Source organism: Erpetoichthys calabaricus, chromosome 10, assembly GCF_900747795.2.
Source record: "Erpetoichthys calabaricus chromosome 10, fErpCal1.3, whole genome shotgun sequence".
In the NCBI taxonomy this organism is placed as follows: Eukaryota; Metazoa; Chordata; class Cladistia; order Polypteriformes; family Polypteridae; genus Erpetoichthys; species Erpetoichthys calabaricus.
In genome coordinates, this window is record NC_041403.2 from 156,135,063 (window position 1) to 157,014,902 (window position 879,840).

Sequence of the window (879,840 nt, forward strand, 5' to 3'; positions counted from 1 at the left end):
GTTGCAGTCACACAGAATCAGCAAAATTGCACACTCATTTTTTTCCCCTTCCAAAGATCTATTAAAGAAAAAGTAATATACATTCCAAACATACAGTATGTATTTATACTGTACATTCAGAGCCTATTGTTTTTGTAATAACCTGTACAGTTTTATATCTCTGTGTTGCAGAAATAAAGTTGTTAGAAGTGCTGCATAGATTTAAAAATTGGGTATTTGGATATGACTGGATCAGCTTATGGTTTTTTTGTGTAAAATGTGGAATAACTGCTTTATCACATTGAAATTTTGTATTTCCCTACCTTGAAAAAATATTTGAAATGTATGTATAATATAAAGAAAAACTTTATATTAAGTATCGAGTACCAGACCTGCTTTTTTTGTATCCAAGTATTTTTGTCTTTATTTGTGCTATATCTCTGTATATAGTGGCATGCAAGAGTTTGGGCATCCCACTTAAAATTTCTGTTACTGTGAACAGCTAAGCAATTAATATGTGACCTGATTTACAAAAGGCATAAAGTTAAAGATGATCCATTTCTTTAATATTTTAGTTTCTTTAGCATTGAGTTTATTCTTCTGTCTACCGGTAAAATGTTCCTTGTGCTACTGGCTGTAATACAAGCCCAAAGCAAGATCAATCCACCCCCCTGCTTAACAGTTAGAGGGTTTGGGGGGTAAAAAAGAAAAAAAAATTAACTTCAGTCCGAAATGCAGGCTTGTTCAGATGTTCATTTGCACACTTCTGATGCAGAATTTTGTGATGAGGACGCAGGAAAGGTTTTCTTCTGATGATTGTTCCATATACGTAGGTGTCATTGCACAGTAGAGCAGTGTATCACTGCTCCAGTGTCTGCTAAATCATCCTGATTGTCGTTTCAGGTAAACAGTGATTTTTTGATTTGCCTTTCTAGCAATCCTATGAGCAGTTCTCTCAAGTTTTCTTGGTCTTCCAGACCTCAACTTGACCTCCACTGTTAACTGACATTTCTTAAATGTGTTAGAAATTTAGGAAACGGCTACCTGGATAAACTTGGAAGGCTTTCTTCTCATAGCCTTCTCACTCTTTGTGGGCATAAGACATTTTTCATATTGCTAGGCAGTTGCTGATTTTAGGGACAAGATTTGAGTAGTCGAGGTATTTATACAGCTTTGGAATTTGCATAACCTGAACTTTTTCGAATGATGATTGTGAACAAGCTGTAGCCCTGTGAGCTAATTAAATGTCTGAGAACTTAACTCTCAAACTTTGGCGTGGTGCTCCTTTCCTTATTTTTTTTTTATACTACAGTTACACAAAACAAAAATAATACACTAATCTTGCTTAAAATGCGGAAAAGAATGTTTCATCTACCTTTCTGCTTTTTGGAGATCAGTTTGTCTACTACTCACATAACTATTCACCGTAAAAATTTGACTAGAGGTGCCCACACACTTGCATGCAACTATATCTGCTTAAAGTGTTAACTCTGTTTTTGCGTAATATTGCTTTATGTCAGTGTTTTTGTTTTTTGTTTTTTTTTTGTTTTGTCTTATACAGTCTCTTGATTGATCAGGCTGAAGATCATGTAACTTTTGATCAACATGATCATAATGAATGTAGTGTACATTTTTACATAATTTATTGTTTTTTAAATAGCCACAATAATAAGAATACATTTTATTTATATACCACCTTTCTCATCCTCAAGGTGTTTTAGTGACTTTTTCACCCCCTCTTCTTGCTGAAGGTTTTTCTGTATTTTTACTTTTCTTTAGAGCTCTAAGTCTAGATGGCAATCCTTTTCGGAATCCAAGAGCAGCCATTCTTTCTAAAGGAACTGATGCCTTGCTAGAATACCTACGAAGTCGCATTCCCACTTAATGGTGTTTTCTTCAGTGAGGAAAATGTCACTTTGTACACCTGATCTGTATACTGCTTTAACATTCCTTATCATTTAACTGACTTTTGCATCTGGCACTAAAGCAAATTTATATTAGAATTATTTTTGAATAATGTGACTTTCTGTGTGTGTATAGCTCTTCCTGTTCAATTTTTATTAATATTGATTGAATACTGTTGTGTTATATTATATTCATTTGTTTAACTTTCAATATGTAATTTTTACTTCAAATTTGGTGGTGATAATGAATCACTCAACAATATAAAAACAGATGACTAAATGGCTTTATTAGTTATTAGTTTGTTTTTTTTTTGTGTGTGTGTGTGTTTTTGCATGTTTCATTTGTTCAGTCTTTGAATACTTGTACATGCCAAGTCAGATTTTTGTGGTGAAACTACTAAATATGTTAATTGATGAAGGCTGGTAAGACACGTTACTAACAAGACCGTCTTCTCTCGGTCATGAATGGTAGTGTATGCTCAGTCAGGCAATATAGTAGATAAGGCATCAAACCTAAAACGGCAAGGCTCTTTACGTTCAATTTTATGTACAGTCCTGCTGTACTCTACTGAAAACATTGTAAAAATGTTAATCGCACAGTATAAATGGGAAGAATAAGCAGGGGATCCAATAAAACAAAAGCAATAAGTATAAATTAAGAAAAATTTGAACAAAACATAATTTTTAAGATTTTTTGAGTGAATAACAATACACAGATCAGCGACAACATTCAAACCACTGCCAGGTGAAGTGACTAACATGGATTATCTCGTTGGCACCTCTCAAAGGGTAGAATGTATTAGGCAGCAAGTGAACCATCCACACAAATTTTTGAAAATCTTGATGCTGGCTATGAGAGAAAGGTGTCCGAACACACAGTGCGTCACAGCTGCAGGCTGGTCAGAGTGACTTTGCTAACCCCTCTCTACCTACAAAAGCACCTACAGTAGTGGACACATGAGTGTCAGAACTGAACGATGGAACAATGGAAAGAGGTGGTTTTCTTTAAGACCATGTGGACAGTAGGGTGCATTTCATGTCATTTATCCTGAAGAAGAGACAGCAGCAGGATGCACTATGGGAATAAGACAAATTAGCAGTGACAATGTGATGCTCTGGGCAATGTTGTGCTGGGAAACACTGAACCCTAGCATTCATGTGGATGTTAGTTTGATACGTACCACCTACCTAAAGACCATTGCAGTCCATGTACACCCCTTCATGATAATGGTATTCTCTGATGGCAGTGGCCTGTTTCAATTGTCCTGCCACACTGCAAAGATTGTTCAGGAATGGTTTGAGGAACATGACCAAGTGTTTATGGTGTTGTCATGTCCACCAGCTACCACAGATCTCAATCCATTTGAGCATCTGTGGGATGTACTGTAAAAATGAGTCTGATCCATGGAGGCCCCACCATGCAAGTTTCAGATACTAAAAGATCTGCTGCTAATGTCTTGGTGCCAAATAACACAGGACACCTTTCGAGGTCTTGTGGAGTTCATGCCTCGACAGGTAAGTGATTTTAATATTGATGTTTAATGTTTTTGTAAATGTCCCAAGTATACTCTTATTAAAAAAAAAAAAAAGTACTGTTCAAAAGTTTTAGAAAACCAAGTTTTTCTTTGAATTCAATGAAATGAATGACCTAAAATGGTGAAAAGGTAAGTAGTACGTAGTAGTAAATAAGGTAAGAAACCAGGTTTCTGACCTTGTCACTGTTTTGTGTCTGCATGTAAAAGTGAAGGTCATTCACCTGGGCTCTCAGTACTGGAGTATCTTATGATTGCTACTTGAGCCCTCTGATGTACAGTGTGCCATGATATGGGGGTAACAGCTTTACCAAGTTTGTGGATGACACCACTATGAATAGCCTCATTAGCAACAACAAGAATGTTGCCTCGAGGAAGGAGGTGAAAAACCTGACTGCATCGTGCTATGACACATCATCACTCTGAATAGTCCATAAGATGAAAGAGATCGATGCTGAATGCAGGAAAACCTCATGAACACGTCCCCATATTGATGGCTTACCAGTGGAAATGTTAGCAGCTTCAGGTTCCTGGATTTCCATCTTTCAGACTCCCCATCATGAGCTCCGAACACCAGAAGCATCCTTCAGCGAGCACAATAGAGCCTGTTCTTCCTGAACATTCTAAATTGCTTTGGGGGGGAGTGAGGGGGGAACTTAAACCCTGCAAAATTTTTACCACTGCGCACACCAAGATATGTCATGGTGTGGCTTGGTAGCATGATTGCCAAGGGTCTCAAACTGTTACAAAGGTCTCCTCAGGACTACTTCTGGAATTATTGGCTCATATGTTCCACAGTTCCAGGAAATCTATTCCATCCTCTGTTGGAGGAAAGCTGACTTGATTATTATGGCTGCTAGTCATCTAGCTGAACTACTGCAGCATCACCACCCACACCTCCCATTTCGTTGACAGCTTCTTCCCACATTCCGTCAGAATACTGAACCACTGATGATCTTCTCAGCTTGTGCTCTCTCTCATGTTATATTACATAACACTTGTGTTTCTTATACTGGGAATTGCTACCATTTTGCACTGCCATCTTCATTTTATTAGAAAATGCTGGAAATCTGAACATTGTTACTTAGTACTTTCTTTGTGTTTAAGTTGCAGTTTTTGTCAGTTGCTTAAGTTTTTTTAAGCCATCATTGCAGTTCTAAAGGCATATGAGCAAAACAATAAACATTTTTGTACAACAGTGAACTATTTCTCATTATGTGTGAACATCTGTCCCTAGTGCTAATGGACTAGATACTAGACTAAGGGATCATTTGGTAACACTTTGGGCCAAATAAATCCTGGACTATTCGAGTTGTCTTGTGGTAGACCACCTGAACCCATCTGAGTTTGCCTATAGGACAAAGATTGAAGTGGAGGATGACATTATCAATGTGCTCCACAAGGTTTATTTTCACTGGGGCAAAGCTGACACCACTGAGGATGATGTATTTTTGATTTTTCCAGTGCTTTCAATGCCATCCAGCCATCCCTTTTAAGAGGGAAACTCGGAGATATGCAGATGGAAGGAGAAGTGTCCGGCTGCAGTCTGGACAGTTTTAGGGCTCGGACCAATGCAAGCACTTCAGACACTATGAGGTCCATAAATTGACATCCCCTTCAGGAGTCATTCCCCTGTTTCGTAAGTGAACTGACGCTTATATTACACTCCCCATAATCAAATGGTTGACCCCATATAAAGATGGGAAATTCTAAGGAAGAAGACCAAGAAGAATAAATTATATGCTGCACTCACCAACGATTAACACTACATGTTCTTATAGACTGTAAATCGAATAAATCATATAATTTGTGTAAACAGTCAAAATATGCAATACTACATACCGAACATTTAGGAGCTCTTTTGAGTACGTTCTTTGTGGTCCTCTCTGTGTTGTTTCATTAGTACTGTATTATTACTGGTGTATAAAATTTTAATATATCAATGATGCATTAATTGGGGCAGAGTTTATGCTGCAGAAGAATGACTCAGTCACCCTCAGAAGCTCAAAGAGGAATAAAGTAGTCATTTGAGTCACCCAGCTATGACCTTCTGTGGTCACCGAGCGGCTTTGAATACCCATTGGGAATGGCTTGTGACATCGCAGCAAGTACAAAGAGACGTTTATTACATTAGCACGACAGTTTATCCTGGTGAAGTTTTATTTATAATAAATATTTTTTTTGCACACGTTCATTTTGCCACCATTACTATAATGGTACATTTAGCACAAAAGTGTATCACAAGCACAGGGGTGGGGGCGTGGAAAGTGAGTGGAGGCAAAAGAGACGCAGCTGACAAGGGCATTATCTTATGGGCCTCAGAATGTCTCGGGTCACTGAATCTGGCCAAGACCTAAAACTGTTCTGAGTGTAGCTGGACTCGGTTGGATGAGCCTGTTATTTAATGGACAATCTGTCGGGCAGAGCACAGTTTGTTAGACTCAAGGACTGAATCTCTGATAAGAATGTGAGCAACACTGGAGTACTACATGGAACAGTCGTATCTTCTGTCCTCTTCACTCTGTACACCTCTGACTATAAATATAAAAGCAGGTCATGTCACTTGAAGAAACTGATTCTGAACTCATGGGGTGGATCGATAAGGGATGATGCAGAGGAGAGGAGTCTGGGAGAGAACTTGGTTTCTTGATACAAACAGAATTGTCTGCATTTTAACATCAGCATAACCAAGGAACTAGTCATTGACTTTCACCACACCACAAAGCCTGTATGTTTGGTCACTGTTCAAGGAGTGGATGTAGAGGTGGTGCACTGTTACAAGTAATTGGGGGTCCATATTAGTTACAGGCTGAACTGGTCTCACAACCCAAATGAACTATATGAGAAACATTAGGCCTGAACCTGCTTGTTCAGCAAGTGTAGTAGGATGGGTAATAAAAGTTGATTGCCACAAGTGAAAAGATACAATAACTAGTAAGTTTACACTCGTAGCTTATCTATACTAATTAATACAAGGCAAAGCCCTCACTGACTGACTGACTGACTCATCACTAATTCTGCAACTTCCCGTGTAGGTGGAAGTTTGAAATTTAGCAGGCTGATTCCTTACAGCTTACTTACAAAAGTTAGGCAGGTTTCATTTCGAAATTCAACGCGTAATGGTCATAACTGGAACCTCTTTTTTCACAATATACTGTAATGGACGGCAGCTCAATGGCCGTTGGAGGAGGAGTTGAGTGTCACGCCTCCCACGTAATCACGTGAAAAGACTGTGAACGCAGTAGGGACAAATGAAGGAGGAGCTGCAAACAGCGAAGAACAAAAAATTCATTAAACAATTGAGAAGGGAGCGAGTGAAGCATACAAGCATGTTCATAAGGGAAACAAAGCATGGTGTAAAACGTAAGTTTAAATTAAGTTTATAGAAACGCTCCCGCTGCGGATTGCAATAACATATTCGCGAGATAAAAGTTTAATGAGAAGACACGAGGTATAAACGAACCACACGCTGTAGCGCAACGTTAGGGGCAACAGTTTCAACCATTTTATTTTATGCTTCTCGCAACTGAAAGACGGCACATGGCGGATGTTAGCCGACTTGCTGACTGCAACGTTAGGGGCTTCAACTCTGCCGCAGATGATAGAGATTCGATTCCCGAGAGGGGATGCAGTGAGTGTGTATGCCTGATGAGCCCAGAATTAGGGAGAAACACGTGTCGCATACTCTTTGCATTATTTGAAAGTAAACTATTACAACCATTCTATGATCAGCTTCTGGGAACAGAAAGAGGGCACGTGGCGGATGTAAGGCGACTTCCTGACCAACCACAAGCGTAACCTGGCAGGTAACCATCCATACAGTCAGATTGTGATTCAGAAAACGAATGCCATGAATGTAATTACCATGATCTACATACTGTCAAATAAACGAAACACACGCCGTAGCGCGACAGCTGTGAAAAGCGAGGTTTACAAAAAAACAGATCCTTAACAAATTGTTATTGGTATATTTTCGATCCGTTTAAAAAGGTTTTATTTTCTTCTTAAAAAATTAAAAGCAGTACTTCGCCGCAACGAAGCGCGAGAATTTGGCTATATATATCTGCTTCTCACAATTAAAAGAGGGCACGTGGCGGATTTTAGACGACTTCATGACCAAACATAAGTGTTACCTGCCAGGTAGGGTTACCACTTTTAATACAAAAAAATAAGGGACGCATACTGCAGCGGGTGCCACATCCCAGTGCCAACAGTTTGCAGACTGTACTTAAAAGACCCGCCCTCCTCACTGGACAGTTAAAAAGACCAATCAAACTAACGATGACATCAAGTATTACCCAATCAAAAGTAGGAAAGGAGGCATCTTCATAAAATGCGTGTGGGATGATTTGCATGAGACGCTGCTTTAAAAAAAATGATAAAAAAAATACGGGACAAATCCCGTCCCGTATTGATTCAAAACGGGACGCGCAATTTCATTCTCAAATACGGGACGATTCCTTATTTTAAAGGACAGGTGGCAACCCTACAGTGCCAGGTAACCACCCATACAATCAGATTGTGATTCAGACTAGGAATGCAATGAATGTAATTACCCCGATCTATATACAAGGCGAAAGTCTTGCAACATTCACAGATGATGGTTTGGGATAAGTACACCATAGAACATAAAAGAGCTTATGAAGCCTTGAACCGAAAAAAGCAAGATCTCAGAGATCGTAAAAAAAAAATAGGAGGTAATGTCGTTTTACTCGCTGTAGATTTTAGTCAAACATTACCAGTTATTTCACGAGGGAGACCAGCAGATGAACTCAACGCGTGTTTAAAATCCATGCTTCTCCCACGCTCGGTTATATGTCGCGTGTTCTCGGGTAGGTGCACCAAAAAATGTATACATTTAAGCATGTAATGGGCAAACAAAAAATGAGGTATACCCGAAGGCACTGCAGTAGTACTTAATGTAACTTTACTTCTTAAATGTTAATGTTTTACTGTTTAATAATTTATACGCTTCTTATATGTTGTTCAAATTCTTTTATCAAAATACCAGTGACAGTGCAATGCACGATAACGTGGAGTGAATACACCATATGCATCCGCCCACGGCCGCCCTGGTGTGCACAGATAGGAGTTGATTCTACAATAAAATAAAATAAAGATAAAAAGAGTAATACAATCATCACCCATAAAGCGGATAGTAGACGTGACGTACTATATGTGTACCAGATTTCAAGTCAATAGGTGAAACGGTTTGCGAGCTACAGGTGATTTAAAATCCTGGACAGAAAAACGAATGGCCATGGTAGCAAATTATAGAAGAAGATTTTACTGTTTAATAATTTATATGAAATGTGCTTCTTATATATTACTTCATATTCTCATATGATAATGATGTTAATGTTGTTTATATTGATTTCTATGTTATTGAAACTGCAGGTATGTGTGTATATGTATGTATATATATATATATATATATATATATATATATATATATATGTGTGTATACATATATGTGTATATGTATATATATATATATATATATATATATATATATATATAATATATGTGTTTGTGTGTATATATATATATATATATATATATACTAGCAAAATACCCGCGCTTCGCAGCGGAGAAGTAGTGTGTTAAAGAGGTTATGAAAAAGTAAAGGAAACATTCTAAAAATAACGTAACATGAATGTCAATGTAATTGTGTTGTCATTGTTATGAGTGTTGCCGTCATATATATATATACATATTCACATACACATATATTATGTGCGGGTATTTTGCTAATATATATATATAATATATATATATATATATGACAGCAACATTTACATTTACATTGTTTAGCAGACGCTCTTATCCAGAGCGACTTACAACAGTGCTTAGTAGTCTACGACTGTTCTTCAGTCTTTAAGGCTAGGATTAAATCTACTGTCATTAAACAAGTTACCGCTGACCAAGTTGTACACAAAACCATGCTAGAAGAAAATAGCAAGTTGTTAGTACAAAATTTTTTTTTTTTTTTTTGGAGAAAAAGGGACTTTAGTCCAAGTGCTGTTGAAAGAAGTGTGTCTTCAGACGACGTTTGAAGACAGTGAGGGTCTCCACTGTTTGTACAGCAAGAGGAAGTTCATTCCACCACTGAGGAGCCAATACTGCAAAGAGTCTTGATGCATGTCATCCTCTTCTTTTAAGTAAGGGTGGTTCGAGACGAGCAGTGCTTGATGTTCTGAGAGAGCGAGAAGTGACACGCTGCTTAACCAGTGCTGATATGTAAGGTGGTGCAGTTCCAGTTTTGGCCTTAAAGGCAAGGGTTAGGGTTTTGAACCTGATGCGGGCAGCCACAGGGAGCCAGTGCAGGTTCCGCAGCAGAGGTGTAGTGTGTGAGAATTTGGGAATATTAAAAATGAGTCTTGCAGCTGCATTCTGGGTCAATTGAAGTGGTCGTGTTGCCTTTAGTGAAAGTCCAGACATCAGAGAGTTGCAGTAGCAACACTCATAACAATGACAACACAATTACATATATATATATATATATATATATATAGAGAGAGAGAGAGAGAGAGAGAGAGAGAGATATGTATATATATATATATATGTGTCAATCTATGTATGTATGTATGTCTAGATATATATATATATATATATATATATATATATATATATATGTATATATATATATATATGTATATATATATATATATGTATATATATATATATATATATATATATATGTGTAGATATGTATATATATATATATATATATATATATATATGTATATATATATATATATATATATATATGTAGATATGTATATATATGTAGATATATATGTAGATGTGTATATATGTAGATATGTAAGTATTTATGTATATATATATATATATATATATATATATGTGTGTGTGTGTGTATGTATGCCTATATATATACAGTATGTTGATATGTGTATATATATATATGTGGATGTGTATATGTATATATATATGTAGATATGTGTATATGTAGATATGTATATATATGTATATATGTTTATGTGTGTGTGTGTGTGTATATTATATATATAAAAGACAGCAACACTCATAACAATGACAACACAATTACATTGACAATCATGTTACGTTATTTTTAAAATGTTTCCTTTTCTTTTTCATAACCTCTTTAACACACTACTTCTCTGCTGCGAAGCGCGGGTATTTTGTTATTTATCTATATATATAAAGGAGAGTTGGGATCCGAGAGACTGTGTTTGTGCAGGGATGGAGAGTTAAGGCGGGTGTTGGAGTCACGTGATCATCTCCCCTCCCATTCACCTCATTTCATTCACTTCATTTCGCTCCGAGCTGAGCTCCGCAGCTGGCGCGGTCTTGCTGTTCTTGATTTGCTTTTCACAATGCCAACTATACGTTGCATGCTCAAGAGTAAGCTCAGCGCACAACTTGGTCATATTACAACCGGAGGGGTGAACTGACAACATGGTATACAAAGAGATCCTTAACAAATAATTATTGGTATAATTTCCCTCAGTTTATTATTTAAAATTTTAAAGCAGTACTTCGCCGCTGCGAAGCGCGGGTATTTTGCTATATATATATATATATATATATATATATATATATATATATATATATATATATATATATATAGAGAGAGAGAGAGAGAGAGAGAGAGAGAGAGAGAGAGAGAGACAGAGATAGATGGATAGATAGATGTGAAATTAAACGTGTGCATTTACGGGGTGATTTCTCAGGCTTAAAGCTCGAAGTGATCACTCGAGTGAAGGCAGCTTCACAAAAAAAACAGTTCCTTAACAAACTGTTATTGGTATATTTTACCTCAATTTTAAAAGGTTTTCTTTTCTTCTTAATAAAAATTTAAAAGCAGAACTTCGCCGGTGCGAACCGCGGGGATTTGAGCGACTGACGCATACAGACATATTCATGAGTGCAGGTACTTCGGAAAGAAAGCACCGTGTAAACCTAAAGTTTAAATTAAGTTCATAGACCTACAAAAGGTTGCCATTGATTTCAGGCAAGATTGCTTTTCTCCTGTACAACTATACGTTGCATTCTCAAGAGTGTGCTTGCACGGTTTGGTCATTTTACAACCAGAGTGCTGAACTGACAACGTGATATACAAACAGAACAATCGTAAAAACAGGATTAAATAAAAAGGCTGCTTCCATTGGCAAAGCAACGAAAAAGGAAGACCTTATATGACGTTCGTTTATAAAACAGCGGAGAGGCTGTGTGAAGTCAGCTTCACAAAAAAAACAGATCCTTAACAAATTGTTATTGGTAGATTTTCACTCAATTTAAAAAGGTTTTCTTCCTAATAAAAATTTAAAAGCAGTACTTTGCCGCTGCAAAGCACGGGGATGTATATATAGATAGATAGATAGATAGATAGATAGATAGATAGATAGATAGATAGATAGATAGATAGATAGATAGATAGATAGATAGATAGATAGATAGATAGATAGATAGATAGATAGATAGATAGATAGATGTGTATGTATGTAGATATGTATATATGTATGTGTATATATATGTTGATATATGTATATATATGTGGATGTGTATATGTATATATATATATATATGTATATATGTAGATATGTGTATATGTAGATATGTATATATAAGTATATATGTTTATGTATATATATGTTTACATAACCTCTTTAACACACTACTTCTCCGCTGCGAAGCGCGGGTATTTTGCTAGTAATCAATAAAACGATTAGCCTTAAACAGTAGAAATGTGGTCAGAAAAAGATAGCTGACTTGGCAGGTGTTAGTGACAGACTGAACACACTGGGTGGCCCGAATCGCAAGAAACTCAGTTTTTGCCTGGTTGAACTGTAGATTGATAGATAGATACTTTATTAATCCCAATATAAGATATACGTAAGAAATGCAGAGACTCGAACTGATGCTGTATTATCCTCCATAGGGAATAACAGGTACAGCTGTGTGTCATCAGCATAGAACTAATAAGAGAAACCATGGGATTGGATGATGGAACCCAGTAAGGTAGTGTACAGAGAGAAGAGTAGAGGACCCAGCACTCATCCTTGGGGTTATCCTTGTGCATGTGTGGTGCGCCCTTGACAACTCTCCTCACCAGGACATGCTGTAGTATCTGCCTGAGATACACAGTTTGAATGATAATAAATAAAATGTTTATTAAGATACATCTAAGTTTTATAATTCAAATTAAAGAAGACAAATGTAGAATTAGTTATCACAAGCATTCAAACTACTGGCTGCTCTGGTCCAGGCACGCGGAACAATGAATTTGCAAACATCACAAATCTCTTCATTTGGTATTTGGTCGTAGTCTCTTTCATTGACTATTTTCATTGTATCTATTGTTGTGGTTTTGTTAGGTGAACCTTATCTTTGACATGACCCCATTAAAAATTAATAAAAGTCTATTGGTATGAGTTCTGGGGAAAGCGTGGGCTACCTCTTCGTCCAATCCATTTGTTTGGCAGATTTCCGTCAAGATGGGCCCTCACATCATAATGGTAGTGGGGAGGTGCTCTCCATCCTGCTGGAAATAAAACTGGTCCTCATCCCCAAACTCCTCTTGAATGTGTGGCATGATCAAATCAACGACGCCATAATCATTCAAAGTATGTGTACATTTTTTTGTGACACCCTGTATGCTGGGTCATTAAGGTTTAAAATATTTCCAGTCAAAATGTTGCTCTCTCTTCTTTTCCATTTACCTGCATATCAACAGTTTTTGGTGTTTTAATTTCAAGGAAATCATTACAACATCCATCCACAGCCCAGAAAATCACCCGTTTGCCCCATAGTTCGACTTTCACAGTCAAGTAAGACAGGCATCTGAAAACGTTTTTTTTTTTTCAGGCCGTGCTCAATGAAACGTGTGATGAGATCAACATTCTGGTTTTCTTCGTTGCCATTCTGTTTTTCATCCATTTATGACTGCTTCGGTTTCAAAGAAGGGTGTATGCCAGGAATGTAACTCTGCTTTATCCCATAGCCATTGAAAACTGAACTGAGTTTTTTGAGCATCATTTCTAGATTTTTTCTTTGTGTTTTATTTGTTTTATAATGCATAAATGGTAGTTGAGGTTTTGTTGAGGAGTATAGTCAATTTTATATAGAGTGCTTATTTATAGTCCTTTATATGAATGTTTTTATATGTTTATATGTTGGTTGTCGATTGAGGGAACACACATGTCCACCAAAAAAATGTTGGGGTGTCAACTGGGTCACACTTCCTAATAACTAAAAACTCCAAAAAATAAACAAATAACAACCCCATAAACATACATAAAATTTTTGGCTGGGATACTGGAGAACTGCTTCAATCAATAACAGGGCTATAGGTGGCAGTAGGATGGTCAGGCCTGTCCAGATGTTCATTTGAAGGTGTTAACGTTTGAATAAAGCAGGTCCAGCTTGTTGGGTCTGATAAAGGAACATGCCGTTGGTTCACAATTACTCATCATTCTGTTGTCAACTTTAAAAATAACCATCAGCAGGATGATGTAACCACTCCTAGGCAGTAATGTGGACTAATTCAGTCTGTTTTTCATGGTCTGGATTACACTTACCAGCTTTAATTGTAATGCGCTCGCATCTCCTTTGTGATTCTCCAGATCCTCTCCTGCTTTTGCCACTCTGTTGAATCGTATCACATGAAAAGTGTCCTGCATTAAATACTGTAGCATCCAAAATATGTTTAAGCTGGTTCTCCATAATAAACAAATGCACAGTACCAGGAACAGTCCATGACACACCATAATATGTAAAAAGTTTATTTATTTATTAACGTATTTATTTATTTGAGCTGGCAATCTTCCAGATACCAATGCAGACTCTTAGCCATAGACACAAACAGAAATGCTAATAAACAGGACATTATTACAGCTCTGAGTAAAGTTCACGGTGCAGGTCGCCATTTTGGATTGACGCCATGATCTAAAGTGGGACAAACTCCGACTTGACAGACCAGCCAGGAGTTTCCAAGCTGGAAATCCGACTGTTGGATGTGTTCCTGGTGAAAAGTCCTACTAGGAACTCGGAAAGTCCACCCTAATGGAACAAAGCTGAATAAATAAAAAGAAAAGAAATATTTCAAGGAAACTATAAAAAAAAACGGTAATATTACATCTCGCACTAAAACTTGTGGCATAGGTTGCCATTTTGGATTGACGTCATGATCTGAAGTGGGACAAACTCAGACTTGACAGACCAGCCCTGTGTTTTCGAGCTGGAAATCCAATTTAAGGGGGCATTCCAATTGAAAATTCCATCTAGAAACTCAAAGTCCAACTTCCCACTTCAAATGGAACATGGCATAAGTAAAGTTACTAGAAAGAAAAGAAAGATTTCAGGAAAAATATAAAACAAACACAATAATACTACAGCTCTCACTGAAGTTCCTGGTGCAGGTCACCATTTTGGATTGACGTCATGATCTGAAGTGGGACAAACTCAGACCTGACAGACCAGCCAAGAGTTTCCGAGCTGGAAATCTAATTTAAGGGGTGTCACACACGTGCACATGGGACGTAGCTACATGGTCCAAAAGAAGGGAATTCCACACCAGGCCAGGGGGGTGGCGGGGTGCACTAAACCTTCCTCTTTTATCCCTGCAGACCAGATATCCGAAGACGTCACTTCCGGTCCCATTCTGAAGACATCACTTCCACCTCCGACGACGTCACTTTCACTGACCTGCCTTTAAAACCCGACATCCTCCTTCCATTCATCGGTTTTGTTTTGGACTCAATGCTGTATTCACTTGTGCTGAAAACTTTACCTTTTTGCAGCCAGGTTCAAGTATACGGGCGGCTGCCCCAAACCTTTTTCGTGTGTCGAGGCTGATCATTTCACAGGGGGTATTCCAGTTGAAAATTCTGACTAGGAACTGGAAAAGTCCAATTTCACACTTTCAAATGGAATGCCACATGAGCTGAATTACTTGAAAGAAAAGAAAGATTTCCAGAAAAATAATACAAAATGAAAACGTGAGCCTTCTGAATTAGGTAAAATTCACGGATGCGAGTTGCTGGGTGTCTTACCTGTAAATTATTCTTACGGATTGCGTGGCACTCTTTCTGAAACTGCCATTGCAAAGTGTAACAGCACTGAACGTTCTTCCATTTTCTAAAACAGTTTTTCTAGTCAGAGGGTGGTATGTTGATCTGAGTATAAACAGGCTAGACGCAGAAAATTGTGTTGCTTTTAAAAAATGCAAACCGAAACAGAAGACAAATGAGATGTATAAACACTCAACATAACCAGTGAAGAATAAACAAATTGTTTAATATTTTCAAATAATTCATTCTGTATAGCTTGTTAAAATTTACAGTACTTCCATGAAGTATTCCACAACCAAAGCCTCTTTTTTGCAACCCACATATATTCTTTAAATATAATCCATTTCTTTTCAGTAGGCATTTGTAAATAATCGACATAATGAGGCAACAATGAATGTCCTACGCTATATTTAAAAAGCAAATCGTTTTTTCCTCTGAAAACTCTGGATAAAATAACAAAATGTACAAAACATACATTATTTTTCCTTTTTTTTATAATAAAGTGACATTTTATTGTTTATACAATAATGGGACTTTCATACATTATTCAAAACACTTTTTTTAAATACCGAAAAAAGTTATATCCCAAAGCCGAAAATGGCTCTGTTATTTGTAGCACAGCGTGTGTTATTCTTTTTTCTTTCAGCTGATTTTTAGTAAAATTTATTTTTCAATATGTACAGACAGCCTCTGCAAAATGCATTTGAAACACATAATATGCACTTAACCAATTACATATTTTGGTGTAAATACATAAATAAAACTGGAAGGTTTAAACTTGCATGTGCAAATCATTTAAACAGGATAAGAAAGTCTCACTAAATTGGTTCAAACCAAAGATTTTCATTAAAATTACTTCTTGCACAAAAAATGAAGCAGCATTCAAATCCAGTAATTTTTCATACTGCAGAAGCTTTGAATACATTCACAATTAATGTTTCTTTAAATGTGTTTTCATTCACTGCTATTTACATCAATACTGCAATCGGACTAAAAAGTACCATAGAGTAGCTAATTAGAGTTAGCTGTCTTTTTAAACACATACAAAAATGACAGTGTGTATATTTATATATACAGTATAAATATTATATATATTTTATATATATATATATATGTATTTCCTTTCCATAGCATGAATTCACAATGATCATAGTATTGTAATACATTTTTCAAGTCAGTTGCCCCTCTGGTCACTGATACCGTTACCCTTCTTGTAGTATTGGCATTTGTAGAAAAATTGCACAATTTGAGCAAAGCTAAGTATACCAACATGTTAGAAAAAGCAAGTGCCAGAAAAGAATGAAATGCATTTCTTATATTTTTTTTTTTGTGATAACCTGTCCTTGTAATCTGTCCGCTGCTTCAAAGCCCACATTTAACACATCACCATTAAAAGGAACGTTTTAGAGAGCTCAGTCTGGTGGCCCGCTAGTGCAAAACACACTCACAAAAAATTGGGTTGGAGTATTAAAAAGGATAACCATTTTGTAAGCGTGTTGTTCACTTCAGGACCACCGGAATATTTCATCCAGATATCAAAAGCAAAGGGGTTCCTTTCTGGAACAAAGAAAAGGTGGTGTTGCACAGTCTACGACAAAAGTAGGCCTTCTTCACAGGGTTGGGTTTCAAACACAGGTTAGATAGGAGCTCCATAACCTTTTAGGGGTCTTTGTTTTTCCTTTCAGAAAGTGTATTTTGCTTTCAGAACCAGGCCTTCCAGATGTGAAAGAACCATCACTCCCTGGTCCGAGTACACCATACAACTCATGTGTTTTAGTTTTTTTGATCATGTGTTACACTTTCGGATGTCGTGGGTTGCTACCTGTTGGTGTTCTTAGTTTTGCTCAAAAGTGTTCTTGAAAATGCTACATTTAACAACCATGTTGGTAATCTACAAAATTTATGTAGATAACAAAAATATAAGTAAATGATGGCGTTGGCTTTCCCCAGGACTGACTTGCCTTTGCATAATTCAACGCTTTACTCCTGAATTTCCAAGTAAAAGATTTCAGGGTTACAAGTTGCAAAAAACAAAAAAACAAGCAAAAATAAATGCAGATAGTCATACGTTTTTAAAATAATATTATATTACCGCCCATTGCTGGATTTAGTTTACTTGTATGGTTTGATCCATTTTCTTGCTTTTAATGATGATGAAACAATGCGTTTCTGATTCTTTTTCAAGTGGGATTCTGGCAATTTTAGAAGCTTGATGTAAATCTAACAACCAGACTTAAAAACCAGCAGTTCGACTGTGTCTCAGCTTTCATTTTTTTTTTTTTTTGGGTTACAATTCCTGTAAACACACACACGATTCTTGGATAATTTCTCATTATCTTTCTAAACGTCATAGAAAAATCCTTCAAAGGCCACTGTCTTAAAAATGAATTGCACTTGCCTTTGCGCTCCTCTTCTGCCGTTTAAAGTGCTTTATACGTGTCGTACGTGTACATGCAGCATGTCCACATTACCTGACTCCTTCTTCAAAGACGAGAATGTTTTTAACTGCACGTGCCATGCCAGAGGAGGGATCACGGTATGAAGTGCTGAATGATCTGGATTGCACCAATAAATGCAGAAAAAAGGCACGGCATTTTCACATTTCATGTTGCTCCAATTTCAAATGAATTCATGTATACTTCAAATATATTTTATAGTTGCAGAGATGCAACTTGAGCCATATCTGATTGAAGTGTTCAGACCTATACACTGCGCTAGATGGCAAACAGCCATTAGAGAAGAATGGAGGCTCACTGAGGAGTAGACAAACGTCTTCTCATTGATTACTGAGCAATTTGTGTGCATGGATTTACGAAATATTCACGTCTTCACGTGAACGCAGAACTTACATAGGGAACTACAGTAATTATATTCTTTACCTATATTTCTATTTAAATGTAAGATATCTGCTATTCAATAGTAAATTTTAAAGTGTATCTGTGGGGTTACATGAGAAACATAAGAAATTTAACAAACGAGAGGAGACCATTCAGTCCATCAAGCTCGTTTATTTAGCTATAATAGCTAAGCGGTCCCAATATCTCATTTGGATCAATGATCTGATGTTGTCTGTCCATGAAGACATTATTTCACTATTAAAATTTGCTTTTAATTTGCAACTAAGTTTACTTCAATACCAGAAGTTAACAAGAAGCTTGATGGCAGACTCTGCAATACTGGACTCTGTTTTACTAATTTTGCAGTCTCTAATGTAATTAGTATTTATGTGTACATTGTTTGAACTGGCTGAGTGAATGTGAATTTGGAGTGAGCCGCTGGGCATGTCAGACTGTCTCTGACTCGCTTCGATTATGTAAATGAAGGCTACACTGGAAAAGTCGTCTAAAGTGACATGGCCTTTATCCAATCTGCATAATGGAGTTTAGGATTGTAGGAACTGGAGCCTTTGCCAGCATTGCAAGTGTCTTCATGGCCTAATTTGTAGTGTGTTATGGGTAGTGTCAATAAGTATTGGAGAAAGTGCAGAAGTGACACAGGACCAGCTGTCCCATCTAAAACATAGGTTAGGTTCAGGGAAGGCTCAATATCTATCTATCTATCTATCTATCTATCTATCTATCTATCTATCTATCTATCTATCTATCTATCTATCTATCTATCTATCTATCTATCTATCTATCTATCTATCTATCTATCTATCTATCTATCTATCTATCTATCTATCTATCTATCTATCTAGTAGTGCCTTGTGTTGTTGTTGTTGTTGTTGTGTGATTTTGGGTTATGCAGAAGATACATTGTTGTTGTTTACCAGCGTCTGTTAGCACAAGACACGATCGCTGATTGATGAGTCTGAATCGGTGGACTGAAACCCTTCCTGACTCTTGATGACTCCAATAACAAGTGGATTCAAGCAATGAATGGCGGATGGTTCTATCAGATTTAAACTGGAGTCCCTGCCATTGGGGTCTGTTGCAATATAGATTGTTAACTTTATATTGCTTTCTTCTTGGGATGCTTAGTGATGGTGTATACGATAAAAATTTAGACTGTTTCACAAGAGAAGAAACTGTAGTTCAAATGAAAATTTCAGGGACATAGAATCGTATCATGAAAAATCTACTTCTAGATTTTGCAGCCCTATAATAATTGATACACAGTCTGGTAACACTTTATAATATTTTTTGGTACTTTTATTAGGATGCCTTTAGAAACCTTTATAATGTTTGAATAGTTTAGATTAAGCATTACAAAAAGAGTGAATGCATTATTGTAAAGATGTAAAGAGACATTAAAAAGTATAAAACAAATGAAAGTTATTATGTTTTATATCATTTATAACTATAGGAACATAATTGAACTAATTATCTGTTAAGCATTACTGTATATAATGCGTGTTAATGAGTCATTGATGAAAGATATAAAGTGAGGTTATAAAGTATTACCAAGTATGTGTATGTTTTTTTGTTTTATTTTTTTATGTTAAAATTTGGCCACTTGACTAGACTGGCATTCACCCTGTTGCTTCTGAGTCCCACTGGACCTGCACTATGGTACTTTGCGGTTTATGTGTGCTAGCTAGCATCCTTCTTTTCAGCAACACTGCAGTGTAGCGGTGAAGTCGAATAGGATATGAGTCATAAAGACCAAATTGGATATTTGAAGCATCTGATGCTACATTTTTCTGTGAAGGTTGCTATATAAAATAAAGGGTAGTTGATATCAGTGCTAGTCGAAGCCCATTTGGAGACCTAGACAGGGTGGATGGATGATGTTGCCTCTTGCTTTCCATAGTCGGAATTACTAGACTTTGATGACCTGTGGGGGACAGTGCGTGCCCCTTATCTTTCGTAAATGGCGCCCCCTCAGATGATGGCGCCATAGGTAGCCACCTGTGTCACCTAATGGATTGACCAGCACTGATTGATACATGCATATTAATGAAGTAATTTCAGTTGAATAATAGTGAGAATTTTTGCACTAAGATAACCAGAACCCCTAAAAATGAATACCACAAAAAGATTCAGAACTTTATGTCTTTAAATAGAAAAGTAGCCTCAGCTAATCAAAATGGCAGTCGGAAGGTACAGACGTGGGCAAATTTATTGGTGCCCCTCCTCAAAAAAAGATGAACCCACAATTGTCTCTGAAATAACTTGAAACTAACAAAAGTAATTGGCACCCATCATTGTTTATTCCGTATTCAATAAAAATCAGAATTAGCATTAGAGCTTTGATTGAGTGGAATACTTCAAATAACAACACAAATTAACAAAGAATGGACAAAAATGATTGGAACCTTCACCTAACATTTTGTTGCACATCCTCACTGCAAACAAACAACTCCTGGAACTCTCTGTGAGACCTCTGCACCTGCAGGGTGTTTGGTCCACTTGTCCTGAGCAAACTGCTCCAGGTGGGCGAAATTGTGTGAAGGGGGTCTTCTCTGTAGATAGTTCAGGTCTTTCCATAGATATTAGGGCAAATCAGGGCACCTAGAAGGCCACTGCAGATAGTCCAAAATTTTGTTGTTAGCCATTCTTGAATGCTTTTAGAGGTGTGTTTTAGCTCCTTTTCCTGTTGGAGGGTCCATGACCTGCAACTAAGACAGAGCTTTCTGACATTGGGCAGTATATTTCATTCCAGAATGTCTTGATAGACTTGAGAGTTCAATGTACCTCCATGTTTCACAGTAGGTCTGGTGTTCATTGCTTTGAAAGCTTCATATTTCTCATCTGTGGACATACAGCTGATATGACTTGCCAAAAAGCTCCTGTTTTGTCTCATTTGTCCATAGGACTTACTTCCAGAATTGTGACTTGTCAATATGTATTTTAGCAAATTCCAATCTGGCCTTTTTATGTTTTTTTTTTTTGGTCAACAGTGGAGTCCTCGTGAGTGTTCCTCCATTGAGCCCACTGTCACTCAAAAACTGACGGATGGTGCAATTAGACACTGATGACCCTTGACCTTGGAGCTCAGCTTGTATCTATTTGGAAGTTCTCCTTGACTTTTTGTCTACCATTCTCACTATACTTCTGCACCTTCTGGGGTCGATATTCCTCTTGCTGCTGCATCCAGGGAGGTTGGCTACAGTCCCATTGACCTTAAACTTCTTAATAACATTTACAACTGGTGTCTCTGGAACATCAAGCTACTTGGAGATGGTCTTCTAGCCTTTGCGTTTAACACAACACATGTCTATAATTTTCTTTCTGATTTCCTCAGATGACTCTCTCCTTTGTTTCTTCTGGTCCACGTTCAGTGTGGGACACATGATGACATCAAACAGCAGAGTGACAGCTTTTCTCCATTTAAATCGGCTGATTAACTAATTAAACGACTGGAGACGTGTGTGATATGAATGAAAGAAAATGGCTAGTTTGAAAAATCACTCAAATCCAATTATTGATGATCTTATCTAGAGGTACCAACAAATGCGTCCAGGGCCATTTTAGAATATCTTTGTTGAATAAGCAACACTTGATCTCTTTTGACATTTGCTTTGCTTTACTCGATGGCATATCAAAACACATGCAGGTAGATGTGGGACAATTGCTTTTCATTTCATCACTTTTCAGGGTGGCATAAAGCACTTCAATCAATGATCTGTAAGGGGACCACAAATTTGTCCACGTCTGTACTTGAAGCAAACTTTACATTTGTCATAACAACTTGTGGAACATACCTCATAGTGGATTCCATATTTTTCACATTTTGGATTGCTCTTTGTTATGAAAGAAACTAAAAAACTGGGCAACAAAAGGCAGAGTACATTACAACTTTAGAGGAAATAAAATGTGACTCGGGCCGTTCAGCCAGAACAAGAGCCATCACACCTACACAAATGGTTGTAAACAGACTGCTGCTTAATGCTCATAAAAGGAGAAAAATTCAAATACATTAAACATTTTTTTCGCTTCTTACCCTTTATGGCAAGTAATAATATTTAGAGATTTTTTTTTACATTTTTGAGTTTTATTTTGACTGTTTTGAATTAACCCTTATTTCCACAAAATCAACTTGAAGCCACAGTTGGTCAACGCAAATTGAAAATGTAACTTATACCATTCACGCTTTTAAATTACATAAATAATATATAAATTACAATCACAAGTGTACAAATCAACAAAAATCCATGTCTACCTGAACACATTCTCAACAAGCTTTTTTTTGTTTTTGTTTTTTTTTCTCGTTTTTTGTCTGCTTTAAACACTGAAAGAAAAAGACATGGCGCTTTAGTGGATTTATCTAGCACAAATATCAAGGCTGTAAATGATTTAATTTATAATAAAAAAATTGAAAGTCACAAAGATGTGGCTGTTAACTAAAAAAAAATCACTCAAGGTTTTTCAGATATTATGTTGGATGGATAAATTGCAAAAAATATTGTAGGCATTGCTGCCGCAAGACAAGTTCGCATAAGTTGTAACTACATAAATTGGCTCAATGTGACAGACTGCATTCATGTTGCATATCTTTAGCCCTAATATGCAGTAACAGTGGATAACCATGGATCGGGACTTTTATCTTAAAATGAGTTCATCAAGAACACTGGGACACAGTTGGAAACTTGTTAAGGGTAAATTTCACACAAACGTTAGGACGTTTTATGTATAAATGACCAAGCAGTGTGTGGTAGACAGTAGGATTTTAGGGACTTTCAGAACTTAACTTGATGTTATTTTGTAAGAATTAAGTAGATAGGACTGGCAAGCTTTGTTGGGCTGGATGGCCTGTTCTCGTCCAGATTGTTCTAACATTCTAATTGTATGGTACACTGGGCTCTTAAATTGAAATGAACATTTGAATTCTGTGTGTGTGTGTGTGTGTGTGTGTGTGTGTGTGTGTGTGTGTGTGTGTGTGTGTGTGTGTGAAGGGCTGCAATGGACTCACACCCAATCCAGGGCTGCTATAGGACCAGCACAGACCCCGCAGTGTATAACTCGAACAAGCAGGTTGAATAATAAATGAATTGATGGATAATTATTTCATTCTTTTATTTATTTTTTGACATTTAATGCTTTGCTTTAAATCATTTGATGCCACAAATTTGGCAATGAAATGCAAACACCCGTCTAAGATGGTTTGAACTTGACGTAATTAACGTAGACCTCAGTGTTAATGCTGAAATGCCTATGTCTCTCTTGTGATAACAATTAATAATAATTCTTTAGATTTATATGTTATTTGGTATGAGATTTGTAGAAAGCGGTGTTAATGTGAGTGATGCGCCATCCATAGGAATGACAAATGTGTGAAAATGTGCTATTGAAGTAAATGTTGTTGTTCTTTTGATGGCACCATTCTGTTGTAGACAGGTAAATAATGTCACGTTGCTATTTACACATGACAATAAACTTAATCTTGACATGCTGGGACATTATGATACTCTGGGAAAGAATGCAACTCTCTAACACCCCAGGAACTTAGAAAGTGGATGGTGGTCTGATTGAAATTTCTGTTGGTGTATATTTCTCGAGCAGTTAGGAGACCCGGGTTTTCTTCCTGGGTCCTCCTTGTGTTGAGTTTTCATGTTCTCCCCATGTCTGTGTGGGTTTCCTCCGGGTACTCCGGTTTCCTCCCACAGTCCAAAGACATGCAGGTTAGGTGCATTGGCGATTTTAATTGTCCCTAGTGTGTGGTGGGTGTATGTGTGGGGGTGTGTGTGTATGTGTGCACCCTGCCCAGGATTTGTTTCCTGCCTTGTGCCCTGTGTTGGCTGGGCTTGGCTCCTACAGACCCCCGTGACCCTGTAGCTAGGATATAGTGGGTTGGATAATGGATGGATGGATGGATGGATGTATATTTCTCATGTGCGATAGAAAAACCTAGTAACTGCCACTTTTTTCAAAATTGAGTTTTCTTTTTTAGTTTTTGGAGTTACTAGGTGTAAAATTTTGCCAAATCAATATGCGGAGAACAATTTTGGATGATCCGCTGTGGCAACCCCTAACGGGAGCAGCCGAAAGAAAAAGAAGAAGAAGAAGAGTTACTAGGTCTTTCCTGATATCATAATGTAGTGGTAATGGCCAAATATGTCTTCATTCCGGTCATAGCACCATGGAAGTAGCGAGTATGTACACAGGATTTTACATACTGCAGGACAAAAACCTAGCAACTTCACTGACCAAGAAGATGTGACATGCTAGGTTTTTCCATAGTTGGTGAGATCTGTTGTAGTAGGGCAATTACAGTTAACACTTATACACCCTTCTTCGCACATTGAGTCTTTTGTGTTGCTCCTCATTGAACCCTATTGTCCTTTCTTTAAGAGAACTTAAGAAAAGAAACTGACATCGGGTTCTCATTAGCTCGACAATCTAGTTATAAGGTTTCAGACGAGTTTACTTAAACTTATCGTTCATACTGTGTGTGTGTGTTATATGGAAACCCACCCAGAATCTCTCACCAAGTATAAAAAGTAAGATGGTGGCTTTGCTGTGTAATGGGCGTTAAGCTGGTTTTGTTAACCATCCCTTGTTTACATCACATTAGAACAATCTAGACGAGAATGGGCCATTCAGCCCTACAAAGCTTGTTAGTCCTACCCACTTACTGTCTCGGTACTGTGTTAAATAAAAATAAAAGTTTGAAAAAATGTATGATTGTTTTATAATTTCAGATGAAATAATGAAAACCGTAATTATTCATAATTATATCAAGGAAGAAGTAAAGAATTATAATATGCAACATGACTAACAGAGCGTCACAAAGGAAATTTGGTTTTACGTTGTCTTTCATTCAGAAAAACATGTAACACCAATTTTTCATGAATGCAGTACTAATTAATGCTCTGTTGTAAAGTGTTGGTAGTTTTCAGTTTATATTTGTTGTCCAATTTTATGGACTGAAGTGTAAACCTCTGTGTGATTTTTTTTCTCTGTTTTTACTATTTTGATTAATGTTTTGTATAAATATCCAAACTGATCGTAAAGACGGAACCTCAAAGGGCCTTTGTAAGCTAAAGGTAATCACTTTACAGTACAAGCACTCTCTTCAGCGGAGCCACCCTAATGAAATGTCCGCTCTCTGCTATGCATACCAGTGCTCCCATTTTGATCCAGTTCGTCATCGAGGGTGACAGCGAATGTATAAGATTTTGATTAGCTAAGTATTCAGGGTTATTTATTCTTTAGATAACTGTTCATTTGGTGTTCTCTCCAAAGCAAAAATCAATAATGGCTTATCCATAGCCTTTTCTGCAGAGAAGAAAAAAGAATGAACCCCTGGATTGGCGTTCATGTCAGATCCTGTTGGGTCAAAGTGACTACAGGCGTTTGTTCCATCCAGTTTCTTAATTTGTCTCCAGTAACTTGTGCTAATTGAACTTAACGTCTTTTGCTTTGATTTTGCTTGCCTTTTAAGAGCCAAAGCCCTTCTTGTTTTCTGTTTCCCTTAACTGGCACCCAAACTACAATGAGATTCAAAGTGGGCCAACAGATGACCAGCGAACCAAATTCTGTTACAAGATGGTGTCCATCATACTATATGTATTTCAATTAAATGCAGAACCTACATTTTTGGGGTCCTGAAGCTTGAACTGTTATGGGTGCCCCTGTAGAACTAGCAGTGAGGTCTGGGTAACAACTTTTATCTTCTTCAATGGGGTTGTTCCACAACAGACCATCACAAATTAAAAAAAATAAATAACCACTACATCTCAGATTTTTATTAAAATTGCTGTTCTAGTTTATATTACAGTATGTCATTAATATTATTATTTTTCAAAAACCGCTTCTCATACAGTAGACACCCAAAATGTTTAAGTAATGTTAACTAAAATCATTCTGGGATCCTTTCAGATTAAGGGCCCTGAAGCTTAAGCTTCATTAGTTTCATAGTTGACCCAACATGATTAAATGTCTGAAAAGAAACACAGAGTTCTGAGAAATGTTGATTAGCTCTGGTGCACAAAACATATCATGGAGTTCTCTGGGAAAAAAAAATTCAACCACTTTGGAAACATTTGATGCGGCAAAGTAAAAGCACTAAGTAGCAGTAATAAATTAAACAACATCTTCAATTTGTTTCAGTTGAAAATTTGGTTGGAGCAAAAATATTGAGATTGAGACTCCTGAGTTACCTGGTCGTCTGTTGGTCTTTTTTGCATTTCGTTCTTGTTTGGTGTTTACGAAAAAAAAAAGACACAATTGGGGTTCTGAATCTTTAAAAGCAAATGAAGAATTGCGGTCCCATTAGCAGCAGTATTTGGTTACTGAAATGTCCGGAACATAAACCTGCAACCTCCGTAGGATCTGAGCTTGATACCCTTGACTTAGAGTCTCTCTTAAAGACTGCAACTATATTTTGGTAAAACTAATTCAGTTTTTCAAAAAAGTCCTGAGGCTTTGCTACCAAAATGCACAGCCCAAACCATTCACTTATTTAACCCATCAGCTTACTGAGATGTTCATGACATACTCCTCAAGCCATCTGTTTCTTCATTTTTATTTTCTTTGCAATAATGTGACTTTGTTCACCATGCCAGCCATGAAGTGTACCTTAGATTTAAGCATCTTGTTATTTAGGCTCCAAGCTTAGGACTAAAGGAAGCATTGGAAAGGCTCTATCATCAGATTAGATGGTCCAGCACAGACTTAACTGTAGATGGTGGGTGACCAGTTTGGCTCAGGGTCACCAGGACTGTGACTCTTTCTGACTTTTTCCTCTTTGATTTCCTCTCTTACAATTGAGATGTGGAGACCCCACTACCCAAAGCTTTAATTTCTCCAGGGATGCTGCCAACTGGAGTTTTTCTTTTTCTCTGTCCCCTTGTCAACTGGCCATAGTTCAAAATTAATTAATGGACAGACATTCTTGGTTAAGCAGTTTCTACTTTGTTTCTTGTGTGTTTAAACAAATCTGTGTGTTTATGTGTACTAATTCATCATTTAATAATTTGTAAAATTTATACTTGCATTTTACCTGAGAACTTGTCACAGCACTGTGCGCCTGCACTCTGTGAAGACCGCCATACGAAATGAATTGAACTGAATTGACTGGGCAGTGGCATGACTATAGGAGGTGCAGGCAGGGCAGTTGTACCAATGCCCATGGGAATAGCATAGTGGTTGTTCTGCAAGGCTTAATTATTAATGTGCCTTCATACTTGACATTGGAATAAACAGGTTAATGATGATATCATTCCCACACCTCCATAAAGCTTAATTATGACCACTGGCCTTTTCTGTAGCTTATATTCTTGACACATCTTGTTGTTGATAGTCATTTCTAATTGGAAGTAGTTTAATTTCATATGAGGGAGGCCTTTTATTTTTTGTCCTATGGCTTATCAGCTTTTAGTTACACCACTGGGATAGCAGACATCAGGGTCAAGAGTCTCAAATTTAGAAAGAGATAATGGCTTTCACACAAGATCATATCTGCTATATTTAATTTAACAGAAGATATTCAGTAGTGTATGTGCTTCCCTCAAAAAGTGCAGCTTAAGATGTCATTTTTAAATTCTTCTCTAACTTAATACCTATTTTATGTTCACTTCATCTTTTTATGTATAATATGCATATGTATGTATGTGTGTGTGTGTATATATATATATATATATATATATATATATATATATATATATATATATAAATATATATATAGTGCATTGTCTCTGTGCATATATATATATATATATATATATATATATATATATATATATATATATATACAGTGGTACCTTGACTTACGAGTGTCCCAACTAACGAGTTTTTCGAGATACAAGCTGTCTCTCGGCCGATTGAGAGCTAAAATTCGGGTTACGGTTTTTGCAAAACTTTGTTTTTCCAACATGGGTCCGAAGAAAGTGAGTGCGAAGGACAGTGCTGAGAAGAAGAAGCGGATGATGTGCATTGAATTAAAAAAAGAAAACATGACCAAGGTGTGCGTGTAGTCGACTTGGCGAAGCAGTACGAGCGTAGCACTTCTACAATCTGCACCATACTGAAGCAGAAGGAGTCGATAAAAGCTATAACGGCAGCCAAGGGCATTAAAATAATTTCTAAACAGCGAACATCTATCCATGAAAATATGGAGAAGCTGCTGATGGTGTGGTTGACAGAGAAGCAGCTCGCAGGAGATACCGTGACGGAGGCTATAATCTGCGAGAAGGCACAAGCTATTTATGCTGATTTGCTGCAGCGGACCCCAGGCACTTCGATGGACGAGGCATCGGGCGAGCCATTTAAAACCAGTCGGGACTGGTTCAAGAATTTTAAAAAGAGGACCGGCATTCACTCCATTGTCGGGCATGGTGAGGCAGCGAGCACGGATATGAAGGCAGCTGAGGATTATCTGAAAACCTTTGCCGGAATTATAGCAGCTGAAGGATACATCCCCCAGCAAGTCTTCAACTGTGACGAAACAGGACTCTTCCGGAAGAAGATGCCAAGGAGAACTTATGTAATGGCAGAGGAGAAGAGGATGCCAGGCCACAAACCCATGAAGGATAGGCTAACCCTCGCACTGTGCGCCAATGTGAATGGCGACTGCAAGATTAAGCTGCTGCTCGGAAAACCCCAAAGCCTGTAAGTCTCATAAGATTCTGAAAGAAAAACTGCAGGTTATGTGGAGGGCAAACCCGAGGGCGTGGGTCACCAGGCAGTTCTTTGTGGAGTGGGTGAATTTGGTCTTTGGTCCTGATGTTAAGAAATATCTCCAGGAAAATAACCTACCCCTTCAAGCCCTTCTCGTCCTGGACAATGCACCTGCTCACCCACCTAACCTCGAAGATGACATCCTCGTAGAGTTCAAGTTTATAAAGGTTCTCTACCTTCCCACTCAACACCACCCCTATCCTGCAGCCCATGGACCAGCAGGTGATTTCTAATTTCAAGAAGCTCTTCACCAAGCACCTGTTCCGCCACTGCTTTGAGGTGACAGAGAGCACAAATCCCACCCTTCAAGAGTTCTGGAAGGACCACTATGACATCGTGATATGCTTCAGAATTATCGATATGGCCTGGCAGGGTGTTACAAAGAGGACCTTGTCCTCTGCGTGGAAGAAGCTGTGGCTTGAGGTTGTGTCTGAAACGGACTTTGAAAGACTCGAACCCGAAGTGGCAGTGTTGGAGGAGATTGTATCCCTCGGCAAGTCCATGGGTCTGGACATGGATGAAGGTGACATCAAGGAGCTCATCGAGGAGCACTCCGAGGAACTGACAATGGAGGAGCTAAAGGAGCTACAGACACAGCAGCACACAGAGGTTTTGCAGGAAAATGGTGATGCTAAGGAGGCGGAGGAGGTTATCTCTACAAGTGAGATAAAGGAAATGTTGGGAATGTGGGAGAAACTTTCAGACTTTATTCAAAAGAAACACCCAGAAAAAGCTGCAACTGGGCGTGCGACGGCGCTATTTAATGACACTTGCCTAACTCATTTCAGAAACATTCTGAAAGGGAGGATGAAACAGACCTCATTGGACAGGTTTTTATCGAAAACCCCTGCAGATCAAAGTGAGGAAGGCGTGGCGAAAAGGGCAAAAATCAGTGAATAAGATTCAGTTAATTCTGTTCAGCCTTTCTCCTTCACCTCTGTCAGCATCTTCAAGTCATCTGATCTCCAAGGTAAATGCTGTACATTATACTTAATAAAACCAGTTTATTGCAATACATTCTATTGTATTGTGTTTTTATAAAATATTTGTTATTTATAAGTACATTTTTCTTATTTAAAAACATGTAACAAAAAAATTGCGGTGTTTTTTGGGGGTCCGGAACAGATTAATGGCATTTTAATTCATTTCAATGGGGAAAATTAATTTGACATACGAGTAATTTGAGTTACAAGCTCCGTCACGAAACAAATTAAACTCATAAGTCAAGGTACCACTGTATAGTCAAACATGCGTGTCAGTGAGTTGCCTTTCGGGGTCAGCAGATGTAAGCACTGCCACTCAGGGACACGAAGGGGTGTTTTTGCTGACAATACTATTTCTTTTTCCACCCACAACTCAGAGAAACCACCCAATGAGGGCAACTGACTCAGCCCCTTCTGGTGTAGCGACCACAAAGCAGAGACTCTCCTGGAAGGGGTCATCTCATTCCAGCATTTTGAAGGCATGTGACATCAGTTCTGGTCCTGGGGTTTCTGGACCTGTGCCTTCCAGCTCACCACCTTTAAAACTGGCACCACCACCATGTTTCTACTGTCTGATGATAGACTTGTCCTTTTGAAGATGTTACTTGCAACACACCTTAATTTGTGTTTGCCTGAGGGTGCCCCAATGCTTTTTCTGTGTTTCTTTTGTAATATACAGTGTGTATATATATATATATATATATATATATATATATATATATATATATATAATAATTTTTTTTTTTTATGTGATAAACTTTATTAATCCCCGAGGGGAAACTGTATTTTCTCATAACATTTAACTGTGCCACCCTGTTTGCTTCCAGTGTCCAAAACAAAGACCAAAAATGAGCGTGTAGTGGTGAAACAGAAATCAGGCATAATATACAGTATGTCTCTTTAGCCTCTGCTGCTTCTCAAAATTATCGGCTCTCTTGAGTGGGTCTGGGTTGGCGATCTCCATCATAGAGGATTGTGCTCCTTAGACTAAGATGCCATTTTCTGGTAGCCCTTGAATTTATGTTGACCTGACAGGAAGAGGAGTGGTTTAATTGAGCAGGGGCGTGGCTGAGGTGCCTACACAGGGTGTGTTCTCAGAGCTACAGAGGAGAAAACAGATGGTATTGTTAGCATTGATACAACCTTTTGTTGTAGCAGGGTATTGCATACCTTTTGTGAGTTGGGAAGGTTATCCTCTGGTGCCGATTCATGACACTAATATATATATATATATATATATATATATATATATATATATATATATATATATATATATATATATATATATATATGTATATATATATATATATGCATATATATATATATAGCTAAATAACTGTTAGATATTCAGATAATTAAAGACGCAAGTAGATATGCACACATTCTTAACTCCTGCACATATACAGTATGTACTGTATATAAAATTATACAAGGACAATAATTTTGACAAAGTGTAAAATAAAACTAGTAACCTGATCTAAAAAAAATATTATTTTGGAAAATCTCTTTCCATAGTTATTACTTTTTGAAAAGATGAACTATCACAATTTTTAACAGACAACTTTAAATACAAACTGATGTTACTGGTTTTAAAAATCTTATAGTTTTGTCGACAATTCTCTGTTTTGCCTTCCAGTCACTTTTTACATAAGGATTAAAATATGTGCTCCGTGTCAATACTGCGGCACTAGGCGTCAGTAATTTTTCTCATTAGCTTGATAACATCTTTCCAGTATGTTGCACCTGAGGTTCTCATGTCCTGTCAGACAGCTCTACTTTCAACGAGTCCCACTCATAGAGAAAAGCCTTTGTCTTAAATGGCTGTGTTTTATAAAGCCTCGTGCAGTAATTGAGCGGCTGTTTGGCAGGGAATTGCTGGTATATATAGCAGAGATGAACGGGCCAGATAGACAATTATATGTCAACCAAAATATATACACGTCGGGGAATCAAATCTAGCCCCGTTAAAAATGATTGTGCAATTATACAGTTACATAATGAGAAAGCAGTAGGATACAAAAAATACTGGCAAAAGTCATTTTAAAATGTTAAATAATACTTGTTTTTCAACAAGCCTGCAAATCGTTTTTTTATACTTCCTTGAGGGCTTCAGAGAGCATTTTTTACATTGTAATTTTTAAGAAAATAGCATACATTCTTTTCTTTCTCTTTGCAGACCTGTTATTCTTATTTTCAATATATATATGTATATATATTTATATATATACAAAAGGCATATACAAAGTTGAGGCAGTGTTAATGTTAAATGTATTTCCTAAATAGCATTTGTGTGCTTTTGTGCTCAAAATTTGAAATGGAAAAAAAAAAACCTTCTCAATGCAAAATCAATAAATAAAAAGTTAAAAAAAATTGCACCAATCTACAGCCTCAGGCTGAAAAAATAGAAGTGAACTGCAATCACACCAACATCAAATTTTTAAACTTCTTTTTTTTCACCTCTGCATGAATAATATTATATGGATATGTATTCATTTGGCACTGAGGTTTGCCATTGGTCCAGCAATTGGCAAACGTTTTTTGTTTCTATGTATAAATAAAAAGTCTGGGAATTTTATATATTTCAAAAGGTCATTCAATAGTGATTACTGAAGTCGTAAAAAAAAAAGATATTTAAGATGTATTCTCCCTCAAGATTACCAGGTCCACTGTGTTCTGGAAACTCTTCAGTAGGGACACAGCTTTTTCATGTTCCATGTGTGAAAAAATATGTCCATTGGCCTGTAATGAAATGAGAAAGGAAACATTAGGATCTGAGAGCCTCACCCATGTACGGTAGTATTAAGTCAAGAGCTGACGATTTAGGAAAATTAGTTTCAAATGATAAGAAAAAATAAATAAATGCAGAAGACCCTGTCACCAGCAAGAAACTTGTTGAGCAGTGACGCTCTCTGCTGCTTGATGCAAACTCAGGCTGCCAGGTTTCACAGTGCAGGGTACAGCTGTCTTAGTCAGTTGAGGTAAAGAAGAACTCTTAGCTTTTTAGTGAAAAATCATCTTCTGACTGCAATGGGATCTTGGGCTGTCTCCATTTCAGTCTTGGTGCACTCAGTCCTCCCTATCTGAGCAGAACCTGGACTAGCCCCTGAAAGCCACAGCTGAGAAGTCCATTGTGTCACCTCTCCAGTTTGTGCATCCTTACTCAGAGCCGCTGGATGTGAACGCAACCACAGCAGTCGCAGTGCAGAGTACGGCCTCCTTAGCCAGTTCAACTAAAACAGAACTCACCCCTTTCCATTGACCAGATCCGTCCATTCATAAAAAAGCCTTTTTTTGTCTCATGTAGGAGTTTTGGTAGCCAGTGTGTGTTTTAGAAACAGCATGTGTAACTCAATTTGTTGTTCCAGATATTAAGTGATACGTTTTCCGAACATACGGGTTACAACTTTTCTCTTTAATATTTATTTCCTGTGCTGCATGATGGTGCTTTGACTATGGCTTCTGCATGGTTCACAGCTCTAGAGTCCTAAGTTTTGCATTTTCTAGACCCTTGCCTATCGACCAAAGGGTGGAGTGGAGGATGCATGAGATAGGAGGTTTGTGGTGCTGTGGAGGTTTTAAATAAATAATCAAGTCCCGAGAGTGTGCAGGCTTAGAATGGGTGCAGGTGGGCGGATGACGGTGCTACACTGGGGTAGATTGAGGTGTTTGGCTGATCGCGCACTCATGTGCAAATATGAGTAGATCAGTCAGGTACATCATTCACACCTCGGAGTGCGGCGAGGGTCTCATCTGTACCCGACTGAATTGTATAAAGAAGCCTGCTTGGCAGATAGAAGAGAGAACAAATGAGAGAAAGAGGTTAAAGAGGAAAGAAAGCAAGAATGAATGCAGCAGGATCAGGTAATGCTAGGGTGCAGTGGAAAGGAGACAGGCAGCCAGAAGGAGAGCCCCTAGGGGGAGCATAGGGCCAACACTCAAGGGGGCTAAAGAGGGACACTCCAACTGAGTACTTCTTGAGGAAGCCAGAGTGACCCAATGTTCACAAGGAGCTTCCGCATAAGGCTGAGGAGTGGCAACGGGAGATGAAGAAGCAAGTTGAGGCTCGGCAGTGACCTGAGCCTGTGAGAAAAGGATGGCTGTGCCGGTCAGCAGGACATCTCCACTGGCTGCAGGATCCGATTGGGGTTAGCAGAGGAGATGTTGATTTTAGATGGATGCAACTGAGATTGTGGGGTTTTTTTAGAACTGATTCCTGCCTTGGGATTTTGACGTTGTTTTATAGGATTTATTTATTGGATTATTTTAACCTCCGCTTTCACTTGAATTGTTATGGATTATTTATTTAATAAAGTCTTGGATCACTGCTTTGTTTTGAGCACTTTTCTGTTTGAATGTTAATAAAAGCACTGAGTACTTTTGCGCCAACACCTTGCAGGATGTGTGTGTCCTCATTTGCCCGGCTCATCTCGGTTCATGACTATTGATGGTTTCGGGTTTTAGATGCTCCCAAAAGTGAGAAAGGCGCATTAAGTCAACCAAAACCACCACTATCTACAGTATCTGCTCCACAAGGCTTATTCTCACCTGGACAAAGCTGACAGCACTGTGAGGATGATGTTTTTTCATTTCTTGAGTGTCTTCAGTATCATCCGCCATCACTGTTAAAGGGGTGAGCACGGAGACAAGCAGGTGGATGAGCCTGTGATGTCCTGGATAATGAACAGTGTGTGACGCTCAAGGACTCTGTGTCTGATATGGATGTGAGCAACACTGAGTTTGGAATGTTGTGAAGATATGACTGGCTATTTGTCATTTGGATATGTCATGGGTACATGGGTACATGGACCTTTTTGATATTGTTTGTGGTTGTTCAAGTTTGGTCATCATCCATGCCCTTCTGTTATCTCCATACTCCATGAAAATGTGATTAAAATTATTTTCTCAGCCAGCATTACAAATAACGCAGGGTGAGTAATGGATCATTTTTGGATGGAGCATTCCTGTAAGAAGAGAATTTGTGAAAAAAAGAGATATAGCAGAAAAGGATGCTATTTTTATTAGTTTGCCATGCGAGTTAGTGAAATCCTTGTGTCCATCACAGAAATTATATTTAGAGTGTTTTAACCAGGAAATGAAGATTGTTAAGTGTGGAGGAAAAGAGTAGTTAAAAGGCATAAACTACGAAATCAAAAACCACAATACAAAAAGAAAAGGTTAATGCCTGGTCTAATGGACGTACAAGTGAATACAAATACATGTTTAAAAGAAGAAGTCTTCAAACCAAACCTACAATACACATGAATATCCACTTCCATCTTTTATAATGGCGTTGCAATGCTGACACATGTGGTACCACAACTGGTCATTTGTTAGCAAGGATACGGTATTGCCAACAACAAACATGGCTGTAACCATTGAAAAAAACATCACAAAATAGCAATGATGCCAAAACAAACTAGACTCAAAAATCATGACAACAATGATACAAAACAATTATAGTATCAAATCTATGGCTGTGCTGTGGTTTAGGAATCCATTGCTGCATGAAGAACTGGATGACTTTGATCCATTGTAGGAACCATAAACTTTGTGCTGTATCAAAGACATCTTCAGAAGGATATCAGATCATCTGAACGGTAGGACACATGTACAATAGAAGATCAATGACCAAAACACACAAGCATTACTACCTACCTGCAAGGCTGACAGGCTTCCAGAACTTAACAGGAGTTCTTGCAACTTGAAACAGTGGTATTTTGCCCCTGATTGTTAGTTTTATATTAATATGGCATCGTTCAAAACTAAACACTTGTAAGTCAGTGTCAGTTCTGTATATCAACAAAATTGTGCACACGTGTAACTGCCCGCATTCCCTTACCTTAAGAATCTTGTCACCAGGTCGGAGCACGTTGGCAGCAGGTCCATCAGGTTGTACCCTAGTAACAAAGATACCCTATAAGTCAAAAGTGACATGAGGTTAGGAATCACTTGGTAAGACATGTTAGAATTTTTGCCTTTCAGATATGTAATTGATGATATACCATTTATCAACTGCTATGCACCTAAACCCTCAAGATCTCAATGCCCAGTTTCTAATGAAGATGATATCCAGGGTCTGAGCTGGTGTGAAGAATTAAATATCATACATCTTTATTAATGCAAAGTAGTAGCATACAACTTATAATTTTGCAGCTGGAACTGTGGCACAGGTAGCTTATATTTTATTCTTACCGTGTTCCTGGCTTTTTCGTAGATATCGAGAGCTCTGTAGAAAACTCAAGAGCTAAATGTCAGGAGACCGGATGTGCATACTTCATACTTCCCTTTCTTCCAGTCCATATCCCATTGCATATAAGAATCCACTCAGTCTGTGTTTTCTTTCTGACTGGTTACTGTGAGCTAGTACACATCTTTTAGGAGCTCCATGGTGTTTGACTTATTGAATGACAACACGACTACTCAATTTCTCAAGGAGACTCGTGTTATAGCTAACCTAAAAAATCCTTGTGTGTCCTCTCCGGCTATCAACAATTACCAGTCGGTTTACTTTCTGCTGTTTCTATAAGACACTGGAGAAAATTTTTGCACAGTTCTTCTCTTTCCATCTCCTCACTGCAAGACCCTTTCCAGTCTGACTTCCAAAGATGGCATTGTCTAATTTAAAATAGTGAATATTTAGGTTTGGCTCATGCATCTTGATATCTCATCAGCTTTAGAACACTCTGCTTCCACATTTCTCTGGAGAAAATTCTGATTGGTCCTTCTATACCTGATGGTATGATCCATTAAACTCTCCTTATAATCTCTCCCCATGGATCTGTGCTGGGTACTCATCTCTTTTCCTATTATATTGTTTTCCTTCAACACACTCACATTTATTCTCAACTCCTTTGATCATCTTAAAATATCGAAGAAAGTTCCTTTCAGTCCCCATGTTTGAACAAAATCTTCCTCTATCTGTCTACCAAGGTCTTGTGGCTAAATCACATTAATCTTAAACAACACAGTCTCTGCAGTTCTGATACGTTGTACCTGTCTTCTGTATCTTCCTGTACAGAAAATGTCACCATTGTACATGTCACCTTCAACCCATTAGCTACTGACAAGAACCTCAGTGAGTGAAGCTTTGGAGGACCCTTTCCCATTGACTCAGTCATGTTGCTTCCTCTTTCAAAGCTTCAGTATAATCCATAACCTCCTCAGCACTATTGCAACCAAATTTCTTCATGTTTAGGCACCTGGTAAACTCCATGTTAGACCCAGTTAGTTAAACCTCATATCAATTTGTGTCCGACTTTTGAAACTCATCCAGAATTCTGCTGTGATGCTATCGTGTTTCTTTTTTATCCAACTCCCCTGTTATACCAACTCAACTGGCCTCACAAAGATGCTCTGGTTCAAAAATCTTTTTCTGACCTGTAGGTCCCTGCTTGGCTGTGCTCCTTATTCCCACTAATTTCTCATCTTCCCATATTTACACCCTGCTCTACTACCTTTCCTTCCTCTCTTTTTAAATGTTGTGGCACGCGGCTGGGGGTGGCACCCAGCCAGGACACCCAGGAAGACTGGAGGAGGGCTCATGCCTCCTCCAGACCATGAGGGGGCAACCGCCCTGGTTCCTTTGGGGGCCACGGGTACAGAGCTGGGAAGCTCAACCCTGTAGGGACCCGTGGTCACCGCCAGGGGGCGCCCCAGTGCCTGGAGAGCCCTGGACCTCAGCACTTCCGCCACACCCGGAAGTGCTGGGGGGAAGAAGACTGGGGACACCCGGAGGGCTTCCGGGAGCACAGCCGGCACTTCCGCCACACAGGGGAGTGTCCGCGGAGGAGTGTCAGGAAGCACCTGGAACCCATCCAGGCCTGTATAAAAGGGGCCACCTCCCTGAAAACGATGACTGGAGTCGGGCGAGGAGTGGACAAAGTCTTGGTGGAGAAGAGTGGAGGTGGCCTGAAGGAAGCAGGTACTGGAAGGAGAGGCCTGGACTTTGGGGGATTGGTACTGGAGGCACTGGGTTTGTGCACTGAACTGTAAATATTGTAAAAAATAAACGTGTGTTGGGTGACGTAACGATGTCCGTCTGTCTGTGTCCAGGCTGCTTCTCACAATGTATTGACAATCCAAAATGATCCTTGTTCATTGACATTCGGGCAATTTAACCATTCAGTTCTTCTTTAAATATCTAGTGTCACATGCATACTTTTGGGAGGTAACTTAAGGGCTCTGGTGATGGTAGTTATCTGCCAAACCAGGGGCTGGCTCTGTGTGCTAATGTCTCCTCTCTGTGTCCCTCTGCAGAAGGGAAGATAGACGGACATTCCACCTCTGATGTCACTTCCATTGTCCGCCCCTCCGGATGCAGCCCTTCCTGCCAGGAAGATCATATGACCATCAGTTCGGCCATCTTTGTGTCAATTCACTATTAACCTTCATCTAAAATGCTATTAGATTATTTGTTTTTTGCTTATTTTTATTATACAGGGTCACTGACTTTCCCCAAATCGTTTTCTGTATCTGCTTCTTGTTTTACACTGGAAATATTTTTTCAAACCCACAATCACCCATCATAATATGCTCTGCATATGTTGCTAATTTATCTTCTTGTCGAGTCACTAATGGTAGGGCTATAGGTAATGCATTTGGCACAGCATTCATTCATTCATTCATTCATTCATTCATTCATCCATTCATTCTCTTCTCCAAATTCTTTATTCCTAAAGGCTGGCAAAGTACGGAGCCTATGAAGGTGCTGATTATGTTAATGGGTGACTAAAAAATGTACCCAGTGCAAATGGCAAGCATCTTTTATATTCAAAATTTTGATTTTCAGTTGCTTTATATATCTGAACAGTTTTGCCAACCGCTGAAATGTATGATGTACAGAAGTCTGCAAAATAATGAATTACTTAATTAAGTTTATTATTTTTCAAGTCTAAGTTATTTCTTCAAAAACATAAATGCATTTGTCAGGCAAAATTGTGATCTAAAGTTAAACTTTTTCTATTAATTTTAAAAAATACATAGCCAGTCCTGGCATTTTACATTGAACCTTATGAGACACGGGGCATAAAACCATAAACACTTACTGTTTACGTTCATTTTGCAAGCCAAGAGCCAAATCTTTTAAGTAAATATTAATAAACAATTTACCTTAGTTTTGTTTAATTTGAATGAATGTAGGTTTTGCACAGATATTGGAAGACTATATTTACCCCTATAAGCTAACAAATCAATGGAATCTCCTTACTGGTCTGCTATATTTCTGCATTTAGAAAATAGAATGCTCTCAGATTGAAGTAAGACAGCTAGGAAGAAAACATGAACCATTATACAGAAAGGCATTATGGGAATATAGTTATGCATGTATGTAGGTCAAGCATAGGTCCTAGTGTATGTGATAATAGATAAAAAAACATTACAAAATGTAAACTAGACACTAAAGGCTTAAATGGACTCTTAGACAGGAGCTTTTTTTCCTTTTTCCGTGTGTGTATTACCAACTTTCTTCTTTGTTTTTTGTGTGAACTGCTGGCTTTGAATTTCACTTTTAAAATGAAGACACTTGGACTGTGGAGTTTGTTTTGCACAATGAATCATACTAACTGCTAGATGGCCTTTCTAATAGATGTATTTTAAACTATTGGAAAACCTTCAACTGGCGCAGCTGCAACAGTTATTAAGTATTGATCTGTCTTGCGATTAGGCACACGTTGCAAAATAGCTCATACAGGTAATTTCTGAACAAAAAGAAACACCAATAATATGAGATTCGGCCATTTTAAAAGAGGATCATCTGTGCGTGATACCTTATCTTCTTCCTCAGTAACCTTTCACCCACCCCATGGTGGTGGTGGTGGTTTCCTCTCGAAAGTCAAAATCACAGTAAGCTGTTTCTGGATTCACTTTGATTTACTTCCATATTTATGTGAGAATAGAAAATGTATCCTTGAGAAAAATAATCCCTGGAATATGCAATCAAGTGATCCCTTTTGTTGTAACAAATGTGAGTTGAAAATAGAGAAGGAATTTTTTTTTATTGAATTATATTGTACTCTGTAAGTTTTTCATTTTTCTGTTGGAGCCTCGTGTCCTATACATTAGGAGCACACGCTGATACAGCACATTGCTGCACTCACCACATGACAAACCAACTCAGGATCCCATATTAGGACCCGAGTGCAGCTGTGTGACGGGTGACACCTCAGCACCACACTAGTTCAGATGGAATGGAACCAGTGTGAGGTTTTAATGGAGGCTGGAGTGCCAATTCTCCTACCAACCCCCAGGTTTTTCCCTGCTGGGCCTATGGGTGCAGATTACCGTCATACCCAGGACGGAGCAATTGCAGGTTCAGGACCTTGCTCAAGGGCCCAGTGAAGTAGAGTCACTTTTGGCGTTTACGGGATTCGAACCGGCAACCTTCTGATTACCACTGTAGATCCCTAGCCTGAGAGCCACCACTCTGAGAACCCCCCGTCCTATAGGGTTCATTGTAAAATGCCAGGACTGACTACACATTTTTTCAAAATTTTTATAAATAAATTTAACTTCAGAACACAATTTCATGTGGCAAATGCATATATAGGATGTTTGTGAAGAAATAAATTTCACTTGAAAATTACCAAAGTGTTCCTTACTGCAGAGAATGAATGGAGACTAACTAAATATGTTTAAGACTACCAGTCACATTTAAGTGACCTGAAAAGAGGCAAACCTTAGGAAATACAGGTAAAGGTAAAACAAGGGCACTGGAGCCAATGTGCAAATGATCAATACATCTGTCCAATCGGTAATTTTCCATTTATTATAGATTACTCTTTTGTCTTCCAGTATGTCTGTTTGACTACAAGATTATTGTAAAAGCATTTTATAGTTTACCTGAATTTTACTTGAGTGTCTTGATGGATCCAGAGAGTGATGGCTATCTTTATGGAATTTTCACCTTACATCACAAAAACATGTTAGGTTAATTGATAATTCTAAATTGTTCTTATGTGGATGTTATGAGTGGGCCCCTGTCATGGATTTTATATTTCAACATGGAGTGCTTAATATTACATACAACTGATATTGCCCTACTTGATTTTGCAAACAATTTTTTTGTTAATGTTTTCTGTTTGGGCAAATCAACATCCAGCAGTCTTACCATATCTGAAGGCTTAAATGGATTGCCTTGTCCGCTAATTCCTCCAGAGATGCTAAAGCCAAGGCCAGGATTTTTTTCAATGCGTACACAAAACTGTAAGAAAGTGCAAAATATGAAATACACATATTAAAATAAATAAGGCTATTTTATAAATTGTATACAAATATACTGTCACATGAAAAAGTAAGTTCATCCCATGAAAGACAATACCATTATATAAGCACGCTTAATCCTGAGCTGGGTCGTGGGAGCCCATCCCAGTAAGCATGGGGCGCAAGGCAGGAACAAATCCCAGTGGTGGTAACAGTCCATCACAGGGTGAACACAGACACACACACATGGGCCAATTTAGCATCTCCAATCCACCAAACTCTGGGAGGAGGAAACCCATGCAGACACGAGAACCCTGGTGTCTCTTTACTGCGAGATACCAGCGCTACCACTGTGATGTTCTCAGGCACACACATACAGCCCAAATTCTAACTTTTAATAAGACAGCTTTAGACACGATCCTCTCTAATGATGTTCTGATCATTTAAACCAATTCTAATTTGAGGTATTTCAGGGTTTGCTATATTATATATCATCTTTATCTATAGAAACTGTTTCAATAAAGATCAAATCTTGGTATGTCCACATATTTTTAAAAAAGAAAAAGTCTTTAATGGGGTGTACTTACATTTCCAGATGAGTTTAGTATAAGCCTGAAAATCTATCTATCTATCTATCTATCTATCTATCTATCTATCTATCTATCTATCTATCTATCTATCTATCTATCTATCTATCTATCTATCTATCTATCTATCTATCTATCTATCTATCTATCTATCTATCTATCTATCTATCTATCTATCTATCATATAGCACCTTTCAGATCTATCTGTATACCTATCTCTTATATACTATATATCTGTTATATTGCTATTATGTATCTCTTATATTATTTATCTGTTATATAGTGCCTTTCATATCTATCTACCTATCTCTTTTATATTATATATCTATTATATTGCTTTTATATATCTGTTATACATGAAATATCTGTTATATAGTGCCTTTAAAATCTATCTATCTATCTATCTATCTATCTATCTATCTATCTATCTATCTATCTATCTATCTATCTATCTATCTATCTATCTATCTATCTATCTATCTATCTATCTATCTATCATATAGCACCTTTCAGATCTATCTGTATACCTATCTCTTATATACTATATATCTGTTATATTGCTATTATGTATCTCTTATATTATTTATCTGTTATATAGTGCCTTTCATATCTATCTACCTATCTCTTTTATATTATATATCTATTATATTGCTTTTATATATCTGTTATACATGAAATATCTGTTATATAGTGCCTTTAAAATCTATCTATCTATCTATCTATCTATCTATCTATCTATCTATCTATCTATCTATCTATCTATCTATCTATCTATCTATCTATCTATCTATCTATCTATCTATCTATCTATCTATCTATCTATCTATCTATGAAATATATGTGCCGTTTAAATTATTATTATTATTTTTTTATTCTTGCATTTATGTTCCTTGGAGCCTACAACAGAATGATGACAAAGGTAAATCGTCAAACCTGCTCCTGAAATCCATCCATACTCTTTTGCCCCTTTGTCTGAATGAGACACCGTCCACTCTGGGCTCCTCTTGGACTGGCTAAAGTCTGCGTGGTGGGGATCGGGACAGGCAGTGGAGACTGATACTGCTGGATGGAGATTTTATTAATGGCCCCCTCATACTGTTGGTTTCTCGTGGAGCGATGCTGGGGATTCAGCGTGGAGGATACCATCATCGTCTGGACTTGATGAGGATGGCTACCAGCCTGTGGGTAATTCAACCCATTAGGCAAAGTGTCAGGGAGCTGAAAAGATGCAAACATTACATCTTACACAGACGACTAACAGACATTCGACAGATGTCAATGAATCATTCACAGTGCATGCAAGAAGGATGTAGATGACACAATCATTTAATGCATGGAGTGAAACAAAGCTGCACATCCATTCTGACGTAATATGATAAGAATTTGGTCTGTTTATTAAATACTGCAATTCCACTTACAGCTTAGGCTAAGTAAATGCTCACAGTTTAGACCTCTCCACTGTATACCTGGCACTGATTCCAAGTGTTTTATGTTATGTTTTCGAGCACACAAACAAAGGTATCCAGTTTGCCGTTATATACAGTAAGAGTGCTTGACTACTTAAGAAGGAAGTTTATCAGATTTCATCCCTAGCACAAGATCAGATCAGTCTACACGTTCCTTTTTGTTGGTCTACTTACATTTCATCTTATTAGAGCCATGTACAGGTGGTGCTGTATTCATATGGTAATGTTACAGAGGGAAACATTCAGTCTGCACATTTTCATAATTTGTGTCACTGATTTGTGTGCTAAAATGACAGTTAAAATCCTGTCCTTTTGTGGTTATGGAAGCTGATTATGTTTTTTTCTTGAATAAACTGGTGAAAATGTAGTAAACCCTACATCGCAAAAGTAAACTTTCCATTCCCAACAGACAACATGAAGTAATGCTGCATTCCATTTACCTTGGAAATCGAAGCTGGGAATGACCTCATACCCGAGTTTCAGTAAAACGTTTGAAAAACAAGTGAATACCTTGGGAGACGGCACCTGATATACTGAAAACTAACCAATATCTGCTTCAAATTAAAGGTGTAAAAAGCGGAAAGTGCCCGAGGAAAAAGTGTTGTGAAAAGGAAAAAAAGAGAACATGTCATGTGGGGATGTTTCTATATCCAAAACATATAGGAAAGGCCAAAAAATTGGATTTTGAAAAATATCACGTTGTGCAAAGACACTGTACTATAAGGTAAAGTTTTGCAAAAGTGTACAGGAAAGAGAAGAAAATAAATTCTGGAAGGATCAGTTTTATCAAAAATGCTATATGACAGGGGTCCTCAATCACAGTCCTGGAGGGCCGCAGTGGCTGCAGGTTTTTGTTCTAACCCGGCTGCTTAATTAGAAAGCAATTCTTGCCAATAATTTCATTTCATGGCTTGTTAGTTCTTTAAATCTGCTATGTCAGGTCGTTCTCATATCCTAGATTTTCTTCCCCTTTCTAAGGACATCATCCAAATGAGTTGAAAGCTAAAATGGACGAGTAATTCTCAGTCCTTCACTTTTTTTCTCTTCACTTTCCTTCCAGGTATTTAATGATAAATACAAAGGTGTAAATGGTAACAAGCTAAATGGAGAAATGCTGGTCTCTTTTGTCATTTGCATGTTATTGCCAATTAGGAGCAATTCAAATCCGAGATTACAGCTGTTTAAGACTAAAATAAGCAATAAGGTTCAAAATCGTAACGAGCGAGACAACTAAAGTGAAACAGAAGTGTCACTTGAGCAATAAGGGCTTCTTATTAAGCCATTGGGTTGGAGCAAAAACCTGGCGCCACTGCGGCCCTCCAGGACCATGATTGAGGACCCCTGCTAAATGGAATGTAAAAAATAGGCTAATATTGAAAAAGAAAAAAAAAGCTTATGCAGTTGGCAGTGTTTTACAGATGGTCCAAAAAGAAATGCCCTGTAAGAAAAGAAGAACAAGAAACCAACGGTAAGCGATTTGTGTTTTTAAGATCTCCCCTTTGTTTTTAAAATCAGTCAGTTTCAGTTGTCCATGTAATTATATATGAGTGAAGGCAAAAGCAGACAGTAATTCTATTAAGATTTCAAAATCACATTTTTAAATCTGTTAAGATATGAAATAAAGTAATAGTAGAACAAAAATAAAATATTTGAAAAAATGAATATGGACGCATCCAGGAAAACATTTATTGTGCTTGCTTCATCTGACTTGTCGTACACGTGCGCAATGGGAGGCAGTCGGTGGGCTCAGCTGAAGGTGAAACACTGGCTCAGGGGTTGACGAAGTGCACTAATGTCTTTTCTTCCTCCTCTGCAGATCATCTGAAGGAAAGACCACCTAAACCCCAACCAGGTTCCACTTCCGTCTCCAGACCACACCCTCCTACTAATCTCACTTCTGTCTGATCCCTGTTGGACCATCCTCTTCCTCTCCACTACCTATAAAACTAGCCACTTGCTTTTCCCAGTCAGTCCCGTTTTCGACACAGTCCTTTAAGATTACTCAGCAGTGCTTACAATATACGAGGTGGAACCCTAAACCTTCCTCTGTCCCTGTGATTATTTTTTACAGAATAAAGAGCCGCATTTTGTGCATCCAAACATCGTAGCAACATGTCCATGGATAGAAATTGGGCAGTACCGTGTACACAAATAGACAGAAGTGCTAATAAACAGTAAAATAAAACAGTTCTCACTAAAGTTGGCGGTGTACGTCGCCATTTTGAATTGACGTCATGGTCTGAAGTCGTACAAACTCGGACTTCACAGACCAGACCCAAGTTTCAGAGTTGGATATTCGACTTTAGGTGGTGTACCAATTGAAAATTCCAACAAGGAAATTCTGACTTTCCACTTCAAATGGAATAAAGCATCAGCTGAGTTACTAGAAATAGAAAAAAGATTTCAAGAAAAATTAAAAAAAAAAAAAATATGAGTCTTGAGTATGAGGTAAAAGTCGTGGATGCGAGTTACGATGTGTCTTACCTGTAATTTATTCCTACATATTGCAAGGCGCTCTTTATGAAATTTCTATCGCAAATTGTAACATGGCACATTTCGACTTCTTAATTCAGATTGAGCGCAGCATAATACAGGTGGCGCAGTGGTAGTGCTGCTGCTTTGCAGTAAGGAGACTGTGGAAGATTGTGGGTTCACTTCCCGGTTCCTCCCTGTGTGGATAGCGCTTTGAGTACTGAGAAAAGCGCTATATAAATGTAATGAATTATTATTATTACTAACCATTGAAACTGTATAAATGGATAAAAATGGTGGTCTGCGTGTCTGACGGTTAAATGATAGGTAGCTGAATTGCTAGTTGTTTTAACAGTGAGGTTACAGAAATTTTCTTTTCATAAAGTTTGTTTGTGAAATAGTTTTAGTAAATTTACAGTAAATTACTGGCCACTAATTTGCAGTACTATTACAGTTAACATATTAAAAAAAATCACAAAATGACTGTGGATTGCAAATAGTTAATTACTGTAATTCAACAGGAGCATAATAACAATAATAATAATTCTTTATATTTAAATAGGGCTTTTCTCACTACTCAGAGCACTTCAGGGAGTAGGGAGCCACTTCAACCACCACTAATGTGTAGCATCCACCTAGATGATGTGATGGCAGTCATTTTTGCACCAGTACTCTCACCACACATTAGCTGTTAGTGGTGAAGTGGTGACAGACAGAGAGAGAGAGAGAGAGAGAATTAGAGACAGGGGATAATTAGGGGGTCTGAATGACTAGGCCATGGCGGGCAATTTAGCCAGGACATTGGAATACACCGAATTGAAATTATGTTCAAATTATGCCCAGGGATCTTTTCTGACCACAGATAGTCAGGACCTCAGCTTTATGTCTCATCCGAAGGACGGTGCCATTTTTACAGCACCGTCTCCCCATCCACTGAACTGAGGTATTGGGATCCACACACAGACCTCAGGGAGCAGACTTCACCAACACCTCTTCCAGCTGCTACATCACATTCATTTTGTAGCTCTGTTTACTGCAAAGTCTCTGTATAGTATTATATATATTTTTTTAACATACAGTAATGTGATACAGAGAAATAATGGGGAAGTAATGCAATTAGTATCCAGTAATTTACCGTAAATTCAGTCTATTATTTTTATAGTGTAGTGTGCATCATCCCAAAGGCCCCAAAAATAGGGATGGTGCTGTTTATTTACATACTAGCTGTGCATGGTCTTCAGGATAAAAACAATCCGACACAGTTTAGTTACATTCGTGAACTTGGAGAGACATCAACTAACTCTTAAGAATTACCCAGTGCAGAAGACGTGGACCCACCTTGTGCTTGCTGCCCCACTGGCTTTCGTGAAAAGACACTGGCGATACCATAGCCATATCGCTGGCATATGAGTCCTATTAATCTTTGTCTTGAGAAAATAGATAGATAGATAGATAGATAGATAGATAGATAGATAGATAGATAGATAGATAGATAGATAGATAGATAGATAGATAGATAGATAGATAGATAGATAGATAGATAGATAGATAGATAGATAGATAGATAGATAGATAGATAGATAGAACAAAAACAATCTTAAATTAATACAAACAGAGAGACAAGGTTATTAGTGAAAACGTGAAGCCTTGCCCTCCATTGCTGAGGTGTTTCACTAACACGTTGTTCAGGTGTGACGTTTGCTTCGTTTTGACGTTGTGTCTCTTCATCTATGTCATTAGCACGGCATCATCATGTGGCGGCGTTTGCTGCACACAGATCTTTTGTAGTGAGAAGTGAGGTGCATGCATGCGCCAAGTAGTGGCTGTGGTTGAGCGTGAGCAGAGCAGACTGCTCCATACACACACACACACAGGTCTTTCGTTTATATATGTCTAATTCTATTAATAACTCAAGAACAAGGAAATCAACCCAAAACAATTTTTTTTTTCATAGTAATTTGCCTTTTTATGCAAACATCATGTATAACTGCATGGACACATTTACATTTTTACATGTACGTATTGCAAATAAATCACAGTCGCATGAAATTAGTTGATTACAGTCAGGTTGTGTCACAGTGCAGAGACAGGAGGTTCACTGCCTTCGATTTAAGATCATGTTTCCCATCAGCTAAAGAACACTACAAGTAATATAAGGTGATGTTCTGTGGTGTCAGAAATGGCCCGAATACGCCTTTTCACAATCCACTTCCTTTCATAACATACACGTTTTTTTAGTTCCAATGAAAGGCCCTTTATCGGCTGTCACTTTTATATAGTCAAAGCCAAACAAATCACGTGGCTGTGAAGGCAAGCAGTCGGACAAGGCATGGGTGTCATATTGGGTTTCAGCTTTCGACACACAGCCAGGATGCTGGAGTTTGGAATGAGCAGCTTGCAAGCCTTTTCACTTACAAGTATAAATTCCAGCAGGGACAGACACAGGCATGCTAGTGGACCACAGAGCAAGGTACTGCACAAACATGCACAGGGAACAAGATATTAAGAAGACATCAATGAAAAAGAAACCTTGAAAGGACAGAAAAGGTTCATTAATAGTAAAGGAAAGTAATGTAGTTTTCAAATATACACAAATTACATTCTGATTTAGGTATTACTCCAGGGGTACTCAACTCTGGTCCTGGTGGTCTGCAGTGGCAGGAAGTTTTTGATTTATCCAAATTTTTTATTAAAACATATTAATTTACTACTATTACAATATATATTTTTGGGGTTAGTTTTAGTTTCCTTGTTTGTTACAGTTCAGAGCCATTACATGTCTATTTTAGTTTTAAACTGCTACATTTAAGATTTAATTGTGGCCAGTTCTCTTAACCAGAATTCAGTTAAGAATGAGGTACAAATGACAAAAGCTCTCCAGCTAACGTGCGTCCATTACCTGCATCATGAAGTATCTGCATTAATATATCCATCCATCCATTCATTATCCAACCCACTATATCCTAACTACAGGGTCACGGGGGTCTGCTGGAGCCAATCCCAGCCAACACAGGGCGCAAGGCAGGAAACAAACCCCGGGCAGAGCACCAGCCCACCACAGGAGGGACACACCAAGCACACACAAGGGACAATTTAGGATCGCCAATGCACCTAACCTGCATGTCTTTGGACAGTGGAAGGAAACTGGAGCACCCGGAGGAAACCCACGCAGACATGGGGAGAACATGCAAACTCCTCGCAGGGAGGACCCGGGAAGCAAACCCAGGGACTCCTCACATGCGAGACAGCAGCGCTACCTCTGCGCCACCATGCTGCCCGCATTAATACAGTGTCTTGAAATAAATGAGCGAGAAGGAAAGGATCAAGGACTACAAATCGCAGTAAGTAGATCATGGGTTCATGTCCTGGGTTCTCCCTGTATCGACAACACATTGAGAAAACTGCTATATAAATTTAAATGATTATCTATCTATTATTATAAAAAAATCTTGGGAAGAGAGACAAGACGTGATTTTATCAGAGAGACACTTTCACATCCCGCAAGACGACTTTGTGCCAAGAGATTTAACCATGCCCAGAGCCGGAAATAAAAGAAAAAGGGTAGATGACAAAGTAGGACGTCGTAAAGAATTCAAAAACGTTGGCGTGATACACATGCAGAACAGGTTGTAGATAATGTGAGTACGAAATTCGAAAAAATGATAGTAAAAATCGCATTAGCGCAAACAAATGGAAATTATTACTCGGTGAAATAACGGAACAGCGAAAAGAGATTGAATATATTGTTCGGATTTAAACTTTAAGTCGGAGACTTGTAGATTGTCTAATTCGTGTTGCCATCAGGGAAAAGTAGTGTTTCTTCCCAATGAAGAGGCGTATCCGCGAGAATTAAAAGAATTGTTGTTTGGTGAAAGTGAAATCCCACGAGAGAAAATTTCAAGCCCCGTGAGACAAGACTTTATGCAAAGAGATTTGGAAACGTCCCGCCCACATCTAAAACATTTACAACCACGCTTACGGTTCAATCACTTCTCATTTGTGTGAATGCTATTGTCAGACACAGTTTATGTAGAGAGAAAGAAACGATATTCACTCATGGGCAGTTATACGTTGTGTTGTCACAATGTAATTCCAAACATGGAATCAAAATTCAATGCGATATTGATGAAAAGGTAAAATCAAAAAGAGATCGAATATATGGACATAGGTGATATGACAGAAGTATGTAGATATTATTTGGCTTTAAACTTTAAGTCGAAGACTTGTAGATCGTCTAATTCGTGTTGCCATCAGGGTAAAGTAGTGTTTCTTCCCAATGAAGAGGCGTATCCAGGAGAATTAAAAGATTTGTTGTTTGGTGAAAGTGAAATCCACATACGCAAGCAACAGAGACGCGTAGTACAGGTCAGGGTGGTGGGAGGCAGGGGGCAAAGCCCCCTAGTTAGATTATTAAATCTGTTCTAAACCACAAAATATTTGAATCAGGTTCTCAAAGAATAAAAAAAATCTACAATGTGATAAAGATTTGTCTTGGAAGAATGAAAGCACTAACAATTCACATACGTAATTAAATACCAAGTTTCATCATCTCCTAGGCCCGGTTCCAACTACGAAACGGGTTGGAGTGAAAATTTGCAACCACTGTGGACCTCCAGGACCTGAGTTGAATACCACAGGGTTACCCTCTTGTAAAAACTGGATTAATCCCCAATTTTCATACACAACACATGACATTCTTCATTTTGCAATTTGGGCTATTAATGTTATCATCTTACTCAGTATGATCTGCAGAATATGAAAATCAATCTCCACACAGTTTGAAAAATGTTAAACACCAAAGCCCCACCCTATTCCTTACTTTATAATTTAATAGTTTCTGAAAGCATTTTAAGCCTTATAATTCTGGGTCACATTGTTACGGAGACAGATGTCATGTACTCAGTTGGAATTGTTGTAGATTCAATGTACAATCTTGAATTCAAAATTCATCAATTTCCTTAGCCTGCACATTTCAATTTATGGGCAACATCAGGTTTGACTGAGGATCCAACCCTGAGTGAGGTGGCAGTCCATCATGTAATGCTCTCAGTCACTCACATATTGGGACAGATTAGAGTCGGCAATCCAGCTAACCTGCGTGTCTTTGGGATGTAGGAGAAGCTGGGGAGGAAGCCTGAGGAAAAGACAAATGAATATGGGAAGAACATGCAAACACCATGCCGATGGTTGAAAGGATGGATTTGAACTAGTGAGTGAAATGATTCCCACAAAATTGAATTTGCAGCAGAACTCAGGGTTTTGCTTCAAAATCGCAATATAAGTCGCATTTCCCATCCAGCAAAGCGCATGCAATTCACACAAGAAGAAAAGTGTTTAGTTCCTGTCTGGAAACGTTTTCTTGCATTAATTCCACATGCATATGTCTGTCACTTAGCATTCAAATAAAGAATTGTAGTGAAAGAAAATAAAAATCACCGGAAGTTTGCATAGCCTTAACTAGGATAAGGAGGTTCACGTGTAGAGAGATTTTCACGTGAAGAAAATAAAGCGATGTGCACACTGGTGTGTTTAGTGTATCTGTGTGTCAGAAATATTTTTAAAAAACGTTGTGCACTCCTCTGCGGTGATATGAACAAGAGGCCGAAGTAGAATTCATTTTACTGGCGTGGTATGGATTACATGTTTTACGTAGCTTCAGAAAAGAACACAAAAGTGTGAACAAAACTTTCGGGAGGAGTATTTCTTGTTTTCTACATAAAACAAAACCTTAAAACCCTTAAAAAGTCTTAAATGAGTTTTGCATTTTGTATTTGCGAAATTGCCTGTGAAACGAATTTCTATAAAACTCCATGCGAATTGACGCTCACGTGTTTTCGTTCATCTCCAGTGTAAATTAGTGTAGCACCTTGCGGAATCCATGCCATGAAAAAGCAAGGCTCTCTGGAGAACAAAATGACGCATTACCGAGTATTAGTACAATGGTTCTATACTGGTCTTGTGAGTGTTTGATGCTGCTTTAATGCCTTTAATGTTTGTGAAGCTCCTGTTTTTTAAATAAAGTTTTGTTTATGATTATTATTATTAACCTTGACATTAATGTTTCTAGCTGTGCCTAGTCTTAGGGCTTTATGAACGTAGACACAAAGTTTCAGTGAAATGATTTATTAGGGTTTTGATGGCAAAAGTGGAGACAGGCAAGCTGCCTCTCTTTTTATTAGAAAAGGTGATGATCATGAAGGAAGGAGATAGATCAATATGATGGAGAACTACTGCACAAATGACTCTGGCCATGGTTTCGTGGATGAGCGTTAAATTTGATTTAGAAAGAAAACTCCCAAGATACCCTGGCACCTTCTATTTCCAGTTCCATCCAATAGAGCCCCATAGTTAAAGTTAAAGATATGGCATCTAACAGATTGTCTCGTTATATGTAATGTCTTTTCTTTCACATACCTTTTTAATAATGTTCTCTGGTGGCACATCTCTTCGACCAAGAGAATAGGGAGCCCACTGACTGGTTGGAGACATGTCTTCTTGTCCACTGTCTAAAACACTACTCTGCTGAGACGGAGTCTAGTAAAGCAAAAGTATTTTAAAATACTAAGGTTACTCATGAGAAAAAGTTTACTAATCTTTCACGTTAGTTTTAAGCAAATATTAATAACTTCGCAACATAATATTCTCAAACCTACTTAATCCAATTCAGGATCATGGGAGGGGCAGAACATACCCAGGTGCACTTGGGGTCAATACAGGAGTAACGGTGGATGGAGAGTTCATTTTTCACCGGGTCCACCAACACATTCACTCAGGCTAGTTGAGAGTTGTTAATTAACGTGATCTATACGTTTTTGTGACGTGGTGGGAAAAGCAGAGAAGGTGCCGAGAAATGTTCGTAATCATGGAGTGAACACGCCTTGGGATTCACCTAGGATGCTTCATGTGTGAGTTGGAAGCATTAAATCCTGAGCCACCACAATGTCTACAACTGTTAATACTCTGAAAAGTTATGAGGAGCTAAACATCTGAATTTAATCAAAAATGTATTGTCACATGATCAAGAGGTAAGGTGGGCTGTCGCACATGAAAAACTCTCACCCAAACGAATGATGTGATAGAAAGAGACCAGTGTTCGCAGCCTGTCATGGCTGACAGAGGTTCTTCTTCTAAGTACTGACTTGAATGGGGTGAATACTTACGCGATCAATAATTTTGTGGTTTCCTTTTATAATTTATGGTGTATAATTTAGGCCGCTTTACAGAGATTAGTTTTCACTTTGACATTAACAAGTCATTTTCTGTCGATCAGGTCAAAAAAACAGATTAACCCTTTAAACTCAGCCTTATTTTTGTCTGTTTTCTTATACTTTGATTTAACCGGTTATGACTGCACCATCCTTCACTCAATATTCATATTCTATCCCTCAAAATAAAGGTCAGACATTTCTCTTTCAGAATTAGTTATGTACTTACCCTCATCAAATTTCCTACGGTGTCCCTTCGTTCTTTTTTTAACTTATTTTAGACTCACGGTCTTTTAAACACTTCAATCATGTCTTCTCTTAATCTCTGAAAAGCCTCAGTTCTTTTAATCTTTCTTGACAATTCATCTGCTGTAGCCTGGGAATCAGCCTAGTTGCTCTTCTCTGGACCTTTTCTAGTGATGCTATGTCTTTTTTGTCGCCTGGAGACCAAAACTGCACACAGGACTCCAGATGAGGCCTCACCAGTGTGTTATAAAGACTGAGCAGAACCTCCTTAGACTTGTACTCCACACATCAGGGCGCTATATAACCTGACATTACTGTTAGCCTTCTCAATGGCTTCTGAACACTGTCTGGCAGTTGATAGTATCGAGTCCACTGGGACTCCTAAATCCTTCGCATAAAATGGACTTTTAATTTTCAGACCTCCAATTGTGTATTGAAACCTCACATTTTTACTTCTTACATTTAATACTTTACATTTACTAACATTAAATTTAATCTACCCCAAATCTGTCAAAGCCTGTCTGCTACACAAGTCCCTTTGTGATGATTCAACAAATTCTAGATGATCAGCCAATCCCGCTAGTTTGGTATCATCTGCAAACTTAACCAGCATGTTACTTATTATAAATCTGCTACTATCTATTCATGATCTAAATAAATAAAGGATCTTTTTGGAAGCTACACGTGATTAGTTCTTTAGGGAACCAAAAATGTTTCCCCTATGGCATCATTCTGAGAAACCACTGTGGCACCTTTATTTTTAAGGGTGCACTTTAATTATAGCAATGAGGAAATAAATGATTTTATACAGTTTTGCTTTTTTTTTTTAAAGTCCAGCCTGCAAATCCAAAGCAATAGGGCTGAGTTTAAATCAGGGGTGTCGAACGCCAGTCCTGGAGGGCCGCAGTGGGTGCAGGTTATCATTCTAACCATCTCCTTAATTAGTGATCAGTTTCTGCTGCTAATTAACTTCTTTTGCCTTTGTTTTAATTGACGTGACTCGGACCCCTTATTTCTTTGTCCTTAATTAGCAGCCAAACAATAATGAGACACAAAACAAGCAGCCACATGACCAGGTAACCTGTGCCCATCACACAATAGCTGAAAATAAAGAAGGGTGAAGGTCTTAGTAAAACACACGATCAACAATTTTGGAAATGTCTGCTGTGGCAGAATGAGAGCAGCAATAAGTCATGGAATTAAATGACGGGTTCAATTAACAACAAGAATCAGCATCTCATTAAGAAACTGGTTGGAGTGAAATTGGTTGGAGTTTGAATCCCCAGTTTAATTGATAATCTGTTGGCTCGTTTCACATCTAATTTCTGTTTGGCTGTCATTTAATGAAGAAAAGAATCAATTCAGGGGACTGAATCCTTAAAACAGGTCTAAAGAAAAGAAGTTAATTAGCAGTGAAAACTGGTCACTTATTATGAAAAAGGTTAGAATGAAAACCTGTAGCCACTGCGGCCCTCCAGACCTGGAGTTTGACACCTGTGGTTTAAATGGTTTCATCCACTGGGACGTCATGTTGTATAACAATAAACTATGAAAACTCCCAAGGGCTGAATACTTTTGAAAGGCACACTATCTATCTATTCCGGTTACCATTTTAAAATCTCATATGACATGAATCTCTGTTAATGTTTGCCTTGGGGCAAAAACAGGAAAACAAAATGAAAATAAGAAAGAAAAAAATGTCTGATTTAATTTTCAGAACACTCTGCATATTTTCAGCATGTGGTGGTGAAGCTGTGATGATAAATCGTTTTCATTGCAATTTAAACCCCACAAAATAAGCTAAATTAAACATGATTACTCAAGTGGGGACAGAAATTATTAACAGGTTGTGTGTTACAGTCCTCCCATGTTGATGTCTGAATGATGAAGCTGTGTACTTTTCTACTGGGTATTTGGACACACATTACATTCACATTCAGAGAAGTCCCAGTGTCCCTTCAACAGCAACATGGTGGACGGGAGACGAGTTAAACCGAGTCGCGCCTAATGGCCAGGAAATGTGCAGACGTATCATGCCTCCAATCATTCAGTACCACAAATCTAGAATTTTTGTTTGATTCAATCTATCTCAGTTTCTTCTTGAGTAATTTTGGTGTATTCAGTGTGTTTTGGTAAAAATTTAGACATGAATTTAAACTATAGTCATGCAGTGTAAATAAGGTCCATTAGCAGACTGGGCATTGATACGGTTAAGGTGAGGTGGGCTGACTCAGGAACCTTAGAGCTGTTTTCTTCTATTAATAATATATAAACAGGAGTTTTAAGTATTTCTACAAAAAACAATTGTTTGTTCATGAGAAGCCAAATTGGAGCATATCCACTGTGATAGATGGCCGGGGACCTTGCCCCACCAAGAGACCTGGAGAAGCAGGGGACTGGGAGAGGGGGCATTTCCTACCGCGGTACGCAAGAGGGCAGCCCTCCGGGACTGCATGGGAAACACGGAGGTGGGAAGCTCAACCCTGTGGGGACCTGTGGCCACTGCCAGGGGGCACCCTGATGATTCCAGAACCATGGACTGCACCACTTCCTTCACACCAGGAAGTGCTGCCGGAACAGGAACCAAGTAAATCCGGAGGGCTTCTGGGTGTCCGTGAAGCACTTCCGCCACACCAGGAAGTGCTGCAGGAAGGTCATCACGGAGCACATCTGGGTGCATTATAAAAGGGGCCGCCTCATTCCATTCGGGGAGCCGGAGTCGGGAGGAGAAGGAGGATGAAGCTTGCGAGGAGAGGAGTAGAGGTGACAGAAGAAGAAGAGAAAGTAAAGTAAAGAAAAGGACAGAGTTATTGTGGCTGTTTTGGTGCACTGTGTTGTGAGTAGAAGAACAGAAATAAATGCGTGTGCTTTTGGAGATTGTGTGTCCTGGTGTCTGTCTGTAGCCAGGCTGATCTTCCACACTCTACATGTCATGAATATACGAGAGACGTTCAAAAAGTTTCTGCACTTTTTTAAACTCTATTTATTAAGAATTTCAAAAACAAATGACATCACTTGTCTACTTAGTCACCTTCCTGTGCAATGCAATTTCCTTAGCGTTGCATCAGCTTTTTAATGCCTAATTTCTACTCCACCCGCCTTCACCGTTTCCAACAAAAATATAAAAGTGCGGAAACTTTTTGAACATCTTTCACATGAAATAACATAAAACAAAACAAAAGTATAATTTCTCACAAAACATTCATTGGTGAACAACAGGGAAACTTCAGGGAAATCCATTAGTAAGAAAAAAATGCAAGATAATAATATGATGCTACATTAGGTAATGCACTATAGTTAAGAGTATTTTTTTTTTTTGTTTTTTATTTCGCCTTATACAATTTCTTGTATTAGGAATTTGTTAATTTTCGCATACCCCTTGGGGTCAGAGCGCAGGGTCAGCCATTGTACAGCGCCCCTGGAGCAATTACAGGTTAAGGGCCTTGCTCAAGGGCCCAGCAGAGTAGGATCTCTTATGGCAGTGGCGGGGATTCGAACAGGCAACCTTTTGGATACCAGCACAGATCCTCAGCCTCAGAGCCACCACTCCGCCCCTTTTTGAGTAAATCAAAAAGTTAAAAATGGAAGAAGAAGAAGAAGAAGAAGAAGAAGAAAGAGTAAAATCTGTGCATCAAGACTGAATTTAGAATTAAAATTCTGACCTGAAAGTAACGAATACATCAATATCATATACAAATATGTTAGTAACAACATCTCATGTGAATAGCAAAAAAAAAATAACAGGACAATGATGAAACGTATAAAATCAAAATTATAACTGAATATGCTGTAACCAAATAAAGAACACAGGTAAAAATGTTATGGAATGTGGCTGAGTTTAAACATCTGCAGTGTCCAAATGAATAGTTGCACTATGTAGTAGAAGTCCAACATCCATAAAAGTCAGAATCCAAAACAATTTAACAGGTGCCCTAGAATAGGGGGGCCTCAAAAAAAACTTCCTGTGAACATGCAAGGTGAATGAAAATAATAATAAATAGCCACAACAAACGCTTCAATCACTAAAAAACAATCTGCAGCAGGGGTGTCAAACTTGCCTTTTAAAGTGGCCTGCTTATTCAAAACATATTACATACGCGACACAATGACTGTTAGTTTTCTCCTAGACCCCTTTAAAATGCATTTCATATTTATATTGATATACAGAAGTTCTCAGATGATTCTGCACTTACAGGGTGTGTTGATAAGGGGATGAGACAGAGGAGAGGAGTCAGGGGGAGAACTTTGGGAATTGTCTGAAACTCAACGTGACCAAAACCAAGGAACTGTTTATTGACTTTCACCACTCTAAAGAGCTGATATGTCCAGTCACTATTCAGGGAGTTGATGTAAAGGTAGACCACTCCTACAGGTTCTTGGGGGTCCGCATCAATGACAGATTTGACTGGTCTCGGAACACAGAGGAGCTATGTAAGACAGGGTAGAGCAGGTTCTTTTTTTCTTTGGAGACTCCATTCATTTAATGTGGGAAGTGACATCCTTCACATACTGTGACTTCTACAAATCTGTGATGATGGCCAGTGAAGTTTTCTAGGTTGTGGTGTGCTGGGCTGGTAACATCACTTTAAGAGAGGCCCACCAAAACAACAAGTTAATTAAAAGGGCAGGCTCAGTTATGGGACACTCTCTGGACCCCCTGGAGGTTGTAGAGAAGGAGAGAATTAAAACCAAACTGAATGCCATTATGAACAATGCTGCACATCCTCTCTGTGAAACACTAACACTGAGGACTTTCAGCCAGCATGTCATTTTGCAGAAGCTTGTCAAGAAACACTACGGGGGTCTCCTTTATACCAACAGCAATACGTCTGCTGATTTAAACTCGACACCTGAAAGGAATTCACTCTAATATCAAGACTTGTAATGGCTGGACCCGCTGTATTGAAATGTTAATGTCTTCAAATATATATACACACACACTCTACAGCATATACAACTTACATGTAATTCATATATATTATTTCTGTTTTTTTGTATATTTATATAAACTGTATACTTAATGAACATATAAATATACAGTACTATACAGTGTATGTAAATATATAGCATATACAAATTTTTATATATACTGTATAGTACTGCATACAGTTGTGCTTGAAAGTTTGTGAACCCTTTAGAATTTTCTGTATTTGTTCATAAATATGACCTAAAACATCATCAGATTTTCACTCAAGTCCTAAAAGTAGATAAAGAGAAACCAGTTAAACAAATGAGACAAAAATATTATACTTGGTCATTTATTTATTAAGGAAAATGATCGAATATTACATATTTGTGAGTGGCAAAAGTATGTGAACCTCTAGGATTAGCAGTTAGTTTGAAGGTGAAATTCAAGTCCGGTGTTTTCAATCAATGGGATGACAATCAGGTGTGAGTGGGCACCCGGTGTTATTTAAAGAACAGGGGTCTATCAAAGTCTGCTCTTCACAACACGTTTGTGGAAGTGTATCATGGCATGAAAAACGGAGATTTCTGAGGACCTCAGAAAAAGAGTTGTTGATGCTCATCAGGCTGGAAAAGGTTACAAAACCATCTCTAAAGAGTTTGGACTCCACCAATCCACAGTCAGACAGATTGTGTACAAATGGAGGAAATTCAAGACCATTGTTACACTCCCAAGGAGTGGTCGACCCACAAAGATCACTCCAAGAGCAAGGCGTGTAATAGTCGGCGAGGTCACAAAGGACCCCAGGGTAACTTCTAAGCAACTGAAAGCCTCTCTCACATTGGCTAATGTTCATGTTCATAAATCCACCATCAGGAGAACACTGAACAACAATAGTGTGCATGACAGGGTTGCACGGAGAAAGCCACTGCTCTCCAAAAAAACATTTCTGCTCATCTGCAGTTTGCTAAAGATCACGTGGACAAACCAGAAGGCTATTGGAAGAATGTTTTGTGGACAGATGAGACCAAAATAGAACATTTTGGTTTACATTAAAAGCGTTATGTTTGGAGAAAGGAAAACACTGCATTCCAGCATAAGAACCTTATCCCATCTGTGAAACATGGTGGTGGTAGTATCATGGTTTGGGCCTGTTTTGCTGCATCTGGGCCAGGACGGCTTGTCTTCATTGATGGAACAATGAATTCTGAATTACATCAAAGAATTCTAAAGGAAAATGTCAGGACATCTGTCCATGAACTGAATCTCAAGAGAAGGTGGGTCATGCAGCAAGACAACGACCCTAAGCACACAAGTCCTTCTACCAAAGTATGGTTAAAGAAGAATAAAGTTAATGTTTTGGAATGGCCAAGTCAAAGTCCTGACCTGAATCCAATCGAAATGTTGGTGAATTACCTGAAGTTAGCAGTTAATGTGAGGAAACCCACCAACATCCCAGAGTTGAAGCTGTTCTGTACGGAGGAATGGGCGAAAATTCCTCCAAGCCGGTGTGCAGGACTGATCAACAGTTACCGGGAACGTTTAGTTGCAGTTATTGCTGCAAAGGGGGGTCACACCAGATACTGAAAGCAAAGGCTCACATACTTTTGCCACTCACAAATATGTAATATTCCATAATTTTCCTTAATTAATAAATGACCAAGTATAATATTGTTGTCTCATTTGTTTAACTGGTTTCTCTTTATCTACTTTTAGGACTTGAGTGAAAATCTGATGATGTTTTAGGTCATATTTATGCAGAAATATAGAAAATTCTAAAGGGTTCACAAAATTTCAAGCACAACTGTACTTATATATAAACTGTACACTTAATGAGCATGTAAATGCACTGTACTATATGGTATATATAAATATATAGCATATACAAATATATATACAGTACTGTGCAAAAGGTTTAGGCAGGTGTGAAAAATGCTGTAAACAAAGAATGCTTTCAAAAATGGAAGTGTTAATCATTTATTTTTTTAATTATTTAAATCTAAATCAAATCAATATTTGGTGTGACCACCCTTTGCCTTCAAAACAGCATCAATTCTTCTAGGTACACCTGTTTTTGAAGGAACTTGGCTAGTAGGTTGTTCCAAACATCTTGGAGAACTAACCACAGATCTTCTGTGGATGTAGGCTTCCTCACATCCTTCTGTCTCTTCATGTAATCCCAGACACACTCGATGATGTTGAGATCAGGGCTCTGTGGGGGCCATACCATCACTTCCAGGACTTCTCATTCTTCTTTACGCTGAAGATAGTTCTTAATGACTTTGGCTGTATGTTTGGGGTCGTTGTTCTGCTGCAGAATAAATTTGGGGCCAATCTTACGCCTCCCTGATGGTATTGCAAGATGGATAAGTATCTGCCTGTATTTCTCAGCATTGAGAACACCATTAATCCAACTCCATTTGCTGAAATGCAGCCCCAAACGTTCAAGGAACCTCCACCATGCTTTACTGTTGCCTGCAGACACTCATTATTGTACCGCTCTTCAGCCTTTCAATGAACAAACTGCCTTCTGCTACAGCCAAATATTTCAAATTTTGGCTCCTTAGTCCAGAGCACCTGCTGCCATTTTTCTGCACCCCAGTTCCTATGTTTTCATGCATACTTGAGTCACTTGGCCTTGTTTCCATGTCGGAGGTATGGCTTTTTGGCTGCAACTCTTCCACTTCTGGGCAGACTTCTCCAGACAGTAGATGGGTGTACCTGGGTCCCACTGGTTTCTGCCAGTTCTGAGCTGATGGCACTGTTGGACATCTTATGATTTCGAAATGTAATAAGCTTGATGTGTCTTTCATCTGCTGCACTAAGTTTCCTTGGCTGACCACTGCGTCTACGATCCTCAACGTTGCCCGTTTCTTTGTGCTTCTTCAAAAGAGCTTGAACAGCACATCTTGAAACCCCAGTCTGCTTTGAAATCTTTGTCTGGGAGAGACCTTGCTGATGCAGTAGAACTACCTTGTGTCTTGTTGCTGTGCTCAATCTTGCCATGACATGAAACTGTCTTCCACAACCTCACCTTGGTAGCAGAGTTTGGCTGTTCCTCACCCAGTTTTAAGCCTCCTACACAGCTGTTTCTGTTTCAGTTGATGACTGTGTTTCAACCTACGTGTGACATTGATGATCATTAGCACCTGTTTGGTAGAATTGGTTGATCAGACACCTGACTAGAATCCTACAAAATCCCTGACTTTGTGCAAGTGGACCTATAAGAATTGATGCTGGTTTGAAGGCAAAAGTTAGTAACACCAAATATTGATTGGATTTAGATTTTTCTTTTGTTCGCTCACTTTGCATTTTGTAAATTGATAACAATAAACAATCATTATTTATATTTCTGAAAGCATTCTTTGTTTACAGTATTTTTTTACACCTGCCTAAATCTTTTGCACAGTACTACTGACTGGCTATGTATATCCTGTGAATAGCCCAGTCAGTAGTTGCTCAAAAATCACTACACCAATTGCCGCAATAATGTTGGGTGAAAAAAATCAAACAGCGAATCAACATCACATTATTCGTGAATTTTCTCTTTTTTCAATAAAGCAGTTTTTGACTCACAAAAACATTCCTTTCCTTGATCATCCTCCCTAGTCGCATGATTTAGCTGCCTGTGATTTTTATTTGTTCCAGAAAATCAAAGTGACCTGAAGGGAACACATTTTCCTTCAATGGATGAAGCGCAGACAGAAACGACAAGCCTGTTGAAGAGCCTCAAGCAAGAAATCTTCCAGCACTGATTCAATCAATGGACGACACGTATGGAGCGGTGTAGAGATCAGGAGGGGGAGTATATAGAAGGTGACAATGTTTAGAATGCTGTAATTCATCAATAAATATATTTGTTTTCCAATCCGGTTATTTTTGTATCTCACCTTGTATATATATATATATATATATATATATATATATATATATATATATATATATATATATATATATATATATATATATATATATATATATATATATATATATTCACGGCATTCGAAGTCTGTGTCACAATCTGTTAGTGTGGGTGGTTACCTACCAGGTAACGCTTTGTGGTTGGCCAGCAATCTGCTAACATCCGCCACGGTGCCCTCAGTTTGTGAAGAGCAGATCATAGAATGGTTGCAATAGTTTACTGTCAAATAAATGCAAAGAGTACACGACACGTGTTTCGCCCTCATTCTGGGCTCTATATCCATCCATCCATCCATTTTCCAACCCGCTGAATCCGAACACAGGGTCACGGGGGTCTGCTGGAGCCAATCCCAGCCAACACAGGGCACAAGGCAGGGAACCAATCCTGGGCAGGGTGCCAACCCACCGCAGGACACACACAAACACATCCACACACCAAGCACACACTAGGGCCAATTTAGAATCGCCAATCCACCTAACCTGCATGTCTTTGGACTGTGGGAGGAAACCGGAGCGCCCGGAGGAAACCCACGCAGACACGGGGAGAACATGCAAACTCCACGCAGGGAGGACCCGGGAAGTGAACCCAGGTCCCTAGGTCTCCCAACTGCGAGGCAGCAGCGCTACCCACTGCGCCACCGTGCTGCCGGGCTCTATATATATATATATATATATATATATATATATATATATATATATATATATATATATATATATATATATATATATATATATATATATATATATATATATATATATATATATATATATATATATATATATAGAGAGAGAGAGAGAGAGAAAGTTCATAATACATATATGTATTTATTTAATTTCTGTCCATGTCATGTGTTTCTTTCTCCCTCTACGTATATATGCAAGCGTATATTTCATATGTGCGTGTGCTTATATATTTAGAAGGTTTCTAATTTCATACTCACTCTTTGATAGGATAGCCATTGTGTCTGCTGGTTTCCAAGCCTTAATTTAGCATTACTATTTATGCTCATGCTTCTTTTGCTTGCATGCACTGCAGAATATTGTCCAGAGTACAGCATGTCAAGATTAACTGTGTTGTGCTTATGCACACCAATCTGATTAAGAAACAACATTTTGACAGAATTGAATGAAAGCAAAACATAATACATGACAATACAACTAAGACAACACATTACATATATAAAACAGCCAGATGCTTGGATTTTTAAAAAGAAAATGAGTCAAAGAAGCATTTAAGAACCAAAATGACAAAGGCAAATACATGCATAATACAGTATATTAAAGAAAAAAAAAACTAAAAATGAACACGAACTTCACTATAGCAACAATAAAAATTAAAGCAGTCAAAAGAAGAGTTATTTTTAAAGCTTTTTCTCCCTTCATTTTCGTTCTTGAGACATTCTGTACTAATTCTGCTCTTTCTGAGAATGTGGTTTAATTTGCTGTTTTCCGGTGATGGTGGGTGTATTATAGTACATGTAGTGAACAGGAACGTATGCTTTAATTTCAGTTCTCCTTTACTATTCTGCTTATTGCAAGTAACCTGAATGGATTTGCTATCACGGTTTCTTTTTGTTTACATAAATTGGTGAGCAAAAGTTTGCCAAAGACTGATATGTTATGTCATTTTCTAACTCACTAAATCCAGACCAGGGTCACGGGGGTCTGCTGGAGCCCAGCAGCATAGGGCTCAATGCAGGAACAAACTTGGACAGGGCGCCAGCCCATTGCAGGGTAATCACGCACACCCACACACCAAACACACACTAGGGCCAATTTAGCACTTCACCTGCATGTCTTTTGGACAGCGTTAGGAGAAAACCAGAGTAGATGGAAGAAACCCACGCAGATGCAGAGAGAACATGCAGACTTCACGCAGGGAGGATTTGGAAAGCAGACTCTGGTCTCCTTATTGCAAGGCAGCAGAACAGCCACTGTGTTGCAGTGCAGGCCCCAGGATCAATATCATTGTTTTATGTAAAAACGCTAACATAAAAATTTGACTCAAGTAATGTAGATATTCACCTAATTCTTAATTTATATGCTGTAAGGAGCGTCTGGGACAGACTGGTGTTTTATCCGGGATGGTCTCCCCAAATGCTTATTTGGCAGGGATAGTGGATGGACAGGGGAAGATACTATCTCAAAAGTGCATGCTCCCCCAACACACTGGGTGGCTGCATTCCTGGGCCATATATATGGCTGCATAGCATGCTGGGAATTGCAGTCCACTGGGACTGCCCTGCTGGGTCCAATGGGGGCCACCAGGAGGAGCTGCAGGAAGGAGCTGTCCCTACATCTCAGAAGTGCCACCTTGACCCAGGAGTACCTCCTACTTGTGGTGTCCAGACATCGGAAGGTCTGCTGGGTCCAGTATAAAAGGGACCACCTCTACTCACAAGGGGAGTCAGTGCCTGGAGAGGAGTCGAGTGACCATCCTCTGGGAGAAAAGGAGGAGAAAAGTAACAATCCTATGAAAGGTATTTGTAAATTAAACGATTATGTTTGGACCAAAACTGTGCTGATAAAGTTGTGTCAAGAGTTTGTGGCCCCAATATGCCACACGATCAATTAGAGTTATCTTTGGATATTGTAAAGTGAGTGATTACTTTTGTGACACATAAAGGAAAATATGAAATATTGGTCATATTAGGCGTGTTAAAAAAATACTACAACAAGGTCTTATGATGGTATGATATTACCAAGCCGTATAAATTCTTGCACAAGAGATTGAAATGTTATTTCATTGCAAGTGGCACACTCACGATTGACCCAACTGTGGCTCATGGTGAAGTCACTCATCCTATGGACGTAAAGCGATTCTGTATTCTGAACATCACACTTTACCTTTGTTAGAAGTCAATGCCGTATTACAGACAAACTAACAAATTCCAAAAATACATAACATTACCTTTAGGTTGTGGTTAACACAAATTGAAAATAATTCATTATTAAGCAGTATTAGTCATACCCGATCTAATCTTTTTGCTTCTATATGCCTGAGCAGCTGTTGTCTCCAATCAACTGGCATCTTTGAGGAAGTCTCGTCTCCTTTCAGTTGCACGGGCCGTGTCTTCAACTCATTGTCTAGCATTTTTTCGGTGCAGGTACTGAGATTGAAATCCGATGGCACTTTCTCCAGGAGGGCAGCCATGGTCGGCCTAGCAGAAACTGGTCTTGCCTGAGATGCCCCATAGCTTTCTGTGCTGTAGCTTCGAGCTGACAAAGGCCTACGTTGAGTTAGAGTTTTTATGGGGAAGCTCACTGGGTTGGACATTTTAATCTCCTGATACGAAGAGTACTCATCATCATAACGACCATTCCTTTTGTGGAACTGCGATTCAGCCATGGAGGACAAACTGTTCTGGTGCTCCAAAACCCCCTTCATGTGGGGCCTATTGTAACGGTCACCTAGTGACAGCTCATGAGCTTCCGCTACCCTCCTGAAGAGTGCCATTTCAGTTGAACTGACTAAGGAATCTGCTCTCCTGAGGAACCCGGGCCTTGACCTAGGAGCTGGGAAGGGATGGCTGATGGAGTCCTCATTCACTGAAGGCTGGGAGAAGGAGAACATGTGCTCCATTGGAGGATAACACCTGTATCCTCTTGGACTGACAATCTCCTTTGGAATATTTTTGTTCTGAGGGCTGACATAGTCTGCATTGGTGGCAAACGTAGAAGGTATCCTCCTTTCTGTCTTCACTTCCACAGCTCCTTGAGGATTAAAACTTTGATCGAAGTGGTAAACCTTTTTGGGCACAGATGATTTTTGCTGCTGGGTGCTTTTGCTTGTGGCAAAGCCTTCTAAATCTTCATCAAGCATGGGGGCCGACAGGCTGCGCGACATACTTTGTTCTTGGGGCGGAAGGGACTCTGCTTTGTCCATGCTACCTTGGTTGTCTATACTAGAGCTGTAGTTTTCAAGGGGGATGCTATACACCTTATAGGAGCCAATATCAATCTCATCAATACTCTGAGATTTTTTGAACTTGGCTTTCACCTCCTTTATCATGGGAGACAACCTCTCTGTGCTTTTACTGATGACTATAGCACCTTTAGCAGGGTCTTGCCTGCAGTGGACACGTGTGAAAACATTGGAATGAGAATGACTAGCTCCGGCCTCCCTGGATTCGAGAAAGCCCCAGGCCCCTGTGGAGGGGAACGTGCCAGAAAGCTCGGTAATGTCAGGCTCAAAGTCCTTCCTTTCTGGAGCAGGGCTGCTGGTAGGGGAGTTTTCTAATTTTGAAGGAAATGCTGTCCTGTCTTCAAAGGGGCTGGGTGTCCGTGTCCAGTTCTGCCAGGGGTTAGCAGGAGGCACTTCAGTCTCGGGTGTGTTTCGAACACTGTGGAATGTGTGCGAGGGCTGATCCAGCTCAAGTGGAACCCCGACTATCCTATCTTGCCTCAATAGGGGTCTACGTGCTTGACCAGAAGAACTTCTCGGTTTGGGGGCAACAGCAGGAGTTCCGCTTGGATTTTCCATTGGAGGCTCCTCAGAAACAAAACCTGTGTTGTCGTATTGGGTACTTTCATTCCAGCTCTCAAATGTTTCTCCAAGTGGGCACCTCTCATTTCTCTGCTGCAGAGTCCCAGAAGGGGCTGACTCTCTCTGGCTCAGCAATGGCTTTGATTCAATTGGCTGAGGAAAAGACTGAGACAACCTGCACAAAAAAAATAACAATAATAAAAATGAAAACTTGTTTGGAGCTTATTTTGAATCTGCTCATTCCAATACGGGACCAAGGGTTTACAATACAGTCAGTCAGTCAGTCAGTCAGTCATTGTCCAACCCGTTATACCCTAACACAGTCAACACAGGGCGCAAGGCAGGAACAAACCCCGGGCAGGGCGCCAGCCCACCGCAGGTTTACATTACAGTTCCATACAAAATGTATTAGTCTGAAGTGTGTTAAAAAACATTGTCCATTGCTCCACCAATCCTTTCATTTCATCAATTTTCCAAGCCCATGTTGCAAGGTCTGAAGTCTGTCTCTGCAGCTTTGGGTGCATACAGTATCAGATTCTCACCATGGAAAAATGGCAGAACTTTGCTCAACATACGCATTCAAAATAACACCCTGAGACATTTTACTGAAATATTTTAGAGACACCAGTTAATGTAACCTGCACATCTTTGAGATGCAGAATAAAACCAGAATACCCAGAAAAAAAAACAATGTGACCATAGGAAGAACATTCACACGGCCATTGATCAGGCTGGGAGTCTAACCCAGGTTAGAGGAGCTTTTCGACCAGGGGTGTCCAACTCTGATCCGGGAGAACCACAGTGGCTGCAGGTTTTCCTTCCTGCCATTTTCTTCATTAGGAATCGATTTCTGCTGTTGACTTCTATTCCCTTCATTTTAATTGCCGTGTTTTTCCTGACTCCATCCTCTGAGTTCTCTTTCTTTTTCCTTAAATGGCAGCCAAACAAAAATCAGATGTGAAGTGAGCCAACAGATGACCAGCTAACTACAGCCTATTTCACTCCAACCAGTTTCTTAATTAGAAGACGATTCTTGTTGTTAATTAAACCTGTTGGTTAATTCCACGGCATATTGTTGCTCTCATTCTGCTGCAGTAGATATTTCCAAAACTGTTTTATTTTTACTTTCTCGTTTGCGAAGTATAGGGAAAGTATTGTAATCGTTCAAAAAATCAATATCGAGAATTGATGAATCTCGACGTTTTAGACCTCCCTGACTTTCTCATATAAGAAGTATAGGAAAAGTATTGTAAACCTCCAAAAATTCCATTTTGAGATTTTGATGAATCTTGACGTTTAGGACCTCCCTGACTTTCTTGTATAAGAAGTATAGGAAAATTATTGGAAATCTCCAAATATTCCATCTCGAGATTTTGATGAATCTTGACGTTTTAGACCGAAAATGCCATTTTTGGAATTATGTCTGTGTGTCTGCCTGTGTGTGTATGTAACCACAATAACTTGAGTACGTGTTCACTTAGGTCAACCAAATTTTGCATACAAGTATTAGGTACAAAACATAGATTTCTATCAACTTTTGAGCTATTTCCGTTAACTGAAAGTGGTATTTTACCTGTTATTCATGCAGCTGCAGAGTCTGATTTACTCAAGTTTCCTTTTATAATAATTGTTCAATATATTATTAATTTGATTTGATGTTGATGGTTCTTTAATGTACATAATATAAAAATATAATCATTGTCTTGCGGTTTACTCCTCAAATATCCATCCCCATATCTGAGTATACGAGAAAGTCGAGGGGAGACCACTCCTGATTTTTTCTAAGAGAATCATGAAAAATTTTCATGAACCTGAACTGATCAACATTACTGAGACCATCAGCTTTCTTTATTTTCAGATGCAGATGATGACACAGGTTAGCTGGTCATGTGTTGGATCTTTTTGTGTCTCAATATTGTTTGACTGCTAATTAAGGAAAAAAGAAACAATTAAGGGGTCTGCATCTTAAATAGCAAGTCGATTACAAATAAGGCAAAAGAAGTTAATCAACAGCACAAATGGGGTACTAATTAAGAAAACTGTTAGAAGGAAGGCCTGCATCCACTGTGGCCCACCAGGATAAGAGATGGACACCCCTGCTTTAGACTGAAACACTAAACACTGTGCTCTTGTTCCACTTGACAAAATTCTTTTCCATAAACTTTCTAAACCCGGTTGTTTCCTTACAGTAGTGATGACTGAAACAGCATTTTGCATAGTTTTGCGAAATTTCCCGTAAACTTCATTTGACATGTGATTTCGCAATTGCAAAATGTGAAGCTCGTTGAAATAACTTTTTTTGTAGTTTATAAAAGTTTGTTTTTCAATGGAAAACAGCAACCAAAAAAATAAGGCTAACCCGATGTTCCATAGCCAGAGACGGATCTACTAAGAAATGAATAAACCTAAAGTTTCAGAAGTGACTTTAGTGCTTAAATATTTGGGGTGTCTACTGAATGAGAAGGTTTTTTGTTTCAAAAAGTGAGCCACCCTGATATCACCCTCACCCTGCAGAGATGTAGTATAATTACTAGGGCAGGGGTGGCGAACTTCAGGCCTGGAGGGCCGCAGTGGCTGCAGGTTTTCATTCTAACCTTTTTTCCTAGTCAATGACCAGTTTTCACTGCTAATTCACTTTTTCCCCATCACTTTAATAGCCCTGTTAGAAGAGTTCAGCCCTCTGAATTGATTCCTTTCTTGATTAAATGACAGCCAAGCAGAAATGAGATGTGAAACAAGCCAACAGATGACCAGCTAAACTGGGGCTTCAAACTCCAACCAATTCCACTCCAATCACTTTCTTAATGAGAAGCCAATTCTTGCTGTTAATTAAACCCGTTATTTAATTCCATGGCTTGTTGCTGCTCTCGTTCTGCCACAGCACACATTTCGAAAACTGTTGATTTTTCTGTTCTTTCTAAGAGCACCGTCAAAATGTTTTGGTGACCTGAGAGATCAACCTTACCAAGACCATCACCTCTCTTTAATTTCAGATATTGTGTAATGAGCACAGGGGAGCTGGTCACGTGGTGGCTCGCTTTGTGTCTCATTATTGTTTGGCTGCTAATTAAAGAAAAAGAAACAACTATGGGGCCTGAGTCAAGTTAATTAAAAGAAGTAATCAGTAGCAAAAACTGGTCACTAATTAAGAAGATGGTTAAGAATGAAAACCTGCAGCCACTGCGCCAATCGAGGCCTGGAGTTCGCCACCCCTGTACTAGGCTTTTCCAGACTCATTTATTTATTATTATTTTCTTGCGTTACTTACAGTATATGAGAATTGCCTAGAAAATTGGTAGTGGACTGATTCTAATAAAAGGACGATCTTCACTTCTCCACATAAAGGAAGGAAACTGTTGAACTTACTTAGCACATGCTAGTATTTGCTCTTTACTTCTCAGATGGTGATTTCCACCAGCAAGAGAAGATGTTGTCCAGGCAGCAGTGGTAAAACACAAAAATGGTGTACATCTTCTATTCCTTACTACCTTGTATTGGCTCTGCCTATATACTGTTGCACTTTCACATTATAGTTTTTGTTTCAAGTCCATTTTTGTGATTCAAGTGCACTCAGCAGAATATAAGAGGACGTTCAAAAAGTTTCCGCACTTTTTTTAAACTCTATTTATTAAGAATTTCAAAAACACATTACATCACTTTTCTACATCGTCACCTTCCTTTGTGATGCAATTTTTCCAGTCACATGACACTCTCAGACACAACCAATGACTACTCATCCCGCCTTCACTGTTTCCAACGAAAATAGAGAAGTGCGGAAACTTTTTGAACGTTTTTCCCTCGTAATTAAATCATTAAATTGATTACTCTTACTCTCTATTATATTTTGTTTTAGACAAAAACAAAAACAACTGTGATGTTAGTGTTTATGACATTTTTGTACAACTCTTAGAAAATGGCCAGAATGAGACTTTGATGAGTGGATAATATTGATCTGGAAATTTATAGCTTGTTGTATAGCAAATGCAAATTCTTGGTATTGTTAACCCAAGAATTTCCAAAATCATAAGTATAAAAAAAGAGTTAGTGCGAATAACCCGTGAAACATGTTGTCACAAGAGGAATGGATAGTAGGTGCATAGAAGTAAAATCTGTGTGCAGCCTTTCTGTTCAATGTAAAACAAGGGGATCTTATCAGTATGTCTCAAAAGAGCACAAGGGAGCAGATTTAATATCACTTCACCATGCTATATGCGGAACCATTACAAGCAGTGCTATTATATAATAATAATAATAATAATAATCCAAAGTTCATTTATGCATGTTAGAACCCTCTGTAAAGGCAGATGTGTCTCTTACATAATATAGCATAACGGAAGCAAAAAAGTGCAAATGAACTGCAGCAAACCTATTGGTCCAAAGAGCTGGTGCTACCCCATCCTTTGCGGCCGTCGGCAAGGCGCCAGTATTTGCAGAAGGGTTGGAGGATCCTGATGACCCTTGTGACGGTGAGTAGTCAGAATAGGTAGCAGAAGAACCGCTGTTATTCAGGCCCTGTGCTTTATCTGCATCTGAGTCGTCAGTTGATTCTGAAAAACAGCAGCAAGAAAAAACGACGTGAGTCATGCAAGAGACGCAGAAAATACGACTCTATGGAAAAAGATCAGAAGAGTGCACACTGGGTAAGTCATGTTTTAGTCAACAATGATCAAAACGCCTGCGGTGGGTTGGCACCCTGCCCGGGATTGGTTCCTGCCTTGTGCCCTGTGTTGGCTGGGATTGGCTCCAGCGGACCCCCGTAACCCTGTGTTCGGATTCAGCGGGTTGGAAAATGATGGATGGATGGATGATCAAAACGCTATCGGGGCATGGGTTGTATATTCACATGCCAGTTACATAAATCATATGTATAATAAATGGAAAAATTACTCTGCATTAGGAATATTTTCTTACTCACATATAACGTTTCCTCTATCTTGATTTGTGTTTATATTTGCCTGCTGCTTTTTGTGAATTTAATCATAATAATATGCACTATACTATAGTGTATATACACTATACCAGGTGAGAGCTAGTTTTACAAAATGAAAATGGCAGAGAGCTACTCATGTTTTCTAATGTTTATTCTCATAGCTTACTGTATTTCAACCCATACAAACTGAATAAGCTTGTTTTGTCTGAACATTTATAAAATGTTGGTGTCCACAACTCAGATTTTGCATTAAAACATCACAAAGTGCATTTTGTTTAGCTGTATGCATTTTCTAATGTATCTCACACTATTGAATTATAACATGAATGCTGTCAAACAAAACAATGCAATTACAAATACACAGATATGACTTTTTTGTCATTTTGTTACTTGTCACTGTGTCACTTTATGCACATGTCCAGTTGTATGTGTGATGTGTTTTTTAGTTAGTCAGATGACTGGCACTGCATGGAGTCAACAAGAGAGGCAGGTGTCTGGTGGAGTGGAGCCACTGAGGTTCACTCTTATGGAGTCATTTAAATGTTCATCTGTCAGTCTTGTTATGAACTTTGATTTCATGACATTCATGACATTCATTTCAGACTCACAGATGTATGGAGCAGACATTTTTAGAGCTGCTTAGTGAAGATTCTTGTAGTTATCTGGCTCTACTAAGCTCCAGAAATGCTGTTGAGACTTTAACTGCACATTATTTTGAAAGTTTACTAATATAATATATAAAATCCAATGTCTGTCTGTATGTCTGTTCGCTTTTCACAAGAGAACTACTTAACAGATTTAGATCAAGTTTTTTTCTATAATGTGCTTGAACATTCCGGTTGATTTTGTGACTTCTCTCGTTTCGCTGTGTATCATAGTTCACTTGCAGTGCCGATTTATTTATGCTAATCCAAGAGAGACGCAGCGGGCCTTCCTCACTCACTCGCCAGCTTCGGGGCGCGCTCCTTAACTCCCCTTAGCTAGCGAACGAGAGAACAATTGAATTCAACTTTGTTTGATATTTAAAATAAAGTGTTACTTAGGTCTTGATGAGTTTGAGTCCGGATATTCTCTTAAGTGTATGTCACATTGAAAAGATAGAATGCAATTCAGATTGTGGATCGTGATTTTGTGTTACAAGGATCGTGATATTCCACGTCCCAAGAGCCAGCTTCTGTAGCCGAGGATCGGACCGCCAAGGTCCCCGCCTTCGGCCACCACCCAACTCACACTGCACCCGACCTCCTTGGCCCCTCCCATAGGTGGTGAGCCCATGGGAAGGGGGACCCACGTTGCCTCTTCGGGCTGTGCCCGGCCGAGCCCCATGGGTGCAGGCCCGGCCACCAGGCGCTCGCCATCGAGCCCCACCTCCAGGCCTGGCTCCAGAGTGGGGCCCCGGTGACCCGCGTCCGGGCAAGGGAAAACGGCGTCCAAAGTTTTCATTCATCATAGAATGTGCTCAGAGACATCCTGTCTGCTCAAATCCAGATAAATGCAGTCAAACTGATTGGGCGGCGTTTCATGATACAGCTGGACAATGACCCAAAACATACAGCCAAAGCAACCCAGGAGTTTATTAAAGCAAAGAAGTGGAAAATTCTTGAATGGCCAAGTCAGTCACTTGATGTTAACCGAACTGAGCAGGCATTTCACTTGTTGAAGACTAAACTTCAGACAGAAAGGCCCACAAACAAACAGCAACTGAAAGCCGCTGCAGTAAAGGCCTGGCAGAGCATTAAAAAGGAGGAAACCCAACATCTGGTGATGTCCAGGAGTTCAAGACTTCAGGCTGTCATTGCCAGCAAAGGGTTTTCAACCAAGTATTAGAAATGAACATTTTATTTCCAGTTATTTAATTTGTCCAATTACTTTTGAGCCCCTGAAATGAAGGGATTGTGTTCAAAAAATGCTTTAGTTGCCTCACATTTTTATGCAATCGTTTTGTTCACCCCACTGAATTAAAGCTGAAAGTCTGCACTTCAACTGCATCTGCGTTGTTTCATTTAAAATTCATTGTGGTAATGTACAGAACCAAAATTAGAAAAAAGTTGTCTCTGTCCAAATATTTATGGACCTAACTGTAATTATGGTTAGTTTTGGTACGATTAAAGCATGATCTTGAATCAAAATGCAATACAAACAGAGCAGCCGCTAAGCGAAATGCAATACGTTTGCTTTTGTTTTAGTTACGACATGTAATCTATGGACTTGAATGAAAATGCAAAATGTTTTTATATTGCATTTTCAATTGACACAAAAATTGAATGTTGTACTGAATAGAAATCGATTGTTTTGTTCATATGTTTTTATTTTTTACACATGTCACATATGTGCATGGGAGACAGTTTAAGAGCTCAGGTGATGGTGTTTCTCCACCAATCCACGGGGTGGTGCTGTCTGATAACACTCGCTCTTTTTCTCCCTCTAAAGACCGGAAGACTGACAGCTCTCCTCCAATGATGTTACTTCTGGTGTCCATCCTTCTGGACCCGCCTCTTGTTGGTTAGCAGCCATATGACCAGAAGAACTGCAATCTTCAAAAGTAAGAGTCTAAGAAGACTTGTTTTGTGTATTAACATGCATTTTGTTTCTATTTCAACTTTGTAAAAGATGTGGTTGGATGCAAGGTACCCCAAAACATTTTCGTTGTCCTTTATTTCTATTACACACGATAAAACTGCACCAAAATGAAATTTTCTACTTGCATATGTAATGCATTTCAACGTGGTTAACACATTGGACTGCATTTAATTTTGGCACAAATAATCTTCCATAAAGTACAACTGTTACTACTAATACAATATAATGTAGATGTGAGGGACACAATACACATTTTTTTGTAGGAACACATTAAGTTGTATGAGAAATCATAATGAATGTGTACTCCAATTAACAAAAATATCATCCCTATAAAGCAAAACCCATGTGTGGACTCTGCAACTTAGAGTCACCAAGTCATTTAATCTAAATATCATTGGAATGAAGAGAGTTCATTAGATTCATTTTTGTGTCAATAACAGAAACAATGAGACAGAAATGTTGGTGTTTGCTACCATGGCAAGGAGGACGACATTTTTGAACATTACCTTTTACATCTTTTCCTAGCAACACAACCTTGGGTTTGTATAAAGTTGGTTCGACTAAGGTCGGTCGCATTTCAGAAATTCGAACGTCATTCGGTGATCCTCCAAGTGAGTCCTGTAAAAAGATGGCGGACAATTACATTGTGCTTTCAAACAGCGTACAAAATTTAACAAACGGTTAGACAAAATACACTACAGTCAGTAAACAACAAGTCTAAAACATACACTGAGCATAAAAGAAAGGTTTAAATATCTAAAGTGATATTGGGGCGACAACACTAAGACCATGACCACAACAATCCATTCATCCATTTTCTTAATCTGCGAAAGGGGACAGCCTGAGCCTAACCCTGCAGTATCATTCAGGAGCCAACTGTGGATTGAGGATGGGGTGGCAGTGCACTGCAGTGGATTAACTCTCACACACACACTCCCATGGACACTAATACAAGACCATTTGGAGCCAAAGTATCTGGAGAAAACCGACATGGACTTTGGGCATACAAACTGTACACGGAAAGTCCATGGGAATGGAACTGAATCCAGATCTCCAAAGTTGTAAGCTGGCAGCACTAACAACTACGCCATACTCTTTTTCAACAATAGTATATAGTATACTCATCCAGCATAAAAACAAAAAACTTGAGAATGGGCAGAGTGCTGATGCTAGGGATCTCCGCTGGCAATTGGAAGGTTGCCAGTTCAAATCCCCTAAACGCCAGAAGGTGACTCTGCTCCATTGATCCCTTGAGCAAGAACCTTAACCTGCAATTGCTTGTATGACGTTAATCTGCATCCAGTCCTGCAAGCAGGTCCTCCAACTTACAGGGAAAATTTGGAGGTTGGTGGCAGGATTGGCACTCCAGCTACCGTATAAAACTTCTCACTGTTCCACTATAGTGCTGAGGTGTTGCCCGCAGCACTCAGGTCTCAATCCAGGTGGTTAGTCGTGTGGTGGGTGCAGCAGCGTACTATTACTGCAATCTGCTATCAGTGCATGCTCCCAACCTCTCTCCTCTGACTTGAGAATGGCACCCTATCTAGGATTTGTTCCTGCCTTGTGCCCTTAGACTAGGTGGGAAAGGCTCCAGACACCCTCCGCTGCCCTGATCAGGATTCGATGGGATAGACAAAGACTAATGTGACGATAAAATTCAGAAAAAATTGAATCTAAATCTGGTTTAGAAGAATTCAATTTAAAAATGAATGTACTGCACTGTATGTTTAAGCAGTGATAATAAAACAGAGAAGAATCCAATCATCATCGAATCCACTCGGTTGAAGTCACTAATTCACCTAACACAGTGGGATGAAAATGGAATACTGGGAGAAATATCCACGTAGACACAGGGATAGGAACGCACTCCACACAAACAACATGATTTGCCCCTCTCTTTAAATTTGTCGAAGCTTAGCTAACCAAATAAAGTAGACTTCAAGTACAATTTGTGTGTGATCCTTCATAATTTGTCTGTACTTACATGCAGTAATATGTAACGTACAAACTCCATAGTATCGCAGACATGCACATATACAATATATCCTTTCTGAAATGTAACTTTAAAATATGTGGTATTGTTCGTTGTGTTTCATTTGCAAATGTCAAGAGCTTCAGCTTTGCACCAAAACACTGTAAAAGGAGCATATTTAGATATAAAATGGAATGTAACAAAAACTATGCCACATATTTGCTTCATATAATAAGGATTTACAGTAATTCTTAATTAATGGACTGTATTAACCTCCTTAGAGTACAATGAGATGCAATGAAAAACCTGGCAAGAATTAAGCCATTATGGTATGGTAAAGATGCTATGCATAACGATTCAGCATGTTTGTGATAAATGCAGCTGGAATGGTTATGTGTGGCAACTTTAAAGGTATGGCCTGCCGGACTCAGATAGAAATGGGACTTCATTACTATAGGCAAGTGCAACCTGGGGTTATACCGCAGTGGTTACTGAGAATCGTGGCTTCCGAGCAAAGTGGGCAACAGCTTCGGGCTGCGTGGGGGTGACGTCACACTTAAGCTCTCTTACAATGGAGGGGAAGACTTTTGGTTAGTTATATAAACAAGAGCCCAGAAGTAGATGGAAATAAGGAGCGCACATTTTCAAATTAAAAGTAAAAAAAATGTCATTTAACGTTCTTGGATAAAGTTACATGGCCAGAAAATAAACAAAGATGTACACAGAGGACCCTACGTGGGCAGACAATAGGAAGTATGAGCTTCGGAGAAACCCAGTTAAACAACATGATGGCCCAATGTGGAAATTGCTAAAGGGTTGCCCCTTACAAAGCTTCCCTAGTGGTCCAAAATGGGTTAATCGTTGGCAGTATACAGTGCATCCGGAAAGTATTCACAGCGCATCACTTTCTCCACATTTTGTTATGTTAGAGCTTTATTCCAGAATGGATTAAATTCATTTTTTTCCTCAGAATTCTACACACAACACCCCATAATGACAATGTGAAAAAAGTTTACTTGAGGTTTTTGCAAATTTATTAAAAATAAAAAAACTGAGAAAGCACATGTACATAAGTATTCACAGCCTTTGCCATGAAGCTCAAAATTGAGCTCAGGTGCATCCTGTTTCCCCTGATCATCCTTGAGATGTTTCTGCAGCTTCATTGGAGTCCACCTGTGGTAAATTCAGTCGGTTGGACATGATTTGGAAAGGCACACACCTGTCTATAGAAGGTCCCACAGTTGACAGTTCATTTCAGAGCACAAACCAAGCATGAAGTCAAAGGAATTGTCTGTAGACCTCCGAGACAGGATTGTCACGAGGCACAAATCTGGGGAAGGTTACAGAAAAATTTCTGCTGCTTTGAAGGTCCCAATGAGCACAGTGGCCTCCATCATCCGTAAGTGGAAGAAGTTCAAAACCACCAGGACACTTCCTAGAGCTGGCCGGCAATCTAAACTGAGCGATCTGGGGAGAAGGGCCTTAGTCGGGGAGGTGACCAAGAACCTGATGGCCACTCTGTTAGAGCTCCAGAGGTCCTCTGTGGAGGGAGGAGAACCTTCCAGAAGGACAACCATCTCTGCAACAATCCACCAATCAGGCCTGTATGGTAGAGTGGCCAGACGGAAGCCACTCCTTAGTAAAAGGCACATGGCAGCCCACCTGGAGTTTGCCAAAAGGCACCTGAAGGACTCTCAGACCATGAGAAAGAAAACTCTCTACTCTGATGAGACAAAGATTGAACTCTTTGGTGTGAATGCCAAGCATCACATTTGGAGGAAACCAGGCACCGCTCATCACCAGGCCAATACCATCCCTACAGTGAAGCATGGTGGTGGCAGCATCATGCTGTGGGGATGTTTTTCAGCGGCAGGAACTGGGAGACTAGTCAGGATAAAGGGAAAGATGACTGCAGCAATGTACAGAGACATCCTGGATGAAAACCTGCTCCAGAGCGCTCTTGACCTCCGACTGGGGCGACGGTTCATCTTTCAGCAGGACAACGACCCTAAGCACACAGCCAAGATATCAATGGAGTGGCTTCAGGGCAACTCTGTGAATGTCCTTGAGTGGCCCAGCCAGAGCCCAGACTTGAATCCGATTGAACATCTCTGGAGAGATCTTAAAATGGCTGTGCACCGACGCTTCCCATCCAACCTGATGGAGCTCGAGAGGTGCTGCAAAGAGGAATGGGCGAAACTGGCCAAGGATAGGTGTGCCAAGCTTGTGCCATCATATTCAAAAAGACTTGAGGCTGTAATTGCTGCCAAAGGTGCATCGACAAAGTATTGAGCAAAGGCTGTGAATACTTATGTACGTGGGATTTCTCAGTTTTTTTTATTTTTAAAAAATTTTCAAAAACTTCAAGTTAACTTTTTTTATGTTGTCATTATGGAGTGTTGTGTGTAGAATTCTGAGAAATAAACTGAATTTAATCCATTTTGGAATAAGGCTGTAACATAATAAAATGTGGAAAAAGTGATGCGCTGTGAATACTTTCCAGATGCACTGTAAGTTCAGTGAGTCCACCATCGGCCCATTGGTGGTTTGGTAACACTGGGCCTATATGATCACTACCTTATAGCTTCCGCTATTTAATGCTGTTGACGAATAAGTAACACTATGAATCTGTGCTGTCAGTGTTTTAAATTCTACAAGTATAAATAATGTGAACGACTTCAAAAAGTATAATTTTTATATTGGCTAAAGTCACACAATTTTTATGTTATTGGTAATGTTTTCATATTCAAGGTTGTATAAAGACAGCTGTACTAATACCAATAAATGCAAAGGCACGTTAATAAAGAGTTTAGACATTAGAATTATGCTTATCATTCCTTGTCTTGGGCGGCACGGTGGCGCAGTGGGTAGCGCTGCTGCCTCGCAGTTGGGAGACCTGGGGACCTGGGTTCGCCTCCCGGGTCCTCCCTGTGTGGAGTTTGCATGTTCTACCTGTGTCTGCGTGGGTTTCCTCCGGGCGCTCCGGTTTCCTCCCACAGTCCAAAGACATGCAGGTTAGGTGGATTGGTGATTCTAAATTGGCCCTAGTGTGTGCTGGGTGTGTTTGTGTGTGTCCTGCGGTGGGTTGGCACCTTGCCCGGGATTGGTTCCTTCCTTGTGCCCTGTGTTGGCTGGGATTGGCTCCAGCAGACCCCCGTGACCCTATGTTCGGATTCAGCGGGTTGGAAAATGGATGGATGGATGGATTCCTTGTCTTATTAATTAATAAATTGTACATCTTCAAAATGACACATAATATAAATGTTTGAATTAGCATATGTCATCGTAATTAGGGGTGTTCATAAGAAATGTAATGATTTACTTCATGATTTGTAAAGAATAAATATTCCCAGATGTAATCAAACTTTGTCATTTTTCACTCCCTGATAGAGGGCCAGAAAGTTCTAGATTCCTAGTAAAGGATCTAACATTAAAAATAATGTTATATTTGTAATCTTTCACCTTGAATAGTCTACAACAATACCCTGCATGCATATGTTTGAAATTTGTCATTTTTAACCTTCTGGGTGTGGCTCTTAGAGGGGTAGGACCACCGGTAAAGAATCAAATATCATACATTTTATGATGTTCATCATCAGCAACCTTGAAATAGTATCAAACAACACTTCACGTGCCTATATTACCAATCCCCATTTTTTAAAATTTTGTGAAAAGGAGTAACTTTGATGCTTGTATCCGATTAAGGGTCATTAATATGCATGGAGTCTACAGATGTTGCAGGCACAATTTCAAGTCCTTCTGATTATTTTCACCGAAGACATCTATTGGATAACTCTTTATCATTAGGTTGTAATTTTTTGCACAGAATATGGTGCACAAATGACCTAAAATGGGTCTTGTTCAGGTCCAGAAGGCTAAAAATAGGGGGGGATCCTAAAAAGCTCAACGTTTTGCACACCTAGGTATCAAGATGAGTCCTCATCCTTTTTAAAAGATTTGTGAAAAGGAGTAACTTTGACCCCTCGTATCCCAAGAGAGTCTGAACCCCTGGGGTTTTAGGATGTGTACCCCTGGGGTTGGTTGATGTGGCATGCACAACTTTAGGTCCTTCCGGTTATTTTTGCAGAAGGCACCTTATGAGTTTACTCTTTATCACAAGGGTGTAACTCCTGCACAAAATATATTCCAAAAATGGCCTAAAAATGGGAATTGTTTTGGGTCTAGAGGGCTAAAAATAAGGGGGAACCCCGATGAGTTGAACGGTATGCCATATGTGGCAGTTTTTTGGTACTGGTGCGTCAACAGGCGGTGAAAAAAAAAAATTAAGTGATTTCAAAGTGTTCGTAAGTAATTTTTATGAGCACAAAAAACACAAAAACCATTAAACATTGAAAAAAGGAAAGGATTAGTAAGAGGACGGCATGGCGGTGCTGTGGTAATGCTGCTACCTCGCTATAAGGAGACAGGAGATCACCTCCCAGGGCCTCCTTGTGTGGCCTTTCCATGTCCATGTGGGTTTCCTCCAGGTGTTCCAGTTTTCCTCCCAGCATCCAAAGACATGAAGGTTATATGGTCTGGTGGTAATGAATTGGCTCTCGAATGTCTTCACCCTGCAATGGTAAGGCTCCAACTGCCTTGTGACCTGGCCCTAGTTTCCTGGAGTGTAAAATCTTCAATTTGTAACATTATAGTCTGCTTATATTAAGTTAAAATTTTGCTCAAATAGATCAGGGTGACTTTAATTTATAGAATTCTTAAAGCAGTTTAACTACAGGGGCAAATAATGTTGCAAGCATCCTTCCTGTATTGCACCTGCAACTAATAACTTTCATGCATTTGTTTCATTCGGATTATAACTTAATGGTAGAGGGAACGTACAACAGAGCTCATGCCATAGGATCAGAAGTTATTTCAATTAGTTTATAACTCGGGAAAGAACAAGCATTATGAGGTGTGTAAAAAGATCAAAGACTTTGAGAAGAATCAGTCATCATAAGGCCAACCAGCCAATCAAATGTGCGCAATGTCACATGTCTTGAAGCCCCATGTGAAGTTTTAACATAATTATGACTTATTTGTGGGACCAGAGGAGGCAATGAAAGTGGAAGAACATCATAAAAAGCGACATAAGAGATCAAGACATGAGACCACCAGGGAATGAAACCTACGCATAACGACAATGGCTAAATGAAAAAGTCTCCCAGGGCAACATCCAATTCTGACATTGCTACTTTTCAGTAAGCTTTTCTAAGACTATAGCCAGACGTTTTCTATCTATTTCATTTTTTATTAAACTTCTTCGATTCGTATTATTATACACCAGTAACGAAGCACTGCAGAATACACTTGACTTGACCATTCCTAGTTCTCATCCTCTTTCTCTGTACGTTTTCCATTCGTTTGCTCAGAGGTTGATGCGCTTGCCGCTTCCTGAGCAGCTCTTCTTTACTCCACCCTAGCGGCCCGCTTCTTCTCTTCTTTCATTGGCATCTTTTTGTGTTAAAACGGATTAAGTCAGTGTTTGTGTTGCAATTATTTAGTACGTTTTCCTTAATTTTTCACTTAAGTGTTCAATCTGCCTCAAGAATGATTTAAGATATGAAGAGGTAGGAGAAGTGACGGCGAAGGTGGTAGGGAATGAGAATGGCACCCATATGCATGTGCTGCACGGCCGCCCTGCTGATCGCTGCCGAGAGTTGATACTACAATAAAATAAAATAAAAAAAGGAATAACCTTGGAGGTCAATCATCACCCTGAAAGCGGATAGTAGACACTACGTAGTATATGTGTACCACATTTCAGGTCAATAGGTCAAACGGTTTGTGAGCTACAGGTGATTTAAAATCCTGGACAGACAAACGGACAGCCACAGTAGCATATTCGTATATAAGAAGATTAATAAATGCCACATTGTGTTAACATTTCTATGCTTTGTTTTTTTATCTTTAGTGACTGAAACAAATATTAGGGCACCTAGTGCGGGAAGACTGCTACCTTCTTCCTCACAATGCTATCAAGGCTGAGAGGTCACACCTGAATATAAACAACATGAGGGGCAGATGTTAAGACCCCATTGGTTGGTAAGTGGCACATAACCAAACAGGTGCTGAGCCCACTGTGTCACATGGACACCCATATGTTTGTTAGTGCTGCTGATAATGAGTCCCTATGTAAAGTACTAAGAGTGACAGGCATTAGACATTACTCTTACAGACGCAATGTTTGCTCTGACGGTGTTGATGGAGATGTTTAGAGAAGGCCAGTAGGAGTTGCATTGCGTCTTTGTGGACCTGGAGAAAGCATATGAGAGGGTGACTGAGAGGAGCTGTGGTATTGTATGAAGAAGTTGGGAGTAGCAGAGAAGTACGTAAGAGTTGTACAGGATATGTACGAGGAAGTGTGACAGTGGTGAGGTCTGCGGTAGGAGTGATGGATGCATTCAAGGTGGAGGTGGGATTACATCAGGGATCGGCTCTGAGCCCTTTCTTATTTGCAATGGTTGTGGACAGGTTGACAGACGAGATTAGACAGGAGTCCCCGAAGACTATGATGTTTGCTGATGACATTGTGATCTGTAGCGGTAGTAGGGAGCTGGTTGAGGAGACCCTGGAGTGGTGGAGATATGCTCTAGAGAGGAGAAGAATGAATGTCAGTAGGAACAAAACAGAATACATGTGTGTAAATGAGAGGGAGGTCAGTGGAATGGTGAGGATGAAGGGAGTAGAATTGGTGAAGGTGGACGAGTTTAAATACTTGGGATCAACAGTACAGAGTAATGGGGATTGTGGAAGAGAGGTAAAAAATAGAGTGCAGGCAGGGTGGAATGGGTGGAGAAGAGTGTCAGGAGTGATTTGTGACAGACGAATATCAACAAGAATGAAAGGGAACGTCTACAGGACGGTAGTGAGACCAGCTATGTTATATGGTTAGAGACGGTGACACTGACCAGAAAACAGGAGACAGAGCTGGAGGTAGCAGAGTTAAAGATGCTAAGATTTGCATTGGGTGTGACGAGGATGGATAGAATTAGAAATGAGGACATTAGAGGGTCAGATCAAGTTGGGAGACAAAGTCGGAGAGGCGAGATTGCGTTGGTTTGGACATGTGCAGAGAAGAGATACTGAGCATATTGGGAGAAGGATGCTAAGGATAGAGCTGCCAGGGAAGAGGAAAAGAGGAAGGACTAAGAGAAGGTTTATGAATGTGGTGAGAGAGGACATGCAGATGATGGGTGTGACAGAGCAAGATGCAGAGGACAGAAAGATATGGAAGAAGATGATCCGCTGTGGCAACCCCTAACAGGAGCAGCAGAAAGAAGAAGAAGTACTTATGTGAAGGGAGTCCTATGTGTAATACTATGGGGTGAATGGCAAATGGACATCACTCAAGTCATTGTCTGGCAACGATCTCTATGTGTGTGTTTCTGTGTGTGTGTTCATTTTAAGAACTTAGTAAATGGACTTTTCAAGTCTCACAAATCCCACAATAATAACCCTGGATAAGTGGGTTTGAAAATGGATGGTTGGGCCATTAAGGGATTGTTTCTTTTTTTCAGGTTATGACCAAATTCGTGTTCCCAGTCTGTTTGCCTACACTGGGCCAGTATTGGCACAGTGTACTAATCCCTATTTGGCCATTGTTGGCTGCCCACATCGGCCCGATGTCGATTTGTTTCCTAAAGTCTTTCCAGCACTTTCATTTTCTTAACTGTTCAGAATAGGCAATACTAGGAGTGTGTTCATAATTGACGGAAACACTGAACAAAGGTCATAAATGTTACAAAAGAAGGATTTTATTTTCTTAAGATTCTGTGCAGGAGTCTGATTACATTTCCAATTTTCTTACTGAAATGTATTATTTCACAAATGTGTCAGCATTTATTTTCCATTTACCAGCAGGTAGTCTTTTTAAAAGGTTTCTACCTCTAATCATTTTGTTTTGTTGTTTCTCAATGTACTCTGTTATTTAGACCCTGAACTTCATTTAGGTTAAAATCATTTTTTTTACAGTTTTTTTCACTTGCAATGCAATACAAGGCAAAATGCTTGAAGACCTGTGGAAAGAGCCTGTCTGTTACCCACATGTGGTTTGGCACTCAGATATTCTTTAAACAATTTATTTTCTGAACATTCGCTACCTAATACATAGTTGTGGGGAGGCAACGCCTGGAAGGAGGTGTCACTCTGTGAGCAGACCACAGCATAGGATGGAGCTCCTCCGTGGTGGTCTTTCCTGAAGGAACCAAACCTTGAAGCCCACACTTGGCTATCTTTTCTTTTCTGTTTATTTTCACTGCCTTCATGCCTATGATCACTTGTACTGTACCTTTTGATGGATTTTCAGTTTGAAGTAAACGGGCACAACTGGGTTGGCATCCCAATATCTATTGAACAGACTTTCTCGACCACAGAGGATTTGCAGGCCCTATTCTGTGCTGGGGCTGGACAAGTAAGTCAAATGAGGTAAGACTCCACTGAAACAAAATTGCAGGCTTTGTACTCATAATAATAATGTAACCCAGCTGAGGTTTCATTTTCATTTAGTGCACACCAACTAGAATTTTTCTTAATAAGCGCAACCAAGAAATTGCATAAAATACACCTAAGATTCCTACTGAAGATTGTGAAGAATTCATAGCCTACCTCACTATCATCAGTCGCAAGACAGAAACCCGGGGTCAGATTAATAAAACTTGTGTATGCACAAAAAGAGGCCCGAAATGTGTGTCCTCAGCTTCCCGCACAAACGTTTCGGATTTATAAAAGGAAAACTTGACAGACGAACATATGTGTATTGTGGCACGCGGCTGGGGGTAGTACCCAGCCCGGGATGCCCAAGAGGACCGGAGGAGGGCTCACCCCTCCTCCAGACCACGAGGGGGCATCCGCCCTGGTTGTGTTGGGGACTATGGGTACAGGGCTGTGAAGCCCAACCCTGTAGGGGCCCGTGGTCACCGCCAGTTGGCTCCCCAATGCCTGGAGAGCCCTGGACCTCAGCACTTCTGCCACACCAGGAAGTGCTGGGGGATAGAGGAGCAGGGACACCCGAAGTGTGGGATACAGCCGGCACTTCCGCCACACTGGGGCGTGTCGGTGGAAGATTGCTGGAGCACATCCGGGGGACAATAAAAGGGGCCACTTCCCTTCATTCAGGGCTGGAGTTGGGTGGAAGAGGACGAGGTCTAGGAGAGGAAAGAGGTGGCCTGAAGAGTGAGAAGGCATTGTGTATTGGCCTGGACTATTGGGGTGATTGGTGCTGCGGCACTGGGTTGTGCACTTAAATACTTGAACTGTGTAAATAAATGTGTGTGTTGGACTTTAAAAGATGTCCGTCTGTCTGTGTCCGGGCTACCCACAGTATCTACAGCAACTCTGTCCAATGTGTCCACAACATTTTGGTTAAAATGGGAAATAACGGCAATCCTTGATCAAGTAAGGAAATGCAGCCAAGCCAGCTAAATGATGACTCACACGTACAATAAATCATGTCACTGAGCCATTATCAGAATGTGCATTGACCTGACAAACATATTCAATAAGTAGATATTACGCTTTAAAAGTGATAATTATTGGTAATTATTGTCAGTGTTATCTATTATGTTGGAACAAAAATGTTTCATAAATGAAAATGTGATCAGTGACTCTTAGATGAAGTACCAAAAAATGTGAAATGCTTCAACTTTCATATTACTTAGTCACTGAAGACATCTGAATGTTACACCATGCATTTTCTGTTTCGTTTATTTGGTTGTTTTGTGTGAGGCTGGGATGCCCTTGGAATGGAAGGACCAGGGGACAGAGTGTGCACAGGTCATTATGTCTCCCGGAGCGCTACATGGCAGCCTCCCTTGGGTGCAGTGGTGCCTTAGATTCTGACAGGGCATCATGGGACATGGAGTCCTTTGACTCAGTCCTGTTGGGTTCCGTGGGTACTGCCAGGGGGTGTTGCAAAGACTGGGGACCCCCAACTTCATTGGGTTTCCATCTCCCCTGGAAGTGCTTTCAGACCACATGTGAAGATAAAAGGAGCTGCCTGCCTCAGTTGGATGAGTCAGAATTGGATGGAAGGTGGACAAAACTTATGAGGAGGAATGGAGGAGGCAGTGGAAGAGTGACCGAGAGAAGAGAAAAGAAGACAAAGAGTTGCTTTGTTGTGCTTTATTATACTTGTGGCAGTGGTGGTGGGAAACTCTTGATAAAGAAGAGTTTCCCACAATAATGCCTTTTAAAGTGTTGGGTGTTGGGGGAGCTGGAGCGTCCCCTGGTGTCCAAATTTGGTATTGAGTCTTACATGATTTGAGATCTGCCTGACTTTTTTGACCACTGTTTTGAGAATTTTTTTATGAACCCCCATCATCTCCTTTTTCTTTTGCATAATGTAATTATTTATCTTTCACGTCCTATGAGATTTGTCTTGTGTCTAGCTGAGACATAATACTTTGAGGGACTAGTGAGGAAAACCAGAGTTCACGGAGAAAAACCCACGCAGATATGGGGAACGTAGAAACTCAACATAGATGACCGGGTGTGGGATTCAATCCCTCCATCGTTCTGCTTAAGAAACAATCGATCAAAATATTAACAGCGATCCTTTATGAGCAACTACACCATTTTTCTTTGTATGTGTGATTGTATGAATGTTTTTAAAATGTATTTAACTGTAATGAACATTGAGTATGTGCTTTATATTGAAATACAGATATATAAATAATATATTATAATACAGATTAGACATATTCCGAGTTCCATATTCTGCTCCATTCTAATCCCTCAGTATGCAGTGATCACACCTTCTTTACATACATCACGAGTAAGACATTCCTTTGCCAAGGTTAACGAATACACATTTACAATACCACTATTGCATTTTTTGGATTATTATTACTATATTTACTTTTTTTTTTTGTTTACAGTTTAATGACATAAACCAAAAATGGACATGAGAACACGTTTTGGGGAGAATCTGTTCTCTCAGCAACTTACTATGAGGCAGAAACAGGAAGCTGTTAGGGAGAGACTCATATTCTCTGGCTGTTGCAGCTTTGGAACAACTCGATGTAAAACAATCTATGCAAACAGAACAAAAAATGGAAAGGATTTTCATGGTTTAGAGGCGAGAATGTATGATATTATATGCATGAACACGATATGCTTGCTGAATTCACTTCAAAATAGAACAACACATTGAGTGGTACACATACTGTATTGCGTTAAAGTTTCAATTGTGTTTATACACTTACAACACATACAGCATCAAAACGCAACTGCATCACACCCTATAATTAAACGATAAACAGCAGGCTTCAAATTCCTATGGGGCTGTCCTCAATTTTGAAGTGAACCCACAGCGTTTCTCGGAGCTGGTCCTTTACAATGTGGTAGCAATGCAATGCAGCAGAGATTGGGCAGATGATTCTGCAAACACCTTCTTAGGAGGTTATGCACATAAGCTAGAAAGAACAAAATGAAACATTAATCATGCCAAACTTTCCCATTTGTTATGTGTATATTCTGCCAAAGCTGCAATAACAAGGACATTACTGACCTGTAAAGAGGTTCATACACCGGGCACCAGACTGACTTCACAATTTATTTCCTGGCTCACATTTTGCTGCAGACTCTTTTGCATGTTCCTATAGATGTATAACTTGGTTGACAATTCAAATATTTTGGTGCGGCCCACCTATTTGTAGGACTCCTCTGGTGGGCTGTGAGTGTGAGGTTAATTTTTATTAAGGGAAGCATTTTGCTTGCTTCATTGCTTCTTCTCCTCCAACAACAACAAAGGATATCAAAAACTGGTGGCTGCAAAGTACTTGCTATGAGTTAAGGCTTAATAAGGAGAAAATCTTTCTTCATTTATATTATACAACATTCAATTATGTCCATATTATTTAAATTAGGATTATAAAGGGCACTCTTCTGGCCCACCACTTAAATCAGTATCATGTTTGGGCAGTGTGGTACATTGGGTATGGAATTGGACTTTAAATATTAGATTGCTGGTTCACTGATTCACAGTTGAGACTTAGCGGGTCATTTAACCTGCCTGTGCTTCACAAGAATAAAATAAATCTATGTGAATAACTACACTATATAGAGAACAAGACAGTTACCTCAGGAAAAGGTAGTCAGCCTGATATACATAGATAAAAATGATGACTGTGCCAGACAATTTTCATACACTGTGGATGAATGGCAACAGGGAGGAAGGAGGTGAGCTAATCTGTATCTTAAAAAAGGTCTTTAGGAAGTCCTGAAAGAGAAGCTAGGCTGGGAATTAAGGATGAAAACAGAAAAAAGTAACATTTCCAGAGTGTCATCAAACTTTTGGTGATCACTGAAAGTCAGTGCCAGTTTAACTGGACACCTGACAGATGGCAGGTTTAAAGTCTGACTCAAGGCTGTTGTAGCATTACACCCTGACAATAATAGTAAAGATGAACCAATGGCTCATGTAGTACATGAGAGGTCTTCGACTATCTATATAAAGAATTTAGGAAAGATCACATGAGATCTTCATAGCAGTGTTTACAGCAAAGAAGAGAATTTTTGAACCAAATGCCAAAAAAATAGTTTTTGGAGAGTCAGGAATTAAATTGTGCTGTGAGTTAAGAGATAAGCTGCTAAGAAAAATGCTGCAGATAAATTAATTCATAAACCATGGATGCATGAGTCCCTGTTATATGCAGACAGAAATCTTCATTCCAGGTCATTTATTTCAGCAGCAAAATTATACAGAACTTTCTTTAACAATCAATAAACTAAAAATTAGGTTTAGGAAAGATTTTTGGCTATAAATTGTGAGAGATGCTGCTCCTATGATTGACTTGTTTGAATGACCCTTCACACGTACGGCACAGGGGACTTAATTCTTATCTGTTGCAGCAAAAGGCCACTGGAGCTTTAGATGAATTATACAGATGGATGGGTCTGTAGCATACGTTATTAAAAAGGCGACTTACTGTCACACCATTAAATACATATTGCACTTTAGATAGCATGTTATTTTGGAGTACTTCAAGGCATAATGCATGTAATGATATATTATTGGGTGTTAATTGGGATTAATATATTTTTAGAAAATATAGTATATACATTTATGTATATATAGATAGATATAAATATATAGATATATAAATATATTCAGTACATATATCATACAGTACGTACAATCTATCAATATATTCATCTATTATATAGTGCTTTTCACATCTATCTATCTATCTATCTATCTATCTATCTATCTATCTATCTATCTATCTATCTATCTATCTATCTATCTATCATATATACTGTATACTGTACATCTGGTTCAATACATATTGGCTTAGGTACATATACTTAAAATTTTAAAAAGATTAGTTAAGTGATGTACCTCCATTCAGAGGCACTTGTCAAATTCATATATTGGTTTAGAAAATATCCATCTGGATATATAAGTCAGAATGAACAGACTTTGTGTTGTCCTCCTAACGTGACTGTTTCTAATTTTGTTTCAAAATTGCAGAAACATCGTTGCCAGTATTACACCTTTGAAGCAGACCTGTACACCTGTCAGACATTTTCCTTCTAATGTCATATTGTTAAGGTCCAGGTTTATAAGAAGCTTTTCATTCATAACATATCTAAGCAGCCACAAGCCTGCCTGTTCTCCTTGCCCCATTCCATCCAGCCCAGTCTAAAATGTGATGCAGGACAGAGCATTATTATATCCCTTACAAAAATGAAACATATTGCAATATACTCAAAGATATTCCAAAAATATGTGGACATATCTTTCAATTTAATGTAACTCACATGTAGTTCAAATTAATGTTAAAACATTGTTGCAAACAAACTTTGAAATAGATTGTGTATGAGAAATGAAATATACATTGTGTGCAGACCCATGGCAGATTATTCATGCCTTATCTTTTTTTTACCTGGACAAAGCAAACCCAGTCTTCTTTATGATTCCAAATGATTTTATTCATTTTTTTTTAATTTACTTAATTTTAATTTTTGACTCTCTAAATAGCCATCCACATGGAGGTTCTAGAACGAACCTTTATTTATCAAGATCTGTAACAGGATCCATAAATCACAATGAATACATGATAACAGATTTATGAAATGCCAATGGGTTCCTGATTTTAAAAGGACTCTCAGTGCAGACAGTAATTCAGACTGAGTCGTTGTATCCTGCTTTGTAGCCTAACATACATTAGAGATTTGTATTTTACTAAACTTTTTAAAAGGAAAAGAACCAATTTCATATGCACAAAGCCCATTCCAGAATAAAATGATTCTTTGTCAAGCAATGGCTCTACGAGGAACCACACAACCCAGTAAAATGCCAAAAAGAACTGTTAGTTTTTAAATTTTAGGATATATCTCAATATTAAAACACCTATGAGACTGAATGATATTTTCAATTCCAGGGTAAAATATTTTTAAAGTATACTTCAATATTCAAAAAATTCTTGAAGTATAAACTCTAAAAATATTTTACAGTATGTAATTCCTAGTATTTTAAAATATAGTAAAAAATATTTTTATATTTTGGAAAATATGTTACAATATACAAAAACAAGAATAATTTACATATTTTCAAATATATTTCATTATATTGCATTATATTGTAATATATCTATATTTGACACATTTTATTATTTTATAACATATTTTAAAATATGTTAATATAGGTAATAAAACATTCTAAAAATACAGTTTAGTTGTATATTCTTTGTAAGGGATGACACAACTACATTTAAAATATAGTAAGAAATTTGTTTTTATATTTTGGAAAATATATTGAAATGTACAAAAATGGCAATTATTAACGTGTTTTCAAATACATTTAATTATTCTACAAGATATTGTAATATATTTATCCTTAGCATATTTTATTACATATTAATGTAGGTAATAACAAATTTAAAAAATATATACTTACATAAATATATACTCACACACATATATATATAGTTACACGTGCACATGGGAGGCAGCTAAATGGCTCGAAGATGGTAATTTCATGCCAGCCCAGGGGTGGCAGTATGCATTAGCCCTTTCCCTCTTTCTCCTGCAGACCACCCAAAGGAAATCCCGCCTTCCCGAGACTTCCAGTTCTGGGCACAATGACAAAACTTCTGGGTCCAAGCCCAGTGACATCACTTCCTCCAACTGACTATAGATACACCATCTTTCTGCCATTAAGACAGTTCTGTTTTGGACTGTAAAGACCTACAGTATTGCTGTTTTCTTACCTAAATTTCATCAGAATCTTCAAGTATGTGTTGTTTTGCTTTATTTACAATAATATATATATATATATATATATATATATATATATATATATATAGTCATATGAAAAACCCTCTCAGCCTGCATAATAATTTACTTTGCTTTCAACAAAAAGGATAACAGTGGTATGTCTTTCATTTCCTAGGAACATCTGAGTACTGCGGTGTTTTCCGAACAAAGATTTTTAGTGATGCAATATTTAGTTGTATGAAATTAAATCAAATGTGAAAAACTGGCTGTGCACAAATTTGGGTCCCCTTGTAATTTTGCTGATTTGAATGCCTGTCACTGCTCAATGCTGATTACTTGTAACACCAAATTGGTTGGATGAGCTCGTTAAGCCTTGAACTTCATAGACAGGTGTGTCCGATCAGGAGATATAAAGGGATTTAAGGTGGTCAATTACAAGTTGTGCTTCCCTTTGACTCTCCTCTGAAGAGAGACAGGATGGGATCCTCAAAGCAACTCTCAAAAGATCTGAAAACAATGATTGTTGAGTCGCCTGGTTTAGGGGAAGGCTACAAAAAGCCATCTCAGAGGTTTAAACTGTCTGCTTCAACTGTAAGGAATGGAATCAGGAAATGGAAGGCCACAGGCACAGTTGCTGTTAAACCCAGCAGGTCTGGCAGGCCAAGAAAAATACAGGAGCAGCATACGCGCAGGATTGTGAGAATTGTTACAGACAACCCACAGATCACCTCCAAAGACCTGCAAGAACATCTTGCTGCAGATGGTGTATCTGTACATCGTTCTACAATTCAGTGTAATTTGCACAAAGAACATCTGTATGGCAGGGTGATGAGAAAGAAGCCCTTTCTGCACTCACGCCACAAACAGAGTCGCTTGTTGTATGCAAATGCTCATTTAGACAAGCCAGATTCATTTTGGAACAAAGTGCTTTGGACTGATGAGACAAAAATTGAGTTATTTGGTCATAACAAAAAGTGCTTTGCATGGCGGAAAAAGAACACCGCATTCCAAGAAAAACACCTGCTACCTCCTGTCAAATTTGGTGGAGGTCCCATCATTCTGTGGGGCTGTGTGGCTAGTTCAGGGACTGGGGCCCTTGTTAAAGTCGAGGGTCAGATGAATTCAACCCAATATCAACAAATTCTTCAGGATAATGTTCAAGCATCAGTCACAAAGTTGAAGTTACGCAGGGGTTGGATATTCCAACAAGACAATGACCCAAAACACAGTTCGAAATCTACAAAGGCATTCATGCAGATGGAGAAGTACAATGTTCTGGGATGGCCGTCACAGTCCCCTGACTTGAATATCATCGAAAAATCTATCGGATGATTTGAAGCAGGCTGTCTATACTCAGCAGCCATCAAATTTAACTGAATTGGAGAGATAGTGTATAAAGAATGGTCAAAAATACCTCCATCCAGAATCCAGACACTCATCACAGGCTATAGGAGGACAGCGTCTAGAGGCTGTTAGATTAGCAAAAGGAGGCTCAACTAAGTATTGATGTCCTATCTCTGTTGGGTGCCCAAATTTATGCCACTGTCTAATTTTGTTATGATGCATATTGCATATTTTCTGTTAATCCAATAAACTTGATGTCACTGCTGACATACTACTGTTTCCATAAGGCATGTCAGATATTAAAAGTTGCTACTTTGAAAACTCAGCCAGTGAGAAACAAAAATCCAAAGAATTAAGAGGGGTCATATGACTATATATATGTTAGGTGTATTCCATTTTTGAAAGAAATGTATTTTTATATTTTGAAAAATATATTGCCATATTTGAAAATTTCAATAATGAACATATTTTCAATGAAATTTCTTTATACTGCAAGATATTGTAATGTATTTATCCTTGATATTTTATAAAATATTTTACACTACATTCATATTAGTAGTAATATTCAATAAATTAGATTTTCATTTTTGTAAGGGATGACACAGCTCAATGCATGATTAAATAACAGTGGAGTTTATTAGAGTACACATCAAAGTTGTGGCTAAGTTAGGAAAATATGGTTAATTAGTTAATATTAAAATAGAAAGAAAACATTTATGTGTTGTTAAATATTTTTGCCCAGCTCACATCTATCGCCAGTTCCTCTCATGAAAAGCTGCAGACCCCACACCATTTGAGGTAAGTAGGACTGCTATGGTACAATTTAAATTGCACTTCTTATTTTGACATGCTGTACAGATGCTTGCCATTAGTAAATCCTTTACTTCCCATTTTCTTTTGGTCACTATGAAATAATTATTAGAGCCACTGTGCTAAATAGAGATGTACCTCAGAGCTTTCTGCCAAGTCCTCTTTTTCTTTTCTCTTAGGAATTTCCATGGCAGAATTGTGAATAGCGCTGGGGTCTGCTATCTGTGACTTCTGGAAATCTTTCACTTCTCTTTCTGCAACCTGTTCAACAAAAAAGAGCAACGTAAAGGGAACAGAACATTTGTATGGAAGTCATGCACCAACAATTCTGGACACCATTGAATTTCTATTTGCTTTGCCTTTTGTGGCTTTATTGTTTTTCTTTTACCCTTCAGACCCATATTCCATACTGTGTCTGACAGGCATGTGGCTCCCTTGGCATTTATATGTTAATACAATTGTCCACAAATTGAATTTCCCTTAAGCCACTGATTGTATTATCAAACATAACTTCACTGATGACTGAAGCACACTCGGAAAATCTTTAAATGAGCGGTGTTGATACATGCCCTGGCATCACAAGTAGACATGGAGAGTAATAACCTATGCACGTTATTTTTCAAATGTCCCTCTTCTTAGATTGTTGTTTGTATCGTAAATTAACATTAACTGAGCTGATCTCTGCATATTATGTAAAAATGACTTCAACCATTGGAGCGTTTACTTCTCCACCCTCCATTTTCACTTTTCACTATGCTTAGTCCATGTCTGGTCTATTGTAATTTGTCTTTTGTCAATTGTAAATCAATTTGAGCTACAATTCAATTCAGTGCATGGAAACATGCTATATAAATAAATGTTGCTGCTTTTCTTATGCCTGCCAAGCTATTTTATTCAAAACTGTCAGTTAAATTATGACGTCATTAAGCTTATACGTACCAGCTAGTCATGCCCGGCTTGCATCTGCTTCTCATACAACTTTGTACATTAAGCTAATGACAGACAGTTCAGTTAAATAATGTGTAGTGTGTATCTCAAAAACAAAAATTTTAAATAAAGATGATAAATTACATAATCAGTCTACTGCTGGCATCACAGGCGGGCGAGACAGTCTTCTTCATTACGAATGCTACTGTACAACTCAACTTGCTGAAGCAATGATGACTTAATCAAAGAACTCTAGCTGATTTCACATTATGCAGCTTTTAGTCGTGGGACATGTCAGTTACTGATCTCGTCGCCAGACCATGTCTCTTTAGAATAGGACAAGAAATCGCTGGGCACATCAAATTTACCAACTGCGCACCGAACTTTCACTTTTTTTTAAAGCCAATAATGTGCTGGCTGACAGAGCCGGTGCTGTACGAATGGTTAACAGACATGACAGTTTCAGCTGCAATCTCACTAATAAATAGTGCTTATTAAAAAGTTACTAAATTGTAGGCAAGTGCCATGACATGCCTAGTATCGATATCACAAATGGTCTTGCTATTCTGCCTTACAAATGTTATTCTTGTAATGTTCTACGCCAGCATTTCTCAACCTTTAAGTATTTGCGACCCGAGTTTTCATAACAGTTTTAATCGCGAAACCCCTAACGTTTTTTTAAAACGTTTAAAAATTTATTCCTATATTTTTTGCTGCCGATACACCTCTACAAGTTTTAAATTTTCCTACGAATAGCGAAATTACGCCACATAAGGCAACATTCGTGCCCCCTTTTGGGGCGCCCCCCACGGTTTGAGAATCGCTAGTTCTACGCTGAAATTTTTCTCCAAAATTTCAAATCCTCAAGTGCATACTTCCCAAGCCAAGTTGGAGTTCGTATGGTATATATCATTGATAAGGAATACTGACAAGGCTATTTGGATTACACCGTTTTCTTCATCCTACCTCCATTGCCACTTCTTTTGCTGAGATGGGCCATTTATGTTCATATTTCTCTTTGCTGTGGTGCTCAAGATTGGTACTGCCAATGCATTTTTCTCCTCCCGTTATTCCGTGGCTGGTTTTTCCTACCAGGTTTTGTACCGACTTAACCATATTTTTGAGGTCTTCAGGATAGGGTGTTGGATATCTCTTGAGGTTAATTTCAACCTATAAAACAAAAGAGAAATTGTGTTTATTTTTTGAAAAAATACAATGAATATGTAAAAAAGCAAATGTGTGCCACATATTATATGTTCTAGTCCATCCACTTTTAAGCCCAAGTAGTCCTGTTCTGGTCACAAGAGATAATATTATTATCACCTTCTTATATAATTCGCTACCGTGGCTGTCCATTTGTCTGTCCAGGATTTTAAATCACCTGTAGCTCGCAAACCGTTTGAACTATTGACCTGAAATTTGGTACACATATACTATGTGATGTCTACTATCTGCTTTCAAGGTGATGATTTTTACTCCTCTTTTTATTTTTATTTTATTTTATTGTACAATCAACTCAATCAATGTACAGGCACCGTTCTCATTCACTACCACCTTCGCCATCACTTCCCCTACCTCTTCGTATCTTAAATTATTCTTGAGGCAGATTGAAGACTTAATTGCCAGCTGAAGTGAAAAATGAAGGAAGTAATTGCAACACAAACACTGACTTGATCAGTTTTAACGTGAAAGATGCCGATGAAAGAAGAGAAGAAGCGGGCCGCTAGGGTGGAGAACAGAAGAGCAGCTCAGGAAGCAGCAAGCGCATCAACCTCTGAGCAAATGAATGGTAAACGTACAGAGAAAGTGGATGAGAACTAGGAATGGTCAAGTCAAGTGTATTCACTGCATGTTATTGTGCAGTCCACCGTTACTGGTAATTGTATATTTGGAAGATGCATTTGCCCAGCATAATGTATTGTAGATGATCAGAATACATTACACATGTATTGGGTTGGTGCTACGGCCACTGCTATTTTTAATATATTGTGAGCTGCGGAGCTGATTGCGCCCCCCAGAGAATACAGATGCCCCTGGGAAAACCCCTATAAAAACATTGACAGACTACCTTCACATTCCTCCATTCCCTTCTGGCCGGCTCTGTCGCGTAATATGCCTCTCGCACGGTGCTCCGCCTTCTTAAAAAGCCTGTACGGGCTTCTTTCAGTTTGTTAAATTGGTTGTTTGCTACTCCTTCTCTCTCTCAGACATTCTCTGCTCCTGGCGGAACTGTCATCTCTGACTTGTCATGGAGCATGTTTAAACTTTTGAAAAGAGACAAATGTTTGTTTGCAGTGCTTTGAATAAAGTACCTTTTTTTCTACAACCTCCTGTGTTTCTGTGCAAATCTGTGACCCAAGCGTGACAATATATAAACGATCTAGATAGGAATACAAACAACAAGCTGGTTAAGTCTGCAGATGATACCAAGCTAGGCGGATTGGCAGATACAGGATGGCCCATGAAAAGTGGCCCACCTCCACCGAGATGACTGCATGTTGTCCAATGTTGTCTTTAATTAGTTGTGTTAGCGAATTAAAGGAGTGGATGAATGAGAACTACTTGTCTTTAAATACAGATAAAACAGAGATATTAATTGTTGGAGGGAATGATGCTGATCACAACAATATTTTGTCATCATTTAACTCAGTTGGAATCCCAGTCAATCTTACTGAATCAGCCCGCAATCTAGGAGTTATCTTTGACTCTAGCATGTCATTTAAAGCGCATCTTACAAAGTTGTCCAAAACATGTTTCTTCCATCTTAAAAATGTTAGGAAATTAAGGCGCTTTTTAAATAAACAGGATTCTGAGAAAATAATTCATGCATTTATCTCTAGTAGGATTGACTACTGCAATGCGGTGTTCACTGGATGTTCAAACTGTTCTTTATACAGCCTCCAGTTAATCCAAAATGTGGCTGCAAGAATTATTACAAGAAGAAGAAAATATGAACACATAACTCCAGTTCTTAAATCCTTACACTGGCTCCCGGTTAAGTTTAGGGCAGATTTCAAAATCCTTCTTTTAACATATAAAGCATTAAATGGTCGAGGTCTGGCTTACTTGTCTGAACTTATCATGACTTACAAACCTTATCGCACATTAAGATCTCAAGATACCAGTCTGCTTATGATTCCAAGGATTAATAAAATAACAGTGGGAGGTCGAGCTTTTAGTTACAGGGCCCCTAAACTGTGGAATGGTCTGCCTGCTACTATAAGAGATGCCCCTTCAGTCTCAGCTTTTAAATCCCGGCTGAAGACTCACTACTTCAGTTTAGCATATCCTGACTAGAGCTGCTGATTAACTGTACAGACTGCATCTCTGTTGTTAGTCATTAGCACTTAAACATAAGTAACATGACAGTTATAATTGTATAATAACCCTCACTTATTCTGTTTTTCTTCTCGGTACTCAAATGTGGCACTTGGTGCCACGGCCCACCTGCCAAGTTGCTTTGCCTGCCTAAGGAAAAGTCATCCCTGATGGAGGATCGCAGGAATCGTGGGAAAGAGGGGTCCTTTCATCGGATTGGCTGGCCCAGCACTGTTTCAGCCGTGGAATGGCCAAATGGGGAAGGCAGTTTGAAGGATGAGGTCTCCAGGACTCTACACAAATCCAAATCTTATTATGGGATATATCATCTACTGTTAAATTCTGCTCTGTACTTCTAAAATTTATATTTTTTATTTCTTACTATTTTGAGAAATTGTTCTGTTCTGTGTACTGCATTGTATTGTATTGACCCCCTTCTTTTGACACCCTCTGCACGCCCAACCTACCTGGAAAGGGGTCTCTCTTTGAACTGCCTTTCCTAAGGTTTCTTCCATTTTTTCCCTACAAGGTTTTTTTGGGAGTTTTTCCTTGTCTTCTTAGAGAGTCAAGGCTGGGGGGCTGTCAAGAGGCAGGGCCTGTTAAAGCCCATTGCGGCACTTCCTGTGTGATTTTGGGCTATACAAAAATAAACTGTATTGTATTGTATTGAAAAGAAAAATGATCAAATTTGGTACTCACATTTAGAGAAGATGCTGAAAGTGATCTCCTTGTGCGTCAATACATCTCTGTGCCCGTTTCAGCATGTTCATGTACACTCTTTGCAACATCATGGGATCGATTCATCTTGGTGGAGGCGGGCCATTTTATCATGGGCCACCCTGTATAATCTAGTATCTATTTCATCATTACAGAGGGACTTGGACACCATACAGGCTTGGGCAGATTTGTGGAAGATGAAATTTAACGTAATGTATAACTTGTAGGAAGTAGAAATGTTAGACGTGAGTATGCAATTGGTGATCTGAAATTTGAAAGCACTCCTTATGATAAGGACCAAGGTGTCAAAGTGGACTCTTCACTCTCCAAACAGTATGTAGAAGCCATCAAGAAAGGTAACAGGGTGTTAGGTCATAAAGCACCATGTTTAGAGTACACGTGAAGGGTTAGGGTTAAGCTTTATAATACATTGGTGAGGCCTGACCTGGAATACTGTGTGCGTGTTGGTCTCTGGGCTACAAAAACGACAGTGCAGTGCTAGAAATAGTCCAGAGAAGTGCGACTACACTGATTCCAGAACTGAAAGGCATAAGTTAGGAGGAACGAATGAAGGAGTTGAACCTTGTCAGTTTAAGTTAAAGGAGATTAAGAGGAGACATGACTGAAGATTTTTTAACATTATGAAGGGAATTAGTCCAATGAATTGAGGCTGTTACTTTAAAATGAGTTCAACAAGAACATGGGGACACAGATGGAAACTTGTTGAGGGTAAATTTCACACAAACATTAAGTTTCCTTTCTTCACACAGAGAACCTTAGACACCTGCAATAAATAACCAAGACGTGAGGTGTACAGTAGGACTTTAGGGACCTTCAAAACTCGACTTGATTTTGTGCCGGGGGGATAAAGTGGATAGGGTTGGCAAGCTTTTTTGGAATGAATGGCCTGTTTTCGTCAAAGGTTTTTCTAATGCTCCAGTTACAAATGTTTTAATATTATAGTCTTATAGTGTGTTTGTGCTAGTTGCACAGCATTTAATTTGAATTTGCCTTTCATAGTTCAAAGCATGTACTGTATGGGAGGTCTAAAAAATTGAAAGTCCACCTTATGAGAAGGATTTAGGAATTGTAGTGGACTCAACACTATCAACTGCCAGACACTGTGCAGAAGCCATTAAAAAGGCTCACAGAATGTGAGGTTATATAGCGCCTTGATGTGTGGAGTACAAGTCACAGGAGTTTATCCTCCTGAGGCCTCATTTGGAGTCCTGTGTGCAGTTTTGGTCTCCAGGCTACAAAAAGGACATAGCAGTTCTCGAAAAGGTCCAGAGAAGAGCGACTAGACTGATTCAGGGCTCCAGGGGATAAATAATGAGGAAAGATTAAAAGAGCTGATTCTTTTCAGTTTAAGCAAAAGAAGATAAAGAAGAGTCATGTTCGAAGTGTTTAAAATTATGAAGGGAATTAGTCCAATGGATCGAGATGGCGACTTTATTGAGAACACGGTGACACACTTGGAAACTTGTTGAGGGTAAATTTCACACAAGCATAAGGAAGTTTTTCTTTACACAGAGAGCCAAAGACACATGGGATACAGAGTAGGATTCAAAAGTAATGAGCCTTTGTTCAAAAAGACAAATTTATTGAGCAAATCGGTACAACTAATTAATAGTCTTCAAAATAGGCACCTCCTGCATCAATACACTTTTGTAGGCGGCTTTTCCATGACTCAAAGGCGTCCACGTAGGCCTGTTCTGGGATGGCTGCAAGGGCTGCCTTGACATTTGCTTGGATGTCCTCGATCGAGTCGAAGCGTTTTCCTTTCAGCGCTGATTTTAAGCGCGGAAACAAGAAGAAGTCAGAAGGCGACACGTCCGGACTGTAGGGAGGCTGGGGGACCACCGGAACGTTCACCCGTGCCAGGTAGGTGCTCACGATGAAGGCGGTGTGGCTGGGCGCGTTATCGTGGTGAAGCTTCCAGCTGTCCTTGATGTCCCTTCGCTTGCGCGTGACGCTTCTTTTCAGCCTTTTCAGGACTTCCAAGTAGTAAGCAGCATTCACGGTCTGTCCTTGCGGGACAAACTCGTAGTGGATGATCCCCTTCACTCCGAAGAAGGCAATGAGCATGGTCTTCAACGCGTACCATTGCTCTAACGAACTTTCCATTCCGCCGTGTAACGCACTACCGCACAGGGGTTCCCGTCAAGCTCGGAGCGGTAGGAGCTCTGTTGCGTTGTGAAGCCAACACCCACCGTTGCTGGCAAGTGGGGCGCGCAGCGAGGTACGTTCGCGTCAGAACAAAATGAGGCTCATTACTTTTGAATCCTACCCTGTAAGTGACCAAGTAGTGTGGCAGACAGTAGGATTTTAGCGGCCTTCAAAACTCGACTTGATGTTTTTTTAGAAGAAATAAGTGGATAGGACTGGTGAGCTTTGTTGGGCTGAATGGCCTGTTCTCATCGAGATTGTTCTGATGTTCTAATTTAAGATCTGGTAGCAATAATAGATAAATGATAAAGTAATTTTGTAATTTTTGTTTGGAGGAAGCATTTTAGCAAAAATATATTAAAGAATAATAATTCTGTTACTTACAACATGTGCACCTTCTAAAGGTGGAAAGTTACTTAATGAGTGTGTCTTGTGATGAACTGGTGCCCCATACAGGGTTGATTCCCAGTTTGAGCCTAATTCTGCCTGGATCGACTGTGACTGTTACAACCCAGAAATAGACTGATAATGAAGGACAGATTGAGAGAGAGGTAATAGGTTTAGATGATTTAATGCAGTGTTCTGGGATGCAGTAACCTTCAAAAGCCCATTGAGACCTTTAACCTGCTGTCTGCCTTTGCAACACAACCTAAACCTGTCCCTGCAGTGCAGATTTTTTCTCAAAGTGATGTAATGGGTGGCCGGGTCCCATGCCCGGCCGGGACACCCCTGCTGTATATGGTCCGGGGGAGCAGCCATGGGCTCCTCACTACCTCCCCCGGGACGCTTGGTGGCGGCCTCCCTGGGTGACAATGGTGCCTCAGTTTCCAGCAGGGCTCTATGGGAGATGGAGTTCTCCACAACCCTGTGGGGATCTGGGGTGGCCACCAGGGAGTGCTACATGGATCCCAGAGCCAGCCTGGACACCTCTACAGCCCCGCCCGGAAGTGCAATTAGCAACAGGTGATCAAGCACCTGGAGCACTTCTGGGTGGGCTATAAAAGGGGTCAGCTTCCACCACTCGACAGCCAAAATCGGGAGGAAGAGGATGAGATTGCCTGGGAGGAGTGATGGTGCCAGAGGAAGGATTGTTTGTGCTGTGTTTAAGTGCTTTGGGACTGTGTTGGGCCTGTGGGACACGGGGAAGACGTGTTCCACGGCTGAAAAAAAAATAAAAGCCTGTGTGATTTTACACATGCCTCTGCGTCAGTCTGTGTGCCGGGTCAGGCGCTATATAGTGCCTTTATCACAGTGATCACCCTCATAGCATGTATTATGCATTTCAGTTTGGCCTTTTTTTCCAGTTTTGGTGCTATTTACTCTTATTTACTCTTATTTACTGTTATTTTCCATTATCATTCAAGCTGCAATATTTCTCCCCACGTTTAGAAGCTAGTCTTTAAATGTATTCTTCAATTTTTTTTAATGTTAATGTTCACAGTAACATGTTCTTAATCCTTTTTCTGGTGCTTTCTGAACCATTCTGTATCATTTTCAACACAATGAAAGGTATAAACAGTGAATGAATCATTCCAAGTTAACTTCAAAAAATGTTCTTTTCGATCCTTAGAACATACTATACATTTGAGCCAAATCAATCCACTTCATTCAAAGTGACAAAGATGTTTAGCTGACAAAGAAGCTGTACATTGATGAACATATCCACACGCTTTTGTATTCGAATTTTATATCTGACAGTAGACCAAAACTATCAAACTTGACTGGGACCAGAGACCTATGTGCAACAGTGGCTCGGCTGATACTAGAAAAGTAAAACGTACTTAATGTATCAAAATAGAATTTTGGTTTTCCTGGAAGTTGTAAAATGTTTTAATAATTAAACTATGTATCCTATTTTTGACAAAAAAAAGTTTTGTGTAATTCATTTTTTCCACAGAAATATGTTTACTGGTAATTTACTCACACCAAGTCATGGAAACAATCATTAAACTTTTTCACTCACACACTTTGTGATCATAAGTGTTTGTCTCCTATAATATAACCAGCTGCGCTACCCATCTAAGACGGGTTTGAAATGTAAGGAATCAACGTAGACCTCAGTGTTAATGTTTTGCAGTGCAGTTAGATGCTATTTGGCATGGAATACATAAAAGCAGTGCTAATGTTTGTAATGCGTCATCTGTTGGTATGACAAAAGCAATGCATTTAATTACTAAAAATGTTTGTGATGAGAGACATAGCAACTGGACGGATACAACAACAGAAATACAGGCGTTGAGCCTTTTATTAAGTTGGTTCACCTTCCAGCCTCATCAGAAGTAAGCACTACTGGTCTGGGACATGAGGGGGCGCTGTCACTGACGGTATCATCTCCTTTTTCTCCCACAACCTTGAGATACCGCCCAAAGAGTGCAATTGACTCGGCCCCTTCTGGTCTCTCGTCTATATAGCTCAGGTGCTTCCGGCATACACATCTCATTCCAGGAAGATCAGACCAAAGAATGGAGTTTCACCTAAAAACTGAATCCTCTTTCTTATTCTTTATCTCATAGTGCTTTTTGTTTGCTTTTATTTGAGTGCCTGTTTATTTTTTGGACATCATAAATAATAAATAATATCATTTGTTCTATGACCAGTGTGTTCCCTTGGGTAAAATGATAATAGGTTAAAGGTGAATTCAACAATAGTTGGCCAATCTATTTGTTATCAGTAATAATCCACCTATCCATCCTTTCATCTTCCCAACCTACTTATTCAGGGCAGGAGCAGAGGATGGCTGGACAATTCTTTAAATGCTTGATAGCCTACTAGTTGATTCAGCACTTAGGTGAAAACAGCTACTAAGTAAGCATACTATGAGCCAGTCACAGTTCAAATGTTCATGAAAAAGAAATCACAATCAACACATCGAACCTTCACTTTCCCAGTGTTCTCTTCTTCCTCCTTTTTATCTTCAAAATCAAATGCTACTGTCATACGTTGTTGTCGTTGTTCCTCCCACAATGTTGGGTTAAAGCTGTCGCTGTCTGACTGGTAATCTGTAAAATGGAAGCAGAAGTCGTTGTTTTATGTATCTAAGATGACCAAGCCTATAAAGTTCCAGTAGACTGAGAAGCTGAAGGGACTTCATTTTAACCTGAAAAGAAACTTTTTCCTTGTCTCAACACTAATTTCAGACAGTATGTTAACGTTTCAAACATTCTTTGAATTGCCCATCTGTCTTTGTTTGAAAACAAAACAGTAAGGAAAAAGGAAAATCAAAAATTTAATTCCATTCAGTAAAATGAATATGCCACCAAAAATTATACCAAAACTTACATACTTTTTTATGTTACTTACCCAAAGTGGATTGTAGTGATGGCCGAAAAATGTTTTAATCTCATGGTTTCAAGCATAATTGAGATAAAGTTTCTGATGGAATAGGTGTCTATGGTGGTCAATGATGAACAAACAATCCATAAGAAATATCACATTACTTATCTATATATATAAAATCCCTATGTGCATCCAGGTGTCCGTGTGTGGGTGTCTTCTGGTGAAGTGCGCATGCGCGGGGCACGGTGCGATGCGTGATATTACTGTCAGAGAAAGTTAGAGGCGTTTTACGGAAATACAAACCAGTGTTACTGCGAGAGGAAATTAAAGGTACACAATACAGTGACGCATATTACAGCCACATACAAGCCAGTATTACTGTCAGAGGAGATTAAAGGCATATTACCGACGCGCACGCCTGTATTACCGTCAGAGAAAATTAAAGGTATATTACGGATATACAAGCCAGTGGACGTACAAGACGGTATCCTTCAATAAGGGCGCGCACAAAAAGGCGAGCCTCAAAAGGGCGACCTCAATTGGGCGCAGCGAATAAAGGCGGGCGTAAATAAAGATCTTCACCTTTGTTGCTCTTCACATATTCTAGAGCCATTTGAACTAAATTATCTACGAACGTCTTTATTTGTCGCGCTCAATTGAGGTCGCCATTTTGAAGCTCGCCTTTTTGTGCGCGCCCTTATTGAATAGAGCCGTACAAGACAGTATTACTGTCACAGAAAATTAAAGACACACAATACACGGCGGCAGCCCACGAAGAACGGTCAGCTCAGCAAGTAAACATCAACAAAAGAAAGGCTGAAAGAAAGAAAAATACGACCAACAAAAAGAATGAGGTCAAAGTCCCTTGCCATTTAATATAGACTGTTCCTACTAATATTTATGCACTGCTGTTCTAGCATCCGTTATTGTAACAGGCTAAATGACTAGTGTTGTATAATCCACATGTCAAGTCATCCAATCGCAAGATCACAACATCCCAAGCACATGTAATTTTAATAAAATATTGTTGAATAAACAACTTCTGGTAAGTGAAACGCAGTTGAGCATTTGAATTGAAGACCTGCTTCCCCACCTCATTTACTGTTCAAGAGTCCAACCCTGTAACAGTTTATTCATTGGCAAATAATGCACTTCACGTGAGATCGATAGAAAAGTGTGCACTGAGGGATATGTAGTAAAGATTAAAAATTAAAGAGAAGTGAATGAAAACATTATCAGGAAGAGACCATGCCTCAGGCTTGTGCATATCTGAGATACTTCAACAAGTAGAAGGCCTCACTGACTGTTGCTAAATAAGCTCAAGGTAGTCCAGTTGAGGTTCAACACTGTGAAGGGCAGGGTGTTTATCTGCTATTCAAAACCTCGTTTGTTTCTGAGCGTATTCCATTTGGATCATTTTCTATGGAAATGGTTTAGTTAACAATATTTTAGTAAAAATACATACAGTATATTTGGGATGTGGTGAGCATATGACTGGATGACTTGACATGTGGATTACGTGACACAATTAATGTCAGGGTTTTTTGACGGACGTCTTTGATATTGCTCGCTGTTGTTCAGCATTGGTTGCAATAGATGTCTATTCTATTGTAAGCATTTGTTATCTCACTTCTGCATGAAAACATGAAAATAATTTTTTTGGTTGGGATAATTCCTATACAGCTTAAATGACTGCTATACTAACCTAATCTTGCAAAAGTACAGATAACAGCTGCTTGCCAAGACTTAATTCGAAAAATCAGATATGAAATATTAAAACCACGGCAAAAACATCATTCTTCTGGATGGAAAATTTTATAAATAAATAAATGTATAAAAGACAAAGAAAGGTCCACAAATTTGACATAAGGGATTAGCCGATTACATTATGCCTTAATCTAAGGAGAGTTGATCGATCGTGATGGACTACAAGGTCCATCAGTCTTCTGCCATGTTGTTGGTTCTATTTGTCTCTTTTCCTTTTTAACTTTACATTGGTATATTTATGGATATTGTGAATGTTATCATAATCTCAGCAATTGAAACATTAATAAAACTAATATACTATAATATAGTTTAATATAATATACTATAAATACTATAATAGTCCTCAAAATGACTCAGGTTGAGAATTTGTTTCCTTCCAGTCTACCATCAACCCAAGAGGAACATTTCTGAAAAAGAAAGTCCAGCAGCCTGAGAATGGCATGTCATACAATTTCCTGACTAGCTCTCAAAGAGAAATATTTAAGACAACAGACTGGAAGGATAACTGGTTACCCAGTTGTCAGACTCCTCCATTTTTTTTTTTGTGCTTATTCTTACCCCTATTATAAAATACTGTAGTTTAGGATTTTTAAAATTTCGCTTTTCGTTTGAGTTCAGGTTTGTTTGTCTCTTTCATTTGGTTGCTGGTCTTTAGTTTATGGTGTAACAATAGGGGGCGCTATTGCTCCCTTGAACCCTCAGGTACCATGCCAAACAACAGGTAAAAGTGCAATACTTCTTCTTTTTATTATAATAATGTGCACTAAGCACCCTCCACTCCACACTACTCATATAATACACAATAATTAATAATCAATAATCAATCACCAATCCTCCACTCCCAGACACTTAGCCACCCTTCCTCCCAGTTCAGCTTACTCATCTGGGTTTCCCACAGTCTTTTATAGTCCATGACCCGGAAGTGCTCCTGAACCCTTGTCCATGTGACTCATTAGCACTTTCCGGGTCGGATGAAAGCTCTCCTTCTTCATCCCAGAAGTACGTCGTTTCCTCTGTCGTGGTAATTAAGACACACTTCCGGGTTATAGGGAACATGTAAGTCCTTGAGCCTCCCTGCACCGTCCTCTGGTGGGCCCCACGGTGTCCAGCAGGGTCAGGAATAAAAACTCCATTGTCCATGATTCCCTGCTGGTCTTTGGGGCACTTCCATGCTACAGGGAGGGTTCCATCTAGTGGCCTGGGGGTATTGGCCGAGATGAACGACCGGTCATCTCCCACAATGGTCTGCTTATGGCATAAGCTGTTAATCTCTGCCACTCACTGCAGAAAATAAACACCATGTTGAACCGTACAGTCATGATACCTAGTACTTCCAGCTTTGTTTCTGATGAACCCGTTACCTGATTTTTTTGACAACGTTCTCATTTCCTTTTTTGATTCCTGCTGACTGTTCAAGTATTTGCCTTGGTCATACTTGACAATAACTCTTCTAGCTCTGGCTACCACTAACACACCAAGAAACTCTCCTCTACTAAATGCCTTAAACGGCTCTCGTTTTGCCTTGTGAACTCCTTGTTTTTCAACATTATAATGTAAGAACTTGACACCTATAAAGGAATTGGGGTGACAACAATGGAAGTACGAGTAAATAAATATTACAGCTGGATGATATCATCCTACTGTGGAGTGAAACTGAATGAAACAGAAATTCAGAAGCTAGAGAGGCCTGGCAGCATTTGATTGTGAAAATCCATTATATGTTTTTATTAAATATAAATATTATTTAACAGGTTAACTGTTAAATATGAGTTAACTCAAAATAGGCCATCTATAAATGGAAGCCACCTACGGGTTATTTGCCTTTGGGGCTGTAGTGCCAAATTCCAGCATATTCAAAGGTAAGACATGTAAATGGAGAATAGTAGGTGTCTGAAATTACAATACAAAATCAGTGTGGCATCACAGTGCAGCATATTACACTTTCAGTTAGTTTTTCTTCTATTAGCCATATTATAGATAACATTTGTTTCTCATTAAATTAATTTATACTAGCAGGAGTACCCGGCGTTGCCTAATCTATAACTGGTGAATTTCCCAAATGAAAGAAACAGAACATAGAAATAGAACAAACAGTTTTCTGATTCACATTTTATTGTAAATTCGTCCACTTTGGATTGTGTCTGCTGTGGCGTTTCAAACGCCCTTGAAATAGACTTTTCTCTGGCATCTGAAGTGGACCGTGAATTGTACGTCTTTTTTTCGGTGGCATGGATATATTCGCGTAAAGAAGGAGAATTATAATGTGTTACATGGTATTACGTACGGAATACGCACCACAATGAGATGAATTTACTTTATTTACACTACGTTGGAAAGTGAACAAATCATAGACATATATAGATAGACGCCGCATTCACTGTGTTTATTATTATTATTATTATTAAATAATTCCTCCCATATAAGTAACATTTCGCAGACTGCCTTCTTCCATCTCCGAAACATTTCCAGCGACGTCACTGTAGCATTCGAACATTCTTAGCCAATCATGCAATACTGCGTCTGCATTTGGCCCCTCATAGTTATGTTCTAACTACAGAGGCAGAGTCCCATTTCATGGTTCTAACTTGCATTGAGTCGAGCGAACACCATACATCGTCATACATACGGGGTATTGACGTGAACTCCATACGTACAGATACAGTGGAACCTCGGTTCACGAACGTCTCGGTACACGTACAACTCGGTTTACGACCAAAAAGTTTGCCAAACTTTTGCTTCGGTTCACGACCACACACTCGGTATACGAACATGCCAGTTTCCCTTTCGGTTTGTGCGCGCCGATGATTTCCGCACGTGATGCATTGTTCTCCGTGCTTGAAGTCTTTGTGCTCTATTTAATTTCCCTTCCGGTTCGTACGCGCCGATTACTGTATTTTAGCACGTGTTCAGCCCCTCCCTGTTCATTGTTCTCAGTCAGACGTGTGTGCTTTACCTGTGAACTCTTTGTGCTCTACAGTATTTCGTGTGCTTTTGCAGTTAACCATGGCTTCTAAGCAAGTGAAGAGTGGTGAGAATTATTGAGACTTAATTATGAGAAGTGTTGCAATGTTACTTTTCTCTTTTTTCAAATGTTCATTTTTTCCCTGTGCTTAAAACTCCTTTAAAAAGAGTGTTTACAGCGATTGGGTTGTAATGCTATTAGCTTGAACTCCTGTAATGTTACTTTCTTGGTTGGCTTTTAAATAAAGTTTGGATTTGTTCAAATGTTCCTTTTTTTCCCTGTGCTTAAAACTCATTTAAAAAGTGTGTTTACAGCGATCAGGTTGTAATGCTATTCGCGTGAACTTGGTTGGCTTTTAAATTTCGGATTTGTTCAAATGTTCCTTTTTTTCCCCCTGTTCCATAAAGCTCATTTAAAAAGTGTTTATACAGCGATTGGATTGTAAGGCTATAGCGTGAACTGCTGCAATGTTATGTGGTAGGTGGGGGGGTTAGGGGGTTTTTGGGCTCACGTGCTGTTGAGAGAGAGAGAGAGAGCTGGCACATGCAGCTGAGCAGGGAGCCTGGGTGTTTGTGTCAGTGTTATTCAATGTTTTTACATTAATTTACTATTACACTGTGCATTCTGTGGCGTAATTAACTATATTTGTGCTTAAAAATCTTTAAAAAAATATATTTACATACAGTTCGTACGGTCTGGAAGGGATTAATTGTATTTACATACAATCCTATGAGGGGAAATATTGCTTTGGTTCACGACCAAATCGGTTTACGACCAGAATTTTGGAACGAATTATGGTCATGAACCGAGGTTCCACTGTACTATCAAATTATATATAAGGATATATAGAACCAAATCCATCTGAATATCTCTCAATAATTAGGTTCTCACCACTACGAAGTTTTATTGGAAATTACGACATTCGATTACAACAAATGCAATGTGCAAGATCTAAATGTGTGTACAATGGATGTTGTTGGAGGGATGAAGGTTTCAGTTCAGAGAAGAAAATGAGGGGAAAACGACTGTTTCTTAACAAGAATGTTTTTGTTATACGGTGTAATGGAATTGGTATCAACTTTCAACAAGGCAGTGTTGCTTTGTTGATTGTATTTTGTCCTGTGTAAATAAAACTTGCCTCTACATAAAAAAAAATAACTTGTAAAACTCGGCAGAGTTATCTCACAGCTGGGAGGGGCATAAGGAATTTCCTGCTCCATGCGGCAAATATGAAGGTTTTGTGAGAGATAATACATTTTAATTGTGAGAGATGCTCATTACCAAAATGTGTTTAATTAATATGTTAAAATAATACTCTGATTTACAGTGGCATTTATTTATTTTCATTGTGGCAGTCAACATTGAAAATCTTCTATAGAGTTTACTTTTTGACATATTTTTATAATAGGTTTCCAAAACAAATAGCAAAGATATATATTCCTCTTTACCAGGGTTACATTCTGAAGAAATTATACAATTACAAAAAACTGACATTAGAAGATTTGTACAGTGGAGAGAAGTCTGACTGCAGTTAATGCCAATAATGAACAAGGAGAACATGAATAGAAAAATGAGGGGTCATTGTAAGCAGGGGGCACCATTCTATCCTGGAAGTAAGGATTAAATGATTAAATTTGTAAAATATTGATATGTTTTTAGCTGTGGATGCTGGAATGAGATTTTCAATGAGGTATCCAGAGAAGTAGGATGCTGCTAGTTTGTTGACACAGCAGTTATTGAGAATACAAATGATGGACTTGAACGAGTGAGGGGAATGTAAAGTAGGTGCTAATTGGTCTTCAGAGAGACCTCCTGTCTCTTTCATGTTTATTTTTTAAAATGTATATATTACATATTTTCATGTAACACATTGGACCCTTAAATAAAAGTGTGCGAATTAAGATTAAAATGAACAATATAATATGACTGACTTTGCACAATGCTGGCCATCTCTGGAGATAACACCTTCACCATGAAATGTTCACATGATATTGATAGTTAGGTCTCATATACAGATAATGTAGTTAAGCTGAAGGCAGAGTTTTAAATAAGGGATCGGGAGATGAAGCATAGTTGAAATACAAGCCAAGATTCGTTACCAAAGTAACTATTGCCAAAATAACTGTACCAAGATGCTAAACCAGAATTGTAGTCCAAGTTTCATAAGGAAAAAATCAATAGACAGGAACATTGCATTTTGTTTTTCACACACTATGTTTTGTTTTGAATCTACAATCTTAGACAACCATGAACAGCACTGAACGTCATGTCACAGTTATGGTGGCCTGTCCAACAACCTAAAGTGAACTTCTTCTTCTTCTTCTTCTTCTTCTTCTTCTTCTTCTTCTTCTTCTTCTTCTTCTTCTTCTTCTTCTTCTTCCATATCTTCCTGTCTTCTGCATCTTGCTGTGTTACACCCACCACCTGCATGTCCTCCCTCATCACATCCATAAACCTTCTCTTAGGCCTTCTTCTTTTCCTCTTTCCTGGCAGTTCTATCCTTAGCATCCTTCTCCCAATATACTCATCATCTCTCCTCTGCACATGTCCAAACCAACGCAATCTCGCCTCTCTGACTTTGTCTCCCAACTTGAGCTGACCCTCTAATGTACTCATTTTTAATTCTATCCATCCTCGTCACACCCAATGCAAATCTTAGCATCTTTAACTCTGCTACCTCCAGCTCTGTCTCCTGCTTTCTGTTCAGTGCCACCGTCTCCAGTCCATATAACCTAGCTGGTCTCACTACCATCCTGTAGACCTTCCCTTTCACTCTTGCTGATATCCGTCTGTCACAAATTACTCCTGACACTCTTCTCCACCCATTCCACCCTGCCTGCACTCTCTTTTTCACCTCTCTTCCACAATCCCGTTACTCTGAATTGTTGATCTCAAGTATTTAAACTCACCTACCTTCACCAGCTCTACTACCTGCATCCTCACCATTGAAAAACAAGATGTAAAAATAAATCAACAACCAGAAAATTAGTTACCCCAAAAAATAAAAAATTAAACAAACTGATGCTGCATTGTAAAAAATGCTTCAGAGAACAAAAGCAGAATCTATGATTTTGAAAAAAATGAGCAAATCATAAAAGGCAGATTGACAAAAGTTGACTGTAACATTTTCATGACTGGATCCATTTTTATTTGACTAAAAATACACTAGTTATGTTGATCGTGATATGCTTGTATTCATCTAACACTTGATTTTTTTATTTTAATAATTGAATAAATGACTATAGACGTAAGTACTGAAGATAAGTATTCACAGCATTCCGAAATTTAAATTTATATTTGTCAAGAATGATTGCCCCGTCAGAGTTTGTGGTTGACTTTATTATTTTAAATCTTTGTTTTATGTTTCTTTTGTTTAAAATAATATTTAATAAAATTCTTTTATGTGCTACCATTTTCTTTACCAGTTTTTCTCATGAGCACAGTGGCTTTGGTACGTGCCTCTACATAGTGCCATCTGACTTGTAGACCCCCAAATCAGTGGAGCAACTTGCGAGAAGACACCATACATCAGTGCGACTTTGCCCCACCACCGCGTTCTCCATTGCTGGAGCACTAAAACAACAGGTAAGTCACTTTTAGCTCCTCTATAACCCATATGTGATAAACAGCTATAGAAGGCGCTACTTTTAAAGTGACTGAGGACTTGGCTTAACACATTGTGTCTCAGCACTTTCCAAAAGGCATTCAAATATTACTTTGAAGAAAACAAAAGTGCATAACTTCGTGAAATATGAAAAAAATAATATAATAATCATTGATACAGTACAATACTCCAAAGTCAGTCAGTCATTTTCTAACCTGTTTTACCCTGATCAGGGTCACAAGGCTCTGCTGGGGCCTGTCCCAGCAAGCATGGGGTGCAAGGTAGGAACAAAGCCTCCACAGGGCACTAGTTCATCATAGGGCGAGCACACAAACATGTACGGCAGACACACACTAGGGCCGATTTAGCATCACCATTTCACCTAATCTGCATGTCTTTGCACTGCGGCAGAAAACCGGAAAACCCATGCAGACACGGGGAGGACAAACAAACTCCACACAGGGAGGATCTGGGACGCAAACACTGGTCTCCTTACTGCGAGGAGGCAATGTTGCGTCTGCGTCACCGTGCGGCCATACTCCAATAAGCATTAGACAATATAATGAATATATGCTTTAAGATGTCCTGCTGCATAAGTATTACTAACATTTTGGACTTAAAAATTAGAATTCTTTAGGGTTCTAAGATGAGAAAAACAAGAGAAAATACTTGAGTAGATCTTGAAGACATGTTTTTACCTTCATCGTTGCGAGGCTGTTGTGGAAACATATAGTTTGTGAGAACCCTCTGCTTTGTTTCTGGATGAGCCTCCGTTTGAAGAGGGATAAGAGCCTTGGACTGTGGAAAACACACAAAGTTTAATCAATATTTGAAGACCAAATATTTCTTCTTCACCATTGCTTTATCTGTATTATTGCAATATAAGAGGGACATTCTATTTATTAAGAATTTCAAAAACAAATCACATCACTTTTCTACATAGTCACCTTCATTTGCGATGCAATTATCCCAGCGTCATACTAACTTTTTAATGCCCAATTACTACTCCTCCCACCTTCACAGTTTCCAACAAAAATTCGAAAGTTGCGGAAACTATCTACTATCCCTCGTAGATCATTTGTGTTTCAAAAGTATATACAGAGTCGTATGTTCCATTTTCAGTCTTTTGCAGGACAAGTAATTGGTCAAAACACCTACCTGGACAACAATGGGCAACTCAAGAGTGGGAATGTTTTGTTCTTGTAAACATGGGGTCCTGGGTAACTAACTGGCTTGAGGCCAAGAGTTAGTCTCCAGCTGATTCGTTGTGTTAGTGTTAATAATAGGAACTAGTAGTTCTTTAAATTTACACAGCTACTACGTTTTCATTTAAAAAACAAAAAAACGGTCATAATCAGGAGATCAAAAAGTGCCAAAACAACAAAATCAATGAAAAAGTTAAAAATCAGGGTAGGATGGACAACACGAAAGCCAGGAATCTAAGAGATCAATTAAGAAAACAAGAAATATTCGTAATTGGTTTAGGAAGGGTTTTTGTATCTGCAGCTCAGATAAAGACACAGCGAAGTGGGCAGCTACTTAAACAGTAGGTGACGCACCCAGATGCCACTCCCCCTTAACCCCACCAATGACAGGAAAGGTTACTCTGGCAACTAGAATGAGCTGCGGTGCATTCAAGTCACACAAGAATGCCGCCAGAAGAAATACAATTAAAAAATGTAACACAATTAGAGCTGGTCAGAGTCAGAAATACTTAGTGATTACATTTAACGTGAATGGAAGCGCAAAAGCGTTTTCTATCCACATACAGAGAAGACCTGCGGTGGGTTGGCACCCTGCCCAGGATTGGTTCCTGCCTTGTGCCCTGTGTTGGCTGGGATTGGCTCCAGCAGACCCCCGTGACCCTGTGTTCGGATTCAGCGGGTTGGAAAATGGATGGATGGATGGATGGATACAGAGAAGACAAAGGAATTGTGTAGGGTGGTGGCAGCCCTGGATTAACCATTAAGAAAAATAAGCATGTGCTTAGGGTACCAAGGGAAGGGGGGCAACCCATAGTTTTCACGCTTTGCTTTCATGCCCTTATCTCTTTCATCAACTTAATTAATTTTTTTTTTGTAATTGTTCTTATCTGCATGTTGCCCATTAATTTGCGTTGTTAAAAAAATGTTTTCTTTTGTGTGATGAAGGATTAAAGTTGGCCTCTCACAGTCTAAGACAGCGTTTCTCAACCTTTAAGTATTTGAGACCTGAGTTTTCATAACAGTTTTAATCACGCCCCCCTAATGTTTTTTTGAAAGGAGCCCACTAATACGAATTTGTTCTTTTTTAATTAATGATATATCATAGATGCATATTTTATTATACCTACTTAACTTTTATCGACATTTATGTAACTCTATATTTATTTTTCTAGTATCAGAATGTAGTTTAAGTTAATTTGTTTTGGTTTCAATAGATGTATTTTTCATATTTTCGATTCTTGTTTTCTTTTCTTCACATTTTCGCGCCCCCTTTTTTGTTACTTTGGGGGGTGCGCCCCTCAGTTTGAGAACCACTGATCTAGGACATGCAGGAGTTACCAAGCTGAAGATGATTCGGAATTAGAACCTAAAAAAACTGACACACGAGACAAGACCATTTTAGTTCATCACTAATGCAGCAGCATGTCCGATGTTTAACCAGCTCAGGCAGATACAGTACGTGTCACTTTTCTTTTCAGATCACTGCATTGGCTCCTTGACGTGGAACATATTAACATCAAGTCCTTGATGCTTTCTCACAGAGTAATTTGTGGATCAGCACCTACTGTATATAAATGGAGACACTTGCAAGGTCCTGTGCTCCTTTTGACCACTCAGATCTTCTAACCTCTCAATCCAGACTCTTTTCATGTGTAGCCCCTCAATGACAGAGCAAGCTGCCCACCTCCAGTTGATATTTGTGCTTAAGAAGCATTTGAAGACTCTCGTTGGGGGAATTTCTGTCTAAGTGATCGGTTTTTGTTACTAGCGGTTGTAGCGAGCTTGATTTTTGTTCTGAACTCCTGTCAGCCCCCCAGACAGATGTTTACTCGATTATGTTGTCGCCTTTTGTAAGTCACTTTGAAGAATAGCATCTACTGAGCAAATAAATGTAAACGCAAATACGATTTTTTTCCCTTTGCCCGTATTTTTTTACTGTATGTTATCTAGCTCAGATGGATGAAAGTAAGATGGAAAGTCGATAATAAAACCCTCAGGACTAGACTTCTGTTCTTGAAGACTGTTAAACAATACTAGAAAAAGCCCCAAAATAAGTCCTAAGGAAAACAAAATCCATGAAATGAATGTGGGATCAGTTCAATAGGCATGCTTTTTATTTCAGCATTCATGCACCCTTGGATAGGCGTTAGCAGCATCTAGGGAATAATTAATGTAATTAAGCTGTAGTTTTCATATAATTAAAGGGTAATAATAAGGTGCTCTAACTCTATATGAGGGGAAAAAAATGATCTGATCACTGGTTTAGATGTGTACAGTAGGGAAGAAGACAGTTCTCTCTGTGTTCGATTCCATGTGCAATTTAATTATAGTTATTAAATGTTCTGGAGATGTATATTTATAAGTCTTCTTTGTTTTTCGTTTTTTTTTTCTTTTTAATTATCAGCAACTGCTTTTAGTGAAATGAGTGGCATAATCAGCAACCTTGCAGCTGGATGAATTGAAGAAATATTGTGCAGTGATGATACAGTAATTTGTTTAAATAACAAAAATACATTCTGTTCCCTATCAAGGGAAAAGACTTTAATATTACATTTCAAAGAGTGTATTCTACAACATGTCTTCTTTTAATTTTTATTTATAGCTTATAAAATGCTACAGAAAGGATTTGTTTCTTGCTTTGAAATCATTCTTTCATTATTTCTGTTTTATAAATGCTGCCTCTGCATGGTAGGGATACACCCCGAATGAGATGATAATCACAAAATGGATTATTTTGACATATCTGCTTAAAATGCAGTTACAGTATAGAAGCCTAATAAGACCCGACCTATTATCGTACTGTATATCTCATCGCATCTTCTCAACTTATTTTTTCCTTGTGAGGGTTGCAGCGGCAGCAAGCCAAGCAGGTCAGCCCGGAGATTTCCAACTGCTACAGATTCCAGCTCTTCTTGGGGAATTCCCAGGCATTTCCCAGCCAGACTTTAGATGTAATCCCTGTAGTGCAGCGGTTCTCAAACTGTGGGGCGCGCCCCCCAGCGCGAATGTTGCCATCTGGAAGATTGTGGGTTCACTTCCCGGTTCCTCCCTCTGTGGATAGCGCTTTGAGTACTGAGAAAAGCGCTATATAAATGTAATGAATTATTATTACTATTGTTATATGTGGCGTAATTTCGTTATTCGTAGGGAAATTTTAAACTTGTAGCAGTGTACCGGCAGCAAAAAACATAGGAATAAATTTTATTAGGGTTTCAAAAAAACATTAGGGGGGGCGAGATTAAAACTGTTATGAAAACACGGGGGGCGGCACGGTGGCACAGTTGGGAGACCTGGGGACCTGGGTTCGCTTCCCGGGTCCTCCCTGCGTGGAGTTTTCATGTTCTCCCCGTGTCTGCGTGGGTTCCCTCCGGGCGCTCCGGTTTCCTCCCACAGTCCAAAGACATGCAGGTTAGGTGGATTGGGGATTCTAAATTTGCCCTAGTGTGTGCTTGGTGTGTGGGTGTGTGTGTGTGTGTCCTGCCTGTGTTGGCTGGGATTGGCTCCAGCAGACCCCCATGACCCTGTGTTCGGATTCAGCGGGTTGGAAAATGGATGGATGGATGAAAACACAGGTCGCAAATACTTAAAGGTTGAGAAATGCTGCTCTAGTGCGTGTTCTGGGTCTGCCACTGGGTCTCTACCCAGACCAAAGCAGATCCTGGAAGTAAATCTTACGATATGCCCAAACCACATCCACTGACTCTGCTCAGTCTGGAGGAGCAGCATCTCTGCTCTGAGGTTCTCCCAAATTCGTAAGTTTGCCAGCTCAGCAGCCCTGCGAAGAAAACCTAATTTCTGCTGTTTCTACATACCATCTGTGCTTCTGGTAGAGCATCTCATGGTGAACAGATTTGGGGTGAAAGGTCAGGTGAAGAATAGGTTCACAACGACCCTCGTGATATTACAAATGGGAAATCAGCATATTCTGCTGAGAACCCACCTCTGGAGCCAGGCCTGGGGGTGGAATTCACCAGCAACGACCTGGTGGTTGGGCAACACACATAACCCAGATGTGCTCAGCTGAAAACGGTGACGTTGAGCCATCTTGTTGGCTCACCACCTGCAAGACGAGGGGTGAAGATTGACTGCAGTGCCAGTTTAGTGACAGGCATTGGCAGGAAAGATAGAGACAAACTAGACCCTTGCAATTTATCTGTTGTACAAGCTGAAATCAAAATACAAAGTATTCTTCACTTTTGGCCTTGGAACCTTCGCAGATTTTTTTTTTCCATCTTAACTGGAGTTTTTGTTTGTTTTTTCTGTTCCGCTGGACTACTTCAGGCTGTTCGTTCCTGAGTCTGCCTTTCAGCTACTGTCAGACAAGACAAACAAGTATGCAGAGCAATTTTTTTGAATTGTGGGCAGCACTTGCACCACATTCTAGTTTTTCAAAGTGGAAATCCACAACAAAAGACGAGATGAAGGGCTTTGTGGCATTACAAATAGAGATGGGACTAGACTGGTGATATAACTTCAGGTGTAGTGCGGCCACATAGGTATTGTTGTTTTTAGTGTTTGCACACAGTCGCATCTCGTCACAGCTTTATTACCTATTCATTATGTAAACGATCAGGGGGGAAAGAAGAAAGAGCAAGGAGAGAGATGGAGATTTCAAGTATCGACAACCGATCAACATTATTATGCTATTATTTACATCGTGCCTGGTTCCAGTTTGATTCTCATTCCGCCGAAATCAAGACAACACCATCATCGCCAGAGACATTATAATCCACCATTCACCGAGGAAGCACGGTGAGGTTGTTCTGTTTTACTCGGGAGATTCAAACACATCCATTTTTGATCAGTCATCTGTATTCTGGACAGTGATTTACCCGGACTCAATTTCACGTTCATTGTCATTCAATACTCATACATTGATATAATTTGTGTTTGTTATATGTTTGCAGGGGCAAGGGAGGTTTTATTATTGTACAGGTGTTGTTTTCACTTAGCTGCTTTGGTTGAGGGATATATATATATAGATATATTTTACGTCGCGGATTTGTATTCTTGTATCTGTCATTGTATTGTATTTAATATATTCCCACACTTATTTTACATATTTGCTTTCGTTTGCTAGTCTTTAACCGTCGATTGGAGAGGAGGGAAAATATTATTTGTTAGAGGTACGGCTTGGTATTATAAGGTTTTCTCAGTAATTCATCCAGGCCACAGGTCCTGGTAGTGTGGCTGCCAGCTGGGTAAGGGGTCGGCCATTACAAAGGGGACATTGGTCCAAACGTGCTTTGTCCTCTGGTGGCTTTGGACAGGTTATGCAACATGATAGGTACGTGCTCCTGCAAAGTGATTGCGAGCAACTGAGCTTCATAAATTCTGACACTAGCGATGAGGAGTTCTTGGGGTTTCCAGAAAACTAGAAGAGTGCTTGAACCTTAAAGTCTCTCCTCATTTGTTAATGACAGTGATGATGGTTCTTAATACCGCCGTTGACTTTATATGGTTGAAATAGTATTCTGCTATATTTTATTAAATATATTAGTACACCATTTGGTTCAGAATTTTTTTTTCTTGTTTTCCTCCTCTAAACCTAGGTGCGTCTTATGGTCAGGGGCGTCTTAAGGAGCAAAAAATACGGTAATTTACTTTTCTTCGTTACTTACTCATTATTGTTCTTATCTAATCTTCTTTGTTTTTTCTTTTCTTGTAACTTTGCCTTTGACAACTTGTAAAGCACTTTAAGCTTAATTTTTTGCATGAAAATATTCTCTAACACTGACTATATACTGCTATATACACTAACTTGGGGTGAGACGGTGTAATTTTTGAATGATAAGGATCGGGAGGTGAACATAACCAGAGACTGTTGTAGCTTAGCCAGGATTCTTCTCCTGGTTGAGGTTCAAATGCTTGTTTTCTGTCTCTGTAATATTGTTATTAATTTGCGTGGTCTTAATATTTCTGTTGTTTATGATTTACAGTATTCTTCATGCTTTATGTATCTGTATCTAAGCCCATGTTATGTTTCATGTTTTTTGTGGGTGGTCCCCCAAGAGGTGCCAATCACCACCCGGGTCTGCCTTTCACTCAATAAATCCAGAGTGTCTTCTGCAGTTCCTGGCGTTTCATTGTGACTGTGCTTCAGAGTTGGTGAGCTTACTTGTGTTTTACTGTGCTTACTGGATTTTTGATATTATTGGATGTTTTTGAAGTTCTGTTCTGTTCTTTTGACCTCTCTTTGGATTCTGAATTTGGACTTTGCTTTTAAAATTGCCTTTAATGGGCATTGTATGACTTATGTGCTCTTTGGGGCTTCACAGAATTACAGAGCAGTGTTTATGAAGAATAAATCTTTTATTTAATAAAGATTCCACAAGGCCTTTTTTTGTATCTAGCTGGGGATTTGGATGGGATTTCCCCCTCTAGTGTGTATTTTTGGAAGTTTGAGACTCACGTGCTTTACGACTCCTAATTTAAGACAGAAACATGCAAAAGTCTGAAAGTCAAACTGATCTGTTGTCAAAATCAAATCACTGACCAAAACTCAATATAACAGAAACTATTTTAGACACTGTCCAAGAAGTAAATTTTCATACTAAACAGGAGTTATCTATCAACCTTGGATAGCAATGGGATGTCAGGTCAACCTTTTATGCCATGCTGTGATGACATTCTGGGAACAATCACCTGGGAAACAACTTAGCTTTAAAATAGTGGTACCTGTATCAAAACAAAAACAGCATAATGGCATAACTTCTTTGATTTGTCATAAAACTTAAAAATAATGTTAACTTCAGAATCCTTCCTTCCCAAAAAAATAAAAATAGACACATGTTTTGAAATTATAATCATTGAGGAAAACTCACAAAAATTAAAGGAAAACCACTGATAGCAAAACTCCAAGGTGCTTCTATGACTATGATTAGTGACCAAGGAGTGTCATGGCAACCAAACAATCCAAAATGTCAGCAACCATAAAAAAACAAAATTACAACAAATTGATGTCATTATAATGTCAGTAACAACTATTAATTAAAATAAACCAAATTTTACTTGAGCAATTCTGGTAATATAACCAGCGGTATTAGGCAAAATGCAGTAACCAGCTATAGATGAGGCTTAAAGCTGTTGTTGGCCTCATTTATGTACACTTCCACACTGAGTCAACTGAAAGTCATCGATGAACCTGCATATCTTTGGGATGTGTATGTGGTGGACTAGGAGTTCCAAAGCAAGCAATCCCAAAAACACTTCCAAAAATGCCCATTAGAGGGGGATATCACCATCAAAGTCAAAGTCAAAGTGAACTTAATTGTCATCTCATCCATATACAAGTATACAGATAGGCGAAATTGCGAAGCTCAGGGTCCACAGTGTGACAACATGAAGTGCAAATAATAAATTAAAAATACAATTAAAATTAAAATTTAAAATTAAAACACAAACAAGACAAGACATTTTGCAAAGACAAGACAAAGAAGTAGCAGCAATATTGACGTGTAGTTGTCAATATGCAAATTGATGCAATGTATGGTATTTGTAATCTAGATACATAAATATAGTCAATAGATATGTAATATAATAAATAAATAATAGATATAGATAATACAGAAATTATCCATGTATGATAATGGTTGTTTAAGACATGTGTAAAGAATGACAGGTCAGAATGTTTCACAGCAGAAAGATATCAAGAGTGTCAAAATACTTAAAGGTCAGTACGAGATTTTCAGTTCTTTTCTACCTGCACACTCGTCTTTACAGGACAGTGGCTCGCATGTATAAAAGTTCTGGTTTTAGAGGTGGTTGAGGCCGTGTGGAAGGTCCCAGGGGGCTGCCTGGTGTTAAGGAGTCTAACAGCTTGGGAGTGAAAACTCTCCTGCTGCCTGGCAGATCTGCCTTTGATGCTGCAGTATCTTATCTTGGATGGCAGAAGTGTGAAAAGTCCAAGTGAGGGGTGTAAGGGGTCCTGCGCAATGCTGCAGGCCTTGTGGACACTGTGTTATGTGCACACTGCGGAACTTGGTACTCCTAAAAGTCTCCACATCTAAACCGTTGATGCTGAGTGGGATGTGGGTAGGATGTGATTTTCTGAAGTCCACGATTATCTCTTTTGTCTTGTCGACATTGAGAGATAGATTGTTGCCTACACACCATGCAGACAGCCGTTCCACCTCATCTCAGTATGCTGTTTCATCATCCCTGCTTATCAGTTCCAGCACCGTCATGTCATCTGCAGACTTGATGATGTGGTTGGTGTTGTGCGTGGCTGTGCAGTTGTGAGTCAGCAGGGTGAAGAGCAGTGGACTAAGCACGCAGCCCTGCGGCGCTCCAGTGCTCAGTGTGATGTTGTTGGAAGTGTTGCAGCCCAGTCGAACTGACTGGGGCCTCTCTGTCAAGAAATCCAGGATCCAATTGCAGAGGGTGGTGTTCAGGCCCAACCTGCTCAGTTTTATAACCAGCTTTCGAGAGATGATTGTGTTGAAACCCTAGCTAGTAATAACAGCAAACACAGAATCTTTAAATATAAAATGATCTATTCTTTATAAAAACACTTCTATGAGAATTAATCTTTTGTAGAAGCACAAGAGGTATAAAGGATTTGTTTGTTATACCAATGGTTAATCCAAACTACATACAGTAAGTCCCAGATATTCAAAGGATTGTCAATAAACAGAGCAGAAGGTAAAAACAAATCAGAGATCCAAAACATTCACAAAATCACAAATACATTCACCAACTCCCTAGCGCATTCACAATGAACTGCTAGTAACCGTGGGAGACCCTCTGAATTAATAGGGCAGAGAGCAGTTCCGGGTGGTGCATCTTGGGGGACCACCAACGAAATACATGGAACATACCACGTGCAAGTTACATGCGTAGACAACATCAAAAGCAAAGAGTAATGCACATACTCAAAAAAGTCACAGTAGCATAATCAACATATATTAATGAATCAAAAATGAACAAAAGAGAAATAACACATGAATTTGTACCCCAGCCAGACATGGCAGTGGAAAGAAGAGACCATTAAGACATATCTCCTTTCTTTAGAATTGTATTTTTTTTTTGTCTTACAGTGTATCCAGAAAGTATTCACAGCGCATCACTTTTTCCACATTTTGTTATGTTACAGCCTTATCCCAAAATGGATTCAATTCATTTTTTTCCTCAGAATTCCACACACAACACCCCATAATGACAACGTGAAAAAAGTTTACTTGAGGTTTTTGCAAATTTATTAAAAATAAAAAAACTGAGAAATCCCATGTCCATAAGTATTCACAGCCTTTGCTCAATACTTTGTCGATGCACCTTTGGCAGCAATTCCAGCCTCAAGTCTTGTTGAATATGATGCCACAAGCTTGGCACACCTATCCTTGGCCAGTTTCGCCCATTCCTCTTTGCAGCACCTCTCAAGCTCCATCAGGTTGGATGGGAAGCGTCGGTGCACAGCCATTTTAAGATCTCTCCAGAGATGTTCAATCGGATTCAAGTCTGGGCTCTGGCTGGGCCACTCAAGGACATTCACAGAGTTGTCCTGAAGCCACTCCTTTGATATCTTGACTGTGTGCTTAGGGTCGTTGTCCTGCTGAAAGATGAACCGTCGCCCCAGTCTGAGGTCAAGTGCGCTCTGGAGCAGGTTTTCATCCAGGATGTCTCTGTACATTGCTGCAGTCATCTTTCCCTTTATCCTGACTAGTCTCCCAGTTCCTGCCGCTGAAAAACATCCCCACAGCATGATGCTGCCACCACCATGCTTCACTGTAGGGATGGTATTGGCCTGGTGATGAGCGGTGCCTGGTTTCCTCCAAACGTGATGCCTGGCATTCACACCAAAGAGTTCAATCTTTGTCTCATCAGACCAGAGAATTTTCTTTCTCATGGTCTGAGAGTCCTTCAGGTGCCTTTTGGCAAACTCCAGGCGGGCTGCCATGTGCCTTTTACTAAGGAGTGGCTTCCGTCTGGCCACTCTACCATACAGGCCTGATTGGTGGATTGCTGCAGAGATGGTTGTCCTTCTGGAAGGTTCTCCTCTCTCCACAGAGGACCTCTGGAGCTCTGACAGAGTGACTATCGGGTTCTTGGTCACCTCCCTGACTAAGGCCCTTCTCCTCCGATCGCTCAGTTTAGATGGCCGGCCAGCTCTAGGAAGAGTCCTGGTGGTTTCGAACTTCTTCCACTTATGGATGATGGAGGCCACTGTGCTCATTGGGACCTTCAAAGCAGCAGAAATTTTTCTGTAACCTTCACCAGATTTTTGCCTCGAGACAATCCTGTCTCGGAGGTCTACAGACAATTCCTTTGACTTCATGCTTGGTTTGTGCTCTGACATGAACTGTCAACTGTGGGACCTTATATAGACAGGTGTGTGCCTTTCCAAATCATGTCCAATCAACTGAATTTACCACAGATGGACTCCAATTAAGCTGCAGAAACATCTCAAGGATGATCAGGAGAAACAGGATGCACCTGAGCTCAATTTCGAGCTTCATGGCAAAGGCTGTGAATACTTATGTACATGTGCTTTCTCAATGTTTTTATTTTTAATAAATTTTCAAAAATCTCAAGTAAACTTTTTTCACGTTGTCATTATGGGGTGTTGTGTGTAGAATTCTGAGGAAAAAAATGAATTTAATCCATTTTGGAATAAGGCTGTAACATAAGAAAATGTGGAAAAAGTGATGCGCTGTGAATACTTTCTGGATGCACTGTATATCTGAACCATGGTTACCATTGGTTGTGTATAACTGCAGTTGTAAAAAATGCATTTCCTGGCAGCAAATACCCCCTGTTGCTTAGAACTGTGAACATTTGGTGGACATCTTTTGTTTGCTTCACATCCTCTTTTTGTTATTGTATGAGTTAGAGGCGGCAGAGTTAAAGATGTTAAGATTTGCATTGGGTGTGATAAGGATGGACAGGATTAGAAATGAGGACATTAGAGGGTCGGCTCAGGTAGGACAGTTGGGAGACAAAGTCATAGAGAGGAGATTGCGTTGGTTTGGATATGTGTAGAGGAGAAATGCTGGGTACTAAGGATAGAGCTGCCAGGGAAGATAAAAAGATGAAGGCCTAAGAGAAGGTTTATGGATGTGCTGAGAGAAGACATGCAGGTGATGGGTGTGACAGAGCAAGATGAAGAGGACAGGAAGAGATGGAAAAAGATGATCTGCTGTGGCAACCTCGAACAGGAGCAGCCGAAAGAAGAAGAAGAAGATTTTATGCAATTAAAAATGACATTCATTATATAAGCACAAATTCCCACCACATTTACAGTGGCTTTGGAGAATTGACCTTTAATTACCAGAATAAAATTCATCAAATTAAAGGCACACAAATAAATCCATGAACCGAATAAACAGAAAGTAAGGCTTGAAAGACATTCAATTATTTTGTGACAAAAGAAGAAAGGGCTTCTTAATACCTGATTGTCTGAGAGCCACAGGGCTGCTAGGTCCTTGAGCTTCGTGAAAGTGAAAGGCAAATTCTTCAACCTAGAAAGGAAAATGTACCATTATGATCAGAGGTTGTGCTTGCCAAACTTCAAATTATTTATTCCATGTGAACTAAAAGCAGCTATTAAAGGTGTCATACTTAGCAAAACAGTTTTCCTTTCAGAAAACAGGAATATCCTGAATTAATGATAGCTCATCATTAAAGATATAGTAAATGAGCCTTAATACAGTACTACTACTACTAATAATAAAAACAATAATAAATCATCTTATCTTATTACACTTTTCCAGACATTTAAAAAAAATCCCATAATAAACCACAATAAAAAATGATTAAACAAGGCAATTAAAATTGAAAAGAAATTCAAACAGGGTTAACAGAGAATTTATGTAATGAAAAGCCAAGTTTGAAGAGCTGTGCATTAAAAGCCCAACACGCCAAGGAGGAGTGGAAGACTGCTGGGATGACCAGAAAGCCAGAAGATGAGGCTTACAGCTGGTATATAATTGTGGTGGAGATCTTGTAAGTATGAGGAGGATAGCTCCTGAAGTGCTTTGAGGTGAGTACAGACATCTTAAAATGAACTTGGAATTTAAGTCAATGAAGTCTATACAAAATGAGGTGATGTGATTATTCGCCATATCATAACTTCACAAATGTTTATCAGAATGCTGGACAAATTGTAGCTTGTTTAGAAGATTAATAAGGATGTGAGATGAAAGAGAGTTACAATAGAGTTACCTTGATGATAACAAGCACATCAACCAATGAGTCACTATCTGAGAATCACCTGAACAGTTCTTGTTTATTTGAATAGTGACCAGAGCACCACTTTGGAATCAGTCTAATAATTCTCGTTTGTTTGATTCACGAACAGATCATTACCTGGGAATCAGACAAATAATTCCCAAATGTCTGAATTCCAAAAATTCTCATTCTTTTCATTCATGAACAAGTCACTATTCGAGAATCTGTGTAACGATTCTTGTTCATCTGATTCGAGATTGAATCACTACCAGAGAATCAAGTTAATTATTCTCATAGGTTTGTTTTGCAAATTAATCACTACCCGAGGATCATCCTAATGATTTTAATCCATCTGATTCGTGATCAAATCACTAGCAGAGAATCAGTCTAATGATCCTTCTTCATTTGATTCATGAACGAGTCACTACCCGAGGATCAGTCTAATGATTCTCGTTCATTTCATTCACAAACAAATCACTACCTAAGAATCAGTCTAATTAGTCTTGAGTCACAACCTGAGAATTGCACCTGAGAATCAATCTAATGATTTGAATCATTTTGAGTTGTGCAATTCTAATTCACTTGTGATTCTGTAATGAAATGTCTTATTTTAATTTTGCATCTTAAATACATAATCATGCTGTTGTGGTCGGTATGAGCTGCTCAGATTTTTCAATGTTTTTTTAAAAGGTGATTTGTTTATTTCATTTTGGAGAACCCAAGAATGTACACAGACTTGACTCAGCAGAGACAATTTAAAAAGCGGTTCAAAATGAATAGATAATTAATATGTTAACTAAATGAATAAAGAAAAAAAACAATCAATACACAAATAACATGTATGCAAAATCCCACCCAAATTCTCCCAGCAGTAATAATTATTTAACATTCACTACACAAATTAAACCAAATGAAACACAAAATACTACATTATAAACAATTAACAGTACAGTAGGCGCAAATGATGATGGTAAGTTGAATGAAAAATCCATGTGAACAACCCAATGAATGAAATGTACAGTTTTGTCCTACCAGGTTCCAGTTGCTGTGTGAAGATTTGGCATGATTGGGAGCAATCCCCAGATGAAGATGTATCCACCCAAGACAAAAATCACATACAGAAGCAGGCATAGGACAAGCACATAATCCAGAAAGAAATGAAATCCAGCGATGGTTGCATTAGTAATCCATTAGATGAGATGTGCAGAAACAAACAGACACAGATGATCAAGATCCCACTTGGCATATTTTGGCTCCTTTTTAAAGATAGTGCCTAATCATCCATCTTCCCAGCAACCCCTGTGCCACTCTGAAAGTACCCAATGGTGTAACACTATTGCGCTTGCTGGGATTTGTAGACCATTTAAGGTAGCACTGCTACAATTCTGTGTGTACGGAAACAGGACAATAGTATAAGAATAATCAAGTTAAACATATAATAAATTCTGTAATTATATATAATTAATTATATTTTACATATAATGACTTAAATATAAATTATCAAGCAATAATATTAAAATATATATGTTTTTATATACAAACATACATACATATTCTGTATATATGAAAATGGTGTACAAATTATTAAATTATTTATTTGTGATGTGATCGCCCTCCTCCAGCCTTCCCCTATATGCTAAATTATAAATGAATCAAAAGAATCAGGTAGTTCAAAAGAATCAAATCAGTAAAGTAATTCGAAATACCCATCACTACCTAGAAGACTACAACAAACTAAACCTTCTTTCTTAATCATGTCCCCTCTTTTCCTCTCTGTCGTTCCCTCACTTTTTCATGGTGGAAGGTGCCCTTTAGTTTTTCTGTTTGATAAAAGCAGCACTTAGTCTCGTTATGTGTTTTACTTTTTACATCAGGCGTACACACTCCACTGCACTCCCTCTCGGGAATCGAACCTCGGACGTCAGCGGCAAAGCCCCTAATGTTGTGCCACGGCGTGTGGTTTGTTTATTTGACAGCATGTAGATAGGGGTAATTACATTCACGGCATTCGTAGTCTGTGTCACGCCTGATGAGCCCAGAATGAGGGCGAAACACGTGTCGCGTACTGTTTGCATTTATTTGACAGTAAACTATTTCAACCATATATATATATATATATATATATATATATATATATATATATATATATATATATATATTTATATTGTTTTTGTGTGAAAATACTTTATTCAATAATAAATTGCCTCTTTTAAAGAAGAAGACAAGGGAACATTGATTTAAGATTGTGTGTATTGTCTTCAGTAGGCACTACATAAAATAAAGACTGATTTACACCTTTTATGGTTGTACAATTAGCACACTACTGCACTGAACATTCTAATAGTTTCAGTGTGCTAGAAGAGGTTATTCTTTGAGTTTTTAAACCATTAATTAGACCCCCCTAATAACAAGCAGAAAGCCATCATTCTCTAAAGGAGCATATAATTAGTGACACAGAAGCATGCGTTGCTGCTTTAATTAGTAACTCGCTACTTGGTTCAAATTACATCTCACAGAATTAGACCTGCTGTACATACTGGAGTTATAATATAAGATTTCCTTCAGTAGAAGGTGAAATATTTACAATGTATTTAATGTATTAGTTCGTTAAAAATAGCCAATTTTGTCTGCAGTGCTGCAGTGTGTGGGAGTCAGCACTGTCAGTCATGCTGACAAACCTGCTGAGGCCACATGCAAAATGACACTTATTAAGGTACCTGGGCGTAGAAAGAAAGAAAGAAAGAAAGAAAGAAAGAAAGAAAGAAAGAAAGAAAGAAAGAATCTCTCTTTTACCACATTTTCTGTGTTCTCCTATCTTATGACATGGAGCCCTCATTCATCTATTCATTTTCTCAGCTGCTTGGCCTGGAGAGGATTAGAATGGAGCCTTCAGACATATCTTGTATTGTAAATTATTTTGTGGTTACACCCTGTGATAGACTGGTGCCTTTTCCTAGGTTGGTTCCCACAATGCACCCAATGCTTCTGGTTGACCACTGTTACCATGAACGGCATAAACAAGCTAGAAAATGAAGGGTTAGATTACTGCCTTGCTATCCATCCATCAATTCCATGTTCCTCTACATGATGTGTTTTAAATTTACACTTAAACGTCTTTGTTGCCCTCCGAGTTTCATGCACATTGATATATGCATATAACAATGAAGTTCACTGATAAACATATATTGTTCTGAAATGCAGGGTGAAGGTTGATTCCCATTTGGGGTTTTAAAGTTTGGGTCCCTTGGTGGTTCAACAGTGGTATAAATAATGCACATAAAAGATCAGGGGCCTGGCCCAATATACAAGGGTAAATCAAAATATAAAGACAATTTGAAAATTACAGGGTAACCACGAACAGATAGAAACTGAAGCAATACAACACATTCTTGGTGTCTTATGGCCATTAGTCTAGGTTAAAGCCAAAGTCAAATGAACAGGGTTGCACCATTGTAAGATTGCACAATTGTTAGACAATGCCATAGTGAGACTACTTTGGGCAGCAGAAGTAAAACGTGCAATTGTGTTTTTTTTATTTTTTCCATTCTATTATGGATTGTAAAATATGAGACATCAGACAGACGAGTTTCCCTTCTTTTCGTGAGGACCATAGGCTCATGCTGCCTGATGGAGCCAGCGCAGTACAAAAGAGTTGATAGCAGAGGTTAGTTCAGATGAACTGTCAGTTGTTTATTTTTTCTTTTCCATTCTGTTTTAATATATAAAACACCAGATACAGTATCAGAGCAACAAGCCTCTTTTCTGTTTGTGAAGTTCAAAACATGCGTGTTCCTTATTCTTTGTCACTACATTCTATGCATTGTACTTCAGGATGAACATTCATTGGTTGTCAGCTCTCCTACACACATAGTCCGCCCCCTGACCGAAACCTGTTTGATTTTACCAGAGTGAGTCGTAGACTAGTTGGAGTGAGTCATTAGGTATGTCACATTAGGTGATTGACTTCACAGGAGTGCACCACCAACTTCCAATTCATTAAGATAATAAAAATGAAGGCCAAGACCGAAAATCACTGGAAAAGCCCCATAATATGAAATACTATAGGCTTTACTCAGGTGCTGGATATCCTTCCAATATGGTGATATCACCTAGCCAAAAAGACATTTGGCCATAAAGGCCGTCAAGCACAGGTCTACTGTTTTAGATCCTATCAGCGCCTCGGTATCTTCTACCAGGCAATAGGAAAAGAGGAAGGCCTAAGAGAAGGTTTATGGATGTGGTGAGAGAGGACATGCAGGTGATGGGTGTGACATAGCAAGATGATAAGGACAGGAAGATATGGAAAAAGATGATCCACTGTGGCAACCCCTAATGGGAGTAGCCGAAAGAAGAAGAAGAAGAAGAAGTGACTGGGTATCTTGTTTGTTAGCATAAGAAGTGAAGTTACTCTTACAGATGAAAATCCATTAGAAGTGTAAAATGGAATGTAACACCAATGAAGACAAAATGGAATCTGATGAGGGATAAGAAAATGATAGCTATGAAAGAAATTTGAAAATATAATTTGGATTGGGTGATTTTTACTGACAAAATAGTGGAATGTGGGTGAGGCCTATAATCTTAAAAGTAAGACAATGCCAGAGAAGAACAGACTGTGGAAGTGGCAAAAAGAGCCTTAGTCCATGACCACAGAGACTCAGACAAGAAAACTAGCAGCAGTCCAAGATGAGCTTTTCACACCAAATTAAAGGAAGTCAAGATGATGAGGTAGGGGGGAAAGTGGGGGGTTGGTTGGGAGCATGCGCTGATAGTGGGTTGCTGCACCCACCACATGATAAACCACCCAGATTGGGACCCAAGTGCAGCGGGTGGCACCTCAGCACTGGACCAGTGTGAAGTTTTTTTTACTATGGCTGGGATTCCAATCGTACCACATCCCCCAAGTTTTCCCTGCAGGTTGGAGGACCTTCTTGCAGGACTAGATGCAGATTAACCTCATACTCAAGATGGAGCAGTGGCAGGTTAAGGGTCTCGCTCAAGGGCCCAGCTGAGTAGAGTCACTTCTGGCATTTATGGGATCCACATCCCTAGCCTCAGATCCATCACTCTGCCCAGTAGGACAGAATTGCCAGAAAATAAAAAAGCCAGTAGTTGTTCTAGATATGGAAAAACAAACAAGCAGTTGTCTGTAATAAAGCAAAATGGCAAATAGATCAACAATGTGGTCATGTTCTTGAAAGAGTAAATGACAGATGAGAAAGAATGGCGGTTTAATTGTGCAGAAATAATCAATAACAACAAAAGTGGGAGAGATGTCTAATAAAGTACAGGGAAGTATGTTGAAGTGGTATGGACATGTGTTGAGAAGAGACAATGAACATGTGGGCAAAAAAGGGACATCTTATAGAGGAGCATCAAGAGAAACAAAAAGGCTTGCATAGAGTGTGTATTGATCTGGAGAAGACTTATATGTGGAGTTAGAATGGATGTGCGAAGTTCCAAAGAAGGACAAAATAAGAAATGAGCCAATCAGAGGTACAACAAAAGTAGAAGAGAAGGTATAGATTGTAGGCTGAACTGTAACGGACATAAGGAGAGTCAATGAATATGTGGGCTGTCACGCACAAGCTCATGGGAGTCAGTCAGTGGGCTTGGCTGAACATGGGAAGTTGACTGGTTGCACTAATGCCTTTCTGTCTCTTTCGTCCAGATCCTCTGAACACAAGCTGCCTAATTCCATCTCTATTTCCAGAACCTCCTTTCCATTGACCTCACTTCTGGTCCTGGCCCTTGGTCCTGCCTCTTCCTGCCTAGCAGCTATAAGAACCAGCCACTTTCCCTTCCTCGCAGTCGTATGTTTGGACTCAGTCTGAAGAGATTACTCTCTCTCATGAAAACATTGATTTCAATTACTTTAATTTCTGCCAGGGTTCTGAATGTACGGGATGGAACCCCAAATCCTTTTCTTGGTTTTTTTCTTCTTTTTACAGGGAAAAAGAGTGATGGAGATGGATGTACTGAGGTAGAAAAAGGAAAAGATGCCAAAGCAGATGTGGATGAATAAAGTAAAAGAAGATCTGAAGGAAAAGGGTCAGACAGAGGAGGAGAAGAAGGACCGAACTGTTTGGAGAAGGTTGATCAGGCACACCAACTCCACAAAGAAGTGAGGAAAAATGAAGAGGAAGAAGAAGAAGAAAAATCAATAACAACAAATGCTACTTTTTCTACATGAAAAGACAAGAAGGCTCTTTTGATGATTCATAAATCAACGAAAAAACATCCAAAAGCAGAGAGAGTACCTGTTATCACTCAAATTCAAAACCCTCAGCTTCTGCATCTGTCCAATTTCATCAGGAAGAAATTCAAGTTTATTCGAGCGAAGTGACATGACAGTCACATTTTTGCAGCTTCCAATCTGAAAACAATGAAAGATGGGAAAAGGTATTAGAACCCCGAGTATGAGCTGTACAGAGTTTACGACATCTTTTTAAGCACACAAAAAAATTTTAAATGTCGTTTCAGATTTGTGTACCAGCTATTGTCCCAATCCGGGTGGTTCTTCATGTGGTGGGAGCGGCAACATGCTGTAATCAGCGTGTGCTCCTAACTTGTCTCTCTCTGTATCTCCCTGCCTAATATTGTCTAACACTGTCAGAGGCACTGATTTCTTTCACAACACAGACTGCAACTAATTGTGTATAATTTAAAATCTGGACAAACAAAGTAACAGTTATCATAAAATTAGCATTACATAATTACATTTAGTTTTGATATTTTTTTTTTATAAATTTCATGTCCACTAAATATATATATATATATATATATATATATATATATATATATATATATATATATATATATATATAATATATATATATATATATATTCATGGCATTCGTAGTCTGAATCACAATCTGATTGTATGGGTGGTTACCTACCAGGTAACGCTTGTGGTTGGTCAGCAAGTCGGCTAACATCCGCCACAGTGCCCTCTTTCAGTTGCGAGAAGCAGATCATAGAATGGTCATAAAATAGTTTTACTGTCAAATAATGCAAAGAGTACACGACACGTGTTTCACCCTAATTCTGGGCTCATCAGGCGTAAACACTCACTGCATCCCCTCTCGGGAATTGAACCTCGAACATCAGCACCAGAGGCGAATCCCCTAACGCTGCGCTACGGCGTGTGGTTTGTTCATTTGACAGTATGTAGATCGGGGTAATTACATTCATGGCATTCGTAGTCTGAATCACAATCTGATTGTATGGGTGGTTACCTACCAGGTAACACTTGTGGTTGGTCAGCAAGTCGGCTAACATCCGCCACAGTGCCCTCTTTCAGTTGTGAGAAGCAGATCATAGAATGGTTGAAAACGAATTCCATGAATGTAATTACTCCGATCTACATGCTGTCAAATGAATGAACCACACGCCGTAGCGCAGCGTTAGGGGATTCGTCTTCGAGGTTCGATTCCCGAGAGGGGATGCAGTGAGTGTGTATGCCTGATGAGCCCAGAATTAGGGTGAAACACGTGTCGTGTACTCTTTGCATTATTTGATAGTAAAACTATTTTTCAACCATATATATATATATATATATATATATATATATATATATACTTTTTATTGTTCACAACCTTGCCATATTGCCAACATAAGCAAAACAAAATTCTCTGCAATAAATGATCACCTATGAAGATTTTTTATGGCCGTTTTTGACAGGTGTATAAAATTATTATTATTATTATTATTTTTAAACTAGTGTTATTTGTCTCCCGGATGAGATTTACATTTTACCCCGTGACTTTAAACTTGATTAAACGAGTTTTCTAAAGGATGCATGAATGGATACAATTATCTGTTAAACAATCTGTAATATGTTTCTGGCCTGTTGCCATTTTTGAACATTCACTATGTGCTGAGGCTTTCTCTACTCTGACACTCAAATGCTAATAGATGATGGTGATTAGTATTTATTTAAAGCATTTACTGTACACAAATTATACAGAAAGGGATCTTCTAACCAACTGGAAGTAGTTTTATGCTGTTGTCGCTGGCAAGGAATCACTCAGTTAGGAAATGTGGTCAATGGTGAAGAAGATGTGTAGGTTTAACAATTCATGACAATGAGCTATTATACAGAATGCTTTTTAAATACTAGAATTTTTATATCAGAAAAGAAAGGAAATATTCGGAAATCATATCTTGTATAGTTTTTGACTGTCCCTGAAGGTTAATAATACTTACTTCTCTTGGCAGTTCAGACAAGAAGTTTTCATCAGCTGCTAATGTACGGAGACTATGGAGGTAACCAATGGTCGGTGGAAGAGACTCCAACTCATTACAGCTACAGTCAAACTCCTCCAGCAGTGAAAGGCTGAAAAACGTAAGAAGAAAATACATTTCTGGTTTAATAGTAAAGAGGAATGTGTGACAATCCCTTAGGGGCAAAACTCAGTAAATTGAACTAATCTATATATATAATTCACTAATCCGACAGGGCACGAAAGACAACCATGGGATACGCACAACATAGCCACACCCGCCTACTCACAGAAACCCACCCACCAACTCTAAGACCATGGGATACAATGACAACTCATAGAGTCACGCCCGCCGACAACTCACAGAGCCACGCCCATCAACTCTAAGAATTCACTAAGTCTATGGCAAGCAAGATGCACGCAAGACAGAGCCATGCCCGCCAACTCACAGAGCCCCGCCCACCAACAATTCGAGCGAGAGCGAAAGCATTTGCAAAGAATGTTGTTCATTAATCAAGAACGAAAGTCGGAGGTTTGAAGACAATCACATACTGTCGTAGTTCCGACCATAAACGATGACGACTGGTGATGGCGGCCCGGTGGCGTTATTCCCATGACCCGCCGGGCAGCTGACCGGATAACCAAAGTCTTTGGGTTCCGGGGGGAGTATGGTTGCAAAGCTGAAGCTTAAAGGAATTGACAGAAGGGCACCACCAGGTGTGGAGCCTTTTGCTTCATTTGACTCAACACGGGAAACCTCACCCGGCCCGGACACGGAGAGGAGTAACAGATTGATAGCTCTTTCTTGATTCTGTGGGTGGTGGTGCATGGCTGTTCTTAGTTGGTGGAGCGATTTGTCTGGTTAATTCTGATAACGAACGAGACTCCCTCCTGCTAAATCGCTACGGGACCCCTGAGCGGTCGACGTCCAACTTCTTAGAAGGACAAGTGGCGAGGAATTCCCAGTAAGTGCGGGTCATACGCTCGCACTGATTAAGTCCCTGCCCTTTGTACACACCCCCCGTCTCTACTACCATGGTCGGGTGACTTGGTGGATTATATAGAGAAAGGCAGCCGGAACCGCAAAGAACAATGAAACGTCAACGTGGCTCAGAGGTGCATGTGGACTGTAGCAAAGACGAAAGCGACTGAGGCGGTGTTTGGAAAATGAAACGTCAACTTGACTCACAGGGGCATGTAGACTGTACACAGATGAAAGCGACTCAGGTGAGGAGTTGGGGGTGGGCACATGAGCAGGCAGTGCATACTGAACGATGACTAAGAGATGACTAAGAAATCAGCAGACTAGAATGGCGGGGGGGCCGGGGCGGAGGGGGCAGAATGGGCGTCTTTCCCCTCTCCCCATGGTTCCGCCCTCTGCGACCGAGCACCGTTCCCAGAGTTCCATCTTTTCATTCACCTACAGTCGTATCCTCAAACCCACCCCATTTGGACAACTGTGTCTTTGAGGAAGTGTTCACCCATCAATACATAATTATGTGAAGTATGCTACGCCGCGGGTTGGCTAGTACGTGGTATTTGTTCTATTCTCTTTCCTTTACCCCTTATCCAATCAAAATAAATTGCTGATCAATTTGATATATATTGTAGTGAAAAGCTTTTTAATGCACTTTTACCTATTTCTACATTTAGGGAATACACTTAAAAGAATGTTCACAGTCATATGGAAAAGAAAGCACACCCCAGGATAGATGATTTTCTTTTTAAACATATGTGTACATATCAAGAGTTGATCTTCAGTATCTTTTGATAAAGGTGATGTAATTCAAAAATTAATAAAACTTAAACAGATACGACATTACCATCTGTTGAAAAATTACAGCCACCCTGGCTCTAATAGCTGATGTTGCCCCCTCAAGTTGGTGTATCTTGTAACTCTCTTGCACTCTCTGATATTTACTGGGAGAAAGTTCTTTCCCACTCCTCCATGCTGAATTCTTTCAGATGTGTGATGTTTGAGGGGGGTCTTTTGTGCATAACCCACTTCAAATCCCCCCATACCATCTCAATGGGATTTGGATCTGAGCTATGACTTGGCCATTCCAGAATCCTCCAATTATTAATTTTCAACCATTCCTTGGTAGATTTACTGGTACGTTTAGAGTCACTGTCATTTTGCAAGGTCCACTTTTGGTTGAGCTTCAATCTTCTGACGGATGGTCTCACATTACCTTCAAGCACCCTCTGACACAATGAAGAAGTCAAATCAGATTCTGTGATTGTCAGCTTGTCAGACCCTGATTCAATAAAGCGACCGCAAAACCACCACATTTCCACCACCATGCTTTACATCTGGTATCAGGTTCTTCTAGTCAAATGCTGTCTTAGGTTTTCACCAAAAAAACATATCTTCTGTTGCTGTGGCCAAATAACTCTCTTTTTGCTTCATCTGTCCACAGCAAATTATTCCAGACATCCTGGTCTTCATCCAAGTGTTATTGGGAAAAACGTTGGTCTTGCACTCATGTTCTTTCTGGACAGGAAAGGATTCCTCTTGTCACACATCTCATGCAGATCTAATTTGTACAGCCTCCTTCTAATAATGGTAGACTGATGCATTTTGACATTAACAGTGGCAAGAGCTACCTGTATGTCCAATGAGGAAATTCTGGGGTTCTTACAGACCACTTTCAACATCTTACATTCTGCTTCCAGGCTGAATTTGATGAGGGAGCCTGGCCTTTAAAAGCTAACAGCCGACTTTTCTACTTTTAAATGATTTTCTGAATAATGTTTAGAGATCTTTTTGAACCCCTTCCAAGACTCATAGGCATCTTTAACCTTCTGACTGGCCTTAGAGAGCTCTTTCGATCTCATTATGGTGATAACACACACTTCAACAAAAAAGACCAAACCTAACTAAATGTGTGAGGATTAATCAGAATCAGATCAGAATATCTTTATTGTCATTGTAACAAATGCAACGAAATTAGGTGCAGTCCCTGCGGTTTGAAAATATAAATAAATATAATTAAAAAAATCCTAAGAACGGATAAGAAGAAATGAGGTAGAACACAAACATTCAACATAAGACCTTATTGCACAAGATGTCATCTATTGCACTGCTGCATTGGAGGTGATGTGGTGGCATTCAGTGCCCTAATAACAGCAGGGTAGAAACTCATTCAGTGTATTAGTCTTTGTTTAGTCTATTAGTCTCTGCTGAGCTTTCTTCGCCAGCTCAGCTGTGTCCGCACTCCAGGACAGGTCTTCCATGATGTGGACTCCCATGAAGCGGAAGTCTGACACCCTCTCCACACAGTCCCCTCCGATGTAGAGTGGTTTGATGTCCGTTTTCTTTTTCCTGAAGTCCACAACGAGCTCCTTGGTCTTAATTGTGTTCAGGAGCAGATTGTTGTCAGTGCACCATGCTGTCAGCCGCTCTACTTCGTCCCTGTAGGCGGATTCATCCTCCCCAGAGATGAGCCCCACCACAGTGGTGTCGTCTGCAAATTTGATGATGGTGTTGCGGTGGTGGGCGGGGGTGCAGTCATGTGTGTACAGCGTGAAGAGCAGAGGGCTCAGCACACAGCCCTGAGGAGAGCCGGTGCTGAAGCTGATGGCCGAGGAGATGTTAGGGCCCACCCTAACCCTTTGTGTGCGGTCTGTCAGGAAGTCTTTAATCCATATACAGATGGAATATGGGAGTCCCAGGGCTAGCAGTTTGCACACCAATCTGTGAGGGAGGATGGTGTTTAAAGCAGTGCTAAAATCAACAAAGGGGAGATGTGCATAGCTTGTCTGGTGCTCCAGATGGGACAGGGTAAATAAGATAGGTTCAGATAAATAAACAAGATAAGATCAGATAAGGTCCTCTCTAATGATGCTCTGATCATTTGCTCCTTATTCTAACTTTAGCTGTTTGGGTTACTGATAAATATAAGGATGCACTTATTTTTTCTACATGTGAAATTTCCATTTATTTTTTTAAATTATAGAATAGAATGTGTCCTGATGTTTGTTATTTTATTTATAGACACTGTTTAAATGAAAATCAAATCTTAATATGTCCATATTTGTTAAAAAAAGCATGATTGTCTGGTTGAATGTATCCTGATTTTGCTAAACTATTAAAAATATTTCTGGACAGAACCACAGAAGCAAAAAAAAGTTTAACTTTCATTTTACTTTATTGCTTCTTGTCTGTTTGTTTTCTATTAAATATACAATAATGAAGCACAAACTTATATACTTTAGTTGTCTGATTTTATTATATTTTGAGAATGCTTTAAGCTTTTCAAGTGATAGATTTCAGGTAACCAGCTGAGGCCTTTAAATCCTGCCAAGCTGAACAGGAGTGAAGTGCATTCTGGGAAAGCTGAAAGGCAAGGAGGGACCTTCAAATATTGTGTAGATCAAGACTGTTTGCAGCTTTTTATTGTCATGGGAAAAAGTTCGACATTCAGCTTGTGTTTTGAGAAACTCTATATGTGTTCTTATTTGGAAAAGAAGGGGGCAGAGTGTTTCTACAGTGGAAAAAATAAAAAAATAAGCAAGTGAAAAGCATTTATATCACAATATTAAATCTTGTTTCCCTTGTTGTAAGAATTATTGACTTACAGTTAGGTCCATAAATATTTGGACAGAGACCACTTTTTTCTAATTTTTGTTCTGTACATGACCACAATGAATTTGAAATGAAACAACTCAGATGCAGTTGAAGTGCAGACTTTCAGCTTTAATTCAGTGGGGTAAACAAAACGATTACATAAAAATGTGAGGCAACTAAAGCATTTTTTAACACAATCCCTTCATTTCAGGGGCTCAAAAGTAATTGGACAAATTAAATAACTGGAAATAAAATGTTCGTTTCTAATACTTGGTTGAAAACCCTTTGCTGGCAATGACAGCCTGAAGTCTTGAACTCCTGGACATCACCAGATGTTGGGTTTCCTCCTTTTTAATGCTCTGCCAGGCCTGTACTGCAGCGGCTTTCAGTTGCTGTTTGTTTGTGGGCCTTTCTGTCTGAAGTTTAGTCTTCAACAAGTGAAATGCCTGCTCAATTGGGTTAAGATCAGGTGACTGACTTGGCCATTCAAAAATTTTCCACTTCTTTGCTTTAATAAACTCCTGGGTTGCTTTGGCTGTATGTTTTGGGTCATTGTCCATCTGTATCATGAAACGCCACCCAATCAATTTGACTTCATTTAGCTGGATTTGAGCAGACAGTATGTCTCTGAACACCTCAGAATTCATTCGGCTGCTTCTGTCCTGTGTCACATCATCAATAAACACTAGTGTCCCAGTGCCACTGGCAGCCATGCATGCCCAAGCCATCACACTGCCTCCACCGTGTTTTACAGATGATGTGGTGTGCTTTGGATAATGAGCTGTTCCATGCCTTCTCCATACTTTTTTCTTTCCATCATTCTGGTAGAGGTTGATCTTGGTTTCATCTGTCCAAAGAATGTTTTTCCAGAACTGTGCTGGCTTTTTTAGATGTTCTTTAGCAAAGTCCAATCTAGCCTTTCTATTCTTGAGGCTTATGAGTGGCTTGCACCCTCTGTATTTACTTTCATGCAGTCTTCTCTTTATGGATACGCCTACCCCCTGGAGAGTGTTGTTCACTTGGTTGGCTGTTGTGAAGGGGTTTCTCTTCACCATGGAAATGATTCTGCGATCATCCACCACTGTTGTCGTCTGTGGACGTCCAGGTATTTTTACGTTGCTGAGTTCACCGGTGCTTGCTTTCTTTCTCAGGATGTACCAAACTGTAGATTTTGCCACACATAATATTGTAGCAATTTCTCAGATGTTTTTTTTCTGTTTTTGCAGCTTAAGGATGGCTTCTTTCACCTGCATGGAGAGCTCCTTTGATTGCATGTTGTCTGTTCACAGCAAAATCTTCCACATGCAAGCACCACACCTCAAATCAACTCCAGGCCTTTTATCTGCTTGATTGATAATGACATAACGACAGACTTGACCACACCTGCCCATGAAATAGCCTTTGAGTCAATTGTCCAATTACTTTTGAGCCCCTGAAATGAAGGGATTGTGTTCAAAAAATGCTTTAGTTGCCTCACATTTTTATGCAATCGTTTTGTTCACCCCACTGAATTAAAGCTGAAAGTCTGCACTTCAACTGCATCTGAGTTGTTTCATTTAAAATTCATTGTGGTCATGTGCAGAACCAAAATTAGAAAAAAGTTGTCTCTGTCCAAATATTAATGGACCTAACTGTATCAAAAAAATTGTATTTATGATATTTTAACTCACTTTAAGAAATCCTAGCAAGTAAATTTTGCCTACGCCATTGGCAGATATTTTTGCTAAATAAAAGCAAAACAATTCCCATTTAAAGTTTTTGTCATCTAGCTTTTGTATCTTCATTTTTTGCAGTACCTTTTATTAAATTTTTTTCCAAAAAGAGTATTTTTTTAGTTCATTTTTTAGTTTAGTGTTTAAAGAAAACAATCTCTGTCTACACTAATGTTTTCACATCATTTATTGTAGTATCTCCTGCCACGCTAAAATGGCCGAAAATGCATATGATGTGGCCATTCGGCTACGCTGGACATGCGCACATCGGTGGAAACTAGAAGAGGAAGTGTCCTCCATGCTAAACTTTTATTTATAGCTTGTATTTACACATGGAGTGCAGCAATGGTTAATACAAAAAGCATAAGAAAACAAAATCAAGCATTGTTTTTATGGACTGACGATAAGGTGGTATTGTTATTGAGTGTAACATGCAAATATAGGGTGAGCGAAGAGGTTGAGAATCCAATAAAGGAAGGGCCACAGAGTGTGATTTAAGTGTGCGTTTTTTTAAACCCTTAATTTTTATCCATCCTCACTTCAAGGCTGAGTGGCGGTTTTAGAGCATTTACAAAAATCTCCATTTTTTGTGGATGAAAGGCAACACTGCAGACTAATATCTGCATTTTTAAACAAAAACATAGTAGTGTGGATGTAGTCTTAGTTTGCTTTCCCTTTTCTAGGCAAACTCATAACATTTGAAGAGAGTGATTTCATCAGCGTATGCTTTTTCAAGATGGAGTTACACGTTTGTTAGAGCTGGCGCTTCTTGACAAAATGCCTCTTAAAAGCCTCCTCGTGTTTTGTTTCAAAGACATTTTTTGGGGCGTTCTGATATCTCACTTTATTTTTTCAAATTTGTCTTTCCTGCTTCTGTATTGGATTTAGCCGCTTCTTTGTGATAAGATTCCTGAGTGGTCCAGCCAAAGCCCAGATTTAAACCCCATAACACAGCTTGAGAGGATCTGCCAGGATGAAGGGGATAAACTGCCCAAACCCTGTTGTGGCAAACTTGTAGAGATTTACCAAGAAGACTTGAAGCTGAAATTGCTGCCAAACGAGCTTTTACAAATTGCTGAATTAATGGTCTGAATACATTTATGCGTGAGTGATTTTAGTTCTTGATTTTTAATAATTTTGCAAATGTTTCTGGAAATATGTTTTCACTTTGCTAATGTGGGTTATTAAGTGTAGCTTGAAACCCTAACCCTAACCCTAATTTATCCATTTAAACTTAAATCAACAACACAATAAAGTGTGCAGAAAGTGAAGAGGCCTGAAAACTATGGTAATCCACTGTAAGTTCAAAGTTCCTCAGGTCCTTAAAAGTATTTGGATTTTTTTTTCCCACAAAGATCTTTCCTTTATCAAATAAAGTTCAGAAGTCCTTGTAATTGCACCGCCATCTTTTATAGTAATGAAATCATGTGTTGTAACATTGTGACGGTGCAGGTTAGCTCTACGCTACTGGTTCCTTACGGGAGCCTCCTGAACTCACAACCATCGATATTGTAACCAAGACGAGCCAGGCAGATGAGGACACAAACATCCAGAAAAGGGGTGAATCAGTGCTTTTATTAAAATCCAAAAACAAACTATCAGTGTTCAACTGTGCAGTGAAATTCTTCATTACACAAATGATCTGATAAAATGACAGTGAATGTGGAAGGTAAAATCCAATAAATAAATATCCATAAAACCCGAGAATAAAACAAGCAGGAAGAAGTCATCTAAAATCTCACAAGCCCAGGTGCATCCCTTTAAAACTGATGTCTCTCCAGCTTATCCTATTCCGATTTCTTCCAACAGGTTCAGACACACTTCAGTTCAGGCTTGTGTCTCCGCCGCCCATCCCATGATGTTCCACGGGGTACTGCTGTGCCTCCACCCCTTTGGACTGCCTCTGCCATTCCCTGGCCTTGCAGTGGAATCACTCTGAAATACTACAGTTGCTCAGCAGGAGTGACCCTCTGCCCCCTCAGCACGCCTGAAACGCCATCCACATGCTCTTCTTTCAGGGCTCTTTCTCACTCCTGTCCTTTTCTCCATCCTTTAACTTCCATGCCGCTTTTTGCTTCTTTTTTGTTCCTTTCCTTTCCCTCCTCTGCCATGCAGGCTCTTTTTTATTTGACCTCTCTAATTGGGTACAGGTGTGACAAGCCACTCCAGCCGAGGCACAATTGAGGTGACCGACCTATCTGCCCGTCTCCACATGTGTATGTGGCACGATCAGCCAAGCACCCCACTTAACCCAATAGGTGAAATGCACCCTCACACGCCTGCACCTGATTCTGAGCCTGCACACTACCCAGAACCTGATTATTTATTTAAAAGGTGCCCTGCGCCATGGACCACCTATGACAAACGTCTGTATGATATGACCGGCAACGAACATCAGCACTTCAATAAACGACATGCCAGCAGCCACCAAAAACTGAAAAATTACAACAAAGTTTATTCACTATCACATCACAAAAATGTGGAAAGATACAGTTAAAATCATGATTAATTTGGCATAAATTAAACACTTAACTTGCAGTATTTAAAACAGTTTTCAAGTTCACATCTGTGAACTAAATGTTTTCTTTATACTTTACCTTATTTTCTCCCAGCCTGATTTGCCCTTCCAAGAATGACTTCTGTTTAACGTTTTCCTCATGCTTCTTCTTTTTGTGTGTAAACAAAGTTCTCTTCCTACATAATGTTTGATTTGATACAGTGTTCCCTACAGAAGGTGATGGCCTTCCTAGTGATTTATGGTGGATTTTAGGAGGCCCAGGCCCCTCATGGACCCTGTGATCATCAGAGGTGACTGTGTGCAGAGGGTGCAGACCTATAAATACCTGGGAGTGCAGCTGGATGATAAATTGGACTGGACTGCCAATACTGATGCTCTGTGTAAGAAAGGACAGAACTGACTATACTTCTTTAGAAGGCTGGCATCCTTCAACATCTGCAATAAGATGCTGCAGATGTTCTATCAGACGGTTGTAGCGAGTGCCCTCTTCTACGCGGTGGTGTGCTGGGGAAGCAGCATAAAGAACAGGGGCACCTCATGCCTGGACAAACTGGTGAGGAAGGCAGGCTCTATTGTAGGCACGGAGCTGGACAGTCTGACATCCGTGGCAGAGCGATGGGCGCTGAGCAGACTCCTGTCAATCATGGAGAATCCACTGCATCCACTAAACAGGATCATTTCCAGACAGAGGATCAGCTTCAGCGACAGACTGCTGTCACCGTCCTGCTCCACTGACAGACTGAGGAGATCATTCCTCCCCCAAACTATGCGACTGTTCAATTCCACCCGGGGGGGTAAACGTTAACATTATACAAAGTTATTGACTGTTATTACCTGCATTGTTATCACTCTTTAATTTAATATTTTCTTTATCAGTATGCTGCTGCTAGAGTATGTGAATTTCCCCTTGGGATTAATAAAGTATCTATCTATCTATCTATCTATCTATCTATCTATCTATCTATCTATCTATCTATCTATCTATCTATCTATCTATCTATCTATCTATCTATCTATCTATCTATCTATCTATCTATCTATCTATCTATCTATCTATCTAAATCCTAAAGGAAGAGTATAATCCCCATACATTTTTGCTCTGTACAACTGTATATTTATACATCAGCAGCAAAAGCAGGTCAAGTAACTCATTCTGCAATATGATGGAGTAGACTGTGGCCACCTGTACTTTGCTATAGGAACGGATGGATGCGAGATGGTTTTGAGCTCCATCTCTTGTAGAATGTGCAGAAAGATTGCAAGAAAACAGGAGTGTTATTAGCTGTTTGAAGTTTGCATGCAGCTACACTGAGAAAATCAGAGTTTTTCATCAACACGATAACATGCAAAGCAAGGATAGTTTTTGTGTAAAACATACAGATGAGACTGAACACAATATAAATAAAATTAATAACTCAAATGGCAAGGGTAAAACACAATGGCGAGATTTTCAAAAATTTAGTTCACATCAATATATGGTACACCTCCAAAGAAATTGCACTGGAACAGCTCCTGATGCTTTTACTCTGTTTTCTGCATCCATTTTTCCAATAGATGGTCACAATGAGCAACAACAAATGCAAGGCACGAATGGAATCTGGATGAGAAACGAAGTCTATAAAAAATTAGACTTGTGCAAATACCCTCGCTCATTCATAAACAATTGCCAATTTACCTAATTTGAGTAACTTGGGAATGCTGGAAGAAAAACTTACATAGACACAAGACTCTACAAAGACACCGAACACAGAACTCCGGAGTGCACCAGCATGCTGCCCAACTTTTTATTACGTAAGTAATTTTACACATCATTAGGGTGCAATCCAGTATAACCTCTAGATGGGGTTCTGGTTAATGTTTTTTAAGATTATGTTACACTTCTTTTGTTATATTAAATTTGCAGGTACTAAATAACATGCACGACTTATTAAGTGAAAGTGTGCTTAATAAGAGTTAATTATATTGAATCAAGTTAAATATTCACATACAAGCCTGCACACATTCACATCAGGAAATTTAGAGTCAGCTATCATTCTTAGAAGGATGCTTTTGGAATTTAGAAGGAAGTCAAAACACCTACAGAGAGGGAAATAAGTAATCAACATGTCAATTATTTTTCTTAGTAAACATATTTCCAATGCAGTTATACACATGAACTTTAGACCAGACATTGGCATTAACTTGATAAAATGGAATGATACAGGAAAAAATGATTAAACACAGTAAGAAGAAGCACTAAAGCAGCTGATTGCACTAATGTGTTCTCCTACCTGTGCTAATAAGAATCTGCTGAGTTGGCGCATTTTGGTAGGTCAGAACTTCCAGTCTTCGAAAAAGGGTTACGCACCACTGAATGCAAGTTATCAAGCTGTCATTCAAAATACATCTCATGATGGGTACAGGCAAAGAACCCCTCCCAAGACCTTTTGTCACAGTCGTGCATGTGATTGGGAGGTAGCTTAAGGGCTCTGGTGATGGTAATTATTGAACATGGGGTTGGCTCTGTTTGCTAATGCCTTCTTTCTTCAAGCCTCTGCAGAACAGAACATTCACAGCCATTCCACCGCTGACATCACTTCCGTTTTCTGACCTTCTCGACCCGCCCCTTCCTGCATGGATTACATATGACCAGAAGGTTGGCCATGTTTGAATTAGTTCTGCATTGAACTCCTATCTGAAAAGTCATCATTGCTATCTTTTTTGGTTTATTTTCATTATGCGGAGGTGCTCCAAACCTTTTTTGTGTCTACTTCTTGTCTCACACTTTGCAACAAGATTATTAAGCAACATAGCAATGGCACTGGTTACTGACGAAGTTCTCAATTCCTAAATGTTATCATAAGCACCACTGGGACTATTATCTGCAAGTGGAAGGAATATCACTTCACCATCAACTGGTCACAAATAGGACCTCCTTGCAAATCTGAAATTTAGTCAGAAGAGTAGCCCATGAGCCAAGGACCAATCGAAAACAGCTCCATACAGACCTGCAAGCAGCAGAGGAAAAAATAAGCAGCACACTCCACTGCCAAGGTCTCATTGCATGATCATCCTGAAAAACTCCATTACTGAAGAAAAAGTAAGTTGAAATTCATTTGAAGTTTGCTGGAAATAAACATATGGAGAATCCTGTAGTTTACTGGCAGAACGTAGTGTCCTCCACAATTCAATGCACCATGCTTGGATAAGAAATGGCTCTGCATGTGACGGTAAATATACCATACCTACAGTGAAGTTTGGTGGTGGAAGCATCATGGTATGAGAGTATTTCTCTTCTTATGGTTCCAGTGGATTCTCAGTTATTAAAGGGAAGATGAATGAAGCAACATACCAGAAAAGAATCCACCAAGATGATGAGAATCCACCAAGATGATGAGAATGAGAAACAGGTGGAGACTGAGGCAGGACAATGATCCATAAACATATTGCAAAGGGGACTTTCAATTGGTTCCAGAGGAAGAAAATAAAGGTGTTGGAATGTGCAGTCAGTCACCAGACTTAAACCAGCAGAACATTTGTAGAAGGACCTGAAGATCAAAATTTACCAGTGTAAATCTTCAAGATCTAAAGCCTGTCTATATAGAAGAGTGGTTCTTAAACTTTTGTTTTCTTGTGACCCAATTTTGCCTACTGTGTATCTTCGTGACCCAAATTGTTGTAGAACAGCGGTTGATCATTGTACCGTTTCACTGAAAATCATCCTTCCCCGTAGAGAGTCCCCCTTGGAAAATCGGCAACAAGCAAAGTTTGGGAGATTTGTTACAGCCATACAGACAGTGATACATCGAAAGACTTTATGCCACGCATTTCTGACCATTTCTCATTCATTTCAATTGAAATTCATGACTCAGTGCGACCAAATTATAAGTTGCTCGTGACAGAAACACTGCTGTAGGGAAAAGCAGGAGGTGGTTGAGAACACGAGTTGATTACAGCACGTTGCTGCACCCACCACACGACGAACCACCCAGATTGGGACAACGGGTGACACCTTAGCATCACACTGGAACACTGTGAGGTTTTTTTTTTTTACAGTGCCTGGAGTGCCAATCCTGCTACTGACCCCCAAGTTTTTCCCTGCTTGCAAGGCACTGGTGAAGGGGAATGGGCCAAAATCCCACCTGAACATTGTGATAGACTTGTTTCTTCATACAGGAAGTGTCTTGAGGAACTCATTGCAAACCAAGGCTTATCCACTAAGTACCAAATACATTTCAGTTACTTTGTTCAAGACATTTTTCCATTTTATTGCACATTAGCTTTTTTATTAGATTAGAGAGCTTTGGCTGTGTTCTTTCATTGAGTTAATACCAACGTTCATGTGCATAGCTGCATTGGAAATATTTTTTACTGAGAAAAATGTTGATGTGTTGAATGCTAATTTCCCCCACTGTGTATGGGCACAGAGAGAGTGTAACAGCTTCACACAGACAGTGACTCGACGAGATGGTCCCTGAAGCTGTAACACCATTCAGCCCACCGTTTAAAGTAATAAGGTAATTTTCATTACATTGAATGTAAAAATTACCAAACATTTAATGAGTCTGCACAGTCGACACAGTTGCAGTATTGTCTGTATACCTCCATCATGAAGGCTACCCTTGATAAGATCACGCATTCTTCAAGTAAAAGCTTGATTAGGAGGGGTTCTGAGCATGCGAGCATACAAAATGAGTTCATCTCAAGTCTACTCACCCTAGCTTGACATGTCCACTATGTGCCCCAATGAAGATGCATGTTCAACAAACACAAGAAACCGGCCAATGACTAACTTAAAAAGAGATGTACAGTGAAAAAATACCAAGCAAGTAGAAGAACACAATGTCATGAAGCAATATAAAACTGGGTTTGATGGCTCACGGTGCTGAGCAAAGAAAATGAAATAAGTAACAATCAAATTTAAATCAAGTGACAAAGCAGAACAACCTAAGTCCCGTATTTCCAAACTTTTCTTCAATTTTGGAATTCTCAATAAGAAGGAAGATGTTTCATCCTGACTAACATGTTTCAGCAATTCATTTGACAGAACAAACTGCCCTTTTTATTTATGCATTACTGACCACTTACTTTTACTAAAGAGTCTAAGATTATGGATCAAGACCATCCAGAAACAGCAATGATGTGCTTAGTCATTAGGCTGTGAGGAGATTTTGAAGACTGGTGTAGGGTTATTACCTCATCCTTTTTTGGAGTAGCTGTCACATCAATCCATTCACTTCCATCTGTTTAAATTTTTTCCTAAACTGCATGATAGTCCACAGGCACCCAGTCAGTCACTCACTCACTCACTCACTCACTCACACATCAGGCCAGACATTATACACCCAATTGCTTCCTGTCATTGATCTTTATTAATGTTGTGATTATCATGTCCAAATACACATCACTGCTGGCATTGGGTTTGAGTTCAAAGGCTTGTTTCATGTCATTTTTACTAATTTGTGTGCCATTTATTTATACTAATGTTTTGTTGATTATGTGCGTTATTCTTTGTTTTTCATCTTGTCTGGAAGCTGCCTATGTTCCAGTATTTTGCGCTTGATTCCCCAAGAGGCAGGGTCACCTGCCAATCACTACCAGTCCCCGCCCTATAAATCTAGAGGGTCTCCCACAGTTCCTGGCAGTTCATTCAAATGCACTTGGGAGTTTTGTTGAGTTTATGTGTTGCCAATGTCCTTTTTGGTACTTCTGGATTTTTGACCTTCTGTGTTTTGGATTTGTGGTTTTTTTTTTGGTACTGTGTTTGCATTGGAAATCCTTTATTCGTTTAGTGTTTAAGTGTTTGATAGAACATTTTTTCAGAACTAAAACCTTCACTCTTGTTTTGATCATCTCTGGAAGTGTTTTTTGGAACTCCTAAATCTTGACAGTTTCTAAATGTGTAAGCCATCCATTCTATTAATACTTTTTATCATTACAGTGTTGTATCTCAGAAACACAGAGGGAAGAAGAAGTATGTTAACCCTTTGGAACTAAACATAATACCTCTTGTTGTTACCTACAACCCACATCTTGAAGCACTTCGAAAAATTATAAAAGAACTTCAGCCAATGCTAAACAATGACCAAACACTGAAAAATGTATTTTATGAACTTCCCCTCCTGGCATACAGACAACCACCAAACCTTCAGCAACTAATTGTCTGAAGCTCCCTAAGTGAACCAACAGAAAATGGCACATCTTCCTGCCTACAGAAAAGATGTACAATGTGTGCTCACATTTATCATACAGACCATGTAGTTATACCACACTGCCGACTAGAACATTACATAAAGGGATCATTTTCCTGCAGATCATCTAATGTGGTCTACCTCGTTCTCTGTATGAAATGTCCTGACACTGCACTCTATGTGGGAGAAACTGGACAAACACTCCACCAGAGACTGAATTTACACATGTTCCACATTAAATGTGGCAACACAGATGTTCCTTTAGCGGCCCACTTCAACAGCCATGGACACTGTGAGAGGGACTTTAAAGTCATGGGGCTTATGGGCAACTTCAAAACACAGCAAGAGAGAAAAGAATGGGAAGTCAAACTCCTGCTAAAGTTGAACACATTACAACATGGTTTGAATAGAGACAAGAGTTTTATGGCCAGATATGAGGATTGTTTGCATCACTGACCCAAACAACCTATCTACAGACCCACATTGTATGGAAAAACTCATCAGAAACATCAAAAGACTTTGTTGGACAGTAATCTTATCCAAAGATCTCGACCATACATTGTTCTTCTCTCTTATTAAATTAATCTTAGCCTGAAGAGGTCTATTAATTTTTTACATTTAAGATGTCTCACTTAAAGATTTACCAATGTTGTTACTTGTCCTAGTGTGTATATAAACACAGGGAACCCCAGTCTCTGTATTACATCTCACCTGAAAAAGGGGCCTGAGTTGCCTCGAAAGCTTGCATATTGTAATCTTTTTAGTTAGCCAATAACAGGTGTCATTCTGTTTGACTTCACACTACATTCATAATGGCTAATGTGGTACAAAACCCTAGTACTATAATCTTATTTAAAATTGTTCCGATCTTCATCTAAATTACAATAATGAACAAACACAATCTGTTTTAGTTAATAATTAAATCTTGGGTACCGCTGGTTTGACTTTGTGTCAAATGAGCAGTTGCTCATGGAGTTCCGAATGAAGCACATTATCTGCATTGTGAGGACGTGTCGGTCACAGCACTGTGTTGCCATTCCGTGAGGGTGATCCAGCTCACAGGACCTTATTGTTGAGGACCTGAGTGGCTGGCCCAGGCCAAAGACGCACCTACATAACACCTGGCTGCTGCAGATAGATGGTCATTTCCAGAGGGTGGGACTGGACTGCACCTCTCTCTGGGGGGGTTGCAGACCAGGGTCCCAAACTGTTTCGTCATGTGGTGGGTGCGACAATGCATTGTACCAGTGCATGCTCCTCAACCTGACCTGACCTGACCACAACAAACTGTGTGGGGGTAAGTAACATAAAAAAATCTTTATATATAATACGCTACCGTGGCTGTTCGTTTGTCTGTCCAGGATTTTAAATCACCTGTAGCTCGCAAACCATTTGAACTATTGACCTGAAATTTGATACACATGTACTACATGATGTCTACTATCCACTTTCGGGGTGATGATTGACCTCCAGTGTTATTTCTCTTTTTATTTTATGTTATTGTAGAATGAACTCTCAGCAGCGACCAGAAGGGCAACTGTGCGGCACATGCGTACGAGCACCGTTCTCATTCCCTACCATCTTCGCCGTCACTCCCCCTACCTCGTCATATCTTAAATCATTCTTAAGTCTTCAATCTGCCTCAAGTGCCAGCTTAAGTGAAACAATTAATGAAAACCTACTAAGTAATAGCGACACAAAACACTGACTTAATCAGTTTTAACAAGAAAAGATGCAGACGAAAGAAGAGAAGAAGCGGGCCGCTAGGATGGAGATAAGAAGAGCTGCTCAGGAAGCAGCAAGCGCATCAACCTCTGAGCAAACGAATACAGAGAAAGAGGATGAAAACTATGAACGCTCAAGTCAAGTGTATTCACTGCACGTTATCGTGGTATATAATATTTTTGGATGGAGTATTACTTTAAAAAGGGACCCACATACTGAATTACAGTGGTGGAAATTGGGGGGAACTGAATTTAAGAATGAAACCAGGAAGTACTTCTTCACACAAAGAGTTGTGGGAATCTGGAACAACATACTGAGTGCTGGAGTTAAAGTAAGAATCTTGAGAATCAGGTTAAGATATATGAACAACTCAGCCTTTAGCTAACAGACAAGCTTGATCTCATTTGTGAGACTTCTTAGGTGATATATTTTTCATAGTCACCAAAGCCAGAGATTATCTTGGTAGCAAGAAAATGAGAGGAACTCAAGTTCTGTGCATGCTGAAAACTGTAGGATGGGCTACAAGTGAACTGTTTTACATCAATTATTATTAAATATCACAATGCAAAGTTACAAACATTGCATTGATTTTTTACTCATTAATTGAATTCCATGTTGAGATACGTTTCTTAAGCACACAGTTGTTTGTTGAATGATGAAGCCAGACTTTCATTCTTACTTGTCTCAGTGTCTGCATTACAGAGAGGATGCTGTGACACTTTGCAGACTGTTTTTTGTCATTGTTCACACATATTCATGGAAATTACACTAGGTCAATTTTCCTGGGATTCTTGACCTGTCTTTGTTCACACATGCCTTCAACCTGGGAATTTAAAAATAAATTAATGAGGTAGCCTGCATGTGTGAATATGTAAGAAATGTGAAAAGAATCACAACAAAGAAGAGAATATAATGCACAATGTCGTAAATGGCTGGGGGTCAGACCCAGCCGGGATACCTGGAGGGACCAAGAGGTGGCATACTTGTCCTCCGGGCCACGAGGGGGCAACTGTCCTAGAGCAGAAGAGGGCCACGGAAGGGGAGCAGGGAGGCTCAAGTCCGTGGAGGCCCGTATCCACCGCCAAGGGGCGCCCCGAGCCTCACGGAGCCCGGGGCTTATTTACTTCCGCCACACCAATGGACGTTGATCCTTCCAGGGTCACCCGGGGTGCTTCCGGGTGCTCTCCTGACGTGACATGACAGGACATGACGTCAGGTAGAGCACCTGGAGCTCATCCGGGTGAGGATAAATGGGGCCGCCTCCCTCCTATCAGAGAGCTGGAGTCGGGAGCAGGAGCAGGACGAAGCTCCTGGAGAAAGAGGACAGGTGGCCCATGGATGAGGAAAGAGAAGGCCCAGGAGAAAGGTGACTGGAGATAGAGGCACTGTGAGTTGTGTGGGACTGTGTTGTGTTGTGGAGAAGAAAATAAAGAGTATATTTTGTATAAAGATGTGGTCTTCGACTGGTGGTGTCCGGGCAAATATCACAACAAATAAACGAGACCAATGGCATAAGCTGGTGTTACTTATAAAGGCTCTGCACTATGTTACCTTTAAAGCAGCAGCAATTATATAATCATACTTGTAGTCTGAATTAACCATCCTGGCAATCAACTGATTTATATTGTTTGTCCTGAACTAAAAGGTTATTTATAATAATATACAAACAACACAGTACTCACTTTTGACATTTGCTATATTGTACCCACCTTCCAATTGTGTTTGGCAATACAGTCAATTGGTTGTCATCCACTTTCAGTGTTGTCAGTTTCTTCAACAAGCCTATGACAAGAAGAGAAGAATCATACGTGGCACAGTACATGGTGTCATTGAAATACGCACAGAAACCAGAGTGGCGTAATTCACAGATTAGATGCCGATTACAGATTGGGAAATATTATTCTTACAACATTATGAATAAAACAAGAAACCAATGTACGAGTGAGTCAAATGAAAACCTTAGAAATTCTAAACAGAGCAGCATTTCACTACATATTGTACTGTATGTTGTCACGTAGGGGTTCTCTTAAAGGCTCATCAGAGACAAGCACTACCACCCCGGAACACAAGGAGGCACAATCACTGACGGACTTGTCCTTCTTTCTACCCACAGCACCAAGAAGATGCCCAAAGAGGGCAACTGACTCCGCCCCTTCCGGTCCAAGGACTAAAAGAGCAGGGCGCTCCAAGATAACAACAGATTCCTTTTTTAGGAAATCTTCAGTATTTTGACAATCTTTCACATGGAAGAACCTTCTTTTTGCACATAATCGACAGACTGACACGTTTCTCGGGAAAACTGTTTCATTTTGTCTGCTTTTGAACACAGAACTTGACTTTAGCAATACCAGTACCTTGCAAACCAGGTGAATAAAAAATCAAGTTTCAACAGTACTAATACAGTTAGAAAGGCTTCTCTAACAACCAATTAGCATGTAAATGTGACTAATGAAGGAGTTGACCTTTAGGATACCGAAGGAATTGCTGCTGAAAATGGGCCTTTGCAGGCATATGTGAATAATAATTGAAAAATCGTAATTTCAAGCAGTAATAGAAATTATACACACTAGTAATGCCTTGGCTCTATTTTTAAATCAATGTACTGCTACCTTGATAAAGAAGGTATCGATTTCTATTAAAAACATGGAATTTCTGATTGACCCCAAACTTTTGACCGGTACTCTATATTGCCTTAAATTACAAAGAGAGGAAACAGAGTCAGAGTTTGTGGTACAATAAATCAGAGTCAAAGTTGAGGGTTTTGTGTACCAATTCCACAGCCCTTCTCCTTCTCCTTTGCCTTGAGTTTGCAGATGGTTCCATTTCCACCTCCATTTGTGTCCTGACTCCTGACTTTGACAGGTCAGTTGAACACTATTTATTATTATAAGTGCTCAACAACAGGTAACACAGAGCATTATTGTCAAGATACAAAAGAATGATAAAATTGTGGTTTAACAAATAAGTAGCAATAGACAATGTGCTAAAGGTCATAAAGCAAAAACGGAGAGGTGAGGAGAGCAGAGGCGATGTTCCACAATAATTTAATTTTATGGGAAAATAAATATCTGGGCATGCAGAGATACTTGGGAAAACTGAGGTCATCTTGACAACCAAACCATCTATCTTGTGGATTGTCTGCAAAATAAATTACTGTGGGTGTTTTTATTATATTTGTTCTTTAAATAATAAAAAAATAATAGACAAATCATTCTGTACATTTTCAAAGATTACATGATCCTGAGCAAAGTATGACATCGTAAAAATGGAAAAAAAATCACTTTTTGTAATGTTTCAATATTCTATTCTTAGAAATATGATCAATTTTCAGCAGATATGACATTGCTTATTTTACATTGAAGTTTAAAAGATGAACTGATGTAGAAAGGCCCTATAATGAGTTTTGCAAGCAGCTATTTCCTGAGCGTTGCAAAGCAGGCCTTCAAGGAGCAGATAAAAGAAATAGATATAAGTGGAAATGAAATAGCATTTACTCGCCTAACCATTTGTCGCCACTTCAACTGCAAAATGAATGCCAGTGAAAAACTCATTTTCAGGTGTCTAGGTAAGCTTGTAAATGTGGACCTTCTTATGCCACGCGGTAATGCACACAGCCCGATATGTAATTCGATTAAGTGTTAAGCAATAAGAAGGAAAAAAAATATAAATATATGTCTGAAAAACACAAACTGTGCTTTTTAGAGTGTAAATTAATCTGCCAGAAAATGTAAGTGCTAGAGTTTTACAACAACTCATAAACCAGAACATTAATGAGGCCAATTTTATGTTTTAAAAAATTAAATGCATGAATAATCCATGAACGTCTATCTGTTCATTTTTTCAACCTGTTTTTTCCATGACGGGATTGTGTTGGAGACAAAATCTACCTGGGTAGCACTGGCCACGAGGCAGAAACTAAACCCACTAAACAGTAAAATTAATATATTAATTGACTTGATATAACATGAACCTGCACAGCATGAAATTACAGACTGAGAAGAAAGTTTCTAAATGTAGTCCTGCTCGATCACTACACCTTAGTATTTGTGCATACTGACTTAGTAAGCGCAGTTTAATGACAAAACTTGAAGTTTGAGTTCCAGAGCCATCTGCTACTTAGGACCAGTCCTGTCTAAATTAATTCAAAACACACATTCAATGCACAGCTTCTATAGAATATTATTCATATTTTCAATTCACCACATTAAAAAAAAAATCTTACTTTACCCCTAAAATTTAGGACTTGTTTCAAATGAACCATTTCTCTTTGATGTCTCAAAATCCCCAAATCCCCCTAATTATTCAAACAAAAACTTTATTATAACACTAGGGGGTTCGCCCCCTGCTCGTTTCGCTTGCCAACCTACCCGACCTGTGCTATGCACCAGCCACTTCACGTCTCTGTCGCTGCTTGCTGCTGCTGCTGCCATGCCGCATTATCTGCATCTTGCGCAGCACTTCAAATGTTTAAAAACCTGTGGAGCAGCTGTCCTTTAGTCTCACTGCCTTGTCTCTACGACGTTCTACTTTGTCATCTACTCTTTGTCTTTTATTTCCGGCCCCGGGTGTGGTTAAATTTCTTGGCACAAAGTCTCGTCTCGTGGGATGTGAGTTCTGGATATTTTTTAGTTTATAAGTTAAAAATGAAATTAAAATCTGAAAATCTAACGATACCACATTAAAGTTAGAAAAATTCTGAAAAGAATGATACCAAACATATATACCAATATGTAGGTTTTAAAAAAACCCCGATTTAAAGCATGACAAAAAAGTCACATAAAATCGTTGCACAAAATCATTGCACTTTTAGGCTTAGGATTTTATATATAGAGGGAGTAGATTTACAGCGATTTCCTTTTAGTCACCTTCAAAATACTCTCCGTGAGATGTAATCGTCTTGTCCCAGCGCTTCTCCCATTCCTATTAACATTTCCTGTACTCATCTTTTGTGTCTAAAGCTTCCTAATTTTTTTTCTGGATTTCTTCCATAGTAGCAAATTTTCTTCCCTTCAGTCACAGTTTTCGTTTTGGGAAGAAAAAGAAGTCACAGACCATGAGATCTGGTGAATACAAGGGGGGTGGTGTGAAGTAACAACTGCATTGTTTTTGGTCAAATACTGACAATGCGGTGTGAGCAGGTGAATTCTCACCTGGCATAACACCAAACTGCTCCTCCTCTGTGGTGGTTTGTTCCATGAGCCTTCACTCTAAAGCCCTTTCCCAGATTTTCAATGTGTGTGACATCAGCTTTATCCCTTGATAGCCTCCACATCCTGAACATCTCCCTTCTCCTTATAAATCGATACAATCACACTACCCCGCCACCCTCCCTTATTCTCCAGTTCTTAAATCTTCTGCATTCAGTCCCACAACATATCTACTCCCTCTTCCTCTAAACTCTTCTAGATTTCCACTAGTATTGCATCTGGTCCTGTTGCTTCAAACAGAGTGTTGCTAAAATGTTTGTATCATTTTACATGCAGTTATAGATGTGTGTATTGCTTGGTAGTTGTTAATGGAAAATGGTCTTCTATAAAAATGATCTGCATTGAGTTAGATGTTATGTTTAATATTAAATATATTATAAATATGACATATTTATACTTTAAAATTTTATTTATGACAAGACTTCTTCTTTTTCTTCATTTTCACCATTGCCCACTTCTTTGTGGGTTTGATGTGCTTGATCAACCTTCTCCATACAGCTCAGTCCTGCATCTTCTCTCCAGTCAAGCCCTTCTCCTTCAGATCTTCTTTGACTTTAATATCTGTCCACCACTGCTTTGGTGTGCCTTGCTTTCTCTTCCATTCCCATCAGTCTTTTGCCTACATATTCATTGTCTCTCCTCATCACATCTCCTTACCACTTCACTCTACTGTCCTGTACTTTCTTACATATCTCTCACATTTTTGTTGTACCTCTGATTGTCTCATTTCTTATTCTGTCCTTTTTTTGTAACTCTACACATCCATCTCAGCTTTCTCATTTCTGCCAGATCTAATGTCTTCTTCTGTGCTCCCCTTACTGCCCAAGTCTCAGCTTCACACATCACTAATAGTCTGACCACTGTCTCAAAAACCTTGCCTATAACCTTCACCTTAATTCTTCGATCACACAATTCTCCTGATACCTTCCTCTAGTTGTTCCATCCACGCTGTACTGTATGGGTTATCTCTGCATCTGGTTTTCCATCGTGATCTACCACCAATCCTAGATATTTAAATTTATTCACTCTTTTCAATGGCTCTCCCTGCAGGGTAACTTCAGAATCATTGTTACCCCTCATATATTGTGGCTTCTTCCTATTTATCTTCAATCCTCTGTCTTCCAAAGCCCTTCTTTATTCCTTCAACTTCCTCTCTGGAACTTCACAATACAATGTCATCAGCAAAAAGCAGGCACTGGGTGGATTGATCTTTAATCCCACAAGTCAACACATCTATAACCAGATGAAAGAAGTAAGAACTTCAAGAAGGTCCCTGGTACAGACCTACTCAAACTGGGATCTTGTCTGTTACCCCAACCCGAGTCCCAACTCCCTCATACATACCATGGACAATCCTCACACATTTCCCTGGTCCTCCTTTCTCTCTCATGCACCTCCAGACCTCTTGACGTGGCACTCAATCATAAGTCTTCTCCAAATCAATTAACACCATATGCAAACCTTTATGTTTTGCTCTGTGAGACTGCAGTCCATAATATTCATTGAATCATTTCAATATTAGTTTGAGCTTTAAGAGTATTGCATGTCAGGCCTTTTTCTGTACCTTATTGTTATAAGCCAACTGTCTGAAGACTTCAGTAGCACCCTTGTGAAGTGCAATACTGACATCAGGGTCAAGCAGCCTCCAGCTGACTTCCAGATGGTGTGCTATTTGCTCCAGGGTTTATAGAAATGTGCAAAATAAGTGAACAGGGTAGGTTGGAGAAAAGGTGTGGACATGTAGCATGGCTTTTAGAGTGAGAAAGAGGAGGATGAGACTTTGAAATGTCAGTATGTTGTTTGTGTTTTCATCTGGACTTCATCCAACATGGTGTGACAATTACAAACTATTTCTCCTTAAGAAGTTATGAAAGTGCTTCTTGACTCTCATGCCATCTGTCTGTCACCCTCGCCTTTTCACAGTCAGCGCCAAATGTTCTCTGAAAGGAAAGTCAATAGGAATTTTATAAAACTGCGAAAAAAACACGGGATTGTTTAATGTTCTCTTTGCAGAAAAACAGATCAGTGAAATTTCACCACATTATATAATCAGTGTTAGAATGAAGGCTAGTTATTTCTATGAATTTTTACAAGTCTTTAATAAGTGCTAGTGCATTTAATTTTTTCAGTTTGACAATTATTTCAATAAACATATTTATTGCTCTTCAATGCATGTGGTCAACACTAGAGCTTATACAGCTATGGCTTCTCTGTCTGGTACAATGAAGAAACAGATGTGTAACATTTTCCTATTACTTTTTTTTTGTCAGAAGTAATTTTTAAAAGCAAAAGTAATAAAAAAAAACAATAACTTTCATTAATGACTTAATTGTATGCCTTAACTTGATTATAATCTTAAATATAATACATATGTGATGTAAATCTATCTATATTATAGATTTTTTACATTAATTAATCATTTTATCAACATTAAAATAATTTTACTTGTTGTTTCGGATGCCATTTTGTTCCTGGAGGCTTTCATGTTGTTTTGGCAAGTTGGTCTCGTTGCTAGGATGTGACCTGTGGTGACAATAGAGACCTCCACCGCTCTCCTCTGTTGATGAGCCAATCAGATTGCACACATCCAGCAACATTTAGTGGTCTTTGCATTACGTATTAGTCATGATACATAACGTGGCCAGTCATATGGATCTTTCTCAGCACGCCCTTTTCAAAGTGTGTCTTACGCGTGTCTTCCACATAAACATTTTCTTACACTATGGTTAAGATTAAGGTTGTAGGAGTGTTGGAGGAGGGAGCAGAATGCTTCTGGAAGGACAAGAACTTTTTTTGTAATGTTTAAAAAGTGGACTTTACCAAAGATGGCTTTTTCCTTCCTATGCTGACACAGCCTGATAAATTAAAGCAGCTTGTTTTTTATCGTTTTGTTAACTTCCTGGTGTTTAGTTATATTGTTATTTGTGCTGTTCTAACTGAGCCAAGGGGTGCAGGGCCCCAAACAAGCAGGTCTGGCGCCTTGAAACATTTTATTTCAGGACTTCCTTAGCCTCAGTTGTGCTGTGGGAGCATTGATAGGTTTTATAACCTGTGGTCCTTGGCTGGACTTCCAACTGGTTGTGGGCTTCGTGTAAGTGTTCTCATTATATTTTCTTGAGATTATAATTGTGATTTCCTTTCGACATTATATTATTCTCTGTTGAATTCTTGTGATGGTAAACCTGATTTGGTTTTGTACTGCAGTTTCAGTGGATCTGGATAGTTTCTACCTTAAGGTTTGTTGAACCCTTGCTTGATTAATTTTGTTGCTTTTTTACCATTTTGTGAACACTTTAGTTTAGATAAATACAACTATTACTCATTTACTCTTATGTAACAAGTCCTTAACAAAGGCTTCTTTGGGTCTTCATAACACTTGAAGCTGTGAAGCCAAGGATAATGTGAGATGACATGTGTGCAACACGCGTGGCAAAGTGAATGAACCACAGCATGTGAACGCTCAAGTACACGTGAGCAGCAGCCTATGGATCAGCTCCATCAGTGTTCAGCAGGGTGCCATTAGGACAGTGTCTGTACGCAGCCGCATCAGCTGTGGAAAAAACTGAAACTGGGAGTGGGCATCACTAATATCTTGTGCTGCCCCATTCTGAAAGCTGCAGCGAGGTGAACTTCAAATGACAAAGTAGAGGATATTGTTAAGAGCCAATATGCAAATTTTCCTAAATCAAGGGCAGACTGTATTTTAAATAGTTGACAGAGCAAGCATTGTATGTATGTATGTGTATAGCCCGTTTGTTATTTTGGTTTAATATTGCATTAACAAATTAATCTGGCAAAATATATTATTGTCACTGTAAAATGGCCTTTCACGTTTGAAAACGTAGTGAAGTAAAAGTGAAAACAGACTGAAAATTTTATACTAAAGTAGAAATGTTCTCCAAACATTCGGAGTACAGTAACAATGGAACTCCTCCATCTGTGATTCTGCAATTCTGATGATGATCTAATTGAAAGTAACCAATTCAATCCATCTTTTTTAACTCACTTAATAATTTGAAACACTTATGTCATGTCTTCATTTCTTCATCTCTTTCTTTTATAATTAAATATCCAAATGCTAACATATAGAAGGAGCACTGTGATTTGGTCAAAATGTCTTCTTTGAGTTTTCAGTGGATTTCCCTGAACATAAAGTGACAAATTTTGAGCATTAGAACAATCGTGATGCAAACTGCAAACTTAGGGTTGCCAGATGTCCCTTATATATGGAACATGTCCCATATTTAACAATTTTGTCCCCTGTCCCATACTGACCATTCAGGGACACCCAAATGTCCCGTATTTAGTTCATTTTCAAATTTCGTAATAAAAATATATATTTTACTACCTTCTTACGGTACTTAGAGAGAGAGAGAGAAAGAGAGAAAGAGAGGTTAGAAGCATGCACTGATACAGCGCATTGCCGTACCCACCACACGGCAAACCAACTCAGGATCCCAGATTAGGACCCGAGTACAGCTATGCAAAGGGTGACACCTCAGCACCACTCAAGTTCAGAAGTGGGAGTTTTTTTTTGGTGGCTGGAGTCCCAATTCAGCCACCAACCCCCAGGTTTTTCCCTGCAGGTTGGAGAGCCTACATGCAGGGCTGGATGCAGATTAACGTCATACTCAGGACAGAGCAATTGCAGGTTAAGGGCATTGCTCAAGGGCCCAATGGAGTAGAGTCACTTTTGGCGTTTACAGGATTCGAACCAGGAACCTTCTGATTACCAGTGCAGATCCCAACCTCAGAGCCACCAGGGTACTTAGTTGTAACTTTATAAGTAATTATACTTTCTTTTCTCAGATTCTCTTGATGAAAATAACCCAAATGTAATGAGGAAACAAGTGTTTGCTGCCTGTTTGTAACTTGTTCAGTTGCTATGATTGACTGATTTTGCTCTCCAGCTGCGCTGCTGTGCAGTTCTGGATCAGCATTGCAACATGCAGCGTCAGCAAAGTGTGTTGTTACTACTTACCATGGTCCACTGCCTGTATTAAATAATAATAATATTTCTCTGTTATCTGTATTAAATAAATATTTTCAAATGATTTCAATTTTTCAGAATTTTTTATAGCTTGTATTAAATAATTTTCAAATGATTTTACTTTTGTTTTCCTCATAACCCATTAAAATCCTTGCTTTATGTTTTTAACTTATATTTAACTTAACTTACTTTTATATAATATATTGGTCTGGGTGTGTAGGGGGCATGTATAAATTTATATACATAGTAATATCTAGAGAGATTTTAAGAGTGTCGCATATTTCTAGTTTTCTAATCTGGCAACCCTAAACAAGCTCATTGGAGTGATGTCTGTGTGTCAAGATATGAGTGTGTGGATGTGAGTTTGAACCTTGGCATACAGTAATGTTTAGCACTGTAAAATGCTAGTAGCCTACTAATTTGGCCAAAGCCACTCCAATAGATTAAATTGCACAGCAGCTCAGAGCTCCCGAATACAAGCCTTTGATTCTTGTTAAATAATTCAAGAAGACTCCTCTTTAGTTTACTTAAAGTTCTCAGCATATGCCATTGAGTGTCTTTTTTTTTTTTGTTTGAGTTCATTTACATTTGGAATAAAAGGGGTGACCCAGCTGGCACCCCAACACTTCCTTGATGTTTCAAGTGTCCGTCCAGTTGTCCACACATAACATAATAATCTTTACCTGAAGCTAAGCAAGTTCAGGCCCAGCCAGGGCTTGCATGGTAGACCATCTAGGAAAGCTTGGTTTGCCGCTAGAAGAGGTGTTCACACTCTGGTCTGTGTGTGGATCCCAATACCCCAGTGTAGTGACGAGGGCACTGTTCTTCACAAGAGATGTGAAACCCAGGTCCCGACTCTCTTCAGTAATATAAGATCCCTGGGCATCTTTTGTAAAGTGTAGGGTGTTTCCTGATGTCCTGGCTAAATTACCCATCAATACCTGGGCATTCTGGCTCCATAATCATCTCCTGTCCCTTATTGGCTAATTATTTTTCTTGCCCCTTCACCACCTAATAACTAATGTGGATGGTGAGTGTACTGGTGCAAAATGGCTGCTGTTGCATCATTCAGGTGGATGCTGCACATTGGTGATGGATGAAGTGGCTGTATCCTCACTATGTAACACTATTTCAGTGTCTTGAAAAGTGCTATATAAATTCAATTTCTTCTTCTTCTTCTTCTTAAAAGATTCAACCAGGTCATTTAGAATAAAGACCAGACCAAACACACCTGCCAGTCCACTAGGTTGCAGCTAAAAAGCTTCCCCTCATTAAGCAATACAATCTTACCTCAGGCCCGGTCTTAGGTATTATGGGGCCCTAGGCGAAAGGGGGGTCCAGGGCCCCCCTGGAAGCTCTGCGAAATGCGTGAAAATTAGACCAAGGAGATGTGTTCTTGTAATGTTACGAGGTCATCACCCTGCGTCCCTTTTTCGCCCGGAGTAGTTAGCTGCTACAATTTAGCCAGTTTGAACTGTTAAACATGCGAGGGGAGGGGTGGGCCGGGGGCCTGGCTGCCGTCGATCCGGGGCCCCCCGGACGCCGGAGCCCTAGGCGGTCGCCTACTTCGCCTATGCCTAAGGCCGGGCCTGCTTACCTAAGCTACTTCTGCCATTGTAAGCATTGGCCTGATAGTAACATTTCAATGTATCTCTTTACCTGCCCTCTTTTATATAGTTACCGAGGCTCCCATGTCCTTTGTTTCAGAGTTTATATCTAGTCACCACATACGTCTTAATTTGTCTCTTGCTATTTATTTTTCTTGCATTTGTCTTTTAGACATTGTCACACACGTGCACCTGGAAGGCAGTCAATGGGCTTGACTAAATGTGGTATGACGGATCAGGGGATGACAGGGTGCACTAACACCTTTTCTCCGTCCTCTGCAGATCCACAGAACAGAAACCTTCCTAATTGTAATCCCAATCATTACTTCCAGTTGGAGTTCCCACCCTACTCCTGACCTCACTTTCGCCCACAGCCCCTTGGACACATCTCTTCCTCCTTGCCATCTAGAAAGTCCACTACTTTCCTTTGTTTGTTAGTCTTGTCTTGGACTCAGTCCTAAGTGATTACTCAGTCGAGTATAATCATTTCTTTGTTGGGACCCTAAACCTTTTATGTCTCTCTTGCTCTTTTCTCACAACATGTACTTATTTGTTTGTTATATTGTGCCCACACCTTCTAGCTCGGTTGTTTATGTTTTCTAAATTCTCTCATTTTCTGAATGTCACTCAATTTAATCTGATTTAATCTTGTAATAATAGGACTAGACATTTTTGCCATTTGAGGCACAATCGACTCCTCTGTGTTCACGGAAAAACACTGCCCTCAATGGTGATAGAGGAATTTCAGCAATGATGTATCAACAGGATGTCTTTGGTATTGAGGGACAGGGGTGTTGTACCATGTTAGCCATTATGGATGTGGAGAGAAGTCAAGCAAAATGACACTTTTTATTGGCTAGCTAGAAAGATTACAATATGCAAACTTTCAAGGCAACTCAGACCCCTTCTTCAGGCAAGAAGGGGACTGAGTTGCCTTGAAAAGCTATCTATCTATCTATCTATCTATCTATCTATCTATCTATCTATCTATCTATCTATCTATCTATCTATCTATCTATCTATCTATCTATCTATCTGTCTGTCTGTCTGTCTGTCTGTCTGTCTGTCTGTCTGTCTGTCTGTCTGTCTGTCTGTCTGTCTGTCTGTCTGTGTAATGGTGGGCACAAGTAAACCTTTGTCTCAACATCTTCCTTTATTATGGCATTTATAATCTACATGGAGATATCTGGTCAACCATATCTAACTGACCATGCTATCATGAGTTAGAAGAGACTGAGTTCATTTCAGGATGTAAAAGTCCATTGTAGGGCACATGCCGTCAAGTTTCCATTGTCTGAAGGTATTCACTGTCAGGCTGAACTGAGACCAATCTCAGGTACACAACAGCAACATCGCATCTTTGATGTCTTTGAGCTCAGTTTACCTCTTGTAAGAAGAGATATTGCAAATATCCCAAAGAATTGCTCTGCTGTGCTAAAGTTCAAGTATGATAATCAAAAGAGGAAATTGTTGGGTTAACATCAGAAAGTGATAACATGAGATAGCAGACAAAATCACTGGGTTTCGGGAAGAAGAAAGACAAGAAACGGAAAAGCAAACACCGCCACAGATGTGGAACAAGAGAGCATAAAGGATAAAAGGCAAAACCAAAATGCTGAGAGCAAAGTTACCAAGGTTAATTGCTTTACAGTAACATAGAAAAAAATTCAAGAGCAAAGGAAAAAGAAATCAAAAGGATTGTCAGAATGGGTGAGAAAGTGTTGGTTGATAGTCCAGTGAGCAAATTAGAGCAAGAAGAAGCGCAGCTGACGGCTCTGAGCTGTATGGTCAGGGTACCCCAAATTTCTGATAAAACGGGCACACTTACTGCAGAAAAGCTGCAAGCAGCACAATAGTCTGAACACTTTAAACAGGTATCCTTCCTTTTTTTCTCAGAAGAACATTTTGGGGATTCTTCTTCATACATGTGATTGGTCCTGGAGGGCCGCAGTGGCTGCAGGTTTTTTGTTCCAACCAAGTTGCTTAATGAGACACCTATCCTTGCCAGTGACTGATCTTATTTAATTTTAGGGCTTGTTAGGGTTCTCATTCTGTCATGTCAGGTCATTCTTATATTGTCGATTTTTTTCTCCTTTCCTGGGATAGCATCCAAATTACTTATAGTCTGAAGCAGATGAGTAATTCCTAATCCTTCATTTTTTTTCTTCTTCAGTTTCCTTCTAGATATTTTATTAAACCAGATAGTTCAGGATGTAAACACACAGGTGGAAATGGAAATGACTTAGATGGAGAACTGCTGTTTGTTTTTGTCATTTTCATCTTATTGCTAATGAGAAGCCAATGAGATCAGTGAATTCAGCTGTTTAAAAATAAAGTAAGCAATTAAGGGTAGGAAATCTAAACAGGTGAGATAGCTGAAGTGAAGCATAAGAATATTGCGTGGGCAATATGTGCTTTTTCAGTAATAATTGACTTCTCAATTGGAGATTGGAACCAAAACCCTTCCATGACCAACGTTGCTCACCCCTGATTTAGACTAAAGTATGCAAGTCCTAATGATGGAACAAATACATAGAGAAACCAGACAGAGTCCATTGTACTTAATAAATGCTCTCTAAATTTAATGTTATTATTAATTTAAACATCTAATAGTAAGATGGTTAGTTTACTGAATCAAGTGTACAATGGAATACTCCACTTTAGACAGTATCTGGTAGGAATGTGTCATTCGTTTAGGCTGATGCCATATTACGCGACTTCTAGTCATGGGGCTTGTCAGACTGGCCAACCACAGTTGCTGATCATTTTGCTGGACGGTTTTAACTCAATATTGATTCCTTTGTCTGCTTTACTGACTGAGTGCCGACCTTCCAGCACAGTCGCGCTTGCCACTTTTGTTTCCTGCTAATATCGTGCTGCCTGATAGAGTCTGTGCTGTACAAATGTTTAAAAGCTGTGGCAAGTTCAGCTGAAATCTCTGCCCTTTTTTCCATTTCACGAAACATCAGACAGACAAGCTTCTCGTTTGTTTGCGAGACTCAAAGTGCCCAAGTTGCTCTTCCCTTGTTGCTCCATTATATGTACTGTACGTCTGAACAAGCATTTATTGATTGCCTGCTCTTGTACACACAGAGCTCACCGCATTGCTAAAGACAAGTAAGTTGCTGGGCATGTCACACAACTGACTTCATGATAGTGCCATTGCCATTGTCTTTTCAACAAATGCAAAACATAAGGGGCTAATTATATTGATTTGCATATTCAATATTCTGGGAGGAGACGGGGTGGGGTGGCAGCCCGTGCATGAGTGTTACTTTTCACGCTGAACGGAATTTATGGAGCAGAAGAACGTGGAAGTTGCCGTACGCAGAGATTTATGCATTTGGATTTTTTTGTGTGTACACACATTTCTACTGTTGTCCATACGCCATGTTTTAGTGTGAATTCTACGCACGTCGCTATGAATAAGTCTCTATGTCATCAAAATGTACTTACTGTCAAAAGAAGATTAACCAAAAATTTAAAGCACTAAGCAGAATATTCCAAGAAGGGCATAATTTTTGAGAACGTGTGCAATTGTTTAACAAATATCACCTATAAAGAAAAACCATGGTAAGGCAAAAACCTACCTTGTGATGGCTGACCTGAAGGAGACAGGCCTTGAAGTCTAGTCTAGTATAAAGCAGGAGACAGGATGAAAGTTACCTAGTAACTGTAAGTAAACTAGTAACTGCCATGTGTTTGATTTGGGAGCAGGAGGACTACTTAAAGTATGGATATTAAATAATCAAGATTTAAGTGTTAGATGAACAAATGTTCTATAATTCCTGGAGCAGTTGTCTATGTCAGCAACAATCTAGATATCCTTATTTATTCTTTTAAAAAAGCATGTTTTTTTGTACTTGCAACCAATCCATCAATGGCTACGATATCAGGAGAGAAAGTAGGTTTGAGAATGTAATGCTGATTTGTCTTTATAGCAATCTTGTATTGTATACTTTGTCGCTCACAAATTGGTCAAAGTGGTCTGATTCCACTCTACACTGGTGCATTGCATTTAATGGCCAATCATACCTGTTCTCTTGAAAAAAGACTGAGGATCTGATCAATCACATGTTCTGTGATTGTGATGCTCACTTATGCGTCAATACACTTCCAGATAGTGTACTATACAAAAAAATGGCTTATTTGCTAATTACTGTTTTTACTAATGTCTTGGGATTGGGTTGTTTTTATAATTGGTGCATTTCCTTCATTTTTCTTTTTTTTTCAGGGAAGATTCTTTGCCATCTTGGCATCTATTCAGCGGTTTCTTAAAACAAAGAATTTGATTTTAACATTTATTTTCATCTTTATCATTTAATTAGGAGGTCGTAAATTTTTACCGTCTTTCCTCAACACCATCTTGCATTAGAACACTCTAGACGAGAACAGGCCATTCAGCCCAACAAAGCTCGCCAGTCCTATCCACTTATCCATCCATCCATCCATTTTCTAACCCGCTGAATCCGAACACAGGGTCATGGGGGTCTGCTGGAGCCAATCTCAGCCAACACAGGGCACAAGGCAGGAACCAATCCCGGGCAGGGTGCCAACCCACCGCAGGACACACACAAACACACCCACACACCAAGCACACACCAGGGCCAATTTAGAATTGCCAATCCACCTAACCTGCTTGTCTTTGGACTGTGGGAGGAAACCGGATTGCCCACAGGAAACCCACGCAGACACGGGGAGAACATGCAAACTCCATGCAGGGAGGACCCGGGAAGTAAACCCAGGTCCCCAGGTCTCCCAACTGTGAGGCAGCAGTGCTACTCACTGCGCCACCGTGCCGCCTGCTATCCACTTATTTCTTCCAAAAAAACATCAACGACGCTATGCGCCATTCTGAGATTTTCATGTTTTTCATTGCTGAGGTAAATTCTCAGAATTCTCAGAGAATGTATATTACATGACATCATGAGGACAATCCTATAAATAGTCACATTTATGTGCCATTAAGACATCTGTGTTTGGATTCTCTCAACCTTTTCTGCATAAATTCTTCTTCTTATTTTTTCTATAGCCTTTAAACTTCATGTTTCTTATTTCAATTTCAAGTCTTGTTTATCATTTCTGGCTTGGCAAAAGATTGTTTTTTGTGCTTTTAGTAACAGCCCTTGCTTGTGTTTTTCATCTCGCTTCAGCTCCTGACGCTAAATTAATATTTACTCTGCTATGGCAGAACAGGATTTCTAAATGGTTTCTATCTATCTATCTATCTATCTATCTATCTATCTATCTATCTATCTATCTATCTATCTATCTATCTATCTATCTATCTATCTATCTATCTATCTATCTATCTATCTATCTATCTATCTATCTATCTAAATCCAATGTCTGTCTGTCTGTCTATATCTATGTCTGTACTCTTTTCATGAGAGAACTACTTAACAAATTTAGATCAAGTTTTTTTCTATAATTTGCTAGAACATTCTGGATGATTTTGTGACTTCTCTCATCACGCAAAGTATCACAGTTCCCTTGCAGTACTGATTTATTTGCGCAAATCTAAGAGAGCAGCTAGGAGGCCGGGCCCTCCTCACTCATGTGCCAGCCTCCATTCGAGTCGCTCTACCTCTCACCATGTGTTTGAGTGCACCTCGCCTCCGCTTAGCTAGCAATACCTGTTTGTTCAGCAGACATTATCATCTAGAAATTGTTAAGGAGTAACGTTTGACGTTTTTGAGAGGGAGATCAGAGCTACATGTGTTTTAGAGGGTAGCTACTGATTGCCAGAGATATCAAGGCTACATGCTTTACTCCACATGCGGTTGACGTTCTCCCGTTAGAGCTGAACATGATTAGATACAGTGCCATCATTTGACGTTGCAGCGTACCTACCTTCAGCTTGGCCAGAATTGCATTTTTTTTATTGATTTTTAAAGTTTTCCTTGTTTCACTACTACATGGGTGAAGCCTCGGAGGACAGATAGTACTTAATAAATGCTCTCTAGATTTAATGTTATTATTAATTTAAACATCTAATAGTAAGATGGTTAGTTTACTGAATCAAACTGATGTGTTGAAAAATGAATATAGTAACATCCTAGATAATACCAATTACAAATATTAGATGACTGTAAGAAATATATTGCTTCTTTTGCAATGGACTTGAAGTCTTATAAACAAAAGAAATTTGATAGAGATATGAGGGATTACTCTGTGGACTTTGTGAATAAGTAGCTTGTCCCAATCTACACTTATCGACCATACTCAAAATTTAGGAAACAATTGTATACTTCATTTGATTTTTCCTCATCTTCTCTTTCTTCAGCTGATTTTAATGTAAACCATGCATCTACCTCTTCAACTTTTTTAGATCAAAGTACCCTAAGGTCAGGCAGACCTTATCGAACAGCCACCTCTCAACATCACGACAATCATACAAGGAAGAAACAGGTCAAATTCAGATAATTAGTATTTCTTCGAAGACTTTGACCGGGCATCAAATGTTGATTATGGGTATTTCGAGCACACACAGTGCAGTGATTTGCCATTAGTCAAGTTAAGGCAAAGTCAAATGAACATGGAAAGCAGTAAACTGTTTGGGTACCTAATCTTGTGCAAACTTTATATCACTTCAAGCTATCATGTACCCTAGCATGTGCACATCCATAGTTAATATCCAGATGTGCAGAAACAGCAGACAACGTACTGTAATTCGTTGGTCGTCTCTGATGAAGGCAATTGCTATGTGTTGATGTGGGCTTGTGTGCGTGATGTTGATGCTTCGTTGGTTAGTTTTGTTCTTCATGCTTTAAACCTTTCTACCCATTCATAAACTCATCATTGAGTCAGGCTGTTTTTGCTTCCATACCTAGCAATCGTAATTTGGTGAATTTCAGCAGGCTTCACTCCCTCTGCCCAAAGAAATCTCTTTGTTTTTCAACAAAGGTGAAATCTTACAGCAGAGCATCCATATTCATTTGACCTTGACTAACTTCAGAGCTCTTCGATGTGCGTGTTCAAAGTATCCATAAGCCATCATGAATGACTCAGCTGTTATCCGTTACGGTCACCGTGTAATTTTCAAATTGCCTTCTTTTGATTTATCCTCGTATTTCACTCAGGATAAGTAAAATAGAACACTTTAAGTCAGTGTAGGTCATCTTTTTCTAAATATTATGGCCACAAATGTTCGCATTTAATAAACATCTTGACAGACAGCATAAGAGGAGTGCGTTTTGTGGCGTCAAACATTACACTTGAATGACTCTGGTTGAATTTCATCTGTAAAGCATAAGTCACTTTACTGCAGCAAAAGATTGGATTTTTCTGTAGTTTGTGGAAGTTGAGCAATTGTTTAAAAGTGAGTGGACATCTTCAACAGCAACAGAGGCTGATGAGTATGCTTGGTAAGTCTACACATTTCAATTATTAAACACTGTGTTCTGTGTTTGGATTGTGTTAAAGGGAAATAGAAAGAGTTACAGGGAAGCTGTGATATCTGCAAACTCTGATATCTGCAATTAAAATTTCTCCTGGATGAATGAAATCACTAACAAGCCAAACAGTTAAAAACCAAGTTTCATTAACAGCAAGGACTATCTTCTAATTAGGAAAATATTTGGAAGTAAAACCTGCAGCACTGCTGTCCTCCAGGACTGTAATTGAGGGCCCCTGGCTTTAGAGTTTTGATTCAAAAAAATATTTCAAGTACCGTATATACTCATGTATAAGTTGGGTCTTGAAACCCGAAAAATTGATCATAATATCAGACCCTATCCATCCATCCATCCATCCATCCATCCATCCATCCATCCATCCATCCATCCATCCATTATCCAACCCTTATCCTAGGTCGCGGGGGCAGCAGCCTAAGCAGGGAAGCCCAGACCTTCCTCTCCCCGGTCACCTCCTCAAGCTCCTCTGGGAGGACCCTGAGGCATTCCCAGGCCATCCGGGAGATATAATTCCTCCAGCGTGTCCTGGGTCTGGCCTTCTCTCAGTAGGACATGCCCAGAACACCCCCACCCCAAGAGGCTTACAGGGTGCATCCTGACCAGATACCTGAAGCACCTCAACTGACTCCTCTCAATATGGAGGAGCAGTGACTCTACTCCGAGTCGTTCCCGGATAACTGAACTCCTCACCCTATCTCTAAGGGAAACTCTAGCCACCCTGTGGAGAAAACTCATTTCGGCTGCTTGTATCTGTGATCTTGCTCTTTCGATCACTACCCAAAGCTCATGACCATAGGTGAGGGTAGGAAAGTAGATCGACTGGTAAATCGACAGCCTCGCCTTTTGGCTCAGCTCTCTCTTCACCACGATGGACCGTTGCAGAGCTCACATTACTGCGGATGCCGTACCAATCCGTCTGTCGACCTCCCGCTCCATTCTTCCCTCACTCGTGAACAAGACCCCGAGATACTTGAACTCCTCCACTTGAGGCAGTAATGTGTTCCCAACCCAGAGAGAGCATTACACCCTTTTCTGGTTAAGAACCATGGCCTCGGATTTAGAGGTGCTGACTCTCATCCCCACAGCTTCACACTCGGCTGCGAACCACTCCAGTGAGAGCTGGAGGTCACTGTCCGGTGAAGCCAACAGAACCATGTCATCTACAAATAGCAGAGACGAGATTCTGAGGTGACCGAACCATACCCCCTCCTCTCCTTGGCTGTACCTAGGAATTCTGTCCATAAAACTTATGAACAGAATTGGTGACAAAGGGCATCCCTGGCGGAGTCCAACCTCAACAGGAAACGAGTACGACTTATTTCCGGCAATGCAGACCAAACTCCTGCTCCTCCTGTACACCCCACAGGATGCTTTGAGGGACACGGTCGATCTCCAAATCCACAAAACACATGTGGACTGGTTGAGCAAACTCCAATGCCCCCTCCAGGATCCTTGCCAGGGTCCAGTGTTCCACGGCCGGGACGGAATCCGCATTGTTCCTCTTGAATCCGAGATTCGACCATTGACCAAACTCTCTTCTTCAGCACCCCTGAATAGACCTTACCGGGGAGGCTGTGGAGTGTGATCCCCCTATAGTTGGAGCACATCCTCCGGTCACCCTTCTTAAAAAGGGGGACCACCACCCCGGTTGGTCAATCTAGAGGCACTGCCCCCGATGTCCATGCAATGTTGCAGAGACGTGTCAACCAGGACAGCCCCACAACATCCGGAGCCTTGAGGAACCCAGGGTGAACCTTGTCCACCCCAGGGACCCCGACACCTTGGAGCTTTTTAATTACCTCAGCGACCTCGGCCCCTAATATAGACAGGCCCCCCCTGGAGTCCTCCAGCTCTGCATCCTCTAAGGAGGACATGCTGGTGGGATTGAGAGGATCCTTGAAGTATTCCTTCCACTGGTCAATAACGTCTGCAGTTGATGTCAGCAGGGCCCCATCTCCACTGTGCACAGTGTTGGTGGAGCTCCGCTTTCCCCTCCTGAGGCACCTGATGGTTTGCCAGTACCTTCTCGGTGCCAACCGAAAGTTGTTTTTCATGGCTTCCCCAAACTCCTCCCATGCCCAGGTTTTTGCCTCAGCAACAGCCGATGCTGCCACACTCTTGGCCCGCCGGTACCCCTCAGCTGCCTCTGGAGTACCACTGGTCAACCAGACCCGGTAGGACTCTTTCTTCAACTTGATGGCCTCATGAACCTTAGGTGTCCACCACTGGGTTCGTAGATTGCTGCCACGAGAGGCACCGACAACCTTGTGGCCACAGCTCCGTTCTGCTGCTTCGACAATGGAGGCTCGGAACATGGCCCATTCAGACTCAATGTCCTTCGCCTCCCTCGGAATGAGATTGAAGTTCTGCTGGAGGTGGCAGTTAAAGATCTTTCTGACCAGTTCCTCCACCCGACATTCCCTGCAGACCCTCATTATATGTTTGGGTCTGCCTGGTCTGTCCGGCAGCCTCTCCCGCCATTTGATCCAACTTACCACCAGGTGGTGATCAGTTGACAGCTCAACCCCTCTCTTCGCTCGAGTGTCCAAGACATAAGATCGCAGATCCGATGACACAATTAAGTCGATCACCGAGCTGCAACCTTGGGTATCCTGGCGCCAAGTGCACTTATGGACACCCTTGCACTTGAACATGGTGTTCGTTATGGACAATCCATGGCCAGCACAGAAGTCCAACAACTGAACACTGCTCGAGTTTAGACCAGGGAGACCGTTCCTCCCAAACACACCTCTCCAGGTTTCACTGTTGCTGCCAACATGAGCGTTAAAGTCTCCCTACAGGATAATAGAGTCCCCAGGAGCAGCACCTTGCAGTTGTTCTTCCAGGGACTCCAAGAAGGCCAGATACTCCGAATTGTAGCTCAGCGCATAAGCGCAAACAACAGTCAGAGACCTTCCCCCAACTTGAAGGCACCGGGAAGCAACCCTCTCGTCCAACGAGAACCCCAACGTACAGGCCTTGAGCCGGGGGGCCATAAGCAAGCCCACCCCTGCCCGCCGCCTTTCACCCACAGCAACTCCAGAGTGGAACAAAGTCCAGCCTCTCTCAAGAGGAATGGTTTCAGAGCCCAGACCATGCGTAAAGGTGAGCCCGACTATATCTAGCCGGTACCTCTCAACCTCGCGCACCAGTTCAGGTTCCTTCCCCGCCAGAGAGGTAACATTCCATGTCCCAAGAGCCAGTTTCAGCAACCGAGGGTCGGAACGCCAGAGTACCTGCCTTCGGCCACCACCCATATTACATTGCATCCGACCCCTATGGCCTCTCTTGCAGGTGGTGGGCCCACAAGAAAGCGGAATCACATTGCTCCTTCAGGCTGAGCCCAGCTGGGCCCCGTGGTCAAAGGTCCAACCACCAGGTGCTCGCCAGTGAGCCCTTCCCACGGGCCTGGCTCCAGGGTGGGACCCCGGGTACCATTTCCTGGGCAAGGGAAATGCCGATCCTTGGTTTAAAGCCATATGGGGTCTCAGGACTGAGTTAGTCTGAATCTTCACCTCAGACCTGTTTGCCTTGGGAAGCCCTACCAGGAGCATGTAGCTCCTGACAACATAGCTCCGAGGATCACTAGACCACGCAAGCGCTCCTGCCACGGCATCTTCTTGACTCCTCCAATCTCGCATCAGTTTCTCAGATGCATCGAATTTTGTTGCAGCAGCACAGTTACCAATTTCTTTCCCTACTTCAACGACATTTAATTTAAAAACAGCTTCATATTTTCTTCTGATCGAACACTCCATCGTAGATAAAGGGATGCTCTTACGATAAAGGTGTATGAGGGTGTGAGATACAAAAAACACAAATCAGTGCAAACGTTGCTTTGGAATAGTTTGGGTATTACCGTGTGGTCACATAGGCACAACAGAGAGAGATAGAGCGAGAGGTTAGGAGCACACGCTGAAACAGTGCATTGCCACACCCACGTGTGCTCTGTGGTTACCTCTCAAGTGGGCGTTACCATATCATAATCTCTTGGACCAATAACGTGAGTTTTCCACATTCGACTTACACGACCGACATTATAAAATACCAGCAATTATACGGTCCCGCTGGAGAACTTATCCGTGAATATATACGGTAATAACACAAGTGAAAATGGCACGGACAAAAAAAAATATGTGGAAGGTTCAGGTTCACGTTTACTATTTATATGTAATATTCTCACTTGGGCGACTAGAGATAGCAGAACAATGCCAGCCACAGACAATGAATACAAACACAAGCAGTAAATACAAAGGCATACATTCAATGCAACATCAAACCAAAAAGTCAAGGAACACTAACATTTGAATAATAATAATAATACATTTTATTTATATGGCACCTTTCCCATGCTCAAAGCGCTTACTAAAGCCAAAGTTATTGATGAAGTGTGGACGATCACTTAGACAAGACAGCAGGTGTGGTCATATAGCAGCTTTATTTTCCAACGTCACAGTGAGCAGGTTTCAGAAAAGCAGGCAATCAATATTACATGACAGCGTCAGGGCTCTTCTGAACCCTGTCTGTTGGGTGGGGCAAAGTTTTTATACCTCTAGAATGTGTGATTTAATATCATTATGAAATGCAACAGTCGACACTTTTATTTTACACAATCCTTGAGCCCCTTCAATGCCCCTTTTGCAACTTGATTTTCTTGGCCCCTTTGTTATGGCGTTCAGATGTAAACTAAGGGAAAACGTGATAAGGCAGTCTCAATGTGGAATGCTTAGACCTTGAGTCCTTTGAACAAATATTTTTTCTGTTTGGTCAGCAAAGCATGCTGAATGGTTTTCATAAAGCTTACTTCTCAGACATGAATTAGTACAAGGGAACGAAGAGAACATTCATCTTCCACAGAAGCTCAATGTCATGTCTGTTCTCAGATTTAGTGTAATGGACAATGGAATAGTTTGTCCCTCTTTCACATTCATACCTAATCAATTCAGAAACACAATTTTGAGTGTGGTGCTTAAATAAAAGGTAATAACAGTAGTACATTTTCTTTGTTCTCCAAACAATGACCAAACAAATGAAGAAAAAATGGATTAAGCAAAAATGTCAATTTATTTCGAAAAGATGAAACTATGAAGAAATTCTCAAGTGGTCACAGGCTTAGGCCGGGCATACTGCAAATCCCCCTTCATTGTTAAAACCATTAGCATCACCAACAACAACCAAATAAACACATGAAAGAACACATCTCAATACAACGGAGGGGGTCCAAAGCACTTAACAACCCCCCTTTGCCTCCTTTCCAAGATGATTCCTTCTTTAAATTCCTCTCCCGCACCTCGAAATATCATGAAGTGGTTTTGAAAGTTAATGGGTAGATGAATGGATGAACAGATGGATGAATGATCTTCAACTTACAGAAAGCTCCTGCAAACAGATAAAATGATCAGAAAGACTACAACAACAACGCATGGAAATGGACAGCATTTACAAAATGTTTAGGATTCAATAAAATTGAACACATTAAAGCACAAAATAGCTATTTTCTTGGTTTCTTGCATTGTGTTAATGTGCACAAACTATTTTCACCAAAAATTTTCCAAATTGTGAAAAACATCCTGTGTGGTCCCAGTGCCAAAGAAAGGACATTCTAGTGACCCCAAGGACTTCAGAGCAGTTGGTCTTACTTCATTTATCATGAAGACCCTTGAGAGGCTGGTCCTAAAGTATCTGTGACCCCTGGTCTCAAAACATCTGCAGTTTGGCTGTCAGGCACACATAAGTGTGGACGACGCTCTCATCTACATCCTCTGCAGACCCGACTCGCACTTGGACAAAGCTGGCACCACAGACAGGAGGATGTTCTCTGACTTTTCTCATGCTTTTAACACCATTCTGCCTCATCAACTGGGAAAAAGCTCAAGGCTTTGAATCGTTGATGCCCCCACAATCTCCTGGATCATGGACTAGCTGACCAACAGACAGCAGCTTGTGAAGCTGAGGGACTGCATGTCATAAATAGTGGTGTGGAATACTGGAGCACCTCAGGAAACTGTCCTGTCTCCCTTCCTGTTGACCATCTACACAACTGACTTCTAGCACAATACCTGCACTTGCCATTTACAGAAATTGTAAGATGACCCCAGATCACAGGCTGCCTTAATAATAAAGATGAGTACAGATGAGTACAGGAAGGTTTTGGAAACCTTCGACTTGTGGTGCTGAGAGAATAACCTGCAACTCAACATCAGCAAGACAAAAGAGCTGGTGGTGGACGTCTGGGTGTGCTAAGGAGCCTCTGAGAGCAGTCATCATTCAGGAGGAAGACGTGGAAGTGGTGCAGAGCTACAAGTACCTGGGGTGTCGCATTAACAAAAAACTGGACTGGTCTGACAATGCAGTAGTGCTACACAAGAAGGTTCCAGAGCAGGCTGTACTTGATAAGGAGACTCGGGTCTTTTGATGTGTACAGCAAACTTCTGGAAATGTTCTACCAGTCCATAGTAGCCAGTGTGGTGTTCTACGCTGTGGTCTCCGGGGTAAACAAAAGATGTACAATGCCTGAACAAACTTATTCAGGAAAGCCCGTCCCATCACAGAGTGAACCCTGGACACACTGGGAGTTGTTGTGGAAGAGTCAATGATGGCAAAATTGGATGTCCTCATGAAAAAATCCCCTCCATCCCCTCCAGGAGGCACTCTCTTAGAGCACTTTTAGCCAGAGGCTTATTCGTCCATGGTGTGCTAAGAAGCACCTCTGGGGGGGTCTTTTCCCCGACTGTATCTGTCTTTTGTACGTGTGTGTTATTTTCTGGTATGTTATTTATTCTTATGTAATTTAACCTACTTCTCTTTGTTTGTAACTATTTATTTCTCATCTTGTAAAGCATTTTGAGTTACATCCTGAGTATGAAAATGAATGATGTACTCTGATATCCAAAGGTCAAGTGAAAAGACAATTTCCCCTTGTACCAAAAGACAAAAAAAAAAGACATACCTTATTAATCCCCCAAGGTGCAACTGTCTTTTCGCATGACCTTTGGGGGTCAGAGTGCAGGGTCAGCCATTGTATATCACCACCCTAGGAGCAATTTTCAGGTTAAGGCCCAACAGAGTAGGATCCCTTATAGCAGTAATAGGATTGAAACTGACAACTTTCCAAATATCAGAGCAGACCCTTAGCCGCAGAGCCATTACTCAGCCCTGAAATGTGCTATTGAAATAAAGCAGAGTTAATGAACACCAATTACTTCTGTTTTAAGTGTATTACGTTACTGGTTTGTCCTGTATTACCTTAGCTTTTCAGGTAAAGATGGCCCAGGTTAAACAAAAATTTTGGATTATTTCTTATGTGCTATGGTGGGCTGGCGCCCTGCCCAGGGTTTGTTTCCTGCCTTGTGCCCTGTGTTTGCTGGGATTGGCTCCAGCAGACCCCCGTGACCCTGTAGTTAGGATATAGCGGGTTGGATAATGGATGGATGGATGGATGGATTTCTTATGTGAGAAATATCCTTGCTATAATTGAATTTGTTATTCACATTTTTGGTTTGGTGGCACGGTGGCACAGTGGGTAGCACTGCTGCCTCGCAGTTGGGAGACCTGGGGACCTGGGTTCGCTTCCCGGGTCCTCGCTGCGTGGAGTTTGCATGTTCTCCCTGTGTCTGCGTGGGTTTCCTCCAGGCGTTCTGGTTTCCTCCCACAGTCCAAAGACATGCAGGTTAGGTGGATTGGCGATTCTAAATTGGCCTTAGTGTGTGCTTGGTGTGTGGGTGTGTTTGTGTGGGTTGGCACCGTGCCCGGGATTGGTTCCTGCCTTGTGCCCTGTGTTGGCTGGGTTTGGCTCCAGCAGACCCCTGTGACCCTGTGTTCGGATTCAGCGGGTTGGAAAATGGATGGATGGATGGATTTTTGGTTTCATATTAGCAAGCATAGTGAGCCCCCCCTGCATTCATCTTACTGTAGAATATTTTATATTTAATAAGATAAATATTCCAGAATTCCATTAATGTCTTTGGCTTCTTTTTGGGTTCAGTGTAAAAAAAAAAATCCCAGCTGTCCCTAGTGTACACACCGCTTTGGTTTGCAAGTAAACATCACATTAAGCAAGTAAAGGAGATTTCACGACGTAGGCGTTTTATAGGAGTCTAGTAAATATTATATCAAGAATAGTATGTTGTATCGTTAAAATGCTTGGTCCAAACACTGCATCAATAAATAATTGAATCAATTATGCATTACAACAGCTTCACTCATATCAGTTCTCATTTACGTTTGCTTAGCGATATATACATCTGAAAGACTCAATGTTATTTTGAAAGAATTGAGTGGATAGGAGTGGCGAGCTTTGTTGGGCTGAATGGCCTGTTCTCGTCTGCATTGTCCGAATGTTCTAATTTCACTATAGACGTCAAACTAGCAGGAATTTCACAAAAAAACAATGTATGGCAAGTCCTAAAAAGATAAATGATGTTCTGGTCGATAGCTGATAAATCCCAAAGTGGTCCACGTTGATCTGAGCTTGCTTGTAGGCTTTCGATAATGGAAATTCTTCTGGAGTCCGTCTTCAAGTCAGACTGATGGCGTGAGAGCATTTCAGCCGAGCCGTGTAAACTGCAGTCAGACTGAAAGGCCTCAAACACACGGCCGTCTTAATGTCTTCATTCATCTGTTAGGATATTAAGGCTTTTGGACGGAACTCAAACGGTTTCTGAGTGCTTCACATGTGAACAGAAGGTGCGACATGACATGTGTTCACTCTTCTTATATATTTAGTATGTTATATAATGGCGGCACGGTGGCGCAGTGGGTAGCGCTGCTGCCTCGCGGTTGGGAGATCTGGGGACCTGGGTTTGCTTCCCGGGTCCTCCCTGCGTGGAGTTTGCATGTTCTCCCCGTGTCTGCGTGGGTTTCCTCCGGGCGCTCCGGTTTCCTCCCACAGTCCAAAGACATGCAGGTTAGGTGGATTGGCGATTCTAAATTGGCCCTAGTGTGTGCTTAGTGTGTGGGTGTGTTTGTGTGTGTCCTGCGGTGAGTTGGCACCCTGCCCAGGATTGTTTCCTGCCTTGTGCCCTGCGTTGGCTGGGATTGGCTCCAGCAGACCCCCGTGACCCTGTGTTCGGATTCAGCGGGTTGGACAATGGATGGATGGATGTTATATAATGGATTAAAATCTCAGTATATTCTTAAATGTGCTTTATTCAGTTGTGAATATGTATAGTTTGCCTGTGCTAGTCTATGAGAATTAGATAGATAGATAGATAGATAGATACTTTATTAATCCCAAGGGGAAATTCACAAACTCCAGTAGCACCTTACTGATACAAAAAACAATATTAAATTAAAGATTAATAATAATGCAGGTAAAAACAGACAATAACTTTATATAATGTTAACGTTTACCCCCCCCCCGGGTGGAATTGAAGAGTCGTATAGTTTGGGGGAGGAACGATCTCCTCAGTCTGTCAGTGGAGCAGGACGGTGACAGCAGTCTGTCACTGAAGCTGCTCTTCTGTCTGGAGATGACACTGTTTAGTGGATGCAGTGGGTTTTCCATAATTGATAGGAATATATTTCTGGTTATTGTAATTTGAAATATTTCCATATAAGAATAATGCTGTTTTATAGCATTCAGCTTTCTGTAATAATTATTTGACACGACTTAATCCAGTTCAAAGTCTTAATAGGTTGCAGACTTTTCTAGCAGCATGGCATACAAAACAAGAACCCACCCCAGACTACAGCTGCAGGATAATAACTTGCAGATAAAATTAAGAATAAACTCTTGTTGTGAGTGGCTGGGGGTGGTACCCAGCCAGGACTCCCAGGAGGACCGGAGGAGGGCTTTGGGGGCCACGGGAACTGAGCTTGGAAGCAAATGCCCCAATGCCTGAGGAGCCCTGGTCCTCAGCACTTCCACCACACCCAGAAGTGCTGGGGGGAAGACGACCAGGGACACCCGGAGTGCATCCGGGTGCGCAGCCAGTACTTGGGGAGTGCCGGTGGAAGATTATCGGGAGGCACCTGGAGCACATCCGGATGATTATAAAAGGGGCCGCCTCCCTCCGGTCAGTGGCTGGAGTCGGGAGAGGAGAAGGACAGAGCTCGGGAGGAGAGGAAAAGAGGCGGCCTGAAGAGAGTGAGTCATTTTGTTGAGGCCTGGACTTTGGGGGAGTTTTGGGGTTGTGTGCTGCACCGTGTAAATAAGTTATGTATAATAAACGTGTGTTGATTGAACCATCGCTGTCTGCCTGTCTGTGTCCGGGCCAGCTTCCACACTCTACAGATGTATTCTGTTCACTTAGTGTATCATCTTGAAGTCCCTGATGCAAATGCACATGTCCATATTGTCTGTATTGAAGACCCATTTCTTCTTGATTGACTTTTCTGCTCCACAGTTTAAAATTACAAATCACACAATTGAGGCTTGATTAAAGTGCAAATTGCAGACTTTCATTGAAGGGGATTTGCAGACATTTTGGTCACACAATGCTTTTTTTGAATGTGTGTGGCAACTCGGGTCCAAATGCTTTCAAACACTTGTAATGTGGCCTTTCAAATGGGTCATTCCTCGAGAGGATATTATTAATCTCTGGGTATTTTATGAGAAATCTGCAGCCCTAATATGAATATGTCCCTAATATGTGTAGTAACAGATCACGAGTCGGGATCGGCATTGAGCTCCACTATTAGCTCCTCCACCCACATGCCGTTTTACCCCTTAGTCCCTCCCTTCTGTATTTTTTACCAACATTAAAGTCTGATCACATTTGAGTCACTTAAGAAAAGGTGGAGGATTAACAGAAAGTAAAGATTCTTTAAGTATGGTACACTGTGATTTTTACACCATCTAACAGTCTAGTCAGTCTGCCCCCATTTCGAGTGTGTAGTGTGCTTCATTTTTGGATTCTTGTCAGACTTTCTTCATATTTATTTGACCTCCTTTTTGTATCATAGACGTTAATAAAAAAAAATAATAAAAATGAATAAATAATAATAAATTAGTAAATAATAAAAGAAAGAACAGCAGCATCTACCTACACATCACAGGTCACCTCCTGCCTACTTGAGCAGATCATGAGACATACTCCTGGTCTGAGGCCTCTCACACTGTGAAGCCTACTGCCATGGATGGCCAACTTACTGAAGACATTATGACCTGTCTGTAAAGCACCCCAATGCCACACAAATCACACGTGCTATGGTGTATTCTCTATAGCCACAAACAGTTCTTGTGTTGAACTCGGATGTTATGTTCAAATGCATTTTATCTGTGTTACAGATTTAATTGTTCACTATTCACTTTAATAAAAGGCAAAGTGTCTGTGTATCTGTGTGTCCACCTGATTGCTGTCTCTGTGATCCAACAGATGGCGCATCACACTGCTTTTACAAATCCCATACCAAATGGCATATAACAGAAATATAGCAGCCAGACGGACACACTGCACTGCAAATGTTAACACTGAATACATCCAACAGAGAACAACTTCCAGACAGACAGAAATAAGCTTATCCTATTTAATAAAAGGAAAAGTGTTTGTGTGTCTGTGTATCTGTGTTTCTGTTTGCTTGCTGTGTCTTGTTGCCACAAAAGGGCATTACTATGCCCCAAAGTCCTCAGACATCACTTACTACAACAGTTCAGGACTACAAAATCCAGATAGCCCTACTGCCATGCACATGGGTGTTCCAGTCCCAGGATGTTGCCACCTGCCAGCAATCAGTTCCAATGGCCATTCTTCCCCTGTCTATCAATTTTACAGGGGCTTTGCATGAACATGAAATCCACCACTACAGTCTCCGTTAATTGCCATTTTTTATGGAATTTATAAAAGCAGTGGTAATGCTTCCATTGTGTCAACTGTTGGAATGACAAATGCCACACATTTTATTATTTCAAATGTTTGTGAAAGGCCATCACTTGGAATGACAAATGCCACACATTTTATTACTTCAAAAGTTTGTGATGCGGCATCTGTTTGAATGACAGATACAATGCATTTTACTACTGCAAATGTTTGTGATGCGCCATCTGTTGGAATTACAAATTTATTACATTTTATTAAAATACTTGTGAAGCGCCATCTGATGGAATGACAGATACAATGTATTTTATTACTACAAATGTTTGTGATTGCCATCTGTTGAAATAGAAAATGCAATACATTTTATTACTACAAATGTTTATAGTGAGGCATCTGTTTGAATGACAAATGCAATACATTTTATTGCTTCAAAAGTTTGTGATGCACCATCTGTTGGATTGACAAATGCTAAGCATTTCATTACTTCAAAAGTCTGTGAGTCACCCTCTGTTTGAATGACAGATACAATGCATTTTACTACTACAAATGTTTGTGATGCGCCATCTGTTGGAATTACAAATTTGATACATTTTATTAAAATACTTGTGAAGCGCCATCTGATGGAATGACAGATACAATGCATTTTACTACTACAAATGTTTGTGATGCGCCATCTGTTGGAATTACAAATTTAATACATTTTATTAAAATACTTGTGAAGCGCCATCTGATGGAATGACAGATACAATCTATTTTACTACTACAAATGTTTGTGATGTGCCATCTGTTGGAATTAAAAATTTAATACATTTTATTAAAATACTTGTGAAGCGCCATCTGATGGAATGACAGATACAATGTATTTTATTACTACAAATGTTTGTGATTGCCATCTGTTGAAATAGAACATGCAATACATTTTATTACTACAAATGTTTATAGTGCGGCATCTGTTTGAATGACAAATGCAATACATTTTATTGCTTCAAAAGTTTGTGATGCACCATCTGTTGGATTGACAAATGCTAAGCATTTCATTACTTCAAAAGTTTGTGAGTCACCATCTGTTTGAATGACAGATACAATGCATTTTACTACTACAAATGTTTGTGATGCGCCATCTGTTGAAATTACAAATTTAATACATTTTATTAAAATACTTGTGAAGCGCCATCTGATGGAATGACAGATACAATGTATTTTATTACTACAAATGTTTGTGATTGCCATCTGTTGAAATAGAACATGCAATACATTTTATTACTACAAATGTTTATAGTGCGGCATCTGTTTGAATGACAAATGCAATAAATTTTATTGCTTCAAAGGTTTGTGAGGCACCATCTGTTGGAATGGAAAATGCAATGCATTTTATTCCTACAAATGTTTGTGATGTGTCATCTGTTGGATTACAAATGCAAAGCATTTTATTGTTACATGTATTACAAAATACATTCCATGTAGATGACACACTGCAAACGTTAACACTGGTTATTTAGATTTTAACCCATCTTAGATGGGAACCACATCTAGTCAATCAGTTGATTGCTTGAAATGCTTCCAACTCTTAGTGTGCTTTTTGTGAATGGATTGATTAGCCCTCCTCTAGATTTCTTGAGTTCCTATTCACCACAGAAATACACACACACATTCTACATTTTCAAATAAGGGCAATGAAGCATGTAGCTATCGACGAACAAACACCTTACTGAAACTGTGACACCTCAGAGCTGTGTAGCACATAAGATCATTTCCTGTATGAGAACAGCAGTAATCTTACCTATGGAGTCTGGCAGTTGCTGTAACATATTGGAGGATAACAGGAGGTCCTCCAGGGAGTCACAACCTGAGATGTCCATGTCGATGGTCTCTATTCTATTCTTGGACACATCCAGATAGGTCAGCTGCTTCAGTTTTCCTATAGACTTCAACAAGGGGCAGGGTGGGGAAAGAACAATGGAAACACAAAGAAGGATTACTTGGGTCCAAGACCAAATTCATCTCAGTGTACATTGTGAAGGAGTCACTGTGCCATTGCATCTGGCGTATAACACACTCAAGAAAAGATAATCAAGATAATGCTGGCGCTTTATTCTAAAGCCAGCTCATTTTGAGTCAATTTTACTAAGTAATGAGTCAGTCAATGTCCAATCCATACACAGCGCATTGAGGAAATTTCTGTCACTGCCAGTGTATCACTTCAATGAAACCTTTTATTAAAAATGTAAAACCCCACTGAATACAAACATTGCATTTGCATTCAATTCACCTCCACTGTCGACATAAGCAATTAATTTTTAATCATTTAGGCAATACTCAGTGCACAAACATGTTGTTTTCTTACAAGTCTACAGGAAATCCTGGCCGACGTTCAATTTGGAACGGAATGAGATCATGGCTGGAAGTAAAAAGCATCTCCGAGTTTTTAAAAAATGTCATCGACGGAAACGATGTGCGCGACTGCACAACGGAATCTTCCTCGCAGTCATTTAGAATTGTCGTTTGACAAATTAATCTCGCCTCAATTAAAAATACAAGGGTGTTAGATTAAGATATGAATAAAAATAGGATACGGTACAGCCCGCCTGATAACTCCATCACTCGGTGTGCACGGCGGGGGGGGGGGCTGCCTCTAAGTGACATCTCGATTGTTCTCTTTGGCACATAGTGCAGGGTCACCGTTGGGAATAAGCAACGAGCACCGAATTAATCATCCACTCAAACCTAAAATATGAATCATCTTATCTAACTACCGTAGACTCAGTGTAATATCATTCTGTAAGCATTTCACTGAAGTGAGCAACCATGTGTTTCTTGAAAATGACCCGCAGTGGTCATGAGAATGAAGTTGGCTTCCCAACATTTCAGGACTGTGTGTCCTAATGATGAAATATAAATGAACACATAGATTACATAAAACAGAAGAAAATCCTAACATTCTCACACCTTTCAGATTGTGTTAGTGGGATGGTGGAGTCAGTCGCAGTTGAGAATACAAGGACTTCTGTAAGAATGGGTAGCTTCTTGTGTACTGTTCACTCACTGAGCAAATTATTATGAAGACCTGTACGATCAGCCAATCATGAGGCAGTAGGGCAATGCATCAAATGATGCAGATACAGGTCAGGAACTCCAGTGAATGTTCAGATCAGACACCAGAATGGGGACAAAAATGGGATCTCAGTGATTTAGACCATGGAATGGTTGTTGGTGCCATACAGGCTGGTTTTGGGTGTTTCTGCAACTGCTGATTTCCTGGGATTTGTACACACAACAATCTCTAGAGTTTACTCAGAACGGGTAGGAAAACGAAAAACATTCAGTGGGCGGCAGTTGTTGATAAGAAAGGTCGGAAGAGAATGGCCAGACTGGTTCGAAAGGCTGGCAGAAAGGCTACTGTAACTCAGATAACCACTGTGTGCAACCGTGGTGAGCAGAAAGTCATCTCAGAATGCATAACACGTCAGACCTTGAGGTGGATGGGCAACAAGAGCAGAAGACCACGTCGGGTTCCACTCCTGTCAGCCAAGAACAGTAAGCTGAGGCTGCAGTGGGCACAGGTTCACCAAAACTGGACAACTGAAGACTGGAAACATGTAACCTGGTTCGATAAATCTCAATTTCTACTGAGGTACACAGACGGTAGGGTCAACAACATCATGAATGCATGCACCCAACCTGCCTGGTGGTGATGGTGTAATGGTGTTGGGGAATGTTTTCTTGGCACACTTGGGGGTCTGTCAATATGAATGAATAATTGCTCGAATGCCACGGCCTATCTGAGTGTTGTTGTTGACTACGTTCTTCCCTTCATGGTCACAGTTAACTCATCTTCTAATGGTGATAATGCACCATGTCACAAAGCAAAAGTCATCTCAGACTGGTTTCATGAAGAAGTCAATGAGTTTAGTGTTCTTCAGTGGCCTTTCCAAATCACTGGTTCTGAATCCAGTAGAACACCTTTGGGTTGTGGGAGAACGGGAGATTTGCAGCATGAATGTGCAGCTGATGAATATGATGTGATCAGGTCAACCTGGACCAGAATGCTTCTTGGATCTTGCAGAGTCTTCCAACTGGTTTCATGAAGAGGACAATGAGTAGCCTTCTTAATCTCTGGATCTGAGTACAGCAGAATACCTTTGTGATTAGAACATTAGAATGATCTAGACGAGAGCAGGTAATTTAAAATAACAAAGCTCATCATTCTTATCCACCTAATTCTTATAAAAAAGCATCAAGTCTAGTTTTGAGTCTAACTGTCTACCACGATGATGATGATGATGTGGTAGAACAGGAGACTCGCAGCATGAATGCTCAGCCAACCAACCTGTAGAAACTGCATGATGCAATCATATCAATATGGACCAAAGGAATGATTCCAACATCTTGAGGAATGCAGAGAAGAGGCTGTTATGAGAGCATTAGGAGGCCCTACCCAGTACTCCAAAGGATTCTTCTATTGTTTCACCTATTGTTAATTCTTATTATGTTTATATTTGTTTTCATCTTTGCCATCATTCTGGATAAAGGGGCCCACTATGAGATGAGGTGGAAATGCTTTGGTGTCCATAGGAAGACCAAAAAAAAACAACCGGGCATCACCTCACTCCCATAATCCCTACAGCAAAGCAGAGTTGGGAGAACATTAGTTTTGGAGATGGTTTGAAGACAGCAGGGCAGGTGAGGATGGTGGGAAGGACTAAGGGTGTCGAGTTTCAGCACATTCTCTTCCATTCTGACAATAAACCGTACAATGTAAAGCATAATCAACACGGAGCCCACTGCCCCAAAAATCTAAAAGGTTTTGAATCCTTCAATGTCTGAGTTAAAAGCCCAGAAAGCAATTCCAAGAGGAAATCTGTGGCAAGACTTTAAGTGTACAGTGCAGTGAGGATCCCAAACAGCTGGCAAAATTAGGACTTGTTTGGCCAAATAAAGCTCTGCCTCACTGAGACAAATTAAAGGATGTTTGTGCACAAAATACGATTTTAGCAAGGACTCGCCAAAGGATATGAAGATCTGATGAAATGCTCGTTTTGTTATTCTTTGTCAGCATTTCCAGAATTATTTTCTTTCGAGCTTGTTCGTCTTGGAGCCGTGCCCGCTTTGCTTGCGGCATTTCAGACGCACGTTGTAGGCTTCTGCGTTCATTGATTTTATCCAGCCGGGCTCGTGTTTGTATATCCGTCAGTCGAGGTCGTTCGTTTTGAACCCGTGCCTGCTTTGCTTCCGCAGTTTCAGACGCGCGTTGTAGGCGCCTGTGTTCATTGATCTTATCTAGGTGGGCTCATGTTTGTATCGTTGAGCTGTATTATGTTTGAATTCGGTGTAAAGCGTTCAGCGGTTTGTACAATCCTAAGCAGCACATTATTCCTAACTTCACTCCACAGTAGTGCCACTCACAATATGGCGGTGACGCCTGTGCCTTCCGTAGTAGTGCCACTCACAATATGGTGGTGACGCCTGCGTCTTCCGTACTATCATTGTGGACCTGTGGGGCCGCTGTAGTCTCTTCCGTTTGAATCTGGGCTGCAGCGCAGAATCCTCTTTTTTGTATGGCTGTGTCGTTAGTCTTTAGCTATGGGAGCGTTGTTGCTTCATTTTTCATTCACGTCAGTTGAGCTCTTTCGTTTTTGGGCCGTGACTCCTTCGTTCGCGGTGGATACGACTTCGCGTGCGGTTTATGAGACGCGCGCTGTACGCGCCTGCGCAGTATGTCTCATGGTCCTATCGCCGTGTACCTGCGTCCATGCCATCCGGTTTACCATTCTCGGTTAGTAATATGGATTGATGACGTTGTGATGTTGTTTTAGAACACTGAAACAAACTCCTCTGTTAATGAATTTGGAAGTACATTTATGAGGGCTGGCGCCCTGCCCGGGGTTTGTTTCCTGCCTTGCACCCTGTGTTGGCTCCAGCGGACCCTCGTGACCCTGTAATTAGGATATAGTGGGTTGGATAATGGATGGGTGGATGGACTTATGAGGCTGAAGAAGGTATAAAATTCAAAAGGTGTGTATACTTTTCATATACTTCATAGCTAAAACAAGTAAGGAAACAAAAAAATCCATCTTTGAAAAAGAAAATGCGATTAATTCCTACCCCTGGTAATGTCTGTAAAGAGTTGTTGTCCATCCACAGTTCTCTCAGATTCTGTATTTGCTCCAGGACTTCTGGCTGAAAAAAGAAACACATTTGTTTGAGTCTAAATGCATTTACACCAAAAAATGTCCAACACTAGCACTTAAACTCAGTTCGGAAACCAGACAGATCGATTTCTAAATGCATAAATATACAATAAAATGTCGTCCACTTAATTGATCTCATTTATCCAGGTATGAGTATGCCTGATTCTGCCAGGAGAAACTCCGAGTCCCTGTGACTCATTATCAGAACGAGGAGATTTAGATAATCAAGAAGAAATCAATCATGTTTGATATGTTATGGAGGAAATGAAAACAAAATAAAGATAAGAAAAATTGCATTTTGTATATGTGAGTTTCAATTGTGCACCATAGTGGCAAAGACAATTCACTTTAAACATCTAGGCTGTCTTCAGCTTACTTTGTCCCTGTCCCTGTCTCTTAACCTGCTATTATAGTATATTGTACACCTTAATAAGAGAATTTGTGCCTGTGTGTCCATCTGTTTGTTATGTCTCTGTCATTCCAATAGATGGTGCATCACAAACATTTGTAGTAATAAAGTGCATTGTATTTTTCATTCTAACAAATGGTGCATCAGTAGCACTGCTTTTACGAATCCCATACCAAAGGGAATATATCCATCCATCCATCCATTTTCCAACCCGCTATATCCTAACTACAGGGTCATGGGGGTCTGCTGGAGCCAATCCCAGCCAACAGAGGGCGCAAGGCAGGAAACAAACCCCAGGCAGGACGCCAGCCTACCACTTGGCACACACACACACACACACACCAAGCACACACTAGGAGCAATTTAGGATCGGTAATGCACCTAAACCTGCATGTCTTTGGACTATGGGAGGAAACCCACGCATGCACGGGGAGAACATTCAAACTCCACGCAGGGAGGGCCCGGGAAGCGAACCCAGGTCTCCTAACTGCGAGGCAGCAGCGCTACCCACTGCACCACCGAAAAGGCATATAACAGAGACCTATGCTTTGCCCCTGTCATTCCAATAGATGGTGCATCAGTAGCACTGCTTTTACGAATCCCATACCAAAGGGCATATATCCATCCATCAATTATCCAACCCGCTATATCCTAACTACAGGGTCACGGGGGTCTGCTGGAGCCAATCCCAGCCAACAGAGGGCGCAAGGCAGGAAACAAACCCCAGGCAGGACGCCAACCTACCACTTGGCACACACACACACACACACACCAAGCACACACTAGGGACAATTTAGGATCGCTAATGCACCAAACCTGGATGTCTTTGGACTGTGGGAGGAAACCCACGCATACATGGGGAGAACATTCAAACTCCACGCAGGGAGGACCCGGGAAGCGAATCCAGGTCTCCTAACTGTGAGGCAGCAGCGCTACCCACTGCACCACCGAAAGGGCATATAACAGAGACCTATGCTTTGCCCCTGTCATTCCAACAGATGGTGCATCACAAACATTAACACTGCTTTATGAATCCAATAGTGCCATATAACAGAGATGTATGCTTTGCACTGCAAAAGTTAATGCTGAGGTCTACTTTGATTACTTAGATTTCAACCCATCAGAGACAGGTAGCACAGCGAGTTCTACAAAAAAATAGATTAGTGTCTGTATGTCTATCTGTATATCTGTCCAGTTGTTGTATCTCTGTTATTTCAATAGATTGCACAACAAAAACATTAACACTAGCTTTTTCAAATCAATGACCCCTCATTTTTCTATTCAACTACACCAAATATCATATAACAGAGACATACGCCTCACTTGGTGCACTGCTAATGTTAATGCTGAGGTCTACATTGATTATTTAGATTTAAAACTGTCTTAGATGGGTGGCACAGCTGATAATGTCCGTGTTTTGTCTGTATATCAGTCTGGTTGCTGTGTCTCTTTCAGTTCACCAGATGGTGCATCACAAACATTTGCAATAATGCATTTAATTACTACATGCATTACATAATACATTTCAATTAATGTTGGACTGCAAACATTAACACTGAAGTGTATGTTAGATGTTAGGGTATTGCACCTAATATATTATATTATATTATATTATATTATATTATATTATATTATATTATATTATATTATATCTATGATGGGTTGAAATCTGAGTAATCAACACAGACCTCAGCGCTAATGTTTGCAGTGCTACATCTATTGAAATGTATTTTGTAATGCATGTATTAATTAAACACATTACTAAAAATGTTCATGGTGTGCCACCTGTTGTGTATGATAAATGCAATGCTTTTTATTACTAAAAATTCTTGTGAAGCACCATATGTTGGAATGACAAATGCATGGCACTTATTTTCTAAAACTGCTTGTGATAACCATCTGTTGTAATGACAAAAGACATAGCAGTTGGTCAGACAAACAGACTGACACTCAGACAGATATCATTTTATTAAAGTGGATTAAAGCTGGCATTCAGCAAACAGTTTCATTCTTTTCATGAAATGAATCCCACAACCATCATGAAAGTATGTACAAGATCAGAGAAATTCAAAGAATACTAATGGCTTACTAATGAACCGGAGTGATTATGTTAAGCTCTCAGTTAAATAATTATGTAGGAGCAAGTTAGGTGTTTGAACTAATAAAGAAAAGTACAGACTGAGACAGTGATGATTATGATTTTCAAGGTATATTGGTAGTGCAATCAGTTTAAATAACAACTTAGATCTTAGAAAATCTACAGAAATCAAAACATGTCAAATATTCAGACAATAAAATAATTTCGAGTTAATGCACATGTTAATAAGAAAAATCTCATTGCACAAAATAAAATCTAGGTAAGTGCAGAGATGGCCTTAGGGGTGTGCAGGGCCTCGGGCTGACTAACCCCACGTGGGGCCGGTTACGTCAAACACTGTTACCTGTATATGTGGACTGTATAAACGTACACACAAATTTATTAAAAATAATGTTAACATACACTGGATTTTGTCATTACAGTATTCAGATAAATTTTTGCAAGATAACACGCAGACTTTATCAAAATATCTACAGTATATATATAAAATCCCTGTGTGCGTCCAGGTGTCCGTGTGTGGGTGTCTTCTGATGAAGTGCGCATGCGCGGGGCACGGTGCGACGCGTGATATTACTGTCAGAGAAAGTTAGAGGCGTTTTATGGAAATACAAACCAGCATTACAGCGAGAAGAAATTAAAGGTACACAATACAGTGACGCATATTACAGCCACATACAAGCCAGTATTACTGTCAGAGGAGATTAAAGGCATATTACCGACGCGCACGCCTGTATTACCGCCAGAGAAAATTAAAGGTATATTACGGACGTACAAGCCAGCGGACGTACAAGACGGTATCCTTCAATAAGGGCGCACACAAAAAGGCGAGCCTCAAAAGGGCGACCTCAATTGGGCGCAGCGAATAAAGGCGCGCGTAAATAAAGATCTGCACCTTTGTTGCTCTTCACATATTCCAGAGCCATTTGAACTAAATTATCTATGAACGCCTTTATTCGCCATGCTCAATTTTGAAGCTCGCCTTTTTGTGCGCGCCCTTATTGAATAGAGCCGTACAAGACAGTATTACTGTCACAGAAAATTAGACACAAAATACACGGCGGCAGCCCACAAAGAACGGTCAGCTCAGCAAGTAAACATCAACAAAAGAAAGGCTGAAAGAAAGAAAAATACGACCAACAAAAAGAATGAGGTCAAAGTCCCTTGCCATTTAATATAGACTGTTCCTACTAATGTTTATGCACTACTGTTCTAGCGCCCGTTATTGTAACGGGCTAAATGACTAGTAACGATATAATCTATTAAAAAAGTGTACTTCATAATTCATGACAATACCCCGACAGTGTGAAATGCGACGCGGTGTCATGAGGAAATTAGCAGGGCCTCTTCTAGAAAACTACCTAAATAGCAAGTATCCTCTGATTCTCGATATGCAGGATGTCTTAATTATAACTCATGTTAATGTCATATCAACCGGTTATCACTAGCGATACATGTTTTTGTACATTAATATTTGGACTATGGAATGTTTTCAAAGATGTACATGTACGGAATTTGACCTTGAAGAGGGATTTTAAAAGGGTTCCTCTTAGAAGCATCTCAAATATATATATACTGGAGAATATAACTTGATAAATCCGCTCGAATGGGACACACTGACCTCAAAAGTGGGGCCCCCTTAGGCACAGGGCCTGGGGTGGTCGCCCCACTTCCCACCCCTAACACCACTCTTGAGTAAGTGAACAAACAAATCCTGTTTATCTAATTTTACATTTATTGCTTACTCCAGTGGCAGATATTTTTGCTAAATAAAAGCAAAAACTCCTGTTTCATGTTTTTTTTTTTTTAATAAATGTATATACATTTTTGATGTGTAGAAGTAAATATGGAACTGTGTGAATAACGCATTTTGGAATAATGGAGGACAATAGTTTTCCATTGAAAGGAGATACTTGAATAATTATAAATGTTTAATTTATAGACGTGAATCTTTATTAATTTGAAACTAATTGTTATGTTAGAATTTTGTTTTATCCATGTGCCCCAGGGCTAGGACAACTCTTTTGTGTGTCATAAAAGGCTACTAAAACAGATTGGTGTTAGGAAGGGCATCAGGCCATAAAAAATTCTGCTGCAGTACCTGCAAAATTTAGGTCAAACCAAAGAGACTGAAAGAGAGAGAGAGGGAAAGAATTAGATTCTTGATTTTTTAAATATATTTTCTAGTGTTGAAAATTATTCCTGCGGTGGGCTGGCACCCTGCCCGGGGTTTGTTTCCTGCCTTGTGCCCTGTGTTGGCTGGGATTGGCTCCAGCAGACCCCTGTGACCCTGTAGCTAGGATATAGCAGGTTGGATAATGGATGGATGGATGGATGAAAATTATTCTTCAGAGTATATTTTTTGTATACAAAACATTAGTAACTAAAATATTAAAAAGGATACGGGATGGACCATGAAGGCACACTCAGCCATGCTATCATCTGCTTCTTGTCAGTCAGTCATGGGAGTCAATCAGGGGTATGCATCTGTACATATAGAGGTTATATTTGAATTGTGGCATATACAGTGTACTATATTATAATACACTAAGGTCTGGGAATCCAGTCCCTCTGAATAATCTGATTGTTCAGTTTGGCTTTGCTGTGATTGGTCAGTTTGGTTTTGGTGATGGGACGAAAGAAGAAGTGTGAGTGTGAGACATATGAGGAGGAATAAAGGTGTATAAGGCACAATGAGAGTCTCCTTCAAAGACGACCAGTGTAAAACTTGACAGTAGGTGTGAAAGGCACCTCGAAAATAATGACAGAGTCTAAGACGCAGGCCTTTACAGGAATGTGCTTGGGAGACGGAGTGCTGGTGAAGACAGGTTCAGACACACACAAATACAGAGGAAAAGTGCTGAAGGAACACATTAGGGCAAGTGATAAAATATATCACTATATCAATATATCATATATATATATTAGGAAAAGGATGTTAAAGATAGAATTGCCAGGCAAGAGGAAAAGAAGAGGGCCTAAGAGAAGGTTTATGGATGTGATGAGAGAGGACATGCAGGTGATGGGAATAACGGAGCAAGAGCAGAGGACAGGAGGATAGTGATCAAGATGATCCACTGTGGCGACTCCTAACGGGAGCAGCCAAAAGAAGAAGAAGAAGAAGATCAGGGTACCCATAGAAAAGCCTATGCACGCATGGGGAGAATGTGCAAACACCAAACCATGGTTGCCCAGGCCAGGAATACAAATCCAGCACTCTTGAAGTATAATGTACAAGTGCTATCCACTGTGCCATCCTTGCTCTTACTAACTGGGCTGAGGATCTGAACTGTTCCTATAGTCTGAACGTGAAGTATGGAGTAAGTTTTAGTTATAGGACTGTCCTCTTCAGTTTTGAAGAATGGTATAAATTTTGGGGTGACTCTAAATATGAAGGAGTGAAGATGTGTGTGTGTCCTATGATAGACCATGGCCTTACTCCTACTTGGCGTCCAATACTTTCAGGACAGGCCTCACATCCCTGTGACACTGTAATGAAATAAGTAGGATCAGGAAATGGATGAATGGATACTAATAAGTGTTCTGTCCACCTAAGATCATTTGTGATGATGGAAATCCCCCAGAAATTTAAAAATGTTGACTCTTTCCACCCCAATCTAAATGGGGGCACGATTTTCCTGCTGCTTCTTAAAATCAATGATCAACTCCTTAGTGCTGCTGACATTTAGAGAGAGGTTACTGTCCTGACTACACTCTCACAGGGGCCTAATCTTCTCCTGATAGGTTGTCTCGTCATTGTCTGTGATCAAGCCTATGATGGTAGAATCATCAGCAATCTTTATGATGGTATTGGAGTTACTTCTGTTCATATAGCTGAGGGTGTATAGCATCAGTAGGCACTGACGGGGCTTGGTGATTAGTCTGGACCAGGGGTCACCAACTCCGGTCGTGGAGGGCCCCTTTTCTTAATTAGTGACCTGTTTTTGCTGATAATTAACTTCTTTTGAGTTTTGACTAGTTTTTTAAGATGTGTTCCTCTGAATTCCTTCATTTCTTTCCTTAAATGGCACCCAAACAGAAATGAAATGTGAAGTGAGTGAGCCAACAGAAGACCAACTAAGTCAGGGTCTCAAACACCAACCAGTTGCTTCATTAGGTGCCAAGTCTTGTTATTAATTAAACCCGTTCTTTAATTTCATGGTTTGTTGCTGCTCTCATTGTGCAATAGCAGACATTTCTGTAATTGTTGATTTTCTCTTTTCTAAGAGCTCCATTAAAATGTTTTGTGGACCTGAGCAGATCAACATTCCTGAGACCTTCATCTTTCTTTATTTTCAGATATCATATGATGGACTCAGTTTGCTGGTCATATTTTGGTTAATTATGTGTGTCATTACTGTTTGGCTGCTAATTAAGGAAAAAGACAATGAAGGGGTCTGAGTGTTCAAGAGCAAGTCAATTAAAATGAATTCAAGACATTAATTAGAAGCAAAAACAGGCCACTAATTAAGAAAAGGGCTAGAAAGAAAACCTGCAGCCATTGGGGCCCTCCAGGACTGGAGTTGGGGATCCTTGGTCTGGACAGAATTACAGTGCTGAAGGCAGAGCTGTAATCTACAAATAACAGTCTGACATAACATGTTTACTCCATCCTGGCATTTACATCTTCTGCTCTACCTTACATCTTTCTTTACAGGACAAGCCTTTTTCTTTAAGGCACAATATGCTGCTTTAGTGATGTAACGTAGAGTTTTTTCTTGTTTATTACATCCTGTTTAATGCTTCATCTATTTTTTGAAACAGAAACTGGAAGATCTAATATTGGTGTCTGTGCCTTTTAAGCAATGGTATGCAAGGATGCAGATGAGCCTATCGGTAGTGCACCTTTTTTTTTCTTATTGTTTTCTTCATACACTTCAAGCACTTCAAAGAATTATAAAAAAACTGCAGCCAATGCTAAATAATGATGAAACGTTGAAAAATGGATTTCCAGAACCTCCCCTCCTGGCATACAGACAACCGCCAAACCCACAGCAACTAATTGCCCGAAGCTCCCTAAGTGAACCAACAGAAAATGGCACATCTCCCTGCCTACAGAAAAGATGCAAAACATGTGCTCACATTTATAATACAGACCATGTAGTTATACCACACTGCCGAGAAGAACATTACATAAAGTGATCATTTTCCTGCAGATCATCTAATGTGGTCTACCTCATTCTATGTATGAAATGTCCTAACACTGAACTCTAAGGGGGAGAAACTGGACAAACCCTCCGCCAGAGAATGAATTTCCACAGGTGCCACATCAAGCATGGCAACACAGATGTTCCTGTAGTGGCCCACTTCAACAGCCATGGACACTGTGAGAGGGACTTTAAAGTCACGGGGCTTATGGGCAACTTCAGAACACAGCAAGAGAGAAAAGAATGGGAAGCCAAACTCCTGCTAAAATTGAACACATTACAACATGGTTTGAATAGAGTGTAGTACCCGGATGGGTGTGGTACCCAGCCAGGACGCCCGACAAGACTGGAGGAGGGCTTGTGCCTCCTCCAGACCTCGAGGGGGCGACCGCACTGGGGGCCACGGGTACAGACCTGGGAAGCTCGACCCTGTAGGGGCCCGTGGTCACCGCCACGGGGACCCCAATACCTGGAGGACCCTGCACCTCAGCACTTCTGCCACACCAGGAAGTGCTGGGGGCAAGAGGAACAGGGACATCCGGAATGCTTCCAGGGATACAGCTGGCACTTCCGCCACACTGGGGCGTGTCAGTGGGAGATTACTGGGGCCGCACCTGGAGCACATCCGGGTGCTTATTTAAAGGGGCCGACTCCTTTCAGAGAATGATGTAGACACTGTTTTTGCTTTTGATTGTTTTTAATAAAAGCACATCAGCACTTTGCACCATCCCCTTGTTTTGTTGTGTCTTCGCTGTCCAGCTCATCTGGTTACATTACCGACGAGGTCGGGTTCAAGAGCTCCCAAAAGGGAGATGGGAGTACTGAAGCGGAATCCGCATCGTCACAGGGGTACACAGATGCACACTGGCCCAGTTTAGTAAACTGGTGATTCATCTGACACACCCACACATTTTGGGGATGGCAGAGGAAAACTAGAGAAACTGCCACACAGAAAAAAGGAAGAACGTGATGACTACACGCAGATAGCAACAGGATTCTGGATACGTAATTCAAGAGTGCACAGCACTGTGCTACCCTATGGTTTAATTTGCTGCTTAAAGTAGTAAATGACTGTGTAGTTAAATTAGCTAGTATCAAATGTAATAAAAGCCACCCTACTCCATGAGTACACCATCCGACGAACCTGAAGAAGTCGCTAGCGTGGATGCTAACACATTTCACACTGTAGAGCGTACTGGGAGTTTGATGCTTCCGTCTCCATTGCCTGGGGAGCTGTGGTAGACTTGCGTTGATGAGGCCCGCTAACTCTGTTTGGTTCATTTAATTTCCACTCTCTAATGATCTGTCACTTTAGTGCACTGTCCATTACTCACCTTAATGACCAGCCATGCCAGCACTTTTATCGTTTATTTTTTGTCTTTTTAATTTATGTCAGTTACCTCGGAGGGCAGTCTATTCACCATGGTACTTAACTTCAAATAAACGATTTATGAGCCACACTATGCCTTTAAGATAACACTTTTGAGCAACTTTAGACCATGACAGCTTTTCAGGAGTTGCGAACGTGAGCAATGGCGTTTTCCTTAAAGCTTTTACACCATTTTCCTGATAGCATTCTTGAAGAACGTCTCCCTTTAACTGGAAAGGAGCAGTTATCAGATAAATGCCTACAAGACTTGAAATGGCAAGGGTCAACTAAATGCCATTCTTTGGGTTTTGCCATAATGTATGGTCAACTTCATGCTTTTATTTCTATTTGCATGCTTCAAGCTGAGACATCTATTGGAGAAGTCTAGTAATAAAAATAGTGACCCTATATAAAAATAGGAAGAAGAAGAAGTAGAAGAAGAAGACGCAGAAGTACTTTTTTTTAGCACACTCTCATGTCCTTCACCCCTTTTTATTGTGTTTATAAGAATTACTTATGAATGCTTATAATCATTTTGTTTTTTAGTGAGGCTCTCACGTGATATACAGTAGTGTCCGTCTTGGCTTGATGTCTAGTTATGCAAGATGACGAGCTTTGGCCCTCTAGACCCATAAACACTCTAATTTTTAGGCCATTGTGGGATCATATTTTGTGCAGGATAAAGAGTAAACCAATAGGTGTTGTAAAAGCTAGGGGCCCCCAGTAAGCCCCAAACCCCTAACACGAGCACACAAGACAGACAAGGGTTCAAACAAAGGAATGTTTTACAACACAAATACCTTGTTAACATGAGCACAAAACGCAAGTCGTCTTTCCTTCCTCTCTCTCTCACCACTGCACTGCTCTCCTCCAATTGAGTGTTGATTTCATTTCTATCAACTCCGACTTGTCTAGACAAGGCAGTGCAGTCCTTTTTGAGGACCTGGGAGTACTGACAGTGCTGGGGCTTCATCCGTTGGAAGCACTTCTGGGTCGTGCAGAAGTCCCAAATAGTAGGGAGTGTAACTCCCTTCAGCACCTTCTTGCGGCACCCCTGGAACCCAGCAAGGCTGCATTACTGGACTACAATTCCCAGCATTCCCTGCTGGTGTCCAAATGGGCACCAATATCCGGAGTTGCTGCTATCTAACATCCTGGGGGATTAAACATCCCCCAAAGACAGTGCTTTCCTACCCTTCCCTTTGATCCTGGGCAGGAAAGATACTGTAAGTATAACCAGTCAGGACGCCTGTCCATCCACCAGGGGCTTCCCGTTCGGGTAAGGGAACTTCTTCTCTCCTGGTCGGGATGCCCATTCATACATCAGGGGCCTCCTGTTCAGGTAAAGAACTTTTCTCTCACTTGGTCAGCACACCTGTCCATCCACCTGGGGCTTCCCATCAGGGTAGGGAGTCGCCCCCCTCCCCTCTTAACTGGGATGCTTGTCCATCCCGTATGGTAGTTACAGTGTCTTCAGCAAAAATGATCATAAGGACTTAAAAGTTGTGAATGCCACATTAACCAAGAGTACACCCCTTAACGCTCAACTTAAGATATGATCCAGAGCTTGGCTTACTGTAAATCTTCTTCTCATTTTTGACTGCTGCAGACAGGAGATGTGTACTCTGCAAGTCACCAACGCTAAACTAAATTTGTCTTATGCAAGCCTTCCATGTCTGAACGTGTCTGTCTTTCTTTGTTTGGTTTGTTTGTTCAGGTAAGGAGACACACAGGCAAAGAGAGAAGCCCCTCAAAGTGTGTTTATGATTTTTGTTTTGACCCTAACTATTGTTTTATAACCTTAAATTATAACTGGGTGAAAAACTGACCCTACCAACACAAAGGTAATCATTTTCACCAGAGCATTTTATAATTTAGTACAATTGGTTTTTTTTGTTTTATTTTAATTAAATACAGATTCCTGACAAAGTCAAAAAGCCTTGATGCAATAAACAAAATTAGGTAGTAGTAGTCGGTGCTAACCCTAACACAAGAGGAAGGTTATGGACTATTAGTTTTCGACTTGATGGTGTTTTGAGCAATCCAGGTGAGTAAGATGGACAACCTTGTTGGGCTGAATGGCCTGTTTAAGTCACGATTTTTCTCACGATCTTGTCTTTTTTTTTTTTCTTCTCTTATTCTGCATTCAGAAAAAACGCTGTAATCTGAGATTTACATTCGTAAGAAATTAAGAAATATGTGTATGTTTGCCATAGCTATAAATGCTTGCCTCTATTTTATTATTTTCCTTTTAATTCACCTTTGTAAGAAATGTTGAGAAGAACAATCAATTGATTGATGTTAATCAATTAAGGATCAGTATTGACGTTGGTGATGCGACTCATTAATTGGTTAATTTGATAAGCCTAGAGAGTAGGACGTTTGGGACCTTCAAATCTCGACTTGATGTTATTTTTGACAATCTAGATGAGCACGATGAACTCTAAAGACTTGGACCATCGTCCTTTTGCAGAGATATCAGTAGCACCACATACCCCTTTCTAGTGACCTCATGACCCCCCCATGCTCTCCCAATCCATCTACTGACTTCATAGGAAGAGTCACCAGAGACATGAATGTCACTGCTGAGGTAAGTAAACCTCTCGACGAGGTCGACACTCTCTCCGCAGACAGACACACTGATGATGGCCGTGCTCAAGAGATCATTAAAGGCCTGGATGTTGGTTTTTATCCAGGATGCTTGCAAGCCCAAACACTCAGAATCCTTGCTCCGTCTCTCGAGGGTCCCGATCAGAGCCTCTATTGATCTTTTTTTCTTCTTCTCTTATTCTGCTTTCAGAAAAATAACACAGTAATCTGAGATTTACATTCATAAGAAATTAAGAAACATTTGTATGTTTGCCATAGCTATAAATGCTTGCCTCTGTTTTATTATTTTCCTATTAATTCATCATTGTAGGTAATTTTGATATGAGAAGAACAATTGATTGATTGATGTTAATTAATCAGCTAATTGAGGATCGGTATTGACTTAAGTGATGCCACTAATTAATTGAATAATTTGATAAGCCTAGAGAGTAGGACTTTTGGGACTTTCAAATCTTGACTTAATGTTATTTTGGGTAATATAGATCAGGGGTTGGCAGCCTTTAAGCAGTGTTGTCCTGAACCTTTCTTAGAATGTGATTCTATCCAACATAATTCTATCAATTTTGTTATATATAGTATCAAAATGGGTCTGGTTATAATGGGCTTCAAAAGTATATATTATACATTTTGATGCCCATTATAACCGGATCTTTTATTATTGGTCATTCAATATTTTAAAATACATAGGATCATATGTGAAAAGAATCCATCCATCCATCCATTATTCAACCCGCTATATCCTAACTACAGGGTCACAGTGTTCTACTGGAGCCAATCCCAGCCAACACAGGGCACAAGGCAGGAAACAAACCACAGGCAGGGCGCCAGCCCACCACAGCATGAAAAGAATGTTTTGTTAAATTTTAATTTTCAACACATTTATTAAACATTGTATTACAAATTATAAATTACAAGTTTTTTCAATACAAAATGCATAGTTTGAATAAGAAAAAAAGATCAAGACTTCTAATATGATTAATCATTCTTTATTATTAATTAGAGCTATTAATCAATTAATGCGAAACAATTGTATAACTACATTCGGTGGCTTTACTTTTGGTTCCAATCACTTGACTAAAATAAGTAGTTTTTTTCTTAAAGCCAGAACAGCCTTTTTAAAGAATCACTTTTCTCATCAGTGTTTTTAAACGTGGACTGATGTTTAGTTTGGCAATGTCTTTGTACACTTGACATACGACACACGACACTTTCATAGAGTAACACACACACAACACGATCCTTTTGTTGTACAAACATTTTCATTCGTCCAAGAGTCTTGAAAAGAGCGAACATCAAGTTTTTGCCTTTTCTGAGTCATTTTAGGGCAGTATATTACTTACAGTGCATCCGGAAAGTATTCACAGCGCATCACTTTTTCCACATTTTGTTATGTTACATCCTTATTCCAAAATGGATTAAATTTGTTTTTTTCCTCAGAATTCTACACACAACACCCCATAATGACAACATGAAAAAAGTTTACTTGAGATTTTTGCAAATTTATTAAAAATAAAACAACTGAGAAATCCCATGTACATAAGTATTCACTGCCTTTGCTCAATACTTTGTCGATGCACCTTTGGCAGCAATTACAGCCTCAAGTCTTGTTGAATATGATGCCACAAGCTTGGCACACCTATCCTTGGCCAGTTTCGCCCATTCCTCTTTGCAGCACCTCTCAAGCTCCATCAGGTTGGATGGGAAGCGTCGGTGCACAGCCATTTTAAGATCTCTCCAGATATGTTCAATCGGATTCAAGTCTGGGCTCTGGCTGGGCCACTCAAGGACATTCACAGAGTTGTCCCGAAGCCACTCCTTTGATATCTTGGCTGTGTGCTTAGGGTCGTTGTCCTGCTGAAAGATGAACCGTCGCCCCAGTCAGAGGTCAAGAGCGCTCTGGAGCAGGTTTTCATCCAGGATGTCTCTATACATTGCTGCAGTCATCTTTCCCTTTATCCTGACTAGTCTCCCAGTCCCTGCTGCTGAAAAACATCCCCACAGCATGATGCTGCCACCACCATGCTTCACTGTAGAGATGGTATTGGCCTGGTGATGAGCGGTGCCTGGTTTCCTCCAAACGTGACGCCTGGCATTCACACCAAAGAGTTCAATCTTTGTCTCATCAGACCAGAGAATTTTCTTTCTCATGGTCTGAGAGTCCTTCAGGTGCCTTTTGGCAAACTCCAGGCGGCTGCCATGTGCCTTTTACTAAGGAGTGGCTTCCGTCTGGCCACCCTACCATACAGGCCTGATTGGTGGATTGCTGCAGAGATGGTTGTCCTTCTGGAAGGTTCTCCTCTTTCCACAGAGGACCTCTGGAGCTCTGACAGAGTGACCATCGGGTTCTTGGTCACCTCCCTGACTAAGGCTCTTCTCCCTCGATCGCTCAGTTTAGATGGCCAGCCAGCTCTAGGAAAAGTCCTGGTGGTTTCGAACTTCTTCCACATACGGATGATGGAGGCCACTGTGCTTATTGGGACCTTCAAAGCAGCAGAAATTTTTCTGTAACCTTCCCCAGATTTGTGCCTCGAGACAATCCTGTCTCGGAGGTCTACAGACAATTCCTTTGACTTCATGCTTGGTTTGTGCTCTGACATGAACTGTCAACTGTGGGACCTTATATAGACAGGTGTGTGCCTTTCCAAATCATGTCCAATCAACTGAATTTACCACAGGTGGACTCCAATGAAGCTGCAGAAACATCTCAAGGATGATCAGGGGAAACAGGATGCACCGGAGCTCAATTTCAAGCTTCACGGCAAAGGCTGTGAATACTTATGTACATGTGCTTTCTGAATTTTTTTATTTTTAATAAATTTGCAAAAACCTCAAGTAAACTTTTTTCACGTTGTCATTATGAGGTGTTGTGTGTAGAATTCTGAGGAAAAAAATGAATTTAATCCATTTTGGAATAAGGCTGTAACATAACAAAATGTGGGAAAAGGGATGCGCTGTGAATACTTTCAGGATGCACTGTAATAATAAGAAGAGGTTTGTTTTAATATACCACGGCCTGCACTGAACACATGGTTTCCATTTACATGTGAGTTGCATACGCAAAACGTAGGCGGGGACGCGGAGCGTGCAATATAATTAAAACATAGTTTTTTTGCTATATTTCACTTCAATTCGAGTGCCATTGAAAATCGTTCCATGTGCCACACTTGGGATGTGTACTGTAGGTTGCCGACCCCTGATTTAGATGAATAGGATGAATGATCTCGTTGGGCTGAATGGCCCGTTCTCGCCACCACTTTCCTAATGTTCCTGATATTTTAATGAATCCAGGCCTTCTCTTGAGCTGTCAGGCAGCATTGCTAATAACTGCACCACTCTTTGTAAAGCAGTCCATTCATTTTGTGGACTTGTTTTTTCTACTACAGGGCCTTGGGGAGCCAAGGCCTCTCCTGGCAGTAGTGGACACAAAGTAGAAACCAAGTCTGGATGGGGTGGGTGTCGATGGACGCAGGGTGAATATGATAAGGGTGATTAATGATCTCAGCATACCCACCAGTGAGCCACTGTGCTGCCCTCCTCAAAATAAGCCTACTTTTTATTTAATTAAAAGCAAATTGGCAGTTCTGAGTTGCAATCGTAATGAATAACATGATTTTATTCATTCTATTGAGTGTGTGTAACAGAATAAAAACTTTCAAAAATCGAAAAGCGAGAGTCAAAATGTCTTCTTCCTTATTTCCTTTGGTCATCAACTGGCTTTGGAAAGTGTGTTTCATCTTGAACTTCTCAAAGGGATTTGGTCTGCTTCTCTGACTCCACGTGCAGACAGTCGGCCATGTCCACGCTATCACACACCTTCTGGAGTTCTGATCTGCCTGCCACAGACTCATCTCACACCATCTGCTCGGGGAGGTTGAGTGAAATCTGAAAGTGTTAGATGGATGCAGTGCTGCCGGGGACCGACGTAAATGAAACAGAACAGTTGAAAGCAAAAATTAAACTCCCTGGAAAGGATCTCAGCCCATTTTATTAACCAATTCAGCACTGCTGGGAGCCGGCCATATGAACGAATCTCAGTACTGAACCACATACGGGCGTCAGAACGTTCACAAGACCGTAGTAAAAGATTCTGACTCCTCTGCCTGCCTTCACCATAGCAACTGAACACCTGCTTTTTTACACTATGGAGTGAAACAGAAATCTTTGCAAGGCAACAAGAGATGGATATTTCAGAATGTTAGGATATGGTTGAACGGAAATGAAAACTGGTGAAATAATCTTTTATTGTTAGGATATTTTTTATAAATAGAATATTAACTACACAATCACATATTACACTATTTGCAGCAATTGGGAAAAATAACATGGAAGTATGAGTATTCTGTACCTGCTGGGCATTGCTGCCTGTCACACCACCACTGGTGCCATCGGGTCTGGTGCAGGGAGCTACCCTTAACCGATGTTTCTCTCCAGAACATCTTCATGTGGTGGGACAGCTGTACGGACGTCTCCCTACCGCTCCCTGCAGCTGACCATAAGATCCTTTTTCATCCCATTTTGCATCACAGCCAGAAACTCCCTTGTCCCACCTCCTCAGCCAGTCTCTTAGGTAACTTTTTTCCAGTCTGCATCTAGTCTTTTTGAATGGGTGGATTTTCCAAAGAAGCTCAGCAGTCAACATCTACTGGACAGGCAGATGCTTGCCTTCCATCCTGTTTCTGCACTTTTCCTTCTTCCTCTCAAAGTCTGCCTTCATGTCTAGCTCTCAGTAGATGGTGAGCTCAACCATGACTACTGCCCTGGCAGAGGTGGACCACAGGACAATGTTTAGTCGTAGGGAAGTTGTGACAGTCTCACATTGGAGTTTCAGATGTCAGTCCAGGTCCACTTTCATATTCCACTCGTAGCCAGGCATCAGGACAGCCAGCTCTTTCTGGTTAATGTGTTGTGTGCCTGAACTTTGCCTGATGAAGTGTATCCACCACTGAGATGTTGACAGGCTGGTCTTATTCACTTCACATCTGTGTTCCTCCAAAACCTCTGCTATTTTTAACTGGACTCTTTCATGGTGCTATCAATACTGGCCCTGGGTCAAATCTGCCTTACAGCCCAATAGAAACGGCTTCAAGCTGGCGATGGCACCCAACAAGCACAAAGAGACATGGAGGCACACGTAAAAATAAAATAAAGATTTATTTTTTCTTCAGCCCTAGCACAGTCCCAAAAGCACAAACCAACACGAAAACAAAACACACTCTTTACCACCACTCCTCCCGGCAAGCGTTGTCCTCCTCCTCCTCCTCCTCCCGACTCTGGCTCCTGGAGTGGTTGCTGCTGGCTTCCTTTATAGTCCAGGTGTTTGATGATGGATTTCCGGCGGCACTTCCGGGTGTGGCGGAAGAACCACCCACATGGACTTAGGAAGCCATGCAGCTCCCCCTGGTGGTGGCCACGGAGCTCAACAGGGATGAGCTCTGGTGTAACACAATTGTAGCCCTGATGCGACCCAGGGGGGCTGCCACCAAGTGTTCCCGTGAACGTAATGTGCATCCCATGGCTGCTCCCCCGGATCCAGTGCCGAAGGGGCATCCTGGCTGGGTAGGGGTCCCGGCCATCCTCCATACTATCATCTATCTATCTATCTATCTATCTATCTATCTATCTATCTATCTATCTATCTATCTATCTATCTATCTATCTATCTATCTATCTATCTATCTATCTATCTATCTATCTATCTATCTATCTATCTATCTATCTTTAGTGTCTTTCACATGTGTCTCTCCACCTACCAACTTGTTAATCAAGGTGAGCATAAAGCCTATCAGAATCTCACCCTGGGCAGGTTGTTAGTCCAGCACAGGCTACTTACACACTCATATTTTTGCTCATTTAAAATAAAATTTTAAAATTTCTATCTATGTTTATATTGCTATTTCATTTCCCTGTTTATACCACATCATGTTTTGTGTTTATGTAGAATTAAATTGATATATATTGTGACAGATGGGGGCACTATCGCTCCCTTGAACCCTCGGACACCACGCCAGACACCAGATAAAATCCAAAATATTGAATTTATTATTAATAAACAGTGCACAAAGCACCCTCCTCTCCACAATACTCATATAAATCAATAACAATACTACAATAAACAATCCTCCACTCTCCCAGACGCGTTGCCACCCTTCCACCCAGCTCAGCTCATCCGTCTGGGATTTCCCAGAGTCCTCTATAGTCCTTGACCCGGAAGTGCTTCTGAACCCTCAGTCCATGTGATTTCCTAGCACCTCTGGGTCAGGTAAAAACTTCTCTTTTTTCTTCAGCCCAGAAGTATATAATTTCTTCCGTTCCCGTGACTTGGAAACACTTCCGGGCTATACGGAAAATATAAAACCCTGGGCCTCCCTGCAGCAACTCCTGGCGGCCCCCATGGTATCCAGCAGGGCTGTGCATTAAAACTCCAATGTCCATGAGGCCCTGCTGGAATTTGGGGCACCTCCATGTTGCAGGGAGGGCTCCATCTGGTGGCCTGGGGGTATTGGCCAGGATGAACAGCCGGCCATATCCCACTATATATATATATATATATATGTATATATATATATATATATATATATATATATATATATATATATATATATATATATATATATATATATATATCTATAATAATAAAAGGCAAAGCCCTCACTGACTGACTGACTCACTGACTCACTCATCACTAATTCTCCAACTTCCCGTGTAGGTGGAAGGCTGAAATTTGGCAGGCTCATTCCTTACAGCTTACTTACAAAAGTTAGGCAGGTTTCATTTTGAAATTCTACGCGTAATGGTCATAACTGGAACATATTTTTTGTCCATACACTGTAATGGAGGAGGCGGAGTCACGTATCGCGTCATCACGCCTCCTACGTAATCACGTGAACTAAAAACAAGGAAGACATTTACAGCACGAGTCACACGCGGGAACGAAGGTAAATGACGTTAATTTTTGACTGTCTTTTAATACTGTGTAAGCATACATATTAACACATGTGCAATTAAACGTGTGCATTTACGGGGTGATTTCTCAGGCTTAAAAGCTCACCTTTTATCAAACGCGGGAACAAAGGTAACTGACGTTGTTCACTGTCTTTTAATACTGTGTAACCATACATATTAACACATGTCCAATTAAACGTGTGCATTTACGTGGTGATTTCTCAGGCTTAAAAGCTCGCCTTTTACTAAAAAGGTAAATGCAAAACTATTTTCAATCAGTTTATTGAAACGGTCCCGTTAAGGATTGCAATAACATATTCGCGAGATAAAAGAACGAAGTAGGGGGAAATGGAGGAACAGCCGCAAACAGCGAAGAGCAAAAAATTAATTAAACAATTGAGAACGGAGCGAGTTAAGCATACATGCATGTTCATAAGGGAAACAAAGCACGGTGTAAAACGTAAGTTTAAATTAACTTTATAGAAACGCTCCCGTTGCGGATTGCAATAACATATTCGCGACATAAAAGTTTAATGAGAACACACGAGGTATAAACGAACCACACGCCGTGGCGCAACGTTAGGGGCAACAGTTTCAACCATTCTATGATCTGCTTCTCGCAACTGAAAGACGGCACATGGCGGATGTTAGCCGACTTGCTGACCGCAACATTAGGGGCTTCAACTCTGGCGCTGACGCCACATCTCAGTGCCAACACTTTCCAGACTCTACTTAAAAGACACGCCCTCCTCACTGGACAGTTAAAAAGACCAATCAAACTAACGATGACATCAAGTATTACCCAATCAAAAGTAGGAAAGGAGGCATCTTCATAAAATGTGTGTGGGATGATTTGCATGAGACGCTGCTTTAAAAAAAAGGATAAAAAAAATACGGGAGAAATCCCGTCCAGTATTGATTCAAAACGGGACGCGCAATTTCATTCTCAAATGCGGCACGATTCCGTATTTTAAAGGACGGGTGGCAACCCTACAGTGCCAGGTAACCACCCATACAATCAGATTGTGATTCAGACTAGGAATGCAATGAATGTAATTACCCCGATCTACATACAAGGCGAAAGTCTTGCAACATTCAAAGATGATGGTTTGGGATAAGTACACCATACAACATAAAAGAGCTTATGAAGCCTTGAACCGAAAAAACCAACATCTCAGAGATTGTAAAAAAAAAATAGGAGGTAATGTCGTTTTACTCGCTGTAGATTTTAGTCAAACATTACCAGTTATTCCACGAGGGAGACCAGCAGATGAACTCAACGCGTGTTTAAAATCCATGCTTCTCCCACGCTCGGTTATATGTCGCGTGTTCTCGGGTAGGTACACCAAAAAATGTATACATTTAAGCATGTAATGGGCAAAGAAAAAATGAGGTATACCCGAGGGCACTGCAGTAGTACTTAATCTAACTTTACTTCTTAAATGTTAATGTTTTACTGTTTAATAATTTATACGCTTCTTATATGTTGTTCAAATTCTTTTATCAAAATACCACTGACAGCGCAATGCACGATAACATGGAGTGAATACACCATACGCATCCGCCCACGGCCGCCCTGGTGTGCGCAGATAGGAGTTGATTCTACAATAAAATAAAATAAACATAAAAAGAGTAATACAATCATCACCCATAAAGCGGATAGTAGACGTGACGTACTATATGTGTACCAGATTTCAAGTCAATAGGTGAAACGGTTTGCGAGCTACAGGTGATTTAAAATCCTGGACAGACACACAAATTGCCACGGTAGCAAATTACAGAAGAACATTTTACTGTTTAATAATTTATATTTATATGAAATGTGCTTCTTATATATTACTTCATATTCTCATATGATAATGATGTTAATATTTATATTGATTTCTATGTTATTGAAACTGCATGTATGTGTGTATATGTATGTATATATATATATATATATATATATATATATATATATATATATATATATATATATATATATATATATACTAGCAAAATACCCGCGCTTCGCAGCAGAGAAGTACTGTGTTAAAGAGGTTATGAAAAAAAAAGGAAACATTTTAAAAATAACGTAACATGATTGTCAATGTAATTGTGTTGTCATTGTTATAAGTGTTGCTGTCTTTTATATATATATATATTATATAAATAATATACACACACACATAAACATTTATATACATATACATATATATACATATCTACATATACACATATCTACATATATATACACACATACATAAACACACACATAAGACTTATTGACTGAAACGGGCTTTCACGAAAACAGTTAGGGCTTTGCTACAGGATACACCCTCCACAAGTTAACCAAGTAAAAATAAAATATATATTTCTGTTTTATTTAAACCTTTTAAGTTCATATGCATAGCCCCATTTGGCTGTTTAATTTTTTTTTTCTTTCTTCAGTAATATTTAATCTCCTTAAAGAAAAAGAACATATCCATTTTACTTTTTTTGTATCTGTGTAGTAATATTTTACTGTAAAAGAATAACCAGTATTTAAACCTTTTATGTTACTTTATACATTTATTTTACACAATGTTGAAAAATTAATAAGAAAGCTACATATTTTGGCAGCTGCTGCTTTCATTTTCAATGAAATGAAAAAAGCTCTCCAAGAGAAAACGTCAATGAAGAAGAAACAGTTTGCACTATCTAAAAAGGAGAAACCCTCATTTATAAAAGTTTGCTGCAGATGACTTAACTGAAAATAAATGAATAGTTCCTATGTGTATAATACATATTTATCTATTTGACTTATGCCTTTATTCCACCAACTTACAACATCTGAAGTACAATTTGTTACATTACTTTTGTTTTTTGCAGCACAGGCAGGTGAAGTGACTTCCTCAGGGTCACATAGTGGTGTCAGTACCAGGATTTGAACTGACAAGCTCCGGGTTTGCTGAAATATTACTGAAGTAAGAAAAAAAACGAAAACGGGCAAATGGGGCTATGCATACAAATGTCCATCCATCCATTATCCAACCTGCCATATCCTAAATACAGGAGCCAATAAGTAGATATGTATATATACAGTATATATATATATATATATGTGAATGTATGTATGTATATATCTATGTCTATATATATATATATATGTAGATATGTAAATTTGTATATGTATATATATGTTTATGTGGATGTGTATATACGTATGTATATGTAGATATGTGTATATGTAGATATGTATATATATATGTTTATGTATATACATGTTTATGTGTGTGTGTGTATATTATATATATATATATATATATATATATATATATATATAAAAGACAGCAACACTCATAACAATGACAACACAATTACATTGACAATCATGTTACGTTATTTTTAAAATGTTTCCTTTTTTTTTCATAACCTCTTTAACACATTACTTCTCCGCTGCGAAGCGCGGGTATTTTGCTAGTATATATATATATATATATATATATATATATATATATATATATATATATAAAAAAATATATATATATTGTGAGGAACAGCCCGGACACAGACAGGTAGATATTATTTTGTACCCAACACACGTTTATTTACAAGTTCTATTTACAAAATTCAAGTGCACCACAACCCACAGACTCCCCAAAGTTCAGGCCAACCACTATGCCTCACTCTTCAGGTCGCCTCCATGTCTTCTCCTGAGACCTTGTCCAACTGCTCTCCCGACTCTAGCCTCCTTGTGAAGGGAGGCAGCCCCTTTTATTAGCACCCGGATGTGCTCCAGGTGTGTTCCTGCAATCTCCCACGAACACACCCCAGTGTGGCAGAAGTGCCGGCTGCGTACCCGGAAGCACTCCGGGTGTCCCCACTCGTCTTCCCCCCAGCACTTCTGGGTGTGGCGGAAGTACTGGGGTCCAGGAACCTTCAGGCATGGGGGCGCCCCCTGGTGGTGACCACGGGTCCCTACAGGGCTGAGCTTCCAAGCTCTGTACCCGTGGCCCCCAAAACAACCAGGGCGGTCGCCCCCTCGTGGTCTGGAGGAGGCGCAAGCCCTCCTCCGCTCTTCCTGGGCGTCCCGGCTGGGCTCGGTCCCCAGCCGCATGCCACAATATATATATAGATATAAAAATGTAATTCTGTCCAAGCAAAAGGTAGGTACACTCCAACGTCAAACATTGCAAAGACAGAACAGTGGGAGCTACTCATCTCCGGCTCCATTGACCTCTTTGGCTCCTTGGGAGCAGAGGACTGAAACGCATTCAGCAATTTAACAACAAAGCATCATGCTCTGATTGTCTGTAATGGAAGACCATCTTTTAAATGACACATTTTTTATAGAAAGACAGCCGTATTCTTAAATAGGACAATGATTAAAAAAGAAGCATTTGAAATGATAATTATATTTAATGACAATGATAGTTAAAATTTATGAGCTAGAATTTTGTTTCGAGGTATAATTAATTCAGGAGTAACCTTGAAAGAGTACGAGGAGTCTTTCTGCTTGGCCTCAATTAATAGGATCATTTCATCCAGAGGAATAAATAGTTAGAGATTATCCATTCATCTATTTTCAGTATCAATAATAGCTGAAACCGAGTGCTTTTAACATCTATAGTCTATGCAGCATTTTGCAGTTCACATATCCATTTATTCATTCTCTTAAGCCTAGTTTTCTTTCAAAAAGAAGTCTGTTGAGAGCTGGAACTTATACTGGCCCCACTAGGAAGCTGGCAGAAATCAACCTTGGCTGGGATGCTGGTCATTTGCAGGGCACACTTGTGCACATCACCACACTCACTCAGTCATTCACCCATTCATCCCTTTCTTGTACCTTTGTAGAATTGTAGATATGAAATGTTTATCATAGCAACAAAGGTCATAATGCAGGAACCTGCAATGGTACCATAAGTGTGTACGTGCCTGTCTCCTACTCATTTTATGGGCCTACTTTTTCCAGTGGAGTAAAGCAGTAGTTAGCAACGCTGCCTTATATATCAGTATTCTGGGTTTGAATCTCAGCCCAGTTATTGTGGAGTTTGCACATTCCACCATGCTTGCATTGTTTTCTCTCTCCAGATACACTGGTTTTCTATTCATTTAAAATTCAGTTCCACTTCATTAAATGTCTTCCTATTAGGTGTACTTCCACTTATGAGTATAACATACCATAATATATATATATTAGGGCGGCATGGTGGTGCAGTGGGTAGCGCTGCTGCCTCGCAGTTGAGAGATCTGGGGACCTGGGTTCACTTCCCGGGTCCTCCCTGCGTGGAGTTTGCATGTTCTCCCCGTGTCTGCGTGGGTTTCCTCCGGGCGCTCCGGTTTCCTCCCACAGTCCAAAGACATGCAGGTTATGTGGATTGGCGATTCTAAATTGGCCTTGGTGTGTGGGTGTGTTTGTGTGTGTGTCCTGCGGTGGGTTGGCACCCTGCCCGGGATTGGTTCCTGCCTTGTGCCCTGTGTTGGCTGGGATTGGCTCCAGCAGACCCCCGTGACCCTGTGTTCGGATTCAGCGGGTTGGAAAATGGATGGATATATATATTATCCAATATCTGTCCGTGTTTCATGATAGAATTACTTAACAGATTTAGATTGGGTTTTTTTCTATAATTTGCTTGAACATTCTGGTTGATTTTGTGACTTCTCTCCTTGCGCTAAGTATCAAAGTTCGCCTGCGCTAACGATTTATTCACGTAAATCTGAGAGACACGTAGCGGGCCAAGGGGAGGGGAAAGCAGGACCTCTGGAGCTTTGGGGACTGTTCTAGGGCTGCAGAAAAAATAAATCTTTGTTTTATTTTTTACGTGTGCTTCCGTGTCTCTCTGTGCCGTGTTGGGCACCAATATAGCGCCTTTCTACAATAGATAGAGATAGATAAGACACTAAATAATCAAAAGGTTTTTTTTAGAATATTAGAACAATCTAGACAAGAACATGCCATTCAACTCAACAAAGCTCGCCAGTCCTATCCACTTATTTTTTCTAAATAAACATCAAGTCAAGTTTTGAAAGCCCCTGTCTACCACATTATTTGGTCACTTATCTCATGTACAGTATTTATGGTTTTCTGTGTGAAGAAAAGCTTCCAAATGTTTGTGCGAAATTTACCCTCAACAAGTTTCTAACTGTGTCCACGTGTTCTTGATGAGCTCATTTTAAAGTCACTGTCTCGATCCACAGGAGTAATTCACTTCATTATTTTAAACACTTCAGTCAGGTCTCCTCTTCATCTCCTTTTGCTTAAACTGTAAAGGCGCAGCTCTTTTAATCTTTCCTTGTAACGCATCCCCTGTAGCCCTGGAATCTGCCTAGTCGCTCTTCTCTGGACTTTTTGTAACACTGTGTTGTCCTTTTTGTAGTCTGGGGACCAAAACTGCACACAGTACTCCAGATGAGACCTCACCAGTGTGTTATAAAGCTTCAGCATAACCTCCTTGGTCTTGTACTCCACACATCAGGGTGCTATATAACCTCACATTCTGTTAGCCATCTTAATTCAATTCAATAGAGTTACCCCATGTGAAGGGGCATTACTTTCATTTTCTGGTGTTATTTACTTAACAGTATTTTAGCCAAAAATACACATTTTTCACATTGTGATTATACAGCTGGATGACTTGACATGTGGCGTATGGCACACAAGTAATATGAGATGTTTCTATTGACATTTTTAATATTGATTGCATTTGTTCTGTGTTAGTCACCATCGGCTCCTATTCTATCAGAAACATTGTTTGTGTCCATGAAAAATTGAGATTAAAAATTTTTCTCAGCCACAACTACCAAATACATGGTGTAAGTAACATATAAAAATGATATCTTTTCAGGTTTGAGCACTCCTATAAATGTCCATTGGCCCGATATAATATATGAAATGAGAAGCTGTGAAACTCAAATAACCAGAAGCCTTTAGAATTATAAATAAAGGAATGAATTGGGATTTGGATAAGACCACATTTTAAGGAAAGCCGAAGGGGTCATTGCATAAGCAGCACTGGAGTGGAATCTGCAGATCACAGAGAAAAGGGCTAGATCAAAATGAACTTGGAAGGGGAAAGTTGTGAAAGAGAAGCAGAAGACAAGAAGAACTTGTCAAGAACTTAGAAGAAAAGCTGAAAATCAAAATAGATAGAATTTACTTCTGGATGCCATTAGGCCTATCTCATTTGTCAGATATCTTATGTTCTATACTCTTATGTATTCTGCCAGCAACAAGATGAACAGGCTTAAAGAAAATAGAAAGATCAGGAAATTAAATGTTGTCAGACAAAGCAAAGGTCGAAACCAGAGAACTAAACCTAGCCGAAGTGTTAGCCAGAAACAAAGAAAAGTCATTTGCCAGAAAATCATGTCACATTAATACGCAGAGAGAGCTATTAAGGTATTCACAAATTTGGACAGTGAATGTTAAAGCATTTTGGCGGCACGGTGGCACAGTGGGTAGCGCTGCTGCCTCGCAGTTGGGAGATCTGGGGACCTGGGGACCTGGGTTCGATTCCCAGGTCCTCCCTGCGTGGAGTTTGCATGTTCTCCCCGTGTCTGCGTGGGTTTCCTCCGGGCGCTCTGGTTTCCTCCCACAGTCCAAAGACATGCAGGTTAGGTGGATTGGCGATTCTAAATTGGCCCTAGTGTGTGCTTGGTGTGTGGGTGTGTTTGTGTGTGTCCTGCGGTGGGTTGGCACCCTGCCCAGGATTGTTTCCTGCCCTGTGTTGGCTGGGATTGGCTCCAGCGGACCCCCGTGACCCTGTGTTTGGATTCAGCGGGTTGGAAAATGGATGGATGGATGGATGTTAAAGCATTTCATTGATGACATGATACGGTGCAACATCCCCTAGCAATTCCTGGTTGTGTGTTAGAAACAGGATCACAAAACGATAACGTCCATAAGTAAAACAAAATGGCACCATGTTAAAACAAGATGGCCGAAAATTTTTACCTAATGAAAACAGCTTTCAGCAAGAAAACTAATTTCCTTAGGTGAAAAACATGTTTCTACCCTTAAAGACACATAGAAAAATTTATTACATTCAGGAAAAATTAAAAACTTAACAAAATCATTTGCCCAATGATAGTGAAAATAATGTTTGATAATGCTCATCAAAGGAAATTGACACTTCAGAAACGTAACTCATTGGATTTAGCTTTACAAATGTACTCTTCTGTTCATTACTTCAGTTAATTTTGTTCCACATAGCAGCAAGAAAGTGACTCTCGAGCAAAGAAATCTCAGTTACTCTTACCGATTTCTTTAACATTTAATGTTATTTGGGGTTTGCAGGGCAATCCTTGTGGAAGGCCTGCAAAACCCTTGGCATTATCTGGGCAAGCAGGGTAAGAGCCATTAGGAAGTTGGAGGCTGCAGAGAAAGCCTCCTGGTGGCTCTGGCTGAAGAAAGGAGAACCATGGGGGCTGTAGTAAGCCACCTGGACACAGGTTGAGGCCTGATCAACCTCAGTTGGTTGTCGGGAAGAGGGTGTCTGATAGCACTGGTCTACAAAAAAATATTTGTTGTTTGCTTCTGGGAACTTCAGAGCAGCTCTTTTTTACACTGATTTCATACTGTATATAAAATCAGAATTAAGCTAGCACGTCAGGTTTTTGAAATACCCATCATTGATGTTTTGACACTTTTGAATATCAATATATCAACACGATATCTGGAGTTTGGACTCTGTCCCACCAAAATTGTTTTGATGTGTTTATTCTGAAAACAAACCAGACGATGATACCAGAGACACGTTAAAGCATATTTATGTCAATTTACCTCAATATAAAACTGATGCCAGCATGCTCAAAAATGTCGGAGGCACTCGCTTTTGCACTTGTACTGCACGTCCGTCTCTCTTTGCAAGAACCAACAGTAGTCACTCACGATGCTCGGAGTGAATTTTTCCCGATATCAGTTTTCCATCACCTTTATATCTTGATGAAATCTTTCCCCATGCTCATCTCTGACATTGCTTAGATTTGGTGGAAAAAAGTCGAGATGAGAATGTAAAAAATGCGTCTTCAGTGACATTCTGGCTCCCGCAAGCTGATATATGGTGCATCCAGAAAGTATTCACAGCGCATCACTTTTTCCACATTTTGTTATGTTACAGCCTTATTCCAAAATGGATTAAATTCATTTTTTTTGTCAGAATTGTACACACAACACCCCATAATGACAACATGAAAAAAGTTTACTTGAGGCATTTGCGAATTTATTAAAAACTGAGAAATCCCATGTACATAAGTATTCACAGCCTTTGCTCAATACTTTGTCGATGCACCTTTGGCAGCAATTACAGCCTCAAGTCTTTTTGAATATGATGCCACAAGCTTGGCACACCTATCCTTGGCCAGTTTCGCCCATTCCTCTTTGCAGCACCTCTCAAGCTTCATCAGGTTGGATGGGAAGCGTCGGTGCCATTTTCAGATCTCTCCAGAGATGTTCAATCGGATTCAAGTCTGGGCTCTGGCTGGGCCACTCAAGGACATTCACAGAGTTGTCCTGAAGCCACTCCTTTGATATCTTGGCTGTGTGCTTAGGGTCGTTGTCCTGCTGAAAGATGAACCGTCGCCCCAGTCTGAGGTCAAGAGCGCTCTGGAGCAGGTTTTTATCCAGGATGTCTCTGTACATTGCTGCAGTCATCTTTCCCTTTATCCTGACTAGTCTACCAGTCCCTGCCGCTGAAAAAACATTCCCACAGCATGATGTTGCCACCACCATGCTTCACTGTAGGGATGGTATTGGCCTGGAGATGAGCGGTGCCTGTTTCCTCCAAACGTGATGCCTGTCATTCACACCAAAGAGTTCAATCTTTGTCTCATCAGACCAGACAATTTTCTTTCTCATGGTCTGAGAGTCCTTCAGGTGCCTTTTGGCAAACTCCAGGCGGGCTGCCATGTGCCTTTTACTAAGGAGTGGCTTCCATCTGGCCACTCTACCATACAGGCCTCATTGGTGGATTGCTGCAGAGATGGTTGTCCTTCTGGAAGGTTCTCCTCTTTCCACAGAGGACCTCTGGAGCTCTGACATAGTGACCATCTCGTTCTTGGTCACCTCCCTGACTAAGGCCCTTCTCCTCCGATCGCTCAGTTTAGATGGCCGGCCAGCTCTAGGAAGAGTCCTGGTGGCTTCGAACTTCTTCCACTTACGGATGATGGAGGCCACTGTGCTCATTGGGACCTTCAAAGCAGCAGAAATTTTTCTGTAACCTTCCCCAGATTTGTGCCTCGAGACAATCCTGTCTCGGAGGTCTACAGACAATTCCTTTGACTTAATGCTTGGTTTGTGCTCTGACATGATCTGTCAACTGTGGGACCTTATATAGACAGGTGTGTGCCTTTCCAAATCATGTCAAACCAACTGAATTTACCACAGGTGGACTCCAATGAAGCTGCAGAAACATCTCAAGGATGATCAGGGGAAACAGGATGCACCTGAGCTCAATTTTGAGCTTCATAGCAAAGGCTGTGAATACTTATGTACATGTGCTTTCTCAATTTTTTTATTTTTTATAAATTTGCAAAAACCTCAAGTAAACTTTTTTCATGTTGTCATTATGGGGTGTTGTGTGTAGAATTCTGAAGAAAAAAATGAATTTAATCCATTTTGGAATAAGGCTGTAACATAACAAAATGTGGAAAAAGTGATGCGCTGTGAATACTTTCCGGATGCACTGTACTTTCAACAGGGTCTCCACAACCTCAGTATAATTCTCTGCTCTGTGCTTGTCAAGAAATTTCTGGACAACCTGCACGAATGAGGGTGCTGATTCAGTTGGCTTCAGTTTCCTTTTGAACTCCTCGTCAAGCATCAGTTCACGGATTTCAGGGCCAACAAAAACACCTTCCTTAATTTTGGCTTCACTTTTCTCGAGACCAAACTTATTTCTTAAATGCTGAAACACATCACCTTTACTGTCCAGTCACCCTAGATGTCCAAGACCTGGAACATCATAACTAAAAAATGGGATGTCCTGGACGAAAACGGTTTTCAGATTTGGAGTCAGCAAGTGAAATTTGTTAAAGTACAGGTGAAAGAATCCCAGTAGCAAAATGCTTGTTGATCAGTGAAAGAACCCGAAACACCTAATGACGCCAGGTTCTATCACTGATGATGTGTCCAAGTACATGCATCAAATGATGTATCACGTAACCAGCAGGTTCAGAGTTTGTGTAACTTTTTCAATTATACTCCTTACCCCACATACAGTACCATAATGAAAAAGGAATGTTTGGAATAAATGATGGGACTACATAAACCTGTAATTAACATATTCCTTCTTTTGATACTGATATTAATGTTTTATCTAAATAATAATTTAACTCTGCTGTGTCTAACATTTTATTAGCAAGTGGAAACAACTACTGTATTAACACATGACAGAGAAAGACTTGAGGCACATGTCTGCTGCAGTGCGTATTCTCTTACCAGTTCGCCGAATTCATTATTACCCAGGTCTAAACGCTCCAGCTGTGTCAGTCTGTGTATTGACCTGTATAAAGTGAGAAAATGAAAGAATTAGATTTCATTCCAAAGAAATGCCATTAAAATAAAAGGAGGTCCAGAAGTAGATTAAAATGTTTGAAATTAAATGCGTTTTTAATCTGTACTCTTAGTCATTCTCCCTCAAACATCCTCTACTATCCTGCAGATTTTTCTAAAAGCAATTGCTCAACCACATAACATGAACAGGATATTCTGTTGTATCCTACCCTAACATCTATCAATCTTCAGATCATCTCTACAAACCTTTGTTTGATGAATAAAAAATCATAATTTCAGAATTGCATTTGGTATATGCAGGAAAAATATGCAGTATGTGGTGAAAGGCACTTTTTTAACATGTTTTTCATGCAGAGAAGTTTTAAGACCTGTGATGTCCAGGGTAGGTCAGGAACAACAGGTCAGGAGTACTGCCGCATGTCCTTCAGTCCTTGCATTTGTGGTGTGAGAGGTACGTTTTCATATGTTGCATTAGGTAAGTTTGACCAACAAATCGGCATACTGTAGACCAGCGTTTCTCACCTTATCCATTATTTGTTTCAGAACCATTTTGAACCAAGCTGGTATTGATAATGAAGTCAACATTTTAGTACTGATCCAACACTACTGCCTAGTGCAGCATTTCTCAACCTTTAAGTATTTGCGACCCGAGTTTTCATAACAGTTTGTAGCGGGGCTACATAGTTATAGTGTTGTCAAATGTTAGTACTAAGTGCGTTTTGTTTCCATTGTCCCATTTGCTGTTTGTGTGTGTGTCAGTAAATATCGTCCCCATAAATTCAGGGGAGACGGATGATGGAAAGAGACCGCAGCAAGCAAGATGGAAAGCACCGGTTTTCAATCACAATCAATTACATCCACCAGTACTATTTAAGCAATCAGGAGGAAACGGAGAGGGAGAGAGAAGGAAGATTACATTTCATCACTACAAATCAACTTATCTGCTGTTTATCACATCGCGCTTTTTGCAACCAGTTTGTTTTTTCATTCCGCTGGACTTATTTCAATTCCTTCATCATGAGAGACCCCGGGATCGGATTACATCATCCACCACGCACCAAGGATTCACGGTGAGGCTGTTCCATTTGTTCCGGGAAATATAAACACTCCACATATTTGTTAACCAGTCATCCGCATTCAGGACAATTGTATACTTGGACTCAAGTTGACGACCATTCATTTCCGTATCTCATTCATTGTTGTTATTCGTGTTGTTTGTTATATGTTACAAGGGCAAGGGAGGGTTTACTGTATATATGGTGTTGTCACGTTGTTGCTTTGGTGGAGGGATATATATTTTCTATTTATTTATTTTGCATTTTTTCTTGTTATTGTTTCATTTAATATAATTAATCACCTATTTTTACATATCATCTGTTTTTGCATGCTTGTTTAAACCGTCGAATGTGGGGAAAATTTTCATTTGTTAGAGGTACGGCTTGTTATTTAGATTCAGCTCAGTAGTTTATCCAGGCCACAGATCTTGGAAGTGTAGCTGCCAGCCGGGTAAGGGGTCGGCCGTTACAAGTTTTAATCGCGCCCCCCTAACGTTTTTTTTGAAAGGAGCCCACTAATACCAATTTGTTCTTTTTTAATTAATGATATATCATAAATGCATATTTTATTATACCTACTTAACTTTTATCGACATTTATCTAACTCTATATTTATTTTTTTTAGTATCAGACTGTAGTTTAAGTTAATTTGTTTTGGTTTCAATAGATGTATTTTTCATATTTTCGATTCTTGTTTTCTTTTTTTCACATCTTTGCACCCCCCCTAGGGGGGTCCGCCCCACAGATTGAGAACCACTGCTGTAGACATTGAACCAGAAGATGTTGGTATAGTGGGAGCAAGGCTGTCAGACTAAGCATTCAATCTATTTCTCCATCCTTATTTACAGTCACAAACTGTCAACCAAAGGAATGAAATAGTGGCTAGAAATGTGAGGTTAAGAGTTTAACAGTAGTGAGGAACCTTAGTGTAGAAACACTGCTCCTCTACGCAGAGAGGAACCATTTGAAGCAGTCTGGGAACACAGTGAAGATGCCTTCTATGTGCCCCTACAGGCGGTGAATTATTATTATTATATTTATTTGACACACCTTTATCCAAGGCGACTTACTAAGAAAATTATAATATACACGTGAATGTTAGAGGGTGTAACTGTGTCTTTTCGATTTTCCCAAAAATCGAGCTGCTTCAGAGTTGACAAGGTAGGAACAGCATGAGCTAAACACGCAAGAAAAGAAATTTCTCAGTCCAATAAAGTTTGTTTTAAAAAGATTTAGTGAAAATTCAAAGTAAAACAGTTCACACAAAACAGAGAAAAAAAGACAGGCAGAGGCAGAATGGACATAGAGAGACATGTGAAGAAACCAAAGAATGGAGATCTTGATGGATTTGTTGAGTTATGGGATTAAAGACCAATACCCCTCATGCAGGCTTTTTGCTAATGACATTGTGTTGTGTAGTAGCAGAAAAGAGGAATGGAGAAATACTTCAGAAGATAGAGGGTTGAAGATAAATAGGAAGAAGACAGAATATATTAAGTTTCATGGTGATCAGGAATCAGAATTTATTTTGCAGAGAGAGCCATTAAAAAGAGTGGATAAGTTTAATGTCAAGGATCACTGGTAGCCCTAGATGGAAAATTAGTCACAGAGATAACACATAGAGTGCATCATGGATGGAACACTTGGAGGAAGGTATCAGGAGTATTGTGTGGTCTAAAGAATTAAGGTGAAGTTTAAAGGCAAGGTTTTTAAGACAGTGGTGAGACCAGCAATAATGTCTGAAGCTGAGACATGGACAGTAAAGGGAGCACAGCAGGAGAAGAACTTAGATGTGGCAGAAAAGAGAATGTTGAGATGGATGTGTGCAGTTACAAAAAATAACAGAATAAGAAATGAGACAATCAGAGGTACAACAAAAGTGGGAGAGAAATCTAAGAAAGTACAGGAATGTAGGCTGGGCATGTGATGAGGAGAGGTAACCAATATTTGGGCAAAAGAGTGATGGGAATAGAAGTACAGGGGAAGAGAAAGCAAGGAAGGCCAATGCTAAGTTGGATGAATAAAGTTAAAGAAGATCCGAAGCAAAAGAGCTTGACTGCAAATGTTTGGTTTTTTTTTTTTTTCTTAAACGTTTCATCTTGTCATGCACAAACATCTGAGAAGGTCGATCAAGCAAATCGACTCCACACATAAGTGGGCAAAGATGAAGAGTAAGAAGATAAAGAAAGACTGGTAGATATTGAGGAGTAGAACCATCCAGAGAACGTTAAGTCAAGACAAGAGTTTTGAAGTGGATCCTTGTAGCAACAGAATTGAGTCACGAGATCAAAGCAGAGGAGTACTAGGAGTGCATAGAGGAACAGAAAACACCAGTCCAGGCGTTGCATTCTGGTGATGGTGGAGAGGTCTGATAGCAGTTGTGGGAAGTTGTAATAGTCTAGCGGAGAGAAAAATAAGAGCCAGAACAAGGAGTTGTGTGGAATAATTAGGGAAGGCGGGTTGGATCTCATGAATATTAAGAAGACACTACGTGATTGGATCATTGAAGAAATATCTCTATACATATAAAACCCAACATCTGTCTGGCTGTCTGTCTGTATGTCTGTCCGCTTTTCACAAGAGAAATACTTATCGGGTTTTTTTCTATAATTTTCTTGAACATTCTGGTTAATTTTACAACTTCTCTCATCACGCTAAGAATCAATAGTTTGCTTGCAGGATCGATTATATTTGTGCTAATCCGAGACAGAGGCTGCGGGCTGAGGGGAGGCAGAAGCGTGACATCAGGAGTGGGGAGCCGGACAAGGCCCTCCTCACTGTCCTGTTTCATTACCAAGTGGGCGGAGCCGCGGGGCACGGCCAGTATTCTATAACTGAAAGCCCAAAGTCATGCCGCGATTCCTGACTGTGGCTAATGGCGAAAGGGTTACATATTTAAGAGCAATGCTTAGAGAGATCTGTGGAAGTAGAATCAGAAGGCAAGTACAGGATCTTTCAACAAGACCCACTGGGAGAAAATTGCAAGATATGGTGGAAGGATTCTACTGTATCTCGGAGCACAGCTCAGAAATTCCCAAAAGGAGCTGGTGTAAGAGATGTCTGGTCAGGTCAATGCAGTCTGTTGTCAGTGTGACCCTCATTAGGCAGAAAATGAGATGCGATGAGATGAGAGATGAACAATTTGTGCAAATAGCAATTTTCTTGTCAGCTGTGGGAAGCGGGTTTCTTAATTTTTCTTTAATTCCTTTTTTTTTTTTTTAAATTACTGTGCCCTTTTTCACGTTGCCTGAGGTTTTATCATTCCTGACTTGCTTTTATTCATCTCTGAAACATCAGGGGAGCTAATTTTCATTCTTGAGTGCAGTGATGAGTTATTAGCGATCTTCACATTCTAAACACACAGATTCTAAATACAGATTCTCAGCCCTTTAATGGCAATGCCATACTGAGATCAAAGCAAGAAATCATCAAGCGAATTTCTAATTACATGATGCGGAAGCAAGAAGTGTTCTTGTGACATGTTAAAGTAGGCTGCTTGTCTGCAGGCCATCCTTAAAAAAATGAATTCATAATCTGATACGTACCGCAAATTCTGACTTTGGTAAGCAACTTGGCCCTTTAGCCATTGCAAAGTACTATTTTCAGTTGGACTTGTAAAGCAGCTGCAAGAGGCAGCCAAGGTGTTGAAGTAAAAAATGTCACATCTCTGTAGTTATGCATCTGCAACAATATCTGGAATTTTAATGGTTCACATCACATTACTGCCAGAAGGGATCCTACTTCAGTGGGCTTTTGAGCAAGACCCTTAACCTGAAAATTGCTCCAGGGGCACTGTACAATGGCTGACCCTGCACTCTGACCCCCAAAGGTCATGCGAAAAGACAATTTCCCCTCTGAGTGTAAATAAGTTGATAAATATTTTGTAGGTCTTTCTTTGTAACTTGGATGAATCAATGTAACATTAGTGTTTCATTGGTAAAAAGCTTTCATGTTTAACTAACCACCACCATCCAAGAGCGGCCCCAGGCCCCACGCCTAAGGGGGCCCCGCTTTTGAGGTCCACACGTCCCGTTTGAGTTATATTGTCCAGTATTTATTTGAGATGCTTCTAAGAGGAACCCTTTTAAAATCCCTCTTCAAGGTCAAATTCTGTAGATGTACGTCTTTGAAGATATTCCATAGTCCGAATATTAATGCACAAAAACATGTATCGCTAGTGATAACTGGCTGACATGACATCAACATGAGTTATGACTATGACATCCTGCATATTGAGACTCAGAGGATACTTGCAATTTGGGTACTTTTCTAGAAGAGGCCCTGCTAATTACCACATGACACCGCATCGGGTTTCGCACTGTTGTGGTATTGTCATGAATTATGAATTACACTTTTTTAATAGATTATATCGTTATATTTTGATAAAGTCACCGTGTTTTCTTGCAAAAATTTAGCTGAATACTGTAATGAAAATCCTGGGTTCGCTTCCCGGGTCCTCCCTGCGTGGATTTTGCATGTTCTCCCCGTGTCTGCGTGGGTTTCCTCCGGGCGCTCCGGTTTCCTTCCACAGTCCAAAGACATGCAGATTAGGTGGATTGGCGATTCTAAATTGGCCCTAGTGTGTGCTTGGTGTGTGGGTGTGTTTGTGTGCGTCCTGCAGTGGGTTGGCACCCTGCCCAGGATTGTTTCCTGCCTTGTGCCCTGTGTTGGCTGGGATTGGCTCCAGCAGACCCCCGTGACCCTGTGTTCAGATTCAGCGGGTTGTAAAATGGATGGATGGATGGATGTAATGAAAATATCCGGTGTATGTTAACATTATTTTTATTATACAGTCCTCACATACTGGTAACAGCATTTGACGTAACTGGCCCTGCGTGGGGTTGGTCAGCCCTAGGCCCCGCACACCCTAAGGACGCCTCTGACATCCCCACCCCCCCCCCCCAATGTTTAGGTCAGACTGAGGAATTTTGCGAAAGTGCTTAAAACCAGTTTGGCAAGTGACTCCCTGCAGGACAGGAAGGCCACTGAGCAGGAAGGCTGCCTAGCTGGCAAGCTTCACTCAACAAATGGTTTTTAGGGGCAGGTGTTAAAATAAGCCATGTAATCGGGGGATATGTTGTTACAGAATTCAATTGGTCTAAAATTGTCTATTTGGTTTTGAATTAGGAGCCATGCTTTACCATGATGCCCTGTTAACCGTAGGATATGAAGATGGGAGAATGTATAAATTCATTTGCTTTACCCTCCATCTATCTCTCTCACACCATCACCATGAAGGAGCATCTCTCCCATCATTACCATGAAAATCATCATTACCTTCAATTTCGTTGTTCCTTTGTAAAAGTGACAATGACAATAAAGATCTATCTATCGAAAAGGACAACACACTGAGGAGCACAGCTCGGCAGCCATATTGAGTCAGGCATGTGGCCTGTCCTGAAGAAAGTTAGAAATGATAACTTAACTAAAGACACTTAAGTAACTAAGAATTCTGTGTGCCGCCTGAAACTACACATCAGCATTTATCAGGTGGTATGGTTGTCAATATTCACTTGTGCTTTGCTTATTGTTATTATTTTATTAATATTATCAATAATACATTATGGGCGGCACGGTGGCGCAGTGGGTAGCGCTGCTGCCTCGCAGTTGGGAGATCTGGGGACCCGGGTTCGCTTCCCGGGTCCGCCCTGTGTGGAGTTTGCATGTTCTCCCCGTGTCTGCGTGGGTTTCCTCCGGGCGCTCCGGTTTCCTCCCACAGTCCAAAGACATGCAGATTAGGTGGATTGGCGATTCTAAATTGGCCCTAGTGTGTGCTTGGTGTGTGGGTGTGTGTCCTGCGGTGGGTTGGCACCCTGCCCAGGATTGGTTCCCTGCCTTGTGCCCTGTGTTGGCTGGGATTGGCTCCAGCAGACCCCCGTGACCCTGTGTTTGGATTCAGCGGGTTGGAAAATGGATGGATGGATAATACATTATTCAAAGTTGTAACTTAACTATTGCTTGTCTTTTACTCTGTATAATTGCCCGAGGTTATAGATGTAGAAGGGAAGGTGGAGAGAAGTTATAAAGTACAATACCTTATAAACAGTGGTAAGTCTATGGAATATGAGGCATTCTGATGACGGCTATGCATTGAAGAATAAACAAGGGGAACAGAGTAATATAGAACTCTACCAAGACAAAACAGGGATTAACAAAGTATATTAAAAGTAAAAAATCTAAAAAAAAAAAAAAATCAACAAAATGTCAGCTCATGAGGTAATCCATAACATTTCTGAATGTGGGTACTGAACACATGCCTTCTGTTGTTTTGAGATTTCTCTAGACCAGCGGTTCTCAAACTGTAGGTAACAAAAAAGGGGGCGCGAATGTTGCCATATATGGCGGAATTTCGCTATTTGTAGGAAAATGTTAAACTTGTAGCAGTGTATCTGCAGCAAAAAATATAAGAATACATTTTATTAGGGTTTCAAAAAAAACGTTAGGGGGGCGCGATTAAAACTGTTATGAAAACTCGGGTCGCAAATACTTAAAGGTTGAGAAACGCTGCTCTAGATGTTCTAATCATCTCAATGTCTTCTACCTCTTTCACCTTACATTTGCTACAACTGGACAAATGAAAAATCCTCTGCAAAACCCTGGGCAGATACAAAACAATGAGAAATAATCCAGCAGACATTTTGCTGTCTTTTGCGTGTATTTAGTATGATTGTGGGAAGTGATCAAAAAGACATCAATTCATCTTGTAGTAAATTATTTACTTTTCATGAGAAGAGCTGGTTGGCCTGGCGAGGCAGAGCTAGCTGATGGAAAGAGCAGAAAATGTGAAGACAGCAGGGTTGGACAGTGTGATGGATGGCCGGCGAGAGTTTCTGGCCCTCACCCCCAGGCCGCCAGGAGGAGCTCTCCCGACAGCATGGATGTGCCCCAAATTCCAGCAGGGCCTCATGGACTTTGTAGTTTTTATGCACAGCCCTGCTGGATACCTTGGGGACCACCGGGAGTCACTGTAAGGAGGCTCGTGGACTCTTATGTGCCCTATAACCTGGAAGTACGTCCTGGTCACATGAATAGGAGAACTGATGTACTCCCAGGTTGAAGAAAAGGACTTTTACCCTGACCCGGAAGTAATAAGGACTTGTGGACTGTTGGGCAGGAACACCTCCGGGTCAGGGGGTATAAAAGGACCATGGGAAATCCCAGACATTGAGCTGAGCTGGGAGGTAGGGTGGCGAAGTGTCTGGGAGAGGAGGATTGGTATTTGTAATTGGTTTATTGATTATATGAGTAGTGTGGAGTGGAGGGTGCTTTGTGCACAGTATTATTATTTAATAAATAATAATTGGTCTTTTACCTGGTGTTTGGCGTGGTACCTGAGGGTAAAAGAGGTTGATAAAAGCCTCTACTGCTACAACAGATTGATCCATCCATTATGTCGACCAAGTAAGAAGTAAGCAGATGGTAAAAACAATACGCGGCCTTACTTGTATTGAAAGAAAAGTGTGTGCCACAATTATTTGGTTTTTTTTTGGGAATGCAAACATGGTAAACATCAAGGAACTAGTTCACGAGCTTCTCTCTTCTTACCTAGCACTTGGGTGAAACATGTCTTTAAAAACTCATTTCCTATACATATGGATTTTATCCTCAAGAACATGGGAGTGGCCTCGAAAGAACATAGGGAGAAGTTCCACCAGCACATCGTTCAAGTGGAGAGATGTTACAGTGGTAAAGCAGACATTCACAGTGGAACATCTTTAGGGCATTTTAGCAGGAAGAAAAACTACCAAGACATTATTTTTTTATACGTAATAATTATATTTAAAATATTTATATGGGTAATTCATCCTTTTTTCAAGTCTAAATTAACTTTTTTTCTTCTAAAATATTCTTTTCATTTTAAACCTTCATCTTGTCACACATGGGCATCTGAGAATCACCTTCCAGGTTCTAATATGGTATGCAGTAACCTTCTGGGACCAAGAGGGGGGCACCAAAGCTAACCATATCATCTCTTTTCTCCTGCTTAGCTCCAAGTATCCATGTAAGGAAGGCACCACTAGTCACGCCCCTCACTCAATTAAGCCACGCCCCTTCCAGCCAGGACATCATTAATCCAAGAGCTCCAGGAAGTTGGCATCTCAGTTGGAAGAGCTACAGTATGTCCTGTATAAATGAGCTCCTAGAAACAGACCTGCTCGATAGAGCGGAGTTCTTTGAGAAGCCATTGAGGTATCAAGAGGCAGTTGTTACGCCCGCTTTCTGTTACACCACCATAAACCCATCTTTGTTCTGTTTTTTGAACATTTGTAGCAAATGGGGTGGCCCACTTGGCCCCCCCCAAATTTTTTTCGGTTCGCCATTTCATTATGCATCCAAAATGCTCTATACTGCTTCCTAGATTTGGATTCAGCAGCTTTGAATCTATAAAGAATACCTAAAATATTTGACAGAATAGTAAAGTCATTTTTTTTTACAGACCAAGGAAAGAAAGTAGCACATATCGACTGGGTGTTGAAATTTTCTGCTGCAAAGGAAGAGACTTGAAAACCTCTTTTACACAGGCGTCTCGCAAATGCAATGATAACATTTTGCTAGAAATCTTTAAGATTTTTTAGCATACAGAATTTATTTCTGTCTAAGTTTTACTTAAACTTACCTAATATGGCCTTGCTGGATGCTAAATCTCATACCCACACTGTCACCTGTGGGGTCCCACAAGGATCAGTCCTTGGGCTGACCCTCTTTCATATCTATATGCTAACCTTGGGTCACATCATCCGCAAGCATGGAGTTTATTTCCATTGCCTCTATCTATGAGAGACTGGATTCAACTTCTTTTACACCTCCATCAACTCTTTCCTCTTGCTTGGATAAGATTGAGGCCTGGATGTCCAAGAACTTCCTCAAGATGAACAGTACCAAAACTGAAGCTCTTTTAATTGCCCCCCCCCCCCCCATCAACTTTGTTCCTCTTTAAATTGTATTTCCTTTTCTGACTGTATCATTACCCTCTCCCCTTATGTTACAAATCTGGGTGTCAAGTTAGACTCCCATCAATCATTTGATACACATGTCCATCACCTTTGTAAAATTGCATTCCTTCATCTCCGAAACATAGCCAGACTCCATCCCAACCTCTCCCTCTGTGATGCTGAAAAGCTGGTTCATGCCTTTGTCTCATCCAGACTGGACTATTGTAATGCACTCCTTATCAGGATACCCAAAAAGAGCCTTTAAAAGCTCCAACAAAATAGTGCTGCAAGAATCCTGATGAGGGTGCGGAAATATGAACACATTTCACAAATCCATCGATCACTTCATTGACTCCCTATCCATCTCCGTATCGAATACAAACTTTGTCTGCTTACTCACCAGTGTATCCATGGAAATGCTCCACAATACCTTAAAGAACTCCTTATATTACAATCCACTACAAGAAACCTCTGTTTTACAAATACCTACCGCCTTCGCCCCCCTGTGACCAAACTTCATACAATGGGAGACCGAGCCTTTGCAGTCGCTGCTCCACGGCTATAGAATGGCCTACCAGAGAGCCTAAAACAGCCTACAATCTGCTGTGTTCTTAAAAAACAGCTAAAGACTTTTTTATTTAGGAAAGCTTAAAATCAACAATAATTATAGTATTCTTGTTAATATCTGTTTTATCTTGCCTTGCCTTTGTTTAAACTTTTTATGTTGCACTTTGAGATTTACTGCTAATGTAAAGTGCCCCTATAAATAAAATGCATTATTATATTATTACTTTTGGTTTCATTTTGAAGGAGTTAACAAATTTTCACATCTTCCAAATCCAACATTTTCTTTCTTCTGGCTGCCACCATTTAGTGCAACCAGAAGTGCGTGATGCGTGACATCATTCTCAAGACGGTGGATACCAAGTGTTTTGAGAGTTCTTTGGTTTTTGAGTAACATTCTTCTTCGACTGCTTTAGGTACTCGTGTTTTCTTCTCGTGTTCCAAAGACATGTTGGTTAGACTGACTGGCGATCCCAAGTCGAAGTGGGGTCTGTAAACGAATGGGGCTGTTTCTTGCCTGTCGGCCAATACTGCTAGAGCAGGCTCGGGCTTCTGTAGCTCTCCATTGAAATGTCCTAATACTTTGCATTTTGTTTCTGAAACTCAGATTTGGATATGCATGTTTAATTTCGTGTGGTTTTGTGTTTGTTTTCTGTGTGGACATTCTCGGCATGTAAACAGAAGTCCGATATATAAAATTAAACAGAATGAACTTAATGAACATAACTTTATGAATTTTCCCTTGGGATTAATAAAGTATCTATCTATCTATCTATCTATCTATCTATCTATCTATCTATCTATCTATCTATCTATCTATCTATCTATCTATCTATCTATCTATCTATCTATCTATCTATCTATCTATGGCAGGCCAGCACAGCATATGCACCTTACCATCCAAAATCACTTACTTTGTATGGCACAACCATAAGCAAGACAAAAAAAGGTGAAAATAGTTGGGTAAAAATTGCTGAATGTCGCTGGAGTGCAAGATTGGACCACTTGCTTTTCACCCAGAATGAAGAGATTCATGCTGGTAGAATCCCACATAATTAATTAATCTGACCTATATGCTGAGCATAGATTTTCAGGGAGTCCTGCCCAGATATCACGTGTCATCTCCTGAGATTCATCAGCCCCATTCTGTCCCTGACAAAGACGCAATCTTCAATTTATTATAAGAATTGGCTAGTGCCTGGATACTTGTATCAGGATTAGACAGACAGATTTGAAATCATTTATTCATACGTAACTCTATACATTAAGTCTAACAATCATAAAGTGAATATTGCCATGTGAAAAGGACTACTTGTATCTTATATTCAATTAATCTTTCCAAAATAAGATGTTTTAACTGAACGGAAAGTTTTTTGCTGAAATTTTCAGTGTTTCCGGGATGTCACTTTTACTTGCTGAATGAGGTGTTTTTTACATATCTCTCTCTATAACTTTTTGTCACCAGACGTCACAGCACAAATCCTGATACAATAAAATACAAACACCTTACAAAAAGGCTTTGAAAATCACAAATAATGCAACTCTTCTCTTCTTCTCTCTTTCTCTCTCCTTCCACTCCTCCAGATGAGCTTTGCCCATCCTCCACACTTGACTCCATTTCTCCTCGATAAGGTCAAGTGGCTTCTTTTATCTTGGGCCCTGGAGTATTTCAAGTGTTGGGGCAAAGTCCAATGGAAGAACTTCAGGGTCAAATGGAAGCCCCTTAACTTTTAGGGTGGATGTCAACTTTTGTTGAAATTCACAGGTAGAGGACGGTAATCAGCCGTAAATTGTGACAAAACTCACCATTATGTTTTAGTTCGACTCTCTTTGCTAGAAGGAAAGATAACTTTGTTGATTTGACCTCAATTACATGCGAAGAGCACACAACCTCTAAAATGGCATCGACATCTGGTGAGAGACTAAAGCGAATGTACAAAGCAAAATACTCAGTGGAAAACATTTTGTGTATTATCACCGAATCAGACTCTGACTTGTCGGACTTTTGATGTAAGTGATCTGAAGATAGAGATTGAAAATGAAAGTGAGGTACCGGCTTCAGCTGATTGGTACCCAGATGATCGTGGTGCTGAATATGCTTGTGTAGCTGATTTGCCCACAACAATATTCACCTGGGACAGCGTTTCTCAACCTTTAAGTATTTGCGACCCGAGTTTTCATAACAGTTTTAATCGCACCCCCCTAACATTTTTGTTGAAAGGAGCCCACTAATACCAATTTGTTCTTTTTTAATTAATGATATAGATGCATACTTTATTATACCTACTTAACTTTTATCGACATTTATCTAACTCTATATTTTTCTAGTATCAGACTGTAGTTTAAGTGAATTTGTTTTGGTTTCAATAGATGTATTTTTCATATTTTCGATTCTTGTTTTCTTTTTTTCACATCTTCGTGCCCCCCTAGGGAGGCCTGCCCCACAGGTTGAGAACCACCGGCCTGGGAGGATCGCCACTTATGATGACAAGAGGTACAAACCAGATTGTGTCTCACTGCCACGCGAAGACAGGCCAGGCAGACAGCCCTCCACGCATTCCTACCAGCCATCGAGCTGCCCCTACACATCCACCTGAGATGCTGAACAGGTGTCGACAGCAGCCACAGCAACAAACATTTTACATTGATTTACATGGGAAACCTTTGCTTTGTGTGCTTTTCAGAAAACAGTTGTCTGCAAAAAATATTTAGCCCTCAGAGAGTTAAAGTAGGAATGATGGATCCCTGCAGCACCCATGGAAACCGACAAGGCTGCCCAAAAGGACTACAGCTCCCAGTGTGCTTTGTGGGTGTCCACACAGATAGTGTCATCCAGACAGGCTGCAACCTAGCGAGTTGTGAAGCATGTGGTCCTGCCAGGTTGTCTCCCCCTATCCTTTCACTACACTAGCATACTGGCATCTTCTGCCTGGTTGAGGGAAGTCGATGTTCACCCTGTTTCTTGTGCCTTTGAAGGGCTGGCCTCCCATCCAGGTAAGAAGCCTTGCTGGGACTCATGCCCATCTGCACCGTCCACCACACTTGATGCAGTCACTGAACAAATTATTTGGAAAACCTGCTTATCCACGCAATTATTAATCAGCCAATCATGTAGCAGCCGCATGTATATAAATAATGCAGGTGCAGCTCAGGAGCTTCACTTAATGTTCATATCAAACACCAATATGGGGTTGCAGTGATTTCCACCCTGGCATGATTGTTGGCACCAAACAACTTGGTTTGAGTATTTCTGCAGCTGCTGACCTTCTTACATTTTCAACTCAACAGTCTCAAGAGTTTACTCAGAATGGTGTGAGAAAACATCCAGTTCTGTGAACAGAAATGCCTTGTTGATGAGAGAAGTCCAAGGAGAATGGCCAAAGTGGTCCAAACAGACAGGGCTGCAGTAACTCAGATAATCACTATGTGCAACTGTGGTGAGCAGAAAAACAAATATCTCAGAATGCACAACACGTCAAACCTTGAGAATGAGGAGACCACCACAGCGGAAGACCACATTGAGTCCCACTGCTGTAAGACAAGTTCAGAAAGCTGAGGCTGCAGTGGGCACAGGCTCACCCAAACCAGACAGGTGAAGACTGGTCTGATGAATCCCAATTTCTGCTGAGGCACATAGATGGTAAGGTCAGAATTTAGTGCCAATAGCATGAATCCAAACACCTAGCCTGCCTTGTGTCAGCAAATGGGGCCGGTGGTTGTGGTTGTTTAATGGTGTGGGGTGGATGAGGTCCAAACAAATGTTGAAAGCACTGGAAATTTTGGAGTGTTTTGGCTATTGCACATCTTCCATGTTGCATGGAAGGGAATCCTTTTTCTTCTAATTTGCAAATGAATAGAAACACAAGCTTTATTTAAGCAGACTCTACCTGCACCTCCTCTCCCGGTCTGCTGTAACTTCATTTTCTTAACTCTGCTGTGCGTGTGGTTGTTGCTGAACTATTAAATATTCTAGACCTGGAGTGTAGGAAACTGGTAGAGATGAACTGTGATGGGTCATTAATGTTAACTGATTGTATCTTTTTAAAACAGATATTTCTACTTTAAGCAAGACAGCTCTTTCTGTAATGATCATATCAATATGGCACAAGTCCCTTAAAGGAAAGAATGATGAGCTTCAGGGAAAGGGATTAAAGAAATCCTAGTGAAGCACAAAGATTACTTCATTTGCCACTTAAAACTTAATCTTCCATTCCCTTGGTCGATTTTCTTAATTTTGTAATTTATCTATTTAATTAAAACAGTTAAAAAAGTAAGACAGCCAACTGGGCAAGGTCAGTCTCTCTCTCCCCCACCAAGTCCATTATAATATTGCGTGCGTCTGCAAACACCTCCTCATTCCTGCCATTTGCTGGTCTCATATTCCTCCTTTAACTCTCAAATCCCTCTTGCCTTTGTGAGTGCCTTCCCTGACACAAAGTGCAATAACTGCTTAAGAACATATGAAGCGTCCACCTATGCAAACAAAATCTTATTAAACAACTAATTCTTTAAATAATTTAATCTGGCAATTCCTATGTGTTTTACAATAAAGATAATTTTTAGTTCCGTGGACATGTATTGGTGATAATTAATAATTACTTCATTTGATAAATTTACATCAATCGAGATGCCATCTTATTTCACTCAGCTGTGCTTTTTTAAAATTTTTTTGTAGTGAGGACTGTTATGAAAGTTCTAGGACCACCGGTGTGGGAAAGACCAGGGAGCAGCCCAGGACAAGGCCTAAAGCCAATGTCACGTTACGCAACTTCTAGTCATTGGGAATGTCAGACTTGCCAACTCCTGTTGCTGTTCTTTTCGCCAAATGATGTTAAATGACACAACTGAAAATCGCAGGGTTTGTCACATTTTTCCGATTGAATGCTGACCTTCCAGCCCAGCCATATTCATCCCTTTTAGTGTCAGCCAATTGATGGGGGGCCGATGCTATACAAAGGATTGACAGGTATGGAGAGTTTGTTCTTTTTTCTGTTCTGTCGTGATAAGTAAAAGATGAGAACTCCAACAGACCAGCTCCTCTTCTGTCTGTGAGGTCCAAAACATCTTTATTCCTTATTCTTCATTGCTGCATCTATACATTATACTTCTGAAAGAGCATTCATTGGTTGTCAACTCTCGTACACACGGAGCCCACCCCTGTGACTAAATACAAAAATGAAACCTGTTTAACTTTGTTGGAGGAAGTCACAAACTAGATGGAGTGAGTCACCGACTAGACCATAGTTTCTTAAATTATGGGTTGTGACCCATTTTGGTTGCCGTCTTTTGGGTCACTGTTGTATTTAATGGCAAAGGGTTTGGTATGGTTTTATAGTTTGTGAAGTGTTGCTCCAGACAGTTTAAGCAATCGACATTACTCCTCTATGACTGTTGGTGGTGATTTAGTAAGAAGGACTACTCAATGATCTGACAATCACATCATGGACTGGGTGTCAAAGACACTAAGAAAGGCAAGATTAGGTTGCAAGAAAAAGAAAATACCTTTAAGGTCCACTGGACTAGAAAAATACAACTGCCTCTGACTTGATAAGATTATGCAGGGTGGGGGCCACATTTTTGAAGGGGTATAAAAATTTAACAAAGGTATCTAAAAAAAATTGCTTAAAAACCAGTTTAGTTTTAATAGGTTTTAAAAATCATATCAGACAAATGGCAGCTGTCATTAGCAATACATTGCTGAAGACATTCCCGGAAGTTCTCCATCACTCTCCGGGTCATCTCGGGCTGATCCTTTCCTCGAAATCCTCAAGAGATCGAGGACGATGTTTGAAAACCTTTTCATTTAGGTATCCCCAAAGGAAAAAGTCACATGGGCTTAAATTTGGTGACCGTGCCGGCCACCCCATGTCTCCCCTTAAAGAGACCAAATGCACAGGGAACATTTCCCTCAACACTCTGAGCGAATGTCGTGGTGTGTGAGCTCTGGCCCCATCCTGTTGAAACCACACATGTTCTGTCCTAGGTCTGCCAGGTGATTTTCTTTTCAGTGTGGACCCAGTTGCCCGAAGGTTAGAAATCCATAGCAAAATCGTTTTTGGATCTGCATTTTGACTGAGCGCAAAGCGTGTATGGAACACTCTGTGTGTCGCTATCATAGAATGGTTGTTCTCATAATATGCTTTAACAACAAAGCCCTGATGTTCAACGATGTTCAATGGTCCAATTCATGATGGGTACCGAAAATGGTAGAGCCTTACCTACCAAATGAGACCTACCCCACCTCTCTGTCCCTACTACAGCCTGCACAGTTCTCCCTCGAAATGTGGGAGATCTCTATGCCTCACCCTGTATAAATGAAGGATACAACTGAACATCACTGGAAAAGTCACGTAATGTGACATGGCCTTAAACAGACAAAGAGGAGAACACATTTGCACTGTACAATCATATGGACAGCAGGCTAAGCCTTACAATACTCTGGAAATGAAGTCTTTGATGGTGCAAGAAAGAGAGTGTGAATTTAATGGAGTCGTTCAAGCCTGTAGGTAGGAGTAGAGATATCTTTGAGATTACTGCCCATTCAGGTATCCAACGAAAAAAACGGATAAGTGTCTGTGTGTCTGGCTGTCTGGATGGTGCATTACATTGCATTTGTCAATCCATTCAATGGCATATTAATAAACATTTATACCAATAAATTACATTACAAGATACATTCCAATAGATGGTCCACTGGAAACGTTAACGGTGGGGTCTTCGTTAATTACTTTGATTGCAACAAGTCTTAGACTGGTAGCACAGCTAGTATTTTTATAATTTTGTATACTGTATTGGCAAATAGACTTCAGTCCATCACCTTAGTGTCGCAGTTTTGACTGTGTTATTTCATGTGTTGGGTGTTTTTTGCTAAATGTTCTCCTAAAAACATCAGAATTGATTTTCAATCAAGGACAAGAGGATTAAACATAAAATAGAAGTGCGCCAAGTTCTCAACCAGAAAATCAGACCAGATCTTTCATCAAGCCCAAACATTGTGAAAATAATGAAGCTGGCCATTATTATGGAAATCTACTCTGGACAGTGGTAAACATGAAAACAAAATTGATGTCCACGTTGTAATGTCATGCATGGCTAATCTGAAGCATATGCTACCACCCTGGATCGAGACGGGGCACTCACGCTAACCTCTTCTTTTCTTTCCTCCGCAACACTGAGAAGACGCCCAGTGAGGACAACTGACTCCGCTCTTTCTGCTCTCGTGCTTTAACTGTAAAGCCTGCTGAACCGTGTGATATATGGCCGGCAGTTTATCCGGGCCAATACCCCAACACCAGTAGAAGGAGTCCTCCCTGCAACATGGAAGGGCACCGAATTCCCGCAGGGCATTATGGACATTGGAGTTTTACTTCACAGCCCTGCTGGATACCGTGGGGGCCCCCAGGGGACGCTGCAGGGAGGCACGGGGATTTGTATTTTTCATATAGCCCAGAAGTACTACCTCGTCATGAGGACGGAAGAAGCAAAGTACTTCTGGGCTGAAGAAAAAGAAGAAGATTTCATCTGACCTGGAAGTGCTATGAAATCACGTGGACTGAGGGACAGAGGCACTTCCAGGTCGAGGGATATAAAAGGACTGTGGGAGATCCCAGTAGTGAGCCGAGTTGGGAGGGTGTGGAACGGAGCTGCTGGGAGTGGAGGATTGTGATTGAGGTGTATTGATTATTGATTTATTTGTGTATAGTGGAGGTGCTTTGTGCACATCAGTATTATTGGACTTTTACCTGGTGTCAGAACGTGTTGTCTGCAGGTTCAGGGGTCGACACCGCCCCCTATCTGTCAGAGGTGTAGCTAGGGTTTTCAGCGCCCGGGGACAACTGAAGACTTCGCGCCCCCTCCTGTTTGCCAACATTGGAACATCAATTCGGCACCCCCTGGATGCTGCGCCTGGGGACAGATGACCCCCTTGCCCCCAAACCCCCCCCCCTCCCCCCCCCCAGCTACGCCACTGCAATCTGTCAAAACCGACAACACCATAGAGCGGAGCTCCCTAAAATGTGATAGAAGACATTAATACAATCGGTTGGCTTTCTTCACTTCAGCACTTTCCTTTGTTGTTTATCGTGGCGTGCATAGCGGCCCTTTTGTTTTGTTATTTTGTGGCTGAATTAAACGGGGAAGACCGGGTTGACGCCCCAACATTTTCCTGTCGGAACCTGCAGTGCCTTGTTTGACCCCATGTTGAAAATCTGTACTACAAACTCCAAAGGGTAGAAGCAAGCCGAGGTACTATATCTTATAAAGTCATGTAATCCACCTGAGGAATCCCAAACATTATGGTGCCCTGAAATGGGGGGACCGTGTAGAATACTGTAAGTGTCGTGTGACTGAAATGCATGCAAATACCCATAAATAAAGTCTACAATGAGCATTTCAATCACGTCTGATTTGTGTGATTTTTTAAGTTTAAACTGTGGAGCTGAGGGGTAAATCAAAGAAAAATGTGTCTTTGTTCCAAACATGATGGAGGGCACTCAGGTTTTAGATAGATAGATAGATAGATAGATAGATAGATAGATACTTTATTAATCCCAATGGGAAATTCACAAATTCAAATTTTAGGTTGTATCCATGTTGTTGGTATGTAGAAGGAAAGCCCGTAAATAACGTTTCCACTGTTAGGAGAGCTTACATCCACTCTGTGGCCTTGCAGTACAGGTCCATGTCATATAGTATAACCGAGACACTTAGGAAAGATTAAAGTAAATTATTCTCATGCTTTGCACTGTACATTACATGTATACACGCAAACACAGGTGGCGCAGCGGAAGCGCCACTGCCTCGAAGTAAAGAGATCACCGGTTTGCTTCCCTGGTTCTCCCTGTGTGGTAGTACTTTGAGTAGTGAGAAAAGCACTACATAATTGTAATAATTATTATTATTATTATTATTAAACAAATTATCTGCCCCTGTAAGTCTATAACAGTAGCTAGCACTTCCTGCATTTCTCAAATGCCCAGTAATGCCAAATCATTGTTGTCCGCCACCTGCTGTTTCATGCAAAAAGCATACCTTTGTAGCGTTGCTCTCTGAATAATTCATAAACTTTCGCTGGTTTTGCTTGCCATCCATTATAATAAATAATGCCAGTGAAAGTTCTCAGCCAAGGTCAATAATAAAGCTTCTCCTCTGATCGGTTCAATTGGCATTGTCGCCACGCAGCAAAGCTAATGGAAGTGATGACTGCAAGTTGAAATGTACATTTGATCAGATCACCTGTTATAACACACACACACCTATCCACCCACCCACACACACACACACAATCAAAAATGTCTTCTAGGGTGTTGAGCTCTCACATTTCAAGGTTTTCTTATTGTTTTGTTAAAATTTCATGAGCAGCAAGCCAACTGTCATTGTGACTGGGATTCAAAAGAAAGCATAGCATTTGCCAGTGTCATTTTTGCTCAGTTTATTTTGCCAGTGTGTACATGTCAGGTGGCCCGGCATGTGACATCGCAGTGGGCATGTCATTTAATGTTAAGCCGTGTACCAGTAAGAAAATAGAGAAAAGACTCATTGGTGACAGAAAACTAATTTATCCAGCATATTCATTTCAAACATAGCATTGGATTGTCTGATCATTTTCACCTCTTTAGTGACCTGTTCCCCTGTTTGGTTGATGGTCTTCAGTCCTTTGGCGTAACGACCCTGTTATATTTAGAATTGATAATTCCATACACACCTTGAAGAATTTCTCTCACTTGCTAACAAAAAAGGAGAATCTTTTTTTTCACATGTTTAGAATTGATCTGACCAGTCATTAAACCCAATTTTGTAAAATTTCTAGGTGTTATGAATGTCATGTAAAGAAAACTGTACATTTTATACATTTTAACATTTTCCTCACTAGAAGTTCCCAATTAAAGAAGATATATTTGTCCAAATCTTATTGAAGAATTTCATCATGAAGAGTTATCAACATAAAAAATGAGTACATGTGTAATCCTAGCACCGAGAAACAAGGAAGTCAAATGAATTAACGGCAAAAATGTTGATTGGTTACACATCAAACTGGTTAAATGCGTCCAAAAATGGCGAACAGTTACACAGCAAATTGGTTAAATCCATATCAATAGACTATGCTGAAACAGGTGGTGGTGATGTTGTGGAAGATGAAGACAACAACTTCAAATATCACGAAGAATATCTACAACCGTTAACACCGTCTGGTCATCCAACGCACAAATTACTGTAGAAAGAAGGATGTATCCAAGAAAGGTAATGTAGTACATCTTCCGCGGATAACATTAGACAACAAAGGAGATCTTGATATGCCATTTGTATTAAAACGTTTACAGTTTCCCGTTAGAATAGCTTTTGCAAATACATTTAATACATCTCAGAGCCCAAAATTCGAAAAAGTCATTTTATTTAATAGAAAGAAAGAAATGAAATTCAAGCATGTGCAGTTATGTGTTGCGTCGTCACGATGAAAGTCCAAACACAGAATCGAAATTCAATGTGATATTGACGAAAATTTAATTCAAAAAACTGTTTTTACTTAAATTTTACAGTAAAAGTGTAAGTTTAAAATGTTTTTTGCGTGTTAATTTCTAAGCCAAACAGAACAAAATCGTCTCACACAATGTATAACTATAACGCAACATGAAACGTAATTTACATTCAAATTATTACGTTTTAATATTTTTTAAAATGGTTAATTACTCACTGTAATGTACAATAGTTAGCAAATTGTACATCTGCATCCCCATATGTGAGCGGCAGAACCGCAAACAGCCTAGCGTGTAGCGCAAGCACGGGGGTTGGCGAGCAAAGCGAGCAGGGGGCAAAGCCCGCTGGTTTACTAGATTGATTATGATTTATAAAGTTAAATTGTATAGAAATATACATACATCAGGTTTTATGTGCATTGTAGAATATTCTTAAAATTGATTTTGCATATATTCAAAGAGAATCATAAGCATATATGAAAATACAGTCATATAAAAAAAGTTTGGGAACCCCTCTCAGCCTGCATAATAATTTCCTCTCCTTTCAACAAAAAAGATAACAGTGGTATGTCTTTCATTTTCTGAACATCTGAGTACGTCGGTGTTTTCCGCACAAAGATTTTTAGTGACGCAGTATTTAGTTGTATGAAATTAAATCAAATGTGAAAAACTGGCTGTGCACATATGTGGGTCCCCTTGTCATTGTGCTGATTTGAATGCCTGTCACTGCTCAATGCTGATTACTTGTAACACCAAATTGGTTGGATGAGCTCATTAAGCCTTGAACTTCATAGACAGGTGTGTCCGATCATGAGATATAAAGGTATTTAAGGTGGTCAATTGCAAGTTGTGCTTCCCTTTGACTCATCTCTGAAGAGTGACAGACAGCATGGGATCCTCAAAGCAACTCTCAAAAGATCTGAAAACAAAGATTGTTGAGTCTCCTGGTTTAGGGGAAGGCTACAAAAAGATCTCTCAGAGGTTTAAACTGTCAGTTTCAACTGTAAGGAATGGAATCAGGAAATGGAAGGCCACAGGCACAGTTGCTGTTAAACCCAGCAGGTCTGGCAGGCCAAGAAAAATACAGGAGCGGCATATGTGCAGGATTGTGAGAATGGTGACAGACAACCCATAGGTCACCTCCAAAGACCTGCAAGAACATCTTGCTGCAGATCGTGTATCTGCACATCGTTCTACAATTCAGTGCAATTTGCACAAAGAACATCTGTATGGCAGGGTGATGAGAAAGAAGCCCTTTCTGCACTCACGTCACAAACGGAGTCGCTTGTTGTATGCCAGTGCTCATTTAGACAAGCCAGATTCATTTTGGAACAAAGTGCTTTGGACTGATGAGACAAAAATTGAGTTATTTGGTCACAACAAAAAGTGCTTTGCATGGCAGAAGAAGAACACCGCATTCCAAGAAAAACACCTGCTACCTACTGTCAAATTTGGTGGAGATCCCATCATGCTGTGGGGCTGTGTGGCTAGTTCAGGGACTGGGGCCCTTGTTAAAGTCGAAGGTCAGATGAATTCAACCCAATATCAAGAAACTCTTCAGGATAATGTTGAAGCATCAGTCACAAAGTTGAAGTTACGCAGGTGTTGGATATTCCAACAAGACAATGACCCAAAACACTGTTGGAAATCTACAAAGGCATTCATGCAGAGGGAGAAGTACAATGTTCTGGAATGGCCGTCACTGTCCTCTGACTTGAATATCATCGAAAATCTATGGGATGATTTGAAGCAGGCTGTTCGTCAAATTGAACTGAACTGGAGAGATTTTGTATGAAGAATGGTCAAAAATAACTCCATCCAGAATCCAAACACTTATCAAAGACTATAGGAGGACAGCGTCTAGAGGCTGTTAGATTTGCAAAAGGAGGCTCAACTAAGTATTGATGTTATACCTCTGTTGGGTGCCCAAATTTATGCCCCTGTCTAATTTTGTTATGATGCATATTGCATATTTTCTGTTAATCCAATAAATTTAATGTCACTGCTGAAATACTACTGTTTCCATAAGGCATGTCATATATTAAAAGGAAGTTGCTACTTTGAAAGCTCAGCCAATGAGAAACAAAAATCCAAAGAATTAAGAGGGGTTCCCAAACTTTTTCATATGACTGTAAGTATTACATCCTAATGCACGCTAGTACATTAAGGGTTAAACCATAAAAAGCCCTTGCCTGCCTATTTTATTATTTTTCTCTTTTCAGCTGCAAACCACCAATATCTTTAGTCAAGGACACCGTGTGCTTTGAGGGGGTTAAGCAGACCATTGTTTTAGAAATGCAGCTGATTAAAACTTCAACCTTGAGAGATGCTTGGACGTCCAGGTAAGTTTCATTTGAACAGCACAGTGTCTCATATATGGGTCCTTCCTGGTTTCGACCTTGAGATGTGTTCTTGATCAATGAATTAGTTTCGGACACCTGCATAGGGTATGAAGTAATGATGGCAATTTCGGTCAAGTGATGGACATTAGGTAATGGTGGGAAGAACCAAAAGGAGGAGAGTATTTTGTACAAGTGATAAGAATTGTAATAAACGTAAGCTCGCTGAATTTGCTAATTGCTCATCTCACTTGATTTGAGTCTGTGTATGCATCATGCAATAAAACTTGATCCTGCTATCTTTTTGAAATTCCATGTGCCTTATTTTAGCAGCGTGTTTCTGCCACAACAGCATATATTTTCACACTCAAAGTTTTATAAATGAGGCCCCAGGTAAGATTTTGGCCCGTTCCCTTGCTTGTTTTGGAGGTCTCAGGAGGAAGGTTCATTCACAACACTGATATGCTATCATAATGTAAAAGAAGCACACTTCTGGTCAGTATTTAAATTACCTGGTCACGTGATCATGTCCATCCATCCATTTTCAAGCCCTGCTCAATTTAATTGTCATGGGGCAGAACCTTTTATAGCTATTAGGCGATGTGATGGAATACAATACATTCAACCTGACATATTCAAGTTAATTCAATTATTCATTTATTTTTTCACATATCCTTTCACTTACTTTGGTAATGTTTTCAGATGATTTTCCCTCAGTTCCAGGATGCGTAATTTGGTGAGTCTAAAAAAAAGAGATTGACAAAGTTACATGAATCATACTTGCAATTAAAATAAATATTTAAACATTTGCCAAATGTAAAACCTTTTCTGTTCTGTATAGTGCTGCCTAACAGACAGTCGTTTTGGATTTTTGATTTCTGTTTCAATATACTGTGACCGGAAGAGTCCCATGAGGTAGGACAATCTTTTATTATGGAGCAATGCTGACTGGTAAGCCCGAGTAACAATGTTGTTACTTGTGCTGTTTAAAGTTGGAAAAACACGGGTTTAAAATACATTCTCGGGCAACAATATGTTTAAAGCAGCAGCCCACTTTAAAGGTTCAAACCTGTACTTGTGCTAACATTGCGTTAATTGTGCCACAGAATTAGAGACAATAAAAATGAGTCTGCTAAAAAATACAAAATACAGAGGTAGTTCTCACTAATATAGAACATCATCGAAAAGATTATATTCATTTCAGTATTCAATTCAAAAAGTGGTCCTGCGGTGGTTGGCACCTCGGCCCAGGATTTGGTTCCTAGCCCTTGTGCCCTGAGTTGGGCTGGGATTGGCATCAAGCAGACCCCCGTTAACCCTGTGTTTGGATTACCTCGGGCTGGTAGATGGATGGATGGATGGACTTCAATAAGTGATGCTCATATATTATATAGAATCGATTACACAAAAGTGATATATTTCAAGCATTTATTTCTTTTCAATTTTGCTGATTATGGCCTACAGGTAATGAAAACCTCAAAATTCAGTATCTCAGAAAATTAGGAATATTACATAAGAGACGATATAAAAATGATTTTAATACAGAAATGTTGGCCTACTGAACAGCATGTCCATGTATGCACTCAATACTTGGTTGAGGCTTCTTTTGGTATGAATTACTGCATCAATGTGGTGCTGGCATGGAGGCGATCAGCCTGTGGCACTGCTGAGGTGTCATGGAAGCCCAAGATGCTTTGATCGCTGCCTTCAGCTCGTCTACATTGTTGGCTCTGATGTCTCTCATCTTCCTCTTGATCAGATTCTCTATGGGGTTTAGGTCAGGTGAGTTTGCTGGCCAAACAAGCACAGTGATACCATGGTCATTAAAACAGATACTGGTACTTTTGGCAGTGTGGGCAGGTGCCAAGTCCTGCTGGAAAATGAAATCAGCATCTCCATAAAGCTTGTCAGCAATGTGAAGCATGAAGTGCTCTACATTTTCCTGGTAGACAGCTGTGCTGACTTTGGACTTGATAAATAAAACAAAGTGGACCAACACCAGCAGATGACATGCTCCCCAAATCATCACTGACTGTGGAAAACTTCACACTGGACCTCGAGCAACTTGGATTCTGTGCTTCTTTACTTTTCCTCCAGACTCTGGGACCTTGATTTCCAAATGAAATGCAAATTGACTTTCATCTGAAAAGAGGAGCAATCAGTCCGGTACGTTTTCTCTTTAGCCCAGGTAAGACGCTTCTGACGTTGTCTCTGGTTCAGGAGCGCTTTGACACAAGGAGATGCTGTTACAGTTGCAGTGGCGGCTCAGCGTATAGGCACTGTGGAACTGCAGCACCCCCCTAGTTCCACTTGATATTATCGATAACATTTAATATACATGAGTCCTTTTTTTCTTTAATTCTTTCTTTATACCTTGTACAATATATAATCCTTTAAGCTTAATGTCAGTAGCCATCTCCCAGTTTATGAAAAAGATACAAAAATCTTTGTATGGAAACTGTACACTTCACAGTTCCAGCGGCGTGGTGTTTTGGCTGTTGTGCGCATCGCGCATATAGGAAGCTGCACGCGAGGCTGCGAGGGAGAGAGAGCACTGTCGCTTCCGCCTGAGTGCCTAACCCTGGCGTGACTGGCGGAAGGTGGTTGTTTTTTTTTTTTTAACTCCGCGTGTGTTGTGCTTAAAAACCGTGTACCAAATTCTTAAATGTGATAAAGCCTACGGTTTTCAAACTGTGGTACGCGTACCACTGGTGGTACTTCAAGTCATGCCAAGTGGTACTCGTGTGGTCCTTTATTTTCCACGAATCGATGTTGCTAGAATGCAAATATCTTGGCATATAATCTATATAGTATAAGTATACTACTGTAAATGCATGGAGGACTCCAAGCCGGCTTTTATTAGCGCGGGCACCCATTTCCTTCATTAGTTTTAATATCACTTTAACGTCATAATTATAGTCATTATAGTGATTATAGTGACTTTTTCTTCAAAACAACACGGGCGTAAATTAACGATTCATTGACAGTGATACTTCAGTTTTCTGGTCCTCGCGGAGTGGTACTTGTTCAAAAAAGTTTGAAAACCGTGGTGATTAAGTGTAGAATTAGATTATTATCCTGCCTTCCAGCTATTCTATTTGATTCATTCTCTTTTTTCGGTTTCTGAATATAATTTTCTTTTTATACATGTTTGTTTCCTTTTACACAATTTTAAAACAAAGGCTAAAAATTTTCTGGAGCAGCACCCCCACTAATTTTAGCTACGAGCCGCCACTGGACAGTTGTAGCCCATGTCTGTGTGTGGTGGCTCTTGAAGCACCGACTCCAACCGCAGTCCACTCCTTGGGAATCTCCCCCAAATTTTGGAATGGGCTGTGCTTCACAATCCTCTCAAGGCTGCAGTTATCCGTGTTGCTTGTGCACCTTTTTCTGCTGTCACATTTTTTCCTTCCACTCAGCTTTCCATTAATATGCTTGAATGCAGCACTCTGTGAACAGCCAGCTTCTTTAGAAATGAGCTTTTGTGGGTTCCCCTCCTTCTGGAGGGAGGGTGTCCATGACGGTCTTCAGGACAACTGTCAAGTCAGCAGTCTTCCCCATGATTGTGTGGCCTTCTGAACCAGACTGAGTGATCATTTAACTCTTTGAGGGCTGAATATTTTTTCCAAAAAGCACACAATGCACTAGTTTCACACATAAATCAACATAAAACGTCTGTTGCTACGTGCTGTGGCTGTTGTTGACGCCTGTTCAGCATTTCTGGCAGCAGTGGCTGCGCAGGGGCAGCTTGATGGACAACAGGAATGCACGGCGGGCCGGCTACCTCTCTGCCTTCGCACAGCAGGTGGGCGATGGTGGCAGTCGTAGTGTGCCGCAATATGGTTTGTACCTCTTTGTCATCATAAGTGGTGGCCCTCCTATACAAACGCTGCTGTAAGCATATCAGCTACACAAACATGTTCAGCACCACGTTCAGCTGGGGACCAATAGGCTGATGTTGGTACAGTCACTTTCATTTTTGATATCCATCTCCAGATCACTTGCATCAAACTCAGTGTTCAAAAAGTTAGAGTCTGATTCAGTGATAATACAGAAAACGTCCATGGAGTATTTTGCTTTGAACATTTGTTTTAGTCTCGCCAGATGCTGATGTCATTTTAAAGGCTGTTTGCTCTTCACTTCTCATGCATACGCAGGGAATCGAGGTCAAATCAACAAAGCTACGTAATCTTTCCTTCAAGCAAAGAGATTCAAACTAAAGTAAGGACGAGTTTTGTATCAGTTTACAGCCGATTACCATCCTTTACCCCTGAATTTTGACAAAAGTCAACATCAGCCTTGAAAGAGTTAAAGACTCAGGACCCCTTTGCAGGTGTTTTGCGTTAATTAGCTGAGTGGAGTGGGACACCAGGAGTCTACAATATTGAACTTTTTCACAATATTCTAATTATCTGAGATGCTGAATTTTGGGTTTTCATTAGCTATAAGTTATAATTAGCAAAATGAAAAGAAATAAACACTTGAAATATATCACTCTCTCTGTAATCTACTCTCTATATTGTCACGCTTGGGTCACAGATTTGCACAGAAACACAGGAGGTTGTAGAGACAGGAATGTTATTCAAACACTGCAAACAAACATTTGTCTCTTTTTCAAAAATTTAAACTGTGCTCCATGACAAACAGAGATGACAGTTCAGTCTCACAATTAAAAGAATGCAAACATATCTTCCTCTTCAAAGGAGTGTGCGTCAGGAGCAGAGAATGTCAGAGAGAGAGAGAAAAGCAAACAATCAAATCCAAAAACTGTAAGGTGCTATTCAGGCTTTTAAGTATGTGAATGCGAGTTGCGCGATAGATCAGCCGCAAGTAAGCCCAGCAAGCAAGGGAGCAATGTGAAGGTAGTCTTTCAGCGTTTTTTAGAGGAGTGTCTATATCCTGTAGGGGTGCGATCAGCCCCCCTGCTCACAATATATAAAATCCCAAGACTAAAAGTGCAGTGATTTTCTGCAACGATTTTATGTGACGTTTTTTGTCACATAAAATCGGGCTTATTTTAAAACCTACATATATATGTTTGGTATCATTCTTTTCAGAATTTATCGAACTTTAATGTGATGATGTTGTTAGATTTTCAGATTCTTATTCCATTTATAAATTAAAACTAAAAAATATCAAGAACTTGCGTCCCGCGAGATGAGACTTTGAGCCAAAAGATTTAACCACGCCCCGGGGCCGGAAATAAAAGACAAAGAGTAGGACAGCTGCTGTACAGGCATTTAAATGTTGCAGATGCAGATCATGTGGCACAGCAGCAGCAGCAGCAAGCCAGCAGCTGATCGAGCAAAGAGGAGGTAAAAAAAACTGTATTTATTTTCCATTGTATCACCGTTTAAGAGGGGGTTTCGGTGGAGCGATCACATCTTCCTTGGGTTGTGTTCAGCCCCCCTCTTCACAACGTGAGTGGCAGATTGGTGCAGGGGGGCTTGTCCCCCTAGTGAATGTATATAATATATGAGTTTTACTTTTTGAATTGAATTACTGAAATAAATTAACTTTTCAATTATATTCTAATTTATTGAGATGCACCTGTATTGTATTAATTTGACCTACATCTGTTTCGGCCTATTTTGGCATTTTAGTAATTTTGCAACCCGAAATAAACACCACTTTTCCACACTCCCTACACCTTCGATGTGCACTAAAGTACATGGGAAAAACATACTTTAATGTGATGGAGCCCACCATCCCCACTTCCAAGCTTTATTAAGACATTAAGGGGGATTTGTCTTTGCCTCAATTGCGACTTCACAGAGCATCTTGTCTTCACAGGGGACAAGTTACTTTGACAAAATTGATTGGCGTGCCACACCAGGGAGGATGGAGTTAGATTGGGTGGTGGGGATGGGGGTGGGAGTTTGGAGTTATCCATTATTTGCTTCATAACCATTTTGAACCAAGCTGGTATTGATGATGAAGTCAAAATTTTAGTACTGATCCAACACTACTGCCTAGTGGTGGATTATTTTATCAAACAGCTCAGAGTCCACAAAATCAGAATACAGGTCAGGTCAGGTCGGAAAGCATGCACTGGTACAACTTGTTGGTGCACCCACCACACAACAAAACAGCTCAGGGTCCAGGGCAGACCATTCCCACCTTCCAGAAATGACCCTCTATCTGCTGCAGCCAAGGTGTTACATGGGAGCCCCCTTGCCCTGATCTAGCCACTCAGGTCATCAACAGTGAGGTTCTGTGAGCCAGACCACGCTCAGGGAATTGCACCACATGGTCGTAGTGCTGTAACTGACGCTCCCTCACAATGCAGGTAATGTGCCTCATTCGGGACTCTGTGAGCAACCACTCATTTGACACAAAGTCAAACCAGCGGTACCCAAGGATTCTCCAAAGAGACACAGTACTGAAGAAGTCCAGTCTTTGCCTCAGGTAAGGATACATTTTGTCAAAATAGCAAGAAAAGATAACCTTCAGCTGAGTCCATTTTCTCCAGATGTTTTGCTCAGTCCTGGGTTATGGGGGCCACAATCTAGACAAGTCAGGGTTGAGAGAAAGTGGAGCAACAACAACAACAACAACATTTATTTATATAGCACATTCTCATACAGAAAAGTAGCTCAAAGTGCTTTAAATAATGAAGAAAAGAAAAATAAAAGACAAAGTAAGAAATTAAAATAAGACAATATTAGTTAACACAGAATAAGAGTAAGGTCCGATGGCCAGGGAGGACAGAAAAAACAAACAAACTCCAGACGGCTGGGGAAAAAAATAAAATCTGCAGGGGTTCCAGGCCACGAGACCGCCCAGTCCCCTCTGGGCATTCTACCTAACATAAATGAAATAGTCCTCTTTGTATTTAGGGTTCTCATGGAGCAAAGCAAACTACAGTGATATCCTTAATGAAAACCTACTCCAGAGTGCCCTGGACCTCAGACTAGGGCAAAAGGTTCACCTTCCAACAGGACAGTGACCCTAAGCACACAGGTAAGACAGCACAAGAATGGCATAGGGACACCTTTATGAATGTCACTGTATTCCCTGCTCAGAGCCCAGACTTGAACCCAGCTGAACTGAAAGTAGCTGTCCATTGACGATTCCCATCCAACTAAACAGAGCTTGAGATGATCTACAAAGCAGAATGGAAGATAATCCCTAAATCCAGGTGAATGAAATCCATAAAGACTCCATGCTGAAATCACTGAGTTAACGGTGGGTGCCTTTCCTAATCAGGTCCACCAAATAAATTAACCACAGGTGGACAGGTCCTTAACAGAGAAGGGTATTGAGTTTGTCATTAGAAGGTGAGATTTTGGGAAAGGCTCAGCTTTGTAAAAAGTTTATTGTAGCCAGTCATGATGGACGAGAAAGAGAATCGGGGAGTGTGTTCAGAGGAAGTCCTATGTATCCATGAGGGGATTGGTTCCAGGAACTGCCCTGGATATACCAACATTCTCAAGGATGCTCAAGTCCCTTATTACAAATTTTAATCACTTATAACACAATACAAATGCTATGTCAAAAGTCGTTATACTGCATTGTTTAGTATAATGAGCAAGACAGCACATCACATTTTAAAAGTTCTAAGATTTTTATTTTCTCTTCACCACTGAGGGGACTGCTTTGACCACTTAATTGCTTTTTAGGAGCCATTTTTTTCACAGAAACCAGCACACAATGTGACACCATAGGCCTCACAGCGCCTCAGTGTCAAGTTTGCAGACTGAACGGCTTTTCCTTAAAGAAACGCCTGCGATAGCATTTGCCACTGTGCACCGCATGCGTCCCTGTCAAAAATAATGGTTTCGTCGGTAGCATTCAAAAGCCGAAGTAGAATAGGTGTGCAAGAAAGAGCTTTCCTTTAATAAAGCAGAATGGGTTCAACTGAATTACAGAGTAGAGCAAGGGTGCTTCATGTGAGCAGAGCTAGCCAACTGGGGAGCAGTGTGGTGGCGCAACAATTGTACTATGGTGGACGGCAACATCAAGACATCCGTACAGATTCCTTCACACACATAGATAGATAGAGATAGATAGATATAGATAGATAGATAGATAGATAGATAGATAGATAGATAGATAGATAGATAGATAGATAGATAGATAGATAGATAGATAGATAGTAGATAGATAGATAGATAGATAGATAGATAGATTTTTTTTTTGTCCCCAGGGGGAAATTAGGCTTTTTACAGAAGCTCTTTAAAGATACAAAGGAGAGGATTCAATCAAACCTGAGTGCCATTATGAACAATGCTACACATCCTCTCTCTGACACAGTAACACTGAGGACTGTCAGCTAACAAAGTTTTCAGCAGAGGTTTCAGGATTTTTTTTTTGTTTGTTTAATATTTTCAATCCATGGTTGGTTGAATCTGCGTATATATAGAATCCACAAAATATGAAGGGCTGACTGTATTTTGGGCTTGTGCTCTGCTTTCTTTAAATAGCTATTTCACTTTTTATGCTTTCCATATACACTCGTCCACATCATTAATTTGCTTAACAAATTTTTTTTTTTTTAAATGATGGTCTTCTGTGTTGAGCATTTTGTTCCAGGTGAGGGTGGCAAGTTAGGTGTCCTGTCACAAGAGGCAAATTCATGCATATGAATGTTTGGGATAAATAACAAGATATACAGACTTGAAAATCACATTACTGCACCACACTCTAGGGTTTCTGCAATAAATCAATTTTCCCATGTAATTCTACCGTGAGAACTATAAACTCAGTGATTTTAGTCCAATTTGTATTGCAGTTTAATGTTGAAAAGCATCCCCTATTACTGAAATGATCTTGGCATTTATTTCACCCATTTCATAAAAATTGTCTATCACACAATGGAGGTCATGACATCCATTCTGACTCTCCGATGACCTTATTACTCTTCAAAGAGAAAATGAGGTGTAGCAACTGATCTCAAAGTTGACAATCACTCTTAGCAGGCAATAAAAGGCAAATGAATCATTCTTTAGAAGATCAGGATTGGCATGCATTTCTTTTGAATCGCCGGCTAATAGACTATCCTGGGTAATTCACCTCATTAACTAGCATTGTGATGTTCTGTCGTTCTCTTCAGCCTGCACAGTCTCTCATACTTAAAAACAATTGGGGATAGGCTGGGGGAACAAAAAACATTTGTCTAAGTTATTTCAGGTCATGGTGCTTTATTTTTTTTTACTGCCACTTTCTGGAAATTGACTTTGTGTGCAAGTTTCTCATTCCTTATAGTCATAAAGTGGCAAAACAAATATTTTATGTGATGAAGCTGGTATATACAGTCAAAAATCTTTAGTGTTAAATTAACACTGAAAGTGTATAACTTGAGCCCAATATTCTGTAAACTTTAGTTTAGGTATGCAAACAAACACATCTATTACTCATTTACTATTATATAACAAGACCCTTAACAAACACTTCTTTGGGTCTTCATAACACTTACAAAGCATCAGTTAAGTGTTTATTTATCTCTGCAATGTGACCTGCTAACAAAATGTCACTTTGGAGTGGTCTGAGGTGCCTTAACCCTATTAACCGCCAACTCCCTAAATATTTCCCCACGCCCAGGCGAAATCTGAACAATTTTCGATTCTTTTTTTACTTTTTTTTACATTTATTACATTTATTCAAGCAGTATAGACCACTAAATGTTGTGCAAGTTGCCAGTGCTATACACGAAATCTATAAATGTAACCTGAATTCTCAGCTAAGCAAAACATCTTGATACCAAACCGCTGCACTTTTCCAATTGGGTAGATACTGTCAAAAACTGTAAGCGGCCCTTCCACGACAATAAACTTTCATCAACTGCAACTGACCGGTCCCTGGATGTAGGGCAACTGAATGCTTCAAATAAATGATCAATCAAAGGACGTAGCTTGAACAAGCGGTCGCGGTTTGGATCTTTCTTATCTGGCTCGTTCTGTTGTCATTCAAATGAAAGATTTTCAGCAGCAAAGAGAATCGGTTTACGTGTCATGACAGCTGCAAAAATAGGTGTTGCATACATAGGATCTGTAGACCAGTACATCTCAATATCTGGTTTTCTGATTATTCCATCAACTTCAAAATCCCAATGAATTTTTTCATTTCGTTTTCAACAGTGTCAAAACCAAGCGCGAACACGGGAATGTGGAGGTAAATTGAGGATTTTTCTCAATAAACTGTGACAGCATACAGATTTGTTCTGATGAACAAAATGTCTGACAAAAATCAGGTGACACAAACAGCTCAAAAAAACTGCTCAGCAGTGTAATTGTTTACATCAACAGTAAAGCCACACGTTCCCCTCAAACGAATGCAGAAAAGGTAGTTCACCACGGGCAGCAGCCCAGCTGAGATGCTGGGGATACACCCCACTCAGCGCCGTCATCCGAAGCGTCTTCATTCACAGTATCATGCCAGCGCACGTTGCTGCTCATCACTTTCACCTAAAATCTTCTTCAGAACTGCTACAATCATGATCAGAACTGTCCAAATCGCCTGCAAAGCCTCACTTGAAGTCAGTTTACGTTTCGCCATATTCACAGCTGTTACATGCGAATCACGTCACATGACCGGCCAAAACAACCACAGACTTCTCGAAATACAACGTAGTAATAATACCCACGCCAAACCGTCAGTTATACTACTTGCCAGGCATTCATATAACCACAGGCAAATGTGCCGGATAATTCCGGCAGTATGGCGTTAGCAATAAAACAACGGTGCCGGATATATCCGGCAGAGGGCGGTTAAGGGGTTAACAGGGACACATCTCTTGTGATTTTCCAACATCTGTCTGTCTGCTTTTCATGAGAGAACTACTTAACAGAGTTAGATTGTGTTTTTTTCTATAATTTGCTCAAACATTCCAGTTGATTTTGTGACTTCTCTCATCGCGCTAAGTATCATAGTTCACTTGCAGGAGCGATTTATTCGTGCTAATCCGAGACAGAGGCTGCGGCCCGAGGGAAGGGGGAAGCGTGACGTCAGGAGTGGGGAGTCGGGCAGGACCCTCCTCACTCATTTGCCAGCTTCGTTCAAATCTCTCTACCTCTGGCCACATTTTGGAGTGAACCTTGCCTTCTCTTAGCTAGCCGTACCTGTTTGTTTATTGACTTTTAAAGTTTGTTCAGTTTCAATTCTACGCGGGTGAAGCCGTGGGGGATAGCTAGTATTTAGTATAAGATCTGCGAGTCCTTCATATTCACAAGTGATTTTACCATCATGCTACACAACATAGTGATGAATACCCAGTCTACTGATGTTTTGTAGGTGTTAAGGTCTTGTTAAAGAAGAGTCAGTGAGTAACAGAAGTGTTACCCAATGTACAGGGTGAGCCAAAAAGAAGTACCACATTTCAAACGTTTATTCTATAAAAACTCTACAAGATAAAATAAATTTCATTACGATGCAAGAAAGGATAAACAAAATACTTTTCTTTCACTGTGTTTTAAAAATGACATCTTCAAGGCGGTGGTCATCATTAGCGATACACTCTTCAAGACAATTTCTGAACGACTCATTCGGCCATTTTGAGGGTAATAGCAGCGATTTCATGGCAAATAGTGTCCTTGAGGCAGACGAGAACTGTACAGAATTTATATCCAAACAAATCTGTTTCTTCTTAGAGACAAATACATCCTCAGAGATCTCTGCAGGAATACTTTGGGAAACTCTAAAAACCTTCTTAAGAGGACAGATTATTTCATATCTTTCCCACAGAAATAAATTAGAAACCAAGAAGGTATCAGAGCTAACCAGCGAAATCACTAGAATAGATCAAGAACATTCCAGGTGTCCAAGTGAGGCTCTTCAAAGGAAAAGGCAGGCTCTGCATTCAGAGTTCAACCTGAACAACTCATTTTTAAATCAAGACATCATTACTATGAACATGGAGAGAAAGGTAATAAGCTCTTAGCTCAACAAATCCACAAGCAAGAAGTTCACAATGCAATCCCAGTAATCACCAACACGAACGGAGACAAAATCATTGACCATAAAAATATAATGCACACATTTAGAGACTACTATAAATCCTTATATTCTACTGAGTTTGAAGAAGAAACACACAATCTAATGCATTTCTGGATACATTACAAATACCACAAATAGATACTTTTATTGCAGAGGAACTGGATAAACCTCTGGCACTATCAGAAATACTAGATGCTATAAAGTCAGTTTAGAGCGGGAAAGCAGCAGGCCCTGATGGCTACCCTACAGAATTTTATAAGAAATTCTCCACTCAGCTAGCTCCCCTCTTATTAGCAACATTTACAGAATCTAGAGACAATCAAATTCTACCTCAAACTTTTCGCCAAGTATTAATCACCGTCTTCCCTAAACAAAATAAGATGGAGAATCTTTTATCTGTGGCACCTTTGCATGAGAACCACCTTTTTCAACCCTATGCAAACATATGCAGTTTTTAATATCTGGAAAACATTTGGGATTAAATTGCTTAGAGATCTTTATATAGACAACATCTTTGCATCCTATGAACAAACATTCCAAATGTAACTTTCCAGCAACACATTTTCTTTCACTATCTTCAAATTAGAAACTTTGTTAAACAGAACCTGCCCGATTTTCCCCATCTCGCACCCTCCTCTATGCTGGAAAAAATATTGCTCAGTTTCGAGGACTCAGACAACATTTCTGCAATATATAAAATTATTTTACAGTACGCCCTTTTCAAAGATCCAAGAGGACAGTGGGAAAAGGGTCTCTCACACAACATATCAGAAAAGGAGTGGAAGGTAGAAATGCAGAGAATTCAGTCAAGCTCCATATGCGCAAACATACAATTATTCAGCTCAAAATTATATATCAAGCGCATCTGTCTTGCTTAAAACTGTCCAAAATGTTTCCAGGGCAAGATCCAACCTGCAAACGTTGCAATCAAGTCCCAGCCTCACTGGGTCACATGTTTTGGGCCTGCACCAAATTAACATCACTCTTGAGAAAACTTTTTAAATGCCTTTCAGACAGCCTTGGTGTCTCAATCCCTCCTAACCCACTAACAGCTGTGTTTGGTGTTCTTCCAGATGGGCTTAAAGTGGAGAAAGACAAACAAACTGTGATCGTCTTCACTACACTATTGGCACGCAGACTTATTTTGCTAAACTGGAAAAAATCCTAACTCTCTTCTTTCAAGTCAGTGGGTAACTGATGTTTTATACTATTTGAAATTGGAAAAAATCAAATTCTCACTTAAAGGATCTATACAGAACTTTTTCAAAACCTGGCAGGATCTAATCAATAATATTTTAGAATAAGCTCTTAAAGCACTGAGGAAGTAATTCTCTTCCCATTTCTTTTTCTTCTCCATGTATCATTATCTGCCTATTAAACTCATCAATTTATGTATTTTTACAAGCTTTAAGTTTTACTCCGTTTGCCATGCTCTCTTTCTCAGGGGTGGGGGTTGATTTGTTTTCTGTCCTATTTTTTGTAAATTAATGATCTATTTGTATGGAATGATGACAATAAAATCAATAAAATTATTAAAAAAAAAGTGAATCCTCATTTGATGAATCTTGACTTCTGCTGAGGCGTACAGATAGTAGGGTCAGCATTTGGTGCTGACAGCAAGAATATCCATGCACCCAACCTGCCTTGTGTCTACATACCAGGGTGGCAGTGGTGGTATAATGCTGACGGGAATGTTTTCTTTGAGCCTGTTAACACTAGAATTACCAGAGCCTACGAAAAAACTCGTAAATCCGTCCCACCTTAAATCGCATCTTAAATCCGTTTGCACCTCTCCGCCAGAATCTTTTGTCATCTAAATGTGCTGATAAACAAAAGCTACTAGCAGCCAGCTATTCCATCCCCCCACCGACTTAGAACAAACTTCTCCTAGCTCATGCCTTGCCTTGATTTGATTATCTGGGATTGAAGTGGAGTTTTAGAGTGGAAATAATATAGCGTTATTTGGAATACACGCATTTCATGTGTTATCCGTTTCTATAGTAGTCTGTGCAAACACATTTTTAAAACAGAAACGTTTTTCATATTCTAATAGTAAATGACAATATGTAGACATAAACTATATAACGTATGAAGCCTGAAGTCCATATATCAAAGAAACACTTTCACAAAAGGTACAAATAAGAGAACACGTGCGCTTTTATTCAAAAATATAACTGCACAAAGGAAAAACAGCAGCGTTAGCGTGCCACATTGACACTCTTACTACAACCACCGCGGTGGCGTAATTGGATCAGCTCCCTTTTGGGGTTGGGGGGGGGGGGGGGGGGGGGGGGCGGTAGTATGCATCGTGGTACACTGCAGACCTATAGCGCGTCTTTATGTCAGATGGGGTTGTATGGATTGATTCTGAATGCGACTGCGAGAATGAAAAGTGAATTAAAAAAAAAAAAAAAAAGCTAACCTTTACCAGTATCATAAGTTACACCGGCTGTTACAGACTGAAATCAAATTTATGTTGTTATTCTAAAATTGTAAGAATAAGAGCAGTTTACTTCTCGAAGTGGAGCTGTGCGGGATCAAACTCGCCACCCTCTGATCCCCAGTCAGGAGCTGATACCATTACGCCACCGCAGCAGTAGTAGTAAGAATGTCAATGTGGCATGCTAACACGGCTTTTTTTTTTTTTGTGCAGTTATATTTTTGAATAAAAGCGCACGTGTTCTCTTATTTGTACCTTTTGTGAAAGTGTTTCTTTGATATATGGACTTCAGGCTTCATACGTTATATAGTTTATGCCTACATTTTGTCATTTACTATTAGAATATGAAAAACGTTTCTGTTTTAAAAATGTGTTTGCACAGACTACTATAGAAACGGAACACACATGAAATGCGTGTATTCCCAATAACGCTATATTATTTCCACTCTAAAACTCCACTTCAATCCCAGATAATCAAATCAAGGCAAGGCATGAGCTAGGAGTTCATTCTAAGTCGGTGGGGGGATGGAATAGCTGGCTGCTAGTAGCTTGTGTTTATCAGGACATTTAGATGACAAAAGACTCTGGCGGAGATGTGCAAACGGATTTAAGACGCGATTTAAGGTGGGACGGATTTACAAGTTTTTTCGTAGGCTCTGGTAATTCTAGTGTTAATTGCAGTCAATCATCATTTGAAAGCCACAGCCTATGTGAGTATTGCTGTTGACCCTTGTGCATCCCTTCATGGCCACAATTTGGCCATCTTCTAATAGCTACTTCTAGCATGATAATGCACCATATCACAAACAAGAGTCATGTCAAACTGGCTTCATGGATACAACAATGAGCTTAGTGTTTTTCAGTGGCATTCCCAACTACCGAATCCTCAGGAAAGTGGAAAGTCTGTCACACTGGTGTCAAGTGTCTTCTCCTGAATGTCAGCAACACAACAGAGCTGATTGTGGACTTTGAGAGGAAACATCAGAGGCTCTACCACCACCTCAGTACTAACAGCATTCAGGCTGAGGATGTGGAGAGCTTCAGATACCACGGTGTCCACATCTCAGAGGACCTGACCAGGTCTAATCACATTGGTGAAGAAGGAATGACAATGTCTTTAGCACCTCAGATGCCTCACAGATTTTATGCTGCCCTCTCAGACACTAAAAATTGTCTATCAATTCACCATTGAAAGTATCCTGACTGTAAGTATTACTGGTTTGGAAACCTCATGCAGGGAGGACCACAAAGTATTACAGACAGTGATATGGTCAGCTGAACACATAATAATAATTCATTACATTTATATAGCGCTTTTCTCAGTACTCAAAGCACTATCCACACAGGGAGGAACCGAACCCACAATCTCCTTACTGCAAAGCAGCAGCAGCACTACCACTGCACCACCTGTGAGGACACATCACTGGATGTGTAGTCTCTAACTTATAAGACATCTACATCAAGCAATGTCAGACAAGGGCAAAGAAAATTATTAGAGATACCAGCCATCCCAATAATGGCCTCGGCCAGGGAAATATCATTTCTGTCTGAAGACCAATTCAGAGAGACTCAATCCGCATCCTAAATGAGGATCATGCCCAGAACTACATGACGCCCTATTTTTAATTCTCTTAGATTATTTATTTATAATATACTAGCTGTGCTCCCTGGCTAAGACAGGCTGAAATCTAAAAAAATCAATGAAGACCTCACTATTACATTGCACCTTCTATTAGAATGTATTTTGTAATGCACGTAGTAATACAATGCATTGCATTTGTCATTCCAACAGATGGCTTGTCAAACATTAGTAGTAATAAAATTCATATACCCTACTATATGCCATTTGGTATGGGACTCGTAAAAAGCAGCGTTAATGTTTGGGATGTGCCACATGTTGGAATGAAAAATGCGAGACATTATATTACTACAAATGTTTGCGATGCACCATCTGTTGGAATGATAAGAGACATTTCAACTGTGTGGACACACAGGCACCTATCCTTTCATTTAGGTGTATGTTTATAATGTTAACTAGGCCCCAATTGCAGCCAGAATATTAGCAAAATCTGTAAATGTACAAAAGTAAAATTATTATACAGTATATTGGAGTCAAAATCACGAAATTCTATAAATATCCATCCCTCCATTATCCAACCCGTTATATCCTAACTACAGGGTCACGGGGCTCTGCTGGAGCCAATCCCAGCCAACACAGGGTGCAAGGCAGGAAACAAACCCCGGGCAGGGCGCCAGCCCACCACAGGGCGCACACACACACACCCCAAGCACACACTAGGGACAATTTAGAAACGCCAATGCACCTAACCTGCATGTCTTTGGACTATGGGAGGAAACCCACCCAGACACGGGGAGAACATGCAAACTCCACGCAGGGAGGACCCGGGAAGCGAACCCAGGTCACCAAACTGCGAGGCAGCAGCGCTACCCACTGCGCCACCGTACCACCCAATTCTATAAATATGTAAAAGAAAAATTAATTATTATTTAACAGCGTAAAATCATGAAATGAGAATAAAATATTTAGTATCTTACCGATTGGAGTATTCCTGTTAAACTGAGGTCCACTATGCTCGATGAGTATTTATAAGAGACTAAATAAATGATCTATTCATTTTAACTGACAAAAACCGTGACTTTCTTGATATTTTATTTTAGAATTTAAAAACAGAATAAGAATCTGAAAATCTAATAACATCACATTAAAGTTTGATACATTCTGAAAAGAATGATACCAAACATATATATGTAAGTTTTAAAATAAGCTTGATTTAAAGTGTGGCAAAAAAAAGTCACATAAAATCGTTGCACTTTTAGGCTTAGGATTTTATATATAGAGAGTAGATAAAGTGTTGTCTTTGGACATACTGATATGTATTGATTTATAGAGTTGAGTATTGAATATTTATTATTCTTCTTATATTCTTCTAAATATTTCACTACACATTGTACCATGTATACAATAATTGTCTGTGACAAATAACATTTCATTTGATTTTTTTATGTATTATCGCTACCTCACCGGGTTCAGCTCTCGACAGAGGTGAAGCTTTTCCTAGCCCTGAATCTGCTAACAGGTTAAACAGTCTTAAATGAGACTTTAAATAAATAAATAACATTTCATTCACTAGAACTGTTCACATTCATATAGGTCCAATTTGTACTCGCCAATCAACCTAAACATTATAATCTTTAATATCAAATTCCTGAACTAAGGTTATTCTATTTTATTATCATCCCCAATGAAACTGATGAATACTCTTAAGTAATGGTGCCACAAGTCATAATCTGTGAATTGCATAGCATGTGTTAAAAGACGGTTCCCAGACACCTGTTGCCACAGCATCAATGTAAGAAAAGGCACTAAAGGAACCATCATAAAAATAAAGCAAGTAAAAACTTCCATGCAAAAGCAAAGACATAATGAACATAAAGCTCTGCCAATACCTTCCAAAGTTGGCAGGAAGATACTCCAGAAAGGCATCGTTTAAGTATAGCTGTGTCAGATTTAGCAGCTGAGTGAAGCCATCCGGCAGCCTGCAAAACAAAAATAAAACGTTACATTCACGGTAAACGTTGCCATGGAAATACAATGAAAGAATATAGCCAGCCATTGTAAGAACACCACTCTAAGTAATTAATGAAAATGTAAAAGATTTTTCAACAAAGGATAGAGACGCGTATGAATACTTCCCCGAGTATGGAGTGCCATCTTCGATTTAAGTTCCAAAGAGAAAATAAAAGCTGCAAGAATGTGGCATACTGCTTATAAAATCTCCATCCTGATCTGGCCACTGACTAAATAACATAACAGGTCCTTCACATGGCCTACTCACCTATATGTTAGCAAACGACTGAAATGAATCATTTCATCACAAAGCTGACTAAACAATAAATGGTGATTGAGTAGCATATATAGTGAGAACCTGTCATCAAATAGCCATCACCAATTGGTTTATTATTTTAATACAGGTTTCTTATTTTGTTTATTGGTTAGTGAACGAACAACGGGGAAAGTGACATTGCAGAACAAAAGTAGGAGAGAGTGTCGGCCTTGGTGCTTTCTTGCAATATAATTGGCACAGTCACAGCTTGCAATGAGAATCAATAGTTTCAATCAGCTAAGGATGTAGGAAGCAAACAATGGTGGTCAGCTTTTTTGTCTCTTTGTACTAGTACTTCATGACCCCTATGTGCAGTAGAAACACTCCTGCAGAAAGGTAAATATTTGGTCACTCGTGGACAATTCATTCCACTGCTGACAGTAGTGTTCAAACGGTCAAATACTTCTATGGATTCTAAATATGCCAAACAACGCTGTGTTGACTTTGCTTTCACTATAACCTTTTGTAAAAGCTGTTCTATGTCTCAGCTTTAATCAATGTGTCTGGAAGACAATGTTGGGGCTCATCTGATGGTAATTCCACCCCGGGTCTTGGGTAGGCGCTCTCACCTAATACCGCTCCCTTCCATTTGTCTTCAGAATGGATGATTGATGACAAGAGGAGCAGTAGCGTCACTTCCAGTTCCAGCAACTTAACCCACTTTAAAGAAGCTATCTTTAAAGAGCCACCATCATCACAACAGGTTAGTCAATGGACTCACGTCTGGAATCGCAACAGCATTATTTTTGGAAAATATTATCTTGAAACCTTCATTTATACTGTAAGGGACTCATATTTTGAATATCGTTTGCTTTTGTTGGGATGTTTTATACCCTTAGGTATCTGTTGGGTTCATTTATTTTGGATGTAGTTTTAATTTTGATTTGTGATTTGGATCATTGTATCACCACCATTCTGATGGCGCTATTATTGATTACTGTTTCTAGAATCATCCTGGAGTGGCCGTGTGTAATAAGAAGGTTATTTGTGCCAATTTAATTTGTGAAAATTATTTCACAAAGCCATGCAATTCAGCTGAGAGAGAGATGGCCAGAGATGAACAAATGACAGCTGTAAGTCATGTAAGATTGGCAGAGGGTGTGTGTGAGGGACACACAAGCAGGTTATTTTAAAAAACTGCTGATGTCTGTGTGATTGAACAAACCCAGAGTCTGGGATAAATGATGACAATAGGTGAAGGTATTTATTACCAGCTAATGCTCTGGTAGTTACCCATACCTGACATGAATGTGAGGGTTTATCATGACGAGGATCCAACACGACGTCAGAAGCGACCAAGGTCGACGACATTCCTCGCTGGATGGGACATCTGTATCTCAGCTTTTACCCACTTAGTTGAGATGTCCTTCTGCTTCTCTCTGACTTGAACATATATGTATATGATCCATATATATAAAATCCAATGTATGTCTGTCCGTCTGTCTATATGTCTGTGTGCTTTTCACGAGAGAACTACTTAACACCGCCGGGCTGCGAATGAAAAGACCACCGGCAGCATTTGCTCAGGAATACGCCGTCCTTCTCATGACCCTGGAAATAGAATTGTCAGTGTGCCAAATTTGCATTATGTGGAAATAAACCCTGATTGCGGCTCTGTGCAGAAAGAAGCCTCATTATGTAATATTGCACTGTTTAACTCGAGGTCTCTTAATGGCAAAGCATTGGTGCTGTCAGAACTCATCACTGACACCAAACTTGATATTCTGTGTCTAACGGAGACTTGGCAAAAACCAAACGAATTTGCATCTCTCACAGAGGCGACTCCAATTGGTTTCACTTTCCACTCAGAGCCTCGCAGCTCAAGACAAGGCGGCGGGCTTGCAGTAATTATCAGAGAAGACTTAAACGTTAAAAGAATCCCAATTGACTGCCCATTGTCTTTTGAGTGCCTGGCTCTTAAACTAATAACGGAATCAGGTCCTGTCTCACTCATTGTTCTTTATCGTCCCACAAAATACAATGCATCCTTCTTATCCGATCTGATTGAACTTTTGACCCACCTAAGCTCTTACTCTCAGAGAATTATCCTTCTTGGTGATTTCAACATCCATATTGACACCCCCACATCTAAACTGAGAAATGAATTCCTGTCCTTACTGGACTGCTTTGACTTGACACAACATGTTGATTTTCCAACCCATTCTGGCGGTCATATATTGGACCTGATCTGCACTTCTGGACTATCTGTTGCCAACATTTACAGCACTGATTTGGGACTCTCTGACCATAAAGCAGTATTTTTCACTGTCTCATTACCTCTCCCACCTCTTACCTGTAAACGACAAATTTCTTACAGAAACCTTAAAAATATCTGTCCCTCTATCCTTTCTGGATCCATTTCTGATCTTTTACTGTCTGCACCTATTCCACCAACACTAGATAGTTTTGTTCACCACTATAACACAGCCCTTCACTCAGCATTAGATAAAACAGCTCCTTTAAAACATAAGGAGGTTTCCTTTAAACGCTCAGCTCCTTGGTATAACTCAGAATTGCGATCTATGAAAGCAGCTGGCCGACGCTTTGAGAGAATGTCACGTAAGACTGGCCTCACCGTGCACATCCAGGCTTTCTCTGACCACCAAAGAGCTTACAGAGAAGCACTAACTTCTGCCAAGAACACCCATTATGGCAGAATAATAGAAAGTGGCCATGATAACCCAAGGGTTTTGTTCTCTGTAGTTAATAAACTACTCGAACCCGCATCTGGTCCAACTACCTCTTCTACTGAAGTCTGTGAGGAATTCCTCCACTTTTTCCGTAACAAAATTAAAGATCTAAATAATTCAACTAACATAAATACATCATCTGTTTATATCTCTCCCTGTTTTCCCACTCCATTCAGCTCCTTCTCTAAGTTCTCACCAGTCACATCTGCGTTTGTTAATAACCTGCTTTATAAGATGGGGCCGACTACTTGTGTACTGGACCCCATCCCCACCACACTACTTAAATCCTGCCTTCATGCCATAATCCCGACTGTTACAACAATAATAAACTCATCCCTTGACACTGGCTCTGTGCCGCTCACTTTTAAAATTGCTTCTGTAACCCCAATGTTGAAAAGTCTGGCCTTGATGCTGACAATCTTAACAATTTCCGGCCTATTTCCCACTTACCTTTCCTGTCAAAAGTTCTTGAGCGTGTTGTAGCTTCCCAACTCACCAATTACCTAACCTCTAATAATTTGATGGAACCCTTTCAGTCTGGTTTCAGGGCGCGGCACAGCTGTGAAACTGCTCTGCTACGGGTAACCAATGATTTGCTTATGGCAGCAGACTCTGGACAAACTAGCATATTAATTCTGTTAGACCTCAGTGCAGCATTTGACACTGTCAGACATGACATCCTACTGTCCAGAATGGAGAACATGCTGGGTATCTCTGGCACTGCCCTCCAGTGGTTCAAGTCCTATCTGACTGATAGGCTAGAGTTTGTTAGTCTTGGCAACAGCAGATCCAGCTCAGCGCCAGTCACACAAGGAGTCCCTCAAGGCTCTGTTCTCGGCCCTCTTCTCTTCTGTATTTACATGCTTCCCCTTGGCCATTTTATCCGTAGCTATGGACTGAGTTATCATTTTTATGCAGATGATACTCAGCTCTACTTCAATGTTAAAAGTGGAACTTCATCAGAGCTTTCTCAGCTCACAACCTGCCTTAGTGAAATTAAAACCTGGATGGAGCAGAACTCTTTAAAATTAAACTGCAATAAAACTGAACTCGAGCAAATTGGGACTAAAATGCAACTTAATAAAATGAGCTCCTTCCCAGTCCATGTTGGCAGTGATCTCATCAGACCTGCCTCTACTGTAAAAAATCTTGGTGTCATTTTTGATTCCTCCCTCACTTATTCCGCCCACATAAATCACATTAAGAAACTTTCTTACTTTCACCTCCATAACATATCCCGTGTTCGCTCCTTCCTCTCCTTCTCTAATGCTGAGAAACTTGTCCATGCTTTTATCACATCCCGCATCGATTATTGTAATTCCCTACTGGCAGGTGCCCCTTCTAATCTTATATCACAGCTCCAGCTTATTCAAAACTCAGCTGCAAGAGTCCTTACTCAATCCAGCAGCAGCGAGCACATCACACCCATCCTGCTCCGTCTTCACTGGCTCCCTGTGTCCTACAGAATCGAATATAAAAACTAATAACCTACAAAGCTTTAAATAACCTCGCACCAAACTACATCAGTGACCTTCTCCATCACTATGTGCCTGCCCGCCCACTAAGGTCCTCTGATTCTGCCAATCTTGTTGTGCCCCTCACTAATCTACACTCCATGGGTGACAGGGCCTTCAGCTGTATAGCGCCCAGACTCTGGAATGACCTACCAAAATTAATCAGGTCAGCTGACTCCATGAATTCTTTTAAAAAACAACTCAAAACTCATCTGTTCAGGAAGGCTTTTAGCTCTACTTGACTTTATTACCTTTCTCTCAGTTTACATCTCTGTCAAGATGCCAATGTAACCTGTATGTGTGTGCGAGACCATTAATTATGTTGTCTGTTTTTTTTTCAGAATTTACTGTCTTAATCTTCTTTATTTATTTATCTGGTTTGTACAATACTATATACTGTATATTCTGCCGTTCTTTATTATATTCTGTAAGTGCCTTGAGCATGGGAAAGGCACTATATAAATAAAATGTATTATTATTATTATTAACAGATTTAGATTGTAGATTTTTCTATAATTTGCTTGAACATTCTGCTTGATTTTGCGATGTCTGTCATCGCGCTAAATAACATAGTTCGCTTGCAGCAGCGATTTATTCACACTAATCCGAGACAGAGGCTGCGGGCTGAGAGGAGGGGAAAACATGACGTCAGGAGTGGCGAGCCCGGTGGGACCCTCCTCACTCACATGCCTGCCTCTGTTCAAATTGGTCTACCTCTGGCCATGTTTTGGAGCGTACCTTGCCTCCGCTTAGCTACCGATATCTGTTTGTTTACTGATTTCTAAAGATTGTCTTGTTTCACTACTACACGGGCAGAACTGCAGGGGATAGCTAGTATATATATATATATATATATATATATATATATATATATATATATATACAGTATATATATATATATATATATCTATATATATATATCCTCTTTAATAAAACCCCTGTGTGCATCCAGTGTCCGTGTGTGTGTGTCTTCTGGTGAAGTGCGCATGCGCGGGGACGGTGCGATGCTTCAAAGGCCGCCTGACGCGTCACACAAGACAGAAAGGGCGGGACCTATAAAATATCGCGTGGAAGATCTAAGCGGATTTCGGTAAACAAGGTAAGACCTAAAACAGAAAACACGAGACCAGCTTCCCCATTGTTGTGCAAGTGTTCTCTCTGAGGATGTCAGATTTGTGATGAAGAAGCTTGATCCGGTAAAGTGTAAAGTAAAAGTAGATTTATTTTTGCGCACATTACATCAGTTGCTGGGGAGAATCTGCTGATTGCCCACTGTTGGGACAGAAAATTAAACGCATATTACGGACAGCAAAGCCAATATTACTGTCAGAGAAAATTTCAGGCATTTTACAGAAAAAATTTAATGAGGTAAATATTCCCTTGCCATTTAATATAGACTGTTCCTACTAATGTTTATGGACTACTGTTCTAGCGCCCGTTATTGTAACAGGCTTAATGTCTAGTATATATATATATAATATATATCTATATCTTTTATATAAACATTGTGATATATGGCCGGCAGTTTATCCCGGCCAATACCCCCAAGCCGCTAGATGGAGCCCTCCCTGCAACATGGAGGTGCCCCGAATTCCAGCAAGGCATCATGGTCCTTGGAGTTTTAATTCACAGCCCTGCTGGATACCATGGGGGACACCAGGGAACACTGCAGGGAAGAACAGGGAGTGGTACTTTCCGTATAGTCCGGAAGTATTTCCCAGTCACGGGAACGGAAGAAATGATGTACTTCCGAGCTGAAGAAAACAAGAGTTTTGATCTGACCCAGAAGTGCTAGGAAGTCACATGGACTAAGGGAGATCCCAGTGAGGGGAAAGGACTGTGGGAGATCCCAGTAGTGAGCCGAGTTGGGAGGAAGGGTGACTGAGCTGCTGGGAGTGGAGGACTGTGATTATTGTGATTGATTATTGAGTTATTATTGGAGTATTGTGGAGTGGAGGTGCTATTATTACAATAAATTTAAATATTGGACTTTTACCTGGTGTCAGAATGTATTGTCTGAGGGTTCAAGGAGACAACAGCGCCCCCTATCTGTCACAACATTTATGTGTGGAAGTGCGAGGCTACAGCATGAAGCTCAAAGAGCCGGCAAGGATGCCCCAAGTTAACAAGTTGGAAGAAGAAATAAGTATTAGGCTACAGCATGAAGCTGAAAGAAAGCGACTCTGTCGCCAAAGTGAAACCACCAAGGAAAGACAAACGAGAAAGAAACTCGCTTAGCCGTTGATAGACACGTCCGCAAAATGAAACTGCAGAATTTGCATTTCAATTTTATTTGTGATGATTTCAATAGTTTCTAGGAGCCTGGCTTTTTATAGCATGGGCTTATACAGCTAGTATATATATATACATTATTATGTATTCTATTTTGAATTTTTATTAATTAACATACACCGTAATTGTATTATTTCTTCTCATAATCTTAACAAAACTTTCACAATCTAATCTTATGTCTATTATCAGCATAAATCCTTTACCTGACCTTTGTTGCTCCACTTCTGAATTAGCTGCATATTATAATAAAACATCTATTTTATTGTCTCGACACTCTTGCTTCTATTAAAATCTGGTCTGTTTCATTTAATCATGGTGTACCCTGGCATATGGTGGAGCTATGCTGTATGAAAGCTCCTGGGTGTTGTCTGAAACGTACGTCTCCAAAAGAAGCATATGCTGACCATCTTATTAAATATAAAGAAGCTCTACCAGCTGCAATATGCTCTCATTGTCTCTCCATCATATGTGCAAGACATGGGAATCATAAAAATTATTTAATAGTTCACAAGCTTTTGAGGCCTTTACATCATTTTCCTTTGGTATACCTTCACAGGTTTCTTGTGTTTTTATGTTTCCAATCCAGTGCTGATGCCATTTCCCAACACCTTGACACCACACCATCACCTACACTCCCATCTCGGATGAGCACTTTCTCCATATCATAACACATTTCTCAGATTCTTTTGTAGCCAATGATCATTTAGTATCTTAGCTGATCCGTTAACCTCCTCATCTATTTCTGAACTTGACACTATTTCTGCTCTGGGGTCAAAACCTGCCTACATTCCCTCATTCCTCTTTCCACTGGTATTACAAACTTTTTTTTTCCTATGGTGTTTGTCCAGATCATTTTAAAATTGGTACTGTTACCTCTTTTTATCCATTATATGGGTAGTCATTACAACGATTTCAACAACTATTTCCAATCTTCACTGTTTACCAAAATTTTAGAAGGTGCATCAGACACAGAGAATATGGAGCAACTACAAGGCTATGATAAGAAGGGCAATATCACTTCCGAGAGATAGAGGGCACTGTTGGTAATTCCTTCCCTTGTTGTTGCCCCCAGAATAGACCTGCCACAAAAGTATTGACGTCACACCCTCTACCATCAAACCAGAGGTTCTGCTTCTTCCACCACAAACAGGTGTGATGGATGGTGGAGACACACTGACGTCCAGCTCAAGATGAACCTCCATCTATTTAACTGGCAGGGAGGCCAAGATGGATGGAGAGTGCATGATCCCCCAACACACTGGGTGGTGGCATTCCTGGCCCAGTGTACCCATTCCTGTAACCGCAAGGCATGTTGGGAGTTGTAGTCCCAGGGGGAAGCCCCACTGACTTCCATGGAGTTGGAAGGGAGAGTTGTTCCAAATTTTTGAGGTTCCCGTCTGACCCAGGAGTGCTTCGTGCTTATGATGTCCTGATACCGGAAATGCTCCTGGGGTCTGGCATAAAAGGGACTACTTCCATTCACTCAAGGAATCGATGCTGAGGGGAAGGACACGACACTCGCCTGGAGAGGTAATAAAAGGAGTAGCAAAGGTAGGTAGGATGGACTGTATTGTTGTGATAGGGATAAACAAGACCTGTGGAAAGGTGCTTTGTTTAATAAAAGAACCTGGACTGTGTGTATGTGTTTAATTGTGCATGGAGATTTGAAACTCAGTCTGCCACCCAGTGGCCACACAGGGTATAAGAAAAATCAACACTGGTAGTCAGCTTTCATTGTGGAAGCGATTTCTCAGTTAAAAGAATTTGAATTACTACAACCTGTCTGGTCATCGTTTGTTTTTGCATTTTTGTGATTGATTTTTATTTATTATAAATATATACTGTAATATTACAAGTTTAGGACTATTTGTACTGTAATAAATATTTGAAAACTCTTCAGTCTGGTTGCCATTCCAAACACAGTACAGAAATAGCCTCGGTAAGAATCACAAAAGATCTTCCTACTACTCATTCTGGACTACTCCATTGCTAATTCTTCTGGACCTTAGGGGAGCCTTTGACTCCATTTCTCACATGCTAGCATTTAAATGTGTTCTCTGCTTTGGCGCTGCCTATACTTGGATGTCATTCAGACTAACAGATTTCGATTTATCCAACTGAAACACAGATATTCTCATTATGTGCTTGCTACTGTAGGACCCGTAGTCTATATCACTTAATTCCCTATCACATTACATGGCCTCTCCAATGATCTTTAGCTTCAGGCTTCATTTACATAATCATATTAAGTAATGAACACCAGTCGTGTAGTCTGACAAACCCATCAATTCTGTCCAACTAGTCACTCTGACAAAATCAAACAGGTGTAATTTCAGCTTACCTTGTGTGTATGTGTGAGAGACTTGACATCTAATGAATGCGCATTTGGAAGTATGGAATGTAATGCAGCTATGAAGAATAAGGAACACACGTGTTTTTGACCCTGCATACGGGGGACCCAAAAATAACAAGAAATTTTTTCTGGAGGCTGGAGGGGGCATTAGTTCCGAAATTTGCTGGCTAGGTGCATTTACTAGACTATCCTCTGCATCATTTGGCCAAGCGGCGTCCTTGGGGAAAGGTCTGTAAGGTCTACAGTGTAATTTTGTTTCTTGAGCCTGTTACCGTCTTCGTCGATTTTGTGATGGCAGATTTGAAAGAATAACATGCTTGCATCAAGTTTTGTTTCCTTTTGGGGAAATCAGCAGCAGAAGCTGTCACAATGCTTCGAGAGGCTGTCAAAGGAGAAGCTTTGAGCCAGGCCAGGGTTTTAGCCTTAAAGTGCTCAAGCGATTGCGTTATGCAGTGCGGAGAAAACGACCCGAATTGTGGCGATCAAGAGTGGCATTTGGGTGTGGCAAGTTGGGCAACAGCCCTAGGCCCCGCGTGTCGTTCCAGCAGATTTGTCAAGTTCTATTCTCCAGTTATCTATATATATAAAAGTTTTTCACGTTTGAAACGGAAATGACGTATGACATTGCGATATCGAAATTACGTATAACATATGACCATGCGATATGGAAATTACGTATTACATATGACCATGCGATATGGAAATTACGTAAAAGTGGTAAACACAAACACGCCGATCTATCCCATACAAGTGTGCCCCGTGTCGTCCTCTACCAGCCCTCCTCTCTGGACTCCAGTGCTGAGCCGTCCGCCACCAGGGCGTTCTCACAGAGAAAACTGCCACATTGTAACTTTTTTGTAATTCGCAGTACTTGATAGTAGAAGAGATGAGCAAAACAGCTTTGTGTCTTTCTACTTTTTAACTGCGCCGAGCTGTAAACAATGTGAAGACGAGACCGCCTTCAGCGGCGAGGGGTAGTAAGAACAAAGTGGACGCTGGGAGGCGCGGAATGTCGGGCTTTTCCCCCGGGTCAATAGCTTCTCAGTTTTGGGCAGCGTCCTCTCTTCTCGCACTGTTTGTCACACTTCAAGTGCCCCGTTGGCTCCTGGGATAGTGGAAATGTTTGTGAATAAGTGTAATCGGCACTATCGAAGCCTGGACTCTCTTGGTAAATTGCGGTGCATGGCTATTTACTGTCCCTTAAGATGAATTCGGGTCACTAAAACCCTGCAACATTCAAGGTTGCTTTTGTGATGAATTCTTTTAATAAGATGGAGGGTTTACATCTAAAATGTACCGACCTCTTCATGTTAAGTATTGGACTTGGGAATTGTTTGGACCTTCTGCCTGTTAATCACGGAAAGGCAGCGTCCACATTTCTCAGAATAATTTTTCTCTTAAATCACAGGCACATAGTGCAAAGTTGTGAAGCAGGTAATTTGCCCGAAACCACTACAGTAGTACTCAATGTATCTTTACTTCTTAAATGTTAATGTTTGACCGTTTAATAATTTATTCGCTTCTTATATCTTCTTCAAATTCTTTTATCAAAATGTTTTACTACTTAATAATTAATATGTATATAATTTCTATATTATTGTGAATGCTCTTTATTTGTTCAAAAATAACATTGGTAATTAACAAACTTATTTTATAAATACTACATTTTATTTTTTTTCCCTTACACTCAGTGAGCGAAGCCACTGGGTAATCAGCTAGTATTTTGATAAAGTCCACATGTATTCTTGCAAAAATTTAGCTGAATACTGTAATGAAAAATTTTGATGTATGTAAACATTATAAATTTGTGCGCAAGTTTATACAGTCCACACATACCGGTATCAGTGTTTGACGTAACTGGCCCTGCAAGGGGTTGGTTCAGCCCTAGGCCCCGCACACCCCTAAGGTCGCCTCCGGCAGTGATCAGGCAAGTGGCTTCTGCATCATGACACACAGCATTGAGTGTGCGGCAGTTTCTCACAAAATGACAACGGTTCCCGAAAAATGGACAATGCACCCTGCGATTTTTCCTTATTTCCAAAAATGAAGAGGGACCTTAAGGAAAAGTGTTTTCAGGATGTAGAGGAGGTCAAGAAGCAAACAATGGAGGTACTGAAAGTTATCACTTTGCAAGAGTTTCAGAACAGTTTTGAACAATGGAAAAAGCGGTTGGACAATTGTATTGAGTCTCAGGGAGAGTATTTTGAGGGTGATTACATTTTGGAAATGTTCAGAAAAATATACGATTTTAAAAGAGAAAAATTCTCGTTATTTTTGGGCCCCCCCTCCTACAGTAAAGTAGCTTGTGTATCTGATGTCTTACATAGCACGGCAGAATGGAAAGCAGAAAAATAAGCGCAAGATCATGGATGAACTTGCCATGCCTGGAAAGACTTCACACAGCATCTGCTCTGTCAGAAAGCATGTTATTAGCAGTCAGAAAATGGAGTGATACTTTGAAAGATGAAACTGTTCTGGAAAGTCATCACGGAGTTCTGTGATCTGACATCCTCAAGTGAAGAGATCAGCCATGGCAGTCATCAAGTTTGACATCTCCTCTGACTAGAAGTTGTGTACTGTGATGTGTCACTTGCTTTACATTCTCCTCCTGGTCCAAAAATGCATCGCCATGCCATACATTTTCATATTTATACTGATGACATGTCCCGTCTCCATTCCTGTTTGCCCTCTACACAGCAGACTTCCAGCACAATACCAGCGCTTACCACTTACAGAAAATGTAAACTGACTTGTCCATCAGAGGCTGTATTAATAACGGAGATGAGTGTCCAGAGAAGCCTGGACTTGCTAAAGAGACTCAGGTCTTTTAATGTGCAGCGAGCTGCTGGAAATGTTCTATCCGTCCATAGTAGCCAGTGTGGTGTTCTACGCTGTAACCTCCCAGGGAAGCAACTTGAGCTCAAAAGACACACAATACCTGAACAAACTTATCAGGAAAGCTTGTGCCATCACAGGGCCTAACCTGGACACATTGGAAGCAGTTTTGGAAAAGCGGCTGGTGGCAAAATTGGACACCATCATGAAAAATCACCTCCATCCCTTGCGGGGAGTTCTCTTTTGGTGCACTTTTAGCCCCAGGGTCATTCCACCATGGTGTGCTAAGAGGTGCCTCTGGGGGTCTTTTCTGCCCATTTCTGTCCATCAATTCAATGCTTCCATCCAATGTACTTGTTAATTCTATTTTTATGTATTTATTTACTTATCGATCGATCGATCGATTGATTGATTAGCTATATTTGTCCTGTGAGTCTGTATTTTTGTTTTTTACGTTTCTGCTACTGTGTGCATCTGAATTTACCCATGGGATTAATAAAGTTAATTTAATTTATTTAATATTCCACTAATTATTTGAAATTTGCCATCCCTTCTTGCTGATTATTTAACTCAATGATATTAAAATAAGATGACAAATCATCTTCTGATGCTTAATAGTGCCAAACCTGAAATTCTCCTTATAAACTCAAAAGTTACCCTTCCAAAATCTGGCAGTCTTTCCTTCTGCAGCGATGGCACTCCTGTTCCATTATGCTGTTGAAAAGTGAAACCTTGATGTTGCTTTCGACAGCACTCTGCCTTTTGTAAAACAATGTTAATTCTATATTTCTTTCATCATCTTCATAACATTTCAAGATTTTGTCCTTCAGTGTCCTGGTCGCCAGTTCAGACTTTAATTCAAGCATTTGTCTCCACAAGGTTAGACTATTGTAACACACTTGCATCCGAGCTAATCATCTAAACAAAGGTGCAACTGGTTCAGCACTGCATGTTTATAAAGTTAAGCTGAAGCCCACGGTCACTTCATTTTATATAATATTCACTGCTTTCCAGTTAAATACTGAATTGATTAGAATGTACCTGAGCTCACCTCAAAGCACTTCATTATTTGGTGCCCTTAAATTTAGGAGATCTCCTCCAAGATGGTTTGCTTGCTTGTTTGTTTTGCTCCTTATCTTCTGACCTTCTTGTCATCCATGGAGGGACGGACTTTTAATTAGCATGGGAATTTACTCCATTCTCATATTTGAAACTCAAGTCTTCAAACTTGCCTTCTCCCTACCACAGACCCTGTTAATCCTGTCTGTTTTTTCATTTATTTTCATTTGCCCCATTTCATTATTTCCATTATTTTACATGTGTGAAGCCCAGGGGCATGTACAGCCGCCCAAACCCCGACACAGACAGGCAGGACACTAATTGCCACACAGCACACAGTTTATTTACAGCACAAGGTAAAACACAATCCCTTTGCTGCCAACTTCAGTCCTCCACACAGGCTTTGTCTTCTTCCTCCTGACTCTGGAAGTTGGATGCTGGCGACTGGCCCCTTTTTATAGGGCACCCAGAAGGAGTCCAGGTGCCCAACAAGCGTCTTCTAGCAGCACTTCTAGGTGATGCTGCCAAATAGGGCCCTGTAAATGTCCTTGCGCTCCCTGGCGGTGGCCATGGGCTCAAACAGGGATGAGCTTCTATGCTCATTACCCCTGGCCCACCTGGAAACCAAGGGGGTGCCCTCTGTCGGTCGGTAGGAGAAACTGTCCTGGAAGTTCTCTCTCCTTCCATAATCAGGGTGTCCCGGCCAGGTAAGGGCCCCGACCGTCCACCACACATACCAGTATGTACAATCTATGGTGGCACACTGGTAGCACTACTGCCTTACAGTAGGGATGCCAGGGTTCACATCCTGTGTCCTCCATGATACTTTCTTCCCATGTTTGTGTGGGATTCCTCTGGGCGCTCCGTTTTCCTCCCACTGTCCAAAGACATGCAGGTTAGGAGAATTGGCAATGTCCTGGTGGGTGTTTAGTGGGTGTTTGGTATGTATGTTCAACCTTCGATGGACTGGCGCCCCGTCTGGGGTTCTTGCCTTGCACCCTATGCTAGCTAGGATAGACTCCAGCCATCCCCAGGAGCCTTGTTTGAATTAAGCAGGTGGGAAACTGACATGACATGTCTATGCATGTGTATGAGAGGGGACCCAAAAATTTCTGGAATCAATCAATAGCAGAGGAGTAGAATATAGTTATTGAATATGGTATTGTATGCCCACACTCTGGTTACTCAATCCACTGAATGGCATCGTGCGGAGTTCATCGATCATGCGTTTCTGCTGTTAGTTCTACAATCATGTACATGACATGGGTGATTTTGTGTCTCCGAGCTACCATGGTAGATGCGTAAGAGACAAAAATGATTGGGTCATTCGCCATTGGAAGTTTCTTCCCCGTCAAGATACTGTTAATCAAATGACATTGAAACTGTTGAGGTGTCTACGGGAAAGCATCAGAAAAAAAAAAGTCCGGAGAAGTGAACCACTCAAAATTGGACTTTGCACCCTGCAGAACGTACCTGCTCACTCCACGTTGTCAAAGAGTTTTTGACCAAAAACAATGTGGCTTTTGGTTCGCAAACCCCGTATTTGTCAGATCTCGCTCCCCGTAATAATTTCTTGTTCCCGAAATTAAAACTGAGATGGAAAGGAAGAAGATTTGCTACCATGGAAAAAATACAGGAAATAAAAAGAGGGACGCACTGGACACAGTAACAAAAGATGAAATGTTAACCAGAATGGGAGACGCGCTGGAGCTAGTGGATCTTTCTATATAATACGCTACCATTGCTGTTCGTTTGTCTGTCCAGGATTTTAAATCACCTGTAGCTCGCAAACCGTTTAACCAATTGACCTGAAATTTGGTACACATATACTATGTGACGTCTACTGTCCGCTTTTGGGGTGATGATTAACCTCCAAGGTTATTCCTCTTATTTTATTTTTATTTTATTGTCGAATCAACTCTCGGCAGCAGCCAGCAGGGTGGGCGTGCAGCAGATGTGTACGGGCGCCGTTCTCATTCCCTACCACCTTCGCCGTCACTTCCCCTACCTCTTCATATCTTAAGTCATTCTTGAGGCAGATTGAAGACTTAAGTGCCAGCTTAAATGAAAAATTAAATGCAACACAAACACTGACTTGATCAGTTTTAACGCAAAAAGATGCTGACGAAAGAAGAGAAGAAGCGGGCTGCTAGGGTGGAGAAAAGAAGAGCTGCTCAGGAAGCAGCAAGTGTGCCAACCTCTGAGCAACCAAATGATAAATGTACAGAGAAAGAGGATGAAGACTAGGAATGCTCAAGTCAAGTGTATCCACTGCATGTTATCGTGCAGTGCGCCATTACTGATGGCATCATGTATTTTGATGGGGACTGAAAGGGAATTGCTGTTAGATTTATAATAAAGCTTTTTTTTTTTTTAAATTCCAGGAGTTGTTGTGCCCCCCCATTAGGGAGATTGATATTTTGATTACTGTTTCTAAATTGCCATTTTAGAATTAGTATTGACTTAACGAAAGAAGCAGCTTGCTTTAAGTAGGCCACAGTAATTTCCTTCATCCCCCATACTTTAGGAATTCCATTACCTTTTATTAAGTTTTATTGTAGGACACTGAGGTATACCTCAAACCAGTTTGCCAAGGGGGATTCTGTGCAGAACGCACACACAGCAGAAAGGCCATAAACTGCCTGGCTGGCAGAGACAGGTCACAACTGAACAAAGCGACTGAGCGCTTTCATTGGTGAATGGCCCAGGAAGGAACAAGTAGACTTATTCTATTGGTCATTTGAATTGGATTGTATCTGAAATAGGATTGGATGAAACAAAAGAAGTTGGACCAGTATAAAGCGAGGGTCACCCTCAGGGCCGGATTTATATGAAAAGAGACCCTAGGCTATTCCACTTATGATGCCCTTTCACCTTCCATTTTTAAGTTTGTAAATTACATGAGAGATAATAGTACTAGGGTGTTGTACCGTGTTAGCCATTATGAATGTAGAGAAAAGCCAAGCAAAATGACACCTTTTATTGGCTAACTAGAAAGATTACAATATGCAAGCTTTCGAGGCAACTCAGGCCCCTTGATTACATCTTGCCTGAAGAAGGGGCCTGAGTTGCCTCGAAAGCTTGCATATTGTAATCTTTCTAGTTAGCCAATAAAAGGTGTCATTTTGCTTGGCTTTTCTCTACATGAGAGATAATAAAATTTTGCTAACAATTTGAATGTAGACCCCTCTTGATCTTGAGGCCCTAGGCTGAAGCCTAGTTAGCCTATAGGAAAATCCGGCCCTGGTCACCCTCACTCTCAGACTCTTCTCTCTTCTCCTCAGTCTCCCTCTCACCATCTGGATGTTATATCTAGGAGTTCCAAAGCCAGTGTATTCCCAAAGTTGCAAAAGCACTTTCAAGAATGACCACTAGAAGGGGGATATACTGCCAAACTCCAGCTACATAAACGGGTAAGCTTAGAAACTTCATCAAAACAAAAAGGCTTTATATTCATAGTGCACAATGGCAAAATGGAGCTGCCTAAAAACTCAAGGAAATCCAATGTTAACATGGAATACAGAAAGCCCAAGAGTAGTCAAAAAACTGAGTGAAAGGTCAAAAAATCCAGTAAACCACAAAAAGCACAAGACAAAACAAAAACACTGAAAAAACTCCATAGCACATTCAACATGAACCACCAGGAACTATGGGATACCCTCTGAGGACAGTTCCTGGCAGTGACTGGCAAGTTATCCGGCCACTTGGGGAACCACCCATAAAATACCCAGAACTCAACACCGACCCTGACAAACAAAAGTAATGTCAACATAGTGTGGCAGGTGGCCGGGTGTGGTCATCAGCCGCCTTCCAATTTAAGGGGCCGCCTCCCCTCGATCAAGGCTGGAGTCAGGTGAGGAGATGGACGAGGTCGGAGAGGAGGCGGCGAGGAGAGGCCTGGAGTGTGAGAGACAAAGATTGAAGAGTGAGAAAAGAGAAAGAGAGGTGGCTAAGTGAAGCCTGGACTTTGAGAAACTGTTGGGGTTTGTGTGTGGTGGTGCAAGTAAGACTTTTGTAAATAATAATAGTGTAAATAAACGTGTGGTTATGGCTGGAAATGTGTCTGCCTGTCTGTGTCCGGGTCACCCAATTCACAATAGATACATAACTCAAATATGCACCGAAAGTGTGTAAAGCATAGATTTGAACCCCAGCCAGGGGAAAAACTCGGGCTGAAACATGACACTGCACATGAAAGATGACCACCTCTCTCACTTACTATTTCTCTATGATGAAGACAACTCAGTCTCGGCAGCCATATTGAGACAGGCATGTAGCCCCTGTTTCAATACTCCATTCAAAGGCCATGTGGTAACAAAGGCCAAGCTAGACTGAAGATAAGCCAAGAGCCGCCTATGGACACAAGATGTGCTCCTGTTTAGGCTGTAATGATAATTTTTTATCATACTCACTTTATTTTGATTAATAACTGGGGTATATTATCTATAATACAATCTATAATTTAAAGTGTAGCTTTCTCCTCTTTGTTCTTTCACTCTATCTAATTAATTGCCTATAGGTTTAGATAAAGAAGCGAGGAAGTGCTGAAGTACAGAACCTGACCACAGAGTGGTAAATGCATGGGATTAGCGGCATTTTGGTAAAGTCTACACAATAAAGAGCATGAAGGGGAAAATAGGGTCACATAGTACCCTATCCGACAAAACGTCACCTCGTACATTATTGGACAGTGGTACAATTTTCATAATTTTGGCTCTGTACACCACCACAGTTGATTTGAAACAAAAGATGTGATTGCAGTGCAGACTTTCAGCTTTGATTCAAGGGGTTTAACAAAAATATTATATGAGCTGTTTAGAAAAGACAAGCATTTTAAAACATGGTCCCCCTATTTTCAGGGCCTCAAAAGTATTTGGACAAACTAACATAACCATAAATATAATGATCGTTTTCAATATTTGGTTGAAAATCCTTTACAGTCAATGACTGCCTGAACTTTGAATCCATGGCCATCTCCAAGTGCTGGATTTCCACCCTACTTTTACCTTCCCAGGCCTTTACTGCAGCTGTCTTCAGCTTACTTCTGCTTGTTTATTGGATTTATGCCATCGGTTTTGTCTTCAGCAAGTGAACTGCATGTCCAGGTCGGTTGAGGTCAGCTGATTGACTTGGACATTGAAGAAGATTCCACTGCTTTGCCTTGAAATGCACTTGGTTTGCTGTCACAGTATGTTTTGGCTCATTGTCCATTGGTACTGTGAAGCGTCATCTGGTCAGTTTTGAAGAATTTGTCTGAATCTGAGAAGACAGTACCGCAGCCTGTACACTTCAGAATTCATCCTCCTACTTCTGCCAGCAGTCATATAATTAATAAACACCAGTGACCGACTTCCATTGACAGCCAAGCATGATCATACCATAAAACTGCCTCCACCATGTTTCACAGATGATGTGGTATTCATCGGATCATGAGCCATTTCTTCTCTTCTCTATGCTCTTCTATTTCCAACATTCTGGAAATGTTCTTACTTTCCTTTGTCCAAAGGAAATTGTGCCATAACTGGACAGGCTTTTAAAAAATGTTTTCTGGCAAAGTCTAATCTGTCCTTCCTATGCTTGAGGATTTTCAGTGATTTGCACCTTGTGGTAAACCTTCTGTCTTTACTTTCATAAAGTCTTTTGTTGATTATAGACTTGATAGGTCTACCTCCCAGAGAGTGCTCTTGGTTTGCCTAAATGTCGTGAAGGGGTTCTTCTTCATCAAGGACAGAATTCTGTAATAATCCAGTGCAGTTGTCTTCTGTGGTTTTCCTGACCTTCTGATGTTGCTGAGCTCACCAGTGTGTTCCTTCTCTTTAAGAATCTACCAGACGGTTGATTTCAACACTCCAGGTATTTCTGCTATCTCTCTAAAGGGTTCGTTTTGTTTTCTTTGCCTAATGATGGGCTGTTTTTACTTGTATGGACAGCTCTTTGGACCTCATATTGAGAGATCACAGTGACAGCTTCCATACTTGGAAACAACTCCAGACCTTTTATCTGCTTAATAGTTAATGTAATAATGAGGGAATTGCTCCCGCCTGGCTATGGAACAGCTTAACAGTCAAATGTCCATATAGATTTGAGCCCCTGGAAATGAGGGGTTTTAGCTATGCCGAAAAATGGCTGTCATTCCTAAATGGCTCATACGATACTTTTGGTAACCCCTTTAAATTAAAGCTGAAAGTCGGAACCTCAATCACATAAAAATTGCTTTAATTCAAATCCAATGTGGTGGTGTACAGAGCCAAAATTCTGAAAATTGTGTCACTGTCCAAATACTTATGGACCTGACTATATGTTTTGGTTTTATTTTGTAATGGGCCTTGAGCGTCTTCAGAAGTAAAATTAAATAAAATTAATTTTATAATTGTGATTACTGAGAGGTTCTGCTCCTGTTCAGGATTAATGAGGGTTAGAGGCTGTTTTGATTAATATTTACTCTCATGGAGCTCTGCATCATTGAGCCTATTAAATGGAGGCTAGATAACATTTCATTTTTAAAATGTAAACGGCTCCCTTGCTGTGCCCACACATGGGCTGGCTTGGCTCAGTCCTTGTTCTGATTGTTTTCATTTAGAGCTCTTGGCAGCAACAGGGGCAAGGTCATGTGCCAGCCCGCAACAATATAAAGATAGAGACGTAGGTGTGGAGAGACAGATTTGGTGTGGAAGAAAAATCAAGCCTAAAATGGTTGTGCACTTAGAAATAGACAAAGACATGTTGAGAAATATTTTTTTGTGAGATATGTCAAGGGTGTGATTGTTTGACCATTCCTAACAGAACGAAGCAGAGTGACTCAGAGGTGAGGGATGTAAGGTGACACCAGGGAATTCATGTTTGTCTTCTTGTTGCTCTAGAAATTCCATAATCAGTTTGGAAGAAGACCCTTGGATACTGGCTAACTACAACAAACTGCCCACTCCCCCCATGATGAAGAGGGTCATGACCACAAATACATCTCAATCTGTTTTTATATATAGTAGTGATGCCACATAACTACCCAATTCATTCTCCATTAGGGGCCCAATTCTTTATGAAGTTTTCTGTTTTATTTTACCTCTGCCTGCGATTATACTGAGTCTCTCATTACATATGGCGCCTGTCACAGGCTGGGGTATATTAGGCCACAAGAGAACAGTCACTTCTTGAAGGGATTGTGCTGGGAGCAGGAAGAAATGGACAAGTGTAAGATGACTAGATGGTTAGATGACTGGGTCAGAGCATCTCCAAAACTGTAGGACTTGCCGGGTGTTTCCGGTATGCAGTGGTTAGTATCTATGAAAACTGGTACAAGGAAAAACAACCAATGTACCGGCTATAGAGTCATAAGGCTCAATAATACGTGTTTGGAGCAAAGGCTATTCTGTCTGGTCTGATCCCACAGAAGAGTTATGTAGCACAAATTGTAGAAAAATTGAATGCCAGCCATGAGAGAAAGGTGTCAGAACATACACAGGGCATCACAGCTTGCTACCTATCAGAGTGCCCATGCTGACCCCTGTCCACCAACAAAAGTGCCTACAATGAGGATGTAACCATCAGAACTGGACCATGGGGAAATGGAAGAAGGTGATAATGAAATGTTTTTGCTTATATGATGTGGATGGCCATGTGCATGTGCGTTGTTTACATGGGTAAGAAATGACAACAGGAAACACTATGGGAAGAAGGCAAGTCGAAGGAGGCAGAGTGATGATCTGGGTAATTTTCTCCTGGCCTTCATATGCATGTAAGTTTGACATGTTACAACCTACCAAAAGAATGTTGCACACCACGTACAACCCTTCATGGCAATGGTATTTCCTGATTACCAGTGGCCTCTTTCAGCGGGATAATTCACTCTGCCTCACCACAAAAAGTGTTCAGCAACAGTTTGAAGAACATGAAAAAGAGTTCAAGATGTTCACTTAGCCTCCAAATTCCTCAGATCTCAGTCCAAATAAGCATCAGAGGGTGGTACCAGAAAAACAAGTCCAAGTCATGGAAGCCCCCACCTTGCACTGCTACTAACGACTTAGTGCCATTGGACACCTTCTGAGGTCTTGTGGAGTCCATGCCTTGACTTGTCAGAGCTGTTTTGGTGGCATGACTGGAACCAACACAATATTAAGAAGGTCGACCACTGATCAGCCACCATATTGACTGACAACAAGTTGTTCCTTTCACATACAGCCAAATTTATATTGCAATCAACTGAAACCCTAGAGAGGTGGTCTTCATTGAACTAATTTATATGACTTGTAAAACCAACTGGCTGCACCAATGATGACTTAGGTGTGTCAAATGAAGACCACTTTGTAGACCTGTTTTCATTTTGACATAATACAATGTTTTGCTGTTGATTAATGTCAAATAAAGCCAAATTCAGTCCGCTGAATCAGTAAAACATGTAAACTTCCGAGGGGGTGAATTTTTGTGTAGCACAGTATAGGAAGAACCTGCAAATTCCACGCAGAAATGACTAGGCTGGGAATCGCACAGAGATGCCACTTCACTGTCTCTCTCTCTCTCTCTCTGTATATGTAAATATAAGAGAACTCTGATTGTCTGCACATTGATTTACAGATGTTCAGCATTATCTGAGATGAACCTGCAGGCGTGATACACTACTAGTTTTATCATTTTTAAAGCCTTTGCTGTGAATACTGTACCAAGTGCATAAATTCTCTACTTTTAACTATTACTGTACCATGCAAGCAGACGAGGAGCTGATGACTGTGGCTGTATTTTTAACTCTGACCGAACAAGTGAATGAGGAGCTGGTGACCATGGCTATACTTTTAACTTCAACTACACTGAGCAAGTCATCGAGGAGATGGTGACTGTGGCTATTCTTTTAACTTTGACTGAACCGAATAATCGGTTGTGGAGCTGGTGACTGTGGCTGTATTTTAACTTTGACTGTTCTGAATGATCGAAGGGCTGGTGACTGTGGCTGTATTTTTAACTTTGTAATGAATGAGTCGTCAAGGAGCTGGTGACTGTGGTTATTCTTTTAACTTTGACTGTACCAAGTGAGTGGTTGAAGAACTGGTGGCTGTGGCTGTGTTCTTAACTTCAACTGCATGAAGCGAACTGTATTTTTAATTTCAACTGTAACAAGTGAACAGTTTAGGAGCTGCTGTCTTGAAGAGCTGGTGATGTGTCTGTACTTTTAACTTCAACTGTACCTAGCAAGCGGTGGAGGAGCTGGAGACTGTGGCTGTATTTCAACTTTGACTGTTCTGAATGATCGAAGAGATGGTGACTGTGGCTGTATTTTTAATTTTGTAATAAGCGAGTCATCAAGGAGCTGGTGACTATGGCTATTCTTTTAACTTTGACTGAACCGAGTAATCGGTTGAGGAGCTGGAGACTGTGACTGAACTTTTAACTTCGACTGTAGTGAGTGAGCGAAGAGCTGGTGAGTGTGGCTGTACTTTTAACTTTGTGATGAACAAGTCGTCAAGGAGTTGGTGACTATGGCTGTACTTTTAACTTCAACTGTACCTAGCAAGCGGTTGAGGAGCTGGAGACTGTGGCTGTATTTTAACTTTGACTGTCCTGAATGATTGAAGAGCTGGTGACTGTGGCTGTATTTTAACTTTGACTGTCCTGAATGATTGAAGAGCTGGTGACTGTGGCTGTATTTTTAATTTTGTAATGAGTGAGTCATCAAGGAGCTGGTGACTATGGCTATTCTATTAACTTTGACTGAACCGAGTAATAGGCTGAGGAGCTGGAGACTGTGGCTGGACTTTTAACTTCGACTGTACCTATCAAGCGGTCGAGGAGCTAGTGACTGTGGCTGTACTTTTCACTTTGTCTGCACTGAACGAGTCATTGAGGAACTGGTCACTGTGGCTATACTTTTAACTTTACCTGTACTGAGCAAGCAATTGAAGAGCTGGTGACTACGGCTGTACTTTTAACTTCGTCTGTATTGAACGAGTCATCAGAGGAGCTGGTGACTGTGGTTATTCTTTCAACTTTGACCGTACCGAGTGAGTGGTTGAGGAGCTGAGGTATGTGGGATTGTGGGTGTGACTCACTCACCCCTCAGCTATTGTCAGTGTGTTGCTAGCACTGATCGTGTACATATCCATTTGGATTTTTTGTGTTTAAACATTACGGTAGTTTACTAAGTTACCATCTTGAATATCAAAATGAGTGGGAAAAGGAAGCATGTTGTAGTATCCTTACAAGTGAATTTTTAATACAAAATGGCTGCAGCCATCCATTTTATTGGATTTTTCAGTTGTCTGAAGTATCATTGGTCCACATTACCTTGAATTATTGAGGTTTACTGTATACTTTTTTCTCTTTAAAAAGGGATTGAATATGTCACAAACAGCAGAATAATACAAAAGCCATTGAAAACCAACTCAGTTGGAGGACAATCATCACTGGCACTGCATCCTCCATTCATCAAATGCACAAAGACAATTAATAGCCTACAGTTTACAGAAAAAAATAGTTTTGTCTGGAGTAGGTGATGATCCACTGGTGAAGCACAACTTATTGAATATTACTGAACATTAAATGACAGATCAATAGAAGCTGACAACAGAACAGACAGAACAAACGTTTTTGTTCATATAGTGCTTGACTATGATGACTCATAAGGGGCTTTACACGCTGTGGGAGATGGCCGGTCGTTCATCCCAGCCAATACCCCCAGGCCACTAGATGGAGCCCTCCCTGTAGCATGGAAGTGCCCCGAAGACCAGCAGGGAATCATGGACAATGGAGTTTTTATTCCCGACCCTGCTGGACACCGTGGGGCCCACCAGAGGACGGTGCAGGGAGGCTCAAGGACTTATACATGTCCTATAACCTGGAAGTACGTCCTGATTACATGACCAGAAGGAACGTCGTGCTTCCGGGATGAAGAAAAGGACTTTTAATCTGACCCAGAAGTGATAACAAGTCATGGACTGCAGGGTTGGAACCACTTCCGGGTCAGGGACTATAAAGGACTGTGGGAAACCCCAGACGAGTGAGCTGAGCTGGGTGGAAGGGTGGCAACGCATCTGGGAGTGGAGGATTGATTGATTATTGATTTATTATTGTGTTATTTATGAGTATAGTGGAGTGGAGTGTGCTTGGTGCACATAATTATTATAAAATAAAGTCATATTGGATTTTTATCTGGTGTCTGATGACTGATCGGAGGGTTCAAGGGGTTGACAGTGTCTCTATCTTTCACAACGCATAGAGCTAGCAGAGAAGTGCTTCCATATTACTTCATTTGGGACAAATGGAGGTTACTCAAAAGTGGGCACTGAGTCATTTTTTTTAGGGTGAAAGATCGGCATAGCTTAACTGTAAAGGTGCTGAATAAATGAGCGAGGCCCTTTGAAAACAAATGAAGAAATAATTTTATCAAGGCAAAAAGAATGATAAATATATAAAAAAAACAAATGAAACAGTAACAGACAACAGCAAAAGCCTACAACTGACAAATTGCCTTAATTTTCCCAATTTTATTAAGGCTCCTCCTTACAAGCTATATGGCAATAGCCGTGTGCTGACTGAAGGCCAGGTTTTAATTAACATTAGGCCAGTGACCTCAGCTCAGGATTATTACATTTTTATCAAACTAGAGGTTGTTTTCCAGTGCACTTACAAATGAAATGTTTAGGTCATTTTAAAAAGAAAAAATTACTGTACTTATCCAAGAAACCCTGCAACATTCTGACATCCATCCATCCATCCATCCATCCATCCATCCATCCATCCATCCATTATCCAACCCGCTATATCCTAACTACAGGGTCACAGGGGTCTACTGGAGCCAATCCCAGCCAACACAGGGCGCAAGGCACATTCTGACACATTATTATTATTATGATGATGAATTTGTCAGAATATATCATTTAACAATAAACGTAAAGGTCATTTGTTTCCATGGTCATGGTGTTATATTCGCTATGACCACAGAGAGTTTCGACCCAAAAGGACACCTCAAAAATATACAGGAGGACTGAGCAGAATGAATGACTTTCAGAAGGGAATGATTCCAAATAACAAAGGCTATGCCTGTAACATGACAGTGCCCTGACGTGCACTCTCTTATATTGGTGGCCAAACCACTTCTCCAAAGTGGCACTAGAAAGTGTGATCAGTTTTCAGAAACTACAACCCAGGTCATGTACAACAGCAATTTGCTTTGATCTGACGTCAGTTTAAGTGATTCTGATTGGTCCTAAATAAAATCAGCTGCCCCCTATGATTGGTCTTAAATAAAATCAGCTCTCTCCCTGTAGGATTTTTCCTGACCATTTCTTGGCTGCATACTGCAACACTAACCATGATCCATAAAGAACTAACAAAACATTTATGGCATCTTATTGTTGAAAGAAAGAAAAGGAAAGAAAGGAAAAATGCATAAATCGTAAACATTGTAAAGGCCATCATTAAAAAGTGGAGGGAATACACTAAAGGTCAAAATTAGAGAAGAAATGACATTTCTGTCATTTACAAAGTCATCGCTTATCCAAATTGAATGTTATCTCAACATGAATAGAAGAGCCATATTGTAATCATAGTGATTAGACTATACCACATTGCAAAAATTACAGATTTAAACAAGATAATTGATTAAATTTGAGAACAAGGTTGTATTAATAAGATGCTGCAGGTGTTCTGTCAGACGGTTGTGGCGAGCGTTCTCTTTTATGCGGTGGTGTGCTGGGGAGGCAGCATAAAGAAGAGGAACGCCTCATGCCTGAGGAAGGCAGGCTCTATTGTAGGCATGGAGCTGGACAGTTTGACATCTGTGGCAGAGCGACGGGTGCTGAGCAGGCTCCTGTCAATCATGGAGAATCCACTGCATTCTGCAAGATGGTGAGCCACTCAAGGGTAACTCGAGTCATTGGAAGAGAAGTTGGTCATTCCAAGAAAGTAATTTCTCAAATATTGAAGATTTACATTGAAATAAAGTCATTCAAGTCCTAAAAAAAGTCAGGTCCTCTACCTAAGATGCGTGCAGGAGAAAACAGGATAATATAGAAACTCTCAGTGGACGATTGGTTCAATTCAGTGCTGAACAAAGTAAGAATTTGTCTCGATACACAGTGTCTCATCTTGGGAGTGAAGGCCCACTCTCAGTGACCAAGCCTGTCATCAGTGAGAAGAATTAAAAAACTGGACTAGCCTTAAGAGCATGTTGTGTGAACAGAGGAGAACTGGTTAACAGGAATTAAATAACTTTATGGACGTGCGGGTGCTCAAAAAGCCAATCGAGCCCATACGTAGTTTCTTACAGACGCTGACGGCGATTCAGAAGATCGTCGGGGAACTGGGAGAGACGGCCGCAGTGCCCATCCGGAAACTGGATGAATTCCTGCAGCGTATAGGACGACAACCTCCTGTCTTATACGATTTGGCGGTACAGGTGGGTAATGCCGGTACCGTACATTATAAAGGGACGCACTGTGATCCGGGCCTACGATAAATAAGTAGCGGGTGCCAAGTCACTGTGAACCCAGCAAGGGAATGTGGTACGATGACAGAAGAGGCGGTGGAAGCGCCGATCGAACCAGAGCAACTGAAAAGTGCTGTCTCTCGGAGCGATGCGGTGCTGAAGACGCCGCCTCTGGTTACCGTATTTTTTACACCATAAGACGCACTTTTTTTTCCCCAAAAGAAGGTTGGAAATGTCTGTGCGTCTTATGGAGCGAATATTGCGTCACAGACCATGATGTGTATTACCTGACAAAAGTCGACATCCAGGGGTAGAGGGCGACAAAACTCACTGTTACGTTACAGGCATTCCGTCTGTGCTTGGAGGAATGTTAGACTCATTGACTCGGCATCTAATCCTTGTGTGTGCGTGAGTTGCGAAATGTAAACAAATATAAACAAAGGCAAGATAGCATCTACATCTCATGAGGGAGCAAAGCGAGTGCAGAAAACAAAATACTCAGCAGACGATGTTTTGCGCATTATCACTGAGTCGACTCTGGACTCGACAGACTACCAGCCGCTGGACTACTTCAGGCTGTTCTTTCCTGAAGCTGCCTTTCAGCTACTGTCAGACGAGACAAACAGGTATGCAGAGCAATTTTTTGAATCGAGGGCTGTGCTTGCACCGCATTCTCATTTTTCAAACTGGAAACCCACAACAAAACATGAGATGAAGGGCTTTGTGGCATTACAAATATAGATGGGACTAGACTGGCGATATAACTTCAGGGAGCATTGGTCCAAACGTGCTTTGTCCCCTGGTGGCTTTGGACAGGTTATGTCGTGTGATGATAGGTACGTGATGCTGCAAAGTGATTGTGAGCAACTGAGCTTCATAAATTCTGACACTAGCGATGAGGAGTTCTTGGGGTTTCCATAAAACTAGAAGAGTGCTTGAACCTTAAAGTCTCTCCTTATTTGTTAATGACAGTGATGATGTTTCTTAATACCGCTGTTGAATTTACATGGTTGAAATATTATTCTGCTATATTTTATTAAACATATTAGTGCACCATTTGGTTCAGAATATTTTTTTTCTTGTTTTCCTCCTCTAAACCTAGGTGCGTCTAATGGTGCAAAAAATACGGTAGTTTAAAGTCAAAGGTTGTGCAGACAGTGAAAGGACTCTCTTTCTCTAATAGAGAGACCCAAACTGTACACAAGCCCCAGATTAAACAGGAGATCCCTAAAATAAGTTGGAAAATGTAAGAGCGGCCGATAGACCCATCTCAGTGGAGAGAAGGATGGAGCCAGAAGTACCGAGGTGCTTCCAGTCTCGCAGGGGGAGAATATCTAGGGGACCACAGCTCTGCTACGAATGCTGCAGGCCGGGCCATCTATGGTGAAGATGTCCTCGGATTTTGCTAGATTAGAATCGGTTATTAACGAATAGATAGATAGATAGATAGATAGATAGATAGATAGATAGATAGATAGATAGATAGATAGATAGATAGATAGATAGATAGATAGATAGATAGATAGATAGATAGATAGATAGATAGATAGATACTTTATTAATCCTCAAGGGGAAATTCACATACTCCAGCAGCAGCTTATTGATAAAGAACAATATTAAATTAAAGAGTAATAAAAATGCAGGTATAACAGACAGTAACTTTGTACAATGTTAACATTGATGATACTGTTTAGTAGATGCAGTGGATTCTCCATGATTGGCAGGAGCCTGCTCAGCACCTGTCGCTCTCAATGTTAGTTTCTGTTATCAAGGCAAGTTTAATTTAGTTGGTTCAGATGGAAAGCATTATGTTCAGCATCGTGTTAGGGAAACACTGAACCCAAAGTGTGTGATGAAATCAGTAAAGTTTGGAGAAGGAAGCGTCATGGTTTGGAGGATGTTCTCTGCAGCAGGAGCCGTGATTCTCACACAACTACATGGTAAGGTGAATGCTAATGTGTATCAGAACCTCCTTCAGCAAAATGCAGTTCCACCCCAGTGGCCATAACCCCATCAAACAGCCATGTTTGTGCATTACAATGAGGTAATTGTTAGAAGTGGAGAATATAGAAGTGATGAAATGGCCATCCCAGAGTACTGATCTGAATCTGACGAGAATCTCTGGCAACAAAGGTATTGCAAAGAAACCCGCTACCATTACCGAATTGTGGAAGAAACCGGAAGATGAGTGGAACAAAATCAAGCTTGAGCAGCGCAATATGTCAGTCACGTCCTGTGGGCACAGATGTGCCAAAGTCATTGAAAGCAAAGGGTCTCCACACATCCTACAAAATCTGGAAAGATGTAATTGTCAAAAAGGGTTGACCAAATTAATTTTCAGGATTCGTTTGCAATACAGTTGTAATCGTTCTCTTAATTTTGATCACTGTAGTTTTCCAAAATTAAATGTTTTTTGTTGAATGACTTTTTTTTTGCCTTGGGTTTTTTTTTTAAACATTCTAGTAGAGTAGTAATCAGACTTACAACTTTGAGCAGTGGCAGTCATCAATATTTGAAAGAAACAATATCTCATAAATTGTTCTCTAATTTTAATCAGTAGCGCAGAGCATCATTGGACTTGTTGTGAGTAGGAAGGAAGGAAGGAGTTCAAGGTAAAATATTTGATTGGCCCAATGTGATGGCATATGGGTGTGGGCATGGGAATGACCTACAATACTTTGGCATCCTATCCAGGACAGGTTCTTGCCATGTGCTTATTGTAGCTAGGTAATGAATGCTGTGGCCCACTCTGACCCTGAACTAGAATGAGATGATTCAGAAAATAGATGAATGGTATGATGGAATCATGTGTTTGCACTTCATGCAATCTGCTAAATGAAACCTATCCATCCTTTTTTTTACCACTTATCTAGGTTCAGGTTTGGGGTGGGGGGGACATTAGCAGTCTCAGCAATGATGTTAAGACATCCCTTTTCACGACTACCTCTTCCAGCTCTTCTGGGAGGACACTGAGACATTCCAAGACCAACTGTCCTAGCTCTGCCCTGGAGTCTCCCCCCAGCTTGACATGCCTGAAACACCTCAGCAGGGAAGCACCTAAGAGGCCACCTCATCAGATGTCCGAACCACCTCAACTGGCTACTTTTGAAGCGGAGGAGCAGTGGTTGCACTTCAGGCAGCTCCATAATGTCTTTGCTCCTCATTCTCCATCCTGTGAAGGAAGCTCATTTCTGCCCCTTGTATCTGGTTTTCTATCACTACCTGAAGCTTATGGCCAGATCAACCAATAAATCAAGAGTTTTGCCTTTCAGCTCAGCTCTCTCTGCACCACAACTAAGTCATACATTGTCTACACAATTGCTAACGTTACTCCGACCCACCAGTCGATCTCTTGCTCCTTTCTTCCTTCACTCATGAACAAGACCCCAAGGTAATAAAACTCCTCTGCCGGAGGTAGAACCTCGTCCCTAACCTGAAGTGGGCACTACACCCTTAATAGGCTGAGAACAATGACTTCAGCATTAGAGGCCACAGTGTGTAACAGGACCAGTAGAATGAAGAAGAAAGCTTAAATAAATTCTAGGCTATATAGTGGGGAAAGCTTTGGAATAAAAAAATAAATAAATAAATCTTAAATTTAAAATTCTTAATTTTTAAAATTCTTAAACTTCTTTAGATACAATCCAGAAAAAAATGAATATGAAATATAGCTGAATCCCTAGATAAACGAAGAAACATTAATGTCTCCAGTCTCTGGAAAAGACATTATGGTGCCTTACTTCAAGGTATTCAGTAATCTCAAAGTCGTCAACCTGGTAATTCTAGTAAAATGACTTAATCAAAATAGCAAAATAAAACTGAAGGGCAATATTATAAAATAAGAAGTGAACTAAAAACAGAACTCAAAAAACACTTCCTAATTATCAGCTAACCAAATGGATCTGATGGCCTACATAAAATCCTAATGCTAAAACGTAATTTCAAATTCTTCAGATGATTCTCTTTGATAAGAAAACCAGCCGAATAGCAATGAACAGTTGCCTTTTAGGAGACATAATTTAAAAATATTAGAGAATCACCACTAAAATTGTAAACAGAAATCAAAGCTGCCATCAGTTGTAAAGAAAATTCCCAGTGGACTAAAACAGCGTGAAGGAAAATGTTATCTGTGGTTAGCAGTACTACTCAAATAAGCACAAATTATTGTAAATACTGGGAATGTAAGAAACAGAAACTCTAAAACGCGTATAACCACCCCCCACCATTTACAGTTTTATACTGGAGCCATAACTACAAAACCACAAAGCCACAGGGGACCATTGTAGGTTTCCAATCAATCTGGGAGAAGAACAGGACCATCTGGAGGGAAAGAAAAACAAAAAAACACGCAGATGCAGGGAGAAATTGCAGACAACACTCAGAGCAGGGCTTTCTAACTCCGGTCCTGGGGCTTCAGTTGTAAAACTTTGTATGGATTCAATTGTGAAAATAAGCACACACGAAAAAAAAAGAAAGAAATGAAAAACAAATCAGGTTTATAAAACCTTGTATAAATCACAATCACCCTGTACATGTGCGGTCGTGAACAAGCCTAAATGCTAATCACCCTCATACATACTGTATGGGATTGTGATGCTGCAAAAATTTCACTTAAGAAATATAGTAAAAGTTAGATCCGTTATAACTTTTCAAGATGATGAAAAATTACTTCATGCTTTTGTTTTCAGTCGGCAGGATTACTGTAACGCACCCAAAAAAGACATCAATCGATTGCAACTCATGCAGAATGCAACTGGCAGAATCTTAACCCTTTAACCGCCAACTCCCTAAATATTCCCCACGCCGGACAAAATCTGAACAATTTTCGTTTTTTTACTTTTTTACATTTATTCAAGCAGTATTTACCACTAAATGTTGTGCAAGTTCTAGAAATGGGCAAACGCATAATAAAACACAAAAATGTACATTTTCTCAGGCTTCTGGATTTAGTGTCTACTACAAAACGGAACAGTCAAAACAAGCGGTCACAGTTTGGATCCTTCTTATCTGGCTCATTGCTGTTGTCATTCAAATGAAAGAATTTCAGCAGCAAAGAGAATCGGTTACGTTTCATGATAGCTGCAAAAATAGGTGTTGCATACATAGGATCTGTAGACCAGTACACCTCAATATCTGGTTTTCTGATTATTCCCATCAACATCAAAATCCCAATGAATTTTTTCATTTCATTTTCATCAGTGTCTACCCAAGCACGAACACGGGAATGTGGAGGTAAATTGTGATTTTTCTCAATAAACTGTGCTGCATACAGATTTGTTTGATGAACAAAATGTCTGATCAAGTCAGGTGACACAAACAGCTCATAAAATTACTCAGCAGTGTAATTATTTACATCAACAGTAAATCCACACGTTGCCTCAAGCAGATGCAGAAATGGTAGTTCACCACGGGCAGCAGTCCAGTTGAGATGTTGGGGATACACCCACTCATCGCCATCATCCGATGCGTCGTCATTCACAATATCATGCAGCGCACGTTGCTGATCATCATTGTCGCTAAAATCTTCTTCAGAACTGCTAAAATCGTGATCAGAATTATTGTCCAAAATCGCCTGCAAAACCTCACTTGAAGTCAGTTTACGTTTCGCCATATTCACAACTTTCACTTCCGAATCACATCACGTAACCAGCAAAGAAAAATTTTCCGGCCAATACAACCACAGAGTTGTTGAAATACAATGTAGTAATAATACCCACGCCAAACCATCAGTTATACTACGCGCCAGGCATTCACATAACCATAGGCAAATGTGCCGGATAATTCCGGCAGTATGGCGTCAGCCATAACATTACGATGCTGGATATATCCGGCACAGGGCGATTAAGAGGTTAACTAGGAAAAGAAAATCTGAGCACATCACCCCAGTTCTGATGTCACTACACTGGTTACCCGTGTCATTTAGAATTAACTTTAAAATACTGCTTATGGTTTACAAAGCTTTAAATAATCTCGCTCTGTCCTATATTTCAGAATGCCTTTCACCTTATACTCCAAATCGTAACCTTAGATCAGGGGTCCTCAATCACAGTCCTGGAGGGCCGCAGTGGCTGCAGGTTTTTGTTCTAACCCAGTTGCTTAATTAGAATGCAATTCTTGCCAATAATTTCATTTCATGGCTTGTTAGAGTTTTAACTCTGCCATGTCAGCTCATTCTCATATCCTAGATTTTCTTCCCCTTTATAAGGATATCATCGAAATGATTTGAAGGCTAAAATGGAGGAGTAATTCTCAGTCCTTCACTTTTTTCTCTTCACTTTCCTTCCAAGTATTTACTTAAACCTAACAGTGCATGATAAATACACACAGAGGTGTAAATGGTGTCACACACAAGCGTGTAGGGAGTAGCTGAACGGCTCAACGAAGCGTGATACCTCACAGGGAATAGGTTTGGAACAGAGCGCTAACTCCTCTCTCTTTTGTTTAGCAGGAAAACTGAAGAACAAACAAGCCCATAAGAAGTCACGCACTCGAGGTCCCTTCCGTGTTTACAAGCGCGCCCCCGTCCCAGTCTGATGACATCACTTCCAGTTCCATGCTCCTACATCACCCAGACGTCCCTTGGATTTTTCCCATCAACCTTTGTACTTCCTGTCTGTCCATTATATAAATCCACTTGTTATACCAACATGTCATCCTGGCTGTATTCTTTATGTATACGAAAGTCTTGATAAGATGAGCGGACCTCACACTATACAGGGCAGGAAAAACCCCAAACCTTTGTAAGACTGCTGTCTCTTTCTTTCTATCGTTCACAATGGTAACAAGCTAAATGGAGAAATGCTGGTCTCTTTTGTCATTTGCATGTTATTACTAATTAGGAGCAATTAAAAACCAAGAATACAGCTGTTTAAGACTGAAATAAGAAATAAGGGTTCAAAATCGACCTGGGTTCACTTCCTGGGTCCTCCCTGCATGGAGTTTGCATGTTCTCCCCGTGTCTGCATGGGTTTCCTCCAGGTTTTCCAGTTTCCTCCCACAGTCCAAAGACATGCAGGTTAGGTGCATTGGTGATTCTAAATTGTCCCTAGCGTGTGTGTGCTTGGTGTGTGTGTGTGTGTGTGCGCACTGCAGTGGGCTGGCACCATGCCCGGGGTTTGTTTCCTGCCTTGCGCCCTGTGTTGGCTGGGATTGGCTCCTGGAGACCCCCATGACCCTGTACTTAGGATATAGCGGGTTGGATAATGGATGGATGGATGGTTCAAAATCTTAACGAGCGAGACAGCTAAAGTGAAGCAGAAGTGTCACTTGAGCAATAAGGGCTTCTTATTAAGCCATTGGGTTGGAGCAAAAACCTGCAGCCACTGCGGCCCTCCAGAACCGTGATTGAGGACCCCTGCCTTAGATCTTCAAATGAATGTCTGCTTATAATTCTACTGTAAGAGCTAAGCTTAAAAGAAGCGGTGAGGCGGCCATCTGCTGCTATGCACCTAAAATCTGGAATAGCTTATCGATAGAAATTCGCCAGCCTAATACGGTGGAGCACTTTAAAAACATGGTTTTCTCATAGCTTCATTTTAGTTTAACCATGATATTCTGTATATGCATTTAATTATCATTTTTGTTTGTGGCTCCGAAATCCGTACTAACCCCTACTTTCTCTGCTGTTCTTTTTCCATTTTTCTGTGTGGGCGATCTGCGCCACCACCACCCGATCAAAGCACTGTGCAGTCCCTACATTGATAGATTGAAGGCCAGAGGTCGACATGACCATCATCGTCTAATTCTTCCATGTGGAGTCTGAAAACTATGAGGACTGACTGAGAACATTTATGTTAGGTAGACTTCCCAGTGGGAGCTGGATGGTCTTATGGCCTAGAACCCCTGCAGATTTTGTTTTTTCCTTGTTTTTTTCTGCTCTCCCTGGCCATCGGACCTTACTTTTATTTCTGTGTTAATTAATGTTGCCTAATTTTATTTTTATATTTTTGTTTTTCTTCATCCTGTAAAGCACTTTGAGCTACATCATTTGTATGAAAACATGTTATAGAAATAAATGTTGTTGTTGTTCTTGTTGTTCCTTGGCTGGTAGAACAGCCTTCCTCCTGGCATGTTGAGACCCCATCACCTACATTCAAGAGCTCTGCAACTGAGCACAGAAGATTATGCGCAGTACTATACCGCCTCTCTTCTGTATTCTAGGTGTCCAGGAAAGGTGTAGGCGCCAGTAAGCACTATCACCTGGCTCACATGTAGTGACTGTACAGACTGCATCTCTGTTGTCAGTCATTAGCACTAAAACATAAGTAACATGATAGTTAGAATTTGATACTAACCCTCACCTGCTCTGTTTCTCTTCTCGGTACTCAAATGTGGCACTTGGTGCCACGGCCCACCTGCCAAGTTGTTTTGCCTGCCTAAGGTAAAGTCATCCCTGATGGAGGATCACAGGAATCTTGAGAAAGAGGGGTCCTTTCATCGGATAGGCTGACCCAACACTGTTTCAGCCGTGGAATGGCCAAATGGGGGAGGCAGCTTGATGGATGAGGTCTCCAGGAGTCTAAAATTATCCAAATCTTATTATGTGATATCATCTACTGTTAAATTCTGCTCCGTACTTCTAAAAAATGTTTATTTTTTATTGAGGATTTGTTCTGTTCTGTGTATTGTATTGTATTGACCCCCTTCTTTTGACACCCACTGCACTCCCAACCTACCTGGAAAGGGGTCTCTCTTTGAACTGCCTTTCCCAAGGGTTTCTTCCATTTTTTCCTACAATGTTTCTTTGGGAGATTTTCCTTGTCTTCTTAGAGAGTCAAGGCTGGGGGGCTGTCAAGAGGCAGGGCCTGTTAAAGCCCATTGCGGCACTTCTTGTGTGATTTTGGGCTATACAAAAATAAACTGTATTGTATTGTATTGTAGTGACACAATTGCTGACACAACAAATAGTGCAGAACATATAAAAAACTGAGGTCTGCAAAAGCAAGTCTGACTCAAAATAAATGAATCACGGGTTGACCGAGGCCACAGAGATGTGTTGATTGTCAGCCTCATCTTGGCATCACATATGACTTGTGCATTAATATAAAGTAACAGCTGTAAATGCCATGGAGGAAAGATGGGCATCCTGACCAGGATGGATGAAAAATTCTTAACCAGCCAGGAGGCCATAATGAGTGGACTTGGTAAACGTGCATGCCAGGCGCAATTCATTCCCCCATACAAAAGGTGGCAGTGTTCCTCAAGGCTCAACCTGATTAGGACACTCTCAAGGTGTAATGGGAATTGGAGTCAGGAAATTCAACCAGGGGAGGACTGCCCTGGTTTCCACACAGTGTGGTGTGACCCGAAGCCTGTAGCCTCAATTGACTGAATGAAAATCAGAAGGCAGAGGGCGACTCACTACTCAAAGAGGAAGGACAAGATTTGTATTTGCATATTGTAGCTGGTACTTGTATAAAAAGGTGTTGGAGTTGAATTAAAATCTTTAATTTGAATCCAGAATCATGTTGGGTGATATTGTGTCTATGGTTTGGCACTCAGTGGTGCCCCATTGTTGTTATACAGCTTACAGTTAACAAAAGCAGCTTCACTTCTCACCCTCATTGCCATATGAGTGCAGTAAAGTTATGTTAGGAGAGCTGGCCACTGCTGCAAATTGCCCTTTTATGTTGTCAAAAAGTTTTATGTACAGTATGTCCATACACACATACAGAAACAAGATGTAGTCCTTCTCATTCACCTAATGGCTTCCGGAACAGCGGGCATGATGGAGTAAAGCTTCACAGAGAGATTCCTGACCTGTCGGCCAGTTACCTGACAAGTGACAGCAGGTACTTGATATAAACTGACGAAAATACAGAAACAATTCTTCAGTGAAACTGTGCAGCATTGACCTATTTAAAAGGAACTAAAATTCAGTCTGTATCACATTGAACACTTATGAGGTTTAATAAGTTTGTCACGTTAACACACATTATAACTCTCAGTCATATGAATTATTATAATATAATCATAATAATACGTGCAAGTATGCTTTTAGCTGGTTTGGCTGTATTTCCCTACTTGATCGAGGGTGCCGCCATTTTCCAGTTTCTGCAAAATGTTGTGCGTTATGTTCATGGGTTAGAGCAGCCGTAAATATACACAAGTTCCTCCATCAAGTTTTCATTTATAAATGCGTGAGAAGTTGCATTGCATTTCGAGACTCTTTTTGTCTGTATGCAAGCTTTATAAATGAGGCCCCTGCAGCTCTTCTCTGCCTGCAGCCTTTCATTCTAACCCTTTTCTTAATTAGTGACCAGTTTTTGCTGCTAATTAACTTCTTTTCCCTTCATTTTAATCGACTTGTTTTTTTTAAGAGTCAGTCCTCTGAATTTCTTTATGTTTTTTTCTTAAATGGCACCCAAACAGAAATGAGAGGTGAAGCGAGCCAACAGATGACCAGCGAAGTCGGGGCCTCAAATTCCAACCAATTTCACTGCCACCATTTTCTTAATTAGAGGTCAACTCTTATTGTTTTATTCTATGGCTTGTTGCTGCTCTTATTTTGCAACCCACAGACATTTCCAAAACTGTTGACTTTCATTTTTTAAGAACACCATCAAAATGTTTTGAGGACCTGAGCAGATCAACATTACTGAGACCTTCACCTTTCTTCATTTTCAGATATTTTATGATGGACACAGCTTAGTGCAGTGCTTCCCAACCTCTCCCAAACCATGGCACCTTTAGTGAAATCTTTTCAGCTAACGGCACCCCTTCACTCTGATATGTAACTACTCAAATTAACAATTTAATCTTAACTCATCAGATGAGTAGAATGAGATTCCTATTTTTATAAGGCGTACCAACTACACATTTTTGCATTTACGAAGGTAACAAAAATAAATTGCCAGTAAACCAGTCTCAAATAAAAACGTTGCAATTTGCTTGGAACCATGGCCTCATTTGCAAGGATACCACCACACAACAAACATCGCAGGTGCTGAATACCTTTTTTGTCAACAAATGTAAACCCATAATTCAAGTAACTGTCCTGATAGTATCGTGTTTTCGTTTTTGCAACTTTACTGCTCCCCGCATTATCATTTTCATTGAGGTCGTTGATGATGCTGTTGTTTTTACGTTTACGACTTTCACTACAGTCGGCCATTTTCGGCGCAAAAAAAAAAACAGACAACAGGAAGCAACGTCACTTATCCTGTGGCAAGTAAGTAAATTAGAGCTAATATTTATTAATTCGTCAGACTGCAGTTGAAATAGGATGCACGCTGGACTGTATTAAAGCACACAGGTAGCATGACTTTAGTCTTAAGGTGTAACTGGTATTATTATTATCAGTTCAAATCAATTTTTTTTATGTTCTGACACCTGGAAATGGCACCCTTAGTCCGTGCTCACGGCATACCAGGGTGCCGCGGCACACGGGTTGGGAAGCACTGGCTTAGTGGGTCATGTGTTGTCTCATTTTGGATCTCTTCTTCTTCTAGTTCTTCTTTCGGCTGCTCCTGTTAGGGGTCACCACAGTGGATCATCTTTTTCCATATCATTTTGGATCTCATTATTGAGGAAATAACATAAAGACAAATAATTAAGGAAAAAAACAAATAGGGCGGCACGGTGGCGCAGTGGGTAGCGCTGCTGCCTCGCAGTTGGGAGACCTGGGGACCTGGGTTCTCTTCCCAGGTCCTCCCTGCGTGGAGTTTGCATGTTCTCCCCGTGTCTGTGTGGGTTTCCTCCCACAGTCCAAAGACATGCAGGTTAGGTAGATTGGCGATTCTAAATTGGCCCTAGTGTGTGCTTGGTGTGTGGGTGTGTTTGTGTGTGTCCTGCGGTGGGTTGGCACCCTGCCCGGGATTGGTTCCTGCCTTGTGCCCTGTGTTGGCTGGGATTGGCTACGCAGACCCCCGTGACCCTGTGTTCGGATTCAGCGGGTTTGACAATGGATGGATGGATGGATGGATGGATGGATGGATGGATGGAAAAAAACAAATAATTAAGGGGCCTGAGTCTTAAATAACAAGTCAATTCACATGAAGGCAAAAGAGTTAATTTGTAGTAAAAACTTGTCACTAATTAAGAAAATGGTAAGAACGAAAACCTGCAGCCATAATAGCACTCCAGAACCTGAGTTGGAGACCCCGACCTAGAAACTGACCAGGTGCAGCTTTCAAACCCACCATGCCTGACTAGTGTCATAGCTGTGCTAAGCAATGCAACACTAGTCTCCAACAACACATACTCTCTAACAATATGTTAAGAATTACTGCATATACTGTCCATATACAGTGGACTCAGAAAGTATTCAGAAACATGTCACTTTCTGCACATTTCATTGTGTTGTAGATTTAATCTGAAATGGGTAAATTTGTCATTTTTTCCATGAATCTATGCTCAATTACTCATAATGATAAAGTGAAAGCGTGTTTACAGAAAGGTTTGCAAATTTATTAAAAATCCAAAACTGAAATCTCTCATTAATGTAATTCGGTATTCAGTCCCTTTCCTGACGCACTCCAAATTGTGCTCAAGTGCACCCTGTTTACTTTAATTCTGCTCCAGTACTTGATTGCAGTCCAGCTTGATTGGACAAGTGTATTTAATGTCACGCAATTCACACTGCATGTCATAACAATGACCAAGTCATGAAGTCCAAGGATCTCCCTGTAGACCTCAGACTGTAGTGAGTCATAGATCAGAACAAGCGGATAAAACCATTTCTAAAGCTTTGAGTGATCCCAGGAGCACAGTGGCCTCAACAATTGTGATAGACTCATCAACTCTAAAGTACCTCAAATGAACTGCAAGGGACTGTGGGTTGACATCTGCCATTTTGAAGCTGAGGTGATGGGCAGGTGGCTCCACCTCTCTTGGGAAACCACCCACAAAACACAAGGAATGCAATCGAAGGCATACATACATGGACAGAATCGAATACCAAGAATAATGCAAATAAACAGAAATAAAATTAATACAAACAAAAGAATCGAAAATCAACATAGATTTGAACACCAGCCAGGGAGGAACCCTGGCTGAAATATACTAAGAGGTCAAGAACAAGCCTTGACAACCCAAGTCATTGCAACACATTTTCTTGTATACAGCACTATAGTTTCCTGAACAAAAATGAGAAGATTTGTATCAGAAATGTTTTCTATCAATAAGCTAAAGCAGCGTTTCGCAACCTTTAAGCATTTGCGACCAGAGTTTTCATAACAGTTTTAATTGCGCCACCCTAACATTTTTTTGAAAGGAGCCCACTAATACCAATTTGTTCTTTTTTAATTAATGAAATATCATAAATGCATATTTTATTATACCTACTTAACTTTTATCAACATTTATCTAACTCTATATTTATTTTTCTAGTATCACAATGTAGTTTAAGTTAATTTGTTTTGGTTTCAATAGATGTATTTTTCATATTTTCGATTCATTTTTTCACATCTTCGCGCCCCCCTTTTTGTTACTTTGTGCCCCCCTAGAGCGGCCCGCCCCAGTTTGAGAGCCATTGACCTAAAGTAAAGATGTGCATCATTTTGAGATTTAAGCTCAGATTTATCATTTTCATTACCAGTGACATTTCCATACCACTTTGCCTAGCAGTGTTTCAGATGGCAACATGTTCATACAATACAATACAATACAGTTTATTTTTGTATAGCCCAAAATCACACAGGAAGTGCCGCAATGGGCTTTAACAGGCCCTGCCTCTTGACAGCCCCCCCAGCCTTGACTCTCTAAGAAGACGAGGAAAAACTCCCAAAAAAACCTTGTAGGGAAAAATGGAAGAAACCTTGGGAAAGGCAGTTCAAAGAGAGACCCCTTTCCAGGTAGGTTGGGCGTGCAGTGGGTGTCAAAAGAAGGGGGTCAATACAATACAATGCAGTGCACAGAACAGAACAATTTCTCAATATAGTAAGAAATAAAAAATATAAATTTTAGAAGTACAGAGCAGAATTTAACAGTAGATGATATATCCCATAATAAGATTTGGATTTGTGTAGAGTCCTGGAGACCTCATCCATCAAGCTGCCTCCCCCATTTGGCCATTCCACGGCTGAAACAGTGCTGGGCCAGCCAATCCGATGAAAGGACCCCTCTTTCCCCCTATTCCTGCGATCCTCCATCTGGGATGACTTTTACTTAGGCAGGCAAAACAACTTGGCAGGTGGGCCGTGGCACCAAGTGCCACATTTGAGTTCATGGTGGCATAGTCAGCCTAGATATTTCCCAGTAACTTCCACCAAATACTCCTGAAGAATTTGCAAATGTGGGCTGGAGCTACTAAAGAATCACTCCAGTATGTCTTGGGTTTGCTCCTACATCTTCTCCCAGTTGGTCATGCATATTAAGTCTACAATGGCAGGCGCCCTGCAGCATTCTAATTACATGAACAAACCACAAGTTCCTCTGGATCTGAAGAATTTGAAGCAAAAGTTTTTATTTGAGGTCTTCACATATTGCTGAACTTTCCCCTGCCAAGGACAGCAAGCCCAGGAACCTCATTCACTTCATTGAGCCCAGGAACCTCATTGTGGCTGCTTGCAAAGACAATCTCATTCATCAGATCTTCACTGTCATGGCTTATCCAGGCTTCCTCTTCTGGCTGGGGTTCACATTCATGTTTTATGTGGTCTTTGTTCACTTCTGGTTCTTTGGTATGTATTAATTTTGTGTTTGTATTTATTGGCCATTACGAGGTTTTGATGCTTCGGCTATGTTCTATCTATTTTGTGGGTGATCCTCCAGTGAGCGGGGCCACCTACCAATCACTGCCAGGACCTGCCATTCTCCCCATAAATTGGAGGGTCTCCCATAGTTCCAAGCAGTTCATTTTAAATACGCTAGGGAGTTTTGATGAGTTCTGTATTTTTGTTGTGCCTTGGGCGTATTGTGATTTATTGGAGTTTTTTGACATTTTGCTCTGTTTTTGTTTTTTGACATTCCGTTCTTGAACTTTGCTTGCATTGGATTGTCTTTCAGTTTTAGGCAACTTCTTTATGCCTCTTGTGTTCACTGAAAACCTCACATGGAGCATTTTTGTGGAAACAAAACCTTCTTACTTTTATAAAGTTTCTATGTTTGCCTGCTTTTCTAACTGGGGTTTGGCAGTATAGCACACTCCAATGGGAAAAGGTGCAACTTTTTGGGACTCCTAAAGTATCAACTACCCAGAGATTCTAATTGTGGGTGATGAGGAGGATTTGGACTGAACTGAAATTTAAAACTTAGCTCCAAAATCACTACCGTGGTTGAGTACCAGTTTCATAAAACTACTGCCTACTCAGCCAGTTCTTTGGTCAATTTTACACTCACCTAGAAAATAACAATCTATTTTTGCAGTATTTTCTTTGTTGAGTCTGTTGACAATTCTGTGCTTTCACTTAGTCCAAAAAGCAGTTTATAAATACACAAATGAATGTTCTACAGTGAGTATCTGTTATTCTCTAGCAGTGTGGGTGTTTCTATATATACTACGGATGGAGAGTTAGAAATAAATATCCATCTTCTACAATGCCCTTTGAATTCTGAAAGTTTGTTATTTTCTCTCACTGAATTTGACATTTTATTGTATGGTTATATGATGTATAGTGCCTATAAGATATTAAGGTATGGGGTACCTTACAAATGAGTACTCATAATGTACTCTGTAATTATTTCAGTGATTAACCCTAATAAATGATAAAAAATATAATGTATGCAATATCACAAAAAATTGAATATAATTAAATGAAACCATTTCACTTAATTACAATAGCACTACAATTGCACTATAGTCAGGATTTCTTATTAAGACCTCTGAACAAAAAACCTGCAACATCACTATGTAATCAATAAACAATCATTCAAAAATTAATAATCTTTTTTTTTTTCATTTTCTACTCCTGCATCAACAATTTTGACAATATTCCCAGCTGGCAAGGTGTTTCCAGGGCAAGTGCATCACCAGTATGACACCAGGCAGGGGAGATTCTCATCAGTATCTTCTACCAGAGCGACAGAGCAACACAATTCAATGAGAGAGCACCTCAACATGTTAATGTTAGTGGACTGGAGCAGCTGGGGTGGTAAACCCTACTCTCAAGAATAGTGTCCCATAAGTAAAAACACCAGAAACACAATGTGACTTACGTATCATTTCCCAGTCTGTTCCTTCTTTAGAAGAAGTCACTCAGAGCCATTTCAGCTTTCAGGCTCATCTTCCTCCCTACCCTGGTGGTAACAGTTTGTCATCTCATAACAGGTTTGTAAGTGGAAATAAAATGGATTCGATTGTGGTCTGATCTGCCCAAAGGTACCACAGGTTTACACCTAAAAAGCACCTTCAACATTTGAATAGAGTAGGACCATTTGTTGTTACCTCGAGTGGAACATGACACATACTGATCGACGTTTTTCATCATCCCTTTTAAAGTCACCACATATTATAAGTGCAGGATCAGAATGATTCAATATTACAGTGTTGGTAATAGAGTGAATCATTTCCGTTTCTGGGTCTAACTTTGCAGAGGGATAAGAACGTTAGAACAATCTGTACGAGAACAGGCCATTCAGCCCAACAAAACTCACCTGTCCAATCCACTTAATGCTTCTAAAATAATATCAAGTCGGGTTTTGAAGGTCCCTAAAAGTCTTATTGACTACCATACTATTTGATCATTTATTCCAAGTGCCTATAGTTCATTGTGTAAAGAAAAACTTCCTAATATTTGTACAAAATTCATCCTTAACAATTTTCCAAATGGCCTTATAACCACAAAAAAATATGCCCACGGCCATAAGCAACTATTGAAATTGGTGATGTCACAGACAAATCCTTATTTTTATATAATCACAAGAAATTATCAATAAAACCAGATATAATATATCGAAAGTAAATCTAATCAAATAAACACCGCAAACTGACCTGGTCCTGTTGGCTTGATTGGGCGATGATCTCCAACACGCATTACAATGGTTTGCAACCAAATGTGAAGCCACAGGAATGAGGATAAGCACCTTGAAATCTGAGACTGTGGTCCACAGTAGGAAAAAAGTGGACTGTTCTTTTCTAGTGGGAGGTGAGTTATTGCTTCAAGTAGAGGAGTTTAAGTATCTCGGGGTCTTGTTCACAAGTGAGGGGAAAAGGAATGATGAAATCAACAGATGGATCAGAGCGGCGAGTGCAATTATGTGGTTGCTACACTGATTCATAGAGGTGAAGATGGAGCTGAGCCAGAAGGCAAAGCTCTCAGTTTACCTCTTAACCTACGTTCCTACCCTTACTTATGATCATGAGCTTTGGGTAATGACTGAAAGGACAGGATCGCGGGAACAAGTGGCTGAAATGAGCCGAGCTCTTTCTTAGAGATAGGGTGAGAAGCACAGGTCATCAGGAAGGCTCTGTGCAGAGCTAATGATCCTCCACATCGAGAGGAGCCAATTAAGGTGGTTTGCACATCTGGTACCAGTATCTCCTGGAAGACTCTCTGTGGGGGTTTTACTAGCATGACCAGCTGGGAGGAGACCTTAAGGGAGACTCAGAGCTTGCTCGGAAGACTAAATCTCCTGGATGGCCTAGGAAGGTGTTGGAATTCCATAGTATGAGTTGGCAAGTGTGGCTTCACTGGTAAGACTGTTGCCCCTGAGACCTGCTCTAGGATAAGCACTGGAAAATGACTGAATGTCAAAACAGTTCAACTGGAAGCTGAGTTCTAATATGAATGCTGTGTTTTTGAATCAGAACTCCTGCATCAAATTATTGTAGTTTGATGAAATTGTGTAAAGGAAAAGAACAGAAGGTAAAAATATGTTAATTATGATGGGACCTCTTTGTGTTGTAAATATTCAATCCATGGTTATCTTTTTGTTATCTAAATTGCCTTTCCCAAAATTCCTTCCATTTTTTTTTCCTTACAAGGATATTTTGGGAATTTTTTCTTGTCTTCTTAGGGAGTCAAGACTAGAGGGCTGTCAGTATTAACAGGCCCCTTAAAGAACCATTGAGGCATTCCTTGTGAGATTTTGGATTATGCAAGAAATACATTGTTATTATTATTGCTGTCCTATCCAAATAAATAGTCATCTAAGGTCGAATAATCCTTGAAATCTTTACTTTTACAATTTTTATGGAACATTTAGGAATACAAACCTTACATTTACTGGGAGAACAGGAAGATATTGATGGATTTGGCAGTCTGCTGTAATATGCAGCTGTTTGCCATGGCCTGAGGGCCTCTGTTAAAGCTCAGACAAAAAGAGTAAATTTATCTCACCCCTCACTCACTGCTTCTGGCCCATTTTCCACCCACTAGAGAGCTGTAATCTTTCTTGCAGTTAGCAAAGCTAGTTTATTTCTGGCAGACAGACACTTCCAGTGCCTATAAAAAGTATTCGCCCCTTGGAAGTTTGCACATTTTATTGAATTATACAACACGGTGGATGTAATTTGTTTTTTTTTTTTTACATTCATTAACAGAGGAAGACTCTTTAAAGTCAAAACGGAAACAGATCTCTGCAAAGTGGGCAAAATTAATTGCAATTATAAAACACAAAATAACTGATTGCTTAAGTATTTACATCCTTTTAGTCTGTATTCAGTAGATGGCAGCCATGACTCTGCACACAGGTCTCTCTCTCTCTTCTGGTCGGTTCTCCATTCTTCTTTTGCAAAACTTCTGAAGATCCGTCAAGTGTCCATGGTGATCATGGGTTGAATAGCCTCTTTTAAGTCCAGCCATAAATTCTTAATTCTTTCTGCCATAATACCCCTTTGACCCTTTACAGGAAATAAAATGGATGAAGGGATGATTCAACGGAAACAAAGGAAAAGCAGACTTACTTTGCAATTGGATTCACGCTGGCTTCCACAATTGTTAAACATTTGCAGCATTTAATGTTGTCTGGAAACTCTTGAATACCTGCATAAAAAAAGAAAAAATAACTGAATAAATGTCTTGGAACATGAGTGCATGTTAGAGGGTCACCTTCTGGGCTCATCAGAGGTAAGCACTACCACTCCAGGACACAGAGTGGCACTGTCACTGATTGTAGATGCCCCAGTGGAAGAATTCCGCCTAGCACAGAGTTCTTACATGACCAGGATGCCATAATGGAAGGGTGGTCTAAATAGGGGAAATACCCAGTCAGGGTACCTTATGATCCCCTTCCTATGTTGGATGCCCATAGATTACAAGAACTGGCAGGAGAGGATGGCAGGGAGTAGTTCATCCTCAACTTTAATAAGTGGCAGTGTCCTTCATACAGAGTCTAACTTTGTACACTTGCAGGGCTGTATGGGAGTTGGAGTCCAGAGGAGTAGCCCCTTAGGGATCCCTGTTGGATGATAGAGGGCACTGCTGGTGGAGGATCTCCTTGGATTTCCAATAACCTGGAAGTGCTTCCAACTGCCATGTCACATCATTGAAAGAGACCACACTGCCTTGTTCAGGTGAGTCGGGGATGGTAGCAGAGACGGACAACACTCAACTGGAGGAGAAGCAGTGCGATGGAGAGAGAGAGAAGAAGAAGAAACACTTGCCTATTGGTGATACAAGATATTTTGTAATAAAACCCCTTTATTTGAACCCGAGACTGTGTTTTGTGTATTCGTATTTGGGGTTTGAGGCTCTGTGGCACCCACTAGCTTTCACAATATCTGCAGTACATGCACTATGACATCGTACAAGTGTATGTTTTCTTTCTGGTAGTTAACAAAGGGAGAGGCTGTAGTGTTAATAATCAGAAAAAACATTGTTTTATTTATATTCAAGGTCAGAAGCATATTTTCCTTGTATGACTATTCTTATTTACTACTTGTTGTATGTAAATGCTTTTTTGAAAAAAAAAAATCAAGTTAAGACAATGTTCAGACAAAATATTATTGCATTCTGCACTCTGTTTCTAACCGGTAGGCATCTCAGTTAATTATTGTTGTCATGAAACGATCATATTATCATCCATCATATTGCTAAATAAAATAATCTTTAATTGCCACATTCTGAAAACATCTCACTGAGGTGTTAATTTTCACACCCTTATTAACTTCTTTCCTCAAACCAAGCTACCACAAAACGGAGCTCAGCCTTTCAGCTCAGCCTTTCTCACTCTTCTGAGGACTTGTGTTGCTCCCGGTGGAAGCTAATTGAGTTTTGTGGTACAGGCCCTCTGGATCGGATGGCTCTCTCCTTGTATGGTGCAGAACTCTTCTAATCTATTCTGCTTTCAGACAATCAATTCTGGCTGAAATGCACCACCAGTCTACTCACTATTCCAATCATCATTATACATTGATAACTCATCATGGACCTCTAGCCCTAGGTCTGTTAATATTCACATATACTGTAAAGCAAACTTAAAAGCTTAGTCTTCTACCTTATCATTCTAATTAAGTATCATTTTAATGATAGTTTATAGCGTGTAATGACTGAGCTGATTGTGCTGTGCTATACAAGACAACAGAGAAAAATAATGAGGTTGATTAGGAGAAAGATTCAGTCTAATGAAAGCAAGGGTCAAAACCAGGAGATCAAGACCATGCACAAGCAAGACAAAAATACAAAGCAAAAGGAAGGTAACAGTCTAATACCAGTTGCTCAACAAGAAGAAGGATTTAAGAAAATGAAGAGCAAGAAGGTACTGTTATGATCATGACCTCCATGACTCCTCCCCTAACTATAGTGTCATACCAGCCTTCCAGAAGTGGTTGATATTTTTCACTGAGTGTTCACTGAGTACCCATAATACTTGATTTCACAATGGATGAACAAGTACAGTCACGTGAGGCAAAGATTCACACCGCCTGAAGACGGTGATTAGTTTATTTTATTGTGGGGACCCCAGGAACACACCTAGCCTTAATATGGCATGCACACATTCACACACAGAGACACTGTTAGTGGCACAATGATTAGATAAACAACAATGAAATGTATTGATCAATTAATGAAAAAAGAACACACAGTATAAAAAAATCCACATACACAAAGGCCCTCCCCAGCTCCCCAATGGTGATAATAAATTACTAACTAAACTAATTACTAACTAATTAAACACTAACAACTAACAGCAACATTCAAAACAGTCCACTACAGCAGGGGCAATCGTGATGGATGTGTGAATGAAAATCCCCGTGAACAGCTTTCTGAAAGCAATGTAAAGTTTTGTCCTACCAGGCACCTGATGCAGTGTGGGGCTTGAGGTGACAAAGGCGCTTCCAATTAGTTCGAAATCACATGGACAGGCAGGCTCAGGCCAGCACATACATACAGACAGAAACCAAGGTGGTCAAGTTGTAATCCAGTTGTGTGTTTGAGGCATATTAATATTAACAAACAGACGGATGATTGCTATCCTCACTGCATCTTTAGATTCCTTTTTAAAGGGCCCGTCTGCTCTATCTTCTTCCCAGTAACCCCTGTGCCCTTTGAAGCTGACCAATAGCATTATACTGTGTCACAGATGACTGCGGTCATTACCTGGCCGGGATGCCTGGAGGAACCGGAAAGGGACATTAACAGCTTCCGGGGCACAAGGGGGCAGCCGCCCTGGATAAAAAGAGGACCACGGGAAAAGGACAAAGATGATTTGACCTATTGGGAACCGTGGCCACCGCCAGGGGGTGCTTTAAGCCTCAGGAGACCCGGATGTGATTACTTCTGCCATACTTGGCAAGATGGCGGAGGGATCGGCCAGGGACGCCCGGAGTGCTTCCGGTTCAAAGGGCAGCACTTCCGCCACACCAGGAAGTGCTGCCGGATGGACATCATCAGCCACCTGGAGCACATCTGGGCAGGAATAAAAGGGGCCGCCTCCTTACAGTCAGTGAGCCAGAGTCGGGAGTGGGAGAAGGACGAAGCTTCCAGGAGGAGAGGAAAGGCAGCCAAGGACTGAGAAAGACTTGATTTTGGGGTGATTACTGCATTGTGTGCTGTGTGGAACTGTGTTTATTTAATGTTTAATAAACGTGTGGCTTTTATAAAGATGTGGTCTCCGACTGGTGGTGTCCGGGAAAGTCTCACAACTGCCGGGGCCACTGGGTGATGTAGGACATTTTAAGTAAAGCTGCTACAAACAGAAGGACCAGATTAAGTCTCTTCTACTGGATTAATATCAATAGATAAATACTGTGGCCACTAGGAAGCATAGCAGAGCCCCAAACTCTTGACATTAATTATTTTATAACAAATACCTTGCACAGACTTCTTATTTATTTTTTTAATAACAAGGAAATGGACAATTGTCTCTTTCTTTTTAGTCCCTCATCTCCTCCTAGGTGAGCTTTGTCATCCTTTTCCTGACTCCAACTCACCTGAGTAGGCCAGAGCTCCTGTTTTAATCCTAGAACCGGGAGTACTTTGGGTACCAGAACTCTGCACCCAGGAAGCTCTTCTGGTGCTATGACAGAGAGTCACAAAGGATGAATGTCCCGAAAACAGTTCCATAATTGCTCACTTGGGGTGGAATTACTGTCTAACCCCGGTTAGATACACTATAAGGGTAAACACAGGGTCTATGTAAACTACAAATTTTATTTTCACATAATGCTACATTACACTATGAAGCACCAAAGGGCACAATGGCATAGGATTGCCAGGAAATGCAATCCCAGGTGAAGAAACTCAAAACACAGTATCCAAAGTGAAGCAAAAAAACAGAGCATAGATACAAAATATTCAGAAATCACAAAACGCAGGAGAAACACAAGTAAGCTCAGCAAAACTCCTAAGCGCATTCAAAATGAACCACAGAACCAGGAACTGTGGGACACCCTCTGAATTTATAGGCGGAGAGCACGTAACTGAAGGGATGGCTGTAGTACCCAGTAAGGACACCCGTGGGGATTTATGGGAGTCGTAGTCCTGAGGGACAACCCTATTGGGGTCCTTGGGTGTTGCCAGGGGGAGCTGCAGGAAGAGGGACGCCTTGCTTCAGGAGACATCCATCTGACCCGGAAGTGCTTCTGTCGGGCTATGCCCCGTACTGGCAGTACTGACTCGAGGGTCTAACATAAAAGTGAGTTACAGCCTCCTCTAGTGAGCGAGAGTCAGGAGGCAAATTCGACTGGGGGAAAGCAGTGCAGTAGAGAGAGGAGAGGAGGAGAAAGGGAGAAAAGACGACTTGTTCTTGTGCTTGTGTATACAAGGTAAGTGTAATAAACACCCATCTATTTGAACCTGGGACTGTGTTGGTGTGTTTGTATTTTGGGGCTCACTGGCGACCCCTAGCCTTCACAATAGAAATATGATATCCATATATAAGACTAGACTCAAACAGACGAGACAGACAAACATAACATTTACTGGTATTCAGAGATCTGCCTTATCTTGGCACAGATAAATAGTTTTATGCTACTAAATCTTTGTTGATGATGTAAATTTATTGCTTTGTTGCTGCTCTGGGCTCAAGTGGAGGATTCTTCATGCGTGTCAGTGCTGTGTTGCTGCTTGCCTCAGTTCGGCCGTTTGCTGTATTATCTACAACTGCTTCTCACACCTTTTCAGACTACTAGCATACAGCTTCGGCTTTGCAGACAGAATCTCAGACTCACAAAGAGCAGAGTTTGTCAGCTTTGGCTCTCCAAGGAAGGGCGGCTCACAGCTTTTAGGTTCAGAGAGCAGGTTTCAGAGGTTTTCAGTCATTTTGGTGAGTTCTCCCTCCCTGAGAGAATTCCTGAACTTCACTTAATTTGCCATTTTCTGCATCTCCCTTGTTTTTTCCTTCTAGAGATGGGGTGCATGTGGCTTTAAAGGAAGTTTGATTTAATCCTGATCAGATTAAAGTCACTTCCATTTATAAAATCAGTATCTTCTAATAGGTGAGTTCTTCTGTCTATCAGAGTTGTCATCCTTTGAATTAGAGGTCTTTATCCTTGCTTGTAAGTCCATTTCGCACCTACTGGCTCAAGAAGTCTGCAGAGAGGCCTCTGAAGAGATGTCAGTTCAATTCTTATGTACACCTTTGTTATCAGATGAAGCAAAGGCAGATCTTGGTACAATTGGAGGAATGCAAGTGCATCCCTGTTAAATCTGCTTTCTTAACAGGTCTAGTGTGCCACAAATGCCTAGCAGAATGGGCAATGCCCACTTTGTCCTATGGTGTGAATGGGCAATTCCCTGGCACTATGATATAAAATACAACAGAGAAAAATCAGAGCCATACACATGTCAGTCAGTACATTGTATGTAAGGTGTATTTTACCTTATGCCATCCTGTACTTGAATACTATATTGCCATCTCTTTCAGTAAACTACAAGATGATAAAACTGTAGCTGAGATCTTACTAAACTTCCAGAGTAAAAATCACAGCCATACAGCAGTTGTATTCATCAGGCTCAATGTCTGCATAGATGATGTAAGACATTTAATTTGGTTCCCATAGCAGCAGACGTTCCTGGAGTTTGAAGACTTCAGTCACAGTACATGAAGTACAGCACAATGACACACTTACTAATGTTCTAAACTGCAAATTCCAAAATCACTAGGAAGGGGGTGGACCAGGTAGATCCAAGACTCACCGCAAAGGTTACCTCTCTCAGCCGGCCTGTGATTATTTGGGAATTCCCAAGAAGGAGTCTGAGGAAAAGATGTAGAGGTTAGGGTGGGCTGGTCTGTCCAGCTCACCATGTTGACAATGTGTCTAAAACTAACAATGGAACCCAAAAGGCTTAGTTTCTCCGGGAGTTATGATTTGCTTTCGTTCAAAATGTTTACAGCTTCATTTAAGGGTTTTGAAAGGTTGGTACATCACTCTGATAACAGTATAAAAAAAGTTTAATTAAAAACATTAAATATTTTAACAACTTTTACACTATGCTATTATGTTTTTTCTGTGGCTGTCCCATTTTGGGTTGGTTACGTGCCAATGCAGGACAACCATGACTTTAGAGGATATACACAGTAGGTCAGCTCAAACCCTTTTTGATTACCTCACTTTGTATATAGAAACCTTGATTGTTATTACTGTATTTTTGTTTATCGATTTCCTGGTTAAGACCCTTTGCTTTGATTCTTTTGACTTTGATTTTTGAAGCTACTTTTAGGCCTGATGACAGATTGATATTTGGTTAACACGTTTGACGTTGACATTTCTCCTCTCAATCCTTGTTAATAAAAGTCTGCTTCAATTTTTTCTGTAACTAGTTTTTGTTTTCATTTTTTCTGGTGTGAAGTGACCATGTCTCAATTATAATTTTAATGGACTTAAATTGACCAAATTGTATCTTAAGGCATTCACACTTTAGCGTTGTTCAGTCAATGTTCACCCATGGGCTCAGAATGGGGATGGAAAAGGTGAAGGATGTTATTTACTTTACAAAGAACTAAACAAATTTTCTTATTTAAGAAGTACCACTGACATGAAGGGATTGTGTTCAAAAAATGCTTTAGTTGCCTCACATTTTTATGCAATCGTTTTGTTCACCCCACTGAATTAAAGCTGAAAGTCTGCACTTCAACTGCATCTGAGTTGTTTCATTTAAAATTCATTGTGGTAATGTACAGAACCAAAATTAGAAAAAAGTGGTCTCTGTCCAAATATTTATGGACCTAACTGTAGTTATCTCTTGGGCGGCACGGTGGCGCAGTGGGTAGCGCTGCTGCCTCACAGTTGGGAGATCTGGGGACCTGGGTTCGCTTCCCGGGTCCTCCCTGCGTGGAGTTTGCATGTTCTCCCCGTGTCTGCGTGGGTTTCCTCCGGGTGCTCCGGTTTCCTCCCACAGTCCAAAGACATGCAGGTTAGGTGGATTGGCGATTCTAAATTGGCCCTAGTGTGTGCTTGGTGTGTGGGTGTGTTTGTGTGTGTCCTGCGGTGGGTTGGCACCCTGCCCAGGATTGTTTCCTGCCTTGTGCCCTGTGTTGGCTGGGATTGGCTCCAGCAGACCCCCGTGACCCTGTGTTCGGATTCAGCGGGTTGGAAAATGGATGGATGGATGTAGTTATCTCTTTCTTACTGAGCCAGGACAATAAAGGTTAAGAGTTCAAATGGATATTGGCCAAAAAGTTGTGTTCACCCTTGTCTACGGCAGTATGAGGTGCAAAAAGGATGAAGGTATTTCTAAATTAATACATTCAAATGTTAAACTGTGTTTCAGAGGAAAAAAAGCTATTTTAATTCATTTAGAACCCCCTTAAGAAAATTGTTACTATGGTAACAGTTTAAACTTAATAGGGTTGATGTACATAAATGTGTGTGTGTGTGTGTGTGTGTGTGTGTGTGTGTGTGAGAGAGAAAGAGAGCATGACGTTATTTCTGAATGTTTGCATGTGTGTAGTTAGTTGTTTTAAAATGCAGAGGACATAAGTGTGTGAATGAAGGTCAGAGGAAGTACAGTTGATGAATAATGCATGGGAGAAACGATTTCAGGAGAAGACAGAAAAAAATGATAAATGAAGGTATGAAAATGCAAAAGTCTGTATCAAAAAGAAAAGGAAAACTGCTTGCATTAGGAAAGAAGTAAAAAAGATATACAAAATAAAATATACAGTAAGCAAGACCCCTTTACCCGTATCAAAATTCTTGAATAAACAGGTCAAAGTATGATTTTATTTATTTAAAAAAAAAGCAGCTCCAGCATGCAGGGTGAACTAAATGAGTTATACAGAGCTATCATAAACTTGAATGCAGGCAAACAATTGCTGTCAGGAATTCCTGTTAATCTGTTTGGAGCTTCCAAAACAGTAGGGGGCAGAGTGGAGTCCGTCTACAGAATGCTTGGACTGAAGTAAGCAAATCTTCTGGACTGTCTCTAGTGTTGACTATGGTATGGAGGTGCTGGTGCTGTCAGAGGATCCATGATGCTGGAATTGATTATCAGAACCCCTGGGCGTTAAAGCCCCAACCACCCAGTACAGCAGGGAACTTGGCATTGGAAGGTAAGTGTTTGGCAAGAGCTCATTTGATAAGCAGTGCTTATGAGTGCCATGATCATGGCTGAATTTTGGGTTCTTATAGCCTTTTCCTATAGTGGAATCCATTTTGTGTACCATTGTTAGGGTCGTGTCTCATGTTGCTAGGGGTGTGGTCTCAGGAGTCGTGACCTCGAGTTCATCAGCAGATGGGATAAAAGGTCACTGGTTGCACTGAGCTTTATCCAATCTGCAGATAATTCCTTCTAAACCCTTATATACTCTCTTTGTTATTAATTTTTGTGTTTTGCCTGAATTTTGACTGTGATTTGTGTCTCTCGTTTGAGTTTCGGTTGTTTTGCTTTATGTTACTTTTGTTTGTTTTGCCTTTTGCATGCATCTCCTGGTTAAACTCTAGAAATTAGTTATTGGCTTTCCTGTTGAGTCAAGAGAGTGAGCAAATGACCCAACCATTCCATGCATACGTTAGAGACATCTAGCGTATAGACAAAAATGCCTTTGAGGACAATTCATCTTTATTTATCATTATCAATTTTGTGTGTTCATTGTTTCTTCATTGTTCAGTAAGGATTCCAGCCCAATAAACTGTTCTTATTTTTACACCTTTGGTGTCTGTATTTTCTCTTCGGGTTTGGGCACACCTTATGTCTCATAGTCCACACATGTCTCATGTGTCAGGAATCAGAGGAACTGCAGCTAGCAAGGGGTCCTACATGGCATAAGCAGGACCCGATGAGGACCTTATAATGTGCAGTAAGAGCAGTGCTACAAGGTTAGATGTGTTGTTGCCAATGGAAGTAACTACTTTACAGCCCCAATGATGATAAGAGGATGATGGGAGTTATAAAATAATGGGATAAGAGTTCCTCACTGTTATTGTTAATCTGTGAAATTCGCCAAAGTATTTTTTGTGGCAAATATGCTGTGTTTACCAGTGACGCCCTTCGGTGACATTTCCTTGAAATTCACCATGTAGCCAGCTTAGGCAAACTTTTTCCCAGCGCCCCATGATGCTTTGTGAGGCCAGTGTACCATCTCAGAGCTATAGCAGCCAGTGTTAGATGTGATAGTCCCCTGATACTAGTAGTAGGCTAAAAATTAGTGGAAAACTTGCAAATACTGTACATTTTAACACAAAACATACACGCAGATGGAAGCTGCATATGTGTCAGTCAGTGTATTCGTGTCTTAAAGGTAATGTCATTTTGTACGGACTTGTATGTGACCTGTGTGTATTACTTTAGCCTACATCTTTAGTAATATTACCCAAAGTGCTGTGTAACTGATGCAAACAGTGAACAAGAAAAAGTGTCAGGAAAAAATACCATTATTCTGTTCAAGAAAGGTGAGTACCTAGTATTGAATCTGTGTAGTAAGCGTTAGTGAATTCATGCTTCCCATCTACCACTGTCTGTAAGACATAATGATCACCCCAGCATAGATGGCAGACACTTTGCTAGCCCTTAAAAGACTAGACACTTAAAAGACCATTGCACCATTAGCATTCGCTCAAAACTAGTTCAGGTTCTCCTTCCCCACTGAGTTTCATGAATCTCATTAATATTTTTGAGGCAAAGGAAATTCCGTGGGGTTCTCTCATCACTTTTCACTGTTATGATGGCAGCACAGCAGGGAGGCCCATTATAGTATGTTACTTTGACCAGGCTTCCTGAGGTTTGCCTAACACTTTAATTGTGGCCTCAGGCCCAAAACCCTTATGACACCTGGGTCCAGTAAGGGGAGTTCTAAAAGGTTCTAGAGTGCTATATTGATTCCAGAACAGGTTGAGGCTCCATAAGTTGTCACCAGCTAGTGCTTAAAGGCTCTAGATGGCCTGATCTGTTGTGAACTTGGATTGAAGAAGTGAGTTAAGACAAAGGCTTGAGTGGGGAGGCCAGAAATTCCAGGGCAATATGAGGAAGATCAGATGGTGGTGCACTTAATCAGTTTGTGGTTTTCTTTTCATCTTTGTTTTGTAGTTTTTACTTTCTTGTATACATAGTGTAAAGAAAGTATAGAAATTGTTAAAAAATTTGACCTTGAGATTTTAATGAATCTTGACGTTTTAGACCTTCCTGAATCCAAAAATACTATTGTGTAAACACAATAACTCAAACGATTTACCAGAGCCTACGAAAAAACTCGATCCGTACCACCTTAAATCGCTTCGCACCTCTCCATCAGTGTCTTTTGTCCTGTAAATGTGTCGATAAGCAGCAAGTAGCCTGCTATTCCATCCCCCCACCGCAGCACAGTTTTCTCTGTTCAAGTCTGTTTACCTGCGTGTCAGTTGCTTAGAGTTGTATAGAGTGAGAAGTCAAGCAAAATGACACCTTTTATAAATACTGTATCGTTATTTGGAACACGTGCATTTCATGTGTGTTCCGTGTCTACAACAATAAACACATCGTTAAAACAGAAACGTTTTTCATGTTTTAATAATAATTGACAAAATGTAGACATGAAGTGTATAATGTGTTAAGCCTGAATTCCAAATAAACACTTTCACAAAATATAATAGAACAAGTGCACTTCTATTCAAGAATATAACTGCAGAAAAAGAACCCGCGTTAGGGTGCGACATTGACACGCATTTGCTACAACCGCTTCGGTGGCACAACGGTATCAACTGTTGACTGGTATATAAAACTTCACGGGTTCGAGTTTGTTTTGAGAAGTGAGCTGCTCTTATTCTTACTATTTTAGAATAAAAACATACGTTTGATTTCAGTCTGTAACAGCCGGTGTAAATGTATGATAATTGTAAAGGTTAGCTCTGTTTTTTTTTTTTTTATTCAGTTTTATTCTCTCAGTCGCGTTCACGACTCATCATAATCCTAATTAAATGTAGCTAAATACAGTTGTACTTATACCAATTTATTGCAACAAATATTATATAATACTAACACTTTTTCTATGTTTTTAGGTGACTATAACTCTTTTTACTTTGTACGTAATCCATGTAATGCATATGTAATCATGAAAAAATTCCACCACCATTTTCGACTTCCCTAAGTGTGAAAATATAATTTTAATATAAAGTTTGATTATATATAGAGATAAATGATTGTGTATCGATATTATCAATTAGTTTTGATGAGAAAGAAAGAGATATGATATTTGAGGTATATTGTACAACTGGAAGTGGTTCTGATGGACCTTTTCCTCTATCTCAGTGTACGAGAAAGTCGAGGGAAGCACACTCCCGATTTTTCTTATTTCTATTCTTCATACTTCTTTATATTTTTATCCTTTCTGTGGTTTTGTCTGGCCAAGCTTTACTTTGGCATCTGAGTGCCCCCTTTTATCCAGAATAGACAACACCCATTAATTCAGAGAAGTGCACTTACAAATAAAATAACGATTTCTAAATAAATGTCTACAATAATGTCACAAATGAATTCCAAGGAAATTTTGCAGTGGCATTATGTCATTCTTGGAACTGTTATAAGTTGTTTTTTGTTCTCTTGTGTGATTAGGTATTGGTTTATCAGTTTATTGACCATTTTGGGTTTTTTTTATCAAGCATTCATTGACAATTTAAAAAAATAGTACATTAAAAAGTACACAGAATATACTTTACCTTACACCCTGTAAGTACTAAGGGTCTTGAACTGATCATCATTTTGGCTTTTACATATTAGGTGTCCCAGACATTTTTCACCACAAGTTGTTTTTTTCAGGTTTTTGAAGTCTTTAACTTGCTATTTGAATTTTTTGGTTTGTTGACTTTTGGATACATCATTTTGGTTTTCTTTATCAGTTTTTGTATGTCTTTTACTTCTAATTTCCCTTCTCTGCATTTCTTTAAATTTTATATTTTTAAAGTGGCGTTTTGATTTTTGTGTTAGAATTTTGTATTTTTCTACTTGAAAAATTACTTTTTTGAGTTTTTGAATATCATTATTGTGATTACCAGAACACAATGTAAAGATGTGAAGCTTCTAAAGTAGGGCTGAAAACAAGAGAGCATCTAACCGAGCCTGCCTAAAAAAAGCTTGCCTTCCAGCAACCTGAGTGACCACTCAAAACGCTGGCTTCAGCCTACACCTCGTCAAATAGCATTCTGGATTCAAAATACTCAAAAATATAAGGACAGACCCAAAAAATAATCAGAATGACCCATTAGGGAAGGGATCACCATCAACCCCTGGCTTATACAGAGTAATGCAATAAAAAGTCTTTAAAAAACGAGAACAAAATTATCAAAATATATATATTAAAAATCAAGCAAAAGGATTTGGATAAAAGGCATTCCTGAATAAAACACTAATCCACAACCCATAAATCGTAATCCAAGAAACATAAGCACAATTAAATTACAAATCAGAGAACAAAGAAAGAGCAAATCTACCTCACTCACCTCCAAAGTGCATACAATGTACCGCTGAGGAACTGCCGTTTCCTGTGAGCCTTTATAGGACCTTGAGCAATCTCTTAATGAAGACTGACAGGTAGCCCCGCCCACAAAGCACAAGCAACATGGCAGAACACTCATATACAACATGGAAACTAAACAATGAATGAAACCAATAAAAAATCCATTATACAAATAATAATTATAAGTAACTATATTAATATAAATGAATAAAGAAAGGAGCCAGGATATTGACACTGGATTAGACCTAACAATCATTACTTATTTTAAAAAATTAAATAAATGAAGAGTTTTGATGTCTCCAGGGTTTTTGACAATGTCTCCTTTCTTAATGTACTTTTTTTGTTCACAGATCATATGCATGAATATGTGGGCTCCCTGTGTCATTCATTGTTGCTGTAATAAAATATCTTTCCACTTGCAAAAAAATAAAGGAAGTTAACATAGAAACTTTATTAAAAATATTGATGAAAATTTTTTTTGGGTGACAGTCTACCATATTATACCAGTTGGTTTAGTTTGTCCATTCACCAATTTCTGCATAATGCCCCCCTGGCAAACACAGCAATACAAGCACAGTAATCAGTAAGACACATGACACAGTCATTCCAGCCTTACCATTTTTACTAATGTCGAGCTCCTTAAGGTTCACAAGGCTGGCAATGGTTGTTGGCAGGTTGGAAAGATCATTGTCAGGCATACTCAGTTTTCGCAGTGCTTGGCAGTTGAACAATTGCTGAAATTAGAGAGAGAAACAAAGTGTATGCATTAATTATCCAACTTTATCAGATGGACATAAATTATAGAATACTTCCTGGCTAGGGCGGCATTTCACATCTCTGACAATAAGACAGCTTTCAAATAAAAGACATAGCTCTCCACTCCATAATACAAAACAGCTTTAAATAGATGCTCTCCCTTGGTGGAGTTTCATGCATTTGCATGGAGCAGGCATGTCTTGTGTGTATCTAAAACAGAATATGTACAGTAAAGAGGTCAGATCACTTGTCATCTAAATTTAAATCAGCCCAGTATGTGTGCATGGCCATATGTAGTCTGTGCTGGACTAACAACCTGCCCAGGATAGGGTTCTGGTGGGCTTCATGGTCACCTTGATAAACAAGTTGGTAAGTAGATAGATAGATAGATAGATAGATAGATAGATAGATAGATAGATAGATAGATAGATAGATAGATAGATAGATAGATAGATAGATAGATAGATAGATAGATTTGCAATTCAAAACATGAGATTTGCAGAAATTTTATGTTCATTAAAGGATACAGGTTTTCTTCACACACTTGACCTTTTAATAAGATATATATATATATATATATATATATATATATATATATATATATATAGTCCCCAGGTTACGGACACCTGATCTACAACATACAAACGGGGCCGCAGCTGCGACACATGCGCCTCAGTAACTGCCGCTCCGTCATCTTCGGCCCGGGGACACTGCAAGCGGTGGCTGGACGGAGGCTGGAGGGGGTCGATTTCGCTACTCGCGCAGTTTAGTGTCCGTCGGGCGGCTCCCAGCGGCAAGCGGTTTCACTGCCCGCCCCCCGCTGCAAGTGGTGACCCTGTTGTGGCTGAATGGAGGCCATTGAGGTTGAACGGGGAGGCGGGGGGTAGCATTGTAGTGTGCCTTGGTGTTGTATTTATTGTTGAAATAAATGGACCATGCAATGTAGTCAGTTCTTCCTTAACTTTATTCACACTTCCTCCTTTCCTCTCTCTCCTTTACCTTCCACCCCTTTCCCCACAGCGACCTCTACCTCCTGACTGATTACATCAATATCCCACACTTGGATGGCTGCGTGTTGAATGGGTGCGGTGGTGCGGCGGGACACTGCAGTCAGCATATTGTAGTGGAGGTGTCATTCTCAATAGCAAGCCTGCTTGTACTGTTACGCACATAGCAGGAAGTTGCCTCTTGTCAGTACAGGGGTGGTCCAGATCTAATTCGCAGATCCAGATCGTCTGGATGACTTTGATTTATGCTGGGACGATTCCAGTTCGGCGCGAAGACGATTCTTCGTGTTGTTAGTTCACACACTTCTCGATGGTCCGGGATTTTTTGGGTGATTTTCTATGTAATAAACTGAATAAGTTATAGTGTAATGAAAATTGCATAATTAGATCTGGACCACCCTATACATCAGACGTGTTGACGACTGGTGCCTAATCTGCTGTGATCTCGTGTACAGTGCTGTACAGAAGAGCTCATCTTAACGTTTTGTCTTCACCCTTCAACAATGTCTCTGAAACACAAATCTGATGCAAGTGCTGGTGCTACAGTAAAGAAGAGAGAAACCATCACCATTGAAAATAAAGTAGAAATAATAAAAAGGTCAGAAAGAGGTGAGACTCCATCATTCATTGGCAGAGCACTTGGTTACAGTCGGTCAACAATAACATTTATTAAAGTAATGTACCTGTTCCGACTTATATACAAATTCAACTTAAGAACAAACCTACAGTCCCTATCTCGGACTGCTTGTATATACAGGGTATTTAGAATCCTGGTTAGGACATATACACACATATTCTCCATAACTATTCCAGATTTTATTGTCTTACAACATAGTTTTAATGATCAACTTAAAAAAACGACAATGCAAGAAAATGCACTAAAATGTGATTCGTATGGCAGCATGGAAAACGTTTTATTGCCCCAGCAATAAGGCTGGATTGTAATATCCTAGAAATTGTACTTGTTCAGGAAGCGAGGAGGCACCATTACCGACTGTCTTGTCTCTTTTTCTACCCATAGTTCCGAGAATGTGGCCAATGAATGCCACAGTCTCTACCCCTTCCGGTACAGAGACTATAAGAGTAGGCTACTACCAGAAGGAGGTGTCTCATTTGGGTACAAGCCACCCACCAGGCGGACAACTCTTCTGAGCCCTTTTTTCTCCAGCCAATGGCTGAAGCTGCATTTTGTTGCTTTCCGTATTATCATACGTCTGTTATTTTGTTTCAAATTATCATTTCAGTAAACAGGTGACCCAGTTGGCACCCCAACATTTCATATGAACTCCTACATTCCTTTTGGTTGACAACATATATATTGTGACCACTAGGGGTGCCAGTGAGCTCCAAACCACAGACACAATATCACTCAACACAATTCCGGGTTTAAATAAAGAATTTGTATTCCTCACCAACACTCTTTAGTGAACACAGCCAAAAAGACAGAAGTATGACCACAAGGTTCTTTCTCTCCTTCAGCCCTCCTGATGAGTATCACCCACTACCTCCTGACTCCGACTCAAAGAGGTGAGGAGAAGCGATTCCTTTTACCTCTGACTCGGGAGTACTTTTAGTGCTAGGACATGGTCCTTTGAAAGTACTTTTGGGTCAGGGGGAAGTACCACGAAGCAGGGATTGTAAACCCCTGCAGCACCCCTAAGTGGCACCCACAGAACCCAAAAGGGATGTACTCCGGAACACCAGTTCCCAGCATGCCCAGTGGGTATACAAATGGCTACTTAAAGCCACATAGCATATTGGTGGAAAAAATATTCACCAGTCATCATCTCCTCTGGCTTATCCATTGTTCTAGCTGGGTAAGAATCCCTGTTCAATCCCAACCAGGATTCCAAATATATATATTTGGATTCATTCAAATATATATATCTGTCACTAAATATATATATATATAGTGACAGATTGGGGGCGCTCTCGCTCCCTTGAACCCTCAGACACCACGTCAGACACCAGGTAAAAGTCCAAAGATGAATATTTATTATAATAATAAAGTGCACAAAGCACCACCACTCCACAAATCTCCAATAAACAATACACAATCAATAATCCTCCACTCCCAGACGCTTAGCCACCCTGCCTCCCAACTCAGCTCGCCCATCTGGGATTTCCCACAATCCTTTATAGTCCATGACCCGGCAGTACTTCTGAACCCTCAGTCCATGTGACTTCATAGCACTTCCGGGTCAGATCAAAAACTCTTCTTTTTCATCCCGGAAGCACGTCATTCCTTCTGTCCATGTGACTGGGACGTACTTCTGGGGTGTAGGGAAAATAGATGTCCTAGTGTGTCCCTGCAGCGACTCCTGGTGGTCCCTATGGTAGCCAGCAGGGCTGTGCATAAAAACTCCGTTGTCCATAATTTCCTGCTTGCATTCGGGGCACCTCCATGCTGCAAGGAGGGCTCCATCTAGTGGCCTGGGGGTATTGGCCGGGATGAATTACCGGCCATATCTCACAATATATACTTATTAAAAAGTCAAGTGTGTGAAAAAAACCTGCGATCCTTTTATGACCATAAGATTTCTGTAAATCTCATATTTTGAATTACAATTTTTCATTGACTTTTGTTCCCAAATGAATGACAGACTTTAATATCTTAAAAAATAAAGCAAAAAACCCTTTTGTATTTAATTGAACACCAGAGACATGGAGAATTTGTATCTGACTCCAACACAACGACATTAAGCGTTGCACTTTAAAAATTATTTTCATCTCATAGAAAATCTCCTGAGGATGTAATCCTGTATCTTAACATATTATTAAATACAAACTGACATCTAATGTGAACCATAAACTAAGATATTCAAAGGCAAAACCAAGTATTTTAAGAATATAGTAAATGTAAGGAAAGATAACTGAAGTCTAGCACAATCTGTTCAATATTTTATAGTAAAAATCTAGTAATAATTTTATTAGCAGCATTCATTTTAAATACTCTACCCACCCTGTCTAAGAAATGTTGACGTTCTTTCTTCCATTTAGGGTCATGCTGTCCCATGAGGAACAAGCCCTGAATGAGGGCTACTCAAACTAATTTTAGTTTGGGCAATTAACCTAATAATTAATTCAATTTATATAGCCCTTTTTCAACTACTTAAAGTGCTTTACATATTTAGTGGGGAGCTACTTCACCCGCCACCAATGTGTAGCCCCCCATCCTCAATGATGTAACCCAGTATTATATTATTAGTTGCAAGCCTGTTCAGGCCCGGCTAGTACTTTGGATGGGAGGCCATCTAGGAAAAGCTTAGGTTGCTACTGGAAGAGGTGTTGGTGTGGCCAGAAGGGGGCGCTTAACCTGTGGTCTGAATGTCGATCCCAATGCCCCAATGCAGCGACAGGGACACTGTGCTATAAAAATGGCGCTGTCCTTCGGATGAGACATAAAACCGAGGTCCTGACTCTCTGTGATCATAAAAGATCCCTGGGCATTTTTGATAAAGAGTAGAGTGTTTCCCAAAGTCCTGGCTAAACTGCAGGTTATGGCCTTGTCCATTGTAGCCCCCTAATAATTTCCTTTCCATTATTGGCTTTCCCTTTCATTCACAACTTCACCACCTAATAGCTAATTTTTGGTTAGCATACTGGTGCCATAATCGCTGCTGTCACATCATCCAGGTAGGTGCTACACATTGGTGGCTCCCCTCAGTTTATGTTAAACACTTTGACTAGCAAGAAAAAGTGCTGTATAAATGTAGTTAGATGAATCAATATACATTTAATTAATTAATGAAGGTAAAGCACAAGACTACTGAATGTTGAATCCACATATCCTGTTTTCCATTTCTGTTCAACGATGGGTATTATTTAATTCTTATCAGTAAAACCAGAAGACAGGGAAGGGAAAATCTTCTTGTATTTTATTTAAATAGTAGACAAAGTTCATGATTAATAAATGTAAAGCCGGAGAACTGAATAGTGAGAAGCAGTTGAATGCACAAGACGAAAAAATTAATTGTAATCAAGGAACGCAATATGGGTCGATACCAATGAGTCTAATACTTTCTGTTATATTAAAACCATAATGTAAACCAGAGATTATAGTCAAAAAGAAGGGTAAGGATTTGAGATCAAAAAATACTAGAAAGAAGAGTTTTAGGAAGTTAGATAGATAGATAGATAGATAGATAGATAGATAGATAGATAGATAGATAGATAGATAGATAGATAGATAGATAGATAGATAGATAGATACTTTATTAATCCCAATGGGAAATTCACATTCTTCAGCAGCAGCATACTGATACAATAAATAATATTAAATTAAAGAATGATAATAATGCAGGTGAAAAACAGACAATAACTATGTATAATGTTAAATGTTAATGTTTACTCCCCCGGGTGGAATTAAAGAGTCGCATAGTTTGGGGGAGAAACGATCTCCTCAATCTGTCAGTGGAGCAGGATGGTGACAGCAGTCTGTCGCTGAAGCTGCTCTTCTGTCTGGAGATGATCCTGTTCAGTGGATGCAGTGGATTCTCCATAATTGATAGGAGCCTGCTGAGCGCCCTTCGCTCTGCCACAGATGTTAAACTGTCCAGCTCCATGCCAACAATAGAGCTTGCCTTCCTCATCAGTTTGTCCAGGCGTGAGGCGTCTTTCCTCTTAATGCTGCCTCCCCAGCACACCACTGCGTAGAAGAGGGCGCTCGCCACAACTGTCTGATAGAACATCTGCAGCATCTTATTGCAGATGTTGAAGGACGCCAGCCTTCTAAGGTAGTATAACCGGCTCTGTCCTTTCTTGCACAGCGCATCAGTATTGGCAGTTCAGTCTAATTTATCATCCAGCTGCACTCCCAGATATTTATAGGTCTGCACCATCTGCACACAGTCACCTTTGATGATCACTGGGTCTATGAGGGATCTGGGCCTCCTAAAATCCACCACCAGCTCCTTGGTTTTGCTGGTGTTCAGGTGTAGGTGGTTTGAGTCGCACCATTTAACAAAGTCATTGATTAGGTCCCTATATTCCTCCTCCAGCCCATTCCTGATGCAGCCCATGATAACAGTGTCGTCAGCGAACTTTTGCATGTGGCAGGACTCCAAGTTGTATTGGAAGTCTGATGTATATAGGCTGAACAGGACCGGAGAAAGTACAGTCCCCTGTGGCGCTCCTGTATTGCTGACCACAATGTCAGATGTGCAGTTCCCAAGACGCACATACTGAGGTCTGTCTGTAAGATAGTCCACGATCCATGCCACCAGATATGAATCTAATCCCATCTCTGTCAGCTTGTCACTAAGGAGCATAGGTTGGATTGTGTTGAAGGCACAATGAATTATCCAATTCAATGATGGATAGTGAAGTGTTACGATGCACGGAACTGCAACTTCTCCCAGCCCAGAATATCGTATAACTAATGGAGCCCAGGAAATGGCCACATCCCGTAAAAACTAGATGGTATCATGGAGACACTAATAAAAACAATAAATATAAAAAATCATATTAACTTCCAGAGTGCATTGAAAAAAAGAAAATTGACTAGAAATATTCTAAAATTCACAGAACCAATGTTCCCATGGCTTGGACTTTTTCAGAGTAGAGATTCGTAACGATTTTAAGGATTTCAATATTTCATTGTTGAGTTGCAGCCAAGACCTAATCCAGTACAACCCGGCCCCCCAAAAATATATGTTTTATGTCATCTTCATTCATGATTTGGTTGTCTGATATGTATATTATATATAAACATCTACGCGTGGAAATGTGTGTGCCGGTAGTGAGAGGTGGAGTCTGGGTAAGGGTTCCACCTCCGAGGATACACAAGCGAAACCTCAGAAGAAAGAGTCACTTGCTTCATCGGCAAAACGGTATCCCTTTTACTTTTCCTCCTGCTATTAATACACAAGCGATGTGAGCACGTCGGCAAAACGAAACCTCGGAAGAAAGACAGTCGCTTAGCCGCTAATGCACAAGCAATGCAGGCACATCGGCAAAACAAATCCTCCTAGGAGAGAGATGCCCAGAATAGTTCCTTTCAATTACCTGACATCTTTTTCTGACGATTTCATTCATTTCTAGGACGCACGGGCTTACACAGATAGTAAAGTTTATTTGTGTTACTCTGTCATTGCTTGTGTGTAAGTTTCGATGCCTTAGCTATTTTCCAAGTGTTTTTCCACTGCGAGGAACTGCTGTCCGGCTTATAAATTGGTGGGTCTCCCATAGTTCTGGTGGTTTATTGTGAATGTTCTCTGGGAGTTTGATTAGTTCTTGCTCCTTTCCTGTTCTTTGTTAGTCTTGAGATTTTTGACATGCATGCTCTGTTTTTGATTACACATCTGGATTTGTGTATTCTGCGCTTGCCTTGGATTGCTTTGAGTTTCTAATCAACTCCATTTTGCTATTGTGCTCTACGGAGCTTAACCATGTGACTGAGCATTTTTTTGTGAATAATAATTTTATTTTTATGAAGTTTCTGTGTGTGTCTGTTTATCTGCCAAGGTTTGGTGTTATATCCCTCTCTAGTGGATACTATTAGAAGTGCTTTTGCAACTTTTTGTTACTTACGTGTCATTGGACTCCTAGTTATAACGATCATACCATACTATTTTCTAAGACCAAACCTGAGCAGTGCTGCAGGGGGATTTCTATATTAAAAAGAAATTTGAATTTAACATCCACACTTAATTTTCATATGTTCATGTAGTTTCTTGCATATGGTCACAATGACGAAATCACTTTGACATATCTGATCCTTTGTTCACTGTGATTTGTTAAATGTTACTAATTTGATTCAGTTAAGGGTGATAACTCTTTAAGAAAAACAACTAATGAAAAGCAAGAAACAATGATAAACACTCTAAATTATGCTTGAAAAAGCTATGATAAGCATTTCTTGGACTTGATATTTCTGTTTCTAATATTAGAACAAAAAAGGCCAGCTAATTGAAGAAGACAACTAAACTCAACTTAAAGGAATACATCTGTCCCTGATTGCAGGATTGGTTGAAACTAAAGCCCAATGCAGTGAGACTGAATGTCACTGTTAAAGGTTACATACTTTATATTCATCCATTAGTCTGACTCAGGGTTAGGGGAGAGGAAGCCCATTCTAGTGGTAATGTAGAAACGACTGAAATTAAATAACTAGGCAGGACAGCCGGTCCTCACAGGACTCACTTGACCTACCATGAATGGAAATGGGATATGAGAAGAAAACTAGGGAACCTGGAGGACAACTAATTCAAATATGAGGATATACATTAACATAAATACTATTAAAGCAAACACTGTTTTTGCCATTAACACTTTCGGAGAGATGGAATATGAGTTGGTGGAGCTCATAGAAATAAACCATTGATACAAACATGAAGTATATCAGAGGACAACAGCATTCATTTCATTCCTTCAGCTCACAATTCAACACCATATTCATATTCATCAAATTACCTTGCCCTCCATAATGATTGGGACGTTTTTCATTGATTTACTTCTCTGATCCACAGTTTAAAATTACAGATCAAACAATTCAGATGTGGTTAAAGTGCACATTGCAGACTATCATTTAAGGGTGTTTGCATACATTTTGGTTGCACCATGTAGAAATGACAAAGCTTTTTACATTGGACCCCCATTTCAGGTCACTATTAATGTATGGTACACAGCAATGGCAGGTCTATTAAAGCCATTATATTTAGGACTTCGTCATTTATCCCCAGCATGCAATGACTGCTTGAGGTTTGCGATTCACAGACATCAGCAGGTGCTGAGGGTCTTCTTTGGTGATGCACTATCACGCCTCTAATGCAGCCATCTTCAGCTCCTGCTTGTTTCAGGGGCTTGTCCCCTTAAGTTTTCTGTTTGGCATATTGGATTTAAATTGGGTGACTGGCTTAGCCATTCAAGATTTTTCAATTTTTTAGCATTTTGTTGCCTCAGCGGTGTGCTTGGATCATTATCTTGTTGCAGGATGAAGTGCCATCCATTGAGTTTGGAGGCATTGAGTGGAACTTGAGCAGATCTGAGGTTTCTACACACCTCAGAATTCATTGTGCCACTGCCGTCAGCAGTTCATCATCAATAAAGGGAAGTGTGCCAGGACCTGTAGAAGCCATACATGCCCAAGACAGAACACCCACTCATTTAACAGATGAAGTGGTTTGCTTTGGAATCATGGGCAGTCCTATTTTGTCTCCAAACTTCACTCTTGCCATCACTGTGATGCTGGTTCATCTTTGTCTCTTCAGTCCATTAGACCTTTTTTCCCAAAACACAGAATGTGGGAAGTAACAGTTCATTTAATTAGCCCAAGAGTCCAATTAAATACAGAAGCTGATTGGAACAAAAACCTGCAGCCACAGTAGGTCCCCAGGACCAAGTTTGAAAACCCTGTTCTAGAGGACTTTGACCTGTCCCAGAAGTGCTTCCGTTTCGTAACACCATAACCCCGGACATACTCCCAGGTCCAACATAAAAGAAGCCATCTCACTCATGAAAGGTGAGCCAGAGTTGGCAGGGAGTGAGTAAGTGATACTTGTGAAGGAGGACGGAAGAAGACAAACAAATTGGTGTGTGATGTGTTATTGATTTGAAGCCTGGAAGAGGTATTGTTGTTAATAAATCTTTATTTAAAAGAACTTGGACCTGTTTGTGGGTGAGTTGTGTCTGAAGTCAGGGCAACAAGGTGCCTCCTGATGGTTACACCAATCTGGATCTCACTAGGTGGTCTTCGCACCCGGGTATTTCCACATACCCTCATTCTGCACGTTTTTCATTGGCTATTTATGACAAGAGAGAAGAACATGCTCTGAGGTATCTGAAGTTTCTCGTCTGTTTCCCCAATGCTGCCAGCTCAGACGGGAAGAACAAACTGGGATGCTTTCAAGTCAAGTCAAGTTGGGGAGCATACACAGGTATAGTGTGTTGCCGCACCCACTACACGACGAACCAACTCCAGTCCCACCCTGCGGAATTGACCCTCTATCTGCTCCTGCAAGGTGTTACGTGGGTGACCCCTTGGCTTGGTCCAGCCACTTGGGCCCTCAACAATGAGGATCTTGCGAGCTGAATCACCCTCTGGGAAACGCACCACATGGTCGTAGTGCCGTAACTGACGCTCCCTCACAATGCAGGTAATGTGCCTCATTCAGGACTCCATGAGCAACACAAAGTCAAACCAGTGGTACCCAAAGATTTTCCAGAGAGACACAGCACCAAAGGAGTCCAGTCTTCATCTTAGGTCACTGGATAGCGTCCATGTCTCGCAACCATATAGAAAGACAGGAAGCACCAGGACTCTAAAGACTTGGACCTTCATCCTTTTCCATAGATATCAGGAACGCCACACACCCCTTTCCAGCGACTTCATGACCCCCCATTCTCTCCTAGTCCGTCTATTGACTTCATAGGAAGAGTCACCAGAGTCACATGAATGTCGCTGCTGAGGTAAGTAAACCTCTCGATGAGGTCGACACTCTCTCCGCAGACAGACACACTGCTGATGGCCGTGCCCAAGAGGTCATTAAAGGCCTGGCTCTTTGGTTTTTATCCAGGACACTCGCAAGCCCAGACACTCAGACTCCTCGCTCAGTCTCTCGAGCACCCCGATCAGAAGATCACAGCATCGTCAGCAAAGTCAAGATCCGTGAATCTTTCTTCACCAACAGATACCAAACAGCCGTTGGACTCCACAACCCTGCCCAACACCCAGTCCATACAGGCATTGAACAGAGTAGGAGCAGAACACACCGCTGACAAACCCCAGAATCAACTGGGAAAACTTTTTGTTAAAAAAAAAATAAAGGGATGGTTTCAATTATTAGGGACATGATTTCCGACAAAATATTGGCACATTAAATTTAAGTATTTCCTAAAGTCAGGAACAATTGTAAGAAAAGAAAAAAAAAACTCATCAGAAATGGCAGGACGTGTTTGAATTTTGCATGTTGATGAGTTGAGATGCAGTAATGGAAGAGTCACAGTGTGCCGGTAGCACCGGAGACAGACAACATGAACAAAGAGCATTTAAATGTGGCAGTTAGAGCCGCTTTCTACTGGCTTTAAAGTGAGCTACCAAGAATTGCTGTCTTTAACCTGACTGGCTCCAAGTGCTGGTGTTGTTACGTTTCTGTGGGGAACCAGAAATGGAAACTTTTGTTCTATTTCTCTAAGGAGTACTTATATAGTTATATTCCCAGAAGAGGACCTCTTAGCTTTTCTTTTTTTTTCCTGGAACAAAAGCATTGCTTTTCTCAGTTCAAAACAGCTGTGATTTCTAGAGGCTTCCATACAAAATGGCTTTTCGAGTTGGGTTGCATCTAAAGAGCAAATTTGTCCGAGTGCATTGTATATATGAAAGAAGTGGAAATACTTCATCTAGATATGCATTTTTACTTGAACGCTATAAGAGTTAACTTAGTAGTGATATTACCGCACATGCAGCCTTGGAAGTTTGACTTAATTATTATTGATCGTCATTGATCTGACTTATGAGTTATTGAGGACGATCATTTATGCTTACGACATACTTTGATAAAAATTTTTCAAGGTTAAGGAGAGTAGTACTGACATGACATGTACTACTTACTCCCTGTGATTCCATTCTGATAGAAACAAGAAATACAAACAAGTACAGCAAAGGCTCATGGGTAATGAGTCACAACTTATAAAATCACATTTTACATAGAGCCTTACCAATGGGGTACCATATGAAAGGGTACTGTATACTGGTTTGCAAGAATCGCTGGTGTTATAGTTGGGTGATAGAAGAAGCACGTTGAGGCCTTCCTAAATCTCACCAACACACCTTCCTGCAGTGCCTTCCCTAATGTTTGGGACAAAGACACATTTTTACCTTGTTTTTCTCCTCTGCTCCATAGTTTAAAATTACAAATCAAACAATTTTGATGTGATTAAAGTGCACACTGCAGACTTTCATTTCAGGGTATTTGCACACATTTTAGTCACAGCATGTTGAAATGACAACACTTTTTTATCCACGGTCCCCCATTTCAGAGCACCATAATGTTTGGGACAATTGGTTTCCCAGGTGTTTGTGATTCTTCTGGTGGGATTCATTGCTTCATAGGATACCTTGGCTTGCTTCTACCCTTTGGAGTCTGTAGTCACCATTGTTCAACGTGAGGACAAGAGCTGTGCCAACGAAAGTCAAAGAAGCCATTATGAGGCTGAAACAGAAGAATAAAACCAATCCACACATTGTTAAAACCGTAGGATGGCCTGAATCAACGTCTGGAATATCATGAAGAAGAAAGAACACACTGATGATCTCAGTAATCACAAAGGGACTGGTAGGCCAAGGAAGACCCCTACTGCTGATGACAGAAGAATCCTCACTATGGTAAAGATAAAGCCCCCAACGTCTGTGTGACAGATCAGAGACAGTCTTCATGGGGCCAATGTGTGTGTTTGTCAGAGACAACTATCAGCAGAAGACTTCATGAACAGAAAAACTGAAGACACACTGCAAGTTGCAAACCATTAGTTATACACCAAAACAGGATGGCCAGATTACAGTTTGTGAAAAAGAACTTAAAAGAGCCTGCAGAACTCTGGGAAAAGGTCTTTTGGACAGACAAAACAAAGAGTAATGACGAGAGCAAAGTGTGGAGACGAAAAGGAAGTGCCCGAGATTTAAAGCAGACCACCTCATCTGTTAAACATGGTGGTGCTGGGGGTGTTATGGCTTGGGCATGTGTGGTTGCTACAGGTCCTGAGACATTCTTCTTCACTGATGATGGAACTGCCGATGGCAGGGGCGCAATGAATTCTGAGGTGTGTAGAAACATCTGATCTGCTCAAGTTCCAGTAAATGCCTCCATCCTGCAACAAGAAGATCATGATCCAAACATACTGCTGAGGCAACACAGGAGTTTTTCAAAGCTAAAAATTGGAAGATTTTTGAATGGCCAAGCCAGTCACCCGATTTCAATCCATCTGAGCAGGCCTTCTATATTCTGAAGAGAAAACTTAACGGGACGAGCCCCTGAAACAAACAGGAGCTGAAGATGGCTGAGTTAGAGGCTTGGCAGAGCATCACCAGTGAAGATCTTCAGCACCTGCTGATGTCTATGAATCACAGACTTCAAGTAGTCATTACATACAAGTGTTAAATATGACAGTGTTAATAGACCTGCCATTGCTTGTTTGTTGAACAATGGTAACTACCAACACCAAAGTGTAAAAGCAAGCCATGGTATCTTATGAAGTCATGAAACCCACCTGAGGAATCATAAACAGCTGTGATGAAAATTGTCCCAAACATTATGGTGCCCTGAAAAGAGGGGACTGTGTAGAAGATGTGCCGTCATTTCTCCATGGTGTGACCGAAATTGATGCAGATCTCCTTAAATGAAAGTCTGCAATGTGCACTTTAATCACAATGTCTGAATTGTTTGATTTGTAATTTAAAATGGTGGAGCAGAGGGAGAAATCAAGGAAAAATTGGTCTTTGTCCTAAACATTACGTAGGCCACTCTATGTTAGTATTTAGGTCCTTCATTTTTCTGTCATTATGTCTCCCCAACAGGCAGCAGCACCCCTATCGTCACTGCAAAGGGTCCAACCAACGCCCTTAAAAGATGACTTTAGTTAAATAAAACTCTGTTTTATAATGAAGCTTGTCTAGGAATTATATTACAGCTTGCCTTTTTTATAGTTTCTCTCCCTATTTGTTGATATATTTTAGAACATTTCTAATCATTTTACCAGTTCGCTTTGTTTGGAACTTTATAGGCCGAAGCCTCCTAATTTCCTAAAGTCAGACTCCCCTAGGGTGAGACCTATTTTTTGTTAGGCCAGTTAGAATTCTGGCCTGTTTTCCGTGGGTATTTTTGAAGGCCTCACTTATCTTTGTTATTTTGGTTCTTAGAATCACAAAACAATTAGGATTTGGTTGCAGAGCTGCAGCAACAGACAAAAAGGGGGACAAATATACAGTGTTATAATAATTTCAAGCATTCGTTAAAGGTACAAATACACACATATAACATGAACTATCCATAACTAAATTAATAAACTGTACATACAGTATTTACTAACTGCAAGGTGATTAGAATTGCACATACTTGTCAGTTACAGTGTCACACTACAGGATGTCAGTCACTGGTGTCTGCTAGACCAGCTCAGTACCATTCAGCAAACAGGGAACAAGACCACCTCGGCTCTAGGGGTGACTCATTATATAAGCCTGATGGTAGAAAAAACCTCACATGGAGCTCCTTGGAGCAGCGCATTTGTCTCAGTCTTTTACATAATCTGATGCCCTGGTGCCCTCAGTCATGGGCACCACTCTCTTTTCTGGGACTTCAGTAGTTATATACTGAGCTGGACCCAGCTGAGTGAGGAGACAGGCAAGACGTTTAGTTCAAAAGTGTGCAAACGTTTATCAGTAAAGGATTAAAGGGCCCAAAAGTGCAATAAATAATTCAAGTTCAGAAATAAATAAGCCCAATAAGTATATTTAAAAGCCCAAATGGTTTTACCAGAGGTCAAGAGGTTTACTCTTTTTTGGTCCTTTTTTCCCCTACACATTAAGACATTAGGAATACCAGGTATGTAGTTCAATGAATCCCGGTCTGCCACCTCAGCCAGCACAGTTCTGGAGCTGCCACCTCAGCCCGTCTCCACAGATCCCCAGGGTGCCTTGCCCTCCACCTGGATGTCACAACGCCTTGGGTCCTCCAGTCTTCAACAAGCTCCTTTGGCCTCTCTTTATGTCATCTCCTCCCCTGCTCAGCAGATTTGATCACAGCCATGACACGGAGTCATCACTCTTGCTACTGTTAGTTGCTCAGCAGGGCCGCTGCAGCCCATACTGTCCTTTCTCTCTCCCATGGATACCTCTTGCTATTGCTTTTGTCTGACCATAACAAAAATGATCTTCTCTACCTACCAGTACCCATCCGCTTTCTTTTTATTCCTCATATCCCCAACGCGCTGCCTCTTAAATGGAAATGTCTTCATTAAGCCAGCACACGCACTCACATGTGTATCTCTCACCTAAGCTCTCGAGTTGTGTCTAAAATCAATTAAAACCAATTAATTTGATAAAAGGTCCCCCTGGACTTGCCTTACCACACTGATGGTGTTCTGTTCTTTAGCCAAAACCTCTTATCGAGGGTAAGAATCATTGTCCAAGTTAGTATTCAGCTTGCTGGGTGACCAACAATACACATAATGTATATTTTTCCAGGTTGTAATGCGACAAAACAAGATGAAGACTAAAGGAGGTGGGGTGAATACTTTCACAAGGCACTGTACTTTTTAGAAAGTTGTGTATTTTGATGTTGGCTATGTTTTAATTATATTGTTTAATCTTTTACTAAAAGTATTGTCACGAGGATGCCAAAAGAAAGGTTAGGATGCCAAATGGGCAACCCCATTTAATGTGAAGAAAAAATCCCAATAAGACTTGCTGCGCCTTTGCCGCTTGATTCAGGAGGCCTTATGGCACTTCAGCGGTTGATCTGTCTCTGTTGAAGTCCTTGTCCAAACTGAACGTTTTTATGGGTGGAAGAGGCAAGGCCTTGTGGGCGAGGCAAGCCACCATCCATGGACACCACTTTGCAGCTGGCAAGGGAGAGATAATAAGTGGTTAGTGCTAGCGCCCCCTCATGTCCCAAAGTGGTATTGCTTACTGTCTCAAGGCACAGAAGGTGGTCCCTTGGTGCACAAACATGACACTACCTTAATATTTTTTTATAGTAATCTGAAACAAAACACTAAAGAAAATGCCAGTCAATGCCACTAGTAACGTGCTAAGTGGTGACCGGTCGGGAGAAATGGTCCTGATGTGGGCTACAAAAATAGAGTTCTAACAAAAGCTCTTAAGGTGGTGTCAAACTCCAGACAGCCTTTGTATCGAGTTTGTTCTGCTTCAATTTGTCAGATGCTATCAGGCGCCCAGACATCGGGGAAACTAAGTGAAGCATTATTTATCCCTGCTGAAACAGGCCTATTAAACAGCAACTGCTAACTGCAAATGGTGGCCTCTGGGGACGACCTATTGTCATCTTGTTTCCTTAGTCGTTCTGTTGGAGTAATGTTTACTTTCTGTTTAATCGTTGTTTTTCAACGTTCTCAATTATTGAATGTGTCTCATCTTATAATCGATAGGGTTTATTGTAATGTTGTGTTGTTGAAATGCCATAAACCAAAATTTTATCCAAAGATACGAAACGCTAAAAACTATAGGATTTGGTTTAGCTTGACAGTCTATGAAGGTAGATCTTCAAAGGTAAGCAGCTTGCAATAAGCAAAAATATTAGCAAATAAATAGAGAAACTGGGCTGTGGTGTTGCATGAAAGGTAATCAGCAGTGGAACCTGATGGAATGAAATGTCCCCTCTTGTGTAACATTTTCTTATGTTATACAATGTGGGTTTCCTTTACAAGAAAAAAAAAGCATGCTTTTAGTGTTGTGTTCTGTCACTTCTAAATACTGAGAGGAACAAAAAGGCCGGTGCTCTTGTTCGTTGGCTGAAGGTGAGGAAGATAATGTGTAAACAGCAGCTACTTATTGATTTACAATGTGACTTCTGTGTTACAAAGCGGGTACTTTTAGTGTCCTGTCCTTTTACTTGTCGCAATTCTTCTACTCGCAGGGTTTTCTAAAGGGCAAATGAGAAAAGGAAAAGGCATGAGGCCTCATTTGTGCAAAGGGGAAGGTCAAATGTAAACAGCAGGCGGCACTGAAATGCTAATTGATTTACAATGTGAGTTCTCCTGCTTGAAAACATCGAGGGGCACAGTTTTCCCATATGCGAATTAAAAATAACTGGAATGCTCTTTAAAACTGTGATATGTAAATGGAAGCTTGGTCTAATTAATTCACAAAGTTATAATGGGATTTCTTTGTTTTAAGCTCTCTTACCTGAAAAAAAAATTACTGATCATGTAGCAGACCCCCGTGACCCTGTAGTTAGGATATAGCGGGTTGGATAATGGATAGATGGAATGGTTTTGTCACCGGCAGTTCACAGGTTTTTGGATGAGTTTTCCTTGGTTCATGCAACATTCTGAAACCAACTGTAACCAGTAGGGGGCACTGCTGCACCCCAAACCCCAGACACAACCACACAGACACAAGTCCCAGGAACAAATGCAAAGTTTATTAAACAAATATCTTACAAAGGTTTCCTTCTAATAGTGACATAAGCACAATGTTTCTTTCTTTGTTTTTCTTTCATTCTTTCTTTCTCTTTCTTTCTTTCTTTCTTCTCCTCCAGTCCTCACAGGCAAGCTTTGTCTGTCTTCCACACCCGACTCCAACTCACCTGGATGAGGTTGAGCGGCTTCTTTTACCCAGGAGTATTTCCAGTGCTAAGGCCCTACCCCTAACCCTAACCCTAACAGGTCAGTGGCCCGTGCCTTCTGGGCACCCATAGGACTGAAAGCATACAGCTCAACTTGGTAGCACTGCTGACAGAGCCTATGGGAATCCTGATTTTCCCCAAAACCTAACCCTAAGGAGAATCATTTCATTTTCCTTGTTTTTAGAGAACTTAAATAAAAATACCAGGTAAAACAAAAACCCCAAAAAGTAGGGATTACTATTCAAAGGATCTCCTCCTGGCGGCCCCCACAGGTCTGCCCCATGGGAATACAGCTCCCAGCATGCCCTGTGGGTATCCTAACCCAGGGATGCTGCCATCTACTGTGTCAAAGGTGGGGTAAATAGTCTGAACATGTTATCTCCCCCGGTACCATCTTTACATTGGCCTCCCACCTGGGTATGTGTCAACGTATCCACTGACACAATGGCATCTTTTGCTAATCTTCTGATTAGGGCAGGGAATGTCTTGCCTTTCTTCCTGCCCTCTTGGCCAAGTAAGTGCCCAGGACCATTCCTGATGGGGATACCAGCCCGTCCATTACAACATGCGTCTTTAAAGAATGTGGGAGACGACCAGAAGAAAAACACACAGGCTTTAGGAGAACATAAACATTCTGAAAAAAGGGAGTGTTAGAGGGCACACAATCACCCTCTGGGACCTATAGGCAGCAACTCTAACCACAATGGAATCGGTACCAAGCTCAACAGACAAAGAAGCATCAGTGGATATGAAAGACAGATGGACATTAGACCTAAAGAACAAAACACCTTTTGCCACAGAGAAGTGTGAAGCAAATGATAAGGTTCAGCAGTACTTTTGACAGCATGTCCTAGCAAAACATTATTTTCACAAAACCCCTTTCATCTAACATCACCTTACTTTATACTGTATCTTGTATATTATCCCCTTGGGATTAATAAAGTATCTATCTATCTATCTATCTGTATATTGTGTCTGTACTGTAAGTGACCAACTAGTGTGGTAGATATGTGGATTTCAGGGACCTTCAAAACTCAACTTGATGTTATTTTAAAAGAATTAGGATAGGACTGGCGATCTTTGTTGGGCTGAATAGTCTGTTCTTGTCCAGATTTTTTGTTTTCTTGTGGGCACCACACTCAGTCTTAAGCTTTTAATGACTTCTTTGCAAACATCACCATTTTGAAGAGCCCATCTATGTCTAAGCATTTCCAATGTATTGTCATAAAAAGTCAAGCAAAATGACACCAAAATGGTGTCATTTTGCTTGACTTTTCACTAAATTCATAATGGCTAACACGGTACAACACCTTAGTACTACAATGTATTGTCAAAAATAGGGTCATGTGTTAAATGATCTCTTTCTATTTAAGTTAACCATCCCAACTTTTAACTGCTTCTGTACTTTTGCCAGTTTGAATCCGAGTAGTGCTGGCACTCAAAGACCTGGCAGCTTATTGTCTACAATCAGGGAAAAGTAATCAGCAGCAAAGAATTAACCAATAGGAACAAGTTAAGCCGGGTGATCTTTGTCTTGATTGGCAAGTGACGAAAAGAGGCATTCCAAAATGTGCCACTTGCAAAAGTGGCACTGTGAAATAAAAACGATCTTTAAAAATAAGGTTGTTGTGGAATAAAACCTGTAATTGTAATAAAATAATAACTTTGTATTTCATAACAATTGGTCTACTTTTTATATTAATTTGATGATTTTTATATTTTTTACAACTTATTGACTTATTTATATACTAGTCAAGTTACTTGTCAAAGACACATAATAAAATAATTTCTAAATATTTTCTATCTCGTGTACCTTCAGCACCTTTCAATGGTATTCGTGTGGTTCTGAACCTCTCTTGACTGGAGCTCCGTCTCCCAAGTGTGTTCCCATAAAGCCTTCTTCAGTCATGTTTCAGCCAGCATTTTCTCCCTGGCTATTTTGTCTAATTTTATGTCAGTTATCTGCATTTATGTTTATTTTATTTATTATGTTCATTTTTCTGTTTGTATGTTGGAAAAGGGGAAGGACCTTAATTAGGTCCCTTGTGTTTTGTGGTTGGTTCCATAGTGGGTGGGACCACCTGCCCATCACCGCTAGGAACGGCCCACCACCCTATTTAAGGCTGGGCCTCCCATAGTTCCTGGCAGCACTTGGGAGTGGAGTGTTTTCTTGTGTTTTCTTGTGTTTCTTTACTTTTGTTTTTGTTTTGTGCTTTTCTTGATTTTCGACCCTGTGCTTTGTTTCTCAACTTCGTCTTTGGATTATGTTTTGGGACTGTAATAATCAATTTTTTTGAACCCTTGCTATGTTTTTGACTTCACCTCTGGATTTTGTATTGGGACTGTCTTTTTGGATATTTTTTGAACCTCTGTTCTGTTTCGACCATCGTCTATGGATTCTGTTTTGGGACTTGTTTGCCGTGTCTGCCTTGTCTCTTCAGGCATCTCCTTTGTTCTCTTTGGAGCTTTGGGACTTGCAAGTACATAGGTATTCACAGCCTTTGCTCAATACTTTGTCGATGCACCTTTGGCAGCAATTACAGCCTCATACAATAGCACAGAAGTGCGTAAGAGTTGTACAGGATATGTACGAGGGAAGTGTGACAGTGGTGAGGTGTGCAGTAGGAATGACGGATGCATTTGAGTTGGAGGTGGGATTACATCAGGGATCGGCTCTGAGCCCTTTCTTATTTGCAATGGTGATAGACAGGTTGACATACGGGATTAGACAGGAGTCCCTGTGGACTATGATGTTTGCTGATGACATTGTGATGTGTAGCGATAGTAGGGAGCAGGTTGAGGAGACCCTGGAGAGGAGGAGATCTGCTCTAGAGAGGAGAGGAATAAAGGTCAGTAGGAACAAGACAGAATACATGTGTGTGAATGAGAGGGACGTCAGTGGAATGGTGAGGATACAAGGAGTAGAGCTGCCAAAGGTGGATGAGTTTAAATACGTGGGATCAACAGTACAGAGTAATGGGGACTGTGGAAGAGAGGTGAAAAAGAGAGTGCAGGCAGAGTGGAATGGGTGGAGAAGAGTGTCAGGAGTGATTTTTGACAGACGGGTATCAGCAAGAGTGAAAGGGAAGGTCTACAGGACAGTAGTGAGACCAGCTACGTTATATGGATTGGAGACGATGGCACTGACCAGAAAGCAGGAGACAGAGCTGGAGGTAGCAGAGTTAAAGATGCTAAGATTTGCATTGGGTGTGACGAGGATGGACAGGATTAGATATGAGTACATTAGAGGGTCAGCTCAAGTTGGATGGTTGGGAGACAAAGTCAGAGAGGCGAGATTGCGTTGGTTTGGACATGTGCAGAGGAGAGATGCTGGGTATATTGGGAGAAGGATGCTAAGGATAGAGCTGCCAGGGAAGAGGAAAAGAGGAAGGCCTAAGCGAAGGTTTATGGATGTGGTGAGAGAGGACATGATGGTGATGGGTGTGACAGAGCAAGATGCAGTGGACAGAAAGATATGGAAGAAGATGATCTGCTGTGGCAACCCCTAATGGGAGCAGCCGAAAGAAGAAAAAGTATTTGTTAATGTGACAAAAGCACATATATGATTTGTACATTATATGTGTTTATCCCAGTGTTATGGATACACTACGTTTACATTATAGAAAAACAATTGCTTAATGTGGACATCAAAACCTTTTCTCACCATTGGTTCACTCTCAAAAATGAGAATATTGCAGAAAATACAAGTTTATTGTAAGGAAACCGGTCTGCGGTCTGAATACTTTTCCAAGGCACTATACTGTATAAGTAATTTATTTATGTTTAAAGTATATGTTCACTCACAGTGTACAGTATTTGCAAGTGGTGCCCATCAAAGGTCATCCAGTATGCTGCTTCAAGAGCTTCCTTTTCCCTGCATTTTGCAACTCTTTCTGTTCACTAAGAAGCTTTTTTTCTTTATTTCACTGCCTAGATTAGTGTCTGTTTCTATGGTAGCCGACGGACGGAATGATATTTTCAAGATAAAACTTGTGAGCCAATTACCCTGCATGAGCGAATCAAGGATTTAGAGATAATAATGCATAGAAAAAGTGCTCTGACCTTTCTGCTAGAAATAAATGATCAGAATGCAGTGGATCGGCAATTGCTACAAGTGCAATCCAGTAACCTGCTGGTGAAAAGAGGCACTTTCAGGATCTGGAACTAGCCATTCAATGAAAGGCAATACCCTAGCCAAAGGGCAGTTTCTCTTGCAGCTCATTTAAGAAAAATAGTAAAAGGTGCAAATTGGATTGTTGTCAGAGTCCTGGTTGAAAATGCAGAAGCAACAACCAACTCAGTCGCCGAACATATCGTTTTAACGTTCAGGCCTTGCAAGATATAAATTCACCAGGGACAGTTCAGAGTGCACTCTGGGAAGCTAGACTGTGTCCACAAGATGACAGGATATGAAAGCGTAAATATGCTTTGAACGTTGCTTTCTCATAGTATGATCTTGTTATTGATTCCTGTGCTTTTGTGACTTGTGCTCCTGCATTTCGATTCCTGATTTCAAGTCTCCCTTCTTATTGACCCACTAACACAACAAACAGACTTCCAGCACAATATCAGCACTTGCTATCTACAGAAATTCTCAGATGACCCGTCCATCATAAGCTGCATTAATAATGGAGATGAGTCGGAGTACTGGAAGGTTGTGGAGGACTCTTGTCTTGTTTTGCAGGGACAATAACCTGCAACTCAGTGTCAGCAAAACAGAAGAGCTGGTGGTGGACTTCCAGCATGCCAGGAAGACTCTGAGACCAGTCACCACCAAGGGGGAAGACGTGGAAGTGGTTCAGAGCTACAAGTACCTGGGGATGCATGTAAAGAACAAACTGGACTGGTCTGACAACACAGTGGTGCTGTACAAGAAGGTCCAAAGTAAAGTGGACTTTTGATGTGTGCTGGAAATGTCTATAGTAGCCACTGTGGTGTTCTATGTTGTAGTCTCCTGGGGGAGCAACTTGAGCTCAAAAGAGGCACAATGCCTGAACAAACTCATCAAGAAAGCCAGCTCCATCACAGGGCGGACCCTGGACACAATGAAAGCTTTTGTGGAAAACAAGATTGTGGCAAAATTGGATGCTATCATGAAAAATCCTCTCCATCCCCCCAGGAGGTGATCTCACAGAACAGGTTCATTCAACCATGGTGTGCTAAGGAGCACCTCTGGGTTTTTTTCTGCTATTAGGCAATTCAATTCTTCAATTTGATGTATTTGTTAAGTTTATTTATTTATCAATTGATTAGCTGCATTATCTGTCCTGTGTGTCTGTATACTTGCTTTCTGTGTTTTACTGCTGTATGCACCTGAATTCCCCCAAGGGATTAATAAAATTTATCTAATCTAATCTATTATAATGTTTTTGGATTCTGTATTGGCTTTGTTTTGGGTTATTTCTGCTCTTCTTTGCAGGACTTGCTTTTATTGTGATTAATTTTTCATGAAATAAATTTTTAATTTATTAAAAGAACTTTGCTTTTGATTTCTTGGGGACCAGAGGCCTCATCTTATCTCTTTATTTTAGACATTTTTTAACTTTCATAGCCTTATCTTCATTTCTGAACTAGTGCAGGTCGAAGCGTGCCATTCGATTAGGGGTTAGGCTGCCTGGCGTGAGGCCAATCTAGGGTCCAAGACCTAAATTAAGCGCAGGTGTGTGAGTCTTTTTAGAAATATTTGATATTTTTTGTGTGGCAGGACCACAGCACTTGAACACCTCAGTTTCTTTGGGTCATGTGCCTACAGAGAATTTGTAGCAGAATTTTGGGCTTCCTAGTTCTCAGACCTTAGCATGAGCCGATTGTCAGAATCATAGCATAGGCCTGATCAGCAACAATGATGAGAAACTATATAAAGAGGAGGTCTACCTACTGACACAATGATTCCAGCACAATAATCTCACCCTCAATGTTAATAAAGGGAAGGAGCTGGTCATTAACTTCAGGAAGCAAAAGGACACTGACAAAAAGGAGAACACTGACAACTATATGTCTTGGTGTGACAGCACAATTTGTCTCTTGACAAGTAGGCTGTTTCCTCTGACTTCTGAAGAAGGCTTGGAGTTCTCTGTCTCTGTCTGGATGAGATGCTGGGGTGGTTTAGCTATTAGAATTAGCATTTGTTACATTTTTATCTTCTAATGCAAAATTAGTCACTCATAAATGTCCTGTAATATGAACAGATAACATATAGTTATGAATGGGAGTCCCAAGTCCCAAAGCACGTAAGTCTCAAAAGCACTTCCAAAACCACCCACTTTGAGGAGAAAATCCCATCAAAAGCTCCAGCTGGATACAAAAGAGCCAACTACTGCAGAAACCTCATAAAATTAAAAGATTTGTTATCACAAAAATACTCTGTAAGTACACAAAGCTCTGTATAGCACACAAGGCAAAAGGGAGTTAACAGCAAGAGCAATCCAAACTGAACAAGTCTCAATACACAGTTCAAGGCAAAGTCAACGAAACTGAGCAAAATGGTCAGTAATCCAGACGAAAAGCACAGTAGAACACAAGAACACTCACCAACTCCCTAGTGCATTAAAAAATTAACTGCAGGGAACTGTGGGAGACCCTCTGGATTTATAGGACTGAGAGAAGTTCATGGCAGTGATTGGCAGGTGGCCACACCTCTTGGAGAACAACTCACAAAACACATGGAACATAACAAAGGCAGCTTATATACATGGACAAAATTAAAAAGAAAGAATGATGCATAATCAAGAATGAACAAAAGAAATATAAGACATGAATTTGAACCACGGCCAGGGGAAGAACCTTGGCTGAGATATAACATATTAATTACAAATCTTACTTCTAAATGGTAAATATACTACCAGCATAGTAGAAGTCATAAAGGAAGCAAATCACTACAGCTTGATGATTTTCTGTAACTCAAAACTCATGCTGTAAAAAGGCAAAATTCTGACACCACTTAAAAGATGTAATTAACAATTATTATACAATGTTTCTTTGTCTTTACAAATTATTTCTTCACTTATTGAACATCTTTTTAGGGAAGCTAAAGTGAAAAACTATTGATCCACGGTAAATGTTTGTAAGGGTTTATTAACACTTGTGGAAACTGGCTCGGACACAGACAGGCAGACACGCTCATGTCACCCAACACACGTTTATTTACACTATTATTTACAATTATTGTGCCACAAACCCCAATCTTCCACAAAGTCCAGGCCAACCACTCTGCCTCTTCAGACTGCCTACTTCTCTCGTTCTTGCACCTTGTCCTACTTCCACCCGACTCCAGCCACGAATGAAGGGAGGTGGCCCCTTTTATCTGTACCCGGATGTGTTCTAGGTGTACACCGGCAATCCCGCGGACATGCCCCAGTGTGGCGGAAATGCCGGCTGTCCTCCCAGAAGCACTCCGGGTGTTCCCTCTCTTCTTCCCCCCAGCACTTCCTGGTGTGGCGGAAGTACTGGGGTCCGGGGTCCTACAGGCAGTGGGACGCACCCTGGCGGTGACCACGGGCCCCTACAGGGTTGGTTTTCCAAGCCCTGTACCCGTGGCCCCCAATACAACCAGGGCGGACGCCCCCTCGTGGTCTGGAGGAAGAATGAGCCCTCCTCCTGTCTTCCTGGGCATCCTGGCCGGGCATGAGCCCCATCTGGGTGCCACACACTAGAATACCTGAACCCTACGAAAAAAGCTGTAATCCCATGCCACTTTAAATTCCTTCCAATATTCCTGAATAAAGGTGCACTTGTTTTATTATACCTTTTGTGAAAGTATTTGAAATTTTAACACATTATACATTTCATGTCAACATTGATTTAATTTTTACTATAACATTGAAAAAGTTTCTGTTCTAGTTATGTGTTCAACATTTCTTGCCTCATATTTCCTGTCATCCTACATTTACCCAGATTGTTGGAGACATAGAACACACATGAAATGTGTGTGTTCCAAATAACAATATATTATTTACCCAATACAATTCCAGACACCTCATACCCAGATAAACAGACTTGAGCTGGGAGAACTTCAGCTGTGTCGGTAGTGTAGCAGGCTGTTTGTGCTGATTGACACATTTGCAAAACAAAGACGCTGATGAGGAGGTGCGAAGGAATTTAAGGTGACCTGGGATTATGACTTTTTCGTAAGCTTCAGAGATTTTAGTGTTAATGAAAGTAATAGAAGTTATTGTAAACTGTTACTGGATTATTTTTAAAACACTCCAAAAAGTGAAATTAAACGATCTTATGACAGACAACTGGGGCCCTTGCCCATCCAGGACAACTCTGAAGTGGGAGGACAAGGGGGAGAGAACATACACAGGGCATTACCTCCCCCAGATCACTAGGTGGTAGCATCCCTGGGTTGCTACAGCATCACAGATTTCCACAGGGCACATTGGGAAGTGGATTTTAGTGGCTAAGCCCTGTTGGGTTCAGGGGGTGCCACCGGGGATTCTGCAGGGACTCGTAAGCCCTATGTCATCGGGCTCCCACCCGACTGGGAAGTGTTTCTGGACAAGTCCTACAAGGAACCAGAAATACTCCCAGGGATGACATAAAAAGAGCCAGCTGCCACTGCTCCTGAAGCCGGAGTCGGGAGAAAGGTGAGAAAGCTTGCTGGAGGATGAGTGGAGGTGGAAGGAGAGACAGACAAGGATAAAGAGAAAGAGAGGAAGAGAAAGGCATTGCTGTGTGCTGCTCTATTTGGCTTTGTGTTGTGCTTATAAGTGGGAAATGCTTGTGAAGAGTTTCCCACAGCTGCTGAGTATTGATCCATGTCTTGTGAATATACACACACGGTACAATCACATATACCTGTAATTTGTTAACAAAAAGCTCCAGTATTATGAGATTCAGCCATCTTAAAAGAAAACCAGCTGTGTATGCTCTTCCACAATAACTTTTAATCCTCCAGGACATAGCTTCCTCTTGAAAGACCAAATCACAGTAAACTGTTTATGTCACATGGTTGGACTTGTTTAAATTTACTCTTGTATTTACTTGTATGTGACGACTCACACAAGTGAACAGAGAATAGCATATGCATCCTTTTCTCTAGAAATATAATAGATGGATTATGCAATAAAATGATAATTTTCAAATCCCTTTTGTTGTCACAAACATGTGTTGGACACACGTAAGGCATACTTTCTTTTATTGAAGCTCAAATAGGACGAATTCGGTACGTTTTAGGCTTTTATTTTCAGTTGGTTGTTCTTGACCCATTGTCTCCATCGTAAAAATCCTGCGTGGGCAAGATATTTTTTAAAATTTGTAGAATTGATGGACTTTGGAGCACACATTCATGTGGTAAATGCATAAATACCATATTCGTGAAGAAATAACTGACTTGAAAAATACCAAACTTATCCTTTAAAGCTGAAGACTCATTATTTTTGTGTACTGTAAATTACTGTAAATACAACTGCAGATGCGGCTATTCATTTAGAGGCGACCATTGTCATCAGTGTTTCGCATTCTCTGTTGTACTGACTTCAAAAAAAAATAATAATAATGAGAAAGGACCGGTAAAAAAGACGAGATCGAAAAAAACAAAACAAATGGCTAAACCTGGAGAACAAAGAGAGAAGTGCCAAAGCCAAAAATCAAAGTCTGAGTTCAGAGCAAAAGTCTATCCCAACAATTCTCAAAATAAAGCATGAAGTTAGCAATAAACGAATTCAATCTCCGAGTGAGGCTATGTCAGGTGACCTTTAAATGCATAGCATCGTGGTCACACAACCCTGGTGCATCGTAACAAGAATTGTCAACAGATGGCGCTCAGAAAAAGCATTATGGTGTCGAAAAGGCGGGAAAACTTATAACCTTCAAAATAAAGACTCTAAATTAAAAAAAAAAAAAACCAGAAAGCAGCTCTCTGGGTATGAAATCCCTAGAAAACATATGAATAAACAGCAGATTATTTTAATAGCTTCCAGAAAGCCTGAGAAGAATTAAATACAAACAGGAATTATACAGTAACATCTGTCTTATTCATGATTTTGTCGGGTGAAACTCCTGACCTTGAATTCCGAAATTAGTGGATAGAAGGATTTACCATCAAAATCATGAACATGAGCTATTTACTTGATGGAGCAGTAGTTATTGAAAGTTCTTAGAAAACCAGTATTTTGAAATAGAGGTCACTCTGTTATTCAGGCATACCAGTTTAGGTTCTCCACAGCTTCTGCTAGCCCCACATTGTTTTGTAGAGGATCTCATACACCCTCTCTTTTTACTTGGCACAAATAAATAACGAGTACACCCATTAAACTCTTTCTCCTACATTTTGGGAAGTGAGCCGTTATACTAACTTGAACATGTTAAAAAATCCATCAGAAACAAATACAACACTGACTTTTCAATTGCCATCTCCATTGGAGATCTTTTCCATTTTCTGCATTGCAGTTGTTGGCTTCCTATGGTTTGATGTCATTAAAGATACCAACCTTGGGCAGCTCTTCAATCTGATTAGCATCCAGATAAAGTTCCTCTAGAGTGCGTTCAAAACTGAAGATCTCCTTTGGCACCTGTTGGAGGCTGCAGTGAGAGTAGTCCAGGACTGAGATTACCTCCTCTTCACCCCGGAAGCATCGGCAGGGTACCAGACGCCCAATGATCTTCCTTTTGGTCGTCATTTCCAGACACTGCACTGAGAAAGAAGACAGAAAAAGTGAGCATTTCATACAGATGACCATGTGGTAGTTATCTGTGGCTGCATAAATTATTTTCCACAAGTGACTGAAAAAGTGACAAATGAATACAGCTTCTTTACCCAATGCATACTTTCAAAGTTTTTCAAAACTTATAACTATATCACACAGAAGTAATCAATCAGTAGGAATGTCTTAGCAAATAATATTTCCACACAATCTTTAAGTGCTAAACAGTAAATATTGCAAACAATAATGTGTTTTCAACATAAGACTGTGAGTCAAAAATTCATATGTGAGCATCAGTAGGCTTTGTGCCCTCGGAACCAAGTTACCCGAACAATTCTATAATATTTCAGTAATTATTTACCACTCTAATGTTGATCTTTCTAATCATAAAATAGGTCATTACAATAGCAATTGACAAGATGAATTCATAATTAATTGCTGAATTACTGAATTTGAGGGTTCCTCAAGAGCATCTCTTTCTCTTGCACGATTTGGTTCAAAAACTAATCAGCACATCGTCTTCTCATAACAGGCTTAAGTTTCGAGTTTGATATTTTTTCCATTCAAGCGTTTTAGCTTTAGAACATCCTCAAGAAACTGTGACACATAGACACACACAGAAACAGACAGACGCACACCCATCATCGAGATATCATTGTTTTCAGTATCAGGGGACAGGTCACTCTGTTATTCAGGCATACCAGTTTAGGTTCTCCACAGCTTCTGCTAGCCCCACATTGTTTTGTAGAGGATCTCATACACCCTCTCTTTTTACTTGAAAACCGGACATTGAAAGTTTGGACGAATCTAAAGCTTTCGCTCGTCCCCCATAGACGATAGCTTAAGGTGGGGGAGGGTGCAAAGCAAAAAAGTGCAAATTATCTTCCTCTTCATCTTTTACCACTTCTGTGTGGGTTGGGTGTGCTTGATCATCCTTCTCTATACAGCTCAGTCCTACACCTCCTCACTAGTCAGTCCCTTCTCCTTCAGATCCTCTTTTACTTTATCAATCCTCCTCCACTTTGCTCTCCCTCGCTTTCTCTTCCCCTGGACTTCCATTCCCATCAGTCTTTTGCCCACATATTCATTGTCTATCCTCATCACATGTCCATACTACATCAACCTCCTTTCCTGTCCATTCTTAGCTATTTCTCCATTTTTGTTGTACCTCTGATTGTCTCATTTCATATTCTGTCATTTTTAGTAACTCCACACATCCATCAACATTCTAATTTTTGCTACATCTTCTTCTTCTCCCTTTACTGCCCATGATACCTTCTTCCAATCGTTCCATCCACACTGTACTCTATGGGTTATCTCTGACTCTAATGTTTCATCTTAGGTTGCCACAGATCCTAGATATTTAAATTGATCCACTCTTTTCAATGGCTCTTCCAGCAGGCTAACTTCTGAACCCTAATCATTATTAAATCTCATATATTCTGTCTTCTTCCTAATTATTTTCAGTCCTTTATTTTCCAAAGCCCTTCTCCATTCTTCCAACATTGTTATCCCAATACTGCTTTTAACCCAAGTCATCATTCCCTCACACATATCTTGGACAATCCTCACATACTTTTCTGGTCCTCCTTTCTCTTTCATACACCTCCAGGCTTCTTACCATGGTGGTCTATCATTAGTCTTCTCCAAATCAATGACAACCATATGCAGACCTTTCTGTTTTTCTCGATCATTCTCTATCATCTGTTTCAATGCAAAGACTGCATCAGTTGTTCCTCTCCCTGACATAAAACCAAACTGCTCCTCTCCTATGATGGTGTCTTCCCTAAGCCTTCTCTCTATAAGTCTTTCCCAGATTTACATTGTGCGTGACATCAACTTTGTAGTTTCCACAATCTTGGATATCACCTTTCTCCTTAAATGGGTACAATCTATCTATCACACTCTTCCTACACTCCTCTGGTATTTTCTCTTGTTCATATATCTTCTACATTAGATCCCACAACACATCTGCTTCCTCTTCTCCTAAACTCTTCCACACCTCTGCTGGTATTTCATCTGGTCCTGTTACCTTTCCAAAAGTTCAAATTATTGCAAATTCCAAAGTGAATGTTGTACTTCTTGTTTATTGAATCTAAAATCATGCAGAAGTGTCAGAGGAAGCTGGAGGGTTCTGGTTGTGGCTCTGGTGGATACCTGCTTCCATCTTACTATTGCCTTTTTGATTATGAAGGATTGAAAGACGTGGCCATTGGACCTTACTCCTTTTCTATGTTAACTGATGTTGTCTTATTTTAATTTCTTATTTTGTCTTTTATTTTTCTTTTCTTCATTATGTATAGCACTTTGAGCTACTTTTTGTATGAATTTGTGCTATATAAATAAATGTTGTTGTTGTTGTTGTGACTGTGGAGGATGAGGAGGAATGCAGCATTCCTCTGCTTGTCTGTATATCTGCAACGAGTGGGGCTTAGGAAATTCTAATGGTTGATGTACTGCAATAGAAAGGTGATACAAAATTCAACAGACTTAGTGACATTTGTATTAATACAGATTTTAAAATAGAAAACAGCAACATTTTAAAATTTTTTAGTTGATATTAAGTTAGGCATCACCTTACAGGAACACACACGACTTTTAATCTGACAGTATGTCCAGTTTAATGATTGCAGTTGCTGAATCCTTTGGGTAGTCCAAATAATCTCATCTCATCGTCACAACCACTTTTCCTGGTGAGGGTTGTAGCAACAAAGCCCAAGCGGCAGAAATGAGTTTTCTCCTCAAGGTGGCTGGGCTCTCCCTTAGAGGTATGGTGACAAGCACAGACATCCAAGAGAAGCTAGGACCCCTTGCATCAAGAGTAGCAAAATGAGGTGGTTCATGCATCTGATACGGATGTGAAGGATTTACAGGCATGACCAGCTGGGAGGAGAACCCAGAGATGACCCAGGATTCATTGGGACGATTAGATAGATAGATAGATAGATAGATAGATAGATAGATAGATAGATAGATAGATAGATAGATAGATAGATAGATAGATAGATAGATAGATAGATAGATACTTTATTAATCCCAAGGGGAAATTCACTAGACACTGTTATGTCTCCCAGATGGCCTGGGAACACCTTAGGGTCCCACAGTATGAGTGGGCAAGTGTAGCTGGGGAAAGAGAAGCATTGCGTCACTGCTAAGACTGGTGCCCCCATGACCCGGTCCTGGATAAGCAGTAGAAAATGAACAAAACATCAAGTAGGTTGAATTTAATACTCATTTGGACATTCTATACTTAGTCATGCCAGGCCGATTTGGGGTCGACAATCAACATAACTTACTCAGGAGTCTTAACTCCTCCATGATGGCACCTCATTATATTCTACGCACTGACATAGGCTTTTTCAGAGAAAGGTTTTCAAACTATTATTTTGATCAGCTTGTGAAATTATAAAGCACAGCAGAGGTCCATTGTACTTAGAAGATTAAATAAAACATTGAATTTGGAAGCCTTTAGCAACTCTTAATATATTCAAAGTAATTCTACATGCTTTTAATTTCACTCTCTTTCAAATGCTTTTTACCTTTTTTTTTGTTAAGTCATTAGCATACTTTTTATAACAAATATATTTGAAGTGAATAGCTGAAAAGTCCTGCTCCCATTGGCCGAGGCCACCGGAGATAAGGCGAAGAGGTTCAATGCCTACTCTTAAAATGGAGAGAGAATTTCCCTTAAATGCCTCCTACTACATTAAAGTGCCGTGTTATTATGGGATTCATAGAAGCAATTGTTGTTTCCCTGGCAACACAGTTCACTCAGCGCTTGCTCCTATTATCTCAGCAGCCAGGTACAGCAGATAAGGCAGTATAAAATGTTCTTCGACTCTCATTGCAGTTCCCAGAAAGTGGGGAAGCTGCATAGAAGTGAAGGCGGCTTTGACAGCAAGTCATAAGGCTCTACACAACTGCAGCAGTGTGCAGTGAAATTAAAGGGTTAGTACAAGCATCTGCACAATAGTACAGTACATAGATAGATAGATAGATAGATAGATAGATAGATAGATAGATAGATAGATAGATAGATAGATAGATAGATAGATAGATAGATAGATAGATAGATAGATAGATAGTGTCACACATGCACTTATGGGAGACGGCTTAACTGGCTCAAATAATGTTGTTTCTCAGCCAAGCCAGGGGTTGGCACTGTCATCTAATCCTCTCTCCCTTTCTAACCCTGTAGACCAACCAAAGAACCCTCCCAGTAAGGTCATTTCCCAGTTAAAAGTTCTGCCTCCCGATGACATCACTTCCACCTTCCAGAGCCCTCCTCCTGATGATCTCACTTCTGATTCCTGTCCCTGAATTCCCACCACTTCCTGTTTACTACAAATAAATAGTGCAGCCTTCCTATTCTTAGTCAGTTTAATTGTGGACTCCGTTTTGTGAAGATGTGTTTTTCTGTTTGCCAAACTTTCAGTGTATGGAGTGGCCATCCCCAAACCTTTTTCTGCCTCCATTTGTTTTTGTGACAATAGATAGATAGATAGATAGATAGATAGATAGATAGATAGATAGATAGATAGATAGATAGATAGATAGATAGATAGATAGATAGATGCCTGGGTGAATGAACTGGCATCCTGACTTGGATCGAGAGCAATTTCTTCACCAGCCAGGAGGCCATAATGGAAGGACAGCGTCTATAACCTGGCTGGAATGATTAGTAATCCTAATGTTTGACACTAAACAGGTTTAATTTTTGAAGACTGTCAAAGTAGGACATGTTCTTAAGTCCACTTGGTTGCTCTCTTGCTGTCTTTCTTGTAAAGAGGCGATCAGAACTGCATACAATACGTGAGATGTGATCTCACAAGTGCATTATATAGTCTGAGCGTAATGTCCCTTGACTCGCATTTAACAGTTTTTATGATACAACCTAACACTTTATTTGCCTTTATAATTGCTTCTGTGCATTGCTTAGTTGAGGAAAATGTTGTGTCATCATAAACCCCTCAGTCCTTTTCAGAGATTGCTTATTGTATCACAATGTCTCCCATCTGGTATTTACTGTATAATTGACTTTCCTTTTGCCCATGTGTAGCACTTTTCTACATTAAACTGCATTTTCCTGATGTTCACTCAGTTCTAAAGCTTGTCCAGGTCTTTCTGAGTTGTTTTTGCTCCCCCCTCATTGTCTACCATCCCTCCAATTGTAGCGTCATCCGCAAATTTCACAAGTTTACTAACTAGACCAGAATCTGCACATATGTCATTAATATAAGTCAGAAAAAGGAACAGTATAAGCACATACCAGTGAGGGACTCTACCGATGACCTCACTCCATCTGGAAGCATTAAGAAGTATCTGGATAAGGAAATCTATTATCTACGCAAGCAGGTTTGATGGACTGAATGATCTCCTCTCGTTTATCAAATTTCTTATGTTCTTATCAATATTTACCCCCTGTACTGAATATAATGTAGTTCTGGGCAGCATTAGCATAGTGTGATGAAAGAGAGGTCCATGGTGGAGCAAGTTTTGAAAAACAGTGCATTCAAGCTCAGTGAAAAGGAGTAGATGGGCATAGATAGCAAGGTGGAGACAGCCACAGGTTGTTGATGAGGGAGTTGGCAGGCCTGCATTCACGTACAGATATGTGCAGTTCAGCCGATTTCCTCGTTAGCGCCATGTGGTGAGTAATTAAGGAACATGAGCAGGACAGAGGGGAGATTGACAAACAAAAGAAAAGAATGAATGAAAGTGAGGGAGAAACACAGTGATTAAAGGGAAGAAAGAAAGAAATTAAAGAGTCAGGATCGTGGTGGAGCTGGTGTTGATACAGGGAAAAGGCAGGCGGAGGGGAAGTGGACCCAAGATAAGAAAGTTGGAGGTGCTTGAGGGGTAGGGTTGCTCCTGCTGAGAGATACCAAGGGAAGTTGGCAAGGACACAAACTGGGGTTGGGGTGCCCCAGTGGGTACTGCCTGAGGATGCTGGTTCCCAAGCTGAAGTGTCGGTCGACATCTCCTTGTTGTCAATAACGCCACTTGGCAATGACTTTCTCAGATGAGTCCATGCCCATGGAACATAAAGGGTACCACGGATGAAGAAAACTGGCGAAGTGACGTGCACAGCCAGTCCTCCTTTAAAAATGGCTGAATCTTACAATAATGTTTGCTTTCTTACATTCTTAAAACTACATGGATATACTGTTTTGAAATATGTGTGTAATTTCAAGACATGGATCAATACTCGATAATATTTGTTTACTTACTTCAATAACTTTTAAGACTTTTCTTTATAATGGCACCCCAGCACCCTTTAGGTTAATTACAAGGGGGCTCCGCCCCCTGCTCGCTTCGCTCGCCTACCCCCGGCGTTTTGAACCCGTGCCCGCTGGGCAGCCACGTGTGAGGATGACGCACGTTTAATACGGAGTGTTCGCCCGTGTCACTCTGGGGCCCCCCACTGTTAATACGGAGCTCCGTCCGTACTATTATGCGGTGCATTGTGGACTACTGCGGACCCCATAGTGTTTCCCGTTTCAGTTTGTATCTCGGTCAGTTGAGCTTTTGTTTTTGAAGCTTTTGAATTCCGGTCTTCATTATCTGTAACCTGCTGTCCATGTGTTTGGCCCCCTCATTTAACCTGTTTATGACGTTTTACTTTGCTTTCTACTTTGTCTTTCGTTTCTGATCTCGCTTTATTCTGCTTTTGTTTCAATGACACCTGATCCATGGTGAATATATTTTACCTTTTTCGAGTAATAATTTTCATTTGTTTGCGATACTGTGATGTTTATCGTACTGTTAATCATGCATCACTGTAATGTGATTCACCTATGCTGTATAGTTTGGACGTGTGAGGATGACATATGTTTAATACGGAGCATTTGCCCGTGTCACTCTGGGTCTCCCCACTGTTACTACGAAGCTCTTTCCGAACTCTTATGCGGTGCATTGTGGAGCACTGCGGACTCTGTAGTGTTTCCCGTTTCACTTCGTATCTCATTTAGTCGAGCTCTTTCTTTTTGGAGCAGTGCCTGCATGGTCTGCGGCATTTCAGACGCACGTTGTAGGCGCCTGCGTTCATTAATTATATCCAGGCAGGCGTGTGTTTGTATGTCGGTCACTCGAGCTGTGTTGTGTTGAATCCGTGCCTGCTTTGCCTACGCAGTTTGAGACGCGCGTTGTAGGCGTCCACGTTCATTAGATCTGTCCACGCGGGGTCGGTGTCGAAGCTGTGTTAGTTGTTGAGCTGTTTGGTTTTGGAGCCGAGACAGTTTTGCTTCCGCGGTTTCAGACGCGTGTCCGTACCATCTCGGGTTTGATGTATGAACCTTTGTGGACTCCATAGTGTGTCCCGTTTCACTCTGGGGCGAAGCGTTGACTCCTCTTGTTTTACTATGTCTCCTTCTGCGCCTTCACTACGCATTAGTGACACTCACAATATGGCGGCGACGCTTGCGCCTTCCGTATTATGTCGGTTTTTACCATGCTGTGTAGGCGCCTTTGCCTTTTGTACTCTACCGCGCCTTCCGACGCACAATGTAGGCATCTGCACCTTCCAGGTCCGCCTCCGCTGTGTGGTGTGGACATTTAACTGTCGTTGTTTCTGCCTTTATATTCTGTATCTCGGTGTGCATGTGTTTCGTGCCTCGGTTTTTTTGAAGCTGTTGCATTCCAGTTTTCATCATCTGTAACCCGCTCTCCATGTGTTCGTCCCCGTTCTTTAATCCCTTTATAAAGTTTTACTTTGTTTCCTACTCTGTGTTTTATTTCTGACCTCGCTTTATCCTGCTTGCAGCATGTCAGTTCGTAGTCTCTCCCGTTTTGCTCTGGTGCGTGGGGGGGGGGGGTGGGGTGGGGGGGGGGCCTTTGTGTGGCGCCTGCGCACGTGCGTAGTCTCTCCCATTTCACGGGGGTGGGAGAGGGTTTGTGTGGCACTTGCGCACTATGTCTTTTGCGTCCACGGGCAGGTCCCTGCGTCCATATCCGGTTTACCATTCTCGTTTAGTAATATGGATAAAATGCAAGAGCGAGCTAGTTATTTTTCAAAATGTATAAAATATGCTTCACTTTAGAAGGCAATTTCATGCGGCTAACTAAGATATACCATGATTGTGAATAACTGACTTACCCTTTAATCTTCAAACAGGAAAGAGTGAAAGTGACGGGAAACGTAGTAAAATGTGAAAGACAGAAAGTGTGAAGGACAGCATTTCAGCTTGTTCCGTAATTTCTATTAAAAGTGTCAGCTGAGGAGGACATTAATGAGCGGCTGCCATTAACAGTACTAAACATTTTAAGCAGTCCTTGAATTTTGCCGAGTTTTAAGGACGACATGACATTTCCTGTTTCCCTGTAGTAGGTCAGTTTCGTTTGTAGTACGCGGTCTGACCGCTGTGATCTCTAAGATGAGGTGTTTCAAATGCAGCTATGCCAAAAAGAGCTCATTAACAAGTGAGGATTTATAACAATCTGGGGGCTGTCTAGAGGACGGGTGAAGATTGAAGTCCAGAAGGGTTTCGGCAGAAAGAATAATGATGACCTGTCTGTTGAAGGAGAGAAGCGGGTGCTTGACAGGATTTCTTACAAAGTAGGATCTTGTGCAGGATACATTTTTGACAGTGTAAGTAAAGAGACAAGTATGTAAATAAAATTTTAAGCAGAACTAGCAGAAGCTGTCCACAAGTCAAGTAAGAATGCATTCTGCAATGTGTTGACTTTCATTACAGTGACCTCTCAATGTTCTCTTACGGCCAGGGGTTCTTTCTTCCTTGGCTGATGTTTTTCCTTCTAATTGCTAATTTTGTTGATTTTGGGTTATTGTCATTTTATGCAAATATACAATAGCTGAACACATTTTCATAGGACAAGTACGATATATATTGGCTGCACTCAAAACAGCCTCAGTTCTTTGTGACATGGATTCCACAAGATGATGGAAATATTCCTGTGAGATTCTGCTTCATGGCGACATGATGGCATCACGCAAATTTTGCAGATTTGTCAGCTGCACATTCATACTGTGAATCTCCCGCTCTCCCTCATCCCAGGGGATTCAGATCCATTAACTGGAAAGGCCATTGAAGAACAGTGAACTCATTGTCATGTCCATGAAACCGGTTGGAGATGACCATTGCTTTATGACAGGTGTAAAGAAGTAGCCATTAGAAGATGGGTAAACTGTGACCAGGGAAGGGAGCACATGGTCAGCAACAATACTCATATATGCCATGGCACTCAAGTAATGATTGTTTGGTATTATTGAGCCCAAAGTGGGCCAAGAAAACATTCCCCACACCATTACACCACTACCACCAATCCTGAACTGTTGACTCAAGGCAGGTTGTGTACATGGATTCATGCTGTTGAGGCCAAATTGTGACCCTACCATCTGTGTGCCTCAGCGGAAACTGAGACTCATCAGACCAGGTTACGTTTTCCTAGTCTTCGAAAGTCCAGTTTTGGTGAGCCATTGTCCACTGCACATTCTTGAGTGGAAGCCAAGGTGGTCTTCTGCTGGTGTAACTCCACATCAAGGTTGAGCGTGTTGTGCATTCCAAGATGTCTTTGTGCCCACCACAGTTGTACAGAGTGGTTATCTGAGTTACGGTAGCCTTTCTCTCAGTATGAACCAGTCTGGCTTTTCTCCTCTGACCTCTCTCATCCATAAGGCATTTCCAGTCATAGAATTGCCATTCACAGAATGTTGTTTTTTTCACACCATTCTGAGTAAAGACTGTTCTGCATGAAAATCCCAGCAAATCAGCAGTTACAGAAATACTCACACTGCCCATCTGGCACCAACAGTCAAAATCACTGAGATTTCACATTTTGTCCCCATTCAGGTGTTTGCTGTGAACATGAACTGAAGCTCCTGACTTGTATCTACAGGGTTTTATGCACTGAGCTGCTTTCACACAATTAGCTGATTAGTTGATTGCATTGATAAACAGGGGTTCCTAATAATTTGTCCAATGAGTATAGTTTGTGTTATGTGTTGTGTATGAGATGTGATTAAATATATTCCATGTTGTCACTATTGTGGGACCACCCTTGGCCTTTACATTGAGGTAGAGGAGATGGTTCCAGCATTATTGTTTGCAGTGGAGAACATTCCATATTTATAAATATTTTCTTTGGTTTCTGATTACCACATTACAGATTTCAACTTGTTAGGATTGTGATGCTTTTTACGCAAACCCTTTTTGCCTTACTTTTTCCTTTTTTTCTCTTTCTGTTTGTTAATATAAATACCGTATATGTACACATATAAGTTGGGTGTTGAAACCCGAAAAATCGATCATAAAATCAGACCCCAACTTATACGCCTGTTCAAAAATGCAACACTTATTTATTTATTTATTTTTACATCTTCTTGCCTCCTCCGATCTCGCATCAGTTTCTCAGACACATCGAATTTTGTTGCAGCAGCACAGTTACCAATTTTTTTCGCTACTTCAATGACATTTAATTTAAAACAAGCTTCATATTTTCTTCTGATTGAATGCTCCATCGTGGATAAGCGATGCTCTTACGATAAAGGTGTATGAGGGTGTGAGATACAAAAAACACAAATCAGTGCAAAAATTCTTTGGAATAGTTCCGGTATTACTGTGTGGTCATGTACGCACAGTAGAGAGAGAAAGAGAGAAGTTAGGAGCACATGCTGATACAGCGCATTGCCGCACCCACATAGAAACTAAAGGCCGTGTGCTCCGTGGTTACTCTCTCAGGTGGGCGTTAGCATATCATAATTTCTTGGACCAATAGCGTGTGTTTTCCGCATTCGACTTATAAGACCGACGTTATAAAATACCAGAAATTATACTGTAAAATCAAGTCCCGACTTATCCGTGAGTATTTATAGTAAACCATTTATTTATCAAGATTCTTCATTGGCCTTAATCATTTTACGCCTAAGGAATACAGCCGTCCCCTCCTTTGAAGAACTTTTTTTTTGTGTGTTTTGAATTTTTTAAAGCCTGTACCCCATTTTCAGTCAGCACAAGCTTTGAAACCTGCCTGTTGAGTTTGGGGCCAGGCTGCCAGAGGTGAAGCCTGTTTTTGAGGCTGATCAGTGAGGACCTGCTTTTTTATACAGAGGCCAGTTTTTTTGAACATTTTGTGGACTGCAATTCAAGTTCTGGACACTTCTCAAGGAGAATTAAAGCAAACCAGACACACCTGAGCACAATTTGGAGCGTCACAGCAAAGGGTTGGTGTACTTGATTTAAAATTTTAATAAATTTGCAAACATTTTTTTAAACGTGTTTTTACTCTGTCATTATGGATTGTTGAGTCTGGACAGGTGAGTAAAAATGACAAATTTATCCATTTGCAATGAAGTAAAGTGTGCAGAAAGTGAAGGGGTCTGAGTACATTGTGAACGCACCATACATACAATATTTTATAAGGAAAGGGATGTATGAATAGCTCATTAAGGTGCGGTTGATAGTAGCTCTCCTCCTTTCAGATATCACCTAGAGTGAGATCAGCCATTCAGTGAGTGCTAGACAATCAAATTATTGGAATACTTATGAACGTTTTCAGATTTTATCACGCTCAGTAGAACATACTGTTTAAAGAAGAGGCAGAGCAGGATATTCTTTTCATTGCTAACTATGTAGATGTGTCTTCAGCATTATCTGACTCCATCCAAAGTCTCAGAGTTTGGGAGATTATCATCTGCCCAGTAGCAAAAATAGAAAATTAGATTGTGGTGCACCTTTAGTCATTGAAGAAACAATTCTTTTTAATCAGGGTCTTTCACACTTCCTTATGCAAATAGTTATGGCTGTATCCAGTTATATTAACCCTTAAACTGCCACATGCTTGGGGGGTTAATGCACCCCTGGACGCCAAATACTCTTTTGCTGCACTTTTTAAGGAAACATCACAATTCACCAAGAAAATGTGAAATTTTAATGGAACACATATTTTTTTCATGCAAAGAGCATCACAGTTACTGCAACACTGATCATTTTACACACTGCCAATGAACTGTAAAAACTATTAAAAAAACTACTGCAACAATCTATTATGATATGTACAAGGTGCAACTGACGCCATTGATGAAATGCAGTAAACCACCGCGTCAACTGCGCTTGAACTGGCTGCAAGCAAGCACACAGAGGCCAACGCTGCACTCACAGGCTAGTCTTGTGCAGCGGCCTGAATCCCAGGGACAGTGATACTGATTCGCTAGGGTGCGCCAGTGGTCATGAGCTGGCTGCTTAGCAAATGTACGGCATGGACAGATCAGCTGCGGCGTGCTGGCAAATTGCACTGGGAACTGACTATAGCCAGTTGTAGCGTTCAATGAATGTACATCGCCAAATATACTTGGCTCTGGCGTGCTGGCAAATTGCATTGGGAACTGAATATAGCTGGTTCCAGGAGTTTTCGGGTTAAAGAGAGTTTTCTTTAAATGGATATGTCATGCATGCACGCCTGTGGTTTGCCTACCAGACTCATCAAAGGTAAGCACTACCACTCCCAGACATGAGGGGCACTGTTGCTGACGGTATCATCTCTGTTTTCTCCCACAGCCCCGAGAAACCACCTGCTAAGGGAAACTGACTCCGCCCCTTCACTCTAAAGCTGAGGCACATTATCAGTCTCATTTTAGAGAAAGCAGACCACAGAACGGAGCTCCTGCCCGACTACTGACCACTCTACAGTGCCTTGAATTTGGCTGATTTCTTCACTTTATTATTTTACATTTTGTTATTGTTCTACACTCCATCAAGCACCTGTGAATGTTGTTTGGACTCGGTAAAAGATTAAAAAGGGAAACCCAGTTAGTGCCTCAGCATTGTTATCTATGACCAGTGTGTTCCCTCTGTCGACAACAATCAGAAAACACTGGGAAATGTACAAGAATTTATGTAAATTATTCATTTTAATGATGTGATTTATGAGGGATAATGTCAGGTGAAGATGTGACCAGCTAGTAAGACCTTTCATGTTACACTGGATTATTAAAATTAATTCTCAATAAACCTTAAGCCGATGTGTAGCTGGGATCCCCAGATACTGTATGTGAGCTAATGCAAAATCATTACGTGAAAATCCTCAAAAGTGGGACTTACATACTGAAGTATTAATTGGACATAATACAGTTTTGCTTAAATTAACCTGAAACCATAAGATTTTGTGAAACTCTTTCATTGCATTTAATACATATTTAATGGATTTAATCCGAATCATTTATGGAACTCACCATACCATCAGCATAGAAAGATGCTTTTCTAATGCTAATTGTTTTTTTCCATTTTGCCTGTCTTTTTCCTTCTCTTTTTTTCTTCAGCTTTGTAAGTATTTGCGTATCTTTGCCTTGGACTGTTGTTTTTATGTCTCCAGATGGAAATTTATCTTTTTACAGAAGCTTTATAAATACATAAATAAATAAATGTACACACACACATATATATATATATATAAATATATATATATATATATATATATATATATATATATATATATATATATATATATATATATATATATATATACTGTATAAAGTCACACACATGCACATAGGGGACATTTTACAGGCTCAAATAGTGTTATTTATCAGCCAGACCGGGGGTTGGTGCTCACAACTGATCCTCTCTCCTCTTGTTTCCCTGCAGTTCAGCCGAAGGCCCTGCCTCCCCGTGACATCACTACTGAACCACCCACTAACATCATCATTTCTGGCCAGCCCTGATGACATCACCTCCGGTTCCCAGAATTCATCTCCCTGCCATGTCAGTTCCTCTTCCGGCCACCCTAACTCCACCTCTTCCTCCTGTTCATCATATTTATAAAACAGACTCATCCTGTTAGTTCATCTCAGTTGTGAATTCCGATCTGTAAAGATGTGCTTTTATTTTGCTGATTGTCTACTGCCTTATTTTTACCACTATATATATATATATATATATATATATATATATATATATATATAGTGGCATCTCCAAACACCACTCATCAGCAAATTTGAGTGGTCCAGAAGTAGCACCTTACAAGTATGTCCATATATATAGGTGCTAATCCATTGACTATTCTGTAGCCAAGCATCACTAACTTGAACTTAATATGTGCTGCTCCATGAGCCAATATAGTGATCTGAAAAAGAGAGTGACATATTTCTGCCTTGGCTAGTTCAATGCCAGATGTGCAGCTGCATTTTGAATTTTCTGCAGCAAATTTGTGACACATGCAGAGAGCTGCAGTAGTCCAGACCTGACAAGTCCAAAGCCTCAATCAGGAGTTGTGATTCATACTCTATGGTTCTGATCTTGCATATTTATCATACAGTGAATCTACAAGGCTCAGACACTACCTGTATTTTGACAAGGTCAGGGAAGGAAAGCTGGTCATCAATCACCACCTTAAAGTTGTGTGCTGAACAGAGATGGAGCACTGAATAGATGGGCGAGCTGGGATAACAAGAAGGTCCATCTTTGCCAGGTTCCTTCATCCAGGTTACAATATCAATATGACATGCAGAGATTGTTGCTTGTTACCGTATGGTACTCCGTAGGGAACAACAGGTGCACCTGTGCATCATTAGTGTAGTACCCACAGGAAAAGCCATGGGAAAGAATGATAGGGCGTAGTGAGGAGGTATATGGAGAAAATAGGAGAGGCCCATCACCAATACTTGGGGCCTCCCTGTGCTTGCCTAGTGCACCCTTGACATCTCTCTTTACCAGGACACACAATAGGATCTGCCTAAGAGGTAGGACTCAAACCACCTGAGAACAGTCCAAGTGATGCTAAGGTTAGAGAGGATGGCATCACTGGTATTGCCTGAGATGCTGGGCACTGTCATTATAGTGGTTCTCCAATAACATCACAGAAGACATCAACATCAGTCATGTGTTAGCAACGGACCTTGGTATCTTAATAATGTAGTTCTTATGCTGAAGCCAGAGTGTTTATCTTGGCACAAGTTTATTTTTTGTTTATTTAATCTTTTTATTATTGAATCTTTTATTATTAATTCTATTTTTGGTTTTGCTCTTTATGCAGTTTACATTTTAGATAGATAGATAGATAGATAGATAGATAGATAGATAGATAGATAGATAGATAGATAGATAGATAGATAGATAGATAGATGCCTGGGTGAATGAACTGGCATCCTGACTTGGATCGAGAACAATTTCTTCACCAGCCAGGAGGCCATAATGGAAGGACAGCGTCCTTAACCTTAACCAGCGTCTATAACCTGGCTGGAATGATTAGTAATCCTAATGTTTGACACTAAACAGGTTTAATTTTTGAAGACTGTCAAAGTAGGACATGTCCTTAAGTCCACTTGGTTGCTCTCTTCAGCACAGCTTCAAGTGCTGTGATGTCTTTCTTGTAAAGAGGCGATCAGAACTGCATACAATACGTGAGATATGTTAGGTTTCTGTGTCTTTCTTTGCTTTATTTGCTGACTGTCCTGCCTCCTGTATGTGAGTCCAAAGAGGCCACCTGATAATACAGCTGGGGGACTGTCTTAACCCCATATTTGGGCCTGATCCCTTTGAGTTGGGGTTAGGCTGCCTGGGGGGAGGCCAGACCAGTGGGCCCAGAGCTGAAATAAGGGTAGATCTAGCCTTCTGTGCAGTTTTAAGGTCTTTGTCCCCTTTTTGACATTCATTTTGGTAGGAGTCAGAACAATGGTAGCATCCATGAACAACAATGGCACAAAATGGTATATAAAACGTGAGAATTAAAAATGTAAATTATGACAAAAATAGAATAGACCTCAGAAAAGGTGTATAAACTAAAAGGAGCAGACACAATCACCAGGAATTATCACAATAATCTGGACTAAAAAATCTACAGTAATCCAACCAGAATACATTGCATACAAAAGGAAATTTGTCATTAAATTGACCTTTTCAGTAAATTGATTTAATCTATAATAGAGGAGGGTACCCTCATGACACCTGTCTGTACCCAGAATGATGTCCAAAAGGCCAAATGCATTCAAAATGGTGCATTTGTTAGAAATAAATATTGCAATGAGTGGCATCCAAAAATAGAACACAAAGTAGCCATTAGAAAAAGGAAACAAGAATCCTGCTGCCACCTACTGAGCTGAGCCTATGTGTGTGGTTGCTGAGCCCCAGCCTGACAGGAGGGTTGGCCACTCACATGCTCAATTAAGATTCTACACAAATCACTTTCTTTCTCACCTCCCAACTTTATAAGATCTCCTCTTCCCACCAGTGAGTCTCACCCCAAACTCTCATTTTGACTCCAGACTCAATAAAATATTATGGACACGTGAGCACTACAAAACCAGAAGATAATTAAGCAGCAAAAATTGCTGTGGTCAGGACAAGCAAGGAGTCGGAATATTGGGAAAGGCATAAGAAAACGAGTAACCAGAAAACCAAAATTGCAAAACGAAATTGAAAGTCAAACACAGAAGGAGATCACAAATAAAACGCAAAACCTACCATCAGGGCCTACTTGTTTGAAAATGTGCTACTACTAAGGAGATCAGAGGTTTTGTATCCACGAGAGATAACATAGTGTAAGATCATGGACGGATTTATACCATCATTTCCTGTTACATCATCAACGTGATGATTGTGATCATGTGACCAAATTCTAAGATGTTCTGCAAATAAAGAAAAATAAGATGATAGTCAAAATCAATTTTGCAATTGATTAGGTATGGAATCTTCATATGCAAAACCACTAAAATAGACAAAATAACACACAAAAAAATGTCTAAATACTACGGAAACCCAATGATGCCTGGTGGTCTTGACCCCTCTTTCAGGGTCACTTTAGGACCAGCCTCAGAATCTTTTCTGAAATCAGCAGTGGCCCTGAATTTTTCCTACAAAAACATCAAGGAACAACTCCTCCTAGGGTCCCCAGTATTCCCACCCCCCTGAGCCTTCAGTAGGTGTTAAAAGGACAAATCACCAACACAGCAGTCCACATCCCCATTCCCTTTAAAGAACAACTGTGTGCTGCCTTGCAAGTGAGAGAGGTGTAGCCTCCTGCCAGTTCATTATAAGGGTGGGCATGCACTATGCGATTTCAGTCTGAGTAATGAGCTCAAATTGCTATAACATTATCAGTTATCAGTTAAAGGCCATAATAAGATTTGGTTTAAGATTTGTCGTCATGACTTGGAGTTTCCTCCAGAGCAAAGTATGACGAGGCCTGCAAAGAAAAGCTAGGAAACAGACCAAAAGCCTAAATGGTCTGCCCCAGTTTAGCCAGACCTAGTGGCAACCTGCTGCCTTCCGCTGGAGCAGATCACAATAATGGGAAGCTGGCAAAACTACTTTGTAAGGTCCAAAAAAATATCATAAAAGCCTTACAAGTGGAAGGGTGACCGTAAACCTTTGGCTTATTATAAAAGGGTGAATAACGAATCATTAATAAATAAAAAAGTCAGCCAGTCAGTCTTTTCCCAACCTGCTATATCCTAACACAGGGACACGGGGGGTCTGCTGGAGCCAATCCCAACCAGCACAGGGCGCAAGGCAGGAACCAGTCCCGGGCAGGGTACCAGCCCACCGCAGGACACACACACACACACACATACTAGGGCCAATTTAGAATCGCCAATCCACCTAACCTGCATGTCTTTGGACTGTGGGAGGAAACCGGAGCTTTAGGAGGAAACCCACGCAGACACGGGGAGAACATGCAAACTCCACGCAGGGAGGATCCAGAAAGTGAACCCAGGTTCGCCATCGTGCCGCCCTAAATAAAAAAGTACTTTTCAAATTCACTTCTAATAAACAAAGCATCAAGGAAACATCAGAAGCACAGATGGATTTTCACCATGTGTCGAACACACAATTTTTCCTGACTACATAGCAATGAAAATGTAGCACAGTGTATCCAAATTAGCGAATTTCAAGGAGAGACTGGTGGGATAAGTGTGGAGAGATAAGCTTGTGTACGATTCCTCTCTCTTAGGCCTCAAAGATGCTCAGATGATCACAAATTCATGGAAGGAAATTGCAAATAGCTCTGGACAAAACAAAGCAGAATGTAAAAAAAACATGGAAACTATGGACTCTCCACCTCCTGATTCTGCCTTTTTTTTCTTAAAACCAGTAATAACAGGAACAACTCTTCTTCCATTAGCAGAGTCTCACAAGTATGTAAACAATTCACTTTCTCTGCTGTGAAATTATTAGAACACTGCCACCTACTGACTAGAAGAATATTGGCACGTCAATTGAACGGGCTGCCACATGTATAAATGCGTTTTGGTCTCTAACTTCTCACGCACTTTGCATTGTGGGCAGCATGTAAAGTTAATGAAAGTAAGTACTATAAATAGGTGTGACCAGTAGGGTGTATTGCAGTACCCCAAACCTCAGATACCACAATACAAACACAAGTCCCGGGTTGAAATAAGTAATTTATTAACAATAATACCTTAACAAGGCTTTTTCCAGCACACACACTTCCTCTTTGTTTCTCTTTTTCCTCTCGTCCACACCTCTAGGTTAGCTTTGTCCTCCATTCACCAGACTCCGACTCACCTCTTATCTAAGACACAGGAGTGCTTCTGGGGCCAGGACACTTCCGGGTCATGCGGAAGTCCCAAAAACCAAAGAGCACAGCTCCCAGGGACTCCAATAGGGCTGCTCTACAGCACTACAAATCCCAGCATGCCCTGCTGGTGTCCACTAGTGTTCCTGACTCAAGGGTTGCTGCCATATAGCAGTTTGGAGGAATATGTAGCTTGGACCATTCAGCTCTCCTGTACCTTCTTTCAAGTTGGCGACCTGGCCGACTAATGTAACTCTGTCTGATCCTTTCGGGACATGAGCATAGCCACTCTTCAAATGGCATCCTATGCCCAGATCCTGGCATAGGACCTTTTATGTGTCTGTTTACCACCCGGGCAAGGGAGTCCCTGCCTGCCATCTATTACACAGGGCTTTACACATCAATGTAACTGGATTCTATTGTGCCCTGTACAGGATACCCCTCCTTGTGGGATGGCATTCCCTCCAGCCCTTTCTACAGAATGCAAACGCAAGTAACCAGGACCTCTGCACCTCGCTGTACCCTGTCATACTTTCAAAACCATCAGTAGGCCATGGAGGCAGAAGTTAACGGCCAAAAACTGAATGTCAGGAGAAGAGAAAGAGGAGCAAGAAACAGGCTGCTAGAAAAGAGAACCATGCATCCTGAGAATGGATAGGAAGCCCAATTACCTGAGGAAATAAATACATTTGAACGTAGCAGCAGAACGCCATACGCACATCTTTTTTGCTCTTGGTGCCCACCTCTTTTGCTGAACTCCCACCCCGATGAAAGTGCATTTCGTTCCTCATCCTACCCTAGAAAAACTGAAATTTCATCGGAAATGATGAAATATTCCTACGATCATCCTATTCTGGCCACATCTGTGCAACACCAAAAATGCAGTGGTCCTCCAGCCCCTCATCTGTAAAATGTTCTGCAAGTGTACTATGTGCTTATTAAAAATGAATGTTTATCCAACAGCTGAAATTCTCAGGGATCTGCAGACAACGTGATATGTGAATCACACCAGAGCTGCGCAGGGTAACCATGGCAACCATCCCTTGAGGATTTTTTTTTTTTTTTTTTTGTGCTTGTGTTTTTTTGTTTTTTTCATCACTTAGGATTGAAGCGAACTGAATTCAGATATAAAGCACAGTGATAGTAAATTTCATTTGGAAGCCATGCTGAAAAACAATTCACTCCACCAACTTGTAAAGCAATACAAAGGGAGGAGTTTTGTTTTGGTGCTTTTTAATCTCTTCTTGTTAAAGCAGATTTCACCTTCGAGAGACTTTTGTGATGTTGCTGATCGTGCGTTTGGCAGTATAGTCGGATTTTTTTTTTGGTGTCCATAATGAGTAGGCTTCCTTTAGCTGTGTTTTTCATTCCACAGCATATGCAGACAGCATCGAGTGAAAGGCAGGTGATGGCACCCTAGGATGCATGCACACACACACATATACACACCCGTGGTATTTGCTGATTTAGACTCACCAGTTAATCTAAAGTGTACATTATCGTATATTTTTTCCATCACAGTTTTCCGGAGAGTCCTGACAGCAAGGAATAACCTAAATGGCAAGGAAGAAGCTTCTCAGTGTGGTGATGTCTACCAGAAAAGAGGTTATCAGGGAATAGGGTACCATTCACCAGGATACATGACAAACCTCAAGGAATAAAAGGTCAAGATTTAGTGAATTGAGAGGTTAAAGCAAAGTGCAAAGACTGGCTTCACGAGGGCATGGCAGGCCTTGGCGGATGTGCAATGGCAATAGACGTGGACCGCTAGTGCAGGTCTTAGAGAGCAGTGACGTGGATGTAAACAGAGCTCACCTGTGTCGAGCGTCTGAAATCATCATGCGGTTTCATCATGCTGAGAAAATAGTTCACGCGTTTGTTTTCAGTCGACTAGATTACTGTAACGCACTCCTCTCAGGACTACCCAAAAAAGACATACAGGTGCTGGTCATAAAATTAGAATATCATGACAAATTTGATTTATTTCAGTAATTCCATTCAAAAATTGAAACTTGTATATTAGATTCATTCATTACACACAGACTGATGTATTTCAAATGTTTATTTCTTTTAACGTTGATGATTATAACTGACAACTAATGAAAGTCCCAAATTCAGTATCTCGGAAAATTAGAATATTAATTAAGACCAATGCAAAAAAAGGATTTTTAGAAATGTTGGCCAACTGAAAGGTATGAACATGAAAAGTATGAGCATGTACAGCACTCAATATTTAGTTGGGGCTCCTTTGGCCTGGATTACTGCAGCAATGCGGCGTGGCATGGAGTCGATCAGTCGGTGGCACTGCTCAGGTGTTATGAGAGCCCATGTTGCTCTGATAGTGGCCTTCAGCTCTTCTGAATTGTTGGGTCTGGCGTATTGCATCTTCCTCTTCACAATAAAATCTATGGGGTTAAGGTCAGGCGAGTTTGCTGGCCAATCAAGAACAGGGATACCATGGTCCTTAAACCAGGTACTGGTAGCTTTGGCACTGTGTGCAGGTGCCAGGTCCTGTTGGAAAATAAAAATATGCATCTCCATAAAGTTCGTCAGCAGCAGGAAGCATGAAGTGCTCTAAAACTTCCTGGTAGACGGCTGCATTGACCTCAGACCTCAGACAACACAATGGACCAACACCAGCAGATGACATGGCACCCCAAACCATCACTGACTGTGGAAACTTTACACTGGAACTCAAGCAACATGGATTCTGTGCCTCTCCTCTCTTCCTCCAGACTCTGGGACCTTGATTTCCAAAGGAAATGCAAAATTTACTTTCATCAGAGAACATAATTTTGGACCACTCAGCAGCAGTCCAAAGGCGAGACGCTTCTGACGCTGTCTCTTGTTCAAGAGTGGCTTGACACAAGGAATGCGACAGCTGAAACCCATGTCTTGCATACGTCTGTGTGTGGTGGTTCTTGAAGCACTGACTCCAGCTGCAGTCCACTCTTTGTGAATCTCCCCCACATTTTTGAATGGGTTTTGTTTCACAATCCTCTCCAGGGTGCGGTTATCCCTATTGCTTGTACACTTTTTTCTACCACATCTTGTCCTTCCCTTCGCCTCTCTATTAATGTGCTTGGACACAGAGCTCTGTGAACAGCCAGCCTCTTTAGCAATGACCTTTTGTGTCTTGCCCTCCTTGTGCAAGGTGTCAATGGTCGTCTTTTGGACAACTGTCAAGTCAGCAGTCTTCCCCATGATTGTGTAGCCTACAGAACTCGACTGAGAGACCATTTAAAGGCTTTTGAGTTAATTAGCTGATTAGAGTGTGGCACCAGGTGTCTTCAATATTGAACCTTTTCACAATATTCTAATTTTCTGAGATACTGAATTTGGGACTTTCATTAGTTGTCAGTTATAATCATCAACATTAAAAGAAATAAACATTTGAAATACATCAGTCTGTGTGTAATGAATGAATCTAATATACAAGTTTCACTTTTTGAATGGAATTACTGAAATAAATCAACTTTGTCATGATATTCTAATTTTATGACCAGCACCTGTAAATTGTTTGCAACGAGTGCAGAATGGAGCTGCTAGAATCCTTACCAGGAAAAGAAAATCCAAGCACATTTTTCCAGTTTTGATGTCACTACACTGGTTACCTGTGTCATTCAGGATTGACTTTAAAATTCTGCTTATGGTTTATAAAGCCTTAAATAATCTCGCCCCATCTTATATATCGGAATGTCTGACATCTTATATTCCAAATTGTAACCTCAGATCCTCAAAGGAGTGTCTCCTTAGAATTCCAAGAGCAACACTTAAAAGAAGTGGTGAGGTGGCCTTCTGCTGTTATGCACCTAAAATCTGGAATAGCCTACCAGTAGGAATTCGCCAGGCTAATACAGTGGAGCACTTTAAAAAACTGCTGAAAACACATCATTTTAACATGGCCTTCTCATAACTCCACTTTAATTTAATCCTGATACTCTGCATATTTAATTCATTATAATACAGTTAGGTCCATAAGTATTTGGACAGAGACAACTTTTTTCTCATTTTAGTTCTGTACATTACCACAATGAATTTGAAATGAAACAACTCAGATGCAGTTGAAGTGCAGACTTTCAGCTTTAATTCAGTGGGGTGAACAAAACGATTGTATAAAAATGTGAGGCAACTAAAGCATTTTTTGAACACAATCCCTTCATTTCAGGGGCTCAAAAGTAATTGGACAAATTAAATATCTGGAAATAAAATGTTCATTTCTAATACTTGGTTGGAAACCCTTTGCTGGCAATGAGAGCCTGAAGTCTTGAACTCCTGGACATCACCAGATGTTGGGTTTCCTCCTTTTTAATGCTCTGCCAGGCCTTTACTGCAACGGCTTTCAGTTGCTGTTTGTTTGTGGGCCTTTCTGTCTGAAGTTTAGTCTTCAACAAGTGAAATGCCTGCTCAGTTGCGTTAAGATCAGGTGACTGACTTGGCCATTCAAGGATTTTCCACTTCTTTGCTTTAATAAACTCCTGGGTTGCTTTGGCTGTATGTTTTGGGTCATTGTTCATCTGTATCATGAAATGCCGCCCAATCAATTTGACTGCTGTATTTAGCTGGATTTGAGCAGACAGGATGTCTCTGAACACCTCAGAATTCATTCGGCTGCTTCTATCCTGTGTCACATCATCAATAAACACTAGTGTCCCAGTGCCACTGGCAGCCATGCAAGCCCAAGCCATCACACTGCCTCCACCGTGTTTTACAGATGATGTGGTGTGCTTTGGATAATGAGCTGTTCCACGCCTTCTCCATACTTTTTTCTTGCCATCATTCTGGTAGAGGTTGATCTTGGTTTCATCTGTCCAAAGAATGTTTTTCCAGATCTGTGCTGGCTTTTTTAGATGTTCTTTAGCAAAGTCCAATCTTAACCTTTCTATTCTTGAGGCTTATGAGTGGCTTGCACCTTGCAGTGCACCCTCTGTATTTACTTTCATGCAGTCTTCTCTTTATGGTAGACTTGGATATCGATACGCCTACCCCCTGGAGAGTGTTGTTCACTTGGTTGGCTGTTGTGAAGGTGTTTCTCTACACCATGGAAATGATTCTGCGATCATCCACCACTGTTGTCTTCTGTGGACGTCCAGGTCTTTTTGCGTTGCTGAGTTCACCAGTGCTTGCTTTCTTTCTCAGAATGTACCAAACTGTAGATTTTGCCACTCGTAATATTGTAGTAATTTCTCGGATGGATTTTTTCTGTGTTCGCAGCTTAAGGATGGCTTCTTTCACCTGCATGGAGAGCTCCTTTGACCGCATGTTGTCTGTTCACAGCAAAATCTTCCACATGCAAGCACCACACCTCAAATCAACTCCAGGCCTTTTATCTGCTTAATTGATAATGACATAACGACGGACTTGCCCACACCTGCCCATGAAATAGCCAAAGAGTCAATTGTCCAATTACTTTTGAGCTCCTGAAATGAAGGGATTGTGTTAAAAAATGCTTTAGTTGCCTCATATTTTTATGCAATCGTTTTGTTCACCCCACTGAATTCAAGCTGAAAGTCTGCACTTCAACTGCATCCGAGTTGTTTCATTTAAAATTCATTGTGGTGATGTACAGAACCAAAATTAGAAAAAAGTTGTCTCTGTCCAAATATTTATGGACCTAACTGTAACTATACATGGTGGCTCTAAAATCCATACTAACCCCTACTCTCTCTTCTGTTTCTTTTTCCGGTTTCTTTGTGGTGGCAGCTTGCGCCACCACCATCTACACAAAGCACCGTGATGTTCCAACATTGATGGATTAAAAGCCAGAGGTCTGCATGACCATCATCATCAAGTCCCTCCATGAGAACCCTAAATACAAAGAGGACTACTTCATTGATGTTAGGTAGAATGCCCAGAGGGGACTGAGCGGTCTCGTGGCCTGGAACCCCTGCAGATTTTATTTTTTTCTCCAGCCGTCTGGAGTTTTTTTTTTGTTTTTTCTGTCCTCCCTGGCCATCGGACCTTACTCTTTTTCTATGTCAATTAATGTTTTCTTATTTTAATTTCTTACTTTGTCTTTTATTTTTCTTTTCTTCATTATGTAAAGCACTTTGAGCTACTTTTTTTGTATGAAAATGTGCTATATAAATAAATGTTGTTGTTGTTGTAAATAACCAGGAGATGATCTGAAAGGCTGAAGGCCATGGTACAAAACCAATAAGGTGGAACGATCAAAAGTACAAAACCAAAAGGGCGAGAATAAACTCGAAGTCGGAGAGGAAAACCGGGGTCAAGGCTAAAAGGTGGATTTTCCAAATGTTAATCCCGCAGGAAAAGAAAGCTAACTGTCACCAAGAAGGTGTTGTTTCACTGAGAATATCTTCAAAGGGACACCGAACATGCCACACACTGTCATGTTTATACATGGAAGGAATATGTGACATCACAGGTTGTAGTGGTCAAAAGACTTGAGAGTAATAATAAAGAAGACATCAAAAATGTAAATGACACAAAAAAATAAACCTCTACCATATAATGAAATTGTACTCTGTGTCTGTGCATGGGTGTCCTTTCCCTTCAAGCCACCTGACTGGTCAGCTTGGCCTTGGTCTGATTGGCCAGTGTGAAGGAGACTCGAGCGTCAGCAAGCACAAACCCCCAAACACGAACACACAGTGAGTCCCGGGTTCAAATAAGGGTTGGTTTCTAGAAAGTTGATTCGGTTCATCAGGACAGGGAGATACATAACATCGCACATCCAAGTGACTTCCTCAGTCTCAATTGACTGCAGGTTTCTCCAACCTTATAAACAGTACCTGACCGAAACTAGCACCATTGACTAACAACGGGCCGTGTGATCAATGATATGCAAATTGTCCATTGATCAATGGCCATGAGTACCATTCACAGAGAGTTGGGGAATGGCTGCAATCACAGCATTGTAAGATGGTGAAAGATGTACCCTTAGGCCCCTTCCTTGGTTCAGAGATGGCCATCCCTTTTTCACATAAATGGCCTCCCTGACTCCTCGCTCAAACCAGTGTTCCTCCCTGTCCAGGATGTCCACATCTTCATCACTGAAAGAGTGACCACTGTCCTGTAGGTGTAAATAGACTGCAGAGTCCTGGTCTGACGCGGTAGCTCTTCTGTGTTGTGCCATCTGCTTTGCCAGTGGTTGTTTGGTTTCCCCGAAGTATAATTCATGGCAATCCTCTTGGCACTTAACTGCGTAAACTATATTTCTCTGTCTGTGCCGGGGCACCTGGTCCTTGGGGTGGACGAATTTTTGCCGTAGCGTGTTTTGGGGTTTGAAAGCCACCAAGACCTGAGGCCTTAGGTATAAATGGTGCGTATGCACAGAAATGTTGCGTACAAACATTTCCACGCTCAAATCGCGATGTATAAAACCTAAACTTGGCGTAAAGCCACGCACATTTCCACGGTACCTCATACCCTGTCATACGCAAGTTCTCCGCTCGGTTTTGCAGACTGGCGGCACCCAGCGTCAAAGCAGTGCTACTGTTCCTGTGTGATCACCCTTTCTTTCTTAGATCCACATTCCTGACACAGCTTTAAAAATACACTGAAACTAACTGCATATTGTTTATTAGTGTAATGCATCTGATTGTAATTAACCTGTACCAATATAATGGTCCAGGGAATAGCCATAGTATTCCAAATATCATAACTTCTTTAACGTTGTTACTCTCAATGCATCTTCTTCTTCTTTCAGCTGCTTCCGTTAGGGGTTGCCACAGCAGATCATCTTTTTCCATATTACTCTCACTGCACCACTCGGAGTATTTATATCACTGTATCTGAGTGTGGAATCACAGCAGCAGCTGATCGGAAAGAGAATTATCGGTATACAGCATGAAGCAGACGCTGACTCAGCCACGGCAAAACGCTTCAAAGCCTTTCCTGTAAGGACCTCACAGTTCAGAAACAGTTTCATCCCAAGAACTATAAACGCACTCAATCAAGTGCTTCTTGTAGAACTGTTTGTACTTATTAGTACAATCACCTCACTGTACTTGAACTGCAGTTATAATATTGCACAACCTGTGCCACTTTATAAAGCACGTATTTACATATGATGACGATATAATTTTTAAGATGAAATGCAGCAAAATATTCAATAATCTGTATTGTTAATAATTAAACATGTAAGGATACGGTGCCGCAGAGCTAGCTAGTTCACGGATTGTTCCTCCCTTGCGCTGTATTCTTGCTGTGGCTGGCGCAACACTGGAAGGATAGATGGATAGAATAGTTAAACATGTACTACAAAGATATTTTAATGTTTCTTAAAAGTTTTGAAGAATTGGCGTTCTAAGCTTACAGATGGCTTAAAGTCTATTACAGAGCTGATTGTGTGGCGATTGGGTATTTGGAGAAAGAAAAGTAAGGACAGGAATTGGAGGTTAGTACGTTTGAAAGAGACAGTACTGCTGCGATAAATTATTTCATCGAAGGTCGCGCATGACGCAGCAAGCCTCTTGCGTGAGATATGAACAAGCACTGCGCCACCGTGTTCCCATGTTTAATAACATGCTTTTATTCCTATCATCATGATAAAGATATCACGTATACATCTCAGTATTTTAATTATTCAGAGAGCTGTAATATCACGAATGTATTGAATTCTGTGTCCTGTCAGAGAAAGAGAAAGAACGGAAGCACGTAGTGATTCACACACGTAGAAGATCAAATACAAAATACTTTAGTTACGATGGGATTTGAGAAACTAGTAAAATAAACGATTTTAAGATTAAGTTTATGATGTTCTACTTTAATGACAAAATAAACTACGTGATTAAAGTGTTAAATTCTGTTAAAATGTTTACATAATTTGCGGTGGGCTGGCGCCCTGCCCGGGGTTTGTTTCCTGCCTTGCGCCCTGTGTTGGCTGGGATTGGCTCCAGCAGACGCCCGTGACCCTGTAGTTAGGATATAGCGGGTTGGATAGTGGATGGATGGATGGATGTTTACATAATTAAATTTACCACAAATGACTATAAACTCAATCAGTCAATGAGTCTTCACAACTGCATCAGAAATGTTTTAAACTGCTCAGGTAGAAGGAGTTTTGACTTTTTAGTGTAAAGTCTTGTCAAGGCACAGCATTCTAGTGCATGCTGGGGAAGTTGGAACTCTAAGCAGGACTTTAGACTTTTCTTTTTATTATATTTTTGCTTACTTAGTTGGGAAGCTTACTGGTGATACCAATGTCAGAAGCATTTTCATGTGCTGTGAGAATCTGTAAAAGATAACACCAACATGCTCCGGTACCAGTGTGTGCGTGTGCGTGTGTGTGTGTCCTGTTTGGGTGAAAGAAAGGCAGAGCTGATACTTGAGGGGCCTCCCCTTCCTCCCTCCTCTCTGCTGTTTTAAAAACTGCTAAAGAGTTCTCTGTCTCTCATTCTCTCCCAATATCCTTGCTTTGCTTGAGAACTCATAACCTGAAAGCAAAAAAGATGTCTTGGAGTGGGATGGTCATCAATACCTTACTACTTCTGCTTGGACTGAATGAAGATTTAAAGCACCCAGGTTTTACGATTCTACGTATTGTCTTATATACAATAGTTGTGCTAAGACACAAGTAATCAATGTAGACCTCAGGATTAATGTTTGCAGTGCACCATGTGTTGGAATGTTTTTTGTAATGCATGTAGTAATAAAATGCATTGCATTTGTCATTCCAACAGCATTACTATAAATATTTCTGATGTGCCATCTGTTGGAATGACACATGCAAATGCATTTTATTACTACATGCATTACAAAAAACATTCCAACACAAAATGCAATGCCTATGTCTCCGTTATATGCCATTTGGCATGGAGTTCATAAAAGCAGTGTTAATGTTTGTGATGAGCCATCTGTTGGAAAGACAAATGCAATGCATATGTCTCTGTTATATGCCATTTGGTATTGGATTCATAAAAGAAGGGTTAATGCTTGTGATGTGCAATCTTTTGTAACAATAAATACAATGCATTTTTGTTACTACAAATGTTTGTGATGTGCCATCTATTGGAATACAAATGCGGCACATATGATTCTCTGTTATATGCCATTTGGCATGGGATTCATGGAAACAATGCTAATGTAGGAGATGAGCCATCTGTTGGAATGACAAATGCAATGCATATGTCTCTGTTATATGCCATTTGGTAAAGGATTCATAAAAGAAGGGTTAATGCTTGTGATGTGCAATCTTTTGTAACGATAAATACAATGCATTTTTATTACTACAAATGTTTGTGATGTGCCATCTATTGGAATACAAATGCAACACATATGATTCTCTGTTATATGCCATTTGGCATGGGATTCATGGAAACAATGCTAATGTATGAGATGTGCCATCCGTTGGAATGACAAATGCAATGCATTTTCATTAATGTTTGTGATGTGCCATCTGTTGGAATCTAAAATGCAATGCCTATGTCTCTGTTATGTGCCATATGGTAAGGGATTTGTAAAAGCAGTGTTAATGTTTGGACTGTGTCTGTGTGCTGTTGGAATGACAAATGCAAATCATTTTTATTACTATGAATGTTTGTGGTGTGGCATCTGTTTGGAATGTAAAATGCAATGCCTATGTCTCCATTATATATGCCATTTGGTATGGGATTTGTAAAATAGGGTTAATATTTATGATGTGCCATCTTAGATGTGCCATGTTAGAATGATGAATGTAATGCATTTTATTACTATAAATGTGCCATCTGACAGTGAAATAGAAACTAGACGGATGGACATACAAATACACAGATACAGGGACACTTTATCAAGGTGGATGTTATTGGTTTTAATGTAAATAAATAAAATATCCAAGTAAATGCTTAAAACTCAATGCCTTTGTCTAATTATTATAACTAGTGAGCCAAGAGATTGCATTGACCATTCCATGTCTATCTGCAGTCTCTTAAGGACTCAAAGGGATGCCTTTGTGAATTCCCCTATTGGTGGTAAAACTTGGTTAAAGTAGAGGTTTGGATACAAAAGACAGTCCCGTGAGCACGCGGCCTGTCATTAGAGGCCCTTAGGGTTGAATCTGCTGGGTATAATACCAACAGTGAGTCAGGTAAGAGGTTACAGGTAACTGGTACGTAGCTGGTTTTGAGATTTCTTCCTATCCCCCATTAATTAAAGAGCCTAAGAGTTTAGTTTGGTACCTTTCACGTTAGGTCATCTGAAAACATGCTAAAACAGCAACACACCAATCTTTATACCCAGGAGCCCACTCGCTTCATCCTGCACATTTGACTAACTAGCCTTTACCTGATTGTTTTTTTCCAGGAGTCCACTTCAGTAATGAGATTGGGAGGTTTCTTCTAAACTCCGCCATCTACAATTGCACTACTTGTTTTTCATCTTGATAGAGCAATCCCTGGTTCAGCATTCCAAAATTATTGACAGGCTCGTACAATACGTGTTTTAGCAGCGACACATATATTGAGTTCTCATTTTACTTAGTTTTCATTCACATGAGTGGAGCTCACATAAGGAGCCAGCAGTGTAATTTTGGCATCCAAGCTTTGGGGGTTTCATCTTTACGGCTTTAGCCGCTAGACTAGACTGAATTACCCAGAAGCCCTTTGGATGACCGTCCCACTAAACCTTTCCGAATGCCATTACATGAAACAAGCATTAGTGTTCAATTTATAGTAATCCCCAGCCTCTGTTTCTTACATATAACAGCTGCTGGATATTCAGGTTCTAAAATTAAATTTTCAACGGAACATCCCCTCTGTAACTGCATTTTTTAATTATTGAAGCCTTCGCTCTTTTTTTCTTCCCTCAACCAGTAATCCTCTTTTCATGTCCTCAGCCCCATCTCCTTCATGCCCCAATTCTTTATTGACTTCCTAATCTTTTCAATTCCATTCTTCCTAATTCCAAATGTCTCAAATGCGTCCAGAGACAAATAAAAAGGTAAGCCGTTCTCCAGTTACACAAGTTGCTTCCTCTATTTATGACTTCTGTCGGAAAACTGATCGTTATATATATACTTTTAAAGTAAAAAGCTATTCGATGCGGTTAAATCAGGAAGACTTTGCATGTCCTTGTTAAAGCTCTTGGGCCACTTCATTATAATTATCAATGCATATATTTTTATTGATTAATAAAGTATCTATCTATCTATCTATCTATCTATCTATCTATCTATCTATCTATCTATCTATCTATCTATCTATCTATCTATCTATCTATCTATCTATCTATCTATCTATCTATCTATCTCTATCTGATGTTTCTATAGTTATTTCTATAACATTCAAGATTATATTCTGACTTTTAGTGCTCCATACCTCTTAATAGCTTGGTACTGAAGATCTCACATTGACAGTTTATATTAATTAGGAGTAATAAACTTTGAGTTGCTATTTGTGTTCATAAGTGCTTCATTATTAAACCATTATTCTATTTTATTAACCATAATACCATTCCACTTGCATATTTCAAAATTGCATACAGAGAAAAAAATAAGCCTTTAAAGATAGGCTAACAAGTGTAAGGGCTAAAAATACACCATATTGGTGGCACAGTGTCTGCCTCGCAGCTCTCGGGGATTTGGCTGAATTCTGCACTGAATCTGTAGAGCATCCACATTCTCTACATCTTCATGTCCTTAATATTCACACTAAGTCTACTAATGCATCCAAGTTATTAATCCCATAGAAATGAGTGTGCTTGTGTGTAAGAGTGGTCCTCACAATGACAACTGCAATTAAAAAATACCAACGGGGCCTACAGTAATGAATGGAACCTCAAAGATGATTACCTTAGGGACTTAGGTGTAAATAATGGACCATGGGGTGCAACAGAGATAACGTGAGGCCACATCTACACTACTATAATACATTTTCACTTAAAAATGCAGACATTAGTCTCTGTTTTCATTTAGGACACCTTTTATTGTCCCCTACTCATCAGGGGTAGGCCGTGCTATCTTTTAAAAGGTTGCACAGTCATGGAGGCAGGATAAGGATGAGGCGCTTGTCCTGAGAATATACGCCATCATCCAACTGTAGCTCTCTCCGTCTGTTGCCTGTTAATGAAGAACTTTAATACAGGAAAGAGGAAGAGGAAGATGGATGGAAGAAAGCACCTGTGCAAAGGATTTGCTGACATCTGTGGTAGTGAGGGTGCACAATCGTCAATCACACCCCTTTGCTTCCTCTCGAGAATCTACATGGTAAGTAGTGTGGAGGATGACGAGGGATGGCAGGAATCTGCACTACTTTGGATGGACCCTTGGTGAGACAGGGGGGAAAGGTTTTTACGTCTACCTTAGTCAGGACTTCACCTCTGACCTTGGCGCCATGGGTGGCCCTACCAGGAGATCACAACTCCTGATGGCATCGCACAGGTGATCATTGATCATGCAGTTGGCTAGAGAGAGATCTCAGCAGTGGAGCATTGAGTTTGTTGGAGTTTATGATCTATCTATCTATCTATCTATCTATCTATCTATCTATCTATCTATCTATCTATCTATCTATCTATCTATCTATCTATCTACAGTAATCCCTCACTTATCGCGGGAGATAGGTTCCAAGGCCGACCACGATAACTGAATTTCCGCGAAATAGGGACACCATCCATCCATCCATCATCCAACCCGCTGAATCCGAACACAGGGTCACGGGGGTCTGCTGGAGCCAATCCCAGCCAACACAGGGCACAAGGCAGGAACCAATCCCAGGCAGGGTGCCAACCCACCGCAGGACACACACAAACACACTCACACACCAAGCACACACTAGGGCCAATTTAGAATCGCCAATCCAACTAGCCTGCATGTCTTTGGATTGTGGGAGGAAACCGGAGCGCCCGGAGGAAACCCACGCAGACACGGGGAGAACATGCAAACTCCACGCAGGGAGGACCCGGGAAGTGAACCCAGGTCCCCAGGTCTCCCAACTGCGAGGCACCAGCGCTACCCACCGCGCCACCGTGCCGCCCAGTAGGGACACCATATTTATTTAATTATTTAACGTGTATTTGGACGTTTTTATACCCTCCCTGTATTGTTTACAACCCACCCTTTACTCTATTAATAATAGGGACAACTGCTAAGCAATATGAAATCGGTAGATAAGTTTACACTTACTGTATAGCGAAGTACACGTAGCAGCTTGTAGGCGGTTATGACGTCGTCGACCTTGTTGCAAAGATTCCTAAAGCAGATTTCATCCAGACTACTGCCTTATCACGTCCACTTGCAACTCGTTTTGCGCCCTGGTTAAAGGACACTGCGGCCGTAGATCTTATATGCTTTTCCTCCTTTTTAAATAAAAAGAATCGTGGACTCATTGATGCTGTAATGTGTCCTGCAGCAGTGTAGCTGTTCCCTTCCTTCAACTTATCCAAAACTTTTACCTTTTCTGCAATCATTTGCATCTTCTGTTGGCTCTTGGACACGGCCCCTGAAGCATTAGCACATTGATGCTGAATGAGTGAGATGAGACTTCCTGGTTAATGCAACACTCCGTAGCTGAGCCAATCAGCAGCACACAGGAACTTAACTGCGTGCTCTGATTGGGTAGCTTCTCAGCCATCCACCAATAGCATCTCTTGTATGAAATCAACTGGACAAACCAACTGAGGAAGCAAGTACCAGAAGTAAAAAGACTCATTGTCCGCAGAAACCCGCGAAGCAGCGAAAAATCCGCGTTATATATTTAGATATGCTTACATATAAAATCCACGAAGTCGTGAATCCGCGAAAAGTGAACCACGAAGTAGCGAGGGATTACTATCTCTGTTATATAGTGCCTTTCACATCTATCTATCTATCTATCTATCTATCTATCTATCTATCTATCTATCTATCTATCTATCTATCTATCTATCTATCTATCTATCTATCTATCTTTAAGAATCTGATGAAAGCTATGGACCCCCCTTCCCCAGAAATATTCACATAAACACAACTTTGCATGCAATAAATATAATGTACTTTATTATCGAGATCTGATTGCCTCATACATATATGAGATACACAAGTCAAGTCAAGTTGGGGAACATGCACTGGTACAGCGCATTGCCACACCCACTACATGACGAAACAACTCGGGATCCCGGTTGGCAACCCCCCAGGCAGACACGCGGTCCAGTCCCACCCTCTATCTGCTGCAGTCAGGTGTTACGTGAGCGACCCCTTGGCCTGGTCCAGCCATTCAGGTCCCCAACAATGAGGATCCTTCAAGCCAGATCTCCATCGGGGAATCACGCTACATGGCTGAAGTGCCGTAAGTGACGCTCCCTCACAATGCAGGTAATGTCCATCATTCGGGGCTCCATGAACAACACAAAGTCAAACCAATGGTACCCAAGGATTTTCCGGAGAGACACAGTACCAAAGGAGTCGCGTCTTCGTCTCAGGTCACTGGATAGCGTCCATGTCTCGCAACCATATAGCAAGACAGGAAGCACCAGAACTGTAAAGATTTGGACATACACAAAGTATTATTAAAATCTAAATCTAAAATAACACTCCTTGTTTATGCAAAAAGTAATAGACACTCATTATAATTATGAAATACAATCCTCTTGTGCAAATTAAAACAGATCTACGTGTTCTACTACCATTACTACTACTACATCTCCTCTAAATAAACAGTACTGGGCTGTATAGTGAAAATAAATGTAAATTATTATCTGACCCTCACGGAACCCCTGAAACCCATCCATGGACCCCCTAGACGTCCATGGACCACAGGTTAAGAAGCCCTGCTCTAAAGGTTGTGCAACAAAATGTCAGGTGAAGGATCCTATCATTTTTGTCCAAGCCATTTTGATTTGTGTTATTATTTGAAATATTCAACCAAAACTCTAAAGAAAAGTCTGATTTTTGTTTGATACATGATAAACAATGATGACTTATGTCAGTTTTGAGTTATTTCAGAGGCAGTTGTGGGTTCTTCTTTCTTTGCGGAGGAATACCAATAAATTTGTCCATGTCAGTAAGTTTGCATTTATTGTGAACAAGGTTTAAAGGCACATTTTATTAAAAAAAAATGCTAACAGAAAGTATTTCCATCTTTATGCTTAATACCCATCCCAAGACCCTATAACTGGATAAGAATCATAATATGGGTGGATTGCACTCTGTCACATTTTCAGCCTGTCTTTTCATTTAGGGAATGTGCTGTTTGAGTCCATGTATTATTTATTAATGTCGGTTGCAAGATCGACCATAAACCATTTATCTGTAGACTCAACACACTTGTAATCTTCAAAACACAATCATTTCACCGATTCATCAAATATTCTGGGCACTTTTGTCTCTGTACAACAAGCCAAATTTAAGGCGCTTGGAAAGATACCGAAGCTGTCCAGAAAGTAAATTATAAAGTCCATATTCTGTCAAATGGTTTATTACACTGGCAATTTATGGTGCCAATAAGAACCTGCAGTATACACCAAAGTGTTTTATGGGAATTCTGCCAAAAGAAACATCTGAGTTATAACTCACTTGTCACGGGCTATTGTCTTGTCTTCATCAATCCGTTTTCTCACATGCTCATCCAGCTTATCCCAGCTACTTTGGGCGCAAGGAGGCAAACATGAATGACAAACACACACATCTAGAAATGAAGAGTGTCAGGCTGTGGGGCAAGGACATGATGACAATATGCTAAGCTGGGCTCTGTTGTTAGAGATGAGCCGTTACACTTTAGGCACTGCATGTAAATTGGTGTAATCTTAAATAGGATTGACAGTGAAGTATTAATAAAGAAAATGGAGTGACTGGAGAAACTGCGAAACTTGCCAATTCAAATCAAATCAAAAACAAAATACAATATAAAGGAAAGGTAAAAATTGATGGAAAATAATTATGAGGTCATAATGTCAGAGGCACTAGAAGGGTGAAACTAACTTGAAGGGGTCCAAAAGAGCAGACTCTTTTTGTCGTTGGAGGTTTCGCTCCACTAATGTTGGTAAGTGACATCCTTCACACATTCTGTGTGTCCAGTGTAATGTTGTATGCTGTGGTGTGCTGGGCCAGTAACATCACTCCAAGGGCAGCCCACCGAATCAATAAGCTGATTCAGAATGAATGCTTGGTTATGGGACACCCTCTGGACTTGTTGGAGCTTGTAGTGGTGGAGAGAATGAGGACGAAACCGACGGTCAATATGAACAATGCTGCACATCCGCTGTCTCACACATTAGCTTTGAGGACTTTGAGCCAATTAATTATTAAGTAGAAGTGTATCAGGAAATGCTACGGGGGCTCCTTTACACCAAGTAATGATCGTGACTTTTTATCTTTGGCCAAGTCAGAAGTTTTTCTTTCTTTTTAATTGTTTTTTAAATGATTATGTTGTGTATTTATTTATTTGTTAAGCTTTTGTTAAAAGCTACATTTTCCATTTGGAACGCATAAAACACATGTGAAAAAGTAAGTAATGTAAGCCCCATAAAATGTTTTCAAAAATGGAACAGGTGAAACGTTAAAGAAGGAATTAACAATTTCTTTGTCACTTTCATTTCTGAGCTCACCATCTACAAGGGTTCTCTGAGTCTCTTAGTGGTACCAGAATCACCACAGGCTTCAGTTATACAGGGTGAGCCAAAATGAAGTACCACATTTCTCAAAGTCAAGGTAGAGACTGCCGAGTGGGTTGGGGTGGGGGGGTCCTTTGATATGCAATCCCTTGTAGTTTTTAGTCTGCAACATGCCTTGGTCTGGTGCACACTGTGCTTTCGCTGTCGAAGCGTTCTTCAAAAACAACAAATCCATGCCATCACTACGCAACGTGCCTTCCAAACACACTTCAGCATTCCTCCAAATGGTGATGACCCAAATCAGAAAATAATTCTTCAGTGGGTGGCTAAATACAGACTGGGATATCCTGCAGGGATCACATTGTGAGAACATTGAGAAGGTTGTTGACTGCACTACCGACTACATCAACTTCTGTATGGACATTGTAGTTCCAGTAAGAACAGTACGCCGCTATGCTAACAACAAACCATGGATTACAAGTGACATCAAGGGCCTTTTGAAGCAGAAGAAAAGGGCTTTTAAAAGCGGTGATCAGCATGAGCTCAAGCGTGTGCAGAAGGAACTCCAAGTCCAGCTCAGGGCGGCGAAGGAGCAGTACAGGAGAAAGATGGAGCAGAAGTTGCTGAATAACAGCATAAAGGAAGTGTGGGATGGGATGAAGATCATCACTGGCTGCAGCTCGAAGCGGGGTGCCACCATCGAGAGAGACGTGAAGAGAGCAAACCAAATGAACAACTTCTTTAAGAGGTTTGACCACCCTAACCCACTCTCACTCTCACCTCGGAGTACTGCACCCTCCACACATCCTTCTACTGATACCAGCATAGGAGAGACATCCCACCCATAATTACAACAGCGCAGGTGAGCAGACAGCTGAGGAGACTTCGTGCCAGCAAAGCAGCGGGTCCAGATGGAGTATCGCCAAGACTGCTGAAGGTCTGTGCATCGGAGCTGGGGGGTCCTCTACAGTGCATCTTCAACCTGAGCCTGGAACAGGGGAGAGTCCCGAGGCTTTGGAAAACAACTTGCATCACCACAGCCCCAAAGGTATCACGTCCTAGTGAGCTGAATGACTTCCGGCCTGTTGCTCTGACATCACATGTGATGAAGACCATGGAGAGGCTGCTGCTTCACCACCTGAGGCCACAGGTTCAACACGCCCTTGACCCTGTGCAGTTTGCATACCAGGAGAAGGTGGGAGCAGAGGATGCCATCATCTATATGCTACACCAATCCCTCTCCCACTTGGAGAGACGCAGTGGTGCTCTAAGAATTATGTTTCTAGACTTCTCTAGCGCCTTCAAAACAATCCAACCTCTGCTCTTTAGGGACAAGCTGACAGAGATGGGAGTTGATTCATACCTGGTGGCATGGATCGTGGACTATCTTACAGACAGACCTCAGTATGTGTGTCTCGGGAACTGCACGTCTGACATTGTGGTCAGCAACACAGGAGCGCCACAGGGGACTGTACTTTCTCCGGTCCTGTTCAGCCTATATACATCGGACTTCCAATACAACTCGGAGTCCTGCCACGTGCAAAAGTTCGCTGATGACACTACTATCATGGGCTGCATCAGGAGTGGGCAGGAGGAGGAATATAGGGACCTAATCAATGACTTTGTTAAATGGTGCGACTCAGACCACCTACAACTGAACACCAGCAAAACCAAAGAGCTGGTGATGGATTTTAGGAGGACCAGGCCCCTCATGGACCCCGTGATCATCAGAGGTGACTGTGTGCAGATGGTGCAGACCTATAAATACCTGGGAGTGCAGCTGGATGATAAATTAGACTGGACTGCCAATACTGATGCTCTGTACAAGAAAGGACAGAGCCGACTATACTTCCTTAGAAGGCTGGCGTCCTTCAACATCTGCAATAAGATGCTGCAGATGTTCTATCAGACGGTTGTGGCGAGCACCCTCTTCTATGCAGTGGTGTGCTGGGGAGGCAGCATTAAGAAGAAAGACGCCTCACGCCTGGACAAACTGGTGAGGAAGGCAGGCTCTGTTGTAGGCACGGAACTGGACAGTTTGACATCTGTGGCAGAGCGATGGGCACTGAGCAGACTCCTGTCAATTATGGAGAATCCACTGCATCCACTAAACAGGATCATCTCCAGACAGAAGAGCAGCTTCAGCGACAGACTGCTGTCACCGTCCTGCTCCACTGACAGATTGAGGAGATCGTTCCTCCCCCAAACTATGCGACTCTTCAGTTCCACCCGGGGGGGTAAACGTTAACATTTAACATTATACAAAGTTATTTTCTCTTTTTCACCTGCATTATTATCAATCTTTAATTTAATATTGTTTATTGTATCAGTATGCTGCTGCTGGAGAATGTGAATTTCCCCTTGGGATTAATAAAGTATCTATCTATCTATCTATCTATCTATCTATCTATCTATCTATCTATCTATCTATCTATCTATCTATCTATCTATCTATCTATCTATCTATCTATCTATCTATCTATCTATCTATCTATCTATCTATCTATCTATCTATCTATCAAAGAATAAAGTAAGGTCAGATGGCCAAGAGGACAGAAAAAAAAGCCCTCCAGTTGGGCCATAGATCTTCTTCCCCTTCTTTCGGCTGTTCCCGTTAGGGGTTGCCACAGCAGATCATCTCTTTTTCCATATCTTAAAAACAAAATCTGCAGGGGTTCCAATGCCAAGAGACCACCCAGCCCCCACTGGGCATTCTACCTAAGATAGATGATCTTAATCAGTCCTCATGGTTTTCAGGGTTCATGTGAAAGAATCTGATGATGATGGTCATGTGAACATGTGGGGTACTGCCTTCAGTCCATCAATGACCATCACACCAAGTTTAGAGAAGTGCTTGTACCTGGGAGCTGATCTGTTGTAGTTTGAGGTAAAGGCTTGACAGGACTTGAAATGAAAAAGTGTTTTTGTGCAGCAGACATCTTCGCATTTGATTTGTCAACGCCATTGTGCTCTTTCTCAACCTTCAATAATGAAATGGCACAAAATGTGAACATACCATCTATACTGTATATAACACAGGTGGTCACTAGTGATGAACAAACCCCACAGAGTTCACTTTGTCGTGAGTTTGAATGTAGGAATGTTCAGGAACTTCCTCAATTCTGCAAAATTCGATGAAGTTAATAGGGAAGATGGATCCACACCTGTAGTCACTCATACATGGCTGACAGTTCTTGAGGCTCCAGATACTGTGTCTACCACAGATTATCACACAAAAGAGGGCCATCAAAAAGATCCTTGAGAATGGAACAGCAGAGCCATCATTCTTCCTTAGGGCATTTGCAGTGGTTTTAGTCAGCAAGCATGATGGCTGTTTTGTTTGTGTAATAAAGTATTTCTGATCGATCAGTCACCTGCTTGTCTTAATGTTTTAATTTCTGATTTAGCGATGTATAACCTTTGCCACTCAAAATCACAAAGCCAACAACACGTATTAAATGAAATGATGTTCACACTACGCTGTCTCACTAGAATGCCCCTCACTGTGACTCATGCATTGTATTCTTCTTCCAGGAACCTTTGTGAGTGTTTGATTTCAGTGTAATGGAGAAAGCCACAAAACATACAACAGTACAGTTCCATTTTAGAGAGACAAACAGCAGGTGACTTTTTAAAGACATGTTATGGTCAATAGAAAAGATCAATAAAAAAGAGCAAAACAAGCAAAGTATGAGAAGTGCTCAAAAACATAAAGTGAGATCCACTGAAGATAGGCCGAGAGACTAAACCAGTGGTTTCCAGTGGTCCTACATGTTGAGATGTGTGGTTAGGGGGGGTAAATGGTTATAGTCATGACTGTGTGAGACTCTCCTCGCCCATTTAAATAAACATTTAATCTATACAAGCCTAACAGGCTGAAGAAGGATGGTGTCTGATGCTTTTCTTCTATAAACTATAAGATATTGGGTGGGATGTTTCACACTGAGGCTTCGTAGCTTGTATTGGTTTAATGAAGCACACGGTTTCAAAACAGGGTATTGAAGCTTTGCAAACACATGACTGGTGACATCCAAAGCGTCTAAAGTCACTGAAGTACTACAACAACAACATTTATTTATAGAGCACATTTTTATAGAAATGGTGAAGCCCATAGTGCTTAATAAGAAGAAGAAATAAAAGTTTATATAAAACAAAAAGAAGATTAGACAACGCTAAGTAACAAAGAATAAAGTAAGGTCAGATGGCCAGGAGGACAGAAAAAAACAAACAAAAAAATACTCCAGATGGGCCATAGAGAAAGAAAGAAAAAACAAAATCTGCAAGGGTTCCAAGGCCAAGAGACCCCCTCAGCCCCACTGGGCATTCTAACATAAATAATCTAAATCAATCCTTATGGCTTTCAGGCTTCACGTGAAAGAATTTGATGATGATGGTCATCTGAGGTACTGCCTTCAATCCATCAATGTAGGGACTTGCATGGTGCCTTGGTCAGGTGGTGCAGAACATAAACACAGAAAACTGGAAAAAGAACATTATGGAATAATAGGGATTGTGAACCCTTCATGAAAATGATAATTCAATGCACGTATAGCTTATGGTCTAATGTAGCTATGGAAAAGCCATGTTAAAATAATGGGGTTTTAGCAGTTTTTTAAAATGCTCCACCGTATTAGCCTGGAGAATTTCTATCGGTAAGCTATTCAAAATTTTAGGTGCAAAACAGCAGAAGGCCAGCTCCCCACTTCTTTTAAGTTTAGCTCTTGGAATTATAGGCAAACACTCATTCGAAGATCTAAGATTACACCAGCGTTTCTCAACCTTTAAGAATTTGAGACCCGAGTTTTCATAACAGTTTTAATCGCCCCCCTCCCCCAACATTTTTTTGAAAGGAGCCCACTAATACCAATTTGTTCTTTTTTAATTAATGATATATCATAGATGCATATTTTATTATATCTTCTTAACTTTTATCGACATTTATCTAACTGTATATTTATTTTTCTAGTATCAGAATGTAGTTTAAGTTAATTTGTTTTGGTTTCAATAGATGTATTTTTCATATTTTCAATTCTTGTTTTCTTTTTTTCACATCTTCGTGCCCCCCCCCTAGGGGGGCCCGCCCCACAGTTTGAGAACCACTGGGTTACGACTTGGGATGTAAGATGACAGGCATTTCATAATATAGGATGGAGCGAGATTATTTAAGGCTTTATAAACCATTAGCAGTATGTTAAAGTCAACTGTGAATGGTACAGGTAACCAATGTTTTGACATCAAAACTGGTGAGCTGTGCTCAGATTTACTTTTCCTAGTGAAGATTCGGGCAGCTGCATTCTGCACTAATTCGACACAAATTCTGTAACCGATTAATGTCTTCTTGGGTAGTCCTGAAAGGAGTGCGTTACAGCAATCCAGTCAACTAAAAACAAAAGCGTGAACTAACTTTTTAGCATCTTGCAGTTATAAGGGATCTAACTTTTGCTGTATTCCTGTATTTCCTGTATTTTGCTGTCCTGGTAATCTGATTAATATGTGGTTTAAAATTAGGAGAGGTCTTTAAAGCTTTGCACTGTCCTACATGTTACAAAAGGGGAATGTGAAAGTAGCACTTGTACGAGGGCAATCCCAAAAGTAAGGTCTCCTATTTTTTTAGAAATACAAACAACCGTTTATTTTCTATAATGTTTACATCATTTTAAAGGTTAAAGACTTATTTATTTTTCTTCATAATCGCCATTTCGGTCGATGCATTTTTGTAGACGCTGTGGTAGTTTTAGAATGCCCATGTCATACCAGCTCACCGCCATGTCCTTCAGGAAGCATTGAACCTCATCTTTCACCTCTTCGTCGGAGCAGAATCGCCTTCCGGACAAATTTCTTTCAATTTAGGGAACAGGTGGTAGTCACTTGGTGCCAAGTCCGGACTATAGGGTGGGTGGGTGATGAAGTTCCAACCGCTGATCTTTACGCATGTTTTCCTCAACCTTCGCGACTGTCTCGTCGGAAATTGACGGTCTCCTGCGCGAACTTCTCACTTGGCGGTAGCATTCAACGGGAGTTCCATTTTCAAGGGCTGCCAAGCCAAGATTGAGCATCCCAGCGAAACCGCACATGCTTGTTTGGGAGTGGAGGAAGTACCAATCACAACAGTGTGGCCAACAGTCGTACGAACAGTTTCTCTACGTCCCCACCGCTTCGTAGACCTTACTTTTGGGATTGCCTTCGTATCTTATGAAGAGCAGAAATTGACTTAAAGTTGGAGTCAGAAGTGTGGAACCTGTTATCAAGTAATAATGTAAATACTGTGCTATACTCGTCTTCAGTGCAGGAACTTATAACGTGTTATTAATACTGCTGGCATATTCTCTAAAGAACATAAGGACATAAGAAATTTGAAAAACAAGAGAAGACCATTCAGTCCATCAGGCTAGTTTGTTTAGTCAATAGCTAAGCTGTCCCAACATCTCATCCAGACCCTTCTTAAAGTTTGTCAAGGTTTCTTCTTCAACTCCATGTCTTGGTAGTTTGTTCCAGAGTCCCACAACTATTTGTATAAAGAAGTGCTTCCTGGCTTCAGTCTTAAATGCACTTCCCCTTAATTTCCATTGATGTAGTTGAGTATGCGATTCATACTTAAGCTGAAAGAATGTTGTTGGATATACTTTATCAATGTGTGGTGGAGAGCCAGGGCCCTTACCTGGTAGTCATGCCTTCATAATGGAAGGACCGGGGGAGAGGGCCTGCACAGGGCATTATCTCCCCCAAAACGCTAGATGACAGCCCCCCTGGGCTGCTGTGGCTCTACATAATCTCACAGGGGATCATTGGTAGCTGCAATTTGGTACAGCCCTGTTGAGTTCCGTGGGTGCACCCCCTCACCCAGAAGTGCTTCTAAACCACGCTTACGGGCCACTGGAAGTACTTCTGATGCAACATAAAAGAAGCCAGCTGCCACTGCTCCGAAAGTCAGAGTCAGGAGGGAGAAGTCAAAGTTTGCTGAAGAAGGAGTGCAGGCATAGAAGGAGAGAGAGGGAGAGAGACAAACACAAGAAGACAAAGTGCTTTGTGCTTCATCTGTGCCTTATTATTGTGCACTGTTGGTGGGAAACTACTGGGAAGCGTTTCCCACAACAGAAATAAAGCCGTGTGTGTTCTGAACTTGTGTCTGCGTCTGTCTGAGTCGGGTTTGGGGAGCTGGAGTGCCCCCTGCAGGCCACAATGCCTCTAAGGATTTTGAAGACCTGGATTAATTCTCTGAGTCTGTCAAAGTAAGAAATGTCCATAAGTCCTGAGATGCACTTAGTGGTTCTCCTCTGCACAGCTTCAAGGATTGCTTTGTCTTTCTTGTACTGTGATGAGCAGACCTGCACACAATGCTCCAGATGTGGCCTCGCTTGTATATTAGCAGCTAAGAGCCCTTTCTCCGACTCCACCTTTCACTTCCGGGCCGGACAGACAGACACGCACACTTCCAGACGTTTATATACAAGATATAGTAGTTTAAGCATAATGTCCCTTGACTTACATTCAACAGTTTTTTATGATATAACCTAACATTTTATTTGCCTTTTTAATCAATTCTGTGTATTGCTTAGTGGATGAAAATGTTGTGTCAACATAATCCCTAAATATTTCTCAGAGGTTGCTTCCTGTAGCTCAGTGTCTCTCACCTTGCATTTATAACTGATGTTCCTCAGTGGGCGGCATGGTGACGCAGTGGGTAGCGCTGCTGCCTCGCAGTTGGGAGACCTGGAGATCTGGGTTTGCTTCCTGGGTCCTCCCTGTGTGGAGTTTGCATGTTCTCCCCGTGTCTGCGTGGGTTTCCTCCGGGCGCTCCGGTTTCCTCCCACAGTCCAAAGACATGCAGGTTAGGTGCATTGGCGATTCTAAATTGGCCCTAGTTTGTGTATGTCCTGTGGTGGGTTGGCACCCTGCCCGGAATTGGTTCCTGCTTTGTGCCCTGTGTTGGCTGGGCTTGGCTCCACCAGACCCCCGTGACCCTGTGTTCAGATTCAGCGGGTTGGAAAATGGATGGATGTTCCTTTTGCCCACCTGTAGCACTTTTCTACATTTAACTGCATTTTTCAAGTGTCTGTCCAGTTCTGAAGCTTGCCCGGGTCTTTTTGGGTCCTTTGCATTGTCACGTTCTCTGCCATCTCTCCAATTATAGTGTCAACTGTGAATTTCACAAGTTTGCTAACTATACCAGAAAAAAATATCATTGATATAAGCAAGAAATAGTAACGGTCCAAGGACAGACCCCTGAGGGACTCCACTGGTGACCACACTCCATTTGGCGCATTACCCTCTTATCTGTACTAACCAACTAGAGATCCAGTTTTATAAGTTTCCCATGATGCCTACAGCTTCTAGGTTCAGACTTAATCTTTGGTGTTGGACGACCATATCAAAGGCTTTTTGAAAGTCAAGGTAAATTATGTTGTATGCTTTGTTTTTGTTTTCAGAAGATCTACAAGATGGGTTTGGCAGGACCTTCCTCTCATAAATTCATAAACCGATGCTGGATGCTATTTTGTTTATTTTTTCTCTGACTTATTTCTTATTATAATTTCTCTTAACTGTCTTATGTGTGTCCAGTTCCACAAGCACATTCTCTAAACCCCGTTGCAATTCTTTTTGCCCCTAAGGGTATGTTTTTCCCCAAGTACTCAGACGTGATAAAGTTGTCACATATTTATGAATCAGTAGTGGTGTGTAATGTAGCATCGTATCGGTGCTAGTCGGCTGTGAGCAATGACAGATTTTTGTTGTTTACATTGCTATCGTAATGGCACTGATGAGGTACATCAGCCTGGGGGGCAATAAGTTGCCAGCAGTATTAGTTGGTGTGCTATCAGACAAATGAGTCCTGCTGAGGCAACAAGCGGTACCTAAAAGGATAGTGAGCTACCCAACAGAGCGAAGTAAAGAGCGAGAGTCCATTTGGCACTCAGCGCAGGTGAGAGCTGGTGTGGTGCCACAGTATTCGTAGTGGCAACCAATTACATATTTAAGACAAATGAGGACATGATTATTCTAAGATCAAAACAAACACCTTTTCGTGTTTTAGTACACCTGTCCGATTGTAACTACGTGAGGGGTACTTGGGTTGTGTCTAGCTCGTGGCTGATATGATTTCTGTAACCCACTGTATGTCACTATCTTTGAAGCTTTGAATCTTCTTCCAGCTCAATCAAAAAGAAGCTTTAGAGGGGCTTCATATGCCAATCACTAGTAGACTCTGCACTTAGTTCAATATAGCACCTTTAACGAAATATTTTATCATTCATAGAGTTAGAAAACAAATTAACCTTTTAATTGTCGACAAGTTTCCCTTATGCAAGAATCACTTTAACAGCTTGTCAGGGGGCAGCTCGGCAGGCTTTTTAGTGATGAGGCTGACCTTAATTGTCCTAATTACCAAGTGAGGCGGGCATTTTTGGCTAATTCAGATCGCAACAGCCTGAAGTGGGCATGCTGCCCTTCACATCCAAGCACATGTTGGAATTGGATAGAAGAGAGTGTGAAAGGGGCCTTAATTGAAGCTCCTCCGGCCCGGGCAAGGTGCCAGTCCTGAAAATCTTCACGTATATCCATTAGGGGGCTAAAAAGGTGAGAGGAAAGTCGATAAAAGAAAAGTAGTCACCAAATATTGGTAATACTATCCCTATGAACCTATAATGCTCTAAATGCCTACAGTCAAATCAAGTCAATTTAAAATATTTAGATTTACCTTCTGTTGCCATGTCTAAAGAGCCACAGGGACAAGTTCCCTTCATAAACAGCAAGCTATTTACATTGGTGTGTAACAGAAACAGCAGAAGCCTCTGTCAAAATTGCATATCTTTATTCAGAAATAAATAAGTTGTTGATTGTTTTATTTTTCACATAAATATGTAACTCACGCATGGATGAATGTCTGATAGCAGTACATCACATCTACTCTCTCCAATGGAGAAGAATTGGCTCTGAGTTGGGAAATACGACCAAACTGCAATAGTTCTATCTTTTATTATGGACTAGGTCAAAGACAGGTAATAGAATAATTAAAAAATATATTTGCTATCTCTTGTTCTACATGTACCTTCAGCACCTTACCTCTGTATTCGCATGTGTGTCAACGTCTCTTCACCGGCGCATTCCTGTCATGCCTGTTTCTCAGACTCTGTTGTTATTTTCAAAGCACCTTTCTCACCTTCTGTCTGTCTTTTCAGTTTAATGAAGCACACTGTTTCAAAGCAGCGTATGGAAACTTTGCCACCAAACTTTGCCAGCACGTGATTGAAAGCGTCCAAAGCGTCAAAAGTCACTGAATCACTGGCAGCAGTCTGATGAATTCAAAGCTTTGTGCTGTCCCACTTACCAAGGAAGGGACATCTTTGAAGGTGGCTCTCTCAGCGGGCAGTGTACGCCTTTAACTCCTCTTCGTGCGTCTCACGCTTGCACTTCCTCCCTCATCATGTCACTAAAGCAAAACTGACCAATCACATCAAAGCAAAACTGACCAATCACATCAAAGCAAAACTGACCAATCACGTCAAAGCAAAACTGAACACACTGACCTTAGTGTTTTATTATATAGTAGATAGTCAGTCCAACGATTAATTTTATTTAACACCTTCTATATGCAGGCTGATAGCGGCCGTTAACACATTTGTCATCCAAAACACAAAATGCTTGTGTATGTTCGAATGTAAACGAAACACTTATGAATTAACTTCACACCTTCTCTAGCTTACATTTCTATCTTGGCCTGGATTTTACAGGTCAGGGAAGTGTGGGCAGAATTAAGATTTCTAATGAGCAGCATAGTTAAAAGTATCGAAGTTGTGAGTCAAGACCATGGAGTCCATTATGAAGGGCTGGCGTCAGGATCTCAAGGATGTCGATAATTAGTGTCAAATGTTTTGTCTATTTTAAGGATCTGTGGGCTACAGTGATTATTGTTCTTTTTGTCTGTTCTGTCTATCTACAGTGCCTATAAAAACTGCTCATCCCTTTGGAATTTTTCACATTTAATTATTATACAGCATTGACTTGAATAGGGACTGACTTATGGGGTCAGTTGTATGTTTTATATTCATAATTCATTTAAACTGCTTTGCAGAGATCTGTTTTCATGTGAACATTAAAGAGTCTTTTTCTGTCAATCAATGTCAAAAAAGCCAAATGAAATATTACGGTGCCTTGAAGTGCAGGGGGAGCCATGTGTAAAAAAGTGTTGTCGTTTCTATATGGTGTGACCGAAATGTCTGCAAATCTCCCTAAATGAAAGTCTACCATGTGCGCTTTAATCACAATGTTTGAATTGATTGAATTTTAATTTTAAACTATGGAGCAGAGGGTTAAATGCTCTGGGTTTGTCCCAAGCATTATGGCGGGCACTGTATTTCAAGAAAATAATACAATTTTTTACATTTATATAGCGCTTTTCTCACTACTCCAAGTACTTCCACACAGGGATAACCCGAGATGCAAACCCATGATCTCTAAGATAATCTGAGAATAGCTGAGTCAAAAATGATATGGCTCATAAAGAACAGGTAAAAGACATTAAGAATTTATTTTCTGAGTATCTTATATATAAATGTCTGCACGTGGAAGTGTGTGTCTGTCGCCAAACTGAAACTGCGGAAAGAACCGCCAAGGAAGATAACCTCGCTTAGCCACTGATAGACAATGGAGGCGAGCACGTCGGCAAAATGAAACCTCAGAGGAGAGAGTAACTCACTTAGCTGCTGATAGACCAACGACACGAGCACGTCGGCAAAATGAAACCTCTGAGGAGAGAGAAATTCGCTTAGCTGCTGATAGACAATTGAGATGAACACGTCGGCAAAACAAAACCGCAGAGGAAAGAGAAACTCGCTTAGCCGCTGATACACAAATGAGGCGAGCACATCGGCAAAATGAAACCTCTGAGGAGAGAGAAACTCATTTAGCCGTTGATACACAAACGACATGAGCACATCGGCAAAACAAAACCACCGAGGAAAGAGAAACTCGATTAGCCACTGATAGACAATGGAGGCGAGCACGTCAGCAAAACGAAACCACCAAGGAAAGAGAAACTTGCTTGGCCGCTAATACACAAATGATGTGAGAACACCGGCAAAACGAAACCTCCAAGGAAAGAGAAGCTCACTTAGCCGCTGATATACAATGGAGGCGAGCACGTCGGCAAAACGAAACCGCAGAGGAAAGAGAAACTCGCTTAGCCGCTAATACACAAATGAGGCGAGCACATTGGCAAAATGAAACCTCCAAGGAAAGAGAAACTCGCTTAGCCACTGATAGACAATGGAGGCGAGCACGTCGGCAAAACGAAACCTCAGAAGAGAGAGAAACTCGTTTAGCCGCTAATACACAAACGACATGAGCACATCGGCAAAACGAAACTGCTGAGGAAAGAGAAACTCGCTTAGTTGCTAATGCACAACCGATGTGATTGATTGATTGAAGTGCCAGAATCCATGGTTTCTATGAGCCAGGGCTTTTTACAGCACAGGCTTGCACAGCTGGTGTAAATAGAATGAATCACAATTCACCGTGTGATTGTTTTCTGACACTCTACTTTGTTTTCTGCAGTGGTACATAAAGTAAATGCTTCTCAACCCCATGTGTTAAAAGTCTTAAACTCCTGTGAGGTTGATCAACATGTCAGCGGGTTTCCTCAAGAGGTCATAAGGTATAAAAACTTCTATTTCAGAGCTGCACTGATTCAGAAAATTACTGGGATGCAGTGCTGTATTTTAAATAATTCAACGCATGGCACAGAGTCATTAGGATCTTTGAAAAAAAAAGCCCATGCCACGTTCTTCCATGCAAAGATTACTTAACACCCTAAAGAGACATGCTTCTTTGCAATCATCAGGCACAGCGGGTGGGGTTTGACTGGACTTTAGTATTTCACTGTCTCAAAGGTACTTCGCTGCTAGGATTTATAACCATCTGTGAACTACTAAGAGACTGCCTCATCCCGCCAATTCTCAGACCCATAAAGCTTTCCTTTTTTTTATCTCTTAGTTTAATTGCGGAATCAAGCATTAAGAATGTTGCCTTGGTAACTGAGTATCATGGAATAATGAGACTTTGCCTAATTTTGTGTTGCTGCACAATCAAGAGTTCATTGAAAAATCACCTAGATCGCTGACACAGTTGTGTGCCGTCATTTTTATGCCCTAAAACCTGAGTTGTGAGTCCAGTTCCATAATTGGTCAATAAAGTAGAAGTATTTGGAGTATGAGGTGGCATGGTGCTGCTACCCGGTCACTGTCATGATGCCAGTCAAGGACTCTGTCGATTTTGCTCATTCTCCATTCTGTCACTGTAGGTTACTTCCCAGTAATCCCAGTTTTCTTCCGTATCTCCAAAGACGTACATGTTAGGTTGGTGATTGCCATTTGCACAATATGAGAGTGTGCATGTGTGAGCCTTGTGATGGACTGGACCCTGTTTGACACACACTTGTAAAAGAATAAGTTACTGTGACTCTAAACTGTTATGTTAGCTTTGGCATACAATCCACTTAAAGAGTAGTGACAGGACTGGCCTTGTAGGTTACTACTTCAGCTCATTTTATTAAGTTTTTCTTGATTTACACTGAGGCCAATAATGCACAGGTCATAGTTCAGGTAAGCTCAGTCCTTGTTACAAATGATGTCATGGCAGCCATGCTCTTTACCTTAAGCAATGAAGTAATGAAGAACACAACAATGTTCAACATGTGCAGTGACATTAAAGCCTCCACAGATACAGTACCAGTGATTCCAGCCTCCTGTGTTAATGTGGGTCAAACTATCTTTGTGACAAGCTCTTAAAACTGTGCAGTATTCAGCTTAGCTTTAATTCTGTGAAAGTTTTATAAGTTTTCTGTAACCTTAGACGTAGTCATTGAGTAATAATCAAGAGGCCTCCTATAGACGTTGTGTGTGATGTCAGTCTGGTCTTCCCTTGGCACACTCTTATGAGGCTATAGTGCCTGCCTTCATGATTTGGGCTTATTGTGGTTTCCGCAATTCTTCACACATTTTTCTTTCATGATTTGACTTTATTTTCTTTTTTTTTTAAGATCATAATCTCATCTAATCTTGGCAGTTCCTATAATCCTGGTCTTCCGTCATTATTTACAAGCCTGGCATAGCCCTACTCATTCACAAACTGAAGGAGACTCAGGACAAAGCATCTCAGTTCATCTCACTGCTAAGCATTTCCTACCAGGCACAAACCAGAGACCTTTCAGATACTGAGAATCTGTCAGTATACACAACATACAGTATATTGTATGTGTATATATGTTGCTATATGTACTGTATATATAGTGGAGAGCAAGGGTGCACTGACATCCCACCTGGGATAAATCCTGTACCCCTACCTGGCAGAGAGGCCAGTATATTGGATGGAACTCCCAAGAGTGCATGCTCTTCTGACATGCTGGGTGCCAGCATTCTTGGGCCAGCCTGCCCTTTCATGTGCCTACAGAGTATGATTGGAATTGTAGTCCTGTGGCGCAGACCTGATGGGTTCTGTGGGTGTTGACAGGGAGAGCTGCAGGGTACACTCAGTACTTCTGGAAGTACTCCCAGGTCTGGCATCAAAGGAGACCATCTCCATCCACTTGGGGAGTCCAAGTTATGAGAGGAGCTGGACTAAGCTCATCTGGGAGGAGAGAAGGAAAAAGAATTGTACTATAGTTAGAAATGAAAAAAAGGAAGAGACCGGTGCAAGGTAGGTCTCAAATAAAAGTCATGTGTGTGCACTGACCCTGTGTACTGAAGTTGTGTCGAGTTAGGAGGTTGTGAGATGCCCCCTACAGGCCACTAAATAAATCTATCTATCTATCTATCTATCTATCTATCTATCTATCTATCTATCTATCTATCTATCTATCTATCTATCTATCTATCTATCTATCTATCTATCTATCCTGCCTACTATACTAAAATATCTATCTATCTATCCCGCCTACTATACTAAAATATCTATCTATCTATCTATCTATCTATCTATCTATCTATCTATCTATCTATCTATCTATCTATCTATCTATCTATCTATCTATCTATCTATCTATACTAAAATATCTATCTATCTATCCTATCTATCTATCTAATCTATCTATCTATCTATCTATCTATCTATCTATCTATCTATCTATCTATCTATCTATCTATCTATCTATCTATCTATCTATCTATCTATCTATCTATCTATCTATCCTGCCTACTATACTAAAATATCTATCTATCCCCCATTCTTATGCACACCTGCACTATTACAAAGGTAAAGAATGAATGAAAGGTAAGGAATCACTAAGTTAGTGAGCAGGTACCGTAACACTGTACAGGACTGAGACCACAAAAATAGATGCATCCACGTACAGTATGTTCTGTTACTGAATGATAGATATTGCTGATGTTTATTATGACTGCATTGTCTAGGAGTTTAAGTCTACTGCTTCAGGTTATTGTACCCTGTACTGTATCAATGAGACTAGTAGTAAAAACTTTTTTTATTACAATATAAGGCATAATATCAATAAATTGAACTAAACTGAAATATACACATAAATATATTTTCCACACCTGTTTAGTCAATGAAGAGTACGGGGGGAAATGCGTGCATTACATACAAGACAAGATCTAAACCCTGGAAGGGCTGCCGCTCCCGCACAGGTCACATTCACACACTCACCCATGGCCTGCTTAGAGTCATCAATCCACCTACGCTGCACAGCCTTGACATAATGAAATCAGGTTAAGAAACCCATTAAGCTAAATAGAAAACATGCAGAAGAGCACACTGACAGGTTCTGGGTCCCTTGAGGTGTTAAGGGGCAGTGCTAAGCAATATGCCATTGTGCTGTCCTTTAGTTTAATAGAAGGATGGACAAAACAAATGTCAAATGTTTTCTGCCCTTGTTGAGCCTTACTCTGTCACTTGGGGGTGCTTACTTGCTTTCCAACACATCACACTTTTTCTTTCTGTCGCTCCTTTATTCAGACTTCTCCTCCTTCTTGCATTGAAATTTCATCTCTGTAGCCATCGCATAAGGCCTTTAAACATTTGCTCTATGGCCCGGGATGACCGGTTAGTGGATAAACTTTCCTTAGATTGCCTTTAATTCACTCTTTCCCTTAGACAACCCAGGAAAGCAACATAAAAAAGCTGTGAATTTCAGGTTTGCACATGAATGTGTAGAGTATAATTATAGAAAAAAAAAACAAAAACATAAAAAACCCTTCCTGAACAGATGTGCTGCATGAATATTCAGTTTCAACCTGATGATGGCAGCAAATAGGGTAAAGACCTCATGAAAATGCAAAAACAACAATACAATACAGTATGTTGTTCATTTAAAGTATTCTTAATGATGTCTGCCCTGAGTACATTCTGCCTGATACTCTGCATGTCTTCTGGAGCCTGTGCATGTTCTTCTTATTATGGTCCTTTTTGCTTTAGATGTTCATTGCTCATTTTTTTAATAAATAGTGTTTAAAATACAGTTAGCCTGATGAATGTCTACAGGAACCTACATGTATCTTCTTCTTTTTCTTATTATTATCATCATTATTAAAATTAATTTTGCTTTTCTATCAATCTACATAAGAAGAAGAAGAAGAAGAAGAAGAAGAAGAAGAAGAAGAAAACAACAGGTAGAAGAAGAATAAGAAGATTATTATTATATTATTAGTAGTAGTCACAGTAGTTTGCATGTTCTTCTTTTTCATTATTATTATTCTTACGCTTCTTTTTGCTTTACATACTCATTGCTCATTTTACAATAAATAGTGTTGTATATACATTTAGCCTGATGAATGTCTACTGGACCCTGTGTGTATTTTCTTCTTATTATTATCATCGTTATTAAAATTATGTTGCTTTTCTTTCAATTCACATGTGTCACACACGCGTGTTTAGGAGACAACCAAAGGGCCTGAATAAATGTAATTCCACGCCGGACCAGGGGGTGGCGAAGTGCGCTAATTCTCTCTTTCAATTCCTTGCAGACCATTCTCGAGAAATCCCGCCCTGTTCTGGGGCAGCCAATGATGTCACTACCGGTTCCAGCCCTGATGACATCACTTCCCCTGCAGGGGTTTAAAAAGCCACCATCTGAAGAGGATACTCAGTTCTGTTTTGGACTCAATCATGTGAACATGTCTTTGTGTTTGAATAGATTTTGCAGCCAGGAAATATTATATGGCTGGCTGCCCCAAACCTTCCCAATGTCTCTTGGTCGTTCTTGTTACACATGGTTTATTTCTTAATGATGTCTGTCCTGAATACTTTCTGCCTGATAAAGGCTCCAGAAGACATAGTGTACATTTGTCAGAATTTATTCATGCACAAAGAAAAGCAACATAACTAATAATAATAATAATAATATTGATAAGAAGAAGTAAAACAACAAGACAAATAATAATAATAAAAAGAAGAAGATAAGAAGAAGAAGAAACAACTAGAACAAAAAGAAGATTACTATTATATTATTAGTAGTAGTAATAGTAGTCACAGTATTAGTTTTTTTTTTTTTTTTACCATTGTCATTTGTTAATTTCTTTATGATATTTGTACTAAATAAATGGATGGCATCCCAGAGAGTGACTCCTTTCCCAGACAGGATTCCATGATAAAAGAAACAGAAGGTCAGGCACACTGATGTGAAGGGAACAAGAACCCTTATGCAGCAGGGATGCCAGTATGTGGGGAGGACCAGGAGAGACATGGCAGCATCCAGGTAGTATGTCCCTCTATACACTAGAGGGTAGAGTCCCTGGGATTCGGGTCCCCTTTTGATACCTACACCGGTATCTAGATTGGGTATGATTGTGTCTAGAGTTTGAGGCTCAGTGATACCCCTGAAATAAAGCAGACACAAGCACAAAGAGAATAGGCAGACTCCACACAGACAGGGTTCACATTTGGGATGCCACATCAGGAAGACAGTAGCCCTCAGCAAAGAACCACCACGCCGCTTTATATGAAAAGTCATTTATTTTGAGATGAGTGTTGTGGAAGATCACTTCCAGCTGAGTAAGATCTTCAAAACAAATCCTGTATATCATAAATTTAATCTGTAAAAGCAAGCCATTCATAATACAAATGGTTCACAGCCATTTCACATAATAACATAATCATCTGAGTATGTGGAAAATGATTAAATCAATTACCCGTCTCCAAAATACATTAGATAGATTGACTCTTCATTATTATTTATGAAGTAGTTTTGCCATTTAACTGATTGTGTGTTCTGTAGAGCACCTCTGGATGGTGTGCCTTTGCGTGTGTTGTTAATGGCACTATATATAAAGCAAAGGTCAATTGAGTAATCCCAGTGTCGGTGAGCTGAAAACAAAAAGGACACTGGAAGTGTCTCAGCTATGGAAGTCACTCATAGTTACTACGGGAAGATTTCCTCCATTCCTTACACTGTACATTGTGCCATAATTCACACCCTTCGATTTATTAGTAATTCTTTTAAATATAGTGGCAGGAATTACTCTAAGTTCCTAAGCACTGCCTACTGCTGTCATGCCACAGAACAAACAAAGACGCTGAAGAAGACTGGCCATATTTTAATTGGTCCTTCCAAATTCAGGTGATCAATTATTCTTAATGTTATGTACATAACTTTAGGGGGAGCCTTTTGTAGTTTGAAGCACTTTAGACTGTGATTTGCAGTATTCAGTGGCTGTGATTAACTTATACTATTCAGTGGCGGTGATTTGCAGCCGTATTGTTTTCTGTGGCTATAAGCGTGCCAGCAGCTTCCCTGTAAGAGCACACATAATTAGTAGCTGCTATCAGGCTTTCTTTTGTTGTACTGAATGGAATTCTAATGTCAGAACAGTGTAGCCCTCCCAGGTTGGAGCAACCTTTAGTTTTGGAAACCATTCCTGTTTCATTTCTACCCTTTAGTGTAACGTCTTATAAATAGTGTGCTATTAAACCGCAAAAATGAGTCGAAAGATAACTGAACCACATGTATCGTCACCTATACCATACACTGTCACATTGTAAGTCAATTTGTACAGCATATTTTCCAAGCTCAAATCGAGAAATAAATAAAACAAAAAATAATAATCCATTAAAGATCACCAAAATGTAGACACAAGTGTATCTAGTCTATAGCTTTGAATTGTATAAATTAAATTGCTGGGACTCCTAACATGCTAATAATAAATTTATCCGTGATGCTGGTCTATAGAGTAGTCAATGGGTCAGCACCTACTGTATATAAGGAGACACTTGTGAAGTCCTGCGCTCCTTCTTGACCATTCAGGTCTGCTAGTGATGCCATCTCTGCATGCTATCAAATCTCATCCCAGAATCTTTTTATGTGTCTCCCCTGGCTGGTGGAATAAGCTACCCACCTCCGTTCAGAATTCTGACTCCCTCAATGTCTTTAAGAAGCGTTTGAAGATTCTCTTGGTCGGTGAACTTCTGTCTTACTGATATTACCTATTGGGTTTTGTAACCTAACCCTGGTGTAATATTGGTTTTTGAAACTCAGCGAAGCAAAGCTCAATGACGACATATTTCAACAAATAACCCTGATTTGAAGAAGAAGGACATAATGTGTGATTTGAGATCTAAGACAAAAGGAGTCCTAGAAATGGCAGATTACAGCAAATTATATCCACCATCATCCTGGGCTATGCTCTGGAGCCCTGAAACCCTGAACTAGATTAACATGAAAATGTATATATGTTTGTATCTATTGTCTTCTTCTTCCTCTACATCTTTTCTCACTTCTTTGTGGGGTCGATGTGCTTGATCAGCCTTCTCCAAACAGCTCATTCCTGCACCTCCTCCTCTTCAGTCAAGTCCCTTTTCCTTCAGATCTTCTTTTACTTTATTCATCCACCTCTGCTTTGTCCTCCCTCACTTTCTCTTCCCCTAGACATCCATTCCCATCACTCTTTTGCCTACATACTCATTGTCTCTCTCCTCATCACATGTCCATGCCACTTTAACCTCCTTTCCTGTACTTCCTTAGCTGTCTTTCCCACTTTTGTTGTACCTCTGATTGTCTCATTTTGTAATTCTGTCCTTTTTCGTAAATCCACACATCCATCAACATTCTCATTTTTGCCACATCAAACTTCTTCTTCTTCTGCTCTGCTCTCTTTATTGTCCATGTCTCATGGTCTCACCGCTGTTCTAAAAACCTCACCTTTAACCTTCACCTTAATTCTTAGATCACACAACACTCCTGATACCTTCTTCAATTGTTCCATCTCTGTATCTAATTTTCCATCTTAGTCTGCCACTGATCCTATTTAAACTTATCCACTCTTTTCAACCGCTCTCCCTGCAGGCTAACCTCTGAATCCTGATCATCATTACCCCTCATATATTCTGTTTAAATCCTATTTATTTTCAATCATCTATCTTCAAGGCCCTTCTCCATTCTTCCAACTTCCTCTCCACTTCCACTTTTCAGGTGCAACACAATACAATTTCATCTACACAAAGCAGCACCAGTGGGATTGGTCTTTAATCGTGTGACTCATCACATCCATAAGCAGATCAAAGAGGTAAAGTCAAAGACCTCGGGTGCAGACCTGTTTGAACTGGGATCTTATCTGTTACCCTAACACTGCTTTTAAACCAAGTCCTCAATCCATCATACATATCCTGGACAATCCTCACACACTTCTCTGGTCCTCCTTTCTCTCTCATGCACCTCTAAACCTCTTGATGTTCCACTCTATCAAAAGCCTTCTGCAAATCAATGACCACTACATGCAGACCATTCTGTTTTTCTCAATGCTTCTCTAACAGCTGTCTCAATGCAAAGATTACATCAGTTGCTCCTCTCTCTGGCATAAAATCAAAATCCAGACTCTTTGGTGGTCTCCTCCCTAGGTCTTCTCACCATAACTGTTTTCCAAATTTGAATTATGTGTCACATCAGCTTTTTCACTCTATAGTTTCCACAGTCGTTCTCTTCACAAATTAGTACAATTTCACTGTTCCTAAAGTCGTTTGATATTCTCTCCTGTTCATAGATCTTCTGCATTAGATCCCACAACACATCTACTGTACTCTCTCTTCTCCCAAATTCTTCCACACTACTGGGATTTCGTCTGGTCCTGTTGCGTTTCCATTTTTCACTCTTTTCAGTGCTTCCTTCACTTCCTCCCTCCTTATTCTTGGTACTCGCTCTTCATTTGGGAATTGATCCCCAAGTACCATCCTTGGATTTTCTTTATTCAACAGCTTTTCAACAGTTCCCCTTTCATCCATTCTTGATCCTATCATGCTCACGCAACAGTACACTTTGCTCATCTTTCATCTGCTTTATCTGACTAAAATCAGAATGCCTAGCAACAAAATCATTTAAACAATAGGACAGTAAATCATTACAATGTAACTTTGGTCACACTTTAGTTTAGGTACTGCAAAAATACATCTATTGCTCATTTACTCTACAAGTAACAAGACCGTAACAAAGGTTTCTTTGGATCTTAATTACGCTTATAAAGCAAAAGAAGAATGGTTATTCTTTTTTGTGCAGCATGGCATATTAGGAGCCTTTGATACGCTGGTAAAATTACTTATAATTATGAAGGATTCACAGATCTCATACTTAAATATGCAATATCAAGAGAAATATATCTGTTAAGCTACTTCTGAATGTGAAGTTATTTTACCAGTCCACATTGCACAGGCAAACGACCACTTTATTGATACTTTGTAAGTGTTAACACCAAAACAAGCCTAAGCTGAGGTCTTGTTACATAAACGTAAATGAGTATCTGATGCATTTTTGCATTACCTAAACTAAAGTGTTGCTATAACTTCTGTTTGACACAAATTAATTAACTGACTTGTTTTTCTATAGCTTATTTTACTGACTGGTAAGGTGAATGAATGAGGGTTTTGTAGTCATAAAAAGTATCATGGAACAACAGCAGTGCCCAGTAAAGGCATGGCAGACAGAAGGGCATCAATACAGAGTAGTCCCTGTTTTACATGTCTGCATCCACAATTGGGTAGAAGGCAAAAGCACATCAATAGCTTCCGTCTCCTTCCCGGCCTCCTCCTCGAGTGTTGTCTAACTCCCTTTCCATTCTGGATCACTTATATGAGACAGCGAGGCTCCTTTTATGTGGGATGGGAAATACTTCCGGTGCCACGGTATTACACCTCGAGAGAACTTCCAGGCCACACAAATGTTGCAGGAACCAGGAAAGTTCTCTACACACAGATCTCAACGACCCTGACAGGATTGCCCTTCCGCACTATAATTTAACACAGGTGTCCAAGTTGGGAGCCAGCCAGAAGAATACTAACACCTCTCCCGTTGGGGGATGAATTGGTCAAAATATCCATCACCTCTCAGACCATCCTGGGATTGGAAATGAGGTTCTTTCCTTTCTTGTGGTCCTTTCTGTTAAGGCCTCCAAGCCAGGTAGAGTATCATCCTCAATCCCAGTCGGCATGCCAATCCATTCACCTTGGTATTTCCTCTAGGGGTTGCTAGCTCCCTAGTTGGAATAAGTTCTTTTTAATTGCTTACATTTTAAGTAACCCAAAACTATATAGATACAATGTAAAAAGGCGATATCCCTCCCATAGTGATACGGCAGTAAAAAATCACATAAGAGAAAATAACTTAGCTTTCTTTAATGACAATTTATGTGGCATAACAGACAAGGAAGCCATGACAACATTTTATGTAGAGTTTGCCATTTTTGTCGCTGCGATGGAAGGATTTTCAGGACGGATAACGATGTCACCCATTCGTCCATCGGATTCAAGGTTTTTAGCTGCTATCCAAGTCTTTTATACTGGTTTCTCCACATGCAGGCCCTTACTTATGTTCCAAACAAGGCAAGGAGAGGATTCAATTTCATCTCTAACATACAGAAATAGTACAAGGCCCATTTTCATAGTTGTACCTTTCTTTCTTCAAATGCTTGCCTAGCAGTTGTAAATGCTGAGAGCCCCTGTGTGTGCTAAATCTGGCCTGTACATGTGAGTGGATTTATAAAATAATTTTTTGTACAGAGCACAGTCACATTAAACTTATATTCTGATTACACTTGGCACTCCCACTATCTATGACAAAAGCGCATTCATGTTGCTGCCGTAATGGACCATCTATATATATAATTCACTAAAGCAGCCGCCCATGGGTAGGCAAGACACAAGACAGAGCCCCGCCTGCCAACTCACCGAGCCCCGCCCACCAACAATTCACTAAGCAGCCAACCATGGGATACGCACGACAGAGCCACGCCCATGGCAGGCAAGACGCAAGACAGAGCCACGCCCATAATTCAATAAGGCAGCCGAAGCAGCCGACCATGGGCAGGCAGAGAGAGACGCACACACACAGGCGCGCAAGAGAGAGTCACACACACAGGCGCGTGCGAGAGAGACACACACACACACAGGTGCGAGAGAAAGGGGGGGGGGATGCTGGACGCATACGGCAGAGAAGGCAGTTACAGAATGCACCGGGCTTGATTTTGTTTTCACTTCTGTTTACAGCAATCGGTTCATAGCGTGCATTGTTGCAATGTTACTTTTCTTGGTGGTTTATTAAATTACAGATTTTTCAAATGCTCATTTTTTTCCCTGTGCTTAAAACTCATTAAAAAAGTGTTTTTAGTGCACGGTTCATAGCGCTATAGCACAAACTCTTGCAGTATTAAGTTTTCTCTGTTGTTCAAGGTTTTCTCAGTGTTATCCAATGTTTTTACATTTAGTTTACTATTACGCTGTGCATTCTATGGTATATGCTTCTATCTATATATATAATTGTAACCTGGGTCAGATTTCAAAAGGAATATATCTAACTGCGAGTTTGTGTAAATAAAGTTTATTGAAGTTGAGTATATATGTAGGTGTCCTTGGATTGGCCAGTGGGGGAGACGTCGTTGTAAGATAGTTAGACAAGAGATGTAAGATAGTTCGTAGAGTCGAGGTACGAAAAGGAGAAGACGGGAGTGGTGAGAAAAAAAGAGAATAAAAGAGAGTTTCAGGCAAAACGCCGAAACCGGAGGAGGGAGAGTTTTAGGCAGCACGCCGAAACAAAACGGAGAAAGAACAAGAAGGAGTGACTGTTGAGGCAGCACGCTGAAACAAGACAGAAGGAACAAGAGAGAAAGTCGGAGTTGAGGCAGCACGCCGAAGCAAGACTGACAGAATGAAAGAGAAAAGAGAGGTGCTGTGGAGGCAAAATGCCGATACAAGGTAGAGAGAAAGAAAGAGGGACTAAATGTAGCAAACGGCTAAAAAAAAAATTAAAAAAAAGAAGAGTTGGTTTATAAAGGAAAAGACGGCAGGCAGGACACAAGGCAGAAATGGTGATCAGTGAGTAAAGAGGGTTTTTTTTTGTTTATTTGTTTTAAAGTGGCTTGAGTAAACTTTCAAGTGAAGGGGCCAGTTTCTGTTTTTTTTTTTTGTTTGGTCATTACGCACCCGAGCTGCGTTTGGGGCCCCCAACGGAGTGAGTAATATTCATTGACTGTGGAAAATAAGTCCGGGTCAGCTCACCAATAGTTTTGGACCCATTATACTGTATATATATATGGTGTCACAGATGACTGCGGTCATTACCTGGCCGGGATGCCTGGAGGGACCGGAAAGGGACATTAATAGCTTCCGGGGCACAAAGGGGCAGCCGCCCTGGATAAAAAGAGGACCACGGGAAAGGGACAAAGATGATTTGACCTACTGGGAACCGTGGCCACCGCCAGGGGGCGCTTTAAGCATCAGGAGACCCGAATGTGATTACTTCCGCCACACTTGGCAGGATGGCGGAGGGATCGACCAGGGACACCCGGAGTGCTTCCGGTTCAAAGGGCAGCACTTCCGCCACACCAGGAAGTGCTGCCGGATGGACATCATCAGCCACCTGGAGCACATCCGGGTGGGAATAAAAGGGGCCGCCTCCTTGCAGTCAGTGAGCCAGAGTCGGGAGTGGGAGAAGGACGAAGCTCCCAGGAGGAGAGGAAAGGCAGCCAAGGACTGAGAGACTTAATTTTGGGGTGATTATTGCTTTGTGCTTTGTGTGGAGTGAGGAACTGTGTTTATTAGTGATTTAATAAACGTGTGCTTTTTATAAAGATGTGATCTCTGACTGGAGGTGAAGGGGAAAGTCTCACAATGGTTATAAATAAGTTACTGCTTGTGTTTTATGTATAGCGTATATATTGTAACTGCTCAATTTAACAAATTTGTTCACGTTTCAATTTAGTAAAGAGAGGTTCTGTTTATATATTTGAGTAACTGATTTGATTATTGATTACAAGGCTTAAGGTGGGCGATAGTGTACCTTCACGCAATAGAGGTGGCGACACCATTATAAAAGAGCTCAGGGCCTTTGCATACCGATAACGGAGGGTTGGTGCAAGGGAGTTACATCATTCACTAAGGCGGCAGACCATGGCAGGCAAGACGCAAGACAGAGCCAGTTTTCAGTCACGGACAATTGTATGTTGCTCTCTCCAGAGTTCCATCTTTTCATTCACTCACAGTCGTATCCTCAAACCCACCCCATTTGGACAACTGCGTCTTTCAGGAAGTCTTCACACATCAATAAATAATTATGTGGCGTATGCTACGCCACGGGTTGGCTAGTTTTAAATATTTGATTAATTCAAAATGGTTGAATCTTGAAATTCAGACACTTGTCGCAAACTGCTGCCCTCAAACACCATACTATTATTTGTCAACTCTTTTGAACACTGAATCTTATTAAAAACAAACATGTAAAGCACACTTTAAATAAAATGTCCACTGCCACCACTTCCAAGGTTGGTTCTTGTTTTGCATCCAAGGCTGATGTGATTAGCTCAAGCTCACCATGACCCTGAAATAAAAATAAGGACGCTCCGTAAATGAATGCATAGCTAGGCCGATGGATGAAAAGTGTAGAAATGTTCTGATTTTGCAGTCGCACTTCATTCAATAGTCCTCTTGACGTCAAACACATAATTGTATGATTCACCTGCCATTGTCAACCAGTAGCTCATTTGTCGCAGAGCACTCCTTACACATTACTAACGCTCTATCTTTTGGAACAAGTACTCCACTTAAATTGGAAAAAGACTTCTGGCATGGTCCTCATTCTTTGCTTTTCTGAGTAAGCTTCACAAAAGATTTCTCATCTATTAACAAAATCTCTTAGATATCTTGGTGCCTTGTTAAAATTACTTTTCTTTATGGAATTTTAATCTGAAAGTCAACAAGAGGTGCTTCAAAACACATGGTACCCATTCAGATGTTTTACTGAATGAGAGGGTACTTGGCATCAGATGTAATGATGTAATTATTGATAGTGTGTTTAGAACAACTTACACTGTTAAAAATAAAGGTGCCAGAGTGGTTCTCCTGAGCAATGCCATAAGGGAACCATTTTTGGATTGCAAAAGACTCATCCAAATGAAGGTTTTAGAAAGAACCCTTTATTTATTTTGATCCGCAACAGGATCCATACAGTAAATAGCCATCGATAGATGGTATCCGATTTGTAAAATTCCAATGGCTCATGGTTTTGAAAAGAATTCTAGCTGCATACAAGAATGCAAGCTAAGTCCAGGATTTTTTGAATCTGTTAGTGTCCTGCCCAATAGGAACTTTTTTCTTCTCAAAGGTTGATATTTGATGGCTCACAAAACTTAACAGAGATTCGCATTTATGTTTCATTTGAGAATCAACTTTGTCACAGATAATTTCTCTAAGAATACTTAGGAGAAAGAGTTTTAGACATAAAGGAGACATGAGATACAACTGAGGTAAAAGGAATCAAAATTGAGAATGTGGTTTAAAAAGTATGTCACATTTTGTGAGGTCTCTTTCAAGTCTTGTTTAAATCTCTTTCAAGATGTCACATTTTTTTATTGGACGGATGCTGCTATCCAAAGTTTCTTACAACATTTGAGATATGATTGGTTACATTTTTTTTTTGTTTTGCTTATTGAGGCACAGAACAGCGAGGATCTGAATGGCCTATGAGCTTTTAAACCAGGGTGCCTGGATGGCTGCAGTGGCTGCAGGTTTTCATTGTAACCCTTTTCCTAATCAGTGACCAGGTTTCACTGCTAATTAAATTATTTTCCCTTCATTTTAGTAGATCTGTTTCTAAGGATTCAGTCTTCTGAATTCTTTTCTTCATTAAATGACAGCCAAACAGAAACGAGACGTGAAACGAGCTAACAGATGACCAGCTAAATTGGGCCTTCAAACTCCAACCAATTTCACTCCAACCAGTTTCTTAATGAGAGGCCGATTCTTGCCGTTAATTAAACCCGTTATTTAATTCCATGGCTTGTTGCTGCTTTCATTCTGTCACAGCAGACATTTCCAAAACTGTTGATTTTCATTTTTTTTTGTAAGAACGCCATGAAAATGTTTTGGTGACCTGAGAGATCAGCCTTACAACCTTTCTTTATTTTCAGCTATTGTGTAATGGGCACAGGTGAGCTGGACATGTGGTGGCTTGTTTTGTGTCACATTATTATTTGGTTGCTAATTAAGGAAAAAGAAACGAGTAAGGGGCCAGAGTAAAGTTAATTAAAAATGAAGAAAAAGAGGTTAGTTAACAGCAGAAACTGGTCACTAATTAAGAAGATGGTTAGAATGAAAACCTGCAGCCACTGTGGCCCTCCAGGACCGGAGTTTCGACAGCCCTGCTTTAAAGGGGTGTCAGCAGTCCCTCAACAATGATGGACAGGTGGCTCCGGCCTCTTGAGGAACTGCTCACAAAATACATGGAACACTTAAAAACAAATCTAAGCACATAGTAGCTAAATAATAAATAAAATTGAATACATAATTAGATAAACAATTAAAACAAATAACAATTGTAATAAATGAATGAAAAACAAACAAGAAAGACATTTAAGCATAAGCCAGAGGAGGAACCCTAACTAAACTATAATAGCAGACACCACTAATGAGGGTTAAGAATAGAAAAGAAGGCGCCACCTATACAGATGAAGCATATGCCATCAAGCTGGAGATCTGCATGGAAACCACATTACTATCACCTTCATTTTGGGAAAGTAAAATCCCCATGTACGTATGTATGTATGCATGTATATCTCTTATATATATTTCTCTTCTGGTTCGTCCTGCTTCCACTTCAAAACCGGTCCCACCCACACGCAACTGACATGCCATTTCTCGATTCCTATTCGTCCTCTTCCATGTCATGCACTATACTGGCCTGTTGAGTGAAACACATCCAAAAAGTACTCGAGGTGCTGCCACAACGGTAAAGTAGCTTTACCACCCTTGCAGGAGCCACCTGTGTCTTTACAACAGCTTCTTACACAGCAAACATCAGAAGCTAAAAATTATCGTGAACACATTCGACAATACAACTCTTCTCTAGCGTTTGCTTCCATGGGTGCACAGATAACTCAACCTCCTGGCCATGGACCATACTGTTGTAAAATACATGGGCAAATTTATAACCAAATCTCTCCACTATACGCTAACACTTCTACCTCTTCAGGATATGGACAGTTGTAGGTTTGTGACACAGCGCAAGCTACTGAAGTCCATCCATCCATTTTCCAACCCGCTGAATCCGAACACAGGGTCACGGGGGTCTGCTGGAGCCAATCCCAGCCAACACAGGGCACAAGGCAGGAACCAATCCCGGGCAGGGTGCCAATCCACCGTGGAAGCTACTAAAGTACGCTTACAAAATAAAGCAAACACAGCATGCAGCGAAAATGTACTTCTCTAGCTAGATTCCATGCTCAGAACCATCAACCCCTTCGCTAAATCATACAAACACATGCATTAAATCGCTCAGTCCAATCCAACAGCATCTGTACGAATGGTTTTCAATGGAAAGGATTTACGACGATACAATGCCCCGACATTGCAGCGATTTTCATCGAAGAAGATGGCGAAACGCCTGCCGAAAGGGACATTTGCATCTATCCATTAGGCAACTCCTGTAAACAGATTTCCACCCTGAATATGAATTGCGATCCTATGGTTTACCCACTTTTATTCCCTTATGGAGACATTTGCTGGCACAAACATTTACAAAATGTTCTCGATAAAAGAAGCGCCACGCGATTAAGGCTTACTCAATGCCAATTTTATGCGTACAGATTAGCAATGAGGAATACATTTAGTATTTTGCACTCCAGTGGCAAACTATTCCAACAGTACGTCGCAGATGCATATGTTAAAACAGAGGGCGCACGTCTCAACTATCTCAGATTACATCAACAAGATCTGCGCATCGAACTATCAGACGCACTGCAAGCAAACTCTGAAAATAATAATGTACGTGTAGGCAAAATGATCATATTAACGTCCACATTTCCAGGAAGTCCAAGATACATGCAACAAAACTATCAGGATGCCATGGCCATAGTACGTAAATTCGAAAAGCCTGATTTATTTATCACTTTCACATGTAATCCTACTTGGCCGGAAATTCTACATGCACACTGCATCTTTCAAGAAGTATTTATTTCTTCTTGTTTTCTGAATTCCTTTCTCACCGTTTTCCGTTCCTGTTCTTACACCGCCGTATGCTACAACGGGCATCGGCTAGTATATATTTATTATTCTTAGATGTTTTTCCCAATGAAATGATCAGTTTGACTCAATATGGCAAAAGTATATTGCTCATGAGCTGATATTTTTATGAACATGCTTGGCAAGGGATCTTCTGAAGAAGGCAGGGGTCAGTAAGCCATGAACATGAGCAATCATTCATGACACCAGCTGCAGAGTTGGCAACAATCTCCTCTAGAGCATCAGATATGAAGACTGTCCTTTTGAGCTACTTTGTAGAGGCTTTGACATCCTTTTCGTCTGCTGGGGTACACATTGAAGCAATATGAAGGTTCACACCACAATCTTGCTGGAACTCCCCATCATTTAAAACCATAATGTATAGGTAACATAATGCATTATTTCCTTTTCTGAATTCACTGAATCCTGTCAACAACATGAACAAAACAAAACAATGGGAGCAAAATATCCAAAAGAAAAACATAACAAATGGTAAGAAAAGGTGAGAATAATTCCCATAATTCCATTTTCTATAGTTACTTTAACCTGTTGTTAGGGTGTCTGTTTTGGCAGCATTGAGAGCAATGCAGTAACCATCCTTAGAGAGGGAAAGTATTAATACTAAAACTGTCAGTCAGTCAGTCAGTCAGTCAGTCAGTCATTGACCAACCCGCTATATCCTAACTACAGGGTCACGGGGGTTTGCTGGAGCCAATCCCAGCTAGCACAGGGCGCAAGGCAGGAACAAACCCCGGGCAGGGTGCCAGCCCACTGCAGGGCACACCCACACACCAAGCACACACTAGGGACAATTTAGGATCACCAATGCACCTAACCTGCATGTCTTTGGACTGTTGGAGGAAACTCACACAGACACGGGGAGAACATGCAAACTCCACACAGGGAGGGCCCGGGAAGCGAACCCAGGTCTCCTAACTGTGAGGCAGCAGCGCTACCCACTGTGCCACCCTACTAAAACTGTGTTTTTCCAAAAAAAAATTAAAATGTAACACTTTATTGGTTTATTATTTCATAGTTCATTAAAGTTGCCTAATCTAAGAGGTTTCTGTTATATAAATATTTGGACATGCGAATTAGAATTTTGTTGCACATGGCAGTACTATATCTACTACTATTAGTTGTTAAATCAGTGTACTGACAAGGAAAGTTTTATGGGAAAACATGGTGAATCATGAACAAAACAGGGAAATCAATGAATACTGAGAAAAAGACAAATCATTATACAAAAATCAAAGTCAAAAAGTTACGTTACGAGATCAAGAGAAGCAAGGACTTGTTTTAGGTACGGAATCTGCAGTTTGGACAGCGAAGTGAAATTTCAGTTGGCCTTTAAACCCGTCTCATTGATTAACCAGGTCACGACCTCCAAGGACACGCCCCTGACAACAGTGATGCTGCCGTAATGGTGGTTATACAAAATGGTGCTGGCTATATTGAACCAAAATGGCTGGCAACATATTACAAAAAATAACTGAGTAAATATCTGATTTGATATCTCTGAGTTCAAAGACCTCCAAATCGAGGCCACAATTAACCCAAACAGAGAAAATAAGAGGTTAACAAGTAATTTCACATTCATATTAAAAAACCATGAGCTGTATTATAATCTCCTTTTAGCCTTATTTTAATATTTTAAAGATGCTCTAAAAGACAAAGTATCAGTAAAAAAAGTCAAATTCAAAAGAGAAAAAAAAATTGGGTTAGGCAAATTTCACAAAAAAATGTAAAATAAATAGTAAACTGTTTCTTTGAAGCAGACAAACCAAAGTGCAATTAAGTCATGTTGGCTGGGGTTGGAGAAACAGATGTTCTTTATTTTAGAACAGCTGAGAAGATGAAAGTCCTTTCGGCCGCCAACCAATTTTCCAATTAAATGAGCTGTAGGTTAGTCGTTAGTCATCTTAACTCAAGTTAAAACAGGAAACATATATTTATTGGCCCTTGAATTAATGAATTAAGTCAGTCTTTTGACTGGTAATTTTCTAATAAAGTTAAGCAGAATGCTCAGTCCAAATTTGTAGTATCTTTCTAAAGAAATGTCATGGTAGTGAGCTAATCTTTTGTCAAAGTTTGGGCTCTAATGTTATTTGTTAGACGTCATGGGTTCACTTATAAAATGGATGTATGATTTTTCCACCCGCAAAAACATTTAAAATATTTTAGCAGTGTCACACACGTGCGCATGGGAGGCAGCTAAAGGGCTCGAGGGAAGACAGTTCCGAGGCATGCCGGGATGTGGTAGAGTGCACTGATTCTTTTTATCCCTTGCCTGTAGACCATTCCCGGGAGATCTCACCTGGCTCTCATGACGTCACTTCCGGGACCGAGCCAATGGAAGAAGACCTTACCGGCTCCGGCCCCTGTGATGACACCTCCGGGCTCGAACCAATGGCAGATGATCCTGAGCCAGACCCATATGACCTCACTTCCTGTATTCCCCTTTAAAAGTATAACCGTTTCCTCTATGTGTCAGTCTTGTTGTGGACTCTGTTGTATGCACATCAGTGCTCTATATTTTGCATTTTTTCGACTTTGCAGCCAGGAAACCTCATTATACGGGTGGCTGCCCGAAACCTTTATCTGTGTGTTGTCTCGTTATTGCGACATGCAGATATATTTTGAATTAAGATCTTGAATGATGATTCCATATCTTATAAGACCTCAGTGGTGAGAAGACAAAGGGACACAAGAGGAGAATAGCATAATTGCGCCAGATTCACCCTTTAATTACTCAACTAACTACAGGATAATTGCGGAGTGCACTTACTGTGCAAATCGATCAATGGTATAGGTAAGTAGACATTTCTCATTGTTATTACATACATATGGTGACTCTTCCTATGAAGTCAGTAGACGGATCGGGAGAGCATGGGGGTTCATGAGGTCACTGGAAAGAGGGGTGTGCGGCGCTCCCGATATCTATGCAAAAGGACGAAGGAAGTCTTTAGAGTCCTGGTGCTTCCTGTCTTACTATATGGTTGCGAGACATGGATGCTATCCAGTGACCTGAGACAAAGACTGGACTCCTTTGGTATTGTGTCTCTCCGGTAAATCCTTGGGTACCGTTGGTTTGACTTTGTGTCGACTGAGCGGTTGCTCACAGAGTCCTGAATGAGGCACATTACCTGCATTGTGAGGGAGCGTCAGTTACGGCACTATGGCCATGTGGTGCGTTTCCCCGAGGATGATCCAGCTCGTAAGATCCTCATTATTGAGGACCCGAGTGGCTGGACCAGGCCAAGGGGTTGCCCACGTAACACCTGGCTGCGGCAGATAGAGGGTCATTTCTGGAGGGTGGGACTGGACCGTGTGTCTGCCTGGGGGGTTGCAAACCGAGATCCCAAGTTGTTTCGTTGTGTAGTGAGTGCGGCAACATACTGTATCAGTGCATGCTCCCCAACTTGACTTGACTTGATTACAGTGCATCCAGAAAGTATTCACATCACATCACTTTTTCCACCTTTTGTTATGTTACAGCCTTTTTCCAAAATGGATTAAATTCATTTTTTTTTCCTCAGAATTCTACACACAACACCCCATAATGACAACGTGAAAAAAGCTTACTTGAGGTTTTTGCAAATTTATTAAAAATAAAAAAACTGAGAAATCCCATGTACATAAGTATTCACAACCTTTGCTCAATACTTTGTCGATGCACCTTTGGCAGCAATTACAGCCTCAAGTCTTGTTGAATACGATGCCACAAGCTTGGCACACCTATCCTTGGCCAGTTTCGCCCATTCCTCTTTGCAGCACCTCTCAAGCTCCATCAGGTTGGATGGGAAGCGTCGGTGCACAGCATTTTAAGATCTCTCCAGAGATGTTCAATCGGATTCAAGTCTGGGCTCTGGCTGGGCCACTCAAGGACATTCACAGAGTTGTCCTGAAGCCACTCCTTTGATATCTTGGCTGTGTGCTTAGGGTCGTTGTCCTGCTGAAAGATGAACCGTCACCCCAGTCTGAGGTCAAGAGCGCTCTGGAGCAGGTTTTCATCCAGGATGTCTCTGTACATTGCTGCAGTCATCTTTCCCTTTATCCTGACTATTCTCCCAGCCCCTGCCGCTGAAAAACATCCCCAGAGCATGACGCTGCCACCACCATGCTTCACTGTAGGGATGGTATTGGCCTGGTGATGAGCGGTGCCAGGTTTCCTCCAAACATGACGCCTCGCATTCACACCAAAGAGTTCAATCTTTGTCTCATCAGACCAGAGAATTTTCTTTCTCATAGTCTGAGAGTCCTTCAGGTGCCTTTTGGCAAACTCCAGGTGGGCTGCCATGTGCCTTTTACTAAGGAGTGGCTTCCGTCTGGCCACCCTACCATACAGGCCTGATTGGTGGATTGCTGCAGAGATGGTTGTCCTTCTGGAAGGTTCTCCTCTCTCCACAGAGGACCTCTGGAGCTCTGACAGAGTGACCATCAGGTTCTTGGTCACCTCCCTGACTAAGGCCCTTCTCCCCCGATCGCTCAGTTTAGATGGCCGGCCAGCTCTAGGAAGAGTCCTGGTTATTTCGAACTTCTTCCACTTATGGATGATGGAGGCCACTGTGCTCATTGGGACCTTCAAAGCAGCAGAAATTTTTTCTGTAACCTTCCCCAGATTTGTGCCTCAAGACAACCCTGTCTCGGAGGTCTACAGACAATTCCTTTGACTTCATGCTTGGTTTGTGCTCTGACATGAACTTTCAACTGTGGGACCTTATATAGACAGGTGTGTGCCTTTCCAAATCATGTCCAATCAACTGAATTTACCACAGATGGACTCCAATGAAGCTGCAGAAACATCTCAAGGATGATCAGGGGAAACAGGAGGCACCTTAGCTCAATTTTGAGCTTTATGGCAAAGGCTGTGAATACTTATGTACATGTGCTTTCTCAATTTTTTTATTTTTAATAAATTTCCAAAAATCTCAAGTAAACTTTTTTCACGTTGTCATTATGGGGTGTTGTGTGTAGAATTCTGAGGAAAAAAATGAATTGAATCCATTTTGGAATAAGGCTGTAACATAAGAAAATGTGGAAAAAGTGATGCGCTGTGAATACTCTCCGGATGCACTGTACATACTGATTTTGTAGATGCTTCTAGTTACACTTCCCAGCTAGCTATTTTCTGAAACATTCAAATCTTGCACAGACTAAGAACCTAACCATTAGTATCAGTGACAGAACAGTGAACGACAGTCTGTTGTGAGCGGCAATTTTTGTTCATTTTTTATTGGTCCTACAGAAAGGATTTTACTACATTTATTTGGGGTGTGGGTTGGGTCAAAAGTCTTCTGCCAATAACATTTATTTTTTGTCTACAAGGCATTTTGAGAAAGTTTGCATTTTTTAGCATTTCTTTTGTATATGGGTGTCATCATATTGTGAGTCTTATCAACAAGACACGGGTCCCAGGTGCCAGGGGAAAGGTGGCAGATGTAGTGGCATTTAAAGTCAGCAACTCTATCGGTTAACAGGTTTGTATTGGTGACCTTTACGCATCCAAGTTTGCGGATAAATCCCTGTGTTAGCGTGTGAATCTTTTGGTGGATTACGTCCTGGCTTAAGAACTTTGTTTAAATTATTAAGTATAATAATTGATGATCATTCGGTTTGACTTTTGGTTTTGCCTTTGGCTTCTTTCTTGACATTTCATCTCCTAATCCTTATCATTAAAAACCCTTACTTTCTTGGTCTGAGTCGGCACACACGCCAATCCAAAATTCACAATATCTCAGTTTGGATTTGTTAATAAATCAAGAATACACGTCTCTGGCGTTTGGCAAGAAACCAGAGTATTGAAAAACACATTTGTGTCATGTCTCAGCCAGGGTTATTCCCCCTAGGCCGGGGTTCAAATTCATGTTTTTGATTCTTTGATTTATGTTTTTTTTATGTGCATCATTCTTTAATTTTGTTTTTGTCTATGCATATACTCTGCCTTGGTTATTTTCCGTGTATTTTGTACTCTCCCAAGAGGCAAGGCCACCTGCCAATCACTGCCATCCGTACTACAAATGCAGATCTTCTCCTACAGTTCCTGGCAGTTCATTTCGAATGTGATGAGGAGTGGTGAGTTCTTGTGCCTTTCTGAGTTTTGTAGAATTTGTAATTCTTTGAATTTTTGACCTTAGCTCTGTTTTTGGACTGTTCTTTGACTATCCATACTGGGATTTGTTTGCTTTGGATTGCCTTAGTGCTTCAGGCAATTCTTTTGCCTTTTGTGCTCTCTGGAGCTTGATTTTGCTTCAGTGTATTTTTGTGAAAGTAAACTTTTTATTTTTAAGAAGTCATGTGTTTGCCCTTATTAGTATCCCTGGTTTGATGGTAAACCCAGGGTGGGCATTTTTGGAAGTGCTTTTGGAACATTTTGCAGCTCTTTTGTGCTTGAGACTTCTAGTCTATGACATTGTGGGCATGGAGATACATCGCAAAAGAATGTGTGATTCCAGACGCTGGAGCTCCGTGGAATCTGCTCCAGCCACTGCAACATCACGTCTCTCTTTAATATTCACTGCAATCAAACAAATTAATAAAGAGCAGCAAGGGCATGATCATGAGTGTATGCCAAAGCAGTATAGTGTGTGTTCTTAAGTGCAGTAGAATATTATGTGTACTCTGTTACTTTTTGTCATGAACTATTAGTCCCAAAGTGAATACAAAAAGTTCCAATAAGTTCCAAAAGTACTTCCAAAAATCCCACTATAGGGGAATACCATTGTCAAAACCCTGGCTACTAATAAAATCAAACACAGGGTCTTATTAAATAAAAGATTAATTCTTAACTCAGTTCTCTGCAACAAAAGCAAGCTCATGGGGTACAAAAGGCAAAGGGAATTGCCTGAAGCAAAGTCAATCCAAGTCGAACAAAATCTGAATAAAAAATCAAGGCAAGGTCAAAAAATAGACCAAACAAATTAAAAATCCAAATATTCACAATAGGCACAGAAAAAGGCACAAGAACTCACCAACTGCAAAGCGCGTTCACAATGTACTGCCAGGAACTGTGAGAGACCCTCCAGATTTATAGGGCAAAGGGCAGTTCCTGGTAGTGAGGTTGCCATACCTCTTGGTGGACCACCCACAAAACAAATGGAAGATAACACAGGTTATATAAACCATAAAGAACACTGCAAATCATCAACAAAAGAAATAGTAACACATGCAAATAAATCAAAAATGTATAACAATGACACAAAACAAGCATTTGAACCCCAGCCGGCGGGGAACCCTGGCTGTGAAATGACACAGTCCACATTTCAGCATGTGACTTTACAACTCAGCTAAGATATATCCTAAATGTTTAGATCAAAAACACTAGGCGAGTCATTAACTAATTCCATCTGTTACAGTCCCTGGCTTTTATTGATATATTCATTCAATTGCATTATTGCAAGAGCAGTAAACACAGCAGGTTTCCTGCCTAAATTTAAACAAGTGCCAGCCAGTCACATTTAAATATCCATCCATCGATTGGCCAGGATCTCACGGGAGTTTGTGATGTCCTTTGTCATTTTCCTTGTTAATTCGCCATTTTGTTTAGTCAACCAACTTGGGCTCTTGGAATTTTAGACTGATGATGTAAACCGGTATTCTGTACCTATTGTCAAGATCATGACATTTATTGGGTAAATTAAAGGAAACACAGTAAGGGTATGAAGGAAGAGTGAGAAGATACGCGTGTCTCTGTCTACTTCTGCCTTCAATCAAGAAAAATATCAATGACCTCAATGGGATTCTGACTACTGAACCAGTGTTGACCGAAACAATCAGAAGAAAATTCAAACTGTAGCAATACTTTATTGCATTTTGCTTCCAGAACAATTTCTAGCATTCTCACAAGAAGAAAGGTGTTTAGTTCTGTTCTGGAAGTATCTTCATCTACTAAATCAGCCAACTTCTGCCTTGAATTTAGCATTTAAATAAAGATCTCTATTGAAAAAGAAACTCACCAGAAGTGTGCATATCCTTAGCTAGGATAAGGCCGTTGTAAGATAACAGCAGGTAGAGACAGGCAGGGGGTTGACATGAAAAGGAGACAACAATCAAATTGATTTTACTGATGTGGTAAAGATTACATGCATTAGGCATACACTTGCAGAAAATAGCACAAGTAAACGCAGAAGTGTGAACAAGGCATTAGGAAGCAGTATTCTTTGTTGTTCATGGCTCTATAATGAGTTTTGCATTTGCAATTACGTAATCTCCTGCAAAATAAATTTTTGTGTCCGATTCACAAACTGTATGTGAATCAAAATGTACTTATTAGTGTATCCCTACTGCCTACCTCCCCACCTCCAACTACATCAAACTGTCTGTCACTTTGTTAGATGACTGAAGTCTGCCAGGTACACCATTCAAACATATGGAACTATCGAGACACATTGCTAGGGATATGCTAGTGTACCTTCAGTTGCTAACCAACTTCATTAAACAGGAATTGGCTACTTAGAACTCTACCCTCTGAAACCATTTTTGAGTTTCCTTTTACGCTCTGCATGGGTGTGTCGCCAAATGACATCTTGAAGCTATTTTGCTCACTTTGTATGGTACACAAAGGTAGGCACAGCAAGCTGTCAGAACTTTGTCAAGTGCAAGAGGACACTCTGTAATCTTATGGCAAAATATTGAGAATAACACAACAAGAAATCAATTATTCAGATTTTATTTAGTATTATTTATTTTCATTTTTATTTTCTTTTTGGAAAACTCTTTCAACACATGAAATGCCACATTGAGCTTTAGAGAAACATTACTCTAGCACGTTTAATCTTGATATTGAACCTCGCACATTCCAGATTTTGAGTTGATTTCTGTCTGTTCATAGACCTTTGTTTGGTTTAAAATTTGGTTTGAATTTTTGAAAGTATGAGTTTGTTTGAAGGAGTGGTCAACTAATCTGTGATACTTCTGAAATGAATGGTAATCTAGCAGCCTTAAATAAATTTCAATGTAATTTTTGAACCTATTTTCTCCATTATAGGGCCATATGGAACCAAAGATAAAAGCAGTAGCGTCAAGCGCACGATATCCCGAACTTTTGATAGATAGATAGATAGATAGATAGATAGATAGATAGATAGATAGATAGATAGATAGATAGATAGATAGATATTGTCTTATATATAAACGTCCACAAAACAAAACCGCCGACTCTGCACTTCAATTTTTTTTCTGACGATTTCAATAGTTTCCATTACCCCGGGCTTACACAGCTAGTAATATTATAACAAACAACAGGCTCCTTCTCAAATACACACCAGAATAAGTAAAAGAAAAGAAAAACATTTGACTTAGCTAAAGATAAAAAGGGCACTAGAGAGGCATATTGTTGTTGGTACAAAGGATCCCCAGTCACGTTTCTTGGCACACTTCTGCTGTGTAATTTGTTATTGTGCTGACCTCACAGGACATCAGCCGAATTAGGTCTGAGAAGGAATCAGATGGTGAATCATAACTCAAGAAACAAGCAGAGAATCGTAAATGGGAGGACAAAACACAAATAACTAATTCTCAATACGTGAAACAAAAATTGTAGTCAAAATAGAGTGCAAAAATTCGAAAACCAATAAAGAGATAAGCAGAGCCAAAACGTTAATCCTAAATTGTACACAAAAGGTAAAGCCAGAACTTATTAACCAGAAATATTTCAAAGGATCAATAGCTTTTTGTTTTGAGTAGAATTTAATCAAGGACAGCTAGGATGTGCACATTGTGACCTTTATATCCTTGACCCGGATATGTTATGCACCTCACACTTCCTGTTGACCTTGCCTAGCAACAGCATACCAACCATAAACAAAACCCCTCAAAATGGCAGCTCCCATTAAGAAATCAAAATGGAGTTGCATTAGAAAGTTACTTAGTTTAAATATTGTTAAAAGAGTAGTCAGTCAGTCATTGCCCAACCCGCTATACTCTAACACAGGGTCATGGGGGTCTGCTGGAGCCAATCCCAGCCAACACAGGGCGCAAGGCAGGAACAAATCCCCGAGCAGGGTGCCAGCCCGCCGCAGTGCTGTTAAAAGAGTATCAGGCACAAAAATAAATGTGATAAACCAGAGTCCTTGATATCTAAAACCCCTAGAATAAGATCTAAATAATTTATTGACATCAAGGAGAATTTATTTTAAATCGTCAAAATGTGTGCTCATGACAGTTGGCTCAAAATATTCACTACACACATTCACCTTTCTCATCTGAGGTCAGTTAAGAATTGACTTTTTAATAAAAAGCTAAGGTCTGTGTGTGTGTGTGTGTGTCCAGTCCCTCAGAGCAATCTGATTGGTCGGTTTGGCTTTGGTGACACAATCAAAACAGGAACACTGAGAATAACCTTCAAAGACAGAAAGTATAAAAGTGAACAGGCCTGAGAGGCAGGACTTACAGGAGAGAGGGAGAGAACACACAAGAATACCGAGGATAAACAGAAGAAATGCTGGGAGCTGTCTTCAAAGTCAAGAAGTATTGACAAGAATATGAATGATGTTTTACATCTCGTAATAGGGTCCTGTCTACCTCTGGTGGTCTTCCAAAAGCAGATAGCAGTTGAGCAAGGCACCTCGAAATGAAGTAGTCTGAGAAATAGGCTTTACAGGAACACGCTCAACAGAGGGAATGCCGGTCAACAGAGGTTGAGACACATGAGGATACAGAGGAAAGGTGCTGAAGTACACCTAGGGCAAGAGATATGAAATATGTTAACATTTATTCTATTAGTTGTCTTCGACTGGTAATGTGGCTAGTTATCAATAATCTTAATGTGCATATCTTGTATTGGATCAAATTGGGGCACTGAGAGAAATCCAATGTCTCCACGTGGAGAATATACAAACTTCACACAGACAGTGTGATTCATGTTCATGTTTTCACGAGGTATAAAGCAGGAACACTAACCACTGTGCCATTGTGCTATCCAGAAATAATATTTTTCGATTGAAAAGTCTCTTAATAATGTAATGTTTACCCTATGTATTGATCATGGAGTGAAAACCCGAAAACACGCTAAAGGAAGACTGACTGAAAATGTAACTTTTATTGACAAGCTGACAATAAACACATAGAAATATGATAAAGCTGGGCAGAGTCAGAATAAACACCAAGAGAAATGAAGGAGAAGAAAACATGCAGGAGAGGAGACTGCGCTCGTCTCACTTCACAGGGTGCCACACTCTCTGCACTCCCGGTATGTGTACTGCTTCTATATGAGATTAGTGTGCTTACTGCCGGAATCTCCAGAGAAAGGACAGCATCACATAGCGTTTACCTTCAAAGCATTACCATAACAACAAGGAATATGTCACTTATTAGCAACGTATTTGAATAAAAATGCAGCAACATGTCTTGAGAAGCAATTTGAATGCAGTAAGCCTACTGAGGAATTGTGTATCAGCACTCGGGAATAAAATGAAAAAAAAACATTGATAGGACAAAACACAATTGACTGTCTAATACACGTCTCACTTTTCTGATAAACTTCACTGTTCTTATTTTTTGATGTCAGTGTGGCCTAAAGACTTCCAAAACAATTTTTTGAATGAGTGCATTAATCATTTTTTAAAGTATTTTCTTAAAGTCAGTTTACGTGGTGGAGCACTCGTTTTGGGGGTTTCTGAAGCCCTCAATTCCAAACCTCTCATACGTTTTTCGATGAGACAACTGTTGTGAATTTCACTGTTTACTTTTACTGTATTATTGTAACATTTTCACCACCATCTTGGTCATCCTGCCAGTCGGACATCTCCGTGTTGTCAGGGGACATGCCCTCGGAGGTTATGAACTGCTGATAACGATGCAGTGAACTGAAGGGACATTTCAGGAGCTTCCTCATCAGAGATTGTGGATTCCTAAAGCATTTTGTTGATCAAACAAACCTTTCCTAAGCTGCTTTTTTGGCCTTGACGTGTGCCTGAATGTTTGCTTTCTATTTCGGTTTTGACTATGTCTTTTCTCCCAATTTTAAGTAAAAAATATTTCTTGTTAGATAAATAGATAGATAGATGTTAGGGATCTTTTGTAACCTGAATATGGACCATTTGTAACTCATAGGGATCATTCGTAACCTGGTAAGGATCTTTTGCAGCTTAGGGACATTTTGTAACTTGGGAAAAAGAGAGATAAAGGATTCCCATTAGGCATTGATAGATAGATAGATAGATAGATAGATAGATAGATAGATAGATAGATAGATAGATAGATAGATAGATAGATAGATAGATAGATAGATAGATAGATAGATAGATAGATAGAGATCTATCTATCTATCTATCTATCTATCTATCTATCTATCTATCTATCTATCTATCTATCTATCTATCTATCTATCTATCTATCTATTTGTCCACAGGGGAAATTTTGGCACGTGCAACTGAGCTGCTTATGAGAGTATTTCATTCACCCCGCTTTCATTTTGTCAGTGTCTTCAGGTGTTGCAGACATAAGGAAGCCTTTGGGTCCTCTTTGTGACTCCATCCAAGTTCGCAACCCGTCTGAAGTGCAGTCAAGGCAATCCGGAGTATGGGTTTGTGTGTATTGTAGTTCGTCATTAAATTTAAAATCTGTTTATCCAATTTCTAGTGGTTACTATCGGTGTTAAACCTGTAGATAAATCAATGCTAATCTTAAATAAGACTAGTAACGAATAAGAAGGTTCAGAAACAAAAAGACAAATTGTGAGAAACACTGAGCTTCTATAAGCGGCTGCTGCTTGCACAAGGCCTGGAAGTACATTAGCATAATAAATGATTGTGATTCACTGATTGACCCATAAATGAAATGGTTTGAAAGTTTAGAACATTTGTCTTCTCATATATAAAAATGTCATTTACCATTTTGTATTTTACAGGCTATTTAGTATTACGCATGTATAAAGTAAGCAAGGCCATTTTTCTACAAGCAGAGATGGTAATGTAGTTATGTCTAAAAGGACTTCCCAAAGGAATTTTCCATCTATGAGAAATGAAAGTGATTGGATAATCCTTCTACCATCCCTAAAACCTCCATCTGGGTCAATCAGAGACCTTAGAGCTACGATCAGTGCCACCCTCTCCAAACTGATACCTGGAAGGGTTGCTGCAATCTGGGGGCAACCCATAGATTTGCACTTCAATGGCATTTCATGGCAACGATACACCATTTGATTTGTTTCCTCTATAAGTGAAGGCCTAATTATAAAATAATAATAATAATAATAATAATAATGTGGATGATTATTATTGTTATTATAATGGTCCTGGGTATCAGTGACCAGTAAGTCTAGTAAGTGTTTCTTGATTTAGTGTACAGTATCACTTGTGTTGTAATACAACAACAAAAGCAATGTTAATACTGTTACTACTAATAATAATAATCTTCTTCTTTTAGCTGCTCCAATTTAGGATTCACCACAGAGGATCATCTGTCTCCATCTATCCCTGTCTTTTATATCATTTTCTGCTACAAAGACTGCCTTCATGTCCTCCCTTACCCATAAACCTCCTCTTTGACCTTCCTCTTTTTCTCTTGCCTGGTGGTTCCATCCTCAACATTCTTTTCCTGATGTACCCCTCATCTCTCCTCTGCATGTGCCCAAACCATCTCAATCTGGCATCCAGACTCATTCCTAATCCTGTCTACCCTCGTTACTTCAAGCGAAAATCATAACAACTTCAGCTCTGCCCCTTCCAGCTCTGCCTCCTGTCTTTTCGTCAGTGCCACCGTCTCCTAACCATACAACATAGCTGGTCTCACTACCATTTTACAGATCTTCCCTTTCACTCTTGTATATACTCTTCTATCACAAATCACTCCTGCCACTGTTCTCCACCCAGTCCACTCTCAGCGCACTCTCCATTGTTTTGTACTGTTGAAACCAAATACTACTACTATTACTACTACTACTACTAATAATAATAAATAATATAATAAGATAAAAACTACGACTACTTCTGAATGTACTTACTAAACTCACTTAATGTAGTAAATACAGGGTCAAAATGAAGCTCAATATGTAGATATTTCAAATATGAACATGGGAATGTATCTCCTAATACTTATGAAGTACTAAACTTCATTTTGTTCTTCCAATGACAGCAGGTAGCAATAAAACATTGTCACACACGTGTCCATGGGAGGCAGATTAAGGGCTCAAAAGAGGGTAATTCAATGCCGGACCAGAGGGTGGCAGAGTGCACTGATCCTTTCTCTTTTTCCTCTGCAGACCAAACACAGGAAATTCCCCCCACTTCCAGTTTCAGGCCCGACAACGTCACTTTCGCTTCTGTGTCTGATGACGACACTTGCAGTTCCTGCATTGATGACATAATTTCCCCTTTAAAACCGCCATATTGTGTCTGTCTCCTCAGTTCTGTTTTGGACTAATGACCGTCAAGACCATTTGATCAAATCTTTGCTTTTTTCTCACAGCCAACTTTCAAGTATTTACGGGGTGGCTGCCACAAACCTTTTTGCTGTGTTGTCTACATCATTTCACAACATCTAAATCAGTAACATTAGCTGCCAATAAAATGAACCAACAGTTGAAGTTCATTTGAGCCAATTGCTCTTTTTGTATGTCAAAGCTGTTTGCTTGGTGCTTTCCGACAATTCTGCCATTAACTAACTTGTAAGTATGAGAGCCTGTGTGTGTTGGTGAAATTTACAAATATATTCTCAATGCAACAAAACTCAGAGCACTTCACATGTCGACTAACATTAGCTACCTTCAACAACATGTAGAGGTCCTGAGGTCTATTTGGCAGTCCTCAGCCAGGTACTGTAGCATGAGATATTATCTGTTATACACTCAGTATTAAAACTATTACACATAACGCAACTCCATTAGTCCTGTAAACTGCTAGCTTTACTGTAGTGTAGTGTAGAGAAAAGCCAAGCAAAATGACACCTTTTATTGGCTAACTAAAAAGATTACAATATGCAAGCTTTCGAGGCAACTCAGGCCCCTTCTTCAGGCAAGGTGTTGCCACAAAAGCTTGCATATTATAATCTTTTTAGTTAGCCAATAAAAGGTGTCATTTTGCTTGGCTTTTCCCTACATTCATAATGGCTAACATGGTACAACACCCTAGTACTGTAGTGTAGTGTCAATTGATGTAACTTTAGCGAGCTGACTGGAAGTTGAACATATTTAGATCATTAAACATGCCTGCAAATGCAGCACGAGTTGCTTCTTCATCCGTTTTTGTTTCTTTACTGCGCTCCTGACTGGTGTTGATTTCAGCCAAATCTCTCCGCTCGATAATGGAAAATTATCACAACAGGTGACTGTCAACAACGTTAATTTGACAATTCGTGAAACAGCCATGACCTCAATAGAGTCAAGCTGCAGAAATTTAAAGCTCTGCTCTGTTGAGGAAGATGTCGTTTTACATTGTACTTCAGCAATGTTACACGATACGCCTGGTTACACCATGATAGAAGATAAGGGTTGTGGGAGGAGTGGGAGGAGTTTTCTGACTCAAATTATATAAACCAACTGACAAAAATGTACAATTCAAGTGGCTGTCCTGCTGAGCTCGTGAAACACGTAAGTCTGCCAACCCAATTCCCCGACCTCCTACATCAGTCCTCTGATCACAAGCTCCATGTATAGTGCGTGATTTGCATACAGGAAGGGGCGGCTCTGTCTAAGATGTCCTGAAGATGTGCAGTAGAAGAAAGGTGTAGATATCAGGAAATTCCTGATTGGCCCTTTTTCCCAAAAAACTGCAAACTAACTCTCACATTTGCAAAAAAAGTGAATGATCTCTGTGAATTAAGCTTAAACATTAAAAAAATCAAAATTATTTTGCTACAGATTATATTTTAAAACTCATTCGTGATTTTTTCTTAGGTCTTCACTGGAGGCTTTGAAGGCATTCATTGACGGCCATCGTGTTCAGATGGGTTTCCTGCAGAGATTCCTGTTTGCTCACTCTAGCGAAATCAGGCGGTATTCCTTAGATGTTTTCCTGAGCTCATTTTACTATAGGATTTCTGACTTAATCAATCTAATTGTGTTTACTTCTTGCCAGGATTTGGGTTTAAGATAACTAAAAATGTGTTGTGTCTTTCCCAATGCCAACTTATTTCGAAGGAGCAAAAATAAGGGGGGCTGCGGTGGATTGGTTCCTGCCTTGTGCCCTGTGTTGGCTGGGATTGGCTCCAGCAGACCCTCGTGACCCTGTGTTCGGATTCCGCGGGTTGGAAAATGGATGGAAAATAAGGGGGATGCTGAGGGTGCATTGCATGAGAGCCCATAAAGAGCCTTGCTTCTTTATTTAGAGGCCTCAGCTCTCTCCCAGTCATAGAAGACCAAAGTACATTGAGCTGTCTTCAAGGATGACGTCCACTCTTCCACTCTTTGATCACAATGCATTAAAGTACAGCACTCTGTCTTCAACTGCATACCCAATCACAGCGGACTAAAGTACATCACTTTTTTTTTCAAAGGGGGGTGGCCGTAAGTACCCCCGCTAACTGAAGTACATTGCTAAGGGGCCATAAAAAAATAATTCTTGCATACCTAATTCAAAATAGCTTGCTGCGCCCTTGTATGAATGTTGCCAATATGACAATCCTGCTTGAAGGTCGGAGTCCCAGAAGTTGTTCCATATAATGTTACCTCACTTTTAGATCTAACTGTGTAAGCAAGCATTTGTGCACCTATTGAGGCAGCTGACAATTTAGTTAACACCCGACCACCATAAACCACACCTGATATCTCCTCTCTCTCTGTCTCTGTCTTTTATATACCTAAATCCCTGCTATTTTCCTTCAGCAAGTCAAGTATTTGTCCAAAACTCATCTCTACACTCTATATTCTACTAGTCTAAGTTCTGTTCATTAAATGACTTGAAATTAGTTCCTGGCCCACTTCTGCAGTTGTCAATGCCCCTTGAAAATCCATGGGCCATCTCCTCGTACCTCACTTTGGTGGCTGCTACACCCAGCTCTCACCTAATGGACAATGTCCTCCTAATAAACACCAGGTAATCTGTTCTCTATAACATTATAGAACAAGGGTTCTCAATCACAGTCCTGGAGGGCCGTAGTGGCTGCATGTTTTTGTTCTAACCCGGTTGCTTAATTAGAAAACAATTCTTGCCAATAATTTAATTTCATGGCTTGTTAGTGCTTTAACTCTGCTATGTCAGGTAATTCTCATATCCTAGATTTTCTTTCCCTTTCTAAGGATATCATCCAAATGATTGTAAGGCTAAAATGGAGGAGTAATTCTCAGTCCTTCACTTTTTTCTCTTCACTTTCCTTCCGAGTATTTAATTAAACCCAGTAGTGCATGATAAATACACACAGGGTGTAACAAGATAAATAGAGAAATGCTGGTCTCTTTGTCATTTGCATCTTATTGCTAATTACGAGCAATTAAAAACCAAGAATACAGCTGTTTAAGAGTAAAATAAGCAATAAGGGTTCAAAATCTTAACGAGCGAAACAACTAAAGTGAAGCAGAAGTGTTACTTGAGCAATAAGTGCTTCTTATTAAGCAATTGGGTTGGAACAAAAACCTGCAGCCACTGCGGACCTCCAGGACCGTGATTGAGGACCCCTGTTATAGAAGGTTGAGGGTAGGGTTAGGGTTAGTTTTCTAGATGTCTTCATTGCCACCTATTTACCAAAGGTACTTCAAAGCCAACAATGTTGTTATTATTATTGTTATACCACCTACACTTGAACACCAGCAAAACCAAGGAGCTGGTGGTGGATTTTAGGAGGCCTAGACCCCTTATGGACCCCGTGATCATCAGAGGTGACTGTGTGCAGAGGGTGCAGACCTATAAATACCTGGGAGTGCAGCTGGATGATAAATTGGACTGGACTGCCAATACTGATGCTCTGTGCAAGAGAGGACAGAGCCGAGTATACTTCCTTAGAAGGCTGGCGTCCTTCAACATCTGCAATAAGATGCTGCAGATGTTCTATCAGACGGTTGTGGCGAGTGCCCTCTTCTACGCGGTGGTGTGCTGGGGAGGCAGCATAAAGAAGAGGGACGCCTCACGCCTGGACAAACTGGTGAGGAAGGCAGGCTCTATTGTAGGCACGGAGCTTGACAGCTTCACAGCAGTGCGACGGGCGCTGAGCAGACACCTGTCAATCATGGAGAATCCACTGCATCCACTGAACAGGATCATCTCCAGACAGAGGTGCAGCTTCAGCGACAGACTGCTGTCACCATCCTGCTCCACTGACCGATTGAGAAGATCGTTCCTCCCCCAAACTATGCAAATCTTCAATTCCACCCGGGGGGGTAAACGTTAACATTATATAAAGTTATTGTCTGTTATACCTGCATTGTTATCAATCTTTAATTTAATATTTTCTTTATCAGCATGCTGCTGCTGGAGTATGTGAATTTCCCCTTGGGATTAATAAAGCATCTATCTATCTATCTATCTATCTATCTATCTATCTATCTATCTATCTATCTATCTATCTATCTATCTATCTATCTATCTATCTATCTATCTATCTATCTATCTATCTATTAGTTCCATGGAACTGTCATGGAAGCATCCTCCAAATAAAACAGGTGAGGCCTTCAAAATTCAGTGAAGAAGCAGGGCAGAATCTTCACTGGTCTGCCCAGTAGAGGCTCACTTAGTCCAGCTAGGCTCCTACTACTACCTCTAGGCTTCACCTGAAGCAGGCCCAGACAACTAAAGATGTCATAAAAGATAAAGTGAAAACCCCATAAGGAGAAGGGTCACCATAAACTTGATTAATAAAACCTTTATTATAAAAAAAAAAAGTAAATTAAGACCAAAGCTCCAAAGAGCCAAATGAGGCAAAATGGATTTTCCTAAAAAGGCAATCCACAGTAATCAAGTTCCATTACATTAACCAAAAATAAAAACCCTTAACCAGAGCCCCAAAAGTGCCACATAGCCAGAAAATCAAAAGAGCGAACTCACCAACATCAAGTGCATATAATGTACCGTGGGGGACTGGATATCCCATCAGCCTTTTTAGACTATGAGGAGTCCCTCAACGGTAACAGACAGGTGGCCCGGCCTCTTGGGAAATCACCCACAAAACACATAGAAACTAAATAATAATCAAAACTGACAAAAATACATAATTAAACAAATAATACACATAAATAAGAATATAAACATAAACAATATTATTTAAATAAAAAAGGACTTTAAACATAAGCCATGGTAGGATGCCTGACTGAAACATCACAAATGGCACTACTTCCTCTGATCTGCTACACCTCCCCGAGGGGTAATCTCAATTGCCAGCGTGAGTTTCTATGTGTGACCTAACACTCTGCTGAGCACCGTCACTGGCTGGCATATCACCTGTTTGCTTGTGCTCGTGTACACCTGTATGGACATCACATAAGCACATTAATGTTAATGAGATTAATGAAAGTGAAGGTTTAGCTAAAGCATAACTAGCATGAATGTTCCAGATGACACCCACCCAGCATGCAGGAAGTCAAAGCCTGAAGATGTGGGAGGCTGTCCTTTTTAGATCTTCATGGTTTTATTCAGCTCAGGCAGCTTGCAATGAGTCCTGACTCACAGCCTTCCGCTGCATACAGATATAACAGGAGAGAACAGAGTTACGCTGGGTACATTGGGTTCTTAAAGTAGTCTGTATGAACGGAAAAACATTGAAGACGATCACAGACATGCATATGCAAAGACAAAACAGTTAGAAATGTTGGAAAGATTAGAGGGTATATTATCCTTTCTCTGTGCAGTTCGCTGTTGCTGTAAAAAGATATAGAGAGAAAGCTTAATATTTATGAAGAAAGCGAATCTGGAAATAGCAAATAGTATTCATAGTTTCTCAAATTCTCATAAATATTCGGTCATGTGTATGTGCATTGGGATCACCAGGACAGCTCTCGGCAAATACCACCCTGATGCAGTAGGGGGCGCTGTCACTTATGGTATCTCCTGTTTTCTCCACCACTCCACTCAGTCGCCAAAAGAGAAGGCATAGTCCATCCCTAAAGCACAGTTTTGCTCCCGTCCTTCTAGGATTGAGGCCCATAAAGGTAGAGGATCAAAGCCAGGAGGAGAGCTGGCAAAGAGATGGAGTTCTCAGCAGCCAGGAATTGTTTAAGTTCGAGAAAGCATGTTGAGGCCACGACGCATGCTAACCTGTGTTTCTATTTTGGACTTTTAAATAAAACAGAAATATATACCTTTATTTTTACTTCCTTAACTTGTGGAGGGTGTATCCTGTAGCAAAGCCCTAAGTTTTTTCATGAAAGCCCCTTTCAGTCAATAAACCTTAAAAACAGGTGTAAAGCTAAACTTGCAGCACCGCTATTCAATTACACTTGCCTAACGCCTCTCCTAAGGGGACATACTGTGGGATCTGGGCATCCGTCAAAGCACCAATCACAGGCCTGATTAGAAAGCGGGAAGCTGTGATTTGTCGTCTCCCTCCCATGTAACAATCACAGCCCGTGTTACAACGCACTATGTATGTATGTGTATATGTATATGTGTGTGTTTATGTATGTGTGCATATGTATGTGTATATATATGTTGATATGTGTATATATATATGTATATATATGTGGATGTGCATATGTATATATATGTTTACATAACCTCTTTAACACACTACTTCTCCGCTGCGAAGCGCGGGTATTTTGCTAGTATATATATATATATATATATAGTCACACCCGTGCACATGGGAAACAGCTAAAGGGCCTAAATAATAGCAATTCTATGCCAGACCAGGGGCGATGGAGTGTGCTAACTGTCTCTCTCAGTCTCTTGCAGACCATTCTCGGGAAACCCACTTTGGTTCCGGTGCCGACGATGATGTCACTTCCGGCAAAGAAGATGTCACTTCTCGTTCTGACGCCGACAATGGTGTCACTTCCGGCCATGAAGACGTCATTCCTATCTGTTAAAACCACCATCTTGTCTCAATGCAAGTCAGTTCTGTTTTGGACTCTGTTCTGTGAATTTCACACATAAAAAAAAAACTTTTGCTGCCAGGAAAACAATATACGGGTGGCTGCCCCAAATCTTCATGATGTCTGTGACTCATTTGTTTGACAATATATATAGATATGTGTGTGTGTGAATAAGCGGGCATTCTAAGGGCTTGTGTATTAATGGTAATTCCATCATGAGTCGAGACGAGGTGCTGTTATTCACATCTTGTTCTCCTTTCTTTGCAGGCCAGAAGCTCTGAATGTCGAGGACACATGACATCATTCCCATTTCCTCAATAGTCCCGTCTCTTCCGGTCATTAAGCATTAAAAAGGCCAGAACTTGCAATGTGTGGACTTGCGTTTGAGAAGAAGAAGACTATCTTGCTTTTTTTTTTCAATCTTTTACAAATTTTCCACAATATGTGGAGATCACTGGCTGGTGCCCCAAAACCTTTTTCTTTTTCTTTCATTTTGTTTTACAATATATACAGATATAGAGTGAAAGAAATAGAGAGAGTGTTGTACAAAAGGCTTAGGCACGTCTGAAAAAATACTCTGTAATTAGTAATGCCATGAATATTCAGAAATTTAGAAATTAAATTTGAACTAAAATGCAAGTTCATAGGCTCATTGTAACATTTACCAGAGCCTCTATTAATAACCAAATTTCATAATTTACCTAATTCCTTCTAAATGCTTATCTCCAAAGTGAGCTAAGATGTGATGATCTTATAAAATTACAGGCCTAGTGTATGAAAAGCTGGCATTATATTTGAAGAAACTGTGCTTGAAATGTCATTGGTTTGGAAAAAACAAAAGCAGAGATCTGCCTCTGACAAAGCAAGTCTATTGTACTTTCATTAACAGACCTTTCTCAAACGAGCAGTAGGCAGAAGCGACATTTGTCATCATTGTCACTTTGAGGTAGCATGCCTTCATTGAAGGTCATGCACTGGTATTTCATTACTTCCTACCTTTGAAAGTATACACAAAAGAAAACAGGACTGCATTTTGGACTACACTAATAATTTACAGTTAAAAAAATAATGACAGCACTCAATTGAAAAGGACTGTTACAGAATTTGGAATGAATGATATGTACATTAAATTGCTTTTTGTGGGAAATGAGCCCAATCTCAAGTAGAGGAGTTTAAGTATCTCAAGGTCTTCAGTACTGTGTCTCTTCGGAGAATCCTTGGGTGCCGCTGGTTTGACTTTGTGTTGCTCACGGAGTCTCGAATGAGGCACATTACCTGCATTGTGAGGGTGCGTCAGTTACGGCACTACGACCATGTGGCGCGATTCCCCGAGAGTGATCCGGTTTGCAGAATCCTCATTGTTGAGGGACCAAGCTGCTGGACCAGGCCAAGGGGTTGCCCACATAACACCTGGCTGTGGCAGATAGAGGGTCATTTCCGGGGGGGGTGGGACTGAACCATGTGTCAGATCCCGAGCTGGTGGGCACAGCAACATGCTATACCAGTGCATGTTCCCCAACCTGACCTTACTGGGTCTTTTGAGGTGCTGCCTCAAGCAGAGAAGTTTAAGAGTCTCGAGATCTTGTCATGTGCTGCCTCAAGTGGAGGAGTTTAAGTATCTCGGGGTTTTGAGAGGTGCTGCCTCAAGCAGATGATCTTAAGTATCTCGGGGTCATGTTCATGAGTGAGGGAAAGAGGGACCAGGAGATTGACAGGTGGAACGGAGCAGCTTCTGCAGTCGTGTCCATATTGTACTGGTCAGTCGTGGTGATGAGAGAGCTGAGTCAAAAGCTGAAGCTCTCAATTTACTGGTCGGTCTACGTTCCTACCCTCACCTAAGGTCGTGAACTAAATTGTGGATTCGAGCAGCAGAAATGAGTTTCCTTCGCAGGATGTCTGGCCTTAGTGATAGGGTGAGAAGTATAGACATTCAGGAGGAGCTCAAAGTAGAGTCGCTGCTCTTCCACATCAAAATGAATTGTTTGATTAGTAATTTTAAACCATGGAGCACAGGGATAAATCAAAGGAAAATGTGTCTTTGTCCCAAACGTTATGGAGAGCACTGTAACTTTGTTTTTATAAGGTAATTGCAAATCTAAAAAAGAAAAACGGTTGTGTTTTGCCGTTACCTGCTATGTAAGTGGATATCACTAAACTATTGCTTGTGAAATCCTTCACATGCTAAGAAATGAAACTTCTGGTTTATTATCTGCAACTGAGACTTGGAGCCAAGCAGCTGGCAAATTAAAACTGGCTGGCACAAGACTCTGTTCATCCTGTTATCTTGATAGTGGATCTAACATTACAACAACATGGGAAAGTAACGGGCAGTTAATAAACTCTCAGGGTATCCTAAAGTCCCTTCTCTCCACTTTTAACACCACATACGCTGCACGCTGCTGATTCTTCCTGCTCATTCTATGTCAGCGTGAAGGGGTCTGCAGTAAAGCGGGCGCATGCAGCTTATACAGCTTACAACACTACGCAACGAGGGGTGGACTAAGGCCGTCTGTGGATACAAAACAAGAGTCCTCAGCAGATGATGTTGTGCAGCTGAAGAAATGCCAGATGTCACCATGTCGATCTGGAAGGAAGCAATAAACAACTTGAGCTTCTTGTGCTCTGATACAGCTGCTGTAAACAGAGGGGTTTGTTTGAAATTGCAGTCCTCTTCAATGATGCCAGTCAGCTGGCATTGATTTCTGTTTTTTTTTTTTTTTCTTTTAGTTGTCTGCTTTGTCTCTAATAAACTTACTTTGGGTGTAAAACCTTCTAAATCAGTTACTTGATTTATTTACACACAAATCAAAGACAGGTAATAGAACAATTTAAAAATATTTGCAATCTCCTCCCCTACGTGTACCTTCGGCGCCTTTCTTCTGTATCTGTGTGTGTGTGTGTGTGAACGTCTCTTCCCCCAGCGTGTTCCCGTAAAGTCAATTCTCAGACTCCGTCATTATCTTCAAGATGCCTTTGAATTGTGTCCTGTCCGTTGTTTTTCTTGCTGTATTTGAAGGTGACTCTCCACATGCTTCCTATGGCGTTTTTCTTGCTTGTGTGACTTACACTCGCATTTCCTTTTTCGATCTCGTCACCATAGACAAGCCGACCAGTCACATTAAAGCCAAACTGACCAATCAGATTGCTTAGAGGGATTGAACACAGACTTTAGTGTTTTATTATATAATAGATTGTTTTATTCTTCTTTTTCCATTATTGGTTTACAGTGAAGCCAAACCCAATCACTTTAGTATTGATAGTAAAGCAGGAAACAACCCTGATTGAGATACTAGTGCATAGCAAGACACACCTAGCCATACAATACCAGTTTAAAGTCACCAGTTATCAAATCATGAACATCTTTGAAATGGGGGAAAAAATGGAATACAACCTATGTAGACACAGAGACAATATGCTGCGTTTTGAATTGAGGTCACTGAAGAGGGGATGCACCAGTGCTCACCATTGTGATGCCCTTTAGTGATGGGCATCTCACTTCACTTTATTCTGTACTATGATTCTGTTATGGCTGAGCCAACCAACAGAAATGACGAAAGGTTTGAGAGCAGAAAATGAAAAAAAGGTTGAAGATCAAAGTGAAAGTCGTCACTGGGAGGAAAGAACAATCAAAAAACAATGAAGGTAAAATTGTGAGGTCACTGGAGATATGCTGTACCTGTCGCCACCATTGTGATACCCAATAGCATCTCAATTCACTTTACCCTAGACCAGCCTTTCTCAACCTTTAAGTATTTTGACCTGAGTTTTCATAACAGTTTTAAACGCGCCCCCCTAACGTTTTTTTGAAAGGAGCCCACTAATACCAATTTGTTCTTTTTTAATTAATGATATATCATAAATGCATATTTTATTATACCTACTTAACTTTTATCAACATTTACAGTAATCTCTCCTCGATCGCGAAAGGTGAAAATCCGCGAAGTAGAAACCATATGTTTATATGGTTATTTTTATATTGTCATGCTTGGGTCACAGATTTGCGCAGAAACACAGGAGGTTGTAGAGAGACAGGAACGTTATCCAAACACTGCAAACAAACATTTGTCTCTTTTTCAAAAGTTTAAACTGTGCTTCATGACAAGACAGAGATGACAGTTCAGTCTCACAATTAAAAGAATGCAAACATATCTTCCTCTTCAAAGGAGTGCGCATCAGGAGCAGAGAATGTCAGTGAGAGAGAGAGAAAGAAAAAAGCAAACAAAAATCAATAGGGCTGTTTGGCTTTTAAGTATGCAAAGCACCGCCAGACACAGCAGTTGCAAGGATGTACAATGTAAAGGTAGTCTTTCAGCATTTTTTAGAGGAGCGTCCGTATCCTCTAGGCCAGTGTGAGAACAGCCCCTCTGTCAGGAGCAGAGAATGTCAGACAGAGAGACTGAGAAAAACAAACAATCAAAAATCAATACGTGCCCTTCGAGCTTTTAAGTATGCAAAGCACCGTGCAGCATATCATTTGACAAAGCAGCTGCACAGAAGGGAGCAACGTGAAGGTAATCTTTCAGCATTTTTAGACGAGCGTCCATATCGTCCGTTTTAGACCCCCCTGCTCACACCCCCTCCGTCAGGAGCAGAGAATGTCAGAGCGAGAGAGAGAGAGAGAGAGAGAGAGAGAGAAAAGCAAACAATCAAAAATCAATACGTGCTGTTTGATCTTTTAAGTATGCGAAGCACAGTGCGGGAAGCATATCGCTTGACAAAGTAGCCATATGTAAGCCCAGCAAGGAAGACAGCAATGTGAAAGTAATCTTTCAGCGTTTTTTGAAGAGCGGCCATATCCTCTAGGGATGCGAACAGCCCCCGTGCTCACAATATATTTGAGGAGTTTAAATTAATATGTAATATGCGCTCTGGTTGGGTAGCTTCTCAGCCATCTGCCAATAGCGTCCCTTGTATGAAATCAACTGGGCAAACCAACCGAGGAAGCATGTACCAGAAATTAAAAAACCCTTTGTGCGCAGAAATCTGCGAACCAGCAAAAAATCCGCGATATATATTTAAATATGCTTACATATAAAATCCACAATAGAGTGAAGCCGCGAAAGTCGAAGCGCGATATAGCGAGGGATTACTGTATCTAACTCTTTATTTATTTTATAGCATCAGAGTGTAGTTTAAGTTAGTTTGTTTTGGTTTCAATAGATGTATTTTTCATATTTTCGATTCTTGTTTTCTTTTTTTCACATCTTCGCTCCCTCCTTTTCGTTACTTCGCGCCCCCCTAGGGGGGCCTGCCCCACAGTTTGAGAACCACTGCCCTAGACTGTGCCCGGATTGTCTAAATAATACTATGATTTTTTCAAACTGCCTGTTATGGCTGAGCCAAACCTAAGAAATAAAGAGAGGGATGAAAGTCGGAAATGAAGAAAGACCAAAGATCAACGTGAAGGTCGCTGAGCGATCGAAAAATAATAAAGCCAAAATTTTTGTGCAGAAAAGGACTGTAATCAGAATTTATGTTTAATATGTCACTGTGCTCTGTGCAAATATTTTAAATCTACTTTTCATTCTACTCAGAAAGCCAGATTTAGCACATAGGAGTTCATCAGATAAAAACTGCTAGGAAAGCATTTTAAGACAAGGCAAGTTAACGACAACTGCGAAATGAGCAATGTGCACTATGTCTGTGTGTCAAACTCAGCATGAAATTGTATCCTCTTTGCCTTGTTTGGAATGGCATGATTCACCTAAGTGGGGGCCTGCACGTGGAGAAAGAGTATAAAGCTCTGGAACATTGCCCGGCACACCTTTGAACCCGACGGACGGATGGAAGATAACGTCATCCAATCCAGAAAATCCTTCCAACACAGTGAGGAAAATTGCAGACTCTACACATCGAGCCCCCACTTCGGTGACAGTCTTGTCGTGGCTTCCTCGACTGTTATGCTGTGTAAACCATCATTAAAGAAAACTAAGTTATTTCTCCTATGTGATTTCTTACCACCATATCACTAAGGGAGGGGTATATTATATCTACAGTGGAATCTCGGTTTGCGAGCATAATTCGTTCCAGAAACGTGTTCGCAGTCCAAAGTACTCGTATATCAAAATGAATTTCCCCATAAGAAATAATAAACTCAGATGATTTGTTCCACAACCCAAAACTATTCATATAAAAATGATTAATACAAAATATAAAGTAAAAATACATAAAACAAATTAACCTGCACTTTACCTTTGAAAAGAATCATGGCTGGTGTGAGTGAGTTTCTAAACTCTTGTGGGATTGCACCCAATGGGACGACACGCGGAAGAGCGTCCCAAAGCAATCGCAGGCTCTCAGCGCTGTAGCAGTTCACCGTAAAAGCGAATCTGAAAAGATCGTGAACATGCTATGAGTGCCTGCCGTCGATGGGTGATACAAGGAACAAGGAACATTATAAATGCGCGGGGCACAGTACTTGGCCACGGCCCTGTCTGACTGCTGTGTCTGTGTATAGGAGAGTGGCAGATCCCGCTACAATAAATAACCACGCTGTTGCTGTTTCAAGATGAATAAAGCTGGTGTTGCTAAAGTACTGAGACTCAGCTTCATGTTTTGGGGTGCAAGACGGGGACTCACATGTCACAGCACACACACACGCACACAGTCACAATGCTGTAGTAAACAGTATACGCTCATACGGATGTTGATTATATGAGTGAGGCACACCGACTCAGATAGAGAATAGGAGATGATTTCCCACAATCCGAGAGAGAGAGAAGAACCATCAGTTCAGTTGTGATCACATGACACTCAGCAGTCAAAGCGTATACACACTACTCGTATTGCAAGACCTCACTCGTTTATCAAGTCAAAATTTATTAAAAATTTTAGCTCGTCTTGCAAAACACTCATAAACCAAGTTACTCGCAAACCGAGGTTCCACTGTATATAGTTTCGGTTAATGTAACACACCGGTCTTGGCAACCAATTTACAAAATAGTAGTGCTCATCAAAAAACACAATAAATAGTACGCTAAATACAAGGCGTTACATCACTCGATGCGGAGTTCATGTTTGGATGAACTCGATGAACTTTACTACACAATCATTGGGTGGACCAATTTTGATCACAACCCATAGTGCACTAGATGGCTGATAATCCAGCAGTAAGCAAATCCTGTCTAGATAGATAGATAGATAGATAGATAGATAGATAGATAGATAGATAGATAGATAGATAGATAGATAGATAGATAGATAGATAGATAGAGTGGTGTGAAAAACTATTTGCCCCCTTCCTGATTTCTTATTCTTTTGCATGTTTGTCACACAAAATGTTTCTGATCATCAAACACATTTAACCATTAGTCAAATATAACACAAGTAAACACAAAATGCAGTTTTTAAATGGTGGTTTTTTTTATTTAGGGAGAAAAAAAAATCCAAACCTACATGGCCCTGTGTGAAAAAGTAATTGCCCCCTGAACCTAATAACTGGTTGGGCCACCCTTAGCAGCAATAACTGCAATCAAGCGTTTGCGATAACTTGCAATGAGTCTTTTACAGCGCTCTGGAGGAATTTTGGCCCACTCATCTTTGCAAAATTGTTGTAATTCATCTTTATTTGAGGGTTTTCTAGCATGATTTTTAAGGTCATGCCATAGCATCTCAATTGGATTCAGGTCAGGACTTTGACTAGGCCACTCCAAAGTCTTCATTTTGTTTTTCTTCAGCCATTCAGAGGTGGATTTGCTGGTGTGTTTTGGGTCATTGTCCTGTTGCAGCACCCAAGATCGCTTCAGCTTGAGTTGACGAACAGATGGCCGGACATTCTCCTTCAGGATTTTTTGGTAGACAGTAGAATTCATGGTTCCATCTATTACAGCAAGCCTTCCAGGTCCTGAAGCAGCAAAACAACCCCAGACCATCACACTACCACCACCATATTTTACTGTTGGTATGATGTTCTTTTTCTGAAATGCTGTGTTCCTTTTACGCCAGATGTAACGGGACATTTGCCTTCCAAAAAGTTCAACTTTTGACTCATCAGTCCACAAGGTATTTTCCCAAAAGTCTTGGCAATCATTGAGATGTTTCTTAGCAAAATTGAGATGAGCCCTAATGTTCTTTTTGCTTAACAGTGGTTTGCGTCTTGGAATTCTGCCATGCAGGCCGTTTTTGCCCAGTATCTTTCTTTTGGTGGATTCGTGAACACTGACCTTAATTGAGGCAAGTGAGGCCTGCAGTTCTTTAGACGTTGTCCTGGGGTCTTTTGTGACCTCTCGGATGAGTCGTCTCTGCGCTCTTGGGGTAATTTTGGTCGACCGGCCACTCCTGGGAAGGTTCACCACTGTTCCATGTTTTTGCCATTTGTGGATAATGGCTCTCACTGTGGTTCGCTGGAGTCCCAAAGCTTTAGAAATGGCTTTATAACCTTTACCAGACTGATAGATCTCAATTACTTCTGTTCTCATTTGTTCCTGAATTTCTTTGGATCTTGGCATGATGTCTAGCTTTTGAGGTGCTTTTGGTCTACTTCTCTGTGTCAGGCAGCTCCTATTTAAGTGATTTCTTGATTGAAACAGGTGTGGCAGTAATCAGGCCTGGGGGGTGGCTACGGAAATTGAACTCAGGTGCGATACACCACAGTTAGGTTATTTTTTAACAAGGGGGCAATTACTTTTTCACACAGGGCCATGTAGGTTTGGATTTTTTTTCTCCCTAAATAATAAAAACCATCATTTAAAAACTGCATTTTGTGTTTACTTGTGTTATATTTGACTAATGGTTAAATGTGTTTGATGATCCGAAACATTTTGTGTGACAAACATGCAAAAGAATAAGAAATCAGGAAGGGGGCAAATAGTTTTTCACACCACTGTAGATAGATAGATAGATAGATAGATAGATAGATAGATAGATAGATAGATAGATAGATAGATAGATAGATAGATAGATAGATACTTTATTAATCCCCAAGGGGAAATTCACATTCTCCAGCAGCAGCATACTGATAAAAAACAATATTACATTAAAGAGTGATAAAAACGCAGTGCAAGTTAAAAAGTGCAAAGTGGAGAGTGCAAGGCAGGTATAACAGTATATCTAACTAAAAACAAAGTGGCACCAGGCAAGAAACATCAGAGGTGGAGAAATATGAAATTATGGTCTTCCTGTTACTGACCGGGCAACTGGGAAGTTAGCCATGGCTACTGATGGCTGAGGGGTGCAGGAGCATCAGTTACTTGCTAAGAGCCTCTTTGAAATATGTTTATTTCATTTAATTTTTTTTCTGTAAAATCAATTATTATCACTGGGGATGATTTCTCGTAGTGTCCTGCTTTGTGCCCAGTGGTCCCAGTACTGGCTCCAATCCTTCCATGACCATGAATTGGATAGAATTATTGAATTCAATAATGGATTAATATGCTAGAAAATCGATGAATGCATTTTTTCAAGTAATCATACACTTGCCTAAAAGTTTAAGTAAGAAGCAGTGCTCTGTGCATGCTGCCTTCCCATTAAGAGGCTGCACTACATTTCTTTTTGACTCAGACATTTTGAACAGTGACGTGTGATGAGAGCTCTGGGTGGAAGGAAAATGCCTGATGCTATCTGCAGATTGCTGCTGCACTCAAGACATAATAACTTGTGAGCTCCTGCAGCACGGAACTGTGCTCTCAGTAATGCTGATTTCCGCTCATGCGGTTACATCAAACCTGAATCAATGTAAAAGTGACAGAGATAAAAGAAGTCAGTGCAATGAGATATTTTATATGGCTCATTTAACGGTACATCGTATGGATTTAAGAACGTCTCAATGGTGTCCCAGTCTGACATGAAAATGATGTACGCGGAATTTATTCAAGGGTGTAGTAAATATGAAACGAGGCAGAATTATTTCTTTTTTGAACACAATGGAATTCTTTCTTGTAAACAGAGTGGTGAAAATATGTAAATCATTGTGATTTGTCAGTAATGATATTACATCCAAAAACCTTTAACAGAAGAAAGGGACATGAGCGGCAAAATGCTCAAATGTTTTTTTTTCCGAAAATGCTGTTCACAAATCTAGCTTTAGTGCGGATCGTCTTATGAGTGTGGTTGGTATTCAAGGTACTGCCATAGACTTGTTTAGTTCCTACCTCATAGATAGGACTTTTTGAGTGAGGATGGGTGGCTTTTCTTCCTCCTCAGCATCTATCACCTGTAGGGTTCCTCAGGGTTCCTTTTTGGGCCCTATCTCGGTCTCTTTGTATACATTTCCTTTAAGTCAATTTTCCAGAAATGTGACATTTCTTTTCACTGTTACACCGATGACACTCAAGCATGCCTGCCATTAAAATGTGACGACTCTCTAAACACTCTTACTACTTACTCATTTGATGTTCAGCAGTGGATTTCAAAAAATGTCAATCAGATAAAAGAAAGCAAAACTGAAGTTCTTATATTCGGTTCCCTCAAATTCTACCAGCAATATCAGAATTTAGAATATCGGTCATCAAATGTGAACACCCATGACAGAAATGTTGGTTTTCTCACAAGTGGCTCCTCTTGAGTTTCAGTGGAGAGCTCTGTAAAGTCACACAGTGAGCTCAGATTTTCCGAGTTGCAACTTGACTTTTTTTTTGTATATTGAAAGTATCTGCATGGTGTGTTCAGTAACATGTGGTGAAATGTATGCACAGTTGTTTGTGGTAATAAAATACCTTACAAAGGTTGCAAAGCTTTAGTCCTTGCTTTTGAATAATTCTATTAGTCACATAATTTACCGTATATACTCATGTATAAGTCACATCTTGAAACCCAAAAAATCGATCATAAAATCAGAACCCAACTTATACGCCCGTTCAAAGTTGCGACACTTACATTTTTTTTTTTTACATCTTCTTGCCTCCTCCAATCTCGCACCAGTTTCTCAGACACATCGAATTTTGTTGCAGCAGCTCAGTTACCAATTTCTTTCGCCACTTCAACGACTTTTAATTTAAAACCAGTTTCATAATTTCTTCTGATCGAACGCTCCATCGTAGATAAGAGATGCTCTTACGGTAAAGGTGTGATGTACAAAAAACACAAATCAGTGCAAATGTTGCTTTGGAGTAGTTCAGATATCACCGTGTGGTCACGTAGGCATAATACATAGAAAACAAAAGGTCATGTGCTCTGTGGTTACTCTCTCAGGTGGGCATTAGCATATCATAATCTCTTGGACCAATAGCGTGAGTTTTCTGCATTTGACTTATAAAATACCAGAAATTATACGGTATAATCAAGTCCCGACTTATCCGCGGGAGAACTTATCCACGAGTATATACAGTGTACTGCTGTGCTCCAGTTAGATCAGACTCATTCTGGAAGAAAAGACAGGTAGTGTGGCATAGTGGCTAAGACTTTGATCTTCAAACCGTGGGGCTGAGGGTTCGAATCCCACTTCTGAAACCAGTGTGTGATCAAAAGCAAGTCATTTCATTTGTCTGTGCAGCAGAAATGTAGCTGGTCATATCTCAAATGTTGTAAGTCACACTGGATAAAGGCATCAGTCCAACAGTAAGTAAAAAGATGAAGTTTTGAAAGACATGAAAACAAGACTAGAATTGATAAACATATTTTATGTTCTTTCACATTTTATCCTTTTGTAAGCATTTGTTCAATCTCCATGCAACTAACTTGGTTATAGCAATAAAATAAAAATAATAATTTTTAAAAATGATACTTGAAGAAGCACATCACCTCCTACCCATTTGTATTCCAATTCCACTTTTAGGTAGTTGAAGCTGTTTTGGAGGAAATCAAACCAATCCGCCATATCAAGTCCTGAAAATCTCATATGCTATCGGCTATCTGACAAGTCATGCTCAGTTTTAACACATTTTAATTTAATTTCACCGTATTTGTTTAATTTTATTTTATTTATTTATTTTGTTTGCTGAAAAGGTCAGAATATTTAACATTCAACCCTTACAAAAATAAAATATATGAGTAAAATATAGGAATATATTTTGAAATATGTTACAATATGCTTCAAGCATTAATGTTACAATATCTTCTAATATACTGAAATAAATTTTAAAATATGAAAATTATTGCCATTTTTGTATATTGCAACATATTTTTTCAAAATATACTTTAACATAATAGGAATAATACACTTCATCGAGATGCCTTTGTTTAAGATTTTTCCAGGTTAACAGATCAGACGTAACTAATCTGTTAACAGCATGACGCTGTGCACTCATTGTAATGCATGACTTGTTCACAGTATCATTGGAAATATGCTTGATGTAGTATATTAAGGGAAATGTATGTTTCATTGTATTTCAGCAACCACACCACCTGGACTTCAGAAGAGATGATCCACCTGAAGCTAAATGTGTTCAGGCCCTGCCAGTACTTGGATAGGAGACCATCTAGGAACACCTTGAGTTGCTGCTGGAAGAGGTGTTGGTGAGACCAGCAGGGGGCGCTCACTCTGTGGTCTGAATGTGGATCCCATTGCCCCAGCGCAGCGACTGGGACACTATACTGTAAAAATGTCACTGTCCTTCAGGTGAGTCATAAAACTGAAATCCTGACTCTCTGTGGTTATTAGAGATCCCTGGGCATCCCTCGTAAAGAGTAGGCTGTACCCCAATATCCAGGTTAAATTTCCCACCATGGCCAAGTCATTCTGGCCCCTTAATCACTCCCTGTCTTTAATTGGCTATCCCTCTCACCACTTCACCACCTAACAGTTCATGTGTGGTGAGCGTACTGCTGCAAAATGGCTGCCGACACATCATCCAGGTGGATGTTGCACATTGGTAGTGGCGGAAGTGGCTCCCCACTCTTTATCAAAAGCGCTTTAAGTAGTGGCAAAAAGAGCTACATAAATGTAAAGAATAAAGAATTATGAAAGAATTCAGATATACATTGTGGGATATGGCCGGCCATTCATCCCAGCCAATACCCCCAGGCCGCTAGATGGAGCCCTCCTTGCAATGTGGAGATGCCCCGAATTCCAGCAGGGCATCATGGACTACAGAGTTTTAATACACAGCCCTGCTGGATAAGTAAATCCCAGTCACATGGTTGGAAGAAACAAAGTGCTTCCGGGCTGATGAAGAGGCAGGGTGGCTAAGCATCTGGGAGAGTGGAGGATTATTTGATTATTGATTATTGGTTATTTATATAAGTATTGTGGAGAGGAGGGTGCTTTGTACACTGTATTATTATAATAAACCATCATTTTGAATTTTATCTGGTGTCTGATGGCTGGTCTGAGGGTTCAAGGAGTCGACAGTGCCTCTATAAGTCACAACATATAACAATATACATATTGCATAGTATATTATTACTTAGTAATACTATGCATATTACTTCTTGCCTGAAGAAGGGGCCTGAGTTACCTCGAAAGCTTGCATATGTGAATTTCCCCTTGGGATTAATAAAGTATCTATCTATCTATCTATCTATCTATCTATCTATCTATCTATCTATCTATCTATCTATCTATCTATCTATCTATCTATCTATCTATCTATTATATAGTGCCTTTCATATCTATCTATCTATCTATCTATCTATCTATCTATCTATCTATCTATCTATCTATCTATCTATCTATCTATCTATCTATCTATCTATCTATCTATCTATCTATCTATCTATTATATAGTGCCTTTCATATCTATCTATCTATCTATCTATCTATCTATCTATCTATCTATCTATCTATCTATCTATCTATCTATCTATTATATAGTGCCTTTCATATCTATCTATCTATCTATCTATCTATCTATCTATCTATCTATCTATCTATCTATCTATCTATCTATCTATCTATCTATCTATCTATATTGTAATCTTTTAGTTAGCCAATAAAAGGTGTCATTCTCCTTGACTTCTCATTACAGATATAATCTTAAAAATATATATTTGATCTACAGGACATACTGTATATTTTACATAATACTGAAAGATATATTCCCATAGTTTTTGGGTAAATTGCAATATATTTCATTTTTGTAAGGGAATGATCCATGAATTTATAAACCAATACATTCTGAATGAAAAACCTAAGTAATCAAATAGCAATAAACTATTTAAACAATGTCAGCTGAACAGAAACACTCACTGACTAAAAGGAAGGATCACAAAACCAGATACTCACTTTTATTGTACCTTCACTGTGCGGCACAGCCGATTAGTGAGCATTGCGGTTGGCAGCGTGTTATTGCCAGGGTCCTTGAAGATGGTTTGCTGGTGAAATAAAAAAGTTTTATTAAAACACAGCCATAAGTATCTAATATACACTAGCATTTAAAAAAAAGGTTTAGGAAATAAACACAGAAGCTATCAGATTCTGCACTGCCCTACTTGTCAGTTAAATAATAAATTGCCTTGAAAGACAAAAGAAGACAATAAAAATTAATGGAATCATTTAGGAGGAAAAAATGACTTCCTTTTCCTCTAACAAGGAATCATATTTTCTTTAACAGCTGTTGCAGGCTCATCTAGAGGAAGTTAAAATGCAGAAAGCCCTTCATCTTCATTCCCTGTAATAAGGATTGTCTCCCATTTAGTGGACCATAAAGTATAAAGTGACAGGACTCTGGCACCAAAAGCTCAGCAGACATATGATGAATAAAATCAAAACCTTCCAGCTTTCCTGTCTGTGATCTGTATAATAAAATGATGAGCACTCTTTAAATCGGCTAGTCATAATAAGGAATAAAGATAAAAATTAAAGCGTAAGCAAAGTATGAAATGATTTCAATTAGTTTAGCACAAGCTAATTCTGCATTGTAAGCAGTGAGCAATAGGTTCCTCATCATCATTATTATTATTATTATTATTATTATTATTATTATTATTATTATTATTATTTTATGACTTGTTTATTATTTAGTAGACATCTTTATCCAAGGCATCTTACAAAGCAAGCTATAATACATTAGAAGGTGCAGGTATCAAAAGCAACTGAGAACAAAATAAAGAACCAAGCAAGGGGGAGTATCACTACTACTAAATAATTACACCCAAAGCTTGACTAAGACACAAGCATCAGTATCCTGAACTCTTCATCAGCAGAACAGCAGCAATCCTGTAGAAGAGACACTAAGCACTTCCAAAGTGTTTAATGAATAGGGACATTTTCAAAAGACGTCTAAAATTGAGTAAATTAATTTCTCAATTCATAGCATTGGAGCAAGAATGGAGAAGCATTGTCCAATCTTGGTGTTGAGTAGAGACAGTACAGAGACTTCTTGAAGGGACATACTGTATGGAGAGACCAAAGACCGGAGGTACTGAGGAGCGTAACAATGCAGAGAACTGCAGGTCAAGACAAGAGTACTGAATTGGATCTTTGAAGCAACAGGAAGTTGGTGAAGAGACCGAAACAGAGGAGTACCAAGGAGTGAAACGAGAAACAGAGAACACCAGTCTGGAAGAGCTGGAGAGTTGAAGGAGTTGAAGGAAGCCCTGCCAGGAGAAGGCTGCAATACTCCACTTGAGACAGAACTCGTGCCTGACATCACTAAGGCTGCAGGTCAAGTGTCATGGAGGTCTTGGATTTTTGCAGGATGACACTGACTGACTGAAACATTCATGTCATTTTCACCCACCCTTCCTACTTTTTGATAGCTTCTGTCAAACGCATCAGTTTGTAGACTTTGACCAGGTAGGAATCAGGGGGAAAACGTAATGCAACTTGGTGACACAATCGATAACTTCATTTCCCATTTAGCCTTCAGAGTGGAGAAGGAAGCGACTAACAACAACCACAGATGGCACAATCTTGGAAGTCCCACCCATTCCTGTTCAGCCGCTACTTAAAGGCCTCAGCCAATGAAAATCAGCATTCATTATTGAATTAGCTTCAGAGGTGGACAGACCTTTGTGATAGTTGTAATCTCAAATGGGGGTTTCCATCCTGGGCCTCAACATTTATTGCCTTTCTCTTTCTGCTTCACTTCTTTATTTCCACTGTACGTGTCAGTGAAGTGATAGTCTTCCTCAGTAAAGCCCTCTTCGTTCAGCACAGTGTGAGTTTATCATAAGCTATGCTTCATCCATTTTAAACTGATAATGCTACTCATCATTTCCAAGGCAAACATACAAAGATTTTTTTAAATATGTTAGGCTTTAATTACAGCATACTTATGGTGTAATCATAATTAACTGCATGGCCATATTGTGGTGTAAATAGGAATTATTACCGTCCTCTTACAGCATAGTTAAAATATGTAATTGCATACAGTATGAAAATAGAATCAGAATACAAAATTAAAGGAATACTCCACCCAAAAATGATGTTTTATAATGCCCAAAAAATATTTTTAATTTCAGGATTTTATACACCCATTTGTGAATTTCAGCAGGTTTCACTTCCTCTGCCCAATGAAATTATATTATGACAAAAATGGAACAATCCTGCAGTGGAGCATCCATGTTCATACGACTTTGGCTTCAGCTAGACTAATGGCAGAGCACTGCTCTGTGTGTGTTCGAACTACCCATGAGCCATTGCGAACATAGTGTAGTTGCGTCAGCTTTTATCCATTGTAGTTACCACATAAGTTTAAAATTGCCTTTAGTTTTTGATTTACCCTCGTATTTAGTATGTGGGAACAATGCTTACTTACTAGTAAATACGTTTACATCACATGAACATAAGCATTCAAATCTTGTACAATTTCAACAATGAAAAGTCTGAATAAGTCTTGTGTATTAGTGTTTACCATAACTTGAGTAGTACAATAAATAGCTAGGCATAATTCCTATTATTCTGTATGAATACCTTCACAGCTACACTGCAATTAAAGGTTGTTATCTGTTTACTTACGGTATAATACATGTAACTCTATGTGTGTGCGTGAAATCAGGCATAAAATAAGAATAAGAGCTTGAATTTGACATAAATTTTATGCTTCTTGTGTAGCACAGTAAGTGCACAATTATAATGTATAGTTGCACTGTATAAACACCTCCATAACAACAGTGTAGCTAGATATTATAATTATGTATTTACTCTATATTCCATATCACCATGTAGGTCAGTATGCCATCAAGTATAAAATATGAATAAGAAACATTAATTAATGTGTTTAGTGACTTGTCTGGCATAGTAAGGGCATAATAACAATGCAGAACCACATTGTATAATAAAATTCATTCAAACACAGTAACTAAGCATTGTGAATGTACATATTATTGACTGATTGATTGATTGATTGATTGATTGATTGATTGATTGATTGATTGATGGGTTGTATTATCTGTCCTGCAAGTTAGTATCCTTTTTTATGTTTCTGCTGCTGTATGCTTTTGATTTTCCCCTTGGAATTAATAAAAATTATCTAATCTAATCTAATCTAATCTAATCTAATCTAATCTAATCTAATCTAATCTAATCTAATCTAATCTAATCTGCTATACTTTGTAACCATTTAACAAATATGATTTCAAATGTGAAATAATAATCACAAACATAAATTGCCATGATCCATTACTTGTATATAAATAAACAGTAATTCCAGCTTTATTTCTTTAAATCTTACAAGTATTTTAATTGTACAAATATTGTGAAATAAGGATGGAGTGGTGGCTCTATTGTCTAAGGATCTGCACTCGTATCTGGAAGGTTGTTGTTGAACCAGATTAGCAGCACGGGCATCCTCAGCCCCAATGAAGGCAACTCGGAGACTTCAGAACAGACAGCAGAATTAAGCTTTGCTTCGCCGGTCCTCCCTGCGTGGAGTCTGCATGTTCTCACCGTGTCTGCGTGGGTTTCCTCCCACAGTCCAAAGACATGCAGGTTAGGTGCATTGGTGATCCTAAATTGTGTGTGCTTGGTGTGGGGGTGTGTGTTTGTGTGTGCCCTGCGGTGGGCTGGCGCCCTGCCCGGGGTTTGTTTCCTGCCTTGCTCCCTGTGTTGGCTGGGATTGGCTCCAGCAGACCCCCGTGACCCTGTAGTTAGGATATAGCGGGTTGGATGATGGATGGATGGATGGCGCACATACAGACTCATCTCAGATGAAACAATGAGCATCCAGCAATAGGCACCTTTTTCTTTTATTACAATTCTTATCATTTAAGCCATTATTCTTCCTCATCTGACTTCTAGCATTCCATTACTCTAGTCCTGTCACTAATTAATCTAGCATTATCTCTTGGCTGGGTGGGTGTCAAACTCTTCACTGTCCATTATATCTGTCTGACAGCCCCTACCTGATTTGGGGGCCAGAATGACCAGGCTCTGGTGGGCAATTTAGCCAGGACATCGGGATCTTCTTGTATTTTTACTTACACCAGGTAAGCCAAAACTCGTGTATTATTTATTTGTCCTTAAAATAAATTCAGTTGAGCTTAAACTGATATTTCTACAACATTCAAACTAACACAAGTGTTTGCATTTACAGGTAAGTCGAAATGATAAGAATCATTGATATAAAAAGATAGCTTGTGTGAAACAATGCTGGGCATGACGCAGTTTTAATGTGGCTGAGTACTTTAAAAACTTGTTTGCTTAATGATATAATTAGAGTACGCATTAAGGAACGCATTAAAAATCTGTATTTGTGCTAAGAGTAGCAAAATACTGCAGCACGGGTATGAATATGATGCTCATAACCTGAAGTTCAAAAGAACGGGCTTCTCAGCACAGCCTTGATCTGAAGAGTATGCAATTAAAGCTGGCCGAATAGATTTCTAAGGAATAATTCATTTTAAATCACTTGTTCTTTTTTACACACACGCGTGATTCCACTGAGACGAATTTGGTGTGATTATTATTCCTTAGAAGAAGATATCAGATTCTTGCCATACGTTTTCCATTAAATTATTATTTCTGTCAGTATTAATGATAAAGTGTGTGCTGTGCAAACCTTTGGCCTCTTTGGGATAATCAAACTCAGTTTTTTGGTCTTCCTTTTTGTTCAGCAGTATCGCTCTGATTACACCCCTGATTCCACTTGCTTCATGGATTACCTCACTAATCTTAAAAAGCCTTCACTTAATCCACAGGAAAAAGATCAGCTAGTAGCTTACAGTGTACTAAGAGGTTTGTTAAGAAGAAGGAGCAAACATGATGGCATCTCATCTTAGACCTTACTGCTAGTCTAGTTTTAAGCACACCCCAGGTAGGTCATGTGAATCGATCTGTAACAATCTATAAAGAAAAATTCACACGTGAGCATCAGTAGGTTTTACACCCTTGGAACCAAGATACCCAAACTATTATATAACATGTCAGTAATTATTTACCGCTCTGATACTGATCTTTCTGATCATAAAATAGGTCATTACGATAGCAATTGACTAGAAGAATTCATAATTAATTGCAGAATTGCTGTATGTGTTGGTTCCTCTAGAGCATCTCTTTCTCTTGTACAATTTGGCTCAGAAAGAAAGAAAGAAAGAAAGAAAGAAAGAAAGAAAGAAAGAAAGAAAGAAAGAAAGAAAGAAAGAAAGAAAGAAAGAAAGAAAGAAAGAAAGTTCTATGTGCTGTAAAGTGATGTGCTTTAGTGTACTGTGCTGTAGTGGGAAACGGTTTGGGAAGCGTTTCCCACTTATAAATAAACGTGTGTTGTGCTGAACTTGTGCTTGGTGTCTGCCTGTCTATATAACCCAGTAAAGAAACGTAAAGGTCAACAGTGACCCTCATTATGCCTTTAAAGGACCCTTACTGAGTATTATAAAAAAAGAAGCTTCTGTTGGGTTGTCTGTCCCTTTTTGGTTTAAAGTTCTGGGTTGTATCTTATCATGTTTAAGGGGTTGGGTATAGTGTGCTTAATAGGGGCAATCTGTGATACATTGGGCTATTTCCAGGACTTTCCTGTCCTTTGTCATGTTCTGTGGGTTCAACCTGGCAGTTATTCCAACATGAAGCCTCCTCTGGTAAAAATGACAAGTATAAAACCCAAAATAATTGATCCCATAAGCCTTCACACCCTTTAATATGACAAGCCTAAACCATCATTGGTGTAGTCAATCAGTTTTAGAAGATACCTGTCTGGGGTAGTCTAAATGCAACTTCATGTGGACGGTCCAGCCAGTGGTGAGTCATTATGGTGGTCTAACCTACACAATGAAAACAATAAAACAGTCCATGGAGACAAGAAAATATCCAAATCATCGAACATTTCTTGGAATCCAGGAAAATCAATGTTTAACAAATGGAAAGAGTGTGACACAGCTGTGAACCAGGGCAGATCATCCACAAAAATTGATAAGGGTGACTAGTGAGGGGGGCCACCAAGAGACCTGTAAACACTCTGAAGGAGGTACAGAGCTACGCTGGCTCAGAATTGTATTGACTGCAGACAACGACTATTGCTCGAGGGCTTCACCAGTCATATTTTTAGGGTGAATGTCAAAGAGAAAAAGAAATTGGACATATCAGCTAGAGTTTGCCCAGAAGACATATGGGACCTTCAGGCTGGAAGAGGATTCTGTGGTCTGGCCATCTGACTTTTACACTGCACATTATCAAAAACATACCATCTTGACCATGAAGCGTGATGGTGGCCGACTCATGCAGGTGGGGTCGTTTTTCAGCAGCAGAAACTGGGAGACTAGTCAGGGTTGATGTAAAGCTAAATAGAGCAAAGAACAAAAATATCCTTTATGAAAACTCTTCCGCAGAGCACTCTGGACTTCAGACTTAGACAAAACTTCACCTTTCAACAGGACAACGCAAAGAGAACACAAGAGTGGCTTAGGGTCAACTCTGGGAATATCCATAAGTGGCCCAGCTGGAGTCTGGACTTGAATCCAACCAAACATCTCTGGAGAGACCAGAAGATGGCTGTCTAGTGGTGGTCTCGATCCAAACCTGACAGGGCATCTGTAGAGAAGTATGAAAGAAAATCCCCAAATCCAGGAGTGTGAAGTTTGTCACGTCAGGCCCAAGAAGACTCCCGGCTGGAGTCGCTGCCATAGGGGCTTCAAAGAAGTAACAAGTAAAGGCTCTGAATACTTGTTGGTTATATTTCAGGATTTAATTTTGAATAAATTTGCAAAAATTTCTAAACTTCTGTTTTCACTTTGTCATTTTGGGTTGCTAAGTGTTACTTGATGAGGAAAAAAAAAAAGAATTTCAGTAATTTTAGCAGAAGGCTGCAACATAATAAAATGTGAAGAAATGTGCAAGGAGTGTTATGTAAAAAAAAATCTCTTTTTCAAATAAATCATTCTCGGAGACCAGATGAAAATACAGAACTATTTTTTATTAGTATATAGATATGCACAAACAAAGATATGCAATCAATAATACAATTCATTCTCTTTTATGCTTTCCTGTTACCATTACCTTATCTAATGTATCACGTCATCTGACTCTGAATATGCAGAATTCTACCATCTTAGCTAATCGTCTGTAGCCATCAATAACTTCGTATACATGTTGATTTTTCCATTTTACAAAACATTGTTTCATAAATAGGGGCGTCCTAAGTATTTTCCCGTTGATCTTATCACCGCTTCACAATAGGGGTGTTTGGGCTTTCTCACTAGTTTGTTCTCGCTTTTTAAGGGGGTGTTCAATACACATCTACTTCATTTTAACCTTAGCAACAATCTTGGTGGCTCCTCTTAAAATGAGGCAACCTTCACATGCTCAAGCTTTAAGCCACATTTAGTAGTAGTTAACTGTAGTCCCTTTCCCTACACTTCTAATAATCCATTGATACAACTTCATTTAAGTAAATGTATGCATTTAATTGTAAAAGTGTATTGATTAAAAATATTTGATTAAAATTCTATTGGGGTACCGAAGCCTTTCTGAAGGCAACTGTATGTTTTAGGCTGCCATCAAGAAAAAGTGCATCCGGTAGGAATTAACCCAGAGAGACATTTGTTGACATACATAAATGTTCTCAGGCACACTTTTAATACAGTCATATGAAAAAGTTTGGGAACCCCTTTAAATTCTTTGGATTCTTGTATATCATTGGCTGAGCTTTCAAAGTAGTAACTTCCTTTTAATATACAACATGCCTTATGGAAACAGTAGTATTTCAGCAGTGACATTAAGTTTATTGGATTAACAGAAAATATGCAATATGCATCATAACAAAATTAGATAGGTTCATAAATTTGGGCACCTCAACAGAGATGTGACATCAATACTTAGTTGAGCCTCCTTTTACAAATCTAACAGCCTCTAGACGCTGTCCTCCTATAGCCTCTGATGAGTGTCTGGATTCTGGATGGAGGTATTGTTGTCCATTCTTCCATACAAAATCTCTCCAGTTCAGTTCAATTTGATGGCTGCCGAGCCTGGACAGCCTGCTTCAAATCATCCCATAGATTTTCAATGATATTCAAGTCAGGGGACTGTGACGGCCATTCCAGAACATTGTGCTTCTCCCTCTGCATGAATGCCTTTGTAGATTTTGAACTGTGTTTTGGGTCATTGTCTTGTTGGAATATCCAACCCCTGCGTAACTTCAACTTTGTGACTGATGCTTAAACATTATCCTGAAGAATTTGTTGATATTGGGTTGATAGATAGATAGATAGATAGATAGATAGATAGATAGATAGATAGATAGATAGATAGATAGATAGATAGATAGATAGATAGATAGATAGATAGATAGATAGATAGATAGATAGATAGATAGATAGATAGATACTTTATTAATCCCAATGGGAAATTCACATTCTTCAGCAGCAGCATACTGATACAATAAATAATATTAAATTAAAGAATGATAACAATGCAGGTGAAAAACAGACAATAACTATTTATAATGTTAAATATTAACGTTTACCCCCCCTGGTGGAATTAAAGAGTCGCATAGTTTGGGGGAGGAACGATCTCCTCAATCTGTCTGTGGAGCAGGACAGTGACATCAGTCTGTCGCTGAAGCTAAGGGCCCCAGTCCCTGAACCAGCCACACAGTCCCACAGCATGATGGAACCTCCACCAAATTTGGAATGCGGTGTTCTTCTTCCGCCATGCAAAGCGCTTTTTGTTATGACGAAAAAACTCAATTTTTGTCTCATCAGTCCAAAGCTCTTTGTTCCAAAATGAATCTGGCTTGTCTAAATGAGCATTTGCATACAACAAGCGACTCTATTTGTGGCATGAGTGCAGAAAGGGCTTCTTTCTCATCACCCTGCCATACAGATGTTTTTTGTGCTGATTGCGCTGAATTGTAGAATGATGTACAGATACACCATCTGCAGCAAGATGTTCTTGCAGGTCTTTGGCGGTGATCTGTGGGTTGTCTGTAACCATTCTCACAATCCTGCACATATGCCGCTCCTGGATTTTGCAGCTGTGCCTGTGGCCTTCCATTTCCTGATTCCATTCCTTACAGTTGAAACTGACAGTTTAAATCTCTCAGATAGCTTTGTGTAGCCTTCCCCTAAACCATGAGACTCAACAATCTTTGTTTTCAGATCTTTGGAGTGTTGCTTTGAGGATCTCATGCTGTCACTCTTCAGAGGAGAGTCAAAGGGAAGCACAACTTGCAATTGACCACCTTAAATACCTTTATATCTCATGATCGGACACATTTGTCTATGAAGTTCAAGGCTTAATGACCTCATCCAACCAATTTGGTGTTGCAAGTAATCAGCATTGAGCAGTGACAGGCATTCAAATCAGCAAAATTACAAGGGGACCCACATTTGTGCACAGCCAGTTTTTCACATTTGATTTAATTTCATACAACTAAATACTGCGTCACTAAAAATCTTTGTTTGGAAAACACCGCATTACTCCTAGGAAATAAAAGACATACCACTGTTATCTTTTTTGTTGAAAGGAGAGTCAATTATTATGCAGGCTGAGAGGGGCTCCCAAACTTTTTCATATGACTGTATGTCTGTTGCATTTTAGCAGGTCCTTGGAGGGCACTGGGTTTTGCTGGTCCATTTGTTAAGAAGCTCAAAGGAATTTTCACAATATTTGGTTTATTCAACATTTCTTTTCAGAGTCGACTCTCTTGTGTGTGTTACATTTGCATTTTTCCCAAACAGGCCCAATAAATACAGCATCCTGCACTGATTTTGTCGGCATTCCTCATCAGGCAGTTCCGTGTTGTTATCAAAAAGAGCTTTATCTTTGTTTAATGAATAATCCAAAGCAGCAACTGCTAGAGGAACACTTCTGACACTCAATTAAATAGCCACAATTTTGTATTGCAGTTTTCACACTCAGCAGCATGTCAATGTGCTTTTCAAAGTAATAAATTTTGTCACAATTCTCTGATCACACTAATTATGATTCATGCAACCCACATGTTAATTCTTACCTTAAGTTCTGATCCATTTTCAAGGTTTACAAAATGAACAAGTTACAAAATGTATGTAACATTCAGCTACGTTTGAGGGCTGTGCGCACTGTAGTCCTCAGTTCAGTTCAGTAAGTTGGTTCTCCAACTTTCTCAATCACTTTCATGTTTGTGGGGGCCACAGGCTAAACAAAAGGGAATGGCTCATAACAGGCCTGGACGAGGACCACTCTCACTCACACACGCACATAAACACACACACATACAAACACACCCCATATTCATATACACTGATAATTTGTAAGCACCAAATAAACTGTAAATAAAAAAAATAAAAAAACTTTTGTAATTAACTCCTTCTGTGGTTTAGCAATTTCATGAAAAGGGACTTGCAAAGTGATTCATTTATGAAAAATGTTAGGGAGTAACAGAAGTGACGGGCAAAATTTGTTACAGCAAGTAACCATTATGGATATCAGGTGACTGTGGCACTCTGTTGGTAAATTATAGGGTGCCCTGATTCATCAAGTCCCAACATGGGACATTGATGTTGCATGTTTGCCCACGCATAATGCCTGTCCTCGTAATGCCTATCCTCAAAAAGCAGAAACAATTTGCTGATGGGGAAGTTTCTGTGTGGACCAAGCTGGACTTACAGATGCCATTTTGCCTGCCCACCCAGATGCCTGCACAAACTGCCAGTGACAGTGAGTAACTCTCTACCCCCTTACACACAACTGCTAATGTACTGGGGATCTGTTCGCCATCCATACATGTCATCAGAGGTGGAAAAGAGGGAAATACACAAAATAAACAATTTGGCATAACTGCTGTCAAGGTAAAATTTAAACAGTAAACAAATTTGTTGTACAAGTAGTGTAGAATGTTTCTATGTTTTAAGAAAGATGAGTTTGGAAATTTGCCAATGCTTTTCAATCAGAGCGCCTAAAATGTGAAAACTTTGTACTATGCGATATCTCAACAAAAAGTGAACTGCCTCAACAAATTTCCTTGAAGAATATGTGTGCCATATTTCAATAAAATTAGTCCACTGGGGCTGAGTTGTTTCATGCCGACAGATGGATTGGCAGACCGACATGGCTTGTCACTATAGGTGCTTTGCTCATTATATAAAATAGGACGTAAAAAATTACAGTTACTTATTTTTCAAGCCTGATACCCACACTCCTTGGTTCATTTTTGCAATGAATAAGTAAAAAACAAATTTCTACTGCGTGCACCCTGTACGCACACACACAGAGACATCTTTATATATAATACGCTACCGTGGCTGTTCGTTTGTCTGTCCAGGATTTTAAATCATCTGTATCTCACAAACCGTTTGACCAGTTAACTTGAAATTTGGTACACATATAGTACATGACCTCTAGTGTCCGATTTCAGGGTGATGATTGACCTCCAAGGTTATACCTCTTTTTATTTTTATTTTATTTTATTGTAGAATGAACTCTCGGAAGCAGCCTGCAGGACGGCCATGCAGCACATGCGTACGGGCGCTGTTCTCATTCCTACCACCCTTACTGTCACTTCCCTACCTCTTCATATCTTAAATCATTTTTGAGGCAGATTGAAGACTTAAGTGCCAGCTTAAGTGAAAAATTAAGGAAAATGTACTAAGAAATTTGCAACACAAACACTGACTTGATCAGTTTTAATGTGAAAAGATGCCGACGAAAGAAGAGAAGAAGCAGGTCGCTAGGGTGGAGAAAAGAAGAGCAAGTGCATCAACCTCTGAGCAAACGAATGCTAAACGTACAGAGAAAGAGGATGAAAACTAGGAATGCTCAAGTCAAGTGTATTCACTGCATGTTATTGTTCAGTGCACTGTTACTGGTTTATATTATAAGCTGTGTAAGCCCATGCTGTAAAAAGCCTAGACTCCTAGAAACTATTGAAATCGTCAAAAAAAAAATTGAAATGTAGAGTCGGCGTTTTGGTTTTGCGGATGTGCTCGCCCCTCTTGTCTATTAGCGGCTAAATGAGTTTCTGTCTCGTTTCACTTTGGTGATGCAGTCGCTTTCTTTCAACTTCATGCTGTAGCCTCGTACTTCTTTCTTCTTCCAACTCGTTTACTTGGGGCCTCCTTGCAGGCTCTTTGAGCTTCATGCCGTAGCCTCGCACTTTCAGGCCGGACAGACAGACACACACACTTCCATGCATAGACGTTTATATATAAGATATTGCATGTACTGTTTGGATCTACCAGACCAATGAGTAATAAAACATCCCACAACAACACTTACTTAACCTTTTCATAATAAAAAAGGGTTGTATAATGTGCATAATTTACCAAAAACAACAATAATTTTTCTAATGTACTAACCAAAAAGTTATAAAAAGTGCCTAGCCTACCAGAAACAACAATTTCATACTGTACTCACCATTTAAGTTGACATCTTTAGCTTGCAGGAAGGGAGGAGGAGGAGAATGAAATGGAAGGTGGTTATCTTTTCTTTGTAAAATTGTCAAGATGGTGGATTTCGACATGCTGTACATATTAGCGAGATCGGTCACATGAACGCCACTCTCATATTTCTCACAATTTCCTTCTTCGTTTCGATTATGATCGCTTTCTTTACCTTTGTTACCTTCTCTTCCTTCTTTAGCTTCTTTTCTAGCTTTTTGGGGCCATTTTGATAGCAATTATCGAAATAAATTATATAAATCACTGCACTGACCGAAATTACGTCCACAAACACACATATCTTCGCACCGACTGACATTTACGAACGCTCTCGGCTGTTTGTTTACAATCACACAAGCAGATACACGTGACCACATTCAGGTCGTAACGCAAGATGTTGGTCGTAATTCAAAACAAAAATTTTGGTCGTAAACCAAGTTGTTCGCATGTCAGGCCGGTCGTATATCAAGGGTCAACTGTATACTAAATATGAAAGTTCACTGTGTACTTCCTTCTCTGTATGTTTATGGGTGAGTGGTCTTCCAAAGCCTGATCACCATACCATACCCCCCAACTTCAAGCAGTTCTCACACTCTTTACCTTTTCTAGTTATAACATTGTTATTTTACCATCACTAAGAACTTGTCAGCAACCATATTTCTCGCACTCTTTCCCCTTTGTAGTGTGGGAACCAGCACAATGTTATCTGAACAAATTCGAAACAATCAACAATTTCTCACGCCTAAATCTGGGAACTGTGGACTTGACGTATCTTGTAAATAGATATGCATCATAGTGTTCCCATAATCCATCAAGATGGCAAAAAAACGTCTCTCTGTCCAGAGAGGTTTATAAATGATTTTGGAGAAGACACCAGATGGATTTGAAGAATCACTCTCAAGTTCAGAACATGAAGATCGTGGCGGGTCAAACCCTTTTACATGTTGTGAACAACAGCCCGACCACAGACAGACAGACACCGTCTTAAGTCCACCACACACGATTTATTTACAGTTATTTACAGTGTCCACAGTCCCACACAGCACACACCTCTCTCTCTCGACCTCTCAAGGGTCCTCTTTGGGCCGCCTTCTCCCACTCTCCGAAGCCTTGTCTTCTGCCACCCGACACCAGCTCCGCGACTGTTGGAAGGCGGCCCCTTTTATGCTTCCCCGGATATGCTCCAGGTGCCCCTTGATGAACTTCCGTCAGCACTTCCTGGTGTGGCGGAAGTGCTGGATGAGCACCTGGAAGCACTCCGGGTGACCCTGGAATACCTTCCGCCAGCACTTCCTGGTGTGGTGGAAGTGCTGGCTTCCAGGGCTTCAGGAACCAGTACATGCCCTATGGCGGTGGCCACTGACCCCTATAGGGTTGAGCTTCCCAGCTCGGTTCCCATGACCCCCATAGCTACCAGGGTGGCTGTCCTCTCATGGCAGAGGCGCTATATAGGCGTCACAGCTGGGTATGGCACCCAGCCGCCCGTGACAATGTATACTTTGGTATTCTCGTTCTTGCTGATATTTTTAGATCCTCTGTAATGTGACCCAAATTCCCCAAGTTGTGATGTAACTCTGACCTTTCTAATTATAAAAAATCAAACATACATCCTGGTCAGCCAGAAATGCCATTTCTTGGTTGAATTGCATTTTGAGCAAAGTGGTACACATTGAATGTGTTTATTTTGCTCCTGATTTCCCTGAAAAATGGCGTTTATCTCTAATTTTATACCAAGTAACACATCAACAGTGATCTCGCATTTTTCCAAGTAGCCTCGACTGGAAATTCGCATGAAACGCACTAAAGTGGGACGGTGAAACATCACAACTGGTAGAGTACATGAACGCAACATTACAAAGGGTGCTGCCATGATAAATGGCTGGATGCTGCTCTTGGATTTTTGGAATTCTAAACTTTATGATATGATCTTCTGGTGATTCATATTTCATTGTTTCATTCTCCATATTATGTTTCATTCAGTAAATCACACAGCCGTTAATACTACGGTGAACAAAGTTCCCATGTTTTATAATGACAATTATATTTCCATCAGGATGTGGAAGAATTATGACAATGTTCTCGATAAAAAAGATTATTCAGTCCCATAATATAGTAAAGCTGTCATGTTATGTACAAAGACGGCAGCTGTGGAGTGAATTGTGTCAGGGACCACATCCATGCCAACTTCCTCATTGTATTGGCATTGGCTCCCACATCATGGTGAATCTGTCTGGCACCAAAGGCTTGGCACTGGAGTGGACTTGGAGAAGCGGCAGCTCTGCTGTTTGCTCACAGTCATGTGTTAGAAGCAAGACTTTATAGCTTTCTGAAAAGGTATGTGGTTTGTTGTATTTTAATTCCAATATGATGAAGAATATAGAAAATAAAATGCTGCTAGACCAGCTTATAAAAAGCTGTACACAAGTAGGAATGACAATTGGAACTTGCTGTGCTGTGATTAATTTCAAAGGCATGCCTTAAAGTTAATAAATTAATTTTCAGTCAGCACGGCATAATTTATTGATTTAACAGATTAATAGGCCGACACCACCTATGCCCTACAGGGCAGCATGCCAGTTTGACTGCTGACATACACACAGAAACAATAGGCGAGTTGTCACGGGTTTTCTACTCTTCACTATTTGCAGAGATGAAAGCAAAGTTACAGCAGGGGCTTTGGTATGCATTTGATTTTCCTCAAAATGATGCTGCCGTATTAGTAGTTAGTCTTGCAGGGAGTTTGATTGGAGAAGTTGTACGAGAACCTGCTGCTTCTTAGCGCCATAGATGTTCAGTGGACTGTGCCACTTGGTAACACACTAAAGGCTTTCAGTTGGCTTGTTGGATCAATGACCTTCTTACGTGTTCATTTCTGCACGCAAGGATTGTGATTATGAATTTGCTTCACTTATCTGTCTGATCTTATAGTTATAATGTTATTGTCCTGCCAGTTTACATTTTGTTTGGTTAACAGGCAGTGCCAACTTCTGTTGTTTTCTTACGAATAGGGCCTTGTTGTTTGTGGTTGCAACATTAGTTGCTTGTCATGTCATGGTGTGGGAAATGTGTATTGACATGAAAAGAAGAATCGATCGATTTACGTTAGTCAGTCAGCTAATTAATTTTTAGCTTTACCTTTGATTATGCAGGTAATTTATTAAATATTTGGTAAGGCTCCCATTTTATTTTCCTTACATTTCTGTGATGGAGGGATTTCTGGCCGTTAGACTTATATCAGCATAACTGAAATCCACTTGATGTAAGAAACAGAATAATATTATTTATTGATGAACACAGTGACTATTGAAATATAACTGCATATATATCGACATAGAAGGCAGGACACAAGACAGACATGATAGACAAACATATAATACAGAAGAGGCTGGTTGTTTACTGGCTATTTAGAGTTCTAACTTATCTTGGCACAGATAAACAGTTATATAGTACCGAAGCTTTAAGGATGATGTCCAGTGTTGTGTGGAGTTGTGTCTTGTTGCTCCAGGTTCAAGTGGAGGACTCTTCTTGAGATGGAGTGCACTCTTTGCCTTTGACACCTGGCTCTTTATCCGTGGTGTGGCATAATGTTACATTCCTCATTTCACTGTTAGGCTCCTTGGTGTGCCCTCTGCAACTTCACAGGGAAAGGCGTTACTCTCTCTGGTAAAAGAAGTCCCTTCTTAAAGTAATGCTGCTTTTCAGACTGGGCTTACTCACTGACAAAAAGCTTGTCACATCTATCATCTCTTAGCTTGGGAAAGAAATGGATAACCTGGGTATCCCTCCAGGCTTGAATCTAGACAACTGTAACTCCCAGCTACTCTAAGATGAAGTATTATTCTGAGTCATTTCTTCACTTACAAGTGTGCATCACTAATAACCTCTCTATCTATCTATCTATCTATCTATCTATCTATCTATCTATCTATCTATCTATCTATCTATCTATCTATCTATCTATCTATCTATCTATCTATCTATCTATCTATCTATCTATCTATCTATCTATCTATCTATAGATGCCTAATGGGAACCCTTTAGCTCTCTTATTCCCAAGTTACAAAATGTCCCTAAGCTGCAAAAGATCCTTACCAGGTTACGAATGATCCCTATGAGTTACAAATGGTCCCTATTCAAGTTACAAAAGATCCCTAACATCTATCTATCTATCTATCTATCTATCTATCTATCTATCTATCTATCTATCTATCTATCTATCTATCTATCTATCTATTGTGCCCTAGTTGTTTAGCATTGCTCTTACCTGTGAGATTTCTTAAATTACCATTTAAATGTTAAATAGCTTTGGAAAATGTATCTTAAAGCTCAAGGGGCTCCAAGCATGCAAAATGTATGAACATCAAAACAGTTACCCAATAGTACAAGCGCTTTAACTTCAGCTACAACCCAAACCAGTTTTTGAAACCAGATCATTAATCACCTCCAATGACTCTGGTGGCATTTTCTTTCTATTCCCCGAGCTATGGCAAATGAGCCAATGTGGAAGCAAATTCTCTATTGTCATAGGGTGGTTAGAAAAGGAAGAGAAACAATATTTTATATTTTACATTTTGGTGGCCCAGAATTGAATTAAGTAGGTTTAATATCTGATGAATAAATAGATATATAATTCTTCACCTTCAGATATTATGCTGTAGATTTGCTTCACTCTAACAGGGCTATAGTGAACCATTCGTCCACCTGCTTTTTCTACTAAGGGGCCATAGAGTGTCAAATTGCATCACTTGAACCAACTCTAGGGTGCCATGCTATTGTGTTGCCCACTCACACACATCCCTAAAATCACTTGGTTAGTTAAAGTAACTCATGTCTCTTTGGGGAGGTGAAAGCTAAATCTGACTACCTGACTTCTCTGATTAGGGTAAAGTGGTGGCTCTCTGGCCAAAGGATATATGCAGATAACTGGAAGGAGGCTGGTTTGAATCATGGCAGTGAGAAAGATATATAGGGTTTAGTGGAGTACTGAGCGGCACGGTGGCGCAGTGGGTAGCGCTGCTGCCTCGCAGTTGGGAGACCTGGGGACCCGGGTTCGCTTCCCGGGTCCTCCCTGCGTGGAGTTTGCATGTTCTCCCGTGTCTGCGTGGGTTTCCTCCGGGCGCTCCGGTTTCCTCCCACAATCCAAAGACATGCAGGCTAGTTGGATTGGCGATTCTAAATTGGCCCTAGTGTGTGCTTGGTGTGTGGGTGTGTTTGTGTGTGTCCTGCGGTGGGTTGGCACCCTGCCCAGGATTGGTTCCCTGCCTTGTGCCCTGTGTTGGCTGGGGATTGGCTCCAGCAGACCCCCGTGACCCTGTGTTCGGATTCAGCGGGTTGGAAAATGGATGGATGGATGGAGTACTGAGGTGGGAAGTGGACTATCTGACAGACAGCATGACAACTAATATTTAAAGGCACTAGAGTCTGATGTACTGCTTACTCTCTATATTGTATTTGTCTCCATTTTTGTAGCTGGTTTTATTGAAAAATACAACAAAAGCCACATCTCAAAACCTTTAAATAATGAGGGCTTGGGGTGCATGACAGGAGCCAAGCCGGGTAGTGCACCAGTCCACCGCAGGTATGAAAGGACACTCTGGCCTCCTTAGCATTCATTTCAGGTCAGAAGGTGGCTCTAGATGTCTCTGTTATTGTTCCCCATACCTAACTAGCTAGCTTGCAGTGATATATTAAAGACTAAAAATAAAATTTTGCTTCAGAGCTACAAAAATCAGCCCTGCCATGCATGACACTGAGTGCAAGATCGACGTCTTGGCTCTGCTTCTCCTCTTTTTTATCATCTAGAAGACTCAATCGCTTTGGTCTACAGCCGAATACAGTCTAACTGACGTCTCGGTAAGCTTACATTTTCTGCCACTTAAATCCATTTACAACCTTAGCAGGGAGCCACACAGCCGGTGAGGAAACCAAAGTGTCATTTCAGACAGCCCATTTAATATGACACCAGGAGGACAATGAATGAAAGCGCTTATGGCGATTTGTATAGCACCTTTTACAGCATTAAGGGTCCCAGGTTAATCCACACTGCAATCACACCTCACGGCTGCTGCATGCCTCACAACGTCACGGCTACACTGGCGATTTTAATAACCTGAGGGATCCAGGATTCATTTCAACAGATTGAATGTAAGTGACTAACTATTTATTCATGAGGCACATTGGATTCAGAATGAAACTCTCATTTGGCGCTACGTGTATTTTGGTCTATTTATTCCATAGATAAGCCACTAATAGAAGCAAAACAGACGGAGAGGTCACTCTCCCATCATTGACTGGCAAATTGAAAACTCAGACCAATAACTCCTGCTCATTATGAAAATGAAATCAATCCAGGTCTGAAATAAAAGGGGAAAAGAATCCAGTGAATCATCCTGTCAATCGTAATTATTCATTTATTGCAAAGCTTTGTCACGGTAACTAAAGCAGCTCCTCAACGACAAGCATGGCTCACTGAACTATTTTTGTTTCAAAGCTTTGTGGCATTGTGTAATATTTCTGTATTATACATTTTGCGTATTCTGAATTTATAGGTTTTGTACCTATGTAATCGCTTGCACTTTCTTAAGTGTTTTACGCCACGTTTTTATTTTCACAATTGATGCTGTACTAAGAGGATTTTCCTTCAAGGATCAATAGAGTACTGCAAACACGGTCTTGTGAAAAAGCAAGTACACCCTCATGAAATTTCCCCCTGTTTTTTGACCTGATCTGTTGACACTAGCTGCATGTTATCTTTGAGGAAAACAACAAGCTGAAGACTCCCAAGCAGTTTTACTATTTTGGTGAACTTGTAGAGGTATCAGCTAAGTGGGCCGGGAGAAGTCGTATCTCATCTGAGACGGACGTGTAGTCGAGTGCAGCTGTGGCACAAACTGGAGCCTCTCCCAGGCAGACGTTTGGTAGCTTGTTGTGTGAACATACCACAAAGCTGAATATGTCTGGTTGGGTTGAATGAGAAGTGAGGTGTATGTAAGCGCCGAAAAAAATGTAAAAGTCCATGCATGCGCCATCTCACCAAGGGCAAGTCACACTTGTATAAGCTTCTACATCTTCACACCAACTCCCATAGCTATGGTTGAGCATGAGCAGAGCGGACTGTTCCACACACACACTTATACGTCTTTCAAATTGAAAATTGAGGTGCATGCAAGCACCGAAAAAGTGTAAAAGTGCGTGCATGTGCCTTCTAGTGGCTGTGGTTGAGCATGAGCGCAGTAGACTGCTCCACACACACAAACGCAGGTCTTTACTTTTGTTTATGTATATTGTGGCTAGCCGAGGATGCTCCTGCCGCCCGAACCCAACACAAACAGACGCAGGACACAAGTTCAGCACACACGATTTTTTACTTTTTTCCGTTGTGGGAAACTCTTTCTCCCGTTTACCACCAGCACAGCACAATTCACAGCACTAAACTCCTTCTTTCCTTCTTCTGCTTTCTCTCTCTTCGCTTCCACTTGTGGAAGAACCTCTAAGGAAGACAGGAATAGTTCAATCAATCAGCTTTTATTCAGTCACAGATGAGTATGTCGATTCATGCGTTGCAAGGCAGAAGAGAGCAGAGTTCCCTTTTTGGTTGGCTTTATGTTTTTTCCTCTCTCCCCCTTCTTTCTCCCCTTTACTTATCAAAAAGCATAAAAAATTCCCTCTCCCATCTGGAGAACAAAGACTCCGCCTTTAACACGGTTATCCCCCATAAACTCACCCGTAAACTGTCTGCACTTGGCCTGCACTCCACCCTCAGTGACTGGCTCCTAGACGTTCTGACTGGCAGGCCTCAGTCTGTCAGGATTGGTAATAGGACTTCAGCCACCGTTATCACAAACACAGGCACTCCACAGGGATGCGTCCTCAGCCCCATCCTCTACACCCTGTTTACCTACGACTGTGTCGCCTCCCACAAAGATAACATCATCCTAAAGTTCGCAGATGACACCGCAGTGATTGGACGCATCACTGGTGGGGATGAGGCAGTATACAGGAGGGAGGTGGCCAGTCTGGTGTCATGGTGTGAGGACAACAACGTCACCCTCAACACAGACAAGACGAAGGAGATGATAGTGGACATGAGGAAGGACAGGAGACCTCACCGACCACGGTTCATTCGAGGGCTTGAAGTGGAGAGGGTGAGCAGCATTAAATACCTGGGCGTCTACATCAGTGAGGACCTCACTTGGACACTTAACACCACACAGCTGGTCAAGAGGGCTCAACAGCGGCTGTACTTTCTGAGGAGGCTGAGGAAGTTTGGTATGTCAACTAAGATCCTCGGCATCTTCTACAGCTGCATTGTTGAGAGCATCTTGACCAGCTCCATCACCGTGTGGTATGGCAACACTACTGCTATGGACCGCAAACGCCTGCAGAGAGTGGTAAAGACTGCTGAGAAGATCACCAGGACCCCACTGCCCTCTCTGCAGAGCATCTACAACTGCAGAGTCCGCAGGAGAACTGCCTCGATCCTCAGGGACCCCATCCACCCCAACATGAACTGTTCACAATTCTACCCTCAGGCAGGAGGTATAGCAGTATGAAATGCAGGACTTCCAGGCTAAAGAACTCTTTCTTTCCCGAGGCCATTAGACTCCTAAATAACTGAGTGGAGTTCATAACCGTGATTCACCTCATTCTATCTACCACACACAACTGTATTTGACTTGTCCATCACACACCTACCTGCACATTACACTTTATACTTCTATTCTGTTTTTATACTTTATGCTGCCTCTGTTACTTATTATCTATCTGCTACTTATTATTTATGTTTATCTTTATACGTTGGTTTGTTAACCATTGGCATTTGGTGTGGACAGCAAAGAAAGAATTTCATTGTACAAGGAAACATGTTTCCTTACTGTGCACATGACAATAAACTTTGAACTTGAACATGAATATCATTTTATATTTCGCAAATGGGCCATCTGTTTCTGTTCGGCGTACATGTCAGATGGACCCTAAAGAAGGAAAGGTCATCTTTCCGGTGTCTAACAGGCACATTCCTAAAGAGGAAGTTGTCCTGGGTCAGCTTACTGCATCCTGTCTTATGACAGACACCTGTATGAATAACCTGCCATTATAGTAAAACAGCTTTGTCAGATTTTAACCCCTGGTAGCTTGCAAGCATTTAATTCTTCTTTCACACACTGCTCTTCCAGAAAGTTTTTGTCCACCTCCTCCTGGCTCTGGCTCTTGGAGTAATGGCCAATGGCTCCTTTTATAGGACACCCAGAAGTGCTCCAGGTGCTCAATGACCTTCTTGTGGCAGCACTTCCAGGTATGGCAGAAGTGCTGTAGAAAAGAGCACAGCAGTTCTGGCAGCACCCACAGAACCCAACAGGGCTGCACCAAACTCCAACTCCGTGGAGCCCTGTGGGAGTCTGAGGCAGCGCTGCAACCCAGGGGGGGGGCTGCCACCTAGCACTCCGGGCGAGATAATGCCTTGAATAATCTACCTCCTCTGGACCCACCACTGTCGAGGTGTCCCATCTGGGAGAGCGCACCTGCAGTCCACCTCAATGTCTAATATGAAGACCTTATCATCATTTAAAGAGTATCTATACAGTGCATCTGGAAAGTATTCACAGCGCATCACTTTTTCCACATTTTGTTATGTTACAGTCTTATTCCAAAATGGATTCAATTCATTTTTTCCTCTGAATTCTACACACAACACCCCATAATGACAACGTGAAAAAAATTTACTTAAGATTTTTGCAAATCTATTAAAAATAAAAAATCTCAGAAATCCCATGTACATAAGTATTCACAGCCTTTGCTCAATACTTTGTCGATGCCCCTTTGGCAGCAATTACAGCCTCAAGTTTTTTTGAATATAATGGCACAAGCTTGGCACACCTATCCTTGGCCAGTTTCGCCCATTCTTCTTTGCAGCACCTCTCAAGCTCCATCAGGTTGGATGGGAAGCGTCGGTGCACAGCCATTTTAAGATCTCTCCAGAGATGTTCAATCGGATTCAAGTCTGGGCTCTGGCTGGACCACTCAAGGACATTCACAGAGTTGTCCTGAAGCCACTCCTTTGATATCTTGGCTGTGTGCTTAGGGTCGTTGTCCTGCTGAAAGATGAACCGTCGCCCCAGTCTGAGGTCAAGAGAGCTCTGGAGCAGGTTTTCATCCAGGATGTCTCTGTACATTGCTGCAGTCATCTTTCCCTTTATCCTGACTAGTCTCCCAGTTCCTGCCGCTGAAAAACATCTCCACAGCATGATGCTGCCATCACCATGCTTCACTGTAAGGATGGTATTGGCCTGGTGATGAGTGGTGCCTGGTTTCCTCCAAACATGAGTTCAATCTTTGTTTCATCAGACCAGAGAATTTTCTTTCTCATGGCCTGAGAGTCCTTCAGGTGCCTTTTGGCAAACTCCAGGCAGGCTGCCATGTGCCTTTTACTAAGGAGTGGCTTCCATCTGGCCACTCTACCATACAGGCCTGATTGGTGGATTGCTGCAGAGATGGTTGTCCTTCTGGAAGGTTCTTCTCTCTCCACAGAAGACCTCTGGAGCTCTGACAGAGTGACCATCGGGTTCTTGGTCACCTCCCTGACTAAGGCCCTTCGCCCCCGATCGCTCAGTTTAGATGGCTGGCCAGCTCTAGGAAAAGTCCTGGTGGTTTCGAACTTCTTCCACCTATGGACGATGGAGGCCACTGTGCTCATTGGGGACCTTCAAAGCAGCAGAAATTTTTCTGTAACCTTCCCCAGATTTGTGCCTCGAGACAATCCTGTCTCGGAGGTCTACAGACAATTCCTTTGACTTCATGCTTGGTTTGTGCTCTGACATGAACTGTCAACTGTGGGACCTTATATAGACAGGTGTGTGCCTTTCCAAATCATGTCCAATCAACTGAATTTACCACAGGTGGACTCCAATGAAGCTGCAGAAACATCTCAAGGATGATCAGGGGAGACAGGATGCACCTGAGCTCAATTTCGAGCTTCACGGCAAAGGCTGTGAATACTTATGTACATGGGATTACTCAGTTGTTTTATTTTTAATAAATTTGCAAAAACCTCAAGTAAACTTTTTTCACGTTGTCATTATGGGGTGTTGTGTGTAGAATTCTGAGGAAAAAAATGAATTTAATCCATTTTGGAATAAGGCTGTAACATAACAAAATGTGGAGAAAGTGATGCGCTGTGAATACTTTCCGGATGCACTGTAGATAAAGGTGACTTGTATGTCTGTAGTACTAGGGTGTTGCACCGTGTTAGCCATTATGGATGTGGTCAGAAGTTAAGCCTGAGTTGCCTCGAAAGCTTGCATATTGTAATCTTTCTAGTTAACCAATAAATGGTGTCATTTTGCTTAACTTCTGACCACTAGATAAAGATGATCTAATAAATATCACGATCTATTTACATTGTGCACTTTATTGTATGATTTAAATAAAGATACATACAAAGGTCACATGTACAATAATCAAGCCCACTCCTACATTTACCGCTACGTAAAATATCTCAAATTTGAGTCAGGTACAAATGATCAGAACATAATTAGGGGAGTTCTTTCCTGAACTTCTCTTATTTAATTCAACACATTTAATTTGGTTAGCTCTTTGTTGTTGAAGAGTGTGTTATCACCATGGTTGAGCTCTCTGAGGTCTTAAGAAAGATGATACGAGATGCCTACTAGTCTAGGAAGGGATTTGAAAAGATAAAAATAAATAATAATAATAATAATTGATTATATTTATGTAGCACTTTTCTCGCTACTCAAAGCGCTTAGACAGAGGGGAGCCTCTTCAACTACCACCAATGTGTAGCACCTACCTGGACGATGTGACAGCAGACATTATTGCGCCAGTACCCTCACCACACATTAGCTGTAAGGTGCTGAAGGGGTGAGAAAGAGAGACACTTAGAGACAGGGGGTGATTAGGACGCCACAATGACTAGGCCATGAAGGGTCTGGACATCGGGATACACCCTACTCTTTACGAAAAATGCCAAGGGGTCTTTAATGACCACAGAGAGTCAGGACATCAATTTTATATCTCACCTGAAATTTGGCATCATATTTACAGCACAGTGTCCTCGTCACTGCACTGCGGCGTTGGGATCGTCAATCAGACTTACATTCAGGTAAGCGCCCCCTACTGGCCTCGGACAACACGTCATCTTAGCAGAGAGTTTATGGTTAAATGTCCTACCACATGTATAAGTTGGTCCTCTACAAGCTGAATTATTTTTTTACTGTAATTTATGTTCTTCCTGTTCTGTTATCCTTTATATTAAAAACTATTTTTATATTAAACTTTAAAGATCACATTACAATATGTAAAACCAAAGCCATTAAAAAAAGCTAGTTTAACATTTCTTAAAGAAAGTTTAGATTAAATCGTTATTATCACTTATGAGACCCTCTTTTCTTTTATACATTGTACATGCCACATGGGTTAGACGGGCATCCTGACTAGAAGAGGGGATGGTTCCTTACCAGGATGGGAGGCTCCAAGAAGGCAGACGAGCATCCAGGCCAGCGGAGAGGAAGGTTCCAGACCAGAACGTGATGGCCAGAGGGGATGGACAGACAGCCTACTAGAAGAAGATGTCTCTGGGGACTCTTTATTCCCTCAGGACACTTGATGGCAGCGGCCCCAGATAGGGAACCAGTAGGGCATACTGAGAGATGTAGTATGGCAGAACAGCCCTGCTGGGGTCTGTGGGTGCTACAAGGGGGCACTGCAGGGGGATGTGCTCCTCAATTTATGGGACTTCCATATGATGCTTTCATCGGGCAGTAGCACTGGCAGCTCCCGGGTCCTCAATAAAAGGAGCCGCATTCCCTTATCCAGGCAAGTCGGAGCTGGAAGGAAGGAAGGAAGGAAGGAAGGAAGGAAGGAAGGAAGGAAGGAAGGAAGGAAGGAAGGAAGGAAGGAAGGCAACACTCATCTGGAGAGAGGAGCGGTGATTGTGGACTGAGATTACTTGTGCTTGTGTTTTTGTCAACTTTTTGGAGGTATTTTGTGTAATAAACACAACTTTTATTTGATCCCAGGACTCTGTGTGTATTCATGTTGGGGTTTGGGGCTCACTGACAGCCCGGTTCCATCATAACATTTTGCCGCTTTGGATATATTTGAGCTTGGGTACGACTCAAGTCGGTTCTCAAGTGATTCAAGTCTCCAGCAGTTAAAACACTTTAACATCCATCCAACTTCTATCGTCACTTCTTGATTGTGGTCAGACAAAGCCCATGCTGGACAGAATGCCAGTTCATCATAAGGCAAGCATACTTTCGGCTTCTCCATTTTTCTCAAACCTTGCAATGATAATGGAAACCAGAGTAGATGAACTCAACCTTCAGACGAGCTCAGAGAGAATGGACAGACTCCACACAGACAGTAATCTGGACAAGAACTGAACTTTGGCATCTGAAGCTTTCCACTGTGCCACCCTGCCGCCCTAAGCTTTGTGAAATTTGCGAATTACAAGACATTGTTAGATAAAATGCAAATTGACATCACCAGTTTAATTTGATGAGGAGCACAAAATACCAGTAATGTCTTATAGCTGTGGAGGAGCATTACCAACAATCAGGACTGAGCTCATTAGCCTCAAATCAGAGACCCCAGGGTAAGCCCCTTTATGACTTCCTAAGTACTTTATGGGACTCCCTGCCTTAGTTTATACAAAGAGGCACATTTGAAAAATAAACAGTAATGAAGGCAGAACATGACATAGGACTTAAAATTAAAACATTAGACCATAATTAAAGAGGCCACTTTTCACAGAGCTGCTAACTGAAGTTTATTAGTAAGCATGTTCTGCTTAACCGTGTTCAGTACGTTTACAGGTGTTTAATGCACACTGATTTGCCAGTTTGTTATGTCCACCTATCTAGCAGTGTGCTGATCTGCAGAATAGCATGGATGTTAGGAGATGCTAGAATGTTCAGCCATGCAGAAGTGATTGCATGTATGCAGTTGTTGCAGAAGAGCTATGAAGAATCCTTTCCACCTCATCTCAAAGATGGTCAAAAAGATTTGAGAATCCGGCGACTGTGCGGGTCACCAAAACAACGAAAACCTGCCCTCAAGTTTCCAGAACCAACTCTATGTGCCTGGTGCGGTATCATCAGAATCAAGTTTATTCACCAAGCACAAGCGTGTAGAAGGATTTTTGCTCGGCACGTAAGACAACAAAACGCGGCAATGCCAGACAAACCCTAATTATGACTAGGTGAAGATACAGTGGTTGCTGTAACACCCAGACATAAACAGAACATACTGTAATGTAAGACAATAAAACAATAAATAGTGCATAAAACTGTACCATAACTGTATAATGTAGTGACCAAAATTACCACAATACAATATTGAGAAGCAAAAAAACAAAAAGTGCAGTTATGACGTAGCTAGTTGTCAATAGTCATTGATTAATGGCCACTACCGCTCTCGGTGGAAAAAGCAGTTTTTATGCTTTGTTGTCATAGTTTTTATTATTTGAAAGCATTTACCATGCAATACAATACAATTTATTTTTGTATAGCCCAAAATCACACAAGGAGTGCCTCAATGGGCTTTAACAGCCCCCCCAGCCTTGATTCTCTAAGAAGACAAGGAAAAAACTCCCAACAAAAAAAAAAAAAAACCCTTGTAAGAAAAAAAAATGGAAGAAAGCTTGGGAAAGGCAGTTCAAAGAGAGACCCCTTTCCAGGTAGGTTGGGTGTGCAGTGGGTGTCAAAAAAAGGGGGGTAAATACACAGAACAGAACACATCCATCCATCCATCCATCCTCTTCCACTTATCCGAGGTCGGGTCGCGGGGGCAGCAGCTTGAGCAGAGATGCCCAGACTTCCCTCTCCCCGGCCACTTCTTCTAGCTCTTCCGGGAGAATCCCAAGGCCTTCCCAGGCCAGCCGAGAGACATAGTCCCTCCAGCGTGTCCTGGGTCTTCCCCGGGGCCTCCTCCCGGTTAGACGTGCCCGGAACACCTCACCAGGGAGGCGTCCAGGAGGCATCCTGATCAGATGCCCGAGCCATCTCATCTGACTCCTCTCGATGCAGAGGAGCAGCGGCTCTACTCTGAGCCCCTCCCGGATGACTGAGCTTCTCACCCTATCTTTAAGGGAGAGCCCAGACACCCTGCGGAGGAAACTCATTTCAGCCGCTTGTATTCGCGATCTCGTTCTTTCGGTCACTACCCATAGCTCATGACCATAGGTGAGGGTAGGAACATAGAACAACTGGTAAATTGAGAGCTTCGCCTTGCGGCTCAGCTCCTTTTTCACCATGACAGACCGATGCAATGCCCGCATTACTGCGGATGCCGCACCAATCCGCCTGTCAATCTCACGCTCCATTCTTCCCTCACTTGTGAACAAGACCCCGAGATACTTGAACTCCTCCACTTGGGGCAGGATCTCGCTACCAACCCTGAGAGAACAGAACACAAGTAATACTTAATAAGGATTAGGAGGACAGCCACAGAAGAAGTGATGGCCAGGGTGCAAGGGATCCATGATGATCTTATGAGCTCGACTAATTAGTACGAGTTCCTGAATGGGTGGGAAACTTCAGCCAATGTTCTTCTTTACTGATCGACAATACATTGCAGATGTTTGTGTGTGTGTGGGCTGGCGGAGTGCCGGGGGATTTGTTCTTGCCTTGCGCCCTGTGTTGGCTGGGATTGGCTCCAGCAGACCCTGTAGTTAGGATATAGTGGGTTGGATAATGGCTGACTGTACATGTTGTTTGGTTAAGAGACAGTAAACAGGGTATAGAGCAATCAACCAGGGGAGCGGGTTCGACTACTTATTCACTCATTATAAATCTTAATCATATTCTCTTATCTCCCTACAGACCAAATGCAGGAAATTCTGCCTGGCTCCCATGAAGATGTTACTTCTGGTTCCGCCCCAGAAGATGTTACTTCTGGTCTCACCTCCCAAGAGGCCTCAGCCCGATGACCTAATTTCCGGTTCCGGTCCCAAGATCCCTTCTCTTCCTACCATTCCACTATATATCCGCCATGTTGATTCTGGTTTGGACTCTTGTCTGCACAGAACCTTTTTTTGCATTTGCAGCCAATTCTCAAGTATACGGGAGGCCACCTCAAACCTTGTTGTGTGTCAAGGCTCGATTATTTACCACAATGGATAGCAGCACTTCTCCTCAAAGGCTAGACACCCAGTGTGTCTAATGCTCAGGTGGAAGGTCCTATTCTGTTACACAATGAGCTTGTCTGTCATTCTGGCAGGACCTCCAGCTGCATCTGTTGGGGTGGGACTTGACCTGTTGATTTGCCTCAGGATTTATGTCTTTCTCACACTTCCCTGACAGAAGATGTGATTCTTATTTTCCGGGAAAAAATATATTGCCAAGCCAAAGCTGCACACAGTGGCGGATCTATATTTTTGGAGCCCTGAAACTTGAACTGTTATAGCGACCCCTTCACAACCAGCAACAAGGCCTGGGTAACCACGGTTATCTTCTTCAATTAATGGGGTTCTTCCATGACAGATCACCAGAAAATGATGAACACATAAACAAAAACAAGCCATGAGGTCAAAGGAAATGCCTTCAGGGATCCAATGTAGTGATCTGAAAGGAAGAGTGAAATGTGACCAACTCGGCCGGTTGAATTCCGGTCATGTCATTTTGAATCATCTGCTCTGCGTTGGTGACACATGCCGGTACTCCTGCCACCAGAGAGTTGCAGTAGTCCAGACGTGACAAGACCAAATCCTGGACAAGGAGTTGTGCTGCATATTCTGTTGGATATGAACTGATCAGAGTACAGGGTGCGCACAAAGTCCGTATACCCCTATCTTTGGGAGGATTTTGAAAGCTAACGGTTACCTCTTAGGAATCCAAAACATCTGTATGGGTCCCTCCATGATCTCTGCATAGCCGAATGAGCTGCCAGGTTCTCCTGCTCATGTTCTGCAACATTTGCGGGGTGACTTTCTGGAACACTGTGCGAACCGCATGTTTCAGTTCATCGTTCGATGAATAATGGCGCTTCTGCACATCTTCTTTGATAAACCCCCAGAGTGCTTTATCTGGAGTTGTGAGATCAGGGCTTCTCGGAGGCCACGGAAGAGGAGCACGATTGTTGTTTGATCCTCGTTCAATCCAACGATTCCCAAAAACATCGTTGAGGCGATCACACACGGTGATTGTGAAATGGGCATGTGTCCCATCTTGTTGAAACCAAACACTGTCAAGGACGCCCTGGTTTCTCAGTTGCGGGATGAGCCAGCCATTCAGCATTTCCAGATAACTGATTTGGTTAACAGAACCATCAAAAAAATAAGGGCCAAACAAATGCTGTGCTGTCATTCCGGCCCAGATCATCACGTGTGGTGGGCTATGCTCAATTTCTTCAAAGAAATGTGGATTTTCTTTTCCCCAGAAAAAACACGTTTCAATTGTGGGAGCTGCAATAAATCATGCATTCGTCACAGAACATAACCTTTCCCTTCTCAGCATTTGTTGGAAATTGGTGCAGCATCAGATCACAAGCTTCCTGACTTGTGTCACCCATCGCTTCGTCTTGGAACAACCAACACATTGTTGCGATTTGTTGAGCAGCAGCAGGTGGCAGCACCAGACAGGATGTCGGAAACAGGCCTCGAAATACCGGGAAGACTTGGGCTGATGTCCACAGGAACCAAATTGTCATGGTTATTCCTGTAAGTGCTCCTAAAGATAGGGGTATATGGACTTTGTGCGCACCCTGGGAAGGAGAGCTGGTCATCAATCACCACTCTAAGGTGGCACGATGACTTAGTGACTAATTAGCAGTAGTGAGCTAAGCTGAACAGAGATGGGATGCTGAATACATTGACCTGTGTTGGCCAGGTTGTTCATTTAGGTGACTAGGTTAGCACAGAAGAGCTACCCAACTTCTATGATGACCCCATTGCCCCTTCAAATGAAAGTGCCCTTGACGGGCTAATATAAAGCTCCAGCCATGAATGAATTATCAGCGGTTCATATATGTAGGAACACCAGGACCTGCTACAGCATGGTATACCTGCAGTTGAGCGATTTGGTATCCTGGCCAAAGCTAAGCCCGGCAACTGGGTGTGATTTTTATGTTGACCATTACATGTGTGCAGTTTTCACACTGAAGTTTCCTTTTGGGTTTTCTCTGGATACTTCCAGTTCCTGCTTTCTGGTCAGTGCTAGCAGAACAGGTTCCAGTTTCCAGTTTAAGAAAATGAATAAATGGACGATGATGCATTATGTCGAATGTGATAGATCAACCAAGATGCATGGTACAGTCAATGCGGCCTTTGAGCTCTTCATGTTTCAGATTGGTCTTGTCTTGAAAGTAGCTGCAGTGTAGTTAACTAAACTTGATGACAAGGACTTACTGCAGCTCTCAAAAAGAAACAGAGGACACTTTGGCTAGCATCAGATTTAAGATAATGTACTTGATGATAGCAGCGTGAAGTGTTGTGATTCAACCAACGCTTAGTTAGTGTTGTTTCTTATTATAGCCTTCCATCATCAGCGTTGCCATGTGAACCACTCTAAGCCCATTGATAATTATTAGCACAAACCATCATGCTCATCTCTACAAAGTTACAATGCGCTGCAGTCTTGTTACTCGAAAAGCATTTAACAGGCTGAAGTGGAAATGCCTTGTTGTTTTGCATTATCTAAAGTGCTTTGTCATATATATGACTTCAAAACTTCAATCTTATAATTGCAGAGGCCTGGGTTCAGTTTCCAGCCTGGTCATTGACCGTATGAAGTTCACATGACACCAGGCCACACCATCAGTTAGCATACCATATGTTTTAGGTAAATTCCTCCCATGTCTCCTTTCATGAACTATCTGTCCATCTAAGGGATAGTTGCTCCCCCGTGCCCAGTGCTGCTCATACAGGCTGAAGCTCCCACAATCCTAAACTGGCATCAGCAGGTTCGATAATAAGAACTCTGTGATGACCAGTGTGATTTTCTACGTTGTGAAATGGTAACATCAATTCATCAGAGGCCCACCTAATCGACAAGCTAATTAAAAAGAACAAGCTCAGTTATAGGATACACTCTGGACCCCCCCAGGTGGTCGTAGCAAAAGGAGGGAATAAAGACAACACTGAGTGCCATTATGAACAATGCTGCACGTCCTCTCTTTGACACACAAACACTTAGGACTTTCAGCCAATGAATTATTTAGCATAGTGGTTCTCAATCTGTGGGGCGCAAAGTAATAAAAAGGGGGGCGCGAAGATGTGAAAAAAAGAAATCAAGAATCAAAAATATGAAAAATACATCTATCGAAACCAAAACAAATTAACTTAAACTACATTCTGATACTAGAAAAATAAATATAGAGTTAGATAAATGCATAAATATGCATTTATGATATATCATTAATTAAAAAAACAACAAATTGGTATTAGTGGGCTCCGTTCAAAAAAACGTTAGGGGGGCGTGATTAAAACTGTTATGAAAACTCGGGTTGCAAATACTTAAAGGTTGAGAAACGCTGGTCTAGCAAAAGTGTGTCAGGAAACATTATGGGTGAACTGCCAACAGTAAGAAGACCAGGGTTCACGTCTGGGGTCTTCCCTGTGTGGATTTTGCAAGTTCTTCCTGTGTCTGTGTGGATTTCCTTTGGGAGCTCTGGTTTCTTCCCACTGTCCAAAGACATGCCGGTTAGGTAGCTTGGTGAAGCTAAATTGGCCCTTGTGTGTGTATTTTTGTTGACACCCTGTGACGGACTGGTGCCCTGTCCAGAGTTAAAAGAATAGGCTCCGGCATCCCCGCCGTGACCCTGGTCTGGATTAGACAAGTTAGTAAACGACATGACAAAATGTATTATTAGACCTGAAAATACACAGTTGACTCGGAAAGCATTCAGACCTCTTCACTTTTTTCATTATTTTTGCAGAATAAGAAAGAGAAAACAGGATTTTACTCGTTTTTGTCAAATTCATTAAAAATTAGTTGTCCCCCGCGGCTCCGCCTACGTAGTAGTGAAACAAGACAAACTTCAAAAATCAATAAAAAATAAAAAAATGTAATTCTGTCCAAGCGGAAGGTAGGTACGCTCCAATGTCAAATGCTGGCACTGTATCTGATCGTGTTCAGCTCTGACGGCAGAGCATCTATCACGTGGCGAGAAAAGCATGTGGCCGTGATATCTTTGCCAATCAGTAGCTACCCTCTAAAACACAAGTAGCTCTGATACTCTCTCTCAAAAACATCAAACGTTACTCTTTAACAATCTGTAGATGATAATGTCTGTTGAATAAACAGGTATCGCTAGCTAAGCAAGGGCAAGGTGCGCACCTGTATGTGGCAAGAGGCAGAGCGACTCAAACGGAGGCTGGCGCGTGAGTGAGGAGGGCCTCATCTGGCTCCATACTCCTGAGGTCCTGCCTGTCCCTCCCCTCGGCCCGCAGTCTCTCTCTCTCAGATTCATGCGAATAAGTCGGTGTCATAAGAGGACCCTGTGTGGGGATGGGAGAAACTTCTAGAAGGACAACCACCACAGCAACACTCCACTAATCTGGGCTTTATGGCAAAGAGGCCAACTTGGAATTTGCGAAAAAGCACCTAAAACAAAATTCTCTTGTGTAATGAAACCAAGATTGAATTATTTGGCCTCTGTGGAGAAAACCAGGTACTGCTCAATGCCATTAAAGTAGTGACAGCAGTGTGCTGTGGGGTTGTTTTTTAGCTGAAGGGACTGGGAGACAAGTCAGTGTTGAGGGAAAGCTGAATGGAGCAAAATACAGAGATGTCCTTAATGAAAACCTGCTCTAGAACACTCTGGGACCTCAGACTGGCCTATAGGTTTATCTTCTAGGGAGGACAGTGACCCTTAGCAAAGAGCAAAAGCAACACAGGAGTAGCTTAGGGTCAACTCTGGGAATGTTCTTGAATGGCTCAGCCAGAGTCCAAACTTGAACCCACTCAAACATCTCTGGAGAGACCTGAAAATAGCTGTCCACTGATGATCTCCATCCAACTTGACAGACCATGAGAGCATCATTAAAGAAGAATGGCAGAAGATCCCCAAATCCAGGTATGCCAAGGTTGTTGTGTCAGACCCAAGAAGACTTCAAGCTGGAATCTCTGCCAAAGACTCTTCAACTCAGTACTTAGGAAAGAATCGGAATAGTTCTGTCAGTGTGATATTTCACGTTTTTATTTTTCATAAATTTTCAAACATTTCTAAACTCTCGTCTTCACATTTTCATTCTGGGATGCTGTGTTGCTTCGTAAGGGAAAAAAAATGAATTTAAATGAATTTAGCTTGAGGTTGCATACTTTCTGAAGGGGGTAGAACCTCAAGTGAAGAGACCAGCTCTGGCTTTGTTTGGCCAACACACAGATAGATAGATATGAAAGGCACTATATGATAGATAGATAGATAGATAGATAGATAGATAGATAGATAGATAGATAGATAGATAGATAGATAGATAGATAGATAGATAGATAGATAGATAGATAGATAGATAGATAGATAGATAGATAGATAGATAGATACTTTATTAATCCCAAGGGGAAATTCCCATACTTCAGCAGCAGCATACTGATAAAGAACAATATTAAATTAAAGAGTGATAACAATGCAGGTATACAGACAGACAATACAGTCAACACGCACTCAAGCTACGGTTTGGGACCCCCAACAGAGAGTGAATGATTATTCCTGAACTGCATAATTAATAGGGGGTGAGATAAACCAGTAGTAATTGGGAGGATGTTGCATATATTGTAAATTGTTCCTTTTGTTACTGGGTTTTATTTTATGCTGTACATAATTGTATTTTGTAATATGTGGGTATCTGTCACTGTTATTTTAAATATTTAACTAAAGTTTTTTTATTATAAATTTGGATTAAGTTGTGAATTTGTTATGCTTTAATAGGTTAAATGGTCAAAGTAGGTAAGAAGGGGAAAGTAAATGTTACGGATAGTTTGTAATTGTGAATATTGGAGGTGACGACACCATATTAAAGAACTCCGGACTCTTCACAGTAATTACAAGGAAGAAGGGGGTGCAGGGGTTACATAAAGCTTTAAATAATCTTACTTGTTCATATATATTGATATTGAAAGGCCTGCCCCTCTACACTCCAGGTCATGACCTTAGATCTTCTAATAGCAGTCTGCTTATTATTCTAAGAGCTAAGTATAAAAGAAGTGGTAAGACCTTCTTTTGCTCTTATGGACAAAAATTTGGAATACTTTACCAATAGAGATGCACCAGTTTCTTAATTTTTGTAATAATAATAATAACAACATCCATCCATCCATTATCCAACCCACTATATCCTAACTACAGGGGTCTGTTGGAGCCAATCCCAGCCAACACAGGGCGCAAGGCAGGAAACAAATCCCGGGCAGGGCGCCAGCCCACCACAGGGTGCACACACACACACACACACACACACACACACACACACACCAATAATAACAACAATAACAGTGTTTTTTTCTCACTACTCACAGTGCTTTACATAGTGAATGGGGAGCCACTTCAACCACCACTAATGTACAACATCCACCTGGATGCAGGGCCATCTTAATGCATGGGCACACTAGGCATTTGCCCAGGGGCCCCACGACTCGTGCCCCATGCTAATCTATGTATGTGGTGACTTGCTGACAAGTTGAGTAGGTAGGGGCCCCAGCACACTGCTTTGCCCAGGGGACTATAATGCTGTTAAGACGGCCCTGCCTGGATGACGTGACGACAGCCATCTTAGCACCAGTACGCTCACCACACATGAGCTGTTAGGTGGTGAAGTGGTGAGAGAGAGCGAGACACTTAGAGACAGGGGATGATTAGGGGGGCAGAATGACCAGACCCTGGTGAGCAATGTAGCCTAGACCTCAGGGCACACCCTACTCTTTATGAAGGATGCCAAGGGATCTGGACAGTCTGGATCTCAGTTTTATGACTCATCCGAAGAACGACACCATTTCCAAAGTACAGTGTCCCTGGCATTGAGATCCACATTCAGACCACAGGGTGAGCAGCCCCCTGCTGGCCTCCCCAACACCTCTTCCAACAGCAGCCCAAGCTTTCATAGATGGTCTCCCATACAAGTAGTGACCATGCCTGGCCAAGCTTAGCTTTAGATGGATGACCTGTTAGAATATACAGTTCATGCATAGAATTATCATAAATCATATGAGCTGCTAGGTGGTGAAGAGGTGAAAGAGAGTGAGACACTTAGAGACAGGAGATGATTAGGGGAGCAGGATGACCAGGCTGTGGTGGGCAATTTAGCCAAGACATCAGGATCTTCTTGTGTTTTTACTTACACCAGATAAGCCAGAACTCATATCATTATGTATTTGCCCTTAAAATAAATTCAGTTGAGCTAAAACATTAAAAATGACACAAGTGTCACTCTTTACGAAGAATGTCCAGGGATCTTTAATGACCACAGAGAGTCAGGACCTCGGTTTTATGACTCATCCGAAGAATGACACCATTTCCACAGTACAGTGTCCCTGGCATTGAGATCCACATTCAAACCACAGGGTAAGCAGCCCCCTGCTGGACTCCCCAACACCTCTTCCAGCAGCAGCCCAAGCTTTCATAGACGGTCTCCCATACAAGTTGTGACCATGCCTGACCAAGCTTAGCCTCAGGTGGATGACCTGTTAGAATATACAGTACATTGCATAGAATTATCATAAATATGCCATTTTTATTAATCTTTACTTTTTCTGCTTTTGTTTTATTTTTTTTCCAGTTTTTCTGTGGTGGCATTCAGTGCCGCCACCACCACCTGATTAAACTCCTGTGCAGTCTCGCCTGTGATGTTTGAATTAAAGCAGATACCCCAACTTCCCTCGAGATCCACTGCGTCAAATCCTCTAAGAAAGGGGTGTCCAGCTCCAGTCCTGGTGGGCCGCAGTGACTGTAGGTTTTCATTCTGACCCTTTAACTAATCAGTGAGCAGTTTTCACTCTTAATTAACTCCTTTTCCTTTAATTTTAATAGCCCTGTTTTAAAGGATTCAGTCCTCTGAGTTGATTCGTTTCTTCATTAAATGGCAGCCAAAAAGAAATTAGATGTGAAAGAGCCAACAGATGACCAGCTAAACTGGGATTTCCACCTCCAACCAATTTCACTCCAACCAGTTCCTTAATGAGAAGGCAATTCTTGCTGTTAATTAAAGCCGTTATTGAATATCATGACTTGTTGCTGCTCTCATTCTGCCACAGCAGACTGTTGATTTTCTGTTTTTTCTAAGACCACTGTCAAGATGTTTTGGTGACCTGAGCAGACCAACATGACCGAGACCTTCACCTTTCTTTATTTTCAGGTTAGCTGGTCATATGGCGGCTTGTTTTGTGTCTCATTATTGTTTGGACTGCTCATTAAGGAAAATAACAAAACAACTCAGGGGTCTGAGTCACGTCAATTAAAACGAAGGCAAAACAAGTTAATCAGCAGCAAAAACGGCTCACTAATTAAGAAGATGGTGTGGCAGATGACTGGAGACCTTGCCCCACCGGGACTCCTGGAGACAGGAAGGTCTGGGAGAGGGGCAATATCTTCCTCAGGGCGCAAGAGGGCAGCCCCCCTGGATTACATCAGGGTCATGGATGGAGAGCGTGCAAGCTCAACCCTATTGGGGTCCGTGGCCACCGCCAGGGGGCGCCTGGACCATCTCAGAGCCCTGGATGGTGTGGCGGAAGTGCTGCCAGAAGAGGAAACGACCACACCTGGAGTGCTTCTGGGTGTCCAGGCAGCACTTCCACCACACCAGGAGTCGACTGGAAGAGCATGGAGCTTGCAAGAGAGGAAGGGAAGCGGCAGAAGAAAAGTTAAGGACTGAGTTTGCTGGTGGTTTGTGTATTGGTGTTGTGTGCTCTGAAAAGAAAATAAACGTGTGTGTTTGTGGACATCTGGCTGTCTTGGTGTCTGTCTGTGTCCTTGCATCTTTCACAATGGTTAGAATGAAAACCTGCCGCCTCTGCGGCCCACCAGGACCAGAGTTGGGCACCCCTGCACTAAGACAAAGCCTAAAAAATACATTGAGGAATTACCTAGGAGCATTTATGTTAGGTAGAATGCCCTGGGTGGTCTTTTGGCCTTGAAACCCCTTTATTTTATTTATTTGTTCATCTTAATGGAGTTTTTTTTTTTTCAAGGTCAAGTCAAAGTAGAGCTTTATTGTCATCCTAACAATATACTTACAGTACACAGTGGGACGAAATATCGTCCTCCAGAGTCAAAAGGTGCAGTACACAAGATATATATATATATATGTAACTAAAAAACATATACAGTATTAAGTAGTATTAAGTAATCCAGAGAGTGTATGGAATAAAGAGTCCAGTGTGGAGGAGGGCAGCATGGTGTTCAGGAGCCGGACTGCTTGGGGAAAGAAACTATTGCACAATCTCGCAGACCTGCTCCTGAATGCTGCAGAGTCATCTTCCAGATGGAAGAGGAGGGTAAACAATTGGTGGAATGGGGTGGTGGTATCAGCCATGATGCTAGTGGCTTTATGAAGGCAGCGTGAGGTGTAGATCTCCTGCAGACTGGGTAGAGAGCTGCCAATGATGCACTCAGCAGTCCGCACAATCCTCTGAAGGGCTTTGCGGTCGGAAGGCATGGCAGTTTCCATACCAGACTGTAATACAGCTGGTCAGGACGCTCTCTATGGTGCCTGTGTAGAATGTGGTAAGTATGGGTTTAGGAAGGTGCACCTTCTTCAGTCGTCACAGGAAGTAAAGACGCTGCTGGGCACTTTTTGTAAGATAGTTGGTGTTTTTGGTCCAGGACAGGTCCTCTGTGATATGAACACCGAGGAACTTGGTGCTCTTCACTCTCTCTACTGTGATGCCATCAATATTGAGTGGGAGATGGACAGCCTTTGTCTTCCTGAAGTCAACAATCAACTCTTTTGTCTTTTCAACATTAAGAGACAGATTATTGTCTTTACACCAAAATGCCAACCATTCCACTTCTTCTCTGTACGCCGCATCATCGTCGTTCTCAATGAGTCCCACTACTGTAGTGTCATCGGCGAACTTGATAATGTGGGTTGTGTCAGAGTTGGAGGTGCAATCATGGGTCAACAGCGTGAAGAGTAGCAGGCTCAGCACACAACCCTGTATACTCTGTATACTCTATATGAGGTGTCCATCCATCCATCCACTGTCCAACACACTATATCCTAACTACAGGGTCACAGGGGTCTGCTGGAGCCAATCCCAGCCAACACAGGGCACAAGGCAGGAAACAAACCCTGGGCAGGGCGCCAGCCCACCGCAGGGCGCACACACACACACACACACACCAAGCACACACTAGGGACAATTTAGAATCGCCAATGCACCTAACCTGCATGTCGTTGGACTGTGGGAGGAAACCCACGCAGACACGGGGAGAACATGCAAACTCCACGCAGTGCAGGACCCGGGAAGCGAACCCAGCTCTCCTTACTGCAAGGCAGCAGCGCTACCACTGTGCCACCGTGCCGCCCATGAGGTGTCTAGTTTACTAATTATATATCCATGTCATATAGGCCCATATTGACTTATTCTTATTTCATCCATCCATCCATCCATTATCCAACCCGCTATATCCTAACTACAGGGTCTGCTGGAGCCAATCCCAGCCAACACAGGGCACAATGCCAGAAACAAACCCCAGGCAGGGTGCCAGCCCATCACAGGGCACACACACACACCAAGCACACACTAGGGGCACTTTAGGATCGCCAATACACTTAACCGGCATGTCTTTGGACTGTGGGAGGAAACCCACGCAGACACGGAGAGAACATGCAAACTCCACGCAGGGAGGACCTGGGAAGCGAACCCAGGGGCCACCATACCGCCACCTTATTCTTATTTATTGTTATTTATTCACTATTTTCCATCCATCCATCCATTATCTAACCCACTATATCCTAACTACAGGGTCACGGGGGTCTGCTGGATCCAATCCCAGCCAACACAGGGCGCAAGGCACGAAACAAACCCCGGACAGGGTGCCAGCCAACCACAGGGCATGCACACACACATCAAGCACACATTAGGGAGAATTTAGAATCGCCAATGCACCTAACCGGCATGTCTTTGGACTGTGGGAGGAAACCGGAGCACCCGGAGGAAAACCCATGCAGATACAGGGAGAACATGCAAACTCCACGCAGGGAGGACCCGGGGAGCGAACCCAGGGGCCATCATGCCGCCACCTTATTCATATTTTTTGTTATTTATTCACTATTTTTTTTAGCTAATATAAATTGTTTTTCTTTTCTTGTAACTATTTTTTTTAACATTTTGTAAGTCCAGCCTGTGTAGGAAAGTGTGCTATTGAAATCAATGCTGTTGTTGCTGAAAGCGTGAAGACTATCAATGGTGCAATATTTCAAATTTTGCAGAGTCTGCAACTGCAGGGTTTAAACAGAAAGCAAGTTTTCTCTGTGTCGAGTACCAGGAATTGGTTTAAACCCTAAGGACCTGGCCTAGATTTTTATCTTTTTTCTTTCTTTCTTTTTTTTTTTACAGAAAACTATTCCACTAACAGAACTAATGAGTGTTTTTTAATCTAGCTATATGTCCTAGTGGACTAATGAACAAAGGAGGATTAGCTCGATATTTCGATGTGTTATAAAGGGTAATAGTCTTAAACCGATAAGCTTTGCGGCCCTACTGTTTGAATTACACAGATCACCCAAAGGAGAACATCATTCTTGACACGTGTACTTTGTGATTCTTGTCACTGTCCTCTGCTCTTAAAAGGAGCGGAGTATGCATACATATCTAATAAGATACCGGATTTCAAAAGAGGATCAAGGATGGCTAAAATAATGATGAGGATCCTCAGTGACTTGTTAAGGAGAGGCAGCGCGCCACACAACAGAGCACTTCCTGTACTTTGAGGGTTTGAACGGGAGTCTAAGGAGATCCCAGGAGGAGAGCTCTACCAGAGAAGGACGTGCTCTCTATTGAGCACCGAGGGGTAGGGAAGGAATAAGACAAAGACACACATCGAAAATGATCGTACTGAGAGTCCCAAGGCTTTGGAAAACATCTTGCATCACCCGAGTCCCAAAGGTATCATGTCCTAGTGAGCTGACTGACTTCCGGCCTTTCGCTCTGACATCACATGTGATGAAGACCATGGAGCGGCTGCTGCTTCACCACCTGAAGCCACAGGTCCGCCATGCCCTCGACCCTCTGCAGTTCGCATACCAGGAGAAGGTGGGAGAGGAGGATGCCATGATCTATATGCTACACGATCCCTCTCTCACTTGGACAGAGGCAGTGGTGCTGTAAGAATTATGTTTCTAGACTTCTCTAGCGCCTTCAACACCATCCAACCTCTGCTCCTTAGGGACAAACTGACAGATATGGGAGTAGATTCATACCTGGTGGCATGGATCATGGACTATCTTAAAGACAGACCTCAGTATGTGCATCTCGGGAACTGCAGGTCTGACATTGTGGTCAGCAACACAGGAGCGCCGCAGGGGACTGTACTTTCTCCAGTCCTGTTCAGCCTATATACATCGGACTTCAAATACAACTCGGAGTCCTGCCACGTGCAAAAGTTCACTGACGACACTGCTATCGTGGGCTGCATCAGGAGTGGACAGGAGGAGGAGTATAGGAACCTAATCAAGGACTTTGTTAAATGGTGCAACTCAAACCACACTACAACTGAACACCAGCAAAACCAAAGAGCTGGTGGTGGATTTTAGGAGGACCAGACCCCTCATGAACCCCGTGATCATCAGAGGGTGCAGACCTATAAATACCTGGGAGTGCAGCTGGATGATAAATTGGACTGGACTGCCAATACTGATGCCCTGTGTAAGAGAGGACAGAGCTGACTATACTTCCTTAGAAGGCTGGCGTCCTTCAACATCTGCAATAAGATGCTGCAGATGTTCTACCAGACGGTTGTGATGAGCACCCTCTTCTACGCGGTGGTGTGCTGGGGAGGCAGCATTAAGAAGAAGGAAACCTCGCACCTGGACATCCGGTGAGGAAGGCAGGCTCTATTGTAGGCATGGAGCTGGACAGTTTGACATCTGTGGCAGAGCGACGGGCACTGAGCAGACTCCTGTCCATCATGGAGAATCCACTGCATCCACTAAACAGTGTCATCTCCAGACAGAGGAGCAGCTTCAGCGACAGACTGCTGTCACCGTCCTGCTCCACTGACAGACTGAGGAGATCGTTCCTCCCCCACACTATGTGACTCTTCAATTCCCCCCGGGGGGGTAAACGTTAACATTATATAAAGTTATTGTCTGTCTGTATACCTGCATTGTTATCACTCTTTAATTTAATGTTGTTCTTTATCAGTATGCTGCTGCTGGAGTATGTGAATTTCCCTTGGGATTATAAAGTATCTATCTATCTATCTATCTATCTATCTATCTATCTATCTATCTATCTATCTATCTATCTATCTATCTATCTATCTATCTATCTATCTATCTATCTATCTATCTATCCTGAGCCATTTTAAGCCATTTTCCAACAAACTGCAACATTGCTTGTGTTGGAAAATGTACTGGATACAAGAGTTATGGGTGCAACGTTGAGACCTTTGTGACAGTAGATGAGTAATTATTTAGATTTTCTCTGAGCCTTATTTGTTTGATCATTTGTATCCTTTTTTAATAAATTATGATTAACAAGGAAAGAAAATTCTGCCCAAGCATTCGTCTATGTTCATTGTTGGATTCTATCATGGCACAAGGGACCGCCCAAAGTCCAAAGAAACATTGGGGTGCCAAACCTGGCAGCCTGTTCAATAATAAATCAACACATAAATAACTTTTGGCAGCAAAAAAACAGGCACTCAGTGGCACAAGCACAAAAAAACACAAAATTCGTAGCCATTGATGGCTCGGGGTCGAGACTGAGACACCACGTGTCTTTATATGGTTCGGAACCGGCAGGGTGTTTCATGAGGGAACCTTCAAGGGGTGTCTTCTCAGGGCCATGGAGTGAAGAAACAAGTGCGGCCCGGGGGCAGGAACGACAGGTCGAGATGCAGCAAGGAAATGTTGGGGCACCAATCGGGTTGTCCCTTTTATAGTCCGGAGAGAGAGTGAAAATAAATGAAACAAACAAACATAACGCCTGTAGGCTATGCGTCCCCTTCAGTGGGAATTTGAGAAAGAACAAGGCTTGCAGTCGCTCTAGTGGCGCTCCAACTGGCAGGCTGCTTGACCTGTGCCATTTAGAATTGACTTTAATATACCGCTTAAGGTTTTACAAAGCCTTAAATAATCTGCTCCATCTACATTTCGGAATGCCTTTCACCTGACACTCCAAATCGTAACCTTAGATCTTCAAATGAGTGTCTGCTTATTAGAATTCCAAGGAGCTTAACTTCAAAGAAGTGGTGAGGTGGCCTTCTGCTGTTATGGACAAAAATCTGGAATACTTGACCAAATAGAGATTCGCCAGTTTCTTTAATTTGGCTTTTTCTGTAGCTTAATTTTAAAAATAATAATAATAATAATAATAATAATAATGGGCGGCACAGTGGCGCGTGGGTAGCGCTGCTGCCTCGCAGTTGTGAGACCTGGGGACCTGGGTTCGCTTCCCGGGTCCTCCCTGCGTGGAGTTTGCATGTTCTCCGTGTCTGCGTGGGTTTCCTCCGGGCGCTCCAGTTTCCTCCCACAGTCCAAAGACATGCAGGTAGGTGGATTGGTGATTCTAAATTGGCCCTAGTGTGTGCTTGGTGTGTGGGTGTGTTTGTGTGTGTCCTGCGGTGGGTTGGCACCCTGCCCGGGATTGGTTCCTGCCTTGTGCCCTGTGTTGGCTGGGATTGGCTCCAGCAGACCCCCCGTGACCCTGTGTTCGGATTCAGCGGGTTGGAAAATGGATGGATGGATAATAATAATAATAATAACTAATAGTGATTTCTACTCACACTCATAGTGCTTTACATAGTGAATGGGGAAGCCACTTTAACACCACCTATATTGTGTAGCATCCACCTGGATGCAGGGCCATCTTAATGCATGGAACACTGGGCAGTTGCCCTTTGTCTCCATGAGCATAGGGGCCCCGTGCTAATCTATGTATTGTTGTGACTTGCTGAGTAGTCGTGTAGGTAGGGGCCCCAGTGCACTGCTTTGCCCAGGGGACTATAATGCTGTTAAGACGGCCCTGCCTGGATGACGTGTCGACAGCCATCTTAGCACCAGTACACTCTCCACATATGAGCTGTTTAAGTGGTGGAGAGAGTGCGAGACTCTTAGAGACAGGGGATGATTAGGGGAGCAGAATGACCAGACCCTGGTGAGCAATGTAGCCTAGACCTCGGGGCACAACCCTACTCTTTATGAAGGATGCCAAGGGATCTGGACAGTCTGGACCTCAGTTTTATGACTCATCCGAAAAGAACGACACCATTTCCACAGTACAGTGTCCCTGGCATTGAGATCCACATTCAGACCACAGGGTAAGCGGCCCCCTGCTGGCCCTCCCCAACACCTCTTCCAGCATCAGCCCAAGCTTTCATAGATGGTCTCCCATACAAGTAGTGACCATGCCTGACCAAGCTTAGCTTTCAGGTGGATGACCTGTTAGAATATACAGTACATGCATAGAATTATCATAAATCATATGAGCTGGTAGGTGGTGAAGAGGTGAAAGAGAGCGAGACACTTAGAGACAGGAGATGATTAGGGGAGCAGGATGACCAGGCTTGTGGTGGGCAATTTATCCAAGACATCAGGATTTTCTTGTGTTTTTACTTACACCAGATAAGCCAGAACTCATATTATTATGTATTTGCCCTTAAATAATTCAGTTGAGCTAAAACTGATATTTCTGCAACATTCAAAATGACACAAGTGTCACTCTTTAAGAAGGATGTCCAGGGATCTTTATGACCACAGAAGAGTTGGGACCTCGGTTTTATGGACTCATCCGAAGAACGACACCATTTTCAGAGCACAGTGTCCCTGTCACTGCACTGGGGCATTGAGATCCACATTCCTAGACCTCGGGGCACACCCTACTCTTTATGAAGGATGCCAAGGGATCTGGATAGTCTGGACCTCAGTTTTATGACTCATACGAAGAACGACACCCATTTCCACAGATCAGTGTCCCTGGCATTGAGATCCACATTCAGACCACAGGGTAAGCAGCCCTCTGCTGGCCACACCAACACCTCTTCCAGCAGCAGCCCAAACTTTCATAGATGGTCTCCCATACAAGTACTGGTCATGCCTGACTACGCTTAGTTTTTCATGGCTTCACAATCCGTACTAACCCCCTACTTTCTCTTCTGTTATTGTAACGGTTTTCTGTGGTGGTGATCTGCGCCACCAGCACCTGATCAGGGCACCATGCAGTCCCTACATTGATGGATTAAAGGCCAGAGGTCCACACAACCATCATCATCAAGTTCTTCCATGAGAACCCTGAATACAATGAGGACTGATTGAAGTCATTTCTTTTAAGTAGAATGCCCAGTGGGGTCTGGGTGGTCTCGTGGTCTCAGAACCCCTGCAGATTTTTTTTTTCTCTAGCCCTCTAGAGGTTTTTTTGTTTTTATTCTTTGTTACTAATTATATTTTTATATTTTGTTCTATCTTCATCTTATAAAGCACTTTGAGCTACATCATTTGTATGAAAGTGTGCTATAGAAATAAATGTTGTTGTTGTTGTAACGATGCCTGGTTCTGGGATGCCTGGGCACTGTGGGAAAAGATGGAGATGACAGCTTTGCCTCAGTGAGTTATTATAAACCTCAACTGGCCCTGTGAGGAGGTCCTCTGACGCAGATGCGTGACACAAGACTGTTAGTGACAATGACTCCTCTTGTCCCAGGGTGGTATCACATACTCAATTTGAGCCAATAAGGTGATCCACAAGCGTGTATGTGTGACAAGGCGCTGACAAACTCAAAAAGTTGTTATTTAGCACCCACCTTACCCTAAGTGAGGATTTCCATTCTTGTTTTTTCCACTCCAGATCTTTTTTAAATACAGGGGGTCCTCAGGTTATGACACTGTTCCGTTCCTACAACAGTGATGTAACCCCGAATTTTGGTGTAAGTCGAAATACACCCTAGTCTAAGTCAATTTACCTATCCTAACACATTTGCAAAATCATAATCCAGAACATAAAAAACACAACTAAGCCACAGAAAAAGGAAAAGGACATAAATAAACTGTACTGTAGTAACAGAAAAAATGACAAAAAAATTAGTGTAAAAAAAAAATTCCTTACCTTTATTCCTTCTGATCTCTTTACAATGTCTAATTTCACTTCAATCGTGATGGCTTTCCACCACCATCTGAAGACTCTGACTTTCGTTTAGGAGCCATGATAAGGGCCAAAAAGTCACCAAACAAAGCAACAGAAACCGAACACTTGTGCCGTGCGCAACCAAACTAGTTCGCCAACTCCCTCACTCAAATGCCGCATACTGGAATAGCTTGCCAATAGGAATTTGCCAGGCTAACACAGTGGAGCACTTTACAACACTGCTGGAAACACATCACTTTAACATGGCTTTCTCATGGCTTCATCTTAGTTTAATCCTGATGCTCTGTATATTCAATTAATTATCATTATTATTCATGGTGGCTCCATAATCTGTACTAAGCCCTACTTTCTCTGCTGTTATTTTTCAAAGCACCTAATCAAAGCACCGTGATGTCCCTACATTGATGGATTAAAGGCCAGGGGCCTCATGTATAACGCCGTGCGTAGAGCTCACACTATAACATGGCGTAAGCACAAAAGCGGGAATGTGCGTACACACAGAAAAATCCAGATGCAGGAATCTGTGCGCACGCAAACTTTCACGTTCTTCCACTACATAAATCCCGATCAGTGTGAAAAGTAACGCACGTGCACGCGCCTTCTGTCCCAACCCAACCCCTCCCAGAATTACGCCTATTTGAATATGCAAATCAATATAAATAGCCTTCTGTGATAAGACGATGGAAAAGCACAGGGGAAAAATAAAAATTTCAGCGAATACCAAGTGGAGGCAAAGGAAAAACGTACTATTTGTTGGTTTTAAACAGTGTATAAACAACAAAAGGAAGCTGATCGAGTGACAGAGTGTCGGAGAAACTCGAAAGCTCAAGTTCACAAAGTCGCACAGTGCCCGAAATAAAAAAGAAATCACATATCAAAGTCGCCGTGAAAAGGCGAGTCGTAGCCCACCGTCTGAGTGTCATATGAAAGCTTATTAGGGTACAAACAAAACAAATAGGCACACAGTGGGAAAAAAGCACGAAATGTCAACTTTAATCTCGAAATTTACACTTTAATCACGTAGTTTATTTTGCCATTAAAGTAGAACATCATAAACTTCATCTTAAAATCATTTAATTTACTAGTTTCTCAAATCCCATTGTAACTAAAGTGGCATGTTAAATGCTTTGTTCTGTATTTGATCTTCTTTGTGCTCTGTGTGTGAATCACTACCTGCTTTCTCTTTCTCCGACAGGACAGATAATCCATTACATTCGTGATATTACAGCTCTCTGAATAATTACAATACTGAGATGTATACGTGATATTTTTTTCATGATGATAGGAATGACAGCATGTTATTAAACATGGGAACACGGTGGTGCAGTGCTTGTTCATGTCTCACGCAAGAGGCTTGCTGCGCCATGCGTGACCTTCGATGAAATAATTTATCGCAGCAGTACTGTCTCTTTCAAACGTACTAACCTCCAATTCCTGTCCTTACTTTTCTTTCTCCAAATACCCAATCGCCACACCATCAGCTATGTAATAGACGTGAAGCCATTTGTAAGCTTAGAATGCCGATTCCTCAAAACTTTTAAGGAACATCGAAATATCTTCGTAGTACATGTTTAATTATTCTATCCATCTATCCTTCCAGTGTCGTGTCAGCACCAGCAAGAATACAACGCAATGCAGGAACAATCCCTGAACTAGCAAGTGCTGCGGCACCGTGTCCTCACATGTTTAATTATTAACAATACAGATTATTTAAATGAAGTAAAGTTTTATCTGTATAATATAATCAACATATTTTGCTGCATTTCATCTTAAAAATGATATCGTCATCAATATGTAAATACGTGCTTTATAAAGTGATGCAGGTTGTGCAATATTATAACTGTAGTGCAAGTTTACAGTGAGGTGATTGTACTGATAAGTAAACCGTTCTACAAGGAGCACTTGATGGACTGATTGAGTGCGTTTAGAGTTCTTGGGATGAAACTTTTTCTAAACCGCAAAGTTCGTACAGGAAAGTCTCTGAAACGTTTTGCCGTGGCTGAGGCAGCGTCTGCTTCATGCTGTATACCGATAATTCTCTTTCCGATCAGCTGCTGCTGTGATTCCCCATTCAGATACAGTGATATAAATACTCCGAGTGGTGCAGTGAGAGTAATATGGAAAAAGATGATCTGCTGTGGCAACCCTTAACGGGAGCAGCTGAATGAAGAAGAAGATGCATTGAGAGTAACAACGCTTAAAGCAGTTATGGTATTTGGAATACTATGGCTATTCCCTGGACCATTATATTGCTGCAGGTTAATTACAATCAGATGCATTACACTAATAAACAATATGCAGTTAGTTTCAGTGTATTTATAAAGTCGCGTCAGGAATGTGGGTCTAAGAAAGAAAGGGTGACCACACAGGAACAGTAGCACTGCTTTGACGCTGGGTGCCGCCAGTCTGCAAAACCGAGCGGGTATGAGGTACCGTGGAAAAGTGCGTGGCTTTACGTCAAGTTTAGGTTTTATACATCGCGATTTGAGTGTGGAAACGTTCGTACGCAACATTTCTGTGCGTACGCACCGTTTATACATGAGGCCCCAGAGGTCCACAATGACCGTCATCATCAAGTTCTTTCATGAGAACCCTGAATACAATGATGACTGATTGAGGTCATTTATGTTAAGCAGAATGCCCAGAGGGGGCTGGGTGGTCTCATGATCTTAGAACCCCTGCAGATTTTGTTTTTTTCTCCAGCCGTCTGGAGTTATTTTCGTAAACTCAAAACATCATATGTCGAGACGTCGTAACCCTAGGACCCCCCCTGTACTAAATAACAGTCAGGCACATACAGAAACTGTTGCATGAAAACTCTTCCAGACATGAACTGATCACTTTTTTCGTTTCGTTTTCTTGGGTGAATGGGTTAAATATTGTAATCTGTTTCACTAATTTGCTTTCCAAGTGAAACAGTGAGTTTTGCTTTGAACGCCAATTCTTTCACTCATCAGTGAGGAGTTCTCTTTATCAGCAGTTAAACTTTGACAAAAAACAATTCCACTTGAATGACAGTTGATGCAATGGCCACTTCCACTGAATCAGTCAGTCTACTTTCTCAGCAGGTGTTTCCACCTTATAAATGCCATCATGCTTTACGTTCCAAAGAATACATTTACTTGTACACTATGGCAGATTTATGAGAGTAGGAGCTATGGGTCTTCCAAATACAAATAACACAATCATTCCAAGCAGGAATCCATGGAAAGACGCCGTTTTTTATTTTACAGGACTACCTCCAATGATGAATTGACTTTCATGCTCAGCAGCTGTCAATGAGTCCTGTAGTAAGAAATGTGTTTTATTTACTGAGCACCCCTAAGCTATATTAAGACATAAGTTGCATGAAGGTTAAATGAAGCGAATCAATGAAAAATGGGCAAAGGGAAGGAGCAGCTAAAATCATTGATAAACTGTACATGTGGTAGAGGAAAGCTGTGTAAACATGCAGGCCTGCCTTCCTAAATAAACGGTAAAAAATAAATAAGGAACTGTTGGTGCATTTTACGTTTTCTAAATAGTTTGTTCTTTCAGTTCCTCTAGAAGTCATAATGTATTTTATGACTTCTGGTGGCTTAGCTAAAGCGTGTGAAACTTTTCTATTTTTTGGTAACATTTTCTTGTGTTTTCAGCATTTAAAAATGCTGCTCATCAGACTGCTGATGTAACTTTGCTAAGCGGGGGTCTTCAGAGAAACATCACTCTAAGGATATAAAAGCAATGTTTTCATAGGGGTGGGAGTTTCGACTATTTGACAATCTTCTCGATTGTCGCCATGCCATCTTTTTTTCGTCCTTGCATTCTGTATGCCGGACTTTGTCTTGAATGCCTAGGAGCCATCGTGTATGTCTACTGCTCAACTGTTCCATATTTAGGATTACTTCTGGCTTATCAATGTGGTTCAGTGTTTTGTCTTATTATTCTTTCTCGATCTTTGTCACTTAATCGCCTTCTGCAGTTTGCATGATGCTCAGCAGAGGTTGCTGCTCTTCTTTTTCTGAAGTTGGTTATCACTTGGTTTTGTAATCACTTGACCTCAGGCCAATTTGCTATCCTTTGTTTATTTTTAAACACAATCTGTACATCTGATTATGAATTCTGAATATGTATGTACCACATCCTAGGGTTAATTATCAGTAGATGGGCCAGGGAGAACCATGCTTTTATTACAGTAAACTTTTCTGGCCATCAGTAAAGTGGTGGTCTAGCTGCCACGTTCAGGATAAGTCTTGTCTTCATATTCTTCCTTGCCTTCTGTGATTTGCTTGATGATCGGCAGATGTCACTGCTGTTCTTTTTCTTTCTTCCATTATGGTGGTTATCACTTGGTTTCTCCATCACTTTGCTATAAACACATGACCACAGGTTGCTTTGCCTAAAATTCGTTGAATTTCCAGAACATATCAGGCCACAAGTGTCATGATTTGGTACGATCTTGGATCCTCAAAAGCCGTCAGTATTTTTTATCATTTTGTCTGCTTCCAGCATTGCTAGGTGTATGGCCTCTGAGATCGACATGAAGACATAAAAGGATGGCTATGTATACAAATTCTCAACCAAATCATTTTTTAAACATTTTCAATACTTCATTGTTTCCTTATTTCTTAACTGTTTTGTGTCTAGAAGTGAATTCAGGGAAAAACATTGGAAAAGCCTACAGGATAGCCCTGAAGGAGAAAAGCAAGGTGCAATCACTGTAACATGAATTTGGAGCCGGGTGGCTGAAATGAAATGGAATACAATGAGGAAGAGAAAGATAAAAACTGTCAACATGGCTTTTCCACAGATATTTCTCCCATAGTGACAATGTACTTGCCGACTCCCAGACATATTCAGATACTAGCCTGGGTTCTAGGATGGTCTTCAAGACATTATTTTATGGTTTCTGTTTCTCTTTATTTTGCTTTCTTATCCCCACCCTGCCTATTGTACTGCATATGGCAAATGGAAACACTTGAAGGGGGAGGCAGCGTGGGCAGCTTGTCTGTTAACTTTAAATGAGAATACGAGCAGCGAGTACAAAGCAACAGACAATAGGAAACATAATGATTAGCTGTCAGCCATATAATGCAATTCAAGGAATGTATTCAAGCTGCTTGCGGACAGAAAACATGTTTTGATGAAATTAAAATCATTTAAATCAAGGAACAATTAACTAAGAAAATGAATTACTCTGTCTTGTTTTATACATAATGAGACACTTAAACATCTTGTCATACAAATTTAGAAATGAGCTGATTTGCTTAATGCATATATATTGTAACAAGGTGCTATATGTGCACCCGACCCAACACAGATTCACACTGGAGGCACACGTATAAAATAACACAAAGACTTTTATTGTCTTCACCCGTGGGGCACGTCTTCCCCGTGAACCCCACAGGCACAACACAGTCCAGAACAACACAAGCACTAACCACACTCCCTTCTGGCACCACCACTCCTCCCGTCATTGAGTGCTGGTTGCTGGCCCCTTTTATAGCCCACCCGGAAGTGCTCCAGGTGCTTGATCACCTGTTTCCGATTGCACTTCCAGGTGGGGCTGAAGACTCGTCCAGTTGGGCTCAAGGATCCATGCAGCGTCCCCTGGCGGCAACCCCAGAAACCAACAGGGCTGTGGAGAACTCCTTCTCCCATGGAGCCCTGTGGGAAGCTGAGGCACCACCGTCAGCCAGGGAGACTGCCACCAAGCGTCTCGGGGGAGGTCCCCTGGAACATACGTCAAAGGGGCGTCCTGGCCGGGTCCCATGCGGGTCTGCCAAAATATATATATATATAGGAGGCAGCTGAAGGGCTCATAAAGGGATGATCTCATGCCAGACTAGGGGGTTGCAGAGTGCACTGATGCTTCCTTTTTATCATCGGCAGACCAACCATGCAAAAATTCTCCTGGACTTGATGAAGTGAATTCCAGTTTCAGCCCTGATGACATCACTTCCCCTGCCTGGCTTTAAAACCGCCATGTTTGCCTGTCTGTATTGTTCTGTGTTGGACTAAAATCTGTTAAGAGTTATACAATTCTGAACCACACACTTCCGTTTTGGCAGCCTATCTCAAGTATACAGGCGGCTGCCCACCTTGAACATAGTCAAAGAATTGATACTGAGCTCATACATAAAGATATATACAGATGTAGTATCTACAAGAGCACAGATACGGCATGGGGAAATGTCATCCACACAGGCAAACTCTGTCTCTTACTAAGAAGGTTGTTATGGGAACATCAGCAGAAGGGTTTGGGAGTGGCACACTTACATACCTGCTTTCTATCTTGCCCTTTTCCAGGAAGACCAGGCTGCAGAAAAAGACCAGTAGCCCCATACCATTCAGTCATTTCAGCACAATAACGAGGAGACAATGGTAAGACATTGTCATTTCCATGACCATTGAGTGAAAGGAGGGAACACTTGTCAAGACTAGACATTGATTCATCACAATAAAGTCAATCTTTTAGATGCCATCTTTCAGCCAACTGGATAATGAAAGGGTTCATAATAAATGGGTTTATATACATATATATATATATATATATATATATATATATATATATATATATATATATATATATATATATATTGTGGGGGCCCTTACCCGGCCGGGTTGTGGGGATAACTGAAAGGGAGGACTTGGGGAGAGAGCATCTGCAAGGCATTCCATCCTCCAGGACACTAGAAGGCAGCCCTCCTGGCCAGCTGTGGCACCATGGATTCCCATAGGGGAAAGCTGAAAGTTGGAAATCCAGGTCTGATTAACTAGCAACATGGAACACTCCCAGGCGTTCTTAAAAGAAGCCACCTCACTCTATTCAGAGTAAATAATGCAAACAGTACGCGACACGTGTTTCGCCCTCTTTGGGGCTCATCAGGCGTACACACTCTACTGTTCCCCTCTCAGGTATCGAACCTCAGACATCAGCGTCAGAGACGAAGCACCTTTACACTGCACCGCCACCCACACAATTCAGGTTGGGACTCAGACTATGAATGCAATGAATGTAATTACTCCTGACCTACAGGCTGTCAAATAAACAAACCAAACACTGTGGCGCAGCGTAAATGGGCTTCGTCTGTGACGCTGACATCTGAGGTTTGATCCCCGAGAGGGGAACAGTAGAGTGTGTACGCCTGATGAGCCCAAAAGAGGGCGAAACACGTGTCGCGTACTGTTTGCATTATTTGACAATGAACTATGCAACATTCCATGATCTGCTTCTCGCAACTGAAGAGGGCACCGTGGTAGATGTTTGCCAAATGGCAGACCAACCACAAGCGTTACCTGGCAGGTAACCACCCACACAATTCAGGTCGGGACTCAGACTATGAATGCAATGAATGTATATACAGTTATATATGTATATATACAGTTGAGGTGTACTGCAGGCCAATGGCAATGCCCTTTCCCAGAGCCACGACTTCATGGACAGGTACACTTCACCCAATGGTTCTGGGCTGAGGGGATCGTGTAACAGAGGCGTGACCACGGGGGGGCTGGGGTGGGCACTGCCCCCCCAGAGACAAGTCATGCCCACCCTGCGAAATGCTCTGTCTGTCCAATGAAAACCCTGGAGAAGAATAACATTTGATTTTCAAAAGTGAGTTGCTTCCCAATTGGCCCGTTTGAATTTGGCGTATCCGTCAGTGTCTCCTCCACTAGACAGGCACAGAGCTGCTCACAGTTCACTTCGCCGCACATTTTGCAGCACGTTTTGAACCTGTTGACCGCATTCTTTAATTAAAACAGCGTATACGTTCCATTCTTCTTTTATTTTCTGGTTGGTAACACCAAAGGCTATGCATAGGTGGCTTATTAAAAAGCAGACATCTTCAACCTCTGTCCCTCCGCTGCTACCAACACGGAGCACAGCGCACCCACGTCGGGAACTGAAACTCCAAAAGATCTAGATAAGCCTACACAATCCTCCAGCTCTGCGCCCGTGTCGGGTACTCCAAACCTCTGCCTTCAACAAAATACACAGTCTGGTCTGCCTGACTTAAATATGGATAGCCCATCCCAGCCCATTTTAATTAATTATCCCAAGCACGCATTTGGAAAGACACTCAGATGTTTTAGTGCAAGCTGGTATCAGTCTCGACCATGGCTTGAATATTCTGTTGTTCGTGATGGCAGCTTTTGCTTTGCCTGCCACAAATTTAGTGTTTCCAATTCGGACCGCGAGGACAAATTCACCAAACATGGCTACACTAATTGGAAAAAAGCTCTAGAAAAAGACGGTGGCGGTTTCCACAAACACACGTCTAGTATCCCGCACATCAGAGCCATGTCTGCATCACAGCACTCATCATTGGTGTGTCTTCAGTTGCATGCGAAAGGTCTTTCTCTACTTTGAACCGCATTCTCACTCCACTCCGCCGAACAATGCTGCATTCAAGGAAGAGAAATTTAGTCATTCTGACACATGAGAAAAACATCACAGAAAATCTAGACATGAATGAATTTATTTCAGAATTTGCCAAGAGTAACCGCAGACTGGTCCTGTAGATAATATCCAGGTTAAACGCTGGAAACTGATATCCTATAGCCTCCCATGACTACAATAAGCCACGCTTCTGTTCTTGCTCACATATGTTGTATACATTTGACTTTATTGATATTTACCTTGTAGATGTAGCTCTATATTGGTTCACAAAAAATAATAATACAAGTTCCATTGCCTCTGTTAATTTTATTGAACAATAGATTATGATTTATGCCACAATTTTTGCTTTTATACCAAGACACTATATAAAAGCGGTCGGGATTGTCTTTCCGTCCCATGAGTGCAAAGCGTAGCGGTATTCTGCTTATCACAGACTTACTACTTGCGGCTTGCAGTACGAAGCGACGCGATGTGAGCAGAGTTCTGGGTCTCCCATCGTTCCCCTGCTTTTGTGCGCGTTCTTGGAGATTAGGTAGGCTATTTTTAGATTTGTATACAAAGAAATTTTGTCCTATTCTTACTTCTTCTAACTTGGTCACTTTATTAGCAGTCATTCACTGACTTTTGCGACACGACATTTTCAAGAGCAAAGCACTCTGAGGACGTAGTTGTCCATGTGGTGGACACTCCACAATAGAGAAAACTGATAAAAGGCACTAATAGAGTTTTCACACCGAATATAGTATTCAAGGAAGTTTTATCGAACAAAAGTTTAAATTTTGTCGCAAAAATAACAGAAACTACGAGTATTAAAGTAATGCGGCTCAGATTCAATATAACCAAATTAATGAGTTGTGGTACATGAATTTTATTTTTTACTGTATAAAATATCAAATTGATCTACATATTGAATTGCCTTAAGAAGTGGTCAACTTAAAAGGCGGGTGAGCCTAGTGTTATATAAAACTATGTTGTTATTATTATTTGACCTCTCTACAAAAATGGGGATGGATGGATGGATGGATAATTTTTGCCCCCCCCCCCAGACAAGCCAAATGCCCATCCACACATGATGTTCTGGTCACACCTCTGTCGTGTAACACACATGTGATTAGGAAGGAGCTACATGGACCATGTGAAGGTAATTCCATGCCAGGCCAGGGGGTGGCAGGGTGCACTAAACTTTCTAATGTTGTCTCTGCAGTCCAAAACCGGGAAAACTTACCTGATTCAACCTTGATGACGTCACTTCCGGTTCCGGCACCCAGAAGAACGTCACTTCTGGTTCCGCCATGTCACTTCCTATCCTGGCCTTTAATGCCACCATGTTTTCATTAGCCCTGTGGTGGGCTGGCGCTCTGCCCGGGGTTTGTTTCCTGCCTTGCGCCCTCTGTTGGCTGGGATTGGCACCAGCAGACCCCCGTGACCCTGTAGTTAGAATATAGCGGGTTGGATAGTGGATGGATGGATGCTTTCATTAAGACATCATTTCACTTGTGGACTCCAAACTATACACATCAGTGCCATTTTCATGCCCTTTTTGCAGCCAGGGATATTATACGGGTGGCTGGCCCAAACCTTTTTGAGTGTGTCGAGTCTGTTTATTTCACAATACACACACCTGTGATTGGAAAACCAATACAGAGTTGGATTACATGTTCTTGTCAGTTGGTTTACTTGACGTGAGTCAGATAGCCTCTCCCACAACCTAATCTTAACTATATAGTGTAACCAGGTGTATCACGTAATATTACTGATGCATGATAACAAGCAACAACCTCCTTAATGAAGAATAGCTCCGGAGGTCTGCAGCTTGACTTTAATGGTGCTTCTACTGTTTCATGAACTGTCAAATGAACATAACTGACAGTTACTTCTTGAGAAACGTTTCCATTAATGAGCAGAGAGATGGCTTCAAGTCAACACCAGTTAGGAGAACAGAAAAGAAAAAAGAAATGAAAGCATAAAGAAACAGCTTGTGGTGCACTCATCGCAGGTGTGCTTAGAAATCTAAATTTGTCCAACTTCCAGTAAGCTCGCTCACATTGCATCAAACGCTACTATACTGCAGCTCAATGGCACAGCACTATGTGTAATAGTTTGGCTATCTGGTGTTTAACAGATATTATCTGATGTTACATTACCCAGCTGTCACATAGCTGAGGATTATTTATTACTGGCATGTAGACTTCATGTGGGCTGGGAGTGGGTGAGGGTTCCAAGAAGATTCTGCTTAGGGCCCCAGTTTTGGAAGGGGGCCTCACTGTAACCCATGCCACTGCTTTGCCTGTGCACACGCTATAATGCTCTTTCTACTTGTGTCATTTATGCCAACAACGAGTAGTCCACACAGAGCACAGGTATCAATTTCGGTACATGTAATTAAGATGAAGCAATTGCATTTATCAGAAATGAATCCCGGCGGACACTCTCTGGTCAATATGTTCTCCAGAATTCAGCTGCTGCACGGCTCTTTAAGAGCGTGGCCTTGTCTTCTAGACTGTTCAGTGCTAGAGGCATCATGGCACTGGCATGAGATTTCTAAGTATTATCCATTCCCTCTTTATTGATCATGTAGTCAATTGCTCATGTACAGTGTATTTAATGAGAAAAATCTATCATAAAATAAAAGAATAATCAAACCTGACCTTGCAAACTGCCATCTAAACAGTTCAGTAGTTTGTTTACATATTGCACTCTTGTCAGTCTGCAGGCTTAAATCTCTACACACATTGACAAATGTAAAGCAGTAAATGTAAAATTCAAAACCCCAGGCAGCTTATGAATATATGCATATAAGCACACATTCGGTATTTATAATGTTATGCATTAAAATATCATTTACAGTGATGTGAAAAACTATTTGCCCCCTTCCTGATTTCTTATTCTTTTGCATGTTTGTCACACAAAATGTTTCGGATCATCAAACACATTTAACCATTAGTCAAATATAACACAAGTAAACACAAAATGCAGTTTTTAAATGATGGTTTTTATTATTTAGGGAGAAAAAAAATCCAAACCTACATGGCCCTGTGTGAAAAAGTAATTGCCCCCTTGTTAAAAAATAACCTAACTGTGGTGTATCACACCTGAGTTCAATTTCCGTAGCCACCCCCAGGCCTGATTACTGCCACACCTGTTTCAATCAAGAAATCACTTAAATAGGAGCTGCCTGACACAGAGAAGTAGACCAAAAGCACCTCAAAAGCTAGACATCATGCCAAGATCCAAAGAAATTCAGGAACAAATGAGAACAGAAGTAATTGAGATCTATCAGTCTGGTAAAGGTTATAAAGCCATTTCTAAAGCTTTGGGACTCCAGCGAACCACAGTGAGAGCCATTATCCACAAATGGCAAAAACATGGAACAGTGGTGAACCTTCCCAGGAGTGGCCGGCCGACCAAAATTACCCCAAGAGCGCAGAGACGACTCATCCGAGAGGTCAGAAAAGACCCCAGGACAACGTCTAAAGAACTGCAGGCCTCACTTGCCTCAATTAAGGTCAGTGTTCACGACTCCACCATAAGAAAGAGACTGGGCAAAAATGGCCTGCATGGCAGATTTCCAAGACGCAAACCACTGTTAAGCAAAAAGAACATTAGGGCTCGTCTGAATTTTGCTAAGAAACATCTCAATGATTGCCAAGACTTTTGGGAAAATACCTTGTGGACTGATGAGTCAAAAGTTGAACTTTTTGGAAGGCAAATGTCCCGTTACATCTGGCGTAAAAGGAACACAGCATTTCAGAAAAAGAACATCATACCAACAGTAAAATATGGTGGTGGTAGTGTGATGGTCTGGGGTTGTTTTGCTGCTTCAGGACCTGGAAGACTTGCTGTGATAGATGGAACCATGAATTCTACTGTCTACCAAAAAATCCTGAAGGAGAATGTCCGGCCATCTGTTCGTCAACTCAAGCTGAAGCGATCTTGGGTGCTGCAACAGGACAATGACCCAAAACACACCAGCAAATCCACCTCTGAATGGCTGAAGAAAAACAAAATGCAGACTTTGGAGTGGCCTAGTCAAAGTCCTGACCTGAATCCAATTGAGATGCTATGGCATGACCTTAAAAAGGCGGTTCATGCTAGAAAACCCTCAAATAAAGCTGAATTACAACAATTTTGCAAAGATGAGTGGGCCAAAATTCCTCCAGAGCGCTGTAAAAGACTCATTGCAAGTTATCGCAAACGCTTGATTGCAGTTATTGCTGCTAAGGGTGGCCCAACCAGTTATTAGGTTCAGGGGGCAATTACTTTTTCACACAGGGCCATGTAGGTTTGGATTTTTTTTTTTCTCCCTAAATAATAAAAACCACCATTTACAAACTGCATTTTGTGTTTACTTGTGTTATATTTGACTAATGGTTAAATGTGTTTGATGATCAGAAACATTTTGTGTGACAAACATGCAAAAGAATAAGAAATCAGGAATGGGGCAAATAGTTTTTCACACCACTGTATTTTAACTCCATTAGCACCATTGTAGTTTCTCCTTCAGTTACAGAGAAGTTCCTGTTTGAACCCAAAATATGGAACTGACCCTGAGGATAATCTTAGTGCCAGTCGAAGCCCATTTGGAGCCCTTAGGTGGGGCTGTGGTGTTATGGATTCACAGCTCTCCATCAAAGGCCAGTTCGTTTTTAAATAAATAATCACCGCGCTCGCGGCTTAGCGAGGGGGCGTGGTGACTGTAGTGAGCCGCAGGGCGATCTGCGGTGTGGGCGTTTCTTGCCTAAGTGCACAGGTGAGAGATTGTCTACATCCGTGATCGTTCCTGGGGCTAATGTACTGCAGCTGCCACGTCCTTTCTGCATATATAGAGAAGCACGATACGGTTAGAGGGGAATGAAGAAAAAGAGAACGAGGTGAATGAAAGAAAGATGGAGGTTATGGGAGGAAGCAAGCAAGAGAGAGAGAGCGTGCGCCGGTACAAGAGTGAGCGCGAGCGAAAGCAGGCTCACGGCAGCTGAGCAGACAGCCTGGGGTTAGGCCGACACCCAGGGCGTAGTAGTGGTTGTTGCTCCCGCAGAGTTTGTTTCGGGAAGGACAGGAGTGACCGGGAGACAGGTTACTCTCCGCATGATGCCGCGGATGGCAGCGGGAGTCTGGACATGGGATATGGTGTCCTCCACGTGAGAGCCTTGGCCGTGGGAGGAAGTCCCAAGTCGTTGTCTGGAGGAGTCGACCGGAGCCAAGGATCTAGTGATGGGTCGTTCTTGAATGATTCGTTCATTTTGAACGAATCTTTAATGTGACTCGGGAAGAACGAGTCGTCTAGTGTGAGTGATTCGTTCAGTCGCGCATGCGCATTTGCGCAACTTTCTATAGTTTTTTCGAGTCTTCGGGTTTTTCGAGTCGTTCGTTCATCACGTGACAGCCCCATAAGCTTAACCAACTCAGTCTGAGCCGGAAAGAGAATTGATTAGTTCATCTCTCGAGTCTTCGGGTTTGAGTCGTTCGTTCATCACGTGACAGCCCCATAAGCTTAACCTATGCAGTCTGAGCCGGAAAGAGAATTGATTAGTTCATTCCTCGAGTCTTTCGAATCGTTCGTTCTTTTGTCACGTGACCACTTACCGGCTCAGTAGTAGCGAATCATAGACTAAAGACCCAGGTAAACAATGAATTAATATTTTCTGTTTCTTATAGCATTATAGTTTTGTCTTGTTTGTAGTGTGATCAACATTTGTGTAAGCAGTAAATGTGTTAGGGAGGTAACAGGTAACATTTTAATTATATTTTGCTAAAATGAACAAAATGACTCGAAAAAAGATTCGTTAATTTTGCTGAACGAGACTCAAAGGTTCCGAGTCGGTAAAATGATCCGAACTTCCCATCACTACAAGGATCGGTGAGGCAAGTCTGACAACAGTAGCAGTTCGTTTTTAAATAAATAATCACCGCACTCGCGGCTTAGCGAGGGGGCGTGGTGACTGTAGCGAGCCGCAGGGCGATCTGCGGTGTGGGCGTTTCTCGCCTAAGTGCACAGGTGAGAGACTGCCCACATCCGTGATCGTTCCTGTGGCTAATGGGCTGCAGCTGCCATGTCCTCTCCGCCTATATAGAGAAGCGCGAGCAGGTTAAAGGGGAGAAAGAAGTAGAAGAGAAAAGGAAAGAAACGGAGGTTGCAGAAGGAGGCAGGAAGTAGTGGAGAGAGAGAGAAAGCCGGTGCGGGAGAGCAAGCGAGTGCAGGCTCGTGTGCAGCTGAACAGTGAGCTTGGGTGTTGGGCCGACACCCGGGGAGTAGCAGTAGTGGTCGCTCCCGCAGAGTTGATTCTGAAGGGCGGGAGTGACCGGCAGGTGGATGACTCTCTGCATAAGGCAGCGGGAGTTGGACTTGGGGTGTGTATTCCCCAGCATGGGCGCCCCGGTCGCTGTGGAACCCAAGTCGTTGTCTGGAAGAGCCTAACGGAGCCAGGGGTCGGTGAGGCGATCCAAACAGCTGAAGCAGGCAGAGAGAAGGTCAGTTGCGTGTAGGACGACTCTCCTGTAGAGCAGCCCAGATGGGTGTAGCAGGGGAGCCGCCAGGCTAAACAGAAGACACCGGGCTTTTTGGTTTTAACATTGTTGCTTCCTGTACTATTTTACCTTGTGGTTTTTAGAAGAGTTTTTTCTATTAGTTTTAACCTCCACTTCACAACTGTTTTATGGATTATTTATTTAATGAAGACATTTGAACTGCACAGCACTTTATTATGAACACTGTTTTGTTCTATTTTAATAAAAGCACTTATACATCATCCTCTTGCTCATTGTTATTGCCCCACTGTCTAGCTCATCGGTGACATTACCGACGGTGTTGGGTTCAAGGGCTCCCTAACTGCCGAGGGGAGCATGGAGCAGAACCCGCATCGTCACAGGGACTCATGGCCGTTATGGCTTCATTGTCCATAGCATGTCGTCTGCATTGTTAGACTTCAACGACTTCACTTCCAGGGAGACCCGGCATGGCACCAGAAGCAAAAAAGGGAACCCACCACCTCAAATCAGGGAGTCAGAGTCGGGAGGCAGCGAGCAACACTCAATGGGATGTAAAGAGAAGGAGGGGAATTTATTGGTTCTTTATAATTGTGGCTAATTATTGGGGAGAGGTTTGTGAAAAGGTGCTTATTGTGAATAAATATTCTTTATTTTATTACATCAACATGTCCTGTATTGCTGTGTCTGTGGTTTGGGGCTCTCTGGCGCCCCCTTGTGGTCACAATGTGAACAAATTATTTTTGATAAATGACCTTGCTGATCTTTAGTTTGTTTCTTGGACCTGAAATTAAGGTTGGATTACATTGAGAAATGTTCATTAAGCCCATATCTTTTTACCCGAGTTGTAGATACCATTTATCTTTACCCGATTATTACATGTTGTTTCCAAGTCTGACCTTGGGCCTGTTATCATTTTTGTCATTTTTTTATCAAGGACATTAATATTATACTTTCTGTGTCCAGAAATGTAGGACACTTTGATCTCTAACTCCGATAACTGCAATCACAGTGCTGGAATTGTCTCATTAAAATTAATTTATTTAAATGAGATAAAATAAGATTTGCGGAGAAGCTTAGCCTGTCACATCCCAAGTGTGCAGATTGCTGCGTAGGCGAAGCCGTTTGGAAGTTGCTGATTTGAATCCATCTGTGCTTACTTGCTGATCTTAGTTGAAGCTGTTCTTATGTTGACAGTCATTGTGAAAAGATCTCTGCTTAATGGAAACTTTGTGTTGGCTCGGCACCGCCAGTCGCTCAGGTTAGGAGTTCTCAGTCGGCAAGCCTGCCAAGGAAAGGACGAAATGCCAGAAACCCGGTAAATGACAACAACATAAATGGCTAATAAAGAGCTAAGTAGAAATGATGTTTGCAGCTTTACTGGCTTCCAGTGGCCAACACAAAGCTTTGACAGATGGACATTTAAAAATGATCAGTAAGTCACCCAGCTGCTCTGTCGTGCTATGGCGTCAATGGCTGCATTTAAGTCTTCGTTTTTCTTTCCAACCATTTTAACCACAGGGGGGATACCCAAGAACTCAAAGGACAGAGAGATAGAGTATATGTATTATTGCTGACAGCTATTTATGATCTGAGGTTTTTCTATGACTGACTGATGACTTATTATACAATAGTGCAAGTTAGGACAGCAAATGAAACCTGTAAAGGAAACAATGAATTTCTAGTTCAGTTATTAACTGGGTGATTTGCAGTCAGGTAAGTGAATTTGCGTGTCTGTTGTTGGGATTGCAGTGTTCTCGCGGAGACAGACTTGATTCTCAAACAAGAAAACAACTCAACTCATTCAAAATTTTATAATGAAAAGCAGCACAAGGCTAATCTTCCTAAAACACCTGGCCCCCACAATTCCTCCAGTCCGTGCACTGTAAACTGCCGCCGGGGTTTCGGGGAGAAGCTGAACAAAAGATCACGCTGACAGAAAATACGAAGCTAAAACTTGATATTTTAGCTATGGTGTGTGGCGGGTGGCTGGAATCCTTACCCGGCCAGGACGCCCAGTGTGTGGAAGGACCGGGGAAAAGAGTATTATCAGGACAGTTTCTCTCCCAGGCTGAGAGAGGGAAGCCTCCTTGGTTTCCAGTGGGGCCACAGGTTATGAGTATGGGAGTTCAACCCTGTTGAAACTTGTGGCCACCACCAGGTGGCACATGGACCTTCCCAGGGCCTAATTTGGTCACGCGTCCGTCACACCCAGAGGTGTGGCTGGAAGAAGGTCGTTGGGCACCTAGAGTCCTTCCAGGTGCCCTATAAAAAGGAGCTGCCTCACTCCATTGGGAGGCCAGAGTCAGGAGGAAGAAGACAAAGCTTGAATCGAATGGACTGGCAGCAAGAAGAGACTGAGTATTGGTGTGGTGCAGTGTTGGTAATTTGTGCACTTTTGCTGTAAATAAATATGAGTGTTGAGTTGAACCTGTGTCCTGTCTGTGTGTATCCAGGTTAGGGTGGCTGTACACCCCCTGGTGGCGTCACAGTGGTAAACTTTGTATTTTAGCACAGTGGCACTGAAGTAGCATGGCTGCCTCTCAGTAAGGAGACCAAGGTTTGAGTCCCAGGTCCTCCCTGCATGGAGTTTGCATGTTCGCCCCATGTCTGTGTGGATTTCCTCCCATACTCCAAAGATATGCAGGGCAGGTGAATTGGTGGTCCTAAAATTGCCCCTAGTGTATGGTTTGGTATGTGTGTGTGAGTGTTCACCCTACAATGGACTGGCGCCCTGTCCAAGGTTTGTTCCTGCATTGTGTCCTTTGCTAGCTGGGGTGGGCTCCAGCAAGGACCCTGCAACCCTGTTCACGACAAAGCAGGTTAGAAAATGACTGACTGATGACTGACTGCTGTTACACATTCAGTAGTACAAGGTAACTGCATCTTATTGATACAATTTGTACATTGTAGTGAGCGCTGCAACAGAGTACACACACACACACAAACATGTACACCACTGCAGCTATTTGACTCCACGCATTTGAGAAAGATTTGTGTCTGTTACAATCGCTTTCTGCCATTTTGACAATAGTATCACTATTTCTTATAACAATGGCAAGTCGAGGTTAGGTAAACATCATGGTCTATGCATTGTAAAGACACTAGGGGTCGCTGTCGCCCCTTTAACCCCAACTGACAGATGCTCTGGACACAAAGTAAATGCGATAGATGCATTGCAATCGTTTCCCTTCTATAAATAGTGCCCAAAGCACCACATCCACCATATCACAGGCAAGTGAAACACCCAGCACAATAATAACACAAATCTCTCTCTCTGTCTTCTCCTCCACACCTCCCAGAAAGCTTTGTCCACCTCCATCCGACTCTGGCTCACCTGCTGGGTTCCCAGCAGTTCTTTAAATAGTCCTTGACCCGGAAGTGCTTCCATTCTTCCTCCCACATGTCTTGCCAGCACTTATGGGTCAGCTGGAGAATTCAAGTTCTTTTAATCAGCCCGCGTGATCCATTAGGGGATCCTATAGGGAAAGCATGAGTCCCCAGGTCCTTCGACAGCTCCCCCTGGCGGCACCAACGGCTCCCAACGGGGCTGAGAAACCGAACTCCAAGTTCCAGGATGCCCTGCGGGAATCCAGGGCACCGCTATACTCCAGGGGAGTGTGACAATGCAGGTTCAGCTCTCGTTGGTCTGGGAGCCCTTGAACCCAACACCGTCGGTAATGTCACCGATGAGCTAGACAGTGAGGCAATAACAATGAGCAAGGGGATGATGTAACAAATGTGCAAAGGTGCTTTTATTAAAAGACAATCAAAACAGTGTTCAAAGTAAAGTGCAGTGCTTTTTAATTGTTCCATATAAATAAATAATTCATAAAAAGAAGAAATGTGTGGAGGTTAAAATACACAAAAACAACAATCCTTTAAAACGAGGTTAAAACGTTCATCAGGAAGCAGTCTTTAAAAACAGCGTCAGCGTCTCACCTGCTTCTCCCATGCAGGCCCTGCAACAGGTGAGACGCTCTCAATGCAGCTGACCTTCTGCCTACTCCTCCTGCTACTGTTGTCAGACTTGCCTCACCGATCCTTGGCTCTGGTCGGCTCCTCCAGACAACGACTTAGAACTTCCTCCCACGGCCAAGGCTCTCACGTGGAGGACACCATATCCCATGTCCAGACTCCCGCTGCCATCCGCGGCATCATGCGGAGAGTAACCTGTCTCCCGGTCACTCCCGTCCTTTCCGAAACAAACTCTGCGGGAGCGACAACCACTACTACGCCCTGGGTGTTGGCCTAACGCCAGGCTGTCTGCTCAGCTGCCGCGAGCCTGCTTTCGCTCGCGCTCACTCTCGTACCGGCGCACGCTCTCTCTCTTGCTTGCTTGCTTCCTCCCATAAACTCCATCTTTCTTTCATTCACCTCGTTCTCTTTTTCTTCATTCCCCCCTAACCATATTGGGTTCTCTATATATGCAGAGAGGACATGGCAGCTGCAGCACATTAGCCCCAGGAACAATCACGGATGTAGGCAATCTCTCACCTGTGCACTTAGGCGAGAAACGCCCATACTGCAGATCACCCTGAGATGCTACAGTCACCACACCCGTCACTAAGCCGCGAGCGCGGTGATTATTTATTTAACTGGCCTTTGCTGGAAGAGCTGTGGACCCATAATACCATAGTGAGCTGCCATCTTGTGTTTTGGGGGAGGCAGTGCCAACAAATACCTGTCTTTCCCCATCCTTTCATTTTAGGGGCGTCCCAGCCAGGCTGAACTGCTGGCTGTTTCCTACAGTATATACAACGAGAATAAATACTGGCTATATTCTATCATGTTATGTTTTCATTTCCAATTAGATGGTGTAATGGACAGCCGGGTCCCATGCCCGGCAGGGACGCCCTTGCTGCAGCTGTTCTGGGGGAGCAGCCATGGACAGTTCAATACCTCCCCCGGGACGCTTGGTGGCAGCCTCCTTGGCAGACGATGATTCCCCAACCCGGCGCATGGCTCCATTGGAGATGGAGTCCTGGTTGGGGGCTCGGATGGCCGCTAGGGGGAGCTGCATGGAGTCAGCAGCCTGGCTGGTTGTATCTTCAGCCCCACCCGGAAGTGCAATTAGGACCAGGTGGTCAAGCACCTGGAACGCTTCCGGGTGGGATATAAAAAGGGCCAGCCACCACCACTCAAGAGAACCAGAGTCGGGAGGAGGAGGACTAAGCCTGAGGAGGAGTGGTAGTGCCAGAAGGATTGCTGTAGAGATTGTGAGTGTTTGTGGAACGGTGTTGGGCTGGTGGGACACGGGGAAGGCGTGCCCCACGGCTGAAGAAAAATAAAAATCTGTTTTATTTAAGTACGTGCCTCTGCCTCAGTCTGTGCCGGGTCGGGCGCTATATAGTGCCTTTCACAATGGTGATGTTAAATTTCTGTAGTTACTGATTTAGACGTGCAGTCAGAACGTGGATGTTGTGCAGCCTCATCTGTGCCTCTGCTGATGTTGTTAGGTTGATTTGTTGATTCGGGTGTTTTGAGTGCTGAAATTCACATCTCCGGTGGCTCTTTGTTATCTGCTTTCTTAATGGCAGTCCTCTTGATGGAGTGTCTAACTTGAAATGCATATTCTACAGTTCATATTTTCACAAGCGGCGGCACGGTGGCGCAGTGGGTAGCGCTGCTGCCTCGCAGTTGGGAGACCTGGGGACTTGGGTTCGCTTCCCGGGTCCTCCCTCCATGGAGTTTGCATGTTCTCCCCGTGTCTGCGTGGGTTTCCTCCGGGCGCTCCGGTTTCCTCCCACAGTCCAAAGACATGCTGGTTAGGTGGATTGGCGATTCTAAATTGGACCTAGTGTGTGCTTGGTGTGTTTGTGTGTGTCCTGCGGTGGGTTGGCACTCTGCTCGGGATTGGTTCCTGCCTTGTGCCCTGTGTTGGCTGGGATTGGCTCCAGCAGACCCCCGTGATCCTGTGTTCGGATTCAGCAGGTTGGAAAATGGATGGATATTTTAACAAGCATAGATACCAATTCTATCAAGCTTACCTTGACTCCTACACTATCGTCATAACTGTGAACAACAGAGAGCACACACAGCACTCACACACAGAGGGTGTGAGATACAAAAAACACAAATCAGTGCAAACATTGCATGTGGTCATGTAGGCACAACAGAGAGAAAGAAAGAGAGAGGTTAGGAGCACACGCTGATACAGCGCATTGCTGCACCCACATAGAAAAAAAAGTGTGCTCTGTGGTTACTCTCTCAGGTGGGCGTTAGCATACAGTCACATGAAAAAGTTTGGGAGCCCCTCTCAGCCTGCATAATAATTGACTCTCCTTTCAACAAAAAAGATCACAGTGGTATGTCTTTCATTTCCTAGGAACATCTGAGTACTGCGGTGTTTTCTGAACAAAGATTTTTAGTGAAACAGTATTTAGTTGTATGAAATTAAATCAAATGTGAAAAACTGGCTGTGCAGAAATGTGGGTCCCCTTGTCATTTTGCTAATTTGAATGCCTGTCACTGCTCAATGCTGATTACTTGTAACACCAAATTGATTGGATGAGCTCGTTAAGCCTTGAACTTCATAGACAGGTGTGTCCCATCATGAGATATAAAGGTATTTAAGGTGGTCAATTGCAAGTTGTGCTTCCTTCCCTTTGACTCTCCTCTGAAGAGTGACAGACAGCATGGGATCCTCAAAGCAACTCTCCAAAGATCTGAAAACAAAGATTGTTGAGTCTCCTGGTTTAGGGGAAGGCTACAAAAAGCCACCTCAGAGGTTTAAACTGTCAGTTTCAACTGTAAGAAATGGAATCAGGAAATGGAAGGCCACAGACACAGTTGCTGTTAAACCCAGCAGGTCTGGCAGGCCAAGAAAAATACAGGAGTGGCATATGAGCAGGAATTGTGAGAATGGTTACAGACAACCCACAGATCACCTCCAAAGACCTACAAGAACATCTGGCTGTAGATGGCGTATCTGTACATCATTCCACAATTCAGTGCAATTTACACAAAGAACATCTGTATGGCAGGGTGATGAGAAAGAAGCCCTTTCTGCACTCACGCCACAAACAGAGTCGCTTGTTGTATGCCAATGCTCATTTAAACAAGCCAGATTCATTCTGGAACAAAGTGCTTTGGACTGACTAGACAAAAATTGAGTTATTTGGTCAAAACAAAAAGCGCTTTGCATGGCAGAAGAAGAACACCGCATTCCAAGAAAAACACCTGCTGCCTTCTGTCAAATTTGGTGGAGGTTCCATCATGCAGTGGGGCTGTGTGGCTTGTTCAGGGACTGGGGCCCTTGTTAAAGTCGAGGGTCAGATGAATTCAACCCAATATCAACAAATTCTTCAGGATAATGTTCAAGCATCAGTCACAAAGTTGAAGTTACGCAGGGGTTGGATATTCCAACAAGACAATGACCCAAAACACAGTTCAAAATCTACAAAGGCATTCATGCAGAGGGAGAAGTACAATGTTCTGGAATGGCCGTCACTGTCCCCTGACTTGAATATCATCGAAAATCTATGGGATGATTTGAAGCAGGCTGTCCATGTTCAGCAGCCATCAAATTGAACTGAACTGGAGAGATTTTGTATGAAGAATGGTCAGAAATACCTCCATCCAGAATCAGACACTCATCAAAGGCTATAGGAGGACAGCGTCTAGAGGCTGTTAGATTTACAAAAGGAGGCTCAACTAAGTATTGATGTCATATCTCTGTTGGGTGCCCAAATTTATGCACTTGTCTAATTTTGTTATGATGCATATTGCATAATGTCTATTAATCCAATAAACTTAATGTCACTGCTGAAATCCTACTGTTTCCATAAGGCATGTCAGATATTAAAAGGAAGTTGCTACTTTGAAAGCTCAGCCAATGAGAAACAAAAATCCAAAGAATTAAGAGGGGTTCCCAAACTTATCATAATCTCTTGGACCAATAAGGTTCCGTATTTAATTTATATGACCAACATAATAAAATACCACAAATTATACTGTAAAAGCAAGTCCCGACTTATCTGCAGGAGAACTTATCTGCGAGTGTATACGGTAATAGTTTTTTAAAAAATGAAAACAATAAAAATGATTTACTTTTAAATGATAAAACACAAAAAAAGAGATAATACAAATAGGCAGTGTGGCATAGTGGTTAAGGCTTCAAACCCTGAGGTTGTTGTGCATTCAAATCCCACTACTGACACCAGTGTGTAACCTGCCTGCCTGTGCTCCAATTGGAAAATCCAAAAGAAATGGAACCAATTGTATCATAAATGTTGGATAAAGGTGTCAGCTAAATAAGTAAATGTAATAAAAGCAGTAAACTGCATAGTACGAAACTAATTGTGAGATGGAACTTGGCTGCTGTGCTCCTCTCGCACATTTCTCTAAACGTCTTGGCGAATTCAGACTGCCTGGCAAGCGGAAAGGCGCTCGCCTGGCCTTTTAACTTAACACGCGCAGTGCGTATTTTTAGGCTATAATTAGACCTTGTGCCTGACACACAGAATGGATTCCAGAAATTAGCAAAATATTTCAAAATAGCATAATCAGTATGTACTGCATATATTGTAGTACCCCTGGATCCGAACCTCAGGGGTGTGTACCCCGGAACATTACAATAAAATGCAATGTACCTGGGTACTGATCTTTCTTAAATATTTCGAGGACAGAGCAAAAAAAGTATAGATTACAACTTGGATAACAATCCAGCAACAACAACAATAATAAAAACAATAATAATAACTAGGAGGCTCCCCCCCCTTGCTCCCTTAATTTGCCAACCCCTTTAACCTTGTTTTATGGAATTATTTATTGATTTATCCTCAGTGTTGCACATCATTTTATGGATTAGTTGCTGTATTGTTGAACTTGAGCTGTACTTTTGGACACTTTATTGTTTGGTTTTAATAAAAGCCCTTGCTGACAGTGTGCATCCTCATTTGCCCAGCTCATCCTCGAGGACATTATCAGCACTTCAAGAGGCTCCCGGAAGCAACCAGGGATAGTGGAGCCAACCCAGACTGTTACTGGGTGCCCTGTAATTCTGCCTCGCGGAGACTGTGTGGGTATCAGCTACAGTGCATCCGGAGAGTATTCACAGCGCATCACTTTTTCCACATTTTGTTATGTTACAGCCTTATTCCAAAATGGATTAAATTCATTTTTTTCCTCAGAATTCTACACACAACACCCCATAATGACAACGTGAAAAAAGTTTACTTGATGTTTTTGCAAATTTATTAAAAATAAAAAAATTGAGAAAGCACATGTACATAAGTATTCACCCTTTGCCATGAAGCTCAAAATTGAGCTCAGGTGCATCCTGTTTCTCCTGATCATCCTTGAGATGTTTCTGCAGCTTCATTGGAGTCCACCTGTGGTAAATTCAGTTGACTGGACATGATTTGGAAAGGCACACACCTGTCTTTGTAAGGTCCCACAGTTGACAGTTCAGAGCACAAACCAAGCATGAAGTCAAAGGAATTGTCTGTAGACCTCCGAGACAGGATTGTCTCGAGGCACAAATCTGGGTAAGGTTGCAGAAAAATTTCTGCTGCTTTGAAGGTCCCAATGAGCACAGTGGCCTCCATCATCTGTAAGTGGAAGAAGTTCGAAACCACCAGGACTCTTCCTAGAGCTGGCCAGCCATCTGAACTGAGCGATCGGTGGAGAAGGGCCTTAGTCAGGGAGGTGACCAAGAACCCGATGGTCACTCTGTCAGAGCTCCAGAGGTCTTCTGTGAAGAGAGGAGAACCTTCCAGAAGGACAACCATCTCTGCAGCAATCCACCAATCAGGCCTGTATGGTAGAGTGGCCAGACGGAAGCCACTCCTTAGTAAAAGGCACATGGCAGCCCGCCTGGAGTTTGCCAAAAGGCACCTGAAGGACTCTCAGACCATGAGAAAGAAGATTCTCTGGTCTGAGGAGACAAAGATTGAACTCTTTGGTGTGAATGACAGGCGTGACGTTTGGAGGAAACCAGGCACCGCTCATCACCAGGCCAATACCATCCCTACAGTGAAGCATGGTGGTGGCAGCATCATGATGTAGGGATGTTTTTCAGCGGCAGGAACTGGGAGACTAGTCAGGATAAAGGGAAAGATGACTGGAGCAATGTACAGAGACATCCTGGATGAAAACCTGCTCCAGAGCGCTCTTGACCTCAGACTGGGGCGACGGTTCATCTTTCAGCAGGACAACGACCCTAAGCACACAGCCAAGATATCAAAGGAGTGGATTCAGGGCAACTCTGTGAATGTCCTTGAGTGGCCCAGCCAGAGCCCAGACTTGAATCCGATTGAACATCTCTGGAGAGATCTTAAAATGGCTGGGCACCGATGCTTCCCATCCAACCTGATGGAGCTTGAGAGGTGCTGCAAAGAGGAATGGGCGAAACTGGCCAAGGATAGGTGTGCCAAGCTTGTGGCATCATATTCAACAAGACTTGAGGCTGTAATTGCTGCCAAAGGGGCATCGACAAAGTATTGAGCAAAGGCTGTGAATACTTATGGGATTTCTCAGTTTTTTTATTTTTAATAAATTTGCAAAAACCTCAAGTAAACTTTTTCACGTTGTCATTATGGGGTGTTGTGTGTAGAATTCTGAGGAAAAAAATGAATTTAATCCATTTTGGAATAAGGCTGTAACATAACAAAATGTGGAAAAAGTGATGTGCTGTGAATACTTTCCAGATGCACTGTATGCCAGTGCCCATAATACCAGGGATAGTGGAGCCAACCCAGACTGTCACTGGGTGCCCTTTAGTTCTGCCTCGTGGAGACTGTGTGAGTATCAGCTATGCCAGTGCCCACAATAGCCTATAGTACAACTCGATACAACAAGAGGTTCAAATATATACTGAGGTAATTATATTGAAAAATGCAAATATGTACAAAGAACAAAGTGACACAACAACACGAGGAAAACATTCCCAGCAACACAATGGATTCACATAAAAGTTTACAAATGCAGTGAATGCAGAAAGTACTGAGACCCCTCCACTTTCTGCACACTTTATTGTGTTGTAGATTTCATTTGAAATGACTCAGACTACACTCAATAACTCATAATGGCAAAGTGAAAATACATCTTGAGAAAGGTTTGCAAGCTTATTAAAAAACTAAAGCTAAAATATCTCCTCTCCTTTGTGGATTTACAATAATGTACTGCCTTGTTAATAAAAAAAATATATAAAAAAAATAAGAATCCTTCAGCAACATCCACGATAGTAATCATGTCAAACAGAAAACTACTCTTGAAGACTCCTCAATATCTAATTTTCCTCTGATATTTTATATGACAGATGTTTTGTAACAATTATAGAAAAATGTGGAAGAGCATTCAGAGATAAATCAAGCTTGATTGATTCTCCACAGAATGATTTTGCATTCATCTCAGAGGTCTTTATCCCTCTTTATTGAACGCTGTGTCACCATTAAAGTTTTATTGACATGCATCTGTTGCTTCAGGGATCTAAAGGTTAAATCAAAATCTAAATTAAACTAAAAAAACTTTTGTTATTGAAAGTTATGAACAACTTGGGTGTCACTTTCTAATAATCACGTTCTATTTTATGTACATTCATTTGATAAATTGAACTCCCACAATGCGTGTCAAGGAAAGCCAAGAAACACACAAGGCAGCAATAAATAAGCAATAATGGATCAAGAAGTGCGTTACACATCCTGCTGCCCCATACTGCCTTCCTGCGCATTTCTTTACCCTGATTGTCTTACTGAATAGCCTCCTCTGTTTCATACCTTCCACACTAACAATGAGAAGTTTATGAGATGAAGACACACAGCAAAGAGGGATGAGTATAGGGAGAACGCAAAGTACCAATGGAATGGCACGGGAATAGCACAACCAGCTGCTCCATAACGCCATCCAACACATTTCTTTACCCTGAATTAAGGAGTCAGGAGAATACCTTTGTGTCGTGGTGTAAAGAGAATTGTTTGCAAGTTAACATCAACAAAACTAAAGAGCTGGTTATTGACTTTCACCGCACACAGATGGTGTCCTGGAGAATGAACCGTGTATCAGACAGAGTGCAGCTTGTGAGACTCAATGACCGGGTCTCTGATATGGATATGAGCGACACTGGAGCACCACAAGGAGCAGTTCTGTCTCCTGTTCTGTTCACTCTGTACACATTCTGACTGTAAATATAACAGCAGGTCACATCACTTACAGAAATTCTCAGATGATTCTGCACTTATGGGGTGTATCAATAAGGGGGATGAGACAAAAGAGAGGAGTCGGGTGGAGAACTACTGTAGAAAAAACTGTCTACAACTTAGCATTAGCAAAACCAAGGAACTGGTCATTGACTTTCGACACACCAAAGAGCCTCTGCGCACCTTCACTATTCAGGGGGTGGATGTAGATGTGGCCCACTCTAACAAGTACTTAGGGTCCACATTAATGACAGGTTGGACTACTCTCAGAACACAGAGGAACAATATAGAAAAGGGCAGAGCAGGTTCTTTAACTTTAGAAGACTGTGTTCCTTTACTATGTGTAGTGACATCTATCTATCTATCTATCTATCTATCTATCTATCTATCTATCTATCTATCTATCTATCTATCTATCTATCTATCTATCTATCTATCTATCTATCTATCTATCATATAGATATATTTCATGTAGATATATCTATCTATTTATCTATCTATAATCGTCTCCATATCTATTATATAGAGCCTTTCACATCTATCTATTGTGAAGCCCAGGGCGCGTACAGCCACCCTAAACCCAACATAGACAGGCAGAGAGACGAGTTTAGCACACAGCACATGGTTTATTTACAATTTAGCACAGTGCACAAACCACCACAGCCCATCACAGTCCCTTCTTTGCCACCAGTCCTTCCACCTTCACTCCTCTTCAGGCTTTGTCCTCTTCCTCCCAACTCTGGCTGTTGACTTCTGGCGACCGGCCCCTTTTTATAGGGCACCCGGAAGAACTCCAAGCTTTTTCTGGCCGAAGTTCCAGGTGTGGTGGAAGTGCAACCAAATAGGGCCCTGAAAATGTCCATGTGCCCCCTGGTGGTGGCCACGGGCTCCAGCAGGGTTGACCTGTGGCACTGCAGGAAACCAAGGGGGCAGCCCTCTGTCAGTCCGGGGGAGAAACTGTCCTGGAAATACTCTCTCACCTGGTCGTTCCACAATCAGGGCGTATCTATCTATCTATCTATCTATCTATCTATCTATCTATCTATCTATCTATCTATCTATCTATCTATCTATCTATCTATCTATCTATCTATCTATCTATCTATCTATCTACAATGATCTCCCCTATTTCCCAGATGTTCTATCATCAAAATGTGAATGGTATTAGACAAAGAAGCATGATTGTTAACTAGCAACTCCAGACTACACCAACATGTAGCAGAGTGTTTGAATGCACACTCTGATGGATTGTGGTCTCCTACAGTTTTGCACCCAGAATGACTTCCTTCTCCATGGAACATGTTAATGGAATAAGCAGATTCAGAAAATAGCCAAATGGGTGGATGTTGATATACTAGTGATGAGTGAAATCCATTGAATTCGCTTCACCTGAAGTTTGCCAAAATCGCAGAAGTGTTCAGGAACTTTGCTGAACTCAGTAAAATTCATTGAAGTCAGTGGGGAAGGAGACATTAAACTAGTTTTGCTTGGATTACAATGGTGCAGTGGTCTTTCAAGTGACTCAGGGGTCTCGAGAAGCAGTTGCCAATCTATGCTGGACCAGTTGTTTTGGCTACAAACAGGACCTGAGCTGTGATGCAGCAGTGCTAATCAGTGTACCACTGTGATCTTTGAGATTAAACTAATAGAATTAAATATCAGAACAGTAAAATGTCTTGTGGACAATAGCAGAAAGAAAGTATTAATTCACTAAGGCTTGCCCCTCACTCACCTCTCCCAAACTGAAATGTAGTTTGTTTTTCTTTTCCCAGATACTTTGCTCATTCACTACCACTGCTACCAAATAAGCACAACACTAAAGCATGTGGCTTCTTCACTCCTTCTTGTTTGCAACATCTGCACAGCGGTTTTACACACAGGTCACATACAGGTTTGTACGCAAAGGCATTACCTTTAAGACATGAATTCACAAACACATTTCCAGTTTTCTTCTGCGTGAGTATTTTATGTCTAAAGGTATTCACAAGTTTTTCACTAAATTTTGGCCCACTAGTATCTTTAGCATTATAAAAATCAGGTGGCTGACCCATCCGACATTGGCAGCTACAGTTCTATGATTCATGCTGACCTTTACAAAACATCATGGGGCACTGGGACAAAAGAAGTTCATCTAAATTGGCTCCAAGGGAGATTTCTAAAAACAAAAATACTCATCAACCGATGTCACCAGCATATTCACCGCGGAAAATGCTTTAATGAATTTTGCTGATCAACACTAATATGTACATATTGAAATTTGAATTACAGAAAATAAGAAAATATATATTATCATGCAAAGGCATTTTTCACAGAGTTTGTGGGGACCAATTTGAAGGAGACACAAGTGAAGGATATGGCGATATCATTTTGTTAACATTTTTCCTGAGCTTTAGGAAAATTTCTTTTCTTTATTTTGTCCCAGCGTTTGGAATGCCTAGTTTAACTTTTGTTTTGTTTCCCTGCTTTGTTTAAAGATTTTTTTTATCATTTTTTTCACAATACTATTTTTTTTTTAATGAAGGTCAAATTTTGTCATGTTCAGAAATGTCAAAAAAGAAAAAAAAATCATGGGGTGTTCTTACTTTTCACATGACTGTCTATTAGTCTTCTTCACTTTTTGACCCCTGCTAGTATTTTGTGTTTCTCCCCGATTCCTTACTACATTGTCCTTGTAGCAGCACAAATAGTTGCCCGACTTCTCACGTGTTTGTTGTTTGCCTCTGCAGCCACTAAGATGATGACCCGTTTACAGAACACCAAGGCTCTGTCCACTACTCGTTCTTTCCAGTCTGCAGGAATAAAACCAACTACCACAACCAATATGGCATCAATCATTGATCAGGCAAGCTGAAGGAGACTCCAGTGTTGCCCAAAGGCTTTAAGAACAACATCAAGATTGGACCATAAACCGAACATTCTAGGACAACTTCCAAACCTTTCACATTGATATCTCCTTTTGTTGTTTTTTTTTCACTTATATACTGATATGAAAATTTCACTTGACACCGATACCAGTTACCGGCCATGTTGTTTGTGGAATCTGCTTACTTAGTCAGTTTTATCTTGACCACTTATATCAAGCTCAAACAAATCCCAATACGAATCTGGGATATCTTGTCAGCGAATTAGCAACCCCTCTGCCTGAAGTGACAGCATTTATTCCACAAAGACGGCCTGACCACTCTCCTCACTGGAGACACTTGACAAGTATTAAAGAGCAACTGGGGCCAGAGGTTCCTGTCATTTTATAAAAGTGTGATGCACATGATCTGACAGCAGAGCTGTTTGGAGGTTACTTGTCAACCCGATGAGCAGTAACATGGTAAGATGTATGTCAGCGGTTGCTGGCTCTTGTCTCTTTAGTTAAAAATGCAAATATATTTCCATTGCATTACTTCAGCTTAGAAGGATCATGAGATAAATGAGTTGTGCTCTTAGGTTTGGGTAGTCTGTACAGTCTGTATAATCAAAATATAAGTTTAATATGTCACTGTGCTCTGTGCTAATATTTTAAATCTGTTTTTCTTTTTTTCGCATATGTATAGCTAACACAAAGCCAGATTTAGTACACAGGGGCCCAGCATTTAGAATTGCTAGGCAAGCATCTTAAGACAAAACAAGTTAAGGACAACTGTGAAATGGGCAACATGCATTATTTTTGTATGTCAATGTCAGCATGAAACTGTACCCTCTTTGCCTTGTTTGGAATGGCATGATTCACCTAAGTAGGGGCCTGCACGTGAAGAAAGAGTATAAAGCCTTGGAACATTGCCCGGCACACCTTTGAAGCCGACGGACGGATGGGAGATAATGTCATCCAATGCTGAAAATCGTTCCAGCGCAGCGACGTAAATGGCGGGCTCTACGCAAGAGCTTGTCATGGCTTCCTCGTCTGTTATGCCGCGTAAATCGTCATTAAAGAAAACTATGTTATTTCTCCTACGTGAATTCTTACCACCGTATCACTAAGGGAGGGGTATCGCCTTTTTATATTATATCTAAATAGGTTCAGGTTACTTAAGACGTCACAATTGCAAAACGGATGTATTTCCAGGGAGCTAGCACCTCCTGGTGGAAAACAGTATGTAAATGTAAAAAACACATAAAATAATAAAATAAGCTATTACTCTGTTTACAGTGTACCGCATTAAAGAGATCACGGACTTGGCAGTTTTTAGTATTTTATGTGACAATCTGTTTTAGATCCTATTGTGTTTTATAAAAATGAAGGTGAACACACTAAAGACTGACTGATGAGTGACATAACACATCAGCAGCCTCATTTATGAATGCAAACATGGCATCGAATGCGAATCTGATTGTACGCGAAAGCAGCCTGTGTGATGGACAGGATGCCCAAAGAATGGAAGGATGTGGGAAGGCAGCTACTCTGGGACACTGCCTCCCTCCAAAATGCTAGACGGTGATTTCCCTGCAGCATAGCGGTGCCCCGGATTCCTGCAGGACACCATGTTATCTGGTGTTCGGCTACACAGTCCTACTGGGTATCTTAGGTGCCGCCCTGAGATACTGCAGGAGGACCTGGGGATTTCTACTTTCTTCATTGCCCAGAAGTACTCCCAAGTCACGGAGACGGAAGCCCTGAAGTACTTCCGGGATGAAGAAAATGCAAGTTCTCCACCTGACCCGAAGCGCTGGCAAGTCACAGGGACGGAAGGACAGAAGCACTCTCGGCCAGGGGATGGTCATGACCATTCTCCTTTGTTGTTGCCATACCCTCGAATGAGGGCTTGTGACACGTTCCTTCTCCCAGAACTCTCTACTTCAGTAAGTTCAGACATTTGCTCACATGTTCACCCAAAGCCTTCACCCTCTCTTAGTCTTTGTCTCTCTCCAGTAAGTATTGTCGTAATAACATTTCTCAATGTCTCTAATGTTCTCACGGCTCTTTTTTGAACTTTTCATTTGATTGCAGAATCCACCATGCATAAGCGGACCCAAAGTACGTGTACTCGGGGCAGTTGCTAAGTCACCAGGATAAGGAATTAAGGACATGTCCTTCTCTGACAGATTCAGTGAATTAAACCTGTTTATTCTCGAGCAGAAGAGACTGCGTGGGGACCTAATCCAGATCTTCAAAATCCTCAAAGGTATCGATAAAGTAAATCCAGGAGAATTCATTCAGCTTAACAGTCAACCATGTGCTTAAGAACACCAGTGGAAATTAAGGGGAAGTGCATTTTAGACCAAAGCCAGGACACACTTCTTTACTCAAAGATTTGTGGGACTCTGGAACAAACTACCAAGACATGGAGTTGAACCAGAAACCTCGACAACTTCAAGACATTTGTGGAGGAGATATTGGGACATCTTAGCTATTGGCTAAACAAACAAGTTTGATTCCCTGCATGGTCTCCTTTTGTGTCAGATCTCTTATGTTCTGTTACCAGAGCCCCTTGTCTTCACACTTCCTAGAAGTAAGTGCCTTTTTCTTTCATAATTATTTACACATTAAAATGGATATACATAATAATCTTTGCCATCACATGATTGGCATTTCCAGAATGGCCTTGTATGGGTGTATTGGTGTATGTGTAGATGGCCTTGTAATGGACTTCTTGGTTCCTCCTTACTGCTGGAATAAATTTGGCCTTCTGATGTTATGTTATGTTAAATATTAGTCTTGAAAACTTTGAAAGATGAAACACGTGTCCTGCACTTAACCTGACAATTCAGCTACTGGTGTAAACCCTGTGGAAAGCAGCCCGGACACAGACAGGCAGACACCAAAAAAGGGGGGCGCGAAGATGTGAAAAAAAGAAAACAAGAATCGAAAATATGAAAAATGCATCTATTGAAACCAAAACAAATTAACTTAAACTACATTCTGATACTAGAAAATAAATATAAAGTTAGATAAATGTCGATAAAAGTTAAGTAGGTATAATAAAATATGCATCTATGATATATCATTAATTAAAAAAGAACAAACTGGTATTAGTGGGCTCCTTTCAAAAAAACGTTAGGGGGGGGGCACGATTAAAACTGTTATGAAAACATGGCTCACAAATACAAACGCTGGTTTACACCCAAGCACACGTTTACAATGCTGCACACAACCCAGTGCCCCTGCACCAAACACCCTTAAGTCCAGGCCTTTTCCAATGCCTCTCTTCTCACTGCCTCCTCTCCTCTCCACCGAGCTCTGCCCTCTTCCACCCGACTCCAGCTATCGAATGTTCACCCGGACGTGCTCCAGGTGCCTCCCGATGAACTTCCGCCAGCACCTCCGGGTGTGGAGGAAGTGCTGACGTCCAGGGCTCTTCGGGCATTCGGGTGCTCCCTGGCGGTGACCACAGGCCCCTATAGGGTTGAGCTTCCATGCTCTGTTCCCGTGGTCCCCATACCAGCCAGGGCAGCTGTCCCCTCGTGGTCTCCAGTTCTTCTGGGCGTCCCAGCTGGGTATCGCCCCCCCAACCGCTCACCACAACCCTTACTGTATTTGTGTCTGGTATACAATGAGGAACTGCCTAGTTTTCCATAGCTAAGATTATTGAGTTTCTTCATATGGTAAGAATAGAAAAAATAAAATGTACACTGAAATAATCCATGACTTGAACCATCTACCAGAGGGAATAGGTGCAGCTGTGGCAAACATCACACCAGATTTGATTGATGGGACATGGAGAGAAACACAGCATTTCTTTGATGTCGGCATCCCTTTGATGTCTGCAGATCTTCACATGGTGCTCACATTGAGACTTATTAAGTCACAGAGAAAAAGTTTCATCTTTTCTTAAAACTGTAATACAACAGTAACTGCAAACCTTTTAAGATTTCAGTGCGGGATGTTTTAAAATTAGCATTTTGAATTTCCCCTTGGGATTAATAAAGTATCTATCTATCTATCTATCTATCTATCTATCTATCTATCTATCTATCTATCTATCTATCTATCTATCTATCTATCTATCTATCTATCTATCTATCTATCTATCTATCTATCTATCTATCTATCTATCTAAAATGGAGCCATTGTTTTACAGATACCTCACTCTGTGCATTATATAATGGCATCTTTCATTTTATTCTAATAGATACTGCATTTTAGCGCTCACTAAGACAAGTTTAATTTGGCAAATCACAACTTAAACATTAAAAAAAGAAAATTAGAATGAAACCACTAATCTATTTTTTAACCATCTTTATTCACTTATGGGTAAGGAAGCCAGAAAAATTCACAGCAGCACTGGGAACAAAGCAGGAACCGAGACACAGAGTGGAGTTAAAAAATGACAGTAAGCCTATGTGAATGCAGTGCCACTGCTGTAGAAATCATTGTGCAGTGTTCCTGTTCTAGAGAAGGCAGGCGCCTCTTCACCCAATGACTACAGACCAGTGGCACTTACATTTCACGTTATGAAGATCTTTCAGAGGCTGGTCCTGGACTATTCTCTTCTGACAGACCACCAGGGCCCACTGCAGTTTCTCTACTAGACAAAGCCTGGAGGATGTAATTATCTGTCTGCTCTTTTATTTCTCTAGTGTCTTCAGTACCATCCAACCATCCCTGTTAAGGGGTAAACTCAGAGATATGCAGGTGGATGAGCCTGTGGTGTCCCGGATAATGGACTGTTTGTCAGGCAGAATGCATTCTGTGAGACTCATGGACTGTGTTTCTGATATGGATGTGAGGAACACTGGAGCACCACAAGGAACCATCCTGTCTCCTGTTCTCTTCATTCTGTACATCTCTGACTATAAATATAACAACAGGTCATGTCGATTGCAGAAACTCTCAGATGGTTCTGCACTTATGGGCGGTATTGATAAGGGGGATGAGACAGAGGAGAGGAGACAGGGGGACAACTTTGAGAACTATCTGCAACTTAACGTCAGCAAAACCATGAAACTGGTTATTGACTTTCAGCACTCCACAGAGACTCTGTGTCAGGCCACTACTCAGGGACTGGATGTAGAGGTGGTCTACTCCTATAAGCAATTGGGGAGGTCCACATTAATGACAGGAGGACTGGTCTCGGAATGCAGAGGAATTATAGAAGAAGGGGCAGAGCAGGCTCATCTTCCATAGGAGGCAGTGCTCCTTTAATGTGGGTAGTAACATTCTTCATGTCTTCTACAACTCTATGATGGCCAGTGCAATTTTCTACATTGTGGTGTGCTGGGCTGGTAACATAGAGAGGCCCAACAAAATCAAGAAGCTAATTAAAAGGGCGAGTCTAGTAGTGGGACAATCTCTGGAGTGCAATTATAAACAATGCTGCAAACCTGAGTGCCATTATGAACAATGTTGCACACACTAACACTGAGGACTGTCAGCCAACAAATTATTCAGTAGAAGTGTGTCAAGAAACACCACAGAGATAGGCTCAGATAATGCGAACAGCAATACGCCTGCATAATGCCTCACTGTGACTGAAGTTTTCACTTTTTATTTTTTCCTGCTGTATAGTCATTTTGGTGTTTGTTCAGACCATAGTGTGTGTGTATATATATTTATATATCTATTTATGTATTTATCTATTTAAGGAAGTTCTGTAAAAAGCCAAATTTCAAATAAAATAAAATTCTATCTATCTATCTATCTATCTATCTATCTATCTATCTATCTATCTATCTATCTATCTATCTATCTATCTATCTATCTATCTATCTATCTATCTATCTATCATATAGTGCCTTTTATTTCTATCTATTATATAGTGCACCCCAGATTCTCACATTATGTGTGTTCCGTTTCTCTGAAACATGGAAGGTTGCCTCATCACTAAAACAAACTTTGGTAACGACTGAGTACATAGGACAAATTTGATTAACATATCTCATCAAGGGCGGCACGGTGGTGCAGTGGGTAGCGCTGCTGCCTCGCAGTTGGGAGACCTGGGGACCCGGGTTCGCTTCCCGGGCCCTCCCTGCATGGAGTTTGCATGTTCTCCCCGTGTCTGCGTGGGTTTCCTCCGGGCGCTCCGGTTTCCTCCCACATTCCAAAGACATGCTGGTTAGGTGGATTGGCGATTCTAAATTGGCCCTAGTGTGTGCTTGGTGTGTGGGTGTGTTTGTGTGTGTCCTGCGGTGGGTTGGCACCCTGCCCGGGATTGTTTCCTGTGTTGGCTGGGATTGGCTCCAGCGGACCCCCGTGACCCTGTGTTCGGATTCAGCGGGTTGGGAGATGGATGGATGGATATCTCATCAATTGCCTTTTTAGTAATTTTCTGTAAAGAGACTTTGTGGACACCCTGTACAACTTGTTCACATACGTATAGAGGTGTGAAATTGATTTGAAAATTCGACTCCAGTTTCATGTGAGGGAAGAACTGAAGGCACCATAAACACGGAAAATGAATTCTCACATCAGGCCCACCACGGCACCAACTTCACTCTCTAGCATGCATATTAAACATTTTGTTAAAAAGTTAGTGCTTGGATTAAACTCGCTGTGTGAAGAGATAAAGCAAATTGAAAGGATTGTTTTCACAAGATCAGCTCCACATAAAGCAGTGTCCCGAAGGAGTTGGGGCTTTGAGTTTTAGGCATGCCATGTTGGTACGGATTTAAGTTTTGAGCTCTTCATAGAATTCTGTGAATATTTAGAGATGCCTATGCTAGCACTACCATGGGATTTGAATATAGAATAAAATAACATTTCATTCTTAAACCCAACTAATCCAATTCAGGGTCTGGAGACTTTCCCAGGAACATCAGGTGCAAGGCAGGAAAGAGCCCGGGACGAGGTGCCAGTTCATCTTTGGTCTTGAATACGCTAAGTTTCTTTCATATTAAATTATGTAAAGGATTTATGATGAAATGTGAAGATGGTGTGTGTTAAAGGAGGCAGACAAATAAAGCACTTGGTTTCAGCTCCAGACATGGAAAGGGAGTGGGATGTACAAGTCATGCAATCAAAACTTCCATTGTATCTTTAACAGCAAGTCACAAGGTATTTTAAAATGAAAGTGGCTAAATAATGAATGCTAACTTCTCATCAGCCTTTAGGTATTAAGGAGACAGCCTGTTAAAGTATCATGATCTTATGGCGTACGTTCAGTCCCATATTAAATCTTGCTTGAGACTGATGATTGATGCATTGTCCGTTCTTCTCCCCATGAGAATGACAGTGTGGGCTGAAATGAAGTTCTGTTTCTTCTGATGTCCAGTAAACATTTTAACTGCCTTTTCAATGCCTATGTGTGTTATTAAGATCCAATGCACTGTATACTGTTTGACCACCAGGTGGCGTAGCAGCACCCCAAACCACTTGACATAACTACACAACACAGTCCTGCGTTCAAGTATAAGGTGTTTATTCCATAAAGTGCTTCCACAGGGTTCCAATTTCCATCTTTTCAGGCTGCACAATGAAGTTTTTCATCTCCTTTCACAACTCCCACGTAGTCTCAACCACTGCATCAAGACCCGGCTTCTTTTATGCCAGACCTGGGAGAATTTCTAGTGCCACAGCACTGAAAACTGGAAACACTTCTGGGTTAGGCAGAAGCCCTTCAAAGAGGCACTAATGATCCTCTGAAGCTCCCCTTGGCGGCACCCGAGATCCTTGACAGAGTTGCCCCATTGGACTGCAATTCCTAGTGTGCTCTGGTGGCACCCATATGGGTGTGTGACGTTGCGGGTTCTGCTCCATACTGCCATCTTGCTTCTGGGAGCTCTGAATCCGACACCATCGGTAATGTCACCGATGAGCTGGACAGTGAGGCACAACAATGAAGCAAGGGGATGGCGCAAAAAGTGCAAAAGTGCTTTTATTAAAACAGTCAAAACCAAAAAACAAAGTGTCCAAATTAAAGTGCAGTGCATCAAAAATGTTTAAATAAATAATCCAATAAAATAAGTGAGATAGTGGAGGTTAAAAACACAATAAATAAATCCTTTGTAAAAATGAGGTTAAAATAACAGCTGGAAGCAGTCTTTTAAAACACAAAGCCCAGTGCATCCGTCTTTAACCCGGCAACTCCTCTGCTTCTCCCATCCATGCCCCACAACAGGAGAGTTACCCTACCAGCACATGCAGCTCCTTCAATTCTGGTCCAGTAGCCCTCCGATCCCCGGCTTTGTCGGGTTCCAGCCGGACCGAGACTTGGGTTTCTTCCCCCAGCGGCCAGGGCACTCACGCTGGGGCTCAACACGCCCAAAGCCTCCACGACTCCGCTCCTTTAGACGGCCAGTCGTCTCCACTGCCGGTCACTCCAGCTCCTCCCAATTACTCAGCTGGAGCGACCGCTTCAACCTGGTCTTCGAGAGTTGGCCAAACACTCCTCCGGGGCTCTCCTACCAGCTGCATCGGCTCCCCACTTCCTGCCACCTTTAACCTCCCGTTCGCTCTCTTTTTTTTTTTTCCTCTCTTTTTTCTCCTCCTAGCCGCCTCGCGCTTCTATTTATTATGGGGACATGGATCAGGTGTGGCAATCAGCAGCTCTCATCAACAATTATAGATGTGGACAACTCTTCACCTGTGCACTTAAGCGAGGACTGTCCGCATCACGAATCACCCCGGGAACCCACTTCGGCCACACTACCACGTCCCCTCTCTACGCCGCAAGTGTGGTGACTATTTATTTAAAAAGTGGCCTGTTTGACTTGAGCTGTGGACCCGCTACACCACAGGGTGTTCTATCTACCAGAGCGCACATTAAGATCTCAAGATGCCGGTCTGTTTATGATTCCAAGGATTAATAAAATAACAGTGGTAGGTCGAGCTTTAATTGCAGGGCCTCTAAACTGTGAAGTGGTCTGCCTGCTACTATAAGAGATGCCCCTTCGGTCTCAGCTTTTAAATCCCGGCTGAAGACTCACGACTTCAGCTTAGCACACCCTGACTAGAGCTGCTGATTAACTGTACAGATTGCATCTCTGTTGTTAGTCATTAGCACTTAAACACTATGACATCATTATAATTGGATACTAACCCTCACCTATTCTGTTTCTCTTCTTGGTACTCAAATGTGACACTTGGTGCCACAGCCCACCTGCCAAGTTGTTTTGCCTGCCTAAGGTAAAGTCATCCCTGATGGAGGATCGCAGGAATAGTGGGAAAGAAGGGTCCTTTCATCGGATTGGCTGGCCCAGTGGGTTCTATTCAATAAGGGCGCGCACAAAAGGGTGCGCTTCAAAAGGGCAACCTCAATTGGGCGCAGCAAATAAAGTCAAACGCAACAAAATTATTACAGAAAATTTGTTAGATAAAGGCAATGATTGAACGTATAAAAAGGTGAAAGCAAGAATACTAAAACATCCAATTAATTAATGCATGAACTTCTAACGAACTATTTCTAAAGCTCTCTATATTTCGTTGTTTTCTGCTCTTACTCATTGTTGTGTTACACTTGAAGCTGTAGATTATGTGCAATGCCACATAGATATTTTATTATCATCTACTATTATTATCTATCTATTATTATCTAAATTATCTACGAACGCCTTTATTCGCCACGCCCAATTGAGGTCGCCCTTTTGAAACTCGCCTTTTTGTGCGCGCCCTTATTGAAAGATACCGGCCCAGTGCTGTTTCAGTCGTGGAATGGCCAAATGGGGTAAGCAGCTTGATGGCTGAGGTCTCCAGGACTCTAAACAAATCCAAATCGTATTATGTGATATCATCCATCCATCCATTTTCCAACCCGCTGAATCCGAACACAGGGTCACGGAGGTCTGCTGGAGCCAATCCCAGCCAACACAGGGCACAAGGCAGGAACCAATCCCGGGCAGGGTGCCAACCCACCACAGGACACACACAAGCACACCCACACACCAAGCACGCACTAGGGCCAATTTAGAATCAGCAATCCACCTAACCTGCATGTCTTTGGACTGTGGGAGGAAACCGGAGCACCCGGAGGAAACCCACGCAGACACGGGGAGAACATGCAAACTCCACGCAGGGAGGACCCAGGAAGCGAACCCAGGTCTCCTAACTGCGAGGCAGCAGCGCTACCACTACGCCACTGTGCTGCCCTTATGTGATATCATCTACTGTTAAATTCTGCTGTGTACTTCTAAAATTTTTATTTTTATACTGTATTGAGTATTGTTTCGTTCTGTTCTGTGTATTGTATTGTATTGTATTGACCCCCTTCTTTTTGACACCCACTGCACACCCAACCTACCTGGAAAGGGGTCTCTCTTTGCCTTTCCCGAGGTTTCTTCCATTTTTTCCCTACAAGGTACTTTTTTGGGAGTTTTTCCTTCTCTTCTTAGAGAGTCAGGGCTGGGGGGCTGTCAAGAGGCAGGGCCTGTTAAAGCCCATTACGGCACTTCTTGTGTGATTTTGGGCTATACAATAATAAATTGTAATTGTATCAGTGGGATGCTGCCACTGTGTGTACGGGGAAATACATGTCCTTGGGAAGCAGACACCCTCTGTCCTTCTATACAGACCTTCTTTCCAGGAAAGGAAACCACATTTATCCTGGTCAGGACGTCAACCCATCCCTGCCCTTCCACTGCAGCCTCCCTTCCTGGCAGGGAAGCAGCTTCCAACCGGCTCAGGACATCAGTCCACTGCTGTCCTTCTATTACAGTCTCCCGAGATCCTATCCTGGTCAGGATAGCAGATTATCCAGCATGGCACTCACAACTGTTCTGCTCAAAAAGTGTCAAAATCAGGTGAGGTGTCCTAACCCACCTGTGATGGGCACAGAAATGTTAGTCCTGCCTGCCCGCACACAAGACTTTATTCTGTCACACACAGATATATCATCACTCGCGTGTCTCCTTTCCTAAAACTGAAGTCCTTGGTCATGCCTGTATCGCCTTGCTGAGACTACTAGAACTCTCTTTTACATCATGAAAGTTTTGCAAACCATAAAAAGAATCAAATTCCACCAGAAAAACACTGACTCAAGGCAATGATCACGTCTGACCTCTGCTAACTCCACTGCTTTAGCGTCATGCAGTGCATTTACATTAGACTCATTATTTATTCAGTTCTTTTTTTTAAGTAAATAGTTACTTATTATAAAATTTTCTGTGTTACAAACAGTGCATTACTTTTGTGTGATTTTTTCATCTTTTCTGTAAAAAAAAAAAAACTACACATTTCACTGGCAAACATTTGTTATAAAATCCTACACCCATAAGCCTTCATGAAACTGACACGAAACACAGCTAAATTTGATCATTTTCTTGTGTTTAATAAATATTGTAGTGCCCCTGAGTCCGGACCTGAGAAGGACACGGCCCTCAGGTGGCCAAGACCTGTTTGAGGGGGGATGGACCACTTGGAGAAGCTGGCTCTAAAAAGCAGCCCCCTGAGCTGAGCTGAGCTGAGGGTGGGGCACAGACACAACACTTACAGAGCTCTATAATCACATCTCATGGCTGCCAAAGCCCATTATCTTCTTGCCTTACACTCAGTGCAGCTGCAATGATCACGGTGTCACGCATGCATATCAGAGGACCTCCTCACAGGCTCACTTGAGTTATGTGATAACCTCCTTAGACGAGAGGGGGCACTACTGCTAACACTGTCTTCTCCTTTCCCCACAGAAGCTGCCCCATGAAGGAAATTAGCTCCACCTTTTCCAGTCCTTTGGTACTGTGCCTCTCTGGAAAATCCTTGGGTACCGTTGGTTTGACTTTGTGTTGCTCATGGAGTCCCGAACCTGTACTGTGAGGGAGCGTCAGTTACATCACTACAGCCATGTGGCGCATTTCCCCGAGGGTGAGCTTGCAAGATCCTCATTGTTGGGGACCCAAGTGGCTGGACCAGGCCAAGGGGTCACCCATGATAGACCCAGATAGAAGGTCATTTCCAGAGGGTGGGACTGGACCGCATGTCTGCCAGGGGGGTTGCCAACTGGGATACCGAGTTGTTTCGTCATGTAGTGAGTGCGGCAACGCACTGTACCAGTGCATGCTCCCCCACTTGACTTGATTTGACTTCCAGTCCCACAGTAATAATATCCCAGAAGGAGGTGTCACTTTTGGCCAGAGCAACCCATGAGACAGAGCTATGCTAAAGTAGATGAAACGCCTAGCAATCCTCTCGTTGAATCCCCATAAGAGGGTTGCACACTAACAAGCACTGACTTTTCAGTTCTTTCTTTTGTTTTGTGTCTTACAACCAATAAAAGGGATGACCCAGTGGGTGCCCCAAAATTTCTTACTGCAGTCCTGAGCTGTGGGCCACAGTGAGCTGTCTGTGAAACCTAAACTGAGTCAATTAAATTTACACCACAGCACATGCAGGATTAAATGCAATGTTTTGTGCAATTATTTTCACTTGATTGCATTCTGCACATGTGCTTAATCTCATTGTCACTAGTTGTCATAAGACGGGCAGAGCGCACGACTGCAGCAGGCAATGTCTATGTGAGAAAGGGCAATACTTTTACAAAATAACGTCGTCATTTCTTCTCTTTAGAGTGGCTAGAATATTCTTCCATAGTAACACGTATCTGTCTTTTAAGTAACCCAGGTACTGTATTTTTTACTTTAGGAAAATAAATACTATGATACTTTAAAAAGTAACAGGTTACTTTTAACACTAATGTCAGGTAAGTTACAAAATTGTCTATAACAGCGTTTCTCAACCTTTAAGTATTTGCGACCCGAGTTTTCATAACAGTTTTAATCGCGCCCCCCTAACGTTTTTGTGAAAGGACCCCACTAATACCAATTTGTTCTTTTTTAATTAGTAATATATCATACATGCATATTTTATTATACCTACTTAACTTTTATCGACATTTATCTAATTCTATATTTATTTTTCTAGTATCAGAATGTAGTTTAAGTTAATTTGTTTTGGTTTCAATAGATGTATTTTTCATATTTTCGATTCTTGTTTTCTTTTTTTCACATCTTCGTGCCCCCCTTTTTGTTACTCACAGTTTGACAACCACTGGTCTATAAAATCCTGCACCAACACCCAAAATGTCCGCTTGCAAACTCTCAAGGCAACTAAAGTAAACTAACATTCTGACATCAATCTTCACACCATCCCGTTATAAAACTCTTAGTGAATGGTCATTTGGTTTTTGTGACTCCAACAGGATCCCTTTTCTCAAAGCCTTTCTGTTAGTCTCAAATAGATCTATGAGGGACGTTCAAAAGAGGCTAGGGATCTGCACTGGCAATCGGAAGGTTGCCGGTTCGAATCCCGTAAATGCCAAAAAGGGACTCTGCTCTGTTGGGCCCTTGAGCAAAGCCCTTAACCTACAATTGCTGAGTGCTTTGAGCAGTGAGAAAAGTGCTATATAAATGCAAAGAATTATTATTATTAAAAAGTTTCTGCACTTTTTTTAAAACTCTATTAAGAATTTCAAAAACAAATGACATCACTTTTCTACACCGTCACCTTCCTTTCCGATGCAAATTTTCCCAGCGTCGTATCAACTTTTTAATGCCCAATTAGTACTCCTCCCATCTTCACCGTTTCCAACAAAAATATAAAAGTGTGGAAACTTTTTGAACATCCCTTGTATAATGCTGATTAATATTTAATGTTTTGATTCCCTGTAAATTGTCATTGACCATATTTAAACAAAAGAAACCACATTTTTGAAAGTAAGACATTGTAATTTCTTCCCCATGGAGGTTTAGCAATCATGTGATTATTAATAAGAAGCGCACCACCTGTGATGGGGAAGGTGGAGAAGTGACCAGAGTGAGTGGGAGGCTGTGTGGACATGTCAAAAGCATTGTCTTAGCTTGTATTAGACCCAATATCAGGGAGATGCCATCTCCCTAACAAGAGAGTCAGAACAGAAAGGGACAGTGAGACAGTGAGAGAGAGAAGCAGCGTTGAGAAGGCAGTCTACGGTTTAATTACCTGTATATCCTTTCTTTCTTGCTTGTCTGAAATTACATTTGTGAATCCCTTGAAAGTGGAGAAAATATTAACTTGAACAAAGCGGAAGCGTGAGAGGGGGTTGTGCCTGAGCTGTTTCTTTGGTGAATCAGGGGCTATAAAGCCACAATTAGAGGAGGTTTGAATGCTCCACAGTCTCTTTCTCTCTTTCATTTTCCAGTCTCTTTCTCTCTTTCATTTTCCCTCTCCATTCAAAGGTCATGCAGAAGCAAAGACCAATGTCGTCACTCAGGAGTTGAAAAAGTACAGAAGTTCCAAAAATTCTTTCCCTTTGGTGGGTGTCACACATGTGTGCTTAGGGGACAACTAAAGGGCTTGAATAAAAGTAATTCCACGCCTGACCAGGGGGAAGCGAAGTGCACTGATTCGCACTCTCATTTCCTTGCAGACCATTCTCGGGAAGTCCCGCCTGGTTCCAGGGCATCCAATGACGTCACTGCCGGTTCTGGCCCTGATGACATCACTTCCTCTACTTTCATTTAAAGGCTGCCATTCTGAGGGAGCAAGTCAGTTCTGTTTAGGACTCAGATGTGTGAACATGTCTGTTCTTTTAAATCGATTTTGCAGCCGGGAAATATTATACGGGTAGCTTCCCCAAACCTTTCCAATGTCTCTTTGTCGTTCTTGTGACAGTGGGGAATTACCATCCAAACTTCACCTGGAAACTAATGGGCCCAGTTAAATCTTTAGAAAATAAAGCAGTTATTTTAAACAAAGGATCAGTAATCCAAGAAGCTCCTAAGAGCACAAAAAGAGCTGCCTGAGAAGGCAAGGCAATCCACTACAAACAAAGGCCCAATACAGAGCACAGGTTCAAAAAGTCAGAAATCATGAAAAGTAATGAGAGCAAAAACACAAATGACCCTCCACTCCCTAGCGTGTTTGAAATGAACCACTAGGAATTATGGGAGACCCTCCAATAAATAGGGTGGAGGGAAGTTTCTGGCGGTGATTGGCAGGTGACCCCGCCCCTTTAGGAACCACCCACAAAATATTCGGGACATATTCAAATAAACACAAAGAATAATATTCATAATTAACAAAAGCAACATTACTACAAATACATTTTTCAAAATTAGACAAAATGGAGAACTTTGAACTCCAGCCAGGGGAGAAATGCTGGCTGAAACATGATCATCAAGATGCAGAGCCGACTGGTAGACTAACCAAGATGAACTGATTGTTATTCAGGATGTATTAATATAATTTTGCCAACACTCACATGTATACTCTAATTGCTCATATTATCTATAGTAGAGGTTTTCATCCTTTTTGGACCAGCACAAGATGAAGAAAATCTTTGTGGACTGGGGAGGTGGGTTCTCCTTTAAATTTTAAGCACCCAGATTTACTAACATCAGTTCTACTCGTTTAGATACTTGATATAAATTATGCATATCCTTCAGATTTTTGTTTCCCCCCTTAATTCATTGTGGTCAACAACACAGGAGCGCCACAGGGGACTGTACTTTCTCCGGTCCTGTTCAGCCTATATACATCGGACTTCCAATACAACTCGGAGTCCTGCCACGTGCAAAAGTTCACTGACGACACTGCTATCGTGGGCTGCATCAGGAGTGGGCAGGAGGAGGAGTATAGGAACCTAATCAAGAACTTTGTTAAATGGTGCGACTCAAACCTCCTACAACTGAACACCAGCAAAACCAAGGAGCTGGTGATGGATTTTAGGAGGACCAGGCCCCTCATGGACAAGGTGATCATCAGAGGTGACTGCGTGCAGAGGGTGCAGACCTATAAATACCTGGGAGTGCAGCTGGATGATAAATTGGACTGGACTGCCAATACTGATGTTCTGTGCAAGAGAGGACGGAGCTGACTATACTTCCTTAGAAGGCTGGCGTCCTTCAACATCTGCAATAAGATGCTGCAGATGTTCTATCAGACGGTTGTGGCGATCGCCCTCTTCTACGCGGTGGTGTGGTGGGGAAGCAGCATAAAGCAGAGGGACGCCTCACACCTGGACAAACTGGTGAGGAAGTCAGGCTCTATTGTAGGCATGGAGCTGGACAGTTTGACATCTGTGGCAGAGCGACAGGCACTCAGCAGGCTCCTATCAATTATGGAGAATCCACTGCATCCACTGAACAGGATCATCTCCAGACAGAGGAGCAGCTTCAGCGACAGACTGCTGTCACCGTCCTGCTCCACTGACAGACTGAGGAGATCGTTCCTCCCCCAAACTATGCGACTCTTCAATTCCACCCCGGGGGGTGGGGGGGTAAACGTTAACATTATACAAAGTTATTGTCTGTTATACCTGCATTGTTATCACTCTTTAATTTAATATTGTTCTTTATCAGTATGCTGCTGCTGGAGTATGTGAATTTCTCCTTGGGATTAATAAAGTATCTATCTATCTATCTATCTGTCTGTCTGTCTGTCTGTCTGTCTGTCTGTCTATCTATCTATCTATCTATCTATCTATCTATCTATCTATCTATCTATCTATCTATCTATCTATCTTTATTCAGCATGCACAAAAAAGGAGTACCGGCAGTTCCTTTTGTCCACTTTATGCACTGAGAAAAGTAATTATTACTGAAGGGTGTCTGGAATTTTAGTCTAGACAGAATCACTCAATTAATAGAAATTTATTGATATGTTGATTTACACAGGACTAATTTAACCAGTTTTTTGTTTTTTTATAGAAAGTAAAAGGCTCTATAATCTTTACTGAGTGGTGAATATCTGACATGAAATGAGCAATTCAGATAGGACTACAATTACTGGGGTCCTCCAGTAATAATTAATTTTACCCACCTTATGGTGTAAAACTAGTGCTGTCCGAGTAGGGCTATAGAAGCACAGAATTCTGATAATAAGTGGTGTGGTGGATTGCCGGTTTTCTATTCCGGCCCTCACCCCCAGGCCACCACGAGGAGCTCTCCCAACAGCGTGAACGTCCCCTGAGTTCCAGCAGGGCCTCATGGACTATGTAGTTTTTATACGCAGCCCTGCTGGATACCTTGGGGGCCACCAGGAGTCGCTATAGGGGGACTCGGAGGCTCGTATGTGCTCTATAACCCGGGAGTACATCATCGTCACGTGACAGGAAGAAACGACGTGCTCCCGGGTTGAAGAACAGGACTGTTTACCCTGACCTGGAAGGAATACGGAACTGTGGACTGTTGAACAGGAACACCTCCGGGTCAGGGTGTATAAAAGGACTCTGGGAAGCCCAGTACATTGAGCTGAGCTGGGAGGTAGGAGGGCGAAGTGTCTGGGCGAGGAGGATTGGTATTGTGAGAGAGAATTGTTGTGTTTATATGAGTGTGGAGTGGAGGGTGCTTTGTGCACTGTACAAGAGAAAAATAAAAGAGTCTTGTGCTTTTACACCGTAGTTGGAGTGGTACCTGAGGGTTCAAGAGGTGGACAAAGGGCATTTCTGCTACAGTGGTAAAAAAGGATAAGCTGCCAAAACTCTAGCTTGAGGGACAAGGACAATGCAAAATCTTTTTAACATAAAGAAATGATTTAAATAACAAGAAAGTCACAGAAAAAATATGTCAAACCAGGAAAACTATCGTGAATTGGAAGCTCCAAAGCATTGTGGTCCCAAAAAGCTGCACTTCCAATAATGCCCACTAGAGGGGTTAAACCATCAAATCCCAGATAGTAATAGCACAACTACAAAATCTTTATAAAATAAAATGTCAATGTCAATTTATTTATATAGCACATTTAAAACAACACAGTAATGATGTGGCCAAAGTGCTTAAATCATTTATTTTTCACTTAAATAGTATTCTAAAAACAATGAAGCTTCATGGAGCGCAAACGTGAAACTGAATTGCCTGAGACGTGAGGCAATCCCAAGCAAATCAAAGAATCGTCAAAAAACAGACCAAAATGCTCAGAATTCTAATAAATCATACAAAATACAAAGCATAGCAAAACACAGAAACTCACCAAAGAAAACCCTAGCACATTTAAAATTAACTGCAAGGAACTATGGGAGCTCCTCAAGATGAACAGGACAGAGGACATTCCCTGGCAGTGATTGGCAGGTGACCCAGCACTTGGGGAACCACTCACAAAAGGCATCAAACATAACTCAGGCAGCTTACATACACAGACACAATCAAAAACGCTAATGCAAAGAATCAACAAAAGTAACAGCAACATAAATAAAAGAATCAAAAATGAACAAAACAGACCTAAAACATGAACCTAGTCCAACTTGAAATCCAATAACCAGTAATCCAGTTTACTTTGTCTAATGAAAAAACAGAAAAATCCAATAATGATCCTTAATCCACCAACCTCAATGGACCTCTGAGGGATGCACTCCCAAGTCTGAAATATATAGGCTGACGGTGGTCCCTCAGCAGTAAAATAATGGTGGCCCCGCCTCTTAGGGTTTCACCCATAGAAAACAAGGAATCTATCCTTTAAGCCTATATGCACAAGGCGATAGATAGATAGTGTGGGAGATGGCCGGCTGTTCAACCCGGGCAATACCCCCAGGCCGCTAGATGGAGTCCTCCCTGTAGCATGGGAGTGCCCCGAAGACCAGCAGGGAATCATGGACAATGGAGTTTTTATTCCCGACCCTGCTGGACACCGTGGGGCCCACCAGAGGACGCTGCAGGGAGGCTCAAGGACTTATACGTGCCCTATAACCCGGAAGTACGTCCTGATCACATGACCAGAAGGAACGACGTGGTTCTGGGATGAAGAAAAGGACTTTTAATCTGACCCGGAAGTGATAACAAGTCATGGACTGCAGGGTTGGAACCACTTCCGGGTCAGGGACTATAAAGGGCTGTATGAAACCTCAGATGAGGGAGCTGTGTCTGGGAGTGGAGGAATTGTGATTGTTTATTGATTATTGATTATTGATTATATGAGTAGTGTGGAGTGGAGGGTGCTTTGTGCACGTTATTATTATACAAATAAAAAGTCTTGGACTTTTACCTGGTGTTTGGCGTGGTACCTGAGGGTTCAAGGGAGCAACAGGGCCCCCTACTGTTACAATAGACAGATAGATAGATATTTTATTGATCTGATAAGACTTTTAGTACTCAGTTCTGTCTCAAAACATCCCACAGATGAATTCACGATGTTTTAAGATGGCACTAAGTAGTAAATACTGAAGGCCCCATTTCATGCTGTAATACTGCTAGACGTAAAGAACTTGGTTCTCTCATCTTCTAATGAGATTACATTTTTTCACCAAAAACACCTCTTGGCTCACAAAGAAAATCTCTCTCTCTGAGTAAGGGATTATCAGATCATTTTAGTCAGAATTTTACCACATGGTAATAACTTGCTGATTTCCCTGGCACAATACCCGTGATTTCTGACTCATTCAGTAAATCCAGGATTTAGTGCCTCAGAGTCTGACAAATTAATAACGTTTTACAGACACAAAGGTTGGGCTTCTTTCATCCGAGTTATAGTCAAGCTTTTTAGGAGCATGAAAAGTAAAATATAATTTGTTAGTCTTTTGAGAACCACAAACTCCGTAATGTTATTGCATTATTCTTTCTGGTGCCAGCCTTATACCCATTCCTTTTGGCTTCGGCTCAGGCACTCTGAGAAATTGAATTGGATAAAATGACTTGACAGGAGGATTTTGCTGGCTGTTTAAAAGAAATGCTCTACTTGGCAAAAACAATCAAAGTTTTTCCTGAAATGTAAATTGGAATACATAATCAATTCATTGTAATTAGGTTATTTTATGATATGAGGAATTTGTAAAATGTATAATTGTTACATCTATCATATGCAGCATATACTGAGAGGCCATTTTCTTAGAGTCCATGATTCTACTTGTTTATGTCCTGTATTTTCTATTTAAAGTCCTTTTTTAATTTTGTAATTGTTCAAGTATTTTTCCTATGTCTATCATGAGTATTTATGTGCTATTTATATTATATCATTATTATACAATTTAGTTTCAATGTATTGTCACGTGTTCACCTCTTTTTTTTTTTTTTTTGGAGGTTCCTCAAGAGGCGGAGCCACATATCCCTCTCCATGTGGAACTCCCCGCCCCCATGTCCAATAAAGGCTGAGGAGACCCACAGATCAAATTGATTTCTTGTAGAGCCCAAAATCACACAAGGAATGTCTGAATGGGCTTTAACAGGCCCTTGTTTTTTGACAGCCCCCCGCCCCCCCAAGCCTTGACTTTCTAAGAAGACAAAAAAAATCTTGTAGGGAAAAAAAATGGAAGAAATCTTTGGAAAGGCAATCCAGAGAGAGGCCCCTTCCAGGTAGGTTAACCATGCAATGAATTAAATACAACACACAAAACAGAACACCAGTAATCCTTACAATGTTCCCTCTAAGGAGTAGCATATAGTGAGCAAAAAACATTGTTTATGAGCGACATTTTGTTTAAGCCAAAAATTTATGAGCACCAACTCCGACGGTCGGAGTGAGCGAGCGTGCGATAAGTACGAGCGACGCCGTCGGAATGAGCGATCGTGCGGGAAGTATAAGCGACGCTCTGAATTCGTGTGAGCGATCGCTCACGCGCTTAGCTTAGAGGGAACATTGAATCCTTATAATTATACACTTGGTGCGGAGAGTTCTCTTGTGTTTATTAGTGATTGATTGTTTATTAGATTTTAGACTCTGCTTTTTTCATCTCTCGTTGGATTCTGTATTGGGACTTTTTCTGCTGTAGGATTGCCTTTGGGACTAACCATTTCGTCCTTTTTTCACTCGTCTGAATTTTGTAAAATAAATCTTTTCTTTATATAAAGATTCTTCATCTGTGCTTTATTGCACAGCTAGAGGTTTACAGTTATCCTCTCCCTGTAAGTGCATTTGTTAATGTATTCTAGGACTTATAGTCTTTTGGTCAGTTTCCCATTTTAAGGGCCACTCCTTGAGATTTGTCACCCGGCCAGATTAAGTTAGCCTCTGCTGGGTGGGCTCAAAACTGATTGGTTAAATGTCAAAAAGGAAAGCTTTGATGTTATTCGGACAATAACAGTCTACCATGGGATGAGATTGGTCAAGCTATTCAGACCCAGAGATTAAACACAACCTAAGTAACAATTCATGTGCCATCATCATCATCGAGTTCTTCCATGAAAACCCTGAATACAATGACGACTGATTGAGGTCTTTTATTTTAAGTAGAATGCCTAGAGGGGGCTGGGTGGTCTCGTCACCTGGAACCCCTGCAGATTTTGTTTTTTTTTCTCCAGCCGTCTGAAGTTGTTTTTTGTTTTTTCTGTCCACCCTGGCCATCAGACTTTACTTTTATTCTATGTTAATTAGTGTTCCCTTATTTTAATTCTTATTTAATTTTGTCTTTTTTTTCTCTTTCTTCATCATGTAAAGCACTTTGAGCTCCATCATCCATCCATCCATCCATTATCATTTGTATGAAAATGTGTTATAGAAGTAAATGTTGTTGTTGTTGTTGTTGCTATTATTGGGTTAGACACAAGCCATTATTCCTGGGCTGAATTTTTCAACACTTTGTCTATTCCTCCCACAAACTCTGGCTCTTTTGAGTTGCAAATGGAGAACCAACATACTATTGGAAAGGTGTACCTATGCTGATAAGTTCACCCTGTCTGAGTGCATGTGTGTGTGTGTGTGTGTGTGTGTGTTTACGTGCGTGTGTGTGTGTGTGTGTGAGACTGTACCCTGTGTTGAGCCAGAGTTCTCTGCAAAGCTGCTTGCAGGAGGCTGGCTCCATCTCCAAAAGTAGGAACCATATCAGGTCTGAACTTGTAATGCAGAGTGAAAAAAAAATAAAAAACAAAAATGGATTAAAGAAATAGAAAAGCAGGGTCACTAAATAATATTAAGACTTGAACAAGGACCTATCTAATTATAACACCATAATCCACAATTCCCACCCTGGCAGAATCATCAGGGTAAAGTGAATTCACAGGCTCAAATCTGTTTGTGTTTAACATGCCATGAAGATGATGCTGCCACTCACTTGGCCTTCCCTATCTTCCCACGGACGTGTAGTTTTTATTTGATCAATGATTCTCATGCTAAAAATGGCATACGTATGTTCGTGAGGTTGCTCCACAAAGATATGGCACCTTGATCAAGTTTAGATTTTGCTTCTGGGGAAGCACAAACCCTTATGGAAAAACAGAGTTCGGAAAATGAATGATCAATCAATGATGCCAATATACAGCAGTAGGACTTCACCATGTTGGTTAAACAGATTAAGCTATGGTAGATGGGTGTCCCATTATTAGAACATTTGAATGTTTAAACATTCTCGATGAGAACAGGCCATTCAGTCCAGCAAAAGCTCGCCAGTCCCATCCACTTAATTCTTCCAAAATAACATCAAGTTTAGCTTTGAATGTTCCTGAAGTTCTACCACCTACCACACTACACGTCAAGTCTTTTCAAGTAGGGAAGCATGCACTGGTACAGTGCTTTGCCGCACCCACTACACGTCGAAACAGCTCAAGATCCTGGTTGGCAGCCCCCCAGGCAGACACGTGGTCCAGTCCTACCATCCGGAAATTACGCTCTATCTGCCGCAGCCAGGTGTTACGTGGGCGACCCCTTGGCCTGGTCCAGCCACTCGGGTCCCCAACAAAGAAGCTCATTGATTGGAGGGAGGCGGCCCCTCTTATCTTCACCCGAATGAGCTCCAGCTGCTCTCCATGATGTCACGTCCTGGTGTGGCGGAAGCGTCAGGAGAGCACCCGGAAGCACTCCGGGTGACCCTGGAAGGATCGTCCTCCATTGGTGTGGCGGAAGTAAATAAGTCCCGGGCTCCCTGAGGCTCGGGGCACCCCCTGGCGGTGACCAGAGGCCCCAACGGTCTTGAGCCTCCCTGCTCTCCTTCAGTGGGCCTCTTCTGCTCCAGGGCGGTTGCCCCCTCGTGGCCCGGAGGACAAATATGCCACCACCTAGTCCTTCCAGGCGTCCCAGCCAGGTCTGACCCCCAGCCATGTACGACAATATATATACTGTATTATATATATATATATATATATATATATATATATATCCATCCATCCATTTTCCAACCCGCTGAATCCGAACACAGGGTCACGGGGGTCTGCTGGAGCCAATCCCAGCCAACACAGGGCACAAGGCAGGGAACCAATCCTGGGCAGGGTGCCAACCCACCGCAGATATATATATATATATATTTATTTATTTATATTTAATTATTTATTCATTTTTATTTTTTTACATCGGACCTTACTTTATTCTTTATTAATTAGTATTGCCTAATCTTATTTTTATATTTTTCTTTTTTCATCTTGTAAAGCACTTTGACCTACATCATTTGTATGAAAACGTGCTATAGAAATAAATGATGTTGTTATTTTAGAAAATCAAGGGTGTATGTTTGCTATTGCACTAGAAAACTCTAAAGAGCTCAAGGAAAGAGCTCTGGTACTCTGACCTGGCAGAACTGGGATTTTGAAGGGATGTTGCTAATCTCAGTAATATCCCTCAGAGCTCCACTGTATTATGCCTTCACAAAACAAGAGGTAGGAAGGAATGAAAGGGACCAGAAGATAAGACGCAGTCTAAAGCCACGAAATCAGTTCTATCCTGTTGACAAATTTAAAACACTAAACTAAATTCATCAGTCATAAAAATCAAACCGTAATCTTGAAATCAAAATATGGTTTGTCAATTTTCAATCCGTAATCTCGGAGGGGTAGGGGTTAGGAAATGCACGGCACTGACCTTTTAACTTATCGTAATGGTGATGTCACATTCCGTGTATGACCTTACAATTCTAAGGCAGCAATACACAAAATGACAACACCCATGAACCCCAAAAAGGCACTATGAAAATGTAATATAAAGAATAACAAAATAATGGGAAAGGGAGTATTTTTCCCTAGAAATTTATTTTGCATAGGGAGAGAATAATTGCATTAGTCAGAAGAAATATAATTAATAGGTAAATGGTGATAAATTGGTCAGTGTGACGACACAACCCTATTTGAATCTTGCCAGGATGGTGCAGGGATCTGTCACAGCATCGTGCTGAAAGTGGTAAGACATTCAAGTCAAGAGACGATCTCCTTGAGGGTTGCTTATTGCTGGTGTCAAAGACACGTGAACAATAGACGCGGCAACGAAGAACTCAGTGGTGCACATTTCTTTTATATTTCTTTTAAGGGCAAATTCAGAGAGGGTTTGAACTAGCACGAATGGATATATTAAGATCAGAGTTCACTAATGCCGCACATACACTGTCTGCAATATTGTCTTGATTTTAAGCACAACTTGCTGAGTTTCTGTGTCGGACAAAATATCAGCTTCATCAGACATTGTTTGCATGCAGTATGAGAGGGGAAGTGATGCCCGATTGCATCTTACGGTCGGGTTGTGGTACAATCAGAAGAGTTTCTGTCATGTCAGAAATTACTGTCAGCTGTCTTGTAATGTGATCAGTCTCACAAATCCACATTTTAACTTTGCCATCAAATTTCTTGAAATTTATTATACAATTAGTTCACTCCCCAGCTGGCTTTTCTCTCCTTACAGACTGTGCGTGTCACAGGTGTTCATGCATCACTGCAGCTGGGTATTGCTGACAAAGGCGTCATTGAATTCTTCTTAATTCCGAGGATCTCTCTACTGGAGCCAAACGAGTGAAGATGTTTATCACATTTGCTGTGTGTCTTTAAAGTTCTCCAAAGTTGTTCCTTTAAGGTCAAGAAAAAAAACTGTTCTGTTGTGCAACTCTGGGCAGTGGGTCGGACACTGAAGTAGTTTCAGCCTTTCAGTGTCGTTTCCTCAGGGGTTTAATCTGTCCACTGTTAATTGTCATTATAAGGTGTAGACTACATAGCAAATTCAAGTTCATGGGAAAACAACAGAAGAGAGCTGACCATTGATTATTTCAAGTTAGAGGTAGCATCACAGGTGATCACGTCCCTCAAATCTATAAGCTGATCCAACCCAGCATCCTTCTCACCTGACCAATGTATTATAGCGGTGGAAAAACCTTTGCAGGTAAGTTTTCTCTTTCCGTACTTTTCACCAGAATATTTTTGAGACAAAAGTATATAGGTAATGCGATGAGAAAGTCGAACCTTTTATGTAAATTTAGTTCTGTGCAAATTGTTTCGCTCATCAGTACTCACTGATTGTGAAATTAATTAGAACAAGTTCTGCAGCCACATGGAGTCCCCTGAACTGAGTCTGACAACCACCAATTTTGCTTGATACCAAACAATATTTACTACAAAGTTTACTATTTTATCTGTCAATGACAAATTTTGTCCTTTTCATTCCAAGAAACTTCTTTCATTGGAAGAAAATGTGAGAAGAAATGGTTGGATAAATTTTAAGAAAGCTTAAATATTTATTTCTGTAGGTTGTGGAATACCAGGGGCATACAGCTCCCCAAACCCAGGCATAGATAGATAGATAGATAGATAGATAGATAGATAGATAGATAGATAGATAGATAGATAGATAGATAGATAGATAGATAGATAGATAGATAGATAGATAGATAGATAGATAGATAGATAGATACTTTATTAATCCCAATGGGAAATTCACATTCTCCAGCAGCAGCATACTGATACAATAAACAATATTAAATTAAAGATTGGTAGGTAAAAAACAGACAATAACTTTGTATAATCCATCCATCCATTTTCCAACCCGCTGAATCCAAACACAGGGTCACGGGGGTCTGCTGGAGCCAATCCCAGCCAACACAGGGCACAAGGCAGGAACCAATCCCGGGCAGAGTGCCAATGTTAAATGTTAACGTTTACTCCCCCGGGTGGAAATGAAGAGTTGCATAGTTTGGGGGAGGAACAATCTCCTCAGTCTGTTAGTGGAGCAGGACGGTGACAGCAGTCTGTCGCTGAAGCTGCTCTTCTGTCTGGAGATGACACTGTTTAGTGGATGCAGTGGATTCTCCATTATTGACAGAAGTCTGCTCAGCGCCTGTCGCTCTGCCACAGATGTCAAACTGTCCAGCTCCATGCCAACAATAGAGCCTGCCTTCCTCACCAGTTTGTCCAGGCATGAGGCGTCTTTCTTCTTAATGCTGCCTCCCCAGCACACCACCGCGTAGAAGAGGGCGCTCACCACAACCGTCTGATAGAACATCTGCAGCATCTTATTGCAGATGTTGAAGGACGCCAGCCTTCTAAGGAAGAAGTCCAAGGCAACACACGTTTATTTCTCGTGGAGCAGCGCTTTTCCCCGCTCCCCACTACAGAACAAAGTACAAAAGTTCCCTGCAGTAATGCTCATTGTTCTTTCTTTCTTTCTTTCTTTCTTTCTTTCTTTCTTTCTTTCTTTCTTTCTTTCTTTCTTTCTTTCTTTCTTTCTTTCTTTCTTTCTTTCTTTCTTTCTCTGCCGCCTCCACTCCTCTCCCAGCAAGCTTTGTCCGCCAACTCTGGCTCTCAGCATGAAGTGAGGCGGCTCCATCTGTTCAGCACCTGGGAGTGCTAAAGGTGGTTCATCAGGATTATTTGGAATCACTCCCAGGTGTGGTGGAAGTCCATTATAGGGCTCTGCAGCTCACCCTGGAGATCCCAGGTACATGCAGTTAGGGGAGGCAGGTGAGGGAAGTAATAATGATAACATAAAATAAATGTCTCCACTGGTCTGTGCTACATGTTTGTTTTCTTTATGATTCCGGTAACTTTGATAATTTTTATAGTAAAAATCACTGCATTTGTGCATTTCCTGTTCAAATACAGGAGACAAATGCGAGGTGCGGCAGCGACAAGCCTCACCCCCACTCGGACTGCACTCTCCCTCACACACTGAGCTGATGCACGCAATTGGCGCATGCCAGTCACTGTCTCTCTGTATGTCGCTTTTATAATGTTTGCAGACATGTTTATTATACACCCTGACTTTCCACAGTCTGGCTAATATCTTTAATGAATGTGTGACATAAAACTGCAGCCAGAAGGCACAAGGTGAGGCAGACAGTACCGTGCCGCCCTGAAGGGGGCGCATGTGAGCCCAACAGGCACTCGTTGCTGCTGTTCTTCTACTCAGACGCTCTGGAAGCCAATAAGTTAGCGATATCATAAAGTCAGTGCACTGCAGAGGTCCTTTTATTTTTATTTTCTGTTCTGACTGAATGCCAAAATGGAAGATTAAGATATTTAAAACTAAAGGAAAGGACTTTTACAAGAAAGTGACGGCAATTTTCGTTGGAGAAGGATATGAGCATGAACTTCATTTACAAATAAAGATAAGACCATAAACGGTTTTCAATTTTATAAAAAATGGGATCAGGCTAAGAAAAAAAAATCAAATTTTTAAAAACTAAATGTCGACCTTAAATAAAATACTCTTTTGTTTTCCTTGTTATCCTTTTGTTGAACAGTCTGTATTAAAATTGATTAAAAAACATCAGAATTAAAAGCTTTTAAAAACAACTAAATATTTAAATTAAACCCTAATCTGTTTTTATACAGCACTCTATATTTTCATTTGTACTGAATGAGTGTGAATTATTGAATTGCAGTGGTAAATTTTGAACACATGGAGGGCGAGGAGCAAATGCGCTCTCTCCGCTCTCTCACCACTATAAATGTAATGTTCTTTCTTAGCCAAATATGAACCTTACCTGTGTGTGTGTAAAGAATGCTGATGAGATATGAAACATAACCAGTAGTCAATGTGCAGGCTGTCAATTGAATAATCAATAAGCTACTCTTTGAGGTTCATATATTTGTAAATCTGACTCTGAAGGAGTCACCAGCCATGAACCTCACCGCACGTCACAGGGCGGTCCCCACGGAATCCAAAAGGGCTGTACCAAACTCCAGCTCCCAGCATGCCCTGCAGGTATCCATGGTGCCACAGCCACCCAGGAGGACCGCCCTCTAGCGTCCCAGGGGAGGTATTGCCTCAGTGATCCTCTCTCCCCTGATCCTTCCATTCCACTGTTGTCCCTGCCAGGTAATGGCCTTGGCTGCCCGTCACAAGGTAAACAAGATAAGTTAAATATTTATAAAAAAAATTTTCTTCAATTATTCTTAAGTTTCTTTTTATGTTACACATTCTAGTTACAAAATAGATAAGATAAATGAAATTTTATATTCTGGCAATTTAGATCAGTGATATCGTTATTATCCATCCATCCATTTTCCAACCCTCTGAATCCGAACACAGGGTCACGGGGGTCCGCTGGAGCCAATCCCAGCCAACACAGGGCACAAGGCAGGAACCAATCCCGTGCAGGGTGCCATCCCACCGCAGGACACACACAAACACACCAAGCACACACTAGGGCCAGTTTAGAATTGCCAATCCACCTAACCGGCATGTCTTTGGACTGTGGGAGGAAACCGGAGTGCCCGGAGGAAACCCACGCAGACACGGAGAGAGCATGCAAACTCCACGCAGGGAGGACCCGGGAAGTGAACCCAGGTCTCCTAACTGCAAGGCAGCAGCGCTACCACTGCGTCACCGTGCTGCCCTATCATTATTATCCATTCATCCATCCATTTTCCAACCCGCTGAATCTGAACACAGGGTCACGGAGGTCTGCTGGAGCCAATCCCAGCCAACACAGGGCACAAGGCAGGAACCAATCTCTGGCAGGGTGCCAACCCACCACAGGACACACACAAACACACCCACACACCAAGCACACACTAGGACCAATTTAGAATCGCCAATCCACCTAACCGGCATGTCTTTGGACTGTGGGAGGAAACCCACGCAGACACGGGGAGAACATGCAAACTCCACGCAGGGAGGACCCAGGAAGCGAACCCGGGTCTCCTAACTGCGAGGCAGCAGCGTTACCACTGCGCCACCATGCTGCCCTATCATTATTATGCATGTGTCAAATAACACATTTCTATAAATGCATAGAAAGCACAGAAATGTGCTATGCATACATGGGATGTTCAGTAGTAAAATCTGGCATTTCAACAGACGCTAAGGTAATTTTCTTACCTCAGACAACAACATCAGAGCGATGGTGTTAAAATGTTGCATTCAAATGCGAGGAGCTGTCAGGCTGTCCTTCAAAATGATAATGGAAAAGAGCAATTTGCATGTCATTATCACACCGAGGAGTTAAATTATTACACAATATCTACCCTGAAAGTGTGGACCACACTAGAAGAATTAGAATCCTAATAGCCAAGAACCTGCCGAAAACGACAGGGACATGGATACATGAAGTAGAAGTAATGAGTGAGGATCAACATCACAAAACTTCATGGCTTCTCTTCAGACTTTATTTGCATGAAAACGCAAAAGTTATCTTGGGAATGACTTGACAAAGTTCTAACCATTGACAAAGTATTACAGTTAGACAAATGCATTCTTATCAATGCACACAAGAATAGTCGCAAAGCTGCTGCTGCTGAATTTGCACTCATATTTCATTTCCAAGGTTATGCTGGTTTCTTTTTATTTGGTTTTCTTTCTATTTTCAATGTATTTTCAGTTTAAGTTCATGAACTGTTTATAGTTTCTATTTTGGTTTTTATTATTAGTGTCATACCCCAATTAGCTTTTATTTTTGAGAGAATATTTTTAGTTTGGTTTTCATTTTACCTTTTAAAAGGCCATTCAATAAAGAGTATGAAATGCACAGCTGTGGCTCCAAAGCACTACAATTGTAGAAAGACAAAGATAAGCACATCAAGTACGCAGCAGAGCCCTTTTTGCTCCAGCCATTTCCATAGAGCCTACTCTTCTGAATGTCTCACTCACATCTGTTCAAGAAGCAGGCTGTTTACATAGGTGGGATTAGGCATTTAAAAATCCAGATCAGGTACTTCACAGTAACTTATGAAGGAAGGTCAATAAATACGGTGGATTCAAAAAAGTATCCAGACCCCTTCCTTCACTTTCTGCATACTTGATTGTGTTGTAGGTTTAACTTTAAATGGATACATTTGCCAGTTCTGCCTATCAGTCTACACTCAATAACCCATAATGACAAAGTGAAAACATGTTTTCAGAAAGGTTGACAAATTTTTTATAAAAATTAAAACTGACATTTCTCATTTCAATAAGTATTCAGACCCTTTGCTGAGGCACTCTGTACTGTGGTCAGGTCATCCCGTTTACATTAATTATCCTGGAGATGTGTCTAGACTGATGTCCACCTGTGGCAAAGTGAAATGACTGGCACACTTGTACCTGTTGTGATATTTGCCCGGACACCATCAGACAGACACCGCGTCTTTCTCCTGGGCCTTTCTCTCACTGTCCCTGGGCCCCCTTCTCTCTTTCTCCAGGAGCTCCGTCTTGCTCCTGCTCCCGACTCCAGCTCATTGATAGGAGGGAGGTGGCCCCTTTTATCCTCACCCGAATGAGCTCCAGGTGCCCTGCCTGATGTCACTTCCTGGTGTGGCGGAAGCGTCAGGAGAGCAACCGGAAGCACTCAGGGTGACCCTGGAAGGATCAATGTCCATTTGCGTGGCAGAAGTAAATAAGGCCCGGGCTCCATGAGGCTCGGGGCACCCACTGGCGGTGGATATGGGCCTCCACGGACTTGAGCCTCCCTGCTCCCCTTCCGTGGCCCTCTTCTGCTCCAGGGCGGTTGCCCCCTCGTGGCCCGGAGGACAAAAATGCCACCACCTAGTCCTTCCAGGTGTCCCAGCCGGGTCTGACGCCCAGCCTCCTTCGACACTGTACATATAAGGTCCCACTATTCACACTACGTGCCAGGACATAAACCAAGAAACTCTCTGTAGACCTCTGTGATCTAACTGTAGTGATGCACAGATACAGAGCAAGAGGATAAAACCATTTTTAAAGTTATGAATGTCCCTCTGGGCACAGTGTCCTCAATAATGTACGATCTTATGATGCCAACCTATTTGCAGTTCCAAGGATTACTAAAATAACAGTGGAGGCCGAGCTTTTAGCAACTGGGCCCTGAAACTGTGTAATGATCTACCTGCTTATGTAAGAGATGCTGACAGAAGACTCACAACTTTAGCCCAGCACACCCTGACTAGAGCTGCTTATTAGCTGTGCACACTGCATTTCTGTTTGTTAGTCATTCTACAGAAATATACGTAATACTATTTAATCTACGGTAATGTCTGTAATACAATATTTATAAATCACTACTAATCCTCCTCTATTCTGTTTCTCTTCTTTTTATCAGGTGTGGCAAAGGCGCTTTATTGGCGCCGACCAGACACAGACTGACACCAGAGGCACTGGTAAAATAAACAAACTATTTATTTTTTCTTCAGCTGTGGGGGAAGGCACAGTCCCCAAAACACACAAAGAAAAATCACCCCAAATCACACTCTTTGTCTTCCTCCACCACTACTCTCTCCCCCACCCCAGGCAGCTTCACCCTTCTTCTCCCGACTCTGGTGCCCTGAGTAGTGGCTGCAGGCTCCTCTTATAGCCCACCCGGAAGTGCTGCAGGTGCTCGTTGACCTACTTCCGGCTGCACTTCCAGGTGTGGCTGCGCTCCCGGCCAGAGGGGCTTGTTAAGCCGTGCAGCTCTATGCAGCTCCCCCAGTGGAGGCCAGGATGAGCTCCGGTATTCCACAAAAGTGGCCCCGACACAACCCAGGGGGGCTGCCAACAAAGGTTCCGAGGGACGTAGCGTGTTTCCCATGGCTGCTCCCCTGGATCCAATGACAAAGGGGCGTCCAGGACGGGCCACACTGGATTTGTACCACTTCTCTACTGCCTGTGTGTGGTCTTGATTTCAATTTCGTTTTCATTTCTCAGTCAGCTTTTATTCCATTTTAATTTTGATTAATACATTTCCTTTTCAATTACTTTAGTTACAGTTTCTGCTAACCTTGATAATTCACATCCTAACATTTGTCGGCCATGTAATTTCAAACAGTGTGAGCATCACTCTGTGCTTTTAATGTGAGACTACCCATAGTGGTTTTCAATGTTTGCTTTTTTCCTTTATAAAGCTGACTCCACCAGGACAGTTGAAGCTTTTGATTTCAAACTGTGCAACAGCGTGGGGACTCATCTTTCAATACTGATGACTCCATTAATCAAAGCCATTTGGGAAGCAATGTCATACCTTTGCTTTCCTTTTCCACTTTCATGTGTTTACTATTTTGCAATTATATTACGAGTAAAAACAGAATCAAAATAAAATAAATAGACCGACAGGGTACTGTAACTGAGTTTCTTACCATGCAAGTAAAATAAAAATGATAATCTGGCCACTCAGCCATCTACTTTTCAACCTTCTTATCCAGTTGAGGGTCTTATTAAACCAGTGCAAGAGGGCAAACTAATCCTGGATCCTGTCAGTCCGTTGCAGAGAATAGTCACACACAGACCAAAACCCAGGCCATTTCAGGACTTCCAAATAGCATCTCAGTAATTACAACATTAGAATAATTGTCACGATAACAGGTCATTCGATATTACAAGCTTGTTCATCCTATTCCTCTAGATTGTCCAAAATAACATCAAGCCGAGATCTGAAGGTCCCTAAAGTCCTACTGTCCGCCACTCTACTTGGTTATTTATTCCATGTGTCTACGGTTCTTGCATGACAAAAATGTCCAAACATTTGTGCAAAACAAGTTTCCAACCATGTTCCTGTTTCATAATTTATTTCAAAGTAATAACTGGGATCCACAATAGTAATTCCTTTTATAATTGTAAACCCTTCGATCATGTCACCTCTTAATCTTCGCTTGCTTACACTGAAAAGGTCCAACTCTTTCAATTTCTCCTCATAACTCACACCTCTCAGTCCCATAATCAGCCCAGCCACTCTCCTCTGGACTTTCTCTGGTGCTGCTTTGTCTTTTCTGTAATATGGAGACTAAACCTGAATGCAGTACTCCAAATGAGGCCTCACTAGTGGGTTATATAACTTAAGCATAACCTGCACTATTAAAAATAAAGTCGCCATAGGGGAACATTTTTTTTTTGTTCCCGAAAGAGCTGTCTACATGAAGGTTCCAGAAAGAACCTTTATTTATTATAGACTTGCCATTCCCCAAGGCTTTGCCCGCGTTGTAGTGAAACAGGACAAACTTTAAAAATCAATAAACAAAAAGGTATCGCCAGCTAAGTCGAGGCAAGTTATGCTCCAAGACACAGAGGTAGACTGGCTCCCCACTTCTGATGTCATGCTTCCCCCTCCCCTCAGCCCGCTGCGACTCTCTCGGATTAGCGTGAATAAATCGCTCCTGCAAGCGAACTATGATTCTTGGCACAATGAGAGAAGTCGCAAAATCAACCGGAATGTTCAAGCAAATTGTAGAAAGAAACCCAATCTAAATCCGTTAAGTAGTTCTCTTGTTCGTTAGCTAAGCGGATGTAAGGTACTCCCCATAAGTGAGGAGGACCCCGCACCCCTCCCCTCGGCCTGCTGTGTCTCTCTCAGATCTGCACAAATAAATCACTTAGCGTGATGAGAGAGGTCGCAAAATCAACCGGAATGTTCAAGCAAATTATAGAAAAAACTTGATCTAAATCCATTAAGTAGTTCTCTCGTGAAAACGGACAGACAGACAGGCAGACAGACATTGGATTTTATATATATAAAGATGTGTAACAGAAATTCTGTCAGAAATTTCCAAAATACCAAAAGGTTCCTGATTTTAAAAACACTCCTCTTGCCTACAATCACACAGGTTACGTTCAGGTTTTCTTGATCTGTTGTATCCTTCTTGGTAGTCTACTGGGTATTAACAAGTTCTGTTTCGTCCACATGTTTGGAACCTTTTAAAAAACCCAAAGATCCAATTTCATTTGCAAATAAACTTTCCCAGAATGAAATGGTTCTTTGTCAAGGAATGCTTCTTTGTGAAACCGCACAACCCAGTAAAGTGCCATTTCTAAACCAATATATTTAAGAGTGTCCTTTGACTTGTACTTGACATAGCTGAGGAAAACTTGGTAAAAAAGTTTGTAGTGAATGGCAGCAATGTCTGCCCACAGGGTTCCTTCCAACTTTAATTTTCACCAATCCGTGCACTTTAACTGTTTGGGGTTCTAGTATCCCATCACTTTTCATGAATTAGAAACATACGGAAAGACAGGAAGAGAGAAAAAGGAACAGAACAAAAGATCCGATACTAAGAGGAAAAAATGAAAGATAGGGTTGAATAAGCCTGCATTCGTGTTGCATTTTAACAATTACACGCCACATAAGAGCTAATCACAACAACCAAGGATATCATTTTAAAGCAAGAATAAATAAAGTATAATGCACTCAATGAGCAAATTATTGAGTAATTGTGTAATTATCTAATCAGCCAATCAGGTGGCAGCAGCTCAATGCATAACATCATGCAGTTACAGATCAAAATCTTCATTTAATGTTCTCAGCAAACATACGTATTAAAAACATTCGGAAAGACAGGAAGAGAGAGAAAGGAACAGAACAAAAGATCTGACACTAAGGAACAAAAGAAAGATAGCATTGTTGTTATCAATTCAAGAGCTCAGTAGAACAAGACAACTGAAGTTTGATTAATTTATATATCTTGGGGAAACATTGTGATCTACAGTAAGTATGTATATACCAGGGGGAACCCAAAAACTTCCAAAAATGCATAGCTTAGGTGTAGAGAGAAGTTATCAACTATGCTGCTAGATAGTGTAAGCCCATCAGCTTTTTAATCAGTCTGCCAAGTGGCATGAACCTGACATGTATTCTACAATCATATGCATGACCTTGGCAAATTTTTTTTCCTCCAAGCCAAAAAATCACGTTAGATCATATCAAACATTAATACAACAATGATTATATTTTTCTGCATTAATGGACTTGTTAATAAACAGTGTCACACACGTGCGAATGGGAGGTAGCTAATGGGCCTGAATAGTGATAATTCCATGCCAGACCAGGGGGTGGCGCGGTGCACTGACTTCCTCTTTCATTCCTCTGCAGACCATTCATGGGAAACCTCACAGGGTCCCGGCGCCCATGATGACATCACTTCCGTTTTTGGGGTGCCCCAAGATGACATCGCTTCGGTTTTTTCCAGCGCCCATGATGACATCACTTCCAGTTCCGGCACCCATGATGGTGTCACTTCTGATCTTAACCTTTAAAGCTGCAATTTTACACCTATGAGACAGTACTGTTTTGGACTTTGACAGCTCGACTAAAATTACCCTTTTTGCAGCCAGGGCATGTATTATTATTATTATTATATTTTCACAGGATTCTTCACAGGATTTTCACATGATTTTAACTATGTGTTTTAATTAATGTCTGTGCATCGTATTTTCGTTCTGCAGCACATCTTGGATGTTCTGCTGAATGACAAATAAAATTGAATTGAATTGAATTGAATTGAATTGAATTGAATTGATTCATCACATCCCTGTCATTGCCTCTTCCAGTTTTTGCCATTGGGCAAGAGATACAGAGCAATGAAAACCAGAACAAACTCTCTGGACTCTGAACTCAGAATAAAACTGCCCCACATCATTATCCCAACGTGCAATATAGACCTTAAGTCAACAAGTGCAATTTGTATATTTTGTAAAGTACTTTTATTATTATTCAGTTTGTTATTATTTTCTCTCTTCTTGTCTTTTTAACTCTTATGCCTCACACTGAGTCGACTGCACCTTCAATTTTGTTGTTCTTTTGTAAAAGTGACAATGACAATAAAGATCTATCTATCTATCTATCTATCTATCTATCTATCTATCTATCTATCTATCTATCTATCTATCTATCTATCTATCTATCTATCTATCTATCTATCTATTACGGGTGGCTGCCACAAACCTTTGATGTCTCCTGTTCATTCTTATCACAACAGTTTCTTCATGAATGACTGAATCTTACATCTTTTGCATCTCCATTTGAAGAACTTGCTTAACAGCAGTTCTCCTCACCACCGTTTTCAACTCTGTGTGACAGCACACCCATCCATCCATTCATCCATTACCTTAACTCTCTTACCCAGGGCAGGGTTGCAGGACTTGTGGATCCTCTTCAAGCACTCATTGTGCGCAAGGCAAGAACAACACCTAAACAGGGTGCCAGTCACACCATTTAGTTGGAATGCATTATTTTACAGTTCCTTTTTTTGCCAACGCTGCTTCCATTTCTTTTAGCTCCGCACTGACTGCGATGGTTTCGTCTGTAAATGAGAGACACAGACACCACGTATAGCCAGTGGTGAGGACTACAAATGCCAAAGTATAAACTGGTTCTACAGAAAGGTTTTTCCTTCGCAGCTGGTTATGTTTATTTTTAACACGTGTAAAGTGTTTTCTGTACAGATGACACTCTTTTATAAGGGGTCTTTTTAGGATCATTTTTTAGCCAGAGAAGCTTTATCCGTCATGACCATAGGCTTGCTGCCTGACACTCTGGCCATGTTAACAAACACACTGATAGTCTTTAAATCCCCGCCCCTATTCTGAGCTCCGCCTCATGAGGCGTTGGATTGGTTTACAAATCTCACAGGAAGTGAACTGTCCAATGGCTCCCACCAACTTTAAAGTTAAGTGCACTCCAGACATACTGTATGTATTATACATCTGAATAGGCTTGGACAGAACACCAGACCATTTCTGGGCCCACTTGTACACACTCACTGATAGGGGCAGATCTACCACCGGATCTTTCTGGGTGCCTGCCCAGGGTGTCCTTGACAGCAACGGGCCTGTTCACTAAAGCACTCGACGAAATGACTGAGTATCTACGGGTTGAAATGATCAAAGGTAGCACTACTCCAGTTGATGAAACATTTGAATATCTGCAAGTCAAAATAACTAAAGAGGGCAAACACCCCCGAACAATAAAACGGTTGAGTTTTGCACCGAAATCAAGAGTAAGAAATACAGCTTTAAATAGCCCAGTGTCTGTCTGCCTGCTGCATTGATAAAAGTATGATGGAGTATCCATTAAAGAGCTAAGTCACCCAGGGGCCTGTGGGGGTCTTAATTGATATTGATATGAGGGCTAATGTAACCTGCAAGAAATGTGATGTGGGAGAAGAATGGGAGGAAAACCCACACAGAACATGCAGACTCTACATTTCTGCAAGGTTCAAATCCAAGACAATGCCTCCATGAGGTTACATCTATTCCACATTTTCAACATTAAATACTCGGATAAAATTAAAAGCTTTTAAATTTGAATGGCTGTGTTAATATTAATGAGCACTGTTAATTATATTTGTTACATTTTCATTTAATAGTCTTTCATTTTGTTCAGGACTTCACACTGTCTTTTTAAGTCATTGCTACAGCAGTCACCCCTAAAGCTCATGGAAACATATTTATATTTTACACCTAAATATTTTATTTTGTTATCCATATATATCAAAAGTGCAGACACCAAAAATGTAAGAAGCATTCACGTTTTGCAGCCCTGGATTTTTTTTTTTATTCAAGCTTAATAAATCTCCTTTTATGTTCTAATAGGAACAAGCAGGAGATTAATGAATACATAATGAAAATTCAGAGTAAAACGCAGCGTTACTGCACGAGTAATTAAACCTGAACTCTTATCAGATGATCACCATGGCCTTTGCAGATGACACAGCTACTTATAAACTATTAAGGAGATCTTGTGAAAAAGTTATAAGAGGAAGATGACACTCACTCTGTCCCATTGATAGACATTCAAATTTGCGCACAATGAAGAGTCAGGTGGCAACAATGTCAAGAACTGCAACTTGTCCTTGAGGACACTGAGAGCAGATGGTAAGCCCATCAAGAATAGACATCCCAAGTACACTCGCTATGAAGGCCTTTTTGTTGTATCCTGTCACCGACACAGCAAATGCAAAATGCGTGGTCTTTCTGTCCTCCTCCCTGCACCCCAGGTCTTACCTCCATAGGTAATGAAGGTCCCCTGATCACTCGCTGAATGTTCTTTGCACCCTGGTCTTTCACTCTGTTATGTTGGAAATTCAAAAGTGAGGGTTGGGACGGTGATTAGGGTTATCATGACATACTATTTACATGTGATCAAACCCCCGATCGCACTCTTGAACACATAACAGCATTTCTCTCTAATAATGTCAAGAAAGGTTGTAAGGAAACCATGGAGAAGAAGACAATGGACAGAATATCGTTAGTGATTTCAACTGAGTGCTGTATTAGGATGGCTGAAGGAGCTGAATAAGCCTGCGTTTGTGTTGCATTTTAACAATTACACTCCACATAACAGCTAATCACAACAACCAAGGATATCATTTTAAAGCAAGAATAAATAAAGTATAATACACTGAATTAGCAAATTATTGAGTAATTGTGCAATTATCTAATCAGCCAATCAGGTGGCAGCAGCTCAATGCATAACATCATGCAGTTACAGATCAAGATCTTCATTTAATGTTCTCAGCAAACATACGTATTAAAAACATTCGGAAAGACAGGAAGAGAGAGAAAGGAACAGAACAAAAGATCTGACACTAAGAGGAACAAAAGAAAGATAGCATTGTCGTTATCAATTCAAGAGCTCAGTAGAACAAGACAACTGAAGTTTGATTAATTTATATATCTTGGGGAAACATTGTGATCTACAGTAAGTATGTATATACCAGGGGGAACCCAAAAACTTCCAAAAATGCATAGCTTAGGTGTAGGGAGAAGTTATCAACTATGCTGCTAGATAGTGTATGCCCATTGGCTTTTTAATCAGTCTGCCAAGTGGCATGAACCTGACATGTATTCGACAATTATATCCATGACCTTTGCAGTTTTTTTTTCCTCCATGCCAAAAAAAGCTCGTTAGATCATATCAAACATTAAGACAACAATGATTATATTTTTTCTGCAATGATGGACTTGTTAATAAACAGTGTCACACCAGTGCGAATGGGAGGTAGCTAATGGGCCTGAATAGTGATAATTCCATGCCAGACCAGGGGGTGGCGTGGTGCACTGACTTCCTCTTTCATTCCTCCGCAGACCATTCATGGGAAATCTCACCGGGTCCCGGCGCCCATGATGACGTCACTTTTGTTTTTTTCCAGCGTCCATGATGACGTCACTTCCAGTTCCGGCGCCCATGATGATGTCACTTCTGATCTTAACCTTTAAAGCCACCATTTTACACCTATGAGACACTTCTGTTCTGGACATTGACAGCCCGACTAAAATTGCCCTTTTTGTAGCCAGGGCATATTATACGGGTGGCTGCCCCAAACCTTTGATGTCTCCTGTTCATTCTTATCACAACATTTTCTTCATGAATGACTGAATCTTACATCTTTTGCATCTCCATTTTAAGAACTTGCTTAACAGCAGTTCTCCTCACCCCTTACATCTGTTTATCTGTGTAATTATCTAATCAGCCAATCAGGTGGCAGCAGCTCAATGCATAACATCATGCAGTTACAGATCAAGATCTTCATTTAATGTTCTCAGCAAACACCAGAATGGGGACAAAATACGATCTCAGTGACTTTGACTGTAGCATTATTGTTGGTGCCAGATAAGCTGGTTTGATTGTTTCTGTAACTGCTTATCTCATGAGACTTTCACACACAACACTCTCTAGAGTTTACTCAGAATGGTGTGAAAAACAAAAAATATCCAATAAGTGGCAGTTCTGTGGACGAAAAATGCCTTGTTGATGAGAGAGAATTGCCAGATGAGTTGGATCTGACAGAAAAGCTATGGTAACTCAGACAACAACTCTGTACAACTGTGGTGAGCAGAAAAGCATCTCAGAATGCACAACACGTTGCCCTTTTGACGCAATGGGTAATTGTGTATTACACATCATAGTGTAGCTCATCAAGGCCCAGGAAGACCTGCTCTCCTCTAATCAGAGATGTTGCTTACAATATAGTTATGGCTGATTCGGAAATGATTCAGTCTTTCATGAACTACTCTTTTCAGTAGAGTTCAACTAGAGTGCTAAAGCACATGCGTTATGCCATCAGTCTCTTTCCTTTAGATGTTTAGAGATCCCACCTCGTTCAGTTCATGCATGACTCTTTCAAGTTAGAACTAAGTCATTATCTGTAAACGAGAACTCTGTCGTTGATTATTTTCTCGTTCATCATAGTATAGTAATAGCACATTTGTATTAGAATGTTTTAATTATTCATTTTGTACAAGTTATTACTGGAATTCAGTATTATTAGAACAGAATGAATGTAGATATTAAGCTAGTAGGTTTATGTCTGTTTGTACATTCAAGAAATTAGTCACACAAAACAATGCCCTATAAAAATATTACTCTAATGTCTAGCAATTATTTGTTTTCAATTTTCCTTTCATGCACACTTTTTAAGGCTCATTAAATGCGCAGAGCAAGTAGCATCACTAATTCTTTCAATTTCAAGCTGAACCATTAACTGAGAACGAGCCACACGATTCTCTTTCATTTGATTTGTCGACTTAATCACTGCATTATCACCCCAGAACAACTCATACAATTCTCTTTCAATGGATTCGTGAACCGGGTCACAATATTATTACCTGAGAATGACTCACACAGTTCTCGTTCATTTGATTAGTGAACTGAATCACTGAATGATTACCTGAGAACGAGTCACACGTTTCTCATTCATTTGATTTGTGAACTGAATCAGTGACTCATTACCTGAGAATGAGTAACTCAATTCTCGTTCATTTGATTTGTGAACTGAATCACTACATTATTACCTGAGAATGACTCACAGATTCTTCATTCGTTTGATTAGTGAACTGAATCACTAAATGATTACCTGAGAACGAGTCGCATGATTCTTGTTCATTTGATTCTTGAACTGAATCACTAGAATTATTACCCGAGAATGATTCGCACGAATCTCATTCATTTGATTTGTGAACAGAATCACTGAATGATTACCTGAGAATTTTCTCAGTCATTTGATTTGTGAACTGTATCACAAAATCATTACCCAAGAATGAGTCACTTGATTATTTGTTAATTTGATTTGCAAACTGAATCACTGAATCATTACCCAATGTCATATTTCACCCATGGTTCCTCGCGTGACTGTGGATCAAACTTTGTTTAATTTTTGTGCCATTTTATTTATGTTAATGTTGCTTTTGTTGATTATGTGCATTAGTCTTTATTTTTGATTCTTGTCTATAAGCTGCTTGTGTTATGTCTGTGTGTTCTGTGGGTGGTCCCCCAAGAGGCGGTGCCACCTGCCAATTACTGCAAGCTATTGCCCTCCTCCCACAGTTTTCCACGGTTCCTGCTGGTTCATTTCAAATATGTTAGGGAGTTGGCAAGTTTATTTGTGTTTCATTTGATTAATTGGCTCTCTGAACCTTTTTGCTCTGTTTTTTGACCTTGTTCTGGATTTCTGTATTGGGACCTTGTTCACCTGGATTGACTTTTGTTTTAGGCAACTCCATTTTCTTTTGGTGCTCCATAGAGCTTTGTTCTTGCACAGTCATTTTTGTGGAAATAAACCTTTGTATTTTTATAAAGATTCTGTGTTGCCCTACTATCTAGCCAGGGTTGGGTGGTGTTTTTGGAAGTGTTTTCAAGGTTTGTTAGGTAGAATGCCCAGTGAGGGCTGGGTGGTCTTGTGGCCTCAAAACCCCTGCAGATTTTGGTTTCTTCTCCAGCCCTCTGGAGTTTTTTTTTTTTGTTTGTTTTTTTTCTGTCCTTCCTGGCCATTGGACCTTCCTTTATTCTTTGTGAATCAGTATTGCCTAATTTTATATTTTCTTTATTTTTGTCTTCATCTTGTAAAGCACTTTGAGCTACATCATTTGTATGAAAATCCATCCATCCATTTTCCAACCCGCTGAATCTGAACACAGGGTCACAGGGGTCTGCTGGAACCAATCCCGAGCAGGGTGCCAACCCACCGCAGGACACACACAAACACACCCACACACCCAGCACACACTAGGTCCAATTTAGAATCGCCAATCCACCTAACCTGCATGTCTTTGGACTGTGGGAGGAAACCAGAGCACCCGGAGGAAACCCACGGGGAGAACATGCAAACTCCACACAGGGAGGACCCGGGAAGCGAACCCGGGTCTCCTAACTGTGAGGCAGCAGCGCTTATGTGTTTTGGGACTACTAATCATCAGATCAACTCATTTGATTCTTGTTTATTTGATTTGTGAAATGAATCACTGAATCATTACCTGAGAGTGAGTCACATGAGTCTTGACGCTCAGATTTAGTGTTCTATTTTAAATAAGCATCATCATGCTTTATATTGTCTTATAGTATATTAATTCCCAGGTTGTTTAATATATAATTTGAAAAGTATTAATAATATACTAAAATTAAATAAATAATACTTAATTTGCGATTTATTCCAAGAGGAGATAAATGCACTTGATGAACCAACTGAATCAAATTAATCAAAGAGTTGATTTACTTAATTGGGTAGTTGGAAAGAATCAAATCAGCAATGTGAATCAAAATGCCCATCACTAGACAATAAGCTAAGCCAACTGTAGGGCTATTGAACAATACAGAATATGACTTCTTTTAGTATATGGTCCCCCACTCCTCAAAAATCTGAAACAAAGTTACAGTACTATTTACTGTATACTGTGTGATAACAGAATATTCTTCAAAAGACATTATGCAATGTAGATTTCCATCCATTCTATCTCCTACCAGTTTCAGAAATCCAAATTCTTTGTTTCTTCTAATGAACAGTGAAAAAAAGGGCAAAAATGTTTTGATGATAGTACTTCTAGATACTTCTAAGGATGGGTAACCAATCCTGAATTACTGCTGTGATGGCGTAAAGAGTCACAACATTCATCCATCCATCCATTTTCCAACCCGCTGAATCCGAACACGGGGGTCTGCTGGAGCCAATCCCAGCCAACACAGGGCACAAGGCAGGAACCAATCCCGGGCAGGGTGCCAACCCACTGCAGGACACACACAAACACACCCACACACCAAGCACACACTAGGGCCAATTTAGAATCGCCAATCCACCTAACCTGCATGTCTTTGGACTGTGGGAGGAAACCGGAGTACCCGGAGGAAACCCACGCAGACACGGGGAGAACATGCAAACTCCACGCAGGGAGGACCCGGGAAGTGAACCACAGGTCTCCTAACTGCGAGGCAGCAGCGCTACCACTGAGCCACCGTGCCGCAGAGTCACAACATGACTACCATATTTAGAAAGTTGTAACTACACAGGTGCATAATGCCAGCAGTTTAAAGAAAGATGAGTTCTTATTAATAAAATAATCAAAAACCAATGACCCTGCGAAGTTTCCTCCCTAAACTGTGTCACATACTGTAAATAGGTTACAAGATGGAGAGAACGAGGGGGGAGAGGAAGAGATTTGTCGAGCAAGTAGGGCACTGAAGCCTGGCATTTCTGAAAGTGTCTTAAATGGGACATGGAGATACCCTGGAGGGATACATGAATAAAAAGTTATATCAAGTTCAAGAATGACCTATGTGAAGTCCCTCTTTGGGGAACTGAATTGCTGTTGTGAAATGCTTTTAACATCTAAACATACAGTCGCATTATGCCAGCAAGGAGCAGTCAGTATGTAAGTATCAGTCATGCTGGAGTGAATCTCAGATGATGGTTCATGTTTTCACCCTTGAGCTTCCCTTGTCTGTCACAAATTCTCCTACTGTAGCAGTTGGTCTCAACTTTCATTTTAAGCAAACATTGAGCTACTACAGTGGATGATGGGGCTTCTGCCATGCTGTGCATCAAACCGTAAACTGTATTTGTGAGTGTGTGTGCTGCTGACAGGGACCAAACAAATTAGCACTTATGGTATTCATTGTAAAAATAAAAAAATAATAATAATTGTAATTAAAAACATTATTTCGACAATATATATTTCACTCAGTTATGTGTACCAGACACGTGTACTGGGCCAAGTTAGGGGGGGGGGGGGTCACACCCCGTCAGTTTTGAACAAAAAGATTTTTGAACACTTTCATCAGGCCCAGATGTCCAGTCACTATTCAGGCAGTGGATGTGGAGGTGGTGCACTTGTACAAGTATTTGGTGGGGGTCCACATTAATGACAAGCTGGACTGGGTCTTGTAACATAGTGGAACTACAGTAATCCCTCGCTATATCGCGCTTCGACTTTCGCGGCATCACTCTATCGCAGATTTTATATGTAAGCATATCTAAATATATATCGCGGATTTTTCCCTGGTTTCTGCAGATAATGGGTCTTTTAATTTCTGATACATGCTTCCTCAGTTGGTTTGCCCAGTTGATTTCATACAAGGAACGCTATTGGCGGATGGCTGAGAAGCTACCCAATCAGAGCACGTATTATGTATTAAATAAAACTCCTGAAATATATTGTGAGCAGGGGGGCTGTTCACGCCCCTAGAGGATACAAATGCTCCTCTAAAAAATGCTGAAAGACTACCTTCACATTGCTCCCTTTCTTGCTGGGCTTACTTGCAGCTGCTTTGTCATGCAATATGCTTCCCACACGGTCCTTCACATACTTAAAAGCCTGAACAGCACCTATCAATTTTTGATTGTTTGCTTTTCTCTCTCTCTGACATTCTCTGCTCCTGACGCGCACTCCTTTGAAGAGGAAGATATGTTTGCATTCTTTTAATTGTGAGACAGAACTGTCATCTCTGTCTTGTCATGGAGCACAGTTTAAACTTTTGAAAAAGAGACAAATGTTTGTTTGAAGTGTTTGAATAACGTTCCTGTCTCTCTACAACCTCCTGTGTTTCTGCGCAAATCTGTGACCCAAGCGTGACAATATAAAAATAACCATATAAACATATGTTTTTTACTTCGCGGATTTTCACCTTTCACAGGGGGTTCTGGAACACAACCCCTCGCGATCGAGGAGGGATCACTGTATATAACAAAAAGAAGAGCAGACTCTTTTTGGTTTAGGAGATTGCACTCCATTAATGTGGGCACTGACATCTTTTACATATTCTGTAACTCTGTGATGGCCAGTGTGACTTTCTGCTGTTTAGTTTGTTGGGCTGCTTGATTCTGTGGGCTTCAAGAGAGGACAACTGGATCAACAAGATAGTTAGGAACGCAATCTCAGTTATGGGATGCACTCTGGACCTGCTGGAGGTAGTAGTGGACCCGGGAATGAAGACAGAACTGAGGCCTGTCATAAATATTATAAAGGACTCTACCCACCCAAGCAACAGGCTGTTCAGCCTGCTCAACTCAGGCAACAGGCTGCGCAGACGAATGGCAAACACTGAGAGATGCAAGGGGAGCTTTGACCCTCAAGCCATTAGGATCCTGAACTCTGACATGCCAACAGACATTCGATCTTAAAATTTATTGCACACTCCCTTTAACTTGTTGCACAGCCACTTTACCCATTTTACTGTTTCAGATTTCAACTTTATTTTAATCTAGTTTAACTTAGTTTAGTTTAGTTAATTTAATGTATTTCATTTAATATAGTTAATTTTATTATCTTCTCTCTTGTGTGTTTGCTTTTGTTTTGCACAATCTTGGAGTGGGCTAACTTTTTGCACCTGTAGATGTCAAATGACCTGAACGGGCATCCCGGCCAGGAGAGGGGATGGTTCCTTACCCAGATGGGAGACTCCTAATAAGCAGATAAGTATCCTGGCCGGGAACGAAAATGGGAGCAGACCTGGAAGGAAGGACCGGAAAGGATGGACAGACAGCTCATTAAATAGAAAAGATATCGCTGGGGGTTTTTAATGCCTCCAGCACACTAGATGGTAGCAGCACCAGATGTTGATGCCCAGTGGGAAGCATAGAAATCACTGGGTGCCACAAGAGGACGCTACAGGGAGACAAGCTCCCTCTTATAAAGGACTTCCGTGTGACAAAGAAGTGCTTCCATCGGGCAATTGGCATGGCACCGGAAGTACTCCCGGGTCTGTAATAAAAGGGACCACACTACCTTATCCAGGCAAGTCGGAGCTGGGAGGAAGAGAGGCAACACTCGACTGGAGGAAGGCAGTGTGGTGGTGAGAGAATTGTGATAAAGAGAGGAATTGTGAAGAGAGAAACCTGTGTTTTTTGTACATTTCGCAACATGTTACAGAGTTTGGTTAATACTCCACCCTTTATTTGTCAGGGTTTGGGCTCACTGATGCCCTTGTTTCCATCACACACTGCACATTATACCTGTATAAGTGTGTGTGTGACGAATAAAACTCTTGAATCTTGAATCTTGAACAATGCAGCACCCCCTCTCAATAACAGTCTTATTATTAAGTACTTTCAGCCAACAAATTATTAAGAAGAAGTGTGTCAAGAAACACTACTGGGACTCCTACATACGTACCTATGGCAATACACCTGTACAGTGCCTCTGTGTGTAACTGCACTTTTCAGCCAAGTGAGAAATTTTCTTTATTTTTTGTAATTTGAGTGTGTATCTGTCTATCTATCCTGTTTTAATATCTATCTATCTATCTATCTATCTATCTATCTATCTATCTATCTATCTATCTATCTATCTATCTATCTATCTATCTATCTATCTATCTATGTATGGAGTGGTTTGCATGATCAATGATCCCCTGAGAGATGCCGTCGGCAGTTGTGTACTCCCTGGTATGGCCACCCATGGCGACAAAGTCAGAGGTGAGGTCCTGACTAAGTCTGACTCAAACCATCACCCCCCCCCCCATCTCACCAAGGGTCCATCTAAAGTGATTCAACTTCCTGCCTTCCTCATCGCTCTACATGTGGCTAGCCACATGGATCCCTGACAGTAAGTGAAGTGATGTGATTGAGGATTGTGCTCCCTCACTAGTACCGATATCAACAACTCCTTTGCGCAGGCTCTTACTTCTATCCACCTACCCCATCTTTTTTTCCGGTATCAAAGTCCTCAAGTGATCAGCAAGAGACAGAGTGAGCTACCATTGGGTGATGGTGTAAGTTCTTAGTATGGAACCTAATAACATATAACTTTGGGGTGATAACGATTAAGAGGAGAAAGTGCCTTGTCTGTGTCCTGCTGGTGTGACTAGGAAGCCTCTTTCAAGGATAACACTGCCTACCCCTGGCAGGGTTGGGACAATAAAATGTTTCCTACACAAACCTAAACAGCCAACCACACCTGACGAGTCACCCCTCTACATATGTTTGAAAAATCTCAAAATCTTTCATCCTTACATTTGGCATGTTTGACCACTACTGACCGAACACCATGGAGAACAGTCCTTATAGCCTCAGTGCTCCACCATTACACGGTGGACATCTGCACCCTCAGCAAGACTCATCTCTCTGATGAAGAATCCTTCTTCTGAAAAGGCCACAGGCAGAAACCCTGATCCAAAGAACTGACCTTGCTGACACCTCCTGGACTATATCCTTGTCTGTGAGCATGATCTCCAGGATGTCTTGATCACACGAGGGATTCAAGAAACAGAATGCTGGACAGACCATAGACTTGTTCGATCCATCCTCTATGCTACCTATCTATTATGTAGAGCTTTTCATATCTATCTGTCTATAATTGTGACACTAGAGGGCGCTGTTGCTCCTCTAACGCGACAGACAAATGCCCAGGACACCAGGCAAAAGAACAAAAAGGTTCTTTAATTTGTTCCTTTTCTGTAATAGTGCCTCTAAGCACCCCAACCACCATACACGAGCAAGTAGTAATAATAATTACAAAAATAAGTACACAATAAATAAAACAATTCTCTCCTACACACCTCCCAGCAAGCTCTGTCAACTACCTCCCAACTCTGGCTCGCTTGCTGGGTTCACAGCAGTCCTTTATATAGTCCATGACCCGGAAGTGCTTCTGTTCTTCCTCCCACATGACCTGCCAGCTCTTCCAGGTCAAATGGAGGGATTGAGTTTTCTTCAGCCCGGAAATACTTTGGGGATTCCGTCCCCGTGACTTGGGAGTACTTCTGGGCTCTATGGGAAGCAAAAATCCCCGTCTCCCTGCAGCATCTCCTGGTGGCACCCATGGTACCAAGCAGGGCTGTGAAGCCAAACTGCATATCCCATGGTGCCCTTCAGGAATCACCTCTATGCTGCAGGAAAATCGCCATCTAGTGTCCTGGGGGAGGAAGTGTCCCAAAGTAGCTGCCTTCCCCAATCCTTCCATTCTTTGGGCATGCCAGCAAGGTTGAGCTGCCAGCCGTCTATTACACTATCTATCTAAGAGTAGTAATGGTTAACTTGCAGTAATTCTATTTGGGGTTGTATTTGCAAGATGATCTGAAAATGGGTGTTAGTAGATCTTTGACTTGGCACAGGTGAGTTAAACCTCAATATAATAGCAGTAGACATAATAATTTAAAAAAATCCAGAATTTGTATCAATTAATTTAACACACACCTCTTGGGGACGATAGAGGACAGTCAGAACAACTGAAAAAGACAGACATGGAAAAATGTATATAACTTCTGTCAGATTGTATTCTCCCAGCTCTAACCACTGCACCACCATGCGCCATGCTACCTGAAATCCAAACACAAAATGGAGAGCTTTTCAGTTTCAGTTACCTGCAGGGCAGATTATTAATGCTAAGACTTTGTCATCAAAAAGTGGAGGACAAGAAGAAGAGAGAAAGCAGTCTGGGCGCACCATGAAATCATTTGAGGAATATAAAAGAGAAAAGTCTAATTGCTTCCAGGATGGAAGCCCCACTGCTTCTTGATTGACTCAAGGAGCTTCCACTTTATGTCAAATCTATTCTCTTCTGCTGGGAGACTGGAGGTGGCAGCTGTAACCGCCGAGTCTGACCAGTGCTTTGGTGCCCATTCTGTGTTCATATATCATTGAAGTCATTGGTTGTCTTTGACCAGTGCAAAAAATCAGCATACGGATAAGAAATTCCATAACATCACTTGGTTGTAGCCAAAACACTTAAAATGTCATGTGTTTAGCTACTTATAGGTTGCTCTGTAAATCGACAGTATTCTCTAATACTGATACTAATACTCAGTATTCTCTAATAAGGTTAATCATTCAATCAATTTACACCTGGAAAACTTGAAATTGAATAAGCAGTTTCCATGGGGAAATACAGTGTATATATGGGGACAAATTATCTGGCTAGCTTTTTCTATGTTGCTCTGCAAAGGACCAAAAATATGAAAAGTCATAAAAACACATTGACACTGAGCTAAAGGAACACCATTCCAACCCAAACATCTTCATCAGACTTTAATCTTGTAAGTCCTGATCCACAGGGAGCATTAGATACTTTTCTAGTTGTTTCACTTCACACCTTATGCACAACAATTTATAATTCATTGTGTTCAATCCTTTGGCGTTTTGGAGGCTTTAGGTCAGCTTTCATGATATACAGTACAACCTTCTTAAAACTGGTCAAGCCAAATCATTGGGGGTGTGTGTGTGGGGGGGAGCTTGGCAGCATATTATGCAAGGTGGGAGTTAGTCCTGGAAAGGGTGCCAGTCTCTTCCTTCTCTTTCCTTTTTTCCTGACGCCCTCACCATAATAGTGCTGTTTTTTCTTATTGGCTATTTGTACACAAGTACCAACTGTACTTAATTCATAAGTATGTCATTAATTGTTTTTATAATATGTTATATATTTTCAGTTTTTCTTATGACACTAAAATCCATCCATCTGTCCATTTTTTCAGCCCTTTCTAGTTCACACAGGCAACGCTGTGGGCATCATCTGGAAAACAGGAGTTGAGCTGAGTGCTTCACAAAGCCCCCTGATGGGCACACTTACCCGGCCACACTTTAGAGCGGCCAGTTAACCTCACCAGCATGAGACAGAGAGAACATGCAAAATCTTCAAAGTGACGGGGTAGGGTGAGCCACTGGCTTTAAATTAATAACTAAAATTCATTTGAAATCAGAATGGCACCATAAATAAGAAAAAAAAACCAAGAAAACAAAGAACACATTCTGCTAATTACAGCCTTGCTTACCGGGTGTGTATGCCAAGCTGAAAAAGCCAGCATTAATATTTCTGTTGTTTTTGCCAAACCATACATTTTTTTGTGTGCCAAGCTGAACACAATAAGCACTTTAAAATATTTCAGTCAGATTTCCAAAATGCCTTTAAAATTCACCAAAAAAGGTCTGCAAATTGCTTATCAGATTCTGACAAATGATTATAATGCAGGTTATAAAAGCACAACCTCTAGTACAGAATAGTATCATTAGGCAGAAAATGGACTCTCTGTCACATTTATGTGTGACTAAAATGTGCAAAAATGAAAGAATTGTACACCTGCACCGCACCACTGTTTAAAGATGGCATGGAGAGGAGGCGGGTATACTGTAGAAACTAAGTAGGTCAGATACCACCTAATGCATTAGTGGAGCATTGTGATGCAGGAAGCATCGCTGCAAAAGACCATAGGCGGCATTCTCGGAGGGCAAGACAGAAAGCTGCTAATGATGCCTACATGAACAGTAGGCACGTCCAGCTGTGGCATACAGCATATATAGTTCAATTTTGCTCTTTGCAACTGCTCTGTTTATAGGACTTCTGAACTTCAAACATCGAATGGAGAGATATGGCTGCTTGCGAAAGGTTTTCTTCATTTTATTCTGTGCACACGCACACATATTATGTAATTTATCCTAGCCAAAAGAATCTATCTATCTATCTATCTATCTATCTATCTATCTATCTATCTATCTATCTATCTATCTATCTATCTATCTATCTATCTATCTATCTATCTATCTATCTATCTATCTATCTATCTATCCTCAAAAACCTGGTAATACTAATTATTTAGTTACCCTTTAATGTGAGAGAATATTTATACTTAGATGTATAGTTTTATACATGAAATACATTATAACATAATTTTCACAAACCTATTTAATCCAATTTAGGGTCACAGTTGTCAGATTTTATTCTGGTAGTACTGGGCGTGAGATAAAAACTAACCTTGAATGGAGCATCATAACTGTACATAAAGTAGATCACTTTATATAAACACCAAACTGCCACCATACATATATACATACTTATATATTATATATATATATATATATATATATATATATATATATATATATATATATATATATATATATATATATATATATAATAGTATGCATATATTAATACTAATGTAGATATAAATATATATATATATATATATTTATATATAAAGAGAGAGCGAGAGAGAAATATATAAAGTGGTCTGTATACACTATATAGGTACTGTCTGTGCATATTACGTGTTCTGCCCATGTCCATGTGGGTTTTCCTGTTAATACTCCAAATTACCTCCTACATTCCAAAGAAATTTGTCTTTTTCAAATTGGTGACTTAATTGACCCATATAAGTGAGTATGCCCTCTGTTACATTGGTGTTACATCTAGGGTTGTTTCCCACCTCAACTCCTATGGTGTTGTGATTCCCTGTAGCCCCTAAATGAAAAAGTGGGTTAGAAAATGGATGAATGGACATATATGTAGATTTATGGATTTATACAGGTAAAGCTACTTTTTATTAGCCCGATATGTATACCTTAATTTATACCTTAATCTGACTGTCCATTCTCCCATTTTCTAAATTCAATTATTTATAAATATAAATATTTATATAAATAATTGCATTCTTTTATATTTCTGTACATTTTGTTTACTTTCTTCATATATAATCTATATATATATATAATATGTAATATATAGAAATATATGTACATACATATATACATATTTACATATAAAAACTTTTAGTAATTCTCTGAATTCACTGCAGACTATTTATACAATATACAAAGGAGGGCTATGGGGTTTGTATAGATAGAGAGATAGATAGATAGATAGAGAGATAGATAGATAGATAGATAGATAGATAGAGAGATAGATAGATAGATAGATAGATAGAAACAAGTATACATATATATACTTGTATATATATATATATATATATATATATATATATATATATATATATATATATTTATATATACTATTTCTATGTGTGTGTGTGTCTTTGTGTTTTTGTATTTATTTGTACATATACTGTAAATACTGAATATATACTATACATATATATATATCTCAACTGAATTATTAGTTGTTTTGTATTCTCATATGTGCACACGCACACACACATACATAAAAATCTATCTATCTATCTATCTATCTATCTATCTATCTATCTATCTATCTATCTATCTATCTATCTATCTATCTATCTATCTATCTATCTATCTACATATTAAAAGTAGATATACACACACTGCCAACTATAACCTCTGCCTTTCCATTTTCTGATTCAGTTTGTATAGATTATAAATATATCTTCATTGGTCATCACTTCTTTTCATGTATATTTCTCTCCATTCATTTCCTAAGTGCACTTACATACCCAGTATATGCACAGGTATACTGAAAGCTTATCCTTCCACCCACCCACACATCCATCCATTCATCCATCTACCCGTTGCTGAGCCCACTTTTACAGATGCTATATATCATTTCACAGTATAACCTTCCATCCATTATGCTCTAAAGCTTTTTTCCCTTGCACACAGCCTATTCGTGATCATTTTTTTTACATTGATTCCACTCTTTTTACTTTATTATCTAAAGGTAGAGCAGACTTCCCAGTGCTGATCCTAGAACTCTGAAGCCAAAATCACTGCCATAGTTCATAATGAATACGAATAAAGTGGTTAAAGCCACATTTCCAGCTAACCTGACATTTCTCCAGGGCTGACTAATTTTTACTTCTCAACTGCTAAGTGTCACTTTTTGCTGCCCTTACTGTAAAGCTGTGATCTTGGAAATGAAACAATAATCATCATCATCATTATCATCATTATCATCATCATCATCAAGACAGTGTTTCATAAACGGTGGCTCTGCTGCTGTCTACAGATGTAGCTATTTCATTTTCATTTTACTCATTGTGCTCCTTTTAAAGCACTGAGGTGCAATGTCAGTTACATTCAGCCACACTGGATGACACAAAATAAAAGCTCCGGCTGTACTTACACTGAAGGCTCGAGTAATTGTCCATTCCTGCTTGCTCTTTCCAAATAATCAGCAGCAATTGTAATTCCAAACCAAATTCGATGGCTGCTCGAGTCTACTGAGTGGTAAAAATTCCGAGAGCACAAAGCCATGTTGCAGCCATCCTTGTAGCAGTGCTCATCGTAAGAATCTCTGACAAGATCACAATGCAGGACATGCTGATCGAACTCTACACATGAAAGGGGAAAAATGAAAAAGCCAAACCCCTCACCCTAATTCTGGGAGAGCCCCTGAGAAGGAAAAGAAACCCAACTGTTTTTATAAAGATGCTGTCTCTCTTTTTTTTTTCCCTTTTGTTCTTAATCCTTTTTTTTTTCCTTTTCTTTTCTTAATCCACAAGAGTGCTTCTGTTCACGGAGAAAATGTCCCGACTCACAAGGAGGACAAGCAATCCAGTGGAATGAGTGTGAGATGAGAGGTAAGGACTAGCTAGGTGTCTCCCTGTATTGTAGTTGTTTTAGTGTGCAGCCTTCACAGACTGTGTCTCACGGGGCCACACGATTGTCTCCATCGTTATAGATGATGCCGTCAAATAAGGTTGTTCCTAATCCTGCCAAATGCAGCATGATGCAGTCGGGAAAGATGGGAATCTTTAGCTCCTCACAGATGCTACGAGCAGTGCTGCCCTTTGAATGTGAACGGAAAGCGAGCGAGAGAGCGAGAGAGAGAGAGAGAGAGAGAGCGAGAGAGAGAGAGAGAGAGAGAGAGAGAGAGAGAGAGAGATGGGGGGGTTTAGAGCAGATGAAAAATGATGAGGATCCCAGCAAGCTGATTAAATGCCAGAGCGCCGGCACGGCGTACATCTCCCCCTCATCCCTGCCCCCACACTGTGACGTCACGGCCCTCTGAAATGCTTTTACATGCTGGCTGTGGTCGACTTAATGATTCATTATGAAAGGGATGCCAACAGGCTCTTTTATTATTTCTTCTTCTCCCCTCGGTTGGAAGGTGCAGGACTTACCTGCTGGGACAAACTACACCCTGGCTAAATAAACAGGATAAAAAAAAACATCAAAAAAAAATGGATGCAGAGCTCACACATTTGTCCTAGAGATGAGTATGCCTTTCCTGAATCCTAATAAACAGATGAATATTTCAAGTATAAGCTGAAGGATACAATTAGAGGCAGAGTGATGTAGACGCTCACATCTTTCATAAGACGCAACAGCCTAAAATTATAGACTAAGAAGAGGCGGGCGGGGTAGGGAGGGGGGGAAACCTGTCCATCGCTCCACCGAGCATGCCACAGGGGTCACGTCATTTGATGGACTCTTTATACTATGGCTTGGCACTGAAATGCATGGAGGGTCATCCCTTACCGTGCTCCAGCGCTCTGGCCGTATGTAAGATGTTGTGACTCACAAGAAGATTCATTGCTTACTGCCCAAGCCGGCGATGGTGAGCACCGGCCAGCCGGAGGCTGTCACTCTATCATGCGTCGCCCCGTCGGCGAGCGAGCGAGCAAGCGGTGCTTCCCTAATTGACTCCCTCCGCTGGTTTTTGGCAGTGCACGCAGGTACACGATGGCCACAAGTTACCCCGTTCCTCAGGGTTAGGAAATTGTGCAGCTCGCCTGGCTGGAAATGTTGTAGGCGGCAGGATACCGTTAAAGAACAGCGCAGGCAGAAGCCAAGAGGAAACCGTGAACAGAAACATCTGAATAATAAAGGGGGAGAGCAAAGTACGGCGAGTGGCAGCCAAATGATGCCTCATAACTAGGCCAAGCGGCATGGGGTGCAAATCCAATTTTCTCTCTAAAGCCTTTGCAAAGACCAAACTGGCTTTTATCCAAAGAGGCATATGTCTGTTGTGCCATACATGCTAACACAAGCTGGTGCTCACATTGTGTAGCGGTCATTAGGTTTAAAATTGATTGTTACTAAAAGAATGGCCTAATTATTTAAAAAAAAAAATTTTTTTATTTTATTTGATAATAATTTCACAGTTGGGTTCAGGACATCACTATTCTCCCTGTAATTTGCATTTACAATTTCATTTATTCGCTTAGCAGTCACTTTTATCCAAACAGGTCAACATAACCGAGTTGCATCAGTCTGGGTAAAGTTTGGGGACAAGAGTACAAAACTGATCATCCCAAGTGAAGAGCACAGAACAAAATGCAAGCGGGTTGAAAGTTCCAGATTTGCAAAACCTAACAGCCCATACCAGTCAGGCAAAAATTCATAATGTCTTTAAACGTTTCTTAAACACATTGAGAGAGTCGGAGCTTTGAATGCAGGTGGGCAGCTTGTTCCACCAGACAGAGGAGCTATGCATGAAAAGAGTCTGGACTTGGATTTGATATCACACAGACGCCGCTCATCAGCAGACCTGAGTGGTCGAGAAGGAGCAGAGGAGCTCACAAGTGTCTCCATATGAGTAGGTGCAGACCTGCTGACCACTCTGTAGGCAAGGATTTGAACTTGAAACGTGCGGCTACAGGAAGCCCGTGTAGTGATTTGAACTTAATGTGAATGTGACGTTTGAGGAACTTCTCTCAGCAATTCAAGGTGACGAGCTCATTTTTTATATGTAAATGTTGCATCTTTATTCATGTCTGCCATATAACTTGCTAGGTAACAGACCCCTTGAACAAGCTGGACTGAGGTGGAATGGGGCTGGTGACGCAACTCGTAGTGTTATGTTAAAAACTCATGGGAACCCATCCGTACTTATTTATGGAAATTTTCACTCAGTCTTTGACTCAACATGAAGCTTCTGCCTGTTTCAAATAATCCACAATCATACCCGTGCCTATTCCTGTCTAAATAATTACAGATGGGTGGTGCTGCCATTAAGGAATATGAAGGGAGAAATTAAAAAGAGTGTTTGAGACTGGAGAAATGTTTTGGCCAAAGGGTGAGGATGAGCTTAGCTTTTTCTGTTTTTCTTTGAAAGGAGTCTTCGAAATCCTGTGAAAGAACACAAACAGACAGATCAGTGTGGCTGTGATCGAGGGATGTAAAGTGGCCTACAATGAGCTTTGTGAGGTCTTTGATTTTAATGGTTTGAGTTCTCTGAAATATTCTGCTATCTGTTTCACCAAGGTAAATATCTGGACATGTACTACAAGAAATGCAGTAAAACAGATTTTTAGACTGGCAAGAGGGTTGCTGGCAGGTTGGACTGGATTTTTGACACAGATGAACTATATAAGAAAGGGCAGAGCAGGCTCTTTTTTCCCAGGAGATTGTGTTCCTTTACAATGGGTAGTGACATCCTTCACATCTTCTAAATATCTGTGTTGACAATGTGATTTTCTACGCTGTGGTGTGATGGCCTGGTAACATCATTTCAGGAGAAGCCCACCAAATTAATAAATTAATTAAAAGGGCAGACTCAGTTATGGGGTACACTCCAGACCCTCTGGAGGTCATAGCAAAGGAGAGAATGAAAAACAAACTGAGTGCCATTATGAACAAAGCTGCACATCCTCTCTATGAGACACCAACACTGAGGACTTTCAGCCAACAAATCATTCAGCAGCAGTGTGTAAGCAAAACGCTTCATACCAACAGCAATACGCCTGTATATTGCCTCACTGTGACTGTGACTGCCGAGTCAGAAATTTTCTTTTCTTTTAATTTTCTTCCCTTTTTAATTATTCTGGTGTGTGCCTATCTATCTATCTATCTATCTATCTATCTATCTATCTATCTATCTATCTATCTATCTATCTATCTATCTATCTATCTATCTATCTATCTATCTATCTATCTATCTATCTAAAGAGCTTCTGTAAAAAGCCAAATCCCCCCCGGACGAATTCCCCCGGGATTTAGTAAATGATAAAAATGATTACAGTAATCCCTTGCTACTTCGTGGTTCACTTTTCGCGGATTCACGACTTTGCGGATTTTATATGTAAGCATATCTAAATTCATAACGCGGATTTTTCGCTGCTTCGCGGATTTCTGCGGACAATGGGTCTTTTTACTTGCTTCCTCAGTTCTTTTGCCCAGTTGATTTCATACAAGAGATGCTATTGGCGGATGGCTGAGAAGCTACCCAATCAGAGCACGCAGTTAAGTTCCTGTGTGCTGCTGATTGGCTCAGCGACGGAGTGTTGCATTAACCAGGAAGTCTCATCTCACTCATTCAGCATTATCGTGCTAATGCTTCAGGGGCCGTGTCCAAGCACCAACAGAAGATGCAAATGATTGCAGAAAAGGTAAAAGTTTTGGATATGTTGAAGGAAGGGAACAGCTACACCGCTGCAGGACATCGATTCTTTTTATTTAAAAAGGAGGAAAAGCATATAAGATCTATGGCCACAGTGTCCTTTAACCAGGGTGCAAAACGAGATGCAAGTGGACGTGATAAGGCAGTAGTCTGGATGGAATCTGCTTTAGGGATCTTTGCAACAAGGTCGACGACGTCATGACCGCCTACAAGCTGCTACGTGTACTTCGCTATACAGTAAGTGTAAACTTATCTACCGATTTCATATTGCTTAGCAGTTGTCCCTGTTATTAATAGAGTAAACGGTGGGTTGTAAACAATACAGGGAGGGTTTAAAAACGTCCAAATACACGTTAAATAATTAAATAAATATAGTGTCCCTACTTCGCGGAAATTCAGTTATTGCGGTCGGCCTTGGAACCTATCTCCCGCGATAAGTGAGGGATTACTGTACTATATTTTATATTTTATGCATTTATAACTTATTACTCTTTTTTAGATTTTTTTTAATGTTCCAGCCTATGTGTGTTTCAGCAGCCATGAGGTACTCAGATTCTCACTATCCTAAAATAGTAATTTATTTATTTTATTTGGGAGACTCCAGGAACACACCCAGCCTTGACTCGGCTCACATACTCACAATTAGAGACACATAAGCGGCAGTTCAATCGAAAATAAAAGAATATATTGAATAAATAATGAAACAAAGACAATTGAACAAATATTGTGATCACAGAAAGTCACACAAAACCTAGATGGTGATATTAAATATTTAACCAAACACAGATACAATAAAAATCCAACAAAATGCTTAGCACAAAATGATTAATGATACACTAACAACACAGTCCAGTTTTGCAAATATAGGTAATGGTAGTTACTAAATGAATGTAATGTAAAGTATTGTCCTACCATGATGCCAATATAATTGCAGATTTGTGGAAGATGGGAGCTCTACCCAGGCAAAGATGTTTTCCAACCCAGACGAAATCACGTGGACAAGGGAGAAGAACATAAATCTAGAGGAAACTGTAACCTGATGAGGTGTACATTCAAGTTTTAGATATCCCACTGCGTATTCAAATCTAACATTTTTACTTTCTGAGTGAAATACTTTACATTTAATTTCATCCTCCACAAATCTCTGTGTAACAATTTAGCGGATTCTACAGTCTGGTATCATCTGCAAACTAAACTCACATATTGATTATATTCTTGTCCAGATCATTTATGCAAATTAAAAGGAGCAGTGGTGCCAGCCCTCACTCCTGTTGTACACGAATTTCAACATTTCCTAATTCTGATAAAGCTCTCCCCACCATAATCCTTTGCTTCCAGTGTTTGAGCCGATTTTGTACCCACCTACATGCCGTGCCCTGAATTCCCTTTTGTTTAGTTTGATCACTAACTGTTCATGTGACACCTTGTTAAAAGCCTTCTGAAAGTCCGGATAAATAATATTATTGGCATCATCCTTTATTTGATTCCTCAAAGAAAAGTTAGTAAAACACTGCCTTCCTATTCTGAACTCATGTTCACTAATAATTTCACTCCCTGCCACAGGTACTCCTTAATAATTGCTTCCATTAATTTACCTGTGGTGAATGTAAAGTTTACATGGAAGGGGTACTTTGAAAAGCTGTTGAATGAAGAAAATCCAAGGGTAAAATTTGGGGAAGGAGTCCCAAATGAAGGGCGAGTACCCAGAAAATGGAGGGAGGAAGTGAAGGAGGCACTGAAAAGAATGAAAAATGGAAAGGCAACAGGACCAGACGAAATACAAGCAGAAGACTGGAAAAGTTTAGAAGAAAAGGGATCTAATGCAGAAGATCTCTGAACAGGAGAGAATACAAGAGGAGTGTATTATACCCATTTATATGAAGAAAGGTGATATTCAGGGTTGCAGAAACTATAGAAGGATAAAGTTAATGTCACAAACAATAAAAATTTGGGAAAGGATTAAAGAGAGAAGGCTTTTTGACAAGGGGTACAGGGAGGAGCAGTTTGGTTTTATGCCAGAGAGAGGAACAACTGATGCCATCTTTGCATTGAGACAACTGATAGAGAAACATTGAGAAAAGCAAACAGCCTTGCATATGGGGGGTTTATTGATTTGGGAGGCAGCTGTGTCCTGATAAAAACCTCTTGGGCACAGCCATCAGCAGTGTGTCTGTTTGCGGAGAGAGTGTCGACCTCGTCGAGAGGTTTACTTACCTCGGCAGTGACATTCATGTCTCTGGTGACTCTTCCTTTGAAATCAGTAGATGGATTGGGAGAGCATTCGGGGGTCATGGGGATTCTGGAAAAGGGTGTGTGGCGCTCCCGATATCTGTGAAAGGACAAAGGTCCAAGTCTTTAGAGTCCTGGTGCTTCCTGTTTTGCTATATGGTTGCGAGACATGGACGCTATCCAGTGACCTGAGACGAAGACTGGACGTTGGGTGCCGCTGGTTTGACTTTGTGTTGCTCACAGAGTCCCGATTGAGGCACATTACTTGCATTGTGAGGGATCATCAGTTACAGCTCTACGGCCATGTGGGTGATCATTGTTGAGGACCTGAGTGGCTGGACCAGGCAAAGGGGATGCCCACATAACACTTGGCTGCTACAGATAGATACTTACTACTTATACTTCATTACATTTATACAGCGCTTTTCTCAGTACTCAAAGCGCTATCCACACAGGGAGGAACCGGGAAGCGAACCCACAATCTTCCACAGTCTCCTTACTGCAAAGCAGCAGCACTACCACTGCGCCACCTGTGAGGACGATGGTCATTTCCAGAGGTGCAGGACTGGACTGGTCTGCATGGGGGGTTGCCAACCAGGACCCTGAGCTGTTTTGTCATGTGGTGGGTGTGGTAACGTGCTGTACTACTGCATGTTCCCCAACTTGACCTGACCTGACCTGTATTCTTTGAAAGGCTTAATTCCCACAATTGTAAACAAGTTTAATGAAGAGCTTTCACAATCATCTGATATGTACCCACTTGAGGAAATCCTTCATACCAATGCACTAAATCTTGGATTTGGGCCTCCCTTTGCTCACAACAAAGCACCAATTCTTCATGGCACGCTTTCCACAAGATGTTGGAAACATTCCTTAGAGATTGTCTTGATTGTATCAGGTAATTTCTGCAGATCTGTCAGCTGCACATTCATGCTGTGAACCTCATGTTCTACCACATTCCAAGGGTGTTCTACTGGATTCAGATCCGGTGACTGGGAAAGCCACTGAAGAACACTGAAATTATTGTCATCTTCATAAAACTTGTATGAAATATCTTTTGTTTTGTGACATGGTGCATTATCAGGCTTGAAGTAGCCATTAGTAGATGGGTAAATTGTGGCCATGGAGGGATGCACATGGTCAGCAACAACACTCAAACAGGCCATGGCATTCAAGTGATGATTGATTGGTATTAATGGGCACAAAGTGTGCCTAGAAAATATTCCTCACAGCATTACACCACTAGCAGCAGCAGTCTGGACTATCGACACAAAGCAGGTTGGATGCATGGATTCATGCTGTTAGTGCAAATTCATAATGTACCATCTGTGTCCCTCAACAGAAATCGAGATTCCACACACCAGGCTTCCTTTTTCAGCTGTCCAGTTTATGTGAGCCAGTTCCCAATGCACTTTCAGCTTCCTTTTCTTAGCTGACAGGAGTGGAACCCAACATGGTCTTCTGCTGTTGTAGCCCATCCGTGTCAAGGTTCGACATGTTGCACATTCTGAGATGCTTCTCTGCTCACCACAGTTGTACAGAGTGGTTATCTGAGTTACAACGTCACATCAAACCCGTCTCTCCATTCTCCTCTGACCCCTCTCATCATCTAGGAGTTTCCATCTACAGAACTGCCTCTTGTACATTTGCAATATGCTGTAGTTGTTAAGAAAATTTTTTAGCAACATCTGCATTCCATGCAGTTTCCTCCAACCCCAGTAGTATTTCTTAATGAGTGTGTCTGATTTGTGGACCAACAAAAATGTGCCTTGCTTAATGTTGGCATCAGTTATCCGTGGAAATGTTGGTCTTAAGTATCGAAATCCTTTAATTTCCTTGTTCATCACTTTCCACAAATTTTTTCATCAGTTCAAGTTTTATATGTGTGGTGGGTTGGCACCCTGCCCAGGACTGGTTCCTGCTTTGTGCCTTGTGTTGGCTGGGATTGGCTCCAGCAGACCCCCGTGACCCTGTATTCGGATTCAGCGGGTTGGAAAATGGATAGATGGATGGTTAGAAGTTTTATATGAAGATAAAGCAAAAATACCTCAGTTGGGTCAACAAGGGGTTTACTGTACGTGCCACACCTTTCTGCCCTGCCCACAGAGTGTCCAATTTTTGTTAATGTAATGTAATGGCCCCTTCACAGTACTGGGTGTAATTAAGCTGCAGGGCTGCTACTTTTAGATTAACACAGATGCTCAAGTTTAATTGTTCAAAACAGTCCAAAACAGATGTTTGTTGGAAAAGATGGCAGCTTTATTTGCCAAAACCAGAAGTGACGTGATCGGAAGCCCCGAAACCGGATGTGATGTCATCAGAGGTGCCGGAAACATACAGGATTTCCCAAGGATGGTCTGCAAGGGATTCGGAAAGAATGTCAGTGCACCTCACCATCCCCTGGTCTGGTGTGGAACTACTATTAGTTGTCTCTCAATCGCACATGTTTGACAGTGTGCATTTATAAATGTTATGAACTCAGTGTATGGAAAACACACAAGTCCCAAACATTGGAAATAGAGGGGGATATCCCATCAAAAATCCCGGCTAGATACAAAGATGGCCTCCTAGGATGTTTATAAAGTAAAAGAATGTTTTATAAAGGCACTGTTAAACAGTAAAGCATAAAATGTCAATAAGGACTTGCCAGCATGGTAATCCAAGGTGAGCAAAAGTGCCAATATGAAATCCCAAGAATATTCTAAATACACAGCGAAAGGTCAAAGATCCAGTAAATCACTAACTGCATGAAAATCACAAATCAAAGAACTCACAACTCAAAATGAACCACCAGGAACTGTGGGAGATTTACAGGGTGGAGAGCGGTTCCAGGCAGTGATGGGCAAGTGGCCCCGCTTCTTGTTGCACCACCCACAAAATTAATGAATCATAGCACCTTGATATATAGGCAAAATCAAATACAAAAAACCTCTCAAAATGTATCAGAGATCAAGGGGATTTTCAGAGAAGGACCTGAACAGAAAATATCACTATATGCAGATGATATGGTATTGTATATAACTGACCCACAAAAGTCTATGGCAGCAGTCCTAAAAGCTTTGGCAGATTTACAAAAGATATCTAAATAAAAGTCTCCTTTTTCCACTGAATAGACTGGACACCTTCCCATTTATTTTAGCAGATTAGTTTAAATATCTAGGGGTAAATACCTCAAGTAAATATGAAGCTCTTTTTCAACAAAAAATTGCTGTCTGCATAGAAAAAATTAAACAAGACGTGAATACATGGTCAACCCTTATTGTCAGATTAGCAGGGAGAATCAACGTGGTTAAGACGACCATTATTTCCAAGCTTCTTTTTCTATTTCAGACCATCCCTATTTACATTAACAAATCTTTTTTTAGGAAATTAGATTCAATCATAACCTCATTTATTTGGAATTCAAAATATCCACACATCCAAAGGGTGACTCTTGTCACACACGTGCGCATAGGGGGCAGCTAAAGGGCCTGAGTAAGGGCAGTTCCGAGGCATACCGGGATGTGGCAGAGTGCACCGACTCTTTTTCTCCCTTTCCTGTAGACCATTCACGGGAGATCCCACCTGGATCCTCTTGACATCACTTCCGGGACCGAGCCTATGGAAGGAGACCTTGCCGACTCTGGCCCCTGTGATGTCACATCCGGGCTCGAACCAATGGCTGAAGACCTTCATGAGCCCGACCCCTATGATCTCACTTCCTGTCTTCCCCTTTAAAAGCCTGCACCTTTTTCCTATTCCCTCAGTTCTGTTTTGTGCACAGCAGTGCTGTATTAATTGATGCAACTTTGCAGCCAGGAAACCAAATATACAGGTGGCTGCCCCAAACCTTTTCATGACTCTGTGTCGAGTTTCTGACACTCCACAACAACCTAAAGCAGAAGAGGGCATTGAACTATCCTTCCATCCATTGTCTAACCCACTATATCCTGGCATTGAACTAACTAACTTTCAGTTTTATTACTGGGTGGCAAATATACAAGCTATAAAGACTTGGACATTGACACAATTTGATGAACTTATACAGTACAAGTCTAGTCTGCAATAGAATTAAAATATCACAGTATTTCTTGTGGACTATGGCCGGACGTTCATCCCAGCCAATACCCCCACGACGCTAGATGGAGCCCTTATGGCAGCATGGAAGTGCCCCGAATTCCAGCAGGACATCATGGATATTGGAGTTTTCCTTCACAGCCCTGCTGGATACCATGGGGGCCGCAAGGGGACGCTGCAGGGAGGCTCAGAGACTTGTATTTGCCCTATAACCCGGAAGTACGTCCTGGTCACAGGGACAGAGGAAATGACGTGCTCCCTGGATGAAAAGAAGAGCTTTTGATCTGACCCGGAAGTGCTAGGAAATCACATGGACTGAGATGTTCAGCAGCACTTCTGGGTCAAGGACTATAAAGGACTCTGGGAAATCCCAGACAAACGAGATGAGCTGGGTGGAAGGGTGGCAACGCGTCTGGGAGAGTGGAGGATTGTGTATTGTTTTGTATTGGTGATTTATATGAGTATTGTGGAGAGGAGGGTGCTTTGTGCACTGTATTATTCAAATAAATTCATAATTTGGACATTTATCTGGTGTCTGACGTATTGTCTGAGGGTTCAAGGGGACGACAGCGCCCCCTATCTGTCACATTCTTTATATTCCTTTCTCTGTACTCTAGTAAATTGTCAATACACTAATAATCCAATTGCCCGTCATTCACTCATTATATGGAACACATGTAGGAAGCACTTTAAGTCAAAGAAGCTGTTATCTGTTGCACCTCCACATGACAACCACTCTTTTCCATCCTCTCAAACATTCACAGTATTTAATGCTTGAAAAATGTCTGGGATTAAAACATTTAGAGACTTGTACATTGATAATGCTCTTGCATCCTACAAGTAATTAAGCTTCAAATTTAACTTCTCATTAACACAATTTTTCCACTGCTTTCAAGCTAGAAGCTTTGCTAAATAGGACCCTGCCCAATTTCCTCACCTTCCACCTATTTCTATTCCAGAAGAAAAAATGATCCCAGATAGCATCTCCATAATTTATAAAACCATTCTAAAGTCCCTTTCTTTCAAAGATCCCAGGGCACAATGGGAAAAGGAGCTTTCAGTTAACATTTCAAAAAAGGAGTGGAAGGCAGCCATGCACAGAATACACTCGAGCTCCATATGCGCAGCACACTCAATTAACTCTGCGCACTTAAAATCTTCCTTCGATCACATTTATCTCATTTAAAATCGTCAAAAATGTTTCCAGGGCAAGATCAAACCTGCGAACATTGCAATTGAGCTCCAGCCTCACTGGGCCACACGTTCAGGGTGTGCACCAAATGAACATCGTTTTGGACATAAATCTTTGAATGCCTCTCAGACAGTCTTGGTGTCACAATCACTGCTAACCCATGAACAGCTGTGTTTGGTGGACTCCCAGATGGCTTAAAGTGGAGAAGGACAAACAAATTGTAATTGCCTTTAACTCATTACTAACCTGAAAACTTATCTTACTTAACTGGAAGAATCCCAACCCACCCACTTTCAGTGGGTAACTGGACATTCTTCCTTCCTTACTGCTTCAAAGATTTGCTTTATTGGCTGACTCCCCTATCTTTCTTTTGGGTGGGGGGTTGCATTTTGGTTTTGTTAAATTAGAATATTTGCTTTTATTAAAATGAATCATAATTAAAAAAAAATACAAATAAACATAAATACTGTAAAATGAATATAAACAGAAGATTGAAAAATGAACAAAGAAGACGTACAACAAAGATTCAAACCCCAGCCAAGTGAGGGACTCCGGCTGAAATATAACAATAATCCATCCATCCATCATCCAACCCGGGTCACAGGGGTCCGCTGGAGCCAATCCCAGCCAACACAGGGTGCAAGGCAGGAAACAAACCCCGGGCAGGGCGCCAGCCCACTGCAGTGCATGCACACACACACACCCAACAAGCACAATTTAAAAACGCCAATGCACCTAACCTGCATGTCTTTCGACTGTGGGAGGAAACCCACACGGGGAGAACATGCAAACTCCACACAGGGAGGACCCGGGAATCGAACCCAGGTCTCCTAACTGCAAGGCAGCAGTGCTACCCACTGCACCACCCAAATATAACAATAATAGGAGAGGAAATCAAAAAAAATTAAATAGGCCATTTGTGATAAGAATATTGAAAAAGCTGCGGTGGGTTGGCACCCTGCCCGGGATTGGTTCCTGCCTTGTGCCCTGTGTTGGCTGGGATTGGCTCCAGCAGACCCCCGTGACCCTGTGTTCGGATTCAGCGGGTTGGAAAATGGATGGATGGATAATGAAAAAGTGATTTTTGTAATCAGGCCAAAATCCATGAGAAACACCCAAAAATGTGCAAGAAGCAAAATGTTCATTGTCCAGTGTGATGGAAAGATTTAATAACTGTGTAAAACCATATTACAGTCGACCCTTGATATACAGTACGACCGGCCTGACATGCGAACAACTTGCTTTACGACCAAAATTTTTGTTTTGAATTACGACCAACATCTTGCGTTACGACCTGAATGCGGTCACGTGTATCCGCTTGTGCGATTGTAAACAAACAGCTGAGAGTGTTTGTAAGCGTCAGCCAGAGCCCAGATACATGTGTTTGTGGACGTAATTTCGGTCAGTGCAGTGATTTATATAATTTATTTCGATAATTGCTATGGAAGGAAGTGAAGGTAACAAAGGTAAAGGAAGCGATCACAATCGAAACGAAGAAGGAAATTGTGTGGAAATATGAGAGTGGCGTTCATGTGACCGATCTCGCTAATATGTACAGCATGTCGAAATCCACCATTTCGACAATTTTACAAAGAAAAGATTTGTATAAGGAGGCTCCTTCCAAACAATAACCACCTTCCATTTCATTCTCCTCCTCCTTCCTTCCTGCAAGCCAAAGACGTCAAATTAAATGGTGAGTACAGTATGAAATTGTTGTTTCTGGTAGGCTAGGCACTTTTTACAACTTTTTGGTTAGTACATTCGAAAAATTATTGGTGTTTTTGGTAAATTATGCACATTATACAACCCTTTTCTATTAAAAAAAGTTAAGTAAGTGTTGCTGTGGGTGGTTCAGAACACATTAAGGGCATTTCCATTATTTCTTATGGGAAAAATAGTCTTGACTTACAACCAACTTGAGTTACAACCAGCCCTCGCAAACGAATTGAGTTCATAAGTCAAGGGTCCACTGTATTTTTAATATTCCTTTAGAGTCAAAATTACAACTCTGTTACATTTGCAATTTTTGTTTTTAATAAGACTGAGTCAGTCTGTGTCAGTCAAGACCTTTTCAGTAACAGGGTAGCAGTGAAAAAAAAAATGTGTTTCAACAGATTTGTGATGTCACCTAGTGACACATTGCTTGATGTATGGTTATATACTGTATGCCACTTGCTGTAGCAGAAAGATTTACTTCTTGAGTGATGGCTCAGCTCAGATTGCTATGATCCATGAAGCACTCTGGATGGAGGAGAGAAGGAACACATTAGAGAAGAAAAACAAGAGTCTCGTCCAGCTGAGCAACTTGTCACATATAAACAGTGAAATGAGAAGTTCTGAAAAAGCAAGAAAAGCTGACTAGTCAAACTTTCACACCAACAGGTACTTGATAACTGCTTGTGCTCTTGCTGCGATGAGTCAACGGAATAAGTTATTGAGTTACATATTTTACAAAGATGAATATTCTTAGCAGAAACCAACTAAGCTTTACTAAATCAGGGGCCTAAAACTTACACAATTTAGAGTTGCAAGCCAATTTCAATTGTAGCAACATAGATCAGTGAATATTCATCTTGCTCAACCTTAAATATTTTCTAATGGATGCATCAAGTATATATATCCATTGTCACAAAAGGCAGACACAAGAGTCATCAAAAGGTTTGGGGCAGCCACCCGTATAATATTCCCTGGCTGCAAATGGGTAAATTGCTAGCACTGCTCAAAGCAGTGTCCAAAACAGAATTGATTTGGTTAGTCAAATATGGCAGCTTTAAAGGCCACAAAAGGAAGTGAAGTCATTGAGAGCGGAAGCAGAAGGGTCCTCTTCCATAGGTTTGGACCCAGACGTGATGTCTTCAAAAGGGCCGGAACCGGAAGTCTCTCTCATGATGGGTTCTTCACCGGAAGTGACATCGTCCAAGGGCCCGGAACTGGAAGTGACATCATCAGTGCCAGGCGGAATTTCCCGTGAACAATCTGCATGAAAGTGAGAAAAAAGGTCAGTGCACTCAGCCACCCCTTGGTCTGATGTGGGATTACTCTCCTTTAGACCCTTTAGCTGCCTCCCATGCTCACGTGTCTGACACCATAAATAAAATGTTAAACGTTGTGTCCATTTGTCACGTGACTACTTACAAACTACCGGATCTAGAATCTTAATCAGTATCTATCTATCTATCTATCTATCTATCTATCTATCTATCTATCTATCTATCTATCTATCTATCTATCTATCTATCTATCTATCTATCTATCTATCTATCTATCTATCTATCTAGCTAGCTAGCTAGCTAGCTATCTAGCTAGCTATCTAGCTAGCTATCTATCATCACATGATACGCAGTGGTGTAACAAAAAAATTTGGCTAGCAGCCACCTCCACAAAGTTATGAAGGTTTGTGTGTTTCTCACAACAAACTGCATAGGCAAACTGATCAAGAAGTTGACATGGCAGAAAGAAAAAGAAAAGCAGTTACATCTGCTTAGTAGGAAGAAAATTGTAGGAGCCGATTACATGATAGGAAGAATGACAGCTCTGGTATCTGCTATGCGTCAAGTACATGTGGAGCAGAAATCTGCCCGTACTTTGCCGGGTGCTGGAACCTTAATTTATGAAGAACCAGAGGTCTGCACATTTATTGGCAATTAGTCTTGTGGGGCCAGACGTGATTCTCAAATGAGAAGTGTGGAGTGAACAGCGGACAAATCTTGTACCGTAAAAGCTCCACCCATAGAGCTTCTTCCTAAAACACCTGCCCCAATTTCTCCAGTCTGTGTGTTTTAAACAGTCGCTGGGGTGTCAGGGAGAGACCAAAAGATACTGAACAAAAAACTTGACACTGAGAGAAAATGAAAAGCTAAAATTGCTGTTATCCATTCAGGACCTCAGCAGCACAAGGTAACTGAAGTTTAATAATTAATTTGCATGTTGCAATGAGCGGTGTGACAGTTGAGACAGACAGACACACACAGACGTACACCACTACAGCTACTGGGATCCACATGTTTGAGAGGTGACTCTGTCTGCTATGATATCTTTCTGTCATTTTAACTATTGACAAAACTATTGTGGGAACCAGCCCGGACACAGACAGGTAGACATGTTTATTTACACTATTATTTACAAGATAGGGAGCACACCCCAGTGCCTCAGCACCAATCACCCCTTCAAGTCCTGGCCAACACGCACAATGCCTTCACTCTTCAGACCGCCTCCACTCGTCTCCTCCAAGCTCCGTCCACTTCCACCTGACTCCAGCCCCTGAATGGAGAGAGGCGGCCCCTTTTATTCACCCCCGGATGGGCTCCAGGTGCTTCCTGATAAGCCTCCGTCGACACACCCCCGTGTGGCGGAAGCACCGGCTGTGTACCCAGAAGCCCTCCTCCAGGTGTCCCTGATCCTCTTCCCCACAGCACTTCCGGGTGTGGCGGAAGTGCTGAGGTCCAGGGCTCCCAAGGCATCGGGGCGCCCCCTGGCGGTGACCACGAGCCCCTACAGGGTTGAGCTTCCCAGCTGTGTACCCATGGCCCCCAACACAACCAGGGCAGTCACCCCCTCGTGGTCTGGAGGAGGCACAAGCCCTCCTCCGGTCCTCCTGGGCATCCCGGCTGGGTACCACCACCAGCCACGTGCCACACTATATACATTTTAAGTATATGACATGACAACAGCAAACAGAGTTTAGATGAGCATTGTGGTCGGTGGATACATAACATATTTTGCCATGGCATGTTTGCATTTCCAATTAGACAGTAATGTTACATTTCTTTAGTCATTCATTTAGACGTGCAGTCAGACAGTGGATGTTGTGAAGCCTCAGCTGCATTTACTGGTGTCACTAGATTTGTTGATTCGTTTTTTTTGAGCACTGAAATCTGCATCTCCATTGGCTCGTCATTATCAGTTTTCTTAACAGTAGTCCTTTTGATGGAGTGTGACATACCATATACTTTAAATGCATGTTTTGCAGTTCATATTTTAATGAATATAGCTGCCAATTATTTCATTCTTACATCGACTCCTACACTATCGTCGTAATGCTGAACAACAGAGAAGCCCACACAGCACCTGCAACAACTTATCATTCATGTTTACCACTCATCCATTGATGCCATCGAATGCCAATGTATAATCAATTATTTGCTACAGAATGGTTATGCTCATTTTTCAAATGTGCAAGGTGCTCTCCACACACGTGGCACACATTTATGTAGTGGACTTTTCAGCTGTAAACTGTTTATCGTAATCAGAAGCTTGCTGTCTGTTTCACCAGGTTAACGAGAGCACTGTTCCTCTTTGTAGTTCGAAGTCACCGCCTCTACTTTGAGGCGTTTGATTGGTTTAGAAATGTGACACTCAGTGAACCGTCTCATTGTTCCCACCCACTTTTATGCAAAATTCACTCACAGTTATCTGCAGACGTGTATATATTGTACACCTGACTACCTATCAGTAAATGTCCTTACATGGACAAGAAGGACACTTATTTTATTTGCTGTGGTGGGTTACCTGTTGGGTGGGTGGGTTACCTGGTTTATAATACCTATGCAGTATATACAGAATATCGGAGACACATAATGATACATGGTGACTTGTTTATCCACGGGTCTTACTTTTTAAGGGCACATTGTCAGTAAGTCTATCAGGCATTTAATGTTTATTTCATTTGGTGATTCCATTAATAATCAAGAACCAACATAAGGTCATATAAAGAGAAGATACGATTAAAATATAAAGTAGCTTTTGCAATTTTCTCAGTCTCTCCCTTATAGGTTTGGTATTAGGGGGCACTCTCAGGCCGCCCCTAATGTGACCAGAGACCAAAGCTAAATAAATAAGAAACTTTAGTGCATTAATGGAAGGCTAAACAGAAGTCTCAAAGTAAAAAGTAAGAAACAAAATACATTATGTTGTCCCTCAGAAATTTCCTATACAAAGGAGGTCTCACTGTACATTATCTGCAGTGACCAGTCTACTACCCATGGGTGCCGACCTGTCATTACCATTAGGATGGGCAAAAAAATCATAGGCTACAACGTAAATAATAATAATATTTCAATTTAGCCACATTTAACAGCCTGCCATTAACATTAACAGCCTGCCACTTATTTCTTGAGGTTAGAGATTGGCCTCTGCCATCAAAAGATTCAGCCGCAGAGTGCTGCAGTAATGCTCTGAATTAAATGAAGCATTAAAAACCTCTGCTTTGTCTCTTTTCATGAGCCTGGTATTTGATAAATAACAGAGCACAGGGTTTGAATACTTGTTGAGGTTACTTTGGATTTTATTTTAACGTTGAATATCAAGAACATTCACTCTCTTTGGAATTAACAACAAGACCAATGTTTATTTTTTGTTTGAGACTTGTCAATTGTATCAAATTCTGCCAACATTTTGGAGTTGGTAAGCATGGCCACAAAATGGTTGCAAATGTATTTCCATAAATGAAGACAATATCACTGGTGGTTTAATTTATTGGGTAGCAGAAGTGAAAACGCAAAAAATTGAAGTCAGAATTCTGAGACAGGATTGGGGTGAACTAGAAAAGTAGAAATCATCGTCAAGGAAGTCCAAACCAAGAAATTCAATTTTAATCTTTCAGATTAAGAACGGCTTTCTTTTATTTTTGCAAAACGTACAACAATTAGGTTCTGGCAATCATGTCATGTGTGACAAATATAGGCACTGTCAACCCCTTGAACCCTCAGACTAGACGTCAGACACCAGATAAAAGTCCAATAATAATATTTATTATTATAAATAAGTGCACAAAGCACCCACCTCTCCACAATACTCAATAAATCCGCAAACAATAACCAATAAACAATCCTCCACTCCCAGACGCTTAGCCACCCTGCCTCCCAACTCAGCTCGCTGTCTGGGATTTCCCATGGTCCTTTTATAGTTCATGACCTGGAAGTGTTTCTGTCCCTCAGTCCATATGACTTCTATCACTTCCGGGTCAGGTAAAAACTTCTTTTCTTCATCAGCCCGGAAGCACTTTATTTCTTCCAACCATGTGACTGGGATTTACTTCCGGGCTGCATGGAAAATAAACGTCTCTGTGTCTCCCTGCAGCATCCCCTGGTGACCCCGACGTTATCCAGCAGGGCTGTGTATTAAAACTCCATAGTCCATGATGCCCTGCTGGAATTCAGGGCATCTCCACGTTGCAAGGAGGGCTCCATCTAGCGGCCTGGGGGTATTGGCCGGGATGAATGGCCGGCCATATCCCACACATGGCAATGTCATGTCATCAATTACTACATGCTCAGTGACCCCGCTGTAACCAGACAACACCTCCAAAACAGGAACAAAACAATAAATAACACTGATTTTCAAAGAAATAAATGGTGGGAAAAAAAAGGAAGCATAAGTAAATTTAACAAACAAACAATTCTGACAGTCAGCTCTCAAGTTATAAGGGGTCAAATGAGAAGGTTCCTGACCATAATGAAGTAATTAAGACCATTTGTAATGTACAAGTGAAATACACTTAACTCTGTAAGACAGACTGGAAGCATCTGGAAACAATGCATAGAAAATTAGTCCCTCAGGGGTCTGTCCCCTTGTGAACACATGAAATTTGTAGATGATACCCAAATTGGACAAACAGTAGACACTTTGGAGACAGCAAAACAGTTTAAGTGCTGCACATGGGCAACAGGAACCTCAATTAACAATACAAGATGGAAGACACTGTCCTACAGGATGTGACCTCTGAGAAGGATTTGGGGACTTATGTTGACACATCTTCATCATATAAACAATGTAGAGAAGCGATTAAAAAAGCAAATAAAATGTTAGGTTATATTGTAAAAACTGTTGATATACAGTAAATCAAGCGACGTTATGCTAATAGTGTATAACACAGTAGTGAGACCACATCTGAGGTACTGTATGCAGTTCTGGTCACGACACTACAAGAAAGACATAGCAGCACTTGAAACTGTACAGACGAGAGAAACCAACTGCATTTCAGGATGTAAGGTCGTGTCATCCTCTGAATGATTAAGAGAAGTAAAGTTGTTTAGTGTGAGCAGGTCTTCAAACTTCTCAATTCTTTTGATGTGCTAATTAGAGCACTGGTAGGCAAAGCAACTTGCTCGTTGTCAGACAATGGTGTCAGTAGTGGGATTTGAAAACTCAACCACAGGGCTTGAAGCCCGAAATCTTACCCACTCTGTGTTGCTACTGTACGTCATCAGTGCTGACTTTAATAGAAGCTCTGCTGGATCAAGGTTACTGTGTAACCATGGACAATTTTTATACTTCGTCAGAGCTATTTGACACCTTGCTGCACAGAAAGACTGACACATATGAACAGTGAGTCCCAACTGGCGTGGCATGCCTGTAGACTTTGACAAAGCTAAATTACAGTGAGGTGCACTAGTAGCTTGGCAAAAGTGTAAAGTGCTTGCATTGAAATGGAAAGACATAAAAGATGTTTGTCTTCTTTGCACTGTACATAATGCAGCTACAGTCACTGTACAGGCCTAAGGCAACAAGAAGGTTACGAAGCCTTGTGCTGTGGTCGACTACAATAGCATGATGGGCGATGTACAGTAGATCATACAGATCAAGAATGGACTTTCTATCCCATTATGCGGAGGCAACAAAGAGAAATACAGTCGACCCTTGATATATGACCGGCCTGACATGCGAACAACTTGATTTACGACCAAAATTTTTGTTTTGAATTACGACCAACATCTTGCGTTACGACCAGAATGCGGTCACGTGTATCCGTTTGTGCGATTGTAAACAAACAGCCGAGAGTGTTTGTAAGCATCAGTCGGAGCCCAGATACATGTGTTTGTGGACGTAATTTCGGTCAGTGCAGTGATTTATATAATTTATTTCGATAATTGCTATGGAAGGAAGCGAAGGTAACAAAGGTAAAGGAAGCGATCACAATCGAAACGAAGAAGGAAATTGCGTAGAAATATGAGAGTGGTGTTTGTGTGACCGATCTCGCTAAAATGTACAGCATGTCGAAATCCACCATTTCGACAATTTTACAAAGAAAAGATTTGTATAAGGAGGCTTCTTCCAAACAATAACCACCTTCCATTTCATTCTCCTCCTCCTCCTCCCTTCCTGCAAGCCAAAGATGTCAAATTAAATGGTGAGTACAGTATGAAATTGTTGTTTCTGGTAGGGTAGGCACATTTTATAACTTTTTGGTTAATACATTAGAAAAATTATTGGTGTTTTGGTAAATTATGCACATTATACAACCCTTTATTATTATGAAGAGGTTAAGTAAGTGTTGCTGTGGGAGGTTCGGAACGCATTATGGGTATTTCCATTATTTCTTATGGGAAAAATAGTCTTGACTTACAACCAACTTGAGTTACAACCAGTGCTCGTGAACGAATTGAGTTCGTAAGTCAAGGGTCCACTGTACTATAAAAAGATATTTTGGCATCTGGTGGAACATGCATTTGTGTTACACAAACAAGAAGCTGCCGAAACTGTATATCATCAAGTTTACATGCCAGCTTAGAAAACAAATCATTGCCGCACATCCATCGTCCACACTACCACTAAAGAGATGCGGTCAACCCAGCACATCATGGATCAATCCAGAGCATCTTATTGGTAGACTTTTTATTGATTACATACCGCCAACAAAACAAAACCAGAATCCAACTTGTACCTGTGCTGTGCGCTGTACACAAACTGATAAATCTGGAAAGAAAATCAAAAAAGAAACACGCCATTATTGTCCCAACTGTGATGTTGGATTGTGTCTTTCACTGTGCTTTAAAATTTACCACACAAAGTTTTGAGATTAAATGCTGTTTTGACATCATTAGCAGTATTATTATTATTACTGTTATTATTATTTTTATTATTATTGTTCATTTCATATTATTATTTTTATTCATCATTACTATTTCATGCCAAAAAATGAAATGCTTTTTATGTTTTTTTGGAATGAAATGCAATGCTAAGGAGGTTAATATTACTGTCCACATTTCATCATATATTATTGAGCACACAATGCAAATACTTTAAAATTGCAAGACACTACTTGTCAGATCTCTGCCCCTTGAAACTCAAATGGAGACCCTTGTGAGAATACAAAGGGTAAAATATTCAGGAGAAAAATCTGAGAAGCAGGAGACAAAAGATCATGTCACCATTTTCTTTCTTTCTGATCTCATTGCGTCAAGGAGGAACCAAAAAGATAATAAGGAGATCTCTTTCTTGATTGTTCATTCTTATGGGTTATTCCATGTGTCTGTGGTTCTCTATGTAAAGAAAAACTTCCTAATGTTTGTGGGAAATTTACCCTTAACAAGTTTCCAACTGTGTCCCTGTGTTCTTGTTAAACTCATTTTAAAGTCACCGTCTCGATCCACTGGACTAATTCCCTTCATAATTTTAAACACTTCAATCATGTCACCTCTTAATTGTCTTTTGATTAAACTGAAAAGGCTCAGCTCTTTTAATCTTTCTTCATAATTCATCCCTGTTGCCCCAGAATCAACCTAGTTGCTCTTCTCTGGACTTTTTGCAGTGCTGCAATGTCCTTTTTGTAGGATGGAGACCAAATCTGTACACGGTACCCCAGATGACTGGATAGATAGCTACCTGCACTGGACAATACTCAATGAGTCTGGCCTCCCAGTGCCTGATCATTGATATCATCATCAGTCTGATGTGGTTTTGAACTTGATCAACTCATTGGAGCCAACCAATCGGACATAATTCTCCATGACAGAAGGAAGAAGTCTCAGATGAAAGAAGTAGAAAAACTCAGCAAATAAGCAAGAAAGCCACAAGAATGAGATTCTGTGCATGCAGAACATAATACTCATGTGATTCTGGAGCAGTTGGAACTGCCCAACTAGATTTTCAAGAACATCTTAATGAACTACCATGTAAAGAGAGTGCCCCCCAGGTACAGGAGATTACCCTCCTTGGAACTGCCAGAAAACTTCGTAAAAGTCCTGACTACTAGACAATAAGACATAAAGAACCTGGTGAGTTGCTGGTTAAAAGCAATCAGCACAAACAGAGAAATAAAAAAGAAAGAAAATATAATAACAATCATAATACTAACAATAATAGTAAAGTATGCAGAATACAACAATAATGTTGCCCATAATCAGGATCTTTAACAGTTGTCACAGTAGCAGATTGTAGTCCTGGGTGCTCCCAGTAGAGAGGTTGTGTGTTCTCCTCATGTCTGTGTGGCTTTCCTCCCACAGTGCAGGTACACGTGGATTAAGTGGATTGGAGATGCTAAAATGTCCCCTTCTGTGTGTGTGAAAATGGACTGATACAATCTTTAAGATTATATTTAATTATACATTTCTCACTTTCCTCATACTGTACATGACATAAATCTCCAACTTTAGCCCTAATGGACCTTGTAAGCCTGATTTCATTTAATTTTGTTCATGCAGCAGGGTATTGTTAAAGTTCAGAGGTCCCTATGAATTTCTTAATGGCTGCTAGTACACAATGATCTCTCTAGATTATTAATTCATTTTATCAGAATTGGTTCCTCAATATTTAGAAAATTGCCTGCATTATAAATCTCAAACAAATTTTGATTTATTAAAGCTATAAACATTCTAAAGAAGGTTTGCAGGATGATTACATTTCCATTTGCAAAGGAGAATGCGTGTTGTTGGGAACTCCAGTCAATGCAGGGAGTGTCATTAGCGTCTAGGACATTTAGTTTAATTTTTAATCATTTACATTAATTCTACTCCCATCTTGCAATATAAGAAGCAAATTTCAGAAATTGAATAAATGAGTCGATGGTTTGCTGCAGATGGTAGGACAGATGTTTGTTGTAATTGGAAAAATTACCTTTTCACCTCCTGATATTAGTTTTGTTAAACTGTGAAAGAAAAACAATTTGTTTTTCTGGTTAAATTGTGACCTTAAAAATCCTTAGGTAGACCACCATCTGAATATTTACATATGTGGGGCCTTAAAATAATGATATGGAGATCTGAAAAGTGCAGGATTTCCATTAAAGAGTCAAGAATGAAAATAAAGCGGCTGATGGAACCTGTGAAAGACAATGGAAGGTGAAATCAATGAAGTAAAAAAGGGCAATAACCATTTAAAAAACAGTATAGCATAGCATGTCTATCTATCTATCTATCTATCTATCTATCTATCTATCTATCTATCTATCTATCTATCTATCTATCTATCTATCTATCTATCTATCTATCTATCTATCTATCTATCTAATCGTATAGTGTCCTTCACATTATCTATCTTTCTAATTATTATATAGTGCCTTTAACATCTATGTGGCAGACGGCCGAGCCACCCCTGTGATGGAAGGATGGGTTTAAGGCAGCTTTTCCAGGTCACTGCCTCCCCCAAAACGCTAAACGGCAGCTTCTCTGGGATCTGGCTGTGCCCCGGATTCCTGCAGGGCATTCTGGATCTTGGAGTTCGGTCACACAGCCGTGTTGGAGCTACAAAAGAACAGAAGGACTCGTACCAGATTTACAACCCAGAAGTACTCCCAAATCACGAGGACAGAAGTCCCGAAGTACTTCTGTGCTGAAGAAAAATATAATTCTCCATTTGATCCGAACTATATAAAGAACTGATGGAGACCCAGCAAGCGAGCCTGAGTCGGGAGGAAGAAGACAGAGTTTTTGAGGAGAGGAGTAGAGGTGGCAGAAGTACTGGGAGAGTGAAGGAAAGAAGGGACTGAGTTTGGCTGGAAGGACATTGTGAGGTGCTGTACCAGGCAAAGGAAAATAAATGTGTGTGTTCTGGACATCTTGTGTTGTGTCTGTTTGTGTATGGGGGCTGTCTTACCACACTATCTATCTATCTATCTATCTATCTATCTATCTATCTATCTATCTATCTATCTATCTATCTATCTATCTATCTATCTATCTATCTATCTATCTATCTATCTATCTAGTCTTACTGTTACTCTGTGTGTCGATTGCTTTGGTCTGGAGTGGGAGTGGCCTTTGTGCTAGCAGGAGAGTGAGTGTAGCTTTTTCTTTTTTCCTTTTTTATTGTATTCTTTTTTATTCTAGTCATTTCTCTTAATTTTTAGTTGTGTTATTTATATATGGTTACTATTTCAAGTTTATATAGTGTTTTTTTAAAAAAAGAAGTTGCTAGGATGGCTGTGTCCCAAGGGATGCAGCCAGGTGTTTTGCCACATGGCTTTGAAAACCTTAGCAGAAGAAATGGCATCAAGTTGATTGTTGATCCAGTAGTTTCAGTAGAGAAGTGTGTTACTGAAATTGGAAAAATAATTGGATGTAAAAACATTATTTCTGCTTCACGAATGAGTAAGGCAGTTGTGGTATTTCTAAATGAGGAGGCCTTAGTTCACCAACTGGTTCAGGAAGGCCTAGTTATTAATGGAACCCTCATTTCTGTTTTGCCACTTTCAACTCCTGCAAAGAGGATTATAATCTTTAATGTTCCTCCTTTCCTGAAGAATGAACTGCTACGTAATGAATTCAGCATGTATGGCGAGATTATTTCTGATATTACTTTGATTCCTTTGGGGTGTAAACAGCCAGAATTAAAGCATGTGGTTTCATTTAGGAGACAGGTTTTTATGCTCCTCAACAGAGGTTACAATGAGAGAGAGAGAGATAGATACTTTATTAATCCCAAGGGGAAATTCACATACTCCAGCAGTAGCATACTGATACAAAAACAATATTAAATTAAAGAGTAATAAAAATGCAGGTAAAAACAGACAATAACTTTGAATAATGTTAACGTTTACCCACTGGGGTGGAATTGAAGAGTCACATAGTTTGGGGGAGGAACGATCTCCTCAGTCTGTCAGTGCTCCTCTGTCTGGAGATGATCCTGTTTAGTGGATGCAGTGGATTCTCCATGATTGACAGGAGCCTGCTCAGTGCCCGTCGCTCTGCCACAGATGTTAAACTGTCCAGCTCCGTGCCTACAATAGAGCCTGCCTTCCTCACCAGTTTGTCCAGGCGTGAGGCGTCCCTCTTCTTTATACTGCCTCCCCAGCACACCACCGCGTAGAAGAGGGCGCTCGCCACCACCGTCTCATAGAACATCTGCAGCATCTTATTGCAGATGGTGAAGGACGCCAGTCTTCTAAGGAAGTATAGCCGGCTCTATCCTCTCTTGTACAGAGAATTGTTGTTAGATGTTGCTTTGAAATTCAAAGTAGATGGATGTGATTATATTGTGTTTATATCTTCTCAATCAATGAAATGTTTTAAATGTGGCCATGCAGGGCACAAAGCAGTTGACTGTAAAAGAGCTGATGGTAGTTATTCTATGGGAGGAAACATAAATGTAGTGAGGGAGTCAGATGTAGAGGATGAGTCTGAGGACTCTGACTCCGATGCTGAAGACCAGCAGATTGTTATCTGTAAGGTATCTACAGGTACTCTTAGCTTGACTCCAGGAAGTTCTGAAAATCAGATTCCCAGTTGTAGCTCCACAGTTGAAAGGAGTGCAATAAAGAAAGCTGAGACAGAAATGCCTGAAGTGGATGGATCAGCTGAGACCAAGTTGAAGTCCCCTAATCTGAATATACATCAGGCTGAAGAAAAGAGCCCAGCTAAGGCCGAGGTTATGCAGCTTGCCAGAGAAACAACACCAACTGAGGTGGATGACATTGAAAGTCTGAATGCTGCTGCTGCTGCTGCCTGTGAACCATCTAAGGTGGATGAGCGGGCCAAGGCCAGTCCTGCGTCCACAGTCCACAGTGAACCTGCTCGCCCTCTCTTAAATCTCAAAGCTGTGGCAGAAACTGAACCAGGAACCACTTCAGGTAGTGCAGTTAGGGAAGAAAAAGCTGGAATTGTTGAGGAAATGAATGTTGAAGAGCCCTGCAGTGGGCTGGCGCCCTGCCCAGGGTTTGTTTCCTGCCTTGTGCCCTGTGTTGGCTGGGATTGGCTCCAGCAGACCCCCGTGACCCCGTAGTTAGGATATAGCGGGTTGGATAATGGATGGATGGATGAATGTTAAAGAAGAATGGATGACACTCCCCAGAAAGAGGAACGAAACCTCAGATGGTGGAGTAGGAGCAAAGAGAAGTAACAAAATGAACCTGACAGAGGGGGTTGACGTGTCTTTAAAAATCGCTTTTTAAGTACCAGAGAGGTGACAATTAGCTCAAAGTGTGAGGAGAGTCAGCAGGGTGGTGAGGGCAGTGACTCTTGCATGCCAAGTGACGATTTAACTGGTACTCTTGGAAAAATGGAGTACAGCACTGAAAGCATTCTGAGCATTCTGGCAAAAGGAGGATCAATGCTGTAGAACATTTTCCTGACCTGGAACTTTTTTTGGTTTCAGCCAAGCGTGTTATGCGTATCAGCAAAGTTAGAAAGTCTCTCACCTCCAGCACATAATGGCTCCACACCAGCTCCTCTTTTTTTCATTAGTTAAAGTTCTTCTTGTCATTGCTGCTCCATTTCTATTCTTTCTAATGCCTGGTTTCTCTTTGGGCTCTTTGAATGTTAATGGCTGCAGAGACTCCTCAAAGAGAGCCATTCTTTTTCAATATTTAGAACAGAAAAAACTTGATGTTATTTTTCTTCAAGAAACTCATACTGACCCAGTGAATGAGTCGGAGTGGGAGAGGGACTGGGGTAGAATGACGTTTCTGAGCCACGGCTCCAGTGCCAGCGCAGGGGTGGCAGTGTTCTTCAGTAAAGCATTTCTCCCAGAGTCCATAGACTGTCTTGAGCAAGTTAAAGGCCGTCTCATGAAGAGAGTTGTACGTATTCAGGGTAAAAACATTATTTTTATAAATGTCTATGCTCCAAATGAGGGCAAAGAGAGAGTCTCTTTTATTCTTTTGTTAAAAAATGTACTTGCAGAGTGCAATTCAGAGGATGTCATGTTTTTAGCTGGTAATTTTATTTGCACTGAATATGCAGTGATGGACAGGAATGGTGCTGAGCCTCATCCGGGGTCAGTCAAGGTGTTGCAGTCGGTCCTTCATCAGCAAGAACTTGTGGATGTGTGAAGGGAGTTGAACCCGACAGCGAGACAGTACACATGGCTCAAGGCCTCCAGTGGCATGTTATCTATGGCAAGGCTGGACAGAATTTATACTTTACAGCACAATCTGAACCTCATTTTGGGCTCTTGTCTTTTGCCCACAGGGTTTTCAGACCATAGTTTAGCTCTCACTCGTTTTTCTTTGGGGTCTGAGAGTAATTTTAAATCTTTCTGGCACTTGTAACGGTAGGGGGCACTATTGCTCCCTTGAACCCTCAGGTACCTCGCCAAACACAAGGTAAAAGTCCAAGATTTATTGTTTTTATTATAATAATGTGCACCAACCACCCTCCACTCCACACTACTCATACAATACACAATACTTCAATACTACAATACTCAATCCTCCACTCCCAGACACGTTGCCACCCTTCCTCCCAGCTCAGCTCACTCGTCTGGGTTTTCTCACAGTCTTTTATAGTCCCTGACCCGGAAGTGTGTTCAATCCCTCAGTCCAAGTGATCTCCTATCACGTCCGGTTCAGATAAAAATCCTCTTCTTCATCCCGGAAGTACATAGTTCCTTTTGTCTATGTGACCAGGACACACTTCCAGGTTATAGGACACATAGTATTCCCTGAGCCTCCCTACAGCGTCTCTTGGTGGTCCCCATGGTATCCAGCAGGGCTGATTGTAAAAACTACAAGGTCCATAAGGCCCTGCTGGAAATCGGGGAACTTCCATGCTGCCAGGAGGGCTCCATCTGGCAGCTTGGAGATGTTGGCCAGAATATATGGCTGGCCATCCCTCACACACTTTAATTCTAAACTTCTTAAAGACTCTCTGTTTCTTCAACACTTTTCTCTTTTGGGACAAATAGAGACTCAGCAAAAGTAAATTCTCATCCCTGAAACAATGGTGGGACGTCTCCAAGGTCCAAATTAAACTGTTTTGCCAGTTTTATTCTGAACATTCTTCTAGAAAGGTCACCATGGCCATTAAAGAACTGGAAGAGGACATTGAGCTAATTCAAGCCAAACTGGAAACCGGTTTTGATGCCATTTTGCTTGAGTCCCTACAAGACAAAAAAGATTCTCTGAGGTCCCTGCTGGATGAACACGTGAAGGGCGCCACTGTCCAGGGGAGATTCCAAAATATTTCTCAAATAGACACCCCTACACAGTTTTCTTTTCATTGGAGAAAAAGGTTGCTCAGGCAAAAATCATTCACTGTCTAAAAATGCTAATGGGACCGAGGAGATCCAGGAATTTGCCTTAAAATTTTACAAAGACTTATTCTCTGCAGAAACTGTGGACTTGTCTTCAAACACAGACTTTTTCTTTAATGACTTACCACAGTTTACTCCATCCACCAAGGAAGTACCTGACCTACCACTATCGCTGGAAGAGCTCACTAGTTCTCTTGGGAGTTTAAATCAGAACAAAGCCCCTGGGATCGATGGACTTCCCGTTGAATTCTACAAGTCCTTTTGGGATATCATGGGTAAGGACTTCCTGACTGTGTTTGTGGAGAGCATCAGGGATAAAGAACTTCCTATGAGTTGTCAGAGAGCTGTTTTGACTCTTTTGCCAAAAAAAAGGGATCTTTGCAACATTAAGAACTGGAGACCAATCAGCCTACTCTGCTCGGATTATAAAATCTTTTCCAAAGCATTGGCTCTTCATCTGAGGACTGTCATGAACTGCTTGGTGGCCTTCGATCAGTCATACTGTGTCCATAAATGATGCATTTTTGATAACATTTTCTTTGTGCGGGATTTGGTATCTGCCTCTGAGATTCTTGGGTTTAAGGCGGGTCTCATCTCATTGGATCAAGAGAAAGCCTTTAACCGGGTAGACCACCAGTATTTATTTAAAGTTCTAGAGAGGTTTGGTTTTGGTGAGACCTTTCTAGGATATATTAAATTAATGTACACAAATATGTTTAGTGTTTTAAAAATTAATGGAGGATTGGGAGCCCCATTTTCTGTTACAAGGGGCATTCGTCAGGGGTGTGCACTCTCTGGTATGTTATACTCGCTGTCCATAGAGCCCCTGCTCCACAGACTTCGCCAATTACTTCACGGTCTGTCATTGCCTGTGTGTCCCACTGCATCCTTTAAGGTGGTCACATATGCTGACGCTGTCACAGTTGTCATCACTGAACCTGATGATGTTGTCCTGCTGCAGGACTGTTTACAGGTGTTTCAAAAAGTGTCATCTGCCAGGGTAAACAGGTCCAAATGTAATGCCTTTCTGATGGGCAACTGGGACTGTCCTCCCCCAAGCCTCCCAAGTGGTTTAACATGGAACTCTAAGGTGTTTAAACATCTGGGAATTTACATTGGGAAATCTGGAGCCACAGCTGATAACTGGGAGGGCTTAATTGAGCAAATTCAGAGGAGACTGAAGAAATGGAAATGGGTGGTCACCAAGCTCTCTTTCCAGGGTAGAGTGTTGATTATTAATAATTTAATCACTTCAATGCTTTGGCATAAATGTAGGTGTGCAGATCTTCCACTTTGGCTATTAAAATAAATTTAGAGAATATTGCTGGATTTTTTTTTTGGGACAAAATTCATTGGGTTAAACGCAGTGTGGTACATCTGCCTGTGGATGAAGGTGATCAGGGCTTGGTGGACATTCTGTGCAGAATTGAAGCTTTTAGGCTGACAGGTTTACAGCGTCTCTTGTATGCCCCTCAGCCTGTGGAGGAGTTTGGCTTTTGCTTTTTTTCATAGGGTTGGTAATCTTAATTTTGATTTGCAACTCCTTTTCATTGACATCAAGCAATTGGCGCTATCTGTGTGGCCCATTTTTTAACGCAATATGTTATTAATTTGGCACAATAAAACAAACAGAGTGGGACTTAATCTGGAATCAGTCAACTGGTTACTTGAAGAACCAGTAGTATGAAATCCAATCTTGGAGTTTGACTCAGTCAGTTTAAACTCCCTGCTTATGAACAAAGGCTTTACTAAAGTAGCTGACTTTATTGATCCGGTCAGCAACCAGTGGAAGTCTGAGGCAGCTGTGACACATGAGCTCGGGATTAGGTCTGTCCGCTTTGGGGGATCGATTATTAACAAACTAAAAGTCTCTTAAGTGCAATTGGGTGCAGGTCCCCTGTGTGAGGAGTTTTTCTCTGGAGATCTAATAAAAGAGGAAGAACCTCCTGAATGTGACGTTGCAATTAAACCAAATGTAAAAGATTTTATCGGGCCTAAAAACTCAATTTTAAAAATTAATCACATAAATGGAATTTTGTTCCAAGATTTGTCAAAAAAAGAATTGTATGACTGTTGTCTTAAAGTATCCCATTTTATGCATTTGAAGGAGATGACTGATACCCTCTGGAGGAACACTCTGTGTCTGCATGACATGACATCTCCAGCATGGAGGACTTTATATAAACCGCCCATTGAGAAAAGAGTTGGGGACCTGCAGTGGAGGATTCTACATGGAGCAGTAGCCACCAATTCATTCTTAAAAACCACTGGCACCAGCGCAGCAGATCAGTGTCCGTTTTGCCTTCAGAAAGAAACAATATCCATCCATCCATTTTCCAACCTGCTGAATCCGAACACAGGGTCACGGGGGTCTGCTGGAGCCAATCCCAGCCAACACAGGGCACAAGGCAGGAACCAATCCCGGGCAGGGTGCCAACCCACCGCAGAAGAAACAATTTATCACTTATTTCTGTATTGTACCAGATTAAAACCATTGCTGAATTTCCTTGCTTTATTGTTGATGAATTTGGGAATTGTATTTAATGAACTCATTTATATTTTTGGAATGTTGGTGTCAAGAATTTGTAAAAGAGAATGTTTACTTTGCAATTTTTTGTTAGGCCAGGTCAAGATGGCAACTTTAAAAACAAGAAGAAATAGAGATAAAGATCTGAAAACCACCGATGCTCTATTAATGTTTAAGGTCCTCCTTCAAAGGAGATTGAAGATTGAATTTGCATATTTTAAACTAATTAATCAATTAGATGTATTAAGAGAAATCTGGGCTGTAAATGATGTTTTATGTTCCATGGAAAATGAATGTCTGGTACTAAAGTATGAGTAGGAAAACTTTGCTTTTACATGTTGTTGACTTTTGGCTGTTAATTTGACTGCAATTGTGTTATAATTGTTAATAAAGGTCTGTTTAAAATTATCTATCTATCTATCTATCTATCTATCTATCTATCTATCTATCTATCTATCTATCTATCTATCTATCTATCTATCTATCTATCTATCTATCTATCAGTGCATCTGTTGAATGATCCTAACTAGGACTCGGTCCACCGTCACTATCGCAAGATTAGTTCACAATATACCCTGGATATTTTCAAGTTATGTTGTCCGTCGCCATCTGGTAGACAAACTGTCGGTGTAAGGTTATGCCATCCCATACAAACAGACTGGAAAATAGCCTTTTATCCGTAGAGCTCTTTCCCCCATCAATCCTTAGTCTAAGAGTTGATTTAATCTCCACTTTGGGCTCTTATTACACACACACAATTCAGCCCCCAAAGCCTGAATCTATGCATCAATGTATTTATTGCTAGTTATTATTTTACTGCCTTTTTAATATATGCATATTTTTGTTATATACCTTTGATATGTTGCTGCTTTTTGAGATATCATACCAAGTTTCATTGCATGCAAGTATAATGACAAAGATTTATCTTAATTGACAAACAGCACATCATCTTGGTGATCACAAGAACTGAGATTACAATGCACACCTTGTATAGATGGGCGAGCTCGGGGCTAGAATTATAAAACTTGCATAGGCATGAAAAGAGGCACAAATCTGACATATGCAACTTTCCACACAAAAGTCAGAACTGATAAAATAAAACGTGAAAATGTGCATATATTTACGGAAAGTCTTATCCATCTATATGCAACATTTTATGGAAAGTTGGAATTTATGACACCCTTGTTCACGTAGGGAAATGCAGCCAAACCAGCTAATTGATCACTCTATGCCACCGAGCCATTATTACAATGTGCTTTGATCCATTCTCTTGGAACTCTAGTGCAGAGTTCGGCCTGGAATTAGAAAGACAGACTGTCTGAAATTGGGTTTTTCTGAACAATAGGTACCTACCAGAGGGAACTGGCCAACAAGTCAAGAATATCTCGGCTAAGCTTCAGTTCCATCATGCCTGCTATGGTGAGAGCCATTAACTGAGTGATGAAGCACTACATTCAGTTTCCATATGGTGTGAGTGTACAGGTCAATGTAAAAAAAGCAATTTATACCAGTGTTTTCCTAACATATAAGGGCACCTGGCAAAAAGGAAGCTGCTTTTGTTAACCGTAAATAGTTACATTCCAATTAATGCACAAGTCATCTGTGGTGCCATGTCAGCATGGGATCAGGAGAGGGTAGTCGTATTTTACTAACATGTTAGAATTATATGAGGAAGCAACAAAAGGAGATGAGCAAAGTGGAGCTTATGATATTAATTATCTTGACTTTCAGAAAGTATTTGATAAGGTGCCACATGAGAGACTGGGCATCAAACTAAAAGAAGTGGCAGTTCAGGGTGATGTTTTTAGATGGGTGCAGAATTGGCTCAGACACAGGAAGCAAAGGGTGATGGTGTGAGGAACCTCATCAGAGTAGGGTGATTTTAAGAGTGGCGTCCAGCAGGGATCAGTGCTGGGGCTGATGCTATTTTTAATATATAGAAATGATTTAGATAGGAATATAAGTAATAAACTGGTGTGGCAGGCGGATGGCGTCCATGCACAGCCGGGACACCCCTGCATACTATATTCAGGGGGAGCAGCCCTGGACACTGCAATACCTCCCCCTGGATGCTAGATGGCTGCCCCCCTGGGGTGGAGCAGTGCCTCGGTTTCCCACAAGGCTCCCTGGGAATTGGAGTTGGGTGCAACTCTGCACTTACAACATTCTTCCATCGGTTAGGTAGATAGACAGTGAGGTGTACTGGCTAAGTCCTTGAACCTTAAGCCACAAAGCTGCTGGTTCCACTTCAAACTCATTGATGGGAGTCTGTATCTGTATTTTAAATGTAACAATTATAAAAAAGAGCGTTTTATGGATTTTGATCCTGTAAGTTACGTTGGGTAAAAACCCAGCCACAGGGTATGCACAAGCCAGTGTGTTTCTTCGTGCCGGTCCCAAGCCTGGATAAATGGGGAGGGTTACGTCAGGAAGGGCATCTGGTGTAAAATTTTGCCAAATCAATATGCGGACAACAATACAAATTTCCATACCTGATCGGTCGAGCACTGTGTTAACATGACCACCAACAGGGTGCTGGCGGAAATTGGGCTACTGTTGGCCGAAGAAGAAGAAAAGGGGTGAGACGTGTCCGGATGTAGGAGGAGAGGAGGAAATTAAAACGAGTGGAACTGAGGTTAGGGACTTTAAATGTTGGCAGTATGACTGGTAAGGGGAGAGACTTAGCCGGTATGATGGAGAGAAGGAAGGTTGATATATTATGTGTGCAAGAGACTAAATGGAAGGGGAGTAAGGCCAGGTGGATCGGAGGTGGATTCAAATTGCTCTATCACGGTGTGGATGGGAGGAGAAATGGGGTAGGAGTTATTCTGAAGGAACAGTATGTCAAGAGTGTTTTGGAGGTGAAAAGAGTGTCAGGAAGAGTAATGATTATGAAACTGGAAATTGGAGGTGTGATGATGAATGTTGTTAGTGCATATGCACTGCAAGTTGGGTGTGCAATGGGTGAGAAAGAAGATTTTTGAAGTGAGTTTGGATGAAGTGATGAGCAGTGTACCCAAGTGACAGAAAGTGGAGATTGGAGAGGATTTCAATGGGCATGTTGGTGAAGGGAACAGTGGAGACGAGGAGGTGATGGGTAGGTATGGTGTCAAGGAGAGGAATGAAGAAGGTCAGAGGATAGTGGATTTTGCCAAAAGGATAGACATGGCTGTGGTGAATACATATTATAAGAAGAGGGAGGAACATAGGGTTATGTACAAGAGTGGAGGAAGATGCACACAGGTAGATTACATCCAATGCAGAAGAGTTGACCTGAAGGAGATTGAAGGCTGCAAAGTGATGGCAGGGGAAAGTATAGCTAAGCAGCATAGGATGGTGGTCAGTAGGATGACGTTGGAGATCAAGAAGAGGAAGAGAGTGAGGGCAGAGCCAAGGATCAAATGGTGGAAGTTGAAAAAGGAAGACTGCAAGGTTGAGTTTAGGGAGGAGGTGAGACAGGCACAGGGTGGCAGTGAAGAGTTACCAGACATCTGGGAAACTACAGCAGATTTAGTAAGGGTGACAGCAAGAAGGGTGCTTGGCGTGACATCTGGAAAGAGGAAGGAGGAAAAGGAAACCTGGTGGTGGAATGAGGAAATACAGGAGAGTATACAGAGGAACAGGATGACAAAGAAGAAGTGGGATAGTCAGAGAGATGCAGAAAGTAGACAAGAGTACAAGGAGATAAGGTGCAAGGTGAAGAGAGAGGTGGCGAAGGCTAAAGAAAAGGCATATGATGAGTTGTATGAGAGGTTGGACACTAAGGAGGGAGAAACAGCACAGAAACTGCACTCGTTAAAGTAGTAAATGACTTGCGGGTAAATGCAGACAGAGGCCATTTATCTGTTCTCATCCTCTTAGATTTGAGTGCCGCATTTGACACTATTGATCATAATATTCTTAAGAATCGCCTTAGTCAATGGGTGGGCCTCTCTGGCAGTGTCTTAAACTGGTTTGAATCCTACCTGGCAGGGAGAAAATTCTTTGTTAGTTGTGGTAATTATAACTCAAAGACACATGATATTCTATATGGTGTTCCACAAGGCTCTATCCTGGGTCCGCTGCTCTTCTCAATCTACATGCTTCCATTAGGTCAGATTATCTCGGGACATAACGTGAGCTACCACAGCTATGCTGATGACACACAGCTGTATTTATCAATAGCACCTGATGACCCCAAATCTCTTGATTCGCTAACACAATGTCTAACCTGTATCTCAGAATGGATGAATAGTAACTTTCTCAAATTAAATAAAGAAAAAACCGAAATCTTAGTGATTGGCAATAATGGATACAATGAGGCTATTAGAAATAAACTGGATGCATTAGGATTAAAAGTCAAATCGGAGGTAAAAAGCTTAGGGGTAACCGTTGATTGTAATCTGAATTTTAAATCGCATATTAATAAAATCACTAGGACAGCATTTTTTCACCTAAGGAACATAGCAAAAGTTAGACCTCTTATATCATCGAAAGATGCAGAGAAATTAGTTCATGCGTTTGTCTTTAGTCGGCTAGATTACTGTAATGCACTCCTCTCAGGACTACCCAAAAAAGACATCAATCGTTTGCAGTTAGTGCAGAATGCAGCTGCTAGAATCCTTACCAGGAAAAGAAAATCCGAACACATTTCTCCAGTTTTGATGTCACTACACTGGTTACCTGTGTCATTCAGAATTGACTTTAAAATTCTGCTTATGGTTTATAAAGCTTTAAATAATCTCGCCCCGTCTTATATATCGGAATGTCTGACACCTTATATTCCAAATCGCAACCTCAGATCCTCAACTGAGTGTCTCCTTAGAATTCCAAGAGCAAAACTTAAAAGAAGTGGTGAGGCGGCCTTCTGCTGTTATGCACCTAAAATCTGGAATAGCCTGCCAGTAGGAATTCGCCAGGCTAATACAGTGGAGCACTTTAAAAAACTACTGAAAACACATTACTTTAACATGACCTTCTCATAACTTCACTGTAATTTAATCCTGACACTCTGTATATCCAATTCATTATAATAACTATTCATTCAAAATTTGTACTAACCCCTACTCTCTCTTCTGTTTCCTTTTCCGGTGTCCTATTGGTGGTGGCTTGTGCCACCACCATCTACCCAAAGCACCATGATGTTCCAACAATGATGGATGGATTAAAAGCCAGAAGTCTGTATAACCATCAGCATAAAGTGACTCCGTGAGAACCCTAACTACAAAGAGGACTATTTCATTTATGTTAGGTAGAATGCCCAAAGGGGACTGGGCGGTCTCGTGGCCTGGAACCCCTACAGATTTTATTTTTTTCTCCAGCCTTCTGGAGTTTTTTTTTGTTTTTTCTGTCCACCCTGGCCATCGGACCTTACTCCTTTTTATGTTAACTAAGGTTGTCTTATTTTAATTTCTTATTTGTCTTTTATTCTTCTTTTCTTCATTATGTAAAGCACTTTGAGCTACTTTTTGTATGAAAATGTGCTATATAAATAAATGTTGTTGTTGTTGTTGTTGAAATGGACCTGTACTGATTGGCTAGTCAGAGGGGCCGAGCTGGGAAAGATGTGCAGCAGGTTAGGGTGATAAAGGATAAAGATGGAAACGTACTCACAAGTGAGGAGAGTGTGTTGAGCAAATGGAAAAAGTACTTTGAGAGGCTGATGAATGAAGAGAACGAGAGAGAGAAGAGGTTGGATGATGTGGAGATAATGAATCAGGAAGTGCAATAGATTAGCGAGGAAGAAGTAAGGACAGCTATGAAGAGGATGAAAAGTGGAAAGGCCGTTGGTCCAGATGACATACTTATGGAAGCATGGAGGTTTTTAGGAGAGATGGCAGTGGAGTTTTTAACAAGATTGTTTAATGGAATCTTGGAAAGTGAGAGGATACCTGAAGAAGAAGTGTGCTGGTGCCGATATTTAAGAATAAAGGGGGTGTGCAGGACTGCAGTAACTACAGGGCAATAAAATTGATGAGCCACAGCATGAAGTTATCAACAGAGTGTAATTGCATACTGCAGTACCTACAAGATCAGTCATGTAATGCCCCAATATCACGAAACGCCCTCAACGTCAGTCACGTAACACCCATCACATTAACATTAGGGCCCCATTACACTATGGTTAAGATTAGGGTTGTAGGAGGGTTATCTGAGTCAAAGGGCGTTTTGTGACTGACGTTGTGGGCATTATCTGATCTATGTCATAGGTATTGCAAGCTGCAGCTAGACCCTTCTCGAAGTTATGGGAAAGAGTAGTGGAAGCTCGGTTAAGAAGTGAGGTGATGATTAGTGAACAGCAGTACGGTTTCATGCCAAGAAAGAGCACTACAGATGCAATGTTTGCTCTGAGGATGTTGATGGAGAAGTTTAGAGAAGGCCAGAAGGAGATGCATTGCGTCTTTGTGGACCTGGAGAAAGCATATGACAGGGTGCCTCGAGAGGAGCTGTGGTATTGTATGAGGAAGTCAGGAGTGGCAGAGAAGTACGTAAGAGTTGTACAGGATATGTACGAGGGAAGTGTGACAGTGGTGAGGTCTGCTTTAGGAGTGATGGATGCATTCAAGTTGGAAGTGGGATTACATCAGGTATCGGCTTTGAGCCCTTTCTTATTTGCAATGGTGATGGACAGGTTGACAGACGAGACTAGACAGGAGTCCTCGTGGACTATGATGTTTGCTGATGACATTGTGATCTGTAGCGATAGTAGGGAGCAGGTTGAGGAGACCCTGGAGAGGTGGAGATATGAGAGGAGAGGAATGAAGGTCAGTAGGAACAAGACAGAATACATGTGTGTGAATGAGAGGGAGGTCAGTGGAATGGTGAGGATGCAGGGAGTAGAGTTGGCGAAGGAGGATGAGTTTAAATACTTGGGATCAACAGTACAGATTAATAGGGATTGTGGAAAAGAGTTGAAAATGAGAGTGCAGGCAGGGTGGAATGGATGGAGAAGAGTGTCAGGAGTGATTTGTGACAGACGGGTATCAGCAAGAGTGAAAGGGAAGGTCTACAGGACGGCAGTGAGACCAGCTTTGTTATATGGGTTGGAGACGGTGGCACTGACCAGAAAGCAGGAGATGGAGCTGGAGGTGGCAGAGTTAAAGATGTTAAGATTTGCATTGAGTGTGACGAGGATGGATAGGATTAGAAATGAGGACATTAGAGGGTCAGCTCACGTTGGACGGTTGGGAGACAAAGTCAGAGAGGCGAGATTGCATTGGTTTGGACATGTGCAGAGAAGAGATGTTAGGTATATTGGGAGAAGGATGCTAAGGATAGAGCTGCCAGGGAAGAGGAAAAGAGGAAGGCCTAAGCGAAGGTTTATGGATGTGGTGAGAGAGAACATGCAGGTGATGGGTGCAACAGAACACGATGTAGAGGACAGAAAGATATGGAAGAAGATGATACGCTGTGGCAACCCCTAACGGGTAGCAGCCGAAAGAAGAAGAAGAAGAAGAAGCTACATTGGGTAAAGATGTCACTTGAATAAATGATAAAAATCCATCCATTTTCCAACCCGCTGAATCCGAACACAGGGTCACGGGGGTCTGCTGGAGCCAATCCCAGCCAACACAGGGCACAAGGCAGGATAAATGATAAAAATGCATTTAGATAATTTAGGCAATAACATTTGATCATTGGAGTCTATCTTGGTTTTACTTACCATACTAGCCACAATGTTTTCAAAGAACGACACTTACACTAATCTGCTTCCTTTCTTTCTCCTTAGTAGCTCTTCACCTCTTATTCATTCAGATATTCATTTCTAGTTCATGTCCAGTTCAATATCAGTGGAGATCAGAGCCTATCCGACCAATAATGTGTTAAGCGATAAGCAGCATACAATGCTAGTCTGGCATGATTTGTCTTTACCAGGCACAAACTAACTGAGCCATATCTCAAATTTCAGGTTTAACGACACATCAGTGCTTCACTCTCGAGGTTCACAATGTCTCTGTCTAGATTTGTCCCACTTATTGGGACCAGGTGGGCCCAGTTCATGTTTTCTTTCCATGGCACTTTTTTTTTTCTTCTTTGTGCCGTTTCCACTTTAAGATAATGAAACAGAATCCGTTACATGGTAACCAAGGCAACGTGGTTCCTAGCTTCACATTAACCCCAACATTCATTCATTTCATACACAGTCACAAAAAATCCTTCCTGATGCAATATATGAATATCACATAAGGATCACAATTACATTTCTTCATTACATTTTTCTGGGCTAATACTATATACTGCAGGATTAGACCAAAGACAATGCAGTGATTGAAAGTAAACCCTGTTTCAATGTTTAAAATCCAAACAACACAGTTAGAGTTAGCAAAAAAAAAATGGGAGACAAAGCTAAAACTTGGTGAAATAATCATTGCTTTCTTCTTAGAAGCTGCAGTTACATGGACACTATGCAGTACACACCGCTTTACTTTCCTGCATTCTCACATCAGCAAGCTGTTTCCACTGTTTATTGCTTTTGTGCACAGTGAAATGGCTCCTAATTGAATCTCTTCTCCTTTTTTAACCACAGCACACACTTACCACTAGTATTCTGTTTAAAATGACATTAACTCTGGGAGATACACACGACAGCCATCGTTTGCCCACAGTAGCTTACAAATATCAAATTCTGAAGTCTTTAAAGGCAACATGTTCATCTTTTACTCCACATTCCATGCAACATTTTGTTTGGTATGTTTTTTTTTTTTCAAGGTTTGATGGGTGGTTAAGAAAGTAGTTAATGCCTAGCCAGGGGGCTAAACAACAGCCTAAACTTGTCAGCCTGTGATTTAGTTCATGTATTGTGAGACAGAAAAGAGAACTGTGTGATGTAAGAGGGAGAAGATGAGGAAAGAGTCACTGAAAATTGAATGTCTGCTATATTTGAAGGTTCATTAGGTGTGAAAACACTAAAATATGACTGGAAGTTTAGATAGATAGATAGAGTGCATCCGGAAAGTATTCACAGCGCATCACTTTTTCCACATTTTGTTATGTTACAGCCTTATTCCAAAATGGATTAAATTCATTTTTTTCCTCAGAATTCTATCCACAACACCCCATAATGACAACATGAAAAAAGTTTACTTGAGGTTTTTGCAAATTTATTAAAAATAAAAAAAACTGAGAAATCCCATGTCCAGAAGTATTCACAGCCTTTGCTCAATACTTTGTCGATGCACCTTTGGCAGCAATTACAGCCTCAAGTCTTTTTGAATATGATGCCACAAGCTTGGCACACCTATCCTTGGCCAGTTTTGCCCATTCCTCTTTGCAGCACCTCTCAAGCTCCATCAGGTTGGATGGGAAGCGTCGGTGCACAGCCATTTTAAGATCTCTCCAGAGATGTTCAATCGGATTCAAGTCTGGGCTCTGGCTGGGCCACTCAAGGACATTCACAGAGTTGTCCTGAAGCCACTCCTTTGATATCTTGGCTGTGTGCTTAGCGTCATTGTCCTTCTGAAAGATGAGCCATCGCCCTAGTCTGAGGTCAAGAGCACTCTGGAGCAGGTTTTCATCCAGGATGTCTCTGTACATTGCTGCAGTCATCTTTCCCTTTATCCTAACTAGTCTCCCAGTTCCTGCCGCTGAAAAACATCTCCACAGCATGATGCTGCCACCACAATGCTTCACTGTAGGGATGGTATTAGCCTGGTGATGAGCGGTGCCTGGTTTCCTCCAAACGTGACGCCTGGCATTCACACCAAAGAGTTCAATCTTTGTCTCATCAGACCAGAGAATTTTCTTTCTCATGGTCTGAGAGTCCTTCAGGTGCCTTTTGACAAACTCCAGGCAGGCTGCCATGTGCCTTTTACTAAGGAGTGGCTTCCGTCTGACCACTCTACCATACAGGCCTGATTGGTGGATTGCTGCAGAGATGGTTGTCCTTCTGGAAGGTTCTCCTCTCTCCACAGAGGACCTCTGAAGTTCTGACAGAGTGACCATCAGGTTCTTGGTCACCTCCCTGACTAAGGCCCTTCTCCCCAGATCACTCAGTTTAGATGGCTGGCCAGCTCTAGGAAGAGTCCTGGTGGTATCGAACTTCTTCCACCTACGGATGATGGAGGCCACTGTGCTCATTGGGACCTTCAAAGCAGCAGAAATTTTTCTGTAACCATCCCCAGATTTGTGCCTCGAGACAATCCTGTCTTGGAGGTCTACAGACAGCTCCTTTGACTTCATGCTTGGTTTGTGCTCTGACATGAACTGTCAACTGTGGGACCTTATATAGACAGGTGTGTGCCTTTCCAAATCATGTCCAATCAACTGAATTTACCACAGGTGGACTCCAATTAAGCTGCAGAAACATCTCAAGGATGATCAGGGGAAACAGGATGCACCTGAGCTCAATTTTGAGCTTCATGGCAAAGTCTGTGAATACTTATGTACATGTGCTTTCTCAATTTTTTTATTTTTGATAAATTTGCAAAAATCTCAAGTAAACTTTTTTCACATTGTAATTATGGGGTATTGTGTGTAGAATTCTGAGGAAAAAAATGAATTTAATCCATTTTGGAATAAGGCTGTAACATAACAAAATGTGGAAAAAGTGATGAGCTGTGAATACTTTCTGGATGCACAGTAGATAGATAGATAGATAGATAGATAGATAGATAGATAGATAGATAGATAGATAGATAGATAGATAGATAGATAGATAGATAGATAGATAGATAGATAGATAGATAGATAGATAGATAGATAGATAGATAGATAGATAGATAGATAGATAGATAGATAGATAGATAGATAGATAGATAGATAGATAGATAGATAGTGTGGTAAGACAGCCCCCATACACAAACAGACACAACACCAGATGTCCAGAACACACACATTTATTTTCCTTTGCCTGGTACAGCACCTCACAATGTCCTTCCAGCCAAACTCAGTCCCTTCTTTCCTTCACTCTCCCAGTACTTCTGCCACCTCTACTCCTCTCCTCCCTTCCGACTCAGGCTCGCTTGCTGGGTCTCCATCAGTTTTTTATATAGTTCGGATCAAATGGAGAATTATATTTTTCTTCAGCACAGAAGTACTTCGGGACTTCTGTCCTCGTGACTTGGAAGTACTTCCGGGTTGTAAATCTGGTACGAGTCCTTCTGTTCTTTTGTAGCTCAAACACGGCTGTGCAACCGAACTCCAAGATCCAGAATGCCCTGCAGGAATCCGGGGCACAGCCAGATCCCAGAGAAGCTGCCGTGTAGCGTTTTGGGGGAGGCAGTGACCTGGAAAAGCTGCCTTAAACCCATCCTTCCATCACAGGGGTGGCTCGGCCGTCTGCCACAATACATAGATGTTAAAGGCACTATATAATAAATAGAAAGATAGATAATGTGAAGGACACTATATGATTAGATAGATAGATAGATAGATAGATAGATAGATAGATAGATAGATAGATAGATAGATAGATAGATAGATAGATAGATAGATAGATAGATAGATAGATAGATAGATAGATAGATAGATAGATAGATAGACATGGATGAGATATGGATGTGAGCAATGCTAGAGCACCACAAGGAATAAATGTAACAGCAGGTCACATCACTTACAGAAATTCTCAAATGTTTCTGCCCTTATGGTGTGTATTAATAAGGGGATGAGACAGAGGAGAGGAGTTAGGATGAGAACTTTGTTCTTTGGTGCAAAGATTATTGTCTGCATCTTAACATTAGCTAAACCAAGGAACTGCTTATTGACTTTTGCAGCACCAAAATACCTCTATGTCCGGTCACGGTTCAGGAAGTGGATGTAGAGGTGGTCCAGTCCTACAGGTTCTTGGTGGTCCACATTAATCCCTGTGCCTATTCCTGTGTAATTAACTACAGGCCAGTGGCTTTGCCATTACAGAATGTGAAGGTAGAGGTTAAAATGTTAGTCAATGAAATATCTGATCTCAGGGTGAAGATGACCTCAGCTTCTTCTGTTTTTCTTTGAAAAGGGTTCTTTGAATTCCTGTGAAAGAACACAAACAGAGAGACCATTGTGGCTATTATCAAGTAACATAGTGCTGTACAATAAGCTTTGTGAGGTCTTTGATCTTAACAGCTCGAGCATACTCTCTGAAACAGTCTGCTAGCTGTTTCCGTTTCACCAAGGTAAATGGCTGGACACGTCATACAAGAAATGCCGTAAATAAGATTTTTAGAATGGGAAGTGGCTTGTTGTTTACCCTTTGCAGGTACACATCAATGAAAGGCTGGACTGGTCTTGGAACAAAAAGGAACTATGTAAGGAAAAAGTAGAGCAGACTCTTCTTCCTTAGGAGTCTGTGTTCTTTTAATGTGGGTAGTGACATCCTTCACATCTTCTACAACTCTGTGATGGCCATTGTGATTTTCTAAGCTGTGGTGTGCTGGGCTGGTTAACATCACTTCAAGAGAGGCCCACGGAATCAACAGGCTAATTAAAAGTGCAGGCACAGTTATAGGACACACTCTGGACCCCCTGGATATAGCATCAAAGGAAATAATTAAAACATAGCAGAGTAGTGTCATTATAAATAGTGATGCACACCATTTCTCTGACATATCAACACTGAGGACTTTCAGACAAAAAATAATTCAACAGAATAAGTGTCAGGAAACACTGCAGGGGCTCCTTTATACCAAATTGCAATATGCCTGCATAATGCCTCTGTGGGACTGGGACTGGGACTGCCAACTCAGAAGTAATTCTTTATTTTTAATTTTCATCCTTTTTAGTCATTCTGGTGTGTCTTCAGACCATAGTGTGTGTATAGGGTCGTCCAGATCTAATATGCAATTTTCATTACGCTATAACTTATTGAGTTTATTACATAGAGAATTCACAGCACCTACCCTGCACATAGAGATTTTACTTAAAATTCTTTTTTTGCAGATAAATGGTAGCGCCTGCCCTGCATTCCAAAATGGCGGGGAGAAGGTTGTCAGTCGTACAGTTGCATAATTAGATCTGGACCACCCTGTATATCTATCTATCTATCTATAGATAGTGATTTATTTATTTTATTTGGGAGACTCCAGGAACACACCCAGCCTTGACTCGGCTCACATACTCACAATTAGAGACACATAAACACAGATATAATAGAAATCTAACAAAACACTCAGCACAAAATGATTAATGATACACTCACAACACAGTCCATTTTTGCAAATACAGTGATGTGACCTGCTGTTATATTTGTAGTCGGAGGTGTACAGAGTGAAGAGAACAGGAGACAGGACCTCCAGTTATTAGTTTTGTTAAACTGTGAAAGAAAAACAATTTGTTTTTCTGGTTAAATTGTGACCTTAAAAATCCTTAGGTAGACCACCATCTGAATATTTACATATGTGGGGCCTTAAAATAATGATATGGAGATCTGAAAAGTACAGGATTTCCATTAAAGAGTCAAGAATGAAAATAAAGCGGCTGATGGAACCTGTGAAAGAAAATGGAAGGTGAAATCAATGAATTAAAAAAGGGCAATAACCATTTAAAAAACAGTATAGCATAGCATGTCTATCTATCTATCTATCTATCTATCTATCTATCTATCTATCTATCTATCTATCTATCTATCTATCTATCTATCTATCTATCTATCTATCTATCTATCTATCTATCTATCTATCTATCGAGCTTCTGTAAAAAGCAAAATTCACCCACCCACCCCCAGGATGAATACATTTCTCTCTATCTAATAAAGTTCTATCTAGTAAATGATGAAAATGATTACTATATTTTATGCATTTATGACTTACTACTCTTTTTTATTTTTTTTTTATTTTCCAGCCTATGTATGTTTCAGCAGCCATGAGGTGCTCAGATTCTAACTATCCTAAAATAGTGATTTATTTATTTTATTTGGGAGACTCCAGGAACACACCCAGCCTTGACTTGGCTCACATACTCACAATTAGAGACACATAAACGGCAGTTCAATCAAAAACAAAACAATTTATTGAATAAATAATGAAACAAAGACAATTAAACAAATATCATGATTGCAGACAGCCACACGAAACCCAGATGGTGATAATAAATATTTAACCAAACACAGATATAATAGAAATCTAACAAAACACTCAGCACAAAATGATTAATGATACACTCACAACACAGTCCATTTTTGCAAATACAGTGATGTGACCTGCTGTTATATTTGTAGTCGGAGGTGTACAGAGTGAAGAGAACAGGAGACAGGACCTCCAGTTATTAGTTTTGTTAAACTGTGAAAGAAAAACAATTTGTTTTTCTGGTTAAATTGTGACCTTAAAAATCCTTAGGTAGACCACCATCTGAATATTTACATATGTGGGGCCTTAAAATAATGATATGGAGATCTGAAAAGTACAGGAGTTCCATTAAAGAGTCAAGAATGAAAATAAAGCGGCTGATGGAACCTGTGAAAGAAAATGGAAGGTGAAATCAATGAAGTAAAAAAGGGCAATAACCATTTAAAAAACAGTATAGCACCTTTAATGTCTATCTATCTATCTATCTATCTATCTATCTATCTATCTATCTATCTATCTATCTATCTATCTATCTATCTATCTATCTATCTATCTATATTATATAGTGCCTTTCATACTATCTATCTATCTATCTATCTATCTATCTATCTATCTATCTATCTATCTATCTATCTATCTATCTATCTATCTATCTATCTATCTATCTATTATATAGTGCCTTTCATATACTATCTATCTATCTATCTATCTATCTATCTATCTATCTATCTATCTATCTATCTATCTATCTATCTATCTATCTATCTATCTATCTATCTATCTGCAAAAAGCTAAATTTCCCCATCCGGGACTAGTAAAGTTCTGTCTGCCTTTCTATACAAAATTAAATTGACTTGACTCGACTTAGTTCCATATCTATTAAAGAGAATTGTGCACACAAAATTGTATGTTCCTCAGCATATCTGCTTCCCTTTTCAATATTCTCTGTCATCCCTGGACTAGCACTCAGGCTAAGAAAAAAAAAACAACAATGAAAGGCATGACAAAGTCTTGAAAGTGCCATAAAAACCTATTGTGATGCACCCACTCAGGGGTCTTGTCAGGAAAGGATTTTGCTTTCAGAACCACTTCTAACGAACATAATGCTGGTTGTCAAATCAGCAATTGGCCCCTTAGCAGCATGCGGCATGACAGAAATAAACCGTTGGTTCACACCCAAGACCCTTAAGATTTTGAAACATTGGCTGAAAATGATCACACACAGGTTAGAATAGTTTAGGTTCCTGGGGTTTGGAAATACGTCCTTATTATTTAAGTGTGAAATGATGCCTGCATGTCAAACGAAATATAAGACCAAAATAGGTGTCGTAATGCACTTGGTTATGAAACTCCAGTACTCACAGCTTGCAAGACATTTATTTATTTTTTTAAATCATTCTAAAATATCACGGAAACACTCAGTAAATGAATGCAGGCAGTTTACCATGGCAACAGGATATCATTTAGAAATGTATTACATAATTCCACACCACGGTGGGGGCTGGTCATCCCCAGCCTTCCTGGAGGCCAGAAGATGCAAAGTGCCAAATCTCATCAAGGACCACGGACTAATTTTGGGAGGTTCTGGATAATAATCAAACACCCTCCACTCCATTGCCCCTACATGTGTGATGGCAGCAGAAGGGCTCTCATTATGGGAGAAACTTGATGTCTAGGCAACCAAGACACGTTGAGAAAATGAAGGCCCTCAAGAGCACAGTGAGATACAGGAGATTGATTTGTCAGATCACGGAAGGACTGCACAGCAGCTCAAGGTGCCAGCTTACATGTCTAAGGCGAATGGGGTATGTGTAGAGTGGTACCAAGGGGTCAGGGATCTCATACTTCAAAAGGGAACAGCATAATGTTTTGGCTGTTTTATTAGATTTTAAGTACTGCCTGTTTCACAAACATTTTAATCTTTCCATAAAGATTCCGATTTGCAAAAGTTCAAAGAACAAGAATAAGGGCAGAAGTAATTTAAAAACAAAAACAGTGTCATCTGGGCAGATCAGAAAACAGCAGAACAAAAAGATTGGCTATGAAGTCAAAGAAAAAGACAGGCGTGAACTCAAGAAAACCATTGTTCAAGCCACTGAAGAGAAATCAGGATACAATCTATTGTCCACTGTGCAAAAATTAAGGTTGTTCTTTTATCGATTACTGAAAATGTAGCTTGACCTTTCGCTAAGGTGTCAACCAAAACCATGTGACCCACGTTTCATGACATCACATATAGAATACATAAGGAATAGAAAGAAGCCCAACATTATGAAGAGTGGCGTAATAACATTGTCATGCTGAAAAGGCAAAAAATAATAAATGATGGATTCACAGGTAAATTAATGGAAGGAATTACAAGGATAAGACTGAGCAAACACATGGCAAGAACAGGAATTTTATTGAACAGTCAGCATGGGTTCAGACAAGGGATTTCATTGGTTTACCAACAAGCTGAAAAAGGAGATGATCAAAGTGTAGCATATGATATTATTTATCTTGACTTTCAGAAAGCACTTTAATAAGGTGCCACATGAGAGGTTGAACTTTCAAATTAAAAGAAGTGGCAGTTCAGGGTGTAGACAGGGAAGAGAATTGACTCAGACACAGAAAGCAGAGGATGATGGTGCGAGGAACCTCATCAGAATTGGCTCATGTTAAGAGTGGGTGTTCCACAGTGGCCAGTGCTGGGGCCTTACTAATTTTAATAAATATAAATGATGTGGGATAGGAATATAAATAACAAGCTGGTTAAGTTTAAAGATGATACCAAGGCAGGTGGATTGGCAGATTATCGAAAATCTATTGAATCATCACAGAGGGACTTTGGACAACATACAGGCTTGGGCAGATTTATGGCACATGAGATTTATATGGAAGTAAATGTAAAGTATTACATGTAGAAAGTAAAAATGTTAGGTTTGAATACACAATGTGAGCATCTGAAGAATGAAAGTCCCACCTTATGAGGAGGATTTAGGAGCCACATTGGACTCAACACTATCAACTGCCAAGACAGTATTCAGAAGCCATTGAGAAGGCTAACAGAATTTGAGCTTATATAGCTTCCTGATGTGTGGAGTATAAGGCCATGGAGGTTATGCTGAAGCTTTATAACACACTGGTGACGCCTCATCTGGAGTCCTGTGTGAAGTTTTGGTCTCCAGGCTACAAAAAAGGACATAGCAGCTCTGGGAAAAGTCCAGAGAAGAGCGACTAGGCCGATTCCAGGGCTACAGAGGATGAGTTATGAAGAAAGATTAAAAGAGCTGAGCCTTTACAGTTTAAGCAAACGGAGATTAAGAGGTGACATGACTGAAGTGTTTAAAATTATGACAGGAATTAGTACAGTGGATCAAGACTATTATTTTCAAGTCAGTTCTTCAAGAAAACAGGGATACAGTTGGAAATTTTTCTTCACACAGAGAACCACAGACACTTGGAATAAGTGACCAGGTAGTGTGGTACCATGTGGACTTTAGGGACGTTCAAAACTCGACATGATGTTATTTTAGAAAAATGAAGTGGATGGGCTGAATGGCCTGTTCTTATTTAGATTGTTCTAATGTACTAATAATAAATTAAACATAAAAAGGATCATAATGCTTTGGTCACTCTCTTATAATCGTAACTGCTAATTGCACTGATGGTGAAATTTCATCAAAAACATTTTTTACAGCGAATATGCAGTGTTTTGCAGGTAACCTTGTTTACCAAATTACAGACCGCAACTGGTAAGACTCAAAAGACTGTGTTTCTGATACGAATATGAGCAGCAGTGGAGCACTACATGAAACAGTCCGGTCTGTTTCTCTATCAGTCTGTACATTTCCAACTATAAATATAAACAGCAGATCATGTCACTCAGATATTCTGCACTTCTGGAGTGTATCGATAAGGGAGATGAGACAGAGGAGAGGATTCAAGTGGAGAACTAGTGCTAGGAACAATTGTCTGCATCTTAACATCAGGAAAGCCAAGGAACTGGGTTATTGACTTTCGACACACCAAAGATGCTTCTATGTCTGATCAACTGCTCACAGTGTGAATGTAGAAGGTTGTTACATCCACATATCGTACTTCACATACGCAAACCTTTATGACCTCTCAAGCTGCAGGTCCTGCCTTCCAGAGGAAAAATCATAATGGTGGCGTTTCTCGACAAAAATTCACCAAACCATTTTTTCACAGTGATATACTGTGCTTGCTGGGAGCTTTGTTTTCTGAATAATTTTCCTGGAAATACACTATTGTGGCCCGGCTTATTTAAGCCTTAGTTACTCTTGATACTTCCCTGTTGCTGCGAAGATGACAATCAGATTAGGAGACACGCAGAGAAATTTTTTCTACTTCACGAATGATTTTTCCAAAATGGTGAAATTTCAAGAACATGCTGGTTACGTGAGTGAGGGCTGAAAATGAAGCAATATCCATCAAATGCAAGGAAGACATATGTAAACTTTTTGAAATGCATCTGCTTATCTTGTACATAGGTCCTCCACTCAGGAGAATATTATACTCGCCATTCCTTCACCGGGTTTTGGTCAAAATGTCTAGACACTCCACCTTCTATTTTTCTTCCTCTTAAAATCAGTAATAGCAGGCACAGCTCTTCTCCATCAGTAGAATCTCACATCCACGAGTGACATTCCTAGCTATGTGACATGGGCCAAACCCTGTCAACTGAGGAGAATATCAATGTGTCGATCAAAGGGGCCGCAACAAGTACAAATGTGTTTCGGCTGTTCACCGTTTTCATTGCACACTTTGCAGAGCGGTCTGAAATGCTGGCTTCACATGGTATCTATAAACTAGGCTTTAGGCAAACATTTTTTTTTTTCAAGCGCCCTATGATGCTTTGCAGGGCAATGAAAATGACTTCACATGTAGATTATGCAACACGTGTAGCATAAGATTTTTTTTTTCATGGAGTTTTTGACATTTCTGTTGTCCAACATTGGTCACCATAGACTTCTATCAAAACTTTGTCATCTCTTCTCAGCATGAGAACATAACATTCATATTTTTCTAATCCATCACTACAAACCTACATGGGGTAAGTGACATATTAAAAAATCGGGAGTGGTCTCCCCTGGATTTTCTCGTATACTCAGATATGGGGATGGATATTTGAAGAGTAATCCGCAAGACGATTATATTTTTATATTATGTACATTAAAGAACCATCAACAACAAATCAAACCAAATTAATAATATATTGAACAATTATTATAAAAGTAAAATTGAGTAACTCGGACATGAATAAAAGGTAAAGTACCACTTCCCAGTTAACCAAAATACCCCAAAATGTGATAGATATCTATGTTTTGTATCTAATACTTGTATGCAACATGTTGGTTGTTGTAAGTGAAAATGTACTCAAGTTATTGTGTTTACACACACTACAAACGGACAGACACACACACAGACAGACACACAGGCATAATTCCAAAGATGGTATTTTTGGACTCAGGGAGGTGTAAAATGTTGAGATTCATCAAAATCTCGACACTGTATTTTGGACGATTACAATACTTTCCTATGCTTTTTATACAAGAAAGTCAGGGAAGGTCTAAAACGTCAAAGATTCATCAAAATCTCGACATTTAATATTTGGACGATTTCAATATTTTCCCTATACTTGAATACGAGAAAGTAAAAAGTTTCATTTTGGGTGGAGATGTTTAAAAACAACTTTTTCTGTCTTTCGTTATTTAGGAATTTCCTCAGTATGCATGGACCTCTATAATGTAAATGTTAATGCTTTTAGCACTCAGGGTAATTACAAAATATATTTTAGCACTCTGAGGTCCAGGCAGGGGATTTTGACTAACATTTGTCTTTTAATCATATTAACCATACTTCTATAAGCTACCAATCATTTGGTATTACATTAAATACTCTCTTTTGGTGCCAGTATATTAATGATAAGTAAAGATATGAATTCAGAATATTTGCTGTTTTCTGTACTTTTTTTCTTCATTTATCTTAATTATAGACTTTCCGTTGCTTCTTTTGTGTTCATCTCGTGCTAAAATAATGAAACAATTATTTTGAGTTACCATTTGCATTAGCTGCAATAATTTTCTTCGGAGCTGCCTTTTGACATTTGCTTTACAGCCATTTACTTGTTACCCACTGTTCTCATCTGCTCGTAAGTCATAATGTTAGCTCTAGAGGGTTTTTTATTCCTTAAAAGTGTTATAAAGCTGCTTTTCCTCAGTCATTTTTGTTTTATCACCTTACTCCTGTGTATGGTTTCACTATAATTTGTAATTTCAGTATTCATTTTTTCTGCATTTGATGAACTTTTTCCACTGCTCCTCGGCTTTGTCACTTCAGTTCAAAATGAGAAATTGTAATTTTACTTTTTACAAATATCTTTTTGACAAAACACTGCAAAGCTTTATCTGTATACTATGGTTGTCTATACAGGTAGTGTCACCCAGGCATGCTGCCACCTAACATATCGAGGGAACATGCAGCCCTGACAAGTTGTCTAACCACGTTCTTCTATCACACTGGTCTCCCAGCTGGGTATTTTTCCTTAATCTGACTTTGCTGGGATGCTAGTATACCCTGCTCCACACTGGCATCTTCTGCCACTTTCCTGGCGAAGGTATGGAACAACCCTACCTTTCCTCTTGAGCTTCCAATGGGTTGGTCTCCCATCCAAGAATGGAACCTTGCTCCATCCTAGCTGGGACTCCCACCGAGGTGTGTTTTCCTTTACTATATTTATTTAATTTTATATTTATTTTTTACAGGTTGACTGGCCTGGACAGAATTAATGGAATGATTCCTTACCCAGTGGCTAATTTGGTTGTTTGTTCCTTCCCCTGGCCAGAAGGACATGATAGAGGAAGGACAGAGGAGACTGTCTATCTGGGCCATGTATTCCCCCCACCCCAACTCTGAGGGGCAGTATTCCCCTGGTGGAGTTCACATTTGTACACCTGAATTATGACCTGAATTTGCAGTTATCACCTGAAAAAAGCAATAGTCTTTTCTTCATGGCCAAACTTGGTGACTCAACCAAACTCAACAAAAGCCACAAAAAGGTTTGGGACAGTCACCCATATATTGTTCCCCAGCTGCAAAATTGAATGAATAATTGTACAGAAGAGTACAGGTTTGAGTCCACAATGGAACTGATTTACTGGCACAATGATGGCAGCTTTAAGTGAGAGCGGAGGAAGTGATGTCATCAGTGGCCCCGGAACTGGAATTGACATCATTGGGACTGGGACCAGAAGTAATGTCATCAGGGTCAGGTGGAATTTCCCATAACTGGTCTGCAGAGAAGTGAGAGAAAGAGTTAGTGCACTCCACCATCCCCTGGTCTGGCATGGAATTACTCGGATTCAGGCCCTTTAGCTGCCTCTCATGCGCATGTGTGTGACAACATAAACAAATAGTTTGCACGGTCTCACTTGGTTTCCTTTGAATTTCCAGAAATTTAGTGTGTATTCTGCTACTTTCCCTATCCAAATACTGAATCATCAGAGGAAACATCCTCACTATAAGATGACTGCGTAAATCAATAGTCAAACCACAAAGAGGAATGCCTGCCATTTTGTCTATCACAGTTTTATCTGCATGAGGAGAAATCACTGACTTCACTATTGCTTTTGCATGCACCTGAAATGTTCTTCATTTGAGGTCTTGTATAATCTGTGTGATGTTTTACATAATTAAATTCTAAAGTCATTTAGCTGCACAAATGGTTTCCTCACAGGATCCAGGTTGCACAATGAAGTTTGTGATCTTCGACAAGCTGTTTTCACTTTGAACGTCCTTTTTTTTTGTTTTGCTGTTTCCATGTGTGCTTCAAGATCTACTGTACCTCTGTTTGCAACTCAAGCAAACGTGCTTGCACTACTAACCGTCCATTCCGTCTCAAATTCATTAAGGCCATTTCAGAAACAGCAATATTTCTTTTAAAGTTTGTCCATAGATTTACATTTATGTTTTGTTACTTCTGTAGAAACCAAAAACCTTACTTACAGTACCTAAAGGACGTTCAGACCTGCAGATCACACCACACTACCGCTGGCTGCTGTTTGGTCTGCTTCCACTTTTTATGCGCACAACCAAATTCTAGCAGGATAACGCATCACCAGGGATGCTGAAGACTGTGCCTGGCTCAACCTCTTGAAACTGTAAACAAATTTTGAGCATCCATGTTATCTTATCCTCCGGCATTTCATAATTTTTCAGTGAAAACCCTTAAAACAATATGTACAAAAACAGTACAATAGATTGTGTGTTATTAGTTAAACCAGACTGTGTTTGTTCATTATTGTAACCTAGATGAAGATCAGACCTCCTTTTAAGACAAATTTAAGTCACATATATTTTCTTGCTACCATATGTATGTATTAAGACAAATAATTCCTTCTTTGTATAAGCAGAATATTTGCAATGATAAGTAGATGTTCCTAATAAAATGGCCACTGACTATCTATGTCCTACAGAGGGTACTGAGTGATTCCCAACCCAAAGTGATACCCCAATACACCAAATTAAAAAAAAAAATTGTAATTTATTAACAAGAGCTAAGGGTTCCAGGGAGATTTAAACAACATAAAAGATAAAGGGTAATATGCAAACAACACTGTGGCCCTTTTCGGCCTAACTATACAGTGGTACCTCTGGTCATGACTGTAATTCGTTCCAAAACTCTGGACGCGACCCGATTTGGTCGCAACCCGAACATAATTTCCCCATAAGATTGCATGTAAATACAATTAATCCGGTCCAGGCCGTACGAACTGTATGTAAATATATTTTTTAAGCACAAAAATAGTTCATTGTACCATAGAATGCACAGTGTAATAGTAAACTAAATGTAAAAACATTGAATAACACTGAGAAAACCTTGAACAACAGAGAAAACTAACATTGTAAGAGATTGCGCTAGACCCTTACGTACCGCTCGCTGTAAACACTTTTTTTTATGAGTTTTAAGCACAGGGAAAAAAAATTAAATGCCACTTCTCTTTCGAAACTTTTCAAACCATCCTCTACCGTCTTTAAATTCCTCACCTTCGCCACTCGAAGAAGGATTTCTTTTCAGCAAATCGCCATGAATCTTCCTGGCTTTCTCGCATATGATCGCCTCGCTTATGCTATCCCCTGCAAGTTGCTTCTCGTTCAACCACACTAGCAATAGTTTTTCCACCTCTTCCAGCACTTGCGGCCTCTGCTTGGTTAACATTTTAACTCCTTTAGCAACAACAGCTACTTTACTAGGCCCTTTATACGCAAACAAAAGAAAATGGGAAACAGAGAATGGGAAATCATTGGCGTGTACGAACGCGCATAGGGAAACTGGCCGCCAGTGTTTTTGTTCGCCACCAGAGTGTGTGGTCGTGAACAGATGCAAAATTTTGGCAAATTTTTTGATCGTAACTCGATTTGTACGTGATCGGAAACGTTCATGGCCAGAGGTTCTACTTTACTCCAAATCACTTTCCTACCTCTTCTCTTTACTCCAGAAATCTGGTCCCTCATTGCTTCTCCTTCATCTTGCTCTGGAACTCGGGTCACTCCTCGTTCCTCCTTGCCAGGTAGCCCTTCTCTCCCAACTCCAAGCTTACCTAGCCCAGGGATCAGAGGTGCTCTTAAAGAATGACCAGGAAAACTTTCTGTGGCAGTGATGAAGTAGCTGGGAAATATTTATAGATTTTCCCAAAAAAATCTTGTGAAGCATGCAGCTGTCCCTTTAATGGCCAGGTACCCATAGCTATGGTAAGAGCACAGCAATGGCCTACTGCTTCTTCTGACAGGCCCATAAAACTAATCTCTGATTTTGGTACTTCTTCTGGTAGCCTATAATGTGTCTTCCAGGGCATGGCCTCTTCTAGCCTCTGGACATTTCCTTGACATCCTGTTTGGGGAGTGGTACAGACCAACTTCCAGAAGGTTCTTTGTCATCCTATTTGAGCAATGATCCATGCCAGCTCTCAGACAGCTCTTTGGCACCCTGTTCAGGCAGTGGTTTGTCCCTACCCCAAGACAGCAGGGAAAAACCCCTACAATGTGCCTCACCCACTTACTATCCTTCACCATCTATACATTCAACTTCAGTCCCCTGTTATTATAACACCCTGATCTAATCTTATTTCTTAAATATTTCCACAAATTTGTTTCTTGACACTGTCATTTGCTTTGGGGTCTATAACACCGTTCCTGTTCATTTATTTTATTCTTAATCCTCTTAGCATTAAGAAAAGCAATTTAAAGCTATTATTATTTCCATTATTGTTTAATCGCTACTGGCCAGTAATTTCAATATTTTATTTTACTGTCTTCTCAGGTTTGTATCTTGTATAGATTAATTCCCTTTAATAAAATCTGAAACAGCCATTTTTAGCTGTAAGAAATGAAAGAAAATTTGAGATTAGTATCAGCCAAATGCTTCCAAGCCTGCTGTCTTCTTCAAATCTTTAACCCTGGCCACTCCTAAACTTTCTGCCTCCCCATTCTCATGTTTAAACTTAACCAAAAAAACGTCGCCATACACCTTCAAAATTAGTCGCCATCACTCCATTCCAGCAGTGCAGGCTCCATCTGTCCCAAATCCACCACAGTGCATATAAACTTGAGCCCATCTATTCTACACCAAAATTTGTCCTTCACATTAAACCTTCCAATCTGTTAATCTTACCAGAACATCACCCAGTCAGAATTTAGGAAGTTAATTTTGGGGAAAATCAAGGTGCATACTTAGAAATATACCCTGAATCCAGGATGAATGTCAAGGTAGTCAAAATTTAATTAGGATGGTAGTGAGACCAGCTATGTTATATGGGTTGGAGCCGGTGGCACTGACCAGAAAGCAGGAGACAGAGCTGGAGGTGGCAGAGTTAAAGATGCTAAGATTTGCATTGGGTGTGACGAGGATGGATAGGATTAGAAATGAGGACATTAGAGGGTCAGCTCAAGTTGGACGGTTGGGAGACAAAGTCAGAGAGGCGAGATTGTGTTGGTTTGGACATGTGCAGAGGAGAGATGATGGGTATATTGGGAGAAGGATGATAAGGATAGAACTGCCAGGGAAGAGCAAAAGAGGAAGGCCTAAGTGAAGGTTTATGGATGTGGTGAAAGAGGACATGTAGGTGATGGGTGTAACAGAACAAGATGCAGAGGACAGAACGATATGGAAGAAGATGATCTGCTGTGGCAACCCCTAACGGAAGCAGCAAGAAGAAAGAAGAAGAAGATGATGATGAAGATTGAGTTGTTGTTTGAACTTTAAATTGGCCTGTACTTTTGTCTTGGTTGAAATTTTTAATTTGTCACATATTTGCTGCCATAATCCTTAACTATCTTTGAGCATTTATTTGTCATTATGTTAGATTGGTTCACAGTGTCTTTAGATGTCAGTGTTTTGTATTTTTAATTATTACACCAGGAAACCATTATATACACTTACCTAGAGAAGAGTGGTGTTGAGGGTTGTGTTGCTTTGGGAGAGACATTGAATTACACATTGACTTGAGGTTCTCCCATGGTGTATATTGGGCATCAGATGGAGATGAAGGGCAGTCAGCGTGGCGTTGGTTGACCGCTCAGTGGAGAAGGCGCAGAATTGATTTCTAACAATCAAAGTTGGCGTGATTGCGCATAGGCTCATGGACAAGACTGCAGGTTTGATTGCAATAGTTGTGTGTATCAGTTAAGGTTGTGTGCAGGGTGATCAGAAGGGTCAATTATGTGTCAGCTGAGTTTAATGGAGACAGTGTCCCTTTTAGATCATATTATGCCTGATTGAAATTCAGGAAAGGATGTGTTTTTAGTTGCTGTTCTCATTTTTTACAGATGGCAAGTGAGTCTGCTGAACATACTAAATACATAGCAGAGAAACTAGGCTGCAGTGAAATGATTCCCAAAATACTGGTCAGAGGGGAATGTTGGTTGTCATTGGATCTGAGGATGATTTGAATTCATAAAGGCTTTGGAAGTTAAGAAGATAATAGAGAGCATTTTGATTGGTATAAATCTGATCAAGGGAAAGTGCCACGTCATTTTCTAATGCGCTTAATCCACACTAGGGATGCAAGGGGTGCTGGATCTTATCCCATCTAGCAGGAACAAGCCCTGGACAGTCCAACACAGGGTGAACACACACACAAGCACACTCCCACACCAACTTGATATCATCTCTTCATCTAACATGCATGTCTTTGGAGAGTGGAAGGAAACCAGAGCACTCAGAGGAAATGCACGCAGACATGGGGAGAACAGGCAAACTCCATGACGTGAACCGTGGTCACCTTTCTGTAAGGCAGCAGCACTCCCAATGTGCCACCCCAAGGGAAAGTGCTGTAGTCTTAAACATCTGCATTTTCCTTTCAAGTGAAGGTTTTGAGACAATTGTTTTTATGTTTTTTGTCTATTTTAAAGAAACAGAGTTGGTTTGGAATTGGTAAAATGTTCTTATTTTTTTTCTTTTATAGTGTGTGAGCCAACACAATATTGACTATATTTATGAAACACACACTGATGACTACAATAAAAGATTGCTTTTATTTTAATAAAGGACAGCTTTGTTTCAGCACAGTAAATGCAGTTGTTTGTATTTCTTATTATCTCACTGGCACTTGGTCATGAACTACAAGATGCCCAGAGTTTAGTACATGCTAGGCCTCAGGCCACAGGGAATCACAGCCATATTTCTCATTTTTTATAATAATGTATAAATATGTTGCTTTTGCAACTCCTTGTGTTATTTTTCGCTGTTCTGCAGCACCACTTTAGTTGCTTGAAATTTCTGGCCTTTGACAGACACTACGCTACTGACCACCTGTCAGTTCTGCCCCGAAGCCCAACACCAAGCTCTTTACATTTGTCTTACTCAACTGGCAGCTTATTTTGATATTTTGACTCCATCTTAGGCTTGAACCTTATCCTGCAGGCCCCTTAATTATGTACCAGGAAGTCAACATATTGTACATGACTTGTTGTCATTGGTGCAAGCCTATAATAAATGAGTCCCCAACAATCACCAAATCCATTTTGCCAACACCTTTATGTACCTTTAGTCTAATTTATTTACACGTTTTCTAGAGTTTCTATGTTGTGCCCAAAACCACAGAGCCCTGGTGGCAAATTCGTTTACACAGTTTTGCAAATGGAACGAATGGAAGGTGGGTTGGGGATGTGATTCTCCCTTGGAGTTTCATGTGTGTCGTACATAAATGTCATATCAACGAGTGGGGTATGGCCCCCTTGAAATTTCATGCATGTTGTAAACAGAAAACAAAATGAAGAGCAGGGAGAGGGTGTCAGGAGGGGCACCAAAGATCACTCAAAGCCATATAATCCCAAGGCCACTTGTTACATTTATTCTAAATGACAAAATGTCCGTCCTCCCAAAAGACCTGCCCAACCTAAACCACTGTCAAGTTCACCTATGTGGTAGAGCCGACCCTGGTGGTGATCCTGCCCTAAAAACGTGGGCGATGACACAGAGAGAAATGGACTCTACACAGCTAACTGATGGAGCTCTTCATTTAGCTTACGCTATGGCCCTCCTTCTCAGATAGATAGATAGATAGATAGATAGATAGATAGATAGATAGATAGATAGATAGAGATAGATAGATAGATAGATAGATAGATAGATAGATAGATAGATAGATAGATAGATAGATAGATAATAGATAGATAGTTAAAGGCACTATACAACAGATTGAGATAGATAGATAATAGATATAGAAAGAATAGATAGATAGATAGATAGAGATAGATAGATAGATAAACATAAAATAAAAAGAACAACAGATAAACAGAGATAGAATAGATAGATAGAATATAGATAGATAGATAGATAGATAGATAGATAGATAGATAGATAGATAGATAGATAGATAGATAGATAGATAGATAGATAGATAGATAGATGTTAAAGGCACTATACAACAGATTGAGATAGATAGATAGATAGATAGATAGATAGATAGATAGATAGATAGATAGATAGATAGATAGATAGATAGATAGATAGATAGATAGATAGATAGATAGATAGATAGATAGATAGATAGATAGATAGATAGATGTTAAAGGCACTATACAACAGATTGAGATAGATAGATAGATAGATATAGATAGATAGATAGATAGATATAGATAGATAGATAGATAGATAGATAGATAGATAGATAGATAGATAGATAGATAGATAGATAGATAGATAGATAGATAGATAGATGTGAAAGGCACTATACAACAGATTGAGATAGATAGATAGATAGATAGATAGATAGATAGATAGATAGATAGATAGATAGATAGATAGATAGATAGATAGATAGATAGATAGATAGATAGATAGATAGATAGATAGATGTTAAAGGCACTATACAACAGATTGAGATAGATATAGATAGATAGATAGATAGATAGATAGATAGATAGATAGATAGATAGATAGATAGATAGATAGATATATAGATAGATAGATAGATAGATAGATAGATAGATAGATAGATAGATAGATAGATAGATATATACTTTATTTGTCTCCAAGGGGAAATTAAAACTTATTGGGTTTGTGGTTCCCCACTAGCGGTTACACCACGGCACATATATTCAAACTGTTGTGCTTCATGGTGTGAGTGCAATTCATCAGTGTTTTGACACATGATTATTTTTATGATTGGTCTTGAAATTAAAAAGGTTTGGTTTGATTACTGTCCTTTTTTGTGTTTATGTGATGCCTGATTAGTTAACACCACAGGAAGCGACAATATAAATATGGTGAGATTATTTACTACCTTATCCCTCGGTAATTAGCGGTAGGATCTGTGTTCTGGTTACAATCTCTTTACTCAATTTGACTTTCGTTTTTTCTTACCCCTTCAGTTACTGGTTTCTCGGTTTTGTTTGACTTCCATAATATGCTGACCATTACTTGTCCTGACCTCGGGCATTGCCACATTAATTATGTTCAGGTTTTATTGTACTCACAGTATTCCTCAGACATCTTTACATGTTCTTAACACTTAAGTGGTGAATCATTTGAATTTCCTCAGTCCTGCCTACTACTCCAGCTTTTACAGGACTGTTGAAATGGATACCATTAGCTAAATATAAATTGCACAATTGTGAAAATCTTTTTGAGCTAAATTTAAGATAAATTCAGTACTGCGTTGTTTAGACATCTTGGGAGGTAATTAGATCCCATATTGAGTTTACAGAATGGTTTTTAAAGTAATCTGTTAATTCAAATAAAACCTACTATGCAATTTGCATAATTCTAAAAGAAGTAGTCCAATTCTCCTCTGCAAATGAGGGCAGCAATCTGCTACTTTTCATTGATTGCCAGTCCCTTCTGTTAGAGAAATTTCATTTTCACCACATTGTACTGTGTAGTTGCAGTGTGACAAACAGACTAAGAGTCTAGAGAGTTGAAAAAGTCAAAGATGCATGCTACACACATAATGTAAAGTTAATGACATATGTGAATAAGTTTCAAGTAGATACACATTTTGGTGGTTCCCCACTCAGAGGCATTACCTCAACGTCCATTCAGGTTAAACTTCTTCCTGGTGGGGTCTTCGCTACATCTGCCCTGGCTGATTCCTCTTTTGGTACTAGGTGATATCCTGTTCATCTCACAGCATTTGTTGCTCTGTCCTAGTGATCCAAGATAAGGTAGTGTGGGGCTGTGAAATGGTACCACCTACGGCACCAATACTTTAATACTCCGATCCTTGTTTTCATCCTGATGAGTTCACCATCTGAAGCAAGGAGACAAGCAGTTGCTGATATTTTGATCAGTCCTTTGGTATGTTGTCCCAGCTAGGACCAAAGTCTTTCTGTAGTCTGTCTCCCCATCTCATTGATGGTCGGCCTACTGGGTACATGAAATTGTTAGGTCACCAATGTTGCGTACCCCATGTCCTTCCCATGTGTACTTTTATTTTAACACATCCGTGATGATCTCTTTGAAGCAAGTTGTACATCAGATTCCCTTGTTTTTAATACTGTCTCTGAGTAATACTTTTAGCATTCGTCTCTCCAGATGCATGCTGTGTGACTTTAAAGTTTCACAGCATCCATTTTTCCTGGATTCTACACCTCACAGCTGCATTTCATCAACGGTAAAACCATGGCATTAAAGGTATTTGCTCTTGTTTTGGTGTTTTTGATCTCTTGTAATAGTTATTTGGTTGATAGAAAGTTATGCTGCATTTCTTCTGGTCTTAGTCGAGTGTGTGTTTGGAGGTAATCACTTGACCAAGGTAGATGTATGAACTGATGCTTTAATGAATTCAGCCCCTAGTCTTATCTCTCTGTATGTTCAGAACTGCATTTTATTTCTATTGATCACCACTGCTTTACTAGTTTCCACTCAGAGCCTCGCAGCTCAAGACAAGGAGGCGGGCTGGCAGTAATTATCAGAGAAGACTTAAACATTAAAAGAATCCCAATTGACTGCCCATTGTCTTTTGAGTGCCTGGCTCTTAAACTAATAACGGAATCAGGTCCTGTCTCACTCATTGTTCTCTATCGTCCCCCAAAATACAATGCATCCTTCTTATCCGATCTGATTGAACTTTTGACCCACCTAAGCTCTTACTCTCAGAGAATTATGCTTCTTGGTGATTTCAACATCCATATTGACATTACTACATCTAAACTGAGAAATGAATTCCTGTCCGTACTGGACTGTTTTGACTTGACACAACATGTTGATTTTCCAACCCATTCTGGCGGTCATATATTGGACCTGATCTGCACTTCTGGACTATCTGTTGCCAACATTTACAGCACTGATTTGGGACTCTCTGACCATAAAGCAGTATTTTTCACTGTCTCATTACCGATCCCACCTCTTACCTGTAAACGACAAATTTCTTACAGAAACCTTAAAAATATCTGTCCCTCTATCCTTTCTGGATCCATTTCTGATATTTTACTGTCTGCACACCTATTCCACCAACACTAGATAGTCTTGTTGTCCACTATAACTCAGCCCTTCATTCAGCATTAGATAAAACAGCTCCTTTAAAACATAAGGAGGTTTCCTTTAAACGCTCAGCTCCTTGGTATAACTCAGAATTGCGATCTATGAAAGCAGCTGGCCGAAGCCTTGAGAGAATGTCACGTCAGACTGGCCTCACCGTGCACATCCAGGCTTTCTCTGACCACCAAAGAGCTTACAGAGAAGCACTAACTTCTGCCAAGAACACCCATTATGGCAGAATAATAGAAAGTGGCCATGATAACCCAAGGGTTTTGTTCTCTGTAGTTAATAAACTACTCGAACCCGCATCTGGTCCAACTACCTCTTCTAGTGAAGTCTGTGAGGAATTCCTCCACTTTTTCCGTAACAAAATTAAAGATCTAAATAATTCAACTAACATAAATATATCATCTGTTTATATCTCTCCCTGTTTTCCCACTCCATCCAGCTCCTTCTCTAAGTTCTCACCAGTCACCTCTGCGTTTGTTAATAACCTGCTTTGTAAGATGAGGCCGACTACTTGTGTACTGGACCCCATCCCCACCACACTACTTAAATCCTGCCTTCATGCCATAATCCCGACTGTTACAACAATAATAAACTCATCCCTTGACACTGGCTCCGTGCCACTCACTTTTAAAATTGCTTCTGTAACCCCAATGTTAAAAAAGTCTGGCCTTGATGCTGACAATCTTAACAATTTCCGGCCTATTTCCCACTTACCTTTCCTGTCAAAAGTTCTTGAGCGTGTTGTAGCTTCCCAACTCACCAATTACCTAACCTCTAATAATTTGATGGAACCCTTTCAGTCTGGATTCAGGGCGCGGCACAGCTGTGAAACTGCTCTGCTACGGGTAACCAATGATTTGCTTATGGCAGCAGACTCTGGACAAACTAGCATATTAATTCTGTTAGACCTCAGTGCAGCATTTGACACTCAGGTCAGACATGACATCCTACTGTCCAGAATGGAGAACATGCTGGGTATCTCTGGCACTGCCCTCCAGTGGTTCAAGTCCTATCTGAGTGATAGGCAAGAGTTTGTTAGTCTTGGCAACAGCAGATCCAACTCCGTACCAGTCACACAAGGAGTCCCTCAGGGCTCTGTCCTTGGTCCTCTGCTTTTCTGTATTTATATGCTTCCCCTTGGCCATATTATCCGTAGTTATGGATTGGGTTATCATTTTTATGCAGATGATACCCAGCTCTACTTCAATGTTAAAAGTGGAACTTCATCAGAGCTTTCTCAGCTCACAACCTGCCTTAGTGAAATTAAAACCTGGATGGAGCAGAACTCTTTAAAATTAAATTGCAATAAAACTGAACTCCTGCAAATTGGGAATAAAATGCAACTTAATAAAATGAGCTCCTTCCCAGTCCATCTTGGCAGTGATCTCATCAGACCTGCCTCTACTGTAAAAAATCTTGGTGTCATTTTTGATTCCTCCCTCACTTATTCCACCCACATAAATCACATTAAGAAACTTTCTTACTTTCACCTCCGTAACATATCCCGTGTTCGCTCCTTCCTCTCCTTCTCTAATGCTGAGAAACTTGTCCATGCTTTTATCACAGCCCGCATCGATTATTGTAATTCCCTACTGGCAGGTGCCCCTTCTAATCTTATATCACAGCTCCAGCTTATTCAAAACTCAGCTGCAAGAGTCCTTACTCGAACCAGCAGCAGCGAGCACATCACACCCATCCTGCTCCATCTTCACTGGCTCCCTGTGTCCTACAGAATCGAATATAAAATCCTACTAATAACCTACAAAGCTTTAAATAACCTCGCACCAAACTACATCAGTGACCTCCTCCATCACTATGTGCCTGCCCGCCCACTAAGGTCCTCTGATTCTGGTAATCTTGTTGTGCCCCTCACTAATCTACACTCCATGGGTGACAGTAGGGCCTTCAGCTGTATAGCGCCCAGACTCTGGAATGACCTACCAAAATTAATCAGGTCAGCTGACTCCATGAATTCCTTTAAAAAACAACTCAAAACTCATCTGTTCAGGAAGGCTTTTAGCTCTATTTGACTTTATTACCTTTCTCTCAGTTTACATCTCTGTCAAGATGCCAATGTAACCTGTATGTGTGTGCTAGACCATCAATTATGTTGTCTGTTTTTTTCAGAATTTACTGTCTTAATCTTCTTTATTTATTTATCTGGTTTGTACAATGCTATATACTGTATATTCTGCCGTTCTTTATTATATTCTGTAAGTGCCTTGAGCATGGGAAAGGTGCTATATAAATAAAATGTATTATTATTATTATTATTATTAAGATTACATAGACACCATTCTACATCCTCAACACAAGGGGCAGTGATCACAATGTTGGGGACAGCCTTTTGAATTAAATACTATTAAATTAAGAAAAAATGCCCTAGAATGGATTACTATAGGGGAACAGGAATAGAATTAGATCAATCAAAGTTTATATTAGCTCCTGTGCAACGAGTAGCAAAAGGGAGGCTAATTACAATGCTTTGAATGCCGCCTGACTTTGAACTTGCACAGTATTGATATTTACATGAATGAAAAATTTGATAACCTCTCAAAATTACAGGGACTACTAAAGAGGAACATAGTGACTTGAAAATGCTGCTTGGAATAAATAGGCTGAAATCTAATGAATTACCACGACTGGGTAATATTTATCCTATGTGCTTAAGGAAGTTAGTGAGTATATACTGTATATATATATATATATATATATATATATATATATATATATATATATATATATATATATATATATATATATATATATATATATATAAAAGGCTAAAGAGTTTTTATTCATGGGAAACTCTTTCTTATAAGTATTTCCCACTACAGCCACAAGTATAAGTAATACACGAGCACTATTATTACTCTTTTCTTCCTGATATTTCTGTCACTGCGTCCTCCACTCCTCCACGCAAGCATTGTCTTCCTCTTCCTCCTCCTCCCAACTCTGGCTCATTGATGTGAGGCAGACAGCTCCTTTTTATTTAATCCCATAGAATGCTTCCAGTAATATGACACTGTAGCTCCAATGCACTTTTGGGTGAGGCTGGAGCCCTACAGAGTTGGGACTCCCAAATCACACAACTCTCCTTGGAGGCCCCCATGAAATTCAACTAGGCTGTTCCCCAGTACTACAATTCCTGACATGCCTTGTGGGCACACATGCAGGGATCCGAGCCTGGGCTTGCTGCCATCTACTGCCCTGGAGGAGATAAAGCCCTGTGTAAGCTGCTCTCTCCCTGTCCTACCACCTCATATATATACTGTATACTGTATTAAGTAAACGATCGAGCAGCTCATGTCAAGAACAGGAGTTTTAGTGAACATTCAACATGGGTTCAAATGAGGAAGGCTCTGTTTTTCTAAAATGCTGAAATTCTATGAGAAAACAGAAAAAGCATATGACAGAGAAGTGCATATGATATTATTTATTCTTATTTTTGGAAAGATTTCGAAAGGTTAGTAATCAAACTAGACATGTATATATTGGTGGGTACAAAATTGCCTCAAACACAGAAAGCAGAGAGTAATGGTGAAAGGAATTTTTAGGATTAGGCGATGTTGAGAGTGATGTCCTTCAGGGCTCAGTGATGGGGCCGCGGCTCTTATTAATATTCATAAATGATCTGGACAAGAATATAATCAATACTCTGGTTAAATTTATAGATGATGCCAAACTAGATGGGAGGGCAGATAAGGGAGAATCAGCTAAATTGTTACAGAGGGACTTGGACAGCATACAGGATTGTGGCAGATGAAATTTAACATAACTATATCTAAAGTATTACACAAATGAAGTAAAAATGTTGGATTTGAATACACAATGAGAGGTCTGAAATTTCAAAGTACCCCCTAAGAGAAGGACCTGAGAGTCATAGTGAATTCATCAGTATTTACATCAAGACAGAATCAATCAAGGAAGCCAATAGGATGTTAGATTATATAGTGTCCTGATGTGTAGTACAAGTCAAGGACAGTTACACATACCTGTACAGTACTTATATAATGCACTAGTGAGGCCTCATCTGGAGTACTGCTTTCAGTTTTGGCCTCCAGATTACAAAAAAGCAAAAACAGATGCTAGAGAATTTTCAGAGAAGAAAGTGGCTGGGCTGATTCCAAGAGTGAGAGGTGTGAGTTATGAAGAAACACTGAAGGAACTGCTGAACCTGTTCAGTTTAAGTGTGCATTATTTATTTTCTGGAAGCAGAGGAAGAAAGAGAAAGAAGATGGAGTTGTTCTTGCGTTTGTGCTTGAGAAAAATCTGTGTGAAGGTGTTTGTTTAAAAAACTTTTTATTGAACCTGGAACTTGTGTTGGTGTCATTGAATTTGGGGCTTGGGGGCTCACTGGAGCCCCCTACAGGTCACGATGTTTATCTGTACTATATGAAATTTCTAATATCACCAACACTTAGAGCGACTGTACTGCGATTAACTGGATGCTAGAATAGCAGTAAAAAAAGTGTCATGTAGCCAACCTTTAAGGTAGCACATGTGTTTGTGATGACGCCACTTCTTCCATTTTACCTCCTACAAGACACTTGCTGGATGAGGAAGGGCACTACTGAATGACACAAGATTGTTGAATGAATCACCTGAGTGAACGGAAATTGCTGTGTCCCTGAATGGAGTCTCAATTGCAGCGCGGAGCTGTAATAGCAGAGCTGTGTGCTGTGAGCTTGAATATTAGACGTCTCGGTAATTGTGCTGTTGATGGCCAAGGTGATATATACCCAGTGATTATGATTGCTTTAAAAAATCCATCTATGTAATATAACTATTTGTTCACAGAAAACATCCATCCATCACATGAATGAATCTACTTAACCAAATTTATGATGGCTAAGATACAGGCCCTATCACAGCTGCATTTGGATCTAGGTTTGAACTCACCCTTGATTGGCACACCGGGTCAATATATGGGTACCAATTAGTGATGTTGCTGCAAAGATTTGGAGGCCTTCTCCACATGGTTTGCGCAATCACAGTTCTCTCTTTTCTTTCTTCCTTCTCCTCCACTCCTCCCAGGCAAGCTTTGTCCATCCTCCAAACCCGACTCCAACTCGCCTGAATTAAGTTGAGCATCTTCTTTAAACTTGCACCCGGGAATACTTCTGGTGCTAGGACATAGCCTGTTGGAAGTACTTTCAGGTCTGTGGGGAAGTCCCACAGAGTAGAAATCATGGATACCTGCAGCATCCCCTGGTGGCACCCACAGAACTCGACATAGCTGCCTGATAGGACTACAGCATCATAGCAACTACTATAGCATCATTTTCAGGTTTCTGTATAGGTAGCATCACCCAGTGATGCTGCCAACTAGTATATCGGGAGAGCATGTAGTCCTGACAGAATAACCCATCCTTTCATCACACTGGCTTCCTGGCTGAGAATTGTTCCATTATCCTGTGTCACAGGTGGCTGGGTGTGGTTGGCATTCGGCTGCCTATAAAAGGGTCCGCCTCCCGACAATCAAGGCTGGAGTCGGGTGAGGAGGTGGAAGAGGTCGGAGAAGGAGAGAGACCCAATGTAAATAGTGTGCTGAGAAGAGAAGAGGTGGCTGAAGGAAGCCTGAACTGTTGGGACTGTGGGGAACTGGTATTGGTGCACTTATTGACTGTATATAGTAGCGTATGTAAATAAACGTGTGGTGATGGACTTAATCGTGTCTGCCTGCCTGTGTCTGGGTTGCCCTATTCCACACCTGCCATGCCGGGATGCCAGCATACCCACTTCTGTATTGGCATCTTATGCCTGTCTCGCTTTCCTTTTCCTGCTTCTGAAGGGGTTGATCTCCCATCCAAGGAGCCTGCCCATGTACGCTGTCCATTATAACAGAAACAAACATACCTCCCAGACTTGGCCAGGATTTGAGTGAAGCAGCAGCCCTAATTACTATGCCATCATATCATTCTCTTGTCAAATTTCGTAATTGAGATAATGTAGAACATAGATGGGGTTCTGTAAATAAAGACAGATAATTATGTAATTGCAAGACCAGATGGCACAAGAGGCATGCAACTATTTTTTCATGATTACTAGTAAGTGACTTCTCAGGGTCCTATAACTTGTTGGAGGGTCACAAAAAGTACACAGAGGATGGTGTTGCCTGCACTTGCTGGAAAACCACAAATAAGTACAAAGCTTAGAGCTCCAAAAATACTGGACACCACTTTGCACTTGTACCATGCGGCAGGCTTCTAAATCTTACAAAAGTGTCAGTCATTCTCCAACCTGCTATATCCTAACACAGGGTTACGGGGGTCTGCTGGAGCCAATCCCAGCCAGCACAGGGCACAAGGCGGGAACAAACCCCAGGCAAGGCATCAGCCCACCGCAGGGCACACACACACACCAGGGACAATTCAGGATCGCCAATGCACCTAACCTGCATGTCTTTGGACTGTGGGAGGAAACCGGAACACCCGTAGGAAACCCATGCAGACACAGGGAGAACATGCAAACTCCACACAGGAAGGACCCGGGAAGCGAACCCAGGTCTCCTTACTATGAGGCAGCAGTGTTAGCACTGTGCCACCGTCTTACAAAAGTGTGTTTGTCTTAATTTATCGTTTGCTTATAGAGAGTCTGATTATTAATTGTACAAAAATTATAATTGGCTTGATGTGTATGTGGGTCTGAATGCTTTGAAATTAGCTGAGTCTCTGTCCATGGTTGGGTCCTATCAACAGTGCTGGTGGTGGTGGTGAGAAACTCTAGTTCTCTAAAACCTAAGTAGGATTAGAAAGAACAATGACAGAACATAAGAACATTAGAACAATCGAGACTAGAACAGGCTATTCAGCCCAACAAAGCTCGCCAGTCCTATCCACTTAATTCTTACAAAATAACCTCAAGTCGGGTTTTGAAAGTCCCTAAAGTCCTTCGCTCTACCACACTACTTGGTCACGTATTCCAGGTGTCTGTGGTTCTCTGTGTGAAGAAAAACCTCCTAATGTTTGTGCAAAATTTACTCTTAATGTTTCCAACTGCGTCCCTGTGTTCTTGCTGAACTCATTTAAGTTCATTATAGTTGGAAAGACGGATGGGTTTTAGATACAAATCTGCTGAATACCATTGGTACTAGAATGTTAAACCATATTAAGATTAACAAATACAATAATGGAGCTCAAGTGGAATGAGGGAAATGAATGAATACCTCTGTCATTGCCACAGTGGCTAATTGGATTATGGATTTGTGCTTATCTTTGCAGAATTTATGGCTTTGGTTAAGTCATAAATTCAACAGTATGGGAACATCCAGGAACGAGTTTGTCATCTGCGACTATAGATATTGTTATCTGCTTGTACGTTTATTCCAAAATTTGAAACAGCATCTCTATCTGTCCAGGACCTATTACACTGTAAAAAATTCCCATTTGCATTTCATTTTTATATGCACGTATTCATTATATAATATGCCTATTTTGAAAGGAAGAGCAGCAAAAACATAGAGTAAATCCACATAATCTGTGGATTCCGGGGATTGATAATGCCCTGCATGTGCAATTGATCATTGTGGGGATATGTACTGAACAGAAAAAGAGCAAATCAGGAGATAAAGTCGTGGTCAGTGAATAAAGCTAAGGATAATTCCAGGAAATCAGTGCACTTGAGCCAAACCGCTAAACAAAAGTCAGAGTCAGAAAACAGGGCATGATGTTCATAAACAAATTTTTTTAGGAAGCACAGGCACAATAAAGGGTATAAAATGTATCAGCAATCATGGATAATTCTGGCTTAAATAGTGTAGCACTAGTAACATCATGTGACATGATGTCCAGATGTGTGTGGCTTAGAAACCAATGTAACCATTTAGTAAATATCTTTACACAAAACCACTTCACTAAATCACCTAAATATATATAAGAGGTCACAATAACTATTACATCATCAGAAGCCTTTTCAGTTACGCTTGGTTCATATTTGCCATCATTAAATACACCAAAAATCAAAATATGCCAGGTCACTTATACTAAAACAATACAAACATAACACATATAACATGGAAACCATCACATCAATCATCATACAGAAATAATCTCTATTTAAAGTTCATTTCAATTTATCCAAATACAATTAATCTTTAGTCTCCTGAGAGGCTGGCCAAAATTCCACTTTTCGATTCTGATGTTTTTCCCAGTTCTGATATTGGAATGAAAGAGATAAACCTCACCGGAGATTAGTCATTTGCTTACGCTGTCTTCCATGATGCATGGAACCCTGCATATATCTCCACCGCCAATCAGCTGCTGGTGGCTTGCTAATGTGAAATTCAGTCACGACACTCTTCTTTCCATCGTTATTTTCTCAAGGCTTTTAAGTTTCCTTCACCTTATCCAGGTACTGGTTGGTTCCATAAAACTTGTATGGTTGGCTGTGCAATATTATTATCTTCAATACTTACTGTATAACCTTTTGTGTTCATTTTTTTTTAATCATTTAAAACTATTGTTTATGTATCATGCAGTTTTGAAGTACAGGGAGTCTGAGGTGTGTTTTAGTGCTTTTTGCATCATTTTTGTTTATGTTCTACTGCAATGCCATTTTGTTTTCACCACAGGCACCAAGCATTGTGTGGGCCATTCCTTGGGAAATGTCGCTTGTGATTTTCTGGGACGCTTGATGGATAATAACCCATTAGTTAGCAGCAAACCAAATCTTTTTGTTCTGAATTCCTGGGGCCTTATGCATAAACAATGCGTACGCACAAAAATGCTGACAACTCAGTTGTTTTGATGTGTGCAACAAACTGCTGGAAATGTTCTACCAATCCATAGTAGTTCTACACGGTGGTCTCCTGGGGAATCAAAAGATACACAATGCCTGAACAAACTCATAAGGAAAGCCTATCCCATTGCAGGATGAACCCTGGACACACTGGAAGCTGCTGTGGAAAAGAGGATGGCAGCAAAATTGGATGTTCATCATGAAAAATCCCCTCCCATCCCATTTTCTCCATCAGGTGACAAATCTGAGAAGCATGAGACAAAATAAAATGTATCTATTTTATTTCTTTCTGATTTTACTGTTTATGAGGAGAAACCAAAAAGATATTAAGATATTTATTCCAATGGGTTCTTCCAAATTACGGCAAACAAAAGACATACTCCATGTGTATATGCAGAATCTGTATAAATGTTAATTTCCCTAAGTTTTCCCAGCACACAGGCCACTGTCAAGGCCTTAAGTTCCACCAACTTAGCTAAACATGGTTGTGGACAGTATTTGGAGATTATCTCAATAAAGTCCTCATCTCTTTGTTCAACTACTGCAAAACTTAAAGGACTTCTTTGATGATCCGTGTAACACAATTCATCTACAAAATAAGAGAGTTCAGCAATGAGTATTGGAGTGGATTTAAAGTCCAGCCACAGCCTGGTAAGCTCTAATGAGTTGGCAACACAATCACGTGAGTACCTTTCATATTCTAAAGGTAGCGCTTCTATGTTATAAAACTATATATCGAGCGCGTCTCTATTGTTTAAAATTGTCCAAAATGTTTCCAGAGCAAGATCCAACCTGCTAACACTGCAATCAAGTTCCGTTATCATTGGGCCACATGTTCTGGGCCTGCACCAGATTAACATCATTTTGGACCAAAATCTTTAAATGCCATTCAGACAACCTTGGGGTCACAATCCCTCCTAATCCACTAACAGCTGTGTTTGGTGGACTTCCAGATGGGCTTAAAGTGGAGAAGGATAAACAAACTGTGATTGCCTTTACTACACTATTGGCACGTAGACTTATCTTGCTCAACTGGAAGAATCCTAACTTACCTATTCTAAGTCAGTGGGTAACTGATGTTATAAACTATTTGAAACTGGAAAAAATCAAATTTGCACTTAGAGGATCTGTACAAAACATTTTCAAAACCTGGCAGGATCTAATCAATAACATTTTATAAGCATTTAAATTGAGGAAGCAGGTTCTCTCCCCTAGTCTGGGTTAGTACCAATTTTCCTTGCTCAATTAGTCCCACAATTTTGTGATATTTGTGTATGGTAATTGGGTATCAACTGGTTATAGTAACCACTTTCTGATTGGCCAAAAGGAGGGCTGCCAGGCCCTGATAGCAGGGTGGATACCTTTGTGCTACATTGTCCAGTTTGGTGCTGTAGTATGCGATGGGCTGTTTCCGTCTGCCACTACACATCTCCTGCATCCTTACAGATGTAGCAGAGCCACATACAACAAAAATGGTCTTATATAATCTGGTGTCACTAGGGCTCGTGCTGTCTGAAATTTATGCTTCAGTGTCTCAAATGCTGCTAATGAATCACCTGTCTATTCCATGGGTTCCCTTAATGACTGTTGGCCTGCCACTTTTATCATTGCCCTTGTAATGGATGGCACACATGGACTGGCATCCTGTCTGGAATTGAACAAGCATCCTTACACAGCCAGGAGGCCAGTGCAATGGAAAGACTCGGGGAGATGAGCAATGCTGAGTATGTTCTTCCCCAATAAGACTCCCACAGGGCATGCTGGGACCTGTAGTTTCTGTAGGGCCAGCAGAGGGAGCTGCCAGGATTCACAATCCCTACTTTATAGGACTTCAGATTGTCCCGGAAATACTTCCATCAGTCTATGCCCTAACATACCCAACCTCATCCATGCGAGTCAGAGTCAGGTATGAAGGACAGACAAAGCTTGCCTGGGTGGAATGGAGAAGAATAAAAGTGAGAGAAGATTTGTGTTGGTTAATGTAACTTTTGAAGCCTTTGTTCAAGTTCAAAGTTCAAGTTCAAAGTTTATTGTCATGTGCACAGTAAGGAAACACTTTTCCCTGTATAATGAAATTCTTTCTTTGCTGTCCACACCAAATGACAGAACCAACGTATAAAGATAAACATAAATAATAAGTAGCAGATAGATAATAAGTAACAGAGGCAGCATAGAGGTATTCTGTGTAAATAAACCTTTCCTATATACCGGAACTTGTGTCTGTGAGGTTGTGTCTGGGGTTGGGTGTGCTGCAGAGTCCCCTAGTGGTCACACCCTCAATAGACATGTCTTCATAGAACAGTCCTGTATCCAAACTGTGCTAAATCCAGTCATTCCCAGAAAAGTCATCAATTGGCCCCTACTCTATTATTCTCCCCAAATGTTCAACCTGAGGTTGACAGTACTGTAACTTGACACCATGTGACCTCCTTCTGCCAGTTTCCTAAAGATCCTGATAAAATCCTCATGACATTGTTCTAATGTGGATGAGCATAGCTAAAAATCATCTACATAATGGATCAGAGTGCTAAAAAGTCTAAAATCCTCCATATCTGATTTTAGAACATAATTAAACACATGAGGTGAATGTTTAAAACCTTGAGGCATATGGGTGTATGTGTATTGGTGTCCCCTGTAAGTAAAAGTGAATAAATATTTGCTTTCCACAGCCAATAGCACGCTAAAAAAATGCTAAAAAATAAATCAATGACAGTATAATACTTAGGGTCTGAAGGAATATTTGTCAGCAATGTGTGGGGATTGGGGACCTCTGCTGGCCAGTCTTGAACTGCCACATTTACTGTACTGCTCCATTTCTGTGTATCCACTTTAAGCAGTGAGAACAGAGGAGTGTTACAGCAGCTTTTGGTCTGCTTTAAGCAAACCATTTTTAGTATCCCTTGATACCTTCCTCTGCTTTTGGTGACCTCCAAGGCAGTTTAGCTCTGTTTCTTAATGCCAGTTACACCTTCCTCTGCTTTTGGTGACCTCCAAGGCAGTTTAGCTCTGTTTCTTAATGCCAGTTACCAAGGGGCTTGAAGATTACACCAAGCAATTATATTGTTTATGAAAAGCCACCTGGACACTTATTTTACTAATGGAAAAGGTGACTTGTCCAGATAAAAGAGGAAGTATGGTAACCCTGCCACGTGCAGCACCATCACGTCTACCAAAACACTTTAGCTCAGAATAAATGAATTGCGGGTTGGCACAGGTCACTAGGATGTGATGTTTGTCAGTCTCATCTTGGATGACATGTGCATTAATGGAATGTCGCTGCTTACGATTAACAAACTCAGCTTCATTCTCGCTGGGTGTCTCACCAAATGCTCCAATTGCATTACTAAAACTTGATGTAGTGCCTCACTAGTCAGTTAATGGCTTCCAGCACAGTAGGCATGATGGAGTGATGCTTGATGGAGATATTCCTGACCTTGTCAGCCAGTTCCCTGAGAAGTGACAATAGGTAGTTGATATAAACTGACAAAAAAAACTTCAGTGCAAATAATTTGCATTGGCCAATGTTAAAGGAGTCAGCACTTTTGAGGTGTGATGTTTGTCACGTCAACATACATTATGACAACGGCTTGGTGATATGATTCGTTTTGTGTGTGAATTGTTATTTAGCTGGTTTGGCTACATTTCCCTACTTGATCAAGGGTGTCGCCATTTCCCAATTTCTCCAAAATGTTTTGTGAGCAGGGATCAGAGTTGCCATAAATATATGTAGGCTTTTCTTTTATAAATCCTGGTGTTTGTGTGGGAAGTTGCATACAGACATTTCGAGCCTCTCCTTGAGCCTCCTTCAACGGACAAAACTAGAAATGTGCGTACGCACAAAAAAATTCAGATGCATAAAACTGTGTGTAAGTAACGTTCTACTCGCTTTCCCTTCATAAATCCCAATCAATGTGAATTTTAACGCACATGCATGTGCCTACAGCCCTACCCCGACTCCTCCCAGAATTATTCCTAATTGAATATGCAAATCAATATAAATTGCTCCTTCCGTTCAGTGTTTTGTTAAAAGAAAATAGCAAATGCATGTGTAAAAAGAAGAATTTCAGCAAATGCAAAATGGAGGTTGTTTTGTCTTGGTAGAGTAATATATATTGCTCTACTTTCCCCTATTGTATTATTAATATGTAGCCTTAGAATGCCTAATCTCACAGACTTACCACTGTTTATAAGGTACTATTGTATATAACTTATCCACACCTTCTCTTCTATGTCTATGACCTCAGGCAATTAGATGTAGTAAACAGACAAGCAGAAGTTAAATTACACATAAGATAATGTATTTTTGATAATATTCATAAATAATCACAAAATGCAAAGTACTTTTGAATATTGGCAACCATACAACCTGATTAAATGATGATATGTAGTTCAGGCGGCACACAGACTTGTAGTTACTTATATGTCTCTAGTTAAGGCATCATCAGTGCTCAGCTTTCAGCCACATATCTGTTCAAAATGGCTGCTGAGCTGTGCTCTTCATTGTGTTGTCTTCATCATCACAGGTTAGCAAGAGAGAGATACTTCTTCATCATATGTTGGTTGGTAAGAGAGAGATTGTGAGGTTAAACAAATACATTTATAGATGTTCTGTCCAACCCCTAGAGCCAATAGGACATCATGGTACTTAAAGGCCTCTGAGGCAAGCCAATTCCAAACAGCCATACCTCAGACCAATGGGGGAATAGAACATCTTAACACCTGCCCCCAAACCATATGTTAAAGTACACCTTAGCCTATTTGAGGGGGTAGAAATGACTTTAGCAAGGAAACACTCGGCAAACTGGTTTAAGACACATTCCCCAATTCCTGTCGTAAAATTCAAACAGACCCATTCCCTATTTGGGGGGGGGGGGGGGTCGGGTAAACATTAAATTACATTGCTTTGTCTAAATTACAAATAAAGACATACAAAATATTCATCAAGTTATATGTAAAATCTCACATCACAACAGAGGTCCTGCTCAGTGAAGAGGAGGAAAAGAAAAATGTACTGTTTGGTGGCTTAAGCAGTGGTATAAGCAACAAAAGGAAATTGATTGTGTGGTACAGCGTGGTGGAGGCACTCAAAAGTTCAAGTTCAGAAAGTTGCACAGTGCCTGAAATAAAAAAGAAGTAGTGAGATATCAAAGTTGAAATGAAAAGACAAGTCGCAGCCCACCGTCTGAGTGACATACAAAAGAGTATTAGGGCCACATAGAAGAAAAAAAATAGTGACATATTGAAGAAAAACAAAAGAAAACAGAAGGATAGGAACTGGAGGTTGGTACATTTGATAAAGACAGCACAGCTACAAAAAAGAAAGCCTGCTCAGGATAGCATCCATTGAATTCTGTGTCCCCGGCCACCAGCCAACAAACCCAACATTTACACTGTTTCAATTAAACCAGTGGGATACTTATTCATATGTTTAGCCTCTTGGAGCCAGGTCACAACTGGCATAAATTTTCTCCGAATTGAACATACAGCTGCTTTTGCAATCACTTTTTAGAGATATTGTGACAAGGTGTCCTGGGAATTTAAGGGATGTTCTTCTGGATGGGTGTTCTTTATTTCAGCAGTACTGTCTCTGTTAAATGTACCAACCTTCCAATTCCTGTCCTTCCATTTCCTTTCTCCAAGTAACTAATCGGAACACAATAAGAATCTGCAATAAATGTAAAACCAGCAATAAGCATTGAACACCGATTTTTCAAAACGTTTAAGAAACATTGAAAAATCGTTGTTATACATATTCAGTTATTCCATCCATTCATCCAGCCTTCCATCCATCCATCCATCCAGGGTCATGCCAGTTCTAGCAAGCATCAAGTGCGAGGCAGGAACAATCCCTGGACAGTGTGCCAGCTCATCGCAGTGTGAATATGAGCACACACATACAATAACAGTGTGGATTTAGTATCACCAAATCCCCTAACCTGCAATGCTTTTGAAACAAAACTGAAGGACATGGAGGAAGCGCACCAGGAAAACATACAAACTCCCGGCAACAGACACCTGTGATGTGATCTCCTAATTGCGAATCAGCAGCGCTTCCGCTGCACCACTGTGCCCCCACTTGTTTAATTCTTAACAGTATAAATTATTTAAATGAAGTTAACAATTTATCTGTAGAATGTATGTATTTCACCAAAAAAATCATATCAAGTATACATACTAGTATTCTAACAGCACACAGCTCCAAGAAGATAGATTTTGGAAATCTAAATCGACTTAGAGGCCAGTCATCATCATCTCTAAATATGCGCTCTCTTCTAATTCTTCCATTTGCAATGTCTTCTAACAACGCTAAAGCAGCCATGGTACTTGAAACAGTTTGGTCATTCTGTGCACCATTATATTGTTACAGACTGATTACAATCAAGAGCTTAACATTTATAAATGATATGCAATTAATTTCAGTGTATTTGATAAAGCCCACGTCACGGATTCGAACGTAAAAAAGAAAGCAAGACCACACAGAAACGGTAGTACTGCTTTGACACTGGGTACCGCCCTTTTACAAAACCGAGCAGAAACTTACATACGCATGGTCTGAGGCTGCCGAGTGTAGTGTTACGCCAAGTTTAGTCTTTAATATATCTTGATGTGAGCATGGAAATGGGCATACGCACCGTTTATACATGAGGCCCCTTGTGCATAGGCTAGCTTTATAAATGAGAGCCCAGGTGTTTGATTTTTTGGTTAGTATTTACGGCCCGGTTTCCTGGAAATTCTGTGCTTTTTGTTTATAATTATTTCTTATTTATTGCAGGGTATTCAGTGCACACACAGGGCTTACCATTCCCTGGTAGTTCCTTTACTAAAAAGTATATTATTTTTCTGCTTCCTCTTCTTCTTCTTATTATCATTATAATTTTACATTCTCTCGTTGGGCAGCACGGTGGTGCAGTGGGTAGCGCTGCTGCCTCGCAGTAAGGAGACCTGGGTTTGCTTCCCAGGTCCTCCCTGCGTGGAGTTTGCATGTTCTCCCCCGTGTCTGCGTGGTTTCCTCCGGGTACTTCAGTTTCCTCCCACAGTCCAAAGACCATGCAGGTTAGGTGCATTGGCGATCCAAAATTGTCCCTAGTGTGTGCTTGGTGTGTGGTGTATGTGTGTGTGCGCCCTGCGGCGGGCTGGCACCCTGCCCAGGGATTCCTTCCTGCCTTGCGCCCTGTGTTGGCTCCAGCAGACCCCCGTGACCCTGTGTTAGGATATAGCGGTTTGAACGATGACTGACATTCTCCGTTTCTAGCCTCTTCTTTCTAATGTAAAAAAACTTACAATTTTTAAGCAAGTGTTCATATAGCGTAAAGTGAGTTTTTCCTTCATTAATTAAACATTTTTTGTATATTCTTAATAATTCTAAAGGATTTGGAGAGTCTTCTAATCATCTGATGTGGCTCATTTGCATTAAACATATATTATGTGTTGTAAACATGGAGGTCTTATGGAAGCAGATGGTGATGACACCTCTGCACTGTGAAAACTCCTAGGGTCTGACCAGCCATCTGATCACATATTCTCACATTTTGCACAACACTCGCTGTTACTTTAACAAATGGAACCCAGTAATATCCATTTATGATGATGCATTGCAAAATTTATGACCACACTACATGTAGAGTATGCACTAGGTTGGTATTTTGCGTAGAGATTAAACTTGAATATTGATTGCTGATTTCTTTAATTATATTATAATACCATCGGCCAATCTTTAGTTTCTGTGTTTCCAATTAAACACCCAAACATATACTGTATTTGTTGTCCATTTAACTCATACTGTACCATTGTCTCCTTCACATGCTAGTTTCATTGATTCCAGACAATGAAAATAAAATCATTCACTATGGTGGCAGTCAATAGTTTTTTTTTTCATTTGTTTGCTTTTTTTTTTCTTTTTTGTTTTCCCGAACCTGAAATTGAAATGAATGTGTATTTTATGTTCTGATTGTTTAATTTTGGCCAACCAATGTAAGGTTAAAAAAAAAAACTGTGAATTTGCTCATCTGTGAAACCTCGGCTTTTAAAAAGATACTTTCACACTTTAGAATCACCATGGCAACAAATGCCTTCAGTTTAACAGCAAATAAACAACTAAGCCCCTCATCTGTGAAAGGAATAAATTGGCAGCTGTGATACATGAGCCTGCATATTACTCCATAGGAATTTCTCCATTTGTGTTTGTTTCGTATCACAGGGCAAATCCAGCACATATTCACTATGTGAGAGAAAGAGAGACATACAATGGGCCTTTACACAAATGTACAGCATTATATGTTCACTTATCTCTGCGGTTCATTGCTAACATAAGTACCCTCCATGACCATGGCCCTAAATTGAAAACACATTTCATCTTTCAGGTGTATTACATAAGCTGGGAAATATTCAAATGTGGACACCCCTTCTGTTGAATCTATTATTATCTCTCTATTATTATCACAGCTTATTATTACATACCCAGATGGACTCTGTACAGAGAACATCAAGTGCCTTGGCAGCATGATGCTACACTGTAAATGTCTCTTCAAGAAAGTGAAATCAGGATAGAATGAGTAAAGGATTAAATTCCAAAAGGATTTGGTTTTTATGTCTCAAAATGAAGACAATCATGGACCAAAACATAGTGGGAAAGAGTCCAGCCTTTCGAAAGCCTGTATTGTACTAAGTAGGTTCAGGAAATGAAGTAACATTGTCAATCCCACTTAAATTCAATTCAGGGTCAGAGGTGGCAGCAATCTATCCCAACAGCATTTGGAGCAAGACAAGGTGCAACCATGGGTAGGGTGCCAGTCTATTGCAGAGCCCATGCACACACACCCATATTTACACTCTTACAATAAGAATTTGGATTCACCAGCTAACCTAATACACACTTCTTTCCAGTGTGTCGGAGAATATGAAAACTCAATCTAGACCACGATAAGAGTAGTCGAACAGGACATTGGGTCACGAGACAGCAATTCTAAGGGCTTAGCCAGCATGCTAATCATTTAGGGAATTAATTCTTTAGTCATCTACTGTATTCTAATCAAATATTAGCTATACTACCAGTCTAAGACAAGTTGAAATCTAAATATAAACAACACAGACCTCAATGTTACTGTTTGCAGTGCACCATCTATCGGAATGTATTTTGTAAAGCATGTAGTAATAAAATGCATTACTACAATGTTTGTGATGCACCATCTGTTGCAACGACAAATGCAATGCATTTTATTACTAAAATGTTTGCGACGTGGTCATCTGTTGGAATGACAAAAGCAATTGTGGTGGATTGCCGGCATTTTACTCCGGCCCTCACCCCCAGGCCGCCAGGAGCAGCTCTCCTGACAGCATGATCGTGCCCCGAGTTCCAGCAGGGCCTCATGGACTATGTAGTGTTTATACACAGCCCTGCTGGATACCTTGGGGCCACTGGGAGTCGCTGTAGGGGGGCTAGTGGGCTCTTATGTGCCCTATAACCCGGGGAGTGCGTCATCATCACGTGACAGGAAGGAACGACGTGCTCCCGGGCTGAAGAAAAGGACTGTTTACCCCTGACCCGGAAGGAATAAGGACTTGTGAGTTTGGACAGGAACCACTTCCGGTCAGGGGATATAAAAGGACTGTGGGAAAGCCCAGACACTGAGCTGAGCTGGGAGGTAGGAGGGCGAAGTGTCTGGGCGAGGAGGATTGGTATTTGTATTTAGAGAATTATTGTAGTTTATGAGTGTGGAGTGGAGGGTGCTTTGTGCACATTATAATTATAATAAAGAGTCTTGGACTTTTACTTGGTGTCTAGAGTGGTACCTGAGGGTTCAAGAGGTGGAGCAATACCTCTACTGCGACACAATGCATTTTATTTTTAAAAATGTTTGTGATGCACCATCTGTTGAAAGGACAAATGAGATGCATTTTATTACTACAAATGTTTGCAATCCGCCACCTGTTGGAGTGACAAATGCAATTTATTTTATTACAAAAATAATTGTGACGCGCCATCTGTTAAAATGCATCACATTTGTCATTCCATTACTAAAGATGTTTGTGAAGCACCATCTGTTAAAAGGACAAATGCAATGGTATTTTACTACTACAAATGTTTGTGATGTGCCATCTGTTGGAATGACAAATTTGATGCATTTTATTAGTAAAAATGTTTGAGATGCACCATCTGTTGAAATGACAAATGTAATGCATTTTATTGCTACAAATGTTTGTGATGCATATTTTTTTTGGAATGACAAATGCAATGCATTTTATGACTACAAAATGTTTGTGATGTGTCATCTATTGGAATTGCAAATGTACTGCATTTTATTACTAAAAATGTTTGTGATGTGCCATCTGTTGAAATGACAAATGCAATGCATTCTATTACTATAAATGTTTGTGATGAACCATCTTTTGGAATGACAAATGCAATAAATTTTATTACTACAAATGACAGAGATACTGTATATCTACGAGATGCAAACACGGACACTTATTCTTTTATTAAGGTGGATGGTTTAACCCCCACCACCTCACAGAACTTACTAGTGGCCATTCTCTAGATTTATGCAGGTGGATGAGCCTATGGTGTCCTGGATAATCTGTCAGGCAGAATGCAGTCTGTGAGATTCAAGGACTATGTTTCTGATATGGATGTGAGCAACACTGCAGCACCACAAGGAACAGTCTTGTCTCATTTTCTCTTTAATCTGTACACTTCAGAATATAAATATAACACCAGGTCATGTCACTTAAGAGAAATTCTCAAATGATTCTGCACTTACGGGGTGTATTGATAAAGGGGATGAGACAGAGGGGAAGAGTCAGGTAGAGAACTTTGTTTCTTGGTGCAAAAAGAATTGTCTGTATCATAACATCAGCAAAACCAAGGAACTGGTCATTGACTTTCGTCACACCAAAGAGCCTCTAAGTCCCGTCACTATTCAGGGAATGGATGTAGAAGTGGTCCATATTAATGACAGGTTGGACTGGTCTCAGAACACAGAGGAATTATATAAGAAAGGGCAGAGCAGGCTCTTTTTCCTTAGGAGACTGTGTTCCTTTAATGTACTGTAGGTAATGAGATCTTTCACATCTTTACAATTCTCTGATAACCAGTACAATTTTCTATGCTGTGGTGTGCTGAGCTGATAATATCACTTCAAGAGAGGCCCACCAAATTAACAAGTTAATTAAAATTGCAAGCTCAGTTAAAGGACACACTGGGGACCCCCTGAAAGTAGTAGCACAGGAGAGAAAAGATGAGTGCCATTATGAACAATTCTACACATCCTCTCTCTGACACACTAACACTGAGGACTCTCAGTCAATGAATCGTTGAGCAGAACGGGGCTCCTTCATACCAAATGGCAATATGCCTGCAAAATGCCTCACTGTGACTGTGACAGCTAAGTCATAAGTTATCTTTTGTTTTAGACATTCTGGTATGTATATATTTATCTATTTATGTATTATTTAAACAGCTTCTGTAAAAAGGGGGCAAATAAAGTTCCATCTACTGTATATATCTATATTTTATAGCAAATAGAATGAAAACTAAACTTACACTTTGTTAGCACACTCTTTTGTTCGTCTGTCAGACTGAGCCCTACAAAGGAACGATGTAAACGTACGTTTGCTTCTTTCCGTACACCCAGTTTTTCTGGGACTCTTCGTTACTTTAACCCATAATTACTGCTGTATGTTTTGTCCAATGTCCTTTTTACTTGAACCTACCGGCAGCATCCGCCATCTATCCTCGGCTTGATTCATAAGTACAGTGTCGCAATGGTTTTTCTCCAGTGTGCCCCCAGCATGTTTTAAGAGGGGACGCACAGTCGCAAGTTCCATATGGTGCATTTGGTACACCGCGCGAATACTTAAGTATGTATGACAACGATGTGATGTTCTTGCAAAGACTTTGTCTGCAAAGCACATTCAACAACTGAAGTGAAATGTGATACTTGTACAAATTCTGCAGTGGATGAAAGTGTGACCGGCACCGAATGAGGACTGGAGAAGTGGATCAAGTGTATTTTCAGATAGTCATAGACTTTGTCATACTATTCAGTTCTGTGGTATGAAATTAGATTTAAAACATTTACAATTTAAAATTATTGTAATATTTTATAATATAACTTCACAGCGTGCATATAAATAGCCATTTTAACACGGATGCATTAAGTACACCGCGCGAGTACTTATGAAATGAGAGTAGTTAAGGGTTAAAAAGTAACCGGATTACACAACGCATGTTACTTATAACGCGTTAACCTCAACACTACTCCCGACATTGCTCTGCTGAGCTTAGCAGTGTACGTTCAGCTTATAACTAGCGATTTCGGAAATATCGAGACATGTCATTTTAAACAGGACAAAGAATAATGCCATCGCCCGAGCACAAGCCAATGTAAACGGGTCTTTGTTGACACTTCTACCTGTGGCAGCTGAAACCGGTGTGCAAAGCTAAGCAGGCGAACGGAGGGCATGCGCAAACTGCAAAATCCTATCGGGTTACTTGAGAAGAAATCCGCTTCTGTTTACCCAGTTTCTCTAACCGGAATAAGTGCTAACATTGCATTTCAGAAATCGAGTTTCAGTGAATAACCGAGGTTATTAAAACGCATGTAGATAGTCTTTTACAGTCAGCCCCTTCCGTCAGTCACCGCCTTTCCGGCAGCATCTCACCTTGCTATTTGTCAGTGTGTGAAAAGAGACGTGACGTGAAAGGACGTATGACCAATCAGAGGCCTTGAGGGAAGACGCTGCGAAATTTCAAACTGTATACAGTAGTGTGTGTGAGTGAGAAGGCGAAAGGAAACGCAGACGGTTAATGTGACAGCTAAAGTAGCTACACGGCTGGCTCTTTCTGCAGTAATGTTCATGTGGCATTAGGATGAGTTTCCCGGAATCCCGTATTGTGACTCCTGGGCCGTACCGCGCTACAAAACTGGTAAGGATACGGATTTTTTGTTATATTGTTTGGCTGGGCTGTCTGAGTAGTCCAGACTGCTGCGTTTGCAATGTACTGTACAGGGAAATTCATTCTGGTCTGCGGTGGAGGGGCTGTGTTTGTTTTCGATGATATTTTGTGTTGTAATGTTTGGTGAAGCTGATAATAATAGCATTTAAAAACGAAAGATTCCCTTGCGAACAGTTTTGACATGTTTTCCTTTCGGCAGCCTTAAAAACTTGTAATCACTTGGAGTAAATAATAGCAACAAAGGCGCATTTCATTGTTCGGGTTTATCCCTGTTAACGATGTATGGATGGTACTGACCAGCTTATTGTTAACCTTACTTAAAATGCAGTCTTTTTGTTCTCCAATGTGAGTGTATCTTTAATATAATGAAAGTTAAGTGCAGCTCTATATGCAGCTAATTTGCCATAACAGTCAGCACATGTTGTTTTTGGAACGTGAAATCGTGTTTTTTTTGCATGTTTTGGCATCATGTTTTGTGCTGCCATAGTATAATGCAACAATGGAAAAGTATTATTTTTTTAATAGACCTTTTAATATAAAAGTTAAAACAGGTGGTGTTTTTAAGTACAATTTTTTTCTGATAAATGAAAGGACGGTTTCCTTTTTGAGAATATGATGCACTAGAACACCCAGGCTTTTATTAGCACAACCAAGTATACTTGCCAGTCACCTTAGATAGATAGATGGATACTTTATTAATCCCAATGGGAAATTCACAAATTCCTTATTTACCAATGTGTCTTTTTCTTACAGTATTTCATAATTGCTAAGATACATTTACTGAAACTTGACACCTTTACACTGCATCCACAAAACCTCTTAACTGGTCTGGCAAAATGAGTTTCTGGTCTACGATTCAGACTTTTTTTTTTTTAAATCGGTTAATGCTTATGTGAATATTCATAATATTAAATCACAATCAATGATTTGCATTACCCAGGTTTCTGTATCAAGGTGACAATTTTGTATTCATTGCACAGGACTTGATTTTGGTCATTTTTTCACACTATTCATGTTGTCGCTTACCTCCAGTATTATTCAGTTCAAAATGCAATTGTAAGGTTAACAAAAACTAGGAAATACAATTGCATTTCTTTGGTTTTACATGTCTACCACTGAAGAATAGCTTTCTAAATTCTTTGATCTTACAAAGCTATAAACCATTCTTTTATTTTATTCAACATAATGTTTATTTAAAAGTGAATATTATATTATCACTTTGCATAGGCATAGTTAAAAGGATTTAGCATTCAACATAAACAAGACTGTTCTAGTCCAGATCTTTAGGTTTTGTACACAAAAAGCAATTTTGTATTATTCCATATTATATAAGTAAGTAAGTGAACTTTATTGTCATTCATACCATACAACAGTACAACAACGGATGCATAGCTGAACGAAATTGCGTTTCTCCAGGCTCAATGTGCAGACATAAAAGACAGGTGCATAAAAGACAAGTGCACACAAGACAACATACAGACATTACAAACATTTCACTTCTTACACAGAAAGTAGGTAAGACAGCGTAAGATGGCACAAGGCAGCACAGTACAAACAATAAAAACAAAATATATATATAAATGTAAGCCAGTCAGTGGGTGAAATATAATATGAAAGAAAATATTGCACATCGTTTCACAGTGATTGTCTATATTATATACATCTATATAGTGCAATATCACAATGTGATATTGTACGATATTACAATACAGTATAATGTAAACTTAAGATTTGTGGTAATAAAGTGCACAGTATGTAAGAGAGCAAAAGGACAAAGGTTATTTAACAGAGTTTAGTATTCTGATGGCCTGAGGGAAGAAGCTCCTGTTAAATCTGGTCGTTCTGCAGTGCATACTGGGCAGAAGTTCAAACAGCCCATGTGCCGGATGTGTGGGATCTTTTATGATCTTAATGGATCTGCTCTGGCAACGTGAGTAGTGTAATTCTTGGACAGATGGGAGTGAGGACCTGATGATATTCTCCACTGTCCTCGCCACTCTTCAAAGTGTCTCCAGTACACTTACCATACCAAACTGAGATGCTGCTGGTCAATATACTTTCTACAGTGCCTCTGTAGAAAGTTGTGAGGACAGGAGTGGGAAGGTTTGCTCTTTTCAGCCTTTGGAGAAAATGAAGTCGCTGTTGTGCCCTCTTGACAAGAGAAGTGGTATTTGTGGTCCATGTCAGGTCATATGTAATGTGCACTCACGGAAACTTGGTGCTTCTCACTGACTCCACACTGTTTCCATGGAGTGGCCGGTGTGGCATGTGCTTTCTCCTGAAGTCAACGATGATCTCTTTTTGTTTTGTTGACATTCAGTGCCAGGTTGTTTTTACCACACCAGGCAATGAGTTGATTGACTTCCTCTCTGCACGCGGAGTCATCGTCATTTACTGATGAGGCCCACTGCTGTTGTGTCGTCTGGGAATTTTATGATGAGATTTGAGTTGTAATTGGCACAGCAGTCGTGAGTCAACAAGGTGAACAGTAGGGGGCTTAGAACACAAAGCGTGATGTACAGTTAGGTCCATAAATATTTGGACAGAGACAACTTTTTCTAATTTTGGTTCTGTACATTACGACAATGAATTTTAAATGAAACAACTCGGATGCAGTTGAAGTGCAGACTTTCAGCTTTAATTCAGTGGGGTGAACAAAACGATTGCATAAAAATGTGAGGCAACTAAATCATTTTTTTTAACACAATCCCTTCATTTCAGGGGCTCAAAAGTCATTGGACAAATTAAATAATTGGAAATAAAATGTTCATTTCTAATACAGGTACTTGGTTGAAAACTCTTTGCTGGCAATGACAGCCTGAAGTCTTGACCTCCTGGACATCACCAGGGGCCTCATGTATAAACGGTGCGTACGCACAGAAATGTTGCGTACAAATGTTTCCACGCTCAAATCGTGATGTATAAAGCCAAAACTTGGCGTAAAGCCACGCACATTTCCACGGTAACTCATACCTTGGCGTACGCAATTTCTCTGCTCGGTTTTGCGGACTGGCGGCACCCAGCGCCAAAGCAGTGCTACTGTTCCTGTGTGATCACCCTTTCTTTCTTAGCTCCACATTCCTGACGCGGCTTTATAAATACACTGAAATTAACTGCATATTGTTTATTAGTGTAATGCATCTGATTGTAATTAACCTGTAGCAATATAATGGTCCAGGGAATAGCCATAGTATTCCAAATACCATAACTGCTTTAGCGTTGTTACTCTCAATGCATCTTGTTCTTCTTTCAGCTGCTCCCGTTAAGAGTTGCCACTGCGGATCATCTTTTTCCATATTACTCTCACTGCACCACTCTGAGTATTTATATCACTGTATCTGAGTGTGAATCACAGCAGCAGCTGATTGGAAAGAGAATTATCGGTATACAGTTTCAAGTACACACTACCTCAACCACGGCAAAACGCGTCAAAGCCTTTCCTGTACGGACCTCGCGTTTCAGAAACAGTTTCATCCCAAGAACTATAAACGCACTCAATCAGTCCAACAAGTGCTCCTTGCAGAACTGTTTGTACTTATAAGTACAATTACCTCACTGTAAACTTACCCTACAGCTGGATGATAAATTAGACTGGACTGCCAATACTGATGCGCTGTGCAAGAAAGCACAAAGCCGGTTATACTTCCTTAGAAGGCTGGCTTCCTTCAACATCTGCAATAAGATGCTGCAGATGTTCTATCAAACAGTTGTGGCGAGCGCCCTCTTCTACGCAGTGGTGTGCTGGGGAGGCAGCATTAAGAGGAAAGACGCCTCACGCCTGGACAAACTGGTGAGGAAGGCAGGCTCTATTGTTGGCATGGAGCTGGACAGTTTAACATCTGTGGCAGAGCGAAGGGCGCTCAGCAGGCTCCTATCAATTATGGAGAATCCACTGCATCCACTAAATAATGTCATCTCCAGACAGAAGAGCAGCTTCAGCGACAGACTGCTGTCACTGTCCTGCTCCACTGACAGACTGAGGAGATCGTTCCTCCCCCAAACTATGCGACTCTTTAATTCCACCAGGGGGGGTAAACGTTAACATTTAACATTATACAAAGTTATTGTCTGTTTTTTTTCACCTGTATTATTATCATTCTTTAATTTAATATTATTTATTGTATCAGTATGCTGCTGCTGAAGAATGTGAATTTCCCATTGGGATTAATAAAGTATCTATCTATCTATCTATCTATCTATCTATCTAATATTGCACAACCTGCGCTACTTTATAAAGCGCGTATGATGACAATATCATTTTTAAGATGAAATGCAGCAAAATATGTTGCTTATAGTATACAGATAAAACTTTAACTTCATTTAAATAATCTGCATTGTTAATAAATAAACATGTGAGGACACGGTGCCGCAGCGTATAGCTGGTTCACGGATAGCTCCTGCCTTGTGCTGTATTATTGCTGGTGCTGACGCGACATTGGAAGGATAGACGGATAGAATAATTAAACATGTACTACGAAGATATTTCAATGTTCTTTAAAAGTTTTGAAGAATCGGCATTCTAAGCTTACAGATGGCTTAACATCTATTACAGAGCTGATTGTGTGGCGATTGGGTATTTGGAGAAAGAAAAGTACGTTTGAAAGAGACAGTACTTCTGTAATAAATTATTTCATCGAAGGTCACACATGGCGCAGCAAGCCTCTTGCGTGAGATATGAACAATCACTGCGCCACCGTGTTCCCATGTTTAATAACATGCTTTCATTGCTATCATCATGAAAATGATATCACGTATACATCTCAGTATTTTAATTATTCAGAGAGCTGTAATATCTCGAATGTAATGGATTCTGTGTCCTGTCGGAGAAAGAGAAAGAACGGAAGCACGTAGTGATTCACACACACAGAGCACATAGAAGATCAAATACAGAACAAAGCATTTAACGTGCTACTTGAGAAACTAGTAAAATAAACGATTTTAAGATGAAGTTTATGATGTTCTACTTTAATGGCAAAATAAACTACGTGATTAAAGTGGAAATTTCGAGATTAAAGTTGACATTTCTGGCTTTTTTCCCCACTGTGTGCCTATTTTTTTTTTGTCTGTACTCTAATAAGCTTTCATATGACACTCAGACGGTCCGCTGTGAGTTGCCTTTTCACGGTGACTTTGATATGTGATTTCTTTTTTATTTCGGGTACTGTGCGACTTTGTGAACTCGATCTTTCGAGTTTCTCCGACACTCTGTCACTCGATCAACTTTTTTTTGTTGATTATACCACTGTTTAAACCAACAAATAGTACGTTTTTCCTTTGCCTCCACTTGGTATTCGCTGAAATTCTTATATTTTCCCCTGTGCTTTTCCCATTTCTTTTCACAGAAGGCTATTTATATTGATTTGCATATTCAAAGAGGCGTAATTCTGGGAGGAGTTGGGGCAGGACAGAAGGTGCGTGCACGTGCGTTGCGTTTTCATGCTGATCGGGATTTATGTAGTGGAAGAACGTGAAATTTTGCGTGCGCCATGCATCTGGATTTTTCTGTGCGTATGCACAATCCCGTTTTTGTGCTTATGCCATGTTATAGTGTGAGTTCTACACACGGCGTTATACATGAGGCCCCAGATGCTGGGTTTCTTCCTTTTTATTGTTCTGCCAGGCCTTTACTGCAGCGGCTTTCAGTTGCTGTTTGTTTGTGGGCCTTTCTGTGTGAAGTTTAGTCTTCAACAAGTGAAATGCCTGCTCAATTGGGTTAAGATCAGGTGACTGACTTGGCCATTCAAGAATTTTCCACTTCTTTGCTTTAATAAACTCCAGGGTTGCTTTGGCTGTATGTTTTGTCCATCTGTATCATGAAACGCCGCCCAATCAATTTGACTGTATTTAGCTGGATTTGAGCAGACAGTATGTCTCTGAGCACCTCAGAATTCATTCGGCTGCTTCTGTCCTGTGTCACATCATCAATAAACACTAGTGTCCCAGTGCCACTGGCAGCCATGCACGCCCAAGCCATCATACTCCCTCCACCATGTTTTACAGATGATGTGGTGAAACCAAGATCAACCTCTACCAGAATGATGGCAAGAAAAATGTATGGAGAAGGTGTGGAACAGCTCCTTATCCAAAGCATAGCACATCATCTGTAAAACATGGTGGAGGCAGTGTGGCTGTTGTGAAAGGGTTTCTCTTCACCATGGAAATGATTCTGCGATCATCCACCACTGTTGTCTTCCGTGGACATCCAGGTCTTGTTGTGTTGCTGAGTTCACCGGTGCTTGCTTTTATTCTCCGGATGTATCAAACTGTAGATTTTGCCACTCGTAATATTGTAGCAATTTCTCGGATGGGTTTTTTTTGTTTTCGCAGCTTAAGGATGGCTTCTTTCACCTGCATGGAGAGCTCCTTTGACCACATGTTGTTTGTTCACAGCAAAATCTTCCACATGCAAGCACCACACCTCAAATCAACTCCAGGCCTTTTATCTACTTAATTGATAAGGACATAACGACGGACTTGCCCACACCTGCCCATGAAATAGCCTTTGAGTCAATTGTCCAATTACTTTTGAGCCCCTGAAATGAAGGGATTGTGTTAAAAAATGTTTTAGTTGCCTCACATTTTTATGTAATCGTTTTGTTCACCCCACTGAATTACAGCTGAAAGTCTGCACTTCAACTGCATCTGAGTTGTTTCATTTAAAATTCATTGTGGTCATGTACAGAACCAAAATTAGAAAAAAGTTGTCTCTGTCCAAATATTTGTGGCCCTAACTGTAATTCATGTTTATAGATCATTTTAAGTTTGTTTCAGTGTTAATACAAGTAGATGTATCTGAAAATCTTTTAGGCAATTCCCTAAGGTGAAATGTGAGTACAGTACAGTCCTATAGTGGTGTAAAAAATTATTTGGAATCTCCTCCATGACTATAGCAAAAATCTGTTTAGTAGTTGAGGTGGCAAACTATGGGAGAGAATATATAGTGGGTTAAACAATTCACTATATTATTGTAGAAAAGAACATCATTTTTATAATCACTATATCTGCTGTTCTATAGAAAGTCATGACGGAAAGACTTTTTTGGTATTGTAGGGGCTTCCACATGCAAAATACTGTATACAGATGTTCCTGGTATCTTTGAATTACATTCAACTGCAATAGCCCAAAGTTGAAGTTGCTGTTTTTTTTTTTTGTTTGTTTTTTTATCCAAAATGTCATATCATCTTTTTGTTATAAGCATTAATGGACAACAAGTAGTCACTTTCGTACATCTCTTAAAACTTGGTTTCTTAAATTTGTAGGTGTAGAGTAGAAGAGTTCTGTTGCTGCGCAGTATCATCAGCATGTTAAAAACACCCCTGGGCATCTTCAGTGCTACTTGCTATTGCATACATATTGCTTGCAGGAATATTACAGTTGGACAGTCAGTTGCTTTGGCCACCATTTCCTTGTCACGTCTTCTTTTTTTCCAGTTATATTGAAAATTATGTAGACTTTTTATTGACATGTCCTTTAAATTCCACTAACTTTCATATGTGCTGTTGTGATATGTGTCACTGATATCAAGGTTAGTTCAGTTGCAATAGCTGGGTGTTAATTTACAGATTTCTTTCATTTCATATCAATATGTTTTAATACTTTTGCCCTCACACAAATGATTATATAGTATGAAGAGTGAGCACACTGACTATCCAACTGGTTTGCATTTTCTTTAATATGCATATGTTGATATTTTTTATGTGTATTTGGTTTACTTTCACTACTGTATATTGTATTATTGTTCAAATTTGTAAACCGTGGTCTTTGTGGAAATGAAAAGATGAGAGCTCCCCCTCCTTGCACCGACTTGCTCTTGTGACTGGATGAGCAGCTAAAAAGGTTTGCTAAGCCCCCAAAGCCCCTGCTATGCAAATCATTTCCCATGAGATATAAGCAACAAACTGCACAAGGATGGCATACAACAGTCATAATGAAAACAGAATGTGGCTGTCGAATCTTCACCTGTGGTGTTGTGTGTGTGTTTTTTTTTTTTATTTTAAATCTTCAGGATATCTTGCTATCGTGAATGGTGCCACTTCCACTTTAACAGCTGCTACTTCTAGCCGTGGAAGGAGGGCTCTGAGTGGTTGGGAACTATTAGCATAAATAATGAGGCAGTACTAGATGATCACATCATGCTCCGATTATGGACAACTGTATGTGCCATTTACACTGTAGGATGCCTGGGTGATGTACAGCATCCACTTAGCTTTGGTCAGTTTGACTTTGGGTGTAGTTATTTCAGATGACTGTGGACCCCACAGGGCTATTTTCATCAGAACCACTGTCAAATACAGTTGTTGGTTTTCTCAGTTCTGTTAACAACCAAATCCGTTTTCTGTTAGTTAGTTGATCTTTTTTTTTTTATTCTGAAATTCACTATACTTTATGTATTGCAGTCTTTCGTAGCATAGCAGCGTGTTTCTGTTATTCTGAAATATTTTTAAAGTCCACCTGGGCACTCTGAGCATATCTTCTGTTTAGAGTATCATATATACTGTAAATACAGTGGTACCTTGAGATATGAGTGCCCCAACATATGAGTTTTTTGAGATACAAGCCGTCACTAGGTCGATTTTGTTTGCCTTGAGTTATGAGCCAAAATTCGAGATACAAGCCATCATTCCGAGGTACTGACGACTGAGGAAGCTGCAGTTCAGCCTTGTTTTTTCTCATAAGTTTCAAAAAGGAAACATAAATGATTTCAAGATTAGTTTATCCTGGGATCAACTCAGAACAATAGACGCGTAGTGTGTGCAGAGAAGAACAAGCAGGCAAAGCGTGCTTTTGCCCTTCGGCTGCTCGGGAGGTTTCTTTCCTTTCTGAGCTCACCTTAGGACATCTGTGTTAAGGTGTGTCAGGTCAGGTGTACCACCCCAGTCAAACACCTTACCTACCTGTCTCTGTCCCCGGCGCGAGGAAGTTCGAGCTCTTGATGCTGGAAGGTGAGACGCGGGGCGATTGATCGGAAGGCAGTGAAAATCATGTGAAGGGTTCTTGTGCAGGGCTTCAGCAATAATAATTGTTCTGAAGTGCATCAAATTGCCGGTTTTTGCATTAGTGCCTTATAATGGACGGTAGAAAATGTTGAAAACGTCGAGACTGTACAGTGACACTACTTGTTCAATCTGCTGGAACATTGTGACTTATCATTTTACCATTAAGGTGAAGTGATTATTATTTTGTAGCAGAGTTGTTTGTCATGGTAAAATTACCTGTTGTCACAAACATTATACTCAAAAAGTGCACTTTATATTTTTTTGAAATATTTCTTGTGTTCAATTGCCAGATTTGAATAAATGCTTTTTTTTTTTTTTTTTTTTTTAGTAAATTTAAGTTTGTTATGATTTCCCTCTGTTTTGCATTTGTAATTTGCATTACAATTGTTGTAATAGTCGCCATTAATGAATATAAACAAAAATGATTTAATGCAGACATATGTTTCAGCCTGCAGGGACTATTAGAATCATCATATTAGTGTGATTGTATAAATTAAATGGTTAAATCAAGCATTTGTGAAGTGCTTTAGTGGAGATTTTAAAATACTGAATAATATATAATGTATCATGAAATAGCAAATATTGCAAAATGTATTTATAGGGTGTATTTACCGAGCTCCAATTTGAACACACAACCTCCGCGCTTGAAGTCTAAAGTTTTAATCACTGCACTTCATTGCTTCCTACACTGAATCAACCATATATTATATCTTTCTAATTATTTCGAAATTTGGAAAATTTTCAGTTTTAAAAGTAAGATTTTAGAAATGTTTATGTTAACTACTGTAATGCAGAGGCATGTTCCATTGAAAAGACCATTGCATGCATAAGTTAGTTCTGTATTGTTGGCTGACTGCAGGGTGGGTTATGTATTTGGAAGTCTTATGAATGCGTTTTGTTCTCCTGTGCTCATTCATCCACTGGACTCCTAAAGTTTTCTGACCCTTTTGTATCTTGTCTCTATTTGATTGAAATCAATGGATGATACGCTTGTTAACATGCCCTACAAGGAAAATTAGCCCCCGTACACTGGGTGAGAGCAAGTTCTTTCAGTGCCTGAGTGTATGGGCATATGTGTGATGGCATGTCCTGCACAGGGCTGTTATGTACAGTGCATCCGGAAAGTATTCACAGCGCATCACTTTTTCCACCTTTTGTTATGTTACAGCCTTATCCCAAAATGGATTAAATTCTTTTTTTTCCTCAGAATTCTACACACAACACCCCATAATGACAACGTGAAAAAAGTTTACTTGAGGTTTTTGCAAATTTATTAAAAATAAAAAAACTGAGAAATCCCATGTACATAAGTATTCACAGCCTTTGCTCAATACTTTGTCAATGCACCTTTGGCAGCAATTACAGCCTCAAGTCTTTTTGAATATGATGCCACAAGCTTGGCACACCTATCCTTGGCCAGTTTCGCCCATTCCTCTTTGCAGCACCTCTCAAGCTCCATCAGGTTGGATGGGAAGCGTCGGTGCACAGCAATTTTAAGATCTCTCCAGAGATGTTCAATCGGATTCATGTCTGGGCTCTGGCTGGGCCACTCAAGGACATTCACAGAGTTGTCCTGAAGCCACTCCTTTGATATCTTGGCTGTGTGCTTAGGGTCGTTGTCCTGCTGAAAGATGAACCATCTTCCCAGTCTGAGGTCAAGAGAGCTCTGGAGCAGGTTTTCATCCAGGATGTCTCTGTACATTGCTGCAGTCATCTTTCCCTTTTCCTGACTAGTCTCCCAGTTCCTGCCACTGAAAAACATCCCCACAGCATGATGCTTCCACCACCATGCTTCTCTGTAGGGATGGTATTGGCCTGGTTTCCTCTAAACGTGAGTTCAATCTTTGTCTCATCAGACCAGAGAATTTTCTTTCTCATGGTCTGAGAGTCCTTCAGGTGCCTTTTGGCAAACTCCAGGCGGGCTGCCATGTGCCTTTTACTAAGGAGTGGCTTCCGTCTGGCCACTCTACCATACAGGCCTGATTGGTGGATTGCTGCAGAGATGGTTGTCCTTCTGCAAGGTTCTCCTCTCTCCACAGAGGACCTCTGGAGCTTTGACAGAGTGACCATCGGTTCTTGGTCACTCCCTGACTAAGGCCCTTCTCCCCCGATCGCTTAGTTTAGATGGCCGGCCAGCTCTAGGAAGAGTCCTGGTGATTTCGAACTTCTTCCACTTACGGATGATGGAGGCCACTGTGCTTATTGGGACCTTCAAAGCAGCAGAACTTTTTCTGTAACCTTCCCCAGATTTGTGCCTTGAGACAATCCTGTCTCGGAGGACTACAGACAATTCCTTTGATTTCATGCTTGGTTTGTGCTCTGACATGAACTGTCAACTGTGGGACCTTATATAGACAGGTGTGTGCCTTTCCAAATCATGTTCAATCAACTGAATTTACCACAGGTGGACTCCAATTAAGCTGCAGAAACATCTCAAGGATGATCAGGGGAAACAGGATGGACCTGAGCTCAATTTTGAGCTTAATGGCAAAGGCTATGAATACTTATGTACATGTGCTTTCTCGACTTTTTTATTTTTAATAAATTTGCAAAAATCTCAAGTAAACTTTTTTCACGTTGTCATTATGAGGCGTTGTGTGTAGAATTCTGAGGAAAAAAATGAATTTAAATCCATTTTGGAATAAGGCTGTAACATAAAATGTGGAAAAAGTGATGTGCTGTGAATACTTTCCGGATGCACTGTATTTCAGCTGTCAGTAGTTAAGACCGGGAGACCATTAAATGTTAAGGTTGGTTCAAGTATTTATTGTCTTAATGCTGTATTACTCCAGTTGGATTACACTGATAAGGCCAAATTATCAAAATAATATTTAAATATAAACAAACTTATTCTGTCATCTAACAGCTAAATTTAAAGAAAAAAAATATAAAGGAGCACTTGCCATTCAGTGTACAAATATTTTGATACATTGGCAGTTTTCACGTCACAGCTTTGCAGCATTGTTAGACCTCTCTTATTAATAGGTTACTATGCAAAAAAACAAAGGCCTCTTATTCAGATCAGGTGAGGATCCACTTTGGAAGTTGAAGTTGCTCCTGTCTGATGTTTGCCTTGTGGCTAATTTCAGGTTATTAATTAATTAGTTGACAAGAGATGCACACCTACGCGCTAGTCATCGCAAAAAGGCATACAATGCAGCATCTAAATCACTTGGAGCAGCCGGCATGTCCCTTGTGATGTGATCTTCCTCTGTTATACTGTTTTCAACCTACAGCATTCTATGAACTAAACAGCAACAAATTAGAACAGTAGGTCCACAAATACTGGAATATGTGGAGTCCCCAGAGTTGTGTGCAGATGTTGTACATTTTGATAGTTTCTGCCAAGGTGGTGCACAGTAACTTGGCAAGAAAGGGTTACTGGCCATCTCCTTTAGTAAGCTCAGTATTGATTCAATGGGCCCTGAAATGGGGGGAACCACGTATAAAATGTGTTGTCATTTCTACATGGTGCGTCCAAAATTTATACAAATACACTTAAAGTCTGCAATGTGCACTTCATGTCAGAATGGTTTGATTTGTAATTTTAAACTGGGGTAAATCAAGGAAAAAAATGTATCCTTGTCCCAAGCATTATGGAGGGCACTGTATATGAAGGGGGTGTTGTGCATTGCATTGTGGACAGGTTCTTGCTCCTTGTATACTTTGAAATCATTCCAACTAAATTAACATAGATAGTTGCTATCAATCATCAGTTTTGTTGAGGCAGTAACCAGCTGTCAATGGAATAGTACTCTCAGTTAAAATTTTCAATTTCATCAGGCCTATTTAGAGCTGTCAAGCATGTGAGAGGGGTTTGGAGTTCCTGAAGTAAACTAATATAAGCACAAGGGTCAAATGCAAATTCCTTCCAGCATCAGTTGGATGCTGAATCAAAGGGTCGTACTTGTGCAAGGGATTGCCTTATATCCCCAGAGGCTTCGTTGTGAGTTGTTACGTACTGCTCGGTGTAAAAATTGCCTTGGCCACCCAAGCCAAACAGTCCTTAACCCAATTATCTTTTGGTATTTTTCCGTCCAACTGTTTTAACTCTAGACCATCCTCAAGGAAATGTGAGACACACACAGACAGACAAAGAGACAGACACACACCCATCATCGAGATATCAATGTTTCCAGCATCAGGGGACTCTAAAACGTCAATCCATCAAAAATCGATTGTCGAAGTTTTGGCAGATCTACAGCTTTTGCTCTTTCCCCATAGACCAGGAGTCCTCAATCACGGTCCTGGAGGGCCGCAGTGGCTGCAGGTTTTTGCTCCAACCCAGTTACTTAATACAGAGCACTTATTGCTCAAGTAACACTTCTGCTTCATTTTAGTTGTCTCACTCGTTAAGATTTTGAACCCTTATTGCTTATTTTAGACTTAAACAGCTGTATTCTCGGTTTTTAATTGCTCCTAATTTGCAATAACATGCAAATGACAAAAGAGACCAGCATTTCTCCATTTCACTTGTTTCCATTTACACCTGTGTGTATTTATCATACACTATTGGGTTTAATTACATACTTGGAAGTAAAGTGAAGAGAAAAAAGTGAAGGACTGAGAATTACTCATCCATTTTAGCCTTCAGATCATTTGGATGATATCCTTAGAAAGGATATATAGGATATAAGAATGACTTGACATGGCAGAGTTAAAACACTAACAAGCCATGAAATTAAATTATTGGCAAGAATTGCTTTCTAATTAAGCAACCGGGTTAGGAAAAAAACCTGCAGCCTCTGCGGCCCTACAGGACTGTGAGTGAGGACCCCTGCCATAGACAATAGGTTTTTGGGGTGGGGGGGGGGTATTCCAAGACAAAAATTATTTTTTGCACACTGCCTGATGATGATGCTGCCTAATATGTATCTGGAGTTCACCAAAGCACAGTGAATAATTTCTTCAGTTCGTGAAACCACAAATGATTTTCTTTATCTCATCAAGTAACAGTCTGATCCCAGTCCTTTCACCAACCCAAAAAATATCCTGCTGTAAAATGTGTGTGTGTATATACTGTATTGGTGTTGTAACCACAAGGGGACACTATTGAGCCCAACACCACAGACACAATAGAACCCAGCACAACTTTAATCTCAAATGAATTATTTTATTTGACAATAAGCAGCCTTTCAAATGAGCATCCACCAGACCAAGACAAGAGTGTAGATATAATGAATAAGTACTGTATTTCTCTCTTTTCCTCATCCAAGTGAGTTTTGGCTGCTGCCTCCCAACTCTGACTCTCTTGAGGGCATGCGGCGGGCTTCTTTTAAATTAGATCTGGGAATGCTTTTGGTGTTGCAGCAGTGGTCCTCTGGGGCACTTCCCGGCTGTAAGAAATCCAGGGAGGTCTTCCACCAGCACCACCCTCTTGTAACACCCAAGGACCCTGACAGGGCTGCTCTTCTGCACTCTACCTTACATTCAACCCTGTGGGATTTCTAACTTTGGACCAGCCTAGAGGGACACAGCCTCCTACAGTGTGGGGGAATGAACTGCCTCTGGCATCCATGTTTGCCCAGTTCGTTCATTATCTTCTCACCCTGACTGAGATAAGGATCGCCACCCAGGTTTGCAGTTCTTTCTGAGCTATCCTTCCATTTTGGCCTCCGACCCAGTTGGAATGCCAGTCCAATTGTGTGTATGCATATATACACACACCCCTGAGTATAACGAATGTTAAGCGTGTGATAACTTAAACAATCATGGTAATATGCCACTTTTTTGACCCCCCCGTGTACGTGTAGAGGTGAGCTATTCAGGGAATCACATAATTTCTTGTTTGTTTTCAGTCATAAAACTGGGGGAAGTTGCTCAAAAATGGTTTATTTACTGACTTTCATCACTCAGTACAGTACTCTTACTGCTGCTACTTGCATTTTTATTTATTTATTTTTTTTTTATATGTGTTTTTAATTGCCTTCCTCATCCCCATAATATTTTGCCATCTCTCTATTTACACATTTTCACAACTGATTTGCAGTCTGCCAGAGCACATGTATTTTTGGTTTACTGTATATATTTGCAGATAAGTTCTCCCACGGATCAGTCGGGGCTTGACTTTACTGTATATTTTCTGATATTTTATAATGTCGGTCGTACAAGTCGAATGCGGAAAACTCATGCTATTAGTCAAGGAGATTATGATATGCTAATGCCCACCTGACAGAGTAATCGCGGAGCACGCTGCCTTTTTTTCCTATGTATTGTGCCTATAATACCCGAACTATTCCGAAGCAACATTTGCACTGTTTTGTTTTTTGTATCTGACACCCTCATACACCTTTATCGTACGAACATCCCTTATCTACAATGGAGCATTCGATAAGAAGAAAATATGAAGCTTGTTTTAAATTAAAAGTCAAAATTGGTAACTGCGCTACTGCAACAAAATTTGATGTGTCTAAGAAACTGATGCAAGATTGGAGGAAGCAAGAAATGTAAAAAAAAAAAAAAAAAAAGTGTCGCATTTTTGAACAGTCGTGTGAGTCAGGTTCTGATTTTATGATCGATTTTTCAGGTTTCGAAACCCGACTTATACACGACTATATACGGTAAACAGAGTTTAAAATGAAATGCAGCAGTTTCTCCATATCTTGAACTCGAGAATGTGTTGGATACTATCTGCAAAGGATATTACTGTTTGTGAAAGTACTTTGTTTGTAATGAGCTGGTGAGCAATGCAAAGGCAGCTTGCTAGTTTTGAACCCAGGATTCTGAATCTGCGATTCGGTGCAGTGGTACCCAAAACGCTGCCATAGTGTTCAAATTGTACTTTCATATTGTTTCTCTTTATATTGTTTTCAGTACCTTTCAACATTATACATACCTAGATTTCATGCACACTATGATCAATCATCTCACAAATAGCCTTCTTTCATATAAAACTTGATCCTAAAAAATAATTTCCAGAAAGAAATGAATTAGTACCATAAGGTTTACAAATTATCTGATGTTGTCTGAATACCTTTTTTGTTTTGTTTTGTTGTACAATTTTATATCTTTCAGATATGTCCATCTGAACTTGTGAACTATTAAACAATCTAGACCAGGGATTCTCAAACTTGGTTTTAGGGACCCACTGTGGCTTTAGGCTTTTGTTCCAACCAGCTTCCAGTTTTAATTGGAATCCTGGGCTAATTAAGTGAACTGTTATTTCCCAGATTCTGTGTTATGGTAATATAGAAATTGGAAAACTAAGTTTGGCAAGAATTTTTTTATTAAAATGTAATAACATTTCTTTAACAATATTATCATCTTCATTTTCGTTCTACTTTTCCAGGTGTTCTAATTGTTTAATTAATCCATTATTGACTAGTTAGTGGGTCTGACATTAAAGTATTTTCAGCCATTCATGATTTAGTGTTGTTTGCCTGTGTGTCTGCTCTGCTCATTTTTAATTGTCATCATTAAGATACAATGAAGGGAGCAAACTGCACAGAGAAAGGGCAACATATAATCTACCAAAGAGAGTTAACCATTTAAATCTATAGTAAAAATAGAAATATTTCTAAATGGTTATAAATTTAAAAATCATGCTGCTGTGGTTTTCTGAATGTAGAATAAGAGAAAAGGTAGTTGTCACTGATCATGTATCTAGTTGAAACAAAAACCTGAGGCCACAGTGGGCCTCCAGGACCGAGTTTCAGAACCGCTGATTTAGAATACTATTAACCACAATTCAAATTTAGAAATCAAATTTAGAAATGTTTGGCTGGCTATGGCTATCTTTGGTGCTCAAACCTGGCAGAGTATTTTGAGTATGATCATATCTTTAAAATTAATATATGTATCCTTGCCAAAAAGACCAGTTTACAGGAAGCCTTTTATTTCTAAGTTATATAGTGACAATTAACCATCCATCCATCCATCTCCTGAACTTCCAAAACAAACAGACCAATGTTATGTGTAAACCATATTTCCCATCTCTTCTTACAGTTGTGGCTTTTATTATGGATTTTGTTACTTATAGTGACTGTTTTGCCTGCTGCTGAGTCCACCCAACCCCCCCAAAAAATAGCCTGTGTGATTCCGTATTGAAAGATTACACTTTGTAATGCAAAAAATTTGAGATGAATTTTCCATAGGAGATAGTGATAAAATATTTACCCCTCCAGCTGTGCTGACTTTGCCTAAATACTAAGCTTATTTATTGCTAAATCAATATGGCATAGTAGTTGGGTGGCATGAATAAGTGTTGTTTTTTTTCTTCTCTGTTTTTGTTTTCTAACATTAATACTTTTTATAACAGTGGAATGAAGTTACCAAGTTTTTCCGGGCTGGCATGCCCTTGAAGAACCACAGACACAATTTCCGAAGATACGGAAACTGTTTCACTGCTTCAGCAGCTGTAGACTGGTTGCATGAACTGCTGAAAAACAACAGCAATTTTGGGCCCGAAGTTACCAGGCAGCAAACAGTCCAGCTTTTAAGGAAGTTCCTAAAGAATCACATCATTGAAGATATTAAGGGAAAATGGGGCACTGAAAATCTTGAAGATAACAGTCAGCTATACAGGTATGTTCTAATCTTATGTTTTACTCTATTCTGTCTTCCTTGATTCTTATGTTAAGTAGGTGATCTGGAAATTTTGGGTAAACAAAAATTTTGAATACCAAAACCATTTAAATCTGTATTTCATTATTTGAGTTTTTCTTTCTCTTTTCTAAAATCTGTCAGTTACATAATGTAGTTTGTCTTTATAATTGCATACAGAAAACAAATTACAAAAGATCACTTTATAAAAAATACACTTATAGCCATTAAATTATTTTTGTATAAATAGAATTATGCATGTACATTTATTTACACACTACTTCTAGAGCACAATACTTTAAAATGAGTTCATCAAGAACATGGGGACACAGTTGGAAACCTGTGAAGTGTAAATTTCACACAAACATTTGGAAGTTTTTCTTTACACAAAGAACCACCGACACATGGAATAAGTGACTAAGTAATGTGGTAGACAGTAGGACTTTAGGGACTTTCAAAACTCTTTTTGATGTTATTCTAAAAGAATTAAGTGGATAAGACCAGCGAGCTTTGTTGGGCTGAATGTCCTGTTCTTGTCTAGATTGTTCTTAAAGTCCTTGACTGTAGTGCCAGAGATGACTGAATTCTATTTTTCATTTAGGCTTCAATCACATAGGTAATTCTATAAAGAGTAACATAAATAATTTCAATGCTAACACAATATAGTCAAAGGATTAGACAGATTGTGTATTTTCATTTATGTAGTCCAAACTAAGTGAATGTGAAATGGATAGAAATGTTTTGATCAGTCAATAATTTGTGATCCACTATTTGTTACTTACTTTTGTACAGTACAACTTATGGAAGTAAAGGAAAAGTATTTGAACCCATCTCCCTGAAATCAATCACAGCACATACACAGTTTGACTGTTTCTTTAATTACTGGTTTTAATCGATCTTAAACTCCCATCCCCTTGGTTAGTTTTGTTTTACAGTTACTGTGGTAATTTCCAAAAGATTTATAATCTGATCTTTTTTTTTTTCTTTCTCTCCTGAAGAACTACTACATAGCTATTTATAGTCCAAATAGAATACATTCACAACTACTTGTAACAAACAGATGCTGAGAAATGATTGATAACACACTTATTATGTTAGTTTTTTTTTTTTTTTAAACTAAATCAAGGGGTACCAAGTAGAAGTACATGCATTGATGAGAATGATAAAATCTAGGTGGTAACGTCCCACAAACATTAGTGTATCATGGACATGCTTACTACAGCATTGAGGAGACACAGCTTGCTGGCTGTGGTTTATTGTTATGTTGCCATGAAAGGAAATTTAGTAGAAAATTAGGAAGTAGTTGTGTTACCTAAAGCATACATATATTTCATCTTAGTCTAAAATCCACGTATGCATCAGTTTCTTTAGAACTTGCTTATTCCGGCAATGATAATGGGAAACCATACTCTCCAGAGTCTTTCTCTACCAGCAGTGGGGGTGAGGGAGTTAAAAGGTTTTCATTTAAACAAATAGGTTAAATGCATTTTGATTCAAAAATTATTTTCCTTGTTTCTCAATTCAAATTAACTTTAACTTTAAATGTTTAAACAGCGCATAACACTGTACTACCTACAGTACTCTAAAGAATATGCAAAAGTATCAGGACCTTTTTTAATTTAAAAAAAATGGTGGAAATTTATATTTGAACAAATACAATATAAATAAAAATATTATAAAAATTAATCATAACAGACATCCATTTAGATCCATTCCATGCCAGGAAACGATTTATTTATTTTGTCTGGCTTTAATGCAGTGGCCATACTTAACAGGTGCTAATGGCACAGGTGTACAGTGATCCCTCGCTATATCGCGCTCCACCTTTCGCGGCTTCACTCTATCGCGGATTTTATATGTAAGCATATTTAAATATATATCACGGATTTTTTGCTGGTTCGCGGATTTCTGCGGACAATGGGTCTTTTAATTTCTGGTACATGCTTCCTCAGTTGGTTTGCCCAGTTGATTTCATACAAGGGACGCTATTGGCAGATGGCTGAGAAGCTAGATTGCTTACTTTTCTCTTTCTCTTGCTCTGACTTTCTCTGATCCTGATGTATGGGGATTGAGCAGGGGGGCTGTTCGCACACCTAGACGATACGGACGCTCGTCTAAAAATGCTGAAAGATTATCTTCACGTTGCTATCTTTTGTGCAGCTGCTTCCTGAAACCACATGCTGCACAAAAGCTCGAAGGGCACGTATTGATTTTTGACTGAAAAACACTCTGTCTCTCTCTATCTCTCTCTCTCTCTCTCTCTCTCTCCCTCTCCCCCTGCTCCTGACGGAGGGGGTGTGAGCTGCCGCCTTCAACAGCTTTGTGCCGCGGTGCTTCGCATACTTAAGCCAAACAGCCCTATTGATTTGTTTGCTAGAGATTGTTTTCTCTATCTATGTGACATTCTGTGCTCCTGACACGCACTCCTTTGAAGAGGAAGATATGTTTGCATTCTTTTAATTGTGAGACAGAACTGTCATCTCTGTCTTGTCATGGAGCACAGTTTAAACTTTTGAAAAAGAGACAAATGTTTGTTTGCAGTGTTTGAATAACGTTCCTGTCTCTCTACAACCTCCTGTGTTTCTGTGCAAATCTGTGACCCAAGCATGACAATATAAAAAATAACCATATAAACATATGGTTTCTACTTTGCGGATTTTCTTATTTCGCGGGTGGCTCTGGAACGCAACCCCCGCGATGGAGGAGGGATTACTGTATATCACTTTTTTTTTTTTTTTTAACAGTTTTGCTCTTCCCTTCAACCAAAAGATTGGGCCTCGTGCTATGCCCAGTACCTGTAAATATTTCTCAGGTTTCTTGTTTACATACATACATACTAGGGGGCTTTGCTTGCCAACACCCCCTGCCTGCGCTATGCGCCAGCAACTTCGCGTCTCTGCTTCTCGCGTATGTGGATTTCACTTTCACCAAACAACAAACCTTTTAATTCTCGCAGATAAGCAACTACTTTTCCCTGATGGCAACACAAATTAGACAATCTACAAGTCTCAGACTTAAAGTTTAAAGCCAAACAATAGCTACATTCTTCTGTCATATCACGTATGTCCATATATTCGATCTCTTTTTGCTTTTCCCTTTTCATCAGTATCGCTTTGAATTTTGATTCCGTGTTTGGAATTACATTGAGAGAACGCAACATAAGACTGCCCATGAGTGAATACAGGAGGTCCTCGGGTTACGATGTCTTGACCTATGACGTTTAAAGTTTATAACGCTCACTCCCATAAAAACTTAGAAAAAAAAAAATGAGACGTGAGTGTTTCGGCTCGCCGTTAGCGTTGTACTTACGGACCACGTGGGCGAACTAGTTTGGTTGCACACAGCACAAGTGTTCCGTTTATGTTGCTTTGTTTGGTGACTTTTTGGCCCTTATCATGGCTCCTAAGCAAAAGTCAGAGTCTTCAGATGGTAGTGCTTCCAAGAAGAGGAAATGGAAGTGAAATTAGACATTGTAAAGAGATCAGAAGGAATAAGGATTTTTTTACACTCATTTTTTGTCATTTTTTTCTGTTACTGTAATTTATGTCCTTTTCCTTTTTCTGTGGCTTAGTTGTGTTTTTATGTTCTAGATTATGATTTTGCAAATGTGTTAGGATAGGTAAGTGATTTGGACTAGGGTGTGTTTCGACTTACACCAAAATTCGAGTTACATCACTGTTGTAGGAACGGAACTGTGTCATAACCTGAGGACCCCTGTATCGTTTCCTTCTCTCTACACGAACTGTGTCTGACAATAGCATTCACACAAATGAGAAATGATTGAACCGTGTGCGTGGATGTAAATGTTTTAAATGTGGGCAGGACTTTTCCAAATCTCTTTGCATAAGCTCTTGTCTCGCAGGGCTTAAAATTTTCTCTCACGGAATTTCACTTTCACTAAACAACAAATCTTTTAATTCTCGCGGGTATGCCTCTTCATTGGGAAGAAACACTACTTTTCCCTCGTGGCAACACGAATTAGATGATCTACAAGTCTCCGACTTTAAGTTTAAATCCGAACAATATATTTGATCTCTTTTCGCAGTTCTGTTATTTCACAGAATAATAATTTCCTTTTGTTTGCGCTAATGCAATCTTTACTATCATTTTTTTGAGACTTTCGAATTTTCGTACTTCCATTATCTCTAACCTGCTCTGCATGTGTATCACGCCAAAATTTTTGAATTCTTTACAATGGTCTACTTTGTCATCTACTCTTTGTCTTTTATTTCTGGTGCCGAGCGTGGTTACATCTCTTGGCACAAAGTCTCATCTCGTGGGACGTGAAAGTGTCTCTCTGAGAAAGTCACATCTCATCTCTCTTTCCAAGATTTTTGTATTTTATTTTATATATAAATGAATGGGGGGGGGGGGGGGGGGGGGGGGGGGGGGGGGGGGGGGGGGGGGGGGGGGGGGGGGGGGGGGGGGGTTGTGAAGTTTATAAAAAAGACAGTACAGTTAAAGTGTGCTGTACTGTTCTTAGTGTGAATTGACAGACTTGTTTGAAATATGGTAGAAAAATCCACACAGACGCTGGGAAAATAACTGCAATGACCAGTTCACCTAAGCAGTACATATTTTGGGATGTGGGAGGGAAAACTGGAGTACTCTAAAGCATATTCAGACTCCACACAATTACCAGATGTGATACTCAAACCCAGAATGGCTCTGTCCATGAAGCAGCTGTTCTATCCACTATGCTAGCATGCTGTACTACTTGTAATACACAATTTTACTACCTTTTTATTTTACCTAAGTTAAGTTAGAGTAAAAGTCATGTCCCACATAAGCAAAAATGTGTTAATCTGGAACACTTAACAAAAAATCCTTCAGTCAGTTCATCCCACTTTTTTTTTTTTTTAATATGAAAATAAATTTGAAGTATGTCACCAGTTTACAATAATATGGAATGTTTAACTGCTGTAAATAATGAACACATGCAATTTTATTGTATTTTTTTCTGTTAAATATATAAATCTTGTATTTTATACCTAGCTTTAGTTCATCACTCTTGTGAATTTTTAGTGCTTAACTTTTTTGCAGCTAATATTACTTGAAATTATGAAAAAATGTGCTAACTGTTAAGGTGTGGAATTTATTTTTCATATATAATTTCAACAGGTTTCCTTCAACATCTCCCCTTAAAACCCTTCCAAACCCTCCTTCAAATGTAAAAAAGAGAAGTCAATATGGATCGATTAAGGATAAAGATGGATTCCTTAGAATTTCTCAGCTGTACAAAAGAAACTCTAAGAAATTTGAAAATGAACAACAGGTAGGTCCCAAACCTTACTTCCACACTATAATAATTTTGTTTAATATTTTTCATTATTTCTTCACAAACATGGTATATATGCATTTGCCCTGAGAAATTCTGTTCTCAAGGCAAGCATTTTCTACAAAATAAAAAAAAAACGTTGCCCTTACTGGTTCTTTACAATAGAGGCTAATGGAGCCTGTGGCATCACTGGAAAATAAAATACGAAATCTATTTATGAGCTTAACCCATCCCATCTCATCCTTTTTTTCCCCCTTTAATTTAAATGATAAGCATGATTACATAAATTGCTGCTAAAATTTTCATTTCCAGACAAGACTAAATGTGGCGTTGTAACGCTATGAGCCAATTTCATGAGTAGTTTTTACTCAAGCTTTTATCAAGTATTATTGTGCTCTCTTAATTAATGTGCCTATTTACTCAAAGTGCAGTTTTATTGTGGCACCATTACAGTTATGGCATTCTAGTACAGACTTGGTACTGAAAATCCATCCAGAAAATTTCTGTTCCCCCGCGCCCCCAGTCATTGGACAGTTCAATTACAGATATATTGTGAAATTCATACTTCTGGGGAAAAAAAATATTAATGAAAAATATCCATATATTTTACTTATTTTATATGTACTACTGGATAACTGACATGAGTAATGTGTGATTTATTTATTTATTTATTTATATTATATATATATATATATATATATATATATATATATATATTATATATATATATATATATATATATATATATATATAAAATAAATTTCCATGGACTTTTTTCATTGTTTGCTGTCATACTGCTCTGGTCACCACTGGGTTGTTGTATATCATACTTTTTAACTCCTTTTTTTTTTTTTTTTTTTTTAATTCTTTTATTGAATTTATTAAAAGCATATAACATTACAAAACTAAATTAAATTCAAATCAATCCCCACCCATGAGAAAGAGAGGAAGGCCAACAGCCAAAGTAAAACTATTGAGAGCAGTAAAGAGAGAAACAAGTCTTATCTCCCCCCCCCCCCCCCCCCCCCCCCCCCCCCCCCAAATAAATGCTTATTCTAAAATATTATCGATTAGGTCCTGCCAGGTTTTAAAAAAAATTTGAACAGATCCTCCAATTGAGATTTTGATTGTTTCCAATTTCAAAGATTATATAATGCCACTTACCCACTGACTTTAAAGAGGTGGGTTAGGATTTTTTAAACTCATTTTGCATGAAAATGTAAGATTATTTTTTTGTCTCAGCCATCATTGCAAATTACATGGGGTAAGTAACAAAAAGTATATGTTTGGTAGGAGTATTCCTTTTTAAGACTTCGGACAAGAGCCCTTTTTTTATCCACTCTCACACTTTATTTCAAACTTCAAGGGAAAAGAATGAAAAACTGGGAAAACTTCATTTCACAACTAACACAGCATTGACTCTTCACAACAGAGCGTGCTCTTTCTGTGTACAAGGGCTTAGCAGAAGTCAGTAATATTGTCCTTTGATTACGTGATCTCCTGTAGTTTTTAATTTTTTTTTTACATTTTTTTTTACCCTGATCAAACTGCAACATCCTAAAAGAAATAAATCTATCAAGATGAGTTCTTTTCATGAGAACAGCAAAAAGAGCCCATCTGAGAAATGAGGAGGATGCCTTAAAGTTTTGTTTATTGTGAGAGGCATAAGGTCAAAACATTTTTAGTACCCTGTCACTTGTTTTCAGTGATAACATTTAACACAGTTAAGCTTTCTAGAGGCAAAATATTTACCCTGTTGGTCACAAAATTGTTAAAAATGCTTGGCAGTTCTCTGTGTCCTGTCCCATCTTCACACCTTGAGTTTAAACTTTATTAACCATCACCATAAATAAAGTGTGCCCTTTTGCATATCAATTTCTTTTGTGGCATTAAAGAACCCAAGTTATTTTGAAATCTCCTGATACCACAATGACAATTATTAAAGTTGCATTTTTGTTTTGGTTTTACATTCATAAATGGGTAGCGGAGTCTACAAACATTTTATCCCATCTCAGTATTTACATTGCCCACTTTCCCCAGTTTTACATCCTAAGTGGTTATAGTTAACAAAGTTAATCAAATGAACAATTTAATAAATTTCACAGTGATGTAAAGTGTAATTTGCAGTCCAAAGGTAGAGAAGTCTGTAGGTATAATAAGCCTATCTCCGAATGCATGCAAGTAATTGCTGGGTATCTGTCTAGACCAGGGGTGTCAAACTCATTTTGGTTCAGGGGCCACATACAGCCTAATTAGATGTCAAGTGGGCCGGAGCAGTATTCATAACATAATTACCTATAAATAATAGTAAGTCCATGTTTTTTCCCTTTGTTTTCGTGCAAAGAAGTACAAGTACATTAGAAAATCTTCATATTTAATGAAATGTTTTACAAAACATATCAACATATCAAAACATATAAACAACCTCAGATTTCTTAAAACAAGTGTTTGCACAAATACAAACAAAACTTTAAGTCAGAGGTATTTGGAACTGAAAAATATAGTACTGCACCTTAAAATTTATAGCATTACATGAATAGGATTCCACCAAACCAAACTCTTTTGTAGTGAAGCTGTTAACTTACATTAAATTTAACATTTTTTAACTATTTCTACAGCAAGAATTCATTTTCACTGAACTGAATTCTTTAAGTGCAATCGGTGTCTGAAGCAATATTGTAAAGGAGTTAGTCACATCTAGACTACTTTGTTTTTGCTCCTGAAACTTGGCATCTTTTGGTCTGCACAAGTGCATCAATATCAGGTGTCATGTCCTGACTAGTAGCCAATCTCAGAATGTCATCTAAGTGCTTGTTTGTGAGCCTTGAGCGCAATTTTGTTTTATTGATGTTCATTACTGAGAAAACTTGTTCACAAAGGTAGGTTGTCCCAAAAATGCACAAAATTTTTGCAGCCAGGGCTGTTAATTTGGGGTACCCTGGCAAGAGATATTGATAAAATGTGTCCAAGCCCACTGAGGCAAACTTGCCCTTCAAATCTGCATCACATTGCAAATCAATTATCTCTAGTTGGATGTCGACAGGGACATCAGAAGCTTTGACTGTGAAGGGTGAGCGAAAAACTGCAAATTCTTCCTCGAGTTCACCAAAGATCTGAAACCGTTTCTCAAACTCACACAGCAATCCTGCAATCTTGTCTTTATACCGTTTCATGTCAGCATTAATGCCTGCTGCACATACCTCTCTTAGGCAAGGGAAATGTGCAGGGTCACCACTTGACAGCTGTGTCTCCCACAAAGTCAGCTTCAACTTGAATGCACATATGCTGTCATAAAACTGTGTGACAACTTTTTTGCGGCCTTGCAACATTTTGTTCAGAATATTCAAGTGCTCTGTAATATCCACCAGAAATGCAAGGTCCTGCAGCCATTCCTGACATTGTAATTCCATCACTGGATTTCCTTTTTTCTCCATGAATTGTCCGATTTCCTCGCGTAGATCAAAGAAACGCCTCAGCACAGCACCTCTGCTTAACCACCTTACTTCAGTGTAGTATGGCAGGGTATTAGTAACGTGATTGTCACTGAGAAGGCAGTCAAACTGACAATGATTCAGGCCTCTGGCTCGGATGAAATTAACAGTTCGGACAACCACCTCCATGACGTGATCCATTTTTAACGACTTGCAACACAATGCCTCCTGGTGCAAAATACAGTGAAACGTCCAGGAACCATCTCCTCCATTAGCGGCTTGTACTTTCTCTCTGAATTTTGTCACAACACCTGCTTTTCTTCCGATCATTGATGGCGCGCCATCTGTAGCCAGGCTGACGGCGCGGGACCAGTCCACCCCGACTCTGTCCAGCGCGCCAACCACAGAGCCGAAAATGTCCTCAGCTGTTGTGGTGTCACTCATAGGCACCAACTCAAGGAACTCCTCAGTGACGGTCAATGTGTCATCAACTCCACGAATAAATATGGCCAGTTGAGCAACGTCTGTAATGTCAGTGCTCTCATCAATTGCAACAGAAAATGCAAGAAATGACTTGACCTTGTGTTTCAACTGCCTGTCTAAATCAGCTGATAGTTCCGATATCCTCTCTGCCATAGTGTTTCTCGTCAGACTAATGTTGGCAAATGCTTGTCGCTTCTCAGGACACACGAGTTCTGCAGCCTTCATCATGCATCTTTTAACGAACTCACCGTCGGAATACGGCTTTGATGCTAATGCTATTTCGTTAGCAATTACGTAGGTGGCTTTTACTGCTGCTTCACTGACCTCTCGGCTCCGAGTGAAAATTGACTGCTGTTTTCTCAGACCCACCAGCAATTCATTTATCTTCTCTCTCCTCAGTCGTCCTTGCAAGATGTCGTATTTTCCACCATGATGAGTCTCATAGTGGCGCCGAATATTATATTCCTTGAGCACCGACACTTGTTGATTACACACCAAACACACAGGTTTCCCATTTATCTCTGTGAATAAATAGGAAGTGGTCCATTTCTCTTGGAAAACCCTACACTCGGTATCCACTTTTCTCCTTTTTGACAAAGACATTTTGGCTAATGAGGGTGTCAAGGTGAGTAGAAAATAAGGTAGCCTACAGAGTGACAGAGTTGTTGCTTCTTTTACTCTAATTAAAACAGTGCACCCCTCCCCTTTGACTAACACAGTGCGCCCCTCTCATCTGACTAACACCCTAGCGGATGATTTAGGAATTGCATTTTATTACGAATTTCGAGTTCGTGTCTTTTATTAATTTTTTTTACTTTCAAAATTCATCCAGTGGGCCGGATTGAACCCCCTAGTGGGCCGGTTTTGGCCCGCGGGCCGTACGTTTGACACCCCTGGTCTAGAACCACATTGCACTTTGTTTCAAGGTTGAAGGGAGGAACCTCAATGTAATGCTTAGCTGAGGCCAGCCATTGAGTTTGTTGCACTGTTGATAAGCATCTGAGGCTCACTATATATCTATAATAATAAAAGGCAAAGTCTTCACTGACTGACTGACTCACTCACTCACTGACTGACTCATCACTAATTCTCCAACTTCCCGTGTAGGTGGAAGGCTGAAATTTGGCAGGCTCATTCCTTACAGCTTACTTACAAAAGTTAGGCAGGTTTCATTTCGAAATTCAAAGCGTAATGGTCATAACTGGAACATATTTTTTGTCCATATACTGTAATGGAGGAGGCGGAGTCACGTATCGCGTCATCACGCCTCCTACGTAATCACGTGAACTAAAAACAAGGAAGAGATTTACAGCACGAGTCACACGCGGGAACGAAGGTAAATGACGTTGTTCACTGTCTTTTAATACTGTGTAACCATACATATTAACACATGTCCAATTAAACGTGTGCATTTACGCGGTGATTTCTCAGGCTTAAAAGCTCGCCTTTTACTAAAAAGGTAAATGCAAAACTATTTTCAATCAGTTTATTGAAACGCTCCCGTTAAGGATTGCAATAACATATTCGCGACATAAAACAACGAAGTAGGGGGAAATGGAGGAACAGCCGCAAACAGCGAAGAGCAAAAAATTTATTAAACAATTGAGAACGGAGCGAGTTAAGCATACAAGCATGTTCATAAGGGAAACAAAGCACGGTGTAAAACGTAAGTTTAAATTAAGTTTATAGAAACGCTCCCGCTGCGGATTGCAATAACATATTCGCGAGATAAAACAACGAAGTAGGGGGAAATGGAGGAACAGCCGCAAAGAGCAAAAAATTTATTAAACAATTGAGAACGGAGCGAGTTAAGCATACAAGCATGTTCATAAGGGAAACAAAGCACGGTGTAAAACGTAAGTTTAAATTAAGTTTATAGAAACGCTCCCGCTGCGGATTGCAATAACATATTCACGAGATAAAAGTTTAATGAGAAGACACGAGGTATAAACGAAACACACGCCGTGGCGCAACGTTAGGGGCAACAGTTTCAACCATTCTATGATCTGCTTCTCGCAACTGAAAGACGGCACATGGCGGATGTTAGCCGACTTGCTGACCGCAACGTTAGGGGCTTCAACTATGGCGCTGACGCCACATCTCAGTGCCAACACTTTGCAGACTGTACTTAAAAGACACGCCCTCCTCACTGGACAGTTAAAAACACCAATCAAACTAACGATGACATCAAGTATTACCCAATCAAAACTAGGAAAGGAGGCATCTTCATAAAATGCGTGTGGGATGATTTGCATGAGACGCTGCTTTAAAAAAAAAATGATAAAAAAGTACGGGATAAATCCCGTCCAGTATTGATTCAAAACGGGACGCGCAATTTCATTCTCAAACGCGGCACGATTCCGTATTTTAAAGGACGGGTGGCAACCCTACAGTGCCAGGTAACCACCCATACAATCACATTGTGATTCAGACTAGGAATGCAATGAATGTAATTACCCCGATCTACATACAAGGTGAAAGTCTTGCAACATTCAAAGATGATGGTTTGGGATAAGTACACCATACAACATAAAAGAGCTTATGAAGCCTTGAACCGAAAAAAGCAAGATCTCAGAGATCGTAAAAAAAAAAATAGGAGGTAATGTCGTTTTACTCGCTGTACATTTTAGATAGATAGATAGATAGATAGATACTTTATTAATCCCAATAATTTTAGTCAAACATTACCAGTTATTCCACGAGGGAGACCAGCAGATGAACTCAACGCGTGTTTAAAATCCATGCTTCTCCCACGCTCTGTTATATGTCGCGTGTTCTCGGGTAGGTGCACCAAAAAATTTATACATTTAAGCATGTAATGGGCAAACAAAAAATGAGGTATACCCGAAGGCACTGCAGTAGTACTTAATGTAACTTTACTTCTTAAATTTTAATGTTTTACTGTTTAATAATTTATACGCTTCTTATATGTTGTTCAAATTCTTTTATCAAAATACCACTGACAGCGCAATGCACGATAACATGGAGTGAATACACCATACGCATCCGCCCACGGCTGCCCTGCTGTGCGCAGATAGGAGTTGATTCTACAATAAAATAAAATAAACATAAAAAGAGTAAAACAATCATCACCCATAAACCGTGTGTGTGTGTATATATGTGTATATATATATGTTGATATGTGGATGTGTATATGTGTATATATATATATATATATATATATATATATATATATATATGTGTATATATATATATATATATATGTATATATAATATATGTATGTATGTAGATATGTATATATATATGTATATGTATATATATGTTTATATGTGTGTGTGTGTATTTTATATATATAAAACACAGCAACACTCATAACAATGACAACACAATTACATTGACAATCATGTTACGTTATTTTTAAAATGTTTCCTTTTTTTTTCATAACCTCTTTAACACACTACTTCTCCGCTGCGAAGCGCGGGTATTTTGCTAGTGTACCATATTTAGATTGTTTAGTTGTGTTTTTGTCAAAGTTATTGAATTTAGTAATTCAATTGCCAATGAGATTTCTGGACTAAATAACAAGAATTGTTTTCATTCTTATGTATATTTTTTTACATTTTCCAAGGGAAATTTTGTTTATTGCTTAAGATTTAATACCTTTTGCTAAATGTCATTTAGAATTTTTACAGTCTCTAAAGTTTAAAATACCATTTACTTTACAATCTTAATAAATACATAGCACAATGATAGTTATACCCAACAGGTTATATTTTACTTGCAGGAAAATGTTCAGCCAGGTGAGCAAGACGACGTGAAAATGCTTGAAACTGAGCATGTACATAGCAGAGACGTAACACAAGAAGACATAGATGAAATCTGGCGAAACATCACTCTAGTGCAGTAAGTTGTGTTTTAAAAAGCTAGTGAAAGGTTTGGGTTTTCCAAGAATTCACTTGGTTTATTCATGTGGATTTTTCTTTTTAAGTTTGCAGAAGACACTTGGCCTTCCATCACTTCTGCACCTTTTGGATCCTGCATTTGTTAATCCTCATCATATAATATATAACATGACTAACGTTAACAAACACGGTGTTGTAACATTGCAAGATAAATCTGGTAAGTATAGGTTTTCATTTAGTGTGCAGTGTTTATGTATACTGTAATTGCAGTTTTCTACTCTCAAACCATTCTAAACTAGGTTGCATTGCTGAGGTAAGGTTTAGCACAGCTTCTTGTAGCTATTGTTTTGAAAGCAAAAAATGCTTTCTTGAGCAAATAAATGTATTCTTGAGGCAAATCAAAAATGTATGTGATTCATACTGTATGGGCTGAGGTTAAGCGAACACACCGCTGTCACTATTCATTCTTATGTAAATATGACTTTTAGTTTTTTTTTTTTCTTTTTTTTTGTGTTTTTTTTTTGTTTTTTTTTATTTTCATTCTCTCCCCTGGTTAAGACATTCCAGAGGGGAAACTGTGCCTTGAACACAGTAAGTGAAGTGTTGACCTCCTGAATGCACATTTACTTCCTTATAAACATCTAAAAATATCTGAGATCAACAAGTCTGCCTGTTTTATAAATGGAAACAAGCGCACGATTTACAGTAAATTCATTATGGCCTGCAGTTAATCTGCTTTGAACTACCTGTTGATTTGTGTTCAAGTCAGGACAAATTTGTCTTTTTCAGAAGGAAAAAAGTTGTTCTTATCAGCAGTATCACCTTTTAGGAATACTGTCTCTTACCAGTTTATAGTGACTTGAGTACAGTGTGGTGTGTGTGTGTCTTCACTTTGAATATATCCTTAACTTTTCATAACTTTGTTTTAAATGATTTATGCTGCTATCTAATTTCATCTTGGGTGTGTGGTTTCTTTTTTTCCTTTGTTGTTAAAATGCTTTCTCCTCTCTTCAGGTGACCTCCCTCACTGGGTGCTGTCTGCTATGAAGTGTTTGGCAAACTGTAAGTAACACTGTAGGCATTTTAAAAGTTTCATTCTTGCGACTGTCTACTGTCAGATTGGTTTGAGTAAATATATGGGATTTCTCCTCAAATATTGGAGGTTTGATCGGGATCCATTCTTTAAGTAAATAAATAATAGTAGCAATAAAAATGCTTAGGATTACTTTACATCAAAAAAGTAAAGTAAGAACTTTACGTTAATCACCGTGAGCACCAAAATACCAATGAGTGCATGACACACAAGTGAACAACTGTGGTTCAACTCTCTTAGATGAGTTTATTGGTTTATAGTTTGCTACAAAGAGTTAAGACATAGATAAGATTAAATATACAGCACAAACTGGACAGTGGACAGTGTTACAAATTCTTATTTTATTGAGTGCGTATGAACAGCATCTATTGTCATTGTCTGACCATGTTAAATAACTCTGCTCACAGTATACTGATTTTTGTTGAAATTTGGTGTACCTATTCAAGGAAATTTGATGGGGAATTAAGTACCATGTATGTATTTTTGATTTTGCCAAAAGCTTCTTTGAAAACACACTGACAAATTTCCAAAATCGTGTATCATAAATCAGAAAAACATAATAGGCGAGACCGCAATAATTGATTCATTTAATCTTTCAAATTTAACTTAAAAAATTTGTTTAAACTTGTATATTCTCCTGTTTTTTCCCCCACCAATCACTGTTTCTAACTGTAAAACAGATCCCTATACAAGTTATTAAAGCACCAGTAGACTTGCCACGTAAAGGGGATTTTTGCCTAATTGGCTTGCACCAGATAAGATACATATATAAATGCAGAATAGAGGTATTCCACAACATTCAAAGCTGAAATTCTGTTTGTGCTGTACTTGTACCTGCAATTGCACTTAAATATTTTTTGAAGCAATGAGTCATATTCAAACAACAAAAATGGTAAATACACCAAAATTTAATCTCTCTTTATTGAAGTTTAAAAAAAAAATGCTAAAAATCTGTCTAGGACTTCAGTTAATTGTTTTGAATGTGTCAGAAGGTTATTCAATATATACATTTTCTTGTACAACTTGTCTAAAATTAATTGAAATGGGGAGAGAATTGTAATTTTTTTGGTTTTAAACAAGGAGGGGGATCATGTTATTGCCTAAAGGTAGTGTCAAATGTAGGTCTCAAAATAACCTGGAACAAGATTTAAACAGAAGTCTTGCTACATTTAAGGACCATAGTTGCTAAAACAAAGTCAAGATTATTGCCATGGGTACATACATGCAAAGATATTCTTATTTGCAAGTCCTCTCAGAACAGCTGACAAAAATAACAATACTAAAAAACAAAAATACATGTATATGGAGAATGCAACATATATATCTTGTAACCACAATTGGATGCCCCGTAGCCCTAAACCACAAACACAACACCCAGTACAAATTTAATCTCAAATAAATTATTTTATTTGACAGTAAGTACCTTTCCAAATGAGCATCTGCCAGACCAACACAAAAACGTATACAATTAAGTTTTTCCTCTCCTTCCCTCCTCCAAGTAAGTTTTGCCCACTGCCTCCCGACTCAGACTCCCCGAGAGTATGTAGCGAGCTTCTTTTTAAGTTGGATGCGGTAGTGCTTCCAGTGTCCCAACAGTGGTCCTCTGAAGCACTTCTAGGTCAAACGGAAACCAGGGCAGTCTTTCCCCCAGCAGTGCCCTGTTACAGTACCCAAGGACCCCCGACAGGGCCGCTTCTCTACACTTCCTCTCTTATGCAACTCTGCAACTGGGAACAGTCTGGAGGGACACTGCCATCTACTGTGTGGGGGAATGAACTGCTTCTGGCATCCATGTTTTCCCAGTTCTTTCATTACCTTCTCACCCCAATTGGGATAAGAATTTCCACCCATCCCGACAGGGTTGTAGCTCCTTCCAAGCTGTTCTTGCATTATAGTCTCATGGCCCGGTAAGGAATCTCTCTCTGTCCCAGTCGGGATGAATTCTTTTGATTGACTGTTCAGCAAAATTATGACCTGTGGATAGAAGTTGTCTCTGAATCAACTGGTGCAAGTGCTAATGTCCCTGTACTGACTGCCAGAAGGGAGGAATAAGAAAAACAGCTCTGCAGGATGGCTAAGCTCTTTAATAATACTCTTTGCCTATGTAAGGTATTGAGTTCTGCACATGTCCTGAACAGAAGGCAGCTGGGTGCTGGTCATATTCTGTGCCACCTTCACCACCCTCTGCTGCAGTGCTTTACAATCTTGAACCAGGCAGGTGCTGCATCAGGATTTTTGGTGGACTCTACCATACAGCTGTAGAAGTTCATAAAAAGTGAGAGAAATGCAAGCCACCCTTTGACGTCTGAGAAAGTTGAGGTACTGGTGAACATTTTTGACAATAGACAATCACTCCAAGAAATGTAAAACTGCTCACTCTTTCAACATCATTTAGATATCAACTTTTTTCAACTACATGTAGATGTCAGTGCGGTCTGCCACCTTATTTCTAAAGTCTATGACCAACTCCTTAGTTTTGCTAAATTTGAGGGTGAGGTTGTTGTCCTGGCAACACTGAGTCTGCAGATAGACCTCTTCTCTGTAAACAATCTCATCATTGTTGGTGATTTATGCCAATGATGGTGTTGTCATCAGCAAATTTAATGAAGTTGGAGCTATGTCTGGCCACACGGTTAGATGTAAAACAAGGAGTACAGAAGGGGGCTTATCCTCCTATATTGTGAAGCGCTTGGTTTGAGAGTCGGTGTGGAGAATGTGATGCTGACAATTCTCACATGTTAAGGTGTGTAAAAAGTTCAAAATCAAGTTGCAGAGGATGGCACGGAGTCCTAAATTGAGGAGTTGGATGGTCAGCTCTACTTGTACAGCAGTGTTAAATACTGATCTGTAGTCTATAAACAGAACTGTGGCATATCAGTGTTTATTATCCAGATGTGCCAGGATTGTATGAAGTGGCATCCACCGTAGACTGGTTGTGATGATAAGCAAACTGGAGGGGATTGTGACTATATCCTGTGTAATGCTGCTGGTCTGTAGTCATTCAGACTGTTCTTTTAATTCTAAGCATATGTATTGCACACCATTTTACATTTAATGTTACATGTGAATTGTTATTTTGTTCATGTGAATTCTTGTTTTTGATCTTTATAATTTTAATTAGAAATTTATATGGAATTAGATTTTCACTCATTTTGAGTTTGAATTGAATCGGAGTTAAATATTCAGTACCTGTGGTAAGTTTAATTAGTGAATACGAAGGATTTTTTTTTTTTAATTACATCTATGGAAATTTCAATTACAGATATCCAAAATTAACATTTTGACTAGTCTGTTTAGAATTGCAAATATTTTTGTTGTGTTCTGTGATGTGTGTATATATGTGTATATATTTGTATATGTGTGTGTGTGTGTATATATATATATATATATATATATATATGTGTGTATATATATATGTATATATATATATATATGTATATATATATATATGTATATGTATATATATATATATATATGTATATATATATATATATATATATATATATATATATATATATATATATATATATATATGTATATATATATATATATATATATGTATATATGTGTGTGTGTGTGGTATTTATGTATGGTTTTGCTTTATTGCTGGTTTTGCAGGGATCAACCCTTGTGACACTTAACTGGATTAAATAGATGATTTACAGAGCCTTGTCAGGTGTGGTCTGCGTGTATACTAAACAGCTCAGATTTTTTATCATTTCTGGTAATCATTTCCATTCACAGTGTTTATAATTTATTCTTAGAAAATACTCTTTCACCAGTTCACAGGAATTGTTTTAATATAGTGTTCACAATGCAAAAAAGTTATAAATTGGTCAGTATATAATACATATAAATATTTATTGATTACTTTATTTTTGAAGCCAACGTCCCGATTTTTTTCCATTTATTAATTAAAAATGCTTTTTGTACTTGCCTCGTCTGTCTTTTTGATGTGACAAAACACTTTTAATTGTGTTGTTCTCTTACCTTATTTTCACTTAAGGGCCCAAATATGAATCGAGTGAACCTTCGTACCCAGGATTCGAAAGAGATGTTTTTAAATCTGTTTCAGACTATTTCCTGAATCTTACTGAACCTTTACTTACTTTTGAATTTTATGAACTATTTGTGAATATTCTAGGTATGTATACATATATATGTATTATTAAAGTGTCTCTTATTTGTATTTAAACACTTATTTGGCAGAGGCTTGTTTTGTAATTCCCTTTTGAATTTTGTTACAAAGTTTGTGCTCTACTGATAGCTGACTTGCAAGGTCGCTGAATTAATTAATGTGCAAATTCATTATCTGCCACAAATGGAGTATGGAGCATTTTCAGAATTTTATAGTTTATATTTTCACATTAAGCAGTGCTGCCACAGATACATTTGCCTCATCATGTGGCTATGTTTATATATGAACAAAAATACAAATGAGAAATTGCAATGCAGCTCACTCTGGCTTGCTCGTTACCAAGCAAAAACATTTTCTTTTAGGAAAGTAGCAAAAATTTTTGTTTGGATAAATGTCAGACCAAAAAACATCCAATTTTCCTCCCATTGTGTATTCAAACCTAACATTTTTTACTTCCTACGTGTAATACTTTATATTTTCATGCATTAAATTTCATCTGCCACAAATCTGCCCAAGCCTTTTATGCTGTCCAAGTCACTCTGTAATGTTTCAGCAGATTCTCTGCCAGTCCACCTAGGTTGGTATCATCTGCTTAGATAGATAGATACTTTATTAATCCCAAGGGGAAATTCACATATCGCTTATCTTATTTGCTTAAAATTCTGTTGCGCCCATACCTACAGAAATAATTCCAAGGTACTTTAGAACATTGGTTCTCAAAGTGTGGCTAGCAGATCACCAGTGGTCCGCAAGCTGGCAGTCATCAGGACAAAAGAACTTTTAATTTGCTCAGATATGTTAGTCCATTATATCCTGCCTGACGTATTTTAACAATCAAGACTGTTAGCCAGTGTAGGCACTACTAAATCATTATACTTGCATACACAAGAAATTGGTCTAAAACTGCAGTAGCACCAGGGAGCACACTGTCCAGCTTGTATTCAAACAGTAACATCTTTTGCTTTACTTCCATGCTTTCCTATTTTGCTCATTTTCTGGTCGGTCCTTTTCCTCTCTCACATGTAAAACATCTTTAGCCTCCATCTCTCTTTTCTAAACTCACTATGACGTCCAGCCTATGCTTCAAGAGCCTGAGTCTGGTTGTTACTGCTGACAGGCAGCCTTCCATTTATCAGATTTCAGGGTGGTGTTATACATTACTAGCTGAAATATAGAACATTGAAGCGCAAATCCCAATCTTCGTATTTCCCACTTACATGATTTTTGTAGAATACATTTTGGAAAGGTGAAGCAGAATTTCTCCACCAGATGACTGTCTGACTCAAAGTGGTCCACTGTTAGGTTTCAGTTTATCAAAGTGATCCTCAGTCCAAAACACTTTAAGCTCTAATGCCCTAGAATATATGGATTTTATTAAACTGTATTATATACAGTATGTAGCAACATATTCAATTTTTGCAAGCTAAAACCTTCAGTATTCATAAACTGCATTTGAAGTGTGTTTTACTTTAAGATGCACTCCACTAATATATGGAGATTGTGTGCTAAAATTTACCTAAGGAGTAGGAGCTAGAATTAAAAATAAATAAATTCTGAGTTTGGAATTGTACAGCACATTCCCTCTGTAAAAAATATCTTCAGTTGCTCTTATAATGAAAGTGAAATGTTAAAAATTACTGACTTGTACTCAAAAGGCACTTTCTGATACCACTTACATTTGGTGTGTGTGTTTTTTTTTTTTCTTTCTTTCTTTAAATTATCTGAGCCTTTACCATAAAATGTGAATGAAATCCTTCTGTCTGGGGCATTGTTTCCCCTCAGTGGCGCTTTTTAAGATTTAATGGCTTCCTTGAAAAAGTTTTCAAAATGGACTAGAAAATGTAAAGTAATAAATGTTTTGACATTCATAAAATTGGCACTTCTATTGAGATCTTTGAAACTTTGTGTGACACTTTTTTTACTTGTGCAGCTTTAACTAACTGTGAATATGTCTGCTTCTGTTTTCATTTTAACTAACTGCTTCTTTTCCCACTTGCACCATTTCTGTCACAACCTTTCTAATAACTAATGTGTGTTTGGCTTATTTATTTCTTTTGTTTTTTGCTAGTGTTATGTGGCTACGTAATGACGCCAAAAATACGAAAAGGAAAGCGAAAAATTGAAGATGAGTCCTATTGTCATCAACCAGCCAAAACTGCACATTTAAATGAGATTAATCCATTTAAATCAACTGAATGTCTCCTGTTGAGTTTAGCATGCAAGGAATCTTTAGAAGAACCTCAGTCCCCACAAAATAAGGGGCTTGAAGAAAGTGCCAGAACAATCAAACGTGTTCTTCCAAAAGGTTCTGCAAAGGCACTGGATCATTTTGTTCTGGCCAGCAGAAGAGCAAGTAGTATTAATGATCTCAGGGGCAAACATCCGAGCTTATCACGTGTGAGGATGCTGTCAAAGTCTTGGTCTAATAGTTGTTCTTTAGAAGGTTTACTGGATGTTCCAAAAGAGGGAGCTTTCATTAGTAATCAAACAACATTTAAGCCTGAAGAAAGTTCATTGCCATGTTTGATTACAGCAATCAATAAGACTGTTGAAATGACATCATATAGAATTTATCCCAAGCAATCGAGTCAGAAATTCAACAATCAAGAAGGTACTGCCATTGCTGCTCCATCAGAAATCGGTGAGCCTCGTACAAAACCTAATCGTTTTTGCCGCAACCATTCCTCACCAGCATTGCAGTCTGGAAAACAACCAAAGATGAGCAGATCAGTCAGTGCTGGAAGCGGTGTTGGTTTTGCACACCATCAAGAAGAATATGGAAGTTATTCTAGCTTAAGCATTCCCATTGCCCCAGATGTAAATAAATCAAATTGCTCTTTGAACAAACTACAGAGAAGTCCAAGTAGAAGTAGTTTAATGGTCTCTAAGCCTCAAGAGTATAATCACTTTAACTGTCCAAACAGGCGCTGGAAAAGCACTTTGGAACTTAGCAAGAGTGCTACATCTGCAGCTGTGTTGCCTTTGCCCAATTTTGCACATCCTCATACTGCTGATGAAAGTAAGATTTATGTTGCATGCCTTGTTTTGTGCCATTTCTGAAATGCATTGTATTCAAGTACCATTCACATTTTAAAGGAAGCATTAAGAACAGTAGAAATTAACTTGCTCTGAATAACCAGGACTGCAAACTTGCATGTTTTTTTAAGTCTTTTCTGCAGTAAAATGAAAAAATGGAATGATATTTGGCTCTCAAGCACTTTGTGACTGATGTTGTCTGTACTAACAATTTTTCCCTCTTAGTTTTGCATTTTTAAATTTAGGTTGTACATTAAAGCTTGAATTACTAGAACATTCACAAACTACAAAAACAGTTAATGGGATCACCATGTTTATTCAAATTGGGTAATAATTTATCCTAGCTGCTTTTCATTCTGTCTACTTACAACAGTAGGTATAACACATAATATGTGTTGTACTTCTTTCCAAACAAACTTGTGCATTAAACCAAAATAAACTCCGGGTCACTTCTAAAGCACATAGAAAGTAGTTTTTCTGACATGTGTGACCTTGATTAGATGTCTCAACAACTGTGCAGTGTAAAGGTGAGTTCTTAGGTAAGTGAGTGAGCAGTAGCCTGCTAATACAAGAGCACTCTTCTGTTTGTATACTTGTAAGAGCATTTTCAGATCAGTTTCAGGTTTTACATAATAAGTTTTACATTGATTTTTCAAAAAAAATTACGTCCATGGAATTAAAGATAAAATGAAAAGTTTTTATAAATGAGGCTGCTAGTTTCCAGCAGCACACCTAGAGTCCATTAGTTGGTGTACACTTCTTGGCATATGGTACTTGTGTAGAGAATATACAGCTGCAGACTCCTTTCATTGCTTTTTACATCCTGCTCTGTTTTCAGTAAGGTACTTAATTTTAAGAATGAAGGAATTTCAGTAGCTCTCCTACTATTAAACTGTTTTCCCCAACATTCATAACTGAGAGACCCTGCATGCAGTGTATAAAGCTTAAGCATTACACCACTGGTAAAGTAATGAAGCAGCACCATGTCACTCAAGCCGAGTTTATGTCACAACATCTTTTAACACTTTTATCATATTTTTTACAGCCAAAAATACTTTTACTTAAAATTCTCATTTGCTGTAATTTCCTCAGCTAAAATTGACACATTTGTTGACATTCTGTTTGTTGGTGATGATGGAGGTAATAACATGCATTGCAGTGCATTGCAAAAAGTATGAGGAATTAATTTAAGTTATTTATCTAACTTATGTATGTGAAGACTAAGTTGTTTTGGAAGTTGTGTGGAAGCAGCATTTTTCTTTAATTAAATTATGCTCCTTTTTAAAGCAAGTGTCTTTTTATTTTTATTTTTTAACTGCAAGCATTGTGTATTCTGGTACCTTAGGAGTTTATATGTAATTGGATTTTTCTGAGTGAGGTCTGTAAGCAAATGACAAAAGCATGTAAATTCAGTCACCTTAGATCCCACACTCCCTTAAAGGACTGCGTATTATGGGCCTTGTGACCGAGGCTTTTAGCCCATCCAGGTTTCAGTGAGTCACAATGGTAGTGACAGTATTACATTTCTGTAAAGTCTCCATTAATCCAAGTTTGCAGGAGGCATCCACCTACACTGTGTATGAAGAATGTACTCAAACTGGCACCATCACAAATACTTATTCAGCAGTAAGGTCTTAACCTAATTTTCTGACTTTGTACTAGATAGAACTTTATTTGTCCCCAGCAGTAAATTTTGTTATATATAATATATATATTTAAAATCCAGTGTCTGTCTGTCTGTGTGCATGTCTGTCTGTCTGCTTTTCACGAGAGAACTACTTAACGGTTTTAGATCAGGTTTTTTTCTGTAATTTGCTTGAACATTCTGGTAGATTTTGCGACTTCTCTCATCGCATTAAGAATCATAGTCCGCTTATAGGAGCAATGTATTCGTGTTAATCCGAGGGGAGGGGGAAGTGTGACGTCAGAAGTAGGGAGCCGTGCAGGGCCCTCCTCTCTGTCCTGTTTCACTACTACATGGGCGGGGCTGTGGGGTATGGCTTGTAGGTTGATAAATAAATACATAAATATACATATACTCACACACTGTGGTCTGAACACACTCCAGAATGAATAAAAAGCTAGAAAATTAAAAAGACAAAACTTCTGGCTTGGCAGACTCGGTCACAGTGAGGTACAGTAATCCCTCACCTATCGCGGGGGTTACGTTCCAGAGCCCCCCGCGATAGGTGAAAATCCGCGAAGTAGCGACCTATATTTTATTATTTATACATATTTTAAGGCTTTATAAACCCTTCCCACACTCTTATAAACCTTTCTCACTCTCTTGTTAACCTTTCACACGCTCTTATAAACACTTCCTATGCTCTTAAACACTTTCTACATTCTTAAACACCTCAGACCAACACTGCACACTGCACGCAGTGATCAGACGTCAATGTGTCTGCACTCGCTTTGTGAAGGGGGGCAGCTGAACTCACGCTGAGCAGAAATGGACTTTGTGCTGCTTCTGCCAAAATGCCTGCTTGTCGCTCTGCGCGAGGTGTGTGTGGGTGTGTGAGGGTGTGTGAGAGCTGAACGCACCTTCGCTCAAACCCCCCCTCCCCGGAAGCGCAGTACGCTCCTGCCACTTCGCATTGTCAAGGGGGTGGGGAGCTGAATGAACGCTAAGGAGAAGTGGACTTTGTGCTGGCTTTGTGCTGCTTGTCGCTCTGCGTGTCAATAATTTCAAAGCCTGTATATCACCAATTTTCCTGTCTCACTGTCTTGTCTTGGCGTGAAGTTAAAATGTTTTATAATAGTGAGATGTTACTCATATCCTTAGCCCGACATCCACATATCATATGTGTTAACAAAGTGTGTTTTATAAGTTTACATGTGTTTAAAGCATGTGGGATGGGTATTTTAAGGCTTAAATTATAAAAATGTTTATTTATATGGTCTTTCTATATCGCGGATTTTCTCCTGTTGCTGATGGGTCTGGAACATAACTTCCGCGATAGGCGGGCAATCACTTGTATTTAAGAAGTCGTGAATCCGCGAAAAGTGAACCGCGAAGTAGCGAGGGATTACTGTATTATATAGGTGTGTTGCATTTGGTATGAAGGAGTCCCCATAATGTTTCTTGACATACTTCTGCTATAAAATTTGATGGCTGAAAGTCCTCCATTTTAGTGTGTCAGAGAGAATGTGCAGCATTGTTCATAATGACACTCTCCTTTACTGCTACCTCCAGAGGATCCAGAGGGCTTCCTATTACTGAGCTTGCCCTTTTAATTAGCTTATTGATTTGTCGGGCCTCTCCTGAAGTGATGTTACAAGCCCAGCAAACCACAGCATAAAAAAATTGCACTGGCCATTACAGTTAATGTGGGAATGGACATCCTGCACATATTCAATAAAGGAATACTGTCTTCTAAGGAAAAAAACCTGCACAGCCCTTCCTTATATACTTCCTCTGTATTCTGAGACTGGTCCAGCCCGTCATTAATGTGAACCCTCAAGTACTCGTAGGAGTGGGCCTCCTCTACATCCACTCCTGAACAGTGACCGGACATAGATGCTCTTTGGTTCTGAGTAGCCTAGTAAAGATTAGGCTAAAGAAACTAAACGGAGATGTACCTGCCAGGAAATAGAACATTGTTTCTAAATTAGTAAAGGGGAATATACACATTTACCTTCTCTGTTTTGTGGTTCTCATTTTAGTAAGTAAAATCCTCTTTCTTCATGAACAAGGGTTATAGAAGATAGTGTGTGTGTTTTGGTTTTTTTTTTTTTTTTTTTTTTTTTTAAATGTATAGTATATAAAGATGGAGGAAAGCTAACAAACAACACAAAACCTAAATTTAAACTGACTTGTTTTACCAGAAAGAAGGCACGAATTTATACATTTTATTTCCTCCAGTTTAACTCTTGTTTAGCGAATTGCCAAAGGAAACATTTATATTAGGCCAACATTTAAATGATCTAGGAGGTGTTTGGTCTTATTAGCCCATTAGAAAAATAAATCTTTGTGTCACTTAAAGATTTCTCAGAGCCTGCGTACTGTGATATGCCTAACTTGTGTCCATGCACATTATGCACAATTTGAAGAGGCTACGTGGCTTGGCACCATCAGCTACTGCTGCTCTATAATAGAAGGTTGTGTACAAGTTCTTCATTTTATTCTGTGTATCAATCTTCATTTCAGATCACCTTTATTATCTACAAATTGGAAAGTTGTTCATTCATGTCAACAACATTGAATAATTTAAACACGTCCATGGATACAGTATAATTAGGTCAGGATTGTTGTCACAGTTTGCTAGCAATCCGCAAAAATGACACCACTTTAATTTTTGTAGTTTTCCACACCTTATCTACATTTTTGCTCTCTTCCTTCCTATCCTTCATCACAGTTTTTGCTTTGAACTACACAATTCAATGTTTTGTACGCAGCCCAAAGCAATATTTTGCATTTTTGTCCTGTTTTCATATTTGCCACCTACATGTCTACTGCCAGTCCAAAGCAGAGAGTTTACTTCAGTAAAGGTTTTGTTTTTTTCCCCTCTTCCTTGATGAAATGCTTGCTTTCCTTATCTCCTCAGCTGGAGCCGCAATCACTATGTTCATTCCTAACCCATTTGCTGTATTAATTGCCTACATGCTGCTCTTACATTGCAAGACCCTACAACGCCATTAAATGAACTCCTCCTCAGTCCGCTACAGAATTTCATCATGTGTCGTTTCTTATTTATGTTTAATTTTCATGTCAAACTTTCAAAGAGAGGTGGATTTTTTGAATGCCTGTAGATATAAAAGCACAATATATATTATAGAAGTAGTAAATCTAAGAAGGTAAGGAAATGATGAATATTTAAACACGATTGTACTCCTGTGTGATATTGTGACCTTTAAATGGCAAATAATGACAAAAACAAAATATACAAAATTACTTTATTCACACACATGCTTTGTGTGAAGGTTAATTCAGCTAAACTACAAAAGCAAAGATTGCTTTGTTGCGTTTGTTTGACTACCTTGATGAAAAACATTTGCTAAAGCATTTTACATTAGGTCTTCCAATTCATTTCTTCTTTTTAAACTACTGAATGCTTCCTCCTTTGAAAGGTTTACTTCAGCCTCCTTTGGAAAGGGTTGCAATTGAGGCACTGCAGCTCTGTACATTATTTCTACCTCCGGCCAATCGGCGCAGACTCCAGTTGCTAATGAGAATGATGTCACGAATGAGTGAAAATGTTGACATGCCACGACTTCATGATGCCATAGGTACACGAACTCTGGTAAGACTACAACTTTGAAAAGCCTATTTAAAGTAGTATTTTCCCTATATCAAATTTAGACGCTATATTTGCTGCATAAACTATTACAAATGTGAAAGGTTATAAATGGGAAATATTTTACTGACTTTTTTATTTATTAAAATAACCTTCACTTAATGTCCTGGGTTAACTATTGCATTAAGCCTTATTTTACTTGAATTGGCTTCAATATTGGAAAAAGCAGTTTAAGAAAATGAATGAAGTTGGAAACTTCAGTTGGCTTTGTCAAGAAAGAGTATACAGTATTAACAAGGATCTCTTTGCCATCAGTTTTCAATATATGTATGTGTTTTTTTTAATTCCGATGCCCGGAACACCTCGCTAGGGAGTCGTCCAGGAGGCATCCTGATCAGATGCCCCAGCCACCTCATCTGACTCCTTTCGATGTGGAGGAGCAGCGGCTCTACTCTGAGCTCCTCCCGGATGACTGAGCTTCTCGCCCTATCTTTAAGGGAAAGCCCAGACACCCTGTGGAGGAAACTCATTTCAGACACTTGTATTCGCAATCTCATTCTTTTGGTCACTACCCACAGCTCATGACCATAGGTGAGGGTAAGAACGTAGATCAACTGGTAAATTTGCCTTTTGGTTCAGCTCCTTTTTCACTACGACAGACCAATGCAGAGCCCACATCACTGCGGACACCACACCGATCCACCTGTCGATCTCCCGCTTTATTCTTCCCGACCCAATCTCGGATAAGCAAAAGATAGATAGATAGGATGGATGGATGGCTAATTCCGATGCAAAATGTCAGTGTATTCTTTCCTTTCAGATGATACATACCTTTTCACATTGTATACTATGTTGTGAAGAGGAAGTTGACTTAGATGAACTCTTAGCCACCAGGTTAGTCTCCTTCTTCATGGATCATCATCGGGAGGTTCTTCAGATACCTGTTTACCTGCAAAATGCTGTTTTGGACTATATTGACTACCTCAGAAAAGTTAAGGTATGTTTTAAAAAAAAAAATGCCAGAAGTGCATTAATATCTTACCTAAAACCCTTTGCACAAATGTATAACCACAGATAATATACATAAAATAATCTGCTATGTGTATATAGAGCTAGTAGAACATACAATTGATCCTTCAGAGTATGGGGTTTTCAGTTCATTGACCCTTAGCAAATACCTAAACAATTAGCTAAGGCAGCCTGTTGCATTTAGTTTTATCAGCTAGTAAATATACTCTGTGTAAACTCTCCCAATTATGATGTTCATTGGTCTGCAGCCTTTTCCAGGTTGTGCATTTTATATTGCTAACACAGTGAGTATAATGCATGTCCCCAAGTCAAATTTAATAGGTTTATTCGCTAACATTGTAGTAATGATAAGCTGTCCCCAGAAATGTAACCACACTTACAGCAAGTAGCTCCTATACTATTTAAAACTGAACTTTAGATATGATCCTAATTCATGACCAGATCCTCCCACACCAGTCATTTACAACCTAAAAAGTAAATGCTGAGCCCTTGAGTAATGCCTGTAAACCTGAAAATTGCACCAGGAGTACTATACAATAGCTGACCCTTCATACTGATCCCCCATGGGTCATGTGAAAAGACAGTTTAATAACTCTTTGCATTTATATACTGCTTTTCTCACTACTCAAAGACAGTTTCCCCTCGGGGCTTATTAAAGTATATCAAATCAAACCTGCCACACAGCAATAGGGTGGGGTGGATGATATAACAGTTCACTAAACAGCCTTGCTCTTGTCATGAATTTTTTCAGTGTTTGCTTTTCCAGATCTGAGCTTCATTTGTACAACTTTTCCCAACAAATTCATGCTAGCATTTTTGCTTCTGATTTATTTTATCAACATACAGCTTACCTACCTCATCACAGTGCACACTGCCATCTGGTTTTCTGGATGGAAGTCTGTCCATATGCATACATTCTCCCTCAGAAGAGGAAGAGTGTACAACATAAAGCAAATGTGTGCAAGTATATACTCGTGGATAAGTCGGGACTTGATTTTACAGTATAAGTTCTGGTATTTTAGAATGTCAGTTGTATAAGTCGATTGCGGAAAACTCGCACTATTGGTCCAAGAGATTATGATATGCTAACACCCACCTGAGAGAGTAACCATGGAGCACACAACTTTTTTTTCTGTATTGTGCCTATGTGACCACACAGTAATACCCGAACTATTCCCGAAGCAACGTTTGCACTGATTTGTGTTTTTGTATCTCACACCCTCATACACCTTTATCGTAAGAGCATCCCTTATCTACGATGGAGCGTTCAATTAGAATAAAATATGAAGCTGGTTTTAAATTAAACGTTATTTAAGTAGTGAAAGAAATTGGTAACTACGCCGCTGCAACGAAATTCGATGCGTCAGAGAAACTGATGCAAGATTGGAGGAGGCAAGAAGATTTAAAGAAAAAAAATTAAGTGACACAATTTTGAATGGGCGTATAAGTCAGGGTATGATTTTTATGATTTGATTTTTTCCGTTTTCAAGACCCGACTTGTACGCGAGTATATACGGTATGTATGTGTGAACATATGAAAGACTAAATGCTGATGCCTGTGACCAAAGTCATAACTGTCCAAAAAGTCACTGTAGCTTTGCTAAGCGACAATACTTGTTATACAATGCTTAACTGTTTTAATATTTTATTGACTAGATCACATATCCAAGTGGAAATGCTAGTGCTACTTTGCCATCCTATTCTTTCTGCAAGCAAATAAGTCCTCAGGAATTTGAGCAACAGAAGGTTTCTGCATCTCAAGTAGCAATTGCAGAGTTGTTAGAAAGTCTCATCAAAGAAAAAAACATCTCTGTTAAGGATAAAAAGAAGAAGCTTAAACAGGTGGGCATTCATTCCTTAGGGCTGGGATCATTGGACCAAATGTTTTGGTTTGAACTCTGTAATAGTGCATGCCAGTTTCATATATGAACAAGGTACTCTTCATACACTGCATTCTATCTTCTTTTATGACTTAAAGTAAAGCCTTATTCAAATTATTTATGATGTTTTATTTAAAAAGAAAATAAAAATTGATTTTTACTTGGCAGTTTTAAATTTGCAAGACTCTTCAGCACTGTTCTGGCATCATTTAACATACACCAAGTACAAGTGAATGTGTTCACTTTATAAAACATACTCCTAAATTGGTCTTTTCAAAAATGTCAATGTGTTAATGGTCTTGTTTCCTGAGATTTCTAACTGGAATTTTATTTTTAGTATTTCTAATTTCATTTTCTTTTAAGAAGCAGGTGGCAGAGGAAAAAAATGTAAAAACATAAATGAAAATTCTGTTCCAAAAAGCTAGCTCTGCATTCTGTCAGCTTGCTTGGTTCAGTACCTACAGTAAATGAAGCAAAATCTGATCTCATTACATGTAATTAGCAGTTAATGCCAAAAACTAATGGCTTTTGACATGAATTGCAAATAAGTCTTGTGGGGGCAGGTACTCACGGCAAGCTGCGCTAACACTTAGATATATCCCAAAATGCATTTTAAGATGTTTTAAATTGAATTAGATTAATTTTGAGATCAGTGTTTCAAGATATCATAAATGTACGTTCAGATATCTCTGATGTGTTTCGACCTATCATAAAATGTCACCTTGGTTACTCTCAAATGCCTGAAATGTTTTTGTAACGTATCTCAAATACGTTTCAAGATACCTCTTAAAGTAACTTGGCATTTTGAGATATCTTGAAATGATTTCCTATAAAATTGGATATTTTTAATTACATTTCTGCCATTTTTTAAGATAGCTTTTGGTGCAATCTAATTATTCATTTAAAAGGTATTTTATGATTTCTGGAAATTCATGGCCAGGATGTTGTTTTAAGATTTCTTCAAGTAAAATCAAAATATCCTAAAATGCATTTTAGGTATCTGAATGTCGTCTGCTGATTTTTTTTTTTTTTTTTTTTTTAATTTGAAATATCTTAATGCTTTTCAATATATCTCAGATTTTATTTCAAGATACCAGAAAATACCTTTTTAAAGACGTTTTTAAACAGTCTTTAAAAAGCATGTCTGAAATACAATTAAAGAGATGTGAAATGCATATTCCAGATTTCTCAAAATGGCCCCCTGTCCATTTTCAGATATCTGAAACACTTTTCAAGATATCTCAAAGTATATTTACAGAGGTCTTAAAAATGGCAAGTCTCAATTAAAATATAGAAGGTTTTGCAGGAAATATTTTAGAGTCTTTTGAAAATGCATTTGTGTCTTGAAAGGCACATGAAATTTAGAACTGGCTGAACACCTATTTGAGATCTTTTAAGTCAGTTTCAGATATTTCAAACTTTATGCCATTTGTAATTCATTTTATGATGACTTTGCATGGTAATTTTGTCTTGTCGAAAATGGCTCGTCTTCCCCAAATACTTGAGAGCTTACTAATTCTGAAGACATTTTGAGGGTTGGGAACCAACTACAATTGAAGCAGCCTTACTTATACATTGGAAATGTGAAATCTGTTCAGAGAACTTGAAAACTCGTACTTGATGTGACTTTTATTTATAGTTTTACTAAGCACAAGGAAAGCTTCATGTCTGTAAATTCTGATGAATGTCCTCTTTTGTTACAGTTTCAGAAGGAGTATCCAGAAATTTACCAAAGTCGCTTTCCAACTACAGAGAGTGAAGCTAAGCTATTTGATGAGAAACCAAAGATAAAACAACCATTATTAATATCACTGAAGAAAACTAAAATACTCGGAGCACAAAACTAATTATTACCCTCTTCAGTAACTGTTATATCAGAAAAAGAAAAGTATCAACAACATTATCTTCTGCACACTGTTGTTGTATTTTTTATTTCTTTCAAAGTAAATGCATGGTGGAATTTGTTGTTCTTGACCCCTAACCACCACCAAGCCCAAATAGCCACCAAATAGTTAAACTAAATATTATCCTGTATAGAATTTTGGGAGTCTCTTTTCTTAAAGACATTCCCATTGTTTTTGTTGAGTGCTGGTTGTAATTTCTATTAAACAAGTCTTGAGCGTTTCTCTCCAATCTTAGAGAGCCATTGAGCTCTCGTCTTGAAGGACATTTCCAAGATGCTTGTTTAAGCAAGTACTTTTAAAGCAACATGCATCTTTTATGATTGCACTACTTTAGCTAAACGTTTTTGATGTTTTGAAAGATGTATTTAATAGACTGGTTCCTAAGCTATTTTTCTATTTTGTAAGAATCTATTACTTTGTATTTTTTCATCTGATTTTATAAAGGAGTGCTTTTTTCCTGAGTAACTGAGATTTGCTCATTTTCTTTTCTGTATTCATAGTCATGGTAAGACTTTACCCTTGGCTTTAATGTACCACATTTAAAGGAATAATCCACCCAAAAATATATAACCTATGTAAACTTATATGTTACTTACCCCATGTAGTTTGTGCTAGTGGCTGAGGACATTTTAAATCTCATGTTTTCGTAGAGAAAGTACATGACAAAGATTCTAACTGAAAGGGACCCAATAGTGACCACTGCTGAATGACAGAAAACAATGTGAAAATTGCCAATGGTAAATTGAAGACTGGACTCTTGACCAGTGAATCAAGGGGATTGGCAGATGTTCAATCCCAAAGTACAGCATTATGGAAAGTATCTGTCTTGTATGCTGAGTTTTATAGAAGTAAGGATTTATAACATTTTAGCAAAGAGCATGCATCTTGCACATTTTGAGCATACGACTGCACCATGGACATATAAATTATGCAATACATGTTACATGAGGTCCACCGGTCCCCCCACCCACTGCATATTTTCACATTGTTTGCCATTGGCCAATGTTAGTCACTTTTAGGTTCTGTGTCATTAGATTCTTTTTGTCATGTACTTCCTCCACGAAAACATGAGATTAAAAATTCTTGCCCACCCCTACAATCTACATGGTGTATGTAACATTTACAAAAAAAAATTGTGTGGAGTATTGCATTATTCAGTTATACACATGTAAATTAAATGAGAACCAAAAGTAAGTCTACATCACAAATTAACTACACACAATATTTGTGTAACAACTTTTGTTTTTTCTTTTTTTATGTACAGATTTGTTTCATTTCTTTGTTTGTAATTTAAGCAATTTCAGTTTCAATTTGTATTATTACTAATGCTCTTATTGTAAACTGACAGCAAGTGTACAAATTCTACCACACAACCTCAGAATATACTTTTGTGTTTTTGGTTGTATTTGATCCATAATGTACACAATAGAGTTCTTTGGAATGTTAAATATTTCTTACCGTTTCAAATTTATTTACCTTATTTATAAAGAAAGAACAGCATTTATTCGATAGGTTGAGGTTTTGGCATGTGAAGGTTCTTCAATCGATGGCACTTGATAACTGATTTTCAAATTCAACAGTTTATTGTACAATGAATTTCTTACTGGCTCACCAACATTTAATGTGTCTCCACTCTCCAGTGCCGTAATTAGCCAGCATTACTAGTCAAAAGTGGAGCTAAACTGGAAACCTCTCTGTTCAAACCACTTACAAAATAAAACAGCAAGTGGAAACAAATTATGTTTATTTTACTCTCTCCTCAGTGTTGCATTGTTGTTGGTGGTAAATAGCTGAGTAGTAATCATTTACTAAATTGTTGGATAAGTTTGTGGTATCAAGTCTTGGTTTTTCTCACCCCTAATCTGCTGTGTACTTTTATTTTATCTCTGGTCAACATATCGAATGATTTTAAATGTATTTGTACAGTGGGGGAATGTAAATCAGGTGGTATAAGTAAATACCCAGGTAATCTAAAGTTCACACAAATTGCAGAATCCTGCCATTCCTCGAAGTTGTAGGTTATTTACTGTCTAGTTGGATTAGGTTGGTATCCTTATACATATGCAAGAGGGGAAAAACAAAGAGCTGTCACAGGTTTTTGGTAATGTTTGAAGTTGTGTTTTCTTGTGTAAGATCCTATGGTGACCCTATTTTTTTTTATCTTAAGGTCTACAAAATGAAGAGTATAAACAATATGTCTAAACTCATACACACTTACCACTCTATGATCAGATACTTTAGCACCCCACTCCACCCCATCCCCTTCCCTTTTGTAACATTTGGCAATCAGGCAGAGTAAACAAACAGGTAGGAGTTAAGTTACACACTTAACTGTGTATTATTGATGCAAGCAGAATACTATGTGAATAGTGGCCACCCGTACCCTTAAGCCTAAATAGCAGTGCATCTTCCATGCATAGGTGGCTCTTGGCTTATCTTCAGTATACAGTAATCCCTCGCTATATCGCGCTTCGCCTTTCGCGGCTTCACTCCATCGCGGATTTTATATGTAAGCATATTTAAATATATATCGCGGATTTTTCGCTGCTTCGCGGGTTTCTGCAGACAATGGGTCTTTTAATTTCTGGTACATGCTTCCTCAGTTGGTTTGCCCAGTTGATTTCATACAAGGGACGCTATTGGCAGATGGCTGAGAAGCTACCCAACTTACTTTCTCTCTCTCTCTCTCTTGCGCTGATGTGGGGGGGGTGTGAGCAGGGGGGCTGTTCGCACACCTAGACGATACGGACGCTCGTCTAAAAATGCTGAAAGATTATCTTCAAGTTGCTATCTTTTGTGCAGCTGCTTCCTGAAACGACATGCTGAAAGGTGCTTCGCATACTTAAAAGCACGAAGGGCACGTATTGATTTTTTTATCTGTCTCTCTCTATCTCTCTCTCTCTCTGCTCCTGACGGAGGGGGTGTGAGCTGCCGCCTTCAACAGCTTTGTGCCGTGGTGCTTCGCATACTTAAAAGACAAACAGCCCTATTGATTTGTTTGCTCCTTTGAAGAGGAAGATATGTTTGCATTCTTTTAATTGTGAGACTGAACTGTCATCTCTGTCTTGTCATGGAGCACAGTTTAAACTTTTGAAAAAGAGACAAATGTTTGTTTGCAGTGTTTGAATAACGTTCCTGTGTCTCTACAACCTCCTGTGTTTCTGCGCAAATCTGTGACCCAAGCATGACAATATAAAAATAACCATATAAACATGGTTTCTACTTCGCGGATTTTCTTATTTCGCGGGTGGCTCTGGAACGCAACCCCCGCGATAGAGGAGGGATTACTGTAACTTGTTTTGCTACCATATGGCCATTGAATGGAGTATTGAAATAGGCCACATGCTTGTCTCAATATGGCTGCCGAGATAGAGTTGTCTCCATCGTGGCCTGATGGTGAAAGAGAGAGAGGTTAAGGCAAGGTGACCAACTGTATACCATTCTTAACACAAACCAATGGGGCGTCGTAGTACAGAATGGCCTCCGATTCAAAACTAATCATAAATAGCCCTACTCTAGACCAATAAAATGACTTTATCTGACCCTTCCAGAGCCATCTACCAATGCAAACGTACAGGTACAACTCATCTTCCAGTTGCTGTGTTAGTCGGATTATGGCCTTCCTGCGGGTGTGATGGCTTATAGGCTTTAAGTCTAACCACAGTTACTCTTGCCAAACTAGTCTGATGCTCCAACACCATAAATTTCTCATCTCCAGTCAGTCCTAAAGACATTAATGAAGTAAAACAGGCCTCCTAAAAACCATTTACTGTTATATTTGCTTTGTCTAGCTTACAAACACAGACATGCAAAATATTTATCAAATTATATGCAACATATCACAAGCTGAAAGTCATTTTTCCAGTAATATCTGTGTTCCTGTGGGGAGTGTTGTGTTTTGTTCTTTTTTTGTTTTTTCCTTCTTCATCCTGTCTTTGCACAGTTCTAAGTAGACTGGACTTTGAAGGGGAATATTAGACACTTTGATTCCTGCTTCCTTCTGCACTTAGCAAGAGTGACGTTATACAAAATACTTCTCAGAAAGCCACAACTGCAGCGGCCGGTAAATACAGGTAATGAAATCTTTGTGAATTACCACAGAGTCAGTACGTTTTGTTTAAAATGTGCCGAGTTACTTATTTGATTTTAAGATAAAGTTTCATTTTAGTTTCATCATCATCATCCTTATAAAAATGACTAGTCTTACATTCCACTGCAAGATCTTTGGATTTTAAAGAGATGATTAGATATGCACTCATACTTGTTAATTAATGTTTATATTTGTCTAGTTGTTCACTTTGTAAATTATGTAATGCTTTGCTGCTCCATTTTCATTTCACACCTCTATTACTTCAGAGTTGTTTGTTTTTTTTGTTAAATTTTAATATTTTACCTATAATAATATGGCTATCCTTATTTTGTCATTTGCAGTCTTAAAAAAAAAAAAAACTATTGAAAAGTTAAATCTGTTAGTTTATACCTCTTTTGTGACTTTTGTTTTTTTTTTTTTTTAAACTGGAAGACGCATGGAAAAAATGTCTGCTTTCAGTTTGCACAATCCTTGATAACAGGAGTAGCTAAATTGTATGGGCAAGTTAGGCCATTCATACTTAAAAGTAATAGTGGAGCCACCTTTTGGGTTACTCTTGGGTGGGTGTCATCATTTTGGATGCAACAAATCACAAAGCTGGTATCAGTTAGGTGAATAACGAAAAAGAGACTACTGAAGTACAATAAACATAAAGTGATTTGTTTTCATATTATCAAGTACGGTGTTGGGACAAAAGACATATTTTTCATTGATTTGCCCCTCTGCTCCACAGTTTAAATTACAAATGAGACCATTCAGACATCGTGATTAAAGTGCATATTACAAGAGATTTGCACACATTTCAGTCACTCCATGTAGAAATGACAACACGTTTTTCTACATGGTCTCCCCCATTTCAGGGCACCATAATGTTTGGGACAATTTGGCATCACAGGTGTTTGTGATTCCTCAGGTGGGTTTCATGGCTTCATAAGATACCTCGGCCTGCTTCTACTCTTTGGAGTCTGTAGTCGCCATTGTTCAACATGAGGACAAGAGCTGTGCCAGTGAAAGTCAAAGAAGTCATGAGGCTGAAAAGCAGGAATAAAACCATTAGAGACACTGGGAAAACCTTAGGATAACCTAAGCCAACTGTCTGGAATATCATGAAGAAGAAAAAACACACTGGTGGGCTCAGTAATCGCAAAGGGCCTGGTAGGCCAAGGAAGACCTCAACTGCTGACGACAGAAGAATCCTCACTGTGGTAAAGAAAAAGCCCCCAAATGCCTGTCTGACCGATCAGAAACCATCTTCAGGGGGCCGATGTGTATGTTTCAGAGATGACTATCAGCAGAAGACTTCATGAACAGAAACACAGAGGCCACACTGTAAGGTGCAGACCACAAGAACAGGATGAACAGATTACAGTTTGTGAAAAAGGACTTCAAAGAGCCTACAGAGTTCTGGGTGAAAGTCTTGTGGACAGATGAGACAAAGATGAACCTCATCAGAGTGATGACGAGAGCAAAGTGAGGAGACAGAAAGGAGCTGCCCAAGATCCAAAGCAGACCACCTCATCTGTTAAACATGGTGGTGCTGGGGGTATTATGTCTTGGGCATGTATGGCTGCTACAGGTCCTGGTACACTTCTCTTCATTGGTGATGGAACTGCTGACGCCAGGGGCACAATGAATTTTGAGGTGCATAGAAACATCTGATCTGCTCAAGTCCAGTAAATGCCTCCAAAGTCACTGGGTGGCGCTTCATTCTACAACAAAATGGTCCACGCACACTGCTGAGGCCACACAGGAGTTTATCAAAGATAAAATATGGAAAGTTCTTGAATGGGCAAACCAGTCACCCAGTTTTAAATCCAACTGAGCAGGCCTTCCATACGTTGAAAAGAAAATGTAAGGGGACAAGTCCCCCAAAACAAGCAGGAGCTGACGATGGCTGCTTTAGAGGCTTCATCACCAGAGAAGACCCTCAGCACCTGCTGATGTCTGTCATTGCATGCTGGGGACATGCGACAAAATCCTAAATATGACAATGGCTTTAATAGACTTGCTGTTGCTTTTGTCCAAAACATTATGGATCCTGAAATGGGGGGCGGTGGGGGTTGCACATGTAAAAAAAAGTGTTGTCATTTCTAAATGGTGTGACTGGAATGCATGAAAATCCCCTTCAATGAAAGTCTGCAATGCGCACTTTAGTCACTTATGAATTTTATTTGATTTGTAAATTAAACCACAGAGCAGAGGCGTACATCAAGGAAAAATGTGTCTTTGTCCCAAGTATCGTGGGGGACACCGTAGCTAAACAATCTACTTAGATTTTTTAACATAAGAGCTTTAGTCTGCTTTGTATGGTAATACACAATTGAACAAAAGATTCTTGTGCTGTTTTGACAACTAGTAAGCAAAATGTTTCTGTTGAGATACCCTGCTGTGCACTGTTCGTTCTCCCACAGAGCATTACTTGGACTTGTATGCCAAAGAATTTCTTTATCTGCGGCCCATACAGCCAGCCATATACCGACACTAGTGGCTAGAATGTAGTACAGTCTTGTGTATGGCTTACGTCAAAGATTTGTTGTGCTCGGATTATTTACATCTCTAATCTCACTTGTCTCACTTGAACGTGACATGGTTGTTGGTGTCAGACGGGCTGCTGATATGCTGGGATTTTCATGCACAGCCATCTTTAGGGTTTATTGGTCCAAAAAAAGGGAAAATATCCCGTGAGCGGAAGTTCTCTGGGTGAAAATGCCTTGTTGATGTCAGAGGAGAATAGCCAAGACTGGTTTAAGCTGAACAGTGATTCAAATAAACACTCGTTACAACCAAGGTGTGCAGAAGAGTATCTCTGAATACACAACATGTCGAACCTTGAAGCATGTGGGCTAAAATAGCAGGAGACCACCCTGGGTGCCACTCCTGTCAGCCAAAAACAGGCAAATGAGGCTACAATTCACAAGGACTCACCAAAATTGTACAGTAGAAGATTGGGAAAACGTTGCCTGGTCTGATGAGTCTCGATTTCTGCTGCGACATTCTGGATGGTAGGGTCAGAATTTGCCGTCAACAACATGAAAGTATGATCCATCCTGCCTTGTATCAATAGTTCAGTCTGCAGGTGGTATGGGGGATATTTTCATGGCACACTTTGGGCCCCTTAGTGTCAACTGAGCATCGTTTTAACTGTCACAGTCTACTTGTGTTGTTGCTGACCATGTCCATCCCTGACTGCAGTGTTCCCATCTTCTGATGGCTACTTCCAGCAGGATAACGCACCATGTCACAAAACTCAGATCATCTCAAACTGGCTTCTTGAACTCCCATACTCAAATGGTATCCACAGTCACCAGAGCACTTTTGGGGATATTGTAGAATGGGAGATTCGCATTATGGGTGTGCAGCAGAAAACTTCGTGAGGCTGTCATGTCAACATGGACCAAAATCCCTAAGAAATGTTTCCATTATCTTGTTGAATCTATGGCACGAAGAATTACAGTAATCCCTCGCTATATCGCGCTTCGCCTTTCGCGGCTTCACTCCATTGCGGATTTTATATGTAAGCATATTTAAATATATATCGCTGATTTTTCGCTGCTTCGCGGGTTTCTGCGGACAATGGGTGTTTTAATTTCTGGTACATGCTTCCTCAGTTGGTTTGCCCAGTTGATTTCATACAAGGGACGCTATTGGCAGATGGCTGAGAAGCTACCCAACTTACTTTTCTCTTTCTCTTGCGCTGAGTTTCTCTGATCCTGACGTAGGGGGTGTGAGCAGGGGGGCTGTTCGCACACCTAGACCATACGGACGCTCGTCTAAAAATGCTGAAAGATTATCTTCACGTTGCTATCTTTTGTGCAGCTGCATGTCCGCTCGAAGGGCACGTATTGATTTTTGCTTGAAAAACAAACTCTCTCTCTCTCTCTCTCTCTCTCTCTCTCTCTCTCTCTCTCTCTCTCTCTCTCTCTCTCTCTCTCTCTCTTTGTCTGCTCCTGACAGAGGGGGTGTGAGCTGCCGCCTTCAACAGCTTTGTGCCGCGGTGCTTCGCATACTTAAGCCAAACAGTCCTATTGATTTGTTTGCTTTTGTCTCTCTCTATCTCTGTGACATGATCTGCTCCTGACACGCACTCCTTTGAAGAGTAAGATATGTTTGCATTCTTTTAATTGTGAGACGGAACTGTCATCTCTGTCTTGTCATGGAGCACAGTTTAAACTTTTGAAAAAGAGACAAATGTTTGTTTGCAGTGTTTGAATAACGTTCCTGTCTCTCTACAACCTCCTGTGTTTCTGCGCAAATCTGTGACCCAAGCATGACAATATAAAAATAACCATATAAACATATGGTTTCTACTTTGCGGATTTTCTTATTTCGCGGGTGGCTCTGGAAAGCAACCCCCGCGATGGAGGAGGGATTACTGTACAGCAGTTCTAAAGGTAAAAAGGAAGTCCAACTGGGTACTAGCAAGGTGTACCTAATAAAGTGGCCGGTGAGTATTGTATACGAGGTGAGACACAAAAATAACCGGACTGGGCTTGGGGCTTTCCTGGAAAACCATCTGGAGGTCGGCTGGACGTGAATCATAGAACTACATCCCCTCCTACATGCCCTCTCAAACCGCCGACCGGCTAGGTATATCCTGTGAATAGCCCAGTCTGTATTTGCACAACAATTGCTACACGAGGTGCTGCTATAATGTCAAGTGAAAAAAATCAAATGGCTGGGTCAACAACAAATTTCTCGCGAAATCAAACAAAATGACCACAGAAACTTCTGAAATGATAAACGGTGTACGGCGATAACAGTTTGTCTTGCGCAAAAGTTTTTGAGTGCCACAAACGTTTCAAAGAAGGACAAGAAAATGTGGAAGATGTTCAACATCCAGGTCACCTACGCTTGTCTCGGACAGTTGGAAACATCAAAACGGTGAATCAGATTGTTTGAAATGATCGTATTGCTTTTTCTGTAAATCAGTTTTTGACCAACAAAAACATTCCTGTCCTCGATCATCCTCCCTATTCGCCCAGTTTAGCTCCCTGTGATTTTTTACTTGTTTCCGAAAATCAAAAGTGACCTGAAGGGAGCACATTTTTCTTCAATGGATGAAGTGCAGTCAAAAATGGCAAGCATATTGAAGAGCCGTAAGCAAGAAAACTTCCAGCAATTTTTCAATCAATGGAAGATACGTATGGAGCGGTGTAGAGATCAGGAGGGGGAGGATATAGAAGATGACAATGTTTATAATACTGTAATTCATCAATAAATATACTTTTTTTTTTTTTCCAATCCGGTTATTTTTGTGCCTCACCTCGTATGATGAGTATTCCATAAACAGGCTATTCATCTAAATGCACATCTCATTAAATACGCAGCCAACAATGACCCACTGATGACTTCTTATGCTCCACTGTTGCTTATGGCACTTTATCAACCTGCCATGCATTCTATAAGATTGTGTCCCGCTCTCTTAAGGTCTTCCTTTACTCTCCTGGATGAGTAGTTATCTAAACCTCTTAACTGAGCATGTTGACTCTTTATTATATCCTGTATTGTATTGTATTTATCAAAAATATCAACCATCTACCTGAGGAAGGAAGGATCTTACATCTGTGCTCAGGAGTTGGCTCAGGGTGACATCCGATCTCGGCTGCTCATCCTCCATGAGACGGCAGTAGCAGGACTTGAATGGGGAGCCTGTTATTACATAAGAGCCCTTCCAACCAAAGAAGAAGTGGAAAGTGGGCTTCTGACCATAAGAGGGGGCTCTTGTACAGCAGTAGACTCTCTGACCAGGACCTTGCCTGACACAGGAGAAGGGTGAGTGTTGTGAGGGGCAGAAAGCCTGAAGAGCGTGAGCCTACTTAGTATCATGCCAAAGCTGTTCTCTTTAGCTCAGCTGGTAACATCATTTGATTTTTTTTTTTTTGTTGTTGTTTTAATATACTTTATTAATCCCTGAGGTGGATCTGTCTTTTTGCATGACCTTTTGGAGGTCCAAGCGAATGTTCCGTCATTGTACAGTGTCCTGGAGCAATTGTCAGGTTTAGGGCCTGTATGCAGGTGTGGCACCAAGGACTTTCAGAGAGGGAATTACACAGCAGAAGTGTGTCAAGAAATACTATGGGGGGCTCCTTTATACCAACAGCAATATGTCTGCACAAGGCCTCTCTGGGACTGGGTCTGCCAAGTCAGAGACTTACTTTCTTTTTCATTTTCTTGCTTTATTGTCATTCTGATGTGTGTTTATGTATTTATATATGTATATGTGTATATGTATATATTATTATGTACAGTAAGTACTAAGGGGCTGAGCCATCTACTCACATCACCCGCCCACCCCACAACCCCCACCCCTCGAGAATGCTTCACACGAGCCACTCCGCGTCTCTGCCGCTTGCGTTGGGAAATGAAGGTTTTGGTTGTGCTGAATACACGTTAAAGATGGATCAGCTGCTGGTTTGCTGCTAGCTCTTACCAAGCTGTATGATCTGCATGTTGTGCATCAATCATTTAAAAGCCTGCACAGCAACTGTCCTTTTGTTTCACTTGTCTCGCCGGGACTTCAAAGTGTCTCTCTGAGATGATCACGTCTCGACCCAAAATTTTTTATATAATATATATGATAGATACAGTATATAGATATATATAGATATAGATAGAGATTATATATATATATATATATATATATATATATAGAGATATATAGATATAGATATATATATATATAGATATAGATAGGGTGGCACAGTGGGTAGCGCTGCTGCCTCGCAGTTAGGAGACCCGGGTTCGCTTCCTGGGTCCTCCCTGCATGGAGTTTGCATGTTCTCCCCGTGTCTGCATGGGTTTCCTCCCACAGTCCAAAGACGTGCAGGTTAGGTGGATTGGCGATTCTAAATTGGCCCTAGTGTGTTTGTGTGTGTGTCCTGTGGTAGGTTGGCACCCTGCCCGGGATTGGTTCCTCCTTGTGCCCTGTGTTGGCTGGGATTGGCTCCAGCAGACCCCCGTGACCCTGTGTTCAGATTCAGCGGGTTGGAAAATGGATGGATGGATAATATATATATATATATATATATATATATATATATATATATATATATATATATATATAGTGGCAGATGGCCAAGTCTCATGCCCGGCCGAGAAGCCTGGAGGGCCCAGGAGAGGAACAATACCTCCCCTGGACCACAGGAGGCCACCACCATGGACGCCTGGAGTGCTTCCGGGTGCTTATGCGGCACTTCCGCCACACCAGGAAATGCCGCCGGAAGTTCATCAAAGAGCACCTTGAGCACATCCGGGTGATTATGAAAGAGGCCGCCTCCCTCGAGGGAGTGAGCCAGAGTTGGGAGGAAGAAGGCAATGCTCGGGAGGAAAGGTGGAAAGGTGGCAGAAGCAGTCCAGAGACTTGAGGACAAAGGGACTGACACAAGGGTGTTTGGTGCAAGGCACTGTGTTGTGTGCAGACTTTTACTATTAATAAATGTGTGTATTTCGGGATTTCCCGTGTCTGCCTGCTTGTGTCTGAGGCTTAATTCCACAAAATATATATAATAGGAGGTACCCAAAAATAACCGGAATTATATATATATATATATATATATATTTTACTGTATATAATATTTATTTATATTATTTGTGTGTGTGTGTATAACGTGTGGCTAATTTATTCTGTGTTTTATGATAACTATATTTTGTTGTGTATAGCTCTCTAACCTTGTACATGAGAAGTGTGCAGTATAAAACACATTTTACTGAATTAACCTATTAAAGTACATTTTCAGGTCTCCTAAAATAAATGACCTGGAGGATCCCCAATATTACAAGTGGTTTCATGAAACGCTTGAGTGTTGTGCTGTTTAACGTCAGTCCTGATCTTGCATGATGTGGAGATTATTTTATTTATGTATTTTTGTATGTACAAGATTTGTGTTGGTAAATCAAGGTGGTCTGCTGTTTGTAACTAAATTAGCCAGCTTGTGATGTACTTTGTCAAATGAAATTAAGACCGCAGAGCAACCCTTGTGCTGCTTGGGAAAAATAGTCCCTTACGGTCTTAATTGGGTGAATGTGTTTGAGAAGTTGGGCTTCAGGAGAAAAATCCACTGAGTCTGATTGTCATGAGATTACCAAAGACTGAGCATTAAGATAGGAATGTACAAAAAAGAAAGAAAGGAATAAAAAAAAAAAGCCCCTCTTGTTAAGTGAGGCTCAAACTAATTAGGAATGAATGGCATTAATGTGGCATAAAATACCGCTTATGCTCTTTGTGCACATTTGTATGTTACACACAATATATTCATGTATACGTTTGTGTGTTTTTATTTAAAACGATATTGGAAGTGCTCGCATTTTGTTGTTATACAACATTGAATCCATAGTGTTTAATTTGGTTTTTGTGACACTGATCAAAAGAAAACGACTTTTTAATGTCAAAGTGAAAACAGATCACTAAAGAGTGGTCTAAATTACTATGAAATTTGAAACACAAAAAGTATCCACCAAAAATTTGAAATGTTAGTGATTAATGTATAATTGGTGTGTGTGTTGTGTGTAGAAATGATTCTTTTAATTTCCATCATTAATCAGAAATGTCATGTTTATTGTGTAAACATCCTAAAAGGGGTAGTGGGGTGCAAATGCTGCTAGCTCAAACTCCAGCTCCTTACCTTCTGATAGATGCGAAAGTCACTATATAATACATTGATAGATGGATAAGAGGCACTATATGATGGATAGATCAATAGATAAGAAAAGTGCATTATGAGATTGATATATAGATAGATGGGTAAGAAAGGCACTATATGATTGATGGACAGATAGATGGATACATAGATAAATAGATAAGAAAAGTGCATTATGAGATTGATATATAGATAGATGGGTAAGAAAGGCACTATATGATTGATGGATAGATAGATGGATACATAGATAAATAGATAAGAAAAGTGCATTATGTGATAGATAGATGGGTAAGAAAGGCACTATTAGATAGATAAGAAAGACGCACTGTATGATAGATACATTGATAGATAGACCTTTATTTGTCACCAGAGGGAAATTTGGCAATCTATTGTCTGTGCAGCAAAATCACAAAGGGGGACCAAGCCATACCGCCAATAATCGGCAACCCTGATTGCTAGTGGCGTAGCTCAAGTTCTTGCTGCTCGGGGCGGGGTGTTGCTTCAATTTGCTGTCCTCCAACATATATGAATATGTTAACCTATTTAAACAGAAAATGAAAATGATGTATAGAGAAAAATTTAAGATAAATTTTGCATAGATTTTTTCATATATAGTGAAACAGCAATAATTTTTCACATTTATTATAAGAACTATAAAAGAATACAGTATAGACGAACTGATAAGCTGTGTTCTAATTATTAGTTTAATATAATTACACTGTGAAAACCAGAACCAGTGTAGTGTACAAGTGATAGGTGGGGATGTTTTCTGTGCAGAGCAAGAACGCATCCGGACTGATAACGAAACGAAATTGTAAATTAGTTATCTTCCTTGAAATTATTATCTGTGTAATGTTTGTTTATTTTTGTTATTGCCTCATAAATTTCAACCGCTGTGTCTGATGCTGTCACAGAAGGACAATCTGAAAATGATTTTTGAAGCATTTGTGGATAAAAATCAGAATTTGACTTTTTTCATTCATGAGTGATATTTTTCCCGAACCCTGCTGCTTACACACGAATTGTACTGAGCCTTTTGGCCAATAATGCCGCTAGTCTGTCTGCAAGTTGAAATGAACTGTTAAAAATAAGATCCAGCGGCTTGTGGGGGTCTTACTCCAGCCTTGTTATCCACCCTGAACTCTTGACATACTCACAATGAGCCAGAGTTAGGGTTGGTGATTGACCTAACTTCCTGGTCTTCTTGAAACTGTCTGAAACGGGTTTGTCTGAAATTTAAGCCAAGACGGCGGCACTAGTCAAGTTCGAGTTTATTCTTACCTGTAGTGTTATCACATAAGCAGACGACAGTGAAGTTGTAACTTGGACGAGCAATGTGTAGCCCATCGTTACAGTTTTGATGTTCATCAAGAACACGGGGACACAATTGGAAACTCTTAACACAAATATCAGGAAGTTTCTCTTCACAGAGGACCACAAATAAGCTACCAAGTAGTGTGGTAGACTGTAGGACTCGACTTGATATTTTAGAAAAATTAAGTGCGCAGGACTGGGCCAGCTTTGTTGGGCTGAATGGCCCATTCTTGTCTTGATTGTTGTGATGTTCTTTGGATTGTGGATGGTAATCAGAGCACTAGAGCATGCAGCCTCCACGCAGGGAGGACCTGTGACGCAGACGGAGGTCTCCACACTGCAAGGCAGCAGCACTACCAATGCGCCACTCCTGCTTTAAGATGCCCACTTCATTTCCCATCAGGCCATTCTTTATCCCATATATGGGGTATCGTGGATACAGCTACAGGATTACATTAAATTGAAACCCATGTGAGCTCCCTCAGGCGTGAGCACCAAATGAAGAATTTATTTTAAGCTTCCTTGTTCTTGACAAAATTCCATTTCAGTTACAAAATGACTAAGACTTGAGCTCTTGTTAGGACACGTGGCCCAGATAATGTACACTAAGCCACGGGCTTCAGATGGCAGTCTCTTGTTTTCAGTTGAACAAAGAGCCTCTTTCATCGGTCGTCACATGTGTGAGATACAAGTGGCTGACTTGACTAAACAGTTTATTGACTGTTGAATTCACAGAAATCTGGAGGTTTTGTAAGGTGAGCCTCCCCCTAAATCAAGAGGGCGAATCTGACTTCCTGTGTGATATGTGAAAAGAGGACTGCAGCTAAAAAAATGGAGGCCTGGGGTGGGCACTGCTCTGCCAAACAAAAGGGAAGTGATTTATTTTACAAAACAACAACAGTTTATATTTCTATAATACATGCTTTACAAGAGGGTAAAGAAAAAAAATTGTAAGTAAAAAGAAAAATACTGTAAGTATTAAATATATGAATGAATGAGATATCATAAATAATAACCTACTATGTAAAAAACACTACGGATTGGTCAACTTGGCCTCAGTGATGCGATCGAAAGAGGAAGTGCAAGTGTGAGACACATGAGGGTGGAGTAGTGAAGGCGTAGGAGGCTCGCGGAGAGACTCGCCTCCAAGGACCACAAGTGTAAAAGCAGACAGTTGAGAAAGACGCCGCAAAGATAACGACAGACTGGGAGAAGTGGGCTTTACGAGAACGTACTGGAACAGGAGTCGTCCGAAGAGACATTCAGACATGCAAATGCAGAGGAAAAAGCAAAAGATAGCAAATATTTTTAAAGTATTCTCTCACCTGTCTTTGAAAAGTAGAATGGCTACTTAAGAGTAAGTAAATATGCACAAACGCAATACAGATATACAGTGACAGTTAAAGCCTACCTGGTTCTGCCTAGCTAGGTGTACCCAGCTAGGGGTGTTAGCTCCCTTGTTGGAATGAGTTCTTTTGTAATTACATAACCTGAAACTATACAGTGGAACCTCGGTTTGCGAGTAACTTGGTTTACGAGTGTTTTGCAAGACGAGCAAAAACTTTTAATAAATTTTGACTTGATAAACGAGCGAGGTCTTGCAATTCGAGTAGTATGTATAAGCTTTGTCTGCTGAGCGTCATGTGATCACAACTGAGCGGATGGTTCTTCTCTCTCTCGCTGCGGGATTGTGGGCAATCGTCTCCTATTCTCCATCGGAGTCGGCGTGCCTCACTCATAGTAAACATCCGTAAAAGCGTATACTGTTTACTACAGCATTAGCATTGTGACTGTGTGTGCGTGCGCTTGTGTGTGTATGTGTGTGTGTTCTCGCTCATGCACGTGTGTATGTGTGTGTGTGCATGCGTGCGCTCGCGTGCTGTGACGTGCAAGTCTCCGTCTTGCACACTAAAACACAAAGGTGAGTCTCAGTACTTTAGCAACACCAGCTTTATTCAGCTTGAAACAGACACAGCAGTCAGGCAGGGCCCTGCACATTAATAATGTCCCAAATTCCTTGTATCACCCATCGACGGCAGGCGCTTATAGCATGTCCGCGATCTTTTCGGATTCGCTTTTACGCTGAACTGCTACAGCGCTGGGAGACTGCGATTGCTTTGGGACGCTCTTCTGCATGTCGTCCAGTTGGGTGGAAACCCACAAGAGTTTAGAAACTCACACCAATCATGATTCTTTTCAAAGGTAAAGTGCAGGTTAATTTGTTTTATGTATTTTTACTTTATATTTTGTATTAATCATTTTTATATGAATAGTTTTGGGTTGTGGAACAAATCATCTGAGTTTCCATTATTTCTTATGGGGAAATTCACTTTGATATACGAGTGCTTTGGACTACGAGCACGTTTCCGGAACTAATTATGCTCGCAAACCGAGGTTCCACTGTATAGATATAATATAAAAAGGCGATACCCCTCCCTTAGTAAGAAATCACATCGGAGAAATAACTTCGCTTTCTTTAATGACGGCTTACGCTGCGTAACAGACGAAGGAATTCCATGACAGGAACCCAATTTGGGTAGTGTGGGCCCGATGTGTAGAGTCTGCCATTTTCATCGCTATGTTGGAAGGATTTTCAGGATCGGATGACGTTATCTTCTATCCGTCCGTCAGCTTCAAAGGTGTGCCGGGCAATGTTCCAAGGCTTTATGCTCTTTCTCCATGTGCAGGCCCCCACTTAGGTGAATCATGCCATTCCAAACAAGGCAAAGAGGATACAGTTTCATGCTGATTTTGACACACAGAAATAGTATACAATGGTCATTTTGCAGTTGTCCCTGTCTTGTCTTCTAATGCATGCTTAGCAGCTCTAAATGAAGAGCCCTTGTCTGCTAAATGTGGCTCTGTGTCAACTGTGCACACATTAAACATATACACTTATTACACTTGGTGATGGAGTGGAGGTCCCTCTCGGTGTCCAGCATGAGTGCCCCTCGGTGCCAGAAGAGCACTCTATCTGTACTGTAAAACATTAAGGACTGAAGGTGGAAGGCATGTCCTGCTCGGTTTGGGGGACACGCACCCCTTGGATGGCACCACCCTAGGTGGCCATCTAGGTTACCTAATGGGTTGACCAGCTCTACAGATATTCAAAAGTAGAGTCCAAAACAAATAATAATTTTTAATATTAATGGTTAGAATGGGCGGCACGGTGGCGCAGTGGTAGCGCTGCTGCCTCACAGTTAGGAGACCCGGGTTCGCTTCCCGGGTCCTCCCTGCGTGGAGTTTGCATGTTCTCCCCGTGTCTGCGTGGTTTTCCTCCGGGTGATTCTAAATTGGCCCTAGTGTGTGCTTGGTGTGTGGGTGTGTTTGTGTGTGTGTGTCCTGCGGTGGGTTGGCACCCTGCCCAGGATTGGTTCCTGCCTTGTGCCCTGTGTTGGCTGGGATTGGCTCCAGCAGACCCCCGCGACCCTGTGTTCGGATTCAGCGGGTTGGAAAATGGATGGATGGATGGTTAGAATGATAGTTGTGATGCTATGGTCAGATGGGCAGGGTGAACAGAAAAATAAAAAACCCCTGAAGAAAATAAACAGGCCAGTCCCTACCGGACATGTTACTAAACATAAATATGTTTAAGTTGTTCATTATTACTATAATGCTTTGTCCTAGAAAATATTTAATGCAGGGGGTCTCATCAACAGTTGGAGTGCTCACGTTCTTTCTAACATCATGGGCAGCCAGAGAGTACTTTGAACAGGAAGAGGAGCAAAATTTCACCACAGAAATCCGGGACAGAACAGAGAATAGTAGAAGTCAACAATGATTGCAAATCTATGAAGAATATGAGGCATGTACATGTATTCACACACACATCCATATATACTTTACACCCCCAAAATTTGCAGGGTTACGTTCTTAGAGCACCCGCGAATTGTGAAAAACCGCAACTTTTGGGTGTGGTTAAACAATGCCTTTTAAATGCATATTTGTATAGTTTAAACCCTAAATACAGTATGCCCCCAAAGCACTTTAATTTTGTTGCAAACTCTGCTTAATACCTTAATACATTACCTAAAAACAATGTAAAGGTAAACCCATCTACTGTACAGTACTGTACTGCTATGTCTCCCGTGGTGCTAGAATGTAAAATACCGATGTCACTGCTATATGTACTGTAATTCATGCAAGCATGTTTTCTTTGGTATGTGCTGTCATTGGTTCTATTCAATAAGGGCGTGCACAAAAAGGCGAGCTTCAAAAGGGTGACCTCAGTTGGGCGCAGCGAATAAAGGCAAACGCAACAAAATTATTACAGAAAATGTATTGGATAAAGGCAATGATTGAATGTATAAAAAGGTGAAAGCAAGAATATTAAAACATTCGCTTAATTGAGGTCGCCCTTTTGAAGCACGCCTTTTTGTGCGCGCCCTTATTGAAGGATACTGCTGTCATTTTCTTTGTTATAAGTAGGGTAAATACATAATAATTAAAATACAGTAAAATGTATGGGTACTCACCAATGATGAATGATATTGATGATGATGATGATGAAGTAGCTGTGCAGTACATTGCAGAGGATTTAAAACTCCTCGGGTGGCACCTCTTCTTCAGGTGCTTCAGGAGGAGTCGTATCTTTGGATGGGTGGTCTTCTGGTGGGGTTTCATGCTGGCTTTTCTTTATAGGTTTCAGGAACATTGTGATGGGAAGTTGCTACATTGTCTCCTGTAGCGAACTGCTGGTACAATTTTCGTGTTTTCTCATGGATGATGTTACCGTCCAAGGGGATGTTCTTCTTCCTGCAGTCGGTGATCCACAATGCCAAGGCAGATTCCATCCTGACGATATTTTTATTCCTTACGGTCATTACCTTTTTGGCACAGAAACTTACATATACGATACTCCATATCGCTGCTTTGTTCTTCTGTATGTCACGTGCGGTGCTTTCATTAATGTCATTAGTGGCGCGCTACTGCAGCATAACTTTTTAGTTCCCGGAGCATATCCAGTAGTTCAGCGTTCTCCTGGAGTGTTTTAAACTTCTTCTGATGCTTAGGCTCAGTGCCAGAAACCTTAGAAGGTGCAGGGCGTTTAGGCGACATCTTTTGCGTTTTAAGAATAACAAACACGTGGACACTCGGCTGGAGACGCGTCACAGGGCAGCAGTCAATCAGCAGCAAGGAGAAATGAATAACGCTCTCGGATTGGCTGCTTTCACCATCCCAAACCGCGTTTTCCTTAGCGGTTGCTTTCTGTTCTCTCTACAGCACAGTATTGCCACGAAAAAAGCCATAAAAAATTGTGGAGGATATTGGCGCTTTCCTCTAACAGTTAATAGTTAGGTTCTAAGGAAAAATCCGTGAATGACTGAGTCCGCAAACCCTGAACCGCGACTTTGTGGGGGTCTACTGTATGTATATATATATATAATATATATATATATATATGAGGTGAGACACAAAAATAACCGGACTGGGCTTGGGGCTTTCCTGGAAAACCGTCTGGAGGTTGGCAGGACGTGAATCATAGAACTTACTCCTCCTACACGTCCTCTCAAACCGCCGACTGGCTGGGTATATCCTGTGAAAAGCCCAGTCAGTATTTGCACAACAATTGTTACACAAGTTGCCACAACAATGTTGGGTGAAAAAAGCGAACAGCGAGACAAGACAATGCTCCCGCGCACAATGCTTTTCCAGTTTCTGACTGACAAAAACATTCCTGTCCTCGATCATCCTCCCTATTCGCCTGATTTAGCTTCTTGTGATTTTTACTTGTTCCCGAAAAATCAAAAGTGACCTGAAGGGAGCACATTTTTCTTCAATGGATGAAGCGAAGACAGAAACGACAAACCTGTTGAAGAGCCTCAAGCAAGAAAACTTCCAGCACTGATTCAATCAATGGAAGATACGTATGGAGCGGAGTAGAGATCAGGAGGGGGAGCACATAGAAGGTGACAATGTTTAGAATGCTGTAATTCATCCATAAATAATTATTTTTTACCAATCCAGTTATTTTTGTGTCTCATCTCGTATAGTATGTTTGTGTGTGTGTGAGTGACCTCAAGAATTGTGAAATGGAAGAAGTTTGACTCCACTACAACTAATTGGGTCAGTCAGAGAGGTAACCAAGAACAGATCTTCAGAAGTCCTCTGCTGAGATGGGAGAACCTTTAGACTGGACGGCCATCTCGGCTGCAGTCAATCAGTTGGGTGTTTATTTCACAGGGTTAGGCAGAAGTCACCCTTGAGTAAAAGGCGTATGATGGATTAAGGGACTCTTAAATATTCTCTGGTGTGATGAGACACAACTGAACTCTTTGGGCAGAACTCCAAGCACTATGTCTGGTGAAGACCAGGCACTGCTTATCACCTGCCTAATTGCCGTATCCCTATGGTGAATCGTGGTGATGGCAGCATCATGCTATGGGGTTGCTCCTCAGCAGTAGCGGCAGGGAGACTGGCTGCATTTATCTTTCCCTCAGTTCTGACCAAATAAATATTTACTTTTTAAAGTCAAGTGGCTTTAGTATCATACCATCCATACACCATATTGCAGCATCCAGCGGCACAGAATAAGGGGGCCGTAGTACAACATATACATATACCGAGGACAAGTGCAAGACAAGCAAAAAACTATACTAGACTATGAATAGATAAATAATTGACAGGTAAGTGAATAGATAATAATTTGAAATAAATAGTAAGTAGTAAGGTGTAAAAATCTGTTCAGTTAGCCAGTCAAAGGTGTCATTTTGCTTGACGTTTCATTAAACAGAGTAATAAAAAATAGCAACTAATAATTCAAAAAACAACAGTACAGTCGACCCTTGATATACGACCGGCCTGACATGCGAACAACTTGCTTTACGACCAAAATTTTTGTTTTGAATTCCGACCAACATCTTGCGTTACGACCCGAATGCGGTCACGTATATCCGCTTGTGTGATTGTAAACAAACAGCTGAGAGTGTTTGTAAGTGTCAGTCAGAGCGATCACAATCGAAACGAAGAAGGAAATTGTGTGGAAATATGAGAGTGGTGTTCGTATGACCAATCTCGCTAATATGTACAGCATGTCGAAATCCACCATCTCGACAATTTTACAAAGAAAAGATTTGTATAAGGAAACTCCTTCCAAACAATAACCACCTTCCGTTTCATTCTTCTTCCTTCCTGCAAGCCAAAGATGTCAACTTAAATGGTGAGTACAGTATGAAATTGTTGTTTCTGGTAGGCTAGGCACTTTTTATAATTTTTTGGTTAGTACATTACAAAAATTATTGGTGTTTTTGGTAAATTATGCACATTATACAACCCAAGTGTTGTTGCCATGGGCGGTTCGGAACACATTAAGGGCATTTCCATTATTTCTTATGGGAAAAATAGTCTTCACTTACAACCAACTTGAGTTACAACCAGCCCTCACGAATGAATTGAGTTCATAAGTCAAGGGTCCACTGTAATAACAAGTGTCAGAAATGTACTGCATATAAACAAGATACTAGGAGCAGATCTCGGCGGGGACAGCAGAGACTTCAGGAGTGGTTAGAATCTGTTACAGAACTTGACAGAAATGGTTTGAACCTTTTACCAGACAGAAGTGGGATGGGAGTTGTCCTTCACAATGCTTACAGGTTTTAGAGATGTAATCTACTCTCTCTCTATATAAAATCCTAAGCCTAAAAGTGCAACGATTTTATGTCACGCTTTGTTTGGTATCATTCTTTTCAGAATTTATTCAACTTTAATGTGATGTCATTAGATTTTCAGATTCTTATTCCATTTATTATAAATTATAAACTAAAAAAATATCAAGAACTCACGTCTCACGAGACAAGACTTTGTGCCAAGAGATTTAACCACACCCGGGGACGTGGAAATAAAAGACAAAGAGTAGGACAGCTGCTGTACAGGCTTTTAAATGTTCGAAGTGCCGTGCGAGATGCAGATCACACGGCACGGTAGCAGCAGCAGCAAGCCAGCTGCTGATCGAGCAAAGAGGAGGTAAAAGAGGAGGCTCCAATCAATCATGGAGAATCCACTGAACAGTATTATCTCCAGACAGAGGAGCAGCTTCAGCGACAGACTGCTGTCACCATCCTGCTCCACTGACAGACTGAGGAGATCGTTCCTCCCCCAAACTATGCGACTCTTCAATTCCACCCGGGGGGGGGTAAACGTTAACATTATATAAAGTTATTGTCTGTTTGTATACCTGCATTGTTGTCACTCTTTAATTTGGTATTGTTCTTTGTCGGTATGCTGCTGCTGGAGTATATGAATTTCCCCTTGGGATTAATAAAGTATCTATCTAATAACAAATCTGTATTTGTTTCCCATTGTATCACCATTTTAAGAGGGGGTTTCGGAGGAGCAACCACTTCTCTTTGGGGTGCGTTCAGCCCCGTTCTTCACAACGCGAGCGGCAGAAACACGAAGTGGCTGGCGCACAGCGCAGGCATGGGGTTGACGAGCAAAGCGAGGAGGGGGCGAACCCCCCTAGTACTTTATTATAATGTCTTTAACGGAGGGTAGAAGCGTCCCATTGATCATTTCTGCTATGTGTGCTATCTGTTGTAGGACCTTACAGTCAGAGAAAAGGAATCATTCACAGACCGGTGGGCTCTGGATGCAAACTGAAATGGGTCCAGGAAGTCTCTTGTATCATTCAGAATAAGGCGTTCAGTTACCACAGAGGTTAAAGCCTACTGGTCTGTAGACAACCAGGCCTGTGATCTTTGATTATTTTTTTTCCTACTTCAATGATGGTGGAGGTTTTCAAGCAGGCAGGAACAGGGCACCGATCAAGAGATTAGTTGAAAATATCTGCAAATGCTGTAGACCAGCGATTCTCAACCTTTTTCTCCTTGTGAACCCCTTCAAAAAACTGGAATAAATTGGCGAACCCCCTGTGTAGTCATTACGATATACTACAGGTTTATCCTTGTATGTTGGATGTTTTGTTTCAATGTGTCTATGAAGCAGTGATGGTTTTAAACTGCTGTTGGCCAGGACTTCATTACAAATTACACAAAGCAGTTTAGGTTTCCGACTCATCCCCGGTAAAATACAAACCCATTCGTAAATAGTCGCTGTCATATTTTTGTTTCTTCTCTTTTGTCTTACTATGTTTGCCAATTATTTCCTTGCTTTCAGGCTGGAGAGACGGTAGCTCACTACAACTTTCAGTTTCGTCACCCTGTGTTGGTACCAAATCAGGGACTGAAGTAGAAGAAGAAGCAATTGATTGCTCATCCAGCTTTTTGTCCGACTTGATAAAACTACCCGTTTTTAACCATCGATCCATAATAAAATTACGGAGTAATAATTATTCACTTTCACGTTCGACATGCGCATGTTTAAGTAAAAAGTCTTCATAATTTATTTTACACACACTATGCACTACCAGTTTATCTTATTAAAATCACTCGTTCTTAAGCGCGTCATAAGATTCAATTCGACTCTACTCTCCCTTTTCTGATCACAACGTTTTTATATCAGCAGACGTTATTCTCGTTCTTTCAAGCATAATTCGGGATTCTTGGTTCGCTGAATTGGAAGTTTCTGGATCATACGAGAATGTACACGCATCGGCAGCAGCGCAGCGTCTGATTGCATTACAGATTGTTACCTGTTGCAACTCGATAATTTTACGGAATCTTCCGTCGCAATGTGTAAGTGACTGAGGTAATATTCATGAATTTGACATTTAATTGATTTGTTGACCCATTTTTATTATTGTATTAATAGTACTGTGAATATATTTGCCTACATTTTATATTTCATTATATTTTTTACGTTTGGGATATAAAATTCCACCAATACAATATTTTTTCATGAACCCCTTTTATAAAGCATACAAACCCCTGGGGAACCACTGCTGTAGACGAATGGTGTGAACAGTACCTGAGTGTGGAAAGGGAAGCAAGGTCCGGGCCTGCAGCTTTTTTTAATATTCTGCTTTTTTGAATAAGCTGCAAGATGTCTTCTGCAGTGATGGCAGGAGGAGGGAAGCTGAGAAGAAGTGGAGTGTAGAGTAGTAACCGTGAGACCATCAGGTAGATTTATGTCTCATTGTCTTTCAAAGTAACCGTAAAACTGATTTAACTGATTAGTCGGACTGGGATTAGCAGAACAGTTTGATGTTTGTTTCTTGTAGTTCATGACCTGTTGAAGGCCTCTCCAGACTGATGTGCTGTCATTTGCAGACGCTTTATTCCCGCAGCTTATCTGAGAACTTTCTTTTGGCAGCTTTGATCCCTTTCTCCAAGATATACTCGGCTTTCCTGTACTCTTTGTGATTGCCAGATCTGAACGCATGCTCTTTGTCTTGGCACAGTCGTCTGAGTGTTGGGGTGAAGCAAAGCTTATCATTGCTAAACTTCACAATTGCTTTTGTTGGAATGCAAACATCTTCACAAAAACGAATCTGTGAAGTGACGGCATCCGTGTATTCATGTATGCTGGAGGTGGAAGTGTTGAAGGCACTCCAGTCTGTACAGGCAAAGCAGTCCTGAAGCTCCTCGGTTGCCTTGGTGGTCCACTTTATAATTGTTCTTTTAACCGACTTTACAGTTTTCAGCTTTTGCTTGTAAGCAGGAATCGGTTGAATCCTAGAATGGTCAGAATTTCCAAAGGGGGGCCTTCGGGAGAAGGCATGATAAGCGTCCTTAACTCTTTGAGGGCCGAATATTTTTTCCTACTATGTTTTCTGAAAGCACACATAGCAATGGTTTCTTGCATAAATCAACATAAAACGTCTATTGCTGCATGTTCTGGCTGCTATAGTTGCCTGTGTGGTGTCTCTGGCAGCAGTGACTGTGTAGGGGCAGCTCGATGGACAGCAGGAATGCGTGGCATGCCTGCTGCCTGGCTGTTTTCATGCAGCAGGTGGGCATCGGTGGCAGTTGCAGTGTGACGCGGTCTGGTTTGTACGCATTGTCATCGTAAGTGGTAGTGCTCCCAGGCGAACATTGCCATAGGCCCATCAGCTACACGAATGTGTTCAGCACCATGATCAGTTGGGGGCCGATCAGCTGATCCTGGTACCTCACTTTTGTTTTCGATCTCCAGATCACTTGCATCAAAATCAGAGTCAGAAAAGTCAGAGTCCGATTTCAGCGATAATGCGCAAAACATCATCCACAGTGTATTTTGCTTTGCACATTCGCTTTGGTCTCTCGCCAGATGTCGATGCCATCCAGGTTGTTTGCTCTTCGCTCCTCGTGCACGCACAGGGAATCAAGGTCAAATGAACAAAGCTAATTTTTCTTCCAGCAATGAGAGTCGAACTAAAACGTAACGGCAAGTTTTTGTCGTAGTTTACAGCTAATTACCGTCTTCTACCCCTGAAATTCGACAAAGGTCGACATCCGCCCTGAAAGATATAATAGCTATACAACAGTGGTCTACACTATGCCCATCTCTGGTAGGGCATTTTATTTGCTGTTGATATTTAGGAAGGCTAAAATTTACATCATTAAAATCAGCTAAAATAACAATTTGAAAGTCTGGATGGTCTTTTTCAATCTCAGTGGTTATATCACCGTGTCGCAACTGCACTTCATTAGCTTGAGAGCAAATGTAAACACTGGCTAAATTTACTGAAGAAAATCTGCGTTTTAAATAAAATGGCTTACAGCGTGTAATAAGCAATTCTAGGTCTGGACAACATGATTTAAAAAGATCTGTCACATCGTTACACCATCCGTGATTAACAACAACAACAACATTTATTTATATAGCACATTTTCATACAAAAAGTAGCTCAAAGTGCTTTACATAATGAAGAAAAGAAGAATAAAAGACAAATAAGAAATTAAAATAAAACAACCTTAGTTAACATAAAAAGGAGTAAGGTCCGATGGCCAGGGTGGACAGAAAAAACAAAAAAAAACTCCAGAAGGCTGGAGAAAAAAAATAAAATCTGTAGGGGTTCCAGGCCACGAGACCGCCCAGTCCCCTTTGGGCATTCTACCTAACATAAATGAAATAGTCCTCTTTGTAGTTAGGGTTCTCACGGAGTCACTTGATGCTGATGGTTATACAGACTTCTGGCTTTTAATCCATCCATCATTGTTGGAACATCATGGTGCTTTGGGTAGATGGTGGTGGCACAAGCCACCACCAATAGGACACCGGAAAAGGAAACAGAAGAGAGAGTAGGGGTTAGTACAAATTTTGAATGAATAGTTATTATAATGAATTGGATATACAGAGTGTCAGGATTAAATTACAGTGAAGTTATGAGAAGGCCATGTTAAAGTAATGTGTTTTCAGTAGTTTTTTAAAGTGCTCCACTGTATTAGCCTGGCGAATTCCTACTGGCAGGCTATTCCAGATTTTAGGTGCATAACAGCAGAAGGCCGCCTCACCACTTCTTTTAAGTTTTGCTCTTGGAATTCTAAGGAGACACTCAGTTGAGGATCTGAGGTTGCGATTTGGAATATAAGGTGTCAGACATTCCGATATATAAGACGGGGCGAGATTATTTAAAGCTTTATAAACCATAAGCAGAATTTTAAAGTCAATTCTGAATGACACAGGTAACCAGTGTAGTGACATCAAAACTGGAGAAATGTGTTCGGATTTTCTTTTCCTGGTAAGGATTCTAGCAGCTGCATTCTGCACTAACTGCAAACGATTGATGTCTTTTTTGGGTAGTCCTGAGAGGAGTGCATTACAGTAATCTAGCCGACTAAAGACAAACGCATGAACTAATTTCTCTGCATCTTTCGATGATATAAGAGGTCTAACTTTTGCTATGTTCCTTAGGTGAAAAAATGCTGTCCTAGTGATTTTATTAATATGCGATTTAAAATTCAGATTACAATTACCCCTAAGTTTTTTACCTCCGATTTGACTTTTAATCCTAATGCATCCAGTTTATTTCTAATAGCCTCATTGTATCCATTATTGCCAATCACTAAGATTTCGTTTTTTTCTTTATTTAATTTGAGAAAGTTACTATTCATCCATTCTGAGATACAGGTTAGACATTGTGTTAGCGAATCAAGAGATTTGGGGTCATCAGGTGCTATTGATAAATACAGCTGTGTGTCATCAGCATTAATGTCGAAAGGCACTCCTCCAACCTTTGTTTTGTTGCAAACTTCGGTAATGTGGTCCGCTCGGTAGAGCGTGAAGTCCGGTAAGTCCAGTGCAGAGTCGGGAATAGAGTCGTTCAGCCATGTTTCAGTAAAGCACAAAGTCCATTTTAGAACGGCTGCAGTTCATCGACTTTGTTTGCTAGCGACAACACTTTCCATAGACACATACCTGGCAGTGGTTTCCATAGTCCTCAATTCCTGAATCAAATCAGGATGCCATTGGGCTGCCTGTTTAGCTACATAAGCGCCTGTGATCAACAAAGTTGTAAGATTTAGGGATGTAGCTATACTATCTGGTGGCACATTGCAGCTGATATTCAGAACCTCTTGTGCATCTGTATTGTACCACTTTGCATGATGGCAACGAATTTAACACATAAAGACAAAGATGGAGCACCAAACTACCATAGCTGCCATTCTTATACATGTTAAGACCCCACAACTGCTTCACTCCAGGGAATGCTGGAGCACCACAGCTGCTAATCTGCTTAACCCTGAGACTTTGAAATTGAAGTTGTAGCGGGGCTACATGGTAATAGTGTTGTCAATGTTAGCACTAAGTGCTTTTTGTTTCCATCGTCCTGTTTGCTGTTTGTGTGCGTCAGTGAATGTCGTCCCCGTAAATACAGGGGGACTGATGATGGAAAGCACCTGTTTTCAATCACAATCAATTACGTCTAGCTCAGTACTATATAAACAATCAGGAGAGGAGAGAGAGAAAAAAAAAGGGAGAAAGACGGAGATTTTCATTTTCACGACCACAAACCATCTTTACCTGCTGTTTTTCCACATCGCGCTTTTGGTTAAACCGGTTTGTTTTTCATTTCGCCAGACTGGCTTCACTTCCCTCATCTCCAGAGACCCCGGGGTCGGACTACATCATCCACCACAAGCCGAGGATTCACAGTGAGGTTGTTCCGGGAAATACAAACGCATCACATATCTGTTGACCACTCATCCGCATTCTGGACAGTAATATACTTGGACTCAAGTTCACGATCATTCATTCCGTATTGCATTCATTGTTGTTATTCGTTGTTGTTTGTCATATGTTACAGGGGCAAGGGAGTGTGTGTGTGTGTGTGTATATATATATATATATAATATATATATGTGCGGCACGGTGGTGCAGTGGGTAGCGCTGCTGCCTCGCAGTTGGGAGACCTGGGGACCTGGGTTCACTTCCCGGGTCCTCCCTGCGTGGAGTTTGCATGTTCTCCCCGTGTCTGCATGGGTTTCCTCCCACAGTCCAAAGACATGCAGGTTAGGTGGATTGGCGATTCTAAATTGGCCCAAGTGTGTGCTTGGTGTGTGGGTGTGTTTGTGTGTGTGTGTCCTGCGGTGGGTTGGCACCCTGCCTGGGATTGGTTCCTGCCTTGTGCCCTGTGTTGGCTGGGATTGGCTCCAGCAGACCCCCGTGACCCTGTGTTAGGATTCAGCGGGTTGGAAAATGGATGGATATATATATATATATATATATATATATATATATATATATATATATATATATATATATATATATATAATGGTGGTGTCACGTTGTTGCTTTGGTGGAGGGATATAGATATATATATATTTTTCCTACGTGTGAAATGTGCAGTAGTGTTTTGTTTGCCATTTAATATAATTAACCACCTATTTTTACATATCATCTGTTTTTGCGGGCTTGTTTAAACCATCGATTGTGGGGAAAATTTCATTTGTTAGAGGTACGGCTTGATATTTAGATTCGTCCATCCATCCATTTTCCAACCTGCTGAATCCAAACACAGGATCACGGGGGTCTGCTGGAGCCAATCCCAGCCAACACAGGGCACAAGGCAGGAACCAATCCCGGGCAGGGTGCCAACCCACCGCAGGACACACACAAACACCAAGCACACACCAGGTCCAATTTAGAATCGCCAATCCACCTAACCTGCATGTCTTTGGACTGTGGGAGGAAACCGGAGCGCCCGGTGGAAACCCACGCAGACACGGGGAGAACATGCAAACTCCACGCAGGGAGGACCCGGGAAGCGAACCCAGGTCCTCAGGTCTCCCAACTGCGAGGCAGCAGCGCTACCACTGCGCCACCCCAATTTAGACTCATCTCAGTAATTTATCCGGGCCACAGGTCTTGGTAGTGTAGCTGCCGGCTGAGTAAGGGGTCGGCCGTTACAATGTTCTGTGTGACCTTCCAGATTCCAAACTTCTGCACAGTCCTACAGCATCTGGAGAAGACCACAGCCAAAGCATTAGGGGAACCTGAACTGACTTCTGTGTTCATTTCTGTCAACTTTTATCACAGATCTTCCTTATTTTTATGCTGGAGGCTTCTTTAAACTTCTTCGGCTTTACTCCCGAGCCTCTCTCTGGCTCGGAATTCTGTGTAAAAAGCGATTAACCCCGAATGTCTCTCGGAATGGGCTTTTGATCTGATGTACAGTGTTACACCTGAATAATGCTTGTGAGAGTGTTCTGCTGCCATCTAGTAGATAAAATAGCTTCAGAGGGCTGGAGGAAAAAAATCTGCAGGGGTTCCGAGGCCACAAGACCACCCAGCACCCACTGGGCATTCTACCCAACATAAATGATCTAAATCAGTCCTCGTAGTCAACAGGCTTTACGTGGAAGAATTAGATGATGATAAAAAAAAACAAAAAAAAAACACTTTTTCCACTCTGTGGTAACTCGTTAATATTCATGAGTGGGTGGAGCCTTCATCCCAAAACACCCAACGGTGTGTAAACGACAAGCTGTAAAGCCAGTTTTAGAACAAATAAAAAGCGAACCATTAGTTGAATCGAGCAACAATGTTGAAAATGTGAATAGATGATCAGACGTTGACACGAAGCGAAACCGACGCACACAGCACTATACGACCAAACCATCGTGAGATGCCTGGTGAATTTGGTCACCGGAAACTTCACCATGGTACAAGCAGGTGTGTGGCAAAAGACAGACAGAGTGTGAGGTAAGCAAGCAAACTTATAGATTCTCTGTCTAACCCCTAGAGCCAATAGGGCGTCATAGTACTTAAAGGCTTCTGATACAAGCCAGTCCCAAACAGCCATACTTCAGACCAATGGGGTGATAGAACACCTTCACACCTGCCACCCCCCAAAACCATTTGTTGAGCTCAGTTAGGCAGCCTGACTTTCCTAAGGGGGTTGACTGAGAGACTTCAGAGAAACATTAGCCAAACTTGTTTAACGTACACCCCCACTCTGTCGTAAAATTCAAAGAGACCCCATTCCTAAAAGGCGTGAATGCTTCTCACTAATGTAACGCTAATATTACATTTGCTTTGCCTAAGTTACAAATAAAGACATACAAAATATTTATCAAATTGTATGCAAAATCTCACATCACAACAAGGGGGGGTGGGGTGGGGGGGACACTCATTGGGTGTCAATCCTCAAGCACACAGAGCCACCCCCACAACTAAAGACCAAATTAAACCCGCCTCGCCAAGTCTACGTAAATGACGTCTGCGAGTGAAAACCGCCGGACAAGGCATCTATCTATCTATCTATTATATAGTGCCTTTCATATCTATCTATTATATAGTGCCTTTCATATCTATCTATCTATCTATTATATAGTGCCTTTCATATCTATCTATTATATAGTGCCTTTCATATCTATCTATCTATCATATAGTGCCTTTCATGTCTGTCTGTCTATCTATCTATCTATTATATAGTGCCTTTCATATCTATCTATCTATCTATTATATAGTGCCTTTCATATCTATCTATCATATAGTGCCTTTCATGTCTATCTATCTATCTATTATATAGTGCCTTTCATATCTATCTATCTATTATATAGTGCCTTTCATATCTATCTATCTATCTATTATATAGTGCCTTTCATATCTATTATATAGTGCCTTTCATATCTATCTATCTATTATATAGTGCCTTTCATATCTATCTATCTATCTATTATATAGTGCCTTTCATATCTATCTATCTATTATATAGTGCCTTTCATATCTATCTATCATATAGTGCCTTTCATGTCTATCTATCTATCTATCTATCATATAGTGCCTTTCATATCTATCTATCTATCTATCTATTATATAGTGCCTTTCATATCTATCTATCTATCTATTATATAGTGCCTTTCATATCTATCTATCATATAGTGCCTTTCATGTCTATCTGTCTATCTATCTATCTATCTATCTGTCTATTTGTCTGTCTATCTATCTATCTATATCTATCTATCTATTATATAGTGCCTTTCATATCTATCTATCTATCTATTATATAGTGCCTTTCATATCTATCTATCTATCTATCTATCATATAGTGCCTTTCATGTCTGTCTGTCTATCTATCTATTATATAGTGCCTTTCATATCTATCTATCATATAGTGCCTTTCATGTCTATCTGTCTATCTATCTATCTATCTGTCTATTTGTCTGTCTATCTATCTATCTATATCTATCTATCTATTATATAGTGCCTTTCATATCTATCTATCTATCTATTATATAGTGCCTTTCATATCTATCTATCTATCTATCTATCATATAGTGCCTTTCATGTCTGTCTGTCTATCTATCTATCTATATCTATCTATCTATTATATAGTGCCTTTCATATCTATCTATCTATCTATTATATAGTGCCTTTCATATCTATCTATCTATCTATCTATCATATAGTGCCTTTCATGTCTGTCTGTCTATCTATCTATCTATTATATAGTGCCTTTCATATCTATCTATTATATAGTGCCTTTCATATCTATCTATCATATAGTGCCTTTCATGTCTGTCTGTCTGTCTATCTGTCTGTCTGTCTATCTGTCTGTCTGTCTGTACAAGGGTTTAATTGAACTAACACGACAGGAGGAGAAGATGGGAAAACGCAAAGGAGAAATGTGGCTGACTTACTGTACCCCCGTAAGATGACGTTTAGTGAGGATTATTGTACGGTGCACTTCCAGCCTACAGGCCCTTGCCAGAGAGAGCAGCTAGTCAGCCCGTCTCATTGAGCGGAGCAAAACAGAACTGGGAACCTGTGAAGAGTACCAAGAATCGAGTGGAAGTCACCGTAGACCCGTCGTTACTGTGTACCAAACCGGCCCACTTCAGCTGCTGTCCCCCATACGTTAATAACGATTTCGAAAACCACTGTGGATTGACAACAAAATAAAGAAACAACAACAACTTATCTCATACTTAAAGGCAGGAGTAGAGTGGGATGAAAACCTGCAACCAGTGTGGCCCCCAGCACTCGACTTGAAGACCACTGGTCTCTGTACGAGTCAAGGCAGGTTATCCTTGAGCTACTGTATAGAACACACTGATGAATGCTAGAGAAGAGCGACTACACTCTTAAAAATAACAGGTCCATAATGGCACCTTACTGGGCTGTGTGGCTCCTCATAGAGGAATTGCCGGAGGAGGAACAACCATCTCATTCTGGGAAGGGGTCTTTGCGTGCAAGATTGGCTCTTTGGGCTTTGAAAGGGTTTCTAAAATAGACATCTTTCATTTCTAGTAGACTATGTAGCAGAATACAACGGATCAAGAAAACCTGAACTGATTTGGTGTTATTGGATGCAGCGAGGATCCTTTTTAAAAATCAGGAACCCACTGGCATTTCACAAATCTCTTACCATCTATTCATGGTTCATTGATGGAGCCTGTTACAGATCTAAAAAATAAAAAATCCTGCGACGAGACGTGATCTTGTGAAGAGAGACACTTTCTGGTCCCGCGAGACGGTCAAGTCACGTCATACTTACAACCTTTAGAAGCCAGTCCCGTGATACACATGCAGAGCAGGTTAGAGATAATGGAAGTAGGAAAATTCAAACGTCTCTAAAAAATTGTAGTAAAGATCACATTAGCGCAAACAAATGGAAATATTACTCGGTGAAATAACAGAACAGCAAGAAGAGATTGAATAGTGTATGAGGATGTCTGGGGGAGAAGAGAGACAAAAGGACAGCTGCTGTACAGGCTTTTAAATGTTTGAAGCGCCGCACCAGATGAAATGGAGATCACACGGCACGGCAGGAGCAGCAAAGAGGAGGTAAATAAAAACAACTGTTATTTGTTTCTCATTGTATCACCGTTTTAAGAGGGGGTTTCGGCTGCATCTCCTTGGGGTGCATTCAGCCCCCCTCTTCACAATGGCGGGTAGTGCTGGCGTGGGTGAGAAGTTGGTGAATGAAGCGAGCAGGGAGCGAAGCCCCCTTGTCTTCAAAAAAAAATTTAAAAGTTTCCTTTGAAAACAATGAATGGCTCTCCCACAGCATACCATATATACAGTATGTTACTGGTAAAGCCATTGAATTGGATAAACCTAACATTACCTGGGTAAAGCTTGCATTATCTAAAAGACCTGGGAAAAGCTGGAGTAAAATACGACTTTCTGTCTTCACCTGGGTAATCTTAGGTTTAAGAAAAATTAAAGATGAATTTCAAATAACTTAACTCATAGGTAGGTCGCACTTTACTAAGATAAAGCCAGGTTTATCCAATTTCTGTCTCTACCCATTACATTATATAAAGCATACAGCATCACACTTTGCCATAGTGGAACCATTTTTGGTCCCCAAAAGAACCATCCATATGAAGGTTCCAGAAGGATCCGATAACATGAACATTATTTACAAATCGCTTACCAAATGGCATATAACAGAGACATACGCATTGGATTTGTTATTCCAACAGATGGTGCATCACAAACATTTTATTACTACAAATGTTTATGATGTGCCATATGTTGGAAAGGAAAACACAATGCATTTTATTACTATACGCAATACAAAGTACACTCCAATAAATGGCACACTGCAAACTTTAACACTCAGGCCGGTGTCGACTACTTAGATTTCAGCCCATCGTGGATGTGAAGCACAACTAGTTCACCTTAATAAAAGCATAGCTGTCATTCCAACAGGGGCTGCATCCCAAACTTACACTGCTTTTATGAATCCTATACCAAATGGCATATAACAGAGACATAAGCATTGCATTTGTCATGCCAACAGATGGTGCATCACAAACATTTTATTACTACAAATGTTTGTGATGTGCCATATGTTGGAAAGGAAAACACAATGCATTTTATTACTATACACAATACAAAGTACACTCCAATAGATGGTACACTGCAAACTTTAACACTCGGGTCTGTGTCGACCACTTAGATTTCAGCCTATCTTGGATGTGAAGCACAACTAGTTCACCTTAATAAAAGCATAGTTGTCTTGTTTGTGTGCCCATCCAGTTGCTAACTCTGTCATTCCAACAGGGGCTGCATCCCAAACTTACACTGCTTTTATGAATCCCATACCAAATGGCATATAACAGAGACATAAGCATTGCATTTGTCATTCCAACAGATGGTACGTCACAAACATTTCTCTGTTGGAATGACAAATGCAATGCATTTTAATCCTGCATGCATTACAAAGTACATTCCAATAGATGGTGCACTACAAACATTAACACTCGGGTCTGTGTTCATTACTCCGATTTCAATCAGTCTTAGGCAAGGAAGCACAACTTATTCACCTTAATAAAAGCTTAGCCATCATGTCTGTGTGCCTGTCCAGTTGCTAACTCTGTCATTCCAACACAGGTGGCACATTCCCAACTTATGCTGCTTTTACAAATCACATACCAAATGGCATATAGCAGAGACATGTGCATTGGATTTGTTATTCCAACAGATGGTGCATCTCAAACATTTTATTACTACAAATGTTTGTGAAAGGCAAACTCAATGCATTTTATTACTATATGCATTACAATAGATGGTGCACTGCAAACATTGATGGTGAGGTCTACATTGATAATTTAGATTTCACCCCATCTTAGACGCATATCACAGCTAGATTAAAATGAATTCCTCAGCAAGAATGTTGGGATAATGACTGTTAAGGTAAACTTTTACACAAGCATTAGAAAATATTTCTTTACCATGGACACACTGAAAATGTTATCAAGCAGGTGGATGGTAAGAGTTTAAGGACCTTCAAATCTCAATTTGGATGTTATTTTGGAGAATTGTGGTGGGATAGGATGTGTGAGCTTGTGAGGCTGAAAGGCCTATTCTCCTCCATTAGATTGTTCTAGTGTTGTGTTTTCCAGGGCTTATTCCATCCTTGTATCCAATGCTATGTTCTGGACTTCCACAAAACGTTTAAAGTGAAAGTAAATGGATCGACAAAACAAATTTTAGTGCTGTGGATTCTCTTGTCTTGCACCGTATTCGTGCTTCTGAGACCTTAAACTGGACTAAGTTTATTAACTAACGGATGGATTCTCGTGGGAAATGAATTAACGGAGAAGTGAAATCTAACTTGACTGATTTATTTATTTTGCAGCCCTACGGCCACTTTTCTACATTCCTTTGAAGCTTCCTTCCCAAACGTTGACTAAGTGGGATAAAACGTGACGACGCTGCTAACCCTGGCGCCCGATCCGATTCTGTTTTCCCTCCACGGCCCTGATCGCCTTGTTGCTAAGAATTTTAAGCGGTCAAAGAATGCCATTGTATGTGCCTCCTAAGACGGGGCTGATGCGCCGGGGTGTTCCCTGTTCACAAAGACACATTTGTGTGTCCTTTCCGATTGGCTGTGAAAGCCAATTAAGTGGACGTACAAATAAGAGGAAGCGGTGCGAGCGGTCCAAAGCGTCTCGGTCCTGTGTCCGGCAGTGGCTCGCACGCAATCCGCCCGTTACGAAGATGTGCAGTCGGTGAGTAACGTCGCCGTGTCTCTTTCGAGGGTCGCTCTGTCGTTTGTGTTTTGGGGGTGGGGGGGGGGGCGCCTCTCCTCGCCTCGCCTCGCCTCGCCTCCCAGTATCATTAAAAATCGATTTGCAGAACCCAGGCGGTGTAGTTAACGGTGCGCAGGGGTGGACCTTTGAAGGAGGGTGCGTGAAGTTAGTGAGGTGCGTTTGCGATCTAACCCTGCATCGGCGCACTTTACATTTAAAAAAATTTAAGTGAACTACGTGCTGAAGGGGTGACGGATATCCATAAAGGATCCACTGGCGATTTAAAGAACAGCGCTGCCCATTTCCAGTTTTTTTACGCATTTTCACCGTTGCTTTCTCATAGTGCCGCACGAGGCAAAAACCCGTGCCCACCAAAAGTCTAGAATGGCAACTTGTTGGACTTCATAGATTCTTCTGTCATTTTGTAAACAGTTTTCTGTCCTCTTTCCTATATTTACTTTCTGTTAGCGCTTTCTTCATTTCGGGCGCTGCAGTTTTATTTACACTTGGATTCACTGCCTTATTGTCATTATGCTCACCAACAGCTCCCATTTGTTAACATGTCCATCGTGGGGGCCCAGTGTCGCAGTGTTTAGTGCGGTGTGCACAGCCGGCCGGATTTAAAGCGACGGGACTGGTGGTGCGCCTGAAAATGCTGGGGGTAGCGCGCAGCGCGCGACCGCATTACGGAGATTACGCATGCGTTAAAAATTGATGTTCGGGCAAGGTTAGTATTTAAACAAGCACTTTACGTTCTATTTATTTAGAAATTCTCCACTTTTAGATAGTGTGAAATTAACTCCAATAAGGAAAAACAATGCTGCTGGAGTATGTGAATTTCCCCTTGGGATCTATCTATCTATCTATCTATCTATCTAGTGTTATGTAAAGTTACCTTCACTTAAAATAGTTATGTTTGCTGGCATTACTTAACTTTCTCTAGTTACGTTGCTGTTAGTTGTCACACCAAGGAAACCAATTTGTGTTGAAACAAAACAATTGGATTATTTTCTTTCAACAGAGACGTAAACATCTCACAGACTGTAGTCATTGCTCACTTTTTAATGTTAACTCAAAGTTAAAAGTTTTTGAATACTTAAAATGCTGTATTCTTGTTTTTCTCTGTACACCTTTAAGTTGATTTCAGGGCAGCATGGTGGTGCTGTATGGAGACCAGGATTCATGTCTCAGGGCCTCCCCGTGTCTGTTTGGGTTTTGTCTCACTGCATGTTAAGTGAATTGGCCCTAGCGAGTGTTTTCAGGTGTGTGTGTGGCCTCCCCGTGACGGACTGGCACCATGTTCTGGAAATGTTTTGCTTTTTTGTTCTTTATTTCACCTTATACAATTTGTTAGTTTTCGCATACCCCTTGGGGTCAGAGCACAGGGTCAGCCATTACAAGTTAAGGGCCTTGCTCAGTGGCCCAATGGAGTAGGATCCCCTTTGGCAGTAACGGGGAATCGAACAGACAACCTTCCAGATACCAGCGCAGATCCTTCACCAAAGAGCCACCACTTGGCACTTAATTCCTGCCTCGCCCCCAATGGTGGCTGGGATTGGCTCCGGCCCCCCATGACCCTGTTCAGGATTATGAGGGCTTAGAAAACGATATGGAGTGACGAGATCCATTACTTTAAATACTTTGTGTAGCACTGTGAAAACTGTTTGTCTAAGCAAAGATGTTCCCAAATTGTTCAAACTTAACCAGCAGATAGATACGGGAGACGACTTGGCCTTCATACATTTAACCAATTTTGATGCAGTTTGCCACTTATATTAACTTGTAGAATTAGAAAAGCTCCTAAAGTTCAACACTGTATTGTTGTTGCTTTCTTTTTTTTCACCTTTTGACAACTAAATCGTGTATATTTTGCAGGATGGAGCACCATGCTGGGAATTATAAAAAGATCTTCGACACAGTGGAGGAACTTGCAGAACCGATTCCCGCCCAAGTCACAGGTTTGTCCGTTTTTAGTTGAAATTCTTTCAGATTACAGACTCTAGAAGTTATGCTGGGTTGGGAGTTCCATCTGAAGAGCAGAGCTGATTCTTAGTAGATCTATAGAGTTAATGTAGCTGACATTATCGGTATACAGGTAAAACCTTTCTTTCGGACATTCAACATAGCTAAACACAAGCCACCATGAGATGAAAGCTGTAATCCAGTGTGAGAACGAGACAGAGATAAAGAGTTGGAGCACCGGATGGTGAACCCCATATAAATGACAGATGGATCTCATTTGATTTGATAAACTTTATTAATCCCCAAAGGAGAAATGTCTTTTTGCATGAACTTTGGTGCTCAGAGCGCAGGGCCAGCCATTGTGCAGCCCCCATGGAGCGAATTTTCAGGTTATGGTTTTGGCCAACAAAACAGAATCAAGAAGGCTGTCAGTCACCAGTCAGAGCTGTGGAATGACGTCTTCTTCGTAGGCTGACTGACTCGATCCGCTGGCGGTATTCCTAATAAGCTTTTGGAAGGAAGAGTTGGATTTGTTGGCAGAAGCGGAAGTGACGACATCACTGCTCTTCTATGAGCGCTGAGATGTCCCCTTAGTCACGCGTGTGTGACACCAGTAAGACCATGAAACTGTTATCCAGATTAGTTGAGAAGGAAATGCTGTGTGTATCTTGTGGTGTTTGAGATCGCGCTTGGGCTGGTAGAGAACTTTGTGTTTGCTCCTGACGGTGTCCTCCTGCTGCCTGATGACAATTGTAGTCCTCACATTTGGAGCTAATTTTTGGGTAACCCCTCCTCTGTCATCACTCCCCACTCCTGTTAATAATATATAGCCTGCAGCAAGGCACATGCAAAATTTCATAAAAATCATTTTGGTCATTTTTGCATCCATAAATGAAGATGTCTACCCAAGTTCTGATAATCTGATCATTTGAAGAGCAGCATTGTGTTTAAAATGTTTTGTGGGGTCCTCATGCCCTGTCCTCCTTGCATTCTACAGGGGCACCATTGAAAGTGTCCTGACCAGCTGCATCACTGTCTGGTAATGAGGACCACACAGTACAACGAATAGTGCTCACTGCGGAGGTCTTCATCAGGACTTCTCTCTCTTCCATCTTGGACTTGTTCACAAAGCACCACATCTATGAGGCCATCAGCATTGTGGGGGATCCCTCCCTTATCTCCCACAGTCTCTTTTTCCCGTTTCCATCTGGCAGGAGGTATCCGTGTCTGTGGACCAACAGGCTCCTGAGCACAATGTCACCCCCTGTCCCTGCGTGTGCCCCCTTCTCATTGGCTCTTATCTAATTCCTCTTCTGTTCTGCATTCCTTTGCATGCCCTGTCCATTGTACATCTGCTATCATCACTTACTGCTCTTTGTCAATGTGATGTCGACTTGTACAGATGTTGTTCCTTGTTCTGCATTCCTTTATATAAAATTACCCTCCCCACATCTATCTATCTATCTATCTATCTATCTATCTATCTATCTATCTATCTATCTATCTATCTATCTATCTATCTATCTATCTATCTATCATCAAATTAAAGAAGAAGTATTAAATCTTATTAAAGAATTTCATCCCGAAGGGTTATCAACAGAAAAATGAGTACACGGGCAATCCTAGCACCGAGAAACGATGACATCAAACAAATTAACGCCAAAAATTGTCGATTGGTTACACAGCAAATCCAAACATCCATCCATTTTCCAACCTGCTATATCCTAGCTACAGGGTCACGGGGGTCTGCTGGATCCAATCCCAGCCAACATAGGGTACAAGGCAGGAACCAATCCCACTGCAGGGGACACACCCACACACCAAGCACACACTAGGGCTAATTAAGGATCGCCAATGCACCTAACCTGCTTGTCTTTGGACTGTGGGAGGAAACTCACGCAGACACGGGGAGAACATGCAAACTCCACGCAGGGAGGACCCGGGAAGCGAACCACAGGTCTCCTTACTACAAGGCAGCAGCGCTACCCACTGCGCCACCGTGCCGCCGAAAGTCCAAACACAGAATCAAAATTCAATGCGATATTGTCGAAAATTTAATTCAAAAAATTGTTTTTACTGAAGATTTACAGTAAAAGTGTAAGTTTAAAAAGTATTTGCGTGTTAATTTCAAATCCAAACAGAATGAAATCGTATTACGCAAGGAATAACTCTTAACGCAACATGAAACATAATTTACTTTCAATTTATTCCGTTTTACTCTTTTTTTACTATGGTCAGCTACTCGCTGTAATGTAAAATAGTGTAGTTCTATTATGCATATGTAACAATTTCCATGAAAATCAAAATCTGTTTAAATAGTACATCCAAATACGTGACCGGCAGAACCACAAAGAGTCTAGTGTGTAGCGCCTGTCCAGGGGGTTGGTGAGTGAAGTGAGCAGGGGGTAAAGCCCCCTAATGTGTGTGTGTGTATGTAAATATATAATATATATATATAAATATTTAACACCAGTAACAGTGCACTGCACGATAACATGCAGTGAATACACTTGACGTGAGCATTCCTAGTTCTCATCCTCTTTCTCTGTACGTTTTCCATTCGTTTGCTCAGAGGTTGACGCGCTTGCTGCTTCCTGAGCAGCTCTACTTTTCTCCACCCTAGCGACCCACTTCTTCTCTTCTTTCGTCAGCATCTTTTCGCATTAAAACTGATCAAGTCAGTGTTTGTGATGCAATTACTTAATACGTTTTCTTTAACTTAAGCTGGCACTTAAGTCTTCAATCTGACTCCAGAATGATTTAAGATATGATGAGGTAGGGGAAGTGACGGCGAAGGTGGTAGGAATGAGAATGGCGCCCATACACATGTGCGGCACGGCCGACCTGCTGGCTTCTTCTGAGAGTTGATTCTACAATATAATAAAATAAAAATAAAAAGAGGAATAACTTTGGAGGTCAATCATCACCCTGAAAGTGGACAGTAGACGTCACGTAGTATATATGTAACAAATTTCAGGTCAATCGCTCAAATGGTTTGCGAGCTACAGGTGATTTAAAATCCTAGACAGACAAACAGCCATGGTAGTGTATTATATATAAAGATATAAATATAGTATGTAAATACTTATTTATATACTTATATATATATATATATATATATGTATATTTGAAAGAAATTCAACTTAAAAAGATAAAGATATAACAAATGGCATTTTAATTAATATTACCATTGTTGAGTTATTATGAGAAATGTGTCTCATGAATGCTTTATATGAGACTAGCTGTCCCCCGCAGCTTCATCCGCGAGTAGTGAAACGGACAAACTTTAAAAAGCAATAAACATAAAGGTTATCGCTAGCTGGCTGGTCTCTCAGTTTATTCACCACAAGCAAACTATGATACTTAGCGCAATGAGAGAAGTCGCAAAATCAACTGGAATGTTCAAGCAAATTCTAGAATGTTCAAGCAACTATTCTAAGTAGTTCTCTCAAGAAAAGTGGACAGACAGACAGACGTTGGATTTTATATATAGAGAGCGATAAAAGCAGATGCTAATAAATAAAAATGTGGTTTACAGTAATCCCTCCTCCATCGCGGGGGTTGCGTTCCAGAGCCACCCGCGAAATAAGAAAATCCGCGAAGTACAAACCATATGTTTATATGGTTATTTTTATATTGTCATGCTTGGGTCACAGATTTGCGCAGAAACACAGGAGGTTGTAGAGAGACAGGAACGTTATTCAAACACTGCAAACAAACATTTGTCTCTTTTTCAAAAGTTTAAACTGTGCTTCATGACAAGACAGAGATGACAGTTCAGTCTCACAATTAAAAGAATGCAAACATATCTTCCTCTTCAAATGAGCAAACAAATCAATAGGGCTGTTTGGCTTTTAAGTATGCGAAGCACCGCGGCACAAAGCTGTTGAAGGCGGCAACTCACACCCCCTCCGTCAGGAGCAGAGAGAGAGAGAGACAGATAAAAAAATCAATACGTGCCCTTCGAGCTTTTAAGTATGCGAAGCTCCGTTCAGCATGTCGTTTCAGGAAGCAGCTGCAGCTGCACAAAAGATAGCAACGTGAAGATAATCTTTCAGCATTTTTAGACGAGCGTCCGTATCGTCTAGGTGTGCAAACAGCCCCCCTGCTCACACCCCCCTACGTCAGCGCAAGAGAGAGAGAGAGAGAAAGTAAGCTGGGTAGCTTCTCAGCCATCTGCCAATAGCGTCCCTTGTATGAAATCAACTGGGCAAACCAACTGAGGAAGCATGTACCAGAAATTAAAAGACCCATTGTCCGCAGAAACCCACGGAGCAGCGAAAAATTCGTGATATATATTTAAATATGCTTACATATAAAATCCGCGATGGAGTGAAGCCGCGAAAGGCGAAGCGCGATATAGCGAGGGATCACTGTACTAAAAACTTTTATTTAGCTCACGTTGATCAGCAGACTTGTACTATCTATTTAAAATTAGTGATAATTGAAACTTCAGTTCATTGTGAAATAATCCGAGAAGGGGCGAGTTCATAGTATGAAATTGATAATAAAAAAAAAAATCTTTTTTTTTTTTATTTGAAATAAAACATCAAGAAAATGTATTGTTTTCTTTTTTGTTATACATTTCGTAAATTTAGTGTGACAACTTTTTAGTGAAATTATTGCAAAGTGGCGGATATCAGCTAGTTGTCATATCTAAATGTTGGACTGTGGCCCTGGGAAATGTAATTTTTGTACCACTTATAATCAGTAGGGTGGGGGGGGGCACTGAGCATCCTGACCCTGAGACACAACTGAACAGCACAGTCCTGGGTTCAAACACCACAAGTTTTTATTTTTTTTAATTTACAATATTCCACAGACCTCCCAATCCTCATCCACAGCAGTACAATACCATCCTGTTTTCTTTCCTCCTGCGTTGTCTCATCCACACTCCTCCTGGAAACTCGGCTTCTTTTATGTCTGACCTGTGAGAATGTGTGGTGCCACAGCCTTGCAGTTCAGAAGCACTTCACGGAAGGTAACCAAGACCCCCCGACCCCCACCACTGGTATCACTCAAGAACCCTGACAGGGCTGTCTCATGGGACTGCAAATCCCAGCCTGCCCTGTGGGTATCCATATGTGAGTACCACCAGTGGAATTCTGCCATTGTGTGCACAGCTGAAGTTATAACTCCTGAGTGCAGCCAACCTGTGTCCTTTCATTAAGGCCTCCTGCCCTGACAAAGAACCTGCCACCTTCCTGATCGAGATGCCAGACTATCTTAGTCATTCCATTACAATTCTCCCACCCTGGCAAGGAACCCACTTTCATCTTGCTTATGATGCCGAACAATCCTTGTCCTTCCATTAGGTCTCCCACCTCAGTCCTGGTCAGGTTGCCGGACCATCTTTGTCCTTCCATTACTGTCTCCTCTCTTGCCCTGGCAAGGAACATGCTTCCATGCTGGTTGGGATGCTTGTCCATCCAATGTGGCACTCTCACACACTGTGTAATGTACCAAGGTATGTGTATAGATGGCATGACAATAAAGCCCACTTGACTTGTGAATGTCTTTGGGGTCTAAAATAAGGAAGCAGGCCACTCATTTCTGACATTCTAATTATATTGAAGGGTAATAATAATCCTTACTCACTTGACATGGTAGTCCTGCTATTTGTCCTGAATCACAATGTTACCAATTGGAAATTCCATCTCTCGGTAATAAAAAATAAAAGTTCTTCTCACCCACAAAAGCAGCCTACCCAAGGGAGGCGTCACTCTGGATTTGCTCATTACAGGAGGTCCACTCCTAAAAAACAGTTAAAGAATGACATTTGGCCTCTGGTAATGAAGTCTCCCTAAGCCTAAAGCACACAGTTCAACGTCTTCTTTTACGCATTGTCACAGGAGTGCCCCCCAGGAAGATCAAAATGTCGAACAGTCTGTGACCATCTACAATAAAGTCATTTTATTAAATCAAATGGGAAGAAGCGACAGGTGAACCATCAGAGTGCACAAATTAGTGAAATTAAACATCTAGTATAAGATCCCTGGCTGCTCAAAGCCCAACTAAGGAGAGTTTTCTGTAAATGTTTCAGGCTCTCTACATCATAGTTTCCTAAACTTTGTTGTCACAGGTTGCCTGCTTTTGGGTCCAAAAGAGTCACGACTCACCATTGTATTCAATGGGAAAGGGTCACGTATGGTTTGTGAAGAATCTTGTGGTGGGTCGCTGCGGGCAGTGTAGGCAATGACTATTGGCAACGATTCTCCAAGGGGGAACAACCAGGGATGACTGGTTGGTGGCAATTCTACAATTTTTAGGGGGAAGAAGAGAGTGGGGTTGGTGTTTGGGGCAAACCAGGGATGAAATGATGGTGGTGATTCTCCAAGGGGATGGGGGGACCAACCAGGGTTGACTATCAGCGTGAATCTGGGTCTTGAAGACACTAAGAAAGGCAGGAGTGGGTCGTGAGGATAAGCTCTAGATTAACAGAATGCATGAGTTACACGTGGACGATGAAAACGTCTCTTAAATTAACGATCTATCAGTGAATCTACTGCTGAAGGAATTCTTGCTCCTCTCTCTAGGTGTCATTCCACCATGGCTCAAAGGCAGCCTCCTGAGACTGGGGCCTGGTTTGTTTGAGGTTGGGAGTGAACCTTTCTATCATTTATTTGACGGTCAAGCTCTTTTTCATAAGTTTGACTTCAAGGATGGAGCTGTCACCTACCACCGAAAGTAAGTATTCTTATTTTTTGGATACCATGATTAAACATTGTCATTCTCTTTTGGCTTAATGTAATACCACGAAAAAGTGGCCCACCTCCACCAAGACGACTCCCGTCTCGTCTGCCACCGGATTGCCGGCTGTGGTCGTGTCGCCTGCCTTGTTTCCTTGCTGTCATCTTCTGCAAATGTGAGTTCCAAATCTGATCATTTATCTCTTCACCACGTAATGCAGTAGTCTCGTTGGAGGTGGGCCACTTTTTCGCGGGCCACCCTGTATAATTAAGTACGATATTCATTACAAGGTAAAGAAGGAAAACAAATCTATTTTCTGTAATTCTGATCTTAGAGGATTATATGAGGTAACATGATGTTGTTTAATTTCAAATCAAATGTTATCGCATACAGATTTTACATACAGTACAATGTGTAGTGAAATGCGTAGTTGCGCATCACCAAGGACTGAGCCTTTAACAATATAAAGGGACAATAACAATAATACGTGACTTTAGAAGCAATCAAAAGTCATCAGTAGAATTATAAATATGGGATAAAAAATGAATAACAACTATGTAACTTAAACATCTACATGTAAGAGAGTTAACAATAGGGACTCGCGTAGTTCTAGATACTTTCCTTATTCAAGATGCGGATGGACTGTGGACAGAAGCTCCTCTTGGGTCTCTCTGAGCCGGACTTGAGGTAGCCATAGCGTTTACCAGACCGCAGTACAGAAGAGAGGGTGGCAGGTGTCATGTACAGTGGGTACGGAAAGTATTCAGACCCCCTTCAATTTTTCACTCTTTGTCATATTGCAGCCATTTGCTAAAATCATTTAAATTAATTTTTTCCCTCATTAATGTACACACAGCACCCCATATTGACAGACAAAAAAAAAGAATTTTTGAAATTGTTGCTGATTTATTAAAAAAGAAATACTGAAATATCACATGGTCCTAAGTATTCAGACCCTTTGCTCAGTATTTAGTAGAAGCACCCTTTTGAGCTAATACAGCCATGAGTCTTCTTGGGAAAGATGCAACAAGTTTTTCACACCTGGATTTGGGGATCCTCTGCCATTCCTCCTTGCAGATCCTCTCCAGTTCTGTCAGGTTGGATGGTAAACGTTGGTGGACAGCCATTTTTAGGTCTCTCCAGAGATGCTCAATTGGGTTTAAGTCAGGGCTCTGGCTGGGCCATTCAAGAACAGTCACAGAGTTGTTGTGAAGCCACTCCTTTGTTATTTTAGCTGTGTGCTTAGGGTCATTGTCTTGTTGGAAGGTAAACCTTCGGCCCAGTCTGAGGTCCTTAGCACTCTGGAGAAGGTTTTTGTCCAGGATATCCCTGTACTTGGCCGCGTTCATCTTTCCCTCGATTGCAACCAGTCGTCCTGTCCCTGCAGCTGAAAAACACCCCCACAGCATGATGCTGCCACCGCCATGCTTCACTGTGGGGACTGTATTGGACAAGTGATGAGCAGTGCCTGGTTGTCTCCACACATACCGCTTAGAATTAAGGCCAAAAAGTTCTATCTTGGTCTCATCAGACCAGAGAATCTTATTTCTCACCATCTCAGAGTCCTTCAGGTGTCTTTTAGCAAACTCCATGTGGGCTGTCATGTGTCTTGCATTGAGGTATGTGTGGAGACAACCAGGCACTGCTTCTACTAAATACTGAGCAAAGGGTCTGAATACTTAGGACCATGTGATATTTCAGTTTTTCTTTTTTAATAAATCTGCAACAATTTCAAAAATTCTTTTTTTTGTCTGTCAATATGGGGTGCTGTGTGTACATTAATGAGGAAAAAATTAATTTAAATGATTTTAGCAAATAGCTGCAATATGACAAAGAGTGAAAAATTGAAGGGGGTCTGAATACTTTCTGTACCCACTGTATCCTTTACTTTGCCCTGGTTTGGCATTGTTTGGTGTTTGATGGCACTCTTTGTGTTGCATCCCACCAAACTGAAGTGAGCATAACTTCTGTCCACATAAACTGAATTAGTAAAAAAAAAAAAATAAAACATTTGGCTGAAAATCGTCCTTCTGTAATAATCTGTATCAAGCCAGTGGTGGCCACAAACTAATGAGATGCTCTGCCAAGCCATTTTCTGGTGTTGTTTCTTTCTGATTTCTGTGATGCTCAGGTGGGTTGAAGACACCACTGGGAGAGCATCCTCTAAACCTCTTGGACAGGGGTCGCCAAGTCCAGTCCTGGAGGACCACCGTGGCTACAGGTTTTCATTCTAACCCTTTTCTTAATGAGTGACGTGTTTTTGCTGCTAATTAACTTCTTTTGAAGTAATTGTAATTGGCTTGTTCTTGAAGACTCAGACCCCTTAATTTTCTTTTTCCTTAATTAGTATCCAAACAATAATAAGATGCAAAATGAGCCAAAACAACCGGTGTCCATCATACAATATCTGAAAATAAAGAAAGATGAAGGTCTCGGGAATGTCGATCTGCTCAGATCCCCAAAACATTTGACCAGTGCTCTTAGAAAGAGAAAATCGACAATTTCGGAAATGTCTGCTATTGCACCACAAGAGCAGCAACAAAGCCACGAAATTAAAGAATTAGGGTTTAATTAACTCTTTGAGGGCTGAATATTTTTTGCAGGCAACTCACTTTTCTGAAAAAGCACACAAATCAAAGGTTTCACATGTAAATCAACGTAAAACGTCTGTTGCTGTGGCTGCAGTCAGTGCCTGTTCAGGGTCTCTGGTGGATGTGTAGAGACAGCTCGATGGCAGGTAGGAATGCGCGGTGGGCCGGCTGCCTGGTCTGTCTTCTTGTAGCAGTGTGGCACAATCTGGTTTGTACCTCTCGTCATTGTAAGTGGCTGTCTTCCCAGGCGAACGTTTACGTAGGCGCATCAGCTGCACAAACGTGTTCAGCACCACAAACGGCTGGGGACCGATCAGCTGAAGCCAGTACCTCATTTTCGTTTTCAATCTCCATCTTCAGATCCCTTGCATCAAAATTAGAGTCCGACAAGTCAGAGTCTGATTCGGCGATAATACGCAATAATGTCGTCCACACAGTATTTTGCTTTGCGCATTCGCTTTAGTCTCTCGCCAGACGTCGATGCCATTTTAGAGGTTGTTTGCTCTTCGCCTACTCACGCATATGCAGGTAAACCAACAAAAGCTAACTTTCCTTCTAGTAAAGAGTGTCGAACTAAAACATAACATTGAGTTTTACGGCTGATTACCGTCCTCTACCCCTGAATTTCGACAAAAGTCGACATCCGTCCTGAAAGAGTTAACGACAAGAATTGGCACCTCATTAAGCAGCTGGTTGGAGTGAAACTGGTGTGAGTTTGAGGCCCTAACTTAGCTGATCTTCTGTTGGCTCCCTCACTTCATATTTCATTTCTGTTTGAGTGCCGATTAAGGAAAGAAATGAAGAATTTCAGGGGAACAAATCTTAAAAAAGCAATTCAATTAAAATGAATTCATTAGCAGCACAAACAGGGCACTCATTAAAAACAAAGGTTAGAATGAAAACCTGCAGCCACAGTGGTCCTCCAGGACTGGGCTTGGCGACCCCTGTCCAAGAAGTTTAGAGGATGCTCTCCCAGTGGTGTCTTCAACCCACCTGAGCATCACAGAAATCAGAAAGAAACAACACCAGAAAATGGCTTGGCAGAGCATCTCAGTAGTTTGTGGCCGCCACTGGCTTGATACAGATTATTACAGAAGGAGGATTTTCAGAAAAAATGTTGTATTTTTTTTTTTACTAATTCAGTTTACGTGGAAAGAAGTTGTGCTCACTTCAGTTTGGTGGGGTGCAACACAAAGAGTGCCATCATCCGAAACCTTTAAGGGATACATTCCCTGAAATACGCGAAAAAAACAATAACATTTTGTTATTTTACCTTATTTTCATTTTTTCATCCTGAATTCCGATTGATTTATGGCTACGACCGACAAAATTGCAATTGTGACCTCATTCTCTCAATACTCAAGGAGGGTGATGTATGGAAAAAGTGACAAGGAAAGGATTCAACCCCTGCCTCGATCAGTCCATTATTACTTAAAATGTTGTGTTGGCACAGTGGCTTTGTTAACGGCGAACATTGCAATCTAAGGATACGAACACATTACAGGCGGAGTGGTGGCTCTGAGGCTAAGGATCTGTGCTGGTATCCCGAAGGCTGCCGGTTCAAATCCCCGTCACTGCCAAAAAGGCCACTGCTCTGCTGGGCCCTTGAGCAAGGCCCTTAACCTGTAATTGCTCCAGGGGCGCTGTACAATGGCTGACCCTGCGCTCTGACCCCAAGGGGTATGCGAAAACTACCAAATTCCTAATACAAGAAATTGTATAAGGCGAAATAAAGAACAAAAACAACAAAAAAAAACAACAAAACACTACTCTGTTTTCATTTAAAAACGGGTGTTTTTAAATGAAAACGATCTCTGCCCCCCTCTAGCGTTTTCAAATTATTATCCGTCCACAGTAAAACAACTGAAAATGCATTTGACATGGGCGTTCGCCTACATGCGCACATTGACAGCAAAATCCTTGAAGGGATTGTAACAATGCCGGTCATGGCATCAGTTTCAAAACTGTAGAGACTAGTAAATGATTTGCCTTTTTGTGCATGTACAGTCATATGAAAAAGTTTGGGAACCCCTCTTAATTCTTTGGATTTTTGTTTCTCATTTGCTGAGTTTTCAAAGTAGCAACTTCCTTTTAATATCTGACATGCCTTATGGAAACCGTAGTATTTCAGCAGTGACATTAAGTTTATTGGATTAACAGAAAATATGCAATATGCATCATAACAAAATTAGACAGGGGCATAAATGTGGGCACCCCAACAGAGATATGACATCAATACTTAGTTGAGCCTCCTTTTGTAAATCTAACAGCCTCTAGACGCTGTCCTCCTATAGCCTTTGATGAGTGTCTGGATTCTGGATGGAGGTATTGTTGTCCATTCTTCATACAAAATCTCTCCACTTCAGTTCAATTTGATGGATGCCGAGCATGGACAGCCTGCTTCAAATCATCCTATAGATTTTCAATGATATTCAAGTCAGGGGACTGTGACGGCCATTCCAGAACATTGTGCTTCTCCCTCTGCATGAATGCCTTTGTAGATTTCGAACTGTGTTTTGGGTCATTGTCTTGTTGGAATATCCAACTCCTACATAACTTCAACTTTGTGACTGATGCTTGAACATTATCCTGAAGAATTTGTTGATATTGGGTTGAATTCATCTGACCCTCGACTTTAACAAGGGCTCCAGTCCCTGAACTAGCCACACAGCCCCACAGCATGATGGAACCTCCACCAAATTTGACAGTAGGTAGCAGGTGTTTTTCTTGGAATGCGGTGTTCTTCTTCCGCCATGCAAAGTACTTTTTGTTATGACCAAATAACTCTATTTGTGTCTCATCAGTCCAAAGCACTTTGTTCCAAAATGAATCTGGCTTGTCTAAATGAGCATTTGCATACAACAAGCGACTCTGTTTGTGGCGTGAGTGCAGAAAGGGCTTCTTTCTCCTCATCCTGCCATACAGATGTTCTTTGTGCAAATTGAGCTGAATTGTAGAACGATGTGCAGATACACCATCTGCAGCAAGATGTTCTTGCAGGTCTTTGGAGGTGATCTGTGGTTGTCTGTAACCATTCTCACAATCCTGCTCATATGCCACTCCTGTATTTTTCTTGACCTGCCAGACCTGCTGGGTTTAACAGCAACTGTGCCTGTGGCCTTCCATTTCCTGATTCCATTTCTTACAGTTGAAATTGACAGTTTAAACCTCTGAGAGAGCTTTTTGTAGCCTTCCCCTAAACCATGAGACTGAACAATCTTTGTTTTCAGATCTTTGGAGAGTTGCTTTGAGGATCCCATGCTGTCTTTCACTCTTCAGAGGAGAGTCAAAGGGAAGCACAACTTGTAACTGACCACCTTAAATACCTTTATATCTCATAATTGGACACACCTGTCTATGAAGTTCAAGGCTTAACGAGCTCATCCAACCAATTTGGTGTCACAAGTAATCAGCATTGAGCAGTGACAGGCATTCAAATTAGCAAAATGACAAGGGAACCCACATTTGTGCACAGCCAGTTTTTAACGTTTGATTTAATTTCATACAACTAAATACTGCTTCACTAAAAATCTCTGTTCGGAAAACACCCCAGTAGTCAGATGTTCAGAAAATGAAAGACATACCATGGTTATCTTTTTTGTTCAAAGTAAATTATTATGCAGGCTGAGAGGGGCTCCCAAACTTTTTCATATGACTGTATGCAGCATTCAAACTGCACAAATGCAATGTAGATGCATGTAGGTAAGCAACACAACAAATGTCATGGAAAGCTGTGTCTGCTGTGTTGGAATAAGGTTTTCATCAGTGAAGGGTGACCAATCAAGGAATTGGAAGTTTTAATGAGTAGGATCCAATCGGGGAAGGGTCACATAATAAGCACAAACAAATTATAGTGCGATTAGGAAATGGTGTTGTCAAAGTCTGCAATTTCTCCCATCCACATTGTAGCACCAAGCCAGTGTTTTCAAAAGTTAAAAATGTTGGGATATTGAGGAAGAAATGAGAAAATGGAGACTAATGTCTGTGTTTTTAAGTAAAAAAGTAGTAATGTGTATACAGTGCATCCAGAAAGTATTCACAGCTCATCACTTTCTCCACATTTTCTTATGTTACAGCCTTATTCCAAAATGGATTAAATTAATTTTTTTCCTCAGAATTCTACACACAACACCCCATAATGACAACATGAAAAAAGTTTACTTGAGATTTTTGTAAATTTATTAAAAATAAAAAATTGAGAAAGCACATGTACATAAGTATTCACAGCCTTTGCCATGAAGCTCAAAATTGAGCTCAGGTGCATCCTGTTTCCCCTGATCATCCTTGAGATGTTTCTGCAGCTTAATTGGAGTCCATCTGTGATAAATTCAGTTGACTGGACATGATTTGGAAAGGCACACACCTGTCTATATAAGGTCCCACAGTTGACAGTTCATGTCAGAGCACAAACCAAGCATGAAGTCAAATGAATTGTCTGTAGACCTCCGAGACAGGATTGTCTCAAGGCACAAATCTGGGGAAGGTTACAGAAAAATTTCTGCTGCTTTGAAGGTACCAATGAGCACAGTGGCCTCCATCATCCGTAAGTGGAAGAAGTTCGAAACCACCAGGACTCTTCCTAGAGCTGGCTGGCCATCTAAACTGAGCGATCGGGGGAGAAGGGCCTTAGTCAGGGAGGTGACCAAGAACCCGATGGTCACTCTGTCAGAGCTCCAGAGGTCCTCTGTGGAGAGAGGAGAACCTTCCAGAAGGACAACCATCTCTGCAGCATTCCACCAATCAGGCCTGTATGGTAGAGTGGCCAGACGGACGCTACTCCTTAGTAAAAGGCACATGGCAGCCCGCCTGGAGTTTGCCAAAAGGCACCTGAAGGACTCTCAGACCATGAGAAAGAAAATTCTCTGGTCTGATGAGACAAAGATTGAACTCTTTGGTGTGAATGCCAGGCGTCACATTTGGAGGAAACCTGGCACTGCTCATCACCAGGCCAATACCATCCCTACAGTGAAGCATGGTGGTGGCAGCATCATGCTGTGGGGATGTTTTTCAGTGGCAGGGACTGGGAGACTAGTCAGGATAAAGGGAAAGATGACTGCAGCAATGTACAGAGACATCCTGGATGAAAACCTGCTCCAGAGCGCTCTTGACCTCAGACTGGGGTGACGGTTCATCTTTCAGCAGGACAACGACCCTAAGCACACAGCCAAGATATCAAAGGAGTGGCTTCAGGACAACTCTGTGAATGTCCTTGAGTGGCCCAGCCAGAGCCCAGACTTGAATCTGACTGAACATCTCTGGAGAGATCTTAAAATGGCTGTGCACCGACGCTTCCCATCCAACCTGATGGAGCTTGAGAGGTGCTGCAAAGAGGAATGGGCGAAACTGGCCAAGGATAGGTGTGCCAAGCTTGTGGCATCATATTCAACAAGACTTGAGGCTGTAATTGCTGCCAAAGGTGCATCGACAAAGTATTGAGCAAAGGCTGTGAATACTTATGGACATGGGATTTCTCAGTTTTTTTATTTTTAATAAATTTGCAAAAACCTCAAGTAAACTTTTTTCACGTTGTCATTATGGGGTGTTGTGTGTAGAATTCTGAGGAAAAAAATGAATTTAGTCCATTTTGGAATAAGGCTGTAACATAACAAAATGTGGAAAAAGTGATGCGCTGTGAATACTTTCCGGATGCACTGCATCGCCTTAGTCTGAAGTGTACAAAGCCAGTCATTATGTTGAAATAAGTGGTCACTCTTCATGTAAGAAAAAATCGGTGAAAGAGACGTGATATTGAGCAGGATCCAATCAAGGAAGGGCTATGGAATAAACACGATCAAATCACAGAGCGATCAGAACCTACGTTTTCAAAAGTCTGTGTTTTCACCCATCCACACTGCAATGCTGAGCTGGTGTTTTCAGAAGTATACAGCGCCGCACAGCGTTTTCAAAAGTCTCTATTTCCGAGGGGCAAAAATGGGAGGGTAAAGTGGACAAAAGGCGAAAACGGAGACTGATTTCAGTGTTTTTAAACCAAAACAAAATAGAGTGGACATAGCCTAAGACTAGTTCTTCTAATCCACTTAATTAGGACCCACACTATTCATATGAACAAGTGCACCCTGGGAAATCCCAAAATCTTGCATTTAGAAAGCTGATTACAGGTCAGACTAGACAGACAGACAGACACCCACCCGCTAACCTGCTTTATTTTAGGGTTACGGGGATACTGGTACAATTAGGCCCAATGCAGGACCCAACCCTGGACCCATAGGCAGGGAGCTACTCCAGCACTGGCACTCTGTTGTTCAAAGCCAATTTATAGTCACCAGTCTGCGTAACTAATACATTTCAAATGGAATAATATGAAGATAAATCCATGCCATGAAGTGACTTGTGTGATTCTGGTGCCTTCCTTAGTGAGGTCATTCACTGAGTTATTCAGAGTCTCCCAGCTGGCCAACAGTTCATGCTGACAATTCAGCTCAGTCAGTGCTTTCTGCTTTGGCCGAGGCTTGATGGCTTTTATGTATGCCAGGAAATGTCAAGTTTTGTGAGCCAAGTAGCACTTTTATTAAGGACTACTCAATTTATATGAGCTGTGACCAACGTGAACATTTAATTAGGTGACAAGTTTTAGTGTAAGAGCCATCCTAGGGGACGATGGCTCTTTTCATTTGCAGCAAAGGAGGAGAATGTTGGTTGCCCACCTTTTTCTGATTCCCTGATGTGTAATGGATGAAGGTGAATGGCATCTGGTGACACGATTATTGCAGAGTCGCACGGCCCATTTAGATATTATTTTGTATTTTATTCCTTTGTCTCTTTCACTACCCAGTCCTGTTTATTTTATATTGTGTGTTTTTAACAGATAAGATATTTATCATTACCTCATATATTGATTGTAGTGGTCATCACCATGCAGAGAAGGTGGGAGCTGACATGGAGACAGATCAGCTGACATCATCAGGAAGGACACCAATCTCACTGTTCAGAGTTGGGCTGTTAGTTTAGGTCAACTGCAAGGCTCTCGCCTCTGAGCTGGAGATTGCAGGTTCATGAACTGCTGGTAACAGTTCACCACGTAGCAAATCTTCTAACTGAGACAATGAAAATACTACATCATCTGTTGTGTAAATCATTCATGTTCCACCACTTATCCGAGAACGTGCCATGGGGGCAACAGTCTTAGCAGTGAAGCCCATTTGTCCCTTTCTCCAGCCACACTTGCCATTTCATACTGTGGCATCCCAAGGCGTTCCCAGGCCTTCTGGGAGATCGAAACCATGCAGCAAGTCCTGAGTCTCCTCCCAGCTGGTTGTGACTATAAAACCTCCATAGGAAGGCATCCGTATCAGATACCCAAACCACCTCAACTGGCTCTTCTCGATGTAGATGGTCAGCGGCAATACTCTGAGCCTCTCCCAGATATCTGTGCTTTTCACCCGATCTTTTGGCTACTTGTACCCATGATCCCATCTTTTCTGTCGTTACCTAAAGCTCTTGATCATAGGTGAGGGTTAGGGACGTAGATCGACTGCTAAATCAAGAACTTCAGGCATTGAATTGTCTGTTAGCGGTGGGAAGAGAAAGACCCCAAAGATGCTTCTTAGGACACTGTAGTGGATGGTAGTTATGATGGGTAGTCCTTTAGGCCAAAAGGCACGCATGGGGTTCCAGACCTTGTAATGTTACGCGCCAATGAGTGGTTGGCTATTCTGGTGATTGACCGTGCTGCCTAAAGCCTTTGATCTTGGGTGTTTTATCTGTGCAGTCTTGGAGAATGTGCATAGTGTGCCTATGGACCAAGTCGCAGCATTCTGCAGGATTCCCCAGAGAGTTTCAGTGAATGTGTTTAATTCGCAATTCTCTAAGTTCTCCTATCCATCTTAGTTGTCATCCCTTGAATTCTAGGTCTTTGTCCTTGAGTCCATTTCATACCTTCTGGCTCAAGAGGTCTGCAGAGGGGCCTCTGGAGAGATATCAGGTCACCTCTGATTTATACTTTTATTATCAGATGAGGTCCAGGCAGATCCTGGTACTCCCTGGAGTTCAGTCACTCAGTTTGGAATGCAAATAGGGGAAGGTGCAGCTGGATTCCTGCATCCCTCTTGAATCTGCCTTCTTAACAGGCCTGGTGTGCAGGATGGGCAATACTTACTTTGTCCTACACTGTCTATTTATAACATTCATTTCCACAAGCTGTTGCCACAAAAACAAAAAAAATAATCCATGTCTATCCACTAGATGGCAGCACTATAATAGGTAACTAAGATGCGGCAGCAAAGTTCTCCAGCAAGTGGGCCACATCTACAGTGGTGGCACACAGAGGTACAAGTTCTCTCGTATGTCGCGTTTTTACAGGCTCAGTGAGATATGACTTGACTCATTCCTCATGTTCAAAGTGATAAATGCTGTTGCCTCTTTCTTACCTGTTTGGTGACGGTAATTGTAATTCTAGATTTGAAATGTAGCAATGGAACGATTCAAGTCCAATTGTTCTTGTAAATTGCAATGGCTGTGCAGAGGACTCCATTGCAATTCATTACTTGTGACGATTAATCTGGTTGGTGTCATAGAACTCCTTATTCTTCCAGGTTCAAGGTCAATTCTTATATTTTATTTACTCTGTTCAGTCATTTGTTTGATTGTTTGCTTGCTTACTTACTTATTTATTTTTGGGTTTTAGGTTTGTTAGAACTGATGCCTACGTGAGAGCAATCACAGAAAACCGAATTGTCATAACCGAATTTGGGACCTGTGCCTACCCAGACCCTTGCAAGAACATCTTTTCCAGGTTAGTCATTGCATTTTTGTTGCAGAATCCACTTGTGAACAGTACGTGAAAAGAATCAAGAGTTTGTTTATAGGGTCCAAGTGTAGTGCAGGGAAATTCTTACTTGTTAATCAACATGTAAACACATCACCATAATTAGTAATAATAAGCAATAATCGCCACTCTCCTGTGCCACCATCAGTGAGTAGAACTACCTGACCTCAAAACTTCAGTCTTCCTTACTTCTTTCATTCTAGAAAGCTTTCAAATCAATATCAAATTACTGCCTGAATAAATAAATGCCATGGACGGCCTATTGTCATTAAATAAACAAATGTATGTCATGGCGTGTTTCGATTTGTTTGAAATGTACAGTTAGCGACAAAAATGCAAAATAAACAATGCTGATTTTCAAATACAGTTCTACACCAACTTACGGCTCCATTTGGGATCAGCTGTTTGGCCGTATAGCGATTACAAAATGTTAAAGGTCATTGCAGTTTAGGCTCTGTCGGTTTGGCGTGGCTCCCCAATAAGCATACTTTATCTGCCGGTATGGAGAAGCACCAACCGATTTTCAGCTCTCGGACTCCGCACACCGGGTCTGTGTAAGGCAGCGTTTCTCAACCACTGGGTCGTGCTGCTGGGGGAGGGTGGGGGACTGGTGGGTCACCTAAGCCAGTGTTTCTAAACCAATGGGTCATGACCCAGGTTGCTGCCAGTAGGTTGCGGGTTGCTGCTGTTGCTTCGTGAGTGGCTCAGCTAAGCATTCAGCAGCAGTGTGGTAGATGATTCCCCATTTCTAAGTGAGCTTGTCTCACCAAAGGGGGTGTCCCAGATCACATTTATTTCACCAAGCAGGTAGTTTGTAATTGCTGCTAGTGGCTTGTCATTGAATTTAAAAAAGCAAAACTTGGTCGCAGGACCATAAAGTTTGAGAAACATTGGTGGCTGGAAGGAAGGCAGTGAGGAGGGCCCGATGCATAAGAATTGTCCGTATGGAGCGGTGTTGATCTAAACAAATCTTAAAGGGCCTTCTAAGAGTCATAAAACATGAGACCCTGTTAGGTAATAATATTAATGACAAAAGATTTATTACTGCGACTGGTTTTGTCAATTTCTAGAACATTATTGTCCAAATGTTTTCTGACAGCTCTGTGGCATAAGTACGAATCGCCTTGACTCATTCGACTGTAAATCAGCGCATGACTGTATTACAAAGGCTCCATCATAATCGTTCCAATGGATTATTCATTCATCCAACTAGATTACCTTTAGATTTCTTACATACCAATCATTTAAATGTGTGTGTTTAATTGTGTTTCTTTTACGTTTAAAGTGATACAATTATTACAATGGTTCAGGCTGATCAAATATCAAAAGTACTCTTGATTTTCTCAGTCGTGTTCGATATTCTTTTTATTGTCCCCCTGTCTCCAAATGTCCAAATGATCCTCAATGTCGAGTTCACTGGTCACCCAGCCTTTATAGCTTTATAAGGAATGAACAATGAGACATGAGCATTTCTGTTTGACTGTAAAGGTGATCATAATATTTTTTGCAAGTACAGTGCATCCAGAAAGTATTCACAGCGCATCACTTTTTCCACCTTTAGTTATGTTGCCGCCTTATTCCAAAATGGATTAAATTCATTTTGTTCCTCAGAATTCTACACACAACACCCCATAATGACAACGTGAAAAAAGTTTACTTGAGGTTTTTGCAGATTTATTAAAAATAAAAAAATTGACAAAGCACATGTACATAAGTATTCACAGCCTTTGCTCAATACTTTGTCGATGCACCTTTGGCAGCAATTCCAGCCTCAAGTCTTTTTGAATATGATGCCACAAGCTTGGCACACCTATCCTTGGCCAGTTTCGCCCATTCCTCTTTGCAGCACCTCTCAAGCTCCTTCAGGTTGGATGGGAAGCGTCGGTGCACAGCCATTTTAAGATCTCTCCAGAGATGTTCAATCGGATTCAAGTCTGGGCTCTGGCTGGGCCACTCAAGGACATTCACAGAGTTGTCCTGAATCCACTCCTTTGATACCTTGGCTGTGTGCTTAGGGTCGTTGTCCTGCTGAAAGATGAACCGTCGCCCCAGTCTGAGGTCAAGAGCGCTCTGAAGCAGGTTTTCATCCAGGATGTCTCTGTACATTGCTGCAGTCATCTTTCCCTTTATCCTGACTAGTCTCCCAGTCCCTGCCGCTGAAAAACATCCCCACAGCATGATGCTGCCACCACCATGCTTCACTGTAGGGATGGTATTGGCCTGGAGATGAGCGGTGCCTGGTTTCCTCCAAACGTGATGCCTGGCATTCACACCAAAGAGTTCAATCTTTGTCTCGTCAGACAAGAGAATCTTCTTTCTCATGGTCTGAGAGTCCTTCAGGTGCCTTTTGGCAATCTCCAGGTGGGCTGCCATGTGCCTTTTACTAAGGGGTGGGTTCCATCTGGCCACTCTACCATACAGGCCTGATTGGTGGATTGCTGCAGAGATGGTTGTCCTTCTGGAAGGTGCTCCTCTCTCCACAGAGGACCTCTAGAGCTCTGACAGAGTGACCATCGGGTTCTTGGTCATCTCCCTGATTAAGGCCCTTCTCCCTCGATCGCTCAGTTTAGATGGCCGGCCAGCTCTAGGAAGAGTCCTGGTGGTTTCGAACTTCTTCCACTTACAGATGATGGAGGCCACTGTGCTCATTGGGACCTTCAAAGCAGCAGAACTTTTTCTGTAACCTTCCCCAGATTTGTGCCTCGAGACAATCCTGTCTCGGAGGTCTACAGACAATTCCTTTGACTTCATGCTTGGTTTGTGCTCTGACATGAACTGTCAACAGTGGGACCTTCTATAGACAAGTGTGTGCCTTTCCAAATCATGTCCAGTCAACTGAATTTACCACAGGTGGACTCCAATGAAGCTGCAGAAACATCTCAAGGATGATCAGGGGAAACAGGATGGACCTGAGCTCAATTTTGAGCTTCATGGCAAAGGCTGTGAATACTTATGTACATGTGCTTTCTCAATTTTTTTATTTTTAAAAAATTTGCAAAAATCTCAAGTAAACTTTTTTCACGTTGTCATTATGGGGTGTTGTGTGTGTAGAATTCTGAGGAAAAAAATGAATTTAATCCATTTTGGAATTAGGCTGTAACATAACAAAATGTGGAAAAAGTGATGCGCTGTATATGCTTAACAAATACACAATTACAATTACATCACTAGTCTCTCATAAACTATCAGCATGGTTGATGTGCATACAAATTATTTTTTATAAAGTAAGAAACTTTGGTCAGACATACTGTAAATACACTTCTACTAAGTTATTTCTAATTATCTTTACTTTATGAAGCCAACATCAGACACATTACAAGTTTACAGCTATTAATTGGGAAGCATGTGAGGCACACATGATCATTGGCAAAGATTATTAAATTTATACACTTTGTTAGCAAAATGCTGGAAAATTAGATACAGAGAGAACCCATAGAGTGCAGTGTGGATCGAACAATTGGAAGATGATGATGTCAGGATTATCATGTGATCGAAGAATTAAGGAAAAGGTTAAAGTGTAGCGGGGCTACATAATAATAGGTATATTCTGTGTTTGTGCTGAGTTGTGTTTCATTTCATCATCCGGTTTACCGTCCATTATATGTGCATCAGTAAATGTTGACCCCATAATTGAAAAGGGGAAGGATGATTGAGAGAGACCGTAGCCCAGAGATGGAAATTGCCTGTGAAACTTACCAGATACATCCGGGACATTTTAAAAAAAGAGGAGCGAAATGCAAAAAAGGGAAGAGAGGAGAGAGAGAGAGAGAAAAGTAGAGAAGAGAAATCGAGAGGAGAAAGAAGACAATTTACCCGTTCAATTACCAACTCATCACTGCCGTTCACTGCATCATTCCACTGCTTGCTTTTTCAACGTATGATTCATCATCATGATAGCCAGAGCCGAGAAACCCCAGGGTTCAGATTCATACCAGCCATTGCCAGGTCTTTCACGGTTTTTGTTTTCGGGAAGGAGCACAATAACACTACAGCCAGTATCGATACCGCCAGACTTTATTAACTTCAGACTCATTTATCACCACATTTCAACTGTCGTTTATAACTAATTTGTGTTTGTGTTCCATGTTTCTATTTAATGTTTAGGGCCAAGGGAGGGTTCTTAGTAAATATTTGTATATTTTGTGTTTTATATAATAATTAGTCACTGGTTTCATTGGGATAGTGGTGTTTTGCGTGCATATATTTGCATTATTGAATATTTGTTTGTTTTTATCATTTACAATATATCCGTGTTTGGTTTTACATTCCTGTCTACTGTTTGCTGGTTATTTCGTCGTGTGGGGAAAAAAGTACAACTTGTAAGGAGTACAGCTTGTTACTAGATCAAGAAGCCTCAGGTTAACCAAGGAATAGTCTTGGTAGTATAGTGGCCGGTCTGGGTGAGTGGTCGGCCATTGCAAAAGGTCAGGTTTTTAAGACCGAGGTGAGACCATCAATGACGTGTAGAAATTGAGACGTGGGCAGGAGAAGAAGTTGGATGTGGCAGAAAGGAGAACGTTGAGATGAATATGTGGAGTTACAAGAAACCACAGAATAAGAAATGAGACAATCAGAGGTGCAACAAATATACATCAGGCCATAAAAGGACAGGAGGTTGAAGTAGTATGGACATGTGATGAGGACAGACAATCAATACATGGGTAAAAGAGTAATGGGAATAGAAGAGAAAGCAAGGGAGGCCAGAGTGGAGGTGGATGGATAAAAGTAAAAGAAGATCTGAACTGTCAAAATGGTGCAAGTCTGAGCTGTGTGGAGAATGTTGATCAAGCACATCATCACCACATGGAAGTGAGAAAAGATGAAGACAAAGAAGAAAAAGAAATTAGCAAAATGGCCAGTGGTATAATCTTTAGCACGCTGTACACTTACTGTAATTATTTGTGGCTGCTTCCCAGACTTTAACACCGTTACTTGATTCGGTAAAGAAAGCACATATTACAGTTTGTAGACTTGCGTCATGCAGGCGGATCGCACAAGTAAGATTTCTCATGTGCAACAACAGCAGCCTAATGTGTTCTACGGCAAAATTACAGAAGTTTAATAAGTCAACACAACTACAGTAAGGGTTGGAAAATTTCCTGACAGCTGCACGATTATCTTTCTCAGTACAACAGCTTTTCAGTGAATGCTGGAGATGTCGTTTCCTACAGTGGCTAGACAGTGATGTGGTGGGTTTTTTTTTTGTAAGTTAGACATAATACAGTAAATGTGTAATAAATGAGCATAGACGCCTCCCCAAACATCCGGCCCCTCCCAAAAGATCCAGCTTCTCCCGGTTCTGCAGGTGGTAGCAAGAGGATAGGGTAAAAGAATAAACGTATTCATAAAACTCGAAACAATTAATTTAATACAACTGACAGGGTTGTGCTTCCCATGAACTCATTAATGGGGAGTCTTTTGTTATTGAAGTGGTACATGATTAGATAGACAGGGTGTTATCGAATAGAGATTTAACACATTAACCGCTTGGACCATTTATTACCAGGATGTTCAATGCAGATATGATAAATAATGAACTCTATTTACGCTCCTAAAAAATGTATTAGAAAGCAGTCAGTAGTAACTCTGTCAAACTTTTTAATTACTTTTTGTCATGTTGCCGGTAAAATAAAGTGAACATCTGAATGAAAGTCCTAGAAGCATGGCACCATGCAGAATGCAGACTATTCACGGAACATGTGCTTCTAACGCGTCTCTTTGCGCGGTCCATGCTTCTTGCACAGCACACATTTGGTAACTGGTGACTGTTTGCGCATAGTGGGTGACAGAATGTCCATGTAGTGCCATCCTGACAGTCAGGACAAGTCAGACGCCTTGCGATGAAGAAACCCCTTCAGGGCAACTGAAACCTCAGCTGGTCAGTCTTGAGTAGTAATGAGATGACTTAAAACAAAACCAGAGCCGCCATCATTACCAGCATCCACAACCGCAGGATCAAAGGCCTCAGTCACCTCAATGTCTGCATCAGTACCAGAGCCTACAAGTGCCATCCATCCATCCATCCTCTTCTGCTTATCTGAGGTCGGGTCGTGGGGGCAGCAGCTTGAGCAGAGATACCCAGATTTCCCTCTCCCCAGCCACTTCTTCTAGCTCTTCCGGGAGAATCCCGAGACGTTCCCCGGCCAGCCAGGAGACATAGTCCCTCCAGCGTGTCCTGGGTCTTCCCCGGGGCCTCCTCCTGGTTAGACGTGCCCGGAACACCTCACCAGGGAGGCGTCCAGGAGGCATCCTGATCAGATGCCCGAGCCACCTCATCTGACTCCTCTCGATGTGGAGGAGCAGCGGCTCTACTCTGAGCTCCTCCTGGATGACTGAGCTTCTCACCCTATCTTTAAGGGAAAGCCCAGACACCCTGTGGAGGAAACTCATTTCAGCTTGTAATCAGGTTTCTGTGAATTACCAGATTATTGAGGCACATGTAAACATGTCAGAGATGATCCTGAATGGATTAACCCAAATTAAAGCTCAACACCAGTTAAGAGTTGTCAGTATTTTCATAAGATATGCAGAACTAGCATCCCTAAAATAACGTTTTCTTCTCCAAATTTTAGGAAGAAATCATTTTTGCTCCTCAGTTCTTTACTGTTGTTCTCCTCTTCATTCCCCCAGGTTTTTCTCCTATTTCAGAGGGGTTGAAGTGACGGATAATGCCCTTGTCAATGTCTATCCTATTGGGGAGGACTTTTATGCTTGTACAGAAACAAACTTCATCACAAAGGTTAACCCAGAAACTCTGGAAACTATTTCAAAGGTAGGGAAGTGCTATGGATAAGCTCTCAGTTTTAGTAACTTTGAAATATGGTCATTTCAAATTTGGAATTCTCTTTTCTTGCTGGAAAATAACAATGTTATCCCCCAGGCTTAGGCTTGGGATTCTGTGTAAATACGGTTAAACCCAAGTCAAATTTAGGATGATGTGTAACGATCTGCTTTATAGTGTTAAGCCTGAGTAACTCTCAAGACAGTATCCTGCTAACATTTGGTGGATGAAATAACATCAAGCTACTAAAAATCGTGAATATTTCTATGCATTCTTCTACTCTAAGGTAACTTATCCATATTCATGAATGGAGGTGGAGCCTTCAGCCAAAACACAATGGCATGTAAGCAAGAATCTGGGAAGCTGGCTTTAGAGCAAACTGAAACTGAACCATTAGTTGAATCAAGCTATAGTGATGGGAATGTGAATCAGTCATGGATAATGAAACTGATGTAATTAGCACTGTACGACCGAACAGCCGTGATATGCTTGGTGAATTCGGTCACCTGAAAGTTCACCTAGGTGCGTGGCAAAAAGGCAAAATGATTGCAGTCAGGAAAAAGTACTGTTCACAGTGTAGAAACTGTCATTCACATCAGGGGAAATATGGAAGTCACTAAGCCTTGGGCTGTGGTAGAGGCGCGACGATTGTGCGGGTCAGGCCCTGACATTCTACCCTCTCGTGCTCGACCAGAAGAAAAAATAATATGAAAAGACACTTGTACTGTCCCAATTGTAACGTCGGGCTGTGTGTTGGTGACAGTCCCCAAACATGTCACTTGAATGTCGAGGACTAAATCAGTGGGCACTCGACATACCTTTCCTACTGTATTTATGTTGATGTGTTGGTATATACGTGTTTCTGCTACACATAATATTTTTTATTGTTGAAAAAAAATTCAATGTGTTTAACTCATTTTCCTGGAGGTAAAACATCGCACTAAGGAGGGTATATGATTGTATGTGCATTTACACCGCGATATAACTAAACTAAACTATAACAAATTGAATGGGTGCCATGGTGGGGCACTGGTAGCACTGCTGCCTTGCAGTAAAGACACTAACTTTCATGTCCCAGTCTCTCCTTGCTTGGAGTCTGCATGCTCTGCCTGTATCTGCATGGGTTCTCACCAGCCCAGTGCCACGCAGGTTAGGTGGACTGGCGACGCTAAACTGTGTAACCCAGTGTGTGGCTGTGTTCACCCTTGTTCCTTCCTTGCAGCCTATACTTGGGTAGGATGGCCTTCCACTTCCCTTGACACTGCTCATGATTGAGTGGGCTTTGTAGAAGGTACGATATAATAAATACATTGTGAACACACTGAACGCAGCCCCAAGGAGATGTGGCCGCTCCTCCGAAACCCCCATGTTAAACGGTGATTCATTGGGAAACAAATAGTTTTTTTTATCTCCTCTTTGCGAGATCAGCTGCAGGCTTGCTGTTGCCATGCCACGTGGTCTGCATCTCGCGTGGGGCTTCGAATATTTAAAAGTCCGCACCGCAGCTGTCCTTTGGTCTCACTGCCCTGTCTGTCTTCCCCCAGACATCCTCTGCTTTATTCTTTATTATCCTGTTTTACAAATAAAGTTTCTGTTTCATGAAAATACCCTGAATGAATCTGTGCAACTTTGTGACCCAAGCGTGACAACATATATTAATCAGACAACGTGGGAAACAGCCCGGACACAGACAGGTAGACATCGTTCAAAGCACCACAACACATTTATTTACAGGAATATTTACAAGTGAAACACAGCACACAACCCAAAACCCTCCCAAAGTCCAGGCCTCTCAATCACAACGCCTTCTTCACCGCCTCCACTCATCTCCTCCGAGCTCTGTCCTTCTACACTCCCGACTCCAGCCATCGAATGGAGGGAGGCGGCCCCTTTTATATCCACCCGGACGTGCTCCAGGTGCCTCCCAATGAGCGACTGCCGGCACTCCCTGGTGTGGCAGAAGTACCGGCTGTGCACCTGGAAGCACTCCAGGTGTCCCTGGTCTTCTTCCCCCCCCCAGGCACTTCCGCCACACCCGAGCTCCACAGGCATCGGGGCGCCCCCTAGCGGTGGCCACGGGCCCCTATAGGGTTGAGATTCTAAGCTCTGTTCCTGTGGTTCCCAGAGCCACCAGGGCGGTCGCCCCCTCGTGGTCTGGATGAGGCGTAAACCCTCCTCCGGTCCTTCTGGGCGTCCTGGCTGGGTACCACCCCCAACCGCTCACCACAACAATTATTGTAACGGGCTTAATGACTAGTTAATAAATAACGGGCACTAGAACATTAGTAGGAACAGTCTATATTAAATGGCAAGGGACCTTGACCTCATTCTTTTTGTTGGTCGTATTTTTCTTTGTCGTTCAGACTTCCTTTTGTTGATGTTTACTTGCTGAGCTGACCGTTCTTCGTGGGCTGCCACCGTGTATTGTGGGTCTTTAATTTTCTGTGACAGTAATACTGTCTTGTACGTCCGCTGGCTTGTACGTCCGTAATATACCTTTAATTTTCTCTGGCGGTAATACAGGCGTGCGCGTCGGTAATATGCCTTTAATCTCCTCTGACAGTAATACTGGCTTCTATGTGGCTGTAATATGCGTCACTGTATTGTGTACCTTTAATTTCCTCTCGCAGTAATACTGGTTTGTATTTCCGTAAAACGCCTATAACTTTCTCTAACAGTAATATCGCGCATCGCACCGTGCCCCGCGCATGCGCACTTCACCAGAAGACACACACACATGGACACCTGGACGCACACAGGGATTTTATTAAAGAGGATTAGCACACAAGTGGGTAACACTAAAATAGCTGATCTTTTCGGAGTCACTGGGGTGAGTGTCTGCTCTGCTCAACATCAACTGTCAAGAAGCATTTTAAAGATACAGAAAAATAGAAATGTCTCGATTTCAGATAAGTGTAAATCTTACACTATTGCACTTTTCTAAATGCAAAATAGAATGAAAAAATTGAGTTGGCTAATTAAACAATGAGACCAATTAGAGGTAACAGTGACTGACTGACTGACTGAGTGACTGGTTGGATCAAAAAACCTGCAGCTGCTGGGGGGCCGCCATGACTGAAGGCTGAGAACCACTGGCTTAGATGCTCCTTAAGCACACGTGACAACAGTTAGGCCGCTAGGAAGGAATTTATTTGTTCCAAGAGAATTTTTGTTTTTATAGACGCTCAAGAAATAATAACAAAAAACAACTACATTCAAAAACACGTAAGAATTACAAAAGCGAAGAAAATCGTTTGACATTACTAAAGATAAGGAAGCATTGCCAGCGCGGTGCTATACAGGTATGTTGCTGTTGATATAAAGGAGTCGTGTTTCTTCTTACACTTCTACTGAATAATTCATTGGCCGAAGGCCCTCAGTGTCAGTGTGTCACAGAGACAATGTGCAGCATTGTCTATAATGGCACTCAGTTTTGTCTTCATTCTGTCCTCCACTACTACTTCCTGGGGGTCCAGAGTGTGACCCCTAACTGAGCCTGCCCTTGTAATTAACTTGTTAATTCAGTGGGCTTCTCTTAAATTGATGTTACCAGCCCAGCACACCACACTGACCATCACAGAGTTGTAGACGTTGTGAAGGATGTTACCCGCATTAAAGGAACATTGTTCTCTCGGATATTTTAATTTAGACATTCTTTTATTTTTACTTATTTATTTAAGCACTGAAAATTAACATTTTTAATCTGTTTTTATGTTAGAAAAAATCTTCAGAAGAAGGAAAAGAAGAAAGAAATCAGTTATTTTCTACACATATTCAATACCTGTGTTGTGAATGTGCCGAGTTTACACAGGGACAACCAATTGTCTAACGAGGACATAACTGCCTTTCCGTTGGCCTCCATCAGTGAATCATTCAAATAACAGCCACAATTCCTACACTTCCCTACACATTTCCACAGTTAGGGGGTCATTGTTTAGGTGTTTAAACTGAAGGACAGCTGTGAAAAGTATTCAAGGATCTGAACATTTTTCAAGGCTGTGTAAAATAAGTTTATTAAGTGTGAAAGTCAAAAGGCCTGGCCAAGATGGGAAGAATACCTCTCTTGACATGCATGTGGAGACACGGCGCTGCCATGAAGGAGATGACTGAATGACCACTGTTGATTACACTTCTTCAATACACAGTTAATTACAAAAATGCATGACCAGTTACTGATAAACAGACCCTTGGAGTCACAGATCTGCTACACTATATTATTCTTTATACTGGTACTCTTATTAATGCTTGATCTCTCAAAAGTAATGGCATGGACTGGGTTACACATCAAAAGACTTTAATTAAAAGGCTTTCTAAGTGAGTGCTAAAGACAAAAGCAAACAGTTAAAAAGAATAGAAGTGAAAATATCAAATAGTAAAAATCATATTTAACAGAAAAAATGAACTCTAGTAAAAGCACTCGTTGATTAAAAAAAATCCATCCATCCATCCATTATCCAACCCGCTATATCCTAACTACAGGGTCACGGGGGTCTGCTGGAGCCAATCCCAGCCAACATAGGGCGCAAGGCAGGAAACAAATCCCGGGCAGGGTGCCAGCCTACCATAGGGTGCACACACGCACCCATCCCCTTGTGATAAGGTGACAACCATTTAATAAAACGCCATGCAATGTGCATATACAGTACTCCTTTATTTTCAAAACCTTGTGACATTCGTTTCAATTTAACATCAACTTAGATCAACATGTAAAGGAGAATCAAAAAGTAAAGGCGACTTACCCTTTGATAATCGGCAACTATGAGCAGATGAACATAATCATTCTATCACTTCTCCACATAGTCCACCCTGCAGGTCGATGCATTTCTTTTTCATTTCCCCAATTCCTTGAGAGAAGACGCTTTTTGCCTTCTCCATAATTCAGGTCAGCACCATATCCGTAGCCTCCTTATCAGAGGTGAAATTGTGACTGTGTAGAACAGGGGTGTCCAACTCAGGTCCTGGTGGGCCACAGTGGCTGCAGGTTTTCATTCTAACCATCTTCTTAATTAGTGAGCCATTTTTGCTGCTGATTAATTTCCATCCATCATCCAGTCCTAACTGGGAGCCAATCCCACCCAACACAAACCCTGGGCAGGGCGCCACACACCCAGCACACATTAGAGACAATTTAGAATCGCCAATGCACCTAACCTGCATGTCTTTGGACTGTGGGAGGAAACCCACGCCGACATGGGGAGAACATGCAAACTCCATGCAGGGAGGACCCGGGAAGCGAACCCGGGTCTCCTAACTGCAAGGCAGCAGCGCTACCCACTGTGCCGCCTGCTGATTAACTTGTTTTGCCTTAAGTTTTCTTTGACGTAACTCAGACCCCTTAGTTGTTTCTTATTCCTTAATGAGCAGCCAAACAATAACGAGACCCAAAGCAAGCCACCACATGACTAGCTAACTTGAAAATAAAGAAAGGTGAAGGTCTCGGTCTTGTTGGTCGGCTCAGGTCACCCAAAACATCATGACGGTGGTCTTAGAAAAAACTGAAAATCAACAGTCCGCTGTGGCAGAATGAGAGTAGCAACAAGTCGTGATATTCAATAACGGCTTTAATTAACAGCTAGAATTGGCTTCTCATTAAGATACTGGTTGGAGTGAAATTGGCTGGAGTTTCAGTCAGTCTGGAGTTTGACGTTCCAATTTAGATTGTCATCTGTTGGCTTGTTTCACATCTCATTTCTGTTTGATTTCTTCATTAAATGGCAGTCAATCAATTCAGAGGATTGAATCCTTAAAAACAGGGCTATTGAACTGAAGGGAAAAGGAGTTGATTAGCAGTGAAAACTGGTCACTGATTAGGAGAAGGGTTAGAATGAAAACCTGCAGCCACTGCGGCCCTCCAGGACCGGAGTTGGATACCGCTGGTGTAAAACCTCTAAAAGTCTACCAAAGACATGATAATCGCATTGTGATATGGCTCAGGGCTGTAAGGGGGATGTGGAAGACATTCAAGCCACAGTTGTTGCATTTTCTCCACCATTGTGGCCGCTGCATGGAGATGTCACCAAGCACCAAGACTGTTTTTGACACTGCTCCTCTTCAATCGCTGTAAAGTGCAGATTTCAGTTTCTCTCTAATCATAGCACAGTACCATGCACTAGTCACTGATAGTCCATGTTCCTGAAAATGTGTCGGAATAGGACCATTCATGTCCCAAGAGAAGGTCCTAACAATTTTCTTGGCAGAGGGAAGTCGGTTTGAATTTCTTCAAAGATGGGTGGTTTCCATTACATGCTTTGACTCTTGCTTCCAACTCATAGTGAAGGACCCTTGTCTTATCTCCAGTGAGAATCTGTTCCAAAACACTTGGATCTTCTTCATAACGTTTTGGGAATTGGGTCACAACCTCCACGTGCGGTAGCTTGTGCAGATCAGTAAGCTGGTTGGGTACCCATCTTACACAAACTTTGATACCCAAGTCATCATACACTACAGCATGTGCAGATCCATAGTTGATATTCAAACATGCAGCAACAGCAGACATGTAATCATCAGTCTTCACACACAAAATCAGCAACTGATGACGACTTTCACAACAGTGCAGCTGACTGCTTCTCGATTTTGCATAAGGTCCATACTGCTTTTTATGCTGACTTTGATTTACAGTTAGGTCCATAAATATTTGGACAGAGACAACTTTTTTCTAATTTTGGTTCTGTACATTACCACAATGAATTTGAAATGAAACAACTCAGATGCAGTTGAAGTGCAGACTTTCAGCTTTAATTCAGTGGGGTGAGAAAAACGATTGCATAAAAATGTGAGGCAACTAAAGCATTTTTTGAACACAATCCCTTCACTTCAGGGGCTCAAAAGTAATTGGACAAATTAAATAACTGGAAATAAAATGTTCATTTCTAATACTTGGTTGAAAACCCTTTGCTGGCAATGACAGCCTGAAGTCTTGAACTCCTGGACATCACCAGATGTTGGGTTTCCTCCTTTTTAATGCTCTGCCAGGCCTTTACTGCAGCGACTTTCAGTTGTTGTTTGTTTGTGGGCCTTTCTGTCTGAAGTTTAGTCTTCAACAAGTGAAATGCCTGCTCAGTTGGGTTAAGATCAGGTGACTGACTTGGCCATTCAAGAATTTTCCACTTCTTTGCTTTAATAAACTCCTGGGTTGCTTTGGCTGTATGTTTTGGGTCATTGTCCATCTGTATCATGAAATGCTGCCCAATCAATTTGACTGCATTTAGCTGGATTTGAGCAGACAGTATGTCTCTGAACACCTCAGAATTCATTCGGCTGCTTCTGTCCTGTGTCACATCATCAATAAACACGAGTGTCCCAGTGCCACTGGCAGCCATGCACGCCCAAGCCATCACACTGCCTCCACCATGTTTTACAGATGATGTGCTATGCTTTGGATAATGAGCTGTTCCACGCCTTCTCCATACTTTTTTCTTGCCATCATTCTGGTAGAGGTTGATCTTGGTTTCATCTGTTCGAAGAATGTTTTTCCAGAACTGTGTTGGCTTTTTTAGATGTTCTTTAGCAAAGTCCAATCTAGCTTTTCTATTCTTGAGGCTTATGAGTGGCTTGCACCTTGCAGTGCACCCTCTGGATTTACTGTCATGCAGTCTTCTCTTTATGTTAGACTTGGATATCGATACGCCTACCCCCTGGAGAGTGTTGTTCACTTGGTTGGCTGTTGTGAAGGGGTTTCTCTTCACCATGGAAATGTTTCTGCGATCATCCACCACTGTTGTCTTCCATGGACGTCCAGGTCTTTTTGCATTGCTGAGTTCACCAGTGCTTGCTTTCTTTCTCAGGATGTACCAAACTGTAGATTTTGCCACACATAATATTGTAGCAATTTCTCAGATGGGTTTTTTCTGTGTTCGCAGCTTAAAGATGGCTTCTTTCACCTGCATGGAGAGCTCCTTTGACCGCATGTTGTCTGTTCACAGCAAAATCTTCCACATGCAAGCACCACACCTCAAATCAACTCCAGGCCTTGTATCTGCTTAACTGATAAGGACATAACGACAGACTTGATCACACCTGCCCATGAAATAGCCTTTGAGTCAATTGTCCAATTACTTTTGAGCCCCTGAAATGAAGGGATTGTGTTCAAAAAATGCTTTAGTTGCCTCACATTTTTATTCAATCGTTTTGTTCACCCCACTGAATTAAAGCTGAAAGTCTGCACTTCAACTGCATCTGAGTTGTTTCATTTAAAATTCATTGTGGTAATGTACAGAACCAAAATTAGAAAAAAGTTGTCTCTGTCCAAATATTTATGGACCTAACTGTAAATGAACTCTGTTCTCAGAAGATTTGTTTACCGAGGTGTTACTGTATTTCCATTTCTAGTTCCCATTCGTAACAAACCTGGTAATTCATAAATAAAAATTAACAAGAAGAGCATTTCACATGGAAGCACTTCTTTATGAAAAGAGTTTTGGGAATATGGAAGTAACTACCAACACATGGAGTTGTGGTAGAAACCTTAAAACATTTAAGAAAAATCTGGATGAGATATTAGGAAATCTTAGCTATTAGCTAAACAATCTTCCTTGATGTTCTGAATGGACTCTTCACGTTTGTCAGTTTTGTTCTTATAAGCAATTCAGTAACCATTTTAAGCAAAATTACTAGTTGTAATTCAAGATATAACTGGAATGTCCGATGTCTTTTACTTCCTGTGCAGGTCGATTTGTGTAAGTATGTTTCGATCAACGGTGTGACGGCTCATCCCCACATCGAAAGTGATGGAACGGTGTATAATATCGGAAACTGCTTCGGCAAAGGCTTTTCGATTGCCTACAACCTCATCATGATTCCACCTAAACAGAAAGGTCAGTGCTTTTCATTTCCTTAAATTGTGTCATTTTAATGTTGAGATCCAAATATTTAGATTTGTTTTTTTTCTCCATTGTCATTTGATACAACGTTGCTTGTGATTGATTCTTAATTTTACTTAAGATATGCTTTTATGTCACTTTATAAAGACCGTGCTCTGTGATGGCCAGGCAATGTAGGATTGATTCTGGCCTTGTGGTCAACGGTGTTAGGATACCCTCTGGCTCCTGTGATTGTGATTTGGATAACCGGGAAAACAAACGAAGATGTGTGATTCATCTGTACACAGCTAAAATGTCTCAGTTAATTGTTGCACCCTCCTTCCTTATGAAGTTTACATTTTATTTGACTGCAGCGTTAGACGTTCCTTTTTTTTAATCTCTCCAACTCCAAAGAAAAGGGTAAAATGAAGTGCAAATTTATAAGGGAAAACAAAATCAAAAGAAATTTCATCATTAATTGCTTAAAGGAGCTATTTGTAATAGAATATTTCATAAATCAAGAAACAGCTGTTTTACTATAACATTTCCAGGGTACTACTGGGAGAATTTTCCAACATTTCTAAAAAAAAAAAAATGTATGTCATGGTGCTCACAGTGCTTCATGTAAATTTCACTTTAGTCCTACTGCAGGAAATCACTAAACAGAAGATTTTACAATACAATAGATTTAACTGTACAATGTACAACAATATACACTCACCGGACACTTTATTTGGTACACCTGTTCGACCTGTTTAACAGAAATATCTAATCAGCCAATCACATGGCAGCAACTCCATGCATTTCGGCCTGTAGACATGGTCAAGATGACTTGCCGAAGTCAAAACTGAGCATCAGAATGGGGAAGAATTGTGATTTAGGGGACTTTGAACATGGCATGGCTGTTGATGCCAGACAAGCTGGTCTGTGGATTTCAGAAACTGCTGATATACTGGGATTTTCACACACAACTGTCTCTAGGGTTTACAGAGAATGGTCCGAATAAGGGAAAATACCCAGTGAGCGGCAGATCTCTGGGTGAAAATGCCTTCTTGATGCCAGAGGTCTGAGGAGAGCTGTTAGGCAACAGTAACTGAAATAACCACTCATTACAACTGGGGTATGCAGAAGACCATCTCTGAACACAAGTAGATGGGCTACAGCAGCATGAGACCACACCGCGTGCCAGTCTTGTCAGCTAAGAACAGGCAACTAAGGCTACCAATTGCATGGGCTCACCAAAATTGGACAATGGAAGATTGGAAAGATGTCACCTGGTCTGATGAGTCTCAATTTCTGCTGTACCATTTGGATGGTAGGGTCAGAATTTGGCATCGACAACATGAAAGCATGGATCCATCCTGCCTTGTATCAACGGTTCAAGTGCTGAACCAAACAGGACCAAAAACAATCGGCCCGGAGATAGTAACAGGTCGAACACAATGCTTAAATCCTTCCCCTCTGTACTAACTGCCCATCACTATTACCAACTATTTAGTGAGGTTCTCAGATTAGCCCTGCCATTATTATTGTGGCCTCTCGCGGAGAGCCTGGAAGAAGACTGAACTTGACTATAGATGAAATAAAAGTCATAACAAGGTTTCCATAGGTGAACCTGCAGAAGCACCATTACCAAGCTTTAAGGGGTGAGAGAAGAAGGCTTTTGTGTCCTCCGATCCCATCTGCCCTCCACCAATCCTCACCCACAAGGCAGCATTACGCCAGAACCTAATCCTATTTTTCCCCCATAGGATTAATTCTTCAAGATCCATGATTTCCATATCCATGGGGAATAATGAGAATTGACTGCAATGTGTTTTTAAAGTATAGAAGAAATGGAGCTGCTTTTGAATATTAGGGAAGTACGGATTCTAAATGAAAATGCAATCTGTCATTTTTAAAATGAAATCTGTCGTTTTAAAATGAACCAATTTTTAAAAGTTATATTTTATTTACAGACAAAGTGGATCCACTGGAAAGGGCAAAAGTAGTTGTGCAGTTTCCTTGCAGTGACAGATATAAGCCATCCTATGTGCACAGGTTAGTGGTTCATAGTTTTAATTACTATAAGAATTGCACTCTTTTGAAATATTCATATTGTATTTGTAAATTCAGCATTCAAATACTGAATTCTAAAAATGTATTAAGTTGAACCTGAAAATTCTGAGCTGAAATGTATGATTCTTACTTCCTATTGTAATAAATCCATCCATTATCCAACCCGCTATATCCTAACTACAGGGTCACAAGGGTCTGCTGGAGCCAATCCCAGCCAACTCAGGGCGCAAGGCAGGAAACAAACCCCAGGCAGGGCACCAGCCCACCGCTGGGCGAGCACACACGCACGCACACACTAGGGACAATTTAGGATCACCAATGCACCTAACCTTCATGTCTTTGGACTGTGGGAGGAAACCGGAGCGCCCGGAGGAAACCCACGCAGACACGGGGAGAAAACTTTAATACCATTTGAGTTGGTGGCTCCTGAGAACTGGACAACTCCGTGATCTGGCCAATCAGTTGGCACCTGGTGGTGGTAGATTTTCCAGGTATTGCTCAGTAGGAGCATTTGTAGCACACCCATCACTAAAATGGGGAGTTTTCACTCGCCATTGGGGAAATCACAGAAATTTTCAGTGCTGACGTCGGACTCTAGCACGTTTTTGCACTTCTGTTTGTTTCCTCGCGTTAATAAAACCTAAAACAGCTGTTAATTGAGACACTATTCACATTTCCTTACAACAAAATGTAGCCCGGCAGTAGTGATGAGCAATTCACAATTTGTTCTTTTTTGAACGTCTCATTTTAATGAATCACACAAATTGATTCAGTGGAGTTCAACAGGAGTGCTAAAGTAAATTCAGTACGCTACTAGCTGATCGCCTCCTGTTACTGTTTCGAGTGACTCTGATTGGTAACATCGTAAGTCAATCTTATTTTCTGAACCTTGTTATGCAGACGTACATTGTTTAATCGCAATCCAAATTTGTGCTTTCTAAATACTTTTAAAGAGTTAAATTAATTTTTATAATGATAAAATTAATGAAATCTTCATTATTTTTGAGCGACTGTTTTTAGTGAATCATACAAACTCATTCAGTGGAGCTCAACAGGAGTGCTATTTAACTTCAGTGCGTTAGTAATCACCTCCTGTTAACATCCTGTGTTTTAAGTGGGTCTGATTGGTAACATTCTCATTTAGAATAGAATAGAATGCCTTTATTGTCACTATACACATGTACAATGAGATTAAAAGCCGCTCCTCCAGTGCAGACATTATATGTAGAACACACAACCCTAATTTAATCTTATTTTATAAACCTTCTTAGGCAAACATACATTGTATAGTCTCCATCCAAATATTTATAAATACTTTTAAGAGTTAAATTAGTTTTTCCAGTGATAAAGTTAACACCGGTGACTTTGCTGCATAATCAACTGACATTTTAATGAATGGAGATGTGAATTAAAATGCATGTATGCAGTATAGGCTCGTTTTCATAAAAAAAAAAAATTAAAAACCTAAGCTACAGAGTGGACCAATGAGGAAAGTGTGTGGGTGGGTCCAATACTGGTGCTGCCCCTGATTCGTGAGTTGGCATTTTCAGGTTGGTTGCCAGCTGGTAATAGAGCTCTCCCATTTTGTCATCCAGATGAATATTTGAAAGCCAGCAGGGCTTACTTCACAATTACTTACTTCATAAGGGCTTCACTTACACAATTCGGTATTCAGTAGTTTGCTCTTGATCTCCTCAACTTTTGCACAAATTAATTTAATCTCCACTAGTTCGCTTCCCGGGTCCTCCCTGCGTGGAGTTTGCATGTTCTCCCTGCGTGGAGTTTGCATGTTCTCCCCGCGTCTGCGTGGGTTTCCTCCAGTTTCCTCCCACAGTCCAAAGACATGCTGGTTAGGTGGATTGGCGATTCTAAATTGGCCCTAGTGTGTGCTTGGTGTGTGTCCTGCGGTGGGTTGGCACCCTGCCCGGGATTAGTTCCTGCCTTGTGCCCTGTGTTGGCTGGGATTGGCTCCAGCAGACCCCCGTGACCCTGTATTCGGATTCAGCAGGTTGGAAAATGGATGGATGGATAGTGTCCTTAAGTATCTGACTGAAAAAAATCCTACTGGATCCTATTCATCATTTATACGTTAGAATGATGATGTACCTCAATTAGATTTCTTTACTGATGACGATTGAAAGCGTTCATTTGTGTAATAGGCTCCGACTAATCTAATCTAATTCAGGGTCTTGTAGCTTCAGGTGCAAAGCAGGAACTAGCCCTGGACAGACCGCCAGTCCTTCAAAGGGTTGCCTGGCACACATTTATGGCTAATTCGGAATCAACAATCTAAACAAAAAAGTCATCAGGAGGGTGTGACAGATGTCCAGGGACCTCGCCCCACCGGGATGTCGGAAGTACCGGAAGGAGGGCAGTGTTTTCCCTGGGCCACAAGGGGGCAGCGCCCCTGGGTTGTACAGGGGCCACTGAGATGGGGGAATCCAACCCTATGCTCCACCGTGGCCACCGCCAGGGGGCGCCTGGATAGCCCCTGGACTAGAGTATACAGCACTTCCGCCACACTGGGAAGTGCTGCAGGAAGGAGGACTGAATTCCCTTGCAGCGCTTCCGACACACCCGGAAGTGCTGCTGGATGTTAATCAGGGAGCACCTGCGACACATGCGGGGCCTGGATAAAAGGGGCCGCCTCACTCCAATCAGGGAGCCGGAGTCGGGTGGGAGAAGGACGGAGCTTGCCAGTGAGGAGTTGGAGGCGGCCGGAGAACCAGTGAGGAGTCAAGAGAGACTGAGTGTTTGGTGATTTGTACATTGTGTGTTGTCTTGGGTTACGTGTTGTAAATAAATGTGTGTGTTTTAAGACTTTCTGTGTCAGCCTGTCAGTGTCTGGGTCCAACATGTCCACAAGGGAAAAGCCACATCAGCACATGGAGAATACCACAGCTCTTCATGGACACAACTGGGTGTGGGACACTGGCAATTGCTGCTACTCAGTTTTTTTTTTATTATTATTATTAATTATTTTTTTATTTAGTTGATTTTAGCCACCAATTCTTGCTACAGTTTTCATGCTGTTTGACTTCATATTTCTCTTTGATCATCTCCTTACTTTCGCTGGCCCAATGAAGCTTTGGAATGTCAGAAAACTACTTTGTTCTGGTGGAGACCCCTGTCAAGATCCATTTACTTAAGTTTCTGGCTGCATGGAGCATTCGTGGAGCAAATTATATGGACTGCTTTGAATCGAATGAAACAATGGGGGTAAGAAATGCATTTTTCTCAGGGTGGTGGCGTTTTCAGACAAAACTAATGTCAATAATGAAAAACGGAGTATCAAAAACAGAAATGGAGAGTAGCATTTTACCGGGTATCGTGTCAGTGTGTGTGTGTTTTGTCATTCAGTTGAGTCTGACTGTTTGTGATCTCATGGAGGCTGCTCCTCTAAACTTTTGAAGTTTCAAGTTAATTTTCATTACTTCACTAGTACAGTGGCTGGTTGTAACTCAAGGTGGTTGTAAGTCAAGACTATTTTTCCCATAAGAAATAATGGAAATACCAATAATGTGTTCCGAACCGCCCACAGCAACACTTACTTAACCTTTTCATAATAAAGGGTTGTATAATGTGCATAATTTACCAAAACACCAATAAATTTTCTAATGTACTAACCAAAAAGTTATAAAAAGGGCCTAGCCTACCAGAAACAACAATTTCATACTGTACTCACCATTTAAGTTGACATCTTTGGCTTGCAGGAAGGAAGGAGGAGGAGAATGAAATGGAAGGTGGTTATTGTTTGGAAGGAGCCGCCTCATACAAATCTTTTCTTTGTAAGATTGTCGAGATGGTGGATTTCAACATGCTGTACATATTTGCGAGATCGGTCACATGAACACCACTCTCATATTTCCGCACAATTTCCTTCTTCGTTTTGATTGTGATCGCTTCCTTTACCTTCTCTTCCTTCCTTAGCAATTATCGCAATAAATTATATAAATCACTGCCCTGACCGAAATTATGTCCACAAACACATGTATCTGGGCTCTGACTGACGCTTACGAACGCTCTCGGCCGTTTGTTTACAATCGCACAAGCGGATACACGTGACCGCATTCAGGTCGTAACGCAAGATGTTGGTTGTAAATCAAAACTAAAATTTTGGTCGTAAACCAAGTTGTTCGCGTGTCAGGCCGGTCGTATATCAAGGGTCGACTGTACTGTCTGCCCATCTTAGCTGCTGCAGTCCCCTTCTCTTTTTGTATTCCATTTTTTTCAGCATCTGTTCTTATCATTACATGGTCAAAGAATTTGAGCTCTAGTTTCACTACCCACTCTCACAGTGAGATGTCTGGATTTATTTCTGTGGGTGTTGACTGGTTTGACCTTCTTGTGGCTTTTCTCCAACTGATGAAGTGTTTACTCCCCTTATGGTCCAGCTCTCCCTGCCAAATGCTGTTACTTGGAAGCAGATACAGTGCCCTCCATAATATTTGGGACATAGTCTCTTATTTCATTGATTTGTTTTTTTCTCCCCCTCTGCTCCACAGTTTAAAATTACATACCAAACAATGCAGATATTGTCATTAAATTGCACATTTCAGACTTTCATTTAAGGGGCATACATTTCAGTCACACCATTTACAAATGACAGCACATTTTCAATGTGGTCCTCCCATTTCAGGGCACCATAATATTTCGGACAGAGTTATGGCAGCTCTATTAAAGCTGTCATATTTAGGACTTTGTCACATATCCCATGTATTCAATGGACTTTCGGTAGCAAAAGGAGCAGTCATGCTCCCTAAAATGAGACAACCTTTTCTAAGAATATTTTGGTTTTATAGTGTCCTGGTCCACCTGCACGGGGCCTCTGGGACATGGGTGGTGGAGTTCAGCTGCTCTCATGGGGTGGGTTCTTGGCACTGCGGAGACAACAATGTGACATGGTTAGCGATCTCGCCCTACCTCTTCCTGGGGTGGTATTACACGCCCTAATAGAGTCCAGATGGTGATCCTCAGCCACCCATGCGTCACCGTAGGCATTCTATTAAAATGCACTATATTAACTATTTAATTAGAAACCAAGTTTTTTTTTTTGTTTTTTTTTTAAATTTCAGGTTATTTCATTTCAACATTTTAAAAGTTTAACACGGCTGCTAAAAATACGAGTTAACTCTTAATAGGTGATCTAAGAGTTATTTTGCAAATCATCTTTCGGGCAGTAGTGGAAAATATGACCAATCATAGATAGGACACGTAAACAGAAGATAGTGAGCGTCTGAAATATGAATGAAAAATCAGCATGGCGTCACAGAACAGAATCTCATTTTCAGTTAGCTTTTTATTAATTAGCAACACTTTGCATACTACTTATTTTATACAAAAAAATGATTTACAAGTGTATAATCGCAACCATCTGAATATCTCTCAACAATTATGCTGCATTCCATTTGAAATAAGTCAGAATTTCCGAGTTCCTTTTCAACTGGAACACCCCTCAAGTCGGAGTCCCAGCTCATAAACTCGGGGTTGGTCTGTCAAGTCCAAGTTTGTATAATTTCAGATTATGATGTTAATCCAAAATGGCAATGTACACCACAAACTTCAGTGAAAGCTGAAGTATTATACTGTTTATTAGCACCTCTGTCTATTTGCGTTTCCTTAAATCATAAAGTTATTCACACAGTACTGTCCAAATTCTTTCCATGGACATGTTGCTTTGGATATACAAAATACCATGTAACGTGTTTTTATCAACTGCTACTTCCAATGGAGCAACACCGAATGTGCTTATTGGCTTTCTGAATGTTTTATTGGAACGCAATCAACTCCGCTGTGAAGTCATTCCCAGCTCTGACATCCAACTCAATAGAACGCAGAATTAGTGTCTCACCACTACAAAATTCAAACGGAAACCGCGACTTTCAGTTGCAACGAATTGTGCGTGATCGAACTGATTACACTTAGCAGAGTTATCACACAGTTGGTGCACACAAAGCCGTTGTCTTGCAGAAAGAATTTTCTGTTTCATATGTCAACTACAAGATAACTCAAATATATTATATTTTTTTGTTCGGCACAGAAAAGGATTTATTATGAGTTTTGCTTAATAACAAAATGCATTTAATTAGTATATTAAAATAAGACATTTTACAATGGGACAAATCTACCTGTTTTTACTGTGGCAGTTAGTGTGTTATGTTATGAAAAGTGGACATTGAGTAGTCTGAATATGAAAGCTGGGGTAATATCTAATTGGGCTAAGATTGACACCCAACATTTCTTGTCATTTCTCTTCAGACATGGATGCATATTGCTACAAAGAAGACTGGAGAATATCACAACATCAAATTTCGGACATCTGCTATCAATGTTTTTCATCACATCAATACATATGAAGACGACGGTTTCCTTGTGGTTGATTTGTGCACTTGGAAAGGGTAATTCTGTAAATCTTCAGAATTTGTACAGACAAGTGCAGTAGTTAGTTTAATAATAGCATTGGCTGATACTTTGATTTAGGGATGGGCTCTTTTTTTTTTTTTTTTTTTTTTTTTACTATTACTGTGAGATTTATGATTGTATAATGATCATCTTCTCTCAGTTGTTCCCATTTAGGGAGGGGTCATCACAGCAGATCATCTCTCCCTGTTTTTGACATCATTTTCTGCCATACCAACTGCCTTCATGTTCTCCCTCACCACATCCATAAACCTTCTCTTTGGCCGCCTTCTTTTCCTCTTACCTGACAGTTTTTTTTTCCCCAGTGTACACCTCATCTCTCCTCTGCACATGCCCAAACAATCTCAATCTCGCCTCTCTTACTTGGTCACCAAACTGTCGTACCTGTGTTGTCCTTCTACTATCCTCATTCCTAACCCTGTCTACCCTCATTACTCTGAGCGAAAATCATAGCATCTCCAGCTCTGCCCCCTGTCTTTTCGTCAGTGCCACAGTCTCGAAATCATACAACACAGCTGGTCTCACTACTATTTCATAGACTTTCCCTTTCAGTCTTGCAGATACTCTTCTATCATAAATCACTCCTGTCATTCTTCTCCACCCTGCCTGCACTCTCGTCTTCACCTCTCTGTCACCCTCTCCATTGCTTTGGACTTTTGAACCCAAGTATTTAAATTTATCTACCTTCACCACCTCCATTCCTTCTACCCTTCCCTCTCATTCATGCTCATGTACTCCTTATTCCTACTGACTTTCATGCCCCTTCTCTCCAGTGCGCAGCCCCACCTCTCCAGGTTCATCTCAACCTGTTGTCTACTCTCACTACGGATCACAATGTCATCCATGAACATCACAGCCCACGGAGACTCCTGTCTGATCTCATCTGTCAGCCTGTCCATCACCACTGCAAATAGGAAAGGGCTCTGAGCCGATCCTTGATGCAATCCATTCTCACTCTGAACCAAGCACACACCTCGCTGCAGTCACATGGTCCTCATACATATCCTGCACCACTCTCACATACTTTTCTGCCATTTTATTTAATTTTTGATTTTAATAATATACAGTATTAATTCTTTGTTGATGACCCATACCTGTGGCATTTAAAAATAAGAAAACAGCAAATGATGGTAAATATCAGTTGTAAATAACAGAACAATCTGAAAATATTTTCATCTGTAACTTACCCTGCATTGTTTGTAGTGTTGGATAAGAAAAAAAACTTTTAAATGTCATGTTTTCCAAGAGAACGGAGATGACAAAATTTGTAATGCTGTGGGCTTCAATGTGGACCCCTGCTGAACAACAACAAACAAAATCGGCGCTGTACCATCAGTGTGGTGTCACAAAGCTTCTTGATGGCTGAACACTACATTTGAAAACATATACAGTGGACCCTTGACTTACAACCAGCCCTCGCGAACGAATTGAGTTTGTAACTCAAGACTATTTTTCCCATAAGAAATAATGGAAATACCCATAATGCGTTTTGAACCTCCCACAGCAACACTTACTTAACCTTTTCATAATAAAGGGTTGTATAATCTGCATAATTTACCAAAAACACCAATAATTTTTCTAATGTACTAACCAAAAAGTTATAAAAAGTGCCTAGCCTACCAGAAACAACAATTTCATACTGTACTCACCATTTAAGTTGACATCTTTGGCTTGCAGGAAGGAAGGAGAAGGAGAATGAAATGGAAGGTGGTTATTGTTTGGAAGGAGTTTCCTTATACAAATCTTTTCTTTGTAAAATTGTCGAGATGGTGGATTTCGACATGCTGTACATATTAGCGAGATCGGTAACGCGAACACCACTCTCATATTTCCACACAATTTCCTTCTTCGTTTCGATTGTGATCGCTTTCTTTACCTTCATTACCTTCGCTTCCTTCCATAGCAATTATCGAAATAAATTATATAAATCACTGCACTGACCGAAATTACGTCCACAAACACATGTATCTGGGCTCCGACTGACGCTTACAAACGCTCTCGGCTGTTTGTTTACAATCGCACAAGCGGATACATGTGACTGCATTCGGGTCGTAACGCAAGACGTTGGTCGTAAATCAAAACTAAAATTTTGGTCGCAAACCAAGTTGTTCGCATGTCAGACCGGTCGCATATCAAGGGTTGACTGTATTAGGCATTTGGAGATTTAAGGAGAATAATCAAACCTTAGGCAGGTAGTGTGGCGTTAGAGGTCAAAGCTTTAGACTTGAAACCCTAAGGTTGTGGGTTCAAAACCCCCTACTGACACTGTGATAACAGGATAGTCCATCCATCCATTTTCCAACCCGCTGAATCCGAACTAACAGGATAGTAAAACAAAGAAAAAAATATAACATTTGAGAGATAAATAGGTTACAAGTCAAGCCAAATAATAAATAATAAATTAAAGGTTGTCTAACTACGGGTTTCACAAGGTTCTGAAGCTTACCTGGAAAATGTTTTTTTTAGTATAACTGTTTTTAAGTGTCTTTAACCTCCTGTACATTTCTAATATTATTGGTTGTCCCGTTTAGGACTTTATGGTGGAGCTGTGAGGCAGTAATTCCATGTCAACATTGTGACATGTTACAATTTTCTTTGTTTCCTGTATTTTCCACGGCAGGTTTGAGTTTATTTATAACTACCTGTATCTTGCTAACTTGAGAGAGAATTGGGAGGAAGTCAAGAAAAATGCAATGATTGCTCCTCAGCCAGAGGCCAGAAGATATGTCCTGCCATTGGATGTGTACCGGGTGAGCAAGTCACATTTTTACTGCATGAATGTCTCCAAAGTGAGCGTTACCAGAATTACAGTATATGCTCACAGTACTGAAACCTCACGTTTATTAAATACACACATGAAGTTTCCGTGTTCTCCTGGTAATTCTCTGCATTTTCTACCCCCAGAAGATTCCCTGTTCTTATTAGTCTATAGACATGGTGTCAAGCAGCCTTTCCCTCTTCAGACAGAGATGCCCGTTTTTGCTGCTCGCCTAACTGACTGCTCTTATAGGCGGCTCTATCCGAATAGGGAAAGGGATCGTCTACGTGTCATTATACCAGGCCAAAGAGAGAACTAGGGATCAAATATAAAGCATGTGATCAACGTTGATTACAAACATTTCAGCCCAACTTAGATGGGCAGCACAGCCAGACTTTCATAAATAGCAAGAGTAAAATTTATAGGCTGCTCTTGTTGAATCTCTGTCCTGTGTTGTCATTTCTACACTGAGTGACCGAAATGTATGCAAATGCCCTTAAATGAAAGTCTGCCATGTGCACTTTAAACCACATCTGAATTTTTTGATTTGTCATTTTAAACCATAGAGTAGAAAAATCAAGGAAAAATAGTCTTTGTCCCAAACGTTGTGGAGGGCACTGTACGTTTCTACATTACCAACAAGTGGGGTATTGCCATGGTCTCCCAAAAGATGAACCTGTCCAGAAGTCCATTAGCTCATTTTTTGAAAATGGTACAAGAAGACAAAAACAAACAAAATGACCCAGCCATATGTTCCCGTCAGTGTTAAAAAAGCATTTACAATTATGCATAAAGAATGAAATAAATTGACATCCGTGTGGCCAACAGATCTCTCTCTTTCTGTCAAAGAGGAGCAACTCGGGCCTTTTCCAAGGCTGTTCCTGGTTTCAAAACATGAAAAAGACTCTTATTAAATATCTACATTCTGACAACTTAGCCTACTTCTGTTTTAAAATAACTTCTTTTTGAAATGGTGAGAATCCAACTCATTTCACATGCCATCTGAGGGCATGTCAAATCTACCACTCGCCAGAATAGTGTGATGTAATGTGATGTGATGCTACCAACTACTTTTGTTGGCAATGCAGATGATGGTCACTGAGCTACTGGTGCAAGCTTTTTGCATATGACATTGTGTTCTGTAGCACCAGAAAAGATGAAGTGGACAGGGAGTTGGAAGAATGGAGAAGGGCTTTGGAAGATAAAGGAATGAAGATAAATAGGAAGACGACAAAATATCTGAGAGTTAATGAAGATCAGGATTTAGATGTTAGTCTGCAGAGAGTGGATACATTTAAATATCAAGGATCAGTGGTAGCCCAAGATGGAAAATTAGAGCCAGATGTAACCCATAGTGTGTAGTGTGGATGGAGCAATTGGAAGAAGGTATCAGGAGTATTGTGTGATCAAAGAATTAAGGTGAACATTAAAGGTAAGGTTTTCAAGGCAGTAGTGAGCCCACTAATAATGTACAGTCATGGCCGAAATTATCGGCACCCCTTGAAGTTTCCTTGAAAATGCACCATTTCTCCCAGAAAATTGTTGCAATTACAAATGTTTTGGTATCCACATGTTTATTTCCTTTATGTGCATTTGAACACCACAAAAAAACAGAAAAAAAAAAGTCAAATCTGACATAATTTCACACAAACCTCAAAAACCGGGCTGGACAAAATTATTGGCACCCTCTACTTAATATTTGGTTGCACGCCCTTTGGAAAAAATAACTGAAATCAAGCGCTTCCTATAACCATCAACACGTTTGTTACATCTCTCAATTGGAATTTCCGACCACTCTTCTTTTGCAAACTGCTCAAGGTCTCTCAGATTTGAAGGGCGCCTTCTCCCAACAGCAATTTTGAGATCTCTTCATAAGTGTTCAATCGGATTTAGATCCGGACTCATTGCTGGCCACTTCAGAACTCTCCAGCGCTTTGTCTTCAACCATTTCTGAGTGCTTTTAGAGGTATGTTTGGAGTCATTGTCCTGCTAGAACACCCATGACCTCTGATGCAGACCCAGCTTTCTGACACTGGGCCCTACATTGCGCCCCAATATCTTTTGGTAGTCTCCAGATTTCATGATGCTTTGCACACAGTCAAGGCATCCAGTGCCAGAGGCAGCAAAACATCCCCAAAACATCTTAGAACCTCCACCATGTTTGACTGTAGGTACTGTGTTCTTTTCTTCGTAGGCCTCATTCCATTTTCTGTAAACAGTAGAATGATGAGCTTTACCAAAAAGCTGTACCTTGGTCTCATCTGTCCACAAGACGTTTGCCCAGAAGGATTTTGGCTTCCTCAAGTACATTTTGGCAAACTCCAGTCTTCTTTTTTATGTTTCTGTGTCAGCAGTGGGGTCCTCCTGGCTCTCCTGCCATAGCGTTTCATTTCGTTCAGATGTCGACGGATAGTTCAAGCTGACATTGTTGCACCCCAAGTCTGCAGAACACCTTGAATATGTTTTGAAGTTGATTGGGGCTATTTATCCACCATTCGGACTATCCTTCGTTGCAGTCTTTTATCAATTTTTCTCTTCCGTTCACGTCCAGGGAGATTAACTACAGTGCCATGTGTTGTGAACTTCTTGATTATGTTGCGCACAGTGGACAAAGGAACATGAAGATCTCTGGAGATGGACTTGTAGCCTTGAGATTGTTGGTATTTTTCCACAATTTTTGTTCTCAAGTCCTCAGACAATTCTCTGCTCCTCTTTCTGTTCTCCATGCTTAGTGTGGCACACTCAGACGCACAACAGAAAGGTTGAGTCAACTTTTCTCCATTTTAACTGGCTTCAGGTGTGATTGCTATATTGCCAGCACCTGTTTCTTGCCACAGGTGAGTTCAAACGAGCATCATATGCTTGAAATAAAACGATTTACCCACAATTTTGAAAAGGTGCCAATAATGTTGTCTGGCCCTTTTTTGGAGTTCTGTCTGACATGTCAGATTTGGCTTTTTTCCTGTTTTTTTGTGTTGTTCCAATGCACATAAAGGAAATAAAAGTGTATACCAAAACATTTGTAATTGCAATAATTTTCTGGGAGAAATGGTGCATTTTCTGGGAAAATTCCAGAGGTTTCGATAATTTCGGCCATGACTGTATGGAGCTGAGACATAGGCAGAAGAGGGAGTGTAGGATGTGGAAGAAATAAGGATGTTGAGATAAATGTGGACAAAAAAAAAAAAAATAGCTGAAGTAGTATGGACATGTGGTGAGGAGAGACAATGAATATGTGGGCAAAAGACTGATGGGAATGGAGGTCCAGGGGAAGAGAAAGTGAAGGAGGACAAAGCAGAGGTTGATGGATAAAGTAAAAGGAAGGAAATGGGCCTGACTTGTGAGAAGGTGCAGGACCAAGTTGTAATGAGAAGGTTGATGAAGTGCATCGACCCCACATAGAAGTGGAAATGATGAAAACTAAGAAGAAATTTTCTACTCCTAATGCTCATACTGTATTTCTCCAAACTAGGTAGAACAAGGCAAGAACTTGGTGTCCCTTCCCTATACGACGGCAACAGCAACCATGAGAGTTGACGGTACAGTGTGGCTAGAACCAGAAGTTCTTTTTTCTGGCCCCCGTCAAGGTAGGAGTACTGATATTCTGTTTATTGTTATTTACAAAATTAGACAAAGTACAAACTGCTAAATGATTTAGTAGCATTATATACATATAGAAGGAGATCAAAATGTTTTAAGCCTGTTACCAATTAAGGCAAACACAGGTGACATAATGCCTGTGAACACTAATAATGCACTTATTATAAAGTTCACCAAGCTTTTTGTCTTGCATTGCACAACCATTTTTGTCTAGTGGAGTTGATGCTGTCATCCTTGGCAGTGTGTGTGTCACACCAATGTAGCGCTTCATATTGGAGTAGATGTGGTAGACAAAGGGCCATGCCTGGACATTAAGGTGGGTGTGATGTATCTGTGAAAACACAATTGCACAGAGTAGTTGCCTGGAACAGCAAAGCAAAACTGACCAGTTATGTGGGCCTTTTGAGACCTATAAATAATACAGTCTAGACTCTCAACATGATGACAAACAATTGCCAGCAATGACTTTAAACATCAGTTTGTTTAATGCTGAAAAATCATCATGGATCAGTTGTTTTGAATGTTCTTTGGCATGTGGGTCATAGTAATGTAACCAAGTGTCATCAACAGCTTTGAACCACTTCTTAAATTTCTCCCACTCTGACTCAAGATTCTCATTGGAATATCTAATATAATGATGCTTCACTTTAGGAGACTTGCGCATATTTAATTGTTCATGAAGAATGTATTCAACTGATCAGTAATAATCCCCATAATGTCTGCTATCTCAAACATAAACATTATTCAATATTTAATTATAATTCACTTTACAGTGGCAACGTTTTCATTTTGCCATCAATGTCAAAGGATGGCCAGACCATCGGTTACCTTTGAGAGGGGTCTTACCACAAAAAAACTTGCAGCCCATGAAAGGTGAACTGTTCCTGGTACACCCTGACTAGTCCATAATGAATCACAAATATGCACACTGTACTCTAGCACTATACAATTAATGATAGCACAATATATATATATATATATATTTTTAATCCCTATTTACTTGGTCCTAAAATAAGGATAATAATAAAAGGGTGTCTGTCTGTGTGTCCTTCCAGCTGCTCTCTCTCTGTCATGCCAAAAGATGGCGCACCATACACATTTTTAGTAATGAACTCATTGCATTTTTCGTTCCAACAGATGGTACGTCACAACCAGAGGTGGGTAAAGTAGCCAAAAATTGTACTCAAGTAAGAGTAGCGTTACTTCAGAATAATATTACTCAAGTAAAAAGTAGTCATCCAAAAAATTACTCAAGTAAGAGTAAAAAAGTATTTGGTGAAAAGACTACTCAAAGTACTGAGTAACTGATCATAATAAATGATTTATTTTTTTTTAGAAATGTAATAAGACAGACAAAAATATAATGTGCAAGTTCTGCTATTTCCAAATAATAAAATAAAAAATAACATCTTTACAAAATAAAGATGCACAAACACAAAGTTCCAAATCTCAGTTTTTCACAACAAAGCTTCTGAAGCCAATACTTACAGTAGGTAACATGTATGTTTGAACAGTGCAAACGACTTGCAGTGACAAGACATACTAACTGTACACTGACAGTAGAATCTATATATATAATTCACTAAGTCCATGGCAAGCAAGACGCACACAAGACAGCCACGCCCACCAACTCAGAACCCCACCCACCAACAATTCACTAAACAGCCGACCATGGTGCGAGAGCGCAAGCATTTGCCAAGAATGTGTTCATTAATCAAGAACGAAAGTCGGAGGTTCAAAGAAGATCACATACCGTCGTAGTTTCAACCATACACGATGCCGACTGGCGATCCGGCGGCGTTATTCCCATGACCCACCGGGCAGCCAACCTGATAACTAAAGTCTTTGGGTTCCCTGGGGGGGGATGTGGGGAGTATGGGGAGTGTGGAGAGTGTGGAGCCTGTGGCTTAATTTGACTCAACACGGGAAACCTCACCTGGCCCGAACATGGCTCACCGTTGCATGTGAACTGTAGCGTATGGTTGCAAAGCTGAAACTGAAAGGAATTGACGGAAGAGCACCACCAGGTGTGAAGCCTTTGGCTTAATTGGACTCAACAAGGGAAACCTCACCCGGCCTGAACGTGGCTCACAGGTGCATGCGACTGAGGCGGTGTGTGGAAAATGAACAGTCAACGTGACTCACAAGTGCATGTGGACTGTACACAGACGAAAGTAATTCAGGTGAGGAGTTGGGGGCGGACACATGAGCAGGCAGTGCGTACTAAACGATGACTTAAGAAATTGGCAGACTAGAATGGCGGGGGCGGAATGGGCGTCAGATGATTGAACTTGCCTATCTAGAGGATGTAAATGTCCTAACACGGGTTCCGTAGGTAAACCTGCGGAAGGATCGTTACCGGTTGTGCAGACCCGTCGTTGGACGGTTAGGACCCGAAACCTCTCAGGCCCGCTTCCCGGCCCTCTCTCCAGAGTTCCATCTTTGCATTCACTTACAGTTGTATCCTCAAACCCACCCCATTTGGACAACTGTGTCTTTCAGGAAGTGTTCACCCATCAATACATAATTACGTGGCGTATGCTACGCCGCGGGTTTGCTAATACTGAATATTCACTTGCCCTCCAAATAGCACAGCTGATAGAAAATAACATTAGAACAAGGCAGCTTGTGCACGTACAACAAGTCTCACTTTACCTTGACTGACTGTGTCTGTGTATGTTTGGTTAAAACCTGCTTGTTCTTCATGCGGTGAAGTGATGGTTAAGCTTCAGCAGGAGTTGGCTCTCATTTTTCATGTACTGGATTGCGAGTAACTTGGTTTGTGAGTGTTTTGCAAGAAGAGCTAAAATTTTTAATAAATTTTGACTTCATAAATGAGCGAGGTCTTGCAATACGAGTAGTCCGTATACGCTTTGTCTGCCGAGCGTCACATGATCACAACTGAGCTGATGGTTCTTCTCTCTCGCGCTGCGGGATTGTGGGCGATCGTCAGTCGGTTTGCCTCACTCATATAGTCAACATCCGTACGAGCATATACTATTTACTACTGCATTGTGACGATGTGTGTGTGCTGTGATGTGCGAGTCCCCGTCTTGCACCCCAAAACACAAAGCCGAGTCTCAATACTTTAGCGACACCATGATTCTTTTCAAAAGTAAAGTGCAGGTTAATTTGTTTTATGTATTTTACTTTGTTTTGTATTAATCATTTTTATATGAATAGCTTTGGGCTGTGGAACGAATCATCCAAGTTTCCATTATTTCTTATGGGGAAATTCGCTTTGATATATGAGTGCTTTGGATTGCAAGCACGTTTCCGGAACGAATTATGCTCGCATGTCAAGGTTCCACTTGTCTTGTTTCTTTCCCTGTCTCGGAGGAGGTTGTGCCGCTATGCCGCCACAGATTGTGTGTGGTCATGTGACTGCATGGCTGTCTGATTGGTGAAGCGGAATCTTGTGATTATTGTTGCTACATCTGATTGGTGAAACAGTCATGCAGTAGATCCACTGGCAGCTTCTCTCTAGCAAAAATATTGCGCATCTAACGGAAAAAAAGTAACGATTCGAGTGTTGCCCATTGTAGCGGAGTAAGAGTAGCGTTTCTTCTTCACAGATGTACTCGTGTAAAAGTAAAAAGTATGGTACAGTAAAACTACTCTTAGAAGTACAATTTTTTAAAAGAGCTACTTAAGTAAATGTAACTCGTTACTACTCACCTCTGACCAATCTCAGACCAAATAGCATATACCAGAGACATAAGCATTGCATGGGACACTGCAAACGTTAACGCCGAGGTCTACAGTATGTTGTTTACTTAGACAGGTATCACAGCTGGTACACTATACAGTATATAAAAAAAATAAAAAAAAGTCACAAAAACTTTTTAGTTATATATTTTTGATAATCTTCGGACACTTTCAAGTCAGAATATGCATTCAGATTCAGGCTTAAAACTTTTTGATCACCACTCACACAAAATATAATCTTTCTGTCTGTTTCAATCAACATAAGAGTCTTCCAGAAAAGAAGAAACCATTTAGTTCACCTCATTTATTATGTTACCTAATTTCTATTTCATGTACTTATTGCTTTCCAAAATGATAACAAAAGTCTTAATCTTTAAAGCATGATGGCATATTGGATATTACAACTAAACACTGTGCTATATGATCAGTACAATAAAAAAAAAAATGGTTCACTTACCTGTAATGTTTGTCTTTTTCAGCTTTTGAATTCCCACAAATCAACTATAAGAAATACTGTGGGAAGAATTATACTTGTGCCTACGCTTTGGGACTTAATCACTTCATCCCAGACAGGGTGAGACAAACCAAACAACTGAACCCAGCAGCACAGCAAAGCTAACATTCTGAACTTTTGAGATGCCGTGACAACACCTGGTCTGGCAGCTTGTAATATTGTTTTGGTCTGATTACATAATGGACAGTCACATACTGTTATAGTTTTGGGTATTCATTCTAGAACGATACAATATTTCCTCAGTCATTTTTTGAACTTGGCACTTTCTTCTGACAATTTCAATCATGACAAAATGTGGTAGGTGGCATGGTGAAACCAATTAACATTACAGTGCTAACATCCTTGGGCTGAAGCCCAGCTTTGGCCATACCTGTGTGGGATTTTCATGTTTTTCCCCCCACCATGTTTTGGGAAAAAAAATTCTCCCTCATTCCAAAAATGTGCACATTAAGTAATTTGGCCAGGGATAGGTGAAAGTGTCCATGAAAGTGCTTTATGATGAACTGGATACTTGAACTGGATAAGAAATGACATAAAATTAATGGATGGATAGATCAGGTCTACTGTCTTTTGGTTAATTCTGTATCCATCTTTAAAATGTTGCATTTGATTGAGTGAGGAGTATCTCAACTCAGTCTGTTTATGATATAAAGTATAGAAATTTATAGAATCTTTTAATCTTAATTTGCATCCACTAAGAGAATTAGCCTGGAACCTCCAATTTTCTAAAGTTCTAATCAAATAATACAAGTTTAAATAAACAGTAAATGCATTTCTATAATACTGCGCTTTTGAATTAAAGACCAGGCTCTTGACCAGTGAATGTCAGGGAGAAGGGGAATCTTCAGTTCCAAAGCAGATTATTATGGGAATGTGTTTGTTGTTTATGATGTGCACAGAGTTTTCCAGAGAATTTAAATGTTATGTTGTTAAGTTCAAATTTATGGTCATATGCACAGAGTACGGTGAAATTCTCATTATGTCTGACCAACATGCATCATGCGTACACTGTCATGTGCCAGGATTACCAAGCATTCTTAGGACCTCACCTTGAGACCTCTGGATTCTTCCTTTCCTCAGAGGGCTTTGTTCAAAAGGTAGTGTGAAAATATCTGAGTTACAGGGACATAGAACCTTATTAAAAATACAACAAGCACCCAGTACAGTCAATTGCAATGATCTTTCTAATCATTATGTACAAAGCTGTCTTTCTTATTTTAAATAATAGCAAAGAGGCAAAACAGAGATCTGCTCACAAAAATGCTGCAACTGTGCTGCTACAAGCACAAGAACACAATATCTATTTTATTTTTCCCCAGAGATAATCACTAGATTTATTATGCCATTATTAATTTTAGCACATATCATGCATTAAATGTCAAAGCATGCTCGATAAGGTTGTTCCATCATACTTACTAATCTACACAAGGGTAAGAATGACTTGCAGTAACTGGTAAAAACAACACCAGTGGTTAGCGTGGAAGAAGTTGAACTTCACAGTTTGTTTAGCAGGAGAGACGAGGAGCTTTAATGACAAACTTGATAGCATGGATGAGCAGGATATTATTACTACCCCATCTCTCACTAAAGCAGACCCAGTATGTTGAAAAATGCAAATTCAACTCTCGGTGGTATAGCGGATTTCTAATGATATCAAAATGTCACATCACAAGTGCCTACTTCCATGTTTAGTTAGTAGCAGTGTGTACGGAGTACAGTCCATTACTAACTATAGTTCATTATCCTTGTATCCTATAGTCACTGTCACAGTTTGTATGAGGCAGAAGTTAAAATTGTGGTTACCTAACAGAACAGCAGACTCGTCAATTTAGCGAGGATTATGGAATATTACACAAATAAACATCTACATTAATCATTTAGAAAGTGATGTTGCACTTAAAAAAATAAGTGAAATTCCCTAAACTACACGGACCAGACTACATTAAAAATGCTCATATTTGGATGAATAATTCTAAAAGAAATGGGTATTACATAGACAAAAATTAACAAAAAAAAAAAAACAACATTTGTAAACTATCAGGGATTTTGGGACAAATTTGTTTGCGAGAGAAAAAAAAATGGTGATGGGATTTTGCATGAAGTAAAACAAAAACTGCTAAAGACTTCATTTTCTTTACAGGTTTGCAAACTGAATGTAAAAACGAAAGAGACCTGGGTGTGGCAGGAGCCTGATGCCTATCCTTCTGAGCCCATATTTGTGGCAGCGCCTGATGCCATTGAAGAAGACGATGGTAAGGGTAGCTTTGTCTCTCAATTTATAAAGTGTACGATCTTAACTGAAGCCTAGGTCAAGGGTGACTTTTGTGTCTATGAATTTGTTTCTGTTAAATATTTATTTAACAGTTGTGCTTGTCTGTGTTTCTTTTCTATACACCAGGTGTGATTTTGACCATCGTTGTGACTCCTGGTGCAGGACAGAAACCAGCATACCTTCTGATTTTGAATGCCAAGGACCTTACAGAAATTGCCCGTGCTGAAGTAGAAACCATTATTCCAGTGACTTTCCACGGAATGTACAAGCCGTAGACACGTTTCAGCCTTGTTGTCAAGATAAAATTTGCAACAAACATAGCTTAAACAAATCTACATTAGAATACGTGAATGTATATATTTAGGTTTTGTTTATATTAGTCTCTTACAATTAGTTCTTTTAGTCTATTTGTTTCAGATTTACTCAGCTGTATAATGATGTCCTCAAGACAATGCATGGCTTAGGGAGTTAATCCATTAACCGATATTTTTTTTTTTTTTAATTTACTATACAGTGGTCTAAGTTTTTGAGTGCTTTCAAAACAAGTGAAACACCTGAATACATATTCTACTTGATGTGTCGTCTTTGGTAAATGCAAGCAATGTTAATGAAACACTCAAAAGGATTAATATCCAGGCCTTTAGACATTCATTCACATTTATACAGCCCTTAGCAGACTGACTCTTCATTATTCTCACTAAAAAAATGTGACAAATTGTTATTTCTGAGGTGAAACTGTAAGAGAGACATGTCAGAAAGTAAAAATACTGTAAATATACACACGGTATATTGTTTCTTTGATATAACCAAACAATTTCTATGCAACACTCAGAGACTGACCAGAGCACTAAAGGTATGAGTTTGAAAACTGTCAAGGTGTACATACTTTAAGTTTGTTTGAAAAATGTATTTTTAAATATAGGATACAATTACCAATATATACAATTCAATTTTTATTAATAGCGCTCTTCACCGAGTGCAGCCTCAGAGCACTGTATCACGTTCACAGGCAAAATGCAATGAACACTTTACATTATACAATTAGTAACTTTTATACACACAGATACAGAGTAATTTAAAGAGATACAGTATAGCCATGTTACATTTTTAGCTACTTTAGTATTTAATTCAAAAACATGTATTTGTGGAATAGAATAGTTTAGTCTTTATACTTAGGCTGCGGTTTTGTTTTCCCTAAGAAATGTGTTTCAGCGAGAGATGTACACAGGTGAACAAATACACCGATGACTGTTTAGGGTGTCAGTTTTCGAATATAGAAACTGCTATTCAGGTATTCTACTGGATGAACAACAGTCCAGTTGAAAATATGGTGGCAGAAAAAATAAAAGAGAAAGAGGGAGAACAGCCAGGTCTGGCAGTATTTTGAGACATAAAGCAACACTGTTGGGTTGGGCAGGATTTATCATCAACCATTTCAATACAGAATCACATTAGACCAAAGTATTCTGCTGAAAATCTTATCCCAATGATAGAAAAATACAAGGCAGCTGCAACAAAGACATTCACTACTCCAGCTAAAAATGTGATGCAAGCAGGGACAGAAACAGAACTGGTAGGTCAACAAGGGACCTCCTGCCCCTAGGCATCATGGGAGGTGAGGGCTTGAGAGAACTAATGAGCTACACTGACTAAGAGCATCAAGTCTCCTCCCAAGAAACCGTCAATTAGTGGGGAACAGCAATATGGAGAAACTGCTACAGCCAAGAAACGTAAGCTCCAAATGAACATTTTGAGACGCCAGTTATTTGGGCTGCCAAGCCTGAATTTCAGTAGTGCAGTTTGAATTTATATTTATATATTAAAAACAAAAAAAAAAACCTAAACCTGAAAGCAAATCGCACCTGGATTATGTAAGACAAATTGTTTCCTTTACTTTGCCAGGACTTGAATGTCAGCACAGGATTACAATAATGTATATTTTAAGATGCTGAAAGAGTTGGCATTAATAATAGCAAGTCAATCCTGCTGCTCTTTCAAGCAAAAATAATTAAAATGAAAGGTTAAAAAAGTTATTGCTACTTTTATTAAAATACAAGTTGTGAGCAGTGTAAAGTGTGAATTTTAGGGATTAGCATTTCAATGACCTTTTGTATTTGTATTTTAATATCCATAGATGGCAAACAGAAAAATACATATATATTTTAAGGGGAGGGGTTGAGGTGGTTGCCTCTGATATTGGAATAAGCTTCAACAGTTAACCATTTGTTAATCCTAACGGATACTAGAATCAATATCAAAATAAGTCAGAATGCACATTGCTAGACATAAACACCACGATTTCATTGAAGTAGTATTTTTTAATGTCTTTTTTAAATATTTTATTTGTTCTTTTAGTGAAAATAAAGTTATGTTCAAATGTGAAAATAAATGGACAGTAAGGTAAATTTAAATAAAGTGTTAATTTAAGTGCAATCTAGATGGTTTAAGTATGGTATTTCTTAATTCATACAATGGTTGAAAATAATTGGAGCCTGGTAGTTGATGTGGTTAACTGTGACCACGTTACTTCTAAATATATTCCAATTTACTGTCATTGTACCATACAGTAAAATATAAAAAAATATTTACCGTTGTTCTCACTGGCTATTTTCACCTGCTAAAGAATGAGGTCGGTAACACTAGCATGGTGAAATGGCGGACGTGTTCGCCTTTCAGCCCCAGGAACGTCAGTTCAGTTCTCACCTTTGGCAAACTGTGTGGCAAAATCAATTTCAAAATCAAAATATTGATAAATGGATCGCATAATATCCATTGCCTCGAGTCAATATTAAGCAGCATGGAAATCCTAGGCCGAAGAAGAGGGGGGAGACGTGTCCAGAGGCAGGTGGAGAGGAGGAAAGTAAAAAGTGGAACTGAGGGTAGGAACTTTGAATGTTGGTACTATGACTGGTAAGGGGAGAGTTTTAGCAGATATGATGAAGAGAAGGAAGGTTGATATATTGTGCATGCAAGAGACTAAATGGATGGGGAGTAAGGCCAGGTGGATTGGAGGAGGATTCAAATTGTTCTATCGTGGTGTAGATGGGAGGAGAAATGGGGGAGTTACTCTGAAGGAACAGTATGTCAAGAATGTTTGAGGTGAAAAGAGTGTCAGGCAGAGTAATGATTATGAAGCTGGAAATTGGAGGTGTGATGATGAATGTTGTTAGTGCATATGCACCGCAAGTTGGATGTGCAATGGGTGAGAAAGAAGATTTCTGGAGTGAGTTTGGATGAAGTGATGAACAGTGTACCCAAGGGACAGAAAGTGGTGATTGGAGCGGATTTCAATGGGCATGTTGGTGAAGGGAACAGTGGAGGAGAGGAGGTGATGAGTAGGTATGGTGTCAAGGAGAGGAATGAAGATGGTCAGAGGATAGTGGTTTTTACCAAAAGGATGTGGTGAATACGTATTTTAAGAAGAATGAGGAACATAGGGTTACGTACAAGAGTGGAGGAAGATGCACACAGGTAGATTACATCCAATGCAGAAGAGTTGATCTGAAGGAGATTGAAGACTGCAAAGTGGTGGCAAGGGAAAGTATAGCTAAGCAGCATAGGGTGGTAGTCTATAGGATGACATTGGAGATCAAAAAGAGGAAGAGAGTGAGGGCAGAGCCAAGGATCAAATGGTGGAAGTTGAAAAAGGAAGACTGCAAGGTTGAGTTTAGGGAGGAGGTGAGACAGGCACAGGGTGGCAGTGAAGAGTTACCAGACATCTGGGAAACTACAGCAGATTTAGTAAGGGTGGCAGCAAGAAGGGTGCTTGGCGTGACATCTGGAAAGAGGAAGGAGGAAAAGGAAACCTGGTGGTGGAATGAGGAAATACAGGAGAGTATACAGAGGAAGAGGATGGCAAAGAAGAAGTGGGATAGTCAGGGAGATGCAGAAAGTAGACAAGGAGATAAGGCGCAAGGTGAAGAGAGAGGTGGTGAAGGCTAAAGAAAAGGCATATGATGAGTTGTATGAGACGGACACTAAGGAGGGAGAAAAGGACCTGTACCAATTTATCTAGACAGAGGGACCGAGCTGGGAAAGATGTGCAGCAGGTTAGGGTGATAAAGGACACAGATGGAAATGTATTCACAAGGGAGGAGAGTGTGTTGAGCAGATGGAAAGAGTACTTTGAGTGGCTGATGAATGAAGAGAACGAGAGAGAAAAGAGGTTGAATGATGTGGAGATAATGAATCAGGAAGTGCAACGGATTAGCAAGGAGGAAGTAAGGGCAGCTATGAAGAGGATGAAAAGTGGAAAGGCCATTGGTCCAGATGACATACTTATGGAAGCATGCCACTCTCGAGGTGTTTAGGAGAGATGGCAGTGGAGTTTTTAACCAAATTGTTTAATGGAATCTTGGAAAGTGAGAGGATGCCTGAGGAGTGGAGGTGGTGTACTGGTGCCGATATTTAAGAATAAGGGGGATGTGCAGGACTGCAGTAACTACAGGGGGATACAATTGATGAGCCACAGCATGACGTTATGGGAAAGAGTAGTGGAAGCTAGTTTAAGAAGTGAGGTGATGATTAGTGAGCGGCAGTATGGTTTCATGCCAAGAAAGAGCACTACAGATGCAATGTTTGCTCTGAGGGTGTTGATAGAGAAGTTTAGAGAAGGCCAGAAAGAGTTGCATTGCGTCTGTGGACCTGGAGAAAGCATATGACAGGGTGCCTCGATAGGAGCTGTGGTATTGTATGAGGAAGTCGAGAGTGGCAGAGAAGTACGTAAGAGTTGTACAGGATATGTACGAGGGAAGTGTGACAGTGGTGAGGTCTGCGGTAGGAGTGACGGATGCATTCAAGTTGGAGGTGGGATTACATCAGGGATCGGCTCTGAGCCCTTTCTTATTTGCAATGGTGATGGACAGGTTGACAGACGAGATTAGACAGGAGTCCCCGTGGACTATGATGATTGCTGAGGACATTGTGATCTGTAGCGATAGTAGGGAGTAGGTTGAGGAGACCCTGGAGAGGTGGAGATATACTCTAGAGAGGAGAGGAATGAAGGTCAGTAGGAACAAGAAAGAATACATGTGTGTAAATGAGAGGGAGGTCAGTGGAATGGTGAGGATGCAGAGAGTAGAGTTGGTGAAGGTGGATGAGTTTAAATACTTGGGATCAACAGTACAGAGTAATGGGGATTGTGGAAGAGAGGTGAAAAAGAGAGTGCAGGCAGGGTGGAATAGGTGGAGAAGAGTGACAGGAGTGATTTGTGACAGACGGGTATCAGCAACAGTGAAAGGGAAAGTCTACAGGACGGTAGTGAGACCAGCTATGTTATACGGGTTGGAGACAGTGGCACTGACCAGAAAGCAGGAGACAGAGCCTGGAGGTAGCAGAGTTAAAGATGCTAAGATTTGCATTGAGTGTGACGAGGATGGATAGGATTAGAAATGAGTACATTAGAGGGTCAGCTCAAGTTGGACGGTTGAGAGACAAAGTCAGAGAGGCGAGATTGCGTTGGTTTGGACATGTGCAGAGGAGAGATGCTGGGTATATTGGGAGAAGGATGCTAAGGATAGAGCTGCCAGGGAAGAGGAAGGCCTAAGTGAAGGTTTATGGATGTGGTGAGAGCATATGCAGGTGATGGGTGTAACAGAACATGATGCAGAGAACAGAAAGATATAGAAGAAGAAGATCCACTGTGGCAACCCCTAATGGGAGTAGCCAAAAGAAGAAGAAGATGACCCAATCCCAATATACACGTACATACATACAATATGTTCACATTCATTTCTAAATCTATACCCAAAAAGATTTTGTATCATTCAAGCTGGAAACTGCTTGAATGAAAATTATAAATTTGTGATTGTGTCCATTGTCAGAAACTTAACATATTCAAGTGAGGCCATGATGACTGAGAATGTTCGTAAATGCCGTATCACATTTGACAACTCTACAAGTGATTTTCAGTAGACTTTACTTAGATAATCTCAGCGAGTCATAGGTATTGATGGCATAATTCAGTAAAAGGCAGTCACATAATGTGACATGCCCAGCAACTCACTCCACCTGGTCTGTGACAAAATTGAACAGGTTTGATTTTGTGTTTAGCTTTAGGGGTTGGCTCCATGTGCACTAGAGCCGACACTCAGTGAGTGCTCATCCTGAAGTACAATGCATATCAAGCTGTGACAAGAAATAAGGAACAAGAGTTTTGGATCTCACAAACAGAATGAAAGCTCATTTGTCTGATGTCTCTTATTTTATACACCATGACAGTATGTGGGGGGGGGGGGGGGAGAGAGATTATATATTTAAAAAAAAAAAAAAAAAAAAAAAAGGGCAGAGATTGCAGCTGTACTTGCCATACATGTTAACGCTCTTGTACATCACCAGCTCCATCAGGCAGCGAGTCACAAAAAAAGGGAGAGCAGGACGACAGTGGGGAGTCAGCACTCAGTCGCTGAAAGTGACATGACCAGCGATTTTCATTTGTGTAAACCTTCATGATCCGGTGAGAAGATCAACAACTGCACTTAGCAAGCCTGACAAACCCTACGACAACAAGCTACTCAATTTGACTTTGCCTTAACTATTAATTATCTTAGAAACAAAGAAAACAAAAGATGGAAGGCTTAAAACCTTTATTATTAACACTTTAAAGATGGTAGAGTTAGAGTATTATAGGATCACAGATGTATCATTAAAAACTGCACTAAATTAATTAAAAACATTCTTCATACAAAATTATAAAGAAGAAAAAAAAACAATAGGTTTGGCAATGACAATCATATAGAAAAAAATATGTATCAGTCTTTACATTTTAATTATGTATTACCTAAGATTTACTTTGTTTTATACATACGCTGCTTGATTTTGCCATTACAACCTGAAAACTGGTCTTCTCGGATTGTTTTTCACAAGTTGGTAGTTTTGCTGCTTGATTATTTTTAAGCATTTGCCCAGTACCTAAAAAGCAGACAACAAATTATCATTCCCCACATGTAGCAAAAATAAGTTAGCAAATTAAAAAAAGGAGCAGAAAAAAAAAAAAATAATAAAAACTTTATACAGACAAAATAAAACTCTTCAAAGAAAATTTTAATTTTGATGCAATTCTAAATTTAACAGAGATATAGGCCACAGCAGGGGTACACTCGCACAGCTTTAGGATAAAAAAACAAAACTGGCATACCAAGGGGAAAAATCTTAGCGTGATACAAATTTGTTCCTACTCCAAAACTAGTCCTAACTTCACCAGGATTTAGAAGAGCTTGTGAGCAGTCCTAACTTGCTATGAACTGTCAGAAGGTAGCGTTCATACAGAGATCAGCACGTAAATTCTGGGAAAGGTGGAATGTTTTAGAAAAGCTAAACAACACTGAAAAAATCAAAAAAAGATTGATTTTACAGGGATGAAATAATGCTCGTAACAAATCTTGTATGTCACATGATCACTCCATGTACGCGAAGAAGTCCTGAACTGTTAGTCGAAATTAAAGTGTTGGTGATCTGCCCATAAGGAAAATGCAGCTTTACTGGAGTGATGATTTGGGTATTTCACAACCAACCATTACCTAAATTATGCACCAAACTCTGAACACCATTACAACGGTAATGTGTGGTAAATATGCAGACTAATGCATTTCCCCTGAACTCCACAGCAAGTAATGTTAAACTAAGATGCATTCACTCAAATCACTGGTTTTCCTGGAGCTGTTGATCACCAGGATCATTGCCTCAAGTGGGGGTGAGCATGCATATGTGAATTGCAAGCAATATCACAGTATTAACTCCCAGGTGGTCACGGATGCAAACTGTACTACGTCTGGTGAGGTCACCTTTATGCGGTATTAAATCTCATTCCGGAATCACTTCATGAACTACCCACCTCCATTTTGAGTTCAGACTCCTTCAATGTGTTTTTAAAGAAACGGTTGAAGAGTCTCTTATTTGTAAATTTCTGTCTTAATTTATATTAGGTGCTAGGTTCTATTACTTAGGAATTGTAACTTGTTTGTAATTTTGCTCTGAACTTGTCCTGTAACACTGGTTTCCAAACCATCCCCCAGATGGTACTTGCTTTCGTTGACATCTTTTGTAAAATCGCTTTGGATAAAAGCATCTGCTAAGCAAATAAATGTACATTTATAAGCGGCCTTATTATGAGAAAAAACACTGGAATAATCCATATGCTGAAGCAGATGTAGTTCAGGTGTTTTTTTGTTTAATTGTTTGTTGTATTTTTTCTAAACCATGAACAATGGTGTAATGTTGAAATTGCATAAAAGTTTTATTAGCATTAAGAGGTACTTTACCTTTCTTGTATCCTGAGGCAATATTACTCCATCATCCCAGAGTCGGCTAGTTGAGTAAAAAGCTGAGCTTTCCTCTTCCAGTCTGTTGAATGAAAGAGAGATTAGGGGGGGAAAAAAAGAAAACTAAAATATATATAGTAGAATGGAAACACTCAGTTTCCCCAACCCCAAGGGGGAAATCAATCAGTGCCTGTCCACGCTAACTATTGTCATTTTCTGTGATAACATCATCTCATGCACATTTACGTTTATATTACATACAGTCATATGAAAAAGTTTGGGAACCCCTCTTAGCCTTAATAATTTACTTTCAACAAAAAAAGATAACAGTGGTATGTCTTTCATTTCCTAGGAACATCTGACTACTGCGGTATTTTCCGAACAAAGATTTTTAATGAAGCAGTATTTAGTTGTATTAAATTAAATCAAATGTGAAAAACTGGCTGTGCAAAAATGTGGGTCCCCTTGTAATTTGGCTGATTTGAATGCCTGTCACTGCTCAATGCTGATTACTTGTAACACCAAATTGGTTGGATTAGCACATTAAGCCTTGAATTTCATAGACCGGTGTGTCCAATCATGAGATATAAAGGTATTTAAGGTGGTCAATTGCAAGTTGTGCTTCCCTTTGACTCTCCTTTGAAGAGTGACAGCATGGGATCCTCAAAGCAACTCTCAAAACATCTGAAAACAAAGATTGTTCAGTCTCATGGTTTAGGGGAAGGCTACAAAAAGCTATCTCAGAGGTTTAAACTGTCAGTTTCAACTGTAAGCAATGGAATCAGGAAATGGAAGGCCACAGGCACAGTTGCTGTTAAACCCAGCAGGTCCGACAGGCCAAGAAAAATCCAGGCGCGGCATATGCGCAGGATTGTGAGAATGGTTACAGACAACCCACAGATCACCTTCAAAGACCTGCAAGAACATCTTGCTGCAGATGGTGTATCTGTATATCGTTCTACAATTCAGTGCAATTTGCACAAAGAACATCTGTATGGCGGGGTGATGAGAAAGAAGCTCTTTCTGCACTCACGCCACAAACAGAGTCGCTTGTTGCATGCCAATGCTCATTTAGACAAGCCAGATTCATTTTGAAACAAAGTGCTTTGGTCTGATGAGACAAAAATTGAGTTACTTGGTCATAACAAAAAGCACTTTGCATGGCGGAAGAAGAACACCGCATTCCAAGAAAAAACACCTGCTACCTACTGTCAAATTTGGTGGAGGTTCCATCATGCTGTGGGGCTGTGTGGCTAGTTCAGGGACTGGGGCCCTTGTTAAAGTCGAGGGTCAGATGAATTCAACCCAATATCAACAAATTCTTCAGGATAATGTTCAAGCATCAGTCACAAAGTTGAAGTTATGTAGGAGTATTCCAACAAGACAATGACCCTAAACACAGTTGGAAATCTACAAAGGCATTCATGCAGAGGGAGAAGTACAATGTTCTGGAATGGCCGTCACAGTCCCGACTTGAATATCATCGAAAATCTATGGGATGATTTGAAGCAGGCTGTCCAGGCTCGGTAGCCATCAAATTGAACTGAACCGGAGAGATTTTGTATGAAGAATGGTCAGAAATACCTCCATCCAGAATCAGACACTCAAAGGCTATAGGAGGACAACGTCTAGAGGCGGTTAGATTTACAAAAGGAGGCTCAACTAAGTATTGAGGGAATATCTCTGTTGGGGTGCCCAAATATATGCATCCGTCTAATTTTGTTATGATGCATATTGCATATTTTCTGTTAATCCAATAAACTTAATGTCACTGCTGAAATCCTACTGTTTCCATAAGGCATGTCATATATTAAAAGGAAGTTGCTACTTTGAAAGCTCAGCCAATGATAAACAAAAATCCAAAGAATTAAGAGGGGTTCCCAAACTTTTTCATATGACTGTATAATACGAAGACTTGTTTTAAGGAATATTCTCAGCTTAGTAAGAGACAGCAGTTTAAGATAATACGAAAGTAGCCAGATATGCAGCATATTAACTGCAAAAATGGCAAAGAGATAAAATGTAAGCAAAATAGATGTGTTTTTCAAATCTAATTATTTTGCTTTATTAAGACAACACAAGGCAACCAAGGAAGACGTTTACCTATTAAGCTAATGGAGATTGGCAAATTAAGATATCTTGGTAAGGAGATAACATGCATGCTATGATGTAACAAAGCGCTCCGAATACTAAGGAAAAAAACTACTATTGCGTTTATGGTGACTATTAAGGTTTAATAAATTAACACATTTCTATGTATAGTACTCTCAACTCCATGAAAACTGTGTTTGTAAACACAATGCACTTAATATTTCGACAGAACTGTGTTTGTGGCACTGGGTATTCAATCAGCAACAATACATTGATATCATGTACAGTTTATAAACTCCTCACACACTCTAGAAAATGTTGACTTTTTCAACATATTTGAAAAGGCAAACAGTAGATCCTCATGCAGACAGTGCCTACAGATAAATGTGATAATGTATACTCCTCAAGCACATTTTATCATCTTGTGGAATTCATAGATGACTCGATGACTGCAGACTGCCCAGGACCTGATATAGCAAAGCAAACCCAAACAATAATATTTCCAATGTCATCCGCTGTGGCAACCCCTAACCGGAACAGCTAAACGAAGAAAAAGAAGATTCTTCACAGTTTGTATGAAATTATTCTCCTGAGATGCTGTCTTTGGTTCGCACCAAACATGTCTACTCTTACATTAGCCAAACTACTCCACCTTTGGCTTACTTGACCAATGCACCTTGCTCCAGAAGGCCTGGTCTTTGATAAATGTTCAAAGGCCAACCGTTATCTTGCTGAGATGTTTTTTGGGGAACAGTGGCTTTTTTCCTGGTACATGCAGGTAAAACTTGCTTAGTCTCTTTTTAATTGTACATCATGCACTTTGACACCAACTTTTCCAAGTGTTATCTCCAAATCCCACAATTACATTTCAGGGTTCTTTTAGTATCAAACGGTCTTCTGTTGAACTGAATTTGCTGGGTCAGCCAATCCTGGATGAATTAACAGTTGTTTGAAATCTATGCCACTTGTAAATCATATTGCTTTGAGCAGAACGATCGATTTCAAGTAATCTGGCAATTTGTAAAGAGTTTTAAGCATTCACAACCTTCTTGCTTAGTGCTCATATGATCTTGTTATGATGACACCATACATGTCAATAGCAAGGAGAACATCAGACATTAGCTATCTATACTTTAAATAAGAATTTCAGCAGGTTTCACACCCTCTGCCCAAGGAAATCTCACTAGTACGCATTGTTCAACAATGGTGCAATCCCGCAGCACAGCATCCATGTTCATTTGACCTTGGCTTCAGCTACTGTAGACTAATGGCAGAGCACTGCGCTGTGCATGTTCAGGCTACCTATAAGCCATCGTGAATGTATTGTATTGTGTCAGCTTCCATCTGTTATGGTTACTGCATAATTTTCAAATTGCTTTTAGTTTTTGATTTACCCTCATAATTAAAGTAAAACAAATAACACATTTTGATATAATAATGAGCCTTCAATATATATAACAAACTCTCATGGTGTCTCTAAATTCAAAATCTTCGGTTTAGTAACGATTTTCAAGTTGTTAGCAATAGGTTAAAAAAAATAAATGGTTGAAAGTGAAAATAATTATTGTAACGTAAACAATGCACTCACTTCTCTTTTACTTTAGTGTTCTCTGCAGTGTTCTTAAATTCTCCTTCCAGATGATCATTAGGGCCCACCAAAGCTACTCTAGCATTTGGCCACAGAAAAAAGAAATTTGGGTCAAAAGATCTTCCACACTAAAAAAAGGGGAATAAAAAAATTTAAATTAGCATTATATTAAATTAATAAATGGGTAAGAAAGTAGATAGATTGATCTTTATTTATCCCCAGGGGGAAATTTGGCTTTATACAGAAGCATGCATAGATAGATAGATTAGATAGATAGAGAGAGAGAGAGACACTTTATTAATCCCAAGGGGAAATTCACAAAGTAAGCAAGTAAGTAAACAAAAATACACACACACACTTTGGTTTGTACACATACTGGAATTACTAGAAAGAAATATATTATATATACAGGGTAGGATTCAAAAGTAATGAGCCTCATTGTGTTCGGACGCGAACGTACCTCGCCGCGCACCCCACTTGCCAGCGACGGCGACGGTAGGCGTTGGCTTCACAACGCAACGGAGCTCCTACCGCTCTGAGCTTTCAGAGCGGTAGGATCGGCCTTGACGGGAACTCCTGTGCGGTAGTGCATTACACGGTGGAATGGAAAGTTCGTTAGAGCAACGGTACGCGTTGAAGACGAAGACCATGCTCTTTGAAAAGAAGCGTCGCGCGCAAGCGAAGGGACATCAAGGACAGCTGGAAGCTTCACCACGATAACGCGCCCAGCCACACCGCCTTCATCGTGAGCACCTACCTGGCCCGGGTGAACGTTCCGGTGGTCCCCCAGCCTCCCTACAGTCCGGACGTGTCGCCTTCTGACTTCTTCTTGTTGTTTCCGCGCTTAAAATCAGCGCTGAAAGGAAAACGCTTCGACTCGATCGAGGACATCCAAGCAAATGTCAAGGCAGCCCTTGCAGCCATCCCGGAACAGGCCTACGTGGACGCCTTCGAGTCATGGAAAAGCCGCCTACAAAAGTGTATTGATGTAGGAGGTGCCTATTTTGAAGACTATTAATTAGTTGTACCGATTTGCTCAATAAATTTGTCTTTTTGAACAAAGGCTCATTACTTTTGAATCCTACCCTGTATAAGAAAAATTCAAAAGAAAAAAAAAGTTCTGACTCTGCTGTCCCAGACCCAGGGAGGCATTATGCAGGTGTATTACTGTTGGTATAAAGGAGCAACAGTAGCATTTAACATACTTTTGCTGAAAAGTCCATTGGCTGAAAGTACTCAGTGTTAGTGTGGCACAAATAATAAAATAATAAAACGAAACACAAACATTACAATGTATAATTATGAACACAAATGTGTCCTACTACTGACAACAGAATGTAAGAAAAACATGCAGTACCAGGGCATAGCTTTCAGCACCATAGCAGCCACCTATGACTATGGTTATCTTGGGAACAGAGGCTGAAGCCACAGCAGACATCAGAGAAGCATGAGCTTTGAGTCTGTTAGAGTTCAGTGCTGCCTGTAGTAGAAGGGAGGGGGAAAAGTGTTATATTATACACCCAACTCAGAATATCAACATTTAAATTATGATTCTGTGCTCTGGAAATTAATATGAACATCTAACATCTGCATAATGACTGCAAATAAATGAGCTGTCTTTTATCAGATTGTAGACATATGATAGGTTTGTTATTATTCAAACAATTTCTCCATATCTTTAGGAAATCTGACACAATGTACTATTTTTATATAATAATATATAATTATATATATATATAATAGAAATATTCCAGAGTTGAAAAAGCAGAATAAATTAGCAAAACCTAAAATATGTCATCATACATTACCAATATGAAAATATTTGTGCCAACAATTTCCTGCACAGGCATATCCAGTGCAATATCAGACTGACCTGAATATCATTAGTCAATTACATGTCATATCATCATTCTTTATATTTTACTTTTCTTCGGCAAATGGACAGTGATGTTATGGTCTCATTCTTATATTTATTTATATCTATCACAGCGAAGTTCAGAAAAGAATTACAGACAATTTTAGAACAATGCAAAGCTACTTAAACAGTCTTTTTCATGTTATTCTGAAAAGACTCCTTCCTTGGGAAGGATATGAACATTCCTGAATGAAGACTGGTTATGTTAAGGCAGTTTATTCCAGTGGAGTTATTATTGGAGTTAATGCACTAGAGCAGGGGTGGGCAATGTCGGTCCTGGAGAGCTGCAGTGGCTGCAGGTTTTTGTTCCTGCCCAGTTTCTTAATGAGAAGTCAATTATTGCTGGTGAAGCACTTATTGCTTAAGTGACATTTTGATGCTTCAGTTTAGTGGTCTCTCGTTAAAGTTCCCCACCCTTAATTGCTTATTTTAATCTTAAACAGCTGCATTGTTTTTAATGGCTCCTTATTAACAATAAGACGCAAAATGACAAAGGAGCCAGCAGTTCTTCATCTAGCTTGTTTCCATTTACACCTAAGTGGGTTCATCATGCAATGTTTGATACAATAAAACGCATAACAGAAAATGTAACAGACTGAAAATGATCTGCTTCAGGTTTCAAATCATTTGGATGATATTCTTGGAAAGGAAAAAAAAAAAAATCTACAAAATAAGAACCTAACATTGTAGACTAACAAGCCATAAAATTAAATAAGGTCAGAGATTGGCAAGGATTGGTTTCTAATGAAGCAATTGGGTTGGAACGAAAACCTGCAGCCACTGCGGCCCTCCAGGACCGACACTGCCCACCACTGCACTAGAGGTACTGCTTCTTATTTCTAGAACTTTCCTCAGTTCACCATTTTTTATTATTCCTTCCTATCTTTATATTTTGATGCAATTACCATACAAAGAAATAAAGAAGTGAAAAATGCTTTAGAATGTCAATTGTCTTAGACCTTTTTAAATTAATTAATTGTTGGTGATGATGTAGTTGCACTATTGCACTTTACAGTTCTACTGCTTCCTGGGTTAGGTCTGTGTGTTTTTTCCCCTTCATCTTTTTCAAGAATTTTACTACCAAGTGACACAAAAAAAGCCAATGAAGTTGAATGTACATATTTTCATCCAGCATTAAGTACTCCATTTCAGAAAGATGACATTCTAAAATTGGATGTTAGAGCAGAAACAAAATTACACTCTTGTAGCCTCCTTACCATTATGTTTACCCCTAGAAAAACAAGCTAAAAACATTGATTTTTTTTTCTTCAACAAGGAAAAAATGTACAACGTGTAACAGAAAGGTGCAAGTATCATAATGTCTACATAAACAATGTAGGAAAGGTATGTCTACTGTCAAGTGATGGAAGGATGCAGATTTAGTACACATCTTTCATGTGATACGTTTTGAAAAGGTCACCATTTCAATCAGGACAGCAAAGCCTGTTCTTTGCATGATTTTCTGTTGCTTGTGCATGTGAGGGAAGAATGTCAGTGCATGATCTGCTTGATGGATGTGCTACTTGTGTTACTGTAGGCTAACAGAGCAAAAGGTACAGTGACTCCCACATGTCACCGGACAAGAACATTAACAGTTGTTGCATTATGAGCACTGCTTAGGCAGCTAACGTCTTTCTTATCCTTCTACTTGATCAAATTCACCAGGTATATTATGGTGGTTGAAGCAGTGCCATATGCATCAATTTCAGTTGATTCAACTAATTATCCAGTTTTAGTTTGTTCTAAAACCTGCTTCATAGCTTCTCATTTACACACCATTCTGTTTGGGTTAAAGGCTCTACCCCACTCATGAATACTGATGAGTTACCTTAGAGTGATAAAACATTACAAAATTCATTACGTTTTTGCAGCATAATGTCATTTTATTCACTAGATGGCAGCAGAACACTGTCCTGAGCACTATTTGGGTTTAACACTGTACACTGGATCATAACAGCTACATTATGAGACACATTTCAGGTTAACCAGTTTTCAGATAAGATTCTAAACATGAGAAAGGCTCTGGGTTAACGCCAAAGAGGTTAAAACCCACACTGAGCACATTTACACTTCGTAGTTTTAAGTGATTAATCATCAGATTAACATTCATTGTATGTTTCTAATTGATGTAAAAGTTGAACAGTCAAATAAAGTTTATGTAGGCTAACTGAACTGTAATGTGAATGGATTTTTTCTTACTGCTGTCAAGCCAGGCACAAAATGTGTCAATTACTTTTATCATAATGAAAAATTATGAAATCAAGATCTTAGCAATACTTACCTCCAACTTCATGTTTATAGCTGTATCTTAGAAAATAAGAGTGTACGATATTTGCCAAACGACAGGAAGTCATTCAATACATCACGCTTGTTCATTTAGCTAATAGCTAAGCTGTCTGTGTATCTCATCCAGATACATCTTGGAGATTGTTAAAATTTCTGTTACAACTTCGTTTCTTGGTATTTTGTTCCAGATTCAACAATTCTTTCTGTAAGGAATGGCTTCCTGGCTTTAATTTTAAATGCTTTTCCCCTTAATTTCCACTGATGCCCTCGAGTACACGATTGACCCTGCTGAATTCTTCTAGATCTACTTTATCATCAATACCTGTAGGGATTTTGAAGACCTGGATTAGATCCCCACGCAGTCTCCTCTACTCCAGACTAAGCCAGTTAAAATTCTCTTAGTCTTTCAAAGTATAACCTATCAAAGTCCTGGAATGCATTTGGTTGCTCTCCGCTGCACAGCTTCAAGTGCTGCTATGTCTTTTTTGTAACATGGTGACCAAACTACACATAAAACCCCAAATGCGGTCTTCTCTACTGCATTACAGTAATCCCTCGCTATATCACGCTTCGACTTTCGTGGCTTCACTCTATCGCGGATTTTATATGTAAGCATATCTAAATATATAACGCGGATTTTTTGCTGCTTCGCGGGTTTCTGCGGACAATGGGTCTTTTTACTTCTGGTACATGCTTCCTCAGTTGGTTTGCCCAGTTGATTTCATACAAGGGACGCTATTGGTGGATGACTGAGAAGCTACCCAATCAGAGCACACAGTTAAGTTCCTGTGTGCTGATTGGCTCAGTGACGGAGTGCTGCATTAACCAGGAAGTCTCATCTCACTCATTCAGCATTAACGTGCTCCTGCTACTGCTTCAGGGGCCGTGTCCAAGCACCAACAGAAGATGCAAATGATTGCAGAAAAGGTAAAAGTTTTGGATATGTTGAAGGAAGGGAACAGCTACACAGCTGCAGGACACCATTACAGCATCAATGAGTCCACGATTCTTTTTATTTAAAAAGGAGGAAAAGCATATAAGATCTACGGCCGCAGTGTCCTTTAACCAGGGCGCAAAACGAGTTGCAAGTGGACATGATAAGGCAGTAGTCTGGATGGAATCTGCTTTAGGGATTTGGATTGAAGAGTGATGGAAGAAGTACAACGGCGGTGCTACACAGTCGCCTGAAGAGGCTCCTTTAGAAGAGCTGTAATGCTATCCTTTGTTGTGCAGTAAAATTAAACTCATCGTTATCGGACAAGTCGTCGTGTCATTGTTGGTGAGTAACCATAATTAATTATCTACGTACAGTACTATTACATGTATATAGTTTAGTGTCACTGTACACACATTTTACTGTATACAATTTTTCTTGCATTATACGTATTTATTGCTGGTGGCCTACCTGTCGTAATGGCTGTAACATATGTGATATCGGAGACGCTCGAGATCTTTAAAATAATATTTAGGTTTTACTGTATATAAACTGTTTACATACATAATTTCAACGAATCTTACATAATATCTAAGAGAATACAAATGGTTTATGCTGTATAATTGTGCGGGAAATGTTTATAATAGTGTGGGAGAGTTTATAAGGGCTTAAAATATATAAAAAGAACCATATGAACATATGGTTTCTACTTCGCGGATTTTCTCCTTTCGCGGGGGGTTCTGGACCGCAACCCCTGCGATGGAGGAGGGATTACTGTAAACAGTCCGAGCATAATGTCCTTTGATTTATACTAAAAATTTGTTTACAGTATAACCCAACTTTTTTGCCTTTTAATTACTTCTGTAGATTTCTTACCCAATGAAAGAATTACGTCAACATAAATCCCTAAATCGTTGTCAAAGGTTGCCTCCTTTAGGCCAGTGTCTCCCATGTTGAATTTATAATTGATGTTCCTGTTGGCCACATGTAATACTTTGTACTTTTCAACATTAAACTGCATTTTCCAAGTGTTTGCTCAGTTCTGAATCTTGTCCAGATCTTTTTGAATTCTTGGAGCAGACACATAAGAGGTCATATCAGCTGAACTATACAAGAAAAAAAAAAAAAGTGTCCAACAATGGCATCCAGCATGGTCGTCCGCTTGATATGAAGCAGTGAATAACACTACCTCCACTGGGAACATCTCTCACGTTGTATACTATTGCAGCATTAAACTGTTGTGTGGCCCAGTTTCAGACAAGTCTGTCCATTTCTTTGCAACAAATCTATGGCTAGATTGAGAATGCATCTATGTAAAGAAGGAAGGATTTTGTTTAAGATTGGTGTATATTCTGTACTGCGGTGGGTTGGCACCCTGCCCAGGATTGTTTCCTGCCTTGTGCCCTGTGTTGGCTGGGATTGGCTCCAGCAGACCCCCGTGACCCTGTGTTCGGATTCAGCGGGTTGGGAAATGGATGGATGGATGGGTATATTCTGTAAGATGGAGAATTAATGCAGTAACAACAGAGAATGGTTACATAAGAGACTGGACCATGATGCTAAAATATTCTCCCTCCCCATAAGTTTGCACCCACTTTCTTCTGCAAGTACTGAAGGGATTTGTGAAGATGTCAGCAATTATATTTGTAAACACTGCTACGAAACGGAATTCTCCGCACCTGTAGCACAGACCATTCTGTTTCAATGTTTCTGCAGAAGTTGGAACAGAAACCAATAGATTTCATAGTACTGTAATGGTATAAATTGAATTGAGTTAGCTAAATCAGAATCAAACTTCTTGGATGCCACCACATGACCATGACACCTCTTCTAAATCTAGTCTAGCTTAATGAAAATGTTGACCATGCGTTTTATTTTGAGAATCTGCAAATAATTTGCAGATGTTCATGTATATATGCAAATATGTCTTTGTGGGTTTTTTTTGAGTAACTTACAAAAACCATTGGCAGCCAGCATATAGTGGTGCTCATACACATATGGTAAATATGACTGCAAACCCCTTTATTATGGTTCCTTCATTTACCAGAGTACCTCTGTGACCTCTTGTACTTGATAAGTTATCAAATGGTATCGATGTGATTTGTACAGTATATACAGTGCATCCAGAAAGTATTCACAGCGCATCACTTTTTCCAAATTTTGTTATGTTACAGCCTTATTCCAAAATGGATTAAATTCATTTTTTCCCTCAGAATTACACAACACCCCATAATGACAACGTGAAAAAAGTTTACTTGAGATTTTTGCAAATTTATTAAAAATTAAAACATTGAGAAAGCACATGTACATAAGTATTCACCGTCTTTGCCATGAAGCTCAAAATTGAGCTCAGGTGCATCCTGTTTCCCCTGATCATCCTTGAGATGTTTCTGCAGCTTAATTGGAGTCCACCTGTGGTAAATTCAGTTGATTGAACATGATTTGGAAAGGCGCACACCTGTCTATATAAGGTCCCACAGTTGACAGTTCATGTCAGAGCACAAACCAAGCATGAAGTCAAAGGAATGGTCTGTAGACCTCCGAGACTGGATTGTCTCGAGGCACAAATCTGGGGAAGGTTACAGAAAAATTTCTGCTGCTTTGAAGGTCCCAATGAGCACAGTGGCCTCCATCATCCGTAGGTGGAAGAAGTTCGAAACCACCATGGGCCTCATGTATAAACAGTGTGTGCGCACAGAAATGTTGCATACGAACCTTTCCACGCTCAAATCGCGATGTATAAAACCTAAACTTGTCGTAAAGCCACGCACATTTCCACGGTAACTCATACCTTGGCGTACGCAATTTCTCCGCTCGGTTTTGCAGACTGGCGGCACCCAGCGTCAAAGCAGTGCTACTGTTCCTGTGTAGTTACTCTTTCTTAGATCCACATCCACGGCGGCGGCATTATCAAATACACTGAAATTAACCGCATATCGTTCATAAATTTAATGCATCCGATTGTAAATTAACCTGTAACAATATAATGGTCCACAGAATGGTCAAACTACTATTCCTGTGTGCTCATCCTTTCTTTCTTAGCTCCACATTCCTGACGCGGCTTTATAAATACACTGAAATTAACTGCATATTGTTTATTAGTGTAATGCATCTGATTGTAATTAACCTGTAGCAATATAATGGGCCAGGGAATAGCCATAGTATTCCAAATACCATAACTGCTTTAGCGTTGTTACGCTCACTGCATCTTGTTGTTCTTTTTACTGTTCCCGTTAAGGGTTGCCACTGCGGATCATCTTTTTCCATATTACTCTCACTGCACCACTCGGAGTATTTATATCACTGTATCTGAGTGTGAATCACAGCAGCAGATGATCGGAAAGAGAATTATCGGTATACAGTTTCAAGCACACACTACCTCAACCACGGCAAAAAGCGTCAAAGCCTTTCCTGTACGGACCTCGCGTTTCAGAAACGGTTTCATCCCAAGAACTATAAACGCACTCAATCAGTCCATCAAGTGCAACTTGTAGAACTGTTTGTACTTATAAGTACAATTACCTCACTGTAAACTTGCACTAGTTATAATATTGCACAACCTGCGCTACTTTATAAAGCGCGTATGATGACAATATCATTTTTAAGATGAAATGCAGCAAAATATGTTGCTTATAGTATACAGATAAAACTAACTTCATTTAAATAATCTGTATTGTTAATAATTAAACGTGAGGACACGGTACCACAGTGTATAGCTAGTTCAAGGATAGCTCCTGCCTTGCGCTGTATTCTTGCTGGTGCTGACGCGACATTGGAAGGATTGACGAATAGAATAATTAAACATGTGCTACGGAGATATTTCAATGTTCCTTAAAAGTTTTGAAGAATCGGCGTTCTAAGCTTACAAATGGCTTAACGTCTATTACAGAGCTGATTGTGTGGCGATTGGAGAAAGAAAAGTATGGACAGGAATTGGAGGTTAGTACGTTTGAAAGAGACAGTACTTCTGTAATAAATTATTTCATCGAAGGTCGCACATGGTGCAGCAAGCCTCTTGCGTGAGATATGAACAATCACTGCGCCACCGTGTTCCCATGTTTAATAACATGCTTTCATTCCTATCATCATGAAAATGATATCACGTATACATCTCAGTGTTTTAATTATTCAGAGAGCTGTAATATCTCGAATGTAATGCATTCTGTGTCCTGTCGGAGAAAGAGAAAGAACGGAAGCACGTAGTGATTCACACACATAGAGCACATACTGTAGAACAGGGGTAGGCAACGTCGGTCCTGGAGTGCCACAGTATGTGCAGGTTTTTGTTCCAACCCAGTTCCTTAACGAGAACTCAATTATTGCTGATGAAGCACATATTGCTTAAGTGACATTTTAATGCTTCATTTTAGTGGTCTCGCTTGTTAAGGTTCTCCAACCTTAATTGCTTATTTCAATCTTAAACTGCTGCATTCAGTGTTTTAATTGCTCCTTATTAGCAATAAGATGAAAAACAGGGGTAGGCAATGTCGGTCCTGGTGAGCCGCAGTGGCTACAGGTTTTCATTCAACCCAATTGCTTAATTAGAAACCAATCATTGCCAATCTCAGACCTTATTTAATTTTATGGCTTGTTAGTCTGTGCAATGTAAGGCTCTTATATCGTAGATTTTTTTCCTTTCCAAGGATATCATCCAAATGATATGAAGCCTAAAACAGATCATTTTCAGTCTGTCACATTTTTCTATTAAGTGTTTTATTAAATCAAACCGTGCATGATGAACACACACAGATGTAATTGGAAAAAAGCTAGCTGGAGAACTGCTGGCTGCTTTGTCTTTTACATCTTATTGCTAATAAGGAGCAATTAAAACACTGAATGCAGCAGTTTAAGATTGAAATAAGCAATTAAGGTTGGAGAACCTTAACAAGCGAGACCACTAAAATGAAGCATTAAAATGTCACTTAAGCAATATGTGCTTCATCAGCAATAATTGAGTTCTCGTTAAGGAACTGGGTTGGAACAAAAACCTGCACATACTGTGGCACTCCAGGACCGACGTTGCCTACCCCTGCTGTAGAAGATCAAACAGAGAACAAAGCATTTAACATGCTACTTGAGAAACTAGTAAAATAAACGATTTTAAGATGAAGTTTATGATGTTCTACTTTAATGGCAAAATAAACTACGTGATTAAAGTGGAAATTTCGAGATTAAAGTTGACATTTTGTGCTTTTTTCCCCACTGTGTGCCTATGTTTTTTGTTTGTACCCTAATACGCTTTCATATGACACTCAGACGGTGGGCTACGACTCGCCTTTTCACAGCGACTTTGATATGTGATTCCTTTTTTATTTCGGGCATTGTGCGACTTTGTGAATTTGATCTTTCGAGTTTTTCCGACACTCTGTCACTCGATCAACTTTCTTTTGTTGATTATACCACTGTTTAAACCAACAAATAGTACGTTTTTCCTTTGCCTCCACTTGGTATTCGCTGAAATTCTTATATTTTCCCCTGTGCTTTTCCCATCGTCTTATCACAGAAGGCTATTTATATTGATTTGCATATTCAAAGAGGCGTAATTCTGGGAGGAGTTGGGGCGGGACAGAAGGCGCGTGCGTTACTTATCACGCTGATCGGGATTTATGTAGTGGAAGAACGTGAAAGTATGCGTGCGCACAGATTCCTGCATCTGGATTTTTCTGTGCGTACGCACAATCCCGCTTTTGTGCTTACGCCATGTTATAGTGCGAGTTCTACGCACGGCGTTATACATGAGGCCCCAGGACTCTTCCTAGAGCTGGCCGGCCATTTAAACTGAGCGATCGGGGGAGAAGGGCCTTAGTCAGGGAGGTGACCAAGAAGCCGATGGTCACTCTGTCAGAGCTCCAGAGGTCCTCTGTGGAGAGAGGAGAACCTTCTAGAAGGACAACCATCTCTGCAGCAATCCACCAATCAGGCCTGTATGGTACAGTGGCCAGACAGAAGCCACTCCTTAGTAAAAGGCACATGGCAGCCCGCCTGGAGTTTGCCGAAAGGCACCTGAACGACTCTCAGACCATGAGAAAGAAAATTCTCTGGTCTGATGAGACAAAGATTGAACTCTTTGGTGTGAATGCCAGGCGTCACATTTGGAGGAAACCAGGCACTGCTCATCACCAGGCCAATACCATCCCTACAGTGAAGCATGGTGGTGGCAGCATCATGCTGTGGGGATGTTTTTCAGTGGCAGGAACTGGGAGACTAGTCAGGATAAAGGGAAAGATGACTGCAGCAATGTACAGAGACATCCTGGATGAAAACCTGCTCCAGAGCGCTCTTGACCTCAGACTGGGGCGACGATTCATCTTTCAGCAGGACAACGACCCTAAGCACACAGCCAAGATATCAAAGGAGTGGCTTCAGGACAACTCTGTGAATGTTCTTGAGTGGCCCAGCCACAGCCCAGACTTGAATCCAATTGAACATCTCTGGAGAGATCTTAAAATGGCTGTGCACCGACGCTTCCCATCCAACCTGATGGAGCTTGAGAAGTGCTGCAAAGAGGAATGGGCGAAACTGGCCAAGGATAGGTGTGCCAAGCTTGTGGCATCATATTCAAAAAGACTTGAGGCTGTAATTGTTGCCAAAGGTGCATCGACAAAGTATTGAGCAAAGGCTGTGAATACTTATGTACATGTGATTTCTCAGTTTTTTTATTTTTAATAAATTTGCAAAAACCTCAAGTAAACTTTTTTAACGTTGTCATTATGGGGTGTTGTGTGTAGAATTCTGAGGGAAAAAATGAATTTAATCCATTTTGGAATAAGGCTGTAACATAACAAAATGTGAAAAAAGTGATGTGCTGTGAATACTTTCTGGATGCACTGTAACACACAAGGTAGAAGCCCATCTGCCAATGTCTACTATTTTTCAATGCTGCTGCTTCAGGTGCACACTATCTCATTAAAGATGGTGGTCTCCAGGGATTGAAGTGCAGATGACCCATAATAAGACTTGGGCATCCATAAATGCAAGAATCTTGTAAATCATTCATATTGTTGTCATTTTAAATTTGCATTTAATTTAAGTGATATACAAAACGACAAGCACACTAAAGAAGATGTGCATTTACTTTACAAATAGAAGCACCATACTGACTCGCAAGATGCCATGTCATCTTTGAACAGCCCAACAATAAACAAAAAAAGTAACATTTTCATATCTAAAATTCCAAACGTAATTATTTTCTCATCAAAAACGTACCTGTGATACAGAGGAAGTAGGTGCTGGAAATGGAGGAGAGTTTTGAAGGAATATCAGAGGCACACCACGCTGATCACAGATCTGTACAAAGTGGCATGCCTTCAGAGCAGCTTCGTATGTCAGCTGGCCGTTTCCAGCAATTATGCCTACAAGATTCCTTTACAAAGGAAATAAGAACAGGGTTAATAATTATTAAAGGCAAATATAAAACAAAACAGAATACAAATGCCAAATAACACTAGCTGGGCATCGGCTGGTATATTCAGATCTATTCTCTGAAAAAATGTATTCAAAAGAACTATAGATTCAAGTTTAATTGTTACATGTTGTGCGCATGGGAGACAGCTAAAGGGCAATTCCGAATCAGACCGGGATGTGGCAGAGTGCACCGACTCTTTTTCTCCCTTTCCTGCAGACCATTCACGGGAGATTCCACCTGGCCCTCTTGACGTCACTTCCGGGTCTGAGTCTATGGAATAAGTCCTTGCTGGCTCCGGCCCCTGTGATGTCACGTCCGGGCTCAAACCTATGGCTGAAGATCTTCATGAGCCCGACCCCTTTGACCTCACTTCCTGTCTTCCCCTTTAAAAGCCTCCACATTTTCCCTATTCCCTCAGTTCTGTTTTGGACTCAGTTTTGGGCACGGCAATGCTATCAAATAATTTTGATTTGCAGCCAGGAAACCAAATACACAGGTGGCTGCCCCAAACCTTGCTATGGCTCTTTGTGGCTTTTGTGCCATTGTACAGAGCAGTGTTAAATTCTTACTTGCATGCCTGACCAATACGTAGTATATCACCATCCTCCTGCACCATTATAAGCAAGCATTATTAGTCAGAAATGGACATTACCTTAACAACTGAGGTCTCTCCAACTTATGACTTGTTATTATATTATTGTTTATTATCATCACAAGACATGGCAACTCATTTTAAGTAATTCTCAGTGGCAGTTACTAAGAGCTCCTGTAACACGACCACCACACTAACACAAATTTCTAAACTAGGAAACAAACACACACACACAAAAAAAAAAAAAAAATAATAATAATAATAAACTTTGAGAACAGTTCTTTTTATTCATGTGTTTTTAAGACAGCATCAATAGCTGAAAGTCTATATGACTGATATAAAGAAAAATGTTAACTACTGTTGTAGAATCTCCTCTTTGCAGAATTATGCCACTTAGTATTTTTTTTTTTTTTTTTTAAATCTAACAATGAATATCTGCCATAATCGGTACTACAGTACATATGCATCATCATCTTTTCCATTTACCTTTACCAGACGGTTAAGCTGCAAAGAAATTCTTCAATACTGTCCTATAGGCACGCTATTCAAAAAACACATAACTAACTTTACTGTTACGGAATTACTGATAACTGTCCTACACTAAATACAATTACAGTAACTTTTAATTCTCTGTAGTTGGCTCTGCAAAGCAGGAGTGCCAGCCCCTGTGTCTCTCTACTGCCAATGCCTATACAGTATAAAGCTATTAAAAACATTCAAGCAAAGTTCAGTAAAGAGCATTAAACAGGGGTTTACTGTATTTGGTCACTGTTAAATCCTTAAGTGTCAAATGATCAATCCATAAAACTGTAGTTGGACCCTTTTATATTTAGGGAAAAATAATGAAATCTGATTAAAGATCTTTTTGTAATAATAATGAAGAGACATGTGCATAATTTTCAAAAGAATGACCATAAAACTCTGACCTGATAGGCACAATATATGAAAGTTGCTTCCCTTTAAATGGTCCCTTTCCATATTTCAGCATGAATTGTTAGCTAAAAAAAGGTATCCAAATACAAAAGGAAAAAAAAAAAAGCTGAACAAATCTGAACAATGTGCAAGCATGTTTTTTGACAATTATTTGTACATTATCAAGAATATTACCATGGTAACAAATTATCGTTGCTGTTTTCAGGTTCTTGAGAGGTACTCTTTGTCAAATAATATTTAACTGCCTTAAAATACAGTAGCTGCATGGTAGTTAGCACCTGTACATTTCTATTGGTATGTAGTTTCCTCCTAGTATTATGGTTTTTCTCCCAAGTCTCAAAGACATAGTAATGAGAAACTCTAAACCAGCCCAAGAAAGGATAGTGCAAGTTTTTGTTTGATCCAATTGTGACAAATGTTGCTAGAATGGTTCAGATGTCTGTGACTTTAAAACTGAAATCAACGGGTTCAGTAAACAAATAAATGGATGGATGTTACACTGCCTCAAGCCTGTTGGAGGAGTGAAATAAAAAGAATGCTCACGTATCTTGCCACAACAAACCAGTTTCTCCTATAGAAAAATGCTTTTCTAGAATTACCTTTATTTTAACCCAGAGTGGGAGGTTGTAATATACATTAGTTTTGTGAAAAACTAGGGGGCTTCACCCCCTGCTCAATTCGCTTGCCAACTCCTCTGTCCTGCGCTACATGCCAGCAAACTCACGTCTCTGCCGCTCGCCGATGTGGATTTCACTTTCACCAAACAAACAAATCTTTTAATTCTCGTGGATAGGTCTGTTCATTGGGAAGAAACACTATTTTTCCCTGATGGCAACACAAATTAGAAGATCTACAAGTCTCTGACTTAAAGTTTAAATCCAAACAATATATTCAATCTCTTTTTGCGGTTCCGTTATTTCACTAATAATTTCCATTTGTTTGCGCTAATGCGATCTTTACTATCATTTTTTTGAGGCTTTCAAATTTTCGTACTTCCATTATCTCTAACCTGCCCTGCATGTGTATCACGCCAACATTTTTAAATTCGTTACGATGTTCTACTTTGTCATCTACACTTTGTCTTATTTCCGGCCCCGGGCCGTGGTTAAATCTCTTGGCACAAAGTCTCGTCTTGCGGGACATGAAAGTGTCTCTCTGAAAAAGTCACGTCTCGTCTCTCACCAAGGTTTTCTTTTATTATAATAGAGAGATAATATCACCATCAACACTGACATAACATGCACACATTTTAATATATTCATAAAGAAAACAAGTCTGATATTTACTACCAGTGGTTAATATATTGGTGTTTGAGTAAACTAAACATGCAACACTTTAGCAGCTTTCTTTAAAAAAACATACAACATGGTCACAAAGTTATAATACTTAAGTTTTTATATGAGGCACAAAATTATTTTGTATCTTACACAAACACAATTGAAACGCAGTAGAACAGCATTGCTGTAGAAGGGACATTTGTAAAATATGACAGCATTTCAAAATAATTAATAAAAGGATTACTTACCCTACTATACTAGCAAAGCCAGCAACGAGCGTTGTTCCATATAGCTCTTTAAATTCCTGAAATCTGCTTCCATCTGTCAGATGACTTAGAATCTGGAGAAAACAGCGAAACCATGCATTTGTGTTAGAAAGATCCATGTACAATTTGCCTATAACCTGGATTCTTAGTTTACATAAAGAAAAATAAAGGAAAAGGTTTCCTGACTTACTAACAGCATATTTGTAACAGTAACGGTGTTAAAATCTTGCTGTTTATTATTATTATTTTTTCTTATCCCTTTGTATTTGATGCCATAGGGTGGTACTAAAATCCATTTACTCCTGTTGGAGTTTTTCAAATTTTATTAGGTTTATAAGTTTATCTCTTTATAGGGTTATTATTGCAATATGTACATAAGTACATAATTGCACATGTTAATCAGCATGTCACCATGATTACGATGGAGTATAATAATTACCTTACCTTGAAACTTTATCCATCCAGCTGTAATAATAATGGGGCACTAATACAGTATGTACAACTTAGCCTTTTTGCTTTCAAAATATCAAAACACTCTACAAAAGGATGAAAGTGAAAACATTTAACAATCTCTTTTAAAGAAACGGAGACAATAAGAAAATGACAGTTTCTGCAGCGGTTTTATTGTAAAGGATGAATACTTAAAACACTATGTAGGGTCTTTCAGTGCCATATGCTTATGTGAAAGAAATCCAAATGTAGCTAAAACTCTAATAAGAATATTTTATATTCTGGTATTTGGTACACTGTATTCATCCTCAAGGGGAAATTGTCTTTTCTCATGACCTTTGGAAGCCAGAGTGTAGGGTCAGCCATTGTACAGCACCCCCGGAGCGATTTTCAGGTTTAAGGCCCTGCTCAACGACCCAACAGAATAGGATCCCTTCTGGCAGTATTGAGATATGAACTGGGAGCCTCCCAGATACCCGAGCAGGTCCTCAGCCTCAGATCCACCACTCCACCTTATTTGGTATGTGTTGAAAAAAAAAAGTTCTTTTTGATGCTCTTTTCAAACCAATAGCAAAAATTCCTATCTAATACATTTCTCCAATTTTACCTGTACCTGTCATTTATATCAATTGTTCCATTATTTTATGATTTGACCCAAGTAAAAAAAAAAAAAAAAAAAAAAAAAAAAGTATTAGCACCCTTAGGTTACAAAGGGCAGCTATGCAAAACATGACATTTGGCACATCCCGGCAAGAATGGGATTTTGCACACAACAATGAACTTTCATACCTGAAACTGAAAGATCCAAGCATCTGAAAGGAGTGAAGTAATGCAATATTTCACTTGCATCTATATGTAAACATCTCTGAAACCACATTCTTTATGGATGTGGTCATTCAAATAACAACATCTGCGATCACAGCAACCCACTTACAATAGATGCAATTTATGTGAGATTAATCAAAAATTTTTGCAAAGTGTGAGGCACAATAGTTCAAATTTCAATAAAGGTAATACCTGAATCAATAATGGCAATTCACGGATTATGAACAGAGCACAGATCAGGAATCTAATTAGAGAGTTTGCTGATGTTCTGATCATCGTGCCAAGTTGGAGGATAAAAAACTATGCTAGTTTAAATCACTATTGGAAAAATCTGAATCATGGCCAACAGAGCAAAACAAAGAATTATAATGAAACGGCACGAGAAAACACTAAGACCACATTTATGAACATAAATGACAACGTTCCTTAATAGGACTCACCAGCCTGACATCCAGAGTATGTGCATAATCACGAGGAGCTAGACCTATAAGTTCCTCGGAGTTGTAAAGTGGCTCTTGCATCTCTGATGTAATTTCTGATGGTAGCTCAAAATTCAATGTTGCAATTACATTCCGTGCATTTTGGAAGGCTTCGTGCTCATTGGACGCAAAATGATCAACACAGCCGCTAATCCTATTAGGAGACAAAGGACAAAGTGCTTTTTAGAACTAACAGTTTCCCAACAGCATTTCAAAAACCTTTTCTTTACAGTATGTGGCTCACCACAGACACATCAATGAGTAAAATACAAGAGATACAAACAAAAATTAATGAATAAATAAAACCTTGATGTCCTTAAAAATAGAATACATATATATTACAATGAAAAATGCTACCCTATTAAAATGTAAATATGATATAAATGGATTACAACATACAATTATAGTTAATTTCATCTGTAAAGTATACGTAAAATATTAACTTAGCTGACAAATTATTTTGGAGGGTATGAGATATGAATTATAATATAACTTTGTGGCGATTTTACCATTGAGTAAATATTGACTTGCCAACATACAAGATAACTAGTTGCAGATGACACAATGGAGAAAGCGCACTGCTGCATGGGTTTGAACCTTGATCTTGGTATTTGACTGTTTGAGTTCGCACATTATCTCTTCTGAGTAGTTCAATTTTTCTTCCATATTCCCAAAGATGTGTGGATGTGGTGGATTGGCGATTCCAGATTGACCCTGTGTGATTATGGGTGCCTGTGTAATTAGGTTCTGCTGAACACTGGTGTCCTGCTGCGCTCTGGTGCCCCATGTCCCCGATTCTCAGTAATATTTTATGTTATATGTACAAAATTTAAAGTGCTAAGCAATTTCCTCTTGTTGTATCTAAACAGTGAATGGTTTAGAAGAAAACTTTTAAAAAAGAAGGGAGTTTTTAAAAGAAAATGAATGAATACCACTGAGGGCTGTGTGTGATAAAAGCAATGGTAGATCCAGACATTACACTGGTCCAGATATTTTCTACATTTACAGTATTTATCATAGTCAGTGGAGTGGGGTGATGATAAGCAGCATTCTAAATTACTTACTCATGCCAATACTGCGAGGTCCATTTCGGATTCTACAAACTAAAGCACTTTATTAACAAAGACAGATATGAAACTCTTCCCTGCTTTTCAGTAGAAGAGTTTGGTTAAATCAAGTAAGAGCCACAGAAGTTCTTGAATAATCAAATTTGGAAAGTCTTGGTCCAACAAATCAATGTCATGTGTTCAACAGACAAACATTATGACCAATATGAACGTGAAATTTGGCAAAAGAATAAAGCTTTATTTAGGTAAGTTATCCGTTATAACTAATCATTTTTGCACCTCTGAGTATAGCCGCTACCTGCATGCCTCCATGTTATTTGACTACAACTGTTCTGAACTAATGGCACACATTTAGCATTCATGTCAATAAGTTGTTAAGGAGCAGCAGAGGAATCACTTTGAGTTTATTTGATGGGAGGAAATGTTTACTGCTCATGAAAGTCCATTGATGACACACTCTATTTTTCCCTAAGAGGTTATTTCCATGCTACCATAAAGGATAAGCAGGATCATACTTGAAAAGAAAAAGAAAAAAAAAAAAAAAAAAATCACATTTATAAAAAGTTTTTATTTTGAATTAATTATTGGACCATTTTATCCCTGGGCACTGTCAGATCTTTACAATTTTTGCCATGGAACTCAATCAGTTGCTGTGCATTATGAAAGAACACTGGTTTTAGAATAACAGATGGGGTGGGGAAAAAAAGAAAACAAAAAAAAGTTTAGATTACTTATTAAAAAGTTTAGAGTTTATTTGCTAAACATATAGTGGTGTGAGGCACACAGGTACAAATTTGTTAAGTGGTAGACATTTTCATGTATCACTTCTTTGTCACTTGTCCAAAATTCTGAAAATGCAAATCACACTCCAGTTCAACTGTGGAGATGAAAAAAGAAAAAACAGAGGCTGCATAACTTACACATCCTAAAACGGATAGCGTGTTTGTTTCAGTGATTGAATTCATGTAAACAAGTATGTTTTGCAGAAAATGTATGCTATGATGACTATAAAAAAAAAAAAAAAAAAAAGATGATTAAGAGGTGACATGATTGAAGTGTTTAAAATTATGAAGGGAAATTAGTCCAGTGGATTGAGACAGTGACTTTAAAATGAGTTCATCATGAACACGGGGACACAGCTGGAAACTTGTTAAGGGTAAATTTCGCACAAATATTAGGATGTTTTTCTTTACACAAAGAACGATAGACACTTGAAATAAGCTACCAAGTAGTGTGGTAGACAGTAAGCCGTTAGGGACTTTCAAAACTCGACTTGATGTTTTTTTGAAAGAAATAAGTGGATAGGTCTGGCGAGCTTTGTTGGGCTGAATGGCCTGTTCTCGTCTACAGTGTTTTAATAATCATAAGCAACAGATTCCAATGGCAACAGGAATTTGATTACTTTTATTTTAGTAATGTTAAAATTTAAATTTTGCATTGTTAAGGGGTGGAGGTTGGTGTGAGGGTTGAGCCATGTGTGCAGAAGGAGCCTATGAGGAGGTACGATAAACAGTACGACAGGTCAGACCTGAAAAAGGAAAGAAAGCTTCCTGTGTGGCATGAGGCTTGTGACAAAATAAAGTTTTGAAGGGGTCATTTACTATATTTTCTGCAGAATGCATTTCGTTAAACGAATGAGAAACTAAAAATATTGCATAGATGCAAAAATATTAGAAAATAAATTACTGCAAACCAATGACAATTATTGTATGCTGCCAACAAATACATTAGTAATGTGATTTAATGTATGTATGCAGAAACTTTCTACAGTCAGTGATAATAACGTAGCCCAGGATTATCATTAAGCAAAATAAGCACATGTTTAGAGCATCACAGAGCTTTTAGAAAAAGTAGGAAAAAACTAAGAATAATAAAAATAAATAAAAATAATGATACGTAAGAAACAGTAAGCATTATTTTTACATCTTTTGATCCATGCATGTTGAAATGCCAGATATTATCAAGATTAGAATGAAGTGGAAGATTTTTTTTGGTACAAATAATGGTATTTTATTCATCTATTCTCTCTCATATATTATATATATTTTATATATACTCCTAAGCCTAAAAGTGCAACCATTTTATGTGACTTATTTCACATTTTTGTCACACTTTAAATGAGGCTTATTTTAAAACCTACATATATATGTTTGGTATCATGCTTTTCACAATTTAATCACACTTTAATGTGATGTTGTTAGATTTTCAGTTTCTTATTCCGTTTTTAAATTATAAAACTAAAAAATATCAAGAACTCCCGTGAAACAAGACGAGACTTTGCCAAAGTCTGGGCTGGAAATAAAAGACAAGGAGTAGGACAGGTGCTGTACAGCCTTTTAAATGCTCGAAGTGCAGATCACGCGGCATGGCAGCAGCAGTAAGCCAGCAGCTGACCGAGCAAAGAGGAGGAAGGGGGGGAAAAAAAAAAACTATTTGTTTCTCATTGTATCACTGTTTAAGAAGGGGTTTCAGAGGAGAAACTGTTTCCTGAAGAGAGGTATTAGCTCTCTGGAAATGTGTTCTTTTTCAATTGCGGCATTTTAATAACCTAAATTTAAATTAAAATATTAAATTATTACCCTCCCCCAGCATGCAATGGCGGTTACAAGTTTGCACAACAAGTTAGGATAATTCTAGATCTTTATTGACGGTTTTACACGGCATTACAAACGGGAAGCTTATGACAGACATATCAAGCATGTGGGAGGCTCGACCTACACAGCCTGCCATCTTTCGTTGCCACGCTGAAAGGATTTTAGCCGGACAGCAGAAATAATCTTCTGCCCGGCCTCGGACGGAAGACATACTCTTCCGCCCGGAAGCTTCAAAGTGTTGGCCGTAGGTGTCCATTCTTATATACTCGTTGCTCCATGTGCAGGCTCTTGGCTCCGATCCAAACAAGGACAGGAAGGGTTCCAGCCCCACCTTCAAAAAATACAGGAATAGCACAATGCCTATATACAGTTCTCATTCTCCCAACAAGGAAAGAAAATAGTATACTGACAGAAGACAGAAATATACTAGTCTGTCTTTAGGCTGACTATTCAATTCTCCAGTTGTCTGTGGCTCTCTAGTCCTGTGCTTGGCTCGGCAATTCTAAATACTGAAGCTGTGCCCCTCTGTACCATATTTGGTCTGCCTGTATGAATGAGTCTATAACAGTGGGCACAGAGAACAGTGACATTAAAATTAATAAAACATAGTATAACAGCAACCGCGTCTCCTTGGAGTGGGTTCAGCCCCCCTCTTCAAAACGCGAGCGGCAGAGATGTGACGTGGCTGGCGCATTGCGCAGGCCAGGGAGGGTTGGTGAGCAAAGCGAGCAGGAGGCGAACCCCCTAGTTAAGACTATTTGTTTATTTATTTATTTTTTTAAATTGTCCACAACACAGATTTCTGTAGAAAGAGGACACACTAAATTGGCATAAGCCACCTGTTTTGTCATGGTAGAGTATTATATTGCTCTACTTTCTCCTTTTGTATTATTAATATGTAGCCTCCGTCAGAATGCCTCAAATCTCACAGACTTACCACTGTTTATAAGGTATTATAGTATATAACTTCTCCCCATCTTCCCTTCTACATCTATAACCTCAGGCAATTAGGTGTAGTAAAAGACAAGCAGGAGTTAAGTTACAATTTAAACAATGTGTTATTGGTAATATTCATAAATAATAGCAATATGCAAAGTACATTTGAATATTGGCAACTATACAACCTGATAAATGGTGATGTGTAGTTTCAGGCGGCACACAGACTTGTTAGTTACTTAAAAATGTCTCTAGTTAAGGCATCATTGGTGGTCAGCTTTCTTCAGAACAGGCCGAATTGCCTGTCTCAATATGACTGCCGAGATGTGCTCTTCATTGTGTTGTCCTTTTCAGTTCATGGTGAGAGATGGTCATTCAGCAGTTTGGTAAGAGAGAAAGGTTAAGCAAGCAAATTTATAGATTCTCTATCCAACCCCTACAGCCAATAGGATGTCATGGTACTTAAAGGCTTCTGATACAAGCCAGTTCCAAACAGCCATACTTCAGACCAATGGGGGGATAGAACACCTTCACACCTGCCACCCCCCCAAAACCATTTGTTGAGGTAAAGCTTAGCAGTTAGGCAGACTGGCTTTGTGTGGGAAACGAGACAGAGACTTTAGCAGAGAAACACTTGCCAAAGTGGTTTGAGGCACTTCCCCTCCAACCCTGTCGTAAATTCAAAGAGACTCAGTCCTTGGGGGGGTTGCAAACATGAATGCTTCTCACTAATGTAACACTAATATTACATTGCTTTTCCTAAGTTTCAAATAAAGACATACAAAATATTTATCGACTTATATGCAAAATCTCACATCACACCACCATTTGGGGTATTCATAAGAAATCTAATGATTTACTTCATGAGGTAGAAATACGTAAACAAGATAAAATATTAAAATTTGTGCTTCAGTTTGAATGTATAAAGTCTAAATGTTTGCGATTTTAACAGAAATTTGTCGTTTTTCACCCTCTGATACTATAGATGTCCATAGAGGGCTAGATCCCAAGTAAGGAATCAAAAGTAACATCATATTCGTTATCACTGTCCCTGAAATAGTCTAAAACAATACCCCACATGCTTATGTTTGAAATTCATCATTTTTAACCTTCCGAGAGTGGCTCTTACAAGGCTAGGACCACCGGTAAAGAATCACATATCAAAAATATCATATTCATGAGCAGCATCCTTGAAATAGCATATAATTACACTTCAAATACCTGGATTACCAATTCTCATTTTTCAAGGTTTTGAGGAAAGGAGTAAATTTGGAGGTGAACCCCTGGGGCAAGTTGATGTTACAGGCACAACTTCAAGTACTTCTGGTCATTTCTGCTGAAGACACCCATTGGTTTACTCTTTGCCATAAGGGTGTAATTTTCTGCACAAAATATGGTCCAAAAACGGAGTAAAAATATGGGATTTCAGGTCTAGAGGGCCAGAAACAAGGGTCAACCCCAAACAGCTCGACTTCTTACATAACTAGATGTGTAGATGCATCGAATGGTATGTCATGTTTAGGAGTTTTCTTGTACCGGTGAGAGTCAGGACGGAATGAAAGAAGAAGAAAAAAAAAAAAACTTTTATACATTCACAGTATACAAAACTGTTGAGTTACATGTTAATACTAAGCTAGTGCTAAGCACAAAGATAATGCCTATAGTGAGAATAGTATTTTAAAAAGTTATTTGTTTATTAATTTGCATTCTGGAATAAATAAATAAATAAATAAATAAAATAAATAAAATAAATAAATACTGTATCAGCTGTTCAGTATGGTAGATCCATGTTCCAAGATCCAGGTGAGAGCACTAGAAATACGATGAGTTAACTTTAATTTTCACATTCAGTTTGTAGTTCAGGTGTGTAGTGATTGACTATTTTTCTACAAATAACCCAAATGCACTTGCTACAAAAAACTAATACAATATGTCTTTAACATAAGAATAACAGAAGAAGCCCCCCTCCAATAGTATAGTTATATATAAACAAAGGACAATAACGAACACACAAACCATAAATCTCATTTAGCTCGATTTTTTTCTTCTATAGAAAAAGACATCCACCTTATGAATTCTTTTTCCTTAATTATTATCGAAGAAATTTCCCCGGAAAGCATTATTCATTCAGGGCTGCCTTTGAACTATTCTTGTCAGAGTTCTGGTCTTATCAGCCACAAGGAGTTATAAAAGGAAGGAGTGGACGATTTGCGGTTGGTTTCTTGGGTGTACAGAAGTCCAACCTTTTGGCTGGCAACTGTTCTAAAGTTTTGTCCATCAAGGCTGAAAAAGGCCGAGTTATGACCTTTGTTCTCTGACAAAAAGTATAGCAAACAGTGAGACATTCCTGTATGCCTGGGATCGTTCAGTCTCATCAATGGAGACCCAAAAATTGCATTCCTCTCCTCCTTGTGAGAAGAACTTCTACTTCACATTTTAAATGTCAGTAAAAGAGGAGGATTGAAGCTGCAGCTTAAGCATGTGTCCGGTGTGCAATGCCAGTTTATCCTACATTTGAGTTGCTTATATTAACAAACAGAAACAGAAAACCCATTGACTGCTTTCTTTTACTACGAGTAAAAAAAGATCAGGATTTATAGAAGAATAAAAGTTTAGTTTAAAAAGAAAAAGGAAAAAACAACTAGTCCTATAAAACAATAAACAAAGCCAGGTATATACCAGTAAAACCATAGTAGCATGTTCTAATCAATACATACTGTTAACTCATTGTTGGTAATCAGGTATTGAATTAATAGTACTTCTCTCTCATGCGAGTATGCACATCAATGCTACTAAACACCAAATGCATAAACTGGCATCCAAAAAAATGCACAAGAATTAATTGCAGCACACACTGAAAATCTAGACATGTCAAGTAAACCTGTAAAGTGGTTCTTTCAAACTCAGAATCAAGAACCAAACCAAACTTACACTAGTGTGCATCAAGGACCATTGTCCAACTCAAACTACAAAATATTTATTATTTTAAATTCATGTGTTAACACACTAATCTTAAGGGCTTTAGTAAAAATATCAAAATACAATTATAAATATTAGACAATTGGGGGGAAAATTCCCCCAGAATTAATAATCTAATTTACATGAGAACAGGTAAGGAAAGGGAGCACAGCCATGAAAGCAATTATTAGGTTCACCTGTCCACCTTGTGGATTACCATGACTTGAACAGAATGCATTCAGCTACTATAAAAAAATGATGATAAAACATGCAAAGCTGAATCATGGTGATCATGCAATGCTTGTACTGCCACCCCTGCTCAAGAAAAATAATCTTGACTCCTCTGCTTTTGAAAATTTTTGACCCATTTCTAACCTGCCTTTCTTAAGCAAAATCCTAGAGAAGGCAGTCATTATGCAGCTAAGTGACCACCTGAATAAACATGCTATTCTTGATAAGTTTCAGTCGGTTTCAGAACAAATCACAGTACAGAAACTGCACACGTTAAAGTAGTAAATGACTTGCAGGTAAATGTGGACAGAGGCTGTTTATCTGTTCTCATCCTCCTAGATCGGAGTGCCTCATTTGATACCATTGATCACAATATTCTTACAAATCACCTTAGTCAATGGGTGGACCTCTCTGGCAGGGTCTTAAATTGGTTTGAATCCTACTTGGCAGGTAGAAAATTCTTTATTAGTTGTGGTAATTATACTTGAAAGACACAATATTTTATATGGTGTTCCACAAGGTTCTATCCTGGGTCCGCTGCTCTTTTCGACTTGCATGCTTCCATTAGGCCATAACGTGAGCTACCACAGCTACGCTGATGACACACAACTGTATTTATCAATAGCGCCCGATGACCCCGACACTCTTGATTCACTGACACAATGTCTTACTTGTGTTTCTGAATGGATGAGTAGTCATTTTCTCAAACTAAATAAGGAGAAAACTTTAGTAATTGGCAAAAATAGATATGAGGTTATTAGAAATAAACTTGATGCATTAGGATTTAAAGACAAGACGGAGGTAAAGAGTTTAGGGGTAACTACTGACTCTGACCTGAATTTTAAAATCACATATTAATCAGATTACTAGGACAGCATTTTTCCCCACTCAAGAAATATAGCAAAATTTAGACCTCTTATAACATTGCAAGATGCTGAGAAATTTGTTTTCAGTCGACTAGATTACTGTAACGCACTCCTCTAAGGATTACCCAAAAAAGATATCAATCGATTGCAACTAGTGCAGAATGCAGCTGCCAGAATCTTAACAAGGAAAAGAAAATCTGAATACATTTCTCCAGTTCTGATGTCACTACATTGATTACCTGTGTCATTTAGAATTGACTCTAAAATACTGCTTATGGTTTACAAAGCCATATATAATCTGCTTCATCCTATATTTCAGAATGTCTTTCTCCTTACACTCCAAATCGTAACCTTAGATCTTCAAATGAGTGTCTGCTTAGAATTCCAAGAGCTAAACCTTCTGCCGTTATGCACCTAAAATCTGGAATACAGTGGAACACTTTAAAAAACTGCTAAAAACTCATTACTTTAACATGGTTTTCTCATAGCTTCATCTTAATTAAATCCTGATGCTCTGTATATTCAATTATTTACCAATATCATTCCTGGTGGCTCCATAATCCATACTAACCCCTTTCTCTTCTGTTCTTTTTCCGTTTTTCTGTGGTGGCAATCTGTGCCACCACCACCCGATCAAAGCACCGTGAGGTCCTTACATTTATGGATTAAAGGCCAGAAGTCCACATGACCGTCATCATCAAGTCCTTCTATTAGAACCCTCAATACAAGGAGGACTAATTGAGGTCATTTATGTTTGGTAGAATGCCTAGAGGGGACTGGGTGGTCTAGGAACCTCTGCAGATTTTTTTTTCTCCAACCATCTGGAGTTATTTTTTGGTTTTTCTGTCCTCCCTGGCCATCTGACCTTACTTTTATTCTATGTTAATTAGTGTTCTCCAATTTTATTTTCTTATTGATTGTCTTTTTTCTCTTTCTTCATCATGTAAAGCACTTTGAGCTACATCATTGGTATGAAAATGTCCTATAGAAATAAATGTTGTTGTAACATAGCAACACCACCTTCACAACAGTATTCAAACATTCAATGAGCTATTTAGGCAGTTGCACAGGGAAAAACCTTTAGTTTAAAATACTGTGGCATATCATGACCATGCAAATATAACCTAAGGATGATGCTGGTGACGATAGCTGGACAAGGAGTCAAATGTGGGTAAGGAAGTCAGGGCCAGAAGAAAGCACAGTTACATTTCTATGGGAATTTTCAGATTTCTAATAGCATTTTCAGATAAACACAAGGTTACCATTTCCTACTTGATCCCTGCAGTAAGAAATAAAAGGATTAGGTGGAACCTTTTTTTTTTTTTTTTTAATATATATAAAATGAAAATTATAACTAATTACCTTTACACTGCCTGTAATAACAATGCAACCAAAAATGTTTATTTTTATTACTGAATGAAGTGATAGGTTAATGTGCATTACAACTCGGATAACTGATCCACTGAGTGCTACAATTTCAAAGGGCATGGATATAAAATTCCCTACTAGGAAGCTCATACATTCAGTTTGTCTTATAGCACGTGAACATGGCAGAACAGCACCACTCTTTTTACTTTTAAGCTTATCACTAGTGTTTACAGGTTCCTGTTTAGCAGAACTAAGTAGACTGTTCTGGTCTAACTAAGACTAAACAGAAAAATACAGTTAGTATTTGTGTTAAACCAAGCAGAATTAATTACCCAAGGAATTTGCATCAGCTAATCATTTCCACTCATGCTCCATGTGGTGAAGTCAAGAGTGAAGACTTTGGGAAGTGAAGTTGCAAGTGAGGCAAAAAGCCGTGCAGCCCTGTAATGCTTAAAGAGGAATTTGTCAGATTGTTCATGTACAAGGGCAACTGGCACAGGCATTCCCCATTGACACCCCATGAGTCATTAGTGAAAGCAGCTAAACCCACAAGGTATATAAAAAAAAAAAGATCAAAGTGTAACAAAAAGGGGGGAAATAGAGATAAAAGAGAACAAATGAAAAAGATCAAGAGTGAGTGGAGGAAAAAATAAAATGATAGAAAAGTTGGGCAGAATCAAGGATCAAGCTGGTGGTGAGGCAGTGAGATGACCTTGCAAGGGAGCAAAAGGAACAGTGCTACAGGGGCGGGTCACTTCTGTTAAGCTTCAGGAGGAGCAAGAGTTCTCAAGGGGACCTGCTGGATCAAAGGCAGGTGACAGAACGATGAAGTCCGGCTCTGCATGTCCCAGCAGTGACCAGTTAAGGTGGCTGTGACAGCAGGAGAGAGGTTTGAACACACTCACTGGCATGTTGGCTCTGCTGAGCAGACCCAGGGGGTGAGCAGAGGACACAGGATAGTGAAAGAGACTCTACCTGGGGCTCAAGAGGAGGATAATTATAATTAATTCTGACTGTACTTTTAGTCTTGATTTTAACATATTTATTAAATTAATTGGTTTTAACTTCTACAAAGACACTTATTTATTGATTGAAGAAGAATTTGCACTGCACTTTCGATCACTGCTGGAGTTTGAATTGCCTGTAGTGCACATAGACTGTTTGTGTTCTTATTCCACCTAGTACACCTCAGTACAGGATGACCAATATCTTGGGAAACAGGTGAGATCAGGGCATCACATTCCATCGATGTTAGTTTCAACATGGCTCTATTTATAACATTATAATGGTTTAACTCTCCACAGATTATCACTTCTGAATGTATTATCATCCTTGTAACCATCCTAGTTACAGTGATGTCATTAGCAAATTAAATAAACGTGACTCACAGTATATTTTGTAGTGGATAAAAAGTGGTATTTGTCCTTCATTATGTAATTGAACAGATTCTTTGCAGAACATCTAGTCTTATATTTGCATCAAAATATCTAGCTCTGGATGGATTACAAAATGCCAGATCTCTACGTTTCAAATCTTGATGGTGGGTGAGGAAGTTTTGCATAAAAGGCAGTGAGTGGTATAGTTAATTAATAGAATTCTTCTAAATGAGAAGAGCCAGCTAAAAAAAACCCCTGAAGGCCACAACTCGACTGGATCAATGACAGCTGGTCCCAATGAAACCCCAAGAGTACTTAGGGAAGATAAAACTCTCACTGGGTCAGGATAGTGTGGAATTCCCACACCAGGGGCCTCATGCGTAACGCCGTGCGTAGAATTCGCACTATAACATGACGGAAGCACAAAAGCGGAAATGTACTTACGCACAAAAAAATCCAGATGCATAAATCTGTGCGAACGCCAGCTTCCACATTCTTCCACTCCATAAATACCGGTCATCGTGAAAAGTAACGCACGCCTTCTGTCCCGCCCCACCTCCTCCCAGAATTATGCCCCTTTGAATATGCAAATCAATATAAATGCAATGGCAAGCGCAAGAGGGAAAATAAAAGAATTTCAGCGAATACCAAGTGGAGGCAAAGGAAAAACTTACTATTTGTTGGTTTAAACAGTGGTATAAACAACAAAAGGAAGTTGATCGAGTGACATAGCGTGTCAGAGAAACTCGAAAGCTCACGTTCACAAAGTCGTACAGTGCCGGAAATTAAAAAGTTGTCACAAAGTCGCTGTGAAAATGCGAGTCGTAGCCCACCGTCTGAGTGTCATATGAAAGCTTATTAGGGTACAGTGAAAAAAAAAAAAAGGCACACAGAGGGGAAAAAGCAAGAAATGTCAACTTTAATCTCTAAATTTCCACTTTAATCACATAGTTTATTTTGTCATTAAAGTAGAACATCATAAAACTTCATCTTAAAATCATTTAATTTACTAGTTTCTCAATCCCATCGTAACTAAAGTAGCACGTCAAATGCTTTGTTTTGTATTTCATCTTCTATGTGCTCTGTGTGTGTGAATCACAACATGCTTCCGGGCTTTCTCTTCCTCCGACAGGACACAGAATCCATTACATTCATGATATTACAGCTCTCTGAATAATTAAAATACTGAGATGTATACGTGATATCATTTTCATGATGATAGGAGTTAAAGCATTTTATTAAACATGGGAACACGGTGGTGTACTGATTGTTCATGTCTCACACAAGATGCTTGCTGTGCCATGCGCGACCTTCAATGAAATACTGTATTGTAGCAGTACTGTCTCTTTCAAACGTACTAACCTCCAATTCCTGTCCTTACTTTTCTTTCTCCAAATACCCAATCGCCACACAATCAGCTCTGTAATAGAGGTTAAGCCATCTGTAAGCTTAGAACGCCGATTCTTCAAAACGTTTAAAGGAACATCGAAATATCTCCATAGTATGCGTTTAATTATTCTATCCATCTATCCCTTCAGTTTCGCGTCAGCACCAGCAAGAATACAGCATGAGGCAGGAAAAATCTGTGAACGGAGCACCAGCGGCTCGCTAGCGCTGTGGCACTGTATAGTTAAAGTTCAAGTTTTATCTGTATAATAAACATTTTGCTGCATTTCATTTTAAAAATGATATCGTCATCATATGTAAATACACGCTTTATAAAGTGGCTCAGGTTGTGTAATATTATAACTATCGCAAGTTTACATTGAAGTAATTGTACTTAAGTACAAACAGTTCTACAATGAGCACTTGATGGACTGATTGAGTGCGTTTAGAGTTCTTACGATGAAACTGTTTCTGAACTGCGAGGTCAGTACAGGAAAGGCTCTAAAATGTGTGTCATATGAGAGCAGTTCAATAGACAGCATGGCTGAGGCAGCTTGTGCTTGATGCTGTATACAGATAATTCTCTTTCCGATCAGTTGCTGTACAGCTGTGATTCACCACTCAGATACAGTGATATAAATACTCTGAGTGGTGCAGTGAGAGTAATATGGAAAAAGATGACCCGATGTGGCAACACCTAACGGGAGCAGCTGAAAGAAGAAGGTGCAGTGAGAGTAACAATGCTAAAGCAGTTATGGTATTTGGAATAAGTTTGACCATTCTGTGGACCATTATATTGTTACAAGTTAATTACAATCAGATGCATTAAACTAATAAACAATATATGGTTAATTTCAGTGTACAGGTACTCGTCGACATACGACCTATGCAAGTTACGACTGTTCGACTTTACGACGAGTTTGACTGTTTCCCCCGCCAGCTGTTGGCAGCGCCAGTTTCCCGCACTCTCAAGTCTCGCTACGCAGCAGTAAAAATATACGCAGCAGTGTTGCCCCACGTGTGTTTGTGTCTTGTTGTTTTGGCAATTTTCGATAATAATATAACCCTAACATATAACCCTATAATATTAACACTAATAGCAGCTTTCTACTCAAAACGGCAAACTTGAGAAGCTGCCAGCATCAAACCCAGAAGCTCTTGATTGGGCAGTTCTTAGGATTGCACTACGCAAGCAGTCGCATCAACTGCTTACCGCAACCTGCTTTCTTTTTTCTTCTTGAATAAAAGCGCACTTGTTCTGTTATACTTGTACTTGTGAAAGTGTTTATTTGATATTTGGACTTCAGGCTTCACACCAGTCATTCTCAGTCACACACACCACTCACATCCACATCCACAGTTATCCCAGTCTCGTTCGTGCACAAGTTTTATATACAATCATCACATTCAAATGTTAACAGTTCCCACACACAACTGCTGACTCCCAATCAAGAGCTTCTGGGTTCGATGCTAGCAGCTTCTCGAGTTTACCGCTTTGAGTAGAGAGCTGCTGTTATTGTTAATATTATACAATAAAAACATACATTTGATTTACGTCTGTAACAACCGCTGTAAATTTATAGTGCTTGTCAAAGTTAGCGTTCACACTCGCCCCGATATGACACTGCTCTTTTCAAATAAAGACGCGCTATAACAGAGGTGAACTCAGATCAGAGAAAACGGAAGCCCTCCCCGCAAGAAATGTCGACTCACAGTGTATGAATGGCGTATGGAAGAAGTGTGTTAAGCGTTATGTAAATACTTTTGCTGGATTTAACAGTGAACAAGAACTTGATGAGATTCGTGAAGAAATAGTGAAACTGTCAAAAGACCTTTCATTGGAATGTGAAATGGAAGATGTCGAGGAGTTGCTAGACCGGGAATCAGGTGAACTTATGAATGAAGAGCTGATAGAATTGGAAGAAGAAAAAGAGTGGCGGAAGAAGAAACAAGAGAATTGGAGTAAGACGAAGAGGAGGAGGTGCCACAAAGAATGTTCACCACAAAGGGATTGTCAGAAGATTTATCTCTACTGAATAAACTCCTCGCTCATTTTGAAAAAATGGACCCAAATATTGAACGATTTGCGAGGATTGAACGGATGGCACGCAACACATGTCGTCCTTATTGCGAAATTTATGAAGAGAAAAAAAAACAAACAATTCAGACGAAGCTCACTATGTTTATGAAAAGAGCAACTCCTCCCATCACCCCGTCCGCAGCCTCGCCTGATCTGATGAAGGCGATATCGACAACACGCAGCCAAGCACCAGTGGTGCCAGGAATTAAATGTACAGTACAGTATTTCTTGTTTTGTACGTTTTCCACATATTAAACAAATTGTACTGTAGTATGCTGTGTTTGTCTTAGAAAGTAAGAAAATGTTGATAAAATATTACTTTAAGATGATTACAATATTATTACCCAGTCTAATATTCTTACCTTAAATTAACATATGCCGACTTACGTCCAGATCAACTTACAACCAGTCAGTCGGAACCAATCGCGGTCGTAAGTCGACAAGTACCTGTATTTATAAAGCCGCGTCAGGGATGTGGATCTAAAAAAGAAAGGATGACCACACAGGAACAGTAGCACCGCTTTGACGCTGGGTGCTACCAGTCTGCAAAACTGAGCAGAGAACTTGCGTACGACAGTGTATGAGCTACCGTGGAAATGTGCATGGCTTTACGCCAAGTTTAGGTTTTGTACATCGATTTGAACATGGAAACGTTCTTACGCAACATTTTTGTGCGTATGCACCGTTTATACATGAGGCCCCAGGAGGTGTAATCTACATTCTCCAATCTATAGCCTATGTAAACATCATAAAAGGAAAGTGGTTTACAAAACTGATAAATGAGCCGACAGACAAAAATGAAAAAAAAAACTATTATTTTGAATCCCTATAATAAAGTTACAAAATGCCAATCTTATGTCACCTAATGAATCGATTGTGTATAGTATTATCATAGAATTACAAAAAAACTTTTAGAACTTGTCTTCCCAATGATAAAATATAAAAAAGAACACTGATACAAATAATGGGACCAGGCCCCTTTCCTCTTACTCAGAATGCACTCTAGCTCCTCCTAGGTCTTCTGGTGAAACATCCTCCCCTGTTGCAGCTTTCACAAGAGGAGGGCCACCAAGGAATATTGTCCCAATCTTGTCCACAATTACAGATTCTTCAGCCATAGTTGGGATGTAGGCACCTCCGGCAGTACAAGAGCCACACACTACTGCCACCTAAAGATCAAATATTACCAATTCACAATGGAACATTAACCATTTTCATTGCCACATACAGCCTTACCATAGTTGGAAACCACAAGTTTGGACTTTGAGAAAAACAAAAATTAAAAAGGAGAAACAGATTAGCAAAATAAACATTAAAAATCGAAATTCAAAGTTGCTTAATACTCATTGGAGCTTTATCTGGAATATTGTATGCAGTTTTATTCCTCATAATAAAACAAAGCAATAGCAACAGGGGAAAGGTGTTAATATTCTAATTTTGTAAGTAATAACGGAGGACAGAAAGAAATAAATCTTGATAGTTTAAGCAGAGTAAGAATAAGGGATTTAAGTAAAGGTGGGAGAAATTAAGATCAATCTCACTTAGTTAACAAGGGAATACAGGAAAAGAGAATCTGGTTATATGTGAATTTTATACATAATACAAAGATCTATAGGTACTGAAGATAAAAAAAATAAGGAAGCACACTTGAAATTAGCAAATTTCAAATTTTAAATCAGTGACATTTTAGAAATGTAATGTCAATGGGAATTAATAGGCTATATTGTGGCGGATAGTCTGTTCTTATCAAAACCTTTCTGATGTTCTTAATTGCATATGTAGACATATGTTAAAAATATGCTTAAGGAAACCAAGATCATACCTAAAAATAAAACTTAATATGTATCTACACTTTTCATTGTAAATTTTGTTCAAAAATAATAGCAGTCATGTTTATTCTGTATGGAGAGGTGTATTGAGAAACAAAAAAAAGAGAGAAAGAGGAGCTCTAAAATGAAAGCTGCTTGTGAATTTCAGGAAGACAATGTTCCAATTGTGAACACTTCAGTTTAGAGTGGAGCACTGGAATTTTTTTTTCCAATTTTCTAAACCCAGAAAAACTAATTACAAGCAACATTAGATAAGATAACCTTCTGTGTCAGATTAAAATAAAATCTGAGAATATGTACAGAGACAGTACGAGTGCTTTAATAAAAGGAGATGCACTATTCAAAAAGAGCATTTCTAAAATGAAAAGAGCTTTGCACTTCTCAAGAAGACGACGATGCTTAAATAAGAAGTACTGCATGATTTAATAAAAATCTAAATGCGGGGGAGGCTGTGAGGTGGAAAGAGAAGGCAAGAGCAACATGCTGTGCATTTTAACAAAGCAGCCTTTAGCAGAGCTACTTAAAATTGCCTACAACTCCCAGCAGCCCTGGCCATTACACCATTCGGCACAGTCAGTGGACACAGGGGTTGCTAGGATGAATGATAAGTAAGCAAGCTCTTTAAAAAATAGCCAAAAAGTCGCAGAGGGGACTGTTTAACTTCTGTATTTATTTCTATGCATCCCACACACTATTGGATTACGGCTACAACCATTGTGGATTACAGTTTCTTTTAGATGTACAGTATGTGCTGTTCTGAGCCTCTTTGTGGGATTTTGTCTTGGTTGGATACATCATCTAGGGAGTGCTACCAATCACACCCTAGATTTACATTTCCTTCAGAGGTCTGTTCACAGGGATTTTCATTGCACATATTGTCTTCTACACTTGCTGTACTAGACTGGGTTGGACTTCACTGTTAATATTAATGGTTTACAGAGTACTGTCAGTTATTTCGTTTGGTTTCATCTATGCAGTGTAGTTTATTAAAAAAAATAATAATAATAAAAATTAAAAATATAAAACCTAAATAACCTTGCTACCCAGAAGTAAATTAAAAGTATCTACATAAACAATGTAAGATTATGAATAAATTATCCACATACAGGTAATAAAAAAATAAAATTTAAAATATTTGATAGTTCTTGACTTGTGTATTTTCAGTGCTCCTCATATGCGTTTCCTCTGTATCCACATGTGTCTGAACCTCTCTTGCTTAGCGTTCCCTCTCTTGAGTGCATTCCCATGAAGCTCGTTTCTCAGGCTCCATTATTTCGAGGCTGCCATTACCTGCTATGAAAACATCATTCATATTCTTGCAAATACTTCATGTCTTTGAAGAGGACTCTCCGCATACCTCCTAGGTCTTCACTCCTCCTTTTCTACACTTCCTATGTTGATCACATCACCAAAGCCGAACTGGCCAATCAGATTGCTCAGAGGGACCAGACACACAAGCACACACACAACAGTTTTATTTTATAGTACATGGCATTAACTTCTACAAAATGGTGACTTTATCTTTATGTTACCTTTCTTTAGTGTTGATCATTGAAATTCACTAAACTGTATTTTAAAATCAGTGAATATGCCGTGTTCACCGGTGACCTTGTTCTCCAAATACTGTACTGAAAATTTCCCCATGTATGGCCGACTCAGGTGAACATTTTTTTCTCAAAGCAAAGAAAATGATGCTTTGCAAACCCAGTGTGACAACCCAGAGCCATGCACAGAACTTTCACACATGCTTGCTGTGAGATCATCACCGATATGGCCATTTCTGGGTTGGAAGCACATGAAGAAATAAAAAAAAGTATATTATGCTTGACCGTTCAGGGAGATCCACTCACTCACACCCCATCTCTAACTGCACTCATTTTACCAAGTGCAAACCCCACTCTTCCACTCATGGATTTTAACACATGCATTTAAAAGAATAAATTAAAATTCAGTGTTTTCATTTGAGGGATACATTAGCTGACCATAATGAGACTTATAATGAGTACTGTCACCAGATATATTACACTGATCCTTGTGCCCAGATACAATCCCTAAACAAGCCTTAACAGAGATCCCACCCTCCACTCATCCGAAAACACAGGACATGCTATGAAATAATAAAAACAAAAGATTTACTATTTATGAGGGGTTTTTTTTCTTCTTAATCAAAGTATCTTCACGGATAAATCTGAAACAAATGTGCCCAGAGCCACGTCAAACAATGGAATGAGTCAGTCCAGTGGAACTCTGCGAGCGTAATGACCTACATTTTATTTACTTAATGCTACGTAGTGGCCAATTGCTGCATTTTATTTGTGGTATTTCTTCTGTCTGTGTCTTTTGTCGTTTGATGTGCAGAGGCACAGTGGTTAGCACCAGTGCCTCACAGTTCAGATCACATATTTGGCCACCATTGGCCGCATAGTTGAGAGACTTTTTTCTAGTCCTCGGGGCACTTAAAAGACCATTGCACCATTGTGGTATGGCAGGTCCGCGGCTACAACAAAATGGCCAGGTTTTAAATCCATAAAGCCGTGTCACTCTCCGTGGGCGCGATTGCACGACCGCGGAGAGGTAATGAGATAGTTGGGGCGAGTCACACCTGTATGTGCGGGTGCGATCATTCTCAATTGCTTCATTGCCTTCCTGCGGCATGTGATTAAGGCGCTGCGCCCATGGAGACAGGTGTGTATATATGGGCTGGCACAGAGGGAATGAGATAATAAAGGAGAAAAGATATGGGGACATAAAAGAGAACAGAAGGAGGTTAAAGGACGGAAAAAGGCAGTCAAGGGAGATGATCCAGAAACCAGGAAGGAGAAGGCAGCTCGAGATGACGGAGCATGTACAGTGGGGCGTAAGACCTCTCAGTGGATCCGAGGAGTGTCTGTCAGCGCGAAGGAAGACAGGAGGTGTGCCGAACTCAGACGGTCTGGCTGCACAGTGTGGCAGCAGCCAAGATGGGGGTTGGCAGAAAGGACTTTGTGCTGCAGAGGTTCCACCAGCAACGTCAGTGATGGGTGAGCCGGGGAGACAGAAGGTGGTGGGCTGCGATCGGGTGAAGAGATACTGCATTTTAACGGATTTATTTATTTATTGAGTTTATCTCCACATTTCAATGATTTTATGTTTTTTTTTTTTTTTTAAAAGAACATTCCACTGTGGACACTTTTGGTTTTGTTTTTGACTGTTTAATTAAAGCACATGAGCACTTTCAACCACCCCCTGGCTCCATCTGAGATTTGTCCTCATTTGTCAGCTCATCTCGGTCATAACTATCGACGGTGTTGGTTCAGCAGCCTCCCATGTGGGAAGAGGGAGTCTGTAGGGGACCAGCATCGTCACAACCATTATAATCCACTCAAAACTAGTTCAGTTTCTCCTTCCCCTTTGTCTTCAATACGCTTCATAAAGCACAGCGAAGTTCATAAAAAGTTTGTGATTTTGCCACGCTTACAGTGAAGCAAACTCTGTGGGGTTTGCTCATCACTACTTTTGTTGGCCAGCAATACAAGGAACAGTCTACCATTTCCACAACATTAGATGACAGGAACAGCACTAAGGCATAGTGGTTTCTGACATATAGTCAGGCACAAAATCTATTCAATCCAATCTTTGCCACTTATGCTGTCTTCACATATTGGTTCAAACTGACTCCAAGGAGGAGAGCAGAGTAATTCAAAAATGACACCATACATAATAAGTCATTTTCATAGGTTATCTTATACAAACCTCCTATGACGAATAAAAAATTTGGACGGCGTTTTCCCTCGCATGGACGCGGGTCACCGGGGCCCCCCCTCTGGAGCCAGGCCTGGAGGTGGGGCTCGATGGCGAGCGCCTGGTGGCCAGGCTTGCACCCATGGGGCTCGGCCGGGCACAGCCCGAAGAGGCAACGTGGGTCCCCCTTCCCATGGGCTCACCACCTATGGGAGGGGCCAAGGAGGTTGGGTGCAGTGTGAGTTGGGTGGTGGCCAAAGGCGGGGACCTTGGAGGTCCGATCCTCGGCTACAGAAGCTGGCTCTTGGGACGTGTAATGTCACCTCTCTGAAGGGGAAGGAGCCTGAGCTTGTGCGTGAGGTTGAGAGATTCCGGCTAGATATAGTCGGGCTCACCTCGACGCACAGCTTGGACTCTGGAACCAATCTCCTTGAGAGGGGCTGGACTCTGTACAACTCTGGAGTTGCCCCCGGTGAGAGGCGCCGAGCGGGTGTGGGTATACTTATTGCCCCCCGACTTGGAGCCTGTACATTGGGGTTTACCCCGGTGGACGAGAGGGTAGCCTCCCTTCGCCTTCGGGTGGGGGGACGGGTCCTAACTGTTGTTTGTGCGTATGCACCGAACAGCAGTTCGGAGTACCCACCCTTTTTGGAGTTCCTAGAGGGTGTGCTAGAGGGCATACCATCTGGGGACTCCCTCGTACTGCTGGGAGACTTCAATGCTCACGTGGGCAATGACAGTGAGACCTGGAAGGGCGTGATTGGGAGGAATGGCCCCCCCGATCTGAACCCGAGTGGTGTTTTGTTATTGGACTTCTGTGCTCGTCACGGATTGTCCATAACGAACACCATGTTCAAGCATAGGGGTGTTCATATGTGCACTTGGCACCAGGACACCCTAGGCCTCAGTTCGATGATCGACTTTGTGGTCGTGTCGTCGGACCTGCGGCCACATGTCTTGGACACTCGGGTGAAGAGAGGGGCGGAGCTGTCAACTGATCACCACCTGGTGGTGAGTTGGCTTCGATGGTGGGGGAGGATGCCGGTCAGGCCTGGTAGGCCCAAACGTGTTGTAAGGGTCTGCTGGGAACATCTGGCAGAGCCCCCTGTCAGAAGTAGCTTCAACTCCCACCTCCGGCAGAACTTTGACCATGTCCCGAGGGAGGTGGGGGACATTGAGTCCGAATGGGCCATGTTCCGTGCCTCTATTGTTGAGGCGGCTGACCAGAGCTGTGGCCGTAAGGTGGTCGGTGCCTGTCGTGGTGGCAATCCTCGAATCCGTTGGTGGATACTGGCGGTGAGGGATGCCGTCAAGCTGAAGAAGGAGTCCTACCGGTCCGTTTTGTCCTGTGGGACTCTGGAGGCAGCTAATAGGTACCGGCAGGCCAAGCGGAATGCAGCTTCGGTGGTTGCTGAGGCAAAAACTCGGGCATGGGAGGAGTTTGGGCAGGCCATGGAGAACAACTTTCGGACGGCTTCGAGGAGATTCTGGTCCACCGTCCGGCGTCTCAGGAGGGGGAAGCAGTGCAGTGTCAACACTGTATATGGTGGGGATGGTGTGCTGCTGACCTCGACTCGGGACGTTGTGGATCGGTGGGGGGGGGGGGGGAGTACTTCGAAGACCTCATCAATCCCAATAACATGCCTTCCAATGAGGAAGCAGAGCCTGGGGACTCGGAGGTGGGCTCCCCCATCTCTGGGACTGAGGTCACCGAGGTGGTCAAAAAACTCCTTGGTGGCAGGGCCCCGGGGGTGGATGAGATATGCCCGGAGTTCCTAAAGGCTCTGGATGTTGTAGGGCTGTCTTAGTTGACACGTCTCTACAACATCGCATGGACATCAGGGACAGTGCCTCTGGATTGGCAGACCGGGGTGGTGGTGCCCCTCTTTAAGAAGGGGGACCGGAGGGTGTGTTCCAACTACAGAGGGATCACACTCCTCAGCCTCGATGGAAAAGTCTATTCGGGGGTTCTGGAGAGGAGGGTCCGTCGGATAGTCGAACCATGGATTCAGGAAGAACAGTGTGGTTTTCGTCCTGGTCGCGGAACAGTGGACCAGCTCTACACCCTTAGCAGGGTCCTGGAGGGTGCATGAGAGTTCGCCCAACCAGTCTACATGTGTTTTGTGGACTTGGAAAAGGCGTTCGACCGTGTCCCTCGGGGAATCCTGTGGGGGGTACTCCGAGAGTATGGGGTACCGGCCCCCTTGATAAGGGCTTTTCGGTCCCTGAGCTTGGTCCGCATTGCCAGCAGTAAGTTGAACCAGTTTCCAGTGGGAGCTGGACTCCTCCAGGGCTGCCCTTTGTCACCGATTCTGTTCATAACTTTTGTGGACAGAATTTCTAGGCGCAGCCAGGGTGTTGAGGGGGTCTGGTTTGGTGGACTCAGGATTGGTTCACTGCTTTTTGCAGATGATGATGTCCTGTTTGCTTCATCAGGCCGTGATCTTCAGCTCTCTCTGGACTGGTTCGCAGCCGAGTGTGAAGCAGCTGGGATGGGAATCAGCACCTCCAAATCCGAGACCATGGTCCTCAGCCGGAAAAGGGTGGAGTGCCCTCTTAGGGTTGGGAGCGAGATCCTGCCTCAAGTGGAGGAGTTCAAGTATCTCGAGGTCTTGTTCACGAGTGAGGGAAGAATGGAGCGCGAGATTGACAGGTGGATCGGTGCGGCGTCCGCAGTGATGCGGGCTCTGTATCGATCTGTCGTGGTGAAAAAGGAGCTGAGCCATAAGGCAAAGCTCTCGATTTACCAGTCGATCATGTTCCTACCCTCACCTATGGTCATGAGCTATGGGTAGTGACCGAAAGAACGAGATCGCGAATACAAGCAGCTGAAATGAGTTTCCTCCGCAGGGTGTCTGGGCTCTCCCTTAAAGATAGGGTGAGAAGCTCAGTCATCCAGGAGGGGCTCAGAGTAGAGCCGCTGCTCCTCCGCATCGAGAGGAGTCAGATGAGGTGGCTCGGGCATCTGATCAGGATGCCTCCTGGACGCCTCCCTGGTGAGGTGTTCCGGGCACGTCTAACCGGGAGGAGGCCCCGGGGAAGACCCAGGACACGTTGGAGGGACTATGTCTCTCGACTGGCCTGGGAACGCCTTGGGATTCTCCCGGAAGAGCTAGAAGAAGTGGCCGGGGAGAAGGAAGTCTGGGCATCTCTGCTCAAGCTGCTGCCCCTGCGAACCGACCTCGGATAAGCGGAAGAGGATGGATGGATCTTCCCAGCTAGGATAGATTTTGTAACATTAGACCATACAATCTCTAACTTGTGAAATTTTGCTCCCATACCTTCTCTTTGTCTAGCCAGCTATTTTGTTTAACCTACCAGGTGTCTAAAACTGGACAAATTAGCATAAAAATCATGAAGTATTGTGGGAATTGTCAGACTCTAAGCATACAGTGCATCCGGAAAGTATTCAGAGCGCATCACTTTTTCCACATTTTTTTATGTTACAGCCTTATTCCAAAATGGATTAAATTCATTTTTTTCCTCAGAATTCTACACACAACACCCCATAATGACAACGTGAAAAAAGTTTGAGGTTTTTGCAAATTTATTAAAAATAAAAAAATTGAGAAAGCACATGTACATAAGTATTCACAGCCTTTGCCATGAAGCTCAAAATTGAGCTCAGGTGCATCCTGTTTCCCCTGATCATCCTTGAGATGTTTCTGCAGCTTAATTGGAGTCCACCTGTGGTAAATTCAGTTGATTGGACAGGATTTGGAAAGGCACACACCTGTCTAGCTCGCCTGGAGTTTGCCAAAAGACACCTGAAGGACTCTCAGACCATGAGAAAGAAAATTCTCTGGTCTGATGAGACAAAGATTGAACTCTTTGGTGTGAATGCCAGGCGTCACGTTTGGAGGAAACCAGGCACCATCCCTACAGTGAAGCACGGTGGTGGCAGCATCATGCTGTGGGGATGTTTTTCAGCAGCAGGAATTGGGAGACTAATCAGGATAAAGGGAAAGATGATTGCAGCAATGTACAGAGACATCCTGGATGAAAACCTGATCCAGAGTGCTCTTGACCTCAGACTGGGGCGACGGTTCATCTTTCAGCAGGACAACGACCCTAAGCACACAGCCAAGATATCAAAGGAGTGGCTTCAGGACAACTCTGTGAATGTCCTTGAGTGGCCCAGCCAGAGCCCAGACGTTGAATCCAATTGAACATCTCTGGAGAGATCTTAAAATGGCTGTGCACCGACGCTTCCCATCCAACCTGATGGAGCTTGAGAGGTGCTGCAAAGAGGAATGGGCGAAACTGGCCAAGGATAGATGTGCCAAGCTTGTGGCATCAAATTCACAAAGACTTGAGGCTGTAATTGCTGCCAAAGGTGCATCGACAAAGTATTGAGCAAAGGCTGTGAATACTTATGTACATGGGATTTCTCAATTTTTAATAAATTTGCAAAAACCTCAAGTAAACTTTTTTCACGTTGTCATTATGGGGTGTTGTGTGCAGAATTCTGAGGAAAAAAATTAATTTAATTCGTTCTGGAATAAGGCTGTAACATAACAAAATGTGGAAAAAGCGATGTGCTGTGAATACTTTCTGGATGCACTGTAAGGTGAATAGAGTAGATTGACATGAATGGCAGGCAGACATGCAGACAGCATGAGTTCAATAGTTTCATGTGCAATGGGAAAGCATGACAGCACTGGTTAATACATGCGTTTATGGACTTCAATTGTTTTGAAAGTTCTTTTGACCGGTTTAAAATATTTTCTATTTGTGGATTTGCATGCCTGCCTGAGGTTTGTTTCCTGCCTTGCGCCCTGTGTGATTGGCTCCAGCAGACCCCCCCCCCCCCCCCCCCCCCGTGACCCTGTAGTTAGGATATAGCGGGTTGGATAATGGATGGATGGATTTGCATGTCATAGTTTACACCACTCCCAAATAATGAATTATATGGTTATTTGATTATTATTTTAATACATAACATGAATATAAATTTAAATTTGACAGTGAAATAGAGTTGCTTTTATATATCCACTCATGTCCTGAAGCCATTTTTCTAGTATATGATCAACAGGATCTCATGATGGACACCACCCTCCTTATATTACCATATACTGTGGAAAAGTACACGCCAATGAATTTACATAATACTTCATTGTACACAAGTTCTACAGGACCAGTATTCAGTGTCACAACAAAAACAGTGCGCCTGCAGCCTCCTTCATTTAACATTGGCTTAAACATATAGTCATATAGTTGGTGTTTTGTAGTAAAAAGCATGAGCACAGATTAAGGGCTTTTCAAATGGAACTAAGACTGGCAATAAGCAAAAATGAGAGAGGAGTATTCAAAAAACACAATGTAGATATGGTAATGAAGTATGCCATCAGATGAGTCACACATGGAATATAGAATTTGTTAACATTAAAAGAGGAAACACACATACAAATACACATATGTACAGTGTGCAAACTTAACATAGACAGTTACCAGACTGGATATAAAACGGAGGTCCTGCCAGGAGGAGTAAAGCCAACCAACCGTTACTGGGATATAAGCCCAGCACATTTATTTTTTTTAACTGTGCAGTTCTCAGCATTTTATGTTGTATTTGTTTAGCAATTAGCTGCAAATTCTGAAATTGTCCAGCATTTAAAGAGCCAAGTATAATTCTCACATTAGTTTCAAATTGTAATAACTTCATAGAATAGTTGAGATGATGGGACACACTTTTTCTTAATAAAACATGAACAACAAGTCAATCTTTCAGCTGGACATTTCTCTAGCACATCAAGTGCATGAAAGCTAATTAATGGCTTTGGTTAAAAAAAAGACACTGCATATACCTTCATATTTTCTAATAATTGTTTAGTATACCTTAAAAGCACAAAGAAGAATGTGCATGTATTCCATAGCAACACTTGTAGTTTCCTGGTGTGACATTTATTGGTTCATAAGCTTCCACATGCCTTTTATCATTAAAAATGTTGAGGTATGTTACAATTATGATTTGTGGCACTGAGTCAGGGGTGCACTTCAGAAGCCTAGCTGCGCACTCTTAAGTGGGCCCTACTGAACTCATTCATTGGAATGTTAAAAACAGAAGAATAAACCACCTTCAGCAAACTGTAGCCACACAAGAGGTCACCTAGTCGGATTGCTTTCTTAAATTCAGTGCTATAGTTTACAGTATGTCTAACAAAACGTGTTGTGGAAGAAACATAAAACATGACATTAAGATATTTAGATTACTTGAATCAGATTATGTCCACTAGTATACGTTTAATTTATGAAGGTTAGCAAAATAGTCTGAATGTTGTGAAAGGCTATTTTTATTAAAGTAGAACAATTAACATTGTTCTGTGCACCCTCTTTATTGCATTAGTAGTTTTACTTTATATTTAAAGAAATAATAATAATAAAAAAAAAAAGAAAAACCTGAAAGTAAAATACCATAGAACATTCAAAATTTTTACTTGATGAACTAGTGACAATCTAAGGACTTAAATTAGATTTCTCCTAAAATGCTCCATCTAAACACACATATTCCTTCAGCAAGAGCACAATAGCAGTGCCAAAATCTGAAAAACTGGCTTAGGGTTGCAGATCTTGGCACAACAGGTTTTTGAAGCTTATCTCAAATTTCTTAATAAATAAAAATTAAGAACTAAGAAAAGTGAGTAGATATCACTAAAACGTGCCTAAAGAAATTGATAGACTGAAATTATATTGATTTTTAGTCATTTTTGCTTTGGCTGAAATGCACATGGTTGCCAAAAACTGAAATATATTTTAGTCAGGAGACTGACTAAAACTAAACGTAATAATCAAAACCACATGTCAATAATAATGGTCTAAATGTAAAATATGTATAAATTGAACTTCTATAGTTTGTCACTCAACTTTTACATTCACAAACAAGGATGAAAGCTTCATATATTTCTATTTCTTTTGGTCTTTCTCTAAATTATGTTTCCTAGGAAATGCAGATCTTAAATTTGTCAATACCTGTGGAATTTTCATGGCTGACATTATGGCTTCATAGTAAAATGTTCGGCCCCCTTGATTCTTATCAGGAAAAATTTCAGCCTGAAAACAAGTATATATATAAAACACATTTAAAATTGTTATATACTTCCAAAATAAAATATTTAACATGTTTTAAGAAATTATATTTTGAGCTTAAACATCTCTATGTTGAAGTAAGTTCATAAAACTATACATTTAACTGAATGTTTCTCATTTTAACAGATTCACTGCACAAAAAGCCCACGGTAGACAATGCTGAACCTCCTACATCAAAATAACAAAAGGTGCACAAACCTTAAACAATAAAATCATGGCTGATTCTCAAGGGTTATGGAAAAAGGTAAATTGTGGTGGTGTGTTCCACCAGCTGGTTAAAGTACCTTTGGCATGATTAATCTCTTGACTACATTCTTTCTAGACATGGACTATCTTTGAATTATCATAGTAAAATCAGAACTTCACAGGTCTTATGCATATGTTTTGCAAGCTACTATAGTGAACTTTACACCAGAAACTGCAGTGCCTTACACAAGTAATTTTTTTTTTCTTCTAAATTCACAGCATATACCGGGTGTCCCAAAAAGAATAAATCGGAGTTTTAAAAGAACTGTAGCTTGGCGCCCATTCAACGGAGACTGCAGAGCAACCTAGTGACGTCTTGAGGAATTAATCTAGTTTCATTTCGTTGCCGGTAGACGGTGCTAGTGCTTATCAAAAAGCTAACAGTGTGTTATTTCAATTAGTTACGTTTGCAGTTACGGCTGTGCCACAACAAAAAGCTTTTTGCGTTTGCGAATTCGCCAGAACTCAAATCGGTTGTTACTGTGCAGCAGGCATTTCGTCAAAAATATTGTACTGGCATTCCCAATTACAATAACATCCGTTGATGGTACCGGCAATTTCGGGATACTGGGTGTATCTGCAAAGGTAAAAGCACCGGGCGACCTCAAACTTCCTCCTCTGCTGAGAGTGTCGCCCGAGTGCAAACTGCATTCACTCGGAGCCCATTGAAATCAGTTCGACGAGCAAGTTACGAGTTACAGATACCAAAGTCAAGTGTATGGAGAATTCTCTGACGCCGGTTGGTTATGAAACCGTATCGTCTGCAGTTGGTTCAGGCCCTTAGACGAGGGGATAAGACTCATCGAGTTTGCAACTTTCATCCAGCAAAATTTGGAGACCAATGAAGATTTTTGTTCCTTGATTATCTTCAGTGATGAGGCCACGTTTCACATTAGTGGGAAGGTAAATCGTCATAATGTACGAATTTGGGGTGAAGAAAACCCTCATGCAGTTATCGAACATGAACATGACTCCCCCAAGACTAACGTGTTTTTTGCGCGATTTCCAAGTCTAAAGTTTACGGTCCTTACTTTTTTGAAGGAACCACAGTAACAGGGGCTGTGTACCTGCAAATGCTGCAACATTGGCTGTTTCCTCAATTGGAAGATCAAGAACCAGTCGATTTAATTTTTCAACAGGATGGGGCACCACCTCACTGGTCTCTTCCAGTGTGGCATTTCCCAAGTGAGACCTATCCCCAACGTTGGATAGGAAGATCTGGGAATCAAGATTTGTCACTCCACCATTGGCCTCCAAGACCCCCAGATATCACCCCATGTGACTTTTTCCTTTGGGGATACGTCAAAGGATTAGTGTTCCAACCACCAATGCCTACAACTTTGGATGAAATGAAGTTGAAGATAACGGCTGCCATTCAGAGCGTCAAACCCGATACGTTAGAGTTTGGCAGGAATTTGAATACCGCCTTGATATTGTTACAGTTACTCGTGGGGGCACATAGAACATTTATAGAAAATGTGGGAAACACGTGAATAACAGTTTTTGCATATGCTTGTATAATTCAATAAATATAGCTCTTTGAAACTCTGATATTCTTTTTGGGACACCCTGTATAAATCTGCTTGTGCATTTTAAGTTGGGAAAACAAATGGGGAAAATATATTCTCATACAGAACATTTTAACACCCACTTCTAACCACCATAGTAACAATCATTTCTCATAACTTGTTAATTAAGTATTAGGAAACAGTAAGATTATTCAAATACTGTAAAGAACACCTGCAAAAACCGGAAAACAACCCAGAGTAGTAACAGCTTGAATAGGTTTTTATTAAGTGCATTACAAAGTAATGAACACAGCACAGCACAAACAAAAACAAACGATAACCTAAATACTAATAGCTTTCTTCATTAATAATGACTTACACATTTAAATGTTTGGTACTACTGGACCTGTTCAACAAAAGGACCATGTACCTCTTACCTTCTTTGTTTACTTCAAATCTACATTACACACAAAAAGAGGTCACATTGGGTTTACTTAAAATTGGGACTGAATCACATAATACTCGGAATCACATGAATTCTGACAAATTAACAGAAATGCACTGTAAAGTCAAGACAGTCCAAGTACATCTGCACCTAACTAAAACTGACCCTTTATGTTGACTGCACACTCCGTGTGCAAGCCTCTCAATAAATTAAAGACAGCATACATTAAGGACCATCAAAATAGTAATATCATTTACTGTAAATCTTTTAGTTTTACTGTTTAATATATTAAAAATAAAGAAACAAGATCATAAGGAAGATTATACATGAAGTTTACAAACCATGCAGATATTGGTTAAAGCGATCTAGGAGAACCAGGCTTTTGCAGAACCACTAGAATATGCAACATCCACAGTCAGACATTACAGAATGTCCCGATGAAACAAATGTGCAATACTTCTGCTGGTTTTACTCAACCATTAGATGGTGCGCAAATTATTTTTCCATAAACTCAAACACAAAGGGCACAAGACTTTGAGGAATTAGAAAACAATGTTTAAAATGTTTAAATGACAGGTCTCAAAAGATTTCTTACTATGTATCAATTAGTGACCTTTGGATTAACTGCTCTAATCGTGGCATCACAAGATAAATTTAAGTTGACAACAGCCATAAGCTTCTTTCATTTGAAACCATCTGTCTAAAGTAACCATAATCTTCTTTCCTCGGTTTTACTTTGTTGACTACGTGTTCCACAATTGTATAGACTGTTACTGATGCACAGTGGTGCACAAACAATTCAGGGGCAGTCAGTACTCTCTGTGAAATAAAAGATATTACATTGGCAATTAAATGTTCTTGTGAGATTACTTCACCAACAAAAGCTTTGTAGTTATGTATGTAAAATGAGACAACTGCTCCCTCTATCATCAAATGGTATGTGCGACAGCCAAATTCACGTTGGCTCACCTTACTAAATTCTCTCAAGATTAGCAGCAGATTCTGTCAGCATAAATATGACCAATGATGTGCAAAAGAATTACTAAACAGTAGCGTCCACAAGAAAAACAATCACACAGATACCAGCCATATTGACATCACCTTCATAATAATAAAACACATTGAGTTGTGCATAAACCTTTCCATAAATCCACAAAAAGTGGGATAGAAGGCTTCTACAAATGATATTAAAACAATACATTTTCCTCGTCTTTATGATCAGACATATCATTGGTATAAAATTACAGCTTATTTACCTATATTCTGAGGGGGAAAAAAAAATCTTTTCCCAAAATAAAAAGGTGGTGGGGATGACAATAGTAGTGTGAGCATTAGAAACTAACTGTAATAGGTTACAATATTGAATTAATACTGAATATTCAAGCCAAAAACTGAATAAAAATGATTATTGGGTTTGGCTAATCTTGCAGTTTAGTCAAAAAACTACACCCCAAACATTTGTCATGTTTTGTGCAAGCTTGTAATTTCCCAGCATTACTTACCTGAAGTGGTAGGAATGCTCCTCCACTATCTACCACATATACACAAGGTAGGTGGTTCTGGATGGCAATCTCTTGAGATCTCAATTGTTTTTTTACAGTAATAGGAAAAGCCGTACCACCTTTCACAGTAGCATCATTTGCAACAACCATGCACCACAGACCATGAATCTTACCGATGCCTAAGGAAAAAAACAATAGAAAATCAACAATTAGTCAGTAAAAAGGCACATTTTTCATTAAATGGTTACACAGAGATGTTGTAAGGTAAACAACTGCAGTACCAGAAGGACTGACAAGATACACATTAACATTATCTAATCCATGTTTCACCAGACCACAGTTCAGCCATTTCCTGGCCGACGAGCTTTACTTGGGTCAGAATCTTTTAATCTTTAGTCTGACACTTCATTGTTCGCAGGTTTCCATTGTAACAGAGATCTCAATCACTGAATAAGATATCGATTTCAATTCATCAACTGGTTGTGAATGCAGTACTGACACACCTGTACATGAGTGATTCGTCTTTGCAGCCCAGAGCAATGCAATAACAAAAAGGAGAAAAGGGAAGATAGGTGAAAGGAGTAGAAACATGCATGGAGCAGTGGTAGTGCTGCTGCCTTGCAGTTAAGAGATCATGGATTCGTATCTTGGGTCCTCCCTACGTGGAGAATACTTTGAGTAGTGAGAAAAGCATTATAAATGTAAAGAATTACTATTGTTATTTTTGTATTTTAAAAACATTACATGCACTTCAAGTATAATCGTCTGCTCTTCTAGAAAGCCAATTTGAGTATTTTGAAATTCCCTAAATGTCAGTAACCATTTTGGCATAGACGAGACGGAGAGAAAGAGAGGGGTTAGGAGTACACGCTGATACAGCGCATTGCCGCACCCACCACATGACAAACCAATTCAGGATTCCAGATTAGGGCCCGAGTGCAGCCATGCAATGGGTGTCACCTCAGCACCACACTAGTTCAGATGGAATGGAACAGTGTGAGCTTTATAGTGGCTGGAGTGCCAATTCTGCCACCAACCCCCAGGTTTATCCCTGCAGGTCGGAGGGCCTACTTGTAGGGCGGGATGCAGATTAACGTCATACCCAGGACAGAGCAAGCAAAGAAAGAAATGTATAGAATTCTAAACATGTTTTTCTATATCGGCACCAGAAGGGATAACAAACCTATAGAAAAATTGGCGAATGTCCTGTGCTAACGCTTGTGATTCAGCCACTGTTGCTATAACAAAGTTTAAGAACTTCTTACCATGCAGAGGACTAAATAAGTCCTGAATATGAATGTAAGAAAACTGAGTACACACTTCAACTTCTAAACAAAAAATGTATATTTTTTCCACTTTATACGTAAGCCTGCTTATTAATTCAAACAGCCCTCTCCTAAAAATCTATATATATATAATTCATTAAGCTGGAAGACAAGTAGCCACCCATGGAAAGCACGCCGGAAGGGGCGTGGATTCACTAAACCGCCGACAAGTAAGACGCCAATCGCACATGCAGGAAGGAGCCATGCCCACCAACTCTTAGACCATTGGATACGACGAAAACTCGCACAGCCACGCCCACCAACTCAGACGCGATGCCTCGGAAAACATGCCGTCATTTCCGTTTGTCTGTGCCACAGTCCACTTGCAGCTCTGAGCCATGTTGACTTTTCATTAGTCAACCTCAGTGGAACCTTGGTTCACACAGAGGCAGCGCCAGAGAGAGACAGAGGCACACACAGGCAGCGCGAGAGAGAGAGAGCCGCGCACACACAGGCAGCACCAGAGAGACAGAGGCACACACACACACACAGGCAGCACGAGAGGGAGAGCCGCACACACACACAGGCAGCGCGAGACAGAGAACCGCACAATCCTTTAAAACTGAGGTCAAAACACAATTAAGGAAGCAGTCTTTAAAAACCAATAAGCCCTGGGCCTCTTTTTCATTAGCGTCTCACCTGCTTCACTGATGCAGGCCCTGCAACAGTCGAGACGCTCTCTCACCAGCTAAACTTCTGTGTGCCTGACTCCACTACTGTCAGTTGCCTGATTAAAAATGGCCTTTTGAAGGGGAGCTGTGGACCCGCTATACCACAGGATCACCTCCGACATTGCCTTCACATTGTTTTCCTTTTATTTATGATCCCGTCGAGCAGATCAGACACCCAGGCAAACCACACTGAATAATCAATAGCTGCAACCACTTTGCCCGTCCCAACTCCTCACCTGAGTCGGTTTTCGTCTCTGTTCAGCAGTGTTTCCCAAACTCAGTCCTAGTGAAACCCTGTGGATGCAGGGTTTTGTTCCACATGCACCACTGAGCCACGTTGACTTTTCATTATTCTTTTCGATTTCGGCTGCATTTCCATATATAATGCACCAAGTCATCCGACCGTGGGATACAAACGACAAAGCACCGCCCAAGAACTCGAACCGCTAGAGAGACACGCCCACCAACTCTAATATGCCTGCCTGCCTGCCTGCCTGTTACCAGCGTTCACCGCAATGTACTGGAGTGTAAAACCATCACAACTATCAGATCCTATCTATAATCTAAGATACTCATTATTCCCCGGCATGCGTCCAGCCACGCTCTCAAGGCATTCACAGTGCTTGCTCATGTGCCTGGACACAACAACTCGCCACACACAAATCTTGCTTAATTTGACTCAACACAGGAAACCTCACCCTGCCCGGACACGGAGAGGATTGACAGATTGAACCCGACACCCGATTAGTTTGGTTAATTCCGAAAACGAATGAGACTCCCTCCTGCTTAATAGCTACACGATCGCTAAGCGGTAGGCGTCCAACTTCTTAGAGGGACAAGTGGCTTTCAGCCACGTGAGATTGAGCATTAACAGGTATGTGATGTCCGGTTCTGCACGCGCGCTACACTGAATGGATCAACGTGCGTCTACCCGGCGCCGACAGGCGTGGGTAAACCGTTGAACCCCATTCATAATGGGCACCGGGGCTTGCAATTGGTCCCCACGAACAAGGAATACCCAGTAAGTGTGGGTCATACGCTCCCTCTGAATACGTCCCTGCCCTGTGTACGCAGCACCCCCCGCAACCGCTACTACCATGGTCGGGTGACTTGGTGGATTATATATAGAAAAGCAGCCGGAACCACAAAGAACAATGAAAGGACAATGTGGCTCAGAGGTGCACAGACAGTTGCACAGCGATCGGGTCATAGATAGCATTGTTGCAATGTTACTTTTCTTGGTGGCTTATTACATTACGGATGTTTCACATGTTCATTTTTTTCCCTGTGCTTAAATGACATTAAAAAAGTGTTTCTCAGCTGTGACTCCGGAACATCTCCGTATGGAAGCTATATTAAGCATCAACAACAAAGACTCGCTACACCTTAATCTACAAGTACTGGCACTTATCCCTACCGACGAAGTAACTTTCACCAACGTGCCTTCTTCGTCACGGACGATCCCGCTTTCAGTCACGGACAATTGTATGTTGCTTTCTCCAGAGGTCTATCTTTTCATTCACTCACAGTGATATCCACAAACCCACGCCATTTGGACAACTGTGTCGTTCAGGAAGTGTTCGCCCATCAATACATAATTATGCGGCGTATGCTATGCCGCGGGTTGGCTAGTAGTTAATTATTTGGCTTTAACTAAATACATGTAGCATGCCAATGTGGTCAATAAATTTGTTGTTTTTTTGGATTTTGATAAACTTTATTAATCCTGAAGGAGAAACTATCTCTTCATGTGACCTTTAGGAATCAGAGCGGAGAGTTAGCCTTTATACAGTGTCTCCAGAGCAATTTTCAGGTTAAAGGCCTTGCTCAAGGGCCCAGCAGAGTAGGAACCCTTCTGGCCATAGCGAGATTTGAAGCACAGATTCCTAGCCACAATTCAACCAAAATAGTAGAATGTCTAAGACGTATGATCTCAGAGACTTGGGATGTGCTATGGTTGTCTGGGCCTAATATGTTAATTAAAATGTCTCAAATGGTTGTCTTGCTGGGACTTTGATAAATTAGTCTCAAGACAGTTTACTGGGAATGAATGGTGTAATAAAACATAAAATAATCCAGCACATAACAGTTCTCTAGATATTAACTTGAGCTCTGACCTTTCTCAGATAGCAGAAGAACCAGAAACCCTTAATTTACAGATCTTTACAGAAGGCCATATCTGAATGCATAAGGCATAAGACTCTGAAGAAAACGGGCCACAGCAACACAAGACCACACTAGGTTCTACTATGGTCTAAAAGACCACAAAACTGAGCAAGCGTGGGAATGCGATCATCAAAACTGGATAACTGAACATTGGAAATAAGTTGCCTGGTCTGACAAATGTCAATTTCAGCTTTGACAATTTTCAGCTTTTGACTTCTGTTAGTAAATATGCTGTACAGTCAACAGATATCCATCCAACCATAAGTACAACTTTGGGAGGAGGTGAAATGGGAGTTTTGCTGCATGAAAGAGTCGGGGGGGGGGGGGATAGGTGTTGAAGGGGAGGGGGGATGGTGATGGGGGGGTTGGCAGGAAAAAAAAAAAAAAAAAAAAAAAATCAGTAAAATGGGATTGAGCTGGCATGGATTAGAATGCACAAGCAACGTTTCCTACATCTTGCTTAACTCATTCCACCAAGAATTCACGGTGAAGGTAAAAGGAGGTCATTTGATTAGACAGGAATACCTAAAGTGGCCACTGAACTCATGTGCTTACCAGTGAAACAACCCGCACGGGGAATGTCTCCGTAAGGCAGGTTTAAGCCAGCAAGTGGTGAAAGTTCCAGGTAGTCCTCATCATCAAAAAGAAGCCGTAGCCTCTCCCATACCAGCAGCTTCTTATTCCTTTGTGTATGCCGTAAGATTGCATTTTCTCCTCCACCTCTTTGGACTTTTTCCATGCATTCCTTATACCTGATGCAGGACATAAATAATAAAAAAAAAATTCCCATCAGTAATGAAAAAAGCACTGCCTGGTTCTCCCCCCCTACAAATGCTCTTCTAAAATTTGTTTTGACCATCAAATGATAAGAGGTGAAGCCAAACATTAACAATATTTAGGTAGGCAGAATGAGACAATTTATGAATGACAGTGAGCAGGACTGCCACCTAATGGATCAGGTGTCCTGGGTTCAAACCCTACAACTGGTTACTAATGTGAAGTTCAGATGTTCTCCTTGTTTCTGTTGTGCTAGTCTCAATGTCCAGTAGGGGTGGGCGGTATGACCAAAATTCTATATCACAGTATTTTTCTAAATTATACCGGTTTCACTGTATTTTTTTCCCCATACATGAGTGAATGTTAACCACATTTTCCAATGCAATTGCTGCAGTAGACTGGCTAAGAATAACCTATTCCACTGTTATGAGAATTGTACATTGTACAAAAAAACATTTTAATGTGCACACAAGTATTAATACAGGTTTGCATGGCCCCATAAAGTGATTTCAAGTGTTTTCAAGGGGGTGACACTAATGAAGAGAAGGAATCACATTGCATGACAGTTGCAGTCAAAATATAGAACCTTTTTATTGAACAAATTTTGCAAAAACAAACTATGATTTTGACGACATATGTTCAACCATCCAAAGAGGCATTTAGACTTAGTAAAATATCCAGAGGTGCTTGTCAAAAGTTGCATTGCACTGAACATGTCTTAGAAAAGGAATAAATAGTAAATATTTTTTGTGAACCAACTACACTTTGTTAATGTTAACCATCTCTGTCCACTGACACAGTAAAGTTGTTGAAAAAGTCACTTTAACATCAATAAACTGCATAATATTTATACTAATAAATAATAACAATAATAATAGTATTATTACTGATAGCTGCACTATTACTTCAAGACTAGGTGCATTACACAGTATTCACCAAATTAAAATAAAATAAAACAAGTGCAACTTTGTGATGACATCCTTACCAACTGTACCATCATTTAGGCAAACTGCATTAATATGGACCTTGCTTCAAGATAAGCTATATACATAAATAATAAAAACTGCAACTTGCATTTACTGTATAATGCTATTTGTGGTATAGCCCTACAGAAGTGCATTAGGGCCACGGTGAAGAAAAAAAAAAAAATACAGACAGAGGGAAGAAAAAAAACAAACTACCGGTATATGTCAAGAATAAAGTCGACATGCTGACTTTATTCTCGACATTTCCACTTTAATTTTGACGCTTATGTCAAGATTAAAGTCGACATTTCCACTTTATTTTCATAGTTTACTTCATAATTAAAGCAGAATGTCATAAACTAAACTTCATCCTAAAATCATTGTTTAATTTACTCGATTTTCTCAAACCCCGTCAAAGTTAATGCAGCACATTAAATGCTTTGTGTTGTGTTCCCCGACCCAGTTGTTAATCACTATGCTTCTTAAACTGACTTCCTCCGCACAAAGAGGAGGCAGCAATCACCGCACAGAATCCATTCATTTCATGGTATTCCTGACTCTCTAAAAATTTAGAATGCTAAGATAAATACTTGATATCATTTTCATGATGAAATGCATTAAAGCAGGTATTAAACATGCACGGTAGTGCTGCTCCCTGGCAGTAAGGGGTCCCCAGGTGTACGTTTAGTGTAGAGACCTTTATGGCAGGTTTGACGAGGCTCCAAAAAACTGGATGTATGAATGGGTATCACACAGGTTTAACTTAAATATTGTGTAAATGTTGGGTTTGTGATCTGGTGGTCGGAGACACGAACACAGAATTCAATGCATGTTCTTCTGAGCGGACTTTCTTTATTGCAACACATGCTGCCTGCCTGACGTACCAAAACCCCAGTTCCTATCCTTCCTTTTACTTTCTCCACATAACCAATCACCACACGATAAATGTCTTTGTGAAATTGAAACTAGTTATAAAATTTAGCCCATTCAGTGTTCAGAACTTTAAAAATATCTTCGCTATACATGTTTAATTATGCCATCTATTCAGGGTTGCACCCATCCCAGCAAACATTGTGTGCAAGGCAGGAGAAAATCCTGAACGAGTCGCCAGCACATCGCAGGGTGAATACGAGCAACACATACACTAGCAGGGTCAATATAGCATAACAAAATTCCACATCCTACATGACTTTGAAAGGAAACTGAAGCACGCCAAGTAAACCCACCAGAAACAAATGCAAATTCAAAGCAGGGAACACCCAGGACCCCTTTGCTGCGAGGCAGCAGTGTAACCTCCATGATTAATACCTGCTTTAATGCATCTCATCATGAAAATGATATCAAGTATTTATCTTAGCATTCTAAATGTTCTGAGAGCAGGAATATCATGAAGTGAATGTATTCTGTGCGGCGATCGCTGCAGGTGCCTCCTCAGTACAAGAGGAAGTCAGTTTAAGAAGCACATACTCGATTTAACATGGCTCGGGGAACACTTAACACAAAGCATTTAATGTGCTATATAACTTATGACAGGGTTTGAGAAAATCTAGTAAATTAAATATTCATTTTACAATGTTCTACTTTAATGGCAAATTACGAGAATAAAGTCAACATGTCGTCACACTACTACACAGTACCCAGGTACATTACACAGTATTGAAAACAAATAAAACAAGTACAACTTGGCTTGCAGTATTATCCAGCAGTATAGAAACTGTATTTACACATTTGAACATAATGGTCCACATCTGACCTTTTAAAACCAAAGCATCTCCAGATAACGGACGCGACTCCTTTTTTTCAGCAAAAGTTATTCTGTGTCATCATGTTCAACTTTATCGTCTGCTACAGCTTCAGTTTCAGCTTCAGAATGTTCTCTGTCCATTTTCAGAGTGCAATACCTACACTACCACTACCTATTTAGTGGTGTAGCAGTGAAAAACAGCCCCCGTGCAACACCGCTGTGATTTGCGGGGTAGCAGTGAAAAGGGTCCCCACGTGAACAGTTTCCCGCTGCGTCGCGTTCCAAACGTCGTTTAGGCAATTTAAACTGGTGTTGCGGTAAAACAAAAATCCATATCATAACAAAAATAAAAAAACGGTTTTCAGTAAGAACCGGTATACCGCCCGGCAGTAATGTCCAGCATAGTCTGCTGGACTGCAGCACAAAGTCCACCAATTTTTCTCATTTCCAGTTGCCCTCCCTGAATACTGGCAAAACAGAAAGTGAGCAACTGTGAGAACGGTGTTAACTAGACCAAGAGAAGCACGTGTGTCCAAGAAACTGTAAAGGGACTCACTGTCAAAAATTAAAAAGCTTAACCGGACATCAAATTGAAACAAGGATTGCCTAGGAGTCATCAACTAGAAAACGTGTTGTTGCCAAAACCAACTATTACCATAGCCAAAGATGAGAAATGGAATACTAGAAGTCATGAACCAGAAGGCACAAAATAGTTGGAAACCCAAGACTGAAGTGGTTCCAGAGATGAATCTGCAAACCAGAGAAGCCACACCTAAAACCAAAGCGTAAAAGTGTGATTAATGGCAAAATGAGAATGATCAGAAACTGACAACCTGAAGCTGAAGGTAAGCTGCCACAAAAATCTAGACTCACAAAGTGTACTATAACCTGAAGAGGAGTGGTTACCAATATCTAGACTTGAACCCCAGAAAGAGAGAAATTCTAGATACAAGATTGTTACAGAATTTGAAACAAGAATTGCTGAGAATCAAACAGAATCAAAAGGTGTTCCCGCCTTAGTTATCAAAATGAAGTAATTTGACTGTAAGATCCGGGATCTCGGATGCTGATCCAAATGCTCTACAGGCTTATAAAGCCAAGCATCCATAATGTGCTACCTAGTGCATTCTGGAGGCAGCCCTTAACAACAGTTTCATAAAATGCAGAGACTACAAAATGGTGACGTCCCACACTTAAAAATAAACAACAAAAGAATGTTCACTAGTTTATAACTAAATATTAAAATCCTTGGTATTAATGACAAGAGTCTCTTGGGGTCTGAATTCTATGTAAATACAGTTAACCAGAAATGCATCTATGGGATTTAGTGGTTATATTTCCATGTAGAGCTTTAAGCCCAAATAACATACAGGAAAGTAATCTGCTACCATCCAGTGGATAAAAACATTATGCTTCAAAACAAATTATGAAAACTTCTATGCCTTTTGTCACTTTAAGGTAACTCATCAACAGTCAGGAATGGGGCAGAGCCTTCAACCAAAAAACAATGGCATTTAAAAAGAGAAGATGAAAAGGCAGTTTTAGAATAAAACCTGAAGCTGAACATTTACTGCAGTTGAATCGAGCCATAGTGAGGACAATGAAATTTGGCTATTAGACACCGACAGTGAATACCGAACAGTGAAACTGATGCATACCACATTGTATGATCGACTCGCCAGGATATGCCTGGTGAATTTGGTTGCCTGAAGGTTTGCTGGGGTGCAAGTGATGCGTGGCCAAGTGCGTTCAAGCAGAAGGACAAGAAAGACATTAGAGCAGTGGTCTCCAACAGGTCTCTCGCGAGCTACTGGTAGCTCACAACCCCTTTCCAAGTAGCTCAGCAAAGGGTTAATGAATCCTACATAAATCTGAAAACTTGATTAGTCAAGTTAGGGGTGGGTGATCTTTCCAAAAAATCAGATCACGATCCTTATAACACAAAATCACGATCCACAATCTGAATTGCAATCTCTCTTTTCAATGTGGCATACACTTAAGAGAATATCCGGACTCAAACTCATCAAGACCTAGGTAACACTTTATTTTAAATATCAAACAAAGTTGAATCCAATTGATCTCTCGTTTGCTAGCTAAGCGGAGTTAAGGAGCACGCCCTGAAGCTGGTCGAGTGAGTGAGGAAGGCCCCTCTGCTCAGCCCGCTGCGTGTTTCTTGGATTTGCACAAATAAATCGGTACTGCAAGTGAACTATGATACACAGTAAAATGAGAGAAGTCACAAAAATCTACCAGAATGTTCAAGCAAATTATAGATAAAAACCCGATCTAAATCCATTAAGTTGTTCTTGGATTCTATATATTAGTAAACCTTCAAAAGAATGTGCAGTTAAAGTCTCAGCAGCATTCTCAGCATTTCTGGAGCTTAGTAGAGCCAGATAACTATAAGAATCTTCACCAAGCAGCTCTGAAAATGTCTGCTTTGTTTGGGTCTCCATACCTCTGTGAGTCGGCCTTTTCTGACATGACAGTCACAACAAGACTGACAGATGAACGTTTAAATGACTCCATAACAGTGAACCTCAGTGGCTCCACTCCACCATACACTTCAGTACCAGTCGTCTGACTAACTAAAAAACACATCACACATACAACTGGACCTGTGAATAAAGTGAAACAGTGACATGGAACTAAATGACAGATGAATAAGTCATATCTGTGTATTTGGAATTGGATTGTTTTGTTTTAATTCAATAGTGTGAGATACACTAGAAAATGCATACAGACATACAAAATGCACTTGCAGGTGAACTAAATATGTTTTGTGATGTTTTAATGCAAAATGTGAGATGTGGACACCAACATTTTGTAAATGTTTAGGAAAAACAAGCTTATTCAGTTTGTTTGGCTTGAAATACAGTGCATCCGGAAAGTATTCCCAGTGCATCACTTTTTCCACATTTTGGAATAAGGCTGTAACATAACAAAATGGATTAAATTCATTTTTTTCCTCAGAATTCTACACACAACACCCCATAATGATGTGAAAAAAGTTTAATAGAGATTTTTGCAAATTTATTAAAATTAAAAAAAATTGACAAAGCACATGTACATAAGTATTCACAGCCTTTGCCATGAAGCTCGAAATTGAGCTCAGGTGCATCCTGTTTCCCCTGATCATCCTTGAGATGTTTCTGCAGCTTCATTGGAGTCCACCTGTGGTAAATTCAGTTGACTGGACATGATTTGGAAAGGCACACACCTGTCTATATAAGGTCCCACAGTTGACAGTTCATGTCAGAGCACAAACCAAGCATGAAGTCAAAGGAATTGTTTGTAGACCTCCGAGAAAGGATGGTCTCGAGGCACATATCTGGGGAAGGTTACAGAAACATTTCTGCTGCTTTGAAGGTCTCAATGAGCACAGTGGCCTCCATCATCCGTAAGTGGAAGAAGTTCAAAACCATCAGGACTCTTCCTAGAGATGGCCGGCCATCTAAGCTGAGCGATCGGGGGAGAAGGGCCTTAGTCAGGGAGGTGACCAAGAACCCGATGGTCACTCTGTCAGAACTCCAGAGGTCCTCTGTGGAGTGAGGAGAACCTTCCAGAAGGACAACCATCTCTGCAGCAATCCACCAATCAGGCCTGTATGGTAGAGTGGCCAGACGGAAGCCACTCCTTAGTAAAAGGCACATGGCAGCTCGCCTGGAGTTTGCCAAAAGGTACCTGAAGGACTCGCAGACCATGAGAAAGAAAATACTATGGTCTGATGAGACAAAGATTGAACTCTTTGGTGTGAATGCCAGGCGTTACGTTTGGAGGAAACCAGGCACTGCTCATCACCAGGCCAATACCATCCCTACAGTGAAGCATGGTGGTGGCAGCATCATGCTGTGGAGATGTTTTTCAGTGCCAGGGACTGGGAGACTAGTCAGGATAAAGGGAAAGATGACTGCAGCAATGTACAGAGACATCCTGGATGAAAACCTGCTTCAGAGCGCTCTTGACCTCAGACTGGGGAGACGGTTCATCTTTCAGCAGGACAACGACCCTAAGCACACAGCCAAGATATCAAAGGAGTGGCTTCAGGACAACTCTGTGAATGTCCTTGAGTGGCCCAGCCAGAGCCCAGACTTGAATCCGATTGAACATCACTGGAGAGATCTTAAAATGGCTGTGCACCGACGCTTCCCATCCAACCTGATGGAGCTTGAGAGGTGCTGCAAAGAGGAATGGGCGAAACTGGCCAAGGATAGATGTGCCAAGCTTGTGGCATCATACTCAAAAAGACTTGAAGCTGTAATTGCTGCCAAAGGTGCATCGACAAAGTATTGAGCAAAGGCTGTGAATACTTATGTACATGAGATTTCTCAGTTTTTTATTTTTAATAAATTTGCAAAAATCTCAAGTAAACTTTTTTCATGTTGTCATTATGGGGTGTTGTGTGTAGAATTCTGAGGAAAAAAATGAATTTAATTCATTTTGGAATAAGGCTGTAACATAACAAAATGTGGAAAAAGTGATGCGCTGTGAATACTTTCTGGATGCACTGTAAGCTATGAGAATAAATGTTAGAAAACACGAGTAGCTCTCGGACATTTTCATTTTATAAAAGTAGCTCTCAGGGGGAAAAAAAAGGTGGAGACCCCTGCATTACAGCCCTAAGCACTGTTCACAATGCAGAACTGTCATTGTCCGAATCAGGGGAAATGTGGAAGTCACTTTACCTTGCACTTTTGTAGATCGTGCGGATCAGGCACCGACATTCTCCCCTTACACACCCAAGCAAAAGAAAAAAAATATTTTAAGAAAGTGTGCAAAGAAATATGCTTCTACTGTCCCAATTGCGACATAGGGTTGTGTGTTGATGACCGTATCAAAACGTATCCCATGAAGGTTATGTATGAAATCTACATCAGTATAGCTGTGGACAATGACATACCTTTCTAACTGTATTTATGTTGACATTTTGGTATTTACTTGCTTCCATTACATTTTTTTCTTATTAAAAAAAAAAAAAAAAAAAAATCTTAACATTTATTTTTCAGGAGTAAACATAACACTAAGAAAAGTTAAAGTACTCATGGATTTATAATCCCCAAAATAAAAGCCTTCCAAAAACCCATAATAAATCAGCAAAAAATGGATCAGAAGCAAAAACAAACTGGCCCAAATTATACTAATTTCTGCCTGGGTTTCTCTCACATATCTAACATAGTGCCCGTTAGGTTGACTGGCAATTCCAAACTGGCTAAGTGAGAGTGAGCGCATGTGTGACCCTATGAAGCATTGGCACCCTGTCTGGGGAGGGAATCCCATATGTGGAAGTGTGAGTAGAATGAAAGGCTTTAACATTTATTTGGACACAACTCTCCACCACCCTCTTCCCTTGCAGGGTATAATGCAATACAAAAAAAAATAAAAGAACAGAATTTTACCATAGCCTCTGATAAAATGTGGAAACATACCTTTGGTGGCACAATACATTGTTTTGGAAGTTCACTTCATACACATGCCTATGAACTGGATGAAGAGTCTCTTTAATAACTGGAAATGCGTCCAAACGTGGAGAAAAGCCACTGGGCAAAGGTTTAGAAAGATGCAGGTATCTCCGAGGAACATTTTGTGCAAGCTTCAACCGAAGTCGATTACAAGATAACTTTGGGGATGCAGTGAAGCGGTCTTGAATTTTTCTGCATTCTTTCAGTGCTTTTAACCACAAAATCTGGGGCAGAGAGGGGCAACCGCAGCTGGAAGCAGACAACACACCCATTTAATCCAGAAGTTCCTACAAGATCAAAAAATATATTTCCTCCTTCAGTTACAGAGACAAATTCTTAAGAGTTTCAGTAGAAATAGTGTAAACAGCTAAAAAGAACGGTATTTTATACCATAAGGGGTATCACGGAGGGGGAAGTAGAATACAGCATGGCTTCTAAATTCATCAACATACATTATCATTTGAGATATTCAAGTTTTCAATAGATTCTTATAAAGCGCATGCTGCATTAACTTAGAAGCCGATTGCACCATTAAATATGAACATTACATGGTTAAAAGACAAAAACATTGAAACATAAAATACATAAGGAAATGTACAGAATTATTTTATGTACATACTGTATGTATTATGTTTAAGTCTTGAGCCTACTGAGCAGCATTTTTAAATTGTCACCAAGACAGCTAAGAAAAATGTCTTTCATCTGACAACACAATTCCCTTTATGGCATGTCAAATTACAAGACTGAAGGGAGATCATTCCAGGGTTTGGGGGTCCTGTGTCTGTGGGCTCTATCTCCTACAACAGTTTAATTTATTACTGCAATTTTAAGCAGGACTGCACCTTAAAATAACAATGTTTGCCAAATGTGCAATTTAAGACTTGTATAAACAGAAGGATAAAAAACCTTTAAAATTACACGTTAAGGGGTTAAGTAATTGAAGAACAGGAGTTATATGGTCATACTTCTTAGCTCTAGTGATGATCTTTGCTGCTGTGTTTTACAAATAACTGAATGGTTTGAACAGCTAAGCAATAAAACATTAAGAATGTCAATTCTGCCAAAAACAAATAAATGAGGTAGCCTTTCGATAACTTGCAGCTTAAGACACCACCTTCATTTTTCAATTATTTCAAGGATGGATAAAGCAGGTTTTAGAAAGCCCAGAAATGATGATTCATTTAACATGAATCACTGCATCAGTCTAGATGTAATTTGTAGGCACATCGCTCTATTGTATATATATATATATATATATAAAAAAATTAAAAAAAACTCTTGGGACGAGACAAGGCTTTTTTCTGGCGACAAGACGTGATCTTGTGAAGAGAGACAGACAGACACTTTCACGTCCCGTGAGATGGTCAAATCACGTCATACTTACAACCTTTGGAAGCAAGTCCCGTAATACACATGCAGAGCAGGTTAGAGATAATGGAAGTAGGAAAATTTGAAAGTCTCCAAAAAATGAGAATAAAGATCACTTTAGCGCAAACAAATGGGAAATATTACTTGGTGAAATAACCGAACAGAGAAAAGAGATCGAATAGTGTTTAAGGATGTCTCGAGGAGAAGAGAGACAAGGCAGTGAGACAAAAGGACAGTTGCTGTACAGACTTTTAAATGTTGCAAGCGCCGCACCAAATGCAGAACACACGGCAAGGCAGCAGCTGATTGAGCAAAGAGGAGGTAAAAAAACTTATTTCCCATTGTATCACCGTTTAAGAGGGATTTCGGAGGAGCGACAGTGTCTCCTTGGGGTGCGCTCTGCCCCCCTCTTCGCAACGGCGCCTAGCACTGGCAGGGAGGGAAAGGGGTTGGTGAGTGAAGTGAGCAGGGGGCAAAGCCCCCTAGTTTATATATTAAAAAAAAAAAAACTATAGTCAGCAATTAGCTAGCATTTTCAATTGTATTTTAAATGTCTCAACAAGAACTGGGACACATTAAACAGCACATACCAGACACTGTGGTCCAGTTTCAGCCTGCATATCAACCCAATTAAATCAAAATAATATAGCAAATATGAACATATTACAGGAAGTGCAATACTATGTCCCGAAACTAATGGAGAAAACTTAGCTCTGAAAAGGAATTCTTGCTTTGTTACATTTTACTTTTTTTTTTTTTTTTTAATTCACTTATAATTGTTTTTCCTAGTTTGATTCTAAATTTATTTGTTGAATAAGTTCTGCGATAGATAGACAGACAGAGAGATAGATATTGATCTTTATTTGTCCCAGGGGGAAGTTTGGATTTCATATAGATAGATAGATAGATTTATTAATCCCAAGGGGAAATTCACAAAATTTACAAGAAGCTGTTTAAGTAAATACACACACCATGGTCTGAACACATACCAGAATGACTAAAAAGGAAGAAACGTTTACAAAGTAAGAAAACAAACTTCTGAATTGGCAGGTCTAGTCCCAGAGCGGCATTATTCAGGTGTATTTGGAGAATGCGCGGATAGCGCGTTGCCGCATCCACCAAACGACGAACCACCCGGATTTGAGATCTGAGTGTTGCCATGCAATGGGTGACACCTCAGCACCACACTAAACAGTGAGAGGATTTTTACGGAGGCTGGAGTGCCAATCCTGCCACCAACACCACGTTTTCCCTTAAAGTTGGAGGACCTGCGCTCGCGGGGCTGGATTCAGGTGTATTGCTGTTAGTATAAAGGAGCCCCAGTCGAGTTTCCCGACACACTTCTACTGAATGATTCACTGTCTGAAAGTCTTCAGGGTCTGTGCGTCAGAGAGAGAGAATGTGCATTATTGCTAATTATGGCACTCGGTTTTGTTTTAATTCACTTCTTTGCTCGGACCTCCAGCAGGTCCGGATTGCATCCCATAACTGAATCTGCCCTTTTAAATTAGCTTGTTGATTCGGTGGGGCTCTCTTGAAGTGATGTTACCACACCACAACGTAAATAACTTCACTGGTCATCATCTCAGACTTGTAAAGGATATCACTGCCCGAATTAAAGGAACGCAGTTTGCTTCATTGTATTATATGTTACTTTATTGAAGTTATTAAAATTTTTAAGATTATAAATATATTTGTCCGATTATGAATGTCAGGGAGCACAGTGCCCAGAATTTCTGATTCTGGATCAAGTTCTTAAGCACAATGGATGAATCGATTTTACTGATTGCAAACTGCCTATATTATACACAATTACAGAACATTGAGCAAAAATTGCAATAGAGCATCAGTCGGACATGTTGTGAACCGAGATAAAAAATCTAACAGAAACTAAAACTTTAAAAATGCGGCACTGACAGATAGATGACAGGAGGAGGTTGAAAGCAAATGGAAACAGCAAGCATCAAGACGTATCTCAGACATTTAAAATATAAATGTGCAAAAATGTATACACGGAAACAGCTAAACAAAAAGTTATCACTAAGTTTCAAAACAACAGAAAAAATAAAATAAAATGTGTATATGGCAATAAGGCATTTTCGGGAGGGACGGGGTGTCGCCGTTATAAGACCTCGTAGTTGTAAAAAGACACACAAAGTGTTTAGAATAGCATAATGCTTCAAAAACCAAGAATTATCTCACCTTTTCTAACGATTACGTGTTACCAGGCACTACATCCAGAAATCGTTAAAAAGTTTTACTCTCCTCAGTGCCCAGACAACAATCCCACAAGTCAAGGACTGAACAGGAGCGCTGAGTGTTTCATTTAATTACCTCCGAGTGGAAACAGCGACAGGCTGGGAGGATATTGAACTTGTCGAACAAAGAGCAAAGAGCAACGACCTCGATCGGTAACATTAGCGCACATTTCCCCGAGGTCAATCCACGGGAAAATTTATCTAATTAGCAGGTGTAACTTTTCTTCACTAATAATCCTCATTTAGAAAAGCAATTTTTTTTTTTTTTGCAATAACGATAAATGTTTATATTTCTTTTATCATTTTGTTATTAATGTAGATTTTTTCCTTCTTAATGGTATTCTAATAATAACAATCATTGCAAAGGACACATAATGTTGAAAGGCTGCCTCAGCGTCATACGCACTAGCGTGGGCGCTGACTGCACAAGTAAAGATTAAGAAAATTGTTTTGAATATTTCATGTATGTTGTTTAGGGGTGCTTAATTCAAAAATGGAAACTATTTTTTTTTCCATCACGCAACATTTTTTTCAGAAATCCAATTTTTAATTGTCAGTTATAAGTTGTCTTTATTGTTTCGTATTATAATTGATTAAATATCAGTATTTTATTTTAAGTATAGAATTGTTTGAATTTAATATCTAATTTTAAAATCTACGTTTAAAGCTACACAGTTATTCGATAATAACGTCAGAGTCTGGCTGCAGTTGATTGAACACGTGATGAATCACAGCGGCAGGTAGCATCCTGTTTGGACCAGGCCTTTCCACTTTACTAGAGTGTAGTAAACACACCTCATCGATCTGACATCTGACCCAGAAAACAGAATTATACCTTGAAATCAGGTTAAAGTAAATCGGGATTCACGGAAATCGAGCTAATTACGCTCTAGAAAAGCAGGATTTACTTAACTGTGTTTCCGAAATTACTGTTTAAATTTAAGGAATTGGGTTGCAACATGCAAGTCTCAAAGTTCACATTTTGGATTCGCATTTGGATGTTATATTATGAAAATATTAGAGGAGTCAGTTCTCTTCAATAATCTTGTTATTCACATTTACCTGGTTTCTAAAATGCCATGTAAACCCTTATTCCTATTTGAGGAATCTCATGATTGGTCTCTGAGGAGCTTGGATAACAGAGGTAGATTTCTTCACGAATAATTCGATTATGCGGATTTTTAGGAAACCAGGTTTCTGCTTAACCGGGTTATTCACCTTATTTCAGTTATGTTTGTGCATGTAAACGCAGTCACTGATTGAACGATTCCATCGGGATATGAAGGACATGGAAAGACGGTACCAGGAACGTTGTGATGTCAGTATGATGGTGGACTGCTGTTGGATGATTCATAGAGATGCTCCAGAAAAAGGGGACAAACAATGTGCCACTAAACACAGCCTTGGATAAAAAAAAAAAAAAAAAAAAAAAACAACTAGGAAGTGACGAGAAACTAGAAAAGTTACATGTAAGTGAATGAATATGTGGTGGTGTTGACTTTCATATATGAGACTGAATGTTTTAAAATATTAGATTGACAAAATATTCCCATGTTAAATTGATTTAGAACAATATATCATGAATAAATTGTATAATTTGTTACATTTGAATTCATCCATCTTCCAACCCGCTGAATCCGAACACAGGGTCACGGGGGTCTGCTGGAGCCAATCCCAGCCAACACAGGGCGCAAGACAGGAACCAATCCCGGGCAGGTCGCCAACACACCACAGGACACATACACACACACACACCCACAAACCAAGCACACAATAGGGCCAATTTAGAATTGCCAATCCACCTAACCCGCATGTCTTTGGACTGTGGGAGGAAACCGGAGCACCCGGAGGAAACCCACACAGACATGGGGAGAACATGCAAACTCCACGCAGGGAGGACCCGGAAAGCGAACCCAGGTCTCCTAAGTGCTTGGCAGCAGCGCCGCCCACTGCGCCACTGTGCTGCCTTACATTTGAATTCAATTTCTTTTTAATTTTGTACCTAAAACGGAATGACGGAAACATTCTAATTGTAATTTTTATTGTGTTCATGAATGCAAATAAAAATAACTTATTTCAATTAAAACAATTTTTATGTGTAAGTTTGCTGACGAGTGAATTACAATGGAGTTGACCATAGGGCAAATGACACTGAATGCTGAAAGGCTGCCTTTGAAACTTATGAAATGCTTGTAATGATACTTCGGTATACCATAGAAACATCAGACAAAAAGATCTGAAAACACTGAAGCAGCAGACTTTATGAAAAATAACACTTGTGTCATTCTCAAAACGTTTGGCAACGACTGTATATACTGTACATACTGTATATACATATTACATTATTATACTGCATATTACACTACATTATACTACATTCTTACAACCTAACTGGCACAACAATAAAAATGTATTAGAATGTTTCCATCACATTACATTTATGTACAAAATTGAAAAGAAATGTAATTAAAATTTAACAAAGTACACAATTTATTAATGTATAATATTGTTCTGAATCAGTTTATGATGAAACTTTAGTCATTCTAGTATTTCTAAGCATGTATGTAAAGAAAACAGCAATCCATTTTCATTGACTCACATATAACTTTGTAGTTTTTGTCACTTCTTAGATTTTTTTTTTTTTGATCCAAAACTTCTTTTGGTGGTCCATTGTTTCAGGTAAGCCCCCATGAATCATTCATCAGCAGTCAGCCATCATACTGACACCCCAATGTCCCTGGTACCTTCTTTCCATGACGCTGAGATCTTGATTGCAATGATAGGTTAGCCATCTACCTCTGTGAAAAGGACTACTTGTGTTCTGTTTTGTGTGTTGTATTTACCCCTTTTCTTGACACCCATC

At 40.5% G+C, this 879,840-nt stretch overlaps 5 protein-coding genes across 9 annotated transcripts in view; 3 read left to right on the plus strand and 2 right to left on the minus strand.

Moving 5' to 3' along the window:
* lrrc40 (leucine rich repeat containing 40) overlaps positions 1-2,166 on the plus strand; it is a 41,809-nt gene extending 39,643 nt beyond the window's left edge. Inside the window, exon 15 of the mRNA XM_028812165.2 lies at positions 1,759-2,166. Within this exon, the coding sequence (XP_028667998.2) occupies positions 1,759-1,864 (106 nt within the window). The 3' untranslated portion in view covers positions 1,865-2,166. The remainder of the gene's footprint in view (positions 1-1,758) is intronic.
* A 30,059-nt stretch (positions 2,167-32,225) lies between these two features.
* Positions 32,226-574,709, minus strand: lrrc7 (leucine rich repeat containing 7). Of its 4 annotated transcripts, XM_051932508.1 has the most exons (29): positions 573,992-574,709; positions 445,707-445,795; positions 345,076-345,278; positions 317,198-317,315; positions 304,178-304,256; positions 258,803-258,892; positions 241,646-241,702; positions 217,523-217,586; positions 187,467-187,541; positions 183,145-183,289; positions 152,099-152,171; positions 147,190-147,207; positions 133,678-133,807; positions 131,730-131,845; positions 124,691-124,760; positions 112,798-112,897; positions 103,365-103,489; positions 95,253-95,456; positions 93,498-93,620; positions 86,931-87,014; positions 74,521-74,632; positions 70,871-71,051; positions 64,990-66,679; positions 62,960-63,112; positions 52,155-52,274; positions 42,736-43,020; positions 41,124-41,216; positions 35,859-35,933; positions 32,226-32,758 (listed from the first exon to the last, which is right to left on the minus strand). In XM_051932508.1, coding segments are annotated over exons 2-29 (4,692 nt in total). In that variant the 5' UTR covers positions 445,708-445,795; positions 573,992-574,709; the 3' UTR covers positions 32,226-32,650. The 4 variants fall into 4 exon arrangements, with proteins under 4 accessions (XP_051788468.1, XP_051788465.1, XP_051788466.1 ...); XM_051932505.1 differs by lacking the exons at positions 52,155-52,274; positions 62,960-63,112 and having other exon boundaries at positions 32,229-32,758; XM_051932506.1 differs by lacking the exons at positions 52,155-52,274; positions 62,960-63,112; positions 147,190-147,207 and having other exon boundaries at positions 32,229-32,758.
* Positions 574,710-657,779: 83,070 nt separating this feature from the next.
* On the plus strand, positions 657,780-708,698 carry LOC114659599 (DEP domain-containing protein 1A-like). 2 transcript variants are annotated; one of them, XM_028812168.2, is made up of 12 exons: positions 657,780-658,021; positions 675,305-675,570; positions 680,710-680,863; positions 688,527-688,645; positions 688,731-688,861; positions 689,659-689,706; positions 693,744-693,881; positions 695,944-696,894; positions 701,982-702,154; positions 702,969-703,145; positions 704,834-705,019; positions 706,761-708,698. In XM_028812168.2, the coding sequence occupies exons 1-12, from the start codon at positions 657,965-657,967 to the stop codon at positions 706,902-706,904; spliced, it is 2,544 nt and encodes an 847-aa protein (XP_028668001.2). In that variant the 5' UTR covers positions 657,780-657,964; the 3' UTR covers positions 706,905-708,698. The 2 variants fall into 2 exon arrangements, with proteins under 2 accessions (XP_028668001.2, XP_051788509.1); XM_051932549.1 differs by lacking the exon at positions 695,944-696,894 and having other exon boundaries at positions 657,781-658,021.
* A 33,950-nt stretch (positions 708,699-742,648) lies between these two features.
* LOC114659601 (retinoid isomerohydrolase-like) lies at positions 742,649-800,523 on the plus strand. Its single transcript, XM_028812170.2, has 14 exons — positions 742,649-742,789; positions 744,686-744,768; positions 751,309-751,459; positions 762,698-762,805; positions 769,469-769,610; positions 778,285-778,432; positions 780,376-780,457; positions 783,562-783,694; positions 786,734-786,873; positions 789,516-789,645; positions 793,126-793,240; positions 797,441-797,535; positions 799,616-799,727; positions 799,874-800,523. Exons 1-14 carry the CDS (start codon positions 742,779-742,781, stop codon positions 800,020-800,022), a joined length of 1,599 nt encoding a protein of 532 aa, XP_028668003.2. The 5' UTR covers positions 742,649-742,778; the 3' UTR covers positions 800,023-800,523.
* A 5,793-nt stretch (positions 800,524-806,316) lies between these two features.
* On the minus strand, positions 806,317-877,073 carry si:ch211-198n5.11 (methylcrotonoyl-coenzyme A carboxylase 2). Its single transcript, XM_028812169.2, has 13 exons — positions 876,922-877,073; positions 873,319-873,638; positions 864,962-865,158; positions 860,245-860,423; positions 856,427-856,507; positions 844,899-845,077; positions 829,008-829,200; positions 827,275-827,366; positions 824,026-824,182; positions 813,042-813,164; positions 811,685-811,812; positions 808,006-808,087; positions 806,317-806,656 (listed from the first exon to the last, which is right to left on the minus strand). Exons 2-13 carry the CDS (start codon positions 873,621-873,623, stop codon positions 806,570-806,572), a joined length of 1,803 nt encoding a protein of 600 aa, XP_028668002.1. The 5' UTR covers positions 873,624-873,638; positions 876,922-877,073; the 3' UTR covers positions 806,317-806,569.
* Positions 877,074-879,840: the final 2,767 nt, after the last annotated feature.

Coding starts and splice junctions, on each gene's coding strand:
- LOC114659601 (XM_028812170.2), top strand. Junction 762,806..769,468: donor TGCAAGAACATCTTTTCCAG/GTTAGTCATTGC, acceptor TCATTCCCCCAG/GTTTTTCTCCTATTTCAGAG. Junction 793,241..797,440: donor TTTTTCTGGCCCCCGTCAAG/GTAGGAGTACTG, acceptor TGTCTTTTTCAG/CTTTTGAATTCCCACAAATC.
- lrrc7 (XM_051932508.1), bottom strand. Junction 95,457..103,364: donor AGAACACTGGGAAAGTGAAG/GTTCGATGTGTT, acceptor TTTGTTTTATAG/GTTGAAATTAACCTCAAGAG. Junction 66,680..70,870: donor CCAGCTCTTTGGACCAATAG/GTTTGCTGCAGT, acceptor TTTTTTGTGCAG/GTTGTCTCAGTCTTTTCCTC.
- si:ch211-198n5.11 (XM_028812169.2), bottom strand. CDS start 873,623: ATGGGTGTGTTGTCTGCTTCCAGCTGCGGTTGCCCCTCTCTGCCCCAG. Junction 845,078..856,426: donor CAGCCATGAAAATTCCACAG/GTATTGACAAAT, acceptor TTTGATCTTTAG/GTGGCAGTAGTGTGTGGCTC. Junction 824,183..827,274: donor GGCTTTGCTAGTATAGTAGG/GTAAGTAATCCT, acceptor TCCTTTGTAAAG/GAATCTTGTAGGCATAATTG.
- LOC114659599 (XM_028812168.2), top strand. CDS start 657,965: ATGAGTTTCCCGGAATCCCGTATTGTGACTCCTGGGCCGTACCGCGCT. Junction 675,571..680,709: donor GATAACAGTCAGCTATACAG/GTATGTTCTAAT, acceptor TAATTTCAACAG/GTTTCCTTCAACATCTCCCC. Junction 680,864..688,526: donor AATTTGAAAATGAACAACAG/GTAGGTCCCAAA, acceptor TTTTACTTGCAG/GAAAATGTTCAGCCAGGTGA.